The sequence below is a fragment of the Callithrix jacchus genome, chromosome 12 (genome assembly GCF_049354715.1).
Source record: "Callithrix jacchus isolate 240 chromosome 12, calJac240_pri, whole genome shotgun sequence".
Taxonomy (NCBI): Eukaryota; Metazoa; Chordata; class Mammalia; order Primates; family Cebidae; genus Callithrix; species Callithrix jacchus.
In genome coordinates this window covers 11,899,240-12,805,787 of record NC_133513.1, presented here as the reverse complement: position 1 = coordinate 12,805,787, position 906,548 = coordinate 11,899,240, and the positions used below count along the sequence as shown (strand labels likewise).

The 906,548-nt window shown below is 42.7% G+C and overlaps 4 protein-coding genes, 1 non-coding gene and 1 pseudogene across 17 annotated transcripts; 3 read left to right on the top strand and 3 right to left on the bottom strand.

Annotated features, from left to right (window-relative positions):
* Positions 1-50,153: 50,153 nt before the first annotated feature.
* Positions 50,154-108,328, top strand: EMP2 (epithelial membrane protein 2). Of its 2 annotated transcripts, none has more exons than XM_009009154.5 (5): positions 50,154-50,278; positions 87,384-87,516; positions 92,076-92,166; positions 98,966-99,112; positions 104,196-108,328. In XM_009009154.5, the coding sequence occupies exons 2-5, from the start codon at positions 87,439-87,441 to the stop codon at positions 104,381-104,383; spliced, it is 504 nt and encodes a 167-aa protein (XP_009007402.1). In that variant the 5' UTR covers positions 50,154-50,278; positions 87,384-87,438; the 3' UTR covers positions 104,384-108,328. The 2 variants fall into 2 exon arrangements, with proteins under 2 accessions (XP_009007402.1, XP_002755931.1); XM_002755885.7 differs by lacking the exon at positions 50,154-50,278 and adding an exon at positions 74,203-74,355.
* On the top strand, positions 78,227-78,806 carry LOC144578574 (cytochrome c pseudogene; annotated as a pseudogene).
* A 48,953-nt stretch (positions 108,329-157,281) lies between the features above and the next one.
* On the bottom strand, positions 157,282-157,388 carry LOC118146494 (U6 spliceosomal RNA). The gene has a single exon (XR_004732354.1). It is a non-coding gene; the product is annotated as a U6 spliceosomal RNA (small nuclear RNA).
* A 3,156-nt stretch (positions 157,389-160,544) lies between these two features.
* Positions 160,545-238,129, bottom strand: ATF7IP2 (activating transcription factor 7 interacting protein 2). Of its 8 annotated transcripts, none has more exons than XM_035266902.3 (12): positions 238,062-238,129; positions 237,001-237,075; positions 189,923-190,752; positions 187,688-187,812; positions 184,149-184,283; positions 182,613-182,711; positions 176,819-176,994; positions 169,282-169,355; positions 168,025-168,080; positions 167,652-167,718; positions 163,246-163,331; positions 160,545-162,383 (listed from the first exon to the last, which is right to left on the bottom strand). In XM_035266902.3, exons 3-12 carry the CDS (start codon positions 190,740-190,742, stop codon positions 161,970-161,972), a joined length of 2,052 nt encoding a protein of 683 aa, XP_035122793.2. In that variant the 5' UTR covers positions 190,743-190,752; positions 237,001-237,075; positions 238,062-238,129; the 3' UTR covers positions 160,545-161,969. The 8 variants fall into 8 exon arrangements, with proteins under 8 accessions (XP_035122793.2, XP_054098546.2, XP_054098547.2 ...); XM_054242571.2 differs by lacking the exon at positions 237,001-237,075 and adding an exon at positions 191,863-191,979; XM_054242572.2 differs by lacking the exon at positions 237,001-237,075 and adding an exon at positions 191,244-191,332.
* A 137,443-nt stretch (positions 238,130-375,572) lies between these two features.
* Positions 375,573-444,384, bottom strand: LOC108587818 (uncharacterized). Of its 4 annotated transcripts, XR_013524587.1 has the most exons (6): positions 444,217-444,384; positions 405,845-406,822; positions 401,147-401,274; positions 398,837-398,971; positions 386,605-386,723; positions 375,573-376,256 (listed from the first exon to the last, which is right to left on the bottom strand). XR_013524587.1 is itself a non-coding variant. In XM_078344620.1 (5 exons), exons 1-4 carry the CDS (start codon positions 406,644-406,646, stop codon positions 386,605-386,607), a joined length of 426 nt encoding a protein of 141 aa, XP_078200746.1. In that variant the 5' UTR covers positions 406,647-406,775; the 3' UTR covers positions 376,129-376,256. The 4 variants fall into 4 exon arrangements, 1 of the variants encoding a protein (XP_078200746.1); XM_078344620.1 differs by lacking the exon at positions 444,217-444,384 and having other exon boundaries at positions 376,129-376,256; positions 406,603-406,775; XR_013524586.1 differs by lacking the exons at positions 375,573-376,256; positions 386,605-386,723; positions 444,217-444,384 and adding exons at positions 400,392-400,746; positions 411,523-411,668.
* On the top strand, positions 437,475-876,450 carry GRIN2A (glutamate ionotropic receptor NMDA type subunit 2A). 2 transcript variants are annotated; one of them, XM_035266897.3, is made up of 15 exons: positions 437,475-438,290; positions 438,868-439,058; positions 444,844-445,275; positions 694,744-695,336; positions 742,953-743,067; positions 784,079-784,284; positions 792,461-792,629; positions 792,744-792,897; positions 799,563-799,688; positions 804,119-804,348; positions 811,698-811,858; positions 835,071-835,258; positions 866,064-866,302; positions 874,058-875,234; positions 875,578-876,450. In XM_035266897.3, the coding sequence occupies exons 3-15, from the start codon at positions 444,862-444,864 to the stop codon at positions 875,649-875,651; spliced, it is 3,846 nt and encodes a 1,281-aa protein (XP_035122788.2). In that variant the 5' UTR covers positions 437,475-438,290; positions 438,868-439,058; positions 444,844-444,861; the 3' UTR covers positions 875,652-876,450. The 2 variants fall into 2 exon arrangements, with proteins under 2 accessions (XP_035122788.2, XP_054098545.2); XM_054242570.2 differs by having other exon boundaries at positions 874,058-876,450.
* The last annotated feature ends 30,098 nt before the right edge of the window (positions 876,451-906,548 follow it).

Below are 906,548 nucleotides of genomic sequence, written 5' to 3'. Positions count from 1 at the left end.
AACCAGGATTTAGAATCAGAAGTTCTGGGGTTGAATCCCAGCCTTGGTAGTTGGAGTGTTTGTATGTATGTATGTATATATGTGTGTATTTATTTATTTATTTGAGATGGAATCTCACTGTGTCACACAGGTTTGAGTGCAGTGGGGCACTCTCGGCTCACTTCAACCCCCGCCTCCCTGATTCAAGCAGTTCCCCTGCCTTGGCCTCCCCAGTAGTGGCAGTACAGGTGCCCACCACCACACCTGGCTAATTTTTGTATTTTTAGTAGAGATGGGGTTTCACCATGTTGACCAGGTTGGTCTAGAACTCCTGACCTCAGGTGATCCACCCATGTCAGCCTCCCAAAGTGCTGGGACTACAGGTGTGAGCCATCACATCTACTGATGGAGTATTTTAGAAATAGCTATGGGAGGCCAGGTGTGGCGGCTCACGCCTCCAATCCCAGCATTTTGGGGAGCCCACGTGGCTGGATCACTTGAGGCCAGTAGTTCCAGACCAGGCTGGCCAATGTAGGGAAGCAATGTCTCTACTAAAAATACAAAAATTTGCCCAGTGTGTTGGCGCAAACCTGTAGTCCCACCTTCTGGGGAGGCTGAGGTGGAAGAATCACTTGAACCTGGGAGGCAGAGGTTGCAGTGAGCCAAGATTGCTCCACTGCACTCCAGCCTAGATAACAGAGCAAGACTCCCTATGAAAGTAAAAAAATTGCTATAGGAGAGAAAGGAGGCAAAATTCATTCTGTGGGCTGGGTGTAGTGACTCACATCTATGATCCCAGAACTTTGGGAGGCTAAGGCAGGGAGATCACAACGTCAGGAGTTTGAAACCAGCCTGGCCAACATAGTGAAACCCCGTCTCTATTAAAAGTACAAAAAATTAGCTGGGCATGGTGGCTCATGCCTGTAATCCCAGCTGCTCGGGAGGCTGAGGCAGGAGAATTGCCTGAATCCAGGAGGCGGAGGTTGCGGTGAGCCGAGATCGTGCCATTGCACTCCAGCCTGGGTAACAGCAGCGAACCTCTGTCTCTAAAAAAAAACCAAAAACCAAAAAACAACCAAAGTTAGCTGGGTGTGGTGGTGCATGCCTGTAGTCCTAGCTACTCAGGAGGCTGAGGCAGGAGAATCACTTGAACCCGGGAGGCAGAGGTTGCAGTGAGCTGAGATTGTGCCACTGCACTCCGGCCTGGGCAACAGAGCAACCCTCTGTGTCAAAAAAACAAAAACAAAACCAAAAAGCCATTGTGTGGGTGGAATAGGAATTGAGGGAAAGCTCTATGGGGAAGTGACATTGCCTCAAAAAGTAGTTAAGCATAAAATTACTCTATGACCCAGCGATTTCACTCTTACGTGTTTACCCAAGAGAAGAGAAAACAATCCTCAAATACTTGTACATGAATGTTCAAAGCAGCACTGGTCACATTAGTCAAAAGGTGGAAGCAACCTAAATGTCTATGCCTGGAGAAATAGGAAAACAAAACGGGCTGAATCCTCATCGTGGAGTGTGATTCAGCCTTAAAGTGGAATGAAGCACTGAGCCACAGTACAACGTGTGTATACCTTGGAAACAGGATGCTCAATGAAAACCAGACACAGATGCCACCTAGAGTATGATTCTGTTCATATGAAATGCCCAGAATAGGCAAATCCGTAGAAAGAGCAGATAGAGTTGCTGGGAGAGGGCAATGGGAGTGACTGCTTAGTGGGTACGGGGTTTTATTTTGGAGCGATGGAAATGTTTTGGAACTAGAGAGAGGCGGGTGCACAATATTGTGAATGCACTAAATGCCATAGAATTGTTAATTTTTGAATTGGAGTTTCTCTCTGTCACCCAGGCTGGAGTGCAATGGCATGATCTTGGCGCACTGCAACCTCCACCTCCTGGGCTCAAGGATCTTCCTGCCTCAGCCTCCTGAGTAGCTGGGACTACAAACATGCACCACCATTCCTAGCTAATTTTTTTTTTTTGTAGAGGTGGGGTTTTGCCATGTTGCCCAGGCTGCTCTTGAACTCGTGGGCTCAAGCAATCCTCCCACCTCGGTCTCCCAAAGTGCTTAGTGTGCTGGCATGAGCCACCTGATGGGGCCTCTCTTTCTTAATATACCTCTTCCATAAGGGATCTCACTCCTTCCCCTCTTTTTTTTTTTCTTATTTGAAATGGAGTTTCGGTCTTGTCACCCAGGCTGGAGTGAGTGGCACAGTTTCAGCTTGCTGCAACCTCTGCCTCCCTGGTTCATGCAACTTTCTTGCCTCAGCCTCCTGAGTTGCTGGAACTATAGGCACACATCACTGCGCCAGGCTAATTTTTTGTGTTTTTAGCAGAGATGGGGTTTTACCATGTTGGCCAGGCTGGTCTCAAACTCCTGACCTCAAGTGATCCACCTGCCTTGGCCTCCTAAAGTGCTGGGATTACAGGTGTGAGCCACCACACTTTCCCCTCCTTTTAATCCCATTCATCCCCCACTGACTCCCAAATTTCTGGCTTCGAAATCCAGGCTCCTGAACCCAGCTCCTGATGACAATTCTAGCTTCACCTGCCCAGCTCCAGGCCATCCCCTGTTCCTCCCTAAGCAAATGCGCCACCAGCTGATCCCCAAGCTTGGAGCCATCCTTGATTCCTCTCTGTCTCCCACACCCCAAATCTAATTCATCAGCAAGTCATGTACGTACTACCTTCCTAATTTTTCCCGTGTTTGGCCACTGCTCGCCTTCTCCGCTGTTACCATCCGAGATAAGCGCCTACTATGTCTCACCTGGGCAACAGGTAGAGTGGGGAATGAAGATGAGTCAGCTTGGACTGTGACCCCCAGGCGCTTACAGGTGCTACTAGGAGACACAGAGCCTCTACACTACCAGATGCAGCTACATTTAGGCAGACGGGGATCAGTGATCTCTCAGGAAAGATCACCTTCAAAGTCAGGCACTTGAGTTGGAAGGTTCCTGTACTTCAGTGAGCCTCAGTCTCCTTGTCTGTATAATGGTTCGTCCCACAAGAAGATGTCTGGGAAAAGCTCAGCATTGTCAGGACAGGATCTTTGAGCCCACGTGAGCACCAGAACACGGGTAGAAAAAATAAGTAATAGATCTCCAATACTTCTTAAGCTATTGTTGAAATGTTCGTGGATACCGTTGGGTTCAACCAATACATACTGAATTGACACTGGCCTCCTGTTGTTACAGGTTTTCTTTGACAAATCCTGCAAATATGAAGAAGGAGGCCATCTAATCTCATGTGGAGAAGGGGTCCTCCTCTGTTGTTGTTTAAAAGAGGCGGTAGGGCCGGACGTGGTGGCTCACGCCTGTCGTCCCAGAGTTTTGGGAGGCTGAGATGGGCGGATTACCTAAGGTTGGGAGTTTGAGACCAGCCTGACCAACACGGTGAAACCCCATCTCTATTAAAAATACAAAACTAGCTGGGTATGGTGGCGCATACCTGTAATCCCAGCTACTTAGGAGGCTGAGGTAGGACAGTCACTTCAACCTGGGAGGCAGAGGTTGTGATAAGCTGAGATTGCACCATTGCACTCTAGCCTGGGCAACAAGAGTGAAACTCCTTCTCAAAAAAAAAGAGATGGTGGGATAACATGGTCAAGAGCCCCTCCCTCACTCCCTCTTTCCCTCTCTCCCTCCCTTCTTCCCTCCCTCCCTCTTTCCCTCCCTCCCTCCCTCCCTTCCTCTTTCCCTCTCTCCCTCCCTCCCTCCCTCCCTCTTTCCTTCCCTCCCTCCCTCCCTTCCTCCCTCCTTCCCTCCCTCCCTTCTTCCACAGGGTTTTGCCATGTTGCCTAGGCTAGTCTTGAACTCCTGGCCTCAAATAACCCTCCCTCCTCAGCTTCCCAAAGAATTGGGATGTCAGGTGCTAGCCACTGATCCTGGCGTGAGCAGAATTTTCACACTGGGTCTAATTCGGCTCCACTCCCCATTAGCTGTGTTGCCCTGGAAAGTCACTGAGTCACTGAACCTTAGTTTCCCTATCAAAGGGGGCCGACATTCATTTCCCCCATTCATGGGTGATTGTGAGGACTAAGGTAGGATGATAGGACGAATTCTTCCATATCTAAGAGGTATTCAGTAATATTTGAAGAATAACAGCTCATATTTACTGAGGATTTGCTCTGTGCCAGGCAATTTAAAAAGTACCATCTCATTTTAATCATCACTCATTCCTGGAACATGGAAATGGAAATTAAGGCACAGAGAGGTTAAGAAATTTATCCGTAGTCACACAGTCTCCTTATCTATGTAATGGTCCTCCTAAGTGAGGATTTTTAAATAATAAATGACAGAGGCAGGATTTTAAGTCCAGTAATGAGAATCCAGAGTCTGAAATACTTCTGCCCACAGCTTCCCAAATAAAAAACTATTGTTTAGGGTGGACCCACAGTCCAAAAAGGGTCAGGCAAAGACCAGCCCCATAGGGGCATCTAAAGGAGCAGAGGACCCCATAGGCCTGTCCTTAGAGGGGCTGATCTGATTAAACATTTCTCCATTCTCTGGAGGAGAGAGTAATAATAATTGGAGGCCAAGATGGAAGGATTGCTTGAGGCCAGGACTTTGAGATCAGCCTGAGCAACATAGCAAGACCCCATCTCTACAAAAAATAAATTAGCTGGGCACAGTGATATGCACCTGTGGTCTCAGATACTTGGGAGGCTGAGGCAGGAAAATCACTTGGGTTCCGGAGTTTGAGGCTGCAATGAGCTATGATGGTGCCACTGCACTCCAGCGTGGGTGACTGAGCAAGACTCTGTCTCTTAAAAAAAAAAAAATCAGAAAACAACTGTAGCTAACAGCTTGAATGCTTGGAAGTTGCCAAGTACTCTATCTCAGATAATCCTCATGCTCATACCCACTTTACAGATAAGGAAACTGAGGCACAGAGAGTCTAGGTCTTTTGCCCACAGATACACAGCTAGGATGGGCTGGCCCTGGTCTTCAGCATTTACACACCCACCACCCAGGTGGCCACCCACTGGCGATTCTGCCCCGACTCCTCTACTCCCAGCCAGTGTCAGTGACAAGGCACTGCCTGCTGGGAGGGAGGCGGCTGCATTTTTTGCCTTGTCCAGAAATGTCAGTGCGTCACTGTCACACAAAGTCCTGGCTGTTCACTCCTGTGATTCCCAAGGCACTCTAGACAAGAGTCCCTGCTCCCAGGGTTGGGGGACGGGTGAAGGAGCAGCAAATGGGAGGCAGGCTCAAAGCACACAATTAAAATTCCTAAGGGGCCATATGGAGTCTTATTCCACATGCAGAACATTCTTGGTCTCCATATGGCATTGGGGGCTGGGCTTTAAGCCTCTTGCCACACCTTCTCCCATCCCATGTAACACCTGACGTGCTTCGGGTTGGAATTCTCTGTGTCCCCAAGACAGCTGGCCCCTCCCTCCCTCCACCCAGCAGGGCTGCTTGGGATTCCTGGCGCTCCTCTGGGGGCAGGCACGAGTGTGGGCACCCATGGGCCACAGAGCCCTGGACACACTGAGTCAGGGATATCCAAGGGCCTGCTGGCTCAGGCCACACACCTAATAGGTCAGCACCTGGCATGTGTGTGTGTGTGTCCTGGGAGGGAGTGTCCACAGCTCCTGGCGGCCCTGGGCTGTTGGTGGTCTCAGAGGATAAGGGAGACCAATCAGCTGAGGTTGTAAGGAAGAGAGAGCTGCCTTCACCAGGGGTGTGGGCTCCTCTCCCAATAAGGGACTGCTCTTATCTAGGAGCTGAGAGCAGGTAAGGGGCTGTCCTTATCCATGAACTGAAAGGCAGATCAGGGAGGACACCAGGAGTGCCAAATCTAAGGAGTCTTCACTTTGGGTTACTTAAAGTTTTTTCTCTCACCTCTTTTTTTTTCTTTTTTTTTTTTTTTGAGACAGGGTTTCACTCTGTCACCCAGGCTAGAGTGCAGTGAGTGGTGTGATCATGGCTCACAGCAGCCTCCAACTCCTGGACTCAAGCAATTCTCTGCTTTCAGCCTCCAGAGTAGCTGGGACCACAGGGCCACAGGCATGCATCACCATATTCAGTGAATTTTGTTTATTTCTTGTAGAGACAGGGTCTCACTCTGTTGCCTAAGCTGGTCTCTAACTCCTGGCCTCAAGTGATCCTCCTGCCTTAGCCTCTTAAAGTGCTGGGATTGCAGATGTGAATCATGGTGCCTGGCCTCACTTCACTCTTAATGGTCTGGGGAAAGGGAGAGGGGAGCAACTGCACAAGGGCACATGATCCCCAGTTGGTGTGAAAATGTTTTGGAACTAGATAGAGCTGATGGTTTTACAACATTGTGAATTCACTGTGAAGATCCCTGGACACTTTAAAATAGTTCATTTTATGTTAAACTAATTTCACCTTGATATGTGTTTTTTTATTTTGAGATGGAGTCTCACCCTGTTGCCCAGGCTGGAGTGCAGTGGTGTGTTCTCAGCTCACTATGAACCTCTGCCTCGTGGTTTCAAGCGATTGTCCCACTGTGTGATGTCTGAAACCACTCTGCCTGGATTTAAATCTGGGTTCTTCGGCTGCCCCTCTGAGTGCTTTTGCAACTCATTTAAACGCTCCAAGCCTCGGTTTTCTCATCTGTAAAATGGGGACAATGATAATAGTCTCAACTCATAAGAGCTTACTTAGCAAGGGTTGTTTGAGTGAATGTATGCAAAGTCTGGGCCACAGAAACTGGCACACAGCAGGCGCTCACTAGTGGGTCCTGCTTGCCTAGAAGCTGTTAGTGACACCCTGCTTCAACACAGAGAGCTTCCTGGCAGGTGGGAGACCCTGCAGGGGCCTTGTCCATGTAGGTCTCCCTGACTTGCACTCAGATTTAGCAAGACAGTGGTGCATGCTGGGTGAAGGGGGCTTCTCACTCACCGCTGCCCCTGGAATAAGAGAAGAGTTTGAGGACCCCAGCAGGGTGACGAAGACAGCAAATGACCCTTGGAATGGAAGGGTGCAGAACACGCTGTTGGGATCTGACCCTTTCCCTACGCACCTTCCTACTGGTTTCCCAGAAATCCCAGTGGACTTGATTTTTTTCCAGAAACAGAACCAAAAGCAGTATCATTAGTTTGCAGGGTAGGGTTCATTCTGTCCCCAATCCCCATCTATCTTCCCTGGATTCCAGGAATTTGGTTCAGGAGCCAGCATTAACTCTAATCAAAGAGGAGATAACGAGGCTGGGCAGGGGAAAGTCTGGCTGCTGCAGAGGTGGTGAGATGGCAATTCAAGAATTATAGGCGGTCTGGCCCCGCCCCTCACTGTTGTATGCAAATGAAGCCACTGCAGCCCGGCCCCTCTGCAGGCACCATGGCTGCCACACCCCTGTGCAGACCTCGGGCAACCTAACCAACTCTGCGCCAGCCCAGCCCAGCCCACCGTGTGCACTACCCACCTGCTCCCTCCACTGCCACTGCCTTCTACCCACCAGCCTCTGCGAGACTGAGAAGTGGCTGGGGACCTCCTTGTTCCCGTTCGTTCCCCTAGACTTTGGAGCATATGAGGTGGTGGTGGGAGTACAGGGCTGAGTCAGGTACAGGGATGAGAAGCCTGCCCGAGGGGCCGCTCCTCTGAGCGCCCCATACCCATCTTTTAGCGTTTTGCCAGGTGATCCCTTCTGGGCTGGAGGGGGTGGGTGGAGTGTGTCAGGGAAGGGGGAGACGTCCTGATATCACCTTCTGGAGAGGAAAGGGGATGTTCTCGGTTGGAGTGCCAATAGGTTCCCTAGGGGGTGCCCACCTACCACTGGGTCTGGGGGGATGCTGAGGCAAACACAACCGCTGGGAGATGCCAAAACCCACTCTACAGCTTTCTGTCTGCCAAAACCAGGAGAGGAGCTGAGGCCAGGCCTCCAGGCCACCTGGGCTCCCCCTTCTCCCTCTGCCAAGGCCCTAAGAAGCGGGCTAGCCAGGGCGCGACAGGAAGAGGGAATGGGGAGAGGAGCCTGATTCTGCCAGAACCTGGCACGGGGCCTGTACAGCTCAGTACAGGCATCTGCTGAATGAGAAACCTTTTCAAAACAACAAGCAGAGCAGGCCTCTTGCATGAAGCCTTCCCAGGGCTCCTCAGGGCTCCTAGGATACCCCCTCTCCAATTTCAACTCACACCCACCTCTCCCCCTCTCCAGCTCGGGAAGCTGCACTTTCCCACCCCAGGGTCTTCACATGTGCTGTTCCCTCCTCCCAGAAAACTGATCCCTGTCCCACCTTCTTTCCCCCAGTTCACAGCTTTGTGCTAAGGTCACAGCTGTCACTCAGTTTCCCAGGAAGGCCTTACCAGATCTCACTGGTGGGTCTTCTCAGCTTCTTTTTTCCCCCGGTCCAGTAGATTTCCTTTCCTTAGGATGCAGTTTACCAAACTGCCTTGAAAATAGAGTCATATGAAATACTCTGTTTTAGAAATGCAGATTCATTGATCCTTTCCTATCCCTAGAGTCAGAAGCTCCTAGAGAGGGAGCTGGGTGATACTGAATCACCGCCATGGGCTGGCAGCAGAGGGATGCCCCTACCCTAGATTCTGGGCACCAGGAGGTGGGCACCACCATTTCTTTATTGTTGCAGTCCCACCTCCAGCACAGCATCTGGCATGGGATCCGGCTCAAGACGTATTTATTAAGTGGATACATGGCTATAGAATGAATGAAAGTCACAGTAACTGATTTAATTCTGAGCATACTGTACTTCTTACCCTGCCTACACAAGACTAGCCCACAAGAAGAATGCCAAGGTAGATGATGTGGGTGCTAGGAATTGGAGCTGAGAGAGAGGACAGGATGTCAATAAAACCCAAGTGGGTTCGGGATAGAAGCGAGTATGGGAAGAGGACTCTGCCTGCGTAGGGAGCCCGGAGCGGAATACAGAAGTACCTGATGTAGGTAGCTGGACTCATCCCACCGGGAGAGCATCTCTCCCCTAAGTCAGGTGGAGGCAGAGAATCTGTTACACCTGTGGGAAACTGAAGACCCAGACAGGACAGGGTAACAGCAACAGCAATGCAGGTGTGGCTTTTGGGCATCTGGATGATGCTAGGCACTGTTTTGAGCGCTCTGCCTGTCAGGTCCTGCAGTCTAGTAGCTGTACCCGCTCCCTCTCAAGTTCCTGCCATGTGCCGCTTTCCTCTCTTTTCCCTCCCGCTCTAGTTCCTCCAAATGTGAAACTTGGAACTGAAGTATCTCCTTCCACCATGGGATGTCCTGGATTTCAAACAGCTCCCCTCTCCCTGCCAATCTCTCCATCAGAGCCTCTCTCTGTCTGTACGTGTTGATTTTGGGTTCTGCTCTGGGGGCTAGGTGTGGTGGTGGGGTTCCTCCATCTGCTGCGAGAGTATAGGGGTGAAGGGAAGAGGGACGGGGGTAGCAGAGGGAGCCAGCCTGTTTCCCCAGCTCTCCTGCCTCTTGGCTTCCTACTCTGCAGCCAGGCCGGCACCCACAAGAGGCTGCAGCCTGCATTTCAGGATTTCAAGCTTGGCAGCGTGCCGGAGGGGGCAGGAAATGGAAAGAGAGGGAGGGAGGAGCCAGAGGCTTTCCCAGTGCCCTGCCCAGGCTGGGATGGACAGTATCTCTGAGATCAAAAAACCAACTGGCCCACACCCTGCAGAACAGGCCTAGTCCGTGCCCCTTAATAGGAGGAGAGGGCCGGATCTGCAAAGTTGGAGGAGTGTGAGTTGGGGGTGCTAGGGAGCCGGTGGCCCGTGCTGTCACTATGCCCCAGGGGTTACTGTCAGGCCCCACCCCCGGGAAGACAGAAAGGACGCATTTCAGAGCTGGGTGGGCTGTGCTGATACTGAACGCTTGTTTGTCTGCCGCCCACACTCTCTGGGAATCGCCTGTGTGGTCGGGCACCCCAGGCGGGGGTTGCTGCTAACACCAGGCCTGTGCCCGTCAGTTCCTCTTCCCCAGAGGGGCAGCTCTGAGAGTGCCCCAAAGGACAAAGGATGGGACTCTGGGTGGTGACCTTTGGGGCAGGACAGGGAGAGACCAGGGTAAGCCAGAGCCCTGAACTCTGCCAGGCTTGGTAAACAAAACACCCAAAGGATTTAAAAAAAGGCTCTGAAATCTGCCAACATCCACCCCTCCCCCCAGGAAAGCGTGGCCAACTGGGTGATTTGAGGGTACAGGGGGAGTGGGCGAGAGTGTTGGACAGGCCAGGGCTCGCCCCTGCTGCTGCGGGCTCCCTGGAGCAGGCGTCCCAGGAAACCAGAAATTCTCAGCCCACTCCTGAGCACAGTTCTCAGAAGCAGTCTGAGCTCTGCCTTTCCTTTCTCCAGGCTTGGCCCCCAGCTCACATGGGGACCAGTAAGAAGCCCCCGGCTCCCTGGAAATTCTGGACCCAGGATTTCACAAGACAGCCAGTATCAGGGCTCTACAGAGCATTTCCTGAAGGTTTTTTTTTTCAAAATGTGCCCCAGGGCTGGAATTCTCTGGGGGCAAAGAGTTGAGATGTATTCTCAGCCAGGAGGTCATGGCACTTCTGACTTGACTCGGGTGGGGTGGAACAGATTGGGTAGTTGGTGTCCTGGATTCTGACTTTGCCCTCTTAATCCATGGTCTTATTTGAGGCTGATTTCATGGACATTAAACCTGTACAGTCGCACAAGGACCCACCTTCAGAATCGATCTGTACAGTCACACAGGGACCCACCTTCAGAATCCACCTACACAGTCACACAGGGGCCCACCTTCAGAATCGATCTGTACAGTCACACAGGGACCCACCTTCAGAATCCATCTACACAGTCACACAGGGGCCCACCTTCAGAATCTACCTGTACAGTCACACAGGGGCCCACCTTCAGAATCTACCTGTACAGTCACACAGGGGCCCACCTTCAGAATCTACCTGTACAGTCACACAGGGGCCCACCTTCAGAATCTACCTGTACAGTCACACAGGGGCCCACCTTCAGAATCTACCTGTACAGTCACACAGGGGCCCACCTTCAGAATCGATCTGTACAGTCACACAGGGGCCCCCCTTCAGAATCGATCTGTACAGTCACACAGGGACCCACCTTCAGAATCTACCTGTACAGTCACACAGGGACCCACCTTCAGAATCGATCTGTACAGTCACACAGGGACCCACCTTCAGAATCCACCTACACAGTCACACAGGGGCCCACCTTCAGAATCTACCTGTACAGTCACACAGGGACCCACCTTCAGAATCCACCTACACAGTCACACAGGGCCCACCTTTAGAATCTACCTGTACAGTCACATGGGGACCCACCTTCAGAAGGGCTTCAAACTCTATTTAGTGGGTACCACCTTAAAATTCTTTATAATATTGAACATGAAGCTCTGTGTTTTAATTTTGCACTGGGCCCTGAAAATTATGTAGCTGATCCCGGTCTTAAAATACAAAGGGCTGGGCATGGTGGCTCACACCTGTAATCCCAGCACTTTGGGAGGCCAAGGTGGGTAGATCACCTGAGTTCAGGAGTTTAAGACCAGACTGACCAATATGGTGAAACCCTGTCTTTACTAAAAACACAAAAATTAGCTGGGTGTGGTGGCGTGTGCCTGTAGTCCCAGCTACTCGGGAGACTGAGACAGGAGAATCCCTTGAACCGAGGAGGCAGAGGTTTCAGTGAGCTGAGATCATACCACTGTACTCCAGCCTGGGCAACAGAGTGAGACTCCGCCTCAAAAAAAGAAAAAAAATTAGTGGCTCTAAAATGTTTATTTAGGAGAAGCTTTGAAGTAAAAGTCTCATTAGAAGTGAGGTCTAGACAATTTATTCTGAAGCTGTACTTGGATGATAATAACAGCATATTCTTATAGCACTTATTATGTACCAGTCACTATTCTAAATGCTTTATGTGAGGCCAGGCTCAGTGACTCACACCTGTAATCCCAGCACTTTGGGAGGCCAAGGAGGGAAGATACTTGAAGTCAGGAGTTAGAGACCAGCCTGGCCAACATGGTGAAAACCCTGTCTCTACTAAAAATACAAAAATTAGCCAGACATGGTGCCGGGAGCCTATAATCCCAGCTACTCGTGAGGCTGAGGCAGGAGAATCTCTTGAACCCAGGAGGTAGAGGTTGCAGTGAGCCAAGATTATGCCATTGAACTTCAGCCTGGGCGACAGAGCAAGACTCCTTCTCAAATAAATAAACAAACAAATGGCTTTATATGAGTTAGCTCATTTACTCCTCTTTCTTATAGCATATCAGTTATATACTTTTTCATCAGAACTACTATTCCCATTTTACAGAAAAGGAAACTGAGGCTTATTAAAATTAAAGAAATGGTCAGGTGTGGTGTTTCATGCCTGTAATCCTATTACTTTGGGAGACTGAGCTGGGAGGATTACTTGCGTCCAGGAGTTTGAGACCAGTCTGGGCAGCAGAGTGAGACCTTGTCTCTAAAAAAAAAAATCAAGAAATTATCCAGGCATGCTGACGTGCACCTGTGCATCTGTAGTCTCAGCTACTCAGGAGGCTGAGGCAGAAGGATTGCTTGAGCCCAGGAGGTTAAGGCTGTGATTGCACCGTTCCACTTCAGCCTGGGTGGCAAAGCAAGACGCTGTCTCAAGAAAAGAAAGGGAGGAAGGGAGGAAGGAAGGAAAGAATTAAAGAAGTGGCCTAATAAATCCTAGGCAGTTTGGCTTCACAGCCGTTCACCTCTGCTAGCACTTCTGCTTGTATTCAAAGGGGGTTTCTTGTGGATAACATATAGTTGGGTCCTGATCTTTCTAGTCCATTCTGAGCTCTCTGTCTTTAATTGGTGTTTTTAGACCATTCACATTTAAAGTGCTTTTGATATAGTTGGATTAATACTTACCACATTTGTAACTGCTTTGCATTCAGTGCACTTTTTTTTACTTTTAAAAAAATCTTCTCCTCTTTTTCTGCCTTCTCTTGTTTTGAGAGTTGTATGTGATTCCATATTCTCTCCTTTCTTAACATGTCAATTATACTTTTAAACAACTTTTCGGTGGTTGACCTAGAGGTTTTACAATATATATTTACTATCTATTTGTAAGTAATCCGAGTCCCTTTCCTCCCTTCCTTTCTCTCCCTCTCATTCCCCCTCCTCCCTTCCCCTCCCCTCCCCTGCCCTCCCTTCCCCTCCCTTTTTCTTTCTTTCGAGATAGAGTCTCACTCTGTTGCCCAGGCTGGAGTGCAGTGGCACAATCTTAGCTCACTGCGACCTCCGGCTCTGGGGTTCAAGTGATCCTCCCACCTCAGCCTCCTGTGTAGTGGAATTACAGGTGCTCGCCACCAGGCCCGGCTAATTTTTGTATTTTTAGTAGAGACAGGGTTTCACCCTGTTGCCCAGGCTGGTCTTGAACTGCTGACATCAAGTGATCCTCCTGCCTCGGCCTCCCAAAGTGCTGGGATTACAGGCATGAGCCACTGCACCAAGCCCTGAGTCCACTTTCAAATAACACTCTAGGGCTTCACTGAGTATCCGCAGTGCCCCCTCCCTGCTTCATAATGTTGCTGCCATTCACTCTGCATATGCTGTCATCACCCATCGACACCTAACACATTGCTGCTGTGATTGTTGGTTTACAGCAGTTATTCATTTCTTGAATCTTCACACAACCATCTTAGGTGGAGACAGTCCTCGGCCTCATGTTACGGGGGTCTATGGACAAAGTTTCTTCAAGTCACAGGGTCACACAGTCAGCAAGTGGCAGAGCTGAGCTTTGAACTCAAGCATCCCTCACACTGCAGGCAGGCAGTCTGCTTTTGTTTAGGTGAAATGCTACCTGTCTTCCAACAGAGCAAAGTTTACTAAAGAGAGTTTTTATTCCCCTCCTCTCCTTTTATTTTGAGGCAGGGTCTCATTCCATCACCCAGGCTGGAGTGCAGTGGCGTGATTTCAGGATAATACTTTTTCATACACTTGAGAGTGGGCAAGACTTCCTTGGCATGCCACTAAGTCCAGAAGCTACAAATGGAAAATACTTGCAGATTGACTTCCTGAAAACAGAAGCCTGTATAGCCAAAGACAGCATAGAACAAGTTGAAAGGCCAACAGTGACTGGGAGAAAAGATTTACAACATTGCAATGGACAAAGGTAAATACTCCTAATTACAGAAAGAATTGACCATCAATAGGACAAAAGGAAAAACCACTTATGCTGAAACTGGGCAAAGGACATGAGCTACCAAGTCACAGAAAAATAGATCATTGTTCACTCCTAGAAACACTGATCAAAAGAAGCATTCGGGGGAAGGGATCAGAAGTGATGTCATGCACAGAATTGTTGAAGGAATGGAGAATATTTAGTGTGGAAGGAAACAGGTTAGTGCCACACAGTCCAATAAAAACAAAACGCCAGGGGCCAGGCGTGGTGGCTCATGCCTGTAATCCCAGCACTTTGAGAGGCCAAGGCTGACAGATTGCTTGAGCGTAGGATTTCGAGTCCAGCCTGGGAAACATGGCAAAACCCTATCTCTAAACAAAACACAACAAAAATTAGCCAGGAGTACCTGTTGTCCCAGCTACCCTAGAGGCTGAGGCAGAAGGATCACTTGAGCCCTGGGGGTTGAAGCTGCAGTGAGCTGTGACCACTGCAATCCAGCCTGGGCGACAGAGCAACACTGTCTCAAAAACACCTAAACAAACAACAACCAAATAGCTGGCATATAGAAAAGGAGTTAAGCCTGCTAAGCACAGTGGAGAAAAAAAAAAAATCAACAGATAAAAATAGCAGGGAGTTACATTTTAATTTCGCAGAAGAATAAACGGTAATTTACACTTGTACTATCCAATACAGCAGCCATTAGCGCCAAGTGATCACTGAGCACTGGTCTAGCTGGTCTGGTTGAGAAATGGTGACATGTAAAATACACACCAGATTTCTAAGATTTAATACAATAAATATGAATCTAAAACATCCCATTCAATTTCTGAGTTTTTTTTTTTTTTCTTTTTTTTTTGAAACTGAGTCTCACTCTGTCACCCAGGCTAGAATGCAGTGGTGCCATCTCGGCTCACTGAAACCTCCACCTCTCAGGTTCAAGAGATTCTTCTGCCTCAGTCTCCTAAGTAGCCAAGATTACAGGTGCCCGCCACTAAGCCCAGCTAATTTTTTGTATTTTTACTAAAGACAGGTTTTACCATGTTGGTTAGCCTGGTCTGGAACTCCTGGCCTCAGGTGATCCATCCGCTTTGGCCTCCCAAAGTGCTGGGATTACAGGCATGAGGCCACCATGCCTGGCCTAAATCTCTCTTTTTTTTTTTTTTTTTTTTTTATATGGAGTCTTGTTTTGTAGATAAGGCTCAAGTGCAGTGGTGGGATCTTGGCTCACTGCAACCTCCGCCTCCCGGATCCCGGTTCAAGCAATTCTACCTCAGCCTCCCAAGTAGCTGGGATTACAGGCACAGCCACCATGCCCAGCTAATTTTTGTATTTTTTAGTAGAGATGGGGTTTCGCCATGTTGGCTAGTCTGGTCTTGAACTCATGACCTCGTGATCTGCCCACCTCAGCCTCCCAAAGTCCTGCCTAAATTTCTAAATATTAATTAACATGTTAACATGATCATATTTTAGATCTATTGGGTAAAAGGAAATATTAAAATTAATTTGACTTGTTTCTTTTTACTTTTTAAATATACTTTAAAAAGTAATGTTAACATGTTCACATTATATTTCTGTTGGGTAGCACTGATTAAAACCTCTGTCACAATGGGATAGAATGCTTTGTGGAGTAGTGAGCTCCCTGTCCTGAGAGCATTTCAAGCCGAGGTTGGATGATTGGGAAGTAGGGACAACACATGATGACTTCAGAGTTGTGAACTCATAGATTTCTTTAGCTCCTGGGGCTCTTTGGTGTGCAGGGGCTATTCACAGCTAAGTGAATAGCTAGAGGGCAGTGGCCTAGAAAGCAGCTCTCATCCCACACAGCAGGATTCATCTCTTCTTAATGGGAACCCAGCATGACCTACTGTTGGTTCAGGGGGCAAGGACTGGCAGAATGAGAGCCAGACCCTGCCTGCCTTCTGTGCCCTTGTGGCTTAGTCCAGGTCTAGGGGCAGCCCCATGAGGCCCCCATTTTCAAATGCTCCCACACAGTGTGCAGAGGGAGGACCCCTGATCGCTCTCTGCTCAGCCTCAGGTCCTGGGCAGAGCTCCCACACAGGAGAAGCTCTCGGCTGCCTGGGTGTGGAGAGGCCCTTAGAGTAGGTAGCTTAGCAGATGCAAAGCTGGAAACAGCCACTTCCCACTCCCTACTGACCAGACTGTTTCCTCCTTGCAATCTGTGTCTCACTGAGCAAGGATCAACCCAGCACCCCAAGAGTGGGCTGGCCAGGCCCTGATGCAAGCTGTGCAACCAAGAACCAGTGTGCATTTTAGTTAATAATAGAAACCCATGAGCAGCAGGATGGCATGGCCAAGGCTCAGAGCCTAGAGGCTCTATTCTGGCCCTGGTGTTCCCCATTTACAATGAGACCTTGGGAAAGTCCCTTCTCTTCTGCTCATTCGTCAGACAAGGGAGGGGGACACCAAGTGGGCTTCCCAACTCTGAAATCCTAGGGTCGTTTGATGAATCATCATCAGCTCCTCATGGCTCTCCTCTGTGGCATTCTCTTATTTCTCATTGCTAAGTTTATCTGTCCCAACTGGATGAATGAAGGCACGTTTGTTGATTGCAGCTCTGGTGTTTTTTTAGTTTAGTTTAGTTTCGTTTAGTTTTTGAGACAGAATCTCCCTCTGTCGCCAAGGCTGGATTGCAGTGGAGCCATCTCAGCTCTCTGCAGCCTCTGCCTCCTGGGTTCAAGCAATTCTCCTGCCTCAGCCTCTCAAGTAGCTGGGATTACAGGCATGTGCCACCATGCCCAGCTACATTTTTGTAGAGACAAGTTTTCACAGGTTAGACAGGATGGTCTTTATCTTCTGACCTTATGATCCAAAGTGCTGGGATTATAGGCGTGATCTACTGCACCTGGCCTGCAGCCCTGTTTTATTTGCATTTGAGTTATCCAGTCTTCCCCATCACTTTATGAGGTCGAGACCATTATCTCTGTTTCATAAAGGCAGGAATGAAGAACTATTGGGCCGGGCGTGGTGGCTCAAACCTGTAATCCCAGCACTTTGGGAGGCCAGGCGGGTGGATCACAAGGTCAAGAGATCGAGACCATCCTGGTCAACACGGTGAAACCCCGTCTCTACTAAAAATATAAAAAATTAGCTGGGCAGGGTGGTGTGTGCCTGCAATCCCAGCTACTCGGGAGGCTGAGGCAGGAGAATTGCCTGAACCCAGGAGGCGGAGGTTGCTGCGAGCTGAGTTCGCGACATTGCACTCCAGCCTGGGCAACAAAAGCGAAACTCCATCTCAATTAAAAAAAAAAAAAAAAAAAAAAGATCAACTCCTTACGTAAGTTTGCTACGACTGCTGTAACAGCACTGGGTAGCTTAAACCAGCAGTCCCCAACCTTTTTGGTACTAGGGACTGGTTTCGTGGAAGACAATTTTTTCACAGATCGGGGCGGGGGGGATGGTTTGGGGATGATGCAAGTGCATTACATTTATTGTGTACTTTATTTCTATTACCATTGCATTGTAATATGTAATGAAATAATGAGACAACTCATCATAAGGTGGAATTAATGCAAGCCCTGAGCTTGTATTCCTGCAACTAGACGGCCCCATCTGGGGCTTATGGGGGACAGTGACAGATCATCAGGCATTGAATTCTCATAAGGAGCACACAACCCAGACCTCTGGAATGTGCAGTTTCCAATAGGGTTCACGCTCTGACAAGAATTTTTTTTTTTTTTTGAGACAGAGTCTTGCTCTGTCATCAAAGCTGGAGTGCAGTGGCATGATCTCAGCTCACTACAATCTCCACCCCCCGGGTTCAAGAGACCCTCCCACCTCAGCCTCCAAGTAGCTGGGATTACAGGCGCTTACCACCACTTCCAGTTCATTTTTTTATTTTTAGTAGAGACGGGGTTTCGCCATGTTGGTCAGCTTGGTCTCAAACTCCTGACCTCATGTGATCTGCCTGCCTCAGCCTTCCAAAGTGCTGGGATTACAGGCATGAGCCACCGCGCCCAGCCAATCCCATAAGAATTTAATGCCACTGATGATTTGACAGAGCTCACTGGGGCAGAGCTCAGGTGGTGGTGCGAGTGATGAGGAGTGGCTGTGAATGTAGATGAAGCTTTGCCTGCCTGCCTACCTCTCACCTCCAGCTGTGTGGCCCAGTTTCTACCCGGTCCCCTGGGAAGTTGGAGACCCTGGCTTAAACCACAGAAATGTATTTTCTCACAGCTCTGGAGGCCAAATGTCCAAGATCATGGTGTCAGCAGGGCTGGTTCCTTCTCTCCTTAGCTAGTTGATGGCCTTTTTCTCCCTTTGTCCATCGTCTTCCCTCTGTACGTGTCTGTGTCCAGATTTCCTCTTATAGCGACACTGGTCATACTGGGTAAAGCCTGCTTGAATGACCTCACTCTAACTTACTTACCTCTTTAAAGACACTCTCCAAATACAGTCACATTCTGAGATACTGGGGGCAGGACTTCAGCTTATGCATTTTGGGAGTGATATAATTCACCCCATAACACTCTTCAGGTAGGGAGAGCCTCCTCCTTTTTCCCTTGTAGAACTGGGTGGGGGTATAATAGAGATCCTTAGATGATCTTTGGTAAAAATAAAGCTTGAGGGAGTTGGGGGCAGGGGAGGACTCAAGGTTAAGGGCTCCTCCTCAGGGTTCCCAGGTCTACTCCATAATATGCAGCCAGGGGCTCAGACCCCTCTCTGCCCGTTTGTGGTACTGACAGCTAGATGAGGGAAATGGTTAAGTGAACAGAAATGTCCTCCTCATCCTGGAAGAGCATGACCCCACTGGAGAGGTCAAGAGGCTTCCTGGAGGCGGTGTTATGGGAGGACGAGAATGCAGCCAGGTGAGAGAGATTTCTGAACAGAAGGAGCAGCTGGTGGGCATGAGAGCGTGTGTTTCATGAAGAGGGCTCCAGGCAGCATCAAGTTCAAAGCTGGGAAGAAGGGGGCAGTCAGCAGGGGCAACCAGGAAGGTCTTGAATGCTAAGGAATGTGCTTAGGAGCTAGGGATGCTGTTAGGCGTGGGAGTGCAGCCCAGGGAATTTATCATGAGCAGGAGCTTTGTGATGCAGTGTGGGGGTTGCACCAGGTGGGTGGGTCAGCCAGAGCCTTCAGCCGCTTGCTCTGTGTTCCCTGCCACGCCTCTAACTCACTCACATCCCTTTCTTCCTCTTCCCCTGGGAAGCCAGGGGGCCCCTCTCATCTATTGTTCAGCCAAGACCCTGAGCCATTCAGCTTCCCAAACCTTGATCTTGAACAATCACTTTGCAAACATGATTTGGAGGAGGCTACGCCTTCAACACATCAAAACCGCGATGTAATCTCTGTCTTTATAAGTACCTTGCTGGGACCCCCACTGACTGGTGAGGGTGGGTCAGGAAGAAGGATCTCCTCTGGCTGAGTCTCCATAGGAGGCGGAGAACCCAGTAATGCAGTGGGAAGCCCGCTGGAGGCTCAGAGTGGGCTAAACTTTTTTTTTTTTTTTAAGACAGTTTCACTCTTGTTGCCCAGGCTGGAGTGCAATGGCTGGAAGTTGGCTCACTGCAACCTCCACCTCCTGGGTTCAAGTGATTCTTCCAGCTAGCTGGGATTACAGATACACGCCACCACACCCGGCTAATTTTTTTTTTTTTAAGTAGAGACAGGGTTTCTCCATCTTGGTCATGCTGGTCTCAAACTCCTGACCTCAGGTGATCTGACCGCCTCAGCCTCCCAAAGTGCTGTGATTACAGGCATGAGCCACTGCACCCAGCAGAGAGTGAGCTAAATTGAGAATATCCTGTAACACAGAACATCCCCCTTCAAACTGCTTTGGTTAGTAATAATAATAATAGCTAATATTTACTGGGCACTTATTTTGTGTAAGTGAATTACAAAATTAACTCATTTACTCTTCAAAGCAACTCTATGCAGTAGGAACTATTATTGTCTCTCTTTTACAAATGAAGAAACTGAGGCATAACGTCACTAAGCCACTTCTCGAAAGTCACTGGTTGAACTACTTGAATAAAGGAGAATGGGAGTCTTTTGCTGAGTATGGAATATGAAATCTATCTACAGCTTGGAGATAGTTACACCATCAGATTTTGCTTCAAAAAATTAGTACAGGCTGGGCGAGGTGGCTCACGCCTGTAATCCTAGCACTTTGGGAGGCTGAGGTGGGTGGATCACCTGAGGTCAGAGTTCAAGACCAGGATGACCAACACGGTGAAACTTCATCTCTTAAAAAAAAAAATAGTGCAAACTGGCATCTTCAGTTTTTCCACACAAGGCTTAAGAAATTAAACATCAGATGCTACTGTTTAAATTGAGATATTTGGGCAGGGAATAGTGTCTCACAGACCACTGGGAGGCTGCAGAGGGAGGATTCGCTTGAGCTCAGGGGTTTGGGACCAGCCTAGACAACACAGCAAGACTCCATCTCTACAAAAAATTAGCTAGTCATGGTGGCATGCACCCGTAGTCACAGCTGCTTGGGAGGCTGAGGTGGGAGAATCGCTTAAGCCCAGGAATTTGAGGCTGCACTGAGCAATGATTGCACCACTGCACTCCAGACTCAGTTACAGAGTAAGACTCTCCTTCTGAAAAAAAAAAAAAATGAAAATAAAATAAAAATTGAGATTTTTTTGATATAAAAATCTAGCTTTTGGGTTTTCCTCTTGGAAAACCAGAAATTCTGGTGCCCTGGGCCAGTACATGGCAGTAGTAGTCTAAAGGAAACAGCAGCTGCCTTCCTTACTGGACAGACGCATCCACACTCTACTGGGCTCACACTGCCTGGATTGTGCACACGTGGCAGCTTCCTGTCCCGGGGGACATCGAGTTTTTCTCCTCTGGATAAATGCCACCATGGAAGGTAGGGTTAGAAAGCCCTTTAGAAATGGACTTTTTTTTGAGATGGAGTCTTGCTCTGTCACCCTGGCTGGAGTGCAGTGGTGCAATCTTGGCGCACTGCAAACTCCGTCTCCCGGATTCAAGTGATTCTCTTGTCTCAGCCTCCCGAGTAGCAGGGACTACAGGCACATGCCACCACACCCAGCTAATTTTTGTACTTTCAGTAGAGACAGGGTTTCACCATGTTGGCCAGGATGGTCTCGATCTCTTGACCTTGTGATGCCCCACCTTAGCCTCCCAAAGTGCTGGGATTACAGGCGTGAGCTACCATGCACAGCCTGAGTTTCTTTTTCTTTTTCTTTTATTAATCATACATGGAAGTTGAGCCCCAAGAAAATAACCATCTGTGATCACATATCAAATTACATGCAGAAAATCTGTGTATTTTTGTATGTAAAATGTCAACATGCTAAAGATCACTCTGGGGAACTAGTTATAATGCAGCTTCCTAGGCCCCATCCCCAGAAGTTCTGATTCATTAAGTTTTCCCTGAGGCTGGAATACAGTGGTGCAATCTCAGCTCACTGCAACCTCCACCTGCCAGGTTCAAGCAATTCTCCTGCCTCAGTCTCCCAAGTAGTTGGGACAACAGGTGCATGCCACAATGCCCAGCTAATTTTTTTCTATTTTTAGTAGAGGCGGGGTTTTACCATGTTAGCCAGGATGGTCTTGGTCTCCTGATCTTGTGATCTGGCTGCTTGGCCTCCTAAAGTGCTGGAATTACAGGTGTGAGCCACCGTGCCCAGCCAAATCTTTGTTCTAACAGACATTCCCCCAACCCTGTCCCCTCAGTGAGGGGATTCTCTCACTGGTGATCCTGGGACCACACCTTGAGAAATATTACTTTAGTCCCTAGATACTCAGAGTAACTGCATGGTGCGTTAGCCAGCACCATTGGACTGGGGAGCCCGAATTTTTCTTTAGAATTTTCAAGTTTTCTTTGGTTCAGAGTGACCATGGCCAAATCTGTCTTCAGCTTATTAAATTTAAACATCCCCCAACACCAAGACTATATATGGGGGCTTTCTTTTTTTTTCCTGGAGCATTCAGCTAAGCCTCAGTCACCTGGATCTGGGCCTGAAAACTTGACGGATGCCTCAGCTCTTCCCTGCAGCTGACAGTGCCAGGTCTGTGTGGAACCTGTTTCTGTGCTTGCTGCACGGGTTTGGATGAAACAAACTTCAGGGTGGGATGGGTTTTAAAGGAGGCAACTTGGCATTCAGTTCTCCCCAGCGCCCAGCTTGACACAGCCCACCCAACCCTCCACCACCCCCTCATGACACAGAGGGCTGGTCTGTGATCGTGTACAAAGGCTTGCAGGTAAGCAGTCCTACTTACCAGCCTGCCCAGGCTGTGGCTGGGCGACTGCTCATACAAGCATGGAAAGGGAATTGTCCATTCCCTACTGGGCAAAACACACCCCATGAATGAGGAATCAAATCAGGGATGTGAGTGGGGATATGCTGGGTTGCAGACCCCTTGAGAGGTGGGGCACGGCTCTCACCCATGCTGTGCTCCCTGAATGTGCAGATTGGTCCCTGGTGGCACAGCACCTGCACATGATCACTATTTGTCACCAGAGAAGCCTCTGAAGAGGAGGAGCTGCTAACCTGGGGAAGGCTTTGGCCACCAACTGGGGAAGAGAACTGAAGATACCATGGGACCACCTCTCCCTAAGCATTCTCTTGTTCTTGCTACTCTTTATGTTCAGCCCTAAGTCTCACCACAAAGAAATTACATTAGGCTGTTTAGAGGCCATTCACGTAAGTCAGGCCAAATCCTCACAAAGCACACAAAGGGAGATGAGTCCATCTCCTGGATGGGGAAATAGAGGCTTAGAACTCATAAGGGGCCCTTCAGAGGGTGGCCCCTGAATTTTTTTTTTTCGGTGAGATGGAGTCTTGCTCTGTTGCTCAGGCTGGAGTGCAATGGCGTGATCTTGGCTCGCTGCAACCTCTGCCTCCTGGGTTCAAGCGATTCTCCTGCCTCAGCTTCCCAAGGAGCTGGTATTACAGGTGCCTGGCACCACATCTGGCTAATTTTTGTATTTTCTTAGTAAAGATGGGGTTTCACCATGCTGGCCAGGCTGGTCTCGAACTCCTGACCTCAGGCGATCCACCTGCCTTGGCCTCCCAAAGTGCTGGGATTACAGGCGTAAGCCACCACTCCTGGCCCTAAATTTCTTTCTTTTTTTTAAGATGGGATTTCACTCTGTCACCCAGACTAGAGTGCAGTGACATGATCTCAGTTCATTGCAACCTCTGCCTCCCAGGCTTAAGTGATCCTCCCACCTCAGTCTCCTGAGTAGCTGGGACCATAGGCACGTGACACCACGCCCTGCTAATTTTTGTAGTTTTGGTAGGGACAGGGTTTCACCATGTTGCCCAGACTTATCTTGAACTCCTGAGCTCAAGCCTTCCGCCTACCTTGGCCTCCCACAGTGCTAGGATTATAGGCATGAGCCATTGCACCTGGCCTGGATTTTTAGAAGAATCTTTTATATCTCAGTGAGTTTTATTTTACAAGACTCATGGTCCTCCCCTGACACTCATCACTGGTCAAAGCATGCTGTATATTCTGGCAAGTTTTGGTAGCTTTGACCCTTAGAGAGAAGGACTTGTCTGTCTTATACGATAGCTGTGCTGTCCAGTCCGGGAGTCACATGTGCCCACTGATCACGCAGAATGTTGAAATTGGTATGTGTACTAAGTGTAAAACACACCACTGGGGTTTGAAAACTTAATACCAGGGGATAAAAAGGACGTAAAGTGTCTCATTAACATTTTTCGTATTGATTACAGGCTGAAATAATAATATTTGGAATATATTGGGTTAAAGAAAATACATTACTAAGATTAATTTCACCTGTTTCTCTACTTTTTAGTGTGGCTACTATAAAGTAAAAAATTTCACGTATGACTCTTATTGTATTTCTTTTTTTTTTTTTTTTCTAATTTTGAGACAGAGTCTCACTCTGTCACCCAGGCTGGAGTGCAGTGGTGGGATCTCAACTCACTGCAACCTCCATCTCCTGGGTTCAAGCGATTCTCTTGCCTCAGCCTCCTGAGTAGCTGGGACAACAGGTGCATGCCACCATGCCTGGCTAATTTATTTTATTTCTTTATTTATTTGCTTTTGAGATGGAGTCTCACTTTGTCACCCAGGCTGGAGTGCAGTGGTGGGATCTCAACTCACTGCAACCTCTGCTTCTTGGGTTCAAGCGATTATCCTGCCTGAGCCTTCTGAGTAGCTGTGATTACAGGCATGCGCCACCAGGCCTGGCTAATTTTTGTATATTTAGTAGAGATAGGGTTTCACCATGTTGGTCAGGCTGGTTTCAATCTCCTGACGTCATGATCCGCTCACCTCGGCCTCCCAAAGTGCTGGGATTACAGATGTGAGCCACTGCACCTGGAATTTGTTTGTTTGTTTTTTTTTTTTAGTGGAAATGAGGTTTTACTATGTTGGCCAGGCTGGTCTCTAACTCCTGACCTCAGGTATCTGCCCATCTCAGCCTCCCAAAGTGCTGGGATTACAGGCGTGAACCACCAGCCTCTTACTGTATTTCTGTTGAGCTCACTTCTACATTAATGAGTACAGACTCATATATGGGCAAATGGAGAAATCTCCAGTTAAAGAAAGGTGGTTCAGAGATGAGATGATGGGCAGCCAGAAATAGAAGAAATGCCCCGGACACACCACTCTACAGGTGAGAAAACGGGGGCACAGAGAGGTTGAGTAACTTGCCCAAGCAACACAGCTAGAGATGGTGGAGGTAAGATTTGAATCCAAGCTGTCTGGATAAAGAGCTGAGGTCTATTGGTTGGGAAGGGTTTGGACAGTCCCTGACCCATAGATTGGGGGCAGTGTCTCAATTGCTTCCCTTCCCAAAAGCTTGTGAGCTCCTTGTGGAAAATTTCATAACTGCAATCCTCACCATCTTCTATTTTATTTTTGAGATGGAGTCTTGCTGTGTCACCAAGCTTGGAGTGCAGTGGTACAATCTCAGCTCACTGCAACCTGTGCCACCCAGGTTCAAGCAACCCTCCTGCCTCAACCTCCAGAGTAGCTGGGATTATAGGCACTCACCACCATGCCCAGCTAATTTTTGTATTTTTAGTGGAGACAGGGTTTCATCATGTTGGCCAGGCTGTTCTTGAACCCCTGACCTCAAGTGATCCGCCCACCTCAGCTTTCCAAAGTGCTGGGATTACAGGCATGAGCCACTACGCCCGGCTGTCACCACCTTTAAATTACACATCACAATTACAATTATGATTAAATTATAATTAAACATCACAGGGAAGAAAAGATGGGCAATTCATCTTCATTTGCCTACAGAGCCCATGTTGAAAAGTATCACTAGCACTCACTCCTTCCCACAATCCTGTCTTTGCTGTTCATAACAAGATTAATAAAAAGGAAACTGCACTCATCTCCCAGGGTTGCTGTAACCACAATCTAGGAGGTTTAAAACAACAAATACGAATTCTCTCACTGTTCCAGAGGCCAGAAGTCCGACATCCAGGTGTCGGCAGGGCTGGTTCCTGCAGGATACACTGAGGGAGAATCTGATCCAGCTCCTGGCGCTTGCCAGCAGTCCTTGGCTTACAGATGCATCACTCCAACCTCTGCCTTCATCTTCACGTGGTCTTCTCCTGTGTGCTTCTGTCCAAATTTCCCTTACCTTATAAGGAAACCAGTCACTGGAATGGGACCCACCCTAATCTAGCCTGGCTTCATCTTAATTACTAATTCTATCTGCAAGGACCCCCATTTCCAAATAAGGTAATTTCCTGAGGTTCTAGGTATATGTGAGTTTTAGGGTGACACCGTTCAACCAAGTACAGAGACCTACTTGAGTAAGGCACCAAAGGTCTTCTTCGTGACGACCTGTTCTGGTGAATAAGAGGTAAATAGAGGCTATATCTTGGGCTTGGCCAGTAGACAAGGGTTTGCATCAAGTCTCTCAGTGACTGATGGGTCACTCTCAGGATGCCTGGCAGGCCAGACCTGCCCATAGTGGCTGTGGGGGAAGAAATTAACAGAAAGTTGGGATACTAAGGGAAGATGTCAGTTCTGGGGCTGCAAGGCAGTGGATTCTAAGACCTGCCCCATCAAGCCCCCCATGGCTGCCCCAGGAAATTGACCAAGAATATAGCAGCCACATGCAAGGGCTGGCTGTGTCACTAACTAGCAGGGACCTAGAAATCCCAGATCTACTCCAGTTAGGTATGTCTGGAACTGGGGATGTGCCCCTGCATCAGGAGCCTCAGTGCTTCTCAGTCTCCACTGAAGTTTCCAAGGGGAAAGGGGCTGCTCCTAGCTGCAGTAGCCCCAGCTGCCATAGCATCTTCTGTAGCAAACAGGTCTTGTTTCAGATGCTGCACTCAGAGAATGGAGCCCTTTGGCATGTGGGTCAGATGTCCTGGTTTTATTTCTGGGAGGTGAGTGACTGACCCTGGGACCTAGTACAACCCCGGGGTTCTTCTTCTGCTGCTGCTTTTTCTTTTTTCTTTTTTTTAAGATGGAGTCTCACTCTGTTACCAGGCTGGAATACAGTGGCACGATCTTGGCTCACTACAACCTCCGCCTCCCAGGTTCAAGCGATTCTCCTGTCTCAGCCTCCTGAGTAGCTGGAACTACAGGTACACGCCACTATGCCCAGCGAATTTTTGTATTTTTAGTAGAGACAAGGTTTCACCATGTTGGCCAGGCTGGTGTCAAACTCCTGACCTCGTGATCCACCTGCCTCAGCCTCCCAAAGTGCTGGAATTACAGGTGTGAGCTACTGTGCCCAGACTCTTGTGCTTCTTAAAGGAGAGGGAAGCCTCAGAAAAGTAACTTGCCTGCAAGCAAGGCTGTGTTCTAGGACCCAGGCAGAGGACACTGTCCCCATACCATAAAGCTGGACACCCCAGACATAAGGAAGATATTCAAAGAGCTGGGCTGACTTCCTCTTGACTTCCCACCAAGCCTGTAGGAGGGTTTGATTTTCACGACACCACCATGAGGTAGATATTACCATTTTCCCCATGGATTTGTTAAGGGTCTTGGTTGCAAATAGCGGAATTTGGGTTAATTTAAGCAGCAAAGGCTTTTTGAAAACAGGCAGCTCTCTGAATTCAGGGTGAGGAGACAGAAAACTGGGTCTGGATGGTAGGTAGCAAGAAGTAACCCCCAACCACTCTACAAGGGATGCTTTAGTGAGCGTGCAACTGCTTCTACCAACACATGCATTCAGCCATTGATGTCCCCAGAGAGCCAGTTGTTCCCGCCATCATGTTCACCAAAAATAAGACAGTGCTCGAGCTAGTGGTCTCTCTCCATGTAAGTCCTACATGGTTGCACCAGATTGATGGGATCGAACTGGGGTTGGGAAATTGAGTTCTGACTTCTACCTGAATGAGTACAGACTCACACTGTGGGCAAATGGAAAAATCTCCAGTTACAGAAAGGGGATTCTGAGACAATGGGCAGCCAGAAATAGAAGAAATGCCCCCAACATGCCACTCTATGGGTGAGAAAACAGAGAGGTTGAGTAACTTGCCCAAGCAACGCAGCTAGAAATGGTAGAGGTAAGATTTGAATCCAAGCCATCTGGATACGGAGCTGAGATCTATGTGTCGGGAAGGGTTTGGTCAGGTGGAGGAGGGAGGTGGAGGGACTCTGATCAAAGGCATAGAAGGAGGGGCAGCTGCTTGCAGAAGGAGCTATTGCTCCCCATATCCTGCCAAATAAAAGGGCAAAGAGGGAGGGGCTGGAAGGCGTGGGTAGAGAGGTACGAGGCCCTGTGGAACTCCTGCTGGCTGCCACCCATCTGCTTATGCAATTCCAGGGCCCAGAGTGACAATGTTCCTGGATTGGGGTCTGTAACAAGGGGATCCTGAAGGGGTCTGGAGGGCCCATGTGTGATCTGCTCCCATCTCTCCTTCTCATGTCCCCCGCCAGCCCCCAGCAGGCCTCTGGGAACTGGATGTTCTCCCAGTCAGATTGACATTGATGATAAACAGAGACATTCCAAACCTGCAGGAATTGGAACAATGTGGCCAGGGCCTGAGGACTACTGAGGTGACCCTGGGGAAGGCCAATGGGCTGGGGCTCCTTCCAGACCAGCTGAGGACCCTGCATGTGCTTAGCAAATACTGAGTGCCTACTGTGTGCAAGACGGGGGTGAGGCATTCCTGGGACCCCACCCAGAAACAGAGGGGGCTGGGTCAGCCCACTCTTGCTGGAGTGGAGTTTCGATCTCATTCTCGTCTCCAGCTCCTTGAGGGCCAGGGAGGGGCAGGGTGGGGCACTCTGAGATGCCAGCTCCCTGAATGCTGGGCCGGGATGGTATCACCACCCCACCCCTGTCAACAGCCTGACGCCTGGCAGGTGGAAGCCAGCTGTCACAGCTGGGTGCAGAGAGCTACAAGGGCCTCCGACACTGCCTTCATGTCGTGAGTGTGCATTCCTCCTGGACTGGAATGTGCACTAGAAGGGACAAGGCAAACATCTCAAGAGGAGTTTAATGACTCTGGGACAAAGTGGCATGGCGATGACAAGTGTGGAGTGGTGCAAAACTGCTCCCTCCCCCAAAGCAGGTTCTCCTAACTGTGAGAAGGACCAGGAGATGTGGGTGGAGCTGGAGGAGTTCCCCACTCCTGCCTGCCTGTCTCCTGTGGTTTGAGGACGGAGGAGATTCCTTCTCCTACTTCCCAGCCCTGGCTCTTTACTGTTGGGGGACACAGGCTTGTACATCAGGCCCCCGCATTGCTGGCTGCCCTTCATCCCTCCAATGCCCAACCTCTGGGCAGGTGTCAGGGCCCTTGGAGCTGCCACCACCCACCCCCACCCATCCTGGGCCTTGGTGTATCCAGATCTGCACAGCTCAGCGTGTGGCCTGCAAGCTGTTCACAAACAGTTATCTGTTCTCAAAGAGCGGAGTGCAATTCCCAGAGGAAGGATTTGGAAACATACATAGCAATTAGCCACTGCTGCAACATGTAGGCACAGGGGGGGTTTAATGGTAAATTGTGAAAGTATTGGTGCATGATGAATCAGCAATTGAAAACAGATGACTGGTCCTTCATTACAAATCATTTGAAAAACACCGAGCTGAGGGACCTGGGGGAAGACAGCAGGGAGTTCGTTTCCTTCTGGGAGCTGTCGGGATCACCCTGCCTCACCTCCTTCCTTCCATCTCTCTGAGCTGAGACCCTCCAGGAACTTCCAGTGGACCTGCCAGGGCTCCTTTGAAGGGCAGGGAGTGGGCATGGCCTGGCTGAAGTCTGGAGGACCCAGGCATCCCTCAGCGGATGCCAGGATCCTGGGATGGGATGCATAAGGCAACTGGCTCAGGGTCTCCTCTTTGCCCTGGGCCCTTCCCCTCCCTATCAACCCTCTCCCTCCCACCCCCTCACTGGCCCCACAAACCTGTCTGGTGCACTGTGTTAGGCTTCAGATCTACAAGGTCACTGCCTTTCTGAGTTTAGGTTCTTGTGGCTTCAAATTGGAGGTGGGTGCAGGAATGAACCCATGAGTGAATGAACCAGATGATTTCAGGTGGTGTCAGAAGCTGTGGGGAAATACAACAGGATCAGTCAAGAAGGGCTCAAGAAAGGTGGGCTTGGTGGGTGCAGCATATCAAGAGGGGACTGGGCTCAGGGAACATCTCTGAGACTTTTGAGTGAAAGAAAGGAGTGAATGGGCAAAGCTGTCTTTTTGAGAAAGAGCCTCAGAAGGTGGGCCACGCCTTCGTTGGGGAGACTGGGTGCAATAACCTTGCTGCATTTGCCTCTACTTACCTGGCCACAGGAGGGGACCATGAGAGGGTAGTGGTGTTTTAAATAGCCAAGTAAGGACAGAGAGTCATCTCAGAAACCTTCAAGGGAAGAAAGAAGGCGGTCCAAGAGGAGAAGAAATTGCAGGGGCTCGGCTCTGTAAGTTCAGCATCGGCCTTGCCTCTTAGCTGCCCACACCCTGGCAGGAACCAGCCGTCTCTGGAGAGACAGCAGCAGGGCCATCCTTTTTCTGATGCCATTCCACCTCCCAAGTGCAGGAGGAGGCGAGGCCCTGTGCACAGGGGTTTCCATTCCTAGCAGCGCCCCAGATCTTATCCCCAGCGTGGGGTAGAGTCTATGGCATGAGATTGGTTTATTGCAGGTGTCCCAAGCCTGTGCCCTCGCTGTCGCCTCCTGCCTGCAGATCGTGGCATTCATGAACTCTTTCTCTGTGCCGTGTGCCCAAATGTGTTGTGAGATGTGCAGAGATGAGACGGCGTCAGGGAGGGGGCTGGGCAGCAGCAGGAAGAGGCATGTCTTGGCCGTGGTTCCTGGCTGTGCTTCCTGCCCACCTGCCCGCATCTGTCCTCTTGGCTGAGCTGTCTGCCTGGCCTCCTTGGTAACAAGGCTCCCCCTTCCCCTCCCCCTCCTCTCCAGTCCTTGGAATTTTCCTCCTTTCCAGGTGCTTTGAGGGAAACCTTGTTTCGAGGTCTGAGGGTCAGGGTTCTACACCTTCTTCCTGAGCTAAAGCAGCATTTTGGTGTTCTGCGACTGTGGAACAAATCCCCAAAAACTTAAAAGCATGGTGGGCCTGAGCTCTCTGCTCTGAGCCTCTTATCTGGAGGCTCTGGGAGACAATCCACTTCCAGACTCATTAGACTGTTGGCAAAATCTCGTTCCTTGCAGTTGTAGGTCTGACGTCCCCACTTCCTTGCCAGCTGTCATCAAGGGCCACTCTGTTCCTAGAGACTGCCCAAATTCCCACTTATGTGGTCGCTTTCCATTTTCAAAGCCACCACCCAGCACACCAAGTCCTTCTCAATGATCACTTGAACTTAAGTGCCTGATTTGTACTTCTGCCACCAACCAGAGAAAACATTCTGCTGCTTTTTTCTTTTCCTTTTATTTATTTATTTTTGAAACAGGGCCTCACTCTGTTGCCCAGGCGGGAGTGCAGTGGTGCAACCTCAGCTCACTGCAATTCAACCTCCTGGGCTCGAGCAATCCTCCCGCCGCCAGCCTCCCAAAAACTAGAGCTACAAGTGTGTGCCATTATGCCCATTTAATTTTTGTATTTTTTTTTTAGAGACGGGGTTTCACCATGTTGCCCAGGCTGCTCTCGAATTCCAGGGCTCAAGCGATCTGCCCACCTCTGCCTCTCAAAGTACTGGGATTCCAGGCGTGAACCACGGCACCCGGCCATACACTACTTCTATAAGACTTATGTAATTAGGTTAGACCCACCTAGATAAGTCTCTTTTGATGAACTCAAAGTCAACAGATAAATCCCTTTTACTAAATAAGATAATAAAGGTAATATCGTGACAGGAGCGATAGCTTGGTATATTCTCAGATTTTGCCCTTCCTCAATGGGGGCTTACAGAAGGGTCATGGGGCTGACTCTTACAACCACAGTAGGCAGTGGGTCCCTAGACCACCTCCATCAGGGCTGTGCTAGCCTTCGGTATGAAGTCTTGGGTTTGAACTCCACTTGCTGCTGTGTGACCCTGGACAAGTTGCCACTTTCCTCTGGCCTCAGTTTCCCTATCTGTACACCTATGAGACTGGACTCACAGAGCTTCCCCACCTTGGGTGCCCTTGGGAACCACCGATGGGAGCTTTTTAAAAATACAGTGCCCAGGCTGGGTGTGGTGGTGCATGCTTGCAATCCCAGCATTTTGGGAGGCCGAGGCAGGCAGATCACCTGAGGTCGGCAGTTTGAGACCAGCTTGACCAACATGGAGAAACCTGTCTCTACTAAAAATACAAAAAAAAATGAGCTGCGTGTGGTGGCACACTCCTGTAATCCCAGCTACTTGGGAGGCTGAGGCAGGAGAATTGCTTGAACCAGGGAGGCAGAGGTTGCAGTGAGCCGAGATCATGCCACTGCACTCCAGCCTGGGCAACAGAGCAAGACTTCGTCTCAAAAAAAAAAAAAAAAAGAAAGAAAGAAAGAAAGAAAGAAAGAAAGAAAGAAAATGCCAGAATAAAGGAGGAAGTGGAGACAGGGAGAGTAAAGTGTCCTGGGTCAGCCCCAAAGACCCCTCTGTGGAACTGTTGTCTTCCTCCAGAGCTCCCCAAAGGCACTGAGAGAAGCTCACTTTAGGACAGTACCTTAAACCTGTCAATGCCTCTGTGTTCTGCTCTTTGAAACGAGGGCTTATTATGCCCCAGTTTCACAGGATGGAGGATTAAAAGTGATCATGCCCCTTGACTTGAGGTCAGGACTTCGAGACCAGCCTAGCCAACATAGTAAAACCCCATCTTTATTAAAAATAGAAAAATTAGGCAGACCTGGTGGCAAGTGCCTGTAATCCCAGCTACTTGGGAGGCTGAGGCAGGAGGTTGCAGTGAGAAGAGACAGCACTGCTGCACTCCAGCCTGGGTGACAAGAACAAAACTCCATCTCAGAAAAAAAAAAAAGTGCTCATGCCCCTGAGTGCTTAACGCACTGCCCCAAGAATGGCATTACATGCCAACTCTTGGAAGTTCCTCAGGGCAAGGCAGAGGATGCCCAACCGAATCAGATCTCCACAGCCCCAGGGAAGGAAACTGAACTTCTCTGCCACTGAGATCTCAGCTCCAGTGCTCCCCTTTCAGCCCTGGAAACCAGGCCCCAGCCCTATTTTAAGCGTGGCCACTGATCATTCTGCACCATTTCCTTCCAAACAAACAGCTTCCCTTTGGGGAGATTATCGGTGTGCAGCCCAGGGTGGGCAGGGCCGGATTTCTGCCCTGGGCACTCCCCAGAGGTGGGAGGGAGGCCAGAGCCAGGGCCCTAGCAGGGCTGTTGGAACAAGACTGATTTCTGGCCAGGCGCGGTGGCTCACGCCTGTAATCCCAGCACTTTGGGAGGCTGAGGCAGGTGGATTGCTTGAAATCAGGAGTTCAAGTCTCGGTTTTATGATTCTATGAAGTGACAAATGGGTGCCACCCACCATCCTGGAAACTCCTGGGGTGGGCAGGAAATGGTGGCGAGTGGGGCTCGGGCAGCAGAGAAAGGCATCGGAATCTAGGTGGGAGATGGGGTTCAGGTGGAGACGGGTGCACAGCTGTGGCTTCTGTTTGCCTGTGCCCAGTCCCCCTTTCTCTGCTAGCTGGATGCGTTCCCTTTTGGGAACTACCTTTTGGCCATGCCATGCAGATCTGGGACAGGAGAACTGTGACACTCTAATAAGGGAGCCTGGCTTCCCCATGGCCATGGGGGTGGACACATGACCCAACCTAAGCTGATCAGATCTGCTCTCCAAACAGGAGCCCCAGGCCCAGAGAACTAGGTGTGAAGGGGGAAGGTGGTCTCCATTCCTGGGCCCCTCCCAAGTAATGCAAGACCCTGTGTCTCCTGTGGCTGGGGAGGCCCTTGCCCCACGAAGAATCCTCAGAGGGCGGCCCCACAGGCTTCCGCCCCAGCCTTTCCCTCTGACCTCATTCCTGCCACTTTCCTCATCATGTGCCACCTTTCAGCAACACTGTCACTCTTTTATGCCTCAGACAAGGCAAGCTCCTGGCCACCCCAGGGCATTTGCACTTGCTGACTCCTCGCTCAGAACATTCAGCTGCAGACCTTCCTTCCCACGGTGGTTCTTTCTGGTTATTTCAGCCTCTGTCAGTGGTGATCTCAGAGATCCTTTGCCCTGCCCCTGTGGTCAGTGTCTACCACGTCCTCCAGCTGTATTTTCTGTTGTTGTTTTTGAGACGGAGTCTCACTCTGTCACCAAGGTTGGAGTGCAATGGCATGGTCTCCATTCACTGCAACCTCCACCTCCCGGATACAAGCAATTCTCCTGCCTCAGCCTCCTAAGTAGCTGGGACTATGGGTGTGTGCCACCCTACTTGGCTAATTTTTGTATTTTTAGTAGAAATGGGGTTTCACAGCTGGGCGTGGTGGCTCACGTCTGTAATCTCAGCACTTTGGGAGGCAGAGGCAGGCAGATCATGAGGTCAGGAGTTCGAGACTAGCCTGACCAATGTGGTGAAACCCTGTCTCTACTAAACATACAAAAATTATCCAGATGTGTGGCATCCACCTGTAATCCCAGCTACTCAGGAGGCTGAAGCAGGAGACTCGCATCAACTGGGGAGGCAGAGGTTGCAGTGCATCAAGATCACACCGTTGCACTCCAGGCTGGGCAACAAGAGAGAAACTCTGTCTCAAAAAAAAAAAAAAAAAAGGAAAGAAATGGGGTTTCACTATGTTGCCCAGGCTAGTCTCGAGCTCCTGACCTTGTGATCCACCATCCTTGGCCTCCCAAAGTGCTGAGATTACAGGTGTGAGCCCCTAGGCCCTGCCTCCAGCTGTATTTTCCTCAGGGCATGTATCTCGAACTGGGGTTGCTTGGCTGCCTTATTAGTTGACTTTTGTTGGCTTCCTCCGTTTTGTGTGAGCCCTTCTCTGAGTGTCGTGCCTCCCACTATCTTCCCGGACCAGGCAGAGCCCCTGGAACTTCGCCAGTGCTTCCAAAAAATGATATTTGAGGCCAGTCACAGTGGCTCACACCTATAATCCTAGTACTTTGGGATGCTGAGGCAGGTGAATCACTTGAGTCCAGGAGTTCGAGACCAGCCTGGCCAACATGGTGAAACCCCATCTGTACTAAAAATACAAAAGTTAACCAGGCATGTTGGTGCACACGTATAATCCCAGCTCCCAGCTACTCGGGAAGCTGAGGCAGGAGAATTGCTTGAACCTGGGAGGCAGAGATTGAAGTGAGCCAAGATGGCATCATTGCACTCCAGCCTGGTGACAGAGTGAGACTCCATCTCAAAAACATAAAAAAAAATTTTAAATGATACAAAATTAAAAAATATTTGAATAAATGAATAAATTAATGGGGCAATGGAGTATGTGTAACGCCAAGTAATCCTCCTAGGGAACACTTTAGAGAATTACAATGAGGGAATTCTTTGTCCTATTTTCAAATGGGGAAACTGAGGCCAGGCAAGAGACAAGGAAGCCATATCAGAACGTCAACCTGGCCTTCCATCCCCTTGGAGAAGAACTTCTCTAACCTCCTTCCACACAGGAGTACTTGGGCCTTGGGATCACTTCCCACAAAGGGGAACCCGGCACCCCAGGGGCGGGCATCCCAGCATTGAGCCTCCCTGAGCTTCCAGGAAACAATCTGTTTCTCTTCTTTGTGAGACACACACAAAGCGCTCTCAGGAAGGAGGGGCATGTGCTCGGAGGAGCCTTTGAACATCTGGACCCGGGGCACCTGGGAGGTGGGAGGATGGGAGGAACCCAGCAGCCGAGGACCAGCAGCAGACAAGCTGGGTCATGCCTTGCGCCCGTCGAAACGGATCCACCTGGCATGTGGGTGGTGCGGTCCAACTGGTTGGGTGAGTGTGGGGTGTGAGCTGGCAAGGGTGCCAGCAGTGAACTATGACACTCTTGCCCTGGAAAAGGGGAGGCACCTGGTCTCCCATTTTCAGAGCAGCTCCAGTCTGTGCTGACCCTGGGTTTGAGACCATCCACTCAAGGGACCCAGAGGTTCCCCAGCATCTTTCCAGGAACCAGGATGTGCTGGGCACAAGGTCACTTGAGTCTGGCTTCCGGAGAGCGTCTCACCTCCTGGTGGAGGGAAAGGAGGAATTATTCAGGGCGGGAAATGAGGTAGACGTTGGGTCAAGACAAATGCATGAAGAGGCCAGTAAGGAGAGAAACCTGGAGGGGGACACCAAGACAGTTGACTGTGGTCATTAAGAATTTGGAGCGGCCGGGCGCGGTGGCTCAAGCCTGTAATCCCAGCACTTTGGGAGGCCGAGGCGGGTGGATCACGAGGTCAACAGATCGAGACCATCCTGGTCAACATGGTGAAACCCCGTCTCTACTAAAAATTACAAAAAGTTAGCTGGGCACGGTGGCGCGTGCCTGTAATCCCAGCTACTCAGGAGGCTGAGGCAGGAGAATTGCCTGAACCCAGGGGGCGGAGGTTGCAGTGAGCCGAGATTGCGCCATTGCACTCCAGCCTGGGTAACAAGAGCGAAACTTCGTCTCAAAAAAAAAAAAAAAAAAAGAATTTGGAGCTCCTTGGAAATTCCAATTACCCTGATTTGACTATATGAATGTATCAGATTATTACATGTACTCCAAAAATATGTACATCTAATATATCACTAAAAATAAATACATTAACTTAAATGAAAAAAATAATTTTGGCCATGCATGGTGGCTCATGCCTGTATTCCCAGCACTTTGGGAGGCCAAGGTGGGAGGATCACTTGAGCCCAGGAGTTCAAGACCAATCTGGGCAATATAGTGAGACCCTGTCTCTAAAAATAGTAGCAATAATAATAATAATTTTTTTTTTGAGATGGAGTTTCGCTTTTGTTACCCAGACTGGAGTGCAATGGCATGATCTCGGCTCACCGCAACCCCCGCCTTCTGGGTTCAAGCAATTCTCCTGCCTCAGCCTCCTGAATAGCTGGGACTACAGGCGCGCACCACCATGCCCAGCTAATTTTTGTATTTTTAGTAGAGATGGGGTTTTACCTCGTTGACCAGGATGGTCTCGATCTCTTGACCTCGTGATCCACCAGCCTCGGCCTGTCAAAGTGCTGGGATTATAGGCGTGAGCCACTGCGCCCGGCGACAATATTTTTTAAAAGAATTTGGAGGCCGGGTGCAGTGGTGCATGCCTGTAATCCCAGCACTTTGGGAGGCCAAGACAGGCGGATCACTTGAGATCAGGAGTTCCAGACCAGCCTGGCCAACATGGAGAAACCTTGCCTCTACAAAAAATACAAAAAAATTAGCTGGGCGTGGTGGCACATGCCTGTAATCCCAGCTACTCACGAGGCTGAAGCAGTGAAATCGCTTGAACCCAGGAGGTGGAGGTTGCAGTGAGTCGAGATAGCACCATTGCACTCCAGCTTGGGCAACAAGAGCGAAACTCCGTTTCAAAAAAAAAACCAAGAAGAATTTGGAGTTCCACAGAACTTGAGTCTTGGCTCTTGCCACCTACTTAATTAACCTGCCTGAGCCTCTACTCCGTCTTCTGTAAAACAGGGGTCATAGCACTTACTTCCTAGTGTGGTGAGGATTAGATGAGCCAGGGAGTGTAAAAAGTGTTCAGTACTTAGTAGGTGTTCAATAAAGTGGGCATAAGGAAGAGAATCTTACCCGGGGGATACTGAGGACAGTCTGGTGTCTGTTAACACTTACAATGTCTCCTTCCTCTCTCACCTAAGTTTAATTTTCCCTTCTTAGAAGATGCAGGGATGGGCCCCACCCCTCTGGATTCTTCCCACTCTATGTTCTGTTTTGTCACTTTGGAAAGCTGGTCACTCATGGCTCTAGCTAAGGTGCTAACAGTTGATGTGTAGCTAATGTGATAATGACTGATAATGGCTTCTCGGGGTTTCTCATCTAAGAATTTCTATATTTTACCCAGTGACACCTCGAGAAGCCAAAGGAACATTCTCTGCAGAGCCTTGCACAGAGAAGGGGATTCGAGAGGGGGATTTGGTTTGAAGGGGGCTTCTTGGGCCCTTCTATGTCTGCTGTGTCCTTAGACCCAGCCCTGGGTTATTAAATAGATGGGCATTGGATAGAACTGCAAAGAGGAAAGACAGGAATTACAGAATATTTTTGGGGGATCCTTTAACTTCCCCTTTGGGGGATGCAAAGGGGCAGGATCAATAGATGTGCCACGAGAGATCTGGGGGCTGCATGTGGGAAGAGACCCCAAGATTCACTCTCTACTCCTCCGTGTTATTGTCCTTGATTTCCTAGATTTATGCTGGAACAGAGCTCTGAATTTGGTCATCCCAATACCACCTTCACAGTTACTGCCTTTTCAGTACCTCCTACCTATATTATTATTTCGGAGTTTGCTCAGTTGCTGCCTATGGGTCAAAAATGATCCCAAGTCGGCCTTTGTAAATAAAGTTTTATTGGAACACAGCCAGGCCCGCTCATCTATAGTTGAAACGTATGGCCTGCAAAATTAAATGTATTTGCTATCTGGCCCTTTATAGAAAAAAGTTTTGTGACCTTTGATTTTACTTCATTAAAACAAAAAAAATCAACTTATGTTTTTGGCTTAAATTTACTTCAAAATGAAAAATTTTTTTTTTATCACTACCATAAACAAAAAATCAGAATCTCTAGCCTGAATGGAAGGAAACTAGAAAAATAGAACCAAAGCAAAATAATGTGTTGTAATTCTATCTGGAGTTCGTTGCCTAACCAAACTTCTGAGTTGAGGCCTGTGTTCTCTTTTCTTTTTTTTTTTTAAGACAGAGTTTCACTCTTGTTGCCCAAGCTGGAGTGCAATAGCGCCATCCTGGCTCACTGTCAAGTGAGCTCTGCCAAGTAGGCTCACACGTGTAATCTCAGCACTTTGGGAGGTTGAGGCTGGTGGATCATGAGGTCAGGAGTTTGACACCAGCCTGGTCAACATGGTAAAACTCCATCTCTACTAAAAATACAAAAATTAGCCTGGTGTGGTGACCAGTGCCTGTAATCCCAGCTACTCAGGAGGCTGAGGCAAGAGAATCACTTGAACCCAGAAGGCGGAGGTTGCAGTGAGCTGAGATCACACCACTGTACTCCAGCCTGGGCTACAGAGTGAGACACCACTTAAATAACAAAAAGAATCCTGGAGCAAGGAATGAGCCGGGGAGCCTCAGCCTCCATTCTTCAGCACCAGGCTGAAGAGGGCTGGGTTGAAGAGGATCCCATGCGTGCAGATGGAAGGGATGAACTTATAACCTTGTATGGTCAGCGTTATCTGCTTCTCCAGGAATCTTAAAATCTGAGCTCTGATGTTTCAGGTTCTAATTCACGTGCATGATCTGGGACAAGACCTGGGTGTCCATTCTAGAATCTTCCAAGTCCTTTGAGGATCACCCACTTTCTATGCTTTTTTTTCCTTTTTGTTTTTGAGATGGAGTCTCACTCTGTCACCCAGGCTGGAGTGCAGTGGCACAATCTCGGCTCACTGCAGCCTCCACCTTCCAGGTTCAAGTGATTCTCCTGCCTCAGCCTCCTTTTCCATGCTTAAAAGACATGTCTCTGCCAGGCATGGTGGCTCACACCTGTAATCCCAGCACTTTGGGTGGCCAAGGAGGGTGGATCATGAGGTCAAGAGATTGAGGCCATACTGGGCAAGATGGCGAAACCCCATCTCTACCAAAAATGCAAAAATTAGCTGGGCCTGATGGTGCACGACTATAGTCCAAGCTACTCAGGAGGCTGAGGCAGGAGAATCGCTTGAACTGGGGAGGTGGAGGTTGTGGTGAGCCGAGATCGCGTCACTGTACTCTAGCCTGGCAACAGAGCGAGACTCCATCTCATCGGGGGCTGATCAAACATGGCCCCACCTTGTCTGCCCAGGATCTTGCCTAGGAGGGAGAGTAGCTGTTCCAGGGCTGGAAATGTTAACCCTTATCTTGCCAGTTCATCATCATTCTCAATGCCATGTTGACCATGCATATCTCAGCAGTTTACACACTTAGGCTGGTTATTCTGGTATTCTGTGTGCCACGATACCTCACTGGCAAAATATGACTCCTACCCTAGCCAAGGACTCACACAAAGCCCTCTCTAGCAGCAGAGAGATGCAATTGGTCAAGGTAGTTCAACTGAGCCAGTGATGCTCTCCTGTGAGCCACCTCTGTGGAACTATAAGGTGGCTCTCCATCAGCCAAGAAAACCTTTCTCAATAGGATGTCAACTCACCACGGCACCTAGGGTGTCAGGGGCTCCAGCTTAAATTTGAATCTCAATTACAATGGCCGCATTTGCTTGAAGGATTAAAGCTAAAGCAGTGTTTCTCAAAATGCGGTCCATTCATGACCTATATCAGAATCACTTTGCAGGGGAGGGAGGCTTGTTAAATATGCAGATTCCTGGGCTTCACCGCAGATTAACTGTACCAGCACCTTGGGAGGTGGGGCCCAGAAATTTACATAGTTACTGTGTTTCCCCAGGTGAGTCATAGATGCATTCACCTTTCCAAATCTTTGGGCTCCTGTATTTGCTTCCTCCACCATCTGTGTAGTTTGTATTGCTTTTGTGTCAGCTCTATTGTGCCTGTGTCTTTGATGGTAAGCTGCCTTAAGCTTCCCTTTGGAAGCCAGAGAGGTAAATACATGAAGCTTCGTATGTGACTGGGCATCCTAGGAAACCACTCCTGTCCCCTGCTCTCTAGCCAACTAATCCGTCATCAAAGTGCAGCTCACATAGAAGCTGCCCAGTGAATTATTCCTGATTACCTGAATTAGACCATCCGATTTCCAGAGCCCAGCATGTCTCCAGCACTTTAAGAAACAGCTGTACCATCAGACACTCCAATGCACCAAGCCCTTCACATATGGTCCCCAGAGAAAGTGCCCATTTCATCTGACCCACAGACTCTTCAGTCCTGTAAATATTGTGGTTTTCTCTAAACATCTCCCCAAAGGGACCTCTGAGTCCCCTTTGGGTTACTCTTCACCCAGACTAAGCATCATTCTGCAGTGTGAAAGAAATGTTGAATTTCAAGTCACTATCATTTCTCATCTTGTTATTTCTCCACCTGAGCCCATGCCTTCCCTCCCCAACCTTTTCCACACAGCAGTCAATCAGATCATGTTGCTACTGATTTAAAACCTTCTGCCAGGTATGGTGGCATACGCCTGTAATCCCAGCACTTTGGGAGACTGAGGCAAGCGGAAAACTTGAGGTCAGGAGTTTGAGATCAGCCTGGCCAGCATGGAGAAACCCCGACTCTAGTAAAAATATAAAAATTAGCCAGGTGTGGCGGTGGGCACCTGTAATCCCAGCTACTCGGGAGGCTGAGGCAGGAGAATCACTTGAACCCAGGGGACAGAGGTTGCAGTGAGCTGAAATTGTGCCACAGCACTCCTGCCTGGGTGATAGAGCGAGACTCTATCTCAAAAAAAGCGAAAAAAGGCCGCGCGCGGTGGCTCACGCCTGTAATCCCAGCACTTTTGGAGGCCGAGGCGGGTGGATCATGAGGTCAAGAGATTGAGACCATCCTGGTCAACAAGGTGAAACACCGTCTCTACTAAAAATACAAAAATATTAGCTGGGTATGGTGGCACGCACCTGTAGTCCCAGCTACTCTGGAGGCTGAGACAGCAGAATTGCTTGAACCCAGGAGGCGGAGGTTGTGGTGAGCCCAGATCGTATCATTGCCCTTCAGCCTGGGTAACGAGCGAAACTCCGTCTCGGGGGGGAAAAAAAGGGAAGAAAAAGAAAAAGGAAAAACTTTCAGTGGTGTTCCATTGCTCCTAGAATGAATTCCCCAGCCTTCCCATAGCCGGACCATCCTTCTTGCCTCATCCTCACTCTGGCCTTTCTATCTGGAATGGCTTCTTTCAGGTCCTCCTGCCCTTCATGTTTCCATCCATAAGGCCTTTGCAGGAGCTGCCTCCTCCACGTGGCGCAGTCTTCCATTGCTTTCTGCCAACCAACTCCTACTTACCATTTAGGTCTCAGGCCTAAGCTCTAGCCCCCTTCTTCAGGGAAGCCCTCTTGATGTCTCTGCTTGGGTCAATCCCCTTAAGGTAGATTTGCAGAGCGCTGGGTTCCTCTTCCATCGTAGCACCGGGTCACGCTGATACAGTCACATTTAGATGAGGAATTAGTTTATTATAGTTAGAGCGATTGCACATTCCCGTCTCCCTGGGAGAGTTCTAGGTGTGCTTACCGTCTCACTGCAATTAGTAACAGCACCATTTTCACTCTCAGAGGTGTCCTACTGGCCGGGTGAGGTGGCTCACGCCTGTAATCCCAGTACTTTGGGAGGCTGAGGTGGACGAATCACAAAGTTAGGAATTTGAGACCAGCTTGGCCAATATGGTGAAACCCTGTCTCTACCAAAAATACAAAAATTAGCCAGGCATGGTGGCGGGCGCCTGTAATCCCAGCTACTTGGGAGGCTGAGGCAGGAGAATCACTTGAACCTGGGAGGTGGAGGTTGCAGTGAGCTGAGATTGCACCATTTCACTCTAGCCTGGTGACAGAGTGAGACTCCATCGCAAAAAAAAAAAAAAAAAAAAAAAGAACTGTCCTACTTTGGATGATACACGTGTGGCCATCCTCTTCTTTTTCTTTTTCTTTAAAGATGGGGTTTCTCCATGATGGCCAGGCTGGTCTTGAACTCCTGACCTCAGGTGATCCACCCACCTCGGCCTCCCAAAGTGCTAGGATTACAGGCGTGAACCACCGTGCCCTGCCTTCATGTGTGGCCATCCTAACAGCAGTGCATCCCACCAGCCTGTAAACTCCATGCGGCCTTCAGCTGTTTGTTTCCACTCATCACTATAGTCCCAGTGCCTGGCTCAGTGCCAATAAGTAGCTGCTCAGTACATAGGTCCCCCAGAGAACCAGACTGAGCATGCGTGGTCTGTTATGACCTAGCCTTGGGAGCCACATACTTGCTTGCACCATATATTATTGATTGACCGAACACCAATCAATGGCTCCAAAGCGCTCAATAGTTTGAGTGTCATAGGATTTTTAAAAACCACCACATAGGTTGGGCGTGGTGGCTAACGCCTGTAATCCAAGCACTTTGGAGGACAAGGTGGGCGGGTCACCTGAGGTTGGGAGTTCAAGACCATCCTGACCAACATGGTGAAACCTGGTCTTTAAAAAACAAAAGCAAAAACAAAAAAACACCACACATCCCCCAAGGATTTGCCATTTCATTCATTGACTCATTAATTAATTTTTTTTTTTTTTTTGTAGAGACGATGTTTCACCATGTTGGCCAGGCTGGTCTCAAACTCCAGACCTCAGGTGATCCACCCGCTTTGGTCTCCCAAAGTGCTGGGATTACAGGCATGAGCCACCATGTCTGCCCTCATCATATATTTCTTGGTTCTCACGCCCCTTCCTCTTACATAATTTGTGCCCTACACAAGGATTCCTAGCCAAGAAGTTAGAGGGTGAATCCAACCTGCAGACTTCACCAAGCCATATGCCTGGCTTGGGTTTTTTTCTGCTAGAGAAGGGAGCATTTTTTTCCCTTTGCACCAAGGTGCCATCTATTTGTCAAGCTATCAAGCAATCTGATTTGCAAATCATTGGCTCAGAAGAGGCACCTTTTTCTAGTTTTCATCTAGGTGTTGTAAAGACTAGTGGGGTTGGGTACAGTGGCTCACACCTGTAATCCCAGCATTTTGGGAGGCGGAGGTAGGAGGATCGTTTGAGGCCAGGAGTTTGAGACCAGCCTGGGCAAAACAGTGAGACTTTATCTCTGCATAAAATAAGAAAATTAGCCGAGCATGGTGGCACCCACCTGTAGTCCCAGCTACTCAGGTGACTGAAGCAGGAGGATCACTTGAACCCAGGAGTTTGAGGCTGTGGTGAGCTGTGATCTCAGCACTGCATTCCAGCCTGAGCCACAGAGCGAGACTTCCATTTCTAAAAGACATTTAAATTTATAGGATTAATAGGAACGCTGATTGTTCATCCACTATGTGAAGACATTGGTGGGAAAGCCATGGGTGAGACAGGAAATCTCTGCTCTCGGTAAGCTTGTGTTCTACTGCGGAATCACGACAGTGGGTAAGAAAGCACACCGTTGAAACATAAAAATCTAATTACAGATTGGAAACAGGATTATGGAAGAAAAGCCCCTCAAGTGAGCAGGTACACTGTGCTGGTTGCTGAAGGCAGAGGTGGAGTCTGGAGGCTGAGGCTGCCTTATCTGGACTCCCACCTCTCGGAGAACATCAAACAAGGGAGGAACCAACAAGAGCAAATAGACAGCCTGTGTCCAAAAGGATTTGGATCCCACATTAAGAGGGAATTCCAGACTGTCAACGTATAAGGCCTTTAAAATCAAGAATCTCATTCATCCAGAATAGTTCACATACCTTCCTGCCAGGAGGAGAGAACCGGGAGGAATTCCTAGGCCTCCTCCTGCCACGTCATTCTTTGAAATTTGAACTGTTGGACCGTGCATGGGGCTGAAGGGTAGAAGTGGAAGACTTCCTCACTTCCCCACATCCACAGATTCCTAAGGATGCAAGAGTCTGGCCAGAGTCCTAAGGCTGAAGTTGCCTGCGGGGGCAACTGCGGTCACCGGGATTAGGAGGCTATTTCCATGGTGTTATAGCCTAAGAGACAACTCACAAAAAGGTACCCAGTAATCTTAGAAAGAAAAATAAAACATAAACCAGTATGAAGTAGGATAATGAGCAGAACTGACCAGGGTTGGTTATCGAGTTCCATGAGATAAAGGGGGTTTGGGGACAAGTTGGTTCACTCATTGCTATATTCCCGATGCCTCCAATGGTGTCTGGCACACAAGAGATTCAAAATGTGTACACATTGAGTAAATAAGTGAAAAAAATTACTTTTCTGGCAGAAGAGAAATAACTTTTTGTAAAATTAAAAAATATACATTTAGAAACGTACAAGGGTGGTGTGGTGGCTCACACGTGTAATCCTAGCACTTTGATAGGCTGAGGTGGGGAGGATTGCCTGAGCTCAGGAGTTCAAGACTGGCCTGACCAACATGGTGAAACCCCATCTCTAACAAAAACATAAAAATGAGCCAGGTGTGGTGGCGAGCACCTGTAATCCCAGCTACTCGGGAGGCTGACACACAAGAGTTGTGTGAACCAGGGAGGTGGAGATTGCAGTGAGCTGGGATCATGCCACTGTACTCCAGCCTGGGCAACCAAGCAGGATTCTGTCTAAGGAAAAAAAAAAAAAAAGAAATGTACAAGGATGCTCCCATAGACCAAAGGATGGCATTTATGACTGTGCTTGAGATCCTGGGAAAATGACGGCCCACTCCTGGGACATTATTAACAACAAGAACATTTTTCTTCTTCCTTGCAAAACTTTTCAGTGCCAAACTATAGTCTGCTCTTTTCAGAAGACAGGCCAAGAGAGCTGGCCTCCGTCCTCCTTGCCACTCTGGGGACACCTGGGGACTTTCTTCTGTGATTTGCCAAGAACATCCCATGAGCCACCCTAGGTTCCAGATGTTTGGGTAGTAATGACTCTGGTGTTGGAGCACAACCCCCACCCCCTGCTTCCTGTTATCCTTTCTGACCATATTTCTGGGGAATTCAAATCTGGGAGAGCTCTGAAGCTCTATCCCTGTGGTTCCAAGCCTCCTGATGAAAAGAGAACTAGAGTCAGAGAGCCAGATGTTTCTATTCTGGGAGAAACACAGGCACAGCCACTTACCTTTGTTCTACTCACAGACGTTGGCATTCATTTCATGGGATGGCTTTAGGAGATACAAAACGGCCTAAGACAGCATGGTTTTCAGCTTCTCCATAACTGGAAATTCTGTGGTTGCTGTCTTTGGTGCTTAGTCAAACCCTCTTTGTCGTAAGTCAAACGGATACTATTTGTACTGTTCATTCTTATTGCATTTGCAGGATGCGTTATGACAGTGGTTTGCAGGTATTTCTGTGACAGAAATCAGAGATAAAAGGAGGCAGGAAAGGTCAGACTCAAAAGGTATGGCTCTACCCCCTAACTCATGGGGAGAAGCCATGAGACCCAGAACTCTGAGCTTCAAGTTGCATGATAACTAGGGCTTGAAATCATTGTCTCCATCCTGCCTCCAACCCAGTCTGCAGAGGTAGGCGACAGGGAGGAAATGGCCTCAAGAAAGCATGTTTCTCAGGTTCCACTCAAGGGAATTCAGATTTCCTGATTCTTCATACAGTAGGGAAGAGTCTACCCAACCATCTGTCTCATACCAAGATGGCAGCCAGCTGAGCTGCCCTTAGAAGTGCTTTCATGGCCAGGCACAGTGGCTCACGCCTGTAATTCTAGTACTTTGGGAGGCTGAGGTGAGTGAATCACCTGAGGTCAGGAGTTTGAGACCAGCTTGGGTAACATGATGAAACCCCATTTCTACTAAAAACACAAAAATTAGCCAGGCGTGGTGGCAGGTGCCTGTGATCCTAGCTACTCGGGAGGCTGAGGTAGGAGAATCAGTTGAACCCAGGAGGCAGAGGTTGCAGTGAGCTAAGATTGTGCCACTGCACTCCAGCCTGGATGACAGAGTGAGACTCCATCTCAAAAAAAAAAAAAAAAAAGAAGCAAGTCATCAGGTGCAGCCCACTCTCAAGGGGAGAGAACTACACAAAGGCATGAACACTGGGAGGTGCAGGGGCTCGGGGTTATCTTAGCAGCCTATGTATCCAGTTTGTTTTCAAAGGAAACAGCCACTGAATGGAAGTTAGTAAAACCCCTGGAAGCTGTTAAGATTCAGCTAACCAGCCAGCCAAAAGTGGATTATGATGGTTGAATCACATTTATATGCAATCTATTCCCATCAGGAGTTTGTATATTTTTGATAAAAACTCCATCCTTCTTAGCAAGAGTCCACGTTGTCTTCTCCGTGACCTATGCTGCTACAACTGTTTGGTTCTCTTAAGGTTGAGCATCTGATTTGCACCCAGGCATGGGCACCCCTAGTCATTCCTTCTAAGACAAGGAAAGAGTGAGCGGGATCCAGTTACAAGAGACTGCAGAACCCCAAAATGTTCAAGCCAGAAAGACACATGAGAGATCACCGTATAATCAGTCATCTTCTATCCCCACCCTGAACCAAGCCCCCAACCCCAGTGACTTTCCATGCCTTCAAATGCCTTCCTTACAGTTCTTTATCTCTCTCTCCATATAGACCAGCTACTACTGTGAAAGAAACAGCCATGAACCGCAGTGGCATGCAACAGTTAGCATGTATTTCCCATTTACATGTCTGCAGTTGGCTGGAGCAGCTCTGTGTGTCTGACAGAAATTCTGTAGGTCCTCTAGGGTAGCTCTACTCCACATGTCTTTCATTTTCTGGGACCACTATGCTCATGGAAATGGCAAAAGAGAGAGAGGGCAAATCCTACTGTTCAGGCACCCTTCCATTCTTTGTGTGTGTCATCTTTGCTAATATCTCATTGTTCAAAGCAAGTCACATGGCCAACCTCAAGATGAAGTTGAAGAATATACTTCTCCTGTCATGAGGCTATGGCTAGGGTAGGGGTATATATACTACCACTATAAGGGGCTGCAGGACTGGGACCAGAACTCAATCAAACACACTCTTACTTTCCCCCACATCAAGTTCATTATTGAAACACCAGAAGCAGGGATACAAGCAGGTATGAGGCAGGTTTCTGTTTCTCATTTTCCTGGATGGACAAGAGCATATTTAAAGACAGAAAACAAAGAACAGCAAGTAGCAGGTGAACAGGATAGACAGGTGGGGCTATGGAGAGGGTCTGGAAATGAGGGAGAGGAATAACTGGCCCATTCCTTTCTCTGGGTCTTGGAGAGGCATCTTGGGGTCTGGCCAGGTTCTTCCCAGTTGGGACACACTCCACCAGCTGGTGGCTTCGGAGATAGTACAGGGAGGAGGCATCTCTTGGCTCTGAATCAGAGTGAGAACATGACTCTCTTTTCCAAGGATCTTGAAATCGTTCTGAAAGCAACAGGGGAAAGACTTCTCTGTGTCAGCATGCTTTAAAAAATCTTGCTGATCACCCCCATGAATGCTTTTTAAGAGACAGGTCTTGCTATGTTGCCTCGGCTGCCTCGGAATTCTTAGGCTCAAGTGATCCTCAACCTCAGCCTTCTGAACAGCTGGGACTACAGGTAAGCACCACCACACCTGGGTCCCTTTTTAATAGACCTAAACCTCACAGGCGCACTCTTTCAGACAACAGTATCTGGCTGCAATTTGTTTTCTTTCAATAGTGTTTATATTCATAAGTTTGTCTCCTATTTTTGGCAGATAGCACTGGTTTCCTGTTTACCATGGCAATACAGGGCTTTCTTTTCAAATAAACATACAAAAATAAACAGTTAATTTAAATAAAACAATTAAGGGAACACTAGTTCAGGTGGAAGGTGGATATGGCAAAAATTAAAGCTCGAGTGTGGTTAGCATTTGGTCAACAGTGATAGAGTGGAAAGAGGAGAATGGGGTTTCCTGAAGCGAGTCTGGGTTCAAATCCAAACTTTATCGATTGCGTAGATCCTTTGGGCAACTTACTGATGCAGCTTCTCTAAGCCTTAGTTTCTTCATGATAAAATGAGGGTAACTTGCCTTACAGGGCTGCCATGTTCTATTGAAGGTTATGTTTGTTAAGTAAGTGGCACACACTGAGCCCTCAGCAAATGCAGAAACCTGCCTGCTCCATCCCTTACCTGGCCTTACCCTTCTGGGAGACTTTGGGGGTTTCTCTGTCCTCCACTTGGCCATGGGCAGGTGGGTGGGCCCTCTTGGCCCTCCTCTATAGCAACCACAACCCACTCTCCTCCCCTTTTATGGAGGAAGAAGACTCAATTCATATTAGTGCCTTCCTGTCCCCTCTCCAGCTCCAAACACACACACACACACACACACACACACACACACACACACACTCTTGGGGAATGAGAGTCTTGTCTTGGTTAACCGTAGAAATCCAGGAGATTTCCCCAACTGGGAAGCCCAAGGCCTGGGGGACAGGGTAGCCCTCTGGAGGGGATCTCAAATCCCCCAAGGATCTCTAATTTAGACCCAGCAAGGCCCTCTCCTGACAGAGCTCCTCAGTAGGATTAAAAAAAGATGCTCAACAGAAAATATAAACATGGAGTCCAACCAGAGCACATGATTGCACAATAAAGTAATACTTCTTTTTTTTTTTTTTTTTGAGACGGAGTTTCGCTCTTGTTACCCAGGCTGGAGTGCAATGGTGCAATCTTGGCTCACTGCAACCTCCGCCTCCTGGGTTCAGACAATTCTCCTGCCTCAGCCTCCCGAGTAGCTGGGATTACAGGCAGGCGCCACCATGCTCAACTAATTTTTTGTATTTTTAGTAGAGACGGGTTTCACCTCGTTGACCAGGATGGTCTCGATCTCTTGACCTCGTGATCCACCCGCCTCGGTCTCCCAAAGTGCTGGGATTACAGGCGTGAGCCACCGCGCCCGGCTATAAAGTAATATTTCTTAAAAGGGCTTCTCAGTCTCTTGTCAGTGGCACAAGTCAATTTTGTATTTTAAGAACTGTTAAATTAAAAGTCTTAAAATATACTGTTGTACGTATTTTAAAAGTATATTATTCAAGTATTTAAGTATACTATTTTAAGACTTGTTAAAAGTCTTAAAATATACTTTTATATATTGTGGCCCTGTTTGGGAATTTCTTCAATTTAAAAAAAATGCACTGACTCCCACTCCCTCCTTTCACACACCTGATGATGGAGATCAGGTGCCTCTGGTCTCCTCCCCCATCTCCCAAGACCATCTAGAGCAGATCAGCCCTCTCAGTTTCCAGATGGGGAAACTGAGGCTGAAAAGAAAGGCAGTTCCTTATCTTTTGATGTCATTTCCGGGGACACTAAATTCCAAGACTGTGAGTTGAAAGGCTGTGGTGAGTGGTTTGTGTGAGAGTGTGTGCGTGTGTGTATTGATGGGGGAGTGATAGGGGATCCTGGAAGAATCTAAAGACTGGTTGCTGGCCATCTCATACCAAGGCCAGGACTCCAGGTGAGATGATACAAATAACAATGGCTGACGTCTCGGGGGCAGGTTCCTACAATCATACCCATTTCCAGAAGAGGAAACGGAGGCAGGAGAGATTATGGACGAGCTTGTAAGCTCATAAAAGGCCAGCAGAGAAGGCCGGGCGCGGTGGCTCAGGTCTGTAATCCCAGCACTTTGGGAGGCCGAGGTGGGCGGATCACAAGTTCAGGAGTTCGAGACCAGCTGGCCAATATGGTGAAAGGCCGTCTCTACCAAAAATACAAAAATTAGCTGGGCGTTGTGGTGGGCGCCTGTAGTCCCAGCTACTGGAGAGGCTGAAGGAGTAGAATCGCATGAACCTGGGAGGCAGGCGGAGATCGCACCATTGCACTCCAGCCTGGGCTACAGAGTGAGACTCCCTTTCAGAAAATAAAATAAAAGTCCAGAGAAGGGGTTCTAGAGCAGGAAGCCCGGATTCCAAAACTCCTTAGGGAGGAAGAAGAACAGGGAGGAAGAGGAGAGGAAAGAGGAAGAGAGGGATGTGGAAACCTGCAGGGAAGGGAGCCTCCCTTTCTCCCTCTTCTTCCCCTCCTCCCCGCCATCCTCACCCCCCTCCTCCTTGGCCCTTGCCACCGGCTCCGCCCAACTTGGCCAAAGAGCCGCCGAAAAGCGGACGGGGACTGGGGGGCGCCTGGGCGCTCCGGGGCTCTGCCTTTCCCTTAAGGCACCACTCCCTTCGCCAGCGGCCCCTCCCACTCGGCTCTCCCGGCTCCTGACGTCACAGCGCGGGAGGCGGGATCGGGGAAAGGAGGGACAGCGGGGGAGGAGGCTCCGCGCTGCCGAGAGGGTGGAGGGAGGCCGCGCAATCCCAGCCCAGAGCTTCAAAACAGCCCGGCGGCCTCGCCTCGCTACGCAGCCCGTCAGTCGTTCCAGCCGCAGGCGCAGCCGCCAGCGCCAGGTGAGTTGGGGGCGCGTCCAGGGCGCGGGGCGACATCAGGGGTCCCCAGGATTGCGTGCGCCGGGGCAGCAGGGACGCGACTCCTCCACTTACTGGACCAGGAGCGGCCCCCGGAATTGGTGACTGTAACGGGGGTGCCGAGGCGCCACCCATGCCGCCGACCTTCAGTCTACGCCGCGCTCGCTCGGGCCCCCGAATTCCACTTCTCCACCTCGGGACAGCTTCCCACGCGTTTTGCGCGGAAACGGGCGGGAAAAGTTTGGGGAGGAGTCAGGGCACCTCCCCCTCGCCCTGCTGGACGCATTCCCGGGGCTCAAGTAGTCCAGGGCGATCCCTAGGTCGCGTGAGGGACCCCCGGGCAGCGTCCTCAGCCTCGCCGCGCGGGCAGGACTGGTGCGCCCAGGCCGGGCCAGTGGGTCCTCTTGGGCTGCCTGCACCCCTCCCGGCCCTTGCTGCTGCTCCGTCGCGCCCCCGAGCGGCGAGGAGCGACTTCTTGGGGGTCTGGAGTGGTGGGTGAGCCTAGAGGTGCTGCTGGGATGACACCTCTCTCCCTGCCAACTCTATTAGGGCTTGAGGGGGCTTTAAGGAGTCAAGACCACACCCATGGGTGCCAGAGGGAGGGGAGGCTGCAGCTCGGGGTGTGGATCCTATGTCCTCCTCCCCAAATCCAGAGACCTGAGCGCACTCCAGGGAGGTCTTTTGGTGAAGATGTGGGGCTGACACGGGGACTCTGAAGACACCACAGGGCAACGCTCTCCTCCAGGCTCAGAGTACAACGCCTGCCAGCTTCAGATTTGGGGAAGGGAGCACTGCCTCTCCCAAGCTCTGAAGCTGTGTGTGTGTGTGGTGTACATGTGTGCGCACCTTGATTTTATAATTCAGCTGTGTCTAAGTAAGGGGCTTGGAGAGGGACTTAAGAAGCCTGCAATTCAAGTGGTGTGATTCCACTTTTATGAGACACCAAGAATAGGCAAATTTTATAGACAGAAAGTGGAATGGTGGTTGCCAGGGTCTGGGGTGCCTGAGAACGGGAAGTTACTGTTTAATGGGACAGAGTTTTTGTTGGGGAGGGTGAAAAAGTTTTGGGTATACATAGTGGCAAAGGTTACACAGCATTGTGAAGGTATTTAATGCCACTGAATTGTCTGCTTACCATCGGTTAAAATGATGATTAGGATATTATGCAATTTTATCATGAAATTGTGTTTAAAAAACACCTCCAGCCACATCTGCACTCCAATCTGAATCAGAGAGAAATCTTAGAACCAACACACCACTGCTGGGCACCTCTTCTTGGAATTTGGTCGTCCAGTTAAGAAATCTTAAAGAGGATGAGGAAGGGTACAGGGTCCTGTTTTCCCAGGAGTCACACAAGGGAAAGGATGGCGACCTGAGCTGCTGGAGGTTTGCAGTCGCTGGTGCTCGCCCTCGTCTTGGTTTCTCCCTGGGAGCCTTACCCCTGTGCTGTTTCCAGCACACTTCCCTGCTACAAGTGGGGAAATTCAGGCCAGCGATCCAAGTCAGCTTGCTCAAGGCTGCTGAGCTGGTAAATGCAAAGAACTAGACCTTGAACCTCCATCTGCCTCCCAAGCCCTCCCCTTCTTTCCACCTGGAGATGCCCTGCTGGTCTGCAGGGAATGAGGGGAAACCCTTCTGGGGAAAACAGGGCGTGGATGCCCATGGGGGCCTTGGCAAATGCCAAGCTCACAGCCCAGGGAGAGGCATGGGGGTGGCAGGAAGGTGCAGAACCTGTTTTCCCACTGAGGATTTTTGAATTTCACCACCTCCACCCCCGTGGGGAACCGGGGAGTCAGTTGAGTAGGAGACAGAGCACTGGCCACATAGCCTGGAGCCTCCTCTGCCGCTCAAGTGGAGAGATTGAGATGTGCCTGAAATCCAGTGAACGTGTTTGTGTTGGAAACCATGGAGCTGACCAGCTGGGTGGGTGAGGGCAGGGCCAGGCGTGAAGAGGGTGGGGCTTGGGGCTGACACTGCCCCACCCCTGGTGGGAGGAGGGGGTGAACCCGCTCTGGCTGGCATCACCCCAGATTAGGGTCTAGCTAATGAGGAGCTAACAGGGGTTGGTGGCATTTGTGGCTAGGAGCACATCCCTTTAGCAACCCCTCCCTGCTCCCCTATACCCACCCCAGTAATGGCACTTAAATCCTTTCTTCCCTGAATGGAAGTGAATGTTTCACCCCAGTTTCTTTTCTCTGCCTCTCACATAATATTTTCATACTAGGAGCTAAAACCACATGCCAATGTGCACAGACTCCTCATTTTCCAGCAACAAGTAATTCACAGGGAGGATCAGCCAGCCCATTTTTCACCCTAGGCATAGAGTGACACTCCCTTGCCCTCACTTCTGCTCTGCGGCCTTCCTGGTTGGTGAGGGCACAGCAAAGGCCACTTCTTTGTCATAGTAAACTCGGCCAGACATGACCAGATGGGGAAGTCTGTCGGGATGAAAATACATAAATGTCTCTTCAGGCCAGATGAGGTGGTGCCGGACTGCTGGCTGATAGGTGAGGTTTGTTTGGGAAGCAGGAGTCCAGCCACCCTCCGGGGGTTGGGGGAAGTGTGTGTGTGTGTGTGTGTGTGTGTGTGTGTGTGTGTGTGTGTGTGTTGCAACATGTGGCTGCTTCCCAGCTCTGTGGCCAAGTGGGAACTCTGGCACGGGCTATGGGAGCTAAGGTGGGGACGGGACGGGGCGGGACTCTCCATCCAGAGGGGAGGTTGCAGCCTTACCTACCCAAAGGTGGGGTAGGGCCCCAGAAACTGGGATTGATGGGGCAAAGCTCTACCAGAGGAACGAGTTAAAGGGCCCCCCTTGGGATGCCTGTGCAGAAGGGGTGTGTGTATGTGGGTGTCTCAGGAGGGCAGGTGATTGGCAGCAGCAACTGGAATGAAGGAAGAGGGTAGTTGGCATCATAGAAAGGACCAGAGGCCTGACTTTTGGGTGATGGCCTCAGCATGTGCAGGGAAGGAATGGGGATTGGTGTGGTGGCTGCGGAAGAGGAGGATCCCCTTCTCACCCCAGGAATGGTGACGTCTGGCTCGCTGCAGAAGTTAGCCAAAGTATGCAATTTCAGCAGCACTGTGGCAGGAATCAGATGCATGTGGCTCTTGTTAGGGACAGGCCAGGGGGGAGTCTAAAAATATCAGAGGGAGAGCTGCCACCCAGCGAGAGTGGCGGGCTGGTAACCTGACACCTGGGTGGAGGCTGGCGGTGGTGATGAGGGCACCGGGTCCTGCTCCACCCCCCAGGTACTCAGCCTCCTCCGGCGCCTGAAAGGAAGGGTGAGAGCTCACTGCATTCAGGGCACCCCTGGGCTAAGATTGGAGAATTTTAGGGTGCAATGATGTTAGAAAGCCCCAGTGTGACACTCACAGCCAGGGACACTTGGAGAGGTGGAGTGTCCCCAGGTCACACAGCAATTTGGCAGCTGACCCAGGACTAGATCTAGGTCACAGCTGAGGGGAGTTCAGTGGGATTTCACGCCCATGTCCCCAGGATCTGGGACCTTATGTCATCTGTCCAGGATGCTGGATTTCCGTGCTCCCGTGCTGATGGGACAGTGGTGGCCAAGAGCTCTGCTCAGGCAGTAGGTCACTTCCTATTGAGAGCTGGGTTGGTCTTGGGCACAGCTGTTGAACCCTGGGAACGCTGGCCCATCTTGGGGCAGGATATAGGGAGGAAGGCGGCTGGAGGAGAACCGGCCAAATGAGTCCCTCCCTTCTTCCCGTGCAGCGACACTGTTGGTTTTGTTCATGGAGTATCTCCGGTGCTTAATGAGTAGTTGTTAAAGTGAATAATTGAATTCCTGGGGCCCTCATCTTCCTTGGCAAGTCAGGCTTCTGATGATCTAAAAGGGACTGAGGGTGAAGAATAGACTTCTTCAGTTCCTGCTCTTTAGGGACAGGCTAGATGACATCAGCTTCCTAGAACTCTAGGTCCAGAGCTGAGGGAGGGGTCACCAGGGGAGTATGTGGCACCAGGATTGTCCTGAGAAATCTAGGATGCAAAATAGCCATCACCATGCAGGATATGAACACAGACAAGCAAGCTCCTCAGTGTAGACCACTCATAATCTAAGATCAAGCAAGTTTTCCCAACAGCAAAGTCATGCGCTTTGAAGATTTCTCTTTCTGGTCATCTGATCGCAAACTTCTCTAAACTGTCTTTCCTCAAAATGCAATGAATTTTAAAAATTTGCAGTAAATAAATAAGACCGAAAGTTGTCTCTTTCATCTTATGAATGCTTTCCAAAGCATGTGACCGCTGCTGGTGCACAAGATAATTCTCAAAGGCCCGTGGCATAAAAACTAAAAGGCATAATTATGTCTTCTTCTTGGTTGGTGGTGGGGAAAAAAAATGTAAGTTTTACCCAAACCCAGGGTTTCACGGTACTTCTGTTTAGGCTGAAACAAAAGTTGATGCTGTAAATTTTAAAACATTCTAAGATACTTAAAGAATATAGTTAATAAGCACAGTGGTCCTTGGGTTTGGCAAAAGTCTGAGTACTAGAGTGCCTGCTTTTTGGGAGATGATTTGTTTTGAGATGGAATTTTGTTCTTGTTGCCCAGGCTGGAGTGCAGTGGTGCAATCTGGGCTTACTGGGTTCAAGTGATTGTCCTGCCTCAGTGTCCGGAATAACTGAGATTACAGGCATGCGCCACCACACCTGGCTAATTTTGCATTTTTAGTAGAGACAGGGTTTCTCCATGTTGGTCAGGCTGGCCTCGAACTCCCAACCTCAGCCTTCCAAATTGCTGGGATTACAGGCATGAGCCACCACCACGCCCAGTGGGAGATGGTTTTATAAGAGGGGCCAGAATGGACGTGTCTCACTTTTAGAAACATACCTCATCAGGAAGTATCTGACAGACCCCAGCTCAGGCCCCTCTTTTGCAAAGAGGCCTCTATGTTCAGCTTCAGACCGAAACCTGTCACTTAGCTTCCCTCATCTTTAATGAGAGTCATGATTCCACTCTGATGACCTTTGCTGGTTGTCTCAGGATCAGAGGAAATGATAGATTGATGCACATGGAAGTGGCTTGATTTGTTTGTGGTTTGCTTGAACCAAAGGAAGGCCGAGGGAGAGGCTGGCTTCCTCACTTTAATCTTGATGGGTTATTATTAAACAGCTCTGTGCAGTCAGCTGCTGCAGGCTTTGGCAATACAATGGGGAATTTCCCTGTCTTCAAAGGAGGTTATAATCTGGGATGGGGGTGATAAGTCCAAGAATGCAAGCTCCAGGACCAGGGCCATCAGTTGTGGGAAAGCCCACAACCTTTGTATGTGGTATATGAAGGTTTCCTTAAGCCTGTTGGGCTGGAGGTGGGCTTGGGAGGATCTTTCAAATTCCCCAAGCAGAGATGGTTCGAGAAAGGTCAGGCAGCAGGGAAGAGTGAGAGAGTAGGCAGAGTTTAGCGGGTGTGGTGGCACACACCTGTATTCCTGGCTACTTGGGAGGCTGAGGCGGGAGGATTGCTTGAGCCCAGGGCTTTAAGGCTGTCACCTCGAGGCCATTGCCACTTTGAGGCTGCTGAAAGCTATGAATGTGCCACTGCACTCCAGCCTGAGAGACAGTGAGACCCATCTCTTAATTTTTTTAAAAAAGTATGTATAATTTTATTATTATTATACTTTACATTCTGGAGTACATGTGCAGAATGTGCAGGTTTGTTACGTAGATATACATGTGCCATGGTGGATGGCTGCATCCATCACCCCATCATCTGCACTGGGTTTTTCTCCTAATGCTATCCCTCCCTCTTTTCCCCCCGATTATCCCTCCCCTAGACCCCCAACCCCCGACAAGGCCCTGGTGTGTGATGTTCCTCTCCCTGTGTCCATGTGTTCTCACTGTTCAAAACCCACTTATGAGTGAGAACATGTGGTGTTTGCTTTTCTATTGTTGTGTCAGCTTGCTGAGAATGATGGTTTCTAGCTTTATTCGTGTCCCTGCAAAGGACATGAACTCATCCTTTTTAAAGGCTGCATAGTATTCCATGGTGTATATGTGCCACATTTTCTTTATCCGTTCTAACATTGATGGGCATTTGGGCTGGTTCCAAGTCTTTGCTATTGCGAACAGCACTGCAATAAACATACAAGGGCATATGTCTTTATAGTAGAGTGATTTATGATCCTTTGGGTATATCCCCAATAATGGGATTGCTGGGTCAAATGACATTTCTATTTCTAGATAGTTGAGGAATCGACACACTGTCTTCCACAATGGTTGAACTAATTTACACTCCCACCAACAGTGTAAAAGCATTCCTATTTCTCCAAAAAAATTTATGTATGATTTTGAAAAGGCAGAGATTATGAGCCGGGACCTTGCTTGAGGAGTAGTGGGTGCCTGGCTTGTCTTCAGTGTTGGGTATGTGAAGGGAGGGATGAGGGAGGCCACAGTGTGGAGTTGGCTTCCCTTCTATATCCCCAGGAACCTGGCTAAGGAGGCAGGTGTGAGGAGTCTCACAGAGCATTGTTGGAATAGAATATCCAGTGATAGATAAGAAATTAAGAAAAGGAAAAATGGAAGCCACCTTAATATTCATCAGTTGTTTTGCAGAATATTTTACAGCAGTTAAAAAGAACAAGGAGCCTGGCACGGTGGCTCATGCCTCTAATCACAGCACCTTGGGAGGCTGAGGCAGGTGGATCACTTGAATTCAGGAGTTCAAGACCACCCTGGCCAACATAGTGAAACCCCATCTCTATTAAAAATATAAAAAATAGTTGGGCCTGGTGGCACACCCCTGTAATCCCAGCTGCTTGGGAGACTGAGGCATGAGAATTGCTTGAACCTAGGAAATGGAGGTGGCAGTGAGTCGGGATCATGCCACTGCCCTCCAGCCTGGGTGACAGAGCAAGACTCTGTCTCAAAAATGAAAACAAAAATACAAGGTTTATCCATTGTACCAAGATGGGAAGAGCCCTATGGTATTACTGAGTTTAAAAAAAAAAGAACAACCAGGAGAGGTATATGTGGAAAAATGTACTGTTCATATAAACAGAAATTCTTGTCTTTTTTGTGGCCTCACATGTTTACAGGAGGAACAATGTCTGGAAGAGACATCCCAGCAGATCCTCGCGGTTGCCTCTTGTGGGAGGGGAGGGAAGGAACTGGATTGAAAGCATACAGTCTTATCTCAAGTCTTATCTGTAACCGGGAGACTGTCTTCATCAATTACTACTTCAGTAATAATGCACTCATTTTCCCTGAGCTTGGCAAGTGATGGAGGTTGTGCAGGTGTGAGGGTGGGGAGCTGGAGATGAGGAGTTGGGCCGTGGGGTGTCAGAGACTCCATGGATGGCCCAGTTAGGGACTGTTTTGGAAATCCAGAGACAAGGCAATGGTGAGCAATCTGAGCAGGGGTCGTCCAGTGCCCACGGAGCATCCCCCTTGGGACCTCACATTGTGGATGTCAATAAACATAATGTGTTTCCAGCCTGGGTGCTGTGCACGGGGTTAACAGTGGCCAGGTGTGGTGGCTTAGGCCTGTAATTTAGAACTTTGGGACGCTTAGGCAGGATTGCTTGAGCACAGGAGTTTGAGACCAGCCTGGGCAACATAGTGAGACCCTGTCTCTACAAAAAAAATAAAATAAAAATTAGTGAGGCATGGTGGCAGGCACCTGTAGTCCCAGCTGCTCTGAATGCTAAGCGGAAGAGTATCGCTTGAGCCCAGGAATCTGAGGCTGCAGTGAGCTGAGATTGCCGCTGCACTCCAGCCTGGGCAACAGAGCAAGACCCCCACCTCTAAAAAGAGAAAAACAGGCCGGGCACAGTGGCTCAAGCCTGTAATCCCAGCACTTTGGGAGGCCGAGGCGAGTGGATCACGAGGTCAAGAGATCGAGACCATCCTGGTCAACATGGTGAAAACCCGTCTCTTCTAAAAATACAAACAAATTAGCTGGGCATAGTGGCACGTGCCTGTAATCCCAGCTACTCAGGAGGCTGAGGCAGGAGAATTGCCTGAACCCAGGAGGTGGAGGTTGCGGTGAGCCAAGATCGCGCCATTGCACTCCAGCCTGGGTAACAAGAGTGAAACTCCGTCTCAAAAAAAAAAAAAATAGAAAACAAAACTAACAAAAACAAAAAAACCGGGCAGACACGGTGGCTCATGCCTGTAATATCAGCATTTTGGGAGTCCGAGCAGGAGGCGGGTGGATCACCCGAGGTCGGGAGTTCCAGACCAGCCTGGCCAACATGGTGAAACTCCATCTCTACTAAAAAAATTTAAAAAGTTAGCCAGGCCTGGTGGCAGGTGCCTGTAACCCCAGCTACTCCAGAGGCTGAGGCAGGAGGTTCACTTGACCTTAGGAGGTAGAGGTTGCAGTGAGTCAAGGATGTGCCGCTGCATTCTAGCCTGGGTAACAAGAGCGAAACTCCATCTCAAAACAACAACAAAAACCATGCTGACTCCTCCCTTTCACTCTCAAGTGAAGGATTGTTTCTCTCATAGAAGTGATGGAGGAGGCATTTTGGGGTCCCAGTTTTCTTGTAGTGGACATTTGTCTTTGGGGTGGGGTTGGGAGCTTCTCTAATTCATCGCAGTGTTCCAACCTTGAGGTCTACATCTGTCCCAGAGTGTGAGCTTAGTAATCGTGGCATGAATAAAATGGTGTCTGCTGAGGGGTGACAGGTACATTCTGAAGACATTAGGCAGATGCCTGTGGATTGTGGGGGCTGCAGGGGGTTGTGTACAGACATGTGGAGGGTTGAGGGGGTGCTGTTTGCAAACTGACTCCCAGGCTGTGACATTTATTCTGGAGATAATCCTGAATTCCTGAACTCAGGAGTTCTGAGGTAGGTCATCTATGCTGATTGATTCCTCATGCGTTCATTCTAACATTTACTGGCTACCTACTATGTGCTGGGCAGTGAACAAAAATAGACTTGGCTCCTGTAATGAAATTTATCTAGCAGTGGGTGAAGGATCATCTGTGGGAGGGTCAAGAGAAACCCAATTTATTTTATTTTTTTTTTTGAGTTAAGACCTTGTTGGGTTGCCCAGGCTGGAGTGCAGTGGTGCAGTCACAGCTCACTGCAGCCTCAAACTCTCAGGCTCAAGTGATTCTCTGTCCTCAGCCTCCTGAGTAGCTGGGACCACAAGTGCACCCAGTTAATTTTTAAATTTTTTGTAGAGACTAGGGCTTTGTTGCCCAGGCTGCTCTCAAATTCCTGGCCTCAAGTGATCCTCCCTCCTCGGCCTCCCAAAGTGCTAGGATTACAGGTGTGAACCACTGTGCCCAGCTAAAACCCAAATCTTTTAAGGGCCTTTGCTTGCCCTTATCTGTCTAGGGTACAGAAGAAAAATGAAAAATCCTCTCTTTGTCCTGCTCCCTCATTTATTTTTCTGAATATATTTAGATAATCAGATGATAAAATCTTTTGAGTAAAATGAGGCAAGGTAGCCTTGAGTCCTCTCTCTTATTCATGGGGAAAGTGTCTTGAAATTCAAATGGATGGTCACGAGCCCTGAAGCCCAGGGCCTGGAGTCCAGGAAAAGCCGACAGCGGTGGACCAGGCTGGTCTTTGCGCCAACAGTGGTGGTCTCTTAGTACACACCACCACCACCCATCACCAGCTAACACTGAAAGCCGGGAGCGGTCCTCTTTCTCTTCACGCAAACCTTCAGTCCTTCTGTAATCCATCCCCTCTTCATCTCAGTCGCATCTGTCTTGGCCCAGACTGCTGCCATCTTTTGCCTTGACAATTACACAAGCTCCATGACCTCTGTCCCTGCAGTCGCTCTGGCCTTGCGGTCCATTTCCCATATGCATCCAGAAGGATCTTACACAGACACAAAGCCGACCAAGTCCTTCTTCTCCCTCCCCACTTAAAATTCTTCAGTAGTTTAAACTGCTCGTTAGCGAAAACCAGGCCTTGCATGATCTGGCTCAGAGGTCCTTGGCTGGCTGCCCATCAGAACCTCCTGGGGAATCTAGATAGAATGCCGATGTCCAGGCCCCACCTGAAAGTAATGATATCAGAATTTCTGGAGGCAGCGGCCAGGGCACAGGGTGTTTTAGGTGCCTCAGTGTAGTTGGGGGTGAGACATTCTGGTGTAACCCCTTCTCTGGACTCATCACTGTCCTGTTGCTTTCTATTCTGGCCTAATCTTTTTTCCTTAGTTCCTGTACCTCTTAATTCTCTCTCACCACTGCTTCTACCTGCTCTTCCCTTGCCCTTCTTCTTCCACATTCCCTTCCTCTGTCTGTCCAGCTAATTCTCTTTATCCTTTAAGACTTTTAAGGCTTATACCAGGCCAGGCATGGTGGCTCATGCCTATCATCCCAGTGCTTTGGGAGGCCGAGGCAGGAGGATTGCTTCAGGCAAGGAGTTTGAGACCAGCCTGGGCAACATAGTGAGACCCCATCTCTACAAACAAATAAAATAAAAATTAGCCAGCCATGCACGATAGCTCACGCCTGTAATCCCAGCACTTTGGGAGGCTGAGGCGGGTGGATCACCTGAGGTCAGGAGTTCGAGACCAGCCTGGCCAACATGAAGAAACCCTGTTTCTACTAAAAATACAAAAATTAGCCAGGTGTGGTGGCACATGCCTGTCGTCCTAGCTACTTGGGAGGCTGAGGCAGGAGAATTGCTTGAACCCAGGATGTGGAGGTTATAGTGAGTTGAGATCACGCCACTGCACTCAAGCTCTGGGTGACAGAATGAGACTCTGTCTCAAAAATAAAATGAAATAAAAATTAGCTGTGTGTGGTGGTGTACACCTGTAGTCCAAGGTACTCTGGAGGCTGAGGTGGGAGGATTGCTTGAGGCTAGGAATTCAAGGCTGCAGTGAGGTGTGACTGTACCACTGCACTCCAGCCTCGGTAACAGAGCAAGACTGTCTTTAGAGAGAAAAAAAGACTCAGCTTTTTTTCAGGGATACTTTCTATCCCTGAGTTAAGTCAGATTTTCTCCTCTGCCGTTAGTTCTGATGGTATTTGTTTAGGCCCAGCAAGGGCTGGTAGGCACAGGGACCATCACTTCCCATCTGATAGTTCACCAGGGCACCCCAGTAACCATCAAGATACATCCCCAGCATCTCAGCAGAGCCAGAGGAGGAGTGAGAGAAGAGCGATCCCGAGCCTTGGGTGAGCCCTGAGCTGGAGGCTGCAGGGGCAGGGGGTTTGGAAGCCCTGAGAGGTCACTAGGGTCAGGCCAGCTGTACCTTCTCCCTCCTGCAGTTGGCTCTGTCTGGAGTCACATCAGGCCTGAGTGGCATGATCAGTATCCTTTCATACCAGTGTGACATGGGGTCACATTCTTCCAGACCAGGGCCTGAGAGAGGCTTAATCATTGACACACCCAGAGTGGGGCCTGCACACCCGCAGGCATTTGGAAATTGACTTCTGTAGCATACGGGAGATGGTAAAGATGCTCATATGCATGTCAGCATACTACTTAAGTGTCCCTTGGCGAGCGATGCTGATTTTCCATTTACAGTGTAGTGTATGCTTAAAAATGAATCGGGCTGGGTGCGGTGGCTCATTCCTGTAATCCCAGCACTTTGGGAGGCCTAGGTGGGAGGATCACTTGAGTATAGGAGTTCAAGACCAGCCTGGGCAACATAGGGAGACCCTAATCTCTACAAAAAATTTTTAAAAATTACCCAGGTGTGGTGGCATGCACCTGTAGCCCCAGTTACTCTGGAGGCTGAGGCAAAAGCATCACCTGAGCCCAGGAGGTCAAGGCTGCAGCAAGCAGTGATTATGCCACTGCGCTCCAGCCTGGGCAACAGGAGACCCTGTTTTACAAACAAAAAACAAAACAGAACAGACTTTTGAAAAATGAATCAATTTGGCCATGCGTGGTGGCTCACGCCTATAATTCCAGCCCTTTGGGAGGCCGAGGCGGGTAGATCACGAGGTCAAGAGATTGAGACCATCCTGGTCAACATGGTGAAACCCTGTCTCTACTAAAAATACAAAAAATTAGCTGGGCATGGAGGCGCGTGCCTGTAGTCCCAGCTACTCAGGAGCCTGAGGCAGGAGAATTGCCTGAACCCAGGAGGCGGAGGTTGCAGTGAGCCAAGATTGCACCATTGCACTCCAGCCTGGGTAACAAGAGTGAAACTCCGTCTCAAAAAAAAAAAAAAAAAAAGAATCAATTTAAGCTTAATGTGTTTTAAGGAAAACTGTGAGTAATGAGTAGAACAGGTGGTGCACACACAGAAATGATCACAGTGATGTGACTGATACTGGGAGCCCACCTAGGTCCCCTTTGCTGGATCGTGTACCTGTCTCCTCCAGCTGTCATGAGTGTAGACTTCGAATGACTTTCTTCTGGGTTTCACCCAAAAGCCTCCCTTAGAAAATCCCTAGCACAGCCAGGCAGGGTGGCTCAAGCCTGTCTGTAATCCCAGCACTTTGGGAGGCCAAGGTGGGTGGATCACCTGAAGTCAGGAGTTCGAGACCAGCCTGGCTAACATGGTGAAACCCCCATCTCTACCGAAAATAAAAAAATTAGCCGGGTGTGGTAGCAGGTGCATGTAATCCCAGCTACTCAGGAGGCTGAGGTAAGAGAATCGCTTGGACTCAGGATCGTGATTAAGCCTTTTTATGTTATCTGTGTCTATAGCTCTGGGCTATAGAATGAGCTAAGTTGACGGTGAAGGGTATGAGTGTTCCACTCCCAGCTCTGCCACTTACTGGGGGTGTGACCTTTGGCAGGCTGCCTAACCTGGCTACCCCTCCGTTTTCTCATCTATAAAACCAGGATTGCTGTGAACCTAAGCAGACAATACTCTGATGGAAACTATCTCAAATGCCTCCATTATTCCATTTTCCCCTTGCTCTTGTGGTATTTTGTGCTGCACACAGCAGAGTCCATGTACAGCTCTGGCAGGATGTGAATCAGGAAGAGCTTTGGTTTGCTGTATGAGGGTGGGGTGACCCTGGCAGTCCTCTTGCGGGGAACCCAAGTATCCCCACTTTGCCTTTTCCTCAGGGGATCTTAGGGCTCCTGGAGAACTAGTGTCCCGTCCTGCTGAAGCCCCACCTTGGACTTGACCCTCCACACCTGGCTTTACCTTGAGCTTCCTGGCCCTCTGTCCTTCTCCTTCCCTGGGCTGTGGACCGAATGCCTGGATCACCCACCGAGGTATGTTCCAGAGCCTGGTCTGAGCCCCTATTCCCCTTGCTGCAGGCATTTTCACTGGTGTTTCCAAGCAGTCTCCAAGCAGATCATGAGCCTTGGAATTTTTCATACTCCCTGCCCTCAGAGGAGTCAGAGAGCCAGAGGCTATGGGGCTGTCAAGGGGAAGAGAATGCTATACTGACATCTTGATACCCCCTCACTGGAGATTTCCCTGCCAGCCCTGGAGGCTTGAGGCTTCTTGGTGAGACCTGGAGTGGGGATGAGAACACCCTTGAAAACAGCATTCCTCACTCCACTGTTAATGACTTGAATGTCTGCTGTGGGCCAGGCACTGTGCTGGGCATGGGGGACAAAGCAGTGATGAGACAGACAAAAACACCTGCCTGTTGGGAGCTTCCACTCCAGAGAGGCAAGACAGAAAGAAGAAGTGCGCAGAGATAAATAAGAAAACAGCAGATGATGCTTAGTGATTCAAGAGCTGAAGGCAGGCAGCTCATGTAGACTAGAAAATTTGGGGAGGCTTCTCTGCTGACTTAGGAGTTGGGGCTGGATGAAGAGAAGTCAGTTACACCAAGATCTAAGAATGTTCCATCCAGCAAGAAGGAACTGAACATGCAAAGGTCCCACTATCCCGAGGGGTGGGAGATGAGCTTGTTTTGTTGTGGGGAAAAGAAAGGGCACTGGTTTGGGCATGAAACCAACCTGACAGTTCTTTTGAGCGCTCTTTGAGGGCCAGGACCCAGTGGTCCATGTCTTCCTGTCCTCCCACAGTGCCTGCAAAGAGCCTCACATGCTCTGTGTATTCAGTGAACACACTGATGGACAGGTAGCCACCTGTGAAAATGGGGACACACATGCCCCACCTCTTGGGGCATTCAGAGAAGTGGAGAACTGGCTCTGTCCCAGGCCCTGGGGGGTAGCTGATCACTTGTAGCTGTGGCATGGTCTGAGGGTTGAGAGGGATCCTGGCCCCGACCAGCCCTTTAACTCAAGACCGTGGCTCCTGACCCACGGTTTCCACCCTCCCTCCCACAGCAGGGGCGACAGAGGGCCCTTTGATCAGGGTGTCCTTCTTGCATTAGACCCAGGGGGACAGAGGTATTAAAATACCAGCTTCCAGTGAACTCATAACTTCCTGGTTTTTAAAAATTTTTGTTTAAGGAGGTTTTTTGTTTTTTCAGATTCTTTTTGTTGTGTTCCTTTTTTTTTTTTTTTTTTTTTAATTCTGAGACAGAGTTTTGCTTTTGTTGCCCAGGTAGAGTACAATGGCATAACCTCAGCCACTACAACTTCTGCCTCCCAGGTTCAAGCGATTCTCCTGCCTCAGCCTCCCGAGTAGCTGGGATTACAGGCATGTACCACATGCTCAGCTAATTTTACATTTTTACTACAGATGGGGTTTCTCCATGTTGGTCAGCCTGGTCTCAAACTCCCAACCTCAGGTGATCTGCCTGCCTCTGCCTCCCAAAGTGCTGGGATTATAGGTGTGAGCCACTGCACCCTACTTTTTTTTTTTTTTTTTTTTTTAAATTTAAGAGACAGGGTGTGCTCTGTTGCCCAGGCTGGAGAGTATGGTGGCTCGATCATAATTCACTGCAGCCTCAGACTCCTGGGTTCATGCAGTCCTCCTGCCTCAGCCTCCTGAGTAGCTGGGACTACAGGTGTGTGCCACCACACGTGACTAATTTTTCAATTTTGCAGAGATGGGGTCTTGCTATGTTGCCAGGGGTAGTCTCAAACTTCTGGCTTCAAGCTATCCTCCTACCTCTGCCTCCCCAAGTGTGGGGATTATAGGGATGAGCCACTGTACCTAGCCTGTTTAATGAGTTTTTGAAAGCATACTATTCATTATATTTTCATGTATTCACAGATTCCACCATCACCACAGTCAATTTTAGAATATTTTCATCACCTCAAGAAGAAGTTGTATACCTTTTAGATATCACCTCCCCTATTTTCCTGTTCTCCTTCAGTTCTAACCAGCCACCAATCCACTTTCTTCTATGGTTTTGTCTCTTCTGGACAGTTCATCTAAGTAGAATCATAGAATATGTGGTCTTTTGTGCCTGGCTTCTTTGACTTAGCATAATATTTTCAAGGTCCATCCACAGCGTGGCATGGATCAGTGCTCCATTCCTTTTTATGGCTGAAAAATACTTCATTACATGGATGCACCTATTTCATGTATCTATTTATCCGTTCATGGATGTATGAGTTGTTTCTATCTTTTGGTAGTTGTGAATAATGCTGCTATAAACATTTGTGTACAAGCTTTTTGTGGATATATGTTTTCATTTCTCTTGGGTGTATGTCCAGGAGGGAAATTGCTGGGTCATAGGGGGACTCTAGTTTAATTATTTGAGGAACTGACAGACTTTCGCACAGTAGCTGCATCATTTTATCTAACGACCAGCCATCTGTGAGGGGTCCCACTCCTCTGCTTCCCAGGGTTTTAATTTAATGCCTCTCCTGGTGCCTAGCTCCTAGGAAGTGTCCAGTGGTGAAATTCTGTAGGAATAGACCAGGTTCCTAGGGGGCCAGGGCTCCTGGGTCTAAGCTAGGCCCTGCCAGAGGTTCTGGGACAGGCTGGGGCCAGGGCAATGGGCTGGGTGAGGTGGAAGGAAGTGAGGGCATCTGCTTTGTGGCTTCCTGGCTTGAGACCACTGAAGACAGAACTGGAATGAATGGAAGAGAGATCCCTGTTTAATGCTGTTTTCTGCACAGTGGAATTCATGATGCTGGAGTGATTTTAGATGGCTCTGTCTTTAAGTGATGTTAAATCACTCAGTGGGAAAGCGATTTCCTTTTCAGTTCTCTTTCAGTTCTTCTGATTCCATCAATGGGGCAATCTTAGCTGAGGCTAACATGTTTAATGTCTCTTTAACTCTAGTTTCGCTTCTTTAACTTAGAGCAGGTCTGCAGCTTAGTTTCTATGGCAGGCAACAGCCTTGAACCAGAATTTGTGAACTTTGGAGGTAGGGGGTATTTATTTTCACAATTATTTTCTATTTATGGCAAATGATGCTGATTTTCCATTCCCAGGGAGCCAAAATATTTCTTTTTAAAATAAATGTATTTATGTTAGAAAGTGGGTTGATTTAAGGACAATTATCAAGGAAAATCTTCCAGCTATACTCGAGAAGGTGGTAGACAAATGACTGAAGTTTGGGAACCCTTGTTCTAAAGTTTAGGGTCCAGTAATCAGATGTGGTCACGGCAATGGTGAGGTCCCCAGTCCTGGGGCATGTTCGGATGGAAACTGGATGCTAGAAAAATAATCCACACAGCAGCCGGGGGCGGGGTGTTCTCATGATCACAACAGTGCCTTTCAGCTGAGACTGCATGAGCGCACGATTCTCATTTTGTTGAGTCAGTTTCCCGGTTCCGCAGCCGGACAATGTCATTAAGCAGATGCAGCATCATCAGAAGCACTCCAGTGGGAGGGGCGAGGGGTTTGGGAGGACTGCCTTTCTTTCCAGCATGGCCACCTCGTAGCCCCCTAGGCAGCTGTAGGGAAGTGTTACTTTGAAATTCCAAGTTCCTGGGAATGGGTTTCCATGGTGCTGGCTCAGGATCTGCCCTGGTGTTGGATTTTTCATGGTGGTGTCACTTCCTGTTGGATTCCCCCCACCCCAAGCCCCCAGTTAAGGGGCTCAGCCTTCCAGCTATCAGGCTGGTGAATCCATTTAGGCTGGCTACCCTGAGGGCGCGATGCTGCGTTAGTCAGGTTCTGCAGAGAAAGCAACAGGGTGCATATATAGAGAGACAGTTTTTTTTTTTTTTTTGCCTAGATGCCTATTCATTTTTTTTTTTTTTTAACAAAGAATCAGGTGTTCAGAGGAATGTATTGAGTAGAGGTGAGGAACTAGGATGTTGAACAGTAAAAAAAGGAGAGAAGGAGAGGAAGAAAGAGGAAGAAAAAGAGGGAGAGAGAACAGGAATATTGCTTCATTCTAAAAATGGGCATTAATAATGGCCAATCAATATTTTGTGTATTTAAAATGGAAAACTCTATTTATTGAGTTTACTTGTTCCAGATCTGTGTTGAAGTCTGGATATCCTTATTAATTTTCTGTCTCGTTGAGTCTAAATCTTGTTATGGGTCTTATATATCTGGGTATTAAGATCTCTTATTGTTGCATTGAGAGATAGTTTGTTTAGGGAATTGGCTCATGGGATTATGGAGGCTGGCAAATTCAAAATCTGCAGGGCGGGCCAGCAGGCTTGGAGACCCACGGATGAGCTGATGCTGTAGTTCTAGCCTGAAGGTTGTTTGCTGGCAGAATTCCTTCTTGCTCAAAGGAAGTCAGACTTTTGCTCTACCAGGCCTTCAACAGGTTCGATGAGGCCCACCGCATGAGGGAGGGCAATCTGTGTGATTCAGAGTCCACTGATTCGAATGTGAATCTCATCCCAAAACACCTTCACAGAAACACTGTGACCCAGGCGAATTGACACATTAAGTGAATTAACTGAAATGCTTTCGTTGGAGCAGACACATAGCATTAAATAACATAGAATTCCTTACAAATCACTGCCTTTTATATTCTCTTCCACCTCTTCAAAGAGGAAATCTCAGTTTTGTGCTAATGTGTCTTTAAAACTTCCCAAACGGGTGACATCCTGTTTTAGTAAAGAAATAGAAACCCAGCCTTGGACTCAGAGCTTTTGAGCAGCAAGAGCTTGGAGCTGGAATTTAATAACAATGTTTTATTTTCATTGTATTTATTTTTTTTCCAGTACCCTCTATTTATGGCAGGTGATGCTGACTTTCCGTCTCAGTTGTGATATACAGTTTCCTTTTATAAAAATGTAGGTTTAAAAGTGAGTAAGCTAAGCAGGAATGGCAGATTTGGGATAACATCATCATAAGCGAAGCTGGGACAGTGCCTGAAGTGTCCCCTGCTTGTCCACATGTCCTGAGCTGCCTGTTGCCTGTTTGCATTTCCTGCCCTTCTGGAAACTGCCCTGGTGGTTTATTTCCATTTGGTGGCTTCCTCTCTGAGACTGGTGGTAGTGGATGGGAGGAGAGAACACTGGCCCTCTGGGGAGGAGAAAGGCGGGGCGGGGGGGGGGGGCTGTTCTATGACAGACTCCTTAACTGCTATGCTAGTGATGATTGGTAATGAGGCAGCAGGTGGCACTGGGAGGGAAGGCTCACATGTCAGACCACCAGACTAGCTAAAATAGGAACAGGGCAGAAGTACCTTTTTTTTCGGAGACAGAGTCTCACTCTGTCGCCCAGGCTGGAGTGCAGTGGTGCGATCTTGGCTCAATGCGGCCTCCACCTCCTGGGTTCAAGCAATTCTCCTGCCTCAGCCTCTGGAGTAGCTGGGATTAAAGGCACCTGCCACCACGCCCATCTAATTTTGCATTTTTAGGAGATACGGCGTTTCACCGTGTTGGCCAGGCTGGTCTTGAACTCCTGATCTCAGGTGATCCACCCACCTCTACCTCCCACAGTGTTGGGATTACAGGCATGAACCACTGTACCTGGCCAGAAGTACCTTTTCATAAGGCATGTTCACACAGAAGTGACTGCTCCTTTCCAATGCAACTGCCTGATGCCTCCCTTTTCCTAGAAATTTATGTAGACTCTACCCCCTAACTTGTATCTACTTAACAGTGGGTATAACTATGACTGCTGAACTGCCTCTGGACATACTGCCTATGGGGTACCCCTACCCCCCAAGGAGTCCCTCTGCTGCTGCTGTACACTGCCACTTCAATAAAAGTTGCTAACACCACCAGTTCACCCTTGAATTCTTTCCTGGGTGAAGCCAAGAACACTCCTGGGCAAAGCCCCAGTTTGGGGGGCTCACCTGCCCTGTGTCAGTAACACTTTGTAGCATTTGCTACGTGCTAGATGCAGTTCCAACTACGTTCACTTCATTATCTCCTAGCAGTCCAGGGCGTAGGGATGCCATTGTCATCTCCACTTCAGAGATGAGAGGAGAAATACGGGCACTGTGTGGTTAAGTTGCTAGTCTACAGTCCAGTCAGTCTGGCTCAAGTCTGTGCTCTTACCTCATTTTGCTCAAATTACTTCCTGCTACCCAGTGGCCCCTTCCTATGTTAACTCTCAGATTAATCAGGTGGGGCCCTGGTTTCCTAGTCCTGAGACTCCTTCGGCCTGGCTGAGTTGTAGACACTGATGCACAGCCTTTGACTTGCCAGCAAAGATCCATCCACAAAAATGATACGTCTTGTTACTTAACGAAAGAGGAAGAAGTGGCTGGGTGCATGGCTCATGCCTGTAATCCCAGCCCTTTGGGAGACCAAGATGGCTGGATCATTTGAGGTCAGGAGTTTGAGAACAGCCTGGCCAATATGGTGATACCCCATCTCTACTGAAAATTCAAAAGTTAGCTAGATGTGGTAGTGCATGCCTATAATTCCAGCTCTTGGGAGACTGAGGCAGGAGAATTGCTTGAATGTAGGACACGGAGGTTGCAGTGAGCTGAGATTGTGCCACTGTACTCCAGCCTGGGTGACAGAGTGAGACTCCATCTCAAAAAAAAAAAAAAAAGAAAGCAAGAAAGAGGAAAAGCTATTAAACTAAGAGTGACTGATGGCCTGGGGATTACTTGAAAGTCATCGAGACAAGGTACTCTCTGAAGGAAAGAACATTCCTAAACTAATGGGCGTGAAGGTGGGGAACACCCTGCATTTGACACCTCCCTCACCCAGAGCAACTTAATCCATGTCAACCTCAGTCTCATGCTGACATGCTGTGTGCCCGTAGGTATATCATTAACCCTCTCTGGGCTGCATTGTGGTTTTACTGGGTGGCATAATTATAGGAGCTCCTTGGATGACAGCAGCCAGCGGTGAGCTTGTTAATTGACAGGGTCAGGCAGCAGTCATTGGCGGGATGGCAGTTATTAGCTGCTCTGCGAAAGCCGCACAAACTAGCAAACATCTAACAAGGATTTGCTGAGCAACCTTGGGCCCTGAGGAAGGTGAGTGAGTCATGGTTTCTGTCCTTGAGGAACTCTGAATCAGATAAAGCAGTATCTCCACTGTGTCAGTTAGCTCTTGCTGAGTAACAAACCACCTCAGAATATAATGGCTTAAAATAAAAAACACTGATTTTGCTGATGAGTTCGTAGGTGGGGAATTGGGGCTGAGCTCAGCTGGGTGGTTTTTCTGATCTCAGCTGGGCTCATTCATGTGGCTGTGGTCAGCTAGTGGGTCAGCTGGGGGCTGGCTAGTTTAGGGTGTCCTTCATTTGTAAACCTTGTCTTTCTTCCAAGTGGTCTCCTATCTTCCAGCAGGCCAGCCTGGGCTTTTTCACAGTTACTGCGCAGGGAGAGAGAGTGGATATGCATGAGGCTTCTTGCAGCTTTGGCTCAGAATTGGCACAATGTCACACTTCTGCTACCTTTTATTGACAACAACAAAAAAAAGGCAGGGTGCAGTGGCTCACTGCTGTAATCCCAGCAGTTTGGGAGGCCGAGGCAGGCAGATCACAAGGTCAGGAGTTCGAGACTGGCCTGACCAACATGGGGAAACCCCGTCTCTACTAAAAGTACAAAAATTAGCTCAATGTGGCACACACCTGAATCCCAGCTACTCAGGAAGCTGAGGCAGGAGAATCACTTGAACCCGGGAGGCAGATGTTGCAGTGAGCAGAGATTGTGCCACTGCACTGCAGCCTGGGTGACCAAGCTAGACTCCACAAGGCCAGCTGGGGTTTAGTGGGTGGAGAAATAGAGTGTACCTCTTGATGGGAGGATGTGATCTGCTAAAATTTTGTCTAAATTTTTTCCACTTGTGCACTTGAAGGGATATTGGTCTGTCTTTTCCTTTCTTGTGTAATGTCTTTGTCTGGTTTTGGAATCAAGGCAATGCTGGCCTCACAGAATGAGTTGCGGGTGTTCCCTCCTCTTCAGTTTCCTGGAACAGTTTGTTTAGAATTGGTATTATTCTTCCTTAAGTGTTTGGCAGAATTCACCCGTGAAGCCATCTGGGCCTGGAGTTTCTTGTATGAGAAGGGACTCCAGGCCCTGGATAAACATTTTTTTCTCCTTTTATTGCCAGCTTTTAAAGAAAAGTCTAGCTTCACTTTTTTTTTTTTTTTTACTTGTTATTAGCCCTTTAGCTCCCTGAAATCGGGCCCCTTTAGTCATTCATTCAACATGTTTCACTGAGTGCCGTCTATCAGGAAGACGTGTTCTAAGTGCTGGGAATACCGTCCTGCAAAAACAGGGCAGGCCCCAACACTGTAGCAGGCAGATACATCATAGCCAAGTAAACAACTACAAGGTAACATCAGACCCTGAGAGAGGCTACAGGGAGAAAAATAAAGGGCTTTAGTTTCCTTCTCTAAAATTGTGGTTGCCGAGTTGGCTGATGACCTAATCCTCCCTCTTTGTCCCTTTTTTCTAGTCTCTTCTCTCTTGGCTTTTGGGTCCCACCATGCGCTCTTGGTTGTCCTCCCGCCTCTGTGCCCACTCCTCTGTCTCCTCCCTGGCCTTCTCTCCTCCACCCTTTCTTCTCCCTTAATGCTTTCTCCTCACGCAGGATTTCATACCTACCAGTGGCTTCGTCTGCCATCTGCGTACCTATGACACCAGGATTTCCGTTTCTAGCCCCTGTTTTCTCCTGAGTGACAGTCCTGCCTCTCTTTCCAGACACCTGAACGTATTTCCACCATGTCACCAATTTCTAAAACCAAATGAACTGTTTCCCTCATCCTTCAAACGTGCTCCTTCTGCTCCCATCCCAGTTGGATCATGGCACTAGAATCCTTTGCCCCATTCTCCAGCTCATCGTCGAGTCCTGCTGCTTCTGTTTCTGGAGGCTTTCTCGGCTCTCTTCCTTCTGCCCACCCCTCTGCTCCCACCTCATTTGAGACCCTCATCATTTCTCAACAGGGCTGCTCCAACAGCTTCCCCAGATCTGCCTCCTGCTACTCCATCCTTCTGACTGTGGAATGGTTTTCTTCTAGAAGCAGATCATGCCATTTCTGCTTACAAAGCTTTCCTAGCCCTCATGGCCTCCAAGATAACATTCACTCTCCTTCATGTGGTCTCCAAGGGCCTTAAGCTTCTTGCCCAGTGGAGAGTCCTGGTCGATCTTGGGGCCCAGCCTGGTACATGCCCTCCTCCCAAGGGTGCCACTCTGCACCATGGGGTGTCCCGAACCCCTTGCCTGTGACACCCTCTCTGCACCACTGCACCCATCCTTAGAGACCCGGCTCGAGTGTTGCTTCCTCCATGACGCTTCTGATGCTGCTCCCACCCCAACACAGGGCCAGTCACAGCACAAGTGTCTCCCATCGCATGCATCACGATCAGTCGATACATCCTTGCGCTTTACAGACCCAGCAGTTTCAGGGCACACAGTATGCCATACTCATGCCCAGTACATAGCAGGTGCTCAATAAATGCTGGGTAACTAACTGCTCCGTTTTGTAAAGAATGGGCAATGGGCTAGTGATCAGAAGGCTGGGATTGGAGCCCTGGCTCTTCTGCCTGCAAATTGGATGATGTGAACAACCTCCTTAGCTTTGATTTCTCACCTGCAAAATGGTTCATAGTCCTCGCCTGTCCTTCTGACAGGGCTGTCCCCTCACTGACAGGTATCTCCCCTGCATGCAGTGGTGGGAGGAGCCATCTGCCTGGAGGACTCGGGGGTGGCCTGTGTTCTCTGCTTTCTTTGTCCCCAGTGTGCTTTGCAAAGCATATTCCCAGGATGTGGGACCTGGAGGAGCAGCTTAGCAGTGGCCAGCATCTGAAGCGACATGTGTGGTCCTAGGACTCTGGCTAGCTCCCTGATCAGCTTTTAAAGTAAGAGGACCCCAGAAGGGAATGGAAATTCAGATTTAAGCAGGCTACTTAATGGTTTCTCTGGTGCCAGGCTGCTTGGGCTCAGATGCCATCTCCAGCTCTTGTTAGCTGTGTGACATGGGGAAAATTGTCCAATCTCTCTGGGCCTTATTTTCTTTACCTGTAAGACAAGGCTGCTGGGCACAATGGCTCATGCCTATAATCCCAGCACTTTGGGAGGCCGAGGCAGGCGGATCACATGAGGTCAGGAGTTTGAGACCAGCCTGGCCAACATGTTGAAACTCCATCTCTACTAAAAATAAAAAAATTAGCCAGGCATGGTGGCAGGTGCCTGCAATCCCAGCTACTCAGGAGGCTGAGGCAGGAGAATTGCTTGAACCTGGGAGAGGGAGGTTACAATGAGCTGAGATTGCACCGCTGAACTCCAGTCTGGGCAAAACAGCGAGACTCTGTCTCAAAAAAATAAAAATAAAGCAGGGCTAATGAAAACAGCTCCATCACAGTGTTTTGGTGAATAATGAATAAATTAATCCAGGTAAAAGGGCTTGGAACAGTGCCTGGGACACACCAGGCAATAAATGTTGGCTATCATCATTGTTGAAATTGTGGTTGTTATTATTCCAAGAGATTGGGAGACTCAGGGCTGCACAGACAGAGTGATCCTCAGTGGCTTCTGCCCTGGGGCACTGCCAAATTCCAGTGTCCCGCCTGTTGCCATTTCCGGAGAGAGCCAAATGCTGACTTTGTGCCAAAAGCTGTAGCCGCAGTGAGCATGGAGCTGGGCTGTGCAGGGCACATGGGCTCCTCCTTCCCCGTGGCATCTCAAACGCCTGAATATTCCTGGCTGGATGGTGTCCAGATACTAGGGCAGGAGGCTGGGCTGACCTCTGTCTTCCTGAAAACAGAGGCCAAAGCCTCCGTCCCCTTGGAGTGCTCTGGGCAGTGGGAGGGGCCTGGGCTCTGGCCAGCATGGGGTTGACCCACCAGCCCCACAGCAGTCCTGGGAGTCTTTCCAGGGTGGCCTGGTGACTGCTCACCAGCCCGGCCCTCCCCAGGGTTCTGGACCAGAGCCTCTCTGGCATTTGGAGCAGAAGCTGTGGGTGGAACACTTCTGAGTTGGGGGATTGGCTCGGACCTCTAGACGCCAAACATGTCAGGTCTGTATTGAAAGGTTCCACACCTCGGGATTGTGTCCTTTTGCCTGCAATTCCGGGAAAAGACTCCAACTCAGGCTAAGAATCGGCTGTGGTTTAAATAGTAGGAAGAGCTCCGAGGGTGGGAATGGAGTTGGGCGGACGGAGCGGTCATCTTAACAGCACGTTCTCCCTCTGCGGGAAGCCGGCTGGGCTCTCTCACTCTTGTTTCCTGGCACGTAAGGGAGCATGTGCCAAAGCGACTTCCTTTGCCAACAGCAAGCCGGGGATGGGGCTCACGGGTGGAAATTCATGGTTGTTAAGAAGGAGACGATGGCCAGGGGAGGGGGTCCCTGACCCCATCCATGGGCAGATCCCATAGCCTTTTATTTATCCACGAGACCCTCATGGTGACTTTCCACGAGCAACAGCAAACCAAATGTGCTTCTGGAAGAGGGAGGGCCAGTGAGCCTCTGGAAGGTTGCTTGTGTTTCTCCACACCCAAGGCTAGACGTGCAACACACACACACACACACATACACACACTTTAAGCAAACATTGGACTAAGGCAAAGCAGGACAGCACCTCTGTTTAGGAAAGAGTGAGGAAATGTCAGTTCTCTTTGTTATCTGAGATCAGGATAGACAGTTCTAGAGCACTGTCCTTCCTGTCAAACTACAGAACTTAAAACTCCAGCTGGGCACCGTGGCTCATGCCTGTGATCCCAGCACTTTGGGATGCCGAGGTGGGAGGATGGCTTGAGGCCAGGAGTTTGAGACCAACCTGGGCAACACAGCAAGACTCCATCTCTACAAAAAGTAAAATTAGGTGGACATGGTGATGTCCAGCTGTAGTCTCAGCTACTGGGGAGGCTGCGGCAGGAGGATCACTTGAGTCCAAGGGTTCGAGGTTGCTGTGAGGTGTGATTGTGCCACTGCACTGCAGCCTTGGTGACAGAGATCCTGTCACAAAAAAAAAAAAAAAAAAAAAAGAAACTTACCAAACCAGACCACAAATGTTCCACTTTGTGTGCAGAATTTCCATAATGCCACCCACACTTCCCAGTGCCTCACCCCTTCCTCCTCCCTCTTTTTCTTCCTCCTCAGCCCCACTCTCTCCAGTTCTTATGCCTGGAGGATGCTTGCTGCTGCTTGAAAAAGTCATCTGCGGTTCTCCCACCCTGGTTATGGGTTCTTTAAAAATAAATTTAAGTTGGTTCACCCCTGTAATCACAGCACTTTAGGAGGCTGAGGTGGGCAGATAATGAGGTCAGGAGTTTGAGACCAGCCTGACCAACACGGTGAAACCCCGTTTCTAATAAAAATACAAAAATTAGCCGGGCATGGTAGCGCATGCCTATAATCCCAGCTACTCTGGAGGCTGAGGAAGGAGAATTGCTTGAACCTGGGAGGTGGAGGTTACAGTGAGCCAAAAGGAAGGAAGGAAGGAAGAAGGGAAGAAATTAATTTAAGTCTGAAGTTGTAATATCCTGTGTTCTGTATTATTTTATGTGATTATGGGTATTTCACAGAATGGGAAGTATTCAGGGCTTTAATCTGAAGACAGCTTACCATGGTACCTACAATGCACTGAATTAACGTTGGGGTATCCAGGCCATTATTGTACTTAGTGAGATCCACCTCACCGAATTTCTGGATACCCAGAAAAGGTGATTAATTTAGAATTAATTTCAAAAACAGAATTGTGCCCACTCTACCACATGTGCATAATTCCTTTTAGATATTAAGGAAACACTTTATCCATAATCCAAACCAGTCTCAAAGTTAGATCAATGAAGACAGCAAGCACTTCAGCTTGGCCAGTGAGCTAACAGGATGAAAAATGCAGCCAACCCTATGAAGGCTAAAGCATGTTTTTTTATTTGTTTTTTTTTTTTTTTTGAGATGGAGTCTCACTCTGTCACCCAGCCTGGAGTGCAGTGGTGTGATCTCAGTTCAATGCAACCTCTGCCTCCTGGCTTCAAGCGATTCTCATGATTCTCCTGCCTCAGCCTCCTGAGTAGCTGGGTCTATAGGCACCTGCCACCACGCCCTGATAATTTTTGTATTTTTAGTAGAGACAGGGTTTCGCCAAATTGACCAGGCTGGTCTTGAACTCCTGTCCTCAAGTGATCCATCCACCTCGGCCTCCCAAAGTGCTGGGATTATAGGCATAAGCTACTGCACCCAGCCTAAAGCATGGTTCTTAATCAGGCCCTCTCTTAATTAGCCCAGTCATCTCTCAACCTTAGAGAATGGGCCAGTGCAGAGAGAGGCTGCCTTCGCAAATTCCTCCTGCCTGGTACTGCATAGTGCTGTCTCGCCTGATCTTAATTAAGCTGATGTGTGGTTTTCACCAGGCCTTAAGCATGTGAGTAGGAAAGAGAGTTGTAGAAAAATGCCCTGTATTTGGAACTGGAAAACTAGTGAATTCCAGGGCTGTGAATTTTGGCAAATCACCCAGAGCCATTTTAGGAGCCTTGATTTATCATCTGTAAAATGGGGATAATGACACCTTGCTCTGCCAGCATCATAAGGTTGACATGAAAACTCCATGCAGGATGTGCTGTGTATTTTTCCTGATCTGAATCATGACCTTTTCCTGACCTTTAATCATGAGGAGTCTCCTTTTCATGTGGCATAACCCCTATGGGCACCCATTCCTCAGGGCTCTGCCTTATCACCTACACATCTTGGGGTTATGTTGAACCCCTGTGCCCTGCCCAAGGTTAGAAGCAAATTTGCTATCTTCTCTGAAAAGTGCCAGACGTGGATGGCTTGTCCTACTTGTCCTATGACAGCAGGAGTTGCTGAGGCTTCACCTGGCAGACAGCAGGGAAAGGCAGAGCCAGGAGAGAGACTACTAGCTGGAGAATGTGCACTGTGAAGAATCAGGCTAACCACAGGCTTGTAACCAAAACCATGCATGTGTTGCATTTGGGATTCTGCAAGAAGTCTTGAAATGACTAAAAAAAAAATTGGAAGGAACTGAAGAAATATGGAAAATAGATGGAACCACACACAGTGAGGGAGGAAGAAATGATGGAAGAAAAGAAAGAAGTAAACTAGAAATGCTAGGGAAAAAGGAGTTTCAATCTTAGTACACTACTTGGCTCTGTAGAGTACAATATTTATATAGCAATCATGTAAATGCCAATTATTGCTCTAAATGCAGACTGTATTGAAATGATGGAAGGAGGGATATAGGGGGGCAAATGATGATGAAAAAGAGAAACTTAAAGCAAGAAGTTAATAATGTTAATCAAGAAATAGCAGTGCATGAATATTGTTTGGAAATATGGAGATGAGAAGTCGAGTAGAAACAGCTGAAAAGATTAAAAGTGGTTGCTTCCAGGTTGCAGGACAGCAGTAAGACAAAGACTTTTCACCATATGCCTTTTGGTTCTATTATCTTCTTTAAAAAATCATCATTTTATGTAGAGCAAAACATTTTTGAAAGAGAAGTTCTGCAAATCATAGAACTTTGATTTCTACACAGAAACTTGAACATTTCCTCCAGGTCAGTCTCCTACCTTCAGGTGGGTAAACGCCCAAACTCAGGTGGCCTTTTAGAATGTTCTGCTTGGCCCCTGAAGAAATTGAAGAAGGAAAAAGACACAGTTTGTATTCCACAGTGAAAGTTATGCTTCAAAGTGACAGAGGCTTTTGGGGAACATCACGGACTCTTGAAAGCTTGTCATGGGCCTTCTGAGGGGTCTCCCACTGAGATAGACAGGGTGATTGGAGTCGTAGCCGGGAGACCCTGGTCTAGTCTTGAGCTTGTTCCTGCTTTGCTGTGAGATGGAGCAAGTCTTGTCCTCCCTGGTTTTCATTAATGCCTCTGGACAATAGGGCTTTGAGTTTTCCAAGGGCCTTTACTGCTCTACATTTCTAGAACTAGACAGTGATAGCAAACAGCTGTCAGAGGAGGAGATAGACAACAAACAACTCAGCGAATAAGATGCTTTCAGACTGAGAGAGTGGGACGTCCGGCTTCTGAGCGGTAACCTTTGTTGCGCTAACGACGAAAAAGAATTAAATATGAGTGATGTTGAGAAAGGCAAGAGGATTTTTTATTCAGAAGTGTTCCCAATGTCACACTGGGGAAAAGGGAGGCAAGCACAAGACTGGGTCTAATCTCCATGGTATCTTTGGGCGGAAGACAGGTCAGGCCTCTGGATTCACTTACACTGAAGCCAATAAGAACAAAGGCATCATATGGGGAGAGGATACACTGATGGAGTATTTGGAGAATCCCAAGAAGTATATCCCTGGAACAAAAATGATCTTTGTTGGCATTAAGAAGAAGGGAGAAAGGGAAGACTTAATAGCCTATCTCAAAAAAGCTACTAATGAGTAATAGTTGGCCACTGCCTTATTTATTAAGAAACAAATGTCCCATGACTTTTTATGTGTACCATACTTTAATAGAGCTCATACACCAGAATTTACAACATGAATGACAGAATATTTTGTTGGGCAGTCCTGATTTAAAACTAAGACTGGCTTGTGGTTAAATGAATATGTTCAGTTTTTGGATTTTAATAGTAATTCCAATTTAGTAAATTCTATCTGTTCACCCCTTCTAAAGATATTAGACTTCGTTAGTAATGTCAAACTTTTCACAAAGATAGTGAGTGCCATCTTAAAACTTACTGGAGATTGGTTTTATATTTAGATTTATATAACTGGTTATGTGAATATATTTAAATATGGGGGAAATTCCTTCACTGTCTCAGAACCAAGCAAGATTCACTGTGTTTCATGTTCATTTGCCCTTAAAGGCAAGGGTTGAAGATAAATGGGTAGCAATGGCTACTTTATATTTTTGGCCTTAACTATGCCAATCCAATTAGAATTCCCTGTATTTAAAATGGTTCCTTTTACTTGTTGAAAGGCATTTTGTGTGGTTTACGTGTAATATGAAAAATTATTGAGCTGGGTGCAGTGGCTCAAGCCTGTAATCCTAGCACTTTGGGAGGCCGAGGCGGGTGGATCACGAGGTCAAGAGATCGAGACCATCCTGGTCAACATGGTGAAACCCCGTCTCTACTAAAAATGCAAACAATTAGCTGGGCACGGTGGCGTGTGCCTGTAATCCCAGCTACTCAGGAGGCTGAGGCAGGAGAATTGCCTGAACCCAGGAGGTGGAGGTTGCGGTGAGCCGAGATCGTGCCATTGCACTCCAGCCTGGGTAACAAGAGCGAAACTCCATCTGAAAAAAAAATTATTTAACACTTCACACATTTTATAGATGATCTATAAGGTCACATTCTTTTAAAATAGTAGCCAATTGAACTTCACTCTTGGATTCTTTACAATCTAAATCAAACTACGTTATAATTTAGGATTGTCTTTAAACAGCCATTCAGAAACAAAACTGTACAACTGCTGTGTATTTGTGACTGGGAATGGTGCTTTTGCCAACTTAAAAGGATTAAAGTAGCGGAGATATACACAAATTTCAAAATGATTCGTGATCATAAGACTTAAGATAATTAAAAAGAAAACCACAGATCATGACCAAAAAAAAAAAAAAAACAAAAAAGATGCTTTCAGACCAAGCTAATCCTCCAAAGAAACTAAACCGGATGGGCTAGATTATGCCGGAGGGGGCGTGGCTACTTTACGTGGTATGCTCAGGGGCGCTTCTCTGGGGAGGTCATTTAGAATTGAGACCTAGACAGTGCCAGAGAGCCAGCTGAGGGCGAAATGGAGAGATTGCTCTGGGGAACTGAGACAAAACCAGTCCCCCTAAAGCGGCAGAGCACTGAAGCCTGCAGGCACAAGGGTGGGTGTAGGGGTTGAGGTGTGGTGGGGAAGGAGATGGATTCTTATTTACTATTACATTTTTTGAAGGGAGAATAACTTTTTGTGAATGTCAAGGGTTAATTCTGATGCCACCTTGGGCTTGGTGGACCAACCTTCATCCAACACACAACCCGGGGAGCTGTTTGTTCTTTCATATCATCAGAGAGGGCAGGATGAAACACGGGTGTATGGTGGCAAGGAGATAGCACTACTTGGAAAAGCCCTGGGGATGGTGGAGGCTGGTCTCTACGGACCAGAATTATGTTTCTTGGGGGCAACTTATGTCATGTTAGGAGTCAAAAATATAACATCAAGGCTTTTCTGCCCACCCACATAAATGCTTAAGAGTTGGTTCAGTGCTTGGCTGGCTGCAGTGGCTCATGCCTGTAATCTTAGCACTCTGGGAGGCAGAGGCCGATAGATCACCTGAGGTCAGGAGTTCAAGACCAGCCTGGGCAACATAGTGAAATCCTGTCTTTACTAAAAATACAAAAATTAGCCGTGCATAGTGGCGCACGCCTGTAACCCAGCTACTCAGGAGGCTGAGGCAGGAGAATCGCTTGAACTTGGGAGGTGGAGGTTGCAGTGAGCTGAGATTGTGCCACTGCACTCTAGCCTGGGCAACAGCAAGACTCCATCTCAAAAAAACAAAAAAAAAAGTTGGTCCAGTACTTGATACCCTCTGAAGATCAAGGCTGATGCAGTATGAACAGTGTCCAATGTATAAGGCAGTAAATGAAATTGTTTAAATTACAAGCAAAATAAATGCACATACTCTTTGATTCAACACCTTCACTACTAAGAATCTGCCTTTCAATGTATTAATACAAGGTGTGTGCAAAGAAGTATAAGTGGAAGGATGCTCGTTGGCAGTACCGTGTAGAGCAGCAGAAAGTCTAGAAGTGACCTAAATGGCTGCCAGTAGGGAACTAGTTAAGTAAATTGTAGTGTAGCTGCACAGTGTAACAGCAGGCAGCCATTCAAGGAATGAGGTGGATTCGTAGGCACAGGGAAAGATTGCTCTCTCAGGGGAATTATTAGAAAAGATGATTGGAGGATGGGGCTTAGACTGTGGCCAAAGGAGCTTGCTGGAGCTCCCAGTTCCACACTACTGTCCCCTACTAGCCCCCAGCCCCTCCAGCCAAGGAAAGTTGACGGGCTCAGTGGGAGCAACCATGCCTAGGAGGAGGTGCAGGGAAGGGCAAAGCATTGCACCGGAGCCTGGAATAAATGCGCTGCATCAATCCAGAAAGCGGACAGTGGCGCTTCCTCCAATCAGGAGTGAAGGAATGAGTGAGGGGCGGGACAAGAGGCCTGGAGTGTTACTCTGGTACAGCTCCCCTCACACGGAAACGTGAAGAGTGAAGAATAAGTGTTCTCCCAATAAATGTCTCTGGATTAAGGCACAGGAAACTGAGAAGCGTGGTTTCCTCTAAGACACTGGCAGGTTGGCTTCGGGGATGGCGCAGAAGGGAGACTTATTTTGGTATAGAGATGCAGGAGTAAAGGGTTATTTTTATAACCTCTTAATCGTTGGGGATTTCCGCTTCCTCCAAAGCCTCAGATGAAGTCACCAGCAATGTTCTGGGTTCACAAGACCTAAAATTGAGCTACCCCGTTTTGGTTTTTACTGGAGATCTGAATTCCAGATGTCATTACCAGAAAGTACTAAGTAGGAGAGCTTTACTTCTCTATTTCCTTACTTTTTGAAGTGCCTAATGGTTCAAACCAACCTCTAGCCGCCTTTTCCGTTACACTGGACTCAAAACCTTACGTGACTTCTCATGAAAACCTATCCCTTTCTCTATACAAGCCTGTTTCTGATGTCTGAAATGTCCAAATGAAACCATTCCCAGAGCTTAAAGCAGTACCCCTCAGACATCAGCATTTGACAGCTCCCCTCAGGATTTCTGCGGACACTGAGGACCACTTGTCCTTTTACTTCCATAACATTTTCCCTAAATTATTCACTTTTAAAGCTTCAATAACTTGGTTTTAAAATGATGCTTTATGTCACTACTTTGAGTAATGTTTCTTCCTTATAATAAAGGAGCTTAAAAATAAATGTAATGAACTCAAAATTATATTATTAAATTTTAGCTACAAATATGGTCTAACCAAAGATCTGCTTTCTCTTTTTGTTAAAAAGAAATTAGCAAGTATTAGAGACTGACTAGAACCAAATTGGGTCTTTTCTTTGGTGAACCCAGAAGGATTGGAATGGGGACTTTTGCACTATATGGTTCAATGTTGCTTATACCTTATCAATGCACTATCCAAAATCATGCCTTATAACATTGGAATTCCATCTGTTGCAAAAGAATGAGTTAAAACCTTTTTAAAAAAATTTTTCTAGAAAGTTTTAGTTATACTTCCATATGCATTTGTAGCCCTGGTGAAGTTGGCATTTGGGCATTCCAGCTGATGTTAAAGTAACAGGGCATTCAGCATGGTACTTGAGCCCTTTTCTCCCCCAGGGTCAGAAATGCATCTACTAAAAAAAAAAAAAAAAAGGAATGCATCATTTTGAGAGGCAGCAGCATATGATGGTAGCTAAGAATAACGCAGGCCTAAACAAAGGGGAGTTTGTCCTTTTTGAAAGAATTAGAAGAATCTCTAAGTTGGTTCACTGGGTCCTTCTAAATGGTGATGTACAGAGTCACAGCCAGGACCTCTCAGAACTGAGTTCTGCAGACATACAGCTCCTGCCTATGGTTAATGAGTCCTATGTCTCAAGGAGTGGCCCCTGTGTGAGCCCATGAGACTTGATCCATTCTGTGGGGGGACATTGCAAGTGAGAATGATCACAGTTAGAGAGGAGAGCTGTCAGTGAAAAGGTGGAGGGTTTGTGCAGGCAGCGCATGTCCACTAGAGGAGGGGGAAGAGTTGGTACCAGAAAAAGGCTTTTAAAAATAATCCTATTTTGAGCCAAGCATGGTGGCTTATGTCTGTAATCCCAGCACTTTGTAGGGCTGAGGCAGGCAGATCACCTGAGGTCAAGGGTTCAAGACCAGCCTGGCCAACATGGTGAAACCCCGTCTGTGCTAAAAATACAAAAATTAGCCGGACGTGATAGCATGTGCCTGTAATGCCAGCTACTGGGGAGGCTGAGGCAGGAGAATCGCTTGAACCCAGGAGGCAGAGGTTGCAGTGAGCCAAGATCATGCCATTGTACTCCAGCCTGGACAACAGAGCAAGACTCTGTCTCAATTAAAAAAAAAAAAGATTCTGTTTCAGAATTATCAGTGAATGCTTAAACTCTGAGTGAAAGTTGCATGAGAGATAGGATCTTTACGTTATCTCAGAATTCCTTCCCACACATGCCCAACATGGATGGACCTTTGAAACACTATGCTGAATGCAAGAAGACAGATACAAAAGGCCACATGCTGTTTGAGTCCAATGATATGAAATATCTAAAATAGACAACTCCATAGAAACAGCACATTAGTTGTTGCTGGGGGTTGGGGGAAAGGAGAATAGGGAATAGCTGCTTATTGAGTACAGAACTTACTTTGGGGTGATGAAATGTTCTAGAACTGGATAGTAGTGATGGATATACAGCATTGAGAATGTAATGTGTCTCATTTATACTAATAGTAAATTGTATGTGTATTTTACCAAATATCTCCTCTACAATTTTTTTTTTTTTTTTTTTTTGAGATGGAGTCTCACTGTCGCTCAGGCTGGAATGCAGTGGTATACTCTCAGCTCAATATAACCTCCACCTTCTGGGTTCAAGCAGTTCTCCTTCTTCAGCCTCCCCAGTAACTGGCATTACAGGCATGAGCCACCATGCCTGGCTAATTTTTGTATTTTTAGTAGAGATTGGATTTCACCATGTTGGCAAGGCTGGTCTCAAACTCCTGGCCTCAGGTGATCCACCCACCTCGGCCTCCCAAAGTGCTGGGATTACAGGCTTGAGGCAGCACACCAGGCCTTACAAATTATTTTCTAATGACAAAGGGGGAAATGTACAGTGAAAGAATCTGGCAGAACACAACCCAGTGATCAAAGTTAGCATCACCACGATGAGACACACTGGCATATAGAACCTCCTGGTGGAATCCATTGAGGGATCTATTGAGGGATCTTGTGCCATTCCTGCTGAAAAAAAAGCATAACCTGAATTGAATCATGAGGAAACATCCAACACAAATTTGAGGAACATTCTACAAAATAAATGGTTAATATTGTTTTTTGTTTGTTTGTTTTGGTTTTTTGAGCCAGGGTTTCACCATGTTGGCCAGGCTGGTCTCGAACTGCTGACCCGAGATGATCCGCCCTCCTTAGCCTCCCAGAGTGCTGGGATTACAGGCTTGAGCCACTGCACCGGCTGGTCAATATTCTTAAATAATATCAGTGTCATGAAAAATAAAGACAGGCCTGAGGAAGTGTCCCAGATTAAAGGAGACCAAAGAGACCTGAAACTGACATGCAGTGTATCATCTTGGACTGGATCCTGGGGCAGGGAAAAGACAGCCATATAGAATATTATTGGGATAATTGGAGAAATTTGACTATGGGCTGTAGATATGATAGTTATATTGTATCATGTTAAATTTCTTCATTGTTATCATCATAGTGTAAGAAAATGCCCAACAGGGAGCAGTGGCTCACGCCTGTAATCCCAGCACTTTGGGAGGCCGAGGTAGGCAGATTACTTGAGATCAGGAGTTCGAGACCAGCCTGGCCAATATAGTGAAACCCCATCTCTACTAAAAATACAAAAATTAGCCAGGCATGGCAGTGGGCATCTGTTATCCCAGCTACTCGGGAGGCTGAGATAGGAGAATCACTTGGACCTGGGAGGTGGAGGTTGCAGTGAGCCGAGATTGTGCCACTGCACTCCAGCCTGAGTGACAGAGCAAGACTCTGCTCCAAAAAAAAAAAAGTTCTTGTTTTTCAGAAATACACACTAAAGCATTTAGTTATAAAGAGATATGGTTTAGGCAACTTACTCTCAAGTGGCTCAGAAAAAAATATGTGTGTGTGCATTAATCCATTTAGACTGGGGCTATAATTTCATCCCGGTGAACAGAAAGTCTGATTTGCACTGTACTTCAAAACATTAAACTGCAAATTAATTTTTTTCCCCAAAAATGTAGTAACTATCTGGTCACAAATTATTGTAATGAAAGATGAACCAAGTGTTGATTTTAGGAGGCTGCATCTTCCAGACAGATCATTTGGTGTGACATCTCTTGACATTTGAGTTTTGTTGACCAAGATTATGGTCATAAAATACTCAAGGATGTTACCAATTTTCCCAAGTGTGACTTTCAGTTGTTTTATATTTAAATCAGTTTTTGAATGCCTTTTCCTCATTTATTTGGAACTTGTCCAGCTCAGACAAGTCCTCATGTCTTCATGCCCTCAGTGGCTTTTCATCTGTTCTCCCTCAACATTTTCATCAACTGTGGACAACTGGAGTTCTGTTGTAAGATTTCCAATTCAGCCAGGCGCAGTGGCTCAGTCTGTAATCCCAACACTTTGGGAGGCTGAGGAGGGCGGATCACCTGACGTCAGCAGTTCGGGACCAGCCTGGCCAACATGGTGAAACCCTGTCTCTACTAAAAACACAAAAATTAGCCAGGAGTGGTGGCGGGCACCTGTAGTCCCAGCTACTCAGGAGTCTGAGGCAAGAGAGTCACTGGAACCTGGGAGCTGGAGGTTGCAGTGAGCTGAGATCATGTTGCCACACTCCAACCTGGGAGACAAAGTGAGACTTTATCTCAAAAAAAAAAAAAAAGATTTCCAGTTTGACTTTGCAGTTGCTTCCTGTTGCATATCATTCAAACCGTCCTGCCAGAGTAAAGCATTACCCTGAAATTTCAGTGGTTTAACATCCAGAGGCTTATTTCTCCAATCATTATATCTATCCAAGGTGTGAGGCTTCAACCTACTATGTGGCTGCACCATCCCCAGCTACCTCCTTAGGGAGTGTGGAGAACTCATACCTGCTCTCCTGTGCCTCAGCTCGGAAATCATCGTGTTTGTGGTGCTGGCCCACTGGTTAGAACTAGTCACGAGTTCCTAATCTAACTGCAAGGGAGTCCAGAAAATGTAGTCTTTCTGTATGATCCGAGAGGGGAAAATGAAATGGCAGCTTTCTGTCACATGTTGCATTTTTGGGGGGTCCACTGTTGTTCAAATGGGAATAGATATTAAGAATAATGGTATCTGAGTGGGCATTTATTTTATTTTTATTTTTATTTTTTTGAAATGGGGTCTTGCTCTGTTGTTACCCAGGCTGGAGTACAGCGGTGAGATCATGATTTATTGCAGCCTCCACCTCCTGGGCTCAAGCAGTCCTCTGCCTTAGCTCACCAAGTATCTGGGACCACAGGCATACGCCACAACACTAGGCTGGTTGTTAAATGTTTTGTAGAGATGGAGTTTTGCTCTGTTGCCCAAGCTGGTCTCAAACTTCTGGGCTTAAGCCATCCTCTTACCTTGGCCTCCCAGAGTGGTGAGATTAGTCATGAGCCACCATGCCCAATTGGGGAATCATTTTATGCATGGTCAGATTATCAGGAAATGTTTCTGTATTGTGATCACTTTGGCTTTGTTATGAAGTAGGGGCTCTGATCAGCAATCCTCAGACAATGAGCTTCTGGGGCATAGGGAATCAGGAACAGCATCTTAGCACACACCGAGCTGCTCCTTCCTTCCCAAGAGGCGTGATGCTTTTCTGAATTAGGGATTCTAATGCATCCTCATTCTCCTCCTCCACCAGGAATATTTGGCTTCTGGATGCAGCAGCAGACAGCCCCCGTCATGCCACACTTTTGTCCAGTAAAGTCTCCAGGCGAGAAAAAATGGGGAGAGCTGGTTTTGCTTTTCTAAGACCCCATGAAATTTTTTTTTTTTTTTTTTAATTTAAGAAACAGGGTCTTGCTTTGTTGCCCAGGCTGGAGTGCAGTGGTGCAATCATGGCTCACTGCATCCTCAACCTCCCAGACTCAAGCAATCTTCCTGCCTCAGCTTCCCAAGTATCTGGGACTGCTGGTATGACTACTGTGCCCAGCGAATTTTCTTTCATTGTTTTTAGAGAGAGTGTCTTATTATGTTGCTCGAGCTGGTCTCAAGCTCTTGGGCTCCAGTGATCTTCCTGCCTTCTCCTAAAGTTCTGGGATTATAGGCATGAGCCACCACGCCCAGCTAAAAGGTGTTTATTTTTTATTGTAATTTTGTTTTGTCATTGACAGATTTTGAATTTCTCTTTCTTACCCTCTTCAGCACATCCTGCTCTGGGCTTTAAACGTGACCCCTCTCCTCGGCCTGCCCTGTGAAAATGTTGGTGCTTCTTGCTTTCATCATTGCCTTCCACATCACCTCTGCGGCCTTGCTGTTCATTGCCACCATCGACAATGTAAGTCTGCTTTCCTGCCACTCACGCAGAACCCTGGGTCCTGGAGTTAATAGAAGTGGGTTCTATTGGTCTGTTCTCATGCTGCCTATGAAGGCATTCCAGAGACTGGGTACTTTATAAAGAAAATGAGGTCTAATGGACTCATAGTTCCACAGAGCTGGGGGTCCTCACAAATCGTGGCAGAAGACAAAGGAGGAGCAAAGACATGTCTTACATGGCAGCAGGCAAGAGACTGTGTGCAGGGAAACTGCCCTTTATAAAACCATCAGCTCTTGTGAGACTTACTCACTACCATGAGGACAGTATGGGAAAAACCCGCCCCCATGATTCAGTTACCTCCCACCGGGTCCCTCCCATGACATGGAAATTATGGGAACTACAATTTGAGATTTGGATGGGGCCACAGCCAAACCATATCACAGGTTGAGAACCCTGCCAAGGTGATCACGATTTGGGGTTGTCCTCCCTGCGAAGGCATGACCAATCTTCTGAGCCAAGGCCTCAGGACTCTTGGCCTAAATGTGAAGGTTCAGGGCATCCCATGTTCAGGCTTTGGTGGCAGGTCCTGGCAGGCAGGGCGTTTGTCCTCCCATCCATGATTCTTCCATAGAGCCTGGCTCTAGGAAGCCCTTTGAGGACGTTGTGTGACTTCAGCTTTCCTCTAGATCAGTGTTCTCAACCTGGTCACAATTGTCATTTTGCGCTGGATGATCCTTTGTTAATGGGGGCCTCCCTGTGTATTGCAGGAAGTTCAGCAGCATCTCTGGCCTTAATCCGCTAGATGCAGTAGCACCCTCACTCCTGGTTACGACAATCCAAAATGTCTTCAGACATTGCCAAATGTCCTGTGGAGAACGAAATCACCCTCTGTTGAGGACCGCTTCCCTAGATCTCCCAGGTGACCCATCCCAGGTGGCCTCTGCCCCAACCCCTGATATCTCCTTACCAACAAAGGTCCCTTGCTGCTAGCCCTCCCAGCCATGTCCTCCCCAGCAGAGCTCAGGCCTGGAACTTTCCAGACTCTACCTATGCTCCTATGAAAAATTTAACATTTTCCTTTAGTATCCAGCTTGCAGCAATATGGCAGGAATGTATTGGAAAAATAAATAACCTATTGTCATAGATTAATATCCCTCTAAGCAGGGAGTGGTATTAGGGAAGCTTCTTTTTATTTTTTTATTTTTGAGACAGAGTTTCACTCTTTCACCCAGGCTGGAGTGCAATGGCGCGATCTTGGGTCACTGCAACTTCCATCACCTGGGTTCAAATGATCCTCCTGCCTCGGACTCCCGAGTAGCTGTGATTATAGGCACGCTCCATTACACCCAACTAATTTTAGTATTTTTAGTAGAGATGGGGTTTCTCCATGTTGGTCAGGCTGGTCTCAAACTCCAGACCTCAGGAGATCCTCTCACCTCGACCTTCCAAAATGCTGGGATTACAGGCCTGAGCCACTGTGCCTGGCTTAGGAAAGCTTTTTAACAGAGCTTCTCTAAGGCCTATATACCGATCCAAAGAGCTGGCTTCCATCCTGCTCATTGTAAACTGCAGAGATAATTAAAGGTCAGAAACATTGCTCAGAAAGCCGAAAAGTGCACCATACGAGTGGTCACCAACTCTGCCTGCATATGCGGCTCCTGTTGAGGAATCATCATGACAGTAATAACATAAACGACAACACCTGTCACTTAGTGATCACTATGGCCAGGGCTCGTACAAGCCCTTTTATGGATGTCATCTCAGGTGATCCTCATACCAGGCAGGGTACCAACATCTTGCACTGGGTTACAGGTGAAGGAACTGAGCCTCAGGGCAGGCACTTGGAAGAGTTTACAGTGCACTAAGCAGCAGAGCCAGGATTTGAGCCATTCCAGAGGCTCCTGGTCCTAGAGCCTGTCAGGGTAGATGAGTGCAGTCATTGAATTTGGGTTCTGGAGCTTCTTGCCGAGCTGCTGTAAGTGGCGTGGGCAGAGACCACATTGATGCTGTGGATTATAGCAGTGGTCCCCAACCTTTTTGGCACCAGGGACCAGTTTTATGAAAGACAAATTTTCCATGGATGGGGGAGAGGACATTGCAGGAGGATGGTTTCAGGAGGATTCAGGTGCATTCCACTTATTGTGTACTTTATTATTATTGTTACTCTTTTCTTTTGAGAAGGAGTTTTGCTCTGTTACCTAAGCTGGAGTGCAATGGCGCAATCTTGGCTCACTATAACCTCTGCCTCCTGGGTTCAGGCGATTCTCCTGCTTCAGCCTTCTGCTGTGTGGCCTAGTTCCTAACAGGCACGTGCCACCATGCTCAGCTAATTTTTTGTATTTTTAGTAGAAACGAGGTTTCACCATGTTGGCCAGGCTGATCTCAAACTCCTGACCCCAGGTGATCTGCCCTCCTCGGCTTCCCAAAGTGCTGGGATTACAGACATGAGCCACTGCACCTGGCCACTTTATTGTTACTACATTGTAATGTATAATGAAATAATGATACAACTTGTCATAATGTGGAATCAGTGGCAGCCCTAAGCTTGCTTTTCTGGACTAGACAGTCCTATGGGGGGGGTGATAGGAGACAGTGACAGATCATCAGGCATTAGATTCTCATAAGGAGCGTGCAGCCTAGATCCCTGGCATACACAGTTCACTGTGAGGTTGACACTCCTATAAGAACCTATTACCCCTGCTGACCTGCCAGGAGGCAGAGCTCAGGTGGTGATGTGAGTGACGGGGAGCAGCTGTAAATACAGATGAAGCTTCCTCTGCTGGCTGCTCACCTCCTGCTGCGTGGCCTGGTTCCTAACAGGCCACAGAGCAGTACCAGTCCATGGCCCATGGGTTGGGGACCCCTGGATTATAGTATTTGGACTCACCATTCCCAGAGCTCACTGAAATAAATGCGACCCAATGTTCTTTCCAAATCTCCTTTTTCTGTTTCTTCCCATCTAGTCCTTTGGGATTCTGAAAAGATCCCAGACAGTGAAAAGGATAGACAGACATTAGGGACAGGAAAACCATCTGCCTTAGTGAATCCTATCCAGCACCCTCAGGGCATGGATATTATCATGGCACATTCTGAGAAGACACAGGTGGACTTTTTGTCCATCAATGAGCCTGAGTGTATTCGTTATGAGTTTGGAATTGTGGCTGGTCGCGGTGGCTCATGTCTATAATCCCAGCACTTTGGGAGACTGAGATGGGTGGATCAGAAGGTCAGGAGTTCGAGACCAGCCTGGCCAACATAGTGGAACCCTGACTCTACTAAAAATACAAAAATTGGCCGGGCATGGTGGCAGGCGCCTGTAATCCCAGCTACTTGGGAAGCTGAGGCAGGAGAATTGCTTGAACCTGGGAGTTGGAAATTGCAGTGAGCCAAGATCGTGATACTACACTCCAGCCTGGGAAACACAGTGGGACTGTCTCCAGAAAAAAAAAAAGAGTTTGGAATTGTGCTTGGCATTATGGCTGGCACACAGTGGGAGCTCAGGGAATGTTGACTGGATGGATGGGTATGGGGAGTCTAGTCTGGGTGACTGGAAAGTAGAAAGAAGGCCGTCTTGGGCAGTTGGGGCATGGCAGCAGCCACCAAAGCACAGAGGGAAATGAATGCTTTGGGCTGAAGACAGGAGAATCCTCTCTGGTCATCTCATCCATTGCAGTGTTTGTTTGTTTGTTTAAACAGGGTCTCTCTCTGTCACCCAGGCTGGAGTAGTGTTGTGATCACAGCTCACTGCAGCCGCTACTGCCCAGGCTCAGGCGATCCTCCTACCTCAGACTCCTGCGTAGCTGGGACTACAGTCATGCATCACCACCCTTGACTAAATTTTTTGTCGAGACGGGTTCACCGAGCTAGTCTCAAACTCCTGGGCTCAAGCAATCCTCCCACCTTGGCCTCCCAAAGTGCTGAGATTACAGGCATGAGCCGCTGTGCCTAGCCCTGTCTGTTATTATTTTCACCAACTCAGCATCATCTTTTCTCCCATGCTCTCTGAGGGCCTGGACCACCTCTTATCCTTTGGCAGACATTAGCAGGGCATCATCTGAAGCTGGTTAGAAATGTAGAATCCTAGCCGGGCGCAGTGGCTCATGCTTGTAATTCCAGCACTGTGGGAGGCTGAGTCAGGCAGATCACCTGAGGTCAGGAGTTCAAGACTAGCATGAAAATATGGTGAAACCCTGGCTCTACAAAAAATGCAAAAATTAGCCAGGCATGGTGGTGTACACCTGTAGTCCCAGGTACTCAGGAAGCCGAGGTGGGAGGATTGTTTGATCCCAAGAGATGGAGGCTGCATTGAGTCAAGACTGCACCACTGCCCTCCAGCCTGGGCAACAGAGCGACACTGTCTCAAAAAAAAAAAAAAGAAACAAAAAGAAAGAAATACTGAATCCTAGGCCCCTCCCCAGACCTCCTGAGTCAGTCTGCAGTAGAACAAGCTCCCCAGGCGATTCTCACGTGCGCTGCAGTTTGAGAATCCCAGAAGCCCACCGTGCCTTGTGCCTAATTAGGAGTCAGTGTTTGCATCATTAATGGACAGCCTTTCTCTCTGTTTTCATTTTGTGTTATAGGCCTGGTGGGTAGGAGATGAGTTTTTTGCAGATGTCTGGAGAATATGTACCAACACCACGAATTGTACAGTAATCAATGACAGCTTTCAAGGTGAGTGTGAATGAAGGAAGCTGACTGAGAAACACTGAGGAAGGAACGCTCCGGAGGGAGGCTTCGGGTTCTCTGATCCCACACCCTCTCCTCTAGTCGCTGGAGGGTGCCTGGCCACATTTGCTTGGTGTGTGCTAGAGCAAAGGACAGCACAAGCTGGAGAGGGCAGAGGTGTAGAGAAGCCGAGACTGGAGGGGGACCAAGTCCGTTAAGTTGAGCCTCATCCCTTCTCTGTCTCTTGGAAACACAGTTTCCCTTCCTCATCCTTTCTCCAGCTTCCACTCTCATCTAGAATTTTCCCTACCCTCCTTTTTTTAATCCAAGTCTCACCTCTAAATAGGCTCAGAGACCATAAGTTACTCTCTAATAACTTTTTCCCCTCCAGCAGTAAGAAATCTGAGATCTGGCTGGGTGCAGTGGCTCATGCCTGTAATCCCAGCACTTTGGGAGACAGAGGTGGGTGAATCACTTGAGGTCAGCAGTTTGAGACCAGCCTGACCAATATGGCAAAACCCTGTCTCTACTGAAAATACAAAAAATTAGCTGGATGTGGTGGTGCATGCCTGTAATCCCAGCTACTGGGGAGGCTGAAGCAGAATTGCCTGAACCCAGGAGGTGGAGATTGCGGTGAGATAGTGCTGCTGTACTCCACCCAGGGTGACAGAGTAAAACTCTGTCTCAAAAAAAGAAAAAAAAAAAAAATGCAAGATCTGGCTTCTGTTGTTAGGAACGAGCCATGTGGCCTCACATTGGGCTGGTCAATTTCAGCATCCTCAGCCATAGAACAGAAGTGTTGATGCCCTTGCTGTGCCTAACTCTTCAGTGAGCTAAAATACGTGAAAAGGCTTTGAAATACAGAAAATCCATTCAAAAACATGCTGGCCACTGTCTTCCATTATGAAGCAAATGGTTCTGTTTTTCCTCATAGAACTAACAGAATAGATCCCAGTTGCCTGATAAAATACAGTATACACAGTTAAATTAGAGATTTCAGATAAACAGTAAGTACTGTTTTTAGTATGACTATGTCCCAAATTTTATTTTATTTTTTTTGAGACAGTGTTATTCTGTCACCCAGGCTGGAGTGCAATGGTGCGATCTTGGCTCACTGCAATCTTCATCTCCCGGGTTCAAGTGATTCTCCTGTCTCAGCCTCCCAAGTAGCTGGGATTACAGGCGTACACCACCACACCCAGCTAATTTTTGTATTTTTAGTAGAGATGGGCCCTACGAGATTTTGTATTTTTAGGGGTTTCACCATGTTGGTCTCTTAACTGTTGACCTCAGATGATCCTCCCACCTCAGCCTCCCAAAGTGAGGGGATTACAGGCATGAGCGACCATGCTCGACCTGACTGTGTCCTGAATATTATTATAACATGAGACATATTTATATTAAAAGTTACTTTTTTTTGTTGGTTGATGGGGAGGTTAGTCTTTTTTTTTTTTTTTAACAGGGTCTCTTTCTTTCACCCAGGCTGGAGTGCGGTGGCGCCATCATGACTCACTGCAGCCTTGACCTCCTGGGCTCAAGTGGCCTTCCCATCTCAGCCTCTCAAGTAGCTGGGACTACAGGCACTCACCAAATTGCCCCACTAATTTTTGTATAGATGGAGTTTCACCATGTTGCCCTCAGGCTAGTCTCGAACTTGTGGACTCAGGCGATCTGCCTACCTCAGCCTCCCAAAGTACTGGGATTACAGATGTGAGCCACCGTGCCTAGACTAAAAATTATTTGTTTTCTATTAGCTATTCATTTACTGAGCACCCTGTCTTGTTTGTTTTGGTTTGTTTGCCAAATCTAACAATCCTGTTAGGGCGCAAAGGAGCCTATGCCCTGGGTCCGAGATTCCCACCACACTCAGTAGCAATACCCATATTCATCATTAAACAGCAAAAATGCCAGTAGAAGGCACCATTTACTTAAAGTTTACTGTGAGGCATGGGTCTAAGTCCTTTACATACATGATCTCATAGCCCTATCAGGCAGGGACCATAGGCCCCATTTTAAAATGGGGAAACTGAGGCATAGAGCAGTTAAGTTACCCAAGGCCACATAACCAGGAGTGAATGATGGAGGCAGAGGATTCCAGTCTAGATGTGACCAACTCTAAAGCCTGTGCCTGTAACCACGAAACAGCATCAGTCTCCCTTCCATCTCAGTCTGTTCATCGGTCATGCTAACCTCTGGCCCTGGGACAGCCGTCCTTCCCTGTGCTCTGCAAGTCCCAGCTGTCGCCAGTGTGCGAGGCCAGCTGGGAGGGCTTGCTTGGCTCCGTGGCTGTGTTTCCGAGCCTCTGTGTCTGCATCTTCCACATGGGATTATTTACTTACTTTTCCTTGAAACAGGCTGGTGAACCTCTGGCCAAATTCAGTCCAGGGCCTATTTTTGTTTGGTATGAACAGTTTTTACATTTTTAAAAGTTGTTTAAACACACACACACACCCTTAAAAACAAAACAAAAAGAACATTTGACAAGAGACCAAAACCTAAAATATGCACTGTCTATCCCTCTACTGAAAAAGGTTGTCAACTTTTTTTACTTTAAAAAGTTTACTTTTAAAATAGCCCACTTTCTGTACATAAATCTACTGTGTTTATTTATGTAGTAGAGACAGGGTCTTGCTATGTTGCCCAGGCTGGTCTCGCATGCCTGGCCTCAAGTGATCCTCCCACCTTGGCCTCCCAAAGTGCTTGGATTTATAGGCAGGAGCCACTGTGCCTGCCCATAAATCTATTTTATTTTTTGAATCAGGGTCTCACTTTGTCACTCTGGCTGGAGTGCAGTGGTGCATTCATGGCTCACTGTAACCTCTGCCCCCCAGGTTCACGTGATCCTCCCACCGCAGCCTCCTGAATAGCTGGGACTACAGGTGTGTGCCACCACGCCCAGCTAATTTTTTGGTATTTTCTGTAGAGACAGGGTTTCACCATGTTGCCCAAGCCAGTCTTAAACTCTTGAGCTCAAGCGATTCACCTGCCTTGGCCTCCTAAACCATAAGTCTACTTTAAAGAGAACTTCACGTCCTTCCCATGAGTGATAAACTAGTATCACTTGACATAAAAGAAGGGAAGCTTTCTGAAAATACTAGATTGAAAGCCCAATGATGTTTAAAGTCTAGTCAGACACACTTCCCTCCTGAAGCCTCCTGAAGCTTCTGGTCCTTTCCGTGTTAAAAAACAAACAACCTAAAACACCCAGATATTAGCAAGTGTTTTTAAAGTGCTAAAGCAGCCGGTGGAGAAGGACCTCCTTGAGGTCCTTAGAGGAAGTGGAGAACTCCTCTTTGAGGTCCTTAGAGGAATTTATTTATTTGAGATGGAGTCTCAATCTGTCACACCTACACTGGGATGCAGTGGTGCGATCTCTGCTTGCTGCAGCCTCCGCCTCCGGGGTTCAAGCTATCCTCCCGTCTCAATGTCCTGAGTAGCCAGGATTAGAATTGTGTGCCACGCCAGGCTAATTTTTGTATTTTTATTAGAGACACGGTTTTTTCCATGTTGGCCAGGCTGGTCTCGAACTCCTGACCTCAGGTGATCACCCGCCTTGCCTCCCGAAGTGTTGGGATTACAGGCATGAGCCATTGCACCCAGCCCTCAGAGGAATTTAAACAGAGTAGAGTGAGCATCCCTCTCATTCAGTGAATTTTTGTGGTTTCCCATCTTTATTGCATTCCACACACACTGGTCTCAGGGGCTGCCTTGTGGGCACATCCTGCACCCCCTCCCAGCTTTGAGAAGCCCTGTTATAGAAATATATACATCCTTTCCCCTAAAGGCATGTTTTTCCCATTTGCCCCATCATGGGTCACTTGTTGCTGAAAATACAGATTCCTGGTCCCCACTCCAGGGCAATGGTAGCAGAATCTCCAGGGGGAGAGGCCTGGGTATCTGTATATTTTTTTTTTTGAGACAGAGTTTCGCTATTGTTACCCAGGCTGGAGTGCAATGGCACGATCTCGGCTCACCGCAACCTCTGCCTCCTGGGTTCAGGCAATTCTCCTGCCTCAGCCTCCTGAGTAGCTGGGATTACAGGCATACGCCACCATGCCCAGCTAATTTTTGTATTTTTAGTAGAGACGGGGTTTCCCCTTGTTGACCAGGATGGTCTTGATCTCTTGACCTCGTGATCCACCTGCCTCGGTCTCCCAAAGTGCTGGGATTATAGGCGTGAGCCACCGCGCCCAGCCACGGGTATCTGTATTTTTAATAAGCAATCCCAAGTGATCCCTGGGACTGGGCAGATTTGGGAAGTACTGCTCTAAGCCAGAGGGTCACCATTTGGCCCCACATTGGAATTTCTCGGTGGCTTTATGAAGCCCCGATGCCTGGTCTCCATGCCCGACATTCTGATTTATTTAATCTCAGGAGAGCCTGCTGGGTTTTCTTTCTTTCTTTTCTTTATTTTTTAATGGAGTTATAATTTACAATCAAGGAAATGCAGCCTTCTTAGGGGCTCAGTTTGATGGGTTTTGACAATTGTATAAACACCCATGTAACCACCATCCAAAGGAAGACAGAGAACATTCCCAACTCTCCAGAAAGTTCCTTGGGCCCCCTTCCACACTGTTGCCACTGCCTTCTGCCCCGAGGGCAACTACTTCTGACTTCTGTCACTATCACTCACTTCCACCTGTTCCTGGGCTTCATAGGAATGGGGTCATGTGGTATATGTGATAGAGGGGAGCTGGTCTGGCTTCTTTTGCTCCCCATAAGGAATTGGGGGAGAGGCTAGATGCATTCCAAGTAATCATAATGTACAGCCAGGATCAGTTAAATCCATGGCTCTGAATGTTTCATAAGCCCTTACAAATTATGTTTGATCCAGTGAGTTTTCAGGCAAAACTGCAAAATTAAAAAAAAAAAAGTAAAAGGAAGGTGTGTCCTTAGATTTTCTGTGCTGCGTGGACACTGTTCCCTCTACTTATCTTCTGGCCTCATCCTGGAGGTAGCATTCAACATTCAGCTCTTTTTTTTTTTTTTTTTTGAGATAGAGTTTCGCTCTTGTTGCCCAAGCTGAAGTGCAATGGCGGAGTCTCGGCTCACCACAACCTCCGCCTCCTGGGTTCAGGCAGTTCTACTGCCTCAGCCTCCCAAGTAGGTGGGATTACAGGCATGTGCCACCATGCCTGACTAATTTTGTATTTTTCTAGAGATGGGCTTTCTCCATGTTGATCAGGCTGGTCTCGAACTTCTGACCTCAGGTGATCCACCTGCCTCAGCCTCCCAAAGTGCTGGGATTACAGGTGTGAGCCACCACGCCTGGCCCAACATTCAGCTCTTAAACAGGACTCCCACCTTGCCTGCACCATCTAAACCCCCTTACGTAGATGAGTTTTCCCTCCCTTCCCAGCCCGGTGAGGGAGGATCTATTAGTGTCCCCATTTTAGAATTCAAGATCAGTGCGAGCAACATATCAAGACTCCGTCCCTACACTATTTTTTTTAATTAGCCAGACATGCCTGTAGTCCCAGCTACACAGGAGGCTGAGGCAGGAGGATCACTTGAGCCCAAGAGTTCAAGGCTGCAGTGAGCTATGATTGTGCCACTATACTCCAGCCTGGGTGTCAGAGTGAGACCCTGTCTCAAAAAAAAACCCAAAAAGTATTCCCATTTTACAGGTGAGGAAACTGAGGCCCACGAAGGTGGCTGTAACCCATGTGCAGGACACTTTCCCTATGCCACATAGCTTTCTACACATAGCTTCACTGTGACCTGCCCCTAGGTGATACCCTTCACTCCACACCTCCCTTCTCCATTGAAACTTCTCTGTATGAGCCCCAAACTCTCACACCCCAGTCTGTGTTAAGGCTGACCTGAAAGAAAGGAGCTCTCCTCCTCCCATAGGTAGTGACCCTGAAGATCAGTCTTTGATACCTGCAGGCTACTATGGAGTCCACAGAGCACTTCCACAAGGTCACTCAGTCTCATGAGCCCCAAGTCGGTGAGAATCCCTCTCTAACGTGGACCCCTAAGGCCCCATCCTGAATTCTTGAGTCAGAATCTACCACATTGGAACCTGGGATTTGTACTTTAAAAGAATCCCCTGGTCAGGCATGATGGCTCATGCATGTAATCCCAGCACTTTGGGAGGCCAAGGCGGGTGGATCACGAGGTCAGGAGATTGAGACCATCCTGGCCAACGTGGTGAAATGCCGTCTCTACTAAAAATACAAAAATTAGCGGGCGTGGTGGCATGCGCCTGTAATCCCAGCTACTTGGGAGGCTGAGACAGAAGAATAGCTTGAACCAGGGAGTTGGAGGTTGCAGGGAGCCAAGATCGCGTCACTGCACTCCAGCCTGGCAACAGAGTGAGACTCCATCTCTCTCTTTTTTTTTTTTAAAGATAGGGTTTTGCCATGAAGGCCAGGCTGGTCTTGAACTTCTGGCCTCAGGTGATCTACCCACCTCGGCCTCCCAAAGTGCTAGGATTACAGGCATGAGCCACCGCGCCCGGCGACTTCATCTCTTAAAAAAAAAAAAAAGTATCCCCTGTACACGACTCAAGTGTTTGAAGGCTGTGACCTGACCAGGAAGCACCAGAACAGGTGGTCTTCTCGCTCTGTCTTCCAGATAAGGGTGTCGAGGATTGTCCTGTCAAATGGGCACTGGAGGCAAGGGGCAGGGGGTCTGGAAGACTCTTTGCCTGCCCTTGTGCTCAGACCATGTAGATGACAGCCTGAACCCCTGCCTGTTTGCCTCCTGTCACCCCCACTCTGGAGCTGCTGTGGTCACTGTGTACCCCACAGTGCTGGCTGGCCAAGGTCCTCAGTCCTGCGCCCCCGCCCTTTTCCCACAGAGTACTCCACACTGCAGGCGGTCCAGGCCACCATGATCCTTTCCACCATTCTCTGCTGTATCGCCTTCTTCATCTTCTTGCTCCAGCTCTTCCGCCTGAAGCAGGGAGAGAGGTTTGTGCTAACCTCCATCATCCAGCTAATGTCATGTAAGTAAGTCGACGGGCTTCCCTAACGAGGGGCTTTCTGGAATAAGCACTCCCTTCCCAGCCACCAGGAGGGAATCAGGAGGAGGGAGGATTTGGAAAGGAGAAATTGGCAGCCGAGCAGTGCTGTGTGCTTGTGTATATGTGTGTGCACACGTGCATGCTGTACTGTAGTGGGACGTTTTATATGCGGGAGTTTGGATTTAGTTGGGAGTCCAGGGAAGGCGTCCTGCGGACCTGAAGCCAGAGGATCTGGAGGGTGAGTACGAGTTGCTGTCCACAGTGTTCTGTTTCAGTACAGAGAGGAGGGAACAGCGTCCTGGGTGGAGGGAACAGCATGATGGAAGCCCTGTGATGCAAGGGGTAGAGAGCTGCTCACTGGGGCTGCAGTGCAGTGGAAGTGGGAAATGAGCCAGCAGGGCCACACCCCATGGAGTCTTGCAGGCCTTAGACAGGATTTGGGGTCTTTGTCCTAAGCTGATGGGAAGCCATCAACAGGTTTCAAGCTGGTGGGTGACAGACGTGCCCACGTTGCACCAGGCCCGTGCTGGCTGCAGGGGCTAAAGAGATGAACAAGGCACTGCCTCTGTCCTAGAGGAACTCAGAGGAAGCAGAGATCTCAGAGACTTTTTTCTGCTTAGGAATTCTAGCAAGGCTGAAGTCAGATCAGAAGTAAGAAGCCAAGCATGATCATTTGTTGTTTCTCAGTGATGATTTAAAGCGTTCTGATCACAAAAGGCAGAAGTCCCTTGTAGGGTGCTTTTCAATCAGGAGTTAACAGGTGGCTTGATGAAGGCAAGTAATCTGGGTGTCAGAGCCAACTTAGGCTGATTGGCTGTAACCACCATAACTGCCACCTCCGTCCAGCCCTCCACTTCCCAGGCTAGGGTCAAGTCCAAACCTGCCATGCCCTCAGGATGACCCTGAGATGTGTCATCAGCGCAGTGCAGTGATGACTTGTTCTAATTTGCCTGGGACCATCTGTTTTAAACCAAAAAGTCCTGACCAGGTGCGGGAGCACTTTGGGAGGCCGATGCAGGAGGATTGTTTAAGCCCAGGAGTTCAAGACCAGCCTGGGCAACATAGTGAGAAAAAAAAAAAAAAATTAGCCATGCATGGAGGAGCACAACTGTAGTCCCAGCTACTCAGGAGGCTGGAGTGGGAGGCCATCTAGCCTGACAGGTGGAGGCTGCAGTGAACTGTGTCCATTCTCACACCACTGATAAAGACATACCGAGACTGGGTAATTTGCAAAGGAAAGGGGCTTAATGGACTCACATTTCCATGTGGCTGGGGAGGCCTCACAGTTCATGGTGGAAGACAAAGGAAGAACAAAGGGACTTCTTCCATGGTGGCGGAGAGAGTGTGTGCAGGGGAAATGCCCTTTATAGAACGCTCCAATTTCGTGAGACTTACTCACTACCACGAGAACAGTCTGGGGGAACCACCACCCCTGTGATTCACTTATCTTCCCTGGCCCAGCCCTTGACATGTGGGGATTATTACAGTTGAAGGTGAGATTTGGGTGGGACACAGCCCAACCACATCACCACTGCACCCCAGCCTGGGGGACAGAATGAGACTCTGTCTCAAAAAATAAAATAAAATAAACTGAAAGTCTTGGATCCTAGGAAACCCCAGTCCAGGGCAAAGTGGGGTGGCTGGTCACACTCAACGTTCTCTCCCCTTGGGACATCTTAACTGGACATCCGGATACCACCCCTTCTAGGTACAGGCAGAGAATGAAAGTGTTTTCAAGTGCAAAAGACTCCCGAAGGTTACTTGATCTTGAGACCCCCCTCTCCTCTCACTCCGCCAAGTCCGCCACAGCCCTTCTGGGGGCTTTTCTAAAGTGCAGACTCCCAAGGCCCCAGCCTGCCTTCTTGAATCAGTCTGCAGGGTTAGAGCCTGGGGATTTGTACTCTTGTCCCTCAGCCAAGCGTTGGAGAACAATAACCCAGGCCAAATGAGGCCTAAGGGAGAATGTGACCTTCCCGAGGACACCGGGTGAGGTAGCGAGGAGGTGTCTGATCCCCTCCTTTACTGTCTCTGTACCTGCCAGTTAGAGGCTCCCTCCACCCTCACCGACCCCATTAGAGGCAATTGAATCCTGTCATTTAAGTTGTGGGGAGCAAGGGGGCTTAGGCAGTTACTAACTGAAGTCTTTTCTTTTTTCTTTTTTACTTTCTCTCTCCCTCTTTTCTTTTCTTTTCTTTTGACGGGATCTCTCTCTTGCCCAGGCTGAAGGACAGTGGTGAGATCACAGCTCACTGCAGCCTCAGCATCCACGGTTCAAGCAATGCTCCCACCTCAGCCTCCTGAGTAGCTGGTACTACATGTGTTTTTTGTAGAGATGGGGTTTCACCATGTTGCCTAGGCTGCTCTCGAAATCCACCAAGGTCAGCCTCCCAAAGTGCTGGGATTGCAGGCATGAGCCGCTGCACCCAGCTTCTGAAGTTTATTTTCTGTTATTGTCTGTTTATCTGTAAGGCCACGTAGCTCAAACTGATTACCCTAATATATATATATATATTTAGGAAGAAAATTCCCCCTGCATTTTAACGTGAAAGTCACATCTCCTCATTTTGCTTCCATAGCATCCCCTTCTCCCCAGCGTCTTTGCCCATTTTCTGGTCCAAAGACCTGGGCTTCCCAGTTCTGCTTCAAACTGCAGAGTGTTTAGATGCCGTATCGGGCAGGGAGTTTTAGACACAAGCAGCAGATACTGGAACGCATGTGAGAGATGGAATTCCGGGGGTAGCTTGCAATAATCAAAGGAAAAGGTGAAAAAAACCAGGTCTTGGGAAGAAGACTCAGGCACCAGCAACTGACAGGCAGTGGCTTTAGGGAGATTCAGAATCAAGGAACCCTGAAAGGGTGACTTTATATTCAAGTTTCCAGGAGTGAGAGTCTGATTGATGGAGACTGTCTACTCACTCGGTCCCTGGCCAGAGAATATCTGGGCATCTTGAAGGACAGTCTCACCAAAACTGCTCAACCAGGAAAGGGCAGGTCTCACAAGGAGAACCACAGCACTTAACCTCATCTTAGCACTCATGTCTCTAAATATTGGGACTGCAAATATTTCTTTTTTTTTTTTTATTTTTTGAGACAGGGTCTTGCTCTCTTGCCCAAGCTAGAGTGCAATGGTGTGACCTTGGCTCACTGCAACCTCCGCCATCTAGGTTCAAGTGATTCTCGTGCCTCAGCCTCCCAAGTAGCTGGGACTACAGGTGTGCACCATCACACCCAGCTAATTTTTGTATTTTTAGTAGAGACGGGGTTTTGCTATGTTGGCCAGGCTGGTCTTGAACTTCTGGCATCAAGTGATCTGCCCACCTCAACCTCCCAAAGTGCTGGGATTACAGGCATGAGCCACTGCATCTGACCAAGAACCACAAGTATTACAATTAGGTTGCTTTTGGCTGCATCCAAGAGAAAATCCAATTAACTGTGACTTCAGCCGCAAAGATAGTTACTGTTTTTACATGACAAGTACTCTGGAGGTGGAAGGTTCTAGAGCTGATTTAGCAGCATCAACGTTAAGCACTTCCACTCATTCCATCCTTCTGTTCTGTCATCTTTAGTGTTGGTGTTGACCTCTTCATGGCTCCAAAAGTGCTGCTGCAACTCCAGACATTTCATCCTAATCCGACAATATCTAAAGCAGTCAGCAAGAGAAAATAAAGCAACTTAAAAAAGCTTTATCTTCCCTCATCTCTCTCTTTTCAGGCAGTCTTTTTTTTTTTTTTTTGAGACAAAGTGTTTGCTCTTGTTGCCCAGGCTGGGGTTTGATGGCATGAACTTGGCTCACTGCAACCTCTGCCTCCTGGGTTCAAATGATTCTCCTGCTTCAGCCTCCTGAGTAGCTGGGATTACAGGCACCCACCACCATGCCCAGCTAATTTTTTGTATCTTTAGTAGAGACAGGATTTCACCATGTTGGCCAGACTGGTCTCAAACTCCTGACCTCAGGTGATCCACTGGCCTTGGCCTCAAAAAGTGCTGAATTACAGGTGTGAGTCACCATGCTCCGCCCAGGAAGTTATATTTTTCACTCAAGATTTTCTGTGGTCAGAACTGGGACACATAGTGACCCATCTGTAACAAGTATAAACAGGAACCAGATTGCCAAGAAGAAAGTTGGCAAACTATGGCTTATAGGCCAAAACTGGCCTGCCACGTGTTTTTGTAAATAAAGTTTTATTATAACACCGTTACGACCACTTATTTTTGTATTGTCTATGGCTGTTGTGACTCTTTTGCGGCAGACGTGAGTAGTTTTACTGTGGCCCGCAGAAAACCTAAACTGCTTACCATCTGGTCCTTTGCAGGACACGTCTGTAGACCTCTGCTTAGACCAGTTACGTTCACCCTCCAGGTTGGTGACGCGGCTGCCCAAAAAAAACTGGGTTGAGTTAGCAAGAATGGGAAGCACAATAGCTACGGGGTAGGTGGCAATATTCTGCCACAAAATATCAGTTGTAATTTTTCCAAGAGACTAAAATAAATACCTATTAATAAGAGCTTAAGGCTGCACACAGTGGCTCAGGTCTGTAATCCCAGAACTTTGGGAGGCCAAGGCAGGAGGATTGCTTGAGCTCAGGAGTTCAAGACCAGGCTGGGTAATATGGCAAAATCCTGTCTCTACAAAAAAATAATAAAACATAAAGAATAGGCCAGGCATGGTGTCTCACCTGTAATCCCAGTACTTAGAAAGGCGCAGGCGGGCAAATCATGAGGTTAGGCGTTTGAGACCAGCCTGGGCAACATGGTGAAACCCCGTCTCTACTAAAAAAAATACAAAAGAAATTAGCTGGGCATAGTGACAGGCGCCTGTAATCCCAGCTACTCGGGAGGCTGAGGCAGGAGAATCGCTTGAACCCGGGAGGTAGAGGTTGCAGGGAGCCGAGATAACGCTATTGCACTCTAGTCCTGGCAACAGAGTGAGACTCTTGTCTCAAAAACAAACAAACAACATAAAGAATAAAAGCAGAAGTTCGTCTTCAACTCTGGCTGTACGTCCCTGGGTGCCAGGGTACACTCGGTCTATGACTTATTCAAAATGCACCTTTCTTCCTGACAGGTCTGTGTGTCATGATTGCGGCCTCCATTTATACAGACAGGCGTGAAGACATTCACAAGAAAAACACGGAATTCTATAACCTGACCGAAGGAGGCAGCTACGGCTACTCCTACATCCTGGCGTGGGTGGCCTTCGCCTGCACCTTCATCAGCGGCCTGATGTACCTGATACTGAGGAAGCGCAAATAGAGTTCCGGAGCTGGGTTGCTTTTGCTGCAGTGCAGAATCCACATTCAGATAACCATTTTGTATATAATCATTATTTTTTTGTGAGGTTTTTCTAGCAAACGTAATGTTTCCTTTAAAAGCCAAAAAAAAAAAAAAAAAAAAAAAAAGAAAAGAAAAGAAAAAGAGGAAAAAATCCAAAACAGAGAAGAGTTTTTGCATTCTTGAGATCAGAGAATAGACTGTGAAGGCTGGTATTCAGAACTGCTGCCCACTCAAAAGTCTCAACAAGACACAAGCAAAAACCCAGCAATGCTCAAATCCAAAAGTGCTGGGCAGGACATTTCTTAACCATGGGGCTGTGATGAGATGAGGGGCCGGGAATGTGATTCCTATAGGTCTCAGCTGGCCCAAGCCCCTCTGGAGTCTCTCTGCTACTGGTGGGGGGAAGGGGGTGGGGTGGAGTGCAGGAGAGGAATGACAGCTTCCTGAGAGGTGTAGCCCAAGTGCCACGTGAGAAGCAGGTGTAGCCGCTGGTCTTCTGTCTGTATCCACATCAGAGCCCAACCAACCCTCCGGTATAGGGGTGGGTCAGAAGAAGTCTCACCTAAATTTGCCAAGTGTCATCTGCTTGCCTTAGGAATGGTGACCCTTTACCTGCGTGCCAGATTTAGACTCACCCTTAGGCAAAACCTACAGTGAACCCCCCCGCCCACCCCAGACCTACAGAATCAGTCTTCAAGGGATGGGGCCAGGGAATCTGCATTTCTAATACGCTCCCTGGGCAACGCTTCATATGCATTGAAGTTGGGGACCATAGTCCCTGGGCCAGGTGAGCAGAGCTGCCTCATAAATACTAGGATGTCATCATGTGGAGATGGGGAGGTGGGTGTCCCCCCTACAGCAAACCAAAACCTTGGCCTCCATCACCACTGCTATCTATTTCCAGGGCCCCCAAACTCCATTCCTGGGCCATGTGAACTCATAGAACTTCAAGGAGTGGGGTACAGCATCCTTCCCATCCTATCCCAGAAAGCCTGTCCCTTCTTATCCATCACCTCATGCTATACCTGGCTGGCCTCTCACCTCTATTCCTAGAGCCTCAGAGAACCTGCCCACCATTCATTCATTAATCAACATAAAACATGACTTGTATGCATGTGCCAAGCACAGGGGATACCCTCTCAAGACAGTCTCCTGCTAGGGCTCATGGCCTAGTAGAGGAGACAGATTAAAAATTAATTAGAAAAACTGGCTGGGCGCGGTGGCTCACACTTGAATCCCATTCTTTGGGAGGCCAAGGCGAGTGGATCACCTGAGGTCAGGAGTTCGAGACCAGCCTGGTCAAAATGGTGAAACTCTGTCTCTACTAAAAATACAAAAATGAGCTAGGCATGGTGGCACGTGTGTGTAATCCCAGCTACTCAGGGGGCTGAGGCAGGAGGAGAATTACTTGTACCCAGGAGGTGGAGGTTGCAGTGAGCCGTGATCATGCCACTGCACTCCAGCCTGGGTGATAGAACGAGACCCCATCTCAAAGAGAAAAACTATACACCATAATGGAGGCTGCTGAGAATACCATAAAGAATTCAAAATCGAGGCCTGTGGCATGGGAGGGGCACTGCTTTATGCGTGCCTATTTTTAAATGCTCCTGGAAGCATCTAGGCATTTAGATCAGTCTAAATATAGTTCCATTCAGTTTGTGCATATGACATTTATTGGGCAGTACTCATCTGTGTAACACCCAGAGAACACGTCCATGGAGGGGCCCATGGTCCCGACAGCAAATGTGGTGAGAAGGTCCTATAGAGCCGGGGTTCTCAGGCTTTAGGGGCTCCCGTGCCACTTGGGACAGGCTGATTAGCGGGTCTGGGTGGTTCCCAGGTGATTATAAGACTGCGCTGAGAAATAGAGCTTTCAGGGATCTGTCCTGCAGGGTCAAAGCATGATGTGCGTGTGGCAATCCATGCAGTCCTCCCAGAAACCATCCCAGGATAGAAGCTCTTTGGACGTCATTGTCTGTTACCTCTTAGTTGGAGCAGCATGTGGAGGCTGTCCTGGGAGGAGTGTGAGACTTTGTGCTATTTAAATCCTTTTGCACTTGACCTTCTGCTTAGTGGAGTGATCGTTTGCCATCAGCTCGCTTTCAGTGGAGCTTCAGAGACATCTGGTTTGAGTAGTTTTAGGGCCACCATGGATATCTTGTCAATGCAGGATTGGGTCTTTCCTTCTGCTCTTTCGTTCATTTGTTTTTGACAAATAGTGTTAAATGTTTACCATGTTCCAGGCACTGTGTGAGGCTCTGAAAATACAGGGTGAGCAAATCCAGATATCCTCCCTGCCCTCATGAAGCTTGCAGTCTATGAGATAGGACCCCCCTCCCCCATGGAGAAGCCACCAATCAGTACAGGGTAGCCTGGGGCCAGAGACAGGACAAATGTCACCTCCTGCCTCCATGAGAAACCATCACTGGGCATGTTGTGTTCAAGAACATGTTTACACCCCTGGGGCTAACAGGATGCCGCTAACCAAGCTCATAGAGGAAGTTGAATGTTAAGTTCCCTCGAAACTTTCTACCTTGGTGGCTTTTCTATAATTTTCTGACAGTCACAATGGAAACGAACAAAGTACCTTAGAACCAGAGATCAACTCCCAAGCAATACATGAATTCCCTTCACAAAAAACGTCAGGGCTGGCCAGGTGTGGTGGCTCACGCCTGTAATACCAGCACTTTGGGAGGCTGAGGCGGGTAGATCACAATGTCAGGAGTTCAAGACCAGCCTGGCCAAGATGGTGAAAGCCCGTCCCTACTAAAAATACAAAAATTAGCTGGGCTTGGTGGCAGCACCTGTAATCCCAGCTACTAGGTAGGCTGAAGCAGAGAATCGCTTGAACCCTGGAGGTGGAGGTTGCAGTGAGCCGAGATCGCACCACTGCACTCCAGCCTGGGCGGTAGAGTGAGACTGCTGTCTCAAAACAAACAAAAAAACCAAAACGTCAGGGCTATGTGAGTATCTTGTTGCATGCAGTCTGAAATGATCCTGTGGATTTTCCCGGCTGGCTGCCACTACTGTACAACATTCAGTGCCCACATCCATCTGTGCCGTGAAGGTTTTCTGAGGCATGAGTGATGCCTCTTCCCTGCTGTATGACATGCATTTGGGAAGTGGGAAAGAAACCGGGACATCAGGGAGAAAACATCCAACCTTCTTCCCTGTAGGTAGAATCAGCCCCCACTTGGTGCTTACTACCAGCTGTTCAAGAGCAATAACAACAAGATTAGTCGACATCCAGGAAGCAAATATTAGGACCAAAGAGCATCAGCCGCATTTGAAGGAACTGTAGTTTGCGCATTTTATGACATTTTATAAAGTACTGTAATTCTTTCATCGAGAGGCTATGTGATGGAGACAGACTAACTCATTTTGTTATTTGCATTAAAATTATTTTGGGTCTCTGTTCCAATGAGTTTGGAGAATGCTTGACTTGTTGGTCTGTGTGAATGTGTGTGCATACACCTGAATACAGGGACGTCAGAGACCTTCTCACTCCCACACACTGTGCTATAGTTTTCGTGCTTTTGTGCACACCCCTCATGAACAGGCTGAAGTTCTAGAACACTCTGTTCGTTGATGATGAAGAAACCTAGAACTTCAAGCCTGTTTGTAAACACACTAAACACAGTGGCCTGGATAGAAGCTGTATCGTAGTTTAAAATCTGTCTTGGGGGGTATTACTAAACTCACTAATAGTTTAAAGGTTACTGATGATGGAGCAAGTTGGACAATTTCATGGTGTTGGGGAAATGCTAGGGCAAGGCCTATAGGTTGACTTTCAATTTTGGTTTGGGGAGAAATGTGATTTTAGGGTAGTTAGAAACTTTCTACTTAATGTACCTTTAAAATAGTCCATTTTCTATGTTTTGTATAATCTGAAACTGTACATGGAAAATAAAGTTTAAAACCAGATTGCCTAGAGCAAGACTCGAATGTTCCAACGATGATGACATCTAGGGGAGAGAGCTGTCATTTTGGATGGCAGGGGGTCAGTCAATTTCTCATCAAGATCACAATGGACGGTTTTTACAGCAAGCAATTGATAAATGGATAATTTGTCACTGGACGATCTCTGCTTCTTTTTTTTTTTTTTTTGGGACCTGTCACTTCTGCTTTTCCACTCTTTTTTTTTTTTCTTTTTGAGGGAAAAAGAGAAAAAGAAGGGGAAAAAAAGAAAAAGAGGGAAAAAGGAATATTACTTCATTCCTAAAATGGGTTTCAATAATGGCCGATCAATATTTTAAGTGTTTAAAGTGGTTAATGCATATTTTATGTGTTTAAAATGGAGACCTCTATTGTGTTTATTTGTTCTGGCTCTGAGTTCAAGTCCTGGATATCGTTATCAATTTTTTGTCTTGTTGAATCTAAATCTCGTTATGGGTCTTATGTATCTGGGTGTTAAGATCTCTTATTGTTACATCAGTCCTTTCACCCTTGTATCCCTGTAGCTTTGAAATCCATTTTATTAAGTATGAGAATTGCAACTCCTGCTTTTTATTTATTTATTTTTGCTCTCCATTTGGTTGGTGAGTTTTTTTCCATCCCCTTATTTTGAGTCTTTGTATATCTTTAGATATATCGTTAGATTTTGTGGATAATGTATATTTTGTGTGTTTAAAATGGAGAGCTCTATTGAGTTTATTTGTTCTGGATCTTAGTTCCAGTCCCGGATATCGTTATCAATTTTCTGTCTCGTTGAATCTAAATCTCATTATGGGTCTTATGTATCTGGGTGTTAAGATCTCTTATTATTACATTAATCCTTTTATCCTTGTATCCTTGTAGCTTTGAAATCTGTTTTGTCAAATGTGAAAATTGCAACTCCTGCTTTTTATTTATTAATTTTTGCTCTCCATTTGGTTGGTACGTTTTTTTTTCCAACCCTTTATTTTGAGTCTGTGTATATCTTTGGATATACCGTTAGATTTTGTCTGTATCTTTTGATTGGGAGATTTGGTTGATTTAAATTTAGGGTTGCTGCCATTTGATATTAACTGGCTATTTTGTCCTTTCGTTGATGAAAATTCTTCTTTATGTTAATGCTCTTTACTTTTTGGTGTATTTTTAGAAAGGGTCATACTGGTTGTTCCTTTCTGTGTATAATGCTTCTTTTAGAAGTTCTTGTAAAGCAGGCCTGGTGGTAATAAAATCTCTGAGTACTTGCTTGTTCCTAAAAGATTTTATTTTTCCTTCAAATGTAAAGCTTAAATTGGCAGGATATGAAATTCTGGGCTGAAAGTTCTGTTGATTAAGTATATTGAATATTGGCCCCCACTCTCTTCTAGCTTGTAGGGTTTCCGTTGAGAGATCTGCTGTAAGCCTAATAGGCTTACCTTTATGGGTAACTTGATCTTTCTCTCTGGCTGCCCTTAATATTTTCTCCTTCGTTTCGATCTTGGTGAATCTAACGATTATGTGCCTTGGGGTTGGTCTTCTTGAGGAATATCTTTGTGGTGTTCTCTGTATTGCCTGGGGTTGAATAGTGTCCTGCTTTGCTAAATTAGGAAAATTTTCCTGGATAATGTCCTGGAGAGTATTTTCCAGCTTGAATTCATTCTCTCCGTCACATTCAGGTACACCAATCAAGCGTATATTAGGTCTTTTCACATAGTCCCATATTGCTTGTAGACTTTGCTCATTCCTTTTTATCCTTTTTTCTCTATTCTTGTATTGTCGTTTTGTTTCATTAAGTTGGTCTTCGACCTCTGATACCCTTTCTTCTGCTTGATCCATTCGGCTGTTTAAGCTTGTACATATTTCACTAAGTTCTCGTGTTGTATTTTTCAACTCCGTAAGTTCATTTGTATTCCTCTCTATATTGTCTATTCTTTTCAACATTTCATCTAACCTTTTTTCCAAGTTCTTAGTTTCTTTACATAGGGTTAGAACAAGTTCCTTTAACTCCCAGAAGTTTCTTATCATCCACCTTTTAAAGCCTACTTCAGATAATGGAACACAGTCCTTTTCCATCAGGGCTTGTTCGGTTGCTGATGAGTCCTTTTCCATCAGAGCTTGTTCCGTTGCTGATGGGTTCTGACTTTGAGTATACCCGGCCTTCTCAGGCTTTTTCCCTTCATTGTAGATGAACCGCCTTTCTAATTAGTTTTCTGAGTCGACGTCCGACTTATTGATTCCCAGTGTTGGGATCTGAGCAACACACTGTGGCAGCCTAAATAGCAGCGATAAGACTGATGGTGCTCTTCTGCCCGGGAATCTCTGGTCTGGCTTCCCTCTTGAGTCCGCAGCAAGCGGCTCTGACTTCCCGGAGCTCCAAACTCCGGTCAGTAGGGCAAGCAGTCCCGTTGGCTCTGCATGAAGAGCTGCTGCACCGAGACGCCGGCAAAACCGCTGCGGCGGCCACAAGAGTCGTGCTGGCGACCCGTGGGGCTCCTCCACTGGAAATTGGCTGATCGGTGAGTGACGAAAATTCGTCTAAAGATGTGGCGTTGTCTCGTTCTCTGAGCTTTCACTGGGAGCTACAATCCCGAGCTGTTAGTGGTCGGCCATCTTCGATCTCTGCTTCTTTAATGGGGCTGGCTTTGCCGTCCTGCGGACTGTAGCCACACGCAATTCCATGCATCCAAAGTCCCCATGCTTGGGAGAATGATCTGCTAGTGCCACTTTAAATGAGTTCATATCTATATATTTCTTGTAGAGACACAGTCTTGCTATGTTGCCAACGCTGGTCTGGAAGTCCTGGCCTCAAGCAATCCTGCTGCAGCCTCCCAAAGTGCTGGGTCGGCAGGTGTGACCTCTCACTGTGTCCGGCATAGAGTAGAACAATCTTACAAGAAATAAATGTTTCTTAGTCAGGGAGGAGAATGCTCCTAAAATCTATGTATTCATTCATCCATCCATTCATTCATTTATAGAAGGGGTTCTCTCACTGTTGCCTATGCGGGTTTTGAACTCCTGGGCTCATGTGATCCTCCCACTTTTGCTCCCCAAAGCGTTGAAATTGCAGGTGGGAACCGCTGCACCCAGCTTTAAAGTTCTTCATATTTGAACAAGCAGCCCCATATTTTCACTTCTCAGGGATCCCCCCAAATGACCGATCCTGTTCTTTTTTTTTTTTAACCTTCCTGTTCATTGTTAATAGATCATGTTTTTTCATTTCACTTGTGTTTAAAAAAGACCTCTGCTTTAAAGTATGAGGTCATGATGGAATCAGATGATTTTATACCACAGACTGCTGAAAACTGGAAAATTCAGCCAGAGGGTGGGGGGGGGGGGAAGAGAGAGAGAGAGAACCCTTTAGTTTTTATCTAAGGAAGGGCAAAGGTGGTAAAAGCTATCTTTGTATTTTGAGAACACTCATTTCCTTACTGCCACAGAGGGTTTTCAAACTAAAATCCCCAGAGGCTGCTGTCTGCATTCTTTGTGTTTCTAGTTTGAATTTTTGTTTTGTCCATGTGGCTGGTGGATGGTGATCATCCCAGAACACTCAGTTTCATATTTCTGCCATTCAGAAAGTCAGCCTCTCATTCATTCATTCATTTGTTCACTAAATATTTGCGTAGCCGTAATGGTACAAGCATTGTGCTAGGCATTATGTACAATGTGATGAACTTAGTCCCTGCCTTGATCTGGATGATATCAGTCTCAGTTTCAAGTTTCCAGGACTAGATTCCGATGGGTCTGTCTTGGGTAACACAGTCACTCATCCTTGCCCCAATACTCGGCAGGAATCAGGAGTGAGACCAAATTATATAAACATGAGGGGCTGGGTGTGGTGGCTCATGCCTATAATCCCAGCACTTTGGGAAGTGAAGGCAGGAGGACCACTTGAGGCCAGGAGTGTGAGATCAGCCTGGGCAGCATAATGAGATTCCCATTTCTATAAACACTAAAAAATCAGCTAGGCATGGGGGTGTGCTCCCGTAGTCCCAGCTACACAGGAGGCTGAGGTGGAGAAGTGATTGAACCTGGGAGGTTGAGGCTACAGTGTGCTGTGATCGCGCCACTGCACTCTAGCCTGGGCAACAGAAACTCTGTTTCGAAAAATGAAAATTCTTACACATTCATGAAATGAACTAACCCTTTCCCAAGAGGGATATAACCTGAAGTCTCAACCAGTTTCCACTTCCAACTCCCACTCCAGGGCCATAGGTAATGTGCTGTGATATCAGTCGGGTCCAGCTGGGGCTCCTTATGGCCTGGCAGTGGGTGGCTAAAGGTTGAATCATGTCCTCCCAAAAGCCCCTGGTAGGTAATGGAGACAAAGGCCCAGGTAACGACCATGAATTGTCTCCTTAGAAAAGGGACAGGCAGAGCATCAATGTCCAGTGGCCACAGGTTCATTATTGGTCATAAATACCAGGAAGCCCCTTCCCTGGCAGGAGGGAAACTTGTGGCTGCTCCATCCATTGCTCTTGGTTCTGCCCAATGAAACCATGTCCTTCATCTGCTGTCCCATGTGGGCAGATTTTGGAGGAGGCCCTTTCTTTCTTCCTCTGGGTGTGAAGTCTAGTGTCTCAGTGTTAATTCAGGGATGGATGCAAGCTCTTCTCAGTCACAGATGGGGTTCCTTTGACCGTGCAAGTTCTTGTCTGGACCTAATTTCTTTAAGTGTTTTTCAGATTATCATAGAGGTTTTGATAGTCAAGAATCCAGTAGTGGCTTTTCTGGGTAGTTCTGCCTATGGCTTTTATGTGATGGGTCTGATAATTTGAGTTTAAGAATTCCTGGCCCCGTGCCTCTGAGCTTTGAGGCAATAACTGCAAAGCCCTTCTAATCTGAGCTGTCTCTCGAGGCTTGTCCCTCTGTCTGATGAAAAATGCTAACGGATCTAGCATGTCTTTTGCTGGAATCCCATGCATCTTATCTTCTGCTTAGCTTTTTGCCTTCACACTACTGGTCGTTACTTCATAGCAGGGCTTAGCAGATTACTTGCTTTTACATGGCGTACAAGCTGAGAATTTATCTTGCATTCTTAAAAAGTTGTGTAAATGGTTGGGCACAGTGACTCATACCCATAATCCCAGCACTTTGAGAGGGTGAGACAGGAAGATCTCTTGAGCCCGGGAGTTTGAGACCAGTCTGGGCAACATAGCAAGATTCTGTTTCTACAAAAAAAAAAAAAAAAAAGCTGTGAATGGTGGCACAGGCTATGGTCCCAGCTACTGGAGAGGCTGAGGCAGGAGGAGTGATTGAACTTGGGAGGTGAAGCCTGCAGTGAGCCGTGATTTTGCCACGGTAGTCCAGCCTGGGCAACAGAGTGAGACTGTTTCATCAAAAAAAAGAAAAAAAAAAAGTTGTAGGCCGGGCCCAGTAGCCCACTGCTGTACTCCCAACACTTTGGGAGGCCAAGGTGTGTGGATCACTTGAGGTCAGGAGTTTGATACCAGCCTGGCCAACATGGTGAAACCCCATCTCTACTAAAAATACAAGAATTAGCTGGGTGCAGTGGTGAGCATCTGCAATCCCAGCTATTTGGGAGGCTGAGGCAGGAGAATTGCTTGAACCAGGGAGGCGGAGGTTGCAGTGAGCTGAGATCATGGCACTGCACTCCAACCTGGGCAACAGAGCAAGACTCTTGTCTTTAAAAAAGAAAAAAAAAAAAATGAAAAATAATGCAAAGAAGAAGATACAATGAAGACCTCATGTGGGCCAGGCACGGTGGTTGACGCCTGTAATCCCTACACTTTGGGAGGCCGAGGCAGTTGAATCATCTGAGGTCAGGAGTTTGAGACCAGCCTGACCAACATGATGAAACCCGTCTCTACTAAAAATACAAAAAATTAGCCAGGCGTTGTGATGGGCACCTGTAATCCCAGCTACTTGGTAGGCTGAGGTAGGAGAATAGCTTGAACCCAGGAGCCAGAGGTTACAGTGAGCCAAGATGGTGCTGCTGCACTTCAGCCTGGGTGACAAGAGCGAAACTCAGTCTCAAAAAAAAAGACCTTATATGGCCTGCAAAGCCTGAACTATGTCCTATCTGGCACTTCATAGAGAAAGTGTGTCAACTCCTGGTCTAGCAATTGACTGGTCCATTTCTGTAACTCTCTAAATCTTTGGATTCTCCATCAATGTAGATTGCAGGCTTCAGGCAGAAAGAATCTTAGCAAAGCTGCATTTTCTTCCATTTTGCCATTGGACCATGTTTGGCCCAAGATTTATTTTTCTTGTTTATTTACTGAAGGCTGTAATAAATTGAACTTACCAACATCCTGATATGTTTCTACAGTTTCTCCTGATACTACAACATCCACAGGGTTGTGGTCCGTGTAAAATAGGTGAGAGTTTGAACCAGGCTTCAACTATGGCCCATGGGCCACGTCCGGCCCACTGCCTGATTTTGTAAATTAAGTTTTATTGGGACACAGCCACACCCACTCATTTACATAGTGTTCATGGATGCTTTCCAAAGCAGAACTGGGTAGCTGCAATAGAGACCATATAGACCAGAGTCTGAAATATTTACTATCAGGCCCTTTCCAGGAAAAGTTTCTCAAACCAAATGTTTTGCAATAGCATGACAAGGGTAACAGCTTCTCAGCCTGAAGAGCAGGCTCTCCACTGCCCTCTGACCTGCCACAGCCATTCAGCCAATTCCACGTGAGAGCGTCTGTTGCTTGCAGCAGTAACATGTGCCACCAAACTTAGTCTTAATCAAGGTTCTTAGTTGCAAGCACTAGTGACTCTGGCTGATTTAAACAGAAAAGAAATTTATTAAAGGGAAAGGGAGTAGTACCCAGGATTGAAAGCATGAAGCCAAGTCCCCCCCAGTTGCCTCAGATTGTTCCACAGAACAATTTGGTAAGAAAACTACTGCCATCACCACAAGATGGTACAGCTTGCAGTCACTATCTGCACCTGTGTTACCCCTACTTCTGTGGATTGGAAGCCTGGCATGGTACCTCTGATTGGTGAAACCTGGATCACGTGACCATGTCCTGGCTGCAAGGAAGGCTGGGAAATGATGGGCAGCCATCTTCAGTTTACAACATGGGTGGTGAGTTCTGCAACCCACCACGACTCAGAAGGAAGGGAATTCCCCAATATAAGAAGGAAGCTAAGATATCAAATGTCTACTAAATCTTATCAGAAGCCCAGTTCCTTGTCTACCCACAGCTAAGCTAGCACTTCCTAAACTATATCCATCCATATCACACCTATATACCCTTTGCTATATTATGTACAGTCTGCACTTTTGTTATATATTGAGCCTTTTTTTTTCCTTTTTGAGACAGGATCTTACTCTGTCACCCAGGCTGGAGTGCAGTGATACAGTCATAGCTCACTGCAGCCTCAACTTCCTGGGTTCAAGCAATCTTCCCATCTAAGCTCCCAAGTAGCAGGGACCAGGGGTGTGCACCACCACACTGGCTAATTTTTTATTTTTATTTTTGTAGAGATAGGGTCTTGCTATGTTGCCTAGGCAATCTGGAATTCCTGGGCTCAAGCGATCTTCTACCTTGGCCTCCCAAAGTGGTTTTTCTTTTAGGTGGAGTCTTGCTCTGTCATCCAGCCTGCACTGCAGTGGTAAGATCTTGGCTCATTGCAACCTTCACCTCGCAAGTTCAAGCGATTCTCCTGCCTCAGCACTCTGAGTAGCTGGGATTACAGGCGCACAGTACCAAACCTGGTTAATTTTTGTATTTTTACTAGAGACAGCATTTCTCAATGTTGGTCAGTCTGGTATCGAACTCCTGACCTTGTGATCTGGCCAGCTCAGGCTTTCAAAGCGCTGGGATTACAGGCGTAAGCCACCGCGCCTGGCCCACCCCCAGCTAATTTTTGTGTTTTTAGTAGAGATGGGGTGTCACCATGTTGGCCAGGGTGGTCTCAAACTCCTGACCTCTAGTGATCTGCCTGCCTCAGCCTCCCAAAGTGTTGGGATTACAGTCATGAGCCACCACGCCCGACCCCAAAGTGTTTTCCATGTCAAGATGCAGTCTAGATCTCTACTCCTCCCTCCAAATAATGTTTCTCAAAATTTTCCTGCTTTCAATGCATTTGCTTTATGGCCTGGAGAAGCCAAGCGTCCAGAAAGTGAACTAGCAGGTACTACTGCCGCCCCCTAGTGGTGATGTGTGACAACATGGTATAGGAACAAAGCATTGAAGCAAAGATCCAATTGCACATCCAACTTAGCCCAAACCCAGTGCAGCTGATAAAAGCGAATGTGCACACATCCTGATGAATTTAGAGTTAAATCTGTTACTGCCAGAATACGGCTATGTACCTATCTTCATTTATCTCAATTTATTACCATATAGCCATGTGATTAACCCTGTGACTTTGGCACTTTGTTAATAGAATATTACTACCTTGAGACAGATTTACAGTTTGCATCTGAATGCCAGTGTAGAATGGACTCTACTTGCATGATAAAAAGATTATGTTTTCAGTACAAACCCATTATGAGCTATTTCTTTACGTATTTATTTTTGAGACAGAGTCTTGCTCTGTTGCCCAAGCTGGAGTGCAATAGTGATCGCTCAGCTCACTGTAGCCTCTGCCTCCTCGGCTCAAGTGATCCTCCCACCTCAGCTCCCAAGTAGGTGGAAGGATCGCAGGAACATGCCACCATGCCTGGCTAATTTTTGCATTTTTTGTAGAGATGGTATTTTGCCATGTTGCCCAGGCTGGTCTTGAACTCGCGGGTTCAAGTGATCTTCCTGTCTCAGCCTCCCAAAGTGCTGGGATTACAGGCATGAACCACTGTGCCAGGCCTTTTTTATATTATTTGAGACAGAGTCTCGCTCTGTCACCCAGGCTGGAGTGCAGTGGCATGGTGGTTCAAGCAATTCTCCTGCCTCAGTCTCCTGAGTAGCTGGGATTACAGGTGCCTGCCACCACACCCAGCTAATTTTTGTATTTTTTAATAGAGACGGGGTTTCGCCATGTTGGCCAGGCTGGTCTTGAACTCCTGACCTCAGGTGATCCACCTGCCTGGGCCTCCCAAAGTTCAGGGATTACAGGCGTGAGCCACTGTGCCCGGCCTGAATTCATTTTAAACAGGTGTATTATGAAAAGTCTTTGTGAGTGTTTTCTTTCAAAAGTTTTTCTTGTAAGAGTTGCATATTGTATACCTGTAGGGCAGGATTTCGCAGCATCAGCATAATTGACATCTGGGCTGTGAAATTCTTGGTGGGGACAGTCCTGTACACTATAGGATGTGTGGCAGCATCCCTGGCATCTACCTACTAGATGTCAACAGTGCACCCCACCCCCCACCACTGTTGTGACAACCAAAAATATCTCTAGACATTGACCAATCCCCCCTACAAGGGATGGGGACTGAATTGCCTCCAAGGTAGGCTACTGCTGTAGGGTTTTGTATACACCAGGAAATACGGTGATTGGCAACCATGATGGTGGGGCTACTCAGGGGCTGTTGGAAATTGCCAGTGAAAGTGATTGGCCTAGAGCAGCTCACACCCATCTGGAAGGAAAGCCAATGACAGTCTCCTCACCATGGCCTTTGGCATCTCTCTGAACATACGGGAGAACAGCACAGGATGTTCCCTGTCCCAAAGCTGAAAAGGCACATTTGCTCAATATTTGTCATCAGCTGGAACAAACAGACCAGAGGAACCAGAAGAAACAGGTTCTCTGTGTTTGTAGAAGGACAATAGTGTCATTTCACCAGGGTCTTGAACACATATAAGGGAAGAGAGGTGTCACTTCACCTTGGCGCAGGGTTAAAGCACTGATTTTTTTTTTTTGGCTAGGAAGGGAAGCTTAATTCCTGTGGTCTGCCATCGCCTCATCCAGAAATAAATGATGGCAGGCCAGATGTGGTGGCTCATGACTGTAATCCTGGCATTCTCGGGGGCTGAGGCAGGAGGATTGCTTGAGCTCAGGACTTCGAGACCAGCTTTAGCAATGTAGTGCGACCCTGTCTCTACAAAAAATTTAAAAAATCCGCGGGGCGAGGTGGCACATACCTGTGGCCCCAACTTCTCAGGAGGCTGAGGTGGGAGTATCCCTTGAGCCCAGGAGATTGAGGCTGAAGTGAGCCGTGACTGTGCCACTGCACTCCAGCCTAAGCAACAGAGCAAGACCCTGTCTCAAAAAGGAAAGGAGGCCAGGTGCAGTGGCTCATGCCTGCAATCCCAGCACTTTGGGAGCCAAGGGGGGTGGATCACTTGAGGTCAGGAGTTTGAGACCAGCCTGACCCACATGGTGAAACCCTGTCTCTACTAAAAAATACAAAAAAAATTAGCCGGGCATGGTGGTATGTGCCTGTAGTTCCAGCTACTTGGAGGCAGAGGCAGGAGAATCACCAGAATCCCGGAGGCAGAGGTTGCACTGAGCCGAGAATGTGCCATTACACTCCAGCCTGGGTGACAGAGTGAGAGGCCATCTCAAAAAAAAAGGAAAGTGAAGGGAAGGAAAGGGGAGGGAAGGAAAGGGGAGGGAAGGAAAGGGGAGGGAAGGAGAGGGGAGGGAGGGGAGGAGAGGGGAGGGAGGGGAGGAGAGGGGAGGGAGGGGAGGGAGAAATGGTAGCACAGGCACTGGTGGAGAGATCAGAGCCTGACAGTCCCAGTCTGACTCTAAGCTGGTGACGGGCAGACGAATGTTAACACAGCGGCCACAAGGCTGCCTTGGGTCATACTGCCAAGTCGCTGTCCTCCTGGCTGTGCCTAGGTTTGCATGTTCCTGACGTCTGCTTTTCCTGTTTTCCATCTGATGGCAGCCTGGGATGGACAGTGTTTTGCCCTGAGAAAAGAACCCTGAAGCCCCCCACCAACACCTTCTCAGAATAAGGAGTAAAATCTGAACCCTGAAGAACTATCTCAGTAGGGGAGGGGAGGGGAGGGGAGGGGAGGGGAGGGGAGGGGAGGGGAGGGGAGGGGAGGGGAGGGAAGGGAAAAGAAAAGAAAAAAGGAAAAGGATCATTTTAAAGGCCGGCTGCGGTGGCTCATGCCTGTAATCCCAACACATTGGGACACCAAGGTGGGTGAATCACAAGGTCAGCAGTTTGAGACCAGCCAGACCAACATGGTGAAGCCTCATTTCTACTAAAAATGCAAAAATTAGCCAGGTGTGGTGGCACATGCCTGTAATCCAAGTTACTCAGGAGGCTGAGGCAGGAGAATCACTTGAACCCAGGAGGCAGAGGTTACAGTGAGCTGAGATCGCACCATTACACTCCAGCCTGGGTGACACAGCGAGGCTCCATCTCTCTCTCTCTTTTTTTCTTATTCAGAATGAGAGACTCCATCTTAAAAAGCTGTTTTTAACATGCCGCCTGGGTGGGGAAACTGTCTACATTATAGATCAGGGTGTTTCCAAATGAGTCAGGGCCTGCGGTATTTGTCCTTCTGTGCCTGGCTTATTTCACTCTGCGTGACATCCTCCAGGTTCAACCATGTTGTAGCAGGTGCCAGGATTTCCTTCTTTTTCATGAATGAAAAATATTCTCTCGTATGGATATGCCACATTTTCTTTTTCTTTTTTTTTGAGACGGAGTCTTGCTCTGTCCCCCAGCTGTAGTGCAGTGGCACAATCTCTGCTCACTACAATCTTCACCTCCTGGGTTCAAGTGATTCTCCTGCCTCAGCCTCCTGAGTAGCTGGGACTACAGGCGTTTGCCACCATGCCCAGCTAACTTTTTTGTATTTTTAGTAGAGACAGGGTTTCACCATGTTGGCCAGGCTGGTCTCAAACTCCTGACCTCATGATCTGCCTGCCTAGGCCTCCCAAAGTGCTGGGATTACCGGTGTGAGCCACCGTGCCTGGCCCCAACATTTTCTTTATCCATTCATCCACTGATGCACATTTAGGTGGTCTCCACCTCTGATCCCACTCATGTGAAGGTTTCTAAAGCAGCCAGACTTACAGAACAGAAAGCAGAACAGTGGCTGCCAAGGGCTGCGGAGAGGGAAATGGTGATTGTTTAATGGATGTGGAGTTTCCGTTGTTCAGGATGAAGTTCTGGAGACCTGCCACATAATACAACATCATGCCGAGTTAACAATACTGTGCCACACACATGCAGATCTGTTAAGAGGGTAGATCTTGGTTATGTGTGGCTTTTTCTTGCTTGCTTTTTTTTTTTTTAAAAGAGGGATTCTTGCTCTGTCACCAGGCTGGAATGCAGTGGCACAATCTTGGCTCACTGTAATCTCCACCACCCTGGTTCAAGCAATTCTCCTGCCTCAGCCTCCCAAGTAGCTGGGATTACAGGCGTGCGCCACCATCCCCAGCTAATTTTTATATTTTTAGTAGAGACAGAGTTTCACTATGTTGGCCAGGATGGTCTTGATCTGCTGACCTTGTGATCCGCCCACCCAAAGTGCTGGGATTACAGGTATGAGCTACTGTGCCAGGCCTGTGTGGCTTTTTTAAACCACAATTTGAAAATAAATCTACCAGGCACAATGGCTCACGCCTGTAAATATTAACCCTTTGGGAGGCTGAGGTGAGAAGACTGCTTACAGCCAGGAATTCGAGACCAGCCTGGGTAAAACAGGCAGACCCCATCTCTACAAAAGTTTAAAAATTGGCTGGGTATGGTGGTGTGTGCTTGTAGTTCCAGCTACAGGTGTTTGAGGCTGCAATGAGCTAAGATCATGTCACTGAACTCCAGTCTGGGCAACAGAGTGGGATTCTGTCGGAATGAAATGAAAGGAAAGGAGGGGAGGGAAAAGGGGAGGGAGGAAAAAGGGAAGGGAAGGGAAAGAAAGAAGGAAAGAAGAGAGGGAGGGAGGAAGAGAGGGAAAGAGGGATGAGAGGATGGGAGGGAGGAAGGAAGGAAGGAAGGAAAATTAAAAAATAATGACAGCTGAAACATGGTTACAGAAGTGCTGAGGCCTCTAAAATGGGGAGGTTGCAAACAGCAGCCTGAATCAGAAGGCTCTTCCTGGAGGAGGTGGCGGCTGATCTTGTCACTGGGAGATGAGAGGAGTTGGGGAAGAGCAGGAAGGTGTGCAGTCAGCACGTGGAGCAGCTGCTGGCTTATCCTGTAGGTTTTCCTGTGGGATGAAGAGGGAGTTGCTGGGAGTTCCAAGCAGGATTCAGAGCCTTCAGTCTGAACTGCTGACATCCAATCTCAAGAGTTGCCTCCAGGCTGGGTGCTGTGGCTCACACCTGTAATACTGGAAGGTTTGGAAGGCTGAGGAGGGCAGATCATGAGGTCAGGAGTTCAAGACCAGGGTGGCCAACATGGTGAAACCCTGTCTCTACTAAAAATACAAAAAATTAGCCAAGATGGTGGCACATGCCTGTAATCTCAGCTACCTGGGAGGCTGAGACAGAAAAATCACTTGAACTTGGGAGGTGGAGGTTGCAGTGAGCTGAGATTGCACCACTGGACAGCCTGGGTGACAGAGCAAGACTCCGTCTCAAGGGGGGTAAAAAAAAAGGAAGAAAGAAAGAAAATACAGTAACAGGCCAGGCACAGTGGCTCATGCCTGTCTGTAATCCCAGCACTTTGGGAGGCTGAGGTCGGTGGATCACCTGAGGCCAGGAGTTCAAGACCAGCCTGGCCAACATGGCGAAACCCTGTCTCTACTAAAAATAACAAAATTAGCAGGGGATGGTGGCATATACCTGTAGTTCCAGCTACTTGGGTGGTTGAAACAGAAGAATTGCTTGAACCCAGGAGGTGGAGGTTGCAGTGGGCAAGGTCATACCACTGCAGTTCAGCCTGGCTGACAGAGCCAGACTCCATCTCAAAAAAACAAACAGAAAACCAGTAACCTGCCAGGCACAGCAACTTATGCCTGTAATTCCAGCACTTTGAGAGGCCAGGGAGGGTGAATCGCCTGAGTCCAGGCGTTCAAGACCAGACTGGGCAAAATAGTGAAACCACCCCGTCTCTACAAAAAATACAAAAATTAGCTGGGTGTGGTGGTACCTGCCTGTAGTTCCAGCTACTTGGGAGGCTGAGGCAGGAGGATTGCTTGAGCCCTGGAGGTTGAGGCTGTGGTGAGCTATGATTGCGTGATTGCACTTCAGCCTGGGTAACTGAATGAGACCCTGTCTCAAAAACAAACAAACAAACAAACAAAAGAAAACAGGCCAGGCTCACGTAATTCCAGCACTTTGGAGCCTGAGGCGGTCGGATCACCTGAGGTCAGGAGTTCAAGACCAGCCTGACCAACATGGAGAAACCTCATCACTATTAAAAATACAAAATCAGCTGTGTGTGGTGGTACATGCCTACAATCTCAGCTACTCGGGAGGCTGAGGCAGGAGACTCACCTGAACCTGAGAGGCAGAGGTTGCAATGGCCAAGATCATGCCATTGCACTCCAGCCTGGGCAACAAGAGCAAAACTTTGTCTCAAACAAACAAACAAAAGTATTTTTTAAAAAAAAGGACATCTCACTTCATACTTTTCAAAATTTTCAAAATGCATATGAATTATGTTGGCGTGGATATTTTTAGTATCTCGGCCACCTAATATCCAGTCCACTCTTCTTTGGTAACAACACCTGTATTCAGCTGTTCTTGCATTGCTATAAAGAAGCGTCGGAGCCTGGGTAATTTATAAAGAAAAGAGGTTTAATTGGCTTGTGGTTCTGCAGGTTTTATGTCTGCAGGATGCTGGCATGTGCTCAGCTTCTGGGGATGCCTCGGGAAGCTTACGATCATAGTGAAAGGCAAAGGGGAAGCGGGCTTGTCACCTAGCCAGAGCAGGAGCAAGCACGGGACGCCACACACTTATTCATTTCTTTATTTTTGAGACAGAGTTTTACTCTTTTTGCCCAGGCTGGAGTGCAATAGCTTGGTCTCAGCTCACTGCAACCTCTGCCTCCCAGATTCAAGGAATTCTCCTTTCTCAGCTTCCTGAGTAGCTGGGATTGCAGGCACGTGCCACCACCCCTGGCTAATTGTGTATTTTTAGTAGAGATAGGGTTTCACTGTGTTGGCCAGGCTGGTCTTGAACTCCTGACCTCAGGTGATCTGCCCCCTCTGCCTCCCAAAGTGCTGAGATTACAGATATGAGCCACCACGCCCAGCCATCACATGATGACAAAACCGTCACACACTTTTAAATGACCAGATCTCCCAAGCACTCACCATCACAAGGACAGAACCAAGTCAATGGCGCTAAACCGTTCAGGAAAACCACCTCCACGATCCAGTCACTTCCAGCCAGCCCCTACCCAACACTGGAGATTACAATTCAGCATGAAATATTGGTGGGGACAAATATACCAACTACATTAATACCCCAAATTCCTTCTGCAGAGCTCTCTGCCCTCCCTGTGGACAATCTCTTGCGGAGGTCAATCAAGGTGACTTGTAGCATATGATCCAAGTCAGGCCAATCAACTTCCCTCTTTCGGAGCCTTTCCTGGGCTCCAGAGGGATGCTGCAAGGATGGAAATGCAGTTGGGCTTGATTCCTCCAGCACCTGCCTCCCATCAAGTCTCCCCTTCAGCTTCTTCTCTGATTTTGTGTTGTGTGTTGAGCCTTCTCTAGCCCAGAGCGAGATTCTCGGGGCTACCCCATCTGCTTCCCCTAGTCCCCTTTCTGATTAAGTTCTGGTGCTCTCAGCAACTCTGAGTTTTCTGAAAATGTTCTCTCTCTCTCTTTTGTTTTTTTTTTTTTTGACACGGAGTCTTGCTCTGTCACCCAGGCTAGAGTGCAGTGGCGCAATCTTGGCTCACTGCAACTTCTGCCTCTGGGGTTCAAGCAATTCTTGTGCCTTAGCCTCCCGAGTAGCTGGCACTACAGGTGCATACCACCACACACAGCTAATTTTTTTATTTTTATTTTTAGTACAGACGGGGTTTCACCATGTTGGCCACGCTGGTCTCAAACTCCTGACCTCAACTGATTCTCCCATCTCAGCTTCCCAAAGTGCTGAGATTACAGACAGGTGTGAGCCACCACACCCGGCTGAAGGTTTTCTCTCTTAATCAATGTCTGCACCCTGCTGCAAAGTTCTGGAAACCTTCGTCCTGTTTCATATTTTCACAGGGAGCAGGAAAGAGCTGAGGTTTCCTATGTGATTTATTTGGTCACGTTCAACTTAGTCCACTAGATAAGCTTTGTCATACTGCCTTACATAGACTAAATGGCTTCTATGGTTTCCTTGAGATTTGGATACTTTTCCACTTGTGTTGGATTTGCACCTGAAACTAATTTACTTTAATCGACATCATTCAATTTCCATTTTATAAAAGGATGAACTCACGACGGAAAAGTAGAGAGTTCTGCCTGATGGGAAAGTTCTCCAGTAAGAACTTCAGAACTAAGTGGGATGGAAGCTCTGGATTTAAGAACCAGCCAAGGAAAAGCTCTGGACTCTGAGTTTGGAGAATGTGACTGAAATGCAATTCCAGTTAAGATTTGTGAATCAAGGTAAGAATCAAAAGAAACTGAGATCAACGCAGAGGCCTGAAAGGTAAGGGCTGTATTTTACCTCTTCTAGCTTAGAGACTTGCGACATTGGTACTGTATTTTAAATACGGTATTTAGTAGTGTTGTGAACTCAACTGGTTTCGACATTGAAAAAGATAAAAATAGCTTATAAAAACAAAATGGTTTTGTTTTAAAAAAGAATAAAATGCATGTTTCATTTCAATTGCAGAAATGAAGGGAAAAGGCACTCCTGCCACCTAGTGGGCATTTCTCCAAATTGTGCGTTCAGGTCTTTGAGGGGTGAAATTCGTGTGGTTGAATCTAGGTTGAACACAGAAACATTCCAGCCCCAGCAGTAGTTGGGTTTTATTAACTTCCCCTTGGCCTGGGGTCTGTATTTTCTGTTTTGAGTTAAGGTTTTTATAAACGAAAGCAACCTGGTTTGGCCAGATACAAGTTCATGTGTTCTTGTCCGTGTCGTCGTGAGCTGTATCACACTGCTTTCTGGAAGTCTCTTGTTTGTATTTTTACTTGCTAACCTCCTGTGTCCCCCACTAGCAGGTCAGCTGCAAGAGGCAAGGATTCTGTCTAGTCTTGCTGTTCGTGATAGTGCCTGCTCCACTGCCTGGCATATATAGTCGGTTGGTGTTGCCTGATGGATGAAAATATAACAAATAGGTGAAAATAGAGTTTTGCGTTGCCTGAGTGGTATGTTCCAAGCCTTTACTATGTCATAAACCTCCTAGTTCAACTGCTAATAATTTCTTCTGGGTCTTGGGTTAAAATGTTTGGCCTCTATTTTGCTCCAAGAAGTAACCCCTGCCCATAAATGCACAAGATCAGAGTTTATACAGAGCCCACTGGCCTGAAAGAAGGCCTCCAATCCTGCTACTGAACGATTCCAGATCTCTCTGCTTGCTACTCATGGGTACCAACTTGCAGGCAAGAGGTGGGTGAGTGTCCCGGGCTCATGGGACATTTTTTTCTTCATAAGGAGGTAAGTGGTAGATAAGTAAAATTAGCCCAGTGGGAACTGATTTCAAGGTGAGGAGTGGTGATTAGGTAATTTGTAGGTAGTTCCAGAGAATGCCCATCATCCTAGTTAATTACCATCATGTGTTGTTTGGATGGTCGTCAGACCGGTTTGAGTTGATCACTGGCTATGATTAAGGAGCCTCCTGTGCTGACCCGGGTCCTCCCTTTGCAGGCATTCGGATCATCAATCCCATAGATTATTCGTATTATTAGGAATTCCCTGTGGAAGCGTAATACTTTCCTGAATCTGAATAGTTAAACCTCTGTGTTGCAAAAATGAAATGCCATCTGGCTTTTGTGTTATCTTGGCTAAATCCAGTCAATCCCAACTTGTTCGATGGCCTTTATAATACTGTGCTCCCCCATATGCAGAGAATCATAACTGGGTTAGAGATAGTTTTATTTAATCTTGGGTGTAGAAAGAGTGTTTTCACAGACCAGACAGCATTTACCTCCATCAAAGAAAAAGGAATGTCCAGGTGTGCCTGCTCCAGTGATCATAGCATCTACTGATGTAGTCCCTGATATCAGCCTTAGAGATCAAACTTCCTGTCATCTGTAAAGAACTTTACTTCATCCAAGCACGGTGGCTCACACCTGTAAAGCCAGCACTTTGGGAGGCCGAGGTGGAGGGATCACTCGAGGTCAGGAGTTCCAGACCAGCCTGGGCAACATGGTGAAACCCTGTCTCTACTGAAAAAGTATAAAAATTAGCCAGGCATGATGGCATGTGCCTGTAGTCCCAGCTACTCGGGAGCCTGAGGCATAAGAATCGCTTGAACCTGGGAGGTGGAGGTTGCAGTGAACTGAGATCGTGCCATTGCATTCCAGCCTGGGTGACAGAGTGAGACTCGATCTCGAAAAAAAATAAAATAAAATGAAGGCCGCCGGGTGCAGTGACTCATGCTTGTAATCCTAGCACCTTGGGAGGTCAAGGCGGGCAGATCACAGGGTCAGGAGTTCTACACTAACCTGGCCAACACACTGAAACCGTGTCTCTACTAAAAATACAAAAACTAGCCAGGTGGTGTGCGCCTGTGATCCCATCTACTCTGGAGACTGAGGCACAAGAATTGCTTGAACCTCGGAGGCAGAGGTTGCGGTGAGCTAAGATCACGCCACTGCACTCCAGCCTGGGTGACAGAGTGAGACTCCATTTTAAAAATAAAATAAAATAAAATAAAAAACTTAATGGCATTGACAAACGGTTGTCCATCCCACAAACCAACCAGCAGCCCTAGTATCAGAATTATGGGAAATTGTTCCTTTCAAAGAGACTTGAGAAAAATGCTGTGTCCTAGTGTAGAATGTATTGGTATTTCATTGTCTTTATGAAAGGGCCTTGCTTGTTGGCCAGTAATTGTTTGCATTTTAATTAATTTTTGTCCTTTCTCACCATCTAAATAGCTAATCTGTTGTAACTCCTGCGGTTACTGTCTTTTTGGACTTTGCCTGTATGGAGAGTGTTCTTCACCCGACACGGTCCCACCACCCGTAGTTCAATTGTGGGAGAGGAAAAACTCTTCCTTTATTCTTGAGATTCTGTGAGCCTGTAAATTAAACTGACAACAGGTAGATGAACAGGAGGAAAGACCTACAAATTTTAATATTTTTACATGTGTTGGGGCTTCACACAAAAGCAGTGAAAATACAAAGCAGTGGTTAGACTTGGGGGCTTATATTACCATTTTCCTATTTTTCTTTTTTTTTGAGGTGGAGTCTTGCCCTGTCACCCAGGCGGGAGTGCAGTGGTGCGATCTTGGCTCACTGCAACCTCTTCACCTTCTGGATTGAAGCAGTTCTCCTGCTTCAGCTTTCCAAGTAGCTGGGACTGCAGCCATGAGCTACCATGCTTGGCTAATTTTTTGTATTTTTAGTAGAGATGGGGTTTCACCACGTTGGCGAGGCTGGTCTCGAACTCCTGACCTCAGGTGATCCTTCTGCCTCAGCCTCCCAAAGTGCCGTGATGAAAGGTGTGAACCACTGCACCCAGCCTTATATGCCATTTTCACAAAAGGTGATAAATTGTGCAGTAGTGACTAGACCAAAGAAGGAGCCTGGGGGCCAGGCGCGGTGGCTCATGCCCATAATCTCAGGACTTTGGAAGACCAAGGCAGGAGGATCACTTGAGTTCAGGAATTCAAATGCAGGTTGGGCAAGGTAGCAAGACTGCCTCTACAAAAAAATTATTGTTTATTTTTTTTTTGAGTCAGAGTTCTGCTCTTGTTACCCAGGCTGGAGTGCAATGCGCAATCTCAGCTCACTGCAACCTCCACCTCCCGGTTCAAGCACTTCTCCTGCCTCAGCCTCCCTAGTAGCTGGGATTACAGGAATGCACCACCACACCCGGCTGTTTTTGTATTTTTAGTAGAGACAGGGTTTTGCCATGTTAGTAAGATTAATCTTGAACTCCTGACCTCAGGTAATCTGCCTGCCTTTGCCTCCCAAAGTGCTGTGATTATAGGCATGAGTCACCATGTCTGGCCAAAAAGAAAAAAAGTTTTTTAAAAATTAGCCAGGAATGGTAGTATTAATCCCAGATACTCAGGAGGCTGAAGTGGGAGGATCTCTTGAGCCCAAGAGTTGGAGGCTGCATGGAGCGGTGATTGTGTCACTATACTCCAGCCTGGGTGGCAGAGACTGTCTAAGGTGGGGGGGAGGGAGGGGGAGAGACGGAGGGAGGGGGAGAGACGGAGGGAGGGGGAGAGACGGAGGGAGGGGGAGAGACGGAGGGAGGGGGAGAGACGGAGGGAGGGGGAGAGACGGAGGGAGGGGGAGAGACGGAGGGAGGGGGAGAGACGGAGGGAGGGGGAGAGACGGAGGGAGGGGGAGAGACGGAGGGAGGGGGAGAGACGGAGGGAGGGGGAGAGACGGAGGGAGGGGGAGAGACGGAGGGAGAGAGACAGAGGGAGGGAGAGAGACAGAGGGAGGGAGAGAGACAGAGGGAGGGAGAGAGACAGAGGGAGGGAGAGAGAGAGAGAGAAGGAGAGGAGGGAGAGAGAGAGAAGGAGAGGAGGGAGAGAGAGGAAATGTGAGCATGAGCAGGGGGGGCGGGGGGGGAGCATGGGCTCCTAGGGGTGGGAAATTGTAGAAAGGTGACTAGGAAGTGGTGGGTAAGGGTTGTTCAGTAATGTTTGTCATGCCAACTTGTCTCTGTGCCAGTCATCCTGCTATGGAATAGGGAACCGTCTTTACATGGGGAATTTCCTTGCTTCTAGGCAGAAGGGGAAAGGACACAGAGCTCTTTTTGTCTGCAGTTTCTCCATTGCCTTCAGCTCAAAATAAGCTTTATGCCAAAGTGGCCTGTTTGGGTGTAATGTGTTCCGATTCCCTTCAACACAGATAGAAAATCAAGGTAGATGCACACCCTTTACCCCAAAGTCTTATGAAGGTAAAAGGTGGGAACTCATTGGATTGTATTTGTCTGCCTTAAAGGGCTCTTTTCTCTCTATCTCCCCCGCCCCCAACCTTTTTTTTTCTGAGATGGAGTCTTGCTCTGCACTCTGCCCAGCTGGAGTGCAGTAGTGTGATCTTGGCTCCCTGCAGCCTCTGCCTCCTGGGTTCAAGTGATTCTCTTGCTCCTGCCTCAGCCTCCCAAGTAGCTAGGATTACAGGTACCACCCATCAAACCCAGCTAATTTTTGTATTTTTAGTAGAGATGGGGTTTCACCATGTCATCCAGGCTCGTCTTGTCCTGACCTCAAATGACCCACCCACTTCCACCTCTCAAAGTGCTGGGATTACAGGTGTGAGCGACTGTGCCCGGCCCCCACCTCCGACCCCGCTGCCCTTCTAAGTTCAGTTCTTCTAGTCTGTCATCCTGGATTTGTGGTAATGGGTGATATGTCAGGTTATTAAGTCTGTCTCTGCACTTTTGGAACCTGACTGCCATGTGAAAATTCAGGAGAAGGTCTCTTTGCTTTCATGATGCTGGACACACGGGACAAGTAAGAGCCCTTGAGGAAATTGATGGAGGACTTTGCAGTTTCCTTATTGGGGGGTAAAACGTCTCCCAGGAAATGTGGTTTTCTAGGAGTAACCAGGGGAGCCCACCTCCATGGCATATGGGGCAAGGGCCTGGTGTCATTTCTTTTAACAAGTCACGGCTCCCAGTGGAGACTGAATGTATTAGTCAGGCTAGGGCTGCTGTGAAAATGACCATGAAAAGCCAGGCACAGTGGCTCACGCCTGTAGTCCCAGCACTTTGGGAGGCCGAGGCAGGTGGATCACTTGAGGTCAGGAGTTGGAGACCAGCCTGGCCAACATGGTGAAACCCTGTCTCTACTAAAAATACAAAAATTAGCCAAGCATGGTGGCACGCATCTGTAATCCCAGCTACTCGGGAGGCTAAGGCAGGAGAATTGCTTGAACCTGGGAGGCAGAAGTTTTAGTGAGCTGAGATTGCACCATTGCACTCTAGCCTGGGCAACAGAGTGAGGCTCGGAAAAAAAAAAAAAAATTACTATAAACTTGGTGACTTAACAACAGCAATTAGTTTTCTCGCCATTCTGGAGGCTGAGGTGTCCACAGGACTGCACCTCCTCTGGAGGCCCTCATGGAGACTCATCCTTGCTTCTTCCGGCTCCTGGTGGCTCCAGGTGTTCCCTAGCTTTTGGCTGTGTCACTCCAATCTCCACCCCTGTCCTCACATTGCATATCTTCTGTGTGTCTCTTATCAGGACACTTGTCGTTAAATTTAAAGCCTAGGTCATCCAAGATGATCTCATCTTGAGTTCTTTAATTATATCTGCAAAGATCCATCTCCCCTCCCCTCCCCTCCCATCCCCTCCCCTCCCTTTCCCTTCTTTTTTTTTGAGATGGAGTCTCACTCTGTTGCCCGGGCTGGAATATAGTGTGGTGTGATCATAGCCCATGAAGCCTCGACATCCTGGACTCGGGCAATCCTCCCAACTCAGCCTCCTGAGTAGCTGGGACTACCAGTGTGGGTCACCATGCCTGGCTAATTTTTTATTTTATTTTTTGAGATGGAGTCTCAGTCTTTTGCCCAAGCTAAAGTGCCATGGTGCAGTCTGAGCTCACTGGATGGCACCATCGCACTCCTGCTACCTCTGCCTCCCAGGTTCAAGGGATTCTCCGCCTCAGCCTCTCAGGTAAGTGGGACTAGAGGTGCATGCCACCATGCCCAGTTAATTTTTTATTTTTAGTAGAGACGGAGTTTCACTGGTTAGCCCGGATGGTCTTGATCTCATGACCTTGTGATCTGCCTGCCTTGGCCTCCCAAAGTGCTGGGATTACAGGCATGAGCCACCACACCCGGCCAATTTTTTTATTTTATTTTTTTTATAAATGGGGTCTCACTATGTTGCTGGTCTCAAATTCCTGGGCTCAAGCAATCCTCCTGCCTTGGCCTCCTAAAGTGCTGGGATTAAAGGCATGAGCCACTGTGCCTGGCCGATCCTTTTTCCAGATAAGATCACATTCACAGGTTCTAGGATACACCTGGGATGCAGATAAATGCTGGAAAGGCTCAGAGGAAGCTTCTTGATGATGGAGTGGAGTTTCTCTGCATTGGCAAGGGAAGCACACACATTTGTAGAGCAGTGCCCCTTTGCAATCTTGAGTCCCTTCCATCCACATTAATTTGTTGATGAGAGCTCTGTGTTTCTTCATCATTACCGCCAGGTGGCAGCCAAGAACCTAGAGTCAGGCAGGATCATGCTTGCTGCCTGACTTGAGGCCCAAGTACAGGGTCTTAGCTCCTGAACTGAGATCCAAGTTTCCAAATAAGGACAAAGGATGCCAGTTCAGCTTTGCTCTGGCCTAATCAGTAATATGTCACTTAATAGGCAGAATTAACAGATAAGTCCACAAGCCAGCCAGCCTAGTGAGGCAATAACTTACCCCACTGTTTAAACATTTACATAGTACACACCTGTTTTGTTTTTTGAGATGGAGTTTTGCTTGTTGCCCAGGCTGGAGTGCAGTGGCGCGATCTTGGCTCACGGCTACCTTCACCTCCTGGTTCAAGCAATTCTCCTGCCTCAGCCTCCTGAGTAGTTGGAATTATGCCCAGCTAATTTTGCATTTTTAGTAGAGATGGGGTTTCTCCATGTTGGTCAGGCTGGTCTCGAACTCCCGACCTCAGGTAATCCACCTGCCTCTGCCTCCCAAAATGCTGGGATTACAGGCATGAGCCGGTGCACCGGGCCTGCACACTGTTAATTTTGCCTGCTTGGCCTTTCTTTCCTCACTTTGGGGTAATGGATCCTGTATTTATTCCGGACCATTAATCACATTAGCCCATTCCCTAGAACAGGCTCTCATTGATGGGATCTGCATTTTGGTAACAGTTGAAGGTGGTCAACTCTAGCACAGGACAGGCCAAAAATCAAAAATTCTTCATTGCTGAGTGAACATTCTATGTAGATTCTACAAGGATGTCCATGGACTACAAAGGACACTCTTTTATCATATTAAAGGATATCCTCATTCATATGTCCTTAGACAAATTACTTAACTTTGGGAATGTCCGAATATAGCCAAAATAGATTCCTGAATTGTTTCTAAAACTGAGAGCGTTTATTAAAATAGCAAAAGGAAGAAGTGATAGGTTCTATGAACCCTGTGGCTACAGAGATTTACTTTGAATTTGTTCAAAACATTTTTGTGTTTTAAATGTTTCCCCAGATGATTCGCGAACATGACCAGGGTTGAGGACCAGCATTCTCTATGAGAGCGAGATGAGTGAGGTGTGAACTTCAGAATTAGGGGTGTTTAATTTGACTGTTGGCTTTTTTCTCTTTCTACTTTTTGTTTCTGGAATATTCTTATTGAAACCAATTATGGTCAGGCACAGTGACTCACCCTGAAATCCCAGAACTTTGGGAGGCTGAGTCGGGTGGATCACTTGAGGTCAGAAGTGGAAGATGAGCCTGGATAACATGGTGAAACCCTGAGTCTACTAAAAAAAAAAAAAAAAAAAAAAAAATACAAAAATTGAGGCCATGTGTGGTGGCTCATGCCTGTAATCCCAGCAGTTTGGGAGGCCAAGGTGGATGGATCACTTGAGGTCAGGAGTTTGAGACCATCCTGACAAACATGGAGAAACCTTGTCTCTACTAAAAATGCAAAATTAGCCAGGTGTGGTGGTGCATGCCTGTAGTCCCAGCTATCTGGGAGGCTGAGGCAGAAGAATCGCTTGAACCCAGGAAGCAGAGGTTGCAGTGAGCTGAGATCGAACCATTGCATTCCAGCCTAGTTGCGTAACAAGAGCAAAAGTCAGTCTCAAAAAAAAAAAAAAAAATTAAGGCCAAGTTCAGTGACTCATGTCTGTAATCCCAGTACCTTGGAAAGCTGAAGCAGGCAGGAGTTGAAGACCATCCTGGCCAACATGGTGAAACCCTGTTTCTACTAAAAAAATACAAAAAATTATCTGGGCATAGTGACGTGTGCCTGTAATCCCAGCTACTTGGGAGGTTGAGGCAGGAGAATTGCTTGAACCCAGGAGGCAGAGGTTACAGTGAACCGTGATCACACCATTGCACTCCAGCCTGGGTGACAAGAGCGAAACTCCATCTCAAAAAAAAAATTAGCGGAGTGTGGTGGTTTGCGTGCTTTGTAGTCCCAGATACTCAGGAAGCTGAGGCAAAATCGCTTGAACCTGGGAGGTGGAGATTGCAGTGAGCCAAGATCACACCACTGCACTCCAGCCTGGGTGACAGAGTGAGAATCCATCTTAAAAAATTAATTAGTTGCTGGGCACTGTGGCTCACGCTTATAATCTCAGCACTTTGGGAGGCTGAGGTGGTTGGATCATGAGGTTAGGAGATGGAGACCATCCTGGCTAACACGGTAAAAACTCAATCTCTATTAAAAATACACAAAATTAGATGGGCATGGTGCTGCGCGCCTGTAGTCCCAGCTACTCGGGAAGCTGAGGCAGGAGACTCGCTTGAACTTGGGAGGTGTAGGTTACAGTGAGCCAAGATGGCACCACGGCACTCCAGCCTGGTGACAGAGTGAGACCTCCATCTCTAAATAATTAATTAAATAAATAAATAAGTCCAGTTAATCTCAGGAGACCTGATTCTCTCTTGTTGAGATGGGTAGAGAGAAATCCTTTGGCAACTAAACCTGCTACTCTAGCATTCTCTTTCATTTTCTAGAAATCCTGCCTAAGCTCTACTTACCTCTATTTAATCCAAAACTATCCCCCCTTATCGTTCTTTTGTGCCACCTCATCTTAAAATGAAGTCTATGTAGTGGTAGAGAAGTGTAAGCACTCAATGCAGAACCTAAGGAAAGAGAGCAAGAGAATTGTGGAAATCTTGGAAGAAGTGAGGGTAAACAGATTGGATATCTTTCCAAGTCAAAGCAGTTTGGAGCCAAGGCTGATAGTAAAGAGAATATTGTAGAATGTGTTAGATAACCGTTAATAAGAAAAATCTGGCAATTCCTGGAACTGTTCATTTGAGGTTGAGGGTGGAATTATTATATCCGAGCGACTTAAAAGGAATGTGCCACACACTAAGTTCCAAATTAAGAGTCCTTTTAATTAGCTGGCGACCGAGGGACGGCTAATGCTCAAAGTTCTCTCCACCCCGAGGAAGGGGCTTGATTATCTTTTTTTTTTTTTTTTTTTTTTGAGAAGGAGTTTCGCTGTTGTTACCCAGACCGGAGTGCAATGGCACGATCTCGGCTCACTGCAACCTCCGCCTTCTGGGTTCAAGCAATTCTCCTGCCTCACTCTCCCGAGTAGCTGGGATTACAGGTGCGCGCCACCATGCCCAGCTAATTTTTGTATTTTTAGTAGAGATGGGGTTTCACCTCGTTGACCAGGATGGTCTCGATCTCTTGACCTCGTGATCCACCCGCCTCGGCCTCCCAAAGTGCTGGGATTATAGGTGTAAGCCACCGCGCCCGGCCGATTATCTTTTATAACTTATTTTAGGTAGGGCAGGGGGTACCTAACTGAAGCAGAATTTTACAGAAGCACAAAATCAGGTTAGAGGAAGGGGCTGCACGCACAGATGGTTTCCATTCAATTCTATGATCAAAGGAAAGTGGGTGATCAGGCTCTTCTCACACAATGATCAAAGGGAAACTTTCTTACAATAGCAAGGGGGAGATATGCCAAGCACGGTGTAGTTACAATGGTTGCAAGTGTTAAGAACAGTACGCTTCAATGCTTCTAAGTGCAGCATGACCCAGTTATGCACCCAAAGGGGCTGCGGTAGGGAGGGGGAAGCCAGGTTAGAGTTTACAGCTAAGATGGAGTCAGTGATGTTAGCCCAGGGTAGGTTATTACAGAATAAAGATATGTCAGATATACTCACAATCAGGGAATTTAACACCTATAGCCCCCAATTGAAAGAAAAACTATGGGGTGCAAGAAAAATGGTCAATACAGAAATGTGATTAAAATGCCAGTAAATTAAACAATTATTGACTGGAAACAGCTATAATGAGCTCTTTTTGCTTTTAAAAAAATGGGTCGAAACTTCTTGATAAAAATAAATAGGCTGGACACAGTGGCTCACTCCTGTAATCCCAAAACTTTGGGAGGCTGAGGCGGGTGGGTCATCTGAGGTCGAGTTCGAGAGCAGCCTGGCCAACATGGAGAAATCCTGTCTCTACTAAATACAAAAAATTAGCTGGATGTGGTGGCAACATGCTTATAATCCCAGCTACGTCATAGGCTAAGGCAGGAGAATCACTTGAACCCAGGAGGCAGAGGTTGCAGTGAGCCAAGATTGTGCCACTGCACTCCAGCCTGGGCAGCACGAGCGAAAGCTCTGTCTCAAAAAATAGAGGCTGTGGCAGGTGGATCACAAGGTCAAGATATCAAGACCATCCTGGCCAACATGGTGAAACCTCGTCTCTATTACAAATACAAAAGTTAGCTGGGCTAATGGTGCGCGCTTGTAGTCCCAGCTACTCACAAGGCCAAGGCAGAAGAATCACTTGAACTGGGAGGTGAAGTTTGCAGTGAGCCGAGATTGCACCACTGCACTCCGGCCTGGGTGACAGAGTGAGACTCCATCTCACAAAAAAACCCCAAAAAACAAAAAACAACTAGGTGTTTATTTGTAGTTAAGACATTTTCTTGTAAGTTCCTTTTCTTGTTTGGAAAGATGTTAGAGATACTGATATGATGATTAGACTTTGTTGGGGAAAAAAGGTTTTGAATGTTTGTTGATATTAAAACATGAATAAAATGACATCACAGATCAGCATCACAGTAATTCAGTGGCTGATGGGAGCTGAGAGGGTATGTGGGGTTTAGATGAAACAAGGTTTCTTGAGTTGGAAATTGTGATAAAGATATCACAATATTGAGCTTCACCTGGGCCCTGTGCTTCTGGAAAATGGTGATGGTTAAGAAATACCTGACCTTAGGTGGCCCAGGAAATGGGTTACGGCAAAGAAACCCACTCTTCCCCATGTGACTCAGATAAGACCCCTTGTTTGACCTTACAACAAGGACAGACACAGACCCTCAAAATTCCCATTGTTTGTCATGTAAATGATTAGGTGAACTATCTGTTCCCATTGACTGTTAAATATAGTGAGTTCTAAGTTTCTCTTCAAAGAGTTAGTATGTCAGTATGTTCCGTTTCCTTGTTCTTTATTCTCCATTTTAAAGTGTATTGCCCTAGTTTCAGTAAACAAACTTCCCACCAGCTCTAATCAGTAGTTCACATCTGTTCCCCTGGTTACCTGTTCCATCCTGAGTCACCCCTGGTCACCTGCTCTGACTTGAGTCACCTTTAGTCACCTGTTCCCGAACTGTCTTTTCTGCTGAAACTGCTTACCCTGCCACTCTGGCTAGTACCCACACTCTCTTTAAAATAGCCAATCAGAATTATCTTAGACTGTGACATCCAACCCTAGCCAATAGGGAAACAACACAGGGTTCTTATCCCTGGCTACCTGCATCCCTTGTTCAGGTGTGCTCTTGCCATTGTTCCATCTGTGAGATGTGCCCTTCTGTAGAAGTAAATTGCCTTGCTGAGAAAATTTGTTTGAGTGCTTTTCCTTTGGTGGCACCAAAAATTACTTCTAACAGACTAATCTAGACAAAATGCCTGCTAGTTGAGTGTATTCCAGGCAGGCATCTCTCTTCCTCCTGGCCCATTGACTTTATCCTGCCCTTCAATTTAAGTGAGCCGTGGAATGTGCAACACCTCCTTCTCCAACCTTCCCCTTCACAATGCCTCCTAAGAACCTACTGATTGAGAAATTTTCTGTTCAATTGCTGGAGCACCCCACTCCCCCACAGCAAGTAATTTCTAGACTTACCTTACTTCTTTCTATAAAAGAAAACCATTCCCAGCTATATTCTGAGACACTTGCAGATATTCTGTTTGGAGCCTTTTCTCTATTACGATAAGTCTTTTACAATAAAGTCTCTCCTACCCTAAGCCAGATTTTTTACTTGACAGATACATGGGATTTTATTATGTTGGTCTTTCTACTTTTGTATGTCTTTGAAAATTTCCATAACAAAAAGATTTAAAGTAGTATATGTTGACTGGCCACAGTGGCTCACATCTGTATTCCCAGCACTTTTGGAGGCCGAGGTGGGTGGATCGTTTGAGGTCAGGAGTTTGAGACCAGCCTGGCCAACATGGTAAAACCCTGTCTCTACTAAAAATAAAAAAATTAGCTGAGTATGGTGGCTGGTACCTATAGTTCCAGCTACTCAGGAGGCTGAAGCTGGAGAATCGATTGAACCTCAGAGGCAGAGGTTGCAGTGAGCTGAGATCATGCCACCTCACTCCAGCCTGGGCGACAGAGTGAGACTCTGTCTCAAAAAAAAAGTATGAGAGATCTCAATTAATTTAGAAAGCATATTTTGCTCAGGGTAAGGATGCACCTGTGACTCAGCTACAGTGTTACAGGAGAGGGGTCCTGATCCAGACCCCCAGAGAGGGTTCCTGGATCTCACACAACAAAGAATTCGGGGTGAATAACAGAGAAAATGCTCCAAGCACAAGATCTGTAAGTCCATAGATTAAAGTGAAAGCAAGTTTATTAGGAAAGTAAGGGAATAAAAGAATGGTTATTTCATAGTCAGAACAACCCTGATGGCTGCTGGTTGCCCCCACCTTTTTTTTTTTTTTTTTTTTTTTTTTTTTAAAGGTGGAATCTTGCTCTGTCACCCAGGCTGGAGTGCAATGGCACAATTTTGGCTGACTGCAATCTCTGCCTTCCAGGTTCAAGTGATTCTCCTGCCTCAGCTTCCTGAGTAGCTGGGACTACAGGCACACCTGACTAATTTTTGTATTTTGAATAGAGACGGGTTTTACCATATTGACCAAGCTGGTCACAAACTCCTGACCTCAGGTGATCCACCTGCCTTGGCCTTCTCAAAGTGCTGGGGTTTCAGGTGTGAGCTGCCACACCCAGCCACTTGCTTATTTTTATGGTTGTTTCTTTATTATGTGCTAAACAAGGGGTAGATTATTCATGTCTCCCCTTTTTTAGACCATATAGGGTAACTTCCTGACATTGTCATGGCATTTGTAAGCTGTCATTGCACTAGTGGGAGTGTAGCAGTGAGGACGACCAGAGGTCACTCTCATAGGCATTTTAGCTTTGGTGGATCTTAGCCAGCTTCTTTACTGAAATCTGTTTTATCAGCAAGGTCTTTATCTTGACCTGTATCTTGTGCTGACCTGCTATGTTGTCCTGTGACTTAGAATGCCTTAACTATCTCTGAATGCAGCCCAGGAGGTCTCAGCCTTATTTTACCCAGCCCCTATTCAAGATGGAGTTGCTCTGGTTCACACACTTCTGACATTAGGAAGTCCTGATCACACGTGCCTACCATGATCAGGACACAGCTTGGATTTATATATTTTAGGGAGATATGAGACATCAATCAATACATGTATGATGTACATTGGTTTGGCCTGGAAAGGTGGGACAGCTCAAGGTTGGGGAGGGAGTTTCCAGGTCATAGGTAGATAAGAGAAAAAGGGTTGCATTCCTTTGAGTCTCTGATTAGCCTTTCACTGAATATTCAATTTACATGTGAGAGGAGGGTAGAGGAATAGTCATGTATACCTTAGTCTGGTTTAGTGAAACAATAGGGTAGAGGAAGCAGTCAGATATGCATTTGTCTCAGGTGAGCAGAGGGATGACTTTGAGTTCTGTCCTTTGTCCACAAGGAATTTCCTTCTGGGCAAATTTTGAGGGAGGGATGTAGCTTTTTTTTGTTGTTGTTAAATCTTTGTAGCTATGTTATTTTGGAATAAAATGGGTGGCAGATTTGCCTGACAGAGTTGCCAGCTTGACTTTTCTCTTTAGTTTAGTGATTTTGGGGTCCCAAGATTTATTTTTCTTTAACACAGTAATCACTATAAATAGTCTGAGGGCAGAATCTGTCAGATTGAACTGAAATAAACAAACTGTGAAGGAGACTATAAGAACTTCACCTAAAGTGAGAGCTCCTAGATTGTTCCAGCTCTGATATAACTTGTGTATTTTGGACTTTTTTGAGGGTCAAACTAAAAGAATTTGGAGTTCTAAATACTCTTGTTAGAAATAAACTTTCAGTCCTGCAAAAGAAATAGCACTTGAACATAAATTTTCTCAGCAAGGCAATTTACTTCTATAGAAGGGTGCCTCTCGTGGATGGAGCAATGGTGAGAGCACACCTGAACAAGGGAGGGGAAGGGATTCTTATCCCTCATGCAGGTCGCCCGTACTGCTGTGTCATTCCCCTGTTGGCTAAGCTAATTTCAATTGGCTATTTTATTTTTTATTTTTTTAAATTGCATTTTAGGTTTTGGGGTGCATGTGAAGAAAATGCAAGATTGTTGCATAGGTACACACATGGCAGTGCGATTTGCTGCCTTTCTCCCCTTCACCTATATCTGGCATTTCTCCCCATGCTATCTCTCCCCAACTCCCCACCCCCTGCTGTCCCTCCCCTATTTCCCCCCAACAGACCCCAGTGTGTAGTGCTCCCCTCCCTGTGTCCATGTGTTCTCATTGTTCAACACCTGCCTATGAGTGAGAACATGCAGTGTTTAATTTTCTGTTCTTGTCAGTTTGCTGAAAATGATGGTTTCCAGGTTCATCCACGTCCCTACAAAGACCACAAACTCATCGTTTTTAAGGCTGCATAATATTCCATGGTATATGTGTGCCACATTTTCCCTGTCCAGGCTATCATCGATGGGCATTTGGGTTGGTTCCAGGTGTTTGCTATTGTAAACTGTGCTGCAATGAACATTCGTGTGCATGTGTCCTTATAGTAGAACGATTTATAATTCTTTGGATATATACCCAGTAATGGGATTGCTGGGTCAAATGGAATTTCTATTTCTAGGTCCTTGGGGAATCGCCACACTGTCTTCCACAATGGTTGAACTAATTTACACTCCCACCAGCAGTGTAAAAGTGTTCCTATTTCTCCACATCCTCTCCAGCATCTGTTGTCTCCAGATTTTTTAATGGTCGCCATTCTAACTGGTGTGAGATGGTATCTCAATGTAGTTTTGATTTGCATCTCTCTAATGACCAGTGATGATGAGCATTTTTTCTTATGTTTATTGACCTCACATATGTCTTCTTTTGTAAAGTGTCTGTTCCTTTGCCCACTTTTGAATGGGCTTGTTTGTTTTTTTTCTTGTAAATCTGTTTTAGTTCTTTGTAAATTCTGGATATCAGCCCTTTGTCAGATGGGTAAACTGCAAACATTTTTTCCCATTCTGTTGGTTGCTGATTCACTATAATGACTGTTTCTTTTGCCGTGCAGAAGCCGTGGAGTTTCATTAGGTCCCATTCGTCTATTTTGACTTTTGTTGCCAATGCTTTTGGTGTTTTTGTCATGAAGTTCTTGCCTACTCCTATGTCCTGGAATGGTTTTGCCTAGGTTTTCTTCTAGGGTTTTTATGGTGTTAGGTCTATGTTTAAGTCTTTAATCCATCTGGAGTTAATTTTAGTGTAAGGTGTCAGGAAGGAGTCCAGTTTCTGCTTTCTGCACATGGTTAGCCAGTTTTCCCAACACCATTTATTAAACAGGGAATCCTTTCCCCATTGCTTGTTTTTGTCAGGTTTGTCAGAGATCAGATGGTTGTAGATATGTTGTGTTGCCGCCGAGGCCTCTGTTCCGTTCCATTGGTCTATATCTCTGTTTTTGTACCAGAACCATGGTGTTTTGATTACTTGTAGTATAGCCTTGGAGTATAATTTGAAGTCTGGTAGTGTGATACCTCCCGCTTTGTTCTTTTTGCTTGTAATTGACTTGGCTATGTGGGCTCTCTTTTGGTTCCATATGAAGTTTGATGTTTTTTTCCAGTTCTGTGAAGAAGGTCATTGGTAGCTTGATGGGGATAGCATTGAATCTGTAAATTACTTTGGGCAGTATGGCCATTTTCATGATATTGATTCTTCCTAACCATGAGCATAGAATGTTTCTCCATCTGTTTCTGTCCTCTCTTATTTCGTTGAGCAGTCGTTTGTAGTTTTCCTTGAAGAGGTCCTTTACATTCCTTGTTAGTTGTATTCCTAAGTATTTTATTCTCTTTGTAGCAATTGTGAATGGCAGTTCAGTCTTGATTTGGCTCTCTTTAAGTCTGTTATTGGTGTACAGGAATGCTTGTGATTTTTGCACATTGATTTTGTATCCTGAGACTTTGCTGAAGTTGCTTATCAGTTTCAGGAGATTTTGGGCTGAGACGATGGGGTCTTCTAGATATACAATCATGTTGTCTGCAGATAGAGACAATTAGACTTCTTCCTTTCCTATTTAAATACTCTTTATTTCTTTTTTCTTGCCTGCTTGCTCTGGCTAGAACTTCCAGTACTATATTGAATAGGAGTGGTGAGAGAGGGCATCTTTGTCTAGTGCCAGATTTCAAAGGGAATGCTTCCAGTTTTTGCCCATTCAGTATGATATTGGCTGTTGGTTTGTTGTAAATAGCTTTTATTATTTTGAGATACGTTCCATCAATACCTAGTTTATTGAGGGTTTTTAGCATAAAGGGCTGTTGAATTTTGTCAAAGGCCTTTTCTGCATCTATTGAGATAATCATGTGGTTTTTGTCTTTGCTTCTGTTTGTGTGGTGAATTACGTTTATAGACTTGTGTATGTTGAACCAGCCTTGCATCCCTGGGATGAATCCTACTTGATTGTGGTGGATAAGCTTTTTGATGTGCTGTTGCAATTGGCTTGCCAGTATTTTATTGAAGATTTTGCATCTATGTTCATCATGGATATTGGCCTGAAATTTTCTTTTCTTGTTGAGTCTCTGCCGGGTTTTGGTATCAGGATGATGTTGGTCTCATAAAATGATTTGGGAAGGATTCTCTCTTTGTGGATTATTTGGAATAGTTTCAGAAGGAATGGTACCAGCTCCTCTTTGTATGTCTGGTAGAATTCGGCTGTGAACCCATGTGGACCTGGGCTTTTTTTGGGTGGTAGGCTCTTAATTGCTGCCTCAACTTCAGATCTTGTTATTGGTCTATTTGGAGTTTTGACTTCTTCCTGGTTTAGGCTTGGCAGGAGACAAGTGTCCAGAAATTTATCCATTTCTTCCAGGTTTACTAGTTTATGTGCATAGAGTTGTTTATAATAATCTCTGATGATGGTTTGAATTTCTGTGGAATCTGCGGTGATATCTCCTTTATTGTTTTTTATTGCATCTATTTGGTTATTCTCTTTTCTTTTTTATTAATCTGGCTAGTGGTCTGTCTATTTTGTTGATCTTTTCGAAAAATCAGCTCCTGGATTTATTGATTTTTTTTTTTTTTTTTTTTTTTTTTTTTTAGAAGTGTTTTATGTGTCTCTATCTCCTTCAGTTCTGCTCTGATCTTAGTTATTTCTTGTCTTCTGCTAGGTTTTGAGGTTTTTTGATCTTGCTCCTCTAGCTCTTTGAATTTTGATGATATGGTGTTAATTTTAGATCTCTCCTTGCTTCTTATATGGGCACTTATTGCTATATATTTTCCTCTAGATGCTACTTTAAATGTGTCCCAGAGATTTTTGGTATGTTGTGTCTTCATTCTCGCTGGTTTTGAAGAACATCTTTATTTCTTCCTTCATTTCATTTTTTATCCAGTCAACATTCAAGAGCTAGTTGTTCAGCTTCCATGAAGCTGTGCAATTCTGAGTTAGTTTCTGAATTCTGAATTCTGAGTTCTAACTTGATTGCACTGCGGTCTGAGAGACTGTATGTTATAATTTGCATTCTTTTGTATTTGCTGAGGAGTGATTTACTTCTCATTATGTGGTCAGTTTTAGAGCAGGTGTGATGTGGTGCTGAGAAGAATGTATATTCTGTGAATTTGGGGTGGGGAGTTCTGTAAATGTCTATTAGGTTTGCTTGTTCCAGGTCTGAGTTCAAGTCCTGAATATCCTTGTTAATTTTCTGTCTGGTTGCCCTGTCTAATATTGACAATGGGGTGTTAAAGTCTCCCACTATTATTGTGTGGGAGTCTAAGTCTCTTTGTAAGTCATTAAGAACTTGCCTTATGTATCTGGGTGCTCCTGTATTGGGTCTGTATATATTTAGGATCATTAGCTTTTCTTGTTGCATTGATCCTTTTACCATTATGTAATGTCTTTCTTTGTCTCTCTTGATCTTTGTTGCTTTAAAGTCTATTTTATCAGAGATGAGAATTGCAACTCCTGCTTTTTTTGGACCTCCATTTGCTTGGTAAATCTTCCTCTATCCCTTTATTTTGAGCCTATGTGTATCCTTGCATGCAAGATGGGTTTCTTGGATACAGCACACTGATGGGTTTTGGCTTTTTATCTAATTTGCCAGTCTGTGTCTTTTGATTGGGGCATTTAGTCCATTTACATTTAGGGTTAATATTGTTATGTGTGAATTTGATACTGTCATTTTGATGCTAGCTGGCTGTCTGTCCGTTAGTTGATGCAGATTTTTCATTGTGTTTATGCTGTTTACCATTTGGTATGTTTTTGAAGTGGCTGGTACTGGTTGCTCCTTTCTATGTGTAGTGCCTCTTTCAGGAGCTCTCGTAAAACAGGCCTGGTGGTGACAAAATCTCTGAGTACTTGCTTGTTCGCAAAGGATTTTATTTTTCCTTCACTTATGAAGCTTAGTTTGGCTGGATATGAAATTCTGGGTTGAAAGTTCTTTCCTTTAAGGATGTTGAATATTGGCCCCCACTCTCTTCTGGCTTGTAGGGTTTCTGCTGAGAGATCTGCTGTGAGTCTGATGGGCTTTCCCTTCGTGGGTAACCCAACTTTCTCTCTGGCTGCCCTTAGCATTTTCTCCTTCATTTTAACTCTGGTGAATTGGACGATTATGTGCCTTGGGTTTGCTCTTCTTGAGGAATATCTCTGTGGTGGTCTCTGTATTTCCTGGACTTGAATATTGGCTTGCTTTGCTAGGTTGGGGAAGTTTTCCTGGATAATATCCCAAAGAGTATTTTCCAGCTTGGATTCATTCTCTTTGTCACATTCAGGTACACCTATCAAACATAGATTAGGTCTTTTCACATAGTCCCATATTTCTTGGAGACTTTGTTCATTCCTTTTTACCCTTTTTTCTCTAATCTTGCCTTCTCATTTTACTTCATTGAGTTGACCTTCGACCTCTGATATCCTTTCTTCTGCTTGGTCAATTCAGCTGTTGAAACTTGTGTATGCTTCGCGAAGTTCTTGTGTTGTGTTTTTCAGCTCCATCAATTCACTTATATTCCTCTCTAAGTTTTCCATTCTCGTTAGCATTTCATCAAATCATTTTTCAAAGTTCTTAGTTTCTTTGTATTGGGTTAGAACATGTTCTTTTAGCTCACAGAAGTTTCTTATTACCCACCTTCTGAAGCCTGATTCTGTCATTTCATCACACTCCTTCTCCATCCAGTCTTGTTCCCTTGCTGGTGAGGAGTTGTGATCCCTTGGAGGAGGAGATATGTTCTGGTTTCAGGTGTTTTTATCCTTTTTGTGCTGGTTTCTTCCCATCTTTGTGGATTTATCCACCTGTTGTCTTTGTAGTTGCTGACTTTCAGAATGGGTCTCTGCATGAACATCCAGTTTGTTGATGATGAAGTTATTTCTGTTTCTTAGTTTTCGTTCTAACAGTCTGTCCCCTCTGCTGTAGGACTGCTGAGGTCCACTCCAGGCCCTGCTTGCCTAGGGATCACCTGCAGCAGCTGCAGAACAGTAAGGGTTGCTACCAGTTTCTTCTTTTGCTATCTTTGTCCCAGAAGAATACCCACCAAATGTCAGTCTGATCTCTCCTTTATGAGGTGATTCTTTGGATATACTAGGGTCAAGGAGCTGCTTGAGGAGACAGTCTGTCCTTTATAGGAGCTCAAGTGCTGAGCTGTGAGCTCAGTTGTTCATTCAGAGCTGCTGGGCAGGTATATTTAAGTCTGTTGCAGCAAAACTCATAAACCCCTTTTTTCCCCAGGTGTTGTGTCCTGGGGAGTTAGGGCTTTATTTATGAGTTTCCATGGAGCTGCTGCCTTTTTTTTTTTTTTTTCAGGGTTGTCCTACCCAGCAAGGAGGCAGCCTAGTCACTGTCTGCCTGCAGAGGCTCTGCTGAGCTGCTGTGGGCTCTGCCCAGCTGCCATGTGAACTTCCTTGCAGTGCTGTTTATATGGGTGTAGTTAGAACTGCCTCAGCAATGGTGGCCCACCTCTGTAATGGTGAACTCTCTCTGTAATGGTGGGTTGCCTCAGCAACAGTGGGCTGCTCAGCAATGGCAGACTACCTCCATAGTGGTGGAGTGCCTCAGTAATGTCAGACGCCCCTCCCCCACAGAGCTGGACCATCCCGGGTTTAGCTGTGTTTGCTGTGAAACTCTCAACCCAGAGCGTTTCCAATTGCTGTTTTTTTGTGGGGGTGGGACCAGCCGAGCCTGATCACCTGGCTCCCTGCCTCAGAGCCTTTTTTTTTTAGGTGAATGGTTGACTCTCTCCCAGGTGTTCCAGTCGCCTGTTGAAAAGGCACCAGGATCTGTGTGATATTCCGTGTGATGATCCACTGCGCAGGCTGAAACAGTGGCACTGAGATTCGTGGCACTTTTTTGCCTGGGACTCTCCTGGCTTAGCTCCCTGTTTCAGTCCCCTTTTTAATCAGATGAATGGGTGACTCTGCCTTCCTGGAGCTCCAATTGCCAACTAAAAGGGCACCCAGACCAGTGTAGTTTGTATGGAGAACTGCTGTGCCAGCACGCCAGCAAAACAGCCGCACTGGCGACCTGTGGGGCTCCTCCACCTGGGAATCTCCTGATCTGTGGGCAATAAAAATCTGTCTGGAAATACAGCATCCACTCACCCTCTGCACTTTCACTGGGAGCTGCAATCCTGAGCTGCTCCTAATTGGCCATCTTGGATCTTCCCCCTCAATTGGCTATTTTAAAGAGAGTAGGGGTAGGAGCTGGAGTGGTGGGTGAGCAGTTTCGGGGGGGAATGACAGTTATGGAACAGGTGACCAAAGGTGACTCAGGTCAGAGCTGGTGACCAGGGGTGACTCAGGACAGAGCAGGTGACTAGGATGAGTCAGGACTCTAAATATGTGGGTTAGGAGGGGAATGCACAAGGGACATGTGCAGTTTTGGCAAGAGGAATAGGGTGCAGGTAAGCAGGGGAATAGATGTGATCTGATTAGAGCTGGTGGGAATGTTATTTACTGAAACTAAGGGCAAGGAGATGAAGAGAACAAGGAATTTAAACTTTAAAATGGAGAACAAAGAACAAGAAAACTGAACCACTGACATACTGATTTTTTGAAGATAAACTTGGAACTCACTGTATTTGATGCTCTCATTGTAGATAAGGAAACCAATTTAGGAAGGTGAAGCTACTGGGCCGGGTGCAGTGGCTTACGCCTATAATCCGAGCACTTTGGGAGGCCAAGTTGGGTGGATCATGACATCAGGAGTTTGAGACCATCCTGGCCAACATGGTGAAACCCCGTCTCTACTAAAAAATAAAAATTAAAAAAATTAGGTGGGTGTGTGGCACACACCTGTAGTCCCAGCTACTTGGGAGGCTGCAGCAGGGGAATTGCTAAAATCAGGAAGTGGAGGTTGCAGTGAGCCGAGATTGTGCCACTACACTCCAGCTTGGTGACAGAGCAAGACTCTGTCTCAAGAAAAAAAAAAAAAAAGGAAGGTAAAGCTACCTTCTCAGTGTTACATATTAAATGAGAGGCAGGGATACCAGAAAGCAGAATCTCCGTGCAATTCAATATTTTTTCCTATTCATATGAGATTCCTGATTTGTCAACATAAGGTGAGTCTAGACCAGATGTCACTGGAAAGAGGTCCCAGTCCAGACCCCAAGAGAGGGTTCTTGGACCTCATACCAGAAAGAAGTGAAAGGTATTTATTAGAGAAGTAAAGGAGTAAAAGAATGAGTTCTGCATTAGCAGAGCAGTGGCATGGGTTGCTCAAATGAATATATTTATAGTTATTTCTCAATTATTTGCTAAACAAAGGGTGGATAATTCACGAGTTTTCTGGAACACGGTGGGCAATTCCTGGAACTGAGGGTTTCTCCCACTTTTAGACCATATAGGGTAATTCATTGGTGTTGCCATGGCATTCGTAAACCGTCATGGTGCTGGTGGAGTGTCTTTTAGCATGCTAATGTATTATAATTAGTGTATAATGAGTAGTCAGGGCAACCAGAGGTCACTTTCGTGGTTCCGTTGGTTCTCGTGGGTTTTGGCCAGCTTCTTTAGCACATGCTGCTTTAACAGCCAGTTCTTTGTGACCTGTATCTTGTGCTGACCTATCTCATCCTGTGACTAAGAATGCCTTAACTTCCTGGAAAAGCAGCCCAGTACGTCTCACTCTCATTTTACTCAGACCCTATTTAAGGTGGAGTTGCTCTGAAACATCTCTGACACAGATGCAGAATTTCATCCGATTTAAAATTGTGCCTCACTGTATTGACAGCAAAAAAACCAGTGATAGGGAGGGCATGCTCTATTCTCTGTTGGAACTGTGGGGTGGTGAAGCCTTGAGAGCAAGGTCAGGATTCTACATGGATAAGTGCCCAGAAAAGTCTGGAAGAAAATATACCCAACTGGTAAGAGTAGTTACCTGCCTAACAGAAATATTCCTGGACCAAACTGGGGGTCAGGCTGCGTATTCCTTCGGCCAAATAACAAGATGCAGATGAACTGGGAAAGAAGGGAGTTTTTATTTGTGAATAAAATAAAATGGTTACAGGGAGAAGGCCTGGAAAATATAACCAGACTAACTCAAAATTACCAAGTTTTCAAGAGCTTATATATCTTCTAAGCTGTATGTCTACTTGTAAGTGTGCATTCATCTAAAGACCTAAGTGATTAACTTTTGTTTGTTTGTTTTTTGAAACAAAGTCTTGCTCTGTCATCCAGGCTGGACAGCAGTGGCATGATCTCAGCTCATTGCAAACTCTGCCTCCTGGGTTCAAGCAATTCTCCTGCCTCAGCAATCCAAGTAGCTGGGATTACAGGTTCCTGCCACCATGCCTGGCTAACTTTCTTTTTTCCTTCCCTCCCTCCCTCCCTCCCTCCCTCCGACCTTCCCTCCCTCCCTCCCTCCCTCCCTTCCTTCCTTCCCTTTCTTTTCTTTCTTTTGATGGAGTCTAGCTCCAAGCAAGCCTTTCACCTCAGCTCCCCAAGTAGCTGGAATTACAGGTGCATACCATCATGTCCAGCTAAATTTTGTATTTTTAATAGAGATGTGGTTTTGCCATGTTGGCCAAGCTGGTCCTGAACTCCTGACGTCAGGTGATGCACCTACCTCAGCTTCCCAAAGTGCTGGGATTACAGGCATAAGCCACCATACCTGGCCAACTTCTTTTCATCTATAACTATAATCTCAGTCCTGAAGACCTTCCTCTGTAAATTTACCAAATTTAAATGGGTACAGATGTTGGGTGATTACCCTTGTCTTTTCTTCTGATAAATCATGGAGGTTTGGGGAGTTTTTCAGACCTGACAGGACAAGAGTACCACCATCTTAACAAGACTCCATCACCTTATAGTATCAAGTTTCCACTTCTCAGAACTGTCCATTGCCATCTGACCAAACTGCAGAAGTCAGCGCCACCTGTATCTTCAACAGAGCATAACAACCCTAATCAAGCTTACCAAAGTCTCCCGTAGTCCCAGCCAGCCAACACTCCTCTAACCCCTCCCCGATAGGAACCTTTTCCAGAGCACAGATCTCCCACCAGGCCCTTTTAAAAACCTCAGTCTGTAAGAGAAGTCTGCTCCTGACCCTGCCAGCCAGAAGCCCTTCTCAGATTTACTCTCAATAAACCTACCTCAAGTGTTGAGCCTCTCTCTCATTTCCTCTTCCTTCTTCTCTCTCCCTCTGTTCTAACAAGACGTCCAATAAACTTGGTTGTGGAGGCCTCGGGAGCTTCTTCAGACCCGCCATAAAACTTGTTTAATTCTAAACAGGTCCCATTCAGTATTTCTTCATTATCTTGTTATGCTTTAAGGCCCAGAAAAGGCCTAGGCAAAACTCTTGGTAGGCTTTTGTTATATTCCAGCCTTTGTATAAGGGCACTGGCTCTCTCAGCTTTTAACACTTGACCACTCAGTCAGTGCTGACACAGTTGCCATGGAGGCCTGTGTCAGTGAGAACCGGCCTGCCACAGAAGGACTGAGTTGGGAGTGAGTAGTGCTCAAACAAGACTTTTGATTTTTTAAGTGCTGTATTTATAATTTTCTGTTGGGAATATGTTCACATACTGTGATTTTTTTTTTTTTTTTTAAAAGAGGCCAAGCATGGTGGCTCACGCCTGTAGTCCCAGAAATTTAGGAGTCTGAGGAGGGTGGATTGCTTGAGCTCAGAAGTTCAAGATGGCCAACATATTGAAACCCCATTTCTACAAAAAGTAGAAAAATTAGCTGGGCATGGTGGTACATACCTGTAATTCCAGCTACTTGGGGGGGCTGAGGTGAAAGGCTTGCTTGGACTTGGGAAGTTAAAGCTACAATGAGCTGAGATTGTAGCATTGCCAGGGCAACAGAGTGAGACACCCTCTCTCAAATATAAATAAATAAAAGATCTATGTTAAAATGCTGCTGAATAAGGAGACCCCTGCAAACAAGCTTTGTGTGAGCAACATCGCTGTTTATTCACCTGGGTGTGGGCAGGCTGAGTCCAAAAAGTGAGTCAGTGCAGGGCAGTGGGATAGGAGTTGGTTTTATAGGTTTGGGGTGGGCAGTGGAAAGTTACAGAAGTTACAGTTTAGGGCAGTTTTTTGCAAGCTGGGAAGGAGTTGTAGGTTTGCAAGCTGGGAGGGGGTTGTAGGGTGTGGAGTCATGAGGCTGACCAAGGTCCGTGACAAATTCCAATGGCCTTATCACTTGTGGGAATAAGGAATAATAGAGAATGTCTTAAAGTTAAGTAGGCATCACAGGGGTTGATTATTTCTTCCTCTTTTCATGGTCTTCCAGTTAATTTAGATTTTCTAGGAACTCATCTGGGGTGTCCGTGCAGGTCACAGAGGTTAACATGGGGTCGTCAGTCGGCCTAAAAGAACTTACATTCCTGTCTTTTTATATTAGTAATGTAAAGGAAAAAGAAATGCAGAGTGAAGGGCAGTGAAATATGAGAACGTCTAGCACAGAGGGGTGATGGGGCGCTGTTTCTGAGGCCTTCTTCGAGTGGGATCGGGGGTGGCGCAGAAACCTAAAATGGGAAAGAATTTAGACTACTGGGAGATCTCGGGGCAAGGGGTGATGTTGTGGGGTTGCTGGAAGGAGCATTTCTTGTATTGACTGATTGGTTATTGCTTGTATACGATTTGTAGGAATTGACAGATTAATTGGAAAACGCAGGGTCTAAATAAGAGAGAAACATAAGTATCAGAGGACTAAGGATTGGAAGAAGACGTGACTCCCAATTAGAGAGTGCCTCGCCAGCCCAGCCAGGTCCGGAATGACCATTTGCCTTACTAGTGAGCTTTGGGCTCTGTCTTTTAATTCACTGATGGCTTCATATACGAGGCCGGACTGGTTTACATCAAAACAACATTCTTCGTTTAGGAATAGGCAAAGACCTCCATTTTTAGCCGTCAGTAAATCTAGACCTCTGTGGTTTTGAAGGACAACTGCAGCCAGGGAATTTACCTGAGCTTGCAGAAGGGATAGTGATTGAGGTAATTCTGCAATGCTAGCAGGGGAATCGTTAGGCTGCAGAAGGTGACGATTGAAGTGGTAGGGCCTGCTGGGCCTGTGCCGGGTGCAGCAGTACTTCCTAACCCCACAAGTAAGGGGATCAATGGAATGACCCACTTGTGTCATGTCTGGAACACAAGGGGAAGAGGGAGGCTTTTGTTTCCACTGGCAATGTGAATTTTGGGAGTAAGGAAAACTAGGGTCAAGTGCCTGTCCAGTTGGTGGGAAGGCAGATGTAAGAAGAAGAGCTACAGAAGAAAGTCCTTGGCCCAGACAGAACTGGAAGTGTAAACCGAAAAGGCGAGAAAGTGTTCTGGGAGAGCTGGGGCCTTGTACCCAGATGCCAAGGGAACCAGCAAGCACCGCAGCTGTTAAAGGTTGTGGCGGGATTTGGTAGGGTAACTGTGTGGGGAGAGCTGTTGTTTTCATGGTGTATGAGAAAGCCTTTGGTATTTATAAGTAACCACTTACTTTCACTGACAAGATTGGGTATGAGCAGAGAATGGGAGTGAGTTAAGAGTGAGTATAAAAGAAAAGAAGAGGACTGTATTGGCGTGGAAGAACTGGAGAGTTTCCCTGACATTGAAGATGATCTATCCACTCTGAGAGAGAATTGAGGGTGGCAGGCTGAGGGTAAAACCAAGAAATATCAGCTGTAGTTGCCTGGAGGAAAAGTGTCCACAGGGCATGTAAAAGGAAATGAGCATAGTGAGTTTGAGCACAGTCGGACAGAAACTACCACTTTCTGAGGTGTGGCTTACGTAGTTGGACAGCTGCATTCAATAGCGGTGTTAGGAAAAAGATGCCTCAAAAAGTAAAAGGTATGTTAGGTTTACATAGGGTCACTCTTCCATGATGAGGGTACGGGTGAGTTTATGACAAGTGGGGGAGGGTGCTTGAAATTTCTAGGAGGAGGTGGAGAAGTCAGGCTGATTGTCAGATGGAGACAGCTTTATCCTGGAATGATGGACCCACTGGGGAGGGTCTTGTAGACAGACAGCAGTTGGGGTGCTATCGACGATCAGGAAGGGTCCTGTCCACTGAGGTTGCAGAGACCGAGGGGTTAGGCTTTTAACTAGGACTGAACTTCCGACTAGGGTGTTGGCATATGGCCAAGTGTCTGGAATGAGTAAGAAGAAATCAGCTGGTGGATTTCATGTCTGGCCTGTTGGAGTACTGGAAGATAGTCACCAAGAGGACTGGTGACTGGAATAAGGTGAGCCCAAGCAAAAGGTGTGGCCATATAGGAGTTTAAAGGGGCTGTGGGACCTTGCTTTACGAGGAGCTTAAGTCCTGAGTCCTCTGCAGTGGATAACTCTGGCTTGGCTGGGAGGAGAGCAGCCTTAAGAAGGGTCTTCATTAGGACCCCTGTGTGCTGAGAAAACCTTTCTGCCCATATAACAGCGTGGTGGTGAAGAATGTGGAAGGTGTATTTAGAAATTAAACTTTGGAGATTGTGAGAGCTGTAGAGGGTAAGTGGGGCACAGCCTGTAATTTTGAGGGATTCTAAGAGCATCAGGGCGGCAGCTGCTGCCGCAGGTAGGCATGAGGGCCAGCCCAGGACTGTGAGGTTAATGTGTTTGGATAAAAAGGCTACAGGCCATGGGCCTGGCTCCTGTGTAAGAATTCAGATGAGACAGCCTTTTATTTCTGCTGTGTAGGGAGACAAGGGTTGAGAGGAGTTGGGGAGCGCTAAAGTAGGAGCAGTCTCTAAGGCCTTTTTTAGAGAATGAAAGGAAGAATTTTTGGTGTATGGGGTCAGCTAAGTTTCCTTTTGTAAGTTCATAAAGTGGTTTGTTTAGGAGGGCAACACTCGGTAAAAAGTATCCTCCAAAGCCTAGGAAGGAGAGAAGCTGCTGTTTAGTGGATGGGGTTGGGGTTTGGGAAATTAACTGGATATGGTTGGCAGGGAGAGTGCTTGTATGCTGGTGAAGGATTATAACAGATGGGGAAGAAATTTGGGCTTTAGACAAAAGTGTTTTTGAGGTCAAGAATAGAATAGAGAGTTGTAGAAGGAGGTAGGGAAGATAGGAGGGTGTAGGGGTTGGTACAACCGGGTAGGTGGGAAGTACAGTCTGACTGATGCGGCAGAAGTCTTGGCCTAGTGTGTAGAGTTTGGTTTTTGGACAGCTAGGATAGGGGACTTGTAAGGACAGTTTATAGGAATTAAAAGGCCATGTTGCAGTAATCGAGTAAGAACAGGCTTTTGGTCTTTTAAGGCTTCAGCAGGGATAGGGTACTGGTCCTGGGCAGAATAAGGGTGGTTAGGTTTTAAGGGGATAATGAGGAGTGAGGGACTTGCAGCCAGGGATAGGGAGGTGGTGTCCCACACCCTCGGGTTAAGGTGGTGGGATATAAGGAGAGCTATTAAGGGAGGTAAGGGTTTGGGGAGGAGGGTGGCAATGAGGTGTGGCTATAGCCCAGGAATAGTTAAGGAGGCAGACAATTTTGCGAGGATACCTTTCCGTAACAGGAAAACTGGACCAGTGGGGGTGATTAGGAAAGAATGCGGAAAGGAGTGCTGGCCTGACTGACACCAGACTTAGGGAGCTTTAGAGGCCTGGAGACCGTGCCGTTAATTCCCACAACAGTTATGGGGGCCAAGGAGACAGGTCCATGAAAAGAAGGCAGCATGGGGTGGTGGTCCCCTTGTTGATTAAGAAGGGGATGGACTTATCCTCCACTGTGAGAGTTAACTGAAGCTCGACATCCGTGATAGTCCAGGGGGCCTCCAAGATGTTTGGGCAGCATCGGTCTTCAGTCACCAAGCTGAGGAGATCTGGGAAGGATTTGGTCCAGGAGCTTTGGGTTGGAGCTCCTGGACCAGCGACATGAGTGGGACAGTCTGACTTTCCATGGGGGTCCCACACAGATGAGGAATCCCAGGCTGCGAGCATTCCTTGGCCCAGTGGCCAGGTTTCTGACACTTGAAGCAAGGTCCAGGAGGGGCAGCTGGACACTGCAGTCTGGGCACTTTGAAGTCTTTGTGAGCCGGTGGTGTGGCTGGGGTTTGTCTTACAGCAGAGGCAGCAACTCTAGTTCTGAGACACCACCAGGCAGCTTATTCCCTATTATTGAAAACCTGGAAGGCGAGGTTGATTAATTCCTGTTGTGGGGTTTGAGGGCCAGATTCTAATTTCTGTAGCTTTTTTGTAATGTCAGGACCTGATTGGGGATAAAATGCATATTAGTCATTTTTTTTAGGGATGAGAATGGAAGGATGACATTTAAGTCACTCCAGGTGTTAAGTATTGGAGGATCTGATGAAAAGGAGCCTAAGTGCTGGCTGATGTGGGAAAGGTTAAATAAAGAGAAAGGAGCGTGCACCCTAACTATGCCTTTGGCTCCAGCCACCTCTCAAAGGGAGAATTGTTGGGCAGGGGCAGAGGAGTTAGCCTCCAGACTAAATTGTAAGCCGGACCGGGTGTGAGGTGAGGAGGTGATAGGAGGGGCATAAGGAGGTGGATTATAGGCAGAGGAAAAGGAGGGAGGCTCTGGGTGGGGGCTTAGGGCCTGCATTAGGGCCTGGTTTGGACAGGTGGGGAGGAGAAAGGCCCAAAGGGTCGATGGACAAGGAGGATTCTGGATCACTGGCAGAGGCAGGAGGGGCAGATGGAAGAGAGAGAAGGAAAACTTTGGGATGGATTGCATTGATAGCAGAGATCAGGGAGGGATTGGAGTGTAAAAACATACCTGGATGTTATTGACAAAAATTGTCTAGGTCTCGCAGAATAGAAAACCTGAAAATGCCATTTTCTGGCCATTTGGAACCATTGTCAAATTTGTATTGAGGCCAGGTCACATTACAGAAAAAAATGAGACATTTAGGTTTTAGATCAGGGGACAGTTGAAGAGGTTTTAGGTTTTTTAGGACACAGGCTAGAGTCAAAGACAGAGGAATAGAGGGCAGAATACTGCCCCTGGCTAAGAAGATAAGCTTAAAGAAAGGAGTGCAGTAGAGATCAGAAGGAGCGAGCAGCTTCCAGGGTTTTCGGTAGGCATCCCTGACCAAGTCCTGGGCTGTAACGTGGGTGAGTGATCAAGGTAGGCGTCCCCGTTATTGACCAGACACCAAGGGAAGACTGTCTTCCTGAGTCTGTGATCAACATTGGAGTTTTTCAGCGAGAGGGAGAGACTTGCCTCTTCTGTCTCTACACAGAAAAAGAGTGTCTCCTTTGTCTCTACTAAGAGGAGAGACATTTAAAGGAAAAGAGAAAGAGGGAGAAACATGTTTCTTCTTCTCTGAAGGAAAAGAGAGAGAAAGAGGGAGAAATGTTATTTCCTCTTTCTCTGAAGGAAAAGAGAAAGAAAGAGGGAGGGACTTCTTACCTGATCTGAAGGTGGTGAGAGGGCTGTTAGGCATGCTAAGTACGAGCTGTTGGTCTGGTCTGATGTGTTGAGGTCTCAGGTGGGTCTCCTCCCATAGGGGCAGCGGGGACTGGGGGCTGGTCTCCCCAAAGGAGTACCCCTGTCCCGGGTTTCCAGCACCAAATGTTAAAATGCGTGGTCTGAATGAAGAGACCCCACCACCCAGAAACAGGCTTTGTGTGAGCCTTAAGTCTGTTTATTCACCCCAGTATAAGTGAGCTGAGTCCAAAGAGAGTCGCAGAGAGCAGTGCGATAGGAGTTAGTTTTATAGGTTTAGGGTAGGCAATGGAAAGTTATAGAAGTTACAGTTTAGGGCGTTGTTTTGCAAGCTGGGAGGGGGTCATAGGGTCTGGAGTCACAAGGTTGACCAAGGTTGGTTACAAACTCCAATCGCCTTATCAACTGATGCACGGTGGGGGTGGGGAGGAACAATAGAAGAACAGAAGAATGTCTCAAGTTAATTAGGCTCCGCAGGTGTTGATCATTCTTCCTCTTTTCATGGTTTTCCAGTTACTTCAGACTTTGTCATTCTGGGAGGCCATCCAGAGGTGTATGTGTGGGTCATGGGAATCGCCATGGCGTCCATGGCACCGTCAGTCAGTCTAAAAGACCTTAGAAATGCAAATTTGTAAACTTTCTTAAAACAGTATAAGGGGTTTTTTTTTTTTTTTTGCAATCTTTTTTTTAGTTCATCAGCTTTCATTAGTATTAGTGTATTTTATGTGTGGCCCAGGATGATGATTCCTCTTCCCATGTGGCTCAGGGAAGCCAAAAGGTCGGACATCCCTGGTTTGAAGCAAGCAGGCACGGGTCGGGCTGTGACTGAGAGTGGTCACTGCAGCATATCTGCACAGCGCATGCAGGGTGTGGGGTTCACTGGAGCAAGTCAGGCAGGTTGTGTCTAGCTATCCCGTGGGGAGGTGGTCCCCAGGATAAGGGCAGACATCTGGATAGATCACACTGAGGAACTGGAAGGAGGTGGAGAACTGGAAACTGGAACTAGGCCCTACTTCTGGTATGGGAAAGTATAACTTGTATTCAAAATGGAACCATAAAAATGCAAATTAAAACCACAATGAGATTCCACCTTATTTCTACAAGAATGACCATATTTAGAGTAAAAAAACAATGGATACTGGGATGGATGTGGTGAAAGGAACATTTTTACACTGCTGGTGGCAATGTAAATTAGTACAACTACTATGTAAAAGAGTCTGCCTCAAAGAACTAAAAGTAGATCTAGCATTTGATCCGGCAATCCCACTACTGGGTATGTACACAAAGGAAAATAAGTCATCACATGAAAAAGACACATGCAGACGTTTATAGCAGCACAGTTTGCAATTCCAAAGACATGAAACCAACCTACGTGTCCACTCACCAAGGAGTAAATAAAAAAAATGTGGTATATATACACCATGGAATACTCAGTCATGAAAAAGAATAAAACAATGTCTTTGGCAGCAACTTGGTTGGAGCTGGTGGCCATTATTCTAAGTGAAATAACAGAAATGGAAAAACAAATACCATATGTTCTTTTTTTTGTTTGTTTTTTGAGATGGACTCTCGCTGTGTTGCCTGGTCTGGAGTGTAGTGGCAGGATCTCGGCTCACTGCAACCTTCGCCTCCCAGCGTCAAGCAATTCTTCTGCCTCAGTCGTGCGCTGCCACACCTAGCTAATTTTTTTCTCTCATTTTTTTTTTTGAGATGGAGTTTCACTCTTCTTGCCCAGGCTGGAGTGCAATGGTGCGATCTTGGGTCACTGCAACCTCTACCTCCTGTGTTCAAGCGATTCTCCTGCCTTCCAGCTAGCTGGGATTACAGGCATGTGCCATCCTACCTTGCTAATTTTGTATTTTTAGTAGAGACAGGGTTTTTCAGTCAAGCTGGTCTCAAACTCCCAGCCTCAGGTGATCTGGCCACCTCAGCCTCCCAAAGTGTTGGGATTACAGGCGTGAGCCACTGCGCCCAGCCTAATTTTTGTATTTAAGAGACAGGGTTTCACCATGTTGGTTAGGCTGATCTTGAACTCCTCACCTCAAGCAATCCACCCACCTTGGCCTCACAAAGTGCTAGGATTACAGGCATGAGCCACCCACACGGCCAGAAAGAAATGGAATGTTTCACGAATTTGCGTATCATCCTTGCGTAGGGGCCATGCTAATCTCCTCTGTATCATTCCAATTTTAGTCTATGTGATGTCAAAGTGAGCGCTGTTATTACTTTTAAGTGGGAGGTAAGCTATGATGCAAAAACATAGGGAATGATAGAATGGAGTTTGTGGAATTGGGGTAGGGTGAGATTAGGAGGTGAGTGAGTGATAAAAGACTACATACTGGTACAGTGTACACTGCTTGGGTAACAGGTCTAATGAAATCTTACAATTCACCACTAAAGAATTCATCCATGTAACAAAAACTACCTGTACCCCAAAAACTATTGAAATAAAAAGAAGCTAATGGAACCATAAAATTTCAAGAATTTACCACACTCATTTATTCTTTACAATGGCACTTATGTATCTGTTAGGATTATTAGTCTTTTTTTTTTTTTTTTTATTTTCTGAGACGGAGTTTTGCTCTTGTTGCCCAGGCTGGAGTGCAATGGTGTGATCTCGGCTCACTGCAACCTCTGCCTCTACAAGGTGGGTTCAAGTGATTCTCTTGCCTCAGCCTCCCAAGTAGCTGAGATTACAGGCATTTGCCACCATGCCCGGCTAATTTTTGTTTTTTTTTTTTCAGTAGAGATGAGGTTTCGCCATGTTGGCCAGGCTGGTCTTGAACTCCTGACCTCAGGGTGATCTGCCCACCCCAGCCTCCCAAAGTACTGGGATTATAGGCATGAGCCCTCACACCTGGCCTAGTTTTACTTCTTAATAGAAGAACCAGTTAATTATGGAAAAAGAGGGAGAAGGAGGGAGGAAAGAAGGAGAAAAAAGAGAAGGGCAGAGAAGGGAAAGAAACCATATAAATGCAAGTGGCCAGTACTGCCTACATTTTCCAAGTAGAGAAAAAGAAGGCTCAGAGACATAACATGTGTTGCCCAAATCAGTAAGTGTTGGAACTAACTTTCAGAGCCAAGGGTGTATTTGTGAAGTCCATATTCTTGCACATACCAGTGAATGAGATATGCTGCCTTCCAACATAGGTTGGGAAGCTACTGCCCTCAACTCCTCAGTAAGGTTGCTCTTCCTGTGTCCTGGGAGTCCCCATTGTCTCAGGGAGAGAGCCATCTAGATCTACAGAACATCTAGATCTCTCATGGAGCTAGAATTGTTCCCATGTGAGAGCTGGTGGAGAAGGCCACACAAACTGTTCCCTCTGTGTCTGTTGTGGAGCCTAGAGTCACCATCGGTCAGCCAGGAGGCAGACTGTTGGGGAGGAAGGTTGGATGTGGATGGGAGCAAGTACAAACTGGAACCTGGGTTACCAATCCCACCTTGAAGCCACAGAAATGATGGGATGTGGGAAAAACAGGCAGCAGCACCTGTATGTGCCCTGTACTTGGGACAGGCTGGAGGTGGCTCTGGTGGCAGCTGCAGGTCCATCAACTAGCAGATCAGCAACAAGGCATACCAGCTGCCTCTTTCTGATGTCCTGCACTGCCCTTGAGAACCTAAGATACGTGATGTCATTTCACTTCTGCTTTGCAAATCTCAGGCAATGTCTCATGATCAATGCTAACCTTGAACCAGCCAGGGAAGGAAATCCTGGGGAGTTCTAGCTTAGCTACAAGGACACAGTCCAGAGCCACTCCACTTACCTTGTGTATACCTCTCAGTAAAGATTAGAAATGCCTGAGGTTTGCTTCCGCAAGTCACCTTGTGGCTTGGATATATGCCCTAGGATAAGACAGTCAGATGCTGGGATTTTTATCTGCAGCCACAAGGCAGCAAAGACTGAATTCTCACCATTCTTTCAGTCTGGTTCCCAAAGACTACACAGCATGGATCAACCATTGAGCTGGTTTTAAATCCTGGCTCAAATTATTCCCTGGGCCTCTGTGACCTTGTGCCAGTCTCCTAAGCTCTCTGGACCTGTCTCTCCATTTTTAAAATGGGCATACAATGTCTAACATATCATTATGTAGAATGTGAATTGCATAAACTGTATTAGGTTTGAAATGTCATCAGGTTGCTGCAAAGCATTTTTTCTGAGTCTCTAGGATTCCTGACGATTCCATGGGACCCTCCATAGCCTTTTCTCAATGTATTCAATTTTCACTCATCACTGATTCCATTACTTGATGAAGGTATAAAGGCTTCCCAGTGAAGTCTAGGAAGCATTTTGTGGGGTGGGTTCTCAGTACTGTCTGTGCTTCTAGCAGGACTTTCTTGTCCTTAGGCTGGCTGGCTCCTTCCTGGTGTCACTCGTGTTTTAACACTTGAGGATCTGGCTGGGCACAGTGGCTCACACCTAATACCAGCACTCTGGGAGGCTAACGAGGGTGGATCACGAGGTCAGGAGATAGAAAGCATCCTGGCCAAGATAGTGAAACCCCATCTCTACTAAAATACAAAAAATTAGCCAGGTGTGGTGGCGGGTACCTACAGTTCTAGCTACTTGGGAGGCTGAGGCAGAATTGCTTGAACCCGGGAGGTGGCGGTTGCAGTGAGCCGAGATTATGCCATTGCACTCCAGCCTGGGGCAACAGAGGGAGATTCCATATCAAAACACAAAACAACAAAAACCCAGTTGAGGATCTGCCTATAATCCAAGCACTCTGGGAGGCTGAGGCAGAAGGATCCCTTGAGTTTGAGTTTGAGACCGGGTTGGGCAACACAGTGAGACCTCATCAATACTAAAATTCAAAAAAACTAGCCATGCATGGTGGTGCACGCCTGCAGTCCCAGCTACTTGAGGGGCTAAGGCAGGAGGATCACCTGAGCCCAAGAAGTGGAGGCTGCAGGGACACTGATGGTGGTGCCACTGCACTCCGGCCTGGGGAACAGACCCTATCTGAAAAACAAATGATCAAAAGAACAGTTGATCTTGCCCCTGCCTCTCCAAAAGGCAAAACTGTAATGCTTTCTGAGGTACCACCTCTAAGATATTTGCTGTCAGCCTTTCTCCCTTATCCTGTGATCATAAAGGCTGATTTGCTAGAGACTTGGGCATCTATCATCCTTCCAAATGGCACACTGGTTGCAGATGTAGGTTCACTTGGTGATGGGTACCAAAATCTTGTTTATGGGCTGTGTCTTTGGGCTTCACAGTGGGTGAATGTCTAGACCATGGCAATCACAGGGTGAAATCCTCACCCAGGGTGAGTTGCTTGCTCTGAGCTGGAAATGAGAGCTCACAGGGTAGTTCCTTTCATGAATGAGAATCTGGCTCTTTCAGTTGCAATTTTCTTAAAGACACAGGAGACTGCAAAAAAATAACAGCTTTATTACTTAAGATGTGAGCATTTACAAAATGCCAGGGAAAACCATTCCCTACTTTGAGCCTTTGAGGCCTGAACTTTCATCATGTACCATGGAAAAAAATGCCTCTTTTAAACTTTCAAACATTTAGGATTATTTTTGATTCTTATCATCCCAGGTATTTTTTAAAGTTTGCCTCCACTGGGCCCTGACTTACCAAATCTCTGTTCAGTTAATTAGGCTGCTTGTACTAGTAACAGCTCCACTTCAGTCTCTTCTCAGGAAGAGGGGGGCACAAGACACATCAATCTGAGCTCCTTAGTATTGCATTCTGAAGACTGAGGGCTGCCAGGAAATGCTCAAAGGGTAGCATCTAGGAAATCAGCAAACTAAAGGCTCATCTCTAAGGTGGAAAATCCATTCTCAACTGAAACAGCAGGATGGATAACACTTTCGTAAGATATGGTTTTGTGTACACAGCACACAATGTTTAACAAATTTTATTATGTGTAAATCTATGAACAGATTTAGGGAAAACCTCCAGGCTATTTCCCCAAATAACTGACGTAGTGCAAAAGAAAACAAAAAAGAGAAGGAGGGGCACAAATGAATAGCCCACTTGCAAGCTGAATAGAATGGGAAGCCATTTCTTTTCACCAAATCTTTTAATTTTTGGCTGGTCACAGTGGCTAATGCCTGTAATCCCAACACTTTGGGAGGCTGAGGCGGGTGGATCACCTGAGGTCAGGAGTTCGAGACCAGCCTGACCACCAAGGTGAAACCCTGTCTCTACTAAAAATACAAAAATTAGCCAGGCATGGTGGCAGGTGCCTGTACCAGCTACTTGGGAGGCTGTGACAGGAGAACTGCTTGAACCTGGGAGGTGGAGGCTGCAGTGAGCTGAGATCACAGCACTGCACTCCAGCCTGGGCAATGGAGTGAGACTCCATCTTAAAAAAAAAAAAATTTGTAATTTATTTTTACAAACACCACTTTTAGTAACTTATTTTTATCTTAGTAGAGGTGTACCCCAGGGATGATCTGGCCCTCAGTCAAGAGTTGATTTTTCCTGTAGCTATGCTGACCACAGGAGATCACTAAAAGTGGATTACAAATGGTAGAAACAGTGGCTGCTTGTATCCTAGTTCTTCTGATAGAAGCAGCAGTTCCACAGTCGCCAAAGGTATTGTTCACAACACACCACAGCAACACAGGCCCATGACAGCATATGTTTTAGAACTTATCCACTGGAAGGACATATTTAATACAAATCAACAATTCATCAAATTACTGGCCACTTAACATAGAGAAAAGGATTGTCCCAGTAGAAAGGGTTCACAATCTGAGCTGGCCTTTTACAATGGCAAATACTGTTACAGTAACATTGTAAACAAATATGAAAAAAAAGTATCATAATTACTGAAGACCTTTTAGGTAAGATTTTCAGAAAACCCAGGGATAGATTTTATGTCACAGAATGGTCCGTATCGTCCAAAAATATCTTTTGATTGGACAGTAAAATAATATTTGTTGGAAGCTAAAAACTGAGATAAAGTACAGGCCATTGGGAGTGGTAAAGCTTTAATTTCTCCAATCTTCTTCCAAATCAACTTATTATTAGGGTTCTCATGACACAGGAAGAGGTGGTAGCTTTCTACAGGTGCACACTTGGGATTGATTTTGGTTATATTCCAAGTCAGGGCAATGCCATTGGGTCTAAAAACCCGTTTCACTTTGAGCTCAGGCTTCTGGGGAGGAAGCGTGTCTCGGATTTTGTCTCCTAATTCAGGCAGTGGTGGTGGTGGTTCCGGGAGAGGTGGCAGGTGCTCGAAGAACTCAGGAACCTAAAAATACCATTGTAAGAAATTTTAGCTTTTATAGTGGTCAACTGCAGTTGTACAAATATGTATTTCCCATTCTTCATTTATCAAAATAATAAAAGGATATTTCAATAATATGTGAGGCTGAATCTAGTGCCTTAACCCTAACCCTGTATTGGATTTAAGATCTGTGCACTCTGGAATATCACTAATCCAGAATGGGTTAGGTTCTAGACATGTAGGATAAATCTTCTATCTCACTTCCAAATTGTGTTCTAAAACACTGTACTAATTTACATAAAAAGTGTCAGTGTGGCTAGGCACAGCGGCTCATACCTGTAATCTCAGCACTTTGGGAGGCTGAGGTGGGTGGATCACCTGAGTTTAGGAGTTCAAGACCAGTCTGATCAACATGGCGAAACCCAGTCTCTACTAAAAATAAAAAAATTAGTTGAGTATGGTGGTATGTGTCTGTAATCCAAGCTACTCGGAAGCTGAGGCAGGGGAATCGCTTGAACCCAGGAGATGGTTACAGTGAGCCTTGATCACACCACCATACTCTAGCCTGAGCCACAGAGTGAGATTTGGTCTCCAAAAAAAAAAAAGTGTCAGTGTCTGAGAATATCCTTTTCCTCCCATCCTCATCAACAATGGCTATTGCTTCTTTTCCAGTTAGTTCAATTAAAAAAAAAATTTGTTTTAATTTCTGTAGCTACTGTAAAACTCAACTGAGTAACTTTTAATTGTGTAAATAAGTAGATTCACAACAGCACATTAAATTGTTTTCTAAGCTGAAATGTGACCCAAATGTTCCTTTAAGAGTAAAATGGGTACTTCCCGCTCAATTTGGAATAAATATCCCTTACGGAGCACTTGGTATCAGTACCTGGGCTGCATTTGGTGCCACTGGGATTGTTTCTTTTGAGCTTAAAACAGCTTTCACAGGTGACTCCAGGGTAGATACTGGACTTTCTGTGAACAATACAAGGTTTAAGAAGTAAATTTTATCTGCAGTAATCAATTCCATAGCCTTTAAGCATATAGTTTACATATTTGGTGGTAATTAAATGTGAATTAAAATCATAAAACTGTGAATTATGAAGATGTACTTAACTAAAAGTCAAGATACGGAGGTAACATTTTTAAGCTGACAAAAATTTCCCTCTTGAGGTAAACACTTTAGTCATTATGCAACTGGGAACTAGGTACATTTACACATGGGACAGAGATCTCTGATCAATGATTAGAGGCAAATTTTCTTGTTTGGCCAACAAAGATGTCCACAAACACAGAGCCATTTAATCTATACCCAAGTTGTAGGAACTCAAACGAAAAATGATGTAGACTGGGGAAAAGAACAGGGGAAGGAGGAGAAACAGAAAGGAAAATAAAACAGATGGTGAGAGGAAGAAAGGAGGCAAACAAGAAAAATGTAGGTGGGTGGCAGGAAAAGAAGGTACAAGTAAGTAAAAGAATGGATTGAAGACACCTGGGCAGGCTGGGCATAGTGGCTCACGCCTGTCATCCCAGAACTTTGGGGCACTGAGGAGGGTAGATGACTTAAGGTCACAAGTTCCAGATCAGCCTGGGCAACACAGTGAAACCCCTCTCTACTAAAAATACAAAATTAGCCGGGCATGGTGGTACATGCCTTTCCTCCTAGCTACTCGGGAGGCTGAGATAGGAGAATTGCTTAAACCTGAGAGGTGGAGGTTGAAGTGAGCCAAGATCATGCCACTGCACTCCAGCCTGGTCACAGAAGACAGGAAAAAAAAAAAGGGACTCAAAAAAAAAAAACAACCAAAAAAAACCCCAACAACAAATAACAGTATTTCCAGTTCTAAATCACTGAGGAATCACCAGACTGTCTTCCACAATGGTTGAACTAATTTACATTGCTAATTTACATTCCCACAAATAGTGTAAACACATTCCTATTTCTCCACAACCTTGCCAGCATCTGTTGTTTTGACTTTTTAATAATCAACATTCTGACTGATGTGAGACGGTACCTCATCATGGTTTTGATTTGCATTAATCTGATGAGCAGTGATGGGGAGTTTTTTTTCATGTTTGTTAGCTGCATGTATGTTTTCTTTTGAGAAACGTCTGTTCATGTCTTTTGTCCACTTTTTAATGAGGTTTTTTTTTCTAATGGGGTTTTTTTTCTTGTAAATTTAAGTTCCTTTTAGATTCTAGATATTAGACTTTGGTCAGATGAACAGATTACAAAAATTTTCTCCCATTCTGTATGTTGTCTGTTTGCTCTGATGATAGTTTCTTTTGCAGTACAGAAGCTCTTTAATTAGATACCATTTGTCAATTTTTGCTTTGTTGCAATTGCTTTTGGCGATTTAATCACAAAATTGCAATTTGACCCAGCAGTCTCATTACTGGATATATATCCAAAGGAATATAAATCATTCTATTATAAAGACACATGTATATGTTCACTGCAGCAATATTCACAATAGCAAAGACATGGAATCAACCCAAAGGCCTATCAGTGATTGACTAGATAATGAAAATGTGGTACATATACACCATGGAATAGTATGCAGTCATAAAAAGGAACAGTTGGGAGGCTGAGGAGAGCAGATCATGAGGTCAGGAGATTGAGACCATCTGGCTAACATGGTGAAACCCAGCCTTTACTAAAATACAAAAAAAAAGAAAATTCGCCAGCCATGATGGTATGTGCCTGTAGTCCCAGCTACTTTCGAGGCTGAGGCACGGGAATTGTTTGAACTGGGTGGGGATGCAGAGGTTGCACCACTGCACTCCAGTCTGGCGACAGCAAGACTCCTTTTTTTTTTTTTTTTTTTTTTTTTTTAAAAAAATGGAGATCCTGTGCTTTGCAGAGACATGGATGGAGCTGTAAGCCATTATCCTCAGCAAAGTAATGCAGGAACAGAAAACTAAACACCACATGTTTTCACTTATATGTGGGAGCTGAAGAATGAGAATACATGGAAACAGGGAGAGGAACAACACACACTAGGCCTGTTGGGGAAACGCAGTGGGTGGAGAGAGCATTAGGAAAAATACCTAATTCATGCTACGCTTAATACCTGGACGATGGGTTGATTGGTGCAGCAAACCACCATGGCATACCTTTACCTATGTAACAAACCTGCACATCCTGCACGTGTACCCCAGAGCACAAAGTTTAAAACAAAAAAAATTAAGAGAGTAAATACAGAGACGGTTAAGAAAACAGGGTTTATACTGGAAAGTATGAAAGTTGGGTAGCTAAAAATTCCAGAATTAAGCAGTAAAAATCATTTTAAGTCCATTTATATCCTGTGATACAACTATTCAAAAGTCCATTTATATCCTGTGATACAACTATTCAAATCATTTTTCTTTTGTCAAGGATGAACGAGATTCTGCATTGTTTACAAAACCTTCCTAGAAGAAGTAATGGCTTTATTATTTTAATCTGCAGTCTGTTCAGCTGTTTTGTACTTGTTTAATAAGAGACAGATTTGTAAAATTATAATTCACAGGTTAAGAACGATACAAATAACCTGCTTTACATTTTTAGCCAACAGCTGAGTATTTAAAATATCCTAAACAAATATAATTTCTTATAAATAAGATTCCTTCTTCCAAGGCAGTAAGTCAACAGACCTGTGGCAAATTAAAACAGACTACAAAAGAAACTCAACTTTATGATAATAAGGACTTTCATTCTAACCTGATTTTAATGTTTATTTCCTTTTTAAAGTACATCTCTTATAATCAAAGTTGGGTCTTTTATCTCCAGTGTAACAATGCTTTTCAGTGGAGTGTTTAGACCATTTACATTTATTATAATTGTGGCTGGGTTTAAGTTGATCATTTTGCCTTTTGTTCTCTATGACTCTTGTTCTTTGTCTGCTTTCTTTTTTGGCTTCTTAGATTGCATATTTAAAAAATTACACTTTATCATCACTATAGCTTTACTTCTATTTAAAAGAAAAAATTGTTGCTTAGGCATTACCATATGTATCTTTAACTTATCATAGTCTAGTTTCAAATAACATGATACCACTCAAGAGCCTTATAACAGCATACTTTCAATCCTGTGACTATCTTTTGCACTACTGTTTTCATCTTCTTCTACATAAATTCTATAATATAGTTGTATTCCTTTGTGTAGATCTACTTTCCATCTGGTATCTTTTACTATCACTTGAAGAATTTCCTTTATTTCTGATAGTAAAGGTCTGCTGGCGACAAATTTGTTGATCTGAAAAATTTTAATTCTGCTTTAATTAATTTTTGTAGAGATGGGTTTTGCTATGTTGCCTAGAATGTTCTCAAACTCATGGACTCAAGCCATCCTCCTGCCCTGCCCTCCAAAAGCCGCTTTCATTTTTGAAAGACTTATTCTCTAGATAAAGAATTATAGGTTGACAGGTATTTTCCCCCAGTCCTTTAATGAAGTTACTCAATTGTCCTTTGGCCTGCATTCTAGCCTAGAAATCTGTGAATTCTTTGTTCTTTTATCTACATTGTAATTTCATCTTTCTCCTTATCACTGGATTTCAGGAACTTGACTATGATATGTCTTGGTATGATTTCTTTTGTGTTTATCCTACGTGGAGTTTATTAAACATCTTGGATATGTGGGTTTATATTTTTCATTAAATTTGAATGAGACCCTATAACTGATCTCAGCCCCACGACTGTATTTCACTTCTTTTTCCTTAAATCCCTGCAAGATGAGACACTGTTGTCATTCTCTCTACATTTTCATGTTATACCCCAGTTTATGCTTCGCTATGTGTCCTCTCAGCTACTATACTAAAAAGTACGTACCAAAGGAAGAAAAGAAATTTGTAGAAGTCCCAAATAAGCCAGATCTTTCAATGAATTTATGAATAAACAAACTGTGATGCATCCACACCACAGGCTACTCTTGGCAATAAAGAGGAACACACTACTGATACACAACAATGGGGATGACCCTCAGCATTATGCTGAATGAAAGAAGTCAATCTCAGAAGGACACATACTATGTTATCAAATTCATATAACATAATTATAGTACAGAACAGACTGGTGGTTGCCAGGGTCTGGGCAGAAACAAGGTGTTAAGTATAAAGGGGTAGCATGAAGGAGCCTTGTAGCGGCAGAACAATTCTGTACTTTGACTATGATGGAAGTTCATGAATCTGCACATGTGCTAAAACTGCATAAACATACACTAACGTATTAAAACAAATTTGATAAGTGGGCCCAGTGCACTGTGAGTTGTTACCCTTCTGTCCTTTTTAAAAAAAAAGATCTAAAAAATCCTTTTACCTGTATTGTAGTTGGAGAGGCCTTCTTTTGTCAAATCAATTACAGAATCAGGTTTCTTCTGTACAACCTAAAAAATTGTTAATAAAAAATAAAACTTTGCCTCAATAGCTGAAAGTTTTTAAAAATTTAAAAATGAAATTTTAAATTACCATTTAGAAACCAGATGGAACATTCTCAAGACTCTTGTGGTTTAACTCTACTATTAAAAAGCTCTTATAAAATAGTATCATTATAAAATATGCTTATTAGCGGTCTCCTTTTCAATATATAAGTTGGACTAAAACTAAATCATCCACCATGTAGCAAACACTAAAAGTTCCTTGAACTAGTATATTTAAATGAACAATATTCAGAGTCAGTATTTATTACCCACCATAACTTCAGCATTGGGAGAACTGCTGGAATATCCTGATGTAGTACTTCTGGTATCTGAAGGAAATTAGATATTTGACAGATTTATTAAACAATAGTTATGGACTTTGTGAAATATGAACACTAAAACAAAATAGATACTAATCAGCTGTTAATTATATAATTATAAAAAGTAACTCAATTGACTTTACCTATTCCAAAGACTGACAATGGAATTTTTTTTAAGAAAATGTAGTTTTGGGTCAAACAATTTTTTCTTTCTGTAACTTTACACCTATATTGGTAACGGTCTTATTTTTTTAAATTTACCTGTAAATTTGCATGAGAAAATACACTTGGAAATACACATACTTTTAATTCACAGTATCTTTAGACTAAAACTGCCTGACATGGCTTTGAAGCACTCTTCCTGGAACCAGTAGGAAGCCTCAGATAAATGCTTAACGTCCTTGTTAACTCTCTGTATTCACAATCTTAACAGCCCAAACTGTGGGGATAATTAAGTAGGATTAAGTGGAAGCTAAGCTTTTAAAATTAAGATGCAAATTCTCTAATATAGTAGAAAATGAAATGAAAATGGGAAATTTTAGATGAGAAATTATGAGCCAAACAAGATGGGCATTTTTGAGAGAGAGAGAAGTTACCATTGGAAATCTAAGGGTAATTTTTTTTTTTTTTTTGAGAGGGAGTCTTGCTCTGTCGCCCGGGCTGGAGTGCAGTGGCATGATCTCAGCTCACTGCAACCTCCATTTCCTGGGTGGAAGCAATTCTCCTGCCTCAGCCTCCCGAGTAGCTGGGATGACAGGCATGCACCACCACACCTGGCTAATTTTTGTATTCTTGGTAGAGACAGGGTTTCACCATGTTGGCCAGGCTGGTCTCAAACTCTTGATCTCGTGATCTGCCTGCTTCAGCCTCCCAAAGAGCTGGGATTACAGGCATGAGCCACCATGTCCAGACTGACTAGACAAATTTTAAAACTGAAGTAGACTATAAGATAATATATAAAAAACAAAAACACAAAAAACAAACCATCACTACCATCAATAAAAGGCCAGGTCAAATGATTAAAAATAACGTACATAAAAGTTAAGTAGTTTTACAACTTACAAAGTCATTAAACATGTAAAAGAAACAAAAGGCCATAAACTGATAAAACACAAGGTTAAAATGAAATATTAACCATGACATAAATTAAGCAAACATTAATTTAAGGCCTTCTAACTTGATAGATCATATTCTAATCAGCTTAAGATACCTGTTTGATTTGATGTAATTGGAGTTGTCAAATTAGGACTTTCCACAGAAATCAACATAACATCATCATTGTTACTAAAATGATAAAAAGAAATTAAAAACAAAAACTAAACATGCATTATCAGGCGTAAACATGCAATTAGTGGTTAGAAGTCCTCTAACTTAACATTTTATAATGTTTTAATTGAACAATCGTGGGGGCAAATAGAAATGGTAAAACTAAATGCCCCTCCCAAAAAAAACCTCCATTTATTACCAATTCGGTTATATGACCAAAAGGTAATGAAAATCCAATAATAGAACCATAAAATGTAGTAGGGATCTATTCATGATTCAAAAAATATGTATAATGTACAATGGACATAAATATGTAAAACACACAAGTATCACTTGAGCATATATATTGGCCTTTATAAAAATGAAACATCATGTAACTGAGAGAAATCTATTGAAAACCATAAAGAGACCTGGGCTCTTAAAGAAAATTATTATAAAAAGAACTGCTACCACTCTTTATTGTATCTCTCCAGTAGCAATATTTACCACAAATGTTTTTAATTGAGGCAATAATGAAAAATGATGCTGATTATGGTTACAGAATATTCTGAGCCATTTTGACCCTGAATGTTTTTGTTTTTACAAGTTCAACTTTTATGTTTTTTTTGCGATGGAGTTTCACTCTTGTTGTCCAAGCTGAAGTGCAATGGGGGTGATCTCAGCTCACTGCAACCTCTACCTCCCGGGTTCAAGAGATTCTCTTGCCTCACCCTCTCAAGTAGCTGGGATTACAGGCATATGCCACCACCCCTGGCTAACGTTTGTATTTTTAGTAGAGATGGGGTTTCACCATGTTGGTCAGGATGGTCTCGACCTCCTGATCTCAGGGGATCTGCCTGCCTCAGCCTCCCTAAGTGCTGGGATGACAGGCATGAGCCACTGTGCCCAGCTCAATTATACCATTTTCTTGTAAACATCTTATACTTTTACTGTTTGTATTTAGGTCTATGATCCATTTGAGTTAATTTTTGTTTATGGTATGAAGTAAGAGCTGAGGTTCACTTTTCCCTCTATTCCAGCAACTTTTGTGGAAAAAACTGTCTTTTCCTGATAAGCTACCTTAGTACCTTTGTTGTAACCAATGAACTACATGTGCATTCTCTAGTGTGTCAATTAGTCAACATGCCTATTCCTGTGCCAAACCACCATCTTACTACTATAGCTTTATAGTTAAGTCCTGAACAAAGATGGTGTAGTCTTCTAACTTTGTTCTTTCCCAACACCGTTTTCATCTTCTAGCTATTTGCATTTTCACGTGTGTGTGTGTGTGTGTGTATATATGTATATATATATAAGTTTTTTAAAAAGAGACACTCTTGCTCTGTCTTCCCAGGCTGGAGTGCAGTGGTACAAATGTATTTTGCTGCAGCCTGGACCTCCTGGAGTCAAAGGATCCTCTTGCCTCAGCCTCCTAAGTAGCTGGGATGACAGGCATGTGTCACCAGGCCTAATTTTTTTAAAAAAAATTAAACTGTTTATGTTGGCCAGGCTGGTCTTGAACTCCTGGCCACAAGCGATCCTCTTGCCCTAGCCTCCCAAGGTGCTGTGGGATTATAAATGTAAACCATCATGCCTGGCCTAAACTTTTTAATCAGTTTGTTACTTTCTACAAAAATGGATGAGACACTGACTGATATGCAATTTGCAGTGAGGTAACGTCTTAACAGTGAATTTTCTGGTTCATGAAAGTTGCATACCTCACCACTTATTTAGGTCTCCTTAAATTCTTCAGTAATACTTTACAATTTTAGGTTAGGTGGTTTTGGTTTATCCCCAAATATATTATGTTCTCTGATGTTACTGTAAATGGCATTCACTTTAAATTTCAAATTCCAATTGTTTCTTGCTTGTGTGTATATATAATTTCTAAACTATATATATTCAAATATGTAGGATGTAGTGTTTCTATATAGTGTGTGTGTGATGTGTATACACTATATAGAAACTTTTTGCCATATTTACCATGTCTGTCACTCTATATTAGTTTGTACAGAATCAAATTTCGATCTAATACTATTTTCCTTTTGCCTGAAAAATCTCCTTCAAAATTTCTTATAGTGTAGGTCTGTTGAAGATATATTCTCTCACCTTTTTTTGGTTTAAAAAAGTCTGTTTTCCCCCTACAATTTTGAAACATAATTTTACTGGGTATAGAATTCTGAATGGACTTTTTTTTTTAACCTTTCAATCCTTTTAAGTATGTATTATCTTAAAATTTTAGAGATGCTTTATAGTTTGCACAGGTTACAGCAAGAAGTCTGTTGCCATTCTTACTTTTTGTTCTGTTCTACCTGATGTGTCTTTTGTGTGGCTACTTTTTAAAATTTTTTCTTTACTGCTGATTTTCAGCAATCTGATGATGTGATTTTCTATGCTTTTATGTTTCTTCTGCTTGGGACTTGTTAACTTTTTTCATTTATGGGTTTAGAATTTGTATCAACTATGGAAAATTTTCAGACATTGTATCTTCAAGCATTTGCTCAGCCCCTGCCTTGGTGATACTCCAATAATATGTGTATTAACTGTTTATACTGTTCCATAGATCTCTGACGCTCTGTTCATTGTTTTTTCAGTCTTTTTCTTCTGAACATTTTCCATACCTATTTTACTGATACTTAAAAAGAAATCAATACTTAACTACTCTGTTATTAATTCTGCACAGTCTATTTTTCACTTTAGTTATAATATTTTTCATTTCTACATATTCAACTTGGGTCTTCTGTATTTTCCATTTCTCTTACATTCACACTTTCCTCAACTGTTGTCATTATTTCTAACTAAGAAACAAAAGCAAATACTTAAATCTAAATTTTATTAAGAATATTTGCTTTTCAGCTGAGCGCCATGCCTGTAATCCCAGTACTTTGGGAGGCAGGTGGATCACCTGAGGTCAGGAGTTTGAGACCAGCCAGGATAACATGGTGAAAGCCTCTCTCTACTAAAAATACAAAAAATTAGCCAGGTGTGGTGAGAGCTCTACTTGGGAGGCTGAGGCAGAAGAATCGCTTGAACTCGTGAGGCAGAGGGTGCAGTGAGCCAAGACTGCACGACTGCACTCCAGCCTAGGTGACAGAGCGAGACTCCATCTCAAAAAAAAACCAGAAAGAATATTTGATTTTCTATCTACTTTGCCTTCTAGTAATTTCTTTTGTCAAATTTCTCTTGTATATATTTTTGTATTCTAGTAATGGCAGTCATAAATTGGATGAAAGACTGATAGCTCTATTTTTTGCTGCTAATCCATAAAAAATTTTTAAGTACTTAGGAGGTAAGGATTAATATCTGGGACCCACCAAGGTAAAGAAGCCCTGGCAGACAGTCCAAGCTTTCAGATGGGATCCATGGTAGGCTATGTCTTAGGGACCAGAGTGAACTAGAGGTAGAAGGAGCCTTACCAAAATTACCACAAGCCTATCTTGTTTTATGGTAAGATATCACTTAGTGCCTCAACAATTTTTCAGACTATCAAGCATGCCAAAAAAGACTGAAGACTGGCAGAAAAACAGAAACAAATGCACAGGTGATCCAAATACTGGAGTTAAAACAAGAGCATTAAAATAACTGATTAATAATTTAAAAAATACAAAAGATGGAGAAAACAGTTAAAACAGATGGGGCATTCATCAGAAAAGCAGAATCTATATAAAAAAGACAACACTGAAATTAAGTACAGTTGGTTCATATAAGACACCATTAGGGAAACAAGAAGACTTTGGGTCAGGAAAGATATTTATAATAAACGTATCTGGTAAAAACACTTGAAAAGACAAAGCAAAAAATAAAGAAGACATCCAAATGGCTAACAAACATGCAAATTTGCTTAATTTTCATTATTAGAAGGAAATAGAAATTAAAACCACAATGTAATGCTATACACCAGCATGGGTAAAAAGAAAGAGATATGACCAGGAGTTAACAAGGATATGCAGTAACAAGAATCTCATGTACTCATAGTGGGAGTATACTTGGTACAACTTTTGTGGTAAACTGGTTGGTGGTATCTATTAGACCTCAAGAGATACATACCTTATGACCTAGCAATTCCACTTCTAGGCATATGTCCAACAGAAGTGTTCATATGTACATTCATCAAAAGACATGTAAAAGAATGTTCACAGTAGCACCATTTATATTTTCCCTAATCTGCGATAAATGTCCATGAACTAAAGAGTCAATAAAGCTAAGAGCAAGCATTGTCTATAAAACAGCAGAAGCAGGACTGCATATTAAGACTCCAATGAGTAAAGACTCCCTATCATGATCTTAGTATGACTTCTAAAGAACACTGAAAACAGTGTAATTTAAAAAGGTAATGGAAAATGGAAAGAAAGAATAATCCAAAAGATGGCTAAAACAGAGAGACAGAGATACATATGAGGAAAAGGACCATAAAACAGGACAAATAGAAAACTGGTAGTAAGATTGTAAAGATGAACCTTACACATCATTAAAGTTACACTAAGCATAAATAACTTTTCTGATTAAAAGGTTATTTCCAGATTATATTAAAGTATGTATTTTCCATTAAGTAATTACCATGCTAGTGCCCATGTAGCCACTATTTAGGTAAATTATCAGCACTTCAGAAACCCCTATGCTTCTATTCTATATCATAAACTTCCTCCCCATACATAGCGTATGTGGTACTAATCTCCTTGTTTTACTCTATAGATTTACTATCCAGCTTAGAATTCCTGAAGCATGCACTTTCTGGTTATTTTTGAATTTAATTTAAATGGAATCATACTTTGTTGGAATAACCCATACTACTGCATGTGAATGCAGTTCCTTCATTTTAATTAATGTACAATATTCCACTTTATGGATTTACTGTAATTTCTTTTTCAACTATAGATGGGTACTTTTTCCTTCCAGTTTTTGGCTGTTACGAAAACTGCTGCTAATAAACATTCCCATACATACATTCTATTGTATATCTACATACAATAGATATACGTCTAACTAGGGTTATCAAGAGGTGGGACTGCCAGGTTAAAGGATATTCAAATCTTTGATATTTCCAGATAATGTCAATTTTCTTTTAGAGTACTATACCAATTTATATCCCAACAACATAATATTAAATAAATACAATTTCCTTTATTTCAAAACCTCACTGAAACCCAGTAGTCAGAATTTTAAATGTATTTTTTCCTTATCTCATGAAATATCTCATTGTGGTTTTAATTTGCATTTCCCTGATTACTAATGAAAATGAACACCTTTTCATATGATCATTGGCCATTTCAAACTCCTCTTTTGTGAAGTGGATGCACAAGTCTTGTGCCCATTTTTCTCTTGTATTATCTGGCTTTTACTCATTAATTTGTTGAAGTTCTTTATACATATTGTAGGTACTAGTACTCTACAGGTTATATGTGCTGTGAGTATCTTCACCTCAGATGGCCTGTCTTCTCACTATCTTTATAGTCTCTTTTGAGAAATAATGTGGTAAAATTACTTCTTCTTTTATGGCAAGGGCATTTATGTCCTAAGAAATCTTTCCCTATCCACGTTCATGAAGACATTCTATATCCTAAAAGCTTTACGATTTCCTTGAGATATTTTTAGTTCCTTAATCCACATGAGATTAGTTTTTTTGTATTGCTTGACATAGGGGTCCAATTTCATATTTCTCCCAACATAAAGAGCAAACAAAATGACATTGTTTACTAAAAGTCAGTTATCACAAGTACATATATACATAGGTTTCTGGACTCTTTGGCACGTCCTAGACAAATAGATCAGTCTAACAATCTCATACTATATTACTATAGCTCTGTAATACCCTCCATCTGATGGCAAATTCCTTCCGTTTTGATTCTCTAGAGTATCTTGACCTCTCACCTCATTGAATTTACATACACATTTTAGAATCACAGAAGGTTAAGTTCCATAAAATTACACACTGAGATACTGACTGAAACTGTACTCTATAAAATTAACTTGAACAAAGTGAAAACTTTTTTTTTTTTTTGAGACAGAGTCTGGCTCTGTCACTCAGGCTGGAATGCAGTGGCATGATATTGGCTCACTGCAATCTCTGCCTTCTGGGTTCAAACAATTCTCTGCCTCAGCCTCCTGAGTAGCTGGGATTACAGGGGCCCGCCACCACGCCTGGCTCATGTTTGTATTTTTAGTAGAGAAAGGATTTCATCATCATGGCCAGGCTAATCTTGAACAACTAATCTTGTGATCCACCTGCCTTGGCCTCTCCAAGTGCTGGGATGACAGGCATGAGCCTACTAAATTTGGTAGGACACCTGCATCTATTTTGTGATTTAAAGCAGGCTGTAAATTTCCATTTCTGTAAGATGTTATGGTGTCTCATAAAATGAAGTGAAGAACATTCCCTCTTTTTCTATTCTTTGGAAGAGTTTGCTTAACGCTGGTGTTATTCTGGCTTAAATGTTTTATGAAACTCACCATTAAAGCCATCAAAATCATGTTACACATTTGTTACACCTATTTGCACATTCACCATGGACTGAGAGTGCTGCCTCAAACAGTTTTATAAATTGCAGGGTTCTTCCTTCAGAATAGAACATGAGATAGATTTGTTCATAAAAGATACAAACCACAGCTAAATTGGACATATTTGTCTATAAAGCACTATTTTAATGGTGTCTTTTTCACTTACATCACTAGCATTTTTTCTTTTTTGTTATTTCATGAGTGTCAGCACACACATCAATAAGGGGTCACTACAAAGTGTTACTGAAATGTGGCTTTTGCCTTCTTCAGCTAAATGCCTCCTTTACAGCAGCTTCCTGACTTAAAACTAAAATGTGGGCCACGGTATTACAGACTACGAGAGCATCTCCTGAAGGGTCATAACTACATGTTAAATCCCCCAAAACAAAAATCTACTGTAAATGGTTTAGATCTGTACTCCTCCTCCTCGGTTCTCCTTTGTCTTAGAGCCCCTTCTGTATGCAGTTACTTGTGGGAAAGGGTGGTGTTCTTCAAACAATGGCCATCATTTAACCTACCTATTTTTGATGATAAGTTTTCTTCTTTTTAAAATCTCAAGTATAGGTCCAGGAGCAGTGGCTCATGCCTGTAATCCCAGCACTCTGGGTGGCTGAGGCAGGCAGATTGCTTGACTCAGGAATTCCAGACCAGCCTGGGCAAAGTGGCAAAACCTGGCTCCTACAAAAAATAAGCCCAGCGTGGTGATGCATGCCTGTAGTCCCAGCTACTTGGGAGGCTGAGGTGAAAGATCACTTGAGCCCACGATGTCAAGTCTGCAGTGAGCTGTGACTGTACCACTGTACTCCAGCCTGGGCAAACAAGGTCAGACCCTATCTCAAATAACCCCAAAACTGAAGTATACTTTAATATATAAAAGTAAAACTATAGGATACTTTAAGAGAAAATGTTAAGAATGATCAATATTATAAAGCTCTAAAACTGTAATGAAGAAAAAAATCATTATTGTAGATTTAGATAAATTTATGCATTTTTGTAGAAATACCTACCTTTCAGAAACAGATTCATTCTGATCTGGTGACAGTTTAATTTTTTTACTTTCTTTTTCTGAAGGGTTAAAAGTCTCATCATTCACAGAAGACCTTTCAACTGACTCCGGATTATTATCCAAAATGATAACTGACTCCGGATTATTATCCAAAATGATAGTCTCTGAATTTGCAACCTATTAAATGGGTAAGAAAAAAGCAGTTGAGGGGAAGTTTACCAATTGTATCCTTCCACCAAATTAGCATTTTCAAAGTATTCTTGCATACATATGGCAAAACATAAGTTAAATCACATGTATTGTGAAGGCTGATGACTATAATTGTGATTTGCCTGCCAAAATGAATTTTTAAAAACTTCAGGCCGGTTGTGGTGGCTCAACCTGTAATCCCAACACTTGGGAGGCTGAGGCGAGAGGATCACCTGTGGTTGGGAGTTCAAGACCAGCCTGACAACATGGAGAAACACCATCTCTACTGAAAATACAAAATTAGCTGGGCGTGGTGGCACATGCCTGTAATCCTAGCTACTTGGTAGGCTGAGGCAGGAGAACTGCTTGAATCCAGGAGGCAGAGGTTGTGGTGAGCTGAGATCACACCATTGCACTCCAGCCTGGGAAACAAGAGCGAAACTCTGTCTCAAGAAAAACCAAAAAACTTTGAAGAAACCAAACAGATGGTACACATTAACTTCCTAGCTTGGATGGCAAGAAAGAAAAATGTTTACGTACTTTAGACAACACTTGATTTCTATTAGACTAAGTTTTAGGAACTAATAAACCCTATACTTAACAAGAAAATTTTACTTTTAATAAAGACTAGAAATAACTCAGATTGCCAACTTGCTCTTCCAGTTGAGTTTATGTAAAACTTGGAGCTGAAACATTTTGTATTCTGTTTTGGTCGAGAACTTGCAACATTTTGTATATATATAAATATATATATATATATCTATAAATATATAAGTATACATTTATAAATACATAGCTATAAATATGTAAGTATACATTTATAAATATCTATAAAAAACATATATAAATTCAAAAGCATCAAGTGACTGCCCAACTCAAAAACTTTTCTAAGGGACAGAATCAACAAAAATGCGTTTATGTAAAGACAGAATTCTGAAATGTTATTATCTTAAGAGAACAGATTTTATACATAGAAATAGGTTTAAGTAACATAAGAAAGTAGTAGCAAAAAATATTTGGTATCCTTTCAGTTCCAGGACAAGGTGGCATAGGCTCTTGCCTGCTCTTCCCCTCTAATTAAAACATTGTTAAGAATATCAGTATCATAAAGCTCTAAGACTGTTGAGAACCACCAGTAATGAGAATTCATTAGTATCTTATCTTCCTCGCCCCGCCCCCAACTTTGAACGTCAATCCAGGCCAGGACAATCCATGACGTTTCTTTGTTAAACCAAACTTCTTCCCTACTGGTTCCAAATAATAAACATGAAACTGGAAATAATTTGACAAACAATCCTAACTCTGAAAGATGTAAAGCAAAAGGCAGACTGGCTGAGGAATTCATGACTGAGTAGCAGCACCACAGTGAGTAACCTCAAGTTTTCTTTTTTTTTTTTTTTTTTGAGACAGAGTTTCGCTCTTGTTACCCAGGCTGGAGTGCGTGCAATGGCGCGATCTTGGCTCTGACACAAGCTCCGCCTCCTGGGTTCAGGCAATTCTCCTGCCTCAGCCTCCTGAGTAGCTGGGATTACAGGCATGCGCCACGATGTCCAGCTAATTTTTTGTATTTTTAGTAGAGATAGTAGAGACGGGGTTTCACGATGTTGACCAGGATGGTCTCAATCTCTTGACCTCGTGATCCACCCGCCTCGGCCTCCCAAAGTGCTGGGATTATAGGCGTGAGCCACCGCACCCGGCCCTCAAGTTTTCTTTTTACTCTCCATATATCTGCATCGGAAGCTGGGCACCCATCTGTTGCCCCAAACCTGTAGCAGCAGAAGCAACCCCCCGCCACCCCGCCCCCAGTTTCATACTTGCAGGATCAGGGGCCCAATTCACCACAGCGGCAGTATCAGTTGTGTCCTATCTGACATTGGGGGCAATGGCAGGCCCAATCCGCTGCAGTGTAGCGACTGTAGGCCAACTTTTCCAATTTCCCACTCAACAGGACTTGGGCTTGAGGTGACACCTGCAGAGACTAAATGGGAGACCCAGTGGAACCAGAAGAATGAAGCTAAGCAGTATGGCACTGTAACAGCTCTGAAAAGTAAACTGTCATTGAAACCTCAGCTTACAAGAAGAGGTGAGGAGCTACACACTAAACCTAAACAGGGGAACTTCCTGCTGAAAGAGAGTCGTTATGCTTAGTGTGTTCAAGGAGCCCTTGATGTGACTGAATACTGAGACATTTGATCCTTCCAAGGCACTAGGAAAAGGGTATCCAGCCAAAACGTTGACTTTCTCTCCAGGGCATGCTCTTCTGAGAGTGAGCCGCCTAGAGTCTTCTGCAATCTGGACAGGCTGAGAATTTCCTGAATCTTCAAGTCCTTTCTGCTAAACAGTTTTTTCTTCAATTTTTCTTTTTTCTCACTTTGTAATAAGAAGCAAGAAGAAACCAGGCTAAACCTACAATACTTTGCTCAGAAACCTCATAAGCCCCTGTAATCCCAGCTACTACGGAGGCTAAGGTACAAAAATTGATTGAACCCAGGAGGCAGATGTTGCATTGAGCCAAGATTGTGTCACTGCACTCCAACCTGGACAACAGAGTGAGACTTTGACTCCAAAAATAAGATAAAATAGGGCCTGGCACAGTGGCTCACACCTGTAATCCCAATACTTTGGTGGCCGAGGCAGGCAGACCACGAGGTCAGGAGTTCGAGGCCAGCCTGGCCAATATGGTGAAACCTCATCTCTTCCAAAAATGCACAAATTACCTGGGCATGGTGGCACATGCCTATAATCCCAGCTACTCAGAAAGCTAAGGCAGGAGAATCGCTTGAACCAGTGAGGTGGAGGTTGCAGTGAGCTGAGATTTTGACATTGCATTTCAGCCTGGGCAACAGAGCAAGACTCCATATCAAAAAAACAAAACAGATACACACACACACACACACAAGAACCAAATCTCATAATCCAAACAAAATTCCAAATTCATTGTTTATAAGTTCTGCTTTCCATGTAACTGTAGGACACAATGCAACTAATCTTCCTGCCACTATATAACACAAATCCCCTTTCCTCCTGTTTCCAAGGACATGTTCCTCACTTCCTTTTAAGGCCTCACCAACAATGCTTTTAATGTCTGTATTTCTACCAAAAGTTTATGAAGATGTAGGTAAGAAGTCCATGGTAGGTGTTCTCCACTGTGCTCCTCATTTCCTTTTAACCCCCAAGGGCAGTCTTTAACTTCCAAATTTCTATTAAGAGTCGGTTCAAGGCAATCTAGGTTTTTTTGTTTTTTTTTTTTGAGATGGGGTTTCTCATTCTATCTCCCAGGCTGGAGTGCAGTGGCATGATCTTGGCTTACTGCAACCTTTGCCTCCTGGGTTCAAGTGATTCGCCTGCCTCAGCCTTCCATGTAGCTGGGACTACAGGCACATGCCACCACGCCCAGGTAATTTTAATATTTTTAGTAGAGACGGGATTTCACCATGTTGGCTAGGCTGGTCTCCAACTTCTGACCTCAGGTGATCTACCCACCTCGGCCTCCCAAAGTGCTGGGATTACAGGCTTGAGCCACCGTGCCCAGCCAATCTAGGCTTTTTAGAAAGCATGTTCCTCGAAACTCTTCCATTCTCTACCTATTACCCTAAAGTCACTTTCGCATTTTTAGGTATTGGTTACAGCAGCACCCCATACTTCCTGGTATCGAATTCTCTATCAGTTTGCTGAAATTACTTTAACAAATTACCACAAACTGCATGGCTTAAAACAACACAAACTTATTTTATCACAGTTTTGGAAGCCTACAAGTTTGGTGTCAGTTTCACTACGCTAAAATCAAGGAACAGGGTTTCCTTCTGGAGGCTGCCTGCATTTCTGGATTTGAGCCTCTTCCTCCATCTTCAGTGTACCTCATTCCAGCGCCCCATCTCCTTTTTCTGCTCTTAACCTTCTTGCTACTTTTTTTAGAATCCTTGTGATTAAAATGAGCCCACCCAGATAATCCAAGATTAACTCCCCATCGTATCAGGGTACTTAATTTAATATCTACGAAGACCCTTTCCACCATGTAAGGTAACATTCACAACTTCTGGGAATAAGGTCATGGACATCTTTTAGGGACCATTTTTTTTTTTCCATCTACCACAGCTATAGAAGGTCTAAATATCACTATCAACCATCTTGGCACAATTAACTGAAATATGACATTTACAGAATATTACAACCAATATTCTGTATGAACATTCATCCAGAATGAAATCCCATTGTGTTATCCTACCTGTGTTGGCCTTACCAACTCATTTTTAATTGAAGAAGTCAGACAAACTCCATCTTAGCTTCTTCACTGATAGTTATTTTCCCACCCTTAAGATATAGCTATCGTGTGTGACTGGGGCAGGATGACACCAGGCACATCCAGGAATGCATTTGCTAATAATATGCCGAGTCAAGTGGTACCAGTAGATCCTGTTATGTACCCAGAGCCCCATATCTATAAGTTGTATGTCTTTGGGGACAGCTTAAGCTCCTGCACCTGGTACAGCTTACTTCTTACGTACTAGTTTATCTTTTAACTTTCTGCTTGCTCTGCTTCTGTGAAAAAATTGCTTTAGCTTGGCTCCCGCTCCCTTTTCAAACTAGGGTATAAGAAAACCACCTAACTCTTTCTTTGGGGCAGAGAAAATTTTGGGCATTAGCCATCTCTTGGTTGCTGGCAATAAAGGACTCATAACTCAAATCTCAGAGTGTGGCGCTTTCCTTTACTCACTTGGGTATAACAATATGCTGGCCTATAACCCCTATCAGAAATAAAGTACAGTATACACTGTAGAACTCCAAACATTAAAAGAACAAGTGAATTCAATAATTAGATAACGTGTACAAATTCCTTATAAAGACAACTTATAAAACAGATACAAGATGAAAAGGATGGCCCTATACCTACAAAAGAACTGGATTTTCAAGTAAAAACTTTCCTACAAAGAAAGCTCCTGACCAGATGGGGTGGCTCACACCTGTAATCCCAGCACTTTAGGAGGCAGAGGTGAGCAGATCACCTGAGTTGTAGGTGGGACTTCATGTAGCTGGGACTACAGGCATACGAGACCAGCCTGACCGACACGGCAAAACCCCGTTCTCTACTAAAAATACAAAATTAGCCAGGCGTGCTGGTGAATGCCTATAATCCCAGCTACTTGGGAGACTGAGAAAGGAGAATCACTGGAACACGGGAGGCAGGGATGGAGGTGCGGTGAGCACCACTGCACTGCAGCCTGGGCAGTAAGAGTGAAACTCTGTCTCAAAAAAAAAAGTCTCCTTGCTCAGTTTTCAGAATCTAAGTGCTGAGTATACAATTATTCACCATGAAATTATTTCAACTTTGCTATATACATTTGATACTTTCTATGATAAAACTGGGGTGGGGTAAGATAGTCTTGGCAATCACCAATCGTCTTTCTACTGCCTTTACTAAAGAAATACAAGTGGCATTTACTACCTAAGGGTATCTTCTCCATAGACAGATTTATGGAAGCATTCTAAGTAAAAACTTACTTACCATTACACCTTCTGTCCAACCTTGGAAATATATTCATTTCTTATAATCCAACCACTTATGTGAGTCAAATAGATTATTAAAATTCCTCTGTGTTTATACAAACCTTACAGGCTCCATTACTGGATAACATGTTTGGTTTCAAACAATCCCTTTGATAGTATAACACTGTTTCAATACGTCTTTTAAGTTTTGCTATTTTTGCCTAGAAGAAAAAGAGAAAAAAGAATACTAAGTTATACTACTACATATCATATTATATAGAGACGGAGGGACAATTATTTGCCCAAGTTGTTTTGTAAGACTTAGGCATCTACCCAAATGAGAAATTGTGATATATATTCAAAAATCACATTTCATGCTTGTGTGTGAGTGTGTGTGTGTATATATATATATTTTTTTTACCTTTTTTTTTTAAGAGATGGGATCTCACTATATTGCCCAGGCTGGAGTGCAGTGGCTATTCATAGGCAAGATCCCACTACTGATCAGCACAGGAGTTTTGACCTGCTTGGTTTCCGACCTGGTCTGGTTCACTCCTCCTTAGGCAACCTGGTGGTCCCCTGCTCCTAGGAGGTCACCACATTGATGCCGAACTTAGTGTGGATACCCTATTGGCATAGCACACTACAGCCCAGAACTCCTGTGCTCAAGCGATCCTCCAGCCTCAGCCTCCTGAGTAGCTGGGACTACAGGCATACGCCACTGTGCCCTGCTATATATTTTTTGAGACAGAGTTTTCTTGTTTCCCAGGCTGGAGTGCAATGGCATCATCTCGGCTCACCGCAACCTCTGCTTCCTGAGTTCAAGCAATTCTCCTGCCTCAGCCTCCTGAGTAGCTGGGATTACAGGCACATGCCACAATACCCAGCTAATTTTGTATTTTCAGTAGAGATGGGGTTTTGCAACATTGGTAAGGCTGGCTTCGAGCTCCTAACCGCAGGTGATCTGCCTAAGGCCTTGGCCTCCCAAAGTGCTGGGATTACAGGGGTGAGCCATTGTGCCTGGCCTATGCTTGTATCATGTTAAGTTTAAGGTAGATAAAAATCTCAAGCTTCTGCCAGGCATGGTTGAAAGCTTGGAACAGGCTGTAGAAGTTCTAAGAAAGGATAATTTAGAAAGAAACGAAACTGTCTATATATTAAGCCTGTCAACTGACACACAATGCCTAAGCTATGAATATCTCTCAAAAGGCAATATTGCTAAGCTATAATAAATTACATTGTCTATGATATGTTCTTATGGCTAGTGGCCAAGAATCAGGTGTTTCTTCCCTTGTTTTCCTTTGATAATATGAAAAATACCACCAAATTCTGCTTTTTAAAAGGATTGAAATGGGCCAGGTGTGGTGACTCATGCTTGTAATCCTAGCACTTCGGGAGGCTGAGGGTAGAGGATCGTTTGAGCTCAAAAGTTTTGAGGGCAGCGTGGGCAACATGGTGAAATCTCATTTCTATGAAAAATACAGAAATTAGCATGGAGGTGTGCACCTGTAGTCCCAGCTACTCTGGAGACTGAGGTGGGAGGACTGCTTGAGCTTGGGAGGCAGAGTTTACAGTGAGCCACCATACTCCAGCCTAGCCAACAGAGCAAGAACACCCCCTATTCCCCCAAATATGACTCAAATGAAATGAAAACTTACCAAGAGTCCACCTGCTATTCCTTCATATTTATTTCTGCACTCTGTCTTTCCAATGCGTTGGTTTAATTCTTCCAGTTTCTTATCAAATAGTTTGTAATTTAAACTATACATTTCCTCTTGAATCAAATGTCTGACCTAGAATTTTAAAATAAAAACCACAATACCCCCCGTTTCAAATTTAAAAGCAATTTTACTTTCTACTTTAAAAAAATAGAAAAACTGGGATGGGGATTTACTGTAACCAATTAAATATACTTGCTCTTTTCTGGATTTACTGTAACCAATTAAATATACTTCATATTTGTATGTTTAGGTAACTATACCAGTAAGTTTTATAAAACTTCAATATTAAACTTAAAACACACTCAATATTTACATATACTGGACATGTTAGAAATTAATGCTAACCTTAGTTTCCTATAGTTTCAGTTGAATTCCATACTATACCTTATAGAAACAATTTAAAGACTATATGCCATTTATATATTTTTAATGACCATAATTGCAAGTTAGTATTCCACAAAAAGGAAGTCTACTTATCTGAAAACCAGAGCCTGATGTAAATGATAGGTTGGTCTGTAGCAGATATAGAACACAAGTGTGAGACTTGACACTGCCATTAATAAGCTCTCTGACCTAAGCTCAGTCAGTCACATTATTTCTGGGCTTCATTTTCCTTCTCCACAAATAAGTAGATTGTATAATAAATGTTAAACAAGTGATACTCAAAGGATTTTTATAGAAACATAAGGTAATATGCAAAAAAAGAGCTCCATAAAATAAAAAACACTGAACTGGTATGAAAGAAATAAATATGCAAGATAATCACCATTACTTCCATAATTTTTTTAGGGGGTGGCTTTCTTATTGTTAAAACTGAAATAATATCAGTCAATTGGTTACCTTAGCTAGTTCGAGCATGGTGCTAAAATCGAAAGAAGCCAGCCAGGCTTTGGTGGCTCACGTCTGTAATCCCAGCACTTTGAGAGGCCAAGGTGGGTAGATCACAAGGTCACGAGTTCAAGACCAGCCTGACCAAAATGGTGAAACCCCATCCCTACTAAAAATATAAAAATTAGCCGGGCGTGGTGGCGCATTCCTGTAATCCCAGCTACTCAAGAGGCTGAGGCAGGAGAATCGCTTCAACCTGGGAGGTGGAGGTTGCAGTGAGCTGAGACGGCACCAATGCACTCCAGCCAGGGCAACAGAACAAGACTTTGTCTCAAAAAAAAAAAAAAAAGGTGAATCTTGGAGAAACATATCTAAAGGTTTTGAACATGGAGACACTTTTGTACAGTGTTTCTCTAACACCAGGAATGACGAACAATCATATGGGATGGTTATTAAAATCACAAATTCCTAGGCCACATCCTGGATCCACCAAACACAATGTTTTGGAAAGGGGCCTGGAAAGTTGTATGGTTAGTTACTACAAATAATTTTTATCAGGTACATCTGAGAAAGCAGTAGCCTAAAACACAGTCTTCGTCTATTAGTAAGATCAAGAAACTACAATTTAAACAAGTATTCCTGGTGGTTCAGATAGAAACAGGTCCTTAAATTTGATCATTTTGGACTAAGTATCCACCATGGGGTAACTCCTCTTGATTAGACTATATACTTGATCTAATTTAATGATAATATTCCTCATACAGAAGACACAATAACTTCCATCAAATACCTCAATTTTTTTTTTAACCACCGGAAATGTGTCCATTAATAGGGAACCACATTGAAGTCCTGGCTTCAAAGTGAAGATAGCAACCAAACTGGCCTGAAGTTTGGAGAAGGTACAAACTTATCTCCAATCTCTGACAACTTTCAAAGACAGTGGGTAGAGTGAATAACTTAGACGGTTAAGGAAAAACCCTTCCTCTTCAGTAATTTAACTGGAACTAGGCTAAGATCCTTATGAAACTTCAAAAGGCTAAGAAACAATCACTCTAGGACTCTTTCAATAGGGGAGAAAAATGTCAGAATGTGGGGGAGGGCTATCTCATTGAGATTCAAACAAGGTAAATACACAGATATGCTTTAGAGAGATAACAGTCTGGCAGTCTGGATAAGAATTACAAGAAGTGAGGAAAAGCTAGCTATTCAGAGATGGTTATGTACACATTAGAACTTACTTCTGGCCTAGCGCAGTGGCTCACACCTGTAATCCTTGCACTTTGGAAGACCGAGGCAGGCAGATCACTTGAAGTCAATACTTCAAGACCAGCCTGGCCAACATGGTAGAACCCGTCTCAACTAAAAATACACACAAAAAGTTAGCTGGGAGTACTAGTGCACGCACACCTGTAGTCCCAACTACTGAGGAGGTGGAAGTAGCAGTGAGCCTAGACTGTGCCACTGTACTCCAGTCTGGGCAACAGAGCGAGACTCTCTCAAAAAAGCAAAAAGAACTACTCACTTTAGCTACTAATCACTGGACACAAGACCCAGTTGGAATCCCCAATCTTCTTCTTGAATAACGTGGTCCTTAGCGCTAGATCCATGCTTGCCATACTTCCACTACCCTTTCTCTGCCAGCAATAGAACACTTACTTATTTTTTATTGTGTATCCTTTGGTCTTCTTGGAAGAAAAACAAAAGGTAGACAGGGGAAAACTGTTGACTCACCCTTTAAACTGGTTCTGCATAAGTGTTTCTGAAAGATTTCCCTTTATTAGGTGAAGAATATACATTCATAGCATACGTAACTATCTAATTGTAATGGTCTGTTCTAAAAAACGGCAGTAGTGTTTGTTTCTGAAACAGTTTGTAGTTTAGACTGGGAAATTTTGGTCCATTACAATTGAGGGACATTAATCTACTATGTAATGATTTACAGTAGTGGCATTCTAGTGGTAGTGAAATAGAAAAACATGGTCATCAAAACCCATCCTGAGTATAGTCATTTTACTACAACTGAAACACTACACTTCAACTAATAATTGATTAGACACATATTGAGACTGTAGTGCAATTAGATAAAATGAGGTCACAGTGAAAGCAAGAAGACTATTTAATGATGCCATAAAGCAAAATGTCAGATAATGCACCATATCTGTTTAAGTTTGGAAAATAGGGCAAGTAAACCTGAATGCAGTGGACTTTGCAATGGACTTCCAGGTTGTTTGACTCTTCTGGGTCGTGGTGAGATCTACAAACAGATTTAGCTGCAGATCTAAGAACCCCACGACTAGTATAAAAGAGATTGGATTGTTTATCAAAGCTCAAGGTCATCCAGTGTCTGACTCACCAACAAATATGAGTGTAGTATTGACTGAAAGCCCATTCTCTTTCTGACACAGGTCTCTACCTACACATGATCCCTAGGTAACTCTGCATGAGATCATTTTCAAGAAACCAGAGCTGTTTTAGTAGTGTAAATAATTTCTCTCTCCCCAATCTGTGATAATTTGGCTTTCACACACCAGCTTTGCATCAAGTGAGAGTCCTCTGTACTGTACTATGTCACTGTGGAGACCAGGTAATTAATTTACCATGTTTTACTAATCAAAAGTAGAAGTTTTATCTAAGCCCCAATATTTTACCTGTTCCAGGAATGCTGTGTGCCTTTGCAAATCCACACAAATATTTTCATTAATTTGCTCTGAAGTTTTCATGCGTTTAACATTTTCTTTGCTTTCTAAAAACATCCTCTTCTTTTGATAATGGTCTTGAGGAGATGGAAAGATTATAAAGAAAGGTATTTTAAAGAAGAAAACAGGTTCACCATGGCAGCTCATGTCTGTAATTCCAGCACTCTGGGAGGCTAAGGAGGGAGGATGGCTTGAGGCCAGGAGTTCAAGACCAGCCTGGGCAACATAGTGAAAATTTGTCACTATAAAAAATTTAAAATTAGCTGAGTATGGTGGGGTATCCCTGTAGTCCCAGCTACTCGGGAGGCTGAGGTGGGAGGATTGCTTTAGCCTGGGAGGCTGAGGTGGGAGGATTGCTTTAGCCTGGGAGGCTGAGGTGGCAGTGAGCACCTCAACCACTGCACTCCAGCCTGGGTAACACAGTGAGACCCTGTTTCAAGGAGGAAAAGAAAAGAAATAGAAATTCTCTAATTTAGGGACCCTCTGAGCAAATGGAAAAACTAAAATGTGTCAACAGCAGCATTTTTCAGAAAATTCAATTGCATAAAAACATATCCACCAATTATTCCTTAAAAAAAATGAGTTAACTTAGGTAGGGTTCTGGTCTCAGATACACCATCCCTTCAATCTTACTTAATAATTCAATATACATATATCAACAAAAACTTAAAAATTATGGCATTTAATTCTGTTTATGGTTACTTAAGTGGTTCTACATTATTTTCTATCTAATCTTTTTTTTCTTTTTTTGAGACAGAGTCTCGCTCTTGTCACCTAGGCTCGAGTGAAGTGGCACAATCTCGGCTCATGGCTCACTGCAACCTCTGTTCCCCGGGTTCAAGCAATTCTCCTGTCTCAGCCTCCTGAGTAGCTGGGATTACAGGCACCCACCCCCATGGCTGGCTAATTTTTTTTTGTATTTTTAGTAGATATGGGGTTTTGCCATATTGGCCAGGCTGGTCTTCAACAACTGACCTCAGGTGATCCACCTGCCTTGGCTTCCCAAAGTGCTAAGATTACAGACGTAAGTCACCATGCCTGGCTGCTTCTTTTAGTTTTTTCAAAAGACACAGGGCCTTGGATCTGTTGTCCAGGCTGGTCTTGATGGCTCAAGCGATCCTCCTGCCTTGGCCTCCCAAAGTGCTGTGATTATAGCCATGAGTCACTGCACCCAGCCAGTCCTATTATACGATTTTAAATAGATGATAATGTTATTATTTTGAAGCAATTTTAAATTCATCTTGTTACATGATCATTCTGTAGCCTAGACAAGAACACAAAATTTATCCTATGAAATCAGTTTTTTTCTATTTCATCAATCAATGTATAAATGCCCTACTTCAAATGAAATTCACTTTTGCTATTTTAATGATGTTATAATCTAAGATCTTCATTTATTATTTGGGGTGCTTCTCTTTCTCTACACACACATGTGTGCATATATTATCTATCATTTTATACTTGGCATGTGATTAACAGGTCAATTCTATAAAAAGAAATAGGGTTGCTGGGCACGGTGGCTTACACCTGTAATCCCAGCACTTTGGGAGGCTGAGGCGGGTGGATCACAAGGTCAAGATTATCGAGACCATCCTAGTCAACATGGTGAAACGCTGTCTCTACTAAAAATACAAAAAATTAGCTGGGCATGGTGGCATGTGCCTGTAATCCCAGTTACTCGGAGGCTGAGGCAAGAGAACTGCCTGAACCCAGGAGGTGGACGTTGCAGTGAGCCGAGATCATGCCATTGCACTCCAGCCTGGGTAGCAAGAGCAAAACGCCGTCTCAAAAAAAAAAAAAAAAAAAAAGAAATAGGGTTACCAACAATTTTTAAAACGCACTCTCTTTCCACCAGCCTCCTTCTTAATCTAATAAATAAAACTTCAAAACTTCAGAAGACATGTAGATGAAATGAACCAAATAATTGCTATAAAATACCTTTTGATTTTCTGTACTCAAGGAAAAGTGATTGATTCCTTCTCTCCAATAATTAACTACCCCTTTAATATGGTGGATACCTGTCCCCCACCTCACCAAGAACATTTCAGTAACAAGATACTGTGAAATAAATTGTTATTTACCCTTTCCCTGTCTGTATATACTCTACTTGTTTGTATATTTGAGACTTTAAAATACCTCAAAGAAAAGTGACTATTTTTTCAAAAAGGTGCGTAAATATATGCTTACTGTTGTTATTAGTGTCAAGTGATAACTCCCATGTTGAATCTGCGGTTTCACAATTCGAAATGCTGGAAGGACAGGTTCTACTAAGTTCTTCAATTTTCAAAATGTCATCAGCACATTTGTGAGAAGTGACTGAATTCACCAAGTTAGGTGTTTTCTCAACAAGCACAAAACCAGAGTCTTCTGAACATAAAATGTTGTCACTGTGCTTTTTATCATGTGATTCTGAATTGGAGTTTGTGTCTAAATGGAAAACTATCTGGTCAGTTCTCTTATCATCCACGGGAATGGTTACTGTAGTCTCTGGCATCTGAACAGTACCATTCAATACACTGGGTGGACAGCGAGTGGACATTAGGCTACAGGCCCCTTCATGCTCAAAAAGGGATCCTGTAACATTTGTCTGATTTCCAGAAGTGTTCAGTAAATCTTTTGCTTCTTCTATAAAGACTCTGCTAGGGGAATCTGTTGTTTTACTTGGATTTTGGTCTGAACAAACAACTTGTTCCAATTTTGTTTCTGAATGAATGATTTCTTCTACTGGTTTTATGCAATTCTGAGAGAATACTTTACTTTCCTCTGATATTGAATTTTTATTAGAGTCCGATGAGGATGTACCATTTTCAGAAGGTCCACATTTGCCAGTTATGACACTAGGATTGAAACTCTGATTACCGCTCAGAACATTACTTCCAATTGCTGCTGTTTTCAGTGCTTCGACATTTCTTGACTTATTCAGCATCTCTACTTGCTTCCGGCAACTTTGGGGCATTGTTTTTTTGGCTTTTAATATCTTCCGTTTACTTCTATCTGGACTTGCCATCTTTCATATCCTGGAATTTAAGACATCATATTTAAATGCATTTTGCTAGTGAATAAAAGTTATTTACTACTGAATTAAAGTTATTTGTAATATTAAAATAACATTGATACTATCCAGATTTAAATGATCATTTACTGGAAATTATATCCATTTTCATGACACTGAAAACATAGAAATCATTTGACTGTTTCTATAAATTTAAACTACATAAATTCAAAATCTATATTGCTAGTATGCCTCTACTTGACGCTATGCCTGATAGTTTTATCTAGCCACTTCTTGTTCTATCACCTCAGTGCTACAACCATTCACTTTTTTTTTAATCCATCCATGTAAGTCATGGTTTAAATAACCTAAAGATTAAATTGCACTTATTCATAAAACCAAAAAAAAAAAAGCTTTGTATAAAACATTTCATTTTCTATACATAGTAGCATCTATTTCAGTTTTCCAAATGTTCAAGTTTCTAAAATAAATGTGGCTGGGTGCAATGGCTCATACCTCTAATTGCCTCTGGGAGGCAGAGGTGGGAGGATCATTTGAAGTCAGGAATTCCAGACCAGCCTGGCCAACATGGTGAAACCCTGTCTCTGTTAAAAATACAAAAATTAGCCAGGTGTGGTGGTGCATGCCTGTAATCCCAGGTTCTTGTGAGGCTGAGGCAGGTGAATTGCTGAACCCAGCAGGCAGAGGTTGCAGTGAGCAGAAATTGCCCCACTGCACTCCAACCTAGGAGACAGAGCAAGACTCTACCTCCAAAAATAAAACCCAAACCCAAAAACAAAAACCTGATATGTACACTAAATACATCCAGAAAAACATCAGAATACTCTTCATTAATTAAGGTCCTAACATGCCTATACAATTCTATTTTTCCTATAGGGCTGTGTATTATTTGATTGTCTCTTCATGAATACAATTTTTGTATTATTTTCCAGGAAGAGTGAACAAATCAAATCTTTCCTCCAGCATGGTTTAATAACGTATTTGCTAAAACTGATAGTCATGATGCATAAAACTAGCAGCTTTTCCTGAAGACACTGCTACAGTTTTGTGTCCTACAAATAAAAATATTCTTATATTATTTTAAAGGCAGAATTCAATAAGGTGTGGCACATGCCTGTGGTTCCTGCTACTCAGAGGGCTGAGGCAGGAAGGTCACTTGAGCCCAGGAATTGACACTGCCGTGATCTGTGATTGCACCACTGCACTCCAGCCTGGCTAACAAAGAGAGACCCTGTCTCAAGAAAGAAAAAAAAAAAAAAAGCAGATTTCTATCAAAAAGAAGAAAATAAATACATGTTGATTTTATAACTGAATATGCCATTTTATTATTTCTAACAAGAGAAAAGTGCTGTTTTGAATGGAAATTCATGAAAACTAAATCCTATACTTAAAAACTTAAACATCAGATAATTGGGAATTTTTTCCTGATTACCTTCTGGTTTCACAAATTTCAAACTCTGGCTTCTCTAATACTCATGTATTCCAGGTGCCAAGCACTAGAGATCACATTCCCAACACAATCAGGCTGACAGGCTGTAATTACCTACATCCAGAAATGACTTCCAATCACAAACACATCCTACTAAACCCATACAAATCCCCCAATAACGAAATGCCTAAAACCACTCTACTGCCAGCTGACACAAAGAAGAAATCAAGGTGAAGAGAGACAGGAATCTTAAATGACTACAATTAAAATAGCTTACTATTGTAAATCTGATGAAAATGTCCAACCATGTGAACATATTACTACTGTCCTTCTAAGGGCCTTTGGAAAGGGCCCAAACTAGGAAAAAGTGCTGAAATTTAAGCTTTGGAGTAAAAAAAACCCTCTACATTTGATGCATACAAAAGACATGTATATGTGTTCATTACAAAGTATAACAAAGTGAACATCTTTGAACCACCCACAACAACTAAGTAGAATACGATCAGTAACTTGTATTTACTTATGTTTCTCCAAAATTTAGTTTATAATTCTATTATTTTTTCTATGGTTTCATTATAAATATTACATGTAAACGAGTATACTGTTTAATTTTGTTGTTGAGCAAACTAGCTAATACTTGTATTAGCTATGTATAAAATTCATCCGTGTGCCTGTGTGTAGTAATAATTTATGTTCCTCTTTGTATTATAATAATTCATTGGGTACATACACCAAAATTTGTTTATTATCTGATCATCTGTGAAGGATCTTTGGGTCACCTCCAGTTCCCTTTCTTTTTTGGAGACAGGGTCTTAGTGGTCTGTTTCCTAGGCTGGAGTGCAGCATGGGTCATGGCAGACTCAACCTCCCAGGCTCAAGCAATCCTCCCACTTCAGCCTCCTAAGAGGCTGGGATTACAGGCATGCAGCATGACACATGGCTAATTTTTAATAAAAAAATTTTGTAGACACCAGGTCTTACTATACTGCCCAGGTTAGTCTGAAACTCTTGGCCTCAAGTGATCCTCCTGTCTCAGCCTCCCAAAGTGCTGGGATTATGTCTTCAGTTCTTGTTGATGTTCTGACACAACACTGCTATTTTGAACATTTCTGTCTCAAGGTGCCTATGTGTAAGCATCTCCTGAGTTCCTTTCTGGATACTGATATGGTATCCATGTCCAACTTTCCAGGAAAGCCAAATTACTTTCCGAAATAGTTTTAACCAGTTTGCACCTATATAGTCAATGTATAAGAGTTACCACTGAGCTACATCCTCTTGAACTCTTGGTATTGCCAGATGTGATTTTAGCCAATCTACTTGGATAAAGAATTAGACCTCAAGTCTTAATTTGCCTTTCCCTAATTACTAGCATCTTTTCATATGTTTATTAGCTATGTTTACTTGTCTGTAAAAATTCCTGATTATTTCTTGCTCATAACTTCTTGGGTTGTCTTTCCTCTTTCATTTTTGAGGCATACTTAACATATAAACCATATTCCGGCTGGGGGTGATGGCTGACACCTGTAATCCCAGCACCTTGGAAGCCGAGGTGGGTGATCACCTGAGGTCAGGAGTTCCAGACTACCCTGGCCAACATGGCCAAAATCCCATCTCTACTAAAACTATAAAAATTTGCTGGGTGTGGTGGCACATGCCTGTAATCCCAGCTACTCAGAAGGCTGAAGCAAGAGAATCGCTTGAACCCAGGAGGTGAAGGTTGCAAGGAACTGAGATCATGCCACTGCACTCTAGCCTGGATGAAAAAGTGAGACTATGTCTTAAAAAAAAAAAAAAAAGGCCCATTGCAGTGGCTTATGCCTGTAATCTCAGCACTTTGGGAGGCCAAGGTAGGCGGATCACGAGGTCATGAGTTCGAGACCAGCCTGGCCAATATGGTGAAATCCCATCTCTACCAAACATACAAAAATTAGCCATGCGTGGTGGCACGCGCCTGACGTCCCATCTGCTTGGGAGGCTGAGGCAGAAGAATCGCTTGAACCCAGGAGGCAGAGGTTGCAGTGAGTTGAGATCTATCCACTGCACTCTAGCCTGGTCAACAGAGCGAGATCCCATAAAAAACAAAACAAAACAAATCAAAAACACCATATTCCTTTGTCAGTTCTTTGTTATATGAGTTACAGGTGTCTTATTAGGCTCTAATTTTAATATAGTCAAATTAAACAATTTTTTATCTTTTACAGTTAAAGTTTGATCTCTCTTCTTTGTGAAATCCTTCCCTACCTCATGATGATGTATGAAATAGTAAAGCCTAGTAGTGGTAAAGAAGCCTTTCACCGATGTAAGTTATTGAAGGACATTGTGCTATACCATGGCTGTGCAATTATTACAATACATAGAAGTAATGCAGAGGGTCAGCTCAAAGTGAATTACTGTTAAAGTTCATAAAAAACATGAACTAAATGGTCGTTAAAATTACACACTTCATAACTGGTTAAACTTACGGCACTCAGGAGAGGTATTTCACCTGGAAAACCACTGCATGGGAATGCTTAGGGGAGACGAGTAAAACTGCCAATAAAAGGTGCAAGTTAAATACTGTTAACTGCATAGTTTGCCTGTCATAGAACCCATTCATTCAAGTTGAATTCCTTGCTAAGAGAATAAAAAACAATGACCCAAACTAATCAGGGAACCCTGCCATCACCAGAACTCCTCTCTTGAGCCAATTTGAATTCTTTGCTGTCACATAAGCCACAACTCACAGATCTTTGAGATGGTAATACTGTCCTGTAACACATGCTGCAAAAGATAAATTATATTTTCTCAAGTTTTAAAGATCTGTCTTTTACAATTTAAGTCCTTAATCCATCTAGAATTTACTTTAGCATATGGAAAAGAGGAAAGGACCTATTTTCATTTTTCCCTCAGATACATAATTGCTTGGCGGTATCCTCACTGTTAATTTCATTTTGAAATCATAAATCTATCTAATATGTACTTTTAATCTGTTTTATGATGATGTAAATCCTACTGAACATAATGTTGACCAGTCTTACCTTTAATGTTTTATTTTTTGAGATGGAGTTTTGCTCTTGTTGCCCAGGCTGGAGTGCAATTGTGCGATCTCGGCAACCTCCACCTCCCGGGTTTATGCGATTCTCCTGCCTCAGTCTCCCGAGTAGCTGGGAGTACAGGTACATACCACCATGCCCAGCTAATTTTGTATTTTTTAGTAGAGATGGGCTTTCTCATGTTGGTCAGGCTGGTCTTGAATTCTCGACCTCAGGTGATCCGCCTGCCTCGGCCTCTCAATGTGCTAAGACTAGAGGCGTGAGCCACCATGCCCAGCTTACCTTTAACATTTTTATATCAATTTATGTTTCTTGTAATACTTAAAAATATTTTAAACCTAATGAATTGGTCTTTCAACAAAATTTAATTCATTTACATTAGTTATTCATGCCATATTAAAGTCTTAATTTACATTAGAGTTAATATCTTCTGGCTTTTATGTTTTAGTTTTACTTATTATTATTTACATTATTTATTAATAAGGTGTCATTTTTTTTTTTTTTTTGAGATGGAGTCTCGCTCTGTCACCCAGGCTAGAGTGCAGTGGTGTTATTGTGGCTCACTGTAACCTCTACTTCCCAGGTTCAAGCAATTCTCCTGCCTCAATCTCCTAAGTAGCTGGGACTACAGTAGAATGCTACCACTTCCAGCTAATTTTTGCATTTTTAGTAGAGATGGGGTTTCATCTTGTTTGCCAGGCTGGTCTTGAACTCCTGACCTGTGATCCACTTGCCTTGGCCTCCTGAAGTGCTGGGGTTACAGGTATGAGCCACCACACATGTTCTTTTAAAGATCTCAATCTTCCCAACTGCATGGACTTGACTACCTTTCAAGATTTCTGGCCAGAAAGGACTTGACTACCTTTCAAGATTACAGGCCAGTGGCTCACACCTGTAATCCCAACACTTTGGGAGGCCGAGGTAGGCAAATTATTTGAGGTCTGGAGTTCGAGACCAGCCTGGCCAACACGGTGTAACCCTGTCTCTACTAAAAGTACAAAAAAAACTAGCCAGGCATGATGGTAGGCACATGTAATCCCAGCTACTCAGGAGGGTGAGGCAGGAGAATCAGTTGAACTCAGGAGGTGGAGGTTACAGTGAACGGAGATTGCACCATTGCACTCCAGCCTGGGCAACAAGAAGGAAACTGTCTCAAAAAAAAAAAAAAAAAATTCTGATATAAACATTCATGTAAAAGTTTTTATGTGCATGTACTGTTTTCATGTATCTTTGCTCTATATACCTCTAAACAGAATTATTCGGTCATGTGGTAACTCTAGATTTAACCTTTTGAGGAAATACCAGGCAGTTTCCCAAAATGTCTGGAACAACTGACGTCCACAGCAGCAGTGGATGAGAGTTTCAATTTTAACACCTTTTCACCAACACTTCTTATTGGTTTGTCTTAGTATACTCATCCTGTTTCAAGTGATGTGGTGCCTCATTGTCATTTTGATTTGCATTTACCTGATGGCTAATGATGTTGACCATCTTTTCATGTGCTTCTTGGAAGCTTGTGTATTCTTCTTTGGATAAATGACTATGCAGATTCTTTGAGAATTTATAAACTATTTTTTGCCTTTTTATTACTGGCCTGTAAGAATTCTCAATATAGTCTAGATTAAGTCCCTTATAAGATAATATTTACAAGCTTTCCCTTGCATTCTATGAATTGTCTTTTCTATTCCTTTATGGTATGCTTCGAAAAGTTTAAAATTTTCATAAAGCGTAATTTCTAAAAACACATTTACTTGTGTTTTTAGCAAAGACATCACTGCCTAATCCAAGGTCCTAAGAATTTTAAAGTTTTGTAAGTGCTTATATTTAGGTTTTGGATCCATTTTCAGTTAAGTTTTGCCTATGGTGAGAGATAAGGGTCTCTATGTATTCTTTGATGTGGAAATCCAATTGTTCCAGCATGATTTTAAAATGCCATTACTTCCCTTATTGATTTTTTCTTATGACACCCTCATAAAAAACAAATTGACTTTAAATGAGAAGGTATATTTCTGGGTTCACAATTCTATTCGATTTGTATGTAAGTCTGTACCACACTATCTTGATTACTGTCATTTCTGAGACAAGTTTGGAATTCAGGATGTGTAAGTCCTTCAACTTTGTTCTTCTTGGTAAATACTGTTTTGGCTACTGTGGATCACCTGAATTTTCTTATGAATTTTAGGATCAGATTCTCCATTTCTGTCTAGTATGAGTGTCGTGTTGTTCCCTACTATTATTGTACAGCTGTCTATCTCTTTAGCTATAGTTATATTTAAGGAATTTGGGTAGCCCAGTGTTGAGTGCATGCATATTTAGGATTGTTACATCCTCTTGTTGAACTAATCCCTTTATTATTAAATAATGATCATGTTTGTTGTTCTTTACCCCTTTTGATTTAAAGCTGATTGTATGTGAGATATGCATAGCTGCTCCTGCTCAGTTTTGGTTTCCACTGCCCAGTGTTATCTTTTTCCACCCTTTTACCTTCAGTCTAAATGTGTTTCCGGTGAGCAGCATATACTTGGTTGACGGGTTTTAAAAATCTGTTCCCTCAATCTCTCTTTTAAGTGAAGCATTTAATCCACTCATGTTCAGTGTTAACATTGCTATGAGAGGTTTTGTTCCTGTCACACTGTTGATTATTACCTAGTTTTAAAAATCTTTCCTTCTTTTCCTCTGTCTTTGTGGTATAGTGGAATTATATTGTGTTGCCATTTGATTCCTTTCTTTTCTGCCTTTATGTGATTATTTTATATGACCTCTGATTCTTCTATTTCCATGATGTTGTTTTTTTTTCTTTTTCAGTTATTTCCAGTTTTCCTTTAATTTATAACTTTGGTGGGTATACACTAGGTGTATGAAATTATGGGGTATATAAGATACTTCGATACAGAAATGCAATGCACAATAATCACATCTTAGTAAATGGGGTATCCATCCCCTCAAGCATTTATCCTTTGTATTACAAACAATCCAATTACAGTCTTTTAGCTATTTTTGAATATACAACTAAATTATTGATGACTATAGTCAGCCAGCTGTGCAACTGAATGCTAGGGTTACTAGCTCTTATTCATTCTAACTCCTTTTTTTTGAGACAGAGCCTCACTCTGTCACTCACGCTAGAGTTCCATGGCATGATTTTGGCTCACTACAACCTCTGCCTACTGGATCCATGTGATTCTGCTGCCTCAGACTCCTGAGTAGCTAGGATTACAGGTGCCCACCACCACCATTTCAGGCTAGCTTTTGCATTTTTTAGTAGAGAGGCAGTTTTGCCATGTTGGTCAAGCTGGTCTCCAACTCCTGGACTCTGGTCATTTACCCGGTCGGCCTCCCAAAGTTCTGGTATTACAGGTGGGAGCCCCTGTGCCTGGCCCATTCTACTACTTTTAATATCCATTAATCATTCCCATCTTCCTCCCCAACACCAAATACCTTTCCCAGCTTCTGGAAAGCATCCTTCTACTCTCACCGTAAATTCAAATGTTTTAATTTTTACCACCCACAAATAAGTGAGAACATAAGTGTGTTGTTCTGTGCCTAGCTTATTTCACTGAAGATAATGACCTCTAGGTCCAACCACGTTGTTGCAAATGACAGATCTCATTCTTTTTCATGGTTGAATAGTATTCTATTGTATATATGTACATTTTCTTCATCCATTCATCTGCTGAAGAGCACTTAGGTTGTTTCCAAGTCCTGACTATTGTGAAAAGTGCTGCAATAAACATGAAATTATAGATATCCTTTTGATATACTTATTTCCTTTCCAAAAGGTATATATTCAGCAGCAGAATTGCTGGACTGTAGGGTAGCTCTGTTTTTAGTTTTTTAAAGGAACTTCCAAACTGCTTACCCTACGAACTGTACAAATTTACATCCTCACCAACAATGTACAAGGATTCCCTTTTCTATACATCCTCATCAGCATTTCATATTACCTGTCTTTTGAATAAAAGCTATTTTAAGTGAGGTGAGATGATATCTCACTGTAGCTCTGATTTGCATTTGATGGTCAATGATGTTAGGCAGCTTTTCACATGCCTGTTTTCCATTTGTATCTTTCCTTTTGAGAAATGTCTATTCAGGTATTACTGTTTTATAATTAAATGATTAGATTCTTTCCTACAGAATTGTATGAGCTCCTTATATTCTGGTTGTTTACACCATGTCAAACATGTAGTTTGCAAATATTTTCTCCCATTCTGTGCCCTGTCTTTGTAGATTTTTTCCTTCGCTGTGCAGAAGCTTTTTAACTTGAAGTGATCCAATCTGTCCATTTATCATTTGGCTACCAATGCTTATAAATATTTTTTTGCCCAGAACAATGTCCTAGAGAGTTTCCACAATGATTCTTCCAGTAGTTACAGAGTTTGGGGATCTTAGATGTAAGTCTTTAATCTATTTTGACTTTTTATATACAGTGAGAGAGATCTAATTTCATTCTTCGGTATGTGATTATCCGGTTTTCCCAGCACCATTTATTGAAGACTGTCTTCTCGCAAATGTTTGTTCTTGGCACCTTTGTCAAACATGAGTTCACCTATGATAGGTATATGGATTTGTTTCTGGGAAAGCGATTCTGTTCTACTGTTCTGCCTGTTTTTATGCTAGTATCATGCTGTTTTGGTTACTATAGCTCTGTAGTACTTAACTTGAAGTAACGTAATGTGATTCCTCCAGTTTTTTTCTTTTTGTTCAGAACAGTGTTAGCTATTCTTGGTCTTCTGTGGTTGCATACTAATTTTAGGATTGTTTTGTCTATTTCTGTGAAGAATGCCACTGATATTTTCATAGTGAGTGCACTGAATATGCAGATGGCTTTAAGTAGTATAAAGATTTTTTTGTGTCCTCTCCAAATTCTTTCATCAGAAAGATGAAAGATAGACACCCCGTTTTTTTTTTTTTCCCCCTCTCTCTGAGACGGAGTCTTGCTCTGTCACCCAGGCCGGAGTCAAAAGTGCAGTGGCATGATCTCAGCTCAATGCAACCTCTGCCTCCCAGGTTCAAGCCATTCTTCTGCCTCAGCCTCCTGAGTAGCTGGAATTACACGTGTGCACTACCACACTCAGCTAATTTTTGTATTTTTAGTAGAGACAGGGTTTCACCACGTCTCAAACTCCTGTCCTCATGATCCGCCCACCTCGGCCTCTCAAAGAGCTGAGACTACAGGTGTGAGCCACTCTGCCTGGCCTTCGTCAGTGTTTTACAGTCCTCATTGTATCTTTCACTTCTTTGGTTAGTTAGTAGGTATTTAATCTTAAAGACAGATGACAATCTACTATAGCTCAGCTCTCAGAAAGCCACATTCCTAGGAAAAGGGGGAGAGTACTACATCAAGGCAATAGCCTGTGGGACAAAAGAATCCACAACAGCCTTGATCCCTAGATTTTTCCTCTGACGGAGCCTAACCAAAAGGGAAGGAACCAGAAAACCAACTCTGGTAATATGACAAAACAAGGTTCCTTAACACGCCCTCCCAATGCCCCACCTCCAAAAAAAAAAAAAAAAAAAAAATCACACCAGCTCACCACCAATGGATCCAAACCAAGAAATCCCTGATTTATCAGAAAAAGAATTCAGATAGACAGTTATTAAGCTAATCAAGGAGACACCAGAGACAGGCAAAGCACAATTTAAGGAAATCAAAAAAACCATTCAAGAAATAAGGGGAGAAATCTTCAGTGAAATAGGTATCATAAATAAAAAACAATCGGCCAGGCACAGTGGCTAATGACTGTAATCCCAGCACTTTGAGAGGCCAAGGTGGGCGGATCACCTGAGGTCGAGAGTTCGAGAAATGAAGTGACCGACAACGCCAGTTTCTCCAGCCTGACCAACAAGGAAAAACCCCATTTCTACTAAAAATACAAAACTAGCCTGGTGTGGTGGCACATACTTGTAATCCTAGCTACTCGAAAGGCTGAGGCAGGAGAATCACTTGAACCCGAGAGGCAGAGGTTGCAGTGAGCCAAGATTGTGCCATTACACTCCAGCCTGGGCAACAAGAGCAAAACGCCACCTCTAAATAAATAAATAAAACTAAAAAACTTCAGGAAATAAGGAACACATTTATACAAATGCAAAATACTCTGGAAAGTCTCAGCAATCAAATCGAACAAGAAGAAAACTTTAGAGCTTGTAGACAAGGTTTTCTATTTAACCCAATCCAACAAAGACAAAGAAAAAAGCAAAAGAAAATATGAACAGAGCCTCCAAGAAGTCTGGGATTATGTTAAACAACCAAACCTAAGAATGATCAGCATTCCTGAAGAAGAGAATGCCTAAAAGTTTAGAAAATGTCTATTTGGAGGAATCATCAAGAAAAACTTCCCAGACCTTGTTAAAGACCTATGCGTCTAAGTACAAGAAGCTCAAAGATCACCTGGGAAATTCGTTGCAAAAAGGTCATCACCTAGGCACACTGACATCATGTTATCTAAAGTTAAAAAAAAGTAAAGAATCTTATGAAGCTGTAAGGAAAAAGCACCAGGTAATCTATAAAGGAAAAAATATCAGATAAACAGCAGATTTTTCATCAGAAACCATACAAGCTAGATGGCATTGGGGCCCTATCTTCAGCCTCCTTAACACAACAATTATCAGTCAAGAGTTTTGTATCCAGTGAAACTAAGCTTCATAGGTTACGAAAAGACACAGTCTTTTTCAGACAAAGATACAGTCTTTTTCAGACAAACAAATGCTGAGAGTATTCACCACAACCAAGCTAGCTCTCTAAGAACTGCTTTAAGGAGCTCTAAATCTTGAAACAAATCTTGGAAACACATCAAAACAGAACTTTTTAAAAGCATAAATCTCACAGGACCTATAAAGCAAAAATATAATAAACAAAAAAACCACGGTATAAAGGCAACAAATAGCATGATGAATGGAATAGTACCTCACAACTCAATACTTACTGTATCAGTCTGTTTTCAAGGTGCTGATAAAGGTATACCTGAGACTGGGATGAAAAAGAGGTCTAACTGGACTTAACAGTTCCACCTGGCTGGGGAGGTCTCAGAACTGGTGGGAAGCAAAAGGTACTCATGACATGGCAGTGGCAGAAGAAAAATGAGGAGGAAATAAAAGCAGAAACCTGTGATGAACCCATCAGATCTCATGAGACTTACTATTACGAGAATAGCATGAAAAAGACCAGCCCCCATGATTCAGGAACCTCCCCCTGGGTCCCTCCCACAATACATGGGAATTCTGGGAGATAAAATTCAAGTTGAGATTCGGGTGGGGACACAGCCAAACCATATCACTAACATTAAATGCTCCACTTAAAATACACAGAATTGCAGAATGGGTAAGAATTCACCAATCATCTGCTGCCTTGAAGAGACTCACCTAACACATAAGGACTCACTTAAGCTTATGGTAAAGGGGTGGAAAAAGACATTCTGGGCAAATGGACATCAAAAGTGAGCAGGAGTAGCTATTCTTATATGAGATAAAGCAACAATACTTAAAAAAGACAAAGGGCAGGAGGCAGTGGCTCACGCCTGTAATCCCAGCACTTTGGGAGGCTAAGGCAGGAGGATCACAGGTAAAGAGATGGAGACCATCCTGGCCAATACGGTGAAACCCTGTCTCTACTAAAAGTACAAAAAAATTAGCCGGGCATGGTGGCACGTGCCTGTGGTCCCAGCTACTCGGGAGGCTGAGTCAGAAGAATTGCTTGAACCCAAAAAGTGGAGGTTGCAGTGAGCATAGATGGCACCACTGCACTCCAGCCTGGTGACAAAGCAAGACTCTGTCTCAAAAAAAAAAAAAAAAAAAACCCCACAAAGAAGGACATTATATAATGATAAAAGGCACTGTCCAACAGAAAAGTATCACAATCCTAAATATACATGCACCTAATACCAGAGATCTTAAACTGATAAAACGATTACTAAACTTAAGAAATGAGATAGCAACATAATAAAAGTGGGGGACTTCAATACTCCACTGACAGCACTCAGATAGGTCATTAAGATAGAAAGTCAACAAAGAAACAAAGGATTTAAACTATATCTTGGAACAAATGAACTTAACATATATTAGAAAGTCAACAAAGAAACAAAGGATTTAAACTATATCTTGGAACAAATGAACTTAACATATATTTACAGGACATTTTACCCAACAACTGGAGAATATACATTCTTTTCATTAGCACATGGAACTTTCTCCAAGATAGACTGTATGATAGGCCACAAAACAAGCCTCAATAAATCTAATAAAATTGAAATTATATCAAGCATGCTCTTAAGCTTATGGTAAAGGGGTGGAAAAAGACATTCTGGGCAAATGGACATCAAAAGTGAGCAGGAGTAGCTATTCTTATATGAGATAAAGCAACAATACTTAAAAAAGACAAAGGGCAGGAGGCAGTGGCAGTGGGAAAAAAACTGGAAATCAACTCCAAAACAAACCTTCAAAAGCACTCAAATACAAACAAATGAAATAACCTCCTCCTGAATTATCATTGGGTCAATGATGAAATCAAGATGGAAATTAGAAAATTCTTCAAACTGAATGATACAGAGACACAACCTATCAAAACCTCTGGGATATAGCAAAGGTGGTGCTAGGAGGAAAGTTCATAGCCCTAAATGCCTACAACAAAAAGTCTGACAGAGCACAATTTAAGGTCACACCTCAAGGAACCAGAGAATAAGAACAAACCAAACTCAAACACAGAAGAAAGAAAACAACTAAGATCAGAGCAGAGGTAAATGAAACTGAAACCAAAAATATACAAAAGGTAAAGGAAACAAAAAGCCGACTCTCTGAACAGATTAATTAAACTGATAGACCATTATCAAGATTAACCAAGAAAAGACCAAATAAGCTCAATTAGAAACAAAACAAGAGATAGGACAACTGACACCACAGAAATACAAAAAATCATTCAATGCTAACTGAATGATTATCTTTGAATGCTATAAGGTTATATGCATATCATTTATGCGTATAACCTAGAAAACCTAGAGGAGATGAATACAACCCTTCTAACTTAAATCAGAAAGAATTAGATACCCTGAAAGACCAGTTAACATGAAGCAAGACTGAAATGATAATTTAAAAAATTACCAACATAGGCCAAGCACAGTGGCTCACACCTGTAATCACAGCACTTTGGGAGACCAAGGTGGGTGGATCACCAGAGGTCAGGAGTTCAAACCAGCCTGGCCAACATGGTGAAATCGTATCTCTACTAAAAAAACAGAATTAGCCAAGCATGGTGGTGTGTGCCTGTAATCCCAGCTACTCCGGAGGATGAGGCAGGAGAATTGCTTAGAATCTGGAAGGCAGAGGTTGCAGTGAGCTGAGATGGCACCACTGCACTCCAGCCTGGGTGACAGAGCAAGACTGTCTCAAAAGAAAAAAAAAAAATTAACAACAACAAAAAAAGCTCAGGACCGACAGATTCTCAGCTCAATTCTACCAGACATTCACAGAAGAAGTGGCACCCATCCTGACTCTATTCCAAAAGAGAGAAAGAGGGAAGCCTCCCTAAATCATTCTTTGAAGCCAGTATCACCCAAAACCAGGAAACGACATAATCAAAAAAGAAAACTAGACCAATATCCCTGATAAACATAGATGCAAAAATCCTCAACAAAATATAGCTAACTGATTCCAACAACATATTAAAAAGATAATCCACCATGATCAAGTTGGTTTCATAACAGAAATGCAGAGATGGTTTCACATATGCAAGTCAATAAATGTGATACACCACATCAACAGAATTAAAATTATCATACGATCATCTCAATAAATACAAAAAAGACTGAACAAAATCCAGCATCCCTTTATGATTAAAATGCTCAGTATAATTGGCATACAAAGAACATACCTTAATGTAAAAAGCCATCTATGAGAAATCCACAGTCAACATAATACCGAATGGGGAAAAGTTGAAAGCACTCCATTTGAGAACTGGAACAAGACAAGGATGCCCACTCTGACCACTTCTCTTTCTAGCCAGAGAAATTAGACAAGAGAAAAAAAAAAAGGGCATCCAAAGCAATAAAGAAGAAGTCAAACTGTCACTGTGTGCTGATGATGTGACTATATATCTAGAAAAACCCTGAAGATTCCTCCAAAAAGCTTCCAAACTAACAAAATAATTCAGCAAGTTTCCAAATACTAAATGTACACAAATCTGTAGCTCTCCTACACACCAGCAGCAACCAAGCTGAAAAACAAATCCAGAACTCAACGCCTTTTACAATAGTTGGGAAAAACACACATACGCATACACACACAAACTTAGGAATGTACCTAATCAAGAAGTCAAAACACCACTACAAAGAAAACTACAAAAAACTGCTGTAAGAAATCACAGATGACACAAACAGAAACATATCCTATGCTCAGGAATGGGTAGAGTCAATAAATATTGTGAAAATGACCATACTGCCAAAAGCAGTCTAAAAATTCAATGCAATCTCCACTAAAATACCACCATCTTGTTTCACAAAACTAGAAAAAGAATCCTAAAAGAAAAAAAGCCTGTATACTCAAAGCAAAACTAAGCAAAAAGAACAAATGTGTAGGCATCACATTACCTGATTTCAAACTATAAGACCATAGTCACCAAAACAGCATGGTACTGGTATAAAAACAAGCACACAGACCAATAGAACAGAATAGAGAACCGAGAAATAAAATCAAATACTTAAAGCCAACTGAGCTTTGACACAGCAAACAAAAACATAAAGTGGGGAAAGGGTACCATACTCAACAAATGATGTTGGAATCATTGGCAGGTCACATGTAGGAAAATGAAACTGGATCCTCATCTCTCACCTTAGACAAAAATCAACTCAAGATGGATCCAGGACTTAAAGCTAAGACCTAAAACTATAAAAATTCTAGAAGATAACATCAGAAAAACCCTTGTAGATGCTGGTAGGAAAGAGTTTCATAACCAAGAATCCAAAAGCAAATGCAGCAACAACAAAGATGAATAGGTGGAACTTAATTAAACTAAAGAGCTTTTGCACAGAAAAAGGAACTGTCAGCAGAACAAACAAGACAACTCAAAGAGTGGGAGAAAATCTTTACAACCTATACAGCCAACAAAGGACTAATATCTAGAATCTACAAGACCCTCAAAACGAATGATCAAGAAACACACCAAACAAAACAAAACAAAAAACAACCCATCAAAACATTGGCTAAGGACATGAACAGGCAGTTCTCTAAACAAGATATACAAATGGCCAACAAACATATAAAAAAATTCTCAACGTCACTAATAATCGGGGAAATACAAATCAAAACCACAATGCAATACCTTATTTGTGTAAGAATAGCCATAATAAAAAGTCAAAAAATAATAGATGTTGGCCTAGATGTGGGGAAATGTAACATTTCTATACTGCTGGTGGGAATGTAAACTAGTACAACCATCATGGAAAACAGTGTGGAGATTCCTTAAAAAACTTCCTTAAAGCAGAACTACCATTTGATCCAGCAATCCCACTATTGGGTATCCACCCAGAGGAAAAGAAGTCATTATATAAAAAAGATATATGCACAGCCAAGTTTATAGCAGCACAATTCACAATTGCAGAAATATGGAACCAGCCCAAATGCCCATTAATTGAGTGGATCAAGATACTGTGGTATATATATGATGGAATACTATTCAGCTATAAAAAGAAATGAATTAAAGGCATTTGCAGCAATGTGGATGGAACTGGAGACTATTATTCTAACTAAAGTAACTGAAGAGTAGAAAATCAAACATTGCATGTTCTCACTCATAAGTGGGGGTTAAGCTACGAAGATGCAAAGGCGTAAGAATGATACAATGAAGTTTGGGGACTCGGGAAGGGTGATAAGGGATAAAAGACTACAAATTGGGTTGTGTATAGTGCTCGGGTGATGGGTGCACCAAAATCTCACAAATCACCACTAAAGAACTTACTCATGTAACCAAATACCACCTGTTCCCGAATAACCTAAAGAAAAACAAATAATCCATCAAAAGTATGGCTAAGGACATGAACAGGCAATTCTCCAAAGAAGATATACAAATGGTCAACAAATATATGAAAAAATGCTCAATATCACTAACGATCAGGGAAATGCAAATCAAAACCAGTGTGTGATACCACCTTACCTTTCTAAGAATGCCCATAATCACAAAGTTTGATTATTTTGATTTCTTTTTCGTATCCTTCACTGTTAGCCTATAGAAATGTTACTGAATTTTGTATGGTGATTTTGTATACTGCAAGTTTACTCAGTGTATCAGTGTTACTAGTTTGGTGGATTGTTTAGGATATTCCAAATATAAGATCATATCATCTGTAAATAAGGACAATTTGACTTCTTCCTTTCTAATTTGCATGCCCCTTATTTATCATCTGATTCATCTAGCTAGGACTTCTAGTACTACGTTCAATAACAGTGGTAAAAATGGGCATTCTTGTGTCCCAAATCTTAGACCAAAGGTTTGTAGTTTTTTTTTTTTTTTAATAGGTTTTCCCCATTCAGTATGATATTAACTGTGGTCTGTCATATATGGCTTTTATTATGTTGAGATACGTTCCTTCTATACCCAATTTTTTCAGTTTTTATCATGCAAAGATGTTGAATTTTATCAAATACATTTTCAGCATCAAATGAAATGATCATATTTTTGTCCTTCACTGTGTTGATGTAATGTATCACATGGATAGGTAGCATATGTTGAACCTAGGTGAAATACTACTTAGTCATGATTAATAATCTTTTTAATGCACTGTTAAATTCAGTTTTCTACCATTTTGCTAAGGATTTTTACATCGATACTCATCAGAGATACTGGCCTGCAGTGTCTTTTTTTCTTTTTTAATGTCTTTGTCTGGTTTTGGTATTGCTTAATAGGAGCCTTGTGGAATGAGTTTGGAAGTATTCCCTCCTCATTATTTTTCAAAATGCTTTCAGTAAGATTGGTATTACTTCTTTAAATGTTCAGTAGAATTCAGTAGTGAAGCAATTGGGGTGCAGGCTTTTCTTTGCTGGGTGATGTTTTATTATGGCTTTGATTTCATTACTTGTTACCAGTCTGTTCAGGTTTTGAATTTCTTAATGTTTCAATCTTGGTAGGTTGTATGTGCCCAGCAAAGTATCCATTTCTTCTAGATTTTCCAATTTATCAGTCTATAGTTGTTCATAGTAGCCACAAATGATGCTGTGAATTTCTGAGGTATTCTTTTTCATAGTCTACTTAAATGTTGGCTTTATCTTTTAAAAAACTAACTTTCTGGGGAAGATCCAAGATAGCCAACTAGGAACAGTTTAGGATTGCAGCTCCCAGTGAAAGTGCAGAAAGTGAGTGGACGCTGCATTTCCAGATGGATTTTTATTAACCACAGACCAGGATATTCCCAGGCGGAGAAGCTCCATGGCTCGCCAGCGCGGCAGTTTGGGCTGGCGTGGCTGCTTTCTCGGCGCCCCGGCATGGCAGTTCTCTGTACAAAATACACTGGTCTGGGTGCCCTTTTAGCTGATGATTTGACCTCTGGGAAGTCACCCATTCATCTGATTAAAAAGTGGACTGAACAGGGAGCCAGGCCAGTAGATTCCTGGGCAAAAAAAGGGCCCTGAATCTCAGTGCTGCTGTTTAAGCCAGCCCAGTGATTCACCACATGGGAAATCAGAGATCCCGGTGCCTTTTCAACAGGCGACTGGAACACCTGGGAGAGAGTTGACTGTTCAACAACAACTACAACAACAAAAGCCTCTATGGCAGGGAGCCAGGTGATCAAGCTCGGCTGGTCCCACCCCCACAAAAAAACAGCAATCAGAAACTCTCTGGATTGAGAGTTTCACAGCAAGCACAGCTGAACCCAGGACGGTCAAGCTCTCTGGGGGAGGGGTGTCCGCCATTACCAAGGCACTCCACCACTATGGAGGTAGTCCGCCATTGCTGAGAAAGCCTGCCATTACCAAGGCAACCTGCCATTACAGAGAGAGTCTGCCAATACAGAGGTGGGCCACCATTGCCAAGGCAGTTCTAACTACCTCCATATAAACAGGACTGCAGGGAAGTTCACAGCAGCTGGGCAGAGCCCACAGCAGCTCAGCAAAGCCTCTGCAGGCAGACAATGACTAGGCTGCCTCCTTGCTGGGCAGGGGAGCCCTGAAAAAAAAAAAGGGAGCTGCTCAACGGAAAGTCATAAATAAAGCCCTAACTCCCTGGAACAGAGCACCTGGGAACAAAAAGCGGTTTATGAGTTCTGCTGCAGCAGCCCTGCCCAGCAGCTCTGAATGAACAACAGAGCTCACAGCTCAGCACTTGAGCTCCTATAAAGGACAGACTGTCTCCTCAAGCAGCTCCCTGACCCCAGTATATCCAAAGAGTCACCTCATAAAGGAGAGATCAGACGGACATTTGGCGGGTATCCTTCTGGGACAAAGATAGCAGAAGAAGAAACTGGTAGCAACCCTTACTGTTCTGCAGCTGCTGCAGGTGATCCCCAGGCAAGCAGGGCCTGGAGTGGACCTCAGCAGTCCTACAGCAGAGGGGCCAGACTGTTAGAAGAAAAAATAAGAAACAGAAATAAATTCATCATCAACTGGACATCCACTCAGAGACCGAACCTGAAAGTCAGCAACTACAAAGACGACAGGTGGATAAATCCACAAAGATGGGAAGAAACCAGCGCCAAAAGGAGAAAAACACCCGAAACCAGAACACATCTCCTACAAGGGATCACAACTCCTCACCAGCAAGAAAACGAGGCTGGATGGAAAATGTGTGATGAAATGACTTAATCAGACTTCAGAAGGTGGGTAATGAGAAACTTCTGTGAGTTAAAAGAACATGTTCTAACCAAATGCAAAGAAACTAAGAACCTTGAGAAAAGATTTGACGAAATGCTAAAGAGAACGGACAACTTAGAGAGGAACATAAGTGAATTGATGGAGCTGAAAAACACAACATAAGAACTTCGCAAAGCATGCACAAGTTTCAACAGCTGAATTGACCAAGCAGAAGGAAGGATATCAGAGGTCAAGTATCAACTCAATGAAATAAAACAAGAAGGCAAGATTAGAGAAAAAAGCGCAAAAAGGAATGAACAAAGTCTCCAAGAAATATGGGACTATGTGAAAAGACCTAATCTATGTTTGATAGGTGTACCTGAATGTGACAAAGAAAATGAATCCAAGCTGGAAAATACTCTTCAGGATATTATCCAGGAAAACTTCCCCAACCTAGCAAGGCAGGCCAATATTCAAGTCCAGGAAATATAGAGACCACCACAAAGATATTCCTCAAGAAGAGTAAACCCAAGGCACATAATCGTCAGATTCACCAGAGTTGAAATGAAGGAGAAAATGCTAAGGGCAGCCAGAGAGAAAGGTCATGTTACCCACAAAGGGAAGCCCATCAGACTCACAGCAGATCTCTCAGCAGAAACCCTACAAGCCAGAAGAGAGTGGGGGCCAATATTCAACATTCTTTAAGAAAAGAACTTTCAACCCAGAATTTCATATCCAGACAAACTGAGCTTCATAAGTGAAGGAAAAGTAAAATCCTTTGCTAACAAGCAAGTACTCAGAGATTCTGTCACCACCAGGCCTGATTTACAAGAGTTCCTGAAAGAGGAACTATACATAGAAAGGAACAACCAATACCAGCCACTCCAAAAACATACCAAATGGTAAACAGCATAAACACAATGAAGAATCTGCATCAACTAACTGGCAAAACAGCCAGTTAGCATCAAAATGGCAGGATCAAATTCACACATAACAATATTAACCCTAAATGTAAATAGACTAAATGCCTCAATAAAAAGACACAGATTGGCAAATTGGATAAAAAGCCAAAACTCATCAGTGTGCTGTATCCAGGAAACCCATCTCACATGCAAGGATAAACAAAGCCTCAAAATAAACGGATGGAGGAAGATTTACTAAGTGAATGGAGAGCAAAAAAAGCAGCAGTTGCAATTCTTGTCTCTGATAAAATAGACTTTAAAGCAACAAATATCAAGAGAGACAAAGAAGGACATTACATAATGGTAAAAGGATCAACGCAACAGGAAGAGCTAATGATCCTAAATATATACCCACCCAGTACAGGAGCACCCAGATACATAAGGCAAGTTCCTAATGACTTGCAAAGAGACTTAGACTCCTACACAGTAATAGTGGGAGACTTTAACACCCCATTGTCAATATTAGGGCAACCAGACAGAAAATTAACAAGGATATCCAGGACTTGAACTCAGACCTAGAACAAGCAAACCTAATTGACATTTACAGGACTCTCGACCCCAAATCCACAGAATATACATTCTTCTGAGCACCATATCACACCTACTCTAAAATTGACCACATAATGGGAAGTAAATGACTCCTCAGCAAATACAAAAGAATGCAAATCATAACACACAGTCTCTCAGACCACAGTGCAATCAAGTTAGAACTCAGAATTCAGAATTCAGAAACTAACTCAGAACTGCACAGCTTCATGGAAACTGAACAACTGGCTCTTGAATGCTGACTGGAAAAAAAATGAAATGAAGGAAGAAATAAAGATGTTCTACAAAACCAGCGAGAACGAAGACACAACACACTAAAATCTCTGAGACACATTTAAAGTAGTATCTAGAGGAAAATATATAGCAATAAGTGCCCATATAAGCAGCAAGGAGAGATCTAAAAGTGACACCATATCATCAAAATTCAAAGAGCTAGAGGAGCAAGATCAAAAAAACTCAAAACCTAGCAGAAGACAAGAAATAACTAAGATCAGAGCAGAACTGAAGGAGATAGAGACACAAAAAAACTCTTCAAAAAAAAATCAATAAATCCAGGAGCTGATTTTTTGAAAAGATCAACAAAACAGACAGACAACTAGCCAGATTAATAAAAAAGATAGAATAACCAAATAGACGCAATAAAAAATAATAAAGGGGATATCACCACAGATTCCACAGAAATTCAAACCATCATCAGAGATTATTATAAACAACTCTAGGCACATAAGCTAGTAAACCTGAAAGAAATGAATAAATTCCTGGACACTTGCCTCCTCCCAAGCCTAAACCAGGAAGAAGTCAAAACTCCAAATAGACCAATAACAAGGTCTGAAGTTGAGGCAGCAATCAAGAGCCTACCACCCAAAAAAAGCCCAGGTCCACATGGGTTCACAGCCGAATTCTACCAGACATACAAAGAGGAGCTGATACCATTCCTTCTGAAACTATTCCAAATAATCCACAAAGAGGGAATCCTTCCCAAATCATTTTATGAGACCAACATCATCCTGATACCAAAACCTGGCAGAGACTCAACAAGAAAAGAAAATTTCAGGCCAATATCCATGATGAACATAGATGCAAAATCTTCAATAAAATACTGGTAAGCCAATTGCAACAGCACATCAAAAAGCTTATCCAACACAATCAAGTAGGATTCATCCCGGGGATACAAGGCTGGTTCCACATACACAAGTCTATAAATGTAGTTCACCACATAAACAGATCCAAAGACAAAAACCACATGATTATCTCAATTGATGCAGAGAAGGCCTCTGACAAAATTCAACAGCCCTTTATGCTAAAAACCCTCAATAAACTAGGTATTGATGGAACGTATCTCAAAATAATAAAAGCTATTTACAACAAACCAACAGCCAGTATCATACTGAATGGGCAAAAACTGGAAGCATTCCCTTTGAAATCTGGCACTAGACAAGGATGCCCTCTTACCACTCCTATTCAATATAGTACTGGAAGTTCTAGCCAGAGCAATCAGGCAAGAAAAAGAAATAAAGGGTATTTGAATAGGAAATGAGGAAGTAAAACTGTCTCTATCTGCAGACAACATGATTGTATATCTAGAAGACCCCATCGTCTCAGCCCAAAATCTCCTGAAACTGATAAGCAAATTCAGCAAAGTCTCAGGATACAAAATCAATGTGCAAAAATCATAAGCATTCCTGTACACCAATAACAGACTTAAAGAGAGCCAAATCAAGACTGAACTGCCATTCACAATTGCTACAAAGAGAATAAAATACCTAGGAATACAACTAACAAGGAACATAAAGGACCTCTTCAAGGAGAACTACAAAACACTGCTCAATGAAATAAGAGAGGAATAAACAGATGGAGAAACATTCCATGTCCATGGTTAGGAAGAATCAATATCGTGAAAATGGCCATACTGCCCAAAGTAATTTACAGATTCAACGCTACCCCCATCAAGCTACCGATGACCTTCTTCACAGAACTGGAAAAAAACACCTTAAACTTCATATGGAACCAAAAGAGAGCCCACATACACAAGTCAGTCCTCAGCAAAAAGAACAAAGCGGGAGGCATCACACTACCGGACTTCAAAGTATACTACAAGGCTACAGTAATCAAAATAGCATGGTATTGGCACCAAAACAGAGTTACAGACCAGTGGAACAGAACAGAGGCCTTGGAGGCAACACAACCTATCTACAACCATCTCATCTTTGACAAACTTGACAAAAACAAGCAATGGGGAAAGGATTCCCTGTTTAATAAATGGTGTTGGCAAAACTGGCTAACCATGAGTAGAAAGCAGAAACTGGACTCCTTCCTGACACCTTACACTAAAATTAACTCCAGGTGGATTAAAGACTTAAACATAAGACTGAACACCATAAAAACCCTAGTAGAAAACCTAGGCAAAACCATTCAGGACATAGGCATAGGCAAGGACTTCATGACCAAAACACCAAAAGCATTGGCAACAAAAGCCAAAATAGACACATGGGACCTAATCAAACTCCACAGCTTCTGCACGGCAAAAGAAACAGTCATTAGAGTGAATTGGCAACCAACAGAATGGGAAAACATTTTTGCAGCTTACCCATCTGACAAAGGGCTGATATCCAGATTTACAAAGAGCTAAAACAGACTTACAAGAAAAAAACAAGCCCATTCAAAAGTGGGCGAAGGAACAGACAGTTTACAAAAGAAGACATACATGAGGCCAACAAACATAAGAAAAAATGCTCATCATCACTGGTCGTTACAGAAATGCAAATCAAAACTACATTGAGATACCATCTCACACCAGTTAGAATGGAAACCATTAAAAAATCTGGAGACAACAGATGCCGGAGAGGATGTGGAGAAATAGGAACACTTTTACACTGCTGGTGTAAATTAGTTCAACCATTGTGGAAGACAGTGTGGCAATTCCTCAAGGACCTAGAAATAGAAATTCCATTTGACCCAGTAATCCCATTACTGGGTATATATCCAAAGGATTATAAATCATTCTACTATAAGGACACATGCACACTAATGTTCATTGCAGCACAGTTTACAATAGCAAACACCTGGAACCAACCCAAATGCCCATCGATGATAGACTGGACAGGGAAAATGTGGCACATATACACCATGGAATATTAGGCAACCATCAAAAATGATGAGTTCATGTCCTTTGTAGGAACATGGATGAACCTGGAAACCATCATTCTCAGCAAACTGACACAAGAGCAGAAAATCAAACACCACATGTTCTCACTCATAGGTGGGTGTTGAACAATGAGAACACATGGACACAGGGAGGGGAGCACTACACACTGGGGTCTGTTGGGGGGAATAGGGGAGGGACAGCTGGGGGTGGGGAGTTGGGGAGAGATACCATGGGGTGAAATGCCAGATATAGATGATGGGGAGGAAGGCAGCAAATCACACTGCCACGTGTGTACCTATGCAACAATCTTGTATGTTCTTCACATGTACCCCAAAACCTAAAATGCAATTAAAAAAAAGAAAAAAACTAACTTTTAATTTCATTTATCTTTTGTTTCTTCTACCATGATATTTATTCTTTTCTTCTACTACTTTTGTGTTTGGTTTGCTCTTGCTTTTCTAGTTAAGATGTATCATTAAGCTAATTATTTTAAGTTGGCTGGACACAGTGGTTCAGGCCTGTAATCCCAGCACTTTGGGAGGCCAAGGCAAGTGGAGAGCCTGAGCCCAGGAGTTCAAGGCCAGCCCAAGCAACGTGGCAAAACTCCATCTCTACAAAATGTTTAAAAAAATAGCCACGGGTGGTGGTGCCTCCTCAGTTACTGGGGAGGCTGAGATGGGAGGATTGCTTCATCCTGTGGAGGTCAAGGCTGTGGTTAGCCATGATCACACCACTGCACTACAGCCTGAGTGACACAGCAAAACATTGCACGAAACAAAAATTAGTTGAAGCTTTTCTTCTTTTTCTGTTTTTAGACAGATTCTTGCTCTGCTGCCCAGGCTGGAGTACAGCGGCATGATATATATTGGCTCTCTGCAACCTCCAACTCCTGGGTTCAAGTAATTCTCCTGCCTCAGCCTCATGAGTAGCTGGGACCACAGGTGCATGCCACCACACCCAGCTATTTTTACTGGACACATGGTTTTACCATGTTAGCCAGGCTGGTCGCAAACTCCTGACGTAAAGTGATCTGCCTGCCTCAGCCTCCCAAAGTGCTAGGATTACAGGTGTGAGCCACCATGCCCAGCCTTGAATGTTTTAAGACTTGTTTGGTAAACTAACCTATGGTATATCCTTGAGAATAATCCTTGTGCTGAGAAGAATGTGCATTTTGCAGCTGTTGTATGAAAGATACTGTAAATATGTATTAGGTTCATTTGTTGTATAATGCAGATTAAGTCTGATGGTTATTGGTTGATTTTCTGTTGATCTGTCCAATACTGAAAATGAAGTCTCCAGCTAAGATTGCATTGATGTCTATCTCTCTTTTTAGCTGGAATAGTATTTGCTTTATATATCTGAGTACTCCAGCATATATAATTAAATTGTTATAGCCCATTGGTGAATTGACCCCTTCAGCATTATATAATCACTTTCTTTGTCTCTTCTGACAGTTTTTGTCTTGAAATGTTTTTTTTTTTCCTGGTACAAGTGTAGCGCTGATACTCTTTTTTGGTTTTCAATGACATATCTTTTTCCAATGCTTTATTTTCAGTCTGTGTGTATCTCCCTAACTTTATAGGTGCACTGTTTTTCTTGCAGGCAGCAGATAATAGGGTCTTTTTTTTTTTTTTTTAATCCATTGAACTACTCACTGCTCAACAGCTTTTGACTGAGGAGTTTAGTCCATTTATATTAAATATATTTTGTATAACTAAAGAGTTACTCCAGCTATTTTGTTATGTTTTCTGGTTGTTTTGTGATCTTGTCTTCCTTCTTTCCTTTTTCCTGTCTTCCTTTTAGTGAAGGTGATTTTCACTGGTGGTATAATTTTTTTACTTTGTGTATCTGTTGTATGTTCTTCAATTTGAGCTTACCATAGGCTTATATATACTATCTTATAACCCACTATTCTCTCAAACTGATGAGAATTTAACACTGATTGCATAAACAAATAAGCAAAAATATATCTTGGCTTACTGCAACCTCCATGTCCTGGGTTCAAGCGATTCTCCTGCCTCAGCCTCCTGAGCAGCTGATATTACAAGCATGTACCACCACACTTGGCTTTTTTTTGTGTATTTTTAGTAGAGATGGGGTTTCAACATGTTGGTCAGGATGGTCTCGAACTCCTGATCTCAAATGATCTGCCCACCTCAATTTCCCAAAGTAATGGGATTACAGGCATGAGCCACCACTTCTGGCCTGTACCTTCAGAAGAGTTCTTATAGCTCATTAATATCATTTTCTATCTAACTGAAAACCTCCCTTTAGCATTTCTTGTGGGACAAGTCTGGTGTTGATGAAATCCCCCCGTTTTCATCTGTCTGGTAATGTCTTCATTTCTCCCTCATGCTTGAAGAACTTTTTTGCTGGATATACTATTCTAGGATAAAAGTGGGGTTTCTGTTTGTTTCCCTTTCAGCATTTTATATATATCCTGGCACTCTCTTCTTGCCCTGTAAGGTTTCCATGAAAAAGTATGCTCCAGATGTACTGGAGCTCCATTGCATGTTGTTCCTTTTCTTTTGCTGCTCTTAGGATCCTTTCTTTATCCTTGACCTTTTGGAGTGTGATTATTACATGTCTTAATGTAGTCTTCTTTGAGTTAAATCTGGTGTCCAATAACCCTGTTGTAGTTCAATGTTGGTATCTTTCTCTAAGTTGGGAAGTTCTCTGATATTATCTCCTTTCATAAACTTTGTTCCCCTATTGCTTACTCTATCTCCTGTTAGATTACTCGTAAATTTGTCCTTTTGAGGTTATTTTCTAGGAATTATAGGTGTGCTTCATTTTTTATTCTTTTTTATCTTCTCTGTGTATTTTCAAATAGCCTGTCTTCACACTAATTCTTTCTTCTCCTTGATCAACTGTGCTATTAAAAGCCTCTGCTTTCAGAGTGGCAACCACATTTGTCAGTTCCAGAATTTCTGCTTGATTTTTTAAAATTATTTCAATCTTTCTTAAATTTATCTGATAAAATTCAGAATTCCTTCCCTGTCTTATCTTTAATTTCTTTTAGTTTCCTCAAAGCAGCTATTTTAAAATCCTGTGTCTGAAAGGTCACGTATCTCTGTTTCTCAGGATTGTTCCCTGGTACCTTATTAGGTTTGTATGTTGAGGTCATGTTTTCCTGGATGGTCCTGATATGTCTTCACTGCCTGGGTATTGAAGAGTTGGGTATTTTTGTGTTGTCTTTGCAGTTTGGGCTTGCTTGTGCCTGTATTTCTTCAGGAGGAATTCCAGATATTCAGAGGGACTTGGGAACCCAAGCCCAATACTGCTGTGGTTCTTGCAGACTCAGAGACGTACTGCCTTTGTGGTCCTGGATAAGATCTGCAAACATTCCCTGGATTACAAAGCACATTTTTGTTCTCATCCCTTACTTTCTCCCAAACAAATGGAGTCTCTCTCTCTCTGTGCTGAGCTGCCTGAAGCCAGGAGTGGGGTGACACATGCAACCCTATGGCCACTACCACTGCGACTGTGCTGGGTGTCACACCTAGATCCAGCACAGCACTGAGTCTTGCCCAAGGCCTTTTGTAACCACTACCTGGCTACTGCCTCAAGACTCTAGGACTCTACCATCAGGAGATGGGGAAGCAAGCCAGGTTTGTATCACTCCCTTCAGAGTGGTGAGTTCCTCCAGGCCTTAGGTGGCTCTGGAGATGCTGTCCGAGAGCCAGTGATTAGAGTAAAAAACCTTAGAAATCTAGCTGGTGTTCTATTGCAGCTAAACCTCAACCCACAAAACAAAGTACTTCCTGCTCTTCTCTTCCCTTTCTACAGGCACAGCAGCCTCTCTCTTGGTGGCCACTGCCACCACCAGCAAATAAGAAGTTGTGCCAGCCTACCACCAATGGTCACTTAAAGCCCAAGGACTCTTCCATCAGCTTGTGGTGGATGCTGCAAGGCCTGGGACTCACTTTTCAGTGCAGTGAGCTCTCCTTTGGCCCAGGGCAGGTATAGAAATGCTTTCCAAGGGCCTAGGTCTATACTCAGGGACCCTAAGAGCCCACCTGATGTGCTACACTACTGTTGCAGAGCTGGTACCCAAGGTGCAAGATAAAGTCCCCACTGATTTTCCCTCTACTTTGCTAAAGCACAGTCTTCCACCATAGCCAGCACACCTGGGTGCTGTGTCTGCACCTCAAGACAGCACATCTCAGAAATTCACTAATGATCCAGGTAGATTTCTATGGTTTTGGGGTATCACTGTTGGTTATTCAGTGTCCAGGAGCTCTCTATAGTCAGCAAGTGATGAATTCTGCCAGGACTTGGTCCTTCACTTCAAGGCAACAGGTCCTAGAAATGTAGTCTGAATGCTAGGGCCTCACGACTCTATCCAGTGCTCTATGCTAGCTGTTACCTAAGATGCAAAGAGTAAAGAGGGCTCTGTCTTGCATCTTAGCTGTTATCTTAGATCTAAAATACAAGATCTTTGCTCTCCTCATCTCAAGCAGGAGTCACTTCTGTTGCTGTAAGCTGTGCTGCCTGGTGTTGGGGAAAGGGTAACACATGTAGTCTGTTAACTGTACATGCTGGTGTTGTCTCTAGGTCATGTGCTGTACTAATCCACTGGCTCTAAACCCAGCCTAGCATGAGGACTTGCCAAGGAATCACAGTACTTGTGTCCTAGACTGCCTTTCAAGTTTACCTAGGACCCCAGAGCCCTTTAGCCTGTGGTGGCATGTCTTGACAGTACTCAAGTTCCAACCACTGGGATGGGTGATTCCCTTCTGGCTAATGCTGGTTCAAGTACTCCCTTGAGTACTTGAGTACTTGGATAGTTGCAGGCTGAGCCCAACACCACTTTGCTCTCTGCTATGACAAGACAGCACTGAGTTCAATACCAAGTTCCCTAGTCACTGTGCTCACTCTCCCTCAAGTGAACATTCTCTATCCAGCAGCTACTGCCAGGGCATGAGGCGGTGAGGGGCATAGTGGCCACAATTCAAGGTTGTCCTTCTTAAGTTCTTCAGTGCCTCTTTCAGGGATATGAAGTTAAAGCCAGTCACTGTGATTGCTTGCCTGATTTTTGCTTCTTATAACAGTGTTCTTCTTTTGTAGTTAGTTGTTAAAATCTGGTCTTCCTGCAGCAGGATATAATAGGTGAAGGCTTCTGTTAGGTTTTGAAAGGAAGTCAAGGGTTAAAGACAGAGAGAATTGGCAGCTCAACAGCAACACAGGTTTACTGTCAGCACAGCCCCACTGCTGCTTACAAGCTGGGATAATTATAGGTCTGGGTGGGAGGGATTTGGGTGGTATGGTTTGCTGCCTGGGAGATATTGATAAAGATTTTCCCGTGGTCAGGTGTTTTGGCCTTTTGTCTGGCAGGATGTGGTAAGAATATTCCTTGAGCCTTTGTCCAGCAAAATGTGGTAAGAATGAAGCAGGATGTTTCTCATGACCCGAGCCCCTGTGGAATGTTTCACTCTGCAAAATGGTGGAGGGCTTACAAAATGGTGTGGCTTGAACTAACAGCTTCCATTGAGCCACCTTGCTCTGCCCCTTCCAGGTAGCCTCAGGATAATAAACATTGCCCCTTTCCTTTATTTCAGATGGAGTGTTGCTGTTGCCCAGGCTGGAGTACGATGGCATGAACTTGGCTCACTGCAACCTCCACCTCCCAGGTTCAAGCAATTCTCCTGCCTTAGTCTGCTGAGTACCTGAAATTACTGGCACTCACCACCATGCCCAGCTAATTTTTTGTGTTTTTTCAGTAGAGACGGGGTTTCACCATGTCAGCCAGGCTGGTCTCAATCTCTTGACCTCAGGCAATCCACCCACCTCCCAAAGTGCTGGGATTACAGGTGTGAGCCACCATGCTCAAATACTGAGCTTTCATTAAGATGTTTAGGATTCCTTTGAATGTTTCTTGGTTTCTTGTAGGGAGGGTCTACTAGTGATAAATTCCCTTACCATTTGCTTCTGTGAGAAAAACTTTATTTCTCCTTCATTTATGAAGCTTCACCTAGTTGGATACAAAATTCCTGGTTCACAGGTTTTTTTCTTTTTTTAGCACTTTGACAATTCCATCCCATCCCATTCTGGCTTGTAAGGTTACAGGTGGTTGGGCCCAGTGGTTCAAGCCTGTAATACCAGCATCTTGAGAGGCCAAAGTGGGCAGATTACTTGAGTCCAGGAGTTCGAGACCAGCCTGGAAAACATGGGGAAATCCTGTCACTACTAAAAATATAAAACAATTAGCTGGGCATGGTGGTGCACGCTTGTAGTCCCAGCTACTCTGGGGGTGGTGGCATGAGAAATGCTCAAACCTGGAGGCAGGGGCTGCAGTGAGTCATGATCGTGCTACTCCACACTATCCTAGGCAACAGAGACTATGTCTCAAAACAGAAAAAACAGCTGGGCACAGTGGCCATGCCCATAATCCCAGCACTTTGGGATGCCGATGTGAGTGGACCACTTGAGGTCAGGGTCAGGATTTCGAGACTAGCCTGGCCAACAAAATGAAACCCCATCTCTACTAAAAATTATCCAAGTGTGGTGGTGCACACCTGTAATTCTAGCTACTCAGGAGGCTGAGGCAGAAGAATCGCTTGAACCCAAAAGGCAGAGGTTGCAGTGAGCAGAGATTGCATTAGTGCATTCTAACCTGGCTGACAGTGAGACTATCTCAAAAAGGAAAAACAAAAGATTACTGTTGACAAGTCCACTGTTTGTTGAATGAAGTTTCTTTTGTAGGTGATTAGATGCTTTTCTCTTGCTGATTTTATAATTCTTTCCTTCACCTTAACTTAATGACTATATGGCATTAAACCCATGTTGCAACATATTTTCCTAAGACTCATTAGGCATCCCATGGCTAAGATATCTAAATCTCTTGCTAGACTAGGGAAGTTTTCATTAATTATTTCCTTAAAAAGGTTCACTAAATATTTGCTTTTCATTTGGAAATACTGTTAATTCATCAGATCTGCTGCTTTATGTAGTCTTGTATTTTTCAAAGACCTTCTTCCTTCTTATATAGTCTTTATTCTTGTCAACTAGGTCAATTCAAAAGATTCTTCTGCCTTATCTAATCTACAGTTCAGGCTTTCAAATGCACTCCAAAATTTCTTCAATGAATTTTTAATTGCCATAAAGTTCTGTTTCATTTTATGAAAAGACATCTATTTCTTCTTCATGTCCTAAATAGACTTTCCAATTTATTTGTATTGGTTTTCACATGTCCCTTGTATCTCATTAAGTTTCTTTAAAAACAGTATTTTGAGCACTTTAGCATTTCATTATTATTTTTGATTAGGATCCACCGCTAAAGAATTCCTATGTTCCTTTGAGGAGGTGTTATAATACCTTACTTTTTTTATGTTTCTTGTAACGTTATGTTTATTTCTGCACAACCAGAGATGTATTTGCTTCTTGGTATCATTAAATGTACTTTCACTAGGACAGGAGTTTTTTTCTTGAGGATGTGACTTTGCTTCTGGACAAATTTAGTGGCAAAAACTCTATTATTTCTTTGGTTCTAAAATAAAAAGCCTCAGGGTGGTGGTTTTCTCAAATGCCAGTCACACTAGCAGTGTACCAGGCAGATGAGTAGGTTCACAACCCCAGTAGCCAGCATGGTATGAACAATTCTGGTAACATGAAGTCATGAGAACTCACCTCACTCCTGAGCTTGATGCACTTGTGTCACATATTGTAATGAGCTATGTGGGCTGATCTCCAGGCCAGTAGGGAGCACTAAGAATTAAAAGCCAGCTGCAGTGGTAGCAGTAGGGTTTATACCCAACATCTGTTAACCTGGAAAATCACTGATCTCCCTATAAACATCATTAGAAAGATGGAAACAGAAAAATCAAATATTGGACTTATTTTGAACTTTAAACCAAATGAACGTAACGTTCATATTTATAGAACATTCTACCTGCATAATATATATTCTTCTCATTAGCACATGGAACATTCTCCAAGTCAGATCATTAGACCACAAAACAAGACTCAACTTTTTTTTTTTTTTTTTTTGAGAAAGGGTCTCCCTGCATTGACTAGACTGGTCTTGAATTCCTTAGATCAAGCAATCCTGACACCTCAGCCTCCCAAAATGCTAGGATTACAGAAGGATCCACTGTATCTGGCTATGAACAAATTTTTGAAAAACCACAATCAGGCCGACATACTGGCACAAGCCTGTAATCCTAGCACTTTGGGAGGCTGAAATGGGATGATCACTTGAGCTAAGGAGTTTGACACCAGTCTGGCAACATGGCAAAATTCTGTCTCTACAAAAAATACAAAAATCAGCCAGGCATGGTGGTATATGCCTGTAGTCCAGCTACTTGGGAGACTGAAGTGGAAGAATCACTTGAACCCAGGAGGTGAAGACTGCAGTAAGCCAAAAATCATGCCACTGCACTCTAGCCTGGGTGACAGAGTGAGACCTTGTCTCAAAAAAAATATCAGTATCATATCAAGTATCTTCTCAGACCACAGCAGAATAAAAATAGAAATCAATGCCAAGAGAATCTTCGGAACTATAAAAATATATGAAAATTCAACATGCTTCTGAACTATCACTAAGTCACTGAAAAAATTAATATGGGCCAGGTGTGATGGCTCACACCTGTAATCTCAGCACTTTGGGAGGCTGAGGTGGGCAGATCACGAGGTGAGCAGTTCAAGACCAGCCTGGCCAACATGGTAAAACCATGTCTCTACTAAAAATACAAAAATTAGCTGGATATGGTAGTGGGCGCCTATAATCCCAGCTACTCAGGAGGCTGAGACAGGAGAATGGCTTGAACTTAGGAGGTGGAGGCTGCAGTGAGCCAAGATCGTGCCATTGCACTCCAGTCTGGCAACGAGAGCAACACTTTCTCAAAAATAAAAAATAAATAACCCAGAAAAGAGAGACCTAAAAAAAAATCAATAAAACAAAAGTTGGTTCTTTGAAAATTTAAACAAAATTGGTAAGCTACTAGCTACACCAACCAAGAAGAGGTAAGCTCCAAACAAAGTCAGAAATTAAGAAGGACATATTACAGCTGAAACCACAGAAATACAAAGCATCAACAGAGACGACTATGAAGAACTATATACTGACAAACTGGAAACCCTATGGGAAATGGATAAATTACTACAAACATACAATGTCCCAAGCCTTAACCACTAAGAAACAGAAATCCTGAATAGATAATTGGTGAGCCTGAATCAATAAAGACTCTCCGAACAACAAAAGAGCCCAGAACCACATGGATTCACAGTAGAATTCTACCATACATAGATGAAACTATTCAAAAAAAGAGGAAGGTATTCTTTCTGAATGCATTCTAAGAAGTTAGTATCACTTTGATATCAAAACCAAACAAGGACACAATAACAAAAACAAAACTACAGACCAATATCCCTAATAGATGAAACAATCCTAAACATATTAGCAAACTGAATCCAGCAGCACATAAAAAAGATAATAAACTGGCTGGGCACAGTGGCTCACACCTGTAATCCCAGCACTTTGGAAAGCTGAGGTGGGCAGATGACAAAGTCAGGAGTTCGAGACCAGGCTGGACAACATGGTAAAACCCCATCTCTACTAAAAATACACAAACTAACTGGGCATGGTGGCAGGTGCCTGTAACTCCAGCTACTCAGGAGGCTGACGCAGATCACTTGAAGCTGGGAGGTGGAGGCTACAATCAGCCGATTGTTCCACTGTACTCCAGCCCAGGCAACAAGAGCAAAATCCATCTCAAAAATAAATAAATAAATAAATGACAATGTGGGAATTCACTCAGGGTGGTGGCAAAAATATTAAAGAAAGTTACTGAATATAGTCTTAAACCCTTTTGGAAGGCCTAAGGGTTTTTTCTATAGTTCTTGGCTGAATGCAGCCTAAATCCCCTTTACATTTAGTTAATAAATAAAGCAAATAGCTAGGGTATGTGGGGGAGTTTACCTAACTAAATTGTTTACTCACATAGATTTAAAACTAACCTTTGAGCTGGATGGCCCTCTGGGGGTATGTCAACAACGGATATTATCTACTAATGGTGTTTGCTTGCTTTGCACCCCGGAACCTGTGCTTTAATCTTCTAGTGGTGTTGACTGAAGCCTTTGTCAATCACACTTTACTAAATAAATGTGAATCTTACTTGCTAGGAAGGGCTGGCGGTTGCAACTGTTTACAGCACTCTCTGGGGTGCCTGTAAGCCCCCCAGACCATCAGACAAACTGGTAAAGCATAATATCTGTGTGTCAGTATACTTTATTCACCTGTCACTGGATCAGGGTATGCAGGACAGACCCACATAGGTGGTGACCCCTACAAAATAAACCATGATCAAGTAGGTTTTATACCAAGGATGCAAGGATGGTTCTACACATGCAAATCAATAAATGTGACTTATCACAACTAAGAACAAAAACCACATCATCATCTCAATACATACACAAAAAGCATTTCATAAAATTTAGTATCCCTTCATGATAAAACCCCTATTACACACTATGCATAGAAGGAATATAGCTAAGGCCAAGAGCAGTGGCTCACACCTGTAATGCCAGCATGTTGGGAGGCTAAGGCAGGTGGATCACCTGAGGTCAGGAGTTCAAAGGCAGCCTGGCCACAACATGGCAAAACTCTGTCTCTACTGAAAATACAAAATTTAGTCAGGTATGGTGGCAGGTGCCTGTAATCCCAGCTACTCAAGAAGCTGAGGCATGAAAATCGCTTGAACCTGGGAGACAGAGGTTGCAGTGAGTGGAGATTGTGCCACTGCACTCCAATTTGGTGACAGAGCAAGACTCTGTCTCAAGAAAAAAAAAAAAGGAAGGAACATAGCTATAAATAATAGCTGCCATAAGGCCATATACAACAATCCCATAGCCAAAATCATACTAAATCAAGAATTATTTGAAGTATCCCCTTTAAAAACTTGAACAAAACAAAGATGCCCACCTTCACAACTCCTATTCAACATACTACTATATATCCTGACCATGGCAATCAGGCAAGAAAGAAATGGGAAACAGGATGTCAAAGTATGTTTGCTGATGACATGCAGCTCATGCCTGTAATCCCAACACTTTGGGAGGCCAAGGCGAGTGGATCACAAGGTCAGGAGTTTGACACCATCCTAGCTAACATGGCAAAACCCATTTCTACTAAAAATACAAAAAATTAGCTGGGCATGGTGACGTGTGCCTGTAGTCCCAGCTACTCAGGAGGCTGAGGCAGGAGAACCGCTTGAACCTGGGAGGCTCACCGCAACCTCCACTTCCCGAGTTCAAGTGATTCTCCTGCCTTAGCCTCCCGAGTAGCTGGGATTACAGGCATGTGCCACCATGCCCAGTTATTTTTGTATTTTTAGTAGAGACAGGGTTTCTCCATGTTGGTCAGGCTGGTCTCAAACTCCTGACCTCAAGTGACCTGTCTGCCTCAGCCTCCCAAAGTGCTGGGATTACAGATGTGAGCTGCTGTGCCCAGCCAGATCTCTAAAACATATTTTCCTAACTGAAATTCTGTATCCTTTGACCAACACCTATTCAACCCCCTCACCTGTATAATTATCATTTTTACTCCCTCCTTTAATGAGTCAAACTCTTTAAGATTCCAAAAATGAGTAACATCATACAGTATCTGCCTGTGTCTAGATTATTTCTGTTAACACAATGTCCAGGTTTATCCATGTTCTTGCAAATGACAGGTAAAATAGTACTCCATTATGTACATATACCACATTTGCTTCATTCAATTCCTTGATAAACATTCAGGCTGATTCTGTATCTGGAATAATGCTACGAAAAACATGAGTATAAGTATCTCTTCAAAATAATGATTTACTATCCTTTAGATATATATATATATACACAATAGTAAGATTTCTGGATCATATAATTTTAATTTTTTTTGAAACTTTCAAAAAAAGTTCCAAAAAATGGTAATAGCTGTACTAATTCATGTTTCCATGAACTGTGTGCAAAAGTTCCCATTTCTCTACCTCTTTGCCAACATTTGTTACCTTTTATTTTTGGTGATTTGGTGCTATTTCATAGTGGTTTTTATTTATATTTCCACAAATATTAGTGATGTTGTGCACTTTAGCCATTTGTATGTCTTCTTCTGAAAAATGTCTCTTCTGGTCCTTTGCTCACTCCACCTTTTTTTTTTTTTTTTTTTTTTAAGATGAGGTGTCACTCTTTCACTCAGGTTGCAGTGCAGTGTGGCATGATCTCAGCTCACTGCAACTTCCATCTCCTTCAGGCTCATGTGATCCTCTCAACTCAGCCTCCTCAGTGGCTGAGACTGCCCGCGTGCACCACCACACTGACTAATTTTCTGTAGAGATGGGGATTTGCCATGTTACATAGGCTGGTCTCAAACTCCTAAGCTTAAGTGATCCACCCGCTTTGGCCTCCCAAAGTACTGGGATTGCAGGCATAAGCCACAACACCCAGCCCATTTTCTTTTGAGACAGGGTCTGTCTGTGGCCCAGGCTGGAATGCAAGCACACAATCATAACTCACTGTAACCTCAAACTCCTGAATTCATTTTTTAATTGGCTTATTTGTTTTCTTGTTATTTAGTTGAGTTCCTCACATGTTTTGGAAGAATTAATATTGCTAAAATGATTATACTACCCAGAGTACTTTATGGAGACAATGTAATCCCCATAAAAATTCCAATGACACTTTTCATATAAATTGAAAATACAATTCTAAAATGGTTTATGTGAAACCACAGAAAAGCCCAAATAGCCAAAGCAATCTTAAACAAAATTAATAAAGCTGGGCAGGCTGGGCACAGAGGCTCACAGCTATAATCTCAGCACTTTTGGAGCCAAGTTGAGTAGATCACCTGAGATCAGGAGCTCGAGACCAGCCTGACCAACATGGAGAAACCCTGTCTCTACTTAAAATTCAAAATTAGCCAGGTGTGGTGATGCATGCCTGTAATTCCAGCTACTAGGAGGCTGAGACAGGAGAATCATTTGAACCTGGGAGGCAGAGGATGCAGTGAGCCAAGATTGTGCCATTGCACTCCAGCCTGGGCAACAAGAGCAAAACTCCATCTCAAAAAATAAAAATAAAATAAAAGCTGGAGGCATCACACTAGACAATTTCAAAATATACCACAAAGCTGCAGTAAATGAAACCATACAGTACCGGGATTAAAAACAGACACATAACCAATGGAACAGAACAGAGAACCCAGAAATAAAATATACACATTTATATTAAATTGATTTTCAACCAAATGCCAAAACATAAAACTTGGAAAGAACAGTTGATTTAATACATGGCACTGGGCAAACAGAATATCTACACGCAGAAGAAACTAGGCAGTATCTCACACCACATATAAAAATGAACGTTAAATGCATCACTACAAAGTTAAACGTAGGCTGGGTGTGGTGGCTCATGACTGTAATCCCAGCATTTTGGGAGATCAAAGCAGGATGACTGCTTGAGCCCAGAAGTTTGAGACCACCCTGGGCAATACAAAGCAACCTTGTCACTACAAAAATTAAAAAAAAAAAAAAAAAAAATTTTTTTTTAAATTAGGCATGGTGTCATGTGCCTCTTGTCCCAAGTACTGTGACAAGCTGAAACAGGAGTATCACTTGAGCCAAGGAAGTAGAGGCTGCAGTGAGGCAAGATTGAGCACTCTATCCTGTGTGACAGAGTGAGACACTGTCTCAATTAAAAAAAAAAAACAGGCTGAGGCACAACAATCACTTCAAATCAGGAGTCAGAGGTTGCATTGAGCTGAGATCTTGCCTTGCATTCCAGTCTGGGCCACAGAACGAGACTCCGTCTCAAAAAAAAAAAAAAAAAAAAAAAAAGAAGGAAAAAGAAAACAAACTTAAAAGTAAGACCCAAAACTGTAAAGCTACTGGAAACATAGGGGAAAATCTCCTTGACATTGGTCCATACTATGACTTTTTTTAAAGATATGACCACAACAGTATAGGGACGAAGGCAAAAACAGACAACTGGAATTACATATGAAACTAAAAATCTTCTGTACTGGAAGGGAACAATCAACAGAATGAAGAGACAATGTATGAAATGGGAGAAAATATTTGCAAAGCACACATCTGATAAAGGGTTAATATGCAAAATATATGTGAGTCCTCTGGTTAGATGAACATGGGGTATCTTTCCATTTACTTAGATATCTAATTTCTTTCAATAACACTTTGCAGTTTTAAGAGTTTATGTTTTGTACTTCTTTTTGATGCTGTTATATATGCTTTCCTCAATTTCAGTTTTGGATTCCTCTTTGCAAGTATATGGAAACAAAACAGATTTATGTGCACTGATCTTCCATACTTCAACCTTGTTGAATTGGCTTTTAATTGTTTGTGAATTTCTTAGAATGTTCTGCATATTAAATCAAGTTATCTGTGTATAATATTTCACTTCTTCCTTTCCAATTTTGACACTTTTACTATTTGAAAAAATATTTGGCTTCATTTTCCTAACTAGATCCACCAGTACAATGTTGAAAAGAAATGCTGAGAGGGGTCATCTTGTTCCTGAATTAGCAGGAAAACCTCCAATCCTTCACTATGATATTAGCTGTGGGATTTTTACAGATGTTTTTTATCAAGCTTAGAAAGTTCCCAACTTTCCCTACTTTGTTGAATGTTTTTATCATGAAGAGGCCTCAGATTTTATCAATATTTTTCACTATCTCTTAAAAAGATCATATAGCTTTTTTTCTTTGATATGGCATATAACATTAAAGATTCTTACATCAGAAACTTTTGCATTCCTGAGATAAATCTCACTTGGTCATGGTATATAATCCTTTAATGTTAGTTTCAAATTACTAGTACTTGGTTGAGGATTTTTACATCTATATACATTTAAAAAATCATTCTGCAATTTTCTTACAGTGTACGGAGTCTGCTTTCGGTATCCAAATATTGCCCTTACTGATTTGAGAAATGCTCCATCCTCTTCTATTTCTTCGAAGAATTGGTGAGGAATGCACCTTTAAATGTTTAGCAGAATTTACCAGTAAAATCATCTGATTTGGGGCTTTTCATTTTGCCCTAACTCCATTGTTTTACTGGGTATATGTTCAGATTTTCTTCTTCTTCAGTCAGTTCTGGTAGTTTTGTGCCTTTTTAGGAATTTGTTTCATCTACTAAATAGAGTATCACACAACTGGGATTATTCTATAGTAAACTACTGGAAGGTCAGCAGTAATGTCCCCTCATTCATTCCTAATTTTAGTAATTGAGTCTTCTTTTCTATTGAGGTAAGTTTAGTTGAATGTTTAATTGTGTTGATCACTTCAAAAAATGTCTATGGTTACCTTGATTTTCTATTTTTGTCTATTCCCTATTAATTTCCACACTATTTTTTTTCCTATATTCTGCTGACTTTAGGCTTAGTTTGCTCTTCTATTTCCAGTTTCTTAAAAGGTCTAGGTTATTGATTTGAGATCTTCTTAATATAGCATTTATCACTATAAGTTTCCTAAGAATTGCTATAATTGTACCCCCAAGACCTTTGGTATGTTTGTCTTCATTTTCATTCATCTCAAAGTATTTTCTAAGTAACCTCATGATTTCTTCTTTGACCGTTATTTAGGAGTGTTTCAACGTATTTGTGAATTTCTCAAGTTTCTTTTTAGTATTGATTTCTGATTTTATTCACTGGTCAGATAATGTTCTTTTTTGTAATTTCAATCCTTTTAAATGTGTTGGTTTGCTTCATGACCTAGTGTGACTACTGAAGAATGTTCTATATACACTTGAAAATAAAGTCTATTCTGCTGTTGTTGAGTGTTCAAAAACGTCTCTTAAGTCTAATTGATTTACAGAGTTGCTCAAGTCATCTTGTCTTGCTGATTTCCTCAGTTTTCTATTATGACAGTGTTGTATTGAATTCTCCAATTATTGAATTATGCATTTCTTCCTTCAATTCTGTCAACAGTTAATATATTTTGCTGCTCTTATGAGGTGCATATATGTTTACGATTTGTATGCCTTCTTGAGGCACTGACCCTTTTGTCATCATAGAATGTCCCTCTTTATCTCCAGCAATATTGCATCAGTACATTTTGTCTGAAATCAGTATAGGCATGCTAGCTTTATTATGGTTGCTATATTTGCATGTTATATCTTCATCTATCCTTTTACTTTCAGCCTATCTGCATCTTTGAATCCAAAGTCTGTCTCCTGTAAACAGCCTATAGACCAAGTCTGTTTTTTTCCTTCAGTCTGACAATTTCTGCCATTCCACTGGATTGTTTAATCCTTTAACACCTGACATTACTTGGCTGTTTTTGTTTAGAAACAGGTCTCTCATCATTCACAGTGCTGAGATCAGAGTTCACTGCAGTCTTGAACTCCTGGGCTCAAGTGATCTTCCCACATCAGCCTATCAAGGAGTTGGGACTACAGGTATGCACCATCGCACTCAGCTAATTCAAATTTTTTTTGTAGAGACAAGGTCTTACTATGGTGCTGAAGCTCATCTCAAGCTCCTGGCCTCAAATGATCTTCGGCCTACCAAGGTGTGCTAGGATTACAGATATGAGCCACTATACCTGGCCTTCATATTACTATTGATATAAAGATGCTGCATGAGTTGCAATAGTATTACATCCCAATAAACCTATCAGAAATTGAAAATATCCTAGGTCAAAGATGCAGTTAATACAGGTACAACGAACCTACCAAGCATCATAGCTAAGCCTAAGCCTACCTTAAACATGTTTAGAACACTCATATTAGCCTACAATTAAGCAAAATAATTTAACCTAGAATTGATTTTATATCAAAGTATTGAATTTCTCATATAATTTATTCATATTCTATAGAATGTCTATCACTTCCCACAGCATCATAAACTAAAAATCGTGTCAAACCATAATTCAGGGTCCACCTGTAGTTTGATTTGTTTGTCTTTTACTTTTTGGTTTATGTCTCATGCCTTTTGTTCTATTCCTTTACTGCCATAGGTATGAGATTTTTCTAATGGTGTCTTTTTTTTTGAGACAGGGTCTCACTCTGTCACCTGGCCTGGAGTGCACCGGCACAATCTCAGCTGACTGCAACCTCCACCTCCCGGATTCAAGCATTACTCCTGCTAACCCTTCTGAGTAGCTGGGATTACAAGTGACCACCATGCCCAGATAATGTTTGTATTTTTAGTTGAGATGGGGTTTCACTATGTTGGCCAGGCTGGTCTCAAACTCCTGACTTCAAGTGATCCACCCTCCCAAAGTGCTGGGTTTACAGGTGTGAGCCATCATGCCTGGTCTAATGCTGTCATTTTTAAAACTTAATTTTTCTTTTAGAGACAGAGACTCACTCTGTTGACAGGCTAAAGTAGGCATGAACACAGCTTATCACAGCCTTGACCTCGTGGACTCAAACAAGATTCTCATTTGATCCTTCAAGTAGCAGGGACATCAGGGGTGCCCACCGTATTTTTTTTTTTTTTTTTTTTTAAAAGACAGAGTCTCACTATGTTGCCCAGGCTGGTCTTAAATTCTTGGGCTCAAGCAATCCTCCTGCTTTGGCCTCCCAAAGTGCTGAGATTAGGCAATTTTATAGGCCTGTGCCTGGCCTATAGATGGCTAACATTATGTTTACAATTCTTATATCAATGTTGATGAGAGATGGGTCTACTTTTATCAGGTTTTGATATCAAACTTTTGCGGGCCTAATACAAACTACAAAGTCTTTCTAGTCTCTGAACAGTTTGTGTGTGAATGGTGTTATTTTTCCTTAAATATTAGAATAATTCACCATTAATGCCATCTGGGTCTGGAGTTAACTTAGTGGTAAAGGTTTTCAATTAAAATTGATGTAGAACCAGCTGGGAGCAGGGGATCACATCTGTAATACCTTTAGTCTTGAGAGCCTTGAGTCTGGGAAGCCAAGGCTCAAACAGCCCAGGACTTCGAAACTATCTTAGGCAACAGTGAGGCGTAATCTCCAGTTTAAAAAAAAAAGGCTGGACACAGTGGCACATGCCTGTAATCTCAGCACTCTGAGAGACGAAGGTGGGACCTGAGGTCAGGAGTTCAAGACCAGCCTGACCAACATGGTGAAACCCCATCTCTACCAAAAAGTACAAAAATTAGCCACGTATGGTAGCAGGTGCCTGTAATCTCAGTGACTTGGGATGCTGAGGCAGGAGAATCACTTGAACCCTGGGGGAGGAGGGAGGCGTAGGCTGCAGTGAAGTGAGATTGTACCACTACACTCCAGCCTGGGCAAAAGAGCAAAACTCTGTCTCAAAAAAAAGAAGATACAGAAAATACATACAACTATGCATGCTTTCTGTATCTTTTGGTGTCAATTTTACCTATTTTTCCATTTCAGCACAATTTCAAATTTATCAACACAAAGTTCTCATCGTATTCTCTATGAGAATATCTCTTTCCTTTTTTTAAAGACAGAGTCTTGCTCTTTTGCCAGGCTAAAGGGCAGTGGCAGGATCTCAGCTCACTGCAACCTCTGGCTCTAGGATTCAAGCGATTCTCCCACCTCAGCCTCTCCAGTAGCTGGGACTACAGGCATGTGCCACCACCACGCCTGGCTAATTTTTGTATATTAGTAGAGATGAGGTTTCACCACATTGGCCAGGCTAGTCTTGAACCCCTGAGCTCAGGTGATCCTCCTGCCTTGGCCTCCCCAAGTGCTGGGATTATAGGCGTGAGCCACTGCACCCAGCCTCATTCTTGATACTAGTAATGTGTTTCTTTTTCTTGATCATTTTTATTAAACATGTATCAAGATTCTCAAAGTAAACAAAAATGACAAAAAAAGACTGTCAAAGTATTTTAAGTTTGCTAACTTGCTATCATACAGTGTTCCATTTCATAATTTTCTTTTTTTTTTCCTCTTAAAGAGATGAGGTCTCACTATATTGCCCAAGCTGGTCTTGAACTTCTGCATTCCAACAATCCCCCTTCCTTGGCCTCCCAAAATGCTTGAGCCACCATGCCCAGCCCATTTTCTTTTCTTTTTTTGAGACAGGGTCTCTCTCTGTGGCCCAGGCTAGAATGCAAAGGGCTCACTGTAACCTCCAACTCTTGGGCTGAGCAATTCTCCTGTCTCATTCTCCAGAGTAGCTAGGATTACCGGTTCATGCTACTGCACCTAGCTAATTTTTTTCATAGTGATGGGGTCTCACTATGTTGCCCAGGCTGGATTCAAATCCATGGGCTCAAGAAATCCTCCTGTCTTGGACTCCCAAACCACTGGGATTACAAATGTGAGCTACCATGCCCTAACCTCCTCTTTCCACTTGCTTTGCATTTGCTTTGCTGTTCTTGTTCCAGCTTTAGGAAAAAACTCAGATATTTTTCAGTCTCTCTCCTTTTCTATTTTTTAGAGTCTCGCTCTGTCACTCAGCTGGAGTGTAGTGGCATAAACATAGCAGCCTGGCTAATTTTACGAAACAACACTTTGTTTTTTGTAGAGATAGGGCCTGTCATGCTACCTGGGTGGGTCTCAAACTCCTGATCTCAAGTTATCCTATACCTCAGCAACACAAAGTGGTGGGATTATAGGCATGAGTCAGTGCACCCAGCCTATTACCTTTTTTTCTAATTTCTCATTTAAAGCTGTAAATTTTCCTCAAAGCCCATCTTTAGCTGAGCCTGCAAGTTTTGAAAAATGCTACCATATAATTTTATATTTATCCAATATTTTCTAAGATGCATCGTAATTTCTTAACCTGCAGATTATTCAGAAATATGTTACTTTTCAAGCAGTAGCATATTTCCTATATCTTCATGGTTCAAAGTTAGCTTATTCCTTTTTCCTCTTATAGTTCGAAGCTATGGTGCATGCTGATTTAGTTGGGTTTATTCAGCTTCATTGAGTTTCTCCATTATGAAACATCTTTATCTCTACCAATGCTATTCTCCAAGATAGTATCTTCATACATTCTAAGCATTAAATAAAGAACAAGTCTCATTAAATTTAAAAAAATCTGAAATTTTACTGTTAGTCTTTTTAAAAAGTAAAAATTAAAAAAAAAAAAACTCATTTAACCTAAGCTTGTTCAAAGTCAGAGACTTCAGCCAATATTTGAACAGAGGGTCTAAGACTCAAGGAATTCTATCACAAACACAAAACAGGTAAGTTACTATAAAGTGACAGGGCTGCTTTAACAGTTATATAGTGGCTAACAAAATGACAAAACTCGGGCCAGGTGACAGTTAATCTCATAAGTAATGCCAAGTGTGGTTCATAGACCAGCAGCATCTGCATCACCTGAATGCTAAAATTCTGACATTACTGTTTTCAGGTTTTACCAATAGTATAAAATGCTCATTATGAAATAAAGCAGTTGCTTGCAAGCACTCCTTAATATCTAGTGGCAATCACTTTAACAACTTGTTTTTAAAATCTCAGCATTTTAAAATATTTTCATACCTATTTCTTGAGTTACAAATTTTAGCCATATCCATTTCCTATAACTGCAGATGAAGATTTAGCTCCTACATGTACTTTTTTCGAAGTGGGGTGGAAACATTTTAATAGGATGGCAGGGGATGGCAACCATTGTACAGAGAGCACTCACAGCTCCAAGAGTTTCCCTCCAAGTTATAAAGTTCTTGTAATTAGCTACGGCCAGGTCTTCTGCACATGGGAAGGAGGGAAGGAGGTGAAAAGTATTCTGGTCTGCCTTCCTGTCATTCATAGATCCAGTTCTGTAGCTCATACATCTTTTCTGGCTCATTGCATTTTCAGTTAAATATGGGTAAATATTCTTTATATAGCGAGATAGACTACCATGAGTGCATTATCTTTTTTCCCCACAGTATTTTGTCTTTAACTGGAGCTAACAACTAAATCTTCTTATAAACCTAACCTTCACTTTTGAAACTGACCAGAACTGTCATATATCGACCTTTCCCTAGTCTACTCTTTAAAGTTTAAAGATCACCTCTTCAAAAAAACACGCCAGAGAGAACTCCTACTTCCTTATATAAATTTCCCACTACAAATAATTTTTATATCCTCAGTGAGATGCCTTTTTTATAGTAGTTTTAAGAAATGGTGTTTAATGAACATTTACTTAAAAAATGAAGCTCTGGAAAGCGACCCAAAGTTATTCTCTCCTTAATAACAAGTACTGAAAAGCCTCCCAAAGTCACTGTCTCCTTAATGAAGAGCACTAAAAAGGCCTAGGCAACTTTTGTCATGGCTATCTGATAAGCTATTTCACATCAGCATATTGTACACACTAGGCCTCAGAGGTATACCAATGGAAATTACCACCGCATTTAGTAGATACATATAGTTCCTCTAATTAATGGCTAACTTTAATAAGACCTCTCTAAACATTTCATTATAGTCCTAAAAACTTAATCAGGAGTTCAAAAAAATCCAACATATGGTCTCCCTTTCCTCCAAAAAGTCAGTTATTTTTCTGTAGATACTGGCGGACTCCAATCTGTCCCACCCAGATTGGTAAAAATGAAAAAGCTATTCTAGTCTACTGCAATGCAGAATAAGTATCTAAATTATATAAGAATATGAGATAGCGCAGCCGCAGTGGCTCTATCATCCTAGCACTTTGGGAAGCCTAGCCAGGCGGCATCAACTGAGGTCAGGAATTCAAGACCAGTCTGGCCAACATAGTGAAACCCCGTCTCTACTAACAATAAAAACATTAGTCCCGCACCCATACTACCAGCTACTCGGGAGGCTGAGGCAGGAGAATCGCTTGAACTCAGATGGTGGAGGTTGCAGTGAGCTGAGATCAGGCCACTTCACTCCAGCCTGAGTGAAAGAGCAAAACTCTGCCTCAAAATAAATAAATAAATAAAATAAATGAGATAGCTAAGTCACTGTAGTGTCTGTGGTGGGTAGGGGGGAAATAAAATAGACTATGACATAGAATGAGAGAATACAATTCTTGGTATTTTGTATTATCTCACTCAACAACGACAACTAATACTCGTGCACTTAAAAGTTTTAACTATCCAATATGTTATTTAAACTTTGATTACATCAAATGAAATAGATCTGTGCACACTCACTATAAGAGAACTATGATATATGCGCAAGCAAAGATGCAGGGATCATGCAACAGTTTCATACCAGATTTCAAGATACTAACTAGCAAGGAAACACAATGGAACTGAAGGCTGAGGTGAAAGTACAGGCATAAGGCAAGGAAAGCAGAACATTCAAGATGTACCTATGTCCCCCAGTTCTTAAAACATGCAAATCATTTCCAATAAGGCACTGGCTCATGTATTTCTGTCGAAGCAGAAGTCAATCTTAAGGTCGGAGTCAACACTTCTACAAACGTACTGCAGAATAAACAAGCTAAGAAGAAAGGCATACTTCACAAAAGCTGAATTCAATGTTATTAGTCCTTCATTCAGATGCTTTTTACATTTTCAATTGCTTGCCTTTGATATAACTTCTCTTTATCTTGGTCTTCCCCATCTGTTTTGCAAATAGTTATGTCGCAGGTCATTTACCGGCTATAAGTAAATATGACAAAATCATAATAAAACAGTTTTAAGTCTCAGTCTAGAATAACAATCTAAGTGAATATGACATCATTTTTCTAATGGAGACTATTCGGTACAACTGTCTTCTTCTATACATATTAAACCATATATAAGTCTTCATAGCAGAAAAAGCCATTATGTCATAAAGCAAGCAACACGTGGTTAGAAACTTCATTTTCAACACAGGAACATGGAAAGGGAGAAGTCCGTTTCCTTAAGTGCGGCAGGGTTTTAACAGAAACAAAGTAAAAATAATTATTGCTTCCTCTCTTAAACTTGCTGGCCAAACCTGGAGGAAATTGGTTAGGGAGCGAGGATAAGATGGAATTCTCTTAAAAAGATAAAAACGAACTTCTACCTTAAGGAAGTCCTCATCATTAAATGCTAGCATCTCTACACCGGCAAACTCAACAGTGGTAAGGGATTTCAGCATTTTACTCAGAATTTTGTTTTTTTTCCCTGATTTCAAGGCTGCCTGGCGGGATCCAGTTGCAGGCTGACACCTGGCTTAATTACGTGATTAAAAAGACTCAAGAACATTTGGCAATAGGACACCGAAGTTGGAGGTGGAGACTTTCATCCGTTAACTTCTAAAAGCATTCTGGACAAGAGCAAGCTTTTACTTATTTCTCAGGACAAAAACCACTGAGACCAATTTCTTCCACAGTGGAGTCCCGCCCCCCATACCCAGGCCCGTCACGACCCGTGGCCGCACACCACCCTCGCTTCACCAGCGCCCTGCTCCGAAAACCGTGCACACGCTCCCATCCGCTTCTCATGGGCCTCTTCCCGGCCCCGTCAGACCGGCCCGCCGGCGCTTTTCAATCAGCGTAGCCTCGTCACAAACGCCTGGCCTGCCCGGCGCTCCGAGGCCTCCGGGGCCGGCCCTCAGGCGACCAGAGCCGCCACCCCGCCAACTGCCTCTCTTGCAGGACACTCGCCCGACCCCAACGTACCTACAGCAGCGCCCCGCCGACTGCTGCTAACTCCGCTAGTACTTCCAACCGCAGCCGCCGCTAACAATGGTGGTCCTGCCCGGACCTGCCGGAGTAGGTCTCCCTACGCCCACCCCCGGCTGACTCTGGACCAATGGCAGCGCGAATATGCGGCAGTCCAGCCAATCAGACACAGCCAGCTAAGTGGGCGGAGCGAAGAACCGCGAGAGGAAATAGAAGTTGGCTGAGGGGCGCCTGAGGTTCGCTTCCATGAGCGCTTCTTCCCGTCAGCCACCGGGGCTTTCCCGCCATGCAGCAGATGCTGGCGCCTGAGCTTCGCCTCTGTGAGCGCTTCTTTCCGTCAGCCACCGGGGCTTTCCCGCCATGCTGCAGATGCTGGCGCCTGAGCTGGGCCTTTCTTTTGAGTGACAGCGTGAAGATTTAGACTTTCGAAACTTAATACCAATAAAACCTTATTTACAAAAACAACCCCTCACCCTGATTGGTAGTTTCCGATTTGATTTTTTTTAATAGTGTTTGAAAATATTTATCTCATTTACTTTTTTTTATGACTTTTTAAATTTTGCAACTCAGGAGCATTGTAGTTCTTCTTGTTCTTCTTTTTTTTTTTTTTGAGACCGAGTTTTGCTCTTGTTGCCCAGGCTGGAGTGCAGTGCCATGTTCTCGGCTCACTGCAACCTCCCCCACCTGGTCTCAAGCCTGATTCTCCAGCCTCAGCCTCCCAAGTAGTTGGGACTACAGGTACCCGCCATTACACACAGCTAATATTCTTAGTAGACATGGGGTTTCTCTGTTGGCCAGTCTGGTCTTGAACTCCTGACCTCAGATGATTCACCTGACTTGGACTACTGAAGTGCTGGGATTACAGGCATCATCCACCAGGCCCAGACACACCATAGTCTTGAGTTCACTAAATTGTTCCAGGAACCTGTCAGCCTCAGCCAGCTTCAGATTTCATGAGACCCCATGCCTCAGGTGTCTGCCCACTTGGATGCCATGAACTCACTCAACAGGTGGTCCTTGACTGCCTGCTGTGTGGAAAGTATAGGAAATATAACTGCAGATTATGTCGATAACACCCTCTTTTACTTTATTTTGAGACAGAGTTGCCCAGGCTGGAGTGCAATGGCAAGATCTCAGCTCACTGCAACCTCCACCTCTTGGGTTTAATCACTTCTCCTGCCTCAGCTTCCCCAGTAGCTGGGATTATAGGAGTATGCAACCACACTCAGCTGTTTTTTTTTGTTTGTTTTTTGTATTTTTAGTAAAGACAGGGTTTCTCCATGTTGGTCAGGCTGGTCTTGAGCTTTCGACCTCAGGTGATCCACCTGCCTTGGCCTCCCAAAGTGCTGCGATTACAGGTGTGAATCACCACACTTGTCCTGACGGTAGAGCTGCCTGCCTTGTCGCTTCTGGCTACAAGAAAAATGAATACTTTTTAAATTCTGAGTGACGAGAGTTCCGTGGAATTTTCTAGAAGCCTCTGGAAAACTGACATGTGATTATTGCTACAGATTGAATACAGAAGCAGATATGAGAATCTAATTACCAACATGGGCAATGAAGTGAGACCCCCCCACTTCTGTACAAAAATAAAAATAAAAAGTTAGCTGCATGAGGTAATGTGTGACTGTCCTAGCTACACGAGAGGCTGAGAGGATGGGAGGATCACTTAAGCTCAGGAATTAGGGGCTGTAGTGAGCTGTGATGGAACCACCACACTCAAGACTGGGTGATAGAGTAAGGAATTGGAGAGAGAGAGAGAGAGAGGGAGGGAGGGAGGAAGGAAGAGAGACACTTACTGCATTAAGTCAGTTGTTAAGGACATTAGCAAAAATGTAAAACAAGCCTAATCTGCACATTTTTTGTTGTTCTGGAACATGATTTTGAAAATAATTATAGGGTTGCTAAGAGAGATGGTGTGGAACACTGTTGTTCAGTCAACAGTGAGTAACTAGCCTTTAGGAATGCTATGTCTATTTAAGGTACTAGGATATCTTGTGTGTCATTTTAACAATAGTAATATAACAGGCCAGGCACACACTTGTAATCCTGGCATTTTGTTATGTCTGTTTAAGATACTAGGATATCGGATCCAAGATGGCTGACCACTAACAGCTCAGGATTGTAGCTCCCAGTGAAAGCCCAGAGAACGAGACGACGCCACACTTTTGGACGAATTTTCGTCACTCACCGATCAGCTAATTCCCAGTGGAGGAGCCCCACGGGTCGCCAGCGTGACTCTTGTGGCCGCCGCAGCGGTTTTGCCGGCGTCTCGGCGCAACAGCTCTTCATTCAGAGCCAAAGGGACTGCTTCCCCTACTGACCGGAGTTTGGAGCTCCAGGAAGTCAGAGCCGCTTGTTGCGGACTCAAGAGGGAAGCCAGATCAGAGATTCCCGGGCAGAAGAGCACCATCAGTCTTACCGCTGCTATTTAGGCTGCCACAGTGGGTTGCTCGGATCCCAACACTGGGAATCAATAAGTCGGACGTCGACTCAGAAAACTAATTAGAAAGGCGGTTCATCTACAATGAAGGGAAAAAAACAGCCTAAGAAGGCCGGGTATACTCAAAATCAGAACCCATCAGCAACGGAACAAGCCCTGATGGAAAAGGACTCATCAGCAACCGAACAAGCCCTGATGGAAAAGGACTCATCAGTAAGGGAACAAGCCCTGATGGAAAAGGACTGTGTTCCATTATCTGAAGTAGGCTTTAAAAGGTGGATGATAAGAAACTTCTGGGAGTTAAAGGAACTTGTTCTAACCCAATGTAAAGAAACTAAGAACTTGGAAAAAAGGTTAGATGAAATGTTGAAAAGAATAGACAATATAGAGAGGAATACAAATGAACTTATGGAGTTGAAAAATACAACACGAGAACTTAGTGAAATATGTACAAGCTTAAACAGCCGAATGGATCAAGCAGAAGAAAGGGTATCAGAGGTCGAAGATCAACTTAATGAAACAAAACAGCAAGACAAGAATAGAAAAAAAGGATAAAAAGGAATGAGCAAAGTCTACAAGCAATATGGGACTATGTGAAAAGAACTAATATATGCTTGATTGGTGTACCTGAATGTGATGGAGAGAATGAATTCAAGCTGGAAAATACTCTCCAGGACATTATCCAGGAAAATTTTCCTAATTTAGCAAAGCAGGACACTATTCAACCAACCCCAGGCAATACAGAGAACACCACAAAGATATTCCTCAAGAAGACCAACCCCAAGGCACATAATCGTTAGATTCACCAAGATCGAAACGAAGGAGAAAATATTAAGGGCAGCCAGAGAGAAAGATCAAGTTACCCATAAAGGTAAGCCTATTAGGCTTACAGCAGATCTCTCAACGGAAACCCTACAAGCTAGAAGAGAGTGGGGGCCAATATTCAATATACTTAATCAACAGAACTTTCAGCCCAGAATTTCATATCCTGCCAATTTAAGCTTTACATTTGAAGGAAAAATAAAATTTTTTAGGAACAAGCAAGTACTCAGAGATTTTATTACCACCAGGCCTGCTTTACAAGAACTTCTAAAAGAAGCATTATACACAGAAAGGAACAACCAGTATGACCCTTTCTAAAAATACACCAAAAAGTAAAGAGCATTAACATAAAGAAGAATTTTCATCAACAAAAGGACAAAATAGCCAGTTAATATCAAACGGCAGCAACCCTAAATTTAAATTGACCAAATCTCCCAATCAAAAGATACAGACAAAATCCAATGGTATATCCAAAGATATACATAGACTCAAAATAAAGGGTTGGAAAAAAAAACGTACCAACCAAATGGAGAGCAAAAATAAATAAAAAGCAGGAGTCGCAATTTTCACATTTGACAAAATAGATTTCAAAGCTACAAGGATACAAGGATAAAAGGATAAATGTAATAATAAGAGATCTTAACACCCAGATACATAAGACCCATAATGAGATTTAGATTCAACGAGACAGAAAATTGATAACGATATTCAGGACTGGAACTAAGATCCAGAACAAATAAACTCAATAGTGCTCTCCATTTTAAACACACAAAATATACATTATCCACAAAATCTAACGATATATCTAAAGATATACAAAGACTCAAAACAAGGGGATGGAAAAAAACTCACCAACCAAATGGAGAGCAAAAATAAATAAATAAAAAGCAGGAGTTGCAATTCTCACACTTAATAAAATAGATTTCAAAGCTACAAGGATGCAAGGGTAAAAGGATTAATGCAACAATAAGAGATCTTAACACCCAGATACATAAGACACATAATGAGATTTAGATTCAACAAGACAACAAATTGATAATGATATCCAGGACTTGAACTCAGAGCCAGAACAAATAAACACAATAGAGGTCTCCATTTTAAACACATAAAATATGCATTAACCACCTTAAACACTCAAAATATTGATCGGCCATTATTGAAACCCATTTTAGGAATGAAGTAATATTCCTTTTTCCCTCTTTTTCTTTTTTTCCCCTTCTTCTTCTAAAAAAAAAAAAAAAAAAGATACTAGGATATCCTGTATTTCATTTTAACAATAGTAATATAATAGAACAGGTGCACACCTGTAATCTTAGCATTTTGTGAGGCTAAGATGGACACAAAGCTTGAGCCCAGGAGTTGGAGACCAGTCTGGGCAACATAGTGAGACTCTCTCTCTATTAAAAGATTGTAATAATTGATATTTACTGGACATTATGTTAATAAAGTTTATTGCTCTCCAGATGCGGTGGCTAATGCCTGTAATCCCAGCACTTTGGGACACTGAGACCGGTGGATCACCTGAGGTCAGGAATTTGAGACTAGTCTGGACAACATGGCCAAATCCCACCTTTACTAAAAATACAAATATTAGCCAGACGTGGTGGCGCACATCTGTAATTCCAGCTACTTGGGAGGCTGAAGCAGAGAATTGCTTGAGCCCGTGAGGCAGAGGTTGCAGTGAGCTGAGATGGCGCCACTGCACTCCAGCCTGGGTGACAGAGCAAGACTCTATCTCAAAAAAAATAAAAAATAAAGTTCATTACATAAATATCTTCCACTTCTTTTCTTTCTTTTTTTCTCCACTCCACAATGGAGGTAAATACTTAACATCTATTTCTACATTTGAAGTTGGACCTATATTCAAAGCCTTGCTGAGTCACTTATCAGCCACGCGGTCTTGGACAAGTCAGGTCACCTTTCAGAATCACAGTGATGTTATCTCTAAAATGGCGAACCTGGGAAGCGGAGGTTGCCATAAGCTGGATCATGTCATTGCCCTCCAGCCTGGGCAGCAAGAGTGAAATACCCTCTCAAAAATAAATAAAATATAATAACCACAACAGCAACAATAAATGATGTATTGGGTTCTAAATTGTCTCAGGCACTTCAGTGAGAACCTACCCATGTTATTTAAATCAATTCACATAATGTGCTACATGAAGTACTATGAAGTCTCTCAGTTTGCTGTTTGACTTTTTAAAATAAATAATGCTTAACAGCCTGGCGCGGTGGCTCAAGCCTGTAATCCCAGCACTTTGGGAGGCCGAGGCGGGTGGATCACGAGGTCAAGAGATCGAGACCCCCCTGGTCAACATGGTGAAACCCCGTCTCGACTAAAAACACAAAAAATTAGCTGGGCATGGTGGCGCATGCCTGTAATCCCAGCTACTCAGGAGGCTGAGGCAGGAGAATTACCTGAACCCAGGAGGCAGAGGTTGCAGTGAGCCGAGATCGCGCCATCGCACTCCAGCCTGGGTAACAAGAGCAAAACTCCATCTCAAAAAAAAAAAAATGTTTAACATAATAACAGATACAGTTTCTTGCACATTTCCTCATTTATAGTAGACACTTGATGTATAGTAACTATTATTATTATTATTATTTTTGAGACAGAGTCTTGCTGTGTCGCCCAGGTTGGAGTGCAGTGGTACGATCTTGGCTTACCATAACCTCTGACTCCTGGGTTCAAGCGATTCTCCTGACTCAGCCTCCTGAATAGCTGGGATTACAGGTATGCACCACCACACCCAGCTAATTTTTGTATTTTTAGTAGACATAGGATTTCACCATGTTGGTCAGGCTGGTCTTGAACTCCTGACCTCGTGATTCACCCACCTCAGCCTCCCAAAGTGCTGGGATTACAGACGTGAGCCACCGTGCCTGGTCAGTAACTATTATTAAAATTAATACAGCTGAGAATATCAATGATCTTGAGCAGATTCTTTAGATTTTTGTGTCAGAATGCTTTCTTGTTTGTTAGTTTTCTTTCAGTGAGGATGGTGGGGGGCAGAATTTGTACTCCCATGATCTTTGTCTTCTAGTGTGCCTCTTATAGTTGTAAGTTACCTTACACGGCAAAAGGGCTTTACAAATATGATTAAGGTTATAATCAGCTGACTTAAGATGGAGTACTTAGCCTGGATTTTCCTGGTAAGTACAATGTAATCATGTGAACCCCTAAAGGCAAAAGACAAGTCACATAGATGCAGCAGAAAGACAATGCATAGATTTTTCAAACCACAGACAGAACTCAACCCATGGTTCCTGGCTTGAAGGATGAGAGGGACCATAGGTAAACCTTGAGAATTAAAGTAGTTCTGCCAACAACCTGAATGAATCTAGAAGCAGATTATCCTGCATAGCCTTAGCTGGCTAACAGCCTATTGAGACCCTAAGCAGAGTTCCCAGCAGAGTCCACTGTATTTTTGACTTGTAGAACTGTGAGATAAGTGGGTATTGTTTTAAACCATTATGTTGCTGGTAACTTTTTATGGCAACAATAGAAAACAAAGGCAAGCATTCATTCCATACCCTTCTCAGCATCCCCTAAGGGAAGGAACTATATTTCCCAGGTGCCCTTGCCTCCTGTGTTCTGCATTCACCTGTGTTTTGACCAATGGAATGCACTTCCTGAAATTTGGAAAGTGGCAGAGACACAGGTTATTGTGGGTTTTTTCCTTAGGCTTTGGCTCTCTTTCCCATCAGTTCCTGTCTCAGTCATTTAAGGCAGCTGTGATAATAGCAGTTTTCTGAACTTTTCTGCCCTTTGGGGCAGCCTGGACCATAGAGGCAGCAAGGCAAAAATGTGAGGCCAGGCACAGTGGGTCACACCTGTAATTCCAGCACTTTGGGAGATAGGTGAATTACCTGAGGTCAGGAGTTTGAGAGCAGTCTGACCAATATAATGAAGCCCCATCTCTACTAAAAATACAAAATTAGCTGGGTGTGGTGGAGGACACCTGTAATCCCAGGTACTCAGGAGGCTGAGGCAGGAGAATCACTTGTACTTGGGAGTCAGAGGTTGCAGTGAGCCGAGACCATGCCATTACACTCCAGCTTGCACAACAGAGCGAGACTCTGTTTCAAAAAGAAAAAGAAAAAAGAAAACACCCATAAATGTGAGGACTAAACTCTGATTTTTAAAAATCTTGCCCACATTCCTGTTTAAGAGACCTGGGGAGTCATGCCCTACAAACCGTAGATTCTTATCAGATGGGTTTTATTTAACCCTATATATCATGCTTTACTTTCCAAACTGACAAGAAAGTCAAAATATTTAGCCCCAAAACATGTTTTTATGCTGTATTTTGAAATGGTCCTGCAAAGCTGTCCCTTGTGGAGGAAAATGTGCATCTGTAAAGAATCTCTATTAACATATCTAGATCTTTTTCTTCCAGGCCCTCCCTATACTGAAGAGGTTAAGTAAAAGTCTAGCACCCTTTAAAGGTCTGAACAGGAAACGTGTCATTTGTTATCTCTAGGGCAGCCACTATAAGACTTCAAAAGAACCTTGATCTCCACAGTCTTTTATCTTAACCTGAACATTTCCTGATCCCAGCTTTTTTTTTTCCTTTTGAGACAGACTTTTGCTCTTGTTGCCCAGGCTGGAGTGCAGTGGCATGATCTTGGCTCACTGCAACCTCCACCTTCCAGGTTCTAAGTGATCATAGTAGGTCAATCCTTCCATTGACAACTATGTCTATTCATCTTTGAAATCACTTCACCTTTACCTACAGCATAATGCTTATTATATTATTTTGTCTCTTTTCTCATTTGCCTCTTTTTACTATTTATGAACATTTTGAGACTAGTGGCTCATCTTTCGGGTAATACGCAAAACAATCTGGGTAAAGCACTTTAAAAAGTACCTGCCTGTAGGATATAATAAATTCCTCTTCAAAAGTTTTAGCCTGTAAATTGGTAAGAACAATGAACTCTGAGATCCTCTCCAAAGAACCAATGTATCTGTATGTTCAGCTCCTCTGTTCTTTGTTCTCCATTTTAAAGTTTAACTTCTTGGTTCTCTTCACCCCCTTACCCCGAGTTTTAGTAAATATCGTTCCCTCCACTTCTAATCAGTAGTTCTCATCTGTTCTACTGGTCACCTGCTTTGACCGAAGTCACCTTTAGTTATCTGTTTCATAACCATCCTTCCCGTCAAACCACTCACACCGCCACTCTGACTCATACCACTGCTTCCTTTAAAATAGCCAATTGGAATTAGCTTAGACTGTGCAGTCCAACCCTAGCCAATAGAGGAATGACACAGCAGTAGGGGCTACTTGTGTCAAGGATAATAAACCCTTCCCCCTCTCATGTTTGGGTGTACACTTGCCATTGCTCCACTCATGAGACGTACCCTTCTATAGAAGTAAAAATTGCCTTGCTGACAAAATTTATATTTGAGTGTTATTTCTTTTGTGGCACTGAAAATTTACATATAACAATTTGGTGGCCTGTACGGGAACCCATTCTCCCTGGGAAGGGGTGGGAATGGCGGTCTTCGGTCCTGTCTCATGAGGAGGCATGTCCTGCTGCCTCATTGCGGTGGCCTCAAGGGTAAGGTATTGAGACCCACCAGTTGTAATGAATAAACCCAGACTCTCAGCAATGTAGAAAGAAACTGGCTAGCAACCTAGGAAAAAGGATCCTCACATACTACAGCAACCAAGTAACTTTGTGCACAGACCAAGATAAAAAAATTTTACAAAAGTGACAAAGTATTTTCTTGGCAGTCAGGACCAAGGAAAGAAAAGCTGTGGGGGTGGTAAAGTATTCCTTGGTTGGAACATACCAAGGCAAGAAAAAGCCACGGGGCAGTGAAGTATTCCTTGGTTAGGGTGCCTTGGACATGGTGGCTCACACATGTAGTCCCAGCTACTTGGGAAGCTGAGGTGGGAGGATCCCTTGAGTCCAGCAAGTTGAAGCTGTAGTGAGCCATGGCAACACTACTGTACTCCAGCCTGGGCACCAAAGCAAGACCCTGTCTCTATAAAAGAAAGAAAGAAAGAAATCCTGCCTAAGTTTCTAGCTTGCAATCCTGCCCAACAGATTTCACACTCAAGACTATAGCAACAGGCCAGGTATGGTGGCCCATGCCTATAATTCCAGCATTTTGGGAGGCTAAGGTGGGCAGATCACTTGATGTCAGGAGTTCGAGACCAGCCTGGCCAACATGATGAAGCCCTGTCTCTACTAAAAACATGAAAATGAGCTGGGTTTGGTGGCACATGCTTGTAATTCCAGCTACTCAGGAAGCTGGGGCAGGAGGATCACTTAAACCTGGGAGCCAGGGGTGCAGTGAGCCAAGATCATGCCACTGCACTCCAGCCTGGGAGATAGAACAAGGCTCCATCTCAAAAAAAGAAAAACCTCAAACAACTCTCAGGGCAAAAACATGGCTATTTGGAGGACATCCATTATAAACACTGAAAGACAAATGAACAACTTGCTGCCACATGAGACAAAATATTATAGTTGAGGGGAAAAAAAGAACACTTTGGGGGAAAAGCTCATGATTAGGATTCACCAGATAATTAGGGCAGTAAGAAACAAAAATGAATCTTGGGGACTATTGAAAGCCATGACCTTGCCCACAGCAGGATAAAAATTCATAAAAGACCTGAGAAGATCCTATGCCATGATTTTAACTCTGGCTGATCATTAGAGAAAAGAAGAACTGAATGCTGAAGCAGAGACAAAGAGCTCCAAGAAAGATAAATGCAAAGAGTCCACACTAACATATACATATATACTGTGATGATTCCATATATATATATTTGAGATGGGGACTTGCTCTGTCACCCAGGCTGGAGTGCAGCAGTGCAATCTCAGCTCACTGTAACCTCTGCCTCCTGGGTTCAAGCAATTCTCACATCTCAGCCTCGTGGAGTACTGGGATTATAGAGGTCCGCCACTATGCCTGGCTATTCACACTAACATATTTTGTCATCAAACTATCAAATACCAAAGATACAGAGAGAATCTTGAAAGCAGCAAGAGAGAGGCATTTTGTCAAGTAAAGGCAATCCTCCAAAAGATCAACAGCCAATTCCTCAGCAGAAATGAAGAACATCAGAAGAAAGTGGGATGACAAATTTAAAGTGCTGAAAGAAAAAAGAAAACACAAAGCAAACACACACACACACACACACACACACACACACACACACACACACACACACAGAGCCAACCAGGAATTCTATACCTGACAAAACTAGCCTTCAAAAATAAAGAAAATAGGACATTGCCAGATAAACAAAAGCTGAAGGAATATGGCACTAGCAAACCTGCTCTACAAGAAATGCTAAAATTACTCCTTCAAGAAATGCTGAAAGAAAATAAAAGGACACTGAACAGTAATACAAAGCTATATGAAGAAATAAAAAAATTAACTACCAAGAAAATAAACTACCAAAATAAAAAATAAACTACCAAGAAAAATACAAACACCAGCATTATTTTATTTTTCATTAATTGCCCATTATTTTATTTCTATGTGATTTTAAGCATATAAAAATGTCTATATTAATACACACAATGTATAAAGATAATATTTGTGACAAGACTGAGTGTGGTGGCTCATGTCTGTAATCCTAGCACTTTGGGAGGCCAAGATAGGCAAATCACCTAAGGTCAGGAGTTTGAGACCAGCCTGGCCAACATGGCAAGATCCTATCTCTACTAAAAATACAAAAATTAGCCAGGTGTGGTGGCAGGCACCTGTAATCCCAGCTACTCGGGAGGCTGAGGCAGGGGAATCACTTGAACCCAGGAAGCAGAAGTTGCAGTGAGCCGAGATCACACCACTGCACTCCAGCCTGGGTGAAAGAGTGAGGCCATGTATCGGAAAAAAAAATTGTGATAGCAATAACATATGGGAATGTAAGAAATTGTATAAGAGCAGAAATTCTGTATGTTATTGAATTAAGGTGATATTAATATAGTAGTTTAAGAGTCTAGTTGTAATCTTCAGGTAACTACTAAGAAAATAAATTTTTAAAAATTCACAGAAAAGGATATGAGAAATGAATACAAATGGTACACTAAAAAAATCACTTAAAAACAAAAGAAAAAAAAAAAGGAATGGAATAATTGAGGAACAGTAACCATAAACAGATATGGAGAGGCTGGGTGTGTTGGCTCATACCTGTAATCCCCTCATTTTGGGAGGCCGAGGCAGGCAGATCACTTGAGGTCAGGAGTTCAAGACCACGCTGGCAAACATGATGAAATCCCATCTCTACTAAAAATACAAAAATTAGCCATGCATGCTGGTGGACACCTGTAATCCCTGTTACTCAGGAGGCTGAGGCCAGAGAATCACTTGAACCTGAAAGGCAGAGACTGAAGTGAGCCAAGACAGTGTGTATGAAAATGCATAATACACTGGGCACAATGGCTCATACCTGTAATCCCAGCACTTTGGGAGGCTAAGGCGGGCATATCACTTGAGGTTGGGAGTTTGAGACCAGTCTGACCAACATGGAGAAACCCTGTCTCTACTAAAAATACAAAATTAGATCAGCACCAGAGCACATGCCTATAGTCCCACCTACCTAGGAGGCTGAGGCAGGAGAATCACTTGAACCTGGGAGGCGGAGGTTGCCATGAGCCGAGATCACACCATTGCATTCCAGCCTGGACAACAAGAGAGAAACTTCATCTTAAAAAAAAAAAAAGACATAGAAAAAACAAATATTAAGTCTTTCCTTATCAGTAATTACTTTCAATGTTAATAGAATAAAGTCTCCAATTAAAAGCAGAGGTGTGGTACCCAGACCAGCAAATAAAAAAATTTTTAAAAAAGCAAAGGTGGATTGACAAGATGGATTTAAAAGATGAACACAATCCTACTATGTAGCTTCTATGAGAGATTTACTTTAGATGCAAAGATATAAGTAGGTTGAAAGTGAAAAGATAAAAATAGATATTCTGTGTAAATAGTAACCAAAAAAAGGAAGTGGCTATTACATCAGACAAAATAGATTTTAAATCAAAACTGTTTCAAGAGTCCAAGATTGACATTATATATTGATAAAAGGGTCAATCCATAAATAAAATATAGCATATATGCACCTAGCAACTGAGCTCAAAAATATATGAAGCAAAACCTGACAGAAACGAAAGATAAAAATTATCCTGGAGACTTTAATACCCAATTTGCTTTTTTTAAAATTATACTTTAAGTTCTGAGGTACATGTGCAGAATGTGCAGGTTTGTTACATAGGTATACATGTGCCATGGTGGTTTGCTGCATCCATCACCCCACCATCTACATTAGGTATTTCTCCTAATGCTATCCCTTCCCAATCCTGCAACCACCTGCCATCTCTCCCCTAGACCCCAACTCCCGAACATGCCCTGGTGTGTGATGTTTCCTTCCCTGTGTCCATGTGTTCTCATTTTTCAACACCCACTTATGAGTGAGAACATGTGGCATTTGGTTTTCTGTTCTTGTGTCAGTTTGCTAAGAATGATGGTTTCCAGCTTCATCCATGTCCCTGCAAAGGACATGAACTCATCCTTTTTTATGGCTGCATAGAATTCCATGGTGTATTTGTACCACAGTTTCTTTATCCAGTCTATCATTGATTGGCATTTGTGTTGGTTCCAAGTCTTTGCTATTGTCAACAGTGCTGCAATAAACATACGTAGGCATGTGTTTTTATTATAGAATGATTTATAATCCTTTGGGTATACACCCAGTAATAAGATTGCTGGGTCAAATGGTATTTCTGATTCTAGATCCTTGAGGAATCATCACAATGTCTTCCACAATGGTCGAACTAATTTACACTCCCACCAGCAGTGTAAAAGGGTTCCTACTACTTCTCGACATCCTCTCTGGCATCTGTCTCCTGCTTTTTTAATGATTGCCATTCTAACTGGCATGAGATGGTATCTCAATGTGATTTTGATTTGCATTTCTCCAGTGACCAGTGATGATGAGCTTTTTTTCATATGTTTGTTGGTTGCATAAATGTCTTCTATTGAGAAGTGTCTGTTCATATCCCTCACCCACTTTTTGATGGGTTTGTTTTCTTCTTGTAAATTTGTTTAAGCTCTTGGTAGATTCTGGATATTAGCCCTTTGTCAGATGAGTAGACTGCAATTTTTTTTTCCCATTCTGTTAGTTGCCAGTTCACTCTAATGATAGTTTCTTTTGCTGTGCAGAAGTTCTTAAGTTTAATTAGATTCCATTTGTCTATGTTGGCTTGTCATTGCTTTTGGTGTTGGTCATGAAGTCGTTGCCTATGCCTATGTCCTGAGCATTATTGCCTAGGTTTTCTTCTAAGGTTATTATGGTGTGAGGTCTTATGTTTGAATCTTTAACCAATCTGAGGTTAACTTTTGTATAAGGTGTAAAAAAGAGATCCAGTTTCAGCTTTCTGCATATGGCTAGCTAGTTTTCCAAACAACATTAAATAGGAAATCTTTTCCTCATTGCTTGTTTTGTCAGGTTTGTCAAAGATTAGATGGTTGTAGATGTGTGTTGTTATTTTTGAGGACTCTGTTCTATTCCATTGGTCTATATCTCTGTTTTGGTACCAGTACCATGCTGTTTTGAGTACTGTAGCCTTGTGGTATAGTTTGAAGTCAGGTAACAAGATGCCTCCAGTTTTTTTTGTTTGTTTATTTTTGCTTAGGTTTGTCTTGGCTATGCAGGCTCTTTTTTGGTTCCATACGAAGTTTGAGGTGACTTTTTCCAATTCTGTGAAAAAAGTCAATGGTAGCTTGATGGAGATAGCATTGAATCTGTAAATTACTTTGGGCAGTATGGCCATTTTCATGATACTGATGCTTCCTAACCATGAGCATGGATTGTTTTTCCATCTGTTTGTGTCCTCTCATTTCTTTGAGCAGTGTTTTGTAGTTCTCCTTGAAGAGGTCCTTCACATCCCTTGTTAGTTGTATTCCTAGGCATCTTATTCTCTTTGTAGCAATTGTGAATGAGAGTTCATTCATGATTTGGCTCTCTGTTTGTCTGTTACTGGTGTATAGGAATGCTTGTGATTTTTGCACATTGATTTTGTATCCTGAGATTTTGCTGAAGTTGCTTATCAGCTTAAGGAGATTTTGGGTTGAGATGATGGGGTCTTCTAAATATACAATCATGTCATCTGCAAATAGAAACAATTTGCCTTCCTGTTTTTGTAGGTGAATGTCCTTTATTTCTTTTTCTTGCCTGATCGCCTTGGCCAGAACTTCCAATACTATGTTGAATAGGAGTGGTGAGAGAGGGCATCCTTGTCTTGTGCCAGTTTTCAAAGGAAAAGCTTCCAGTTTTTGCCCATTCAGTATGATATTGGCTGTGGGTTTATCATAAATAGCTCTTATTATTTTGAGATATGTTCCATTGATAACTAGTTTATTGAGAGTTTTTAGCATAAAGGGCTGTTCTATTTTGTTGAAGGCCTTCTTTGCATCTATTGAGACAATCATGTGGTTTTTGTCTTTGGTTCTGTTTATGTGATGGATTACATTTATAGATTTGTGTATGTTGAACCAGCCTTGCATCCCAGGGATGAAGCTGACTTGATTGTGATAAATAAGCTTTATGATGTGCTGTTGGATTCAGTTTGTCAGTATTTTATTGAGGATTTTCATATCAATGTTCATCACAGATATTGGCCTGAAATTTTCTCTTTTAGTTGTCTCTGCCAGGTTTTGGTATCAGAATAATGTTGGTCTCATAAAATGAGTTATGCAGGATTCTCTCTTTTTGTATTGTCTGGAATAGTTTCAGAAGGAGTGGTACCAGCTCTTATTTGCACCTCTGATAGAATTCAGCTGTGAACCCATCTAGTCCTGGACTTATTATGGTTGGTAGGCTATTAATTGCTGCCTCAATTTCAGACCTTGTTATTGGGCTACTCAGGGATTCAACTTCTTCCTGATTTAGACTTGGGAGGGTGTAAGTGTCCAGGAATTTATCCATTTCTTCTAGATTTACTGGTTATTTGCATAGAGGTGTTTGTAATAATTTCTGATGGTAGTTTGCATTTCTGTGGGATCAGTGGTGATATCCCCTTTATCATTTTTAATTGCATGTATTTGATTCTTCTCTCTTTTCTTCATTAGTCTGGCTAGTGGTTCATCTATTTTGCTGATCTTTTCAAAAATCCACCTCCTGGATTTATTGATTTTTTTGAAAGGATTTTTGTGTCTCTATCTCCTTCAGTTTTGTTCTGATATAAGTTATTTCTTGTCTTCTGTTAGCTGTTAAATTGGTTTGATCTTGTTCCTCTAGTTCATTTAATTGTGATGTTAGGGTGTTGATTTTAGATCTTTCCTCATTTCTCTTGTTGGCATTTAGTGTTATAAATTTCCCTCTAGACACTGCTTTAAATGTGTTCCAGTGATTCTGGTACATTGTGTCTTCATTCTCATTGGTTTTAAATAACATCTTTATTTCTGTCTTCATTTCATTATTTATCCAGTCGTCATTCAGAAGCAGGTTGTCCAGTTTCCATGTAATTGTGTGGTTTTTAGTGAGTTTCTTAATCCTGAGTTCTAATTTAATTGTGCTATGGTCTGAGAGACTGTTATGATTTTAATTCTTTGCATTTGCTGTGGAGTGTTTTTCTTCTAATTATGTGGTCAACTTCAGAATAAGTGTGATATTGTGCTGAGAACAATGTATATTCTGTGGATTTGGGGTGAAGAGTTCTATAGATGTCTATTAGGTCCACTTAGTCTAGATTTGAGTTCAACTCCTCAATATCCTTGTTAATTTTCTGTCTTCCTTGATCTGTCTAATGCTGATAGTGGGATCCCACTATTCTTGTGTGGGAGTCTAAGTCTCTTTGTAGGTCATTAAGAACTTGCTTTATGCATCTGGGTGCTCCTGTATTAGGTGCATATATATTTAGGATAGTTAGCTCTTCTTGTTGCATTGATCACTTTACCATTATGTAATGCCCTTGCCTCTTCTGATCTTTGTTGGTTTAAAGTCTGTTTTATCTGAGACTAGGATCACAACTGCTGCTTTTTTTTTTTTTTTTTTTTTTTTGGCTCTCCATTTGCTTGGTAACTCTTTCTCCATCCCTTTATTTTGAGCCTATGTGTATCTTTGCATGTGAGATCAGTCTCCTGAATACAGCACAGCAATGGGTCTTGACTCTTTATCCAATTTGCCAGTCCATGTCTTTTGAATGGGGTAATTAGCCCATTTACATTTAAGGTTAATATTGTTATGTGTGAATTTGATGCTGCCATTTTGATGTTAGCTGGTTGTTTAGCCCATTTGTTGATGCAGTTTCTTCATAGTGTTGATGGTCTTTATAATTTAATATGTTTTTGCAGTGGCTGGTATTGGTTGTTCCTTTCCATGTTTAGTGCTTCTTTTAGGAGATCTTGTAAGGCAGTCTGGTGACAAAATCTCTCAGCAGTTGCTTGTTCATAAAGGATTTTATTTCTCCTTTGCGTATGAAGCTTAATTTGGCTGGATATCAAATTCTGGGTTGAAAATTCTTTTCTTTAAGGAATATTGGCCCCCACTCTCCTCTGACATTAGGGTTTCTGCTGAGAGATCCACTGCGAGTCTGATGGGCTTCCCTTTGTGGGTAACTTTACCTTTCTCTCTGGCTGCCCTTAGCATTTTTTTCTTCATTTCAACCCTGGTGTATCTGACAATTATGTGTCTTGGGGTTGCTCTTCTCGAGGAATATCTTTGTGGTGTTCTCTGTATTTCCTGAATTTGAATGTTGGCCTGCCTTGCTAGGTCGGGGAAATTCGGCTGGATAATATCCTGAAGAGTGTTTTCCAACTTGGTTTCATTTTCCCTGTCACTTTCAGGTAAACATATCAAATGTAGATTAGGTCTTTTTACATAATTCCATATTTCTTGGAGGCTTTGTTTTTTCTTTTCACTCTTTTTTCTCTAATCTTGCCTTCTTATTTTATTGATTTGATCTTTAATCTCTGATATCCTTTTGTCCACTTGATTGATTCAGCTATTGAAACTTGTGCAAACATCACAAAGTTTTCATGCTGTGTTTTTTCAGCTCCATCAAGTTGTTTATGTTTTTATCTATGCTGGTTATTCTAGTTAGCGATCCATCTAACCTTTTTTCAAGGTTCTTAATTTCTTTGCAATGGGTTAGGACATGCTCCTTTAGCTTGGAGAAGTTTGTTATTACCCACTTTCTGAAGCCTGCTTCTATGAATTCATCACACTCATTCTCCATCCAGTTTTGTTCCCTTGCTGGTGAGAAGTTGTGATTCCTCAGAGAAGAGGCATTCTGCTTTTTGTTCTAGATTCTTTTCATCTTCACAGATTTATCTACCTTTGGTCTTTGAAGTTGTTGACTTTTGGATTGTGGGGAACACTCCCATGTGAGACCCCTAGGAAATGGGCCTCACCATATGGTGAGCTTGAGCCCGGACACAGATCCCCGGTTGGGGGAAGTCGAGCTGAGGGAAAGCAGGAACCGAGAGAGGGACTATGCTATTCAAAATAATTAACAGACATTACTTTATGGATATGAGGACATGGGAGGTATTGTGTCCACTTTTGCTTCCTTATGATTTATTGCTTCATTGTGTTCATTTTTGGATCCTTGCTACAAGAGTTGTAAAATAATAACTTAAGTATTTACTGGGCATAACTTACTTACCTTGTGACTTAAGTATTTACAATTGTTAAGTATTTACTGGGCGTAACTTACTTACCTTGTGACTTAAGTATTTATAATTGTTAAGTATTTATTGGGCGTAACTTACTTACCTTGTGACTTAAGTATTTACAATTGTTAAGTATTTACTGGGCATAACTTACTTACTTTGTGACTTAAGTATTCCATTATACTTATCTGATGTAAGGGTAAAACCTTGTGTTCCCCTTTATCTCATGGAAATAACTTTTGTGTTTTATGTAAGCAACTCTACTTGTAATATATATAACCAGACCCTGAGCGCAATAAAGTTGTTGGTGAAGCATAGCTTCTCAACCCCAGACCTCATCTGTCTATCATCTTTTATCTTCCACGCACCCCCCTATCCAGGTTGGGACCCTCTTGCTGGCCAAGAGCCCCTGGCAGACGTGCTGCTCTTCTCATTGGATGAGGTAAGACTTTGGGGGACTCTTTCCTTTCCAATTATTTTTTTTTCTCAGGATGGAGTCTTGCTCTATCACCCAGGCTGGAGTGCAATGGTGCTATATTGGCCCACTGCAACCTCTGCCTCCTAGGTTCAAGCAATTATCCCATCTCAGCCTCCCAAGTAGCTGGGATTACAGGTGCATGCTACCACATCTGGCTAATTTTTGTATTTTCAGTAGAGACACGGTTTCACTATGTTGACCAGGCTGGTCTCGAACTCCTGATCTCAGGTGATTCACCCACCTCGGCCTCCCAAAGTGCTGGGATTACAGGCATGAATCACCATGCCTAGCCTCCTTTCCAATTTAAAAGAGTATATTTAACATTCCATCTCAGATATTGTGATAGCTGTGAAGTCTGAGTGTGAGAAAGGTTTATTCAAGTGAAAAGTTGAAAATGGCTTTCATGTGAATAAACTCTAAAACTGGATTCTGAGCCTTTCGATTATTTCGGGTTGACACAATTAAAACGGAACAAGCTTATATACCTCTAGAATGCACTCAACCTGTGAACTCTAAAATTATTCCATTCTTGTTAAAGCTTTAGTTTTGGAGAATTCACATCAATGGGTATCAGAGCTAGGTACAGTAATTTGGTTAAAAGAAAGTTGCCTTGGCTGGATTTGGTGGCTCATGCTTGTAATCCCAGCACTTTCAGAGGCTGAGGTGGGCAGATAACCTGAGGTCAGGAGTTTGAGACCAGCCTGGCCAACATGGTGAATCCCCGTGTCTCTACTAAAAATACAAAAATTAACCAGGTATGGTGGCAGGTGCCTGTAATCCCAGCTACTTGGGAGGCTGAGACAGGAGAATTGCCTGAACCCAGGAGGCGGAGATTGTGGTGAGCCAAGATCGCACCATTGCACTCCAGCCTGGGTAACGAGTGAAACTCCATCTCAAAAAAAAAAAAAAAAAAAAAAGAAAGAAAGAAAAAAAATAAAGTTGCCTCACCACAGATAGTGTTGCAGACTATAAGATATCTTTGGTAGCATAGTTTATGGAGAGATGAGACAGTTAGGGACTAGTTAGGCAGATAGTGAGGGAGGGCCTCAAGAAAGATATTGCCTACAGGAACGCACTGCACGACCCCTGTTATGCAGCTAGCAGATGGAAATGTGGTTAAGAACTTCCCCTTTGGCCGGTCGCGGTGGCTCAAGCCTGTAATCCCAGCACTTTGGGAGGCTGAGGCGGGTGGATCACGAGGTCAAGAGATCGAGACCATCCTGGTCAACATGGTGAAACCCTGTCTCTACTAAAAATACAAAAAATTAGCTGGGCACACTGGCGCGTGCCTGTAATCCCAGCTACTCGGGAGGCTGAGGCAAGAGAATTGCCTGAACCCAGGAGGCAGAGGTTGTGGTGAGCCGAGATCGCGCCATTGCACTCCAGCCTGGGTAACAAGAGCGAAACTCTGCCTCAAAAAAAAAAAAAAAAAGAAATTCCTCTTTTACTAGAATGATTACTCAAAAGGATGTTTGCTCCAACTTAGACAGAGGCACAATAAATCAACTAAATATCCTTAACCTGACCCAAGCGCATTATAATATCATTAACATAACATCTGCATTGCAATTTTACCCTCCCCCGCCCCTGCCAGTGGGCTTTTTTGTGGTGCTTATGGCCAATAACTAAGATGGAGTAACTACAGACAAGAACGCACCTACACAGTAATAACTGGCACAAGGAAGAGGCCAGGAAGTAGAGGTTTGTGTATGTTGCAAATGAGAAAAACTCCCTGAGAAAGGAAGGATAAAAACGCCCTGAGAAAGGAAGGATAAAAACCCCAAGAAAGGAAGGATAAAAACCCCTGAGGAGGCTGGGCATGGTCAATCAAATCTGTAATTCCAGCATTTTGTGAGGCTGAGGTGGTTGGATCACTTGCGGTCAGGAGTTTGAGACCAGCCAGGCCAACATGGTGAAACGCTGTCTCTACTAAAAATACAAAAAAAAGCCAGGCGTGGTGGCACACATCTGTAATCCCAGCTACTCAGGAGGCTGAGGCAGGAGAATAGTTTGAACCTGGGAGATAGAAGTTGTAGTGAACAGAGATCATGCCAATGCACTCCAGCCTAGGCAACAGAGCAAGAGTCCATCTCAAAAAACAAAACAAAACAAAACAAAACTATGGGGATGACCTCATCAGCAGCAACCCACTTTCAGGTCCTCTGTCTTTCCTGAGAACTTTCTTTCACTTAATAAAACTCTACTCTGGACCAGGCATGGTGGCTCACGCCTATAATCCCAGCACTTTGGAAGGCTGAGGCGGGCAGATCACCTGAAGTCAGGAGTTTGAAATCAACCTGGCCAACATGGTGAGATCCCATCTCTACTAAAAATTCGAAATTAGCTGGGTGTGGTAGCAGGTGCCTCTAATCCCAGCTGCTTGGTCTGAGGCAAGAGAATTGCTTGAACTGAGGAGGCAGAGGTGGCAGTGAGTTGAGATTGTTCCATTGCACTCCAACCTGGGTGACAAGAGTGAAAACTCCATCTAAAAAAAAAAAGAAAAACTACTCCGCCTTACCTACCCTCCTGTGTCCAATAAGGAAATTGTGACAATTGTATCAGTACCAAAGATAAGGCCCAAGCAGAGTGATGAGTCCAGCAGGAGACCAGTGCTTTTCCCTCTTGTCTTGGTCCAATCTCACACTGCTATGAAGATACTACCTGAGACTGGGTAATTTATAAGAAAGGAGGTTTAATTGACTCATAGTTCTGCATGGCTGGAAGGGCTCAGGAAACTTACAATCATGACAGAATGTAAAGGGGAAGCAAGGCACGTCTTACACGGTGTCAGGAGAGAGAGCACGCAGAGGAAACTGCCTTTTGTTTTTTTGAGATATCTTGCTGTGTTGTGCAGACTGGAGTGTAGTGGCATGATCTCAGCTCAAGCAATAGTGGGTTCAAGCAATTCTCCTGCCTCAGCTTACCGAGTGTCTGTGACTATAGGTGTGTGCCATCACGCCTGGCTAATTTTTTGTATATTTAGAAGAGATGGGGTTTCACCGTGTTAGCCAGGATAATCTCAATTTCCTGACCTCGTGATCCACCTGCCTTGGCCTCCCAAAGTGCTGAAATTGCAGGTGTAAGCCACCGCACCTGGCCAAAACTGCCACTTTTAAACTGTGAGATCTCATGAGAACTCCCTCACTCTCATGAGAACAGCATGGGGGAAACTGCTCCCACGATCCAATCACCTCCCTCCAGATCCCTCTCTCGACACATCAGGATTACAGTTTGAGAAGAGATATGGGTGGGGACACAGAGCCAAACCATATTACCCCTTCAGATTTGAGAGAGTTTTTGTACATCTATGGTTCCTCCCTGGAGGGAATAGACTTAGGTTATATGTCTTCCTTTTTACCATATGCTTGTCATCAGTCTCCCGTCTGCAGTGTGTTGAAGCGAAACATTGACATGACTTGATGCTCATCAGTCTAGCAGCCAGTACAAACTAACCCGGCATATTCCCGGCCATTTACTTAAAGGGATCAAAGGTTAGACTCAAAGGTGCTTACATCAGAATTAGGCTCTGCATCTAAGGTACATTTCTGCTTAGATTATTTCAAATATTTTACTAAAGTGAGACTTTGCTTTGGTATTTGTTCCCATTGTACAAGTTCGATTCATTCCAAAATTGTTTTCTTTTTTAACTTGTCACTTTATAAATGTAAAAACTACATAAAACAAAAGGCACACATTTTAAGTGTACAATGAGTTCTGAGAAATATAAACGTTGTCATACCAAAGATGAACACTTCTGTCACCACCCCAAATTCCCTTATGCTCTTTTCAGTCATCCCCTAACCACTGATCCCCAACCCCATAAAACTCCTCATCTGCTTTCAATCAAAATGTATTAGTTGCACTTGTTTTAGAATTTATTACAAGTGGGATTATGCAGTACTGTATTTTAAAATCTATAATTCTTTTCTTCAGCATAACTTCCTTTTTTTTTTTTAAGAGTTGGGATCTCACTCTGTCATCCAGTGGGCAGTGGTACAATCATAGTTCACTGTAGTCTCCAACTCTGGGACTCAAGTGATTCTCCCTCAACCTCCCAAGTATCTGGGATTACAGGCATGCCTCATTGTGCTTGGATTATTTTTCACCTTTCGGTATCAAAAATATTATTTTAGAAATATTTAGCTAAACCCAAAAAAGATACTAATTTTGTTAATACAACAGCTTGACTTGAGTAATTCAGAGACAAGTAACTATATTAGAAAAAGAGAGGGTAGGCTGGGTGCAGTAGCTCACACCTGTAATCCCAGCACTTTGGGAGGTTGAGGCAAGTGGATCACGAGGTCAGGAGTTCAAGACTAGCATGGACAACATGGTAAAAACCCGTCTCTACTAATAATACCAAGATTAGCCTGGTGTGGTGGCAGGTGCCTGTAATCCCAGCTACTCTAGAGGCTGAGGCAGGAGGATTGCTTGAACTAGGACCTGGGAAGAGGAGCTTGCAGTGAGCCGAGATCACATCACTGCACTCTAGCCTGGGCTATAGAGCGAGACACTGCCTCGGAAAAAAAGAAAAAAGAAAAGAAAAGAGGAAAAGAGAGGATAATTTTTTCTTTTCAATGAACATAGAAAATTCATTAACAAAAGAAAACATTCAATGGTGTGTACTCGACAGAATTTCTAAAGGTAATTGAGAAAAGGAGAATGGGGAACTGTACATTCATCTACATCAGGAAAGTGCCGTCATCCAAATAACTCTTTCGTATACTGTGAACTCATGATCTATTTACTCTTGCGAAAGCAAAAGCAATATGTATTTCCTAGCTTTCCATGCTGAAAAACCCAGGAACAATGACCAACCTAATGGCTATGAACTCCCCCAGTGTTCATTTAAAATGTTATTACCACTCCAGGAAACCAGGGCTTCCTGAAGAAATAGTTGATTGTAGGTCTCAGACAGGAACATCTCACATTCAAACGGTTGGGGAATTGAGTTTCATCACTTAAATGTAGGAGTATCTTAGAATGTGTGAGCGTATTTGGAAACCACCACAAATTCATTAAATGATTTTGATTTTTTTAAAAGATATCCCATCTATAGACATCCTCATAAAACTCAAAACAATATAAAAGCATATTCTACACAGTAGAAATCGAAATGACCTCTTCACAACAAAACTCACTCATATCCCCAGTCCAACTTTCCTTGCACAACTTCACAGACTTCCCTAAATACACACACACGCACACACACACACACACACACACACACACGAGAAAGAGAGAGAGAGATCTGGGGTTTTGATTATTATTTGAATGGGCTTATCCTACTATGTCATTTATCAATCAAAATATCATGTCTTGGCCAGCTGCCGTGGCTCATGCCTGTAATCCCAGCACTTTGGGAGGCCGAGGCAGGCAGATCTCCTTAGGTCAGGAGTTCAAGACCAGCCAGGCCAACATGGTGAAATCCCATTTCTACTAAAAATACCAAAAAAATTAGCCAGGTGTGATGGCAGGCACCTGTAATCCCAGCTACTTGAGAGGCCGAAGCAATCAGCTGAACTCGGGAAGTGGAGATTGCAGTGAGCTGAGAATGTGCCACTGTACACCCTGGGCAACAGTGAAATTGTCTCAAAAACAACCAAAATAAAAATAATATCTGGAAGATCTTTCCATGTGAACATAGAGCTAAGTCATCTTCTTAAAAACTGTACCATATTCTCTGTTGATGCACAGTAATTTACTTAATCAATTCCCCATAGGCAGGCATAGATGATATACCTTCATGCCTTCTTTTCGATTGTACACATTGTTGCAGTGAAATCTTTTCAGTCCTGCACTTCTAGAAATTATAAGACCTCGGAATCAAAAAAAGGGCTGCATCAAAGGGAATTGGCAATTGGCAATTTCCCCAATTGCCAAATGGTGAATTGGGGAAAATTCTCTGAAAGAGAAGTTGATCCAGGAAACAGGACAGAATCTTTATCCGTTAGCATGTTTACAAGTAACAAAAAAAAGACCCAAAGTAGCTCACGGGAAAGGAAAGGATATTTATTACAAGAGAGAGGAGTACAGCCAGGCTTCAGTAACATAAGGAATGGAGAATTGATAAGCCATCCAGACTCTCTATCTCATCTGTGCTTCTTTCCCTAGTCCAATTTTCTTGACTTCTTTATCCATAAAATAGATAGAATATCATACTCTCAAAGTTTCAATATTTATATTCCTGTCCAAGAGACCCAGCTAGACTACCTAGAACCCCAGATTCCAAAAGAAGAGGGCCTTCTTGGCTCAGACTGGGCCTGTGAAGTTTAAGATGGTGAAGCATCCTGCACTACACACATGGGATGTCCCACTACCAGAACACATCCTTCCACTCCTAATAAAACACCAGGGTTGAGGGTAAACTGCTTTGAGAGTAGAGACAACTGTGATCTCATGGGAAAAGAGACAGCATACATGCGTTAAATATACTGCTCTAGGCTGACTCTGGGTAAACTGCCTATGAGTTAGTCCTATTCCACAAACAGTGATACCATTTATTTTTTTATTTATTGTTTTTGTTTCTTGGGGAGGTTTTTTTTTTTTTTTTTTTAGAGACAGGGTCTTGCTCTCTTATCCAGGTTGGAGTACAGTGGCATGATCATGACTCACTGCAACCTCGACCCTCCATGTTCAAACTTCCCGAGTAGCTGGGACTAGAGTTGTATTCATCACCGTGCCAGGCTAATTTTCTTGATTTTTTTTTTTTTATGGAGACAGGGTCTCAGCAATCCTCCTGTCTCAGCCTCTCAAAGTGCTGGGAGTATAGGTGTTAGCTACCTTGCCTAGCTAGTACCATTTATAAAAATACTTAAAAAACAAAAACCAAGACAAAAAACATTTACTGCTCATAATGAGTAAAAAGTTAGGCAGTTACAGTGGGTACTTGGCAAAACTCCTTTAAACAGAGAAACAGCCTGAAAACTCAGGCTGAAGGCACAGATAAGGAAACTTGCACAAACCTATGGCTCTCTCAGATAAAGGAACAAGGCCCAACATAAAAACGCCTTTGTCCTTTGTGTCTAAGACATGCCCACAGCTTCACTAATATGGGAACGAGACCCAACATAGAAATGCCTTTGACCTTTGTATAACCAGCAGGCTTCCAGGAAACGGCCTCTTCTCCTTTTGTGGGAAGGTACATGATGGGTTCCAGTGGGTTCTGGTGGGTACTTTTCTTTCCTTTTTTGGACATGCTTTGGACTGTGAGCCAAGCATCCATGAATCATCACTTTAGCACCTGACTGGTCTCAGGCCAAGCTGAGTAGGGCTTTCTCTAAGACCAGTCAGCACATTCTTTTACTTCCCAGTCCATAAAAACCCCTGGACCCAGCTTCATACTTGACAACCCATTTACCCATCTCTGCTGTGGAGAGCTTTCTTCTTTTGGATATTAAACTTTTGCTCCAACCTCATCCTTTGTGTCCACAGTCCTCAATTCTCTTGGTCATGAGACAAAGAACTCCAGGAGAGACTATGGTGCATTGGTGAGGACTGTAACACTAAGACAGAGCCTGACTTAATGATTAAAAAAAAATTATACCAAAGTGCAATAAAATATATATGTATTTAAAAAATTATACTACTTCTGTAGCTAGTGATTGCAAACTATCATTTCCTGTCCCCTCCTCAGTGCAGGGACTAAGATCGTGTGGACTCAGAGTAACTGAAAATGTGGGGCTGGTGGGGTGGCTCATGCCTTTAATCCCAGCACTTTGGAAAGCCAAGATGAGAGAATTGCTTGAACACAGAAGGTTGAAACCAGTGTGGGTAACATGAGGAAACCCACCTCTGTCCAAAACTAAAAGAATTAGCTAGGCATGGTAGCTAGCATGGACTCCTGCCTGTGGTCCCAGTTACATGGAAGGCTGAGGTGAGGGGTTGAAGTGGGAAGATCGCTTGAGCCCAGAGTCAGAGGATGCAGTAAGCTGAGATTGTGCCACTGCACTCCAGCCTGGGTTCAAAAATGTGTGGTAGAAACACAGGGTTATATAGTGCTGGCAACTTCAGCCTGATTGTGTTGGTTTTGCTGGCTTTTATTAAAAACAAGAAAAAAAATGACATAATTGCTGCAGAGAGCTCCACAGGAGACAAGGCCTGTGTATCCCAGGAACCTGTGTCAGGTGAGGCCCAGAGAGGGCTGCACCCAACGGCCAGGTCCAGGCCTAGAAGCAACAGACCTGCAGGCCCCACGACCTGATGGCCCTACTGGCCTCTCTGAGTCTAGACTTTTTGACCTGTACCGGTTGGACTGCAGCAACTTCCCGCCAGGCCACCTAGGACACAGAATCTTTGAGCCATCGGCGAAGTGGGTGACAAAATGGTGGGCTGGAAGACCAGACTGAGACTTCCGGCCCAAAAGGCTAGGCTGTGTGGAGCAGCGACTGGCTAATGAGCCGTGCAGATCTGGAACTTGTGGAGGCAGCTCAGTGCCACTGAGATGGAACAGTGATGACAGACGAAGTCCTTTCAGGCACGGAAATGAGCGGCCCAGAAACGGGTAGAACCGTTAAAACCATTAGCAATCTTCCCGCACATGGTCCTCGCAGCAGAAGCCAGAAATGGTACAAAAACTTATAGTACTGGGCCAAAAAAAAAGAAGTGCCCAAAATCCTTGGGGAAAATTTAGGAGGCAGTATATAAGTCCTGTGCATATAAGAAGAACAAGTTGATCTCCACTCTCCACCTCCCACATTTTCTTTCTTTTTTTGACACTGGGTTTCCCTTAGTCACCCAGGCTGCAGTGCAGTGGCGCCATCACAATTCACAGCAGCCTCAAATTCCTAGATTCAAGTGATCTTCCACCTCAGCATCTTGAGAAGCTGGGGCAATAGGTACACCCCGCCACGCCAGGCTTTTTTGTTTGTTTGTTTTGTTGTTTTAATAGAAACGGCAGCATCCTCCAGTTTCCCAGGCTGGTCTTCAATTCCTGGGCTCAAGCAGTCCTCCTATGTTGGCCTCCCAAAGTGCTGTGATTTCAGGCTTGACCCACCATGCACTCACCTACATTTTTAAAGACATGATCTCACTCTGTCACCAAGGCTGGTGTGCAGTGGTGTGATTAACATTTTCTGTAGAGGTAGGGGTCTCCCTGTGTTGTCCAGGGTGGTCTCGAACTCCTGTCCAGAAGCAATCCTCCTGCTTCAGCTCCCAGGATAGCTTGGATTATGGAATTGAGCCACCACGGCTGGCTCTCACACCTTTTAAAATAAAACTTTTCTTTCTTTCTTTTTTTCTCCCCTGACAGGAGCTCACTTTGTTATCCAGGCTGCAGTGCTGTGGTGTCAACGTGGCTCACTGCAGCCTTGACATCCTAGGCTCAGATGACCCTCCCACCACAGCCTCCTGAGTAGCTGGGAGCAAAGGCATGTGCCATCAAGCCCAGCTAATTTTTATATTTTTTGTAGCTATAGGATTTCACAGTGTTGACCAGGCTGGTCTTGAACTCCTGAGCTCAGCTGATCCGCCTGCCTGGACTTCCCAAAGTGGTGGATTACAGGTGGGAGGCAATGTGCCTGGCCTAAAACTTTTTTTTTTTGTAAAATTTTTATACAATAGAAAGAAAACCTTTGCTGATGTGGGAGGATCACTTGAGGCCAGAAGTTTGAGACCAGCCTGGGCAGTAAGTAACATCCCTGTCTCTATAAAAATATAAATAAGTAAAATGTTTGCTACATCTAGGCCTTCTAGACAGAAAGGTTGCTGAAATGATAAAGTAGAGCTAGAAAATCACATAACTTGTAAATGGCCATTTTTTTTTTAATTATAGAAAAGAAATGTCTTTTGGAAACAACTTTTTGAAATGGAATTATTAGGCCACCAGTAGAAGCAACACACATCCATGTTTGTTCAATGATTGAGAAGACATGGGACAGGCAGGCGTGGTGGCTCATGCCTGGAATCCCAGCACTTTGGGAGGCAGAGGGGGGCAGATCACAAGGTCAGGTGATAGAGATCATCCTGGCTAACATGGTGAAACCCCATTTCTACTAAAAATACAAAAAATTAGCCAGATGTGGTAACATGTACCTGTAGTCCCAGCTGCTCAGGAGGCTGAGGCAGGAGAATCACTTGCTTGAACACAGGAGGCAAAAATTGCAAAAAGCTGAGATAATGCCACTGCACTCTAGCCTGGGCAACAGCACAAGACTCTGTCTCAAAAAAAAAAAGAGGACTGAAGGCCTGAGGAGAAAGAGAAGAAGCTTTTATGCCAGTTTGGTCATGTTTAGAAGTCATCTTCATAGCATAACTATGCTCTCTGTGTGCATTTTATTTCTCCCAGTATACACAATTGATAAGTATTTTTAGAAATATCTATGCCAAAATGTTCATATTTAGAAGATACCTTATTTTAACTATTGCTATGTATGTGCAGGTTTATTTAGTAGTATTATATATCTAGTGGACAGGTAAGTAAGCTGTTATTTGAAATATCTAGTCTTTCTGGATGTTTTCACGTATTTGATGTATCTAAAATTAGAGATATCTGTTAGGCTGATAGGTTCTTAAGTTAAAAAAAATTAGAAGTATTAGTAAAACACATAGTTTTTAAAAATGGATGGAGCTGGCCAAGCACAGTGGTTCACACCTGTAATCCCAGCACTTTGAGAGGCCAAGGCGGGTGGATTACCTGAGGTGAGGAGTTTGAAACCAACCTGGCCAACGTGGCTAAATCTTGTCTCTACTAAACATACAAAAATTAGCTGGGTGTCATGGTGCACACCTGTAATCCAAGCTACTGGGGAGGCTGAGGCAGGAAAATCACTTGAACCCGGGAGAGGGAGGTTGCAGTGAGCCGAGATTGTACCACTGCAGTCCAGCCTGGGTAACACAGTGAGACTCTGTCTCAAAAAAAAAAAAAAAATGATGTGACTATTGTATGATTCCTTTGTATGATTCCACTTATATGAGGTGCTTAGAATTATTAGATTCACAGAGACAGAAAGTAGAATATTGGTTATCAGGGGCTGAGGGGATAGAGGAGCTGCTCAAGGGGAGTTATTGCTTACAGGGTGCAGTTTCAATTTGGGATGATAAAAAGTTCTGGAGCTGTTTGGGAGTGACGATTGCACAACAGCATGAATGTACTTAATGCCACTGAACTGTACACTTATCAGGTATATTTTACCATAATAACTTTTTTTAAAAATTGGTGGGAAATATTGTCTTTGCAATGGAATAGTTAAACCATCTTTGTTAAGTGTTCAAACCACCTTTGTACTTGTTCATTTGGTTGAGGAGATTAGAGGGAAGAAACTACGAATGTGTTTTGCTAGTGTATACTACAAGATTTCAGATTACTCTTTGCCTGGTATAGTAGCTGCACTTCTTTAAACTTTGCTATACTGTATACAAACCCAGGAATATTTTTCTCAAGGACATGGCAGCCACCTTGTTGAAATATAATCTTCAAGGGAGATAGTTTTGCTCTTACTTTTGTGGGAGGGTAGGCATCTAACTTCAGTGTGTTACTTGCTCCAAGTTGCAAAACTGCCTCCCATCTTAGATATATGAAACATCTATTTCTTTTTTGGAGGAAGCCAACTAAGAAAGAAAGATCACCCCCAATTAACAGAGGAATTTAAGATGGACTATATGTGATGAATGATGCCATCAGCTCCTCTTACCTGGGGGCAAGTTATAATTTATCATGAGAATATGTACATAATAGGTTGTATCTGCTTGGCATCACAAAAGATGCCAGGAAAAAAGGGTGAGATTTCTCCCTGTCTTGGTCAGGTGCGGTAGCTCTTGCCTGTGATCCCAGCATTTTGGGAGGCCAAGGTGGGTGGATCACCTGAGCCTAGGTGTTCCAGACCATCCTGGGTCACATAGTGAGACTGCCATCTCTATAAAAAATACAAAAATTAGCTAGGAGTGATGGTACATCTCCTGCACTCCCAGCTACTTGGGAGGCTGAGGTAGGAGGATGGATTAAGCCTGAGAGGTCAAGACTGCAGTGAGCTGTGATTGTACCACTTCATTCCAGCATGGGTGACTGAGTGAGACCCTGCTTCAAAACAAACAAACAAACAAAACAAACAAACAAACAAACAAACAAACGTTGGGTGTGGTGGCTCATGCCTGTAATCCCAGCACTTTGGGAGACCAAGGTGGGTGGATTACCTGAGCCTAGGAGTTCCAGACCAGCCTAAGCAACATGGCGAGACCCCCGTCTCTACAAAAAATACAAAAATTAGCTGAGTGTGATGGCACTCCCCCTGCACTTCCAGCTACTCGGACGCTGTGGTAGGAGGATGAATTGAGCCTGAGATGTCAAGACTGCAGTGAGTTGTGATTGTACCACTGCATTCCCACCTGGGTGACAGAGTGAGACCCTGTCTCAAAAAAACAAAAAGGTTGAGTGTGGTGGCTCATGCCTGTAATCCCAGCATGTTGGGAGGCCAAAGCAGGTAGATTACCTGAGGTCAGGAGTTTGAGACAAGCATGGCCAACACGGTGAGACCTCATCTCTACTAAAAATACATACATTAGCTGAATGCGGTGGTGTGTACCAGTAGTCCCAGCTACTCAGAGGCTGAGGCAGGAGAATAGCTTGAACCTGGGAGGCAGAGGTTGCAGTGAGCCGAGATCACGCCACACACTCCAGCTTGGGTGACAAAGTGAGAGTCCATTTCGAAAACATAAAAAATATTTCTTTCTGTCTTTGCAATTTCTTTGTGGATTGCTAGCGACACTTATCATGTTCTGTCTTAATGCATATTCAATAATAAAATTAATAAAACTATTTTTCTTTCTCTACTACTTTTGTGGAGATGATTTCTGGAAGATTACATTTGTGGGAGAAGATTTTGTTTTTAATTCTATTGCCCCAATAATGACAAAAATAGAGGTAGTAGACAAGTACATTTTGTACATTTTACATTCAAGTACTTAGGCTGTCTTCTGACAATGACTTTTGGAAATGAAATTGTAAAAACACATCTCATTCATTGGTTGGTTTCAGTAAGAAGGCACTTGAAGAAATGAATTATAGACCAGGCAGTTCCTGATTAGATGCCACTTTCAGATATAGTATTTTTACATATGTGAAGTTGATTCAATACTACTGTGTATATAGTGGGTAAAATTAAGTAATTGTTTGAAACATTAGGCCTTTCTAGATTTCTTTTTTAGACAGGTATCACTCTGTTGCCAGTGAGTCGATTGGAGCTCACTGCAGCCTCTAACTACTGGTCTCAAGGGATCCTCCTGCCTTAGTCTCCCCAGTAGCTGGGACCACAGGTGTACATCACCACGACTGGCTAATTTTAAAATTTTTCTGGAGATGGGGTCTCACTACTGTCCAGGCAGGTCTCCAACACCTGGGCTCAAGCAATCTACCTGCCTTGATCTCCCAAAATGCTGGGATTACAGGTGTGGGCTATCACACCCAGCCTCTAGATCTTTGGAAGTACACAAACTGGGTTAAAAGTAGAGGTAGTAAAATGATACTGTATTAGTCCATTTTCACACTGCTATAAACAACTACCTGAGACTGGGTAACCTATAAACAAAAGAGGTTTAATTGACTCACAGTTCCATATGGCTGGGAGGCCTCAGGAAACTTAAAAATTATGGTGGAAGGAGAAGGGGATGCAGGCACAGTCTTCAAATGTCAGGACTACAGGCACACACCACTAGGCCCAGATAATGTTGGTATTTTTAGTAGAGATAGAATTTGCAGTATTGCCCAGGCTGGTCTTGAACTCCTAAAGTTAAGCAATCAGCCCACCCCAGCCTCTCAAAGTGCTGGGATTACAGGCACAGCACCCAAACCTGTCTGTTTTAAGTCCTACCAACTGGGAAGCTTAAAATAACAGTAATGTATCATCTCCTAGTTCTGGAGGGTAGGAGTTGAAATTGAGTTTTCGGCAGGGCAGGTTCTTTCGGGTGCTTTAAGGGAAGATCTATTCCATGTCGCTCTCTAGCTTCTGCTGGTTGTCACAGTCTTTGGAGTTCCAAACTGCATCGCTCCGATCTCTGCCTCCATTGTCACATGGCCTTCTTTACTGTGTGTCTCCGTGTGTTCTCTCCTCTTATAAGGTCACCAGTCATATGCAAAATTTCATATTCTAACTTAATTATAACTGCAAAGACTTTATCTTCAAACAAGGTCACATTCACAGGTACTGGGGACTAGGAACTGAATGTATTCTTTTTTTTTAGGGAACACAGTGCAACCCACAGTGCAGGTCAGTGGTGGCTCTCCTGCCAGACACTACTTTCCATTGCTGGATGTAGCTGGACGTAGACTGATGAAGTGGCCCCTACTGATCATGTGCTATTCCTGTAGTAGAACAAACTATAGCTCTTAAAACATCCATCCAGATGAGTAATGTAGCAAGTTCTACTGTGTAACAGTTTTCATCACATGTCATTCCTGGAGGAATTTCCGCCTCCAGGTCACTTTGTACAAAACCTGCATTGCCTCACGATGACAGAATTCCTGTTAAGAATCAATCTGGGCTGGGCGCGGCAGCTCATGCCTGTAATCCCAGCACTTTGGGAGGCCCAGGCAGGTGGATCACAAGGTCAGGAGTTCAAGACCATCCTGGACAACATGGTGAAACCCTGTCTCTACTAAAAATACGAAAATTAGTTGGGTGTGGTGGCATATGCCTGTAGTCCCAGCTACATGGGAGGCTGAGGCAGGAGAATCACATGAACCCAGGAGATGGAGGTTGCAGTGAGCCAAGATCATGCCAAGCCTTGTACTCAAGCCTGGTGACAGAGCTTGACTCCATTTCAAAACAACAACAACAACAATCAATCTGGGTGGACTCCCACCAAGATACCCAAATAGGAACAGCTCCAATCCACAGCTTCCAGCAAAAGTGATCCAGAAGGCAAGTGATCTCTGCATTTCCAACCAAAGTACCAGGTTCATCTCATTGGGACTGATTAGACAGCGGTGTAGTCCAAGGAGGGCAAGCTGAAGCAGGGTGGGGCATCGCCTCACCTGGGAAGCACAAAGGACTGGAGAACTCCCTCTCCTAGCCAAGGAAAGCCATTAGGGATGTTTCCTGACGCTCTGGTGCTCTGGCTCAGGTAATGCGCTACTCCAATGGCCTTCACAACCTGCAGACCAGAAGATTCCCTTCAGGGCCTACAACACCAGCACCCTGAGTTTCCAGCACAAAACTGAACTGCTGTTTTAGCTGCAGTTGTTTTTTTATGTTTTTTATACCCCAGTGGTGCCTGGAACATGAGTGAGACAGAACCGCTCATTCCCCTGAAAAAGGGGGCTGAAGCCAGGGAGCCAAGTAATCTGGCTTGGCGGGTCCCACCCACACAAAGACCAGCAAACTAAGATCCACTGGCTTGAAATTCTTGCAGCCAGCACAGCAGTCTGAGCTCGACCTGGGATGTTCAAGCTCAGTGGGGAGAGGGGGCATCCACCATTGCTGAAGCTGGGATAGGTGGTTTTAACCCTGCCTGTGTAAACAAAGTCCCTGGGAAGTTTGCACAGTAACTAGGCAGAGCCCATGGCAGCTCAGCAAGGCCTCTAGAGGCAGACTGTCAACTAGACGCCCTTCTTGTAGGCAGGGCATCTCTGAAAAAAGGCAGCAGCCTGTCAGGGACTTATAAATAAGCCTTCACTTTCCTGGGACGGAGCACCTGGGACAAGCGGCGATTGTGGGTTCAGCTTTAGCAGACTTAAATGTCCCTGCCCAGCAGAAATCTCTCAGCACAGTACTTGAGCTCTAATAAGGGACAGACTGCCTCCCCGAGTGGCTCCCTGACCCCCCATGTAACCTAGTTGGGAGATACCTCATATAGGAGAGCTCTGGCTGACATCTGGTGAGTACCCTTCTGGGAAGGAACTTCCTACCAGAGGAAGGAAAAGGCAGCAATCTTTGCTGTTCTTCAGCCCCTGAGGATGGTTCCCAGCCAAGCAGGGTCTGGAGTGGATCTCCAGCAAACTCCAGCAGACCTGCGGGAGAGGGGCCTGACTGTTAGAAGGAAAACTAACAAACACAAAGAAATAGCTTTAACATCAACAGAGAGGATGTCCAGTCAGAGACCCCATCTAAAAGTCACCAACTTCAAAGACCAAAGGTAGATAAATCCACAATGATGGGAAGAAACCAGTGCAAAAAGGCTGAAATTGCCAAAAACCAGAACGTCTTTTCTCATCCAAGGGATCACAACTCCTCACCAGAAAGAGGACAAAACTAGATAGAGAATGAGTTTGATGAATTGACAGAAGAGGCTTCAGAAGGTGAGTAATAACAAACTTCTCCGTGCTAAAGGAGCATGTTCTAACCCAATGCAAGAAAACTAAGAACCTTGAAAAAAGGTTAGACAAAATGCTAACTAGAATAACCAGCATAGAGAATAAAATAAATGACTTGATGGAGCTGAAAAACACAGCACAAGAACTTTGTGAAGCATACATAAGTTTCATTAGCTGAATCAATCAAGTGGAAGAAAGGATATCAGAGATTGAAGACCAACTCAATGAAATAAAGTGAGAAGGCAAGATTAGAGAAAAAGGAGTGAAGGGAAATGAACTAAGCCTCCAAGAAATATGGAATTATGTGGAAAGACCAGATCTACATTTGATTGGTATACCTGAAAGTGATGGGGAGAATGTAACTGAGTTGGAAAACACTCTTTAGGATATTATCTAGAAGAACTTCCCTAACCTAGCAAGGCAGGCCAACATTCAAATTCAGGAAATACAGAGACCACCACACAGATATTCCTCAAGAAGAGCAACCCCAAGAGACACAAATGTCAGATTCAACAGTGTTGAAATGAAGGAAAAAATGCTAAGGGCAGCCAGAAAGAAAGATTGGGTTACCCACAAAGGGAAGCCTATCAGACTCACAGCTGATTTCTCCACAGAAACCTTACAAGACAAAAGATAGTGGGGCCAATATTCAACATCCTTAAAGAAAAAAATTTTCAACCCAGAATTTGATATCCAGCCAAACTAAGCTTCATAAACAAAGGAGAAATAAAATCCTTAATGGACAAACAACTGCTGAGAGATTTTGTCACCACCAGGCCTGCCTTACAAGAGCTCCCAAAAGAAGCACTAAACATGGAAAGGGACAACCAGTACCAGCCATTGCAAAAACATACAAATTATAAAGACCATCAATACTATGAAGAAACTGCATCAACTAACAGGCAAAACAACCAGCTACCATCAAAATGGCAACATCAAATTGACACATAACAATATTAACCTTAAATGTAAATGGGCTAAATGCCGCAATCAAAAGACACAGACTGGCAAATTGGATAAAGTCAAGACCCATTGGTGTGCTGTATTCAGGAGACTCATCTCACATGCAAAGACACACATAGGCTCAAAATAAAGAGATGGAGGAAGAGTTACCAAGCAAATGGAGAAAAAATGAAAAGCAGGGGTTACTATTCTAGTCTCACATAAAACAGACTTTAAACCAACAAAGATAAAAAGAGACAAGGGCATTGCATAATGGTAAAAGGATCAATGCAACAAGAAGAGCTAACTACCTAAATATAGCTGCATCCAATACAAGAGCACCCAGATACATAAAGTAAGTTCTTAATGGCCTATAAAGAGGTTTAGACTCCCACACAATAATAGTGAGAGACTTTAACACTCCACTGTCAATATTAGAATGATCAACAAAACAGAAAATTAACAAGGATATCCAAGACTTGAACTCAGATATGGTCCAACTGGATCTAATAGACATCTACAGAACTCTCCACCCCAAATCCACAGAATATACATTGTTCTCAGCACAACGTCACATTTCCTCCAAAATTGACCACATAGTTGGAAGTAAATCACTCCTCAGCAAATGTAAAAGAACAGATATCATAACAAACAGTCTCTCAGACCACAGTGCAATCAAATTAGAACTCAGGATTAAGAAACTCACTCAAAACCACACAACTACATGGAAACTGAACAACCTGCTCCTGAATGATTACTGGATAAATAATGAAATAAAGGGAGAAATAAGATGTTCTTCAAAACCAATAAGAATGAAGACAAAACATACCAGAATCTCTGGGACACATTTAAAGCAGTGTCTAGAGGGAAATTTATAGCATTAAATGCCCACAAGAGAAGTGAGGAAAGATCTAACATCGACACCCTAATGTCATGATTAAAAGAACTAGAGTATCAAGATCAAACTGTAATAACCTCTGAGTGCACATGTGGGTGCATGTTTGAGTGCTTGGGGATCTTAGAGGCTTGCATCTAATGATCCAGTTTGTGGTTCCACAGTGAAAGCTACGGAGTCTGAGTGGGCCCCAACCTGCGGTTCCATGGTGACCTCATACAGACTAACAACAGCATCAGGCTAGTTCTGCTGTGTTGGTCAGACTAGTTTTGATCCGAGTCTGGGGTTTATACCGACCTGTCTGTGTCAAGAGGCACCTGCGTCCCTGTGAGGGGAGCCGCCAGGCAGGCATCTGAGAGTTCCCAATACAGGATTCCCCTCCCCTTGTCTGTCTTTTTAAATAACCACAATCATTTATCAACCTCAGTGCCTTATCTACCTCATTGTTCATTGTGCTGTTTTGTCTCCAACGTCTGTTGCCTCGTGTTTGCTGTTTTGTTCATTGTTAATGTGTGAGTTGCATGTCACATCACTGTCCAAGGTGGTTAGGGGAGAATTTCTCTAAGGCCCTTGCTGAAGATCTCATCCCTCCAGACACCATATCCCTCATTTTTCACTTGGGCTGGTCTCCCCAAACCTGTCTTTTCTGTCAGAAGTAGGTTAGGTGTTGTTATGGGAAGACTTGTACAAAACATTCCCCCATTTGGGATTTTTGGCATCATAAAGGTTATTGGAAATTGGATTGTCATGAGCTGTGTCCCAGTGACTGGTGTAATAGCCCATAGACTGGTGGATTCAGCACAGCCACTCTGCTGATCTAGCTCACCTTTCCTGTCATCCCACCACCTTTCCCATGCCGTTTAAGGAGACCTATGCCTTTTTAGCCCTATAACTTCTCCAATCCTGTAACGCCCCTGGGTGGGAACTCACTGCCAGGTGGTATTGGTGGGATCATCCTGGTGGTCTTTATCCTCCTCACCCTCACCTCTTAGCCCAGACCCAAACTGTGCCCTTGTCACATCAGGTCCAGTGCCTCCAGGACTTGGCACTTGTGTGTCTCCTCAAATCCCCAGCAGACACGGTGCAGTTCGAGCTTGCTACCTTTGAGACGTGGACACATCAATGGTATCGTGGGTATAAGGCCAAACTCAAGCCACTTCCCATATGGATTCTGCCCCTCCTTGACCCTCTACACCCCTCCAGTGCGGGTTGAGGAATTTTACCTCGGGTTTTTCAGGAGAGTACAGAGTCCGCCTGACAAAAGGAAGGCTCTGAACCCTCTGCACAGTGGAATGGCCTCTGTGAAGTGGAAGGTTTGGAATGAGATGGCCCCCCGCCAGGTCACTGCATTTTAAAAAACGGTACAAGGCAGTGTGGGAAGTCATTACCAGAATGCCTGGGCACCCTGATCAGTTTCCCTATATTGACCAATGGCTGGACCTAGTCCAGAATCCCCCTCCTTGGCTACGATCCTGCACCATTCATAGTCACTCATCCAGGGTCCTTCTAAGCTGAATTTCTCCTTTGCCCAAACCCTCAACTCCCTTCCTTCCTCCTGTGTTGCCCCCTTCAGAAGAGGAAGACAGCTCTCTTCCTTTGCCTCCACCTTACAATTCTCCACCACTCACCTCCACTTCCCTTGGGATCCCCTTCTGTCTCTTCAACCTCATCTCCTATAGCCTCTCCTCTACTGCCACCCCCTGAACAGCCAGCTTCCATGGATCCTTTGCCCATCACCTCTAGGCTGTGGTCCTGGGCAGAGGAGATCACTCCACTGCTTCCCCTAAGAGAGGCACTGCCCCCCACTAGGCAGTGGGCAGGCTAGCCCATTTATGGACTATATTCCCTTTTCTATTTGTGACCTGTACAACTGGAAACATCAAAACCCACCATTTTCTGAGAAACCCCAGGTCCCGACTGTACATTTTCTAGTCAACACCAGGGCAGAGCACTCTGTATTACAAGCCCCTTTGGGAGTGTTTCCAACAGAAAGATTGCCATGCAGGGCGCCACAGGAACTATTCAGGAATATCCATTTACCCATTCTCAGGAAGTAAATTTGGGTCAAAAGAGAGTAACCCACACGTTTCTTGTAATGCCAGAGTGCCCTTTCCCCCTCCTCAGATGAGACCTACTCCATAAGCTACAGGCATCTATCTCCTTCTCAGCAGATCAAGCCCACTTCACAATGGGGATGACAACACCTCCCACTGCTCAGCTCCTACTAACTTCCCCCTTGTCAAAGGAGTACCTCTTAACCCCCTCCTTACAACTGGTGGAAAATGAGGTTAATCCCCTCCTAAAGAATCTACAAATTCTTTTCCCCTGAGTCTGGGCAGAGTCAAATCCTTCCGGACTGGCAAAACACCACCCGCCAGTAGTTGTAGAACTTCTGGCCACCACTCTGCCAGTTCAGGTAAAACAATACTCTGTAAGCCAGCGGGCTTGTGAGGGAATCAACCCTCACATTCAACCGCTATTACAGGCCAATATACTCACACCTTGCCAGTCTGCCCGGAACACTCCATTTTTGCCAGTCCAAAAGCCTGGGACAAATGATTACCAGCCAGTACAGATCTTGCGGGAAGTCAACAAGTAGAGTCACAGTCCATTCAACTGTCCTTAATCTGTATACTCTCCTTAGCCTGCTCCTGCTGGAACATACTTCTAGTCCTTGATTTAAAGGATGACTTCTTCGCCATCCCTCTGGCCCCCAAAAGCCAGCCAATTTTTGCTTTTGAATAGACAGATCCTGGTTCGGGTGATACCACCCAACTCAGTTGGACTCAGTTGCCCTGGGGGTTCAAAAACTCCCCCATTCTTTTTGGGGAGGCCCTCCAACAGGACTTAACACCCTTCTGAGCCAGCCATTCTGACTGCACATTGCTTCAATATGTAGATGATCTGTTACTGGCTACTAAAACCACTGACAGCTGCCTCAATATCTAAAGACTTGCTTCGTCTCCTCCAGGAACTTGGGTATCGGGTCTCGGCCAAAAAGGCCCGCTTTGTCTCTCCAAGGTTTCTTACCTGGGGTACAAAATAAATAAAGGAAAAAGGGCACTCACCAATGCTCAAAAAGAGGCTATTCTGCATGTCCCCACTCCTACCACCAACAGACAGGTATGTGAATTTCTGGGTGCCCGCGCGATACTGCCACCTGTGGATATTGGATTTCACATAAATTGCCACGCCTCTGTACATGGCTACCGGTGGAAATGGCCTGCTGGATTGGACTGACATGGTAGAAAAAGCCTTCCAAAATCTAAAAAAGGCACTGACTGAGGCCCCTGCTTTAGCCCTCCCAAATATCTCAAAACCATTTCACCTCTTTGTTCATGAAAGCCAGGGGGTCGCTAAGGGGGTACTCACTCAAACCCTGGGGTCACGGCACTGCCCTGTGGCCTATTTGTCCAAGAGGCTGGATCCCATGGCCTCTGGATGGCCAAGATGTCTGAGAGCCACGGCAGCAACTGCAAGTCTAGTCCAGGAAGCTGACAAATTAACTATGGGTCAGAACTTAACCCTCATGGCTCCTCATGCCATTGAGACATTGCTATGCAATGCCTCTGGAAAGTGGATGTCAAATGCCCGCATATTACAATATGCCTCAATATGCTAAAGACTTGCTAAAGGTCACCCGCGTTTAACCTTCTCCCCAACAAGGTGTTTAAATCCAGCCATTCTTCTACCTGAGCCAGACCTGACCACACCAGTCCATGATTGCCAGGGACTCTTGGAAACTATGGAGACTGGCCACCAGGACATCCAGGATGCCCCCTTAAAGAAGGCTGATGCTACTGTATTCACCGAAGGCAGCAGCTTCCTTGAACAGTGAGTGTGAAAGGCTAGGGTGGCCATCACCATGGAAACGGACATTGTGTGGGCCCAGGCCCTGCCAGCCGGAACTTCAATGCAAAAGGCCTAGTTAATTGCTCTCACCCAGGCCCTCCGATAGGGTAAGAATAAACGCATCAACATTTACACTGACAGCAGGTATGCCTTTGCACTTTTTCATGTTCATGGAGCTATTTACCAAGAGCACAGACTTCTCACCTAGACTGGAAAAACAATCAAAAAAAAAAAAAAAAAAAAAGAAGAAATCCTGGCCTTACTTGAGGCCATTTGGCTCCCCCTGCAGGTGGCTGTAATCCACTGCAAAGGACATCAAAAGGAAAATACCGCTGTTGCCTAAGGGAACCAAAGGGCCGACTCCACTGCTGGAGAAGCAGCCCACCTTCTGGTCACCCTTTTAACTCTATTACCCACTGTATCTTTCCCACAGCCTGATTTACCTAATCATCCAGTCTACTCTCTGGAAGAAGAAAAGTAAGCATCAGATCTTCTGGCCAGAAAAAACAGGGACGGATGGTGGGTTCTTCTGGATTCAAGAATTTTCCTGCCTCAGACCCTTGGAAAGGCCTTGGTCATTTGTCTCCATTCTTCCACTCATCTAGGGGAAATAAAACTGGCCCAGCTTTTAAGAAGCCGGTTTAAAATTCCCCACCTTCAAGACTTGACTAACTTTGTAGCCTCCCAATGCACGGCATGTGTGGAGGTAAACATCAGACGAGGCCCAAAACCTGAACTGGGCTGCCATCTTTGAGGATGCAGCCCAGGAAAAAGATGGGAAATAGACTTTACTGAAATAAAGCCACACTGGGTGGGATATAAGTATCTCCTGGTGATGCTGGACTTCTGGATGGACTGAGGTATTTGCCACCAGAAATGAGACTGCCTCTATGGTGGTTAAATTCTCGCTCAATGAGATCATCCCTCGACATGTGCGGCCATTTGCCATAGGGTCTGTCAATAGGCCAGCCTTCACCTTGTCCATAGCTCAATCAGTCAGCAAGGCATTGAACATTCAATGGAAGCTCCATTGTGCCTATCTTCCCCAGAGCTCTGGAAGGGTGGAACACATGAATCAGACCTTAAAAAGTACTCTTACAAAATTGATCTTGGAAACTGGTGAGAGTTGGACAAAACTCCTTTCTTTAGCCCTCCTTAGAGTAAGATGCACTCCCTAGAAAGCTGGGATCTCTCCTTTAGAAATCGTGTATGGAAGAGTACCTCCTCTACTACCCAGGTTACAGGATGCCCATTTGGGAGAAATATCCCAGGCAAATCTCTTACAGTACTTGCAGTCTCTCCAACAGGTTCAGGATATCATCCAGCCACTCGTTCGGGGAGTACACCCAAATCCAGTTCCTGATCTGGCTGGGACCTGGCACCCCTTCTGTCCTGGTGACCTGGTGTATGTCAGGAAGTTCCAGAAAGAAGGACTCACCTCTGCCTGGAAAGGGCCTCACACCATCATCCTCACCACCCTGACAGCCCTGAAAGTTGACGGAATTCCTGCTTGGATCCAACACTCCTGCCTCAAGAAGGCCAGTAAACATCAAGAAGAAACATGGGTCTCACAGCCTGGCTCAGGCCCCTTAAAGTTACACCTAAGTCAGGTAGAACCCCCCAGATAATTCCTATTATCCTCTTCTCCATCTGTCTGTTTCCTCCAGTCATGCCCTCTACCCCTATCTACTCTTTTCTCCTTATTGACTTCAGAAATGGTCGCATGCTCGCAAATACGTCCTGGGGAGAAGGTACTTCCAACCAGGTCCTTCTTAAATTTGATATGTGTTACTTTGTTCCCCAATTCCTACTCCCCAAGCCAGGATTCAACACATGAGGAAAGGCTCTGCCTCCAGGGGTGCTCTTGACCTTGCCAAAGGATTTGGACACAGGTACACCGCATGTGGAGAATCAGGTGAGGCTGAACAAAGGCTCCAGTCAATTGACTTCTACCTGTGTCCAGGAGATTATCCTGATGTTGAATGCCAACACAGTTATAAATTCTGCCCTTGCTGGTCTTGTGTCACCCTGGCAACCTATCCTGGGGGACCAAGCCAGTCCTCCACTCTCTCTATTGTTCATGGGTCTTGCCCTTGGCAGTGTTATAAGGGAGAACTGCAACCCTATTGTCTTAACCTTCCACGACCCGATTTAGCTCACTGATATTACAGCATGTCCTGGGGATTTAGATTGTATATGACAGGTTTCGACCTTGGATCCATGTTCACAATTCAAAAGGGCTTCCAAAAAAGTCTTCTAGTCCCCTGGCGCCCACCTAAGCAAATTAGTCCCCTAACTGATCTGGGTGACCCCATGTTTCGTCTACACCCTAACCAAGTCAGCTTGGTCAGCTCACCCAAATCAGCCAGCTCAACAACCCCACCACCAGTCCCAGCTCCCCCATCCCAGCTTCAAAGCGAGCATCTCCAACCCAGCCTAATGTCCATACTAAATGGAGCACATCTCCTCCTTAATAACACCCAGTCTCAATTGGCTCAGGATTGCTGGCTGGGCCTGAAGGCAAAACTCCCACACTGTATTGGAGTAGGAGTTGTGGCCCCTCTCAACTCCGGTCCTCTGACCTGCCAGATGCTCCCCTGTTCCCTTATGCTAGGGGATGTTGCTGGAAACGCCACCTGCCTAATCAGCAATGAGTATAAACTAATTCTCCTTTTCAGGCTACCTGTAACCAGTCTCTACTTACTACCTTAAACATTTCAGTCTCCTACCAAGCACCCAACAATACCTGGTTGGCCTGCACTTCAGGCCTCACCCGCTGCATCAGTGGGACTGAACCTGGACCTGTCCTGTGTGTGTTGGTCCATGTGCTTCCCAGGTCTACGTGTACAGTGGACCAGAAGGACGACACCTCCTCACTCCACCGGGACTACACTCCAGATCTCGTTGAGGTGTCCCCCTCATTGTACCCATCCTAGCTGGTCTCAGTGGGCCATTGGCACTGCAGCCCTGGTCCAGGGAGAAACTGGACTAATGTCCCTAACTCAACAAGTAGACTCTGATTTAAGAAACATCCAGTCTGCCATAAAGATATTACATGCCCAAGTAAGATCCTTAGCTGAGGCAGCTCTCCAGAATAGCCGAGGCTTAGATGTAGTGTTCCTCTCCCAAGGAGGTTTATGTGCAGCACTGGGAGAAAGCTGTTGTTTTTATGCTAACAACTCCAGGGTCATAAAAGACACCCTCCAAAAGGTCCAGGACAATTTAGACAGACGCCAATGAGAATGAGAGAGGACTGCCTCATGGTTCCAAAGCATGTTTAACTGGAGCCCATGGTTAACTACTTTAGTAACTGCATTAATGGGACCTCTTCTCCTTCTCCTGTTAGGCTTAATCGTTGGATCCTGTCTATTAAACTGGTTCCTTACTTATATAAGGCAGTGCATAAATTCTATTAAACTCATGTACCTCAGGAGCCATTATAACCCCCTTGTAACTGAGGAGTCAATGCTTTGACTCCCCCAAAACACAAGTGGGGAATGCAATAACCTACCCTGGGCTAGCATCACTGACTCCACCTTAGCTGCAAACTCCAACCTGGCTTCCCCCTCCCTCCCACTGCCCCTTTGGGTGCATAACTGAGTCATGCCGCATTGAAGCCGCATACAAGCATTGAAGGTACTGTTCTTAACACTTGTCACCATTGTAACCACATGCTGGGTAGCATACCTCCCCCCTGCTATTGTAAAAAAAAGGTTTCCCTTTGATCATTGTGTCGAAGGAGCCTGATTACCCTGTTCCCCTTGGAAAATTGTGTAGAAGGAGGCTGGTCACCCCTTTCTTGGTAATTGTATGGAAACCACCTGTGCCCACAGCTCCTTCTGTAACTGTGCCCACCCTTCTGCTTTTCTACTTCTGTAAAATTCTGTGTCAGCTAGGTATTCCCTCCCCTACCTAAATCAAGGTATAAAAGATAAGCCCCTTCCTCGGGGCCGAAAGAACCTTGAGCACTATCTGTCTCTCGGTCGCTGGCTAATAAAAAGGTCTCTTAATTTGGAACTCAGTGTGTGGCGCATTCCTTCTAAAATTGCTCAGTTATTACAAAATAAATTCAAAAGCTAGCAGAAGACAAGAAATAACTAAGATTGGAGCAGAACCAAAGGAGATAGAGACACAAAAATCTCTTTAAAAAATCAATAAATCCATGAGCTGGTTTTTTGAAAAGATCAACAGGATAGACCACTAGCCAGAATAATAAAAAAGAAAAGAGAAAATAATCAAATAAACAATAAAAAATAATAAAATGATTAAGTGGATATCACCACCGATCCCACAGAAATACAAACTACCATTGGAGATTAATACATACATGGCTAAGCAAATAAACCAGTAAATCTAGAAGAAATAGATAAATTCCTGGAAATTTACACCCTCTCAAGACTAAACTAAGAAGTCGAATCTCTGAATAGACCAATAACAAGGTCTGAAATTGGGAAGCAATTAATAGCCTCCCAACCAAAAAAAGTGCAAGACCAGAAGGGTTCACAGTCGAATTCTACCAGAGGTGCAAAGAGGAGCTGGTACCACTCCTTCTGAAATGATTCCAAACAATACAAAAAGAGGGAATCCTCCATAACTCATTTTATGAGACCAACATCATCCTGATACCAAAAGCTGGCAGAGACACAACTAAAAAAGAGAATTTTAGGCCGATATCCATGATGAACATTGATGTGAAAATCCTCAATAAAATACTGACAAACTGAATCCAACAGCACATCAAAAAGCTTATCCATCACGATTAAGTTGGCTTCATCCCTAGGATGCAAGGCTGGTTCAATATGCAAATCTATAAATGTAATCCATCACATAAACAGAACCAAACACAAAAACCATATGATCATCTCAATAGATGCAGAGAAGGCCTTTGACAAAATTCAACAGTTCTTTATGCTAAAAACTCTCAATAAACTAGGTATCAATGGAACGTACCTCAAAATAATAAGAGCTATTTATGACAAATCCACAGCTAATATTATACTGAATGGGCAAAAACTGGAAGCATCACTTTGAAAACTGGCACAAGACTTGCTGGTCTCAGTGGCTCATGCCTGTAAGCCCAGCACTTTGGGAAGCTGAGGTGGGGGGATCACGAGGTCAGGAATTAGAAATCAGCCTGCCCAACATGGTGAATCCCTGTCTGTAGTAAAAATAAAAAAATTAGCTGAGCGTGATGGCATGCATCTGCAATCCAGCTACTCAGGAGGCTGAGGCAGGAGAATCTCTTGAACCGGGGAGTGGAGGTTGTGGTGAGCCAAGATCTTGCCACTGCACTACAGCCAGGGTGACAGAGTGAGACTTCATCTCAAAAAAAAAAAAAAAAAAGAAAACTGGCGCAAGATGAGGATGCTCTCTCTTGCCACTCCTATTCAAAATAGTATTGGAAGTTCTGGCCAGGGCAATCAGGCAAGAGAAAGAAATAAATGGTATTCAATTAGGAAAAGAGGAAGTCACATTGTCTTTATTTGCAGATGACATGACTGTATATTTAGAAGACTTCATCGTCTCAGCCCAAAATCTCCTTAAGCTGATAAGCAACTCCAGCAAAGTCTCAGGATACAAAATCAATGTGCAAAAAATTGCAAGCATTTCTATACACCAATAACACAGAGCCAAATAGTGAGTGAACTGCCATTCACAACTGCTACAAACAGAATAAGATACCTAGGAATACAACTAACAAGGGATGTAAAGGACCTCTTCAAGGAAAACTACAAACCACTGCTCAAGGAAATAAGACAGGACACAAACAGATGGAAGAACAATCCATGCTCATGGTTAGGAAGCATTAATATTGTGAAAATGGCCATACTGCCCAAAGTAATTTATAGATTCAATGCTATCCCCATCAAGCTATCATTGACTTTCTTCACAGAACTGAAAAAAACCATTTTAACCTTCATATGGAACCAAAAAAGAGCCTGCATAACCAAGACAATCCTTAGCAAAAACAAAAACAAAACAACAAAAAAAAACCCCAAAGATGGAGGCATCACACTACCTGACTTCAAACTATTCCACAAGGCTACAGTAATCAAAACAGCAATGGTATTGCTACCAAAACAGAACAGAGTCCTCAGAAATAATGCCACACATCTACAACCGTCTGATCTTTGACAAACCTGACAAAAACAAGCAATGGAGAAAGGATTTCCTATTTAATAAATGGTGTTTGCAAAACTGGCTAGCCATGTGCAGAAAGCAGAAACTGGATCTTTTCCTTATACCTTATACAAAAATTTACTCCAGATAGATTAAAGATTTAAACATAAGACCTAACACCATAAAAACCCTAGAAGAAAACCTAGGCAGAACCATTCAGGACATAGGCATGGGCAAGGACTTCATGAGTAAAACACCAAAAGCAATAGCAACAAAAGCCAAAATAGACAAATAGGATCTAATTAAACTTAAGAACTTCTGTACAGCAAAAGAAACTATCATTAGAGTGAACCGGCAACCAACAGAATGGGAAAAAATTTTTGCAATCTACCGATCTGACAAAGGCCTAATATCCAGAATTTACAAAGAACTTAAACAAATTTACAAAAAAAAAACCCAACCCCATCAAAAAGTGGATAAAGGATATGAACAGACACTTCTCAAAAGAAGACATTTATGCAGCCAACAAACATGAAAAAAAGCTCATCACTGATCATGAGAGAAATACAAATCAAAACCATATTGAGATACCATCTCACACCTGTTAGAATGGCGATCATTAAAAAATCAGGAGACAACAGATACTGGAAAGGATGTGGAGAAAGAGGAACACTTTTACACTGTTGGTGGGAGTGCAAATTAGTTCAACCATTGCAGAAGACAGTGTAGTGACTCCTCAAGGATCTAGAAACAGAAATTCCGTTTGACCCAGCAATCCAATTGCTGGGTATATACCCAAAGGATTATAAATCATGCTGTTACAAAGACACATGCACACATATGTTTATTGTGGCATTGTTCACAATAGTGAAGACTTGGAACCAACCCAAATGCCCATCAATGATAGACTGGACAAAGAAAATGTGGCACATATACACCATAGAATACTATGCAGCCATAAAAAAAGGATGAGTTCATGACCTTTGCAGGGACATGGATGAAGCTGGAAACCATCATTCTCAGCAAACTGACACAAGGACAGAAAACCAAACACCACATGTTCTCACTAATAAGTGGAAGTTGAACAATGAGAACACATGAACACAGGGAGGGGAATATCACACACCAGGGACTGTTTGGGGGTGGGGATGCTAGGGGAGGGATAGCAGGGAGTGGCGGGACTGGAGAGGATAGCATTAGGAGAAATACCTAATGTAGATGACTGGGTGATGGATGCAGCAAACCACCATGGCATGTGTATACCGAGGTAACAAACCTGCACATTCTGCACATGTACTCCAGAAATTAATAAATAAATTTAAAAAAAGAATTCAAGGAAACACATAGCATTAAGAACATAATAGGAGTTATATTCTCAACACAGCACATCTATGTTACAGTGTTTATACCTGTATTATTCCATGACAACAAGATGCTGTGTAAAAATATTTTTCTGCGTTGTTGTATTACAATTACTAATAATGCCTCTTTGATTGCTATAACATAAACGTAGTTAATATACATACTTTCTTAATAATTTAAGAATTATCAATAATTACATTTTATTTAATTAACCATGTTACCAGTATTTAATAATTACTTATTTTATGGAATAGGCATTCACATTTAAAATATAATTATTAAATTAATAAATTTTTGAGTAAGTACTTCGTTTCTTAAGGATAAAATAATGTTTGTGTGTTTAGTAAGAAGAATAAAAACTCAGAATAAGTTGTTTGGGCAGCTAGAATTTTATTTTTGTCAATAGGAAGTATAAAATACCAAAAAACTATGATGAGAATTGGATCTAATTTAGAATAAATATCTTATAATATAACAAAACAACAACAACAAAAGAATCAATTTGGTGCTGAGTGCAGTGGCTCATGTCTGTAATACCAACACTTTGGGAGGCCAAGACGGGCAGATTACCTGAGGTCAGGAGTTCGAGACCAGCCTGACCAACATGGAGAAACCCTGTCTCTACTAAAAATACAAAATTAGGTGGGCTTGGTGGCACATGCTTGTAATCCCAGCTACTCAGGAGGCTGAGGGAGGAGAACTGTTGAACCTGGGAAGTGGAGGTTGCAATGAGCTGAGATTGAGTCATTACACTCCAGCTTGGGCAACACAAGTGAAACTCTGTCTCAAAAAAAAAAAAAATCAATCTGGGCTGGTGTGGTCGCTCACACCTGTAATCCCAGCACTTTGGGAGGCTGAGACAGGTGGATCACTTAAGGTCAGGAGTTCAAGACCAACCTGGCCAACATGGTGAAACCCTGTCTCTACTAAAAATATAAAATCTAGCCAGGCATTGTGGCACATGCCTGTAATCCCAGCTACTTGGGAGGCTAAGGCAGCAGAATCACTTGAACCCCAGGGGGTAGGGCGGAGGTTACAGTGAGCAGAGATAGAGCCACTGCACTGTAGCCTGGGCAACAGAGGGAGACTTCATCTAGAAAAAAAAACCCAAAAAATAAAATGAAAAAAACAAACAACAACAACAAAAAAACCAAAACAATCAAACAGGCCAGGTGTGGTGGCTCATGCCTGTAGTCCCAGCACTTTGGGAGGCTGAGGCAGATCACCTGAGGTCAAGAGTTCAAGACCAACCTGACCAACATGGAGAAACCCCGTCTCTACTAAAAATACAAAAATTGACCAGGTGTGCTGGCAAATGCCTGTAATCCCAGCTACTCAGGAGTCTGAGGCAGGAGAATCGTTTTGAATCTGGGAGGTGGAGGTTGCAGCAAGCCAAGGTTGTGCCACTGCACTCCACCCTGGGTGATAGAGTAAGACTCTGTCTCAAAAACAGAGAAATCAATCTGTTTCTAAGTAAAAATATGTGCATGTCATATATTGGATAAGGGAATCATATATAAAATATATAAGAAACTCAAAATACTCAATAACAAGAAAACAAGAAATCCAATTTAAAAATAGGCAAAGGACTTGAATAGACATCTTTCAAAAGAAGAAATACAGAGGCTGGGCACAGTGGCTTATACCTGTAATCTCAGCACTTTGGGAGGTAGAGGCAGGCAGATCATCTGAGGTCAGGAGTTCAAGAATAGCTTGGGCAACATGGCAAAACCCTATCTCAACCAAAAATATAAAAAATTAGCCAAGCATGGTGGCGTGCCCTTGTGGTCCCAGTTACTCAGGAAGCTGAGGTGGGAGGATCATGTGAGACCAAGAGGCAGAGGTTGTAGTGATCTGAGATTGCTCCAGCCTGCTGGACAACATAGCAAGACCCCTTCATACACATACATACACACACACACACACACACACTCCCTATAAATAGATATGAGATGGAAGGCCTGTGTGAAAGTCTTATTGAAGAAAATTTCCTGAGTGTCTAAATTAGCTGCCTCAACTACCTTATCTGCTTTCGTGTTTCTGTTCATCCTGCTTACTAGCCAAAAAGCCCCCTGCAAAATTGCCAAGTTGCCTAAAACCTTAAGTTACTTCTCCTGCCCCTAAGTGTACTGACTCAGGCTGGGGTCCAGACCTTTGGTATGAACCCCTCTGGGCCTGCTGGTGTAATAAGCTGCGTTCCTCCGACCCTCTGAGTGCTGTTTGGGTTTCTTGTCAGGCGAAATTCCTTCAGAACAGATACACACACACACACACACACACATAATGGCCAACAGATATATGAAAAAATTCTCAACATCTCTAATCACCAGAGAAATGCAAATTCAAAACACAATGAGACAACACCTTACACCTGTTAGATTGCCTATTGTTAAAAAGATTAAAGACAAAAAGTTTTGTCAAGAATATGGAGAAAAGGGAACTCATATATACTATCGGTGGTACTGTAAATTAGTAGAGCCATTTTGGAAAACAGGATGGAGTTTCCTCTGGAAACTAAAGCTAGAATTACCATGTGATCCAGCCATCTTACTGCTGGATATATACTCAAAAGAAATGAAAACAGTGTGCCAAACAGATGTCTGCACTCTCACGTTTCTTGGGAGAATTATTCGCAATAGCTGATATACAGAGAAAACCTAAATGTCTAAAAGTACATGGATGGATTTATTTTTCTTTTTTGAGGTGGAGTTTTGCTCTGTCTCCTGGGCTGGAGTGCAGTGGTATGATCTTGGCTCACTGCAACCTCTGCCTCCTGGGTTCTAGCGATTCTCTTGCCTCAGCCTCCCAAGTAGCTGGGATTACAGGCATGTGCCACCAAGCCTGACTAATTTTCTATTTTTAGTAGAGATAGGGTTTCTCCACATTGGTCAGGCTGGTCTCGAACTCCTGACCTCAGGTGATCTGCTCATCTTGAACTCCCGACCTCAGGTGATCTGCTCACCTCAGCCTCCCAAAGTGCTGGGATTACAGGTGTGAACCACGGCGCCCAGCCGGGACCCCTTTCTGGTAACATATTCATTTCCTAGAGCAACCATAACAAATTACTACAAATAGGGTGACTTGGAAAAACAAAAATGTATTCTCTTACAGTTTAGAAGGCTCGGAGTCAGAATTCAGGGTGTTGGTCAGGCCATGCTTGCTCTGAAGGCCGCAGGGGAGGATCCCTCCTGCCTCTTCTAGAAAGGTAGCTCCAGGTTGTCCTTGGTGTTCCTGGACCTGAGTCTGCCACACTCCAAAGTCTCTGCCTCTCCATTCTCTCTGCTTCTCCGTGTCTCCTTGTGGCCTTCTTATAAGGATACCAGTGCTGCGGCTAAGGCACTTGGCCACTTAAATGCTTGCTGAAAAATCACTCACATGAGGTAGACTGATTAGTGGGAGAAAAGGCATACAAATTTGTTTAACACATATACACAGGAGCTTTCTTGTTTTGTTTCTGTTTTTGAGATGAAATTTCACTCTTGTTGCCCAGGCTGGAGTGCCATAGCACTGCAACCTCTTTCTCCTGGTTTCAGGAGATTGTCCTTCCTCAGCCTCCTGAGCAGCTGTAATTACAGGTGTATGCTACCATGCCCAGCTAATTTTTGTATTTTTAGTAGAGACAGGGTTTCACTAGGTTGTCCAGGCTCGTCTCAAACTCCTGGCCTCAGGTGATCCACCTGCCTCAGCCTCCCAAAGTGCTGGGATTAAAGGCATCAGCCATCACTCCTGGCCTTACAACTTAGCTTTCAAAATGAAGATTTGACGTCCCAGTGAAATAAAAAGGCTTCTACTCCATCTTGAGGTTACAGAGAGAATGGGAGCTTAGATCTCAATAAAACAGGTGACGGGAAGGAGGAGATGAGAATTCGGTGGAAGTGGTTACTAAGAATTAGTGGATCCAGGAGCAGAGACTAACATGTAAATAGTTCTCTTTATAATTTAATTGACTTCTGGTGACAGTCGTTATACTCAGGTGGGGTTAAATTATTAGTGTTAAAGGGAGAGAAAGAAAACAACAATTGTTCTCCGTGATGGGTCTAGATCTTAGGCAGATGGAGGGACTTCAGCTTCTCTGGAAGAGACTGTGGGGGAGTTGGGCTGTTACAGGACAGGAGTCCTGAACCAGACCCCAAGGGAGGGTTCTTAGATCTCACGCAAGAAAGAATTCAGGGCAAGTCCATGGTGCATCTCTCTCTGTCACCCAGGCTGGAGTGCAGTGGAGTGATCTTGGTTCACTGCAACCTCCACCTCCCAGTTTCAAGCGATTCACCTGCATCAGCCTCCCAAGTAACTGGGATTACAGGGACATGCCACCACACACAGCTAATTAAAAAAAAAGTTTTTAGTAGAGATGGGTTTTTACCACGTGGGCCAGGCTGGTCTTGAACACCCAACCTCAAGTGATCTGCCTGCCTCGGCCTCCCAAAGTGGTATTTCAGGCATAAGCCACCACACCTAGTCCTATGTAGTTTTTAAAATAGAAGATTTTTTTTTTTTTTTTTTTTTTGAGACAGAGTCTTGCTCTGTTGCCCAGGGTGGAGTACAGTGGTGTGATCTTGGCTTACTGTAACCTCTGCCTCCCGGGTTCAAACGATTCTTGTGCTTCAGCCTCCTGAGTAGCTGGGACTACAGGTGCCTGCCACCACACCGAGCTAATTTTTGTATTTTAGTAGAGAAGGAGTTTCACCATGTTGGCTGGGCTGGTTTCAAATTCCTGACCTCAGAGTGATCCACCCATCTCAGCTTCCCAAAGTGCTGGGATTACAGGCATGAGCCACTGTGCCTGGCCAAAATAGGGGAATTTTATTATGAGTTATACCTCCTTAAAGTTGATTTATTATTATTAATTTTTGGAGACGGAGTTTCGCTCTTGTTATCCAGGCTGGAGTGCAATGGTGCGATCTCGGCTCACTGCAACCTCCGCCTCCTGGGTTCAGGCAATTCTCTTGCCTCAGCCTCCTGAGTAGCTGGGATTACAGGTATGTGCCACCATGCCCAGCTAATTTTTTGTATTTTTAGTAGAGACAGGGTTTCACTATGTTGACCAGGATGGTCTCGATCTCTTGACCTCGTGATCCACCCACCTCGGCCTCCCAAAGTGCTGGGATTACAGGCGTGAGCCACCGCCCCCGGCCTAAAGTTGATTTTTAAAAGTAAGTTTCTCTACGCACTGCAAGTAAACACAAAGAAAGAGCACTCTGCACTTAAAAAAAATTTTTTTTTTTTAGAGACAAGGCCTCACTCTATCACCCAGGCTGATGTATGATCATAGCACACCGCAGCCTCAAACTCTTGGGCTCAAGTACTCCTCTAGCCTCAGCCTCCTGAGTAGCTAGAACTACAGGTTTACACAATTAGCCTGACTAATTTTTACTTTTCATTTTTTGTAGAGACAGGATCTCACCATTACCTAGGCTGGTGTCAAACTCCTGACCTCAACAATCCTCCTACCTCAGCCTCCCTAAGTGCTGTAATTACAGTTATGAGCCACTGTGCTCAGTCCCATGCACTCTTTCAAGAGTGTAGGAAACTTCTCGGAAGGGGGGGTACTGGAACTTCTACTTGAAGAATGAGTAGGGCAGAATGGCAATTTAAAACAGATCCTGAAATTCTATGGCCCTGCTCCCATCAAGATCTGTGACTACTAATCTTCAATGACTCAACCACTACAATGAAGTAGAAGAGATGCTGTGCCAGTTTCTGGGCCCACCTTTAGACAGGGGCACTCTCTAGGCACTCAGCCACCATGCTGTGAGGAAGCCCATATAGCCTGCAGAGAGAGAGCATGTGGAAAGGAACCAAATCCCCTCTCTCCCAGCCCTGGCTGGGTTCCCAGCTCAGACACAACCCTATCTTTCTTATTATTTTAAGCTGAAGACATTTGAGATTCAACAGATGTGGAAAGAAGCCTTCTGGGACTGGGCGCAGTGGCTCACACCTGTAATCCCAGCACTTTGGGAGGCTGAAGTGGGCAGATCACCTGAGGTTGAGAGTTCGAGACCAGCCTGACCAACATGGAGAAACCCCATCTCTACTAAAAATACAAAAGTAGCCAGGCGTGGTGGCAAATGCCTGTAATCCCAGCTACTCGGGAGGCTGAGGCAGGAGAATTGTTTGAATCTGGGAGGTGGAGGTTGCAGTGAGCCAAGATCGTACCATTGTACTCCAGCCTGGGAGACAAGAATGAAATTCTGACTCAAAAAAAAAAAAAAGAGAAAGAAAAAAAGATTTCTGGGAGCTGCCTTCATTTGACTAAAAGCAGAATCTTCGGGGAAATAAGGCTACCATAAACCCTCTCTCTTCGAGAGAGTCATAGCCGAGAACCAGAAAGACACTTGCACCTGTGTAAACAAACATTACCGTAGACTTTACTTCTTGTTTTTTCTCCTACAATCCTGTTTGTCTTTCCTAAAGAAACCTATTTTTTCTTCTCCTAAGAGCCTTTTCTCTCCCCTCCCTTTTCCCTTAGGTGTAGAAGTTTTCAATTCTAATCATTTAATGAACAAGCTAGTTTTTTTTTTTTTTTTGAAACAGTCTCACTCTGTCATCCAAACTGGAGTGCAGTAGCACAGTCACAGCTTACTGCAACCTCCCAGGATCAAGCAATGCCTCCACCTCTTAGCCTCCCCAGTAGCTGAGACTACAGGCGTGTGCCACCACACTTAGCTAATTTTTTTTTTTTTAATTTGTAAAGACAGGGTTTTACTATGTTGCCTGGGCTGGTCTCAAACTTCTGAGCTCAAGCAATTCCCTGCTTCGGCCTCCCAAAGTTCTAGATTGTAGGCATGAGCCACTGCACTCAGTCAGCAAAACTATTTATTTATTTATTTATTTATTTTTTGAGACGGAGTTTCACTCTTGTTGCCCAGGCTGGAGTGCAATAGCACAATCTGGGCTCCCTGCAACCTCTGCCTCCTGGCGGTTCAAGTGATTCTCCTGCCTTATCCTCCTGAGTAGCTGGAATTACAGGTGCCCACCACCACACCTGACTAATTTTGTATTTTTAGCAGAGACAGGGTTTCTCCATGTTGGTCACGCTAGTCTTGAACTCCCGATCTCAGGTGATCCACCCGCCCTGGCCTTCCAAAGTGCTCGGATTACAGGCGTGAGCCACTGTGTCCAGCCCAGCAAGCTACTTCTTTTGCGGGCTCCTGTATGCATACATCTAAGCCTTTTTTATCTTGTTAATCTACCTTTCTTCAGTTTACTTTGCAGCCCGCCCCACACCCCACCACCAAAAAGAACATAAGAGGGTAGGGGAAAGTTTTTCCTCCTTTATACCATAAATAGTCACAAGTAGGCTTTGCTACCAAACGAGTTTGCTGGAAAAAAAATAATCAATTTAGTTTTAAAACTATTTTGGATATAAACTTTTGAGGTGCACTTAAGAGATAATGAACTTGTCCTCTTGCCTGCTTATAAAGTAGGGAAGAAGCTGGGAGCAGTGGCTCACACCTGTAATCCCCACACTTTGGGAGGCTGAGGTGGGTGAATCACCTGAGGTCAGGAGTTGGATAATATTTGTTTGTGTTGTAGAGATGGGGTTTCACCATGTTGCCCAGGCTGCTCTGGAACTCCTGGGCTCAAGCAATTCACCCACCTTGGCCTCCCAAAGAGTTAGGATTACAAGTGGGAGCCACTGCACCAGCCCAAATGTCCTGACCACATTTCTCTGGAGTGTGTGTTTCCTGGATGGTCCTTTCCAGTCTTTTACTTGAATACACTCTTTAAAACTGGATTCTGATCTTTTAGATTATTTCAGGTTGACAATACCTTTTGTCTTTGTAAATCTATGTCCTGCTTTTAGGCAAATAAAGGGTGGGGAGAGGCAGACTTTCCCACAACTGCTTTTAATTTTTTTTAGCTCAACAATCGTTCCTATGTGGGAGGTTCATATTCTGGTCTCCCACAGTGTACTTGGAAGACTCTGTTCACAGATCAAGGTCACTGGCTCCAGGGGATCTGTCACATACCTCTCCCAGCTGTCCCTAGGACGGAGCTCATCAATAACTCAGTGCAGCCTAACAAGTTCAAGGCATGCTTGTGTTCCAGGGGAGGGAAGCTCTGGATTTAAGAGCTATTAAGGAGGTAGACATCATTGGACTTGGCAATTGGTTTGACAAAGGAAGCAAGTAAGACAGCAAAATCAAGGACGATATTCAGGTTTCCATTTGAACCAGGTGTTCTCAACTCCCTGTACTGGTTCACAGCTTGTTAGGAACCAGGCTGCATAGCAGGAGGTGAGATCAGTGGTGATGTTAGATTCTCAAAGAAGCACAAACCCTATTGTGAAGTGTGCACGATGGGAATCTAGCACTCCTTGTGAGGAACCCACTGCACCGCCATGAAAAAAATTGTGCTTATTTTATTTTACTTTTTTGAGACAGAGTTTCACTCTTGTTGCCCAGGCTGGAGTGCAATGGCATGATCTTAGCTCACTGAAACCTCCAACTCCTGAGTTCAAGTGATTCTCTTGCCTCAGATTCCTTAGTAGTTGGAATTATAGACACCCAACAACATGCCTGGCTAATTTTTTGCATTTTTAGTAAAAACTGTGTTTCACCATGTTGGCCAGGTTGGTCTCAAACTCCTGACCTCAGGTGATTCACCTGAAAAGTTCTTTGAACTGACTGCACCATGAACTACACCATAGTCAAGCCATGGTGACCCTTGTGACCCACACGTACACCTCCAGATGGCCTCTGGAGCCAGATAGTCTAAGGTAGCAGAAAAACCACAAAAGGAGAAGAATAGCTAGCTCCTGCAGTGCCTGATGAACTGACCTTGTGACATTCCACCATTGTCCCTGTCTCAACTGATAAGTCGACCTTGTGACACTGGACCCTGTGGCCTGATTAACCAACTTTGTGACATTCTACCACTGTTCCTGGTTCAACTGATAGGTCAACCTTGTGACATTGGTCCCTGTGAAACCCCTGCCCCTGGCTTGCAAAAAACCTCCCTAAACTGTAACTTTCCATTACCTACCCCCAATCTATAAAACCAGCTCCTATCCTACCACGCTCTACTGACTCTCTTTTTGGGCTCAGCCTGCTTGCACCCGAGTGAATAAACAACCTTGTTGTTCACAAAAAGCCTGTTTAGGTGGTTTCTTCTTTCAGAGTGTGCTTAACATTTGGTGCCAAAACCTGGGATGGGGTATTCCTTTGGGAGACCAGTCCCCTGTCCCCACTCTCTCTCTGTGAAGAGACCCACCTATGACCTCAGTGCATCAGACCAGCCCTACAACACGCTGGCCACCTTCAGATCAGGTAAGCAGTCTCTCTCTCTTTTCCTTTAAACCCTTCTCCTTTTAAGTAGAGACCAAGGAGACACTCTTTTTCTGTGTGCTCAAAAACTCCAATGTTGGTCACGGACTCGAGAAGACAGTCTTTCCTTTGTGTCTGGTCAATAGCGGGGACACCTGCCTTGATCACTAACCCACATTACAGCCCAGGACTCTGTCAGTGATGCCTACTGAAAATCCTCTTAGCTGTTCTCATTGTCCTCATCTCTACTTCTCTTCCTGAAACTTACTTCCTTCACTATGGGCAATATTTCACTTTGTATTCTTCAGTCTTTGCCTCTAGCCTGTGTCCTAAAAACCCTAAAATCTCTTCAACTATCACCTGATCTGAAATCTAAATGTCTCATTTTTTTCTTGCAATACAGCCTGGCCCCAATACAAATTAAACAATGGTTCAGAATGGGCAGAAAACGACACTTTTGGTTTTTTTTTTTAATCTATGGACAACCTTGAAGCCACTTTCAATTTTTTTGTTCTGCAAGACCTAGACAATTTTTGTCGGTGAATGGGCAAATTGTCTGAATTATCAAATGTCCAGGCGTTTTTACACGTCGATCCCTCCCTAATCTCTGCTCCCAATGTGACCCATCCCAAATTTTCCTCCTCTCCCTTCTATCTGCCCCTCCCACCTCTGCCAGTGATTCAGAATCCTCCTTATCCATCGACCCTTCCGACCTTTCTCCTCCCCACCTGTTCAATCCAGAACTCATTCCAGACCCTAACTCCCCCAGAGCCTCCCTCCTCTTCCTCTACCCACAACCCATCTCCTTATGTCCTCCTATCACCTCCCCACCTCATATCTGATCTGGCTTACAGTTTACTTCTGCAGCTAACTCCTCCACCTTATCCAACAATTTCCCCTTTGAAAGGTGGCTGGAGCCGAAGGCATAGTTAGGGTGCACATTCCTTTCTCTTTATCTGACTTTTCCCAAATCAGCCAACGACTAGGCTTTTTTCATCTGATCCCACAAAATATACACAAGAGCTCTAGTATCTAACTCAGTCTTATAATTTAACCTGGAGTGACTTAAATGTCATCCTCACCTCTACTCCAGAAGAGCGAGAGAGAGTTTACACTTTGGCCCAATCTTACGCTGAAGACTGCCAGCACCTTGGGCCAGTTCTACAGAAAGGTAACAGGGCAGTTCCCCAGGAAGATCCCCAGTGGGAATACCAGGCAGTTTCCCCTGGTATAGCCAGGCAAGATTATATAATCTCCTCCCTAGTTGAATTTATTTTTTTTTCCAAATTAAATTTAAAGGAGTTTAGTTGAATAATGAACAATCAGGCTGAAGCAGGAGATGCAGGAAGAAAAACAAATGTTTTTCCTTTCTTTTAATATAAGCAGCTTCCCCTGAATCTTCCTCACATCTGGGAGAGCTCTGCAAGTTTTATGAGTTTATAGATTCCTGTTTCCTATAACTAATGACTGTAAGTTTCTGTCTTTCATCTGAGAAGCACCACAGAGGTCTAAGACATTTTTAAGCAAACTTAGATTGCAGCCATCTGGGTGCCACAGTGAAGGACAAGAGATAACATTATGAAGGCATCCTGAGCAAGCCTAGAAAACAGCCACCTAGGCTGCGTAGCAAGAGCCACAGAAGAGCCTGAGTTATGAGCCTGTCACTGTTTGATAAACTGTCTTCGTTCTGCTTCTGTAACCCACTTTCATGCCACTGCGTTTTGCGTCACGGATGCAGGTATAAAAGTCAAGCCACAGCCAGGCACAGTGGCTCACACCTATAATCCCAGCACTTTGGGAGGCTGAGGTGGGCGGATCACAAAATCAGGAGTTTGAGACCAGCCTGTCCAATATGGTGAAACCCCTCTCTACTGAAAATACAAAAGTTAGCCAGGCATGGTGCCACGCACCTGTAGTCCCAGCTACTCAGGATGCTGAGGCAGAAGAATCGCTTCAACCCAAGAGGTGGAGGTTGCAGTGAGCCGAGATCACACCACTGCACTCCAGCCTGGGCAACAGAGCGAGACTCCATATTAAAAAAAAAGTCAAGCCCTGTTTTTGTTTAGGGCTCAGCCTTTTAGATATGAATCCATTGAGCCGGTGCACCTAAATAAAATCCTCCTGTTCCACTCATTGTATGGACAGAGGTGACTTTAAGAAAACGGAAGTGAGGTACAGAAACAGCTGGATTGGTTACAGCTTGGCATTTGCCTTATTCTAACACAATTTAAACAGTTGGCTACATTTGATTGGCCAAAGCTCAGTGATTGGCCTAAGTGTAGGCCATGGTGTGTTTTCACCGCCAGGTGTTATAGTTCACGATGTACAGAGAGACCTTTGGGCCGAACTTCAAATACGTAAGAAGGCAGCTTTAGGCTAAACTTGATTTAACAATTATTATCAGAGACAGGGTCTCCCTATGTTACCTGGGCTGGTCTCAAGCTTCTGTGCTCAGGCAATCCTCCTGCCTCGTCCTCCCACAGCACTGGGATGACAGGTGTAACCACTTTGCCTAGTCTCTACTATCTTTTTGATCAGAGATTCCCTTCATCACAGATCTTCTCCATCCACCAATGAGGTTGTGGAGGTTTACATCTGGCAAGACTTGTTGTTCAGATAAAAGTCCCTATAGGACTGGCGCAGTGGCTCATTCCAGATAAAAGTCCCTATAGGCTTGATACAGTGGCTCAAATCCCAGCACTTTGACAAGCCAGGGCAGGTGGATCTCCTGGAGCCTATGAGCGAGACCAACCTGGGCAATGTAGTGAAACCCCGTTGCTACAAAAAATACAAAATTAGCTGGACATGGTGGTGCATGCCTGTAGTCCTGTGGTGCATGTGAACCTGAGCAACTCCATCTTGACTCGGTAAGACAGGGTCTCGCCTTTTCTCCCAGGCTGCAGTGCAGTGGCATAATCAGAGCTCCCTGTAGCCTTGACTTCCCAGGCTCAAGTGATAGTCCCAACTCAGCCTCTTGAGTAGCTTGGACTACAGATAAGCACCACCATGTCCTGTTTTATTTCTTGTAGACACAGAATTTTGCCATGTTGCTCAGGCTGGTCTCAAACTCCTGGGCTCAAGCTATCCCAAAGTGGAGGGAATGCAACCCAGTAGGTCTCAGCCTCATTTTACCCAGCACCTATTCAAGAGCTTAGTCACAGGATAAGATAGCAGGTCACCATTCTTTATTCCTTTACTTTCCTAATAAACTTGCTTTCCCTTTACTTGATGGACTTGCTCTGAATTTTTTCTTGCTTGAGATCCAAGAACCCTCTCTTGGGGTCTGGCTTAGCTGGTAACAGTCACAGCTACTCGGGAGGCTGAGGTGGGAGGATCATCTGGGCCCAGGGAGGTTGAGGCTATAGTAAGCCGTGATCGTGCCACTGCACTCCAGCCTGGGTGACAGAGTAAGACCGTTTCCCTCTCAAAAACAAAACAAAACAAAACAAATTTTCTATAAATAAATAAAATTCCTGAGAAAATAAATGGCCTTCCATCCCCTGAGGGCTTTGATTTGAGAGATGTCAATCTTTCAGCTGCAAAAGACCTAAGAAGCCATGGAATTCTACGTAACCTGTCAGACCTGTTCTATCTTTTTTTCTCTAAATGTCTTAGAAAAGATCAGAATCACTTCTGAAAAGAATAGCAGGGATGGACCTGGTGTGGTGGCTCACGCCTGTAATCCCAGCTACTTGGGAGGCTGAGGCAGAATCATCACTTGAACCCAGGTGGCGGAGGTTGCAGTGAGCTAAGATTGAGCCATTTTGCTCCAGCCTGGGCAACAAGAGTGAAACTTCATCTCAAAAAAAAAAAAAAAAAAAAAGAAGAAGAATTGCAGGGGTGGGTGGGTTGTAGGTGGGGAAGTTTTGAAAAATGTTACAGGAATATACTCACACATTTTTTGTGTGGATATATAGACATATGGTATATAAGACCTTCTGGTGCCAGGCACAGTGGCTCACACTTTTAATCCCAGCATTTTGGGAGGATAGCTTGAGCCCCAGAGTTTGAGACCAGCCTGAGCAACATGGCAAAATCCTGTGTCTATGAAAAATACAAAAATTAGTGGGACATGGTGGTGTTCATCTGTAGTCCCAGCTACTCGGGAGGCTGAGGTGGGAGGATCACTTGAGCCTGGGAGGTCAAGGTTTCAGGGAGCCCCAATCATGCTGCTACACTGCAGCCTGGGAGACGAAGCAAGACCCAGTCTCAAAAAAAAAAAAAAAAAAAAAAAAAAAAAAAATTACACTCTACAGCCTGACATGTTGGTCAGGCTGGTGTTGAACTCCCGACCTCAGGTGATCTGCTAAATTTTTTAACAAGTTTCAGTAGAGATAGAGTCCCCCTATGTTGCCCAGGCTGGTCTCGCACTCCTGGGCTCAAGTAATCCTCACACCTCAGCCTCCCAAAGTGCTGGGATTACAGGTGTGAGTCACTGCACCCAGCTGAATAATAATCATCTGCTGAAGCCTCTTGCTATGTGGCTTCTACACTTAACTGAGGTCAGTTAAGTGTACCCCTAAAATGCCATATGCCCGACAGTTCATCAATGTATAGCCAATCACTAGCCAATGTTATTTCTGTAAACCAATGAGAATGTCTAACAATGTTTGTAACCACCCTCCCTGCCGATAGGTCATTTTTTGTTTAAAAACTTCAGCCTCTCTACTGTCCTCAGAGCACACCCCACAGCAAGTTGGAAGTGTGTTTTGGACTGCCATCCTCAACCTTCACACAAATATACTCTATATTGTCTCAGCTTCTTCCTTTGAGGTTGACAGGCTACATGTCAATAATAGACAGTGCTACGGTCTTCTGTTTATGTAAAATTGCAGTAAACCTTCAGAAACCCCTGCCTAGCCTTGCCTGAGTGGAACATGATTTAGCTACTTGCTAGATTTGTGTCTCCCGAATTGCAATGCATAAAAACCCTGATTAAAATGCCTTCTTGGGGCAGGTACAGTGACTCATGCCTATAATCCCAGCACTTTGGGAGGCTGAGGCGGGTGGATCACCTGAGGTCAGGAGTTCCAGACCAGCCTGGCCAACATGGGGAAACCCCATCTCTACAGAAATACAAAAATTAGCCAGGCATGATAGCGGGTGCCTGTAGTCCCAGCTACTCAGGAGGCTGAGACAGGAGAATCACTTGACCCTGGGAGGCGGAGGTCGCATGGAGCTGAGATCGTGCCATTGCACTCCAGCCTGGGTGACAGAGTGAGACTTCATCTCAAATAACAACAAACAAACAAACACCAAAAAAAAAACAAAGTCCTTCCCTTTGTTTGTGTCTTCCCAGTGTTGGTTGACAATGCATAGATGAAATGTACAATCCCTCCTGAGTTCTCCTGCCCTTCAGGAAGGCTTTTTACACGTACGGAAGCCTCAGGTGCATTTCTTGAATTGGAGTTGAGAGTGGAACCTTGGCAGAATTGGCAGAAGAGGCACCAGTGGGACAGAAGTGGGACAAGAGGATCAGCCTTTTTGTTTGTCCGTTTAACAATGAGCGGGGAGGTGATGGCTTTCTCCCGCTTCCTCCCAGGGTGTTTCCTTAAAAACATAAAAGGCCCACAAAAAGTTGAAGGAGTAAAGGACATGCCATCCCAAAATATGCTAGGTTGGCATACTGATTATTTCGAGTTGAAAACATTGATGAAATTGTGGTTGGTATGTTTGCTTGTTTGTTTATTTTGAGATAGAGTCTCATTCTGTCGCCCAGGCTGGAGCACAATGGCACAGTAACAGCTCACTGCAGCCTCGACCTCTTGGGCTCAAGAATTTGTCCTCCTTCAGCCTCCTGAGTGGCTGGGTCATAGGTGTGCATCATCACACCCATGCAAGAGGAAATATACGCATTTTATTAGTTTTACATGTACATGGGGATCTTTGCAAGAAAATAATTGTTATTATTATTATTTTTTGAGATGGAGTCTTGCTCTGTTGCCCAGGGGAGTATAGTGATGTGATCTCAGCTCACTTCAACCTCAGACTCCTGGATTCAAGCGATCCTCTTGCCTCAGCCTCCTGAGCAGCTGGGATTACAGGCATGCACCACCATGTCCAGCTAATTTTTGTATTTTTAGTACAGATTGGGGTTTCACCATGTTGGCTGGGCTGGTCTCGAACTCCTGAGCCAAAGTGATATGCCTGCCTCTATCTCCCAAAGTGCTAGGATTACAGGCATGAGCCACTGTGCCCGGCCCCAAGAGGGTGACTCTTCATAAACGGGAAGATTGGTTGACCCTAGGAGTTTGAGACCAGTTAGGCAATATAGCAAGACCTTATCTCTATAAAAAGAAAAATGAAAGAATTAGCTGGGCTTGATGGAGCATGCCTGTAAGCACAACTGCTTGATAGGCTTGAGACCAGGAGTTTGAGGCTGCAGTGAGCTATGATCATGCCACCAGCCTGGTGACAGAGCAAGAGCAAGACCTTGTCTCTGGAAAAAAAAAAAAACAAAACACCAAAAATAGAAAAGGGCTCGCTGACCTGTCTCTTCCTGCATGCAGCAGGCCATAAAAATTCCTCTGAGGGGGGGCCCTCACACACCAGGGTGAGCAAACAGCCCTTATTACCAGAGACTGGGAATTGGGGACTGCGATGGACCTGAATAAATATACTTAATGAAACAACCTTTATCTTCCACTGTTTTACACCCCCAAAGATCTCCTAGTAAGTCCCCTAGAAAATTTATTGCCCTAGCCAGGTTCTCCTATCATTTCTTCTCAAATGTATCATGCTTTATCTAATAGTTTACAAGCATCTTTCTTTAGCCACTTGTTTGAACTTCACTCTATTGTGAAGACTCCCATGTATATGTAAAACTACTAAAATGTGTATACTTTCCTGTTGTTAATCTGCATAGTGTCATTTGGTGTCTAGATCCAGCCAAAGAGCCCATATAGGAGCTAAAGGAGAGTTGGAGTTGACCAGAGGCTCCTTTACAAGGTCCAGCCTTTGATTTCATAGAACAAAATTGTGGGCTTTCTGATCCTTGGAACTGTAAACACGCACCGGAGGCTGAAGCAGAAGAGCCTTACAAGGAGTACAAAAGGCAATCCAGAGAGAAGGTGTTTACACATTTTTTTTTAATTTTGATTTTTTGGGAGACAAGTCTCACTGTTTTCCAGGCTGGAGTGCAGTGGTACAATCACAGCTCACTGCAGCCTCAGGCTCCTGGGCTCAAGGGCTCCTCCTGACTCAGCTCCCTGAGTCACTGATTACAGATGCACACAATGTATCTGGCTAACTTCTTATTAACTTTTTGTAGAAATGGGATCTTGCTCTGTTGCCCAGGCTGGTCTTGAACTCCTGGGTTCAAGTGATACTCCCACCTCAGTCTCCTAAATTTCTTGGATTACAGGAGTGAGCCACTGCGCCTGACCCAATAAGAGATGCTTCAATTATTCTCTTTTCTACTTTCCTGTAAATGTGCGTGAAATTTTGTTCAGATTTTGTCCAGACTGTTACAGGAAGGAGGAAGGGAAGGAAGGAAGGAAGGTAGGGAGGGAGGGAGGGAGGGAAAGAAAGAAGAAAAGGAAAAAAGAGGAATCAACAGGTCCGAGGCAAATAAGCATTTACTCAGGAATGGGGGTTGCAACCAGGCCTCAGAGACCACCACCTAAGAGGGGCAAGAAAGGCTTATAGGAAATTATTTAGATGACATGAATTGCCAGATTATTTTACTGATGGATTAAACAAAGAAGTCATTAATCATTAGTGGAAGGTTACATTTGGGTCAGTTAGGAGAAAACTATACAAAGTGTTCCTAAAGATCAGGGCCAGTTTCCTCGTGCTGTATATTGTCGAGAGCCTGGCTCTTTGTGATAGAACTGTTCTCAGAGTTCCGTGTAGGTCTCAAAGTTCATGACCTGGGCTAGGCACAGTAACTTACGCCTAAGATCCTAGTACTTTGGGAGGCCAAGCCGGGCAGACCACTTGAGCCCAGGAGTTCAAGACCAGCCTGGGCAACTGGTGAAACTGTCTCTATAAAAAATACAAAAAAATAGCCGGGTGTGGTGGTGCACACCTGTTATTCCAGCTACTCGGGAGTTTGAGACAGGAGGATCACTTAAACCTGGGAGATCGAGGCTGCACTGAGGCATAATCGTGCCACTGCCTTGGGAGGCCAAGGCAGGCAGATCACCTGAAGTCAGGAGGTCAAGACCAGCCTGGCCAATATACTGAAACCCCGTCTCTAATAAAATCAAAAAAATTAGCTGAGTGTGATGGTGGGTGCCTGTAATATCAGCTACTTGGGAGGCTGGGGCAGGAGAATTGCTTGAACCTGAGAGGCAGAGGTTGCAGTGAGCCAAGATTGTGCCAGTGCACTCCAGCCTATGTGACAGAGGAAACTCCATCTCAAAAAAAAAAAAAAAGAACTTCAGCCCAATGAAATTTAAAGGAGTTTAGTTGTGCAATAGGACAGCCCCCAGAATCAGAGTAGATTCACAGAAACTCCAGCACAGCCACATGGCGGAAGAAGATTTATAGACAAAAAAGAGGAAGTGACATACAGAAATTGGCAATGAGGTTCAGAACAGCTGGATTGGTTGCAGCTTGGCGTTTGCCTCAGCTGGATTGGTTATAGCAGTCTGTGAGTGGTTGAGGTATGGCTGCTGGGACTGGCCAACACTCAGCAATTGTTACAGGTACATACTTCTAAATTAGGTTTTCAATTTTGTCTGCCTATTAAGCCGGGTTACCGTTCATTCATAAGACTCAAATATAGAAGTACAGAGTCCTTCTCAGGCCAAATTTAGTTTGCTTTGACAATGTTCATCTGTGCATAGTCTAATTTTAGTAAGAACCCTGAGAAGTCAGTTTAACCAGAATGCCCACCTTCGATATCTGATCACCTGCAATGTCTGATTGGGTTCCTCATGCCTCATCATACCCCAGGTAATGTCCCATCATCCTGGCCTGCCTTTAGCAAGGATCTCATCTGGGGGAGCGTGATGGGAGCGGGAGCAGGAGCAGGCAGGGGATGGGGGAGGTATTAGGAAAAACAGCTACTGCATGCTGGGCCTAATACCTAGGTGATGGGTTGATAGGTGTGCAGCAAACCACCAGGGCACATGTTTACCTAGGTAAGAAAGCTGCACATCCTGCACATGTACCCTGAAACTCAGTAAAATAAAATTTTAAAAAATAATTCAGCCGGGCATGGTGGCTCACACCTGTAATCCCAGCACTTGGGACACTGAGGTGGACAGATCACCTGAAGTCAGGAGTTCGAGACTAACCTGGTCAACATGGTGAAACCCCATCTCTACTAAAAATACAAAAATTAGCCAGGCATGGTGGCACACACCTGTAATCACAGCTACTCAGGAGGCTGAAGCAGGAGAATCATTTGAACCTGCAAGGTGAAGGTTACAGTGAGCCAAGGTTGTGCCGTTGCACTCCAGCCTGGGTAACAATAGTGAAACTCTATCTCAGGAAAAAAAAAATCCATTAGGTCTGTTTAGCCAGAATCCTACCTTATGCCTGAAGTTTCCTTGTAATAATTTTAAATCCACTGACCCCCTCCCTGTTCCTTGAGCTATAAATTCTCATTTCTTGCCCTTGCTGTATTCAGAGTTGAGCCCAATCTCTACCTCAGTAAAAATGTTTTCTTTTCTTTTTTTTTTTTTTTGAGGAGGAGTTGCACTCTGTCGCCCTGGATGGAGTGCACTAGCACCATCTCAGCTCATTGCAACTTCTGCCTCCTGAGTTCAAGTGATTCTCCATGTTGGCTGGGCTGGTTTCCAACTCCTGACCTCAGGTGATCCATCCCCCTTAGCTTCCCAAAGTGCTGGGATTACAGAGTGAGCCACCACACCTAGCCCCCTTTTCCATTTCTTGATCAACAAATGAAGTTTCTGCTCTGCTTGACCAAACCAGGTCTCATTTTATTGGTGTGAATGGTACCAGTCAGGAAAAGTACCCACTGGAGTCAAACAATTCACTACGAGGGTCAATAACTGGGTTAGTTAGTTCTTGCATTGCTATAAAGAAATACCTCAGGCTGGGCAGGGTGGCTCATGCCTGTAATCCCAGCACGTTGGGAGGCCTAGATGGGCAGATTGCTCAAGGCCAGGAGTTCAACACCAGCCTGGGCAACATGGCAAAACCCTGTCTCTACAAAAAGTACAAAAAAATAAACCAGGCATAGTGTCACACACCTGTAGTCCCAATGACATGGTTTGGTTTGACATCCTCTCTGTCCCCACACAAATCTCATCTTGAATGGTAGCTCCCATAATTCTCATGTGTGGTAGGTGGAACTTGGAGGGAGATAATTGAACCGGGGGGGGGGGGGTGGTTCCCCTACGCTGTTCTCAAGGTAGTGAATAAGTCTCAGAGATCTGATGGTTTGATAAGGGAAAACCCGTTTTGCTTGGCTCTCATTCTCTTTGTCTGCTACCATTCACGTAAGATGCGACTTACTCTTCCTTGCCTTCCACCATGATTGTGAGGCCTCCTCAGCCACATGGAACTGTGCATCCAATTAAACCTCTTTCTTTTGTGAATTGCCTAGTCTCAGGTATGTCTGTCTTTATCAGTAGCATGAAAATGAACTAATACACTCAGCTACTTAAGGGGCTGAGGTGGGAGGAACACTTGAGCTCAGCAGGTTGAGGCTGCAGTGAGCTGAGATCATGCCACTGCACTCTAGTCTGAGTGAAAGAGACCCTCTTTCAAAAAAAGGAATGAAAAGAAATACTTGAGACTGAGTAATTTAGATATAAGAGAGATTTACTTGGCTTACTGTTCTGTAGGCTGCACAAGCATGGCTCCAGAGTCTGTTCTTGGTGAGGACATCAGGGAGCTTTTACCAGTGGTGGAAGACAAAATAGGAGCAAATACATCACATGATGAGAGAGGGGGCAAAACAGGGGGAAGTGCCACACGCTTTTAAACAACCAGGCCAGGTGCAGTGGCTCATGCCTATAATCCTAGCACTTTGAGAGGCCGAAGTGGTGGATTGCCTGAGGTCAGGAATTTGAGACCAGCCTGGCCAACATGGTGAAACCCTGTCTCTACTAAAAATACAAAAATTAGCTGGGCTTGGTGGTGGGTGTTTGTAATCCCAGCTACTCAGAAGGCGGAGGCAGGAGAATCGCTTGAACCTGGGGGCAGAGGTTGCAGTGAGCCAAGAGCAAGCCACTTCACTAATTAATGTCCTCTCTAGAAAGAATAGGAACTAATTGACCAGGTATGGTGGCTCCTGCCTGTAATCCCAGCACTTTGGAAGACCAAGGCAGGTGGATCTCTTGAGCCTGGGAGTTTGAGACCAACCTGGACAACATGATGAAACCCCATTTCTACAAAAAAATACAAATACTAGCCAGGTAGGTGTGGTGGCACACACCTGTAGTCCCAGGTATTTAGGAGGCTAAAGTAGGAGAAGAAGAGTGAAACTCCATTTCAAAATAAAATTAAAAATAACGAGATTTTGTGTGAATGCACTCACTACTAATGAGATGGTACTAACCCATTCATGAGGGGCACTCCCAAGCATGATATGATTCCTCCCACCAGCCCCATCTTCAACATTGGGGATTACATTTCAACTTGATATTTGGTAGGAACAAACATCCAAACTGGTAACAAATTAATGGGCAACCATGGAGGAACCATCCTGGTCCCCTCTGGTGAGACCTCGCTAAGCTGATGGACCTTGCCTGCAAGGTTTCAGTAACTGAGATATAGAAGAAGAGAAAAAGGAGGATGAGGAATCCCCAAAGGCATGCCCCCAGCTGACTGTTATCCTTTAGGGTCACCTGGGGAACTGGGAAGGGAATACCCACAGCTGAGAAACACATCCCCAGTGAATGACCCTGCCCCCAGCAGAAGCCCAGTGGACCTTGGAAGTTGAAGCCCAATCACTGTACCTTTTGTAAAAAGGAGGGACACTGGAAAGGGTAATGTCCACTCCACTCCCACAGAGAGGAAGTGGGGACAGCCCACAGTCTCTGAGAGGAAAAATACTTGATGGCCCAGATAAGTGAGAAATGGCAGGGCCCAGGTACTCCTTGGCCCCCTTCCAGGGCTCCTTACTTCCTCCAAGGAGTCCTGGAGGAAATAGGGGAATGTCACTGCCTTTCTAGTTGAAACTGGGGCCATATACTTGGTCTTGAATACCAAATCAGGCAAACTCTCTAGCAAGGGCTGTAATATTATTATGGGAGTGCCTGGAGATTCAGAAAACAGAAAGTTAATTAAACTCCTTAGCTACAAACTGGACAGGGAGGAACTAGCTCACTCTTTCTTATATATCCCCAAATGCCCCATTCCTTTACTGGGAAGAAATTTGCTCCATAAGCTAGGAGAAACACTCCATTGGAATACAAACATGACATAAATCAACGTCCTCCCAGAAAGAATAGGAACTCATTGACCAGGTGTGGTGGCTCCTGCCTGTAATCACAGCACTTTAGGAGGCCAAGGCAGGTGAATCACTTGAACCCAGGAGTTTGAGACCAGCCTGGGCAACATGATGAAACCCCATCTCTGAAGAAATACAAATATTAGCTAGTTATGGTGGTGCACGCCTGTAGTCCCAGCTGTTCTGGAGGCTAAAGTAGGAGGATCACCTGAACCAGGGAGGTCAAGGCTGCAGTGAGCCATGATCATACTGCACTCCAGACTGGGAGACAGAGGGAGACCCTGTCTCAAAACAAGAACAAAAGAACTAATTATACTACTGAATAATGGGGAAGAACTCCAGGTTAAGGAAACAAAAAGGGACTCAGAATTCCTGTGGGAGTAGATCCTTGAGTATGGGCCCAGGATCAGGGGAGCCACTTACAACTCAGATATCATTACCAAACAAAAATGAATATCCCCCACAGTGAGAAGCACCATGTAGAATAACTCCAGCAATATGGGACCTAATCAAAGAGGGCCTCACTAGACTTTGCCAATCTGCCTGCAACAGCTCATCCTCCCAACAAAGAAGCCCAGCAGACTGGCTGAAACAGTGGCTCATGCCTATAATTCCAGCACTTTGGGAGTCCAAGGTGGGCAGATCACCTGAGGTAAGGAGTTTGAGACCAGCCTGACCAATATGATGAATCCCTATCTCTACTAAAAATACAAAAATTAGCTTGGCATGGTGGCATATGCCTGTAATCCCAGCTACTTGGGAGGCTGAGGCAGGAGAATTGCTTGAACCCAGGAGGCAGAAGTCACAGTGAGCTGAGATTATGCTGTTGCACTCCAGCATGGGCAATAGAGCAAGATTCTGTCTAAAAAAAAAGACAGAAAAGAAATGAAGAAGGAGAGCACATGCTTAAAGCACCATCTCTCTAAGGGTATGGTGAAGGGGTTGTTTTAAAGTCTTTTAGGACATGTAGGTGGAGACTGGGGAGTGGTGATTTGTTGAAAGAAGTGGGGACTTCCAGGGAGAACTGGAGCATGCACAGTCTCATTCTTTCTTTTGCACTGGCACTATATGTGCCTAGCAAAGCACATTTCTCCCCAATGGAGGTGAAGATTTTCATACAGCGAAGAAGCCAGTGCTACGGTGGGTTGCATTGTTGAACTCAGTTCTCATCCTGTGGCTCATTTGTGGTTACTGACATCCGGCCTTCGTCTGTAAGCAAGCACAGCTGTAAGTACAGGGTCATTTCACAGGTACTGGGGCTTTTTGTTTGTTTTTCTCTTTAAGACAGACACTCTATCTCCCAGGCTGGAGTGCAATGGTGTGATCTCGGCTCACTGCAACCTCTGCCTCCTGGGTTCAAGTGATTCTCCTGCCTCAGCCTCCTGAGTAGCTTGGATGACAGGTGCATGCCATTATGCCCAGCTAGTTTTTGTATTTTTAGTAGAGATGGGATTTCCCCATGTTAGCCAGGCGGATCTTGAAGTCTTGACCTCATGATTTGCCTGCCTTGGCCTCCCAAAGTGCTGAGATCACAGGTGTGAGCCACTGCACCCAGCCAGGGTCCAAGGCTTTTTTAAAGAATTGAGGTTGGGCCGGGTGCAGTGGCTCACACCTGTAATCCCAGCACTTTGGGAGGCCAAGGTGGGTGGATCACGAGGTCAAGAAATCTAGACCATCCTGGTCAACATGGTGAAACCCCGTCTCTACTAAAAATACAAAATATTAGCTGGGCATGGTGGTGCGTGCCTGTAATCCCAGCTACTCAGGAGGCTGAGGCAGGAGAATAGCCTGAACCTAGGAGGCGGAGGTTGCGGTGAACAGAGATCACGCCATTGTACTCCAGCCTGGGTAACAAGAGCGAAACTCCGTCTCAAAATAAATAAATAAATAAATAAAATAAAATAAAGAATTGAGGTCATGCTGTGGTGACGAGACCCCTGCAAAAGTCAAAGGGCTTCATGTATCTCTGGATGGCTGCCCTCATAAATTGCTCCAGTAGTAAATTCTTTGCTGGCCCCTAAACCTTTCCAAATGTATACCCTTCCCATAAACAAGGACCTGTCAACTATAACTTTAGGTTTGCAACCTAAACCTAACTCCTTGTCCATGAAATTAAAGTCTGTTAAATTTCACGCTGACAAGGTTCTTTATAAGTTTCTCTTTTTAGGTGCAGAACAAAGCCAGGATAAGATTAATCTTCCCCCACACCTACCCTGAGGTGTCTGCAGAACATTTTCCTTTACTACCTGTTTGTAAAAAATGTTTACCTAGCTGGGTGTAGTGGCTGACGCCTGTAATCCCAGCACTTTGGGAGGCCAAGGTGGGCAGATCACCTGAGGTCAGAAACTCAAGACCAGCCTGGCTTAACATGGTGAAATGTCTCTACTAAAAATGCAAAAATTAGCCGGCCGTGGTGCAGATGCCTGTAATCCCAGCTACTCTGGAGACTGAGGTGGGAGAATCACTTGAACCCAGGAGGCAGAGGTTGCAGTGAGCTGAGATCACAGCACTGCAGCACTCCAGCCTGGGCAACAGAGTGAAACTCTGTCTTAAAATAAATAAATAAATAAATAAAAATAACTGTACCTTACAGCATAAATTTACTGGGCACTAATAAAAATCTTGTTAGCATGTAACCCTTTGCCTCTTTGCCTTACTGCCTATGCCTCTCTTCCTGCATGCCTTTTCTCTTTTAAGGAAATGTATAAATTCTGAGCCTCCTGAAACCTCTTCAGGAAGCAGACGCCACAGACATTTCTGTGACTTGTGTTTTCCCTCAAGCTCTTGCTCAATAAACCTTGGCTGATAGAGGGTTTATTGTTCTCATCTTTGTGTCTGTGTGTAACCCACCTGTAGCTCCCACTTATACGTGAGAACAAGAGGTATTTGGTTTGCTGTTCCTGTGATAATTCACTCAGGATAATGGCCTCCAGCTGGGTTCATGTTGCTGCGAAGGAATTATTTTATTTTATTTTTTGGAGACAGAGTTTCGCTCTCATCACTCAGGCTCAGGCTAGAGTGCAATGGCCCAGTCTCGGATCACTGCAACCTCCACCTCCCCGGTTCAAATGATTTTCCTGCCTCAGCTTCTTGAGTAGCTGGGATTACAGACACCTGCCACCATGCTGGTTAATATATATACATACATACATACATACATACATATTTGTATTTTGATTAGAAATAGGGTTTTGCCATGTTGGCTAGGCTGATCTCAAACTCATGACCTCAGGTGATCCGCCCACTTCAGCCTCCTAAAGTGCTGGGATTTCAGGCGTGAGTCACCATGCCTGGCTGATTTTATAAGACTACATAGTATTCCATGGTGTCTATGTACCACATTTTCTTTTTCTTTTTTTTGTTTGAGATGGAGTCTCACTCTCTGCCCCAGGCTAGAGTGCAATGGCACCATCTTGCTCACTGGTTCAAGCGATTCTCTTGCCTCACCCTCCCAAGTAGCTAGGACTACAGGCACCTACCACTACACCTGGGTAACTTCGTATATTTATCAGAGACAAGGTTTCACCATGTTGGCCAGGCTGGTCTCGAACTCCTGATCTCAGATGATCCACCCGCCTCGGCCTCCCAAAGTGCTGGGATTACAGGCAAGAGCCACCACTCCCGGCTGGTACCACATTTTCTTTATCCAATCCACCATTAATAGGCACCTAGGTTGATTCCATGTCTTTGCTGTTGTGAATAGTGCTGGGATGAACACACTTGTGTAGGTATCTTTTTGGCAGATCAATTTTTTTTTCTTTGGGTATATACCCCAATATGTACTACCTGGCCTTAACGGTAGTTCTATTCTTGCTTCTTTGAGAAATCGCCAGACTGCTTTTCATAGGGACTGAACTAATTTGCATTGTGTTAAGTGTTTCCTTTTCTCCACCACCAAGCAAACATTTGTTATTTCATGTTATTTTCTGAGTTTGTAGTAATAGAGTAATAGCCCTTCTGATTGGTGTGAGATGGTACCTCACTGTGGTTTTGTCTCCTTTTGAGAAACGTCTCTTTGTGTCTTTTTTTTTTTTTTTTTTCCTGAGACGGAGTCTTACTCTGTTACCCAGGCTAGAGTGGAGCGTGATCTCTGCTCACTGCAACCTCCGCCTCTCAGGTTCAAGCGATTATCCTGGCTCAGCCTCCTGAGTAGCTGGGACTACAGGTGTGTGCCACCATGCTTGGGTATTTTTTTTTTAATTTTTAGTAGAGACAGGGTTTTGCCATCTTGGCCAAGTTAGTCTCAAACTCCTGACCTCAAGTGATCTGTCCTCCGTGGCCTCCCAAAGTGCTGGGATTACAGGTGTGAGTCACTGTGCCCAGCCTGTCCTTTGCTCCTTTTTGTTTGTTTCAGACAGAGTCTCCCACTGTCACCCAGGCTGCAGTGAGGTGGCATGATCTCAGCTTACTGCAACCTCTGCCTCCTGAGTTCAAGCGATTCTGCTGCCTCAGCCTCCCAAGTAGCTGGGACTACAGGCACCCACCACCACTCCCAGATAATTTTTTGTATTTTTACTGGAAACAAGGTTTCATCATGTTGGCCAGCCTGGTCTTGAACTCCTGGACTCAAGTTATCTGCCTGCCTTGGTCTCCCAAAGTGCTGGGATTACAGGCATGAGCCACTGTGCCCTGCAAAAACATTTCTTTTAGTATCTTTATTATTATTATTTTTGAGACAGGGTCTTGCTCTGTCACTCAGGCTGGAGTACAGTGGCTGATCACAGCTCACTGCAGCCTCAATTTCCCAGGCTAAAGTGATCTTTTCACCTCAGCTTCCAGAGTAGCTGGGAATACAGGTGTGTACCACTATACTCAGATAATAATAATTATTATTCTTAGATAGAGTCTTGCTCTGTCACTCAGCCTGGTGTTTAATGACATGATCTCAGCTCACTACAATCTCTGCCTCCCAGATTTAAGTGATTCTCATGTCCCCCTAGTAGCTGGAATTACTGATGTGTACCACCACACCTGGCCAATTTTTACATTTTTAGTAGAGACAGCGTTTTGCCAGTTTGGCCAGGCTGGTCTCAAACTCCTGGCCTCATGTGGTCTGCCTGCCTCAGCCTCCCAAAGTGCTGGGATTACAGGCGTGAGCCACCACACCTGGCCATGTGTGTAAGTCTTAATAAAGTTTAAGTTTTCATAATAGATTTGTGTGTAATTGTCAGATCCTGGGGTCCGGGTCCAGCCCATGCTGAATTCCCAGGGAGTGGGTCCCTGGGCAAATAAACAGAACACTCGGGGGGCTGTAGGCAACAGCTCTCTTACACAGCTTACTCAAACTAGCTCTTTTACATTGTCTGCCCTGTCTCAGCTACTTAGTCTGCTGGCTCCCACAGGGTCAGCGGCTTAACTCTTTCTCTCTCTGGGTATAAGCAAGCCAATCTGGGTCCTGGCTCCCTCCTGTTTGTCTTTCAGACAGCTTTGACTCTCTCTCTCTTTCTCTGGGTGACAGCGTGCCCACCATGTCAAGACATGTCAAACTGAGCTGAGCCCCAACAGCCCCTATACAGTGTTAGCAGGACAATTATACCTTTTACAGAAAGAAAATAGTGGCTCAGAGCCAAGTATGAACTCACACAAATGGATTATAAAACAAGTGGAGGCTAGGTGCGGTGGCTCACACCTGTAATTTCAGCACTTTGGGAGGCTAAGGTGGGCAGAGCATGAGGTCAGGAGTTCGAGACCAGCTTCACCAACATGGCGAAACCCTCTTCTCTACTAAAAATACAAATATTAGCCAGGCATGTTAGCGTGCACCTGTAATCCCAGCTACTTGAGAAGCTGAGGCAGGAGAACCGCTTGAACCCAGGAGGTGGTGTGTGCCTGCACGCCAAACTGAGTCACGCAGGATATGAACATCCTATCTCAACCTTTCTTTGACCAAAGCACAGCTATGTTCCTTACAGCATTTTATGGTAGTGATGAAATAGATTAGCACCTATATATATTTCATATATTTTATGCATTCATGACATAGCTAAATTTTTCTTATTTTTTTTGATATTTCGAGTTTATGTAGTTTACAAGTTTTTTCAAATTGTTGCAAATCTCAAAAAACATTTTCAATGTATTGAAAATCTATGTATATGTGAGCCCATGAAATTCAAATCTGCATTGTTTAAGGGTCCACTGTACTTTGACTTTTTGTCTTAACAGGACATAGAAAGCAGAGATATATCCTACAGAATTTCACAATTACAAGGCACTACAGTGGAGTCACATTCGTTGCTGCATAGCATCCCTTGCCTCACACTGCCATCAGCCCAGTTGATTTCCTTAAGCAAATTAGCCAGTTCAGGTGAGATTGAGCCCACCTACAGATTCAGGTGTGGTGCTTGATTAGCTTAAGGTAATCACAAGCATTGTTTAATTCCCCAGACTTGGTGATTGGCATAAGAATGTATATGTGACCAGATTTGGGACAATGAGAGGCAACAAGACACTGGTGAATTCTGGGGAAGAGGGTGCTTCTTCTATAATAACAGGAAAGAAACAGTACATACCGCTGGAGCTCCTGGCAGCCATCTTTCAGTCACTGGGCAGCAGCAGCTGTTTGAAGTCAATTTTAGAGAATACAAAGAAAGCCCAAAACCGTAGCAGCTGTGCATATTAACTCATGCCTGTAATTGAAGTACTTTGGAAAGTTGAGGTGGGAGGATTGCTTGAGGTTAGGAGTTCCAGACCAGCCTGAGCAACATAGTGAGACCCTGTCTGTATTTAAAAAATAAAATAAGGCCATGTGCGATGGCTCACTCCTGTAATCCCAGCATTTTGGGAGACCAAGGTGGGCAGATCACCTGAGGTCAAGATCAGCCTAGCCAACATGGTGAAACCCTGTCTCTACTAAAAATACAAAAATTAGCCAGGCGTGGTGGCAGATACCTGTAATCCCAGCTACTCAGGAGGCTGAGGCAGGAGAATCACTTGAACCTAGGAGGTGGAGGTTGCAGTGAGCAAGATGACACCATTGCACTCCAGCCTGGGCAACAAGAGCAGAATTCTGCCTCAAAAACAGAAACAAAAACAAAACTGAAAACAGCAACAACAAAAACCACCATAAAAATGGGCAACCAGTAGCCCTTGGGACTGCTCTGTTTATGGAATAGCCGTTCTTTGATTTTTTTTTACTTTCCCAATAAACTTGCTTTCACTTTATAGACTTGCCCTGAATTCTTTCTTGCATGAAATCCAAGAGCCCTCTCTTGAGGTCTGGATCAGGACCCCTTTCTGGTGATAATTTCGGAAAGATCCTGCTCTATGCCCAAAGGCCCCAACCTACCCTCCAGGTTCTTAACATCAGATCATATCCTTTTTGTCCAGTCATCTTTGTACACAACTATTCATTCTTCAGTGAACCTAAGAGTAACAATACAGTTTCCTCTGGGTCTTTATTTCTGAAGGCTCTTGTGCCATGCAAAATTTTGTTCAATTCATTTGTTATGTTTTTCTCTTATTAATCTGTCTTTTGTTGGAGGAGTGTTGGCAATGACCCTTGCTTTGGGTAAGGATAACATATTACCTTTTCATTCCTACAGTAGTTAATTATCTACAAGAAGAGAATTAAGTGATCACTGATTGGAAAGAAGTGGCTGCATGTATGGCAGATTGTCCTACACACACCATTCCCTCCATAAAACATCCTGGCTAAGCATGATATATTGAATGCCACAGCTAGTAGTCCTCTGTATGCCTCAATATTCTCATTTATAAAAGAGAATAACACTTTCTATATGCAGCTAACTTTTGTGTTTTCAGTAGAGATGGGTTTTCACCATGCTGGTCAGGCTCATCTAAAACCACTGACCTCAAATGATCCACCCACCTTGGCCTCCCAAAATGCTGAGATTACAGGTGTGAGCCACGGCACTTGGCTAGAGAAGTTGTTTTAATGATTGACAAAGAGCCTCTCCTTGACCAAGCTTTAGGCAGATTCATCAGAATCCTCTTCCCAATTAGGTCTCAACTCTTGGACTTCCTTTTTCTTTTTGTATTGCCCACTTTTAGCAAGAATCCTGCTAAGTCAGTTTAGCCAGACTCCTCCACCCTAGATAGCTGATCACATTCTTACCCTCCACAATGCTGCACGTGTTATCTGATTGCTCTGGCTTGCCAGCAGCAAGAATCTTGTTAGGTCCATTTACGCAGAATCCTCTTCTCTTACCACTGATGTTTCCTTTTGATAATTTTCCATTCATGGATCCCTACCCTGTTTCTGGGCTATAAATTTCCACTAGTCTTTGTTGTATTTGGAATTCAGCTTCTTTCTTTCTTTCTCTCTTTTATATAAGATGGAGTTTCGCTCTTGTTGCCCAGGCTGGAGTGCAAATGGCATGATCTTGACTCACCATAACCTCCGCCTCCCGAGTTCAAGTGATTCTCTCACCTCAGCCTCCCAAGTAGCTGGGATTACAGACACCCACCACCATGCCTGGCTAATTTTTGTATTTTTTAGTAGAGATGGCATTTCACCATGTTGGCCAGGGTGGTCTCAAACTCCTGACTTCAGGTGATCGACCTGCCTCGGTCTCCCAAAGTGCTGGGGTTACAGGTGTGAGCCACTGCACCTGACTGGATTCAGCCTATTTCTACACTGAGCTGCCTTTTCCACTATTGCAATCGTTCCTGAAAAAAAATCTCTTTTGCCACCGTATGGTCCAAGGGGAAAGTTCTCCTGCACCCTCTAAACATTCAGTGAAAAATCAACTCACAAAAAAAGATTAATAAAAGAAGTAGTATACATATTAATTCATGTGCACATCGGGGAGAATCACAGAGTGATTACTCCAACCTCCCAATGGGGTTCAGAAGTTTAAATATCATCTTGAGTTTGCAGAAAGAATGGAGGGCTCAGAACATGGCCAAAAAATAGGTTATGGTGGTAAGTCAGGTTATAGTGGTAAGATAGGTTAAGGAAGCCAGAGAATAGGCATGGTTAGCAAAGCTGGTCTTGTTATGTAGATAAACCTCACAGGCAGCAGTCTTTAGAGAAAATAAATGTTCCTTTTTTCTTTCTTTCTGTCTTTCTTTTCTTTTCTTTTCTTTGAGACAGGGTCTCACTCTGTTGTCTTGGATGAAGTGCAGTGGCATGCTCACAGCTTACAGCAGCCTCGACCTCCCAGGCTCAAAGGATCCTCCCACCTCAGCTTCCCTAGTAGCTGAGACTGCAGACATGTGCCACCATGTCCTGCTATTTTTTTTTTTTTTGTAGAGACAGGGTCTTGCTATGTTGCCCAGGCTTCTCTCAAACTCCCAGCCTCAAGTGATCCTCCCACCTCAGCCTCCTGAAGTGCTATGATTACAGATGCAAGCCACCACGCCCAGCCAAAAAAATAAACATTTATTTCAGACCTTTAAATGTACCAGATCCTGCAGTGGTACACGCCTGTAGTTGAGGCTATTTTTTTGTTTTGTTTTGTTTTTGTGGTTTTGTTTTTCACACGGAGTTTTGCTCTTGCTGCCCAGGCTGAAGTGCAATGGTGTGATCTCTGCTCACTGCAACCTCTGCCTTCCAGGTTCAAGCAATTCTCCTGCCTCAGCCTCCTGAGTAGCTGGGATTACAAGCAAGCACCACCACGCCTGGGTAATTTTTGTATTTTTAGTAGAGATGGGATTTCACCATGTTGGCCAGGCTGGTCTTGAACTCCTGACCTCAGGTGATCCTCCTGCCTTGGCATCTCAAAGTGCTGGGATTAGAGGCGTGAGCCACCTTGCCCAGTTGAGCTGTTAGTGTGTGTGTGTGTTTTTAAGTTAGTGTATTTATTTCCATTTTAATATCTTTCTATAGACTTTGCTTTTGAAATGGCCAGTACTGAATTCCTATGTGCAGGTCAAGATTTTTGTCTGATCGTAGGGAGTTTCCACAGAAACCTTCCAAAACTGGGTACTGATAATGGTCATAACTGTAGATTTTTGTTAATTCTGGTGCAAATATACCGGCAGGTTAAAATAGATGGGGGTGCTGGGGGAAGAGCTTTGGAGAGGAGAGAAAAAAAATCTGTGACCCTGTCAACCACAAAGTGAAATTACAAGCACTAGAACTTAGAGAAATCATGGTTGGGTTTACTCTGAGCCAAGTTGGAGGACTGAAGCCTGAAAACACATACTCAATATAGACTAAGAATGTGTCCCAAAGTAGGTTGCACGAGGCACAGTATATATACATTTACAAAGAGGAGGATGTGTGTGGCACAGCAGGTAGGAGCAGAGGGGAGACAAGCAATGGTTATATTTTTGCAATTCTGATTGGTGCTCAGTGACTGTATACATAAGATAAGGTAAAGGAGCAGTTGAGTGGGTCAGAAGAAAGGCTAGGCGTCGTGGGGTCTGGTGGAGGGTGGCTGATCCCAGCCTGTCTTTGTTCTACCTCAGATAAACAAGTTTATACCCAGTACCTGTCAGTAAAATATTTAACAAGTTCCAATTATATAGGCACACAGGCAAGAGGTCAGCTAAGTTTATAGGCATAGGGTTGCTTTTTTTTGAGACGGAGTCTCGCTCTGTCGCCCAGGCTAGGATGCAGTGGCACCATCTCGGCTCACCACAACCTCTCCTTCCTGGGTTCAGGGGATTCACCTGCCTCAGCCTACCTAGTAGCTGGGATTACAGGTGCCCGCCACCTCGCCCAGCTAATTTTTATATTTTTTAGTAGAGACGGGGTTTCACCATGTTGGCTAGGTTGGTCTCGAATTCCTCAAGTGATGCTCCCACCTCTGCCTTCCAAAGTGTTGGGATGACAGGCCTGAGCCACTGCGCCTGGCCATATAGGCATAGGTTTTGCAAACCATGTGCTTAACTGTAGCCATTGCGGGTCACTGTTAACAGCTTCTTTTGAATTTTCCTTTTTCTGACAACCCTACGATCCATATAAACACAAAAAGGAATGTGGATATTTTTTCCTTTTTTTTTTTTAAGACAGGATCAGCTGGGCACAGTGGCTCATGCCTGTAATTCCAGCACTTTGAGAGGCCGAGGCAGCTGAATCACCTGAGGTCAGGAGTTCAAGACCAGCCTGGCCAACAGGATGAAACCCCATCTCTACTAAAAATACAAAAATTAGCTGGGCGTGGTAGTGTGTGCCTGTAGTCCCAGCTACTATGGAAGCTGAGGCGGGACAATTGCTTGAACCCGGGAGGCAGAGGTTGCATTGAGCCAAGATCAGGCCATTGTGCTCCAGCCTGGGTGACAGAGTGAGACTCTGCCTCAGAAAATAAATAAATAAAGTCTTTGGCTTTCCATGTGACCTCTGATTTCAAAGCCTGATTACAAGGGGTGCCCAACTTTATACCTTCCTGGTATCCCCTTCTCTCAAGTCACTTTCCTTAAAGCTGCTGAGAATTTAGATAATTTATGGAGGGGCGAGCTGCTCTGAACAGGGAAAAATGGATAGCAAGCATGTCTCTGAGGATAATGAATGTGGTTGGCCTTGGGGAGAAGGGAGTCGAGTAGATAAAGGCCCTTGGAAGAATAAGGAACTGAAAAATATCACGTGTCTCTGGAAAAGAGAGAAATCATTATAGAACAAGATAAGTAAACACTTGGAGCCTGGCTTATAGTAGGAAACAGTCACGACCCCAGCCATTGGGCAGAGAGAGGAGGACATGGAGGGTGGGGGACAGGCATGGTCCAAAGAACAGCAACTGAGAGAAGAAGGAAGGGGGTCTGCAGGGTGTGTAAGCCACGTCTGCAGCTGCTTCTTAGACCTACCTAGCAAGGGCCTGCCTTTATTTCCATTAGTTGGGAAACAGATGTAAAAGCCTTCAAAATGAATAATGAAGTGAAGGCTGGGCATAGAGGCTCACTCTTGTAATCCGAGAACTTTGGGAGGCCAAGGTGGGAGGATCACTTGGGGCCAGGAATTTGAGACCAGCCTGGGCAACATAGTGAGACTCTGTCTCTACATAAAAATGAACAAAATTAGCCAGGCATGATGGTGTGTGCCTGTAGCTCCAGCTGAGGTGAGAGGATCACTGAGCCCAGGAGGTTGAGGCTACACCTAGTCAAGCTCACGTCACTGCACTCCAGCCTGGGCAATAGAGTGAGACCCTTTCTCAAAAAATAAAAATAAAAATAAAAATGATTTTTCTTTTCTTTTCTTGTCTTTTTTTTTGTGAGATGGAGTCTCACTTTGTTACCCAGGCTGGAGTACAATGGTGTGAACTTGGCTCACAGCAACTTCTGCCTCCCAGGTTCAAGTGATTCTCTTGCCTCAGCCTCCCAAGTAGCTGGAATTAAAGGCGAGTGCCAGCACATCCGGCTTTTTTTTTTTTTTAACTTTTTTTTGAAACAGAGTTTTGCTGTTGTTGCCCAGGCTGGAGTGCAATGCCACCTTCTCAGCTCACTACAACTTACACCTCCCAGGTTCAAGTGATTCTCCTGCCTCAGCCTTCTGAGTAGCTGGGATTACAGGCATGTGCCACCACACCCGGCTAATTTTGTACTGTTTTAGTAGAGACGGGGTTTTTCCATCTTGGTCAGGCTAGTCTTGAACTCCTGACCTCGGGTGATCCGCCTGCCTCGGCCTCTCAAAATGCTGGGATTACAGGCATGAGCCACTGCGCCTGGCCTACAATTTTCTATCATAAAATGCTGGGGTGCACTTTGGCAGTCCAAGGTGGAAGGATCTCTTGAGTCCAGGAGTTTGAGATCAGCCTGTGTAACAAATCTCTAAAAATAAAAAAAAATTTAAAACATTAAAACATAAACAAACAAAATAGTAGGGGAAACAGCGTTTCCACGGCTCCCCATTCATTGCCTGAAGAATAAATCAGCATCTTTCTTAACATTACCCAAGTCTTTCCTCCCAGTCTTAACATAGTGACCTCTTTCCTGTCCTAGGGTTACCCATACTGGGCTGCTTTCCCTAGAGGGCGTGTGGTCAGTCTGTAGGGTTCCTTAGCCATGATTGGTCCAGCACATGCTAACCCAGTGCTCCTGGCAAATCAACCAATCATGGCTGTTCGAGACAGTGTCAGGTATGGTTTACCAGTTTTATTGTCATCATCATCCCAATTTACAGGTGGGAAAACTGATGCTCACAGGGGTTACTTTACTGGCTGGGTGCGGTGGCTCAAGCCTGTAATCTCAGCACTTTGGGAGGCCAAGGCAGGCAGATGACCTGAGGTCAGGAGTTCAAGACCAGCTTGACCAACATGGTGAAACCCCATTTCTACTAAAAATACAAAATTAACTGGGCGTGGTGGCACATAGCTGTAATCCCAGCTACTCAGGAAGCTGAGACAGGAGAATCACTTGAACCCGGATGAGTGGAAGTTGCAGTGAGCTGAGATCCTGCCATTTCACTCTAGCCTGAGCAACAAGGGCAAAACTCTATCTCAAAAAAAACCCCAAAAAACAAAATGGCTTTACCTCCCATGGCTACAATTTAAACCCGGGCCATGCGTTTGGCTCCAAAGTCCACACCCTACTGTCAACTAAGACCAGAAAGCAAAGGTCTATTGGACATGGTTCATTACCTTGAGAAACTTCCAGTCCAGCAGGGGACCTATGGCATGCTCATGTAAAAATACAATTACAAATAAAAAGCACTCTGTGCCACAAGAAAGGGAAGTTACAGATCTAGGAATTCTGAGAAGGGTATGGTAACTTTTCACTGGGGTGACAAGGAAGAAATCCTCCACATTTGGGGAATCCTTTAGTTAGCTAGATTTTATTTAAGGACTTTTTTTTTTTTTTTTTTTTTGCACAGGTAAAATAAAGTGGAAAGTAAGACTGGATATATCTGGATAATTCAGACAAGTCGTGACTTTTATCATTCATGTATTCAGAAAATACATATTTTAGATGTGGCATGCCCTGGGTAAATTGCAGAGAACAAGACTGACTGGGTCTTCACTTGCATGGGAGTCCAGTTCTATTAGGAGGGAATAACAAAAATGGGTAGGTGGACAGATACACAAGATTCATTATAACCAGGCATGGTGGCTCATGCCTGTAATTGCAGCACTATGGGAGGCCAAGGCAGGCGGATCACTTGAGGCCAGGAGTTTGAGACCAACCTGGCCAACATGATGAAACCCCAACTCTACTAAAAATACAAAAATTAGTGGAGCATGGTGGCCAACACTTGTAATTCCAGCTACCAGCTACTCAGGTGGCTAAGTCACAAGAATTGCTTGAACCCAGGAATGATTCTCAAGGTAATGAACCATGTCCTATAGTGAAATCAGGAGGTGGGAGGTTGCAATGAGCCAAGATAATGCCACTGCACTTCAGCCTGGGCAACAGAGCAAGACTCTGTCTCCAAGAAAAAGAAGAAAAAAAAGATTATTATTTGGCGTAATTTTTGTGATTAAAACAAGTGAGGAGCTTAGAATTGAAAGGCATGTGGGCTGGGAGAATACCTTTGCTATGTAGGTGGGCATGGATGGTCTTTCTGCAAAGGTGAGATTTCCTGCCATGCAAGGCTCTGGGGAAAAGCATGACAGGAAGAGGTCCCAGCTGTGCAGAGACAAAGCCTTCCAATAGGAGAAACTGGTTCGGGCAAACAGGCACATGGTAAAACTGGCCCAAGAACCAGGCCCAATTGTATAATTGTCTTAATTATACAATTAAGACAAATGTGGTGGAGACAGCAGTGATGGCTTTTTTGTAAACAGCACTGTGATATAGATACGCTTTATCTCATTGAAGATGACACTGGTTTCGGCATGAAGAATGGAATTGAACAGAGTGGGATTGGACGGGTTTCCTGATTCTATCAGCACAGAAGACTGATTTCCACCCACCTCCGCTTGTCACACTGGCTGAACCCAGCAGATCACTGCCTGGTTGTCCATCCTATGGAGGGAAACGATCGTCATAGCAACAAAGAAAACAGCACATTATCTTACCTGTATTAATACACAACAAAGAAACATATCACATTACACAATTTTCTGCTCATGGAGCGTACCTTTTTACGTTGATTGACCCGGTACAATGTGGCCATTTTCCAAAATGTCAGGGCCATTGTCTTAGCTGTGCAAGGACCTGGGAAAGCTTCTTGTTCTTGTGAGCAGGGTGTGAAGCCTCTTTCTAATTATAGCCCTTCTGAATTCCTTGTCCTTTCCTTTAAATAAAGTGTCTAGCCATATGTTCAATGAGTAGTATTCTAAGTTTTATATCTTTCTTCATTTTCTTTGGAATCTGTCTGTGTCAGAGCTTTTTACAGTGTTACTGTAAAAATGTACTGAACTTTGGTTGAGAAAACTGTCTTTTCTGAAGATAAAGTAATTTTTTAAAAGAGGTTGTGTGGGAGTTTGTGTCCTGGTTGCAGAAATAGTGAAATCAGGGCTTTCAACTAATTCTCGACTTAGAATTTAGCTAGCTTTTTAAATGTTGTGTTAACTATTTTGCCTCGACTTAAACGCATTTCATTTGCGGTTCAAAATCATCTCATGCCTATAAGTAAGGTCATGGAGTATCTCACCCAGAGATAGCCAGAGTTAGAGAAAAATAGTGACTAAATAAAACATATTGAATATATATGAGAACAGAAACAGACACAATTTTTTTTGTGTGTTGGGGGAGACAAAGCCTGGCTTTACTACCCAGACGGCAGTAAAGTGGTACAATCTCAGCTCACTGAAACCTCTGCCTCACAGGCTCAAGTGATCCTCCCACCTCAAACTCCTGACTACCTGAGACTGCAGACATGTACCACCATGTCTGGCTAATTTTTCTATTTCTTTGTAGAGACGAGGGTTTCGATGTGTTGCTCAGACTGGTCTCAAACTCGTGAGCTCAAGTAATCCACCCACCTTGGCCTTCAAAGTACTGGGATTACAGGTGTGAGCCATTGCACATGGCCCAACAGACATAATTTTTTATTTTTGAATTAAACCATACTGAGATCAGGAATAGTTTTTAACATCCTTATATTGAATAATATAGGGACCAAGCATAAAACACTTAGCTGCTCATTCTGGGAAATCCTTGCTCTAGCAGGTGAGACTGTGAACCAACTGAAATAGGTTGCTTATCAAGATTTGCCTCAAGACTAAGTGTGGTGGCTCATACTTGCCGTTCTGACACTTTGGGAGGCAAAGGCATAAGGACCACTTGAGGCCAGCAGTTCAAGACCAGCTTGCCCAACAAAGCTCTACAAAAATTAAAAACTTAGCAGGGTGTGGTGGCACCCACCTGTCATCCCCAGCTACTTGGGAAGTTGAGGCATGAGGATCGCTTCAGCCCAATCCATAGCTCACTATGGTCAAGTTTTGGAGTCACTGGTTATGCAGCAAGAGTTAACTGACACATACAGCAGACACTGTTTATTGCCTAAAAACATTCATTTCCCTCTACTTCTCAGCTAACGGAATTCAACACACACACACACACACATATATATATATATATATATTTTTTTTTTTTTTTTTTGAGATAGGGTCTCCCGCTATTGCCAAGGCTAGAGTACAGTGGTGTGATCACATCTTACTGCAGCTTCGACCTCTAAGGCTCAAGGGATCTTCTCACCTCAGCCTCCCAAGTAGCTGGGACTACAAGTGTGTGCCATTACCCCTAGCTATTTTTTTAAAAAAATTTTTGTAGAGATGGAGTCCCTCTGTGTTGCCCAGGCTGGTCTTGAGCTCCTGGCCTCAAGTGATCCTCCTGCCTGGGCTTCAGAAAGCACTGGGATTACAGGTGTGAGACACCATGCTCTGCAGACTTCAATTCTGTTGAGAATATTTACCCTTAGGGTTAGGTAGGTAGTGACTAATTACGTTGCCCCACATAGTCTAGTCTGGCTTCTCATGGGACCACCCCTAAGGACACTATCCTAAACTCAAAGACGAGCATGTGAATTGAGGTATGCCAATGTGAACTCCAAATATCTGAGGTCTCAGTCAACTTAGGTTCTTTATTTTGCCAAAGTTAAGGATGTGCACCTGTGACACAGCCTCAGGTCATCATGACATGTGCCAACATGGTCAGGGCACAGCTTGGTTTAACAAATTTTAGGGAGAGCTGGCCGTGGTGGCTCACATCTGTAATCCCAGCACTTTGAGAGGCCAAGGTGGGTGGATCACGAGGTCAGGAGTTCCAGACCAGTGTGACCAACATGGTAAAACCCTGTCTCTACTAAAAATCCAAAAATTAGCCAGGCATGGTGGCTAATTCCAGCTACCCAGGAGGCTGAGGCAGGAGAACGACTTGAACCTGGGAGGTGGAGGTTGCAGTGAGCTGAGATCATGCTACTGCACTCCAGCCTGGGCGACAGAGCAAGATTACATCTCAAAAATAAATAAATAAATAAATAAATAAATAATTTTTTGGGAGATATGAGCCATCAATCAATGTATGTAAGACATACATTGATTCCATCCAGAAACACGGAACAACTTGAAGCAGGGAGTGGGGGCTTCCAGGTCATAGGCAGATAAGAGACAAATGGTTCCATTCTAAGTTTCTGGTTAGCCTTTCTAAAGGTGGCAATCAGACATACATTTATCTCAGTGAGCAGAGGAATGATGTTGAGTTCTGCCTGTCTTTTATCCACAAGGAAATTCCTTTTGAGGGAAGTATGTGGCTTTTTAAAATCTTAGTAGCTATCTTTTTGAGGAATAGAATGGGAGGCAGGTTGGCCCTAAGCAGTTCCCAGCTTGACTTTTTTCCCTTTGGACTTACTGATTTTGGGGTCCCAAGATTTATTTTCCTTTCACACTGATCAGTTTCTCTCTAGAGTTTTATATATGGAGGTTAGATGTGAAAAAAATTATGGCTGACATGGGGGCTAAGTTGAATTGATTTGTTTTAGAAAAAAAGAGATGAATTTTATATCTGAATATTTTGGAGAAAATTCATGCAACTTCTATTATCTGCATAATAAATTCACTGCAACAGTGAGCTTAAATATTATCTAGGCTGGGCTAGGTGGCTCATGCCTGTAGCAATCCCAACACTTTGGGAGGCTGAGGTGGGCTGATCACCTGAGGTTGGGAGTTTGAGATCAGCCTGACAAACGTGGAGAAACCCTATCTCTACTAAAAAAAAAAAAAAATTAGCCAAACGTGATGGTGCATGCCTGTAATCCCAGCTACTTGGGAGGCTGAGGTAGGAGAATTGCTTGAACCTGCGAGGCAGAGGTTGCAGTGAGCTGAGATCGCACCAGACTGGGCGACAAAATTGAAACTCCATCTCTAAAAAAAAAAAAAAAAAAAGAAAAGAAAAAAAAGTCACCTCCATCAACATACGAACTGCACTACAAGTTAATAGTGAGCCTTCAGACTTTTGGGAAGTGAAATGCCATATAAGAATAAGATTATACGTAATCATTTTTATGACTACCACTGAAATTTTCTTTTTTGCCTGGAATGAAAATAGTTGAAGCAATGGATATTTATAATGAGTAGGAGAATGAACTTGTCTCCAAGGAGATTTAAAATGCTTTTGAAACCCTCTTGATATAGACCACATTTTATGCATTGTCTTTGAATTCTGTAATTCTGGGCCCAATTTGCCGACCTGTCTCACATCATAGACTAAAGCTCCATCTTCTGGAGAAGAAATGACATATAACAACTGCTCAACATGTTGACTAACAGTCAAACTCAATTTGGAAGTTCCTGAGATAGTGTCTTTCTTAGTCATCTGAATGATTTCTCATTGGCAGCTCATTTTTCCTTCTATGGAAAGAATGTCATCTCAGCGGGGCATGAAAGTGAAATGGAAGCTATTGATCACCTTCCCATTCTTGAGGAGAGATTCACAGCACACTTCGATTTTTATGTTTATGGTTTCTGCAGCAGGAGACTGATTGGAATAATTTCCCTTCCCTCTGCATGTTCCTCGTATCATTGAATTGGTACTGGGTATTATTTTCATATTCTCTAGAGAAATCTATTTATCTGCAGCTCTTGCTATATTTTATTCATGTGGTCTATTCTGAAGCTCCTTTTTGAATGCAAATATTTTATTTTATTTTATTTTATTTTGAGACAGGATCTTGCCCTGTTGCCCATGCTGGAGTGCAGTGACATAATCAGCTCACTGCAACCTCAACCTCCTGGGCTCAAGCAATTCTCCCATCTCAGCCTCCTGAGTACCTGGGAATACAGGCATGCTAGCATGCCTGGCTCGTTTTCGTATTTTGTAGAGGTGGGGTTTTGCCTTGTTGCCTAGGCTCCTGGGCTCAAGTGATCCTCCTTCCTCAGCCTCCCAAAGTGCTGAGATTATAGGCGTGAGGCACCGTGTCCAGCCTGAATGCAAGTATTTTAAGGGTTTAGGTTAATGGTATATTTTTGAGAGATTAAAAAATGGTCACTTTATTGTTGTTGTTGTTGTTTTAATAAACTAAATGTTTTAAGAATAGTTTTGGTCAAGTGCAGTGGCTCACGCCTGTAATCCCAGCACTTTGGGATGCCAAGGTGGGTGGATCACTTGAGGTCAGGAGTTTGAGGCCAGCCTGGACAACATGGAGAAACCCTGTCTCTACTAAAAATACAAAAATTAGCTGGGTGTGGTGGTAGGTGCTTGTAATTCCAACCACTAGGGAGGCTGAGGCAGGAGAATCACTTGAAGCCGGAGGTGGAGGTTGCAGTGAGCCAATATCGTGCCACTGCACTACAGCCTGGGCAACGAGTGAAACTCGGTCTCAAAAAAAAAAAAAAAAAAAAAGAGAAAAAAGAAAGAATATTTTTATATTTTAAAAAAATTGTGAAGGTAATACAGTGTCCTCATACACCCTGACTCAGTTTCCCCTATTAGCTTACATTAATATGGTGCGTTTGTTACAATCAATGATCTAATATTGATGCAGTGATGCATCATCAACTAAAGCCCATACTTTATTCAGATTTCCTTAGTTTTTACCATATGACAGTTTTCTGTTCCAGGATTTCATCTAGGATACCAATTACATTTAGTTGTCATGTCTCCTTAGGGTCTTCTTGGCTGTGACAGTTTCTCAGAATTTCTTTGTTTTTGATGACAGTTCTGAGAAGTACTGGTCAGGCAATTTGCAGCACCACCCTCTACTGAGATTTGTCTGATGTTTTTCTCATGATTAGACTGAGGCAATAGATTTCTGGAAGGAAGATGATAGAGGTAAAATGCCATTTTTATCACGTGATACCAGCAAATACTGTTGACATGACTTATGATGGTTGATGTCGACCTTGATCACCTGGTGGAGGTCATGTTCATCAGGTTTCTCACTGTAGAGTTGCTCTCTCCCTCCTGTTTGTAAGGAAGTCACTCTGGGCAGTCCACACTTAAGGCATGGGGAGTATGGTCCACCTCCTTTTTTCATGTTTATTTTCAGAGTCAGGGTGTCACTTTGTGGCCCAGGCTGGAGTGCAGTGGTGTGATCATAGCTCACTGCAGCCTTGATCTCCTGGCCTCAAGGATCTTCTTTCCTTAGCCTCCTGAGTAGTTGGGACTACAGGTGCACACCCTGTAGAATAATATTTAAATTTTTTGTAGAGATGGAATCTCACTATGTTGCCCAGGCTGGTCTTAAACTCTTGGGCTTGAGAGATCCTTCTGCCGTGGCCTCCCAAAGCACTGGGACTACAGGCATGTGCCATTGTGCCTGGCTGATCCTAGCACGTTGGGAGGATCAAATGTAAAATATATATAAAGAGAAACCCTAGATGTTTCACTCTGTTGCAAACCACTGGCATGCTAGTAAATGTTTAAAAACCTCAGTCTAGTCATGAGAAAACATCAAATTAAGGGACATTCTACAAAATAACAGATCAATATTCCTCAAAGTGTCAAAATGGTGAGAAATAAAGGACGACTGAGAAACCGTCACACATTGGAGGAGACCAGGAAGACAGAACTAAATGTAAAGTGGAGTCCCAGGATTTTTTTTTTTTTTCTTGAGTCAGAGTCTCATTCTGTTGCCCAGGCTGGAGTGCAGTGGTGCAATCGTGGCTCACTGCAACCTCCACCACCAGGGTTCAAGTGATTCTCCTGCTTCAGCCTCCCGAGTAGCTGGGATTATAGGCACCTGCCACCATGCCCATTTAATTTTTTTGCAGTTTTAATAGACACAGGGTTTCACCATGTTGGCCAGGCTGGTCTCGAACTCCTGGCCTCAAGTGATCTACCTGCTTCAGCCTCCCAAAGTGTTGGGATTACAGGTGTGAACTATTGCACCCAGCCCCAGTTGGATTCTGAAGTGGGGAAGGGTCCCACAATAATCCAGTGTGGCATAGAAATTGTTTTGAGCTGAGGGCATTTGAGTTTCCGAAGTCTCTTATCTGCCTAAGAGCAGAGACTACCAAAAGAATATAAAAGAACTCAATTGTCATAAATCTCATAGCTGGGAGCAACTTCAATCTTCCCTGAGACAGAAGTCAGCAACCCACCAAAGCAAACACTGTCATAAAATCCCTCCTATCCCCCATCTAGTCTCCTAAGGACTCATTTATCTTTCTAAAACATCATTTGTCTTTCCATAAGTGCCCTTTCTTCCCTTCTCCTTCATCTACATTTTCTTTTTTTTTTTTAACACAGGGTCTTCTCTGTCACCCATACTGGAGTGCAGTGGTGTGATCATAACTCACTGCCACCTCGACCTACTAGGTCAAGCAATCCTCCTATCTCAGTCTCCCAAATGGCTAGGACTATAGGTGTGCACCATCATGCCCAGCGAATACATACATATATATATATATGTATATATAATTTTTTTTTTCTGTAGTGACAAGATCTCACTTTGCTGCCCAACCAAGCTGGTCTTAAACCCCTAGGCTCAAGTGATCCTTCTGCCTCAGCCACTTAAAGTGCTGGGTCACTTCACCTATTAAGATGATTTATAAGTCCCAACTTCTTTTTTCTTTTTTTTTTTGAGACAGAGTCTCACTCTGTTGCCTAGGCTGGAGTGCAGTGGTGTGTATTTGGCTCACTGCAACCTCTGCCTCCTGGGTTCAAGTGATTCTCCTGCCTCAGACTCCTGAGTAGCTGGGATTACAGGTGTCTGTCACCATGACTGGCTAACGTTTTGTATTTTTAGTAGGGATGGGGTTTTACCATGTTGGCCAGACTGGTCTTGAACTCCTGGTTTCAACTAATTCACTGGCCTTAGCCTTCCAAAGTGCTGGGATTACAGGCCACGTCTGGCTATAAGCCCCAAATTCTAACCACTCCTTTGGGTCACATTCCATTTCTGTCAACTCCTATATGCATACATACATAGGGAAATAAAAATGTCTTTTCTCTTGCTAGTCCGTCTTTTGTCAGTTTCATGTACAGACGCTGTCACTGAAAATAAGGGGGCAGAGGAAATATTTTTCCTCCCAGAAGGCAGAAAAGAACATTAATGGAAAAACTGGTAAAAAATGAATAAGGTCTGCAGTGAATGGTCCCAGTGCTAATTTCTTGGTTTTGATGATTGTGAGACCTTAACATTAGGGAAACTTAGATGAAAAGTACATGGGAATGATCTGTGCTAGCTTTGCAACTTTCTGATAAATCTAAAATTATTTCAAAATTTAAAAATTTAAAACAGGCCAGGTATGGTGGTTCATGCTTGTAATCCCAGCAGTTTTCGGGAGGCCAAGGTGGGTGAATCATGAGGTCAGGAGTTTGAGACCAGCCTGGCCAACATGGTGAAACCCCGTCTCTACTAAAAATACAAAAAATTAGCCAGATGTGGTGGCGGGTGCCTGTAATCCTACCTACTCAGGAGGCTGAGGCAGAAGAATCACTTGAACCCAGGAGGTGGAGGTTGTAGTGAGCCAAGATTGAGCCACTGCACTCCAGCCTGGTGACAGTGCAAGACTCCATCTCAAACAAACAACAACAAAAAAAATTACAGCAACACCACCATCAAACAACATAGGCCTTGAAGCCAGCCTACACTTGATTGATTTTTATTTATTTATTTTTTGAGATGGAGTCTTGCTCTGTTATCCAGGATGGAGTGCAATGGTACAATCTCAGTTCACTGCAAACTCCACCTCCTGGGTTACGGTGATTCTTCTGCCTCAGCCTCCTGAGTAGCTGGGATTACAGGTACCCACCACCACACCTGGCTAATTTTTGTATTTTTAGTAGAGACAGGTTTTGCCATGTTGGCCACGCTGGTCTCAAACTCCTGACTTCAGGTGATCCACCCGCCCTGGCCTACTAAAGTGCTGGGATTACAGGTGTGAGCCACTGTGCCCGGCCTGGATTGATTGATTGATTTTGAGATGGAGTCTTGCTCCTGTTGCCCAGGCTGGAGTGCAATGGTACAATCTCGGCTCACCACAGCCTCCACCTCCGGGGTTCAAGCAGTTCTCCTTCCTCAGCCTCCTAAGTAGCTGGGATTACAGGTGCCTGCCACCACACCAGGCTAATTTTTGTATTTTTAGTAGAGACAGGGTTTCTCCATGTTGGTCAGGCTAGTCTCAAACTCCTGACCTCAGGTGATCCACTTGCCTCGGCCTTCCAAAGTGCTGCAATTACAGGCATGAGTCACTGCACTCAACCTATTTTTATTTTGCTGGATACCATTGATCGAAATCTCACTCTGGATTTAAATCTTGATCACTCCACAGATTTGCTGGGAAATAACGAGCTGAGTGAACCTAGGGCAAGTTAATGTCACTCTTGCAACCAACAGTTTCCTCCACCAAAAACTGGATGGGATGGTGATGATGTGAGCCACCTCACAAAGGTGTGGTGATGCGTTTGTGTATAAAGCTTGTAATAAGTATATTCCAGTGTTCAGCAGAGCCATAACTATTGCATCTGCTTTTTTGGTCTCTTCTAAATAGAAGCACAAATGTGCTGGTCCGGGGAGAGGCAAAGGGCCCCGAGGCCAGTCTCTGGCAGGGTCTCCCGCACCTAGAGGTCACCTTACTCTAAGAAGACAGGTTTGATAGAAAACTGAATTCTTCTTTTGTCTCTTAAAACAGAGGGAGGACTGGGCAAGGTGCCTGTAATCCCCCCTATGTTGGAAGGTTGAGGTGGGCAGATCGCTTGAGTTTAGGAGTTTGAGGCCAGCTTAAGCAAGATGGCGAAACCCCATCACTACAAAAAATTAAAAAATTAGCAGGTGGTGGCTCATGCTAATTTTTTTTTTTTTCATGGTGTCTCATGCCTATAGTACTAGCTACTTGGGAGGCTGAGGTATGAGGATTGCTTGCCCAGGAGGTTGAGGCTGCAGTGAAAGTTGTGATTTTACCACTGCACTCCAGCCTGAGCGACAGAGTAAGACCGTTTCAAAAAAAAAGGAAAGAAAAAGAAAAAAAGAAACCAAAGGAGGTGGTTCAGGACAAGAAAATGATGCCTTTTCTCCTGTTACTCTTCTTTCTATACTCAGACAAAAATCACTCATCCTCAAGGACATTTATCTGTGTTTAACGTATTCTTCAGTTTCTCTGTGACTTTGAACAGCTGTGTTTTTGGAGGGAGAAGCCCAGTGCTCTGACCACTGTCTGTCTTCAGCTAATGCTGCAGTCAGGCTCTGCTTCTGGCCCCAGTGGAAAGAAGCAGCCAGCTTGATGGGGTCCATTTGATTCAATCTATTTTATGCAGCCATGGGGAAAGGATGACCTGGGAAGACAGTATACAAAAGAGAATCAGGAAGCCAGGATTGGGATTTGTCTCCAGATTTGGAAATTATTTTGTCTCAATCACCAATATGCTAAAAGGTCTTTTGGGTATCTTTGAGGATGAAATGGAAAGAGAACTTCAGAGTCAGGAAGTTGGAACTCTGTTCTAAAGAGTTTTGAGGTCAGCTGGGTGAGGTGGCTCACATCTGTAATCCCAGCACTTTGGGAGGCTGACATGGGTAGATCACCTGAGGTCAGGAGTTGGAGACCAGTCTGGCCAATATGGTGAAACCCCATCTCTACTAAAAATACAAAAATTATCCAGGTGTGGTGGTGGGTGCCTGTAGTCCCAGCTACTGAGGAGGCTGAGAGAGAATCGCTTGAACTCGGGAGGCAGAGGTTACAGTGAGCCAAGATCATGCCACTGCACTCCGACCTGGGCAATAGAGTGAGACTCTATCTCAAAAAAAAAAAAAAAAAGAATTAAGAGGTCTTGGGAAAGTTAGCAACCTTCTCTGGACCTACGGGGAGGTGATACTGAAAAATATTCATTAAATAATCTGCTAAATGACTCACATCACTGAATGAGCAAGATAACTCTATGAGGTAGACATTACACCAATAATCAACCAACACCACCAATGGCAAGATTAATGACACCAGCAGTTATGTATGTTTTAACTGTCACTATTGTTAGAGTGGGAAAAGCAAAAGGAACAGATGGAGGTGGCTCTATGGCAACACAGACAAAAGACCTGCTGAGGGGGACACCAGCTAGTGCCAGAGCCCACCCCCGATTACTGACTCAGGTAATTATAGGTCAGGGCAGGAGAGGTCTGGGCTTGCGGCAAAAGGGGGCATGCAGTGTGGTTAGCTGCTGCTAAAGAGGGAATTTCCTGGGGTCAGGCAGTTAGGCCTGGACTTGTATGGCAGGGTATTTCTCACGGCCGAGTCCTAGTGGAATTTTCCACTCTGACTAGGGTAGCGAAATGGCAGGGGTTTACAACAGGTGCAGCTTGGGATAACAACTATGTGATGTGCAGTAGAAATGGTAAGTACCTAGACACATCTCTTGGCCACTCAAAATCTAGAAGGGAAGAGACACAGACAAGTTGTGGTCTAATGAAAAATATTTGGTTTTTGGCCGGGCGTGGTGCTCATGCATGTGATTCCAGCACTTTGGGAGGCCGAGGTAGGAGGATCACTTGCAGTCAGGAGTTTGAGATCAGCCTGGCCAACATGGCAAAACCCTGTCTCTACTAAAAATACAAAAATTAGCCAGGCATGGTGGTGCATGCCTGTGGTCCCAGCTATTTGGCAGGCTGAGGCAGGAGAATCGCTTGAACCCAGAAGGCGGAAGTTGCAGTGAGCTGACATTGTGCCATTGCACTCCAACCTGGGCAACAAGAGTGAAACTCCAGCTCGAAAAAAAGAGAAATATTTGGTTTTTGCCCCCAGTTCCTGGTAGTGGCCTCCTAAAACCCTTAGAATTTTCTGAGGGATGGGAATGTTTTTTTTTTTTGAGACAGGGTCTCACTCTGTTCCCCAGGTTGGAGTGCACAGGTGTGATTTCGGCTCACTGTAACCTCTGCTTCCCAGGCCCAAGCTGGTCTGGAACTCATGAACTCAAGCTGTTTTTCTGCCTTGGGCTCTCAGAGTGTTGGGATTACAGTCATGAGCCACTGTGCCTGGCCTTGAGTGTCTTTTGTTATCCATAAGGAATCCTTTTCGATCACACCTGAGTTTATGCTAATAAGGTGACTTAGAGTGGGTTTCCTATATAGCTTCAGGATGGGGTTGGTCATCAGAAGACCAACAAAGGCCACCTGCAGGGGTTTATGCCTGTAATCCCAGTACTTTAAGTGGCTCAGGTGGGAGGGTTACTTAGGCCCAGGAGTTCCAAACCAGCCTGGGTAACATAGGGAGACCCTATCTCTACAGAAACTAGTAAATTAGCTAGGCATGGTGGTGCACATCTGTAGTTCCGGATACTTGAGAGGCTGAGGAGGGAGAATAATTTAAGCCCAAACAGTGAGGCTGTAGTGAGCTATATATAATCGTGACATTGCCTTCTAGCCTGGGCGACCAAACAAGACCTTGACTCAAAAAAAAAAAAAAAAAAAAGGCCATTTTAAACAGCGGAAGATTGAGTTTGAGAAAAACTATTGAACAATGAGGTTTGGGACGCTTCTAGATGGGTGGACACATTTCTAAATGGGTGAACACAGTGCTGGGAGGCTGGTGTGCCCAAAAAGTGCAAGAAACTTTCATGCACGTCCCCTCATCACCCAATACCTGTCCTATATATCTCTTCTATCTGGCTGTTCCTGAGTTATGGCCTTTTTTTCTTTTTTCTCTTTTAGAGTCTTACTCTGCCACCTAGGCTGAAGTGTAGTGGCATGATCTTGGTTCTGCAACCCACACTTCCTGGGTTCAAGCGATTCTTGGATGATAGGCGCCCGCCACCACGCCTGGCTGATCTGTTTTTGTATTTTAGTAGAGACAGGGTTTCCTCCTGTTCATCAGACTGGTCTTGAAATCCTGAAATCAAGTGATCCACCCATGTTTTGGTTTTTTGTTTGAGACTGGGTCTCATTTTGTCACGCAGGCACTCCAGCCTGATTACAGCTCACTGCAGCCTTGACCCCTTGGGCTCATGCAGTCCTCCTACCTCAGCCTCCCAAGTAGCTGGAACTACAGACAGGCACCAACACATCCAGCTAATTTTTGTATTTTTTGTAATGATAGGATTTTGCCATATTATCCAGGCTGGTCTCAAACTCCTGCGCTCAAACCGTCTGCCCACCTCAGCCTCCCAAAGTGCCAGGATTACAGGTGTGAGCCACTGCACCCAGTCTGAAATAAAACATTTTTTATATGAAAATCAAAGCACCCTGTCTCCACAAAAAAATATAAAATTTAGCTGGGCACAGTGGCACATGACTGCAGTCTCAGCTACTCGAGAAGTGAGATGGGAGGACTGAGTGAGCCCAGAAGGGCAGGGCTGCAGTGAGCCAGGATTGTGCCACTGCACTTCAGCCTGGGTGACAGAGCAAGATCCTGTCTCAAAAAAAAAAAAAAAAAAGAAAAGAAAAAGAAAAAAAATCAAATTGGCCAAGTATGGGGGGCTCATACCTGTAATCTCAGCACTTTGGGAGGCTGCAGTGGGAGGGTTGCTTGAACCCAGGAGTTTGAGACTAACCTGGGCAACAAAGCTAGATCCTGTTTCTACAAAAAAAAACATAAAAAATTTTTCTGGGCATCATGGTGCATGCCTGTGGTCCCAGCTACTTGAGAGGCTGAAGCTGAAGAATTGCTTGAGCCCAAGAGTTCCAGAACAGCCTAGGCAACACAGCAAGACCCTGTCTCTGTAACAAATAATAATTAAGGCCGGGTGCGGTGGTTCATGCCTGTAATCCCAGCACTTTGGGAGGCCGAGGTGGGGTCGGATCATCTGAGGCCAGGACTTCGAGATGAGCCTGGCCAGCATGGTGAAACCCCGTCTCTACAAAAATACAAAAATTAGTCAGGCATAGTGGTGGACGCCTGTAATCCTAGTTACTCTGGAGACTGAGGCAGGAGAATTGCTTGAACCTGAGAGGTGGAAGCTGCCGTGAGCCAACATCATGTATTGCACTGAAGACTGGGGGACAAGAGTGAAACTCTGTTTCAAATAATAATAATAATAATAATTTATTATTATTTTTAAAAAAGAGACAGGATCTTGTTCTATTGCTTAGACTAGAGTGATGCAGTGGCACGATTATAACTCACTGCAACCTCTACTTCCCAGACTCAAGTGATTCTCCCTCCTCAGCCTCCTAAGTAACTGAGACTATAGACATGTGCCACCTTGGCTAATTTTTAAATTTTATACACATGGGGTCTCATTATATTTCCCAGGCTGATCTCAAACCCCTGGCTCAAGTGAGCCTCCCATCTCAGCCTCCTAAAGTGTTGCAATTACAGGTGTAAGCCACCGCACCAGGCCAGGACATTTGGAATACAAATGTTTAGATAAGAATTATATCAGCATGGCTGAATTATCAATGAGAAAGCATTATCCAAAGTAAACTCTACTAAGCCAGTTTGATTCTGTGATCAGTTATCTACGTGGGTCAATTAAACTATTCTAATTTTCCCCAAACTTAAAAAAAATTTAACTTATTAAAATTGGTGGCATGGAATCAATTGCTTTTCTTTATTTAATCTACTTTTTCCTCATATTGTAGATACTAATTATAATTTACGATTGATTTCATTTTGAGATCATTATTTCAGCAAAGTCCTATTTTCCTGGAATAAATTATCAAAGATACACATTTAGTGAAGGAAATTAGAATGTTCTCTCAATTTTTAGCTAGAAGCAGATTTGACCCTCTGTGATGTTTAGTTGTTTTTGCTGTTAATTTGTGTTGATAATTTTTAGCTGTAGTGTTCATTTTTAATTGAATCAAATAGTTTGCATTTATGTCTTCGTTGACGAGATGAGAAAATTGTAAGGTGTTTTGTTAGGTGGAGAGACTAGAAGAGATAGAAATGGAGTAAAATAGGGAAGGAGTGGGGAGAGGAGAGTGGAGAGGAGGAAAGATGCAGTGGGGGGAGAGAGAGAGGAAGAAGGAGAGAGAGAGAGGAAGAAGGAGAAGAGAGAGGAAGAAGGAGAGAGAGAGAGGAAGAGAGAGAAAGAGAGAGAGAGAGAGAGAGAGAGAGAGAGAGGGAGAGAGGTGTAGGTCCAGTGGAAGCCAGAGAGGATGGAAATGGGACTATGTTGGCAAGTCACAGTGGCTCACACCTGTAATTGCTGTAGGAGGCCAAGGAGGGCAGATCATCTGAGGTCAGGAGTTCAAGACCAGCCTGGCCAACATCCTGAAACCCCGTCTCTACTAAAAGTACAAAAATTAGCTGGGTGTGGTGGCACCTGCCCATAGTCCCAGCTACTTGGGAGGCTGAGGTAGGAGCATAGCTTGCACCCGGAAGGCAGAGGTTGCAGTGAGCTGAGATCACGTCACTGCACTCCAGCTTGGGTGACAGAGGAGACTGTCTCAAAAAAACAAAAAACAAACAAACAAGCAAAAAGGGACTATGTTGAAATAAGGGCTGAAGAGAGATAGAAAGAAAGGGATGCACTAAGGACCAAATATCCTCCAGGTTCCAATGGTGGCTCCAAACCCATTCCCAGCTAGCATGTCTGGGATTTTAATACTAACAGTCAGGGTTCTCATTTCCTATCTCAGATGTCTTCTTCTCCTTATATATCAATTTTACTCTATTCAGATTGCAATTAGCCATCTCTGGGAAGCTGGGATGTGCCCTCCTCCCCACCACCAGTAACTTCCAGGCTCTACATTTCACAGGCTGCCACATATGGCTATGCAAGTTACTCAGTGCACAATTCAACTTTGCATACATTTATGCAGTGATTCTTACTGTTCTTTTCCCCCTAGTTCCAAATCCTAAAGTTCTAAGGAAGGACTCTGATTGGCTTAGCAAGGGCCACATGTCCATCATTTGACCAATCTCTGTGGCCAAAGAGTGTGATATTATTATGGTTGGTTCGTCTTGTATGAAGATATTAAATTCATATGGAAGGAAGTGGTGGTTCTAATTTTCTCAAGAAGAGAAAGAACAAGGAATAATAATAATCTGTTTTTGGGCTGAGCACAGTGGCTCACTCCTATAATCATAGTGCTTTGGGAGGCTTGAGGTAGAAGGATTGCTTGAGCCTGGGCCATCAAAGCTGCAGTGAGCTGTAATTGTACTCCAGTCTCCAGGGTGACAGAGTGAGATCCTAACTCTTAAAATAAATTAATAAAATGAATGAATAAATAAATAAGTTAAGAGAGAATAACAATCTGTTAACTCGGCCTCCATAATAATTGTTTATAAAGGGGAGTTGCAATGACCCAATCTCGGCTCATGGCAACCTCCACCTCCCAGGTTCAAGTGATTCTCCTGCCTCAGACCCCAGAGTAGCTAGGATTACAAGCATGTACCACCATGCCTGGCTAATTTGGGTATTTTTCGTAGAGAGAGCGTTTCACCATGTTGGTCAGGCTGGTCTCAAACCACACTGGGTCCCAAATTCTTTCTTGGGCAAAGTCAAAGAATGCTCTCTTGGGGTCTGGATCAGGACCTCATTCTGGTAACAATCTTATTGTTGGTTGTCTTGGTCATACTCTGAGATTGGTTCTATTTTTATCCTCATTTTATGGATGAGACAAGTAAGGTTCTGAGTGGTTAAGTGACAGGTTCCTTGGCCTCCCTGGTTCTCCCAGTAGTTGGGAAAAGCTGGGTTGAAAGGACAAAATAAACTAAATTAAATTAAATTAATTTTTTTCTTTTTAAGTGACATGTTCCTGATTACAGAACTAAGAAGTGTTTAGACCTAGTGCTCAAAATCAGACTTCCCACCTAGCATGATGGCTCATACCTGTAGTCCCATCTATTTGGGAGGCTGAGGCAGGAGAATTGCATGAACCCGGGAGGTGGAGGTTGCAGTGAGCTGAGATTGTGCCACTGCACTCCAGCCTGGGCAACAGAGCAAGACTACATTTAAAAAGAAAAAAATTGGCCAGGCATGTGGCTCACACCTGTAATTTCAGCACTTTGGGAGGCCAAGGTGGACAGATCACTTCAGGTCAGGAGTTCAAGACCAGCCTGGCTAACATGGGGAAACCCCATGTCTACTAAATACAAAAATTAGCCAAGTGGGGTGGTGTGCGCCTGTAATCCCAGTTACTTGGGAGGATGAGGTAGGAGAATCTCTTGAATCCAGGAGGCAGAGGTTGCAATGAGCCAAGATCACACCATTGCTCTCTAGCCTGGGTAACAGAGCAAGACTGTTTCAATTAAAAAAATAATAATAATAAAAATAAAAAGGGGGCTCACAGTCCTCAGATAAAAATCATTTTGTTACTCAGTAATAATGTTCACAGTAAAGACAGACACTCACCTGTGCAGAGCACATACCCCAAATAGCAGTGGCTTACAAATGCAAAGATGCAAGTGTATTTCTCTCTCCAAAGAAGTCCAACTAGTTTTACGAGTTCTAACTTCACAAAGCTGTCAGGAGGCCAAGGTCCTTTCATCTCATTGTGTCTTCATCTCTAAGGTACTGTGCTGGCTCCCATGGTCCAAGGCCCACATTCCAACCTTTAGGCAGAGAAAAACTACGCAAGGAAGGAATACACCATATTGTAAGGCATCAATGAACTGGGAAGTTGTCCATGGCTCTTCTCACCCATTGGACAAAATGTGGTCACATGGACACACCTTTTAACAAAGGAGGGTGGGTAATGCAGTTTTCATTCTGGGAAGTTATCTATGATAAGAAACTGGTTGGTTTCTGATTATCAAACAGAATAGCCAGATGCCATGGCTCATGCCTGTAATCCCAGCACTTTGGGTGGCTGAGGTGGGTAGATCACTTGAGGTCAGGAGTTTGAGACCAGTCTGGCTTACATGGTGAAACCTCATCTCTACCAAAAATACAAAAATTAGCCAGGTGTGGTGGTGTGTGTCTGTAATCCCAGTTACTTGGGAGGCTGAGGCAGGAGAATCACTTGAATGCAGGAGGCAGAGGTTGCAGTGAGTGGAGATTGTATCACTGCACTCCAGCCTGGGTGATAGAGCCAAACTCTGTCTCAGAAAAAAAGAAAAAAAGAAAAGAAAGGAAAAAAGAATAGCTTTTAGAGAACAGCAAGCAGTTTGTGCTATGGTTAGGTAATCAAGTATTTGACAATTTCCAGACCTGATGATTTTATTGATTCTGCAGGAGCTTCTGTAAAATAATTTTGTTTTGTTTTGAGACAGTCTCGCTCTATCACCCAGGCTGGAATGCAGGAGCTTCAGCTTGGCTCGCTGCAACCTCTACCTCCCATGTTCAAGTGATTCTTATGCCTCAGTCTCCCAAGTAGCTGAGACTAAAGGAGTGTACACCATGCCCAGCTAATTTTTGTCTTTTTTTTAAATTAGAGATGAGGCTTTGTCATGGTGGCCAGGCTGGTCTCGAACTTCTGGCCTCAAGTGCTCAGCCCACCTGGGCCTCCCAAAGTGCTGGGATTACAGGAGTCAGCAAGTGTGCCCAGCCTTCTATTTCTTTTAAAATAATGAGAACTAGTTAATAAAAATAAGTGAGCTCTTGGCCTTGATACAAAAGCTTTAAATTTACTGTTGGAAAGCCATTTAGAAGAAATTCAGCACAATCCAAGCCAAGATATATTATCAAATAGAAAAAAAAGCAGTTGAAGACTCATTTGACTACTATGATCCTGTTTGGGTTTTAAAATTATATATTGGATATAAATATACCTATGTAGGTGTGTATTTAGAAAAATAGAGCTACATAAAAAGAGAAAAAATTGGAGAAGCACACATCACATTGTAAATTGCAGTTATTCCTTGAGTTTAGAAATATGGAGGAGTTGCACTATTTATTTATTTCTGTAATGATTTTATTATGATATTGACATATTTTAATAAGCAGAAAAAACAACGTAGATAAAAATGGAAAGATTCCAAGTAGTGTTTTAAATTCTTTCTGTAGCAGCTCTGAGTAAATAATTTCAATAGAGAATTTATTCATTCACTGAAGAAGCATATACGAAAATATGGCCATTGCGCTGGGTCCTGAAAATACAAAGATGCAATATATCCAAAAAGGTCTTTGTATTAGAGACCCCAAATAGTGAAACTAGGGAAAGATGAAGGAGATAGGCCAGGAGGAAGAGAACGAAGAGGTGAGTACTGTTACCAGTCGTCTCGCCTGTCACATGCTTGGTTATAGCCCCAGCATTTTATTTTGCTTTTGAAGTAGGGTGTTGCTCTGTCACCCAGGCTGGAGTGTAGTGGTGTGATCTCGACTCACTGCAGCCTTGACCTTCCAGTCTCAGGCAGTCCTCCCACCCCAGCCTCCCAAGTAGCTGAGACCATAGGTGTGTGCCCCAACTCCTGGCTAATTTTTTCTTTTTTGTGTAGAGACAGAGTTTCGCCATGTTGCCCAGACTGGTTGTGAACTCCTGGTCTCAAGCAATCGTCCATGCCTCGACCTCCGTAAGTGCTGGGATTATAGCTGTGAGCCATTGAGCCCGGCCTTGCCCCAGCATTTCGGCTAGTGGCTAAAACATAGATGATCACTAAACTTGTTCAACAAATCAGTAACAGAGAAGGAAGAAATAGTGAATAATCTGATATGTTAGACAGAATGGTCATTCCAGCAGCAATGTAAGGAAGAATCAGAGACAGTTTAGAGGAAGCCTGTGGTGATGTCAAGCGGAATTGTGGCCATAGGGAGAATGCAGAACTCAATCTCTGGAAGAGGAATAGAAAAGAGAAGCTATAGGCTAAGCATGGTGGCTCATGCCTGTAATCCCAGCACTTTGGGAGGCCAAGGTAGGTGGATCACCTGAGGTCAGGAGTTTGAGACCAGCATTGCCAACATGGCAAAATCCCATCTTGACTAAAAATACAAAAATTAGCTGGGCATGGTGGTGTGTGCCTGTAATTCTAGCTACTTGGGAAGCTGAGGCAGGAGAATTGCTTGAACCTGGGAGGCGGAGGTTGCAGTAAGCTGAGATTATGCCATCGCACTCCAGCCTGGGCAAGAAGAGCAAAACTTAGCCTCAAAAAAAAAAAAAGAAGCTATAATTTCTAGTTCTTAGGCTGCCCGTCTTTTACCTTGTACCTTCTACTCATTGGTACTTTGCTATATAAACAAAGGTTTTATGCTGTTCTGGTGATTAGAAAGTTCATGATAATTATGTTAATTTCATTTGGTTCTCTTGAAATTAGTCTAGATATGAGATTTCATTTGGTGTACCTTTTATTCAATTATACTGTGCTGGCTTTGATGATGCAAAACACAAAATAGTTAATTATCAATTATTACAGGGCATTTACATAATTACCAAGCAGACTCAAATTTAGTTCATCCTTTTAAAACGAACTTCAAAAGGTGGCTTTCAGTTTCCTTATGATTTTCTTTACTTCCCTAGTTTCCTAACAATAAAATTGTATTACCCTTATAATGGTATTTTTTTAAAAGTAGACTGAAAAATAAATCAATCATAGATTGAACTTTTTCTGTTCTAATCACTCTAAAAGTTTTGGCGCAATTGAGTATCACCAACCAAAGAGAAAAAACAAAAAAAGAATTTTCCCTGCTACCACAAAAGGAAAGAGACCATTTTCCGTTCCTCTTAGAGTATTCCTGAGAGAAACCTAGTGGTCATAAATTCTTACTTTAATCTTTTGGTGTGTCTATAAATCTCTTCAGAAGCAAGTAAGCCCTTGCAAAGCTTTACAACCCAGAAACATTTTTTCAAGGGTCTGAGATTTATCCCCTTTGAAATGTAAATGTCTGCAAAAACAGTATCTTGGTCACCCAGTCACTGTAGGCACCTTTCTCTGAACCATCAGAAGTGATCAAAGAAGTTTTACTAACTTTCCAGTCCACTTCAAGCTCAGGTTTTTTCACCACTGTTAGAAATCAGAAACCAATACCCCCAAAAAAGGCACTTCAATGGGCTGAACTGAGGAAGACCCAAGGTCTCTGACCTCACCCCACTTACTTCTTGTTGCTCAGTTCTCTGGGTCTCCCAAACCCACAGGATGAAGTTGTTCTCTGAAGTTCCCTTATCTACTTAAAGTCCTATTGGATACAATGAGTTCTAAATTTCTCTTCAAAGCATCAGTATATCAGTATGTTCAGTTCTTTGTCCTCCATTTTAAAGTTTAACTTCCTTGTAGTTTCAGTAAACAACCTTTTCCACCCGTTGTAATCAGCAGTTCACATCTGTTCTCCTGGTCATCTGCTCCATCCTGACTCACCCTGATCACCTGCTCTGACCTGAATCACTCCTGGTCACCTGCTCTGACCTGAGTAACCTTTAGTTACCTGTTCTATAACTGTCTTCCTACCAAACTGCTCACCCTGCCTCTCTGGCTCACTCTCCTGCTCCCTTTAAAATAGCCAATCAGAATTAGCTTAGACTGTGTGGTCCAATTGTAGCTAATAAGGGAATGTCACAGCGGTAGAGGCGACCTGCATCAAGCATAAGAGCCCTTCCCCTCCCCTTTTCAGGTTTGTGCTCACCATTGCTTGATCTGTGAGACACACCCTTCTATAGAAGTAAATTGCCTTGCTGAGAAAATCTATATTGAGTGCTACTTCTTCTGCGGCACTGAAAATTTACATATAACAGTCCAGACCTGCAAAAGAAGAAAACAATGACTCCTGGTCCCTGAGTTTTCATTAATTAAACTCACATCACAGAAAGACTGACTGAAGTCTGCCAACACACCTGAACAGACTTGTCACAAACCATTTTCTGTTCTGCAGACCCAACAGACTTTGTTCCAGGCCATTGTATATTCTCTAAGCCCATTGAATTCCCCTAATAATCTTTTGCTACCCTCTTAAAATCACACACATTTCCCCATGCTCCTTTTTCCTAAGAAATCAGATATAGAAGCATCTGCAGCTTTTTGGGATATTAGACCATCACTCTGGGATCCTTCCCAGCACATGCTAATAAATGTGTATACCTTTTCTTCTATAATTTGCCTTTTGTCAGCTGAGTGTCAGGAAACTTTCAGAGAGTGAAGGTTTTATTTGAATAGATAATAACCCTTAGCTCATACATGATCTATTGGATAAAAAACTGCAGCCCCTTAACACAGTGTCAAACTCCCATATAGTGCCATCTGGATAGGAATGAGATTCAGCACTTTGCTTCCAGAGGTTGAATCTTTTTTTTTTTTTTTTTGAGACAGACTCTCACTCTATTGCCTTGGCTGGAGTGCAGTAGCATACTCTTGCCTCACTGCAACCTCTGCCTCACAGGACCAAGCAATCCTTCCACCTGAGCCTCCTGAGTAGCTGGGACTACAGGTGCATGTCACCATGCCCAGTTAATTTTTGTATTTTTTGTAGAGATGGTGTCTTGTCATGTTTCCCAGCCTTGTCTTGAACTCCTGGCCTCAAGTGATCTGCCCATCTCAGCCTCCCAAAGTGCTAGAATTACAGGTGTGAGCCACCACATTCAGTCTCAAAGATTGAATCTTTCAGGCAAAACCCTGCACTAAAGATTCCTAACATTTAACTGAGAACCAAGAGTCCTGGGCAGTAGTTTCAGCTCAGCCACTAAGGAAGGGTGGAAGCAGACCCTCAGGGCACATTACCTCTCAAAGGCAATTCTTCAGGAAGAATTGGTTAATCCTTTTCATATAAATTACAGTCATATTGGGGGCCAGGTACAGTGTCTCACACCTGTTATCCTAGCACTTTGGGAGGCAGAGATGGGTGGATGTCACGAGGTCAGGAGTTTGAGACCAGCCTAACCAACATGGTGAAACCCCATCTTTACTAAAAATACAAAAATTACCTGGGTGTGGTGGTGGGTGCCTATAATCCCAGCTACTCAGGAGGTTGAGGTAGGAGAATCCCTTGAACCAGGGAGGCAGTGAACCTTAAACCAAGGTTACAGTGAGCTGAGATCACACCACTGCACTCCAACCTGGTGACAGAGCAAGACTCTGCCTCTAAAAAAAAAAAAAATTACCATCACATTCACTCACCCTTAGCTAGGCAGTGTTCCTGGGATCTTTTCTTCCCACTTCAAGAAAACAATGGGTCAAATACCCAACTAAGATTAATATCCCACAAATCTGTGCCAAAAATTTGATTAATTTCTACCCCAAAGCACCACAGACAAATAGTACAAGAAGAATGCCTTGGAGGGAGGGTTGAAGCCATTTTAATGAATCCTCCCACTCTGGATCATGCCTTTTTGAATACAAAAATAAGGCCATTGGCCAAATAGATGGCAGATTTCCTTTCTTGTGCAAAACCTTAGACAGTAATTCTTGGCCAAAATACTCAAAAAGAAAGAGTGAAAGGTGGCATCATTCACACAGTGTCTGCAAAGCCAGCACTTGGTGATAAGTGAGCTCATTAATGCCATTATAAATATTCATTTAGTGTCTGGAGAATTCAATTTAGAAGCAATACAAAAAAAAACAACAACAACAACAAAAAACCAATGGTTGCTAAATTTCTTGACTTTGTAGGGGTGAGGAAAAACTTCCCTTGGGCCCTCTGAAGGTTCAGTCAAAATCAGCTGACAAAATGCAGATCAATAGGAGAAAAACCAGCCAGGCGAAGGGGCTCATGTCTGTAATCCCAGCACTTTGGGAGGCCAAGGTGGGTGGATCATTTGAGATCAGGAGTTCAAGGCCAGCCTGGCCAACATGGGGAAGGAAATGCTGTTTCTACTAAAAATACAAAAATTAGCTGGGCGTGGTAATGGGTGCCTATAGTCCCAGCTACTCAGGAGGCTAATGCAGGAGAATCACTTCAACTATGGAGGCACAGGTTGCAGTGAGCAGAGATTGCATCACTGCCTGGGCAACAAGATTGAAACTGTCTCAAAAAAGAAAGAAAGAGAAAAAGAGAGAGAGAAGGAGAGGAGAGAAAGAGAGGGAAAGAAAGAAAAAAAGAAAGAAAGGAAGGAAGGACAACAGAAAGAATGAGGAAAGGCAGGGTGTGGTGGCTCATGCTTGTAATCCCAGGACTTTGGGAGGCTGAGGCAGGCGGATCACAAGATGAAGAGTTTGAGACCAGCTTGACCAATGTGGTGAAATCCTGTCTTTACTAAAAACATAAAAAGTAGCCGAATGTGGTGATGTATGCCTGTAATTCCAGCTACTCAGGAGGCTGAGGCAAGAGAATTGCTTGACCCTGGGAGGAAGAGGTCGCAGTGAGCCAAGATCGCATCACTGCATTCTAGCCTGAGCGAAAAAGCCAGACTCTGTCTTAAAAAAAAAAAAAAAAAAAAAAAGAAAGAAAGAGTGAGGGAAGGCTGGGTGCTGTGGCTCATGCCTGTAATCCCAAAACATTGGGATGCTGAGTCAGGAAGATCACTTGAGGTCAGGAATTCGAGACCAGCCTGGTCAACATGTGAAACCCTGTCTCTGCAAAAATATGAAAAGTAATTAAGTATGGTTGTGGGTGCCTGTAATCCCAGCTATTTGGGAGGCTGAGGAAGGAGAATTGCTTGAACCCAGGATGCAGAGGTTGCAGTGAGTTGAGATCACTCCACTGTACTCCAGCCTGGGTGACAGAGTGAGACTAAATAAATAAATTAATTAATTTTAAAAAATAACAAAGAAATTGTTAACAGGACCCATTTAGGATTAAACAAGATTTGCTGTATGTCTGAAGAAACTCTCCAGGCCTCCACAAATAAGTTAATTGGGGGGTCTGAAGGAATTTCCAAAACTTCCATGATTTAGCAGGAAACACCTGTTGAACACAGTGAGCTCCCTTCTCTTCAAAGAATCAATATGACAATATGTTGTTTTCATGTTCTTTGCTCTCCAAAGTAAAGTTTAACTTCATTGTTCTCTTTGTCGCCTTGCCTCTAGTTTCAGTAAACAAACTTCCTGCCAGCTATAATCAGTAGTTCGTATCTGTACCCCTGGTCACCTGCTCTGTCCTCAGTTGCCTCTGGTCACCTGCTCTGACCTGAGTCATCTTTAGTCAGCTGTTCCATAACCATCTTTCCCATCGAAACTGCTGCCCCCACCAGTCTGGCTCATACCCCTGCTCTCTTTAAAATAGCCAATTGGAATTAGACTGTGCAGTCCAACCCTACCCAATAGGGGAATGACACAGTAGTAGGGGCTACCTGCGTCAGGGTTAAGAACCCCTTTCCTTCCCTTATTCAGGTGTGCTCTCACCATTTCTTCATCCGCAAAACATACCTGTCTATGGAAGTAAATATTACCTTGCTGAGAAAATTTATGTTTGAGTGCTGTTTCTTTTGTGGCAATGAAAATTTGCTTCTAACACAAGGTATGGGTAATCACCCCAGAACCTAGACCTATTTAGATTAAGTAAATTTACTGAGGATCCAGAAGAAGGTCTTCAGGACTCAGACCTTAGTTATAGATTAAAAGAAGTTAGGCTGGGCCCAATGGCTCATGCCTGTAATCCTAGCACTTTGGGAGGCTGAGGCAGGAGGATTACCTGACGTCAGGAGTTTGAGACCAGCCTGACCAACATGGTGAAAACCCATCTCTACTAAAAATACAAAGTTAGCTGGGCATGGTGGCAGGTGCCTGTAATCCCAGCTACTTTGTAGGCTGAGGCAGGAGAAGCACTTGAACCCAAGAAGTGGAGGTTGCAGTGAGCCAAGATCATGCCACTGCACTCCAACCTGGGCAACAACAGAAAAACTCTGTCTAAAAAAATAAGTAAGTAAGTAAATAAATAAATAGAGGCACTGTCAACTAACGAGAAATAAAACTAATACCATGGAGCCACAAACAAAATGGCAAATGTTTTAATCAGGGTTTTTATGAACTGCAATTCGGGAGACCAAAATCTAGCAAGTAGCTAAACTGTGTTCTGTCCAGGTGAGGTAGGGAGGGGTTTGTATAGGTATACTGCAAGTTTACACAAGCGGAAGATTTTAGCACAGCCCAGGATTGATAATAGCTAGTTGACAGCTTAGAAAGTCTCTAGGCCACGATCAGCTTAATTTGGCACAGCTGTCTCCTAGGGAGGTTCGTGATCTGCCCCGGTGTGAGCAGCTCAAATCCAATGCAGCTGCTTCTCCAGGACGTTTGCGATTTGGCCCAGTTTAAACAGGTCAGATCCCATCTGGATGCATATGTGACTCGGGACCAATGTCTCCTGCCCTCCTGGCTCCTTTGTAGAGACCTCTGACATAATCATCTCCATTTCTGATTTGTTTTCCTAGCAGCCACGCTCATATGAGCCAGGAATTGTGTAAGACAGAGTAAGGGGTAGAGCTCTCCCCACCCCCATTCCCACCTCCAACCCTCTCCAGGTTTCTTGGGTCTGCACCTGCAGAGCTAGTAATAGGAAGTCTTTTCTAATGCAACTCAAGGAGGAGACAGGAGGAGACAAGGAGGAGACACATTCAGCATAATGAAGCCCAGGTTGGGAGGCGGCCACATCTGGCCTCCTGAAAAGTTTCACTGTTGTTCAGATCCCTTCCCAGGAAATGGGATGGAGCCTTCTTTCCTTCATGCTCCGAGGGGCCTGAAGTCCCCTCCATGTCTATCCTAGGTAGCCATGTGCTATGAAAGCAGTGAAAACTGGCCCAAGGCAGAGAAGATATGGTCACAGGTTTGGGGAGCAAAGTGGGCAAAGGAAAGACTGGCGGATAGGCTGAAGTGGTCATCCCAGGATCAAGAGGCCAGACCAGAGAGAGAGAGAACCTCTGGGTCCAGATCTCAAGGTGCATGAGTGACAGAGGCTGGATTTGAATCCATTCACTGATAGCATGGAAAAAGGCAGAGGAAGGGCTGTCATCACCTTTCCTTGTCTGATTTGCAGAGGGCAACTGGGTCCTCTAGAAAAGAGCTGCTAGTTTGCATTATTTGAGTCTTGAAAACACAATTATTTTATTTATTTATTTAATTTTTTGGAGATGGAGTCTCACTCCAAAAGCAAGTAAAAGTATTCCTCCCTATCTAACTTTATTTGCATAGCAGGTGTTTGGCTAGAATGTGATACCAGTTATCTGAAGTCAGACCAGCCTGAGGTCATACCCTGGCCCTTCTACTTCTTCTAACTGGGTGATATTGGACAATGTATTCAACTTACCTGAGCCTTAGTTTCTTTATCTATAAAATGGGAATAAAACCTACCTCAAGAAGATATTACAGTGAGAAAATGCATTTGAAGGTCCTGGAAAGCTTTCAGTAAATGCTAACCATGCTATTGGGCTATAAACTACTTAATGTGACTACATGGGGCCAGCCTTAGAGTTCAAGCTGCCAGTGCAGTATAAGCTGCTGTTGGGAGACAGTTCTCCACAGGCCTCTTGTTCACATTTATGAAGCAAAGTACTGACTTCCTTTTCAGAAGAGTTCTGAACTTTTCCTTTTTTGAGAGAGGGTTTCACTCTGGCACCCAGGCTGAGTGCAGTGGTGTGATGACACCTCACTTTGGTGTCAATCTCCTAGGCTCAAGCAATCCCCCCAACTCAGTCTTCTGATAGCTGGGACTATGGGACTACCACCACACCTGGGTAATGATACATTTTTCTTTTTTTTAAGACAGAGTCTCATTCTGTCACCCAGGCTGGAGTGCAATGGTGTGATCCCAGCTCACTGCAACCTCTGCCTCCTGGATTCAAGCAATTCTCCTGTCTCAGCCTCCTGATAACTGGTATTACAGGTGCCCACCACTGTGTCCAGCTAAATTTTTTTTTTTTTGAGACAGAGTCTCACTCTGTCACCGGACGCAGGGCTGGAGTGCAGTGGCGTGATCTTGGCTCATTCAACCTCCGCCTCCCAGGTTTAAGCGAGTCTCCTGGCTCAAGCCTCCCAAGTAGCTGGGACTACAGGCATGCGCCACCACACTCAGCTAATTTTTGTATTCTTTTTAGTAGAGATGAGGTTTCACTATGTTGGCCAGGATGGTCTCAATCTCTTGACCTCATGATCCGCCCTCCTCGACCTCCCAAAGTGCTGGGGTTACAGGTGTGAGCCACCGTACCCGGCCTAATTTTTGTATTTTTAATAGAGATGGGTTTTGCCTTGTTGGCTAGGCTGGTTTCAAACTCCTGACCTCAGGTGATTTGCCCACCTCAGCCTCCCAAAGTGTTGGGATTACAGGCATGAGCCACTGAGCCTGACCGATAAATTTTTTGTAGAGATGGGGTCTTGCTATGTTGCCCAGGTTGGTCTTGAATTCCTACACTTAAGTAATTCTCCCACTTCGGCCTCCCAAAGTGCTAAGATTATAGGCTTGAACCCCTGCACCTGGCCAAGCTCTGAACTTTTCAAGGATGTATGTATCATGAATAGCTTTGAAAAACAGAGATAGTATCTTCCTCCAGAGCAAAGTGTTGGCTTGCTTACTGCCTATTATAAAAAATTCAGGATTCCTAAGCTCAGGGATCCTCTCCTATTTGCAACCCAGTGTGTGTACAGCAATCATTGGACCCTGTTGGTGTTACGCTTTGGAGATCGGGGCCTGAGGAACTGGCACAAAAAATGCTGGCTACTGCTATTGCTGTGAGTAAGTCTTTTGTCTCTATCCCAGGAGCCTCACATCTTTTCACCAACAGCCATAGTCTAGCCAGTAGGGAATGCTAACTAGTTAACTTGCAAGTAGGGCAAAATCTGAGATTTCTCACAGTCCTTCATGCTGTGATCATACTGGATAGGAAGAAAAGAGGGGGAAGAAGGAGGGCAAATCTTCCTCTTCCTGGAATCTTTAGACAGTGCTATGTTTCTCTTTCTAGAAGGCCCTGCTTTCTCTCCAGGGTCTGCAATTCTATCTGCAGAAGAATTGTTCTGGAACAATAGTTAAGAAAGAGAATGTGAGATGATATAGGACAATTCATCAGGTTTTACCTTTGTGTAGAAAAATGTTTCCTGACTGGGCGTGGTGGCTTATGCACTTTGGGAGGCTGAGGCGGACAGGTTGCCTGAGGTCAGGAGTTCAAGACCAGCCCGGGCAACATGGCGAAACCCCGTCTCTATCTAAAAATACAAAAATTAGCTGGGTGTTGTCACTCACACCTATAATTCCAGCTATTCGGGAGGCTGAGGCAGGAGAATTACTTGAACCTGGGAGGTGCAGTTGCAGTGAGTCAAGATCATGCCATTGCACTCTAGCCTGCTGACAGAGTGAGACTCTGTCTCAAAAAAGAAAAAAGATGAAAATCAACTGATGAAAAGCAGATTAATAGGAGAAAAGGCATATGCATTTACTAATGTGCACGAGAGAGAATCACAGAGCAATGACCTTGCCATGCAGTGAGGTACAGATGGTTAGGGCAAAGGGAGATGGAGAAGTGTGGATGATTTTAGGGGACAATACTAGCAAATGAATGCAATGGGCTTGCAGATCATACAATGGCCCCGGACAAGGAAAGGAAGCCTCCCTTCGTGACTTTCTCCATCACCCAGAGGTTAGATGTCCAGGGTGTTTTCACAGCATGCTGTCATTCTGCTGTGTAACTGGTTCCTTATCCACTCCCTGAAGTTATCTGCATATTTAAAATTTTCTTTTTTAATATTTTAAGTTTTTTGTAGCGATGTCTCCACAATTAATCCTCCTGCCTCAGCCTTCCAAAGTACTGACATTAAAGAAATGAGCTACCATGCCTGGCCTATCTGCACATTTATTTTTTGAGGGAAGAGAGCACTTGTATACCCTTGTATCATAACACCTTGTCAGATACATGGCAGATGCTCAATAAATCTTTATTAGAGGCCAGGCACGGTGGCTTATGCCTGTATTCCCAGCACTTTAGGAGGCTGAGGCGGGTGAATCACCTGAGGTCAGGAGTTTGAAACCAGCCTGGCCAACATGGTGAAACCCCGTCTCTACTAAAAATAAAAAATAAAAAAAATTAACTAGGTGTGGTGGCAGGCACCTGTCATCCCAGCTACTTGGGAGGCTGAGAAGGGAGAATTGCTTGAATCCACACGGCGGTGGTTGCAGTGAGCCAAGATTGCACCACCACACTCCAGCCTAGGAATCAGAGGGAGATTTTGTCTCAAAAAAAGAAGAAGAAATTAGTTGGATATGGTGGTGCATGCCTGTGGTCCCAGCCACTTGGGAGGTGGAGGTGGGAGGATTGCTTGAGCCTGGAAGGTGGGGGCTGCAGTGAGCTGCGATTGTACCACTACACTCTAGCCTGGGTACAGAACAAAACCTCATGTCAATAAATAAATTTAAATAAAAAAGGCCACATAAAAATAGCACTGAGTAACCTAACCAAAATGTTTTTTTTTGAAACAAGAGTCTCACTCCGTCACTCAGGCTGAGTGTCACCAGTAACATGATCTCGGCTCACTGCAACCTCTACCTCCTACATTCGTGATTCTTATGCCTTAGCCTCTCAAATAGCTGGGATTTACAGGCATGCACCACTACACCTGGATAATTTTTGTATTTTTCAGTAGAGACATGGTTTTATGATGTTGGCCAGGCTGGTCTTAAACTCCTGACCTCAGGTGATCTGCCCACCTTGGACTCCCAAAGTGCTGAGATTACAGGCGTGAGCCACTGCACCTGGCTCCTAATCAAAATGTTTAGAAAGCTTCAAGCATGGCTGGATCTAGGTGCTTAGGCAATGCAAAAAAGTATTATCCACCTCAGTCTTCATGTTCCAGGCTGGCAAACCTAGAAAAAAATTTCCTGAATAATTTTAAACCTGGGACTAATATGAATTATTTCTGGTTGGCCAAGCCTGGATCTTATACTTACTCTTAGAGACAGAGCAAGGCGAAATCAGGACTCTGTTAGCGAAGAAGAATGGATTCTGGAAAGGCAAAACTACATCCCTCCATGACATCTTAACACTCACAAAACTCATCCAAGGCCTGGGTCAAAGCCTAACAATCCATTTGGCTTTTGATGTACTTTCTGAGTGCTCACAGGTCAGACATGACTCAAAATTGCTGACACATGATTAGGAAAATTAATTACAAATTCAAAGTAGAGCAAAGTATTGATTATTGATTAAATAAGTTGATTAATTACCAGTGAGCTCAAATTCTCTTCAAATTAGAGCATGGAAAGGAGGGTGGGGATATTCTGGTTAGATTCACTCTCAAACCATAATTCTACGGCTGCCATTTTTACTGTAAATGTGTTGGTATTTCTCACCTCCCTACTATGTTTTCAGTCATTGTATCCCACATTCCTTCTAGGGATCATACCCTTAGTAGACAGCCGTTTTTGGCACTTTCCTTGGCCATGTGTGGAAGTATGACCCACCCCAGGAGAAAATATTCTTTTTTTTTTTTTTGAGACAAAGTCTCACTCTGATGCTAGACTGAAGTGCAGTGGCATGATCTTGGCTCACTGCACCCTCTGCCACACAGGTTCAAGCAATTTCCCAGAAGAAGATGTTCTGACACTTGTTAAAAAGCAGTACAAAAGACTTTGTCCAAGAAACCACTACAATGGGGTTTTGCAGTAGGGGAAAGAGATTGAGATCACTTTTAAATACAACAAGGAAAAATGGGAGTTTATAGACAAAGGGCAGGGTCATGGTAGGAAGGATTAGTGGATGACAAATTACTATTAATAAGAGGATAGACCCATCCAGTGCAGTGGCTCACACCTATAATCCCAGCACTTTGGGAGGCTGAGGCAGGCAGATCACCTGAGGCCAGGAGTTCAAGACCAGCCTGACAGACATAGTGAAACCTGGTCTCTGTTGAAAATACAAAAATTAGCCAGGCATGGTGGTGCATGCCTGTAATTCTAGCTACGAGGGAGGTTGAGGCAGGAGAATTGCTTGAACCCTGGAGGCAGAGGTTGCAGTGAGCCGACATGGTAAAACTGCACTGCAGCCTGGGTGACAAAGCAAACCTTCGTCTTTTTTTTTGCCCAAGCTGGAGTGCAATGGTGCAATCTCAGCTTGCTGCAACCTCTGCCTCCTCAAGGCCGGAAAGTGAGCTGACAGAGGCAAGACAAAGGCAGTTTATCAAGCAGTGACAGCTGTTGCAACTTAAGCAAGCCTTGTGACCTTCTGTATACATCACAGATGGGAAAACAAGAACTCACAGAACTTTTACAGCCTTTGCAAAAACATAGTTACTGACAGAACAAAGAACAGGCCTGGGAAATAGAGGGTACTTGTTAAACTCGTTCTTGTCTCTGTTCTGGGATGAGACGGGGAGACTCTGGAGCCTTTGAAGGCTCTGGTGTAGACAGTGCTATCAGAGCTCTACCTGAGCTCTACCTATCTCTAAGCCTTGGAGTGAGCCAGCCTGGGAAGCTTTTTTTCTTTCTGCATCTCCTGCTTCAGGACCACAGACATGTGACACTGAGCCTAGCTAATTTTTGTGTGTGTGTAGAAATGTAGTCTCCCTGTGTTGCCCAGGCTGAAGCTTCCACTCTTGTTGACAATCTGGTTTCTCCAAAGTTGTTGCCAGGCATGATGGGATGGGTGGTCAGCAGGTGCCTGTGGATGTCACTGGGAAGGCAGATGTAGGGGCATGGCTGATAGACGGTTGATTCCTTCTTCCCACCCCCTCCAAGCAAATGGCATCCTAGTGTTGGAAATAGATGCACAGTGCCACAAAGAAAAATTAGCACTGAGACAAAGGATTTTTCAGCGACGCAATTTTTACTTCCTGGACTGTGGGAAGGGGACTTTTGCTAGCTGTCTTGCCACAAGAGTACAATGAACAAAAGAAAACACACAGATTTATCCCTTACAAATTTGAGGTTGTCCTTATTGCTATATCTGGTCTCCATTGGCTGGAGCCAGACCTTACAATTTAAACAGAAACCAGATTGGCTAATAACTTAAAACTTTTTTAAACAGGTAAATGCAATGGAGAACTGGGATATGCCTGTGAACACATCCAGCATAGATATCTTGGTTAAAGTACAAGGACATAGAATGTACTACGTTCCTGTAAGCATGCCATGTCTAACAGCTACATGGGATAGAGCTTAACAAAGAGTTATTAGCACACTTATGATTAAACAAGAAAGGAAACGTTTAAAAGGAACTTTTCTACTTCCCACACTAGTTTGGAGGGACTTGATTGATTTTTCTTCCCCAGACTATGTAATTACCATTACTACAGAAACGAGTGTCTTTATTTTCCACTGATCTGGTGGTAAGGATGATACAGAGCCTAGATTGGTGTCTGATCAGGTGTAAAGGTGGCACACTCATGCTGTGTGTGTGTGATAGAAAGTGAAAATGTCTCTGAAGTAAGGACAATTTGACAATATGAATCAGAATTTTAAGAATGAATATCTATTTTATTTTACTTTCAAATATTTAAAAATTTCTGAAAATTTTTTTTTTTACTTTCAAAATTTCAAGTAATTCTCATTTGGGGGAAAATTTTTTAAAGAAAACTATGTTGACATAAAGAATTGACTTGTCAAATTAGATTTGTGAATCATGCATCTGATCTAACACTAAACCTAACCAATGATTAAAAATTACAAGCAGCCAGGTGCAGTGGCTCACACCTGTAATCCCAGGACTTTGGGAGGCCGAGGCGGGCAGATCATGAAGTCAGGAGATTGAGACCATCCTGGCTAACATGGTGAAACCCCATTTCTACTAAAAATATAAAAAATTAGCCAGCCATGGTGGCACACACTTGTAGTCCCAGCTACTCAGGAGGCTGAGGCAGGAGAATTGCTTTAACCCAGGAGGTAGAGGTTGCAGTGAGCCAAGATCATGACACTGCACTCCAGCCTGGGTGACACAGCAAGACTCCATCTCAAAAAAAAAAAAAAATTACAAGCAAGGCTGGGCACTGTGGTTTATGCCTGTAACCCCAGCACCTTGGGAGGCCAGGGTAGGAGGATCGCTCTTCAAGACCACTCTGGGCAACAAAGTGAGACCCCATCTCTACAAAAAATGTAAAAATTAGCCAGGTGTGGCAGCATGCACCTGTAGTCCCAGCTACTTGGGAGGCTGAGGCAGGAAGATCACTTGTGCCTAGGAGTTCATGGCTGCAGTGAGCCAAGATCACACCACTGCACTCCAGCATGGGTGACAGAGTAAGACTGTGTTTAAAAGAAAAAAAATTACAAGCTAGATGTAGCAAGATGTAGGCATGAACATGACATTCCCTTATATAAGAGCCTAAATCTGTCTGGTGCTGCTTTCTACTTATTCTGAGTTGCTTTGGATTAATCAATGAGTATCAATGAAGAGTATGGGTCATTATCTTCAGAGCAAGCAATTATAGAATAATATTTATTAGTTTATTTATGTATATTTTTAAGAATGGCATCTTATTCTGTTGCCCAGGCTAGAGTGTAGTGGTGCAATCACAGTTCACGGCAGCCTCGACTTCCTGGGCGTTAAGCCATCCTCCTGCCTCAGCCTCCTGAGTAGGTGGGAGCACAGGCTGCCACCATGCCCAGCTAATTTTTTATTTTCTATAGAGATGGGGTTCTTACTACGCTGGTCTTGAACTCCTGGCCTCAAGTGATCCTCCCACCATGGCCTCCCAAAGTGTTAGGATCACAGATGTGAGTCACTGCACCTGGTCATAATTTTCCAGTTTTATCCTCCATTAATTACACAGATACAAGTGCCTCAGTGATTACTTCCCATTCTCTGGCCAGCCATTCTCCACAAGTTGGCAATCTAGGCAGGCCAAGTACATCCTGCTAAAAGCATTTTAGAGATAGGTCCTCCCTGGCCTCTTTCTGGTAGTCAATACCTGTTTTCAAGGAGGGCTGGTAGAGGCCGTTCACTTCCAGGTATTCCCTGGTTGGGAAAGAGTGGGTTATGGGCTGCTGCATTTCCCTTCTTCCCAAAAGTATTCTGGAAAGTGTACAAAGTAATATCTAGGAGGATGGTTGTATTAGTCTGTTTTCAAGCTGCTGATAAAGACATACCGGACACTGGGTAATTTACTTAAAAAAAAGAGGTTTAATGGACTCACAGCTCCATGTGGCTGCGGAGGCCTCACAATCATGGCAGAAATCGAAAGACACATCTTACATAGCAGCTGGAAAGAGAGAAAATGAGAATTAAGAGAAAGGGGTTTCCCCTTATAAAACCATCAGATCTCTTGAGACTTATTCAGTACCATGAGAAAAGTATGGGGGAAACTGCCCCACCATTCAATTATCTCCCCCGGGTCTCTCCTACAACACATGGAATTGTGGGAGTTACAATTCAAAATGAGATTTGGGTGGGTGATAGCAGTGGTGATTGCCATATTCTTTAAAATTATTAAAATGCAATTCTCAAAATGTTAGAAAGCATAGTTCTCATACAAATGCATCATAAACATGTGTAGAGTTTTATTTGACTGATTAATTAATTAATTAATTAATTAATTTTTGAGACAGAGTTTTGCTCTTGTTGGCCAGGCTGGAGTACAATGTCATGAATTTTGGTAGAGATGGGGTTTCACCATGTTGGCCAGGCTGGTTTTGAACTCCTGGGCCCAAGTGATCCACCTGCCTCGGCCTCCCAAAGTGCTGGGATTACATGTGTGAGGCACCACTGTACCTGGCCTATATTGAAATTCTTAATAGGCCGGGTGTGGTGGCTCACACTTGTAATCCCAGCACTTTGGGAGGCCGAAGTGAGTGGATCACTTGAGGTCAAAATTTGAAACCAGCCTGGCCAACATGGCGAAACTCTGTCTCTGCTAAAAATACAAAACTTACCTGGGTATGGTGGTGGGCGCCTGTAATTCCAGCTACTCAGGAGACTGAGACAGGAGAATCACTTGAACCCGGGAGGCAGAGGTTGCAGTGAGCTGAGATCCCACCACTGCACTCCAGTCTGGTGCCTGAAGAGAGAGCAAGACTCTGCCTCAAAAAAAAAAAAAGGACTTCAGTAGGTACACAGGTGATCTCAGACTTCTTGCTCCATCAAGGTCACCTGAACAAAATTAGCCTTGCTAAGTTTGTATTTTTAGTAGAGGTGGGGTTTCTTCATGTTGGTTAGGCTGGTCTCAGACTCCCCACCTCAGGTGATCTGCCTGCCTCTGCGTTCCAAAGTATTGGGATTAAAGACGTGAGCCACTGTGCCTAGCCAAACCTTTTGAATTATTAGTGGAGTTTGATTTTGGGTAAGATCTTTGTTATGGACTCAATATATATCTTCCTCCCCAAATTCCTATGCTGAAGCTCTAACCCCCAATGTGGCTGTACTTGGAGTAAGTGATACAGGTGAAATGGGGTCATAAGGGTGGGTCTCTGATCCTGTAGGTTTTTTTTTCTTTTCTTTTTTTTTTTTTTAGATGGAGTTTCTCTCTTGTTGCCCAGGCTGCAGTGCAATGGCACAATCTTGGCTTGCTGCAACCTCCATCTCCCAGGTTCAAGCGATTCTCCTGCCTCTGTCTCCCAAGTACCTGGAATTACAAGTGCATGCCATCATGCCCGGCTAATTTTTGTATTTTTTGTAGAGACAGGGTTTTGCCATGTTGGCCTGGCTGGTCTTGAACTCCTGACCTCAAGTGAATCCACCCACCTCTATCTCCCAAAGTTCTGGACTTACAGGCATGAGCCACCACACCTGGCTTCCTGCCTCATTTTCTTCATGCCATTGATCGCTCTCTGAGAATCCTATTAGCTACTGTATTATTACCTGAAGCTGCTATAATGAAGTGCCATGCATTGGGAGGTTTAAACAACTGAAATTTCTTCCATCACGGTTCTGGAGGCCAGAAGTCCGAGATCAAGGTTAGGCAGGACTGCACTCTTTCTTAAGGCTCTAGGGGAGAATGTCTCCTGGTCTCTGCCAGCTTCTGGTGACCCCAGCACTCCTTGGGGTTCCGCCATTTGTAAATGGGTCAGTCCCATCTGGGCCTCCGTCTGCACATGGCCTTCTCCTCCCATGTCTGTCTTTCTGTGTCCAAATTGCCCTTTTCATATATATTTTATTTATTTATTTAGAGGCGGGGTCTTGCTCTTTTGCCCAGGCTGGAGTGCAGGGGTGCTACAGTGAGTGAGACTCACTGTAGTCTCAACCTCGCAGGCTCAAGCTATCCTCCCACCTCAGCCTTCCAAGTAGCTGGGATCACAGGTACATGCCACCACACACTCAGCTAATTTTTAAATGTTTTTTAGAGACAGAGTTTCACCGTGTTGCCCAGGCTAGTCTGAAACTCCTGGACTCAAGTGATCCTCCCACCTCAGCCTCCCAAAGTGCTGGCATTACAGGTGTGAGCCACTGCACCTGGCCTCCTCCTCCTATAAAGGGACCCATCAGTCACTGGATTTAGGGCCCACCGAATCCAGTATAATGTCATCTTACCTTGATTATATCTATAAATACTTTATTTCCCAATAAGATTACTGGGGATTAGGAGTTGAGCCTATCTTTTTGGGGGACATAATTCTATCCATTCCAAATGTTAATTCATTTATTTATCTTTTAAAAATCTTTCTCCCAGCCCCACTAGGATTTAAGCTTCATGGAGGCCAGCCTGGTTCTTTTTCCCTGGTCTAGCTCCAGTGTCAAGGGCAGTGTTTGAGATAAAAATTTGTTTAAAACCAGTTCATTGTGCTGGGCATGGTGGTTCACCCACATAATCCCAACACTTTGGGAGGCTGAGGCGGGGGAGGCTGAGGTCAGGAGTTCAAGACCAGCCTGGCCAACATGGTTAAATGACGTCTCTACTAAAAATGCAAAAATTAGCCAGGCATGGTAGTGTGTTTCTGTAATTCCAGCTACTCGGTAGGCTGAGGCATGAGAATCACTTGAACTCAGGAGGTGGAGTTTGCAGTGAGACAAGATGACTCCACTGCACTCCAGCCTGGGCAACAGAGTGAGGCTCTGTCTCAAAAAAAAAAAAAAAAAAAAAAAAAATCCCCAGATAGGGCCAGGCATGGTGGCTGAAGCCTGTAATCCCAGCACTTAAGGAGGCCAAGGCGTGTGGATCACATGAGATCAGGAGTTCAAGACCAGCCAAGTTAACATGGTGAAACCCCATCTCTAATAAAAATACAAAAATTAGCCAGGTGTGGTGGCAGGCATGTGTAATCCCAGCTGATGGGGAGGCTGAGACAGGAGAAGCACTTGAAACCAGGAGGTGGAGGCTGGAATGAGCCAAGACTGCGCCATTGCATTCCAGCCTGGGCAACAAGAGTGAAACTCTGTTTCAGGAAAAAAAAAAAAAATCCCAAAATAATCAAAAAAATCCCCCAAAACCAAAAACAGTTCACTGACTTAATAAATGAATTTTAAACTCTGACTCAAATATTCAAATGAACATTCTCTCATCAACAGATTTCCAGCACCACTCTCACCTCCACAGTTTGGGATGAGTGCCCTAGAAAACAGCAGTGACCTTGTAAAAATCCTGGAAGAAAAGCTTCACCTAGGGAGTGTTACAAATTTCCAGCCAGAACAAGAAATAGCTTGTAGCAGTCAATGCATTATTATTAGTCTTTCATGAGCAAGCGTTGCACACAGAGATTTTGTGTTTGAATATGGCAAAATGTGCCTGTATCCAAAAGAAATGAAACCCACAGAGAGGTTTTATGTCTCCACTTGATCTGTATTAATATGGAAAAAATAATAAAGTTCTTTTTACATGTCACATTCTGGTTGACTGGAAGGATCCCAGAAATGTTGCTGTTAACAATTCTTATAACTGTTGGCCTCACCACTGAGTCCCACCCATAGTGAAGTGCCATTTTCTGTTCTTTTTGTTCTCCTGAGATTCGTAGCATTATGGCTTAAAGTGCTGATCTGCCATTCTCATCAACAGGCCAGATGCAGCTCAGAACAGACGAAATAGTTATTTAATTGGTCATAGTTCTTAAGGAGCAGCACTCAAATTTAATAACATTTATACTATCTCCAGTTCTTTTCTTAAAATTAAAAAGAAGTTTTTCTTTTTTTTTTTTTTTTTGAGACAGAGTCTTGCTCTGTTGTCCAGGCTAGAGTGCAGTGGCACGATCTCAGCTCACTATAGCATCTGCCTCCTGGGCTCCAGCTGTCCTCCCACCTCAGCTTGCCAAATGGCTAGGACTACAGGAGTGTACCACCACACTAGGCTAATTTTTGTATTTTTGGTAGAGACGGAATTTTGGCATTTTGTCCAGGTTGGTCTCAAACTCCTGAGCTGAAGCAATTCTCCTGCCTTGGCCTCCCAAAGTGTTGGGATTACAAGCATGAGCCAAGCCCTCTAGCCTACAGGTCTTGTAAGGACATAGGAATATAACTGTTTTTCTTTTTTTTCTTTTGGGATTTGGGAGGTTTCTCTGGTGAAACCACCTTGAAATACAGAAGGGAGCAGACTTGAAGTTTTTGAAAACAGACCTGGTTTAGAACCCTCTTCTTGTCCTTTACTAGGTATGCAACTCTGGGCAAGACCCTGAACTGCTATGAACCTCAGTCTTCTCATCAGTAAAGTAAGAACCAATATTAACTTCTCAATTTAAGCTAGAGATTAAATAAGATAAGTGGCTAGCTGTGTGTATGTAGGAGATTGGTCAGGGTGATGGGATAAATTATAGAAAAATGGTAGGAAAAGGATTCAAACCTTGGAAGGCCAGGAGCTGTGGCTGGAAGCAGCCTAAATCTTTTACCTTGACCTAAATAGCTTAGAGCAATTAACAACGGAATGTAAGAGAGTTTATCTAATAGCTATATTAGGTGGTCCTAAGACCGACCTTTGATCATGCAGGTGAGGGGGTTTGGCAAAGTTAATTACCCTCTAATAGTGTTTATTCAACACCTCTGTCATTTAATCTGTACTAAATAAAATGTGGAGGGTCTCCAGCAGGCAGATCGGGGCTTCAAGGCTGCACTCCCTTTAGGGGTCTGTGAGTCGTGGAGACCCTTAACGCATTCACACAGGCAAAAATCTGTGTCGGCATACTTCTGTCATCTGTTGCCCAAAGTCTGCCAGTCAGACTCAACATGTGCGGAGGGTCTAGTCACTCTACCTCTCTGAGCTGCAGTGTGCTCATCTGTAAGACAGGAATCATAATAAGATCTGGTGGATCTTGCTTAGGATAGGGGAGGGGGAGTCCAGCTGAAGCAAATTTTACAGAAGCAGAATAAGCAGGTGAAGGGAAATGGCTACAGGCCAGGGTATTTCCATACAATCACCAAAAAGGGGGGATTTCACAATAGCATGTGGGCTTGCCAGGCAGGACACAGTTACGACAGTTACAGATACTGAGAACAGCATGACCGAAACCTCAGTGGCTCAAGGGTCTGCTTACCCCGTGACCCAATAATGCACCTGAGGGGGCCATGGCATGGTGGGAGAAGCTACGATGGAGTCAGTTAGACTAGCACAATATCACCTCTATCGGGGATATTTGCTTCACCACTTTACTGCACACAAAATGGCACCAGAGATTGCTATATTTCTTTTTAAAAAATAGAGTCTATTTGGCCAGGATTGCTTTTGATTTTTCATCTCTTAGGGCTCATTTTGGATCTGAATTAAATGTTTTAAATTTAATCAGGCGTGGTGGCTCATACCTGTAATCCTAGTACTTTGGGAGGCAGAGGGAGGGCAGATCAATTGAGGTCAGGAGTTTGAGACCAGCCTGGCCAACTTGGTGAAACCTTATCTCTACTAAAAATACAAAAATTAGCCAGGCATGGTGGCATGATTCTGTAATCCCAGCTACTCTGGAGGCTGAGGTTTGAGAATTGCTGGAACCTGGGAGGCTCGGTTTGCAGTGAGCCAAGATCAAGCCACTGCACTCCAGCCTAGGCAACAGAGCGAGACTCTGATTTAAAAATAAAAAGGTTTTAAATGAATGTTAGCTGAAGATGAAGCTTCTGTGAACCACAGATCCCAGACGTGTGTCCTGCCATCGCCCTTGCCTCCTCAGTCACTCATGTTTGCTTTACTATTCTGGGAAGGAGCTACATAAGTACATCTTTTTTTTTTTTGTTTTTCTTTTTTGTGTGGGTTCGCACAGGGTGGTGGCAAAAATATTAAGGGAAAAATATTAGAGATAGCTTTAGGGAATAGTCACAAACCTTTTTGGAAGGCCAAAGGTTTACATAGCTTGTAATGATTAAATGGGTCAAGGCAACTGGCTCTTACCTTAGGGAATTAGGACAGTAGAGTAAATTACTAGAAACTGTAAAAGAAATTTCTTCAGATCAGTCTGTTAGCCCCCACCTCCATTAGCAAAACCTTTGATCATCAGCACCTTGTGCTTAAGTGCCTTCTACTCAGCAGGTCAGCAGAAGTTGATTACCCTCTAGTGGCGTTTATAGGAAGACCCTTGTCCTTTGATACACTAAATAAAAGTCTGGAGTAGGGGATGCTCAAGGCTGGCTGCCATTAACTCCTTCTAGTGAGTGACGTGGACACCCCAGCTCACTCTTCCACTGTATTCTGTGTTTCAGTGTACGTTATTAATCCGTCACTAAGTCAGGGTCTGCAGAACAGACTCCAGCAGGTGGTGACCCCAGTAGGTCTCTTTACTTTTTTTTCAAAGTACATCTGCAGGGCTCTAGTCCTAGAGATCTGTACCATGCAGTGGTCCACGGGGCTTGGAAAACACTGGGTTAAACTCAGCTAAGCTGGCTTCTGAAATGAACAAGTTCACTCATGTAAATATTCAGTTAATTTATTAATTTATCACATTTTTATTGAGTGCCCCTCAGCATTATGCTAGGAAGAGGGATACTGTCATGAGCTAGACTTGAGCCCTCATTTCCCAGAGCTTAAAATCTAGTAATGATGACTGTAGGCCTTCTTGAAGTCTTAATTAACTGAATACACCTAATTTGCTCAAAAAGGAATTGGGTGTCCTGCATTTTCTGGCCTGAAAACCTTTTTAAATAGAAATACTTTCCAAGTTCAGTATTCCTTGGAACACATCTTCGGGGAATTCTTGAGTTAGGGTGTAGTTGCTAATTCTGTGGATACCAGAACCATGGTGTAGCAACTACACCCTAACTTGAGAATTCCTCAAAGATGTGAAGGAATACTGAACTTTAAAACGCAGAAATTAGCCAGGCATGGTAGTGCCTGCCTGTGATCCCAGCTACTCAGGAGGCTGAGGCTGGGGAATTGCTTGAACTCGGGAGGCGGAGGTTGCAGTGAGCCGAGATCTCGCCATTGCACTACAGCCTGGGTAACAGAGCAGGACTCTGTCATGAAAAAAATAAAAAGGAAGAAAAGGAATAAAGTACTGATCCATGCAACCTTCCATAGAAGAACCTTGAAAATATTATGGTAGAGGAAGGAAGCCAGACCCAAAACAGCACACAATGTATGATTCCTGTGGTCTTCACATTTGTCATTGTATTTATTTCTTACTTAGTTTTGTTTTTTTTGAGATGGTGTCTTGCTCTGTCACCTAGACTGGAGTGTAATGGCATAAACTCTGCTCACTGCAACATCCATCTTCTGGGTTCAAGAGAGTCTTGTGCCTTAGCCTCCTGGGTAGCTGGGATTACAGGAGCCTGCCACCATGCCCAGCTAATTTTTAAATTTTTAGTAGAGACAGGTTTCAACATGTTGGCCAGGCTGGTCTCAAACTGCTGACCTCAGGTGATCCTCCTGCCTTGGCCTCCCAAAGTGCTGGGATTACAGGCATGCGCCACCATGCCCAGCCTTGTATTTATTTTTGTCATTTATTAATTTCTTATTGCTGTTTTTAGAGACAAGAGCTTCCTCTGTTGCCCAGGCCGGAGTGCAGTGACGTAATCATAGCTCAATGTAACCTTGAGCTCCTGTCTCAAGCACTCCTCCCACCTCAGCCTCCTAAATAGCTGGGATTACAGCTGCACCACCACACCTGGCTAATATTTTTTTGTTCTCTGTAGCAATAGGGTCTTGCTATGTTGCTCAGGCTGGTCTAAAACTCCTGGGCTCAAGAAGTCTTCCTGCCTCAGCCTCTCAAAGGGCTGGGATTACAGGTGTGTTTCATTGTGCTTGGCTGGATCACTGTGTTTAATTTTTTTTTTTTTTTTTTTGAGACAGAGTCTTGCACTGTCACCCAGGCTGGAGTAGAGTTGCATGATCTCGGTTCACTGCAACTGTTGAAAACACACGCTTTGAATGAAGAGTTCCCCCAAGCAGGCTTTGTGTGAGCTGCATGGCTGTTGATTCACTTAGGTGCAGATGGGCTAAGGCTGAAAAGGACATTAGCAAAGGGCTGTGGGATAGGAGTTGGTTTTATAGGTTTGGGGTGGGCAGTGGAAAGTTACAGAGTAAGATCAGTTACAGTGGTGGGGGTAGGGGCAAGGAGTATACATTATTATAAGTTTAGTTACAATGGGGGGTGGGGTAAGAGTAGCTAAGATGGTAGGGTGGGGTGAGAGGCTCGATGGGGGAAGCTCCGTTGGGCAATTAGGGACAATGGCGAACACAGGTAGCGGTGGGAGAGTGGGAGATGATCAGCTGGGACAAGCAGAACGTCAGACTTTCAGGCTCCAGGCTTGCATATGGATACCTGACAGCAACCTCCACCTCCCAAGTTCAAGCAATTCTCTGCTTTAGCCTCCCAAGTAGCTGGGATTACAAGTGCCTGCCACCACACCTGGCTAATTTTTTAAATTTATAGTAGAGATGGGGTATCACCATCTTGGCCAGGCTGGTCTTGAACTCCTGACCTCGTAATCCATCTGCCTTCGTAATCCATCTGCCTTGGCCTCCTAAAGTGCTGAGATTACAGGTGTGAGCATGGCGCCCAGCCCACTGTGTTTAATTCTTACACTGACACTGAGGTTAATACTTTAAAAAAACCCTACTTGATAAATGAGAAAATGGAAGCATAGAGGAGTGATGGTCTGCCCAAGATTACCCAGTTGGGAAGTGGCAGAGCCAATATTTAGACCCTGCTAGAGCCCACAGAACCTCTTTAACCCAATGGTTTGCCACTGAGGGTGATTTTGCTCCCTACCAGACAGTCGGCAATGTGAGGAGACATTTTTGCTTGTCACTAGTTGAGATGGAGGCGCCACTGGCATTTTGTGGGTAGAACCAGGGACGCTGCTAAACATCCTAACATGCACAGAACAACCTTCCACACACAGAATTATTAGTCCCAAATGTCAGCCATCCAAGGTTGAGAAACCCTGCCTCGGCTAATACATTATACCGGTTTTAGTTCTGAGTACCTCACAATTCACTAAGGAGATAGGACAAAGGTGTACATGAATTCTAGTACAAGCAAGAGGCATACTATAGAAAGGGTAATCATCCTTTTGGCCCTCATCAGACCTTTTAATTTCCTTATAAGCTCTTTATTGCCATAGCCACATCCTTGCTAACCCTGCTCAGGGCTGTTTTCAGCAGAGGGAAGTTACTGAGCCAGTCCACCCCTTGGCTTCTGGCGCCTCCTGGTGGCCTCAGGAGAAACTCCAGCTTCCTCAGATGCCCCACAAACTCCTTCCCCCTCACCTGTGCAACCCCAACCTCAGCTACATCTCCCTGTGGCCCCTCTGCACCCCAATTTAGTCACTGCCTCCCACTGGTGGTCACCTGCTGGCCACAGCCCGGGATCTCTCACAGGAGCTGTCTTGTCTGGGACTCTCTCTATTCTTTTATTTCTTTTTTTTCCAGCTTCTACATTGGATACATTTTTTTTTTTAACTCTTCACTATATTAACGAGGACCATTCTTCTTTTGCTTTCCAAACCCTACTCACCCCTTCAGACAATGCTTAAGGACCCTCTCCTCCTGGACAGCTTTCTGACTCTCCCAGAAAAAATGAACCGCAGGGTCTTTGGGGGCTTTCAGCCCTGGGATTGATTGATTGATTGATTGAGACGGAGTCTCACTCTGTCACTCAGGCTGGAGTGCAGTGGTGCGATCTCGGCTCGCTGCAACCTCCGCCTCCCGGGTTAAGGTGATTCTTCTGCTTCAGCCTCCTGAGTAGGTGGGATTACAAGTGTGTGCATCATGCCCAGCTAATTTTTGTATTTTTAGTAGAGACAGGGTTTCATCATGTTGGCCAAGGTGGTTTCGATCTCTTGACCTCATGATCTGCCCACCTCAGCCTACCAAAGTGCTGGGATTACAGGAGTGAGTCACTGTGCCTGGCTCAGCCCTGGGATTTATGTTAGTTTATAGTTTACTAATTTATGTCTTTCTGTTCTTCCATCTGTGTGTCTGTCCCTCCAGCTGTGGCTTCTAAGCCTGCCTATAAAATGTCCTGGAGGGCTTGCTAAAAACAAACAAACATGCAAACAAGAAACAATCTCCACCACTGTATTTCAACACAATAGATCTAAGATGAAGCTCGGGAATTTGCATATATTTTTACATTCCCGAGGGGTTCTGAATTACCCTAACATCTGAAAACTACTCCGTAGAGTTGCTCTTTCTGGTTCAGATATAGCTGAAATGTCACATCCTAAAAGAAGAGTTCCCTGATTATTTATAGCCTTAATGACAAAGTAGGAAGAGGTGGCTCAAGGATTTATCATTGGAGGCTTTCAATGCCAGGTTAGGCAAGGCACTGGGTCATGGGCTTCCTAGGGTTTTTGCCAGAGGGAGAGAAATGATTCCTGGTGAGTGCTGGCAGTATTAGTCCAGCAGGTTGGTTCAAGATGGGTGCAGTGGAGGTGGAAGCTACATGTGGGGTAAACTCCCATTAAGAGTTCTTGTAACAACTTGGAAATGAAACCGGGGGTTGGGCTTTCCCGAAGGCTCCCCATGGAGCTTCAGGGAGAGGAGAGAACAGGACAACATCAACACATCTTGAGTAGGTTCAGGCACTGACTAGCTACCGGGATGGCTGTGATGGATGAGTCAGATACGGCACTCAGAGTTCTGGCCTTGGCACCAGAAGGCTGGTCCTACTGCCAGAGTTAGAGAAGGCAGGGGAGAGCTCCTTTCTCAAGGGCAGATGATGAATCAACACTGGGACCCACTGAGTTTGAGATCGTAAGAGGATCATCTAAGAGTGGACTGAGAAAAAGATCAAAAGAGGGGAAACTAGAGAGGAATCCTGGAAACACACGATACCTCATTTCCTAAATTCAATAAATTGTCTTCCAGCATCTCCTACATGCAGGCCCCACCCCAAGTGGGCGGATGAAGTGATGGACTAAACAGGTGCAATTCTTGCCCTCATGGAACTTCCCCTGTGTTGGAGGAGAGAGAGGAAATAAATGTACCGAACATTTTCCAAAATTAATAATGGCTGGGCACAGTGGCTCATACCTGTAATTTCAGCACTTTGGAAGGCCGAGGTGGGAGGATTACTTGAGGCCAGGAGTTTGAGACCAGCCTGGGCAACACAGTGAGACCTCACTAAAAATAAAAAATATTAGCCAGGCATGGTGGTGCATGCCTGTGAGTCCTAGCTCCTTGGGAGACCAAGGTGGAGGGTTGCTTGAACCCAGGAGATAGAGGTTGCAGTGAGCCAAGCTCATGCCACTGCACCTGGCCCTCATCAGACCTTTTAATTTCCTTATAAACTCTTTATTGCCATGGCCACATCCTTGCTAACCCTGTTCAGGACTGTTTTCAGCTGAGGAAAGTACTGAGCCAGTTCCCTGTCACCTCCCCGCCCCCGGCCTCTGGCGCCTCCTGGTGGCCTCAGTAGAGACTCCAGCTTCCTAAGCTATCCCGCCAAGTCCCTCCAGCCTGGGCGAGGGAGAGTCTGTCTCAAACATAAACAAATCAAATAAAATGTTAGCCAAGTGTAGTGTCATGCATTTGTGGTCATGAGTCTTCTGAAGTGAGAGAATCCCTTCAAGGCTTCAGTAAGCCATGATCATGCCACTGCCCTCCAGCCTGGGTGACAGAGTGATATCCTCTTTTTTTTTTTTGAAACGAAGTCTCACTCTGTTGGCCAGACTGTAGTGCCATGGCATGATCTCGGCTCACTGCAACCTCTGCCTCCTGGGATCGAGCGATTCTCCTGCCCTAGCCTTCTGAATAGCTAGGATCACAAGCACCCAGCACCATGTCCGGTTAATTTTTGTTTTTTTAGTCAAGACGGGGTTTCACCATGTTGGCCAGGCTGGACTCGAACTTCTGACTTCGAGTGATCCTCCCACTTTCACCTCCCAAAATGCTGGGATTATAAGAGTGAGCCACTGCACCCCGTGAGATCTTGTCTTAAAATAATAATAATAATGATAAGTACTCTGAAAGAAACCAAGATAAAGAAAAAAAAATGCATCTTAAGTTCAGTTTCCTAGAAGCAGTCTGAGATGGCAACTCTTGTGCCAGTGATTTATTGAGGGGCTACTCTCAGTTAAAGGAGAGTGGCAAGATCTCGGCTCACCACAACCTCCACCTCCTGGGTTCAAGCGACTCTCCTACCTCAGCCTCCCAAGTAGCTGGGATCACAGGCATGAGCCACCATGCCTGGCTAATTTTGCTTTTTCAGTAGATACAGGTTTCTCCATGTTGGTCAGGCTCGTCTTGAACTGCTGACCTCAGGTGATCTGCCTGCCCTGGCTCTCAAGGTGCTGGGATTACAGGTGTGAACCACCGCACCCAGCTGCAAATCCTTTAGAGAACGTTTCAGATATAAGCAGCTGATACCCACAGCAGGTGGGTCCCCTGGTCTGGTAACAGGGATCTGAGTGAGGCAGCGACAGTATCTGCTCCCCTGTGGTCAGAGAAGGCCTGAGGAGGTGGCCTTGAAGTTAAGTCCTGAAGGAGGGGAAGGAGAGAAACCCTACATTCCAAGGCAGGGCTCCACATTCCAAGCAGATGGGGTGGTACCCACTAGTCCTGATGTAGAAACGAGCTTTGTGTATTCTATATTAAATTTTAGATGAAATTATTTAATTTAGTATATTAAATAATTTACCCATTACATTTTAATTAATATTTAAAATGAAATTTAATATTAAAGAAAGCCAGGGTGGCTGGGATTTCTGAACCAAGGGAAGCGTAACCCAACACGAGGTCAGAACATCGCCAGGGACATGTAAACATGGTGCAGATCCTGGGTTTTATGCTAGGGCAACAAGAAACCTTTGGAGAGGTTTTAGGCAAGCAGTTGCCGAGACCTAATTTGTGTTTCAAGATCATTCTGGCTGCTGTGCAGAAAATAGAGTAGGGTAGGCAGGCGTGCAAGCCACAGTGCTAACCACTGCACAGGCACGCATGCAAATCCCACGAGTGATCCTCGTTTTACAAGGGGGTAACTGAGACCCACTGAGGGCAAGCAATCTGCCCAAAGACACACAGCAAGGTGGCAGAACCAGGATTTAAAAAAAATCATTTTTAGAGACAGGATCTCACTCTGTTACCCAGGCTGAAGTGCAGTGGCAGGATCATAGCTCACTGCAGCCTTGAACTCCTGGCCTCAAACCATCCTCTCACCTCAGCCTCCTGAGTAGCCAGACCACAGCTGAGTCCACCATGCCATGCAAAATTCACTTACCTTTTTCTTAGAGACAGGGGTCTTGCTATGTTCCCAGGCTAGTATGAAACTCCTCGGCTCAAGTGATCCTCCTGCCTTGGCCTCTCAAGTAGTTAGGACCACAGCTGCCACTGTGCCCAGCTAATTTCTTTTAAATATTTTGTAGAGATGGAGTCTCGCAACATAGTGACATAGTGAGATCCCATGTCTACAAAAAAATTAAATGAAATTAGCAGGGCCAATTGGCCTCCTGGATTGCTTGAGCCCACAAGTTTTTTGTATTTAAAGCAATCCAGGAGGCCAATTTGGCCCTGCTAATTGGCCCTGGGCAGGCCGGAGATGCCTCAGTCTGAGCCCCTAAGGAGCTCTCCTCCTTCAGGGTCCACCTGCTTCTCATCATGGCCCAGCCACGTTTTGCATACACACAGGGCGGGAGCTCCAGAAATGCTCGTTGGGAGGAAGAGTGTGGAGGTGAGAGAATCTGAACAGGAAGGGCACACAGTGGAGGGGGAAGGCACAGAGGGGAGAAGACAGGGTCTGAGGAGGAGGGAGTTAGGGGAGAATGCTGGTGGGGCGGTGGTCATCAAAATCAAATGTTCCCAAGCGACACACAAGGACCAGAGCATAGAAAAGATGCTGAACTTGATGCGTGGTAGTCATCATCGACCCCGGCTTGGGCAGGTTTGGGCAGCGTAGGGAGGAAGCCAGATTGCAACGGATTAAGGAGTGAGGGGGTGGCGAGATTTGCTGTCCTGATTCAGTAGCCGCGGCAGCCTTGGCTGGCTCTCCTCCCACAGGTGCAGGCTGCACATGCGACGGGAACACGTGCACCCACTCGTGCCACAGGCATGTAGGTGGGTGGAGGGGGCTGCCGGGGAGGACTGAGGCCCAGGGAGTGCGGACAACTGGAGTGCACAGCCTGAAACCAAGAGCAGAGGGCCAAGGGCTGCCACGGGACCACGAGTACGAAACCCCAGGGGTGGGTTCCACCTGGGGGTAGTGGAACAGAGCAGAAGGGGTTTACTTTGGGGGCTAGGACACTTCTCTTTTGGAGATGGCAGAGAGGAGAAATGAGAGAGAAAATGGTGAGCTGGGCAAAGAGGCCAACCCCGTGTGGGTTTTGGAAAGATCGTAGTAGGCCTGGCACGGTGGCACACGCCTGTGATCCCAGTGCTCTGGGAGGCACAGACAGGAGGATCTCATGAGCTCAGGAGTTCGAGGCTAGCCTGGGTAACATTGTGAGACCCTGTCTCTAATACAAATTAAAAAAAATAAAAGCTTGCAGTAGAAGTAGTAATGAATAATAGCTGCCATATATTGAGGGCCTGCTCTGGGCCCAGTACTGTGCAAAGTAGGCTTAATCATCCTGAGAATCTCACTCTGATGAAGAACATGTTAGTGATATTATCCTCATGCTGTAGATGAGGAAACTGAGCTCCAGGGTAAGTGATTTGACCGAGGAGTGCTAGAATGGAACATGGGCTGGATAGACCCAAAACTGCTGCTCTTAACCTGTTTTTGGTGCTGCTGTATACACCTTCCTGGGAGGGAGTAACACATGGCGTTTTGAGTCAGGCAGACACCAGCCACTGCCCTGTGACTTTGGGTCATTTCTACCCCATAGGGTTCAGTTTCCTTTTTTGCAAGGCAGGAATACCAAGAAACTTTGGGAAGGCTGACAGAAGCATCTAGACAAGGGTGGATCATCTGAGGTCGGGAGTTCGAGACCAGCCTGACCAACATGGAGAAATCCCATCTCTACTAAAAATACAAAATTAGCCTGGCATGGTGACACATGCCTGTAACCCCAGCTACTTGGAAGGAGAACCACTTGAACTCAGGAGGCAGAGGTTTCAGTGAGCCAAGATCATGCCATTGCACTTCAGCCTGGGCAACAAGAGCGAAACTCCATCTCAAAAAAAAAAAAAAAAAAAAAAAAAGATAAGGGCAATTCATTCATTCATCCATTCATTTGATTTGTTTATTCAGCAACAGGTGTATTGAGCACCTGCTGTGTGCCGGGTGTTATGCTAGTTGCTGGGAATAGATAGTCATGAGCTAGATGGAGTCTGTGATTTCATGGAGCTTAAATCCAGTGGAGAGACATGGATAATAAATGAGTAAATAAACTGACTAGGTAATTCTGGATCATAATCAATGTTACAGAGGAGAAGATGCAGTGTAATGACAGAGAGAGCATGATGGCTGGCGGCCTCTGCAAACTGTTATCCATGCAGCAAGCGGTGGCAGCCAGAATGATGCTCCAACTTCTGCTCCAAACAGAAGGTTCCAGAAACCTTAGCCAAAAGGTGCCTGGAATCACTGGGGAACCCAATCAAAAGGTAAATATCTGGGGATTTGGAGTAAGACTCCCTGCCTTTCTGTTTCTTGTTATCCTTGGCATGAAGGAACAGAGGCTCAGGCCAAGCGCGGTGCCTCACGCCTGTAATCCCAGCACTTTGGGAGGCCCAGGTGGGTAGGTCATGAGGTCAGGAGTTCAAGACCAGCCTGGCTAGCATGGTGAAACCCCATCTCTACTAAAAATAGAAAAAAATTACTCAGGCATGGTGGCAGGCACCTGTAATCCCAGCTACTCAGGAGTCTGAGGCAGGAGAATTGCTTAAACCTGGGAGGCAGAGGTTGCCGTGAGCCAAGATCACACCACTGCACTCCAGCCTTGGCAACAAAGCGAGACTCTGTCTCAAAAAGAAAAGACAAGACAAGACAAGAAACAGAGGCTCAGAAAGGTTAAGCAACAACCTGCCTGAAGTCACAAGTCACAGAACTCATAAATGACAGGGCCAGGATTTGAATCTGAACAATTGGATTCAGGAACCTGTCCACTTCATCGGTAGGCTGCTGGAGAGTGCAGACACTTTTTGTTAAAATGCAAACACCACTGACGGTTGGAAGAATAACACACAAGACTCTTTGTTGCTGTTGAATGGAATGGGTATGCAGGACCTTAGAGATCATTTAGAGGAGGGAAGATCAGAGAGGCGATGTCCCTTTCCAAGGGCACACAGCAAGGCAGCCACAGAGCTGGGTGAGGAGCCTGAGGACAGATGTCTCTAGAGGGTATGGCACTGTCTGTCTTCAGCCTGAGGCTTGTTTCAGGTGGTGCTTGTCAGCTGATCACCCTGGCTCCATCAGCCACGCTGGCGCTGCATAGCAGCCGGTGTTTATGGGGACAGACATTTTTATGTCCTTTATTCAGGCAAAACTCATTCCAGAATTTGAGTAACTTTGCATCTGGGGACACGCTTCACCGAGCCCCGAGTGGCTAAGTTGGCTGGCACTGGGTGACGATGACTCATTTTTATTGCCCCGTTGCTTTTGAGCCTGTGCCCGCCACAGATAACCTTGCAGGAGGTTGCAGCTGCCCTGGAGGTAGTGGCTCTCCAGTGCTCCCCTCGCCCGGTCTGCAGTGAAGGTGCTGTACAGGCTTCCCCGACTGCCCTCCTCAGCTTCCCCTACCCACCTCCCTCTTCTGGTTTTTGCACTGTCCCATTGGGAAAGGAAACCTACCACCATTTGGGCCCAGGATGAGTAATTGGTACTTAGAAGGAAAATAAAGAGGCCAAACAGGTCCACACATTTGTCTGAGCAGCTCTGGTGTTCTTTCAGACCCTGATTCCACATGGCCCGGAGCACACAGACTTGCTTTCTCAAGCATCATTTTCCACATTGTTCCTGGGTTGGAGATAGCTGGGACCGAGAGAGACAAAGCAGACCCCTTAGCAGTGAGGCACAAGATGATGAAGCTAAGCTGACAGAAGATCTGACCCCATGTATGGGGATGATGTAGCCCAGATATTTAAAGGCAGCTTTGATTTTAGCTGTCCTCTGGGCATCTCATGTGTCAGAGCCTCATTTGTTGGGATCCTGGTTCAGGTAGTCCAATTATTAACTACAGTCATTTATTCATTCAACAAACAAGTAATGAGCACTCCAGCTGTAGTGGAGATGCTGTAGTGGTCAGGACACTCGGGGGCGGGGACAGCTGGCATGGAATTTATGGTCCGTGTGGGGAGATAATCCTTAGATGATGATACCAATTGTTATTGAATTATAGGTGGGACAAGTGCTATGCAGAAGAGTGAGGCAAATAGAATCCTCAGCTCCCCCTCCTCCTCACTGGGAGTCTTCAGGGAGTGTGCCTCCATCCCCACTCTTTTGTTTCTGCTTTTGTTTTTTTGACAGAGTCTCTCTCTGTCTCCAGGCTGGAGTGCAGTGACACAATCTCAGCTCACTGCAACCCCCACCTCCCGGGTTCAAGTGATTCTCCTGCTTCAGCTTTCCAAGTAGTTGGGACTACAGGTATGCGCCACCATACCCAGCTAGTTTTTGTATTTTTAGTAGAGATGGGGTTTCATGTTGGCTAGGATGGTCTCAGTCTCTTGACCTCAGGATCTGTCCTGCCTTGGCCTCCCAAAGGGCTGGGATTACAGGCATGAGCGCGCCTGGCCTACCCTACATTTTTTAGACTTGTAACAGAGACAAATGGACATCAGACTACAGAATGACTTAACCACAGAGCCACTCCCCAGAAGCTCTTCTGCCTGGTAAATAATCACACTTTTCTCCTGCAAGATTGTGTAAGTTGGCCAGGTGAGGTGGCTCACGCCTGTAATCACAGCACTTTGGGAGGCTGAGGCGGGAGGGTAACCTGAGGTCAGGAGTTAGAGACCAGCCTGGCCAACATGGTGAAACCCTGTCTCTACTAAAAATACAAAAATTAGCCAGATGTGCTGGCACATGCCTGTAATCCCAGGTACTTGGGAGGCTGAGGCAGGAGAATTGCTTGAACCCGGAGGCAGAGGTTGCAGTGAGTTGAGATCATGCCACTGCACTCCAGCCTGGCCAACAGAGAAAGACTTAATCTCAAAAAAAAAAAAAAAAAAAAGAAAGAAAAGAAAAGGAAAGAAAAAAGATTATGTAACTCTACTGGGGTTATGCTTGGTCCTCAAAGTAAAGTGTGAGAGGGCTTGAGCTGGAATGACTTGAGATGGCTCTGTCCTGGTTGTAAACTGGTAATTGATGGCACTGGAGTTTATCTATCTATCTATCTATCTATCTATCTATCTATCTATCTATCTATCTATCTATCTGATATCTGTCTGTCATCTATCTATCCATCCTTCCATCCACCTATTCATCTGTATTTTATCTTTCTACCTCTCCCTTGCCACACACTTAAAAAAAAATCAAACATGTTGGGTACAGTGGCTCATGCCTGAAATCCCAGCACTTTAGGAGGTTGAGGCAGGAGAACTACTTAAGGCCAGCAGTTTGAAGCAGCCTGGGCACCATAGCGAGGCCCCCCTCTCTACAAAAAATTTTAAAAATAGCCAGGCATGGTGACATGCACCTATAACCTCATCTACTTGGGAGGCTAGGGTGGGAAGATTGCTTGAGGCCAGGAGTTCGAGACCAACCTGGCTAACATGGCGAAACCCCATCTCTACTAAAAAATGCAACAATTAGCTGCATGTGGTGGTGCATGCCTGTGATCCCAGCTACTTGGGTGGCTAAGGCAGAAGAATTGCTTGGATCCTGAAGGTGGAGGTTGAGGTTTGCCGAAACCACACCACTGCACTCTAGGCTGGGTGACAGAGAGAGACTGTTTAAAAAAAAAAAGTACTCTTGGTGATGCATCAATTTAAACATGGCCTTTGGTGGTTATGATAAAGAAAGGAGCTTGTCATGGTGGCTCATGCCTATAATCCCAGCACTTTGGGAGGCTGAGGCAGGAGGATTGCTTGAGCTCAGGAATTTGAAACCAGACTGGGCAATATAGCGAGACCTGTCTCTACAAAAAGTCAAAAAATTATCTGAGTGTGGTGGTATACACCTGTGGTCCCAGCTACTTGGGAGCCTGAGTTGGGATCTTGGGAGCCTGAGCTGGGATGATTATTTGAGCTGGGAGGTCGAGGCTGCAGCAAGCCATAATCACACCCACTGCAGCCTGGGTGTCAGAGTGAGACTCTATTTCAAAAAAAAAAAAAAAAAAAGAAAGAAAGAAAGAGAAGGAAGGAAACAAAAAGAAAGAAGGTCAGATTACATGAAATATATACCTCAGATAGGAAATTTCAGAAACAGGAAAATATGGTAAATGTTGATTTGGGGGTGAGGGGCTGAAAATACATGCCTAGAGCTGCAAACATGCAACACGATTAGCAGCAGTATCCCCAAAAGTGCAGTAGCTGGGACTTCGTGAAAGCAGTTATATTGGTTTTGTAGGGCTACAGTCAAAAGGTATGATGAACTTGGCAGCTTAAAACAACAGAAATGTATGGTCTCACAGTTCTGGAGGCCAGGAGATCAAGGTGTTTGCAGAGCCATTCCTCTTCTGACTCCTCCCTGGCCTTTTGCTTGCTTCCAGTGGTTTCTGCAGCAATCTTTGGTGTTCTCAGGCTTGCAGCTGCATAACTCCAGTCTCAGCCTCGGGACGCTCTCCCTGTGTGTCTCCTCCTTCAAGTGGCTGCCCCTTATAATAACACCAGTCATATCAGTTTAGGGATGCAACTAAGACCTCATATTAACTAATTATACTTGCAGTGACCGTATTTTTCAAATAAGGTCACATTTAGAGGTATTGGAAGTTAGGACTTCCATATATCTTTTTAAAATAAATTAAATTAAAAATAATTGGCCAGACATGGTAACACATGTCTATAGTCCAGCTACTCAGGAGGCTGAGGTGGAAGGGTCTTGATATGTTGCCCAGGCTGTTCTTAAACTCCTGGTTTCCAGTGATCCTCCTGCCTTGGCTTCTCTAGGTTCTGGGATTATAAACATGAACCACCACACCCCACATATCTTTTTTTTAAAATTGAGATGGAGTTTTCCTCCTGTTGCCCAGGCTGGAGTGCAATGGCATGATCTCAGCTCACTACAACCTCTGCCTCCCTGATTCATATGGTTCTCCTGCCTCAGCCTCTTGAGTAGCTGGGATTACAGGCATGTACCACCATGCCTGGCTAATTTTTTGTATTTTTTTAGTAGAGATGGGATTTCATTTTGTTGACCCAGCTGATCTCAAACTCTTGACCTCAAGATCCACCCACCTCGGCCTCCCAAAGTGCTGGGATTATAGGCACGAGTCACTGCACCTGGCCCCCACATATCTTTTTAATGGAAGTGGGGCAGCATACACAATTCAGTGCTCATAACAGTAGCTATCTGTTGTCTTCTGTTATTCCTGTTTATATTGATATCTCTGTTACTTTGTCTCTCCTTTCACACTGCTTCTTTCTTCACATCTCCTCTTTCTTTTTTTTTTTTGAGGCGGAGTTTCGCTCTTGTTACCCAGGCTGGAGTGCAATGGCGTGATCTTGGTTCACTGCAACCTCCGCCTCCTGGGTTCAGGCAATTCTCCTGCCTCAGCCTCCTGAGTAGCTGAGATTACAGGTGCCCACCACCACGCTGGGCTGATTTTTGGTACAGATGGGGTTTCACCATGTTGCCCAGGCTGGTTTCAAACTCTCAGCCTCAAGTGATCCACCTGCCTGCACCTCCCAAAGTGCTGGGATTACAGGTGTGAGCCACCACACGTGGTCATTAAGTATTAACTGATAAGGCCCTGGGGCCGTTGGCCAGCATCAGTTTGTGAGGGCAGAGTCAGAAAAGCCCAGGGTTAGAAGACTTCTGACACACACACATAATCACATCCTGATTCTAGAAAGTGGAGATCCTCTTTCTTTTTTTGAGACGGAGTCACATGTTGCCTAGGCTGGAGTGCAGTGGCGTGATCTTGGCTCACTGCAACCTCCACCTCCCAGGTTCAAGTGATTCTCCTGCTTCAGCCTCCCTAGTAGCTGGACTACAGGCACCCACCACTACACCCGGCTAATTTTTGTATTTTTAGTAAAGACAGAGTTTCATCATGTTGGCCAGCTGGTCTCGAACTCCTGACCTCAGGTGATCCACCTACATTGGCCTCCCAAAGTGCTGGGATTACAGGTGCGAGTCACCGCGCCTGGCTGTTACCTCCTCTTGCATGAATGTAACACAGACCCAAAATATCTTTTTATTTGCTATTTTGTGGAGTACAGTTTTATCTTAGGCTAAGAAGCCCATTGTGTTATTTTCCTTTTGTTGCTGTGACAAATTAGCATAAACTTAGTGGCTTAAAACAGCACAAGTTCATTGCCCTACAGCTCTGGAGGCTGCAATTCCAAAATGAGTCTGATAGGGGATAAAACTAAGGTGTTAGCCAGCTGTGGTGTCCTGTCTTAAAAAAAAAAAAGAAGAAGGAGAAAAACTATAACTGTGATTCCAAATAACTGAGTGACTTAGAGCAAGTTTTATTTAATCTCTGGGAACTTCAGCTGCCTCATCTACAAAAGTGAATGGTAGAGATATGTTTTGTGTTCTTCATGGATATTTTCATCTCATCCTCTCTCTCTTTTTCCATATCTTTCCTTCCTTCCTTCCTTCCTTCCTTCCTTCCTTCCTTCCTTCCTTCCTTCCTTCCTTCCTTCCTTCCTTCCTTCCTTCCTTCCTTCCATTACCTTCTATTTTTGAGTTGGAGTTTTGCTCTTATTGCCCAGGCTGTAGTGCAGTGGCGTAATCTCGGCTGACGGCAACCTCTGCCTCCCGGGTTCAAGTCTCAGCCTACCAAGTAGCTGGGATTACAGGTGTTCACTACCACCTGGCTAATTTTTGTACTTTTAGTAGAGACTGGGTTTCACCATGTTGGCCAGGCTGGTCTTGAACTCCTGACTTCAGGTGATCCACCCGCCTTGGCCTCCCAGAGTGCTGAGATTACAGGCATGAGCCACTGCGCCCAGCCCCATCTGTCGATTATTGAGAGGTACAGGTGAATAAATTGTTTGGCAGGAAGCTGTTTAGTGGAAGAGTTCAGATGTCGGAGAGGCCTGGCTTTGAATCATGATTCTGCTATTTTATCCTGTGCAACCTTGGGGAAAGTCCTGAACATATCTGAGCCTCACTTTACTCATCTGTAAAAGTGGAGACATTGGTAGTACCAGAAGAATTAAATGGAATGTTATATATATGAAGCACAGAGCCAGGACAGAGTAGCTACTTTAAAAATGATAGCAATTAGCATTATAATTATTAAAGGCTATTGCAGATTACTTTTTTCCCTTTCAGGGACTTGTTCTCGGGCAGAGCAATGTGGTTTCTTTCCTACTATCCTAAACTTCTCTCCATCAATTCCCTATTCCTCAGCACTTGTTCTGTTCCGGAAACTTGGCAGATAGTGTGTGCAGTTATTTTCAGAGGAATGAGTGGGTAAAATCGGCAGCATTTCCCCCGGAGTGTCTGTGCCCAGGGAGTATGAGTTTATGGTGCATCTGCTTTGTGTATAAAAGCCTTGTCCTCCCCCAGCACCACCCCGTTGCCTTGGAGGCAGAGCAAGCAGGGACCTGGCTACTGCCTGCACCCCTCATTCCCTGCCAGTCAGTGGAGTCTTTGCCGACCAGCTGCATAGTTGCTGGGGTGGTAAACAGCAACAATGGCGTTCCTTCCAGGTGCCTGGCTAGGCAGAGGAAAGCTGTCACTGCTGGAGGGCTAGCAGCTTTGGAACGACTTGGGAGCAGAGATCCCTCACCAGTCTGCAGCCCAGCTTGAGATGATGATGAAAATGATGATGGCTGAGCATGTTGGCTCATGCCTGTAATCTCAGCACTTTGGGAGGTTGAGGCAGGAGGCTCGCTTGAGCCCAAGATTTCAAGAACAGCCTGGGCAATGTAGTGAGACCCCCATCTCTACATAAAAGAAATAAAATTAGCCAGGTGCAGTGGTGCCCACCTGTGGTCCCAGCTACATGGGAGGCTGAGGTAGGAGGATTGCTTGAGCCCAGGAGGTCAAAGCTGCAGTGACCTGTGATTGTGCCACTGCATTTCAGCCTGGGCAACAGAGTGAGACCTGTGTCAAAAAAATAAAATAAATAGTCTGGATACGGTGGCTCACCCCTGTAATCCCAGCACTTTGGGAGGCTGATGTGGGCGGACTGCCTGAGGTCAGAAGTTCGAGACCAGCCTGGCCAACATGGTGAAACCCTGTCTCTACTAAAAATACAAAAAAAAAAAAAAATTAGCCGGGCATGATGGTGGACCCCTATAATCCCAGCTACTTGGGAGGCTGAGGCAGGAAAATCACATGAACCCAAAAGGCGGAGGTTGCAATAAGCCAAGATTGCACCACTGCATTCCAGCCTGGGTGACAAGAATGAGACTCCGTCTCAAAACAAATAAATAAGAGATAATGACAATAATTATAGCTAATAGAATGGTGGCATCTGCTCCTCTCACTGTCCTAGCTCAGAATGTCTGTGTATGGTCCTCTTTACCCGCCTATAAAGGGATGGGTGTCTTCCTCCCTGCCCTACTTGGTGTCCAGAGGTTGCCTTGGATCTTATGGTTGTCTGGGGCAGGATCGCATTGTTGTCAAGGGAGGTTATGTGCTCTTGGAGCAGCTGTACGATGGTGGGAATGAAGACCTTGACCATGGGGCAGAGCCTCTTCTTACCTCAATTGAGAAGGAGTGGTTGTCACCAGGAGAGCCTTTGGTGTGACCTGGGGCATGCCAGGTGTTCCTGTCTGCACTCTCTTGACCTCTCACCTGGTATTTCCTAGGCATTGGTCTCATTTGAGATCTATGTTTGGCTCAAGGACTCTGGTGTTGAATTTCCTTTCTCTCCACGCCAGCCTCTCCTTTCTACCTTAGCCCTTTCTCCCTCTACACCCCAGCCCTGCTAATGTCTTGTCTCTCATAGCAGCTTTTATGACAGGTCAAGAGGATCTTCACTGACCATTAACAACAAAGCTAATAGATTATTCACAATAGAAAGTTCTTTCCTCTTTTCTTTCCTTTTTTTTTCTTTTTTTTTTTTGAGATGGAGTTTCACTCTTGTTGCCCAGGCTGGAGTTCAATGGCATGATCTTGGCTCACCAACCTCCACCTCCCAGGTTCAAGCGATTCTCGTACCTAAGCCTCCCAATTAGCTGGTATTACAGGAATGTGCCACCATACCTGGCTAATTTTTTCTATTTTTAGTAGAGGTGGGTTTTCTCCATGTTGGTCAGGCTGGTCTTGAACTCCTGACCTCAGGTGATCTGCCCACCTTGGCCTCCCAAAGTTTTGGGATTACAGGTATAAGCCACCATGCCTGGCCAGTTCTTTCCTCATTTTTTAAGGGCAGGGAGGATTCTATCTTCAGAAAACACAGAACATCTAACCTCTACTTCCTGAACTCTAGAGCTAAATTTTTAACTAAAAAAGAAAAACAATCAGGCCGAATCATTACTTTACCTTGTTTATTATTTATTATTATTATTTTCAATCAGGGTCTCATTCTGCTACAGTGGTGTAAACATGGCTTACTGCAGCCTCAACCTCCCAGGTTCAGGTGATCCTCTCACCTCAGCCTCCCAGGTGGCTGGGACTACAGGCATGCACCATGACATTTGGCTAAGTTTTGTATTTTTTGTACAGACAGAGCCTCGCTGTTTTAACCAGGCTGTTCTCCAACTTTGGGGCTCAAGCAGTCCTCCAGCCTCAGCCTCCCAAAGTGCTGGGATTATGGATGTGAGCAGCTGAGCCTGACTTAACCTGTATTTGAATCTACTTGTTCATTTTGCAGGAGAAACAAACGGAAAGCTCAGAAGGGAAAGGACCTTCCTCAAGTTGGTACGTGGTTACTGAACAGCCACCTCAGAATCCGAACAGTGGCCACCAATGCTGAAGCCTGTTGGTTTAGCCATTGGACTATCCCCACTCTTTTGTGATTTTGGGCAAATCCCCCTCTCAGAGCCTCAGTTTACCCTACTGTTCTATGAAGATAAACGCTTCTCTTGCAGGGTGGCAGTTATAGTGATAGTTGTAGTAATAACAGATGATGGTGGTGGCCTGTGCTTACATATTCTTTTTTTTTTTTTTTTGAGATAGAGTTTCACTCTTGTTGCCAAGGCTGGATTGCAATGGTGCGATCTCGGCTCACCACAACCTCCGCCTCCCAGGTTCAAGTAATTCTGCCTCAGCCTCTTGAGTAGCTGGAATTACAGACTTGTGCCACCATGCCTGGCTAATTTTGTATTTTTAGTAGGGACAGGGTTTCTCCATTTTTGTCAGGCTGGTCTTGAACTCCTGACCTCAAAAGTGCTGTGATTACAGGTGAGGTATGAGCTACCGCTCCCGGCCAGTGTTTACATATTCCTGTATGTCCCCTTTGAAACGTCCTTTATGTGTTGACACACAGCCTCTGAATGAGCACACTGATGACAGGGATTGGGGAGGATGCATGGAATGCGGTTATAATGGTGCCTGACACACAGTGGGCTGTAAGTAGTGGGTCTTAATATTATTACTATTAGTAGGGACATGAAGTGATTGATGCTGGTCTTGGGTCTGAGAGGCCTCACAAAAGCCCTGCCCTCATCAACAGCAGCTCCCATGTTTTGGAAACTTTTTCTAGCATGTTCTCTCCACTTTGGCATTGCATTCTCTTGGCACCTTCCAAAAGATAGGCAGCCCCAGAAAGTTAGCAGGGAGAAATTATTTTTCTCTTTAAAAAATTCTCTTCAGGCCAGGTGCAATGGCTCGCACCTATAATATTATCACTTTGGGAGGCCAAGGCAGGTGGATCACAAGGTCAGGAGTTCAAGACCAGCCTGGCCAACATGGTGAAACCCTGTCCCTAGTAAACATACAAAATTAGCCAGGCATGGTGGCACATGCCTGTAATTCCAACTACTTGAGAGGCTGAGGCAGGAGATTTACTTGTATCTGGGAGGCGGAGGTTGTGGTGAGCTGAGACCGTGCCATTGCACTCCAGCCTAGGCAACAAGAGTGAAACTCTATCTCAAAAAAAAAAAAAGAATATGTAAGCACTGGCCACAACCATCATTCACTATGACTGCCACTTTGCAAGAGAAGTGTTTAACTTCATAGAACGGTAGGGTAAACTGAGGCTCTGAGAGGGGGATTTGCCCAAAATCGCAAATGAGGTGAGATAGTCCATTGGCTAAACCAACAGGCCACGCCACTGCACTCCAGCCTGGGCGACAGAACAAGACTCCGTCTCAAAATAAAAAAGAATTCTGCTCTTCGTTTGGCTTTCCTTTCATGTTGGGTAACAGAGTCTCTGAGGGCAGGATGAATCTGGGTGGGTCCAGTGGATGACTGGTTTCTGCAGTGAAGGACCCAGGTGCTTCTCAATGGAGGAACCAGGGCGAATGGCTCCCCAGGGAGAGAGGAAACAGCCTGTGTGGCACAGCTGCCTGCTCCAGGTCATGGTCATGACTCTGGCTCCTAGCAATGAGGAACTGAGCAACACATGCCTTCCCCTGGGAGCTACTGCAGCTTCCTGAAGCACCGGCTCCCTTCTGCAAGGGAGAGATCTGGCATTGGGAAGACAGTATCTCACTGGTTTCTGAGTGCCATCTGGCGCCCTGGGACCAGCTATAAAACTGAGTTCTTGTTTCCTTAGGATCAGGTGGGAGGGAATCTGGGCCTCCAGCACCAAGACAATGGGAGTAATAATAGTGATGTCGATGATGACAACAGTAACAGCAGCAGCTACCATTTAGTGAGTATCAGACAATCTGTCAGGGGCTTTGTGTTCATTGTCAGATTTTATCTGTAACAACCTGACAAGGTGGACATCATTTCCCCATTTTACAGATCGGCAGATAGAAGCTTAGAGAGTTTCAGGACACTATGCCCAAGGTCACACAGTGATACGGTCTGGCTGAGTCCTCATCCGAATCTCACCTTGAATTGTAATAATCCCCACATATCCAAGGTGGGGCCAGGTGGAGATAATTGAAACATGAGGGCAGTTTCCCCCATACTCTTCTCATGATAGTAAGTCTCACAAGAGGTTGATAAAACTGATGGTTTTATAAATGGGAGTTCCCTTGCACACTCTCTCTTGCCTGTTGCCGTACTCTTCCTTTGTCTTCTGCCATGATTGTGAGGCTTCCCAGTCACGGGGAAGTGTGAATCCATAAAGCCCCTTTCCTTTATAAATTACCCAGTCTCAGTATGTCTTTATTAGCAGCATAAGAACAGACTAATATACACGGCCACTGAGTGACCAAGCAAGGGTTCCAACCCCAGGTCTAACTGATGACAGAACCAGGGCTCTCACTGCTACAACCATCTGGCTTTAAAGGGTGTGTTGGTCCCAATATATGGTAGCCACTGACAGCATGCCACCTGTGTTGAATCAGGCCTCTGCCACTTTTCTGTTTTGGAGACAGGGTCTCGTTCTATAATCCAGAGTCATCAGGGCTCACTTCAGCCTCCACCTCCCTGGCTTAACCGAGGCTCCCACCTCAGCCTACTGGGTACCTGGGACTACTGGCGTGTATCACCACACTCAACTAATTTTTGTATTTTTTGTAGAAACAGGGTTTCGTTATGTTGCTCAGGCTGGTCTCAAACTCCTGACCTCAAGCAATCTTCCCTCCTCAGCCTCCCAAAATGCTGCAATTACAGGCATAAGCCACCCCACCTGGCCTTTCTCGAACTTTCTTGCTGTATGACCTTGGGAAGTTTGTGTACTTGAGCTTTAGTTTCCTCTTTGGGAAAGTGGGGCAATGATGGTAATAAATAGTGCCTCACTCATAACATCAGTATGGAGATTAAAGGAGATAACACAATGCACAATGCCTTGGAATGCAGCAGGGCTTCCCAGCCTTGACACTGATAATTGTGGGTGAGAGAATGCCTTATTGTGGGGGCTCTCCTGGGCAGTGTGGGATGTTTAGTAGCAATTTTGGCCTCGGGCTACTAGATGACAGTAGCAGCCCACCCACTTTCCCCAGTGCTGTACACAAACATGTGATCAATGTCCACAAGGTGTATGTGTTGGGGGATTGCATCCCTTTAAGAATCAATGACACATAGTAAGTGCCTGACCCATGTTAGGCATTTTATGATGATTATTCTGACAGGACCTTAAGATGCCTCAAAGCTGATCTGTTGATGGAAGTACTTTCTGGAAATCTTTAACCGCGCTTGAAGCTAGGAGGGCAGCCTCTCAAGGAAATCTGGCATTGTTCCCTGGCTAGGAATATCAGAAGGAAAAACCATCGCAGACACAGAGCTGTGCTTCCTCCTTGATGATAATAAGCAGTTTGGTTCTCAGTTTCTTTAGCAGGGACCTCTTAAAAGTGGTCTTCTGCAGCACCATGACAAGTCATGGGGACTTTTTAAAAAGTATTTTGGGTTTCCTATCATTTTAGTAATCCAGGCAGCAATAACTGAACGCCTCTTGTATGCCAGATCTCACAATATAAAGATTAGTAGGTACTGGGTGCGGTGGCTTGCACCTGTAATCTTAGCACTTTGGAAGGCTAAGACAGGTGGATCACCTGAGGTTAGGAGTTTGAGAACAGCCTGGCCAACAGAGTGAAACCCCATCTCTACTAAAAATACAAAAACTATCTGGGGAAGGTGGTACATGCCTGTAGTCCCAGCTTGGGAGGCTGAGGCAGGAGAATTGCTTGAACCTGGGAGGCAGAGGTTGCAGTGAACCAAGATCGTGCCACTGCACTCCAGCCCGGGTGACAGAGCAAGACTCTGTCTCAAAGGGGGAAAAAAAAGATCAATATGATCAATAGCTGACTTTAGCAGGCCCTTAAAGGGTGTGAGCTCTGTTCTAAGTTTCCTAGCCATGTCATTTCAATTTCTCAATTCAGCCTCTGTGATAGTTTTACATGTCAACTTGACTGGATCAGGAGTGCCCAGATATGTGGTAGAACATTATTTCTGACTGTGTGAGTGTTTCCGGAAGAGATTAGCATTTGAATCAGTAGCCTGGGTGAAGAAGATCCGCCTTCCCCAGTGTGAGTGGGCAGCAACCGATCTGTTGAGAGCTCAAATAGAACCAAAGGTGGAGGAAGGAGGAATTTGCCCCGTCTCATTCTTATCTTCTTCTGCCGTCCGACTGGCATTCACTCAGCATCTCTAGTTCTCAGGTCATCCAGTTTGGATTGAATTACAGCATTGACTTTCCTGAGCATCCAGCCTGCAGATATCCAGGAGTGGGACTTATCAGCCTCTGAATCACATAAGCCAATTTCTTCTAGTGCATCTCCTTTTTTACTTTTTTTTTTTTTTTTTTTTTTTTTTTGAGATGGAGTCTTACTCTGCCACCCAGGCTAGAGTGCAGCAGCACAATCTCGGCCCACTGCAACCTTTGTCTCTTGGATTCAAGCAATTCTCCTGCCTCAGCCTCCTGAGTAGCTGGGAATACAGGTGCCTGCCACCATGCCTGGCTAATTTTTGTATTTTTAGTAGAGATGGAGTTTTACCATGTTGGCCAGGCTGGTCTCAAACTCCTGATCTCAAGTGATCTGCCCACCTTGGCCTTCCAAAGTTTTGGGATTACAGGCATAAGCCACCTCACCTGGCCTCCATTTTTACATTTAACCTATGGTTCTGTTTCTCTGGAGAACACTGATTAATATACTCGCAAAACATCCCAATTTTGTTTTTCTTTTTAGAGATAGGGTCTCACTATGTCACCCAAGCTGTAGTGCAGTGATATGAACACAGCTCACTGCAACCTTAAACTCCTGGGCACAAGTAATCCTCTCACATCAGCCTCCTGAGTAGCTGGGACTAAAAGTGTGTACCACCATGTCTGGCAAATTTTTAAATTTTTTGTAGAGTCAGGTCTCACTATGTTGCCCAAGCTGGTCTCAAACTCCTGGCCTTAAGTGATCCTCCCTCCTTGGCACTCCCAAAGTGCTAGGATTATAGGCGTGAGCCACTGCACCATGGCCAAACATCCACATTATATTATCCCCATTTTACAAATGAGAAAAATGAGGTACAGAAAAGTTAAAGCATCTTACCTATGAGTACACAGCCAACAAGCAGAGAAACAGAAGTTCACACCCAGGTGGGTCTGGCTCCAGGGCCACTTTAATGATCTGAGTTAGACAAGATGTTCTGCCCTTAGGGAGCTTGCAGCCTGGAAGGGAAGTGAGACAATAGTAGCAGAGGGTTGAGGATGAAAGTAAGCCCAGGGTACTGTTGGACCCAAGAGTGGAGGAGAAGCATCTGGACAGTGTCGTCAGGGAAAGCCTCCTTCAGAGGGCAGGCTGGAAGTCAGCTTTAAAAGTGTAGGTGACAGGCAGGACAGTAGTATTCTGGCTGCAGGGACCAGATATCCAAAGGTCCCAAAGTTGGCTGGGTACAATGGAGCATGCCCATAATCTCAGCTACTAGGAAGGCGGAGGTGGGAGGCTCACTTGAGCCCAAGGGTTTGAGGCTGCAGTGAGCCGTGTTCCTGCCACTGCACTCCAGCCTGAGTGACAGAGCAAGACCTCATCAATAAAAAAAAAAAATAATAATAATAAACTCCCAAAGTCCAGAGCCATAGAACAACACAATATATGTGTGGTGAACCACAAATGACTGCAGCCAAGAGTGTGAGGTAAGGAGAACTGAGAGATGAGAACCAAGAGGGGCTGCAGGACCAGATCACAAAGGCTGTCAAGCAGAGGAACTAGAACATCAAAAAAACCCATTATTTTGCAAAACATATCCAAGATGGATTAGGTTGGCAGGACCTGGTTCCAGTAGAAGAATAGCAGGTATGTGTTTATTAAGTTGAAAGAATGAAAAAAGTGAATGCCTTTAGAAATGTTGACCAAAAAAACTCAGCACGGACGGAACTGTAGTGAGCTCCAGGAGATCTGGGCATGAGTGATCTGGCCTGCTGTGTCAGGATTGCTGGGTTGCACAGCTTTAGGGAGCACTGTCCAGTTTGGGTCAATGACACTCTCTGGAGCCATGCTGTCCACTAGCGCTTTCTGCAAAGGTAGACCTGTTCTGTTTGTGCTGTTCATTACAATAGCCACTGGCCACACATGGGAATTAAGTACTTGAAATGTAGCTAGTGTGACTGAGGAACATAATTTAAAAATTTTATTTATTTTTAATTAATTAAAATTAAAATTTAAATAGCTGCCTGTGTCTAGAGGCTATCATTTGGACAGTACAGCCCTGGAGTCTCGCAATGCCCTGTCTGTGTGGCTGTGTGTTGTGGCATTGACCTATATGCTCCTTGGCAAATCACTTGCCTTTCAGAACACTGTTATTTTTCTTTGTGTCTTTGGGACTGCTACAGTGAAACATGAAACAGAACAAATTAGCAGGCATCTCAGAGATAATTAATGGTTTGAATGATGTGAAAAAGACAAAGCCAACCAACTAACAAACCAAACAATAAACAACTCAAATGACCAGTCAGTGAGAAAGTTGGCATGCAATTTATAGCCCTGCCAGCAGAATAAGAAAGAGACTGGTCTTTGTAATGGAACAAAAATTTTTTCCATGGAACAAAAAGATTATAGGCCAGGCATAGTGGCTCATGCCTGTAATCCCAGCACTTTGGGAGGCTTCGGTGAGTGATCACCTGAGGTCAGGAGTTTAAGACCAGCCTGGCCAACATGTTGAAACCCCATCTGTGTACTAAAAATTACAAAAATTCCCCAGGCATGGTGGCGGATGCCTGTAATCCCAGCTACTTGGGAGGCTGAGAGAGGGAGAATTGCCTGAACCCAGGAGGCAGAGGTTGCAGTGAGCCAAGATTGTGCCACCGCATGCCAACCTGGGAGACACAGTGAGACTCTGTCTCAAAATAAAAAAAGAAAAGAAAAGAAAAAAAAAATGAAAAAAAGTCTTGGCTGGGTGGTTTTGAAGATGGAGTTGCAGAAATCTATCTCTAACTGAATAAGGGACCTATGAAGTAATGATTTCCCACTCTTACTACATGCAAGCATCTTTCCCCTAGGATGGTGACCACTGGCAAGTTGAATGAATGGCTCAGTTTTGCATTCTCCTCTGTATCCAAGATCTTTGACTGGCCCCCTGCAACTTCTGCCATTGGAGAGGCAGGATTGCCCCTTAAATTTGGGTTTGATCATGTGGTTCACTTTAGCCTATGGGACAGCAGCGGTTTGATGTCACCAAAAGCTTGAAAAGCAATTGCATGATGGGGCTTGCTGTCTTGTGCCTCTCTCATCACCATGAGAATAACTTGCATGGGCATGCACCTGGTCCCAGGGAGAGGACGGGAAGCAAGTGGAACAAGACACTATACCAACCAGCCCAGCCCACCCTAGTGTCAGCCCAGCCAGAGATATACCAGTGAGAGCTCAGCCTAGATCAGCCAACTCCAGTCAATTACAGACACATGAGCTTTTGCTTTCATCAACTGAGATTTTGTAGTTGTTATGTAGCAGAGGTTAACTCATACGTGGCTGTTAATTTGATTTGAAATGTCATCATTCTCCTGGAGAATTGAAATTGCGGTATTTAATGATTTATATTACCATGTCTCTGCCCTTTCACACACTGGTTTCTCTTGATGACATTTACAAGTTAAATATTTCTTTTTGGGCTTTTAAGGGCATTACATTCTCATTTTAGAAAGTAATATGGAAAAGAAAAAAAATTTAAAAATTATATATAGTATCAACCCCCAGATATAAGCACTGTGAAGATTTTGTTGTATATATTTTTGGGTATAAACCAAGATAGCTATATACCTGTACATGCATATACAAACATACACATACATATAAATGGGACTATATTACATAGAAAACTGTGTTCTGCATTATTTTACTTAGTTCAACATTACATACATCAGCATTTCCCTACATCCTTAAATTTCTCCAGGAACAGGAGTCTTAGCAGCTGCATATTAATATTCTATGGTATGGCTGTATCATATTTTATTTAAACATTTGCTACTTTTGGACATTTCAATTCTTTGCAATTTTTCACCATTACAAATGATGCTGCAATGTTCATCTTTGTACATAAATCTCAGTGTGCTTCTATGATTGTTCCCTTAGGCTGTGTTCCTAGAAATGAAATTCCTTGGTGAAAGGGTTCAAACAATTTTAATAAGGTATTGCCAAAAAAATGGCAATTTATAGCCCTGCCAGCAGAAGAAGAAGGAGTCTGGTCTTTGTAATTTACAAAGACACACTGGGGAGATTTTAAAGTGGAGAGATTGGGACTGGGGTCTCTAAGTTTGTGGTTTACACAGGACCATCAACTTGTAATCATGTGAACTTCATTAAATGTGACATTGAGGGGTGACCCTGAAACAAATCACAGGACCCCAGTGTTCTTCTTTTCTTTCCCCTTGAGACCAAGTCTTGCTCTTTTGCCCAGGCTAGAGTAAAGTGGTGCGATCTTGGCTCACTGCAACTTCTGCCTCCCGGGTTCAAACAATTTTCCTGCTTCAGCCTCCTGAGTAGCTGGGAATACAGGTGTGAGCCACCAGGCCTGGCTAATTTTTGTATTTTTAGTAGAAATAAAGTTTCACCATGTTGGCCAGACTGGTCTTAAACTCTTGACCTCAGGTGATCTGCCTGCCTCGGCCTCCCAAAGTGGTGAGATTACAGACGTCAGCCACCATGCCCAGCCAACCCCACTGTTCTTGTCCTGCCCAGTCACTTCTAATTGTGTGGTTTCTGGCTAAAGCCTGAGTAGTGCTGTTTAGAGTAGGTAGACACAATCTGATTTTTAAAGTTCAGGGGTATGACCCAGGAGATCTCTTCTGTGTGGACAATTCCTGCCTCTGTTAAACATCCCAGTCACCTAAGGGCAAACTCTAGATCCACCCTTTTGTAACTTTGAGACTTTGCCAATCTACATATTTTCTCTGAGCCTAGGGTTCCTTATCAGTAAAATGGGAGCAAAGCTATGATTTAAATTGCCAAATTATCTAGCAAACCCAGTCATTTCTGAAATGGTTTTTTTGACTCTTGCATATCCCAGATGGGATTTTTACAGGGCTGTGAAAAATGATGTAGGCTATTATGAATGGAGAGACATGTGACTATAAAGGCTTGTTCTGTACTATGACATAACACACTTTTGACTTTTCTTAAGAGTGAAACACCCTTTTAAAGGGAAATGTGGAATTTTGCTTCTGATAATGGCCAAGTGGGTGCCTGTTGGGCTGATCCTGCCTCAGATAACATATAATCCCTGAAAAAAAATATTTAAAAAATCTCAGCTACCTAAAGCATGGGTGGTTGTGGCTAAAACTCCAATAGAAAAACCTGCAGTCCTTCTGAGCTAAGGAGCCAAAGGATAGAGTTACAGACATCTGCTCTCATGGGAAAGTGACCTGGAGATGGCAAGGCTTAACTCTGTGTATAAATTCTGCCTGAATCTCTGGCTGACTTCTGAAGTATCTATGCACCAGGCAAACCCTAAAAGAGTCCAGATAAAGCTAAAAGACATGACCTGAGAAATAAGCTGCTGCCATACTGGTAGTTTTCGGTTTGAATCCAACCAAGGTAATTTCCTCCAAACAAACATTAAAAAATCAACACTCTTTGGAGAAATGCCACGGAATCCAGAGTCTCTACAATGTAATATTCATACTATCTAGGATACAATCTAAAATCACTCTAAATGCAAACAAATGGAAAAATGTGGCCCATTCTTGAGCAAAAAGACAATGGAACCGACTCCAAGGTGACCCAGATGTTGGACATTGGAATTAGCAGACAAGTTTTTTTTGAGATGGAGTTTCACTCTTTCACCCAGGCTGTAGTGAAGTGGTGCAATTTTGCCTCACTGCAACCTCCTCCCCACCACGTTCAAGCAATTCTCCTGCCTCAGCCTCCTGAGTGCTGGGATTATAGGCATGTGCCACCATACCCGGCTAATTTTTGTATTTTTAGTAGAGATGGGGTTTTGCCATGTTGGCCAGGGTGGTCTCAAACTCCCGACCCCAGGTGACCCACCTGCTTTGGCTTCCCAAAATGCTGGAATTACAGGTGTGAGCCACCACGCCTTGTCCAGACAAGAATTTTTAAAGCAGCTATTCTAACAATGCTCAGGGATGTAAAGGAAACCTGCTCATAATAAATGAAAAAATTAGAAATTTCAGCCTCAAATAGAACAATAAGAAAGAAACAATGGGAACTTCGATGTCTAGAACATACAATGTCTAAAACAATGTCTAAAATAAAACATTCACAGGAGTTGATTGCAGAATAAAGATGACAAAGGAATGAATTATGAATTTGAAGATGTCAATAGTATTTTTTGAAATATTCATTGATGTACTTTTTCCTCATTTTCCTTTTTTTACTCCATACTCCCTTCAGTCCCAATCTAAGCAGATGGCTGGGCTCATTGCATAAGGTGGAAGATGGGACTATACAAAAAAACAGAAGAAAGTCTGCAAGTGCCTGCCTTTAGTGTCCCAAAGTCTAAGTCCTTGGGAGAATTAAAAGGATTAGGAATTCTAGGCCAGGTGTGGTAGCTCACACCTGTAATCCCAGCATTTTGGGAGGCCGAGGAGGGCAGATCACAAGGTCAGGAGTTTGAAACCAGCCTGACCAATATGGTGAAACCTGTCTCTACTGAAAATCCGAAAATCAGCTGGGAGTGGTGGCATGTACCTGTAATCCCAGTTACTGAGGAGGCTGAGGCAGAAGAATCGCTTGAACCTGGGAGGCAAAGGTTGCAGTGAGCCGAGATCACGCCACTCCACTCCAGCTTGGGCAACAGAGCAAGACTCTCTCTCAACAAAATAAAGATTAGGAATTCCGTAATGCTTACAGTTAGAATTAGATTTTCCTAAATTGAGGGGAAAGGAGAGAAAAGGGGAGTTGAGAAAAAACATCAGTGCCTCTTAGAGAAAGACCATGCTATGCAGATCTCTGTAGGGTCTTGCACTGCCACATAGATGCTCCAATCACGAATGACACGAATTCTGCTCACTGAGCAGAAGTAGTCACATGGCCCCACTCGACCCCACAGGGCCCAGGGAATTGTATCCCATCATGAGCATAGAAAGCTGAAAATATTGGTAAGCAGTGCTGATGATTACCATGGTAGGTATCTTTGGGACCCACATCTTCTCCCACTAGAATGACCATGAATGCCTCCTGTATAGACTGAATGTGTACCCTGCTAATTCATATCCTGATGCTCTAACCCATAGAGTGATGGGAGATAGGGTCTTTGGGAGTCAATTAGGGTTGAATGAGGTCATGAGGGTCGGGGCCCTATGATGAGATTAGTGCCCTTATAAGAACAGACCTGTGAGAGCTTGCTTTCTCTCTGCTATGTGAGGTCCCAGTGAGAAGGTAGTTATCTATAAACCAGGAAGCAGGCCCTCACTGGAAACCAATCATGCTGCATCTTGATCTTGGACTTCCAGCCTCCAGAACTGCAAGAAAATAAGTTTATGTTGTTTAAGCCACCCAGGCTATGGTATTTTGTCTGGGCAGCCTCAGCTGACTAATAAACCTCTCCCAGAATCTCCCTTCCCCAGAGTCTCCTGACCTTTAAGCATCCTTCATCCAATCATCCTTCTCCAGAAAGCCATTATCATGGGAACAAACTAGGTAGTTTCAAGCAACACGGCTTCATCTAATTCACTTGGTTTTCTTTTTGGATCTCTTCTGGTATGAGCATGCTTCCTAGTCTGCTGATCCAGACCCATGGTGGTCCTCAACTCATCATAGGAAACAACTATTCACTCTTCCTTTATCTTTCGCTTTCTTGGCATGTGGGAGGTTTCTTCCCTTTGGCAGCTACAAAGCTTCTTCTTTGATCTTAGGAGACCCTGGAAAAACCAAACCTCCTGCTCCCTTCATCACTCAAGGAATGCAGGTGCAGAGAATTGTGGGGACCTGTCCAGTTGGCAGGGAAAACCGGGATAATGGAAAGCTCTATCCAGGTGTCCCATCTCCCTGCCTCTCTTGCCCATCTCACATCTTCTCTGCCCATGCACCTTGTTCTCTTAGCATACCAAACAATTTGTAAGTTTCCAGGGGCACCAGTATTTTCTGCCTTGAACTCTGCTGAGAGACAGGGCCTTTGGGAGTCAATTAGAGTTAGATGAGGTCATGAGGGTGGGGCCCCCATGATGATATTAGTGCCCTTATAAGAAAAGACATGTGAGAGCTTGTTCCCTCTCTGCCATATGAGGTCCCAGTGAGAAAGTGGTCATCTACAAACCAGGAAGGGGACTGTTGCCAGAACCCAGCCATACTGCATCTTGATCTTGGACTGCCAGTCTCCAGAACTGCATGAAAATGCATTGTTTAAGTCACCCAAGAAGGCAGAGTCTGGGCACAGTGGCTCATGTCTGTAATGCCAACATTTTGGAAAGCCGAGGCAGGCGAATCACTTGAGGTCAGGAGTTTGAGACCAGCCCAGCCAACATGGTGAAACACTTTCTCTTCTAAAAATACAAAAATTAGCTAGGTGTGGTGGTACATGCCTATAATCTTAGCTACTCAGGAGAGGCTTCTTTGTGTCTTTGGGTCTGCTACAGTGAAACATAAAACACAACAAATTAGCAGATATCTCAGAGATAATGGTTTGAACGATGTGAAAAAGACAAAACCAACCATCAAACCAAGCAATAAACAACTCAAATGACCAGTTAGTGAGAAAGTTGGCATGCTTAATATACATGGACCCATGGAACAAAAAGTCTTGGCAGAGGCCAAGTCTTCTCCTCTGTCTTCTGTGTCTTCCATGAATAAATCTGCCCACATATTTATTCACCGACAAATATTTAATGAATCCCTACTGAGTTTTAGGCATCTACCCTAGGTGCAGGGGATACAGTGGTGAAGAGGACATAGTCACTGCCCTCATGGAGCTTACAGTCTAGTCGAGGAAACCCAAAGAGTAAGTGCTAAGAATGACTAAGATAGGATGCTAACAGAGAGATCAGCAAGGAGGACCTAATTTGGATGAAAGTGGGTCTGGGAATGCTTGGCTTGAGGAAGTGGTATTTAAGCTGAAACCTGAAGTGTGGGCAGAAATGAGCCAGGTGAAGAATGAAGTGCTTCACGGAGAGAGAGAGAGAACATCATCTACAAAGTCAGAGCATCCAAAGTCATAAGGACCTTACAACTGTTGAGAAACAGTAAAGGCACTCTAAGCAAGAGGAAGTCCAGCCCATCAAGGCTCAGCTCAAATAACCTCTCTTCTGTGGAACCTTCTCTGCCACCTCTGGGTTCTCACAGTGCTTGGTACACCCTTCTCTGATGCACACTTACGTGAACATCACATGTTTGTGTCATCCCAATGCCCGTTGGAGGTCCCCTGTCTTTCAGGGTCTCATTGGGTCACTCCATGAATGTTTGTGGAGTACCCATTATATGCCAGATTCTGGAGGCACTTTGGTAAGTAGAATAAGGCCCCTGCCTTCATAGGGATTATGTTCTTGGAGCAGAGAGACGACGAACACATGAATGCATGCGTTGATGTTTCAAAGTCAGGGGATGATAAGTGTTATGAAGAAAATGATGTAGGATTGTGTGGTATAAATTGAGGTGGGGCTGGGTGTGGTGGCTTATGCCTATAATCCAGGCATTTTGGGAGGCTAGAGTGGGCAGATCACTTCAGGCCAGGAGTTTGAGACCAGGCTGGCCAACATGGTGAAACCCTGTCTTTACTGAAAATACAAAAATTAGCTAGGCGTGGTGACACATGCCTGTAATCCCAGCTACTTGGGAGGCTGAGGCATGAGTATTGCTTGAACCTGGGAGGTAGAGGTTGTAGTGAGCTGAGATGGTGCCACTGCCCTCCAGCTTAGGCAACAGAGCAAGACTGTCTCAAATAAATAAATAAATAAATCAAGGCAGGTGCTAAAATTCACAGTGATAAGGAAAGATTCAAGTGAGGAGATGATACTTGAGCTGAGAGCTGCATAATGAGAAGGACCCTGCCCTGGAAGACTGGGGCAGGAGGTGAGAGACTGGTCTAAGCAGAGCAGATAGCCAGTGCAAAGGCCCTGGGGTCAGAGAAAGATGGGCATGTTCAGAAGATCAGAAATGTGGATCTTACAGAGTACATGAAGATGGGGTAAGAACCCCTGGATTTTGTTCTAAATACAATGGGAAGATACTGGAGGATTTTATTATTTTAATTATTTACTTATATATTTTATTTGAGATGGAATTTTGCTCTTGTTGTACAGGCTGGAGTGCAATGGTATGATCTCGGCTCACTGCCTCCACCTCCCAGGTTCAGGCGATTCTCTTGCCTCAGCCCCCAAGTAGCTGAGATTACAGGTGTGCACCACCATGCCTGGCTAATTTTGTATTTTTAAGTTTTATCATGTTGTCCAGGCTGGTGTCAATCTCCTGAACTCAGGTGATCGACCCTCCTCAGCCTCCCAAAGTGCTGGGATTACAGGTATGAGCCACCACGCCTGTCTTTGAAGCTATTGGAGGATTTTAGAGGCACAACTGAAATACAAAAATTAGCCAGGCGTGGTGACACATTCCTGTAATCCCAGCTACTTGGGATCCCAGTTCTTGACCTGGCCTCAAGCTCAAGAACTGAATAAATTTCGGTGTCAAGACCTAGTTGCATTTTAAAGGCTCACTCTCGCTGCCAGTGGGGAGTGCACAGTGTGGGAGGGGGCAGGCATAGAAGCAGGACATCATGTAGGAGGCTGCTGTAGTCTTCCTGGTGGGCGTGGGTGGCAGCTTGCAAACTGGCCTCAAATGTCCCTAATTCTATGGTTGGGATTGTGGCTGCTGTCCCATTTTAGATGGGTCACCCTCTCTCCAGCTTTTAAAATTTCCCATCACTGCATATAGCTGCAATATTTAATAAGGTAATCACTAGCCATATGGGGCTATTGAGTCCTGAACTGTGGCTAGTCCAAACTGAGATGGCTATTAGGGATAAGGGAATCTGGGAGGTATTTTTCCACTTCTATTAGAAAATTCTTATGGGGTTCACACTGAATTTCTGTTGGACCCTCGTGGCCCATAGTCTTCACATCAAGCCAGGTTCTTGCATTTCTGCTCCCTGCCTGACCCTGTAGGCACAGGAGCTTGCAACCCCTGATGAATGAGAAGGAAGTGTGATCTGGAGTCAGGAAACCAAAGTTCAAGTCCTGGCTCTGACACTTCCTGTGTGATTTTGGGAGAATTACCTCCCCTCTCTGTGCTTGGTCTCTTTGATTGTACAATGAAGACTTTGGACTGAATTCTCAACTTTCTACAATGAAAATCTTTGGACTGAATTTCCAACTTTCTACAATGGAAAGAAACTTCCCCTCCCACACACCTCTGAATTTACCCTTGTGTGGTGGGGCTCTGCTGCTGTCAGCTTTGATCTGAGCTTCCCCAGCTGGACACCCCCTCCTCTTGCCCTGATTCTGTGCACTCCAGCTGCTTCTGTATCTTTGGGGAGCCCTGTCTCTGTCAGGGGCCTCCATCCTCATTCCACAGGGGGCTGCATCCTGGATCATTCTGCATGGCTTGCTGTTTACAAAATGAGAGGTTGACCATGTTTTCCTTTCCTTTTTCATTCATTCAATCTGCAATTTGCCTTCATTTCATTCACATACTTTAAATATTAGTTTGTTCACCTTCCACAATTATTTTCATGCACCCATGGGTTCATAAACCATTGTTCCAAGTGGCGTGTTGCCTATTTTAAGAACTTAATTTGTTTATAATGTGCACATCAGCTGCATGATTTGTTTCTTGCTGGTAATTAACTTTTAAGCTGATGCCATTCCCCCGCCAAAAGTGAAACTCAAGGTAAAGTTGGTAAGATTAATCATGCTGGCTGCATCCAAATCTTCCGACATCTTCATCAGACTCAGCAAGTTTGGGGAAAATGATGTTTTTTTCTTCCACTTCCATCTGTTACCCTGCCGATTTTGGAGCCAATCCATCCATTAGTGGGCTTGAGTGTTGGAATTGGAATCTGTGACTTTTCAGTTTCTGTACCAAGACAGGCAAACTTTTCCTCCAAAGCCTCTCACCCTGCAACTTGAACCCATCTCTTCCTTCCTGGGAGGGTCCCTGGATACTGATGAATCATGAAATAGTTGTATAATACCTCCCAGATTTCCTTCGTGCTATTGTAGAGTTACTTGCTGGTTTCCACAGTCTTTTGCAATTAGACAAATCAGCAATGCTTTGGATGGATCATCTCCATTGGTTGGATGGGGGTGTTTGGGTTCTAAATAGCTGACTTTGTTAATCTTTCCATTTAATGATTCTCTGTCTGTAGGTCCTGAGTGAAATAGAAATTCCAGACTGCCATCCTTCGTGGCAAACCTTTAGAAATTAGGTTGTATTAGGTCAGTGCTTCTCAAACCTGAATGTGAACTCCTGGGTGAGATTATGATTCAGTTGGTCTAGGGTGGGACCCACAAATCTGCATTCGAGACACTCCTGGAAGAGGCCAGTGCTGCTAGTCCGGGACCATACTCTGAGAGGTAGACATTAGCCAGCCAGCCTTGTGAAGACTGGAATGATATCAGTCTTTTTTCTTATTGGCCTGTGGACACCTGCAACTATTGGGAGACTGAATGAGTGAATGACTGAATGAGCTGCACTCAGGAATGTAGATAATGCTCTCCCAGATCGATCTTATTAGAGTGAGATGCCTTCCTTCTTATTCTCACACTAGCAAAAAAAAAAAAAAAAAAAAAGTTGTAATTTTATATTTTTCCCAATTTAGGAAGGGCTAAATGTCATACGCTGATTTATCTCCTCCATAGATGTGGTATTTATGTGTGTGTGCACACACATATGTTTGGCTTTTGGAAGTGAATTTATAGTAACAGAATGCTCTTCACCATATATCTCTTTCTAACTATAGCCTGCTGCCTTCATCTGAAAGGGCCTGCTTCCAGAGATCCCTGCAAATTGAGAAATCCTTGTTCCTGTTTTTAAAATTCTTCAGAACGCTGCCTGGTTTTCCCTCTAAGGCACTGTTTTTTTCCAGTGTTTTTTTTCCAGATTTCTGATCATATCAATGAAGGAGCTTCAAATAAGTGCTGACTTTCTGTAACACTTCTCTTGAACACCTTGAAGCTTCTATCATTCTTCAGCTGCCATGAATGGGTTGTCAATTTTTCATGAGGCCGAACTTGTAAATGCACACACACACACACACACACACACACACACACATACACACACACAGTATTTTTAAGACTAGAAGGTCAGGACATATGACCTGGGTGCTCATTTAAAGAGATAGAGGGGCAGAACATTTTAAATCGGATCCTTTCCCTAATGTAGCTGTTTTCACATTTACCTGGAATTTCATGTTCCGTTACTGCAGGAGGTCCTCCGGAAACTCTTCCTCCAAGACAGGCTGTGAATTTTCCTGGGTGCCCCACAAGGACCCCTGGACTATTGTGGATTTCTGGAGTTTCCTGGCTAGCCCCACCTGTGAGACATGAGAGAATGCTGAAAAGGGAAAATGAGAACTCTGAGAGTGTCTTTTGCCCAAGCCTTTGTGGATAAGAAGTGGTGGAGACACCCCACGAACTTGGGTAGTCTGACCCTGGGCTAGCATTCTTAACTATTATGCTCCACTGTTGTACATCTCATAGTTACAGTGCCCAGGAGTCTCTTGGGGACCTTGTTGAAATGCAGAGTGTCATTCATTATGTCTGAGGTGAAGCATGAGATTCTGTAGTTCCAGCAAGCCCCCAGGTGATGCCAATGCTGTCCACCTGTTACCCATGCCTGAGAACTACTGATCTGGATGGTCTCACCCCTGACTCCATTGAAATCACCCAGAATCTTTTAAAAACTGCCACCTTGTTTGCACTTCCAGAAATTCTGATTGAATTATAGCAGCCTGGGCATCATGAGGTTTAAAAAATTTTTGGGCATCATGAGGTTTAAAAAATTTTTTTTTTCTTGAGATAGAGTCTCACTCTGTCACCTGGGCTGGAGTGCAGTGGCATGATCTTGGCTCCCTGCAAACTCCACTTCCCATGTTCAAGTGATTCTTCCACCTCAGCCTCCAGAGTATCTGGAATTACAGGTGTATGCCACCATGCCCAGCTAGTTTTTGTATTTTTTGTAGAGATGAGGTTTCACCACATTGGTCAGGCTGGTCTTGAACTCCTGACCTTAGGTGATTTACCTGCCTTGGGATCCCAAAGTACTGGGATTATAGATGTGAGACAGTGTGCCCAGCCAAAAAAATTTTTCATTTTAAAAACAGAGACGGGGTCTTGCTGTGTTGCCCAGGCTGGTCTTGAACTCCTAGCTTAAATGATTCTCCCACCTTAACCTCTCAAAGTTCTGGGATCACAGACATGAGCCACTGTGCTTAGCCTGATTGTGAGTTTGAAAAGCTCCCTGGGTGAATCTAGTGTGCCAGCTGGGCTGAGAACCATTGTTCTAGGGCTTTGAGACCTCATCTGTTTCAGGACCCCCTGAGATTCATGCCCATCTGCTCTTCCGCAGAACAGTCCAACTCCCACCTCTGGGATAGGGGAGCTCAGACTGGGACTGACTTGAGGTCTCCCTCTACCCTCTGTCCTGTCCTGAGCTGGTTGGTTGGACCAGAGATGCTCTGGGTACCGTGCCAGTGGGAGCAAGCAGGTGCAAGGCCACAACTGGCAGAGTACAGCAGAAGGAGAGGAATAAGGTCTCTTCTAGGGGTCCAGAAGACACTTCCAAGCTGCTCTTTGCTGAACTGCTCAGCTGCCAATATGAAAATAAGTTTGGCATTGTGAGAAGGCTACCTGGGATTCCCCTCCTGCCAGGAAGAGTGGGGCCCTGGAATCCCAGGGAAGCTGATACCACCAGGCTGGGCTGTGTCAGCAAGTCCTGCAGTACTGAGTGCCTACCAGTAGCTGTGTAAGAAAAAGGGTTGAGGACGGACCCTTTCAGCCCCTTCATGATCCACAGTGATGAAGTTCATTGAACCCAGCTGTGCTTCAGTGATCTAGGGCTTTACTGGAGATGCTTCAGAGGGTGCATTAGTTTCCTCTGGCTGTTGTAACAAAGGACTGCAAACTGAGTGGCTAAAAACAACACAGATTTATTATCTTCCAGTTCAGGAGATCAGGAGTCTGGTACAGGTCTTTGTGGGCTAAAACCAAGGAATTCTTTTCTGGAGACTCTGGAGGAGAATCCATTTTCTTGTCCTTTTCAGCCTCTAAAGGCTTCCTGGTGTCCTCAGCTTGGGGCCCCTTCCTCCATCTGCAATGCAACAACAGTGGTGTGAAGTTTTCTCACATTGTATCACTCTTCTGCCTGCCTCTTTCACTTTTTTGGCTGCTCATTTCATAAATATTTGTCAGACATCTACATGGCATCAGGCACTGTTGTAGGTACTTTGGATCCAGCATGAATGAAACAGACAAAATCCCAACTTTTATGTAGTAGTTTCCAGGGAAGAGGACGATAGAAACATCCATATATTGATATATTGCTCAGCACCGTGGCAGGTGTCTGTGGTCCCAGCTTCTGGGGAGGCTGAGGTGGGAGGACCACTAGAGCCCAGGAGTTCTGAGCTGCAATGCACTGTGTCTATCGGGTGTTCACATTAAGTTCGGCATCAATGTGGTGACCTCCTGGGAGTGGGGGACCAACAGCTTACCTAAGGAGAGACGAACTTGTCCAGGTTGGAAATGGAGGAGGTCAAAACTCCCGTGCTGATCAGCAGTGGGATCACACCAGTGAATAGCCACTGCACTCCAGCCTGGGTAACACAGTGAGACACTGCCTCTAAAAAAACAAAAACAAACCATAAGTGTATATATTATAAAATATATTAGAAGATGAGTTCTATGGAGGAGAAAATATAGGGAAGGCAGATAGAAAGTACTAAGTGACTCTCTTCCACTTTTAACATCTCTTCTGATTAGACCCAGATGATCTCCCCCCGCTTTTTTTTTTTTAAGACAGAGTCTTGCTCTTTTGCCCAGCCTGTAGTGCAATGGCACAATCTCAGCTCACTGCAACCACTGCCTCCTGGGTTCAAGTGATTGTCCTCCCCCAGCCTCCCAAGTAGTTGGAATTATAGGCGCTTGCCACTGTGTCTGGTTAATTTTTAGTACAGACGGGGATTCACCATATTGGCCAGGCTGGTCTCGAACTCCTGACCTTGTCACCCACCTGCCTCAGCCTCCCAAAGCACTAAGATTGCAGGCATGAGCCACCGCACCTGGCCTATCTCCCTGTTTTAAGATTAGCTGATTAACAACCTTAATTTCATCTGAAAATATAATTCCCCTTTGCTGGGTAATAGAACATATTCACAGGTTTGGGGGATTAGGACATGACGTCTTTGATGGGGTCATAATTCTGCCTGACTCAGGGATTTAGGGGTGAATCTGAGTCTGAGACTCCGGTTGTCCCATCCTTTCTGAACCCTGATTTTAATCAGAGCAATTTTGTTAAGAATCTGTTTCCATGCAGCAAAGTATTGCAAAGCTAACAAAAGCTTTTCAATCAATGGTCTAGTCCCTTTTCCTGGACCAGCAACAAGAAAACCTGGCAGCTTGCTAGAAATGTGAAATCTCATGCTTGGCCCCAGACCTGCTGAGCCAGGGTCTACAACTTAGTACAGACCAGGATGATCTGTGCCTACAATGAAGTTTGAGAAGGACCAGGTGGGTTAGTTTCCTGCGTCCATGGCTGTTCGTTGAACCCATACAGAGAGTTTTGGAAATATACTGATGCCTGGGTCCCACCAAAGATTCATTGGCCTGGGGGTGCCATCTGGGTGTTGGAGTTTTTCAAATCTCCAGGGTATACCTATATATACACACACAATGGAATACCATTCAGCTGAAAAATAAATGAAATTTTCCTTTGTAGCAACACGGATGGAACTGGAGGCCATGATCATAAATGAAACAACTCAGACATAGAATGACAAATACTGTATGTTCTCATTTGTAAGCAGGGGCTAAATAACTTGTACACATGGAAGCAGAGTGCAGGATGATGGACAATAGAGAGTTGGAGGAGTGGAGAGTGTCAGGCAAGCGGGCAATGGGTGATTGCTTGGTGAGTATAATGTGTGTGGCTCCAGTGATGGACGTACTGAAGGCCCAGACTTCACCACAGTGCAACACATCAGTGTAGCAAAAAATAAATTTGGTTTCAAAACAAACTTGCGGCCTAACCATGCATTATAGAGGAAATGATTAAAAATGTAATTATTATTTTCATTTTTTCACAAGCCCAATGGATAATGTTTGCCTACTTTATTAGATTAGTTGTGCTAAAAACTAACAAGTAGCTAATAGCATTTTTTGAAGCTTACTTCTTGCCAGGCTCTCTCCTTTACCTGTTTAAACTCATTTAAATCTCCCAAGTCTATGAGGCATAGCCTCACAGTCCCATTTTAGAGATCAGAAAATCGAGGCACAGAGATGAAATGAGCTGATGCTTGGAAATGGCTCATTTCGTGGCTGCCAGACATCTGGGAAGTGTGCATTCATGGGTTTACTCTCACTCTGTCTCTCCCTGACAGCTGTCTGGTTGAATCCCAGCACTTGCTGTGAGGATGACCTGCAAGGCTTCCTTGGCTGAGGGTCCTTAACACGGGAGATGTCACCCCGTCACTTCACCTCAGTTTCCCCTGCTCGGCTCTGCCTTTCTTTCCGAGGTGCTGGGAGGATTCTGTAAATAGTTCCCTTGAGGTGCTGGAAGCACTGGGTGGAGAAACTCACTATAAATACCCAGCACTTATAATTAGCTTTCATGGCGGCACAGTTCTGTGTGTGGGGGAGGCGAACACCTGCAGGGGCAGAAAGTCAAAATGCAGGGGCCCGGGGCCTCTACAGAACTGCTTCCTGGTACCACCTGAGCCAGAGAGGACCCATACAAAGTGAAGAACCCCAGATAAGAACACAATGGGGCCTTCTGATCTTGCTGCAGCTGCAGACAAGAGCATTAGGGTCTGATAGGAGCTTCCGGCTCCATTACTCCCTGTCTGTGACAACTGCAAATTAGTGCAGTCCTCTGAGCCTCAGTTTCCACATCTGTAAGCTGCTGTAGTATATGACAAAAGGCATCTGGTGGTTCTAAGATCAATGGTAGCCCTAAAACCCATCCGAGCGTCTTGCAGGGCTGACACTACCTGTCACTTAGTCTGAAGCAGCCTGGCCCGGGGATTTCCAGGAGACAGAGTTAAATCAGCACAGATATAACTTTCATAAATCTTAAAATAAAGCTTATCCTCACAATAGCTTAAACTCCTTTTATGTAAGAAACACCTGGTAACAGATCTGGACTGAATACAGATGGAAGGGGGAAGGATCCCCCAAACATTGTTAATGGTCTCTGGATCGATATCCTCCTGGTCAGTCAACTGACCCCGGGCTGTGTCTTGCCATGCCACCAGCCTGCTCCCACTGTCTATCTCATAAGAACATGCCAGAATAAGCTGTTTAAGCATCAGATGGCATCTAAGACTCATCTTTGGCTTGGATCAAATGGAAGGAGAGAAGTTGCCCCTCGGGAAGCTTGTCATTTGGGACCACCCGAAACCCCTGATCATGACGGATGCTCATAATCACTCCTACTATGAATAATTAAAGGTAATGTGTATAAAGTTCCTGGTATTGGTGCATGAAGTAAGTGCTTCACAAATGCAAAGTTATTGTTCCCTTTGTGTGCACAGCTGGGCAGATGGCATCTAAGTTGCAATCAGATGGCCCTCTCCCACTTAAAGACTGTCTTAGGCTCCTCATTGGTGGCAGAGGCACCCCATGCCTATGTCTCACCCCCATGCTCCTCCTCTGCATTGATACTTTTTTTTTTTAAGATGTAATTTTGCTCTTGTTACCCAGGCTAGAGTGCAATGGCATGATCTCGGCTCACTGCAACCTCTGCCTCCTGGGTTTAAGCAATTCTCCTGCCTCAGCCTCCCAAGTAGCTGGGATTACAGGCACATGCTACCACACCTGGCTAATTTTTGTATTTTTAGAAGAGAAGGGGTTTCACCATGTTGGCCAGGCTGGTCTTGAACTCCTGACCTTGTAATCCACCCGCCTCAGTCTCCCAAAGTGCTGGGACTACAGGCATGAGCACAGCAGTCCACTGATATTAACTTCTCACCCCACCTCAAGAGTGTGCCCTGAGTCTTTCTGCTTTCTGCCCTCGAGTCTTCTTGGATGCTACTGAAACCACCTTAGCATGTGCAAAAGTCCAGCCCAGAAGTGCTGAGTTAACAGCCCAGAGGTAACCATCAAAATAAATGTGCCACTATCCTTCCTTCAGGTGGAAAATTCCAGAGGGCTTCCTGCATGCAGTTCTCAAGGTCTCTGAAGCACAGAACCTTCTGGTGTTCTCAGTGATGACCTTGATGATGGACATGTATATGGCTTTGTCTCCTAAATCTTTTCCGTTCCTTGTTCCTGCATCCTGAAATCAACTTCCGAATCAACCGCCTGCACCCAAACCCTTGTCTCAGGCTCTGCTTTTGTAGAAGTCAACCCATGAGATCATCAAATCTGGAGTAGGTTCCAAATTCCTTGCTGTGGCTGCAGGACCCTGCACAATGCTCTTCAGCCATTTCAACCTCACATCTGCTACCACTCTTGCCCACACCTGCCACACCCAGCCACACCAGCCTCCAGTCACTTTTCTTTAACTTTCTGAGCAGTCCCTCCTCAGGGCCTTCACACATGCTGTTCCTTCCCTTTTCCCCTTCTTCTATGTCAACCATTCCTTCCTACAGCTCTCAGCTTAAATATCAGTTCCTTAGTGTTGCTTCCTTCTGGTCTCTGGTCTCTTGCAGGTTCCAACAACCTTTATTCTCTCTTGTAACAAAATGTTTCCTTTTTCTTGTACTATTTGAAGTTGTGTATTCATCTGAATGTTTATCTTGTTAATTATCTTCCTTCTTGTAGACTATAAACCCCATGCTAATAGAGACAACTTCTGTCTACTTCCATGAGCTCTAGAGCATCTGCAAGCTCCTTACATATGAGACATGAATATTCATTGAATGAAGGTGGGATTCAGGTTGGTCAATTTCTCATGCATCCCAAGCTTATGTTACTCTGCTAGGTTATGGGATATTGGCAGAGGACTTTAAGGGAGGTGGGGCATAGGGGAGGGTTAAGAAGTAAGGGAGGCAAGAACAGCCAGCCTCTATCCTCACCTTCCTTTCTCCCACTTCTCCAGGATCAGAGCATCAGTGGCAACTGAATGAAACATGCCAGTCTGAGCTCAGGCTCCAGGAGGACATATTCAAGCACATCTCTATGACTATGAGATTTATGCACTTGGCCCTCTGTGCGTTGAGGGAGCTTGGGCATTTGTCCGTGACTTTGCATACCTGGTACCCAAGTTGTGTTTTCAGGATTCTAGGTCTTCATCTGGAGCAAAGCTGGGTGTGACTCCAGGGGCCCAGGAAGGCTAATCTCCATCCTTAGCCTCTGAAAGAATAGGGCCAACTTGAAGCTAGTTTGTGTAACTCTGTGCATTTTCTCCAGAGATGTTGGAACCATAGGCTTGGCCAAGAAAGGATGGGGTGTAGTAATTAGTGATTTATAACATGCTGTCAGAAGTCCAAAGCTGCCTGGAGGTGCCTTGTACCAACTTGCTACATAGTTTATTGGAAAAACATAGATGGATGGTTGGCACCTGGTTTCAATTATTATGACTTGTTATTTAGCCTGGTTTGGACTATGTGACAAGAGGGAAATAAGATGAACAAATGTCTCATTGAACATATGCCTTGGGGCTTCCCTGAGGCCCACCTCTTCCCCATGCACTAGGGGGTTCATGATGCAGAGGCCAAACCAGTCCTATGCAACTGAGGCGGGCCTTAGTCACTGCTCATGGATACTGTGATCCTCTTGAAGTTGCTCCAAGTTTTCTTACTCTTACTGTTCTGTATCCTTTGCCTGTAATAAAACCATTCAGGGCCAGGTGCAGTGGTTCATGCCTGTAATCCCAACACTTTGGAGGCCAAGGCAGAAGAATTGCTTTAGCCCAGGAGTTCATGACAAGCCTGGGCAACATGGTGAGTCTCTGTCTCTCTTTGAAATATATTTTTAAAAATTGAAAAGAAAAAACATTTAGGCCTTTTACTTTGTTGGAGTCTTGTGAATCCTTTTGATGGTCTGACCCAGCATAATTGTTGCAACCTCTCTTGATGCTGGGCTCTGGCTTTTGGCAGTTTCCTCTTGACATCCAAATTGTAGAATCCTCAGGGCTCACAGGCTCTGGACCGTTTCTTGAGGAGAAGGTGGAGCCATGGGGACCTAACCCGCATCTCATGGAGGTGAAGACAGGGCAGTGGAGCCTCAGCCTGAAAAGGAATTGCCATAATTACTGAGCAAGTGGGAAAAAATAAATGTGACTTATAACTCATTACCTAGAGACAACAAAGGACCACATTGTAATACACCATCTTTTAGACTTTTTTCTCTACATATATATTTACATATAATCGAGATATATTGGACACACCATTTTATATCCCACTCTTTACTTCAACATTGCATTATAAGCATTAGCTGATGATTTTATACAAAATTTCTTCATTTGTAAAATAAGAATAATAGTAATAGTGATGATGATGATTACCAGTACCTATATTATGGGTTATTGTGGGGATTAGATGAGATAATGTGTGGAAAAACTTTTAGCCCACTGTGTGGAATATACTAAGTGCTTATCAGAAATTATTATAATAAAATACTTTAAAATCATAAATGGTTGCAGAGTAGTCTATTGAGTGAATATGCCATATTCATGTAACTATTCCCTTTATTTAATTTACAGGTAATGTTTAAGAATCTTGATACCTTAACTTTTTTTTTCCTTTGAGATGGAGTTTCATTCTTGATGCCCAGGCTGGAGTGCAGTGGCATGATCTTGGCTCCCTACAACCTCTGCCTCCCGGCTTCAAGTGATTCTCCTGTCTCAGTCTCCCAAGTAGCTGGGATTACAGCCTCCGGACACCATACCTGACTAATTTTTGTATTTTCAGTAGAGATGGGGTTTCCCCATTTGGCCAGGCTGGTCTCAAACTTCTGACCTCAAGTGATCTGCCCACCTTGGCCTTCCAAAATACCTGGATTACAGGCATGAGCCACTGCACCCGGCCTTGATATCTTAACTTTTAACTCAGTGTTTTTTTCTATAATGCACCATATTACCGTCTAGAAACAAAATGTCATTGCAGGAGTCACCGGACTCCATGTGCTTGTTAATAATGATAACAACTGCAATAAAAATAAGGGTTTCCTATACTACTGGACCCTCAGGTGACCAGGAGACTGTCTTGGCCTGCGAGCATCTTGGAGCTGAGTGGGGTATGAGCTCACAGATGCAGTGTGATGTTAGGATAGGATGTAGGTACCATGCAGATGTCAGCACTAGATGTTGGACAGAGCAGGAGAGGCAGGATCAAGTCGGCCTGGGGGAGAGGCCAGCAAGGGCATCCTGGACTAGGTATAGAGGTGGTGCTGCTAGGTTTATGTCCTAGTTTGAATTCTTGATATTGGAGCCTGGGACAAGGGCATGGGTGCAGGTGTCTTATTTGAGAGGGGACCCCAGGAGGCAAGAGTGAGGGAGCAAGTAGTGTAAATCTCAAAAGGGGAAGAAGCCAATAAAAGGCGTGTTATTGAGCTGTGGGAAACTGGGTCTCAGTGCCTCTGGGGACCTGGAGAAGTCACCAGAATAAACTTCGGAATTGGTCCTCTGTGTGTCAAGGGAGCCTGGGCATTTATCCATCAATGGTTGAAGGTTGTCCAGGGCGTAACTGCAATTCTAGGCTGCCTTGTGCGTGGAGACCCAAAGGAGTGAGATTCTGTAGTTCTGGAAAAAGCCCCAAAAGACAAATGTGGAGGGACATGGAAGGCTGTGGAGGAACTGTGTCAGGTACGTGGGGACCAGACAGTTAGCTGCAGCTGAAGCTGATGGGTCAGGGGAAACAAGAGTGGACGAGACATTTGCTTCAGAAATGAGGATGACACCGTGCTATGGTGCCCTTGTCCTGTAATTTCATGTCTTCCACTGTGGTCAGAAGTTTTCCCTTATTCTACAGTGAATTTTGCTTGCTGCATTTTCTTCCTGTTTCCCTTCATGCTAGCCCTAAAAGAAGGTGCAGAGCAGCTGGCCATGGTCAGAGGGAAATGCTAGAAGAGCTATACTTCTTGGCAGCCTGACCCTGCCAGGTTCCTTGCAGGTTAAACCAATGCTTTTTCTTTCCTCATTCTCATCATGTCTTTTTTTTTTTGACAGAGTCTTGCTCTGTCGTCCAGGCTGGAGTGCAGTGGTGCAATCTCAGCTTACTGCAACCTCCGTCACCTGGGTTCAAGTGATTCTCATGCCTCAACCATTCTCAATAGCTGGGATTATGGCATGCACCACCATATCCAGCTAATTTTTGTATATATTTTTAGTAGAGTTGGCTTTCACCATGTTGGCCAGGCTAGTCTCGAACTCCTGACCTGAAGAGATCCACCCACCTTGACCTCTCAAAGTGCTGGGATTACACAACCTCATCATGTCTTAATCTACTTACACAGGCTGTGAGCTCAGGGCATGGCTAGATTATTTGCTCTATCAATCAGGTGACCCAAATGCTAATGTCTCCCCTTGGATGATAGCTACGACTGGCATTGAGTGTTTCCTGTAAGGCAGGTCCTGTGCTGGGTGCTGACCTTGTTTCATTTAATTCTAACAATTGCCCTTCATGCTAGGTTCTACAAACACTCCCACTGTATGGATGAGGAGACTGAGGCTCAGGGTATGCCACCTTCTGGCATGATGTGGAACTGGGCTTCAGGCTTCACCACATCACTTGTTCCCCTCTTTGAGCAAGTGTACATTTACCTCTTTGTAAGGTGCCTTGTACATAGAAACTCAAGGGGCCATCTCAGGTTTCTTATTCTGTTTTTTTTTGAGACAGTGCCTCACTCTGTCACCCAGGCTTGAGTACAGTGGCACAATCATGGCACACTGCTGCTTCAAACTCCCAGGCTCAGGTGGTTCTCTTGTCTCAGCCTCCTTAGTAGCTGGGACTACAGGTGTGTGCCACCATGCTCAGCTAATTTTTTGTATTTTTTTTTTTAGAGATGAGGTCTTATTATGTTGCCTAGGCTGGAGGTTGTTCCTTGAGGGCCCTTTACTTATATGCTTGGTCTTGAGTAGGAGACAACAACTGTTAGCACTCGGGAAAATGATAAAGTAATAGTAGGAGTTACTGCACCTTGAATAACTACTGTGTGCTTGTCACTTCTGTACCTGTTTAATGTTCATTGGACAGATGAGGAAAGTGGGCTCAGTAAAAAGAAGTGGAGATTTACACAAGCCTCACAGGTGGTAAGTGTGGGAACCAGATATAGAATTCAGCCTACTTATTGCAAAGCCCATGAGCTTCCCCTCTAGCCTTTACAGGGTGCTGTATATAGGGTGGCCTTAAAGTCCAGCAACAGTGGTGAACATGCATAACAAATGGTTTATTGATATTAACATACATGGCCAAATGCATGGTGCCAGCTGTTATAGCACCCCCCTGTAGGTGGCTGGTGCAGGGAGGGATTGAGAAAGGACTCACGGTCACAAGTGACACTGACATAGCCCTGGGTGGTGAAAATGATGTTGGGAGCAGAGGGAAGTGTGCACCTAAGCGCCAGCCTGGAACTGGAAGAGAAAGAGGGTGGGGCAGACTGAGGGTAATGCAAACTTGTTTTCTTTATGCAAGAAATGTGCTTGCCAGCTAGATAATATTTGGCTCAAAGAGCCTGGGCATGGTGGCTCATGCCTGTAATCCTGGCACTTTGGGAGGTCGAGGTGAGTGGATCACCTGAGGTAAGGAGTTTGAGACCAGCCTGACCAACATAGTGAAACCCTGTCTCTGCTAAAAATACAAAATTAGCTGGGCGTGGTGGCTCATGCCTGTAATCCCATCTACTCAGGAGGCTGATGCAGGAGAATCGCTTGAACCTGGAGGCATAGGTTGCCGTGAGCCAAAATTGTGACATTGCACTCCAGCCTGGGCAACAAGAGTGAAACTCTGTCTCAAAAAAAAAAAAAGAAAAAGAAAAGAAAAAAGAGAAAGAGAGAGAGAGAATATTTGGCTCAAAGGACCTGAGATCATTGAGCTCCTCTGTCACTTTAGAGATGGGGAAATGGAGGCCTGGAGAGAAACAATGAACAGTCCAAGACTCCACCTCTTTTCAGGGCTGTGCCTACTGAATATCTGCTCCTGTGGCACATGCTCACCACTCTGCCTGCTCCCCACCCTTTGGGCAACTTGGAGGATACCAGGGGGATGTGCAGTGACCTGTGCAGTTTCCATCCTTCACTCCAGGGCTGCAGTCTCCCCCCACCTGGGTTTCTCCAGCTCTCTAAGAGAACCCCTGAGGCACTCCCTACATCTGTCAACCCCCAACGGGCACCCTCTCGTTTGGAGCCCTGAGGCCTGTGAGCTGTGGCTCAGAGGAGAAGCAGGGCCGTGGGTGGGGCAAGCAGGATAATTATAATCTTGGAAGCTTTGACTCTCAGACTGAGAAGCAGGGAGGCAGTTCTTCCTGCCTGGTTTGGAAGCTAGGTCTGAGTCAGAAACCATCTCCCACAGCCTAGCCTCCCGTGGGTCTGCAGCAGCTGGTTCCATCTTACCCTTTCACCCTAGCACCAGACCTTAAGTCAATTCATTCATGCATGCATGCTTTCTGGGGCATTCATTCATTTACAAAATGCTGATTATGTACTTAATGCATGCCAAGCACTGTATGGAGCTTGGGAACACCAACAGTGGTGGGGGCAGGGATGATGTGGTGTGTTGTGTCAGTCAAGCTCCATCAGTTGCAATCTTGGCTCCACCATTTACCAGCAATACAATCTTTCGTGCATCGTTTAAGCATTCTGTGCCTTACTTTCCTCATCTGAGAAATGGGTATTCTATATCCCTTGCAACATAAAGGGGAGAATACACATAAACAGCTAAGTATAGCTTTTAACATGCTTCAGACATGTTAACACCTAACAAAATGTTACCTGTTGCTGTTAGTATTGAAAATTTTCCATTAAAGAGATGAATTATGTACAGTTTCTCTTCTGGGAAAATCTCCTAGTCTAGAGCAGAGATGGCAAAGGGGTTTCGTCTCACATGTCAACTCTGGATAGAGGCTGCTTGGAATACTGTAACAAGAAAGATTCTGAGAAATGGTCTAGACCCACTAGGAAAAAGAGAATGATTGATTAGAATTAGGTTTCAGAGAAGGTAAAGGTGGCATATAAGCCTAGCATCAAGTATCCTTGTTACTGATTTAGTCCTGGAGAGGAGAAGGGAGGGGAATGGGAGGGGTAGTAAGGAATTTAGAGGAGAGGCCGGGTGCAGTGGCTCATGCCTATAATCCCAGCACTTTGGGAGGCCAAGGTGAGTGGATCACGAGGTCAAGAGATCGAGACCATCCTGGTCAACAAGGTGAAACCCTGTCTCTACTAAAAATACAAAAATTAGCTGGCCATGGTGGTGCATGCCTGTGGTCCCAGCTACTCGGGAGGCTGAGGCAGGAGAATTGCTTGAACCCAGGAGGCGGAGGTTGCGGTGAGCCGAGATCGCGCCATTGCACTCCAGCCTGGGTAACAAGAGCGAAACTCCGTCTCAAAAAAAAGGAATTTAGAGGAGAACAGAGTCAGACCTTATCAGGTATTTGGGGCAAATGTTGGAGGGTCAGGGCTGCCTAAAAGCTGTTCCTATGTGAATATTTCTAAGTATCTGCAACAGAGGTGGATTGTCCCTGCTCTAGAGTGGCAAGAGAGTTTTATTAGAAGATACAGGTTTGAATCCTGGCTCTGGCACTACAGGCTGTATGGCCTGGGGCAAGCAGTGGACTTATCCTAGTTCTCAGCTTCTGAATCCCCCCACCATCACCCTGGATTTTAATGAGGATTAAATGAGATAGCACACGTTAAGAAATTAGATATAGCAAAGGAAACCGCCACTTCAGTGAAAAGGCAACCTATGGAATGGGAGAAAATATTTGCAAACCATACGTCTAATAGGGAGGTAATATCCAGAATATATAAATAACTCCCACAAGTTAGCAATAACAACAGCAAAAAACAACTAGATTAAAAAGCAGTCAAAGGATTTAAATAGAAATGTCTCCAAAGAAAATATATAAATGGCCAACAAACATGAAAAGATGCTCAACATCGTAATTGTTAGGAAAATGCAAATCAAAACCACAATAAACTATCACATCATCCCTGTTGGGGCCATTATAAAAAAACAGAAAATAGCAAATGTTGGTGAGGATATGGAAACACTGGAACCCTGGTGCACCGTTGGTGGGATCGCAAAATGGTGCAGCTGCCATGGAAAAAAGTATAGAGGCCTTTCAAAAAATTAAATGTAGAATTAATATATGATCCAGCAATCACACTTCTGGGTATACAATGCTTCTTGAGTTATAATGGGATTATGTCCAGATGAACCTATCATAACTTGAAAATGCATTTAATACACCTCACCTACTGAAGGTCATAGCTTAGCCTTGTCTACCTTAAACATGCTTGGAATACTTACATTTGTCTGCAGTTGGAAAAATTATCTAACACAAGGCCAATTTTATAATAAAGTGTTGATAATTTCATGTAATTTGTTAAATATGTTATTGAAAGTGAAAAACAGAATGATTGTGTGGATATGTGAAGTATGGTTTCTACTGAATCTATACTGCTTTTGCACCACCATAAAGTTGAAAAATTTTAAGTCGAACTATCATAAATCTAGGACTGCATACCCAAAAGAACTGGAAATTGATTTCAAAGAGATACTTTCACACCATAATCATTGCAGCATTATTCACCATAGACATGAAGTAGAAGCAACCTAAATGTCCATGGATGGATGAATGGATGAAGAAAATGTGGTATATACATGCAATGGAATGTTACTTAGCCTTAAAAAAGGAGAAAATCCTGTCATATGTCACAACATGAATGAAACTTGAGGGCATGATGCTAAGTGAAATAAGTTAGTCACAAAAAGACAAATATGCCACCACACCTATAGTCTCAGCTACTTGAGAGGCTGAGGCATGAGAATCGCTTGAGCTGCTTGAACTTGGCAGTGAGCTGTGATCATGCCACTCCCATTAGCCTGAGTGACAAAGTGAGACTGTTGAATTTGATCAAATTGCAGCATAAGATTTGGAAGACAAACATCTAAACTATAGCATGTAAGTTATCTAAAGTAGTCAAGCTCATATGAATAGAAAGTACAATAGTGTATATCCAAAGAACTATAAATCGTTCTACTATAAAGACACATGCACCCCTATGTTCATTGCAGCCCTGTGTACAATAGCAAAGACCTGGAACCAACCCAAATGCCCATCAATGTTACAGTTGACAAAGAAAATGTGGTACATATACACCATGGAATACTATGCAGCCATAAAAAATGATGAGTTCATGTCCTTTGTAGGGACTTGGATGAATCTGGAAACCATCATTCTCAGCAAACTGACACAAGAACAGAAAGCCAAACACCATATGTTCTCACTCATAGGTGGGTGTGGAATAACGAGAACACATGGACTCAGGGAGAGTAACATGACACACTGGGGGCAATTGTGGGGGGTAGGGGAGAGACAATGGGGAGTGGGGAAGGTAGGGAAGGATAACATGGGGAGAAATGCCGGATATAGTATGCACCTAAAGTAAAATAAATAAATTAAAAAAAAAAAGGAAAGTAGAATGGTGGTTGCTGGGGACCATGGAGAGGGGCAAAAAGGCTGCTGTTGTTCAATAGATACAGAGTCTCTTTTTGCAAGATGAAAAACTTCTAGAGATTGTGCATGTCAACTATATGACAATGTGCATATAGTTAACCCTACTGTACTGTACACTGAAATAATTAAGATGGTAAATTTTATATTACATGTTTTTCTTTTACCATAATAATTTAAAAAACTTAGCAGAGTGCCACATGAAGCAATCAAAAACTGGTGGTTAGCCATCAATATTTTGTTTGCCTGAAAGAACTGGAAGGTGGGGCAGAGCTCTCTTTGTAATCCATTATTAGTCAAATAGTTCCATTCTTTGTGAGAGCTGGAAAAAATCAAGAATTAGTTGGAACAAATTGTTAAAAAATAGAGGATTCGTTGGAAAAAGCTTAACACTTCAAACAATGGGTAAATTGCTCAAATAAATTGTGGTAGGTTATACAACATCACGTAAAATATGATTCCGTTTTTATAAAAAAGTATTAATTCACATAAGACCAGAAAAAGATTTGGAAATGTGAACACCTTGGAGTTAACAATGATTCTTCCTGAGTAGGTGGGATGTAGGTGTACCCGCTGGGGTTCTTAACAGAAACCAACTTAGGCTAATTAAGCAGAAAAGGAATTTGTTAAGAGGATTTGGGGGAGTCCCAGTCCTCAAGTGGATGTCTCTGGGTTTGGGAACATTACCTGAGCTTGTCTGGTGAGGGAACCACTGTCACCACTGGCAAACCCCAGGGGTTCCAGCTTGCCCAGAGCCCTGTGTGCCCTGGAAACTCAACCCTGAAACCACCACAATTTCTGAATATAATTAGCTCAACTCCATACCTGACATAGGTCCAAGATTAACCATCTTTATGACTAACTGATCGGTAGTCCAGAAGAATGTACAAATAAGTCCTTCCTTCAATTCTGAGTCATATCTTCCAACTCACCTCAATCTGGTGGGTAGATCCTCAATCTGGCTCACCTTGGCCCTTGCTCCCTGGTGGGCAGGTTCTTCTTGCAGAGTGCCTGGGGCTTCCCACTATGGTCAAGTTTCTTCATAGTCATTAGGAAACAATGTTCCCAAGCCCTCACCCACCCCTTTGGGCCCCTTTACTCTTCTTGAGGGCTTCTGATATAGTTTGTCTGTCTTTGATATCCAACCAGTATCAAGACCATCAGAGCCTTCTACTATACAGCATGTTTTAGCATAAAAGGGTTTTGAGGGAAGGGTTTTATGGGTCAGTGGTCCCAACAGAGATCAGGATGAACTTAGAAGGCTTTGTGGAGGAGGAGGTTCTGAGAGGAACCACAAAGGACAATTAGGATTTTCACAGGCATGGATAGAGATGGGGAGAGAGAAGAGCAATGTCACTCTAGGACTGTGATGAGTCAGAGGTGAAAAGACCACTCCACAGTCATGTCAGAACACAGATAAACCAGGAGGATTGTCCAAATATTAAAAAGGACCAAACAGTCTTCATCCTGGCTCCTCTGAGTGATGGCCACTTCTCCACCAATTACAGCTTTAGCCTTACTTCCTTTCTTTCTCTCTAACATGTATTAAGATAACCCAGTTAGAGACTTATCTCTTGCTGCCTGATAGCATTCAAAACCAGAACAAAGCCCCATTTTCTTTTCTTTTCTTTTCTTTTTTTTGAGACAGTCTCACTCTGTCACTCAGGCTGACATGCCGTGGCACAATTATAGCTCACTGTAGTCTCCAGTTCCTGGGCTCAAGTGAGCCTCCCATCTCAGCCTCATAAGTAGCTGGGATTAGAGGCACCAGCCCTGAGCCCAACTAATTTTTAAATTTTTTTGTAGAAATTGTGTCTTGGCTATGTTGCCCAGTCTGGTTTTGAATTCCTGGCCTCAAATCATCCTCTCACCTCAGCCTCCCAAACTGTTGGGATTACAGTATGACCCACTACACCCAGTCGTAGCTCCACTTTTTCTTTCTTTTTGAGATGGAGCCTATACTCCCAGCTACTTGGGAGGCTGAGGCATGAGTATTACTTCAGAGATGGAGGCTGCAGTAAGCCAAGATCATGCCGCTGCATTTCAGTCTGGGTGACAGAGCAAGACTATTTCAGTCTGGGTGACAGAGCAAGACTGTCTCAAAAAAAAAAAAAAAAAAAAGCATAGTGGTAGCTACAGTCTTAGAAACTTTCTCATGCTCTGGGTACTGCTTTTTGTGTTATTACTTGTATTAAGATATGTATGCTTATCTCCATTTTGCAGATTAAAAAATTGAGGCCAGAGAATTTAGGTAATTTACTCAAGGCCACACAGATTGAAGATGGCATGTTTATAACCATTAAACTGACATTTCCCAAATGTTAGTGCATGTTAGAATCACCCAGGTATCTTACTCAAAATGTTACATCCTGGGTCCTATCTTTAGAGATTTGGATTCAACTGGTGTATTCTTTTTTTTTTTTTTGAGGCTGAGTCTTGCTCTGTCGCCTAGGCTGGAGTTCAGTGTTGTGATCTTGGCTCACTGCAACCTCCACCTCCTGGGTCCAAGCAATTCTCCAGCCTCAACCTCTCAAGTAGCTGGGATTACAGGCATGTGCCATCACACCTGGCTTGTTTTTGTATTTTTAGTGGAGACGGTGTTTCATCATATTGGACAGGCTGGTCTTGAGCTCCTGACCTCAGGTGATCCATCTGCCTAGGCCTCCCAAAGTTCTGGGATTACAGGTGTGAGTCACCGTGCCTGGCCTTGGTGTACTAATTTCTATTGCCTCAAAACAAATCACCACAAAATTAGCAGTTTAACACAATACCCATTTATTGTATCATAGTTTCTGTGTGTCAGGATTCCAGGTGCAGCTTAGTTGGGTCCTTTGCTCAGGGTCTATAAGGCTGCATTTAGGGTATTTATTGCATGGGCTGTGTTCTCATCTGGACGTCTGACTAGGGACCAACTTCCAGACTCATTTAAGTTGTTGGCAGAATTTATTTGCTTGCAGCTGTATGTATGATGGACAATCCTAGATTTTTACTGTCTCTAAGGTAGAGGCCACTCTCAGGTTCTGGAAACATCCTATAGTTCCATGCCTATAAGGCCTTCTCTATAGATAGTTCACATGATGGCTGTTTGCTTATTTGTGGCTGGCAAAAAAGTATCACTACTATGCTAAGACAAAATCTTATAAAATGAAAGGTAATCACAGGTGGATGCCCCATTTCCTCTGTCATCTCCTATTGATGAGAAGCAAATCTTAGGTTCTAATTGCATTTAAAGGGAGGGGGTTATACCAAGGTGCAACACCAGGGGGCAGAGCTCAGGGAGGACAGCTGAAGATTCTGCCCACCATAGCAGGTCTGGGGCAGGCCTGTTAATCTTTATTTTAATGCACTCCTCTCCCGACCCAAGCAATTCAGATGAAGGTGTAAGGTGAAGACCTATACAGGGGACAGTGTTATGTGGTAGAAAGAATATAAACTCTGCCTGGTCCAAAGCCTCTCTCTTGGGACTTGGAGCAAGTTACATAAATATTTTTTTTGAGACTGAGTCTCACTCCTGTCACCCAGGCTGGAATGCAGTGGTGCTCACTGTAACCTCCACCTCCTGGGTTTAAGCAATTCTCCTGCCTCAGCTTCCAAATAGCTGGGATTACAGGCACCTGCTATTATGCCTGGCTCATATTTATATTTTTAGTAGAAATGGGGTTTCACCATGTTGGCCAGACTGAGCTCAAACCCCTGACCTCAAGAGATTCGCCCACCTTGGCTTCCCAAAGTGCTGGTACTACAGGCGTGAGTCACTGCGCCCAGCCAAGTTACTTAAATTTTACTTATTATTTTTAAAAATTGTATTGATTGATCTATTGATTGAGACAGGGTTGCCCAGACTGGAGTGCAGTGGAGTGATCATAGCTCACCACAGCCTCAAACTTTTGGGCTCAGGGAGATGCTCTTGCCTCAGCTTCCTGAGGAGCTGGGGCTACAGGCACGTACCGCTCTACCTGACTTATTTATTTATTTTTTTTGTAGAGACAGGGGTCTCACTGTTGCTCTGGCTGCTCTTAAACTCCCGGCTTCAAGTGATCCTCCCACCTTAGCCTCCCAAATTTCTGTGTTTACAGGCATGAACCACGATGCCCAGCATACTTCAACTTCAGTGTCCCATAATAGATGTACGAGTGATCACTTTCATTACCATAATGACTTCACAGGGCTGTTTGGGGATTAAAAGAGATAACACACCTGTAGACCACCTGGAACAGAGAAGGCAATCAACAAAAGTAAAGTGCCATCCTGTTGTGTAAATCTTTCTCCTAGCTCAAATGGAAAGGCATCCTTCCTCCAGTTCTCCCTGGCTAGAGCTGGTGCTGATCTTTGGGACTTTGGAAGCCCCTTTGCTCTCTCTTATCGCAGTCTTTATCTGCTGATTATGTTTTTCCACTGGGCAGAGAGTGAGTTAAGGCAAGATACTGTACCAGTTACAATAGGCTAGGTTTAGCTGTAGTAACAAATGACCCCCAAGGTTCCATGGCCTCCGGCAGCAAATGTCTATTTCTTCCTCATGTTGTACATCCGTTGTGGGTTGGCAATGCCTCTACTCCATGCCATCTTCACTCTGGGACCTGGCAGATGGGAGAACCTCTAAGTGGAATATTGCCAATCTCATGGCAGATGAGAGGAAGAAAAGACATAGTGAAAAATGTGTTGGCTATGGAATCTGCTGGCAAGTGATACATGTTAGTTCCACCTGCCCAATAGTGACCAAAAACAAGTTACATGGCCCTTGTTGAGTTCAACAAGGTGGAGATCTAAAATCTCCTTGCAAGGAGGTAATCCAGAATATTTGGCAAATGGCTTTAAAATCAGCCGTGGAGACCTCACAAAGTTTATTTTAGGAGACAATAACAATGGTGCTAAGAGTAGCAAAACACCAGGTACTAAGTTTTTTATATAAATGAACCCATGTTATCATCATAACAAGCCTGTGAAGAAGGGGCTATGATGCCCATTTTATAGATGGGTAAACTGAGGCACTGAGCAGTCAAGTCCCAGGCCCAAGACTGCATGGCTTAGGTGGAACCTGCAGGACAGTGCAGCTATGATGGAAATGAAGTGGCAAACCTGGATAGAGCCACAGTACAAAATTCCTGGATCCAATTGTTTCCATTAGGCTCCTCCCTTCTCTCGCTGCTCCTCAATGACCTTCTCCTTTGTCTGGGGCTCTGTAAAGCTCCTCCCCTTCCTGTAGCTTTAATCCAACTCCCCAGTTGAAATCCTGTGTTCAGACCCACTGAACACTATAAAAATGTCAATTAAGTTGATTTAAAAATGCTCCCAGTCTCATTAACAACAAACTGTTTGTGCCAGTGCAGCCAGACAGGGCTAAGAATAAATAATATGAATATTAAAAGGTTTTTTGTCATTAATTATCAATAATAAATTATCACTACCCCCGACCTTTTCTCTGGCTGCCAGGGATGCTTTTTTCTTAGGCAGGATGAGTCATTATTAGAAGGCTGAGATGCGGCTTTTTCATCTGCTGTGAAGAAGGAATGCAGGCATTGTAAACAAGGGCCCCAGGAATCATGGCTCTTGTGACCTCCAGTCTATCTTTTTTTTTTTGAGATGGAGTCTCACTTTGTCACCCAGGCTGGAGTGTAGTGGCACCATCTCGGCTCACTTCAACTTCAGTCTCCTGGGTTCAAGCGATTCTCCTGACTCAGCCTCCTGAGTAGCTGGGATTACAGGCACTCACCACCATGCCTGGTTAATTTTTGTATTTTTAATAGAGACAGGGTTTTGCCACGTTGGCCAGGCTGGTCTCAAACTCCTGACCTCAAGAGGTCTGCCCACCTCGGCCTCCTAAAGTTCTGGTATTACAGGCATGAGCCACCATGCACAGCCTACTCTGACAATTAAAAATCATTAGGTGTCCTGAAGCAGAGTGAACTTCTCGTGTGGGTCACAACCCAGTCCAGCATCTGACCCAGGGCAGGTGCCCTGTCAATGTTTGGTGAATGAACAAATAAATGAAAGTAAAGGCATAGGCTTACATTTGTACCTCATAGCCTGAATATGACCTGGGCTCTGCTACTCCCTAATTGTGTGATCCTAGATATGCCACTTGATTTCTCTAAGTGTCATTTTCTTCTTCTGATGATAATAGTAGCTATTAGCCAGGCCTGGTGGTGTGTGCCTGTGGTCCCAGCTATGTGGGAGGCTGAGGCAGGACGATCACTTGGGCCTGAGGTTGAGGCTGCAGTGAGCCATGATTGTACCACTGTACTGCAGCCTGGGCAAAAAAGTGAGACCCTGTGTCAAAAAAAAAAAAAATTCATAGCTACTTCACATGTTGTGAAGATGAAAAGAGATAATGCATATTAGAGCTCAGGCATGTAATATTAGTGAATATCAGCCATCATCATCTTCATCTTCATCATTTTAATTATAATTGCAGTTCTGTGGTAGAGGAACTTATGGCTTCTCCATTTTATCCTTCAAAGAAATATTCTGCAGCCAATAAACATGACTACATTTTTTAATAACAATAAAAAATGTGTATAAGTTAAGAAAAAGTAAACTGCACATTTTTTTTTAGACTGAGTTTCACTGTCACCTGGGCTGGAGTGCGGTGGTGCGATCTTGACTCACTGCAATCTCCACCTCCTAGGTTCAAGCAATTCTCCTGCCTCATCTCTCCAGTAGCTGGGGATTACAGGTACCTGCCGCCATGCCCGGCTAATTTTTGTATTTTTAGTAGAGACGGGGTTTCACCATATTGGCCAGTCTGGTTTCGGACTCCTGACCTCAAGTGCTCTGCCCACCTCAGCCTCCCAAATTCCTGGGACACAGGCATGAGCCATGGCATCCTGAAAAATTGCAGAATTTTATGTGCCTTCTGATTGCAGTAATGTTAAGGCAGTCAAAACTTGGAAGGAGATACATCAAAACATTATTGATGATTTTTTCCTAGGTGGTAAAGTTACTATGTTTTCTTTTGAATGCTTTCTGTAGCTTTTAATTTTTACAATAAACATGTTTACTATAAAAATTCCTCCACATATTCAAAAGTGGAGAGACTAGTATTATGAACATCCATAAACCTATCACTTAGATTTAATGATTGTTAACATTTTGCCATATTTGTATCATTTTTTTTCTTTTTGGTGAAATATTTTAAAGTTACTAACATCAGGATATTTTATCCCTAAATAGTTCAGTATTTGTCTCTAAAAAAATATTTTCCTACCTAACCACAGTATTATGATTATATCTGACAAAATTAAGAATAATGTCTTAAGTGTTATCTAATACATTGTTCATACTCAGATTTCCCCAAATGTCCTTCAAAATGGTAGTGTAGGGGTGTGTGTGTGTGTGTGTTTTGAGACAGGGTCTGCATCTGTCACCCAGGCTGGAGTGCAGTGGTGTGATCTAAGCTCACTGCAACCTCTGCCTCTCTGTTTCAAGTGATCCTCCCAGCTCAGCCTCATGAGTAGCTGAGACTACAGTTACATGCCACCATGCCTGGCTACTTTTTATAGTTCCTGTAGAGGTAGGGTTTTACCATGTTACCCAGGCTGGTCTCGAACTCTTGAGCTCAAACCCTCTTCACACCTTAGCTTCCTAATGTGTTGGGATGCCAGGCGTGAGGCTGTGCACCTGACCATGTTTTTACAAAAGGTTTGTTTGAACGAGGATCCAACCAAGGACCACACACTGCATTTAGCTGTTGTCTTCTAACTCTCTTTAGAACAATATACCTCTTCCATTTTGTTCATTACACGGACTTGTTGAACTGGCCAGTCCAATTATTCCATAGATGTCCCAGCTTCTGCCTTTGCCTTTTCTTTGTGGTTGCATTGCTTGTATAATATGAAAACAAGCAATACAAATTTGGCCCTATCATTCCTGGCTACTCTCCTGGCCATGTAAACAATAATTATAACTACACCTTCCACTAGCCAGGTGTTGTTCTAAGCACTTTATTTTCACCATCTTATTTAACCATTTCAATAAATCCATGACATAGGGACTTTTTTTTTTTTTTTGAGGCAGAGTCTTGCTCGGTGGCCCAGGCTGGAGTGCGGTGCGATCTCGGCTCACCACAACTTTCAATTCCCAGGTTCAAGCAATTCTTCTGCCTTAGCCTCCCAAATAGCTGGGATTACAGGCATGCGCCCCCACGCCGGCTAATTTTTTATTTTTAGTAGAGATGGTTATTCTCCATGTTGATGAGCCTGGTCTCGAACTCCTGACCACAAGTGATCCACTCGCCTCTGCCTCCGAGAGTGCTGGGATTACAGGCATGAGCCACCCTCACGCCAGGCCAGGACTCTTTTTATCAATGATGAAAATGAAATACACAGGTGAAAACTTGTCAAGGCTATCCAGCCAAGCAGACCAGCTCTCAAGACAGCACACCTAACCATCGTGCCATATTCAAAGAGTAGAAAGAGAAGCAGCAAAGAAAGGAAGACAGATAAGTCAACCCTGCCTTCCTTTGGGATACTTAATGAAGACAGAAGACCAGATTCTCTGTGGGCTCCAGGCAGTTGAAGGAGTGGCAGCACCAGTGATTGCATCTATTCCTCTGCCAGACCTCAGAGCTGTTCTGGGCCCTCTCTAGGGTTTCCTCCTCTTTCCTTTTCTTCCATTCTTAGCAGTTTGGAAGGGTCCCTAAGAAACCGGTGCTTTTCCTTTGCTGGGCTTGAGAGTCCCTGGGTCTGCTATTTATAGGCAAGGAGACATCAGAGTCAGAAAGCAGCCTCAAGGGAGGTGCCTGCATAGTTACCAGGGTGGGGGACACGTGGGCTCTACCAATGATTATATTCTTGGGTCTTCATTGATGAGCATTCTGGAAAAAACAAATATGCAGTGTGTTTCGGGAAAGACTACTGGAAGAGGCTAGGTGTGGTGGCTCACGCCTCTAATTTCATCACTGTGGGAGGTTGAGGTGGGAGAATGGCTTCAGCCCAGGAGTTTGAGACCAGCCTGGGCAACATTGCAAGACCTCATCTTTTAACTAACTAAATAAATAAAACTCACTTGGGCATGGTGATGTGTGCTTATAGTTCCAGCTACTTGGGGGGCTGAGTGGGAGGATCAATTATAAAGCCAGGAGTTTGAGGCTGTAGTGACCTATGATTGATTGTGTCACTGTACTCTAGCCTATGTGACAGATCAAGATGATCCTGTCTCTTACAAAAAAGATAGAGAAAACACTGGAAGGAAACTTGAGACACCCAGGTTCTTAGCTGGATTTGCCTTTGCCATGAATAGGTTGTGACTTTGGCCAGCTCACCCAGCTTCCCTTAGCCAAAGCACCCTCTATATCATGTCAGATTTAAGACTGGCAGCTGTTTCCATTGTGAGGTTGTTATAAGGATTATATGAAGGTAAGAGTGGGAGTGCTTTGCAAAATAATGAAAAAAATATAAAAACTTCCCTTTAGGGTATACTGCAGAAAATGCAAATTCAGATGTGCAGACTGGCTAGGTCTCCTGGTAACATGCGGTTCCAAGGAGAGCTGCTGTGATCTAACATGGCCCCATCTGAAAGCTGTGGCTCACTGGTCATGGAATTGGCAACTGATGTACATTGGGCCAATGAATCCCTGCCCTGGGATTTTGGACTTGGGAAGGGAGGGCAGTCAGTCATTCTTTCCTGTGTGTTTATAGGTCTAAACTGTGAAATAGGAAGCATTACTATGAATGTTCCCTGACTGTGGAGGAAGACAGTTTGTGAGGGAGGGTGAATGCAGCAAGCAAGTGAAAACAAAAGACGGGGAGAGACAAGTGAGACCCAGACTCCAGCTGTTCTTGGAGTCTAGCTGCATCCATGGGATTTGACCAACCCAGGTTTGGCTTCTCTGAGTCAGCTATTTCTTATTTTTGGCTTAAGCCTCTTTGGGACTTTTTTTCTACCATTTATGGCTAGAAGAGTGTCTTGTATATTAGGCAAAAGGACACCCTTAGCAGTCCAAAGAAGGGAAGAGCTGGAGTGAAATTAGCTGGGTGTGGTGGCATGTGCCTGTAGTCCTAGCTTGAGCCCAGGAGTTTGAGGCTGTAGTGAGCTATGACTGTGCCACTGCACTCCAGTCTTGGTGACAGTAATACCCTGCCTTGCTATACAATACAATAAATAAATTGTATTTATACAATACAATAAAACACAACACAATACAAAACAAAACAAATAAAGAAGCCCAGCAAGTTAGTGATTAGGTAGATTAGAGAGCACCTCCTAGTCCTCCCACCTCAGTTTACCATTAAAATTCAACATCATGAACTACTTTGTCTCAGGTATCCAAGTAATATGGTTTGCCTGTGTCACCACCCAAATCTCATCTTGAATTGTAGCTCCCACAGTTGTGGGAAGGACCCAGTGGGAGGTTACTGAATCATGGGGCAGGTCTTTCCTGTGCTATTCTCATGACATTAGTAAGTCCCATGTGATCTGATGGTTTTATAAAGGAGAGTTTCCCTGCACAAGATCTCTTGTCTGCCACCACGTGAGATGTGCCTTTCACCTTCCACCATGACTATGAGGCCTTCCCAGCCATGTAGGACAGTGAGTCCATTAAACCTCTTTCTTTTGCAAATTGCCCAATCTTGGATATGTCTTTATCAGCAGTGTGAAAACAGACTAATACACCAAGTAAGTAAATTGGTGGAAAAGCAAAAGCAAGAATTCAGATTTTCTGACTTCCATCCCAGGGTCTTTTTCACCTCTATGATTGGCCTCTTTATTTCTGGGTAGCATATAATCACACTGCATTAAAAAACAGTAACTTTTACTATTTATTGAGTACATATTAAATTCCTTCTTGTAAAAGACAGTTGCATTACTTTAATAACAATCTGGTAAAGAAGCTCTTCTTATTCACCTTGCATGGTGGGAAACTGAAGTTCAATAAGTTTAGGCAATTTGCCTGAAATCATGCAGCTAGTAAGTCATAGAGTCAGGATTCACATTCAAGTGGTCTGACCCTTGAGTCCTCATGTTTAATTATGATGCTCTGCCCCATCTTTGGCTTTCTACTCTACCAAGAATGACTGTGCCCATGCACTCTTTCAAACCAGGACTCTGCTGAATCTTTGAGTGAGACAGAGAAGTCCTAAGAGATCTGTCATTTCCTGCACCTTGTGGCTAGTGGCATGGGAATATTGTTCTCGGACTTGTGTTATTTACCCAAGAATTTTCAAGGCTGCTCCTTGCTTAAGTAGGAAACACTTCTGCAAATATGAATGGAAAATTGGATTTGTTTACTCAGGAGTGGAGAAGGCTTTAAGTATTCTTGGGAAAGGGGTTGCTGCAAACGATGCTCAAAGTTGATTGGGGTTTCACTTATCAACCCAATGGGAGAGGAAGGAATTCTTTTTAAAAAATAAGCTTTACTGAGTTATAATTGCATACATAAATAACTGCATGTTTAATGTATACAATTTCATGAGTTCATATTTATGTACATACCTGTGATACCATCACCACAATCAACGTAATAAGAGTCCCATTCCTCTGACAGATGGGACTCTGCTTATTTTTTGCTTTATTTTTTTAGAGACAGGGTTTCACACTATCACCCAGGCTGGAGTGTAGTGGTACAATCACGGCTCATTGCATCCTCCGTATCCTGGGCTCAAGTGATCCTCCCACCTTAGCCTCCTGAGTAGATAGGACCATAGGCTTGCATGACCACATTTGGCTAATTTTTAAATTTTTTTGTAGAGTTGGTGGCATGTGGGGGGGGTCTCACTATTTTCCAGACTTCTGGAAGATATTTCTGAACTTCTGGGCTTAAGCAATCTTCCTGCTTTGGCCTCCCAAGCTGTTGGGGTTATAGGCATGACCCACTGCTCTTGGCCAGAGAAGGGGACTTTTGAAGTCTCTCTGCAAACATGGGTTTGGTGCTTACAAACAAAAAGACTGCAATGTCGGGGGCAGAAATAGTTAACTAATGTTCATTCCACAACCACGAAGATCTGGCAAAGGGCAGTCTATTCCAAACTGTAGACTTCTGATTGCCTGTGATAGAACTGCCTGGCAAGCCTTGCTAAAAATGCAGAATATTGGTTATTTATTGCTGCACACCATGTTGCTCCAAATCGTAGTGGCTTAAAATAACAGCAATTAGTTTTTCAATGAATCTTCAACTTGGGCAGAGTTCAGCAGGACTGTCTTTGCTGGGTCAGCTCAACTGCAGACTGGAGGATTCTCTTTTGAAGTGACTCACTCATAGGGCTGGCAGGTTGGTGTACTTGGTTGGGAATTCTGCTAGGGCTGAGGGCTATGGGCCTTGGTTCTTCTCTATGTAAGGCTCTCTATAGGATGCTTGGGCTTCCTCACAGCATGGTGGCTGGGTTCCAAGAGAACAAGGATCAATTACATTGCACTTTTCTAAGCTACCTCTCTGCTGTACTATATTGAAAGAGGGAGTAAAAAAGGCCCACCAAGTTTCAAGGGTTCATAAATTCATCCTCTTGATGGAAGGAGTGTCAAGATTCAGGAAGCACATGTAAGACAGGAAGTATTGTTGTGGCCAGCTTTGGAAAATACAATCTGTCACATAGCAAATTCTCATGACCCCACTGCAGAGCTACAGGATCAGAATTTATGGAGGCAGGCCCAAGGAATCTCTATTTCAATTTCTTTCATATAATTTCTATTGATCACTGAATTTTGAGATTTTCTAAGTGAGGATTGACATGCAACCTCCATAAGACAATGCTAACACAGCAGTTAGGTGTAGCTGACTGGAAGCCAGGAAACAGGCTTTTGTCCTGGCTAGGCAGCTGGATTCCTATGTGACTTTGGGAAAGTAACTTACTATTTCAGGGTTCATTCTCCTTAGCTGTAATTATACACAGCTCAGAGGGTCACTGTGAGGACTAAATGCTACAAAGCCTAGAATATGCTTAGCCTAGTCCCTGTTGCAGAGTGAGTAGTCAATGAATAGTATCATATTCAAACAATTTTGACTGCTCAAATCTTTGTAAATTTTAAGTGCTATTTTATCATAATTACCACAGCTACTGTTTGTTTACAGCTCTCTCAGTGCCAAGCCCATTATTATTTAGAATTTGCAGGTATTGGCCGGGCATGGTGGATCATACCTATATTCCCAGCACTTTGGAGGCCGAGGAGGGCAGATCATGAGGTCAAAAGTTGAGAGCAGCCTGGCCAAGATGGTGAAACCCCATCTCTACTAAAAATACAAAAAGTAGCCAGGCGCAGTGGTTGGCACCTATAATCCCAGCTACTTGGGAGGCTGAGGCAAGAGAATCGCTTGACCCCGGGAGGTGGAGGTTGGAGTGAGCCGAGAGCGTGCCATTGCACTCCAGCCTGGGTGACAGAGCAAGACTCTGACTCAAAAAAAAAAGAAAAGAAAAGAAAGAAAAACAAAAGAATTTGCAGATATTACTAACCCCATTTCACAGAGGAGAAAACCGGGGTTCAAAAAGGTTGAATGACTTGCCCAAGGAATGGGAAGAACTAGGATTTGAACTGATTGTAATTTGGTTCCCAAACCTTCACCCCTACCATATCACACTGCCCCTTGCTGTGTGATAACAGAAGACTTTTTTTTTTTTAAATTAAATTTGTCTTATTGCCTCATCTTAAAAATGAGGTCTATAACTCCTTCCTTGCCAGAAGATTGGTGTTGGGATTTATTGTACTTCTAGTATCTTGTCTTCTAAGACAGTGCTGAGTTCCACTCCAGTGGTTAAACTCCTGGCTGTGGCCTCTATTAGTGGTGGTAGAAATACAGCCTGGGAGTCAGAGAAGAGAGACATTTCCTACCTCCTCCACATTCAATGGGACCCCATCGACCTGCCAAAAACCAGTGTGGCCAGCTCGCAAGGAAGGGTTAGCTTCCTCACAGCCTGACAGCTGTGACATTATGAGACTCATTGCGTTGAATTCCAGAAGCTTAAGCTCCAATCCCAGCTCTACCACGAAGTACCAGTGTGACCTAGGGTAAGTACTTAGGGAGCACTTTACCACTCTAGGCTTCTGTGTCCTCCATCATAACATGGGGAAACCAACTCCAACCCTGTGGGTTTGCTTTGAGGATATGAGTTCAAGTAGAACAGGCATAAGGATTTGGTACACAGAAAGTTGGGTGTGTTTTGCTGTCATGGGTGGGGGGGATCCTCAGCCTTTTGCAGACAGCTGGATCTCTTTCCACTTGCCGACATGGTTCAAATCAGGCAGAGTACAGCTCTGGGGGCTCAACCCAAGGCCCTGCCATGGCTGTGGGGGCTCCTTCTTCTTTGCTTTCCATTGCAGTTGTTGCTTGAACTGTGCCCTGACACCTGGGGGCACACCCAGACACACATGAGCACACCCACTCACTACTCTCTACCATCTCAGCTTTTTACTCATTCTTTGAGAAGGAAAGTAATATATGTGCATGCCAAAAACAAATCAAGCCCCACAGTAAGAAGGAATCCTCCCTCTTTCACCTGTCTCTCTCCGTTTTCTCTCAGTCAACCTGTGTTTCCTCGCTGGAGGCAACCGTAATTGCTAGTTCCCTGGGTATCCTTCCAGAGCTATTCTATGCATAGATAAGCAAATAGGTCATTTTCTTAAGTATATATTGTTTTTCTTCTTCTTCTTATTATTTTTTGCGATGGAGCTTTGTTCTTGTTGCGAAATCTCTGCCTCCGAGGTTCAAGCATTCTTCTGCCTCAGCCTCCCGAGTAGCTGGGATTACTGGCACATACCACCACGTCCAGCTTTGTATTTTTAGTAGAGACAGGGTTTTCCATGTTGGTCAGGCTGGTCGTGAATTCCTGACCTCAGGTGATCTGCCCACCTTGGCCTCCCAAAGTGCTGGGATTATAGGCATCAGCCGCTGTGCCTGGCCTGCACTTTGGTTTTTTAAATAAAGTTTTTATTTTGGAATGTTTTTATGTTACAGAGCTAGTACGGCGACTTTCTATATGCACTTTTCCTCGTTTTCCCTAATATTAACATCTTACATGACGCAGGTACATTTGCCAAAACTAAGAAACTAATATTGGTACATTGCTGTTGACAAAACTTCAGCCTTTACTCGAATTTACGGGGTTTTCCACTAACATCCTTTTTCTTTTCCAACTCAGAATCCCACATTGCAGTTAGCATCTATGCTTTGTCATTGACGGAAGTCACACAATTCCTTCACCCTTTTGCAAAGAATAAAACAAAAACAAAACTCCAAATGACCACAAGCCCCATGAATATCTCGCTCAACAAAAAAGGCTGTGAAACATAATTTCTACCATTAAAAACTCAAAATATACCAGATATTTTATCTAATTTCATTCTCACAACAACCCCGATTTTGCAGGCGAGGAAACTGAGGCCCAGGAGGGTAGAATGACGTGCCCATAGTCACAAAGCAAGAGAGATGGTGCAGAACTGAGGTCTCAGCCAGGTCTGTTGGCTCCCAGTTCTGGTCATTAAACTAGTCTTTTTTCTTCTCCCTGAACCCTAAATCCTTGGACAAGTTTTCCTAAAAAAGAGAAATGTTCTTTATGCAATTTGCATCTGACCGCTGGACTTGGTGACAATTTATCTGATGGCTTCCGACTACAATGAAATTCTTTTTTAGGAGTGGTGACTCTCAGAGGGCAGAATGAGGAATTTTAATTGGGTGAGAAGTAGCAGTGAGTAGCACAATGAGTACCAAGTGGCAAGTCAGAAAACACTTATCTCAATCCTAACCTGCTCTGTGACCTTGGGCAATACTATCAATGCTAATTAATCATAATAATCACCTTTACTCTTTGATTTCTTTTTTTTTTTTTTTTTTTTTGCGGTTGGGGGAGAAGTTTCGCTCTTGTTGCCCAGGCTGGAGTGCAATGGTGTGATCTCGGCTCACTGTAATCCTGCTTCCTAGGTTCAAGTGATTGTCCCGCCTCAGCCTTCCGAGTAGCTGGGATTACAAAAATGCGCCACCACACCTGGCCAATTTTGTAGTTTTAGTAGAGACAGGGTTTCTCCATGTTGGCCACGCTGGTCTTGAACTTCTGACCTCAGGTGATCCAGCTGCCTTGGTCTCCCAAACTGTTGGTATTACAGGCATGAGCCACCACACTTGGCCTACTGATTTCTTATTCTTTATCAGTTGCTGTGCTAAGCAACTCTTGTGTATCACCTGATTTAATCTTCTTAGCAATCTTGTGGGAGAGGCACAAAGAGTCCCCCCATATTATAGATGAGGAAACTGAGGCTTCAGGCATTGAGCACCAGCCAAAGTCCCCACAGATAGGAAGAGGTGCATCAAAGATTTGAACCTGGGCAGAGGGGTTGCAGAACCTGTATTTTTGCTACTGCTATAACAATACAAATGTGAATGCCCTACTGACACAGGAGATAACTAATATTTATTTTCTATGTGGTCCACATGATTCCAATCACTGTATGCAATATATCATTGAGTCCCCACAATGACTTTATGAAGTCAATACTGTCGTCTCCATTTTTTTTAGATGAAGAAACTGATTTTCTTATTTGTTTAGTGAAGCAGTCATTTCCTTTCTGCTCCATGGTTGTTTTCTAAGAGCTGTCACTTTCAGAAAAAGGGTTAAGACAGATAATGTGGAGAGGGGGCTGGCTTTTGACTAAGTCCCTCCCTCTCCCTCTCAGAGAGAAGCTGTGAGAGCCACAGGAGCTTGGGGAGGCAGCTGGACTAGTGCCTTGCCTGTGCCTTCTCTGGAGGTTGGAGGCACAGTTCGAGTTCCCTGGGGTTGACTATCCCTGTTGTCCATCAGTCCAGGCTGGGCAGGCTGCCTCCTTGGCAGAGAAGACTATAGCTCAAGGCTCCCGAGCACTGTGTGGCTCGGTGAACTGTGCAGGGAAGGGAGGCTGCCAATATGTCACCGGCCAGCATCCCCGTGAACACCATCTGGGATGCACTGATCTGGAGAGGTAGGCCTGACCAATGGCTGCCTCCTCTGCCCTGCAGACCACACCTTCCTGAGCACATACCAGGAGTACTCAGCCCAGGAAAGGTACCTGAGCATCAGGGGACACCAACGTCTCAGTGGAACCCCCAAGGTCCCTATACGACAATAATAAGCATACTAATAACTGACATTTATTAAACCCATGCTATGACTTGGCAGTATGCTATATGTTTTATATGTATTGTCTCATTCAATTAACCCCTTAGAAACCCCTAAGTGGCAAATACTATTATTATCCCCACTTTATAGATGAGGAAACTGACCACAGAGAGGCTGAGAGATCTACTCCATATCATGCAGCAAATAAGTTTCATAGCCAAGGTTCAGATGCTATTTTTAAAAGTCTGGTTGTCCATCATGAGTCCTGGATTCTAATCGTTTCTACATCTCTAACTGATGAGTAATTCTATTCAGTCTCTTGCTCTTTCTGGTCCTGCCTCTTCTTCTGTGCCATACAGCGATTGGACCACATTTTCAAAATGTGTTCATCAGAGTCTCAGAGTTCTGTGATAAGCTTTGGTGTGGGTGGGAGGGAGGAAAGGGGTGAGGTAGAAGTTGAGGAGAATCAGACTCCAATCTCTGATCCACCTTTTCACCTGAGATCAAAGCTTCACTTTTAGCTGCTTCCTATATTAGGGACATGCAGGAGAGTTGGCTTATGAAAGGGGCTCCTCTGATTGAGGCAAACTCAAACACAAGAATTGATAATCTGACATTCTTGCATCCTAAGAGTAAAGAAAAATGAGCCTCAAAGATGTTAAGTGACCTACCTAAAGAGGCCCAGCAGGCTGAGCACAGTGGCTCATGCCTGAAATTCCAATACTTTGAGAGGCTGAGGTGGGAGGATTGGCTACAACCCAGGAGTTCAAGACCAGCCTGGGCAACAAAATGAGACCTCATCTCTACTAAAAATAATTTTAAGAAATAATTTTTAAAAAGCAGTGGCTCAATCCCAGCACTTTGGGAGGCTGAGGTGGGTGGATTGCTTGAGCCCATGAGTTTGAGACCAGCCTGGGCAACATGGCAAAATCCCGTCTTTACAAAAAATACAAAAAATTAGCCTGGTGTGGTGACATGTGCCTGTAGTCCTAGCTACTTGAGAGGCTGAGGTGGGAGGACTGCTTGAGCCCAGGAGGTGGAGGTGGAGGTGGAGGTGGAGGTGGAGGTGAGCCAAGATCATATCACTGCACTCCAGCCTGGGTGACAGAGTGAGACCAACTTAAAAAAAAAAAAAAAAAAAAAAAAAGCTAGGCATGGTAGTATGCACCACCTGCAGTTTCAGCTACTTGGGAGGTTGAGGCAGGAGGATCACTTGAGCCCAGAAGTTTGGGGCTGCTGTGAGCCATGATCATACAGTGGCATTCCAGCCTGGGAGAAAGTATAAGACCCTGTCCCAAAAATAAACAAACAAGTAAAATAAAATAAGAAAAATAAAAAGGCCCAGTAGGTTAGTGACTTCGGCAGATAACACATTGGTTCAAACTGCAGGTTCTGGAGCCAAACACAAATGGGTTCAAATCCTCTCTCTCTCAATTACTAGTTCTTGGGCAGAGTCAGCTCTTGTCTGGTAGCCCAGGCCTGTTTTACTACCACGAAATACTCTAAGTAAAATTGCTGACGCCCTGAGTCATTTTTCTGATGGAGAACTCAGTAACTGAGTCATCTTTCCTTCCCCTCTTCATCCTAATCCTAATTCCCATCCCAAAGAGCACAGGGCACCCAAATATCTTTTGACCTGCACAGCTATGCTGCATATACCAGGGGTACCCATGGACTATCACCTGCTGAGGAATAATTTGCTGTGACTTTCCACCTGGCAATCTCTCCTGGAAGTCATATCCAATGGAGGAGTCTGTGTTTATGAATAAGAAAAGGACTGTGCTTGTGACAGGAAGTTATGAAAAAGAGACTGTGTGTGACCCTTAGTAGCTAGGTGACCTTCAATGCCTTGGGCTTTGGAGTCCTCTTTTTTTTTTTTGAGATGGAGTTTCACTCTGTCACCCAGGCTGGAGTGCAGTGGTACAATCTCAATTCACTGCAACCTCCACCTCCCAGATTCAAGTGATTCTCCTGCCTCAACTTCCTGAGTAGCTGGGACTACAGGTGCGTTCCACCATGCCTAGCTAATTTTTATATTTTATAGTAGAGATAGGGTTTGACCATGTTGTTCAGACCAGTCTCAAACTGCTGACCTCAAGTGATCCGCCTGCCTTAAACTCCCAGAGCGCTGGGATTACAGGTGTGAGCCATGGTGCTCAGCCAGAGTCCTCATTAAAAAAAAAAAGTGGTGTTGGGCATTGGTTTGATCAATACCAAGGGCCTCCACAGTTTCGAGAGGGCATGCTTCATTGATCCCAGGTACCAGGAAATATGACCTCTCTCCTTAGCATCCAGACGTTTCCCTAAGAAGGCTTTTCCATAGGCACAGACTCAGACAGAGTCTTTTCTGTGGAGTGAATGATTAGACTTTTGGGAACTACTGGCCTTGGGAAATTGGCCTGACATGGTCTGACTTCAGGGCCATCAAAGCACTGTCTTGAGGGACTGCTCTGACTAATCAGAGCCAAGTGAGAGAGCTTTAGATAGAGCCATCTTTACTAGACAAAGGTGAGTGAGCCTGCAAGAAAGATGTTTCCTACAGGAGAGGCCTGGCCTCCTCTGTACGTGGAAGCTGCCCTCCAATTGTGAGTGTCAGAAGGGGAACCCATGGTGCTTCCTCTTGGGGTGCAGCATTGTGGCCTGCCCAGGTATGTGGAAGAGCTGCTCCTTGTTCTTTCTCTTAGAGAAGTCTTTGTCGGTGTGTTAGTCAGGGCTCTCTAGAGGAAGAGAACTAATAGGATAGATGTATATATAAAGGGGAGTTTATTAAGGAGTATTGACTCACATGATCACAAGGTGAGGTCCCACAATAAGTTGTCTGCAAGCTGAGAAGCAAGGAAGCCAGTCTGAGTCCCAAAGCTGAAGAACTTGGAGTCTGATGTTTGAGGGCAGGAAGCATCCAGCCCCGGGGGAAAATTGAGGCCAGAAGACTAAACCAGTCTAGTCTTTCCATGTTTGTCTGCCTGCATTTATTCTGGCCATGCTGGCAGCTGATTAGATTGTGCCCACCCAGATTGAGAGTGGGTCTGCCAGTTCACCGACTTGAATGCTAATCTCCTTTGGCAACACCCTCACAGACACACCCAGGACAAATACTTTACATTCTTCAATCCAATTAAGTTGATATGCAGCATTAACCATCACATTAACCATTAACCATCACATGGTTGGTAGAGTTGCTATGACAAAGGTTTTCTTACCATCTGAAACTCTTTGAGTAGCAAAATTCTGCTCAGCATTCTAAGCTTAAGAAGATTAAGCTTTTTTGTAGCATAGATGAAGTAAGATGTCACGATCCTATACACTCTGTCACAGTCTCTCTTCACCTGTATGGTGAAGTTCCAGGTGCCTGGCATATGATGTGCCACGGGAGATGTCCATCCCAGTGAAAGTCCAGTCGCCTGTGCCTAACTTTAGAGGCACACTGTCCCTTCAAATAAAGGGCTGCCTTCTTTCTCTATTCAAAAGAGGCCATATCTGTTTGATTTATCTTTCTGTAAGTCTGATCATGAGTAACTTAAAACTCTGCATACCAATAGTTTTCAAGAAAGACAAATCAATTCCAGGATCAGCATCAGTTGATGAGAATAAAAAGTGCAGAGGCATCATCAGAATCACCTATGGATCTAAAACAAATGTCTATGCTGGGCCCCATACCTGAAGATTCTGATGGAGTAAATCTAAAGTGGGCATAGGCATCTGTATTTTATTTTTTTTGAGACAAAGTCTCACTCTAGTCTTTCAGGCTGGAGTGCAGCAGTATGAACACGTGGGGTCTTGCCATGTTGCCAAGGCTGGTTTTAAACTCCTAGGCTCAAGTGATCCTCCTGCCTTGACCTCCCAAAGTGCTGGGATTATAGGCGTGAGCCACTGCACCCAGCCACACCTGTATTTTTAAAAATCCCATAGATACAACCCACGTATCTATCGCAGGAGATGGGATACACAAAGTGTAGCTTATTCATGCAATAGAGATCTAGCTATTCAGCAATTAAAAATTAAAGAGCTGTTGATACATGCAACACAGAGGAATCTTCTAGACATCAGGGTAATTGAAAAAAGCCAGAAATCCGGTCACCAAAAAACACATAGTATAGAATTCCACTTATATGAAGTTCAAAAAAGGGCAAAACTAATACATGGTATTAGAAATAAAAATTGTAGTTTACACTGGGTGGGTAGAATGGGGTTGGCAACAAAGGGACACAAGAAAACTTCCTGGTGGTGATGAAATTGTTATGTACTTCGTTTCACATAATGATCTACGTGGATACACACAATTTAAAAGTGTAGTCAACTGGCTACTGCAGTGGCTCACACCTGTAATTTCAGCCTTTGTGAGGCCAAGGCCAGAGGATTTCTTAAGGACAAGAGTTTGATACCAGCATGGACAACATAGTGACACCCAATCTCTACAAAAAAATAAAAATCATCCAGATGTGGTGGCATATGCCTGTAGTCCTAACTACTTGGGAAGCTGAGGCAGAAGGATCATTTGAGCCCAGGAGTTCAAGTTTACAGTGAGCTACGACCAAACCACTGCACTCCAGCCTGGGCAACAGAGTGAGACCCTGTTTCAAAAACAAAACAAAAATAAAACCCAAAAAACACCAAAAAAACCCCAAAACTTCATAAACAAAACCCTTAAGAAATATGCATTTTATTGTCTATAATTTATAACTCATTTAAATAAAGTGGCCTGACTTCCCCGTTAGACCGTAAGCCAGAGTTTTACATGGGTGCCAAGGAGTGGCTTAATCAGTTCAGCCCAGCCACAGACTCAAGAAACGCACACTTTGCTTTTCCCTGCCTTGTATTATACAATCCCCATTTTCATTTACTTTCCAGAATTTCCCTCACCCTTTCTCTGTCTTTTGGATAAAAAAAAAAAAAAAATCCAGGAAATCCAACACAGCACAACCAGCTCAGTAATGAATCCATTTGTCTCCAGACACTATGCCTCTCTCCTGTATCCATTTCAGCAGCCATATCCACATTCCTGGAAGAAGTCACCTCCCTTCCACACTACCTTCAAGGCACAGAATGTTGCTTGAGCATCTACTATGTGATACACCTTGTTGACCTCTTTACTTAGGCTATCTCCTCTTCTTTTCAAAATAATCATGAGAAGTAGATATTTTTACTGCCCTCCATTTCCACATTAGTGATTAACAAGGGAAGATAATATGATGTCCCAAAGGTGATGTTTTAGTTTGATCCAGCTGCCATAGCAAGACATCATAAACAGCAGAAGTTTATTTCTCTCTTTTGTTTGTTTTTGAGACAGAGCTCGTTCTCTCACCCAGACTGCAGTGCAGTGGTGTGATCTTGGCTCACTGCAACCTCTGCCTCCTGGGTTCAAGTGATTCTCCTGCCTCAGCCTCCCATTCTCTCACTTCTTGAGGCCGGGAGGTCCAAGATTAAGCAGCAGCAGACTCGGTGTTTGGGGAGGGCCTGATTTCTGTTCATAGGCTTATGCCTTCTTGATTAAGTCTCACTTGGTGGAAGGACCTGGCTGACTCTCTGGGGTCTCTTTTATAAGAGCACAAATCCCATTTTACTTTCATGAAATCATGAAGTCACCTCCTAAAGGCCCCACCTCCTAATGCCATCACCTTCGGAGTTAGGATTTTATCCTGTGGATTTGGGGGTGGTAACACAAACATTTAGACGATAGCAGGTGACATTAGGTTAAGTGGAGGAGACAGGGTTAGAACAGTGATTGCAAAACATCTTAGAATTTAAGAACCTTTTTCTTCCAAGGCCTGAAAGGCAGACAGGCATAGGAGATACAGGTGAGTATCAAAAGGGCAGAGCTCCTCACTTGATGATGAGTTCCATGCTCAGTCGCTAGAATTCCAGTCAACCAAGGCCGTCCCATGTTATCTGGCTCACCTCTTCTGGTAGCTTAGAAGTGGCAGCCTCAGAGAGAATTCTATTTGGTACAACTTAGAAGGAAGCAAGTGGAAAATGTAGATGTCTTTGCTTTTAGGATTCTGGCTCCCTGAGATCAGAGGAGTGGGTTCCCGCACTGAGGTGGCAAGGCACAGGGAGAAGCATTGGAGCAGACTCTGTGCGTGTGCGTGTGTGTGTCGGCGCGCCTCTGCGTGGAGGGGGATAGCTGTACCCAGCGCGAGGCACTGGGGGAGGAGGAAGCAGTAGCAGAGATCTGAATAATTGATTCTTCAGCCACACCAGACGCCCGGGAGCGGGCGGAGAGCGTGGTTCCAGCACCACGGACAGAGGCGCGCGCCACTGCGGGCGCCCCCGTAGCCAGCCAGCCACCTATCCTGGCCTTATTTGCCGCCGTGCGCTCTCCAAACGGGTGGCCGCGCTCTGCACCGCCGCCGAGGGATTGCAGGGTCTGTCTCAACCCACCTAGGAGAGAGGCTGCGGGCAGGAGACGCTTTCTCCCGCCAGAGCTCTAAGCCTCTTCGGCTTGCACGGGGGCTACTGCGTCTCACTGGCGGAGAATAAGTCCCCAAGTTGGTGTGGAGGGCGCCCCTGCCTTCCTCCTCCTCTTCCTCGGAGGTGACAGCAGCAGAAACACACCCCGGGAACCCGGCTTTGCCAGTGCTGAGAACCAGGGTGTCCAGGCGCTCTCCGGACTCCCGCCTGGAAGTAGGAAACCGAACGCCCGGCGCTGAGCTAGCCCCCCAGCAAACCGCTGGGAGGGAGCCGGCTTTGCCCGCCTGCGCCTCTCTCGGCCGGGACCGTGGGGATCCCCGGCCACACGCGAGCGCCTGCTCCCACACTCACTCTCACACACACTCTCCTTCAAACACACCAGCCCGGAGCTGGGCTGCGGAGAGGGTGCTCCGGCGCCCTCAGAGGACCCGGCGGTTGCCGTCCGGAGTGGGGCAGAGAACAGAGCTAGGGCTCTTGGAGGGGGGCTCCTAGGGCTTGGCCGGATCATGGGACCTGGTGAGCGCTGAGAATCGCGGCCGCAGCCATCAGCCCTGGAGATGACCAGGAGCGGCCACTGCTGAGAACTATGTGGAGAGAGGCTGCGGTGAGTGCGGGACGGCTGTCTTAGGAGGCCCCCTTGGGGTGGGGGAGGTGGGAGGCCTGGAGAGGGAGGGAGCAGCAGGATCGCAAGAGGCTCGCTGCGTGGGAACGATCCACCTCCCTCGGAGAACCGGGACCGCGGGAGCCCGTGTCCTTCCCTCCCCCTCTCCTCCTGCCGGCTCATCGCAAACTCAGTCAGCGCCCCCCACCCCCCGCCGTTACCTCCTTTTTCTCTCCCTACCCCCCTCGCTCAGCAGCTCGGGTCGCACAACTCGCAGCAGCCGGAGCTGGGGAGGTGGTAGGGGGTGCTGGTAGCGGTGCCCAGTTAGCTTCTCGTGGGTGGCCAACCTGGGGCTCCCATTCTCCTATGCGCCCCGGAGTGGAGCTCCAGCTATCAACCACAGGGGCTGAGGATCCGCACTGGGGGCGTCGTAGGCACAGAGCTTCAGCTTCTCCCTCTTGTCTAGCCCCGCTGGGCGCATGGGGGGCTTGTGAGCACTGCAGACTGCAGCCTTCCCTCAACCCTCCCACCCCTCGCTGGTGGGCTGACACTGCCTCTCCTTCTCTCCTCCTCCCCGTAGAGCCCTGCTGCAGAGCCTCCGGCTGGGATAGCCGCCCCCCGTGGGGGCGATGCGGACAGCGCAGGACAGCCAGGGGAGAGCGCGGGGGCCGCAGCATGCGGGAACCCGCTAAACCCGGTGGCTGCTGAGGCGGCCGAGATGCTCGTGCGCGCAGCGCGTCCCACTGCATCCTCGACCTTCTCTGGCTACAGGTACGTCCCAGCGGGAGATCAGGGCTCTGTGGGCCGGGAGGAGGGAGACTCGACCTGAGGGAGAGCGGGAGAGGGATCGGGCGAAGAGACGGAAAGGGAAAGCGGGAGGGAGCCCAGCGGAGAGGCACAGCAGGGGCACCAGGGGGCGCTGCAGCTCCGCGCTCTGCGGCGCTCACCCAGGAAGTCGAGGCTATTTGGAGTTCGCCTCAACTTCCCTCGGCTCCAGCAGCAGCCGGCTCGGGAGGCGCGCGTCAGGGCACGCGAGCACGACCGCACTGGTATTTGCAGGCACGCGGGGCTGTGCGCCTAACGCGGCTCATGCGTGTGCGCCACCTGAGGACGTGCGAGGACTCTGGCTGGCCGTGGGCACCGCTACAGCGGCCTGAGGATGCGAGCAGAAAGCGCGCGTGTCTCTGAGCGGGTGCGGCCCACTGCCCACGTGCACCTAAGACTTGGCAACCGCGCCCGCAGCAGAAAGGCTGGGGAGGGGCTGCACAGTCCACGCTCGTCTGGGAGCTTCTTCGGAGCCTACCTTTCCCCCTACGCACGTTCTGTGCCAGCTCCCACGCACTGGCCCGCGGGGGGACGCGCCTACTCTCCAGAATTCTGCACCGCACACGGCGCGCTTGAGAGAGGGTGCGTGTTCGCACGTGTGTGTGCACGCGCGCGTGTAGCGGGTGGGTCCCGAGCCCACTTTCAGTTGACTGAAGGACTCTCCACGGCCCTTGGCGCGTGGCCATGTTACCTCAGCCCCCAGTTACCTCAGACCCCAGTCACCTCAGACCCCCAGTCACCTCAGCCCCCAGTCACCTCAGACCCCCAGTCACCTCAGACCCCCAGTCACCTCAGACCCCCAGTCACCTCAGCCCCCAGTCACCTCAGACCCCCAGTCACCTCAGACCCCAGTCACCTCAGACCCCCAGTCACCTCAGACCCCCAGTCACCTCAGACCCCCAGTCACCTCAGCCCCCAGTCACCTCAGCCCCCAGTCACCTCAGGCCCCCAGTCACCTCAGACCCCCCAGTCACCTCAGACCCCCAGTCACCTCAGACCCCCAGTTCCCTCAGACCCCCAGTCACCTCAGGCCCCCAGTCACCTCAGACCCCCAGTTCCCTCAGACCCCAGTCACCTCAGGCCCCCAGTCACCTCAGACCCCCAGTTCCCTCAGCCCCCAGTTCCCTCAGACCCCCAGTCACCTCAGCCCCCAGTCACCTCAGCCCCCAGTCACCTCAGACCCCCAGTCACCTCAGACCCCCAGTCACCTCAGGCCCCAGTTACCTCAGACCCCCAGTCACCTCAGGCCCCCAGTCACCTCAGACCCCCAGTCACCTCAGACCCCCAGTCACCTCAGGCCCCCAGTCACCTCAGACCCCCAGTTCCCTCAGCCCCCAGTTCCCTCAGACCCCCAGTCACCTCAGACCCCCAGTCACCTCAGCCCCCAGTCACCTCAGGCCCCAGTCACCTCAGGCCCCAGTTACCTCAGGCCCCAGTTACCTCAGGCCCCCAGTTACCTCAGACCCCAGTTACCTCAGACCCCAGTTACCTCAGGCCCCCAGTTACCTCAGACCCCCAGTCACCTCAGACCCCCAGTCACCTCAGGCCCCAGTTACCTCAGGCCCCCAGTTACCTCAGGCCCCAGTTACCTCAGACCCCCAGTTACCTCAGGCCCCCAGTTACCTCAGGCCCCCAGTCACCTCAGACCCCCCAGTTACCTCAGACCCCCCAGTTACCTCAGGCCCCAGTCACCTCAGACCCCCAGTCACCTCAGGCCCCAGTTACCTCAGACCCCCCAGTTACCTCAGACCCCCCAGTTACCTCAGACCCCAGTTACCTCAGACCCCCAGTCACCTCAGGCCCCAGCTACCTCAGACCCCCCAGTTACCTCAGACCCCCCAGTTACCTCAGGCCCCAGTTACCTCAGACCGCAGTTACCTCAGGCCCCAGTTACCTCAGACCCCAGTTACCTCAGGCCCCAGTTACCTCAGACCCCAGTTACCTCAGGCCCCAGTCACCTCAGGCCCCCCAGTTACCTCAGACCCCCGAGTTACCTCAGGCCCCCCAGTCACCTCAGGCCCCCCAGTCACCTCAGCCCCCAGTCACCTCAGGCCCCAGTCACCTCAGACCCCCAGTCACCTCAGACCCCCAGTCACCTCAGACCCCAGTCACCTCAGACCCCAGTCACCTCAGACCCCAGTTACCTCAGACCCCAGTCACCTCAGACCCCCCAGTTACCTCAGACCCCCAGTTACCTCAGGCCCCAGTTACCTCAGGCCCCCAGTTACCTCAGGCCCCAGTTACCTCAGACCCCCAGTTACCTCAGACCCCAGTTACCTCAGACCCCCAGTTACCTCAGACCGCAGTTACCTCAGGCCCCAGTTACCTCAGACCGCAGTTACCTCAGGCCCCAGTTACCTCAGACCGCAGTTACCTCAGGCCCCAGTTACCTCAGACCCCCAGTTACCTCAGACCCCAGTTACCTCAGACCCCCAGTTACCTCAGACCCCAGTTACCTCAGACCCCCAGTTACCTCAGACCGCAGTTACCTCAGGCCCCAGTTACCTCAGACCGCAGTTACCTCAGGCCCCAGTTACCTCAGACCGCAGTTACCTCAGGCCCCAGTTACCTCAGACCCCAGTTACCTCAGGCCCCAGTTACCTCAGACCCCAGTTACCTCAGGCCCCAGTTACCTCAGACCCCCAGTTACCTCAGACCCCAGTTACCTCAGGCCCCAGTTACCTCAGGCCCCCAGTTACCTCAGGCCCCAGTCACCTCAGACCCCAGTTACCTCAGACCGCAGTTACCTCAGGCCCCAGTTACCTCAGACCGCAGTTACCTCAGGCCCCAGTTACCTCAGACCGCAGTTACCTCAGGCCCCAGTTACCTCAGACCCCAGTTACCTCAGGCCCCAGTTACCTCAGACCCCAGTTACCTCAGGCCCCAGTCACCTCAGGCCCCCCAGTTACCTCAGACCCCCGAGTTACCTCAGGCCCCCCAGTCACCTCAGGCCCCCCAGTCACCTCAGGCCCCAGTCACCTCAGGCCCCAGTCACCTCAGACCCCCAGTCACCTCAGACCCCCAGTCACCTCAGACCCCAGTCACCTCAGACCCCAGTCACCTCAGACCCCAGTTACCTCAGACCGCCAGTCACCTCAGACCCCCAGTCACCTCAGACCCCAGTTACCTCAGACCCCCAGTCACCTCAGCCCCCAGTCACCTCAGGCCCCCAGTTACCTCAGACCCCCAGTCACCTCAGCCCCCAGTCACCTCAGACCCCCAGTCACCTCAGCCCCCAGTCACCTCAGACCCCAGTTACCTCAGACCCCCAGTCACCTCAGCCCCCAGTCACCTCAGGCCCCCAGTTACCTCAGACCCCCAGTCACCTCAGCCCCCAGTTACCTCAGGCCCCAGTTACCTCAGGCCCCCAGTCACCTCAGACCCCCAGTCACCTCAGACCCCCAGTCACCTCAGACCCCAGTTACCTCAGGCCCCAGTCACCTCAGGCCCCAGTTACCTCAGCCCCCAGTTACCTCAGCCCCCAGTTACCTCAGGCCCCCAGTCACCTCAGACCCCCAGTCACCTCAGACCCCCAGTCACCTCAGACCCCAGTTACCTCAGGCCCCAGTCACCTCAGACCCCAGTTACCTCAGGCCCCAGTTACCTCAGGCCCCCCAGTTACCTCAGCCCCCAGTTACCTCAGGCCCCAGTTACCTCAGACCCCAGTCACCTCAGGCCCCAGTTACCTCAGGCCCCAGTTACCTCAGCCCCCAGTTACCTCAGGCCCCAGTTACCTCAGACCCCCCAGTTACCTCAGGCCCCAGTTACCTCAGACCCCCCAGTTACCTCAGACCCCCCAGTTACCTCAGACCCCAGTTACCTCAGACCCCCAGTTACCTCAGACCCCAGTCACCTCAGACCCCCAGTCACCTCAGACCCCCCAGTTACCTCAGACCCCCAGTTACCTCAGGCCCCAGTTACCTCAGACCCCCCAGTTACCTCAGACCCCCCAGTTACCTCAGACCCCCAGTTACCTCAGGCCCCAGTCACCTCAGACCCCCAGTTACCTCAGGCCCCAGTTACCTCAGACCCCCCAGTTACCTCAGACCCCAGTCACCTCAGACCCCCAGTTACCTCAGACCCCAGTCACCTCAGACCCCCCAGTTACCTCAGACCCCCAGTTACCTCAGGCCCCAGTTACCTCAGACCCCCCAGTTACCTCAGACCCCAGTCACCTCAGACCCCCAGTTACCTCAGACCCCCAGTTACCTCAGACCCCAGTCACCTCAGACCCCCAGTCACCTCAGACCCCCAGTTACCTCAGACCCCAGTTACCTCAGACCCCCCAGTCACCTCAGACCCCCAGTCACCTCAGACCCCAGTTACCTCAGACCCCCCAGTCACCTCAGGCCCCCCAGTCACCTCAGGCCCCAGTTACCTCAGACCCCAGTTACCTCAGACCCCAGTCACCTCAGACCCCAGTTACCTCAGACCCCCAGTTACCTCAGGCCCCAGTTACCTCAGGCCCCAGTTACCTCAGACCCCAGTTACCTCAGGCCCCAGTTACCTCAGACCCCAGTTACCTCAGGCCCCAGTTACCTCAGACCCCAGTTACCTCAGACCCCAGTTACCTCAGACCCCAGTTACGTCAGACCCCAGTTACCTCAGGCCCCAGTTACCTCAGACCCCAGTTACCTCAGACCCCAGTTACCTCAGACCCCAGTCACCTCAGACCCCAGTTACGTCAGACCCCAGTTACCTCAGGCCCCAGTTACCTCAGACCCCAGTTACCTCAGACCCCAGTTACCTCAGACCCCAGTTACCTCAGGCCCCAGTTACCTCAGGCCCCAGTCACCTCAGGCCCCAGTTACCTCAGGCCCCAGTTACCTCAGACCCCCAGTTACCTCAGACCCCAGTTACCTCAGGCCCCAGTTACCTCAGGCCCCAGTCACCTCAGGCCCCAGTTACCTCAGGCCCCAGTCACCTCAGACCCCAGTTACCTCAGGCCCCAGTTACCTCAGGCCCCCCAGTTACCTCAGCCCCCAGTTACCTCAGGCCCCAGTTACCTCAGACCCCAGTCACCTCAGGCCCCAGTTACCTCAGGCCCCAGTTACCTCAGGCCCCCCAGTTACCTCAGCCCCCAGTTACCTCAGGCCCCAGTTACCTCAGACCGCAGTTACCTCAGGTGTACTCTGCATCAGAGGAGCCGGGTCTGTAGTTAGCGCGAAGCATAGAGCAAAGCGTGGGGTGCACCCGACGAGTTCGCAGGGTCGAGGTCAGCCAAGGAGCTCAGCTTTCACGCCCGGACGCCGGGCCCAGGCGCCGCCTCGGCACATCCCACCGATTCTGTAGTTCGCTCCTCGCGAGCAGGGGGCGGGGCTGATAACTTGGGCCTCTCTATCCCGGCTGGGAGGGGTTGGATGGAGGGTTTATGCGGTGCACCTGCTGGCTTGGTGGGTTCCAGAACGCGCGCGGCGCTTAGGGTCTGTGCTCCGCAGCGAACTGGGGGACGCGGTGGGGGATGTGGACAGAGGTGGGGATGGGGAAGCGCCTGGAGACGGGGAATGAGGAAGCTGGATGCGAGAAGCTCGGATTGGAGTTGGAGATAGAGTTAGAGATGCGTCGAGGCACATGGATGGCGTCGGGGATTGGGAGTGGAGTCTGTGATCCCAGCAGCCTATCCTGCTGCTGAGTTCCACGCCTGGCTCCTACAGCCGGGACCCAGTCGGTAATCCCTTTCTTCTGGTCGCCTTGCTCACCGCGTCCCTGCCTCTCACTCTTCACCCTGCAGGGACCGTCAGTGGCGACTATGGGCAGAGTGGGCTATTGGACCCTGCTGGTGCTGCCGGCCCTTCTGGTCTGGCGCGGTCCGGCGCCGAGCTCGGCGGCGGAGAAGGGTTCCCCCGCGCTGAATATTGCGGTGATGCTGGGTCACAGCCACGACGTGACGGAGCGTGAACTTCGAACCCTGTGGGGCCCCGAGCAGGCTGCGGGGCTGCCCCTGGACGTGAACGTGGTAGCTCTGCTGATGAACCGCACCGACCCCAAGAGCCTCATCACGCACGTGTGTGACCTCATGTCCGGGGCGCGCATCCACGGCCTCGTGTTTGGGGACGACACGGACCAGGAGGCCGTGGCTCAGATGCTGGATTTTATCTCCTCCCAGACTTTCATCCCCATCTTGGGCATTCATGGGGGCGCATCTATGATCATGGCTGACAAGGTAAGGCCGGGAGGTGATGCCGTGCCAGGACCTAGGAAGCGACCAGCTGTCTGGCAGCTGCTTCAGGTTTTCAGATGCCCCTAGAATCTGTCTTGATGTGAAGTGGGGGTGGGGGTGGGAGGGTCGTGGCCACTGGCCCTGGTGAGAACCAGGTCTTGCTTCTTCAACCCGGAAATGAATGGAGATGCCTTTTGCCTTATTTCTGAACATGGTGTACACAGGAGCACTTCGGTGTGGGTGTGTCAGGAAGAGCTCAGAAAACTGAGAAGTAGGTAGTGGGGTGGTGATGGCGGCGGCGGTGGCATGTTTGGAGATTTACAAGTACCGCCGGGCACAGAGGTGGGCTCAAGAGCACTGGAGACGTATGGTTCCTATTCCCACAATGCCTGTTTTACCTGATTGTTTTGTGGGAAAATGTCCATTTTTTCCTCTTACTCTTATGGTAAGTGACTTAAACTATTTATAAAAATTATTAAATGTGGGTAGGTTCTGGAAGAAAATGCAAAGTTTTTAGGTAAAACACAAAAGGGCAGAAAAAATGTCATGCTTCCTCAGACTCTGCAATGAGAGGAACAGAGGTGGGAGTTTGAGAAGCCCTGGGCTAGAGGAGTGGAGGAGAGACTGTTCCTCTAGGGGAGTGGGTGTGAGTGGAGAGAATTAACTCCAAACCCAGAGCATGGAGGCCTGGCATTTTCCTTACATGTTCTCTGTCTGGGGCTCCAAGGCTCTCAGATGGAGGAGCTGGCTCCTGAACGAAGATGGGTCTTGGTGCTAAAGTTGGAGGTCTCAGAATGCAAGAAAGAGTCTCAAAAAATCTATTGGCTTAGAATGAGAGGGAGGGTCTTTTTGTGGACAGTCTGGGAGCATCAGTTTGGTGAAGAAGGGAGAGAGATTTGAAGATTTGAGTGAGATGTTATGACAGCCTGGTTTGGGAATTACACAGAACTGGAGGGAAGGAAGAAGGCTGGAATGGAGAGGTAAAGGGAGGAATGAGAAGAAAGGGAAGGATTGGTGTTGTGTCTTTCTAAGCCCTGAGAAAGGGCTGGGAGTTCAGAAGGAGAGGAAAGGGTAAGTGTACCTGAGTGCCATGGTCTCTAACCCTGAGATCTTCTTGGAGAGTGTTCCTTAGATGGCAGGAGATATTCTAGTGGAGTGAACAGACATTCATTGTAGCACTTTCCTTTTGATGCTCTCAAGCCACGTTTATATTCATCACATCAGCTTTTGCCTCTGTTTCAGCAATTCTCAGCAGCTCCTTTGGGAACCGTATTAATTCTTTCAGGTCTCCGGGGCTGCAGCACATTCAGCTGAAGCACACAATTGATGCAGTATCTTATTAAACATTCATTTTAAATGGTTTGCAGCCTAGCAGAATTTCTGTGTGTGGTTGAGCATTTTCCAAGCCACTTCTCAGTTCTGGGGGGCTCCTTTCTGGGAAGAAGAGAGTTAGGAATAGCCATGCTCTGCCACCACTGACAATTTCAGAAGTGGAGAGGACCTTAGGGTTTCCTGCAGCATCCTGTAACTTTCAGAGAAAGTGACTGAGGCATAGGGAAGTTAAGGGACTTTGCCAAGACCACACAGTAGGTGATGGAACTAGGTAGCTGAGTTTCTGGTCCCAAGTTGTGATCTTCCACTAAATTAAGCCTATACTTTAATGATGTCGTCCATCTTCAGGAGGGACAAGGAATCAGTTTCATTTTGTGGGAGGGGCTGAGAATGGAGAGCTGTGATGAATCACAGCCTAGAGGGCTTTTTCTATAGGAGGGGCGGGTCTTCTAATGAAGTCATTGAGGGAGAACAGCCAGTTTCCAGCCAGGCTTTGGAGTGTGATTTGGGGATTTGAATATTGCCACGGATCCCTTCTTCCAAGGAGTGATAGACAAGAAACAGTAACCATACTGAAAGTGAAATTTCTGGATCCATGAGGGTTTGGCACAACCCAATGGAGAAATCTGGGAAAAGCTGAATTGGAAAAGGTGGTGTGAGACTGGGAGGTTCTGGGCAGGCTTCGGCTCTTTCTTCTAAGTCTCAGCTGATAGGTGTGTGGCTCAGGCTCTCAAGTGACTCATTCATCCAACTGTAGGCAGAGAGAAGCAGGAAGAGTGTAGGGTCATGGATGGGAACCCCCTTGATAGGTGGTGAATCTGCCTGCTATTGAATTTTGACCCAGTGAATGGCAGGCTCTGACTAACTAGATCAGCAACTGTTCCTTCCTTGACAGGGGCATTAGAAACAAAGTTTTGAGAAGTCCAGGGAGTACAGGTGGAAACATTCTTCTCTCCTTTGGGATGAAACTACCTTATGGTGATGTTGACTAAAAGGTGACCTCACTTAAGAGTAAGAAGAGAAAAGGAATCAGGAAAGGGCAAGAGGAAGATAAGAAAAGACATTTCCAGAGAAATCAAGAATAGAGATTTCAGAGGGGTTGGAAAGAAGAAAAAGGAAAGGGTCCATTGTTTCAAAAATGGGGGAGGGGATTCGATACTCCCAATTGTTGGGACTTTCGGAGTTGGTTTTGGAGATATGGCGCCCGGTCTGTGATTCTGGTGGAAGTATAAGGAGATGAGGCAAGGTGGCAGGGAATCAAATAGCTCAGTGGAGGTAACATTGGGGCATATGTCTAGTCCCCATGTGGAACGGTGATATTGAAAGGAATTGATTGATATCGAGATGAGTTGGTTTAAAAGGTGGTATTTTGAGAAACTGGGATGTGTTTAGAAAGGAGATTATCTGAGATGTGAACAGCCCTTCCTTCCATTAGTAACATATCTAGATGGTGTGTGCATCTGCCACCTGTTTCATTTAGAGCTTTATCTTGAGTTTATTTGGCTCCAAAGAAACAGTCACAGTGCATTGCTTAAAACTCTGCCTTGCCTGGGTGTGCCAATGGTATTATGACTGCAGACTCAACCTTTCTAGATTGACGAGGGCTCTGCCTCCTGATAAAATGATGTTGATTTGGTAAAGCCACCCAGAACACACCTGTATTGTATTTATTTCTAAGTTGGCATAATGATAGTGCCCTGCCGATAAGAATGGTAATTTGATTATTGATTAAAATGAACACACATACACACACACACACACATTTTTTCACCCTTTTCTCAATCTACATGACCCTTGAAGAAAGCAATAAAGCCTTATAACAATTAAATGTCATGCAAATGTGGCAGATTTTTGTAGTGTTAACTTTTTACTGTCATCAATGGGTGGTCTTGCAATATAATTAAATTAGAGGTGAAAATAAGGCCAGGTGAGGTGGTTCATGCCTGTAATCCCAGCACTTTGGGATGCTGAGGCGGGCAAATCACCTGAGGCCAGGAGTTCAAGACCAGCCTGGCCAACAGGGTGAAACCCATCTCTACAAATATACAAAAATTAGCCGGGCATGATGATGGGCACCTGTGATCCCAGCTACTGAGGAGGCTGAGGCAGGGAGAATTGCTTGAACCTGGGAAGTGGAGGTTGCAGTGAGCCAAGATCACACCACTGCACCCAAACCTGGGCAACAAAGTGAGACTCTGTCTCAAAAAAGAAAATTTAAAAAATATAAATAAATAAATTAGAGGTGAAAATAATCCTTGATGTAGATAAAGTTCTAATTTTATGTTGGTTTGGTCATTTTGACCCCGTCCAAGTGAAATACACTTCAGCTACAGTAATAGACCCTAGTAAGCCCAGAATATGGGCTAGATCTTTATACTTCTGCTCAGTGTCCCGAACTCCTGTATCATGCCACCACTTCTGCCCTTATTTCTAATTGCTCCGTGTAGGAAAAGACAAGGCTCAGATTTTAACTATATCCATCCATGCCAGTTATCGCTTGAATTTTGTTTTCTATGTTATTTTTATGCAAGTCTCTTCTCTTCTACTAGAGTGTAAGTCCTTTGAGGGCAGATTTTTTTTAAACTATTTATCTGTTTATGTGTATTTGACATAACAAATGCTTCTCTCCTACACAGACATATAAAAATAATGTCTTTTCATTGTGGAGCACTTAGGAAGTACATTAAAGTTTAAAGAAGATAAAAATCTCACTCCAAATCCTATCACCATGGGTAAACACTACTGACACTTTGGTGTATTTCCTTTTATCTCTTTAGTTGCAAGTTCAGGATTTTACAATATATAAATTGGTTGTATATTGTATATATACAGTTCTTATATACAATAAGAAAAAATGGTTTTTCTTATTGTGCTTTGCACTCTGTGCACTTTGTTAGAGGATTGCAGATTTTCTTTAATCTTGGAAAAATCTCAGCTGCTATCTGCTGGATATTTTCCTTCCATTATTATTTCTATTCTCTCCTTCTGAAGATACATGCATATATATAGTCACATATCACTTCATGATGGGACATGTTCTGAGAAATGCATTACTAGGTGATTTAATTGTTTTGTCAACATCATAGAGTACACTTACACAAACCTAGATGGTATAGTCTGTTACACATTTAGGCTATGTGCTATAGCCTATCACTCCTACGCTACAAACCTCTGCAGCATACTTTACTGTATGAAGGCTGTGCTCAATATTGTAAGCAATTGCAACACAATGGTAAGTATTTGTGTATCTAAACATATCTAAGCATAGAAAAGGTACAGTGAAAACTTAGAATATAATCTTATGAGACCAGCATTGTGTATTTGTGGTCCATTGTTGACCTAAACCTCCTTATGCTGACTGTATATATATATATATATATATATATATATATATATATATATATATATATATATATATATATAATTTCTTGATCAATTCTCCACGTCTCTTAACTCATTTTTTTTTCCAGTTCTCTGATTGTGCTGTGTTTGGGAAGGTTTCCTCAATTCTGTAGTCCTGTTAACTACATTATTTCATTTGTGTCTGGTCTATTATTTTATTTTCAAAAGGAACAGCATAGCTGATCTATTATTTTGACTATCTGTTGAGTTATAGATTTCAACAAGGATATACTTTGTTTCCAAGATAATAATTGGTCCCTTTTTACACTTCCCTGTTTTTTTTTTGTTTTATAAATAATGAATAACTCTTCTCACTTTGTGCATATAACTTCCTTCCCTGTCCCTTCAAAGATTAAAAATGCATATTATGAAGTCCTGCTCTGATTGCTCCAGCATCTTTGTTTCTTCAGTTGTGAATTCCTTCATTTATAAAGACAGTTAGTTGGATGTTCACATACACTCTTTAATTTTTGTTTGTAAACTTACTTTCAAGCAACTTTGATTTCATAAGCCCTGTATCTATAAAAGTGTGTGCTTTAAACCAGAGCCCATGTCAATAGCTCAACTTTGTACTCTCTTTCCATTCTACATGGCCTGTGGTGTAGGACTGGGAGTCTGTCTCATGTAGGTGACTTCATTTTTGCTCCTTGACACAGATAGGGACTTACTTTTTGGCTGTTACTATTGGTGGATGGTGTGAATTTCCAGCACCATCCATAGCTAGCAGAATGATTCTAGGTCCAGTTCTTTCCATTTTTCCCTGGATGAACATTGACACTTCTGTTCTCATCACTCATATTGGATTCACCCTCCATGGATTATGTTGTTTTGATTCCTACTTGAAATCCTAGAGTCCCATCTTTCAGTTCATTTATTTTTAGGGAGCTCTCTCTATTTGATATGTGATTCCTTTTTCTTATTTCCAAGCAATACTATGTAAATTTAAAAATAACTACAGATTTCTTTATAAATTCTATGTCTTAGGAGCAGAAAAGGAAGGTTACTGAGTGTGTTCACTTGGATTTTGACCCAGTTTTATTTCACAACCTGCTTTTATATATTTTTTTAAACTTGATTATGTATTCTTGGAATTTTCCTTTATCACTACATAGACTTCCCAAACTTGATTTTCAATGGCTGCAGAGTGTTCCATTCATACCACAATTATTTTAACCATTTCTTTCTCTTTCCACCACTAATAAGATTCATTTGTATTCCATAGGGGCATCCTTTTCAGCACCTTGCACTTGTCCTGCCCTTTGCCTTTGTTACATGGTGAATGTTTGTTGATTGAATGAATCAAATCATTGGCTCTGATGCCAGCTTGTTGGAGCTTCCGGATGAACATATCACAATATGGTTCAGGGCATTCCTGCAGTGTTTGTTCCTTCAATGTTGACTGATTTCATAGGTGTGTGCCAATTTTTTTCTTCTCTCTAGTGGGCAGATAATTACCAGCCATCCTGGAGATTAACATAAATTGGGGGATACATACAAATGGCCTGTAGAGAACTGCTGAGTAATAGCTCATCAGCAGGAGGTGGAAGTTGGTGCTCTTGTAACCTGGCAGCTCCAGAGTTTGGATGCCCATGATGGGCATTCCCATTAAACGCTGAAAGTTCTCGAAAAGGGCAGACACACAGATCGGAATGTTGATGGAGTCCACTCAGCTCCTGCTACAGAGGCATCAGGTAGTTCCTGGGAGGGTGGGGAGACCTATCTTTAGTCTTTTCCATGAAGCATGTCAGATGCAATCATCAACACCTCCTCACATAAGTCATCAGAGAGCAACAGGCATCCTCCTGGTAGCGTGACTCACACTCCAAATAGTCCTCAGGGGTTGCTGGTAAACATTTGGGCCCTTGAGAGCTGTGGTCTGGTGGGTTTGGAGTGGTGTTTATCTTCTTTCTCATAGCCTCAGATGGAAAACTGTAGGCAGAGTGAGTGGGGAAAGACAAAGAGGGCTGTGCAGAAGAGAAACAGGAACTGAATTTCTGGTTTATAATAGAGCGTTGGTAGCCTCTGATAGGTCATCACATAAATGAGACATTATAAGGCTATTAATTGGTGTCTTTTGTTTGTCTTACATTCCCCACCCTTGATATTTCAAATCAAAATTCTTTGCCAACGTTTTAAAGTTGGAAGACATACCATTAAAAAGAAAATCCAAACTCCATGCTGCTTTGAAACAATCAGAGGTCTGGCCACTTTGGCCCCGCTTCCCTCCATGGCAACAGATGGCTGGAGATGAAGCTCAACCTCCACCCCACCCCCTGCCTTACCTGTCCTCCCACTGTCATCTTGGGACAGGACAGACACCCCTCCTTTCTTAAATTCCCAACAATCACTTCACTTCCCTCAATTATATTAATGTACACAGTGTCCTGAAGGCATTGGGGTGTGAGCCCTATGATGTAGGTGAGTAAAGTCGCTGACATTTGTCAAGAGGGCTCTTCTTGGGAGTTCTCTGTCTTTTCTAGTGACTGCTCCTGGGTAAGATGGTAGATTCATGGCATGTATGCAACCGTGGATGCCATGTTCACTGCTGCCATCATTAATCTCCTGTAATAGCTGGCCCTGTTGAGCCCACTGGCTTTAAGGCCTTCTCAACACAGTACTCCATGTAGCCATGATGAATCAACTTGAGTTGGAAGATCCAAGAAAACCTTGGACAAAGAAGCTGAAGAATGAAGTTTAATTTCCAAAAATACCTATGTCACCTTGGAAAAGGCCCTTTACCTGTCTGACCCTCTGGTTCTCCTGCATAGTGAGGATTTTGGACAAAATTATCACTAAGATCTCTTCCAGCTCTGAAAATTATATGTCCCTTCAAGGAAAGACTGGCAACAAAACATACCAAAATGTGAATGGTGGTTATCTTTGGGGTGGTAGACTCATGGCTGCTTTAATCTTTTAAAGAATGTCATTATCAAGTGGTTAACATATTGTACTTTGAATTTAAATTCAGAGATTCCACTTGTTACCAGTTGGGTGATCATGGGAAAGTTCTTTTTTTTCATTTTTATTTTTTAAATTTAAAAAAATTTTTGTAGTATCCTGGAATTCAAATGGGGAAGTTCTTAATATCATGAGCCTCAATGTCTTCATCTATAAAATGGGAATAATAATAGCATCCACTTTATAGAGTTGTGAGATTTAAATGACATCATGGGTATTAGTCCATATCTCAGTGCTTACCTTACAATAAGTGCTTATTATAGGAATGCTACTGTGTCCACAGTTTTTAGTTTTCTCCAGTGTACATGTATTTTTTAATAACCAGAAAGTGTGATTAAGGGTGATGTGGGTACATGAGGGTATGCTCTACAAGAAAAGGGAATGAATCCCACAGAACTGTCAGAAGTGGAGGGTCTAACATGAAATTATTTATATTTTCTCAACTGGGACAACCAGAAGCTTCCTTTGCCTTCATAGGACTTGCTGAGAGCTTTATCCTGGCAAATCGAAGCTAAATATGGCCAGCGTGAAACTGATCGTAGGAGAAGACTATCTCATTGACCTTTGCACTAAATGACTCCACCAACTGGACCATATGTTTGCATGGGGCTTAGGGATTTAGAGTGTGGACATATATAGTTTCTCATTTCATCTCTGTCAAGGATTAATGACTTAGTGATAGCCTGGGGAATCTGGCAGCTCCAGAGGTATTTGTTTAAAGAATCTCTATTTTCAGATGAGGAAATAAAGGTTCTGGAAGTTGCAGGAATTTGTGCCTTGTTCAAAGCTGTAACTAGAACCTAGGGCTATGGGTTCCTATTCTTTTGCTCTTATTTTATTATCCTTTCCAGTTAATGATTGTGAATCCACTTAGTTTAGAGAAGGGGCTTAAATTCAAGATGAATAACAGATTCTGATGCTTGTATTTTGGTTATCTTGACTAAAAGGAATAAGATGTGGGATGATGGAATTAAAACTCAAAACTTCAGATTGAAGTGAGGGAGTCATGCTAAGACTGCACTGGAGGTTCCCCCTACACCCTACCCAGCTTTACTGAGGTTAATTGACAAAGAAAAATTGTATATATTTAAGGTGTACAACACAATTTTTTTAAAAAAGAAAACAGAATTTCACTCTGTCGCCCAGGCTGGAGTGAGTGGCATGATCCTAGCTCACTGCAGCCTCAACCTCCTGGGCTTAATGGTATCCTCTCATCTCAGCCTCCCAAGTAGCTGGAAACACAGGCATGTGCCAAAATATCCTGCTAATTTTAAAATTTTTGGTAGAGACGGGGTCTCATCATGTTGCCCAGGCTGGTCTTGAACTTCCGGGTTCAAGCAATTTTCTTCCCTCAGCCTCCCAAAGTGCTAGTATTACAGGCATGAGCCTCGATCCCTAGCCCCATATGATATTTTGATATACATGTAAATGTGAAATGATTGTCACAATCAAGCTAATTAACATATCAATTACCTCACATGGTTATCTTTATTGTGTGATGAGAATACTTAAGATATACTATCTTAGCAAATTGTCTGTATACAATACATTTTTGTATTGTCACCATGCTATCACCAGTCACTATGCTATACACTGGATCTCTAGAAACTATTTACCTTATAACTGGAAGTTTGTGCCTGTTGACCAGTCTTTCTCAATAGTTTTAAGAAGACTTTTCACTATTGCAGAAAGAGGGATATGAGACTTTCCAACTCACCTAGTCAAAATGTGGCTGCCCCTGTTTTAGCTATTACATTTTTGCAAGAATCATGAACTGGTGTACTGCACGCTGAATCTGGTTCATAGATGCATTTTGTTTCACCAGTACAGCATTTTAAAATGCTGGAATTTTAATGTCTTTAGACATTTTCAAATTTACTACAGCCCTCCCCACTCTGTTATCTCCTATCTAGGGTGACTCACACATTTATGTTAATGATATGGTTTCTGTGAGTATGTGAGATAATGGTAGTCAAATACAGAGTTTTTATTTGTTTGCTTGTTTATATTGACCAGAAGCTCAGCAGATCCTAAGTAGGGATATGTGGAGGCCACATATCTATAAATACATGTGGAGGCCACATATATTGTGACCTTATGAAAAGTGGAGGCCACATTTATAGAAATATAATGTTTAAATCAAGGAAGCTGATAGCTCCATTATACCTCTTCTATAGTTAGGAGTGCTTTCAGGTGCAAATAACAGAGTATTTGAACAACAGCGACTTAGACCATTAAAGACATTCGGTTTTTTGCTTTGCAAGGAGCCTCAGGTCTAGCTTAGTGACTTAATGTCCCATTGAGGACTCAGATCCTTCTCATTCTTCTACTTTGCCTTCCTCAGTTGCTGGTTTATCTGAGTCACAATATGGCTACTTCTGTTCCATCCATCACACACTCACTTCCTAGCCTTCAAAAACAGGAAAAAACGGGAGAGAAAAATAAGCCTTCTTCTAGGGCCTCTATCCTTTATTAGAGAGTAGGCTTCTTCTTACATTTCAGTGGCCAGAACTAGGTCACATTTCCACCACTGAAACATTAATGATAGAGATTGGCAACCCAGGATTCCTCTCTGAGAATGGGTAATTGCCAATGAGCAAAATTGCTTCTGTTAGTAGGGGTATGGGGTGGTGCCTCAGTGGTACAACTAGTGATATCTCCAGCAAGACTAACGCCATTATGTGTAGAATTGCACTTAGTTATGAGGAGTAATAGCTAAAGATGGGTGTTGAAAAATTGCAATGTGTGCGGAAAAAGGGCCTTTTGGATTGTGTAGACTCTAAATGAAATATGCTAAGAGTCTCAGAAGTATTTAGGGATGCTTAGCCTGGAGAAGGGGAATCTCAGAGCGGATATGGGAGAAGTGTTCAGATGCCTGATGGGCTGTTGTAAGGTAGAAGGTTTAGTCTTAATTTTGTTATTGTTAATTTCTCATGTCTGGGGACAGACATGAGAGTGAAATTATTATTAATAGTAGTAGTTATTGTTATTATTTGAGATGGAGTTTCACTCTTGTACCCCAGGCTGGAGTGCAATGGTACAATCTTGGCTCATTGCAACTTCTGCCTCCTGGATTCAAATGGTTCTCCTGCCTCAGCCTCCCAAGTAGGTGGGATTACAGGCACCTGCCACCACACCTGGCTAATTTTGTATGTTTAGTAGAAACAAAATTTCACCAGGTTGGCCAGTGTGGTCTCAAACACCTGACCTCAGGTGATCCACCTGCTTCAGCTCCCAAAGTGCTGGATTGTAGGCATAAGCCACCGCACCTGGCTGAGAGTAAAATCATAAGGAGTAAAGTTTCATCTTGATATGAGGAATAAGCTTTGGCATTTAGATCTCTAATAGAAGACTGTGAGGTGTCATGGAATAGGAAGTATATGTCAGGATATGACTGAGCTAATAGTGACTGTCCCTCAGGAATGGGGTGGAAAATTGGGCTTGCAAGGTTGGGTTGGGTCACCTCTGAGACTTTCTTATTCAGACACTCTGTACCTCTCAAACTTTGATTAAAAGAAAAAATCTCTAAGCCTTGGTGCTTTAGGCCCTTGGATTTGGCTGAAAACCAACATCCTCACTTTTTCCAAGTGTGTGAGTAATTCAGTATAAATTTGCCTGGCATGGAGGAGGAATTTATAATCCCTGTGTCACCTCAAGTTCCCAAAGGGCTTTACATTATCCTGAAGGGTAGAAAATATTTGAAAAGCAGAAAACCTATGTATATATCAACTCATACACATATATATAAATATAAATGTAAGTAGGTCAACCGGCATCATATTTACTAGTGAGAATGTTTTTGGCTAAGAAGCTCATCTGCAGAAGACAATGTTTAGAATAATTGCCAATGATCTCGAAATGAGGTGTTTTTGCACTTGCATCAGTTTAATTATTATTACTTAATATGAAGTATATTCACCTTCTTTTGCACATCTTACTGTAGTAATATGTTTGTATTCTAAAGAGCCAGCCAGACTCCTCTCTGGTTTTTCAGTTGGCAAATTATTCTCTTTTTTTTGGTTAATTGTATTCTCCTGCATATGGAACATCTGCTTATGGCAAAAAATGCTCCAGAAACTATTCTGTTGTTTATTCACTTCTCCTGTTTCCCACTTCCCCACAAAGAAAAATGAACCCGAAATTGCTTTCCAAATGCTTTATTTTTTCATTAAAATTTTGTAACTTTCCATGGGATGGAAATTGATATATTATCTCCATTTTATTTTTTTGAGACAGAGTCTCACACTGTTGCCTGGGCTGGAGTGCAATGGTATGATCTCGGCTCACTGCAACCTTCGCCTCCCAGGTTCAAGTGATTCTCCTGCATCATCCTCCAGAAGAGCTGGGACTACAGGCGTACACTACTATGTCTGGGTAGTTTTATGTACTTGTAGTAGAGAAAGATTTTCACCATGTTGACCAGGCTGTTCTCGAATTCCTGACCTTGTGATCTGCCCACCTTGGCCAAAGCCTGGGATTACAGGCATGAGCCACTGTGCCCACGCTTGCCTTCATTTTTAAAATTTTGAAATTGATGTTGATGTACAGAGTAAAAAATCTAAATAATACAGTAGAGCATTCATAGAAAGAATATTTGTTCCATGAATGCATTTCAGATCTTCAGACTCAGGTTCCTTTCCATGGAGGTGACTGTGTTACCCATATTAGGAGGGAAAATTTTAATTGGAATGGCAGTTTATTTTTGTTTGTTATTTTTTTTCTAAAGTTGGTATATTAATAGGATCTTCTCTTAAACTTCAGTCCCTGACTTGAAAAAGGATAATCATTTCCATTGGTCCCTAACAGTGACTTTTTTTGCCAAAACAAGAATAAACTCATTCTAAAATGTAAGTTGTGATTTCCAAAAATCATTGACACCTTGAAGCTTGGCTCACAAACTCACTCAAGGAATTTAAGATAATTTGGGGTGATTTGGCGGGGAGTCAGGGACCATTTCAAAGTCTAGCTAATGCTATGGACCCTTCCAGAGAAGTGCATGTTCATAAACATGCAGTCAATATTATATGGAATTTCAGGGGCTCATAGAACCTCTGAAACCCATTCATAGACTTTCTTGGAATTGATTTATTTATTGGTTTATTAATACAGTTGATTCTTGAACAACACAAGTGTTAGGGGCACTGACCCCCATACAGATGAAATCCATGTATAACTTTTGGCTACCCATAAATTATAGCCCAGTGTGGACCAGAAGCCTTGCTAATAACAAAGACAGTCAATTAATAAATTAAATTTTGTATGCTATATGTGTTATATCGTGGCTTCTTAAGTGAAGTAAGCCATAGAAAAGAAAGTCATAAGGAAATTCATAAGGAAGAAAATATGTTGGCTACTTAAGCAAATGTGGGTCATCATAAAGGTTTTCATCCTTGTCTTCACATGGAAGAGCTGAGGAGGAGGAGGAAGAGGAAGGGTTGGTCTTGCCGCCCCAAGGGTTGGCAGAGGAAGAAGTAATTTTTATATAGGTAGACCTATGGAGTGTGTTGTTCATGAGTCAAATGTATGGTCATTCTTCATATGTTTCTTGACTTTGTCCTTGGGCCAGAATGCTTTGTGGATGAGTCTGTTATCAACTTGTTTCAGATTCTAGCTGGGAAGACTCATAATGCAAGTCCAGTATGATTGTATTCATGGGACCACAGGAATGCAGAGGAGGAACAACCTCATCTATAGGTCAGAGGGTCAGGATCTGGGGTCAAGTTGGAAGAACTGGTTTAGAAGAGGCTGGTGTCCTAGGTGCCTCTCCCTATAGGTTGTCATCCCCTGTGGCTGAGGATGAGCTCTAGAGGGAAGGCTGCCTCATGGAGGAGCAGAAGTGAGTTCACAATCTAAGCCTTCCTCTCCTCTTAACCTGTTCCTCAAGGCTGCCAGGCTTGAGTGATATCTTGATAGCTTCCAAATTCTACTCTGGATGGAATTTCTTGCTATCAAACATTGAGATTTGTGCACATTTCTGTTTTGTTGTCACAAATGGCTGAATGTCTCCTGCTCTGTCTTGTCTCTTCAAATTAGGAATACCTGGCCAGGAAGTGTGAGTGGCATTTGAAATCCATATTGTCTTGCTAGTCTGCCATCCCTGGGGGTGAAAGAAAAATTCATATTTTCCAGACAAATTGTTTTAATGCTAAGATATCTGTAGGACTGAGGAAATGTAGTATTAGCTGTCTTGGGTGAATAGACTCAGAACCGTGTGAAGAAGCTGCAGAGCTATAGGAAAAGGCAGGCTTGCTGTATTTCTGGTGCTAGGTTGTGAGCATAGCTTCCACAAATGGGATTTTGACAATGGCAGGCCATGGGTGAAGACCTCAGCTTCATGGTCAAATTTGCACTTTAGTTAAAAACAAATTTGCTAATGGTTTTGCTTTGGATAATTGGTTCTAGCTTTCCCTCCCCTCTTCTCCCCTCCCCTCTTCCCTCCCTCTCTTCTATCATGGACCCACTGCTAGGTCATTTTAAAGGAAATCCAAGACATCACTGTAGTTATTAGTAAATATGTCAGTATATATATCTCAACAAGACAAGGACTTTAAGAATTATTAAAAAGGTAATTACAGCTAATATACAAGCAAGCTTATGCATGTGTATTTTAGAGGATTTTGTGAGAATCAGGGCAGTATAAATAAAATAAAAATCCCCTTTAATCTCACCATCCACAGACAAACCACTATTAACATTTTGGCTTATTTCCTTCTAGTTTGTTTTACTATACCTTATTTACAAATACATACTAATTATGTAGTTTCACAGATAGCTTATAATTTGCTTAACATTTTTATCATGAAGCTTTCAAATTACTTGTAAACATTTTTATCTTCTGTGTTTTCCATTCTATGGATCTTTCATGATTTACTTGATAATTTGGACTTTTCCCAGTTTTTTGCTATGAAAACCAACACCTTAGTTATCAACTTTGTAAGGAAATGTCTGCGTCACAGATTATTGGCTTTTAATAAAATTCATTACTGAAATTAAATAATTTTTTAAATTCTCCATGTAGAAGCAATTAGGTTTCTATTAATTAGTTCCCCAAAAGATGGAACCACTGGACACTTCCAATAACTATATCTTAAGTATCTCTGTCACTTAACTCTGGCCGGCTCTTGAAACAGAATTTTTTTTAGTTGGCTAGATGAAAATATTATCTCATTGTTATAATTTGCATCTCTTTTATGACACCTGTCGTGGAATATATTTTAATTTAATCACCACTTTTATATTCCCTCAGAATTGCATATTTTAACTGCTTTGATATTTTCCATTGTGTAAATGGAAAACCTCAGAGAATGATGGCTTCCAATATAAAGACAGTGGAATAATTTGAATTTCTAAAAAATAATAAATATTTTGAATCCTGGCAGGGAGTTCTATGATTATTCATTCTTTATCACTAGGCATTGCTCAACCATTGTCTCTGTATCAGTGTTATTTCAAACACTGCTTTAATATGTAAAATTTCCCAACAGAAAATCATTTTGTGGGACCCCACTCTTACGATTTGCTAAGAGTCTAGGTAGAGACTCAGGTCCAAGTAGGCTGAAGTCATGTTTGTGTGCCAGGCTTTGTGGGGAACAGTAGTGATGGGAAGCCCTTGTTTGTTCCTTTCTCTAAAAAGGCAGAGGCAGGGTGAGGTTGTAACACTGGTGCAGCCAAATTGGTTATTAAAAGACTGAAATACTTCTGTTTTGCTTATGAATAGCCATGAGTTCCTCGTGGTAGGAAAGGGATATTGCCTGGGTGGCAGGGGGCAGTAAAATGAGTTTTAAACAAAAGTAGTAGAGATTTAGGTTTGATATTAACAGCTGTGAGAAATACTCAAACTATTTAACCACTAGAGCATGATCATAGATGAATCAGAATAGATACTTTGTAGGATGCTGGAGCACCTGTTGTGTCAGGTGTCAATCCATTAGTAGCTGGTGATGGGGAGGTGGGGGGTTTCTGAGGGAGGGGCTGAGTGGCAGGGGGCACTTGGGGTTCCTGGAAGATATGGCTATTCACAAGCAAAATGGAAGTATTTCAGTCTCTTAATAACCAATTTGGCTGCACCAGTGCATACCAGCCAGGATATTAGCGAGATCTCACGTGTCTTTTATGCCAATGCATATGCAGAAGGTTTCTTGGGGAACTGTCTAGAAAAGGATACAGGATGGCTGTCTTCTCTGCCGTATATCACCCAGGCCCTGAAAAAGGGAGGTAGGGCTGAGAGCATTTGAAGATCTCTTTCCTAAAATGTAGAAATAGAAATGTGTTTCCTTCTAATTTTCTACCTTCTGAGCCTGGTGCTTTGGCCCATCTCTTATGGGTTAATTTTCTAGCTGTACTTCAATAGCATGCCTCCCTCCTATGAAAAGCACAGGAGCTGAAGCCAGCTGTCCATTCCACCACCCACTCCCTACTCCCATGTTCCCTGTCTTCTAGGGCAAGAGATTCCCAAGCAATTCCTGTTTTCATTGGGGTTGAATGAAGAGACCTGTTTTAGTCTCTGGTTTTGGGGTGTGATGTGCTCATTTGCAGAAGCATAAAAATAATCTTGTAACTCACCAAAAAATACTCCACAGCCTAAATTAACTTTGTTAAAGATCAACTTTCAAAAGAGAACCTTGGATGTGCCTTCATGGGGTCATGTGCTTAGTTTACTTGTAATGTCTGTGGCTTCCTTTCCTCTTCCAAAGTGGTAAATTCTCCATCCCTGTCCTGGTTCATGGAGGTTTTCAAATGGGCTTCAGCAGAAAGAAGCACATCTCTGGCTTCATCTGAGGGTAGGAGAACCCTGATGTTGTTTATTGCTTGATAATGCACTGAATTGTGTCTCCCTAGAAGTCATATGTTGGGTCCTAACCCCCAGTGTCTCCGAATGTGAAGCTTTGGTGATGTAGTCCTAAAGAGTAATTACGTAAAATGAGGGCGTAAGAGTGAGCCTTAATTCTACATGACTGATGTCCTTATAAGAAGAGGAGATTAAGATACAAACAGAAACACACAAAGGGAAACCATGTAAAGACATAGGGAGAGGATAGCCATCTGTAAGTCAAGGAGACAGTTTTCAGATGAGCAATCCTGCTGCTCCCTTGATCTTGGACTTCTGGATTCAAACTGTGAACAAATTACATTTCTGTTGTTTAAACCACCTTTGCTGTAAGAAAGACTGTGATCCTTTGTTACAGCAGCCTGGGAAAATTAATACAGAGAGGTTGGAAGGTAGTTGGCGCTTAATTCCAAGCCTCCTCCTCACTCTTTTTCTGTACATGGGTCTTAGGGGAGTCCAGACACCTCAGCTCAGAACCTAGACCTCCACCTGCTCTAACACTGACTTTCTTCTCATGTGTACTCCCTTTCTGGATACTAGGTTCCTGCTTTAAGGAACTTAGTCCCTGTCTTAGAGTCCTTCCTAAAATGCTTCTAGGACTTCCAGGTTCAATGCCTCTCAGGAACTTTTACTTAAATAGCCTTAGGGGGTGTGGTAAAGAGAATCGTGCCCCCACCACCTCCTCTTTCCACCCAGAGACATCTGCATTCTAATTCCTGAAACCCATGAATACTTACCTTGTATGGCTAAAGGGACTTTGCAAATGTGATTAAATTAAGGATCTTGAAATGGAGAGACTGTTCTGGATTAGCCTAGGTAAACCCAATTTATAATCACTCCTTATAAAAGGGAGGCAGGGAGGTGAGAGTCAGAGAAGGAGATGGGGCAACAGAAGCAGAGATTGAAGTGATGCACTTTGAAGATGGAGGGACGGGCTGCAATCCAAGGAATGCCGGCATCCTCCAGAAGCTGGAGGAGGCAAGGACATAGGTCCTCCTGTAGGGCCTTTGGAAGGAATGCAGCCCTGCCAACTCCTTGACCCACTACAGAGCTGTAAGAGAATCTGTGCTGTGTAGAGCCATTAAGTTGGTGGTAACTTGTTGCAACAGCAATAGGAAACCAATACAGGCAGAGCATTCGATAAACACGTGCTCTGCTCTGCATGTCAGGCTGTGCCATTTGTGGCCTTTCCTCTGAGTTTTATCTTAAAAATTCATGCAGATTATGGTTCCTACCTCATAATGTGGCTGTTGGTATTGAGGCAAAAATAGTTTAAAATGATTTTTAAGACATGTGTGTCCATTTTCCCCTTTACCAAATAGTCAAGTTGTATTAGCTCATTCTTACACTGCTAATACAGACATACCCAAGACTGGGTAATTTATGAAGGAATAAGGTTTAATTGACTCACAGTGCAGCATGGTCAGGAGGCCACTGGAAACTTACAATCATGGTGGAAGGGGAAACAAACACGTCCTTCTTCACATGGCAGCAACAAGAAGTTCGAGAAAAATGGGGAAAAGCCCCTTATAAAGCCATCTTATCTTGTGAGAACTCGCTATCATGAAAACAGCATGGGGATAACTGTTCCCCTGATTAAATTACCTCCTACCAGGTCTGTCATACAACATGTGAGGATTATGGGAAGTATAATTCAAGATGAGATTTGGGTGGGGACACAGCCAAACCGTATAATAAATAAAAGTAATGCTCTAGGGAGTTCTACTGTATTTGTGCTCTGCATGTGTGTTCTGCTGAGCTGTGTGTGCCTGTGTTTGAGAACCCTGGGGTAGTATGTACTTTGAATCCTGAAACCCCAAAAGCTGGCTCCGCAGCTCTTGAGGTATCTGTCCTTAGACAAATCACTCAACCATTCTGAGCCTTAACTTTCATACCTGGAAATAATTACTATTTTACAAAGTGTGTGTGTAATTTTACAAAGTAGGTATAAAGATTAAGAATTATCTGTGACAAGTGTATAGCACATTGCTTGGCATGTGAAATAGAACATACTATGCAGTGAGCACCTGTTCTAATACTAATATATTCTATGTATCAACACTTCTCATCCTTGCAACATTTGGGCAAGATAGGGATCATTATTATCCTCATTTTACAGTTGAAGAAACTGAGACCCAGAGAACTTAAGCTATGTGTCCAAATTCATGATGGTGGTAAGTGGTGGAGCTAGGATTTGAACCCCGCTAGTTTGACTCTCAGGCAGGGTTTCTCAGCTTTAGCACTGGTGACATTTTGGTAGATAATTATCTACCAAATGTTGTGGGGGGCTATACTGTGCATTGTAATGTGTTTATGCACCTAGTAGATGCCAGTAGCAGCCCTCTCAGTTGTGACAACCAAAAATTTCTTTAGATATGTCCAAATGTCCCCTGGGGCTCAGTCATCCTGGGTTGAGAAACCCCTGTTACAGGTTTTGAGGTCTGATCACCAGGCAATACCACTGACATAGTATTTATTTAAGAATTAATGTCTTCATAGACGGGATAAAGAAAACATGGTACATATACACCACATAATACTATGCAGCCATAAGAAAAGAACTAGATCATGGCCTTCACAGGGACATGGATGGAGCTGGAGGCCATTGTTTTTAGCAAACTAACACAGGAACAGAAAACTAAATATTGTATGTCTTCACTTATAAGTGGGAGCTAAATGATGAGAACACATGGAGGGAGGCAATCAGGAAGAATAATTAATGGGTACTACTAGGATTGATACCTGGGTGATGAAATAGTCTGTACAATCAACCTGCATGATTTACATAGGTAAATCAACACATTTACCTATGTAACAAACTGCACATGTAGTCTTTTTTTTTTTTTTTTTTTTTTAATTTTTTTATTGGATTATAGGTTTTGGGGTACATGAGCAGAGCATGCAAGACAGTTGCGTAGGTACACACATGGCAGTGTGCTTTCTTTTCTTCTCCCCTTCACCCACATTTGGCATTTCTCCCCAGGCTATCCCTCCCCACCTCCCCCTCCCACTGGCCCTCCCCTTTTCCCCCCAATAGACCCCAGTGTTTAGTACTCCCCTTTCTGTGTCCATGTGTTCTCATTTTTCATCACCCACCTATGAGTGAGAATATGTGGTGTTTCATTTTCTGTTCTTGTGTCAGTTTGCTGAGAATGATGTTCTCCAGATTCATCCATGTCCCTACAAACGACACAAACTCATCATTTCTGATTGCTGCATAATATTCCATGGTGTATATGTGCCACATTTTTCCAATCCAGTCTATTATCAATGGGCATTTGGGTTGATTCCAGGTCTTTGCTATTGTAAACAGTGCTGCAATGAACATTCGTGTACATCTCACGCCAGTTAGAATGGCGATCATTAAAAAATCTGGAGACAACAGATGCTGGAGAGGATGTGGAGAAAAAGGAACAGTTTTACACTGTTGGTGGGAGTGTAAATTAGTTCAACCATTGTGGAAGACGGTGTGGCGATTCCTCAAGGCCTTAGAAATAGAAATTCCATTTGACCCAGCAATCCCATTACTGGGTATATATCCAAAAGACTATAAATCGTTCTACTATAAGGACACATGTAGTCTTAAAATAAAAGCTAAAAAAGGAAAAAAAAAAAACCCCAAAAACCAAAATAAGTGATGTCATTACACATGGGGACCCACGTTTTACAAAACCTTTGAAGCTGTAAATGGACAAGTGTCTGTTGGTGTTCCCACCTTTTTATCTACCCAGATCCAGTGGATCCATTATCCTATTTGGGGCTGACTTTGAATGTTGTTACTGTGTCCAGCCCAAGCAGAGCTTTGTGTTTGAGGATGTTAATGCTTTTAGTTGGCTTCTAGTTGCTGAGAAGCACTGCAGCAGATTGAATGAGGAGACAGAGCAGATTGCAGAAGGCACAGAGGCTTGTGCACATCAGTGCTTAATACATTCTGGAGAAGGATGATCCAGGTTGTTCACTCCTGGCCTTCCAGGAAGTTGTCTGAACCACAAATGTGCCTCCACCAAATTTTTCCCAAGCAAAATTTCCTCATTACTTTTGTGCCTGGAGGGGAGAAGAGACTCAAGGTATTCAGAATAGCTGGGGAGTAGACAAAGAGGAAGAGCGAATTAACAGTGAGCTTTCTGTTAGATTGAGCATTTCTCCACAATATATTGAGATCAAGTTTTATTTCTTAAACAAATCAGTTAACTTTTACGGTCAATTTGGGGTACTGCAATGGGTTAGAAGAATTCATTAAAACAGCCAAAATCTCTGGCTTTGCTGAGTGTGGGAAAGCCTCTGATGCCCTCCAAGCAGTTGTATGAAAAAGATGAATCGTCAGCAACACAGAGACAACACAAGAGATGCAGATGGGGCTTTGATCCTTCTTATTACCAAAATCCTACTTAGAACATGTTGTAATGAGGTCCCTGCTTCATGCAGCCCTATCATGGTTCCTAAAGCCAGGGCTGGAGTACTCACTGGGGTTGAATTTAGAAGCTAAAATGAACCTGCCCAAGTCTACATCCCATCCATAGTTCACCTGGCCTTGGTCCACTCCCACTTGTGCTGTGTGCTCTGTTTTCTTGGTGAGGAGACCATATCCCACTTGTGTTGCAGGCAGGGATCTGAGGAGCAGCACCCTCATTGTAGAGAGGAGGAAAATGAAGCTTAGGGAGTCACAGAAGCTTACTCTTGGTGACATTGCTGGTAGGCAGGTAACAGCAGATAACAGAGCTGGGCCCTGAACTCAGGTCTCCTGACTCCACAGCCTCTGTTTTTTGATAACAAGAATTTCTTAAGCTTTGTTTCTTTCCATGCCATCTTCACAATATTTTGGCCATTTTAACTAATTTTTTATTGTGGTACAATGCACATAACATAGAATCTGTCATTCTAAACATTTTAAAGCAAAAAATTCAGTGGCATTTAGTACATTCCCAATGTTGTATAACTAGCACCTCCATCTAGGTCCAGAACACCATCACTCCAAAAGGAGACCAGTAACCATCAAGCAGTTATAATCCATTTCCCCACCCCTCCAGCTCCTAGAAACCATTAATCTGCTTTCTGTATCTATGGATTTACTTGTTCTAGATGGGATGGAATCGTCTCTTCTGTGACCTTTTGCATCTGGCATCTTTCACTTATCATATATATTTTTTTCTTTTCTTTTCTTTTTTTTTGAGACAGAATTTCACACTTGTTGCCCAGGCTGGGGTGCAATGGCTTCATCTCCACTCATTGCAACTTCTGCCTCCCCAGTTCAAGCAATTCTTCTGCCTCAGTTTCCTGGAGTAGCTGGAATTATAGGCACCCACCACCACACCTAGCCAATTTTTGTAGTTTTAGTAGAGATGGGGTTTCATCATGTTGGCCAAGCTGGTCTCGAACTCCTGACCTGCAGGTGATCCACCCTCCTTGGCCTTCCAAAGTGCTGGGATTACAGGTGTGAGCCACCTCGCCCAGCCTTAGCATAATGTTTTCAAAGTCCATCCATGTCGTAGCATAAATCAGTACTTTATTCCTTTTCATGGCTGAATAATATTTCATTGCATGAATATAATACATTTAATTTATTTTTTCAACGACTGATGGCCATTTGTGCTATTTCCACCTTTTGGCTATTGTGAATAGTGCTGCTATAAACATTTATGTACAAGTGTTTGAACACCTGTTTTCAATTCTTTTGGATTTATACCCAAGAGTGAAATTGCTGGGTTATATGGTAATGCTATGCTTAACTTATTGAGGATAGATATAACCCCTACTCTCATCACCACAATACTTTTCTTTACATCTTAAAAGAAAATGATGCCAGGTACAGTGGCTCACGCCTGTAATCCTAGCACTTTGGGAGACTGAGGTTGGTGGATCTCTTGAGCCCAGGAGTTTGAGACTAGCCTGGGCAATATGGTAGAACCCTGTCTCTACAAAAAATACAAAAATTAGCTGGATGTATTGACAGATGCCTATGGTCCCAGCCGCTTGAGAGGCTGAAGTAGGAGGATCACCTGGGCCTGGAAGGTCAAGGCTGCAGTGAGCTGTGATTGTGCCCCTGTACTCCAGCCTTAGTGACAGTGAGACACTGTCTCAAAAGAAAAGAAATACAGTTTAAAAGAGAATAGTATATCACTGCCATCAATCAAAACCAGTTTCACTTATGATAATTAGAAGGCAACAGCAAACTAACAAATAAACAAACAAAATTCTGCAAATAGGAAAAAAAACTAAAAAGAAAGATTACATTAGTAATATTAAAATATAACAAACTACTGTTCCTGCCAAGTCTTACTTAGCATATCATATGGTTTGGCTCTGTGTCCCCATCCAAATCTCATCTTGAATTGCAATCCCCACATGTCGAGGAAGGGAAGTGATTGGAGCATGGGGGCTGTTTCCCCTATGCTGTTCTCCTGATAGTGAGCGAATTCTCATGAGATCTGATGGTTTTATAAATGGTAGTTTTCCCTGTACACTCACACTTTTTCCTGTCACCCTGTGAAGAAGGTACTTGCTTCCCTTCCCCTTTCGCCATGATTGCAAGTTTTCTGAGGCCTCCAAAGCCGTTTGGAACTGTGAGTCAATTAAACCTCTTCCTTTATAAATTACCAGTCTCTGGTAGTATTTTTATAGCAGTGTAAGAACCAACTAATACAGCATATTATTGTCTCTTTTAAAAGATTAGCAAGTGTTAGAAAGGTGTTGAAGAACTATTAGCACCAAAATGAGACTTCCTCACTGTCTAATTAGAAGGATTGAAAGATAATCAGAGTTTTATTCTGCATACTTTAATATTATTTTGCATTTCATCTATGTAAAACATAAAACAATCTCTGGCCAGCTGACTTTGCCAGTTCTTCCACTGCCCAACGCTTGGTGACCTCATTTTTTTCTATCCCTGGCACCTAGTCCTTATTGCCTTCCACCTAAACTTAGATTTCAGTCTTCTAACTTTCCTGCTTATATGGGAAGCTTTCCTGCTCAAAGGGGTGCTTTGAGCATGTTACTCTCCTCTCTGAAAGCTTTGGTGATATCAACATTATATTCAGGGTAAATTCTAAACCCTTAGCCAGGCATTTAAGAATTACCTCAATCTGCTCCCCCAACCCCCACTTCCCACCAGGCTCTGTCTTCCACAGTGGACCCATCAGGTGAATTAGATAACTTGCTCTTTCTTTCACATGTCCATAGTTCTAGTTCCATCGCTGAGTTCTTGTCCCAACCTCCATCTTCACTTTTGGAAAACACAGTTGAAATCTACCTCTCAGGGTTCTTATTAGCATCAAATGAAATAGGGTGTATGAAAACCCTGAAAACTGTAAGAAGAAATACAAGTGGGAAACATGTCATCATTAGTCCTGCTTCAGCTTTAAGTCCTTTAAGTTTTATGTGTCAAGGTCTCCAAAGTGCCTTTTCCATGTCTGAGGCTTGAAGCAATTGCTTTCCTCTGCCTCCTATGGACTCAGTGTCTTTAAGCCTAAAGAGAGACAGAATGGCCTCCCCACATGACTGTGAATTTATTCCTCTTCTATATCCTTGCTGTAGCCGTTTTTGTCTTCTTCCTCTCAGTGCCCAGTATACGTGGGTTGAAAGAGCAAATCTGTGCCTACTTGCAGGAGAAACCATCTTGTTGTCAATCAGAAGTGGAGAAAGCTATAGCCACACTGCCTCTGTCAAACATACTTTCTTTCCTTATTTCTCTTCCCTTGTTAGTTGCATCTTGGAATGTGCTTTCTCTAATAGGAAGTGACAGTTTAATCGTTTGGGTTTTTAAAATTTATATTCTGCTACACAGCTGACCACACGTGATGATCAGGCTGTTCAGCATTATGGCATGAGTGCATGCCACTTTGTCTTTGCATCAGAAGATTTGGGTGGAGTCATGATTGGCTGACCTTGTGCACAGAAAGAGTGCTGAAAATCACTGTGGGGGACAGGAGCTCTTCTAGGGAGAAAGCAGTCAGTTATGTGTGCAGGTGCAGAGTGGGCAGATGGGCAGGAAACCAGCCAGTTTTCCTGGACCCTGGGCTAGATCATCCCTTTCATTGTCCAGGATCCCTCCTACCACTTAAAATGGATTTCTGCATGATTATTTACTCCTGTCTCTTCTTCTGAAATCCTCTGAGCCTTTAAACTTGATATGGCTTGGTCGTGTCCCCACCCAACTCTCATCTTGGATTGTAGCTTCCATAATCCCCATGTGTTGTTGGAGGAATTCAGCGGGAGTAATTGAATCATGGGGGCAGGTCTTTCCTGTGCTGTGCTCATGATAGTGAATAAATCTCATGAGATTTGCTGGTTTTATAAATGGGAGTTCCCCTGCACAAACTCAATTGCCTGCTGCCATGTAAGATGTGACTTTGCTTCTCATTTGCCTTCCACCATAATTGTGAGGCCTCCCCAGCCATGTGGAACTGTGAGTCAATTAAACCTCTTTCCTTCATAAATTACTGGTCTTGGATTTGTCTTCACTATCAGTGTGAGAATGGACTAACATAGAGCTTTTTCAGAGGAAAAGATAGTACCTTAAATCATTATAGCAAACATTATAACCATTGATGGTATTGCATTCTCATTATCTATTATGAGAATTAGAAGGGACCATAGAAGGCATGTACGATATTTAACTTGAACTATCACACAGATGTGAAATGAGGCTCAGAGAGGCTCAGGGACTTGCTGAGGGACACCTTCCTGCTTGAATACCAGTTCCATGGGTCTCCTGGCCCATCAGATGTTGATTACTGGTGCTGGTGAAAAGACCAACAAGGGCATTTATTTTCTGTGATGGGGGATAGTAATAAAACTTCTCCCTGCAAACTCATCACATGTACTACATTGCCTTCAGATAAAATATAAACTCCTGGCTGCACAGATTCCTGATTTCTCACCCCTGCTGACCTTTTGAGCTTTAACTTGGTTCTCTCCTCATTATGCAATTTGCTCTAGACTTTCCCAAAGAGGGCTCTGAGGAATACAACACTACAGAAAAGAGTTGAGGCCAAAATAAGTTTAAGAGATGCTGTACATCATGGGATCCTCGGATATTTAAAATGCATATCAGCCTCTTCAAGGCTCTGAGAAGTCCTGCACTACAGATGTGATTTAAGCTGTGTTTGAACGAATGTTTCACAAATCTATTTGATCACAAGACTCCCCTTTTGTTATTTATACAACATTTGTTCTTGTTGGCATAATAAAATATAACAAAAACCATTGCCCTGATTGCTAAACTATAACAAAAAAGCACATTGCTCTAAATGTGCCTCTTTCACATTTTCTGTCACTTGTCTGTGCTGCTATTTCTGTCTGTCTCATATCCTTCAAAACTCATCTCAGAAGTCATGCCCTCTGAGAAACTTTGGACTGCTGCCCCCAACAGGCTTAGGTGCCATTCCTGTGCTTTTGTAGCTCCTGCATTCTGATTTTGTTGATTTAGTTTCCCAGCTGTCCTCAATCAGGATAGGAACAGTGTCTTATGTGTTCATTCATTCTGTGAGTCATTCCATCAACAGGTACTGAGCCTCTTCTATGCAGGCATGCAGTTCAGGGCATTGAGAATGCTGGGGAAACAATGTCCCTGTGCTTATCAAACGTATATTCACTGGGATGGGGACAGAATACAAACATGATAAATATATAATGTTAGGTTACATTAAGTGCCACAGGCAAAGAAGGATAAAGAGACTGAGAGTGACAGGAGATGCTGTTTAAGATAGAGTTTCAGGAAAGCTGTATCAGTTAGGATGGACGAGGCTATGCTGCACAAATAGCCCCTGTATCTTAATGGCTTGCAACAATAAAGGCTTATTTCTCATGCATGCAATGTGGCCACTGAGGGTTGGCTAGGACTTCTGAACCACATCCCCTCACTTGTGGGCCCAGATGGAGCATGGCTGGTTGTTGTGGAGTAGGTGGGGAGGGAGATGTGCTGAGTCATGCACTGGCTCCTAAGGGCTTCAACTCATTTGATTGCCACAACTGACTTGAGGGGCCAGGAAAGGGCATGTGCCTGAAATGTGAGGAAAACTGGACTGTGGGGTGGACAGCATTAATGAATGCATATGAACCCTCTCTGATATGAGGACTTTTGCACAGAGACCTTAATGCAGAGAGGAGGGGAGCCTTGTGGACATAGGGGAGTAGGGTGGAGGAAACAGCACCTGCAAAGACACTGACAACCCTCCAACACTCAGCACAGGGTTTGACATGAAGTAGATGACCAGGCAGTGTTTGTTGAATGAATATTTGAATTCCAGTATTTTCTGCATTAGTGAGCTCTTTCCATCCCAGTTGACCAAGTGGCAGGTCTAGGTGAGGTGAGTGTTCATTTGTAAGAGTGGAATATTCTAACCAGTGAAAACAAAGATTATTTGGTATTAGAGTCTCAATTATAGGACTTAGAGTCAGTATACTGAACTTATCTCTGGCTACATAATTTATTTTAACTTGTCCTCTGACTAAAGGCAAGGATCTTATGTTCTAGCACAAGAAACAAGGCAGAAATATGTAAAATCACCCCAACTATAGAGTGTTTAGAAAAATGTTTATAAAATACCTATAAAAATGAAAACTAGTTTTTCCCCTTGTGTATGCCTGATAAGTTTATCATATTTGAAATGACTTGATCACTGTCCAGATTCCCTATTAAACTCCAACTGGGCAGTAGCATATTCCCTTTATAGAGTATCCCCAGCACCTAGATACTGCCTGGCAAGTGATGGATGACCAATATATCTAATACTTGTGGACTGGTTGGCAGAGGGAGGGAAAGCTATGCAACATTTTTCCAGACTTTATTTTTAAGAGCAGTCTTCGGTTCACAGCACAACTGAACAGAAGGTCCAAAGATAGGCTGGGTGCAGTGGCTCATGCTTGTAATCCCAGCACCTTGGGAAGCTGAAGCGGGTGGCTCACAAGATCAGATTGAGACCATCCTGGCTAACATGGTGAAACCCCATCTCTACTAAAAGTACAAAAATTAACCAGGTGTGGTGTCATGCGCCTCTAGTCCCAGTTACTTGGCAGGCTGAGAGGCAGGAGAATCGCTTGAACCCAGGAGGTGAAGGTTGCAGTGAGCCAAGATCATGCTACTGCACTCCAGTCTGGGCGACAGAGCAAGACTCCATCTAAAAAAATAAAATAAAATAAAGTACAGAGATATTCCAAATTACCTCCTGCCTCACACATGCATAGATATCCCCATGAACCACATCCCCCACCAGAGTAGTACCAGATTATAACAACATCAACTGTTACAATTGATAGACCTACATGGATACATGATTATCACCTAAAGTCCATAGGATACATTATGGTTCACCTTTGGTGGTGTACATTCTGTGGGTTTGAACAAATGTATAATGACATGTATTCACTACTATAGTGCCATATAGAGTAATTTCACAAAAAAAATTATCTATGCTCTGCCCATTTATTCTTCCCTAAGCCCCTACCTCCTGGCAACCACTGATATTTTCACTGTCTCCATAGTTTTGCCTTTTCCAGAATGTCATATAGTTGGAATCATACAGTATGTAACCTTTTCAGATTGAAATATAAAATATGCATTTAAGGTCCCTCAGTGTCTTTTCATGGCTTGATAGCATACTTCCCGTTAGCACTGAATAATATTCCATTGTCTGGATGTACCATCTTTTAGGGTATGGCTATGAGGAGAGTTCTCACTTCAGCACTATTGCTTGTCAAGAAGGTGAAATGGGTTTAACTAGAGGAAGAGTGGGTTTATCAATAACGGCAATGGTAAACTGAACATGAAACCAGGAAGGATGATCAAGCTAGAGAACAATCAGCTAAGGCTCCCACAGAATGAACCAGGTCAGAGTTAGTGATGCTGGGGGGATAAACAGACTGAACTCGGTGGATGTGTAGGATTTCAATAGTGGAGCTTGGGGGGAGATTCGCACATGGGATCCATGGAGCTGAACCATCATTATGTCCATGTTAAATGCTAACTTTGGCAAAAATAAACAATTTCCATGAGCTTCTACAGCCGGAGAGAACAGCATGAATAAAGATACTTAGGTGACCAAGTACATAGTGTATATGGAGAGCCATATGCAGATTGCTTTGGTTGGATCATGGGGTGTTGGCATTTTACCCCTAACTCCTCTTAACTTTGATGCTAATTTTGAGCAAATGGAAATAACACTAGCCATATTCTTGGATCTGCCAGGTATCTGAATTTTTGGGTTACAATGTCTTAATTGTTTTGCTCAGTCCTAGGTCCTCCCTTGCTAAGACTACTATTGTACTGGCTTCCCTGGTGGCTGCTGCCAGGGGCAGGGTGCCTGAGATGGACTCACTCAGGCACACTGTGACTACTTCTCAGGATGAAGGAGAAGCACAGCATCTTTGCAGAAATGGTGCTAAGTTAGCAGACGGTTTTGATTGTGCAGATTCAGCATTTATCTTCCTGTTGGTTTGAATGAGCGTCTCACCTGCAGCTGCCTTGGGAAAAGCTGCTGTGTTAGATGAGGAGAGTCGGAGGTCAGACAGAGCCTGGCTGTTTTAGTGACTCAAAAATTCTTTTGTTTATAACGGCTTGGTAATTCCACCTGGTGAGCCTTTAATGCCTCGAACTCAATGGACTTGGTAGAGACTCTAAGTTAATGGATTTGAAATTTCTATGAAAATCTGTAATTACTGAACAAACACAAGATAGTAGTGGCCGTTATAGTAATTAAGATAAATAGGAGAGGATACTTTCCATTTTCCAGCCTGATATGACTTTAAGGATGCAAAAAGTGGAATCTGATGATGTTGGTCAAGCGTTGATCTTGCAGAAAATGTCCTGTTTTCCTAGAGCAAAGAGAAGCCCTAAAAATGGCCCTGCAACTTTGGAATTGAGTCCCTAGGGAACCATAGAGTTTTAGGGTAATATGTTTTTATCGTGAAGAAATATTTGATTTTCATGCCCCATTGTTTCTTCTTCTTCTTCTTTTTGTTTGAAATGGAGCTTCACTCTTGTTGCCTAGGCTGGAATGCAATGGTGCAATCTCGGCTCACCACAATCTCCACCTCCTGGGTTCAAGTGATTCTCCTGCCTCAGCCTCCCAAGTAGCTGGGATTACAGGCATGTGTCAACATGCCTGGCTAATTTTGTATTTTTAGTAGAGACAGAGTTTCTCCATCTTGGTCAGGCTGGTATTGAACTACTGACTTCAGGTGATTCGCCTGCCTCAGCCTCCCAAAGTGCTGGGATTACAGGCATGAGCTACTGCACCTGGCCCATGCCCCATTGTTTCCTATCACTTCATGCTTTAGTGCCTTGGTGCAAGTTGTTACCCCTATCTAGAATGCCCTTCCTCACCTAACTGGCAATGTCAGGAACAGTTCTTCACTTATAAGCACGAGACACATTCTCTGGTTAGCTGAAGTTGAAAAGAAAAAGAGAGGGGGAACTCACAAATTTGAGACGTTGGGGGAATCAGGCAGGACTCTGGCAGCATGCCACTCAAAATTAACAAGACTGTTGGACAAGGCTTGCATCTCGCGTCTCAGCTCTTCAAGCAAGTGCGTTGAATAGACTCATCAAGATGGCGGACAGCAAGAGTGCGGATTTCCCCAAGGACATTCATGGCAGTGGTGGTTGCTATGTAGCCAAAGAAATTAACACATGCCAGTTTCATCATCATTCAGTTCCCAGCTCAACAGTCATCTCCTAGGGAAGCTTTCTCTGACTTCTTCTGGGTAGAGTTCATTCAACACACATGATATTCAACAGATATATTAGTCGTGTCAGGCACGTGCAGGGCACCAGATGCAGCCATAAGCAAGGTGGACATGATCTATACCATTAGGAAGTTTACCTTTTAGAGGAGAAGCTAGATGTTAAATAGAATGAATATATAAATTAATTTTAGGTAATGTTAAGTGCTAGACAGGGAAATAGAGCTGGGAGAGGTAAGAGATAGAGTGCTGTGGATGGATGAGGGTGGAGTATTTAAGATAGACTGAGCAGGGAAGGTCTCTCTGAGGAGGTGAGGAAGTGAGCCATGTGGAGTATAGGCAGCAGGTAACAGCAAGTGTCTAGAGCCTGGGTGGGTAGGGGAGGGCGGGCTTGCCATGTCTGGGGAACAGTAAGAAGACTAGAGTGGCTGTAGGAGAGTGATCAGATAGGAAGTGGGAGGAAACAGGTTCTGAGAGGTAGAGAGAGAGGGCAGCTTTCCTGGGACTTAGACATGAAAAGACTTTGAAAACAAATAGATCTTAAAACAGACCAGGTTTTGTTTTTCTCCTGAAAACAGGAGATTCCAGGTCAGCAAGGTTCCTTCTACTCTAACCCTTATAAAAAATAACCTGAAGCCCTTGTTCCCTCCTTATAAAACCCACTGTTCTGCTATTTCCTAGCAGGATTTAAAACCAAATTGTGATGGAGTGATGCCAATCCCTAAAGTTTTGCTCAATCTCTCAACTGAGAGGTTGATCAAAAGGGTGGAATTGTTACGTTTAACCAAAAGTTGCCTCTTTGCATACTTTAGAGATTACTCCTTAAGTAGTAAACTGTAACCTAACTGGATATGTAGTCAAACTGGAATGCACTATTGTTCCAACAACCGAGTTGCAGTCAATAAAGGGTGGCCAGTTGTTCAAACTGGGTTCAAGTAAGGCAAACGTCAAGCTGTAATGAATCCAGCCATTTCTGCACCTCACTTCCATTTTCCTTTTTTTGTCCATAAATCTTCTTTATGGAAACAGGGAATCCTTTCCCCATTGCTTGTTTTTGTCAGGTTTGTCAGAGATCAGATGGTTGTAGATATGTTGTGTTGCCTTTGAGGCCTCTGTTCTGTTCCATTGGTCTATATCTCTGTTTTGGTACCAGTACCATGCTGTTTTGATTACTGTAGCCTTGTAGTATTGTTTGAAGTCTGGTAGTGTGATGCCTCCTACTGTGTTCTTTTTGCTTAGAATTGACTTGGCTATGCAGGCTCTCTTTTGGTTCCATATAAAGTTTAAGGTGGTTTTTTTCCAGTTCTGTGAAGGTCATTGGTAGCTTGATGGGAATAGAGTTGAATCTGTAAATTACTTTGGGCAGTATAGCCATTTTCACAATATTGATTCTTCCTAACCATGAACATGGAATGTTTCTCCATCTGTTTGTGTCCTCTTATTTCCTTGAGCAGTGGTTTGTAGTTCTCCTTGAAGAGGTACTTTACATTCCTTGTTAGTTGTATTCCTAGGTATTTTATTCTCTTTGTAGCAATTGTGAATGGTAGTTCATTCTTGATTTGGCTCTCTTTAAGTCTGTTATTGGTGTATAGGAATGCTTATGATTTTTGCACATTGATTTTGTATCCTGAGACTTTGCTGAAGTTGCTTATCAGTTTCAGGAGATTTTGGGCTGAGACAATGGGATCTTCTAGATATACAATCATGTCATCTGCAAATAGAGACAATTTGGCTTCCTCCTTTCCTATATGAATATGCTTTATTTCTTTTTCTTGCCTGTTTAATAAATGGTGTTAGTAAAACTGGCTAGCCATGTGCAGAAAGCAGAAACTGGACCCCTTCCTGACACTTTACACTAAAATTAACTCCAGATGGATTAAAGACTTAAACATAAGACCTAATACCATGAAAACCCTAGAAGAAAATCTAGGCAAAACCATTCAGGACATAGGAGTAGTCAAGGACTTCATGACCAAAACAACAAAAGCATTGGCAACAAAAGCCAAAATAGACAAAATGGGACCTAATCAAACTCCACAGCTTCTGCACGGCAAAAGAAACAGTCATTAGAGTGAATCGGCAACCAACAGAATGGGAAAACATTTTTGCAGTTTACCCATCTGACAAAGGGCTGATATCCAGAATTTACAAAGAACTCAAACAGATTTACAGGAAAAAAACAAGCCCATTCAAAAGTGGGCAAAGGATATGAACAGACACTTTACAAAAGAAGACATACATGAGGCCAACAAACATATGAAAAAATGCTCATCATCACTGGTCATTAGAGAAATGCAAATCAAAACCACATTGAGATACCATCTCACGCCAGTTGGAATGGTGATCATTAAAAAATCTGGAGACAACAGATGCTGGAGAGGATGTGGAGAAATAGGAACACTTTTACACTGCTGGTGCGAGTGTAAGTTAGTTCAACCATTGTGGAAGACAGTGTGGCGATTCCTCAAGGACCTAGAAATAGAAATTCCATTTGACCCAGCAATTCCATTACTGGGTATATATCCAAAGGATTATAAATCGTTCTGCTATAAGGACATATGCACACGAATGTTCATTGAAGCACTGTTTACAATAGCAAAGACCTGGAACCAACCCAAATGCCCATCGATGATAGACTGGACAGGGAAAATGTGGCACATATACACCATGAAATATTATGCAGCCATCAAAAACGATGAGTTTGTGTCTTTTGTAGGAACATGGATGAATCTGGAGAACATCATTCTCAGCAAACTGACACAAGAACAGAAAATGAAATACCACATATTCTCACTCATAGGTGGGTGTTGAACAATGAGAACACATGGACACAGGGAGGGGAGCACTACACACTGGGGTCTGTTGGGGGGAATAGGGGAGGGACAGCGGGGGTGGGGATTTGGGGAGAGATAGCATGGGAAGAAATGCCAGATATAGGTGAAGGGGAGGAAGGCAGCAAATCACACTGCCATGTTTGTACCTATGCAACTATCTTGCATGTTCTTCACATGTACCCCAAAACCTAAAATGCAATTAAAAAATAAATAAAAGAAATAAAAAAAAATCTTTGTTATGGTAGAAATTGAGCCTCTCAAAACCTGTTCTGGTTTGGGGTCTGCCCAATTCTGAATCATTCTTTGTTCCATGAAACATTATTGAACTTTTGAAAAAAGGAGTTTGGGTTTTATTTCTACTGTGATGGAAAACTGCTGGAGGGGTTTGAACAAAGGATTGACCTAACTTTATTTATGTTTTAAAAAAAATTCACTCTGGATGCTGCATGGATAGTAGGAGTTCTGGAGTGAGGAGGGGATAGGGGGCACCAGGGAGGCTAGTTAGGAGGATATAACAATAATCCAGGTGGATACAGGACAGGAGGTTTACTTGAGTGAGGAGGTATTGGTACAGGTGGTGAAAGTGACCAGATTTGGGATGTGCTTAGAAGGGAGACTGCTCTGTACTTGCTGATGGATTGATGTGAGGAGTAAGAGAAAGAAAGAATGAGAAGGAATGACTACTAGGGCTTTTACTTAATCAATTTTAAAATTTAAGGATAATTTTAGAGTTACAGAGAAATAGTGCAGAGAATTTTGGCTTATGCTTCACCCAGGTTGCCCCTATTATCAAAGTCATAGAGTTCTTTCTTTAATTTTTAAAAATTTTAATTATTGTGTATACTTAGTAGGTTATATATATTTATTAGATATATGGAATATTTTGACACAGGCATGCAAATGTGCAATAATCATATCAGAGAAAATACGATATCCATCACCTCAAGCATTTATCCTTTGTGTGAAAAACAATCCAATTATACTTTTAGTTACTTAAAAATGTACCACTAAGTTGTTATTGACTACAGTCACCCTGTTGTGCATTCAAATACCAGGTCTTATTCATTCTTTCTGTTTTTGTACCCATTAACCATCCCCATTCCCTGCTCCCCACCCCCAATACCGTTTTTAGCCTCTGGAAACCATTGTGCTACTCTCTATGTCTGTGAGTTCAACTGTTTTCATTTTTAGCTCCCACAAATGGGTGAGAACATGTGAAGTTTGTCTATCTGTGTCTGGCTTTTTTCACTTAACATAGTGACTTCCAGTTCCATTCATGTTGTTGCAAACGGCAGGATCTTATTCTTTTTAAGGCTGAATAGTTTTCCATTGTGTATCTGTACCACATTTTCTTTATTCATCTATTCATGGACACTTAGGTTGTTTCCAAACCTTGGCTATTGTGAATAGTGCTGCAATAAACATAGGAGTGCAGATATCTCTTTGATATACTGATTTGCTTTCTTTTGGGTATATGCCTAGCAGTGGGATTGCTGGATCATATGGTCACTCTATTTTTAGTTAGAGTTTTAATATGGTATAGTTAACATGCTAGATGGAATTGACATTTATTGAGATGGGGAAGACACAGAGAAGAGGGAGATGTCTCTAGCTCTGCTTTGGCCATGTTAGCAAGTCATTTCACATTCAAGTGGAAATAGATACCAGACAGGTTGGCTAGATATGTGAATCTCGAGCTCAGGAGAGAGCCTGGGTTGTGGCGCATCTGTCAACATTTAGATAGTATTTAAGGTCACAGAATCCTCCTCTCTTTTATATTTGGTAATTTCCATAATGAAAAATTCATTTAAAAATTGAGTTAAAAATTCACTTAAAATTTTTAAGGAAAATGATTAAATAATAACTTAAGCCATACTTTTCTACAAATGGCCAGTAGAAAATGTTTTAGGCTTTGCAGGCCATAGGATCTGTTACATCTACTGAGCTCTGCCAGTTTAGCATAAAAAGAGCGCTAGATAATGCCTCAGTGAATGGGCATGACTGGGTTATAATAAAACTATGTTCAAAAACTGGGTGGTAGACTGGATTTAGCTCATAGGCTATAGTTTGCTAATTCCTTGGCCCTACAATGTTGAGAAGTTGGGAAGATGAGGAGAAACCATCAAGGAGGCTGAGAGGGAGCACGAAAATCAGGGCAGTGTGAAGCCCAGGAAGGTAAGTCCAGGAAAGGAATTCTCCATTATGTCTGATGTTGGTAGGACAAGGAATGAGAATTGTCCTGTGGATCTGACAACACAGAAGTTGCAGGAGACCTTTTAGCAGCACAGTGGTGGCCATACCTGAGCAGGGTTCATAGAGGAAAGAATAGTACAGAAGTAGGAAAGGTGGTTATAGCCAACTCTTTACGTCATTTTTGCTATAAAATGGAACAGAGAGAAATGGAGAATTATCTAGAGGGGGACATGGGTCACATAAGGGTTTTTGTTTTTGTTTTAAGATAGATGCTACACTTGTATTTTGGGGTGATCTTCGTCATGCTTTTGCTATGGATGTATCCTGTATATACTTTTTTTTTCATTATTTTTTTTTTGAGATAGTATCTCACTCTGTTACCCAGGCTGGAGAGCAGTGGCACAATCGCAGCTCACTGCAACCTTTGCCCTACCAGGCTTGAGAGACCTAGCCTCTTGGGTAGCTGGGACTACAGGTGTGCACCACCATCCCTGGCTTTTTTTTTTTTTAATTTTTAGTAGTGTTTCACCATGTTGTCCCGGCTCGTCGCAGACTCCTGAGCTCAAATGATCTGCTTGCCTTGGCCTCCCAGAGTGCTGGGATCACAATACACGTTGAGATTCAGGATTTCCAATTGCACTGGAGGGGATTGTGTAGTTATTAGCAAGAGCACGGCTGCATTTAGCTGACATTTCTCATGCAGCTTCTGGACTATCAAGGTCTCTTGCTTCATGCTTCCTCATCTGCTTGGAAATGTTGCTTATATAGTTTCTTCAAAAGCAAGTGGACACGAGGGATGGGGAAGCCTTTTATCACAAGCATGATTATTAAATGTGGATTCCATTATTTAGACAAATGGCATCTATAGATGCTCCAGGAGCCACCTCCCAACACCTGTCTTTCACCTCTTGCCAGAGTCTCAAAGATGAGTGGACTTCTAGAGTCATAATAATAATAATATTAATAGCTCTATCTCTGAAATAGCCATGGCAATTTACATTCAGTGGGAAGTTTTTAGTCCCTCACTGGCTAAACACACTGAGGTGACCTCAGTGGGAGCTGAAGATGGTGAGGAGTAGGCTAAGTACTTCCCTCACCTTGTACCATCCTCTGATGCAGACAAACGTGACCTCCGTCTTTAGGGGATTCTAGGAAATGCTGTTGAATAGGCTGGTGGCTCATGCCCATAATCCCAGCACTGTGGGAGGCTGAAGGAGGCGGATCACCTGAGGTCAGGAGTTTGAGACTAGCCTGGCCAACCCCATCTCTACTAAAAATACAAAAATTAGCTGGGTGTGATGGCATACACCTGTAATCCCAGCTACTCAGGAGGCTGAGGCAGAAGAATTGCTTGAACCTGAGAGGTGGAGGTTGCAGTGAGCCGAGATTACACTACTGCACTCCAGTCTAGGTGACAGAGCAAGAGTCCATCTCAAAAAAAAAAATGTTGTTGAATGAATGGATGAGTGGATCTGCATCCATTCTCCCATCTTGTCCCTGTCTTCCTTTTATTTGTGTTTCTACTGGGCACCAAGGGTGTTCTGTAGCTGTCTCCAAGCAAGACTGAATTGATAAGAAGTTATTACTCTAAAGAGGGAGACTCAGGGTCTTAATAATTGAATGCTGTTCTTCTTTCAGTCTTTCCTGTATCACCTTCATGGATTTTGCTATATAAGGGTATCACCTACCTTAGGGATCTATAAACTATGGCCTGTTGCCTGTCTTTGTAAATAAAATTTTATTAGAATCTTTTCTGGGTGTGCTTTCTATGGGTGCTTTCATATTACAACAGCAGAGTTAAGCAATTGCCACAGAGACCATAAGGCCCACAAAGCCTAAAACATTTACTATCTGGTCCTTTACAGAAAATCATGCTGGTCCTTAATGTACATTATTATTTAATCAGTTTTTCTTTAAATGTACTCAGTTTCAAAATAAACTTATTACTATGGAGATTAGCAGACACAGAGAATAGAGAGAATGTGTAATGAACAGTCACGTACCCAAATTCAGCTTCAACTCATGGTCAATCTTTTTTTTTTTTTTTAAAAAACAGCTTTACTGACATCTAAATAATATTAAAAACTGCATGTGTTTAATATACATAACTTGATGAGTTTGGATGTATGCATGCACCTGTGAAACCATGGCCAGAATCGAGGTAATAGATGTATCTTTCACCTCAACAGTTTCCTTGTGTCTTTTTGTTTTGTTGTTGTTGTAGTGAGAACACCTGAGATGAGATCGCTCAAGAATATTTTAAGGGCACAATACAGTTTATTAACTATAGACACGGTGTTGTCTATAGTGCCTGTAATCCCAGAACTGTGGGAGGCTTATGTGGGTGGATTACCTGAGGTCAGGAGTTTGAGACCAGCCTGGCCAACATGGTAAAATCCCGTCTCTGCAGTATATCTCCAGAACATATTCATCCTGCATAACTAAAACTTTATTTCTATTGAACATGAACTCCCCATTTCTCTATGCCCCCAACCTTTGGCAACCACCATTCTATTCTCTGCTTCTATGAGTTTGACTATTTTAGATCTCCAGTATAGGTGGAATCATGCAGTATTTGTCCCCTGTAATGGTCTTATTTGACATAGCAGAATGGTCCAGATTCATCCATGTTACTGCAAATCGCAGAATTTCTGTTTTTTTTTTTATTAGGTTGAACAATTTACCATTGTATATATATGTCACATTTTCTTTATCTATTCATATCTCTTTCTCTCTTTCTCTGTCTCTTTTTTTTTGAGATGGGGTCTTTGCTGCTTAGGCTGGAATGCAGTGGCACCATCTCAGTTCACTGCAGCCTCTGCCTCCTGATTCAAGTAATTATTTCATCTCAGCCTCCCAAGTAGCTGGGATTATAGGGGCATGCCACCATACCTGGCTAACTTTTGCATTTTTAGTTATCATGGGGTTTCACCATATTGGCCAGGCTCCATTCACCTCTTGATGGACATTTGGGTTATTTCTGTATCTTGCCTGTTGTGAATAATGCTGCAATGAAACTTCTGCAAAGCAAAGGAAATAATCAACAGAATGAAAAGGTAGGCTATGGAACAGGAGAAAATATTTGCAAACCGTATATCTAATAAGGAGCTAATATCCAAAATATATAAGAAACTCCTATGACTCAATAATGAAAATTATTAAATGGACAATTAGAAAAGGGACAATGGATTTGGATAGATAATTCTTCAAAGAAGACATACAAATGGCCAACAGGTATTTAAAAGGTTCTGAACATCACTAATCATCAGAGAAATGCCACAGGAAACCACAATGAGTGATTGTTTTTGGGGATGGGGTTCCCCATGGGCGTCAAACCTGCACTGTTTGATTTACTAAAAAAAAAAAAAAGAAAAAAAAATAATACTCTCACACCTGTTAGGATGGCTATTATAAAAATGACCAAAGATAACAAGTGTTGGCAAGGATGTGGGGACATTGGAACCCTTGTACTTTGCTGGTGGAAAAATGTAAAATAATGCAACTGCTATGAAAAACAGTATGGTGGTTCCTCAAAAAATTGAAAATCATAGGTTGGTGCAAAAGTAATTGTGGCTTTTAAAAGTGCAATTAAAAGTAGTTGCACCAACCTAATTGAACTATCTTATGATCCAGCAATTCCACTTCTGGGTACACATCCCAAATAATTGAAATCAGGATCTCACAGAAATGGCTGCACCCCATATTCACCCATGTTCATTTTGGCGTTATTCAAGATAGCCAAGTTGTGAGTTGTGGAGAATCTTATTTATTTATTTATTTTTTTTTGAGACAGAGTCTCACTCTGTTTCCCAGGCTAGACTACAGTGGCATGATACCGGCTCACTGCAACCTCCATCTCCTGAGCTCAAGCGATCTTCCTGCCTCAGCCTTCCTAGTAGTTGGGACTACTGGTGTGCGCCACCATGCCTGGCTCATTTTTGTATTTATTTGTAGAGACAGGGTTTTGCCATTTTGCCCCGGCTGCTCTCAATTCCCTGGGCTCAAGAGATCCACTTGCCTCAGTATCCCAAAATGCTGGGATTAAAGGCATGAGTCATTGCACCCAGGCCAATCTGGTTTTCTTAATACTCTCTTCTCCCTAATACTTTACCTACTCCCTGATTATTTTAATGCAAATCTCAGAAACTATATCATTTTAATTCAAAATTTTAGTAAGTATATTAAAAGGTAAGAATACCTGTATTGACTATAAATATAATTTTATTATTACTCTTAGTAATTCCTTATTTGCATCCACTATCCTTAAATATCTCAAGGTTTTTAAACATAAATACCTACTTAAACTTCGTTCCAAGCAATAATTTGCTTAAAATTATGGTTTAGATTTGCTATTTGTATTTTTAATATAGTAGAATGGCTCCTGAATTCTTGAAAGTTTAAAAGGAAAATGTATCCCTACATCATCTAATATTATCTTGTACACCATCAGTATACTTCACTGATGTGAAGTATTCCTATAGTATACACTATAGGAATACACCATGTTAAGGAGACCATTAGAAGGTGTTGTCCACTTTCTTCTTTGCATGAGATGAAAAGTCTTACGGTGTCCTTGTTTTCAGAACTCAGACAGAGTGAGTAAGTGCCTGGAGCAAACACCTAGGACATGCAAACCAACAACGAAACCTGAAGGAACAACAGCTTCATAGTCACCTTCACCAGCTCAACACAATTTACAGTACAATTAAGACCAACTAATATAATTGGATAAACAGAAAATAGAATTAAGGTAATCTATCCTAAGTGTACCAAATTCCTATAATGAGTTGCTTTCAGCAGTTGTGGAAACATATAATTACCAAACAAATTACATGTTATTTTTATCTAAGAAGCTAATTAAGTGTTCTGTGTAAATGATTCTGTGGTGGCACCAGGATCAGAGTTGTATTAAATACCTAATTGGAAAAGGGACGAGACCTGAGAATTTTACATGGGAATGCAATTGAGAGAGATCATAGCAAGAGGGTATGATTCAGAGGCAGGGACTTGAGAGAAGCTGAGTGGAAATGGGAGAGGGTTAGGGTGCCTTTAGTTGGTTTAAATTTGTGTGTGTGTGTTTTTAGAGACAGAGTCTTGCTCTGCTCCCAAGGCTGGAGTACAGTGGCATGATCTCAGCTCACTGCAGCCTCAAACTCCTGGGCTCAAGTGATCCTCCCTCCTCAGCCTCCGGAATAGCAGAGACTACACTACCACCACATACCACCATGCCTGAATGATTTTTAAATGTTTTATAGAGACAGGGTCTTGCTGTGTTGCCCAGGCTGGTCTCGAACTCCTGGCCTCAAGTGATCCTCCTGTCTTGGCCTCCCAAAGTGTTGGAATTACAGGCATGAGTCACTGCACCTGGCCACTTTGGTTGGTTTAACGTCATCCTGGATGGTTGACTTTAAGTCAGGGCTCTGACATTTATGAAGCCCTAGATCTTTTTAATTTATCTGTTCTTAAACTTATTCTTCTTTCTAAATGTAAGCTGCAAGGCTCTGTGGGCTGCAGCTGACCTTCACCCTGGTTTATTTTTTGTAGCTCTTATGTAACTTCCTTACTTTGCTCTCATTTCCTCATTTCCTTGTGACTCAGTAAATCTTCCAATATCTTCTTGTGTATTTGTGTTCTTTGGCACCCTGGAATGGTAGGAAATGGGCACTTTGGGATATTTCCTATAATTCAGAACTGGTATCCTGCAAGAATTTTTCAGTGAAGCTTTGAGCTGGAATTAGCCTCAAGAAACATATTCCTGTTGAGTATGATAGCAGAGGTAGACCCTTCTCCCAAGTTGAGGCAGGTGTGGAGAGAGAGAAGTTGCTGCATTTCCACCAGGTTAGACATAGTGCTGTGGTGGAAAGTGCTCTCATCTAGAGTCATAAGACCAGATTTATTGTCCCTGTCCTGCTTTCAATGAGCATTGTGACCTTTGGCAACACATCACTCCCCTCTGAGCTCTGGTATCTTATTTGTAAAATGTGGAAAATAGCCCTTGGCCTGTTTACCTCACAGAGGTGCTTTGAGGATGGCATGCCATAGTGTAAATGAACATCATCTGTAAAATCTAAATTTTTACAAAAGTAAAGTATGAAAAGGTTCTGACATTATGGTTGTTGTTAACCAATGGCAGCTGTAGGAAGTCAGACAAGGTCAGTGATATAACTGAAAATAGCAGGAATCTTCTAGTCTGGCTAGATCCAGGTGTCATTGGGATTTAGTTTCTCCTGCTTTTCCACTTGGTCCTTCTCTCTATTCACTGTATTTATTTTTATTTATTTATTTTTTGAGACAGTGTCTTGCTCTGTCTCCTAGGATGGAGTGCAGTGGTGTGATCATGGCTCACTGCAGCCTCAACCTCCTAGGCTCAAGCAATCCTCCCACCTCAGCCTCCTGAGTAGCTGGGACTGGTTACTTGTTTTCATTTTTGTAGAGATGGGGTCTCACTATATTGCCCAGGCTGGTCTCAAACTCCTGGGCTCAAATAGTCTTCCCACCTTGGTCTCCCAAAGTTGTGGGATTATAGACATGAGCCACCACACCCAGCCTGTATGGCTTTATTCAGGGAACGTCTCCTCACCCTGATTCCCAGTGTGGCAAGATAGTCACTAGAAGTGTTGCATTATTATTCTATCAGTTAAGTGACTCACAGGAAACAGTGCAGAGTCCACTTCCTGGTAACTTCATCAGAGGGCCCAGGGCTAATTCTGATTGGACTCCTCTGAGTGACGCACCGATAAATAAACCAATCACGTTGTTCAGGATAGGAATACCCTGATTATCCAGGATGGTCATGTGCATATCCTGAGGGCTGGAGAGACTGAAGTTGCCCCACTTGAGCTACATGGAATGAAAAGTGGGGACAGTTGGCTCCCCAAAAGTGCCAAAAGAAAGAGTGTTTTCTGGACTGGAGAAAACCAAAGATCTCATTCTCCCATAGGCTATCTATTTGAATTATGCTAGAAACATTCACTAGCTTTAGAGTCAGGGAAGACTTGGATTCTAGTCTTGACTGTGTCACGATCACTCCGATCCTGGACATGTCACTTCTCTTTTTAGGAACCCAGTTTGCAAATCTTTGAAAGAGTTTTGGGCCTGAATTATTCTGAAGTTCCTCACCTTTTCTTCACCAGGAACTCTTTTTATCCTCTGGCTTTTTATTTTTGAGATGGAGTCTTGCTCTGTTTCCTAGGCTGGAGTGCAGTGGTGGGCTTTTAGCTCACCTCAACCTCTGACTCCTGGGTTTAAGAGATTCTCCTGCCTCAGCCTCCTGAGTAGCTGGGATTATGGACGTCTGCCACCACACCTGGCTAATTTTTTTGTATTTTTAGTAGAGATGGGTTTTACCATGTTGGACAGGCCGGTCTCAAACTCTTGACATCATGATCCACCCACCTTGGCCTCCCAAAGTGCTGGGATTATAGGCATGAGCTAATGTGCCTGGCCTGTCTTCTGGCCTTTTTAATCTTCATAGTATACTTTGAGTTTTGCCAGCAAAACCAAATACATTAATTACGTACTAATCCATTTTATTTAAAAAAAATGAATTGGCAGCAAGCAATTAATTACCACTTAGAAATGCAGATCAACAGAACATAAGATCACCGGCAGAACTACACTTAGTTATTTAAATTGTAGCCCAGAGCAGATAAACTTAGTATTTCTTTAATCTTACCTGGGTTGCCTGGGACAGCCTGATCATAGGACAGAATTTGAATGATGCCAGGCCTTATGAAATACTCAGCACAGCTATAGATTCCTATTTCTCATTTGCTCTGTCTCTGGGGTCACAGATGGTCACCTGCAGGTGTGTTTGTTTTGCTTGTGCAGAAACCTTATATCAGGCAGTTCACGGAAAATTCTGAATCTGGGATTTATTGTGAAAAATCAAAAGATTAAAAAAATAGGGCCTGAATTCCTTCACAGCATCTCTGATTTGTGTAGGAAAAAAGTTATGTCCTTTAGCTGAGGCATATTGCTCCAAAATTGCCACAATCCCCACAGTTCCCTATTGTCTACATACTCCTGGACATCTTAGATTATTTATCTTGGCTGAGCGAGGTGACTCACACCTGTAATCCCAGCACTTTGAGAGACTGAGGCAAGCAGATCACCTGAGGTCAGGCGTTTGAGAGCAGCCTGGCCAACATGGCAAAACCCTGTGTCTACTAAAAATAAAATTAGTCAGGCATGGTGCCTGTAATCCCAGCTTACTCTGGAGGCTGAGGCATGAGAATCACTTGAACTTTGCAGGCAGAGGTTGCAGTGAGCCAAGATCCAAGATGGTGCCACTGCACTCTAACCTGGGAGATAGAGCTAGACTATATCTCTCTCAAAAATATTACACACACACACACACACACACACACACATTTATCTCCTCTGTCTGGGTTCTGTGCATATTTGAATTTGTTGCACCTGATACAGACCAAATCAGTGTTTTCTAAACCTCTTGGATGTTAAAAATAACCTGTGGACCTCATCAAACCTACAGCCCCTGGGGATTCCGCACCCTCCCCACCTCCACCAACCCCTATTTTGATTCTGTGTATTTGGATAAAGTTGAATATTGCTTTTTTAACAAGGTATCCCCAGGTGATTTTTATTGTAAAGAAAGTTTGGAAACACTGGGGTAAGTAACATCCAAGGCCTTACTACTCAAAGTGTGACCAGCCACATCTGTATAACCTGGGGTATCTTGTTTAAATTACAGATGCCAGGCCCTACCCAGACAGACAACTGGAATCTGCATTTTAGCAATGGAAATAGATTGGCTTTTTAAAAAATTTGCCTGATTGGCTTCTAATTTGACCTATTTTCTGTTTTCATTTTAATGAGGCTCTCAGCTGCCCCTCTTGCCTTGGGCCTCTTCAGAAGAGACATTTCCCTCTCCTCTTCCTGCCTCCCTACAAGGTACAATAAACAGCTGTTCACTGGGGATGCTCACCCTGACCTCTCACCACTGAGACAGGCGATGCAAAAGTGTTCTACACACAGCCTGAGATCCTGCCTCTCAAAGCAGACTTGACCCCCAGCTTCCATCCCTAGGTCTCAGGAAGAAATGGCCTCAGCAGATTCCAGGCCCCCAGGGCTGTTTCATGCTCTCATTTGGACTTGGCCTGATCTGTGCTGTCTTTGTCAGGTGTTCTGAGGCATTTCACACATGATTTGTCTTAGGCAATTGGGCCAAACCTGTTCCGTTCTTTTTCAGTTTTCTTAATTGCAAGGCTTTTTGTTTCCCCACTGGAGAACTTTCATATGAAGAATTCTGAAATCCAGGTACTCAGACCTTAGCGGATGATGTTCTTCTCTCAGCACTTAATTCATTCATCATTGAGTAAACTATCCTCAAGTAATTCTGTATTCAAAACTTTCTGATAATGATGGCATAGTAATAATAATAATAATTATAATAGTTGGCATGTATCGAAATTTTATTGTGTGCAAGAAACTGTGCCAGGTACTTTATCTCATTTAATCCTCACAGTAACTCTGGGATGCTGGCACTGTTCTTACCCTTGTTTGATAGATGGGAAAGCTGAGGCTCATAGAAGGAAACAGAATGCCCAGTGTGTCTAATATAGTTTGGCTCTGTGTCCCCAACCAAATCTCATCTCAAATTGTAATCCCCACTGTTCCGGGAGGGACCTGATGGGAGGTGATTGGATAATGGGGGTGGATTTCCCCCTTGCTGTTCTCATGATAGTGAGAGAGTTCTCACTAGATCTGGTGGTTTAAAAGTGTGTGGCAGTTCCCCCCTTGCTCCTTCTCCCACCATCATGTAAGATGTTCCTCACTTCCTCTTCATCTTCCACCATAATTGTAAGTTTCCTGAGGTCTCCCTCCCCAGTCTTGCAAAACACAGAGTCAATTAAACCTCTTTTCTCTATAAATTACCCAAGCTCGGGTAGTTCTTTGCAGCCATGTGAAAATGGACCAATACAGTCTCACAGCTGAAAAGTGATTGAATCTGGTTTCAAACTCAGCCCTCTCTGACTTCTGATTCTTCAGTGTAAACTATGTCAGAAACTAATATGACATAGGCTTGATGGAAAGAACCCACTTTTCATGAAACATTAACAACAGAGCATTTAGTTCCTACTAATGCCATGAGGAAGGTGCCATGCCCACCTTGGTGATGACAGAACTAGTATCTAGGAGTGGATTGATATGGTCATAGACTCATGGCCAGGGATTGGCAAAACCCAAATTTGGACCCTGACTTCGCTAAAAGCCCAAAGTTCTTTCTGTCATCCCAGACTGTACAGCCCATCATCTCAAGGAGCTCACCCCTCAGAGGCAGAGAAATCATGTTTAATATTTAGGTGTTTGTGACAAGTACTATGTGGCACATCCCAGGCTCTGAGATGAAGTCATGACTCTTGGGTGAGTTCATGATAATGCAGGCTTGCATTGCTTCAGCACTTACTTTGTGCTAAGCATGTCACACTCTCATTTAATGCTCTATAACCCTACAATTATTCCCATTTTACAGAGGAGGAAACTATAGTGTCTCACAAAATAGGTACACAGTGAGTTTTTATTGAAAAGAAGAAAAATGACATGTGAGTTGAGTGAAGGAAATGTAGGCCAGGACTGGGGCAGGAAGGCAAATTGTGGCCATAGGGACAGCTTATAGGAAGAATCGAGTGACAGAATAAGGAGTTTGAACTTGATCTTCCATTTTATAAGTAGCTCAGGAAGGGAAATGAAATTGTTCATGGTATGCAGGAAGGACTGGAAGCAGGTGAAAGCATTAGTCATTGCAGACCTCCAGGTGTGGGTGAAATGGCTCAAACTGAGATGGAGAAAGTAGGAACACATGTCGGCATGTGTAGCAGGCGAGAATGTGACTTTGAAGTCAGATCTGCTTTCAGTGCAGCCTCATCATTTAAGAAAGTTACTTTATTTTCTCTGAGCCTCATATTTGTTTTCCTTTTTTTTTTCTTTAAAAGACTGAGTCTTGCACTGTCACCCAGGCTAGAGTGCAGTGGCACAATCTTGGCGTACTACAACCTCTGCCTCCCAGGTTTAAAAGATTCTCCTACCTTAGCCTCCTGAGCAGCAGGGATTACAGTGCCCACCACCATGCTTGGCTACTTTTTTTTGTATTTTCAGTGAGAAAGGGTTTCACTATGTTGGCCAGGCTGGTCTCAAACTCTTGACCTCATGATCCACCTGCCTCGGCCTACCAAAGTGCTGGGATTACAGGCATGAGCCACCATGCCTGGTCCCTTGTTCTTCTTTTAAATGAGTGTGCTACCACCTACTTACTAGGGTTGAGTAGCATGTGCTGCTGGGACTTTCCTGTATGGCCCCAGTTCTCTCCTGTATATACTGAAGCCTGATCATTATGAGCCCCTCTGGCTCTGCCTTTTCTGGCTTTGGAAACAGGTTTAGCTCACTTGCAGGGGGAGTGAAGGTGCTGGAAGCAGTCAATGATAGGGATTTGTGGATAAGCACTCCAGTCCTTTGTCTTGTAGGTAGGATAACTGTGATGTAGAATAGATATTTTAAGCTAGATCCCAGATGTCTCTTAAGCCCAGTTGCCCTAAGCAGTTACTTAATTTAAAATTCACCATTTATTGTTACCTTTTACTTCCCTGTCTCACTTTTCTTTCCTGTTACCAGTATTTCCTGGGATCATTTCTCAAATAAACCACTGAGAACTCAAATTCTTTTCTGAGGGCCTCAAGTCATAATAAGGATAAAATGAAACATTGTATGTAAAGTGCTTAGCACAGTTGCTTGTCCCAAGGTAAGTGCCCTGTAAATGGTAGCTGCTATCAACATCATCATCATTATCATCCTTGTGAAAGTGAAATGAACTTATTCTTTCAAGACATTTTCACTGACAGATAGATTCATCCAAAATATGAAGAAAAATATGAAGGAAAAGGTCACCTAGAATATTTGTAGCAAAATATTGCAATGATTTCTTTTTAAAATGAAATAGTTTATTAATTATTAATCAGTGTCTTTAACCTTTAGTCCTTGTCTAACACCATGGATAACAGGTCTACAATTGAGAGTATAATTACCTAAATGCCTCTTGCATCCTAAATTGGCTATTCTGAGTTACACATTTTGATTTTCTTGGAAGAGGACTTGGTTTCATTAGAACTTAGTTGCAAATGAATCGTCTCCTTGAAGTTCCTGTTGCTTTTGAGCTTGCATTTTTTGATGGAGAGAGAATTACTCTTGGATTTTAGTCATTTTAGCCTTCATCTTTCAAAGACGTGGGATGATTATGTGTGTATGTGCTGGAGGTTATGCTCCAATATTTACAATATTGGCTTTCCAAAATACAAGATGATGGGCTTTCTGGGCGGGCAGGTCAATAGGAAACCTTCAGAATCAGTGGGGTTGGATGGTGGAGCAGAGGGTAAGGGGAGAGTGATGAAAAGTAGAGTGATGAAAAGATAGGCTCATCTGACTTTAGACTTGCTCACTTAACTTATATGTACTTATTGGGCTTTGGACCCTGGGGGAGGAGATAGAGAAATGCATGAGAGAATGTCTTCAGTGTTAGGGACAGAACATGCTGAATGGAACACCTGTGTGATGGTCAGTGCTATGTGTCAACTTGGATAGGCTATAGTCTGTAGTTACTCAGTTAAACTCTAATGTAGATGTGTTGTGAAGGTGTTTTGTAGATGTGATTAAAGCTTATAATCAGTTGACTTTAAGGGAGATTATCTTAGATAATCTGGGTGGGCCTGATTCAATTAGTCAAAGGCCTTAAGAGTAGAGCTAATGCTTCTCTGAAGAATAAATTTCACCTGAGGGGAGAAGGTTTAACTCATGCCTAGAAGTTCCAGCTTGCCCTGTGGATTTTGGACTTGTTTCACCATTCCCTGCAATTATGTAAGCCAATTCCTTATCATATAGTTCTTAAAATATGTCTCCTATTGATCTGTTCCTCTATTATTTTTATTTTTATTTATTCTTTTAGCTTTTTAAAAATACTTTAAGTTCTGGGATATATGTGCGGAATGTGCAGATTTGTACATAGGTATACATGTGCCATGGTGGTTTGCTGCATCCTTCAACCTGTCATCTACATTAGGTATTTCTCCTAATGCTATCCCTCCCCAGCTCCTCACCCCTTGACAGGCCCTGGTGTATGATGTTCCCCTTCCTGTGTCCATGTGTTCTCATTGTTTAACTCTCAGGAGTGAGAACATGTGGTGTTTCGTTTTCTGTTCCTGTGTTAGTTTGCTGAGAATGATGGTTTCCAGCTTCATTCATGTCCCTGCAAAGGATATGAACTCATTCTTAATGGCTGCATAGTATTCCACAGTGTATATCTGCCACATTTTCTTTATCCAGTCCATCATTGATGGGCATTTGGGTTGGTTCCAAGTCTTTGCTATTGTGAATAGTGCTGCAATAAACATATGTATGCATTTGTCTTTATAGTAGAATGATTTATAATCCTTCGTGTATATACCCAGTAATGGGATTGCTGGGTCAGATATTTCTGGTTCTAGATCCTTGAGGAATCGATATACTGTCTTCCACAATGGTTGAACTAATTTATACTCCCACCAACACTGTAAAAACATTCCTATTTCTCCACATCCTCTCTGGCATCTGTTGTTTCCTGACTTTTTAATGATGGCCATTCTAACTGGTGTGAGATGGTGTCTCACTGCGGTTTTGATTTGCATTTCTCTAATGACCAATGATGATGAGCTTTTTTTCATATGTTTGTTGGCCACATAAATGTCTTCTTTTGTGGTCTGTTCCTTTAATTGAACCCTTAATAATAGATTTTGATGCCAGGAATAGGGTTATAGTGTAACAAATGCCTTACAAAGTGACAGTGACCTTGGAATTTTGTATTGGGCAGAGGCTAGAAGAATTTGGAGACACATCAGAGAAAAAGACTAGACATCTTTCAACAGACTGTGAATGGAAATATGAATGCTAACAGCTCTGCTTCTGGGGAATCAGAAAGAAGTAAGAAGCATGTTAGAGAAAGCATACATCATTTTAGAGAATACCTAAATCATCATGAACAGACTTTTGATAGAAATATGATCATTAAAGGCACTCCCAGTGAGGGCTACCTAAGAGGGAAGTGTGATTGAAAAATGAAGGAAAAGGACATCCTTGTTATATAGTGGCAGAAAATTTATCTGAATTGTGTGCTACAGTTATGTGGAAATCTGAACTTGCAAGCAATGAGCTTGGCAAGGTGTTGAAGGGGCCACCTGGTTTCTTCTTGCTGCTTTTAGTAAAATGTGAGAGGAAAGAGATAGATTGAAGAAAGAACTATTAAGCAAAAAGAAATCAAGATTTGATGACTTGGGAAATTCTCAGCCTAACTGGATTTGCAAAAGACTCTAAAATTAGGAGATCTGCTGTCAGAAAACCATGTCAGGAAAGGGTATGGCTGAACAGTTTTTTTTTTTTTTTTGCTAGTTCCTTGGAAAGATCAATAAGTCCCAATATTCAGCCACATAGAGGGCTCTTTGAAGAGATTAAGTATGAGACTCGTGTATTCTTTGGCCATCTAACCAGTAGTGAAGAATATTAGGATAATCCATATTAGGATTATCCAGGAAAGAACTGTGAAGAACCTTTTTTCCTTTTTTTTTTTTTTTTTGTCTGATGGAATGGATCCCAATGACATACACAGGAGACCCATGAGGTTTTTGATATTTCCTACTAGCATATATATTGGCAATTTAGACTGAAGGGGAACAGAGAAGATAAAATGAAAGAAGGCCATTACACTCCCCAAATTCTACAGGCAGGAAATGACTGTTTAAACCCCTCACATGCTACCCCTCATGAAAAAGAACTGGTTACTCAGAGGTTAAAGCCTAAAGCTCAAAGGACAGAGCTGTGAGTGAGACACAGCGGATTATTTCTAGGCTTTGAAACCTAACATTTGCCTAACTGAAACTCCCTCCCCTCCCCCTCCTTATTAAATTTTTTTTTGAGACAGTGTCTTACTCCAAAGACCAGACTGGAGTACAGTGGTGTGATCACTCCTCACTGTACCTTCAACTTCCTGGGCTCAAGTGATTCTCCCACCTCAGCCTCCTGAATAGGTTGGACTACAGGTTTGTGCCACCATGCCCAGCTAATTTTGTTTGTTTGTTTTTGTAGAGGTGGGGATTTACCACATTATCCAGGCTGATCTCCAATGCCTGGGCTCAAGCAATCCACCCACTTTGACCTCCTGTAGTGTTAAGATTACAGGTATGAGCCACTGCATCTAGACTGCCTAACTGAATTCCAAAATTGTCTGGATGTGGTAACTTGTTTTTTCTTTTTATTGTTTCCTTTTTTGATAAAAAATGTCTATAACTGGTATCCCATGCCTGTTCCACAGTTGCATCTGGGGAGCAGATAATCTGTTTTCTAGTTTTACAGGTCCACAGCTGAAGAGGAGCTTTGACCCAGGAGGCATCATGGTCAGATTCTTATAAGTACTTGATTTAGGTAATTGGGATGATGAGATTTTAGATATTTGAGCTGATGAGATTTATTTATTTTTTATTTTTTGAGACCGAGTCTCACTCTGTCACCTAGGCTGATGTACAATGGCACAATGTCTTGGCTCACTGCAACCTCCACCTCCTGGGTTCCAGCGATTCTTGTGCCTCAGACTCCCAGGTAGCTGGGATTACAGGTGCATACCATCATGCCTGGCTAAATTTTGTATTTTTAGTAGAGACAGCGTTTCACCATGTTGGCCAGGCTCATCTCAAACTTCTGACCTCACTCAGGTGATCCAACTGCCTTGGCCTCCCAAAGTGCTGGGAGTACAGGCATGAGCCACTGTGAGCTGATGAGATTTAGATGAAAATTTTAGACTTTGAATTGACACTATCATGTTAGTTTTGAGGGGATGGGGTGAATGCACTTTGTATGTAAGACAGGTGTGAATCTTTGGGAGCAAGAGAGTGGTCTGGCAGGCAGAATTATGACCTCTCAAAGATGTTTACCTTCCAAACGCTGACACCTGTGAAAATGTTATGATTTTTATGGCAATTGGGATTTTGAAGATGTGATTAAGTTATGGATCTTTCCATGTTGAGATGAGAGCCTCATCCAAAATTATCTGGATGGGCACAGTACAATCATGAGTATACTTATAAGAGAGAGGCGGGCATGTAAGAGCTAGAGATGGAGATGTGACCATGGAAGCAGAGGTAGAGTGATGTGACCTTGGCTGTGAGCTAAGGAAAGTGGGAGGACTCTACAAATTAGAAAAGGCAAGACATGAATTCTCCTCTAAAGCCTTAGAAGGAAGCACTAGGAAGCCCTGCTGGTCCATTTTAGAATTCTGATCTCCAGGACTTTACATTTCACATTGTTCTAAGTCACTAACTTGGTGGCAATTTGTTACAGCAGCAATGGAACACCACTTATAACCTATTAAGTGCCAGGTCTTCTGCTACACTGCTTAAATATATTGTCTTGCTTACTTCTTTCTGCAGTCCTTCAGGATATAGGTATTAAAATCCCCATTTTGTGGTTGTAGAAACAGAGGCATTGAAAGTTCAAGTAGCTTGCCTAAAATGACAGATCTAGTAAGTGGTGGCTATGGGATTTAACCTCATGTCCAAATGATTCCAATGTCTATGGACTAGATCTTCTATGATGAATATCAAGGGACATGAGAAATAGGTCAGAAAGTCATCACAACATAGCTCAATATGGCTTTACATTCAATGTAGGATGACCTAGTGGTAAGTGGTACAGCACCTGTTTAAGCGCACTGGAGACATGTTGCTTGGGTCCAGAACCAGCTTTGCCGTCCTTTACTGGCTGACTTGGCTTTGGATAAGTTATTTATTTTTATTTTTGAGATGGTGTCTCATTCTGCTTGTTCTGTTGCCCAGGCTGGAGTGCAGTGGCACAATCTCAGCTCACTGCAACCTCCATCCCCCCAGGTTCAAGCGATTCTCATGCCTCAGCCTCCCAGTAGCTGGGATTACAGGCATGTACCACCATGCCCAGCTAATTTTTATGTTTTTAGTAGAGATGGGGTTTCACCATGTTGGCCAGGCTGGTCGATTTCCTGACCTCAAGCGATCTGCCTGCCTCAGCCTCCCAAAGTGCTGGGATTACAGGTGTGAGCCACAATGCCTAGCCTGTTTCACCTCTCTGGACCTCAGTGTCCTCACCTATAAATGGGGATTATAATGGCACTTTTTTCTAGGGATATGGAGCTTAGAGGAGAATAATGGTAGTGAAATGCTTAGTACAGTGCCTGACACATCGTAAGTGCTCATAAGCAACATAACAATAGTAATAATAACAACAACAATAACATGCTGATAATAATGACAAATTACTCTTCCTGTTGTGACACTCTAGGTAAAGTTATACTAGTGAAGAGAATACAAGATCCATGCTGGGTCAGAGGCACAAGTGAGTTACAAGCAGAGAACAGCAGGTACTCCAGGCCATTGCCAATGATGTGTTCACCATACAGACCTCTTTTCCCCACCTGTTAAACTGGCTACTCCCATTCAAAACCCATATCTCCCAGGAAGTGTTCCCTGACATTCTTGGCTGGAACAGACACCCTTTCTCTGTGGGCCTATCGTATTCTAGTCTTGTCAATACATGTGCATGTGTCCTTATAGTAGACCGATTTATAGTCCTTTGGATATATACCCAGTAATGAGATTGCTGGGTCAAATGGAATTTCTATTTCTAGGTCCTTGAGGAATCGCCACACTGTCTTCCACAATGGTTGAACTAATTTACACTCCCACCAGCAGTGTAAAAGTGTTCCTATTTCTCCACATCCTCTCCAGCATCTGTTGTCCCCAGATTATTTAATGATCTGGGGTATCATTAATCATCATTTAATGAGATGGTATCTCAATGTGGTTTTGATTTGCATCTCTCTAATGACCAGTGATGATGAGCATTTTTTCATATGTTTGTTGGCCTCATGTATGTCTTCTTTTGTAAAGTGTCTGTTCATATCCTTTGCCCATTTTTGAATGGGCTTGTTTGTTTTTTTCCTGTAAATCTGTTTGAGTTCTTTGTAAATTCTGGATATCAGCCCTTTGTCCGATGGGTAACCTAGAAAAATGTTTTCCCATTCTGTTGGTTGCCGATTCACTCTCGTGACTGTAAATCGTTCTACTATAAGGACACATGAACATGAATGTTCATTACAGCACTGTTTACAATAGCAAAGACCTGGAACCAACCCAAATGCCCATTGATGATAGACTGGACTGGGAAAATGTGGCATATATACACCATGGAATATTCTGCAGCAATCAAAAATGATGAGTTCGTGTCCTTTGTAGGGACATGGATGAATCTGGAGAACATCATTCTCAGCAAACTGACACAAGAACAGAAAATGAAATACCGCATATTCTCACTCATAGGCGGGTGATGAAAAATGAGAACACATGGACACAGGGAGGGGAGTACTACACACTGGGGTCTATTGAGGGGAATAGGGGAGGGACAGTGGTGGGGGGGAGCTGGGGAGGGATAGCCTGGGGAGAAATGCCAAATGTGAGTGAAGGGGAGGAAGGCAGCAGAACACACTGCCATGTGTGTACCTATGCAACTATCTTGCATGTTCTGCACATGTACCCCAAAACCTAAAATGCAATTAAAAAAAAAGCCTCTCCCAATAGCCTCGAAACTCCCTGAGGGCAGAGGTGCCCTATTGTTACATCCTGAGCATTAAAAATAAAAAATGGGATAAGTGGCGAGAAGAGACTGGAGCCAGAGGCCTGGGCCATGCCCAGGAGGGACCCTTTAGCATCTAACTTCCCGATGAATTTCCCTTGATGAATTTTTGAGTTGGTTTGCTTTCTCCTTGTAACTGAGGACAGCCCAGGGAGAGGTGTGGACACGGGGGAACTGCAGGGATGAGAAGGGTTGCTTAGCATCTCCATGGCCCCTCACCACTACAGCCCACTCTACATGCTGTTCTGGGCCTCATTAAAAACCTGTTCTCCACTAGCCTCGGTGTTTAATACTTATTGATCACCCACAGCATGCAAGCTGGTCAATAAGTATTTTCAGAAGCCTCACTCCTCGCCTTCTTGATCAGCCCCTGCCACTATTTTCCATCATCCCAGCTCTTGAAATCTTGTGGATGTGCCTTGAATTTTTTTTTAAGTGCTTTTCTAACAAAAGTGCTGGCTGCAGAGATTCAGTAGCTGAACTCCCATTTCATTTACCTCCTGAACCTTGAGGGCCCTGGTTTTTATAGAGTTACCTCTGTCCCTCTTAGTCTTTAGTCTCCAAACTTCTCGGGATAGCTGAAGAGACTTGAGTTCCAGCTCCCTGGCAGCTATGTCTATGTTAATAGCATCTATGTTAGCATAATCCATTTAACTCCCCCAGCCGTTTACTCCCCTGGGGACCTGCTTGAGCCAGGCTGCTCCCAAATTCCTTAATGAAGATACGACAGTGGGTGGCTGGAGACGGGAAGTTTCAGGAGAAGCAAGAATGGGAGAGAGAAGAGGAGAGAGAGTCCCCTGGGTTATATCCCTGTTACTCAACATTGTTGAATTAGATCTTCAACATTCCATCATGTGATGTTTGGATGCTGGGAGGGGAGTTAAATATAGAATACCTCCTCTCGGCATTTCAGAAGGTTTATATAATGTCCTGTTCCTTTTGACAGTGGGGAGAGAGCAAATAGAGGCTTGGGAGATTGGTCTGTGTCCGGAGCTCCATTTAAAGTAAAGTCTACTCAGCAGCCTGACCCATCTGCCTACTCAGGGGATGTTCAGTGAATCATGTTTGCAAAGACGCAGATGCCCTTTTGAGCCCAAGGATCTGCTCAGCTCAAAAATTCTATTAATTCTAAGATTCTACAAGTAGCCTTCACAAGAGTGGGTGCTGAAAATAGATTAGCCATGTGGTATGCCCTGAATTTGCCTGGGTTACTGTTTCGATTTTCCCCTCAGTGCTTCCCTGAACCTGGCCTGGAAATTCAGCTTGCTTTACCATTTAAACCCTGTTGTGGAGTCCCAAGGACCAGTGTTCCAAGTCTACCTTCATCATTTCCCAGCTATGTAAACTTGAATGAGTTTCTTGGCTTTTCTGAGTCTCATTATCTTATCTTTAGCATGTCCTCATAACTTTCTCTCCTTTCTTTCCTGTCTTAGTAAATGATGCCATTTTCCATTTAGCTGTTCAAACTACAAACCTATGAGTCACCTTTGATTTCTCTCTCCCTCTTATATGCTATATGGAAACCATCAGCAATTTGCTTCTAGCTCTGCCTTTAACACAGATCCATGAAACATGCTTCTACCTTCATTGCAACTCCTTATAAATCCACATTCAGTGACAGCAGCATCTTCTAAGCTGGTCTCTGCTTCCAACTTTTACATCCTATGATCAATGCATGACCTCGCTGGTTGAGTGATTAAGAACCATGACAAAAACCCATATATTGAATCATACGCACCTTTATTAAAATATTCTTCCAGCTTTCCATTTTATGTAGAATTAAAATTCATTTCTTGCCATGGTCTAGAAGGTCTGCCATAATCTCCTGCTAATCTCTCAGACCAAATCCTGTTCTTTTTTTTTCTCGGTCTTTTTTCTTTATCTTCTTGGAATGTTCCTCACACCCACCTTTGTACTTGCTGTTACATTTGCTTGGGAATTTCTTCCCCTGGATCTTTCTATGGTTGTCTTTTCACCAAGTTTCATCTCAAATATTGCTGCCTGTGACAGGCTGTTCTTGATCATCCAAGTTCAAGTAGCCTCTACTCCAGCCATTGTTCCCATTACTCAGCTTCATTTTCTTCCAAGCCTAGCTCTATCTAAATATTATTTGGTTAGTATTTTTTATCTAACTCCTCCCATTAGAGTGTGTGTCCTTTGAGAGCAAAGACATTGGTCATTTCTGTATCTTAAGAGAGTCATCACCAGTCTGGGTAACACAGAGAGGCCTTGTCTCTACTAAAAATAAAAAAAAACTTCACCAGGTGTCATGGCATACACCTGTAGTCCCAGGTACTTGGGAAGCTGAGGTGCAAGGATCACTTGAGCCCAGGAATTTGAGGCTCTAGTAAGCTCTGATGGTGCCACTGTATTCCAAACTGGGTAACAGAGCCAGATCCTGTTAAAAAAAAAAAAGTCGTGCACGTAGTAGGTGTTAAAAAAGGTGATGCACACAGGAGGTGATTAATAAATATCTGTTGAACAAATGGATAAAAATTGGTTATGGGGATGAAAGAAGACCATGCTTCACATGCTCACACATGCATTGACACACTCATGCATATATGTGCATTGAAACTGCCATGGTAAGAAATGCGATTGTTAATAGCTGGAAGCGAGACTTTTTATGACTCTCCAGTTGCATCAGGCCTCCCTTGACTATATTATGCTTCTGAGAAACTTTTCCTGCCTTTTGTTGAATTAAAATTCTTTAACTTCTCAGCTGTCTCATGGATCTCTGCATCTGTTCTGCATCTGTTTCTTAGCAGCCTAGCTTGGCACATGGTGCTTTTTAGAGACATTTAGCATGTAAAGATATTTATAAAGGAGGGATTCTCTTCTATTTTTGCCCAGTCATCTGTTGGAGAGAGGGGGAGCAGCAAGCAGGCACACATGATTCATGCTTTTGCCTGGAGGGTGCTGCCCACCTCTAGCCTGGAAGAGTGGGGCAACAGGAGCCCTCTGCATTTCAAGGCTGGTTTCAATGAATGGAGCATCTACAGTGGTGGTTTGGCAAGTCTCAACTTTCTGTAATGACCTCTTCTTCATGGTTCACACTTCCAAGTTAGGTTAATATTGTAGCTCCTGCCTCAGAATTCCTTAAGGCAGCCCTTAAGTGTGGAGCTGCAAAGTTGAGGGGCACAGTTCATAAAAACATCATTTCTGACATCACTTGCAAGTTTGAGGGCTGCCACCCTTAGCTTTGATAATTCACTAGAAACTCATAGAGCTTAGCGAAAGCTGTTACACCCAGAATTATGACTTGTTATAGCTGAAGGATACAGACTAAAATCAGCAAAGGGAGGGACACATAGGCAGAGTCATGAAAGATCCAAACATGAGCTGCCAGTGGCACTCTCTTATAGAATCATGGACAGTGGCACCTTCTCAGCAACAATGGATGACAATAAGCATGGAACTTTGCTAACCAGAGAAGCTCACAGAGCCTTGGTGCACAGAGTCTTTATTGAGGTCTGCTGTTGAGTTCTCACATGGCTGACCTCAGCTTCCAGGTCCTCTGGAGGTTGAGCTCATACTATGTGATTCTAAGCCCCCACTCTAAATCAGACTGTTACACTCTCTGGTATGACCCAAGGACTCCACAAGCAAAAACACTCCTATCCAGGCATGACATTCTCAGGGCTTAGCAAGACACCAAGGTCAAAGACCAGACTTCTTTTTGGGCAATGTTTAATCCTTTACTGTATAAGAGCTCAACCTGATACTCTTGGTATGGATGACTTATATGGATAGCAGTAGTGCTGGTGCTTTTCTTGTTTCTAGTGCCTGAAGTGATCCATCAATTCCACAAATATTTATTGATTGTGAGCTAAGTGCCAGGCTCTGTGCTAGTTGCTAGGGAGACAGTGGTGAAAGACATAGTTGGTGCTATAAAAAGTCAAAGGAGACAGATAAACAAGCAATTATTCTTATACATAATTATATCATTATGATGCTAGAAGTGATACTAAAGGCTCTTGGTGGACAAGGGTGTCTGGCACAGTTGCTGGTGAAGACCTCCCAGGTCAGTGGTAGTTAGGCTGAGATTGGAAAGATGATTAGAAGTTGGCCAACCAGGGTGGAGTATGGAGGTAGGGAAGTAGTGTTTAGGTGGAGGAATATTACACATGCAGAGGTGCAGTGGTGAGAAAGTTCTTGAGGATGGTAAGGACCTCCACATTTTATTGAATGCCACAGCTCACAGGTGATTCATCTTGAACATACAGCCAATAAATATGAAATACCCCAAAGACTTTCCCATCTTGTACCAAGGCAGGTAGATATATATATATATATATATATATATATATATATATATATATATATATATATATATATATGGCTGGTTGGTTTGTTTCTGTGTTTTAGACAGAGTCTCACTCTGTCGCCAGGCTGAAGTGCAGTAGCACGATCTCAGCTCCCTGCAATCTCCGCCTCCTGGGTTCAAGTGATTCTCCCAAGGCAAGTGGATTTTGAAATCAAGAAAATGGGGTTAATAAAAGAAATTCTTGGTACCCATTGCTGTTAGGAAGTCTTTTAGACTAAAAAGAATAGAGCTAATGAAAGCAGTTGGATGGGGCAAGGGTATGAGCATTGGCTTTCAGTGGCTTAGAGCAGCTTCAGCTCCCCATAAAATTGCTCTTTGTTTACCATGGTGCCAGGACTTCAGAGTGTGACCCAGAAGGACCCAGAGCTGGTAAAAAGTGTAGATTGGTTCTGTAGGCCAAAAGACAAGGTTTATAAAAGCAGGTGGATTTCTGAGACATTTTGGACATGTGAGCAGGTGACTCATAGACATTCTAGAAACCTTATTTCAAAGACATAAGATATTTTTGGCAGAATCAGATGGTTGCTTTGTGGTCCTTTCAGGGAGTTCCAGAAACAACATAAAGAAAATTAACAGAAACCAACAAATGGTAGGGAAGAAAGTTGGTGATATTTGCCAAAGGGTTACTATCTTTAATGCACAAAGTCGACTTACAAATTAAGAAAAAGACAAAACACCCTAAAAGAAAAATGGAAGGGAAAAAATTAACATGTGGTTAGAGAATAAAAACTCAATGGTTGATCAATGCCCAAGTAAATATTAAACCCTGCCAATATTGCAAAATATTTGAAATAAGGTTATGAAACTAGCTGGGCACTCGCTCTTGCCTGTAATCCCAGTGCTTTGGGAGGCCAAGGCAGGAGAATTGCTTGAGGCCAGGAGTTTGAGACTAGTCTGGGAAACATAGTGAGAGACCCCTCTCTACAAAAAATAACTTTAAAAAGTGAATCAGGTGTGGTGGTGCATGCCTGTAGTCTCAGTTTCTTGAAAGGCTGAGCCTAGGAATTTGAGGCTGCAGTGAGCTCTGATTGTGCCACTGCAGCTTGGGCAAAAGAGCGAGATACTGTCTCTGAAAAAAAGATAATGAAATGCATCAACTAGCACACAAATGCTGTTGATAGGACTTTGTATTATTTTTATAATTAAAAGGAAAGCAAAATGAAAAGTCAGTAAGCAAAACAATGCAGTCGAAAGGGCTCTGTCTAAGCCTCCCTACTTCATTTTGGCGGAGGCAAGGAATCGGGAGGGAGTCTGGGACTCCCTGCTTCTGTGTCCTCGTTTTGTCTCCTACCTCCGGCCTCCATTTTCCCTGCAGGTGTGAATGTGTTAGATCTCCTGTCCTGAGTGGGAGAGAACTTGCTGTACTCTAGGGAGTTGAGTTTGGGGAAAGACTGGCCCTTAAGCATCCTCCCACCCAGGCTTTACCCCTAGCTCTCTATCCCTACAGGATGCCTGAGTTTCTTGGCAGAGGAAGAAGCTACCCTCTCTTTCCTTTCCTAGGGCCCTGTAGTAGGCAAGCAGCCTCTTCCCCTGGGCTACCCAGCCTCCTGTAGGCCTGGGACTTATCAAACCATCCAGGGACTGGGAGACTCAGGGCAGTCTGCTTTTTATTTTTTATTTTTTGCACTGTGAGCAATGTGAGGATGATGCCTTAGCTCCGTCGCTTTGCTCTCAGCCTTCAGACTTGCTGGAGTAGAATCTCTGCTATGCCCTGTCATGTCTCAGGTTTGCATAATTGAGGTAGGCCCCCCAGGCAATTTAAGTAGGGATTTACTTATTCCTTGGGAGTGCTGAGCTTGTAGTGGAGGAATAGTCTGCTCAAGAGTATATTTACTCAACTTCTCCTAGCAAAAGCCTTTCTACTTGGGGTTGCTCTGTTTGGCATCCCTTGGGACTTCCAGGGAAAGCCAAATATTCTTTGCTGCCCCTGCTTCTTTGACAATAAAGGCAAAACGTTTGAAGAAATTCCATACTGGGGTTGTGTCCAGGGTCAAAGACCTTGAATCTCTAGCAAGAAGTAGAAGATCTCCTGAGGTCAAGTTCTGACTCTGTACTCTCAGGCCATTGTGACTTCATTGATGCAGTGTGCAATGGATGGTTTTGTAAGACAGATGTATTTAAAACCCTTTCATGGCATCTTGTAGCCTTTGGAATAAAATCCAACATCCTCACCATGACCTATTAAGAGACCCTGCATGATTTGTACACTACGTGCTTTTCTGGTGCTTCGTTTGCTATTGTTTTCCTCCTTTTCTTTCCAACCCAGGGTCTTTGCACTCATTGTTCCCTATGCTTGGAATACTCTTCCCACTATTCTGCACTAGTTGATGACTTCTTCTCTTTCAAAACTTGGCATAAGTGTTATTTCCTTTGAGAGGGCTTTCTGACAATTCTGCTGACCTTTTTCATAGGGGCCCTCATGTCATTAGCTGTATCACAACTTTAATGTGTATGTGTTCATTTACATGGTTCTGTCTCTTCCATGAAATGGGTGCTCCTTGGGAGTGAGGCCTCTGCTCTGTCTTATACAACAGCTGACACATGACCAACTCAATGAATGAATGGATAACTCTCTAGGAAATCAATTGTGATTGTATGTTTCCCTGCCATCTCCCAGCTCTGTCTCACCTGGACTACTTGGGAAAACCTCTTGTACCCCATAATTTTAGTGCCCCTGTCTGTATCTGAGCCTATGGAAAAGCTCTCTACCCAAGCACCAAGCAGCCCCCACCTTTTCCACTTGTCCAGGATAGTCCAGGATAAACAAAAGACTTATCAAGGCTGAGTTGCCAGTTATGTTGGTTTCTTCTGTTTGCTGTTGGGAGGACAGGATTTTGATTACAAGTGTAATAACAACCTCCAATTATTGAGCATCTACTGCATATAGGGCAGGCACTTTGCATACATGATCCCTGATCCTCATAGCATCCCTACATAGTAGGTTCGATCCCTGATCCTCATAGCATCCCTACATAGTAGGTTTTATTATCCTCATGTTGCAAGTAAGCAAACGAAGGATCTCCGAGGTCAGTTTGCACCCTGGGCCACCTGATGCCAAGACTGGTGCTCTTTTCTTCCCTCTACATTGTGGACTAGGTTTTGGAACACACACAGCCCTTCTCAAACTATGATAATATGGTGAGCTGTAAGACCACGCTTTTTTTTTTTTTTTTAAACAGCCTAAGCTGATGTGTTGAGTTGTAAGGATCTGAAGCTTGTGATTTCACTTCCTCAATCTCTGGGGATTATTCTGGGTTTCTTCTGTCTGGAAAGAAGGTGAGCACAAAGGATCTGTGAGGGATGATGACACCAGTGCAGCAAGTGCTCATGTGCCATACAGTGCTGAGTGATTTATACATATAACTTCCTTTAATCTACAGAGCAGCTCCATTTGTACTATTATTTTGAGCACTATTTTACAAATGAGGAAACTGAGGCACACAGAAAGTAAGAAAGGGTAAATAATGGAGACTGGATGCAAACCCAGGTAGTCTGAATACAGAGTTCAAAAGCTTAGCCACCAGGTACCTACCAACCAGCTAAATAGATTCTCACGATTCAAAGTGTGGTCCATGCACCAGCAGTTTTGACATCCTCTGGGAGCCTGAATGCAGAATCTCAGGTCCTGTCCAGACTGACAGAGTCAGAATCTGCCTCTTAACAAGACCCCTCGAGGATTCATATGCACGTTAAAAGTTTGAGAAGCACTACTCCAGAAATTCCACGAATATAAAGTAAGTGCCATTTTCCTGAAGTCAAAAGCTGGAGATTTAGGGCATTAGTGTTCTTAGAAACAACCTGTGACTTCAGTATTTTGCAAATTATGGCATCAACCAGGAGTTGCTCCTTTGCTTGAGGGAATGAGTGATGACAAATTCATTTAGTATTTTCAACAAAAATAAAAGCAAGTTGAGCTTGCATAGTTGATTCAAGGCTTTAAAAAACAGAGGCTGCTTCAGCCTGCAGGATGTTGTTGACACAGTATTACATCTAAGTAAGCAGGGAGCCCCGAGCCAGGGTTGCTGAAGTGTCCCTATTGCAGGTGAAGTTTTGGCAAACAGAATCTAGGGGTTGAAAAGTAACTCCTTCATTATATCTGCCTGGAATTTACACATCTGCAAATGTGGAGAGGACAAGAAGAACTTTTGATGCAAGAGAGATTTGGCCCCATCTCTCTGTGACGGGGAAAAAAACTTTGATTTCCTTTTTTGATGTGAAACATTGCCATTGATAACTATATATTTGATCATAGTCACTGGACAATTTATTCAGCTCTAGTTCTTTATGAAGTCCTCGTGGTTGCTTTCTTGTTTAAGACACCGGAATCCTTAAAGACAAGGGGAGTTTTTTTTTTTTAAACCTTTCCCAGCCTATAAATGCCCCAGGGATCTGGAGATGTCCATGTGGACTTTACCAATAATGTATGTGGTTCTGTTTGAGTCAAAATAATGAGTGATTGCATAGACAGTGATTGATATTGTGTATTTCTGAGTCGCCTCATTTCAGGGAAGGAATATGCTGACCGTATGTCAATTTCCCTCAGGTCGGCCTTCCAGCAGAGGGCCCACGGAGGTCTGCACCCTTTTCATATTTCTTTGCTACTTCCTTTCATCTTGCCAAGTTACATTTAGCAGGATATTCATATAATTCCTTTTTTAAAATTTTAATGCTCTCCATTTTCTTTAAGGGACAAAAAGAGCCTTTTAGGAAATAAGCATCAGGAACTAACTAATCAAAGCAGAAACTTTCTGGGAGGAATGTGACAGCCACATGTCTCTAATGACCTTCAAAAAGATCACATGCTCCAGGCAATTACAGGATTTGGGAGAAAATAGCTCATTCTGAATAGCCAAACCTGCTGCAATGTTCATCACTTTGCAGCCATACCCCTCCCTCCCCGTTTTTGTAGCTTCCTTACCCAGGAGCCTCCTGAAAGAGATTTCACTTGGATTAAAACTCCTCCAGCTTTAACAAACTGCAAAGGGGACAGCTGATGCTAAAAAGGGGATCTTGTGCACAGTGCCAGGTTTCTTCTGTAGCCAGAGTTTTTTTGGCTCTGGCTACAGAAGGTGCATAATGCATTCTGACTCATGGCCAAATATTATCAGGCGACTTTGCTACTCAAGCTCTTGAATATGGGTGCAGCTGGAAAAATAACCTATTTGTCAATAGATTACTGATTTCACAGCTGGTAGTGGGCCAGAGGGCACTGAATAAACTTCAGTGGGACCCATGCTGCTTGGTCCATGAAGTTCATCTGAAACGAAGCCTTTCTGAAAAGAATATTCAGGAATCCTGAAGCAATCTTTTCCTTTATTTTAATTAGACCATGCTTCCCTCTTGTTTGCAGGGCTATTTGAGATGTTATGCAGATTTTTAATGCTTTTGCCTGTCAGTATTTTCATTATTTGAAATCTTTCATGTTAAGTAAAATTAGCCAAGGCCAGTGCTATATTAAAGTATCAAAACTTTCAGCATTTGCTCACCTTTCTTTCCCAGGGAGAACAGGTTTCTCTACATGATTGCCTGTATGCTTTGCTCTGAGTCATAGTTTAGAGAAACCTCCTGCATTCCTGTGCAATGAAAGAAACAGCATAATGATCTCAACTCAGGCAGAATGGCCTGGAAGCTCACGATATGTGGCTGCACCCAGTCGGTGGCTTTGCTTTGCTTGTGTTGGAGGTCTCTTGCGTAGGTGTTGTGAAAATAGATGATGAGCTTGAGCCTTTGTGACTGTTTCTTAAGACCTGCCTGATTTCCATGGTCACAAAAACACAGAGAAAGATGTGTGGGCCCCCAGGGCTCTGCCTGACACTGTTATGATAGATTCCAGAGAAGGAAGCTATCTATGGGGTAATCTTTGGATGTTATTCTGAAAAGCCCCAACTTCTTCCCCATGACAGCTTCTAAGCTTGAGAACCAAGAGTTATCCTCTAAAAAGGTGTTCCCAAACAAGGTAGGCGATTTCCTCCCACTGTTTTCAGGGGTGTGAGCCAATACATGGGGCAAAATGATTAGGGGAACTTCTAGGTCTTGGAGGCGGTTTAATCCTTGCAACTCAATGTAACTCTGTGTGCGGTTGATGTCACTCAGAGTCAGGGATAGGAGTGTGTGTGAGACAGCGTAGTAGAGATGCCAAGCTCTGTGGTTGTCCCATGTGTGGCCCCTGCTTCCCAAGGCCCCACCCTTCTTGCTGGGCATGGCTACTTTGACCAAGAGTGTTAAACTGATTAAAGTACATCCAGTCCACAGACAGTCTGATGACATTTGACCTCTGTGGCTGAGTTTGAAAGGATGAGCTTGAATGTGGGCTTTTGAATTAGAAATAGGGTTTTTCAGTCAGCATTGTTGATGCAGGGGCTGAAAAGATGCCACAATGAGCTGAAGTTAGGAAGGATCAGGGGACACCTGTGGGAGACAGACAGTATGGGGAAGACTAGAGGGGAGTGGAAATAGGGACCGTGGGGCAGGAGAGTGGGGAGAGAATATGAAGGCTTCTGGTGGCAATCTGTATGTGTCCTTACATACAGATTCTCTTGAACTAACTGGAGTGGGTCTCTCTTCTTGATAATGCAGAAGACCTAATAGAAGAAAGGAGACAGAAAGAGATTGTGGGTATATTCCAGAGAGAAGATCTGTTTTCCTGTGTGTTTTAATGTGGAGACTCTTTCTGGTCTGCTTACCCACCCCCTGCCCCCACATCCAGCCCCCTTGTATATTTTTCCACTTAATGAAAAAAGAATAGAGATCACTTTAATACAGAGGTAAAATTCTAAGGCCTCCACAGAAAACTATTATTTCATGAATTAGGAAGCTGAGAAAAAGGCTCATTGACTTTAAAGCACAGCAGGGTTAAATAGGAGAACGGAGAAAGTTATAACATGATTAATTGGTCAAGTTGGGGTGGGAACCTTAGGTTATATTTTTTCAACCTTGGCACTATGGACATTTTTAATGGGAAAATTTTTTGTTGTGCGAGGGGCTGATCTGTGCATTGTAAGTTATATAACAGCATCCCTGAACTCTATCCACTAAATGCCGGTAGCAGTCCCCCGTTGTGACAACAACAAATGTCTCCAGCCATGGTCAAACATTCCCCGGTGATGAAAAAATCTCGAATGTAAATTAGTGTAGCCATTGTGGAAAGCAGTGTGATGATTCCTAAAAGAACTTAGAATTACCAATCAACCCAGCAATCTCATGATGGAATATATGCCCAAAAGAATAGAAATAATTCTGCTATAAAGACATATGCATATGTATGTTTGTTGCAGCACTATTCACAACAGGAAAGACATGAAATCCACCTAAATGCTCATCAATGGTGGAATGGATAAAGAAAATCTGGTACATATGCACCATGGAATATTACATAGCCATAAAAAGAACGAGCTCATGTACTTTGCAACGACATGAATGGAGCCAGAGGCCATTATCCTTAGCAAACTATGCAGGAACAGAAAACCAAATACCACATGTTCTCACTTAAAAGTGGGAGCTAAATAATGAGAACACAGGAACACAGGGAGTGGAACAATAGCCAAATAGTTCTGACTGAGGGCACAGGGTCAAAGGAGGGAGAGGATCAAAAAACTACCTCTTGGGTACTATGTATATTACCTGAGTGATGAAATAATCTGTACACCAAATCCCCGTTACATACAGTTTACTTATATAACAAACCTGCACATGTACCCCTGAACCTAAAATGAAAGTTAAAAAATAACCTTTCGCAGTTGAGAATCACGGGGTTAGACAAAAATAAAGCTGCCTTCCTTTGTTTCTTGAGACTTTTGTTTGTTTGTTTGAATCTACTGTTTATGAATGCTGTGGCAGCAACAGAGATGATTAGGGCACTGTCTCTGACCTGTATGAATTAACAGATTTCTGGAAAATATTAAGCATGAAAACAACTGATCAAATAAAGCTGAAAAACACCTTAGTTCTCTTGGTTTTGAGGAACAGCAAAGATATCCACCTGTGTCAGATGGGTAAAGTGCATTCTAATTCAAAGTATAATAATGAGGATCTAACCTGGTCTAATCTGAGGTTCCCACTCAAGTTGATCAATTAATCATTTTATAACTTTCCCAATCCTCCTCCTCCTACTGAACTCTACTGGGTTATAAAGCCAATGGGCCTTTTTTTTTTTCGTGGCTTTATTATTCAAAGGGTAATGGTAGGTGCTATAACAAGTAAGCCCTCAAATATCAGTAGTATAACATAGTAGAAGTTTGGTTCTTGCTCATGTAATGGTGTTCCTGGTTGATGAACAGCATTCCTCCATGCAGTGATTCAAAGACCCAGGCTTCTGCCATATTGTGGATCTTCCAGTCCCCTAGATCTCACTGTCTTTTCTTTCCAATCAACAGAAAAAAAGTAAGGAGAAAACATGCCCCTTTCTTAAGAGTCCTGGCCTGAATGTGACTTTGTTTATGCTGATCTTCTATTAGGAAGGATGATTGGACTATGGATGATTTCTGATCAAGTAGAATGAATCAGTTATTGAATGGCTCATCTTGGCTCAAATTCTGTGACAGTCTCTGGTTATGAAATTTTACCATCCAGATCCTGTTCACATAGGACACTTTCTTCAGCAGTGGGGAGAGTCTTAAAAAGAATTCTCTTTCTGCACAGTTTAAGGTGGAGCTGGGGAAAGAACCCAAGTTTTTAGATACAGCAGTCTGTCTGCTACTTGCAACTTTTATTCTCCTCTATACCAGACTGGAAGACATGGATTACATCGATTGTGCCTAATTTCTATTTCCTAAGTACCTACCAGAGGATTGGGCATGTAAAATATTTTCAGAGGGGATGAATGGATGAGAAATATTGTCCACAGCCTTAGAAGTATGCACTCAAGGAAGATTTTGTTAACCTGAAAATTGCAACACAGGTGCTTGTGGAGCTGTACCCATAGCAAGACATTGATGTTGCAAGGGTCAGGGCAGGAAAAACTACAATTGCTGCATGGGATGGGGTGGGGAATGACCACAGTTCCCTTTATTAGCCAGAGACATAAGTGACAGGAGTCTAGATGAGAACCTCAAGCCAAATAGGGACATTTATTTTATCAGGTAACTAAAAGTTCAGGGTATATTGCTTTCAGCAGGGCTGCATACAGATCTGTAACAATGTCATTGGGAACCTCTTTTTATATCTGGGCTCCACTTTCCTTTGACAGACTCAGTCTTTGGCAGATTCTCCTCAAGTGATGGCAAAGATAACACCAGCCACAACAGATGTTCATCCTTCAACTTGGCCACCTCAGAAGGAAGAAGACTTCAGAGAATGCCCCGAGATTATCATTGGGTGGTTTAGTGCCATGTACTACTAGAACAAGGGGTGCCCAGCCCAGAGGGATAAAGGGGCAAGCAGGGACAATTCTTTAGCAAAAAACTATAATGGATGCTGGATGAGGAAAGATACTTGATGTCTACTATATTTCTGATCTCCTTATGGCGTGGACCTGTGTATTTTTGAACTTAACATTCATTTCCATTCTTGTGGTAATTGTATGTGATGAACTTTTCCCCAGCTGTAGCCCCTGAGCTTATTGTAGAGATTCCTCCTATTGCAGAGGTGGAACATATGGTTTAGTCCTGGACTACTAGGGTCATTATATGCTCCTGGATCCTGTGAACTGTTCGGGGAAGTTCCAGTGAGATGAAATGAGACTTTACCTTAAACTTGAGTAAAAGAGATTCTTTTTTCAAAATTAACTTTTTATTATGATGATTTTCAAAATGCATGAAAATAGAGGTAACTCTAATCATAAGCAGAGATAACTCTCCTATACTCACCATCCAGCTTCAGCATTTATCAGCTCATGAACAATGTTATTTTATTTTTTTACCACCTACAGTAGATTATTTTGGAGCAAATTCCCAACATCCTATCATTTCATCTCTACACTTTTTCAATATGTGTCTCTAAAGATAAGAGCTCTTGGGTGAAAAAACTTGGTATTTTCTATTAGAAGTGAATCTGAAAAGATGTAGGGAAGGAAATCACTACCACCATCTTGCTTTCACTTGGAGCCAACAATTGGAGCCAACAACTAGAGCCAACTGTGTGGCTGCAGAACAGCAAGAAGGAGGAACACAAAATCCAGATGACACATTTTGCGTCCTGAATTCACCTGTGCATGGATTAAGCTTAGCTACTTTTTTTTTCAGTCACGTGAGCCAGAATATTCCCTGTAGTTTTGTTGTTGATGCCCCACTCATATCCTCTTGGCCCACCCTTAGGGTCACCTGAAGCTTAGATCGACAGTTCCGAACACAGTGATTGCTTCTCACCTCAAGCACAGGCATCTTGCTGCCTAAAAATATTCTCTGGCCATAAGACGGTACTTAGGCCGGGCACAGTGGCTCATGTCTGTAATCCCAGCACTTTAAGAGGCCAAGACGGGTGGATCGTGAGGTCAGGAGATCGAAATCATCCTGGCCAACATGATAAAACCCTATCTCTACAAAAAATACAAAAATTAGCTGGGAGTGGTGATGTGTGCCTGTAATCCCAGCTACTGGGGAGGCTGAGGCAGGACAATCACTTGAACTAGGGAGGTGGAAGTTGCAATGAGCCAAGATCATGCCACTGCACACTAGCCTGGAGACAGATCAAGATTCCATCTCAAAAAAGAAAAAAAGATTGTGCTTGGCTCCTGAATGTGGCGGAAAAAGTGGCAGGATAAATAAATGCCCCCCAGAGCTGCCTTTAATGATGAGGGATAGAAGCTGGCGTTACCCGGCTTCTTTGCAGCTCAGTGAGACAGCACTGAGGTGTGTCCTACACTGTTATTGGAAGACCCCTAGTGGGGTTGAGTCCTCCTTGTCCCCAGCAGTAACCTTCCCATGAATGCCTCTGCTGTTGGCTTCTTTTCCTTTCCTGCCTTGTTTTTCTACTTCTTCACCACACTTCCTGTGATCACCTCCCAACTAAACTTTGTACCTACCCCCAGTTTCTTGCTTTAGGGTCTTCTCTAAAGAAAACCTAATTGAAGTTGTTCCCCTCTTCCTTCATTTTGCTTAAGCCTCCATGGTTCTATTTCTTTTTTAAAACAATTTTATTTTATTTTAAGTTCTGGGATACATATGCAGACGTGCAGGTTTGTTACATAGGTAAACATTTGCCATGGTGGTTTGCTGCACCTACCAACCCATCACCCAGGTATTAAGCCCCACATACATTAACTATTTATCCTGATACTCTCCCTCCCTGACCTCCAACAGGCCCTGTTTTATGTTGTTCCCCTCCCTGTGCCCATGTGTTCTCATTGTGCGGCTCTCACTTATGAGTGAGATCACATGCAGTGTTTGTTTTTCTGTTCCTATGTTAGTTTGCTGAGGATGATGGCTTCTGGCTTCATCCATGTCCCTGCAAAGGACGTGATCTCATTCCTTTTTATGGCTGCATTGTATTCCATGGTATATATGTACCACATTTTCCTTATCCAATCTATCATTGATGAGCATTTGGGTTGATTCCATTCTTTGCTATTGTGCATAGTACTGTCATAAACATATGTGTTCATGTATCTTTATGACAGAATGATTTATATTCCTTTAAGTATATACCCAGTAATGGGATTGCTGGGTCAAATGGTATTTCTGGTTCTAGATCCTAGAGGAATCACCACACTGTCTTCCATAATGGTTGAACTAATTTACATTTCCACCAACAGTGTAAAAGTGTTCATGCTTCTATTTCTGGTCATTGTTTAAAAAAAAAGAGTCCTGAGTAATTATGCTCCATATTTCCACTCCCAATATTTCCTTGAGAAATGAAATAATACTTCTGTGAGACTATGTCTCCACGCCCCCATACCCCATTCATACAAAATGTTTTCAGCTTGAGAATTCAGTTGCAGAAGCCAAGTCAGGTCTCAGAAATATCTGGTTTGCAGTAACTTTCACCTGCAGGATTATAAAATTCAGGTGCTGTTGCCTTGGGTACAACGGCTGGGCTCTGATAAGTAGAGTGGGTGCCCCAGCAGCCTATCTTGTTGGTTCAGATAATGATTTATGGAGGGTGCAGGCCTCAGGGTGTACGCATGGGAGGATGCTCTGCTTATCCTCCTCAAGATACATTTATGGCATCTAAGACAAGGGAGGAGTAGGGACAACAAAGAGAGCTGCTGTCTCTTCCTATTTAAGCCTCTCTCCTACTACCTACAAATGAAAACATACAAACACTATGCTGATAGTAAAGCAAGTAATTTTAAAGAAGGACCCCTGAAATACTTCACTAGAGACCAGTTATCCAGCAGTTTGAAACCATAGGGAAATTACAAAGTAAGCTGAAAAAAAAATCTTAGATCATGCAAAAGAGTGGTCGAGAAAGTCTGTGTGCTCTACTCAAAGGAGAACCCTCTTAAGACTCTCTTGGAGCTAGTTTAATTTTACTTTATGCACAATTCCAACAGGACGTCAAAAGCAGCATATTTTAAGCAGGGAGGGAACACACACAGCAAGGGATGCAAACTCAAAAATTTAAATGAATCAGACAAGAATTGTAAACGTGTGAAAGAGGCCAGTTGACAGATCAATGGCATGTAGAAACAAGGGTCCAGTATTGACAGTTCTTCCATGTTTTCAGGAAGAAACTGAAAATTGGAATTTCAAGTGAAATAATCTTTCTTTTACAAAAAAAAAAAATGTGAATGAAAAATTTAAAAAACGACATGTAGACCTGGCACATTGAGGGCCTGAACAAGGCATTAATTCTCCATTTTGCCAATGTTCCTACTTGGCTCATATAGGACACTTTAATTTGTGATTCTTTGGTTATTAGATCCCTAGATTTTTGAGCACAGGGTTTGGCCTTGCTTTGCCTTCTTGGAAAATACTGTCAGAGAAATCAATGGGTTCATAACCTTTTGCAGAAGTCACTCTTATTACGGTTGAGTGGGCAGTGTTCTTAGCTACCCAAAACAAACTAGCTAGTCATGTTCTGGGATTGATGGGACTGGTGCCTAGGGCTTTCTAGGGACATAGAGGATACATCTTCCTCCTCCATCTCTTGTGTTTACACAATCTGCTTTCAAAGGTTACGATTCCTCTGTGGGCACCCAGCCTTACAGCATCTGCCTGCTTTGCTTGATTTGGTTGATTTCATCCAGGCTGGCGTCTTCGAGTCTGGGGTCCTTTTGGTTTTCCCTGCACATAATCTCTCAGGTGGATTGAAACCTCTTCAACTCTCTCTCTCGTCTCTAAGCAGGTTCCCCTGTGGGACTTTTCTACGAGTGTTTAGCATTGGCATTGCTGCAGAGCACACTCCCCTTGTGTGGTTTTATGAAGAATCTGTTTTTAAAGTTTTATTTTTTATTTTTATATCTTTAGAGGCAGGGTCTTGCTCTGTTGCCTGGGTGCTAGAGTGCAGTGCTACGATCGTAGCTCACTGCAGCATCAAACTCCGGCTCAGGCAGTTTTTCCTGCTTCAGCCTCCAGAGTAGCTGGGAGTACAGGCATACACCACCATGCCCAGCTAATTAAATCTTTTTTTTTTTTAAAGAAGAGGGTCTATGTTATCCAGGTTGGTCTTGAACTTTTTGCCCCAGCCTTCTGAGTAGCTGGGATTACATGCATGAGCCACCATGCCCAACTAATATTACAAGTCTTAAGATGCCCTTCAAGACTCCACTCCTCAAGGTCACGACAGAGTCTTAAATTTGTTAAAAATAGTGTTGAGTATATTTATTTTATTTTCATCTAGTCCCAAGAGTGTTATATGATGATTGTTTTTGGAAATACAGGCTAAAATTAAAATGATCAATAATGCTGTCATGCATATTAAACAATAATGGCATTTTCCCCTTTATATCCTTCTGCATATGTATATATGTGTGCATTGATGTGCGTGCCTATGTATGTATGTGTATGTATGCAAGTACATAAAATATAAATATATCCATATATATTTGTAATTGTACACAATTTATACATGCAGTAGTGTATAAACTGCATGTTTCACTTATTATCAAAATCTCTGTAAGCATCATTTTTAATGCCTGTGTAAGGTCAAATCATAATGGTGCTTATTTATCCACTTAGTGTTGGGTGCTTTGGTCATTTTCATGGAAACTTTTACTAATATAAATAACACTGTGATAAAAATCTTTGTGCATAAATCTTTATATTTACTGTTATTTTCTCAGTGTAGATTCCTTTTAGAAATGGAATTGAACTGTATCCTTGAAAGCCTCCAAACTGTCTAATTTCAATCAATTCTTTTAAGAGCTAAAGTAAGAGTATTCTTAGCTCCACTTAATTGGTCAAGCTGATAAAGTAGCTTTTTCTTGATTTTTCTCTGAACTAATTAGGTTAAGAAAAGTTAGTTTAACACATACATCCCTGAATATCAGAAACTTAGTCCACCACAAATGTACTTCTTACTCATCTGAAGTCAAATGTGAATGTTTGCATTCAAAGGGCAGTCCTCTGACAAGTGGTGATTTGGTGGCTCAAAATCCTTTCATCTTTTGGCTCTGCCACCTTCACCGTATGGCCTCTAAGGCCAAGGAGCTCATCAGCATTGAGCTGTGGAAGGAGTGGAGGGTGGGAGGTTCTTTATGGACTAAATAGTACCAGGAGGAAAAGTGAGTGGGATTTGTGATCACTTATCCAGACCCTGCTACACAATTTCTCCTTATCTCATACTTGTATTCCATCAGCAAATCCTGTTTGTTTTGTCTGGAAAATATTCCTTGACCCATCCACCTTTCTCCCTTGCCCATGCACCCTCCAGTCCTGGCTGCAATCATCAATCCCCTGGATCACTCCCATCGCTTCCTCACTGATAGCTCTTTTTCACTTTGCCCATTACCACTTGCTTCTCCATATTCTGTTAAAAAAGCTTTATTAAAACATAAACTGTCCCATGACATTCCTCAGGTAAAAACCATTTAGTAGCTTCCATTAGAATTTATTACAAAATCCAAACTACTTACCTTTATCTATGAGGTCCTGTGTGATCTAGCCTTGTCTATTCTCCAATGTCACCCATTACCATGTTCCCCTAACTCATTAAATGCTATTCCAAATGGTCTCCATTCATCTTTCTCAAATTTGCAAAGCTCTTTCTTACCCTATAACCTCTGCATGTGCTACTCCGTTTGCCCAGAACTTTCTTGTTTTTCTTCACTTGACAGGTTGTTTTTATTTAAATTCTTTTTATTTAAAAAAATTATTGTATTCTAATTTTTAGTTTTTGGGGGTACATAGCAGGTATGTATATTTATGGGGTACATAAAATGTTTTAATACAGGCATGCAATGTGAAATAATCACATCACAGAAAATGAAGTCTCCATCCCCTTAAGCATTTATCCTTGTGTTATAAACAATGCAATTGCATTCTTTTTGTTATTTAAAAATATACAATTATTATTGACTACTGTTGTGCTATTAAATGGTAGGCCCTATTTATTCTTCCTATTTTTTTTGTAGTCTGGCTATTTCTTGTTCTTTGGAATTCAGTCTACCTTCATGGTGTGAACCCACTTGATTATAATGCATTGCCTTTTGGTATATTTTTCTATTTGATCTGCTTATGTTTTGTGGGGCATTTTTGCATGTAAGTTTGTGAAGAATGTTGGAGTAGAGTTTTCTTATGATGGCTTACTCCAGTTTTGGAATCAGCGTATACTATCCTCATAACGTGAGTTGGGAAGTATTCACTCCCAAACACTAGTTTCTGAAATAATTTGTGTAGGAATTTTTCTTTTTTTCCTTAAATGTTTGTAAGAGTATAGCAGAGAAGACATCTGAGCCTGAGGTTTACTTTGTGGGAGGGTTTTAAACTATGGGTTCAATTTCTTTCATTAATATAGGGTTGTTGAAGCTATTTCTTTTTGAAAAAGCTTTGATCATTTGTATCTTTCCAGGAGTTTGTCAATTTCATCTAGCTTGTCAAATTTATAGGCATAAGGGTTTTTAAGTCCTTTTAATATCTGAAAGGTCTGTAGTAATGCACCCAACTTTATTTCTGATAGTTTCTCTTTTTTTCTTGATCAGTGTACCTAAATTTATGAATTTTTTTTTTTTTTTTTGAGACAGAGTTTTGCTCTTGTTAGGCTGGAGTGCAACGGTGCGATATCGGCTCACTGCAACCTCCGCCTCCTGGGTTCAGGCAATTCTCCTGCCTCAGCCTCCTGAGTAGCTGGGATTACAGGCATGTGCCACTGTGCCCAGCTAATTTTTTTGTATTTTTAGTAGAGAGAGGGTTTCACCATGTTGACCAGCCTGGTCTCGATCTCTTGACCCTCATGATCCACCCACCTCAGCCTCCCAAAGTGCTGGGATTACAGGCTTGAGCCACCGTGCCCTGACCAAATTTTCTTTATTTTTTTAAAAGAGAATCAGCTTTGGGTTTTATTAGTTTTCTGTTATTTCTTGATTAGCTTCTTAGTTTACATGTCTTCTCAGAAAGGATGTTTCCTGACCATTCTACTTAAGGTAGCTTCCCCTTTCTCTTACATTGTCCTATGATTATTTGTTTTCTACCTCAGATCTATGTGTAATTATTTTTGTTTACTATGTGTAGTGATTTTTTGCTTCTATGTTACTTGCAGATACTGGAGAATAGTAATAAGTCTACCCAATCTGGTGATGTGCCTGGTGCATTTCCAAGAAGAATGTAGATGGTGGTTTCCAAGTATGCTAGTGGAGCAGTATCTATAGTGGCTAAAAGACTAAGCTCTAGAGTTATCTGATCTCAGCTTGAATCTTGACTCTACCATACACTAAATGTATGACCCTGAACATGTGTGGCCATGAATGCAAATTCTGATCCCTTCTGAGATGAAGGCTGTGTAACATGACAGCTATGATTAGGAGGCCTGGGGTTTGAGTTCTGGCTCTGTTACCTGCCAGCTGTGTGATTCTTGAGGCAATTACTTAACTTCTCTGAGCCCCAGTGATATGGTTTGGCTGTGTCCCCACTCAAATCTCATCTTGAATTGTAGCTCTCACAATTCCCGTGTGTTGTGGGAGGGACCAGTAGGAGATAATTGAATCATGGGGGTGGGTCTTTCTTAGGCTGTCCTCACAATAGTGAATAAGTCTCACGAGATCTGATGGTTTCACGAAAAGTTCCCCTGCACAAGCTCCCCCTCTCTGCCTGCCACCATCCATGTAAGACATGACTTGCTCCTCCTTGCTTTCCACCATGATTGTGAGGCCTCCCCAGCTATGTGAAATTGTAAGTACATTAAACCTCATTTTCTTCCCAGTTTCACTTATGTCTTTATCAGTAGCATGAAAATGGACTAACTGGGTAATTTTTTCTTCTTTAAAATGGTTTGATGCAAGGAGTATCTAATCATGGGATTATTGGAAGGAACTGGATGAGACATACTTGTGTAGCCCAAGGTTGGCCTGTTGCATATGGGGCAATCCTTCAAACTCTACTTTCCTAGAACTTGTCCCCAGTAGAGGGTAAGCAACACCATAGCAGGCACTTGGCATGTTTTGTGCACCTCTGCACACTGACTGCCTCAATCAGTGTGGGTAGACAGTAGACACTGAGAAATCCCTGTGAAATGGATTCTTCTTTTTGTTGCTTATTAAATCTGTGACTGTGAATTGAGTGTCCTGAAGCTCAGCAGGACAACAATGGCTTCAATAATCTGACCCTTGCTTGTCTCAGGTAAGCTGTCCCTTTTCCTTTCAGGAATGTTGTAAACTGCTAGGATTCCCAGGGGGAGGATAAGACCTTTAGGGATCTTGCGAACCCCAGCAGAATATTGGTTTCCTTCACAGGAGCTTGTCTACTTTCCTTCAGGCCTGGTTTGCAAATTCCAGACATGACACTGTGCTATTTGCTAGCTTGGCCTGGCAGGAGCACAGGTGTTTATTCAAAGGCTGCAGAGCTCCATGATAGAAAGCAGCAACAGAGCCAGCAGGATCCTATAAATACTCCTCATACAACTACCTGCTCAGGGCAGTTTCAATACCAGAGTTGGAGGAAAGAGGTTGTATGTACGTTGTCCTCTGGGGACTGCTGCTGTTGTTTATGTCTTATGGTTTCCTTTGGTGGAGACAGATCCACCCTGCTTTTCTACTCCATATTCCTACCCGAATATATCCTGTTATCAAGTGCTGAAACAGGGCATGGAAACAGGGGCAGGGACTAGTGCTGAGATCTTCCACTTAGCTCTTCCAAATACAGAAAGAACTTCCCTGTGTCTGGTTAGGCTTGAAGTACATGTGCTTGGTTCAACATTCCTTCAGTCAGTAGGAAAGCCAGTCATCATCCTAGCCCCTGGTTCTATTCTTTGTCTTGCTTTATGGTGTCTCTTAGGGGTAAAGATTTCTGAATTCAAAGCTAGCTGAGCTGGGTTCAAATCTCTACATGTCCATTTATGAGATGAACATCATGTCTTCATTCTGGTCCATTTATGAGATGAACATCATGTCTTCAGTCTGGTTCATTTGTCTTAGTTTCTTCCTCTGAAAATGGAGATGATGGCAGTGTCAACCCTAACATGTTCTCAGGAGGCTGAAATAACACCCAGGTTTGCTGCTCATTGCACAGTCCGGCTTCTCTACCTTCCTTCTCTCCCTTCATGAAAACTCCCATGTCCTGCTTTACCTGTTGCCCTTCTGTTCATAAGAGTATTTTGAATTCCTGCCTCATTCTTCTTCTTTCTCCAGAAGTGAAGGAGCTGACTTCCCAAAAGTCCATGGAATGCCATTTTACTTTGTTAGAAAAAAAAATCACATTTCCTCATGTACATACTCACCCATCCATTCAGCAAATGTCATCTGAGCACCCTGGAGGTCAGTCTGCTTCTAGGTACCAGGGATTCAGAGATGAACTAGTCATGCTTTCTACCTTCAAGGGACTTAGAATTAGCCACAGAGAAGAATGCCATGAACAACCTCATGTGTGATGGTGTGGCCAGGTTGGTTGTACTAGGGTGGTGAGATTTGGGAGCTTTTCCTTATTTTTGTTTATTTTTAATTTTTTCAATAATTTTTTTTAATAGAGACACAGGGTCTTGGTATATTGCCCAGGTTGATCTCGAATTCCTGGTCTCAAGCAGTCCTCCCTCCTTGACCTCCCAAAATTCTAGGATTACAGGTGTGAGCCACCATGCCAGGACACATTTTCTTATGTTTAAATTAAAAAAGAATTTGAAAAGAGATAAAAGAAAGTTAAAAGAAATCACATCCCCAAACAAAAAAAAAACTGTTTTCACTAATTTCTTTTCTGAGAATGGTCATCTTTGATATTTCAGATGGTATGCATGCCTCATTTTATCCAAGTTTCTCACAGTGCTTGGGAGTGTAAGTCTTTTTTAACACACAGTTCCATACGTAAAAGACGGCTGTGCAAAAAACTTTTAACATAGCTGTCTGGCTATACTGTACATATATCTATACATGCATATGTATGCCTGTATGTGCTTATACATATAAATATGCATATATACATATATATGCACATATATGTTTATATATGTGCATACATTTTATTTTGCTTTATTTATTTAGAATTATTATTATTTTTGGAGATGGAGTCTTGCTTTGTTGCCCAGGCTGGAGTGCAGTGGTGCTGTGTTAGCTCTCTGCAACCTCTGAGTCCTGGGTTCAAGCCATTCTCCTGCCTCAGTCTCCCGTGTAGCTGGGATTACAGGTGTGTACCACCATGTGCAGCTAATACTTGTATTTTTAATAGAGATGGGGTTTCATCATGTTGGCCAAACTTATCTCCATCTCCTAACCTCAGGAGATCCGTCTACCTCAGCCTCCCAGAGTGCTGGAATTACAAGCATCAGCCACCACACCTGGCCTTATTTAGAATTTCATAGGGAATTCTTATGTTATTAAAACTAAGGCTTATAAGGGCTGCCAAATGGCCTGTCATATGGCTGGTCTCAAATGCATTTAAACACCCCCTCCACCATTGTGATTTTTTTACATGGTTTTCTTATGTTTTAAAATTTGTAGTATCTCTGTTAAACATTGGGCCAGCTGATCCTACGTTCCAGGAGGCTTGGGGCAACACCTCAAAGTCCACAGCTCTCTTGGCCCTGATGTGACCATTCTACTTCCAAGCTCATTTTTCTTTGTCTGCAGAAAGACACAGTGCAAACTGTTAGCTTTGGAGGTTGTTGGCAGCTTCACTAAAGGGCAAGGATTTTCCTCTATGCAGGATTGGCTTCATCTTTTAATGGTTGTAGTCAGCATTGCTGGGTGAGAATCCTTAGGCTTTTTGTCAACGGTTCAGAGCCTTCTGAGCTTTTCCGGGCTTCCATCTCTAGAGAAGACTGGGATGAACTCTGAATCCTTCTGGACCACACCTACCAACTCGGCTCCAGACCCAGGGTGGCACTGCTTTAATCTTGGCAAACACCAAAGACTTTTTTGTGTAACTAGTTAAAAGTTTGCTTCAGGGTTCTTTTATTTTATGCCTCCACTGTACTCTTGTAACATTTAGCACCTACCCCTGTTGTCATATCACTTATAGTATTGGGTAGTTTATTTTAATTTGGCTTTCCTGTCAATCTTCCTCCTAGACTCTGTGCTCATGAGGGACCTGGAAACCTGACCTGTTTCTCTTCATACCCCTGCCGTCAACTGCAGCTCCTTCACATGATGGGGTCTAAAATGCTGATAGGAGCCAATGGATTGTTTTATTGATTTTTAAGCCTAGATATTTCTTATTTTTATGTATGGCTTGCACTTTTTCTCTAGCAAATCAGGACTCAGTACAGAAACTTGGCATTGTTATGTGGGCATCCTGGAGAATTCCGTAATTTGAAAAAATAAAAATTAATACAGAGAACACTATTCCTTCCCATAACCAGGTAAGATCATGCTCATGCAAGGTCCCTATATACAAGAATACTTTTGATCTAATCAGATGGGAAGCCTGAGGCAGAGGAGAATGAATGCAACTTACACATTAATTATTAAGTCGATTATTCTAGTAGTATTTATTGGACTCCTGTGATATTCAGGGCCCTTTGCTAGGCACTGGGGATATAAAACAAAAAACCTTTGATCTCACCCTCATGCCATGTTTACATCTAATTATTTATCTAACAAATATTTATTGGTTGTCTCCTGCTGTTTGAGGTGGAGTTACATTCATAAACAAATAGACTAAAAAATTAACTTTCATTAACAATGAGGATATAGAATGATAAAGACACAAGGCATGATGTTACACCCATCTTTTGGCAAAAGAACAAAATGCAACACAAATTCAACCATAAAACCACAAGCACACATGATATTGTGGGTTCTCTTCTTCCCACTTGTCCCTTTCTTCTGATCAATTTTTCATCTTTTTTCCCCTTAATTTTATTTTTTAATAAGGCAGGGTCTTGCTTTGTTGCATTGGCTGGAGTACAGTAGTGCAGTCATGGCTCACTGCAGCCTCAACCTCCTGGGCTCAAGCTGTCCTCCTGCCTCAGCCTCCTGAGTAGCTGGGACCACAGGCACAATGCCACCACACCTGGCTAATTTTTTTTTTTTTTTGTAGAAATGGGGTCTCCCTATTTTGCTCAGGCTTGTCTCTAACTCCTGGACTCAAGTGATCCACTTCAACCAGCCAAAGTGCTGGGATTACAGGTGTGAGTCACCATGCCTGGCTCCCATATTCTTTGTCTCTGGAGATTAGGAGAAGATGGAAGAAGAGAGTTTCTTTAGGAGCTATTAAAAACCCATTACATTTGGTAAGATTTATATGGGAGCCTAAGGTTGAAATATAAGTAGTTCATACCATGTCTAAATCATTAATCAAGGTTGTGTTTATATATATATGAGCTGGTGGAAAGGAAAGGTTTGAACTCAACTTTCTTGCCTAGTCTTTGTGTTCCAGCAGAACCATTTTTGATGAAATTCAGTCACATTTTTTTCTTGTATATACCTGCTATATCTTTATTTTCTGAATTTGCACTCCTGTTTATCCATTTATTGATTTTCTGTTTTTATATGGCACAGGTGCTAGCCATGAGGGATTTGTAGGAATGTAAGACAGACACACAGATATAGTCTCAGCCTTCATTGAACTTATGCTCTCATGTGAGGGAAAAACCAAACAATCAATGGTACAACAAATTATTTAAAGCCAACAGTCATGACTACAATGAATAGGAAGCACAGGTTGCTGTGAGGGGGAACATCAGGGTGTGGTGGTGGTGCTTAAGGAAGGTGTCTCCAATGAAGTGATGTTTGAACTGCATCTGAAAGGTGATAGGGAGTTAGCTAGGTGAAGACATGGGTTGGTGGAGACAGTGGCAGGGGAGCAGAGCGTTCCAGTGAGTGCATAGTGCCTGTGATTGGAAGGGCTATCACCCCTTGAAAGAACTGTAAGAAGACTGAAATGATTATCCACTAAATATTGGAGTGAGAGTAAAGCAATGGAATGGTGTTGGTGGCATAGAAAAAGGTGGGCCATGCAGGCCTAGTGGGCTACTTTGGTAAGATGAGTGAAGGATTTTATTTAAGCAGGAGACAGACATGATCAAGTTTTTGTTTTTTAAAAGATGTCTTTGGCTATTGAGTGGGGAGTGAACTATAAGGGGCAATGGTGAAAACAGGAAGAAAGGTTAAGTTATTCAACTTGTCCAGGTAAGATAGATTCGAAGGACCTGGGCCAGGAGAGAAAAGAGAAAAGTGGATGGATGTGAATACTATTAGGAGGTATATAGTCACAGGGTGAGGGGTGTGAGGGAATTGGAGGTGGCAAGAAGCTTAGCCTTGGTGTCTGGGAGGATGGTTGTACCATGCCCTAGAGCAGGGTCAGTTTGAGGAAGGGGAGGTAATGAGTTTTTCTTTGGATGTGTTGAGTTGATGGAGCTTGAAGGTCCTCCTGATGGAAGCATCAGGGAAGTTACCTAGAGCTGGGTGGCAGGTGAACATTGGAGAGGAGGCTTCAGCTTTGGAGATGGATAAGGTCACCCAGGGAGAAAGAGGAAGATGGGAAGGGAAGGGAAAAGGACTTGGCCTTGAGGATGACCAAACAAAATTAAGCATTGACTTTATTTACCATTATGTGCCCAGGCCCTCTCTCAGGCCATAGTTTTAGAGTCAGTACATACCTGTGAAGTGAATGAACAAATGACAGAATGAATACATTGAATAGTTTCTTCAGACTGGTTTGTGTTAAGAGAAATAACATTTATACTTTTATTTAGTCCTAGAGAAAAAATAATAATAACCTACTCTCATTTTCACAGCCCTTTCACAAATATTGTCATCTTTGGCTATGCTCATGTGTGGATTCTTATTTTAAGGAGGACATTGATAAACTGGGCTTGTTAAAAGGAGCATGACTAAGGGAGGTACAGGCTGCTGGAAGTGATTCCTGAATAACATCAATGAAAGGGTAAATGTTTGCATTTCCGAGTGAAGAGAAATGGGGAAGTGAGAGGAGTGAGTAGATTGCTATGTACCGATTATTTGAAGGGCTTCTACATTCCATGTTGCTTTAGAATCTAAGGGAAGAAGTAGAGCCCACAGAGACAGAATCTGCCTCCAGAAAGTGTGTGGAAGAGCTACTACTAGCTGGCTAATTAAGTCTAGAATTCTCTGTCATTGGAGGTCATCAGGCAGTGTAAACATGTCAGGGGCCAGGATTCTTGTGTACATATGGACTCTCTTGTTTCTTAGATTCTCTGAGGTTATTAGGACTTCTGGTGATATTCTCATCTATAGATAGGTATTGCTTCAGCTGCCTAAATCTGTATCTCCCTGTATCCCTAAAACATTCAAAGGCTATGGCCATAGAACTTCAAGAAAAGGTAATATTTTGCGGGTTAGTTAATACCCTTGATGGTTAGAGTTATATGTGGCCGTGATTCTCCTTGTATCTATTCTGGTCTCATTTAAGATGGCTGAAATGATTGATCACTGCCCTTCAGAGACTCATGTATTTTCTGCTCTGTAAAATGTATGCAAATTACATCCCAGCTTGTGCAAGACAAGCCCTTCCCTCATTCCAAGTGTGTTGTTTCTTTCAATGATGGTGACTCAGAGGCTGTGATATATCGGTTTAGCTACTTTGGGTTTCAGCTTTCTCATGACTAGATGTATGTCTTTGGACAAGTCTCCATTTTCCCATCTTCCCTTTCTTCGTCCTTAACAAAAAGTTGGTGTTACTGCTGATAGCATCTACTCCTCATAGTTGAGAGTGGGTCTCCCATTACAGAAAATAAAAGAAATTGCTATATTAGTATCTTCCCAGCTAGTCTTTGAGCTTCTTGATGTCAAGGATAATTCATTCTTTTCTTCCCAGTGCCTACCATAGGGCATGACACAGAGCAGACAATAGATGCTTGTTAAAATGATGCAGCAACTGTGGCATCCACTCCATGTCTCTGAGGGGGATGCGTATCTCAGAGCAAGAGTGCCCCAGTGCAAGAGTGATCTAGAACAGTGGAGGAAAGGAGGATAACAGTAGTCATTGATTCTGGAGAGACCTAAGTTTGAATCCTAGCTCTGCCTCTTACTAGCTCTGTGGCCTCAGAAAAATTACTTAACCTCTCTGAGCCGATGTTAGTCCATTCTTGTGTTGCTATAAATACTAATTGCTTCATAAATACTAATTGCTATTACTATTATCGTTAGGATTGCCACATGTTGTCAGCTTTTCCTGTCACCCTTGCCTCCACAAAAGTGGCTTGATATTCTAGAAATTGAGACTAAACTGAACTTTGAATAGATTTTCCAAAATCTGCCAAAATATCTCCCAAATTATAGTAATAATCATTCCCTCTGGAGTGGGGCTATCTCTCCAATGGAAGACCTGAAGGTTGTGTAAGGGATACTTTTTCTCTTATCACCATCTACTTTCATTTTTGTTTTTGTTTTTTTTTTGAGATGAAGTCTCTGTCGTCCAGGCTGGAGTGCAGTGGTGAGATCTCAGCTCACTGTAACCTCTACCCCTGAGTTCACGTGATTCTGCTGCCTCAGCTTCTCGAGTAGCTGGGGCTACAGATGCGTACCACCATACCTGGCTAATTTTTGCATTTTTAGTAGAGACAGAGTTTCACCATATTGGTCAGGCTGGTCTCAAACTCCTGACCTTGTGATCACCTGCCTCGGCTTCCCAAAGTGCTGGAATTAGTGGTGTGAGCCACTGCACCCAGCCTCTACTATCTTTTAGCCTGAGATCCATAACAATTTCCAAGGCAGGGATAGGTAAAGTAGACCAACAGGGTTTTCCTTGCTGGGATATTAGGCTCTTGTCCCAGGTTTATAATTAGTATCCCAAATAATGGATTGAGAGGTGTTGGCCAGAAGGGGAGAAGAACTGGCAACATCACCGCCCTAAATGACCCCTGGGATTTTGGCCAAAAGCATGGAGTAATCTTTCTTGAAGCCCCAACATCTGCTGTTGTTCAGAAAGCTTTCTGGCAGTTTGAGCCAACTTAATTAATTAGATTGCTCTCTTTCACAGCATTTGGAGTTTTTAATCCTTTGGGGCAAGAGATAGCTCTGAGTTACTTAACTTACCAGGTTCTTGTATATGCTTCTTTATGTTGTAGATTTTAGTTTCTTTTCTCTCCAAGGTGAGCCAGTTGGATCCTCCAGGAAACAGACGCTGAGATTGAGTTAGTTGTACAAAAAGTTTATTGAGGGGGCATAAGTACTTGGGGAAAAAAATAATGAAGGTAGGAAGCAGAATTGTTCAAGGGAGAGCCTTAGACCACCATGCAGACCAGACAGTCTCTGCCAACCTAAGAGAAAGCTTTGGAGCAGAGGTTGCCCATGAGAGGAGCCCTATGTTGGGCAGAAGTGGCCAGGCCCCATGTCCTCATTATGCTCTGCCACTGGCTAAGGACTGCTCTGGCAGAATGTGACCTCAGCTCAAAAGCGACTTCAGCTCAAAAGCAAAAGTGGATCCTGAGGGTTCTGAAGCCAGAGGATGTCAGTAACCTGCACCCCCAGTGGCTGAACAACCCATTCTTTTTTGAAGACAGATCAGATCTGAATATCTCCTCCATGGTAGTCACACCTAGAGAATCACACCTTGCAAAGCATTGGCCAACACGTCTGTGATGGATTAACTCAAGCGATTAGGGATCCTGGCTGTATGCCACCATCTGGGCCATTCAAGTCAGTTTTCTCCACAAATATTTATTTACACATTCTAGGCACTAATCATCATGGTGGGAGAACTAATTTGTTATAAAGTGAATCCAGCAGGGAGAGACTATGCCTTCAAATAACATAAAGCCGCACAGATGGAGTGAACAGCGTGGACAAACAACCATTTAAAAAGATGTGACCTGAAAAGTGTCTTACAAGAGTTAAGAGAGATCATCACTATAACAATGGCTATCATTTATTGAATCATCAGGATGTGTCAGGTCCATTCTACATCCCATCTCATTGCACTGGGAGGTGAGTGGGCTTATAACTCCCATTTTACAGATGAGGAAATGGAGATGCAGAAAGAAGTAACTTGACCAACATCAGACAAACTACATCTCCCCATTTCCATCATCACCTCATCATCAGGATGTGTCAGGTTCATTCTACATCCCATCTCATTGCACTGGGAGGTGAGTGGGCTTATAACTCCCATTTTACAGATGAGGAAATGGAGATGCAGAAAGAATTAACTTGACCAACATCAGACAAAATTCATCTCCCCATTTCCATCATCACCTCTGTGATGCAACACTCAACACCTCTTGCCAGGACAACTGAAGGTCTTTGAATTATTCTCCTTCCCACAAACATCTTTGCTTCTTGTTCAAAGTCCATCCTCTCTACTGAAGCTAGTGGGATCTTTCAAAATGCATACCCAATCATGTTGTTTCCCTGCTGAAAATGGTTTCATGTCTTCCCATTGCTATGGTGATAGTAATAAAATGTGTCTCTGTGGCCTTCAAAGCACTGCATGGCTGACCTCTGCTACCTCTGGAGCCCCACCTCTCACCTGCTCTTTGCAAAAGTGATATTGGCCTTCTTACAGTTGCACTGATGTCCCCCTTCACCTGTCTAACATGGGTCCTTTGTACCTGCTATTTATTCTGCTGATACTTCTTGACTAGTAAATTCTTTTAATATACTTAAATAGCACTCACTATGATTTGTGATGTTGCATTTGCTTTTGTGATTGTTTGACTAACTCCTGCCTCCCTGAACTCCCTAAATGAAGCTCATAAGAGTAGAGAATTATCGGTTTTCACTATTGTATCCCCAGCACTCAGCACAGTGCCTCATGCAACCTCAGGAACTTCATGGAATGAGCAGATGTTCCAGTACTGGTGCTTGAAATAAAAACAAACATTCTGACTTCAATGCCATGGGAAAAGCAGAGTTCCTTCTAACTGGGAATGAGGGAGGGTCCTGAAGGCATGTTCTAGGAAGTAGCCTTTGAATCTAGCCTTTGAAGTGAGTTACCTTTCTTCTGTTTCTGACTCCAGTAAACAAGCTAGCAAATCAAGCCCTTAGAGATGTCAAGACTATGTAGCAGAGCAGGTGCAGATGTTTTCTGACCCATCCTACCCTCGGAGGACAGCAGCTTCAGACAGTTATCATCCTTGGGAAAAAACCACCAATTTCCACATTTTCTTTGAGCCAGGAGAGCACTGGTTAGCTGAGGAGGAGGGTCCAAGGGAGGGAGACAGGATGACATCCTCTTTCCTTTTCTCAGTTATTTGCTTCTCCCAGTGCTGAATCTAGGCACTCCAGAGACAGGGCCCTGAATTCCGAGCTCTGGTGATTTGCATTTAATTACTAGAATGTATTTTTTCTCTTTTAAAATTGCAATGCTGCTTGTAGCATTAAAAGAAGTTCCTTTTGGAATGAAAACACCAAGGTTTTGAGTAAGTATCTTTTATATTGAGCATGAGGAGTCATCTAAAATAGGGAGTTGATTTTCATAATGGTTTTGCAATTACTCATAATGATGCCCTTTGTAAGTCTTTAAGGTCAACGGAAAAAAGTGTTAGGTCAGATGCACAAGGTATGGGGAACATTAGAAATTTCTTTGCTTTTATCTAAATTCCTCTAGATGAGTGGGTTTTTTCCCCAGCATTTTCTAAATTATTTTGAACAACTATTATTTGGTGAACACAAACTGAAATAACCCAAATCAATACTAGTTTTATTTATTTATTTTTCCTTAACCTTTAATTTTTTTCCATAGGTTTTTTTTAGGGGGGAACAGTTGGTATTTGGTTACATGAGTAAGTTCTTCAGTTGTGATTTCTGAGATTTTGGTGCACCCATCACCCGAGCAGTATACACCGAGCCCAATTTGTAGTCTTTTATTCCTCAGCACCCTTTCCCATGAGTCTCCAACGTCCATTGTGTCATTCTTATGCCTTTGCATTCTGATAGCTTAGCTCCCACTTATAAGTGAGAACATAAGATGTTTGATTTTTCATTTCTGAGTTACTTCACTTAGAATAATAGTCTTCATTTTCATCCAGATTGCTGTGGATGCCATTAATATTCCTTTTTATGGCTGCATTATATTCCATCATATATCTATATATCATGTATCATATACATATCATATATCATATATAAATATATATTGGGATATATATATATATCCTAATTTCTTTAGCTACTTGTTGATTAATGTGCATTTGGGCTGGTTCCATATTTTTGTAATTGTGAATTGTGCTGCTATAAACATGCATGTGCAAGTGTCTTTTTCATATAATGACTTCTTTTCCTCTGGGTAGATACCCAGTAGTGGGTGTGCTGGGTCAAATGATAGTTTTGCTTTTAGTTATTTAAGGGATCTCCACTGTTTTCCATACTGGTTGTACTAGTTTACATTCCCACCAGTGGTGTAGAAGTGTTCCCTTTTCACCACATCCATGCCAACATCTATTATTTTTTTATTTTATTGATTATGGCCATTCTTGCAGGAATAAAGTAGCATCGCATTGTAGTTTTGATTTGCATTTCCCTGATCATTAGTGATGTTGAGTATTTGTTCATATGTGTGTTAGCAATTTGTATATCATCTTTGAGACTTGTTTATGTCCTTATCCCACTTTTGTATGGGCTTGCTAATTTGTTTGCAAATTTTTTTTTCTTGCTAATTTGTTTGAGTTCCTTGTAGATTCTAGGTGTTAGTCCTTTGTTGGATGTATAGGTTGTAAAGATTTTCTCACACTCTATGGGTTGTCTGTTCTGCTGTTTCTTTCACTGCACAGAAGCTCTTAATAATTAAGTCCCACTTTTTTTTTTTTTTTTTTGGAGACGGAGTTTCGCTCTTGTTACTCAGGCTGGAGTGCAATGGCGCGATCTCGGCTCACTGCAACCTCCGCCTCCTGGGTTCAGGCAATTCTCCTGCTTCAGCCTCCCGAGTAGTTGGGATTACAGGCACTCGCCACCGTGCCCAGCTAAGTTTTTGTGTTTTTAGTAGAGACGGGGTTTCACCATGTTGACCAGGATGGTCTCGATCTCTTGACCTCGTGATCCATCCGCCTCGGTCTTCCAAAGTGCTGGGATTCCAGGCTTGAGCCACTGCGCCCGGCCTAAGTCACACTTTTTTATCTTTGTTTTTATTGCATTTGCTTTTGGGTTGTTGGTCATGACATCTAAACCAATGTCTAGAAGGGTTTTTCTGATGTTTTTTTCTAGAATTTTTATAGTTTCAGGTCTTAGATTTAAGTGCTTTATCCATCTTGAGTTGATTTTTGCTTAAGGTGAGAGATGAGGATCTACTTTCATTCTCCTACATGTTAGATGAAGGGTGTTAAAAAAGAAAATGCAGGAGGGTTGGATTTTAGGAATCTGCCCACATTTATCAGCCATCGCTGCCCCACCACTGCCCACATCTGGCTCATTAGGATCTAGGTTCTGCCAATAGCTGCAGATTTGGTTAGGATCCCTTTTCAGTCCCTGGGTTTCTGAAAGGTTTAGGGACCAGGAGGATGAGCAAAATTAGGCTCTGCCAGCCCCTGTGTTGGAACTGGTGATCCAGTCTGACTGGAGACTCCATTCCTTTCCTGTTGCCTCATAGATTAGATCATGGTAGGACGAAGTCTCCAAGACACCAAAATGATATATGTGGGGTGATGATTTCACAGGGAAGAAGCCCCAGGTCCTCATTCTCTCAGTTTTCCAACTTTTAACATCTCTACGATTATTTGTTTAATGTGTGCTTTAAACTGCTTTTTTTAAAAAATTTAAGCCCATTTATTTTAAAAAAGCAACTTGGCATCAGAGCTAGAAATGGAAAACCAGTATCACTTCCCACAAATAGAAAGTAAGTTGCAAAAATACATACAACGAAGACCAAAGAGCTCAGAGACTTCTGCCTAAGGCTCAGAGCCCCGAGGTCTGATCTCCCTGTTAAAAAGGGAGATTACTGAGTGTTATAGGGTGTTTGGGACTTTTTCCCTGATGTTTTCAGAAGAGTTGAAACAGACTTGAAAGGGAGCAACTTTCGCACCATGTGATTTGATGTTATTTAATTCTGTCTCCTGTACCACCTAAAACTTATCGCAGCTAACACCAGTGGTATAGCCTCACACTTGGGAAAGGGCCCTGGTCTTTTTCAGTACACTGTTAATTCTGCATTGGTTCTTTGCTTCCTGGGCAGGTTCAGAGAATGTGGCTTGAGAGTGATGGAGAGGATAGGTTAGTTTCAAGGAGTTAGTGGTGGTTGCAGCAGGACTTGTATGGAGGACCAACCAGTACGGGAAGTACAAAGAGATGGGGTACATGGCACAGGTAGAGAGGAGGGCACGGAAATGAGACCACCAGCAGGAATGAACTGAGAATTGGAACGGTGGAGTAAAATCCACACTTTCACTGTTGTGTCTGGACTTTGTGAAGACATTTGGGAAAGGTGATGTGGGGCTGGAAGTTATGCTGACTGACCAATATAGTAAATTGTGTGTGTGTATACGTTTTACCACAGTTTTAAAAAAATTAAAAGGAAATAGAAGAACACTGTTAGTTACCTGAGAAGCAATATAGCCCATGGTTCTCATGCTTTTGTGAACATCAGAATCCCCAGGAGGCCTGTTAAGCTGGTCCACCACCAAAGTATCAGATTTAGTAGGTCTGGGTGAGGCCCAAGAGTCTGCATTTGTTACCAGTCTCTGGGTGCTCAGGTGCTGCTGCTGGTTGGGAACTGATCTAAACCATTCACTTTGGTACCCACAGGTCCAGATAATGTCAGAATGTCACTATCCTCTGAGCCCCATAGGGGCTGTCAACCTAGGAGGCACATTAGAATCACCTAAGCAGCCTAAAAAAACAAGCATAGAAACAAAAACATGGATGCCTGGGCCCCACATCCCCAGTGAATATGATTTTATTAGTCTGGGGTGGGGCTTGGGCTCATATGTTTTTTAAACTGTGTATGCATTTAGATAGATTTTTTTTTTTAAACTTTTTAGTTCAGGGATACATGTGCAGGTTTGTTACATAGGTAAACTTATGTCATGGATAGATACATTTTCAAGCTTACAGAAAAGTTGAAAGAATAGTAGAAAGAACTCCTATATTCTCTTTATTCAGATTCACCAGTTGCTTACATTTTATCCTATTTCTTTCACACTTTTTTTTTTCCAGAAATAGCACTGAAATGACATTGTGTCCTTCTTGGTGCGTTGTATCAGGAGATGATGTCAATTGGTTTGATATTGATGATACTAATTTTGACTATGTGGGTTAAGGTAGTATTTGCAGTCTCTCCTGTAAAGTTGCTATTTCCTCTTTGTAATTAACAAGTAACTTGTAGGGAGTTCTGATGCTTCCTGCTTAGAAACCTGGATTAGAAAGATGGGAGACTTGGGTTTCACTGTAGCTCCTATATTTGTAGGGAGATATATTGAAACTATGTAAATATCCTATTCCTTATGATGTTTTTACTCACTACTTTAAGCATCAATTGATGTTTTCTAATGTCATCATTTCTTCTCTTAGTGTTCTGCTATAAAGAAGAACATTTATTTTTACGTGTATAATTTATATTAGCATGGGCTCAAGATTCTTAATTTTTCAGTGGGTTATAATCCATTACTGTCATTATTTATATTTATATTGATGCTTAAATTGTCTGAGATTTTGTCAGACAGAACGTCAACCTGGCTCTTGTATTGTTTTGCGATATTCTTATTTTAGTGAGCTCAGGCTGCCATGACAAAATATCATAGACTGGGTGTCTTAAACAACAACATTTATTTTTTTCATGGTTCTAAAGACTGGAAGTCCAAGATCAGGGAGCTGGCATGGTTGGGTTCAGCTGAAGGCACTTGTAATGGTTTGCGGACAGACGTCTTCTCTCTGTGTGCTCATATGGTCTTTCCTCAGTGCATCCTGGTGGGGAGAGAGAAAGAGAGAACTCTCTTTCTTCTCTGCTTATAGGTTTACCAATCCTATCAAATTGAGGTCCCATTCTTAATGACTTAATTTAAACTTAATTACCTCCTAAAAGCCCTATTTTCAAATATAGTCAATGGTAAGTTAAGTCTTCAATATATGAATTTGTAGGGGACAAAATTAAATCCCTAGAAGTCCTCATGGTTTTTAAATTTTGTTTTGTTTTTGTTTTTCACACACATTCTCTTACTTTCTCAAACAATAAGATGCTCCAGGCTCATTTTATACTTTCTCTGCTTCAACCCTGGAATCAGCAATCAGTCATTTCTCCAAGGGTCTGGGTTTCTCTTTTAAAAAATGCTTTCTGGGCCAGGCTCCGTGGCTCATGCCTGTAATCCCAGCACTTTGGGAGGCTGAGGCAGGTGGATCACTTAAGCCAGAAGGTTGAGACCAGCTTGGCCAACATGGCAAAAACCTGTCTCTACTAAAAATACAAAAAATTAGCCAGGCATGGTGGTGGGCACCTGTAATTTCAGCTACTTGGGAGACTGAGGCAGGAGAATCGTTTGAACCTGGGAGGCGGAGGTTGCAATGAGCCAAGATTGTGCCGCTGCATTCCAGCCTGTAAGAAAAAAAAAAGGTAAAAGGCAGAATGAAAAAAGTTACTTATATTTTACTTATATCTTGAGATTTAATGCCTCTCAGTACATGAGATGGAGGGTTTAAGAGAAGGGACTTGAGTTATCTGTTTAGTTTGATCCTGTCTCCACCACACTAGCTTGCTATGTAATCTTTAACAAGTCACTTAACCTCTCTGTGCTCTATTTTCCTATTCATAAAAGGGGATAAAATAGAACTGACCTCATAGAGTTGTTAGGAGCACTAAATTAATTAATACATTTTATGTTTGGAATAGTACATGGCACATAGCTGTCTATAAGAGTTATTTATCACTATAAAAGGCAAAACCATTGAGAGAAAAAAAAATAATGCTTAATTTTCCTTACGTTCTTGAGAAGAGGGAACTTTTAAGACTTTTGAAGACACTGATCTTTTTCCACTGTCCCCTCAGACCTCTGGAGGCGAAGGTGGTAATGCTGTCCCCTGTATTCTGACTGCTAATGTGGGAAAATCTCATACAACACAGCACGTCTGCTGAAATGTTAATTTATAATTTAGTGTGAAGACTGATTTTCCTTGGACTATAACAAAACTCCCTTTCTAGAACTAAAAAGATTAAAAATATGTATATGTAACTATTATGGTGTTATGCCACTTAAAAAAATTCCTAAATATTGTTCGGGTAGAATTATTTAGAGAGAATGAGGCTAGAACCATTCCAATCCCAAAGACTCCTCATTTTATTAAACTCTTCTATTCTTTGTTGAAAGGACTAGATTGGAGTTATATCAAGCCATGTAGATGACTAAACTATTGTGTAGGCTGTTAGAGAATTAATTATTTTAATATTTTAATATTTATTGATGTGTAATTTACATTTCATAAAATGCACTCATTGTAAATATATAATCCAATGATTTTTAAAAAGTTAGAGATTTTGCAGCTGTTGCCCCAAATGAGTTTTAGGATATTTTTACCACCCTTAAAAAAATTATCTCAGGCCTGTCAGTCATTGCTCTTAACCCCTGCCCCAAGCAACCACTGATCCACTTTCTGTCTTTATAGATTTTCCTTTTCTGGAAATTTTATTTAAATGGAACCATACAATATACAGTCTCTTGAGTCTGGCTTCTTTCACTTAGCATAATGTTTTTGAGGTTAATTCATGTTGTCACATGTATCAGTGTTTTCTACATTTCTGTTGCCAAATAATATTCCATCATCTGGGTATATAACATTTTGTTTATTTATTATTTTTTTGAAATGACCTATTCCCCAAGCTGATACATAGAAGTGGAATTAATGGACCATACAGTAAGTTTATGTTTAAGTTTTTTAAAAACTGCCAAACTGTTTTCACAAGTAGTTGTACCATATCACATTCCCATCAGCAGTGTACAAGGGTTTTAGATTCTCTGAATCCTTGCCAACACTTGGTATTGTCTATATTTTTCATTATAGTCATCCTAATATGTATACAGAAGTGGTATCTCATTTTGGTTTTAATGTTCATTTCCATAATGATGAATGGTGTTTAACTTCTTTTCATTTCTTATTGGCCATGTATATGTCATTTTTGATGAAATAACTATTGAGTTTTTAAACTCATCTTATTTTGAGCTGTTTGTTTTCTTATTACTGAGTTGTAGGGGTTCTTTGTATATTTTTGATGCAGTTCTTTATCATATATATGATTTGCAAATATTTTCTCCTAGTCTGGCTTTTCTCTTTATTCTTAATGGTATCTTTGGAGTGTAAAAATTTTAAATTTTAATGGAGACAAATTTGCCTGTTTTTTTTCATTTATATCTGGTAAAAGAATAATGAATGGTATTGTGTCTAAGAGCTTTCTGCTTAAGCCAAGGTTATGACAATTTTCTCTAATTTTTTTCGAGGAAATTTATAATTTTAGTTGTTATATTTAGGTCTAAGATCTATTTTGAGTTAATTTTTATGTGTGGTTTGGAGATAATAATTTAAGTTCACTTTTTCACATACTGATATCAAATTTTCCCAGCATCATGTGTTGAAAAGACTATCTTTTCCCTATTGAATTATCTTGGCATGCTTGTCAAAAATCAATTGACATAGTGTAAGAGTTTATTTCTTAACATTCAGTTATGTTCCAGAGACTTACATGTCTGTCTTTTCCTTCACACCACACTCTCTTGATTACCGTAGCTTTGTAATATGTTTGAAATGAGGGTAGTATAAGTCCTTCACCATTTTTTTTTATTTCAAAATTATCTCGCCTGAGTCTAATTTGTTTTGGATACTGGAAACCCCTCCCTCTTGGGTCTGACAGGGGTTGGGGAGAGATAAGGTAAAATAGAATACAGAGGACAGAGATCAGTAGATTATCTCTTGGTCACCATTGTGTCTTTAGCACCTTATATGGTGCCAGGTAGGTCCTAAATACTAAAAACAAAAGCTGTAAAATACATGAATAAATATATCTTCAGATTTTTAAAATCACGTAGTATAATCCATGTCTTTGGATTAGGGAATATTCCCAGGTTAAACTAGAGGGGTGAAATTCACCAAGATTTCGATATGCTCTGTTATGATCACTAATACTTAAGCTTCCCCCTCATCAGTTTCATTTCCCACTCATTACAGCATCTGGAGGAAGATGGAATTAATTTCAAGGGGATTTGGGAAGTAATTTTCCTGTTGTTAATTATAAATTTTTGAGAGATGGAGGAATCTTATCAAGATAGCTTGCTGTTGAAATCTTATAGTTTCTTGTTCAGACCTCTCTTATTATTATCTGATTATTATTATCAAAGGTTTTATATGTCTAAAGTGTTAGCTATTGAGAGGACCTTCTTACGTGTTGCCTTTTCTGCCTGAAACAGAGCCCCCCAACCCACCCAGAAAGAATCACACATACCCCAAACTCTCTCATAATTCTTAGACATTCTCCAGACCTCAACCTCATCATCACTCCTTAGAAAAATTGTTCCTAAACCATAACCTGTATCAACTGCCCTCCCAGAACCCACCATATTCTTCTCCTTGGTAACACTTATGGTGGTTACGTATTTAACATTCATTTTCCCAGCATCGTGTGTTGAAAAGACTATCTTTTCCCTATTGAATTATCTTGGCATGCTTGTCAAAAATCAATTGACATAGTGTAAGGGTTTATTTCTTAACATTCAGTTATGTTCCGGAGACTTACATGTCTGTCTTTTCCTTCACACCACACTCTCTTGATTACTGTAGCTTTGTAATATGTTTGAAATGAGGGTGTGCTTATTTTTTAAAGCTTTCTCTAGGTATAGTTGACATACAAAAAATTGGGTATATTTAATGTAAACATTTCAATGAATGTGGACATATGCATACATCTGTGATACCATCACCAAAATCAAGGAGTACTGAACATTCTTTCAGCTCCAGGGTATGTGATTAATGTATATTTCTCCCAGGTGATCATCAGCTTCACAGGGGCAGGAAATGTATTAGTTTTCACTCACCATTTTGTTTCTAGTGACTACTACAGTAGTTGGCAAAGTACGAATAACATTTTACTAAGCACTTTCTTTGTTGCCTGGCATTATTTAAATGCTATGCATATATTAATATATTTAATCACTACAGTGGCCTATTGGATTGGTCCTATTGTCAACCCATTTTGTATATAAGAAAACTGAGGTATGAGGAGAGAGATTATGTAACTTGCTCAAAGTCATACAGACAATATGTTATGGAGCATACAGAAGGTTGTCAATAATTATTTGTAAACAAATGGATAAACAAGAGAAACAAAGGGTGAATGAAGCTATTCCCTTGATCCTAGTTGAAAGCAGGGCCTCTACAAAGTGTAAAGTTTTCTTTTCTTGCGAGGTGGATGGGAATACCAGGCTATGGGGAGGCCCAGGAGACTGGTTTGGGCTCCAATGCTGCTGACTCCAGAGTGAGGAAAAGGTGAAGGTTGAGATAGTCTAGGAAATGCTGGCTTCACACAGCAAAGCTGAGTGGGTGGGAGCCACAAATAGCCAGTCCTTTGAGTAGAAACTCCTCCAGGGAGGAAGCATTTCTTTGAAATTGGACACACAAATTAACTAATGATATCCAGACACCAAAGAACTGCATGCTCCTCAGACAGCCCATGGCCCAAGGATGATCTTGTGGAGTGCCACAGGTCTGGGGTGGGTATAGATTGTTGTGTATGTCATCCTCACTCACAGCCCTGAGCACAGAGGTGAGGACACAGCCAGGTCTAGCACTTTCCTTCCATATCTGCTGATCTCTGCCTCCCTGTATGTCTCGGGCTGTTGGTCCAGGATGGAAAGTGGCCATGTTGCATTTTGACCTGTGTGTACTCAGTGATAGTTGACATGACACAGATAGCATCTATGTTAACACTACTTCCAGGCTGAAGCTTAGGAAATTTACTTTAGGATGAATTTTCCAACATGGGAGCTTCTTTTAGAGCCTGGGATGTGCAAACTACCTGTACTTATCTTCGAAATTGTGTCCAAATGTGCATTTCTCAAGGGAGAGGAGAGTCCAAGGCTTTTGTGAGTTTCTCAACAAGGTATGGGATGTCTCCAAAAGGGTGAGAACCCATGATGATGATATTGATAATAGCAATAATAAAGTAAGTTTACTGAGTGCTTAGAATGCTTAGAAATTGCTAAGGTGAGGTATGGTGGCTCACACCTGTAATCCCAGCACTTTGGGAGACTGAAGTGGGCAAATTGCTTGAGCCCAGGAGTTTGAGACCAGCCTGGGCAACATGGTGAAACCCTGTTTCTACAAAAAAAACAAAAAATTAGCTGGGCATGGTGGTACATGCCGGTAGACCAAGCTACTTGGATTGCTGAGGTGGGGGGATTGCTTGAGCCCAGATGGAGCAATGAGCTGATAACATGCTACTACACTCCAGCCTGGGTCACAGAGTAAGACCCTGTTCCCCCATACTGTCCCAAAATAAATAAATGAAAAGGAAAATGCCAGATACAATTTAATTGTTGTATCAGTCAATTTAAGCTGGTTTATGCTACAGTAATAAACAACTCCAAAATCTCAGCAGCTTATGAAAGTTGATTTCTTGCTCCAGTTATGTGAGGTTAGTTACAACCCTTCTTCATGTTTTAGTTGCAGGACTTCAGCTGATGGAGGGCTCCTTTCTAGGTCATTGCTAATCTCATGGAAGAGGGAAAAGAGAAGTATGTAGATGATGAGATGGATCTTAAAGATTCTTCTGGAAGGGGCACCGTTACTTCCACTCACATTCCACTGGCTCACAGCCCAACATTGGTGGGGACTCCAATTATCCAGCAGGAAGGAGTCCTGTAGAGAAGAGGGACAGTGGATAGTTCAACAATAACATAATCTATTACGTTCCTTATAAAAACCAATGGGGTAGATAGACAGTACTGATTATTATCATTGTCCCTTTCTTACAGATGTGGAAACTGAGTCTCAGAGAGGTTAACTTTCTCCCCACGGCTGTGTATTTATTATGTGGGAAGTTCAAGATCTACATGGACTTGGTCAGACTCGAGCCTGCAGCGTTAGCCACTGCATTCATCAACTTCCATTACTATAGCTGCAGCTTCTCCTCCACTCCTCACTCCTTCTCCCTAATTCATGGCAATCCACACCCACCAGTTTTCTTAAAACTTCATTCATGCTCAAAAGAAAACCATGTCTCTATCTGGATCCTATGTTTTCATAGTCCCCAGCCTCCAGGCTCATTCTGGATTGTCCAGCTAGGTAGGCATTTGTTTGGCAGGATTCCTGCCCACTAAGAGCTCACCATACATGCCATGGTGGGAATCAGCTGGGTATTTTTAGAGCTTGGCAGCCTAGCACTGCCGCTTGCTCTTCCCCGAGGTCCATGGATTAGCCCAGGGGTAGCATATGCCCACGCTTTGCTTGCCTGGTCCTGGTACATGGTCCTGTGTGCTGTTAAGAAAACAGATTGTCCCAGGTAGATATGTAGCCAGATTTTTTTCTGTGCTTCCCTTTTTTTCTGAGCTGCTCCACCCTCTGGTATGGTGCAGCTTCTCCTGGGGCCCCACTGTAATTTTACAGCTGCTTCTGAGCTAGTGAAGAAGGTGGGATTTGCTCACTTGCAGTGAAGTCTGGCCAGACAGCTGCTGGTTATTGCCACAAACATCTTATGTGTCTACAGACTTGCCTGTCCTCCTAAGCAGGCAGAATGCACAACCACTCCTCAGAGGAAGTGAGAGGATCTCGAAGGCCTGAGAAACAATTATTTTTGGTATCATTGTACCTCCAAACTCATTATTCACATATACTGAGCACTCCTGAGGCCCAGAAGCTGATGGCAGTGTCCCTGTGTGGCACCCTACCTTGGACATACTTATTGTTAAAAGCTCTGGATAGGGACTACCAACAATGCACTTTGCTGCCTAGGTGCTGTGAGTCTCTATGGGAAGGAAAGTTGGACATTTCCATGAAAAAGTGTTTAGAATCTCCAGAAGCACAAACTCAGCTGTTACCCAATTCAACAGACACTTCCTGAGTGCCTACTGTGTGCAGGACATAGGATTTTGCTTTGTGTAGAGGTTATAACATTCAAGAGGACACCTATGGAGCAGGCAGGCACATCCCCCAATATAGCCCCAGGCACTACAGAATGTGACAGACATGGTATTTTTTGTTTGTTGACTGATTCATTCTAGTGTTGTGGTTAAGAGCACAAACTCTGGGGCCAGACTGGTTGGTTCAAATCCCAGAAACAAAAATAAAATCCTAAACCTCCCCAACTGATTAAATGGATCCCCTCTTGGCCAGGAGGATCCCAGAGAAGAAATCTTATAAACTCAATTCCCAGCTATAACCAGACAGGAGCTCAGATGCATCTCATGATATCCTCTCCCTTGCTAACCATCATTTGGCTTTCTTTCCTAAAGGTAAACAGAAATGGTTCATCTCAAAAGACTTGTTCCATCACTGGTTTCAACCAACCACCTGACGCTGCCCCTCACTTTATGCAGGTTTGACACAGCCAACTAAGCAACATTCCTTCCTGATTAAGATTTGCACAACCAGAACTAGCTCCTGTTTGCATGAAGTGGTTCTGGTCAGTTTACGGAGGCTGCACACTGAGTGTCTTCATGTCCTCGAATTCACTTTTGACACATAGAGTCTACATATAATATACTTAAATGTTAGGCTTTCATCCCAAAATCAACATGGCATGTATATGACATTCATATTAATTTACTGTACATTTGCATACCCCTCTTTTGTAAATATTCATAGCTCCTCCTATAACTTGGTGACTATGCATACTTAGCCAATCTGTTAGGGTAAATTCCTGTCTCATCTTGCCTCATTTGAGGTGCCTGCTTCTGGTTTCTTTTTTTATTATTTTTTTAATTGCATTTTAGGTTTGGGGGTACATGTGCAGAACGTGCAAGATAGTTGCATAGGTACACACATGGCAGTGTGTTTTGCTGTCTTCCTCCCTTTCACCCACATTTGGCATTTCTCCCCAGGCTATCCCTCCCCAGCTCCCCCCCCGCCGCTGCTGTCCCTCCCCTCTTCCCCGCAATAGACCCCAGTGTTTGGTACTCCCTTCCCTGTGTCCATGTGTTCTCATTTTTCATCACCCACCTATGAGTGAGAATATGTGGTATTTCATTTTCTGTTCTTGTGTCAGTTTGCTGAGAATGATGTTCTCCAGATTCATCCATGTCCCTACAAACGACATGAACTCATCATTTTTGATTGCTGCATAACATTCCATGGTGTATATGTGCCACATTTTCCCAATCCAGTCTATCATCGATGGGCATTTGGGTTGGTTCCAGGTCTTTGCTATTGTAAACTGTGCTGCAATGAACATTCGTGTGCATGTGTCCTTATAGTAGAACGATTTATAGTCCTTTGGATATATACGCAGTTGTGGGATTGCTGGGTCAATTGGAATTTCTATTTCTAAGGCCTTGAGGAATCGCCACACTGTCTTCCACAATGGCTGAACTAGTTTACACTCCCATCAACAGTGTAAAAGTGTTCCTATTTCTTCACATCCTCTCCAGCATCTGTTGTCTCCAGATTTTTTAACGATCGCCATTCTAACTGGCGTGAGATGGTATCTCAATGTGGTTTTGATTTGCATCTCTCTAATGACCAGTGATGATGAGGATTTTTTCATATATTTGTTGGCCTCAAGTATGTCTTCTTTTGTAAAGTGTCCGTTCATATCCTTTGCCCATTTTTGAATGGGCTTGTTTGTTTTTTTCCTGTAAATCTGTTTGAGTTCTTTGTGAATTCTGGATATCAGCCCTTTGTCAGATGGGTAAACTGCAAAAATGTTTTCCCATTCTGTTGGTTGCCAATTCACTCTAGTGACTGTTTCTTTTGCCGTGCAGAAGCTGTGGAGTTTGATTAGGTCCCATTTGTCTATTTTGGCTTCTGTTGCCAATGCTTTTGGTGTTTTGGTCATGAAGTCCTTGCCTACTCCTATGTCCTGAATGGTTTTGCCTAGATTTTCTTCTAGGGTTTTCATGGTATTAGGTCTTATGTTTAAGTCTTTAATCCATCTGGAGTTAATTTTAGTGTAAAGTGTCAGGAAGGGGTCCAGTTTCTGCTTTCTGCACATGGCTAGCTAGTTTTCCCAACACCATTTATTAAACAGGGAATCCTTTTCCCATTGCTTGTTTTTGTCAGGTTTATCAAAGATTGTATGGTTGTAGATATGTTGTTTTGCCTCCGATGCCTCTGTTTGGTTCCATTGGTCTATATCTCTGTTTTGGTACCAGTACCATGCTGTTTTGATTACTGTAGCCTTGTGGTATAGTTTGAAGTCCGGTAGTGTGATGCCTCCCGCTGTGTTCTTTTTGCTTAGAATTGACTTGGCTATGTGGGCTCTCTTTTGGTTCCATATGAAGTTCATGGTGGTTTTTTCCAGTTCTGTGAAGAAATTCAATGGTAGCTTGATGGGGATAGTGTTGATTCTGTAAATTCCTTTGGGCAGTATAGCCATTTTCACGATATTGATTCTTCCTAACCATGAACATGGAATGTTTCTCCATCTGTTTGTGTCCTCTCTTATTTTGTTGAGCAGTGGTTTGTAGTTTCCTTGAAGAGGTTCCTTACATTCCTTGTGAGTTGTATTCCTAGGTATTTTATTCTTTTTGTAGCAATTGTGAATGGCAGTTCATTCTTGATTTGGCTCTTTTTAAGTCTGTTATTGGTGTATAGGAATGCTTGTGATTTTTGCACGCTCCCCAGCCTGCAAGGTGGTCAGCTGATAGGCTGCAACCCCTTATAAAAAATAAAGCTCTCCTTTCTAGATGTATGAACCTGGTGATTCTTCAGCTGACAAATCCTTACTCTGTAACCCACTTGCTATATAATTGAACAAGTGATCAAAACTCTCCCTGCCCTGCTTCTTTCTTCCCAATATGGGAATGACACCAGTACCTAGCTCAGGGCGTTGTTGCAGGGATTATATGAGTTAATATACATAAGGCTCTTGGGATGGTTTCTGGTGCATAGGAAGCTCTATCAAAGTGTGGCTGCTACTAACACTGTTTTTTATTTTTTGAGATGGAGTCTTGCTCTGTCACCCAGGCTGGAGTGCAGTGGCACAGTCTCGGCTCACTGCAACTTCATCCTCCTGGGTTCAAGCAATTCTCCTGCCTCAGCCTCCCGAATAGCTGGTATTACAGGTGCATACCACCATGCCTGGCTAATTTTTTTATTTTTAATAGAGATGGGGTTTCACCATGTTGGCCAGCCCGGTCTTGAACTCCTGACCTCATGATCCACCCATCTAAGCCTCCCAAAGTTCTGGGATTATAGGCTTGAGCCACCGCGCCTGGCCACTAACACTATTATCATTAATGCAATGGATATTTATTGATGTATGTGTTGGTAGACTCTCATCTACTATGTGTCAGGCACTGACCTAGGTCCCAGGTACAGAGCATTGAGCTCACGCCATGTCCTTTTCCCCTTATGGAGCTTGCATTTCAGAGGTTGGAGGCAGAAAATAAAATAAATAATAAGTATAGAATTGTTAGGTGGCAATTAAGACTTGAATGAAAAATCAGACTAGAAAAGTTAGATGAGGGAGATTAATTCCTAATTGAGCAGAGATGACGAAAAACTTCCCCAGAGGAGATGACACCGACTGAGATGAGGCATGGTTGTAAAAGGCAGGCACCCAACATGCAATTCCAAAATGAGATTTTGCTAGAGAATGGGAGTATCCTTCTCAGGGATCATATTGTAACATATTTCTTTTTCTTGCCACCTATGAACAGGAATTCTAAATGAGGTCAGAGACTGGGGTTGTTTTTTTGGTCTTAATGACCTCGGTGTTGGGCCCAAGATTCCAGGAAGCCTTTTTTTTTTTTTTTTTTTTTTTTTTTTTTTTTTTTTCTGAGACAGTCTTGCTTTGCTGCCAGGCTGGAGTGCAGTGGAGCGATCTGGGCTCATTGCAACTTCCGCCTCCTGGGTTCAAGTGATTCCCCTACCTCAGCCTCTAGAGTATCTGGGATTGCAGGCATGCACCACCATGCCCAGCTAATTTTTTGTATTTTAGGAGAGACGGGGTTTCACCATGTTGGCCAAGATGGTCTTCATCTCCTGACCTAGATGGTCTCGATCTCCTGACCTCGTGATCTGCCTGCCTCGGCCTTCCAAAATGCTGGGATTACAGGCGTGGGCCACCACACCTGGCCCTGGAAGCCTTTTATCCCAGCAACAGTTTTTCAGAGATGACTCACCTACTTGCAAGACTGATATGAAAAGGGGTTTGCTCTGTGTGAGGCTCTGAGCTCGGCCCCATACTTAAAGTGCTGACTGAGAAAAAAGGCAGGGACTGTGCCTGTTTTGTACTCAAGGGGCCAGAACAACATTTGGTTCTTAGTAGTTGCTCAGTAGAGAATAGAAATGGGCACTGACTGTTTACTGTGTGCCGAAGACATGCCACCAGGTTCTAAGCCTTTGATATTTGCCAACTTAATTAATTTTTACAACTGAATGCCTTTTTTGTTAGACAGGGTCTCACTCTGTTGCTTAGGCTGGAGTGCAATGGCACAATCTTAGCTCACTGCCGCCTCGACCTCCTGGGTTCAAGAGACCCTCCTTCCTCGGCCCCTAAGTAGCTGGGACTATAGGCATGTGCTACCATGCCTGGCTCATTTTTGTATTTTTTGTAGAGCCAGGGTTTAACCATGTTGCCTAGGCTGATCTTAAACTCCCGAGCTTTAGTGATCCACCTGCTTTGACCTCCCAAAATGTTGAGATTACAGGCATTAGCCAATACAGTCAACCCTGAATGCCTATGAGGAAGCTGGGCACAAGCCATACTGGGGCTATCTAAGGACTCTTCGTCGAAAGAATTCAAGAAGACTTCTTAGAGAAGGTGACCTCATAAAGCATGTCTTGAAAGATAAACTCTTCAGGTTAGGAGAGTAGGGGTGAGGAGTGAGATGGAGAAAAGGGCATTGTAAGGAGAAGCAGCTCAGTGAGAGTGTTTGGTAAGTTCAGTCGAGGAACTTTTGGCCTCCCAAAGTACTAGGATTACAGGGGTGAGCCACCATACCTGGCCCAGGAAGCCTTTTATCTCAGCAACAGTTTTCATATCAGTCTTGCAAGTAAGTGAGTCTTCTTTCTGAAAGTCCAGGAGGCAGACAGCAGAGTAGTAAGAGAAGAAGGTAGAGAGAGGGCAGGGTGGGCTGTGCATGGTGGCTCGCGAGTATAATCCCAGCACTTTGGGAGGTTGAGGTGGGTGGATCACCTGAGGTCAGAAGGTTGAGACCAGCCTGACCAACATGGAGAAACACTGTCTCTACTAAAAATACAAAATTAGCCAGGTGTGGTGGCACGTGCCTGTAATCCCAGCTACTCAGGAGACTGAGGCAGGAGAACTGCTTGAACTCAGGAGGCAGAGGTTACAGTGAGCTGAGATCTCGCCATTGCATTCCAGCCTGGTCAACAAGAGCGAAACTCTGTCCACACACACACACACACACACACAAGGAAAAGAAAAGAAAAAAGAAAAAAAGAGAGCAGGGTGAAAGCACTTGGGCCTCATAGGCCTTACTCAGTGATTTAGATCTTTGTCTTGACTATATCAGGTAGCTATGTAAGTAATTCCTGAAAAGGAAATGTCCTGCGATCAAACTGGCTTTACACAAAGGTCACCATTTAAACCCAGCTATGCACAGTTTAGCACTTCATTAAATACTGAGTCCTAAGGGTTGCTTCCTTCTCCCAGGAGCCACACCACATGTCTTCTCATGTGCATGAGCACTTGTGGAGTCTGCGGTTGGAAGAATTCACACAAGGACTGGTTGTGCCTTGCACACTTGTCAGAGATTTGCACACCCAGATCCAGCTCCTGTTTGCATCATCTCTCCTGTAGCTTCTGCACATGACAAAGGGTGGGAATTTCTTCTTGGATGAAGTTGTATTTTTAGGTTTGAGACTTGAATGTTTTCTTTGAAAACTTTTTATTTTTTTGCAAAGAGAAACTTGTTCCTCTTCCTATGCTCACTGAGTCCTCTTTTTCCTAACTTTTAGAGGAAGTGTATTTAATCATGCTGTGATCAAGTCAGCCCTGGGTGCCCACGTTGGCTTTTAATTTTAAAAAAGAGAATAACAGGAAAAGAAAATGGGCCAGTTAGGTTTTGAAGTTTTTTCTGCTTTATTATTATTAAAGGAAGTCCATGTGGGAGAATGTCTGGTGCTGGTTTTTCATCTTGGCTCTGACATCTTCCCTATCTTGACTGCTATAGGAATTATTTGTTCTTGGCTTATGTATCAGCTATCTATTGCTGTGTAACAACTGACCACAAACTTAGCAGGTGACACCTATTTATTATTTCAGAGTTTTTGTGGTTCAAGAGTGTTGGGACAATTTAGATGGGCTCTCTGCTCAGGGTCTCACAAGGCTGAACTCAAGGTGTCAGCTACAGCTGCAATCTGAAGTTCTGTTTTTTTTTTTTTTCTTAGCTCATGTTGTGGTGAAGATTTGTTTCCTTGCAGCTGTAAAACTCATAGAGGCCTCCTTCAAAACCAGTGATGGAGAGAGAAGGAAGTCTCTGCTGCTTCCAGTCTCTGAGCACAGAAAAAGTTTAAGCCTTCTTTTAAATGGCTCACTTGGTGAGGCCAGACCCACCTTGGGTAATCTCCCTTTTCATTAACTCAAAGTCAGCTGAGTAGGGACCTTAATTATATCTGTAAAATCTTGTCACTTTTACCATATGATGTAATATAATCACAGAAGTGATGTCCTGTCATATTCACAGGGAAGAGATCACACAAGGACATGGGTCATTGGTGGTCATCTTAGAGTTCTGCCTAAGTGGCTGGTAATCTAAATCAAAGATTCTTCCTGATCTGTGGATTAAGACTGTCACTTTGGGAACAGCCATTTTGCACACCCTCTCATAATTCCATCATAAGCAGAGATGGAGTGTTGCCATACAGTGTTTTGGAGGCTTCTAGTTTAGGTGAAGTGGACCAGTGGAGACAGAGTACCATCTTGTTTATGGAGTCAGGCAAAAGACACTGTGTCTAGGTGGGATTTGGTTGGAGCTGATTTCTCTGCTGGATAAAATAGACCAGTGGCTTTATAACTCTAGGAAAAAATAAGGGTTCTGCAAGTTGACACATTCTGGAAGTGGAGTTAAACCCAAGGCTGACTCTAGGTCTGTAACTGTTTCTATTTGTCACCCTTGAGCTTATTTATCCAGTACATAGGTCTCAGCTTACAATCTGAAAATGAAGAGTAGGAACAGAGGGTCTTGGAGTTTCCTGCTTATTTTACTCAGTTCCATAGCCTGACCCCAGTCCAGTGAGCATCAGATTTGGAGCCTGTGCCACTTATGAAACAGGCAGGTATTGGAGAGATTCAACAAGCTTGTCTCGTGTGTGCTTCCCTGCAAAAACAGCCAGTTCTTGCTAGAAACTTTATCTTCATGAAAGTAAAGGAAACCTCTAGGCAGAGAATAGTTCTATTTGTTTTTACAACTGTCCCCAGTTGTACTTGAAAATGGCAAAAATTCTGAGCTTAAGGCCCCCCTGGGTTCATGGAGCTTGCTTGCTTAATGCCTCAATTGTACTTTTAATCAGAACAAATTTAGAGCATTAATCTTTAGTGCTTGTTCCTGCCATTTCCAGCCACTCGACACTTTTTCATAAACAAAGTGACAGTTTGATTGAATGTGGTTTTTAATTAAGCTGCCTTCACTTGGAACAACTTTCCGGGGTATATGTAAGGAGCAGAACTTAGAAGTGCAAGCCGAGGCTGACTTCTCCGTACCTTCATCGACAGGCAGAGTTTGAGAACAACAAAGGAAACCAGGCAAGTGGAATTAACCAGGCACCTGAATCCAGGGCAACAGCTCCCACTCTATCCTAGTTCACAGTCCCTTGGAATAAGTGTGGGAAGGCTTAGCAGTGACTGTAGTTGCTTCATGCTAACCTTAGAATGAATCACATAAGAGCCTCAGAAATTGCCCCATGGCAGATCTTTATATTAACGACATTTGACCTGTTTATGGCACGTCACTCTCTTCTGCATTTGGGACTCTGCAAATGCAAGATGCAACAAGACCACTCTGATTCTGCCCTCAGGTACAACGCAGAATTTTATGAGCAACAGTGGATTCTGCAATACAAGATCTCAGAGTCTATCAGGGAGGCAAAGACATTCATGAGGGCAGAACATATGAGATAGGAATGAAGGAATGGGCCACTGGAGCTTGGAGGGTGGAGATGTAGCTGGGAAACACTTTGCAAGCCCTTCATGGCTGTTCAAGTATAATGGGGACAGTATGTCATATGACAGGGCTGGGCCTGTTTGAGGTGGGTGTTTGCATGATAAGAGGGTCCCAAGGGTTATCATCTGGCTGTAATGCAAGGATCTGGGTGAGGGTAATATTGCTTTAAGTAGCACTGAATCTGTACTCCATCCCTCCCTTTGTGTTCTGTGGTGTATAGATCTACTCTGATAAATAGCTGCTGCCGTGGAGAAATCCATCAAGCCTTCAGCCTCTGCATGACTCATTTCCCTGTGGCAGGCGTGTTGCTCGGCTTCCAAGAATAGCCTAGCCTGAGGGATCCAAGCTCGGAATCCCTTCCAACTTTCAGGGCTCTGAAGTTTGGCACCCACAGAGGTCTGTGCTTAGGTAACGGGGTGCAGATGGCTTGTCATTTGCAGAGACAGTGGCTAATAACCATCTTCCTTCCACCTTTGCTTTCTGCAAAAGCTGAGAGCCTGACAGAGTCACATTGCTTGCAAAGGAAGCCTAATCATAAAAAGGTGCTTTTTGGTGGCTTAAAAATAAGCTAATCAATGAGATAACCCACTCATTGATTTATTTGCTCATTCAACAAATATTTGATGACTGCCTTGGGAGTGAGAAACACAACAGGAAACTTAACAGGCCACCTTATATACACGAATCAGATCTCAATGTAAGCCCTGAATGTACTCTGCTGTGCTGGTGACCAGGTGGGGAGATGATAAAAACAGTAGTTGGCATTTATTAAGCACTTACTGTATGTGATGTGTTAAGTATTCTACATGAATCAGTTTGATTAATATGCACAAAAATGCCATCAGTTCAGTTCCATGATCATTCTTATTTGCTGGTTGAGAGGAACATTGCACAGAGGATAAACTTGCTCATGCTCATACAAAGTGCTCATGCAATTCCTCTTACAGGAATTGCACCAGGGTTCTCTGATACGAACACACAAAAATCATAATGATTACACCATTGTGTCATCACAGCAACCTTCTTTCTGTCTTCTTTCTTTCTTCCCAGACTGTGCCAAGCTCTTTTCTGCTTTTAGTCTGTTTGGGCTGCTGTAGTAAAATATCATAAACTTGGTGGCTTGTAAGCAACAAACATCTATTTCTCATAGTTCTAGAGGCTATGATAATTAAGATCAAGGCACCAGTGGATTCATGTCTGGTGAGGGCCTGCTTCCTTGTTCATAGATGACCATCATCATTTTGTTTTGTCCTTCAGTGGTGATGGAAGGAGCCATTGATCTTTCTGGAGCCTCTTTTATAAGGCATGAATGTCATTTATGAGGGCTTGGCCCTCATGACCTAATCACCTCCCAAAGGCCCTACCTCCTAACACTATCACTTTGGGGATTAGGTTTCAACATCTGAATTTTAGAGGGACACAGACATTCAGACCATAGTTCTTCTGCCATGGGCTTAGCATTTTCCTCTGCGTGAAACATGACTGCATTGTCTTTGTCTTGTTCTTCAGATCTCCCCTTAAAGGCCAACTCCTTAAGAGGCCTTCCCTGACTACCCAGTCAGTTCTGTCCTGTTGTTCTCTAGCCTACACTTTACTTATTTCACAGCTTTTATCATATTGTGATATTACCATTTTTTTTGGTTGTTATTATCCATATGCCTCTCTCCTCCAGTCCCTACTAGAGTTTAGGCTCCCAAAGGCATGGGCCCTGTATATCTTATTTGCCCTAAGACAGTGCCTGGCACCTGGTGAGTCCTCAATGAGTATGGTCTGGGAGTTTTGAGGAAGGAGCTGGGACCTTCAGTCCTCACAGATGTGGAACAAATCTCAGGTGTTGTTGCATGGCTGTTTGGATGAATGGAGCTATGAGCATAAGGCTGTACTGTTATTGTTGTCGCTGTCATGATCATGGCTGGTGAGTAACAGGAAGACACTGGGGATTCAGAATGTACAATAGAGTGTTTGTAATTACAATGCAGAGACAGCAACCTGGCAGTCAGTCAATCAATGCTCCCTTTCTGGGGTCTGCCCGAGGAGTGCACTGTGCCCAATGGATGGGCTTTGGAGGGTGTAGTGGTGGCAACAGCTCCCTAGCAGCTTCTCACCTCTCTTGGCCTGAGGGGTCTGTGTCCTTTGTTTCACTGCAGCTGCTGCAGGCAGAGAAAGGAGGAGATTCCCAGCCTCGAGAGTGCCTGGCAGGGCAGTAGTGACTGAGGGCAGAGTGTGGAGGAGCCCCTGCAGTCTCCTTGGGGTCATGACTATGTGGCTTGGCTTCTCCTGCCCTCAGGGGCTGGGGGCCTGCGAGCTTCTCTGAGGATTCCCTGTTGCTCTCATCTCCCTCCCTCCTGCATCTCAATTTGCCTCCCCCTGGACTCTGCTTTTTCTACCTTGTCTTGTTTAATCTGCCACCAGGACATTCTGGAAAGAGGACTTTCTGTGTTCCAAAACATTCTACATGTGTGGCCTCTGAGTCTCACTTTGTTAATCTGTGAAGTGGGCATTATACTGACTGACAGTGTGGTCACGAGGAACAGATGAGGCTGTTTCCCTAGCTCAGTTCCAGATACGTGGCTGGTAAAGCTCTGTGGTATTTGTTCATCTCACTGGACCACAGAGCAATAGCATCTTACATTTTATGAAGATGTTTCAATCCCTGGACTAAATACTTCATTATTATCATTGTCATTATTATTACTTGTTTTCTAATTTTAACAGCTTTATTGAGGCATTGACATGTAATAAACCACACAGCTGGGTAAGTGCTGATGGAAGCAGGTACCTATGGAACCATCACCACAGTGTTATTCAGTCTGTAGCACACCAAAAAAAAAATGATATTTGGATAAAGACCCTAAAGAGGCTTTTAAGGGAGTGGGCTACACAGAAGAGCATTCCAAGGAGAGAGAAGGTCTTGGGATGGGGGTGTTTTCTGTTGTGTTTAAGAAGCATTTAAAAGGCCAGGCTGGCTTGGGGATGGAAGGAGATAAGGGCAGAAATGTAACCAGAGGCCAGACTCTAAATAACCTTGTAGGACTGTGTAAGTTCTTGCCTGAAACACCATTGCAATGTTTGGGAAAGTTAATAAACGTGGACTAACAGGGCCATTCTGGAATCCATGTTGCTACTGGGTTGTAAGATGGCACAGGTGGAAACACAGATTCATATCCAGGTGAGAGGCATCAGGGACCAGACTTCTAGTGGCAGTGGTGAGAGTAGGGGTTGTACTGGATTTACTGATGGATTTGTGCAGAATGAGAGAAAGAGAAGAGTTGGAGATGCCACCAAAATATTTGGCCTAAGCAATGAAGTCAGTGGCTGCTGTGGCTGAGATGGATGATAGACTTGAGATGCCTATTAGCCATCATCTTAGTATCTTTTTTCTTTGCTGCCATAACAAATTATACTCAGTGGCTTAAAACGTATCAATTTATAATCTTACCGTTCACCCACATCTCACTGGGCTAAAATGAAGATGCAAGGCTGTGTTCTTTCTGGAGGCTCTAGGGGAAAATCCATCTACTGCCCTTTCCAGCTTTTAGAGGCTGTCTGCACCCTTTGGCTGTAGCCACTTCCTCTATTTCCAACAGCAGCAACATTGCATTCCTCTGTGCCTTTCTTCTGAAGTCACATCTTCCTCTCCTGGAAACCAGGAAAGATTCTCCACTTGTGACCCTGGTGATGATATTGGCCCCATCCAGGTCATATAGGATAAATTCCCCTCTGAAGATCTTTAATTTAATCACATCTGCCAAGTCCCCTTTGCTTTGTAAGGTAATGTGCTCACACATTCTAGGAATTAGGGCGTGGACCTCACTGGGGACCACTGCTCTGCCTACCAGACATATATCCTGGTGGAGATGCAAGGAGAGAGTTGGATGTTTGAGTCTGGATTTCAGATGAATGGATTACATTCATTCCACAGTGCTCTGGACTCTTCCATATTTACTTTCTGCATTTGTTCAATCCTCATAGCTTTTTCTCCTCCAGACTATGAGTTCCTTGAGGTAGAACTTGGGTCTTTTCCTCCTTGTGTTTCTCAGGCCCACCCCAAAGATTACCCTGGATTGTCTATGGTGTGGATGTAGTTTGAGTTCAAATTTAAAGCAACCTCATCTCTTAGACAAGGAGCATGATACAGGTCCTAGCACTTGGGATGGTCATGGACATGTGTCTCCATCCTGCCTTTCCTAGTAAGAGTTCGTGGCAGACCCTGACCCTGCTGAACTCAGGTTTTAGCTTGTAGGTTTCCACTGTCGCCACTCTGGATACAAACTTGGCATCGTGGCTGGGGGGTTTTGTGGGATGGATGCAGCAGATGTTGCCTTGTGAACAGTCTCCTGTGGATGGTTTTTGGGTCAAGGCCCACTGGATCCTGTTGTGAGTTAATTTGCAAAGCTGAGCAGTGCCTAATGCAGCAAAGAGGGTAAACAAATACAAGCAGCAGGACACACTTAGAGGAAGGCCTGTCGGGGTGGGATCCTCAACCCACTTTGCTTCCTGACATCCCAGGTTCTGGGCTGGGAGAATGATCTGGGTAGCTCTACATCTGATCCTAAGGAACATTCACATTTTGCTATGCTTTCTACAGGTAGCACAATGGGCACATTTTTCACTCTTGCAGATGGGTCTTGGAATGAACTTCCTTCCATTGAAAAAGGAAGTGGTTTGGATTTTCTCACTGTCCTTATAGAAGCATAATGGCTAAGGGAATTTCTGGGGTCCCTCTGTCTGGGTTCAGAGCCCAGAGTTATACACACTAGTTATGGGACTTTGATTTTTAATTTTTAAGCATATTAATATATTGATATTTGTTTAATGAACTTTCTATTTTTAGATATTTAGGGCAGCTAGAGGTATTATTGTATATACTGCAGATGAATGTCCCTCTATAGAGATGAATATCCCTCTAACACTTGTATGATTATTTTCTTAGGAGAAATTCCTAGCACAGAATGTGTTAGTCTAAGGGCTTGATTACTTTTAAGACATATATATATATATATGTCTTAAAAGTAATATAAAAAAATAAAAAAGTAATAAAAAAAGAATATATATATATATATTCATCATCAAGCTGTCCTGTAGGGTGACTGTCCTGGATGACACTCATTTTGATGGATTATTTCTTTTGCATTGTAGTAGAATATATATATCCTAAAATTTACTTTTCTAACCATTTTTAAGTTAAGTGGCATTAAGTAAGTTCACATTGTTGTGCAGTCATTATCCGTATCCATCTCCAGAACTTTTCCATCATTCCAAATTGATAATGTATATTTATTAAGCAGTCACTCTCCATACCCCTTGCCCTGCCCTACTCAGTCCCTGGTAACCACTATTCTACTTTCTGTCTCTATATATTTGCCTGTTCTAGGTATCCCATATAAGTGGAATCATTACAAATTTGTCTTTTTGTGAAACGGGACTTTAGACAAGTCATGTCATCTCTCTGGGGCTCAGTTTCCTAATCTGCTTTTGTATGACTGAAAATCTCAAACTCAGGTTGAAAGGAAAGGAGGGAAGAGGACCTTTAACCGATCAAACAAAATTTACTAGGTGCTTACTATGTGCCAGGTCCTGATACTGTTATATCCCCCAACATACAGATGAGGAAACTGCATAGATGAGGACCACCCATGTAAAGTCCTAGCAAGTTCAGGGCTGAGATTTTTAACCCATGTGGCCTGGCATGAGAGCCACATTCTCAATGCCTACACTGTGCTTTCCTTTGATAATAATGGAAACTCCTTCATATGATTCTTTGAAGGATTAAGCCAGAAATTTTATCTGTGTATAGCACTTAGCCCAGCAAGGAAAAATTGGTCAATAAGTGATACCTAGTCTTATGTTTAAATGTTTTTGAGTTATAATTCACATAAAATTTACCATTTTAAAGTTCACAATTCAATACTTTTTAGTATATTGACAATATTGTACAACCATCACCACTACTAAATTCCAGAACAGTTCCAGAACATCAAAAAGAAACCTCATATTTTTAGCAGTCACTCTTTGTCTCCCTTTTTCTCCAGCCCTAGAAACTATGAATCTACTTTTTATCTCTATGGATTTGCCTATTCTGGAAATTTAATATAAATGGAATTGTACAATACATGGCCTTTGGTGTCTGGTTTCTTTTACTTAGCAAAATGTCTTCAATGCCCATCTGTGTTGTAGAAGGTATCGGTACTTGGTTCCTTTTTATGGGTATACAGTATTCCACTGAGTGGGCGTATCATATCTTGTTTATCCCTTCATTGATTGTAGAATGTTTAGATTGTTTCTAGTTTTTGGCTACTATAAATAATGCTGCTATGAACATTTTTATACAAGTTTTTGTTTGAACATCTGTTTTCAGTTCTCTTGGGTATATATATACATATATATACATGCAGAAATGGAATTTCTGGGTCGTATAGAAGTTCTATGTGTAGCTTTTTGAAGAACTATCATACTGTTTTCCATAGCAGCTGCACCATTTTACATTCTCACCATCAATGTACACATCCTGGTCAACATTTGTTACTTCTATTCTTTTGAGTTTAGCCATCCCGGTGAGTGTGAAGTGGTATCTCATCGTGATTTTAATTTGTATTTCTTTAATCAGTGTTTGTGTTGAGCATATTTTCATGTGCTTATTTGCTATTTGTATGCCATCTTGTGAGAAATGTCTATTGAAACCCAAACTCTTTGCCTAATCTATACAGGGTTTCGCTCTTGTTATCCAGGCTGGAGTGCAATGGCGTGATCTCGGCTCACTGCAACCTCCGCCTCCTGGGTTCAGGCAATTCTCCTGCCTCAGCCCCCTGAGTAGCTGGGATTACAGGCACATGCCACCATGCCCAGCTAATTTTTTTTTCTTTGTATTTTTAGTAGAGACGGGGTTTCACCATGTTGACCAGGATGGTCTCGATCTCTTGACCTTGTGATCCATCCGCCTTGGCCTCCCAAAGTGCTGGGATTCCAGGCTTGAGCCACCATGCCTGGTTGCCTAATATTTTTTTAACTGGGTTGCCTTTTTATTGTTGAGTTGTACCCTGGATACTAGACTTTTATCTGATATATAATTTACAAATATTTTCTTCCATTCCGTGTGTCGTGTTTTCAATTTTTTTTTTTTTTTTTTTGAGACAGGGTCTCACTCTGTCACCCAGATTGGAGTGTAGTGCCGTGATCTTGGCTCACTGCAACCTCTGCCTCCCAGGCTCAAGTGATTCTCCTGCCTCAGCCTCCTAAGTAGCTGGGAGTGTTACAGGGTGCATGCCACTACCACCTGGCCATTTTTTTTTTTTTTGTATTTTTAGTAGAGACAGGGTTTCACCATGTTGGCCAGACTGGTCATGTTTTCACTTCTTAATAATGCCCTTTGATGAATAAAAGGTTTTAATTTTGACGAAGGTTGAAGGCTGTCTAGTATTTCGTCTATGATCCATTTTTCACCTCTAGGCCCATTTTTTTGACCCTCACACATCATGGTAGATTACGAATTTGTTGATGCTATACTGGTTTGGGGGGCAAGGAAGATGGGACCAGCCCTCTTTGCTTTGTCAGGCTAAGAGGGAAGAAGTGATTCCATTGAGCCAGGATTTTAACACCACCTCCCCTGGCTTCAGAATTCCTTCTCCAGACCAATCCTGCATGACATCAGCACGTGGTAAAATGCTCTTGTGTCTTTAGAGGCTCCAGTCTATAAATGCCTTTTTCTGTCTCCCACGCACCTTGCCTGCAAGCACTTTCCATCTTTCCCTAGGTTTCAGTAATGCTTAAGAATTATGGGGACTTGGCTGTAATCCTAGCACTTTGGACGGCCGAGGCAGGTGGATCACTTGGGGTCAGGAGTTCGAAACCAGCCTGGCCAACATGGTGAAAGGTCTGTACTAAAAATACAAAAATTAGCTGGGCATGGTGGTGGGTGACTGTCATCCCAGATACTCAGGAGACTGAGGCAGGAGAATCTCTTGAACTGGGGAGGCAGAGGTTGCAGTAAGCCGAGCTTGCAATGCTGTACTCTAGCCTGGGCCTGGGCAACAAACAGAGACTGTAAAAAAAAATTATGGGGTCTTGTCACTGAGTTTCCGTAGCCCACCTCTGCCTCTGAGCTCATTTTTCCTTCTACTTTTCCACCATGATGAAAAACAGCCACAGGCTCTGACTACCCTGTATTCTGCAGGGTCCCAAACTCCAGTGAGCATAGAATCACCCAGAGAACTTGTTCAATATATGGATTCCTGGGATACTCCCCAGAATATTGAATCCAAATTTAGGGATAGAGGCCAGGATGTGCATGTTTAAGCAGATTCCCAGGTGATTCTGATGTCTGGGGTCCACAGACCACATCTTGAGAGGCACTGCCTTATTCTAGAAGCCTACCCATCCAAACTTAGTCTGAGACCCCAAGAGAGGGTAAAGCCCAGTGGTTCTGAAACTTGACTTGTATTATAATCACCTACAGGAACTTTATAACTTCCTTCCATCCTAGGCCATGGTGCAGACCAATCAAAACAGAAACTCAGGGCATGGGACCCCAGCTTTTGTAGTTTTCAAAGCTCCCTGGGTACTTCCAAGGTGCAGCCAAAGCTGAGAGACATTGGAGCCATAAAATTGTAGGTACTTGTTTCTCTTTGCTAAGTCCTTTAACCCACACAGGTCAGCTGGATTTGGCAATTGATGCTTCACTCTTTTACACACACTTCAATTTGTTCTTTATTCTCGTGCTGCAAATGGGGGTTAGCAAGGGATGGAATGTGCACATACTTCCAAGTTCCTACCAGCAGGGAATGCCACAGCCTTATTAGGCTTAACCACATGGGGCACACCACTTGAGACACCTTTGCTCACTCTCATGATGGCAAAAGATTGACCTGGGCTCATTAAAGGAGCCATGGATGTTCCCAAGTCCCTAGATAGAGTTATCATCATTTTCTAATCATGAACCTGTGAAACCAAGGTCATTCTGGTAAAGACTTTTCTATGTAATGGTCAAGAGTGTGGGCTTTGAAATCAGGCTGCCTGGTTTGAATTTCAGCTCTGTGACTTAGGTGGGCAACCTGCTGGCTCTTTTGTGCCTCCATTTTCTCCTCTGTGAAATGGGGATAAACAAAAGTACTGTACCTACAGGGCTGCCTTAAATATTAAACAAGATGATGCATATAAACAATTTAATCACTGCCTGGTGTCACCTCCCCTCCCCTTCTCCTTTTGGATTGCCTTTCAAGAAGTGATGGTGGCAGGTGGGGCTGATGCTTGGGACCATACTGGTAATAGAAGCGGCAGCCATTTGCTGTGCCCAAAATACTCTGAAGAGCACAGGCTCAGTACATCCCTTTCATTTACCACCCAAGCCCTGTTTGGCAAGACTCATCACTTGTCCTCTATACAACACCTTCCCAAACTCCACTACAATCCTTCTCTGTAGGCACAGTTTATGTTAACAAGATATAGCTTCATCCTAGGGGCATGATGCACTTGAACTTTTTCTAAATACAGTGCTATTAGGGTGAGGAAAGGAATTCTGTAATCAGGGCAACCAGAAGAGGTACATGCCCAAATTCTTAGCAAGACTGATGCCTCATCCCCTAAGACCCCTTGACTCTATTATTGCAGTTGTAAGAGTAGAGACTCTTTGCGGTTTTCCCCGTACTTGAACCGGATCTGTCAGTAATCCACTTTACTAACAGGGATGCATTCTTCTAGAAACAATATCCTTCCTACATTGCTTTTCTGCTAACAGAATGTTCAGAATATTTTCAGGTATATGTGTCTGCATGATTCTACCTTTATAAAGCCTCTAACTAGAAATCCCATTTCCATGCAACAGTATTCAACATTCAACCATGTGCTAGGAATGGTTCTTTTATGTAGGTATTACTTAAGCTGGTTTATCAATTTTAACACACTAGATTTCCCCTTCTGATCAGTACTGCCTATCAGCATGAGGAAAGTTTTGGAGAAATGGACTTTCTATGCTTTCAAGTGACCAAGGCTCTCAAAGAGATGTTGTGTTAATCTGACTGCTCTCTCAACAAAGAGAAGTAGGCAGAGAAGGAGAGGAAAAGAAGAAAGTAGACTTTTCAGAGGGAAAAGTACCCATGAGAAAAGCAGGCAAAGGAAAGAGGACACTTGGAACATGTCTCCCCTATAAGCTAACTGGTCCAGATGTCCTGTGTGAGAGGCAATCTGCAGAACTGGCTAATCCAACTGCTGAACAAATTCATAGCCAGTTTTCAAAACCTAAAAGGGGCAGCACAGAGGTCCACACAGGAGTAGAGGGAGAAGAAGGGCCTGCTTAAAATTTACCATCTGGAAAATCTGATGAGGAGAGGAGTGGTCAGAGAACACAAAGGGAAAATTCATAAATATCTCAGTGTCACCAGGATCTCAGCTTCAAACAGCCCTTGAAGTTTAAGAACAAATCATCCCAGGCCACACTGGTAGCATTTTTTACCATAATTACAGATAACTGACATATGGGAATGTTGTAGATGACTGGCTTCCGAGCTGTAGACCAGAGATTCTCAAATTTTAACATACACGCACAAATCACCTGGGATCTGGTTAAAATGCAGATTCTGTTTCATCAAGTCTGGGCTGGAGCCTGAGACTATGCCCTTCTAAGAAGCTCCTGGGAGATGCTGATGCAGCTGGTCCATGGAACCCACTATGAGTAGTGAAGCTAGAGGTATGCTTGGTAAACAAAGTCAGGAGGCCTGAATGGAGGTGCTTTAAGGTGGTACAGGAGCAGCTGGGGCACCTAGAAAGCATTACTGGCATCTTGGGGACCCATGTCCAGGGAAGGGCTCCAGGACTTCCCCTCGTTGATTGAGGATGAAGACTCAGACTTCCTGGCTACCACTCAGAGAAAAGCACGACATTGCCACCGAAGTCCCAGATATGAATGAATTCTAGAGCTGCTGGAGGGGAAACATTTTCATTGAGCTTAGAGAAAGAGAAGTAGGAGGGAGGGGTGGATAGGCAGGAGGGAACCCACAGGTACTGAGCATTTCTTGATTGCCTTCCTCTTGCTCCCCACCTTAGCTGTCCCTTCCCAGGTCTTTCCCTCTTTAGTAATTGCACTTACCATCCACCTAACCGCCTAAGCCAAAAGACCTGGAATCTAACCTTCACTGCTTTGGGAAGGGCAGTCATGCATCGCTTGCTTGACCCTGTATGGCTGCATGAGTGGCCTTGGGCCTGAAACATTTCCTTGACAAGAGATGAAGAGCCCTCCCAGCCTGGGCTGGGCACATCTCTTTGCCTGGAAATATCATTCCCTTTTCTGGGTTTGATGTATTTTGTTCTGCTTAAGTGTGTGCATCTAATGGCCCCTGGCTAAATCTGCTGCTATATCTGTTCCTGGTGGAGAGGGATCTGGGTCCTACTGCAGCATGAGGAGGGGTGCATGCAGCCACACTGCCTGGGTTGGCTGCAGAGCAGATCCACTGGCTCTGGGGGACTGATACATTGCAAGGGACTGCATCCTGTGCAGTCTGTCTCCTCTTGCTGTAAATCATGCTGTTCTACTTGAGCCTGGTGCATGTGTTGTCTGTTCTCAGCAACCTCAAATCGTGTGATGGTCTCTTCCCTGGATGACACTTAGCCTTTTAACCTTGGCTGCCCAGCCTGACCACCCAGTGAATGGTGAAACATTCCCTTTCTCTCCTCCCCATGAGAGTCTAGTGCAATGTGTTATTATTCTCCTTCAAATATATATCCCAAGTTCTTCCTCATCTCCAGCGCTACCACCATCATTACCACCTGGACCTGTGGATGGAGCAGCCTCCTAACTGGTCTCTCTGCTTCTACCTTTATTCCTCCCCCACTTCATTCTTCCCTTTGCAGCCAGGATAAATTGGATCTGGTCACTTGTGTTCTGAATAGTCTTTAAGGGCTTCTCATGACATCTTGGCTAGAACTCAGGTGCCTTCTTATGAACTGCAGGGTCCTTACCCACCTGCCTTATTCCTCTCCCCTTGCCACCTGTTCCCCACCACACACCTGTGCGCTCTGTCAGTTTTGAACATACCCTGTTTTCTTTTCTTCTTAGAGTCATTGTATGTGTGGTTCTCTCTGTCTGGAACCAGCACCAGTCCCCAAAACTCTGCTGTCCTTCAGGTCTCTGCTTCAGTGTCCCTTCTCCAGAGACAGCTTCCCTGATCACCCTAGATTAGGTCTTAGTCTCTGGCCTCTGTACTTTACTCTCAAGGCACTAATCTTAGTTTAGTTTGTATGTTATATATTATCTGCCTCTCCCATTTGATTAGATGATCCATGAGGGGAGTGATAAGATTTGGATGTCTTGGCCAAATCTCATGTTGAATTGTAACCCCCAATGTTGGAGAGGTGGGACCTGGTGGGAAGTGTTTGGATCATGGAGGTGGATCCCTTGTGAATGGCTTGGGCCACACCCTTGGTGGTGAATGAACTCATGCTCTGAGTACTTGTGAGATTTGGTCATTTAAAAGTGTGTGGCACCTCCCCCCACCACTTTTTCTCTCTCCTGCTCATGTGACAGGACTGCTCCTCCATCACCTTCCACCATGATGGTAAGCTTCCTGAGGCCTCCCCAGAAGCCAAGCAGATACCAGTACCATGCTTCTGGTAGAGCCTGCAGAACTGTGAGCCAATTAAACCTCTTTTCTTTATAAATTATGCAGTCTCGGTTATTTCTTTATAGCAGTGCAAGAACAGACTAGTACAGGGACCCTGCCTTTCTGATTTGTTGTTGAATATCCAGCACCCAGCTCCAGGCTCAGAGCAGACACTCAGTACATGCTGGTTGAAGAACTGAGTGTGTTAGTGAATAAAATAAGCTTTGGGAAAGCAGAGGACCAGAAGGAGAGCACACAAGGAGTTAACATTCACAGGAGCACCTGTTATGTGCGTTGCACATCTGCCGTCTCATCTCATCTATCCCACAGATGGCTTTCAGATTCATCTTGCAGCCTAGAGAGTTTAATTAACCTGCCCAAATTCCACAGCCACTGAGTGGCAGAGCTGATCTGCACTCTGCTTTGTCTTAGCCTGGCATTTTTTAGGGTTGGCATCATGACATTTGGGACCATGTAATTCTTTGCTGTGGGGTGGCGGGGGTGGCTATAATACACACTGAAGGACATGTAGCCTCTACCCATGCCCTGCTAGTAGCACCCCCTGCCCAATTTATGACAACTCTCATATCTCCAGACATTGCCAAGGTCCCTCGGGGTAGGGGTGGGGATGTATCCCTTGTTGAGAACCACTAGCTTAGCCTGTGGGCAATCTCAGCTTCCCATATGCTTCCACTCCATTCCCTGCCCATCCCACTCCTCTTAGAGAGCTGCTGTTTTTCTTCTGGAGTCTTCCCCACCCTGTCTTCATGCAGTCCTCTCTGGTGTGCCTCCAGGCTTGCAACACATGAATGGCAATGTTCCGAGTGTAACAGTACATATTTGTGTTTCTGGTTTCTTTAATATCAGCCCTGTGTCCTGATATTTGTGTCATTGGCATGGATGCTAACAGACTGTTTAGTAAATGTGCAATATATTTTTTCTTTTGCCTAAATAGCACATTTAATTGTTTAGCATGAGATAAACCAGTGTGTTTATCTCATGTGTTTAACAAGTTACAACTTGTTAAAAATAGACTTGTGGTTCCACCATTAGAAAAACCTATCCTCCTCATTTAGAGACAGTATAAATTTTTGTGGATATTTTATATGGATTTAAATCAAAAAACTATTTCCTGCTGTTTTGTGGACAAAAAAAAATGAGGGTTAAATGAGGAAAGAAACAGCTTCAGAAAAAGCCCCAGATGCAAGTATCTTTGTAAGCATATGGGATGAAGAAAGAGAATAGAACAGAAACGAGGAGAAAGAAATGTCAAAAAAGAGAGAATTTGCTAGAGAAAAAATGTGAGAGAGTTCTCAGCTAGGGGATCCAATTAGAGACAGGGTGCTCTTTTTTTTGCTTGTTCATTTATTCATCCACTTAAAATATTGTGAGCTAGGGAGTGTGCTGGTGTAGCATGTGTCAGACTTTCCTTTCTTTTTGAATGCTGGCTAATATTTCATTGTATGTAATTACATTTTGTTTACCTATTCATTATTCACTTACCTATTCATTATTCACCTTTGGCTATTGTGAATAATGCTTCTATGTTAGGCCGGTCTTACATATCAGTATTGAAGCCTACATTTCCCAAGTGCCTACTGCTGAGCTGGGCACCATGCTGGCCTCCGCATACACACCATCTCATTTAACCTTCTCAATCTCATGGGAGGTTGACCCTCTGCCATGACATTTAGTAAACATTGGGAGGGGAGGCTTAACAAGCTTCAGTCACTCATCCTAAGGTCTCAGAGTGATAAATCCTAGGTGGAAACATAGGTCTTTTTGTAGGTCATCATTTTTTATAATCAGAATAAGTGATTGTGAGTGAGGTCCTACTCATTAAGGAACATGAGATAGCCCATAGTTTTGTCCCTGTTGACTTTGATGTCCTCTTGCATTTGTATGGAACTGCCATTTTTCACATACATCTATCTTCAGATACCATTTTTGCTCTGCAAACATTGGCTAACCTTGAAACTCTCTGCTGTTCCTTCTTCCTCTCCTTTTATGACAGAGATAAATAAGTTGGTAATGTTTCCAGAAGAAGGACATGATGAGACAGACAGGATTAGACTCCAGGAAGGAGCCCAGCGGCTGCTTCGTGAGCTAGTGTTTAGCCAACCCTCCCCAGATGTGCAGTGCAGCAGAAGTAAAGGCCCTTGAGAGGCACAGAGAGGAAGACACATCTCAAACTTCAAAGGCTGTCAGGCTCCCACTCCAACACCAGGGGATGTGAAATTCTGCTGTGGTCAAGAGCATGGTCTCCTTTCTAAAGTTTGAAGAATGCTTCCACTTGGCTCCTAAGATGGGTTGGGGTGAGATTAACTATGGAAGTGTCAGAAGGACAGATAAACAATCTCCTGGATCAACCTTATTGATCTCCTGGGTAAACCATCTCCTGAATCAAGAGATCCAATATCAAGATTGGTATTCAACTAGCCGAATATAAATCTTGCCTTGAAACAGTGGAGATTTTCCCATAGTCTAGTCCATGGGATCAAACAGTCATTTGCATTTCACTGAAGCACATGGAGAAGTCAAAAAAGACTGTGCAAATAAGAGTCAGAGAAAAGCATGTGAAGCAAAGATTTGTACCTGGGGGTGTTGGTAGCAGGGTCTATTAAACAATGACATGTCTTGATATCTTTTAGTCATCATATCAATTTCTCTTGCAATTGGATTCATGATGTCTAAATCCATTTCCAAAAACCCTCTCTCAAAGAATACTCTTTAAGATATGGGTGGATAGGTGACTTTCAGTTCTCTATTCATAAGAGACCCATGTTTCCACCCAGTATCTATCACCCTGAGACCGTGGGAGGAGTGGGAGTGACTGAAGCATGCTAAGCCTCCCCTCCCAATGTTTGTTCAATCTCATGACAGAGGGTCAACTTCCAAGAAATTGAGCAGGTTATAGTCTTGGCTCGAGATGGGGTTGGAGTAAATAATATATCCAATCGTCTTACAGCTTAGCATTCACTTGGTGGCCAAGAAGATCTTCCATAATTATTAATACTATTAAGCACATGCTACAAGTCAAGAGCTATGCTAGATGCCCTTCATCCATGCTGTCACTGAATTCTTTTAAAAATCCTATGAGGTAGGAGCTATTATTAGCCCCATTGTAGAGATAAGAAAACTGAGGTTCAATAATTTGCCTGAAGTCACATAATGAGCAAATGACAGAGATTTAAATATACATCAAACGAAATTTATGAAAGGATGGATTCTGAAGATCTGACCTTAGAGAGACAGATGGGCAGTGATTAACCTAAGTTGAGAGACTGCTGTGGCATATGTATTGTCCTAGATAGAGAAAGAAAACTGTGGTTGTAACAAGAAGCCTGAAATAAAAAGTCATAAGAGTAGATGCTCTGGGTTGAAGGTACATTATTTTGCTAACAAGTTGTTTCTCACATGAGTAACTCCACACTACATGCTCTTGGCTGGGTGGCAGCAGGCTATCATTTTAATGATGACAGTTAATCATTTAATGATGGTTAATAATTCTCTCAATTAATGCCAGGCAGGTAAGTTACCTTAAAATAAAGCACAGAACTTATTGGCATGTGTGAGAGCCCAGTTATCTCAGAGATTAATCAAGTTTCTATTTGCATAGAATGCTGTGTGGAGAATCTGTTATCACCAGATTTTGCTAAATTTCCCTCTAATTTTTTACATGGTCCTGACTCTCCTCTTTCATTTATGCTCAAATGGATTCTCCACCTTACCATGTCTTTTGATTTTCTTAGGTAGATGGTATTGAAAAGGTTTAACAATTGATGAGGCATGGGGACTGGTCAGTTTTGATGAAGGCACTGACCACATGAATGCTTGTCAGCCATAAACAACCAGCTGAATATCGATCTTGCTCTGAAACAGTGGAGATTTCCTTATAGTCTAGTCCATGAGATCAAACAGTAATTTGCATTTCACTGAAGCACATGGAGAAATCAAAACAGACTGTGCAATTAAGAGTCAGAGAAGAGCATATGAAGCAAAGATTTGCACCTGGGGGTGTCGGAAGCAGGGGCTATTGAACAATGATATCTCTTGATATGTTTTAGTCACCCTATTAATTTCTCTTGCAATTTCAAATAGCATTAGAGGAAAATGTGAGGTTAAAAACATTAATCAAGGAGACTGGGTTATAAAAGCTTGAGAAACGTCAGTGTAGGGGCATGAAGAGTAGAAAGAAGCATAGGTTGGAGCCACTGGATTAATATGGAGTGAAGCTGTCCATCCTTTTCCCATTCATAAAGTCCTAGTTGAAAATGTTTGAGGACCTCTGGTACAGAGCTTTGGGAATTAGTCCAGACCTCAGTCCTAGGGAGTGAAGATGAGGTTAGACCAGTGACAACATTGTTCTGACGCATTGAAATGGGCAGATGAGGGGAGATGTCTGGGACGCATTCACTAGCATTCAAGTACCTGTGAATGCAGGGCCCCTGCATGTTGCTGTGGCAAATTTTGGGAATTGTTTGAGAAATAGAGAAGCCAGCCCCTGCTTCTGAAGGAATATCTATTCTCACAGAAGAAACAAAACACTCACCAATGAAGTCAGTTCAATTCTATAGACATCGATTGAGAACCTGCCATGGGTAAGAAAAGCTCTCTGCTTGAGAAATAACTTAAGGATCATTGAGAAATGACACATCAGTGTGATTCGAATAAAGCAAAACAGAATAATCCTATTGTTGTCAATATACTGCTGAGACACAAAATCCCAGAATTCTAGAGGGCTCTAATTAGGAAAGGCTTCCAGGAGAAAGTGGCTATGGGGTTGTGGATATAGTGGCAGCCTCTTCGGGAGAGCCTGGGAAGAGGGTTATTTGCTCCATTATCAGTCTGACTTTTGGCAGTGCAAGAAATGAAGGCTACTCTATGTCTGGAAGTTTCCAATGTTTTCACCACCTAGTGTTTTTTTTTTATTATTTTGACTCCTATGGACACTGTGTTTTGGAGGATTTTATCTACTGATAAAAGGGTATTGAAGCAGCAGTTCTGTACTAATCAAAGCTGACTGTAACATAGGATCCAGATACTCTAATTTGCTTGAGAACAATTTATTCATTCAACAAATATTCACTGGGTACTAAATCAGTAGGATTCAGTTTGGTGGTTTATGACAGAAAATCCAGATCATCAATGGCTTAAGTAAGATAGAGTTTTATTTCCTTCTCTTGTGAAAGACGAAGAGAATAGATTTTTGGGTGGGAGACTTATCGTTGCTGTCATAGGCATCAACTAGTAGCCAAATACCAGGCTGTGGACTAGAAATGACTAGGCAGGTCCCACACATAGTAATTTGCTATGATTCTAACTCATGTCTTAATTATAGTTTCAACTTTTATTTTAGATTTGGTGGGTACATGTGCTGGGTTGTTATATGGGTATATTCTGTGATGCTGAGGATACCAATGGATATTAATGGCTAGGCACGTCTCACTCACAGTGATTTGCTATGATTCTAACCCATTTAAAAATTATAATTTCAACTTTTATTTTAGATTCAGTGGGTACATGTGCTGGGTTGTTATATGGGTATATTCTATGAAACTGAGGATACCAATGGTCCCATCATCCAAGTAGTGAGCACCTTACCCAATAGGTAGTTTTACAGCCTTGCTTTCCCTGCACTTCTCATAGTCCTCTGTGTCTCTTGTTCCCATTTTTATATCCATGTGCACCCAGTGTTTAGCTCCCACGTATAAGTAAGAACATGTAGTATTTGGTTTTCTGTTCCTGTGTTAATTTGCTTAGGATAATGGCCTCCAGCTCCATCCGTATTGCTGCAAATAACACGAGTTTGTTCTTTTTAAAGGCTATGTAGTATTCCATGGTGTATATGTACCACATTTGCTTTATCCAGTTCACCGTTGATAGGCACCTAGGTTGATTCCATTGTCTTTGTTATTGTGAATAATGCTGCAATGAACATATGAGTGCATGTGTCTTTTTGCTAACCCAGTGCTTTTTTCTTTTTTTCCTGAAATGGAGTCTCACTCTGTGAGCCTACGTGACAGTGCGACCTGGAGTGTGATCTCGGCTCACTGCAACCTCCATCTCCCAGGTTCAAGCAATTCTCCTGCCTTGGCCTCCCGAGGCGCTGGGATTACAGGCATGCTCCACCACACCCAGCTAATTTTTGTGTTTTTAGTAGAGACAGAGTTTTGTCATGTTGGCCAGGCTGGTCTCAAACTCCTGATCTCAGGTGATCTACCTGCCTTGGCCTCCCAAAGTACTAGGATTACAGATGTGAGCCACCATGCCCAGCCTGCTTAACCCAATGTTTTTTAAACTTTAATGTGCGTCAGAGTCATCTGGAAAGCTTGTAAAAATAGATTTCTGAATGTTATCCCTGGAGTTTCTATTTCATTAAGTCTGGAAGCAAAGAGACTGATAATTTTCATTTCTAGGAAAATCTGGATGCTACTGTTCTAGTGACCAGATGAACTTAGTGACACAGGTCAGGGCATGGCCACCTACAACCTACAGGTCAAATCTAGCTGGCTGTTTTTTGTGCATACATTATATTGGAATGGAGCCACACTTTTTGTTTTCTACTGTCTAGGGCTGCTTTTTACTACAACAGCAGAAGTGAAGAGTTGTAACCTGAAGTGCTTCCTATTTGAGCCTTTACAGAAAAAGTTTATTAGCTATTGCCTTAGGCAGAAGTGGATACTCACAATCTATAAAGAAGGGATGTACATCAACAGAAAACTCAGTAAGTACAAGACCTGGGTTCCCATCTCATCCTAGTTCAGCCATTCATTTTTTTTATGTCATTTTGGTCCAGCTATTATCCTGCTTGATCCTCAGTTGCCTCCCTTATGTAATGGAGGCACTGAGCAAATGGTTCCAAAAATCCCTTCCGGTACTTCTCTGATTTCAGCAGAGCTGACTGAATGGTCTGTTGCCATCATACAAAGTGACAGGCTCTGGCTGAATAAGTCCCATTTTGCTGCTGAGTTAGATTGGCCTTTATGTTGTGTTTATGAAGGTGTCCCCTGTGCCACTTTTGGAGGGAACTCCCTTTCTTTACTTTTGATTGACACTTGACATTTACTGGAGCTGGCACTCATTAATTCCTATTTTCTTAGCCACTTTCCAACATATTCTATTCATCGCTGTGACTTTTTTGTTGCCTTTGCTACTACTGACCTTCTAAGAGTTCGGAAAAGAGGCACTTAATAGTTTATAATGACACGTATAATATCACACCACCTGTCTCGGCCCCAGACTTACTTCACTGTGGGTTTGGGTGTCTTTTTCAGAAGCAACAAGGGAGAAAATTTTTCTTTTGGTGGCACCCCATCAATCAAAGTGAGACACATGGTTGACTGTATTTAAATCTGAGTGAATGAGTGGAAATGAGTTTGTAAAGGAATCTCTATTCATTTGGATTTTAGTAAGTATTAGGGCAGGTGTATACATTGGTTAGGAATTGTATTTGTCAATAAATAGGCCTGGAAATAATTGCTAAAATGTAAGAGAAGTGTATTTCTTTCTCAGATTAAAGCAGTCTGGAGGTAGGTGGTTGAGGGTTGCCAAAGTGGCTTCATGTTGTCATCATAGGTCTAGCCTCTTTCTGTGTTTTTGTTGTATTCTTAATCACATGGTTCACATCATCAAAGTTGCTTCATGATCCAAGATGGCTGCTGGAGCTCCAGCCATCATATTCACACTCAAAGCAGGAAACAAGAAGAATGAGGAAAAGAGCAAAAAGGGCACACTCCAGCTGTATGCCCCTTCTTTAGGAGCTCAGAAATCCTACCCCGGCATTTCAGTCTACATGTTGTTGGTCATCTCTGATAGGAAGGAAGGCTGGGAAATAAAATATTTTACCTAGAAACATTGTTTCTTGAATTACAGTAGAGTTCTACTGAAAAGGAAATGGGGATCAGACATTGGGTGGGAAACCAGCAGTTTCTGCTGTGATGTTTCGCAGAATGAATACTTTGATTGATATGGTAGAAAGTTAGATTTGGGGATGGTTTGGCTTGTACTTTTGTGGGGGTATTGTGAATGGAAGGCCATGTATCTTGCAGTTGTAAAGATGAAACACAGCTTTCATCAGATATCCCTGGCTTTGGATCTGCCATTTACTAGCTATGTGACTTGGGGCAAGATAGTTAACCTTTCTGAGGTTCAATTTCCTCATCTGTAAATTGAAAATAATAGAAGCAAAGATGATGATAACGAAGATGGTGCTAAAAATAATCATGACTTTCTTGCAGGAACAAATGATACATTGAAGATCAAGCCCTAAGAACAATTTTCAGCATGCAGTTGGCATTTAATAAACAGCAGATAATCTTTTTTGAAGAACAATGGATATCAGGGGAAAGGTATACATTTTGGATTCCTCCAGGCATAGGTTTAGGTGCCAACTTAGCCACTGGCTAGCTAAGGAATCCTGAGTAGGTTTCTCAATCTTGTTGTGCCTTAGTTTTCTTATCCATAAAATGGGTCATAGTGGGGCTAAACATATAATGTGTGGGACAGAACTGAGGCAACATCAGAAAGTGTTAAGCACAGACCCTGGCAAATGGTTCGTGCCTAGATCTATCAATTTTCCTTCTCTTTCTAGAAGACTGGGCTGTGAGGACTTTGTTCTTGGGTCTGCACTAGTAGCCTAATTGTTCTCAGTCCATTCTCTGCCCTTTCCCTTCTCTGTTCCACATGCAGGGACATATTTTATCCAGACTGCAGGGGATTTCTTCTTCACTTCCTCTTCCTTGGGGATGTCTCCATCTAGCTCTTGATGGACGGCCTCCAGGGTCCCAGTTCCTATCGGGTGGTCCCTGCTGTGAGATTTGCTACTATTAGGCAACCCAGCTTCTGAGCTCTGGTAATGTCTTCTACAACCCCTTTTTCCTCCAGCCCTAAGATATTAGTGCCTTCCTGTTTTCCTTTTCTCTCTGTGTCTCAGTGCTCCTGTGTAACCAATTTCCTGTATTAAATTATCTTTGTTGGAAACACTTGGAGTGGTTTCCATTTCCTTGACTGGATCTTAACTCATTCATGAATCTAAAACTGTATAACTACATAGTGCCCAAACATTCTCTTCACTTATGTCTTACCTCTCACTTACCACCCTCTAAAAATCTTTAGTGTTTTTTTTTTTTGATCAGGATGATGTGATTTTATTTTTTTAATTCCTTGGCTCTTCATTAGCTACAGAAGAAATTCAAAAGTTCTTCCTCTGTTATTTAAGACCCTCTATTGTCTGAGGCATGAGCTCTTTTCTAAAGTTATTATTCATTTCTGAACTTTAGAAATGTTAAGAACAAATTTGATTTTACCTCCAAAATATATCATCAACCTACCCATTTCTACCACCAGTCCAAGCCAGGGGTAGCTGAATCCTGCACTTGCATGACCCTGAGAATGAGTGCTTCCTTGCATTCTGTATCATTAGATGACTCACTTGCCCCAGCCATGGACCAAATCACCACTCCACTCGCTTACTTGGATGAATGCAATGGCCTCTAAACTGGTCTCTTCTGTCAATTATCTTTTTCTCTACAATCCATTCTCTATTCAAAGTCCAAAGAAATCTTTTAAAACAATATAATGTAATCCTGTTATTCCTCTGCACACACTGCTTCAGTGGCTACCCACTTTACTTAAACTGCAGCCAAAACCCATTCCCATAGTCTGTGGGGCCCAGCACATCTGCAGCTGCTCCATCTTTGTCTCCATTTTCTCTGTCCCTGTTGCTGTGTTCACTCCAGCCACATGGACCTTCTTCCTGTTCTTCTGATGCCCAAATTCCTCTTCCCATCTGAATCCCTCTTCCCTGGATTATGATGCCCCATCCTCCTGAATAGTATATTCCTCGTGGGTACCAACACCAAGTGAACCTCCCCTCTCCCCACATCACACTGTTGATTCTTTTTCCTGCAGTTAATCACTATCTATAACGATGTTGTTTATTTATCTGCTTATTGACTGTCTCTGCCCACTAGAATATAAGCTCATTAAGGAAGACACCACACCTGTCCTTTTGGACTTGTATGTTGCCAGCACTAACTGTATTGTCAGGAGTGTCATAAATACTGAGGATTTGGGGGATGAATGAGTGAGTAAATGAATGGACAAATACAAAAATACCTAAACATATAAAGCACATAAACGGGTCCCCAAGGGGTCTGTGGATGGAATTTAGTGCTCTGGAAACTTGGATGGGGAAAATTTGCCTATTTTCACTTATCTCTAACAGAAATTTTCATTTCTTTTCATTTTGAATTATATCAAGAAATCACAGTAATATCAGCAGCTCTCTGTTCACCAAATTACATATTTCTTATATTATCACTGTTTCAGATACCTCAGAATTATTTACCTTTACCAAATTATTTTGAAATCATTGTAGTTAGTAGACACAGCACAGATCTTGTGATTTAGCATGTTATACAGACATATACATATCACAAGTTTGTTTTAAAACATTATGGCTATATTTTGATATAATTTATTTTCTTTGTAATCTAGCATATTTTATTTAACTTATTTGATAGCTCTGTTCTGAGAAAGAATTAGAAAGCTTCACTAGCCTACCAAAGTGGTCTTTGGCACATAAAAGTCAAGATCTTGGCTGGCACGGTGGCTCATGCCTGTAATCCCAGTACTTTGGGAAGCCAAGGCAGGCAGATCACAAGGTCAGGAGATTGAGACCATCCTGGCCAACATGGTAAAACCCCATCTCTATTAAAAATACAAAAAATTAGCTGGGCATGGTGGTGCGGGCCATAGTCCCAGCTACTCAGGAGGCTGAGGCAGGAGAATCCCTTGAGCCAAGAGGTGGAGGTTGCAGTGAACCAATATCACACCAGCCTGGTGTCAGAATGTGACTCCGTCTCAAAAAAAAAAAAGACAAAAAAGGCAGGATCTCTTGAAATGAATGAGTGATGTCTGCACTTTTGTTTATTGAGGACCACACTAAAAATAGGTATCCCTCCCAGTACTAAACTCTCATTTATCCTTCAGAATCCAGGAAGATCTTTCAAGAAACCTTTGCAGTTTTCAGTGGACTACCGGTCCTCTCAGAGTGTGTAGCAGTTATCTAAAACCCAATACATCCCTAATCCTATAAGCTTCATTGGGGAGTGATTCTTTTTTTCTTTTTATTCCTTATGAGTTTGGTTTGTTTTTCTAACTTGAGAGGCCTTCTGTTACTCCCTAATCATAGTTAATGCCCTGACCCTTGCACCATTGTTATTTTCTTTGTAGAGCTGTATTTTTTTCTTCATAGAATTCAGCAAAATTGATAAATGTATATTTATTTGTATGATTTATTTAGTGTCTATTTATCCATTTGGGAAGAGACCTTGGGTATTTTGCTTCTCACCTAGTGGAGGCTCCAGAACATTTATACTGGAAGAGCCTAAGTGCTGCCAATATAGTTGCAAGTCACAGGAATAGCTAGGGAACTTACCTTGAAGTTCAATTTGCATAGCGAACCCATTGTATTTACTTAGATTGTATTTATTCTTGAGGTCTGGTGATATTAGTGGGGATATTAGCATATGTTGAAGGAAAAACCCATATCTTGCTACTACTGTTGTCACCATTGTATACTTAGCACACAGAACAACACTTGGTATGTAGACCCTAAATAAAGTATGTGTGAATGGATGAATCATAGATGGATAGATGGATGCATGGATGGATGGATGAATGGTAGATTGGGTAGATGGCTGGATGAATGGGTGGAGGGCTGGATGGGTAGAAGGCTAGTTGGGGGGAAGTTTGGATAGTTGAAAAGATTACTGGCTGGGGACTGGAGAGATGGAGTGGTGGGGAGGCGAGGTGGTGTATTAGTTTCGTAGGGCTGCACAACAACATCCTGCAAACTCGGTTGCTTAAAACAACAGGAATTTATTATATCACAGTTCTATAGGCTAGAAGTTCAAAATCAAGTGTTGACATTACTGTTCTCTTTCCAAGGATGCTAAGGGAAGACCCTTCCCTGCATCTTCTAACTTCTGGTGGTTGCCATCAACACTTAGCATTCCTTGGTTGTAGACACATCATTCCAATCTGTTTCCAGGGTTATATGGCCTTCTCCTTGTGTGTGCCTATGTTTTCTCCTCTTCAGGACATTGGTTATTGGATTAGGGTCCAAATTCAGTATGACCTCATATTTAGTTCATAACATCTACAAAGGCCTTCTTTTCAAATAAGGTATATTATTAGGTTCTGAGTGAACATTAATTTTTGAAGGACACTGCTCAACCCAATACAAGTGGTTAGAGGATTGAGGAGATGGATGTATGGAACAATGGAAGGTGTCTTAATGGGTAGGTGGAGAATTGGAAGGGAGGACCAGGCTGGTTGGAAGGGCAAGAGGATGGATTGGTAAAGGAGTTGGTGTATAAAGAGAATGGTGGATGAATTATTTGAATTGTTGGGTGGAAAGACGTAAGGTTGAATGGATTGAGGGTGGAAAGGTGGAGGAGTGAAAGGACAAATGAGTGGAGGGATGAATGGTTGATTGCTTAGATGTAGGTGTGGGTGAATCAATTATATTATTAATTTCATAATAGTAGAATTTCTGGCACATATATTTATCTTCTCTGTATTACTTAGCATGACACTACATTTAGGAAATGCTCATTAAATACTTGTCGTCTGGTCTTCTCTGCATTCAGAAATGCTGTTCACTAGAATGACTGCTACCAGCTCTCTTGGGCTGTGAATTTCTGGGGGTAAGGTAGTGCATGTGTGAATTCATTTGGTGCAATGTCCAGCCTGGATCAGTCCCTAGCCTGAAGTATGCCTAGTGAAACTCTGACAAGAAACTTACATGTTGAGTATAATTCCTGCTGTTTAGGGACTGACAAAAATATACATATATAAACACCACTATTTCATATTTCAATTATTATTTATTTAACATTTTAAACCTGATGACAGAAAAATATACCTCAGACACGCACAATTGCTTTTATTATTTCAGATTGGACAGGGGTAAATGTAGTGTGGGTGATCCTAAAGTTTGGCTAAATTGATTTCTGTTGAAAGTTTTTTCTTATTTGCCTAGGGAAGAGCTTAGTTGAATGTAAAAGCACTTATTCTGATGTTGTGTATTGAAGTGACTGAGTTTGTCAGTGCACTGTTAATAGGGAGGTTGCAGGTTGGTGCCAGATGAATTCACTTCATCAGATGCCAGAGATCTTCCTAGACGTTTTGTCTACTCAGAGTATCCTTTCACATTGGTCTGGATATCTCCAGTAAACTCAGGAGTCTCAGAGAAATCCTATTATTATGTTTGAATCTTTTCTTTTTCTCTTTCAAAACAAGGATTTATCAATGCTGGAACATTTCAGACATGCTGATAAGTACAGAGAATAAAATAACAAACACCCATGTACTGAAAATTCAGATTTAACAAATGTTAATATTTTTGTCACATTTATTTCAGATTATAAAAATATAAATAAAGATGCTGCTGAAGCCTGCCACCCTCGATTCATTCCCTTCTTTCCTTCCTCAGAAAAAAACCACTAACCTGAAGCTGGTACACCTGTTTTTCCATATGTACATGCAAACCTAGAGTATAATGGTATTAGTATGTTTTATGCTTTTTATAGACAGTACTGTATTTTATTTATTTTTTCAACTACTCTTTTTTTGAGATGGAGTCTTGCTCCATTGCCCAGTTTGGAGTGCGGTGATGTGATCTTGGCTCACTGCAACCTCCACCTCAGCCTCCCGAGTAGCTGGACTACAGGCATGTGCTACCATGCCTGGCTAATTTTTTGTCTTTTTAGTAGAGATGGGGTTTTACTGTGTTAGCCAGGTTGGTCTCAATCTCCTGACCTCGTGATCTGCCTGCCTCGGCTTCCCAAAGTGATGGGATTACAGGCGTGAGCCACTGCACGAGGCCCAAACTACTCTTTTTTACTCAGTATTATGTTATTGAGATTCATATTTATATATAAATGTAGCTTTAGTGGATTTATTTTAACTGTTCATATTTTAAATATCCACTGTATTGATTTATAAAAATTTTACTTACCCGCGAACTAAATGATAGGCACTTTGTTGTTTTTAAAGCAATGAAACACAGAACATCTTTGCACAGATCAGACATTTTCTCAATTATATCTTCCTGTAAGCAGAATTTTTGGGTCATAGGATATGGGTCTCTTCAGCATCACCAGAGATTGTCAATTTGTTCTGCTAAAGGATTGAGCTTGTTTATGTTCTCACAACAAGGAATGAGAGCTGGAACCTTCTCATATCTCTTTAAATCTTTGTATTAGTCCTGTTCATTTTTGCTTATATGATAGATGTAAAATGGAATCTAACCACGGCCTTCAATTTGCATTTATCTTATTACTTAAGAAGTTGAACATATTGTCACATTTATGGGCCATTTGGTTTTCTTTTCTTTAGTTTGTTTTTTTGAACAGTCATATCAGAAGATCCTTTTAATATGTTTTTCTCCAAAGATCAGCTTATAGTTCTATTTGGCTTCTTTTTTGCTTGCTTTATTATTCTTTTCTGCTTTATCCACATAGGATCTTTTCCTTTCTTTGGGTTTGCTTCTATATTCTGTTCACAATTTTTAAAAATTAAATTTTAGCTTATTATTGTTATTCCACATTCAAATACATCAATTTAAAAATGTAGACCTGGTGCAGTGGCTCACTCCTATAATCCTAGCACTTTGGGAGGCCGAGGTGGGTGGATCACGAGGTCAAGAGACTGAAACCATCCTGGCCAACATGGTGAAACCCCATATCTACTAAAAATACAACTATTAGCTGGACGTGGTGGCGTGTGCCTGTAGTCCCAGTTACTTGTGAGGCTAAGGCAAGAGAATTGCTTGAACCCGGGAGGCAGAGGTTGCAGTGAGCTGAGATCGTGTCATTGCAATTCAGCCTGGTGCCTGGTGACAGAGTGAAACTCTGTCTCAAAAAAAAAAAAAAAAAATGTATTAGGTTGGTGCAAAAGTAATTGTAGTTTGCAATGGCAAGAACTGCAATTACTTTTGCACCAACTAATACATCTCTTGTGTGGCAGCTTTTATTGCATTTCACAGTGACCTTGATAACACAAGGAGGTTGTAATGCCAGGTGGCAGGATTTAGTCTAGGCAAAGAGGTCTAATCCTGGCTCCATTTTCTCCTCAGGCCAATCCACCTTAGTGCAATATTTGCCCCCCAAACCTCCCTATGAACTTGTCACCACCTGCACAAAAGACATCAATGACTCTGCTTCATTTATCATTCACAGTCCTTAGAAGAGGTGGTGTGTAGTGGAATAATTATGGGCTTTAGAGGTGCAAACATTCAGGTTTAAACTCCAGTTTTTCTCTTACTAGCTGTCTGACTTTGGGTAAATTAAATTGAAGAGAGAATATTCATAGAGGGTTGTTGTGAAGATTAGACAAGATTAGAGTCTGATCTGTGGTAGATGTTCAGCAAAATACATTATCTTCCTTTTAGCCTGACATTTAAGGTCCTCTAGATTAAACCACCTCTTCAACAGGAGCCTCTGCTACTCACCTACAGAAACCATCTGTCCCAGTCATTTGATTTGCTTCCTCAATTTGGAAAGTTTCAGGTAAAACCTTTCTGTCTCCACCCTACTCCTCTTCTTCATCCACTGTTGTGGCCCTGAACTATGTTAGAATTACTAATGAGCCTTGTTCAAAGTTCAGATTCCCAAGTTTTACTCAGACTCACTATCTGTATTTTTTTTTTTTTTTTGAGTTGGAATCTCACTCTGTCACCCAGGTTGGAGTGCAGTGGCACCATCTGCTCACTGCAACCTCCACCTCCCGGGATCAAGCCATTTTCCTGCCTCAGCATCCCGAGTAGCTGGAACAGCAGGCATGTGTCACCAGGCCCAGCTAAATTTTGTATTTTTAGTAGAGATGAGGTTTCACCATGTTGGCCAGGCTGGTATCAAACTCCTGATCTCAGGTGATCTGCCCACCTCAGCCTTCCAAAGTGCGAGCCACTGTGCCCAGCCTCACTCTCTGTTTTCTAATGATGGAGCCAGGATCTGCATTTGGGAGAAGCCCCCACTTTTGGTAGAATTTGCTCTAGTGATTGAGGCTTCCTGCCTCAACAAATCTTTTCTTTATGTACAGCACAGGACCTACATTTTCCAGGAAGTCTTTCCTGCCAGCCAGCCCTGGTCAAACTTGCCCTCCTTACAAGCTTAAGGCAGAATATCTTCGTTCACCCCTCTGCCTAACAAGCATCATTCCTGGTCCCCTGGAGCAAATGGTGAACCCTTAAGGACAAGTCCTAGGTCTTGTGGACTTGACCCTTCCTGTTGGAAGTTCAGTGCATGATATGTAAAAGGACTTGAGAGCATGGGAAGGAGTACAGGCTTTGTGGCTGCCCAGGTTCAAACACCAGCTCTGCAAAACTGTGAGATCTGACCCACAGGGCTCAGTCTCCTTCACATAGCATGTCCACCCCACAGATCTTTAGGGGAAGATTAAATGTGATCAGCTCTTTGGAAAGTCGTTTCTTTTTCTCTCTTATTCCAGATGGAGAAGAGCTTGAATTATTATGAGAATACATCTATCATTGGGATCATCTTTGTGTTAATTTCCTCTTACAGTAAGATTGATTGACCTCTCGAATTTCCTGATGACATTGTTTTGGGCATGTATGCAATTGTCTATTGTCCTCTATTGTCTTCATTTCCTTACAGGGCATTATGATTCTATAGTTTCCCGATTGAAGTCTTCAGAAAAGAGGTAGTTTGAGATCTTTCAGCACAAACAAGATTTTTTAGTATGTGACAGTGATCTGGCCAATGAAAATGCATTGTTATGGTGTCCACATAACAGTGAAAGTGTAGTCTTTACAAAAACCTATCTAATCACGTCACCTTTCTGCTTGAATGTCTGAGCTGGCTCCTATGGCTGAGAGGAGCAGGCCAGCCTGGCAGAGCAGGCAGTCTGGCCAGTCTCTCTGCCCCATCTTCTGCACCACCTGCACAGTGTTGCACTCACGCTGGCATGCTCTGCTTTCCTTGGTATTTATTAACCTCATTCTTGCTCATGCAGTTCTCTCTCCCTGAAGACAGAAGTTTTATGAATTCTACAACATTCTATTCAAATGCCGCTGTCCCTGATACATCCCCTCAGACACACACATGCAAGGCGGAATTAATTCCTTCTAGCTTTGTATACATGGAGCACTTTAAAAACTACTTTGAGTTACTACTCATTCATTCACTCAACAAATATTTATTTATCACTTACTATGGTGTCAGGCATTGATCTTGGCTCAGGGGATACACCTGTGAAAAGGCGACACCCTGTACCCACGAAGTTTTCTTTCCCAGTGTTTTTTTTTATTACTACTCATTTATGACAGCCCCTTTCCATCAAACTCTGAGATCCATGCAGGATGTGTCTTGATCATATCTGTGTATTTTTATGGCTGACTGCAGTTATTTGAACTGGGAATTCCATGAAGAGGAAAAACTAAGGTCATAGGACAGAGTAGGTGCTGAAGAGATTGCAGGGTGGGATAGTCATGACCTTATAGCACCCAAATCCCAGGAACTGAGGGTTGCACACGGTGTTTCTTATTGTTTGATCAACTCCCTTGACTTTGTATGAAGGACAAGAGAAAATGTGTGGAGTTAAGCTGACTGCATTTACATCTACATCATCCTACCACCTGAGCGGCCTGGGACATGCTCTTGAGTCTTAGCTTCCTCATCTGAGTAATGGGTCTATTAGTTTCCTATTGCTTCCATAACAAATTACCATGAACTTCATGGCTTAAAGTGGCACATATTTATTATCTTATATAAGTCATATGTTTTGGAGGACTGAAGTTCAAAATGGGTTTTACTGGGTTAAAATCAAGGTTTGTGAAAGCAGGGCTGTGCTCCTCTGGAAACTCTCAGGCAGAATATGATTCCTTGCCTTTTTTCAGCCTCTACAGTGGTAGTCCTCAATCTTTTTGACACCAGGGACCAGTTTTGTGGAAGACAATTTTTCCACAGGCTGGAGGTGGGGTGATAGTTTTGGAATGATTCAAGTGCATTCCATTTATTGTGCACTTTATTTCTATTATTATTACATTGTAATATATAATGAAATAATGATACAACTCATCATAATGTAGAATCAGTGGGAGCCCTGAACTTGTTTTCCTGCACTAGATGGTCTCATCTGGAGGTGATGGGAGACAGTGACAGATGATCAGGCGTTAGATTATTATAAGGAGCATACAACCTAGATTCCTCGTGTGTGCCATTCACAATAGGGTTTGCATTCCTGTAAGAATCTAATGCCACCACTGATCTGACATGAGACAGAACTCAGGGGGTAATGTGAGCAATGGGGAGGAGTTACAGATACAGACAAAGCTTCACTTGCTCACCTGCCCCTTGCCTCCTGCTGTGTGGCTCAGTTCCTAATAGGTCAGGGACCAATACTGGTCCATAGCCTGGGGTTGGGGATCAATACTTTAGAGGTCACCTGCAATTGTTCCTTGGCTCCTGGCTTCTTCCTTCATCTTCAAAGCTAGAAGTGTAGCATCTTCAATTCTCTGTCTTCCTCTGCCCTTTCTACCTCCCTCTTAGAAGAATATTTCTGATTACATTGGGCTGAACCAGGGACTTCAGGATAATCTCCCCATCCTTACTCACTTCTACAAAGTCTTCTTGGCCATATAAGGTAACATATTCCCAGGTTTTTGGTGTTAGACATAGACATCTACTGGGAGACCTTTATTCTCCCTATGAGGCATGGAGATATGGGTGGAATATAAGTATGGGAATTATGATAACAATGACTTTCCCACTGGGCTATCAGAAAGATTCCAGGAGACTCATTTATTCATCCTTTTGGTCAGCAAATATTAATCAAACGCTTCCTATGAGGTGGGCACTGCTCACAAAAAAATTGCACAACATTTTCTGCCATTATAGAGCTTCCATTTTAATCAGGAGAGACAGATAACCAAGTCATGATATAATGTATTGGAGGATGCTAAGTGTAATGGAAAAAAAATCAGAAGGGAAGAGTCCAGGTCAAGGTGTTGCCCATTTAAATAAGCTGGTGATGCTGGTCCAACTTGAGAAGGTAGTGTTTGAAATAATGAGTCTAAAATGCTTAGCACAGTGCCTGAGACAGAGTAAACACAGAGTATTTAAATGTAAATTAAAAATAAATTTAAATAAATAAATAAGCAATCCATCTTTTCATTGTTATCCTACCATCCAGGAAACAAAACCCTGTTCTTTCTGGGTGGTATCATTCATTGAAATTCACTGGGCTTTTGCCAAGAGGAACTCTGAGCTTTGGAAGGGTTATTAAGGTATGGAGTGTGTCATATCAGGAGATTAAAATACTGTTATAGATTTTCCTCCCCTCTGGCTCTCTTGGAATAGCAATGACTGGGAGGTAAATAGCTTAGAATAGAGACAGCAAGTTTCTGATGCATGAATGGGCAGGGGCTGGGGCCAGAGAAATTACTCCCTCGGCTCCTTCCTCCATGTCAGCAGGAAGGAGGCTTGTAGAACTTGGCCCTGGAGCTTCCACTGATCCCAGCTGCCATATAGAATGGCTTTAGGAAACAGAAATCCTACAAGGTTGATGTGGAGAAAGGAAATGGGGAGAGAAGTCTTTTATGGGTTGAGACATTTTTAGCCCCTTGTGGCACCACCCCAAGGGAGGCCAAATGTGGGGTATTACTGTCTTTCAGAATGGAATGCTGCTTACCCATTCAACAACCCAGGGAATGCTCATTTCTGCGGTACACAGACCTGGGCTATGTCAGTTTCTGGAGACACTGATATCTATAGTCTTCCCAGGCCAGGAGAGATTGTTGAGCAAATGCAGAGTTATTCAGGCATATTTCCTGAATGTTAATTCAAGTGAAGAAATCCAAGCAGTTTGCAGGCAACATGTCCCCACGTATGTCTTCATCAACAAAGTCTGGAATTACACTTTGGGCAAATAGGAGAAGCTTTCTTCTTGCTGTTGTCTGTTTTTGAAAATTAGATTCTTAAATTATTCCTGATATGTTGGCTTGAGATAGTAGGCAGCTCTCCCAAGTCCTAGAAACTTGACTCAGGCTGCCAAAGAGACCAGGATTGACTATGAAGGAATTAAAAGGAATAATTGCTTATGGAGGGCTTACTAGGTACCAGTCACGATTTCAAGTATTTAACAAATATTAACCCATTTAGCCCTCATTATAACCTTGTGAAGTATTGTTATCTCCATACCGAGTTATAGGCTAAATAATTTGCCCATGGCTACAAAATTAACACATGTTTGAAAAGGGATTCTAATCAGAAAATATAACTATAGAATCTGAACTCTTAATCATTAAAATAAAGGGATAGTATCTTAGTTGGGTCCCTCAGAAATAGATTGTGATTAAATATTGAGTGCACCTGGTTTATCTGGGACATGCAGGGGCACAGGCAGGGGAGACAGGAGGTGATAAAAGGAGAGAAAATCCACCAGTCAGGCATATGTTACTAAGCCAGAGATACCAAGGTGGGCAACTGAAACTTAACCCTGCAGTTAAGCTCTGCGAATCAATGTAAAATACATACTGAGAATTATGCCTGCCAAGGGGTGGGAGAGCTGAGGTATTTATACTCCTATGCCCTTTAGTCATGTTTTAAAGGCTTCTCCAAGGTAGAAAATGTTATATTAGCCCTCAGACACTTCTGACCCACCATGCATGCTGGCAATGTGGAGTCCTATATTCAGAGGGTGTCCTACAAAGATGCAGGTGCTGGCTATTGGGAGTCAGGGTGGCTGTGCAGAAATGTTAAGAGGATCTGAGAGGGTTCTGGTGAAACACCAACAACATCTATATCAAGTATGAGACTCAAGTCTGTAGGTTCATAGAACCAAGTAAAGAACTGAGGTCCTAATTCCTAAAACCAGACAATATTCTTTGAACCAAGAACAAAATAGAAGGCAAAACTAACATTTTATTAAGTACTAATTGTTTGCCAGGTATTTTATTAAGTGTTTTGCAGTCATTATCTTACTTAAGTCTGAAAGTGATCCAGAGAGGTAGACTTTATCACTCCTATTTTCTGGATGAAGAAACTAAGATTGAGACAGTAACATCCACAAGTTGGTGGAGAGTGGAGCTTAGGTTTGTCTGCTACCAAAGAATGGTTGTGACTGTTTTATGCTATAAAACTAAATGATCATTTATAGAAGAAAGTACATTTCTTGAGGGCAGGAAACAAATCTTTTAATCTGTATATCACTAGGGTGTGCACCAATGGTTTCCAATGAGAAGTAATTTTATCCTTCAGGGACAAATGTTCCCTGTTTGGCAATGTGTGGAGACATCTTTGATTGCCGTGACTGAAGGTGAGTGCTACTGGCATCTAGAGGGTAGAGTCCAGGGATGCTTCTAAACATCCTAGAATGCACAGAGCAGCTTCCTACAACACAGAATTATCCAGCTCAAACTGTCAACAACACTAAAGTAGAGCAACTGATGTACACAGTACTTAGTATATTATTAGGCTTAATAAATGTTAACTGAATGTCTGAGTGTTGGGTGGTGAATGTGTAGATGTGCCACCCTCTAAAGGGTGGTAGGGACTGAAAATCTAATGATACCCACAAAGCACTTGGAGTTTATTATGCCTTTTCTTCTCTTTTTCCCTCCCCTCCCCTCCCCTCTCCTTCCCTTTTCTCCCCTTCCCTTCCCTCTTTTCTTTTTTGAGACAGAGTCTAGCTCTGTAGCTCAGGCTGGAATACAATGGCATGATCACAGCTCACCACAACCTCCGCCTCCCATGGTCAAGTGAATCTCCTGCCTCAGCCTCCTGAGTAGCCGAGATTACAGGCATGTGCCACCATGCCCGGCTAATGTTCTGTTTTTAGTAGAGATAGGATTTCTCCATGTTGGTGAGGCTGGTCTCAAACTCCTGACCTCAGGCAATCTACCTGCTTCAGCCTCCCAAAGTGCTGGAATTAAGACATGAGACACCGTGCTCAGCCTATTATGCATTTTCATACGCACTATCTCATTTGACCATTATACAATCTCAAAAACGTGCAGAATTGATGGTGTTATCACCATGGAAGAAATGAATGAATTTAAGTGAAAGAGCTGTGTGTGTGTAGCTGCTGCTCAAACTTAGCTCTGTCTGCCTCAGATTCCAGGGCTCTTTAAACCATTCTATGTGGCATTGAATGGCAATGTTTTGAAAGGCAATGTTTTGAGTACTAATAAGCAAGAGAGGCAAAGTAGGTTTGTCATGGAAAAGCGAGAAGGTATACATATTGGGATGCTTTTGGCTGCAAGTAACATAAATCCCCAACTCAAATTTATTTTATTAATAATGAAATGAATTTAATTTATTATCTTATGTAGTGAAGAGTCTTAACATATGGTGGCCCTAAGATTGCTTAGGTTAACTGGGGAGCCATAGCTTTAAGAAAAAAACACTTAAAAAATATCTTTCATCCTTTCTTATTGGCTGCATTCTCAGGGTGGTGATAAGATGTGATCTAGACATTCCAGCAACCAGAAAAAGAAGAGAGGCGTTCAGTTTTGGATTTTCTCAGGAGTGAGAGAATATTTCTCAAAAGGCCTCAAGATGACTTCCCTCATGCTTCATTGGTCAGAGCTGAATCACATGCTCACCCCTAAAATCATCACTGACGAAAGCAATGGGGCTACCATATTGGCTTAGAGCAGTGGTTTTCAACTGAGGACAATTTTGTCTTTCCCTCCCTGAAGATAATAGTCTGAAAATGTTTTTGGTTACTGCAAAATATCCTACAACGCACAGGACAGTCCACTCAGCAAACAGTGATCTGGTCGGTAGTGCAGTGATTGAGACACCCTGGCACAGGCAAAAAAGATTTAATCCAGAGCCTTCTGTAGGCAGGTGAACACCTAAGCAAAATAAGGACTCTATCAGCTTGGAAAAGGGTAGCATGGAAATTGGGTGGGGTACTCCAAGATCATCTGATTAGACTTTGCACATTTTTGATGACTGATGTCATAGGAGACAAATACAGCTCTTTTTTGCAAAACGTTTCTGGATGCCTCTGTCAGACAGTGCCATGGCCTGTACGGGCCATTGGTCTGACCCAGTCTGGCATTTCTTATCTTCATCAGGCTCACTGCCAAACCCCAAGGATAGGATGTCACCTCTTGCAGAGGATCAGTCAGGATTAATTGATAGTGAAGCTGTGTCCCACTTTGAACCTCTCTCTTACGTACCCAGAGCAGTGAAGATTTGGAGTCTTAGGAGCAGAGCATTTGGAATCCAGTGCAAAGGAATTTGCAAGAGGCCCGAGAGCTAGCCTGCTGTACAAAAGGCTGTAAACTAGCCAGAGATCCCTGCTAAATGTAAAAAGGAAGAACATGTTTAACTTGATTCTATTTGGGGAAAGAAAATAATGCTTTCCTGAAGGAGGCAATCTGTATTCTTAACAATACTGCTTAGTAGTTTTGAGCTCGTCAGATACATTTTCCAGGCCAAATATGATTAGAAATCCTTGAATCATGTTTGCACCTTGGTGATGTAAGGCACCAAGGAAGACTTTGGCCACTTGGCAAGAAACTGTGACCAACTTGAAGAAACCTATGACATCAACTAATGATCCCCCTGCCAATATTTTCAAAAGAATATTTTGAACAGGGTTTTTCTTTGCCTGGTGATTATGGCAAATGTTTTATTCAAGACCAGTGTCTCTGAATTGCTCAATAATTCTCTGGTCATTGGTTGGGAAATAGTAACACATTTAATCCTTGATTAATAGATCACAATTGTCACACATATATCTACAAATATTTGAATACTTGCCTTGTGCCCTGTGATTTATGTTAGAGACAAGATGATGAAAAAAAAATTTCTTGTCCTTGGTAACTTCCAGTCCAAAAGAGGAGTCAGATTCAAACACTTGATTGGAAAGTCATGGGATGAGAGCTGTCATAACTTGCAGGAACACAGCAGACATGGGCTAACATGTAAATGATAAATATGTGCATCCCTTTCATAACATTTATTTATTTTTCAATTTTTTTAATTGTATTTGGGCTCTGGGGTACACGTGCACATCCTGCATCCTGCAGGATTGTTGTATAGGTACATACATGCCATGGTGCTTTGCCGTTATCCTTCCCTATCACCCCCACCCCCCTGCTTTCCCCCTTCTCTCCCCTCCATCCTCCCATGTAGCCCTGTGAGTGTTGTTCCCTTCCCTGTGCACAAGTGTTCTCATTGTTCATCACCCACCTATGAGTGAAAACATGTGGTGTTTGGTTTTCTGTTCTTGTGTCAGTTTGCTGAGAATGATGGTTTCTAGGTTCATCCATGTCTCTACAAAGGACATGAACTCATGATTCTTTATGGCTGCATAGTATTCCATGGTGTATATGCACCACATATTTTTTGTCCCTCTGTCATTGATGGGCATTTGGGTTGGTTCCAGGTCTTTGCTATCGTATACAGTGCTGCAGTGAACATACGTGTGCATGTGAACATACATGTGTCTTTATGACAGAACGATTTATAATCTTTTTGGTATATACCCAGTGATGGGATTGCTGGGTCAAATGGAATTTCTATTTCTAGATCCTTGAGGAATCGCCACACTGACTTCCACAATGGTTGAACTAATTTATGCTCCCACCAACAGTGTAAAAGTGTTCCTGTTTCTCCACATCCTCTCCAGCATCCGTTGTCTCCAGATTTTTTAATGATCGCCATTCTAACTGGCGTGAGATGGTATCTCAATGTGGTTTTGATTTGCATTTCTCTAATGACCAATTATGATGAGCATTTTTTCATATGTTTGTTGGCCGCATATTTGTCTTCTTTTGAAAAGAGTCTGTTCATATCCTTCACTCACTTTTGATGGGTTTGTTTGTTTGTTTTCTTGTAAGTCTGCTTTAGTTCTTTGTATGTTCTGGAAATTAGCTCTTTGTCTGATGGGTAGATTTCGAAAATTTTTTCCCATTATGTTGGTTGCTGGTTTACTCTAATGATTGTTTCATAACATTTATTGAGCATCTGGTATGAACCAGCCATTGGTGCTTAGGGAATTCAAAGTGCTTAGAGGATTTTTAACACATCTGATTTTCTAAAAACTTTTCAAAAGAATAGGATACATGTTTTATTAAAGATATGTATAGAACACAATAATAGCCTAGATGAAGAGTGACTTAATTTGGGAGTTTGGGAGTAGCATTGGGAAAGACTTCATAAAGACTCAGCAAAGACTTGAACAGAGGAAAGAAAAAGCATAAAGGAGGGCAGGAAAGTCAAAGTTTTCTATGCAGCAAAAACTCATGTATGCATGATTTAAAAAATAATATTGCAACCCCTTTTCATGGATCAGGTAGTGGGCAAGTGTAAATTAAGCACCAAATGCTGTAATATCTACACTCAGGGGCTGAACAGCAGGAGTATTTGGCCCAGGGATTTGACCTCAAGAAGGAGGCAGCTTGGCTGATAGGGGCAAGTTAGGAGGCTTGAAACAATTTGAAAACCCTTTAGCACTAAGCTGTATGGTTCCGGTTATCAGTATAGTAGAGGTTCAGAGCAGGGAGCCTTCCCTGTGGGCTAGAGTAGTTGCAGAAGCTTTCCCAGCTGAGATAATTGAAGATTGGTGGCATCTTTGTAGGATACTGAGAAATAATACCATATATAGTGAGAAGTGGAAAATCACATCAAGACCTGTCCCACTTTGGGAGGCATCATGGCAGAGGGTAATGTTCAGCTCCACAAAAAGATAAGGAGTTAGCAAATTAACATTTAAAGTTTGGGCTTGCTGCTGATGCAATCCCAACTGACTTTCTGAGGTGAATCTTGAGTGCTTTCTTGGCGTGCCACTTTGATCATCAGCATAGTGGGTTGGAATGAATGTCATCTTTGAGTTCAAAGGCCTGTACTGAATCCCAGCTGTGCCTCTCACTAGCTGTGTGACCTAGGAAAAGTTATGTAATGGTATCAAGCCTCTGTTTCCTCATCTATAAAGTAGCAATGATAGTATCTAAATTGTAGGATACTAGACAGATTAGAAATCTGTAAAAAGTGTCTAGATGGTGCCAAATGTAAAATGCAGAGAGCCCATTAAAGGTAGCTCTTTGAATGAGTTAGGTTATGTTTAGCCACAAGTAATTATGAGAACCTTGACTCAAAGTAGCTTATACAATGTCTACATTTATTATTTCACTTGACCTGAATCTCTGAAGTAGAACAGGGTTGGGGACTGATGGATTCAGTGGCTCCATGGTATCAATAAGAATCTACCTTCTTCCCTTCTATCTGCTCTACTCATAGGCTGGTTATAAAAGGGTTCCTGAAGTTTGAGACATTGCATACAGACACAAATATGTTGTGGCAAAAGAGAGATTTTATTTTCCTATGGTCCCCTTAGGTGTGAGTTATTAAGTGTTTCCCCATGCCCCGTCCACCCCAACCCAAGCAGATTTCCATTTAAATATTAAGCCCAGGATTAAGGGTCAGCATCCTGAACTATGTACTGATAGAGTATATTATGTATTAATTAGCTATTAGTACATAACAAATCATATCAAAAATTAGAAGTTTGAAGCAACAAGCATTTATTATCTCAATGACTATGTGGATCATGTTCAGGAGCAAGTTAGTTGGGGGATTCTTGCTTAGGGTCTCTTGTGAGGTTGTGGTAGGTACATTGGCCCAAGGTTGGACTGAGGCTGGAGCATCAACTGGCATGGATGGCTCCTTTCCAATGCTGCTGGCAGGAGGCCTCATTTATTGACTTTGAGCACCTTTCCATGGGGTGGCTTGAAGTCCCTCATGTCATGGCTGCCAAGTCCCTCAGAGTAAGTGATCCAGAAGAGAGAGAGAAGGAAGCCACATTGCCTTTGTTGCTGTCATCTCAGAAATCACAGACTGTCTTTTCTGCCACACTCCATTAATGAGAATAGAGTTGCTAAGCACACAGGGAAGATTAAGCTTTACATCTGGAAGGAGGGGAGTACTGAGAAATTTGCAGACATATTTTAAAACTACCCTATGGGTGGCACAACAGAAATTTCATCATTATCTGGTGGTCAGGAAGTGGAGTGCATTTTTTGGAGCTGACTACAAGGTCCACCACACTATTGCTGTTAATCACCTAAGAAACATTTATGGAGTCCCTACTGTGTACATTTCATTGGACAAGGAGGCATGAGCCCTGATAATTATGGCATAGAGGGAGTGTAAGATGCCCTGGGACTATATTGGGATATAGAAAGCTAAATCTGGAGAGGGACAAATAAAGTACCAGGGCGTGACTGCAGATTGCAGAAGGAGGTGGTTTACTTCCAATTAGCACATTCATCGAAGGACTTCACTGAAGAGGTGGGCTTTGAGCAGAGCTCAACAGAGTAGGTTCGATTTATACATTCAAGGATGAGTATTGTGTGTGCTGAGTTTGGGCTGGTCAAAAGGATAGTCATACCAAAGTTATCAGCACTTATTGAGCACCTAGTCTGTGCCAGATACTGAACATATATTATCTTAACCTTTATTGCATCCCTGGGAGACAGGCAATGTTACTCTCATTTTACAAATGAAGAAACAAGCCCAGAGACATTAGATGACCCCATGAGACCATGTAGCTAGGAAGAGGCCCCACTCTTCCTTACTTGTGTTTTAAAGAACTTAGGGGACAGCGCCTTGCCTTAAGGAACTTGCCTAGCTTGTTCAAAGTAAGGCTTTTATATAACAATTTAGATTCAGGGAGTAGGTACAGCAGAATGAGTAATCTCTTTACAAAAGAATTTGTCATTTTATTGAACCTTTACAGAAGATTCTCCTTAATTATCAAGCCCACACCCCACCCAATACATTGAAAATATCATTCAAAATTTATTAAGATTTACTTTGCACATCTTTCCCCCTGGAATTCCCACTCCATGTTATACCTTTTGTAGGCTGGGTTGTTGGAAGAATTAGCTGGTTAAAAATTAGCTTATAAAACTGGGAAGGTTAATGGAAGAAGAGAGGTCTTACATATTCCCTTCACTTTTTTTAAATAATAAAGATGATAAGATTCATCCAAGTAAAAAGACATTAATTGGTGCTGATTAACACCGGGAACTCCACCCACTCAGACCACCACTTGTGTATTGGAGGTGAGGGGGGTGCCTTAACCTGGGTTACTTTGCCAGGGGGCTTTGATGTCAGGTGGAGGCAGAGAAGGAAGGGCTTAGGGTAAGCAGAGAGAAAGCCGCCTCCTGCAGCCTGCCGCAGAGGGGAGTGCTCCAAGCTGGGGCTGCTTTCGCAGTGCAGATAGGACAGCTCACCAACACAGCCCCGACCTGCCAGTCTCTCCCACAGCTGCCTCCAGCCTCCAGAGTGGCTTATTCAGGAACAGAGGCAGATGCAGAGTCAGAGCGCAGCTGTGTGAGGGTTGTGTGGGTGTGTCTCCATGGGAGTGTGTGCAGTGTCTGTGGTGTGTGTGCGAATGTGTGCTGGGAATGTGTAGGTTTGTGTGTGTACATGTGAGTTTGTATATGTGTGTGTGTAGCTGTGAATGTGTGTGGTGTGGATGTGTTTTTGTGTGTGCATATGTGTGTTTGTGTGCTGTGAGTGTAGCATTATGTTTGCGGTGTGGATGTGTCTTATGGATGTGTGTTTGCGTATGGTGTGTGTGTGGTGTGAATGTGTGTGCATGTATTTATGTGGCAAATGACACAAAGAAGTGTGTGGATGTGTATTCATGACTGTGTTCATGTATTTTTGAGTGTGTGTGGTATTGTGTTTGTGGGTGTGTTTGTGTATTTGTGTGTGTTGTGGATGTGTGTGTTGTGTGAGTGTGCAGAGTTGTGAGTGCATGTATGTGTGATATGGATGTGTGTTGTGTATTTGCGTGTGTATGGTGTGGATGTGTTTGTGTATTGTGTATGGTGTGAATGTGTGTGTAGTGTATTTGTGTGAGTGGTATGGATATGTATGGTGTATTTGTGGGTATGTGTGTGTGCACTGTGTGTGCAACTGCGAGTGTGTATGTGTGGTGTAGATGTGTGGTGTGTATTTGTGTATATGGTGTGGATGTATGTGTTGTGTATTTGTGAGTGTGGTGATGTGTGTTGTGTGTATGCAGTGTATTTGTGTGTGTGGTGTGGATTGTGTGTTGGGTGCGTTTGTGGGTGTGTGCGTGTGCACTGTGAGTGTGCAAAGTTGCAAGTGTGTATGTGGTGTGGATGTGTGTGTTGTGTATTTGTGTGTGCGGTGTGGAGGTGTATTGTGTGTTTTCATGGGTGTGTGTTTGCATGTGTGCTGTGAGTGGAGTGTGTACGTGATGAATGTGTGACTGCCATACCCCTCCTCCGAGCGGCGGGGCCCAGGACTCCCCTCTCTCTTGCAGCCTGGCTCAGGCTCCTCATCGCTGAGAGAGGGAGGGGGCTTCTGTCCAGCACCCGGTCCTTCGAAACGCTCCTCCCAGGAGCAGAGCGAGCAGCTGCCCGCCCCGCTCTGGCGCTGGCCCTCCCTGCGCCCCCCACCGCCCGTCCCTCCCTCCGCTGCGCAATCCTCACTGCCCTCCGTTCTGTAGGTGGCAGCCTTGGTAAGCCTTGCTCCCATCCCGCTACTGGGGAGAGAGGAGCTTCACCAAAAGACTTTTAGACTTTGGTTTCTCGATTTTCAAACAAACAACTTTATCTTTTACAGTTTAAAAATGAAAACAAGAGATCCAGAGAATGCACTTTTAAACAAAGCCACATTTACCTGAGACCCTGGGGACAGAGAGCAGGTTTTTGGTGCGGGTTTGGAGTGCAGCTCATCCCTGCTCCTGCTACGAATGCGCATCTGTATTCGCCTTCCAGTCGTGAGCAAGAGAGCAACTGAGAAAACACCTAGACACAGCCAAAACGTCTTTAAATCCTGGCACCAAGGACAGGAGCGGTTCCCCTCTCTCCTTTCTTTTGCACTCACTTTCTATCATCTAGTTGATCAACAAACATCAGTGGGGACCTTGTAGGATGGGAGGGGGTGTCTGCTCCCTGCTGGGCAGGCACCATGCTAGAGTCAGGGGCACAAAATAGAAGCAGCCCTGGTTTCAGTCTGATGTGGTTTCAGTCTGTGTTACCTAAAATAAACAAACAGTGAATTTGCTGCTGTATGAAGGATATGGGGCCCAGAGGAGCGGCCAGGGGGCTTCCTGGAGGAGGTGACACTGCTATGATTTTTAAAGGACCAGTTGGAATTATCTGGGCTGGGGACATTTGGCAATATCTAGGTTTTTCTGTTGTCCAAACTGGGGATGAGGTGGAGTTGCTTCTGGCATCTAGTTGCAGAGGCCAAGGATGCTTCTAAATACCCTGCAGGGTGTGCAGGACAGCCCCTTCCAATGCAGAATTATCCAGCCCCAAATATCCACAGTGCTGGGGTTGAGAAACGCAGGTCTAGACAAAAGGAAGAAAAGAACTATGGTTTGAATGTTTGTGTCACCCTAGAATTCGTATGTTGAAATCTTGACCTCCAAAGTGATAGGATGAGGAGGTGGAACCTTTGGGTGGTGATTAGGTCATGAATGGGATTAGTGCCCTTATAAAAGAGGCAGGGCAAAGATCTGTAGGCCCTTCCTCTGTGAGGACAAAGTGAGAAGGCAGCACCTGTGATCCAGGAAGCTGACCATCACCAGACACCAAATATGCCAGCACCTTGATCTTGGACTCCTCAACCTCTAGAACTGCGAGAAATAAATTTCTGTTGTTTATAAGCCCAGTTTATGGTGTTTTGTTACAGCAATCTAAACAGACGAAGGAAGAAAAGTGTTCCAGGGGATTATGATGTGGACTGGGAGGAGTTGCAGACAGCTGGATTTGTCTGGAAAGACTGATGGGTGTGGGAAAGGGCTTAGAAATGGGAGTAGAACAGGGCACAATAGTTCATGCCTATAATTCCAACATTTCGGGAGGCTGAGGCAAAAGGATTGCTTGAATCCAGGAGTTTGAGAGTAGCCTGGGCAACATAGCAAGACCCTGTCTCTACAAATAACGTAAAAATTATCTGGGTGTGGTGGCACATTCTGCAGTCTTAGATACTTGGGAGGCTGAGGTGGGAGGATCACCTGAGTTCAGGAGGTCGAGGCTGCAGTGAACCATGATTACTCACCAGCCTGGATGACAGTGAAGGACCCTGTCTCCAAAAAATAAAAACAAATAACAATAATAATAAAAGCAGTAGAAGAGAAGCTGTCAGATGGAAATGAATGAAGACCCTTGAGTGTCATGCTAAGGGGCTTAGAGTTTATCTTAGGAAAGGGGAAATGTTAACCGGTTTTAAGCAGGAGTAACATAGTCCAATGTGCTTTTTAGAATGATCACTCTGGATACTGCATATCAGGTTCAGTGGAGGGTGGCAGGGCTGCATATTGCAGGAGAGGCTTCAAATGTGGGCTGTTAGTGCATGCAAGCGGAGAAGCGATCACGATGTTTCCACAAAAGGACTTAGAATTGGTTTAGTTAATGCAGTGCAGTGGAATGCAGTTATATAATAGGGTCGTTTTTATATTTCAATAAGAAAGCTATGGGAAGAAGAGCTTTAGGGAGATAGAGTTTTACATGGCTGCCATGCCTTTTCTTTTAAATGACCAACCAGGTCAGCATGTTGCATAAGGACACGGACAAGTAACTTCTGTGCTAACCAAGGCGGAACTCTCCAGTAGCTGAAATTCCAATGCTCCATCCATCCAGGGAGATGTCTATGAGATGACAGGTCATCAAGACAAATAAGGAATTGTCTCCACTGCGTGAATCCTCATGGGATTGGAGGTGTCACCTGACAAGGCATCATGAGTTGCCCACCAAATATATACATATGTCCTAACCCTCAGGACCTCAGGATGTGACCTTATTGGGAGAGAGGGTCTTTACAGAGGTAATCAAGTTAAAATGAGGTCATTAGGGTGAGCCCTAATCTGATAAGAGTGGTGTCCTTACAAAAAGGGGAAAATTGGACACAGAGGCATACATGCTGAAGAGGAGATGGTATGAAGATGCATACAATCTTAAAAAAAGTAAGTACTAATGTACTAGTATTTTTATTATAGCATAAATGGAAAGACTGCCATCTATGAGCCAAGGAACGCCAAAGGCTACCAGAAGCTAAGAGAAAGGCATGAAAGAGATTGTCCTTCAGAGACTCCAGAGGGAACCACTGACACCTTGATCTTAGACTTTTATCCTCCAGAACTATGAGAAAAAAAATTCTATTTTTTTTTTTTGTTCAAGCCACCAAGTTTGCAATACTTTGCCATGGCAATTCTAGAGAACTAATGCTAATACCAGTCACACAGAGTGATTGAAAAGGGGAGAAATCCTGGTGAATTTCAGAAAAACCCCTGATGTCAGTTATGCAAGTGAGATTATCAGGAGATTCTGAATCAGTCATAATTTTTACCTAAAGCAGTCAGCAGAAAGGTAATTAAATTCCATAGAACTCCATTAATCATGCCAGGCATGGTGGCTGACACCTGTAATCCCACCACTTTGAGAGACCCAGGCAGGTAGATCATTTGAGGTCAGGAGTTTGAGACCAGCCCGGCCAACATGGCGAAACCCCATCTCTACTACAAATATAAAAATTAGCCAGGTATGGTGGTGGCACCAGTAGTCCTAGGTACTTGGGAGGCTGAAGCAGGAGAATCACTTGAACCCAGGAGACGGAGGTTGCAGTGAGCCAAAATTGTGCCACTGTTCTCCAGTGTGGGTGACAAAGCAAGACCCTGTCTCAAAAAAAAAAAAAAAAAGTGAAGATGAAATCAAAGATATTGTCATGTTGTAAAGAGGACTTGAGAGCCATGATGAGACTCTATTTAATGGGGGACACTAAGAGTTTTAGGACTATAATTATAGGCTGAAGTTTCAACGTGTAATTTCAATATGTATGTGATATTCAAATTAGCTGACCTATTAGGACTGTGTCAGCCAACAAATGACTGAATGCAGATACTGAACCATGCTTTCTCAAAATGCAAACTCCTAGTGGTTCTTGAGATGCGCAGAAGGTCACACCAATACCAGGAGAACTCTAGATTTGGGGAATCTTTAAGAAGGCCAAGGACCAGTAAGTCTCCTCATTAGATATACCAACCAGTTTTCTCCCACTTGGGGCTTTTAAAGATGAGTGACACCTTTACCTCTTGACCTTAACCATTCATTAGCCAGAGAGTCATCATCATTCTCAAAGTCTGGCTCCATCAATTCTGAGCCAGTTTTCTTCTTTCTTTTTCTTTTCTTTTCTTTTTTTTTTTTGAGATGGGATCTCACGCTATTGCCCAGGCTTGGGTGCAGTGGCATGATCTCGGCTCACTGCAACCTCTGCCTCCCGGGTTCAAGCAATTCTCCTGCCTCAGTCTCCCAAGTAGCAGGGACTACAGGCATGTGCCAACACTCCCAGCTAATTTTTTGTGTTTTTAGTAGAGACAGGATTTTACCACGTTGGCCAGGATGGTCTCAAACTCCTGGCCTCAAGTGATCCACCTGCCTCTGCCTCCCAAATTATTGGGATTACAGCTGTGAGCCACCATGCCTGGCCCTAAGCCAGTTTTGATCCATGTTTTGCTAAGCTCCCTTGATCACTGACCCATTCTGAAGGCAGAGAAAGACAAAACTTTTGTCTTTGGGACACTTGTGATTTGGTTGCACAGAACATGGAGCTTCTGCCCTTCATGCTGCCAGTCTCAGTTCTCATGGCCACCTGGCATCAGGAAGGCATTCATCTCTGCTAAGGCTCTGTCCTCTTCACCTTTCAGCAGGTGTTCCTTGCTGGTTGTTTGGCCTGGGTGATAGGAAAAGAACAGACGAGAGTGGGCCCATGTGCCTCTGTCTCTTTTTTGTTCAATGACCCAAGAAGGCAGGAAAAGGAAGACACTTCTCAGCTGCCTTTCCGACAGTTGGCTGCTAGGATGGATGGGGCTGGGGAACTTGCCTTTTGTGATGAACAGTGAAGAAGCAGGGATTTTGGGCAGCATCAGCACATGCATAAGGCTGTGTTGAGAACAAAGACAGGGCTCCAGAGAGGACTGACTGCAGCTGCCCCTTTCATGCTGGTTACACATGCTTTCTTCTGTCTGGCTCCTCTCCTGGACTGCATAGATAGCTTGTTCACACCTGAATGCCTGGTGCCTGGGTTCAAGAAAGGCATAGCTTTCATTTCTGAGCATTTTACTTGTGCCGTGAGATTTACCGTCATTATGAATAGATTTGGAAACTGAGGTTTGGAGGGATTACGAGACTTGCCCAAAGACATTCAGCTTGATGGGAGAAGATCATGGCCCTGTTCTAAAGATCTCTCCAATCCCTCTCAGTTTCATTTCATCACATCATCCTGTTTATTTCCATCATAACTTGTGTCCCAGTTGACAACTACTTTCTTGCTTGTTGATGCATTTAATGTCTCTCTCCCCCTCCAGGCTCTGGATTCTTGATAGCGGCACCTCTATTACCTGGGTTCACCTGAGTGTATAACACAGGCCCATCATACAGCCAAAGCTGTACAATGTTTGTTAACAAAATGAATGAATGAATGAATGAATGAATGATTTGAACCCAGACCTATTTGGCCAAAGCTTCACTCTGTAACCTCTGCTCACAGCAGAGTTCCATGTGTTATAATCTTGCTTGGTAAATGTTGATGGAACTGAATTACAGTTCAAGGTTGGTAGGTGGGGGTATCAGATACATGCATCTGAGAAAGTCACAGAAATGTACCCCAATATAGGTATGATTATGTGCCCAGGAATGCAGGTTAAATTTTTCCCACAGGTGCAAACCAGCTGGAGCACATGTTGTATCCAAGGAGCCTGGTGTGCTGAAAGGCATGGTGTGGTGATGGGTTCCAGAAACCCTCCATTAGGTAAGGACACTGGATGTGGATCTCTTTCACATGAGCAGAGCCTTATGTTAGGAGTTCCAGCTGGTAGTCAGGCAGAACATGTGATGAAACCTCTCTGGGCCTCAGTTTCCCCATTTGTTGTTTGGTGTGTGTTCCACCACTATTGTTTAATGGCTCAGAATGGCATTAAATGATCTGTGCTCAACCCTGAATCCACCACTTTCTAGTTGTATGCTTTTTGGAAAGTTTTCATTTTCCTTCGTGCCTCAGTTCCTCATTTGTGAAATGGGGATAATGATAGTATTTACCTTTGAAGGTGGGTTGCAAGGGCTGAAAGTTATTTATATAAAGCACTTGGACACAGATGGTAAATGTCTGGCTTACTGGATTAATGAGAAAATCCAATGAGGTACTGACTTTTCGTAATGCAAAAGTAGCTGAAAGAAACTCAGCAGAAGTGGCATTTGGATCAAGGTATCTCTGTGGAAGGTATCAAATTAGATGAGAAGCTTAGAAGTGGGTAGACCCACATTAAAAAAATCACTTAATTTGTACAATGTGTGCCAATTTTTACTTATAAAGCATCATCATCAATTTTATCTCATAGAAGTCTCCCATGTCTCTATGGCATAGCCATAATTACCCAAGGCTCAACTAGCTTCAGGTAGCTTGTTTGAAGGTCACATTTCTTAGTTATTTGTTTATGAATTTCTTGAAAGCCTACTATATGCTAGGCTCAGCATAAAATGGGGTTCAAAACCAGATTGTCTTTCTGCTCATGTGAATCTGACAGTCTAGAGGAGGCAGATATTTTTAAAAAGTATCATGCAAGTAAATAACGATGCACTGTAATAAGCATTGTGTGACCCACCCAGGAAGGTCAGGGGAGGTTCCCTGAGGACATGGGCTGAAACTGAGATATGAAAACTAGGGTGGGTGATGGAGTGAAAGGAGGAGCATTTCAGGAAGTGGAAACAATCTGGGCATAGGCCCTGTGGCAGGAAGGACCATAGCAAATGTCTGATCTGAAAAAATTACATGAGAAAACCCAGGTGCTTGGAGAGGAAAGAGTGAAGGAGGTAAGAGCAGGACCGTGCTAAGATTTGGGAGTTATGTCTTTATCATAAGAGCAGAAAGAAACCCCTGAAGATTTTAAAGCCAGGGTGGATGATAGTGAACATCAGATTTACCTTCCAGAAGCATCCTCTGGTGGCTACGTGGAGAACCGGCTTCAGGGGAGAGAAGAGCAGACAGTAAGTTACAGTTGCTAAGAAGCATTCACCATTCCATGGGTAGTTACTGAGCACCACTGCCTGCAGGCTCTGTGCTGGGCACCAGGAACACAGCAGTGAACACACCAAAGCCCCTGCCTTCAAGAGATGCCATTTCAGTACAGGGACAGAGACAGCAAATGGACGAGCAAGTGAATGAATGTGTCAGGTAGCAATGTGGCTGGGAAGAAAAACTTAAAAGCAGGAAAAGAGAATAGAGCCATTCAGGCAGGAAAGACTTCTTAAGGTACTGACATTGGAAGTGGGGGGACAGGCATGGGAATATCTGGGGGAAGGGCTTTCCAGGGGGTGGCACAGCAACAGCTGAGACCCTGAGGTGGGAACAGGCTTAGGGTATTTGAAGAACATCATAGGAGTCAGTGTGGTGGGAGAGAAGGATTGATTAAAAGAGGCAGATTGTCCGGGCACGGTGGCTCACACCTATAATCCCAGCACTTTTAGAGGCCGAGGTGGGTGGATCACCTGAGGTCAGGAGTTCGAGACCAGCCTAGCCAATATGGAGAAACCCCGTCTTTACTAAAAAATACAAAACTAGCTGGGTGTGGTAGCGCATGCTTGTAATCCCAGCTACTCGGGAGGCTGAAGCAGAATTGCTTGAACTTGGGAGGCGGAGGTTGCGGTGAGCCAAGATCCTGCCATTGCACTCCAGCCTGGGCAACAAGAGTGAAATTCCATCTCAAAAAAAAAAAAAAAAAAAAAAGGGCAGATTACGAAGCTTCCATTGAGGATTTTTGCATTTTATTTGGAGAGTGAGAAGAGGCCACTGGAAGCCAGAGCTGGAAAGTGAAGTGAACTAAGTGGCCAGGGGATTCCAGTGTAGGCTTCTTCTCTTCTCAAATTCTAGGGCCCCTACACCACTTTCTCAAGTTCAGATTTCTCTCTGGCCTCGTGATAGTAGCATTTTTAGCAATGTCAGCAGCCAGTATAGCAGAGCCTACCCCATAGATGGTGTGTCAGACATAAAACTGAAGCTTTACTTTTCATTTTTTTAGGGCAACAAATAATACATTTATTTATTGCTTTTATCACGAGAATGTGGACACCTTGACAGCAATGTTGCTCACTGCTGTATCTCTGAAGCTTTAAATAGTATCTGAGATTGTAGCTGTCAATAACTATTTGCTGAGTTAATAGATGATCGCCCTGCACTTAAGTTTCTATATATAATGACTCCTGGCCAGAGAGCAGAGATTCAGCAAAGAAAAAGGTAAAAAGAAAAAGATGAGAGAGGCCCCTTTATAACTCATCCATGTAAAAAACACAAAATAGAAAGTCTTGGGCTTAAGACAGAATGCAAGCAGAAAACATCAACGACAAAATCTTTCTGTCTAAAAATGCCTGATCCTTGTGTGAGACCTTTCCAGGATGCATGGGTTTTTAGGTAGCATCTTAAGTCCCAGGGCAAAAGTAAGGGCAGGCAGGAGACCAAAACCAATACCCTTGTCCTCATCCCCATAGCAGGTGTGAAGTGTGAGCACGTGGCTGGAGACAGCAGCCACACCACTTTGGTGCCTTCCAAGGAGGCAGTGTCTCAGTTGTGCACGTGCTATTCATGCAAAAACAGCATGGTCTGGAGCAGAGAAGGGGGTAGGAAACTCAGCAGGAGTCTATTATATTTTCTGCCAGAACTGACAGTAATATTGAATGATGAGAGAAATGCAGTAATATTGAAGGACGAGATAAATGATGAGAGAAATGAGAGTTGAATAACATTTAATGATTTTTAAAAAATCACCCAAGAAGATGAAGATGACTTGAAACATCTCTGAAAATGATCCCTTCCTGTCTGTGGGCAGCCTGGCTTGCACATTGCCCATGCTTGGTTTCTATCATCAGTGATAAACTTCGAGGATGCTGCAGCCTCCAATCAGTTTCTTTATATATATATACACATATACATACATATATATGTATACACATATACATACATATATATGTATACACATATACATACATATATATGTATACACATATACATACATATATATGTATACACATATATATATAGTTTTTTATTTGTTTGTTTATTGTGGTTTTTGTGGGGGTTTTTTGTTTGTTTTGAGATGGAGTTTCACTCTGTGGCCAGGCTGGAGTGCAGTGACACAATTTTGGTTCACTGCAACCTCTGCCTCCCGGGTTCGAGTGATTCTCCTGTCTCAGCCTCTTGAGTAACTGGGATTATAGGCATGCACCACCACGCCTGGATAATTTTTGTATTTTTAGTAGAGACGGTGTTTTAACTTGTTGGCCAGGCTGGTCTTGAACTCCTGACCTCAGGTGATCTGCCTCCCTTGGCCTCCCAAACTGCTGGGATTGCAGGTGTGAGTCACCATGCCAGGCCTAAGTTTCTACTTTAACCAGTTGCCCTAGGCAAACCATGAAGAAGCCATTGCATGAATAAGACAGGAAACTTTTTAGTTACAAATGAGCTGAGACATATGCCAGATCCCCAAAATAAATGTTGGGGCATTAACTTTTAAGTGCTGCATTAAATTTTTCTGTTTAATATTTTATACAGCATTCCTGTTCTTTTTTTTAAAATGCTGTTTTTCTCATGAGTCTACATGACCGCAGCCTTTAAGAGGATGTGCAACTGGGGTGGGGAGGTACAGTGCTCTTTTTGTAGACTCTCTTTTCCAGTTTTCCATAGATTAATGGATTCAGTGAGGACAGAAAGAGGGCCACTCCAGCTCTGGGGAGAAAAGACAGAGTTGGGAAAGTGAGATCCCTCTGCATTTGGTTGTGGATGATTAGGAGACTAAGAAAGAGACCAAAGAGGATTCCCCCTTTCCTATATTACTCGATTAACATTAGCTGTAATAACAAATAATTCTTGCACAATTTTAATGCCTTAGCACAAAAGTTAGTAAGCTATGGTCCTCCAGTTCAATTTGGCCCCTTGTTTGTTTTTGTAAATAAAGTTTTATTGGAACACACTCACACCCAATTGTTTACAGATCAACTAAGGAAGCTTTTATACTATGATGACAGCCTTGAGCCATTGTGAGAGAGACTGCATGGCTTGCAAAGCTGTAAATATTTGCTCTCTATCCCTTTACCAAAGAAAGTTTTCTGACCTCTGGCTTAGCAATAAAGCTTAGTGTTTGCTAATCTGATGGTCCAATGGTGGGTGTTTCTGGGGTCAGCAGGCATCTTCTCTTCATATGGGGATTTAAGAACTCAGTCTCTTCTATCCTGTGGCTCTGCCATCCTCTAATAACAGGATTTTCTGCAAGCAGCCAGTGGAAGCAGAAAGAAAAGAAGAAAGAGTGTCCTACCCCTCCAAAACTCTGGCCCATATCTTGTTTGATGAACTAATCACATGGCTACACCCAGATGCAGAGGGGGGTGCTGGGAAAAGTCCATAGCTAGGCAGCTGGCTCCTGGTGACAGTGCCACACTGTAAATGGGGGCACACACTCGTTTTGGACCTGTAGACATCACCACCATGCTCCTTCCCTACTATGCTGGATGTCTGCATTTGAATTATTGCTCTGCCACTTACTGACTGTGAAGCTCTGGGGAATTTAACAAAACACTCTGCCCCAATTTGCTCATCTTTGAAATGGGCACAATCACAGTTCCTGCCTCATAGAATTGCTGCAAGCAGTGAATAACGTATTATTTACTGCTCAGCACAGACCTGGCATGGGGCATATGTAGAACGTATGTCACTGATCAAGAATGATGCTGGCATTTTCAGTGACTTGACAAAAACGAGAGGCATCCAGCAACAGCCTTCAGAGCACTTTGTAATAAGTCCCCAACCTCCTGCACTTCCAGGAGAAGCCAGGTGGATGTTGGAGGAGAGGTTCCCTGGAGAGATTAGTCCAGGCCAAGGTAGTGGAGACAGCTCGAGGGCAGAAAGGGGTCTCTACTCAAAAAGACAAGGATGCTTCTCAGCATACCTTGGACGAGGGAGGAGAGAGGAGGAGCATGCAGGGGAGAGGAAGCAGTTGGTTGGTGGGTGCAGCAGCATCTCTGGTTTAGTCCTTTACTGCATCAACATCCTCTTGCTTGTGACGAATAAGTGTGGGGACAGTGTCTAGATGGGAAGTTGCAGAGGCACTGGGCCAGCCCATGCTGAAAGCTTACCAACTCCAGCACTCACAGTAGGTAAGACACCAGCAAGGATTCCTCATATCTCACTGGGTTCCCCTTTCACCATCAGAAGCTAAGGAAATTTCCAAAATATTCCATCGATGTCCAGAGCAGCACTGGAAGGTAGGAAGAGCAGGATTTGTCATCTTATTTTGCATATGGCTAGATGGAATCACTGAGAAACACAGCAACTCACTCAGCTAATAAGTGCAGACCCAGGGCTGGCAGCCAGGTTCCTATGATGCTGTGTCTGTGGCTGTTGCTTCGAGACAAGGCAGAAAGAATGTTCCTTGGAGCACTGATGGTGGTGGGAGGGGGGACATTCATTATATTCTAAGGTTCATACTTGGGTTTTCTTGATAGCTGAGATGCTAAACTTTGCTGTGAGATCTTGGAAAAGTCTTTTCTCCTCTCTGAGCCTCAGTTTCCTCATCTGCAATATGGGCAAATCCTTTATAAGATATAAGATCCCTTACACCTTTTTATGGATACCAGGTGTTGGGGAGGGCTATAAACAACATATTTTCTCATGTAACAATTACCCCTCGAGGGCCTTCAATGGGCTGTGAGTGCTGAGGATACAGCAGTCAACAAAATCAGCAAAACCTGTTTTCTTTGTGTGAGAAGAGGCTGACAGACTTTACAAGTATTTAATGTGGCAGCTGCTACTAAGCAGCAGGCAAAAAGTGGATTAGTGAAAGGCCGAAGGGATGCCTTAGGTGGTGGTGCAATTGGGCTTTGATTTGAAATAGAGCCATCTTCATGGGAGGGGTCATTTGAGAACAGTAGGTAGAATAGGAGAGAAGGTAATCCTTTCTGTGAGTGAGAAAGAGAGGGGATTGGAAGTACAAAGGTTCCTGAGGTTCCTTCACCCGAAATGAAGAATCTGAAAGCACCTGCTTTCAAGTTCTGCACTTTTGAGGGGTGGGAGGAAGCGAGAAAAAAACAGACCTGGTTCTTGTTTGGCATGTTTGTCAGTGAGTGGAGCTACTGGGCTTTCTTGGGGCCATTGACAAGAGCTGCCATGGCCCATGTCTGCTGGTGGTGGTCTTTCTTTGTCCTCTGCTGTTCCCCCCACCTTGACTGTGCAGTGAATGGAGCAAATCCATGTTCTTCGGTTGACAGAAAGTGAGACTTAGAGATGGGCCCAAGGCTCTCCTTCTATCAGAGGGTGAAGTGATCTGAAGTTCGAATTTAGGAAGTGCTTTTGTTTTGTTTAATGGCCTGGGAATATTCTTCGGCTATGCTGGGAACATTGCATAGACTACCTTCAAGAGGCAGAGAAAGGAAATGCATCTAATGCTGCTAGTAACAATAATAAATAATCGTAACAGATTCCCTGTACATGCTGGACAGTGCATCAAGCATTTTATTTTATTTTCCACAATAATACCATGAGGGAGCTACTTTTTATTACTCCTGTTATCCAGAGGAGGAAACTGAGGCTTAGGAAGGTGATGTGACTTGCCCCAACTCATCTAATTAGTGAGAACCTGAGTCAGGATTTGAATCCGGCTCTCAACATCCAAACAGTCCTATATCCTAGTGGTTGCCACTGGGTGGGGGATTCTGGAAGTTCTTTCTGCATCTTCATGCTCTGGATATTTTTTTCTGTAGTGAGCATACAGAGATTCTATAACCAGGAGGAAGGTTGGGCTGAGAACAGCGATGATGTAGCCAGACAAGTTGTGTGAATCAAAGAGGCTGCCTTGAGGTTGGCTCCAGGACCCTGGCTACCAAGCTTGCTGTGCCTGACTTCCTCAAGCCATTTGCTTCCCATTTTTTCTTTAGCGGAAACTTCCACTGCCTTGGATACATACATAACGTCATTGCCATCCTGTCTAAAGTCTGGTTTCCAGGGTTTGCAGCAAGATTTCTCTGAAGCAAGGCTGCTTCTCTACCTGTGAGATTTTGCATCCCCTAGCCTGCCTCTCACTGCCAACTGATACAGGGGAGGCGGGAGATGGCTCACATCAGTATCCTTGAGTGGACCCCGCTTTTGTGTCTTTATTTTCTTCCCTGGGAAAAAATCATATTTTTCCTGGAGTCAAATTAGAGGGTATTCCAGCCTCTTTGCTTAAATATATCTCAAAGGTTCTGCTGTGTCAGGCATGGTGATTCATTCCTGTAATTCCAGCACTTAGGGAGGCTGAGGCAGGAGGATCACTTAAGTCTAGGAGTTCAAGACCAGCTTGGACAACACAGGGAGACCCTGTCTCTCAAAAAATAAAAATAAAAAGCCGGATGTGGTGGCATGGGCCTGTAGTCCCAAACTACTTGGAAGGCTGAGGCAGGAGAATCTCTGAGCCCAGGAGGTAGAGGCTGCAGTGAGTTGTAATCACGCCATTGCACTCTAGTCTGGATGACAGAGCAAAACCCCAGCTTAAAAAAAATGGACCCCGCTGTTTCTCTGATCTGGCAAATTAAAAATGTAATACCTTTTGTTAAAACCTGGAGCCACAAGTTTTCTATAAACATGATAGTTTTACGATTCAGCTGCACCATTAGTTATCTCCAGTCTTGTTACCCCTTCCCATCTCTCGGCTACCTCTCTCAATTTTCTTCTTCACTCATTCCATTCCTCTCCTCTTTCCTCCCTTTTCCTCTCCATCTCCTCTCATCTCTCTATTACTCTTTTCCCTCTTCCCTCTTTTTTCCCTCTCCTCTCTGACTCTCCCATGGCTTATCTCCATTTCAACTATGCTTTTTAAAAAAATTCATTTTAAACAAAATTTTGGATTATTTTGTAGGATGCTGTGTTTTGAATTTAATTCTTATTTATTTGCTCAAAAAATGAGCAGCCAACCAACCAAACAGCAATTCGTGTCTACAAGTGGTCTCCCATGCAATCCAACAACTCTTACTTGATAAAAATATTTGCTAAGCAGTGAGAAAGCTACTGTGCCTACCTCTTCAGTGGGGAATGAGTGGGAAGTTACGGCTGAATGTGGGCCTTCTCTGTGTTGTTTAGACTTCTCATCTTGACACTACTCTAACTCCATGGCTCGAATGAGTCTGCAAAATGAGAGTCCCTGAAAGCCAGACACATCTTGGCATATTGTGTAATCTCTAAAACACAATGGGAGACAGAGAAGAGGTGGTAAGGACATAGCTTAACTGAGATTGAAACACAGTTTGTGCTTAAAACTGTGCATGATATCAATAAGACCACTTGTGCTTTGTAAGTCTGCAATCAGCCAAAAATACAAATAAATTAGTAGACAGCTGATGAAAGTCTGATGGGTTCAATTTGAGCCCTTGTATTCCTAGGGAGAGGTGAATGCCATGGCTGTTAAGAACATGACTTTGGATTCGAATTCTGGCTCGGATGACCACCTATATGATCTTGGGAGAGTCCTTTAATCTCTCTAAGCCCCAACCTGTTCTTCTGAACAAGAGGCATAATGACAGCTTATATGGGTGGATTAAATGGCATAATTTGTGATGTACCTGGCCTAAGGTTCATGCTTAATAAATATGTGTCATCACTGCAATGTTCGGGATGTTTTCTTTGTATGTAAAATGGTGCCCATGTCCACCTCCCTGGGCTATTGGGGGATTAACTGAGACACTGCATGACAAAACTCTTTGGAAGGCCAGTGCAAATAAGTGGGCTTGTGACCTCTCGCTTTATTTCGGTCTGTAGGTTCAACTGGCAAGACGATCATGCCCATTTATAGCGACACACACTGAAAACTTTCCTCTTACAAGAGGTTATTGAACCAAGACAAGAGAAAATACCAGAGGCTCTTTCTGGTGTTTTAATTCCTTCACATATATTAGTACTCACATCTGCATTAAGCAGAAAATGGACTCATATTGGTGTTTAGATCCTGATATGTTCTTCTACTGTTTTTAAGATTTGTGCCAGGTTGCTAAACAAATCTCAGCCTTAGTTTTCTCACCTTTAAAGTTGGAATCATCATACCCACTTCGAAGGATCATTGTAAAAACCATACCTGAATGTACCCACATACGCACAGACACAATCACTATAGAAAATAGATTATGTAATATTTATTCAATGTATTTTATTTTTCTGTTATTTATAGAGCGCTGCCTTAGTTGGCTGAGTTATTTCACATTGAGAGTGCCTCATTTCCTAGCTTGGGAATGCAGCTGGAACACGGGGGCAGCTTGTGGCCTTCTTTTTGTTTGTTGATAACTCGATCTAAGATCAGCCTGAATGGACTCAGTTGGAATCTACCTTCTCAATATCAGGTTGTTCATTTCTCATTGGCAGAGCCCTCTTTTGAAAGGCTTGGGAAGGCTGGCTGATCATCTTGGGTTGATTAGCAATAAAGTTAAGCCATATCACCCTGATTAGTAGGATTTTCTCCTCTAGATTCATGTATTAATCTACAAAGTGAGCAGTTTATCCCTGGTAGATGTTGGAATACCAGGTGTGGTAGTCATGCTGTGTTATCTTGTAGTACTTTCTAATGATGCCTGTCTTAGACCACATTTTCACTTCTTGTGAACAGTGTCATTGTTGTCATTTTTTTTCCCAAAGAGCTGGCATAATACTCAAAAGAAATGGGTTCTTATTAAGTGCTTGTTCATTGACTGAGTACGATAGGAATATAACTGTGGGAATATATATTTATGGAAAAACAGCTCCAAGGTGTTCACTCACTCATTCAGTCATTAAATACTTATTTATCATCCTCGAAATGTCAGCAACTGTGCTAAGTGTTCAGACCAGAGAGAAGAATAAGACCTGCTCTAGGGAAGCACTCAGTCTGAGGTGAGGGAAAAGAGTCAGAGAAATAGACTGTGGTGCAGAACTGATGTATGTTTTATTTTTTGTTTATGAAATATTGTAGGGATGTGGAGAAAAATGAAACTAGCATCAGTGCTAGACTTTAAAGAGAAGCTAAACCACAGGTGAAGGAGATAGGGAAAGACATTCTAGACAGAGGGAAGAGATTTGTAGAGGTGTCAAGGTGGGACATAGAGGAAACATGGTGCTCTGTATGGCTGGGATGGCATACATATGAGCGTGCTTGTGTGTGTGAATATGTGTGTGTGACTGTGTGCATGTATATGTGTGTGTATGCATGTGTAAGGCTGAGCTGGAAATCAAGGCTTGGGTTCTATTCTGCTAGGGAGTTTGTATTCACTTGTACAACATGTATTTATCAAGCACCTGCTATATATTGGATGCTATGGTGTTTTGCATGTGTACCTCATGTAATCCTCACAGTAGCCCCATGAGATAGGTATTATGACCATTACTCTCATTTTGCCAATGAGAAAACTGAGGCTCAGAGAGGTGAAGTGACTTGCCCAAGGCACTATGAGCCCCATAACTGGGGACAGTGAGTACATTGAGTAGGCAAGTGAAGCAGATGGGGCAGATTGCAGCCTAAGGTCACTCAAGTGTCCTGAACCGGCTTGATGGACATTGACCTTTGGTAGCCTCCTCATTTGCTCCAGGCCCCCTGACTCTATCTCAGTTTCCTGACAACTGCAAGTTTTCCCCTGTTTTAGGACATTTGCATATGCTTTTCTTTTAGCCTGGAATTCTCTTCCCCTCATTCTCTCCATGGCTGGCTATTGCTCATCATTATCCATCATCTCCTTGGAAAGGGCGTCCTTCCTCTTCTGTCAATCCCCTCCTTCCTATCTTTGCTGTCACTGTGCATTTCAGCTTCCTTTTTTATTTCCCTTTTCAAACTCTACCATTGGTAATTAGGGGAATGTATCACATCAGTAACAATGTACTGAGAAGAACTTGTAATCTGCAGTAGATTGCTGGGGTGAGAATCCTGGCTGCAACACTTATCAGCTGCTGGGATATTGAACAAGTCCTTCAACTTTCTGGCCCTTATTTTCCTCTTCTATAAAATGGGAACCATAGTAGATTCCCCTCACAGGGCAATCTTGGAGGGATTCCAGGAGGGCAGAATCTGATGCAACATAAATATTCAACAAATATGTGTTGAATAGAATCATGCTTGACCAATCCATTCATCCACTACCTAGGTCTTGTGGCCGCCTTAGAGCTGGGAAGGTACAGGCTGCTTAGGGGACCCAATTGTGGTCTTCCCTCTCCCACCCACCCAGTGACTGCTCTCCAAAGACTGTGGGCTTGCTTCTGGGGATTCTGGCAGTCACCTGCCCTTGGAAAAGGCTTATCCTCTTGAATGGCAGCCAATTAGGGCTGATTAAATGTTAATGAGTCTGAAGCTGCTTGGTAATCTGTTTAGCACAAGCTCAGAGATGAGAGGGAGAAACAGGGGAAGTGGTGACATCATGCACAGGATGGAGAAGTGCAAGGGCCTGACCAAGACCTATAGCATCTTAATCATCTGTCCAGACTCCATACTGTGGCTCTTTATGTTGGAGCTGGTACAGGTAGAATCCCAGCTATACCTGTCAAGGGAGTAGCAGTGATAATAATGATTATTATAATTGTAGTAAAATAACACTTTTTACTGAGCTCTTAACATGGGCCAAGCACTATGCTTGGTATTTCATATGTACTTACTTTTATCTTGTCCTTACAACATCATAGGTGGCACCATGATTATTTATCCTCATTTTGCAGCTGAGGATCAGAACAATTAATTAACCTGTATCATATAGCTAGTATGACTCTTTTGACTCCAGAGTTCATGTTCTCTTTGGTCTTTCAGAAACTCAACATGAAAAACTCTAACTTTACATTTATTGCACACACAGCTGCAGCCTCATACACTAAACTCCCACCTTGTATTGAAATCATAATATGCAGAACTCCCTTTTATATTTGTTGATCATCAATACTGTGAAAGGTGATCTTTTATGCAATTGACTTCTGAACTTCTTGGAAAAATAATGTAGGGAGGTATGAGGATTTTCATTCTCCAGATGAAGAAACTGAACTCAAAGAGCATCAGTGAATATGCACAGATGAAGGGTAGAGTCAGGGTCCAGTTAGAGGCTCACTTGACTTTGAGGCTAATCTCTTTCTACCACCCTAATCATTTAACGATTAGTCCTTTATTGTCAGATAATTTGGCAACTAAAAAAGTGATTTTGTGTTTCAACATTGCAGTGATGCCACATTGCTATAAAAGTTTCTAAATGCTTATTCTCAACTTCTATATTTATCTGATGGTGGACTCCTAACAAGTCCATGGGCCAAACTTTGAGTGGCACTTCTTTTTTTTCCCCATCTTTCTGCAAATATTTACTTAACTGTTCAATCCCAGTATACAGATATAATGGTACGAGACTTATTAAACCGCACCTCCATAGGAGAACTTTTTCAACTAGGATACAGTGCTTACTCACAGTTTCTTTTGCCATTAATCTTAAAGACTCCATTCATTTCCAAAATTACCTAGGTTACCATCTTTTTTCCCATCTTCCTCATTGAGGTTGTTTTATTTATTTTTTTTGTTAAAATAATATACCATATTTATATTTTTAAGTCACAGAGAAAAACAACAAGGGAGTTTTAAAGTTTGATTAATTACAAAATCCTATAATAACACTTTTTTTCCCTCTTAATACATGTGGAGTGACAGCATCAGCATGATCTTCTTTATAGTTTGTCATGTTTCGGGATTTTAATATGCTTGTTTTAGTTTTCAGGGACATTATTGTGATAGTGAAGTTCTACTCTGTTGAGTGGCACTTCTTGCATACCCAGCACCTCTCCACCGCCTTATCTTTATCTTGCTTAGTGGCTCCTACCATTGCATGCATGTGAGCATCCACAGAAAGCTTTTGTGATCTAATTGTCCTGGAGTGGGCCCCCTGCATCTGCACTTTTTAAAGGTGCCTATGTGGAATTAAAGTGCAGCCAGGTTGAGGTGGCCTTTGAGTGTTTACACCCATTATTTCACTTAAAACCATCCTCTAAAGTAGGCATTGGGAATTATTCTCAATTCTAATTTCTTACAGACTGGGAAGCCGAGGGCCATAGAGACTGAGTTCATGGTGGAGTCAGTTCTAGTATCTGGTGTCTTGAGTCTCAGCTCAGGGCTTTTTCTGTTCTTCCTATGCCCCAGAGAAAACCCTCTTCTTTCTAGAGGACTCAGGATACCCCTCTGTTGAATCAGATGCTTGATTTATGAATGCTCTAGAACACTGAGCTGGACGGTAGATAGAGAAGAGAATAAGGAAGTTAGTCCCTGGGGCAGGAAGGTAAGGTGTGAGCAGTCCCTAGAGGTCAGAGCTGCATCTGAAATTGTGAAGGGAATTTGGATGCATCTTCCGTGACTCACAGAGAAGCAGGGCTTGCACCAAGCAGTTTGATGAGACACCTTCCAACTGTAAGATTTTGGGATGCCACAATAGTAAGCTCCACAGCCTGGATGACATGAGCCTGCTTCTGTCTTTCTTCCTCTTATCCCCCCTCGATTGAATCCCATTGACCCAAGTTTCTGGCCAAAAGCAGGGTCTATTAAAGAGTTTCCTGTAGGCTGGGTGTGGTGGCTCATGCCTGTAATCCTAGCACTTCGGGAATCTGAGGTGGGAGAATGACTTGAACCCAGGAGTTTGAAAGCAGCCTGGGTGACATAGAGAGACTATCTGTGTCTAAAAATTTTTTTAAAAAGAATTTCCCTTAAGACCTGAGTCTAAGTGTTCTGAACAAACCAACCATGGGAGAAAAGTATAATTTCATAGTTTTGGATTGAGAGCACTGAGCTAGGGAGTCTTTTTGTTTATTTGCAATACTCTCTTTTCCTCCCAGCTTTATTGAGGTATAACTGACAAATAAAGTGATTTGTATTCAGGGTGTACAATGTGATGTTTTGATGAGTGTGTAGACTGTGAAATGATTACCATCATAAAATTCATTAATATATCTATCACCACCATTGGTTACTATTTTGGGTTTCTGTATGTGGTGAGGATACTTAAGATCTAATCGCTTCACAAATTTCAAGTGAATAGTACAATAGTATTAACTGTAGTCACCATCTTCAGAACTTATTCACGTTATAATGGAAAGTTAGTACCCTTTGGTCAATGTATCTACTCTAGGGTCATTTCTAAGTCAGCCAGAAAGTCAGTGTAAGATAAATCCAGGATCACTCCTTCTGACTCCAGCAGTCCTGAACCTTCACTGAGCTGAGTTGATACAGACCTGGCCGCAATCTCAGAAGAAAGCATTTGCTGAACAAATGAGTAGTAAAGAGGGATTGGGGCACCAGGCAGGGGTGATTTAATCTACTTGAGGGCATGCTGTTTCTAGCCTTGGGTAGATAAATTGTTTATGGGCAAGTAATGCTGCTAACTAGAAATGTATTCAATCTATACATTAAAATGGGTCCACAAATTTCTGCTTAGAAATTTAGCTTCCCTCTTTGAAATGCATACAGATTAATCATTTCCTCCCAGCTATCCTGTGAAAATACCTTCTATTCGTTGTGCCTCTGCCATGTGCCAGACTGTGATAGATGCTTTCCATGCATAATCTAATTGTAATTTTTACAACTTAATAATAATAGTGATAGTGATAATTATAAAACAATGATAAACAGTAGCTGTCATATATCAAATACTTGTCATATGCCCGACACTGTATTGAATGCTTCTATCTTATTTTATTCTTATACTTGCCACACACAAAGGCACTGTTAGTGTCCTCATTTTACTAATGAAGCATTAGCAGTGAGGTGACTTCCCTTTTTATTGATGGGGCCACTGAGACACAGAGAAATCCTGTGATTTGCTCAAGGTCACAAACTTATGCTGGCACTCGGGTCTTTTTGGAGATCTCCAATTCCTTAGACTTATTAGGAAATTGATGATCATTGTTAAAACATGTTTTTTTAAAAAAGATATTTTTTCTTGGGTTTTGGGGGATGTTGGGAGAAAAAGTGGGGTCTGAGCTGCTGGCATGGTCCACATCACTGAAGGCAGGCCATAGCCAGTGCCCAGATTGAGAAGGTGGAGCTGTAACTCTGGTGCATTCTTTTATTTATTTATTTATTTTTGAGACAGAGTTTCGCTCTTGTTACCCAGGCTGGAGTGCAATGGCGTGATCTCGGCTCACTGCAACCTCTGCCTCCTGGGTTCAGGCAATTCTCCTGCCTCAGCCTCCTGAGTAGCTGGGATTACGGGCACACACCACCATGCCAAGCTAATTTTTTGTATTTTTAGTAGAGACGGGGTTTCACCACGTTGACCAGGATGGTATCAATCTCTTGACCTTGTGATCCACCCACTTCGGCCTCCCAAGGTGTTGGGATTACAGGCATGAGCCACTGTGCCCAGCCTTCTGGTGCATTCTTGTTTATAACAATGAGGGTTTCCAAGGTGTCTACAACTCAGAGAGTCTGGGACCTAGAGAATCAGAGCAGCCTGGGGTTAGGAGATGAGTTTCTTTCCTGCTATTCTTCATGGTGCAAGCAGAGCTGGGCTGTGCAGTGTGTGTGAGGTGACTGGTAGTATAGACATACCCAGCTGAGTGCCATAGCATCAAGACAGTCACCTCCCTGGATAGACTTTCTCTCATGCAGCACCAGCAGTAGCTGGACCAGAGGTTCACCTCTCTCTCTGCAAAAGTGTCACTAGTGTAGACAGCCTGAAATAGCCTCTAGGGTTCTCTTAGCCATCTACAAGCAGGTCAGGCTAGAGTTGAGCTGAGAGCCATACCACCTTAGCACACAGCTGCTAGACACCCCTTTCACATTTTGGTGAACTCTTCTCCAAGGGTTTCTCGTCACATCAACCGCAGTGGGATTGCTGCTTCCTGTATGTGTCTTCTGATGCTACCACAGAAACCCTGACTTCGTCTCTTCTAACTGTTGCTAGAAAACACCAGCCTTCTCTTCCCTTACTGGGATCAGAATTCTTATAACACCCACTGTCGTTTCATGTAATGGTTCCTTTTTCACATCCAGTCTTATGGTTTTCTATTCAAAGTGGCCCACATGCATCTGCTTTGCCTCCTAAACTAATCTAAATGTCCTCTGATCAAGTCTCCTTTTAATAATTCATCTCTTTAAAAAAAAGTCATCTCATTTGGTTCTTCTCAATATAAAAGTAACTACTCTCATCATAGAAAAATTGGAAAGTAATGTTATCAGGGCCAGGACAAAGAAGAGGAGATTAAAACTCCCTTCTTGGGTGCAAACTTTATAAGGGCACCAAACAATTCAGTTATCAAGGTAAATACTACTTTAATGCAATATTTTAGAGAATAGAAATAAATGCCAAGAATTCCATGATTAACAAACTACTAGAGGACCCAGCAGGGCTGAGACTGAGGTCGGGCAAGTATAGGTTCGGATTCTGTCTTTATTTCAAATTATGATATTCTTTTACAACATGTTTTATGCATTGGTTTTGATTGTAAAAGTATAACATTAAAATATTACTTATTGGGGAACAATCCAAGATGGCCGATCACTAACATCTCAGGATTGCAGCTCCCAGTGAAAGCTGAGACAACCAGAGGACACCACACTTTCAGACAAATTTTGGTTGCTCACGGAGCAGAAGATTCCCAATGGAGGAGCTCCACGGGTCACCAGCGCAACTCTTGTGGCTGGCACGGTGGTTTCGTCAGCACCTTGGCGCGGCAGCTCTCAGTGCAGAGTAAACGGGACTGGTTCCCCTTCTGACCAAGGTTTGGAGGAGCCACACGGGTTGCCAGCGCGACTCTTGTGGCTAGCGCAGTGGTTTCGCCGGCACCCCAGTGCAGCAGCTCTCGGTGCAGAGTAAACGGGACTGGTCCCCCTTCTGACCGAGGTTTGGAGGAGCCACACGGGTCGCCAGCACGACTCTTGTGGCCGGCACAGCGGTTGTGCCGGCACCTCAGCGCGGCAGCTCTTGGTGCAGAGTAAACGGGACTGGTTCCCCTTCTGACCGAGGTTTGGAGCTCTGTGAAGGCAGAGTCACCTATTACAGACTTAAGAAGGAAGCCAGACTGGAGATTCCTGGGCAGAAAAGCACCATCAGTCTTAATGCCGCTATTTTGGCCGGCGCAGTGGGTTGCTCATATTTCGGCCCTGGGAATTAACAACTTGGACGTCCACTCAGAGACCTAATTTGAAAGTTGGTAATTACAAAGACGACAGGTGGATAAATTTACAATGATGGGAAGAAACCAGCATAAAAAGGCTGAGAATACTCAAAATCAGAATGCCTCTCCCTCTGAAGAGGATCACAGTTCCTCATCAACAAGGGAACAAGACTTGATCGAGAATGAGCGCATCCCATTAACAGAATCAGGCTTCCAAAGATGGATAATAAGAAATTTCTGTGAGTTAAAAGAACATGTTGCAGCCCAATGTAAAGAAACTAAGAACTTTGAAAAAAGGTTTGACGAAATCCTAATGAGAATAGACAACTTAGCGAGGAATATAAGTGAATTAATGGAACTGAAGAATACAATGCAGGAACTCAGAGAAGTATGCACAGGTTTAAACACTCAAATTGTTGAAGCAGAAGAAAGGATATCAGAGGTAGAAGTCCAACTTAATGAAATAAAATGAGAAGACAAGATTAGAGAAAAAAGGATAAAAAGGAATGAACAAAGTCTCCAAGAAATGTGGGACTATGTGAAAAGACCAAATTTACGTTTGATAGGTGTACCTGAATGCGATGGAGAGAATGAATCCAAGCTGGAAAATATTCTTCAGGATACTATTCAGGAAAATTTTCCTAAACTAGCAAAGCAGGACAATATTCAACCCCAGGTAATACAGAGAACACCACAAAGATATTCCTCAAGAAGAGCAACCCCAAGGCACATAATCGTTAGATTCACCAGGGTTAAAACGAAGGAGAAATTACTAAGGGCAGCCAGAGAGAAAGGTCAGGTTAATTACAAAGGAAAGTCTATCAGACTTACAGCAGATCTCTCAGCAGAAACTCTACAAGCCAGAAGAGAGTGGGGGCCAATATTCAACATCCTTAAAAAACAGAACTTTCAGCCCAGAATCTCATATCCAGCCAAACTAAGCTTCACAACTGAAGGAAAAATAAAATCTTTTATGAACAAGCAAGTGCTCAGAGATTTTATTACCACCAGGCGTGCTTTACAAGAGCTTTTGAAAGAAGCATTACACATAGAAAGAAACAACCAGTATTAGCCTTTCTAAAAATACACCAAAAAGTAAAGAGCATTAACATAAAGAAGAATTTACATCAACAAATGGATAAAACAGCCAGTTAACATCAAATGGCAGTAATCCTAAATTTAAATCGACTAAATCCCCCAATCAAAAGATACAGCCAAAACCCAATGGCATGTTACATCCAGACCCATTTCACTTGCAAGGATACACAAAGACTCAAAACAAAGGGATGGAGAAAGATTTACCAACCAAATGGAGAGCAAAAATAAATGAATAAATAAAAAGCAGGAGTTGCAATTCTCGTATCTGATAAAATAGATCTTAAAGCAACAAAGATAGAGTGGTAAAAGGATCAATGCAACAAGAAGAGCTAACGATCCTAACACCCAGATACATAAGACCTATAAAGAGACTTAGACTCAACGAGACAGAAAATTAATAAGGATATCAAGGACTCGAACTCAGATCCGGAACAAGTAAACTTAATAAATATTTATAGAGCTCTCCACTTTAAATACACAAAATATACATTCTTGTCAATACCACATCACACCTACTCATAGGTTTAAATGAAACATTGGCCATTATTAATACCCATTTTTTTTAGAATAAAGCAACATTTCCCTTCTCTCTCCCTCTTTTTCTTCCTCTTTCTTCCTCTACTTGACTCCATTTTTTTCTTTCCTTCTCTCAAAAAAGGAAAAAAAAAGAAATCAACTTGTAGACCTCTAGATCCAGGTCGGCAATGTCTCTCTCATTGCTCGATTTCCTTCCTTCCCTTCCCTCCCTCCCTCCCTCCCTCCCTTTCTCCCTTCCTCCCTTCCTGCCTTCCTCCCTTCCTCCCTTCCTAAAGAATAAAAAAATATATTACTTATCTTGATCGATGAGTGCTTTGTCACCCTCTTAAATTTTGTACCCAGAGCAAGTGCCTCATTGGCCTTGCTGTACTTGCAGTCCTGGTAATGATGACTCGTATATACTGAGTACTCATGGTGTCTCAGGCTCATTCTTATGCTTTTCTTATGTTATGCTTGTTCTTATGTACAGTCCTCACTACAACTCACAACAGCTGGGAACCTTTACTGTTGACATTTCTCAGAGCACTTAGAGACCCTCAGAGAGTGGTAACTTGCTATGCAGCCATAAGAAAGGGTGAGTTCACATCCTTTGAAGGGACAAGGATAAAGCTGGAAGTCATCATTCAGCAAACTGACACAAGAACAGAAAACCAAACACCACATGTTCTCACTCATTAGTGGGTGTTGAACAATGAGAACACATGGACACAGGGAGGGGAACAACACACACCAGGGCCTGTTGGGTGGTTGGGGGCTAGGGGAAGGATAGCAGGGGGTGGGGGCAAAAGGGAGGGATAGCATTAGGAAAAATATCTAATGTAGAGGATGGGGTGGTGGATGCAGCAAACCACCATGGTATGTGTATACTTATGTAACAAATCTGCACATTCTGCACATGTACCCCAGAACTTAAAGTATTAAAAAAAACACATAGCTTGAAAGAAGCCAAACGAACCAAGATGCAACCAAGGCTGTTTGGCTCTGGAACATGCCCTCACACTACTATAACCTGTGCAGAAATGATTTCCTATCCCACCTTCTTTCATGATCCCAAGGCCCCAGGTAGTATTCTCTGACCCCACCCCCAGACTCATCAAGTGCCCTATCATGCTGCCATCATAGCTTTCAACAAAGTGTAATGATTATTTATTCATATAATGCTTATTGATCATCGTGTAATGATTATCTTAATGTGCAATGATTATCTATTTCTTCGTCTGTATTCTTCATAAGATTCCTTTAAAAAAATGGCAGTGTCTCCATGTTCCTATGGTGCTTTTGTGGTCAGAAGACGAGGGGCTTGTAGGCCATTTCACTTGGGGCTTGATTACCTGCTCATTGTCGGCTCTGGACTCAAACCCATTTGCCCTAGTAGCAACATGCTCTTCGGAGGACAGAAAGAGACCCATCAGTTCTGATCCCCTAGTTGGTAAACATGCATTTCTCTGGATCTGTGTTCATCCATCATGGCCCATTAAGTAGCAGTAGCCTGGGGCCATTTTCTAGCATGACTGATGGTATTTGAAAATTTGGCAAAGGAGGTGTAGGAGGCTTGTCTTCTGTGCCAGCTCCATCCTGCTGCTCGTGTAAGCGATGATGGTGGGGTCAGGATGTCTCTAGTCTGCACCGATTAGAGGTATGAGAGGTAGTGGGATGGTGCCTACTTGTGCAAGTGAAGGCCAGGAGGCCCAGAAAGCAGGTAAGAGAGATGTAAGCTCACTTTGACCTAATGTGGAGAAGCAGTGCATTAATTGCACTGGTGATTACCCAGATAGGGAGAGAAACTATTGCAAAAACTCAGCTACACTAAATTCTTGGTTTTTCTGTTGTTATCCATTTATTCTGTGAACAATTACTAGGTACTCACCAGGTGTGGGATGCTGTGCCAGACAGGAGGTACAGTGCTCCCTGCCCTCACAAAGCTCATGATTTAATGCTTACCCATTGCATTGTCCACTGAGATTGGTCTGTGGTTGGCAAGAGGCTGCAGCCCCTTAGGAATATTAGATACAGTAAATCTGCGGATCAGTAGTCCTTCTTTTCTTTCCCATGCATGTGTGGACATTCAGTGTGCATGAAGTGGAGATCTGACCCTGTCTTGTTTGAGCTGTGTGCTGAGAGTTGGGGTGACAGATAAAACACGAACCATGAGACGTCCACAGGCTAGGTGGGAAACCAAACAATGTTCAGATATCCAAGGTGTCTTTCATGACTGTCCCCCACTCTATTGCACACCATGGCAAGCTGAATTAGGGGACCTCTTCTCCATGCCTCTCACATTACCCTGGGTTTCCCTTGCTCAGGCCATGCCTACCACACTGTTTGTTTGTTTTTTTGAGACAGAGTTTTACTCTTGTCACTAAGGCTGGAGTGCAATGGCATGATCTTGGCTCACTGCAACCTCCACCTCCTGGGTTCAAGCAATTCTTTTGCCTCAGCCTCCCAAGTGGCTGAGATTACAAGCACCCACCATCTTGCCTGGCCAATTTTTGTATTTTTAATAGAGACAGGGTTTCACCATGTTGGCCAGGCTGGTCTTGAACTTGTGACCTCAGGCTATCCTCCTGCCTTGAACTCCTAAAGTCCTGGGATTACAGGTGTGAGCCACCATGCCTGGCTACCTACCACATGGTTCAATGAGGTTCTGCTTGGGTGTCCATTTTCCACACAGATGGTGAACTCCTTTATTGTAGGGGCTGAGTTGTTGCACTCCCTGTCTCCTGCAGTTGCCATCACCTGGTAAATAGTATGTTTCCAATTAATGTTTGCTGGGGGAATGCAGCCAATGGGTGATTAAGCAGGTGAAAATGCTTAGGAGAAAGCTTGCACTGCAATGTTAAATACATGCAAATGAATCTAGTGCAAACTGCCTATCTTGCAAAATGATTTTCTAAATGTAAAAATGCCCAGAAATTTGAAGCACATCCAGAATCAAGGAGTCTTAAAAATTTTTTTTTGTTATTATTATTTTGCTTGAGTGAACTAGTTGTGTCACTGCATTAAAGTAAGTTACCTGTAAGCAGCTCTCTGATGGTAGGCCGCAGGTCTCTGTACTTAGATCTATATTATAGACATTGTGGATCTTTCAAGTCTTTTTCTCTCTCTTCTTTTCTCCTACCCTTAGTAAGGCTCCAGTTATTCCTTTTTTTCTTTTGAAGATGGGGTCTCACTTTGTCACACAGGCTGGAGTACTGTGGTGCAATCTCTGCTCACTGCAACATCAGCCTCCCAGTTCAAGTGATTCTCCTGCCTCACCCTCCCAAATAGCTGAGATTACAGGTGTGTACTACCGTGCACAGCTAATTTTGTATTTTTAGTAGAGGCTGGGTTTCACTATGTTAGCTTTGCTAGTCTTGAACTCCTGACCTCAAGTGATCTGCCCTCCTTAGCTTCCCAAAGTGCTAGGATTACAGGCGTGAGCCACTGTGCCCATCCAGTTATTTCTTATTTGAATGATTATGACAACCTTCTAATGCCTCCTACTTTTCTATTCACTTATCCTCCTGTAGACTCTAGATTTTTTTTCTGAAATACAAATGTCATATTTCTGTTAATAATCCATTACTTCTTGATAAAATCCATATTGCTTAACTCCCTACATAAGTCTCTTTGTTCATAGCCCCCCAGACTTGTCTCTCTTCACTCTGACCTATGTTTAAAATGACTTAAAACAGTTGTCACTTCTTGAGAAGCCTTCATTTCTTGGTAATGAGTTTCCCTTTGTCTTGGACTCCTGTGCCATCCTCATCTCATTAACTCCTACTTACACCACAAAACCCAACTTTCTTTATAATGGCATTTAACCCTTGGTTTCAGAGTGGTCCATTTGTGTCTATGTCTTTCCTGCTAGACCGAGTAATCTAAGATGGCGCTTATGCTTTGTTTACCTATTTATCTTCAGCTACCCTGTGAGTCTGTCTTTTAGTAGCCACTCAAGACATGTTTGTAGAATGAATGAAGACCCAAGTTTTCTAATAATGTATATTTATTAGGCCAGAAATAAAGTTCATATAGTGCCCAATGAAATCAAGCTTCAAATATTGGTCACTAAACTAGAATGCAGCGTAAAATTTTCAAGGTATCATTTAAGAGACATAAATACTGAAGTTTTGCATTTAGGTTACAAAATTTATTCTAGAAGTACCAGGTTGAGAAGGAGAAGGTATCCAACTATATGAAAATGACCAAAAACTGGAGTTTTCATTTGTTCTGATAACGAGGCAGAATAAGGAAAGTTAGACTTGCCCACACATTCACTCACAACTCCCTGCCCACCCATTTATTAGCGGGGCTAGGCTATATAGGCTTGCACTCTGCCCTCATAGAGCTTATAAATCTAGAGGGGAACACAGGCATCAACTAATGAAGTTACAGCAACTGTGCATAATTAAATTCAGAGCTGAATGTTCTAAAGGAAAATGTCATTCAGCAAAGGAGCTTGACCCAGACTGGTAGCTGGTCTGAGACAGATTCCTTGAGGAAGTGACGCTTGAGCAAGAGATTGCAGGCTGAGAGTTTGATTTCTAGGAAGAGGAAGGAAACCGGAGAGAGAGGTTTAGGCCAAACCACTTGAAGCAATTTTTCTCTTCACCAGAGAAAATCTCTTTGCCTGGAAAAAGATTGAATAATTTTAAGCAGAGTTTAGAAGATTTGTAGTTGAAAAGAAACACATCAGCGATCATGGTTTCGCTGTCCTTGGTCCTGACCCAGGAGGGTGCTGGTTGGTACCAATCGTTGCATTTTAGAAGGGTCAGGCGGAATATGCACAGAGAGAAGAGCTATGCTTGCAGGAAGGCCTCAGGAAGAAAGGCAGAGGGCATGAGAGAGCAATATTCAAACGTATGAAGTTCTGTAGAGGAGAAACATGAGTCCCTAGTTACTGTCCCACAGGGAAGAGTAGGACCTGTGGGCAAAGGCTATAAGGGAGAGAGATATTAGCTCTGTTTCTGAGCAGACCCTTTGCAATAGTAAAGCTTCTGTTATTGGAATGATGATTAGGAAGTCAGTCAGCTGCCATCATGTGGATTCTTAGACAGGCTGGATGGGCATTCTTCAGGGTAAAGCAAGGGGAAGGCTTTCATGGGAGAGGAACAGATTAAAAAGGGCAGCCTATGGGCTGAATCCAGCCCACAGATATACTCTGGGCCTCAGAGTGCTATAAAAATCCAATGAGTTTTTCCTAAAATATCTAGAGGTAAATTTCTTTTTAAAAGCCAGAAGACTTTTGAAACTTTTATTTTAGGTTTGGGGGTACATGTGAACGTTTGTTACACAGGTAAACATGTGCCACTGGGGTTTGTTGTACAGATTATTTTATCACTCAGATATTAATCCTAGTACCCAAAAGTTATTTTTTTCTGCTGCTTTCCCACCTCCTACCCAAAAACTGGCAAATTGGGCCAGCATTCTAGAACTGCAACAATAATTTGCAGTTGATACATGGTGTATTAGTTTCCTATTGCTGAAATAAATCACCACAAACTTACTGGCTTAAAATGACACTCATTTATTATCCTATGGTTCTGCAGGTCAGGAAACTGAAATGGGTCTCATGGAGCTAAAATCAAGGTATTAGTAGGGCTGAACTCTTTCTGGAGGCTCTAGGGAAAGAACCTGCTTTTATCTTGTTTTATAGCTTCTAGTGGTTGCCTGATTTCCTTGGCTCATGGCCCCTTCCTCATCTTCCAAGGCAGCAGCAGAGAATCTTCAAATCTTTTCCTCAGACTCTACTTCCATATGTCCTTTCTCCCCATCTCAAGATCCTTATCTTAATCACATCTGCAAAGTCCCTTTTGCCATGTACAATAACGTATTCACAGGATCCAGGGATTGGGACATGGACACATTTGGGGGGCATTGTTCTGCCTGTCCTGCATAGCCACCCTTTTAGAAATGAATGAACAAGGTTTACATATTTTCTTAACCTGCCTCTCCATGGTAGACATTGCATTTGTGATTCTTGAATTAAAAGGCTGGGCTGGATAACCATTCTTCCTGTCATTACCCTATAATTAGAAATAAAATTTAGCATATGAGGGTTAAATGCATGAATACAACCTTTCTCTCTTGAGGAGCCAGGGATCAGGAATAAAGGGTGTGAGAAAGAATTTTAAGTTATTTAAAAGTGATGCTTTTATTGTTTACAGGATGTTACATAATCAATTCAATTCAACATTGAATCTGTGCTGTTCTGTACTGGATTAAAGAATATGTAAGACAAAGTATAAGGCATTAAAAACTTCTTCCATTTTTCTTCCATTCAAGAAAACATTTCAGAATGCAAATGGGTAAGAATGATGTCATTATAGAAATGACCTTGAATGTACTGCAACTTACCAAAAAGGCAGAATCATTTCCGAGTATCACTGATTGGACTGGGATTCTAATTAGTTGCATCACACCTCATAGCTGCTCATGATTCATTAGGCTTGAAGATCTCTTATCTGTGACATAGTCTCCAGCCTCCAGGAAGGCTTTTGTCTGTCTGTAGAGACAACGGTTATTGGGTAAAACTACGAGCAGTTTGGCGTAGCATGTGATTAAGTACTTATATCTGTGGTACAGGCAGTAGGTGCTCAGGGGTTTAGACAGGCATCATGGTGAACCAGCCCTGAAAGGTGCTTGGTGAACAACTTCCCACCACAAAGCAGATTCCCATTTTCTGGTTCTGCAACAGGGCAGCAGGTAGGCAAAACTGACACTGGATAACTTAGATTAAAAAATAATTCATTGGTATGTTCAAAGGTGTTCTGAAAAAAAGCATGCCTCTGCAAAGAATGAGAAGGAAAGCCTCTTTGGAGATCCATGAAAGAGGGTCTGACAGGCAGTTACTTCAGCACCCAGCAGTCAGTGAATCAGTCCTGGCCTTGTGTCTTTCCTCTTGTGTTGGAAAGTTTTGGAGATGACTCTGATTGGTTGAATTGGGTCCTGCCTTGGCCCTGGGAGGGTAGACACCTTGACTGATGGACCCACCAGGACAAAAGGAAATAGAATATTGCTACCTGCAGAAGAATGGTTGGATGCTGATGTCAGCTATAACTTTTTACTTGTAATGTCTTAAGAGTCACAACTCAGGCAATTTCACAGGTTCCTTAGCATCTTACCTAATACTCAGGGGTGAACTGGTGTTCTCTTGTCTCCAAATCTAGAATTATACCTAATGTAAACACCTAGGAAGATAATCTTAGCATTAAAAACTTAATTTACCATGGCTGGGCATGGTGGCTCTCACCTGTAATCTGAGCACCTTGGGAGGCTGAGGTGAGAGGATTACGAGGTCAGGAGTTCAACACCAGCCTGGCCAAGATGGTGAAACCCTGTCTCTACTAAAAATACAAAAAAGTTAGCCAGGTATGGTGGCATGTACCTATAATCCCAGCTACTCAGGAGGTGGAGAATTGCTTAAACTAAGAAGTGGAGGTTTCAGTGAGCTGAGATCGCGCTGCTGCACTCCAGCCAGGGTGACAGAGCAAGATTCCATCTCAAAAACACAAAACAAAACTTAGTTTAGCATATACCTGCAATTACTGATAAAAGCCATCTTCAAAATACAGGCACCAATATTACCCTATAATTTCAATTGATTCAGAAATAAGAAAGAGGGGGGGAGGTAGATGAGTATCTCCCCAGTTGTTTGTGGGGTGACTGATGCTAAAGTAGAGTGTGGGATTGGTCTCCGGGAGCCTCAGATATCACCATGAAAAGCTGGACTGAGATATCATAGAAGCAAACACTACAGAGTTAACCCAGCAAGCCTGAATCTTTAGCACATGGGGGCACCATGTTTCACAACTTCAGGTGAAGGGTGGGGTGGAGGACTATGCTCACAAAATACAATATGACTGCTGCCCCTGGAGTTGTGCAACATAGCAGTCCTGGTCAAAAGATCAGTGCGGTATAAATACATGGCCTCCCTGGGAAGGCAAGTTGAGAACTCTGGAGGAGCAAGGTGAGACGTTCGTTACAACAGGTACCTGGGGCCAGAGGCACGAACCTTCAGTAGCCTCTCCTCTCTTCTCTCTGAGCTGAGTCCAAGTAATCACTTGTTAATCCTGCAAATCCACAGTATTCACAGTGCAATAATAATGGTGGGAAGCATTTATTGAGAACCTATGAAGTACTGTGAGCCATGTTAAACAGTTCCTGTACATTATTTTATTTAATTTTACAAGAATTTTTACAGGTAGGTATTATTGCTAATGCTCTCACAACTCCAAATCTTATCTTTTTAAAACTTTTATTTTAAGTTCAGGGGTACATGTCCAGGTAATACAGGTAAACTGAGATCCTGAGAGCTTGTAGTACAGGTTAATTCAGCACCCAGGTATTAAGCCTAGTACCTATTAGTTATTTTTCCTGCCTGTGGAACAAGCTTGTCTCTTGAAAACTCTGGAGGACTCAGAAAAATAAGGCTGTGGAAATTCACCTAGCTGGGGATTCTTGTTGTATTTTACTGTATTTTACACAGTAAAAGCTAGACATATGTGCTGAAATGAACAGCTTGATGATAATGAAATAAGCAAATGAACCAGGTAGGCCTTGCTATTAACAACCCTTATCAAAATGGAGAATGGAGCTGAGATGTTCATCTGTGTGCCTGAGGGGAGAGTACTAGGGAGTAGAGAGCAGGAATTCAAACAGAATTTAAAGTCAGTCTTGTTCTTTGGGCCTTGCTGCTCATTCATGGAGTAGAGGGGACTATGCTTTGGTCTGGCCCAAGAGAAGTGACTGCACGACGCCAGGCCCAGCCTCATTGTGCATTTGGCCGATGTCCTGCCTGTCTCTGCCTCTCGTTCATTGCTGTCCCACTTCCAGCTTGGTTTGCCTCTGATCATGTGACTTAGCTGTCTGGACTCTTTTCTGTTCTCTGCAGGAACGATGCACTAGTTTTCATTTACTGCAGGAAAGAACAGATTGGCAGGTTGTTTTTTGTTTGTTTGTTTGTTTTTTCCTCATTTGAGCAAGACACTGGGAACAATGAGGATGGTAATGGGAAGTCGTAGGTGGGCAATCTGTGTTTATATCACTGAGCTGCCTGCAAGCAAGACCCTTGAGGAACATGTGGGGTAGGTACCCAGGCAAGCTCAGGCACAGACTTTGTTGCAACCCCGTCCTGCCCAGGTCTCCCCCTTTCTTACCATTGCCTTTTCTGGTCTGAGCCTAGAGGTTGCACTGCCCTTGGAGATTGAGCTGAATCACAAATAAAAGGCCACTTATGGTTTTGAATGGCGCATACTACTCTATTGCAGTATCTGTCACCTGCCTACTTTTGCATGAAAAAAATTCACGTCTTCAACAAACCTGCACGTTCTGCACATGTACCTCAGAACTTAAAGTATGATAATAAAAAAGAGAATCTAAAAACAACAACAAAAAGACACCTCTTCTTACCTCTTAATCCTCACTTCATTCTTACCTAACTTCTGCCTCTCTGTGTCCCAACTCTACTGTGCTTCTATGATTACATATTTAAAAATTTTTTTTTGTTTTGAATAGGCAATACCCACATGGGATTATAAAAACTAATCAGCACTTCCACATGTCTAGCAAGTATTTTTTCTCCTAAGCTTCCTTCCTGGAGGAATTGCTGTCTGTTTCTTGTATATTATTTTGTCTAAGTATATATTTGGTTAAACCTTTTGAAATCACCTTCTTTATGGGTCAAAGTGGTCACTTCCCAGCAAATTCATGATTCATCCAAATTTGAGCGTAAATTTGGGACTTTATCGGCACCTGATATATAACATACGTTCATGTGTATTGGTGCATTATCTGGGTCTCTCCATCAGAGTATAAGCTCAATGGAGCTAGAACTTGTCTTGATTACTGCTAAATCTCCAGTGTCTGGCCCCCAAAAAGACTCAACAAATAAATATACCACATTTTATTCACAAATGGCAGCCAACTCTATATACTGTTCTACACCTTGCTTGCTTCATTTACTGCCATATTTTTCAAATTATTCTTTGTTGGTCCCTGTGAATCAGCTTTTTTTTTTTTCTAACAGCTGCATGGAATGTGCATCCATGGTGAAAATGTACCCTAGTGGATGTGACCAATTCCCTTCTGACAGACATCTAATTTCTTCTCAGTCTCTTGCCATGACATACAAAAATGCCTCAAACATCCTTGCATAGCTCTCTGCCTAAAAGTGTGAGTACCCATAGGAAGTTACCTACATGTGGAGCTGCTGGTTCTGAGATTATGTTGCTATTTTGGGCATTGCGTAGTTGTTTAATTGTATGCTTAGGAAGGAATCACAGTTCTCATGGGTCCAGTCTTTGGTCCTTTGGTTGTTGTTTTTGGAAACAACCCCACCCACTTCTTGTGCTCTACAAAGCCACAGCAGTGGGGGAGTGACTGTACGCTGTTCAGACTTCTTAAAGTTTGTCTTGCTACTCCCTGTGGTCAACAGCAGTCCATTTTTTGTATGCTAATCTATTATATTTGTATTAGAAGATAGATTTATCAGCATGACACAACTAAATTAGTTTTGCTGATGGACATCACCACGGGGTGCTAGTTGGGGTATAGCTGTCGCATAGCCATGGGATATCCAAACAAGGGGAGTGGGGAAGGCACTGTCATAAGATCACAATCTCTCTTAGGAGCGGGAGCTCTCAGGGCTCTTGAGTTCTCCTCCTTTACCTTCATCCCCTGCCTCCTCTCTATGGTGTTATTCCTTCCACCCCAAGATTTTCAAGTTCAGCTCATGTTCATAGAGTGCCTACTGTATGCCAGGTGCTTTCTGTCCAAGATCTAACTTAACTTTCTTAAGAGCCCTGTGAGAAAATAATACTAGCTGTATCTTAGAGAGGATGTACCAGAGGCTCAAAAAGGTAGAATGACTTACCAGAGTAAACTTTTTAAAAAATACAAATAAGACTGTCCTTCCTGGTTAGGACCTTCCATTCTAAGGTCCTCCTGTGTTCTTAACTGCCCCTGTCAATGTCTCCAGCTTAATCCCATTTTCTTCCTCTCAAATCTGTCTCCAGCTACCGTAGCCTTTTGCCACTTACATCTATTTGCTCATTCCTGCCAAAGGCCATTTGCATTTTTATGTCCCTCTCTGGAGAACGTTTAGCCCCCTAAATTAAAATTTACATGGATCCCAAAAGCACAGGCAACCAAAGAAAAATGAACAAATGGGATCATATCAAGTTAAAAAATTCTGCACAGCAAAGCAGTCAACAAAGTGAAGACACAACCCAAAGAATGGAAGAAAATATTTAAAAACCATCCATCTGGCAAGGAATTAATAACCAGAATATTTAAGAAGCTCAAACAACTCAATGGGGAAAAATATCTAATAATCCAATTTAAAAATGTACAAAATATCTGGATAGACATTTCTCAAAAGAAGACATATGAATGGCAAAGAGGTATATGAAAATGTGTGCAACATCAATAATGGTCAGATAAATAAAAATCAAAGCTACAGTAAGATATCATCTCACCCAGTTAAAAAGTCTTTTATCCAAAAGACAGGCAATGATGAATGCTAGGGAGGATGTGGAGAAAGGAAAACTGTATGGTAGAAATGTAAATTAATACAGCCACTATTGATAATAGTATGGAGGATTACAGTTAGGGTTTCCTCAAAAAACTAAAAATAGAACTACCATATGATCCAGCAGTTTCACTTTCAGGTATATACCCAAAAAGGGGGCAAAATCAGTAAAATAAGAGATAGCTGCACTCCCATGCTTATTGCAGTACTATTCACCATAACCAACATTTGGAAGCAGCCTAAGTGTCCATCAACAGATTAATGCATAAAGAAAATGTAGTACATATATACAATGGAATACTATTCAGCTAAAAAAAGAATGAAATCTTGTCATTTGCAACAAGATGGATGAAACTGGAGGTCACTATGTTAAGTGAAATAAGCCAGGCATAGAAACATAAACTTTGCATGTTCTCACTTACTTGTGGGAGTTAAAAATTAAAATAATCAAACCCACAGAGATAGAGAGTAGAAGGTTAGTTACCAGAGGCTGGGAAGGGTAGTTGTGGGAGAGAGTGTTGGGAAATGGGGAGGGTTAATGGGTACAAAAATATAGTTAGAATGAATAGGATCTAGTGTTCGATAGCGTAACAGGGTGACCATAGTCAGCAACAATTTGTTGTACATTTTAGAATAACTGAGGAAGTACAATTGGAATGTTCATAACACAAAGAAATGATGAATGCTTGAGGTGATGGAAATCCTCTTTACTCTGATGTGATTATTATGCATTAAATGCCTGTCCCAAAATATCTCATGTACTTCATAAATATATACAGCTACTATGTCCCCATAAAATTTTTAAGAAATAAAATGAAATTTACATGGTTGGGTTCTTCTAGCCAAGCCAGAATGTCATCTCTTTAGGGGTAATAGACCTTCCTTGATCACTCCCCCTCAGCATGCTCTATCTTATGGACCATTTAGTCTTGCACACAGCTCTTTCACTGTCAAAAAAAGTTGTTTCACTTGTTCACATGGTTTACCTGTGATGCAGATGTTGAAGTTGCATTGTAAAAAACTGGTTTAAAAAATCTGGGTGACTTCTCCTTTGCCTGAGATGATTTCATTCCAGTCCTGACCAAGGGCCAGGAGAACACAGTTTATGACTTCTATGACTGGAGTTAGGATGGTGTCCCAGGAACCTGGAACAGTGCTTAGACTGACTGCTGAGGCTGATCACATTGCATTTGGGAGCTTGTTTTCTTTCATACGAAGTAGGTTATTATTACAACAGCCTATATTCTTACATAGATCTTCACTGAAAGGAAAATAGTCATTGGTCAAGCTGGCCAAAACTGTAACATTGAGGTAAAAAGCTATCCCTTGAGAACTTATGATTTCAAAGGTAATTTATTCACCCACTCAGAGGTTTGTGTAAATGTGTGTGTCAGTGTGTATGTAGTTGCATTAGAAATAAACAAATTCAACACAAATATGATCATGTCATTTCACTGGATAACATGATCCCTTTTTGTCTTAGGTTTAAAAAGTAAAAAGTACTTAATAGAATTTATAATGGAATTTGCAAAGTGACAGGTCACAGGTTGAATGAGTTTTATTCAGCCCGCATGGTGCTTTGACTTAGTCTCCAACATTTGCAAATCAGGAGATGTTACATGAAATTCTGTATTTTTGACTTCTCTTGAAAATTTCAAAGCTCTGGTGATACTGCCTGTTGAAATGGCAATATTCAGATGGAAGTGAGTAGCAGCTTTTTCTCTAGGTAGGATATGGACCCCCTCTTTACTTATCTGGACCACTTCACTCACTCGTGGTACACACTTGGCTCCTATAAAATTTGGTTTTGTGACTGCACTCTGAAATTTCTCCTTCATTTTCTTTTGGAATGAAAAATAGCAGGTAATGTGAGCAATAAAAAATGATATACCCATGTTTGTTAATTTGTGGAACTGCACAAGCTTACAAATAAAAACAGCAGATGTCTGAGAGAGAGCAGGTGAGAAATCAACATTTAAGGGTACACTGGCTCAGAATATAAGTAGCTTCTGATATCTAAATCTTCCCTGCCGTTTTTTATACCAATACTTATTTAAAATAAGTGCTGGCAAAGAAATAATTTCTTAAAATAATTACATTGATGCATGTTGCTAAATGCAATTTTTTCAAATTTTTATTTAGTTTGATTTATGCTTGTAATCTACATACATACCAGTGCCCCATGTAGTCAAAATTGTGTAAATTAAGACTTTTTATAAAAAGAAAGTTTTATTTTACTTGTGTCTTTTCAATACAATTCATGGGCATCTAATTTATAATACACTTTAAGTAACAATTCCTAAAATTGTCTTTCCTTTCCACTTCTACTCTCTTTTGCCCCATTTAGTAGGGTGAATAAAGGGCCCTTAAAATGTTTGTATTCTAATTCCTTGACCTTGTGAGTATGTTACCTTTTATGACAAAAGGGACTCTGCAGATGTGATTAACTTAAGCATCTTGATATAGGGAGATTATCCTGTATTACCCAAGTGGACCCAAGGATATAATCACAAGTGTCCACATCAGGGGAAGACATGTTCTACTACTGGAGAAGATGACAATGTAATGATCAAAGGAAAATGCTATGCTTCTTGCTTTGAAGATGCAGGAAGGGGCCATGAACCAAGGGATGCTAGGACTACAATTCTAGGAGCTGGGAAAGGCAAGGAATTGGATTCTTCCCTAGAGTGTCCAGAGAGAATACACCCCTGCTGACACCTTGATTTTAGCCCAGTGCAACTGATTTAGGACTTCTGACATCCATGACTCGAAGGAATAAAAGTACATTGTTTTAAACCATGAGGTTTACAATAATTTGTTACAGCAGCCATGGGAAACTAATACATCCCATAATTGTCCTCTTTCTTTGTGTGTTCTCATGCCTCTCCCTGAAACCTTCCCAGCCCCCTTTTGATTCCTTTTTATGGATAATAGTGAAGCAACACACACAGGCAACCAGGACAGTAAACAACCTTCTTTCCCTTTTCCAAGATTTATTTTCAGGAGCAACACAGTAAAATAGAGCAGGCGAGGCAATGTGTATGTGTGACTACTTAATCTGTTACCTGAAATAACTTGACCAAAATCAATGGGAGAACCAACAAGTCTGTAGAACCCACAGTCTTTCTCAAGAACTTATTCATCTTATTCACAGCTCTGTGTCTTTGTTTTAATGACCTCATTCTTTACTGCACAAACCCACTCAGACTATTCCCTAGATGCTCCGATGACATGGCCTCATCTAGACTCCATGTGGCTCTGCTGCTAATTACTGTGTGCTTCATTTGCATAAGGTTTTACTCATTCTCATGTCATTCGTATAAAGTGGGAGTCTCATTGCCAAGGCAACCAGAAGTGGGAGTGTGCACAGTTTCAGATTTGTCCAAGAACTCAGCTCCACTTGGTATACTCCCACTGTGTTCTTGGTTTCCTGCCTTCCATAGCCAAAATAATGCAAACAATTTCATGGACATCTCTTCATTTTTTCTCTTTTCATTAATCTATTAGCAGACCTATCTAGCTTTTTCCTGAATTCACTAACTTTGTTCTTTAATTTCCCCTAGCTAATCTTAATGCCTTTTCCTTTTCCTGTATAATAGATGTCTTATCTGGAATCCTTTATGGTAATTACTGCTGTGAACACTTTCCACATGGGGTTTTCTCTTTCTTTTATCACCCTTTTGACCATTCCTTGCCTCTCCCATTAGAATCAGAATCCATGATTTTTGTTTCTGCTCTTCATCTGGACTGGGCCACTCAAAAATAGATGAAGGATCAGGGACTCCATACTCCCCATGTAGGAAGACAGATGGAGGCCTCTAAGAAATGTGGTTCTAATTTTAAACTGATTGCCTTATATTCTCTTCCCATACATCAAGAGCTAGTTTGAGTTATACTGTCCATAATTGTCAGTTGCTACACACTCAGGAGCAATATGCCATATTTTTCTACTGGTTAATTCTTAAAAGTTTATTCCATTTTACAAAGTACTGATTAATTTTGACAAGAATAAAGGGCCTTATGGCTTCCAGTAGGAAAATTGCCTTTCTCCTAAAGGGCATGAAATGGTGGCTCATTGGGTGATTCTGGTTCACAAATGTGTCCTACACAAAATCTTAAACATGCATGGGTTGCCAACGGTTTTTTAATTTTTCGCTTTTTTTTTTTTTGATATAGAGTATCACTCTGTCACCCAGGCTGGAGTACAGTGGCATGATCTTGGCTCACTGCAACCTCCACCTCCCAGGTTAAAGTGATTCTTCTGCCTCAGCCTCCCGAGTAGCTGGGACTACAGGCATGTGGTATGATGCCCAGCTAACTTTTATATTTTTTAGTAGAGACGAGGTTTTACCATGTTGACCAAGATAGTGTTGATCTGATCTTGTTATCTGCCTGCCTCAGCCTCCTAAAGTGCTGAGATTACAGGTGTAAGCCACCATACCCAGCTAATTTTTTTATTTTTAGTAGAGATGGGGTTTCACCATGTTGACCAGGATGGTCTCAATCTCATGATCTGCCCACCTTGGACTCCCACAGTGCTGGGATTACAGGTGTGAACCACCACACCCAGCCTACCAACTGTTAAAATAAGAATATTTAACATGAAATTCTGATTTCTGTTTTGTCTCAAAATACTGAAAGACCTGGCAACATCAAGTTGTATTCTTCTATGGCCACAGACAGCTGGAGTTGTATAGTCATTTTCCCTTGGGATAAGGTGGCAACCCTTGGCTCATCTCGTACTCTACCTACTTTGCTCAATTTTGCTACCTGCCTGATTTCTGTAGGCATCTGAATTTGCAATTTCTCTCATGGAGTTCCAGGCTTACTGGGAGGAAGTTACCTAAAGATGTCTACACAAGCTTCCTTCTCTTACCCACCTAATCCATGAATCTGGTCATTCAACCTCCAGAGATGAATTTCTCCTTGCTTTCCTGCATAGCCATTCCATATGTGGTCAGCTCTCCCTAAAAGAAAGTATTCCACAGATTAGAGTAGGTTTTTCATCTATTATGTCTTCTTATTCCTTAGTTGGAGATCTAAGCATTTTTCACCTATATGTCTTCTTATCCTTTAGCTGGCAATAATCCATTTGGATTATTCTGTTTCTCTAAAACTTGATTTCCATTTTATTCCCAAGGGCTCAGTGGAACATTCAATTCACCATTTGTACTGAACTGATGTTAAAGCATCAAGGACCCCAACACCTCCTCCTCCCGTCCCACGTTTTTATCTGGTTATTTTATGCCATTTGCAAGCTGTAGTGTGATGCACTAGGCCATCTCAGAGATTTCTCAAAGTTCACCTGGTAAGAGCCAAAGAGAGCTGTGTTAGTTTCTTTAGCTTTTTCTATAGTGGTAATGGTGTGGATGATGATGATATTAGTAGCTACAATTTATTAGAAAAATGCTGCCAGGGTAAATTAAATGCCAGGATGAATGACTGATAAATATCCCTGCATCTAATCCTAATTAGAGGTAGGTGTTATCCTGGTTTTTCAGTGAGTAAACTGAAACCAAGAGAAGTTAAATACATTCTCAAAGGCCATTGTGGTGGACATTGTATTTGTCTCTCCCCAAATTTGTTCCTCTTTTTTTTTGGTAACTGCCTAAATTTCCGTTTGGATACCCATGCCTACCCCATGAATTTCATGTCCTTTGGGAAAAGCAGGCCATGCAACTCAGGCCTAAACCAATCTGTGAAATTCTTATTCACTGACCATGGTGACTGGCTCATTGATTAGCATGAATCATAGTTAAGAACAATGAGATGGAAGATTTGATTGGAGGGCTTCTGAGAACCTCCAGAAGATACAACAGCATGTATGGAAGCACTCCTGGAATGCTGGTAGGTTCCCATCTTGTGTTCACAATGGGGCACAAGACATAAGATAGTTTCAACAGAGGGAATGTAGGGCAGAGAGTTGGAAGGAACAAAAATCTTGATGGCATCATTAGTCTACTGACTTGAAAACTCCTGAAGCCATCTTTGACATGGTCATTCCAGTCACAGAAGCTTATGTATCTCTACTGTTTAAGAGGGCTTGAGTTTTCTGTCACTTGCAACCAGGTGAATCCTAACTGATAGATGTACCAAGCTAGTAGGTAATAGAGCCACAGTTCAAACCCAGGACTTCATGGTTCCAAAATTAATGCCATTGTAACTCCTCTATTCTTGGTTTGGATGAACACTCTTTGTATAAACTCACAGAATCTCAGAGTTTGAAGAGACCCACAAGATCATTCTGCTCAGCCCCTGATGTTACAGATAAGAAAACCTAGGCCAAGAAAGGAAAAGTAACTTGCCCAGGACAATTGTGGCTCAGGAGTAAGGTAGGCTGACCTCAGCATACTGCTTTTCTTCCCCATATCACAACACCTTTATTTATTTTTCTGTTTATCATCCTAGTTAAAAAAATTTTTCTCAGGGATTCAAAGTCATTGCCCAGGGATGCAAAGATTATGGCCATGGTAAGCAGAACAAAGTCCTGAGCCTAGGACTGGAGTCTGGAGTTCATTTGTGAAATCTGCCCTTTGATTACAACCAAGAAAAGGACCAAAGCAATGAGAGTACAAAGCTGAAGATACCCAGTTTTGCACCTGTTTCTGGAGACATAGAAAAAAAAAAGAGTAAATGAAGACAGCAAGGGAAGAGAAGAAAAATGAGAAAGAGGAAAAATATATTTGCAGGTTGCTGTCCAAAACCAAAGAAGCATGATGGATAGAGAATAAATTTGGTCTTTTGCTTCTTTAATACAGTGAAATCAGTGTAGACCCAGTAGGCTGAGGTACCTAGAACACTGTTCCCTCATCTCTGCTTCCTCCCATATTCCATACTAAAGTAACTTAAAGGACTCTAGAGACCAATAATAGTGCTTTAGAACATAAGTCAGTGCTTAGGACTTCTAACAAGTGGCATATTGGTGGAAGGAAAGCAATATATTAAGTAATTTTAGAGGAATTTCAAGAGATGAGGACATTGTTTTTTACCTTTCCTCTTGATAGCTCAGACATGACTGCTACTTATTTTCGTTTTGGAAGGAGAAAAAAATTTCTTTCTCTGTAGTAGTAGGAGTAGTACAGAAACAGCAGCTACAGTGGTTAACACATACATGTTCTTCACATGTGGTAGGAGAGGGACTCGCCAAATGTGAGCATGCCCTAATGCTTGGAACCTGTGGATGTGTTGCCTAATTTGGAAAAAGAGATTTTGCAACTATGATTAAGTTAAGACTCTTGAAATAGGAGATTATCCTAGACTATTCAGGTAAACCCAGTGTAATCATGAGGGGTCCTTATAAGTGAGGAGAGGAGGCAGGAGGGAGAGAATCAGAGGAGGAGACATGACTGTGAAAGCAAGGAAACAGAGGTGTTCAGAGTAGGAATATAGGAAACTAGAATCTGGAAAGGCAAGGACATGGATTCTATTCTAGATTCCTAGAGGAACAAGCTTTATTTATACTTTGATTTTAGCCTAGTGAAGCCCATTTAGAATTTTTGACCTCGGTGTTACAGAATAATAAATGGATGTTATTCTAAGTCGTTGTGCTTATAGAATTTGTTACAGCAGCAAATGAAAACTAATGCCCCCCTGTGTCAGAGCCTGTGATTAGTGATTTGCCTCCATATCTTGCTTGATTCTTAGCAATCCTTCATTTTAGAGATTACAAAATACTCTTTAGAATGGTAAGTTAATATGTCCAAGGTCACTTTGTAAGTTAAGCAGTTGAGTCAGGATTTGAACCGAGGCAGTCTAATACCAGAATTTGGATTCTAAACCACTGACTCTACTATCTCTCTAATGTAGCTGGAAAGTCTTTGACATAAGAACATCCTTCTTGGGCCAGCATGTGCCTGGAAAGCTGCTTTCAGTGTAAGTTTCTGTGCTGTTTGGAGGAAAATACTACACTTATATGATAGGAATTGTGAATTGTTGGAACCTCTAATTTAATGTTGGTTGTTCTGCTGATGTAGTGCTTTCATTGCCTCTGAACTGACTGAAGAAATAAGGATTCTGTGTATGTTCCACACCTCCCACCTGTACCCCTAGGATGTTTATGTACCTCAGCAAGCCATCCAGGATGTCCTGAAAGAGAAAGCATTGCATGTAATTGAAACTGATACATGACTGGAAAAGTTTTGCAGGAGTGGGAGGAGGAGTATTTGTGACTATTGCCAGAACCATTAGAGAGTTGGAGAGGAAGGCATTCCCCATTCTCCTGAAAAGAGAATAGAAAGAGCAAGGGGGAGAGAAAATGAGGGAGGGAGGAAGGAGAGAGAAAGAGAAGAGTGAGACTGATTCTGAAATTAGTTGACCAAAAAAAATATGTATACACACACACACACACACACACACACACTAATACAAAAACATAAAAGGAGTAAGATTTTACAAGGCAATTTGCCAATTTTTACAAAAATTTAAAGAGCATACTTTGTGATGTGGTAGTTCTGTGTTTTTTATTGCAGTAAAGTGCCCATAACATAGAGTTTGCTATTTTAACCATTTTAAAGAGTAACATTCAGTAGCATTAAGTACATTCACAATGTTGTGCAAGCATCGTTGATATCTACTTCCAAAACATTTTCTTCACTCTAAATGAAAATTCTGTATCTATTAAGTAGTCACTCAGCTTGCCCCATCCCTCCACCCCCTGGCAACCAACAATCTAATTTCTGTCTCTATGGATTTTGCCTATTATGGTAATTTCATATGAATGGAATCATACAGAGTTACACCTGGCTTCTGTCACTTAGCATGATGTTTCCAAGGTTCATGCTGCTCTTACATAACAACAGCTAGATCTGGACTAAATATCAATCACAATGCCATGGCTAACCCATGACACATCTGCACTGTGGGAAAGATTCATCTGGTAGAATAAGGTAGAGCCTCAGACTGGTGTGGAGAGATCTCCAAGACATGTTTTTGGGTAAAATCAGCCAGTTATAGAACAAAAAGTGCAGCCTATTGTTTGTGTAAAAAGTTACAGAATGAGGTGTTATAATTCTATAAATAAATGTAGGTACATGTATCAGTCCATTTTCATTCTGCTATGAAGAAATACCTGAAACTGGGTAATTTATAAAGAAAAAGAGGTTTAATGGACTCACAGTTCCACATGGCTGAGGAGGCCTCACAATCAGGTGGAAGGCGAAGGAGGAACAAAGTCATGTCTTACATGGTGGCAGGCAAGAGAGCGTGTGCAGGGGAACTGCCCTTTATGAAACTATCACATCTTGTGAGACTTACTTACTATCATGAGAACAGCACAGGAAAAACCCATCCCCATGATTCAGTTACCTCCCACCGGGTGCCTCCCATGACACATGGGGATTGTGGGAGCTGCAATTCAAGATGAGATTTGGGGATTGTGGGAGCTGCAATTCAAGATGAGATGAGCCAAACCATATCAGCATATCAATGCACAGAGGTTTAAGTGGAGCACAACAAAGATATAACACTGAGTGGTTGCTATGAGGGATGAATTGAGAGTAGGGATGGCAGTCAAGAGGATATTAAAAGCTTTGTCTTTTAATGTTTGGATGTATCAAAGGAGAATATATTCATATACTGAAAATGTTTATGTAAATGAATCAAGTTAAAAGAAAACATGAAAAAAAAAACAGAGAGAAAGAGGCCCATGTTACCAAGAAGAACTGTAGGAAGAAGGTCACACACAGGAAGAGATCCCCAGGGATGGAATCTGGGTGGACCCATCATCATACCTTTACTGTACCTTTTGGAGTGGGAACAGTGTGAGTGGGGAGTGTTGAATGCTGAGAGCTTTTAACTCAGCCTTTTCCCTGTTGTGATAAGCTAACTTTAATTATAGCATCTCAAACACTAGTAATTATTGGTTTGTTCCAGTGTTAGAAAGTCTATAGACCAGTTCAGGTCAGAGCTACTGTTTTGAGTCTTAACTCAGCAATCGGTGATTCAATTTTGGAGAAAATTTTCCAAGATTAATCAAGTTGTTTTTTCTTCTGTGTTGTCAGAATGATGCATTTTTGGGCTAGTAGTGATAAAAAAAAATCATGGTTTGCTTAAAGGTACAAAAGAGCATGACTTAAGAAATTGTGTAAAGGTTGATGTTTTTGTTTGAAATGTCATAGCAATTAGCTACTTAATATGTGAGAAGTGATTTTATGATTAAAAAAACACCTGTTGTTAGAGGAATCAGACTAGAAAAATGAACGTTTTATTTTTATTGTTTGTTAAGAACTGTGAGTTCTGGTTTGAAATCCCCAACCCTGTTCATTTATCCATCATTCAGATTTTTTTTTCATTTATCCATCATTCAGAATTTGTAAGGAGTGATCAGTCTGTATGCGAGGTGATGTGGTGTTAAAAAATAGGTATAGCCTCTTTCCATGGGTGGAGCTTATGGTATGTTGAGAAAGACAGATACTTCATAAATACCACAAAAATTATGTATATATGATTATAAATCCTGACAAGGGAAATTATGTGTAGACAAATGAAGTTGTAATATTACTTACAGGTGTGCCCACCACAATCCGCTCAGGGACAAGTCACTTGGGAGGAGATGTCTAGTTGGATTTCCACGCTCTGGCCTCAGGCAATTAGTTTTGTTTCTTAACAATTACAGTAATGGGTAGGAGTGGGTCTTCTGGAGTTCAGTTTGCATTTAGCTGAACTCAATTTTCATGCGTGTCTGAGTCTGAAAGAATAGCTGCTCAGGGGAGCTCAGGGATCCTGCATCATGGGAGGAAGTGGCAGCAGTGGTTTCATGAAATGCAATATGATGGAAGAGAATGAGGTCCGCTCCTTCTGGAGGTTGAAAGAGATAGGCCATGATGCAGGTGGGGTAACTGTTGTAGATGCCCTTCCATTCTACATAACTCTGCCATTTTCTTGGTTGTCTTGCATCTTCTCTTTCTGGCATTCAAATCTCTCCCATTCTTTTATTATTTTATTTCCATACTTTTTTTCCCTTTCCAAATTCTCCTTTCTCTATTTCCTTCTGTTCTCTTCCTTCTTATTCCTTTCTCTGTCTTTTTGCCACCCTTGTCCTGCTTTCTATTTTTCCCATTCCTTTTCTTTCTTGATCTATTGTTTTACCTCTTTGCTCACTCTTGCTCAATGCACTTCTAGCTTTCCTAGTTAATTTCACTACCTTTCTGCAAATCCCTCTGTTATTACCTTAGACTCATTGATGATCCCACAAGCTTTACTTCTCTGTTCCCTCCTTAAATGGAAGCTAGAGTTAAATTGATCATTTGTCCCTTGCATTGAAAAAGCATACTGAGAATATAGGGGGACCCACTCAAAGGAAAGGGGATGAGGGCTTTGGTAAATGTAAGTGCAAGAATCACAAACATTATAAGCATAGCATACACTGGGAGTTCAGAGTTGTTTTTATTAGGTGATTGGGACCTTGGGTGATTTATGTGTTTGGGGAGCTTTCATTCTGACTTGTTTGGACCCCTCCTTCCTTTGTTCACTTGTATTCGAGCCCTCCTTGGAAGATGTGTCACTGTAGCCTGAAAGGGCTGGGCTTCTTCACAGTATTTGGCCAAAACACCAAAAACAACAACAACAAACAACAACAACAATGTTCATGTCTTTATTAAACATGAGGGGATGAATGCTTAGAAATCCATTTAAAATTTCAAATTCCTCATCTATCCCCTTCATGAACCTGCTTAAAAATGTCTCTTCTCTTGTTTGTCCCCCAAATTCTCTTGACCACATCTGTCTTATGCTGTCTCCCCTCTTTATCTCTTAGATGAGCTTAGCCTTGCTTTTCCTCTTCCCTTTTCCAAATCCCCCCCAGTCTCCAGGGGGCTGATTTCTTACCATTCAGGCCTCAGCTCAGATGCTGCTTCCTCAGAATGACCTTCTTTAACCGTTCTCTCTTGAAGGTTCTCTCAATCTTGCAGGGTTGATGGGAGGAAGTATGTTGCAGAATTTGATGAAACCAAGGACTCTTTCACAGGAAAATGCTCATATACCCAACAGTCTTCCTTTCCCCCAATCTCGGGATTCTTCAGCTCATCCCTGGACTTTTCAGGTGTCTGTTTTGCTGAGTCAGTCTCCAAGAGCTCCCGTCCCTTATCATACCCTATCACCCTTAGCTTGCATTTATTTGCTTCTTAACCCTTAAAGCCAGCTGGAATGAGGTTGTATGTTTGTTTGCTTGTTCACCATCATCGAGATCCCAGCCAAGAATACCTCTAATTACCATAGCAACAGGAGGCACTGTAAAAAGCACTTTCAGGGTAAAGGAGATTGAATGGCAATGGTGAGCTGAGAATTTCCCCTAATGTCTTTCCATGCTGTGGTGATGCAGGTACCTCTGACATGAAACTTAGTTCAGAAACTCCCAGGGCATGCCTGGTGGTTTCCATTTATATTCAAACTCTTCCCTGCCCATGGTCTTCTCTTCTATTTGCTCCTTGTCTATTTTGATAGAAATCAATAGTTTCCCTCATCTTGCTCCTGCATTTAGAAAAGCGAACTAACTCTCCAGTTTCCCCGCTTCATTGACACACAAGGGTTAACATCTCGGGGATGTCAGTTCTCCCAGCGCAGAACTTAGTGAGAGAATATTTTCTTCTAATTGCTGGGATCCCATTGCTGAGACCCTCTCATTTCACCTCCCACCTGGGGACAAGGAGGGCTTCGTAGTCTCCGGAACAATGACATTTTACTTTATTGCTTCAGAGAGAAGGAGCTACAAGACACGATCATGGGAAAGATGAGGCAAGTAACCTAGGTCACCTCTTGAAATATAGGAAAGAAACTATCCAGGAACCGACAAATGGGCTTTGCATTCTGACAAGTGCAGGGCCCTCTTCAGCAGTTTGCGTTGGAAATTGGAAAAATGAGCCTATTGTTGAAGATCTAGAGTGTTCATTTCATTTTTAAGTGAAAAAGGAGGTATTTCACAGTATCACCTTTACTGCCAAAGATGTAAGATGATAATAACATGGAGAGTGATATTCCATGTGATGGATTTCTTCTTCCCTTGCCTCCTACAGAATGTTCAAAAATAAAGTTTCCATCTGCAATTCCTATAGAATATCAGACTACTCTTTGCAAGTGAGAAGACATGATGGTGCAACAGAAGACTGGGGATTACAATGATGTATCTGAAGTCTGAGCCAGGAGCGAGAACAAAGAATGCATCCTTTTCCTTACACTAGCCATCTGTCCTGACTAATGATGGACCTGGGATCTCTTGCCTTTGTTGACTTGCAGACTGGGGTCTTTACCAATGCAGGTTGGAGGTGGTGCAGATTTAGGTTTAGTCTTAGCTCTCTTTGACAGAGTTTTGGGTGACTTTGGGGAAGTCACTCATTTCCACCTTGTCTTTGTTTACCAACCTGCAATATAGGAGGGAAACACACCCATTGCACAGGAGAGATTTAAAATGGAAGAGTCTCAATTCTTGGGAAAAACAAAAGAGATTTATTTATTTATTTTAGTGATGGGTTCTCACTTTGTGTCACCCAGGCTAGAGTGCAGTGTCATCATGGTAGCTTACTGCAGCCTTGAGTTCCTAGGCTACAGTGATCCTCTGCCTCAGGCTTCTGAATAGCTGGGATTATAGGTGCATGCCACCATCTTCAGCTACTCGTTTTTTAAAGATTTTTTGTAGCGATGAAATCTCTGACTGTGTTGCCTAGACTAGTCTCAAATTCCTGGCTTCAAACAATCCCCCTGCCCCAGCCTCCCAAAACAGTGCATTTCAGGCATGAACCTCCACACCCCTTTTTTATTTCATTTTATTTATTTTTAGTTGTTTACTTATTTTTGAGATAGAGTCTTGCTCTGTAGCCCAGGCTGGCATGCAGTGGCAAAATCTCGGCTCACTGCAACCTCTGCCTCCAGGGTTCAAGCGATCCTCCTGCCTCAGCCTCCAAGTAGCTGGGACTACAGATGTGCACCAACCACCACACCTGGGTAGTTTTTTTGTATTTTTGGTAGAGATGGGGTTTTGCCATGGTTGCCAGGTTGGTCTCAAACTCCTGACCTCAAGTGATCCACCAACCTTGGCTTCCCTAAGTGCTAGGATTACAGGCGTGAGCCACCACTGCCATACTTTTTATTATTAGATGATAGTTTATTAATAATAATAATAATGGCAGGAACAGGTAGTATTGGAAGCAAGACTGAGAAGGACATAATTTCGGTCCCGGGTAGTATGCACATTGCGCTTTATGATATGCACTGATTTAATCACGTAGCCAAGTATTGTCTCTCTTGGTCAGACTTGTCCACTGTCCACACTTCCCTCTGAACTGTATTTTGTATGCCTGCTTTGATTTCTTTTCATCCTGATTTATTAGCCCTGGTTGATGCAAAGTGAACCTCTGCGTCAAATGAAGAACAGTTTATAACCTGCCCCATCAGCAAATATCCAGAGCATTAGTCACAGAAAATGTGTTAGTTGGTCCTGTTCCTTGCCCCTGGTGGAAGGAACTAAAACAGACAGGTTATTTTCACCAGGGACACCTTCTCCTTAACTTTTAGAATTGAGAAATATATTGGCCTGTTTCTTATCTTTGATGGTACAAAGAAATAGGACACAAGCAGTTTGCTGTTGGTGAACAACTGGCTGAGAGTAAAGCTGGCCTTTTCTGCTGAACAAATAGAATCTGTCTTCCCTGTTCCATCTTCACATGGGAACATCAGCTTGAGAGACACTAGACATACAAATCCTCCTCTTTACCTCACCCAGCTTTCTCTATAAACTAGCTTATCCTCTGAAAAGACTTCACATTAAGAACCGGGATTGCAACTTGAAAAGATAGGGAATCAACCCAAGTGTCCATGAATGGATCATTGGATAAAGAAAATATAATATAAACATGCCACCGAATGCTAAGCTATAAAAGGTAATGACATCATGTCTTTCACAGCAATATGGTTGGAACTTGAGGCCCTTATCTTTTTTTTTTTTAAGTTTTACTTTAAGTTTTGGGATACATGTACAGAACGTGCAGGTTTGTTACATAGGTATACATGTGCCATGGTGGTTTGCTGCACCCATCAACCCGTCATCTAGATTTTAAGCCTCACATGCATTAGGTATTTGTCCTTATGCTCTTCCTCCCTTTGCCCTCCACCCTCTGACAGGCCCCGGTGTGTGATGTTCCTCTCCTTGTGTCTATGTGTTCTTATTGTTCAACTCCCATTTATGAGTGAGAACATGTGGTGTTTGTTTTTCTGTTCCTGTGTTGGTTTGCTGAGAATGATGGTTTCCAGCTTCATCCATCTCCCTGCAAAGGACATGAACTCATTCTTTTTTATGGCTGCATAGTAGTCCATAGTGTATATGTGTTGAGACCCTTATCTTAAGTGCAACAACTCCAAAATAGAAAGTCAAATATGTTCTTACTTATAAGAGGGAGCTAAGTAATGTGTACACATGGATACATAGAGTGGAATAATAGACACTGGAGACTGGAAGGTGCGGAAGGTGAGGGGAATGGGAGGAGGTGAAGAATGAGAAGTTATTTGATGGGTACAATGGACACTTTTGAATGACGGCTACATTAAAAGCTGAGAAATCACCACTACACAATATATCCATATAACAAAAATGTAGTCGTACCCCCTAAATCTATTTTTTAAAGAACCATGATTGCAACTTGAAACCATATCATTTATTTTACCAGTTGTACCACTTACTAATTTAATGGTGAATGCTGGAGCCAGAGGACCAAGATTGAACTGTTTCTCCACCTTGGGGATGTCATTTTCTCTCTCTAGGACTTGATTCCCTTCTTTGCAAATGAAGTTAATAATACTACCTGATATTAAGTTGTTGGAAGCATTAAATCTGATAACTCCTATAATGTGCTGAGTGTAGTATCTCATTAAGAAATACCAGGCATTTGCCTTTTTCCATTTTCTTTTTAATGAGGGCATTGGCATCTTAGAATTATCAAGTTATTTCTTAAAATAAGAAAAATGATATTATCCAAAACTTACCTTACAAACTCTGTTAGCCAAAATTTCTCCTGCACTTGATCTTTTGAGAAGGAGGCAGGTGAAAAAAAAAATGCCAATTTAAGAATATAGTTGAGACTATTTTGAGTCAGTATCTAGAGGCAGCATTCATTTTCTCTCAACTGTGCATGTGTGTGTGTGTGTGTGTGTGTGTGTGTGTGGAGAGAGAGAGAGAGAGAGAGAGAGAAATTGAGAGAAAGAGAAAAGGAAAGAGAGATTCAGGGGCTTCATGTGCAGATCTGTTACATAGGCATGTTATGTAATACTGAAGTTTGAGCTTCTAATGTTCCTGTTGACCAAGTAGTGAATGTACTACCTGATAGGTAGGTTCTAACCCTTGCCCTCCTCCCTCCCCCCTCCCTTTTGAAATCCCCAGTGTCTATTGTTCCCATCTTTAAGTCCATGAGCACCCAATGTTTAGCTCCTACTTATTAGTGAGAACATGTGTTATTTGGATTTCTGTTCCTGTGTTAAGTCACTTAGGGTAATGGCTTTCAGCTGTATCCATGCTGCTGCAAAGGACATGATTTCACTTTTTTCTGGCTGCATAGTATTCCATAGAGCATATGCATCGCATTTTCTTTATCCAATCCATTGTTGATGGGCATGTGGGTTGATTCCATGTCTTTGCTATTGTGAATAGTGCTTTCATAAGCATACAAGAGTACAGGTGTCATTTTTGGTCAAACCATTCATCTTTCTTTGGGCATATACCCAGTGATGGGGTTGCTGGGTCGAATGGTAATTCATTTTTTGTTGTTTGAGAAATCTCCAAACTACTTTCTATGGGTCTGAACTAATTTACATCCCAACCAGCAGTGTATAAACATCCCTTTTCTCTGCAACCTTGCCAACATCTGATGTTTTCTGACTCCTTAATAATTGCCATTCTGACTGGAGTGAGATGATAACTCATTGTGGTTTTGGTTTGCATTTCTCTTATGATTAATGATGCTGAGCATTTTTTGATGTTTGCTGACCACTTGTATGTCTTCTTTTGAGAAGTGTCTGCTCATGTCCTTTGCCTGATTTTTAGTGGAGTTACTCATTTTTTTTCTTGTTGATTTAAGTTCCTTATAGCTTCTGAAGATTAGCCCTTTGTTGGATACCTAGTTTCTAAGTATTTTTTCCTATTCTGTAGGTTGTCTGTTTAGTGTATTGATAGTTTATTTTGCAGTGCAGAAGATCTTTAGTTTAATGAGTTTCCGACTGTCAATTTTTGTTTTTGTTGCATTTGCTTTTGAGGACTTAGTCATAAATTATTTGCCTAGGCTAATGTCTAGAACGGTATTTCCTAGGTTTTCTTCTAGGATGTTTTATAGTTTGAGACCTTACACTTAAGTCTTTAATCCATCTTGAGTTAATTTTTGTATGTACTAAAAGACAGTGGTCCAGATTTAGTCTTTTGCATACAGATAGCCAGTTTTCCTAGCATCATTTATTGGATGGGAGTCCTTCCCTCATTGTTTCTTTTTGTTGACTTTGTCAAAGATCAGTTGGTTGTAGGTGTACAGCTTTATTTTAGGAGGTCTGTATTCTGTTTCACTGATCTTTTTTTTTAAACAAGTGCCATGCTGTTTTGGTTACTATAGCCTTGTAGTATAGTTTGAAGTTTGGTAATGTGATGGCTTTGGCTTTATTCTTTTCTTCTTAGGATTGCCTTGGTCATTGATCAACCCTATATTTTTTTATTTTTGGACAGAAAAGATGGATATTCAGAGAGTACTAAAGCATTACCAGGTCACATATCAAGATTCAACAGAATCTTGATTCCTTATTGAGGCAGAAAAATGGACCAAGTCTTCAATATTGGCTTGAAGAGAAAATGAAAGTTGTAGTACCCTCCCTCTCTTTGGTAATCATGTTTCTGTTCTGGAGGATCTTGGGCTACATTCCATCAAAAGTGGGAACATTGTGGGACCTGCAGCCTTGTGAAAAGAACCTGGGCTTATAGTTAGTCTTATTTGAGATTAATCATATCTTGGCTTAGTTCTAACTTTATCAACCTGGGGAAGTTATTTTGCATCTCTGAGCCTTAAATTCCCTGTTCCTCAGAATGGAGAGAATAATGGCTTCTTGAGATGATGTTGTGAAGATGACATTGTTTACAGCACCTATCACTCAGCCTGGCATATGGAAGGTTAGAGAGTGAGATTAATTAATACACACAGAGACAAAGAGAGAGATGGCCAGACAACCATGGTAGGGATTTGGGATAGACTTGATGTGGATGGAAGAAGGTTTCTGGTGTTCTGTATCTTGAATCTTGATTTGGAAAATGGTTATATGGATGTGTTTAAGTTGTAGAAAATTGAGTGGTATATTGTAATTTGTCTGCTGTTCTTATGTATTAAAAATTTACTAAAAATGTATGTTTGTAAGACCTCTCTCTCTCTCTCTCTGTCACACACACACACACACCCTATGGATCTCTTTCCTTCAGTGTTCAGGAGAGGCACACTCTTCAAACATCTTGGCATCTCCTTTTATTTGCTCTTGATTCCTGCCCTTGACATCAGCTGTAGTGATATAAGCTCCTACCTCTCTTGAGATCAGGTATTCTTCTGTTGCCTCTAAGTGGTAGGTTGGTGTTGTGGGAGCCATATGGGCTTTGGAGGCAGTAAAACCAGGGTTTGGATCTTGGGCTTATTTTTTACAAGCTGCAGATTTCTTGTCCACAAAATGGTTGCTGTGAGAATTAGAGATGATTCAGGTAAACCACGGAGCATGGTGCTAGACACATCCAAGTATTAGCTGTACAGTTCTTGCACTGATCTCCTGGGTAGAGAGAACTTCCTTCTCCCAGTCTGGAAAGATGATGGCTTTTGTAGAGTAAACTCTTGAAATGAATTAAATCGATTCGATTCTTGGGAATTTTCTCCATTTAGAATAGGTATTTCCACCCAGTCCAGATCCGACTTCAACTTAGATCCTCCTAAAACTATTTAAGACCATGACCTCTGACATAGACTATGCAGAGTAAACAGATGTCATGTGAATGAGAACATCTCCATCTTTGTTTGCTTTTATTTAAGCCAAATATACAGAATTCTAATGTCTAATAATTTTCTTTTATTGGGGTCATTGGTTTAATTTTCTTAGGTAAGGGAGAGGTGACTAGATATTTTTAGTATGCTGCTTTTGAAACATGCTTTGGCATATTTATTTGCTTTCTTATGCCCTCATTTGTTTTACTGCATTTGGATAACTGGATGTTATCAGGTAGTTACTATTCTTAGTGAATAGATGGAATTCTACTTCCATGCCTAATAGCATACAAAGAAAACAATATTATTCTAACTGCAATTTTTTCCTTCTGTAGTTTCTGAGTTACAAATGGGAGTTATAAATGGGAGTCAGCTTTCATATGCATCTGCAAAATTAATGTTTTACAAAAGGAAGAAGTATAAAGTCTTAATGCCTATAATCATTTAGAGAGGTCTGGGCCAAGTTAGGGTTAGGGTTAAGCCCTGTTTTTTTCATAATTAGTACTCTGGTTGCAGGAACATGACATGCTCTGCAATAATAAACAGCCATACCAGTAAGTATGAAATTATGTGCCCAGTGAAAAGTGAAGTCCCTAATACAGTGTCTCAAAGTAGAGTCTATGGACCTCCTGCATCAGTGATGCCAAGTATTCTGGTTCAGAATGGAGATTCTTGGGTACCATATCCAGAGATTCTGATTCAGCACTGCTGCAAGGAAATTCAGGTACATGCATATTAAAAAGCTCATTAGGGTGATTTCAATGCTGACCAAGTTATTGAATTACTGCCTGTAGCACTCTACACAATGGGAAGATGGAAAATCGTGAGATGGTAGTATTTATGGAAGAGGGAAAAGGTGAGATCTAGATCTTGAAAGGTAAACAAAACATTGACACAATAAACATTTTATTTCTATAAAAGAGCCTTTTGGTTATTATAATAACATATGTACCTTGTTAAAACAGAAGCATACTATAAAATAAAATCGAGAAAGATCACTTGTAATTTCACCATAATTATAACACTTTGGTGTAGTTTCTCAATCTTATTTTTTTACAAATATTTTCATGATTGTTTTGTACATACATTTTGTGTCCACTTTTGTTATTTATCTGACATCATAATTTTAGTTTGTCCTGTTATGACAACTTCTCCATAAGCACTTTTTCTTTTTCTTGGTGGTAGCATACTCTGTTTCCTTGGTTGTAGGATTTTCTACAGATTTCCTTTCTTATAAGTTTATGTTGGTACCCAGCCAAAAAGAAAAGTGCCATTGATGGTTTTGGTTTCCAAAAAAGGATGGGTAATTGTCTTTTCCTTCTGAGTTATGTGATCATTTCATTGTGTGTGTGTGTGTGTGTGTGTGTGTCTATATATGTGTGTGTGTCTATATATGTATATACATATATGTGTATATATACATCATATTGTACCTATATATTTATACAATTATAATATATTGATATTTATAAAATATCAATGAAAAATAATGGTTTTTATTTCTAATTTTTGTGGGTATGAAGTAGGTGTATACATTTCTGGGGTACATGAGATACATGCACACAGTGCATAATAATCACATGAGAGTAGATGGGGTGTGTATCACCTCAAGCATTTATCCTTTTTCTGTATTATAATCCAATTATACTCTGTTATGTTTTAATGTACAACAAATTGTTGACTGTAGTCACCCTGTTGTGCTAGTAAATATTAGATCCTTATTCATTCTATCTATATTTTTGTGCTTATTAACCATCCCTACTTCATACCACCCGCCAACTACCCTTACCAGCCTCTAGTAACCATCACTCTACTCTCTACCTCTGTGAGTTCAATTGTTTTAATTTTTTTATCTCTTACAAATAAGTGGAAATATGAAGCTTGGCTTTCTGTGCCTGGCTTATTTCACTTAACATGCAGTTCTATCCATGTTCTTACAAATGACAGGATCTCATTACTTTCCATGGCTGTATCGTACTACATTGTGTGTATGTACTACATTTTCTTTATTCATTTGTCTGTTGACAGATGCTTAGGTTGATTCCAAATCTTGGCTATTGTGAATAGTGCTGCAGCAAACATGGGAGTGCAGATATCTCCTGATATTTTCCTCTTAATTGACTGACTAATAAACATCACTTCTTAATGATAAAGGCAGATAAAAACCAAAAGAATAAATTGAAATTTCTTTCTTTTCTAAATGGGGGACCATATAAAATAAACATAAAAATAATTTGGCCTTATATCTGGATGTTGTAATAACATCATTAGGTTTATTCTTACTGATGACAAGGAAGTTAATATCTTTAGGTTTGGGCCCAACCTAACTGAGAAGCACACCTAGAGAGCTGGACATATCAGAAAACGTGTGTCAGTAGTTTAGTTTCTGACAGTCTCATGGAGAAACAAATTACTCTGCATGTGCATGTGTGTGTGTGTGTGTGTGTGTGTATACATATGGACATGGTGGCACACATGCATGGGTGTGTGTCCACATGTGAGTGTGTCTGTGAGAGGAAGAGAATGTATTGGCATGTGTGTGTGTGTAGCTGAAGGAGTATCATATCATGGATACGTTTATTAGGAAAATCTGGAAGATATCAGCTGTAGAGCTTTTGATTATCTTTGAACCCCCTCCTCAAAAAACAGACAAAAACTCATGGGTAATAGCTACAAAAAGTTATGAGACAGGATGTCCCCATGAATTCTAAAAATGAGCATGTAGATAAAAATCACAACTGCAAATCCCATGTGGTATTAGAAACTATGTGTAGAAAGTAAATACCAAGTTACTTGTGATGCCTCTGAGAGTTTGGGAAATTCAAGGTCATCATCAGATGCTACTGGAAAATGAGGCAGATCATTCTGAGGACAACAGCTACAGCAGAAATGGTGCTTGGAAAAGTGAATATTCATATGCAGAAGGATGAAGCTAGACCTCTATCTCTCACCATATACAAAATACACTCAAAACGAGTTAAAGACTTAAATATAAGACCTAAAACTATGAAACTACTAGAAGAAAAGAGGGTAAACTCCAGGGCATTGGTCTGGGAAAAGTTTTTTATAGAGAAAAAACCTCAAAAGCACAGACAACATAAGTGAAAATAGGCAAATGTGGAAGCTTCTGCTCAGCAAAGGAAAGAATCAACAGAGTGAAGAGATAATCCATAGAATGAGAGAACATATTTGCAAACTACTCATCTGACAAGGGATTAATGTCCAGAATATACAAGGAACTCAAACAACTCAAGAGCAAAAAAAGTATAGTAATCTGATTTAAAAATGGACAAATGAGTTAAGTAAACATCTCTTAAAGACATGCAAATAGACAACAGGTTTATGAAAAAATACTCAACATCACTAATCATGGGGAAAATACAAGTCAAAACCATGAGATATCATCTCTCCTCAGTTAGAATTGGTATTATCAAAAATACAAAAAGTAACATACTGGCAAGGATGCAGAGAAAGAGAACTCTTATACATTGCTGGTGGGAATTTAAACTAGTACAGCCATTTTGAAAAATGCTATGGAGGTTCCTAAAAAAGCTGAAAATAGAACTACTGTATGATCCGGCAGTCCCAGTACTGGGTATATATTCAAAAGAAAGGAAATCAGTATGTTGAAGACATATCTTTACCCACTGCCATGTTTATTGCCAGACTATTCACAAGGGCCATGACATTGAATCAACCTAAGTACCTATCAATGGATAAAGAAAATGTAGTATGTATACACAATGGAATACCATTGTGTCAGCCATTAAAATAACAAAATCTTGTCATTCTTGGCAATATGAATGAGCTTGGAGGACAATATGTTAAATGGAATAAGCCAGGCACAAAAATCAAATATCGCATGTTCTCATTTATGTGGAAGCTAAAAACATTGATCTCATGGAAGTAGAAAGTAGATTAGTGGTTACTAGAGGCCAGGAAGGGTGCAACTAAAGGTTGGTTAAAGGACACAAAATTATAGCTAGACTGGAAGAATAGTTTCTAGTACTCTATCATTCTGTAGGATGACCATAATTAAAAATATATTGTATATTTTAAAATAGAAAAGTAGATTTTGTAATGTTCTAAACACAAATGACAAGTTTAAGGTGATGGATATGTTGATTACCTTGCTTTGATCATTACACATTGTATACATGTAGTGAAATATCACTCTGTACCCCATAAACATTAATATATGATAGTTATGTCAATTAAAAAAATAAAGTATCAGTATGAACTTATGATGTATTTTTACATAAAATGTATATATCCTAGAACAGTGACCAACTTAGAAAAAATAAATATCCCTCCACTCAGATGTTGTTTTTTAAATACTATTTTCCACTAAAGGGGGCCACTGGGAATGTGGCTGATTCAAGGTGTGGGGTGGAAATGAACAAGATAAACCTTCCTAGAGTGTCTCGTCACTGCAAAGAGCAAAGTAGCTACCAAAGATTACAGGTCAAAGGGACTCAGAAGCCAATCTGAAAAGTACCAACCAGCCAAAGATGGAACAGTTTGGACATCAACAAGGATACTAATTGCTAAGGGATTGAAATATATAAAATACATACTAAATACTAAGGGATTGAAATATATAAAATCCATGAGTTTTATAGTAATACATCCATGAGTGTGTAATAATAAAATGTTTTAAAAAATAACTAATTGGTAACCCTTGGAGGATGCTAGTGAACCAATTCATTGTTCTGAAAAACATACATATGGGGAAGAAGTAGGTGGTTGCTGTATTCTGCCTTTCTTATATCAACTCTCCCTCGGGCCAACCAAATAAATGGCAAAGGAAGGTTTCTCTTTTTGTCATCATGCCAGGTAATAAATGAAGAAGGAATAGTAGAATTGGAATATCCCAGCATTATGAACTAATGGATCCAGGCAATTATTGTCAATGCCTGCTAATGTTACAAAAGACAACTAGAAAATTTATTTTTTTAAAAGAACACCCATCATATATGAAGTATTCTTGGCAAAATAAATGAGATCTGCATCTGCCTCTGGCCTGAACTTCCAACAAATATGGGAGGGGGCATAAGCCTATTAGTTGACATCATGCGCGTGTCATCAGCAAAATGCAGACTTTTGGAAACTGCAGCAAAAGACCCAGATTTTAAAACCAAAAATGCAATGAAATAAAAAGAGTCCAAAGAGTCATATTAATTAAGTCAGGTGCAGTGGCTGACACCTGTAATCCCAGCACTCTGGGAGGCTGAGGTGGGCAGATCACTTGAGGGCAGGAGTGCCAGACCAGCCTGGCCAACATGGCAAAACCACCATCTCTACTAAAAATACAAAAATTAGCCAGATGTGGTAGTGCATGTCTATAATCTCAGCTACTTTGGAGGCTGAGGCATAAGAATTGTTTGACCCCAGGAGGAGGAGGTTGCAGTGCACACCAGTGCACTCCAGCCTGGGCAACAGAGCAAGACTGTTTCAAAAATACATATATACATACATACATAATATATTAATCATAATATATAGATTTTGTGTGTATTCTAAGTCAACAGACTAAGATTTTTCTAAAAGTATATAGAACAATCAGGGAAATATAAACACAGACCAGACACTTGTTAATATTAAGGATTAAAGTAAATTTTGAGCGTGATGATGGTATTGTGATGACATTTGTAAAAAGGAGTCTTTGACTTTTAGAGATGCATACTGAAATACTTACAGATGAAATGATATGATGTCTGGAGTTCACTTCAAAATAATGCATAGGTGGGAGGACATTGATAAGAATATGGACAAAAGAAGATTAGTCATGATTTGAAAATTGTTGAAATTGAGTGCTGGATACATGGGGGTTCGTTATACTACTTTATTTCTCTCTTCTATGTTTGACATTTCCCATAATGACAAGTTTGAAAAGAATATAAAGTGACCCAAGTTTATGTGAACCTTTCTGGAAATGACCTAATGGGTCATAACTGAGCTTTGCAGATAGGTAAAAACCTACCCACCCAATTACCTTGAGACTTTATTGGAGGCACTGGTCAGCATGGCAGTGCTGCCTTGAGATCATAGAAGGAATCTTACCAGTCAGGAAGTGCACAACAAGCAGCATGGATGATATTTTCAGTTTTTATTCTAATGCCAATTTGTGTATTTCCTGTCTTGTTCTTTCAGCACCTTGCTGGTGCTGGACAGCTACTGTGACTGGTAGCTTGCAACTCTGTAGCCCATGCCTGCTTCTTGTCCTCCTCAAAGGACCTTGCAGGCTGAAAATTCTCTCTCTCTCCTTTTTTAAAAAATTAAGACAGAGTTTCTGTCTGTTGTGCAGGCTGGAGTGCAGTGGCATGATCTTGGCTCACTGCAACCTCTGCCTCTTGGGTTCAAGCAATTCTTATGCCTCAGCTGCCTGAGTAGCTGGGACTGTAGGCGCACACCATGGTGCCCAGCTAATTTTTCTTTTTTTACTAGAGATGGGGGTTTTACCATGTTGGCCAGGCTGGTCTTGAACTCCTGGGGGCAAGTGATCTGCCTGCCTTGGCCTCTCAAAATGCTAGAATTATAGAACTGAGCTATCATGTCTGGCCTATTCTCTAGTTATATAGGGGAATTTTCCAATATCACCAGAAACAGTCTATAGTTTCACTTTAAATATAATATCTTGGGTATATATGGTATACTTTTATATATCATATAAGTCCTATATACATACATATAGTCCCATAGGCCCCTGTATGTATATAGGACTGTACAGTTCCCAAGTGTTTTCTAGTACAGTCATTCATTCAGTGAATAGTAAATGCTTAAATGCCTGGCATTGTACTAGAAGATGAGGATACAGTCTTTTCATGTCCAGATTTTAAGTACATTCTAGTGTAAGAAGGCATCAATACACAGGTGAAAAAACTAATTACAGATTTTGGAAAGTTCAGTGGGGGAGGTAATAAGCGGAGCTGTGATAAAGACTGATGAACAAAGACCCTGCTCTAGCAAGAAAAGACCTCTCAGAGAATGAGACATTTAAGCCGAAATCTGAAGGATGAAAAGGAGGTTTTGATGATGGGAAGAACAGAGGGAAAAGCATTCCAGGTTTAGGGAACAGAGTGCGAAGATGCTGAGGAGGGGAAAAGCTGGTGAGTCAGGAAACTGTCAAAGTCTATCATAGTCAGAGTAAAATGAGAAAGATGGAGAGTGGCCAAGGGACAGGAGCTGATCTGGTCTTCAGAACAACCACGTGGCACTGTCCTCCTTGTTCCTCTCATTTCACATATAGGACAACTGAGGCAACCCTCTATGTCACTGCTAATAAGTCATGGAATCAGGGCTTGAATCCTCTTCCCCAGACTCCACATCTAGTGTTCCTTTCAAGTAGATAAAATAAACCTGTTAGAGTCTTAGTCTCCTCTTGCCTTACTTTCTCACAACCAGAGGGGTCAGTTTAAGCTGTGCTTAGTGTGACCAGAGTGAGGGACTTGCATTGTAAGAGAGACAAGATCCCACATGCTCCTGAAATCAACGTCAGGATTTTTTCACAGATTTCGTTGTGGGAGTCGGAAATGTGGGCACCACTTTTTAATGTCTTAGAAATGTCTGTGGGTACACAGCAGAATTTACTGTCACACCCATCTGCTTCTCTCCCTCTGTCTTGCTGAGTAACCTGCCATTTGAAACAAGGAGGCTGCGTCCCATTATGTCATCAGGGTCCATTAAGACATCACTCTGATTCTGGGGGAGAATCAGTTCCGAATACAGAGCAACTTGCTTTCATCTTCCAAGGGATGCCAACTGTTGATTCCTTGCTCCTCTTCAAATGGAAACATAATAAAAAATCGTGTGGAGGAATTTTCCGACTGGCAGTGATCATTTTCATAGCGAACTTGAGCCAGGTCACAAAGTGGAAGAAATTTAATGTTCTTACTGAGGGAAGATCTCGCTTTATTGAGGAGGAGGAGGAAGAAGGAGAAGAGGAGAAAGAGGAGGACATAGAGGAGGAAGGGGATGAGGAGGAGGAAGGGGATGAGGAGGAGGAAGGGGATGAGGAGGAGGAAGGGGATGGGGGAGGAGGAAGGGGGAGGAGAAGGAAGGGGAGAGGAGGAGGAAGTGGGGAGGAAGAGGAAGGGGGAGGAAGAGGAGGAGGAGGAGGGAGGGAGAAGGGAGGAGGAGGAGACGGACTAAGGAATAGACAAAGTACTAAGTACCTTTCATACTCATGTTAATCATCACAATAAGCCAGCAAGGCTGGGAATTATCATCACCTTTCTGTAAATGAGCAAACTGAGGCTAAGCAAGGTGAAGACACTTGCCCAAGTTCACACAGGAGGAGGCTGAGCCAGGTCCCTGTAGCTCCATTTCCGTGAATCACACAGCTTCTCTCTGGATGCTTTGAAAAGTGAGTGGCCCTTGCTTTCTCGCCCAAGTCACATACAACTCTAACTTGCCTCGTGAACTGACAATCCATTGCTTTTTCTATGTTATCAGTTGGTGCTTTCGTTATGCTGTAGCATTGTCATGTTTTAAAGTATAATATCCAAGTGCCTAATTTTGCATGCAAGAAAAGGCTCAAAAAGGTGACGACTGTGTCCAAAATCATCCAGTGAATATATTGCACAGCCAGCACCCACGTTCTAACTCCAGGTCTACTGCCTACTTCTCAAACCACAGCTGGCTTGTTCTTGCCCAAGATCTTCTTCTTTATCTTTGTTGTTAAGCTGCAGGGTTGACCTAATTGAAAACAATCTTTTTGTGTGTGAATTAAAAGAGATTTTCAATTTGCTTAGAGCTGAGATTAAGGCTAAGAGAGGTACTTAGTTACCAAAGTCTACCCCCAGGAAAAACTGGCTCAATTGAAGTGTGTGTGTGTGTGTGTGTGTGTGTGTCTCCACATGTGAGTGCATGCACACACACGTGGACGTGCACATGTGCATGTGGGGTATGAGGAGGAGAGTGAGGCACTTTTATATATGTACTCGTTAAAATTTAGTGACAGAATTGCCTGAACGTGTGCTGTGGTTAATGATTGCTTGAGCTCTGCCTTCCACTCTCAGCTTTGGAGTGGGTGGTACGCTGTATACAGAGCACCCAGCGTGTGCACAGAACTCTCCTTTCACTTCTACACATAAAGGGCTTAACATAGTATCTGGCAGATGGTATGCAATGAAATTAACTTTAATTATAATTATCTCATTTAGGGTGAGGTAATACTATTTTTTCAGTTTTACAAATTAGGAAATGGAAACTTCATGGCTTAAATAACTTCCTAAAATCACTCAATTAGCGAATGATAAACCCAGGATTTAAACTCCAGTGTTTTCTCTTCCTCTTTCCCTCCCTCTCTCCTTGCCTCCCTCCCTCCCTCCCTCCCTCCATCTGACGATATTGCTCTGTTGCCCAGGCTGGAGTGCGGTGGCACAGTCATGGCTCACTGTAACCTTGAACTCCTGGGCTCAAGCAATCCTCCTGCCTCAGCCTCCCAAGTAGCTGGGATTACAGGCATGTGCTACCATACCTGGCTTGTTTAATTTTTGAAACTGGTGTCTTGCATGCTAGCTTTAGATCAAGCAGGTCTATGTAATAAGCTGGTTGGTGAGAGATTAATCACTACGATTAGTTAGAGAAGCAGGAGAGTCAACTCTTTCTTTGTTGTTGGAATCAGAACCAAAATTATTTGGGGCCCTTCTGTTTCAGGTCTCTAGTGAGTCTCATTTACAGCAGTGAACTAAACTCATGCAGAAAAACCATTTTGTATTCCACTCATGTGGCAGCCTTTGCCTGGTAAGACTTGGCTCTCAGATCTCATTTGTCACCCAATGTGGTGTCAGGCTGGCCACCCGATGGATAGTGGCTTCCCTCAGAGGGATAAATCTACAAGTCACACCAGCTGAATGGCTTTAGAGGACACACATCATTTGTGAGGCTCCTAAAAGTGGGAGCTGCATGCCTATGACTTTCATTTTTCTATAATTTCACTGATCACATTAGTTGTGTTAAAAAGACAGCACAAACTTGGTTCTAAGTATTCTTGGGTGCTGAATGCTACCAGCACTTCTGACTCTGAGTTGGTTCAGGGTCCTGGAGCTTGCAGTTTTCTGTTGGATTCCAAATGCCAACTTTAAAGAGGAGGATTGGGTTTCACTCTTACTGCTAATAAAAGACTCACAGAACAGAGGAATGAACATTCAACAAAGGATCAGAACACCGGGATCTGGGAGCAACTTGTTTGGTTACAGGAGACCAGTTAGTGTCCTGTCTTTTGGACATGTGAGAGAGTTAGGTTATGTAAGTGTTTCCCATAATATGGGGCTGCATGTAACCTCGAGTAAATGAGATGGTATTAGGTGACACAACCCCAGTCTTAAAGAACACAGGCTCACATTGTAGTCATTCCATGGTGTCTGGCTAGGTTTTAATGATATGGTTTGCTTTATGTTCATGGTGATTATTTATGTAAGTGACACAAGGCTTCTCATTTATATAAGCTATAAAAATTCCCTTAGAATAGCTTAATTACATTTTAAAAAGTGAGTTGGTTTATAGACTAATAATAAATGAGGGGAAATATCTGTGATTGAAGTTAAAGAGAAACTGTGATTGTGGAGTTGTTAATTTTTCCTTTTAGTTCCATTCTATATTTTTTGGGTTCTGTTATTAAGTTCATACATATTTGTGGTTATTATATCTTTCTGATGAATTGGCCCTTTTCTCATTATGAAATGCCCCTCTAGGAATACTCTGTCTTGAAGTCTGTTTTATCTGGTGCTAATAAAGACGGTACAATCTTCTAACACTTTCTGGTTGTGTGGTGTATCTTTTTCCATTAATTTACTTTCAACCTGTCTGTGTCTTTACCTTGAAAACACATCTCTTGTAGATAAACAATAGTTGGTCTTGTTTTTGTTGGATCCATTCTGATAATCTAAAACTTTTAGTACACAATCATTTAATACAATTATCAATGTGTTTGGGTTAGGCATGTTTATTGTTGTTTCTCTATTTCCCCTCTGTTTTTCATGTATCTCTTCTCCTTTTCTGGCTCTATTAGTTTTCTGTTGCCTCTGTGACAAATGATTCACAAACTGAAGAGTTGTGGAACTGAGGTTCCCATTGATTTGCAGTCTGTGGATGGTGGGCTGCTCCTGGAGAAATCTTTCTCATGTTCTCCATGTAGCCCCTCCAGCAATGGTGAGTGAAGATCCTCTGATACTTTGAGTCTCTCTGACTTCTCCTCCACTACTTCTGTGACTCCAGCTAGAGAAAGTTCTCTGTTTTTCAGGGGACATGTGAGTACTCTCCATGGAATATTCCAATGATATCTCTCTGTTTTTAGGTCCATAACTACATTTTTTCATATAACATAACACATTCAGAGGTTCTAGGGTTAAAGCTGTGGACACCTTTGGGGGATTCATTTTGCGCATTATATCTGCCTTCTTTTGGATTTTTAGAATATTTACATACTTTATTTTAACTTATTTATTGGCTTTTAATCTATATCTCTCATCTCAATAGATGCAGAATCATCTTAATAGATGTAGAAAAAGTATTTGAAAAAATTTAATACTTTAATTCCTATAAAATATAAATTCCTTCTGTAATCATGCTGAATATTTACATGATAAAAGCATATCTAATAAAGGTCAAATACAACAGGTCCACAACAAACACCATACCCAATGGTGAAAATTGAGAGCTCTTTCTCTACGATCAGGAACAAGACAAAGATGTTCAATCTCACCACTTCTATTCAGCATAGTACTGGAAGTTCTAGCCAGAGCAGTTAGGCCAGAAAAAGAAATAAAAAGCATCCAAATTGGAAAGGAAGAAGTAAAATTATCTCTATTTGCATTTTTAAAGTGATTGCTTTAGGGATCACATGAAACATCTTTAGCTTTTCACAGGCTACTTAGGATTAGTATTGCATTGCTTCACATCCAGTGTAGAAACCTTTCAATCTGTGGCCCATTCACTCCCCTCACCATCCTATATGCTCTAGTGTTATATGCATTGCATCTGTACATTAATACCTCAAAAGGCAATGTAAGGATTTGTGCTTTAAATAGTCTTATGCATATGTATTTTTAAAAAATTAAAAGAATAAATAGTCTTTTATGCTTACCCATATATTTATGTTTCTAATGCTCTTCATTAATTTCCGAAGGAATCTGAGTTTTCTTCTCTATTATTTCCTTCTGGTATCAGCTTGAATAACTACTTCCTTTAGCATTTCTTGAAGGCTGGTCTGCTGGAAATGAATTCTCCTAGTTTTCCTTTATCTGAAAAGTCTTTAATTCTTTTTCATTCTTGAAGGGCATTTTCACTAAATATAGAATTTGGGTTTTTTTTTCCCAGCACTTATAAAGACATTATTCCACTGTCTTTTGGACTCTAGTTTCTAATCTTAAGTCTGTGAAAAATTTGAATCATTGTTCTCTATATATAATGTGCTATTTTTCTCTTGCTAATTTTGAGATTTTCTTTCCTTTCATTTTCATCAGTTTGACTATGATGTGCCTAGCACGGTTTTCTCCACGTTTGTCCTATTTTGGGTTCTCTGAGTTTCTTGAATTTGTAAATTTGTGTCTTTCACCAAATTTCTTTTTGGCCATTATTCTTCAATATTTTTTCCCTACTCCATTCTCTTTCTTGTAGGGACTTTTGAAACCACCTTTGCAAAAATTGTAACTGAGAAAATTATGACAGTGAAAGAGATCTGACTTAAGTGACTTCATCTTGCTTCTAACCTCCAAGTTGTCCTTGTTTATTCCTGGGCGTAGGTATAGACCAAAATAGCCTTCAAAGAAGCTTAGTTTGTAGTTTAACTTTGAAACAGAGATATTAGCCCTTTCCCAAAACAAACACCCTGCCTACCTAAACTTTAGACTGCCCAGAGCCACAAGATGAGAAATTATGGTTTAGGAGTCATGCAGCTGAAGGCTGCAAAACTCTAACTGCCTCAAATTGCTCCTGGGTATAACATCACTATTGTAAAACCTAAGATCAGTACTTGAGATGTTTTGCAGGCCCTGCAAAATTGTCCAGGAGGACAGTTTAAACTCCCTGTGATTTTATCTCCAGCCAGCCAATCAGAACTCCTGACTCACTGGCCCCGTACCCACCAAAATTATCAGAGTTTATAAAACTCTGATTCCTGATTTCTGGGGGAGACTGATTTGAGTCATAATGAAACTCTGGTCTCCTGAACAGCTGGCTCTGTGTGAATTACTCTTTCTCTACTGCAATTCCCCCGTCTTGGTAAATCAGCTCTGTGTCTAGGCAGTGGCAAAGTGATCTTGTTGGGTGGTTACATTTAATTACATGTATATTAGACCTTGCTGGGTTTATTTATAAAAGCCCCTCTGCTTAAGCAATTTCTGTTGATCTACCTTCAAGCTCTCTGACTCCTGCCTATGTCATCTTCATTCTCATATTAATTCCACCCAGTAAATTCTTTATTTCAGATATTTTATTTTTCAGTTCTAATTTTTTTATTTTTATATTTTCCTCTTCTGAGACTTCATACCTTTTTTTTCTTTGCGATGAGCATATTTTCCTTTACCTCATATGTATATTGTTAGAATAGCTGCTTTAACACCTGAGTCATATTGGGATTGGCCTCTGTTTATTGTCTTTTTTCCTTGAGAATGGATCAGGTTTCCCTATTTCTTATATGTAAAGTAATTTTGAATTGTACTAGCACTTTGTGAATTCTGTATTGTGAGTTATATTATATTTCTTTAAAGAGTATTCATCTTTGTGTCTTAGAAGGTAATTAACCTGCTTATATTTAAATTTTCATCTTTGTCTCTTGGATGGAAGCTCAATTCTCAGTCCTTCTGGGTTTAGATGGAAACTACTTTGAGCCTTCTCTACTCACCCTTTGTTCAAGGACTGGCCAGATACTTGGGCAGAGTTTACATATGTATGCCAAGATTTCCCTTCTCTAATTATTGGATTTTTACGTTATCTCTGCTGGCCATGGATTTCCAGGTCTCTAACTTCCAGCTTCTCAGGCCAGAAGGAGATTGGCTTTTCCATTAGAGGTTGAGCCACCCAATCCCATTTTAGGAAAGCTGCATGCCATCAGGCCTAGGTGGTAAAAATGTAGAACGTACTCTATGATGAGCCCTTGTTCCACGTTTCAATGTCCTGGTAAAATCTACTGGATATTTTCATCCTACAGAACCTTCAGGTATTTTTTTTTCCTCCTAGCTTTAAGTTTTTACCTATTTTGAGTGTGGGAGGAAATCTGTTGAGAGATTTCCTACCATACCAGAAGCAGAACTCTGACTATCTTCTGCAGCTCTCTTACATTTCTACACCGCTAGAACTATCTTTGCAGATAAACTAGATCAGAAAATCTTTATGGTGAAGTTAGACTGACATGTCATCATCTGCAGCCATCTCATTTTGTTATCTGACATTGCCAGTTTTACATTCTTATATAGGGTTGCTACAAGATAAAGGAGTAGAAATGAGAATCATTTTATTGTCAGTCACAGTTCTGTGGGTTTACTGGGCTCTGGTAGGTGGTTCCTCTGCTCCATGTGATAACAGCTGGAGCTGCAGTTCCCTAAGAGCACAGTTAGGCTAGACTGTTTGAGATGGCTCATGATATAGCTAAGTAATTGGAGCTTGCTATTGGTTTGGGGGCTTAGCTCACTGCCTAATGTAACCTTTCTATATGGCTTGGATTTCACAAAGCATGGCAGTTGAGTTTTGAGTTGACATACCCAAAGGCAAGTGTTATATGAGGGAAGAAGTGGAAGCTTCTGTTTCACTTAAAAGTTAGGCTTTTCTATTGGTCACATAGTCACTGTGTTGGCCAGATTCAAGAGGATAAAGTAACTCCACCTGTCAATGGGAAGGATAACAGAAAACAGTGTGGACATCCTTAATTCACCCCACTTCACACTGCCTGCTCTTATTTATCACCCATGGTCTTTGTTCATGCCTTGATCATCTCTTTACAGAATTCTTGAAATAGCCTTCCAATCTTTTCCCTTCCCTTCAGTCTTGTCTCTCAAATGACTATCTACACAACTGTTTGTCTTCTCCAGAAAGCCTTCCTTTATTTCCCAGGATAAATGAACCTTTCATCTCCCCATTATTCCATACATTCTATAATACTTTAATATTTACTACATTGTTCTGAAATTATAAAATCTATTTGTTTTTCTCACCAACAGTCTGTGTTTCTCAGGGGAAGAAACTATATTTGATATATCCAATATTTCTCCTGTTGGGAGTTTACCAGCCTGTAATTTTCTTAAGATGGGGGATTTTGCCTGCTTTATTTATATTATCGCCATTGCCTAACTTTGTGTCTAGCTCATCAGAGTTGCTTAATACATATTTCTTGAACCAAAATGATTTTTTTGAATTCACATTGTCAGTTAAGGCAGAATAAGAACTGGATTTCAGATTTATTTCCCCTCTAAGTTAATTCTTTCTAGGGCCCTCCAGCAGCCAAGTGAATCTAAGCAATTCTCAAGGCCTCTTTTCCTTAGCAGATCTATCGTATCTTTATCCCCATATCTCAAAAGCACTTTTTTTCATATGTTTTAAAATATAAACTGAGCTTAATAAGATGAAAAGGTTTGAGGATTTTCCTGCATTGGTCTCTATTCCAGTCTCTCTGGTGAGCAATGCACCAAAATACTGCTCTGTTTTCTAGCTTTAAACTTGAAGAAATAAGCTCCAAGCTCCAGGGCTAAGAAATGGATTGTACATTAAAGACTTGTTGCTTTGGACCATAAACCTTACAGGTCACTTTCTTCTGGAATAGTGCTAATAAAGAGAAAAGAGTTAAATGATTCACCTTGAGGCCTAGGAGGTTTGATCCTGAAGGCTGAAGTCAAGTGCTTACTCAAACATTGAATTTGAGCTGCTTTTTTCTATATAAGCAATCCCAGTGTTAGGTGCAGAACAAGAACTCAGTGGATTTCTTTGATGTCAAGGTTGGCTGTACCTAGAGTGTTGATTCTTGAACTGTAGTGTGTATAAAATTACTCAGAGAGTGTGTTAAAACACCAACCCTGGACCCCACTTCAGAGACTTCTAATTCAGTAGGTCTGGGAGGGGGTGTGAGAGCAGGCATGTCTGTGAGTCTCCTGTGAGCTGCTGATGCTGGGGCTAAGGCTTTAAGGCAAAGTTGTTTGACAGTCGAATTCTTGACATTTTGGGCCAGATAATTCTTTGTTAGAGGGAGATTTCTTGCTCATTTTAGGATGTTTAGCAGCATCCCTGGTCTTTACCCATTAGGTGCCAGTCATACCGTGCCCCCTAGCTGTGACAGCTAAGCATGTCTCATAGCCAAATAGCCCCTGGTAGAGCACAGATACTGCATGTTGAGAACCACTGCTCTTGGGTTTTGGGATGGCTGTGGATTGTAAATTTGGGTGGTGGATGACAAAGTCATTTTTAGAGTTTGTTGGGTTAGACTGGCTTATGGGGCACCTTAAACATCCAGTTATTTAAATGTCAAAGCCCAGTGGAATGATCTGGATTTGTAAACCATTGGCATATATTTAAAACCATAAAGGATGAATAAAAATATCCAAGTAAATGATGTACCAAGTGAGGAACAGTGGATGCAACACAGAGACTTGGGGAATAGTAACTTATTAAAAGGCAAATGAAGAAAGTGTGCACATAAGAAGAAATGATCAGGGAGACATAAGAGAAGGAGAAGGAGAAAAAGATGTTTCAGACAGCAATGGAGGAGAGTGTGTCATGGAGAAAAGGGAGGTGATATCAGTAGAAGAAAGATTCAGTAACATCATGTTCGAAAAAGGAGGATGGGACCAGGAGATCACCTTGACCACAGAGACTTGTTTTGTGCGATGGGATGGCCACTGACTCCCTGTGTCTACTGAGCATTTGAAGTGTGGCTAGTGTGAGCTGAAATGTGTTGTAAGTGCTAAATTCACTCTGGATTTCAGACTTGCTATGAGAAAAAAGAACATGAAGTATCTCATTAATAATTTTTATATTGATTGCACATTAAAATGATAATATATTAGATATAGTGAGTTGAATAAGATACATTATTGGTATTAATTTCAACTTTTTCTTTTTACTTTAACATATGTGGTTGGCACTGTGTCTTTATTGGACAGCACTAACAGAGAATGGCGTTTCCATGGAGGTGGCTGTGAGGACTAAGAACAGCTAACAGTGAGTTGAAGAGTGAGCAGAAGGTGAAGACGTGGAACTGCAGGGTGGACAAGTGACCACATTGGAGAGCATGGACTGCTTGCTGTTCAGCCAAACAGGGAAGATGGATGATGGCATTGCTTGCTAGAAGAGGCTGTGCTACAGAGGATTAAATTTTTAGGAAGAAAGAGACTTGTAGGTGTTTGAGGACAAGTGTTTAAAAGTCAATAGAGGACCTGGCACAGTGACTTATGCCTGTAATTCCAGAACTTTGGGAGGTTGAGCTGGGTGGATCACTTGAGGTCAGGAATTCGAGACCAACCAGACCAACATGGTAAAACCCCATTTCTACGAAAAATACAAACTTAGCTGGATGTGGTAGTCCCTGCCTATCATCCCAGCTACTTGAGAGGCAGAAGCAGGAGAATCGCTTGAATTTAGGAGTCGCAAGTTGCAGATAGCTGAGATCACACCACCATACTCCAGCCTGGGAAACAAGAGCGAAACTCTGTCTCAAAAAAATAAATACAGCCGGGGCGGTGGCTCACACTTGTAATCCCAGCACTTTGGAAGGCCTAGGTGGGCAGATCACCTGAGGTCAGGAGTTTGAGACCAGGCTGACCAACGTGATGAAACCCTATCTCTACTAAAAATACAAAATTAGCCAGACTTGGTGGCACAAGCCTGTAATCTCAGCTACTCGGGAGACTGAAGCAGAAGAATTGCTTGAAACCAGGAGGCAGAGGTTTTAGTGAGCCGAGATCTCGTCATTGCACTCCAGCCTAGGCAACAAGACAAATAAATAAATTTTGTCTGTAAATAAATAAATAAATGTCAATAGAGGCAAAGAAATGATAGATCCAGGGGAGAGAAGAAAGAAAGAAGCAAGACAAAGCTTAGAGATCATCATTGAATGTGTAGGGGGAGTGTCAGAGAGATTAACTTGTATCTGTTTTCAACCTCTTTGAGCTTCCTCCTTTTTTCTTGCAAAATGGGGGAAGAATCATGTTGCAATAATAATGCCTACCCATGGGATTGTCCGGAGGTTTATGTGAGATAATAGATGGAGACTAACTTTGGAAGTAATGAAACACTGTATGAGAGAGTTTCAGCCACTGTCACAGTGTCTTTCTTTTTGACATTTCACTATCTTTGCCTCCTAATGCATTAGTAATTTATTCGTAATTTATATTCTTTTAAAATTTTTATTTTTATTTCAATAGTTTTTGGGGTACAGGCAGTTTTTGGTTACAAGAAAAAGTTGCTTAGTGGTGATTTCTGAGACTTTGGTGTACCCATCACCCAAGCAGTGTACAATATGCTCAATAGGTTGTCTTTTACTCCTCACCCCCTCCCAACCTTTCCCCGCCCTAAGTCCCCAAAGTTCATTATGTAATTCTTTTTTTTTTTTTTTTTGAGATGGAGTCTCGTTCTGTCACCCAGGCTGGAGTGCAATGGTGCAATCTTGACTCACTGAAACCACCACCTCCTGGGTTGAAGTGATTCTCCTGCCTCAGCCTCCCCGAGTAGCTGGGACTACAGGCCCACACCACCATGCTTGGCTAATTTTTGTATTTTCAGTAGAGACAGGGTTTCAGCATGTTGGCTAGGCTGGTCTGGAACTCCTGACCTCAGCCTCCCAAAGGGCTGGGATTATAGGCATGAGTCACCACACCCAGCCAATTAGTCATTCTTATGCCTTTGCATCCTCATACCTTAGCTCCCACTTATAAGTGAGAACATAATGACATTTGATTTTCCATTCCAACATTACTTTGCTTAGAATAATGGCTTCTAGCTTCATCTAATGCTGCAAGACATCATTTCCTTCCTTTTTATGGCTGAATAGTGGTCCATGGTAAATATGTACCATGTTTTCTTTATCCATTCATTGGGTGATGGGCACTTAGGTTGGTTCCATATCTTTGCAGTTGTGCACATAATTCATGTTCTTTATTGCCACAGTCACAGGAAGAATTCATACCAAATTTCAAAATGTAGGACCTGTTGAACACAGAATTTACCACTGAAGTGTGGAACATGAGTCACTTAATAGTGCTGAACTAATAGTGAGAATTTGATAGTGAGAACTTAATAGTGACTCATGTTCCCCTACTGCTGAAGAGTGGAAAATGAGTCACTATTAAACAAGAATGGGCATTGGTTAACCTTTGTGCTATGATTCTTAGAGTGTAATTTCTGGACCAACATCATCAGTATCACTTGAGATAGGGCCAAAATATGCACATTCTCAGGCCCATATGCATCCTACTGAATCAGAAAGTGAGAGGCTTGTCAATCTGTGTTTTAACCAGCTTTTTGGGTGATTTCGATCAAGGCTTATATAGTATTCATGGGAGCATAGATAAGTGCAGCCATTGTGGAAGACAGTGTGGTGATTTCTCAAAGACCTAAAGACAGAAATACCATTCGACCTAGCGATCCCCTTTCTCGATATATACCCAAAGGAATATCAGTCATTCTATTATAAGGACATATGCAACTATTCACAATGGGAAAGACATAAAATTAACCTAAATACCGTCAACGATAGACTGGATAAAGAAAATGTGGTACGTATACTCCACAGAATTACTATGCAGCCATGTAAAAAGAAAGAGATCATGTCCTTTGCAGGGACATGGATAGAGCTGGAGGCCACTATCCTTAGCAAACTAACACAAGAATAGAAAATCAAATATCATATGTTATTACTTGTAAGTGGGAACTGAATGATGAGAACACATAGGCACATAGAGTGGAAAAACACACAATGGGGCCTTTCAGAGGGTGGGGGGTGGGAGGAGAGAGAGGTTCTAGAAAGTAACGAATAAGTACTAGGCTTAATATCTGGGTGATGAAGTAATCTGTTCAACACACCCTCATGGCACAAGTTTACCTATGTAACAAACATGCACTCGTACCCTTGACTTTAAAAGTTAAAAAAAAGAAAAATTCAGAACCCTGCCTTTGTGAAATCAGATGACTTCTCTTTAAGGGCAAGGATTCTCAAACCTTGGGAAACTAGTTAAAATTCAGATTCTGGGCTAAAGATGTTATGTATTTTAAAAATCCCAAGATTATTTTGATAAGCTACCAGAATGAATTGAAGCAGTGGTTGGCAAATGTTTTCTGTAAAAGGCCAGATAATAAATATTTTAGGCTTGGCAAACCGAGAGGCCACATACTCTGCTGTTGTATCATAATGGCAGACAGAGACAATACATTCAGGAAAGGGCTTGGCTCTGCTTTTGGGCTGTATAAAAGAGACTGTGGGGAGGATTTGGTCCACAAGCCATATATTGTCAAACCCTGCTTTAGAAGCTAAATATCACCCTTAACTGTGATCCTGGGGTGACTTCCTATCCATTCATTTATTTTCTTTAATTCCACACGTTTTATTTTATTGGGCCTCAGCTGTGTGCCAGACATGGACTGGACATCAGAGATTGACTGTTGGCTTCTGGCAAGATCCTTGCTCTCATGGAGCCTGCTGTCTCTTCAAGTGTTGGGGAAATTATTAAGTGGGATCAACATCAATTGTGATTTCTGCTTAAAATGGAGGAGGAGAGTTTATTCACTATCCCAAAAGTCTCTTATTCAATAGCTCAGCCCAACATGCTTTGTGTTCATTTTCCTGGGCTTCCTAGCTGCCCAATTTTTAATGATGTTGTGGCAGCTTTGGGGGGCATTTTTGTTCCATCTCCCCAGTTGCCTGGAATTCTTTGCAAATGGTTGACAAAGTTTCCTTTACCACTAGGCTATAGCCATTTGTGAGTCAGACCAGACCAGCTGGTTGATATGGCACAGAGAGTTAGGAGAGGGATTTGTTCTAGCCGTTGGTATGGAGATGCTGAAACACCCTGCAGTGTTTGTTCTGCCAGGATGTGGATATGCAACTGATAGTATTTAGTGAAAAAGTCTACTTTATTAGAAACTTTTGACTAAATGGAAACTCTAGGTTTGTGAATCCTTTGAAGTATTTCCTTAAGACCTGAGCGTTTCAAAAATTTATTGCTAATTTTGTTCATATTTACATAAAAATGTCTTCCTTTATTAGAAACTTTTGTCTAAATGGAAACTCTAGGTTTCTGCATCTTTTGGAGTAATTCCCTAACACCTGAGTGTTCCCAGGATTTACACATAACTTGGTTTAGATTTGCATGCTTATTGGTCCAGAGGATTTGGCATTTCCTTCTCATGCTCTTGAATCATATTTAATGATAATAATATCACAGTGCCTAACACTTATTAAGCACACACTATAAGCCAGATATTGTGCTAAATAATTTCATGTGTGATAGGAAGAATAATGGTTGCCCTAAGATGTACATGCCCACATCTCCAGAATGTGTGAACGTGTTGCTTTACAGGACAGAGGGGACTTTGCAGTTGTGAGATTCAGGGTTTAGGACCTTGAGATGCAGACAATCCTGAATTAATGAGGTGGGACCAGCTTAATCCTGTGAATCCTCAAAAGTGAAGAGGTTTTCCAGGATGTGGACAGAGAAAGATATGAAGATGGAAGAGTCAGAGAGATGCAATGGTGCTGGCTTGCATATGAAGGAAGTGGCCATAAGCCAAGGAGTGCAGGCAGCCTCTGAAAGCTGGAAAAGGCAAGGAAGTGGAATCTCCCCTACGGCCTCCAGAAAGGAAAGCAACCCTGTTGACACCCTGCTTTTAGTCCAACAAGACCCATTTCATACTTCAGAACTATAGAGGCGTAAGCAAATAAATGAGAATTGTTTAAGCCACAACCAAATTGATGGGGATTTGTTATAGCAGCAATAGAAAATGAACACACCATGGTTGATCCCATTAAATCCTCACAAGAACCCTCAATTAAGCACTAACACTGGTCACATTTTCAGGAAGAAGAATTCAAGGCTAAGTAATTGTGCTGGCTCTCACATTTATCAAGTGGTAGATGCAAGATTGGACCATTGGTTCCAGGGCCACGCTTGTACTGCAAATTCACATGAGCTCCATGGTATGAAACTCCACGTGGATACTTGAGGATTCCCTCCAAGTCTTTGCAGTAATGCCTTTGCACACACACATTCGAGGATGCTCTTGCCTCCTCCAAAGAGTCACCTACAATCTCTGCTTCATCCTTACACTGTGTTGTGTTTTCTTGGGAGCCATCTCCAAATTTGCAGTCAGCCCACATGGTGCCTTCCTCCTGTGCATCAAGACACCACATGTCCCATCACAGCACTTACTGCATGGTGCAGTGAGACTTTGTGTCTGTCTGGCTGCTAGACTGTGAGTTCTTCCATTCCTGCACCACAAGCACTTCTTCTCCTCCACCAGGACATAGCAGTATGTCTGGCACATAGCTCACTAAAGTGCAAGCTCCATGAGGGCAGGGAGTTTTGTCCATCATTGCAGTACTCCAGTGCCTAGAATAGTACCTGCACAGAGTAGCTATACAGTAAATATCTGTTGAATGGAAGAATTATTGAACAGCAGATTCTCAATAAATATACAGAAGCTGAAGGTTAATAAACCTGTAGTAATTACCTAAAAGCCCTTGTTTATGTGTCAGTAGTACTTATGGAAATATAATTTACATATAGTATAATGCATGAATCTTAAGTGTAAAGCTCAATGAATTTTTACACATATGTACAATTGTGACCACACAGATCAAGATACAGAACATGTTAAAAAAATCTGTTTAACACCACATGTTCTCACTTATATGTGGGAGTTAAACAATGAGAAAGCATGGACACAGGGATAGGAACAACACACACCAGGGACTGTCAGGGAGTGGGGGGCAAGAGGAGGGATACGATTAGGACAAATATCTAATGACTGTGGGGCTTAAAACCTAGATGACAGGTTGGTAGGTGCGGCAAACCACCATGGCACATGTATACCTATGTAACAAACCTGCACATTCTGCACATGTATCCCAGAACTTAGAGTACAATTTTTATTTAAATTTAAGAGGTTCAGGTGCAGCTTTGTTACCTAGACATATTGCAAAGATATACAACATTTCTAGTTGCCTATGAAGTTATCATTTGATTCCTTCTCACTAACCCCAAGATAACCACTATTTTGAATTCAGTCATCATAGATTAGTTTTGCCTGTTCTTGAACTTTTATAAAATTTCCATGCTGTTCTGTTATAAATGGACTTGTACAGCATGCAAAAAAAAGGCTGGCTTCTTTTGCTTCAGGATGATGCTTAAGTGGTTCATTCAACATGTTGAGTGTAGAGCAATTTACTTCTGCCTTCTTCTATGATTCCCGACCACCCCCACCCCCACTGACCTCTACATCGTTAAATGGGTCTGGAGGATGTGACCTTCTATTGGATTATGGCTGCATATTTCCATCAGAGTGGTAACCAGTGATTCAGACTTGGAATGTCTTCCTCCTGGACCACAGCTTCAGTGAGACAGTTCTTGGTATATGGTTGAGGCTTAATAAAGGAGCATTAAGTAAATGAGTACATGAATAAGTACTATACTTCTCTAACAGTCTATTGAGTGCTAAAGTCATACATATATTGAATGTTTGCTATATACCAAGCACTACAGTGCTGAGTATTTTACATACATTATTGCACATAAATGAAAACAACAATAACAAACTTGCTTGAAGGGTAAATGTTATTAGCTCTAGTATTTAACTCAGGAAATTGAGACTAAGAAAATTATAGCTGGGTGTGGTGGCTCACACCTGTAATCCCAGCACTTTGGGAGGCTGAGACAGGATGATCACTTGAGTCCAGGAGTTTGAGATCAGCCTGACGCATTAGCAAAACCTTGTCTCTACTGAAAATACAAAAATTAGCCAGGTATGGTGGAACACACCTGTAGTCCCAGCTACTTGGGAGGATGGTTTGAGCCCAAGAGGCAGAGGTTGCAGTGAGCTGAGATCATGCTATTGCACTGCAGCCTAAGTGACAGAGCCAGATTCTGTCCCAAATAAGTGTATTTATTTTTAATAAAAATAAAGTGTATTAAAAAAGAAAAATTACATGTTAGAAACAAGTGATACAATTAATAAAAGACTGGTTGACTTCACAGCATATGTTCTCCTTACCTACCTAGGCTGCCTCCTTTTCAAGTTAGTTAATTTTTCATTTATAAAATAAATAGGCTAATTACACAAAATTTGAAAAATACAGAAAAGCAGTAGCAAGAAAATATAAAGGCATTCATATGCTACAATCCAAGGACAATCACTCTTAGTGTTTTGGGCTGTATTATCTTTTTACATTATTTTCTGTGTATAGTTTATTACCTATTTAATATAATTATGATAATAGTATACATGCAAAATTATATCCAACTTTTTTACATAATCTCTTCTTAGGTTATTATAAACTCAATATCTGCAATCTAATTTATTCAATATTTATTCAACTGATATTTGTGAATTACCTACTATGGGACATTGCTCATTGTTGATTGAGCCCCTACTATGTGCAAAGTTCATTTTGTTTTTCTTTTTTACTGCAAGGCTGTACTGTCTATTACCTGAGCCAGCTTAGTTGGGTCTCAATCCGGAAGCCACATCATCTCTGCCTTACAGCATTGCCATTGATTAATTATGTGGTTTTAGTGAGTTTCTAGGTTTGCTGGTATGTGCTGGTTTTTTTTCTTTCCTTCCTTCCTTCCTTCCTTCCTTCCTTCCTTCCTTCCTTCCTTCCTTCCTTCCTTCTTCTTCTTTCTTTCTTTCTTTCTTTCTTTCTTTCTTTCTTTCTTTCTTTCTTTCTTTCTTTCTTTCTTTCTTTCTTTTTGAAATGCAGTTTCACTCTGTCACCCAGTCTGGAGTGCAATGGCCCAATTTTGGCTCATTGCAACCTCTGCCTTTCAGGTTCAAGCGATTCTTGTGCCTCAGCCTCCTGAGTAGCTGGGATTACAGGCATGTGCCACCACACACAGCTAATTTTTGTCTTTTTTTAGTAGAGACGGGGGTTTTAGCATGTTTGCCAGGCTGGTCTCAAACTCCTGGCCTCAGATGACCCACCCACCTCGGTCTCCCAAAGTGCGGGGATTACAGGCGTAATCCACTGCGTCTGGCCAGTGTTTTTAATTAATAAAAGAATAAAACCACAAGAAAACCGTTGGCAAGCCCTCTAGTTCTTTGGGCTCCTTGCTTCAGCACAGTGGAAAAGCCTTTGTAGCAAGTCAGAATGGTGACTCCTAGAATACATCATCCCAGGTGAAGAGTTCAGATGTTGCACACCAGCAGCTTGGGCTGCATATTTAAATACTAACCAGGCTTATTCTGCAAATAGATTGAAGGGATGCCAAAACCTCGGTGCCATAACTTGATTTTCAGAATCAGATGGAAACTACAAGCCTATTATGAGCTCCTATGGGGAGACAGGCAGGGCACAAGAAATTGAAATAGGAGGTGGAGACAGAACCTCATAATTTCATTCCAGGTTCAGGGATGAGAAGTGGTTGGCGGGTCAGGGGTGGGGAAATGAGCGAGGCTTTTTATCTCTAAGGTGATTGGAGATGCTTTCAAGAAGGCTGTGAATCATTTGAGGGTGATTTCAGGGCACTGTGGCAGATAAGTACAAATCAAGCCTATTTTGCTGGTCCAGATGAATACTGGTTCTTGTGACTCTCAAAACAAAATATTTGAATAGGAATGAGTATTCTAGGGTAGCATTGAGACAGACCACCAGGGTTTAGAGGCTCCTAGCAGTTTCTCAGTGACTTGAAAGGAAGATGGTTGTAAAAATTTGGGGCATAAGATGAACATTTGTCTGATTCAACATAAAATTAGCACCTATTCTGCTCATTTTGTGCCTTTTCCCTACCAACTCCTCTATATTTATTCATTAATTCATTTATCTAACAAATATTCACTGAATACCTTCTGTACAGCCAGCACGAGGGATGCATCAGTGAACAAGCCCGTGCTTGTATGGATTTTCCAGTTTATCGAGGCAGTTTATGCTTTCATATTTATTCAGCACCTACTCTATGTGGCTTGGGGAGAGTTGGAAGTATGAAGCTATTCAGGTTCTAATTTCTGCCCTCAGTAGCTTGCAATCTGGTATGGAAACTAATATGTGCAACTGAAGCCTAATACATAGCAAGCATTCTTTCCCCAGCTCTCTGTAATTCTTGATAGTTAACTTGGGCAAAGTGATTCCATCCATGGAGTCTGTCCCAGGACCAATTTGCAGACTACTTGTTTCATAGTCTATTTAAAAAATATAGACTTCTGGGCCACACCTCAGACATATTGTGCCAGGTAAAGTCTGTGGGAACAGAGTCCTAGGAGACCATTGGTAAAGATACGGAAGTGGAGTTGAACCTGTGTATGTGTGCGCTCATGTCTGTGTAGTCATTGATGGGTATGAGGAGTAGTAAGTTTGGCAACTCACAGTCTGGTTTGTCAAGAAAGATGGTCTTAGAAAACCAACGACGCCCATATCAGCAAGAGGGAGCCATGGCTTTGTGGCAAGTCAACATTCAAGGAGGACAGGCTGGATGTTATTAATGGCAATTATGGTAACAACTAATAATGTATTGGGAGTTAATTTCATACCAGGTGCTTTTACATCCATTGCCACTTTTGATCCTCACAGTTACTTATGCAGAAGTGACAGTTGTCTTCATTTGTGGAGGAGGAAGGCAGACACAGAGGAGCTAAGCAACTTGCTCAAAGTCACCCCAGCTTGGAAATAGCAGAGCTGTGATTCTAATGCAGTTTATCACGATCTCTCCTCGGTATAACTGAGAGGAAAGACTAGAGAAGCATGCACCATCAACATGGAAAAGAAGCCACCCTGTTCTTTGGGGAAGACTGTCATATCAGTGGCAAATGTTGCTCATGGGGCAACCAATATGGCAACCCTAAGAGTGTGGTTGCTGGAAATCTCCAGGAAGAAGTCCTGGAGGTGATGTTCACCTGCCCAACTCTATAGAAGACATCTCAAGTGAGGTTCAAAGAGGTCCAGGAAATACCTCTCTGAGAAACCAAGCCATTCAGAGTCATCAGGGGCATCTTTTGGTTGTTAAATTTCCCAATTAAAGAAGAGTTGAGATAGCCCCATTTTGATGTGCTTTGCTGTGGCTGGGAATTCTGTCCCTATTGCTAATTATGATGTGATTACATCATTTGGATAATCTCCCTATTGGAAACTGCCTCTTGGGATTTATATTTGCTTTATTTCCACTACTATGGCCACCCAGTGCATGCAGAGAACACCTGTAGATTGTGAATTTGTTCCTGATAATGTCTTTCAAAGTGAATTGGGGTTTCACATGCGAAGGCATGAAAAAGGTTTACTGAAGGAAATCACAGTATCAGGACCCAAATGCTGAGAAATGCTCATAGAAGTGAAAGAGCTTGTTCCTCCTAGGGTTGTCTATGGGACAGGGGGTGGCTGTGTCCCACAGTGAGAGCAGTCTTGGGTTTGGAGCTCAATCCCAGATCCACTGTATGTGTCCTGAACACGGGCAGCTCCTTTAAATAAATTTCCCTGAGTAAAATTAGGTGCTGGCGCCAAGTGAGTGCTGGTTCTCCTAGCCAAGAAGAAGTCCTAGGCAGATATCACACAGGACCAGAATGAAAGCCAAGGGTATTCCCAGGGTGGAGGAATTTAGGAGCATTTTGTGATCACAGAGAGGCAGAGGTATGCTAATAAGGAATTAACACCTTTTCTCTGATTAGCAGCCAGGGAATTATTGAAAGGGATTATATGGAAACTGTGAAAAGATTCTTGAGTAACTGAGAGGTGAGAGGAAGGTAATAGCCTCTTCTTTAGACACAGAGGAATGCAAATACATTTTATTAGCAGAGAACCAGTCTCTCTCACCCTCACCCCACGGGCTTTCTTTAAGTCCCTCACACTTGCCTCCTATCATGTGGCCTTTGCATACGAAGCACTTTCTTTGCAAGAGACATTCTTTCCTCTCCTCTTTGCCTAAATAACCCCTACTCCAGCATCTCCTGTTTGGAGAAGTCTTTGACCATCTAAATCATTCCGTTTCACCCTTTGTGCATTTTTAATGCACCATAAACTTTTCTTACAAAATGTGAATTTCAGTAGCACTTTTACATGTGTGTGGCTGTTTAGCTAATATTTGTATTTTCCATCTGGACCATAAGCTCTGTGAGTGCAGGTTTCATGGCTGTTTTTGTTCACTACTGGATTCTCAGCCTTCAGCACTGTATCTGGTCTAGAGATGAACAAATAGTAGGTTAAATGAATGAATTAATTAAAGAAAGACACAGTTAGGTGATACTTGATATCTGGCTCACTGTGCAATTCTAGAAGTTGATAAGACTAGTATTATTTGTCATTCCTGTGAAGATACTGAAGCTCTGAAGATCAGTGATTATGAAGTGAGTTTCCTATGTATGACACACGGCTCATACATGACAAACAGGACTTGCACAGAACCCCCGAGAATTGGAGTTTTTATTCATCTTTAAGTATGGGTATTATGTTGCTTATAGATAGGAGTTTAACATTTTTAAAGCTAAAGCATGAAAATAACAGAAACAAAAACAGAAGACAGACAAGAAAACCCACAGGACAGTGAATTCTTTCTAAACATCTCACTTCAGTGTCAGCTACATTTGAAGAAAGTCTACTTGTTGCATTTAAATTACCTGTCACAAATCACAGTGTTCACCCCGTAGCAGCTAGAAGGGGCTGATTCAAGCCTCTGGGAATAGTTTTGTGTCTTGATCATGAGTCTGAACAACAGAACCTTACAAGGATGATGCAAGCCGCTTTAAAGGGTGATGGAACTGATGATAGGAACCAGCACCTAACACCTGGCAGAGACTTTGTCAGTGTGATGCCCAAGCTGCTGGAGATTTCTTCCCAAAGCTCACACAGCCTAATGGGTTTCCTTGGTTGTTGAAGCTGGCAGTGAGAGAGAGTTTGGATGAAATGACTTCCTTGATGCTATGTGACACTTTCATTCACATGAGGGAGCTCATTCACTTTGATGCACTTAGGCAAGATGCCTAACCTCATTCAAAACAAGCCAGTAAACCAGTAAACCAAAACAAAATCAAAAATGGAATTAAGTTCCTACAGTGCTGGATATACTGTGATTAGTGAAACAAACAAAATAAAACATCACACACAGCCCCTGCCTTTCTGGAGCATTTATTTCAATGGGGGACACACACATTTATGAAAGAGGTCTATAAATCAATGTTGATTAACAGTCACATTAAGTACTATGAAAAATATTAGGTTGGTGCAAAAGTAATTGCTGTTTTTGCCATTAAAAGTAGTGGCAAAGACAGCAATTGCTTTTGCACCAACCTAATACAAGAAAGAGCGTAGAAGAGAGGAAATTTACCTAATCAGTGAGGGCATGAAAGCCATCTCTTAGGAAATGATGATCTAGAAATGAATGAAGGGAAGAACAGGAGTCTGACTAAGAAGCTAAGAATAGTCCAAGGAAGCTGGAACAGGATGAGCAAAGTCCCTGTGGTGAGCATGAGGTGGCTGAGAGGTCATTGCATCTGGCAAAGAGAAAGCAAGGTGGGGAGGCTGTGGTCTTTAACAAGACTACATACCCCACTGGTATCTGCAGGTCATGCAGTGATTTGTGGTATTTGCCCTCAGTGCCATTTGACACTGAATGGTCAGCACTAGAGTAGTGGTAAGCTCAGGCTGTTGAGAGGGTGAAACCCTTGCTTTGACTCAGGCACTTGGCTGCAAGTATTTATTGATTTCCCACAGGGATGACACCAAACTCATTCCCAACTTCAACCAGACAGTCTGCAGAAGAAGTACAGTCTGATCCCAGGTGGTGGAACCCACATCATCACAGTCACAGTGTGTGTAATAACTGTGGAGTAAGTCTAACTCCACTTGCTACAAACTTATCACTCCACACGATGAACAAAAAGGACACTGGCCTGGAGAAAGGTGGACTTTGACTCATATTGAATTCTGGGTTCATTTCACTGCATAACTTGCTTTGTCAATGCATTTCATTTAAGTCTGGAGAGGATTTGAGTGCCGAGTAGAGAGATTCATTTAGAGGCAGAAGGCTAATTAAAATCCCAACCCTTTTTGTTTTTTTTAAGCCAGGGATACTTCTAATTTGTGGCCTGAAAATTTTGGTTGGCAGGGGACTGAAAAATGGAGAGATGGGTTTCTAGGCCAGGACTGTCTAATCACCATTTTGCATGAGCTTTAGAAAAGGAGTCATTCTGTAGGCTATTAATGAGGTGAGTGTTTAATGGCCCATTGATGCTCCCCAATCAGATGTAGTGTCTTGGGTTTAATAAGCTCTGTTCTTGGTCCTTTTCAAATCAGAGAATGTTGGAACAAATCCTTGAGGAGACATCACCAGAAAGATGATGCAATGTGTGTGAGCTGGAAAGAGCAGCCGTCTGAACTCCAGAGAGTGTCTAGGAAGCTGTCTGTCTCAATCTGCCAACCACGTGCACATCTAACTTTGGCTTCCTTTCTGTTCTCTGGGGAGCAAGACACAATTAGGTTTTATGTTTCCTCTGCAAAGAAAAAGTGGTGTCCGGCGTGAAGAACTAAGGATCTTGTTCTTCAATACTGAAGGTGTTTTGCAAGCATGCATTTTGGAATTAAACAAAAAGGAAAAATGTTTACTTCATCTTCCTTTAGCATGTAGGGAGTTATTTTAGGACATCCTGTGTTTTCTGGCACAAGTTTCTCTGTCTAGCACAGAAGGATTTATGTAGAGGACCTGGTGAATGGGAAAATAGAAGAAGGCAGGACAAGGAGCCCCCTGACTCCAGTTTGAATCCCAGTATTTAGAGAAATTCTTTGCTATACCTCTGAAATACTGTGTTTGAGAAGAAGCATGGGGGCCTCCTCCACTGTCCCCTTTACTTCTTTGACTTTACCTCCTTGACTCCTCTGGACCACTCTGAGGCTATGCTTCTACCACTTGCCTTAAAGTCTCAGGTGACTGTTTCACTGCACCATGCAGCAATACCTTTCAGCCTTTGTCTTCCTGGACATTAGACACCTTTCACCCCTTCCTTCATCTTCAAGCTCTCTACTCTGTGGCTTCTAAGTTATCAAATGCCCAGCTTTCTCCTCGTACCTCTCCTACACTCTTTCTCTGCCTCCTTTTCACACACGCTCTCCTTCTGCTAACCCATACTTTATAAGGTTCTTCTCACTCCACTATATTAGGAGATGCCATGCACAGCTGTCAACAATCACCACCCCTAGCAGATAGACAACTTGCAAAGATCAAACCTCAGCCCTAACCTCTTTCTCATCTTCAGACCTGCATATGCAGCTTCTCACTGGACTTCTTGAAGGGAGGTCTCAAAACTAGCTAACCCAAACCTGAATTCCACTTGCATTTCTCTGTCCCTCTACCTATACCCACTTCTGCCCTTGCTCAGTTACTGATTCAACAAACATCTACAGAGTGGTCACTATATGTCAGCTGTAAGACTAGGTGCTGGAGATACAATCATGAGGAAGAAAGCAGGGTCCCTGATCTGTTCTCCACTTTGGTAAGTGACATCACCATTCACCTGGCAATTCTCCTTCACACGAAAATATACCTACCAATCCCATCCATGGGTTTCCAAGACCAATTGAATATACCTTCTAAACATCTCTTGAACCTCACTTTTCTGTGTCTGTATTTCAGCAATCCTAGTTCAGGTTTTGCCTTCTTTTCTGGAATTGCTTCAGTGAGATTGCCCTGGGTCTGCCTTCCTGCCTCTGTTCCTTCCCTCCTCCAAGCCCTTCTTCATACTCAAACTGGAGTGGTCCTTCCAGCAGACAAAAATCTGCTCATGTCACACTGCTCCTTAAAAATCTCTTTGATAGATTCTTCTCATCACCCCCAGAAAGTGCTAACTCCTTGTCTCTTTTATCACTCCCTTTCTGTTTCTCAACATCCTTCCTCCTTTCCATGCTCTTTCTCCCTCCCTCTTTTTCTTCCTTTCCCCCCCTTTCTCTTTCTTCTTGCCTGACTTCCTCCTTTTCATCCAATAATAATTTGAATGTCTTAAATCCAATCCCACAAATATGAACATTGAGTTCCTTTCTATGGCAGGCTCTGTCGTCTATACTCGGGATCAATTGAATTCCTTTCTGTGGCAGGCTCTGTCATATGTACTTTGGGATCAACAAATGATATCCCTGACTTCATGGAACTTATATTCATTCTATCAAAAAGGAGATTGAACATACTCCTGTTTCATAGACAGAAAATACTGATAATAAGCATTGTAAGCAAATCATATGAGTTATACGGAATATAAATATGACAGATGTCATGGAACCAGATTCAAAGGTATTTCTCATGAGACAGACAGACATGGACCTAACCTTGGGCCCTAACCACACACTTCTCTGGCTTTTTAAAAAAAAAATTCCATATGATTCTGCAGCACCAAACTACTCACATTCCCAGTGGGTGCCATGATCTTCAATCTCTGTGTCTCTGCACACTGTCTTTGCATACTGTTCTCTCTGTGCTCTCTCTCCAGCCCTTTCCAGCCTGTACCAGGCTGCCTTCCATCCACAAGGAGCTCAGGGGTTACTTGCTGGGAACCCTTTTACCCTCTCTTGCTGGGTTGGGTAGGTCTCCTTCCTTTCTTTGCATTTCCTTGGTGCCCTGAGCTTTCTTTGGCCATAACTCTCACTACTGGGCCATGTTGAGGGTGGGCTGAGCTCTGTGGCTCCATGGCTTTTTCGCTGGATGGGTCTAGGAGGCCAGTGAGCCCTCCCCACTTGCAGCCTTAATTTTCTCAGGTACAAAGTAGGAAGAAAGAGACCCTTCTATTTATTTCTCATGGTTACCATAAAGTTTGCAGAAAATATGAAATGCCCAAGGGTGAGAGGCATCACTGGGGACTGGGAGGTCACTGGGCAGTTTGTGTCAGGACTTCCTTGGCCTTTGAGCCCCAGGGAAGGAGTCCCTTCTGTGTTCAACAACTCTGGAGAAGACAAACTTACCTGAGTTTGAAGAACATGTGGGCCAACTTGGGCTCTCTCCTGCAGCCAACTCTGAGTGTGATGGGGGCCAGGAAGCCCCGGGGCTCAGCATGAACACAAATGGACCTTCTTCGATTGGGTTTTTCTCCTTTCAAATAGTAATTTGGAACCCTTTGCAGAGACTGACATTGAATTTCTTTTTCTATGTCACTTCGGAGAAACAACACTCAAACCATCAATTTTTCTGTTAAAGTCTCTCCCTTTTCCACCCCTTGTTTATGTTCCTAATTCCTTTTGTGCTTGGAGTTCAATTGTAATGGTGAACTCTGGTCACATTTAGTTCATCCTCTTCTTTTGAGCTGCAAGTGGGTCTTGGACAGGCTGCCCGGCTTAGTACTTACTGGAGAGAACAAACAAATATTAGCTTTTTGACATCCACGCCTGTGTGCACATACACAAACACAAACACAAACATGCCTTTTTTTTTTGGTTTCGCTCTTGTTACCCAGGATGGAGTGCAATGGTGCAATCTTGGCTCACCGCAACCTCCGCCTCCTGGGTTCAGGCAATGGACCTTCTTCTGGCATTCGTTTCAGGGCACATTCTTCTGCTGTGGATGCATTGCTTCCAGAGGAAGAAGCTGGTGATGCAAGAAGCAGTGTGGTGGGGAAGGGATGATCTTCAGGTGGTATCTGAATATATGGGAGACATGAATGGGTAAAGGAAAGGGAGCTCAGCACTGATAAGGAGAAGGTGCATGTTGCCAGTGGTAAAGAGCAAGGGTTTTGGAATCCAGTAAAATTTAAATTAATTATTTTTGACATTAGATATTAATACCACCTTCTTCATGAGGTTACATTAAAGATCAAATGAGATAATGTAGAAGACATGACTGGCATGCAATAAATAATCAGTAAACAGGAGCTACTCTACATGAGCTCATCTGATCCAAGAAGTTGGTGGAAATTGCTTTTCCTGTTTTACAGCCTAGGAAATGGAGACTTAAGGAGGTTGAGCCAGTTTCTCAAGGCCACAGAGGTAGTGTGTGTAAGAACTGAGATTTGGACCTAGATGTGTCTTATTCCAGAATCCCTGTGCCTTCCACTGCACTAAGCTACCTCCCAAGATTTGGCTGGGACTCTGCTCCTGCAAAGAAATTATACCTGTCCTGTTTTCTACCTGCTTAGTAGCCTCATTAGAGAAGGCTGTCATTATAGCCTGTTCAAGTTGTAGGGTTCTGCAAAGTCAGAGGGGTGAAAATGATGTTTGGAAAGCTTCACGGGAGCTTTGGATACCTTCGAGAAGCGGTAAGATGTGGGTTTCCACATCTTGTGGTGCAGTTGATGGATGGTGACCTCTTCCTTCCCAGACCCTTAGGTAGTAGTTTCTTTTTTCTATCTTGGCCAGGGCCTCAAGTAACCGTGAGGTCCAAGGGCTCCCTAGGGACCGCCTCATACCACCTGCAAGACTGAAGGTACCGAAGAAATGCTTTTGCTGAGGATATGTAGCTGGGAGAGGAGAACAAATAAAGAGGCTTCGGAGTGGGCTAGAGATTAGGGGAGGGAAACAGTCTATCCCTGTGCTCACAAAAGCCCTGAGTCAGCTCTGACAGTAGCAAGGACATGGGCTCTTGTTGGAATTGATTCCTTTCCTGGGTTTGGATAGAGAGGGAGTCCACTTTGACTGAATTTATTTGGTTCCTGAGTCCTAGAGAGGAAGTAGCAAGGCTTCAGATAGTAAAAAATACCAGCCCAACCCCCCTTAGAATTGTGTATTACTTCCCGCCTTCAGATTGTCAGAGTTTGGGTAGCAATGAATTCTCACATTTCAAACACTCAGTCCTAGCTCTGAGCCCCCTCATCTCACATTCCCCATTTATTCAGCTCTCACTTATATACCTTGCCCTCTTTAATCCATCACTGTGCTACTAACTGAGCCACTCACTTTTTCACTGGATGTTCATTTATTTCTTCACTCTCTTATACCCACAACTCATGTCACATCCATCTATCCATCCATCCATCCATCCATCCATCCATCCATCCATCCATCCATCCATCCGTCCGTCCATCCATCCACCCATTCATTTATCTGCCCATTCATCTATTTGTTTATGTAGCTGTCTATCTGTTTATCCCACCTATCTATCCATTCATCCATCCACCCCTCTATCCATTCATGCATCCATCCATATGTACATCCATTCATTCATTCAACCACCCATCCACCCATCTGTTCATTTTTCTGTTCCATCATACATCCATCTACCCCATCCATCCATCTATTCATCTGTCCATCCACAGATCCATCCATTCATCCACCTGCCCATCCATCCACTTGTTCATCCATTTGTCCATCCATTCATTTGTCCATCCATCCATCTACCCATCTATCCATCTATTCATTTGTCTGTTCCATCCAACTATCCATCCCATCCATCTATCCACCCATCTGTCCAGCCGTCTGCCCATCCATCCATCCATCCATCCATCCATCCATCCATCCATCCAACCATGTGTTTTTCTGTCCCATCTGTTCATCTATCCATCTGGCTATTCATCCATCTATCCATCAGCCTGTCTGTCCATCCATTCACCTGCCTACTTATACCTTTACTAAATGTGTTTTGAGCTCCCCATGTATTGGGAGCTGGGCTGGATGCTATTACTGTACAGACGAATTAGCATTAATTTGGTTGCATGGAGACAGATATTTAAATAGACACCTAAAATACCTGGTGACAATTGACAATAGAGACCTGGACAGTGTGTTCTGGGAGCACCATGGGGGTGGAGGGGAGAGAGGAGGTGGCAGCTGTTTCCTATTTCCCCAGTAAGCTCCCACATTGGTCCCCCACCTTTCATTTCATGGAGCTCTTACTCATCACCCTGTTACAGATCCCCCAGCTTCCCTCCAGGTAATTAGAGAACTGTCAGGTCCATTTTATAGATTAAAAAAATAGAGGCTCAGGGAGACTCAGCCACTTGTGTACATTTTTGAGCTGCAGTGCCAGCCTGAAGGGGAAAGGTGGCTATGCACGCCACGGGGTCATTTTCTGCTTGGCAGATGGCCATGGGTACCATACGACTGGCACTTTCCTCTCTCTGTGTGCTCTCCTCATTCCTTGGTGGCTTCAGTTCTCTCCCAGGAGTGAGGCAGTTCACCCCAGGGCGGCCCCTCTTCTTTCACTCCCACGCAGTACGTTCTGACTCAAAGCTGAAAGTGCTTTGCTGGATAAGATGATGGGGACTGACGGGCATGACATACCTGTGACTTGCCTGAAGGAAACACACGGCGATGAGAATGTCAGAAATCAGACACTGTCTTACGTCATTGCCCAGTCTTCCCTGAGACAGACAGACAGGTCACCTGGCACCAAGACCCCTGGGTCAGAACCATCATTCTGAGAGATGCTCACTGTGTGATATTGGATGTGACATGTGACTTGACCTCTACAACTTTGCTACTGAAAGCTTGGACTTTCCACGGACTAGCAGCAACTGATGCCACTTGGGAGGTTCCTAACAATGCCCTAGCCCCCACCTGCTGCGTTTAACAAGATCCAAGGTGATACTTATGCTCATTAGAGTTTGAGAAGTGCCTCTCTTCAAGCCTCAACTTCCTTAACTGTAGAATGGGAATAGAAATACCTTCCCTGAAACATGAGTGTGAGGATCAAATAAATGCATGTGAAGATCTCTGTGTGATCAACTGATTGTCCTGATTTGCCCAGGACTGAAAGGGTTCCTGCAAAGTGGAACATTCAGGTTTTACATCAGGATGGGTTGTCAACCTGCTTTCACTTCAGTGCTTGGCACGCAATAAGAGTTCCTTTGCCATGGTGCTGCAAAGGTGTGGGATTTAGGAGATGTGGGAAAAAGCCACAGGGGAACTGTTTGTATTTGCATTAGTGCTGTGCTGCTGGGTTGTAGTGTTTTGAGTTTTGTTGCTGTCATTGTGGTCGATTCTTTCTTGATTATAACAGCCACGATAATCACAACTCTCATTAATGGAGCTCTCGGTATGTGCTCAGAGTAATACATGCATTATCCCAATCACAACAACCTCTTTAAAGTAGGGAATAAAATTCCCTTCATTAAAAAAAAAAATAAGAAAATGGAGCCTCAGAGCTAGTAAGGATTTTGCCCAAGGCCGGGATACCAGTAACAGAAAGAGCTGAGACTTGAACCCTCTATCTGGCACCAATGTCTATGCCTTTAATAACAGGAATGTACAGACTCCCAAAGGGAGAAGAAGCAATTTCTTCTGGAAGCTGAGCATTCAGAGCTGCTTGTAGACATTTCTTTGAGAACAGTGGGATATTTTTGAAAAGGACATTTAGACTATAATGTTTACCACCAGGGTCTGCCCCTAGCAAGTGTTACTGGAAAGCCTGAGACACTTTTTTTTTTATTCCAGAAATAAAGCTGCTTCCTTCAGTTCAACAGCAGCCCCTCTATGTATGACAGCTGGAGACGAAAACTTAATGAACGGGACTGGTTTGCGCTTTCTCTTTGCTGGAACAGCTTAATGACAAGCGATTATTATTGGTGGCAACTTGTCATGTCTTAAGTCTGGGTCTTGGCAGTTGTGGCTGTCAGTCTTTGAGAAGAAACCAATCTCAGCACATATTACAGAAAAACAAAAAACAATGAGGAAAGATGAAGAGCTCATGCGGGGAAAAGTGAGATTTGTGAAGAGAGGTGGGTGTCCCAGGAAAAGGGAAGAATGATGAAGAAAAAGGGAAGGATGGTAAGAAAAGGGAGTGATGATGAAGAGAGATGCACTACTTTGTAATTTGCATTATTCTTATCCAAGTTCGGGAAGATGAGTTAAACATATTACAGTATTATTTTTTCCCTAGCCAAAGTGGCATCAAGAATCCTCAGTTGCAAGTAACAGAAAAGCTAATCAAATTGGCTTAAGTAAAATGAGGTAATTAACTGAAACATGCAATTTTAACAACAAGAGAATTTGTCATCAGGTGTGGCTTGAACAAGGTGTTAAACATGGACATCAGAACTCGGTAACTCTCCATCTTCCAGCTTTAACTTTGGGTCTGATAGCTCTTAGGATAGTGTATGGCGGTTGGATGGCTGTGAGAAATTCTGGCTGAACATCCATCCAGGTTCAAGTTTAACAGTAAAAGAAGCTGTTTTTTCCTAGTCTCTTTCTTTGTAAATCCAGGAAGCCACTCTGATTAGATCAGGTTAGGACATGTTCCTACCCCCACATTAGTACTGGCACTATGGGTTAATTGACTTGACTGAAAGAGAGAAGAAAATGATGTCTCTCAGATAAATTCACTATTGCCAGTAAAGGAAGAACAGATGCTCAGTGGTCCAAATAAAAAATATCCACCACATGGTTCAGGGAGGCCCATACTTCATGAAAAATGGGATCTAAAAAAAAAAAATAACTTCAGGGACACAAAGAAGGCTAGTGGTCCAGTCACAGCTGGGACTTTCAAAATGAAGACGTTTCCTTGTACTTAAATTTATCAGCTCCTCAGAGATCTGACCCCATAGCCTATTGTCCATTAGGATTTCCCACTGGCTTTGGTGGGAACCATGCTTGCTTTCTGTGTGAGACTATCTGGGCCTAGCCCCAGACAATCCATAATTGCTAATGACCCTGTTTGAAAGCCTGGAGTCAGATGCTCATATGCAGGTTGACAGAGCACCAGGTGAAGCCAGCTTGGGCCTTTGCTCTGCCCTTGCATCACAATAAGGTTCTGAAATCTCAGTGGGGCCTCTTTTTGGCCATCTATGCTAATGATTTGGAAGGCAAGACTGAGTCCAACAGCAACGATTATTGTGCGGTCCTAATTAACGTACAGCATGTTGGGCCATCCTAAATTAGCTGTAGTGACTATCAAGAAATATATCTCTCTATGCATGTATGTGTTCTTTCCTCTGGCCTTGCAGATTTGAGAGTGGGAAACTTGGCTCTGGGTGGTAAACTGGGACAAGGTCTGAAATTCACAGAAAAACATGGGAATTCTGGCCACACTATTTGAAATTAGGGTACCAGTTGATTAAATGATACAGCAAACAAATAACCTAGCAAGTGTTATGGGAAAGCTTGAAACACTCCTTTTTATTCCAGAAAAAAAGCTACTTCCTTCAGTTTAGCAGCAGCCCCTCTATGTAAGTCAATGTAGACTTATCTATTGACACAGGTCAGAATTCCAGAGGGAAGAATAGGATTATCTCATAAAAAGTCCCCCAAATTCCAGGTTTCTCCCAGCTTCTCTGTTGGGAGACACTAGTGGCATTTTTTTTTTAAAAGGAGTTTTACTCTTGTTGCCCAGGTTGGAGTGCAGTGGTGCTATCTTGGCTCACTGAAACCTCCACCTCCTGGGTTCAAGCAATTCTCCTGCCTCAGCCTCCTGAATAGCTGGGATTACAGGTGCATGCCATCTGCCCAGTGATTTTTTTTATTTTTAGTGAAGACAGGGTTTTACATTGTTAGCCAGGCTGGTCTCGACCTCCTAACATCAGGTAATCCACCCTTCTTGTCCTCCCAATGTACAGGGATTACATGCATGAGCCACTGCGCCTTGCCACTTGTGGCACATTTAGCAGAGGAGTTGTTCAGAATACAATTGACCTAGGAATTAGATACAGACCCCTTATACTGAGCCACAGGGCCTTCCTTGTGTGATGTGGCCTCTGCTTCCTGTCCTAACTCATTTCTCACCACTCTCCCTTGCTCCTTAAACTTCAGCTGTTCTGACTTTCCTTCTGTTCCCTGAACTTGACTAGCCCATTCCTAACTTTGCTATGTGGCTTCTTCTATTGGAGTGGCCCTCCCTACTCCCATCTCACCCCTAAGCTTTGCCTGGGGGACTCCTCCTTCATATTTTTTTGGTCAGCTCCAATGTAGCAGATCAGATGACCTAGAGTGGGGTTCCTCTCTCCATCCCACTCTTGAACAAGCTAGGACATCATCTGACTTCCTTTAATTTATTCTATTTATTCTTTTATTCAGATTTTTAAAATTTAAGACAGATCTTACTCGGGTTGGTCAAGGTGGTCTTGAGCTCCTGACCTCAAGCAATCCTTCTTCCTTGGCCTCCCAAAGTATTGGGATTATAGGCATGAGCCACCATACCTGGCCAATTATTCTATTTATTGATGTCCTTCTTTGTTTGTCTTTTCCTCCAAGCATGTAAAATTCATGGAATCAGGAGCTTTCACTTTAGTAGCATCTTTCCCTAGGTTCACTTTCCTGAAACAGTACCTGGCACAGAGCCAGAGTTTGTTAAATTTGTTGAATGAATGAAAGACAATCCTAGCACTTTGGGAGGCCAAGGTGGGTGGATCACCTGAGGTCAAGAGTTCAAGACCAGGCTGGCCATCAAGGTGAAATCCCATCTTAAAAAAAAAAAAAAAGTAAGAAAGACAATCCGTGGATGAATGTTTGTTTCTAGAGTGGTAGATCTGGCAGGTCTGCTTACGTACATAGAGGATGAGATCCTTTCCTGCCCAGTGGAAGTCTTACACTCTAGGGGGATGATTGTACCAGTTTCCCTCCCAAAACTGTCCCAGTGGTCTGCAAGGTGCTGAGCAGGACTCATAAGGTCACGGTGCTCTGCCCTCAGGAATTCTCAGTCTGAAAGACAGGCAAGATTCACACCTCTCCTCAACTAGGCAACCACATACAATCCAGATTAAAATCTTTAATAATAAGGCATCCCATTGTATGCTATATAGAGCTACATACTGGTTATGCCCAAGAGAGATATTGATTACGATGATGTCCATGATGATGATGGTGAGAAGAAAGAAGATGGATGTGATGATGATGGAGGATGACGGATGACAAAGGAAAGGGGAGGGAGGTGGATGGTCATGGAGTAGTTATTCTCCAATGGAACCGATTCAGCTTCTGTGCATGTGAGAATGCTGTCCATTTGAATCCTGAGACTTACAGGCCTATTTGATGCTTTTACTTTTCCTCTCACCCTTGGAAATTGAAATAAAATATGTTGAAATGCTCAGCTGATACATTATGAGAGTAACAGAAAGCACATTAGTGCTTACCAGGGCTCACCAGGGCAGTCCTCAACAGGAACATGCAAATTCCCAAGGAGTCTCTCTGGGTTGTTACTGGGTTACCTGCATTATTTCCTTTTCTTGGCAGACAGCAGGAAAATAAGCTGTGAAAATGGGTGCAGGGTTGACAATAGTGACCAATTCTCTCATGCTTCTTGTGTATAAGCCTCCTGCTCCTCTCTTTTTTCCCCAAGTATTTATCAGGCCCCTACTGTGTGTCAGACACTTTAGTAGGCTTTCAAGATACTAACTTGAATACCTACTTTTCAACCATACTACTGTTGTGAAGAAACAGAGGAAAAACCAATAAATCAGCTTTAAAGTTCAGATACTCAAGTCACAGAGATTCCATTTCAATCATAATGGCATGGGGCACAATGCATAGGTTATTCTTTGGTAACTCTCCAAGGGATTCAGATGTGCAGCCAGGAATGAGAGCCACTAATGTGAGCAAGAGAACACTGGTTGCATCTCACGGTGATTGAGCTGTCATCACCATGGGGCCATGTGGATCTCAGGGAAGTCACTTAACCTTTCATCCTGTGTCTTTAGGAGAAACACCATTCATGAGGGTTATGCCACTTGCCTTCTCTCTTGTGTAATTAGGATCAAAGAGATAATGGGTGTGAGTGTGCTTTGTAACCTTTACTAATGGCTAAATCAAATGCATGTTGGTATTAGACTCTAGGAAACACCAGGCCTTGGTACCCATGGAGTCAGGTGTTACCCTGAGGATCCAGCAAGCTCTGGAACATTCTAGAACAGGATCTAATGCTCTAGACATGATTGAATGAGACCTCTGTTATGATGGGACTAAAACACAGAGCCTAGAGCAGACACCCAGAATCCTACACCCTCTTGCCTCCCTCGCTCTGTGTTTAAAACAGTTTGTTCTGTCTTCTGCAGAGCAGTGAGCATGGGAAGAGAAGTGCTTTTGCTTCAGAACCAAAGTGGGTGTATGAAATCTGTTCCTCTCCCCCAGCTGCACATTCTAAGGAAGCCAAGTGCCAAAGGTGGTCAGAGGCTGGTATGTAGAATCTGAAAAGTCCAGGCTAAGCCATGGTAGGCGGAGGTAAGTGCAGGAGAGGTGGCCTCTACCACCAAGGCAGGGAGTGGAAAGGACATTCAGGGGCTTCAGATCATTTGGCATATTGGCTGCCAGGCCTTGGGAGTGTGGCCAGATTGCCCATCATGTCCTGCCAGTCCATAAAATCACCCTATAAAATCCCAACGCTAAATGTGAGCCTCTTCATTGCTTTGCTATGCAATTATATTTTGCAAATAGGTCCTCGTTTCTGTCCCTTCAAGGAGTGGATGATGCTTTTGGTTCACGGTGGTTTTTGAAGTTGAAGTTTCAGATGTCAATAGGAATGAGAGTGGTACAGGGTAACTGCATGATGCCCAGAACGGACATTAGGGATGGCTTCTCTCCAAAGAATGGATTCATTGCTGTACAGAAATGGAGTTTCTTTGCATTATGTAGGCTACTTGGGGTCAGAATGAATGAGCTGGTTTGCAGGGGGAGGTGAGGATTTGAAACTAGCATGACTGGAGAGGCCAGTCCCTAAATAGGATGAGGACCCTCTTAGGTTTCTAATGATGTCTGTGTGGTCTGTAGGACCAAGGATGTGTAGGCAAGCACCCAAACTATCAAAGACAGGCATGGACAGATGAATCTCTACTTCTACCATTTTATCCCATTCTCACAGCAGCCCCATGGGATGGAAGGGTCATTATTCCTATCTTAAATGTAAAGAAACTCAGACCCAGAAAGATTAAGCACTTTCCCAAAGCCACACGGCTAGGTTAGCCACAGTCCTGCTGAGGCAGGACTCAAAGTCAGGTTCAATAGACCCTAGAGCCCATGATATATCAACTATAAAGCTGGTGCACATAAAGGGGTAGGCTAGGGAGTCTGAACTTAACATGGTAGGCTGAGGGGAGCTATTGATGACTATAGAGCAGGGCAGTGGCATGGTAAAGTGATGCTTTAAAAGTTTCAACCTGGCGGCTCTGAACAGGGTGAGTGGTTGAGATGCTCTGAGTCCAGAATGTGGATTACCTCTTGAAAAAATAGCATAATCTCCTAATGTGAAATATTTGCTCAGTTCTTGACATAAGATGGGCACTACACTGGACGCTTTGATACAGGGAGATAATTTAATGTCTACAACTCAATGAGGAAGCACCGTTACTGGCTAAAACAGAGTGCAGAGGTAAAAACCTCTAGATTCTGAGGGCAGGCAACCCTGATTTTCTACCTGTATGAACCTGGAAAAGTCACTGTGCTTCTGGGTCTTTTTGCATTTGTAAAATGGGCATACTACTAGTGCCAACCTAGTAAGGTGGTTGGGGGTGGTATTAAATGAGATAGTACCTAGAAAGTAAGGAGCAACCTGACTCTCATAGGGTAAGTATTTCTAGCATGTCAATTATGATCATTATTACCATAGCTGCACCCATTTTATATGTGAGAAAACTGAGACTTAGAAAGGTTGAGTGGTTTCTTTCCCCCAACCCAAGGCCACATAAGGAAGATTGTAACTGGATAGTCCAACCACAAAAGTTCTAGTATTCTCCATTCTGGGGAGAGACTGTGAATGGGAATCAGCATAAAGGCTAATGGGAGAGATTCATCTTGGGCTGAAGTTTGGCACGACAGGGACAGCATGAAGCAAGGCTTTTACACAAGATCTTTCACAGATGGCCTGTGCTGAGCTTGCTCTGGTCTGATTAACTGCTGTCCCTATAATTATCTTTCTCCTGAGGAAGTTCACAGTGCAGCCATGCCCTCCTCTACATGTGGAGAACCAGATAAGATGCGTGTGCTTATAGCTCTGCTCTGTGCACAAAGCTTTTCATGGGTGCAGTGGTCATGTCTGGCTCAGAGTACATGGAGCAAGGGTATTGGAGGATCCCACATTCCATTACCATCTGGTATGTCTGACCTCTACCTTTCCACCAATACCAGTGTTCCCAAGGAAGTGTCTCATAGACCCTTTTTATCGGGATCTAGTGGTGCCTTTAGGATGAGCCCTGTTGAGTGCTTTCTGTATTCCTTGTGTACTCCGTGCAAGTTGCTGATCCACCACTTTTTGCAGTCAGAAGGTAGCTCTGGTGACTGGCTTTCTTCAAGGCATCATTTCTCCATGAGAATTATTACATTTTTTTTGTAATTAAATTTAGAGCATTTTCATCCCATCCCAAGAGGCATCTAACAGTGTGTGAGGTTGGTGAATATAATTGCCTTTAGACTCTACTTCTATTGGTGGTTTCTTTATGGTTTGCCTTTTTTTTTTTTTTTTTTTTGCCATTTAATGAGGTTCTTTGAAGAACTGCTCAGGTTTACAGGTTTTCTATATTCTCTTCTTTATCAGTAAAGGACACATTGAGATATAGGTTGGGTATTGAGTGGTTGGGTAGTTCCTCAAGGTAGGTAGGTGTAGGTGATGATGTTGAAAGTTTTGTTTTGTTTTGGACACGATATTCAGAATCTACACAAAATACAGTCTCAGATACTGAATTCTGCTTCTTTTCCTTTCTGGTCTAAACCAAGAACATTCCTTTTAGTCTTCATTCACATATTCATTCCTTTGTGATCCATTTATGAGTGTACCAAGACTTCTGCCAGGTTCTGGGGACATAAAGATGAGGATGACAAAAATCTCTGCTCTTGAGGAGCTCACAGTCTTGTGATTTAAAATGGTTAATCAATTCAAGAATATTGGATTTCTGCAAAAGCTACTGTAGGGAAAAATAATTACAAAGTCTTTAAATCTGTTATCCACTTTAATTGATTTAATTAGGTAAAATTCATAGAACTGTAATGTTGGAAGGGGCCCAGAAGACATTTATTCTTGTTTCTTCTCTCTGCCTTCAGGCCATGCTTCACTCAAATTATCCCTCACACCCCTGCATTTCAGAAAAGAGCAGTATTTTGAAGAACTATAACTTTTGGCCCATTCTGATAAAACTTTCAGTGACCACCCATAGGGAAAGTGATGTAAGCTTGTTGAAATAATTGACATGCACAGCTACAAAGTATTATTCTGAAAAACATGAATGGAGCATCCACTTTTCACACACACATGCACACAAACACACACTTGTAGTGGAATCCCCATAAGTTATCCTGTTGAGGTTGTGTTCAATACACATGGTAAATACAAAATGCAAAATAAAAACATGGGTATAATATGATGAAGACCCTTTGAGAATTCTTTCAGTTCCCTGAAAAAAAATATTTCAGCGCTTGTTGAATCCTGTTTTGCTGTAACACAGAGGCATACCTTCTTTTTCTTCGGCATTTTTACACCATGCAACGTGGTTTAAGCATCTGTTCTATGCAGATCTTCAGTGATTCCAGGAAGGCTGTGGTTGAGTGTCGGAAGCAGGGCAGGACACAGAGTCACGGCACCAAGGTTCAGATGCTTATTTGCTGTGTGACCATTTTGAGCCTCATTTTCTCTGCTAACAATACCAACTTTGTAGGATCACTGCAGAGATTTGTTGAATTAGGGGGTGTGAAGACAGTTTGTGTACTGTACCACTGTATGCATCACCTGCCTTTTTTAAATGGAAATTTGTTCTCATGATTCTAATTGGTGGAGATGTTAGGGCTAATAGAGGACCTTTAACCCAGCATAAGTTTTCATGCCACTTTCTAGGGTGAGAGCATTCAGTGACTCTCAGTTATGCTTTAGATAGAGTCTAACCCTCTGGACCTAGTCCTCAGGCTCTATGTGCTGGGGGTTCTACCAAGCTGTTCAATATCATGTTGTCACCCTTCCTTTGGATGTCATGATACTTTCATTTACAGCTGCTGAAATAGTTGCAGTGTATCCTCAGGACCCCTCTAACACCCACTCACTTCCTTCTTCCTCACCTGGATGCTCCTTCAATATGTCATATGCCTCTTTAGCCCTTAGTTCATGGAAATTACTTTTCCTCAAGTTCTCATCAGATCTGTGAAGGGAGAGACTGTGTCTGTGTCTGTGTCCTACATCATTACTTCCCTAATGTCTAGAATGGTGTTTGACAAATATTTGTTGATTAAAAAGGTAGATGTCCACATGGTATTTATGACATTCTGTATTACATGGGAGTCTTAAATTCAAGTGACAGAAACTCTACTCAAATTGCTTACGTGAACATAGAAACTTACTGGCTCCTATAACTGAGAAGTCCAGGAGAAATGGCTTCAGACTTGACAGACCCCAGGGGCTCCAAATACATCATTAGAAAACTGTCTTTGCTGATGCTGTTTTGTTTCCTTGGCTTGATTTTCCCATCATGAGCTGGGGTGGGAACCAGATAGTTTGTTCTGTTGGAACCATACAGTCTCAAAGGAGCAAGGGGCAGAATGAACTAGAGGAAAATGAGACGAATAGATGATAAGCAAGCAATAATAACAGATATCCTTCCAGGATCTGGCTATGAGCTCCTGAATACCAGGGCTTCTCTCCTCTCTATAGTTGGAGGATCTGTGCTGGAGGAGTCTGGCATACAGTAGGTGCTCAGGAATGTCTGCAAATGGTTGATGTGTGATGTTACTTCTAGGATGCAGCTTCTATATAAACCACCTCCTGTCTCACCCTCTGTTTTGCTCTCTTTTCCCTGGCAGGATCCAACGTCTACCTTCTTCCAGTTTGGAGCGTCCATCCAGCAACAAGCCACAGTCATGCTGAAGATCATGCAGGATTATGACTGGCATGTCTTCTCTTTGGTGACCACCATCTTTCCTGGCTACAGGGACTTCATCAGCTTTGTCAAGACCACAGTGGACAATAGCTTTGTGGGCTGGGACATGCAGAATGTGATCACACTGGACACTTCCTTTGAGGATGCCAAGACACAAGTCCAGTTGAAAAAGATCCACTCTTCTGTCATCTTACTCTACTGTTCCAAAGATGAGGCTGTCCTCATTCTGAGTGAGGCCCGCTCCCTCGGCCTCACCGGGTATGATTTCTTCTGGATTGTCCCCAGCTTGGTCTCTGGGAACACAGAGCTCATCCCCAAAGAGTTTCCATCAGGACTCATTTCTGTCTCCTATGATGACTGGGACTACAGCCTGGAGGCAAGAGTGAGGGACGGCATTGGCATCCTCACCACCGCTGCATCTTCTATGCTGGAGAAGTTCTCCTACATCCCCGAGGCCAAGGCCAGCTGCTACGGGCAGATGGAGAGGCCAGAGGTCCCGATGCACACCTTGCACCCGTAAGAAAGGGCTTGTTGTCTCCCAAAGTGGGATCAGAGTTTGTTGTTGTCATTGCTTGCTTACATACTCATTGACGAAAATACTCACTGAAAATGCAGAATGTTGTATGTTTACTTATGGGATTTTTATTTTGTTTTCCTCTCCCTCTTTGTCTCATCTCCTTTGTGAGATAAGTCACATCAAACTTTGTTTACTGTAACTTACCTTTTTTTTTTGTACTCAACAATATATCTTGGAAACCTACACCTGGGATCATTCTATCTTTCTATCCATCCATCCATCCATCCGTCTATCTATCTACTGCCTATCTATCTATCTATCTATCTATCTATCTATCTATCTATCTATCTATCACTATATCTCACGTGTATCTATAGTTTCTGTAACTCAAAGATTTGAACCCAGACAAGTCTAACTCCAACGCCCACATCACATTCTTCAATATAGTATCATGGTATAATGTAGTTATCCAATCTACATAATGACAGAAATTTAGGAGTTAATTTTCTTTTATTTTTAGAAAAATTATGGGTACATAGTAGGTATATATGTTTATGGGGTAGATATTTTGACACAGCCATGTAATGTGAAATAAGCACATCATGGAGAATGGGGTATCCATCCCCTCAAGCATTTGTCCTTTGAATTACAAACAATTTGATTATATTCTTTAAGTTATTTTAAAATATACAAGTCATTTGTTATTGACGATAGTGACCCTATTGTGCTATTTTATAGTAGGTCCTTTTCATTCTTTCTATTTTTTTTTAATCTATTACTCATCTCCACCTCCCGCCCCAAACCCCAATACAAATATGTGTTTATTTATAGAATAAGTGAAGTATTTTGGTATAGGCATACAATGTGTGATAATCACATCAGGGTAAATGGGGTTTTTATCACCTCAAGAATTCATCATTTCTTTGTGATATAAACATTTAATTTAGGGTTTTGTCAGGTTATTTTCCTATTAGAAGCTAAACTGCAATGATAATCTTTATACATGTCTTTGTTTTTTTCTAGGGGTGATTCTAAGATACAGGACTTTTGGGTCCTAATTCATGTGCATTTTAAATTGAAGCATCTATTGCCAAATTGTCCTGCAAAGTAACTACATCAATTTATATTCACACTAACAGTTTGTGAAACTACCCAATTTCCCACATCCTCACCAGCATGTTACACTTTGGGGAAACTTCCCACACTAGTATTCCTGGTCTCTGATTGATTTTGCATCTGAATTTTTTCCCTCCCTATATTCTAAGTATTTTTGTAGGTCACTGGAAATCTTGGCAAACATTACTCGTAGAACAGCATTATATCCTATTATATGAATGTATGATAATTTATTTAACTACTCCCATCTTGGCGAACATTTAAGTTAAATTTTATATTTCTGAGAAGTGTCATTGTTCCTTGTGGCCTGTCATTATGCTCAGCTGTTGAGATTTAGAATGATCACTCCTATACCCATTTTGCATGGCTTTGGCTGATGTTCACTGATTTAATCCATGCTTCATTCCTCGGATAATGGGCAGTGTAGAACTGTGATAGAGGGCCTCAGCTCTGGAATTAGACTTGTCTGCATTCAAAGCTTGTTTCGTCCACTTTCTACGTGACTTGCACAATCATTCTACTTTTCTCGGCCTTAGGTGTTTATTGCAAAGTGATGATAATACCACCTAAATTTTAGGCAACATTTCTCAAGCCTCAGCCGGCATCAGAATGTCTGGAAGGACTTGTTAAGACACGAGTTACTGGGCCCCAATGTCAGAGTTTCTAATGTAATAGAAAATATGGCATGGGCCCCATGAATTTGCTATTTCTTTCAAGTTTTGGGGTAATGCTGATTTTCTTGGTTTAGGGGCTATGCTTTGAGAACCAACATTCTAGAGATTGTCATATTCATTGAGGTGCTGCATGAAAAGTACTGTTTAGCACAATATTTACCACCTAGTAATATTAAATAACTTCCAGAGTGATCAGTAAAGGTTTTGGTCATCAGAAATTACAGTCAGCAGGCTGGGGGTGGTGGCTCATGTCTGTAATCCTAGCACTTTGGGAGGCCGAGGTGGTTGGATCACTGGAGGCCAGGAGTTTAAGACCAGCTTGGCCAACATGGTGAAACCCTGTCTCTACTAAAACTGCTAAAGTTAGCCGGGTGTGGTAGAGCATGCCTGTGATCCCAGCTACTCAGGAGGCTGAGGCAGGAGAATCATTTGAACCTGAGAGGGAGAGGCAGAGGATACAGTGAGCTGAGATCACACCACTGCACTTCAGCCTGTGTGACAGAGATTCCATCTCAAAAAAAAAAAAATTAAAAAAAAGGAATCACAGTTAGCAAACCATGTTGGTTTATTGCCAGCAGGATGCTATGTCACTCTGAAATATTTCTGGAAGGTTTTAGGACTTTAAATCTGCTACATTTCAGAGGGTATCTCTGAACTGGGGCTGGAGGGATTTGTCTATCTGTGTGTGTGTGTGTGTGTGTGTGTGTGTCTGTGTGTGTGTGTGCGTGTGTGTGTGATGACGTAGACAGAATATACCTTTTTACAATTAACATAAATCTGAAAAATGAACTCTTGAATTAAGAAATTATGCTCCTTTGACATTTCTCTGTCCTCTGTCCTTTTACCCCCTTTAGTAATCCTGTTTCTACATTGCGACTTTCAGCATTTTAAATAATTGTCCAGATATCAGGAAGGAACTCAGATAAATCAACATGAGACATGGGAGTCTCTTACAGAGGCAGGATTGCTGCCAGCCCAGACACAAGCGAGGCTAATGAATTCTCGCTCCCCATAATAAGATGTGCCCTGAAGCTGGAATATTCAGAAATGTATAATTTTGATAGAAACATAACTTAATTTTAGGGCAATTGAAATACAATACATACAGGAAGAGGAATTCTAGAGGGATAATTTGCAAGACACTTAGATCTCTTTCCAGTGACCACCGGGATTCTATTCTTTAAAAAAAAATTTTTTTTGCTGCTGTGAAATGCTTTTGTGCTATTTTTTCCAAAGTTATGCCTTTAAATGCAGCAATTTTGTAAATGCTATTTCAGCCCCAGAGAAGCAATTCATCAAGTGTGTTAAGTTCCATCCACTGCTTGTGTTTAATGAAACATCTCTCCATCCATACAGGGCTGGTAGTGTCCACCCAGTGTATAAGTTTGGATGATGCACAAGCAGTCTCTCCATGCCGTGCTCTCCCACGGTCCCTGACGCTTACCCTAGGGAACAGTGGAAACCTGCCAGGCTGCCCTTGACAGGGAGTTAGAGAAAGCCCAAAAAGGCAGGTTGGTTTTTCTGGTTTTTTTTTGTTTGTTTGTTTTTGAGATGGAGTCTCGCTGGGTTGCCCAGACTGGAGTGCAATGGTGTAATCTCAGCCCACTGCAGCCTCCAGCTCCTGGATTCAGGAGATTCTCCCACCCCAGCCTCCAGAGTAGCTGGGACTACAGGTATATACCCCCACATCTGGCTAATTTTTTTATTTTTTGGTTGAGACAGAGATTCACCATGTTAGCCAGGCGGTCTCAAAATCATGACCTCAGGTGATCCACCTGCCTCAGCCTCCCAAATTTCTGGGATTACAGGCATGAGCCACCACACCCGGCCAAGGCACTATATTCTTCTATCCTTTGTCTATCATTCCTTTCAAGCAACAGATGCTGTGCTATCCCCTGGGACACATAGATGAATTAAAATATAACTTCTCTCCTTAAACATTGTATAGTCTGGTCAAGATGGAGGAAATTTGTCTAAAGACAAAGTTAGGTAATAAGAATTATTTTTTAATATTGAAAAAAAAGAATAGTACAGAAAACTATAGAATCTGGGAAAATACTCAACCCAATATTCATCAGAGAACAAAGCTAAACATGCCAAAGGTTAATGTTGGTTTCAGCATTTTAAAAGAAATAAAACATTAATAATAATGTAGAAGTTCTGATTATATTTGTTTCCCTGTCCCACTTCTCTTCTCTCCATAGAAGGGAAAAATGTGATGATTAATTTGGTATACATCCAAATCCATGTACATGTTTTTGTATTTTCAATACACATACATGTGCAATAATATTCCCAATACATAGTTCTTTCTAATGTACACAAATGGTGTCTAATATATTACAATTTCCTTTACCTCAATCTTATATTTTCAAAATCCCTCTATGAAGATAATTCAATTGCATTCATTTCATTGATGATATTCTATTATATAAGTGTTCCATCTTTTATTTAATTATTCCTCTTTGATGGACACTTAGATTTTTTATAGTAAGGGATTTTTCAGTCTAGACTGCTGAAAGCTGAGAACAAATCTATCTGTAGCCTGAGTTAGATCTATCTGCTTGTTCAATAGATACCTAGGACTCTCAAGTTAAGAGTTCCTCACTTCAAGCTTAAAAATTACATTTTCAGCTAGATGAAGGTCTTTCTTTGCAAAGCATCTGGTAAACAAATAGCTCTCACTATTCCTCCTATGTAGTAAGGAGGTTGCAAATAGCTTCAGAAGTTCAGATGAGGTCATATCTGATGTTTTCGTGATGAGTTACTGAGGGGATCTGAGATCCAGCTTTGACTGGTTGAGAATAAAGTTGTGGGGCCAGCTAGATGTGCCACTTGGTGGTCCTCATGGACTTTATTTATAATCTCATGCAAAGAGCTGGTGCAGGTAGGGTATAGTAACAATGATTTATTGCTAATGGGCTCAGTGTGGTACAAGGGGCTGCTTGCAAGGGATGGTATGTTGATGACCTTATCATTGACCTGTTTCTGTACACAGTTTCAGGAGGAAAAAAAAGTACAGGAAAGGGGGATATTTTCTTCATGTTTAATATTCCTGATTTTACAGAAGACACTTTGAAAAGAGCAGTCAGCATTTTCCAAAGTTCAAAAATAGCTCAGTCATGTTATATAACCTCCTCCTTGCTACTGCAAAGTTATTAAACATCTGTTCCTTCACCAAGCACAGAGCATGTCACTGGTAACTCCCAGAATTGTGAAGGTAAACCATTACCTGTTTAGCCAGTGGAATCCAGGCTGTTGTTTCCAGTGCTGTCACAAGAATCTGTCCAGTTCATGAGTGGCCAGGGCTCCCTGGGAGGCAGTGTGGCATCACAGTTAAGAGCACGGACAGTGGGGCCAGGCTGCATGGGTTTGAACCTGATCTGTTTTTTAGACCTAGGAATTTAGGTGAGTCACTGAACTCCTCCAAGTCTACTCCCTTAGGTGTAATACGGGTATAAGAAAAGTTTTGCCTCTTAGGCCAGTGTGTGCCACATGAAAAAGCAGACTGTAAATAGTTACTACTATGGATGAAACTTGTAGATCTAAAGTTATTAGGCTGGGCATGGTGGCTCCCACCTATAAGCCACTCGGATTTGGGAGGCTGAGGCTGTTGGATCACCTGAGGTCAGGAGTTCGAGACTAGCCCGGCCAACATATAGTGAAACCCCGTCTCTGCTAAAAAAGTACAAACATTAGCTGGGCATGGTGGTGCATGCTTGTAGTCCCAGTTACTTAGAAAGCCAAGGCAGGAGAATCTCTTGAATCCAAGAGGTGAAGGTTGCAGTGAGCCAAGATCACATCACTGCATTCTACCCTGGGTGACAGAGCAAGACTGAGTCCCTCAAAAAAAAAAAAAAAAAGTTATGCATGAAGCAAGTGTCTCTCCATGCCGTAGCCCTTGATATTACCATTCATTCATTCAAAAACTGTATTTGGTGTCTTATAGACACTAAGCACCAATTATTCATAGTTGGAGAGACACAAAAAAAACCACCATGTGATTATTGAGCAGAGCAGGGCTGTCATTCATCTACTATTTTCTTGGAGGTTTGGGGGGCCAGTGGAATATTCCACAGTAGAGGCCCAGCCTCCAAAATTGGAGGTATAGGAGAAAGAAAAATGTCCTTATGCTGAAACACAGCACCTAACAAGGGGAGTAGGATCTGGGTGACTCAGTGCTCTATGATTATTTTCCAAGCTTCTTTAGCTTTTATTTGTTTCCTCTGGTGCTCAAAGCTCTACCCATTAATGCCTATTTGGCACTTGGTTCAAGCATGTAGACCCAGGTGAAATTCCTATCACATTTTAACCTGTGGTTTCATGAAATGCAAAGCATGAAGTTTGTGCTGTGAATGCTGTGTGTTTGTCTATATCTACGAGCGTGTTTTTGCACACACATGTGTGCATGTATATGTGAATACACACATGTACACATGTTTATGTGCATTTTTGTGTGCATGTGTGTGTGTGTCTTTCTATCTGCATGTGTATATATGTTTCTTCTTCCACAGTGGAGGGGACACTTTTTATATTTATTAAAGAGGAGGTCATAGAAGGGAGAGGGTGGATGTTTTTCAGACCAAAACCCTCTTACTACAGGATTACCTTGGGAGAAATATGGCCATTGGAAAGAGGGCAGTGTGACATCAAGAAAAGTTCATGGGCTGAGTAGTATGACAGACTTGACTGTGAATTTACCACGTATTTACCAAGTATAAGTTACTAGCAACTCTGAACCTAGGAGTTTTTCTAAAGAGTGTATGTGTGTAAGATAGACGTCTCTTCTTATTATAGCAGAATTAAATAAAAGTACATACATTTAGGCCAGGCGCAGTGGCTCACGCCTGTAATCCCAGTGCTTTGGGAGGCCGGGGCAGGTGGATCATCTGAGGTCAGGAGTTCAAGACCAGTCTGGTCAACATGGCGAAACCCTGTCTCTACTTTAAAAATGCAAAAATTAGCCGGGCATGGTAGTGGGCACCTGTAATCCCAGCTACTAAGGAGGCTGAGGCAGGGAGAATTGCTTAAATCCAGAGGTGTAGGTTGCAGTGAGCTGGGTGACAGAGCCAGACTCTGTCTCAAAAAAAAAAAATGCATATACATTTAGCACAGTGCTAAGCATGGAGTAGGAATTTTACAAATAACTATTGGGTCATGGTTATAATTATCTTTTACTTATTGTGGTCATCGTCATCATCATTATTATAACTTTATACTAGTTTCACTGCAAGCTAGGCATAAGCTAGGAAAGTAAACAATGAAAGTGAATTTCAATTCTATTCTTTAATTACCAAATTATAACTGTATGTTCTGTGGCTCCCATTTGAGATAGGGAAGTGGGACATGGAGAAGTTACTGCATTGGAAATCAAGTAGAAGAGCTCAAGTAGATCTATAGCACAAATGAGAGGGCAAAAAAATCTTATCTCAGGAGAGTTCTGAATTAGTATTGAAGGGAATTTATTTGACCTTCATTCATGATACCTGGCTTGGCCATTTATGTTTTTGAATTGACCTCTTGATTTATGAAGTCAGGCTTCTGCTTTAAAAACCAACAACATTGTAAATTATTACCCCTGCAGAAAGGGAAAGAGAAGGAAGATATACATGAGAGAAAGAGTTTTATTCATGTCTAAGTTACAGTGGTACTACTTTAAATCTTCATTTCTAAAATAACCATAGGAAAAATTCTTGGTTTAATGACCCATTAAGAGACTGTGCTAAACCTGGTTGGCATATTTTTATTTAATAATCAGAATCATCACTGTTGGTTTTCTATAATGCCAATAAAAGTCCCTGCTCAGTTAATTCTCTGAGCTTGACCACAGTTAAAACTTCCCTAGGTGAATGTGATAACACTTTGCAAATATTTATCTGTGGGATCACCATATGCTCAATAAACACTTCTCGCAGTGAGAGCAGGCACCTCAGAAGCCAAGCTATCCCGTGGGTCTGTGCTGTACATCTGATTGGGACTCTGAACTCAGAAGTGGGAAAAACATCTGAGTCTCAAAGTAAATCAGCAAGAGATATGAGGTGAGAGAATCCAGAGGAACACAAAGCACATTCCCCAAGGCTATGTGACTTTGTGGAATGTGGATTTAGACAGTGCTATGTTCAAACCCTCTTATTATCTGGGTTATTCTGGGAAAGTCGCTTAACTTCTTTGAGCTTCCATTTCCTTGATTGTAAACAAAGAAAATTCGAAGAATAGGGAGGATGATGACACTTAAATGCGTGTATTATACTTAGCCAAGCATCTAGGATGTATTTGGCACTCTACAGGTGTTAATTCTCCTCCTTCCCTGTACCTGAGGCACAGCTTGATCTAGTCTTGATGGCCCCATGAGAGTGGGCTGAGCTTCCTGGGTATTCAGCCTGAGGAGTAAGTCAACAGCCTCTCTTCAGCATCATCTCTGTTTGTGGCATCTCTCCTGGAACACAGCCCTCCCTTTTATGGCTGGAACTCAAAAGAACCGTATGCCAGCCCTGCAATGCAAGTCAATCATTTCCAGTTGGCACCCAATGAATAGCTCGACAAATGGTGGAAACCTGATGCTGGCAGCTTGGGAGGACCAGAAGTTGGCTGTGCCATTACCTTGAGAGAAAGGTGGTTTGGGTTGTTTTGGGGTCACACATAAAGCACAAATATTGTTCAAATTTACCTTAGGCCAGATGTAAGTCTTGGGATTTTGGAACCAGCATGCATTAAAAAAAGGCACATTGATCTATTTCCTCCAGGGTTGAATACTAGAAAAGTTTTCATTTTGAAATTTGGTAATTTGGTGACATGTGCTAATTATTTGCTGCAACTCTCTTTTGTGAAAAGACAAAGCAAATTAAAGCCCCATCTCTATTACTCTGGTGCCTGCTGACAGAGTGTATATTGAGGTTGGGAGGTTTTAATGTGCAGAAACATAGGCTGGTTGGGAGACCCTGGCATAAGTCTAGGAAAGTGGAAATGGTGACTTGGATTAGAGTAATGGCTGTGGATTCAGAGAGAAATGGGCAGGCTTAATGCATATTTGGTATATAAAACTGACAAGACTTAATAGTTGAATATGAGGTGTTAAAAGAGCTATAATAATAATTTTTCACTTGTATAGCCTAGTAGATGGTGGTGTCTTTTACAAAACAGAAGAAACAAGGAAAGAAATATTGCGGAGGCCAGGCATGGTGGCTCACACCTGCAATTCCAGCACTTTGGGAGACCGAGGCAGGTGGATTGTGAGATCAGGTGTTCAAGACCAGGCTGGCCAACATGGTGAAACCCTGTCTCTACTAAAAATACAAAAATTATCCGGGTGTGGTGGCGGGCACCTGTAATCCCAGCTACTCAGGAGTCTGAGGCAGGAGAATAGCTTGAACCCTGGAGGCAGAGGTTGCAGTGAGCCAAGACTACACCATTCCACTCCAGCCTGGGGGACAGAGAGAAACTCTGTCTCAAAATAAAAATGTTGGGTGACAGAGAGTCAGGGCCTTCAAATTTTAGACATGTTAAATTAGACATACTTTTGAGATATCCAAGTGAAAATCTCAAGTGGGCAATCAGAAGAGTCTGAGTACAGACTGAAAATGGAATACACAGGATTTGAGCTCACTGATGGCAGTCAAAGTCCTGTGATTGGGCAAGGTCATGCAGGGGAGAATGATGACTCAGGAGGGCCTGGGTTTAAACCATGAGAAACTTTAACAGTAATTGGTAAATAATCCTCCAAGGGGAGAGAGAATGTTGGAAAGAAAGAGGCTGTAAATTCCAGGTGCTCTTGCCACATGGAGACTTTATTCCCAATGTTGACTTTTTTGTGATGCCTGGTGGGTGTATGCTCAGAGTTTGCTCCATGAGCAGCATTGTAGTAGATTCTGTAAGCCTTCCAAAAATGTATAATCTATGGCTGTTGTTAATATGTCTGAGTTTGGTGCATCCTTACAGAGTTAAGCAGTTCTACTTAATCGGTAATTTTTTTTTTTTTTTTTTTTTGAGATAGAGTCTCCCTCTGTCACCCTCAGCCACCCAAATAGATGGGACTACAGGCACCTACCACCACACCCAGCTGATTTTAGCATTTTTGTAGAGATGGGGTTTCACTATGTTGGCCAGGCTGGTCTTGATCTCCTGACCTCAGGTGATCCACCCACCTCGGCCTCCCAAAGTGCTGGGATTACAGGAGTAAGCCATTGCACCTGGACAAAAGTAAAATCGATTACACATTGAATTGTCTGGTAAATAATTCCAGCAGTGAACGCTTTGAGTTGCGACAAACAAATATTATACTGGACTTGAGACATGACTCAGATGGCAAGCCAAATTTTGGTTCTGGATAGATAAGGAGGTGATGAAGCTTTGAATCTGGACAGATGAGGAAGTGATGGGTGATGGAGCATTTGATCTGGAGAGATAAGAAAGTAATGGAACTTTAGGTCTGGACAGATGATGAAGTGATGGAGCTTTCAGACTGGAAAGATGAGGAGGTGATAGAGCTTTGGACTCAGATGAGTAAATGACGAGTGATGGAACTTTGGATCTGGAGAGATGAGGAGGGCATGGAGCTTTTTGAGTCTGGAGAGATGAGGAAAGGGGAAAACCTCTGTCTTTGTTTCATTCTGGACGTGATTTGTGCAAAATCTGATAGTGTACAAAAAGACAAAGTTAAAATTCCTTTCTACCAAAAGGGAGAAGCATGTGGCAAAGTATAAAGGGGCAGGTGCTCATGGGCAATTCACTTATGAGCTGTCCTTGGTTTGCTTTCCTGAAAGAGTATCTGTCTATGCACCTGTCTATATATAGGCCAAAAGCTCTCTTTCTCATCCCTTCCAGGTGGGAGCGAGAGAGCCAGAACTGGCCTCTCCACCTGTTCTCTGCCTTTGTCTCCTTGCTGCTTTGCTTCCTTCACCTCTTGCTTCCATGTGGATGCTGCCTGCCTGCAGGTGTGACTGAGCCCCTGTCCAGGTTCCTGGTGCCTCAAATCCTGGCATGAATCTCAGGGATAGAGGAGTCATGGTCCAGCGTGATGGGGCTAGCTGTGTTCTGCGTGGGCATGGGAGGCCAGCCACATTTCTACACAGGCCTCAAAGTTGGGTGAATGAACTGGCAGATCTGCTGGTGTCTGGTGTACCGTTGTCCAAATCCCCACAGCTAGCTTCCTGAGGATCTGCTTCATTTGGTTAAGTCTTGGCCAAACATAAGAATAAATCCACCCTGCCTAGTTTTCCGCATGATAGAAAATAGCTCTCCTGAGAAATGTGCTTATTTCCTTTTCATTTCCATCACTATTAATAAGAGGAAGTTTAAAAATTAATGCATCATTATGTATGTGGAGATGAGCAGGCAAACTTCAAGTTTCATAGGTTACATGATCTAAGGATATAAATTTTTAAATGTGAAGTACTGGAAATGTGAAAGTACTCTAAGGATAAGACCTACCATGTATTGACTGCCTCCTACATGTCAATCAGTTTAAGTACATTATCTTTCATCCTTAGATGGGAGTTAGGATGTTTTTACTGCAGATAGCAATCAAGTTAACTCAACGTTATGTGATTGAATTATTTCCCATAACAAAAATTACAGAAGTATTTTGGATTTCAGGTGCAGCATAATAAAGCTTCTAGTTCTTTCCTCTATGATCTCTTGACTCTGCTCTTTGGGCAGTGTGATTTTTTTTTTCTCTCTAACTGGCTTATTACCTCAAATTTGCTGTTAGCAATACCTGGGACGACTTTTTTGTTTGTGGCCAAATTAGGTCCTGTAACCATCTTTGGGCCAATAATGGTGATTTTGAAAATGCCAGGTACTGACTGGCTTAACTCCAAACTCCTGACCCAGTCACAGAGAAGGCAAATATGATAAGGTTAAATCAAACCAGACCTCGTGGAGCCGGGAATGGGGTAAATATCCTTTAAGTTCCATAGATTCTTATAGGAGGTATGAAGTCTCAATAAAATTTGAGTTCTGTTAAGAATGAGAAATAGATAAATGAATGCTAGATAGAGTACCAGCAAGTCAATTATAAATTATAATTCATATTACAGATAAGTAAAAAGGACTAGAGAAGTTACATATCTTGAAAAGAGCCACACAGCTAATGTGAAATGGAGCTAGAAGTTAAATCCCGTTTCCTTTGGTTCTAAGCCCCACCTTACTACTTTCAGAGGCTGCAAATTGACCTGCATTGTGTGTATGTATTTTTTAAAACTTGGAGTGTGGCCGGGCATGGTCATGGGCACCTGTAATCACAGCACTTTGGGAGACTAAAGTGGGCTGATCACTTGAGGTCAGGAGTTTGAGAACAGCCTGGCCAACATGGTGAAACCCCGTCTCTACAAAAAAAACTACAAAAATTAGCCAGGCATGATGGCAGGTACTTGCAATCCTAGTTACTTGGGTGACTGAGGCAGGAGAATTGCTTGAACCTGGGAGGTGGAGGTTGCAGTGAGCCAAGATCACACCACTGCACTCCAGCCTGGGTGACAGAGCGAGACTGTCTCAAAAACAAACAAACAACAACAACAAAAAAAGTTAGGAGTGTGTTTTCTGTTTCCAAAAGTCAAGCAAGTCCCAATGTTTAAACATTATTAGATTTCACAAAAATTACATATTTTATTTACCATGAAAAAGAAGGAGTTTGTGATAATAATCCCATATCCTGACCTGCTAATGATCAACTGAAAGTTGGAAGTGACTTGCATCTCTAGATTGGCAAGGGCCTGCGCAGTGCACCTTAGTCCCCGCCTGGGTTGCTTCATTACCTCCAGGGCTTCTTTAAGTATTTTATCCCGGGTTGTCTTGTATTTATTTTTATTACTTTTATCATAGTCATTATTATGTATATTTATTTCCAAAACAAGAACTTGATGATTATTAAGACTGGCAGATATTAGAATGAGCAATAACAAGAAGTTTTGATAGCTCACCTCCAGGGATCTTCATACCTGAGTTAATATAACTAGAACTGTGTACAACATAGGTCTCTTTTTTTTTGAAACGGAGTTTCGCTCTTGTTACCCAGGCTGGAGTGCAATGGCGCGATCTCGGCTCACCGCAACCTCTGCCTCATGGGTTCAGGCAATTCTCCTGCCTCAGCCTCCCGAGTAGCTGAAATTACAGGCACGCGCCACCATGCCCAGCTAATTTTTTGTATTTTTAGTAGAGACAGGGTTTCACCATGTTGACCAGGATGGTCTCAATCTCTCGACCTCATGATCCACCTGCCTCGGCCTCCCAAAGTGCTGGGATTACAGGCTTGAGCCACTGCGCCCGGCCACAACATAGGTCTCTTTTATCCTATATGCTTACAGCATTACTGGTCAAACATTTTTATTTAAAGCTGCAGGTGAAATCTTATAAAGCACTGATGGTGTATAATTTTCTATGACTAGAGGCTTCCCAGTATTGGAGAGGTACCCTTAATCATTTGCCCACATTTTCTCAAAGCAAAATAAAATAAACTTGGCTTTCAGAATTATAGTTGGGCATGTCTGGGACATAGTCATCTGTCACTAAGTGATCATTTCACGTAGCTGTAGATCATAAACCTCCTTCATTCAACTTACAGGTGAGAATTTGAGTTGTTTGTGCCTAGAGTGCCTTACCCAAAGGAAAAAACCTACTGACTTACCTAAAGAGAGTTCTCCCTTGTGTAAATATTATCTTAAGTCTGGAAGAAAATATTTGCTCTGGTGGGGTGTGCAGTGGGATTATGACATTTGTCAAGTGAATGGCAAACGATTGAGCCTGATGGAACCCATATTACTTGTTTAAGAAATAGTGCTGAAAATTTCAAGTTTGTCATTTAACCTAGTAAAGTGTTTGGTTCCAATCTGCTTTCTGTTTCTTAGCCATACTGGGGGTTTCAATATTTGCTTCAAAAATAACTTTTGGGTTTATAAATTATAACTGCTAGGGATATGTTTGACCGATTTAATGGTCATACTTACCTTTGTTAAATTCCATTCTATTGACGTCTACTTCAGACCAAGACTCTAATATACCCTACAGACCAAAACAACCAAAATGGGCAAAAACTATGAAGTGATTATTTTTAAGACCCTGACTATTGGGCAAAAGAAGATAGAAAATAAAATGTGAGTTTATTTATGGCTCCACTCACTACCTTGAGAGAATTTCCAGGCAGCAGCTTAAGGTTAGGGGACTTAAGTCTGGCAGACTCCCTGAATGAAAGAGACAGAGATGAATCTAGGAAAACAAAGGCAGCTGGAGTCCACAGGACAGAGGACCTAAGAAAAATGCTCTGCATAGATGGAGAACCTTGGAGATCTGCCCAAGGCCCATCTTGAGTGCTGAGCTGAGTACTGCTCAACATAAGGGTGAGGAGACTACCTAAAGCCAAAGAAATAAGCCTACCAAAGATTTTAACAGAGCCGAGGACTCACATGGAGTGAGGATTAGCCACCAGTTAGACTAGAAAATCCCATTATTCATGGGCACTGGGTTAACTACACAGAAGGTGGTTGTCTCAATAATGGAGAAATAATTAGCTGTAGACCGTGCATTGCTCTGACTCTGCCTAACAAATACCAAAAGCAAAATCTGAAAAGATCAAACTGTTTCCAAGTAACTTAGTCACTCTAGAACAGAGCTCAGTGATATTTATAGGAATACAAAAATATCAGCATGAAAAAGGTTAAACTTTATAATTTCTTCTGTCCCATCAAAAGTTACCAGGCATGCAAAGCAGCAGGGAAATACAATCCACAATGAAAAAACATCATGTAACAACTTACCCAGATTTTGATGAATGTTGGAATTGGCAGATGGGGCTATTCCTATAGAGAGTAACTCTAACTCTCAATTTCATAGATTCAAAAATTCAAGTGGAGACGCAGAATATTTTTAAAAGAGCCATATCAAACTTCTAGACATAAAAACTACAATGCATGAGCTAAAACTACACTGAATGGATTAATGGCAGCTTTGACATTGAAGAAGAAAAAAATTAGTGAACTTGAAGACAAAATAATTGAAATTTCTCCAAATGAAACTCATAGAGAAAACACAATTTGAACTATGAACTGAGCATGATTGAGGATTTTAATATATATTTAATTTGAATCCCTGAAATAAAGGGGCACAGGAAAAATATTTGAAAAATAATGGAATGAAAATTTTTCAAATTTAATTAAAACTATAAACTCTCAGTTAAAAAAACTTAATAAATCCTGAAAATAAGAAATCTGAAGACACAGCATAATCAAATTTCTCAAACTCAGTTTTAAAGATACATGAGCTAAAATGATATACCAGAGTTAAAAGCTGTCAGAAGAGAAAAAGATGTCAGGACACTTCTCCTCAGAAACAATACAGGTTAGAAAAGAGTGCAGAAAAATGTTTGGTACTGAAAGAAAAAAATGTAAACCTAGAATTCTTTGCACAGTAACAATATCTTTCCAAAGTGGAAGTGAGACCTTTTAGACATAGAATAACTGAAAGAATTAGTCAGCAGCAGATCTGCATTACAAAAAAACATTTAAGGAAGTTGTTTAGGGAGAAAGAAAGTAATACCAAACAGAATATGGATCACCACAAAAGAATGAAAGCAGTTGAATAAAAACACATGGTTAAACACAAGAAGACTTTTTTTTTTTGAGATGGAGTCTCACTCTGTTGCCCAGGCTAGAGTGCAGAGGCACAATCTTCGCTCACTACAACATCTACCTTCCAGGTTAAAGCAATTCTCCTGCCTCAGCCTCCTGAGCAGCTGGTATTACAGGTACTTGCCACCACGCCCAGCTAATTTTTGTATATTTAGTAGAGATGGGGTTTCATTATGTTGGCCAGGATGGTCTTGAACTCCCGACATCAAGTGATCCACCCACCCCAGTCTCTCAAAGTGCTGGGATTATGGGTGTGAGCCACCATGCCCAGCCTCGAATGAGGATTTTTAAACAATGAAATCATTTTAAAGGATAAATTACTTTTAAAACAAAAGCACTAACAATGTAGCATGAGCTTTACAACTTGTTAAAAGTAAAGTTAAAAGTAAACATGACAACAATAGCACAAAGGTAGGCAGGGAAATTGAAGTATACTATTTGAATATCTTATGGTATACTTACATAGTATAGTAGTATAACATCACTTGAAGATAACCATGGTACAAATATATATACTATAAACCCTAAACAAACTTCTTCTAAAATAAAAAAAAAAACATAAAATCCGATGCTCTGGCTAATATGCCAAAAAGGACATAAAACAGAATGATAAAAAAAGTTCAACTTATCAAAAGAAGGTTAGTAAAAAGGAAAAAGAGAAAAGAACAGATAGAACAAATAGAAAACAAATAACAAGGTGATAGGTTTAAACCTAACTCTATTAATAATCACATTACATGTAAATAGTATAAACATCTCAGTTAAAAGGCAGAGAACATCAAATCGAATCACAAAGCAAGAACCAACTCTAAGGTGCCCATAAGAAACCCACTTTAAATATAAAAGCATAAATAGGTTGAAAGTTGAAATATGGAAAAACATGTACATACTAACACTAATTTTAAAAAACTGGATGGCTTTATTAATAACATACTAGGTAGACTTCAGATCATGAAGTTTTTTGGTGTCAAATATTGACATTTCATAATGATGAATGGATTATGAAACTATGCATCTAATAATATAGCTTCAAAATAATGAAGGAAAACTGATATAACTGCAAGGGAAAATAGATTCATAATTATAGTAGGATATTTCAACACTCTTGTTTTAATAATTGATAGAATAAGCAGACAAAATTAGTAAAGATACAGACCTAATACTTACTTACAGAACACTCTACCCAACAACAGAACACACATTTTTCAAATGTATACAGAAAATTTATAAGAATATATCATATTCTAGGCCATAAAACAAGTTTTAGTATATTTAAAAGGATTCACTGACACAAAGTATGTCTGTGACTACTTTGAAATTAATTAGAATCTAATAACAGAAAGATTTCCAGAAAGTCCCCAAATATTTGCACATTAAATAGCATACTTTTAAATAACCTATGGGTAAAAGAATAAATAAAAATGACTCTTTACTCAAGTTATCCCTTGGCAGAAATCGAAGCCTCTTTGGTAAACTGTTCTTCACTCGGGCATGGAGTCGAACTTCAATTAACCAAGTCATAGGGACATTTGGCTCTTTGCTTAGTTAGTAGCTGCTCAGAACAGTCAGGATTTGATGCCCACAGAGAGGTTTGTGGGTATGAGAGCATGAAGTATGTGTTTCCTAACAAAAAGCAAAGGAAAACTGGGTCCAGATGAGTGTGGATGTAATTCTCAGGCAAGCCACATTCCCTACTCTCATCCGAGTTTTTATGTGATGGTGGATATAGGACCCAAACTAAGATTTAAGACATTGGGTTTAAATCCTAGCTTGCTCCTGTGTATGGTTATAATCTTTCTTAAGACTCTTAGCGCTTCTGGTTCTCTCTTTTTTTTTAAATCTGTAGATTGATTCAGTGTTGGCTACAATAATCTGGAATTGTATTTCATGATGTCAGAGCAGGAAGGAATGCTGGAGATCACTTAGGCCATTAACTTTTCATTATTTTTCTTATTTGTACATAGCAGACTTCTGGGTGCTTTTGCAATGTCATCATGCTCTCCAGGGTGTGAGTGGTAGCTCCAACCCTTTTCTTCCACTTAAGAAAGATTGGAGTGCAAACGAGTGATAATAGTGACTCTGCTTTAAATTAGATCAAAGTCTAATTTATCTTTTTTATATTTTTAATAAATGATTTATAAAATTTGCATCAAAATTGTAAAATATTAATCATAACAACTTATTTTCAACTGGTTTTACAAAATCAAAATGATAAATTATTTCTCTGTGTTATATTATAGATGAGGAAATTGAGGCCCCAGAGAGACAAGATTAATATTTTACTGTCTGGTTCATGGCAAACGCATAATAAAAGCACAATTTTTCTTTTTCCCAAACCTAGGTATGTTGCTTCCACTGCACCTTCTTGGTTCTTTGTGATTATTAATAGTAAGGTGATGATGATTGATGGTGGTGATGATGATGATTGATTAAGATCAAGATGATTATGATAAACTCCAGGAACCTTGTCCATTTTACTTTGCAAACCAGAATCTACCATAGTATAGACAGTTAATAAATATATGTTGAATAAATCAATAATGATAATTGCTACCACAGCACTTATTCTGATCTAGGTGCTATATTAAGGATTTTTACATGCTGCATTTTATTTTATTCTCACAACATCTCTGTGAAATAAGTAGTATTGTTATTTGTATTTTCACATGAGAAAAAGATTTCAGAGCAAAAAACGACTTTCCCAGGCTCAGTTAGTTGTAGGATCAGTATCAAGATGACCTCTCTGACTTTAGCACCCAATCTTCTGATTCTCTGGCTTCTCAGGGGAAAGAAAAGGCTTCAGTTGTGTTTTTGTGAGGTCCTAAGATGTCTTCTAGGGCTGTGAAGCTGGTACAAAGATCTCTCCCTGGTGAGTCAGAGACATTTGCTTGTCTTTAGAGTTATTTCATCATGAAAGTGTGATTGATGGAAATTCATTTTATAAACTACAAAACCTTTCTGAAAATGTTAATGTTGTCATCATCAATACTAATTATTATTATTATTGTCATGATCACAGGGATCTATGTTTGGCATTGCCAATGATAAAACAGACAGAGAACAAAGGGGAGAAGCTGGTCTTTCCTGGGAGAATGTTTATGAGAATTGTCAAAAGCTCAATTGCAGAACCATCAACTCCCTTTAAATTAGTTCTAGAATGAGTCCCTTGAGACATTGTGCACTCCCAAGGAGGACCCATAAATATTAACTCTACAGAGGACTGAGCAAAATCCCCAGCAAGGGAATCTTAGTAATTCTGACTAGGCAGAAGGAAGGGAATAAAATGTAGAACGAAAGAAAGAAGCCAAGATTTAATTGTGATACTGGGTGCAAACCAGTCTATAATGAGCTTGTCTGCCTGGATTTTAAAAGTGTTTAATTCACATATATGCAGGGAGACCACGACATTGGTAAATATTTTCCATTCCATGTAAAAAGAAGGCAGCAGGGAGGAGGGATCCATCATACTTCTGAGCTATTTACTTGAGTTTAAACTTTATCCTGAGTTTAATAAATCTTCTTTCAAAACAGAGAATTTCTTAGACTCAGAGCACTGAATGCAGGACTGAGAGAGGGTGTTTGTCTTCAGATGACTAGGAGAAATCAAAACAAAACAAAACACATAGAATAAAAACAGTCCCTTGGCGTCTGTTACCCATATTCACCTAGCAATTTCCTGGAATTCATTTATTCATTTGTCCATTCATTTATTCATTCTCCCATTTTGATTCATTTACCTTTTCATGTATTTATTTACCCTCCAGTCAGTTACTGAGTGTTCTCTATAGGTGAGACCTTATAAAAACATAAGACACACACAGCGATGCACAAAACAGGGAAAAAAAGCATGTTGCTCAAAGCTCCTATTCTAGTGGGAGGAGCAAAAATACATAAATACATCTGATGTCAATTTGCTATTGTTATGGGATGGGAAGAGAAACAGAACAGGGTAAGGCGATAGAGATGGAGGGTAGTTATTTTAGACAGAATGGTTGGAAAGGTGAAATTTGGCAGATGCCTGAATGAAGTGAATGAGAAAGTAATATGACAATCTGAGGAAAGAACGTTTTGGGTTGAGGACTGCCAAATGCAAAGGCCTGAAATTGGGAAATTGCTTGGAGGGTTTGAGGAGCAGCATGATGGTCAGAATGGCAGGAGCAAGAGGAGCATGCCTTTGGAGAGATGAGCCAAGTTCTGTAGGTCCTTAGAGACCATGGTGAGAGTTTGGAATTTTGTTTCAAGTATTATGGAAAGCCGTTGGAGAGTGTTAGGTAGGAAAGTAGGTACTGCAGTGACCTCTGAGCTTGCACAAGTTGAGTCTAGAGCTTTGCTCACTTTTTCTTTTCCTGGTCACATTTCATCTCCTATTGGAGACAAGTTTTTTGTAGTGTGGCACCAAATGCACTTGCCTTTCCAAATTCCATTTCTCTTCTCATTGTGAAGGCCTTGATGGGTCCTTTTTGGCCACAGCTAATCAGAACAATACTATCCATCTCACTACAGTGATTGGTTCAGGAATGGACACACTGTTTAATTAGGTCTAATATTAAAAATTTCTGAGCTATTTGATATATGGCAAGTGTGTACATGTGAGACTTAGATTTTCTGCTGCCATTTTCCACCATGAAATAAACCAGGCTTAGGATAAAGGCAATTTACACATGGGGAAGAACTAAGAGAAGCATGGTATAAAGAATGAGTCAGAGGGGCCGGGCGCGGTGGCTCAAGCCTGTAATCCCAGCACTTTGGGAGGCTGAGGCGGGTGGATCATGAGGTCAAGAGCTCGAGATCATCTTGGTCAACATGATGAGACCCCGTCTCTACTAAAAATACAAAAAATTAGCTGGGCATGGTGGCGTGTGCCTGTAATCCTAGCTACTCGGGAGGCTGAGGCAGGAGAATTGCCTGAACCCAGGAGGCGGAGGTTGCGGTGAGCCGAGATAGCACCATTGCACTCCAGTCTGGGTCACAAGAACGAAACTCCGTCTCAAAAAAAAAAAAAAAAAAGAATGAGTCAGAGCCATGATCAGACTGTATCTGAAATCTACCCTATCACTGATCTTTTCAGAGATATATATGTATTTTTTTTTTTTTGAGATGGCGTGTTACTCTGTCACCCAGGCTGGAGTGCAGTAGCAGAATCTTAGCTCACTGCAACCTCCACCTCCTGGGTTCAAGCAATTCTGCCTCAACCTCCTGTGGAGCTGGGATTACAGGTGCACACCACCATGCCCGGCTAATTTTTGTGTTTTTAGTAGAGACAGGGTGTCACCATGTTGGTCAGGATGGTCTTGAACTCCTGACTACAAGTGATCTGCCCATTTTGGCTTCTCAAAGTGCTGGGATTATAGGCAGGAGCCACCAGGCCCCTCCCTTTTCATACATTAACGACTAAACTCCCATAGTGGCTTAATTTTGTTTAAATTAGTTTTTGTTCATTGCAACCAAAGTTCCTTTAGTTGCATAATTTACAGTGAATGTATAGTATTATTGTAATTAGTTGGTGTATTATACTCTTTAATTTACATGGTTACATTTAACAAAGCTGTGAACAACAAAGAGATATTATAAGTAAGGATTTCAGAAACACTGTTTTACACAGGATACTTTGGCCTTTAATTTCAGACAGAAGACTTCTCAATGGATATAATTCGTTCTTGGTATATGTTAGTCACTTTTGAATGATTAGAACTTATACGGTAGTCTCTTCTTATCCTTGTTTTTTTTTTTCCTGTGGTTCCAGCTACTAGTAGTCTGAAAATATTACATACGATATAATATTTTAAGAGACAGACTACATTTATGTAATATTTATTCCAGCCTATTGTTATAATTGTTCTATTTTATTAATTATTGTTGTTAATCTCCTATAGTGCCTAATTTGTAAATTAAACTTTGTCATGGTAAGTATGTCTGTATAATACATACATGGCTCTGTATGATCTGCATTTTCAGTCACCCACTGGGGATCTCAGAACATATTCCCTGTGGATAGGGGTATACTGCAGTACATCCACAGGCTTTGGAATCAAATTTCAGCTTTTTCTGCCACTTATTAGCTGTGAGACTTTGAGCAAGTAACTAAATTTATCTGAGCTTCCTTTTTGTCATCAGTAAAATAGAAATAATGCTGGTCGCCACTCACAGTGAAGGAGTTTGTGAGAATTAAATAAAGCATGTAAAACATTTAGCTCAGTACCTGGCCCACAGTAAGTGATCTATGAATGTTGGTTCTTATATAATAATATAATTCTCAGAATAACCAAGGAAAGTAGAACAAAAAATGCCACCTAGATGGCAGGATTGCTTTGCATAGCTTAATGAAGTCTGTTTCATTATTCCAACTCCCTGGGGCTTTTGAAAAAAATAATAACATGTTTTAAAATGTAAAATGCCAGTCTCATTAAGAGAGTGGGGAAGGGGCAATCTCTAGGCAGGAAGTGAGAGGGAGGCAGTGTTGAAATTGTGGAGCAGAATACATGAGTATTGGTGTAAACTTGCTCCTTAAACAGTAAATACACAAATTGAGCTACACAACCATGTCTCTTACCAAAGGAAGTTTTTTGTTTTTAACATTAGAAGAACTTGGGTCCTGCATAAGAGTGAGATGTTAACATATTTTATTTGACTGAAGATACCAGGTATTATAAGATGATCTTTATTTCAAAAAAGTTAAAGTGCAAAAGATGTGCATTTTAGAATTGATGCAGTAGAACAGTGGTGCATTCAATGTCTGGTTTTCCAGCTAGCTATGAGGTAGGTGATACTATCCTCCTTTGAGATATAAGAAAATTGAGGCTTAGGAAAGTAAAGTGCCTTTTTCAAGGTCACATTGCTAGTGGACAGCAGTTACAATTGCATTCCCATTCATCTGAAGAATTTACTTAGTTTTCAGTGCCAAACTCCACAGGGGATACACCAGTGAAAACAACAGAGCAAGACCCCTGGAGTTATAATCTAATAGAGAATTTAAACAAAAATGAGTAAGGAGTCAAATACATAAAATAATTGCACTATATTATGACTCCTGGGAAGGACAGATATGGGGTACTGAGATGGAAAACATGAAGGATATAAGGAGCGCATGTCTGTAGAAAGAATGTAGAATATCTCTTTGTAGAAGTGAGGTTTCCACTGAAAGCTGAAGGATGAAGACTCAGACATGAAAAAAGCCAGAGAAAAGTCATTCCAGGCAAAGGGAACAGGGTGTGCAAAGTCCCTGAGGTGGGAAAGATTTTAGTGGTTTTAAGGAAATAAAAACATGTATTAGTATGGTAGACTCAGTTTCAGGATTTTCTAACTTCAAAGACTCTGCTCTGAACCACTAGGCAATACTACATCTGCAAAAGGGAAAGTTGGGTGTTTGAAGCTCAAGAGACACCAGGAGACACTATGGCGCAGTCGCTGTCAAAGGGATGCTCATCACTTCCTCAGATCACTTACTTAATTCCCCAGAAGAAAATTCCTTTTGTACATTAAATGAACAACTTTGTCCCTGCCCTGAAAAGGCAGAGGAGATATTTTAAGGGCTTCTATTAATATATGAGATGTGGGTGGGGGAGGGGAACTGGTGGAAAAGAGATCATGCCTTGAAAGGCTGGAAAAGGGAGAATGGTGGAAGAAGAACTAGGAATGGCTCAAGACAACCTCCTAGCCAAGAAGGCTGTATCACCAGCCACCTCCAAGGTGGAACACCAGGTGTCTGTTAATCTGCTGCAGGATAGTATTAGAAGGCCCATTTCACTTGTGACTGTATTGCTCTGGCTCTGAAAGTTGTGCCTTTTGGTTCCAAATGGTTTTCATCTCAGGACCTTCCTTCCCAACAAGAGATATTGAAAATAAGGGGAGAATGAGAAGACCTTGACTTATACATGCCAGCAGATTCAGGGTGTATGGAGGCTCCTACTTAAAATTTCTGGTTCTCTTGAGAAGTTGGGTGATACTTTAATGCAATTTTCTCTTCTTTTTTCCAAGGACTCATGTCATGAAGCTTTGGGAAATCTGTGGGGTCATGAGATCATCATTTTGCTTCATTATCCTCCCCAATTGGACATAATTAATAATTATTATGATAATGTTATATAGTGTTTTAGACTCATATACAAAATCTTTAATTCTCATAACAATCTTGTGAGTTGCATGGGATTATTCCAATTTTACAGACAAGGTAATGTTCACAGAGGTGACATCCTATAACCAAGATTACACAAAGACATTGACCCAACTTTTATGTCTCCCACTCCAGAAGACAAAGCTGGCAAAGAATTGGCAGATGAGAAATTGTTGCACTACTCTCAATAATCCCAGAAAGGAAGTAAAGATGTTGATTAATTAACAACAAGCAAAGGTATTATCATGTCTATAATAATTAGCATTTATCAAGTGTCTAGAATGTGTCTGGCACACCATACTAAATTCTGTTTATTAATCAATATAATTCTCACAACAACCCTGTGATGTAGGTGCCATTATTATCTCCATTTAACAGATAAAAAAATGTAGGCTCAAAGAGGTGAAATAACTTATGCCAGTTCATATAACTAGCAACTTGCAGAGATAGTTCATAAATCCTAAAAGTTTAACTCCTGAGTCAGTATTTGTCACCACCACCTAAACTACCTCAACTGATGGTGTACTTCTGATATTAATAGCAATGACACCAATTACATCAATTCACTGGACAGAGCAATTGTGAGTTGTGAGTCCCATCTCTTACTGTTGGTTAAAAAGTACAAGTTTTAGGAGCAGGATTCCATTATGCTGTCTCTGTTCACATAAGGAAGTAGAAACAAGTAACTGGGGCAATGGCCCTGATAAATAATCTTACTATAAAGCTGCCATCACAGAAAAACACTTGTTTGTATGTATTTTCTGTCTTCATTAGAACATTTGGATAATTGTGTAGGTCTGTGCTGTTCTTCTTAAGGAAGGTGGATGTTACTAAGGGTGGTAGACTTGGTTCAAGTCATCCCAGTTTTGCTGTGTTCCTTAACCAGTTGATTCTTACTTCCCTGACTCAAATATTGCTGTCAGCTTCAGCTTCAGCTTCAGCTTCTTCTGCTTGCCTTATTAAGAATTCCACAAAGTCAGGCCGGGCACGGTGGCTCACGTCTATAATCCCAGCACTTTGGGAGGCCGAGGTGGGTGGATCACAAGGTCAAGAGATCGAGACTATCCTAGTCAACAAGGTGAAACCCCGTCTCTACTAAAAATACAAAAATTAGCTGGGCATGGTGGTGTGCGCCTGTAGTCCCAGCTACTTGGGAGGCTGAGGCAGGATAATTGCTTGAACCCAGAAGGTGGAGGGTGCGGTAAGCCGAGATTGTGCCATTGCACTCCAGTCTGGGTAACAACAGCGAAACTTCGTCTCAAGAAAAAGAAAAAGAATTCCACATAGTCAATAGGATGCAAATAAATGGAAACATATGCACTTTCCCACATGTGGGGAATGTTGCTTGTTGGCACTTCTGCCCCTTAGCTGTCTTGTAGCCTGGTGCTTCAGCTTTCAATTGAGCCTCTTCTTTGTGGCTTTTCTGATTGCTGCTATAAGATCCAGGTGATTGAGCTGATACAGCCTTAATGGCAAGTTTCAATTCATTGTCTTCTAACTCAATTTTGGGTCTGGGAGCCCCTTAGATTCCTGCTTTGTTCACTCTGGGACCATCTTTCCATGTTCAATAAGCCTAACTTCTGAGCCACAGCAAAACTAATGCATATACGTTGAAGGTAGTTTCAGAACTTGTGCACTGAGAAATTTTCTACTGCGGTTTAACACGGTGAGAAGAACTGGAATAGCCTGTGCTGTTCAGAAGCCAGATCTGATATTGAAAGCAGGTGCGGGCCTGTCAGCCACACAGCTGTTTGAGTTAACTCTATTGGACACTATTGGACAATTTTGTTGTCTGAAATAGAAACCAGTATGGTGGCAGGCTGTCACTTTGCCAAATGGTGCCCCTGCTAAGCTGGTTTAGGTCTGCCTTTCTTGTTGGTGCATCTGCCGGGTTTTGCTGCCAGCATGTTGAAAACTGGCAGTTCTGTAAAGTTTTATTGTCTTCCTAGGTGTTTTTGTCCAGCAGAGAAATACTAAGATTTGCCATTTTTTAAATGATGACTTGGCATTTTGACTCTTGGCTCTACTTTAGCTGGAAGAAATTAGTCTCTGACTTTATTCTAATACTTGCACTACTTCATTTCTTTAACCAAGAATGATTTTCTACTTCTCTCCAAAATCTTGGGAGCCTCTATTCTAAATTGTTTTTCACACTCAGTTATAATGCCTTCACATAATGGATTTTTGTAATTTTCTTCTTTCTTTTTTCTTTTGAAAATCTGAAACAAGTAAAAAGAACCCCTGTGGGTGAAATACAATATCCCTCCCAGAGGGGAAATTGGAAAAAAATGTTCTTCCAAACTTCAAGCCCATACCAACCTTATCTGCCTTCTAGATTTTAAGTAGGCTCAGAGCCTTTGAGGACTGAGTCAGAGAATGCAAAATGTGACCTCCTAAAGGCAAAAGCTAAAAAAGAGAGGGGGGAACCTAGAACATCAAATAGCTCTTACCAAAGAGTGTTTTGATGAGTGAAGTGTAAATGAAGCGTAGAATATAGCTCTTTTCCAGGATAAAAGGCCCAGTTTCCAAAACATGCAAACACTCTCTCAATTGAATGCATTAGCTGCTTAGTTGCAGAGCTGCTGAAATATAAAAGGCAGTAACTTATGTTAAACATTCAGCACGGTGCCTAGCACATGTTGGGCCCTCAATTGAATGTTATTAATTATTTCTATATGGAGGGGAAACATAAGCTTGTTTTAATAACTTATTTGATCTAAAATAATACAAGGTTGAATAATACAATGTTGCAAATGTCTATAAATTTTTACATAAAAGTCCCTGGGATGGAATCTCATCCTGCAAATTCAAGATCCTGTCTGGAGAAAAAGAGTGAAGACTCTATATGTGTATTTTTGAATGAAACAGAGTGTCCATATCTACTATATGTCTTATGAGGAATGGCTCCCCAGAGGAGACTTGTAAGGAATGACCCAAGAACTGGCTTCAGAGTTTTAAGGGACTGCCATCTGGAAATTGAAGAATTAGTCTCCTTTGCTTACAGTAGAGAATTAGAGCTAGTGGGTTGAAGCTTCAAGGAAATAACTGTAGCTCAGTGAAAGGAAGCCCTTGTTGACACTTTGATGTATCAGTGGAAGGGACTGTCTGAAGAAGTGGAGAGAGATCACACGGATACTGGAGTCTTCTGGCAGGGAGACTGGGAAGAGTTTCTGCAATGTATGGCGAGGCCAAGTGTAGAGGGAGTAGTTCTGTCCGTTTAGGTAGATAACCTTAAAACTCTTCTATGTGGAGACTATCTGGGTCCAACTGAATTCTCTGCCTTGCAATCCTCCCATTCACTTTTGCTGAACCACAGAGCTATTACTGCCTTTTAGATGTGAAATTCAATAGCATTTGTTCCTTGACTCAGATCATTTCACCTTTAATTGTGCTCATTAATACCAGTGATAACTAATGTTTATTCTTCAGTTACTATGTTCCAGGCTTTGCGCAAAGTGTTTGGTTTCTATTGCCCTTTTAATACTCAGAGATACTCCATATGATGAGTATTTTTATTATCCTCATTATGCAGATTTTAAACATGAATCTCAGACAGGTGGCACGATTAACTTAGAGACAGACTCATAACTAGCAATACTGAGATACAAAGCAAGGACTAAATCCAAAGCTTTTGTTCTTAACCACTTTTTTGTCCTACCACCTCTCCTTACCCCCCACTAACTCTGAATTGTGAGAAGACTGATTAGTCTTCTCATTATTCCTTTTGCAGTTTGATAAAGTTTTTATATGCATTTCATCAGGGGCTGAGTTCTGGAAATGGTGTTTCTGGAACCATGGTTCTGGGAAAGGCAGAGACATCTTTGTAGAGCTTTCTAAATGATGTCAACATTGGTATCACTATCACCATCATCATCAACATGATATCACCACCATTTATAGTGTCATCTTCTTCATCACTATTACTGTCACCATTGCTATCAACATCACACCATGATGACATAATTATCTATCATTGGCATCATTACCAACACCTTCTACCACTTCTTCCTCTTTTCCCCCATTCTTCCTATTCCTTCTCTTTTTCCTTCATTATTATAATCTTTGCCATCACCATCATCATCACCACCATCATCCTCATCATAGTTAACATATGTTTTGTACTCACTGTATACCAGCACATTACAGATACTAACTCATTTAATCCCTCCAACAGTATGAAGTAGGGTTACTAACCTCATTTTACAATTGAGGAAACTAAGATACAGAGAGAATAGCTTGCCCAGTCATGCTCTTAAGCACAATACCTCAAAGCCTCTTACCCTTTAGAAGGGTTGGAATCATCACTTGAATAAGTCATAGGCACTTTCCCAAAGTATAAAAGTGTTCACTCAACCTTTATAATCATGTTTTATTCTATAGGATTATTTTAAATAGTCTAGACATTAAAATCATGTGCTTCTCTCTGTTACACGATGGGTAAATGGCCATCAATGGTTAGGAGACACCTTGATAGAGCTATGCTTTTCTAAATGCACTTTCTTGTTCCTAAGTTGGAAAGCATTGTTAACATTCATTGGCTAATATTAATGAGAGCCACTGGCATATTTAATCACCAAAGAAATACAGGGATTGGGATTGTGCTCAGGACTCTCTATGCATTCTCACTTTATACTCACGACAAACCTGTGGCACAGGTGCTATGATTATGCCCATTTCATTGATGAAGAAACAGGCTAGAGATAGTTAAATAATTTGCCCAAGACCTCTCACTCTAGTAATTAGCTGAGTTAGCATATAAACTAAAGGTTTTCTGATTCCAGAACTAGTATACTTAATCACTGTGTTTCACTGTTCCCTACCAAGTACCAGCTCGGCCAGAGAGACCCGCATCCAGGTGGCACTGAAGGAAATGAGAGGCAGATAGCCAGATAGAACAGCAAAGTCGGTCTATCCAGTGGGGCAGCAGCTTTCTGAGCTGACAGCATTTCAGGATGAAGGCCCCAAGAAGATTCTGATCCACATAGTTAATCTCTTTGAACAGGTGATTCTTAATAACAGACAGGTGTTCTTTATTTCCTCATAACTCAAAAATATACCAAGTAGGCAGCTATTTCCCACTTGCCACTGATTGCAGACAAACTAAAAGCTATTCTCCACAAAGGAGCCAGCCACAGAGGCAGGGGCAGGGGCAGATATCTCGAATAATTGTTTTAACTGGTGTATAATATTTATACATTGTCCTGCCACTTTGGAATGCCCCAAGTGGTTTTCCACTTGGGGGTGGAGGGCGGCTAGGTTTTCCTTGCCTCAGTATTCATCGATATTCATAAACTTAATGTTTCTCAACAGTTCCTTTCATTCATTTGATGATCATTTTGTTTGTTTGTTTATTTTAGAGGTGGAGGTCTCACTATGTTACCCAAGCTGGTCTCAAACTCCTGGCCTCAAGTGAGCCTACCACCTTGGCCTCCCAGAATGCTGTGATTACAGGCGTGAGCCCCCACACCCAGCTTATGTTCATTTTGGAATCTTCCACAGGCTGACCTCCACTAACTCTTTGCTGTCATTCCTATGTTACGGTTGCTATTTGCGTCTGTGCTGTTAGCCAGGCACATAGTAGGAATACATTATTTTGGATAACTCTGGGGACTATAGGATAAAATGTGAAAATTACAAAATGGATTTTTTTTAGTTAAAGTAAAGAAGATCTTCCTAAAATGTCTATCTATACAGCAATGATATTGTTTGCTTTGGAGAGATACTGAGGTCTTTTCTCCATGGAAGCAGACAAGCAGAAATGTAGGCCCACATATCTGCCAGAGGTGTTGTAGAGATGATTCAGGTACAGAAGATTGAATACAAAGAACTCTGAGGCCAGGTGAAGTGGCTTACGCCTGTAATCTCAGCAGTTTGGGAGGCCAAGGTGGGCAGATTGCCTTAGGTCAGGAGTTGAAGACCAGCCTGGCCAACATGGTGAAACCTCATCTCTACTAAAAATACAAAAATTAGCCAGGCATGGTGGTGGATGCCTGTAATCCCAGCTACCCAGGAGGCTGAGGCAGCAGGAGAATTTGCTTGAACCTGGGAAGCAGAGGTTGCAATGAGCTGAGATCATGCCACTGCACTCCTAGCTTAAGCAACAGAGCAAAACTCTGTCTCCAAAAGAAAAAAGAAGAAGAAAAAGAACTATGAGACTTCATATGAGACTCAGATATGAGTTTATATATCATATCTCAGATATGATTACTTTTAAACTACTTATTGTATCCTCTGAATTAGCTCAGTTCTATTCATCCATCTACTTTGTTACTTTCATTTAAAATGATTCTTTGTTGTGAAAATACAAAATTTGACATTTTAACCATTTTAAACTGTATCATTTAGTGACATTAAGTGCATTCACAATGTTGTACAACCATCACCACTATCTAGTTCCAGAAACTTCTCATTACCCTACCCCCCAAGGATTCTACTTCTAGTTAGATACCTCCCCACATTAAAAATAGATATTCAGACAAAAACTTGTATTCGAATGTTCCTGGAAGCACTATTCACAGTAACCCAAAATGCAAACTTAAATGTCCATCAACAGATGTTTGATGGATGAACTTAATGCAGTTTATCCATACGATAGAATATTAGCCATAAAGGAATGAAATACATTTTCCAGTGTTGGCAAACCTTGACAACATTAGGCTAAGTGAAAGAGGCCAGGCACAAAGGCTACATAGTGTATGATTCCATTTACATGAAATATGTTTATTACTTTTTGTTATATGTGTAAGCCCTCTGTGATATTTTTAACATAATACTTTTTACTTACATTGAGCTAATCTTTTAGAGACATAAAATTTCACCATAGCCTCTTGTTAAGCAATGATATCTATGAAACAGTAGGTTTGAGATGCTAGTTCCATTTTTCCAATATACATGAAAATAAAATCTAATTCTAAAAATAAAGTTCACCCAGTGCCATCTAAATGCATCTGTGTACCACCTCAAGTACACTTAAGACATTTCAGGAAACAGCCTTTTGGGTTCCTCTTGGCACTTAATTTCTCCTTGAATGTGATATACACAGCTCTTTTCTCTGCACTTAAGCTATCTGATAGGACGGCCAGCCACTAGCCATATGTGGCTATTTAAATGGAAATTAAGTAAAATGAAATAAAATGGAAAATTCGTATCCTTAGTCACTATCCACATTTTAGTTGTTCAATGGCAATAGGTGACTAGTGGCTACCATACTGGATGTAACAGATATATTGCCTTTGTGCTAGAAATATCTATTGGACAGTGGGCCTAGGGTTGGCTTTCATTCTTTCTGTTGTGCTAGGGAAGCTGCCTGATATGGTTTGGCGTTGTCCTCACCCAAATTTCATCTTGAATTCCCGTGTGTTGTGGGAGGGACCGGGTGGAAGGTAATTGAATCATGGGGGGTGGGTCTTTCCCATGCTTTTCTTGTGATAGTGAATAAGTCTCACAAGATCTGATGGCTTAAAAAGGGGGAGTTTCCCTGCACAAACTTTCTTTTTGCCAGCTCCCATCCATGTAAAATGTGACTTGGTCCTTCTTGCCTTCCACCATGATTGTGAGGCCTCCCCAGCCACATGGAACTGTAAGTCCATTAAACCCCTTTTTCTTCCCAGTTTTGAGTATATCTTTATCAGCAGTGTGAAAAATGGACTAATACACACCCCATCTCCCAGCTCCCGTGCTCAAGTTAACCTCTCACTCAGCAGCCTTAATTCCCACCGCTTGCTCCTGGCTGATCATTCATCCCCCAGCCAGCTCTGAAACTGACCTACTTTCCCAATGTCACCAGGGAGGGCCTGGTGCCAGGCCACCGTGTGGTGCCTCCCCTTACTGCTCCCTTCCTGTTTGCTGCTCGCCCAGCTCTGGACGCAATCCATCTTGCCATTCTCTTTTGCTCTCATCGTACTGACGTGAGGATCTCCTCCCACACAGCCCTGGCCAGCTTTCCTGAAGGGTTCTGCTGGGCTTCAAACTCCATTTTGTTTTGTTATCAAGTGTAAGAAAACAGTCCGTTTCATTTTCCCATGCTTCTCCCTTTAAATCTCTTACTGGTCTTACTTCTTCTCCTTCTCCTGGTGTTTTCTTCTCTTTAACTTCACTTCTTTTCTGCTTTCTACTCCTCCCTCTTTTTCTTCCCCCTATTCTTCCCACAATTATTTCTCTGTAGTTGTAAAATAAACCCTTTATAGCTGTTTGGAAAACAAACTGGAAGAAGGACTATAGTTAAAAAAAAATAAAAAGCTATATTCTTTTTACCATTTATACAGAAAAAAAAAATACCCCAAATGCCTTCTCCACCCAGCAGTTCTTCTTTTGCCCTTTAGGTGGTAAACATATAATTTTCTTCCCCTACCAAGAGGATGACCTTGCAATTATGGGTGAAGATATGAATATCAGGGCAGTGATTGGGACTTGCAGAGCTCAGTCTTTTAGGGGACATATTTCCACACCAGAAATCCACGTCAGGGTATGAAACATTATTACTGCTAATGTACACAGTGCTGTCAAGTTTCATTATGAGATCCAGCAGCATTTAGACCTCTATTTAGGCCAGAATATAGTTAACTCTATCCTGATGGTTCTCACATGTCATCCAGCACACCGGGACATTCTCCACACTGCTCAGGACTCCAGCTCCGGCCAGATGAAAATCTGCTCCTGTTCATTCAGCAAATGGTCACTGACCGACTACCATATGCCAGACGCTGTGCGGGGGAGAGGGCACACAGCGAGGGCTCAGACACAATCCATGTTCCCCAGGAGCTTACCCTCCAGCAAAGAAGAGAATGTATGTGTTTTAAAAATTATTAATACCCATTTTTTTTAGAATAAAGCAACATTTCCATTCTCTCTCCCTCTTTTTCTTCCTCTTTCTTCCTCTCTTTCACTCCTTTTTTTCTTTCCTTCTCTCAAAAATAGAAAAAAAGAAATCAACTTGTAGACCTCTAGATCCAGGTCAGCAATGTCTCTCTCATTGCTTGATTTCCTTCCTTCCCTTCTCTCCCTCCCGCCCTCCCTCCCTCCCTCCCTTCCTCCTTTCCTCCCTTCCTGCCTTCCTCCCTTCCTAAAAAAAAATAATAAATTTAAAAAATAAATAAATAAAAAATAAAAAACTCTGTAAGGTAGAAATGGAGATGCAGAGAAAGTGATGGGAGTTTTGAGGAGGGTGTGGAGGCTGGAAGCTTTTGGGAAAATGTGTACTCTGTGCTCAGTTTTGAAGGATATGAATATGTGAATATGTAGGTGAGACAGATCTTTGTATTTAATTGAAACTTGTGACTTTGATTTTAGTTTTTAGTAAAAATTTTAAATTTTATTTTTTAAATATAAGATCTGGTAAAATTAACTGTTGGAGGCATGATTATATGATTTGTAGCATACAGATAGATTCATATAATCATGACCAGCAGGATTCAGAGTCACTCCACCCCCCAAAATCCCTGAAGTTGTTTACTGGCAGCCACACTTTCTGCTCTAGTCACACAATCACTGATCTGTTCTCTGTGTCTGTGGTTTTGTCTTTTGGAGAATATCATATGAGAGAATCACACACTGCATAACCTTCTGAGGTACACTTCTTTCAATCAGTAGAATACCTTTGCAATTCATTCAAGTTATTGTGTATTTCTATAGCTCATTGTTTGTATTCCCATATTGTATTTCATTGTATAGCCATACAATGATCTTACTCTTAGATATTTAATCTAAAGGAATAAAATCTTTTGGTCACACAAAAACGTGTGCACAAATGTTTATAGTCTCTTTTCATAATTGTCCCAAACTATAAAAAACCTAAATGTCCTTCAATGACTGAATAGAAGAACAAGACTTTTGTGGCCAGGTGTGTTGACTCATGCCTGTAATCTCAGCACTCTGGGAGGCCAAGGCAGGTAGATTGCTTGAGTCCAAGAGTTTGTGACCAGCCTGAGCAACATGGTGAAATACTGTCTACAAGAAATACAAAAATTACCCAGCTACTAGGGAGGCTGAGATGGGAGGATCACTTGAGCTGGGGAGGTTGAGGCTGCAGTGAGTTGTGATTGTGCCACTGCACTCCAGCCTGGGTGAGCAAGACCCTATCTCAAAAGGAAAAATAAAATAAAAACAATACTTTTGTGATTTTCACTGAGAGAAATAAATTCTTGTTAACTTAGGTGCGCGCGCACACACATACACACGCACAGCAAAATGATTTATTGGTCGATTCAACTAGAAGGGATGGGCTTGTTATCTTGTGTGTCTAGATCCAGGCTCAAATGATATCTTCAGGTCTCCCTCTCTTTCTCATATTTCTCCCCGTTAAGGTGTGTTGCTTGCCTCCAGGAGATAGGGAATGAACTCATCTAAAGTAAGTATTGATTCACATACTTTCAGCACTGTATCTTTTTAAGCCCAGAAAGACAGTGATCCCTTCTAGTTGCAATAGAAAAATCCCCAGAGAAGAAATGTGATTGAATGAGATTGAGTCATGTGCCCATCCTGAACTGATCTCTATGACCAGAGATGCCCTTCAGGGTTCGTGGTGGAAGGTCTATTTTCAGGAAATGAAAGTAACCAGAAACAACAGCTATTACTGCATTTCGAGTGGAGGGAGGTGTAGCTAAGAAGTGGAAAATCACAAAACTTTACTGGGATACCATGAGTGGTTTGGGTTTGCTCCAATGCAGGATACTGTTAAGAACAGTTTTAGGATAGAAGGTTGGAAAAATTGAAGTTGGCCGAGGAGCATGGATTTTATTTTTGGACAATGGGAAGCCATCTCAGGGTTTTGAGAAGGGTAGCACATGATCAGAGCTGAGGTGTGGGAACATTTATCTGGCAAGTGGGCTTGACATGAGTGTGGAGGATGAAATGTAGGAATCTGGATGGTAGTACAGATGTTATAGTCCAGGTAGGAACAAAGTGAAAGTCATTTTGGTAGCAAGCAACAGAAATAAAGCCTGATTGATTTCAGTAAAAGTAGGTAGTGAAGGAGAAACAATAGAAAATATTGTTTAGGGCTTTACTAGGCCTTTTAACAATCAAAGTATAAGCTGAGTGACTAACCTTTGGAAACGTCATAGGTGAGGCAATGTTCATTGATGCAGGAGAGTCACTATTACATTGGTTTAGAGCTAACAACTCCTGGTCTCTGTGTCTTACCTATCAAGTTTCAAACATCTAGAAGAGAGAATCTAATTGATTCATCATGGGACAGGTGCACCCTTACCCCTCATATATATTTTTATGGCCAAAGAAACAAATACATGGTCAGATATACATAAGGGAGGACTTTTTCAAAAATCGGGGCTTATTGTCTGTCCATAGGCACATCCCTCTACCCCAGAAGGGATGCGATTCCATGAATTGTATTGGTATAGAAGGAAGCCTAGGCTTTTGCTCGAGGAAGGAACATGAATAGTTCTCAGTTTGTTTAGAACAGACAGTCCAAATGAGCAGCCAGTAGATGGGTTTTATTTCATTTACATTTAAATGAATTTGAGTGCCTTTAGCTAAGATTTTCACCACTGTTATAGTCTTGCACCTGGCTCATTTTACTCATTGATATTATCTACCCAGTCCTGAAAAGCGAGAGAGATTATGTTCTTCCTGATAAATCAACTTGGTGTTTGCCCTGAAAAAAAGCAAGTAAAAATGGAGTAATGGAAGGTTAACCAGCATTTTGATGGGTCAGGTCCCCTGTTAATGTTCTTATAGCAAAAGGAACCTTAGCTGCAGAGGTATTACCATTTATTGTAATTATTTGCATAGGATCTGCCTTCCCCTTAAACTCTAAAGGATTGCAGAGAAAGGACCTCAAACTTTTTACTTAGCACTTTATTTTCTATACTTTGCTGGCATAAAGTAGATGCTTAATTGTTTCTTGAATCAATGCTCAATTAATGTTTGTTGAATTGATGTGTTTACTAAAAAATGGATTTTGAAGCCTTTCTATAGATAGGCTTTTGGTGTATTTCTTAGTGGATCAGACTCTTAGTTTGTGGTCCATAATTTATGGTTTTGGTTTTAGCACTGAAATATTCATGCCACAAGAAACACCTCAGTGCTGGAACAATTAGGATGGTTGGTCATACTACTACTGGATATCAATCAAAAAATGTGCTGATCATAGGCCCCCTTCTAACTCTCATCACACCACCATGAAACTTCACAACAATTCTGTGTGGTGGTTATGGACTGAAAGTTTATGTTGAAACCCTAATCATCAACTCAATGGTAACTAAAGGTGGGGACTTTGGGAGTTAATTAGAGTTAAATGATGTCATGAGAGTGGGGTCCTTGCAATGGAACTAGTGCTTTTATAAAAAGAGGAAGAGCCAGGCACAGGTGGCTCAGCCCTGGAATCCCAGCACTTTGGGAGGTAGACAGATTACTTGAGGCCAGGAGATTGAGAACAGCCGGCCATCATAACAAAGCCCTATCTTTATTAATAATACTAAAAATTAGTTGGGTTTGGTGGCACACACCTGTAATCCCAGCTACTGGGGAGGCTGAGACATAAGAATCACTTGAACCCCTAGAGGTGGAGGTTGCAGTAAGCCGAGATCACACCACTGCACTCCAGCCTGGGTGACAGAGCAAGACTGTGTCTCAAAAAGAAAAGGAAAGGAAGAAAAAGAAAAAGAGGAAGAGACATGAGGTAGATCTTTCTCCACCATATGAGTACACTTTAGGAAAACAGCTTTCTATAAATTGGCAGGAGGGGTTTCACTAGACACCAAATCAGCTGGTGCCTTGAACTTGAACTTTCCAGCCTCCAGAACTGTGAGACACAAATGTTTGTTGGTTGATCCACCCACTGTATGGTAGTTTGTTAGAGCAGCCTGAACTGGTGAAAACAGTATCTTACCCACATTGACACAGAAATGAGCTGAGTCTCGGAGAACTTGATTTCCTGAAGGGTATAAACACCAACAATTGTGGATTTAAAACTTAATTTCAGTTTGCCTGTCTCTAAATACACTCTTCTCTCCAATTCACAGAGTTCTGAAAGTTAAACTTACTAGGCTATGAATTCTTATCCTCAGGGAGTTGACAGTCTGACAAAGGTGATAATATTGTTCAGGCTATGAATTACACAAGTTCAGGGCACTCTTCATATCAGATTCATCAAAGAGTTGTGTTTTATTTTGACACTTGTTCTGGCAGATGGTAGTAAAGGGTCTTCAGAAAGAGATGTCTTTTTAAAATGAGCTCTGAGTGGTTGAGACTAACATAAATAAAGAAGGTGCCGTCTAAGGAGGTGTATGCCACATGAAGAACAGGGGTTCAGAGCTGGAACAGGATATGTCTAACTTGAAGGAGTCAGGTAATACTTTGTGGAGAAGGTATTATTTGAGATGATCATGAGGGGTGGCCTATAAGCCTGACACAGGGAATGAACAGGAATTATAGCTGCAGAAAAATAATGTGGACAATGATTTGTCTCCTGGCTTATTGTCCTTGCTCAGCCTTCCTTGTGTTTGGTGTCAAGTAGGGAAAAGGTGGTCCTGAGGTGAAGATTAAGGTATCCCTTTTTGAATCAAGTCCATAAATGGTGAACATGCTGTGCTCAATGGCAATTCTGCTGGATAAACATAAATGACAAAAGGGCAGATCTGATCTTTGCTTCTGGTGGGACCAAATGTATAAATGTGGACTCCTCGGAGAATTGCAGGAGACAATGTATTGCTAAGTTCTAACACATGAGGAATAGACTAAAAAGAACCAAGAGAAGGAAAGATTCCCCACAAAGAAGAAATAGAGCTTGAAATTAGCCTTGCAAAATGCAAGTATCTGGTTTAGACCGAAGAGGATGAGGTGGAAAGGCATTCTGGGTAGGAGGAACAGCATATATTAAGAGATGGGGTTAGGACCAAATGCACTGTATATTCACAGGGGTGAGGGATGATCAGGAGAGAAAATTAAATGTTGCAGAGTTGGAAAGATAAAGAAGTGTTTGATACCCCTCCCCCACTTGTCAGAAAAGGCGACTGAGGCATAGGGAGGTTAAATGGGCACAGGTGCACCCTAATTCAAAGCCTTTGAAATCTGAAAGATTTTGCTTCAAATAACCATTTGACTGCTTAAATAAGCTAAAAAATTTTTTTAATGATAGAAATTCTAAAACATAAAAGTAGTTTAAAGAAGATAGACATTGAATTCTCTCTTGTGCAAAAGAAGTGCAAAGGTTGTCTAGGGCTGGTGTGATATTCCACAGTGTCAGGGACCCAGGCTCCTTCTACCTTGTGGCTCTGCCATCCTCAGCCGGTGGCTTCCACATCATGGTTCAAGACGGGTGCTACTGCTCCAGCCATCATATATATATTGCAACTAGAAGGAAGGAAGAAGGAACAAAGATGAGCTCACCTCCTTCATTTATAGTACTTCCTATAAGTTATACATATCTTCTCTCCTCCTATTGTCCAGAACATTATAGGGTCATGCCTAGCTGCTAGGGAAGCTGGAAATGTAAGCTTTATTATTGGAGGTTTTGTGTCCCTCTAAAAATAGGAATTTCTTTTACTAAGGCAGAAGAAAAGAGAGGCTATTGATGAACAACCAGAAGTATCTTGACACCCTGTAAAGCCTTTCACACCATTATGAAACACACCTCTGTTTTCTCTCTGTAAAATGAAAAAATCTACACTTAGCTCTTAGGGTGAGAATTCAGGTAACATATGGGAAGTGTGTGGCACACCATTCAATACATATTAGAGGCTAAATACATTTTATTCCCTTATCTTTAAGTAATTGCTCTTACTCACACATTCAGGGAGATAGGACAAGTTTCTGGGTCTCCTGATTTGAAGACCAGAGTTATTCTTTTGTAGCAGCATGGATGAGCAAATATCTTAATTGCTATCTAGCTTATTTGTTTAATTGATTAATATAAAAATATATTTTCCCTGGTCAGGTATGGGGTGTGATGGATCATGCCTATAATCTCAGCACTTTGGGAGGCTGAGGCAGGTGGAGCATTTGAGGTCAGGAGTTTGAGACAAGCTTGACCAACTCCTCCTATATTAAAAATACAAAAAAATTGGCCAGGTATGGTACCTGCTTGTAATCTTAGCTACTCGGGAGGCTGAGGCATGAGAATCGCTTGAACCCAGGATGTGGAGGTTGCAGTGAGCCAAGGTTACACCACTGCACTCCTGCCTGGGCGACAGAGCAAGGCTCTGTCTAAAAAAGAAAAAAGAACAACATATTAATGACATAAGTGGAATTAGGAATGTTAAAGTCCCATTGACATCGCACCGCCAACCTTTCCTCTCTGACTTTGAGTTACCGTACCGGATTCCTAGTAGTAGTTTACAGAGCGCAGGTAGACACCCACTGGACAGATAGAGAAAGGAGGGCTCATTATCAAAAGGAAAAACAAAAGAAAACAAAAATACAGAGAGCCAAGACTTTTGTTCATTCCATGAACTTGCATTGAGCATCTACACTATACCAGGTACTGTTCTAGGTTCTGCAAGAGAGAAAAAGCAGCGGGGAAAAATCCAGGCAAAATCCCTGATTTTATGGGTTCTATATTCCAATATGAGAATATCCAGAAATTCTGGAATAAAAATGACACCTTGAATTGAATGTCAATTGATCCATATCACCTCATTCTATGTTTTTTGGTAGGAAGAGCCAAATGCATACACAGCTGCCACTTTGAGATCTTGAATAATTTGGCAGCATAGGCACAGGTGATTGAGTGAGCTTGGAAATGCTGGTCATGTTACATTTTTTTTCTACTCCTTTGGATTATAAGCTTTTTACATGAGCTGGTTTCATTGGCTCTTCTGCCTGCCAATTCAAAGTGGTTAGGTGAGGCATAGTCATGAGAAGTTAATGGTGATATATTTGGTGCTATTTTAACAGTATTATAAATACTACCCAGAATGTCCAGATTCCTCATCCCAGGTTCCTGAGAAAATGCCACATATAAGGAACAAGAGCAGTGTGGAATTCAAAGAACCAGTTTATTAATGGTCATTCAGGGTTCCAAAACTCCCAATAAAGTAGAATTAGGACATCCATCTTAGACTCTACTCTATACGCCCTGCTTCTGGTTAAAATCTTTGGCCAGTTGGTTCAAAGGTTCAGGTATGCTGTCTGGAGTGGGGAGGAGGAGAGCCATATTTACAGAAAAAAAGCTTTGCCCTACTTACCTCAAGTTTTAGACATAGAGGTTGCATTACAAAAGACAGCATGTAGGGTCCTGTCCTTAAAGAGTCACCTTTGACTCAGGTGTGCTCCATGAGTTGAACTGGCACATGGATTACAGCCTTTGCACCATGGAAGCTTCACCCACCAGTAAGCCTAGTCCAGGAGGTACCGAAAGCTCTGAACAATCAGATGAGCTCCTCCTCTCTTCTTGGGGTAGGGCCTAGACGAGCTTGCATTGCCTCCCTTGGGGGACTGAAATTAGCAGCCAAAATCATTCTCCAGAATTTAAAAGAAAGCTTTTTGACCCCAAATTTTAGAAGGAAGAAAGACAATTATGTAAAACCATAACAACTACTGCTACCCCTACAATCATTTAGCAGATACCCATAATGTGCCAGGCACTCTGCTGGCCATATCATGTTCCATACCTCATTAAATGTCATCTAATGTGATCCTTATAATTATCCAGTGACGTGGCTGTTATGACCTCACTTTTTACAGAAAAGGAAACAAATACTCTGAGAATTGAGGCTACTTACCTGAGGTTGAAAGCCACAAAACTGAATTCCAACTCAGGATATCCGATTCTTGCAGTATTGCCTCTTAGCAGTTGTTGCACTGGAATTAAACATTCAGTGTGCAAGATCCTAGAGACCTATGACTGCTCATTTATTTGTTCGTATATTCCACAGGTACTTGTAAGTACCAACTTAAAAGTCAAGTCAAGACACACCCTCGTCTAGGTGTTTTAGAGTTACAGTGATCAGAAAAAAGACTCCTCCCCTTATGAAGATTTCTGTTTTCTGTCCCAAAATCTTTAAAATTCAGTATTGCTCAGCTAAGACAACTAACATTCTTTTTTTTTAGTTGGCCACAATAGAATTTGTATTGAAAGAGTAAACAATACTTTTCTCCTCATAAAAAATCCCTTTCTTTTTTCTGTTTCTTTATGCTGTAGTTTCTGAGCCCATTTTAGAGGATCTCTGTGTTGAAGTTATTATTTTTCTGCCTTGACATTTAAGTCTTAGCTCTGCTGTCAAGCCTTGTTCAGGGCAAACAGGAAACTTCCAGTGTGTGCTGTATATGAAATTGAGCACCAGGGCAAAGAGGAAGGTGCTCACATCAAAAGACAGCAGAAGGGCGTTCAGAGGAAGAAGAGAACGAGGAGATGGATGAGTTGGAATTAAAAACTGGTAAAAGTAGAGTGAGGTTGTACTAAAGAGGGATGAGCACTCATTTGTGTCCATGAGGGAATAGTTAATGGAAGATGAGAAAGCACTAAGACAGACATCAAAGTCAAAGGAATTTGAAAACACCAAGAGAATACTGTAAGAGCAAAAAAAAAAAATTCTAAAAATGAAACTGTCTTGAGAATTGAAAAGAGGTTAAAGAAAACAGCGACTCTGTTTTCAAAAACATGTACATTTAATAACAAATGAAGAAACCGTGACACCCAAAGCCGTTCAAGAAGGCATTTAAGGGACACTGTGATTTGGGAAACATCCCTGGGAACCTCAGAAATGGCAAAGCAAATGGAATATTAACCAAAAATTGAGAAACACAAAATGGGTTATGGTGGCATTTGTGAAACAGTAAGAGAATTCAAGTCTAAGGGGAAATAGTGAATAATAAATGTGTCTAGAGAACATTTCAAATAATTAGATTTTGTAAGTTAAAGGAGACTTATGACTGTAAGGCGAAAGAGATAAAATAGAAATCTGGAGGAATGAGATATTTTAAGTAATAAAGAAGCTTAGGCAGCACATGTATGGTTGGCTGTTCACACAAGGACAGAGGGACTCTGAAAATGAGTATATTAAATGGCAAAGGGAATTATGGCTTTAAAAAGCATTGCATTTGTAGTGGGTTGTTAGAAAATATGACAGGGTGGAAAAAGAGAACTACATGAAAAATTTGCTTCCATGTTAACTACTATTTATTAATAGCTGTATGGCAGGCATTGTGGTAGGCATTTTATGTGAACTATGAAGTTAGCTTAAACCATATGAAACTGTCATGACTAGTTTTTATGGTTTAACTTAATCCATTTTTACAAAAAAGGAAATGGAGGCTTAGTAGGTTTTAAATATGCTGCCCACTCTTCCAGGTACTATCTCACTGTAAAGCCTATTTGCCTTCCTCAGTGTCATGAAACCTCAACAACATAGAAGCAGCAATTTATTCTTTTATTCATGCTGCATGTGTTCAGCATCAGCTCTGTGTCACACACCCTGTTTAGCAGTAGAAATATTATACTAAACAAGGCAGATGAGCTCCCTGGTTCCATGATTACAGTCTACCAGTTAAAAACAAAAGCAAAAGCACAAAGAGAGTGTAGAACAGCTGTCCATTAGAAATATAATGTGAGTCACATGCAACTTGAATTTTCTGGTAGCCCATTAAAAAAGTACAGCGAAACAGATAAAGTTAATTTTAATAATAGCTTTCATAGACTCCAACATTCATGAAACCAACCTAAAATTATTTATGAGACCTTTTACTCTTTTGAAAAGTAGAAAGTTTTCAAAATCCTGTGTTTATTTTTACACTGATGGCACATTTCAATTCAGACTAACCACATTTCACATGCTCAGTAGCTACATGGAGCAGTTTAAATGGGAAGAAAGCCCATGGAAATATGGATTGTCCTTCCTAGAAGTTGGATGGGGGAATTGAAGGTAATAGCTACTTGCTCCCTGCCAACTTCATAATGAAATTACTGTTGAGCAGAAATTTCTGTTAGAGGTGTTTTTTTTTTCCTCCTAAGGGACTGAAGACTCTTAATAAAAAAGAAAGACAATATTAACATTGAGCCTATGGAGTCATTCGCCCAGAATATTGAATCTTAAAGGAATACAGAAAAATCTGAAGCAAGAGAATTTCTACATAGTTATTTTCATATAATCTGAAGAAGAGTGTTTGCCTGTAAATAATCCTTGCTAATTGCATCCAATTTTTACTACAAAATGAAGGAAAGGAAACAAGCGGAGGACATGGAGATGGGAAATTAAAGAAGGAGATTTTAAGTAAATTCAACTGGCAAATCCACAAAGGTGCTCAACTGCGCATGCTAGCTTATTGATTAAAACAATCACTGTGTTGACTGGGCAGCAGTGGTTCACACCTGTAATCCCAGCACTTTGGGAGGCCAAGGCAGGTGGATCATTTGAGGTCAGGAGTTCAAGACCAGCCTGGCCAACATGGTGATATCCTGTCTCTAAGAAATATACAACATTAGCCAGAGTGGTGGTGGATACCTATAATCCCAGCTACTGGGGAGGCTGAAGCAGGAGAATTGCTTGAACCTGGGAGGTGGAGGTTGCAGTGAGCCAAGATTGCACCACTGCACCCCAGACTGTATGACAGACCAAGATTTCGTTTCAAAAGCAAATAAACAAAAACCAATTGCTGTGACATTCAGTTCATGTTATGTAACTTTGTGAATGGCTCTCCAAGAGTCTATGTCAAAACCAAAGCATTTGTCCCCTGATCCACCATTTCCAAACAGTAAACTGGGTATTTCCAGATTTCTTTATAATATACTGAACTTTTCAGTTTTTCCACATTTGGGGCACTACGTAGACTCATCCTGAACTTCATTCACCCCAAAATGTTGGATAATTTAAACTAGGCTTAAGATCTCATTGGACTCTATAAGAAACAACCCAGTGCGTTGGCCTCCCTAATTACAAACTTGGGGCAGCAGGTACAGCGTGACTGGTAACTTCTTTTCTACTAGCTGAGGCCAAGGCCACTGGTGGTCTTTGTTGGTAGTTTTTGTATTGAAATTCCATTGCAGTTCCCTGACTATCTGTCCAATCTCTTCATTCCAGCTGTTGCTTTCTTTGACTATCATCTCTATTCCTTGCTTTGTTACTACAAAGCCTCATCTGTTTGCCCATCTGCCCTTTGCAAACTTGCATTTCAAGCCTCCATTGCAAATAAAAACAGGATGAAGTCTAAACTCTGTAGTACAGTCTATACAGCACTTACTTATTTTACTCCTGTGTCTGTCTGTAGCTTCCTCTCCCATGTTACTTTCCCACTTGCCCCCATTTCCCTGTCATTCTGAACTGACTGCAGCTCATTGAACACATTATAATGTTTCAGAATTCTCTGCCTTGGACTTTGTGTTGCCTCCATGTGCATGAGCAAGAGCTGCTCAGCTTTTCATTCCTCTTCTCAGCACAACTCAAACACTTTCTACTTTGTTTCCTTATTCCAGTCAAGGAATCACCATAGAATTAGCCACTCCTTCTCTTATGCTTTCCACCAACTTAGTCTATATCTCTGCTTTTACAGGTATTAGTTTTTTGTGTGTCCCCCTCCTCAACCTTGAAAAATTAAGTATGTTTGGTCATTTTTGTATCATTTTCTTAGCATAGTTCTGGTACATGATGTGACACATAGGAGGTACTCAAACATGCCTAGTGGATGGAAGAATGGATGAATGTGTTAATGAATGTATTGATGGATAGATGGATTAATGAATGCATGGATAAATGTATTGATAGATGGATGGTTAGATGAATGGACAGGTAAATGTATTGATGGATGAATGGATAGATAGATGACTGCATCGACAGATGGGTGGAAGGATAGATATATAGATAAATGAATGTATGGATGGGTGGATGTCCCTTTTGGTGATGATCTGTCAACATACTCAGTCGCCAAACATTAACTGAGCCCCCACAGTATGCCAGACAATGTGACAGGGCTAAAAATAACCATGGAATCAGAGCCACAATGTCAAATTAAAAAATTAAAACTGCTTAACTTAGGCTCAATTAGTTACTTTCAAGGCCTGCTAATAATGAGGAATTTGACTCCAGTTCTCCACTAGACACTCAGTCCATGCAGATGTCTTCCTTACAGTGTCAATAAGGGGTGTGGGGTGAGCACCCTTAGATGTGTGTATCTGGACCATATTCATTTAGTTCATCAAACTCCAGACAGGCAACATCAAAGGGAAGAAGGAAGAGAAAAAAAAAGTTTCAATTGTCTAGATAATGAATGGTTTTAAACTGTGAATAAAAATGTTCAGGTTCTCTTAAAATACAGAGAAGCATTTTCACTTCTGCCCCTATTGGCTGCAAATCTGAGTGTATGGCTCCTCTACTTAAAATGTTTCCTGGCTCCCCATGACCTTCTGAACAAATCCAAACCCTTCAGTGTGTCCATTATGATCTGGCTACAGGGATCCTCTGCAGACTTGTCCCATTGCACATAATGTAACTATCAGCCTTACTAAGCCGTTTCCTATTTCCGCTAGCCTGTGTTACTTCCTTTGCTGACTCTTTACTTAAGATGATCCCTCTTCCCAGATTTTTTTCTCCTGCCTCAACCCCTTCACCCATCAAGATTCCCTAGGAAGCCCTCCTCAAGTTCCCCAGGTTGTGTTAGGGACTCTCTCTGTGTTCTCCCATCTTCTCACATTTACTCTCCATCAGTGAATAAGTGGCATTATAGATGCTGTCATTGTTTATGTGTTTATGCCATTGAATTATAAGAATGTGGGTAAGAGAGATGATAAATACTTTTTTTTATCTCTGTATCTCTAAGACTGTAAATCCTGACCTATATACCAGGCATACAGTAAATAGTTGTTAAATCAGAAAAAAAAAAATACCTTTCGGGCAGGTGTGGTTCATGCCTGTAACCCAGCACATTGGGAGGCAGAGGCAGGTGGATCACCTGACATCAGGAATTCAGGGCCAGACTGGCCAATATGGTGAAACCCCATCTCTACTAAAAATACAAATATTAGCTGGGCGTGGTGGCAGGTGTAATACCAGCTACTCAGGAGTCTGAGGCAGGAGAATCGCTTGAACCTGGGATGTGGAAGTTGCAGTGAGCCGAGATTGCACCAATGCACTACAGCCTGGGCTACAGAGCAAGACTTCAGCTCAAAAAAAAAAAAAAAAAAAAAAAAGAAAGAAAAAAGAAAATACAGGAATTGATGAGAGATACCCCAAATGAACCAAATAGAATAGTGATTAACCTTTGCTCCTTCAAGAATAGCAGTGTTTCAGTTTTCTGTTTAAGTATTTGATTGCAGAGAATTTGTAGAATACAAAGATACACCAAAGATACCTTTTGGACATAGACAAGCCTTTTTTAAATCCTGTTTTCTGCTTCTTTAACATTAAATAGTGAGCATTTCCTATGTATCATTAATTTATCTTCAAAAACATGATTTTTAATGACCCAAGTAGTCTATTGAATAAATACATAATATTTGTTCTTTGTCTTTTCCCCAATTTCTTTACCCTGTCCTTGGAAACCAGATTCTCCCCCAAACACCACCACCATCAGTCTCTTCTGCTCCATGTTGGTCCAGAGGTGTACATGTGACCCATTAGGCCAGTCTCTCTTTTTAAAATTTCTTGTAGCCTAGTTCTCTTCTTCTATTTTTTTTTTTTTTTACTTTTTTTTTTTTACCTTTTACCTGTTTTGGATGTTAATGGAATATGAAGCAAGAGACATGGTATCTTTCTGGGGAAGTCACTATGAATGCTTCAATTCACTATATTGTATTTATCTTGTGCCTGCTAAGTGGCCACCACCATGTTGTCTCAGAGTCTTTAATGACATCACGTTTTTCTCAAGCTGTGTGGAGAGTGGATCCCTTGGGGAACCTCTCACTCAAAATCTGGGAGATGAAGTCTGCATTGGCCTCCTGAGTTCAGCCTGACTATAGGCCAAGGTGGCTTTGAGAAGTGAGGTGGGTATAAATGTTGTAAGGCAGACAGATGTTACCTGCAATGAAAACACCTAGAGTAAAAGTTAAGTTTATACATATTACATAAGGTAGATTCCAGGAATCATCCTTGATTCCTCTTTGTCCCTTAACCTCCTCCAATCTTTCACTAAATCCCTACTGAATATCTCTTTACTCAGTCTCATTTGCTGCTGCTTTTTCTCCTCCTTCCTATTCTCTTCTTTGGCCAAAACTGGAGTCAAAGTCACCATTATCTTTGACCTGGATTATAAGAATACTGTAAGTAGTCCCCCTGTACCCACTCTGGTTTCCTTCTAATCTGTTCTCCACACAACCTTCAAGTGGCATAATCTATTACCTCCTGATGACACCTTCGCTTCTACGTCTTTCCATGGTTTTAAGACAGACGACGTTTAACATGGTCTCTAAAATCCTGCACTGTCTGCTCCTATTCATCTTCTCAGCCTCACCTGATCTCACATTTTCCTGTCTTTCTCTGCATCAGCCTCACTGGTCTGTGTTCAGTTCCTTGTGTGCACGCTGCAGGGTCTTTGCACCTGTTGTCTCTTTTGCCTGTTTGTGTCTTTTTTTATCTAGTTAATGCCAACTCATTCTTCAGGTCAAGCTGCACTTCCTCGGCATTGCCTTACCCCTGTTTCACTTTCTTATAGCATACTCTCCTCTCCTTTGTAGCATTTGTCATAAATCTGTGATTAATCAATTAATGTCTATCCTTCCCCTTAGACTCTAAACTTCATGAGGGCAGCAATCATGTCCATTTTCTTATTTACCCTGAACCAGTTAGCTGAGTCCTGACATGTAGCAAATGCTTAATATATATTAGTTGAATAAATAATGAATAGATGGAATGCCATTTCTTCAACATTGGATGCCATGTGGTTTATGAGCAAGCAGCTTCCTTCAGGGAAGCTTGTTAGAGCATAATAGAATGTGCTTTCAGATCTTCCTTTAAGAAGATAATTTGAACATAGGTCTATGGATCTGGCAGGATGTAAAGCTTACATTCCATGTGTTAATTACAGTCAGTTACTAAAGTCTGGTCAACTAGCAGTGGTTGCATGGCTATTCATACTTCTACAGAGAGACTTCTTGTGATGAATATAGCATTATAAGTTAGTAATTTTTCAGTATTCCATTAATGGTGGCATCCACTCATTTGTTTAATTGCTTTAATTCTTTCCTAAAAATCTGTCTTTCTCTCTCCCTCTTTCTAGATTTATGGTCAATGTGACATGGGATGGCAAGGACTTATCCTTCACTGAGGAAGGCTACCAGGTGCACCCTAGGCTGGTGGTGATTGTGCTGAACAAAGACCGGGAATGGGAAAAGGTGAGCAGTCTTCTGTGTGCTGAATGCAGGGGAGGGAAGAAAGCATGGGCAAGAAAGGGGCTCATGGTGCTTCTTTCTCCCAAGTGTTTTCTGTTGAACTGCTCTAGATCCCATCTCACAGTCAAGAGCATGTCTTTCTTGCAACAAGGCAGACTACATCTATAAGGTGCAATTGGAATGCTTTCCCTGGGTGTACTGTGGCAATTGTGTGGTGCTTTCTGTCTGCTCTCAAATCCCAGTAGGAAGTATTTGAATTTAGGATAATTTAAAGACAGTGAAGTTTGCGTTGCAGCATTACACTAGTAGGTGTTGACTAGATAGCAATGATCACAGAAGTTTACCTACACTTTCTAGTTGTGTACCATGATAATTGCCATATGAACTAACCCTCTATATTCTCATGTACTCAGGCTTCTACTTTAAATAAATGAATTTTGAAAACTTAAATGTATCACTTCTGTAAATCAAGGTTTAGAGAGGGAGGTTATGTTTCTTGTAAAGCATATTTTCAAGTACATGTATATTAACTATTGAAAAATACAAAAAAATCAGTATGCAAAGAAAAAAAATAATCTTATGTACCATACATGTCATGACCTGGGCCAGAGAAGAGAGACATTGCAGGGAATTTACAGATGATCTCATACATGCAATGACTATCCCAGTTTCCCCTCTTTACTCCTTCATAATTCAATGGTTAAGTCACTATAATTTTGTATAAAGACTGGAATAAGAAAGATCCAAAAGGAAGCCTATGTTTATATATCGTTCTCTCTTTTTTTTGTATTCTTTTTTGTTGGTTTGTTATTTGACAAGCAATGCATGACCTTTGAACTACTCCAGCATCTTAAAATTTATCTTCACTTAGTACATCAAATGGAGGCCTGAGTGACCCTAGATGGAAGGAAGATACAGGATGTGGTATGGGAGACATAATGTAATTGACTGAAATCAGGGGAAATGCTATACAAACAAAAGCATTGACTTTGGGAAGGCAGTGACAGATTTCTAGAAAAGAACAGTAATGAGGAAGCTTAGAAAGTTTTGCATGCTACACCCAACAACTACAAAGTACACAGCCTTTCAAGCGTGCATGGGAAATCACCAAAGAAGACTGCATTCTGGAGCATAAAACAAAAGTCTCAATGTATTTAGAAGAATTGAAATAATGCAAGATACATTATTTGATCACAACAGCATTAAAATAAAAATTAGTAACAAAAATATTATCCGGAAAACCCCCAAATGTTTGGAAATGGCAACACACTTCTAGACAACCTATAGGTCAAAGAAGAAATCAGAAAGACATTAGAAAATACTTTGGCCAGAATAATAATGAAAACATGAAATATCAAAATTTGAAGGATAAGATTAAAGGCATACTAACAGAGATTCATAGCTTTAAATGCTTATAATAAAAAAAGGAAAGTGTGAATTCAGTCAATGATTTAAGCTTATAAATTTAAAGTTAAAAAAAGAGCAAAGTAAACAAATGAAGTAGAAGGAAAAAAATAATAAATACAGGAGTAAAAATCAACAAGGTATAATACAAACTATAGAAAAAATCAACAAAGCCAAAAGCTAGTTCTTTGAAATGACTAATAAAATTCATAATCCCTACCAATAATGATCCCACACAAGAGAGAAAACACAAATAAGCCAATATTAGAAATGCAAGAGGGACTATCACTTACAGACTTTACAGATCCTAAAGGCATGAAAAAGATGAAAAGAATATTATGAGAAATGTATTACAACAGATTTGACAACATGGATAAAATGGGCAAGTTCTGAAGAAACACAATTTTCTACAACTAACGTAAAGGAATTAACAATCTGAGTAGCTCATATTTGCTGAAAAACTGAAAATAAACCTAAAAACTTTCCTATTTTAAAAAAACAAAAGAGAAACTCCTGCACCAGATGGCTTTGCTCTACACTATATCAAACATTTAAAAGAAATAACACCACTCTATACAAAGTTTTTCAATATGTTACTAATCATAATCTAATAATATTTTTTAAAAAGGATAATATATCATGGATAAGTGGGGATTATCTTAGGAATGCAATATTAGTTTAACTTTTAAAACTTAAATCAATATAATTTATTATATTAACAGAGTAAAGGGGGAAATTATATGGTCATTTAAATAGATGCAGAAAAAACATTTGACAAAATTCAATATCCAGTTATGATAAAGATGGTAAATTCCTCAATCTGATAAAGGGTATCTATGAAAACCCTATAATATATATATCTATTTATATGTATTATGCCTCATATATATATTTATATGTATTATGCCTCATATATATATACATATATATATAAAGCTGCTCATATCAATCCTTCAGTTGATCCACTGAAGCTCTGACTTCATATATTATACATATATTATATACATATATTATAAGCATCTGATGAAATTCTTTATTTGCCAGTTTTAAAGTATTTTTATTTTATTCTAAGTTATTTTACTATGTATAATATACATATATTAAATAAGCTCATATCTCATTAATGATGAAATAATGAAAATATATTCACGAAAGCACATTCAAATTATTTTTGATGAATGATTATGACAACAGGGAAAAGGAAAATCTTTTTAATAAATGGTAATGGGTCAACTGGGAATCTACATGGAAAAAATTAAACCTTAACCCATTGCTCACACTGTGCATGAATAATTACTTGAAATAGTTTATGGGCTTAAATGTAAAAGATAAAACTATAAACTTTCTAGAAGAAAATATAGAATATTTTTGTGATCTGTGAGCCTCAGATTTCTTAAACCAAATATGAAAAACCATTAAGCATACAGTAAATAAACTATACTTCATCAAAATTAAAAAACTTGTGCTCATATAAAGATGTTGTTAGAAAATAAAACAGAGAGTTGGGCACAGTGGCTCCCACTTGTAATTTCAGCACTTTGGGAGGCCGAGACAGGTGGATCACCTGAGGTCAGGAGTTCGAGACCAGCCTGACCAATATGGTGAAACCCCATCTCTACTACTAATATAAAAATTATTCGGGCATGATGATGTGTGCCTGTAGTCCCACGTACTTGGGAGGCTCAGGCACAAGAATCACTTGAACCCAGGAGGCAGAAGTTGTAGTGAGCCAAGATTGAGCTACTGCATTCCAGCCTGGATGACAGAGTGAGACTCCACCTCACCCCCCGAGTAGCTGGGATTACAGGCATGTGCCACCACACTGGCTAATTTTTTATATTTTTGGTAGAAATGGAGTTTCACCATGATGGCCAGGCTGGTCTCAGACTCCTGACCTCAAGTGATCCACCCACCTTGGCCTACCAAAGTGCTGGGATCACAGGTATGAGTCATGTGTCTGACCAAAAAGTGTTTTTTAATAAACTTAAACATACACAAATCTTATCACCTAGCAATTTTACTCCTATTTATCCCAAAGAAATATAAACATATATCCAAAAGTAATACTTGTACAAGAATGTTCATCACAACTTTATTCATTATAGCAAAACATCAGAAATAATTCAAACATACATCAGCAAGGAAATGGATAAAGTAATTATGGTGTATTAATAAAATAGAATTACCTAGTAATATGCACAATATGGATGAATTGAAAAACATTATATGGAACTAAAGAAAGACACGTAAGATTGTATTGCATGAAGACACCAAAGATTATATTGTGTGATTCCATTTACATAAAGTTCAAAAAGAGGCAAATCCTACCTATGGAGTTAGAAATCAGAATGGCAGTTGCTTCTGTGGGCAAGTGCAGTTGACAGGACACGGGCAAAGGGAATTTCTGGAGTGAGGGCAATTATTTCTTATCTTGAACATTTGTCAAAAAACATCAAATTATGACACAAGATCTATTTATTTCATTTTATGCCATGTTTAATTTTAAAAAAAAACTAAAACCTTCAAATTGGGATACCCAGCACAATTAACTAAAAATTTTCACTGAGCATTCATATTTAACCACAGTCATGAATACTAGTTATAGTAAAAATATCCATTGCTTATTGATCACCTCCTCTATTGATCCTCCAGTTGATCCACAGAAGCCCTGACTTCATGCTTCATATATTCATTTTTTCATTCAACAAATAGTTATTAAGTGCCTACTGTGTACCAGGCACTATTCCTGATGCTTGGAGTCCATCATAAATAAGAGAAAAAATAGTTTCTGTACCCAAGAAATTTAGATGATAGTGTGCATATGGAAGAGATGAAGGAGACTGGAATTCTATGGACTTGTGTGCTGCTTAAGGAAAATGTTAGCATCTAGTTAATTGTCCTTGGTTTTAACTTCCTTTCTTCCCTCTGATACACACTGTAGCTACAATGCAAGTGGTTTATAACTCCATGAATGTATATACCAGGTTCATTCATATACTTGGGACTTTGAATATGCTTTATTGTGTGTGTATAATGTTTTCTTGTATCCTTACTTTCTTTTATCTATCTTTCAAATCCTGACTTTTCTTTTCTCTTACACATGTAAAACCAAAATGCAATTCATGTTTTTTTGTAATTATCCATAGGAGGTAGAGAATTGAAGCCTTTCTGCCTTACGTGATTGGGTTTTGGGGTTTTCAAACTTTTGACATTACACAATCTGCAGTCCACTTTTGGATCCATGAAATCATTCCTTTTGGTTGGTTTTACCCAGTCCTGAGGCAGGCTTGGCACACACCTGTGAATTTTCTGTACTACCTTAGCATCTGACTCATCTGCAAGGTAGCCAGTACACGAGGAGGCCACTGCAGTGCAGGTGACAGCTGCCCTTGATACACTCCATTTCCAGATACAGAAAATGCCTTTTAATATTTTGTGGGCCCTTCTTCAAATTCCTGTTGAAACACAGCAATTTCCCATAAAAGGCAGTTTGGGGAATTGCTGCTGAGTTGAGCTTCGAATGCACAAATGCTGCCTGTAGTATTCTATTCTCTTGGCACTCAGGGGATCTAGAGCTTCTGAAATAACTCCTTATGCTTCTGTCTCGAAGAAAGAGAAAGCCAGTGGAGCAGGTAAATACCAGTCATGTTATCCTTAAAGCTGCCCCCAAGCACTACATGCTGGTACAGCAGGTCAGCAGAGGGGAAGGACTGCTGAGGAGGGAGCTGTTATTCCGGGACTTGGAGATGATTTCTTTTCATCTCCGAGGTCACCCAGTGACGTCACTAGAAGCAGCAGTGTGTAATGAGGGTGTCTGGGAAAACATGACAAGCCCTTAGAGGGACTCTTGCTTTTTGCTGGGCCTTTGCATGTGGCTGGCGTGGATTATACAGACACTGAGTACCAGGCCTGCCTGTATCCTGCAGACAGACACAGAACTCAGGCTTTCTCTTGCAAATTGGGACTTTCATCCCTTTTCTCTCACCCTTTTTCTTCAGTGATTTTGGTTTCCTTGGAGTTGAATGAGTCCAAGCCTTCCTAGAGATGCTCAGAAACAAAACCCTGGATGCCTCAGCTTCAGCCTCAGCCTCAGAAGACCCTACAGCCTCAAAGTCCTGGGCTTAAGGGGTCGTCCTGCCAGTTAGCAGTCTAGGCCAGTACAACCAATGCCCCATGGGTGCCAGCTCTGTGGTACCAGGGGGGCCGCAAGGATGCATAGGAAACCATATCTCTTCTCAAGTAGCTCCTAATAGAGAATTAAGCCAACCCTAGGACAACTGGATATAAGTGCTACCAGCTGTAGGACCATCCCCAGGGCATAGGGGAAAGAAGGGGGAACTTGGCCCAGTCACTTAGAGAAATTCTTTGTGAAGCTAGAGGCATTGGAGTTGAGCCTTGAGTAATAAATTGGATTTCTCTGGGCTGAAGTACTCATTGCTGGAAATAGATGCTCAGTGCCACAAAGAAAAATTAGCACTGAGACAAAGGATCTTTCAGCAACACAATTTTTACTTCCTGGAATATAGGAGGGGGACTCTCACTAGAGAGAGTACAATGAACAAAGGAAAACAGACACATTTATTCCTTACACATTTGGAGTCGTCCTTACTGCTGTGTCTGATCTCTGATGGCTGGAGCCATACCTCACAATCTAAACTAAAACCCGATTGGCTAACAACTTAAAACTTTTCTAAACACATAAAAGCAATAGAGAGCTGAGACATGCCTGTGAGCACATCCAGCACAGGTATCTTGGTTAATGTACAAGGACGTAGAATATACTACATGCCTGTAAGCATGGCATGTTTAACAGCTACATAGAATAGGTTTTAACAAAGTTATTAGCACACTTATTCTTTAACAAGAAAGGAAACTTTAAAATGGAACTTTCCTACATCCCACATTATTCTGCTTTAAAAAAAATGATTTGAGGATAACTCTATTTACCGTTTTAGGGTTACAATAGCTTTATTTTTTATTTGTTTATTTATTTTGAGGCTGTCTTTCTCTAGCACCCAGGCTGGAGTGCAGTGGTGCAGTCTCGACTCACTGCAACCCCTCTCTCCTGGGTTCAAGCAATTCTCCTGTGTCAGCCTCCCGAGTAGCTGGATTTACAGGCATGTGCAACCACTCCCAGTTAATTTTTGTGTTTTTAGTAGCGATGAGTTTTCACTATGTTGCCCAAGCTAGTCTCAAACTCCAGACTTCAGGTGATCCTCCCACTTGAGCCTCCCAAAGTGTTGCAATTACAGGCATGAGCCACTGTGTCTGGCCTTACAGTAGCTTTAAAATGAAAATATATGTATGTATATGCATACACCTATATACACAAACAGGCTAGCTTTTAAAAAAATATTTAAGTTAACAAATAAATGTTGTATATATTTTTAGTGCACATGACATTTTGATATATTTGTATACTGTGGAAAAGCTTGATTGAGCTAATTAGTGTATCCCAGATTAACTTTAAATGGGATATATATTGAGAAAGTGAGACATAAATAAATATTTTTGAAGTTTTGACTTCAAATATAAATAGGACAAAACACATAAATATTAAAATTAAACAAGCTTTTTATTCCCCAGAGAAAATCTAATTAAAGATGATAGCAATGTTCCAGAAGACATAAGGGAGACCCTTCCTTGTGTCTTCCTGAAGAAATTGTCCCATTCTCCCCGCTCTGATGGGTCTGTTTTTCTCTTTGTTTTCACCACTCTGTTTACATTTGGTTTCAGGTGTGTTCTGCACAGAAATCAACCAGATCTCTCCCTCTAGCCCAGATTTGTCTCATGGCCTCCAGACTTGCCCACAGCACCCCATGTGGCTGACCCACATACACCCAATATCATCTTGTCCAAAGCCAAACTCATCATCTTCCTCCCGCAAATATGCTTATTCGCCTGTGCCCCAATACAGAAAGCTTTCTTCTTATCCCCAGAGTGTCCCCCAAGCTCTAGTATTCAGCTATCATCTGCTCCTGTTGTTCCTGTCCCTTCAAACATTTTTCCTCTTTGCCAAGGACCCCTTTCCATTGATTCTATATCTCGGTAGCTCAAAGTGGGTCTGATCTTTTCCACTTCATTTCTGAAGACCTGTACACTAACTCATAAGAGTATTAACAGCTTGCTTCGGCATTGTTTGCTTGCCTATTCATCTCTGCTTAGGCTAGAAACCCCAACAGGGGAAGATCTATTCCTTTCATCTGCACTTTTTCAGCTTCACCACAGAGTTTGGGTCTAGTGCACAAATGAACCCCACTCTATGATCTGTTGGTATTGACAACTTCAGCTACCCTTTATTAAGAACTACTCTGTATCAAAAACTATGCTGAGAATTTTACATTTATGATCTCATTTAGTCATCTAAGTAGATATTATTTTAATAACTCTTCCAAAGTAGGTATTATTCTTACTGGTTCAGAGATAAAAATTCAGGTTCAGAGAAGCTAGTGTCCAGTTTAAGATCCCCCAGCTGGTGTGTGATGGAAGAAGAATGTAAATGTAGGTCTGCCTGACCCCAAAGTCTGTGTTCCCTACCACTACATCATGTGGAACAACTGGAAGGGAAGAGGAAGTATTCTAGAGAAGAAATTTAGGGAGTTCCTTTTCCTACCCTTAGAAAGGTGTCTGCTTCCTTTCCTCTCACTGAGTGCAGTAGATTGAACCTGAACCCAGCTAATTAGAACTCAGTGTATAGGCATTTATTGCATCTCTCAGGCCTTGCAATTTTTAATTTTTTTAGAGACAGGGTCTCATTCTGTTGCCAGGCTGGAGTACAGACACAGTCGTACCTCACAGCAGCCTCAAATTCCTGGGTTTAAGGGGTCTTACTGCTTTAGCCTCCCAAATAGCTGGGGACACAAATGCACACCACCATGCCTGGCTAATTTTTAATTTGTTTTGCAGAGACAGGGTCTCGCTATGCTTCCCAGGCTGGTCTCAACCTGCTAACCTCAAACAGTCCTCTCATCTCGACCTCCCAAAGTGCTGGGATTACAGGCATGAGGCACCACACCTAGCACCTCCTATTTTTTAGTCTACAGTAGTTTCATATTCCAATTTGTCTCATTAAGGAAGGGGATACACCCTGTATGTTGTGTCTTGTGTGAAATAAAGTACATTCCAGTTACAGGATTCCTAATACAGATATGATAAAGGAGATCTTTAAAAAGCTGTGATTGCTCTTTTGAGTCTATGGTTCTGACTATGGCATATCGATGTGCTCTCAGGTCTAGTAAGGCATGGGATGCATGGAGTGCAATTATTACATGATGTGATTTATAATTACAGAATGCCATAGCTCCCTCTTTTCTAAATTATTATATTTTAACTTTCCCTCCTTGCCATCTCTTTCCCATCACCACTACCATTTAGCTTATAAAGGCCCAGTGAGTGTCAAGATCTCAAGAAAACAGGCAGGTTGCTAGTATGAGTTTGCCTCTGTGAATGTGTGTGTGTGTGTGTGTGTGTGTGTGTGTGTGTGTGTAATATATCAGTGGTCTTCAAAAAAGTTCAGTCAAAGGATGGAAGTATTTGTGCAAACATTGTTCTTGGCTTCTGGGCACACATTCCATTGAAAATTATGTAAAAGAAATAGTGGAGAAAAATTGTAACTGTGAGGACACAGTAAATAATTGATAGAACGATTATGTGGATTGCTAAAATTGAAGTGCATTTGGGCACCTTCTACTGGCAGGCAGAAACATATTATGACTCACTTTGCCTAGAAAGACAACAGCAGCCCCTTGGTAAAGCCATGAATTCCGACCACGGCTAGCATTGAAAGCCTATCATGTGTTTTCAGTTTCTCCATTACCGTTATATCTCTGGTATTCAGTAGCAGAGGATCAATAAGTATTTGTAGAATGAATGGAAAGACTTTTTTTCCCCATTAACTTCCCCAAATGAGGAGCATCTTTTAGTATGGTCATTTTACAAGTATGGTTCCTTGAGCTGCCTAGATTAGAATCACCCTGGGAAAGATGTAAAGGCCTTAACCCTGCCTCAAATCTATGGAATCAGCATTTCTGATTCTGAATCTGCATGTTTTATAAGCCTCCCTAGTGATTCTCATGCCCATTAAAGATGTAAAGCTACTGCTTTAGGGCATAGACTTATTCTGTGTAACCCTGAAATGTTTTTATCTAGGTCATCCTGTTATCGAGATTCTTGCTTCTTAGCCTTCGTGCCTCTTTCTTCCTTTAAATATACTGCTCAGTAGCAATGCTTAGGAGAAACTATAGAAGGAAAAGGAAAGGAGGAAATCGGAGTCTTGTTGCATCTTGAATAGTTTCCGGTAAATGAAGAATAACAAGGCAAAATAAAATGCGGTTTGTAGATGTAGTCCAGTGCCTGTTACCTAGCTTTTTTCTCAATAAATATTGTTATTAAATGATATTTTATGAAAATTTCATTCCATCAATGGAGATAATGGAACTTAGTATATTCTATAATCTATATTTATTCACACACAAGGAACATTTCCTGAGCAGTCACTATGTGCAAGTCATATCTGAGGGTTGCAATGCAGATAAGACACTTGGGGTTTTCAAGAGACTTAGAGTCTCACGAGGCACTAAGAGATGCTCATAACTGCAGGGGAGCATGCAAGGTGCCATACAGATGTTCTGACAACTCCAGGGTATTTAGAGAAGAGATATGTTATAGGTAGGCAGAAGAATCAAGGGCATTTACAAGAAAGACTTCTCGTTTGAACAAGGTCTCAGAGAATAAGCAAGATTTGGATTTCTGAATATGTCTGGGAAAGCCATTCCATGCAATGGGAAAACTGAAAGTCGAGAGTGCCCAAGGCCCATCTGGAGAAGAGTTCAATGTGATTGAAACATAGCTGTGTGGTATGCAGATTTCTCAGGATGATCTCCCATGACACTTGACCTCTTCTAGGCCTCTCCCCTGGGAGTATGTGATATGATGAGCTGTCACTCCTGTGGTTCTATTAGGCCAGTGGCAGAAGGGACTTCTCACTTAACTTTGAGTTACTCAAAAGGGAGATTATTGGGGTGGGCATCACCCAATCACATGAAACCTTTAAAAGTAGAATGTTTTGTGTAGCTATTAGGCTGGTGTAAAAGTAATTGTGGGCTTTTCCATTTAAAAAAAATAGCAAAAACTGCAATTACTTTTGCACAAGCCTAATACTTGCAGAAAGATTTGGAGCATGAGAAGGCTTAGTCTGACTTCTACATTTGATGATGGAGGGGCCTTCATGATAAGGAATGCAGGGGTCTCCTGGCACTGAGATTGGTCCCTAGCTGACCTCAGACCTATAACCCCAAGGAGCTGAACTTGACCAACAACCTGAGTGAGCTTGGAAGTGGATTCTTCCCAGATCCTCCAGATATGAGCTCAGCCTGAGTGGTGCCATGATTTTGGCCTGTGACACCCTGAGCAGAGAATCCAGCTAAGCCCCCTAGGACTTCTGACTGCAGAACTGTGAAATTATAAACAGGTGTTGTTTCAAATGGCTAAGTTGGAGGTAATTTGCTACAACAATAGAAGACCAGTACAAAAATTTTGAAGGAAACTTTATGGGGGTAAAAGACTGTGCTGGAATTTGAATGATAGATTATGGCACTTAATTCAGTAATTTTTGGAGCACGATTGAAGAGCTTGAGATGAAAGAACAACATAAAAAATAATAATCCCTCACATTTGTTTAATATTTGTTAGGTACTAAGCATTCATAGAATCCTCATATCAGCACTATAATACAGATACTACTATTACCCTCTTGTGCAAATGTAGGGAATGAGACTGAGAGAAATTCAGTAACTTGCTCAGAGTCACAGAGCTAGTAAATTTCAAAGCCATGATTTGGAATCCAGTCATCTGCACTCTTAAACATAAACTACGCTGCTTCTTTAAAAGGAAAATGGTGACTGTCAAGAATCTGGGAAATTTTCTCAGGGCCTATTTAAGTGGCTTGGGTTAGAGGGAATAGAGGTGTGAGGAGGAATAGTGGCCACGGAAACTGAGAGAAAATTCAGAAACAAAACTGAAAGCCCATGGCATTGAATGTACTGATTCTCCAGGAGATGCATGACAGAAGGGAATTAGGTAGATTTAAAAAAATGTTTTTTAGGTGTAAGATTCTAATTAGGCGTTTTCAGATTAGGTATTTCTGAAAGAGCTTTGCCATGCCTGTAAATGGCATTGTTCATCTCCCATCCTTGCCTGACATTTTCCTTCCTTTCCTCACTTCTTTTCTTTCTTCTCCCAAATCCATATTTAATGGAAAGTTCCTTTTTATAAAATGGATTTGGTAATATCCTCAGCCTTAGCAGAGTCTGTGTGGAATTTAATTTGTTTCCTTATATAATGATCATTAAGTTTCTCAAATGATGTGAGCCATAGAGAGGGAAAATGGAGCCATTACAAAACATTTAAAATTATCATCTGTGCATCAGGATTTAGAAAGGTGAATATAAATAAAATAAAATAATCATCTGACTTCCCTAGAGTCACGCATAGTGACTATTTTAAATACTCACACAGTACAAAATGTTAGGTCACAATGAGGAAAATATAGTAGATCTCTAGCAAATTAACACATTCAACTGAAATAAGTGATGCCATCTCCCAAAGCATGTGTGTGTGTGTGTGTGTGTGTGCATGTGTGTGTGCGTGTGTCTGTCTGTCTTGCACTGGTTCTTTTGTTGTTGTTGCAGTTGTAACATCAACCCAACTCCAGAAAAGAACAGCAATCGAACAGGCGCTCTCCTGCAGAGCAACATTCTGCTGAAAGTTTTTTAGATTTAAGAAGTTAAAACAAAAAATGATGCAGTTCATAGAAAAGACATCTCTACGGGAACATACATTGATAGGGATACTAATGATAAAGATGATTGATGTTGATGATGGTGAAGTTGCTGATGGATGGGATGATCATGAGGGTAGCAGCTACCATTAGTTGAGCTCCCACTATGTGTCAGACACCATGCAAAGTGTGTTCAATACATAATCTTGTTTCAGTCTCCCAACATTCTCTGCATTTTCTCATATCTAAATGGGAAACAATAATAGCACTTACCTCCTAAGTTGTTAGGGTAATTAAACAAGGTAATATATCAGGTGCTTAGAAAACTGACACATTGATGCAAATTCCAAGTATAATTATTTCAATCCTCATGTTATTGAAAGCCATATAGGTTGAATGTCTTGTCCAAGGCCATATAGTAGTAAAGGCAGGATTTGAGCCCAAGCAGTATTGCAGTAGAGCCAGAGTCAAACATTCTGTCATACAGAACATCTATCTCCACCCCAATTGCATATGCAATTTTAAGGATCTCTCTGAGGGTGATGGGAGCATGATTCAGCTGACAGGTGGTATAAATGTAAGACAAAAGCTGCACCCTTGCTAGTTTTTCATTGCCATCAATTATGAAAATGAGTGAATAGATTATTTAAATGATCTCAGGTGAGTAAATTATTCAAAGAGCCTCTCAGTCAGAAGTATTTCTAGAAACTCCTAAATAGACAGATAAAAACCATTTTGATTTTCTGACAGGGTCATCTGTTCATCAGTGTTGTAGGGAAATGCAAAGCCCTGAGTAATGGGGAAAAGGGGGAGAGAGCGAGAGGCAGGGAGAGGGGGAGGGAGAAATAGCAGGACAGGGAGGAAGATGGGGATGGCATAGAGGGGAAGAGGAGGAAAAAGTGAGGGAGAGAGTCAGAGAGGGAGGGGAGAAAGGGAGAAATGAGGAGAGAGAGAGAGGAAGAGAGGCAGAGGCAGAAAAATGGAAGAGGGAGGGCAAGAGAGGGAGAGGGACTGGAGAGGGGGAAGAGAGAGAGAGAAAGGGAGAGAGGGAGAAGAGGGAGAAAGACAGGAAGAAGAAGCTGGGGACAGGATGGAAGAGAGAGAAGGGGGAAGAGGAGATGAGGAAGAGAGAAATAACAAAGAAACAGTGGACTTTGAGACTAATTTTTAACTATATTCTCTGGAATGCAGATTCCTTTCAGAACCTAGAGTGCCATCAGGGTCTCTGGGTGGGTGGGGGGACTTATGAGGCAGGACCCAGCTTCAGCTAGAGACCAAAGCTTTATCTGATTGGTATATTGAGGTTCAAAGTAAGCTTCCAGCTGGGGGAAAATAAAATATTTCTAAAGTTTGAAAGCAAGTAGAGGAAGGGGATTTACTTTAGTAATCAGCTGAATATGATGTACTTAAATAGTAAGGATTTGTTGAGCACCTCTTCTGTACCAAACCTTACAGTATGGCCTTTTGTACTTATTGTTTCACTTTAGCCACATAATAACCCTGTGAAGTGAGTCTCTGATTTCATCTTTGAGTCATGCAAACATAGAGATATTTTATAACTTTTTATAAAAATTAATAGCTGAGAAAGGATTCAAATTTAGGTCTTGTGAATTTCCAAGTCTGGTGCTCATTCCAGTACTTTGTACAGTTTCTAGGATGAATGATGGAAACTTTCATAGAGGATCTGGAGATTCATATGCATAGTATCTGCCTTGAAAGTTCAGTGGAAGGGGGCCATGAAAATACCTAGCCTTTTATGTAGACTTAACTCTTACTCTTTAGGACAAGGTAACTGGAAACTATGACTGTCTCTGATGGGACTGAACCATTTTCCCATCCAAATATCCACCCATTCACCCAGCCAGTCATCCAAATATTAATCATCTAATAAACCATCCATCCACTCATCAACCCCTCAGACCAACTGTAATTTATCCCACCATGTGGCCATCCATTCACTCTTGAACCCACCCACTTACCCACTATCGATCTGTGTACCAAGCATTTACTGATTACTGACTCAGTGCCAGGCCTGTGGTAGGTACAGGTGAGGCAGAGATGACTAAGAAAATATCCCTGAGATTTAGGGAGAGACAGGGAAATGCACTGCTAGTTATAGTATTGTGAGATCAGCGGAAACAGGAGAGGTACACATGGTGCATTGTGACACTCCAGCCTGGGCAATGGGGAGGTGAAAAGATTTCCTGACAGAGCCAAGGCAGGACCCAAGTCCTAAAGGATAAAGAATAGTTATCCAAAGGGTGACAGTCATCTGATCCATTCTAGTAACTGAACCACAAACATTATTTTTCTTTATTTCACATTGCATCTGATAGCAGCAGCTAGATTTTTTTCCCTCCCCCACCCACAATTACCGGAGCTCACTAGCTGCTGTCTGGACCTGCTTCTCACTTTCTTTGCATTGTCTCTGTTCTATTATTTCCCTGTTTGCCTGCTGATAGAACAGACAGGAGCGACATCTGTCCTTAAGAAGAGACAGAACAGGAAGCTGCTCTCCCCTCCAGCAATCTGCTTCTGGCTACAAGTGGCTCTGTCAGGCTGCCTCTGTAGCTACAGTTTGGTTTCCTCATCTGTGCCATTGGCAGCAGAAGCTTCCCATTCCACCCGCCCTGTTTTTCTTGGCATTGGAACCTGGCTTGGAACACGGGGAGAAATAGAGATAAAAAGAGGTTGCATATTCTCAGCATTGGTCTCTAAGCTGCGGAGGATTTAATGAGCTTTCTAGACTCTGAAGACCTTGTGCCTGTATTTTATAAAAATAATAATGATTATGATTATGGCCTAGGGGCTGTAGATTCACTGCTTTTATTCCCCCCACCCTTTTTGAAGAGATGGGAGGCTACAGTGAGGAGTCAGCAGTAGTCGCAGCTACTTGTAGGGGCTGAGGCTGGATAATTGCTTGAGCCCAGCAGGTCCAGGCTGCAGCGAGCCATGTTCATGCCACTGCACTCCCTGGAGTGGCTCACTGCAGGCCTCAATCTCCTGGGCAAGCAATTATTTGGCCTTAGCCCCAACAAGTATCTGGGAGTACACATGTGTGTCACCACACCTGCCTAAATTTTTGGATTTTTTTGTAGAGACAGGGTTTCACCAGATTGCCCAGGCTGGTCTCAAACTCCTGAGCTCAGGCAATCTGCCTGCCTTGGCCTCTTGAAGTGCTGAGATTACGGAATGAGCCACCACGCCTAGCCTTGATCCTCTTATAACAGACATTCATGAGTATGATCACTTCTTCCCCCGCCTTCCAGTTACATATGAAAAACCTGAGGCTCTAAAATGATTACTGATTTGTCCAAGGTTACAAAGCAAGTACATGGCAAAGTCTAGATTCTAGCTCAGGTTTGCCAGACTGCAAAGTCTGTTTTGTTTCTACAGTACCTTACGGTAGAGATGGTGGATGTTTGTATATCGGTAGTGAAGGCTGTCAGTGCTTTAATTATGAAAACCCATGTTGGGGGTCCCCCCATCCCTGCACGGTGGATGTGTCCCCAGTGTTGGCAAGGACTATTACAGGTACAAGATTTCCTGCTGAACCACATGTCTCTTCCTGAGCTCCGCTCAGAGCATCCCACTGAGCTGTATGCAAATCTGCCTCTCAATCAGTTTCTTGCATTTGTGCAAAACGAATCAGCATTCCTCTGCACATCTGAAGATGTAAATCAGCCCCCACCCCTGCAGTAAACTGTTCCTTTATGCCTTATTACTCCATCGTATGGTTTGTTACCTAGCCATTGTCTTTTGAAAAAGTGCTTTAAAACTCATCAAAATCATATTCCTGGAGTCTATATTCCTTCCATTTAAATTACAATTCTGCAAATTAGAAAGACTAAGTGGGCCTGTTTGAGATGGGAAGAGTAGAGGCTAAGCCATCTTAATTTTCCTTGATGTGACAAAAGACTCCATCGGAAATCGCCATGAGAAAAAAAAAATCCAAAGTTGGGGAAAGACAAGAAAATCAACGATTATTTCTTCAAGGGAGTTATTGAATGACTCAAAGAAACCAATAGCTTCTCACTTATGTTGTCTTTAACTTTAAAATAGAAACAAATGATTCAAATCAAAGGAATCCTAATACCTATTGATTCCCACCATGCTGGCCTCTATGTGGTCCAACAGATTATAGCTGATGGCATATTTTTTCTTTACACAATTAAAGTGGGTTCGAAGAAAATAGGACAGGCAGATCCTTTCCTGTAGGAAAGGAGGCCAGTAATTAGTTTGGCATATCAGATCCTGACATCCATGCTGTATACAGGGAAAGCAGAAACATTTACCTGCTTTTAACAGGTGAGGAGACTGAGATTTAGAGAAGAGACTTGTTCAGCCTTCTTCTGTAAGAATTATATACATCTCACTCCACTTTTTTCCCCCAACACCAAGAAACATTCCACAGATGTTTCCTTTTTTGTTTTTGTTGTTGTTGTTGTTGTTGTTGTTTTGTGTGTGTGTGTGTGCGTGCGTGCATGTGTGTGTGTGTGTGTGTTTTAGAGATGCAGGTGGGTCTCACTTTCTCAGGCTGGTGTCAAACTCCTGAGTTCAAGGGATTCTCCTGCCTCAGCCTCCCAAAGTACTGGGATTACAGGCATGAGCCTGTACACAGCCTCACTCTACTTTTAGCATTCAGGTTGGTAACTTGAATCAACACAAGATTTGAGTTTCTTTTTTTGTGTATAAATGTATGGGGTACAAGTGTAATTTTGTTGTATACATAGACTTTGTAGTGGTGAAGTCAGGGCTTTTAGAGTATCCATCTCATAGATAATGTACATTGTATCCATTAAGTAGCCTCTCATGAGTCTCCTCCCTCACCTCCACTTGCCTTTCTAAGTCTCTATTGTCTATCATTACACATTCTACACTAAGTGTATGCATTATTTAACTCTCACTTACAAGTGAGAACATGCACTTGTTCTATTTCTTTTTCTTTTTTCCCTAACCTAGGGTCTTGCTTTGTTGCCCAGGCTGGAGTGTAGTGTCACAATCATGGCTCACTGCAGCCTTGAAGTCTTGGACTCAAGTGATCTTACCACCTCAGCCCCACAAGTAGCTGGGACTATAGGCATGTGCCACCATGCCTGGCTAGCTTTTTATTTTTGTTTTTATAGAGATAGGGTGTCACCATGTTACTCAGGCTGGTCTCAAACTCCTGAACTCATGTGATCCCCCCCACCCCTCCACTTGGCCTCCCTAAATTCTGGGATTAAAAGTGTCAGCTACCATGTCTGGCCTAGTATCTGTCTTTCTGTTTCTGAGTTGCTTCACTTATGATCACAGCCTCTGGTTCCATCCATGTTGCTGCAAAAGATGTGATTGCATTCTTTTTTATGGCTAAATTGTATTCCATTGTGTATATATACCACATTTTCTTTATCCAAAGATTTGAGTTTCATTACCAAAATGAATGAAGACTTTTCATTGAGGCATTGTCATCTTGTTGAAAATGGATGAGGATTCAAAAACTACAGATGGGACATCTATCAAGTTATACTATAAATCAATGGGGACAGAAGCTGGAAACACAGATGTGTCTGATCAGAAGCCCAAAATACAAAATCAATGCCAAGAGATGAAGTGACTGGTCCATGCAGACAGAGAGGACAGCATCATGGTCAGGAGAAATGGGCTGCTGCCTTCCTCCCCTGTTTCACTGAGCATGGCACCAGTTAGGAGCTGAACCATTTTGGGGAGAGTGAGTTTGATCAACATTTATACGGTTGAGTCTGGCCAAGGGTAACAGTTGTGAGACTCAAGCTAACTCTGGAAATCCATCATTCTTTGTCTCCAACAGCAAAATGGAGCTAATGATAATACCCCCTCACTGGGGTTCCTGTGAGGATATTAAAGCCACCATTTATTAAATGCTTTCTGTAAATTAGAAAGTACCTTAGATGCATAATCTGTCTTAACTCACACAAAATCCTGATGATACTCGTACTGTTATTGTCCCTATTTTATAAATGAGAAATCTAAGGAACAGAGAACAAGTTAATTTCCAGCAATATGAACTGTGTTCTGAAGCCCATTTTTCTGACTCCAACGCCCATGCTTTGACTTCTAACTTCTGCTACTTTCTTCAATTCAATTCTGCAGTACAGGTGAAATCATGCCATGTTGTGGAAAGGTAGAAGATTTAAGCAGGAAATGCATGGAGCTTGGTTTTCCCATATCATTAAAAAAATAAAAATAAAAAAACCACAAAAACAGAACAAAATGTCTAATAGTTTTCAAGCTCTGACTCCATCATATGCCCTAAGCCAACCACATTATGTACCTTATCACATTTTATGTTCAATAAAACCCTAAATGTTACATGTTATAATTAGTTTTATTTTATAGATGAGAAAAATGAGGACCAGAGAAGTGAATTAATTAGAATATGGTCACTCTGCGACTTCATAGCTCACAGGCATCATAAATGACATATATGCCAAATATCTAGCATGAAGCTTGGAACATATAAAGATCTGCATAAATAGAAACTATTATCCATAAACAAAGTGTGATCTAGAGATCTAGACTTTTCAGTTTTCAGTGGCACTATTAGGATTGTTTTACTTTTTTTTTTTTTTTTTTTTTTTTTTTTTTTTTTTTTTTTTTTTCATTTTTAGTGGATTTCTGAAAGGCTATTAATAGTGTTCTCTTCTCTCAAAGGACCTGGGTCAAAGTTTAGAGATGAGCATCTTCAAGGAGTCCTTTGGGTCCTGTATATATATTAATACATTGCAACACATACAGTTAAGCAAGTCCTCATCCAGGAGCCAGAAAACTGTTTTGTGGTTCTTTCACATATTTGCTGTAATTTATGAATGAGGCTTGGTGGTTGACAGGTGAGGAAGTGGCAGATTGACTCAGAGTTTGGGGAGGGTGGTGTCAAGTGGGTGTGACAGGAGGACAAAATGGGAGCAGGAAAATTGTGGGCATGGCAGGAAATCTGTTGCTGTGATAAACCAAGAGATCTGGTCTGTAATCGGGATGAAGAGGAGTTACAAATGGTCAGACTGATTTGGAGAAAATAGAGGGGTCCAGAGCCCAGGGTCCAAAATGACACTGGAAAAGAGTCATGAGAATAGTTCTTAAATTTGAAAATTACTTGAGCAGGATGAGGTGGCTCGTGTCTGTAGTCCCAGCACTTTGGAAGGTTAAGGTGCGTGGATTGCCTGAGCTCAAGAGTTTGAGACCAACCCAGGCAACATGGTGAAACCCTGTCTCTACTAAAATACAAAAGTTAGCCAGGCATGATGGCATGTGCCTGTAATCCCAGCTACACAGGAGGCTGAGGCAGGAGAACTGCTTGAACCTGGGAGGTGGAGGTTTCAGTGAGCCAAGATCATGCCACTGCACTCCAGCCTGGGTGACAGAGCAAGACTTCATCTCTTAAAAAAAAAAAAATTCACTTGAGGGAACATCAGTTTACCACTCTGAAAAACTGTAATAATATCTCTTCTTTTTTCTTTTCTTTTCTTTTTTTTTTTTTTTTTTGAGATGGAGTTTCGCTCTTGTTACCCAGGCTGGAGTGCAATGGCGCGATCTCGGCTCACCGCAACCTCCGCCCCCTGGGTTCAGGCAATTCTCCTGCCTCAGCCTCCTGAGTAGCTGGGATTACAGGCACGTGCCACCGTGCCCAGCTAATTTTTTTTGTAATTTTTAGTAGAGACGGGGTTTCACCATGTTGACCAGGATGGTCTCGATCTGTTGACCTCGTGATCCACCTGCCTCGGCCTCCCAAAGTGCTGGGATTACAGGCTTGAGCCACCACGCTCAGCCCTGTAATAGTATCTCTTTCACCTGTATGTGACTCTGCTGTGATGATCAAGTGAAATGAGAAAATAACCAGCAACTTGTAGCCCATAAGGAGCTATATTAACTCTGGGACTTTTATATTATTATCCACATAATGACACACAGCTTTCTGACTAGGGCGCTTCTACCAGTGCATCTATTATCTGAAATTTCTATCTTTTTTTTTCTTCTTTTTCTTTTCCTTTTTTTCCCCAGTAGAGCTTCTTAGCCTGGTGAACACTAGCAAGTGTATGCATAAGGTTACATTGTTTGACACAAGGATCCAAGAAAGCTTGGGTTACATTTATAGTTATGAAATTGACGGTATGTGTTAATCATACAGAACTTCAAACTAGCAAATGGAATTAAAAATAATTGCCAGGCCTTTGGATTTATTGGTAGAGTGAAAATAACACCAAGTGGCTTTTGGCAGGGCCTTCTTCTCTGTGCACAGAATTATATTAACAGATGATATTATTTCTATCCAAAATAGAGAGAAGTAAGTGAAAAGCATATCTGTCCCTTCTAAGAGGGAAGAAAAAAAAGTAAATACATTTCCTTCGTGGCATTTTGGTATACAAGCTCTGGGCCTAGAATTTTGGTGAAAGCAGTGCCCTTGCTCTTGCCTGTTCTGGAGTTGTGCCAATGTCCTCCATTCAACTTACAAGGACATGCGCATTGTAGGTGGGAAGGAACCTTGACTAAGTACCTTCTGTAGGTCAGGCATCTGACTGCTGGTTCACACGGATGAGTTAATGTCATCCTTCTAAGATCCCTGCATATAATAAAACACCTAATTCTGGTTGAGCAGGGACTATGTGGCAGATAGTTCAATAAGTGCTTTGCAGTTAATATTTTATTTAATTCCACAAGAATCACACGATGTGATTACTCCTATTATACCCACATTACTGATGAAGAAACTGTTATCCAAGAAGTAAAGTTAGTGAAGTTCACAGAGTGGATAAGCAGAAGAGCTGGGAATTCAGGTTCAGATGAAGCTGACTCCGAAATCCACATCATTTTCAGGGCCTATTACCAGAAGAGATAATTAAAGTTGATAATTGATTGTAGGAAGATCATAGTTATGATGGTTATATTGGTACCTCTGTGTGTTAATGTGTCTGTTTTATTTATTTATTTAAAGACAGAATCTTGCTCTGTTGCCCAGGCTGGAGTGCAGTGGTGTGATCTGGGCTCATTGCAAACTCTGCCTCTCGAGTCCAAGCGATTCTCATGCCTCAGCCTCCTGAGTAGCTGGGATTACAGGCATGCACCACCACATCCAGCTACTTTTTTTTTTTTAATTTTTTATTGGATTATAGGTTTTGGGGTACATGAGCAGAGCATGCAGGACAGTTGCGTAGGTACACACATGGCAGTGTGCTTTGCTTTTCTTCTCCCCTTCACCCACATTTGGCATTTCTCCCCAGGCTATCCCTCCCCACCTCCCTCTCCCACTGGCCCTCCCCTTTTCCCCCCAATAGACCCCAGTGTTTAGTACTCCCCTTTCTGTGTCCATGTGTTCTCATTTTTCATCAGCAAGGACTTCATGAACAGCTACTTTTTTTACTTTTAGTAGAGATGAAGTTTTGCCACGTTGCCCAGGCTGGTCTTAAATGAATGGCCTCAAGTGATCTGCCTGCCTCATCTTCAAAGTACTGGGATTATGGCTGTGAGCCACTGCTCCCAGCTAACTTGTTCACTTGATAGGTGTTTGTGCATCTATTATGTATGCAGCCCTGGGCTGGGTGCAAGGGACACAAAGGCAAACAGAACTCACTCCCACTCTCAATGAATCTGCTAGAGCAGACAGATGATTGTGTGGGTCTCACAATACCTGGTGAAGTAGGGAAACGAGAGGTCACCTGCCCAGTTTTATGGAGTTGGAGGCTGCTTCCCATAACAGCTACCCTCTGTATTGGATTCTGAAGGACACATAGGAGAATGCCAAGCAGAGAGTGGGAAGGGGTTTTCTGGACAGGGTGAGTAGCGTGTTGAAACCTGGCACTGAGAGAGAAGCTGGATGTACTCAGAAGCCTGTGATTAGTTCTGTGATTCATGAGTTGATGTAGGACAGGGTTGGAACAAGGAGTTGGTTGTCACAATGAGGCTATCGTGATTGCAGAGGGATAGGAAGGCCTGGGGAGGAGGCCAGGTCACTTAGACAATGGTCAGGCATTTTCACTTGATTTCCAGCTGCAGTGGGAAACCTTTAAAAGGCCTTAAGCTGGGAATTAAAGGGCAAGGTACACAGAGGTATTTAAAGTGATGGTTTAGGCTAGGCACGGTGGCTCACACCTGTAATCCCAGCACTTTGGGAGGCTGAGGCTGGCAGATCATCTGAGGTCAGGAGTTTGAGAGCAGCATGGCTAACATGGCAAAACCCCATCTCTACTAAAAATACAAAATTAGCCGGGTGTGGTGGTGCACACCTGTAATCCCAGCTACCTGGGAGGCCGAGGCTTAAGAATTGCATTAACCTGGCAGGTGGAGGCTGCAGTGAACTGAGATAGTGCCACTACATTCACCCTGAGAGACAGAATGAGACCCTGTCTCAAAAAAAAAAAACCAAAAAAACAAACAAACAAAAAAAACAAAAGTGATGGTATGGGTTACTGCTTGGAGGATGGCTGAGGAGCAAATCTACCAGAAGCAGGAAGGCTGGCTAAGAAGCTGTAGCATAAACTAGTGAGAAGTGAAAGCCTAGGTGAGAGTGGTGGTTGTGAGTTAGAAAAGAAAAAATATTCAAATATTAGAACTATCAAGGCTTGGTGATTGATTTTATATATATGGGGGGTGGCAAAAGAGAGATGAATTAGGGGATATTTCCATGGTTGGGATTTCAAGAACTCCTATTTGGCAGATGGGAGAGAACTGTATTTTTTAGGATGGAAGATAAGAGGCTGAGTTCTCTCCAAGCCTACTGAGTTTGAGGTTTCTCAGAGGCAGTAGAGAAGAATGGGGGAAAGGCAGCAGATTAGGGGCTGTCAACAGAGACGTGATAACCGGTGACTGTGGAGCAGAAGAGGCCTGAGCCTGGACGTCTGTGGGCAAGAGGAAGAGGAAAGACAGGTCAGATGTATTCAGAGAAAGAGAAGCTTGCATTTTGGCAGAAATGAATCAGCCAAGGAGGTGGGAAACAGTTGGGTAATGGTAGTGTCGTGACAGTCAAGGGCAGAGACTCAAGAAAGGTGGGAGTAGTCCCGTTGTCAAATGCAGAGGAGGGGCTGATGTGCAATGCACCTATTGGATTTAGTGAAAATCACTGGAGATCGCAGGTCAGTTTCAGAGGAGAGGAGTGTGCAGAAGAGAATATGTCTATAGCTCAGGGGCTGAGATGTGTGTTAGCCTAGAGGAGAGATGCTTCCTTTATTACTGAAAGAGGGGAGAAGGAAGACATGTGTGCAGAGGCAGGTGAGTTTGTGGGTGATGTGCGTTGTCCATAGAGTCTTAAATAAGAGGCAGATTCATCAGCTGGGAGTGGGGCTGGAGCTGGCAGCTTTGCAGTCTTGTGGGCAGGTGTGAACGTTTGAAATAGTTTCTAAGGAATGGGAGAGATGCAATTAGGAAAAAGAGAAAGATTTTTTACCCAGAGAGGGAGTCCTTAAATTTGAAATGACATTAATCTATGTGGTTATGTGATATTCTCCACCTGCACTTGCTGCTTTACAGGTGTGGAAGTGGGGATTGACTCAGAGTTGGGGATGGTGTTGCCAGGTGGATGTGATAGGAAGACAAAATGGGAGCAGGAAAGTTGTGGGTATGGCAAGAAAGCTGTTGATGTTACAGATAGAGAGGTCTAAGTTGGAATGGGGAAGAAATGAAGGGATGAATGAATAGACTAATTGAGAGAAGATGGAGCCCAGGGATGACATTGGAGAGGAGACGTAAGAATAGCTGAGTGAGAGCTGTGGATTTTCTGAATTTAGAGTCATTTGAATCAAGCAGGTCTAAGTAAATTTCCCCCATGGGAACGGGTGGCTACAGTGGATTGGAGGTGGTCAGTGGAGAGATGGTCAAAACTACTGGCCTTCAATTTTATCCAAATGGTCTGACAAGTATGAATGTGTTTATGAAGGACATGACATCAATGATTTGCAAATAGGACAATTTCAAAATATGTGAGGAACGGTAAGTCCTAGCCATATGTGGATAAAATCACCTCATTCCTAGGTGCTGAGTCAGTCATTAAGGGATCCCAAGGTCAATTGCCAATTTGAACTTAAATGCAACCAAATTCCAATGTGCTCAAAGGGATTGTAGCCCAGTGTCCAAGGACTTCTTGAATCTTGTCCCAAGGTATCTCTTTATTCCTCTTTTCCTCTCTTCCCCTTTGTATATTTATATTTCTTTCTGTTTGGACAACTTCCTAGTTCACAAACATGTCCCTTCAACTCAGCTTCTAAGCTTTTTTCCATGCTGTTCTCTGATCCTACATGCCCCTTCTCTCCATTCCGACTCTTCAGTTCCTTTGCAAACTGTATAACTCCTCTCCATTGTACTCCTTCATGATTTCTTCCTTCTCTCATCAGATCTGCCTCTCACTTCAGAAGCCCTCTGCATTTCTTTCACCTTTCATCCCTTGGCTCTTAGCATTTTCTGTTTTATTGTACAATTAATTCAGGGGGCATTGTATTTTATCTGTCTCACTGGTGAGTGGATCCTTTACAGATAAAGACTTAGAGCAGGGGTTGGCAAAACCCCTATCTCTTCATGTAAAAGGCTAGCTAGTAAATATTTTAGGCTTTGTGGGCCATACTCTATGGCAAGCACTCAACTCTGCTTTTTTGGTGCAAAAGCAAGCATTGAGGCTATGTAAGGAAATAAGCATGGCTGTGTTCCAATCAAACTTTATTTATGGACACTCGCATTCAAATCTTATGTAATTTTATAATTGTGTCACTAAATATTATTCTTTCCATTTTTTTCAACCATTTAAGAATAGAAAACCCATTCTTAGCTCGTGGGTTGTGCAGAAACAGCTTGCCCTTGGGCTGTGGGATACCGACCCCAGGTTTAGAGTCTATTCACTGCTGTATCACCAGTGTGAGCATAGTTTATGGCACGTACTAGGCACTCCGTGAATGAATGAACCAAATAAATCCATGTGATCCAACCCTCAGAAACTGAAAGCTTGCAGAATAGTTCTGTTTATTGGTTGTAACACTTGGAGTAATCAGGAATCTTGAGATTCTGCTTTTGGCTACAATTTATGTGAGTTTGAAAGGTTTTGATGTGACAAAGCTCATAAGCATCATAGTTGAATTTGAACTTGGGTCTTCAGACTCCAAGCACATGGTTCTTTTAAACTGCTGTGTTTGCCAGTATATTAATAATTCAGTGGGAAAAGCAATGCGGAGAGGCTGCCTGATTGGTCACCATGATTCTCATTTCTCCCAGTTGCTCCATAGGGCTCTCAAATCATTGATTACTGTCTGAGATGGGAATAATTGGTTTGAGCCAAAATGGATTGACAGTAGTGGGTCACTTAGGCTTAGTTTTCAAAAATAGCAAGTCTTATCTGGCCCATCTCAAGGGAAGCCTCCTCTTCCCCCACTGACTTCTAATAATCACATTTTTAACTGGACAAAGCTGTCGTTAAGCTTATTACTGTTTTCCCAACACTAAATCTTCTGTTGGCTTTAGTATTTCAAACTATCTTCTTGTTGGAATACTTTAGAGCTCAGACAAGCCTGAGGAAAGTAGTTCTGGGTCAGAGATGAGTAAAGAAAAACGATTGTCAAGATACCATCTTATCTAAGGAAAATTGAAATTCTCATCAGTGTGCATTTCATCATAGCGATGGATTTCACCCATGCACAAGGGCTTTGGTTAGCATCCTCATAATAACTAGCAGGGCCTCAGGCACCAACCCCTTTCATTTGGAAGAAGGAAAATGTCCATCTCAAAAACTTAAATTTATTATTTTGCCCCATATACAGAAGAACAAATGCCCATCAGAGACCTGCCATCAAGTCCCAGACATTTCAACTCTCACAACCCAATAACTTCTCACAGGTGAGGGGGATGAAATGCTATTCCACTGACTGATACCCCCAGGTTCTATAACCTTATTGCAAGACTGCAGGCACAGTCAATGAGGTTAACTTTGAATGTTCAGGGCTGAAATCCAAATGGAATTGGCTTTTTACATAATGCTGAGTGAGGGAATCCTTCAGCTTTTGACTTGTTAGATACTTCATGTCAGGTTTGATGCATTGAAGCCTCCTGCTTCTTTAGTCTACAGTTTAATTACCTGGAACTTATCTCCCTTTATAAACTGTTACACACTCAGATCCAAATTTTGCCACTTTTCAAGGTTTTTATTTAAAGAAAAAGATCTTGCCATAGAGTAAGAGGATAAGTCATATCTATAGTCATGTTCAGTCTTACAATTTTCAGGCTGGAAAGAATGAATTGATGATCCCAATAAATAAAAGGCTCTCTCAGCTCTCAGCCCAGGAACAAAATCTACCTCTCTTGGCCACTTTCTAACTCTTATTGGCAAGTTTGCTGAGGGAACAAGAGCTGCTTGATATCAGTCAGGTAAATACTCCCCAAAAGAGCTATTTACTCGGCCAGATTGCAAATGGCATTTCATTTATTTTACAATTGGATGCTATGCTGATCTTTGAAATTTACCCAGAAAAAGTACATTAGAAGGTCAAACAAAAGCCTTTACCATATTTGTAAATTGTGCAGGTGTTAAAAAATAATAATAGTTATCATTGTTATTATAATAAAGGACTGACCTTAGATCAAGTTCTCATTAATATTATGTGTTTAACCTCCCCCAGCCCCAATTCCTATTTCTGTGATGGTCCCATTTGCCTTCATGCCCTCTTCTAAACTGTTTTTGCACACCTATGTGCATTCTGGTTTTCTTCTCTAAGACAGAAGCCCCTTAAGAAGTTCAACCAAGTTTATGTTTGGGTTTTGATGATAACAGATGCAGATATAGTAACAGAATTGTGTTGTCTTAGCCAACAGCATCTGAAATACAATATGATACAAAAGGAAGATAAAATCCTCCCTTCTAAGGGCCCTTATGCAATGGATGGAGAGTACCACAAAGGCAAAGAAGTGTAATCAGCTGTTAGAGCCTTAATGACACTCCTCTTGGTTGCAACCCCCAAATTACCTACTTGTCACATGGTTCACATTTGAACAGTTGGTTTTCTCTCCCTGATCTATTATTCTAATTGCCTTTTGGATGTCCCTGTTAATAGCAGTGGAATTCAACATCAAGCCTGTAAAGTAGGGCTCACTGCTGCTCTGCTGTTAGAGGCGTTTTCTGTGGTGGAATTCAAGGTCCTCAGTAGAGTCAATTCACAGGTAAATGGAGGAAGTAAAACAGTCATGCATAAAAGCAAACTGCAAGACCCCTTCTGGCTGCTCTCTCCCCACCTCCTGTGCTTCACATGGAAAGAAAATGTTGCCCCTTATCAAAGTGGAAGGCTGTGCATATTGAGACCAGAATCTAGCTTCTCCAACTCCCAGGACATCACTCTGCTGCATGGTGCTAATTATTAATACTCTTTTAACACCTGATCCCTGAAATCTTCCCTCAAGAAAGCAAACTGTTCATGTTTGCCTTAATATTTCCCAAAGCAAATAGGATGGCAGTCTTGAAAATATCAGGCACTGCTAATAGCTCTGAGCCCTGAAGGCCAAGCTCAGATTCCAGGTCCTCTCACTTGCTGTTTGATCTTGAGCAAGTCACTTACATTCTCTGTTTCTCAATTCATAAAATGAAACTAATAATGGCACTTTTATTAGAAGATTGTGTGGGTAGAATGAAAAAATGCCCATTGGGGTGATCACAGTACTTCAATAAGTGCCAGCAATTATACTCGTTAATTATTCAATAATTATTATTGCAGCCCATGGAAGACGGACTGATATGGAAGTTGGAAAATGAAGCACTCCCAAGAGCAAGTTCAAAAAATTAATTCAAGATTATGAAAGACTTCCTTTTTTATTTTTGCTGATTTTTCAAGTCTCTGGTGTTATATTACTCCAAGGTAGAACCAAAAGAGAGAAAGAAAACACTATTAACTTTTTAGCTAATTACAAGAACCCATCACTTTTAAGAGCACACAAAGAATTAAAAGTAAACCAAAGAAATAGGACTTCTATATATCCCCAGGGATCTGGCAACAAAGGAACTCTGGGGGACTGTAGATTATACGGAAACTCCTGAAGAAAATGACTGCTCTTTGTTCCAAAGGTCTTCCACTTTTAAATTTGAGGTAGAACAAGTATTGAGCTCTTCTCCTGTTGGCTGAATCTCAAGAGAATGGAAGTGGAGATGCAGGGTGTTCATGGAAATAACAACAATCAAAACAGGTTTCTATGAATTACCAGATCAGTACTGGGTTCTAAGACAGTTGACGCTGTTATCCATAAAGATATTAGATTATCTTGAGAGTAGTTATTATAGGAGAAAAAAAAAACCTACTGCTCCAATGTGAGCTGTGTAACAATTAGGCAATTCTGAAATTTCAACGGAGAGGAATTTAATTAAGACTCTAATAGCTGATTAAACTCATTTAGATCTGCTGGCAATTGCCACTAGTTACATAAGTAACCCAAGAAGAAAGATTTTCATCTTTTTCTTATGCTGTATTTAATCCTGTCTGTTAGTCATAGGTATGATCCTCCTGGTATTTCTTAAAATGAGGTCCTTAGACTATTCAGAGCAGAATGACCTAGGACATGGGTTGAAAAGTCAGGATTCTGCACCTTATCCCGTATCTACTGATTGCAATACTCCAGAGATCTGGGAGTCTGCATTCTTAATCAGTTTCCAGGGAAGGTTCTTACCCATGCCAAAGTTTCACAATCCCACCAACTCCAATCATTGCATTTAAAACAGTGCATTCAGAGGAAGCAGGTACTTTATCTCAATATACGAAAAGCAGTACTTAGTTTCACTCTGCCGGCAGCCATCCAGGGCTCATGGCAGTGAAGACAGAGCAGGTTTCACCCACACCTGCTTTTTAGCAATTTCCTCATAGAAACTTGTTTGTGCATACCACGTAAGGGAAAATTGATTTCCAAAGTGACGTTTGGTTTCAGCAGACTAGTTTTCTTGAACACTATTTAGATCAGGTACTGGTTTAAAAAAAATCACTGAACTCAACTGCAAAGTACTCCAGATATAGCATATTTCAACCTAATATCAAGCCACAGTAGTGGCTCAGATATCTTTATTGTTGTTTCCAAATCAGTTACATTCAGATCTGCTTTTGGTTTCAAGTAGCAACCCAAAACACAAAATTACTTATGTGCTAACCTGCGATCAATTTGTTTGTGTGTCAGACATGCATGCAGAGGCATGGAAGTCATGCTAATCGATGTTGCTACTTATGCTAAATATGGACCTAAATCATTTTAAATTTCCTTCACGGTCATTAATCTCCTGTCCTTTGGCAGACTTTATATTTCAGGTGGATAGAAATTGGTCTCCTGTTTGCTTTGTTTTTCCTCCTTAATATCATCTTTCTGAAGAGTTAATTACTCATGTTTTCTCCAGCTTGGGAATAAATCACTGCTTATTTTCTAGAGTGAAATGTACTCTGAAGGTTTGCAAGCTCAATGTGTTTGTTTTAAAGCCTGTTTCCCCATGGTTTTGAAACCACCCAGTGAGCTAACGGGTCCCAGTCTGTCTAAAGCACAGGCAGCCTGAACTCTGCTTCTGTTGTTGGTTTTAAAAAATTTCCTCTCTGATTTTTAATTTCGCAATTCCTATTGTCTTGTCTCCAAGGAAAGGAGATGAGTAAACAGGGAACTTCCCTCTTTTAACTCTGAATTCTAAGTAAAAATTGATGATATGCTACAGTCAGAATTGAATTCAGTTCATCGGATATTTCTTAAACTACATTGAGGGTGAGCACTATACTATATCAAACATGGATCATGTGGTTGAGGAAGACTGGCCAGCCACGACACTCTACAGAACCATAATTTAAGGCAAACGAGCCCTCATTCCTTGCCCCTACACAGCCCGTTTCAGTTCTGTTGATTCTACACTTTGAGTTCGTGCCAGCCTGACCACCATGGCCTTCTGTCATCCAAATTCCTGCAGCCTCCTCCCAGCTCTTCATTCTGCCTTCCGAATCTTCAAACTACAAATTCTTTCTCTGCACTGCATTAAGAAGTGTTTAATCCACTTCTAATTGGGGGAGTGATTTCAATAAGTCTTCAATAAGTCCGCATCCCCATCCCTTACATATGTCACTTGCCCATAGGATAAAAGTAAAACCCCATAGCAGGTGACTCCCCTGGTCATTTCTTTTTTCTTTTCCTTTTTTTTTGGAAACAGAGTCTTGCCCTGTCACCCAGGCTGGAGTTCAGTGGTGCAATCTCGGCTTACCGAAACCTCAGTTTTCTGGGTTCAAGTGATTCTCATGTCTCAGCCTCCTGAATAGCTGGGATTACAGACCCACACTACCAAGCCTGGCTAATTTTTGTATTTTTAGTACAGGTGGGGTTTCACCATGTTGGCCAGGCTGGTCTGGAACTCCTGACCTTAAGTGATCCGCCCACCTTGGCCTCCCAAACTGCTAGGATTACAGGCATGAGCCACTACGCCTGGCCTGTTTCATATTTGGAAGCCACTTCCTGTTAGAAGCATTTTTTCTAATTCCCTTCCAGATTAGGAAGCTGCACTCTTCAACAACATCCTATGCTTGCTCCCAGCATAGCATTTGTCTCACTTCTTTGCTGTTGAGCTTTGACTTCTTTCCACCTAGACTACCCAGGGCTTCCTGCAATGCCCAGCACAATGGAAAGCACTGAATGCATGTGAGCTCATGAATAAACAAGTGAGGGGAAAGTCTGTTCTAAAGGCAAAGAAAATGCAAAAATGAATTCCAGATGGAGAATTAGGTTCCATGGGAGTACTGGCATTTGAGCTAGGCCTGAAAAGAGTGGGTAGGATTTCAGTAGAGGGAGATCATAAGGAGAAGAATTTCAGGCAGAAGAAATAGTGTAGGCATAGGCAGGAAAGTGGGTGTGTTTTATGAAAAGTGTATGCATCATTGTAGCTTCATATCTTCTGTGTGTGTGAGAGAGAGAGAGTGTGTGTGTAGTGGTGTGAGTGTATGTGTGCTAGGTATGTGTATACTTGTAGTTGTGCATGTGGGTGTGAGTGTATATGTGTATAATGTGGATGTGGGTAAGCATGAGTGTACCTGTATGTAAGTGTGTTTTATGTAGAGGTTTGTGTACAGATGCATAGGAATATGTATACATATATGTTTAGGTGTGATGATGGTGTTGCTTGAGTTCTTATGATAATAGTAAAAATTGACATTCACCAGACACTTATTATATATCAGGCACCATTTTTAGCACTATTTCAATTCTAATAAACTCCCTATATGCAAGGTGAAGTTAGGGACTTTTTATTTTTATTATGAATTCTTTCATGTTTAATTGTGAGTATGTGTAGGTATAAGTGTGTTTGTGTGTGTTTTAGTGTGATGATGTCAGAGAGAATGAGAGAGAGAAAGTGAGAAAAAAAGAACAGTGAGGTTGATTGGGCCTCTATTACAGAGGAGCTTTTACTATACAGGGCAGTCTGGATTTGGTTTTGTGGGCAGCATGAGATGTAGAGGGACTAGAGCATGGAGTAGATCTATAATTTTGGTGTTTAGAGATTTGTTTTTAGGGGGTGGCTTCTGAGACTGGAGACCCATGATGAGTTTATTTTAATTGTCTCTTGTAAGGATTTCATAAATAGATCAAATAAGATCATATACTCGCATCTCTTTGAAAGAGCCTTGCACACCTATTAACTTAATTTCTCCAGCCTTTTGGAGCCTTGGCAACATCCCTCTGAATTTATCTGGACATAAGAAGTGTATATTAACTTGAGACATACAATTTCTGGAGATGAAATTATCTCTACTCTGAGAACATATTGGCTGAACATTTTGATAAGTAATCACTGCCCTTTAAAGAACCTCTTTCTAGGAGCTGAAGAGCAATTCGCTTCCTAAAAGCACTGTATTTAAATTTTATTAATAAGAATGAAAAAAATCATTATGAAGTTAATCTACCCTTTTTATATTTCTTTTAGCAAAATCACTTTTCTCTGTCAGAGGTCAATTATTTTTCTTTGTCTTCACAACTTCAGTATATTTTCTGAAAACACTCAAAGGCTTATCACCAAAATTCAGTTTATTTTGAAGGTAAAGATTTTTTTCTTCTCCTACACAACCTATTTTGTTGAATTGAGTACTGTTTTTAAGTACCAAAAAACTTTATAATAGAGATAAAAAGTATTTCCCTAACTTCCTCTTGTGTAAGAAGGTCAGAAACCAGCTGGGTGTGGTGGCTCACACCTGTAATCACAGCACTTTGGGAGGCCAAGGTGTGTGGATCACCTGAGGTCAGAAGTTTGAGACCAGCCTGACCAACATGGTGAAACCCTGTCTCTACTAAAAAAAAAAAATGTGTGTGTGTGTGTGTGTGTGTGTGTGTGTGTGTGTGTGTATGGTTATCTGAGTGTGGCGTCTGGCGCCTGTAATCCCAGCTACTCGGGAGGCTGAGGCAGGAGAATCACTTGAACCTGGGAGGCGGAGGTTGCAGTGAGCTGAGATCTCACCATTGCACCCCAGAGAGCGAGACTCCATCTCAAAAAACAAAAACAAAAACCCTCAAGCATTGCCATCCCCACTTTATTGCTCTCTTCAATCATTTTCTTACTTAGCTCATTATTATTTTTCTGATAAGTTGTTCTCTTATGACTGCCCCGTCCTAATAGTTCCAGCATATGTCCCAGGGAAAACTCTCATTGGCTTAGCTTAGGTCACATGCACATTCCTGAGCCAATCAGTGTACTTGGCCAAATAAAGGACACATGCCTATTCATGAAATTGGTGGCAGGCATCTCTCCAAGGGAAAATTAATATGCCATAACCAAAAGTCTCATAAATTCATGACAGATAGATAAAACAGCATAAGGCTATTACAGAAACCTTGGGGGAAATGTGGAAAAAGGCATGATTTATGGCTAAAACTATTGACATGGAAAAAACTGTCTAAAGCAAAGTAGAGTTAGTATCAAAAAAAGCTCTTATGAAGTTAAGACATGAGATACTCTAAATTCCACTCTGAAATTGTTTCTCCATTGATTTAACAATGACAAAATAGCAATACATAGCCCATAGTGTTGGACATTCCTCTGTGGGCTTTATATACATTAACTAATTTAGTCCTCTCAGCAATCCTGTGAATTATACTATTAACATTATCCCATTTTTCAGATGATAAAACTGAGGCAAATAGACTTTAAGCAATTTGCCCAAGTGGCACGGCTCGCAAGTGATACAGCTGGGATTTGAAGCCAGCATAGCTGCCTCCAAAGTTTAATCTCCTGGCAACTTTGCTACTCTGTGTCTGAGAACATATTTTCTGTTCTTAAACTCTCTTTTTTGATTCAAAAGCAGTTTTTGAATAAACTTTTAGGTTAGACTAGTTTTATATTTACAGAAAACTTGCAAAGGTAGTCCAGTGATTTCTCATATACCCGATGCCCAGTTTCTCTGATATTAACACCTGACATTCATGTTATATTTATCACAATGAGTCAATTAATATATTACTGTTAAGTAAAACCCATGCTTTATTCAGATTTTCTTAGTTTTTATCTAATCTTTTTTTGTTTCATCCTGATCTGATCCAGGATCCTATATTACATGTAATCATAATATTGCCTTAGGCTCCTTTTGGCGAGGACACTTCCTTAGACCTTCTTGTTTTTTAATGACCTTACAATTTGGAGGAGTACTGGTCAGATAGTTGTCTTCTAGAACACCCCTACATTGGAATGTTTTTCTGATAGTTTTCTTATAATTACACTGAGGTTATAAGACCACACAGGAAGACTACCACATCATTAACATCACATATTAAGGATATGTACTATTAGAATGATTAATCATTGTCAATATTGGCTTTGATCATAGGGCTGACATCACATCTGTCACAATTCTGCATTGTGAAGTTTTTCTTTTTATTTCTTCAGTGGAAAATTCTAATTGTCTTTCTTCACTAACTTAAAAATGAGTCCTGGATTTGAATCCTGGTTCTACTACTCTCAAACCATATGAATTGGACAATTACTTAAATTCCATGCCTCAGTTTCCTCATCTATGAAATGGAGATAATAAAAGTAGCATGTTATTCATGGGTCTATTTTTAGGATTGCAGAAATTAGTATTTAAAGCTTTCAGAATAGTAGAAACAGAAAGACTTATTTTTATAATTTCATGTAATCCTCATAACAGCTCAGTGACTTTGTTGTAACCTTTAAAATCTGAAGAGACTAAATTTCAAAGAGGGAAGTAATGATTAAGCAGTACTCTAGGTTTTCACTGACTGAATTTAAATTCTTACTCTGACCCCTATGATCTGACCTGAGCAAGAAACGTAGTATTTTTCAGCATCAGTTTTCTCAAGTCGCATTGAGGATAATTATAGTTATCTACATCCTAGAGTTGCCTTGAGGATTGAGTCCTATAATATATAAAAATCCCTTAGCACTATTCCTGGAAACACATAGTAAAGCCCTAATCAATGTTAACAGTGGGCTTTGTCATTATTGTCCCCTGTGTCCCAGCTAGGAATGGACAAGTCAGGATTTGAACTCATGCCCTTCTCTAGAGAACGAGGAAGAGCCAGCTTTGACAAAAGCCTCAGATTCATGTACCACTGGTTGTTTTTTTTTTTTCTGCAGCATGGAGAATTAATATCCAAGAGGGCTCTATTGACCATGTTCTTCTTTCCTCAGTCTTCCGGTTGGTTCTCAGAATCCTACCACCTTTTTTAGAGATAGCTTGCCATTTGGCTGTTTTCTGCTGTTCCCTTCTCCCTGGGCGCAAGGCTGCCCTAACATATGGTTGCCATACAGAATTAAACATCAAGTAAGGAGTGCTATCTTCACCCCTCCTCTAATTACGTACTTGTTACCCTGATCTCAGATCAGGAGAGATTTGGGACAGAAGCTTATCCTTGAATTTTACACAGACTGCTAGATTCAAAAGACCTTAGAGATTACCTAATTCAAACCCACCGCCTTCATTCCTGTTACAGTGAGGAGAATGAGACCCAATAAGTGAGGTCAAAAGTCAAGGGAGTGCCATGGAAGAAATTCAGATGACACTTTGTCAATTGGTTCTTCTGCTACAGAAGCTCATTTTCCTGAAGATAAGATTAATAAATGTTGAATTAATGATAATAGTACCACATATGTAGAACTTTCTGTGTGCCAGGAACTGTGCACTCAGAGATGTTTGTTGTCATTATTTTATAAATAAGCCTCATAACAGCATATGAAGTAGAGTGTTGTCATTTGGTGATTGAGTGAACTGAGGTTCAAAAAGATTATGTGGTTTGTGCAAGGTCACATGGCTAAAGCAATGACAAGATTTGAACCTGTTAATCTGTCTGATCTCTAAGCCTGTGGTATTAATGATTCTGAACCCTCTTGTCCTGTGCCATGTAAAGGAGAGAAGAGAGGGGTTCTGTTCAATGAAGTTGATTCCTGAAAAGTCAGTGTGATCCAGATGTGGGTATACATGTGCATGTATCCAACACACACACACAAGTGTGCTTGCCTGTCCTGGTTGTATATAAATCTAACCAGAAGTTTGGCAAGGTATCCTGGAACTTCATGTTCCCTCCATGCTACAAAAATAGGAACATATGATTGACAATGACTATATCATTTCACTTGCTCTGATGCATTGAAGCCTCATTCCTAGAATCACTGCTGGAGGAAATGTGGTGTAACCCTGGTATTGATTCACTCTTGACAATAGCTTATCTGGGTCAGGACTGCTGATCTAAAGTTACAGACTCAGCTGAGTGTGGTTTTCATTTTTATGGAGGTGATTGGAAACAGGAAAAAGGTCCAGTTTAGAGAACAGCAGAAGAGTCACCATCAGGTCCAAGGTGGGAGCAGAGAAACTGTGGGCTACCATCTTCAGAGTGCACAGGATTCTTCCATTTTGGATACAACTTCTAAAGAAAGGCACTGAGAGCATACATACTGCATGGCACTGTGAAAATTGAGGCAAGCACAGGCAACATGGCAACTGAAACTGAGGTCTTCTGGATTTAACCCATTGGATCTTACTTTCCCCCTGAATACATCAGAGTGGCTGGAGTCCCTTTTTAAATGGCATCAGCATGATGGTATTTGCTTTCTCTGGGGGAAATTTAATTCCCAGAGGCTGTTCAGACAGCTACTCTCAATGGCTCTGAGTCTTCAGGGCTGAAGTTGCAGTAAGAACAAGAGAGAGAATACAGGTCCTTATGCTTCCATATTTTGCCTAGGGTACAAGATTCCGAAGCTGAGGCACATATGGACACATTAATCATTCTACTAACATTTTCTGACTCATGCACATTTTAAAAATACAGGCTGTATGTTTATTCACTCCACCCAAAACTACCCATTACATCCCTCCATGTGGCATGCCCTGAGTTAGATGCTGTGAACATAGAAACCAATCATTATGCATATAAAATTCCTGCTGGAAGTCATAGACTCATAGGTAAAACATATACATAAACACATAGATGACTTTAGATTACTGAGGTATAATATTCTTAAGAAAATGAAGTTTAGATATTTAAATCAAATTAAGGATTTGTGAATAAATTATGTGGGGATTTTTTTCTGTAATATAAGAGGGGTCAGTGGGAATATAAATGAAACAAGATTGGTCCTGAGTACTAATTATTGAAGCTGGATATTGGGAATATGGAGGTTCAGTATATGATTCTACTCTTATATACATTCAAACATTTCCATAATAAAAAAAAATTGGATCGAGTAGGCAAAGATGATTCCATCTTCAGGCAGGTTATATATGGACATATATCCATGGTGACTTCTATAATCTTTTTCCATTCTGGCCATTGGACTAGATTGATTCTTAGTCCATTTGGTTTGCTATAACAGAATACTATAGACTGGGTGGCTTATAAACCACAGGAACTTGTTTCTCATGCTTCTGTGGACTGGGAAGTCCAAAGCAAGGTGCCAGCAGATTTAGTGTCTGGTGAGAGCCGCTTCCTTTTTCATAGACAGAAATCTTCTTGTTGCATACTCACATGGTGGAAAAGGCAATGGGTCTCTCTGGGGCCTCTCATAAAAGCCCTAATCCTATTCATGAGAGTTCCACCTTCATGACCTAATTATCTCTGAAAGGCACCTCCTCCTAACACCAGCACATTAGGGGCTAGGATTTCAACTTAAGAATTTTGGAGGGATACAAACATTCAGTCTACAGCAAACCCTTAGGGTAAATCCCAACTTCTTTTTTTTTTTTTTTTTTTTTTTTGAGATGGAATTTCACTCTTGTTACCCAGGCTGGAGTGCAATGGCATGATCTTGGCTCACTGCAACCTCCGCCTCCTGGGTTCAGGCAATTCTCCTGCCTCAGCTTCCTGAGTAGCTGGGATTACAGGCACGCGCCACCATGCCCAGCTAATTTTTGTATTTTTAGTAGAGACGGGGTTTCACCATGTTGACCAGGATGGTTTCAATCTCTTGACCTCATGATCCACCTGCCTCGGCCTCCCAAAGTGCTGGGATTACAGGCATGAGCCACTGCACCCGGCCCCAACTTCTTAATAGAGCCTGCAAGGCTTTGCATCTTCTAGTCTCCACCTATCTGGAGTATTCGTTCGTTCTCTGCTCCTCTACAATTCCTTCCCACAACTGCTACAGTTCAACTTATCCTGAATTTCCAATTTCAGCTTAAAAGTGTAACCTCTTCAGGGAAGTTGTCTCTGATATCCTTTTCCCTATATGCTCTCTTAGACCCATGTTTCATTTCTTCCCCACAGTTTGTATGAACATATCTTTTTGTATAATTATTTGACTCATGTGTCTTCCCAATTAGCACAAAAATTTCATGCAAGCAAACATTTTATCACTAGCATTACAGTATTCTCAGTGTTTAGCATAGTGCTTGGAATCTAGTAACCACTCAACACATATTTATGGAATGAATGACTCTGCTAAACCTGTCTATAAACATTGGACTCTGTTACAGGCCCTTGTACATAGGAATTTAGGAAGGGAAAGTGAAGAATGTCTTCTCTCCTTTATCTGGTATATATAATTTAGTAGTTGAGATTTTTGGTGTTTGCAATGGGGTGCCGAAGGGCCTATCAGATCAGAGAAGAAAAGAGCTCTCAGGATCTAGGGCAACATTGACACAGCAGCTTCAGCTCTTGATCTGGTTCTTTCCACCCACCACTCACCTTCATCCTTTTTGGCTGACCCATGGATACTTTACTTGGATGTGTCAGGAAGAGGGAGTAGAACTTGGAGAAGATTTAGGAAGTTTCTGCATTCTGGACACTCATAAACTTTTGCAACTTTTCTTTCCATAAGTCAGCATTGGACTGAAACTTTTGCCTGACTCCCATGGTGTGGGGGTTGTTATGTGGTCAATGACATCATCAAAGATTCTGCTAGTCTTTGCCTAATTGACATTATCTTGGGACTTTAAGAAACAACTGCAAGGAAGAAAGAGTCTTGGAGCTCTAACGTGGTTCCTGCAGCTCAATTGACAGAAGCACAGTGTACATAGTGAGAAAGCACCTTCAGGTTTAGTAAGCCCCATGATATAACTCTGGTTCCACCATTTATTTGCTGTGTGAGTTTGGGCAAGTCACATAACCCTTCTGTGTTTCAGTTCCCTGAACTGAGAAGTTGGAATAATAATGCTTACCATGAAGAATCTGTGGGAATTAAACTAAGTGATGATATTGGTACATTTCCTGACTATACAGAAGTGCTCAAAATTTATGTCATTAAAATTATAACATCAAAATGCTATGGTGGTGATATTAGTACATTTTCTGACTATGCGGAAGTGCTCAAAAGTTATGTCATTATAATGATAATATCAAAAATGCTATGGTGGAGATAGGTGCAAAGTTCTGTGTTACTAAGAAAGGCAGGAATGATTTTATGGATAAGGTGATAGTTCAGCTATGTCTTAAATGCTAACAGCAGCAATAGTAATATAATAGCAGCCACCATGTTTGTTACATGCCATGCTAGGTCCTGCACTCTATATTTTTGGTACTTTTTGGCTCATTCAGACCTCACTGAAGTCCTTACGGTAATACCCTGTTGCTCTCTCTTCACTGTACAAATGGAGAAAGTAAAGCTCAGAGAGGTTGAATGACTTTCCCAAAGTTGCTCAGATATTGGGTGAAGCCAGGATTAACACCTTGTTCTGTTTGACTTCAAAAGCCATTCTCTTACCCACTGAACTACCCAACCTCTCTTGAAGGTTGTGTTTGAGTCTTCCAAGGCAAACAGAAAGAAAAGGGATTGGTATAGCATGTTCCAAAAGGAAAACATTGTATATTTCTTTACCTATTTGCATGTTTTAGTATTTTTGGTTTGTTCTGTCTCATTCAGCTGACTGACAGTTACAAGAAGGCAAGAGTCATTCTGTTTTAGCCATCATTATTCCCAAGCTGGCACTGGAACATAGTAGGTCTTCAATAAATTTATGCCAAATGAATGAAGAATGTGATGGACTCAACATTCTCCCCAGCCTGTTACATATCACAGCATGAATAAATGAACATGTGTGTGTGTGTGTGTGTGTTTGACCAAATTGCTCTACTAGCCTTCCTATCTTAAAAAGAAATGTATCAGCAATGCTGGACAATTTTGTAATTAGCCACAGGAAATGTTTCTTTACAGCCAGCAAAAATTTTCCAGCCCATCTGATGAGGTAATCTTAGAGAGCACTGATTTTCTTCTCTCCTCCCACCCTGTCACCTCTCCTGGTGTCCAGCATGTTCGAATTCTCTTTAAGGGCCTGAGATTCATTTCTGGTGACACTTAATGTTACAGCAGGAGAGGTGAATGGGTCATGTCAACACAGACAAGCCTGGATTTGGCACTTAGCTTTTCAGACGAGGTGTTTTCCTCGAGGTTGGTATTACAAATAAAGCACTGACCTGTGGTGTCAAGCAATCGCATGTGGGAGCAGGAGGAGAAAGGAGATGTAGCTGCGCGGGGGCAGCTTCCTCCCAGCATGTATGTGAATGGTGCCAATAAGCTGTCAACTAAAATTAAGGTTCAAAATATACAGCCTTCAATTTGATTTCACTAAGATACCGACTGCTGCTCCGAGGGAATACAATCGATTCTATTTTGACAGGTCCTGATGCACGCTAAGCAGTAACAGTCTCCACTCTGCGCAGGATTAATAAAAGTTCACCTGCATTTGCAACTTAAATAGAACCGTATCTGGGGTCAAAACAATGCTTTTCATTTCCCCATCTGCTCCATCTGTCTCTCGTGTTGTCTTACTCTCCAGTCCTCTTCTTTTCACTCTCCAGCTTGATCTTCTTCTCCCCTTTTCTTTTTCTTCATCTTAGCACCTTTTTTTCTTCCTTTCACTTTCTCTTCTTTATACTTAAAAACAATATGGAGTCCCTATGATGTGCCACACACTGTGCTTTTGCTTTTCCTGCACTGCCTTTTGAATTCCCATGGCCTCCTTATGAAGTAGGGGAACTTGTGTTCATTATAAAGATGAGAAAACAGATGATCTTAGGGTTAAGAGCTTGCCTAGAGTTGGGCAGCTAGTAAGGGGTACAGTTGGAGATTCAAACCCAGACCTCTCTGATTCCGAAAGTCTATGACATTTTCCTGCCATCCATGTTTCTGAACTCTGGCAGAATGTTGGAACCACCTGGGGAGCTCTAAAGGTATCAGTACCTGGGCACTGCCTCCAGAGATGCATAGTTGATTCCTCTGGGGATGAGAGGGGCTGGGTTGGAGAACTACCCCATATTCTGTTTTCTCTTTATGCCCATTTGTCTTTGCATGGAAATAGATGCATATGTTGAGATATGTGGCAGAAAGGCCCTTGAGATGGATGGATGGCTCTGGCAAGGAAAGGATTTGCCTCTCCAGAAATCAGCAGCAGAAGAAAGCACAGCTGTGTCTTTGTGTTTGTGCTGCAGGTGGGCAAGTGGGAGAACCAGACACTGAGCCTGAGGCACGCCGTGTGGCCTAGGTACAAGTCCTTCTCCGACTGCGAGCCGGATGACAACCATCTCAGCATCGTCACCCTTGAGGAGGCCCCGTTCGTCATTGTGGAAGACATAGACCCGCTGACTGAGACATGTGTGAGGAACACTGTGCCATGTCGGAAGTTCGTCAAAATCAAGTGAGTGGCAGGGATGCTGTCACCTGAATGTGCCCAATCCTTTAAGAGAGCCTGAATCATTGATTCTGACAATATCTAAACTTGAATCACAAAATGTCATAGAAAACACACTCCATTATAGTAGGCATAATACAATAATCGATTTAAAAAAGACTTAGATACATTCCTGGAGATGCGCCAAATTTTCATTCAGTTAATTACAACAGCAATATAAGGTGGGTAGTTTCGCCCATTGTAAATATGATAAAACTGAGTTGTGGGAAGATGATCAAACATGTTCCAAGCCATCTAGCTAGGAAATGAAAGAGGTAGGACTCAAACACTGGTCCGGCTGACTCCACAGTCATGTTTTTAACCCTTAGGTTGAATCAATCCTCCCCTTCAGTCTTTTTAGTTTCATTATTCATTCATTTATTTTTGAACAAACATACTCAAAATGTATTTTTAATATTTAAAAATGTGTAAAACATATATTTTTATATATTTATTTATTTAAAAATATAAAAGGTCATGTTTTTATACATTAAATTATATAACACATTATATTTTTATGCATTACAATATATAAAACATTTTTATACATTGAAAAAGTAAAGAGCACCAATATAAAGAAGAATTTACACCAACGAATGGATAAAACAGCCAGTCAACATCAAATGGCAGTAACCCTAAATTTAAATTGACTAAATCCCCCAATCAAAAGACACAGCCAAAACCCAATGGCATGTTACATCCAGACCTGTTTCACATGCAAGGATACACAAAGACTCAAAACAAAGGGATGGAGAAAGATTTACCAACCAAATAGAGAGCAAAAATAAATAATAAATAAATAATAAGCAGGAGTTGCAAATCTCGTAGCGGATAAAATAGATTTTAAAGCAACAAAGATACTGTGGTAAAAGGATCAATGCAACAACAAGAGCTAACGATCCTAACACCCAGATAGGAGACATAGATTCAATGAGACAGAAAATTAATAAGCATATCAAGGACTCGAACTCAGATCTGGAACAAGTAAACTTAATAAATATTTATAGAGCTCTCCACTTCAAATACACAAAATATACATTCTTGTCAATACCACATCACACCTACCCATACGTTTAAATGAAACATTGATTGGCCATTAATAATACCCAATTTTTTTCAAAATAAAGCAATATTTCCATTTACTCTCCCTCTTTCTCTTCCTCTTTCTTCCTCTCCTTCACTTATTTTTTTTTTCTTTCCTTCTCTCAAAAAAAAAAGAAATCAACTTGTAAACCTCTAGATCCAGGTCGGCAATGTCTCTCTCATTGCTTGATTTCCTTCCTTCCCTTCCCTCCCTCCCTCCCCGCTTCCTCCCTTCTTTCCTTCCTTCATCCCTTCCTTCCTCCCTACCGTCCTTCTTCCCTCCCTTCCTGCCTTCCTCCCCCCCAAAAAAATAAATATATAAAATAATATATTTTTATACATTAAAAATATAAAGCATTATATTTTTATATATTAAAAATATATATGGTTGGACACAGTGACTCATGCTTATAATCTCAGTATTTTGGTTGGCCGAGGTGGTGGGTCACTTGAGGTCAGGAGTTGAAGACCAGCCTAAGCAACATGGCGAAACCTTGTCTTTACCAAAAATACAAAAATTAGCCAGGTATGCTGGCAGGTGCCTGTGATCCTGGCTACTCAGGAGGCTGAAGCATGAGAATCACTTGAATCCGGGAGGCAGAGGTTGCAGTTAAGTCAAGATCGAGCCACTATACACCAGCCTAAGTGACAGAGCGAGACTCTGACTCAAAAATAAATAAATAAATAAATAAAAATAAAATTATATAAGGTATTATATATTTTGACATATTGAAATATATAAAACATATTTTAATACATAAAAATATATACAACATTATATCTTTTTATATGTTAAAAATATATACAAAATTATATATTCTTATATATAATGACAAGGTCTCACTCTGTCGCCCAGGCTGGAGTGTGGTTGTGTGATCACAGCTCACTGCATCCTTGAATTCCTAGGTTCAAATGATCCTCCCACCTTAGCCTCCTGAGTAGCTGAGACTACAGGCCTGCGCCACCATGTCTGGCTCATTTTTTAATTAATTTTTTTGAGAGACAGGGTTCTTGCTATGTTACTCAGGCTGGTCTCAAACTCCTGGCCTTAAGTGATCCTCATGCCTTGGCCTCCTGAGTCACTGGGATTACAGATGTGAGCCACTGTGCCCAGCTTCCTTTAGTCTTTTTAAAAATAATTATTTTGTTTCCACTTTTCTTGCTGTCCCTTCCCTTTCCCCAGCACATTCTTCTTCCCATCTCTTTTATAGATTCCAGATACATGCTTCTCAAAAATGTTAAAAACATCTCTCCATTTGGGAGTGAACACACATCTTGCATGTTACTTTCTGATAGAATCCAGGTGCAAATGGAACTTCTGGCAGTTTCTCAGTTCATCAACAGCAAGCAGGCACTGCATCTGTGTCATTTTTCCTTTTGTTAAGATTGAAGAAAGAGCTGACATTGTCCATGATGAGGTTTCCTTAATTTACATACCTTTTGGGGACACAGAAACCTCCATGGCCGACTCCAAGGCCCTGATCCTGGTGTTTCCTAATGCAAACATAAGCAAAAGCACCACCTCATGGGAGACTCACAGAAGAAAAAGGCCCGCTCTTGGATGGAAGCTTTATTTTTTTCTCAGTCTTTTCTGACCTGTTTCTTTGGCCTGATTCATACTCATCCTTGAAGTGTAGCTCCTGCGTCCCCAGGCTGGGTTAGCTCTTCCTACTTCCACGGTACCTGGGTCTATCCCTGTCTCTCTACCCTCATCACCTGTTTTTACAGTGTATAGTTTGCCTGCCTTTTCTCTGACTTCTGAGCCACCTACATATAGGGAATGTGACTTATTAATATTTGTAGCCTCAGTTAAAAGGACACAGCATGACGCACCAATATTTGTTTCATGACTAGGAAGAGATATTTTTACATCCTCATTTCAAACTCTAGTCTCAGCCATTATCACACAAGATACAAGTCTCCAGATCTCAGTACTTGAGATCAGCCTCTCACAACATCTGATGGTTTAATAAGGTGCTCTTTCCCTTTTGCTTCACTTCTCTAACTTGCCATCACATAAGATGTGCCCTTCTTTTTACATGAAGATATAATATATAATTGCTAAATGTATTATGAAGGCCTATTTTGGTTTGGAGAAAATTTTATCAATGAGGGCACAAATGTCAGCGTCTTTGAAGTTGAAATCCTGAATACATCATGCAATAAATAAATATACCCCTCCTAAAAAGGCCCCTTCTTTCTCTAGTGTCCCCATGGTGGCTCCCTGGGATGAAGACTTTTTTTTTTTTGATAAGCGGTCCCCAGCCTCCCCTCCCCTGGGGATGAGGAAGAGGCAGGGCCCACCAAGGAAGGGCAAGTAGACAGCCCATGTTTTGGGGTCATGAATGTTTTAATAATTTTTGATGAATTTTTTTTACAGTGAAATAGCACAGACATTGTTTTAAATAAAATTGTTTTAATAAAAAATGAATGAATGTGCATTAAGCAGAATTTACATGTTAGGCACATTGCTGGGCACAGGGGGACACATGGATGAACAGGGCAGACAAAAGACTACGTGATTAGAAAACAATTCAACCAGTGAAGAAACAGGCAACTGCATGTTGTAATAAACCTTGTGATGAATAGAAAAAGAATGGTGTAAGAAGAGAGTAAATTGGGGTACGTGTGGTTACTTTAGCTCACAGAGGTAGGGTTTAAGGTGATATATACAGGATGAGAAGGAGCCAGACATGTGAAGATCTGGGGAAAGGCTTCCAATTAGATGCAATGGCAGGTGCAAAGGCCCTGGGGAGGAGAAGAGCTTGAAAGTTTGAGAAATAGAAGGAAACCCAATGCAATGCTAGAGAGTGATGAGTTACATGGAGGACGGAGCTGATGATGTGGGAAAGTTGTCAGAGGATGTTCTAATTTGGATGGGTGTTCTTTGAGCAGAACGTGGCCTGAGGAAGAAAGCAAAGTGGCTGGCACAAAGCAGAGTGTAACCTCAGTGGGACACCTCCTCTGTGATAACGATACCCTCTATGTTTCAATAGAGCAATGAAATGAGGCCTCTTGTGCTCCAGAATCAGTAATAGGAGTTTAGAATTGTTAAAATCCAAAGCCTTGGAGTTGAAAACAAGTAGATATCCAAGTACTGAGTCACATTTGTATGAAGAGAAATCAAAACAAATTGCTCTCTTTAAAAGAATTGACTTTTCTATTGAAGACTATCAACAGCTTAACAGGAACACGTTTTTGGTTTCTGCTAGGTGATAGTAGCTTGCAGCTTTGCTTCTTCCACTTGGGGATATGAGAAGTTTACCATGTGTCTAGATGAAGTCTTTGACTCATGTGAGAGCAATAGAGAATTGCTAGAATCCACTAATCCCAACATTAAAGAAGATGAGATCAACAGCATTTCCTACAGGGAAAGTCTTTGAGGCAGGCTGATCATGATTGTGTGAAACCTTTTTCTCACTTCTGGTAAACGGCAGGGTCTTCTAACAATGCCAGGTAACAGGAAATGAGTTGAGAAATCTGACTTTCTTTCTAATCTGTTAGTTGGGTGATAAAGACATGCAGAGAAAATTGGAAAAATCATTTGGCCTGATATGTAGTGAGAAATGGCCATACTGTCAATTAAGCTCCCAAACTGTCAAACCGTTGGTGGGAAGAAAGGAAATTTATTTTTAAGTGCTGGATGAGATTTGTCTGAGTCTCCATGGTGGACAGGAGCCAACCCAGGACCTGAAGGCAGCTTGACTTGCATGGCTGTGTTCACAGCCACTGGCTATACTGGGAAATTGTAGAGCTGGTAAACTGGACAATTTGTTGGATCCCTTTCCCCATATTTGTTTTCATGAGTCATTGCCTCTCTTGGGTGGTGGTGGAGCACTGAGAGAGATCACATGGGGACCATTTCTCAGTCTCTGTAGTTAAGTCACATCCCCTGCATGCCCACACAAGGGCTGTAATAGGAACCAACAGACGTTCCCAATTACAAGCTGGTCTGCAATTCCATAATTACTGTGATAAATTCAACTATTGCATTTGCTGCGTGCCTTTTTCATTCTGTGTCCCCAGGGCCCAGTTTAATGTCTTGTGCACAGTAAGCACTTAGTGGGTACTTCTTGGGTGAAAATGCATCAATGATCATTTGCGTTTAGAAATACACCTCATGTTCAGAGATATGGGTGAGATAACTCATAAACTGGCTGAGGTTTCCAGGGAAACCAAAGAATGCCACTATATGCCTGTGACCCTGAATCTTGAACCTAGGGCATCTAAAACTTCTATCTAATCTCCCACATATCTTGACCAGGTACAGGAAGAGCCCATGATAGGGGAAGAAGGGAAGGAACATAGAAAGAAGGTGATAAAAATGAGCGGAGGTAGTAAAAGGGCATCATTGTGTGGCCAACAGTTGCCCCGAAGAAAAAAAGATAATTCAATTTGATGCATTTTTCAGAGCCATGTATACCAAGAAGCAAATGGTATCTGGACATTCCATCAAGTTAATGTGCTTATGACACATTTCTATTGTATTTGTGGCAGTTTTAACTCTAGCCTGACCCCCTCTGTTCTGAGTAATCGGAGATGGAGCTGGCACCGACCCATTGACTATACAGCATTGAGGTTGCTAATCATCACATCTAAATATATACAGATGTGACCTCCCACTACCACCACACTAAGGGTGGTGGATCACAGCAGGTCATCCAGCCTCTGGGCAAGAGAGTAAAGTTTCTATGCTGGTCTGGGCTAACAGAAGCAGAGTTGTTGAGTACAAGTCACCAACAGGATGTGGGGGTGGAATGGGGTAGAGAGTGATTTAAGACAGGTGATCTGTGATCCTGAGATAAAGGAAAGCATTGGTAAGCAGGTGTTATTTACAACCCACTTTCGTCACTCAAAATTATGTTTTGCAGCTGAGTATGGTGACTCACACCTGTAATCTTAGCACTTTGAAAGGCCAAAGTGGGAGGATCGCTTGAGGCCAGGAGGTCCAGGCTGTAGTGAGCCATGATCTCATCGCTGCAACCCAGTCTGGGCAACAGAGCAAGAGTACATTTCTTTAAAAAAATTGTTCTGTCAAATCTGTGCACCTTCATGGATATAGAGAAGATGTATATCACATACATCAATCTTGCTTGATGTGTGTGTGTGTGTGTGTGTGTGTGTCAATTATATAAGTAGTACATACTTACTAGATAATTTGGGGGAAAAATCCTAAAAATATTAAAAAAAAACTTTTTTTTCAGCATTTCAAAATAGCTATGCTTCACACTTTTTTCTTTTTCTTTCTTTTTTTCTTTTGAGACAGAGTCTTGCTCTGTCACCTAGGTTGGAGTGCAGTAGAGCAATCTTGGCTCATTGCAACCTCTGCCTCCTGGGTTCAAGCAGTTCTCGTGCCTCCTGCATAGCTGGGATTACAGGTGTGTGCCACCATGCCCAGCTAATTTTTTTATTTTTAGTAGAAATGGGGTTTCTCCATAGTGGCCAGGCTGGTCTCAAACTCCCGACCTTGGGGGATCCACCCACCTTGACTTCCCAAAGTGCTGAGATTACAGGAATGAGCCATTGCGCCTCTCCTGTGCTTCATATTTCATTGGTTTTCCAAATGGTTATTTCATAAGCTCCTCTGTTTTTATATAGCTGTGATTATTCTGTTTGTACCACTTTATAACCTGCTTTTTTCATATGACATGGAAGCATAAGAATTCTCCGTGATGATGTTGGATTTCCATAGACATCACTTTAGTGCTTAGGTAACACTCCAATGTGTGGATGTGCCAAAAATGGGATATTCAGACAGAGAATGTGTTCAGGATTCAAAGACAGGGTTGAGATAATGAGATGTCCATTAATCAAGCATATTGCCCAGAGAGTCCTTGATCTTACGTGAGTTGTCTTTTAGTACTTTTTGCTATCTGTTAGGTTGACCAGCTTTCTTTTTTTTTTTCTTTTTCTTTTTGAGACGAAGTTTCAGTGACGTTGTCCAGGCTGGAGTGCAATGGCCTGATCTCGGCTCCCTGCAACCTCTGCCTCCTGGGTTCAAGTGATTCTCCTGCCTCAGCCTCCCAAGTAGCTGGAACTACAGGCACCCGCCACCATGCTGGGCCAATTTTTCTATTTTTAGTGGGGACAGGGTTTGTTATGTTGGCCAGGCTGGTCTCAAACTCCTGATCTCAGGCGATCCACCTGTCTCAGCCTCCCAGCGTGCTGGGATTTCAGGTGTGAGCCACCATACCTGGCCTTTTTTCTTTTTAAAGGTATTTTTTTAATTTGCATAGGTGTCCTTTGAATATGACTTGTTCAGATGAATACAGCAGGGTGACTGGTACAAAGCAATAAGTATACCCTTGGTAGAGTATACAATAGCCTTTAAGATAGCTTAAATTTTTATAGGGCTTTTATATGATCAAGGACCTTGCTTTTAGAAGTGTCTCATTTTGTACTACATGTCACATAGGTAAGTAGGGAAGACGTTGTTTCTTAGCCCTCATGTAACATTTGGCTCTATCAAGAGAAGTTAAGTCCACAGACTCAGGCATGGAATAGAACTCAGGTCTCCTGATTCTTGGCTGAGGAGTTCTCTGGTTACCACCACTCCTCCCACTTGATTTCAAGCCTCCGTAATTATAGAATGAAGCAAAACCCTGCTTTCTCTGAGAATTTCACATCCTCCTCTCTTCCATTCACCAGTAAGTTTTCATGGCTCAGTTTAGATCAGATGACTAAACTCTAAAGTTGTTGTATGTGTTATAAACTCTTAAAGATTTAAGAGTTGGTATTTTTTACCTGTTTAATGGATGTATAAATATCACCTAATTCAGAAAATGTCATGGAGATTAATTCAACAATTAGTATAAAGCCTTTAGGATAGTGCCTAGCAAATAGTAATTACTCAGTAAGTGTTAGCTCTTGTCATGATAACCGCTATAATTAAGGACACTTTCTGCCTTTGCTGTCATATACTCCTTAGGAAAGCCACTTCCCCTTTTTAAATTTCAGTTTACTCAAGTTTATTCATCTGAAAAACAGAAGAGCATAGCTAATGATTGTGAACAAACCTTCCAGTGCTAATATTCTAAAGTCTTGGGATTTTTCTTTATAGCAATTCGACCAATGAGGGGATGAATGTTAAGAAATGCTGCAAGGGGTTCTGCATTGATATTCTGAAGAAACTTTCCAGAACTGTGAAGTTTACTTACGACCTCTACCTGGTGACCAATGGGAAGCATGGCAAGAAAGTTAACAATGTGTGGAATGGAATGATTGGTGAAGTAAGTTATCTTTTCATCCCTGGGCTCTCATTCAGACAAAGGGCCTGCAGTCCTCAGGAATGTTGGCAGGAAAAGTAAAGGTACTGTTCTTTTTTTTTTTCCTCTTACATCCAGGTGGTCTATCAACGGGCCGTCATGGCGGTTGGCTCGCTCACCATCAATGAGGAACGTTCTGAAGTGGTAGATTTCTCTGTGCCCTTTGTGGAAACGGGAATCAGTGTCATGGTTTCAAGAAGTAATGGCACCGTCTCACCTTCTGCTTTTCTAGGTGTGTGAATTTTATAGTGACTGTTCCTTTACTATAAGGAATTGTAGGAATCCTTGTTTGCTCAGAGGATGGGACCAGACAGAAACCTGTTCAGTTCTGGACTATAGCACCATATTTCAGAGGATGCTGCATTTGAATTATCTTATGAGAGGGTTAGGCTTTGTGTCCCCATCCAAATCTCATCTTGAATTGTAATCACCAGGTGTTGAGGGAGAGACCTGGTGAGTGGTGATGAGATCATGGGGATGGTTTCTTCCATGCTGTTCTTGTGATAGGGAGTGAGTTTTCACAACATCTGATGGTTTAATAAGGAGCACTTCCCCATTTGCTTCATGTCTCTCACTTGCTGCCATGTAAGATTTGCCTGCTTCCCCTTCTGCCATGATTGCAAGTTTCCTGAGGACTCCCGAGGAATATGGAACTGTGAGTCAATTAAACCTCTTACCTTTATAAATTACCCAATCTCAACAATTTTCTTCTTTTGAGAAGGAGTCTGTTAGCTCTGTTGCCCAGGCTTGAGTGCAGTGGTGCAGTCTCGGCTCACTGCAGCCTCTGCTTCCTGGGTTCAAGTGTTTCTCCCACCTCAGTGTCCCAAGTAGCTGGGATTACAGGTGCCCACCACCATGCCTGGCTAATTTTTGTGTAGAGACAGGGTGTCACCATGTTGGCCAAACTGCTATCAAACTCCTGACCTCAAGTGATCCTCAGGCAGTTCGTTATAGCAGTGTGACAGTGGCCTAATGCATCCTAATTGACTCCCCTGCACCCCCAGTTCACATCTTTCATTTGCCTTAAACTTGGAAAAAGCTGCTGAAAACAATATGATTACATATTCAGATACTGGTCTTGAATCTGTAGAATGTAAATTAATAGATACATTGCTTGCATTCTTGAAAACATTTTAAAAATCAACCTGTCTGTCCAGTTAATTTAAACCAGCTCATAAACCTTTATTCAGCATCTACATATCCATCCTCCATCCCACAAAGAACAGCAGTCATTTATTTACTAGATATAAGACTGAAAATAATGATGACTGCACAATAATTTGCGCCAGTATTCTGCTAAACAAAATAAAAGTAGTCTGAAAAGTATATGTTGATTTAAAAGTAATGGAATCATATTTTAAATGTGACTACCTATTAAGCCAAATAGTTTGTAAAGAAGGAAATTCTTTTGATTTTTTTAACCATTTCATAAATTTACGTTTTTACATAAAAGTTTTTTTTTAATCAAGGAGCTATATTTTCTATTCTTTGCTCTTCTCTAGCAATTTGACTATATTGGGTAGCCTGGCTAAAGTAGTTGAAACTTCACAGAACATAGTGAAACATTGTTTTTTCTTTAAAGGAAAGTGTTGTATTAACTGTTTGGTTATCATAAATGACTTTTGACAGTAACTATCTTCTTGAATATCATGAAATCCAGATAAATAATTTCCCCTTGGCACTCCCATATAAGTGGGTTTGCCCCAAATTAGGGAAGGTTAAGACAAACTTGAATCTCTGGAGGAAAATTGTATGAGTGGGGCAAAATATTATATATTTAATTTTTTAAAAATTTCAATAGCCTAGGGGCACAAGTGGTTTTTGTTACATGGATGAATTATACAGTGGTGAAGTCTGGGCCTTCAGTGTACCTGTCACCTAAGACAGTGTACATTGTAGGTAATTTTTCATCACTTATCTCCCTTCCATCCTCTCCCTTTCTTAATCTCCAGTTTCCATTATACCACTTGCATGCTTTTTCATACCCATAATGTAGCTCTCACTTGTAAGTGAAGATGTGGAGTATTAGATTTTTCATTCCTGAAAAATCCATCCACTAGTTCATGTCTTTCATTTATTTTAAACTTAGAAAAAGCTACTGAAAAAAAAATTGATTACATATTCGGATACTGGTCTTGACTCTGTAGAATGTAAATTAAGAGCTCTATTGCTTAGAGTCTTGAAAACATTTTTTAAAAGAACTTGTCAGTCCACAGTTAATTTAAATCAGCCCATAAACCTGTATTCAGCATCTACATACCCATCATCCAACCCACAAAGAGTGACAGTCATTCGTTTGCTAGATGACTAGCAAATATTTAGGATGATGGCTTCCAGTTTCATCCAAGTTGCTGTAAAAAACATTGTGTCATTCTTTTTTATGGCTGATTAGTACTCCATGGTATATATATACACCACATTTTATTTATGCAATCATCAGTTGATAGGCACATAGGTTGATTCCATATCTTTGCAATTGTGAGTTGTGCTATGATAAACATATATGTGCAGGTGTCTTTTTGATATAGTGATTTCTTTTCCTTTGGGTAGATACCCAGTAATGAAATTGCGGGATCTACTTTTAGTTCTTTGAGAAATCTCCACACTGGGAAAACAGTTATATTAAGGTCAACTAACTTTCTTATATTTTTCCAGAGACAAAAATCTGTTATCTACTAAAGCAAATTGTAAATTGGAACCAATTTGTGGACACCAACTCTACACCCATTGTCTTATTCTTCTACTGTCTTCATTTATATGTAATGCTATCATCCAATGAAACTTTTATGCTTCATTCTCTTCGGTAAAATATTGACTAACAGGATTTTGGATACTGCCTTGCATTCAGAACTCTGTGGATTTACGGTCTTCATTTTTGATAATCCATTTAAGCTGTTAAAATTCTTGGCACTCTCTGGATTTGATTTTGCACTTGTTGCTTCCATTTTTGTAACCTTTGTTGTAGTAATGTGGACACTGACAAATACATACTTCATTATGTTCTTTTTGTCCCTCTGTCTGACATGGATTCAGATACTCATATCTGATAAGAGAGCCTCACTATGCCAGGAACAATGAGACCAGCTGATACTGACAACACATGCAGAATCTTAATAATTCTTAGATGGACATTCACTATTTTTTTGTTTTTTGAGATGGAGTTTCGCTCTTGTTACCCAGACTGGAGTGCAATGGAGCGATCTTGGGTCACTGCAACCTCTGCCTCCTGGGTTCAGACAATTCTCCTGCCTCAGCCTCCTGAGTAGTTGGGACTACAGGCACACGCCACCGTGCCTAGCTAATTTTTTTATATTTTTAGTAGAGACGGGATTTCACCTTGTTGACCAGGATGGTCTCAATCTCTTGACCTTGTGATCCACCCGCCTTGGCCTCCCAAAGTGCTGGGATTACAGGCGTGAGCCACTTTAGTCACTCCTAGTCATGTTTCCCCTCCTTACCTTTCAGACTCTTTGGCAGGAATCCTTTTCCTTGGAGGTTAGAAAGGGTTGGGGGAAGTGAGTTCATGGAACAAAATGGAAAGAAATTGTTTCTTTTCAAAATAAGAAAACAATTGTATCACTTTAGTGAGCTAGAGCGAACTCTTTTTCCAATTCCCTCAGAAAGAAAAAAATATCAATTGGCTTGTCTCATGAAAATGGGTTGCTGATATTGAATCTGGCGTCAACCCAGTTTCTCTAAATTTTTATCTTACTTACATTTGTAAAACATTTCCATTAAAAAAGTCAAGTGTGTTGCTAAATTTAGCAAAACCTCCTTTCCCCCATACTTTTCCTGCTGCATTATTAAAAGTAAAATAAAATAAATTGTAACCAGAGGAAACTATTTTCAAAGCTGTTTTTACACAGTAGGCTTAATATTTTTCCTAGTCACTAAGTTACATCCCTATTCGATTGTCCAACCCCTTATTTACGGTCATTATCTGCAGATTTTGAAAGTCATGATGAACCATGCTAAGCTACATTTTTCCATTCACTGGCTCAGTCATCTGGAAGAGCCAAAACATTCAAAATCTGATTGCATTGCTCTTCATTATTTCCTGTTCTCTCTCCTCCGCAAACTCTATTAACTCACATCAGAAGCACTTGCAGGCCATGCCTTTAAGCTTTTGTATAAAAATGTAACCAGTGGCTCTTCAAGGACAGAGATGGCATCTCCTGCAATATTTCCATCTAGTTAATTCTGAAGACTTTCCAAAAATGTTGGATTCTTTGATCCAAAGAAATGCTGACCTGGTATCTCCTCGATTGCAGTTCTTTCATGGATGAAAGTTGCATCAGTTTTAAGCCATTAGAGGATGTAATAGAGAGTTACTTAAACTATTTCTCGGTCACTCCTTGGACACTATAGACAGTGCTCTAACTCTGTTCTAATGTTTTTTGTTGTTGTTGTTCTGGGAGTATGTGTGGTGTCTGAGAATAGTAACCCTTCGGGGCACTTATAGGTATTTGTTTTACTAAAACCAGACTACTGCAGCAGAGTCCTTTGATCTGTGCTGTGCTCACAAGTTAAGGAACAGATGTGGTCAATTCCAAGTAGGGAGACATCTGGGATCCATTGCTTCATCAGTTTTCACTTGATTTTCTGACTGGCATGTTAGTAACAAGGATGCACCTGCCAAAAAAAGTTCACTGCAGGTTTACAGATTCTGACATGTGCGTAGGATAATTCAGTTATGGTCCCTTCTAATATTTAAAAATAATATTTTCATAGCCTTCAGAGAAATGGAAGTTACCCAATTAATAAATGTGCTTTTTCAAAAACCAGCATGCCCTTTTCAGTACCATGGACAGCATATTCCCCCAGTATTTCTGGCTTTAATCCTAGAATCGAACAGCTGTTCCATTCAATATATTGTCTGTATGTTGTGTACCTTGCACACGAACAGACACTTTCATGTAAGTGCTCATTTACTCATCACAATGATCCTCCTCTGATAAGACACACCAGGCACCTCGGAGAATTACTTTATCTCTGTTCTTGAATATGAAGTACTTTTAAATCTCCTAATCATTTATTTATCTAACTTCCTTCTTGGATACAACTCATTATTAAAGTGCTGTGATTTCATGGACATAATATTGTTTATTACTCAAGCTAAATTTAGATAAAATAAATTTCAGTTGCAATCTCATTGATTTTTTTGGAGCGCATCTTATGTTACTGAAGTGAGTTGTGTTACCTGTTGCTTTTTAATATGTTTGCTCTGTCAAACTGCATTAGAAAGCATTTGTTCCAGCTTTTAAATCATCCAATATAGCTAAAGTTCAGACATATTAATTTCTTATTAAACAGTAAGCTCATTAAATTGGAATTTGTGATGACCTCTAGCTGTGCTAAGTAGTCATACTCTAATAAGAAGGTGGCCTGCAATCAACCTAGTTTTTATTATTATAAGTAACTTCATTAGGAAAACAATTTAAAAATAATAATGTGTTTACTCTTCAAGAGGTATTCTTGGACTTATTTTAACCCTTAGAAAATATTTGCTTATGAGGAAAAGGGTTTTAAGTTCATTGGTGTCTATGGGCAGTTTCTTCCCCATGACACATTTAGGTGAAGATGTATTCATTTTTAAAATTTACTTTCTGTTGATTTTGTAGCAGATGTATACCATAAATGGATAAAATGACTTCAGTCAACTAATGTTCATATCCTCAATCAAGTTGAATAGACGTCTTAAATTATTTTCCATAATATTTCTTACCTTTCTAGAGTATTCTAAAGCTTAGAGCCTTATGACTTGGCCTGCTCTTCTGAGATATCCACCTACTGCCTAAGTCACATGCAAATGAGCTGACTAAAACTACTTTTAGTGGAAAAACCATCTATCCGTCTAATATTTTATTGCCTCTACCCTTTAAGTGATGCCTTTTTATTGAATTATCATGTGAGGATAATATCCTCAATTGACTTTCAATTGCATTTAAGGCTGCTACCAACATCAACAAGATTAATAAAGCTGTAGCAGTCTCATCTGTCTGAAGCAAAAGGTGAAATGGAGAGTGTGATAGTTATAACTTTCTAATATTTCTATCACCCATGATTTTATAATTCTTTTCCGACAGGTTATAATTCCCCCTTTATTTTTAGAATTTCCTGCATATCATCTTTCTAGCATGAAAAAATAAAAACCATAACGATTTGCAGGAGCCTATGATTAACTATTTGGGTCTAGTCTTCTTTTTTAGCTTAGGCCTGCTGGATAGTTCCGTAATTACAAATGAACCTGTGGCGTGTTTATTTACATTCTAACTTTCTCCCTCTTTTTTATCACTCTTTTTGTTCTGATTATCCTTGACCTAATTTGTAAAATGTCTTATGCTCTTCTCTATTTTTATTATATTATCTGTAGTCTTATAAAATACCTCAAATATTTTGTAGAATAAAGAATAATTTAAATTGAAGAATAAAAAACGACTGGCTGGCCGGGTGTGGTGGCTCACGCCTATAATCCTTGCACTTTGGGAGGCTGAGGTTGATGGATCACCTGAGGTCAGGAGTTCAAGACCAGCCTGGGCAACACAGTGAAACTCCACCTCAACTAAAAATACAAAACTTAGCCAGGCATGGTGGCACATGCCTGTAGTCCCAGCTACTCAGAAGGCTGAGGCAAGAGAATTGCTTGAACCCAGGAGATGGAGGTTGCAGCGGGCAGAGATCCTGTCACTGCACTCCAGCTGGGTGACACAGTGAGTGAAACCCTGCCAAAAAAAAAAAGAAGAAGCAAAAATGACTAGCTTCTTTTCTTTTGAAGGATTGGATTCAAATTAGAGAAAGTATTTTTTGTGAGCTTGCAAATGGATGTCTGGGCTTCCTACTGGAAGTGAGGAAAAGATACCTGATCACGTTTCCATTCCCCCATCTATTTATTTGCAGAACCATTCAGCGCCTCTGTCTGGGTGATGATGTTTGTGATGCTGCTCATTGTTTCTGCCATAGCTGTTTTTGTCTTTGAATACTTCAGCCCTGTTGGATACAACAGAAATTTAGCCAAAGGGAAAGGTAAGAATTCCTTTATGAGCATGATTCAATATTGATGCCATTTAATTTGCCTTTAATGAAATTTTCAGTTTTAGAATATATTACTCTAGGCCAGGCCTGGTGGCTCACACCTGTAATCCCAGCACTTTGGGAGGCTCAGGTGGGTGGATCACTTGAGGTCAGGAGTTCAGGTCCAGCCTGGCCAATATGGTGAAACCCCATCTCTACCAAAAATACAAAAATTAACTGGATGTGGTAGTGCACACCTGTAATCCCAGCTACTCGGGAGGCTGAGGCAGGAGAATTGCTTGAAACAGGGAGGCAGAGGTTACAGGGAGTCGAGATTGTGCCACTGCACTCTAGCCTGAGTGACAGAGTAAGACTCCATTAAAAAAAATACGTTGCTCTGTACTGCCTTGATGTACCATTGTATGAATGCTGTTGGGTCATTGATATTACTTGTAATGCTAGACAAGTATGGTTTATTTACTTCAACTGAAGGATAAAACGAAATGAAATGTTTTAATCTTGTTATAACCTGAAGTCAATAGTTGTTAGGTGAAAGCCATTGGTGTTCAATTTCTTGGAAAAGCAGATTTGAAGGAGCTTTTCTGGCAATTAATTTTAGAAAATGCATGTCAAAAGAAATACTAAAATTGTAATGGGTTTCAACTTCAGTCTATGCAAAGAAAATGACATTATAAAATCTAGTTTAAAAACATTTCTCAAACTACTGAATCAATTTACATTAGTTTGACAATAAATATAACCATAAAGTGATATCTTTCCCCATAGAGTTATATTTTCCTCTTGGTGGTGCCAAGAGGAAATAAAGTTCACTAAGATCAAGTGCATTGTTCTCAGTGCATTGAAGTTAATAAAGGGACAATCAGGAGATAGGAAATTGAATTGGGAAGCATTCATTGGCTATAACTCATTAAAAGGATCCCACTCTAGCCAGGTTTTATGTTATACACATGGACACATTACACCATTTTGAGTGGGCTTTCCTCAGTGGGAAATACCTTCTTAGTGGGTGTTATCAGAAAAGTGTCAGGGCCAAATCTCTTTCCCAAAAAAATGACTTGATATGGTAGAGGATAGAACATAAAGTCTCATATCCCCCAAAAAGCAGAGCACTTTAATGTAATTGATACATATTCTTTTCACTTGGATGTTTTAATATTGCAAACAGTCAACAAGTCATGGGAATCTATTAGGAACCTAGTTTTACTGAAATCTTTCAACTTCTTCCTCACCATTGAAGAGTGGTGATCACCACATAAACCATCCTCAATCAACCAAATACTAAACAATGCCATAAATAATGATGCTGTGTTTAATGGGAGATTGCAAACCTTCATTTAAAGGGTAATTAAACCACTAAGAAGATTTCCAACAGAGTGGAATCTGAGACAGTTTCTGTGAGTGACCATACTGTGATAGAGTAGATCTTTACATTTGCATAATCAGGGCTTGTGCTGTTGTGAATTTACACATTTATCTGATGAATATTTATCGAGTGGGTACTATGTGCCAGGAGGCACTATACTGCTGCCAGAGATAATGTGGTAAATCAGAGAGAGATTTTCTATCAAGGAGCTTAGAATTTAGTTGCGAAAATAACATAGACACACAAATTAATAATCACAGATTGTAATAAATCTCAAGAAGAAGAAGAAGAAAAACATAGTGACATGATAGTGATGGGGTGAGGACACTATGTTAGATAGGATCGTCCAATGGGAAAGGATGCTCATTGAGCTGAACATGTCACCTGAAGAGTGACATAAGAGTGTGCCTGTGAAAAACGGATACAACCATTTCATGCAAGAGGAACAGCAAACAGAAAAGGCTGAAATTAATCTTGAGATGTTCAAGAAACAGAAGAAGGCTGAGGGGCCATTACAGTGCTCATGCCCATAATCCCAAGGCTTTTGGAGGCCAAGGCAAGAGGAGTACCTGAGTTCAGGAGTTTGAGACTAGATTGGGTAACATAGCGAGACCTCATCTCTACATAAATATATAAAAATAAAATAAAATAAAAAATAATAATTACCCAGGCATGGTGATGCATGCCTGTAGTCTCAGCTACTTAGAAGGCTGAGGTAGGAGAATTACTTGAGCCCAGGAGGTTGAGGTTGCAGTGGGCTATGATCACTGCACTCTAGCCTAGTCAACAGAGCAAAACCCTGTCTATATTAAAAAGTAAAATAAAAGGACATGAGTGAATGAGGTAGACAATAGTATAAGATGAAATCAGAGAGACAGGCAATTGACCATGATAAGCATGTCAAACTTTCTTCAAAACACGGTTGAGGGATGCCAGGCATGGTGGCTCATGCCTGTAATCCCAGCGCTTTGGGAGACCATGGTGGGCAGATAACTTGAGGTCAAGAGTTCCAAACCAGTCTGGCCAACATGGCAAAACTCCACCTCTACTAAGAATACAAAAATTAGCTGGGTGTGGTGGCATGTGCCTGTAGTCTCAACTATTCGGGAGGCTGAGGCAGGAGAATCCCTTGAACCCCCGGAGGCGGAGGACGCAGTGAGCCGAGATTGTGTCACTGCACTGCAGCCTGAGTGACAGAGCAAGATTCTGTCTCAAAAACAAACAAACGAGACAAAAACAAAAAACAATGGCAGGGAGAGGGGTGACATACATGTACAAAGCAAAAAGGTCACTGGGGCTACTTTATCAGGATAGTGGGTGGGGAGAACAGTTGAAAGCGGAATTGGAGGGGCAGTTAAAGTGTCAGTTTTTCAAGGGAAAGGATTGCAGTGACTTGGAACTGGACAAGAACAAAGAAAATTGGAAGGTAAAAATGACCCACAGGCCGTCCTGTGCAATACATTCTCCTTCAACTGAAGCATGCCGGAAAGACTATTGTAAAGGACGCCATCAGGTATTCAAACTCCCCAGCCCCTCCATTCTCTTCAGGCTCTCTGTTGCCAGCTCATTTGCACGTGGCAACTTTCAGGAAATGATACCTACTTGTTTCTTTGTGCAAAATGGTTTTCTGTTACATTTCACTGCACTTTATGGGAAAAGTTATATAGCCCAGTTATATGAATCAGGAATTCCTAGAAGTCTTGGACCAAACTTTGCAACTGCCTACATCTGATTCCCAAATATCTGTTACTTCTGATCAATGTGAATCCCTTAAAAAATTAAGTAGTTCATAAAGTTGACTGGATTAACTCTAAGTTTTTCCCAAGAATTTCCTGCCTCTTAAGAATAAGCCCAGAAGATCATAAAACCAGGCAAATAGAAACAGGAGAGACTGAGATTGAGAATAAGAGAATTAACTGCCTTCTCTTTAATGGGTTTCCTTGTGGGTATTATAAGCATTGCTGTAGCCTGCATTTGGCCTCCAGTGTGCAGAGAGCTTGCTTTTCCTAGGCTTCCTGCCCAGCACTTCATAACTTCCATTAATGTAAATTTACTTCTGCCACTTTATTTATTGCCCACTCTGCTTGCATTGCCAGGTGACATCTGAGTAGATCATTTTTTCATGTCTTCATTTACTTAAGTGACATAAAAATTAACCTCCTGTTAAAGAAATACCTTCTTCCCCATGAAATGAGGACATAAATTGGTTTTTTTTTCCCGTGCAAAACAAAGACTTGAAAACCCTAACGTGTGTGTTTTACAGCCTGCATATGCCCCATCTCCATAAATTCTGGCATATTGTTCTGTCTCTTTAGTTAAGTCTGTTGCAAGGAACATTTAAGAATCTTAAAAGGGCTGCATAGCTATTGCAAGGGTATACTGAAAAAAGTGGTGTAATATGACATCAGTGTTCAATTTCCATGACCCTGCAATGAAATGTCTTATATCTGTGAAGGGTTGGAAGAATTAAGATCTATTGTTCCATTCCTTAATGTCTCCATTTTGAGAGGACTAAAAGTTTGGTTTAATTTTTATGTTGTGCACACTTTACATCTAAGTTTGAACAGGAGCAATTGCAGGGACAATTGCATCAGAATACTAAACATCAGTCCCGCTGAATTGCATGGTTCTTATACGATAGCACATCCAATGAATTTGGAAGCAGTCCCCATACACACATTTTTGTCAGGTTCTCTTTATGTTTATTAAGAAGATTGGTTCTCTCAAATGAGAATCAAATCCAAATTTAAAACGGGTCATAACACTACTTCTTATTCAAACTCCCATTTTGCATAACCATTTTCGTTTTCTTTCTTTCTTTTTTTAAGGAAATGTGGCAAAAATCCAGTTAGATAGAAATGTGAGAAGAATACTGACTTTTAAAGAAAAAATAAGTTATTGCGGCTGTGGTTTTAGAAGGGTCACAGGACACAACTATGATATCATTTCATATTCTGGCAACCTTCAGTGTTGCTGGTGGCTGCAGCATGGTTCTTATACACACACAAATATGTATTTTTTGAGAAAATATTGAGAAGGTTCTTTTTGTCATCTGCAGCACCCCAAGGGCCTTCTTTTACAATTGGAAAAGCTATATGGCTTCTTTGGGGCCTCGTGTTCAATAACTCCGTGCCTGTTCAGAATCCTAAAGGGACCACCAGCAAGATCATGGTGTCTGTATGGGCCTTCTTCGCTGTCATATTCCTGGCCAGCTACACAGCCAATCTGGCCGCTTTCATGATACAGGAGGAATTTGTGGACCAAGTGACTGGCCTCAGTGACAAAAAGGTAAGGTCATCTTGCTTTCATCTCTATCTGAGGACTGGTCTTAACTGCTGTCCTTTCAGGAGGAAGAGATTCAGGTGTTTCTCACTGAGATCCATCAACTCTAATGCACAAAAGTCAGAAGGGTTTTTATCTCAAACTGGCATCTTTTCCAAAGTTTTTGAAACAGAACCTTAAGCTTAGCTCTCCTAGGTCTAAAAGATTCCAGTTCTAATTTGGAAGCATGGTTTTCCCAAGTGGTCTCATTTTCTTTTTACATGATCTTTTGGATGATGCTTGTGAATGGCCTGTGACTCAAATGCTTAGGTTGAAATTCATCCTTTTGAAAGTGTAATGTTGAGGAAGGCCTATTTGCCTAGATGAGAAAAAATGGGGTGAAGGAGCACTTTATGCTGTGGGTACCTCATCTGTGACATGAAAAAAGTCATCTCTAATCCCTACCCAGAGACAAAATTACCTGACAGCTCCTCTTTTCCATACAGCCAAATCAGTCTCAGCATCAGCACTCCTGACTCACCTGAAATGTCTTCAAGGCACACAAAAAGAGCAGAGAGTTTTTTTGTGTGTGCTTTTTTTTTTTTTTTTTTAATTTCCCACTGGTTCCTTCTACTCAGATATATCACTAATCTTCCCTCATGGAGCTGTACTTCCCACATCACTAAGACAGGAGTAAAAACACCTGCTCTCTCATTCTCCACTGAAATGAAATGTAACAAGGGTTACTGAGTTTGAGTAGCTATTCAGAAATGCACATTGAGGAAGAAAAGGGGTAAACTGGATGCATCCTTCTATTGAAATTTTAATTCAGGAAACATCCTGACTTGCTAAGCTCAGCAAGTATTGAGATTGCAGCACTGCAAAGATTTTCTGTTCCGTGTATGGGGGGATAATTTGTCTCTCATTATAAAACCTCACTATCATATCTTGTTGACACGAGTCTACATATATCCTTTTGGCATTCATCAACAAACTGCTGAATGGAAAATCAATCCATGGTAAGTTTTTACAGCTTATCCATGATACATACTGTGACTGAAAGAATCTTGTCAAGAGAGTTGATGAGGGGTCATTTCCACAAAGACATTGGAGTGGCTCACCTCTCTCTGATGGCTTCTGATTGAGGCTTCAGTGAGGGTCACCCTACTTACCATGGCATACAAAGCCCTGTGTTACCTGTCTCACCTACTCCCACATTTCCTTCCTCTTGCTCCATCCCTGTCACTAAGTTTACTTCCAACTCAGTTTCCTTGTACCTCTTATGGCCTCTGCCTAGACTGTTCTTCCCCAGTCTTCTCATGGCTGGCTTCTCCTGGAATTTCAGGCCTTAGGGAAGATGTGATTGACCTCTTCAGGAAAGTCTTTCCTGGCTACTGTTGTAAACTTGGCAGAATGAATCCAGGTTCCCAAGAAACTTAAATTCTCATAGAAAAAATGAACAATATACAAGTAAACATCAAGGAAGAAACAAATCAGGGGCAGAAAAAAAGTGTTATAAAGAACATAAAGCTGGGGAAAGAGAACCTCAGGGATATACTTTTGATAGAGTTATTTTGCACTTAGGAAGTGCTCTGGACATCCTTGCTGGGTGGATGAATACATGCATGGTATAGTGGACACTGTGGGCACCCCACCTGGATCTCCTGGGATCCCTTTTGCAGCCATGTGTGCCCAGCGCCACCTTTCCATGCTTTGCTGACAAAGCCTCGCTTCAGGGATCCTCAGTGGATTTTTGCCTTTGGGCACTGGAATGGTAAATGCCTGGCAATTTAAGTTCTCGCAAGCTTTGGGGTCACCTGTAACCAAAGACTAATCAGTGTGAGAATACAGAGGCCCAGCTGCACCCCTGCTTTGAAGCAGGAAAACTTTAAGGTATGATCACTCCCTGGAGCTCCCTGAAGACTGAGCTGAGAGGGAGACTTGGCCTTAAATCAGACCCTTGGTTTTTCCCCCTTCTCCAATCTTTCCTAACTTTCTCCCACTCCCTTGCTGACTTCTGGAACCCTTCACTACTAAATCATGCTCACCACAAATTTTTCACTTGTGGTCAGCTACTGGAAGATCCCCATCTGAAGCACATGGTATCTCAGAAGCAGCAGATAACAATGCACTGCATTTAGAGTCAGAAAAGTCACGTTTCCTCTCTGCCACTTGCCAGCTGTATGATGTTTTTAAAGCCATGTCACCTCACGGTGCCTGCTTAATTTGCTCTGTAAATTGGGGAGTCACAATTGCAGTGAGGATGAAAGGGAACCACATATGTAAATGCACCTTGTAGCGTATAAATCCCTCTCCAGATACGAAGGGCTGTTATGCAACTCTGTCGCATTACGGGGTCAAAAGTGCAATTCCTAGAAGTGATTGGAAGTACAGTGGAAGCAGTGGGAAGCCATGTCCTGGAAGAGAGGATTTTTCATAAAGTGGTTAGCGGAGTATTTATCTTTTTGTTGCTATTTTCAAAGGCAAGAGGGGGGAAAAGCCTTACCACATAGTTTTGGGTCTAAATAACATGACCACTTGAGGGAAAACTAATTAAAAGCACTAATAATTTGACTGACCTTCACTGACTTGGAAACATCCAGTAACAGATACCATATCCTCAAGAGACAGTTCCCATGCTCAAAGCATTAGAGGCAAGCTGATAGCTCTTTTAATTAAATGTTTGATACAATGAGATAAATAGCAAAATTCCTGGAGTGAATAAGCTCAATGCTCCCTGAAGATTAATAGAAGATATACCAAGAAAGTCTGCAAAATAAAAATCTATATTCAATCAATTTATTTTAATATTGAACACTGTGGTTGGTTTTGTTTTTGCTTTTTATTTGTTTACCATGAATACCTGTATAACAACTCAGGTTTACAATACTTTTAAGCCATTAGTGCTTGCTGCGAAAGAATCATATTGGAGCCCATGGTATGCTCAGATGAGCTGGGACTTAAATTATAAATAGGTGAATTCATGGGTAAGATGCTTCCCTAGGAATTATTAAGAGAAAATCAAAATGTTGATGGGGATGCATTCCAAAATATTGGGAATTACTCTGTTAGAGGAAATCCACCTCAGGGAGGCAGATTTATGTTGTGCTCTACAGCAATATTATGTTTGGGGTCAGATGGACCTGGGTTCAAATCCTGACCTTGCCATATAATTGTCTGGCTTTCTGTATATCAATATCCCCCTAGGCTTAATTTCCTGTAAAAGAGAAGATATTATTTCCTTTCTGGCAAGGTTGATAGGAGGATTAGAAATAATCCTCACACCATGCCTGGCACACAGTAGATGATCCTGTAATGTGTTATTTCCTTCTTCCACCCTCCTCCTTTCCACTCCCCTCTCTCATTTCTCCCCCTCTCCCTCTCTTTATCTCCCTTCTACTCCTACACCTTCCATTATCTTCATCATTGCCTGACTCAAACCATTCTTGGCTTCTGAGGCCTGAAATGTTATTGCACTGAGTTGGTCTTTTGTGACAACCAATGGAGGGAATTCAGGGAACTTCTCCCAGTGGATGAGCCCACAAATGCATTCTTAGGGAGCCATGCTGTCTCTGGGCACTGTGCTGCTGCCACTGGGTGGTCCCAGTCCAGGCAGCCAGGCCTCCTCCTTGCCGATCCTCTCTCTGCTCAAGGACACACCTGCTTGCTGCTCACATCAAGAAAAGCACGTGGGACTTCACCAACAGAAGACTGTACTAGAAATAGGGGTTCCCGTTGCCAGATGTCCCTTATTTACAGGCACAGAAGACAGATATTTTTAATAAATGTGTAGCTTTTGGTTCATAAAAAAAAAGAAAAAATGTCTTGGTTAATTACTGCATTTTTCTGGAAATTTTATCTCCTAGTGTCATCTCTACCTCCTCCATCACCAAATGCTTGCCATGTCTTAGTCACTTGGATGACCTTCAGACTTGCCTCCATATTGGATGGAAAAAAATTAGAAACTAATGCTCTGTTCTCCAAACCATAAGGAGACTGCCTGCATTGTTTGGCTGAAATTATGTTGGTAATAACAGGTGACCTATCTCAAGCATTAGAGGATGCCAGGTGTTCTTTCAAACACTTTAATATATGTTGCAAAAATAATATCCAATTTACAGGCAGAGAAATTGAGGCTCAGGAGCTTAAATGGCTGCCCCGATGATGCACTTTCTTTTTTTTCTTTTTCTTTTTTTCTTTCTTTCTTCCTTTCCTTTCCTTTCCCTTTCTTTCTTTCATTTCCCTTTCTTTCTTTCCTTCCTTCTTTCTTCCTTTTCTTCCTTTTCTTTCTTTCTTCAACAGAATCTTGTTCTGTTACCCAGACTGGAGTGCAGTAGCACGATCTCAGCTCACAGCAACCTCAGCCTCCCAGGTTCAAGCAGTTCTCTGCCTCAGTCTCCTGGGTAGCTGCGATTGCTGGCACCCACGACCACACCTGGATACTTTTTTGTGTGTGTATTTTTAGTAGAGATAGGGTTTCACCATGTTTGCCAGGCTGGTCTTGAACTCCTGACCTCATGATCCACCCACCTCAACCTCCCAAAGTGCTGGGATTACAGGCATGAGCCACCTCACCCAGCCAGACAGCGCAGTTTCTAAGCAGCAGATGAGAACCTGAATTTGGTTCCTCTAAGTCCAAAGCTAGGCGAAATCAGTTAACCTACACAGCAGGGGAATCCTTCAGACAAGCCCGAAGCGTTCTTCTGACTACAGATATTGTGATTACATTGTTCTGTGGTTTTGCTGACAATGGAGACCTCTACCCTACCCCTTCCTTTGCTAAAGCCCACATTGGTTTCTTTCTGCTTGCTCGTGGAACTCTCTGGAGGAATCATTCTCATAGGAAGCATGGAATGTGTCCTGGATGTAGACCTTGGGACTTAAGAGATGAGCCATCCTTACCCCCTCACTGTTTTTCACGCTATAGGTCATGACTCTTTAGTGAGCCATAAAATTAAGGATTGTAACATTTAAAAAAAAAAAAAAAAAAAGAACATAATGAATAACCTCAGAGTATTTCACAGATAGAAAGAATGAGTGCTGTGAAATTTTGCATGTGTGTATGGAGTGGCGATGGAAAATGTATTATGAGTCATGCTTTAAAGAGCTTGACAGTCTTCAGTCTAGTGGGAAAGGTTCCTGGAGCTTGTGTCAGGTTGAATTTTGTCTGGGTGATAGTACCATCAAGGCCAGAGAAGTGTGGAAACCATCACAGAGACTGAATATCTGTCTCTGCCACTGTGTGACCCAGAGGCAGGGAAGAAAGTGAATTTTTTAAGACCTATGCAGCTTCTCTGCAACAGATGGGGAGTGAAGTGGGAGGCATTTAGTCAAATAGGCCATCTATGGATGTCTCTGGAGATTGGGAACGGCTGCCTACAACAAGAAGATTTGTGAACAGCGCTATTACCTCTCTCCTCCTGAGCAGGCAGCTGCTGTGAGGATGAGCCTGGGCTTGGCCTTCTGAGCTTTTGGTGATGACTTAAGGGGCGCTGCTTGGCAGGGTGACTGCAAAAAGCATTTTGCTGTTTACATACACACACATGCACACATGGATGCACGTGCTCCCAGGGCAAGGCATGCCCTGGTGGGAGGGTCTCATTTGGACAATGGATGGCCACTTCTCCCAAATCCACTTATGACTGCTTATTAGGCAGCAGCATGCCTAATTTAGGGAAAATGATTTTCAACTGGAAATTTTAATTAATGGTGAAATGAAGTGTGAGTCTGGAAAAAAGAATAATGTTTCTAACTGGTCTGATTCTTGGGTAAATTTGTACACTTACCCTGGCGGCTCTTGGTTCCGTGGAAGGCACATTGTTCTGGAAGTTAGAGAGAACCTGCATTGTGTTCCTGGTTCTGACACTGATTTTCTGAGTGCTTTTCCCCTCCTGAGGTCTCCAAGACTTTATGTCTAAATGAGGAGAGTCATTAGCAATGGTCTCTGAGGAACGGTAGAGTTAAGACCTCAGCCTGTGGTCAGGCGCATCTAGGTTTAAATTCTGGGCCACTGTGTGGTAGTTGCATAATCTTAATTAGGTCACATGACCTCTCTGTCTCAGTTTTCTCATCTGTAAGAAGGAGCCTCTAAGATGAGCAACCTGGCATGGTTTTGCAAGGATTAAATGACCTGACGTCTGTCAAGTTCTTGGTATAGTGCTGGACCCGACTAGGTTCCCAGAAGGTGTTAGTTATTATTGTGATTACTTTCTAGTTTCAGAATCCAACATTTCATAGAAAAATAAGGCTCAGGTTCCTTTTTTACTCACCATGATAGTAATAACAAAAGGTAATAATAGCTGTATTTCCGAGTGCTTCTCGGAATAGTTCAGGCACTATTCCAGTTACTTGACAAATGTTGTATGTTGAGATCTTTATGGTAACCCCACAAGGGAAGTCCTGGTATGATCCCCACTCTACAGATGGAAAAGAAATGGAGGCAGCATGAAGTGAATGAGTTAGCTAGGGTTCTATAGCTTGTAGGTGATAGAACCCAAGTGTCCAACCAGCCAGTCCGAGCTCCCACTTATAACCATAGCCCTGTGCCGTCTCTAGTGTTTAGCTGTATTTCTGGAACTCAGATCTGGTTCTATCAACTTTGACTTTTATTGAGACAGCAAAAACATTAAAGCTGTGGACATACAGTATCAGCCAGTTCATCAGGGAAAACTGGAGATGCATGGACTGCAGGCCTTTATGGGGGGCTTGAGAGCCGAGTGCTGTGCATCTCTGGAAGCTAAAGATCAACAAGGACTCTGGCTCAACAAGTATTCATGGAGCCTGCCATATGCTGGCCATTATGCCTGGAATATGTTAGGCACTAGATAAATATTGCCTGCAGGAGTCAATGAATGACTGAATGGAAAATGAATAAATGGCAATATATAGTCATTTTCTGGGTGAGGTGAAGGTATTTATAAATGGAGTTCAGATAAGGGAGTGATTGGTGGGGATCATAGAAAATTTCATCATAAAGTAGATAAGTGGACTGGACAAAGGTAGTACCTTAAATTCAACTCATTCAGCATTTCTAAGCACTGACTGTGTGCCTAACACTGTGCTAGTCTCTATAACGGCACTGAAAAATTCACAAATACCTATGGAGCACCCTGCCAGGCCCTGTGCTAGAACCTGAGCAATAGTACAAAAGAAAACAGATGCTGTGTCCACCCTCCTGGAGCTCACAGATCAGCTGAAGATGTGATTAAGTAGAAAGAGAGACCAAAAATAAGCATTTCATTGCCATTCTGCCTTAATGCATGCATGTGTTCAACTCCTAACACCAGACAAAATGATCACTAATTTCTTGTTCATTCTCTCCTCCCTTCTCCTCCTTTTCCTCCTCTCTCTCTCTCGTCCTCTCTTTCCCTCTCCAGTTTCAGAGACCTCATGACTATTCCCCACCTTTTCGATTTGGGACAGTGCCTAATGGAAGCACGGAGAGAAACATTCGGAATAACTACCCCTACATGCATCAGTACATGACCAAATTTAATCAGAAGGGAGTAGAGGATGCCTTGGTCAGCCTGAAAACGGGGTAAGGATGGTGGTTTCCTTTTCTCCACAGGTCTGCTGGTGATAAACCTTATAGAAATTGACTCTCGGCATGCCTCAGTTCTTATCTACTCCAATTTTTGTATTTATGGAGAGTGACTGCAGTCCAGATGGGCCCCAGTTGAGGGCTGTTTTGTTAATCTAATCAACATCCCAGGTTTCCTTCTGAGTTGGGATAAGAAAAAGCAAATCCAGGATGCTTTGAAATACACCAAACCAGAGGGGTTTCTTAAACTGATAAAGAAGTTTGTTCGACTCTATAGGATATTTTAATCAAATAGAAAGAACCAAGACAAAGATTTTTATCAGATTTTAGGTAGGAGGTTTTCTGGGAGTGGGGAGGAGTATCTTGCTGACAGGAGCTGATTGAAATAACTACCTGTATAATATTGATGAAAAGAAAGAAAAGATGGGAGAAAGCAATGAGAACTCAAATCATTCAAGTTAAAGCTGGCATTCTTGTCTATCTGTTGGTATCATGGAGTGTAACACAGTTTCCATAGCTGAAGCTGTAAAGAAAAGATAGCACTGGGGTTGAGAGTTTAGACTTTGGAGAGAGAGTTTCTCATACCTCATAGCCTCATACCTAAGATGGGAATAATACTAGGACCTAAGAGAGATAATTTGATGGAAAGTATTTTGGATGGGAAATAGACAGTACTTAAATGTTAGTGTTGTTATTTATTGTAAAGGTTAAATTCGATTCCATGGATTCTTCTAAAAAGTCAGGAATGCATGAAATTCACTTTAGAAAGGATCAAATTCAATAAAAATGATTTTATTTTAAATGAGGGAGTTGTTTAATGAGAGGATTTCGATTATCCATATTAGCTCATATAGGGCATTTCAGTTGTCACAGATTCCTGCATGTGACTGCAGGTGCAGTCTCCTTGCAGCGTGATAAATAGTCTCCTCTTCCGCTGTTCTGCAAGCCCATTGTGAAGGCCTTGATGCTGGCTTTGTGTCTGGTAGGGGGAGACAGAGGCATCTCTAAAGCATCAAAGCCCGGATTTCTGCATAATTCCCCAGTCGTTTAGCTGCGAGGATTCTGTCCTTTCAGTCTGTGCCTTTGGAATCTCTTTGGCATCTCAGCAGGGTCTGGGAGAGCATTTATTTAGAAGTCGAGTCTGTGATTTCTCAAAAATTCATTTTCATAGTGCTCATTCTGGCCTGGAATGATTTTTGTAAACTTTTGAAGTATAACAAAAATGCAGAAAATTCACAGATATTAAGTATGGTACTTTATGGCTTTGCATAAACTGATCATCCAGGTCATCACTTCCTGGAACCCCACCCCATACTCTCTTCCAGTCAATATCTTCTACTGGCCACCTGCGCTTCTAAAGCCATAGACTCTTAGTGCCTGCTATTTTAACATATAAATAAAGCCACACTCTTTTCTTTTTTGTCTTCTTTGGCTCAACATTCTGTTTGCGATGTTGTTGCCTGTAATTTCAGTTCTTTCATTCTCATTGCTGTATAGAGTTTCATTGTTGGAATATACCACAAATGGATGTCTCTCTTCTAATCTTGAAGAACATTTGGGTAATGTCCTATTTTGGGGCTACTATGAATAATGCTTCTTTTGTTAACGAAAGAGCCCATTTCTCTTGATATATACCAAAGACTGCAACTGCTGAGCCATAGAATATTTGTGTATTCCACTTTAGTAGATGTCAGAAAAGACCAATTGTCGATGACCTTACAGTTTAGCCATGGGTTTGGGATTTTTGTTTGTTTCCACTGTGGTCTTTTAATCAATATATGCTGTTGTTTTGGACAGACCATGAGCACAAATGCAGATGATAATGGTTAGAGACAATGGTTGATGCCTAGCTGGCTTTCTCTCCCTCCATTTATTACCCAGAGCACAAAATGGATTTTTTTTTTCCTTTTCAATCTTTTTTTAATATAATAAAAAAAAAAGAGGAGAGAAATGGAAACGATTTGTGGCCATAAATTGTACAAAATGTTTTTTGGAAGCCATATAATAATTATAACATCCATCTTAGAAAACTTGGGCAGATGGCAGATTCACTCTATACTCAATCTCCTTTGTGGAGGATGTTTTGCATTGTTACTTTAAACTCAGAAACTAGAGCTGAAGGAGTGCAAGTCTTTTTTTTTTTTTTTTTTTTGAGACGGATTTTTACTCTTGTTGCCCAGGCTAGAGTGCAATGGCACAGTCTTGGCTCACTGCAACCTCCTTTTCCTAGGGTCAAGCGATTCTGCTGCCTCAGCCTCCCAAGTAGCTATATTTTTGTACAGATGGGGTTTGACCATACTGGCCAGGCACATCTTAAGTTCCTGAGCTCAGGTGATCCACCTGCCTCGGCCTCCCAAAGTTCTGGGATTGCAGGCATGAGCCACTGTGCCTGGCCACAAGTGTTTTCTAAAGAAATAATTCAATATATCCTTAGGGATGAGAGCATAGCAGTGCTCATTCCTGGAGTTTCATTGGAGTTAATGTTGGGGAAAACTGCATACATGTTTAACAGGCTCCTTGATTAATTATTTAAATAAAATAAATTATTATTTTTTTTCAGACAGGGTCTCACTCTGTCACCCAGGTTAAAGTACAGCAGTGAAATCATAGTTTACTGCAGGGTTGACCTCCCTGGGCTCGGGTGATCCTCCCACCTCAGCCTCCTGAGTAGCTGGGACTACAGGCATGTACCACCACACCTGGCTAATTTTTGTGTAGAGATGAGGTTTTGCCGTGTTACCCAAGCTGATCTCAAATTCATAAGGCTCAAGCCATTCTCCTGCCTCAGCCTCTCAATGTGCTGGGATTACAGGAGTGAGTCACTATACCCAGCCTAAATTAAATTTTGAATAGATAAGATATTTATATACTTCAAAAATAAAAAAGCACATAAAAAGAAAAACACTGAAAAGTTTTCCCTCCACACTATTCCTCATCTCATACCCCTCCATGGTAACCACATTTACTGTGTATCCTTCCAATATGTTCTTCTGAATCTTTCTATATTAATGCATAAAGAGCCATAAAGTTATTTTTTTATAGAGTCATAATTTTCGTCATGCAAATGTACCACATTTTATTTGGTCAGCCATCTATTGTTGGTCATTTAGGTTGTTTCTAATCTTCTGCCATTGCAAACAAAGCCACAGTGATCATCTTTGGGTTGCATTTAATGTGGAATAAATGTGAAGAGTGGGTCATAGTTGCAATTTTAACAGATATGGCTAAATCTCCCTCGGGAGGGAGATTTAGCCATATCTGTTAAAATTGTATGAGAGAGCTTATTTCTCCAAACTTTTGCCAATACAATGTATAATTAATCTTTCAAAATTTTGCTAAGGTAATAGGTAAAAAGTATGCTGAGATATAAATTTGCACTTATTTTTAGTAAATTTTGACCATATTTATATACATGATAAAAAGCCATTGGCAATTCCTTTTTTACTTTTATTAATATTTCTATTGGTTTGTTGGTCTTTTTCTTACTAATTTATATATTAGACAGACAAGCCTTTTATTCATGAGGTGATTCTAAATATTTTTCCTGTTTCTTTTGTTGTCTTTTTGAGCTTGCTGATGATGTTTTATTGCCATGCAGATTTAATCTTTTTTGTAGTCAAATATAGCAACCATTTTCTTATGGCTTTTGAATTTGATACGTAATTCAAAAGTCTTCATCACTCTGGTATTACAAGATAATTATCTCGTATTTTCTTCTCTTTTGGTTGCATTTTTAGTATTTGGAATTTTTCTTGCTGGATGGTATGAGACATGACACCAGCTCCTCAGATGATTATGAAAACCAAAATATGAGAATTACCCCCACAGAACAGCACCAAGATCTGATAAACTTTGTGTCGGTTGTGTTTTCTCAATATCCCACTATGAGACTGCAGTCTTTCGAGTATCTACTTCACCACACTAATAGGTCTTTTCCTTCCTTTCCACATCTCTTGTTTCCTTTTTAAATTTTTTATTATGAAATATTTTGCTGTTTAAGGAATAATAATAATACAATGAAATCTTCATGTACCTACCGAGCCTTAAAAAAATAGTCATTCTCGTCCTTCACAATGTGCAGCATCTGTAGAAGCCTCCATCCCTCTGGAAGATTGAGGAAGGTAACCTCATCTGCTCCTAAATTGCTCAGCTTTAGAACATTCCCCAAACACCCTAGAATCTGGCAAGCCTTGACTTAGAGCATCCAGAGCATGCGGCTCAGCTACTGGGTCTCACTGTTCCACCCACACATCTCAGGAACATCTGCTGCCTAGCAAAGCCACGTGCATGCACACCAGGGTCAGAGAAATTGCGGGTTATAATTTTCTGGGAGAGTCTTGAACACCAGACAGGCTTTGGATTACAGCCAAGTGACAGTCCCAGCTGGGTTGGAGTCTGGGCTCAGGAGTTAGCTAGCTGTGTCCTGAGGCAAGTCATGTCACCTCTCCAAGTCACTTTCTAGTTTCCTCATCTAAGAAGTGAAATGGTTGAATTATTTGATCTCTGAACTAGTTCTGAGATTTTGTGTCAAACGCTTGTGAAAACTCAGATAAATCACATATAAAATGACTGTTAGTTTTGCAGAAAGGATTTAGAATCATGCCCCCAAAATGAGTGCCTCCATGCCTGGCCAGTGGACCAATTGTACCTGAATCACATGATTGCCGGTTAAAATGCAGATTCTTTGGCCCAGCACAAGGCTTTCCCTCTAGGTATGGAGCCTGTGAATCTTCATCATAATAAACATCACCCCACAACATGCCACACCACGTGATTTTGAGACATATGAATATTTGAGAACTAATGTTTGAGAAGTCCAACCCACTATCCATTGTGCAACTGAGCCGAGAACTATTTTAAAGGAGTTCGATAAACACATTTTATTGGGATAGGCATATACAAAGCAGACAAACCAAATGCTTGTCTTTGGAATCCATAATTTTTTGAAGAAAGGCATAGGCAGAGAAAAGCTTGAAAGCTAAGTTTTACCGTTTATCGAAATTCATAATGAAAGGAGATAAAGTAATTATCAGACAAACCAGTGAGAAAAGAAGGTTTGATATGTAAACATCAACAGAGATGGGATTTTTCAGGCACAGATCTGTTGTGCCTTGTGGGACTCCTGTGAACCAAAGGTGGATGAGCGTCAGTAACCCTAGGTTTCTAGACTAATGCTTCTCGAGCCTAGCCTGAGTCTGAATCAGAATAGGTGTTAATAAAAATGTAGATTCCTGAGCCCCACCAAGCCAGTTGAATCAGAAACTCTGTAGGGAAGGGTCTGAAGATCTGCATGGTTTAACGAGCTCTTCAGGTGACTCCGATATGCCCTAATCAAATTTTAAGAACATCCGCTCTAGAAGAGGGAACTGAAGCTGAAATGAGTGGAGACAAATTTAGATTTACAAATGCTCAGTCATCAGAAGCTGATGTTCTCCAAGCCATTTTGGCACAGGGGCAAAACTGCAAGCATCGCACTTATGCCAGATTTAAATTAAACAACGTCCCTAGAACTCCAAAGAGTCTAATCTTTCATGGTGGGATCATTTGTGTTTTTATTTTAATTGGTTTTCATGTACAATTCTGGGTGTATACATTTATGGAAAAGTCTCAATTTCCTTAGAAGCCTCAGTTCTCAGGATCCCTAGTCCCCTGTGCAATTTCATTGTCAGCTCTACAATGTCAGGAAACAGGCAGGTCTCTGTTGGTTTCCTTTAAATGTAATAGTTGCAGAGAATTGGAAGGGAGGATTGTCTTTTTCTCCCCAATATTTTTTATTGTGATAAAATATACGTAGCATGAAATTTGCCATCTTCACATTTTTAAGTGTTCAGTTCAGTGGCATTAAATACATTCATAATGTGATACAACCATTACCACCATCTGTCTCTAAAGGTCTTCTTTATCTTGTAAAACTGCAGCTCTCTACTAAACAAAAACTCCTCATCCTCCTTTCCCCCAGCTCCTGATAACCACCATTCTCCATGTTTTGTCTTTATGATTTTGACTACTCTAAGTACCTCATCTAAGTGGAATCATACAGTAGTGGTCTTTTTGTGACTAGCTTATTTCGCTTAGCATAATGTTCACCTATGTTTTAACATGTGTCAAAATTTTATTCTTTTTTAGGGCTAAACAGTATTCCATTGTATTCAGACACCACATTTTGTTCATCCATTCATCTTTCAATGGACACTTGAGTTGTCTCAACATCTTAACTATTTTGAATAAGGCTTCTATGAACATAGATATGTGAATATATTGTTGAGACTCTGGTTTTATTTTTTGGCATATATGCAGAAGTGAAATCATTGGATCATATGGCAGTTCTATTTTTAATGACTGAGAAACCACCATACTGTTTTCCACAGTCCCATTTGCATTCTCACCAACAGTGCAGACGGGTTCCAATTTCTCCACATCCTCACCAATACTTGTTGTTTTCTGTTTTTCTAATGCAAGCCATCCTACTGGGTATGAGGTGGTATCTCATTATAGTTTTGATTTGCACTTCCCTAATGATTAGTGGCATTGAATGCTTTTCTACCTGTTTATCGGCCAATTATATGTCTTCTTTTGAGGAGTGGATATGCAAGTCTTTTGGCCACTTTAAAATTGTGTTTTCTGGGCTTTCCTCTTTTTTTTTTTTTTTTTGGTTGTTGTTGTTAGGTTTCAGGAGTTCTGTATATAATCTGGGTATCAATCCCTTATCAGATATACAATTTGCAAATATTTTTTCCTATTCTATGGGTTACCTTTTTATGTTCTAGCTATTACATTGATAGTGTCTTTTGATGCACATTTTAAAAAAGATTTAGGGAGTGTTGTCTTTTGACCAATAAATATTTTTCTAAAAGGCTTGGGTTGTCTGTCCTCAGTGATGTGTCTATAAAAACAGTAGAACAGTGTAGTCATCTCCCTGGATGTGTTTGAAATGTCTTCATAGAAAGTTTTGCATTGAAAAACAAATGAGCATTGAATTTCTATCCTAGAGTACAGGTTTGCAAAGCCTGTGGGACTTAGGAATGCACAGTTTTATTAGCACTTCTAATGATTGGGATGTAGGTAATCCATGGCTTTGGAAGGTTAGTTAGTTGAATATTGAGAGATGGAGTTCTGTAGTGAGCAGACAGGACAAGGAAGAGGAAGGATATTTCAGAAGGAAGGTGCCAGATGGGTGGAGGTGTGGCAAAATGTGAGTTTAGGTTTAGGCATATTAAGTTGGAAGTGTCTTTGGGATACCATCATCATATGTCCAGGCATCTTTGCACTTAATGCAACCTTACAGTTGGTGAGCTGCAGCCCTGAGCACTTCACCTGCCTAATTTCAATTAATCCTCACAACATCCCTACAATCTGGGTACCATTAATATCCCTTTTAAGAGATAAAGAATCTGAAGCTCAAACATGTTAACCTAATTACCCAATAGGCTCTTCACCTAAGTAACTACATTGCAGAATTATTAAGTATAGAAGTTAGGCTTACTTCCCCACTTGGAAATAAGCAGTTAGAAATATGGAGTTATGGTTCAGGGTAGAATTGAAAACTAACATTCTATATTATATATGTGCATATATATGATAGAGTACATATCGTATTAATTGATGATCTGAGAGTTGATAAAAGCACAGCATGATCATTTCTATCCTCAAAGGAAGCTGGTTTGGGGATATCAGCATTCCCAAGGCAAAGGTAAACCAGGAGAGTGTAAGATCTTCACTGGAGTTCAGTTGCTATGCAGAGCAAATTTTTTCAAAGATGCCATTTAAGCAGGTTTTATTTGCTGTATTTTATCAGTCAAACAGAATCAAACACATATGGTTCATTTCCAGCTACTGAATTCAAAAGCGGGCATAGACATCAGGGTTCAGCGAGCTGTTCTAAATGGGATAGCGTCATCTCCAGAGAAAATCAGATCAACAATGACCTGGTTTCTGAGATCCACCCCCACATTGCAAACAAAGCTCAAAAATAATTGCTACCACATCATAGAGTTAGTAAGTTTTTTCCTTAATAAAAACTCAAGAAAGCACAGACATCTTTTCTTTTTTCTGTACTTGGAATTATTTCATTGTAAACTTGATTAAAATGATATTAAACGATTATCAAGGCCATCTATAAAATTTTTTTTAAGTCAAAAAAATGGGGCTGTTAAAGTGAGATTATAATTCTTTGAGCTCAGAGATGGAAAAAAATGAAAAATGCAGATAAAAAATATATCAAAATGTTATCAGAGATGCTGCTAGGTGATTGGGATGATGGAATTTATATCCTTTTACATTTAAGAAAATTTCAGCAACACAGTATAACTTGCAATAACTATAAAAAAGTTTCTTCTGATTATAATTCTTTATTTTTTCCTGCATTTCATTCTTGTTTGGCCAACATGTATATACAATTCGTACAAGTTGAATCAGTGCATGTCCAAATTTGTTTTGCTTTTCTCAATTAAAGCATACAGCTCTGCTATTTAGTTTCCATAGTTAAGGACCAGGTGATAATTCATTGAACTAGAGGGATATTAATTAATTTAGCCTTTACTGCTTTCTGTTTTCATCAGGCCTTGACTAGCCCTGAAGTTATTTTTGAAAAGGTTGCTGATACGGTTATTACAGGACAGCTTGTGGAAAATGTCATCCTGTGCCAGCCCTCACACTTCTGTCCATGAAGAGCAATTGCTTTGTTCTGTTTGAGGAATGCTTTCATCTTGTGGACAACACAATTCTTGTAACAATGTATAATTTTCTAGTTTTCTTTTTGCTTGGACAATTTAGAGCTTAATGTGTGATTCTTCTTTCACAATTGTGGAGCCTGTGGCCTGAGTCTTTGTTTACTGACTTTCCCTAAGGCCTACCTGCTATTCCACATCTGAATTCAGTCAACTCCAATTACTTTATCCATATGTATAAACCTTTTTCTATTCCAGTGAGTGTGAACCACCTGAATTGTTTTGGAAACTAAACAAGGTATTTCTTTTTCCTGTCTTTCTTTTTTGTTTTTGTTTTGAGACAGAGTCTTGCTCTGTGGCCCAGGTTGGAGTGCAGTGGCAGGATCTCAGCTCAGTGCAACCTCTATCTCCCAGGTTTAAGTGATTCTCATGCCGCAGCCTTCCATAGTGGGATTACAGGGATGGACCACCATGCCCGGTTAATTTTTGTATTTTTAGTAGAAATGGGGTTTCGCCATGTTGGCCAGGCTGGTCTTGAACTCCTAGCCTCAGGTGATCCTTTCCTGCCTCGGCATCTCAAAGTGCTGGGATTACAGGCATGAGTTACTGTGCCCGACCCAAGTGAGATATTTCTAACTAACAGATACCATTTATTGCCTAAGTGCCAGGTACTGTTTAAACGTTTTACTGTTTTAAATGCTTTGCCTCCATTATCTAATTTAAACATCATGACAACTCTAATTTAAACATCATGACAACCCTATACAATGGTGACTATCATGATTTTCATCCACCATTGAGGAAACAGACATTGAGAGATGAAGCAGTGTCTGGGATCAGTCTTAATGCATAGCCATGCTTTGAGTCACAACATAAATAAAATGAAAAATATGACTGTTCTCATATTATTCCACAATTAAGGTCATTTCTAATTGCCCATCACTATACAATATCTAGTACCAAGTTTGTTCATATTTTTACTTTAAAGGGTCTCTTTTTTCTTTAAACTCTTTACTACTGTTTCAAAAGGGATAATATTTCTTCTTCCATTGAGATGAGGAAAAGAAATGAATGCATGGAGGGAGAGGGTGGAGGAAATAAATTCCTTAGATTCGAGCCAAACCACAGGAAGAATATGGTCAGAAAATTCCTGCTGGGGAAGAACTGTTAAGAAGCAGGAACTCTCTGGCAGGTCCTATATCCTTAGGGATCACCTCTTGTTGATTGTTTGCTTGTTTGTTGGTTGGTTGGTTTTGAAACAGTCTCACTCTGTCACCCAGGCTGGAGTACTGGAGTGCTGTCACATGATTTTGGCTCACTGCAACCTCCGCCTGCTGACATCAAGTGATTGATTCTCCTGCCTCAGCCTTCTGAGTAGCTGGGACTACAGTTGTGGGCCACCATGCCTGGCTACTTTTTGTATTTTTAGTAGAGCCGGGGTTTCACCATGTTGGCCAGGCTAATCTTAGACTCATGACCTCAGGTGATCCTCCTGCCTTGGCCTCCCAAAGTGCTGGAATTACAATTGTGAGTTATCATGCCCAGCCCAAGTCAGGTATTTTCTACCTAACTGAGACCATTTATTGTGATCTTACCCAAGTGTCAGGTACTTGGTTTTTTGTTTTTTTGGAGATGGAGTCTTGTTCTGTCACCCAGGCTGGAGTGCAGTGGCGTGATCTTGGCTTACTGCAGTCTCTGCCTCCCAGGTTCAAGTGATTCTCGTGCCTCAGCATCCCAAGTACTGAGACCACAGATGTGCACCAGCACGCCCAGCTAATTTTTGTACTTTTAGTAGAGATGGGGTTTTACCATGTTGGCCAGGCTGGTCTCAAACTCCTAACCTCAAGTGATCTGCCTGCCTCAGCCTCCCAAAGTGCTGGAATTATAGGCATGAGCCACCGCAACTGGCCTACCTCTTGTTATTGCTTGCTGAACTCACGTGAGAACTTCAAACACGTGATCTCCTTTCCTCCTGATTCAAGTCTGCCAGACAGTCTTTTTCTTGGTTTATGGAGGATACTGAAGTTCAGGCAGAAGCCACAGCTCGTCCAAATGTTAACTAACATCTAGTGAGTAGCAGAGCCAGCATTCAGTTGAAAACCCAACATCTCTTTTGACCCATGATGTTGTGCTAACCCTCTGCTTGTCCTGAGAAGGGAACAGCTCTGGCAAGGGTTGTACCCATCTGTTACAAGGTCGTGGGGTGAGGAGATCGGAACTTGATGCTCTTACCAACAAAACATCTCAGATTTGTAATAGCTCATCTTCCTTTCTCCCCAAAGGAAAATTATAAACACAGCTCCACTGACCCAGGTGCTAAAATATTCATGGTATTAAAGTAACAGCCCTGTGTGTTCTCTTGCCTCAGGGAGAAGTGAGTTTTCCTGCCACTGGGCTCACTCAGGTCACAGAAAGTCTTTAGCACAGATTAGGAGACACTGTTTGCACCCCATGGAAAGTGCCCAGGGCCAACCCCAGACAGCTGCCTCTCCCCAAGCAAGCCCTGCCTCCTTCCTCCCATAGAGAAATGCGGGTGGAAAAGTGATAGGAACTCAGGTTCTGCACCTTCTGGTGTCCCTATTGAAGCAGTTTCCTTGAGTGGCCATAACAAATGACCGCAGATACGGTGTTTGCAACAACAGAATTTTATTCTCTCAGTTCTGGGGACCAGAAGTCTAAAATCAAGGTGTCAGCAGGGCCTTGCTCCATCTGAAGGCCCTAAGGGAGGGTTGTTCTTTGCCTCCTCCAGTTTCTGGTGCCTCCAGGTGTTTCTTCATTTGTGGCTGCATCACTCCAATCTCTGCCTCCATCTCTGGGTGATCTTCTTCCCTTGGTATGTCTCCTCCTCTTCTAAGGACACCAGCCATTGGAGTTAGGACCTGTCCTAACTTGAGACTTTATCTCAAGATCCTTAAATAATTATATCTACAAAGACATGAATTTTAAATAAGGGTATACTCGGACATTCCAGGTGGGCATGAATTGGAGGGTCTACTCCCCCAGGCTGTAGTGTGGTTTTCCCAACATCAGCGCTGCCAGAGGAGACTATCCTCAGGTGTTTGGGAGTCCAAAGGAAGAGGCCATGCTGCCCAGTGCTTTATCTGGGTGTGCTGCAGCAAGTGGTGTTGTATTCCACGAGGATGCACAGTGCACAGGTATACAAGGTGGATTCTTATGTGTGAACTCCCACCATCGGGTGGTTTTTATTGTGCTGGCCGATTTCCTGTACCTTCTCTATCCCCTGTCTCCTGGTCTCTGTTGTTTAGGTAGCCCTCACTCCATGCCAGTAGGTTTTTTTGGTGGGGACGGAGTCTGGTTCCTTTGTCAAGGCTGGAGTGCTGTGGTGCGATCTCAGCTCGCTGTAACCTCCACCTCCCGGATCAAGCAATTTTCCTGCCTCAGCCTCCAGAGTAGCTGGGATTACAGGCCCATGCTACCACACCCAGCTAATTTTTGTATTTTTAGTAGAGATAGGGTTTCACCATGTTGGCCAGGTTGGTCTCAAACTACCCTCCTTGGCCTCCCAAAATGTTGGTATTACCAGCATGAGACACCAGCTTGGCCCCGGGGGGCTTTTATAAGTGCATTACTTATAACTCTTCATTCAATCTTTACAGCTTCTCCATGAGGTCAGCATGCCTAGCATCTCCACTATACAGACAGGTTAAGTCATGACACAGGCACAGTGCTGGTAAGCTTTAGAGCTGGGACTTGAACTGGCTCTAGAAGCTATGCCCTTAACTATTATGCTATATTGTTTCTCATTAAAAAATATATCCTCATTTTAAAACAAATATAAAAATACAGATAAATAAGTATTCCTTTGGTTTAGCATCTCAATGCCAAAGTGTTGTCTGTTTGATGTACATTCCATTTCTCCCAGACTTTCATTATATGCATTTGCATTTTTTTTTTGAGACTGAGTCTTACTCTGTTGCCCAGGATGGGGTGCAGTGGCATGATCTTGGCTCACTACAACCTCCACCTCCCAGGTTCAAGTGATTCTCCCGCCTCAGCATCCCGAGTAGCTGGTACTACAGGGGGGCACCATGACACCCAGTTATTTTTTTGTATTTTTAGTAGAGATGGGGTTTCTCTATGTTGTCTAGGTTGGTCTTGAATTCCTGACCTTCAGTAATCCACCCACTTTGGCCTCCCAAAGTGCTGGGATTATAGGCATGAGCCACTGCATCTGGCCTGCATTTGCATTTATTAATATGTCCACACATAAGAATAAAATCTCATTCTGTGGAATGCTATCAGACTCTATGGGATATGTCACAGTTTGAGTTTCAGCGAACAATATGTTATGGAGAGCTTTCCATTTTTTTGCCTTCATTCTCTTTGACTGCTGGAAAGAATTCTATGATATGCATACATCAGAGGGTCTTTTTAATGCATTTTCTTCTTACTAGACTTTTTGAGGGGTAGGATGAGGGCTTTCAGTCATATGGCTCTGTTAAGGATCTTAAGGGAATCCTCTGTGTACTTCTACAAGTGGTTATTTAGGGATGAAAGCAGGATATAGAATTTCCAGGTGCAAGTGTTTATATTGTCTTGAAGCCTTCAAACTTACATAGTCAATTTATTTGATTTGCTTATTCATATATTTTCAAAATAGCCTCTTAGTGCAGAGTGGATTTTGGAGTAAGAGATTCCTACTTTAACATTCTCTGTCTAATACCAGCTGTGTAACCTTTGGCAAATTAAATAACCTCTCTGAGCCTGTTTCCCACATGTGTACAATCCTATTTTCTGGATTTCCTCTGAGAAGTAACTAAGTTGACTTATGGAAGTACCCTGCATTCTACCTAACACATAATAGCATTTTCACAAATCTCGATATTTTTCTGAATGTCTCTTTCATTCTCATGTTTTCTGGCCCCTGAAAGTCCCTGTCTTTCAGTCTTTGTGTGTGACAAGTTCCATGGTGTCATTGTCACTACTAACAGTATGATGGGGTGCTTAAAGGCTAGGCATCCTGGATTTGAATTCCCATTCCAGTAACATCCAGTGTTGGGATCTTGGACAAGTTAATTAACATCTTAGACTCCAGTTTTCCACTTTTATAAGATTTTATACTAATTGTGCTGCCTTCTCTTAGAAGTGTACTGTAAAGATTAAGTGAGATATTCAGGCAGAGTGCAGTGTCCAGCACATAGTAAATGTTCAAGAAAAGTCTGAACAAAGAAAACCTTTTTGAGCCTTTTATATCTTTATAGTATAATAATAATCCTATGCTTCATGAAATCTGCAGCAGAATGGTTAGCTCTGACCTCAACCCTTGAAAAGTGAAATCTAAGAAGCTCTGTAAGGAGTAACATTCCACAAAAAAACAATACTGTTCCTATGTCAGAACATGAGTTGTGATGAAGAAAAAAACAGCATTTGCATAGTGCTTTGCAATTCACCAAATTTATAGCTGTTAATTCATTCAACCAGTGCACAAACATAGGAGAGAGATTATGTTTTCTTTCCTGTCAGATGGGGAAATCAAGGCTTAGAGAAATATTTAGACTTTCCCCACTTTCCACAAAGTGTGCAGAGCCAATTCATTCCAGCTGAGGCCTTGCACTGGGGGAGTCCTACAATGGTGTCCTGAAGGCACAATGCTTTGGTGAGTGACAGACCAGTCTGGAAACATTGACTCTGTGGAACACCTTGGGCAGAGATCTCTGGGCCTCAGTGTCCTCATCTGAAAAATGAAGAAATTGGATTACATACTCCCTCAACTCCTTGTACATAGTCAGTTTGAGTCCAATGTTAAATTTAACAGAAACAATGTACTTATAGCTAGATAGGTTTGCACTATCATTTCAATCCTTCCCTATCTTTGAAATTAGCAGCCAATAGACAATTGGGTACATTCCATCTCTTGGGTATGCTCTCTCTCTCTCTCTCTCTCTCTCTCTCTCTCTCTCTCTCTCTCTCTCTCTCTCTCTCTCTCTCTCTCCCCCCCACTCTCCCTCCCCACCCATCTCTCTCTCTCTCTCTCCCCCATCTCTCTCTCTTCCTGTCTCTCTCTCTCTCTCTCTCTCTCTCTCTCTCTCTCTCTCTCTCTCTCTCTCTCTCTCTCCCTGTATTTGTCCATTTTCACACTGCTGATAAAGACATGCCTGAGACTGGGTAATTTATAAGGAAAAAGAGGTTTAATGGACTCACAATTCCATGTGGCTGGGGAGGCCTCACAATCATGGCAAAAGGCAAAAGCCATGTCTTACATGGTGACAGGCAAGAGAGAATGAGAACCCAAGTGAAAAGGGGAAACCCCTTCTAAAACCATCAGATCTCATGAGACTTATTCACTACCATAAGAACTGTATGGAGGAAACTGCCCCAGTGATTCTGTTATCTCCCACTGGGTTTCTCCCACAACACATGGGAATTACGGGAGCTACAATTCAAGATAAGATTTGGGTGGGGACACAGCCAGACCATTTCATTCTCCTTCACACTCCCTCCCCATCACCTTCTTCTATCCTCTTTCTCTCTTCCCCACATTTTCTCTTAGTTTCTTGCTATTAATAGATCTCATTTTTTATTATCTCACTCTCTGTACCTTACTACTATCTCTTTCTATTTTTCTGTTTCCATTCCTCACTTTCTCTTTCTCATCTTTTCTTCTTTCTCTCTTTCTGTCACTGTCTTCCTGTTTTGCTTGGTACCTCCTTCCATCTGAATCTCTTCTTCCTCCCTCTTTCTCTTTCTCCCTTCTGTCCTTTCCCCTTCTCTGCTTCTCTCTGCCTCTGTCTTACAAAATCACTCAGGATTTTTTCTCAGCTAAAAAACTAAATATTAATTATTCATCTTTTTTGCCCAATTTACAGTGAATATTATTGGATAGAAATAACCCAAACAAATAAACTGACAAGAGCTAAAAAGCACACAGGGTGAAATTTGTTATTGACTAAAAGTCCATAGATGACTCAAATCTTCTTAGCTAATTTTGGATCTCTGTACAATTTTGACCCAGGAGAATTGGATTTAGTGGAAATAATAACCACAAAAGAAAACTTAACATGGCAGAAGTTATAAATTAGTAAAATTTGTTGTGGTCCAAATGCTGATCGATGAAGCAAATATTTATAAAATTTAAACAGAGAAGAATTGACCCCAGTAAAAATGTTTCCAAAGAAAATTGGAAACAATTTAACTATGCTATGCAAGACATCGATTGAGGAATTAAATTAGCTTAATGGAGTTTGCTTTGAAAAATGCTTCCTTAGTGAAAATTCATCAATGTCGGTATAACTCTGACTTTAGAGATTCTAGGCCATTTTCCCAAAGCCAATTTTCAACCTCTGATGGCAGATTGCCTGTGTGTCGATTGAATGTCTCTTGCCCAAGAAAACCGTTTCAAAGCTTGTCATGCCTCAGTGGTACCATTTTTGGGGATGATGAATGCCCTTCCCTGACCAATAGCTCTGAGTCTGGGTACCCAGTGGTGATCCACACCTCTACTGCTTCTCTGCATAATGATACTACCACTGCCAGACAATCTCCTAAATTCCACCAGAATCTGCAATGACAAACAAAACACCTTCACTTCCATCTTAATGCATCCAACAGCCAGCCCTGTAATAAGGTATTATTTCCCATCTTACAGATGAGAAAACTGAAGCTCAGAGAGGTCCCATGACCAGGTTTCACTCATGGAGCTGGTGAAGGTGCATCTGAATTGTGTTCCCTATTCCAGTTTCCCAGATATGCCAACTGGCCTCATGTGCTAATATGTTTCTCTTTCTGGCAAGGGTTTGGTTTGACCTGAAAAAAATACATTCAGTTATCATCAAAGAGATGTTTTAATTTTCAGTAACACACACACACACACACGTGCACACTCTGGTTTCATTAATTCATCAAAACAAGCAGTGTCTTGTTAAAGGCTTCTTGAATGTTAATGAATGAATAATTAACTTTAACTATATAATTAGCCTTTAAATGTGCTGAGACCCCCAGAGAGCATCTGCAAACATGCATAAGAAGATGATGAGCTAAAACTGGAAACTTTTGATTAGGAAATGTCAAGCCGCTTGACAATACAAGTTTCCATCCCTAAAGTGTCCATGCCTCGACTGTGGGGCAAGGTCTTCCCCAGAGTAGGGACAATTGGATTTGCCAACAAACAGTCTTAGGGCCAGGATTGGACTTTCAAGGCCATTGTGCAGGTATAAGAGAGACCCACTGACTAAAGGAATGGGGTCAGATCTACACACTTGTGAAAGCTGTAGCAGCTCTTGAGAGCTGTCAATAAGTCTGGCAGGAAACCACTAGGTTAAAGTAGCATGGGGCACATGTGACATCCCTCCTAACCTTGCTTCTTTGCTAATTTACAGAAAGGAGGTCTTATTTCCCCCTCTCATTCTGAATTACTGTCATTTCTAATCATTTGTGCTCTTCGAGGACTGCCGGTGATGGAGAAGGTAATGTCACCTGCACAGCCACTAAGATGCCTGGCAGGGGGTGAGCCTGTCATGCAGCCAGCATAGCATGTCATTGATCTGGGCTCCAGCACTGCTCCAGCCCTCATGGTGGGAAGCCAAGGCATCTTTGGTCTCTCACAGATATTGGAGAAGAGGAATTATTCCTCTCCAACATCCTCTATAGGGAGTGGAGGCAGAAAGGTGGCATGGACCCCAGTGTGTCAGATGGAATCTCTGTCCTCATCATGGGCAACATCCCACGGTTCTCAGCCATGACCTCTGAGCATCCTCCTCCCCAGTGGGAGAAGCACAACCCTGGTACCTGGGTAGGAACTGGGAACATGGCACAAGGGCAATTTCCTCTAGAAGAAAGGAAGAAAACACGTACTAAGCAGAGAAGAGTATCTGGGTTCCCTTAGCTGTGTGCTCTTCATTGGGCTTTCAGTTGGCTGCTCTTTGTTCTGAGGAACCAGCTCCTCAGTGCTGTTCCAAGCCAGTACTGCCAATACCAGGCTGCAGCCTAACATATCACTCTGCGTCCAGCAGTCACAGCTCAACCCTTCCAAATGCCATTGGTCCATATCGGACCAGTACTCTGACACCGTCTACTATGGAGATGAAGCACTTGAAATATGGCAGGCTTCTGTTTCATGTGGCCTTTTTCTCTTTCTTACCCTCCATCTTCAACAAGGGGTTATGGCCACCTACACCTAAATATCTTCCAAAGGACTAGAGTAGACTATGTTAGGGGCAAGAGAAGTTTTCTATGGAGGTAACTCCAGCCCCTTAGACAACTCTGAGGCTGTAGGGAATGAGAAAGATGAAGAGAAACAACCCACCATAATTATTGAAACTCTGGCTGCTCTGGCCCCCATCCTTGCCTCTTCTTTCCAAACATGTCTTATTTATAGCTAAAACCCCCAATCTGAATTTCCTAAGTCATAGACAGAGCTGCCTCCATTTATTTCACAAGTCTTATGGATAATATGGCTTTGTCACAGTGGTTATGTCAGGGACCTTTGGTGTCAGACTGTGTAGGTCCCAACGCCACTTTTGATACATACAGACCACTACCCAGTCTGTATGTGTCAAAAGTGGCGTTGGGACCTACTAATTTAGTCACCATTAAAGTGACTAAACTGAGTCACTGTAATGCTCAATGCCTCAGTTTCTCCATCGGACAATGGGCATAGCAGTAGTATGCCCATCCTTGCACAGGGAGAAGGAGCAAAATAATATATAATAATGTACATAAAGTATGCAGAACTAGATTTCTCCCATAGGGTCTATAAAATTGGTGAGCTCCTTTGCCGTAAAATCTGAATTTGATTAAATGCATTTGTGTGTTTTGAGCATTTGTTATGTTCTGAGCATTGCACACATACTTTACTTATATAATATCACTTTATTCCCAACAGTCCTGTAAGGGCAGATATTGTTGGCTCTATTTTTCAGAGAAAACTGAGGCTCAGTGCTTTGCCCAAAGTCCCCAATGACAAATCTCAGAGATTTAGGGGATATTTTTTCTTTTTAACAATAGGAACAATTATTTTTTCTGAGAGAAAACAGATCAAAAGTAGACTTTTGGGGTCAGAGCAAGAAGGGAGACCCAGAGTCCTGCTCCCTAAGCCTTCTCCTTGCTCACCACAAGAGAGTCAGGGCTGTACAGTCCACTGCAATAGCCCATAGGCACATGGGACCCCTATATGAAAATCTAAATTAATGAATTTAAATGAAATTTACAACTCAGTTGCACTAACCATATTTCAAGTCCTCAATATCCATAGTAGACAGCGTCAGAGCATTTCCAGCATTGCAGAAAGTTCTATTGGACAGTGTTGTCCTAGAGGGTTTTATAGTATAGAGTCTGGAAATATCACCAATGAGGCCCAGGCTGCCTTAGCCTCTCAGAACCTTGTCTGTTCATAGACAGATTAGGAAAGTAATAATTAATAATAGTAATATCTTGCTATTGAACCGATGGGAGGCCCCGGTGGGATGATGTCTGTAAAGTGTTAGGTATTATTTTGTAAAGCACTTTGCAAACAATGGCCATCCCTGTTTTTAAAAGTGATTCTTAATGATTCCATTTGTTATTGTTTTAATTAATAGTTTGTTCCTGCATCAGTTTCCTAAGGATAATGGTCTGCAGCTCCATTCATGTCTCTGCAAAGGGCATGATCTTGTTCTTTTTTATGGCTACATCGTATTCCATGGTGTCTATGTACCACATTTTCTTTATCCAGTCTGTCCCTGCTGGGCATTTAGGTTAATGCAATGTATTTGCTATTGTTAATAGTGCTACAGTGACCATATAGGTGCACGTATCTTTATAATAGAATGATTTACATTCCTTTGGGTATATAAGCAATGGGATTTCTGGGTCAAATGGCATTTTTGTCTTTAGGTCTTTGAGGAATCACTATACTGCTGTCCACAATGATTGCACAAATCTATACTCCCATCAACAGTGTGTAGTTGTTTCTTTTTCTCCACAATCTTGCCAGCATCTGTTATTTTTTGACTTTTTAATAATAGCCATTCTGACTGGTATGAGATGGTATCTTAGACAATGACCATCTCTCTGAGAGGGGACCGTGTATGCCTCAGGATGTTTTTAAACATGCAGATGTCTGTAGCCATTGTGTGTAGGCCCCAGCTCTCTAGAATCTAGAAACCAGTTCATGTGGCCCTAAGGTTTCCTTTCTGTGTTATCTTCACTTTGGTTCTGACATGGCCCTAAGATGACAGTCAGACCATGGGGAACTGGCTCATCTGTGCCCCTCCATGGGTAGAAACCTCTGGGAGCATGACCACCAGCCCACCCCAGTCATGCCAATGTGTCATTGCTTTGGTCAGAGTCAACCACATCTTTTGCAGCTGTCCTGTGACTTTCCAGCACTGTGCTTTTACAAACTTCGTTCCCAAAGAAAACTTTCTTTTTTCCCCTTGTACTTATATGGCTGTTTGTTGCTCAGCTCAAAAAGACCTGTCATGAAATATAGTACTGATCAGCTGTTTATGCCTGCCCACAAAATGCCAACTTAAACTGCTTCTGGACAACTCTCTTATGGTTGCTAGGTACATGTTTAGATTTCCAACCTAGCAGCACCTTTGTGCACATTGGCTTAGCAGAGTGGGAGAAGGTTTCACCCCATGAATTCCAACAGAAGGCCTTAATGTCTGAATGTGCCTATGTGTACATGTGTGTATGCTTATGTTTATTTTTTGAGGAATAGAGAGACAAGAGTTGGGTGGGACTTAGAAAGTCTAAATAAAACCAAGTTTCTATATCTCCATAGCAACTTAGATATTGGAAGTATTGACGTTGCAAGCATCACAGCTTTATCAAGGGACCAACACTATCCATGGCCCTAAGTCCTCAGGATACATATGTTATCCAGAGTTTCAATTTCCCTATGAATAGCCACAGAAGGTGACTATTGGCTCACAGAATCTTAGAATGCCACAGCTGAACAATTAACTCAGCAAGACCACAATGACTACCTCCTCTCACAGAGGAGAAACCAGAAATCCAAAAGGAGAAAGTGACTTTCCTGAGCTTGCACCATCATTCTAGCCTAGACTAGAATTCAGATCCCTTCTAACTACTACTTCAGTATTCCTGTAACACACCCTACTCCCATGATACATACACAATTTACTTTTGACCTTGTATAACTCTCCATCCCATATTTCTGCAGATCTCAGTACAACAGTATTGCTGGCTGTTCCTTTCGACTTACTGTCATTAAGCCAAGCTCTAGGTTACAGATGACAGCTCTAGGTTGCCATCACTCTTGCCTATCAATGCCCAGTTCTTTTCTTCTCCTGGATCTGATTGGCTTTAAATACTCTCAGAGCTTAAAACCAAATCTCTGATCCTGGCCGCCTTGAGATCAAAGCCTCAGAGTCTTTCTGTGGATGAGACAAGCCCTATAGTTTTGTACCACCTCAAGCCATTATAGAAACAAAAATATTAAAATTAAGAACACGGCTGTAAACCTACCACACAGTTTTGTTCCCATAGGGAGTCTTTCAGCAGCTGTCTCTGAAAGGATGCAGCATTTCACATCCTCTCTTTGCCATTTTTATTTTTCTTTGCTTCATTGTTTTATGTTTTCTTGTTAAAGAAAGAAAGGCAATAAAGTTGAGAAAGTGTCATGAAGTTGAGTCATCTCCAATTTTGTTTTCTTACCCATTTAAGAGTTGAGACATTCATCCCTGCATTCCACAGTGATCAGTTCAGCCTTGTTAAATAACTTTAACATTTAGAAACAATATGCAGGCACACTGATAGGGATCTAATAATAATAAGTAGCACCTGTAATCCCAGCACATTGGGAAGCTGAGGTAGGCGGATCACTTGAGGTCAGGAGTTTGAGAACAGCCTGGCCAACATGGTGAAACCCCAACTCTACTAAAAATATAAAAATTAGCCAGGAGTGGTTGTGGGTGCCTGTAATCCCAGCTATTTTGGAAGCTGGGGCACAGAAATTATTTGAATCCTGGAGGTGGAGGTTGCAGTGAGCTGAGATTGCACCACTGCATTCCAGCCTGGGTGACAGAGTGAGACTCCATATGAAAATAATAATAACAACAACTAATAATATTTAGGCACAGTTGTGCCATTGGAGAGATTACCTGATGCTTGTTTTCTGGGGTGTGCACAGGATTTCTAAGGCGATGATAACGTTCCACATTTTGAACTACATAGTGACTTCAATAATATATACATGCATAAAATGTCATCAAGCATTTTATTGCACATACGGTATACCTCAATAAAAATAAATAAATAAGTAAAAGAATTAAATGTGCTATGTTTATTGATATGGAAATACACTCCCTAGCTATGGAATGAGAAAAGATAGCTATTTGTGAAATAGTTTGTGTGATATAATAACATTTTCAGGTTTAAAACAAGGGTTGGCAAACTGCAGCCCATAGACCAATCTGTTTTTCTAAATAACATTTTCTTGGAACAGAGCAAAGTTCATTTGTTTACACATTCTCTATGGCTGCTTTGATGCTATGTATTGGTTTCCTAGGGCATCCATAACAAAGGAATGCAACCTGAGTGACTTGAACAACAGAGTGGCTCTCTCATAGCTGTGGAGGCTGGATGTCCAAAAGCAGGGCATCTCCAGGACCACACTCCTGCTGAAGGCTCCAGGGAGGGATCTATTCCCAGCCTCTCTCCTGGCTTTCGGTAGTTCCTTGGCTTGTAACAGCATAACTCCAGTATTCATATGGTGTTCTCCCTGTGTGCCTGTCTGTGTCCAGATTTCTCCTATTTATAAGGACAGCAGCCACAGTAGATTAGGAGTTCATCCTACTTCAGTATGAATTTTGGGGGTGGACATGGTCCAGCCATAACACCCTGCAACAGTAGAGTTTAATAGCTGCAACAGAGACTACACGGCCCACGATAGTAAAAAGCCTAAACTATTTATTATCTTGTCTTTATAGAAAAAAGTTTGCCAATCTCTGGTGTGTGTGTATGCATGTTTGTGCATACTCATTAAAAAATGTGGAAGGCTACTCACTAACATGTTAACAAAAGTTGCATCTGAGTTATAGAATTATAGGTAGTTTTAAAATTATATTTTAATACTTTTCTATATTTGGATTTTCTTTAAATTCTGCAATACTTTCTGTATGATAAATAAGCAGCACACATATTTCTTTTGGGAGAAAAAAATATCATTCCTATTTAGTTCCTATCCCCTTCATACACACTACCACCAAATTCTTCTGCCCCTTAGTGGTTTATTTTGTTCTTATGCAAACCGTTCTAAATAGGCCACTGTTCTCCACCATTGGGAGTGTTAAGGACAAACACTTAGCAAACCAGCAAACTCGACTGTTTACTCACTTGGGTATATGGATCCTTCATGTCTTTATTTAGCTGCCTGTTGTAAGTTGGAGAGAAAAGGTTCTGGCTTTTATCTCCTCATTAAAAATAGATCCTTTTATGACGAGGGGATGGAGAGGCCATGAGTCATCATTGCCAGCATGAAAGAAAGTGTGTGATGCTTTCTAGATCAGGCCTCAGGAGCTGGGCCTTGAGGTGGTACCTGTCCACCCCTATGACACCCTGGTTTCTTGTCATTTCAGGAAGCTGGATGCTTTCATCTACGATGCTGCAGTCTTGAATTACAAGGCTGGGAGGGATGAAGGCTGCAAGCTAGTGACCATCGGGAGTGGGTACATCTTTGCCACCACCGGTTATGGAATTGCCCTTCAGAAAGGCTCTCCTTGGAAGAGACAGATCGACCTGGCCTTGCTTCAGTTTGTGGGTGATGGTAAGACCCCGGGTGACCCCTTTCTTTAGGGGGACTCAAGACCCTCACATTCGCTCTGTTTGCTCTTGGACTTCCCAGTGGATCTTTGCATGATGAGTTTGCTCCCTAAAAATATTTACTGAGTGCCTGTCACAGGAAACCATGGTTCTTTAGGTTGCTTATAATGGAAAGCAATTCTAGATAACTAAATTTAACAAATAAAAGTATTCTAAGGATCCAGTCTCTCTCAGGGGACTTAGGAAAGAGTTAAATAGGTTTAGAAAAAGGAGCCAGGAAAGTCCTGGTGTCTTAAGTTAGAGTTCATAGGCCTTCTCTCTAGGGCAGTGGTTCTCAAAGGGTTCTCAAAGGGCAATTTTGGCCCTCAGGTGACATGTGGCAATGTCTGAAGACACATTCAGTGATCACTACTGGGAATCTGCTTGCTACTGGGATCTGATGGGTAGAGACCAGGGATAGAAGATGCGGGAAAACACCTTACAGGACCCAGGACAGCTCCTCACATCACAAAACACAGATTTATCCAACTCCACGTGTTGGTAGGCTGTGGTTGAGAGACCCAGCTGCACAAAATTATATAACTAGGCTGTAATCAGTCCCCATCTCACTCCAGAGAAAGGATTTCTGATGCATTTTGAGGTCAAAGACTCTTTCCTAGACTCACCAAGGGTGACTCAGGGTGGAGTTATGTTGTACCAACAAGGTAGCTCATGTTCTTATCCCATGGAGAAATGAAAGAAAGGCAATCTCTATTACAGTCTGATGAGATTCTGGCATTTATGCAACTACACAGCCACTTGGGCCGGCTGTGTCACCAGAAGCATTTCCTCCTGTCTGCCCTTTCTACTTTATAGCTAGCGATCTCACTATAGCCCGGAATTTCCTGGCATGGCCTTTAGAGGCTGACCATGGTTTGGAATGGCAGGTTGTTTTCCTTTTAATTACTAACACTGAGGAAATGGGAATAGAAAAGTCAGCTCAGATAGCAGGTTAACACCAAAAATTAGCTCAGTATGAGGAGGATAGGAAGGCTCAGGCCATAGCGCAGAAGCCCCATTCAAATAGGTGGGTCTATATTCAGAGATGGTTACAGAATGTGCTATGCCTGGCTAGAGGTGGGAGAAAAAAATCTAGTTACCGCTACAGTGAAATGCAATATCAAAATAGGCAGAGATTAGTTAGTGCACAGGGTTGGTATGAATTTGAATGAAGTGCATAATTCTTATGTGGCTTCTTATCTTCTTTTTATTCACAGAATTAAACCCTAAATTCTCACAGTGCCATCAAGCATTTTAAATGTGTTTTATATTTAATTCCCAAATAAGAACATCTGAATCTTTGAACTCCCCATAGGGCATTTATACCTTTCTCAGATCACTGGCCATGTTCTCTGCTGTGTAATAATGATTTGTGGCTGTGTTGGTCAGCTTTTGCTGCAAAATCTTAGAGGCACAAAACAATAAGCATTTGTTTTGCTTATGGTAGTGCATGTTGAGTGGACAAGCTCTGCCTCAGTCTGGGGTAGGGATAGTGCCTCTGCTTACTGCTAGAAGTGCATGAATCAGCGGTGTGGCCTCTGCTCCACATGTGTTTATTCTGTGTCTCAGTCTGAAAGGGTAGCAGCTACCTGGGGAAGCTCTTTTCCTGGCTATGTCAGAAGCACAGAAAGGAATACCTAACTGCACATGCTCATTTCAAGCCACTGCTTGGTCATGTTCATGTCTGCTAACATCCATCGGTTCAAAGCAAGTCAGGTGGCCAAGTTCATGGTGAAGGGATTGCAGATATACTATACCTTTCATGAGATAGGTTTTGAAGTTTTATGGCAAAGGTGTGAATACTGAGAATACCCTGAAGAATTGGAGCCCAATGTTTTGCCTATCACAGAGCTGGCTAGGACCTACAAGGGGTGAACTACTCAGTAAACAGGAGTCTTATTTCCAGCATTAACACAACAAAATGCTGAACATTGCAGGTAATTGGTCAATGAAGGGTTGAATGAATAAATACATGTATGGATGAATGGTTGATGTTAAGATGTATTTCATTTGGCAGGAAGCTTTTAAATGTGATAGGCATCTGTCAAATACGTGAGTTCTAACTCTAGCCCCACCTACCATTGGTGTTACTCTCAAAACATCTATTGTAAAACAGCTAACATATTTAGGGACTCGGATATATCAATCATCATACTGGATGCATTACATATGTTCCTCAATGATATTTCAATCATCATACTGGATGCATTACATATGTTCCTCAATGTAACCTTCCTAACCTTATGAGGTCAAATGTTGCTTATTCCCACTTTTCAGAGGAGGCAATTGAATCTCACAGGGCAAGTCCCTCAGCTGGTAAGTGGCAAAGATTCTACTTCAGGGACATTACTCTGGAAGGGGGCCAATTAGGGAAGAGTGTTATTATATTTAATTCTCTAAGATATCTATCAAAGATGATTAATTAAACTCAAGATTTATAAATCCTTTAGGAAGTAGTAATTTAGTATACATCTGAACAAAGTCTACTGTCCCACTTAAAATACTTCTATGAAAGAAGTGATCTTTCTTAGCCTCAGTTTACTCATCTGTAAAAGGGTACAGAAATATTTACCTAATGAGGTTGGTGTGAAGATGAAATGAGAGAATACATGTAAAGTGCCTCGCTTAGGCTGGACACATTGGCTTATGCCTGTAATCCCAGCACTTTGGGAGGCCAAAGCAGAAGGATCATGAGGTAAAGAGATTGAGACCATCCTAGCCAACATGGGGTGAAACCCCATCTCTACTAAAAAAAATAGAAAATTGAGCTGAGCGTGGTGGCGCACGCCTGTAGTCCCAGCTAATCAATAGGCTGAGGCAGGAGAATCACTTAAACCTGGGAAGTGGAGGTTGCAGTGAGCTGAGATTGCTCCACTGCACTCTAGCCTGGCGACAGAGCGAGACTCCATTTCAAAAAAAAAAGTGCATCACTTAGTATAGACCCTGGAACATACAAGTGGTTCAATAAATGTTAGTCATCACTATCATGGTTACAGAAAAGGGGTCCTGATCCAGACCTCAAGAGAGGGTTCTTGGATCTTGCACAAGAAAGAATTCAGGGCAGATCCATGGAGTGAAGTCAAAGCAAGTTCATTAAGAAAGTGAAGGAAGAAAAGAATGACTGCTTTATAGATAGAGCAGCCTCAAGGGCTGCTGGTTACCCATTTTATGGTTATTTCTTGATGACATGCTAAACAAGTGCCCCTTTTTAGACAATATTGGGTAACTTTCTGATATTGCCATGGTATCTTTAAACTATCATGGCGCTGGTGGGAGTGTAGCAGTGCGGACGACCAGAGGTCAGTCTCCTGGCCATCTTGTTTTTGGTGGGCTTTGGCCAGCTTTACTGCAACCTGTTTTATCAGCAAGGTCTTTATGACCTGTTTCTTGTGTTCTTTTATTTCATCCCATGACTTAGAATGCCTTGACCATCTGGGAATGCAGCCCAGTAGGTCTCAGCCTCATTTTACCCAGCTCTTATTTAAGATGGAGTTGCCCTGATTCACACACCTCTGGCATCATCACTATCATTAAAATCATCATCATCACCACCATCACCATCATCATCACAATCAATCATGATCATCATCATCATCATCATCATCATCATCATCAACATGACCAACGCCATCATTCTCATTAAGACCATCATCACCACCATCATCATGGCCATCACCACGACCCTCCTCGCCCCTTCATCCTTCTCTTTCTCATTATCATCATAGTTGCCTGTGCACAACTCTAGTATCAAATACAACTTCTTTAGTGTTGCATTGGCAATAATATAGTCAAGTTAGTAACACAGAAAGAACTTTTGTTGTGCTAAAGAGAAAAGGTCTTCTTTGCATCAAATAAAAATGAACAGTAAAAGCATTTAGATAGGCCAGGGGTTTGTTCATATACTTATAGAACATCTAGGTTCTCATAGATATTTTCTGTTCTGGCTCATTGCCTTCCTGCTCAGACTGTTGGGTTTAGGAAATATGTCTTTTCAGCCTAATCGCTAGAGGCCATCTGGAGGCAAAGACTTGGGAGAGAAAATGCCCTTTGCTCCGGGGCTGTCTTCAGATAATCTTCCCGGAAAGCCATGACCAATTCTGAATGTCTCTCTAGGAGTAAATACATGAATTAACACAGCTGCATAAATATTTCACTTATTGTATGCAGCTTCAACAGGATTAATTATGCTCTAAAATTAGACGTGTAAAGAGCGTAGTGCTGAGCAGTACCTAATTGTTCATCCTCTAGAATGGAGTGTTTTTATCTCTTGTTATACAGTAGCTTCAGTGGACGATTATGAGTCTAATGAGTGTCAAAAGTATAAAAAAATCTTTCTAATGAGCTGTGTAAATATAACCTTTGAATGGAGTGTTTGGTTATTGAGGGAACCTCTTACGTGAAGCCTTCCACACATTTCCCTAGGAAAAGGGCTGCTCATCTGCCTGGAGGCATACACAGGATCCTAGCAAGACATCGCCTCCCTTTTCCCATCTAATTGTCTGTGGTCTTTCTAAAATGATAGCGTGCACCATGGCATCTTTGGCTCTCAATGGTGGAGTAACAATTCTCATGGGTATTTTTCAGCATTGATCAGCATCGATACCCAACATTTACTGAGAAACAAATGCCTTCATAGGCACCAATGTTCCAAGAAGAGGATGTCATGGGTTTTTTTCTTCTTTTCCTCAGTGAACTTACTACAGTCCAGTAAGTTGACAAATGTATAAATGCAAAATATCTAATCCCAAAATCGAAACATATGTCTAGTAATTCACATATATAAATATGTTTCACATGGTATATATATATATATACATATGTAGATGTAAATACATATATACACACATATACATGCATGCATATGTTATGTATGTGGTATATATTCTTATGTATATATGTATACTTACATATATATTCTTCCTAGGTGTGTTGGGTAGATAAGAAAATGGTAAAGGTATATATGTGATATAACTAGTTTCCTTAAATACAAGAATAAAGGACAAAATAACTCATAAAGAAAACGAGAGTGGCAAGATATAGACAAAGAATAGAATGGGCCAGGGTTCATAGAAGCCTCAGCCATTTATTCATCTAGCAATCAGCAACTCTTAATTGAGTACCTAGATTCTTTTTGGTCTCTAAAAGGTGACACTTGAGTGAAAATCTGAAGACTGGGTAAGACTTGGACTTAAAGAATGGCATTTCTGGGGCCAGGCACAGTGGCTCATGCCTGTAATCCCAGCACTTTGGGAGGCCGACGTGGGTGGATCACTTGAGGTCAGGAGTTCGAGACCAGCCTGGCCAACGTGGCGAAATTCTGTCTCTACTAAAAATACAAAAAGTAGCTGGGTGTGGTGGCAGGCACTTGTAATTTCAGTTTACTTGGGAAGCTGAAGCATGAGAGTCACTTGAACCTGGGAGGTGGAGGTTGCAGGGAGTGGAGATTGTGCCACTGTACTCCAGCCTGAGTACAGTGAGTCCAATAGAGCGAGACTCAGTCTAAAAAAAAAAAAAAAGGCATTTCTGGCTTTAAAGTAAAGGTGAACGGGGAATCTCATAGGTCCCATCTATCTCATGCATTTTGTGATTTTTAAATTATTTATTTTTATTTTACTTTAAGTTCTTGGGTTACATGTGTAGATCTTGCAGGATTATTACATAGGTATACATATGGGATTTGAAGAAGCAGAAGGAAGATCATAAAGGTCAAACCTTTCTGATATCTAGGGGCCAGAATAAAAGATATTGAGGAAAACAAGAATGCCTAATTTTTTAATTCAGACACAAGTGATGCTGAGAAAAAGGAAAGAAGCAATTGTTTTGGGGCCTCTCAATCATGGTTCAGCATTATGCCAAGCACATCACATATAATATCCTAGTAAGCCTTTCTTTAATACTCTGGCATAGTTTTTACTATCTCCATTGTGCAGAGCAGGAAAATGAGGCTCAGTTGGGTCAAGTGAACTGCAGCAGAGTGTCTTCTACTTTACCATGAGGAAGAATCACCTGGAGATCTTGCTAAAATAAAGACTCTGTTTAAGTGGGTGAGCCTGAGACCCAACAGTTCTAACAAGCTCCCAGGTGATGCTGATGGTGCCAACCCATGGACAACACCCGGTTCATACTTTTCTAGAGGTAACAATTGGCTCTAGTTCATCTGATTCCAATTCTGATCATTTTCCCACTAAACTAAGCTGCAGGGAGAAACCTGGGTTGCAGGCAGCCAGGTCAGCTTAGCTATAAGTAATACTTTTTAGCATTGAGAAGCATTTAATATTCTTCTTTGTATTTTGCTGTTTTAACAGTCATGGATTTATTTTTGAACTCCAATATACATTACTCATCCCTGACATCTAGTCTGAGTTCCTTTAACACATGAAATTAAATGTATATATTTTAAAAATTATGTATATGGTATATTCAATTGCACCTATATCATATTTAGGTATATATAATAGATATCACATGTGAAATATTTGAAAAATATGGCACATATATCTCTTGCATTGTTATTATATTAAGCTAGATACAGTGGCTCACGCCTGTAATCCTAACTACTCAGGAGCCTGAGGTGCGGGGGATCGCTTGAATCCAGGAGTTCAAGATCAGCCCAGGTGACATAGCAAAAACCCATCTCTACAAAAAAAAAATTTAATTAGCTGGGCATGGTGGTACATGCCTGAAGGCCCACCTACTCATGAGGCTGAGGCAGGAGGATTGCTTGAACCCAGGAGTTTGAGGCTGCAGCCAGCCATGATCCACTGCGATCATGATCCTCTGTGATCCAGCCTGGGTCACAGCGTAAGACCTTGTCTCCAAAAAAAAGCTACATTAATAGAGTGACCAACTCAACCAAGTTTGCCTGGACTCTCCAAGTTTTAAAACTAGTGAGTGGCCCTAGTTACATCATCTTTGGACATATAATCCTATGTTAAATATTTGAAAGATACAAATACACCCACATACACACACACAATTTTAGTTCATCAGGTTCTCTCTGTTGCTTTTGTACTGCAACTCTTGCCAGCAATCACTTTAAAGACTCATCTAGATTGTTAACAGATTGGAGAGGGCCACAAATCCTGCTCTCATGTTAATAAGGAACCTTGTTGCAATGGACTCTAGGGCTTTAAAAGTCCTTCAGCATAATGATGCTCATAGATCTTGGAGAGGGGGAACCTTGAAAGGGAAGTTAATGAAGAAGCCCACTTTGTCCCTCCGAGTGGGTCAGTGTTGGCATCCTGAGTCCTTTTTTAGTTGGCCGCTTTTCCACTGAAGCATACATAATAGCTTCTGACGGCAGGAGACCCCATGCTTCCAGGCAGACTAGAGAGTGTTTGTGTAACTACAGAAGTCCTTGTATCTAATTAGAATTCTCATAAATTGCTCTGGGCCACTGGATGGGTTGCTAATATCCTCAACACTGCCCTTGATCGACTTCCCAGTTTAATATCTTTGGGCTGACATCCGAGTCTAGGGTAGAGCTGTACAGTCCCACAGCTCAGGCGGTGATGACCACACCACATGTGCATCCATTCTGAGGATGCCATATCACTGAGAGGCCTTCACAGCCCATCTTCTTAGGGCTGGCTTAGGAATGGTATGGCATAGTGGGTTGGGGAAATCCTTATATGCCCTTTTCCCCTGAAAATTTTTCCCATTCAACTTTCTACAGCATCCAAATTTTCACCATTTGAATTTTTTTTTAGATAAGTGTGGATTGCTGCATGTAACACCCTATAAAAATGGAATTCCTTCTTCCCTCTTCCTAACCCCATTTCCTTACTTGACATCTCATCCATCCTTCAGCCTCTGTGGTCTCTCTGTGAAGACTCCCAGAAAACCCTCTATGCTAGATACCCTGCCTGTGAACTCCGTTTTCTCCATGCTTGTGGCATTTAGCAAAGCAAGAGAATTGAAATAAGTAAGATGAAGATTCGAGTTTCCTAGTGGCGTGACCCGGGACAAACTAATTTCTTAGAGTCTCACTTTTCTCATTTTGAAATCAGAATTAAGGATTAAATATGAAAATGAATATAAAGAAGCTGGCCCCATGCCTGGCACCCATTAGATGCCACTGTGGCCTCTCCATGTCCTCTGGCCCACTTGAGTGCACAGCATTGTAGGTTCCTCAAGGGCATATACTATCCATGTCCATCCTTGTTGCCATTACCTTACTGCAAGACTCATTGGAGTTTGGCATACAGCAGATGCATACACAAAATTTATTTAATGAATGAACAAATGAATAAATTAGAAAATGCTGCAGATATACTTTTGCAAGACTTATGTCATCAATTTAATATCTTCTCTAATGAAAGGGACCTCATTTTACTTCTTTTTTCTTTCTTTCTTTTTTTTTTTTTTGAGGCAGAGTCTCATCACTCTGTCACCAGGCTGGAGTGCAATGGCACAGTCTCTCGGCTCACTGCAACCTCTGCCTCTGAGTTCAAGCAATTCTCCTGCCTCAGCCTCACAAATAGCTAGGATTACAGGAGTGCAGCACCACACCTGGCTAATTTCTTTTGTATTTTTTTAGTGGATGGGGTTTCACCATGTTAGTTAGGCTGGTCTCAAACTCCTGACCTCATGATCTGCCTGCCTCAGCCTCCCAAAGTGCTGGGATTACAGACATGAGCCACCGCTCCCAGCCTGGGACTTCATTTTCTATAGAAAGGACACTAGATAACTTTAGAGAGAGATGCAAGGAGGTAATCACTGAATCACTGCCCAATATGACACTCTTCCCAAGCCTCTTAACATTGTATTCACTATAAGATAGAGGCAAATTCCTCCATTGTCTTATTTGTATATTATAATAGCCAAGTATCCCTGTATTACTTAAGCTCTTTAATGCAATATAAGTAATGTGCATATGAGGCATATATATGCATATATGTAATATATACAATATGAGTTATATAACCAACAGAATTATATATTCCCTGGTTTTTACAGCTGTAGTGGATCGCAAATTGCTACTTAGTCCAGTAAAAGGGAAACTGAAGCCAGAGAGGGGATGTGACCTCACCTAAGGATTCACGGCAAGGGATTGCAGAGTTGGGGCTCAAACCCAGATTTTCCGCCTTCTAGACAAATTATATATCAAAAACAAAACAAAGAGAATACAAAACCAGTGATGATCTTTTGTTCTGTGTCTTTGGGAAAGACTTGACCTCTGCAGTAACAGTAAGGGTCATGAAGGACAATTGGGGTATCTCCAGGCATATTGGTCACCAGCCCTATCCAACTCATAAAAGCCTCCAGTAGAATGAGCCATGCTGTCTCCTAGGACCCCCTCCTTCCCTGTAGCCCAGTAGAGGCAAGACAAGAGTAGCAACATGGACTCCAAAACACATGCTTTGTTTATTTCAGGCAAGACTGCACACTAATGGAGGAACGGTAGGCAAGTTTCATGTCTATAACGTTCCCGGGCACATACCCTTGGTTGATGTCTTTCAACAACGAAGGACAAACCAGTCCTGTTCACAGTCCCCACTTTCTTCCATTCAAACCTCTTCCAAACTCCAGCTCTGATCCCTTCCCCAAGGAAGAGCTTGTGAAATAAAGCTGTGTTGTTTCATCCTAGATTTCTGCTGAACATCACTGATATGGTTTTGTTCATTGCAATGTCATTAGCACGAATAGAGAATTCTAAAACCCCAACAACCAGGAGTGATCATTGCAAAGTTTTGTCTTAGCCATACCCTTTACCAAACTAAATCAAGCTTTTATTGTGTCTTTTGCTAAACTTGCTGCTGCAGTCCTAAGAATTAAAACAGTCAAAAGTGTCCTTCTTCATTTGTGTGTGTGTGTGTGTGTGTGTGTTTCACATATTTTACCAACCAAGATTTGTTTTCCAAATTCTCTAACCTCAGACAGGAATTCAGGTGTGCCCACATAATAGCGATGTAAATCAGAACTCATGGTTCTTCCATGTCCACCAGATCTAGGGAGGGTTCTGGAATATGGGATTCAATCTCTTTAATCAAGAACCTTGGAGAGAGTGGCCAGGGACTGTATCTTCAGGGGCCCAGCAATTAGGAACATGGGGCTGAAATCTTTGCTTTATTCTGTTGGTTTACGATGAAGAGGGTGACCAAGAGAAAGAGTGTTTCCCTCAGCATTTATCAAAACCCATGACCCAATCCCAGTTACTACCTGGTTTTGAAAATAAAGTTTTATTGAAACCTAATCACATGTAGGGTCCAGTCACTGCAACCAAAACCATAAGGGCTGCAAAGCCCAAAATGTTTCTTATCTGGCCCTTTACAGAACAAGTTTGATGGTGCCTAGCGTAGGCTGTGTGGAAACAGATAAGGGCAGAGAAGGCTGGGTGCTGTGGCTCACACCTGCAATCCCAGCAGTTTGGGAAGCTGAGGCAGGTAGATCACCTGAAGTCAGGAGTTCAAGACCAGCCTGGCCAACGTGGTGAAACCCGATCTCTATTAAAAATATAAAAATTAGCCAGGCATGGTAGTGGGTGCCCATAATTTCAGCTACTCAGGAGGCTGAGGCAGAAGAATCGCTTGAACCCAGGCGGTGGAGGTTGCAGTAAGCCGAGATCATGCCACTGCATTCCAGCCTGGGTGACAAGAGTGAAACTCTCTCAAAATCGGGGCGGGAGGGCAAAGAAGACTTAAAGTTAGTTGTCCAGTTCTCCTAAGGGAAGGGAAAAGATTAAAATGAGAAAAAGAAGAAAGAAAGGCAAGTAGGGTGAGGAAGGAAAAAGGGACAGAGATACAGGAGGGAGAAATTAGAGGGGAAAAAAGAAGAGGAAGAAGATATGGTAAAGGATAAAGAAGAGGAAAGAAGGCCAGGCATAGTGACTCACGGCTGTAATCCCAGCACTTTGGGAGGCCAAGTCAAGCACATCACTTGAGGTCGGGAGTTTGAGACCAGCCTGGACTACATGACAAAACTCCATCCCTACTAAAACAGAATAAGATTCCATCTCCAAAAAAAAAAAAAAAGAAGAGAAAAGAACAGAGTCAAAAAGTAAAGAAAGATGGGAGAAAGGAAGGGATAGAAAAAAGGGGAGCAGTAAAGTGAGAGAGAGGCAAAGAAAGGAAGAGTGGGAGAGGTAAGAGGGGAGAGGTAAGAGATGTTTGCTAAGTGATAGTTTAGGCAATGTTTAGCCTGTGCATCCACAGAGCAGGCTGATTTTATTAAACAGAGAATTAGCCATGTTAGAGATGAAACTGAAGATGTCTCAGAGCCATCCACTGTTCTCCTTGGCTCCAGTGTGTTGATACAAGGCACAGACTACCGGTGACTCACTCCTGCCTCAGAGATGTCTAATCTGCCTTTTGATGGCTTCCCTGCCAGCAGTTCTTCCTGACATAGGTCCCCATGTCCTGAGATGACTCAACAACACCCGTTACAACCAGCAGCCTCAGCCCAATTAAAGAGATAAATGCAAAATAAGAATGGAGGGAAAGGAATTGCAGAGCATCTGAAAACCTCATTTGAGAGGATGGGACCATTTTTCATTTCTCCACGTGGAAGTAGTTCAACAGCTACCATGATTGTTACAGATATTTATCATAATAAGTAACACTTATGAGAAGGATAACTGCATGTCACAAAATAATCTCAGTGCTCAGTTTTTGTATGTATTTATTCATGAAAACAGTCAAACTCTGTAAAATATTTGAAGAGATCTCTCTGAGCTGAATGTGAGGGCCATTACCCATGACACAGCAACCCCCTGACACCAGGAGGTCCCGAGAATGAGAACATGTGCCCAAGGTGGTTGGGCTACAGCCTGGTTTTACACATTTTATGGAGGCAAAGGACATCAATCAATACATGTGAGGTATGCATTGGTGCAGTCTGATAGGGTGGGACAACTTGAAGTGGGCTGGCTGGGGGTCACAAGTAAAAGGTAGAGTTAAAGTCCAAAGATTTTCTGATTTGCAATTGGTTGAAAGAGTTAAATATTATCTAAAGGCCTGGCATCAAGAGAAAGGAATTTCTGGGTTAAAAGAAGGGGTTGTGGAGACCAGGGTTCTTATGTGCCTGAAGTGTTTTCTATTCAGACCTCTAAAGGATGCTAGACTCTCAGAAAATCTCTTCAAGACTGGGAGGGCCTGGAATGGAGAAAGATCTTGTTATGTTAGTAGAGAATATTTACAGATGCAATTTTCCTCAACAAGAATGGTTTTGCAAGCCATTAAAAAATATGGCAAAGAAACGTGTTTGGGGGTAAAATATTTTGACTTCCTTCTTTATCTGTCATGTGATGTTCTGCCAGAGTCAAGTTGGAAAGTAAGCCATGTTATATAGCATGGAATAAAACCCCTCTCATGAGACTTTATTGTTTGAAGGGTGTGATTCTTCAGGTCCCTTAGATAGGGCTTTGGGCAAGAGAAGAAAATGGTCAGAGTTTAGTCTTTATATTAATTTCATTTGCTTCTCACAATGACTAAATGGCATGGAGTTATGATTATTAATCCCTATTTACATATGAGGAAACTGAGTCACAGGTCACTTAAGTAAGGTGTCCAGAATTACCCAGCTAAGTGGCAGATCTGAGATTGGTACAATTGGTAACTACGCAGGAGGGTTCCGGGATCTTTGCTTTAACCATTACATGATATTATTTCTTTAGCTGCTATAAAACCTCATAGACATCTTGGAAGACAGGCTTTCTCATCCAGAAAAAGGCAAGGCTGTGACTTAAAAACGGGTGGGTCAGACCCCAGAGTCTGCGCTCCTTTCTTTTGCTAATGAAACAGCACCATTCCCCTGCAGATGGTACTGGGCAAAATCATTTGGCGATAGAAGTTGAGGGTGGGAGACAAAGCAACCTACACTTTTATTCCATTGTTCTATGGTGAAGGAAATTTGTCCATGCCTCAGGCCCTATCACCATGGGAGCAGGCCCAGCCTAATTTTTGAGATCATTCAATCCTGCCAGTTTGGGGAAAACTAAGGACCCAGAAGCAAGAGATGAGAAGGAATGAAACAAGGACGGAATGTAATTAAGAGAAGTCAGATGTTTGGCCTCGATACACGCTTGCAAAGCAACCTCTCCAGGTTCATAAAGACCTGTCTTGGTTGCTGGAATTGCTTGTTCCCCACAGAGCTTCTTGGAGCTGCATAATCCCCAGAATTTCAGAAAGTTATTGTTCCTTGCTAAACGTGTTTTAATCAAATTGAGACTTCAAAGGCAGAAATCACAGTTGGGGATGAGCTGGGCTAGTCTGTAAATTACTAACTTTCTAATCAAGTTAGGAAGAACTGGGTGCCATTGACAACCCCCTTCCCACTTATTCACCTATTTGTTCATTCATTCATTCTCCCTTCTAGTCGTTGATTCTACAAAGAACAACTGAGCAGCTTTTAAACTCCAGGTGGTGGGATATAAAAATGATTAAACACTCCAGCTCTATTGCCCTTGCATATGGAGATGCTTTTGACATTTTTGCATCCAATAGAATCACTTGTGGAGCCAATTGAAAATACAGACACCTAATTTTCACCTCCTGTGGGGTATTTCTGCATACTTTTTGGATGACTCTAATACACAATAAGGTGTTTTTTTATTGAAATTTATACTTTTCATGTAGTGTTCTAAATTGAATCTCAATGTACAGAATATAATATTTTATAACTTTTAAGCAAAAATTCTTAAAGCAGGCATGTGCTCCCATTTGCTCCCTTTACATGTAATTTTTTTTTTTTTGAGACAGAGTTTTGCTCTTGTCACCCATGCTAGAATACTGTGGTGCGATCTTGGCTCACTACAACTTCCGCCTCCTGGGTTCAAGCAATTCTCCTGCCTCAGCCTCCTGAGTAGCTGGAATTACAGACAACCCACCACTGCCCGGCTAATTTTTGTATTTTTAGTAGAGACTGGGTTTCGCCATGTTGACCTGGCTGGTCTTGAACTCTTGACCTCAGGTGATCTGCCCACCTCAGCTTCCCAAAGTGCTGGGATTACGGGCGTAAGCCACCATATGGGATGCACAGGATTACATGTGCAGGTTTGCTACATAAGTAAACTTGTGTCATGGGGGTTTGTTGTACAGATTATTTCATCACCAAGGTATTAAGCCTAGTACCCATTGTTTATTTTTCCTGATCATTTCCCTCCTCCTATACTCCACCCTCTAGTAGGCCCCAGTGTGTGTTGCTCCCTTCTATATATCCATGTGCTCTCATCATTCAGCTCCCACTTCAAAGTGAGAACATGCGGTATTTGGTTTTCTGTTCCTGTGTTAATTTGCTTTTGCTGAGAATAATGGTCTTCAGCTCCATCCATACAGTTTAAGAATCACTCTTTAAAGTAACAACATTTAGCATTTAGCAACATCATATCCTTTGACTGGCAGATATTGAGTACAAATATCAGTGTCCATCCAATCACTCAGTTGGGGTCCAAGATACTGAATCTTCACCCTGTGTTTTATTCATTCTCTTTCTCTCACGCTCCTAATTGGGTTTACATAGAGACCTAGGTGATTGTGAAAACCAGAGGCATAAATGGTTTGGCACTTCTAAGCGTCGGTCCACACAGCAACCATAATGAAGAACATAGGAGATATGAGGGTAGGCTATGAATGGAAGACGTAGTCAGATAGGCTTTAACATTAAGCTTCCTCATTCAGGAAGGATTGAAATAGACATGAAAGCCTTTATTGCTTCTCAGGATTTCATTTTCATTTATTGACTATAATAACAGTGTTAAAAATAAAGCAGGCAAAACTGAAAACCCCACATTTGGGCAAAGACTGAGCCAACACTTCTACTGATTAAATTCGATCTGGAACTAGATTTGGACGTGATGGCTCTACTGATTCCTTATACATGTAGACCAGGTCTCATTTGAAACCATGGGGAAAGTGCGGCTAAAGACCATTGATTGAGTCTAATTTTTTATATGGATTATATTATTGCTCCCATATATGTGGATGACTTTTGCATGCACATAAACCTTATGTATACACAAAGATAATACATTCTGATGATATAGACATCAGAAGGGGGTGATAATTAACCATTTTGATGCCTCAACAACTAAGTCACTGTTACTCTCCTATGACCTAAAAACTGTGTCTAGGGCAAACCATTTATTCAGAAATGCAATGTTTTCAAAGAAGAAATATGTCAATTCTAAGCATAGATTAGCAATAAAGTACTTAACTTCCTCTCGTTTGGCCTGTGACCAGATGGTACCATAAAAATTAGACTTGTTTATTTCCCTCCTAATTTTAACTAGAGACATATTTGGAATAATAATGGAACAGTACTTACTTAAAAAACAGATGAAATCCATAAATATCCTGGAGAGCCATTGACTCTTCCTCAGTGTTAAAACTCCAGGGGATTTCATCTGCGTAAATTCGCAGTGAATTCCCTAACACACCTGGTGAGATTCAGAACCTCAGTGTCTGTTATGAGTCCAACACCAGGATTAGTACAAGGTCAGCCTACCAGGCCCATGCCTGACAAACAGTGAATTGCTCAAACCAGGGAAAGTCAAATGTCAAGAGAACCCTCAAAGTGGAAATAAGACATAATGAATGGCTTGCTGGTAAGTCAAACATTGATGTTACACAGGCTCATGCAAGATTTATGGGATGGATAAACAGTGGCCCCAAATCCCTCTCAGTCTATATTTTTAAAACACTTTCATTTGGAAAGGCAATATATTATATATACAGTTGTCCCTAAGTATTGTGAAGGATTGGTTTGAGGGCCTCCTACATATGCCAACATCTGAGGATGCTCAAGTTCCTGATATAAAATGGTGTAGTATTTGAATATAATCTATATATGTCTTTTCTTATATTTTAACTTATCTCTAGTTTACTTATAATACCTAATGCAATGTAAATGCTATCTAAATAGTTGTTATACCATATGGTTTAGGAAACAATGACAAGAAAAATAAGTCTGTATAGGGTTTGGCACAGACACCATTTTTCCCCCAAATATTTTCAATCTGTGATCATGTGAATTCACAAATACAGAAAGGGCTGACTGTACATATAATCACCCCAATCTATTACTTTAACATAATTGTCTTTAATTTATATATTATCTTCTGATCCTGTTACTTGCAGACACATTTCTTTAAATAATTATAATTATTAGTTATATACACTTTTATATTCTATGATTTTCATTTATTATTATGTTTTAAACATTCTTATGTAACTACATTATCTGCTTTCACAATTATTTTAATTGTTTGCACAAAAGTATCATCGTCTTTATTAAATCAGAAATCATTACGTTATTTTCCAAATGCTAAACATTTTGGTATTTTGCTAGTATAGATAAGGATGGAAGAAATATCTTCATGCCTGTTTTCTTTTGAACTATTTGCAATAAACTTTTAAAGCGTTAATGGTTCTAAAGATTTCTAGGAGTCTTGAAATATAGTGTCATATTGATGCCCAAAATTTTGTTTCCTTTGGGTGCAGTGACTCATAGCTGTAATCCCAGCAATTTTGGGAGGCCAAGGTGGGGGGATTGCTTGAGTCCAGGAGCTCAAGACCAGCCTGGTCAACGTGGTGAGACCTCATCTCTCCAAAAAATAAAAACATTATCTGGGCATAGTGGCATGCAACTGTGGTCCCAGCTACTTTGGAGACTGAGGTGGGAAAATCACTTAAGCTTGGGAGGTCGAGGCTGCAGAGAGTGGTGCTCCTTCCACTGCACTTCAGCACAGGCGACAGAATAAGACCCTGTCTCAAAGAAAAAAAAAGTTTTGTTTCTATCTAAAGTACTAGTAATAGTGGATCAATCTACCACATCTAGCAGCATTAGGCATTATGGTTCTTTTTGCTATTTTAGAATTTACAACATGCTATCTTTTTTACATAAAAATAAAAAGTTATTTCATGTTTCATGTTTTGATTGGTTAAATCAGAATTCTACAAACTATGGCCCACTTGGCCCATTACCTGTTTTTTATATATAAAGTTTTATTGGAACACAACCATACTTATTCCTGTATTATGTATGGTCTATGGCTGTTTTTGTGCTACAAAGGCAGAGTTGAGTAGTTGTAATAGAAACCATATGGCCTGCAGTGCTGAAAATATTTACTAATTGGCCCTTTACCAAAAAAGAAAAAGATCACTGACCTGTGGCTTAAATGATAAAAGTAAGACATGTTCTTCTGAAACAATTCCAACAATTGGAATAATTTAACTAAACATGACTGACTCGAATCTCCTTATCCTTAAAGACGATTTCTCTTTTTGTAAAGAAATTTCACACTTTAAAAAAGTTTTTATTTTTTTTCTTTGGTTTAGAAAGTCTGTTTTCTTCCACTTTCCTCATTTTTACCTCACTTAACCCCCAAAGTAAAAGAACACTTATACCTGTACTATGCCACTCACTCTTGTTTTCTATTTGTTACCTTCTATAAACTATGGCATACATTCATTATATTATACAAATCCCAATGTCCAGTTAAATTTTATACAGCTGTGCAGCTGCCACCCAAATTGAGCTATAAAATGTGACCAGTATCCCAGAAAGCTTCCTCATGGCCCCTGCCAGCCGATATTCTCCCCACAAGTAATCAACATTCTGTCCTCCATGACCATGGGTTGGTTTTGCCTTCTTTTGATCCTCAAATAAATGGTGAAATCATACAATATGTATTCATTTATTTCTGTTATGACATTAATACATATTACTGCATGTAACTGCAACTCATTATGTTTTTTAATTGCTGAGTGGTATTTCATTGTATAAATTTATTTATCCATTTTGCTGTTAATGGGCATTTATATCACTTTTTGTTTTTGTCTGCTTTGGATATTTTCATCCCTTTTTTTCCTGCACAAAAGGCACTTACTGGTTTGGAAACATACCTAGGAATGAAATTGCTAGGTAATAGAGCATGTATTCTCAGCTTTCAGTAGATACTTTCAACCTGTGTTCAGAAGATGTAAACTAATTTACATTCCTACCAGCAGCACATGTGGCTCCTCCAATTTCCAAGTGCTCCTTTTCTACCTTCAGTGAGAGGTAAAGCTGGCTTGTGCAACTGAACTCTAGGTGTCTTCATCAGTGGTTGTGTGGTTGGCTGTTGCTGTATGATCATAACCAATCTTTTAGAGATCGAGATTCTTTCCCCAACATCAACATTGCCTTATTTTGTGACCTTGGTTCATGTAACCTGACCTCAGATTTAACATCAGTAGAAACGGGGCAGAGGACCACAGAGTCTGCCCCACTTACTTTCCTGGGTTAGAATGGATATCTAGATTCTCTCCTACCCCATGTGCTCTTCCACTCATCCCTGACCACTGTCTCACCCTGTCTGGTGCTTTAGACTTGGGATAAGGGAGAGGAGGTCAGAGGAGCATTCCATACCTGGGAAGGGGGAGGATGTCATCAAAGGGAGAGCTGAGAGCTCTCTTAAGTCGTAACCTGGTCCTGCACACCATGCCTGTTACCCTCTATGGAAAGAAAAACAGAGTCTTCCTTCTGCTTTAGTTATGGGTGGTTCTGACAGCTGATACAGGGTCCTATCTGTAATAGGGTTTATTTCTCACTCTCTGTCCTTCTCCATATCCCTTCTTCTTTCTTCTCCTTCTCTTCCCTGTCCCCTTTTCTTTCCTTTCCACTCTCTCCTCTTTTCATTCCACAGCTAAGTCTCTGATGCCCATTAAGCTCCTTGCATTTACTAAGCAATGGGAAATACAGATCAAATGGAAGTCATCCATTTTGCTTCTGGATTTTACAGCTTCAGGGAGCTTGTTGACAACACTTCAATAAAAAAGAACCTGAAAAGCAGTGAGATTACTTTACTTGCTGAAAGGAAGGAACTATTTCTTGGCACGTGGAACTGAGCAACACAGCACTGGTTGCCTTGGGATTACAAAGGAAGCATCATACCCAACTGGCTCAAGCCCCTGGTCAGAGATAAGAACTTAGAAGTATCTCCCCCACCTGAGAGACCAGTCTCCATGCTTTCCCACTGCTTCCTTTAAATGAGTTATTCAGGCATTTGCCTGCAGACTTAAAGTGACCGACATCCTATTCCCTTTTAAGTATCCCTAGTTGTCACCTTCTCTCTTTCTTGGCCTGACTATTCATTCTTGCCTTGTGTGACCCAGGAGCAGAAAACTGTCTTCTTGATTCATTGCACCTTCCCTGCCCAGGATGTGTAAGTAATAAATCTATGAGCTTATTTTTGATGTGGTGGTATATTGAATTTGTACCTGTCATTTGAAGAACTAGGAACTACCACAGACTGGAGTTTCCCTTGAGAACACAAGGTTGGTCTTCCCATGCCGGAGTGATGATCAGGCAGACATAAACTGGACATGGATCAGATAAGAGCTGCAAGGGCATCTGCAGATATAAACAAGTTCCTCCTGGGAGAGATCCCCTGGTCAGAGGTTAGACAACTAAGCGTGAGGTTGTCCACCAGGCAACAGAAGCATCCTGTAAAGGCACATGTCAACACCCAGATTTACCTCCCCTCATTGACCATTAGGGCAGGGTTGCTAGCTGCTATTTATGGGAACCCCAGTTTAGCCAGGATCTCAAAACAGCACAGGATCTGAAGTTATTACTATTCTTTTTTTCTTTTTTTTTATTTTATTTTATTTTTTTATTTTATTTATTTATTTTTATTGCATTTTAGGTTTTGGGGTACATGTGCAGAGCATGCAATACAGTTGCATAGGTACACACATTGCAGTGTGTTTTGTTTGCTTTCTCCCCTTCACCCACATTTGGTATTTCTCCCCTGGCAATTCCTCCCCACCTCCCCCTCCCACTGACCCTCCCCTTTCCCCCGTATGGACCCCAGTGTTTAGTACTCCCCTCTCTGTGTCCATGTGTTCTCATTTTTCATCACCCGCCTATGAGTGAGAATATGCGGTGTTTCATTTTCTGTTCTTGTGTCAGTTTGCTGAGAATGATGTTCTCCAGATTCATCCATGTCCCTACAAACGACACAAACTCATCATTTCTGATTGCTGCATAATATTCCATGGTGTATATGTGCCACATTTTCCCAATCCAGTCTATCATCGATGGGCATTTGGGTTGATTCCAGGTCTTTGCTATTGTAAACAGTGCTGCAATGAACATTCGTGTGCATGTGTCCTTGTAGTAGAACGATTTATAGTCCTTTGGATATATGCCCAGTAATGGGATTGCTGGGTCAAATGGAATTTCTATTTCTAAGGCCTTGAGGAATCGCCACACCGTCTTCCACAATGGTTGGACTAATTTACACTCCCACCAACAGTGTAAAAGTGTTCCTTTTTCTCCACATCCTCTCCAGCATCTGTTGTCTCCAGATTTTTTAATGATCGCCATTCTAACTGGCGTGAGATGGTATCTCAATGTGGTTTTGATTTGCATCTCTCTGATGACCAGTGACGATGAGCATTTTTTCATATGATTGTTGGCCTCATATATGTCTTCTTTCGTAAAGTGTCTGTTCATATCCTTTGACCACTTTTGAATGGGCTTGTTTGTTTTTTTCCTGTAAATCTGTTTGAGTTCTTTGTAAATTCTGGATATCAGCCCTTTGTCAGACGGGTAAACTGCAAAAGTTTTTTCCCATTCTGTTGGTTGCCGATTCACACTAGAGACTGTTTCTTTTGCTGTGCAGAAGCTGTGGAGTTTCATTAGGTCCCATTTGTCTATTTTGGCTTTTGTTGCCAATGCTTTTGGTGTTTTGTTCATGAAGTCCTTGCCTACTCCTATGTCTCTATTTGCAGACGACATGATAGTATACCTAGAAGACCCCATCGCCTCAGCCCAAAAACTCCTGAAACTGATAAGCAACTTCAGCAAAGTCTCAGGATATAAAATCAATGTGCAAAAATCACAAGCCTTCCTCTACACCAATAACAGACTTAAAGAGAGCCAAATCAAGAACGAACTGCCATTCACAATTGCTACAAAAAGAATATTCTTTTTTTCTTAAATCCGTATATGTTTAAAACACAAGAACCCCTTTGTGATATTAAAAAGTCCTCATACCCTTCACATGATAAGTCATCAGGTTTTGAGGACTATGGATTGAGAAAATGTGCAAAGGCAAAAAGTTACTACAAATTCAATTGTGCTCACAAATGCATGGGCCTTTTAAGCCATGTCAGCTTGACATCTTTATTTGTGTGAGGCAAATTGGTTAAGCAGATTCCAGAAGTGCTTGGTGTATAATGAGATGTCCTGGATTCCTACAAGGTTTCGGCCATCTTCCATCAAAGAATTATATCTCTCTAACTTCATCCAGTAATGGAAAACTGTGACCATGTGCATTGTTTGTTGTTTGATAGAGTTGTCCAATACTCTTTGTAATTTTTCTTCTGAAAGAGAAACTGGTTGGGAAGCTGGACAAGTTGTAATTAAGGGGACTTTTTTTTTTGAGGCAGAGTTTTGCTCTTGTTGCCCAGGCTAGAGTGCAATGGTGCAATCTTGGCTCACTGCAACCTCTGCCTCCCCAGTTCAAGCGATTCTCCTGCCTCAGCCTCCTGAATAGCAGCTATTACAGGTGCCCACTACCATGCCCAGCTAACTTTCTGTATTTTTAGTAGAGGCAGAGTTTCACCGTGTTGGCAAGGCTGGTCTTGAACTCCTGATGTCAGGTGATTCCCCTGCCTCGGCCTACCAAAGTGCTAGGATTACAGGTGTGAGCCACTGCGCCTGGCCGGAGTTGGGGGATTTTTATGGTTGAGAACCTGTGTGCATAAAATTCCCCAACTCCGTCCAACTTGTGCAGCTAATCATGTGGCCTGTGAAACCCTACAGTGTGACAGGTAGCAATGAACTTTACAATACTCAAGTTCTATCCTTGGAGCAGAAACCTCAGTTGGAAGGTGGCGGTGAAACATTTATGCCAAAGACAGCCTGTCCCTGCCTCTAACTGGATACATTTAAGCCTAGCCCTATTTTTATTTTGGTTTTGTGACTTCTCAGCATTATACAGAAATGGAATATTCTGACATTTAAATAAGGAATATTTATCTCCCAAATTCAATCTATTTGTGTCCAGAATCTGGTACTATTTCCTATCACCACCACCACCATCAAAAGTATTTTTTCTCTTCAGCAAATCATTCAGTGATCCTCTGAGATCATGAGGACAGAGGTCACAGGCTCCAGGATATTATTATGGAACCCAAGGTTACTTGGGTCTTCTTATTTTTCTCTAGTTCATTTTTTTATTTGTCAGATTTATTGGGGCTTTTTTTTTGTCCTTTTAAGAGTTTTTAAAATTATCTTTAAAAGGATATGGATATTGGGTCACCACAGGGAAGAGAGAAAGGAATGAGTTTCTCATTGTTGCATCTGGGAGGGTGGACATGCCTCATGTGGCTTTGAGTCAAGACTGTGGGATTAATGAAGCTAGGCCCTCAAGGTCAAAGCTCAGATGGTCTAGCTGATCTTACTCTGCTCCAAGGTTAGAGACCACGTCCCCAAATCTGATACTCAACTTTTTTTTCATCTACAAGACAACCTGGGAAAGGAGAGGACAATACTGTGTCCCCCCACTCCATCCTCAATTACAGGACCACAGTTTAGAACTCACAATGACCGAGTCTTTTGTCATTGAGAACACGAGCCTGCCAATGAATCTGTGCCCTAGATTTCCCATAAAGAAAGTTGTTCCTTTGCCATTTCCAATTCCAATCGGGCTTCTGAGAAACCCAAAGTACAACCCCTGGGCAAGACATGAAACAGTATTGAAATGGGGTCAGTTCCCCTCTTGGTGTTCACAGCAAACCCTAATGAGATCAGCAGCAACAACCTTCTGACGTCTTTCAGCTATAGATGGAAGTCTGTTCCCTGTGGGAAACCACCAGGCTCTATTGCTGTGATCTTTGATTGGAACATACTTGCCCAAGAGCCAGCCTTGATTTCTGGGTTTCAGAATCTATTCCTCACCCCTTTGCCTGGGACTTCTCAAATTTCTTTCTTTCTTAGGCTCCCAGCGATCCTCAGATCTGTGGATCACAAACTACTCAAGGAGACAGAAGCCTTGTGTTATCCACAGTTGGTGCAATGCACCAAGACCTGTGCCAGATTGGGGTACAAGGAGACTAAGACAAGACAGCTGCCCTGAATAAACTCACCTCCCAGTGACAGTTACATTCCAGTGTGACAAATCCTATGCCAAAAAAATTATATATCCAGGATATTATGGTAGGAGAAACCATGACTTCATATTTACATTGCTGTGCATTCAGGGAAGACTTCCTGGAGGTGGAGTCCTCTAAGCTATATGCCAAAGATAGCTATTGCCAAGTTTTCAACACAATACCGTACAGCTGGTATATCCAGAGTAGATTGTAATGGGTGATGATGATATTGGTGACAGTTTACAATGAATTCTTGCCTGCAGTTTCTTGCAAGTGGGTTTCTCCCAGTCACTACATAACCTCAGAACAGGAAACCTTATGCTGCATGTTCTGCATGACTTTGCAATCAGGACAGGATTCTCATAGTGCCTATGTCACCAGGATAGAGTTAACTAGTGACCTTCCTCCACATGGTAGCACCATTGTAGAGATTTGCAATTTGAATGAGACCATGTCACACTCACTCATCACAGCTTACCTTCTACTGTATGTGAGGAGACACTGGATTTCCAATCAGGAGGCCATGACTGGAGAAACATGAGCAACAACTGAAAAATCTTGGGTCCACTAAGAAAAGACCTGGGTGTTCACTACAGTTGCACAACCGACGGCCTTACTGTTCCCTAGGGACCCAAGATTTCTTAGCACGAAAGCTCAGTTCTTTGCATTCTGGCTTCTACTCTTCAGGCTTCTCCTTTGATCCCTTCTTCCTTCCCAGAAATCCTGAACTACTCTGTGATCTCAAAACACTCCCTGTTTCTTCCTGCCTCCAGCCCTATGCAAATGCAGTCTTCTCATTTTGCCGTAACTACTGGTTTTCATGACTATCTCTCCCACAGGACTGAGCTCTTAGAGGCCAGAGACTATCTGTAATTCATCTCTATATGCAAATACAAAGATGCTCACCACATGTTAAGTGCTTTAGAAATATGCTCTTTTCAATGAGTGAATGAATAAGTAAAGAAAAAACAAATGACGTCCTCAGAAAAGCAAAAAGCAACAATCTTCCTTGACCAGAATGTCGAACTCAGCTTCTCAGGACCACATACTCTCCCTTTTCATACCATCACTGCCTTGGGTCAGGCACTTTAGCAAGAAACCAAGAAAAAAAATATGGAGATGTGTGCCTGTGGAAGCTGATTTTAGAAGATATGTTTCAGCAAATTTTGGGCAAAGCCTAAATAGTACAGGTTCAAAATGGATTTTTCACAACTGACCTCAGGGGAGAAGTACTTGGGAAGTCTGAAGGCTGGTCACATTGCTTGCTATGAAATCCTTTCCTGAAAACTGCAGGTACTCTGGAAGTGCTGAGAATGAGTCTTAAGGCAGATAGAGAACTGATTTCTTTTACTTTGGTTATAGCAGAGTCTCCATGGAGAGCTGAACCTTCTCCCTGGACTTGCTCATTGCAACCTCCAGCTTATAGACAGCTTGAGTTAAAAGGGCACAGGAAGTGTTGTGTGGTCCATCCCACCCCCCAGCTTCTCTGATTTCAGGCAATAATAATACCTCCAGAAATACTTATTTTGTAATTAGTGTACGCCAGGCACTGTGTGTATGTAACATCTTAATTCTTTTTTTTTTTTTTTTTTTTTTTTTTTTTGAGACAGAGTTTTGCTCTTGTTGCCCAGGCTGGAGTGCAGTGGCATGATCTTGGCTCACCACAACCTCCGCCTCCTGGGTTCAGGCAATTCTCCTGCCTCCGCCTCCCAAGTAGCTGGAATTACAGGCACGCACCACCATGCCCAGCTAATTTTTTGTATCTTTAGTAGTGACGGGGTTTCACCATTTCGACCAGGATGGTCTCGATCTGTTGACCTCGTGATCCACCCGCCTCGGCCTCCCAAAGTGCTGGGATTACAGGCGTGAGCCACCGCGCCCGGCCAACATCATTTAATTCTAACAAAACTCCCATTTGCTAGATGTTAAAACTGAAGCTTAGAGAGATTGAGCAAGTTCCTTAACCTCTCTGCATGCCCTCATCTGTAAAATAGATCAGCAACATTAAGGTTGCATGAGTTAATTTTTTAAAACTCTAGTACCTGAAGCACAGTCTATTTTACGTAATTTTATTAAATAGAAAAATAGATACATGAATGGATGAGTAGTTGGTTAGATTAAGTAGAGTATCTGGACCATGATCAAAGAGCCAGTACATGTGGAAGGCAAGAGTCTAATGCAGGCCGTCTGACTCAGATATTGACTGTAATAATACCTCTATGTTACTGTCTAGACCTTACCAGATGATTGGACATGCTCCCTAAAATCTTCAGGGAAGGGTGCTTCCCTTTACAGCTCATTCTAGTGTTTTCTACCTGAAACATTCTTTATTGTAATTTGCTGGACAGTATCCAGTTCAATTTTTATTTATTCCTTTTCGCAAATATAAAACCCATGGCTTCTACTTTGTTAGAGGTGGATGGGTAATGGGAGAAACGCCTTCAGTATCTTCATCCTGTCTGTACCTTTTGTCTAACCAGCCTTCTTTTTCATTTCCTTTTTTTTTTTTTTTTTTTTTTGAGATGGAATCTCGCTCTGTCACCAGGCTGGAGTGCAGTGGCAGAATATCAGCTCACTGCAACCTCCAACTCTCAGGTTCAAGCAATTCTCTGCCTCAGCCTCCCAAGTAGCTTAGATTACAGGCACCTGCCACTATCCCAGCTAATTTTTATATTTTTAATAGGGATGGGGTTTCACCATCTTGGCCAGCCTAGTCTTGAATTCCTGGCCTTGTGATCCACCCACCTCGACCTCCCAAAGTGCTGGGACTACAGGCATGAGCCACTGCACCCAGCCATCTAACCAGCCTTCTTACAGCCTCACCCAAGCAGCCAATGGAAGCAAGTTGGAGACACACACAACACTGCCTTAATTATCCTTGCCTGTTCCCTTTTAGATTCTGCATCTCTCTGACAGTTGACTCCTGAAACTCTATTGCTCTATCTTTTAATGTTGCCAGCATTAGGAAAGGAGTGACCTTGACACCTTGCTCCTTGTACTGAACTTACAGCTTTCCTCAGGATGGTGCAAAACTAAAAGATTGGCAGAGATACTTGTGGCTAGAAACATCTCTGCTGAAGACAGTTACAGGAAGAACAGGTGCAAGTTTCCATAGACACAAAAAGTTTGGCAAATGTGCATGAGCTTACTGTCATTGGAGGAGGTGCGCTTTGAGCATTACATGGGGACCAGTCCTCTCCAGTGGCGAGACAAAAGCGATGTGGTTTGACTGCAACCCTAAAACCTCCCAGTCTCCATCTGTTCCCAGGAGAGCATTTAGCTTGTGTCTTCCCAGCAAGAATTAGTCTGCTTCAGGAAAGAGATTTAATTATCCCATTTACCTGCTCTGGTTCACAAGATCACACTGACAAAGATCACGGCCTCTTTTTAATAGGAGAAACTGACAGCAGAATGAATATCGTAGAGCCACTACTTGGAAAAATGACATTTGATGCTTTACCCTTCCTAAAGGATGCACATTTCCCAGCCTTTTACTCTTAAGCCCGCTGCAAGCTCCCCTTTGCTTTGTATTTTTTCTATTTATATTGTAGAATAACTCACTAAACATATTTGAACACTTCTGCAATGCTGCCCAATTTAAGCCTGGGGATATAAGAAAAGAAACAGAAACAGAAAATATGGATTCAATGCTCACTACATGCTGCAGGCCATGAAAAATATCAAAACCATAAAACATGGTCCCTGATCTCCCTCCAGGAGATTACAATATACTTGAGTAAATGAAAAATGAAATAAGAAAGTATTTGAACTACAGTTCAGTACACTAGTCAAAGAGGGCCACAAGGCAGGAAATGATTAATTTGAAAATGATTGAAACAGGCTGTAATTGGTAATGAGAAATGTGTATTTGCTCTTTTTTTGAAATCAGGGTCTACTTTACCAGGCTGGCTTCCTCTAAAAAGAGGTATTGTCTGGGCAAAGGGCAGAAGGAAATCTTTTAATTTAGATCCTGATAAGAATCAAGATGATGTTTCTTGTATCAGACTGCCCTCCTTACAGGCTTACAAACCTGGCTTTCTTTGGGGCAACACCAAAAGGAAGATGTTCTGGGAATCTGATGAGTCATAGTGAGAAGACCCATTTTTGTGTCCTCACAAACCCCAAAGGGTCTGGACACAGTGGCTCACGCCTATAATCCTAGCACTTTGGGAGGCTGAGGTGGGTGGATCGCTTGTGCCATGAATTTGAGATCAGCCTGGGCAAGATAATAAAACCTCATCTTTACTAAAAATACAAAAAATTAGCACAGCATGGTGGCATGTGCCTGTTGTCCCAGCTACTTGGGAGGCGGAGGTGGGAGGATCACCTGAGCCCAGGAAGTTGTGGCTGCCATGAGTTATGATCGCACCACTGCACTCCAGCCTGGGCTACTGGAGTGAGACCCCATCTCAACAAAACAAAACAAAACACCTCTAAAGGAAGGGGGAAGTCAACACCACATTGTATTTTGAGAGGAATGGCATTGGTGTTTTTGTGAGAAGAGGAAGCAGTCATGCAGATCTGAGGTACATGGTGGGCAGAGAAATTTGGATGCGTTTTATAGTGTTGATGGACAATGAGGTATTATTCAAAGTCTCCCATGACTTTGTGACTGTGTGAAATCATGGGAGGCTGTTGGAAGGAAAGGAATTGAATCAAGATGCCCTCTTCCCATCCCTTTACCTATATAACTGATTGATCAGCACCCATTTTTGTGAGTGAGGAACTTAAAAGGGGATGGATTTCCTATTTTTTAAAAAATCTCATTAACGTGTGCTTTTTTTCTGATTAATACATTTGAGACTTTTAACGAGTCACTAAGTCTGTAAAAAGAAAACTAGGAAAATCTCTATCCATCAAAGTAAAGAAAATGCAAGGAGGTTTACCATCTGTTTGAAGCTCTCAGTAAGAAATTAAAGCCCAAACGAATATGTGAGTTCAAATGTACTACTTAAATGGTGTAGTAATCAAAGTAAAATTTTTCCATACAAAAATTCATACATTGAAAACCCCTGGCACCATGGCAGAAGCAAACCCAGAAGCTCTCTATAGTGATGTTTCTATAGCCTAGTGTTCTTGGAGTCCCATGGGGCTTAAAGGGAAAATAATTCTGCAGAAGGTTAGCTCATGGTCAAAAATTATAGATGTCACAAGGACGTAACCCACCATGAGAGTCAGAACACACAACAAACAGAGGAATGAGAATTGCAAGAATTAAGGCAGGAGGAGGAGCAGGGGGATAATCTGAAAAACTATAGGTTTAAAATTACTAAATATATAAAAGTTTTAAAAATCATAGTGAAAATGTGGGATACCATGATAAAAAGAACAAGCAGAACTATAAAAGAACCAAATGAATATCACAATTAAAATAAATAGATTAAAATTAAAACATAAGTATTACTAACCAAAGAAAAAATTAATGGGAAAATATATCTATTGGAAATCACCCAAATGCAGCACAGAGAGAAAAGAAATGCAAAATATTAAAACAAGGTGAATAACCAAGAGCATAGAATGAAAAGGTCTGCAGTATATTAAAATTTTCAGGGGAAAAAAAGAGATAGGACTGTTAGATGCTATCAGGGAATTGCAAATTAAAATAATGAGCTAGCACTACACTCCTCTGAGAGTGGCTAAAATCCCAAACACTAACACTGACAATGATAATCAATGGTGGTAAGGACATGGAACAAGAGGAACTTTCTCATTCATTGTTGATGGGAGTGCAAAATGGTACAGCCACTTTGGAAGAAAGTTTGGCAGTTGACTACAAAGCTAAAACACAGACTTAGTGTGTAATGTAGTAATAATGCTCCTAGGTATTTACCTAAATGAATTGTAAAAACTGTACCACACCAATGCAAGATGTTAATTAGGAAACCTGAAGGGGGTGGGGAGAGGTAGTATATGGAAACTCTCTGTACTTTCTGTTCAGTTTTTCTGTAACTATAAAACCACTGTAAAAAAGTCTATTAACTTTTTTAAAAGATATGACAGGGAGAAGTAATATTCGACATCATAGTAGGTAAGTTTTTGCCAAAATTAAAGTTGTAAGTATTCAGATTGAAGAATCATACTGAGTCCAGAGCAGAACAAATAAAACACACTTAGATTTCACACCAAAGATAAAGTGAAGTTCTCAAAAGCAACTAGAGAGAAAATGTAGATTGCATTGATCAATCAACTTTTCAACAACTGCCATCCAGCTCAGAAGAAAATTTAACATTCTGAAAAGGTCAAGAAAAAATAATTGTCAACTTTGATTTTTATATTTAGCCATATCATTCAAGAGTGAAAACGAACCAAAAACAATACATGATAATTTTACCTAACTCAAAAAAGACCAATATTAAATCAATCATTATGATGGACTTCTTCAAAAAGAATTGATATAAACATTTATTTTCTTAATTTTTCTCTGCATGCCCCCATTACATCTTAGAGATAGTGTGTATACATATGCATATAAAATATAGTCATACTTTTCATTTAACATTGTACATTATCTTCCTTGATTTTTACTGTCCTTGAAAGATCATTTTTAAGGGCTGACTCTTAGTCTAAGTGCCATAGTTTAGTGAATTGCTAGACAGTCAGTGTAATTGCTAGACGTTTAGAGCAGAGAGTTTTCCTCTAAATGGCAACTGGATAAAATTCACATAAAAGAGAGAAAGAATAGTTCTAAGCATGCCTACTGTTTCCACCCCCCTCCCCCGCCATTGGAAAAAACCCACCTGGTTCTTTAATTGCCTCCTGAAGTTGGCGGATGGGGATAGTTTAGTTTGCGAGGGGCCATTCAGAACCAGCTGGATATGTCTTTTCAATTAAACTTTTGTCCCCCAAGTGTACAAGTCATGTGTGACTTTCCTGAATAATCCTGAATGTTCTAAAGGGAGAGAAAAAAAGAAACAAATATATTTGAGGATCGCCATATGCCAGGCACTGTGTTAGGCATTTTCTTCACAAAAATAAATAGTAGCAAGAGATACTACTTATGAAAATTTACTATTATCTGGGTCCTATAGGGATTTTACACATTCTGATCTCATTCGATCCTCATGGCAACTCTAGGAAGTATGTCCTACTATTAATTATGCCTGTTCCACAAATAGGATAACTGTAGCTCTGAGGTCATGCAGCAAGCAGATGATCAAGTCAGAATTGCAATGAAGTCTTTCTACTGGTACATGTTGCCCTTTTATTACCAAGTCTTGTTCCAAGCTTGGGTGGGTGTTGGGGGCAGGGGTGGGAGAAAGCCAGGTGAGAAAAACATAGTAATGACCCCCCCCCAAAAAAAGGCAAAACTCCAAAAAACAAAACCAGGAACTGTGCTAAGTTATATATATTATACATGTATATAATATATAAATATGTTAATAGAGAAAAAGGTTGCTGTATATATAGTCTCTCTAGATAGATTAAATATATAAATTTCATCCTCACTGCAACAATATTGGATAGGCTAATATATATGAATTTCATCCTCACCACAACAATATTAGGTAGGCTTTGTAATCATTATTATCTTCACTCAAAAAGTGAGCAAATGGAGACCCAGCAAGCTCAAAAACTTGCCTTAAGGTTACATAGCTGTGAGTTGCACATTGTCTGTTCCAAACCCAGAAGCGTCTGCCCCAGAGTGCATGTTCTGGTCCTCACTGCCTGTGAATGTTGTGTTTTTTCCAGGTGAGATGGAGGAGCTGGAGACCCTGTGGCTCACAGGGATCTGCCACAATGAGAAGAATGAGGTGATGAGCAGCCAGCTGGACATTGACAACATGGCGGGTGTGTTCTACATGCTGGCCGCGGCCATGGCCCTTAGCCTCATCACCTTCATCTGGGAGCACCTCTTCTACTGGAAGCTGCGCTTCTGTTTCACAGGCGTGTGCTCCGACCGGCCTGGGTTGCTCTTCTCCATTAGCAGGGTCAGTATCCCTGGCGGCTACTTCCTTGTACCGCAAGCAGGCTTAGAAAAGCACGTGGGTTCTTAACATCTCGGTGGGGTCTGCATATCCTCCCCTTACCAGCCCTTCTTGGGCTTGTCAAGAAAGCATCCAGATTTTGTACATTCATAAGACAGGGGTTGCAAACCTAGATGACTATGGAAGGCAGAAGGGAAATGGGAGTGGGTGCAGCAGGCTGGGCATGAGAAAAATCGCAAGAATGAGGTGAAACAGCAGCTAAACCTCAGCAACAAAGTGAGAGAATGATAGGGAATAGTGAGGACTGTGGCCAATTGCATAATGTTTACCTCATCTATAGGGGACAGCCATCCTCAACTCCTGATGAGTATTGTCTTATGGGAATGTAGGGTCAATATTATCAGGTCTTCTAGTTTTTTAAATAGAGAAATTGTCATCTGATTTTATGAGAAACCTTTCTATTTTTAAATATTAGTAACTAATCCCATTTAAAAAATTTTTTAAAACACATGGGCCAGTCACAGCCAGCCTGGAGCTTCCATCACTAGCACCCAGGTATGTTGTATAACACTACTAATGCTATTATGCAAGATGTTACAATTTGCATATGCATTGTAACAGAACTTGCACAAAACAAAATCTACTTGCAATGCTATGCAGCACGAATACACATCTAACAAAACACGAAGAGCATGCGCAATCCAACAGCACATGAAATGAAACACAGATGTAAAGTAATAGAAGGAACTGCACACGTATCAAGCAGAAAACAAAGTATACATTTAAGCCAATATAAACAATAGCACAGAATACACATGCTGTTTTGAGCTCCCGTGCAATACTGGAAAACCCCTTTTTGTGCAGCACAATATGTCCTGTGTATATTGCCATCAAGGTACATGTAACATAAGTCATCAATAATGGTAATGATCATAAAAATGCTTATATTTATTGAGTATTCAGGTACCAGGCACCATATAAGGACTTTATATTCATCTCATTTAATCTATAACCGTATCTATGAGGTATGTGCTGTTATTAGTTCCAGATTATAAATGGCAAAACTTAAAGGTATGAGGTTAAGAGAATCACCCTGGGCTGCCCAGCCAATAAAGTGGAGCCAGGATTTTAATCCAGATAGTATGTCACCAGCCAAGGCCAGCAATCTTCCTCAAGCAAGAAACATCACATATAAGCAATGCAAGAGATTTGATACAGTTCATATTATGAACATATGTGTACATGCAACTCACATAATAAACTATCACAGGCCAGGCACTATGGCTCACACTTATAATCTCAGTAATTTGGGAGGCCAGGGAGGGGTGATCACCTGAGGTCATGAGTTCAAGACCAGCCTGGCCAACATAGTGAAACCCCATCTCTACTAAAAATACAAAAAATTAGCTGGGCTTGGTGGCACATGCCTGTATTCCCAGCTACTCGGGAGGCTGAGGCATGAGAATTGCTTAAAACCAAGAGGTGGAGGTTGCAGTGAGCCAAGATCTCACCACTGCACTTCAGCCTGGGTGACAGAGTGACTCTGTCTCAAACGAAAAAAATAATAATTAAATAAATAAATGACCACACTTTGCAACACAACTTAGTTACGTATCTGCTTCATATTAAAAACATATACATGAATAGTTTTCATGCATCTTCCAGCACAGTTTAATCTATCTACCTCTTACCTATCTGCCTATTCATCCATTTTAGCCCTCTATGCATCCAATCTATTTATCCAGTCATCTCTGTTATTTGCCCACCTTGGTGGCCTCTTTTTTTTTTTTTTTTTTGGCTTTGGAAGAGCTTCATTAATTAGGATTTTAAAAATGGTAAAAAAAATTTTTTGGTTGAAAAAAACCATCTAATTTTATTTGCTAATGTTTACTAGGAAAGCTAAATAATTGCTTTAAAACAAATTTGCATATTCTTAGCATTTGCTAGTTTCAAGAACTTTGGGGAGATTCAGAAGGTACATATTAGTTTAGTGAGGAAGATTCATTTTCTCCATTCAATTGCACTCCAAACTCGGATTCTGTGCAAATACATATTTCCTAATTAGCTTGATGGCATCTAAACACATAGATTACTTAAAAATAACAACATATGTGCATATAGCTAGGTATTATGCCAACTTTAAGCTGATTCTCCCAGCCAGTTACCAAAGGATTTTCATATCCAAATGATTCTAGGATTATCACCAAACAAATGCACACTGTTGCGTTTACTTCTAAATCTTGCTTGTTTTTAGAGGCACATTTCCTCTCTCTAAAACATCACTTAGGAAGCCAAGTTGATTTGATCAACATTTTAAGAAATGAACTAAATCCCTGTTTTCCTTTCCAAAGGATGGGAATGGAAGGCAAACCGGTCAGCCCAGGGCAGGCATTGTTGGTAGAGTTCCTTGATCAGCTGGAATTTGAATTTTGGCCTCTCCATCTCTAGAGGAGAGGAGCCCAAGTTTTAGGGGAACAATGTAGGAACTTCTGTGCTCTCTTGGGAACTCCCAGCCATCAATATTGCTTCAAAGGTTTTGGGGAGTCCTGCTTATAAGGACTCTCCTTCTTCCCAGATAATATGTCTTTTCATGTAAGAGCAGCCTGATGTGTCCAAATAGGAAGATATCATACTGAGTGATACTTTCCTGCCTCTCTCATTACTTAGGGGTACTCAAAATAGTTTCAGCCCCTGATGTGGTACCCAGCAAAGTTCTGAGTTTCTTTAAAAGAAAAGAGAGATAGAAAGAGACCTTCCTTTTAGTCAAGGGCTACTGCCACTGCTGAAGTTTATCTTCTATGGACATTCACACATATGCCATCTTACACATACGCTTACATAGCATGGAGAGCACACACAGAAACAAAAGCGAATTCATTGTGTACACACAATCATTTTTTTCACCAAGTCTGCAGTAGGGAATTCCCAGGCAAAGAACCTACTTTCCACAAATGCAAGATCATAACTGCAGAATGAATTATGCCTCATATGTGGGTGAGGACTTGTTATTTCTAATCCTCATAATCCCCTATGAGGTTGGCATGATCAGACCCCCATTCTGTGGATGGTGAAATTGAAGCCCCGAAGGTTACCTCTGTGGCTTTACCATATGTTTCCCTAAAGCAACAGGAAACATCTCACTTCATCTATCACACTAGAAAAAGATATGAAAGAGGAAACTTGTCTGTTAATGTGAGATTGGGTTGCAGGCTTTAGTCTACTTCAGAATTTAGGTGTTTTTTTGTTTTTCTAAAAGACACTGATCCAGGATGCTGTGAAATTTACTCCCTCCCCAAGGCAGGTTTGGTTCTGCACAGAAACTGAATCTCTCCATTACCAGTTCTCCTTTCAGTAAGATGAACATCCAGTCAATAGATGCAGAGCTATTACCATGCAGCAGACTTATATAGCCCTCCTCATGGGCTCAACATTCCCAGGGAGGCCCCTGCACAGTGCAATGCCAATACAAACTAGAGATACGTGCATGCCTGGCACTGCAGAGGGAGAAGGCCAGCACTCCAAAAAGGCATTTGTTTGACACTGGAACCAAGCTTCTCCCAGGGCAGTGGCCCTTGGATTTTACGACTTACAAAAAATGCAACCTCCTGCCTTTAGGATGCTCTTAACTTTTGGTTTCTCTCCAAAATGCTTTCCCTCCCATTTAGAATAAAAGAATTCACTGTCATCAGCAAAAAAGAGCTGCCTCAGTTGTCTCCTGCAAAGTGAGGAATGAGAGACATAGCAAAGCCAAAAATCAGGGGAAGGAAAAGAGGCAGCCTTTCCAGTAAGATCTGATCAGAGTAGGCTAGAACATGATGGACAAAGTCTCATGCTAACCCACTACTGGGATCCACAGATATCAGATGCTTTAGGGATGGGGTCCAGGCTCAAAGGGACTGAGGACAGTAGACCCATGCCCCACTGAGAATATTCTGAGAGGTCAGGCACCCTTTAGGAAAGCAGAGAAAATTGCCTGGAACAACACCTTGAGTCATCAGCGCTGATTTTATTTGACTCTGAGCCCACTGCAGGACCAAGAGGGCATCTTATTTCCACAACCGATAAAATGTAGCTGGGATCTATAAATAATAGAGAAGATAAAATAAAGACAGAACTGTTGCAACTAAGAAAGAAACTCTATCTCAGAGATTTACTTGGTTCCCAAGGTAGGGGTTGGTCTGTTTGTCTAAGCAGAAAGCCAAAGTGGCTTCTGAGAGCAAATCTTAAGCAGTAGAGAGTGGCATGGATTTATTGCAGCTTCAACCATATGGGCACTGCACCCTTAAGCTCCTGTGAAAGGGGAGAGGGACGAGGTGATGGTAGAGAAGGGAAGGTCAGAGATGACTAGGCAGTTTGTTCCGCTCACATGTACTGACCACCTATGGTGTCAGGGGCTTTTTAATATTATTTTACCTTGCCCTAGTGCCCACCTTAAGAGGACATAATTCACATTTTCCAGATGCAGAAACTGAAGCTAAAATAGATGTGGCTTATGCAAGGTCACAGAGCTAATCCATAATGGAGCTAGGACTCACATCTAGTGGATTCCAGGCCTCTGGCTCTTCCTATTATTCTGTAATATGCCTTCCCTCTCCTCAACAGCCCTTCTAGAAGATGGATCAACTCAGTTGGAGAATGCTATCATCAAAGCCTTGGGTACACCAGTGTAGGCAATATAGCAAGACCCCATCTCTAAAAAAAATTTTTTTAATTAGCCAGGCTTAGTAGTGCATGCCTATAGCCCTAGCTGCTCAGGAGGTTGAGGCAGGAGGATTACTTGAGCCCGAGAGTTTGAGATTGCAGTGAGCCATGATTGCACCACTGTACTCCAGCCTGGGCAGCAGGGTGAGACTCCATCTCTAAAAAAACAACCAACCTTGAGTAGAGACTGGGTCCACAGCTTCGACTCTTTTCCATGGCCTCACCAGGTTGATCAACACTTGGGAACTGCCTTAGCTATACTGCATGAGTCCCAGGAAAACCAGGGATGAGAGGTAGCCACCAACAGCCATCCTCTCAGCTCCTGCAACATAACTCATCTCCCTGATCACTTCTGTGGACCTCCTCCAAATAGAAAGACAGCCAGCTCATCTTGGCAGTCAGAGCATGTTACTCTGAGGGTGGAAGGATGGAGGGCAGTTCTTAGACTCTCCAGGTGGCAGAAGGGAGTGTGTTAGAATTAAAGTACAAATTTAAGGGAAAAAATATTTTTTTAAAACTTCTGTTTTCATAAACTGGGAAGAAAAGGCACAGACATCAGTTGACTCTGACAAATAGAGTCACACTAATTTTCAGCCATAGTGGGAGAATCCCTCTGGGTCAGAGTACAAGATTATTGGCCAGGCGTGGTGGCACACACCTGTAATCCCAGCACTGTGGGAGGCCAAGGCGGGCAGATCACGAGTTCAGGAGTTCAAGATCAGCCTGGTCAACATGGTGAGACCCCATCTCTACTAAAGATACAAAAAAAATTAGCCAGGTGTGGTGGTGTGCACCTGTAACCCCAGCTACTCTGGAGGCGGAGGCAGGAGAATCACTTGAACCTGGAAGGCAGAGGTTGCAATGAGCCGAGATTGTGTCATTGCACTGCAGCCTTGGCAACAGGGCAAGACGGTCTCTAAATAAATAAATAAATAAAAAGATTATTAGATTCCAAGGTTAGGTGAGAATGACATAGGTTAACATAACAGGTTATACAACTCTATACTATGTGAAATACATAGATCATTTGTAAGATTTCCACATCCACAGTCTGGATGCTCCAGCAACTCTTGAAGCAGTGAGGGCAGGGGCAGATGTTATTTTGTGGCAGGGCAAACAGCCAAGCACACATTATATATAGAAGGAGACCACAGATAAGTTTGCAGGAAGGCAGGAAAGGGCATAATGCCAGTGTCCTGGGCCTCAATCAACCATGAAGCCTGGGGTAGAGAGGATCAGAGAAAAAGCAGCTCAAACTTGCAGCTCTAGGCTTTTGTGTTTATGGTTCCTTGAAGGCTGGAGTGGAGAGACTGTCTACTACAAGAAAAATGTAGCAGTGTAAATGAGTTGAGGCTGTCACAGTTCCGTGAGCATCCCTGCAGGGTGAGCTCGTCCCCGTCATGGGGGATCAATGGAGCCACCACAATCAGAGTCCACAGTTAATCACACATACTTTCCTGTAGTTTATGCCAAAGTCAGTAGCCACTGCCAATTCTGCCCTAGAAACTCCTTTGTGGCTCCCTGTCCACCTTGGGAAGACCAGGTCAAATCCTACAGCCTTGATCTGACTGTTTCCTGTAAGTACAGCTGCTGAAATCTGGGGTAGGAGTGGGGAGAAGCAGGGGAGGCCAGAGATCAAAATGTTCCAGACGTCATTTTGCCTGTTATTGTGGCGTGAATCAAGGGCTCTTCCCTTGAAAAAGTTAAGCAGCTACTTTTAAGTGAACATAAACAGTTGTTTTCTGAAAGGAAGAAAGAGTAGAAACAGAAGAGACCTATAGATGGGGGTGCTTGTATTTGGGCTGCATAGGAGCCCGTAGGTCATTCTGTTCCCTGGATGGTTTCAAAGGCGGTGTCACTGTGTCGTCAGAACTCTTCATTACGACTGGTAACTAAAACCCAGTTCTACCTACATTGAATAGACTCACATACAAACACACAAGGAATGGACTGAGTGGATTAAGTAAAAACATTCAAGGGAGTGGCTCCAGGGGTTCAAACCATGTCTTTATCTCTTGGGCTCTACTTTTCACTACAATCACTTCACTGATAGGCTCACAATCCCACATGATGGTAAAGTTGCAGTTCCTTCTATCCAAGCATCTATATCTATCCCTTCAAAAAGAGTTTCATGATTCTCACATGAATTTCATGCCCTCCTTTAGATGAATAAGTGTATACGTGGAAAGGAGATTTTCTGACTGGCCACTTAGGACACATTCTTTAATTTTTAGCTTTTGCATAACAGTAGAGGTAATTCCAGAAAAGTGTTAACAATGGATGATCCTTTCTTTCTCTCTTTCTTTCTTTCTTTATTTTTTTTAGACAGAGTCTTGCTCTGCCTCCAGGCTGCTGGAGTGCAGTGGTACAATCTCAGCTCACTGGAACCTCCGCCTCCAGGGTTTAAGCAATTCCTCTGCCTCAGCCTCCTGAGTAGCTGGGACTACAGGCATGCGCCACCATGCCCAGCTAATTTTTTTATTTTAGTAAAGATGGGGTTTCACCACATTGGCCAGGATGGTCTCTATCTCCTGACCTCATGATCTGCCCACCTTTGCCTCCCAAAGTGCTGGGATTACAGGCATGAGCCACCATGCCTGGCCATCAATGGATGATCCTTTCATGCTGACTTTGTTTTTCAATAGTTAACTCTCTGGTGCCTAAGCTTCAAAGATGATGCTGGGAAACTTTAATAAAAGCTTGAATTGGTGACCTGGGTACTAGGAGCCTCAGTTGTCTGTCTTTGTATGCCACTTTGGAGACACTGAGGCATTGACAGTTGTATGAGCGCTGGTTGATACTTTTTCTCAAACTCCATATGTGATTCTTTGCAGAGGTGTCAGCTAGTCTTGAGCCAGGGCAATAAGATAAACCCTATGTTTTGCAACTTGTCTCAAACCTTTAAGAGACGTTATCAGAATTCAAACTGAATTTCGCTGTTTCTCCAGGGCTCCTGCAAGAAGTACATATCTCACCTTTGCAGGTAAAGTTCAAGTGCAAAGTGGTTTCATGTTCACTGCTGCTGCTGCTGACAGTGCTTTATGTTACTCCCCACAGGGCATCTACAGCTGCATTCATGGAGTGCACATTGAAGAAAAGAAGAAGTCTCCAGACTTCAATCTGACAGGATCCCAGAGCAACATGTTAAAACTCCTCCGGTCAGCCAAAAACATTTCCAACATGTCCAACATGAACTCCTCAAGAATAGACTCACCCAAAAGAGCTGCTGACTTCATCCAAAGAGGTTCCCTCATCATGGACATGGTTTCAGATAAGGGAAATATGATGTACTCAGACAACAGGTCCTTTCAGGGGAAAGAGAGCATTTTTGGGGACAACATGAACGAACTCCAAACATTTGTGGCTAACCGGCACAAGGATAACCTCAATAACTACGTTTTCCAGGGACAACATCCTCTTACTCTCAATGAGTCCAACCCTAACATGGTGGAGGTAGCCGTGAGCACAGAATCCAAAGTGAACTCTAGACCCCGGCAGCTTTGGAAGAAATCCATGGATTCTATACGCCAGGATTCACTATCCCAGAATCCAGCCTCCCAGAGGGATGAGGGGACAGTGGAGAATAGGACCCACTCCCTTAAGAGCCCTAGGTATCTTCCAGAAGAGATGGCCCATTCTGACATTTCAGAAACATCGAGTCGGGCCACGTGCCACAGGGAACCTGACAACAATAAGAACCACAAAACCAAGGACAACTTTAAGAGGCCAGTGGGCTCCAAATACCCCAAGGACTGTAGCGAGGTCGAGCGTACCTACCTGAAAACCAAATCAAGCTCCCCCAGAGACAAGATCTACACTATTGATGGTGAGAAGGAGCCTGGTTTCCACTTAGATCCACCCCAGTATGTTGAAAATGTAACCCTGCCCGAGAACGTGGACTTCCCAGACCCCTACCAGGATCACAGTGAAAACTTCCGCAAGGGAGACTCCACGCTACCAATAAACCGGAACCCCTTGCATAATGAAGAGGGGCTTCCCAACAATGAGCAGTATAAACTCTACTCCAAGCACTTCACCTTGAAAGACAAGGGTTCCCCACACAGTGAGACCAGCGAACGATACCGGCAGAACTCCACGCACTGTAGAAGCTGCCTTTCCAACCTGCCCACCTATTCAGGCCACTTCACCATGAGGTCCCCCTTCAAGTGCGATGCCTGCCTGCGGATGGGGAACCTCTATGACATCGATGAAGACCAGATGCTTCAGGAGACAGGTAACCCAGCCACCCGGGAGCAGGTCTACCAGCAGGACTGGGCACAGAACAATGCCCTTCAATTACAAAAGAACAAGCTAAAGATTAGCCGTCAGCATTCCTACGATAACATTGTCGACAAACCTAGGGAGATAGACCTTAGCAGACCCTCCCGGAGCATAAGCCTCAAGGACAGGGAACGGCTTCTGGAGGGAAATTTTTACGGCAGCCTGTTTAGTGTCCCCTCAAGCAAACTCTCGGGGAAAAAAAGCTCCCTTTTCCCCCAAGGTCTGGAGGACAGCAAGAGGAGCAAGTCTCTCTTGCCAGACCACACCTCCGATAACCCTTTCCTCCACTCCCACAGGGATGACCAACGCTTGGTTATTGGGAGATGCCCCTCGGACCCTTACAAACACTCGTTGCCATCCCAGGCGGTGAATGACAGCTATCTTCGGTCGTCCTTGAGGTCAACGGCATCGTACTGTTCCAGGGACAGTCGGGGCCACAATGATGTGTATATTTCAGAGCATGTTATGCCTTATGCTGCAAATAAGAATAATATGTACTCTACCCCCAGAGTTTTAAATTCCTGCAGCAATAGACGCGTGTACAAGAAAATGCCTAGTATCGAATCTGATGTTTAAAAATCTTTCATTAATGTTTTATCTATAGGGAAACATACGTAATGGCCAACGTTCTGGAGGGTAAATGTTGGATGTCCAATAGTGCCCTGCTAAGAGGAAGAAGATGTAGGGAGGTATTTTTTTTTGTTGTTGGCTCTTTTGCACATGGCTTCATGCCATAAATTCCACTCAAGGAAACTTGTGAGGTGTGTGCTGAGCATGGCAGACACCAGGTAGGTGAGTCCTTAACCAAAAATAACTAAACACATAAGGGCAAGTCTCTGGGACATGCCTACTAGGTATGTTGGCAATAATGATGCATTGGATATCAATGGTGATGTTATCATTTCCTATATTCCAAATTCCATTAAGGTCAGTCCACCGTGTAATTTTCTCATCAGAATGCCTAATGGTTTCTCTAATACAGAATAAGCAATATGGTATGCATGTAAACCTGACACAGACAAAATAAAAACAGTTAAGAATGCATCTGCACTGTAGTGAGATTGACATGTGCAAGAGATTAGGAAGTTTGGCTGGTAACAGTTTCAGCTTTCTTGTTATGCCTTCCATCACAGCCCAGGCTCACCCCAAGAACTCCAGGCTCCCCCAAAGAATAGCAAATCAGTGTGTTCATGGTGACTATGCTACCTTCATTATAGTTCATTTCCAAGACACATCTGGAGCCAAAGACCCAAGGGACCCTCAGGTGGAGAGAGAGCTACAGGAATCTCTTTGGATGTTGATGTGTGTTTCTCTCACCCTCGGCTTCGATGGTCTTGTTCAGAGCTGCATAAACTAACACATTAATGTCTCCGAGCTCTAAGTGTGGATCTTCTGTCTGTGACACAGTGGCCATTGTAGTTTATCCTGAAGACTCCTATGTACGTAAGTTTGCATTTCCTCCCTTCTGGTGATGACTCAGGGTTGTATAGTATCTGTTACCCCTTCCCTCCCAGAGTGACCATAACTCGTTCAGTTTCCAAACAGCCATGGTGGTGTCCATGGCTCCACCGTGTACATGTGTATTGCTCTTCCCAGAGTTGTTAATGTGGTGACATGCACCAACAGCTGTGTGTCTACTGTGATCTGTAAGAAGTGCAATGCCATCTGTCTGCCGAAGGCTAGCATGGTTTTAGGTTAATCTTCCTTCACATCAAGACATTCTGTTGGACACTCACTCCCACCCCAACCTCTTCACATCAAAGCCTTCAACACATGAGACACTCTTGCATCTACCCTGAGTATCCTCCAAACTGTGGATAGACTTTAGTGAGACAGGTGATTTCTCCTTCTGAATTATTCTCTCTATTGGTGACAAACTGCTTCATAGCACCAACAGAGATATAGGAAAAATTCCTCAAAGCATTTGTCATTTCTGAGTCACCTGTATTATCCCATTCTTATTCTTACTCACACCTGTGTGTATATGAAATGAAATGATACCCATTTTTTAAAAAGAGACAGAGAGGGGAATACTTATGCATGGGGAGCCTGTTAGCACAGTGCCTGCAACAAAAAAGAAGTGCCCCCCACAAGATAGTTGCTATGTTATGACACTTTATCAGATCAGGATTTTCTAGTTTAAACATTAAATATCATAAAACCAGCAAATAATACTAACTAAACCTTTTATATAGTTCTACTCTGTTAATTAGCATATTTCATATACATTAATATTTTTGAAGTATTTGGGATAACTAGCCATCCATGTTTGCAGAAGACCTCAGTCTGTTTAGGATCATGCTAGGGAAACCTAAGCTAATATAGACTCATCAGGCCATTTCCTGGTTTCCTCCTGCATTCTGTTTTATGTTCTTGAAGAAAGGGATAAAATGATGGGTTGAAAAATGATCCCATTTCTTCTCATGTTGTGTGTTCTGTTTTGTATTAGTTTCTTGCACGTGGGAAAGTGCCAGAGATGACTCTCTTAAAGCTCCAGGATATGTGGAATAGCTCCATCTTTGGGAAAGTACACCTGACCTCCAATGTTCCTATAATGATGAAAAGTGGTTGCAATAAATTTCAGGGTGAGTGGTAGAGAGATAGTGGGAGTCAGTGGGCCAGAGGGGCTTCTTTCATTTTTGAAAGGCAGACGGGGCTGATTAGGTGCTGGGGACACATGTGCTTGAAAATGATACTTTATTTCCCGGATGCTATACCTCTACTGCCCCAAGACCCAGCAATAGAGAAGTCTGGATTGAAGGGCCTAGAATAGTCACCCCAACTTCTGATCCTAAATCTAAATTTCCGTAACTGTGTAGTCTTTCAGCCCTTTCTACCTTCTGCTCTTCTACTACGTTCCAGACCTTTATCCACCTCAGCAAGGATCACCTCCATTTCTTCACAAGTCTGAGATGTTTTGACAACGAGTTTAAAAGTTTCCCCAGAATACAGATCAGTGATTTGTTATCAAGACAAAGAGGCTTTCTGTCTTCCTCTGACATCCTCTAAACCCAGAGGGCTGCCAAATGCCACAGAGGCCTTCAAGGAGAGTGAGAGTTATACTTGGACTGACTTCATCAGTCAAAAAGCCTTCCCCTAACAGCAGCATTATTTCAGCTATTCACCCCATACACCTCTGGATAAAAAAACTGAAAACATGGTGTTTGGAAGAACCAACAGTAATGTTGTGGAAAAAAAACTATATATATTTTTTTAATTACCCAAAGTGTTTTTTTTTTAATAAATAATCAGAAATTTTATGCTACATAAAGTTTTTGGTTTCCCTTCTCTACTAATTGACTCACTCTTCAATATGATGATCCCAAGCCAAAAAAAAAAAAAAATCAACCACTGATCAGATGGTTAATTTCTAAGGGAAAGATGTAGAGTTATTCAAAAGTCATCTAAGTTAGTTCAGTTTTTGCAGAAAGAATATCAGGAATGTAATGTCCATTGGTAAATGGAACCCACAGTATGAGAAGTAACAAGAATTACATAGGAAGCCTGGGACTATAGATCCATCACAGAAAATTCCTGCAACATATCCCAGCTCTGAGATCTTAGATTTGTTGATGGCAAGGAGCCCAAATCTCTGCACACAAATGCCTGAGTTCAGCTGGCTTAAGTCAGAGCTGGCATCCATAATGATATTTTGTTAACTCTGATTTTCCCCACTTGAAAAGGGCCCGGCCGGTCCTCAGATAGGTATACTTGAATGCAGATGGTTGGGTCTCTGTCCATGGATAATAGCACACACATGCAACCAATTTGAAATACTCTGTGTGAGAGAATCTTCTAGAGCACAAACTCTACTTGAGAAACCTTTGTGTTTCTGGAAAGTGAGTTTCATCATCTTTACATCTGCAGGTTCTTAGGCCAATTATGGTTTCAATGCTCTGAGCTGGCAAGTCCCTAGAGGTCTATCTTTCTGCCAGGGAGACATGTAGGATTATAATCTCACCGCTTATTACTGTTATGTCCTCTGCAAATCTCTCTGCATTATTTTAGCCAGCACCATGACTGGGCGTCCATGGATTACTCTTGGTTTTCTCTTCCCTGCTTCATAGGGTTCCTGAGAGTCTTAGTATTTAGCTTTTCTGGAGAAAGCATTAAAATTCACCCATTGCAGCAAAATCTGTCAAATCATTTCACACTTATTTTCTGGGGAGAAAAAAAGAAAATTACACCTTGTTTACAAATGAAATAGTTTCACTTAAATGGGACTGTAGCCAAGGCAGTTAATTAGTCAAGAGATCCACGGCTGTCATATAGTCACGCATTGTTTATTCTATTTGATATGTCGACCACTGATGTGTATTTAATATTCTGCATCCTTCTCAGGAAATGACAAATGCCCTGAATTATTTGCAAATAGAATTGCTAATGAAAAAGAAAAAAAAAACTGTTGATGTTAATTAAATGGTGATTAAAAATTTATCTCCTTTAAATCTAAAAAGTACAGCTTTAATAATCAGTTGTCATATAAATAAGTACCTTGTACTGAAATCCCTTGTGGTTTAAGACCTAAATAAACACTAAAATGAGAAATCTAAATACCTTACAGAGGAGCTGGATATATTCATTAACATTATGCACATTCCTGTACTGTTTTTTTGTGCATATCTGTTGTGCATGAATCCTTGAAAAGGGGACATGAGTTGTTTCTGAAATGGAGCCTGTTTGTATTAACCATGGCTATAGTAGACACAATTGGACTCAACAAAAAAAAAATATTGAGTAGGTGGAAGCTAAATGTGTTTGTTGATATTTAATATGAGTGAAGGGTTCTACATAAAGTCAATTTTCCTTCCAAAAGTACTGTTTATTTTCACTGGAGACAAAATTAGACCTTTCCAGATACCCCATCTCCTTTTGGTAAACAGGGTTGAAAGTGATGTGGGGTCTATACTTGAAAAGTTCTCCCAATATGCAGTTACTGTTCCCCATTCAATCCCTATACATTGTACTGTGTTCATATCTAATTGTATCAGATGCGGTCAGCTTGCCACTTGATATAGATCAGAGATGATCAAATGCACTTATCCTGTGAATACAACTGCTTGTGTACACATGTATATAATATACATGCTTGATTTCTACAATTCACACATAAGTGTATTATCCAAATAAAACTGTACATATTGTAAAGTTTATGTTAAAAATTAAATGGTGATGATGTTATTAACACATGGAAAAACCCATTCTGGCTATTTTTATGGGAGGATATTTCTGTAGAGAGGGCACTATATTTTTTTAATCTCAGTTGTAGGGAGGATGACGGAGCCTAAGTAGAATTTGGGTGTTGGCGTTCTTGGCCCCTTCTTTAAAAAAACAAAACTCTGGGATGAGGGGAATAGAATATATTCTGCTCACATTTGCTCCTAAAGACAATGCTGATATGGACTTGTGTGTGATTTCTTTAAACCCTTCAAAGGGCATAGATTTCCTATTTAAATTCCTTATCCTATTTCCTCACCTGCACTCTTTTCTGTGTCCAGCAGTACTTTCAGTATAGTATAAGCTAGAAGTGCCTGCCCAGAAGGGTCTTAGAAAAAAAGTTTGTAGAACCACACCAAAAGTTAGGAGAAGGGAAGGAGAGATGAGAAAATGAAGTTTACAGACGGGCAGTCGCCTGTTTAAGATCATCAAGTTAGAGAGTATCAGAGCAAGGATTAGATGCAAGACATGGTTCAATTTCTGGCTCAGTTCTCTGACCAGGCTGATTTATTTCTAGATTTCTTTCAAGGGACACTCCTGAATACCTCTGGAATAAGAGCCAGAGATCCCCATAAAGCTGACCTGGCTTTTTATTTATTTTATTTGTATTTATTTATTTATTTTTGCTTCTTGCCCTAGACAGACCTACCCGTGCTTCTTTGAATTTGGTTTTCCTTTAAACTCCCTCACAATCCCTGTCTTAAAGTTCCTAGAAGATAGTAAACTTTTTTCAGAGACCATCTCCTTAAGAAGAATCAACAAGGGATATTATTTAAAACTTCGAACTGAAGATAAAGGCTGGCAGTGACCACTGAAATAATTGAGTTCTATGTACCATGCTTTGAGGATAAACCAAGCACACTGAGCAGCTAATAGAATTTCACTGAATGTCCACTTTACTTTGAAAGCCAGTTTGGGATTGTGGGGAGGGGGTGAAAAATAATGGAAAATACAATCTCTTCCCATAAGTAGCTTATGGTTTAGAAGTTCGGTTCTCTAATACAAAAGATAACTGAGGACCCGTGAAATGCAAACAAAGACTAAACAGCAAAAATTAGAAATGACAACTAAAGTTGTTGCCATGAAAAAAAATTAATCTGATTCTATGAGCAAATTTTCTTTTTAAAAAAAAATCCTTCCCCAAATTTTTAAGTAACTCTGGAGAATAGAGTTAGTGCTCCTGGAAATGCATTTGATTTATTTTAATCTTCAAAGAAAGTGCTTAGGAAACCCAGGAGCCGCTAACCAGGTGAACACCCTCACACGCCTACATTTTTGCACAGGCAGGCTTGGGTCTGGTTCCAAACCAGTTCTCCAATCCTTGCCAAATCATGCCTTCTCCCAGCCTTGCATTATGACACGTGCCTCAAGAAAAGGTTGAAAAAATTCCCCAAAGGATTAGAAAATAGACCATAATGTAAAAAGAAGAAGCATTTCCCAAAAGCTTTTTTCATTTGGTTTCGTTTGTGACGTTTAAAGAACCCTTTTGATAGATCAGGGTATGAATGTATCAGGGGAGGGTAGAGGGAGAGTTCTTTGTCAAGTTCCAAGTGCCTACTGTTGTGGCTGACAAAAGAGAAAGCATCAGGTTCCCTAGAGAGAAAATGGGGCAAAGAGATGACAAAAAGAATATAAGTGTATTTCAGGAAGTATGGCGAGGTGGAGAGGGAGCTTTTGTCACTCTGTCCATCCCATTCTGTGCATTCTTGGAATGTTATATTTTCCGCTTATTGCAAGTACTTGCCATGGACCTGCACCTGAATTTGAAAATATCAAAATATATCTAAATTGAGTGGAGGCTATATTCTAGGCATATCCTAGAATGTGATCCTCAAAATAACCTTAAGATATAAATATGATTGCTCCCATTTTACGGATAAGGAAACTGAGGCTCAGGTTTTTCTCAGCCTCATCAGCAACATAATTAGCTAGTAAATCCCTAACATTAGACATAGTCTTGAAGTGCCTGGTCTCCTCCAGGGAGGTCAGAATAGAAGTCAGAAAGAAGTCTACTCTTTTGAGGTTCCTGGGTTTATACCCTTGAGTGTCAGCCTCTGTTACAGGGACGTTTGTTAGGTTATTTACCCCTCGTTGCCTGATTTGGGTATTTTGAGAACTTCTGGGGATCTCACCTCTGTTCATAGTCCCTTCTGAGACTTGAACACTGATTGTGTCTCCCTTACATATGCTTGCACTCAGCAGTTTTTTAAAACTCCTGGGGAGTCATTTTCTCTACTTAGCATGTGCCTAATCTTAAATATCTCTTTCCTAATGTCTCATCTTTTTATCAGTCAACATCAGGGCTAATTCCATTAAACATATGTACATAGTACATGCTCTCATATGTGTGTGGGCACACACACACACACACACACACACACACACACACACACACACACAGCCATGTGGCCCTCCATTAAAGTTCTCCTAAATATTGTGATCCATGTTCAAAGAGGTGGTATTATTTGCAAGTTGACTGTTCCTCCTATTTCACCTCTATGTTTGGTTATCTTTGCCAAGCAGACAGAATGAGTTTCCAAGGTGGGACAGGGAATAGGAAATTGTTACTACATAATGATGGAGAGCTTTGGTAGTCAGAATGATTGAGGGCCAGCTATTAAAATGTTGTTGTTGTTTTCCTTCTTGGTCTGTTCTATTTTTTTTTTTTCTTTTCCAAATTGTCTTAGAGATAATTCCCTTCTTGCTAGCCTTAGGATAGTGATGGTTATTCTGTCCCACTGGAGAGTGTTGAATTGGAATGTTTCCACTGGGCTTGACAGGTGCCCAGAGTGGCCTCGTATTTAACTCACCCTGCAGGCATCTGCTGAGCATACATTCCTGCATTCCCCCTCTCCATGATCTAAGCCACACTTCTTTCCTGACACTTAAATCTACTGAGAGGTGAGGGGTGCATTAGGCCCATTTTTATGGATGAGGACCCTGAGGGGCGATTTGAAGGACTGTCTTTCTGAGAGTCTCTGTGAATTCTCTGGAGGGTTAGCTAACTGAAAGCAAGTGAAGTCCTAGTCTCTGAGAAAAAATTTCTCAGCTGTTTTCATCTTTCAAGCTGGCAGTAAAAAGTCTTTTAAGATAGATTTTTATTATTTGTTATTTGGAGATCCCATTGTTGGGTCTACAAGTGCATGACAACGTTCTCCTTGCAATGTTGAGCTATGCGAAAATGGAGCACTCTAAAGAACAATTTGACCAATAGGGTTTCTTCTCTGGGGTTGTATTTCAAACCATGCAACTCTCTCCAGGGAACCAGAACTAAATTGCTTAAAATGAAGTCATCCCTCAGATTAACTTCCTCAGATAAGGTGTCAGCAGTCTACAGAAACAAAGAAGACAAAACTGAGATTATCACTCATAATTCTCTCTGATGTATTATGTCAGTGAAACAGTGAGTTTGCATTATTGCAATCCTAGAACATTCTTCATTAGCCCTGGGTTATGACCTCTTCCAGTTAATTCTCTTTCACACCTTTAGGAAAGATTTAAGATGAACCTTCAATAGGATATTAACATTACTCGTAGCCAATGCCACAGCTGCCTTTCAAATTAATAAGGTTAATTGTTCTCCAGCAAACATGAGTTTGTCTTTGGTGTTTTAAAAGCTTCCCATTGATCTGACATTTTGCTGTTTTAAGTTTTAAAGGGCTCAAATCAAAGACTATTGATGACTGAGCAAAGAGTGAAGGTCCAGAAATATGAAAACATTGTCATATTTTTCCATGAAAAAAAATCAGAGCTTTTTGAATTCAATTGAAGTTTCTACATTAGCCATCTAAGACTCATTGAGTTATTTCCATTCTCAGTCAAGCTAATTCAAGTGAATGAACAATATTGACTTTTTAAATCTTTTTTTATTTTTTAAACTCTTTAGTTTATTAAGTTTGTAGACCCACCTCTGGGACCATGACCACTTATAGAATGTTTCAGTTTAAAAACAAAAGATTCAGACTTCTAATTTGAGCCAAATCCAGGTGATCTTCTTTGAAACTTTTGGTGAATTTAAAAAGATGAAAGTGGAACTTGTAACATTCATATTCCCCAAATTTTTCACTGGGAAGGAATGCTAATTACCTACTTAAGATATAAATTCAAGAATCACATTTTCATAGAAAATGCAGAAAACTGCTTGACACAGCAATGACATAGCTAGATGTGGCTCAGATGCCATCCAAACCTGAGAGTCCCCTCAGATTTCCTTACCAGTTCTTTTTAACTATAAATCTTAATCTTGTTCATTCCCCTGCCAAAACAAATTTAAGAGCATAAACCTGCTGAATTAATTGGCAGAATTCACTGTAGTTTATATCACCCCGGAATGTTTATGTGTATGTGTTTATCTATAGTATACATATTTTCAAGCTGAATGTTCAGAAAAAATAAGGTGAGTTTATTGGTGGCTTGAATAAGAATTAGATCATAAAAATTATAAATAATGGCCTTCTCAGACAGAAAAAGAGAGTAAATGATTCATTTTTCACTCACATATTAATAAAATGACTTGTTGCATAATACGCAAGCTGGTCATTGCCTGCAAGAAAGTTAACTGAATTAAGTGGCTATCCAGGTTTATGTCTGAGTCCATTTTTAACCCCATAGGGCTAGGATTGAACTCCATATGCAGAGGGTTTCTATTCACAGCTACATTCAAACAGAATCTAAAACCACATCAGAAGGGACTTGATCTCTTGTATGGTGGAGTTCAAAGCAAGCTGTGTGCTCTACACTATGGTCTTCACTTGGGAATTAATGTTCACTGACCAACTGCAGCAGTTTATATCTGTCATGTTTTAATCCACTGCATGAGGAAGTGCTAATAACTGTATTAAATATTTCCAAGCATAGCTACAAAATTACATGTTTGCTTAACACCTTTCTATGATAGAGGAAGTATATACTATGGTTGTCTTCTTGTAGTATGTCTTTTAATTTTGTTCAATGTGTTATCAACTGTTTTAAGGAATGGGGATTGAAACGTGTGTGCAAACTGATATGTACATAACTCCTGAGGCAACAGAAGTGCCCGGTCATATGGTGTAAAAATGTAAATACAGGAAAATTTCATTTTTCTAATAAAGGTAATTTCTGCCAATTGATATGAAAATGAGAACTTGAGTTGTGGTCTTTGTTGTTGTCATTGTTGCTGCTGTTGTAAGCATCACCGTGTTAGTCTGTTTTGCATTGCTACAAAGGCATACCTGAGGCTGAATAATTTATAAAGAAAAGAGGTTTATTTATATCATTGTTCTGCAGGCTATACAAGCATGGTACCCGCATCTGCTTGGCTTCTGGTGAGGCCTCAGGAAGCTTTTAGTCATGGTGGAAGGGAAGAGGAGCCTGTGTGTCACAGGATGAGAGAGAGCAAGAGAGAAATGTCAGGCTCCTTTAAACAACCAGCTTTCTCCCGAACTAACAGAGAACTCACTCATTACCAAGCCATTCACCAAGGATCTGCCCCCTTGACCCAAACATATCCCACTAGGCCCCACCTCCAACTTCTGGTGATCACATTTCAGCATGAGATTTGGAGGGGACAAATACCTCAACCATATCAATTGCTAATGTTTCAGGCAGTCTTAATGTTTGTACAAAGGGGAAATAACTTGACTTCTCCCCTTTGTGCAAGGGGAGAGGGTAGACGGAGGCATGGAATTCAGGACAATTCTTGGCTTGGCTTTGGGATTTCAGCCAAGAGCTTAGCCACTGTCCTATACCTGGATTGTGTCTTCCTGTGCACTTTCTGTACTTGTAGCCTTGACCCTGATAATGTTGATCTTTACCAAGAACACCCTTGTTGCAAGAGGGAAAAAGGGATTCTTGCAATAGGAGCAGAGGAACTATTGAAATAGGGAGAATTCTCTGACAATAAATCTACAAGCATCTCAAAAGGCTTTTTCTTTTAGAGAGAAGTAAATAAAGCTAGAAAGAACAAGGTATAGGAAAGTGAGATAAACAGGAGTGGCAAGAATAGGAGTCTTACCTATGTGACTTAGGTAAGGCTCTCCTGCCTTGTTTACCCATACCAAGGCCAGACACAGGCCCTCCAAATGCCTATTCTTTGCCTCATAAATGATTAACTCAAATCTCCACTGATCAGTCAGAACAAAATGCTTGTTAACCAAATGTTGTTTAAGCTTCTGTCCTTCTCCAGGTCCTTGAACTCTGGCCAAATCTCAGCCTGAGCCAGCCTAAAACCTCACCCTAACAGCTCCTCCTGGGAATAGGCAAGTCTTAAATTCCCCATCTATCCATCTTCTGTCCAATTATGCACCTCCTGTTTATCTCACTTTCCTCTACCCTGATCTTTCTAGCTTTGTTTACTCCTCCCTATAAAAGAAACACCCTTTTGTCTAACCCTGAGATGCTTGCAAATCTATTGTCAGAGCATTCTCCCAATTGCAATAGATCCTCTCGCCCTATTGCAAGAATCCCTTTCTCCCTCTGCAATAAACCTTTTGAACAAAGCCTCTCTTTACTAAATCCAGATTTGAATTTTGTTTGACAACCCCTGTCTTCAGATCAAGTGACATTTCTATATTCCAAATCTGACCATGTCAGTTCTACCTCTCCTTTACTTAAAACCTTTAGCTTGATGTCCCATGACCCACCAGGAAAGCCCAACTCCTTGCCATATTGCACAAAGCTTTCCAACCCCTGCCATACCCCTTTCTACCATGTGTCTTATCCTGCACCTGAATCAAAGATCTTTCTGCCCTTCACCAAGGACACCATGAGCTCTCTCATGCGCTCATACTTTTGTTCATGCTGTTCTTTCTTTCTGGAATGTTGGTCTCCTTATCAATGCTTAATTCTCTTTTAGGGTCTATCTTAAAGATAAACCTCTTCTTAGTCTTTCCAAGCTTCTTCCAGAAGGATATTTGACAGTTTATTTCTCCATGATCCATAGCCTCATGTACACACATCTATTAGGCTTTACTACATTGTTACGTGTGCTTTACTCATGTACACACCTAATGCATTAGGCTTTACTACATTGTTACGTGTGCTGCTTTTCCTTAGAATGTGAGCCTTTCCAAAACAGGGGCCATAAAATTGTTCACCTTTAAATCCTAGCACCCAGCTGAACATTTGATACTAAGCATTTTTGGATGAGTAGAAGGATAGCTAGATGTAAGAGTGGATCACTGTGGGTGGTGGATAGATGGAGTGCTTTTGAATCAGTTCTCAGCTTATGGTACTCTTCTACCAACCTTATCTTACTCAGTCCTGTGACTTTAAATGCCACTGATTTACCCCCACCTTTTAATATTTGGATTCAATTTTCTCCAGAAGCTCTATACTCCCATCCATATTTGCATTTAGCAATCTTAAAGATATCCACGACCTAAGATATCTTGAAAAGTATTCTGGACAACTCATCCTCCCAACAGAAATCTGGTTCTCTGCCGTTGTTCCTCACCTCAGGAAACTGCATAGCTATTGACCTGGTATCTCAGGCCAAATGTCTATTAGTTATTCTTCCTTCCTCTATTCCTCTTCACATCCAATTATATGTCTTCATGACCCTTATTTTATTTTATTATTTTATTTATTTATTTATTGAGATGAAGTCTCACTCTGTCACCCAGGCTAGAGTGCAATGGCACTATCTTGGCTCACTACAACCTCTGCCTCCCAGGTTCAAGCGATTCTCCTGTCTCAGCCTCCTGAGTAGCTGGGGTTATAGACATGCACCACCCTGCCTGGCTAATTTCTTGTATTTTTAGTAGAGATGGAGTTTCAACATGTTGGCCAGGCTGGTCTCAAACTCCTGATCTCAAATTATACACCTGCCTTAGCCTCCCAAAGTGCTGGGATTACAGGCATGAGTCACTGCACCTGATCTTCATTGACCTTTAAAATACATTCAAGACCCATCTGTTTCTCATCACTCCTTCCCCATTACTCCAGTCCATCATCTCTGATATATACTACTGCCACAGCTTTCTAACCCATCTGCCTGCCTCTCCTCTGGCTTCCTTGTCTATCCATTCTCCAGACAGAAGAGATCTTTTAAAAGGCAATCTTTTAAAAACATCAATTAGATGATATGATTTATCTGCTCCCAGGCCATTAGTATCTTTCCATCACAATCAGAATAAAATCCAAATTCTTCCATATGACCTCAGGGTGCCAACTGTTCTGCCTCATCTTCTATCTTATCTTCTACCATTCTGCACATGCTCATTAAGATCCAGCCACACTGAACTTCTGTTACTTAAAACAGAGGCAATTCAGGATTTTTGTACTTGAAACTGCCTCTCCCTGTAACTCCACCCCTAGGTATTTCTGTTGTTTCCTCCTTTATTATACCAAGAGCTCTGTTTAAATGTCATTTCAGGAAGGCATTGTCTGACCACAATTTTTTTCTGGTACAGGGTCTCACTCTGCTGGAGTGCAGTGGCACAATCAGAGCTCACTGCAGCCTCAAACTCCTGGGCTCAAGTGATCCTCTCACTTCAGCCTCCTGAGTAGCTGGGACTACAGGCATGTATCACCTTGCCTATTTTTTTTTTAAAGTTTTAGTAGAGACGAGGCCTTGCTATATTGCCCAGGCTGTTCTCGAACTCCTGACCTCAAGTGATCCTCCTGACTCCCAAAGTGCTGAGATTACAGGTATGAGTCACTGTGCCCAACCTGGCCACACTATCATAAATAGAATATCCCCCTTCACTTTCTATTCCTAAACTATACTTTGTTTGTCCTTATAGCACTTAACACTATCTGAAATTTTATCATATATTTATGTGTATTTGTTCATTGTACGTCTTCTTCACTGAATAAGAATAGTGACTGGATGTATCTCATTCACTGTTCAAGCACCAGCAGTGTCTGATCCATGGTGGGTATCCAGTAAATGTTGTATGGAATGCATGAAGAAATGGATGAATGGATCAATAATAATAGTTGATGAATGAAAAATTGGTTGAATGAATGAGTGGACAGACAGAAGGAAAGGGTAAGTACATGACTAGATGGATATGTGGCTAAATGGATGAAAGTATGAATGCATGAAGTTTGGGTGAATAGAACCCAACCTTCATGCATTCATACTTTCATCCTTTGTTTAGGATAAGTAGTTCCTGGCCTCCAAGCTCATCGACCTTGCTCCTGGGTACTTCCCATATGACAAGGTACACTTTTTCCTTCAGAATTAGGGCCCCGCATAGTGGTAACTAAAAGTGTATTCTCAATGGGGTGTTAAAACTATACTTCACATCTCCTCAGTTTTCCCCCTAATCTCTTTAATCTTCCCAAAGACATTCAAAGGGCAGTTTATGAAGGATTCCTTATATACGAACCCCTGTGAACCCAGGACATATACAAAAGGGTTCATGGGGGCTCTGCTGAAATAGTAACAGAGTCCAGCAAGTCACATACAAGGCCGCAATACCTGACTCTGGCAGCCAAAACTCTCTGTTTTCTGAAAGGCAATGGAACCAGGGGAGAAAAAAAGCCAAGTCTCTCATTCTCTCAAAATCCACACACTCACTGTGTACTTACTCTGGGGATTACAGGCTAGTGGTCGTTTCTGAATCTTTAAGATGATGGTGGCTTCCCATAGAGACTCTTCTTTTTGAGGCCTAGGTTAGATTGCAGTCTCCTCACAGTTGGGTAAGGCTGAGATGTTCCTCCTCAGGATACCCCAAATGGCTGCCAAGTTCCACAGCCTTCTGGGAAAAAAATGGCAGCTGCTCTAGTCTGAAGAAATCAGTGCCTTCTTTCTGCATCAACAAGGCAGACCCTCTTCCCTAAGGCTGCAGAAGACCCAAGCCTCTGCAGTAAACCCTTCTGTAAGTCTGATCTAACTAGATGGAGTGGAGAAAACCCTTGAGGAGAGTTTCTAGTGGGGCATTGCCCCTGTGTTCATGGTAAGGGCAGGAATGGGACAGACTGATTGTCATTTGCACCATGTGGCAAATAGCTTTCACTCACAGAAAGATTTGATCTAGGAAAGTTTGCCTGGAGCATAGCTGTAAATTCCAGAAATGCTGATTTGTTGGAAGATCATGAAGATAAAGCTCAGGTGAGTAACAATTAGGCAAGGAGTCCCTAAGAATCGGGTTTGTGGTCTTTAAAGAGAGTGAGGTAGACAGTGCCTCAGGCATAGGTCTCAAAATCTTTCCAGGTTTAGAAGCCTCAGACTGTCACAGAAATGGATGGTTTTATAAGGGTTGTGATATAAAATGAGAAGACACGTGGTATCCAGGAGCCCCCTTTCTTGTTTTTCTGCCTGGCCCAGACTGTAATGAATCTGTCCCCTTTCATTATAGATGAGGAAACTGAGTCTGGGAGAAAGAGTATATGTCATTCAAGCTCACTCAGATCCTAGCAATCAAGACTTCGTAACTGATTCTGGCACCAGGTGCTGAGATGGGCAAAGAAAATCAACATTTCTTGAGTACTTACAATATACCAATCTGAGCCAGTTTCGCAAGCATCACAATATTAAATCCTTCCAACCAAACAGAGACTCAGGTTCGAGATTCTTTCCTGATTCACTGCACTTCAACCTACAACCTGCATGTCTACCCAAGGGCCAGCAGATAAATTATATCATGAAGCCAATGTCCTCAGGAACAAGAAAACACTTCTTTGATTCCAAACAAATAATCTATAAGGTATGAGGATCAGAAGAACACAATGGCAACTAACATTTGTGTGCTGTTCTATGTTGCTGTAGAAAATGGCACTATGGGACAGGTTATATTGCAATTTTATTTACCTCCATGTAGCAGATAAGGAAATTGAGACTAAGAGATAAAAGTTACCCAGCCCAGATCACTGAATTGATATGCAGCAGAGAAAGAAGGCCTCAAACTCAGATGGTCTGACTCCAGGCCTCAAACCACCCTCTAAAGGTTTTTTTTTTTGAGATGGAGTCTCACTCTGCCACCTAGGCTAGAGTACAGTGGCACGATTTGGCTCACTGCAACCTCTGGCTTCCGGGTTCAAATGATTCTCATTTCTCATATCTTTGCCTCCCAAGTAGTTGGGACTACAGGCATGCATCACCATACCCAGCTAATTTTTGTATTTTTAGTAGAGATGGGGGTTTCTCTACTAAGGAGAAAGGCCAGGCTGGTCTTGAACTCCTGACCTCAGGTGACCCACCTGCCTCAGTCTCCCAAAGTGCTGGGATTACTGGCATGAGCCACTGTGCCCAGCTCTTGAACTGTTTGTTTACAGCACAGTCCCTCCTTCCTTTTTCAGAGTCAAAGGAAATGGACAAAGGCTTTTTTTTTCCTTGTGTCATTCCCTGTCTTCTGAGCTTCTCCTTAACCTCAGCTTTTTCTTCGGAGCAGCTGAAGATGGGCCATTTTCAACACATTTTTCCATTAACTGAAGTGACACTAAATACTATCACTGCTATGAAACTAATCGGCAATTTGTGGGATGCCTTAACACCCATGTAGCCCCACTTGGGGGCATAATTCTTTCCTAATTGGGAGGTGATTTATACTTGGGACTTGGGACATGTGCTTCTGCCAATGATGTGGCTATGTAGGATGACTTGATTCTTTTTTTGCCTCCCAAGATTTTGCTGTCTAAAGCCAAATGACCATATAGCTGAGCAAATGTAATTAACAAACAGTTCTGGTCCTGCAAGAGGGAAAAGCTTTTATTTCATTCAGATTTGCAGTAATTCCTAAGATAAAGCAAGTTTTATCTTGCAAGATTTTGTAGTCTTCTGCTGGTAATAGAATTTTTGGGGTCATATATCTTTTATTCTGAGAGTTCTGACAAAATTTGTCAAAGTTCATTAAACTAACCCACCTTTAAAAGGAATCCTTAAAAAAATATCCTTGGAACACTCCTTTGCAGAAAGAATTATAACCCCCATTTAATTTAATTTTATTTTTATATTTGAATGAAAATAAAATCAGGTCTTTCTGTTGTCCACGCAAGAGTGCAATGGTACAATCATAGGTCACTGCAGTCTGAAATCCCTGGGCTCAAGCATTTTTCCTTCCTCAGCCTCCTAGTAGCTGGGGCTACAGGCATGTGCCACCACACTCAGCTTATTTCTTATTTTTTTAGAGATAGGGTCTCACAATGTTGCCCAGGCTGATCTTGAACTCCTGGGCTCAAGTGATCCCTCCAAAGTGCTGGGATTACAAGCATGAGCCACCATCATTTTACATATGAGGAAACCAAGGCTTAGGGAGTTGAAATTATTTTCCTTAAGACCGTAGGATCAGGTGGTTGTGGTGAAGCTGAGGTTGGAGGTGAGCACATGTCATTTGGACTCTACAGCCCATCTTCTTGTATCTTTACTGTCATGTTCACTGTTATCTAGTTCCAATAGCATGCAGGCAGAAACTGCCTCTCGGTCTCTAATCCCTTGTATACTGTATGGACTCAGCAAATATTTGAAAATAAACAAGCAGCAGAAAGAAGAGTCAGGAATCCTGGGTTCTTCACCACATCCAAGCTGTGTGACTTTAGTCCAGCCACTGCATTTCTCTGATTCTTCTCACGCATATCTGTAAAATGAGGATATTTACCCCACTTCTGACTGCTTCATGGGGTTGTACAGAGGGATTATTAACAATGTAGTATAAAGAATAATTTATTTTGTCATTTTTAACATTTCAAAACGTAGCAGTTATGCTCAGGGTATGTCCACAGAAACAACAACTTACTTATGAAGTGGCCAGAAATCCAGGGCCATCTCACCCCAGGTTGACTGGGAACCGTGCCTTTTCATAAAGATGAGAATTTTCCATGAATTAGCGATCATAGGTCAGAGCTTTCTCTCAAGTAGGTGGAAAAGTGGCCAAAGGCTCTATTTCTGTGCATTCCTTGCTTCTGAAGTTTGCAGGGAGTATGTGTAAAACCTTCTTTACCACTCTCTTAGACAGCAGTTAGAAAAAGACATATTTTTCACCGCTGGAATCTCCAAGGTGCTAAGTTCTGGGGACATATGTGCAAAGCCTTCTGCACTCTGGCTTGGTAAAAACTTCCATACTGCATGCAGGTTGGCAGAAGCCAGGAACAGACCGTGCTGTGACTTTCTATTTGAAATTCTTTACTTTCCCTTGAAGAAGTGTCCAACTCTCTTCCATTTTCCACCTCCCACTGACACACTACAGTGTCTCAGAAGTTTTCTTTCTTTCTCTTGCCTTTCTCTCACTCTGTCTCTCTTCTTGCCTGAGGAAAACACAGCAGTCTTGCTCTTCTTAACTCAGTGGGACTGCAGGCAGGCCTGCCTTCTAAAGAGTAGCCTCCTCCTCTTCCATTTCTTCCAACGTCAACAGGAAGTCCCGGTCACCATTTTAGAGGTTGGGATCCCAGAAGCTGGTGACATTGTATATATTCAGGGCTCTTGTTATTCTTGATTGTTTGGGGCTCTAATGCAAATGAGCCAAAGAAGAGGAAGGTGCAACAAGGGTCAGAGTGAAGAGATAGTCAACCGGGCACGATGGCTCTTGCCTGTAATTTCACTACTTGGGGAGGCTGAGGCAGATAGATCATGAGGTCAGGAGTTCAATACCAGCCTGGCCAAGATGGTGAAACCCCTTCTCTACTAAAAGTACAAAATTAGTTGGGCATGACGGTGGGCACCTGTAATTCCAGCTACTCAGAGGACTGAGGCAGAGAATTACTTGAACTCAGGAGGTAGAGGTTGCAGTGAGCCAAGATCATGCCACTGCACTCCATCTCAAATAAATAAATAACAGACAGTCATCTTTCATTAGACAGCACCCAGGTCCCAATCTGTCTCCCTTATCAGCAAGCACAATGAAAAACAAGCACACAGACTTCTCACTTGGAAAATTACAATGCTGTGGCTCAAGAAAGTGACTATCTGCGGCCTCTCTGGCATGCTCAGAACAATAGAAAGAAATCAGGGTCCAATCTGGCTCACAGAACCATAGCACATTTTACTAACTTCAAGGTGCACAAACGTCATCAATATAGGTGATGCGGTGACGTGAGCCTATTTCAGTGCAATCTGCATGCACAGGAGACTTTATAGTCTTGAGTATTCCAAATCCACTATTATGGGTAAAACTGCAAAGCAAATTCAACATCTTTCCCAATCCTCTCCCATCATCTTAACAACCCACATTTCATCATAAGCTACAGAGAAGAGTCGTTTAGAGGAAGAAGTGTGAGTATTGATATTGCCATTAGCACCAGAAAGCACTGACCTAGTTTAGGGTATTTTTGATGTTTGGCTATAAGGAATCAAACTCAGAGTCATAAAACTCACATTTATTTGTCAAAGTTAAGGTAAGCAAAAATAATACACAGATACGTAGTTTCAGCTGCCTCCTAGATATCTTAAAGGCAGCCTTAAACCCAACATATTCAACACCAAATGCACCCTCCCCTACCCCTTCCATCAGCACTTACTTCTTTTCTAGAGTTTTCTTTCTCAGATTAGAGCATCATTAGCCCCTTGTCTCCAGGACAAAATCCCGGTGGTAACTTTGACTCTTTTCTCTCCTTTCTTCCCCCATTCTGGGTAATTTCCCTGTCTGTATCCTCCTGTGTGCCTGCTGCTCTTCATTCCCCCTACCTGATTTCCATCTCTCAGCTTCTCCTACATGAATGATTGTGACAATCTAATAACAGGTCTCCCTGCCTTCAGTACTGACCCAGCTTTAACTCTTTCTACATATACTTGACAGAGTGATAGTTCTAAAATAAAATTCTGATCATATCATCTGCATGGTCAGAATTTTATTTTAGATAAATAACCTCACCATGTGGTTATCTCTATTTGGCAGCTATTTGGCAGCTCCCCATTGCCTAGAGTGTAAAGACCAAAATGCTTGGTATGTCTGACAAGGATATTCCTGGTTGTTCTTGCTGACACAAGTTTTCTAACCTCATCTTCCACCACTTCCTCACACACAGGTGCTGATACAGCCACAACCAACCTTTTGTCATCCTCAGAATGAGTTCTTAAAATGTATTCTTTTCTGTAGGAATACTGTTTAGATATTTGGCAAATATATAATCATCTTTTAAGGCCTGGCTCACACATCACCTCTGTGGATCCTTTATTGGTTCCCCAAAACAGAGCCAATGGCACCCTCCTCTAAGCTCCCATAATGTTTTGGAGAAGCTTTCCAGTGCAGCATGTTGTGTGTCCCTTTATACATTTACTTGCCCCTTCTGTGAAGTTCCCCTTAAAGACAATGGCCTGTTTGAGGTACAAGAAAACGATTGAGCTAAAGGTAATTTAGGAGTCATCAAGACACAGATCATAGTTAAAATCATGGATGTGAATAAAACCATGAGAGATAGTATGTTGGATTAATGACATGTCAATCTTGTAATTAGAGTGGGCCACAAGAGATATTTTTCACTGGATATTGGAATGAAAAAGCAACCATTTGTTTTTATGCTTGGATGGTCAGGGCAGGCCCTTCTGTAGCTCATGCACACATTATGTATGTGCTGGCTCACCTCACTGGTGTGAGGTGGCAAGCGAACCTGCACTGGTTCTACCATCCACTGGGTTCCCCTGCAGCTTCTCCAACTCCTGGGCCAGGTGTGTGTTTAGCTCCATGACAAACGGTGCCAACCTCTTCAGCAGGGCACCAACATCACCAAGATTGGAAGCAGCAAGAACTGACATGGGTTCCAGTCCCTCCTTGTGAATTCCAGCTCATTCTCATGGGATCCAGGTGCCCTTGCTCTCTCCCTCCCCTTTCCATCAATCTGCTCTTCCTGATGATTTCAATAGTGAAACATCAGCATTGGATGTGAAGACAACAGCCCTACAGAGACATTGATTAATCAGCTCCCATAATTGCATGAGGTCAAATCCCTGAAACAAATATACCAGCTCTCTATTATCTATCTATCTGTCTATGTATGTATGTATGTATCTATCTATCTATCATCTATCTGTCTGTCTGTCTGCCTATCTACCTATCTATCATCTATTGTAACTTTCATCTATCTATGTCTCTGTATGTACTACTGTCTAGCTAACTAAACTATCTTCTAGTTGATTATCTATCAATCTATGTGTCTAGCTATCTAATCCATCTGTCTTCTATTTCGCTATCAATATCTTTCCCAGTGATTCTTCTCTGATTGAATCCTGACTAATACAGAATTTGGTACTAAGAATGAGGTGATGCTCTGTATTAGTTATCCATCATTACAAAACAAATTTTCCAAAAACTTAGCTTCCCACATCAAATGCTTATTATCTTAAAGTGGATCAGGAATTCAAAAGCAGCTTCTTTGGGTGGTCTGGCTAAGGGTCTCTCATTAGGTTGTATGCAAGATATTGACTAGGGCTCCAGTTATCTGAAGGTTTAATTGGGGCCAGAGGATCTGCCTCCAAGCTCACTCACAAGCTGTTGGAAGGAGGCCCCAGTTCCTGTCTGGCTGTTGGCTGGAGGCTTTAGTTCTTCACCATGTGGGTATCTCTATAAGGCTGCTCAAGAGTGCTAATCACATGACATCTTGTCTAGGAAAAGCAAGTGATGAGAAAGAGATGTAGAGAAAACTATAATACCTTTTATAATAGTCTCAGAAGTGAACTACCTTCTCTTTCACTATATTCTAGTCAAGTGAGTTACTAAGCCCAGCCAACACTTAAGGGGAGGGAATTAAGCTTCACCTCTTAATGAAAGGCATCTCAAAGAATTTGTGGCTCTATTTTAAATCCACCACATATACAGAAATAGCTGAGTACAGAAGAGGGCCAAGTATGCCCAACCTCATTTATCCAGGTGATTCAACTATTTCTTTGTTTCTCATCTTTTGTGAAAGATGTTCGCAAAACATGAGCATGTGTTGCCTCCATCCAAGCCCTAGCCATAGAAATTTAAATATCAATTTTATTCCCCACCACCACCAAAAAATTTAAAGTCTTTCTTGTCTGGAAATATTTTCTGTTCCTGCAGCCATATGCTAACAATTGTATTAAGTTGCACACTCTAATGTAACTATCAAGCTGATTTGAAACCCAGTAAATGTCTATTTGTTGAATGAATAAATTGATTCTGTCATTTAAATATTTGCTCATTAACTCACATATTCATTCACTGCATATTCATTGAGCAGGTATTTTGTGTTAGGCCCTGTACTAGGCTGTCAGAAATGTGAAGATGAATAACATCTCATTCCTATATTTAAGGAGCTCTCATTTTGCATAAATGTCAATTAATCCCTTACATGAAGACTCAAGGGTGAATTTGCCTTATGCTCTTAAGAACAGAAGCCCAGCCTCCTTCTCACAGTGATGACTTCTTGAATTTCTAAATCAGAATCTTAAAGAGGGTAGGCCAAGTGTTTCTGAGGTGGATGCACTGGCCAGAGTTGAGGTGCTCTTCTTTTGGGGCAGCTACAAAGCTGGGTCTTCCTGGGTCAGATTGAGCCGGTGGGATATGCTCAAGAAAGTCCATGGGTGTGTCAGAATAGCTCCCCAAGTCTCTACTCCTATCTGGCCCAGTGACATACATGAGGAGTGAGCCAAAGGAAAGGTGATATGTACAAAACCCCAGCTCCTCCTCCTGCCTTACTCTCTGGCTATTTTTGGAACAGGTGCCCTAGATCTACTCTATATCACAACAAAAGTTGTCACTTTAGAGCAGATGTGGGGGACAGAATCAGATTTTCACTTTGAAGGGCGCCCGGAAGTTACATAACTCAATTTGAGAGCAGATCCTTCCTATGACATTTCTACAGGTGGTTGTCTAGCCTGGATTTGGGCAACTTTTGTGACGAGGAACTCATCACTTCTGGAGGCTCTTCCTTCTGCAGGGGGTTGTTCCTTTCAAACAGGGATCACCTCCGCCTGTTTGAAAGACCCTCCTAACTCCACTGAAATGAAAGCAACTTCTCTAAACCTGGCCATTTGCCTTTATTGTATCTTCTGAACTCACCTAGAATAACTTCACTTCCCTTTCAACAAAAACAGCATCATCACCTGCAATAGTAATAATGGTAACAAAAGCTAACTTTCTGAAGGGCTATTTGCAGACAGAAATACTGAATGCTTTACCTGCATTACATTGCTCATCCCCAGAGTAATCCTATGAGGGAGGTACTATTATTACCCCCATTTTAAATATAAGGAAACTGAGGCAAGAACCAGAAGATAAATATCAAGTTCCACCAAGTCTTCTCTTTCAAGGCAAACTATTTTTCCACTTTAACAGCTCTTTCTCTTTTGTCTTGAGAGAGACAATGTAGTAGCATGGAAAAAGCATAGCCTTTGAGTCAGGCAAATCCAAGATGAAATTCCCCTTTTGTTTCCTTCACCACCATCGAGAAGCCACTTAACTATTTGAGTTGCTGTCTCCTCGTCTGAGTTAACATGTTATAAAGACAGGAGAAAAATTAAAAAGCTGTGAGTGTGAAGAGCCTAGCCAAAGCCTAATGCAAAATAAATGCTTTATGCTAAGCGTTTTCTTGTCAGCATCCTGAATGCCACTAAAACTGAGTGGGATCTGTAAAAACTTTGACTGTAGAACACACAGGATTGTACATGTCATACTCTGGGTATCTTCTGATAACCTCAGAAGAGATGACGATGGGGGAGACAGGTAAGCATCTTTTGGTGGCCATGCCATGCAGATGAGACATACTGCATTTCCAGTTGACTCGGATCCCGAAGCCTTTCTCACCTATATATTCTAATTAGAAGTAACACACCTATCATGTTTTTGGACAGTGGGTATTTGGGACTCACCTACCAGAATTTATACTTAGCCTAGTTAAACTACAATCTATTAAGGCATTTTAGGTCACAAATTGTTGTCAAATGTCTCCCTATTTCCTTCTCTTCAAACCAATCTTGGTTTGGGTAACCAGCTCATTGATCATGGATGCAGTGAGTAAATGCTTAGTCTTTCTTCTTCTTTACTCACAGCACCAATCGATCACAATGTCGTGTCTGTCGTGTCTCTCAAATGCCTTTTGAATCTGACTACTTTTCTCCAACTCTACCATCACCCTTCTAGTCTGGACAATGACAGAATTCTCTTAATGTTGGTCTCTCAGCGTTTTTCTTTGACGCTCCTTCATCCTGTTCTTCACCAAGCAGCCAGTGTGACCTTTTTAAAGGGTTCTTAGGCTAAAGACCAAGGCCTCCAAGGTGGCCCGTGGGCTCTTCATGGTCCACCTCTGCCTTTCTTTCAATACCTCCTCTAACCTTGCTTTTCCTATCTCCCTGAGCTCCAGGTTTACGCAAAAGTATTAGGTCCCAAGTACTCTCTGCGTCTCCTGTTGCAGGAGGGAATCTGTGTCTACCGTCCTTTTGCCTGCAGCAATGCAATTCCTGCCCTTTGCCCCATTAATACCTGTGCATCCTTCAGACCTCAGCTCGATGTGGAGTGTTGGCTCTGCAGTCAACTGCCTGGCCCAGCTCTGGCATTTGCTAACAGTGTGACCGTGGGCAAATAAAACACTTAACCTTTGTGGGACTCAGTTTGTCTCTAAAATGGGCAGAATAGAAACAATAATAGACCTGCTGTGAGGATAATATATAAAGCATCAAAAAACTCTCAGTGTCTGACATATAGTCAGTGCCATAAAAGTATTTAGGCCGGGCATGGTGGCTCACACCTGTAATCCCAGCACTTTGGGAGGCTGAGGTGGGCAGATCACCTGAGTTTGGGAGTTTGAGATCAGCCTGACCAACATGGAGAAATCCCATCTCTACTAAAAATTCAAAATTAGCCGGGTGTGGTGGCACATGCCTATAATCCCAGCTACTCCGGAAGCTGAGGCAAGAGAATCACTGGAACCCGGGAGGTGGAGGTTGTGGTGAGCCAATTTCACTCCAGCCTGGCCAAGAAGAGAGAAACTCCATCTCAAAAAAAAAAAAGTATTGATAATTATTATTACATAATAATAATTATTATTATAATTACAATTACTTAGAAGAGCCTTCCCTAAACCCTCATACTAGATGAGGGACTCAAAGTGTGTGTGTATATATATAAAATTTAAGCTGGGCATGGTGGTTCATACATATAATACCAACATTTGGTGAGGCTAAGGCAGAAAAGGATTATTTGAGTCCAGGAGTTTGAGACCAGCCTGGGAAACACAGCACAACCACACCTTTAAAAATAAAAATTAGCTGGGTATGGTGGCCTATCTCTGTAGTCCCAGCTTCTCAGGAGACTAGGGCAAGAAGATTGCTTGAGCTGGGGAGGTCGAGGCTGCAGTGAGCTATGATCACACCACTGCACTTCAGCCTGGGTGACAGAGTGAGACCCTGTCTCTAAAAAATAATTATTTAATTAAAAAAAAACAAATTCACATATATTTGTAACAAGGACCTTATACTTTTTCATTGTACATTTATTTGTTCATTATTTGCATTATCTCAGTTCCTTCCACTAAACCGTAAGCTTCACAAGGGCAAAGGCTTGTGTTGCGTCTTACCACTTTTGCTCACTTCAGTGTCTGTCCCACTTCTTGGCACTTCTAGGAGCATTAACTAAAGGTGCAAATGCAAGCTGTTGAACGCAGCAGGCATGACTTCAGGTTAATCATGGTTCTTTGACCTATCCATTCATCCATACGCCCACATCTAGAATACTGTCATTCAGTCAGTTCCAAGTCTTCATGATTGCCTGGTAGTTAATTTTCTGGCACTTATTCAATGTTAAGGGTGTAGCAGATAAAACACTGGCTTCGAGTAGGGAAGACTTAGTCTCAAATGCTACATTTGGGTCTTCAGATTAGTCCTTAAACCTCTTTGGGCTTCAGTTTGAGTATGCTGGAAAAGAGAAGAGAGGGGAAGAGGTGATATTAGCACCTGCCTTAGAGGGCTGTCCTGTGAATTAAATCAGATAAAGATTACTGACATTTATGAGAAAGCCTGCAGGTGTCAACTAAACTCCTTTATCTTTTACATAGGCCATCCCATTTAATGCACACAACAAAGCTCAGAGGCAGGTAGTATTATTTCCTCCATGAGATAGTAAAGGGCGTGCAAGCCTAGAGTGATTAAGTATCTCCATGCAGGAAAGGGAGAGACCCTGTTTGAACCCAAGCTGTGTAGGCCTGTTGCTCCTGGGCCAGTCCAGGTTCTTGACTTTGCTGCACAAAATAATTTGAGAGTGAGTCCAAAGTAAAAGTATACAAGAAAGTTAAATGCAAAGTGAAAGTACACTCTGACAGCTGATCAGAGTGGGCTGCTCGAAGGCAAGTCAGCACTGACTCACACTATGGTAACTGTCTTTATGGGATGCTTACATGATGACTCCTAAAGAGATGGGAAAGGGTGCTGTCAGTAAGCATGTTATGGGCGGTTTTCTGTCGGTGCATGCTCTGTGGTCAGACATGCTAGTACATACATCACATGTCTCATTAGCATCTTAAATCTCTACCCAGGGATGTGTTTTTAAATGTTATCACGAGCATAAGTCAGCCCAAGGACACTAATCATGAGTTTCTGCACTTGCACAAATTTGAAGATTCTCTCTTCTGCTCTTCTGCCTCCTTGCTGCAGGGTGTCCTAACCATGAGCCCAGGTTGTGGTTTGTGCACTGTGGGGTGGTTTCTTCTCTCCCTCTCTTTAACAAGTGTGTTCTCTTTAAGGGAGGCGGTGACCATCCTGTCCAATCTACCTCAGACCCAGAACCTGAACTCTCAACTCAGCTTCCACTCTGCCTCATACTCAGTATTTAAGACATGCTTGGCACAGGTCACACATTGGATGTACTGGTTGAAAGACGGTGACGTTGAGAATGGCCCACATGAGAGATACTTGCATAATACTCTACTCTCCACAAACACATTCATTCTCATTCTCTCTCCTACAGCTTCCCCAAAACACCCACTGACATCATCTCAAAATTGTCTACTGACATCAACAACTATCCAATAGGCACTAGGGACTAATCAAGAGAGAGATTTTCTAAGAATAGCTGTTATTTTCTCCATGCCACTGGCTAATACTGTCCCCATCTACACAATCTAATCAGAATTCTTGCTGATTTGAAAGCAAATATAATAACAATAAGAGCACCACTTATTAGCATGCAGCTTACAAAGTGGCTCATCCCAAATAGTCTATTTTTCCTTTCCACATGAGAAGTTTGGAGATTGCTTAGATGAGCCAGATATTACTTGGAGGCAGGAAAGGGGAGGAAGATCTGAAATCAAAGAAACTCCACAGAGAGTTATCAATGATCTGCCTTTTGCTGCTGGGAGTTTGGAATGAGATTAGGAAAGAATGTGGTGAGAATCAAGGAATTGTAGAGTCAGGACACAGGCTGAGGGGCCAGGGAGAGGCCTAGGAGAGAAAACAGCCCTGAAGTGTGCTCTCATCTGCAGTGACCTTATGATATGACTGGGGCATTAACATGCATCATTGTTAATCCTCATAAAACCTTGGGCTATAACATTCTCTTATTTTATGATAATAGAAGCAGGGCTTGGAGAGGTGGGGTAACTTGTCAAAGTTACAAACATTGTCAATGGCTGAGACAGAATTCTAAATTGCTGTGTTCTCCAGCTCATTGTCCATATTGTATCTCTCTGTGTGTGTGTGTGTGTGTGTGTGTGTGTGTGTGCATGTGTGTTTAGTTACAGAGCCCATAAAACTCAATCTCTTTTTCTTAATGTACTCTTTCTCCCTTTTTTCTATCTAGATCCCCACTCAGTCTCATTGCACTCAGTACAATCTGTAGGCTGACAATTCGAAAATATGTATCTCTGATCTAGACCTCCCTTGTGAGATTCAGACTTGTAATTTTCATTTGCCTACTTGACATTTCCGTTTGGAGATCTAACAGCAATCTTAAACTCAACACTTCTAAAACTAAAATCCTGATCTCGTCCCAACATCCATTTATTCTTCCTTCAGCCTTCTCCATTGCAGAGATTGGTGCCACCATCTTCCTAGCCCAGAGCTATGAGAGCAGGGAGTCATTCTAACAAGCTCATCCTCTATTGGCCCCACACACTCCCATTACATGGCTCCATCCTGTCTATCTCTCTCAACGCATTGCATTCCATTTCCACCATCACCACTGCAATGATTGCCTTCCTCTTTCCCATTTCCTATTTCCTCTTCCTATTTCCTACTTAGCCCCTAGAATTAAATCCAAATGACCTTTAAGGTACAATGTGATTTGACCTTTTCTTGAGTTAGGTATCCCTCCTCCTCACTGCACTCCAGGTCCTCTGGCCATCCTTCAGCTCTCTGAATATATCAGTCCTCTCTAAGTCATGATAGTCATACAACCTGCATTTAATCTTCCAAGATTCCTTTTCTGCTGTCTTCACTGACTCCTATTCATTCTCTAGATCTCAAAGTAAAGGTCACCTTCTCAAAAAGACTCTCCCAAGTCAACCGATTGATACAGTATAAAAAGAATTTTCTGTATGTTATCTGTTTTAAGCATTGGTTCCTTTTTGCTCATTGAATATTTATTAATTACTCTTCCTTACAACTTAGTGAAGTAAGCATATTTTCCTCTGTTTTATAAGAAAACTAAAACATAGATCAATTGAGTAACTTTTCTAGGGTCACAGACCTAAGAAGTTACAGCACTAGAACTTGAATCCAAGTCATCCTAACTCTGGAACCAACACACCTATTCATGGCACCATGTCGTATTCCCACCATGCTTCCTGCATGATGCTGGGTGCACAATAGAGGCTCAATCTAACACAGTTCTCACTGTTTCCCTCCTACCCTTCATTGAATAAGTTGCAGCTTAAGTGAATGTGCACAATACCAGTGTTCTCTGCTCTATTCATCTCTCCTGTGCTAGTAAAAACAAATGAAATGTTTCAAATAATCTCTCAGCTTTTTGATAATGGGAGCTTCCAGGGAGTTCCATTCTTGTATTTACTAAACAATTCTGACCTCTTTGTCTGAAGCTTTTTCTCTGAGATTGTTGCTATTTTTACAAATGTGCTTCCTTACCAGCCTTAGAAAGAGCCATCTAGTTCCCATTACTTTCCTGCATAGAAATGAGGAATATGGAGCTGAATTCCCCCTGAATGAACATCTTTGTGTTCCAAGTACCTAAAATCTAGTCAGAGAGACTTACAAGCAAATAGGCAATTACTACACTATATGGTAAGTGCTCTAATAATAGGCTAACTGCCTAGAGACAGAGGGTCAGGGCACCCCATGGGCAAAGTGCTTCACCCTGAGGCACAGTCAACCAAAGGTGTTTGATTAACAACAAAAAAACTGTTCTCTGTCCATCTAGTGCCCAAATCCTGGATGCCAGTTGAGCCAGTCAAAGATTAATTGTGTCATCTTGAATCATCCCGGGTTTAATGATCTCAGGACACAAAGACCTGAAGGACAATTCCTGGCCAAAGAGAGAGAGGGAGGAATCTTATCTTTAAATGCCCAGGGCTTTCATTTTAGTTAATCATGAGCCTGCTCCCTCTCTTCTTTCTTCCTTCCTTCTCTTTATCCCTCATTCCTTTACCCCTCTCTCTTTCCCTCCTTTCCTTCCTTCCCTTCATTGATATTTAGTAAGCATCTTCTACGAGTAAAACACCACAAAGTTTGGGAAGTTTATGGTGAGTGACAGCAGCCACTGTTCCTGCCCTCATTGAGCTCCCAGCCTAACAGAGAAGAGCCAAACAATTGCACTAATCAGCATATGATTGCAAAGGATGGTAAGGTTTCTGAAGGAAAGATCATGGTTATGGGACAGAATACTAAAAAAAACCTGATCCTGACTAGGAGATTGAGAACATCATCTATGATGAAACAAAGGTTGAGCAGGAGTTAACTAGGTGAAGAGGGTTGGGGCCGATCATGTTGAATGGAGAAAAACACCTGTGCAAAGGACCTGGCGTGGATGAAACATAATAAACTCAAGGAAGGAAAACAAGAAAGTGTAATGGGAACACATGACTGTGTTCAATATGTTACCCTGGCCCGTAGTGCAGGCATACAGCTGTACAAAAGATTTCTGCTCTAGTGAACATCCTGGAAAACACTTAGGGTGATGGTGATTATATAGCAATAACAGTGATTGCTGCTTTGAATGCAAAATGGTCAATAAATAGCCCTATCAACTACTATCACCTGAAAATAATGTAGAATTTCTATCCCTGCCTGTCGAACACAGCTTAGACATCCTATGGGGAAAGGAAAATTAATACATTGGAAGAAGTCACCTGAATGGGGTTTTTTTTGAACTGTGTCCACCTTCAGGTGAGATACGGCAATGCAAACAAGATGTGCTACAAGGCCAGGGCAAAAATTTCATTTGACCCCAAACTTACAGAGTGCTGTCAAAGTAAGCATTCACTAGACATAGCCTGGGGCACTAACTGTCATTGAGCATCTATTAGGGGCGAAGAACAGAATTCAGCCCTTGGTTCGCTGCTTAGTGTGATTCTCACCATAAGTGATGATGAAGGTACTGTTTGTTATGAAGTCACTGCGCAGACAAGCCAATGAAGCCTGGCCAGCCACCCTGCTCCCATTCACTCACTGCTTCGTGACTGCAATTTACTTTTGAAAGTTATCATGCGGATTCTGTGTGCACTTGCTCTGTCTCTCTTCCACTTCGAAACATGCTGCTCAAGAGCAAAGCCATGTCTCTCTCATCCACCCCCACATAACCAGGATGCAGTGCAGTGCCAAGAAAGTAGAGGATAAGCAATAGAATTTCTCCAAAATTAAGTAACTTACCCAAGGTAAATTAGTCCAAGGTAGCCTCATAGCCATGCACTAAAGACAAACCAAACAGAAACCTGTCATAGCAAGGGTATGGGATGCATTTTATTACTCTCTGAATTGCCTCACTTGATGTAGCTCCTGGCATAGAATAGGTGTCTAAGGAAGCAGTGCAAAATGTACACACTTTAGAGTGGGGCTTGGTGTTTCCTTTAGGGCGGCATTCATCAACATGGGCATCAAACCCTCTGGGGTGCCTGCTAAAATGAAGATTTCTGGGCCCCTTCTATACCGTCTGAATGGAATCGCCGATTAAGAACTTACTGAAGGAAGAGTGAAAAAGCTTATTGAAGCCTCTCACAAGTGATTCTGAGGAACATGAAATAAAGACATTGATAATGGTTTGGCTCTTGACCACACGCAAATCTCATCTGGAAT

Coding starts and splice junctions, on each gene's coding strand:
- GRIN2A (XM_054242570.2), top strand. CDS start 444,862: ATGGGCAGAGTGGGCTATTGGACCCTGCTGGTGCTGCCGGCCCTTCTG. Junction 792,898..799,562: donor CTCACCTTCTGCTTTTCTAG/GTGTGTGAATTT, acceptor ATTTATTTGCAG/AACCATTCAGCGCCTCTGTC. Junction 804,349..811,697: donor CTGGCCTCAGTGACAAAAAG/GTAAGGTCATCT, acceptor TTCCCTCTCCAG/TTTCAGAGACCTCATGACTA.
- ATF7IP2 (XM_035266902.3), bottom strand. CDS start 190,742: ATGGCAAGTCCAGATAGAAGTAAACGGAAGATATTAAAAGCCAAAAAA. Junction 182,712..184,148: donor GAATAGCAGGTGGACTCTTG/GTAAGTTTTCAT, acceptor TTTTTCTTCTAG/GCAAAAATAGCAAAACTTAA. Junction 176,995..182,612: donor CCAGTAATGGAGCCTGTAAG/GTTTGTATAAAC, acceptor CCCATTTAATAG/GTTGCAAATTCAGAGACTAT.
- EMP2 (XM_009009154.5), top strand. CDS start 87,439: ATGTTGGTGCTTCTTGCTTTCATCATTGCCTTCCACATCACCTCTGCG. Junction 87,517..92,075: donor TCATTGCCACCATCGACAAT/GTAAGTCTGCTT, acceptor TTTGTGTTATAG/GCCTGGTGGGTAGGAGATGA. Junction 99,113..104,195: donor CATCATCCAGCTAATGTCAT/GTAAGTAAGTCG, acceptor TCTTCCTGACAG/GTCTGTGTGTCATGATTGCG.
- LOC108587818 (XM_078344620.1), bottom strand. CDS start 406,646: ATGCTGGGTCAGACCATCAAAAGGATTCACAAGACTCCAACAAA. Junction 401,275..406,602: donor ATTCACAAGACTCCAACAAA/GTAAAAGGCCTA, acceptor TTGTTTTTTTAG/AGGCAGTGTCTCACTGTGTT. Junction 386,724..398,836: donor AACGGAACATGAAATTCCAG/GTAAATGTGAAA, acceptor CTTCCCTTCCAG/GCTGCAAGCTCCCTAAGGGC.